The 1,089,006-nt window shown below is 58.0% G+C and overlaps 12 protein-coding genes and 1 pseudogene across 17 annotated transcripts; 6 read left to right on the forward strand and 7 right to left on the reverse strand.

Annotated features, from left to right (window-relative positions):
* The first annotated feature begins 875 nt into the window (after nucleotides 1–875).
* On the forward strand, nucleotides 876–11,848 carry ARF5 (ARF GTPase 5). The gene is made up of 7 exons (XM_074984240.1): nucleotides 876–1,035; nucleotides 4,426–4,506; nucleotides 6,462–6,571; nucleotides 7,438–7,509; nucleotides 10,237–10,362; nucleotides 11,254–11,340; nucleotides 11,473–11,848. Exons 1-6 carry the CDS (start codon nucleotides 969–971, stop codon nucleotides 11,338–11,340), a joined length of 543 nt encoding a protein of 180 aa, XP_074840341.1. The 5' UTR covers nucleotides 876–968; the 3' UTR covers nucleotides 11,473–11,848.
* Nucleotides 11,849–14,358: 2,510 nt separating this feature from the next.
* FSCN3 (fascin actin-bundling protein 3) lies at nucleotides 14,359–29,771 on the forward strand. Its single transcript, XM_074984241.1, has 6 exons — nucleotides 14,359–14,457; nucleotides 19,936–20,632; nucleotides 27,144–27,262; nucleotides 27,688–27,847; nucleotides 28,570–28,740; nucleotides 29,566–29,771. The coding sequence occupies exons 1-6, from the start codon at nucleotides 14,359–14,361 to the stop codon at nucleotides 29,769–29,771; spliced, it is 1,452 nt and encodes a 483-aa protein (XP_074840342.1).
* Nucleotides 29,772–45,941: 16,170 nt separating this feature from the next.
* On the reverse strand, nucleotides 45,942–57,678 carry PAX4 (paired box 4). Its single transcript, XM_075008371.1, has 8 exons — nucleotides 57,624–57,678; nucleotides 57,237–57,367; nucleotides 56,198–56,416; nucleotides 54,908–54,992; nucleotides 52,554–52,715; nucleotides 52,093–52,175; nucleotides 46,804–46,873; nucleotides 45,942–45,952 (listed from the first exon to the last, which is right to left on the reverse strand). The coding sequence occupies exons 1-8, from the start codon at nucleotides 57,676–57,678 to the stop codon at nucleotides 45,942–45,944; spliced, it is 816 nt and encodes a 271-aa protein (XP_074864472.1).
* Nucleotides 57,679–124,930: 67,252 nt separating this feature from the next.
* SND1 (staphylococcal nuclease and tudor domain containing 1) lies at nucleotides 124,931–591,698 on the forward strand. The gene is made up of 24 exons (XM_074976653.1): nucleotides 124,931–125,118; nucleotides 158,931–159,080; nucleotides 172,039–172,159; nucleotides 179,669–179,747; nucleotides 182,310–182,470; nucleotides 183,476–183,567; nucleotides 192,876–193,034; nucleotides 194,060–194,166; nucleotides 195,305–195,395; nucleotides 211,474–211,587; nucleotides 335,324–335,413; nucleotides 373,897–373,997; nucleotides 401,401–401,511; nucleotides 414,712–414,784; nucleotides 452,958–453,099; nucleotides 497,482–497,591; nucleotides 563,721–563,909; nucleotides 569,897–570,038; nucleotides 571,741–571,864; nucleotides 583,850–583,919; nucleotides 585,078–585,191; nucleotides 590,272–590,475; nucleotides 591,177–591,221; nucleotides 591,361–591,698. The coding sequence occupies exons 1-24, from the start codon at nucleotides 125,047–125,049 to the stop codon at nucleotides 591,424–591,426; spliced, it is 2,727 nt and encodes a 908-aa protein (XP_074832754.1). The 5' UTR covers nucleotides 124,931–125,046; the 3' UTR covers nucleotides 591,427–591,698.
* On the reverse strand, nucleotides 543,227–547,706 carry LRRC4 (leucine rich repeat containing 4). Its single transcript, XM_074976666.1, has one exon. It carries the CDS (start codon nucleotides 546,706–546,708, stop codon nucleotides 544,771–544,773), a length of 1,938 nt encoding a protein of 645 aa, XP_074832767.1. The 5' UTR covers nucleotides 546,709–547,706; the 3' UTR covers nucleotides 543,227–544,770.
* A 248,311-nt stretch (nucleotides 591,699–840,009) lies between the features above and the next one.
* Nucleotides 840,010–842,421, forward strand: LEP (leptin). The gene is made up of 2 exons (XM_074984242.1): nucleotides 840,010–840,379; nucleotides 841,399–842,421. The coding sequence occupies exons 1-2, from the start codon at nucleotides 840,236–840,238 to the stop codon at nucleotides 841,759–841,761; spliced, it is 507 nt and encodes a 168-aa protein (XP_074840343.1). The 5' UTR covers nucleotides 840,010–840,235; the 3' UTR covers nucleotides 841,762–842,421.
* A 30,334-nt stretch (nucleotides 842,422–872,755) lies between these two features.
* RBM28 (RNA binding motif protein 28) lies at nucleotides 872,756–900,930 on the reverse strand. 2 transcript variants are annotated; one of them, XM_074976670.1, is made up of 19 exons: nucleotides 900,731–900,930; nucleotides 896,142–896,297; nucleotides 894,689–894,783; nucleotides 894,123–894,198; nucleotides 886,051–886,143; nucleotides 885,737–885,808; nucleotides 885,027–885,165; nucleotides 883,040–883,164; nucleotides 881,696–881,774; nucleotides 880,538–880,647; nucleotides 880,272–880,345; nucleotides 877,510–877,645; nucleotides 876,824–876,888; nucleotides 876,133–876,294; nucleotides 875,279–875,428; nucleotides 874,841–874,915; nucleotides 873,890–874,308; nucleotides 873,703–873,799; nucleotides 872,756–873,317 (listed from the first exon to the last, which is right to left on the reverse strand). In XM_074976670.1, exons 1-19 carry the CDS (start codon nucleotides 900,897–900,899, stop codon nucleotides 873,177–873,179), a joined length of 2,433 nt encoding a protein of 810 aa, XP_074832771.1. In that variant the 5' UTR covers nucleotides 900,900–900,930; the 3' UTR covers nucleotides 872,756–873,176. The 2 variants fall into 2 exon arrangements, with proteins under 2 accessions (XP_074832771.1, XP_074832778.1); XM_074976677.1 differs by lacking the exon at nucleotides 900,731–900,930 and adding an exon at nucleotides 899,777–899,911.
* Nucleotides 900,931–904,995: 4,065 nt separating this feature from the next.
* On the reverse strand, nucleotides 904,996–918,491 carry PRRT4 (proline rich transmembrane protein 4). The gene is made up of 3 exons (XM_074984243.1): nucleotides 917,684–918,491; nucleotides 915,124–915,237; nucleotides 904,996–906,977 (listed from the first exon to the last, which is right to left on the reverse strand). The coding sequence occupies exons 1-3, from the start codon at nucleotides 918,489–918,491 to the stop codon at nucleotides 905,065–905,067; spliced, it is 2,835 nt and encodes a 944-aa protein (XP_074840344.1). The 3' UTR covers nucleotides 904,996–905,064.
* Nucleotides 911,858–913,380, reverse strand: LOC142007558 (adenylate kinase 8 pseudogene; annotated as a pseudogene).
* A 17,108-nt stretch (nucleotides 918,492–935,599) lies between the features above and the next one.
* On the forward strand, nucleotides 935,600–938,396 carry LOC142001469 (transmembrane protein 53-B-like). The gene is made up of 3 exons (XM_074976729.1): nucleotides 935,600–935,658; nucleotides 936,207–936,798; nucleotides 937,482–938,396. Exons 2-3 carry the CDS (start codon nucleotides 936,270–936,272, stop codon nucleotides 937,844–937,846), a joined length of 894 nt encoding a protein of 297 aa, XP_074832830.1. The 5' UTR covers nucleotides 935,600–935,658; nucleotides 936,207–936,269; the 3' UTR covers nucleotides 937,847–938,396.
* Nucleotides 938,345–988,921, reverse strand: IMPDH1 (inosine monophosphate dehydrogenase 1). 4 transcript variants are annotated; one of them, XM_074976717.1, is made up of 15 exons: nucleotides 988,826–988,921; nucleotides 987,702–987,800; nucleotides 976,601–976,649; nucleotides 973,934–974,035; nucleotides 972,198–972,272; nucleotides 970,261–970,467; nucleotides 968,779–968,866; nucleotides 966,475–966,674; nucleotides 965,769–965,859; nucleotides 952,521–952,616; nucleotides 951,605–951,748; nucleotides 950,781–950,925; nucleotides 950,065–950,208; nucleotides 949,684–949,767; nucleotides 938,345–939,201 (listed from the first exon to the last, which is right to left on the reverse strand). In XM_074976717.1, exons 1-15 carry the CDS (start codon nucleotides 988,846–988,848, stop codon nucleotides 939,180–939,182), a joined length of 1,569 nt encoding a protein of 522 aa, XP_074832818.1. In that variant the 5' UTR covers nucleotides 988,849–988,921; the 3' UTR covers nucleotides 938,345–939,179. The 4 variants fall into 4 exon arrangements, with proteins under 4 accessions (XP_074832818.1, XP_074832794.1, XP_074832808.1 ...); XM_074976693.1 differs by having other exon boundaries at nucleotides 952,521–952,661; XM_074976707.1 differs by having other exon boundaries at nucleotides 952,521–952,624; nucleotides 965,768–965,859.
* A 46,463-nt stretch (nucleotides 988,922–1,035,384) lies between these two features.
* On the forward strand, nucleotides 1,035,385–1,059,605 carry GARIN1A (golgi associated RAB2 interactor 1A). Its single transcript, XM_075008507.1, has 5 exons — nucleotides 1,035,385–1,035,507; nucleotides 1,039,978–1,040,153; nucleotides 1,040,966–1,041,301; nucleotides 1,042,153–1,042,235; nucleotides 1,059,421–1,059,605. The coding sequence occupies exons 1-5, from the start codon at nucleotides 1,035,385–1,035,387 to the stop codon at nucleotides 1,059,603–1,059,605; spliced, it is 903 nt and encodes a 300-aa protein (XP_074864608.1).
* Nucleotides 1,059,606–1,070,335: 10,730 nt separating this feature from the next.
* On the reverse strand, nucleotides 1,070,336–1,083,805 carry LOC142007560 (dromaiocalcin-1-like). Of its 2 annotated transcripts, none has more exons than XM_074984246.1 (6): nucleotides 1,083,746–1,083,805; nucleotides 1,077,079–1,077,212; nucleotides 1,075,468–1,075,562; nucleotides 1,074,352–1,074,492; nucleotides 1,073,818–1,073,929; nucleotides 1,070,336–1,070,637 (listed from the first exon to the last, which is right to left on the reverse strand). In XM_074984246.1, exons 1-6 carry the CDS (start codon nucleotides 1,083,751–1,083,753, stop codon nucleotides 1,070,519–1,070,521), a joined length of 609 nt encoding a protein of 202 aa, XP_074840347.1. In that variant the 5' UTR covers nucleotides 1,083,754–1,083,805; the 3' UTR covers nucleotides 1,070,336–1,070,518. The 2 variants fall into 2 exon arrangements, with proteins under 2 accessions (XP_074840347.1, XP_074840345.1); XM_074984244.1 differs by lacking the exon at nucleotides 1,083,746–1,083,805 and adding an exon at nucleotides 1,080,077–1,080,151.
* Nucleotides 1,083,806–1,089,006: the final 5,201 nt, after the last annotated feature.

The raw sequence follows: 1,089,006 nt of genomic DNA on the forward strand, positions 1-1,089,006 counted from the left end.
TAACAGCAACGAAGGGTGCTGTGGGACCTTATAGACTAACAGAAAAGTTTTGAGCATGAGCCTTCGTGAGCACAGACTCACTTCATCAGATGGTGCCAGCATCTGATGAAGTGAGTCTGTGCTCACGAAAGCTCATGCTCAAAACTTTTCTGTTAGTCTATAAGGTGCCACAGGACCCTTCGTTGCTGTTACAGTCAACCTGTGGAACTCCTTGCCAGAGGAGGCTGTGAAGGCTAGGACGATAAAAAAGAGCGAGATACATTGATGGAAGTTAGGTCCATCAATGGCCAGAAGCCAGGATGGGTGAGGAATGGTGTCCCTAGCCGCCTCTAGTGTTTGTCAGAAGCTGGAGATGGTTGGCAGAAGAGATTGTTACCTGTTTGGTCCATTCCTTGTGGGGCACACAGCACTGGTTACTGTTGACAGACAGGACACAGCTGGTTGGACCTTTGTTCTGGCCCAGTGTGGCCGTTCTTATGCTCTTAAGCTGTGGACTGGGGAGTGCGGCCCTGAGGAAGCCAGCTGGGGGGAAGCAGGGCCCTGGGGGAGTGGACTGCGAGAGAGCCGGACCAGGGGAAGCAGGGCCCTGGGGGGAGCAGGCTGGGGAGCTGCCCTCTTGGGGGAGCCACGCCGGGGCAAGAGGGGCTAGCTGCTGGGGCGTGGTTAGCACTGGTGGGGGCGTGGCCCGGGCTCGTGGTAGGCGGGGCCTTGCCTGGAGGCGCGTCCCGCGCAGACCACAGCTCGTGCTGTAGGGGCGGGGCTCTAGCTGCAGGGGGCGGAGCTCGTTCGCTGGGGATCGGCCGTTGCGGCGCATGGAGCACGGCCGGGGGCGGAGCTAACGCGTCCGGGGGCGGGGCTCAGTGAGGGGGCGGGGCTAAGCCCGGGCTGAGGCTGGTTCCGGCCGGGCCTGCTAGCCGCGGCGGTGTCGGCAGCCTCGGGGCTCGCAGCGCCCCGCACCCCTCGCCGCCATGGGCCTCACGGTCTCCGCCCTCTTCTCGCGCATCTTCGGCAAGAAGCAGATGCGGATCCTCATGGGTGAGGCCCGAGTCCCCCGCCCCCTAGCCCCGCCCTGCCCCCTGCACGTCCCGGGGATGGTGGGAGCCCCTGGGGGAGGGGGCAGCCAGTGGGGCGCGTAGGGCCCCCCTTGGGGGGGGGCAGCCAGTGGGGGGTGGGTAGGGCTCTCCTTGCAGATGGGGTAGCTTGTGGGGTGCTGTGGTGCGGGGGTGGGTAGAGCCCCTGTAGGGGGAGGGGGCAGCCTGTGGGGTTCTGCGGTGCAGCGGTGGGTAGGGCGTCTGTGGGGTTCTGGGATGTGGGAGTGGGTAGGGCCCCCCTTTGGGGAGGGGGCAGCCTGTGGGGTGTGTGTTTGGGGGTGGGTAGGGCTCCCCCCTTGGGGAGGGGGCGGCCTGTGGGGTGTGGGTTTGGGGGTGGGTAGGGCTCCCCCCTTGGGGAGGGGGCAGCCTGTGAGTTTCTGGGGTGCAGTGGGGGGTAGAGCTCCTGTGGGGTTTGGGGGTGGCTAGGACCCCCCTTGGGGAGAGGGCAGCCTGTGGGGTGTGGGTTTGGGGGTGGCTAGGACCCCCCTTGGGGAGAAGGCATCCTGTGGGGTGTGGGTTTGGGGGTGGCTAGGACCCACCTTGGGGAGAGGGCAGCCTGTGAGTTTCTGGGGTGCAGCGGTGGGTAGAGCTCCTGTGGGGTGTGGGGGTGGGTAGGACCCCCCTTGGGGAGGGGGCAGCCAGTGGGGTTTTGCTCTGTGGGGGAAGGGCTAGCCAGTGGGGTTTTGCTGTGCGGGCCTAGGTAGGGTCCCCCTTGGGGAGAGGGCAGCCTGTGGGGTGTGGGTTTGGGGGTGGCTAGGACCCCCCTTGGGGAGAGGGCAGCCTGTGGGGTGTGGGTTTGGGGGTGGCTAGGACCCACCTTGGGGAGAGGGCAGCCTGTGAGTTTCTGGGGTGCAGCGGTGGGTAGAGCTCCTGTGGGGTGTGGGGGTGGGTAGGACCCCCCTTTGGGAGAGGGCAGCCTGTGGGGTGTGGGGGTGGGTAGGACCCCCCTTGGGGAGGGGGCAGCCAGTGGGGTTTTGCTCTGTGGGGGAAGGGCTAGCCAGTGGGGTTTTGCTGTGCGGGGGTAGGTAGGGTCCCCCTTGGGGAGGGGGCAGCCAGTGGGGTTTTGCTCTGTGGGGGAAGGGCTAGCCAGTGGGGTTTTGCTGTGCGGGGGTAGGTAGGGTCCCCCTTGGGGAGGGAGCAGCTTGCAGGGCTCTGCAGAGTGGGGGAAAGTTGATGCCCCTGAGGCAGTGGGGTTGGGTTGCCGAGTTGGTGAGGAGGGCAGTTGTGGCCAGTTCTTTTGGGGGGATTTGGGCCCTTTGACCAGCCCCTCTCCCTGTGGGCACTGGGGTTGGCAGCCTAGCTGCCGCTCCTGGAGCAGAGTAGGCGCAGTCCTGCCCTTGCTTGATGCCAGGTTCCTAGCCCTGCACTGCCAGCACTAGCCCTTACCCCTGCTGGAGACATGCCCTGCCGTGGCCCATGGAGCTGAGCAGCTCAGCCGCGCATGGGCACCTGCTTGCTCTGTATTGTAGCGGTGAGCGTTGTTGCTGACTCCTGCCCTCTGCCAGGAGGAGCACAGACTGTCTCTCCCCCAGGGTTGAGGCTGAGAGGAGAGAGGGTTCCTGTGCCTCTCCCCCACCCCCTGTAGGACATGGATCTCTGCAGGGTTTAAAGGGCTTTCCCGCTGAGCAGGGCACATTGCAAGGAAAGGGCTGTGGCAAAGACTTCAGTGACTCCTGGGCTGGGTGTCGGGGACCCGTGGACATAGGATCCATGTACGGTCCCCAAACGCAGGGGCTCTGTGCAGGTGGCAACAGGGTTTAAGTGGTAGTTTCTGGTTCTCCTGGGCATGAAGAGCTCTTGGTGGCCAGAAGTGTGTCCTGGAGCGTAGCTGGATGGACTGAGCCAGTGTCCCTGAGGAGCAGGGCCTGGACCCTGTAACTGTCAGCTCTTCTGGCTCTCAGTTTGCTGAGGCAGTCCCCGTTCACTCTGCAGTGCACAGAGGGCTGTTAAGCTGGCCAGCAGAAGGCAGGGGGTTTGAACAGGCTGCCCGAGCAGGGGCCTGATCCGAGCTGGGATCTCTCAGCCCAGCTGCAGTAACAATAGCAAATAAGTAACAGTAATGGAAGATTTGGGGAGGCTCTGCAAGAGAGAGTACTGTCATGCTCTGGCTCCCCAGCAGGGCCCTGACTCCTCCTAATGAGCAGAAGCTCCTGGCTGTTTGACAGGTGTACAGTTGTGTGGCAGGTGCAGCCCTGGCAGCCTCTGTGCAAGTTCTTTCCTGCCTCCTTGTGCCCTCTTTCTGACTTGCAGGGGTGCTCGGCCTCCATGAGCCAGTGAGGGGCTGGCCACGTGGGGTCTCTTGTGCTTGTAGCTCCGTGAGGTGCCAAACTAGGTTGAGTTCCAGAAGAGCCGTTGGGTGGTATTGGCTCTTGGCCAGCACTGACATGGCCTGGATCAGAACAGCATCTTGACAGTGAGAGTCTCTTTAGCCCCTTGCTGGTACCCTGAGCTGTCCTGCTCCCCGGGTAGTGCCTTCATGAGCGTCCCTTCTTATAAAGTCTGGGACTAAACTGTGGGCCAGATCAAGCAGAAGGGAAAATGGAGGCAGAGTTCCCTGGTGTGGAGATTCCCCATGGATCGTTATTGCCTCTGTAGAGTGCAGCTGCTCTGTAAAAAGCACTTTGTCTTCCCTGGTGGGGAAACTCTAAGCTGAAGGGTGCTGCCACGTTCTGCTCTCCTCCAAACTCTCTCTCCCTGGAAATGACACTTGCAGAGAAGCCTTTTCTGTAATGGGGCTGGACAGAGCAGGCCTACCCCAGCAGTTCCTGCCCTGGGCATCCTGTCTAGGACTGCCTGAAGTGACTTCTCGATAACTGATGCCAGCTGCTCGGGACCCCTCAGAGTGGCGCTGGAGGGAGAACACCACTTGGGACTCTTGCCTGATTCTCCTCTCCTGGTGCTCAGAACAGATCTTCGCAGAGAGCTGTGGGGAGCGTGTGGTTGGGTCACTGCCCCACAGCTGGGGATGTGCTGAGTCTTGTCTTGGGTAACTCAGGCATGGATGGATCCAAAAGGGGTGGGGTGGGGAGCAGGGGCAGACCTCTTGCTCCCTTCTCCTGAATGGATAAGTTGTGGTTGTTCTTTGGGTTATGCTGTAGGCGTGGGGACGGGTTTGAGTGTGGTAAATTTGGTAGCGCTGGGTAAAGCTGGCTTGTTAGAATGGCTCTGCCTGAGCCCAGGGGAGCATGCATCTGGCTCTTGGAGCTTGTAGAATTGCTCTGCAGCAGCTCCTGTAAAGAGGGGGTGCCATGTACTGGGGCAGTCATGCTCCTGAGGGGCTTGTCTGCACACCCTCCTGGGAAGTGACACTGGCCCCCCTCTCTCGCCATTTCAGTGGGCTTGGACGCTGCGGGTAAAACCACCATCCTGTACAAGCTAAAGCTGGGCGAGATCGTCACCACCATCCCCACCATCGGTAAGTGTCGAAAGGCCGCGCCCTGTCTCTGGTTCGCCTTCGCCAGCAGGAGGGGTGACGGGCTGAGGTTTGTGACCCCCATTTCTCAGGCTGAGCTGGCAGTGGGGCTCTGGTTTCCGGGGGGCTCTGGTTGTTCAGTGGGGTGGCATCTGTGAGCTGCGGCTGGATCATGGATTGGGCTTTTCGGGATGGGAGCCAGACAGGATGGCTCCTGTCACGTTGCTGAGCCGTGCTTCTGGAGGGGCTGTTACACCGCCCTGCAAGTTGCTGGGTTCCGACCTGACTGGAGAGGTAGCCACGTCTCCGAGTCTCCTCCACAGGCAGGACTAGGCTTCTGAATAGGGAAAGGGCCAAGACCCCAGCCATGATCCTTGCACAGTCCCAACAGTCCAGTCACCTGATGAAAGGGAGCCGTTCTGGGCTCTATAATGCTGCCCTGCACGCTGGCTCTTCTCGGGCAGATGTACCAGTTCGGCTTGCCCACAAGTGCTCTCGTTATCCATATCTTCCCAGCCCCCGGTTTCAGTGTCTCAGCCCTGCTCGTGCTGGACACCGCACCCAAGGCGCTGGCCCGATGGGTACCATGGCTGCAGCAGCAGAGAGGCTTCCTGTCGGTTCATCTCTGTGGTGTTTATCTTAAATGTGTGACGTGACGCTAGTGTTGAAAGCGATGGGCTCGCCTGAGCAAGGCGCAGCAGAGACAGATGCTGTGCAAACGCCCCCACATGGCTCTGTCAGTAGACCTCATCTCTCTGCTTCATTGTCCTGGGCTCCTTGCCAAGCTCTGCAGATTCTGTACTTCCTGCAGGCCCCTCCTGTCCCAGCCGTGGGTGCCCCATACACAGCTCTTCGGACCTCTCTCAGTTGCAGGGTGCTGCCCCTCTGCTCTTCCACTCTGTCATCACACCCCCCATCTCTGGGACGAATCGTGTCTGTCTGAGAGCTGACGCATCAACAGAGGAGCTGGTGGGGATGGGACATGCACAGGTTCATGTTGGAGGAGTGGATGATTGGGTTCCTTGGGGTGGACCACTGGGTCATGTGGGAAAGGCTTGGTCTTGCTCTGTTAACATCATCTGACCTTGATTTAGCCTTCACAGCGAGTCCAGCGGAGCTTGTGTTTCTCAGCGGTGCGTAGCGCTGCTGCCTGGGGTAAATGTCTCTCGAGGTGAATTTTTAGAATGGGGGAGCTTGTGGGTTTCTTAATAAAAGGTAAATAAGTAGTCAGATGATGGGAAGAGTGGTCAGTAGGCAAAGCTCTAGCTTACAGCTGGACAGCAGTTCTCTTAATGTAATTCTAGCCTGAGCTGCATCTGTGCAAAAATCTCCACCTCATGGTTCTCCTTGTCTGCTCATCGTGCGTGTTCAGCCTTGTCTACTGCTTGAGAGACAAAGTAGGGAGTTGCAACTTAGCTGCACCACTGGACAGAACCTACCTGGCAAATTTTAGGCTTGCTAAGCCAGAGTTTATCAGACAGAACCCCCCTGGCGAGCAAGAAGGCGCTAGCTGGAAGGAACACCAGCTTGGTCCTGCCAGCCTTGTGAGTTTCCTGGCAGTGGCTGGGAAGCAGCGTGCTGAGGGTGCAGACTGCAAAGGTGAGTTGTGCTGTGCCTTTAGTCCCATTGCACAGCTGTCCACAGTGCAATTCTGCTTTGCAGTCTGCATGGGGATAAGCCATTTCCCCTCCCCCCCGAAGTGCTGGAGAAGATGCTGCACTTTGATGTCGCTTGACACACGCACCCCTCCTGTGGTGCTTGAGAGGTAACCCTCCCCCAAACAAAAATCCCCTGAAATCTAGTGCGTCTATGGCGGTAGCGGCTGTCATTTCCTGTAATGCTCGTCTGTGGTTTGCCAATTTTCAGGCTACCATGGTGATTAACCATCTTCAGCAGAAACTTACTTGTGTTTTTTACTTCAACCCCGTCTCCTTTCACTCCCGCTGTCGCCCTTGCAGGATTCAATGTCGAGACAGTGGAATACAAGAACATCTGCTTCACCGTGTGGGATGTAGGTGGCCAGGACAAAATCCGGCCTCTGTGGAGACACTACTTCCAGAACACACAGGTGGGAGGAGCTGCAGAGCTACTGAGAGATTATGGCACAGGGATCCACTGAGCTTCCCTTCACCCTGCCTACCTCCGGGTAGGAGCAGGACATAGCAACTGCTTCCATGGCAACGAACCTGCAATGAGACGTGGACCTAGTGTCATGGATGCTATGTCTGACCTCCCCTGGTCTTAGGAGCTAGGTCACATTGGCCTTCCCAGCATTTCTTGGTTATACGCTGACCCCTATCCCTGCTTCTTGCGGGAGAGGCTCAGTAGCTTTCTCACATTGGTGAAGAGGTGGATAAAGGGGACAAGGCATGATTGTGCATTGGTGGTGGCAGGTTGCCCCTCTTCCTGAGATACTTCCAGCCAAGCTCCTTGATTAAATTCACTTCTGGCTTCTCCCCCCCAGCTCTGTGCAGTGGGGTTACAGAGTTGCATGCCCCTTCTCTGCATTCTCTGGCCAAACTGGTGCAGTGGCACAGACTCTGATTCAGGCTGTTCCAGAACGAGGCAGGGAAGGCAGATTTGCTCGGAGCCACCAGTAATTTCTTCTGTTCAGCACAGTGCGGTGCTGAGAGTGGGGCTTCTGAAAAGCACCCAGGGCATTTCCCACTTCCTGGCCTCTGTGTCAGAGGAAGCACCAAGGGTTTTCTCAGAACAAAGCAGCATGCACGCCCTTCTTGATGTCCTGCAGATCAGCTCTGGAGATGAGATGTGACTGGGGAAGCCTGTGAGGTGGTTGCTACGCTGACAACTGAGATCACTGCCAATCTATGGTGTTGGAAAGAGAATTGTTCCTCTGGGTTTCTGTAGTGTGCCCCTCATGGTGGCATCTGTGTCTGCACTGCGTGAACTGTCTGGTGTCTGTTCCTTCCGTAGGGCCTCATATTTGTTGTGGACAGCAATGACCGGGAGAGAGTGCAGGAGTCTGCAGACGAGCTACAGAAGATGGTGAGTGGTGGGTGTGATTTGGAGAGAGACTGTGTGGTGTCTGTAGGTTTTCAGCTTTGCGGGGGACTGGTGGGAAGGTGGCAAATACTAGTTAGATGGGATCTTCCTGATGTAAAGGCCTAGTAGCCAAGGAGGCTAATAGGACATGCATCAAGAGTGGCTGAGGCTCTGCTAGAGGCCACTGTAGGATTCCTATCTCAAGATACAATGGCCACCCGCACCCTAATTTAACACGTATCAGAGGGGTAGCTGTGTCTGTATCCACAAAAACAAGAAGTCCTGTGGCACCTTATCCGTTAGTCTAACGGTGCCCCAGGATTTCTCTTTTTGGTGTCCACTGTGGAGCAGGAGCTCAAAATGAGCTTCCAAATGTGCCTATCCCTAAGATTAGGAGTGTAAATGCTATTGCAACAGGCAGATGTGCATTCAGAGGTCACTTGTACAAGCTTAGAATTCCCTTGTGTTCGCAGTAAATCTCATGATACTGCTTTTGCCTTCGCCATGTCCGCTGTCTACAGACTCATCTGTGGGAGTGAATAAATTCTGACTCTTTGGGTGCTGAGAAATGAAGTCAATAGTGCTTAGCAGCTTTAACAAAGGCTCTGCTTATCTCACTGTGTTAAGCTCTAGTCTACCGAGGGAAGTGCACTAACTCCTGGTTCCAGGGATCACATTGCGTGCGCTGCCATTAGCAGAAACATTCCATAAGCCCATGGGGGGTGGGATGCATTAAGTGCATGTACGAGAATAGAGCAAGGTTAAGGAGAGCCAAGTATAGAAGATGTGATGGTCTGGATGCAGAGAAGGCCTTTGACTCAGTTGAGTGGACATGATTAGCTGAAACCCTGGAACGTATGGGTGCGGAGTGGCTTCTAGAAAACCTGCCTCTTGCCAGTGGCAGTCAAAACCAGCTTGCAAGTCGTCAGAGTCTTGGGACCGTTCCCTCCACAGGTGATCTTCCTCAGTGTTTGTTGAACACCAGTGTTACTGAGGAGTTGCTTGATGTCGCTCCAATGTGGCCACTTGGCTAATGTGCTAAAAAAGCCAGCCCCTCAGTTGTATGGCCATTGCCGTTTCCTGCTGTCCAGAGCAGTGTCCTGTCCCAGCTATACAATGCCCATCCTCTTCTGCATTTGCAGGGAGATCCACTTTCTGCAGTCGCTGTTCTGGAGTGATCTGCACCCACTGTGACCTCTCTCAAATACAGAAGGCAGCTGGATGACCTGCTTCTTTTTAAAGCACCACTCCCTACAGCAGTATCCCATTGTTCTTTGTTGCCTCTCTCCCTCCCCCTCCTCTCAACATGAATGAGTGTGGTGGGGTTCAAGGGGTCCCCATGCACTGCATCCCGTCCACAGGCAGGAGTGACTCTCACTGAGCAGGTAAAACAGGAAGTTTATTAGGCGACAGATGCCCAGTTTCTTACAGAAGAGTCAGTGCAGCAGTCAGAGACAGTCCTTCCAACCCGTCCTGGGGAGAGGAGCCCGAGGGGTGCCCCTCTGGGGTGTAGCTTTCCCCCTCGCCAGGCTGGCTGCCTTCCAGCTCCCTCTCCACCCTCAGCTTCCCACTGCCACCTCCGAATCAAACCTAGCTCAGCTCCTCCCTCCTCTTTGTTCAGGGCAGAGGTGTTACCTGCCAGCCTAGGTTATAACCCCAGGGTCATCCTTAGCCGCTGGGAGCTGCTCTGCTTGTCTCCCACACATCCAGCCTGAGTCTCACACGTGCACTCCCCCCCACTCCATCACAATGAGTCCCCTGAGACAGATCCATTTGCTGGAGTGCCATGTGCACCCATGCTGAGATACATGTGCTGCCCTCCCTTTGGACAATCTGGTCACAAGTCTCACAAGCCCATGACTGCTGCTGCGCACTAAAACGTGGAGCTTTCCTGGAAATCTAGCCCATTGTTGAGAACACACAACTGGCTTGAGTGCAGCATTACAGCTGAGAATCCAGCACGTGGGGGGGGGTGTACGCCCAGTGGTGCTAGGAGCCACTGGTGGAGTTCAGGCTGTCGGAACAAGGGGTGAGACTCTGAGTGTGAGCTGAGGGGGCAGAAGGACCAAGCTGGAGAGAGACGGGTTCATGTGTGGCCCTGGCTGCTCTGGGGAGTGGTGGGGTGTGACAGGAGGATGCGTTGGATAAGCCGGGAGGGGTGAGCGATAACGGCTGGAACGCTGGGAGGTGAGCGTGAGGAAATGAAGAAGGGGGCTGTGATTAGCCCCTGCGGGATGGAGGGGCACAAGCAGAGTTCAGGAGGAGGTGGCTGAAAGAGCTGAGAGCTTCAGCAGGCACACCCGCCCCCTCATGCTAGAGCTGTGACGCGCTGATTATATCTGGCCTGTGACCACAATGTGATCTGAATTGCCTAGTGCCTAGAGACCCGCTGAGATCAGTGCTGCAGGGACGGACCCTGCCCCCCAGACCTCCCTGGTTCAATAGGCAACAATGGCTGAATGGTGGGAGGGAGGCGGGGTTAGGATTCCCCCTTTTTAGCAGCTGGGAAACTGAGGCACCAAGTGACATGATCAAGGTCTTCCTCAGAGTCTGTGGCAGAGGTGGGTGTCAAAGTAGACTACCTGAGTCCCAGTTCTGCGCCCTGTCACTGAGCTGTCCTCCCCTCCCTCTTGAGCAGTCCCTAGGAGACTGCGGGAGATAGTGGGAAGAGTTTCACGGGCTGCCTTTCCACCCAGCCTTGCCTAAGCTGGCTTGGCCTCCTCTGCTCAGCTGCAGGAGGACGAGCTGCGGGATGCGGTCCTGCTGGTGTTTGCTAACAAGCAAGACATGCCCAACGCCATGGCGGTGAGCGAGCTGACGGACAAGCTGGGCCTGCAGACGCTCCGCAGCAGAACAGTAAGTGTGCCCAGGGCCCTGCACGGTCTGGGAGAGGCTCTCCGGAGGTTGCGGGAGGGGCTAGTCTGACTGCTCTGGGGGCTCTGTGGCTCAGCCTGGTGGGCTGTGATGCTGCTGCAGGAGTGCGAGTAGGGTGCATGGAGTGTGGCTCACAAGGGCTCCGTGGGAGCTTGCATGCTGCCTGGCTCGAGCTGGCACCATCTCTCTCGGACCAGCACCAAACCAGTGGGTCCAGCAGTTGTCTCGTAGGGCTGAAGAGAACTGGAGCCCTTGTCGTCTGAGGGTGATACACATGGTCCTGCGTGGATACAAACGTCTGCCCAGAGACAGGCAGCAGCAGCTGCTAATCCACAGGGCTCTGCTCTCAGGAGATGCTGCGGCCAATGGAGAGGAGCGTGGGCCCATCATTCCTGGGAGGCAGTAACTGGCAGTGGCAACTCCTCACAGCTGTACGGCCCACTGCTGCATCATCTCCTGTCGGGTCGGGCAGCCCCCGGGTGGCAGGGCTGGGGTGATACAGCTGCACAGCCGGAGGGGCTGTTGGCACAGGACACTGCCTGCTGGGAGTGAGGGAGCCGCAGCATCTCCCAGGAGCAGAGCCCTGCAGCTCGGCAGATGCTAATGTCTATCAGCAGGTAGACATTGGTATCCGTGCAGGGCTGTGGATATACAGGGTACAGACTAGCCCCACAGTCCTCCTTTCCCATGTGCACCATGGTGGGGTGGCGAGCCCCACGTAACAGCGGGGGAGCATGCGGCGCTCGGTGCCGCACTGTGAGCTGAAGTGGGATTACAGGTTAGTGCTTTCTGCGTCCCAGCCCCCTGAATGCTTCCTCCAGGTACGAGCTGCTTGGCTTGGCTGCTGCCTGATTTCCTTCCCTTGTTTTTCAGTGGTATGTGCAGGCGACATGTGCAACGCAGGGCACTGGTCTCTACGATGGACTGGACTGGCTGTCGCATGAGCTCTCCAAGCGCTAGGTGGGCAGCCATCCGGCCCACAGACTAGACGAGCAGTGGGCCCACCTGGCACCTCCCTTCCGGGTTTAGTTAGGTTTTTGTTTTCTCCCCACTGTGACCTCATCTTCAGTGGTCTGTGTGTTTATCTGGTAGGACTTGAAACTCGAGGACTCTTCAGGCAGCTCCGCTAGCTGTGCGCCTGCCTTCTGCTGCCCGGACGGCACTTTTATGCTAACCACCTACCCCACTGCATGTGTTCTTGTTACATGGAGCCCGGGCTGCATCCCAGAGCGCCTGGTAGAGGGAAGGAAGGGAAGTGGCATTTGCTTTCAGTGGGCGAGGTAGGGGCAGGGTATGTCTAAGCACTGAGCTGTGTTCCAGTTACTTCCACTGGTGGCTTGCAAGAAAAGCTGGCGGTACCTGCCTCAGCCGTCCGGACGCTGCGAACAGAACCATTTCTCCTTTTTATCCTTCCAGGAACTTTATAATCGTCTCTCTTTGCGGTGTGAGGGGCGGGTGGGCAGGCTGGGATGGGACTTTGACTGTGTAATGTGCTATTGTATATTGAGTAATAAATCTCCACCGGTTCGTATCCTATGCCTGGTCTGCTTCTCGCCAGCAGGGGGTCCTGGCCTCGGAGTGTGAGAGTTGGGGTGACGGGGAGCTGGAGGGGCACCCTGTGGGGTGGGAAGCCAGAGGACCAGATGTATGGAGATTTTGGTCTCAAAGCCCCTTTCAGTCCTGGGCCCTGGAGTGGAAGCTGGCGCTCCCAGCAGGCCGTGCACCTGGCACCGAGGTGAGAAGGTTGGGCTGTGTGCACAGCGCTGTTCTCCAGCCATTCTGAGTGCAGGCGCAAGACGGACTCTGGCCTGGGAGCGCTCGGCACAGCCAGTCTGTTTGCTGACTGAGGCCCTTGGTGGCCCTGACAGCCTGCAGGGTGAGACTGGACAGAAGCAGCCAGCTGCTCCAGGTGTGGGTTACATGTTGGAGCAGGAGCTGAGCTCAGTGACCCGTGGCCTTGGCAGCTCAGCTCTGCTAGATCTCCGCAGAGTGCCTGACATACGCCCCGGTCCAGTGCAGGGGGAGAACGGGGCACCTTTCCTCCCAGCCTCTTCCCATCTACCTAGTACTCGCAGAAAACGGAGCAACTTGTATTGGGTAGCTTTAAAGGGGGGTGGGAGCGGGGGCAGTGCAGTGCTAACTCCAGGCACCTGGGCTTGAAAATTCTGGCACATCCCCATCACTGGTGGGAAACTGGTGATAAATTTTAGTTTGCTTCATCCCAACACCTGCCCAGAGGTGTTGGGAATTAAGCTGGCAAAGCCCCTAGCTCGGGCCAGTGATGTTACCTGTTCCCTTGGCTACCTGCTGGTCACCTTTGTCCTGGTGAGGGCCTGGCATGGGGTGGGAGGCAAGAGGCATGCAGACATGTCTGCTGTCTCTCCAGGCCTTCTGCGAGCTCTGCTGGGGCCCACTGGGGGTACATGGACTGGTGCTGTGTTGGGCCAGTGTAAGGTAGCGAAGCAGGGAGAGCAGTTACACCCTCACCCAGACACCCGCTGTGCAATTCAGTGTTTGGGGTTCACCTCCACGTTCCCTTCCAATTTTCCTTTCCCCCTTCATTTCCTGTTTGCCCCACCCCTTGTATAGTAATAGTCTCAGCACTGCCTTACTGACCATTCCTAATGTACCGTAATGCTCTGAGCAGCTCTATTCCTCCCACCTCAATTTAACTTACACCCAGCAGCATGAATTACACAGCCCCCAGAACCTATTAAAGAACTGGATGCAGCCCACCCGGATTAACAAGGGAAAGTGTGTTGAGAAGTGGGAGAGACAATAAAGAAATGAGGGTGTCAGAGCCACAGCTAAGGATAGGGAGCCCTCACCAGAGCGAGAGCCTGGAGCTAATCAGGGAAGGAGAGATGGGGAGCGAATGGGGTGAATCCTGCGGGAGTGGAGCTGTTGGAGCCAGGGTTGCTGTTTGCACTACGGGGAGGTGAGAACTGCATGAATGGAGCTGGAATTAGTGAGGGTCAGAGACAAAGTACAAGCTGCTGTAGCTGAGACAGCCTGGGCATCAGCTTGCCCCACCAGCAGGTTAGTCCCTGGTAGGCCTCTAGGTCAGGGCATTTCTTGGTCCTCCTGGTGCTGGCTGTGCTAAGGGTCAGGGTGAGGACAGCCAACGCGCTGGCCCATGCCCTGGTAGTGGTGCCTTTGTGCAGCCCCAGGGCTCTGATTGCTGTGGGGTGAGCCATGTAGGGCAAGAGGTTAGGAAGTGGTGACAGCGCCCAGCACCGGGCCTCTGGGTGTTACATAATGCATGTCCAAAAGAGAATAAAGGTCAAATGAGCGCTTGCTGCTCCCCTCTCCCCAGCCTTCCAGAGCAGGCCTGTTATTGCCTGCAGCAACTTCTGCCGTGCTCTCTCTGGGCCCCAAAGGGGAGGTAGCCAGACTCTGGGCGCTCCTGGCCCCACTTAAACGGAAGAGGCAAAACAGGCTGTTGTCTGCCACCATTTCAGCCTGAGGACTGAGCGGGTGGATGCTGGGGGAGGGGGCATGGTGGGAATCTGGAGGGCCTGGGGCTGGCTTGCAGGGGAGGTTGGGGGACTCAGTGAGGTTGTACAGCTTGTTGTTCTCCAGAGGAATGAAGGAGTGGGCCTGTCCCTTGTGAAAGGTGCAGGCTGTACTGTCCCAGTGTTCAAGTCAATGGACAGTCTCCCCTGGGCTTCAAGACCTAGGGGTCTGGCCCATTATTAGGCAGGACTCACAGCTTGACCAGTGGCCGCGACGTAAGCAGCATGTCACAAAGGGCAGGCCGGCAGAGAGGGAGTGTGTGCTGGGGTCCCTGCCCACCTGGCCCACTGGAGGTGTAATGGCTCTCCCTGCTTCCTAGCTGCCTTTGGGAGGGCTCTGATGGCCTGTGAACAGGACCCAAGCACTGAACCAGGCCTGACGCAGTCACCCAGCCTGGGGCAGGGGTGGGACTGATGTCCCACAGGACCAGCAAGCTGCCGGCTGCTGCCCAGCTGTGGAGCCATGAAAGTTGGGTTGATTAACTGGGCCGGGAGTTACCTCACCAGCGAGTGCTATGGGGATGGTGTCACTGTCCTGGGGAGCTCGCTGGGCAGGAAGCAGGTAAGTGATTCTAAAAATGCCGGAGACTCACAGCCCAGCCTCTGGAGCAGGCCCAGCTGTGTTCCCCGCAGGTTCTGAGTTCCCCCATCAGGGCGCAGGCTGGGAGCACAATGTGAGCTGAGGTTCAGATCCCCTCCACCTACTCTTCAATCTTGATTCCAGAAGGAATGGTTTCTTTTTTTTTCTTTTTTTTTGCGGGGGGCTCTCCCCTCCCCACCAAGCACTCTGGGAATCTCTGCTTGCTGCCTGTGCCTGTTGGTGCTGAGCACAGGGCTCAAGGATCTCATGCAACAGCAGCCTGACTTCAGCTGGCCAGATCGCCATTTCTTCAGTAACTAAAATTATGTAACCTGAAATGGACTTTCAAGAATCAGCAAATAACGTTGCTGGCTTGCATCAATAGCCGTAATCAAGGTATCGAATTTCTCTCTCACCCTGTTCTTCTTGTTTATCAATAAACCTTTAGATTTACATCTGAAGGATTAGTAAGAGTGCTGTTTTGGGTAAGATCCAAGCATATATTGACTGGGGACTGCGGCTGGACCCTCTGGGGCCCAGAAGAATCTGTGTGGAGTTGGTGAAATAAGTTTTCAGAACTGCTCACCTGAGTTTGGGGGTTGCCGGTAAGGCTTTGGCTGGCCAGTGGGGCTGGCAGAGGTGCTGTGGTGGCTGGTTGGATGTGCCTTAGTGAGAAGGAAATCCCAGCCTGGGGCTGTGAGTGGCCTGGTTTTAAGCAAAGATAACCTGAGTTGATTCCCTTAGCTGTGCCCAGAAACCCCATCATTCTACACTCCTCATCTCTCATTAGTGACTATTGCAGAGGTCTGGAAGGCAGCACCAGCTGTAACCGAATGTGAAGTGTCTGGAAGGCTGTGCCAGAGAATTAGACCAGTACACCTGACAGCTGTTCCTAGCAAATGGGCTGAACTGATCAAAAACAAGCTAACTAGCCATCCAGAAGACCGTGATCTGACAGGGCCCAGCTAGCAGGGATTCAGCAGAGGGAAATTGTGTCTCACTAAACACGAAGCTTCTTTACTGTGTCAGTATGCCCATGGATAAGGGAGAATCATGAGACAGGTGTACTGCAATTTGTTTAGGCTTTCAACAGAGCTTGGACAAGGTCCTGCCCAAGAGGGTCCTTAAGGAGCTTGGTAGACGTGTGGGCGGGGGGAAGTATTATGTTGGATAAAAAACTGGCTAGAAGACAAAATGCAAAGTAGAATTTCACGATGACACCAGGTTACCAGCAGCACCTCAGGGTTCCACAGTAGATCTTTTGTGTATATCAGGGCCAGATGAACTGCATCCTATAATACCCAAGGAGCTGATAGAAGAGGTATCAGAACCTTTAACTATCATCTTTGAAAACTCCTGGAAGTCAGAAAAGATTCCAGCAGACTGGAAAAGGGCAAACATGGTGCCCATCAATGAAAAGGGGAAAAAAGAACGTCCCAGGAAACTACAGACCAGTGAGTGTAACTGCTTGTGCTGGGAAAGATAATGGAACAAACAATTAAGGAGTTCATCTGCAAACATCTGGAAGAAAATAAGGTAATAGATAACAGCCAGCATGGATTTGTAAAGAACAAATCACGCCAGACCAATCTGATAGCTTTTTCTGACAGGATAAGTCTTGTGGATAAGAGAGAAGCGGTGGATGTGATATACCTAGACTTTAGTAAGGCATTTGACAAGGTCTCACATTACCTTCTTATCAATAAACTAGGCAAATACAACTTAGATGGGGCCCCTATCAGGTGGGTGCAAAACTGTCTGGATGAACATTCTTAAAGAGTAGTTATTAATGGTTCGCAGTCATGCTGGAAGGGCATAACAAGTGGGGTTCCACAGGGGTCTGTTTTGGGGCCAGTTCTAGTCAATATTTTCAATGATTGAGATATTGGCATAGAGAGTACGCTTATCAGTTTTGCAGATGATACCAAGCTGGGAGGGGTTACAATGGCTTTGAAGATAGGCTCATAATTCAAAATGATCTGGACAAACTGGAGAAATGGTCTGAGGTAAACAGGATGAAGTTTAATAAGGACAAATGCAAAGTGCTCCACATACAGAATGGGAAGTGACTGTCCAGGAAGGAGTCCTGTGGAAAGGGATTTAGGGGTCATAGTGGACCACAAGCTAAATATGAGTCAACAGCGTGATGCTGTTGCAAAAAAAGCAAATGTGATTCTAGGATGTATTAACAGGAGTGTTGAGAGCAAGATATGGGAGATCTTTCTTCTGCTCTACTCTATGCTCATTAGGCCTCAACTAGCGTATACTACTGAGGTCTGGGCACCACATTTCAAGAAAAATGTGGAGAAATTGGAGGAGGTCCAGAGAAGAGCAACAAGAATGATTAAAGGTCTAGAGCACAGGAGCTATGAGGGAAGACTGAAAGAACTGGGCTTGTTTAGTTTAGAAAAGAAAAGACTTAGAGGGGACATGACAGCGGTTTTTCAAGTACCTAAAAGAGGGTTACAAGGAGAAGGGAGAAAACTTGTTCTCCTTGGACTCTAAGGATATGACAAGGAGCAATGGGCTTAAGCTGCAGCAAGGGAGGTTTAGGTTGGATGTTAGGAAAAACTTCCTAACTGTCAAGGTGGACAAACACTGGAATAAATTGCCTAGGCAGGTTGTAAAATCTCCATTTCCAGAGATATTTAAGAGCAGGTTAGACAGACACCTGTCAGGGACAGTCTAGATGGTGGTTGGTCCTGCCGTGAGGCAGGGGACTAGACTTGATGAGCTTTCAAGGTCCCTTCCAGTTCTAGTGTTCTATAATTTATTGACCTGGAAAGAGGGCATGTAAGTGAACAATGGAAGGGCAAAATTTGCAGCTGACACAAAGTTATTTAGGTTAGTCAGCACCAGAGAAGCCTCTGAGGATCTCCAGGGACACCTAACCAAGTTGGGGAATTGGCCCCATGATGGCGAATTACAAGGAACTTCTGCAAATGTGAAGTCATGCACCTTGGAGGGACCTGGTAAGTTACTTCAGAAGGCGATTTGGTTGTCACTGGTTAGAGCTCAGCGGAGGCCCCTGTTCAAAGTGCAGCTGCAGCCAGAGAAGAGAACTGGATGGCTACCTGGGTGAGGAAGGGAACGGCAAATAATACCGGGTTCTGTGTGCAGTAGGGTCACTGTCTCTGGAAGGGTATTGCAGAACTGGAGGATGTTCAGAGACATGTGCACCAGAATGGCCAGGGGCCTGGAAGCCGTCTCCCAGGACGAGAGACTGAAGAGGCTGTGCTTGCTGCTTAGAAAACATGGCAAACCACCAACTGTCCTGAGCAGCAGTTCTCCAACGTGTTTGGTTGTGTCCCCTTCTTTGTAGCTGATGACCCCCCCCATACCATCTGCTCCCCGTCCCAGAGGTGGGAGCCCTGCATATGAGAAACGCTGTTCTAGAGGAGAGGGGGTAGTTTCTGGTCTCTCACACATAGGGGGTCGTTGAGCTGTGGAACTCACTGCCACAGGAATTCCTTGAGGCCAATAACTTCAGAAGATTCCCAAGTGGACTGGATGTTTAGCTGGATAATAAGATTATCTAGATTTATCATAAATAATGGGAAGTCCTGTGGCACCTTAAGGTCCCAGATGAGACCTATGGGGGGGAGCGCAGATTATCTTACATTGTTACTGTGGAGTTCCTGCACCTCCTGCTGAGGCTGGCTCGGCTGGTGTCAGAGATGGGACTGTGGGCTAGTAACACCAGGGCTCTGATCCAGTCAGGAAAACCCCGTGCTCCTACTAACCAAGCTGGGGTGCAGGGGGAGGGGAGGTCGCAGACGTGGCTCATGCAGCCCAGCAGTGGGGGCACTTACACAGACCTGAGTGGAGAAGGATTTTTTTTTTGCAGGCATGGCTACTCGTGCATCCCTCCAGGAGCAGGGCAGAGTCTAGGGACACACTGAGGCTGCAGAGATCTCAGGGACCTGGCAGCAGGTGCCCTCAGTGGTTTTTATAGTGCTGGTAAATTCTTCATCAGGCTGCCATCTCCTCCCCACCCTCTTCACTTCAGTCTGCCCAGGCTGCACTAAATCCAGCTGCTGATCTCAGCTGTGCCTTGTGAGAGCTGGGGATGGGGCAGGCCAGGGTGGGTTTGCTTTGTCCAGTCCAGCCGTGCATGCCCCAGGCCTTCCCTTCTCTGGCTTCTGCTCCCTTTGGTCGCTTTGCTCTAAACGCCCTCAGAGTGGTCACTGCCATTCTGATGCTGAGGTGCTGGGTGGCCCAAGCACAGCCGTTCCCCACCTGTGCAGTCCGTGTGCCAGGCCTCCCCTCAGGCAGCCCCAAACTTGTGCTGGCCTTGCTGTAGCAGCAGATGGGAAACACCCCAAGTTTGCTGCTTCTGTGACCCAGGTCTCTCTCAGCTTAGGCTGGTTCCCTGGTTCCCCTCTACACTGCATGGCTGGTGTTTGGATTAGCTCCATCTTCCCAGCTTATGGGACTCCTGCCCAAGCTCTCACCTCATTAAGGCATTTTGTATTTTAACTCTGTCCTTGTGTTTTGCCGGATCCCTGAATTTATTGACCCTGGCTAACATCTTTCATGGTCTGTGGCTTTCTCCGGGTTATTAAAGAGCCTGTTAAATAAGAGGGGACTAAAACTGACCTGAGGGACATCCACTACTCACTCTCCCTAGCAATCTGCATGGCCATTTTCTGTCACCCTTCGCCACTTTCCATTTCCTGTCAATTAACCCCACAGTCTCTGAGGAAAGCCCTGCTACTAGGAGGACAATGGTGTTCAGTCTGACCAGGGGCAGCACGCCATGCTCTGGAGAGAAGATCATGCAGGGTGGGAGACAGAGAAGGTTGAGAAGCAACTGTCTAACAGCTCAGCTGAGCATGAGCCTGGGAGTATAGCAAAGCAGACAGTGCCAGAGTCAGCCATGGGCCAGCATTTCACCGGGGGGAGGCAGGGAACGGACAGAACATTGGGTGGGAGTAGACCCATGGAAGCAGCTGGCTGCTTTGGCAGGGCTGTGAGAGTTACAGGGCATAGTGAGAGCTGGGAGATATTGAGACCCGAGCTGAGAAGCGCTCTCGAGATACAGGGTGTTTTCTGTCTTATAACGAGGGGAAGCCATTGGCAGCCTTGCAGAGTTAGAGTGCATGGTGCTGAATCTGCCCATACTGGCTTCACAATACCTTGCAAATCCCAGAGACTGGAGGAGAGGCAGAGGAAGGTGTGTTTGGGTTCTGGGAAGGACAGGGCCTGCAGGGACACAGCCACTATCTCCAAGTGAGGGATCCCTCACCATCTCTGGCAACAGTGGGGCTAGGAGGGAGCAGCCTGGGGGAGCCAGCGTTTGTGGTGGGTCCTAGGAAGAGCACGTAGCAACCAGGGCCTGGGGGTGACTCTGGCACGTCACTGCTGCTGCAGAGGGGAAGGCAAGGCAGATGACAGCGCGTGGCCGCAAGGGTTTTGACAGAGCTAACCAGCTGACTCTGGCTCATTGTTCCCCCACAGACCTGGGAGCTGCAGGTCACCATGAAGCAGGGGAAGGAGACTGTGGTGGAGCTGCTGGGACATCAGGGCCTCCACCTCCTTGTGGATCCTGATGGGTCAGTCCGGTGTGGGCAGCCAGCATCCACCCAGCAAAGCCAGTTCCTCCTGGAGCTGCATCCCAGCGGCAAGTGGACTCTGCAGCTGCTGGACAGCAAGAAGTACCTGGAGTCTGACGGCGAGGATGTTTTCTGCGTTTCCCGGTGTCCATCCTCCTACCAGAAGTGGCTGCCCCAGCTGGCCATGCACGTCCATGTTGTGCTGTACAACCCCGCCAAGCAGTGCTATGCCCGAGCGGATGCAGACCTGAACAGGGTGTGGGTAGACACCCGTGTGCCTTACCTGGAGCAGTGCGGCTTTGTGCTACGGTTCCGGAACGGGCTGTACCACCTGGAGACCTTCCACCACAAGTTCATCTCCAGAAGAGAGAAGCTAGCCAAGAAACCCTCTGCACACACGGCCTTCAACTTACACCTCAAGCCCCAGTGCCTGGCCTTCCTAAGCGACCAGGACGGCTGTATCCTGTATCCTCAGGGCAACCGGGGGCTCTTATGCCTTGGGGACAACCCCCAGGAGGAGGAAGAGTGGTTTGTTATCAAGCGGTGTCCACAGTGGGTCAGCCTGAAAACGAAGGCCAAGAGATACGTGTCCATCATATGTGGCAAGTAAATTCAATTTCCCAGTCTGAGCATGTTGAGAGGATGCTGGGGCATGCCACCTTGACCTAAGTCACCGCCCCAGCTGACACCTTTTTGGACAGGCCTCGTGTCACAGAATGTGGGGGCCTCCAGGCCCTGCACCCCACCCGCAAGCAGATGTGACTCTCACTCCACAGGGAGAACAGGAGGGTTGTCAGGCAACAGGGACACAGTGTAGAACAGTCTTGTCAGTCCAGAACCCACCAGTACAATCCATCTTGGGGAGGGGTCCCAGAGGGGTCCCTGAGCTGGGCCTTGGCTCCACTTCTTCCTTTTCAAGTCGGCTGAGACGGTCCCACTCAACTTCCCAGTTCCAGTTCAAACCAGCCAGGCCTCCCCTCCCACCTTTGTCCTGTTTCCCAGGGAACAAAGGTGTCACCTGGTGGTAGGTCAGGAACTTCCATTGTCCAGGTGTGAGAAGTCACCACACTGAGACCCCATCACCATTACGTGCTGATGCTGTGCCAAGGGAAAGCTCAGGGAACTACAGGGCAGTGGGAAACATGTGCAACCCAACCAGGGGAGTGAAATCTTCACACACCCCTGAGTCTCATCTTGTCCTGGGAAGCCCACCCCTGGCTGCCAGGAGGCTGCACAGAGGGCAGCGGTTCGGTGGTTCACTTTTAACAGAATGATAGGGCGGTGGAGGCCAGCTGGGTTCTGGAGCCACAGAGCTAGAGGCCAGGCTCCCGTTCACATCTAGCAGAGCTGTTACAAGTGGTGGTGTATGACATGAGGCGAGGTGGGGCGGGGAGGCATGTCTCTGCAAGGGAAGGGCACTTCCATCAGAAACCCCGCCAGCTTCAGCAGCACCTTCCTGGATGTTGGCAGCAGGGGGCGGAGGGATGACTAGGTCAGGGAAATGGATCTGCCCGCCCATGGCTGCGGTGAGCTCTGCAGGACGAGGCTGCTATCAATTGGCAGAGTAGCGTGGGTTGGGAGACCCATAGAATCATAGAATACTTGGACTGGAAGGAACCTTGAGAGGCCATCGAGTCCAGCCCCCTGCCCCAATGGCAGGACCAAGCTCTGTCTAAATCATCCCTGATAAGACATTTCTCTAACCTGTTCTTAAATATCTCCAGTGATGGAGGTTCCACAACCTCCCGTGGCAGTTTATTCCAGTGTTTGACCACCCTGACAGTTAGGAACTTCTTCCTAATGTCCAACCTAAACCTCCCTTGCTGCAGTTTAAGCCCATTGCCTCTTGTTCTATCCTCAGAGGCCAAGAAGAACAAGTTTTCTCCATCCTCCTTATGGACACCCTTTTAGATACCTGAAAACCACTGTCATGTCTCCCCTCAGTCTTCTCTTTTCCAAACTAAGCAAGCCCAGTTCTTTCAGCCTTTCTTCATAGGTCACATTCTCTAGAGCTTTAATCATTCTTCTCGCTCTTTTCTGGACCCTCTCTAATTTCTCCACATCTTTCACAGAATCACAGAATCTTTCTTGAACTGTGATGCCCAGAACTGGACACAATACTCCAGCTGAGGCCTAACCAGCGCAGAGTAGAGCGAAAGAATGACTTCTTGGGTCTTGTTCATAACACACCTGTTAATGCATCCCAGAATCATGTTTGCTTTTTTTGCAACAGCATCACACTGTTGACTCATATTTAGCTTGTGGTCCACTATAACCCCTAGATCCCTTTCTGCTGTAACTCATTCCTAGGCAGTCCTTTCCCATTCTGTATGTGTGAAACTGATTGTTCCTTCCTAAGTGGAGCACTTTGCATTTGTTCTTACTGAACTTCATCCTGTTTACCTCAGACCATTTCTCCAGTTTATCCAGATCATTTTGAGTTATGATCCTATCCTCCAAAGCAGTTGCAACCCCTCCCAGCTTGGTAACATCTGCAAACATAATAAGCGTACTTTCTATGCCAATATCTAAATCGTTGATGAAGATGTTGAACAGAACTGGTCCTAACACAGACCCCTGCGGAACCCCACTTGTTATACTTTTCCAGCAGGATTGAGAACCATTAAGAACTACTCTCGGGGTACGGTTATCCAGCCAGTTATACACCCACCTTATAGTAGCCTCATCTAAATTGTATTTGCCTAGTTTTTTTTTTAAGAATATCATGCAAGATCGTATCAAATGCTTTACTAAAGTCTAGGTATACCACATCTACCGCTTCTCCCCTATCCACAAGGCTCGTTATCCTATCAAAGAAAGCTATCAGATTAGTTTGACATGATTTGTTCTTTACAAATCCATGCTGGCTGTTCCCTATCACCTTATGTGATGGAGTTGGGGGGATTGCATGTGTGAGACTCAGGCTGGATGTGTGTGAGACAAGCAGAGCAGCTCCCAGTGGCTAAGGATGACCCTGGGGCTATAACCTAGGCAGGCAGGTAACACCTCTGCCCTGAACAAAGAAGAGGAAGTATCTGAGCTGGTTTTGAATCGAAGGCGGCAGTTAGAAGCTGGAGGGCAGAGGGAGCTGGAAGGCAGCCAGCGTGAGAAGGGGGAAAGCTACACCCCAGAGGGGCACCCTGTGATGGGGTTCTGGGGTCCCCCAAGCTCTGCACCCTGTCCGCAGGCAGGAGAGTCTCTCACTCAGCAGGAAAACAGCAGGTTTATTAGCCAACAGGACACAGCATCATACAGAGGAGTCAGTGCAGCAGGCAGAGACAGCCAGTCCAATCCATATTGGGGAGAGGAGGCCCCGAGGGGCCCCCAGAGCTGGGGCCTTGCCCCCTCCTTTGTCTCTCTCTCCCTCAGCCCAGACTAACTGCTTCCAACTCCCAGTTCCAGTTCAAACCCCTCAGGCTCCACCTCCTCCTTTGTCTGCAGTACAAAGGTGTTACCTGGTCGTCAGGGTTACCCTCAGCAGGAGCCTCACACCCTCTGTGAGCCCCCCCCCACACACACACACAGAGGTATCCCCCACTCCATCACACACCCCTCGGGCTCCTCTCCCCAGGATGGGTTGGAATGACTGTCTCTAACTGCTGCACTGACTCTTCTGTAAGAAACTGGGCCTCTGTCACCTAATAAACTTCCTATTCTACCTGCTGAGTGAGAGTCACTCCTGCCTGCGGCTGGGGTGCAGTGCATGGGGATCCCTGAACCCCAACACACCTTACCCCCTTCCAAGTGCTTGCAGATGATTTTTTTAATTACCTGCTCCATCATCTTTCCTGGCACAGAAGTTAAGCTGACTGGCCTGTAGTTTCCTGGGTTATTCTTATTCCCCTTTTTATAGATGGGCACTAGATTTGCCCTTTTCCAGTCTTCTGGAATCTCTCCTGTCTCCCATGATTTTCCGAAGATGATAGATAAAGGCTCAGATACCTCCTCTATCAGCTCCTTGAATATTCTAGGGTGCATTTCATCAGGCCCTGGTGACTTGCAGACATCCAATTTTCCTAAGTGATTTTTAACTTGTTCTTTTTTTATTTCAACTTCTAACCCTGCCCCTTTCCCACGAGCATTCACTATGTTGGGCATTCCTTCATCAGACTTCTCAGTGGCACCTGCCAGGAGATCCACACAGGGCTTGCTCAGCCGTGCTAGCAATGGGGCAGCCAGCGCTACACCTGTCCAAAGAAAGTTGTAGGCTGGGCAAGTAGTGGGGCTGTGACACTTGTAGTTTAAGATGCTGAACACTTTCTACTACAGGTGGGACCTCCTTAGTGCGGCCCCCTCGGGACCTGACTAGTCCCAAAAGAGGTAACTTGATGGACCAGGGGAGGGCCCCTGCCTCTGGCCCCCATCCTGCTGCCTCTCCCTGCTACTGGATCTGGTTCTGCCCCAGCCAGCCCCCTGGCCTCCAGCTCCCCCACTGCTGGCCCAGCTAGGCTGCCGTCAGCCCTGGATGCTGGGCCCAACCCCAGCAGGCTGATGGACCCCAGCCCCCCCAGATACCTGCCCCACTGGGCTCCCAGCATATCAGGGCCTCTGGCCCCAGCCCAGCAGGGCTCCTAGCCACTGGCCCTGCTGCCCTTATGATTCCAGCCCCAAGAATCTCTGGGCCATGAACATCCTTGGTGACCATGGATGCTGTTGGACCAGAGAGTCCTGGTTTGGGAAGTGCAAGGTACACAAATGACTACAAGCAGGGTATTAGACCCTCGCCAGAACGAGAACACCTGGGCTGCGCTTCCCCATGCCAGAAGTCTGCCTCTGGAGAAACAATTTTTTTTTAAACGTTGCAGTTAAACTGGCTCTGACGTTTCTGCGACCAAGTCTAGGGTGAAATAGGCTGTTTGGACCATATTACAAAAATCCTTAAATCAGCTGCACTGAGAATGTTGTCACATTGCCACAATGTTGTCAACTCCTGCAACTTAGCTGTGAGATTTGTGATATTTTACTGCATGGCTTATAGCCCCAGCTGCTGGAGGCATGGGATTGGGGAAAGTCACAGCTCTCTTTTTTTTTTTTGAGGAAGTTTTTATTCCACCTGGTGCAAATGTGAACTTGAAAGCTTATGACATTGGTAGGCAAGTAAAAAGAACCCACATCCTGTTATTAACAGTCTCATGATTTAAAAGCCAATGTTATGTTTGTTTGAAGGCCAGTGCTTTCTGACCACTTACAGTTAGCAGCACTGCACCAACAGGTCCATACTTTGCAACAGGGACCGGGAGTTCGATAGGAGAGGTTACTTGTTTGGCATGAGGAAAATGTGCCCATATTTTGTCAAGGTGCAGCCGCTCTCAGTTCTGGCTCATCCCAGAGAGACTTGTTAGAGTTTGGCAGATAAATTGTCTGCTCCAACCCCTCCCAGCACATGGGTGTGACCCGGCTGTGCACAAGTGACTGCCTGTGCCCTTACCCTGTTGGTTAGTCTAGTCATGAATTTAGCTTATGCGCTATGGCTCGGATGGGACTTTTCCTGTTCTACAGTGCCGGGGGCTGCTGTGCCGCTTGGCACTGGTACTACAAGCAGGGAGCCTGTCTCCCCTTTGCTCTCAAAGCATTGCTCCCTGCTCAGGGGGCCCAGGCAGCAGGGAGGAGGAGGAAGCTGCCTGACTCCCATGCAGTGTGTGGGGGCAAAGAGTTGCAGTGTTGGGAGGCACAGGGCGCAGGAGCTCAGCTGGACAGGGGAGTAGCCATGCGGGGAAGGAGGGGTCAGAAAAGAGGTGGAGGATGGATAGGAGTAAGGGGAAGAAAAGCAGGAGCTGGGTACAGGGGGCCTGGGGCAGCAGGGAACACAAGCCCGGTGGTGGGGATGGGGCAGGACGGTCTGTGGCCACGAGCACTTACTCCTCTGTGGAACCTGGAGATTAATCCATTACTGCTGAGCATCAGCTTGCCTCTGCCTTTGGCACACGGCTGTGAAACCCAGGGGCAAACTGTGTTTCCACCCCTCCTCTTCCCCACATGGGTCCAGATGGAAGATAACAGCTTACTACTGCTGCTGCTACCTCAGTAGTCACCTGGCTGGCTCAAGCAGAGCTCTAAGCTGTGGCTCTGAAGATTCCCAAGCCTGGGAATCAACTTGGCACACGACGGAATGTTTGTTTTGAAAGTTTTCATGGTGTTTTTAAAATGTGGAAAGTTACGTCTAACAAAAACTACGTTCAAAGACATTAAGGTTGAGCAAACTCGAGCACTCAAAAATTAGGACAGGCCAGAAATGAGGTTGCTTGTGCAACCATAATTCAACCCTCCATATGGATTGTAATTATGTGTTGGCTACTTGTTCTGGGCATTGGCCATCGTCAGCAGACAGGACACTGGGATGGATGGACCTTCAGGCTGACCTGTCGGCTGTTCTTATAATAGTCTTTAATTACTTGGTCTCATACTTATCCCCACCACAGGGCCCCAGCCTCACTCAGTGATCCAGGGTGACTCAGGACTGTGCAAAGATGTAGGCAGTTGTCTGTCAGTCCTTTGCCTTGTTTGCCGCAGAGCTTGGAAACCCCAGGAGCGTAGGTCTGTCAGAGCAGGGACTGGAAATTGGAGAAGGATGCGCCTAAGGTTAAGGCAGCTGAATGCTGCTCTGCAGAGTTGGTTTCCAGTCCTGCCTTGATGCAGAATTCCAGTGTGATGTGGGCCAGACACTTAAACCAACATTTTTTAGGCAGCCAGTTGGTGCGTGTATGCCATTTTCTGTGTTTCCAACTTGAGAAGCCAGGCTGTGATTTGAGGCGGTGGTGAGCACTCGCTTAAGCCATAAACGGATAAGTACCCCCAAAGACTCAGCCCCCTCTGGCCTCTCCGTGTGAGTACCCACCATTAGCTGACTCTTTGGCTGTTAATGGCTGCCTCGGTTTCAGCCATGTGACAAGGGGATCCTGCCACTCCACCTCTTGCCAGGGTGTTGAGAGGATAAGTTTATTCATGCAGCTGTAACAAGGAGAGCCTACATCACTGGGGCCCTGATCCTGGACTGGGAGCTCCAGGTGCTGCCTTATTTTGGGAACCCAAGCTCACTCTTACCCAGAGCCAACCTCCAGCACTGCCCAAGCGCATTTGGCATGACCTGGGCTGATTGTCTCCCCGTCTGTGCAGACACAGAAGTGTACGCTGGCTCGGACAAAGTGACCCCGAAGTCCGTGTTCCACTATGAATTCGATCCTGACACCAACGCAGTGCAGCTAAAAACAGTCAATAACTGCTACCTGGCCCAGGTAAGAAACCGCACTCCCAGCTACCAACCCAGAGACCCTGCACCTGCCACTGAATCACTGGGCACCGTGCTCCCCATTTGCTTGCTTGGCTCTGGACTCACTTGTATTTCTAGGTGACCAGAGCAGGACATACTGTTCCAGAGAGGACTCCCATCGAATAACACAATATTGTACTAGTGGTTTAATGAACCACACGGGACAGTTCCATGCCATAGAACCAGGGGCGGACAAGGCAGAACTCGGGGCACATGCTGTTTCTATAAGTTGGGAACTACTCCCCTCCCCGGCTCCCCAGGAGCCTCCTCAGGACTGCTCTTGTTGGGGGGTGGGCCCCGGATCGCCATCTTCGCTGAGCAGGACACAGTCTGGCCAACACCCTGCACCAGGCTGGCGGGAGCTGATCGCCTTCCTTTCCCTCCCGGCAGAGGAAGTTCAAGAGTATCATGGCAAATGGGAGACGCCTGGAGCCAGAGACCAACTTCCGGGCCCTGTGGCATCATGGGAAAATCTTCCTGCAAGCTGCCAATGGCCGATACCTAGATACCCTGCCCACTGGGCTGGTGGTGGCCAGTGCTGTGCACCCAGGTGAGGAGAACGGGGTGGGGCTAGGGAGTTAGCCAACAGCCGAGCAATGCAGGCCCCTGGTGTTTCTCCACTGTGCAGGACACGCTGCTTCTGCGTGGGGAGAAATGCTCTGAGGCCTCCCTGCCAGGTACCTGGGAACCCATCCAGCTGCTCTCACACCAGCATTTCCCCAGTTCCCCGCCCAGCGCAGAGCGTGGGTGGCATTTCTCTGAGAGGCCCGTTGCCCCATGCCCCCCAGGAGCGGTTGTAGACGAAGGTCTCACTCCCCTCCCAGGAGGTTGAACCTGCTGCCTCTGCCAGGCCCCTGGCTCCTCAGGCAGTGCGAGGACTTTTCAAGCTCTGTGAGCAGAATTTGGTCCCAGAGGCCATCACTGGGAGGAGAAGCCCCGTATGTCGGCCTGCAGCCCTGAGTCTGGTCCCTGGTCCTTGTTTGAGACCCTGCCCCCTCACCCCGCCTCCACCTTGGACAGCCAATGCCAGCACCCTCCTGTGGCTCGCGCTGCAGGAGGCACTCATGTAGCAAGGGGCTGTGACTTTCTCCTCTCCCTCCCCGAGTCCCTGCTGCATGAAACATTTGGGCTGCAGCAGTGCAAGTGGCCGGGACTTTCCCACCCTCACCTTCCAGCTCATGGCACCAGCCCCAGGCCACTTCCACTCCACGGGGAGACGAGGGAGAGCTCATGTCCCAGCGCCACTGACCTGCCTCTGCCGCCTCCCCTCAGGGCCCAGCAAGGCGCTCGGGGTGCGCCTGGCCAACCGCTCTTTCCTGGTGCTGCGCGGCAGGTATGGCTACGTGGGCAGCTCGGCCTGGCATGAGGTCTTGCAGTGCAACCTGGTGGACCCTGACTGCATAGAGCTGCTGCCGTGCAAGCAGGGCATTTACCACTTCCAAGGTAAGGGAGCCTTGGGGATCCCCGTCACCCTCTGGTGCTGAGCCCGGCTGTGCCTCAGGGCAAGCAGGGCCAGAACCAGCCACGTGAACCTGACTCCAGCCCCCCACCTCTCATGCTCAAGTGCTGGAACAGCCAGGTCCGTGCTGCATAGGAGGAGGTGCAGCAGCTGGCTGGGGAGGGAAACAAGCTACTGCAGTGGCTGCTCCAGGGCTGGTGGGGTGTCTTGTCCCCTTCTTCTCTGGCCAGCTTTGCAACCCCAGAGGCAGCAGCCGCTGCGAAAGCCAGTGCGGGGGTGGAGGGGGTCACACCTCCCTGTACCTCCTGGGCGGAGGTTAACTGCAGCCTGGGCACCAGACCTATGGAAACTGAATGGAGGCAGGGGGTCTGGGGTGCCTCAGCCTGGCAGGGAAGGCAGAGCCAGCACGTTCGGCTCATGGTGAGGTAGGGAATGGGGAGTGGACCCCACCCAAGTTGTGGCAGAGGCATTGGGCACTGTACGGAGCTATTGATGATGAAGAAGAGGAGCCTGTGCTGCCTGGGGCTCCGAGAGCAGGCCTGGAGGGAGGGAGGGAGGGAAGGAAGTGGCCGGCTTGGCAGAGAATACAGGGAGGTTTGTTGGTGCAGATAAGCGTTGCGCTTCCAGATTGGCTGGGGTGTGCATAGGAGTTTGGTACCTCACTCGAACCCACAAACCCAGCCGTGTAACCAGGTGGGCCCCCCGCCAGCAAATCCTCACCCCAGGCCTGCCTGCCTGCCTGGTGGTGTAACGGTGGCAAGGACCTGCCCACTGCCCAGCGCTGACGCCATCTCTTTGTCCCTCCCCAGCCCCCGGTGGGAGCTTTTGGTCTCTGAGCTCAGATGGCACCTTCAGGACCTGGGGCAAGTTTGCCTTGAACTTCTGCCTGGAGATCCAGGGGAGTAACGTCCTGGCTGTGCTGGCCCCCAACGGGTACTACATGCGGGGTGATCGCGGCGGGACCCTCCTGGCAGACAGTGAGGAAGTCACCAGCGAGTGCCTCTGGGAATTCTAGATGGCAGAAGGTACCGAGGAGTCTCTCCATTCCGTTCCCGTTCATTGTTGGACTGGCCACTGTCTGGGAGTGGAAAGCCTCGGCCTCTCACCCTGACCCATATGGTCTTATGCTTCCCTTGTGCTCCCCCAGCCATCTCTTCCCTTACATTGTAGTAAGTGCGTGGGGCAGGGGCAGCCTCTGTAGGGTGTCTAGTGCAACGGGTCCCAGCTCCATCACTAGGGCCCCCAGGAGCTAGCAGACACATATATTAGATAATACTCGGCCAGGTCTGGTCGGTCTCAGAAGGCAGTACAACCTCCCTCCTCTGTCACATGTGCTCCTGCTGAGACTTAGCAGGGAGGCCCAATGGAATGTGGGGGGCTCAGGGAATGGGGAATGTACTAGAGCAGTCTGTGGACTGTATGGCCGTGTGTACGCTAGCCCAAACTTCGAAGTCCCCTTATTCCTATGAGCAGATGGGAATAAGGGGACTTCGAAGTAGGCGGGATCCTTTCGAAAAGGAGCCCTGTCGGGACGAGCTGCGCGGCGGTGAGGTGCGTCAATTTCGAAGTGCTGCGGCCACGCGCATGCTAATGAAGCGCTGAATATGTATTTCAGTGCTTCATTAGTAAACTTCGAAATGGCCATTTGGGGCTAGTGTAGACACGGCCTATGTGACCCACTGTGGCTCCACTTGTGACCTGTGGCCTCCACAGTTGTCTCCTTCTTGTGCACTCAGGCACCAGAGCCCCACACATCATGGGGTCACAGAACACAAGAACTGAAAGGGACCTCAAGAGGTCATTGAGTCCAGTCCCCTGCCCTCCTGGCAGGACCAAACACCACCTAGATTATCCCCGACAGGTGTCTGTCTAACCTGCTCTTAAATATCTCCAGCAAAGGAGATTCCACAACCTCCCCAAGCAATTTATTCCAGTGTTTAACCATCCTGATAGTTAGGAACTTTTTCCTAATGTCCAACCTAAACCTCTCTTGCTGCAGTTTAAGCCCATTGCTTCGTGTCCTATCCTCAGAGGCCCAGGAGAACAATTTTTCTCCCTCTTCCTTGTAACCCTCTTTGATGTACAGTAGAGTCTCAGGATAAATTCAGTTATTCACGAGTGGCCACTGCCCTGGGCACCCCCTGTATTCCTGAAAAATCAACATTCATGAAGGTTCTAAACCTGGAACTCTCACAAATGTTGAGGCCCTACTGTACTTGAAAACCACTATCACATCCCCTCTAAGTCTTCTCTTTTCTAAACTAAACCAGCCCAGTTCTTTCAGTCATCCCTCATAGCTCCTGTTCTGTAGCCCTTTAATCATTCTTGTTGCTCTTGTCTGGACCTTCTCCAATTTCTTCACATCTTTCTTTAAATGTGGTGCACAGACCTGGACACAATACGCCATCTGAGGCCTAATGAGCACTGGGTAGAGCAGAAGAAGGACTTCTCATGTCTTGCTCTCATCACTCCTGTTAATACATCCCAGAATCATGTTTGCTTTTCTTGCAACAGCATCACACTGTTGACTCATATTTAGCTTGTGGCCCACTATGACCCCTACATCCCTTTCTACAGTACTCCTTCCTGGGCAGTCACTTCCCATTATATACGTATGAAGATGAGTGGAGCACTTTGCATTTGTTCTTATTAAACTTCATCCTGTTTACCTCAGACCATTTCTCCAGTTTGTCCAGACCATTTTGAATTCTGACCCTATCCTCCAAAGAAGTTGCAACCCCTCCCAGCTTGGTATCATCCGCAAACTTAATAAGCGTACTCTCTATGCCAATATCTAAATTGTTGATGAAGACATCGACTAGAACTGGTCGCAGAACAGATCCCTGTGGAACCTCACTTGTTATACCCTTCCAGCATTAATAACTACTCTTTAAGAATGTTCATCCAGCCAGTTTTGCACCCACCTGATAGTGGCCCCATCTAAGTTGTATTTGCCTAGTTTATTGACAAGAAGGTCATGCGAGACCTTGTCAAATGCCTTACTAAAGTCTGGGTATACCACATCCACCACCTCTCCTTTATCCACAAGACTTGTTATCCTGTCAAAAAAAGCTATCAGATTGGTCTGGCGTGGTTTGTTCTTTACAAATCCAGGCTGGCTGTTACCTATCACCTTATTTTCTTCCAGATGTTTGCAGACAAATTCGTTAATTGTTTGCTCCATTATCTTTCCCAGCACAGAAGTTAAACTGACTGGTCTGTACTTTCCAGGGTTCTATTTTTCCCCTTTTCCTAGATGGACACTCTGCCCTTTTCCAGTCTTCTGGAATCTCTCCTGACTTCCAGGACTTTTCAAAGATGATCCTAAAGGCTCAGACACCTCCCCTATCAGCTCCTTAGGTGGTCTAGGATGCATTTCATCAGGCCCTGCTGACTTGTGGAGATCTAATTTTTCTAAGTAATTTTATCATGTTCTTTTTGTATTTTGTCCTCTAAACCTGCCCACTTCCCACTAGAGTACGTTATGTTAGGAGCTGGAGGAAAGTCTTCACACTGTGTATGAAGCAGGCAGGAGGGTTTATTACACACAGTGCTGGTGGAGTGTCACTTTGCCCATCAGGACTCAGTGGAGCACTGCCAGACAATAGGTTACAATTGATTATACAGGATACTGATGGGTGCGGGTGGGGGTGGGGGGACCACAGCATGGGTGTTATCCAGGCCTGCACAGGTTCTAGCAGCAAGACAAAATGAGCACAATAAGCCAATAATCTAAAAAGGTTATATGGTGTCCCTGCCCATAGCTCACAGAGCACCTTATCTCTCGTACAAGTGGTTTTCCTTAGCAAAACAAAGCAGCAGAAACGTAGGACTTTAAAGACTAACTAAATGGTTTATTCGGTGATGAGCTCTTGTGGGACAGACCCACTTCTTCAGCAGACATTAATGACACGTGTGTCTAACTGGATTAATGATGCGTCTACAGAAGTAATGATGACGCCTTCAGATGAGCATATCTAGGGGTGTGTTATCTAGAAGATTAAAGCTAAAGGCAGTAACAGCATAGAGCATTAACACGTTTGTCTTGAGTACCAGCCTGGGATAGCAAATGGGATGGTGTTATATCCTGGTTCTCACATACATGACCTCTTCTTGGAATGTGGTTGCCGGGAAAACTATCCCTCCCTCCAGACTCCAAGGCCCTGTCCAAGATGAGATGACCTTCACTGGGTCTTGTGAGTGAGATGGGCCAGAGACCAACTGGGGGTAGCCTTCCACTCGTGCTAACTTGGTTTATGAACTATACAATTATAGGCCTACTCCAGACTTGAGGATTTGAATAGGGGGTATTTAGCAGAATGCCATAACCTGCCTCAGAAATTTCCATCCCACATTAAGAATCATAGAACACTAGGACTGGAAGGGACCTCGAGAGGCCATCGAGTCCAGCCCCTGCCCCAATGGCAGGACCAAGTACTGTCTAAACCATCCCTGATAGACATTTACCTAACCTGTTCTTAAATATCTCCAGAGATGGAGATTTCACAACCTCCTTTGGCAATTTATTCCAGTGCTTGACCCCCCTGACAGTTAGGAACTTTTTCCTCATGTCCAACCTAAAGCTCCCTTGCTGCAGTTTAAGTCCATTGCTTCTTGTTCAATCCTCAGAAGCCAAAAAGAACAAGTTTTTTCCCTCCTCCTTATGACACCCTTTTAGATACCTGAAAGCTGCTATCATATCCCCCCTCAATCTTCTCTTTTCTCTGATATACATCTTTTGTAATTTCTCCTACTTTCCACTTTTTATATGACTCCTTTTTGATTTTGAGATCATGCAAGATCTCTTGGCTAAGCTAAGACGGTCTTTTGCCGTACTTTCTAGCTTTCCTGTGCAGTGGTATAGCTTCCTATTGGGCCCTTAATAAGGGCTCTTTGAAAAACTGCCAACTCTCTTCAGTTGTTTTGTCTCTTATTCTTGCTTCCCAGGGGAGCTCACCTACCAGCTCTCTGAGTTTACCAAAATCTGCCTTCCTGAAATCCATTGTCTCTATTTTGCTGTTCTCCCTTTCACTCTTGGAATCATGAACTCTATGATGTCATGGTCACTTTCTCCCAAGCTACCTTCCACTTTCAGATTCTCAGTGAGTTCCTTCCTATTTGTTAAAATCAAATCTAGAACTGCTTCCCCCCAGTAGCTTTTTCCATCTTTTGAAATAAAAAATTGTCATCCATGCAGTCCAAGAACTTCCTGGATAGTCTGTGCCTCGCTGTGCTAGTTTCCCAACGTATGTTGGGATAGCTGAAGTCCCCCATCACCACCAAAACCTGTGTTTTGTTAGTTGTTTAGAAAAAGCCTCATCCACCTCTTCTACCCGGCTAGGTGGTCTGTAGTAGACCCCTATCATGACCTCACCCTTGTTTTCTACTCCTTTTAACCTCATCCAGAGAGTCGCAACCTGTCTGTCTCCATCTCCACCTCAGTCCAGGTGTGCACATTTTTGATATATAAGGCAACACCTCCTCCCTGTTTACCATGCCTGTCCTTCCTGAGTAAGCTGTCCTCTTCCATACCAATATTCCAATCATGCGTTATTATCCCACCACGTTTCTGAGATAACAATTATATCATAGTTGTGTTTGTTTATTAGGATTCCAAGTTCTTCCTGCTTATTACCCATACTTCTTGCATTTGTATATAGGCATCTAAGGTACTGATTTGCTTCTGCCCCCCAAATTCTGCCTGGTTCCTCTCTTTTCTCTGCTATTATAGCCCATGATCCCTCCCATTTCCAACCCAGCTCCCAGGTCTCCAGGTTTTGTACTTACATGGGCTTTGGTCACCTGTCCCCACTGAACCTAGTTTAAAGCTCTCCTCAGTAGGTTATCCTAAGCTTCCCTTCTCCCTCCCAGTGCTGGAAATTGCCTGATTTGTGTTCTCGTGGCTCTCAGCGCTGGACTGCAGCGACTCAGGTGGCTAAGGGCCTCCATCTCTGGTGTGTTTTCATCTCCTCTTAGAATCATAGAATCACAGAATACTAGGACTGGAAGGAATCTTGAGAGGTCATTGGCCGTGTCTATACGTGCCCCAAGCTTCGAAATGGCCACACAAATGGCCGTTTCGAAGTTTACTAATGAAGCGCTGAAATGCATATTCAGTGCTTCATTAGCATGCGGGCTGCTGCGGCGCTTCGAAATTGACGCGCCTCCTTTTTGAAAGGACGCCGCCTACTTTGAAGTCCCCTTATTCCCATAAGGGGACTTCGAAGTAGGCGGGATCCTTTCGAAAAGGAGCCCCGTCTGGACGCGCCGCACAGCGGCGAGGCGCGTCAATTTCGAAGCGCCGCGGCAGCCCGCATGCTAATGAAGCGCTGAATATGCATTTCAGCGCTTCATTAGTAAACTTCGAAACGGCCATTTGTGTGGCCATTTCGAAGTTTGGGGCACGTGTAGACGTAGCCATTGAGTCCAGCCCCCTGCCCTCATGGCAGGACCAAGTACTGTCTGGACCATCCCTGACATACACTTATCTAACCTGTTCTTGAATATCTCCAGTGATGGAGATTCCACAACCTCCCTTGGCAATTTATTCCAGTGTTTGACCCCCTGACAGTTAGGAACTTTTTCCTAATGTCCAACCTAAACCTCCCTTGCTGCAGTTTAAGCCCATTGCTTCTTGTTCTATCCTCAGAGGCCAAGAAGAACAAGTTTTCTCCCTCCTCCTTATGACACCCTTTTAGATACCTGAAAACCACTATCATGTCCCCCCTCAATTTTCTTCTTTCCAGACTAAACAAGCCCAAGTCTTTCAGCCTTCCTTCATAGGTCATGCTCTCTAGACCTTTGATCATTCTTGTTGCTCTTTTCTGGACCTTTTCCAATTTCTCCACATCTTTCTTGAAATGCGGCGCCCAGAACTGGACATAATACTCCAACTGGGACCTAACCAGTGTATAGTAGAGCAGAAGAATGACTTCTTGTGTCTTGCTCACAACACACCTGTTAATGGACTCTTCTTGGTACAGCTTGAATCTCTCTAGTCCGGCACTCTGGGGACCTGACCAGGGCCAAACAAAAGACTTTGCCAGACCACAGCAGGTCAATATTGTCTAGCACATTACAACACTTACACTGCTTCCTGGGCACTTACAGAACATTTGGGGTAAATTACAGCCCAATAACACCACAGAACACTACGAGCCAGGGCTGGTGGCTGGAAACGAACTATACGAGCCTGTGGGAAACTTGGCCACACCCATAAGTGGTCGCCCAGTGTCCTGCAATCCTGCCGGATTATGGCTGTTGCCGGATGAGGGAGGTTCAACCTGTACTAGGGTTTGGTCGGGGGTGCTGATGGGTTCCTTTTGCCTCCTGCTAGGTGGGGATGAGGAGGCTGCCTGGGCACTGTGAAGAGTACACGTGTGACATCGGAGAGGCTGAGCGCTGCGTGGGATGAAAAACGCCGGCCAGCGTGTCACCTGTCCTTGGATTCTGCAATAACATTCAGCAGCTTGTTCAGCCTGGATGTGGCGGCACCTGGGTTAGCAGCGCAGCTCAGAAACCAGAGTGACAGGGGAGGGGCAGCTCCTTAGGCCAAGCTGCCCAGACAGCCTGTCAGAGGCCCACAGGCTGTGCTGAGCAGCATGAGACAGAGCAGATGGCAGCTGCCCTCCTTTTTAATGGTACCTGGAGCTGTGGCCCCCAGAGGCTGCAGGTTCCAGCAGGTAAAACGCCTCCAAGGACCTGCACTCTCCATGAGCATCATCTTCATTGGGATGCCTGCTGGGCTAGAGTGGGGAGAAGAGCCAGAGGGATCTGTTAACTGCCAGGCCAGGGCACCCAGGGGAGCTCTGGAAAGGAGGAACAAAAGGTCTAATGGCTCAAAGCTCCTTGCAGAGAACCCAACCCCTGTGCTGGAAGCTAGGTGACAAAGAGCCGGGCCCCGCACCTGACTGGGAAGGGCCTGGATGTTCACTGAGTCTGTCCCATCCTTGGCAGTGCTGGAGGGGTTGCTGAAAAGGTCGCGTGATACCCTTTCCTTCCAGGCTCTGCTGGCCCAGACCTCCCAGGCCTGAATGTCCAAGCCCTCAGCTTCTTTTGGTTTTGGCTGCTGCCAGAGTGCGTGCGCCCTGCCAATCTGACCACGCTAGCTCAGGAACCCAGCCCAGGGTTCCCCCCATAGCATTACAGAGCCCCAGCTCAGTACAGTGGGCAGGTCTTTCTGCACACCCAGAGCTTGCTGACCCCCCCAAGAGCCAAACCTGGAGCTCCTGCATGGTAGACTCCCCTCCCCCAACAATATGTGTCATTGCAGCATCCCTGAGTCCTTGCCAGATGGTGCTATAAGGTGGGAGACCTCTCAGTTCCCCACCTGTAACTGAGCAGGCTAAGGCACAAGGATCAGAAAGGGGCGAGTGGAGTCTAGGCAGCGGGAGGAGGGCCCCACGGTTTCTGAGATACAAGGGGATGATAGTGGAGTCTGGGCGGTGGGCAGGTCCCAGGGCTGAGGTCCCAGGAGAGGAGTCTGGGCGGTGGGCAGGTCCCAGGGCTGAGGTCCCAGGAGAGGAGAGTGGAGTCTGGGCGGTGGGCAGTTCCCAGGGCTGAGGTCCCAGGGGAGGAGTCTGGGCGGTGGGCAGGTCCCAGGGCTGAGGTCCCAGGAGAGGAGAGTGGAGTCTGGGCGGTGGGCAGTTCCCAGGGCTGAGGTCCCAGGGGAGGAGTCTGGGCGGTGGGCAGGTCCCAGGGCTGAGGTCCCAGGAGAGGAGAGTGGGGTCTGGGTGGTGGGCAGGTCCCAGGGCTGAGGTCCCAGGAGAGGAGAGTGGAGTCTGGGCGGTGGGCAGGTCCCAGGGCTGAGGTCCCAGGGGAGGGGTCTGGGCGGTGGGCAGTTCCCAGGGCTGAGGTCCCAGGGGAGGGGTCTGGGCGGTGGGCAGGTCCCAGGGCTGAGGTCCCAGGGGAGGGGTCTGGGCGGTGGGCAGGTCCCAGGGCTGAGGTCCCAGGAGAGGAGTCTGGGCGGTGGGCAGGTCCCAGGGCTGAGGTCCCAGGGGAGGGGTCTGGGCGGTGGGCAGGTCCCAGGGCTGAGGTCCCAGGGGAGGGGTCTGGGCGGTGGGCAGGTCCCAGGGCTGAGGTCCCAGGGGAGGGGTCTGGGCGGTGGGCAGGTCCCAGGGCTGAGGTCCCAGGGGAGGGGTCTGGGCGGTGGGCAGGTCCCAGGGCTGAGGTCCCAGGAGAGGTGACCGGGGAACTGGTTACATGCAGTTGGTGCTCCCCAGCCGTTGGCCCTTTACTTGCTTCTCCCCTTGCTGCCTCTCTCTTCTGTGCCCCTTCACCCCTTCCCTCCAGATCTGCTGCTCCTCCATGTCCGCCCCGAAAGGCAAGTCCTGCTCCCAGTGCTGTGTGGAGAACCAGCTCCCGGTCAGAGGAGCACGGAGCCCCCCTGCCGCTGGCTGGGCCGGTGCCCCAGGACAGCCCAGGACCCTCTGGCCTGTGGCACTGCCCAGGAGGAGCAGGCCCTGCATGTGACAGAGCACTGACAGGGGGACGCTGCTCCGCCCTGCAGCTCTGCTCTGCAGTTGCGGGTTGAGGGGCGCGATTACCAGCCTGTTCGTGCTCCCAGCCTGCAGGCTCCACAGCAGCCCTCAGGCAGGCGCTTCGCTCTCTCCTCACCCCCCACCCCGCGGCCCTGGCTGTGCTGCTGAGGGCTAGGTCCGGCTCTGCTGAAGCCCCTGCAGTCAGCTTCCCTGGGCTCTGGTGCACAAAACATCCTTTGGGCTTAACCCAGTGAGACAACCTAGCGTAGTGACTGGGCCACAGGAGCTGCCCCCCTTCACCTCAGTGGGCTGGAAGCAGGCCTGCCAAGGGGGGCGGCTGCCCCAGACCCGCCCTTTTGAAGGAGCCCGGAGCCCCAGCCCCCTTTGAAATGCTGCAGCGTGCTGTGTGGCCCCTCTGTGCATGGCTCGGAGGGAGGGGGCAGGGCTGACTCCCCTCAGCCTCACCCCTTCAACCCCAGCTCCTTCTGGGGGGCGGGGAGCTGGGCCCCCTTCCCACCTCTCCCCAGGCCTGTAGCGGCGGTTGGTGCCACTAGCCACAAGGCAGTTGTAACCAAGACAGCTCCCCGGCGGGCAGTTTTGCGCACTGCGCCGCCATACCGAGGGGCTGCAGCGTGTGCGGGTCCCTGGTGCGCCTGCGTGTCACCCTCGTAATGCCAGGAGGGAAAGACCGGCATGGGTGGAGACGCGCAGCGCCGGCCGGGCTGCGCCCCGCACGGGCGACAGGAAACCAAGCGCCTCGGCTAAACTCCCTTTGGCTCCGGTTTCATTTCGCGGCCTTCCCAGCTCCGGGCAGTGGGTCTGTCCCTCAAGAGCACATCACCCAATGAATGATTTCGTTCGGCTTTGACGTGCTAGAGGGCTGCCGGTTTGTCCTGTGACGAGCCAGACTAACCCGGCGACCTCAGCTCTGTGCAGGCCACCCACAGACCCCACTGGGCACCATGCACCCTTGGGCAGCAGGTTGTCTGTCACCTCTTCCTGTAGCCGTGTGGGCGGAGGCAGCGGGGTCGTGCCTGTGGCCTGTGGCAACCCGCAAGCGTCAGCTGCCTTTGCACACCACGCAGGCAGGACCGGACAAGCCGCTTCTAGTGGGGGCACCCGGTGGGGAGAGACATGCTCAGCAAAGGCACAGGCCATCTCCCTTTCTCCCCAGCCTGCCGCCCCGTGGCTGGAAGCGGTGGCCGTCCCTTCCCTCCCATGCAGAGCAGAAAGGCTGCTGCTGGCCACATTCAGGTGTGCACCCCGGCAGAAACTTGGGGAGGGGGTGCTGACCCTGTGCACACCTTGAGGAGATGTGGCACAAGGTACCAAGAGAGGCCAGTCCATCCTGGAGACCCAGCTGGGCCTAGAAGGCAGAGAGGCTTGGATCAGTCAGTCACCCTCCCTGGGCAAGAGAGGTGTAGGGAGTGTGAGTGAGTGAGTGTGTCACTGCTCCCCATGTGACCCCTAGAGCCTTAAACACAACCAAGTAAAGAAAGAAGCCAAGTAGGCCGTGGTTCTTTTCAACAGCGGCTCCGCCAGCTTGATGGTACTTGGAACATTTGTACTGTATAGCGCTGAACTCACTTGACAACACGTAATTTGAGCCAGGTGTCCTGGATCAGCACATGGGCCCCAGTCAGCGCCGTGGGTCACAAACGGTACACTTACTTCTCAAGTCATTGTTTCCACCCCGTTGCGGAGGCAGGCGCAGGGTGGAAAGTGGCAGGGCTCTGAACAAACAGGTCAGCCATTCATATGGCCAAGAAGACAAGAGAATACAGTGTTTCTAAAGGACATAAAGCCCTGTGCATCAGTGTGACAGGACTGGATTGTTTTGTCAATTCTGAAAACCATGTTACTTTTGTAATTGGCATCGACCCTTGTGCCTGGTGGCCCATGTGAGGTGTCTAATGAAAGCTGGTGATGCTCTAAATCTACACTACTTGCGTGTTGGGGCCATGCTGTATGTGAAGTTATAGATATTGGCTCTGTAGCTGTATTGGGAATGTTTTAGAGCCAAGAACCAGGAGGGTCGCCGTGTTAGCCTCTATCTGCAAAAACAACAAGAAGTCCTGTGGCACCTTATAGACTAACAGAGATTTTGGAGCATCAGCTTTCGTGGGCTTTGCCAAAATCTCTGTTAGTTTATAAGGTGCCACAGGACTTCTCACTCTTCGAGTCAAGAGTACGTGGTGGAAGGAATGGTCGCCTCCCCAGCTAGTGTGGGAACTAAACAAAGGGACAGCTTCCCACACATCCAATACACTTGTCAGGAATGTGGGGCTTTCCTTCTGGGCTGCAACAAATGGCAGCAGGCCACAGTAACCCACCTAGGCCTGGGGGGGTGGGGAACAAAGACCCCTGAGAGAAGAAAAGAATTTTCCCTTGCATAGAAAAAAGCTATAACATGGCCCTGGCAGGGACCATCTTTGTCCTTTCAGTCCCCAGGAACTAAGCCTGTCTGGACTGAGGGGGGCCCATCCTGTAAAGGGATGTTCTCAAAGACTTTCAAGAAATCAGCATAAACATCGCTGGCCTGCATCAATAGCTGTGATTGATGTATGTAGTGTATCACTGCAACAATTCTTCTCTCTTACCCTATTTTTAATTCTTTGTTAATAAATCTTCAGATTTTCGATTTTAAAGGATTGGCCCAGTGTGGTGATTTGGGTAAGAGCCAAGTATATAGTGACCTGGGACTGTGTCTGGCTCCTTTGGGGCCCAGAAGAACTTGTGTGGAGTTGGTGAAATAGGGTTAAGAACCGCTCACCTGAATTTGGAAGTTGTTGGTCTGGGCTGGTAGAGCAGCTGGGAAGTCTGTGGGTTTGCTTGTGTGGCTTCTGGCTGGCCAGTGGGGCTGGCAGAGGTACTTTTGTGGCTGGTTGGATTTGCCTTAGTAAGAAGAAAATCCCAGCCTGGGGCTATAGAGAGGCCTGGCTTTAACCAATTTTACCCTGGATTGATTTCTTAGCTGTGCCCAGAAACTCTGTCATAGTACAATCAGGGTGGCCAATAATGCCGGAGGGCTGGGAAGAGCACCCCTGGTGTGCTGGATAACACAGCAAGGGGCTTCCAGAGGTGCTCAGTGTTCACCAAGTACTCAGGGTGCAGTCCAGAGTAGCAGCAATTAGACCAGCACTGAGAACATTGGGAAACACCAACAAGAGAATGGTAGGCCGGGGCTAGGACCACTGTGTAGGACAATTCCCTGCTCCATTGCAGATATCCTCTATGACTGTGGGCAAGTCACTTAGTGCTTCTGTGCCTCAGTTTCCCAGCTGCACCATGGAGCTAATAGCACAGCCCTGCCTCAAGGAAATGGGGCCAGGCTACATAGGCTGGCATTCCCAACCTACTGGGACCTTTGCCCTGTGCAGCAGTTGGTGCTGGGCTCTGACAGAGGGTTTGAGCTGGCTGGACCCTGGCTGGCCCTCTGAGAGGGGTTGTACATTCCTGCGTTTGAAAGAGCACCAGCTTGGAGCTGATGACGAAGCACACGAAGATCTGCTGAGGGTCAAAGGCCCACCTCATTAGCTGGAGTGTCCGCGAGACGTTCGTTTGCGCGCCCCACCCCCCCGCCCCCGCATGGTAAGGCGTAAGTGCTGGGAAGCCAGGAAGGAGGGCCCCATGTTTTGTGCCAGAGCTGGGCCTCCAGCAGCATGTGGCTGTGGCACTAGTGCCCTTAGAGAAAGGGCTGGGGTGGGGCTGGGTGTCTGGCTGATAGACTCCCCAGGGGAATAGCTCCAGGGCCTGACGGGGAGGGTGCATCCCTGACCTTAGAAGGGAGGGTTCCGCACCCCATTAAGGAACTGCTGGTCCTTCTCCTCCTGGGCCTGTAGTGGGAGATGCGGCAGAGATAAGTGGAGAGGAGGAGAAGAGAGTGACGGGACAAGCCACCTGCTCCCCATGCACAGGCAGAAAATGCAGAGCAGGCCCTGACCCTGCTGGTCTCCTGCACCCCAGGTCCCATTGCCTGTGGCAGCACTCCAGGGCCCCTATTCCTCTCTCTGTGTTCCTCTCCAAGCGGTGGAGAACAGGACCTCTCTGCTTACAACTAGCAGGGCTGGCAGAGGCCTGGGGGCCCTGCCCTGGGGGCTGCTCCTGAGGGGTGTGTTTCCCTGCCTGGGCCCCATCTGGGAGCCAGGCCAAGAGCTCTGGGAGCTGCAGCCCACCCTCTTATGCCTGGGGGGGGGGGTGCTGGCGGGCAGGGGGCCCACATCGTGGAGGTGCTGGGCAGCTCTGTTCACCCACCCAGCAATGGGGAGGGAGGCAGAGCTCTCTGCTAACCAGCATCACCTGTGCCGTGTCCTTGCGGAGAGGCCTGGGGCCCAGGGTTCAGCATCACTGAGGCTCCCTTCTGGCAAAGGGGTGTTTGGACTCCAGACCAGCTGGGAGGGAGCCAGGGGCAGGGGCAGGGGCAGGGGCAGGGCAGGGCATCCTCCAGTCTTCCCAGCACAACAGGGATGGGTCAGCACTGGTGCTGGGAAGGGATGTGGCCAGTGGCGGCTGGTGACTGGGATGCAGGAGCCCAGTCCTTAGAGAGGACCTGGGCTCTGGGCAGCAGAGGGTGAGTGGAAAGGTGCAAGGGGGGCACAGAGATGCAGCCCTGCGGGGAGAGCCAAGAGGGAGGCATCCCAGGGAGGGAGAGCCAGAGCTGGCCACTGAGATGCTGGAGACAGGGTGCCACCGGGAACTGGCCCTGCGGAGAAAGAACAAGAGGTCAGCCAGGGCCATGGTTTGTGCTCCTGCTAAGAGGGGCCGAGTGAATCCCCTGCTGGCCTGGAACTTGGGGCATCCTGGGAGAAGGGGCTTTTGGAGCTGTTCCACAGCAGATGGAGAGTGGGAGGGGCTGTCCTGCGATCTCTCCTGTGACCTGCCCTCCTCCTGCCCCCGCTGTGCCTTGGGGGTCTACTCTCTGCCTGAGCGGGGCCCACAGGGGAGAAAAAGAGGGGAGTCCACGCTTCCTCCCCCATCACTGGAGCCTTGCGGGGTACCCTCCCTCGGGGTCCTCTGCTGTGTCTGCACCAGATCCCCACCTCTGCCACGGAGCAGTGGAGGTTGGGCCTCGCAGGCTGAGCCTCGGGACGCTGTGGAAAGCAGGCAGTTGGGGGGCAGGCTGGGGGTGGTCCAGCCCCACTTACCACAGCAAGGCTCTTTGCAGGCGCAGGCTGGGGAGGAGCCCTGAGACTGCAGCTGGGAGGTCCCCAAATACACAGTGGGGCTGGTGGCATCTGGGTATGACCAAGGTGCCGGGGAGGTGGCTAGGTACTGTGAGGACCAGAAAGTAGAGGGATGTCACCTGCTGGCCAGGTCACCAGCTCCTCCCGAGGAGCAAGGCCACGTTTCAGGGGCTGCTCCCGACTCAGGTTCCCAGCCCGCTCCTCTCCCACAGGAATCCAGCTGCCTGCCTCCTCCAGGACACGTCTGCATGGCATGCCCTGGAGAGGGGAGGGGCACTGAGCCCCAGCTGGGACACGCCCCTTCAGAAGTCCAGGGGCCTAGTTTAACCCACCACCCATTGCTAGAGAAGGGCCCAGGCCCCATAGCTGGCTGACGGGGAGGCTCTGTCCACTGCAGGGAGAGCCTGGGCTTTACATAGGAAATGGGGAAAGCACTGGGCAGAGGGTAGCGCTCCCTGTCTGAGCCGGCCCATGGGAAGCTCTGGGCACGCTGCCTACCTGGGTGGAGATGGGGCTGGCCCCTGAGGACAGCAGGGTGGCAGCAAAGGCTGGGGGAGCTGGTGCAAAGGTGGGCAGAATCCAGTCACACCACCACCCTGGCGAGGCAAGGAAGAGACATCACATCAGCACCTCTCTGATGGAGGCCACTGCACGCTCAGCCGGCTCCCAGCTGCCAGCCTGGCGGAGACGGGCGTCGCCTCCGTGTTACAGCTTGAAAGACGTGACAGTGAAGTGACCTGCCCAAGATCACGCAGCACATCTCCAACAGGGCTGGGAATGGAACCCAGGTGTCCTGGCCCCAGTCACTCGCTCACACGCCATTGCTGGGAATGGATCCCAGGTGTCCTGTCCCCAGTCACTCGCTCACACCCCATTGCTGGGAATGGATCCCAGGTGTCCTGTCCCCAGTCACTCACTCACACCCCACTGCTGGGAACGGAACCCAGGTGTCCTGGCCCCAGTCACTCGCTCACTCCCCACTGCTGGGAACAGATCCCAGGTGTCCTGGCCCCAGTCACTCGCTCACACCCCACTGCTGGGAACTGATCCCAGGTGTCCTGGCCCCAGTCACTCGCTCACACCCCACTGCTGGGAACAGATCCCAGGTGTCCTGTCCTCACTCACTCGCTCACTCCCCACTGCTGGGAACGGAACCCAGGTGTCCTGGCCCCAGTCACTCGCTCACACCCCACTGCTGGGAACAGATCCCAGGTGTCCTGTCCCCAGTCACTCGCTCACTCCCCACTGCTGGGAACAGATCCCAGGTGTCCTGTCCTCACTCACTCGCTCACTCCCCACTGCTGGGAATGGATCCCAGGTGTCCTGTCCCCAGTCACTTGCTCACACCCCACTGCTGGGAACAGATCCCAGGTGTCCTGGCCCCAGTCACTCGCTCACACCCCACTGCTGGGAACGGATCCCAGGTGTCCTGGCCCCAGTCACTCGCTCACACCCCACTGCTGGGAACGGAACCCAGGTGTCCTGGCCCCAGTCACTCGCTCACACCCCACTGCTGGGAATGGATCCCAGGTGTCCTGTCCTCACTCACTCGCTCACACCCCACTGCTGGGAACGGAACCCAGGTGTCCTGGCCCCAGTCACTCGCTCACACCCCACTGTTGGGAACGGAACCCAGGTGTCCTGGCCCCAGTCACTCGCTCACACCCCACTGCTGGGAACAGATCCCAGGTGTCCTGGCCCCAGTCACTCGCTCACACCCCACTGCTGGGAAAGGATCCCAGGTGTCCTGTCCTCACTCACTCGCTCACTCCCCACTGCTGGGAACGGAACCCAGGTGTACTGGCCCCAGTCACTCGCTCACACCCCACTGCTGGGAACGGAACCCAGGTGTCCTGGCCCCAGTCACTCGCTCACACCCCACTGCTGGGAAAGGATCCCAGGTGTCCTGGCCCCAGTCACTCGCTCACACCCCACTGCTGGGAACGGATCCCAGGTGTCCTGGCCCCAGTCACTCGCTCACACCCCACTGCTGGGAAAGGATCCCAGGTGTCCTGTCCTCACTCACTCGCTCACACCCCACTGCTGGGAACGGATCCCAGGTGTACTGGCCCCAGTCACTCGCTCACACCCCACTGCTGGGAACGGAACCCAGGTGTCCTGGCCCCAGTCACTCGCTCACACCCCACTGTTGGGAACGGAACCCAGGTGTCCTGGCCCCAGTCACTCGCTCACTCACACCCCACTGCTGGGAAAGGATCCCAGGTGTCCTGGCCCCAGTCACTCGCTCACACCCCACTGCTGGGAACTGATCCCAGGTGTCCTGGCCCCAGTCACTCGCTCACACCCCACTGCTGGGAATGGAACCCAGGTGTCCTGGCCCCAGTCACTCGCTCACACCCCACTGCTGGGAATGGATCCCAGGTGTCCTGGCCCCAGTCACTCGCTCACACCCCACTGCTGGGAATGGATCCCAGGTGTCCTGGCCCCAGTCACTCGCTCACACCCCACTGCTGGGAATGGATCCCAGGTGTCCTGGCCCCAGTCACTAGATTTGTAGGTGACCTATGCTCCACCTGAGGGTTTAAGCCAAGTCAGGGTCAGCAAGCTTTCTGAGATGGAGCACCGAAATGTGACCTTTTGACCTCTGAGTATGATCTGACAGACAGTGATACCTTGTAAAGTCACTAATAGCTCTACTTCCAACAGCTTCCTTAATAAATAAATGAGGATGTGGGGTGGTTGGGAGCATTAGCTGGTCTTTTGTTAATCCACAGCGGCCTGGCTTTCAGCAAGCTCCCGGCAGCAGGGGGGGAGGAGTGGTGGGGCTGAGCTCCTGCCTTGTGTGCTGATGAAAATTGGCTCATGTCCCGCTCTTGGCACCCCTGCCAGGTGTTGCTGACCCTGGCCTAGCCCATGCCTGACAGGTGCTTGACTAATCTGATCTTAGAAACCAGGACTGCCCAGCCTCCCTTGGTGGGCTATGCCTCTGCTTGACTAGCCCTAGCGTATTTCGAACGTTTTCACTACTGCACTGTCTAATACAGAGCTCGCGTGTCCGTGCTGAGCCTGTATTGGCTCTCTGAGAAGGTGGCTGCTGTCCTGAACCTAGCCCATGTGGCTGCCCAAGACTCGGAGGGGGGAGAAGGTGTCCCTAGATACTGAAAATGAAAGGCCAATGTGCTAGCTGAACCATCGCTAGACGCCAGCTGCACTGGAGGGCTCAGTTGTACGGGCACAGCAAGGTGGGACGGACAGACTGCAACCGACTGGGTGGCTAGGAAGCTTCCCACAGTCTGCTATATCCCCTGCTGATGAGGAAAGATCATCTGCAAACCACCGGCCAAGGGACCAGCACGTCTGGCTGCAGAGAGAGGAGCTGTACGAGAGGGAGCGTCGCAGCACAGCAATGTACACAGACTGTCACCTGCATGGCCACCGTCCAGCTTCAGCCTCGCCTCTCGCCTCCACTTAGCTCTTCGGTTTGCAAACCAGACCTAGCCAAGAGAAAGGAGCCAATCAGAGATGTGCCCCAGTCACCAAGTGCTTCCCGGCGCCCTGCCAAGCAGGGCGCTCCCAACACGCCGGAAGAGCCCCAGTGTTCCAAACCCATCGGCAACAAGAAAGGAAACGCACCGACTCAGAGCCTGCCGGGTCAGAAAGGCCCATGATGCTCACCTCATCCGACCTCCTGCACCTCGCAGGCCACGGCGCCTCCCCACCCACCCATGCCAGTGACAGGCTGGGCTGCTGTCCTCACCTCATGGTTAAAGGCTTCCCAGGAGAGAACGCCCCATTTAAGCTGGTTTACACCAGCCAGGGACCCGTGCAACATGCTGCAGCGGAAGGAGAGACCCTCCCCCCAGGGTCTCTGCCAATCTGACCTAGGGGAAGATTGCTCCTGGACTCCAAATCCAGCAATCAGTGAGACCGAGAGCGTGTGGGTAAGACCCAGCAGCAGATGCTGGGGAAAGAGCTCTCTGGTGCATGGTTTCCCAGACCAGGGGACATGAAGAAATTCTGGGGGTGGGGTGTGAAGTGACCCACCCCCCTGTCCAAAGAAAGAGCCAGCCCTTGCTTCTGGCTCTCAGCCCCTGCCATTTCATGTGGGGTACCCGGAGCAGCTGCCACAAAACGCAGGCAGCTGGCGAAGACCCTCATGGAGCTAGCTGCCTCCTGCAAAGGGAAGTGAGTGTGGGTTGCCGGGTGGGGGGGGACAAGGATGGGGTTAGATGGGGGCTGAGGGTGCCTGGCTTTGAGGGAGGGGAAAGGCTTGGGCAGGGGGTATTGTGGGGCTCGGGTGGCTGGCTGGCCCCGGCATTGCAGGGCTCGGGTGGCTCAGGCTGGCGGGTAGGTGACTGGCCCCAGCAGTGCAGGGCTCAGGCAGCTTAGACAGGTGGCTCTGGCAGCACAGGGTTCAGGCAGGCAGGCAACTGGTGTGGGCAGCTCTGTCTCTGGCATGGGGCTCAAGAAAGGGGTCAAGAAAAAGTATTTGTGCTTATTTTTAATTTCAAATAACATTTCTAGATCAAGCTTTTGTGTTTATTTTAAACTACAGATTGCATTTTTTCTTGGGGCGGGGTTTGGCCGATGGTAAAGAAGAGGTGGGGGGGTGCAGAGGTTTCTCAAAAATCAAAAGGGGACGTGATGCCGAAAGGTTTGGGACCCACTGCTCTAGCGTAACCCAGAGCCACCCCCAGCTGGTTATTTCTCTCGAGCTCCTGCTGGCTTTGGGGGTCACAGGTGCTTTTTGGAACATTTGGGGCTGGAGAAAGGGTGTCCCCATGACAACAGTCCTAACCATTCCCAGCCTGCCCCAAGGCTTGGGTCTGCTGTACTCCCACCATGGACCCGCGTGCTGAGGCTGGCTGCTCACCTGCCCCAGTGGGGTGTAAGTGGGACGCACCACGCTGCGCGTGACAGAGAGCTGAGCGTGGGCTGACAGCTCTGCCCTGCTGCCAGCGCGGTGTGGCCTTTTACAGCCGTGCGAAGCGTGTGCGAAGCAAACCAACTCGGACACATTTGCCCCCACTTTGCACAGCGGTAAAGCACTACTGCAGGCAGGAGCCTCTGCCCCAGCGTGAGCGTGGCCAGCCGCGCGGGTGTGTGTGTGCGCGTGTGTGTGTGTATCTCAGGGGTTGCAGATGGTGTGTTGCACCACAGCCCGAGCAGCATGTAAGGGCCAGGGTGTCTTAGGAGGCTGGTGTGACACAACAATGGCATCACTTGTGTGCTATATGCCAAACAAAGTTGACGTCCGTAGCTCGGAGAGGGAGCTGTAGTAGGCCCCAGCGCCAGGTGCTAAGAGACGACACCGTTGCCAGTCACACTGATTTATAGCTGGCGGTAAGGAGTGTGTCTGGCAGACACACAGCCAGGCAGGAGATTCATTTTTCCAGGGTGTGGGCTCCCTGGGGTGTGGGTGTGTGCAGAGGAGTTTGTGGGGCTTTAGGACCCCCACTATACCCCTTCCACCTGTGGTCCTGTCCCTGCCTGCCAGCTGCTCCTGCAGGAGTGTGGGATAGCAGGTGGGGTTCAGTCAGGGGCCCCCCTTTTTTCCAGGGGGGTCCCTATATGACCAAGGCATGGGCCCATTGGCCTAGCAGCTTATCTGCCATAGTGTGTGTGTGTGCATCATGATCCTTCACCCCCCCCACAGCATGGCCAGCACATGCTTGCAGAGCCGTGATCCTCAGGCCAGCAGAGTACAGCTAACTCTAGGGGAGGGATAGCTCAATGGTTTGAGCATTGGCCTGCTAAACCCAGGGATGTGAGCTCAGCCCTTGAGGGGGCATTTAGGGGTCTGGGGCAAATAAATGTAAAGGTGCGTGGTCCTGCCAAGAGAGCAGGGGACTGAACTCAATAACCTCCCGAGGTACCTTCCAGTTCTATGGTATGCGTGTGTATCTCTAGCCTTGGGCCCCTCCAGCAGCAAAACAGGGGACAGAAACAGCCAAAGCTGCAAGCTCAGAAGTTAGCTGCTGTCACCTGAGTCTCCTCTAGGTGGTGGCCTTGAACCGGTTTCGGCACACCAGCAGGGAACCCTTGCAGGAAGGTGGCCATGAAATCGGAGCTCCCTGGAGCTCTGCCTCCCATGCAACAAGCATCTTGTAGCTGGCCAAGGTGCTGGGGGGATGGGCAGAAGGCCAGAGCCTCCCTCAGGCTAAGGGGATGCCTGTGCAGCTCTCCCTGTCCCGCACACTCACTAATTTACCCACAGCCACTAACGCAGACCTCACGGGGACTCCCATGCACAAGCAGAGACACATGCACTCACAGGCCCTTACCAACACACTCATTTGCTCATTGACCTGTGTGAACCACAGCTGCTTTGGTTCGCTGGCCCAGGCGATTTCGAAGAGTCGGAAAAAAAATCATTGGGATCGGACTGAGAACAAAACATTCCAAATGTTCAGCAAATTGAAAAGTTGACAAAGTCCTTGTGGGCTGGCCAGTATGCATGGCTTCCATGTCAGCCATTTGTGGTGCCTTTGAAATTAGCAAACAATTCAAGTATCAGAGAGGTTGCCATGTTAGTCTGTAGCTTTGCGAACAACAAGAAGTCTTGTGGTACCTTATAGCCTAACAGATATTTTGGAGCATAAGCTTTCGTGAGCAAAATATCTGTTAGGCTATAAGGTGCCACAAGACTGCTCGTTGAATTCAATTCAAGGACATTGTCGATGACTTGTCTCTTAAAACCAAACAATCCAAATGTTTTGTTTCAAAAATTAAACACTCTCATTGAGGGGGAATTTTCCCTGGTTTTGAAGTGAGCTCCCTGCAGAACCTGAGATGAATATGCAGAAGGTTCTGCTGTCCCCAAGTCTGCATCTTTATGCTGGGAAAAGTCTCAGCCAAAAGGTGCTGCTCAGCTTTGCTCACTATCAGACCCTGCTCTGCACACACACCTGCTCTCGCACTTGCACAAGCGGAGCCATCCTGTCCATAGGACGGTTCAGGGACAGCACCCCAGGTTCTGTGCACCCATGGGGCCCAATGCTGGTGGTGGGGGAAGTGGCACAACCTGGCTCCAGCCCAATGTGCCCTCCCAGCCACGTTTCTAGTGAGTGTGGGGTGGTTCTACTCCTACCCCGCTCCCAAGGCCCCCAAGTGACTTGCTGGGAACTAGCAGAGTGGAGTGTGCAGGGCGGGGGGGTGGCGTGGATCATACTGCTTCCTGCTGCTGCTGGTAAGTGGCAGGGGCCGACCCCTGCTTCTGGTGACAGACACCCCCGCTACTCTAGCCCCCCCCAGGATGCAGCTGTCACATGACTGGACTTCTATATTGGATATGCAAACCGTTTTATCTGTCTGTTGTATCTATTGGCCCCAAACAGTGTGCCAGGGAGGCTGTGTGAAGCGGCTATGGAAAGCTGAGGATGCCCTGGGTCTGTGTGTGCTGCTTGTGTGTCTGTACCATGGATTGTAGGTAATGTTACAGAATTTAATTCTGTAGATGTATTAGGAAATGTTTAGTGCTAAGATTCGCAATAGGAGATGGGAACTCAGCCTCAGCCAGGGCACTCGGCTAAACATGGAAAACTGGGGCGGAAACAAAGGCTCAGACATTGAAGCCACACCCCAGAAAGAAAGGACTTGTCACTGGAATGCAGCCCACTTGTCAGCTGACCTGGGCTGAGCAAAGGGTTTGAAATCAGAGGCCCAGACGTCCATCCCACCTGCCATGTAGATGACTGGGGTGTGCAGCAAAACCAGCCCCCAGTGGCAATTTGCCACAGTGGTTCACCTGGGTCAGGTGAGATTGACCCTCGACTGCCTGAGGGGAGGAAGAAAGGGCTTTGGTCCCTCGCCAAAAAAATCTATGGAGTGGACCTAGGAGTGTCCCTTTTGGAGGAAAGTCTTTTGTCTTTTGTTCCTGTTCCTGTTTCCAAGGACCCATATTCCAGCATGTTGATCCCAGCTGGCCAGATCTACGATTCTCCAGTAACTAAAGCTATGTACCCTGGAATCATAACCCTCCTGGGGTGGCCTTTCAGAGATGTTCGAGAATCAGCAAACAGTGTCTCTGGCCGGCATCAATAGTTGCAATTGATGTATGTAAAGTATGGCTTTAACCAGTTCTCTCTCTAACCCTGTTCTATATTTTTGTTAGTAAACCTTTAGATGTTTAGATCTAAAGAATTGGTTAGCATGTTGTTTTAGGTAAGATCCCAGTCTATATTGACCAGGGACTGTGGCCGGACCCTTTGGGGCCCAGAAGAATCTGTGTGGAGTTGGATGAAACAGGTTTAATAACTGGTCACCTGAATTTGGGGGTTGTTGGTCTGGGCTGGTAGAGCAGCTGGAGAATCTGTGGGTTTGCTCGTGTGGCTTCTGGCTGGCCAGTGGGGCTGGCAGAGGTGCTGTGGTGGCTGATTGGATTTGCCTTAGTGAGAAGGAAATCCCAGCCTGGGGATGTAAGTAGTCCAGTGTTAAGCAAAGACACCCTGGGTTGATTTCTCTAGCTGTACCCACAAACCTTGTCATATTACAGCATCACTTGGGGGATGGGTTGGAATGGCAGCAGGGAGGGGACAGCAGGAGTGGGAAAAGGTGGAGGCTTGGCCTGGCACAGATCAGGGGTGTTGTCCGAGACCCCATGCCCCTCTTGGGACAGCCCTGCACCCTAGCATTCAAACACAGCTGCCATCGTTCTGGGTTTGCATGCCCCGAGCCAGCAAGGGGTCGGGGTTTGGCAGCTTTTTCCACTTACCCGGATGGTGGTGTCGGGGAGCTGGGTGGCTGAGGCCAGCCTCTCCCTGGCAGCGGAGTCGGGGTACGGCCCTCTCTGGAACTCTGGAAGGGAGTTTGGAGCAAAATCACCTTGCCAGGGCTGAACAGCTAGGTCAGCTCCACCCCCACGACACTGGGCCGCCCCTGCCATCAGTGCCTGCACCCACTGAGCAGCTGGGACGCTGTGCAGGAACGTGTGATCGGCCCGGCCAATGCAGAGCTGGGTCCCCCACCGGGGCAGCTGCTTCAGGGGAGACTGAAATGGCCCCTTGAGGCTAATTAGGGCATAACCTGCCTGGGGAGAAGCGCCTCCCTGAGCCCACATCTCAGCGCTCCAGTGATGCTCTGAAGCTGCAGAGTTCGTGGTGTGACTGTCCCTAAGGCCAAGCCGGAGTGCACTGCTGTCTGCAGCTTCAGCCTCCCTGCCCTCGGGCCAGTCACCTGTCTCCAGGGCCGCAGACTGCTGGCTCGAGAAGATGGTCCTGTCCCGGTGCTGGCCGCCCAGCAGGGGACCTTGGGCCGGCGCTGAGTTTCTCCGAGGGCATCGGGACATGGGTGCCTCTGCTGAGATGCCTTGGCTGGCCTCTGTGGGCCAGGGGAAACCTGCAGCGTGTGGAGATGAGACGGGGAGAGAGGGGAATGAGGGACATGGGGTGCTGGGCAGGAGTGGGGATTATAGGCTCTTTCCTTTGGGGTGGCCACTCACATGGTCTGCAGGGATTCTGGGAGAGGCAGTCTCCTGGGTGGTGCCCGGCAGGGAGGGTGAAGCCAGCAAAGGGGCAGGTATCCAAAAGCAGAACCTCTCGGTATCCACCAATATAACAGCATGTAGCTTGACACTGTTAGTCATAGAGCACTAGGACTGGAAGGGACCTCGAGAGGTCAGTGAGTCCAGCCCCCTGCCCTCATAGTGGGACCAAGTACTGTCTAGATCATCCCTGATAGGTGTCTGTCTAACCCGCTCTCAAATGTCTCCAGAGATGGAGATTCCACAACCTTCCCAGGCAATTTATTCCACTGTTTGACCACCCCGACAGTCAGGATCTTTTCCCTAATGTCCAACCTAAACCTCCCTTGCGGCAGTTCAAGCGCATTGCTCTTTGACCGACCCTCAGAGGTTAAGGAGAACAATTTTTCTCTCTCCTCCTTGTAACAACCTTTGAGGTACTTGAAACCTGCTGTCATGTTCCCTCTCAGTCTCCTTTCCGAACTAAACAAGCCCTGTTCTTTCAGTCGTCCCTCGTAGCCCCTGTTCTCTAGAACTTTCATCATTCTTGTTGCTCTTCTCTGGACCCTCTTCAATTTCTCCACATCTTTCCTGCAATGTGACACCCAGAACTGGACACAGTCCTCCACCTGAGGCCTAATCAGCAGAGCAGAGCGGAAGAAGGACCTCTCAGGTCTTGCTCCCAATGCTCCTGTTAATGCAGCCCAGAATCCTGTTTCCTCTTTTTGCAACAGCGTCACACTGCTGATCATAATAATCCCTGTCTGTGTATGAACATTTGGAGTGGGGGGAATGGGCCCATTGGAGTTGCCTCCTTCTTTCCCCTGCTTTGATCCCTGCCCTCTGGGAGCACCTCTGCCCACCCACAAAGGCGCTGACACTTAGAATCATAGAATCATAGAATCCTAGGGCTGGAAGGGACCTCAGGAAGTCATCAAATCCAGCCCCCTGCCCCAAGCAGCATCAACCCTAAGTCATCCCAGCCAGGACCTCGCCAAGCTGGGACTTAAAAACCTCCAGGGATGGAGATTCCACCACCTCTCTTGGTAACACATTCCAGTGCTTCACCACCCTTCTGGTGAAGTAGTTTTTCCTAATATCCAACCTACTCCTCTCCTGTAACTTCAGACCATTGCTCCTTGTTCTGCCATCTGTCACCACTGAGAACAGTTTCTCTCCATCCTCTTTAGAGCTCCCCTTCAGGAAGCTGAAGGCTGCTATTAAATCACCCCCCAGTCTTCTCTTCTGTAAACTAAATGGGCCCAATCCCTCAGCCTCTCCTCATAGGTCATATGCTCCAGCCCCTTAATCATTATTGTTGCCCTCTGCTGAACCTGTTCCAGCAAATCCACATCCTTTTTATACTGGGGGGCCCCAAAACTGGACACAATATTCCAGATGTGGCCTCACCAGTGCCAAATAGAGGGGAACAACCACTTCTCTAGATCTGTTCGCAGTGTTCCTCCTAATGCACCCCAATATGCTGTTAGCCTTCTTGGCTACAAGGGCACACTGTTTACTCATATCCAGCCTTTCACCCACCATAACCCCTAAGTCCCTTTCCACTGTACCGCTGCTGAGCCAATCAGTCCCCATGTCACTGACCCCACCAGCCAGCCAAAGGGGCAGTGGCCATGGCCGAAGGGTTCCTGGCCCCTTGGAGACTGTGTGTGCTTTGCTTGCCGGACCCAGAGCACGATGGGCTCTGACCCCCCAGAAGCTGATACTGTCCCAGGCCACCTGCTCTCCATGAGTGAAGGGATTTGTGGGGTTAGGGTTAAAATCTGGGCCTGCAAAGGAGCAGTGGGTTGTTCTGATGAATTCCCTGTAGGGGTGGGAGCTGCTACCCAGCAGCTCTGTGTTATGGAGCCTGTGGAGGGGGCTCTGGTTGCACAGGTTTATGAGGAGACATGTCAGCATCACAGCTGCCCCAAGGCCACGGGAGGAGCTGTGTGTGGGGGTAGTGATGTGTGTGGTTGGGGAGGGTACATGTGTCTCTCTCCCCATAAGCATGTTACAAGCGTGTTCCTTGGCTGCTGTTGTGCCAAAGGCCCGTGGCATGTCTCACCTGGCGGTGAAGGCTCCCTCAGGAAGTCAGCAGTGAGCCGCTTGTCCTCTTGCAGGTTCCTCAGCACACGGTTGATGGAGGACACCTGGGCAGAGAAGATGCGGGGAATTGCTTAGGGCCAGTATGTGACCCAGTGAGAGTCACCTGGAGCACTGGAGCCACACTGGCGGGGCGGAGTGTTAGGAGTGAAGTCAGTGGGAGTTGACCGACTTCGTTCCGTGCTGGGTCGAGCGGAGTGGGCAGGATTTTGGAGCTGGGGAAGTGGGCTGGAGAGCAGGCAGGCCCGGTCTTTGGAAGGTCTTGAAGCTCAGTCCTGGAGCTGAACCTCCAGAATAATGATGCGCCTCCGCCTCCTCTGAATGTGTCCAGCTAGGGACTTGCCACTCCAAGGGATGGATGGCGCCCACCTCTTCCTGATGCTTGGGGAGCTAGAAAGCCCTTTCATTTCAACAGAAGAACAGTACCAGCAGTGAGAGACCCTCAGACTGGAGAAGGAAGCTGGAGGGCTGTAGCAGAGACTCTGGGGTTGGAAAATCCGACCCGAGGCTGTGACACTGGCAGTGAGATTTTATTCTCCATCGGGGCCCTTCCCATAGGCTCATCCCTGCTCTCTACCCTGGGAACAGCACCAAAGCTGCATTCTCCTGTGCTCCCACAGGAAAGCTGGTGAGCCAGGGCAGGTCTTGCCTCTCCCTCTGGGAACACTCAGGGAGGGGGCTCTGCTTTCCCCAGCTGATTGGATGGGGCCCTTCCCAGAGAACAGCCTGGCTCTCATTGTGGGCTCCCACCCAGCACACTGGTGGCAGGGGGTCCTACATGGACACATGGCCTCAGGAACTGCTAGGCTCTGTCTTCGACGTGCCGACTGGTGGTTCCACCTGCTCACCAATAGATCCAGCCCCACGGTCTGCTGATATAGTAATTGCACCCCTGGCATGGATGCTAACCCCTGCTGCTCTCAGGGGGGCGACCCAGCATCCCCCCAGCTGTCCACTTCTCCTCCCGCCACACCCTCCGCATGGGAGGCCCTCGTGGAACAATCTGGCCAGCCACAGCCCATGTCCGCCGCCTGCTTCACCTGTAGTGCCCATAAGAAAGTGCGCATGGCTGGTGAGTCTGGAGCCCTGATGACCCCTCCCCACACCCTTGGCTTGGCCCGGGCAGGGACAACAGCCGAGTGGCTCCCAGCAGCCCGCCTGGGCTGCGCACGGCCAGGGACGGAATCTGAGGGCCAAGCCATCAGTGCCACAGATTGAGTGGCTCCCTATGAGTGCTTCGAGCGGTGCTTACGCTGGGGGTTCTGTCGCGGGCACAGACGCCTTCGGAGTGCAGCGTCCGCCTGATCTCCCAGGCAAAGAGGGATGGGCGCTCCCGCTTCAGCTGCGTGATGCGGGCCACCACCTCTGGGGTGGCCATGCGCGGCTTGCTGCCGCCGCCCCTGGGCTTGGACTCCACGCTGCCTGTCTGGGAGTAGTGGCCCAGGATCTTGCTCACGCAGCCGTTGGACACCTGCAATAGAGAGATGCTGAGGCAGGGCTGGAGATGGGAGAAATAGGGGGTCAAGCCCCCTCCCGACCAGCCTCCCTTGGCACTCTGCTGGCCAGCCCCCCCCGCCCCCCCCCGCCGGTCCTTCCCTGCTCAGCTTTGCCCCTCACCCTCTGTGTATTGGCTGCCACACAGGTAGTGCTGAAGTCCCCAAGCCAGAAAGTTAGCCCCTGCCCCGCCCCTTCTACCTGGGGCTCCACCCCCACCCCGCCCCTTCTGCCTGGGGACCCTCCCCTACCCCATCCCTTCTGCCTGGGGCTCCACCCCCCTCCCCACCCCTTCTGCCTGGGGCTCCACCCCCACCCCGCCCCTTCTGCCTGGGGACCCTCCCCTACCCCATCCCTTCTGCCTGGGGCTCCACCCCCTCCCCACCCCTTCGGCCTGGGGCTCCACCCCCACCCCGCCCCTTCTGCCTGGGGACCCTCCCCTACCCCATCCCTTCTGCCTGGGGCTCCACCCCCTCCCCACCCCTTCGGCCTGGGGCTCCACCCCCACCCCGCCCCTCCTGCCTGGGGACCCTCCCCTACCCCATTCTTTTTGTCTGGGGCTCCACCCCCCCCACCCCTTCTGCCTGGGGCTCCACCCCCACCCCGCCCCTCCTGCCTGGGGACCCTCCCCTACCCCATTCTTTTTGTCTGGGGCCCCATCCCTCCCCTGCCAGTTCTTCCCTCCCTCTCCAGAGCCAGAGACGCCCGAGTCCCTATCCGCGGTGTGAGGAACCCTGACCAGCCCACCCCGAGCCCCAGCCTGCTGCCCCCAGCCAACCCCCGCGTCCAGTTCCCACCTTCAGGCTCCGTGAGATGTCACAGGGGCGCACCCCGTTCGCTGCCAGCTCGATGATCCTCCGCCTCGTGCAAGGGGGCAGCGGGCAGCCGTTCACGTACAGGCCTCCCAGCTGGTTCACACTACTGGCCCCTGGGGAAGATCCCGGCAGATGGGTGGTGCCACAGCAAGCAGAGAGGGGACCCCGCCCCCCGCAGGGGGCCTAGCCGGAGACCAGGGCGCTCTCGCGCTGGGCGGGGCAGGGGCAGGGGAGCAGGAGGTGCACGGGGGAGATGGGGCTGCATGGTGCCTCTGGCCCACTGCGCGGGCGCTTCTGCTGCGGGGTGATGGGCCCGCTAAATCCTGCCAGCCACTAGGGTGTGAAGCACAAATGGGCAGGGACATTAACCCCGGAACACGGGGGCTTCTCCGCCGCCCGGAGACCTCAGCTCCAGCTCCGGCATCGCCTCCTACACCCAGCCGTGCGCCGAGCTCAGCCACAAGACACGGGCTTGGCGCAGGGCCGCGGGTGGGCCTGGGCCGGTTGTGCTGTGCTGGCGCTTGGACGCTGAATCGAGGCGCGGCTCTCCCTGCACCCCGATTCACGCCCTGCACACCCGGACATCTGCAGCGGGTGAGGGCGAGTTCTGCTCCCACTGGGCCCTTCCCAGTGGCTCTGAAAAGCACCCGCGCGTGGCCGAGAGCCCGTCCTGCCCCCGCCGAGCGCAGCGTTACTGTCCGCCCCGTGCGCAGGGCAGGACCGCAGCGCCGTGCGGCCCCCCTAGAGACATGGGCACAGCCTGAAGAGGGGCCCGGAGAAGGGGAGGGGAGGGCGTAAGTGCAGCTTTGGCAGCGTTCCCGCTCACGTCTTCCAGCCACGGGCAGAATGAATTTTGTTCTGTGCACTGCAGCACGTGCGGACGTGCAGCGCCCGCAGACACGCACACACGCGCGCGCGCACACACACGCACACACACACGCGCACACATGTACGCACACGCGCGCACACGCTCACACACATGCACACGCGCGCGCGCTGCCGGCTGTGGGCGCTCTGCTAATCAGCTGGGCGCACCGGCCTCCCTCCCGTGCGGTCAGCCCAGCGCTCGGCTTGCAGGGAGCGCTGGTGGGGAGCAGATCTGAGCGGGCTAGAGCCAGGGTGCGCACACGGTGCGGCGGAGGGGCTGCCCGGCCGCGGGCGGGGTTATGCCCCGTTGGTGTCGGTCCACAGGGGACAGGAGCTGTTCCAGCCCTGCCGGGAGCCAGAGGGCAGCCAGGGTGCTGGCTGGGCAGGCTGGGACCGGGGCGTGCAGCAAGGGGTGCGGCCCAGAGGCGGGAGCAGGAGAGGGAAGAGGGGGTGAGGCCGGCGCTGTTGGCTCCCCAGGGGGCCCTGGCGTGCCGGCAGGGAGGAGCTGTTGAGACTCGGGGCGATGGGCAGGGAGGCTGCGTGGCGGGTGCCCAAGGCAGGCAGAGCAGGCCAGGCAGAGGAGCGGCATTGGTGCTAGGGGTGCTCGGCCGCCCCTGGCAATGGAGCGGGAGGGGCCTGGGGCCTGGGTAAGTGGGTGACCTGCCAGGATGCAACGGCAGCCGGGACGTGAGCTGGAGGTTGGCGGGAGCTGGCGTGGGGGTGACCGCAGCCATGCAGGACAGGGCCCGTCTTTGCCTGGCAGAGCCGAGGGGACGCCACAGGAAGGCAGTGGGGGCGCGGGGCGTGAGCGACAGGCTGAGCAGCTCACACCAGCTGGAGAGGCCCCCCGGCTGGCAGGTAACACCCCTGTCCCCAGCACACAGCAGGGAGGAGCCCAGTAGCGTGAATTGCAGCCGGGCACTTACTGTCTGGGGCGTCGGAAGTGCTGCTAGCCTGGACTGGAGGAGGAGCAAGGCGGGGAGCCAAGGCCTGGCTTGGGGGGTCCCCCGGGGCTCCTCTCCCCGGGACGGGCTGGACTGACTGTCTCTGCCGGCTGCACTGACACCTCTGCGCTGCGCCGGGCCTCTGCCGGCAAAGAAACGCCCCGTTCTGCCTGCTGAGTGAGTCACTCCTGGCTGCGGACCCCTGAGCCCCGTCACATCCACCTCCCCCGCTGCTCCAGCCTGCGCCAAGGGCCCTTTCGGAGCCTGCTCTATTCGCCCTCTCCCTTGCCCCCAGCTGGGGCCGCTGCCCGGAGAACCAGCCCCTGAGCGGGGCGCAGACGCCGGAGCTCCTGGGCCTTACGGCCTCACCCACACTCACCAGCCAAACCCACCGGGGTCCTCCTCGCCTCTGTCACCTCTGTCCCAAACCACCCCGGCCTCACCACCGCCCCAGCTCGCCGCAGCACACCCCGGGGGCGGGGCGGGGCTGGCTGGCCACGGCCTGGGAGGGGACATGTGTGATGGAGTGTGGGGGGGTGCAGGTGTGAGTCAGGCTGGATGTCTGAGGCAAGCAGCAGCTCCCAGTGGCTAAGGATGACCCTGGGGCTACAACTGGCAGGTAACATCTCTGCCTGAACAAAGCGCAGGGAGGAGCTGAGCTGGGTTTTGAATGGGGGGCGGCAGTTAGAGGCTAGGAAAAGGGAGAGCTGGAAGGCAGCCAGCCTGAGGAGGGGGAAGCTACACCCCAGAGGGGCACCCCTCGGGGTCTTCTCCCCAGGACGGGTTGGAAGGACTGTCTCTGGCGGCTGTACTGTTGCTTCTGTGAGAAACTGGACATCTGTTGCCTAATAAGCCTGCTGTTGTACCTGCTGAGTGAGAGTCTCTCCTACCAGCGGACGGGGTGCAGTGCAGGGGGACCCCTGAACCCCATCACACTGGTGTCAGAAGTGGGATGCACTGTACCCACGGATGAGCTCCCAGCAGTGGCTGATTGAGCACCAGAGAAGGAAGGAGTCTCACAAGAGTCAGAGGGGGAACAGAGCCATTCCTGCAGCTGCTGCTGGTGAGTGGATACCCCGGGAGATAGCGGGGAGATGGATTATACCCGACTCCTGAAAGCAGAGCTAGCGGGGCTGTGCAGAGAGAGGGGCCTGACCGTGGGGAAGGCGACCAAGGCCCAGCTGATTGCACAGCTGGAAGAGAATGACCGATCCGGAGGGGCAGAGCCTGTCCCGGCAGAAAGTGGCCGGTCAGCCTCGGGAAGCATTTCGGATTCTCCGACAGGAGCAGGGGCTCGACGCCGTCAGACAGACGCGGTGCCCACCAGGTCGCGCTCAGCTAGCAGTGGTCCATCGCGGGCAGAGTCCCCCGCCGCAGAGCTGAGACGGCTGGAGCTCGAGGTGAGATTAAAGGAACTGGAGCGCCAGGAACAGGAAAGAGAGCGTGAGCACGAGCGCCAGCTACAAGAGACACAGCGGGAGGAGAAAGAACGAGAACGGAAGGAGGGAGAGCGAGAGCGGGAGCATGAGCGAACCATGGCAGAGGCGAGACGCCAAGAGGCCCCAGCTGCGGTAAGCGGGGAGAGGGCCAGACGGCTCGGGGTGGCCAGTCACTTGGAGACGCGTGTGCTGGCCCAGTGTCAGGACACAGGGGACATGGACGAGTTCCTTACCGCCTTCGAGCGAGCCTGTGAGTTGCATCAGGTTCCCCCAGATGAGTGGCTCCGGCACCTCACCCCCTTGCTGGGCCAGAAGGGCGCAGCGGTGCTCAGCCAGCTGGTGGGGCTGCAGCCTGTGGACTATGAACGGTTCAAACAGGCCCTGCTGCATAAGTTCGGGCTGACTCCGGAGATGTACAAGAAGAAGTTCCAGGAGGCGCAGAAGAGGCCAGAGGAAACCCACATAGATACAACCGCCCGCCTGAAGCAATACTACCAGAAGTGGGCATTCGGAATGGGAGTCCAGTCCGTAGAGGACCTGATCGAGCTGGCGGTCGTGGAGCGATTCTACGAGATGTGCGCACCTGACCTGAGGGTGTGGCTCGTGGACCGGAAGCCGGGGGACTCACACGATGCAGGGAAACTGGCAGATGACTTCACAAACAGCCGGGCCAGGTTTGAAAGTGAGCCCCACAAAGAGAGGGAGTCTCAGAGAGAGAGGGAGTCCCGGAGGGAGAGGGAGTCCTGGAGAAACCGAGAATCTCAGAGAGACCGGTCCCTAACTGTACGACAGAGGGGACCACCTCTTGGGCAAGCCCAGGAAAGAGGGGCCGGCCACCCACCCCCCAGAGAGCCAAACAGAGCCCGGGCAGAGCAGCCGGCCCGAGGGACACAACAAGACCCACGCTGTTACCGCTGTGGGCGAAAGGGGCATAGAGCAGCCCAGTGCCCCAGGCTCCCAGACAGGTTGAGCAGGCCGGGGGGTCATGGAGTCAACTGGGTGGGGTCCCAGAAGTCAGAGGGGCTGGCGGCCAAGGCGGGTGGTGCTGACAATGGGCACTCGGATTGGGCCGAATCCGCCCCACAGACCAGCTCCTCAGGGGGACCAAATGCTCAGAGGCCAGTTTACAGAGTGGGGGCAGCGCTATCTCTGTGGAGCAAGTGTCTCAAACACCTCGAGGTAGACGGGAAAAAGGTCACGGGGTTCTGGGACACAGGCGCTGATGTGACGCTGGCCCGACCCGGGGTGGTGGCACCGGGCTGCATGATACCCGATTCCCACCTGACGATAACAGGAATTGATGGGACCCCTTTCAAGGTGCCCATGGCGAGGGTGCACCTGAAATGGGGGAAGAAGGAAGGCCCCAAGGAAGTGGGCGTGCACAGCCATTTGCCGGCAGATGTACTGATGGGGGCTGACCTGGAGAACTGGCAAGGTGAACGCCCTCGTGCCCTGGTCCTGACCCGTAGCCAAAGAAAACGAGGGGTGCGCTCCCCAGATTCAGGGGTACAGGCCCAGCCAAAGCCACAGGGGCCAACCCTGAGAGAAAGGGGGCCCCCAAAAACCAGATCTCACAGGCCAGGGATGCTGGAGCCAGGCCAGGATGGGGAAGTAGCATCCGCTCCTGCCCGAGCGGAAGAATTCCAGGCAGAGCAGCAGAGAGACCCCTCCTTGCAGAAGCTGAGGCAACTGGCCAGTCTCAGCCCAGCTCCACAGCTGGGGGAGGGCTGCAGGGAGAGATTCCTGTGGAAAAAGGGATTCCTGTACCGGGAATGGGCTCCCAGACGCAAAGCGGAGCCATGGAAGGTCCAGAGGCAACTGGTGGTTCCCCAAAAGTACCGGCGCAGGCTGCTGTACCTAGCCCATGATGTCCCGCTCGCAGGACACCAGGGGATCCACCGCACCAGGAGAAGGTTGTTACAGAACTTTTTCTGGCCAGGGATCTTTGCAGCTGTCCGTCTGTATTGCCTGTCCTGCGATCCCTGCCAGAGGGTGGGGAAGAGCCAGGACAAGGGGAAAGCTGCCTTGAGGCCACTGCCCATCATAGAGGAGCCTTTCCAGAAAGTGGCTATAGACATAGTGGGCCCCTTCAGCAAGGCAACGCGTTCGGGGAAGAAATATATTTTGGTAGTGGTAGATTTTGCCACGCGATACCCAGAAGCAGTGGCCTTGACCTCTATCGACGCTGACACCGTGGCAGATGCACTGCTGTCCATTTTCAGCAGAGTGGGGTTCCCCAAGGAGGTCCTCACAGATCAGGGGTCCAACTTCATGTCGGCCCTACTGCAAAGCTTGTGGGACAAGTGTGGGGTCCGGCACACCTGGGCCACAGCCTACCACCCGCAGACCAATGGGCTGGTGGAGAGGTTCAATGGGACTCTGAAGCAGATGCTGAGAACCTTCATGAATCAATACCCCCATGACTGGGACAAGTACTTACCCCACCTGCTGTTTGCATACAGGGAGGTGCCCCAGGAATCCACGGGGTTCTCCCCGTTTGAGCTGCTGTATGGAAGGAGGGTACGGGGACCCTTGGACTTGCTCAGAGAAGAGTGGGAGGGGACGGCCTCTCCTGAAGGGGAGTCAGTGGTACAGTATGTACTGACCTTCCGGGAAAAACTCACCGAGCTCATGGGCCTGGCCAGGGAGAACCTCTCCATGGCCCAAAGGAAGCAAAAGGTCTGGTATGACCGTAACGCCAGGGCCCGAGCCTATGCCACCGGGGATCAAGTGATGGTCCTTATACCTGCGCGGCGGAACAAGCTGCAAGCGGCCTGGGATGGGCCCTTCAAGGTCGTCAAACAGCTAAATGACGTGAATTATGTGGTGGAACTGTCGAACCGGGCCCACAGCCACCGGGTCTATCATGTGAACATGATGAAACCTTACTGGGACAGGCAGAACTTGGTGCTGGCCGTGTGCAGACACTGGGAGTGGCAGGGGGATGATCCCTTGGTGGATTTACTCACAAGGACTGGAGCCGGCTCCTTGCTGGAGTCTATTCCCCTCTCAGACCAGCTGACCCCTGCCCAGCAGACGGAGATCAAGGAGGTGCTGCATTTGCATCAACAGCTGTTCTCGGACAGACCCGGACGCACTGACCTGGCTGTCCACCGAATAGAGACAGGCACCCACGCCCCTATCAAGTGTGTGCCATTCAGAGCCACAGGGAGGACGGCTCAGGACATAGAGCGGGAGGTTGAAGACATGCTGGCTCTGGGGGTGATCCAACCCTCGTCCAGCCCCTGGGCCTCTCCCGTGGTGTTAGTCCCTAAAAAAGATGGGTCTGTTCGGTTTTGTGTGGACTATCGCAAGCTTAACGCCATCACTGTCTCGGAAGGGAAGTGCAAGGTGGGAATGGCTGAGGTGACCTACCTGGGCCACAAGGTGGGCAGCGGCTGCTTAAAGCCAGAGCCAGCTAAAGTGGAGGCTGTCAGAGATTGGCCAACACCCCAGACTAAGAAACAGGTCCAGGCCTTCATTGGGATGGCGGGGTTCTACCGGAGGTTTGTGCCCCACTTTAGCTCCATCGCAGCCCCCCTCACGGAGCTGTGTAAAAAGGGAAAGCCTGACAAGGTGGTTTGGACCGAGCAGTGCCAAGAGGCCCTCTGCGCGCTGAAGGAGGCTCTGGTCAGGGCCCCAGTGCTGGCAAATCCAGACTTCAACAAGCCCTTCCTGGTGTTCACCGATGCCTCGGACGTGGGGCTGGGGGCGGTGCTAATGCAGGTGACTGACAAAGGGGAGAAACACCCCATCATGTACCTGAGTAAGAAGCTGCTGCCCCGGGAGCAGAGCTACGCGGCCATAGAGAAGGAATGTCTGGCCATGGTGTGGGCGCTGGGGAAGCTGCAGCCGTACCTGTTTGGACGGCGTTTCACCGTGTACACCGATCACTCACCCCTGACCTGGCTGCATCACATGAAAGGGGCCAACGCCAAGCTCCTGCGGTGGAGTCTGCTCCTGCAGGACTACGACATGGAGGTGGTCCACGTCAAGGGGAACAACAACACCATAGCCGATGCCCTGTCACGCAGGGAGGGCCCCGAACTTCCCCAGGTCACTGGCTAAGTGACCCCGCTCAGTGCGGTCTGGAAGGGGGGAGAGATGTGATGGAGTGGGGGGGTGCATGTGTGAGTCAGGCTGGATGTCCGAGGCAAGCAGCAGCTCCCAGTGGCTAAGGATGACCCTAGGGCTACAACTGGCAGATAACACCTCTGCCTGAACAAAGAGCAGGGAGGAGCTGAGCTGGGTTTTTGAATCGGGGGCGGCAGTTAGAGAGGAGGAAAAGGGAGAGCTGGAAGGCAGCCAGCCTGAGGAGGGGGAAAGCTACACCCCAGAGGGGCACCCCTCGGGGTCCTCTCCCCAGGACAGGTTGGAAGGACTGTCTCTGGCTGCTATGCTGTTGCTTCTGTGAGAAACTGGACATTTGTTGCCTAATAAACCTGCTGTTGTACCTGCTGAGTGAGAGTCTCTCCTGCCAGCGGGCGGGGTGCAGTGCAGGGGGACCCCTGAACCCCATCACAACATGTCGCTTACCTCGCTGCTGCATGGCTCGGAGGTCCGGCGGCTGCTGCGCAGCACGAGGCCTGGTCAGACCCGGCTGGGCTGCATGAGTGGCCGGGAGCTCATTCCAGACGCTGCAGGAGGGACCTGAGACAAGAGGATTAAAGGGAGACAACGCTGGGGTCACAGTTTCCAAAGCGCCCAAGTGACTTAGGAGCCTCAGTCCCACGGGACGCGAGGGGGGGCTCTCGAGAGTCCAAGTCCCTTGTGGAAATAGACCTTTGGTTCCTAAGTCGCCTGGAAGCTCCTGAAGACGTCGCCCCTCCCCCCACTGCACATGGTGGCCCCAGCCCTGGCACCCCCAGCAGCACCCACGATGCCCGCGGGGCACCCTCCCCTCCCATGCGCAGTCCCTGGGGCCGCGCCAGGCGCTGCCCTCCCACTCTCTCCTCAGCTCCCTCCAGGCTGCGAGAGGAGCCCCCCCGGGGAGACAGTGCCGCCCTTCCGCCTTCATCAGCCCAGAGCCCTCCAGCTCTGCCGGGGGCTAGAGGGCGGCCCTCCCCCAGCGCCTGCACCCGCGGGTGCCGTGGGGGCTGGAGGCCAGGGGAGGCAGCGGTAGAAGCAAGGGATGATCTCGGGGACACCAGACCAGACGCTGCGGGCAGAGCTGAAGCTCTGGTGGGAACCGATCCCCCTGGCGCGGGGCATCCCCTGGGTTCTCCCCTTCCCCCGCGCAGCAGGGAGGGGCCATCGCCCCGGGAGCGCACTGGACAAGGGAGTGAATCTCCCCCAGCGATCCCCTGGCCGGCAGCTACTCCCCAGCCCAGGCGGCTCCCAGAGCTTTCAGCTCCTTCCCCCAGCTTCTGACCCGCCCTTCCCGGCTGTGGGCCGCGGCCAGGCCTGCACGGGGAGGCGAAGTCGGTTACAGCCGTGCGAATCCAGCGCGGAGAGTTGCGTGGGGGGCGTGGACTGAGCTAGAACCGATCCCTGCCCCCGGCCCCACCGTGGGAGCTGGGCAGGAGACACCCTGTGACCCCCGCGGGGCAGGAGGAGCAGGGCGGACGCAGCCCTCGGGAAGTTCCGCTTAGCACGGCCCTGCCGGCAGCGCTGAACCCAGCTCCGGGGAGCGACCGCGGCAGGGTCCGTCTCCCCGCGGTGAAGCTGCACCCCGAGCCGGGATTCGGACCTGCAGGCTCGGAAGTGACTCCCGCGCTAGGAAGGGCTCAGGGGGGCTCGGCTCTGGGACACCAGCTTCCGCGGGCCGGTGGGTGTCCCTGGGCGCCTCTACCCGAGCGGCTCGGCGGGGTGGGCGCGCAGCCGCCTGGGAGCGGAGCGTCCCGCAGGCCGGCAGTTACCGGAGCAGGGTGTGTGCTCGGGCTCCTGCAGCGCCCCATGTCCCACCTGGCCCCGCCCTGCGGCACAGCCCTTCTCCGCGGTGCGGAGCTGCCTCCGCGCCGGTGCGCCCTGCGCTTTCCATCCGGGCAGAACGCTCGCTCTGTGCGCCCGGGCGCGTCTCCTGGGCGGTGTCTGAGTCTCTCCTGTCCGCCCGGCTCCCCCCGCCCCACGTGGGACGCGCCCGGCCCGGGGGCTGACTGCGCTGCAAGGCCCTTCTCCAGCCCGGCTCCCGAGTTCTTAGCCCGCCGCCGAGCTCCCTCCAGCCCCCTCCAGTCTTTTGGCCCACGGGTCAGCCCTGAGCCTGCTGCCACCGGGGAGCACCCGGCACCCCGCTGACTGCGGGCTCTCGCGGCTGCCCGCGGACGCTGAGCGCGCCCCGGAGAGCCCCGCTGGGCCTGGCTGGTCCCTCGGCGCACTGGTGAAGCCGGAGCTGGGGCGGGCAGCGCGGGGCCTCACCTGCAGCCGCTTTCCAAGCCGAGTCACTTGCCCTTTCTCAGCCCCAGGTGAGAACGTGCCCAGGAGCCAGGGGCTCCGCGCTACCTTCTCCCCGCAGCCGGCGCCTCGCCAGCGCCTCGTCCTCCAGGGGCTCCCTTCGACCCGGGGTCTAACTCCTTCCGCTCCCTGGCTCTGTCTCCCCCGGGCCTATGCCACGCGCCCAGCACCTGCCCTCGGCAGCTGCAGCTGCCAGCCACCTGGTGTGACATGCCAGGGCCGCGTCGCTGGAGCCGACTCTGCCCACGGCAAACCTCCCACGTCCCTGCACCAGAGGCGGCCGCGCCCATCTCGCTCCAGAGGCGGAACTGTCACTAATTATACCACAGAGAGCAAAACCTGACGAGTTCCCAATCAACCCCCAGCGCTCCCGCTCGTGTGCTGCAGCCGGGCCCGACCCCCGCGGGACTAGCAATGTCCCTCTGCGGAGAGCCCGGCTGGTCTGAATGGGACGGGGCACACCCTAGGCACGTCCCTGGGAGGCTGGGGTGTGTTTTAGCCTGGCGGGATCCCCACTACCAGGGACCCAGCGTCGCCCTGCCAGGCTCCGTGTGACTCTCCCTCGGGCTGAATGCGAGAGCCCCCCCCAGCCTTCCAGCAGCTCCTGCGGAAAGAGAGAGACCTAAAGCTGCTCGAATTGTGCCACCTCTCACGTGCACGTCTAGGGCCCACCGGCGTGTACCTGGGACCCAGAAGAAAGAAGAGACCGGAAGAAGCTTCGCAAATGCAGGCACCTTGTCCTGCTAAAATGCAGCCATGGCTGGGTGGGAGCACCACCACCAGGCACCACCCGGCGTACAGAACAGGCTGGTTGGCCCCTGCTCTGAGGGAAAACGGCAAGTGGGCTTAAGCCTCTGGGTGGACATTCCTTGTTCAGATCTCATATGAACATATCTATCAAACTGCCCTACCCCCACCCACCCGCCCCCTCTGTGCATCTACCCCCACCCGCCCACCCTCCCCCTCTATCTAACTATCTACCCCCACGCACCCACCCCCTCTATCTACCTACCTCCACCCACCCGCCCCCTCTATCTAACTATCTACCCCCACCCACCCGCCCCCTCTATCTACCTACCTACCTCCACCCACCCACCCCCTCTCTATCTACCTACCCCCACCCACCCGCCCCCTCTGTGCATCTACCCCCACCCGCCCACCCTCCCCCTCTATCTAACTATCTACCCCCACGCACCCACCCCCTCTCTATCTACCTACCTACCTCCACCCACCCACCCCCTCTCTATCTACCTACCCCCACCCACCCACCCCTCTATCTACCTACCTACCCCCACCCACCCGCCCCCTCTATCTACCTACCTACCCCCACCCGCCCACCCACCCCCTCTATCTACCTACCTACCTCCACCCACCCACCCCTCTATCTACCTACCTACCCCCACCCACCCGCCCCCTCTATCTACCTACCTACCTCCACCCACCCACCCCCTCTCTATCTACCTACCCCCACCCACCCACCCCTCTATCTACCTACCTACCCCCACCCACCCACCCCCTCTCTATCTACCTACCCCCACCCACCCACCCCTCTCTCTACCTACCTACCCCCACCCACCCACCCCCTCTCTCTACCTACCTACCTCCACCCACCCACCCCTCTATCTACCTACCTACCCCCACCCACCCGCCCCCTCTGTGCATCTACCCCCACCCACCCACCTTCCCCCTCTATCTACCTACCTACCCCCACCCACCCGCCCCCTCTATCTACCTACCTACCTCCACCCACCCACCCCTCTATCTACCTACCTACCTCCACCCACCCGCCCCCTCTATCTACCTACCTACCCCCACCCACCCGCCCCCTCTGTGCATCTACCCCCACCCGTCCACCCGCCCCCTCTATCTACCTACCTACCCCCACCCACCCGCCCCCTCTATCTACCTACCTACCCCCACCCACCCGCCCCCTCTGTGCATCTACCCCCACCCGTCCACCCGCCCCCTCTATCTACCTACCTACCCCCACCCACCCGCCCCCTCTATCTATCTACCTACCTACCTCCATCCACCCGCCCCCTCTCTATCTACCTACCCCCACCCACCCACCCCTCTATCTACCTACCTACCCCCACCCACCCGCCCCCTCTGTGCATCTACCCCCACCCGTCCACCCGCCCCCTCTATCTACCTACCTACCCCCACCCACCCGCCCCCTCTATCTATCTACCTACCTACCTCCACCCACCCGCCCCCTCTCTATCTACCTACCCCCACCCACCCGCCCCCTCTATCTACCTACCCCCACCCACCCACCCCTCTATCTACCTACCTACCCCCACCCACCCACCCCCTCTATCTACCTACCTACCTCCACCCACCCACCCCCTCTCTAACTACCTACCCCCACCCACCCACCCCTCTATCTACCTACCTACCCCCACCCACCCACCCCCTCTCTATCTACCTACCCCCACCCACCCACCCCTCTATCTACCTACCTACCCCCACCCACCCGCCCCCTCTATCTACCTACCTACCTCCACCCACCCACCCCCTCTCTATCTACCTACCCCCACCCACCCACCCCTCTATCTACCTACCTACCCCCACCCACCCACCCCCTCTATCTACCTACCTACCTCCACCCACCCGCCCCCTCTCTATCTACCTACCTACCCCCACCCACCCACCCCTCTATCTACCTACCTACCCCCACCCACCCGCCCCCTCTGTGCATCTACCCCCACCCGCCCACCCTCCCCCTCTATCTAACTATCTACCCCCACCCACCCGCCCCCTCTATCTACCTACCCCCACCCACCCACCCCTCTATCTGCCTACCTACCCCCACCCGCCCACCCTCCCCCTCTATCTACCTACCTACCCCCACCCACCCGCCCCCTCTATCTACCTACCTACCTCCACCCACCCGCCCCCTCTATCTATCTACCTACCTCCACCCACCCGCCCCCTCTATCTACCTACCTACCCCCACCCACCCGCCCCCTCTGTGCATCTACCCCCACCCGCCCACCCGCCCCCTCTATCTACCTACCTACCTCCACCCACCCACCCCCTCTATCTACCTACCTACCTCCACCCACCCGCCCCCTCTATCTACCTACCTACCCCCACCCACCCGCCCCCTCTGTGCATCTACCCCCACCCACCCACCCGCCCCCTCTATCTACCTACCTACCTCCACCCACCCACCCCCTCTATCTATCTACCTACCTCCACCCACCCGCCCCCTCTATCTACCTACCTACCCCCACCCACCCGCCCCCTCTGTGCATCTACCCCCACCCACCCACCCCCTCTCTAACTACCTACCCCCACCCACCCGCCCCCTCTCTCTATCTACCCCCACCCACCCGCCCCCTCTATCTATCTACCTACCTACCCCCACCCACCCACCCCTCTATCTACCTACCTACCTCCACCCACCCGCCCCCTCTCTATCTACCTACCCCCACCCACCCACCCCTCTATCTACCTACCTACCCCCACCCACCCGCCCCCTCTGTGCATCTACCCCCACCCGTCCACCCGCCCCCTCTATCTACCTACCTACCTCCACCCACCCACCCCCTCTATCTACCTACCCCCACCCACCCACCCCTCTATCTACCTACCTACCCCCACCCACCCGCCCCCTCTATCTATCTACCTACCCCCACCCACCCGCCCCCTCTATCTATCTACCTACCTCCACCCACCCGCCCCCTCTCTATCTACCTACCTACCCCCACCCACCCACCCCCTCTATCTAACTATCTACCCCCACCCACCCGCCCCCTCTATCTACCTACCTACCCCCACCCACCCGCCCCCTCTGTGCATCTACCCCCACCCGTCCACCCGCCCCCTCTATCTACCTACCTACCTCCACCCACCCACCCCCTCTATCTACCTACCCCCACCCACCCACCCCTCTATCTACCTACCTACCCCCACCCACCCGCCCCCTCTATCTATCTACCTACCCCCACCCACCCACCCCTCTATCTACCTACCTACCTCCACCCACCCGCCCCCTCTCTATCTACCTACCTACCCCCACCCACCCACCCCCTCTATCTAACTATCTACCCCCACCCACCCGCCCCCTCTATCTACCTACCTACCCCCACCCACCCGCCCCCTCTGTGCATCTACCCCCACCCGTCCACCCGCCCCCTCTATCTACCTACCTACCCCCACCCACCCGCCCCCTCTATCTACCTACCCCCACCCACCCACCCCTCTATCTACCTACCTACCCCCACCCACCCGCCCCCTCTGTGCATCTACCCCCACCCGTCCACCCGCCCCCTCTATCTACCTACCTACCCCCACCCACCCGCCCCCTCTATCTACCTACCCCCACCCACCCACCCCTCTATCTACCTACCTACCCCCACCCACCCGCCCCCTCTATCTACCTACCTACCTCCACCCACCCACCCCCTCTATCTATCTACCTACCCCCACCCACCCGCCCCCTCTATCTATCTACCTACCCCCACCCACCCACCCCTCTATCTACCTACCTACCTCCACCCACCCGCCCCCTCTATCTACCTACCTACCCCCACCCACCCGCCCCCTCTGTGCATCTACCCCCACCCGCCCACCCGCCCCCTCTGTCTAACTATCTACCCCCACCCACCCACCCCCTCTATCTACCTACCTACCTCCACCCACCCGCCCCCTCTCTATCTACCTACCCCCACCCACCCACCCCCTCTATCGAACTATCTACCCCCACCCACCCGCCCCCTCTATCTATCTACCTACCTACCTCCACCCACCCACCCCCTCTCTATCTACCTACCCCCACCCGCCCACCCACCCCCTCTATCTAACTATCTACCCCCACCCACCCGCCCCCTCTATCTACCTACCTACCTCCACCCACCCACCCCCTCTCTATCTACCTACCTACCCCCACCCACCCGCCCCCTCTATCTAACTACCTACCTCCACCCACCCACCCCCTCTCTATCTACCTACCTCCACCCACCCGCCCCCTCTATGTATCTACCCCCACCCGCCCACCCACCCCCTCTATCTATCTACCTACCCCCACCCACCCACCCCCTCTCTCTGTGTACCCCCACCCCCCCACCCACCCCCTCTATCTAACTACCTACCCCCACCCACCCGCCCCCTCTATGTATCTACCCCCACCCACCCACGCACTCCCTCTATCTAACTACCTACCCCCACCCACCCGCCCCCTCTCTCTATCTACCCCCACCCACCCACCCCCTCTCTAACTACCTACCCCCACCCACCCGCCCCCTCTCTCTATCTACCCCCACCCACCCACGCCCTCTCTAACTACCTACCCTCACCCACCTGCCCCCTCTATCTAACTACCTACCCCCACCCATCCGCCCCCTCTATCTAACTACCTACCCCGACCCACCCACCCCCTCTGTCTATCTATCCCCACCCCCCCTCTATCTAACTACCCACCCCCTCTATCTACCCCCACCCACCCACCTCTCTAACTATCTACCCCCACCCTCCCACCCTCTCTCTAACTACCTACCCCCACGCACCCACCCCTTCTATCTATCTACCCCCACCCCCACCCTCTCTATCTACCCCCACCTACCCACCCCTCTATCTATCTGCCCCCACCCACCCAACCCCTCTCTAACTACCTACCCCCACCCACCCCCCATCTAACTACCTACCCCCACCCACCCACCCCCTCTCTATCTAACTACCTACCCCCACCCACCCACCCCCTCTATCTATCTGCCCCCACCCACCCACCCTCTCTAACTACCCACCCCCACCCACCCACCCCTTCTATCTATCTACCCCCGCCCACCCACCCCTCTATCTATCTGCCCCCACCCACCCACCCTCTCTAACTACCTACCCCCACGCACCCACCCCCTCTCTATCTAACTACCTACCCCCACCCACCCCCCCATCTAACTACCTACCCCCATCCTCCCACCCCCTCTCTCTATCTACCCCCACCCACCCACCCCGTCTATTTATTCCCACCCATCCCTCTCTCTCTCTCTCTCTCTCTCTCTCTCTCTCTCTCTTTCTCTCCATTCTGCCTCGCTTCCCTCTCAGGCTCAGAGCCTGGCACGGGGCCTCCCACCGCTGCAACTGGAGACTGGCGACCCGCAGCAGCCAGCACCGCACCGTGTGTGTTGCCCGGTTCCCTGCGCTCTGCTGCAGGCGGAGGGGCCGTGGGAGCCGAGCCGAGCCGAGCCGGACCGAGCCGGGGAGGCGCTTTGCAGGGGCCCGCTTCCAAGAAGGCCGCGAGTGGCCCCCGCTCGCGCGCCCTGGGGCCGCGTCCCGCAGCGGCCTGGCCCCGGGAACAGCTCCCGCAGAGAACCGCCTCTCCCCGGCGTGCGCCCCAGCCCCTCGGTCCCAGCCTCGCGGGCGCGGCTGCCAGAGCCCGGCTCCAGGGCAGCCCAGCGGCTGGAGCGGAGGGGCGGCCTCGGACGGGAGGGTCTCCAGCCTGCCGCCACTTCCTGCGCCGCTGCGCCGCAGGCAGAGCCGGAGCTGGGTCCCGGGGCAGCTGCCCGGCTAGCGAGGCCCTGAGAGCCGCCCCGGGGGCAAGGGGCGCGCGGGGGGCAGGGCGGGGAGACTGGGGGGGGGGCAGGGGCGGGGGCTCAGGGCGCGGTGCAGGACGGGGGCCCTGGGGCGGGGGCTGCAAGGACCCGCGGGCAGCAGAGCGAAAGCAGAACCGGCTACCCGTGCGCAGCGGAGCGGGCCCGGGCCCGGGCCCGGGGTGAGTTCTCCGCCTGGGGAGGTGCGGCTCGGCCGAGCTGGGCGCGGCGCGGCGCAGCGGAGCGGAGCGGCTGGAGCCCTTCCGAGGCAGCGCGGGTCACTGACTCCGCCGCAGCGCGCAGGGCAGCAGGTGCTGGTGCCTCGGGGCCCGCGGGGGCGGGAGTCACCTACGGGGGGGCGGGGGAGGGCTGTAAAACGCGCCGGCCCGGCCCCAGGCGCGCGCACACACCGATTCACCTGCACACACTCACACACTTGCACACCGACTCACCCGCGCACACCCACCCACACACTAACACACCTGCACACCGACTCACCCGCACGCACTAACACACCTGCACACACTCACATACCTGCACACCGACTCACCCGCACACACTAAAACACCTGCACACCGACTCACCCGCACACTCACACACCCACACCTGCACACACTAACACACCTGCACTCACACACCTGCACACTGACTCACCCACACACACCTGCACACACTCACACACTTGCACACACTCACAGACCTGAACACTACTCACCCACACGCACTAACACACCTGCACACACTGACACACCCGCACACTGACACACCTGCACACCGACTCACCTGCACACCGACTCACCCGCACACACTAACACACCTGCACACACTCACGCACCTGCACAGCGACTCACCCGCACACACTAACACACCCGCACACACTAACACACCTGCACACCGACTCACCTGCACACACCCGCACACACTAAGACACCTGCACACACTGACATACCCGCACACACTGACACACCCGCACACAATAACACACCTCCACACACTGACACACCCGTACAGACACACACCTCACGCTGACACACCTGCATACAACACACTCACACAATAGCACACCCTCACACACCGACACACCCGCACACAATAACACATATGCACACAATAACACACCTGCACGTCCGCACACAATAACATACCCGCACACACTAACACACCTGCGCACACCGACACACCCGCGCACACTAACACACCTGCACACAACAACACACCCACGCACACTGACACACCCGCACATGCCGATACACCTGCACACACTGACACACCCGCACACAATAACACACCCGCGCACACGGACACACCCGCTCACGCTCGTGTGCAGGCTGCATTCCTCGTCCGAGCGGCCTCTCCCCAGCCCAGCAGGACACCCCGCCAAGCTTGTGTCGCCTGTGCCCGGGGCAGCTTCGGCCCGCTGGGGTGGGGAGGACTCAGCCGCCCGCCCCACGAGCCCCCAGGCGCCCGGGCCAGCCAAGCGGGCGGGGGCTGCGGGCGGCGGGGCCGCGTGGGAAGCGCCAGGCTCTGGCCGGGCTGGCTGTGGCCGGGGCGCTGCGGGGCCGGGCAGCTCCCTGACCCGCTGAGCAGCGTTGCAGGGACCCTGGCCCCGGCCCTGGCGGGAGGGTGCGGTTCCCGCGCCGCAGGCCGCCCCCGCTTGGGCTGCCCCGGGCTCCGGGCCCTGCTGGTGCAGCTGTGGGGTCCGAGCCGGGCCCGGAGCCGCCGCCGCCGGCCCGGGAGCAGCACCCTGCAGGCAGCGCCGCGGGAGCCGCGTTTCAGCACTAGCTAGGGGTGGACAGCACATCCCCGAGCCGCGGCTGCCTCCCGCCCGCATCCCGGCCCACCCGCCCGCAGCATCCCGGGCCGCAGCATCCCCGGCGCGGCAGGCGGCGGCCGGGGGTCTCGCCCGGCCTCCTGCGGGGTCCCCCTGCCTCCCGGGGCGCGGCACCCCTCACTGCCCGCAGCATCCCGGGCCAGGCCTGGCGGGAGGGCGGCCGGGAGGCCGGGCGGCTCCCCGGGGCAGCTGCCGGGGCCTTTGGGGCCTCCAGGCCGGTGGGGGGCCGGGCCGGGGGCGGCCGCAGCTGGCAGATGGCAGAGTGCTCAGGCTGCCCTCGGAGCCCAGCCCGGAGCCTGAGTGGCGGCGGGGCGCCCACCCCCTCCGGCCGGGGAGCGAACAGGCCCGGGCGCCCCCGGGGGGCGGTGTCTCCCCCCGCCCCGGCCGGCCAGATGGCCCCTGCGCCGTGAGCTGCGCACACGCGTCGTAAAGCACCAAAGGAAATATTTGGAGAGCAAATATTAGCCAAGGAGCCGCGCGGAGCCGCCGCCGCCCGCCTGGCAAGTGATGGACCCACTCGCAGCCCGGCCGGCCCCCGGCGCCCGGAGGGCAGCCGCCTTGTCACCGCCATATGCTCCCAATTATACATTAACCACAGCCCTGCGCTCCGGCCCCAGCGCCAGCCCCCCCGCGCTCCCCCCGCCGACGGGCCGGGGCCTCCCCCGGGCACCCTGGGGAGCGGGAGAGCGGGGAGCCCCCGGGCCAGGCCGGGATCCCGCAGCCCTGCAGGCCAAGGCCGCCCCCCCCCGCAGCCCCTGCAGCGGGGAGCCGGAACCCCCCGGCAAGGGAGCCCCGTGCGTAACGCCGGGCGGGGGCTTCGGGCTGGCCGGGGCAGGGGGAGGCCCGGGCTGCTCCCTGCCGCCCTCCCCTGGCGCGGCCGGTGGGGCGGGGACGGGCCACCTCTCCCAGCCCAGACCCGCTGCTTGGGGTGCAAAGGGGGCGCCAGAGGCCGGAGCCGGGGGGCGCTCACCCTCCCTGCTCTCCAGCGCGCCCGGGCGCTGCGTCTCCAGAGCGGCCCAGGTGCGCTGCCCTCCCCGGGGCGGAGCGGGCGCGGCCCCTTCCCCGGCTCCCCGGGCCCAGCAGCCGTGCGGGGGGCTGGGGAGCGGGGCCCAGGGGGGCGGCCCAAGCCTTAGCCTCCGGCCCAGGGGGCCGGGCCCCGCTCCTCGGCGGGCAGCGGGAGGGAGCTGCCGGCTGCTCTAGCGCCCGGGGCTGGTCCCCCAGCTCCGGGCCGGCTTTATGGACAAGTCCTGGGGGGGGGGTGCGGGATGAGGCGCCGGTCCCCAGCACGGGACGAAGGCGAAGGGTGTCTTGGTCCTAGTTTGTGCTGGTGTCTCCGTGCTGGTATCTGGGCTCCGGCACCCACGGGCTCGTTGGCACCGGGGGTATCCTGGCGGCGGTGGAAGGAGGCTCACAGCCAGATGCAGCTGCATCTCTTCTCCGGCTGGAGGATGAGCTGGGCCGGGCCGGGCTCTCCCCGGAGCAGCGGGCGGGGAGGGCAGAGTTTGTTGATGGCGCCGGCTGCCTCCGGGTGCAGAGGGGGGAGAAGCCCAGGCAGGGTGAGACGCTGAGGCTGGAAGTCAGCGCGTCTCTCACCGAACGACAATAACGACTCAGTGAGGAGCCGGGCAGGTGCCGTTGTGTGCGGCCAGGCGGGGAGACGCAGCTAGCGACCAACACCGCACAACTGCAACCCCCAGGCCAAGCCCTGCGGAGCAGCGCAGGAAGGGGCACGAGGGCTGGGCGGGGGGCGCAGAGCTCCCGTCGGGCGGGCGGCGAGGACGGCGAAGGGCCAAGTTGCCAAAGACACAACATGGAACTGCGATGTCTGTCTCAGCGCGTGGGGAGCTGGGAGCCTGGAGGGCCGCCGGCCGAGCAGGGACCTACGGGAGGACCCTGGGCGGACGAGGCGGCTGCAGAGCGCTAAAAGCACCCGGCGCTTTGGGTTTCACCGCAGACGCTGCGCGAGGGAGCCGCGCCCGGGAGAGGTTCTTCTCAGGCCGCGCGGCCGAGGGTCTGGCCCTGGCTGAGGTCCTGGGGCTTCTGGCCGCAGCCTGCAGTAACTGGTCCCCCCCGGCCCAGGCGGGTCCCGCAGGAACTATAAACAGAACCGCAGAACTACTGAGCCCGGTGCGGAACCCACCACTGACGCCACCGCACAAGAGCTCGGGGTCAGCGGGTGAAATTAGCGGCTAGCGGGATAACGCGAACAAAGGGGCGTTTCTTTACTCACGCGACACGTCGTGGGCCTGCGGAGCCCCTGGCCACAGGAGGCTGCGAAGAGCAGGACTTCGGCAGCGCCCCGAAAAGCCCTGGCTGAGCTCACGGAGGTTCAGTGCGTAATCGCAGAGCCGCGTCTCCTAGCGCCGGCGGGTCGTCACGTCCAGTCCCCCGCCCTCCCGGCAGGACCAAGCGCCACCCCTGACATCCATGTGTCCCAGTCCCCGGACGGCCCCCTCGAGCAGTGAGCTCACAGCCCCGGGCAGGGCAGGCCAGGCCAATGCTCGAGCCAACACCCCGCCCCCAGAGGCCCGTCAGTGACTGGTAGCCAGGGCGGGCAGGAAAGGCGGCCATGGCCTCTGGGCGCCAGGCTGAAAGTGGATCTCAGGAGAGGGCTCACTCCGTGATTACCCCCTCTGCTCAGCCGCTCTCGGGCACCTGGCACTGGGCACTGTTGGAGGATGGGACGCTGGACGAGACGGATCTCTGGTCCAACCCAGTAACTCTTACGGTCTTACATCAGCCGCTGCACCAGCTCTCAGGAGGGGGCTCACATGATGCCCACAGGCGGTGCGGGAAGCTCCTCCCCCGGGGGTTTTCCAAAGGAGGCTCGAGAGCAGCTCGTTGGGGCGGATCAACATAATTCTTGCATCTTGGCCCAGGTTCCGGGACCCCTGAGATTCCTCCTAACCCAAAGGGTCTGCGAGTCTGAGTCCAGAGCCGACTGCGACGTTACAAAGGGGGCTGGTGAAGCTGGACGAGCGGGCAACAAAATGAGGGAGGAAATTTCATGTTGATCTGTGTCCCGTAGCGCACAGTCGAAATCACCCCCGCCCCCCAGCTCTGTGCAAATCACACTGGAAATCACCCCCCCCAAGCTCTGTGCAAATCACACTGGAAATCACCCCCCCCCCAGCTCTGTGCTAATCACACTGGAAATCACCCCTAACCCTCCAGCTCTGTGCAAATCACACTGGAAATCACCCCTCCCCCCCCAAGCTCTGTGCTAATCACACTGGAAATCACCCCCCCCAAGCTCTGTGCAAATCACACTGGAAATCACCCCTCCCCCCCAGCTCTGTGCAAATCACACTGGAAATCACCCCCCCCCAAGCTCTGTGCTAATCACACTGGAAATCACCCCCCCCCAGCTCTGTGCTAATCACACTGGAAATCACCCCCCCAAGCTCTGTGCTAATCACACTGGAAATCACCCCCCCAGCTCTGTGCAAATCACACTGGAAATCACCCCCCCCCCAGCTCTGTGCAAATCACACTGGAAATCACCCCCCCAAGCTCTGTGCTAATCACACTGGAAATCACCCCCCCCCCAGCTCTGTGCTAATCACACTGGAAATCACCCCTCCCCCCCCAGCTCTGTGCAAATCACACTGGAAATCACCCCTCCCCCCCAAGCTCTGTGCTAATCACACTGGAAATCACCCCCCCAAGCTCTGTGCAAATCACACTGGAAATCACCCCTCCCCCCCAGCTCTGTGCAAATCACACTGGAAATCACCCCCCCCAAGCTCTGTGCAAATCACACTGGAAATCACCCCTCCCCCCCAGCTCTGTGCAAATCACACTGGAAATCACCCCCCCCAAGCTCTGTGCTAATCACACTGGAAATCACCCCCCCCCAGCTCTGTGCTAATCACACTGGAAATCACCCCCCCAAGCTCTGTGCTAATCACACTGGAAATCACCCCCCCAGCTCTGTGCAAATCACACTGGAAATCACCCCCCCCCAGCTCTGTGCTAATCACACTGGAAATCACCCCCCCCCAGTTCTGTGCAAATCACACTGGAAATCACCCCCCCAAGCTCTGTGCTAATCACACTGGAAATCACCCCCCCCCAGCTCTGTGCTAATCACACTGGAAATCACCCCCCCAGCTCTGTGCAAATCACACTGGAAATCACCCCCTCCCCCAGCTCTGTGCAAATCACACTGGAAATAACCCCCCCCAAGCTCTATGCAAATCACACTGGAAATCACCCTCCCCAAGCTCTGTGCTAATCACGCTGGAAATCACCCCCCCCCCCAGCTCTGTGCTAATCACACTGGAAATCACGCCCCCCAGCTCTGTGCAAATCACACTGGAAATCACCCCCCCCCCAGCTCTGTGCAAATCACACTGGAAATAACCCCCCCAGCTCCGTGCAAAGCCAGAAGAGCTACCAGAATGTCAGGGGCTATTAGGGGCGGGTTAGCGCAGAGCACAGACCAGACCAGACCGCCACGGGATAAATCCCGGCTGTCCCGAAGTGAGGACCGGGGGATTTTACCCTCGCCGCTCCGTTCCACGCGTTCGCTGCTGTGATTCCGTGCGGCTCTCCCCAGGCACAGCGGCCATACGCGGTGGGTGACGGGGATTTTGGTGGGATCACTTCTGACGTGCGCAGGGGTCCCCCGCGGCCCTTGTAACCTGGGCAGCCCGGTGACACCTTATTTCCCCGGGCCAAGGGGCCTGGCTGGCTTGAATGGGACCTGGGCACTCGGAGGTGGGGCAGCCTGGGCTGGCTGGGGAGGGAGGAAGGGGGCCCGGGGCCCGGCTCGGGGACCCCTCCTGGGCCTCTTTCCCCGCGCTGGAGGGCGCCGACGGCTTCTGGTTTCCCTGCTGCCAAGTCTGTTCCGCGCTCGGTCCCTGCTGCCCAGTAACCCTGCGGAGCGAGCGCCCCCTCTGCCGGTGGGCCGGGCCGGGCCGGGGCCTGGGGGCCCTGCACGCCGGGCCACCCGCACTGCGAACGCAGCCGGCGGTTCGGGTCACCCCCTCCCGCAAGACGGGTGAGAATTGGACGAGGCCCGGAGACGGGCGGCGGCCACGGAACGGCCCCCCGGGGAGCAGGGAGGGAAGCGGCTGACGCGCCGGGCTGGGGGAGCCGCGAGCCCGGGCCGGGGTGGAGCAAGGGGGCCGGGAAGTGCTCGGACTCCCGCCTCCTGGCCAGGGCCGCCCCGCAAGGTCACCAGGCAGCCGCCCGAAGGGCTCCTGCGCCCCGCACTCAGCGCGCCGCGGGAGCCGCGCAGGCCGAAGGCCCCCGAGCTGGGCTTGGAGAAGGACCGGCCCCTCCACGGCTCTCGGCCGGGACGCTGCCCTGAGCGCGGCTGTCCTGAAGGCCCCGCTCACCAGACGCTGGGGCGGGGCAACAGGGGCCGCACACCCTGAAAGAGCGCCCGGACGGGTTCCCTCCCTCTGCGGCCGGGGCGCAGGGACGCGGCGAGATGGGCCTCTGCCGGGTCTGTCCGCTGGCGTGGACACAGCCCATTCCCCTGGGTCCGCTGCTCCCTGGGCCCGTTCGCAGGGCCTGCACCCCCCGCAGAGAGCGAGTGGGGGTGATGCCCTGAACCCCCGCAGAGAGCGAGTGGGGGGTGTGATGAAGTGGGGGGAGTGCAGGTGTGAGTCAGGCTGGATGTCTGAGGCAAGCAGCAGCTCCCAGTGGCTAAGGATGACCCTGGGGCTACAACTGGCAGGTTACACCTCTGCCTGAACAAAGAGGAGGGAGGAGCTGAGCTGGGTTTTTGAATCGGGGGCGGCAGTTAGAGGCTAGGAAGAGGGAGAGCTGGAAGGCAGCCAGCCTGAGGAGGGGGAAGCTACACCCCAGAGGGGCACCCCTCGGGGTCTTCTCCCCAGGACAGGTTGGAAGGGCTGTCTGGTGGCTGTCTGCTGTACTGTCGCTTCTGTGAGAACCTGGGCTTCTGTTGCCTAATAAACCTTGTGTTGTACCTGCTGAGTGAGAGTCACTCCTGCCAGCGGATGGGGTGCAGTGCAGGGGGACCCCTGAACCCCATCACACTGGTGTCAGGAGTGGGATGCACTGCACCCATGGATGAGCTCCCAGCAGTGGCTGACTAAGCACAAGAGAAGGAAGGAGTCTCACAAGAGCCAGAGGGGGAACAGAGCCATTCCTGCAGCTGCTGCTGGTGAGTGGATACCCCGGGAGATAGCGGGGAGATGGATTATATCTGACTCCTGAAGGCAGAGCTAGCGGGGCTGTATGGAAGGAGGGTACGGGGACCCTTGGACTTGCTCCGAGAAGAGTGGGAGGGGACGGCCTCTCCTGAAGGGGAGTCAGTGGTACAGTATGTACTGACCTTCTGGGAAAAACTCACCGAGCTCATGGGCCTGGCCAGGGAGAACCTCTCCATGGCCCAAAGGAAGCAAAAGGTCTGGTATGACCGTAACGCCCGGGCCCGAGCCTATGCCACCGGGGATCAAGTGATGGTCCTTGTACCTGTGCGGCGGAACAAGCTGCAAGCGGCCTGGGATGGGCCCTTCAAGGTTGTCAAACAGCTAAATGACGTGAATTATGTGGTGGAACTGTCGAACCGGGCCCACAGCCACCGGGTCTATCATGTGAACATGATGAAACCTTACTGGGACAGACAGAACTTGGTGCTGGCCGTGTGCAGACACTGGGAGGGGCAGGGGGATGATCCCTTGGTGGATTTGCTCACAAGGACTGGAGCCGGCTCCTTGCTGGAGTCTATTCCCCTCTCAGACCAGCTGACCCCTGCCCAGCAGACGGAGATCAAGGAGGTGCTGCATTCGCACCAACAGCTGTTCTCGGACAGACCCAGACGCACTGACCTGGCTGTCCACCGAATAGAGACAGGCACCCACGCCCCTATCAAGTGTGTGCCATTCAGAGCCACAGGGAGGACGGCTCAGGACATAGAGGGGGAGGTTGAAGACATGCTGGCTCTGGGGGTGATCCAACCCTCGTCCAGCCCCTGGGCCTCTCCCGTGGTGTTAGTCCCTAAAAAAGATGGGTCTGTTCGGTTTTGTGTGGACTATGGCAAGCTTAACACCATCACTGTATCGGACGCCTACCCCACGCCCAGGCCTGATGACCTTTTAGACAAGCTGGGGGGAGCCCGTTACCTCACCACCATAGACCTCACCAAGGGGTACTGGCAAGTGCCATTAGACGAAGATGCCCGGCTGAAGTCGGCTTTCATCACCCCTGTGGGGCTCTACGAGTTCCTGGTCCTGCCCTTTGGCCTCAAGGGGGCACCCGCTACCTTCCAGCGTCTGGTGGACCAGCTACTGAAAGGGATGGAGAGCTTTGCCCTGGCTTACATGGACGACATTTGCATCTTCATCCAGACGTGGGAGGACCATGTGTCCCAACTCAAGCAGGTGCTGGACCGACTCCAGAAGGCTGGTCTGACTATCAAGGCAGGGAAGTGCAAGGTGGGAATGGCTGAGGTGACCTACCTGGGCCACAAGGTGGGCAGCGGCTGCTTAAAGCCAGAGCCAGCTAAAGTGGAGGCTGTCAGAGATTGGCCAACACCCCAGACTAAGAAACAGGTCCAGGCCTTCATTGGGATGGCGGGGTACTACCGGAGGTTTGTGCCCCACTTTAGCTCCATCGCAGCCCCCCTCACGGAGCTGTGTAAAAAGGGAAAGCCTGACAAGGTGGTCTGGACCGAGCAGTGCCAAGAGGCCCTCTGCGCACTGAAGGAGGCTCTGGTCAGGGCCCCAGTGCTGGCAAATCCAGACTTCAACAAGCCCTTCCTGGTGTTCACCGATGCCTCAGACGTGGGGCTGGGGGCGGTGCTAATGCAAGTGAATGACAAAGGGGAGAAACACCCCATCGTGTACCTGAGTAAGAAGCTGCTGCCCCGGGAGCAGAACTACGCGGCCATAGAGAAGGAATGTCTGGCCATGGTGTGGGTGCTGGGGAAGCTGCAGCCGTACCTGTTTGGACGGCGTTTCACCGTGTACACCGATCACTCACCCCTGACCTGGCTGCATCACATGAAAGGGGCCAACGCCAAGCTCCTGCGGTGGAGTCTGCTCCTGCAGGACTACGACATGGAGGTGGTCCATGTGAAGGGGAACAACAACACCATAGCCGATGCCCTGTCACGCAGGGAGGGCCCCGAACTTCCCCAGGTCACTGGCCAAGTGACCCCGCTCAGTTCGGTCTGGAAGCGGGGAGAGTTGTAATGGAGTGGGGGGAGTGCATGTGTGAGTCAGGCTGGATGTCTGAGGCAAGCAGCAGCTCCCAGTGGCTAAGGATGACCCTGGGGCTACAACTGGCAGGTTACACCTCTGCCTGAACAAAGAGGAGGGAGGAGCTGAGCTGGGTTTTGAATCGGGGGCGGCAGTTAGAGGCTAGGAAAAGGGAGAGCTGGAAGGCAGCCAGCCTGAGGAGGGGGAAGCTACACCCCAGAGGGGCACCCCTCGGGGTCTTCTCCCCAGGACAGGTTGGAAGGACTGTCTCAGGCTGCTGTGCTGTCGCTTCTGTGAGAACCTGGGCTTCTGTTGCCTAATAAACCTTGTGTTGTACCTGCTGAGTGAGAGTCACTCCTGCCAGCGGACGGGGTGCAGTGCAGGGGGACCCCTGAACCCCATCACAGGGTGATGTCCTGACCCCCCGCAGAGAGCAAGTGGGGGTGATGCCCTGATACCCCCGCAGAGAGTGATTGGGTGTGATGCCCTGACACCCCCGCAGAGAGTGATTGGGGGTGATGTCCTGCCCCCCCCGAAGGGAGTGAATGGGGGTGATGTCCTGCCTCCCCTCCACAGAGAGTGATTGGGGGTGATGCCCTGTCCCCCCCCAAAGGGAGTGAGTATGGACTTGGGTTAGTTCGCAATATGCTGTGCTTGGGGGGTGTTGAGTGCCCCTCAGAGCCGGGGGGGCTCAGAACTAGGGGCTGGGTGTGTAGGGGTGGGTGGGTTGTGCAGGGGGGGCCAGGTCTCCACTGGTGCTGGAGCAGGGGAGGGGAGCATCTACTACGGAGATAAAGGCCCTGGCACCCAGAACACCCGGGTTCTATTTCTGGGAGAGAAGGGGGTGCTCGTGGCCAGAGCACGGGACCCTTCTGGAGGGAGCAAGGCCTGATGGTCAGAGCAGGAGGCCCTGCCAATCAGGGACCACAAGTTTCATGCTTGTCTCTGGGACGTAGGTGTCCAGGGAAGAGGATATGGCAGGCGGGCTCCTTATCTGCCTCTGACACTGACTCACTGTGGGATTCTAGGGAAGTGATTTTCCCTCCCTGCACCTCAGTCCCCCCCGTAAGCACGCCCATGGATCCCCCTGACCCTAGTGTCGCACCGCGTGAGATCCTGGCCCAGAAGCTGTAAAGTACCTGCACAGCATTATATCGTTACACTTTCCTATGCAGCCCTGCGGCTCTCAGCTGGTAGGGCACCCGCAGGCAGAGTCCAGGCCAGTCCACATTGGTTTTCATGCCGCCCGCATCACTGCAACTCCTACGCGCCTTCTGGCGGCCTGGCCACCAATGGGCCCGCTCACCCCTCACACGCCGCAGAGCGTCTCGTTCCGGTGGGGTGTGCGCGTCCCTGGTGCGGTGCGCTTGTGTCACCAGCGGCACGGCAAAGACGCGTGCTGCGTGCTCTGTGCAGCGGTGGATGGGCTCTGGGGGGTCCCTGGCTTCCTGGGCCCCGAGGAGCGAGGCCGACTCCTGTCCAGGGTTCCCCCTAATTTTTTGCATCCCAGGGCAGACTCAATGTTCAGTTCACCAAGGCGCACGCAGATCTGCACTGCCAGTAGAAGCACAGGCGGCCAGCTGTGGGTGTGCTGTCCCTCCTGGGCAGCCGCCCGAGCACTCAGCTGGCCGGGAACCCTGCTCCTGTCTTGATCCCAGCGCTCTCGATGGTCCTGCAGTCTCCCAGGGCTCCAGCCAGGGAGGACCGAACGCTTGGACTGACCACAGCAGCACCGAGAGCAGAGTGCCCGGTGAAACCCACGCTGCGGCCTGTGTGCTGGAGTGGGGGGAGTGCACGGGTGAGACTCAGGCTGGATGTGGGAGACAAGCAGAGCAGCTCCCAGTGGCTAAGGATGACCCTGGGGCTATAACCTAGGCTGGCAGGTAACACCTCTGCCCTGAACAAAGAGGAGGGAGGAGCCGAGCTGGTTTTGAATCAGGGACGGCAGTTAGAGGCTGGGGGGAGAGGGAGCTGGAAGGCAGCCAGCCTGAGGAGGGGGAAAGCTACACCCCAGAGGGGCACCCCTCGGGCTCCTTTCCCCAGGACGGGTTGGAAGGACTGTCTCTGACTGCTGTACTGACGCTTCTGTGAGAAACTGGGCCTCTGTCACCTAATAAACTTCCTGTTCTACCCGCTGAGTGAGAGTCACTCCTGGCTGCGGCCCGGCTGCAGTGCAGGGGGACCCCTGAACCCCATCACAGCCTGTGTGGCCAAAGAGAGCTGCCGCCGTGTTCTGACTGCGAGAGTGGGAGTTTTCATGGCCAGGTGCAATGCGTTGCTATGGGCCTGCCAAGGGGGGCAAGGTGTGAGTAACTGCAGCCTGGCCTTCATCCGCCTGGGGAGAGGGGAACCCCTCACCTACCACAGGCAAAAGTATCCTCGGGGGGATGGGCGGTGGGAAGTCAGCGTCTTTGAGGAGTCCCAGAGACTTCCTGGGCTGCAGACTGAGATGACTGACCAGGGGTGTTTCTTCTACCAAGGAGGCTGCGCCATGGCTGGGAGCTCTTTGAATCGCCCTCTGCTGCTCACCAGCATCGCCTCTGCTTCCCTCGAGTTCAGCTTCCTCCAGCTGTTCTCCACCCCAGAGCTGTGTCCAGCCCTGCTCCGGGCCACATCGGTGCTGCTGGGGTGTCACATCCAGCGCCAGACTGTATGGCCCAGTGGTGCAATTCCCTAGAGCAGGACTAGGTAGAGCAATAGTCTGATTTGGTACAGCAGGAGGCAGAGACACGGATCTGTGTAGTCTGATCCTGTATAGCAAAAGGCTACTGGGCAGTACGGACCAGGGGTCTGACCCCGGACAGCAGGGGGTGGGGAAGCCGTGCTATTGGGACCAATGGTCTGATATAGTCATTTCTGTGGTGCTCTGTCTGATTCCCACCTGCATGACGCTGGGGAGGGGGCTCGCTGCACTGGGATATTGATGATACCCTGGGGGCTGGGTGAGCAGAGGACAAACCCTGGTCACAAGGCCCTGAAGCAGCAGCTCTCAACATGATCTGGCTGCCCTGCCTCAGGGTCCCACTGACTGCTTGGTGAGGACCCTGCCGTGGGGCTGAAGCCCTGGCACAGAGGGGCAGAGCCTCAGCTCTTAGGTGCTCTGAGGGTCCTTCCCTTGGCCACTGCGGGCTCTGACTCTGCCTTCTCTAGGGCCTGCCAGAGCCCCTGGCCCAGTGTTAATTTCCCTGGGAGCCAATAATTTGGGTTGTAGCAGGGGTGAAAGTAATTCAGATTTCTTACAGGTACTGTCATATCACACCCCTAGGAGGGGCGAGGAGGGCTCAGGGCAGAGGGGTGTGATATGACAATGCCTGTGTAATGGGGTTCGGGGTCCCCAGGCTCTGCACCCCAAGTGCAGCTGGGAGTGACTCTCACTCAGCAGGTAGAACAGGGAGTTTATGAGGTGACAGACACAGCTCAGTGCAGAGGTGTCAGTACAGCCGGCAGAGACAGTCATTCCAACCCATCCTGGGGAGAGGAGCCCGAGGGGTGCCCCCAGCTGGGGTGTAGCCTCCCCAGCACAGGCTGGCTGCCTTTCCACTCTCCCCAACTTCCAGCCGCTGCCTCTGATTCAAACACAGCTGGGCTCCTCCCTGCTCTGTCTTCAGGGACAGAGGTGTTACCTGCCAGCTTAGGTTACAGACAGCAGGGGGGCACCCCCAGCCAGTGTGAGCAGCTTGGCCTGTCAGACACATCCCCCGCTCCATCACAACCTGTGAGACGTTTAAGTGAGGGGGCGCTCAGGGCAGAGGGCGGGAGTCGGTGGGGTGCAGGAGTCAGAGGTGGGGCTTGAGGAGAGGAGGGGTTCAGGGCGGTGGTGTTGAGGAGCAGGGGTCCCAACAGGGGGCTGAGGGAGGGGGAATCAGAGGAGGGAGATGTGGGGTTTAGAAGTCAGGGCTGGGGACGTGGGGGTTCAGAGCCAGGGCAGGGGACATAGAATCATAGAATCACAGAGCTGGAAGGGACCTCAGGGGGTGATCAAGTCCAGCCCCTGCCCCAAGCAGGATCGACCCCCACTAAGCCACCCCAGCTGGGACTTAAAACCTCCTGGGACAGAGATTCCACCACCTCTCTAGGCAGCACATTCCAGTGCTTTGCCGCTCTCCTGGGCCGTGTCTACACTGGCACAAAACTTCGAAATGGCCATGCAAATGGCCGTTTTGAAGATCACGAATGAGGCACTGAAATGCATATTCAGCACCTCATTAGCACGCCATGGCTCTTCGAAATTGCCGCGTTTCGCTCCTGCGTGGCTCGTCCAGACAGGGATCCTTTTCAAAAGGAACCGACAACTTCGAAATCCCCTTATTCCTATCAGCTGGTATTTTGAGGAGTGAAAGCACTTCGAAGTACCCACAGGTGAGCCGCAGCTACACGCAAGCTGGCACTTCCAAGTTTAACGCTTCGAAGTTTCCGCGGGGGAGAATTAGCTTAATGAAGTGCTGCATATGCACCTCAGCACTTCATTAACAATCTCCCGCCACCCTTCGTATCATGCGCAGTTCAAAGTTGGGAGCTAGTGTAGACACAGCCCTTCTGTAATGTCAAACCATTGCTCCTTGTTCTGCCATCTGTCGCCACTGAGAACAGTTTCTCCCCATCCCTTTTAGAACTCCCCTTCAGGGAGTTGAAGGCTGCTATTAAACCACACCTCAGCCTTCTCTTCTGCAAACTAGATAGAAGTCAGGGCTGGGGACGTGGGGAGTTTAGAGCCATGAGCTGGGGACGTGGGGTTTAGACATCAGGGCTGGGGACATGGGGGTGGGATTCAGAGCCAGGGGCTGGGGACGTGGGGTTTAGACATCAGGGATGGGGACATGGGGGTTGCAGAGCCAGGGGCTGGGGACGTGGGGTTTAGACATCAGGGATGGGGATGTGGCGGGGTTCAGAGCCAGGGGCTGGGGACGTGGGGTTTAGCCATCAGGGATGGGGACGTGGGGGTTTCAGAGCCAGGAGCTGGGGACATGGGGTTTAGACATCAGGGTGTGATGGGGTTCCGGGGTCCCTCTGCACTGCACCCCGTCCGCTGGCAGGATTGACTCTCACTCAGCAGGTACAACAGAAGGTTTATTAGGCAACAGATGCCCAGTTTCTCACAGAAGCAACAGTACAGCAGTCAGAGACAGTACTTCCAACCCGTCCTGGGGAGAGGAGCCCGAGGGGTGCCCCTCTGGGGTGTAGCTTTCCCCTTCCTCAGGCTGGCTGCCTTCCAGCTGCTCTTTCCCTAGCCTCTAACTGCCGCCCCCCGATTCAAAATCCCAGCTTGGCTCCTCCCTCCTCTTTGTTCAGGGCAGAGGTGTTACCTGCCAGTTGTAGACCCAGGGTCATCCTTGCCTCTCACATCCAGCCTGACTCACACATGCGCTCCCCCCAGCTCCATCACACAGGGATAGGGGGTTCAGAGCCAGGGGCTGGGGACGTGGGGTTTAGACATCAGGGATGGGGACGTGGGGGTTTCAGAGCCGGGGCTGGGGACGTGGGATTTAGACATCGGGGTGGGGACATGGGGGTTTCAGAGCCGGGGCTGGGGACGTGGGGTTTAGACGTCAGGGATGGGGACATGGGGGTTTCAGAGCCAGGGGCTGGGGATGTGGGTGGTTTAGAAGTCAAGGCTGGGGTTGTGGGGGGTCAGAGCCAGGGGCTGGGTGGGTTGTGCAGGGGGGCCAGGGCACCATTTTGGGAGGACAGGCTGCAGCAGCTGGACATATTGGGACACTGCTGCTCTTCTTCCCCTAACCCTAATGATCAGGGAGTGAGGGGAAAGTGCACTGCTTGTGTGAATCCCTCCTCTGTCGCTCCCCTTGGCAGCCAGGAGTGAGAGGAAGACACACGAGCTGTGTACTTTCCCCTCACTCCCTGATCACTAGGGGAAGGGGAAGAGCAGTAGAATTCTGAGTACACATGGCTGCAGGACCTGCTCCCTACAGAGGGCAGGGCCTAAGTACTGGGCAGCCCCAAACAGGTGGGGGGCACACCCCAACCAGCCCCTTTCACCTGCCTGCCACTTCTTAGCAAGACACCCTGCAGGAGAGCCCCAGGAGCCTGGCTGGGAGCAGCTGCAGCTGAGCCCCCCAACGAGCTGGCTTCTTCTTGCCAGAGCACCACACTGGAGCACACCAGCTTCATTTCACCTTTGGCTCTGCCTAGGGACTGTTCCGAGGTTCATCCCCAGGTATGGAAACCAGCCAGCCCCAGTGGGCCGCTGCTTGCTGAACTAGGTGGGCTCTGCCTCAGCTCTCAGCCAGGGCAGGAGGTCTGGGGTCTGCGGGTGCAGTTAATGTTAATCTCACCTGCTGCTATGGCCTCCAGGGAGCAAGGGAAAGTCCTGGTCCAATGACCAAAGGGGAAGGATGTCTTTCCAAAGGCTGCTGCTCAGAGGTTCTGGTGGGGTGAGCTAAGTGTGTGAGAGTGACACACATGGAACATCTGTGGGTGTGTCTCCCACACACAGCACACACAAACGGCCCCTGACTGGACCGAATGTGCCAGATCGGCTCCCTTGGCCATCGGAGGGTCTCCTCCCTGAGCTCCCTCTGCCCTGTGCCCTGCTGCGTGGAAGACTTGTGCAGTGGATGCTACTGGTCCAAGGTGACAGATCTTTGCAGGCATGGGAAAGGCAGCAGGTGGCTGCACTTGAACTTCCAACCAGAGCTCTGTCCATGCCCCCACCTCCCACTGTAGGGTCAGAGCCAGGGAGCAGCGCAGCCTTGGGGGTCCTTTGGCTGGGCATTTGCCTCAGACATGGGAGATACATATCCGAGCCCTGGCCTGCTGCAGACTCCTGTGTGACCAAGCCATGCAGGCCAGGACCCTCCACCTTTGTAGTTCAGGTCTGGAGCCTCGGTGGCACTGCAACACCGCTCTGAGTACTGGGCCCAGCAGCCCAGCCTTGCCTTGGGGTGAGTGTTACAGCAATGGTGGCTGCCACATTGGTTACCATCTTCTCACAGTTACTGCTCTACTCAGGAGCGTGCAAAAGGAAAGCAGAGATCCTGGAACAGAATTCTGTGGCTGGGAGAGAATTCCATGGCACACGTTGGGATCTTCCTGCAGTTTGTACTGTGTATTTGAAATACCTTAAAGCAGCCTTGTTACTGAAAGAGAATGTTTCTGCATGCTGCCTAAGTGATCTGGGAAATACATCTCTTCTACTCTCTTTTCCCTACTTTTAAACCCAGCAGCGGTGCTCCTGAGTGAGCAACAAGGAGCAGATGGTTTTCTTCCAGACTCCAGCTATGAAAATGGAGCTGACTGGTCTGACCGGCTCTTTCTCCCTTGCCTTTCTGTACATCCACCTGCATGCATAACACACTGGGTGGTACCAGGGTCTGAAATCATATGCTTTTCTGAGGCCTCTCAAGAGAACAGGTGAGCAGCCCAGATGGGAATAAACCTGATTGAAAGTCTGATGTCTCTCTCCTTGTGCCCATCTTTTTAACCTGCACCTGCACCTGCCCAGCCCTGTCCAAATCATGTGCTTCACTCTTCCAGGAGTTCTGTGGTCCCAAACCTGCTTCCGGGGGGCTGAATTTGCCATAAATCTCATGGGACGTGGTTCTTGAACTAGACAGGAGACCTGAGCCCTTTCCTTGCCCCCATGTGCATAAGTCACAGGCTTAATGCCCTTCTGGGGGGAGGGACCCTGGGTGGCTCAAGAACAGAATAAGTGGGAGTGGGGCAAAGAAGAGGTCTGGCTGGAGAGTGAAGAGCTATCAGCAGACACCTGCGAACAAGGGCTTGTTCACCCTCATTTAAGAGCGTCTGTTTCAATAAACACATTTCTCCTAGTGCGGGGGGTGTGTGTGTGTGTGTGAGAGAGAGAGAGAGAGAGAGAGAGAGAGATCATGCAAGGAACAGCTGCCCCCCATTTAGAAATCCCTGAACATTAACAAAGAGCTACAGAGAGCTCTGCTGGGCAGGACTACGCTAGGGTTGGAAAGGGAACATTCATGATACACCAGGGATGGGTGTATTGTGCAGGCCCTCTGGTGGAAGGTTTGTTTCAGGAGAACTGCTTTACTACTGCTGCCAGCTAAATTAGGACCCAGTCCTCAAAGGTCTTTAGGCTCCTTCCTTCCATGGATTGCAGAGGAGGTGAGGATCCTAAATACCTGTGAGGCTGTGGGCCTGTCACCCTCACCTCCAACAGAGGAGTACTGTGCTGGGGACTGGTTCACAGTCAGTTGCTGACACAGGAGGAGGACTCATTGCCATTAACGAGGGGGAAAAGCTGGCTCAGGACTCAAAGCTTAACAGCCAGAGGGAACTAGGGAAGAGGGGAGTTTGAGAGGGAGACAGTGGCGAGCGCTGGGGTGGGACACAGGGGATGCACTGGCTGTAAGACCGCCCCCCTGCACTAACTCCTGCCCGTTCCAGCCCTAGCGCAGGGGAGGGTGGTTCCTAGCAGGGTGCAGGGCCCAGGACGTAAACCCTCCCCCAGGCCCAACCTTTTCCCAGGCCTGCCTTGCCTTCTCCATGCCTCTTCCCACCCTTCCCCCACTCCACCTCTTCCTCAAGCCGTCTCCCCCGAACAAGGCAGCCTGGGGGTCTACAGCTGGCAGCAGGGGTCAGCCCTGCCCTCACCCACCTCTTCCCCCAGCCTTGTCGCTCCATGTTCCACCACTGGGGCATGCAGGGGACGGCGCCCCCCTCCCCTCAAGACCCTCCCCAGGCGAAGTCAGGAAAGCAGAGTGGCCTGGGGCTGGATTGTGCTGATTTCTGCTGCCAACCAGGGAGTGCAGGGACAAGCCCAGTCCATCTTGCCAGCACCAGACACTCCCCCCCAGTCACCCCATGGCTTTCAGGGGCATGTGACCCTGCGTGCTTCCCCTGTCCCCGGTGAATGAACAAGGTGTGAGTGCTGTCCTCAGAGTGAGAGAGGTTGCTCAACTGTTAGTTTGTATTTTTCTTTCTTTTTCAGGTGATTTCAGTGACTGTGCGGGGTGGGATTGCATGTCCAAGGCCTGTTTGAGCCCTTGTTCAGCCTCGTGATAACCCTCCCCCTGCATGGTTGACAAGGGGGTAGGGCTGAGTCCTTAACACCAGAAGATAAGCCACCAGGGGCCTTATGTAACCCCCTGCCCTGGGGCTCACAGCTGCCAGACATCAGGCCTGGGGTTGCTCAGCTGGCTCCCATTACCTCCTTAGGATGGGGCTGTATGACAGAGCCCTGGCTCAGGCTGTCTGGGCAGTAGTCTGTCACACTAGAGATAGAAAGGGTAACAAGAAAACATTCTATAAATACATTAGAAGCAAGAGGAAGACCAAGGGCAGGGTCTCTTCCTCTGCAAAGAAGGAAAATCAATGACAAATAATGTGGAAATGGCAGAGATGCTTAATGACTGTTTTGGTTTTCACCAAGAAGGTTGGTGGTGATTGGACACCTAGCATGGTGAATGGCAGTGAAAATGGGGTAAGTTCAGAAGCTAAAATAGAGAAAGAACAACTTAAAAACTATTCAGACAAGTTTAAATGTCTTCAAGTCAGTAGGGCCTGATGAAATGCCTCCTAGAATACGCCAGGAGCTGACTGAGGAGGTATCTGAGGCATTAGCTATTATCCTAGAAAAACCATGGAAAACAGGAGAGACTCCAGACGACTGGAAAAGTGCCCATCTATGAAAAGAGAAACAAAGGTAATCCAGGTGTAATATTTTGGGGGGTTCTGCACACAGCTGAGAGAACCAATCCTGCCAAATTGCTTAAAGCAAGGCCACTTACAGCCCACACCGTCTCATTGAAGCAAACCAAACCAGCCGCAAAAGTACCTCTGCCAACCCCACTGGCCAGCCAGAAGCCACACAAGAACAGGGTGAGAGAAGCATTGTTAAAGTGATACATAATGCACATCAGTTACAGCTATTGATGCGGGCCAGCCATTTTATGTGCTCATTTCTTGAAAGGATCTGAAAGCACACTCCATGAGGATGTGATCCCCTTTCACATAGCTTAGTTCCTGGAGACTGGAGAGCTGAAGAATGGAACCAAGATGGACCACGTCAGGGCCACCTTATAGTTTTTCATGTAGAGGGAAAAAGTTTCTTTCTTCTTCCCATAGGCACTGGAGGGTCAGGGTCACCTTCCTAAGGTGGGCTGTTGTGGCAAACTGCTACCGGTAGCTGGTTTCACCAGCACATCCCAGTCCATTTACATGGCAGGTCGAATGGACATCTGGGCACCTGATTTCAATCCCGCTGCTCAGCCCGGGTCACCTGACCAGTTGGGCTGGCGTGGATAACAAGTCCCACATTCCTGAGATGTGTGTAGTCCACGCTCCTGGATGAGGTGGTGATCACGCCTCCCCTTGTGTACCCTTGGCTCAAAAGCATTTCTAATGCAGCTACAGAGCCAATCTCTATAACCTCACATACAAACATGGCACAGACATGGTGGGCATTCCTAGCTTTCATAAGACACCGCACTTGGCCCTTCTGGCAAGATTTGGTGCCACTGTGTACAGTGGTGACAGAAATGGCTATCGTATTCAATCAAACATCCAGTAACATCACAGGAGGGAGAAAAATTCTGTCTTCTTCCATAGGCACTGGAGGGTCACATGGCCTGCTGTGGCACTCTGCCATTGGCTGCAGCCCAGATGACACATCCCAAATGCCTAAGATATGCATTCGATGTCTGAGTCTTCGTCCACCATCCTGGCTGGGAGGAGACTACAGCTCCCATCGTGACCCCTCTGCTCTAAAACATTTTTAATACAGATACAGAGCAAATATCTGTAACTTTACAAACAAAGAGGGCGCAGATACACAAGCAGCATAACCAGATTTCAGGGAGTTACCAGCTTTCATTACACACCTCACTTGGCACACCTGGCACAAGATTTGGTGCAAACCCAGTACAACGATCACAGAAGTGGTTTCATAATTATTCTAAAAAATCTGGTAACGTCACACGCCCCCCACATGCAAAGCTGATGCAGGAAGGGATGCCAGTAACATCAATGAATGCATCTCAGGGTCTTCCTGTGCTTGGCTCTGGGTTACTACACACACTAATCCAATATTAGAAGTACCAGTGTTTGAATGGAATGGCTTATGAAAATTGTGCTTGTCTAACACAGGATTCACCATGGCATTAACAATATCAGTGCATCCTTTTACAAAGCCTAAGCAATGCTTAGTCAGAACAATAGTGGATTGGATCTGCTTTTCCAGCCTGGTTTCCACATACCTTAGGTACTTATGCCAAGAGTGCCACAAAATAGTGAATTTACTTAAGCTGCGTCTACACGTGCACGCTACTTCGAAGTAGCGGCACCAACTTCGACGTTAGGCGGCGAGACGTCGAAGTCGCTAACCTCATGAGGAGATAGGAATAGCGCCCTACTTCGACGTTCAACGTCGAAGTAGGGACCGTGCAGACGATCCGCGTCCCGCAACGTCGAAATTGCTGGGTCCTCCATGGCGGCCATCAGCTGGGGGGTTGAGAGCTGCTCTCTCTCCAGCCCCTGCGGGGCTCTATGGTCACCGTGGGCAGCAGCCCTTAGCCCAGGGCTTCTGGCTGCTTCTGTGGCAGCTGGGGATCTATGCTGCAGGCACAGGGTCTGCAACCAGTTGTCAGCTCTGTGTATCTTGTGTTGTTTAGTGCAACTGTGTCTGGGAGGGGCCCTTTAAGGGAGCGGCTGGCTGTTGAGTCCGCCCTGTGACCCTGTCTGCAGCTGTGCCTGGCATCACTATTTCGACGTGTGCTACTTTGACGTGTAGACGTTCCCTCGCTGCGCCTATTTCGATGTTGGGCTGAGCAACGTCGAAGTTGAACATCGACGTTGCTGGCCCTGGAGGACGTGTAGACGTTATTCATTGAAATAGACTATTTCGATGTTGGCTGCACGTGTAGACGTAGCCTTGTACAGGCTTTGACAAATGTTTGACTTACTTGACTTAAACCCTTGTAGTCCGAGTGGAGCATTGGCCAAGTCTCCACTGTGTCTCAAGACAAAACTTCTAGCTGACTCCAGGAGTACCCCAGTTGTTGTCCTTCAGTCTCAGTAGATTTCCACGTTGTCCAAGGTCATTGTCATTTGCATTTTCCTTGCAGGTTCCGTGTGAGAACTTCATGGACTGTGCTGGATGATGGTTTTCTGAGTGTGGCCCAGCCATCCCCACTTTCTTCTCTTGATTTGAACATCAAGTGGTTCTTGTCCTGCTCTGTTTCAAAGCTTCTCATCTGTGACAAAGTCTCTTGATGTGAAGGATGTATCTCAGGCATCTGTAGCTTGTGATTTGAAGACTTTTTAGTATGTCAGGTATCGCATCCATGCAAGAACACACTCTTCACATTTGTGTTGAAGATCTGCAGTTTTGTCTTTGTAGCTGTTATTTGTGATCTACATATGGGACAAACAGTCTTGAGCGCAGCTGTTGCTTTCCCTATCCTGGCATCGATAGCCTTATCTGGTCCTCCATCTATGCCCATAATACTCCCCAAGCAGATGAACTGCTCCATGTCTTCCAGGTCATCCCCTCCTAGGGTGATGGTGTTGTTGCTGAACTGGTTGATCCTCATTGTCTTGGTCTTTCCCTTGTTGATGCTCAATCCAGTCACCGAGGCAGTTTTGTGTAGTGTTGCAACATTTTCTTCCATGCCTTCATGTTTGTGTGAAAGGGCAACAACATTAACAGCAAAACAAATATTCTCTATCTGCTTGTAAGGTGTCCACTGTATGCCCTGATGATGGCCATCTGTTGTCCTGGTCATGATCCAATCCATTGTGATCAAGAAGAGGAAGGGTGACAATAGGCACCCTTGTAGCACTCCCAACAGTCTGCTGAAGGATTCTGTCAAGACACCATTGTGAACATCTTGGCATGTCGAGGGTTCGTACGTTGAACAGGTCAGGTTAATAATTTTGCGTGGATGCCATGGTGTTGCAGCCATTTCCACAAAGCGTCTCTATCAGTGCTGTCAAAGGCGTTTTCAAAGTCTATGAAGGTTACGTGGGGAGGGGGGGATTCCACTCGAGTGACTGTTCTATGACCACTTTGAGAGCTGCTATTTGGTCAATACAAGATCTCTTGCTTCGGAAGCCGACCTGTACTTCCTGTTCTTCCCTGAGCTGTCTGTCAATTTCTGTCTTCATTCTCTCCAAGAGAATCCCATTGAACACTTTCCTGGAACAGACAGTAACATGATGCCCCTCCAGTCCTTGCATTCCTTCTGGTTGCCTTTCTTCGGAAGCTTGATAAAGCAGCCATGTTTCCAGTCTTGTGGGATCTCCTCAGTGTCCCAAAATTTCCCAAATAGATTATACATCATGTTAACAGGTGTCTCACTGCCTGACTTGATTGTTCTATGGGGATGTAGTCTGGACCAGGTGCTCTTCCGCTTTTCACATGGGCAATGGCTTTTTTGATTTCTCCTTTTGTAGGTCTGCTGCTGTTAATTTGCAGAGGTACATTTGCAGGTGGTAACTCCGAAGGTTCCATGTGGGCAGGGCGGTTCAGTAGCTCTTCAAAGTGCTCCTTCCATCCACTGAGCTGCTCACTTGGATCCATTCATTGTCGTGGTGAGGTGGCTTGTGTGTCTCAATGACCCAGAGAGCTATGCAAGAGGGAGCGACAGCTGCTGGAGGGGTCGCCCAAACTGGACAGGTCAAAGGATAGAGATCAGACAACTTTGAATCACCTGTCCCTGAGGTAAAAGGGGTTGGTTTAGGGTTAACAACCCTATCCTTAAAAAAAACAATAGGAACAGAGAGGAAGCCGTGCTAGTCTATATACTATCAAAACAAAAAAGCAGTCGAGTAGCACTTTAAAGACTAACAAAATAATTTATTAGGTGATGAGCTTTCGTGGGACAGACCCACTTCTTCAGACCATAGCCAGACAATAGCCAGACTCAGAACAGACTCAATATTGAGTCTGTTCTGGTCTGGCTATGGTCTGAAGAAGTGGGTCTGTCCCACGAAAGCTCATCACCTAATAAATTATTTTGTTAGTCTTTAAAGTGCTATTTGACTGCTTTTTTATTTTAAAAAAACAAAAGTTACAGAAACATCAACAAAGAAACCTACAATAAAGGCAAGTGTTTGGAATTCAGTAATGATCCAGTAAATGTATATAGAAATGTCTCCCATAGTGTAGTCATACAAGCAAAATGATTGTGTGCCTCCGTTTCCCCTTCCATATCACACAACAGATTTAGAATGTTCTTTCTTGTGTAAGAAGCTAGAAGACACATTACAGGGATGTTCAGAACATCAAGAACACTGCACAATTTTGCACCTTTTGGTAACAGCAATACATTAATTATAACACCTACAATCATTAGCAAGAACAAATCCATTGGAAGAGCACAATTACACTGCTTTTGTTGTACCACAACTTTGGCTTGACTTCCGTGGAGTTCTGACACGTTAGGTTGAAATAGCTGTGGCTTCTTTCTGCACAACCAAGTCCTACCCTCTCCACGTGCCTTGTGGGGTGAGATGTCCCTCCTAACAATGGCTATGGTATCCCTGATCGCTGGCAAGGCTATCCTCTCCCAGTCACTCTGGAAATTTGCATTCAAGCAGACATTAACCTGTTGCTGTCTTAAAGAGATAGAAGCCATTTCTTCTGGCCAAGTAGGCTCACAGTTCCTTTGTCTTCCCACCTCCAACTTCTGTTTCCACATGGAATCAGGTGTGGAGTCCAATAAAAAGATACAAGTGTTCACAGTGTCTGGAGATGGGAGATTGCCCACATCCCCTGCATTCTAGAAAGATTAACTGTGCAGCTGTGCTGCTCTAAGTATTCAGCCACACAATTTTCCCTCTGAATCTGAGACATTCTGTCCACTTACACCATCAACCTGGAGATATTTTGGCCTCAATAGCACTGAATTCCCAGTAAGCTGGTTACACACAGCCACTTGGTTATGACAGGGCTGCTCCTATTCCCTTACAGCATCCACTTTACCTGAAACAACTTCCAGCCCCTCTCAGCTGGCCGCTCTAGACCTTTCCAAAATAAAGGCAGTGGTTTCACACTCAAGAGAAATACCTTGACTGTGAGGATGTGTTGGAGTGGGCAGTGGGTGTGTGAGACTCAGGCTGGATGTGTGTGTGTGACAGGCAGAGCCCCTCACAGTGGCTAAGGATGACCCCCTGGGGCTGTACCCTAAGCTGGCAGGCAACGCCTCTGACCTGAACACAGAGCAGGGAGGAGCCGAGCTGGGTTTGAATCGGAGGTGGCAGTCAGAAGCTGGGGGAGAGGGAGCTGGAAGGCAGCCAGCCTGGCTGGGGGGAAGCTACATCCCAGAGCAACACCCCTCGGGCTCCTCTCCCTAGGATGGGTTGGAATGACTGTCTCTGACTGTGCACTGACACCTCTGTGCTGAGCTGTGCCCCTGTCACCTAAAAAACTCCCTGTTCTACCTGCTGAGTGAGAGTCACTCCTGCCTGCGGACGGGGTGCAGAGCTTGGGGACCCCTGAACCCCATCACACAGGCTATGCTTAGATTAGAGCAAGCTGTAGACAGAAGTTTTTGTCAGAAGATATCCTCAAAGAAAACTCCTATCGACGGATCGCGGCCAGACAGCTAAGCAGATCGTTCTTTCGATCCGGTCTGTTGACAAAGAGCAGCCAGACTGCCCAGCCACTCTCTGAATACAAGAGCCGCCTGGAACACCGTCAGACACGGTCGAATGGCTGGCAATCCCTTCTGGGATCCCCGGCAATATGCACCCTTCACGTGCTCCCCTCAGATGCCCGCTCCCTGCCCATGCCAAGGCGTGCCTACCTCCACAAGGGACAGCACAGCTGCTAGGGCAGGGAGCCAGGGTGCCAGAGCAGCCCCCAGACTTGCACCAGCACCACGCAGAAATGCTTCAGCACCTGCTGCACCTCCTCACAGCTGTCCTCCTCTTCCTCTGGGAGATTGAGCCAGACACCAGCTTAGAGGGACTCGCCTTTGCTGCCACACAGTCTCACCTGTCAGAACTGGTGGTGGTGTCAGAATTCGGTGGTGATGGGGGACTTCAACTATCCAGATATATGTTGGGAAGATAACACATCAGGACACAGACTATCCAATACATTCCTGGACTATGTTGGAGACAGCTTTTTATTTCAGAAGGTTGAAAAAGCTACTGGGGAGAAGCTGTCCTAGATTTGATTTTAATAAACAGGGAGGAACTGATTGAGAATCTGAAAGTGGAAGGCAGCTTGGGTGAAAGTGATCATGAAATTATAGATTTCACAATTCTAAAGAAGGGTGGAAAGGAGAACAGCAAAATAGAGACAATGGATTTCAGGAAGGCAGATTCTGGTAAACTCAGAGAGCTGGTAGGTAGGGTCCCATAGGAAGCAAGATGGAGTAGAAAAACAATGGGGGAGTGTTGTCAGTTTTTCAAAGGGACATTATTAAGGGCCCAAAAGCAAGTTATTCCGCTGCATAGGGAAGATAGAAAATATGGCAAAAGACCGCCTTGGCTTAACCAAGAGATCTAGCACGATCTCAAAATAAAAAAGGAAGAATATAAAAAATGGAAACAAGGACAAATTACAAAGGATGAATATAAGCAAACAGCACAGGAATGCAGGGGCAAGATTAGAAAGGCAAAGGCACAGAATGAGCTCAAGCTAGCTACAGGCATAAAGAGAAACAAGAAGACTTTTTATAAATACATCAGAAACAAGAGGAAGACCAGGGACAGGGTAGGCCCATTGCTCAGTGAGGAGGGAGAAACATGAACAGGAAACTTGGAAATGGCAGGGATGCTTAATGACTTCTTTGTTTCAGTCTTCACCAAGAAGTCTGAAGAAGGAAGGCCCAACACAGTGAATGTTAGTGGGAAAGGGGCAGGGTTTAGAAGATAAAATAAAAAAACTACAAGTTAAAAATCACTTAGAAAAGTTAGATGTCTGCAAGTCACTAGGGCCTGATGAAATGCATCCGAGAACACTCAAGGGGCTGATAAAGGAGGTTTCTGAGCCTTTAGCTGTCATCTTTGGAAAATCATGGGAGACAAGAGAGATTCCAGAAGACTAGAAAAGGGCAAATATAGTGCCTGTCTATAAAGAGGGGAATAAGAACAACTCAGGAAACTACAGACCAGTCAGTTTAACTTCTGTGCCAGGAAAGATAATTGAGCAAGTAACAAAGAAAATAATCTGTAATACACTTGGAAGGTGGTAAGGTGATAGGGAACAGCCAGCATGGATTTGTAAAGAACAAATCATGTCAAAACAACCTGACAGCTTTCTTTGATAGGATAACAAGCCTTGTGGATAAGGGAAAAGTGGTGGAAAGTGGGGTTCCGGACGGGTCTGCTTTGAGACCGGTTCTGTTCAATATCTTCATCAACAATTTAGATATTGGCATAGAAAGTACGCTTATTAAGTTTGCAGATGATACCACGCTGGGCAGGGTTGCAACTGCTTTGGAGGATAGGGTCATAATTAAAATGATCTGGTCAAATTGGAGAAATGGTCTGAGGTAAGCAGGATGAAGTTTAATAAAGACAATGAAAAGTGCTCCACTTAGGAAGGAACAATCAGTTTCACACATACAGAATGGGAAGCGACTGTCTGGGAAGGAGTATAGCAGAAAGGGATCTAGGGGTTATAGTGGACCAAGAGCTAAACATGAGTCAACTGTGTGATGCTGTTGCAAAAAAAGCAAACATGATTCTGGGATGTATTAACAGGTGTGTTGTGAGCAAGACACGCGAAGTCATTCTTCCGCTCTACTCTGCACTGGTTAGGCCTCAGTTGGAGTGTTGTGTCCAGTTCTGGGCACTGCATTTCAAGGAAGATGTGGAGAAATTGGAGAGGGTCCAGAAAAGAGCAACAAGAATGATCAAAGGTCTAGAGAACATGACCTACGAAGGAAGGCTGAAAGAACTGGTCTTGTTTAGATTGGAAAAGAGAAGATTGAGCGGGGACATGATAGCAGGTTTCAGGTATCTAAAAGGATGTCATAAGGAGGAGGGAGAAAACTTGTTCTTCTCGGCCTCTGAAGATAGAACAAGAAGCAATGGGCTTAAACTACAGCAAGGGAGGTTTAGGCTGGACATGAGGAGAAAGTTCCTAACTGTCAGGGTGGGTTGGGGAGGAGTTCATGCCAAAGGGGGACCCTCAGGACGTGGTGTCAGGAGAGTGAAGGCTGGGTTTGGGGGTGAAGCCCCATCCCTGGAGGACTGTGTCATCCTACCCTCACACAGACCTGCTGCCAATGGGGGCTGCCTCATGGGGGGAATCCTGGAGAGCTCGGGGGAGAGGGGACAGGAGGGGGCAGAGGCCTGCTCAGGGGCTTCCTCCCTGAGTCCCTGACATATGTGTTTGGTCCCCTCCCTTTGCAGGTCATGATGGCCATCAATACCATCTTGCTGCAGAGAGTAATGCGTTTGGCAGACATGGATGCAGTAATGGCTGGATTTGCCACCCTGAGGTTCCCAAACTGCTTCGGGACCATCAACGTGACTCACATCCCAATCCATGCCCCAGACCACATGACCAGGTATATCAGCAGAAAGGGGTACTTCTCCATGGTGCTGCAGGCCCTGGTTGACCACTGTGGGCAGTTTATGGACATTTACGTTGGGTACACAATGCACAGGTGTCCCACAACTCTAGCCTATGCCAGAGGATGGAGGTAGGCACCGTCATCCCCAGCCAGGAGCTGGCCATTGGGGATGTGCACATGCCACTGTGCATTGTGGGGGACATGGCCTGACCCCTCATATCCTGGCTGATGAAGCCTTACACCAGCCAGCCGGACTCCAGCTGGGAACTGTTCAATGCCTGCCTCAACCAGGCCTGGATGCAGGTCGAGTGTGCCTTTGGCTGCCTCAAGGAATGCTTTAGGTGCATGCTTATCTGCCTGGATGTGGGGGAGCACAGCATCCTTCAAGCTGTGGCCACGTGTAGTGTCCTGCACAACGTTGTGAAGGAGAAGGGAGAGGCCTTTCTCCTGGGGTGGGGGAGCAGATGCCGGCCTCGGGTATGAGCAGCCGAGTTCAGCTTTGATCCACGAGGCCCATCAGGATGGGCTGCAGATCAAGGAGGCCCTGAGGAAGAGTTTCTCTGTTGATTTACTGGTGACAGAAAGATTTGGGAATCTAGAGGCTCCCTGCTGTTTGTTGACATAGCCTATATGGCTGGGACTGTCATTGGACTATATCTCTCATGGTGCATCATGCTCTCCCCTGTCAGAGAAGACAGGTGATGCATTGTGGGTATCCCTGGCCACGTTGATGTCATCCAGCAGGTGAGTTTTCTCCCCAGGGAAGAATGGGCAATGAGGTGACCAAACTACAACTCTCAGAAGGCACTGTGGCAGCAAATCTAAACTGAAATATTTTGATTCTCAGATATTCCATTTTTTTTAAAAAAAATGAAATTTTCTGCAAAAGAAAAATTTTTTTAGCAAAAAGTCCCCATTTAACTAAAAATCCAATCTCCCATCAAAAAACAATTTGGAAGAGAACATTTTTATGTGCTTTGGGAGGGATGGTGATGTAAGGAATGTGTCCGCAGGAGCTCAACCCCGCTGAAGGAATTTGAGGATTGTGTCCTTGGAGGTTATTTGCATGAAAATGCAAAGATGTGCATGTGTAATGCTTTGTTTGCAAGACCTGATGGGTAGCAGATAAAGCAATGGCAGTTTCTGCTACTCTAAACAACATGCTGTAAAGTCACAATTTATATTATCACCCAGTGTGAGAATTGTGGAGTCTCATCAATGCTTGTTGTGGGGGTACTCAGTGGTCACCATTGCTGTGTAAGATATGGATCACACAGAGCTCCCCTCATCTGAGGACTGTGAGATAGCAGTAGGGAGGGATTACTGGTTGGCTGGGACCCTTAGACCCAACTGAGTCTAGGTCATCTATCGATAAGACTTGTTTAATTAGTCCTTCCACCAGTGTTCAAAGATAGAGCTAAAAGCCAAGTTTGATGCTGGAGTCTGTATTCTTATGTATGAGAATCCACCCTAATGGATATTGAGATTGAGAGCTGAAATCACAGAGTGGCAGCTGAAGCCCCTGAGAGCTGAACTCACAGACCGCGTCTACGCTACAACTGGTTTTGGGAAGAAGGGGCTTTTGAAATCCAGCGGGTCCTTTCGAAAGGCCCCCGTCTACACCGACAGCACACGTTTTGAAAGCGGCACTTTCGAAACATGTGCAGCTGCAATTATGCTAACAAGGAGCTGCATATGCATGGCAGTGCCTCATGAGCATCTGCCAAGGTGGCTCATCAGCATCCCCCTTTCGAAAGGAGGGTGCTAGTGTAGCCATGGCTGCAGAGTTTTGCTTCAAGCCAAACCCATGAAGCAACAGACTGCTGGCAGGAGTGACTGGTGGGTAGCCAGTAGGAGAAGCGGTGGGCGGGTGGCTGGTAGAAGCACCCAGCAGGTGGCCAGTAGGAAAAGCAGCAAGCGGTCAGAAGGGCGGCTGGGAAGAGCGACTGGCTGGTGGCCAGTGGGCAGGCTGGCAGGAGCAAGTAGACCACAGGACCAATACAAAGATGGCATTGCCTCAGGCTCAATGAGGGAAGTCATCAGGGTGATGTGGGGGGGATCTGCACTGACTGGACAGAGCTATAAGTGGGGTAAAAGTATGAGTATGTGAATGGGACCCTTATATTGTGGGACTGGTGAGCCTGGGAGGCAAAGGACACTGCTCAATCCATTGGAGCTGGGATGGTTACTCGGACATTGGTTATGAACTCTGGGTGTGGTATTTTCCCAAGCTAATGCCATGCAGCTTCTCTGCCTCTTCTTTACTACACTCAGGCTCTGTGCTTGCGAGTGGGGTAGCATCACCTCTCCAAGGCACCCAGGGGTGTGTGAATTTCCCGTGTTACTGGGTGGGGGTTCAAACCGGTTCTGTGTGAGGTGGATGAAAAGGAACCCCGAGCTATTGAACCCCACCCTGGCTGCTGTTGACTGCTACTGGCAGAAGGGTTACACTGGTAATGATCCCATTCCCAACAGGCATGTGAAGCTAAATTAGTAATTTGTAAAAAGCCCTCTCACATGCTTGGGTCAAAGATGCTGGAGAGACATCAAGTAGCATTTAACTATTGTTATATTTCTGAAGAACATACAGCTTTGCAAATGGGTATTTCTCAGAGATCTTATATGAGGAGTGTCAAAGTTTGACTCAGACTCACAGTTTATCAGACCACTCTGTTTTATTAGCAAAGCCGCTCTGCTAATACATTTAGAAGTGAGCCCCCCGAGTGGGGCTTGTGTCTCTTAATTTATACAGTTTTTTGGAGAACAAGTTACAGACAAGTTACAGACAAAAGAAGAAAAAGATTTTAGTCACCACCCTTTGAGATCCCTGAGACCAGTCACGTATCTTCAATTACCTGCCACCCTTAACAATCTCCTTTAACAGCTTCCAGTTAACTTAATTAATTGCCCTTCACACCTTCCATTCTGATGCCTGCTTCTTAGACGTGCTGGCTCCATCTTAATTGCTTCTCCATTCAAAAGCTAACTGTCCCTACGTGTGCTCCCTCAGATACTTTGTAACATGTTTTGGCATGCCCTCTCATATACAATGTATCCAGCATGTCTCCTTATACAACCTTATACTTATACCTACGTCTACACGTGAAGCCTACATCGAAGTAGCCTATTTCGATGTGGCGACATCGAAATAAACTATTTCGATGAATAACGTCTACACATCCTCCAGGGCTGGCAACGTCGATGTTCAACATCGACGTTGCGCAGCACCACATCGAAATAGGCGCAGCGAGGGAACGTCTACACGCCACAGTAGCACACATCGAAATAAGGGTGCCAGGCACAGCTGCAGACAGGGTCACAGGGCGGACTCAACAGCCAGCCGCTCCGTTAAAGGGCCCCTCCCAGACACACTTGCACTAAACAGCACAAGATACACAGAGCCGACAACGAGTTGCAGACCCTGTGCATGCAGCATGAATCCCCCGCTGCAGCAGCAGCAGCCAGAAGCCCTGGGCTAAGGGCTGCTGCACACGGTGACCATAGAGCCCCGCACGGGCTGGAGAGACAGCGTCTCTCAACCCCCCAGCTGATGGCTGCCATGAAGGACCCCACAATTTCGACGTTGCGGGACACGGATCGTCTACACGGTCCCTACTTCGACGTTGAATGTCGAAGTAGGGCGCTATTCCGATCCCCTCATGAGGTTAGCGACTTCGACGTCTCGCTGCCTAACGTCGAAGTTAACTTCGAAATAGCGCCCGATGCGTGTAGCCGCGACGGGCGCTATTTCGAAGTTAGTGCCGCTACTTCGAAGTAGCGTGCACGTGTAGACACAGCTACAACGTTATACTTCCACAGGAGAGATTAACAAGACTGTGACTTTTCAGCCTGGAAAAGAGGAGACTATAAAATCATGACTGGTGTGGAGAAAGTGACAAAGTAAGTGTAATTTACTCCTCCCAATACAAGAATCAAGGGTTCACCAAATGAAATTAATAGGCAGGAAATTTAAAATATACAAAGGGAGTATTTCTACACTGAATGAACTGTTAACCTGGGGAAGTCCTCACCAGAGGATTTTGAGAAGGCCAAGACTATAGCAGTGTTCAAAAAAGAACTGAATAATTTCATGGAGAATCAGTCCATCAACTTCTGTTAGGCAGGCTGGACAGGAATGGTATCCTTAGCCTCTGTTTGTCAGGACTGGGAATGGTCAACAGAGGATGGAGTACTTGATAGTTACTTGTTCTGTTCATTTCCCTGGGACACCCGGCATTGGCCACTGTTGGCAGACAGGATGCTAGGCTGCATGGACGTTTGGTCTAACTGAGTCTGGTCATTCTTATATTCTTAGCTGGGATCCTGAGTACATGTCCTATGGAAAGCAAATGGTGACAGGGTAAATAGTTCCACTGCCCTGTTCTACGTTACCTTTGTCTCCAGTGAAATTGGCCTCTAGAGAAACTGCCCAGCACAGCTGTAGATTGTGATGGCAAAACAGCTTTGCTGAGATCTCCTGCAGTGGAAATGATTCTCCATCCTGGTCGCGTGATCCTTCAGGTAGGCATGTATGAATAATACCATGAATTAAAAAAATAGACAACAAACAAAAATTACATCAATTACCCAGGGTTCCAACAGATAAGCAGCAATCCAGGTGTGAGGCTATCTCACTACCACAGTGGGACAGCACTTGGGTGGCAGGCCTGAAAGGGGCACCTGCAGGGAGAGGGCTGGAGTTTCCGCACACGGTGTTCTTCCCACAGAATGACTCAGGGTCTGGTGCAGCACTGGGGAAAGCTGTGCGATAGGAAGGGGTGTGGGTGACTCAATAGGGGGCACTTTCCCCTCCCATTCAGTGCTCACCCCAGTGCAGTGCTGGTGGGTGCTGTGTGGTGTGAGTTGCTCACAGAGGGATGCTCTGCTGTCTCGGACAGCACTGCTCCTGGTTCTGCAGCCTGGTGCTAGCGGGCGCTGTGCAGCCCCGTGATGCTGTCTGTTTGATGAGACACAAAATTAAGGGACCCTGCCCTCGTCTGATCACTGGGGAGCCTGGCACTAGGAGATACCTCAGGTTAAGGCTGAGTCCCGACTTCATTTCCCATGCTGGGAGTCCAACTTGGGTCGAATTTTTCTGGAAACTCCCAGTTAAAATGGTTCTGTGTTTCCAAGAATGAGGCAAGGAAAAATGGCTGTGTTTTGCCCTGCTGAAGAACCGCTGGTGCCCTTTTCTTTCCAAAGGCCTAGCAGCTCCATGTTTCAAGGCAAGGTCTGGGAACCTGACAGGGAGCCGGCCCAGTTGTCCAGCCTGTGCTTGTACCATCCCTGTGAAAATCGGAGCAAAGAGGGACAAGTTATTACAGACCTTAGAAACATCTCAGGTTGCAGAGGCTCAGGGGAGGTGTGCGAGAGTTTCACAGCTACATTCTCTGAAGAACAAAAAAGCAGTCCAGTAGCACTTCAAAGACAAAATAATTTATTGGGTGATGAGCTTTCATGGGACAGACGCACTTCTTCAGACCATAGCCATACCACAACAGACTCAATATTTAAGGCACAGAGAACAAAAAGTAGTAATCAAGGTTGACAAATCAGAAAAATATTATCAAGGTGAGCAAATCAGCGAGGAGAGGGGCAGAAGGGGGGTGGGGAGAGTCAAGAATTAGATTAAGCCAAGTATGCAATAGAGTCCCTATAATGACCTAAAAAATTCCCATCCCGGTTCAAGCCACGTGTTAATGTGTCGAATTTGAATATAAAAGAGAGTTCAACAGCCTCTCTTTGCAAAGTGTTGTGAAAATTCCTCTTCAGTAAGACGCAACCTTTCAGGTCGTTAACAGAATGGCCCACTCCATTAAAGTGGTGACTGACCGGTTTGTGAATCAGGAGTGTTTTTATGTCTGTTTTATGGCCATTAATTCCCTGTATAAGGGAATTTGAAGTCTGTCCAATATACAAAGCATCTGGGCATTGCTGGCACATGATGGCATATATGATGTTAGTTGAAGAAAATGAGAATGTGCCCGTGATTCTGTGACTAATCTGGTTAGGTCCAGTGATGGTATCTCCAGAATAGGTATGTGGACAAAGCTGGGTTGTATGACAGCAGTGCCTAGGAGCCCTGAGCCTGGCCAGGCCCCTCTGTGCCAGGCACTGTACAAACACAGAAAGAAATGATGTAAGTGACAACAGGAGTGGGGGTACATGTACACAGGGAGACCATACTAATGAACACAGTCTGCCCTGGCCTCTCCTCGCAAGAAGGAATGGGGGGCTCTTGAACCCAGGGCTATGAGACCCTAGACAGCAGCTGCACCCTGTGTGCACCCCAGGGGCTGCTGAGAGCAGAGGACTGGGAGCCACTAGGTCTATAGCCCCACCCCAGACCTCTGCCCATGAGAGCTGTAATTGGATGATCACCTGGCTCCCCACTTGGCACATCCCTGCTATTTAAGCAGGAGGAGGACCAGGAAGTTTGTCTGGCCCACGGGACGGTTTTCTGCGTGGCTGTGCTGGTACTCAGTTGTGCCTGTCTCCTGCTCCCAGCCCTCTTCCTGCTCAGCTTCTTGCCTCTGTTCCTCTTCGTGCTGTGTTCCTGCACCGTGCTTGATCCTTGTCTCTCCTCCTGCCATTACACCTCATCACCAGCCCCAGCTTTGACCTTGACTCCAGTTTGACCGTTGGCTCTGCCCTCCACTTCAATGCCCAGTTCTAGCTCTGGCTTGACCCCTGGGCCCAGGACCTAGCAATTCGTTCTGGAACTGACCTGTGGCTTTGTTCCCCAGCTTGCATGCCTGCTCCATCCACTAGTTTGGACTCCTGCTCTGACTACTAGGCCAGACTGTCTACATTCCCATTCATTACACAACCCCAAGAGCTAGGGAGACCATATCTCCCTGTCCCAAATACGGGACAGGGAGATATGGGAGGAAGGGTGGCTCCATCAAACCCCAGAGAGCTGGGAAGGAGGCAGCAGCTGCCAGTGCTGCCCAGGGGCCCAGGGAAGCAGCAGCCTCTAGCATTCCCCGGGAGCTGTGCCGCCCCTCCTCCCCCATTTGGCCATGCTCTTGCTGTGTCCGCTCATAAGTTCCACTCTCCTTTCCCTGGATCAGCCTCGTAGCTCTTCCCTGACCCTGTTCCCATTTGAATTTATCTTTCTGGACCTGAGTGACCAGAGCTGCTTGGGGGACTCCAGATGGGCTCGCGGTGAATGGGGAGCTGGAGGTGCTCTGTGTGAGCAGCTGAGGACAGCTGGGAGGGTTTGGATCAAAGGGAAAGCAGGTTGCACCATGCACTCTGGCAGCCAGTCCAGCACCCTGAGTTCCACTCTGGCCTCCACCAGCACATGGGGGCAGTTTAGAGGGAACGAGGAATGGAGGGTGGGAACATAGGTCAGTTCCAGTGTTCCCTGTAAGTGGAGCGCTTGGCTGGCTGCCCTGGTGAGATTCAGATGCCACCCAGCTAATAAGCAGAGTGCCCAAAGCTGGCAGCGTGTGTTTCTATGTGTGGTGCACATCCACACATGCTTGGTGCACATAACAAAATTCATTCTGATCATGGATGAGAACGATTGGAGGGAACGCTAATCAGTTCCCGCAATATTTCCCTTCTGGGGCCACTAGCCTGCACTGGTCCCATGCAGAAATGCCTCACCTTGCACTTAGTACCATAAACTTCATCAGATTTCTGTTACTCCAGAGCTCAAGGTCAGCCAGCCCACCCTATGTAATATTCCGATTGTCCTCTGCATCGACAACACCTCCCGAAGCTGGGTTGTGAGGAAACTGCATTTGGTACAGTAGATAGGAGTGTGCTATGTCATTAATGAAAATGTTCAGATGGTCCCATGTCTGATCGTTGAAGACCTCCACTGGCAATGTCTCGCAGACCAGTAATTCACTGCTGAGCACCACTCACTGCCTTCTTCCTTTTTAACCAGTTGTTTAGCTACCTCGAAGTATTTTTGCTATTCCCCATACTCTGTAAATTATCGTCTCAAATGCCTTGCTGAAGTCGTTTCCCATGTGGTATCATCTCAAATGCCTTGCTGAAGTCTAAGCACATTAAATCTTCTGCCTTTCCCTTAGCTAAAGAAATCAGTTGGTTTCTCAAAGGATATCTGTTTAGTTTCGCAGAGTCTTTACTGCGGTTACATCCCCTTTTCTCTTTACCGCCAGGAACTTAGTTCTTTCCCTCAGTGTTCATTCTGTACTAAGGAGGTCAGGCTAACTGGTCTGTACTTGCCCACATCATGTTTTTCCCTTTCTTATATATACATACCATGTTAGCAATTCTCCAGTCATTTGGTATCACTCCTGGATAGATACACGTATTAAAAACCCTTGTTCTTGGTGGCAGTGCTTTCAGTGACATATTTCGGCCCCATGATTTAAGAGCATTACCTCCAAGTTTCTCTTTCACTTCAGCTGAGGTGATTTCTATTTCTGCATACTCACCCATGTTGTGTCTTGCCATCTTATTGAAAACTAAGGCTAAATGTTCACTTCATGTTAGGCCATGCCTGGATTACGTGTGAACTCCTCCCCATCCACACGCATAGTGAGCCAACCCACATCCTCCCTAACTCTCTTTTCATTAATGTAATTAAAATGTCTCTGTTTATTTATTGTAATCCCTATGGCAAAAGCTAATTCAAAATGACTGTTAGCAAGTCACACTTTTTTCTGGCATTTTCTGACCACTGAGATGTAGCTTTCTGTGCTATTCTGTGCTTTTCCCATTCCTGAGAGCCTGCCTGCTTATTCTGAGTAATCTTTCTGAAGAGCTTTTCAGCCATTTGGGTCACAAGGCTTTCTCAACATGTTCTCCCTGTACTAGGGGTGCAAGTGTGACATTATTAGATTTTAAAATGAACATGAGACCCATTATTGTAACCATTGTCCTAGGTTTGCACCGAATCTTGTGCCAGGTGGGCCAAGCAAGGTGTCTACTGAAAGCTGATGACTCACTGAATCTGGTTATGCTGCTTATATGTTTGTATAATTTTTATATGTAGAGTTGCAAGTATTGGCGCTGTGCTCATTTTAGAAATGTTCATTTGTGGGTGATCGCAATAGGAGACATGGCAATATACTACAACAGGATTCCTAGCCAAGTAGAGCATCACTAGACTCCAATCCATAGCTCAGGAATTTAGCTGTGGATGTGTAGCCTGTGAGACTGCCAAGTGCAGAATGCTGTCCTCTGCCAAAAAAACATGGATAGGTGACCTGCTCATGTGATTCTCCATTTCCAACATGCTCCCATACAGGGTGGAACAGTGGATTTCCCTCCATATGGTCAAGGGGATACAGGGGACCCTGCGGCACTTCCATTTTGTCTCCAATTTTCCATCTTCAGTCTGCATTCTTCAGCTATCAATTCAGCAACATCTCTGCTATGAACTAAGCCTGGAAGGATCGCTGACCCATCCTAACAAAGGATGTACCCCCAAAGACTTTTAAGATAGCAGCCTATTCCATCTGCTGCAGCCTGCACCAAGAACTTTGTGATTGATGTATGTAAATGTTGCTTTAATAATGTCACTCTCATCCTATTCATTCTTGTTAGTAAAAAACCTTTAGACTTTAGATTCTAAAGGATTGTCACAGTGTGCTGCTTTGGGTCAGATCTAAGTATATATTGACCTGGGAATGTGGCTTGTTCTTTGGGGCTGGAAGAACCTGTGTGGATCTGGTGTGACTGGTTTCCATAACCTCTCATATGTGTAAGGAGGGGATTGGCTGTGGGACAAAGGAAGATGGAGTGCCTGATGGATTTTCTTTGTGACTTCTTGCTGACCATAGAGGCAGCACAGTTGCTCTTTGTGACTGCTTTGGTGTCTTGGGCTGTAAGTAGCCTTCTTTTAAGCAATTTGCCCAGGTTTGGTTCTCTCAGGTGTGCCCAGAGAAGCCTCCTATATTACATCAAGTTCCAGGTGTTTTTGCACAGTGGAGCTGAAGAAATCCCAAGCTTCCTGCTTGTTTACGTTCCTGAGTTTGTCAGTCCAATTGACTTAATTAATTCTCTTCATTTTCCTTTTGCAATAAAAAGCCATTGCTGGTGATCTGGTTTTGATTATCCTTCCATTTAATTTAAACCAAATGAATTCACGACCACAGGACCAGCTTTCCCACAATGTCCTCACTACTCCCAGAACTGAGTCTACAACCGTCCTGTGTTGCACCAGGAATAATGAGCCCCTACTGCTAGTGTTACTTCAATCACAGAACATGGCTGGTGTCTTCCCGGGTGTTTGTGCAGCATCCCATAAAATGGGGTTCTGATCCTGACTGGCGACCTGGCTGTTACTGTCCTGAATGTAATAATGGCTGCAATAATCAGTCACTTTAACACCTCTGGTCCTTAGCGTAGGTACCATTCTGTTCTAGTTACCCAAGGAAAGAAAATGTCATTGGCAATATGCTCAGCTACAAAACTGCCTAAGTTTTCTGTATGAGCTCTTACAAGAGAGGGGATAATAATGTTCTACTGCCCACCAATGACACGATTCTGTATTTGTCCGAGAGCTCCTAAAACTTGATCTCTTTTAAAAATGGAATGGGGCCAGGGTGCAGAGCCCTTGATTTCAATTTCTGAATGAATCTCACTCCTCTGTGGCACAATACCCTGAGCACTGCAGCAGCAGGACCAGGGCTGCTTTACCAGTCAAGCTTTAAACTTAGAGCTCCACAGAACATCTCTGTCCAACTCACAACTGTGGCATAGCGCTGGTCTGCAGCAAGGAGTACCGCTTGCATCTCCACGAAGATAATCAATGCTTGGTATTCCTGGAGTACTTTCTGAGTTCCTACCTAAGGGCCTGTGGGCTTGTCCTTCAAGGGTGGAATGGACTTGGGGCCATTTGCTGGAGACTAGAGCCATTAGCTCAGGCTTAAAATGGCTCTGAGCATTGCATGCTACCAAGGAGGAAGGAAGAGCTGATTTTTAATTGATATTATTGTGATAGCCCCAGTGGCAATTGCAGCCGTATTGTGTGACGGGCTGAACAGACCCAGTCCCTGCCCCCAAAGAGTGAACATTATGAATAGACAAGCTGGAAATCAAAGCAAACTGAAGTGTAGCTAATGGCAAAACAGGGCTTAGAACCCAGCCATCCCCAACCTCAAGCCTGTGTCCTTTGCACCACACTGCATTACCCCTCTCTGTTCAGAAGGTGTTATAGCATCTTGAAACAGGCTCACACCTACTGATGAAACTAGCCCTGTAACTCTACCTCGAGTGCATGCCATGTGATGGCCAAACATTTCCAAGAGCTGTGTTAAGCTGCGACCTTCCTTGGACAGTCCATTGCAGGTACATGATAAAGGGCAGCTTCTGGGTATGAAGGCCGGTGAGGAAAAATAAACTCTCTCTTTTTAATGCCTGTGGATCCCTCGCTTCATGTTTTAGACATGAAGTGCACGTGGGAACCTTGTCTTTTAGGAGGCAGAAGTCACTCAGGTTATAAAGGAGCAAACCTGGGGAACTCCTCCTCCTTTATTGCTTGAACTGAGCCCAGAAGAAAAAACAGCAGTCATGTAGCACTTTAAAGACTAAGAAAATAATTTATTAGGTGATGACCCACTTCTCCAGGTCTATAGCCCTACCAGAACAGAACAGAACAGAACAGGCTGTAGATCTGAAGACACTGGTCTCTCCCACGAAAGCTCATCACCTAATAAATTATTTTCTTACTCTTTAAAGTGCTACATGACTGCTGGTTTGTTTTGATAGGATACAGACTAACACAGTTACCCCTCTGCTACTTTTGAGCCCAGAAGTATATACCAGCCATCCCAGGGCAAAAACAGCCCCTGCTCTAAGACATTTACCATCTGGGATTTAGACAACACTCAAGTGGGTGTGAGAAGAGAGGGACAGGATTCTGCATTCGCTGGGTTGGTCCGTCGATGCTGTTTAATTATTGATTATTTTCGATCCTGTTCACTATTTATAGATTTTTGACACTACAGTAGCAGCTGGAGGCTGAGTGAGACTGTGGATTTATTGTGCCAAACACTGTACATACAGACCGGAAGAGACACTCCCTGCCCCACACAAGTTTGCAATCTAAACAGACATGGCAGACAGAGGAAGGATTTCTCCCTATTTCACAGATATGGAATTAAGACACAGATAATGTGTAAATGACTTGGCCAGGGTCACACAGGCGCATGTTGCAAGGCAGCACATTGTTCCCCAAAGCTCCTGAGCTCCAGTCCAGCATCTCAACCATAAAACGATTCTTTGTCTTATAAACCATGTGGCAGAAACAAGCTTACAGGCATGAGCAGAATGATGTCAAGGTGGTAACTGGATTGATGGGTTCTGGGGGGAAAGTCCAGGCATAGAAGTCAGCATGGAGGAAGACCAGAGTTCTTAGTGTGAAAACGAGGATTCCTTCTGCAAGATGAACTAAGAGGAAGCAGAAGAAATTGGCTGCCATCCCCTCACCTGAAACCAGTTTCTGAAAGTAGCTGTTCTCAGATGAGTTTAGTTGTAACCACTTCTGCAACTCTGATTCCCTCTTGGTCCACCTTTTAGGGTTAAAACATCACACAAGTATCTATTTTTACATGGCAATTTGCATAGGCACCATAGCAGCCACTCTAGCAAAGGAGGCTGAATATTGCAATGTTCCAAACTTAGAGATGTCTGTGTCAGTCTGTACAGTGATGGGGCGACTACCCCAGGTAATAGGATGAGGGGTAGGACCCCGAAGGAGGAAAGAGTCTTCCCAAGAGTCAGCTCTGTATGTCAGAATATGCATCCAAAAACTAGGAATGCAGCATCAGTCTGTCCCTTTTGGAAAATGTCCAGGAGCGAACATACAACATGGAAAATGAGTCTGAATTCAAAAGAAAGTTCAAACACAGATTTCCTCTGTAGTGTGTGTCTAAGCCAAGGGTGCCAAAAGCATTGCTTGCATAATTCAGTACTTTGGCACTAAACATTACTTGTCTTCAGACTACAAATCCCAGCATGCAACTACTTCCTCTGGACCTTAACTTAACTAATACGACTCAAGATATAGCACTGCATGCTGAGAACTGTGGTCTCCATCAATGTTTCCTGTAAGCTGAGTGCTTGGACAGCCACTCAGGAGAGTTCAGGTGTCACTCAGCTGCTTAGCAGAGCACCCACAGCTGGCAGCCTGTGTTTCTACTGGTGGTGCATATCCGAACATGTCATGAGGCACATAAAATATATTCCAACCATGAACAGAAAAAATTTGAGGGAACATGGGTCTCTGTGCTGCAACCCTATTCAAGACAAGAAGGCAGAGGTGGAAAAAATACGCAAAAAGTAGCTTGAGTAAAAGTGCAGCTGCTTTCACATCTGGATACTTCAGTACAATCAACATGTGACGTGCATGTGTGCAAATGGGGCAAGTCACTTCCCCTCCACGTCCCCTCTCACCTGTCCTTTGTCTTGTCGATTTAGACGGTAATTGCTTTGGGACAAGGACTCTCTTCCGGTGTGTTTGTACTGTGCCCAGATCTGAGGGGCCCTTTTCTTAGGGGGGGCTTCTAAATGCCACTGTAGTGCATGTAACAATGCATGGGTGAAGATGTACAAACTTGGCAACAGGAAGTGCAGCCTCTTCCCACACCAGAGGGTGCTAGGGGATAAAGGTGATAGGAGTGGATGGAAGCAGGCAGGGTGTTACTTCACCTATCTAAAACAAGTAGCTTTAAGACAGCTGTCCGGCACCCTGGGCTAGCTCAGCAGCGTAAGGCTTCTGTTTCATCAGCCGGTGGCCACAGCTCCTGATTTCACTCCTGCCACCTGTGTTCAACTCCACAACCCTGTTTTGTGATAAGTGAGGAGCAGCAGCTGTTGTTTCAGACTGAATGGGAAGTAGGCAAGCTCTCATCACCAAAGCCTGGAAGGATGCTCAGGGTACCAGCCACATAAACCTGAATTACGTTACCTGAGCCATGGACCAGTAATTGGGAACATAGAAATTCTCAAATTTCCCTTCTCTTCTCCCTGAACCTGTCTCTGAGAATTTGGGGAGTAAGCCAAATGTTAGAACTTTGGTGTGAACAACTGGGACAGAACAATGGTCTATCTAGCCCACTTTCCTGTCTTCTGACAGTGACCAATGCCAAATGCTTCACAGGGAATGAAAAGAACACACCCTCGTCTTTAATAAAATCATAGAATCATAGAACACTAGAACTGGAAGGGACCTCAACAGGTCATCAAGTCCAGTTCCGTGCCCTCTCAGCAGGACCAACCACCATCTAGACCATCCACGATAGGTGTCTATCTAACCTGCTCTTAATAATCTCCAGTGATGGAGATTCCACAACCTCCACAGGTAATTTATTCCAGTATTTAACTACCTTGACATTTAAGATGTTTTTCCTACGGTCCAATATAAATCTCCCCTGCTGCAGTTTAATTCCTTTGCTTCTTGTCCTGTCCTCAGAGGAAAAGGAGAACAATTTTTCTCCCTCCTCCCTGTAACCCTCTTTAAGGTACTTGAAAACTGCTACTATGTCCCCGCTAAATTTTCTCTTTTTTAAACTAAACAAGCCCAGTTCTTTCATTCTTCCCTCATAGCTCATGTTCTTTAGACCTGTAATCATTCTTGTTGCGCTTCTCTGGACCTTCTCCAATTTCTCCACATCTTTCTTGAAATGTGATGCCTAGAACAGGACACAAAACTCCAACTAAGGCCTAGTCAGCGCAGTGTAAAGCAGGAGAATGACCTCTCGTGTCTTGCTTACAACACACTTGTTAATGCAGCCCAGAATCTTGTTTGCTTTTTGTGCAACAGCATCATACTGTTGACTCATATTTAGCTTGTGGTCCACTATGACCCCTTTCTGCAGTGCTCCTTCCTAGACAGTCGCTTCCCATTATATATGTATGAAGCTGATTGTTCCTAAGTGGAGTACTTTGCATTTGCCCTTATTAAACTTCATCCTGTTTATCTCAGACCATTTCTCCAGTTTGTCCAGGTCATTTTGAATTATGAGCCCATCCTCCAAAGCAGTTGCAACCCCTCCCAGCTTGGTATCATCTGCAAACTTAATAAGTGTACTCTCTATGCCAATATCTAAATCATTGAAGAAAATATTCAATAAAAGCAGTCCAAAACAGATCCCTGTGGAACCCTACTTGTTATACCTTTCCAGTGTGACTGCGAACCATTAATAACTACCCACTGAGAACGGTTATCCAGCCAGTTATGCACCCACCTTATAGTGGCCCCATCTAAGTTGAATTTGCTTAGTTTATTGATAAGATGATCATGCAAGACCATATCAAATTCCTTACTAAAGTCTAAGTATACCACGTCCACCACTTCTCCTTTATCCACAAGATTTGTTATCTTTTAAAAAAAAGCTATCTGATTGGTATGGCATGATATGTTCTTTACAAATCCATGATGGCTATTACCTATCACCTTATTTTCTTCCAGATGTTTGCAGATGAATTCCTTAATTATTTGCTCCATTATCTTTCCTGGCACAGCAGTTCAACTGACTGGTCTGTAGTTTCCTGGTTTGTTCTTTTTTCCGGGGTTGTTCTTTGAATAGATCGGCGTTATGTTTGCCCTTTACCGGTCTTCTGGAATCTCTCCTGACTTCTAGGACTTTTGTAAGATGATAGCTAAAGGCTCAGAAACCTCCTTTATCAGCTCTTTAAGTACTCTAGGATGCATTTCATCAGCCCTGGTGACTTGCAGACATCTAATTTTACTAAGTAATTTTTAACTTGTTCTTTTTTCATTTCATCCTCTAAACTTGCTCCCTTCCCATTAGCATGCATTATGTTCTGCATTTCTGCTTCAGTCTTCTTGGTGAAGACCAAAACAAAGAAGTCACTAAGCACCTTGGTAATTTCCAAGTTTCCTGATGCGGTTTCTCCCTTCTCACTGAGTAGTGGGCCTACCATGTCCTCGGTCTTCTCTTGCTTCAAAAATATTTATAGAATGACTTGCTGTTACTTTTTACATCTCTAGCTAGTTTAAGCTCATTTTGTGCTTTGGCCTTTCTAATCTTGCCCCTGCACACATGTATTGTTTGCTTATATTCACCTTTTGTAATTTCTCGTAATCTCCACTTTTTTGATTTTGAGATCCTGCAAGATCTCCTGGCTAAGCCAAGACAGCCTTTTACCATACTTTCTAGCTTTCCTATGCAGCAGTATAGCTTGCTTTTGGGCCCTTAATAAAGTCCCTTTGAAAAACTGTCAACTGTCTTCAGTTGCTTTTTTCTCTTAGTCTTGCTTCCTGTGCAACCTTATCTACCAGCTCTCTGAGTTGCTTTCCTGAAATCCATTGTCTTTATTTTGCTATTCTCTCTTTCATTATTGCTTAGAATCATGAACTCTATGATTTCATGGTCACTTATTCCAAGCTACTTTTTATTTTCATAGTCTCAATGAGTTCCTCCCTATTTATTAAAATAAAATCTAGAACTGCTTCCCCCCAGTAGCTTTTTCTACCTCCTGAAATAAAAATATTGTCGTCCATGCAGTCCAATAACTTTCTGGATAGTCCTTGCCCCTTTGTATTAGTTTTCCAACATATGTTGGGATAGATGAAGTCCCCCATCACCACCAAATCCTGTGTTTTGGATTATTTTGTTAGTTGTTTAGAAAAACCCTCATCCGCCTCTTCTACCTGGTCTGTAGTAGACCCTATCATAACATCACCCTTGTTTTCTACTTCTTTTAACCTAATCCAGAGAGTCTCAACCTGTTTGTCTCTTGCATCCATCTCCACATCAGTCCAAGTGTGAACATTTTTAATATATAAGGCAACACCTCCTCCCTGTGTACTCTGCCTATCCTTCCTGAGTAACCTGTACTCTTCTATACCAATATTCCAGTCATGTCTGTTATCCCACTCTCTGTAGTACCAATTATGTCATAGAGTTGCAGCTTATAGAGACTACAGTTCCCAGCATGCAGTGTTCTATCCAGAGCCAAATTTAGATCACATAGCTTCAGTTACCCAGTGATACATTCCATGGCCCTGTCCTAGCATCTGGCATTGATCAATTTAGGGATGCACAGAGCATAGGGCTGTCTCCCTCACTATCTGGCTAATCGCCACTGGTGTACCTATCCTCCATGAATTTGTCTGGTTCTTTTTTGACCAGTGTTATAGTTTTGGCCTTCGCAGCAGTTGACCGTGTGGTGTGAAGAACTTCCTTTAGTTTATTTGCCTATTAAGTTAATTGTCTGACCACTGGGTCATGTGTTAGCTGAAGTGGTAAATAATACTTCCCTATTCACTGTTGTGACACCAGTCATGATTTTAATGATCCCTGTCCTACCCCCACTTTGTCAACTCTTTTCTAAGTGTAATGATGCCTTTGTTTTAAATCCCTCTGCATACGGAAGCCGTTCCATAGGCCAGCTATTACTTTGCACTGATAAACGGTGAATTTCATCTGCCATTTTGTTGTGTTGCCCAATCTCCCAGTTTTGTGGGATCCCTTTGTAACTCTTTGCATTCAACTCTGGAATTAATGATCTCGGGTAATTGTGTGTCATCTGCAAATGTTGCCACCTTACTCTTCACTGCCTTTTCCATATCAACATCACTGGGCCTAACCACGTCAGTTTCACGATCAGAGGCTCATATTTCTACACTTCCACTGATGTGATATATGCTGTCATGTGCCCCTCTGCTATGTATACTGGAGAAACTGGACAAGCACTTCGCCAAAGAATGAAAGGACACAAATCAGACATTAGGAATCTGAATACACATAAACCAGTGAGTGAGAATTTCAGTTTAGCAGGTCTTAGTGTCCAAAACTTAACCATGTGCATTCTGAAACAAGGAGACTCTAACACCAGATTACAAAAGGAGATGTCTGAATTAGAATTTATTCTCAAGTTTGATACTTATTACCTCAGACTCAACACAGATATCGATTACCTTACGCATTACAAGGACAATTCCCCCCCTTTGATACTCGCAGTGACCCCAGGCTGACCACTTAATAGATACTTGTAGAAACATTTTTTCTTCCCCCTTCCCCACCAGCTTCCTTCTGTCCTATCTCGCTGATTCGCCAATTTTTATTTCATTTTTTTCTACCTTTCTTTTAAATTCTTTTCATCTCACTTATCAGTTATTAGGATCCTCCAGATCTGAAGAAGAGGGTCTGTCCCATGAAAGCTCATCGCCTAACAAATGATATTGTTAGTCTTTAAGGTGCTACAGGACTGCTTCCTTGATTTTCAGATCATTTATGAATACGTCGAAGTGCCCTGTTCTGTTCATTCCCTTAGAACTGGGTGCAAAATGGAAACTGAAACCCCTTGGAGCTGGGGCTTTGGGTGGAGGTTGCTGCTGTTCAAGCTCATCTTCTTTTGCATTCCTCAACTAGGATGAGCAACAGTGCTTCATACGGGCGATCTTAGACAGGGTTCAGGGAGATAGCTGGCCAGAGGCATGTGTTGAGAAAGTTCTAGTGTATCCCATCTCTATTATCACACCCGGAAGCCGCTTTCAGCAACCAGGTCCATAGGGGCAGACCTTCTTGTGAAGCCCCTGCTACTCAGTCCATGTCTCCAAGTGCAGGTGGTGGAGTCTTCAGTGCCACAGAGGCTGGTCCTGGTCCTGGCTCTCCACCCACTGTACTCCCCAGCACATACTTTGGCAGGTGAGGAATGCTTTAATGCCTGCTGCTCAAGTTTACCTCAACAATGTCTTGTGAGAGGGTGTACAATGACCTCTCACCCTGCCCCCCCACAGATCTCTCCATAGGCTCCAGGCCCCATATGCCTTCCCAGCAGCCTCCCTCCTCATCATCCGAGCTGTCTGCATGCACTGCAGCCAGTCCCCTTTCCAACGGTGCCAAGATGGCTCTGCACACACTTGTGTGTTACGCACTCCACTTTCTCACCTTCTTGTCCTGCCCAGACACCCAGTGGTGGGAGTTCTTATAAGCCGAAGAGGGTGGGAAGCCCGGTGGGCTAGTCTGTATTCCACCGTGGTCCTCTGGCTCACCAGGAACATTGTCTGGAAGATCCTCCATGGTGCAGTTCACCCCATCCCTGACACTTGTTCCTTTTGTGGCATGAGGGAGACCCAGTGCACCTCTATCTTGAATGTGCCAGGCTACAGCCCCTCTTCTGGCTCCTCACGTTGAGATTCTGGTTGCATCTCCCCACACCTGCTGTTCCTTGCACACCCCATCCGTGGCCCCACAAAGTTGTGGGACTTCCTCGTCATCCTCCTCCTGGCTATGGCCAAGGTGGCCATTTACAAGAGCAGGGAGAGGAGCGTGCCTAGTGAAAGAGCCTGTGACTGTGCAGCCTACTTTCACTCCTCCACTATCTGTTCATGCATCGGGGCAGAGTTCCACTGGGCGGTGCCCGCTGGCTCCCCCAATGCCTTTGGGGAGCAGTGGGTGCTGTCAGGGGCTCTCTGCTCAGAGTACCCTTTCAGCATCTTCATTTTAACTCTATGATCTCTGTACCTGTTCCTGTTTTCTTTTCACTTGTCCCCAGAAATTACTCGTGTTCCTGAGCCCAGTGGATCCCCCTGTCGCAGGGAATCTTTTAACTGCAGACGATCTTGGAGCTGCCCACTACTCGGATCCCAACAGGATATCTGTTATCACTGCTGGATTTCAGGTAGGGTCCTTTGCTCTCCCGGTGAGTGGGATCCAGAAGGTGGGAAAGGGAAGTCTATCTGGGATCCCCACCTCTGCTGAGCTGTGAAGAGGGTGACTCTTTAAAGGGAACTGGGAATGTCTGAGGGACTGATTGGGGTTTGAGCTGGGGCAGGTCAGAGGTGGTGAATGCTAGTCATTTTCTCCTCTTGGGGAACTGACAAGGCTTGACGAGATCCTGGCTGCGATGACTTAGGGTTGATCCTGCTTGAAGGAGGGGGCTGGACTAGATGACTTCCTGAGGTCCCTTCCAGCCCTGTGATTCTATAATTCTATGAACTGAACTCATGTGCTAAGTTGTGGTGTAGGGGGAATGTGAGGGCATGGGGGCAGGCCCTTTCCCCTCCTTTGGGGAAAAATAGGGTGAAGAAGGGGAGGACAGGGGTTACTTTGGGGTCCCACTTCTCATGAGGTATCAGGAGGAGGTGGGGGTGTTAGATAATTAAGTGCTCTCCCTTTCTGAGGGATGGGGTTTTATAGGTATGGTGCTACTACACTGGGGTCTCCCCTCGTTCCCAAGTACTGAATGGTGGGGTGGACTGGAGGTTATTGAATTTGAACAGGTCATTGCCTCTTCTGGGGGAAACTGTTGGAGTTGTTACTTTGGAGTCCCTGATTTTTCCCCCAGTGTTGAGTCATGGGCTGAGTTGAGGGAGGTTTGCACAGATAGGTCCTTTCACTTACAGTGGGGTTAGGTGCTGTGAAGGTGCTGGAAGAGGTAGATACATTGGAGGGTAGAGATAGGGTCCAGAGTGACTTAGATAAACTGGAGGATTGGGCCAAAAGACATCTGATGACGTTCAACAAGGACAAGTGCAGAGTCCTGCACTTGGAACAGAAGAATCCCAAGCACTGTTATAGGCTGGGGACTGACTGGCTAAGTAGCAGTGCAGCAGAAAAGGATCTGGGGATTGTGGTGGATGAAAGGCTGGATATCAGTAAACAGTGTGCCCTTGTAGCCAAGAAGGCTAATGGCATATTGGGGTGCATTAGGAGAAGCATTTCCAGCAGATCTAGAGAAGTTATCATTCCCCTCTATTTGACACTGGTGAGGCCACATCTGGAGTATTGCACCCAGTTCTGGGCCTCCCAGTATAGAAAAGATGTGGATGAATTGAAGAGGGTTCAGCAGAGGGCAACGAAAATGATTAAGGGGCTGTAGCACATGACCTGTGAGGAGAGGCTGAGGGATTGGGTTTATTTACTTTGCAGAAGAGAAGAGTGAGGGAGGATTTGATAGCAGCCTTCAACTTCCTGAAGGGGAGCTCTAAAGAGGATGGAGAGATATTGTTCTCAGGAATGATGGATGATAGAAAAAGAAGAAATTGTCTGAAGTTACAGAGTGGGAGGAGTAGGTTGGATATTAGGAAAAACTATTTCTCCAGGAGGGTGGTGAAGCACTGGAATGTGTTACCTAGAGAAGTGGTGGAATATCCATCCCTAGAGGTTGAAAAAAACCCTGGCTGGGATGATTTAATTAGGGTTGATCCTGCTTCAGGCAGGGGGTTGGACAACATGACCTCCTAAGGTCCCTTCCAGCCCCAGGATTCTATGATTCTAAGAGGGTGGTCACTCCAGGGATCACCTGTCATAGGTGCTAAGCTGTGAGGTGGGCTGTTGGGCATATGGTGGAGTCACCTGGGGTCCACTCATCCTGAGGGCTGAACCATGGAGTTGGTGGGGGACAGTGGTCATGGGGGCTTACTCTGAGGTCCCCCTATCCTGGGGGCTGAGAAGGGCAGGTGCTGGGAGGGTTGGTTTGGGGGCTGGGAGATGGGAAGGTGCTCTCCCTTGCAAGGGAGCTAGGTACTGGGAGTCGCGGGTGTTACTCTGGAGGTCCCCTGTCCTGGGGACTGAGCTCTGGGGTCAGCAGTGGTGAGTTGATACTGGCGTTCCCCTGACCCTGGAACAGAGTCATGGGATGGGATGGGAGGTAGGTGGTTGGGCGTCACTCTGGAGTCCCCCCATGCCCTGGGACTCTGGAATCCCCCAATACCAGGGGCTAAGTGATGGTCACTCCGGGGTCTCCTTATTCCTGGGGCTGAGTGATGAGCTGGGAGTCACGTGGGGTCCCCTATCCAAGGGGCTGAGGTGGGGTGTTGGGCAGGAAAGCCCATGGCAGTGGGGTGTCACTCCAGAATTTACCTAACAGGGTGGGCTGCAGGGGTCACTCTGGGATACCCCTATATGAGGGCCTGAACAATGAGCTGGGTTGTCATGTCAAGGTCCTCCATCCAAGCGGCTGAGTTTGAAACATGAAGATATACATATCTCATAGAGCTGGAAGGGACCTTGAGAGGCCAAAGAGTCCCATTCCCCGCACCCACAGCAGGACCTATCACCATCCCTCACCGATTTTTTTAAAAAGCTAACCTGCCTCCAGAATCTTGCAAGGCCCCCTCCAGAAGTGCTATCAGAAGAGTGATGCTGTGGAGGGAGGGAGAGTCCAGGTGTTTGAGTAGGAACCTGCTAAATCCAGAATTGTGAGTTCAATCCTTGATGCAGCCATCTGGGACAAATAAATGCTTCAATTCTTAAACTGTGAAGGATGGTTCTGCCAAAAGAGCAGAGAACTAGACTCAGTGACCTCCAGAAGTCCCCTCCCAGCTCTATGAGCTGTGTCTCCATATATTATATTGCTATTTACAAGGCTAATGCTCTAATCACTGACTTATTCCACCCCTCCACCATTATGTTTTGGGAAGTGGAGAGGCGGCTGGTAACCTAGGGGCAGTAAGTCACTCCAGGATTTCCCCCGGCCGGGAGGGTCACTTCAGGGTTCCCTAGCCAAACGACTGACGGGAGGGGTAGGCTGGGATGTCCCCCGTCGCGGTGTGTGTGTGTGTGTGTGTGTATCACACCGGGGTCCCCCATGCCGGACTGAGCTGAGAAGTTGGGGGCAGGTGCTGACGGGGGTCACTCCGGGGCACCCTGTCCAACGGGCTGAGCGGAGGGGTACACCAGTTGCACTGGGGTGGTGGGTCACTGCGGGAATTCCCCCATTGGGGAGGGCTAGGGGGAATCACTCCGGGGACCACTCGTCCTGGGGTCTGAGCCGAGGAGTAGGAGGCAGGTGCTGTGGAGCAGCATGTCCGGGCTGAGCAGCGGGGGGAGGGGAATCAGAGAAGCCAACCCCCCTCCCGCAGCACTCCGGACAGACTGGGGCACACGTGGGGCCAGTGTAGCCTTTGCCGACGTGTCCCTGCCCCGTGTGCCCCGGAAGCCCCGCCCTCGCACCCGTGACGTCATCGTGAATACGGTCTATCAGACTCATGGTGAGGTCCCCAGCGCTGATTGGCCTGGCGGGAAGGGGCGGGGCTAGACGGAGGCTTTGTTGATTGGCCTGCAGAGGGAGTCCCGGGCTCAGCGCGCCTGCGCGGCGCGGAGCGACGCATAAATAGGAGAGGCACGGGTTACCCCTCCCCCCACCGTTAGTGCCGCCAGAGTCGGCTGCGTCCGCTCCGCGTTCCCTTCGCCTCAGCACGTCCGCACGACCCGACTCGACCCGGCCCGTCCCGCCCGGCCAGCATGGCCTCCGCCGCCCCCGGCCAGAGCGGCCCCGCCGCGCCCCTCGCGGTGCAGCGCGGCATCGTCAAGATGGTGAGAGCCGGGACCGGCCCCGGGGCCCGAACCCCGTCACCTGAGCCGCGTCACCTCCCGCCCCGTCTCCCCCCCCCCCCCGCCGCTGAGCCCCGTCACCTGAGCCCTCCTCTCCCCCCCCGAGCCCCGTCACCTCAGCCGCGTCACCTCCCGCCCCGTCTCCCCCCCCCCCCGCTGAGCCCCGTCACCTGAGCCCTCCTCTCCCCCCCCCCCCCCGAGCCCCGTCACCTTAGCCCCGAGCCCCGTCACCTGAGCCGCGTCACCTCCCGCCCCGTCTCCCCCCACCCCCCGCTGAGCCGCGTCACCTCCCGCCCCGTCACCTCAGCCCCGAGCCCCGTCACCTCAGCCCCGAGCCCCGTCACCTGAGCCGCGTCACCTCCCGCCCCGTCTCCCCCCACCCCCCGCTGAGCCCCGTCACCTCAGCCCCGTCACCTCCCCCCCGAGCCCCGTCACCTCCCGCCCCGTCTCCCCCCCACCCGCTGAGCCCCGTCACCTGAGCCCTCCTCTCCCCCCCGAGCCCCGTCACCTCAGCCCCGAGCCCCGTCACCTGAGCCGCGTCACCTCCCCCCCCGAGCGTCCCCCCCCCCCAGTGGCTGTCCTACGACTCGAGCCCCCTCACCTCAGCCCTTCTCCCCCGTTCCTCGGTACAGGGTCTGACTCCCTGCCCCCCACCCCCTCGTACCTGAGCCCAGCACGTCCTGCTTCTCCCGGGGCCAGCCAAGCCCTGACTTCCTGGTATCCCTCCCGCTGCCCCTCAAGCCCTCCTTCCTGAGCCCTGCCCATGTCGTCCCCACACTGGGTCTTGCGCCGCCCCTTAGGCGACGGGGGCCCTCCCTGGGTTGGTGGTGCTGGTACTGCAGGCCCCCTCTCTTGGCTGTAGGCATCCTGAGTTCCTGCCCCAGTGTCGTAACCCCTCCCTGTGCCCCCACCCTGGCTGTACTGCCTTCTCCCATCTGTGTCCAGCACCATCCTGTCACTTGTTCCCTCTTTGCCTGTGTGCCTCACTCCCTGCCATGGCTTTGCTGTGCCACCCTTGAGATCTAAACTCCTGTTGCCCCATTTTCCCAGGCTGCAGCCGAGACCCTACAACTTGTCATGGTTAGGGAGCATGCAAGGAAGGGGACAGATTAGGTGGTCCATGGAAGTGTGGCTGCCACTGCTACTTAGTTCATTTAGGAGACTGCCGTTTTTGTGACCCCCTGCTGACTTGTCTGTGTTTGGCACTGGGGAAGGCACTATTCTGTGAACCATGTGTTCTTCAATGCATGGCTCCTATCATCTCTGGCATGCTACACCCACAGCTGGTCCCCAGCAGCTTATCACAGGCAGGAGTTGCAAAGGAAAGGGGAGCTAAGTAAACCACTGGCAACATCCTGCCCTGTGTCTAGCAGGGCCTGAAATTTGCCTGCTTTCCTGCAGGCAAGGAGGCCTTTGGATGTGGAAAGGAATAGTTGCATCTCTCAGTATTGCAGGACTGGGGGCTGGGACTTGTGCTCGTCCTCCCCGCAAGGGCTGAATGCCTGGAAAGTACTCAGTGATTTGGTCCTGTCATCTGAATGTGGGTATATCCAGGGTGTGGGGAGGGCATGCCCTCTACTTGCAGCAAAAGGCCTGAATCAGAGGACTGGTGGGTATGTACTTTACCTTGCTGGCTTGGCAGGCTGACCATTGGCTGTACACAAGTGGTTCCAAGGCAGTGAAGTTTTCAGTATTTGTATTCAGCTTTTACTTTTATGTGAGTCAAACCTGGGTGCATCTGAAGGCTGACTGCCTGTGGGGAGCACCAAATGGTGCAGAATGGTGAAGTGGGATATGGACAGGTGCAGCTTTGGGATGGAGACAGCTGTGTTGTTTGTTGGCTGAGAAACTTGAGGAGGGAGTCCAGTGTACATCCAGTTTCAAATTGATCAGTTGTGGGGATGGGAGACACCTATCTTTAGGGTTGCACTCTACCTCCAGCTGTATTATTTGCAGCCAGCCCTGGTCTTGAAGCTGCCACATGTGATCTTTTGCTGTTGTCTGGGAAACTGTAGGGAGGCTAGTTTTTTTTTTAAATGGCAACTTGGTTAGAGTAGGGAGCACAAAATATAAATCTGTTTTTTGGGTTGGGGCTGTGGGAGAGGATCAGGAGCTTGATGGAAAACAGACTTGTTCAGGTGCAGGCTGGGGTGTGTGTGGGAGCTGGGGCCAGTCAAGGTGCTAGCTTCTGTCTTAGTCAGATTACTTGCAGGTTTGGGCACGGCCTCTTCACCTATGGAGGTACGGAGTTTTTTCAGTGGTCGTCATCTCATTCTCCAAAACATGTTTAGAACAAAGAAGCCTGCTTAGGCTGGCCTGAGGAGCGCAGTGCTGGATTAGTGCAGATGAAGCAAGTATTACTAGTGCAACTTCAATTATAGTGCAAATCGGAGCCTTAGTGGAACCTGAGCAATGGCCCTGACCTGGTGCAGATGCCTTGCTGTGCCCTCCTGGGAACTGCAGCACAGTAGATGTGTTCTGGGGGAGACTTGCATTTCTGCTTCCTGAATGGTTCATAAGTTGTTGCCACCTCAGCCTTGTTCTAAGAAGGGACCTTCATCTTGCTCACCACAGCTCATATGGGCTTTTTACCATGAGGGGACTTAACCCAGTGACTTCTCAAAGCTTTCACCCCTTTGGGCGAAAACAGAAAAAAGTTTGCTTCTTGTTTCTCTTTCAGGAGCTCCCTACAGGGTCTGTACGTAGGTTAAAAATATAGGGTTTTAACCAGCTTTGAGTTGCTGGGATCTCTAGCAGCAACCTAAGGAATGTGAGCACCAGATTTCCTGCTTCATCTGCCAGAGTGAGTGGATCTCAGTGGTAGGGCTGGCCCTTAGTCTCAAGTTAAACCCTTCTGAACACTCTCTGGGTTGAGATTTTTTTCAGGCTTGTGTCTGTAGAGCTTAGAACAGTGTCACAAAACAGCTGAACGGTTTGAGTGTGGAATCAAGCATGTCTCTAATTAAAAAAGTTTGCACAGTACCCAGTTCACTTATGCCTCAAGTCCTACTGTAATAGACAGTATCTGAAATATTGTTGGCAACCTGTTACGTGGTTGATGGTAAGAGGCCATTAAAGATGGAGTGCTCTGCAGATGGAGAAGGTGCCCCAGTCCTAAACCAGATGTGGATTAGAAGAGCCTACCTGGTATGTATTAAGAGCAGTTTTTCAGTTGTATGGAATCTGTCCGACAGATTAGGTACTGAGGTTTGAACACAGCACGGGGGGAGGGTTACTGCTACTGCTACTACCCTTGGTGGTAATAGCAGGCAGAGGAAACTCATGTACTCTCCACCCCAAACCAAAGCATGTGCTTTTATTTCGTTCTATCATTTCTTCGTTGTTGGATGTTTTGACCCTTTCTTCTTCCCTTCCTCTGAGGTAAGGTGCCTGAGCAGGCTAGGGGAGCCGCTGCAGCAGTTTTCCTTTCAGGGCACGTGAGACTAAAACTCTAAATCAGCAGTGGTCATCCTAGGCTAGTGAGTGAGCCACATGAATGGCTCCCCATCTCAATGGGCCACAGGATTGTCCTAAACAGGATGGTCTTTAGGGAGGGGTAGTTTTGCTAACTTCAAATGGGTACCTAGAATTTGTGGGATGTGCTGATTGCACCAGTCAGTGCTGTGGTTCAGTCAGCAAGTACCTCACTTCATGTGTTTCTCTTTAGTAATGTTGGTAGGGAAAACAACTGCATGAATGGAAGCCAGTAGAATCTGGCAGCCCTGTGCTTGGGCAGTGGTAAACAAAATATCTCATGGGCTACACATAGAACCTCTGTGGGTTGCAAGTTGACTACTACTGCTCTAAATTTCATACTGCAGCCCGTGGCTTCTGCCAGCAGTGCTGTTTTGAGGAGGTCACTGCATAGAAGCTGAAGGGCAGTGAATTTAGACCCAATAGAAATATATGCTACTTTATGCAGTGTGATCATCCTTGTGGCATCCATCACCTCAGAGGTTATCAAGATGAAAACAATGACTGGATAATTTTATGATCTAACAATTGTAGCTTTGCAAGCTATGATTTAAAGGGGGAAAGTGTGGGTCCTGCTTCAGCAGACGAACTAATTCTCTGGAGTGGTCAGGAAGGAACTCTTCCATGTGCAGAATGGTACAGTTGAGGGCAGTGAGGCTTTTATCATATTTATCCTTAAAATGCATCAAGTGGAATAGCAGACTGCTCAAGGCTGGTTCATATCTAAAGTTGAGCTCATAAATCTATGACTTGGCCTTCTCTTGGGTTAAGATGTTGGCTCCTCCGCCTCCAGGAACTGCATCTTACTGCCCTTCAGCACATCTGGATCTCATTAATCCCCACTTTTCTCCTGTGCCCCAGTCACTCGCTGCTGGGTGTTCCATCCATGGGATGCAGTACATCCAACTGCTGACACCTCATGTCACGGGATGGGGGGGGGGGGTCATCAGGCCCTGCTTCCCATCTGCAGTCTGACTCATTTAGCAGGTAGAACAGGTGGTTTATTAGGAGACAGGGACACAGTATAGAGCAGACTTGTAGCACAAACCAGAAGCAGTCAGTACAATCTGCCTTGAGGAAAGGGCAACAGGGGGCTTCTTACCTCTCATGTCAGCAGAGACTGCTCCACTCAACTGCCCAGTTCCAATTCAAAGCAGCAGGTCTCTCCTTCCTTTGTCTTGTTTCCTAGAGAAGAAAGGTGTCACCTGGTTGCCTTGGTTTCAAATGGCCTGGATGCCCATTGTGTATGAGAGAAGTCATCACATCAAATCTCCCATCTCCACTGATGGTGTGCCTAGGGAAACTGAGGCACCACCTGGTGTGTCTGCAGCACACAAGGGAACACATGCAACCTAACCAGGGGAATAAAATCCTCAAACACCCCATTTTGTTGCTCTAGGGTGTGCTAAATGTTTGGGATAAACTTGGTGCATTTTTGAAGTTTAAATTTCAAATCTGTTTTGTGAACAAGTGATGTAGTTTTCTGAGGTAGAATAAGGTTTGTATGACTTCTTTTGGAGAGCAAGTTAGACTGGCATATGTGTTTTTACAAGAAACTGTTGCAGAATATCAGGGTATGAGACATGAGTTACATGTGAAGTTCTATGGGAGTTGAATTTTAGTTGATTTACTTTGTAAACTTCTGTTCTCTTAACCAAGATGGAAGTTTTCTTATTGTGATTACGCAAAGCATTTGCTAATGCTCACTAAAGGGCCTTGTGCGAGTAAAACCTGTGTGTGTGTGTATTTAGATGTAGTCCAATGGTTAGAGCACTAGTGTGGGCTGTGGGAGACTTGGGCTTGATAACAGCTTTGCTGTAGACTTCCTATGTGCTCTTGGGCAAGTCACTTACTCTCTCATGTAGGTGTCCTATGTGGCTACTAGTATAGTAAAATCGCAATTTAGTGGGCCCCAATTTAACAGACTTCAGAAATAATGGATGCTGTCTGCTTACTGTGCACCCCCCTCCCCCCCAAAAATAAATGCTGGTGACTCATCAGAGCCATCAGCACTGGAGGAGCTGCTGGAGTGTGTGAAGAGGGCTGGAGTGGGGTGTGGGAGCTCACCTCCCCCAGCCCCATGTGCGTGGAGCATGTTGGCATCTGGCCACTGCTGCTTGCAGTGGTGCTGAGCAGCAGCCATGGCATTGGAGGCTGCTGCCCACTGGCAGGCTGGTGTTGGCAGCAGTGCTCTGCCTTCTTGTTGGCAACTCGGGGCTGGAGTAGCCACAGCGCTGAGTGTGCCAAGTTGTGGGAGGTGGAAGGAGCCAGGCCAGCATGCAGCTCCTCTCCCTGTAATTGGGAGAGCAAGATGGAGGTGTGAGGAGAAGAATGGTGTAGGAGGAGTAAAGGGAAGACTGGGTGCAGAGGACAGGACTGAGTGATGGGCTGGGAAGGTCAGTGCATAGTCATACAGTGTAACCAGTTACATTTAATGGATTTTTGGCATTACACACCTCTTGCCCTCATTAGCCCATTAAATCGAGGGTTTACGGTAATGCTCTACTTCGTGGAAGATGGCGGATAACTGCATCGAAGATTGTAGTGCTCAGACACTACTGTGATAGGGGTCAGATAAGTAGCCAAGATAGATTTCATCAACATCTCTTGCAACCTTGGGCTTTTCTTTAAGGCTGACTCCTACTGTTCAGAGCCTTTGCTTTAGGGAATTGATGTTGAGCGGGCATGTGAGCTGGGAACTTCATTTTGAGGAATAGAGAAACATAGGGAGTACTTATAGTAACTTATGTTTCGACTTTATCAACGTTTTTTCTTCTCTTCACTAAGTAACCCATGTTCACTAGTGTGAAGGTGTAACTCTGATCCAGAAATTGAGGGCTGAGACCCAGGGCTTCAAGTCATCAGAATGACTTTCACAGCAGCTGTGCACCCTGGGGTGTATCACTAGCTTGTGAAATGGTATAACAGGCCTCTCTTGCCCTCCTGGCAGCCAATTGGGAATAGTCTGTGAAATCACTCTAGGCTGTGCAATGGCTGCATGAGAGTGGCACCAGTTTGAAGCAAAGCCAGTTAAGCTTTGTTCCCATTCTCATTTTAAAAATCAGTGAATTGCTCCCAGTTCAAGCTGAAGTGTTGATTTGCTGCACTGTCAAACCTCCTAGCATTGAAGGAATTTGTAGCTGACAAATAGCGACCCCTTTGATGTCAAAGTGGGAGTCCAGCAAGGCTGTGTCATTGCTCCATCACTGTTCTGCATCTTCATAGCCATGACCCTTCACCTCATTGGTGACAAGCTTCCAGATGGCATTAAAATTGTCTATAGAATGAACAGGAAGCTTTTCAGTTTTAGGAGACTGATTGCTAAAAGCAAGACCTCCACAACCTTGATCATGGAGCTCCAGTAAGTAGATGACAATATGGTTGTTGCTCTTTCTCCCACAGTCCTTCAGACCATCTTAAGTGCCTTTGCTGAAGCATGCAAGAATCTCAGCCTCACACTAAACATTAAAAAGACCAAAGTGCTTCACCAGCCTTCACCAATGGGACAATCTCTTGCATCTTCTATTGAAGTCAACTGGGAGCTTCTGGAAAATGTGGAGCACTTTCCATACTTTGAAAGTCATCTTTCTGCTAAAGTTGATGTTGATGCAGAAATCCTGCATCATCCGAACCGTGCAAGCTCTGCTTTCACCCGCTTGAGATAAAGGGTCTTTGAGAACCAGGACATCTGTCCCAAGACCAAGCTCCTTGTATGCCATGCAGTGGTTGTTCCATTGCTACAATATGCATGTGAAACCTGGACCATATACAAGTGTCATTTGAAGGTACTTGAAGAATATCAATGCTGCCTCAGGAGAATCCTAAATATCTCTTGGGAGGATAGGTGCACAAACACTAGTGTCCTGGAAGAGTTAAACATGACCAGCAATGAAGTCATTATTTATCAGCAACTTCGTTGGACTGGCCACATGGATCCAATATCTGATCAGCACCTCCCAGAACAGATTGTTTTCCAAATTGGAGGAAGGTCAGGAGTGTTGGGAGGCAGGGAAGCAATATAAGGACATGCTGAAGGCTCATGTGAAAAACTGTCAACACTGAGGCTGCACTTGGAAGAACCTTGCCTGAGACTGTCCCCAGTGGAGAACGGCAATCCAGGAGGGGGTGTCGCAATTTGAGAGGTCCCACTGCAGTGCAGACAAGGACTGGTGGAGAAGAGCGTCAAAAACTGCCCCATGCCCCCCAACAGCTACTAACACCTGCCTCTTGTGATAAGATCTGTGGCTCCAGAATTGTTGATCTGTCAAGAGACTCACAACTAGGAGGGTGACATAAAGACGTCCTACTCATTGAGTGACTGCCAAGAAGGTGTAAGAGTGACCAGTGGCAATGATAAAGGCTAGAAACTTCCCTTTGATGTTGAGCCTATAGTTCATACACCAAGAGTATGTTGCACGAGAGACACTCAAGGAATTTTTGACAGCATCAGGACTAGGGCCCTACCAAATTCATGGGTGTGAAATATGGAATCTTCCTCAGACCTTGTTCTCTGGCAAGAGCGCTGGTCAGAGAAGGTAAGCCTCCATGCCCCAATCCTGCTCTTTGGCAGGAGTGCTGGGCTGGGGCATGTAATACCCATTCTTCTAGGGTCTGGGCAAGAGCCTTATTGACTGGCTTATCTACCACTGACTACAGTAAACCCTCAAGTTACATGTGGGTTGTGTTTGTGCAACCCCTGCATAACTCAAGTTTTTGTGTAAGTCAAGGGGAGATGAGAAACCAGACTATAGTCTGGTTTCTGACTCCCCTGGGCTTTCAGGAGCCAGGAAACTGACCGGCCCAGTACGGCTGTTCAGTTTCCTAGCTCCCAGAGTGGTAGGGAGCTGGGAACCAGGGGGCAATCTTCCCCTCTTTTTGCTGCTTGTAGGACCTGGGAAAGTGACCAGCTGGTCAGTCTGCCTGCAGCTTGCAGGACCTGAGAAATGGGAGCCAGGTTGCCCCCTCCTCCCCTCCTCTTGGAGAGTGTGAAGTGAGCAGGGCAGCAGCCCTGGTCAGTTTCCTGGCTCCAGCCAATGGAGGGGAGTCAGGAACCAGGGGCAGCCTGGCTCCCAGCTCTCCTCCACTCCTTGGAGCCAGGAAACTAACCAGGGCTGCTGCTGCCTTGCTCAGTTTCCCAGCTCTGTAAGCAAAGGGGAGAATCATAGAATAGAGCTGGAAGAGACCTAAAAAAGCCAGAGTCCAGCCCCCTGCTCTAAGCAGGACCAAACTCATCAGATGAGCCCCTCCAGGGCTTTGTCGAAGGGAGACTTAAACACCTCCAGGGATGGAGACTCCAATACTTCCCTGGGTAGACCATTCCAATGCTTCACCACCCTCCAAGTGAAAAAGTTTTTCCTAATGTTCAACCTGGACCTTTCCAAACACAACTTGAGACCATTGTTCTGTGACCGCTGTGAACAGCCTCTCTCCAGCCTCTTTGCAGCCTCCCTTCAGTAAGTTGAAGGCTGTTATCAAGTCCTCCCTCAGTTGTCTTCTGTAAACTAAACAGTCCCAGTTCCCTGAATCTTTCTTCATAAGTCATATGCTCCAGCCCCCTAATTATTTTGGACACCCTCTGTTGGGAGCCAGGCTGCTGCGACTCCAGGGAAACAGCTTCTGTCGGGGCAGCCTGATTGTCGGGGCTGCAGTGAGATTAGCTTGAGACATGCACAACTTGATCACGTGTATCCGGAGGGTTTACTGTACAGATTTTACAGGGGATACCAAAGTTCCTCAACGGTGTTGCAGTTCTGAGTGCCGCAGTGCATAAAGGCAGCCATACTTCAACCTCCTCATGATAATCTTGACCCCATCCACTCTCTTTTGGGTCAGGACCTCTACAGTTTCACCACCACGAGTTAAATATGGGAAGCTGTAAAATTGATTTTTAAAATCTTATGACTTAAATTTACTAAAATGGACCATCAATTTGTTTGGTGCTATGGACTTGCTTAAGGATAGGCAGAAAGTGGATAGGCTCCAGGAATCCTGAATCCAGCAGCTCTGAATGCTGCTTCCTGTTTTGGGGAAGACCCTTCTATGGGGTGACCATCTGGGAAGGGTGAGAGCCAGGTCCCTTGTGGGACACAAGTGGGGGTGGGCAGTTGTGTTCAACCTGTTGATTTTTTTTTTGATGGAGAGATATGTATTTTGTTCGCTCATTTGTTGCCCTGCACCTTGCCTGTCAAGGAGGTAGCAGGGTTTGTAGGGCACCATTTCTTGGGTAACCTCTCCTTGAGAACATAAGAATGGACATACTGGGTCAGACCAGTGGTCCATTGTCAGTGGTCTTCTGACAGCAGCCAATGCCAGGTGGTACAGAGCAAATGAACAGAATGGGGACATGCATAGCTTCTGGCAGTAAGAGGCTTAGTGAAAGGAACCCAGAGCATTGGGTTGTGTCCCTGAGCAGCTTGGTTAATGGATCTCTTGTTTATGAATGTACCTAGTCTTTTTTTAAATTTAGTTATTTGTTTTTCACAACATCCCCTAGCAACAAGTTCCACAAGTTGACTATTCATGGTATGAAAAAGTACTTCCTTTTGTTTGTTTAAACCCTGCTGACTCTTAATTGCATCAGGTGATCCCTGGTTTGTGTTATGGGAAGGGGGCAAATAACACTCCCCTTCACTTTCTGTATCTTTTGATTTTTACAGATCTGTCTCTCTTTTTAAAGCTGAATGGATCTTTGCTCATATCTAATCTGCTTCAGACTCCAATAACTTCTCTACCTTTTCTGTTTCTGAAGTATATATTTTGAGGGGGGGGTGTGATGACTGCATGCTGTGTTCAAGGTGTGGGCATACCATGGATTTATATAGTGACGCTATGTTATCTTACCTGTTTCATAATGGTTCCTAACTTTTTTGAGTCCCACTGTGCATGGACTGTTTTCAGGGAACTCTCCATGATGACTCCAAGATCTTGAGTGGTAAATTAGACCCCATTTTGTGTATATGGCTGGAATTGTTTTCTAATGTGCATTACTTCACATTTATCACACTGCATTTCATCTGCTCACTCAGTATTGAGAAATCCCTTTAACTTAGGTTCACTTTGTACTTAATTATCTTGAATAGTTTTATATCAACTGCAAATTTTGCCACCTCACCTTTTACCTCTTTTCCCAGATTGATTACCAGTATGTGGAACAGTACTGGTCCCAGTACAGACCTCTAGGTGACATCACTGTGCCCTTCTCTCCTTTCTGAAAAATAACCATTTAACTACACTTTGTTTTGTTTTCTTTTTAACCAGTACCAATCCAGGAGAGGACTCTTCCTCTTATCTCATGACAGCTTACTCTGCATAAGAGCCTTTGGTCGGGACCTTGTCAAAGGCTTTCTGAAAATTTAAGTGTTATAGCCACATTTTTGTTTGACTCCCTTAAAGTGTAATAAATTGGTGAGGCAAAATGTCCCTTTACAAAAGATGGGTTGACCCTTTTCCCAGTAAATTGTGTTCCTGTATGTCTGATTCTTTACTATAGTTTCAACCAGTTAGCTGGTACTGAAGTCAGGCTTGCTGGCCTGTAATGGTCAAGATTGCCATTAGAGCATCTTAAATTGGCTTTCCATTAGCTGTCTGCCAGTCATCTGGTACAGAAGGTAATATAAGAGTTAGGTTCCATACCTCAGTTAGTAGTCTGATAATTTCGTGTTTGTTTTCAGAAGTCTTAGGTGAATCCCAGCTGGTCCTAGTGATATATTACTGTTTAGTTTATTACGTTGTCCCAAAATCACCATCTTGATGCCTTGACCTGGAATGTTTCCTCTGAGTTATCCCCTCCTTGAGATGGCGGAATGGAAATACCTTCAGTAGCTGTTTGAGCCTTCCTGTGTTGTTGGAACAGTAGTTGTGCTCTTTTCTCCAAGTAGCTGTCAGCTACAGGACCTGATCTGGTCACCTTCCTCTGATGTGACCCCCACCTTCCTCTCTGAAACATCTCACCCTCTTCTATGGTAACTCCCTTCTGATGGTCCGTTTGACCTCCAGGTTCCTCATTCAGCCTTCAGTGCTGGATCAGCTTGCAAGTTCCTTGCCTCTTCCCCTTCAGCACTATTTCTCCCCCAGCCTTTGATCACTGCAGTCTCTTCTCTGGCTGCCATGATTCCCTTTGGTTTATACACACCTGCCTAACCATATTTCTTCATTCACTCCCCAGCAAAGAATCCCTTCCCTGCTCCCCTCCACACTGTACCAAGCTCAGGCTTCTTGCATTTGCCTTCAAGGTCCATCATGTTTCTGACTACTTGTCTGGACGTATTTATTGTCCTTCTGTCTCTACAGCAGTGCTAGCTTTCATTCTTCTGTTCATCTCTTCCATAGCAGCACCTGTTTTCTTGTAAGCCATCCCGTGTGTATGGGACACCTTCCCTACGCTGGCAGGTCTGCTAGCTGCACTCCCATTAGACATTAGGAATGGTCTAATAGATGGTGCTTCATCCTGCAGTGAGGGCAGGGGAATGGACTAGATGACCTCTCAAGGGTCCCTTCCAGTTCAAGTGCTCATGATTCTATCATTGAGATCTCTCCTCTAGACACATTATTGTTGTCATTTTGGACTGGGCAATAGAGGATGGAACACTTGATAAATTATACCATTCTGTTCATTCCCTGTGGAGTTCTGGCACCATCTGCTGTTGGAAGGCAGGACGCTGGTGTGATGGGCTTCAGGGGTCCCCATGCACTGCACCCTGTCCACTGGCAGGAGTGACTCTCACTCAGCAGGTACAACAGGAGGTTTAGTAGGCAACAGATGCCCAGTTTCTCACAGAAGCGTCAGTACAACAGTCAGACAGTCATTTCAACCCGTCCTGGGGAGAGGAGCCTGAGGGGTGCCCCTCTGGGGTGTAGCTTCCCCCTCCTCAGGCTGGCTGCCTTCCCGCTCCCTCTGCTGCCTCCGATGCGCAAAAAAAAAAAAAAAAAAAAGCTTGGCTCCACCCTCCTCTTTGCTCAGGGCTGAGGTGTTACCTGCCAGCCTAGGTTATAGCCTCAGGGTCATCCTTACCCACTGGGAGCTGCTCTGCTTGTCTCTCACATGCATTCCCCCCACTCCATCACAGCTGGGCTTGAGGGACCATTGGTCTGACCCAGCATGGCTGTTTGACTTATGGAGCCTACAGGAAGGTGACTGTGATGGGGTTCAGGGGTCCCCCTGCACTGCACCCCGTCCGCTGGCAGGAGTGATTCTCACTCAGCAGGTACAACAAGTTTTATTAGGCAACAGAAGCCCAGTTTCTCACAGAAGCGACAGCACAGCAGCCAGAGACAGTCCTTCCAACCTGTCCTGGGGAGAAGACCCCGAGGGGTGCCCCTCTGGGGTGTAGCTTCCCCCTCCTCAGGCTGGCTGCCTTCCAGCTCTCCATTTTCCTAGCCTCTAACTGCCGCCCCCGATTCAAAACCCAGCTCAGCTGCTCCCTCCTCTTTGTTCAGGCAGAGGTGTTACCTGCCAGTTGTAGCCCCAGGGTCATCCTTAACCACTGGGAGCTGCTGCTTGCCTCAGACATCCAGCCTGACTCTCACATGCACTCCCCCCACTCCATTACAGTGACTTAGGACATTTCACTATAAGTCACATTTCCACCTTGCTGACTTGTAGTTTTCTCTTTGTAGATGTCTTGGCACCCCTCTGAATTTTGTTTTGCACCTTTTGGGTGTATCTTCCTTATTGCACTCTGGGAAGCTGAGAAATGGGCCTCTGAGCCTATGTGCAAAAGAGAAGAGAAGCTTAAATGTTGCAAAGAAGGTCTCTGTGCCCAGGGTGCACTGCAATGGTGGTTCCTTTCTGTGACTTAAGTTACCTGGCTGTTGCAGGATAGTAGCTGGATAGTTACATACGTGTTGTATACAATCCATGCTACAGTCAGACCCAAATGGCAGCTTATTTTAATATGTGGGAATTGATGGTTGGTTCAGGCTTAGAGTATTATGCTGTTTGTGGGCTACAGTTACTGGCTACACTAAGGTTTTCAATTCCCATTGCTGCCTATCACCACCAGGAATCCCCAACTTCACTTGATGACAGCGGAGCAGGCTTAATTGAAAGAATTCTAGGGTGTAGATGGCTGGAGTACTGCTCACAAGTCAACTTGCATGTCCTGTCATGCACTGCTTTCATTTCCTTCTGCACAAATCCAAATGGATCATCACCTTCTCCCATTCCTGCAGTCTCTGTGAGCATGTCTGGGGTCACTGAGGTGGCCTGCAGTTTGTTCCATCATAGGCACTGAGTAGAATGGGCATTGGCTTTTGCTATCTCTGTACTGCTAGTCCCTTGGGATTTTTCACCCTGTCAGATCAGCTCATAAGCAGTAGCTGCTTAGTTTAATTTCCTTCTGGAAAACTTTCCAGTTGAGACTTTTGGTTTTAGCATGGGAATTTGCACCCTGCTGTGCTACAGTGGGGTGGGGGTGGACACCCTCCATTCTGCCACAGTTCATGGGAAGAAGGCTGGTTCTGTAGATGCTTGCTCAAAGAGGGGCACTGGTATTACCTGGGTGACTACAGATACACTTGGTACCTTGGGGATGGGTGGGGCATGGAATGGCTGAAGTTGGCAGGACAGGAGGGAGAAGCAGGTGAAATAAGTAGATGAAAAGTGAATGTGACTTATCAAACAAACCTCCCTTTTCCCTTCCCTCCTCCTTCCAAAACCTCCTGGGTCTGTATATGGAAAAAGCAGACCTGAGATCACATAGTATGTAACAACCCTCCTCTGCACGCCACAAGCTGAGATTATGGTGGTAAGGGCCATGTGAGTGTTTGGCTAGAGCATATTGGAATGGCTGGGATAGGGATGGGTCCTGCCACAATCATTCAGCCTGCTAGGTAGGCCATTAGACCAGGGTATACTGACCACTATTTGGCCATCTGGGAAGTGGGCATGTCTAGGCCTGCCCTCTGCTAAGGCCCCTCCTCTAGCCTAGTGGAAAGGGCTACTGGACCAAAGGCACAACTGATCACTTGCGGCAACAGATGAAAAAGAGAGTGAAGGTGCAAGTCATGGGTTCAAAATGAGGGAACCAGAGAGGTTCTCTGCTCTGTGTCCCCATGACAGCACCCACTGCTCCTCAAAGCTGTCTGGGGAGTCAGTGGATGCTGCCCTGAGGAACTCTACCTGGATGTGTGAGACAAAGGAGGAGCAGAAATCAGCCACACAGTCTCCAAACACCTGCTGTCCAACATTCCCCTCCTGGTGTTGTAGATGGCCACTTTAAGGAGGGCTGGGAGGAGGTTAACGAGGAGGTCATGTGACTGTGGGGCAGGTGTGGCCATTTGCTGACCAAGAGGGGGAAGAACCCCTCCCTGAGCCCTGCTGGGCAGAGTGTAGCTGTGCACCTTTACCTGACTAATGTCGGGGTGGGACTACCTGAATAAAAGCCCAGGCCAGTAGCCCAGTCAGCCACAAGCCATGGAAAGAAGCAGAGGCCTGTCTCATGCTCCCAAGCAGGGGAGGTTGCTAATGATCTGGCAGATTGGAAAACTGGTCAAGACTGCTGGGCATCTTACCAGACAAGTATGAAGGTCTACAGGCCTCACCTGGGGGTTCAGACCCTGGGGATTTGCCACCAGGCCAGGTATGCCCAAGGGAGAGTCTGGAAGTGGCCCCGAGACAGCCAATGAGTCAGGGTGAGCCAAGTGCCTTGAGTCAGTGTGGTGCAGGCTGGATCCCTGCTGACCTCAGTGGCAGTCAGCCCTGCCTCTGGCAGGGCCCAGTGGTGTGGGTGGGCAAGGCCTGTCGCCCCCACTTCCCCCAGTTTCATGGTTGCACTCTTTCCCCAGGTAATTGAACTGTTCGTCAGTTGGCCCTCCCCTGCCGGCTTGGACCTGAGAACTGTAAACTGCTTGCTCTGAACCAAGGTCCTATCCTTGGAACAGTCTCCTTTTGAGTATGCTCTTGTCTCCAAATTCCTAGTTAAATCCCTGCTGCTTGACCTGCCTGTTTATCCCTCCTCCTTGAGCTGTTGTGCAGCTTGCCCCCCTTGAGCTGTCTGATCAGGGCCTTTTAAAGGGTGAGCAACTGGCTTAGTTTATGAAACACTATGGAAATCAGTGTTTTGTCCTGACAAAGCAGGGAGATTAGTTCTCAGGAAGCACCTCAAACTTGTTCCTGAAGGAGGAGGCAGCTGGGAGAGCAGTGTGCGCTGAAGCTATACTGGGGGTATGGGATATGCTCAGGGGTGGGGGTCACCAAGGATGCATAAGGTGCTGTGGTTGAGTGAGGATGCTCAGAAGCTAGTAGAGGGACTAAGTCAGTGTGATGGTTTGTGACACTGCAGGTAGTTTGATTGCAGTGGGTGAGTGCAGAGTTTAAGAGAACACCCTAGGAGACAGCATGGGCTGCCAGAGGTGGCAACAGGAACTGGGCTGAGTTTGGAAGATAAAGCAGAAGTCTTTGTGTGGATTTGAGACCTGTGAATGGCACATGCCAAGAATGCAGAGACTTGAAGGAGAATGGGGCTGGCTCCAAGATTGTCCTCCCCAGAAGAGGGGTGAGAAGCTCAACAATAAGGTTCCTTTGTTGCTTAGGTGCACAAGGTGAGAAGCCTGTTGCCCCTGTGTTCAGAGAAGCTTGGAGAGCACAGATCTGCTAGTGCCTTGGTGAACACAGTGAAAGTACAGGACTGAAACACAAGGGAAAGCTTTAATGTTGCCCCCCTTACACTTAGGGATGGCTGAGTCACGTAGTCCAACTGAGTAACATCAATCTGTGCTCGCATCTGGCTCAGGTTTGCTCTTCTGAGGCCTGGAAGAGCAGTGGGGGGTATTGGCATTTCTTGTCAAGGCCCTTAAGAGTAAAGCTTTGGCTCTAATCTTGGCTTACCAATAAGGAAAGCTTGTCTACCTTGATGGGGAGTGGTCATGTAGCACTTTAAAGACTAACAAAATTTATTAGGTGGTGAGCTTTTGTGGGACAGACCCACTTATTCAGCTCATAGCCATACCAGAACAGACTCAATATTTAAGGCACAGAGACCCAAAAATAGTAATCAAGGTTGACAAATCAGAAAAATTATCAAGGTGAGCAAAGGAGGGCAGGGAAGGGTCAAGAATTAGCTAAAGCATCCTGGTTCAAACCACATGGTGGTGTGTTGAATTTGAATATAAGAGTTCAACAGCCTCTTTCTAAATGGCAGTGAAAGTTCCTTTTCAGTAAAACACAGACTTTCAGGTCATTAACAGAATGGCCCACTCCATTAAAGTGCTGGCTGACAGGTTTGTGAATCAGGAGCATTTGTCTGTTTTGTGCCCATTAATTCTTTGTCTAAGAGTTTGAAGTCTGTCCAATACACAAAGCATGTGGTCATTGTTGGCACATGATGGTGTGTATGATAGTTGAGGAACATGAGAATTTGCCTGTGATTCTGTGAAGAACCTGGTTAGGTCCAGAGATGGTATCTCCAGAATAGACATGGACAAAGTTGGCAATGGGCCTTGTTGCAAGGAAAAGTTCCAGGACTGGTATTCTTGTGGTATAGTCTGTGGTTGGTGAGAATCCTCATAAGGTTGGGAGGTTATCTGTAGGAGAGAACAGGCCTGTCACCTAGGGCCTTCTGGAGTGTGGCACCCTGACTAAGGATAGGTTGTAGGTCTTTAAAGTGTTGCAGTGGTTTGAGTTGGGGGCTGTAGGTAATGACCAGTGGTGCTCTGTTCTTGGCTTTTTTCAGCCTATCCTGGAGTAGCTGGTCTCAGGTTATTCATCTGGCCCTGTTGATTTGTTTTATTTCTCCTGGTGGGTAATTCAGGTTTATGAATATTTGGTAGAGATCTTGTAGTTTTCGGTCTCTGTCAGTAGGATCAGAGCAAATGCGATTGTACCTAAGAGCTTGACTGAAAACAATGCATCTAGTTATGTGTGCAGGATGGAAGCTAGAAGCATGTAGGTAAGTATAGCGGCCAGTGGGTTTCTGGTAGTGTGGTACTGATCAGGCCATCATTGATTTGTACTGTAGTGTCCAGGAAGTGTCTCGTGTGGAGTAGTTGAGGAATAAATTGATGGTTCATGCAGCAGATTTAGTCTCTGTGGAATTCTTCTAGAGTTTCTATACCATGGGTCCAAATCATAAAGATGTCATCAATGTATCGTAAGTAAAAGAGGGGTAAGAGGGGACGAGAGCTGACGAATCATTGTTCCAGGTCAGCCATAAATATATTAGCATATTGTGGGGCCGTGCGGGTGCCCATAGCAGTTCCGCTAATCTGGAGGTATAAGTTGTCCCCAAATCGGAAGTAATTGTGGGTGAGAACAAAGTTAGAGGTCAGACAGCAGACTGGCTGTGGTGACATCAGGGATGGTATTCCTGATCGCTTGTAATCCATCTTTGTGTGGAATATTAGTGTAAAATTGAGACGTAAGTGCAAAATGTCAGGAGTGGTGAGCATGGTATGCTTAGGGTGTGTATTCTGTTTTGATAACCGTTAAGTAGAGGTTAAGAATATTACTGTGTAAGACTTTCCCTGGTGAAAGGCCCTGCAAACCCACAGGAGATTGCATCTACCTTTACCTAGTTCCTTGGGCTCTATGTGTATTTTGCTTGGAACAGTTAAGAACAGAGTTGCAGAAGGATTGTGGTGGAGTGCGCGAGAGCAGAGGTCTGCAACATGTGGCTCTAGAGCGACCTGCAGCTCTTTAAGGACTTCTCTGTGGCTCCTGATGCTATAATTGCAAAATAAATAAACTTTCAGTGAATTTCAATCTTTTGGTGAATGTCTAAAAGCTTGAACAGTAAAATAGCAAGCTATGTGATCTTCAAATGCTGGATAACTCCGTTATGTGCAGTGCATTGTGGGATGTGTGCTGTTCTTAAATTAGTTGCAAAAAGTACAGTTTGACATTTATTAAGGACTGTTTCTTATTCACATGCATTGTGCCTCTTGAATTACTGAGTTTTTTACTGAATTTGAAAAAAATGGCTGCTTTTCCTCTCTTGGTTGCTGGTCCCTGTGCTAGAGTAACAATGCTTTCTTTGAGAAATAACTTTCTCTGAGCAACTCCTTTGCTTGAGTGTTCTGTTAAGGTGGATGGAGACAGGCCTGGTCTTGGAAGCAGTTTTCTTTTAATGAATAAAAGCCTAGCTAGCACTTCTGGCCACAGTGAAACTTTATGAATGTGACTGAAGTGTAACTGATGTTGCCAACAGCCTGAAGCAGTAGCTGGGCTGAACTGCCCATTCACCTTGATTGCTAAGTCAGAAGACTTTGCTAATCAGATTGTAGGAAGATGGGCTGAGGGGGGGGTGTGTGTGATTAGGCTAACTTGTTGCATTGCTGTGATCAAAATGTGTTGTTGTCTTGTACTTCTGAAGTGCAGGCACATGTTCTGACTTCTACTGCTTTACCTTATCTTGCTACTTAAGAAATCCTATTCCCTGAGCCTCTGGAAGGTGCTTTAGTGAATTCAGTTGTTCCATTGTAGTCTGAGTTGGCATGTTGCCTTTGGGCTTTCTCCCCTTTGCCATAATCCCTCGAGTCTTAATGGATCTCTTCCTGCAATCGTTCCCTGTGTCTTTCTCTGAGCAACAGCCTGTGGTGATTAGGGCTGGTGTCCAGCACAGGTCTTTGATCTGAGGGCTTGAGAGGCTGGGCTGACCATTAGGGAATCGCCTTAGCTCATGTTGATGAGCTGCCATCTCTAACACTTCTCACCTGGAGCATCTCTATGTTCTCAGGAGTCACCTTCCCTGTAAGTGGCTGTTGGAGGGAAGCTGTTGTAGGTCAGTTCAGGTAGACGCAGATTCTTGGGGTGTGGGAGTGGTGTGAGACATGGTTGGATTGTCACTATTCCCAGATGTTGGTGTAGAGCTGGAAGGAACTTGAGTTTAGTCCAGTTTCCAGTGGTGCAGCTGTATCCTGACCTGAGTGATTACCATTGTGGAGATGCTGCTGGATGTGCCAAAGCACTGTCTGAAACTGGAGCCTCCCATGTGCTCCAGCACCCATGTTGCTTGAGGCTTGTGTTTGATAGTGCAAATCTGACTATTCATTGCTGATAGGGTTGGTGGTTGGCTTTTTTGTGTAAATGATAGGTGATGCAGCTGGAAGCAGCCTGCAGGTTCATCCTTGCCTCATAAAATCATTTGCATGTAATTTCAAGGTTACAAACATGCTGAAGCCAAGCGAGTTGTTCCATTTTGGAATGCGTGGTTTATCTGAGGATTCATGGGTACTGGCACATATTCTACTTAAGGAAGGGAAAGCGTGTCTGCAGTTTTTTCCACCAGGTCTTTGATCACTCCTCTTCTGCTCATAATTCCAGTACTGAGTGCTGAACGTTGCCATCCACTGGATAATGGCTGAATTTTTGCAGTGCCTTCAGTCCAGTGCTGAAAAGAGAGCCAAATGGCCAGGGTCATGCATGGTTTTCCTTTTTGCCAAGCAGTCACTTCTAACAGGTCAGAGCAATGTCTGGTAGGTTTCACTTTTGGCAATATGTTCAGATGTGAACAGTCAGGGTAAACTGGTAGCTACTAATTTCTAGCAATGAGTTAAGGGGCACTTCCCTTGGGAGAGGCCACCTGGGAGCTTGAAAACAATTAAATGCAAATTCTGGCTAGCCTTCTGATGCTAAACTCACTACATAGAATCGGTAACTTGGTGCAGGAATAACGAGCAATCCTGTAGCACCCGAAAGACTAATATTATCAGGTAATGAGCTTTTGTGGGTAAGTCACTTCAGATCATTGGGGCATAAACTTAATTTGTGTCATGCGCTGTGCATAGAAATCTATAGAAAAGCTATAGGAGTGATAGTAGTTAATTTGTACCTCAGAGGGGCTATCATTGAGTGAGATTGTACGTAGCTACAGCTACCTGGCATGCCTGGTGAATGTACACACCTTTACCTTTCTATGGTGTCAGTTTGTCTGTAAATGCACCATTTGATTTGTTTTACGTTGATTTCCTCTGCCTCTTTGCTAGTGTCCCCTCCCTTTTCCATATTACCTTTTGCACCCATATCTGGGTTTCATGGTGTTTTTTTCCCATCATGCTCTTGGTATTTGGGGCCTGCTGAGCAATTTAGCTCTTTGTTCAACTGGTAATTGGACCTCATGCCTGAGTTATAAAGCCAGAGGCGTGAGTGCTGAATCTGAGTGTCTGCTGGATGTGGGTCAGTTGTATGGGTTTTATTGCATGCTGTTTGGAAGGACAAACCTTGCTATCAACAGTGCTAGTGAAGAGCTGAACTGCTGCTCTAGCAGAGGCTGTAGTCTAAGCCATTAGGTCCTACTTGCACCAGTACTATAAAATCTGTGGGTGAGATCCCTGGTTGTAATCAAAGAATGCACATGGTGAAATCAGACTCACTTTATGCTGTCCTGGTCATAGTCCAGGCCTCAGTATAAGTTAGAGGATCCTAAAAGCTGCTTTAAGTTGACAATAGCTGCTGCTGATCCTAAGTGGACCAGTATCTCAGCAGGGATGTCTGGAGGCACAGCACTGGAACCTGGAGGTGCTTCTCTCTCCCTGTGCCCTTGAATTTTCCTCAAGTGATCCTCCTGTGACCAGATACTTCTGAGGTGCTATACTATTTGGATCTCTTATTGAAATCTCTAGAACCACCTGGTTCCAATTTTCACCTCTTAACAGCAACTGCCTCTGCCTTGTCAGAACCCTAAACTTCCTAGAACAAGTAGGTGTTATTGGTACTGTAATTGGATGAAATAGTTTATCTGATTTGTTTTCCTGTGCCCTGTAAATTAAAGATTAAGGGTAATTACCTCTGTGAAACCTCCAAGTCCTTAATTGTTGAGCACTGAGGCCCTTGTAGAAGGATTGCTCTGTACATACAATTACTTCTAAGATTCAAGTGTAACTCATTTTCCCCATAACTTTTTTTATTGTGACTTTCATTTCTGTTCTGTTCTATGGCAAATAACATGGCAGGTGACTATGCAGGTGGCTATGTGCAATTCAAGTGGCCTCCAGGCAGGAACATTTGAGGTGAGTGGTATGGTGTGTTTAGCTTTCTGCTGCTCAGATGCCCACAATGATCCACTTCTGAATGCATGTTCTACAGTGCAGTGAAGGAACATGCTGTCCTGGTACCTTTTTGGTACAATCTAAAAGCTGAACTAAATTTTCAGTTGGAGTGGAATGGGATTTCAGTTCCAGGCATCTCTCCAATGCCACATTTTACAAGCCACTGTCCTCTGATTCCACTGGGGAGTACGCAAAGAAACTACACCATCTGCTCAAGACAGTCCCTACAAAAGCACACGGACCCACCCCAATGCTCCAACCAGGTTTATTCTGTCTACTACCCAAGATCCATAAACCTTGAAATCCTGGACGCGCCATCATCTCAGGCATCAGCAGTCTCATTACAGGATCGTCTGGGTATGTGGACTGTCTGCTCAGATCCTATGCCACCAGCACTCCCAACTATCTTTGAGATACCACTCACTTCCTGTGAAAGTTACAGTACATTGGTGACCTTCCTGAAAACACTGACTTGCCACCATGGATGTAGAGGCCCTTTACACCAGTTTTCCACAAAGGCGGGCTTCAGGCTGTTAGGAACATATCCCTGATGAGGCCAAGGCACAACTGGTGGTGGAGCTTTGTGACTTTGTCCTCACCCACAACTATTTCAGATTTGAGGACAATTTATACCTTCAGATCAGTAACACTTCTATGGGCACCCCCATGGCTTCACAGCATGCCGGCATTTTTATGGCTGACCTGGAACAATGCTGCTTCAGCTCTTGTCCCCTAACACCCCTCCTCTGCTTGCATTACATTGACATCTTTGTCATCTGGACCCATGGGAAGTAGGGTCATGAAGAGTTCCTCTGTTACTTCAACAGTTTCCACCACACCATCAACCTCAGGCTGGATCAGTCCACACAAGAGATTCACTTCCTAGATGCTATATGATGCAAATAAGTGATGGTCACATGACCACAACCCAATGATGATGATGAAAACCCACAAACTGCTATGCTTGCTTACTTGCCTCCAGTCTAATGTACTCATCCCTTGTTAAACAAGCACTTGTGTACTCACTTAAACGAGGGACAAATATTTATCTTTGTTCACTAGATGAGTGAACTACCCACGCTAATACAAGCTGAACCCTCCACCATGGCCCCAACCCGCTGCAGCCTGACCCCCCTGCTGGCCTGCAGGCTTCCCACCCCCACAATCTGGCCCGCTTCCAACCCCCACCCTCCCAGGTAAGCTAAGGACTGACTGCTGGTGCAGTCTGGAGGAGCCACTACCTTCAGCTGCACGTGTCCAAGTGGCTCCCACCATGTGGTGGGGTGCCTGTGTACCCACAGCTGTGCTCTGCAGCTCCCTCCACGCCCTCTGTGAGCCCTGCACCAATGAGTTGTTCTGAGCCTAGACCCAAGCTATGGCTTTGAATGGCTACTTGTCCGTGTGCCTATGTCCCTAGCTCTCAAATGCACATTTTCCTCTGGAGAATATGTCTGCTCCCAGTCTTGGTTCAAGCTACTCTTCTTGATGCCAGACTGCCCTCTTCCTCTGAGTGCTTGCTCATGGTGTGTGCTCACTGTTGCTGAAAGTTTTTTCCCTCAGCAGTATGTGTCAGAGTGGCTCTGATGCTTCTGAAGTGGCACCCACATGGTGCAGTGTAGGGCCACCACCTGCTCCCCCATCCTTGCTTCCTTTTTGTTATCAGTGATGGTGTTGGAATGTTTGTTGCTCTTACTTGCATTGCTTAGGCTTTGTTTATATGAATAATAAATCCTTTAAAAATCAGTTGTATGTAACCTAGTAACTGAGCTAGTTACTCTTTGCAGTAGTTTAGAGTTTTGTTAGTCCTGAGACTCAGCCGGGAGTTGGGGCAGGCCCCAGACTTTAAACCCTGAAGTTATTGCAAATGGCTTGTGCCTGTTAGCAGTCTCCATAATAGCTGTGCAGATGTGATGCTTGTCATTTATGTGCCTTTTGCCCAGGCAAGTTCTTCAGACCTAGGACTAAGACATGCGCGATCAGGCTCAAAGCACTCCTGATGGAGTCGGTGCTCACTCTGGCTCTGGAGCAGAGATCAGGCATGGCACCCCATGTTGTGATATGGATTTGCAGTGGCCCTGCTCGTGCTGTTGATGAGCTTGCACAGATTCCTGTTTATAGCCCTGGCCAAGAAGCTGAAGAGTAGTAGAGGATGGTCTGTCTGCAAGGTGGAGGACAGGGACTGTGTTCAGTAAGGAGCTCTGTTTATGTCAAGTAATGCAGCTCCCCGCAACCCTTGTGACCTATTTACTTAGTGTCATGCTGCTATTCAGACAGGTCAGCAGCCTTGGCAGCCCCCCTCTTCAGTGCTTGACAGGTGGCAAGACCACTGCAAGTCCAGGTGGACCAAGAGGAAGAGCCTGCTGGGCCACCTCTCCGGTCTTTCTGCTCCTCGTCCCTCCTCAGGGACCCTTCTCCTGAATCTTCTCATACAGGAGGTGACTGCTACAGCTGGGTGCAATAGAACTTTTGCACCAGTACAGGAAGAGGGGCTTCTATTCATGGTATTTTTAATCCCAAGTACCAGAGGCGGTCTGTATCCTGTTTGAGACCTGCAGGACCTCAACTGATACCTTAAGTTTTCACAGGCTCTCCCTGGATTCAGGAGAGCAGTATGCTGCCCTTGATATGAAGGATGCATATTTTCATGTAAGTCTTCCTGTGTCACAAGTGCTTCCTGACTTAGTGTTTTTTTTTTCATTACCAGTTTGCAGTCCTGTTTGTCCTGGCAACAGCACCAACCATGTTCACATTGTGCATGGCAGTAGTGGTGCTTTACCTCAAGTGCTTGGGTATCTGTATCTAAGTGTACTTCAACTGGCTGGTCAAGAGCAGTGCTAAGTCTCAGGTCCAAAGAGACATGACAGTTCTGCAAGCCATGCATTGCTCCATGGGCCTGGCTACATGTGAATGCAGTGGAATGGTAATGGGTGTTTTGTCAAAGGATAGAATTAATCAGTGTTGTTCAGCTTGTCCAGTGAGAGTATTCCTGTGGCTAGACAGGCTTAAGGCCCTGATGGACGTCACTGCGGGAGTATTGGCATATCCCTGATGGGCCATGTGGCAGTATGCTCATATGTGGTCCATCCCACCAGGCTCTGGATGCAGCCCCTGCAGCAGTGGCTGGTGTTGATCTGTTCTTAGGCCTGGGATCATGTGGAGAAGATGGTAACTGCTCCCTTGGCGATGGTCACCTTGCTGCAGTGCTGGACTGATTCGAGAAGGTCCTGGAAGGAGTTCCATTTGACAGCTGCTCTCCCTCCATTGAGCTGGTATTGGATGCTGGGACCTCAGGTGGGGAGTGCACCTCAGGTCTTCAGATCTGGGAATGCAGTCCCTGGAGGAGATGTTGTTGCATATAAGTAAATGTTAGGAAACTTGAGCTAGTCTGGCCTGGCTGGCCCTAGGAATTGTTCTGTGGCACCTTTCAGGGAAAGGGGTGTAAGGGTCCTGACAATACAGCCTTGATGATCTACATCAGCAGACAAGGGGAGGAGTGAGCTTGTTGGCATGCTGCCAAGAGGCACTCCATCTCAGGGACTTCTGTATCACCCAGGACATCCATCTGGAATCTGGTCACCTCCCTGGCTTCAGGAATGCCCTGTATAGACCTGAATTAATGGGCTAGGGGTGTTGTGGCTTGCCACTGGCTGCATCTGACCAGAAGATAGTTGTTTGCATCCCAATTCAGGTTATGAGGAGAGAACCCAGGGAGCTCTATCCTGGAATGGAAGTTTCAGGACATGCAGCAAGGACACTTAAATAGAGGAAAAAGCCAATTCATTAAAATATTTATTAAAATGCATGAAAGAGAAGAACATTAGAAATCAGTTATCACAACATAATGCAATTCTAAGACTACTCATGGCAGCTTTATTAAGATAAAGAGTTACTTAGCCTAACATTGTCCCACCCCTACCTGAAGATCTGATAATAAGAGCTGTAAGACTAGCTTTGCACTTGGCATGCCTGATAAAGTTGAAGATTCAGCAACTAGAGAGTGGCTAAGCTAGTAATTGCTAGAAAAGAAGCGTGAAGCATGCAGACATTGCAGCACAGCTAACAATAACAAATATTGAACTAGCCTAAAAGCTTGGATATTTTATAGGGCCTTGACATTGTTTGAGTCTAACCCAGACCACCATACCAGTATTTTACTTCCTCACCCCGAGAAATTCTGGGCACACTAAGCTATAGACTGGTATTGATGAAGATTATCTCGTCCCGAAACCATTACCTTTGGCCCTTCTAGTAGCTTCTCTGCCTGGATGTCTATTGTGCAGTTACCAGCTGGTTCTGGCACTGGGTGAACCAGCATTGCTTTAGATTCAGTTCCCCAAAATTGAGGTGCAATAAGCATTTTACTTAAGACAGAGGTCAAGTTACTTGTCTAATATACTTTGGCTTCTCATACAGGATACAGGTCTGCAGGTGTTTTGCATTACAGTAAAGCCTCAAAACGTGATTTTGATTGTGCTTAACTCGCATTAATGCAAGTTAAGTGCAAATCGAAACCTCCCCACTCCAGCCCCTGGGTCCCCCAGCTGGGGGAGACCAGTGGGCACACAGCTGCTTGTGGCTGCCTGGTCCACCAGCCAAGGGGATTCCGGGGATCTCTCCAATCCCCCTAATTTGTGCAAAATTCAACTTATGTGACAGTTGCGCAGGATGCAGCCTCTCCGTAAATCGAGGGATTACTGTGTAGCTTAAGACTATGGATAATCATGAATACCATGTAATGAATACATACTGTGATTTATATATTGGCTTTAACAATGAATTAGTAGGAATCACCCAAGAAAACCATGTGTCAGGCAAACAGTTTAACTTTATGGGCTATTCCTTTTGGATCACGAGTGGTCTCTCGTGGTCTCTCCACCCAGAAGTGGCCAGAGGTTGGGGTAATGCTTCAAATGCACCTGACCGCTACCAGTGCCATTGGTTTTGCTCACAGTAGGGTTTGGACAAGGACTCCTTCTCCAATGCCTTCCTCCTGTCATAGTTGCAGGGGGTCTGATGTCTGTGTTCCCTCTGATCCATCCCATTAGTCAGCTCCTAGTAAAGATCAAAAGGGAAAAAGCACAAGTGGTCCTGATAGTTGTCATGACTGGTTTAGCATAATCATGAGCATGGTGGCAGGACAGCCCCTCCCTGGTTCCTTCCCAACTGACTGTACTGCTGTCTGAGGATCACGGTTGGCTCCTGCACCCAAACTTTGAGTGTCTGCATGCCATAACATGATCGCTCTGTGGTTGTACCTAGAAGAGTGGATCTTCTTGAAGGTCTTATGCAAAGCAGGAAGCCATCCATAAGAACTTCTCTGGTCAGTAGTTTGAGTAGCAGCTGTGGTGGTCTGTAGCTTCACAATAACAAGCAGTACCCACGGAAGCTCATGGTATAATAAATTTGTTAGTTTATGAGGTGCTTGTTACCTGATGGATGTGGAGAATGTTTGCCTGCTGAGTGCTGGGGTGCAGCATATATCCCTTGTATTCTGTACTGTTTAATTTTAGTCTACCTACTGCATCTCAGGAACAAGGGTTCAGCCCCTCTACCATTAGAGTGCATCTGGTTGTCATCTCCACCTTTTGCCCGTTGATTCAGGGAGGGAAATTGTTCTCTCATAATACGTGGATCAGGTTTGAGAGTCCTTGAGAGGCTTTAACTGCAGGGATGGGCCCCATCTCGCAGATGGAGCTTTAATCTGGTCCTCTCCAGGATCCCTAGACTGCCCTTGGAGCTACTGGGCTCCTGTCCTGGAAGGTTGCTTTCCTAGAGATATTGTTGAGAAGTCTTGGAAACTATAAAGCCCTGATCTCAGAACAGTCTTACACGGCCTTTTATTAGGATATTGTCCAGCGGTGACCCCACATGGCCTTCCTGCTGAGGAAAATATCTTCCTTCCATATGAACCAGGACACATGCTTCCTGGTGTTCTGTTTCAAGCTGCACAAGATGTTGGAGAAGAATTTGCCCACGAAGGACTTCTGGAGGCTTTGGCCTGTTGCTTAGAATACACCACGCCTTTCTGTAAACTGACCCAGCTCTTCATCTCTACAGTGGATAGAAAGGAGAGCCTTCTGGCTGTCTTCAGGATTTTCGCTGGATCATTACACAAATAAAGACCTGTTATGACCTGGCAAGGATTCTACTGCTGCCAATAGCCAGAGCCCTCTCGACCAGAGCTCAGGTGTCCCCTGTGGTCGTCTTGGCTCACATCCTGCTGTAGACGTCTGCAGAGCAGCGACAAGGTCCTGTGTCCACATGTTTGTCTCATTATAGTGCTATCAGTTAGCAGCTAAGGGAGAACATGGGGTTTGGCAGAGCTGTTATGATCTCCACATCCATGAACCACTACCTACCTTCACAGGTGCTGCTTGGTTTCACCTAATTGGGAATGACGTAACATAAGAACGGCCATATTGGGTCAGACCAAAGGTCCATCTAGCCCAGTATCCTGTCTGCTGACAGTAGCCAATGCTTGGTGCCCCAGAGGAGGTGAACTGAAGACAATGATCAAGGGATTTGTCTGCTGCCATCCATCTTCCGCCTTCGACAAAAGGCTAGGCACCATACCTTACCCCTTGCTAATAGCCATCTATGGACCTAACCTCCAAATATTTATCGAGCTCTTTTTTTAAACTCTGTTTAAAAATAGTCCATGAGCAAGCACTCAGAAATGACCCTAACTGGTTGCTCATGTCCATTCTATGACTCGCCTTCCTTCTCCACTATGTGAGCATCCAGCAAGATGAAGCTGAGGATTCAGGGAACTGGTGGTGCATCGAACACCATGCTGTTAGGGAGCTATGCCAGGTGTTGCCAGTACTACTACTTTATGGATACTGCTGGGTGGGTGGGAAGGGAACTTTTGGCATTGGTGCATGTGGCAAGCATCCACATCTAATGTGGAATGGACTTGAACAATCCATCTTGAACACCGGGTACTAAAAGTAAATCTTTTCTCACAGACTCATAACAATGCCACGTGGATCAGCATTGGGCTCTGTAGGCTGGTGTCTATCCTCTTGTCTGGAGGGAGGGGAGAGCTGACCTGTCAGGTTAGATCTCTGCTTCCCTAGCAGCTTGCCTAGTGACTGTAGTCTTCTGTTAGCCAGGAGACGGGGCTGGAGTTTGCTTCTTGCATTTGTATTCCAGGCACTTTAGAGAAAGGCAAAGAGCAGTTTGAAAACAAGGTTAAAAGCATCTAATTCTTAGATTTGTTCAGGGCACTGGATGTTCTGTGAATGGAATATCGGGCTGTAATTCATCTGAACATGGCAGCTGTCATCCTTGGTCCTGCAATGTGCTATGAAAACAGGACAGTCTCCTGTGGCGCTCAGTGGATCTGGTTAATCAGTGCTTACCAGGCAAAGGCATTTTTCTCTGGACTATAAGCTTAAATTCTCTCTACAAGCCAGAGAGATGACTTATCAGGCAAGGCTGCTCCCATCACCTGACATGGCTGGGTAGCTGAATTTCTGCTTGCTTTTCCTATGACCTGTCGTCCTTTCGGCTCTTGGGAGGTGGTGTCACTTGTTTTCTCCCTCAACAGGAGTGCTGGTAGCTTTGCCTGCCTAATGTTCACTACATCGGGAGTGCAGACTGCTTGTACGTACATGAGCGGATCAGAGTGCTCCCATGGATCAGTGAGACCAGGCTGTTTCCTTTGATCCTTCCATGCACCACTCATAATTGGTCCCAGTAACTGACTAGTAGTTTAGACGACAAATACCCCCTCAGAAGTGTCTCTGCTTGAAATTCCCTGGATTTTATTCCAGCACAGCACAGTCACATGACAGCTGAGAAATTATACCCAAACCAAGCAGCTTGCTGTCTATAGCAACTGTACCACCAACTTCTTGCCCCTCTAAGCATTTACCAGAAAGTGACCTTGTTCTTCTGCATGTTGGTCTCTTCTCTTGAGCTAATGTATTTAGTAAAAAGTTCTACAGGTGTCCAGAAAGTGGTCATGAATGACCAGAGTCTTGGCTAAACAATGACAGACACTAGAGAAGACAACATTGCATCAGATTAAGCATAGGGGTTCCAATGTATCTTTTAGAGTGAAAGTTAGTTCTTACAGAAATTGGGCTGGGCATCCAACATCATAGGAGAGCTGTTGAATTTTCTAAGTCAGGGTCTCTGGTTCCCAAAGGATCCCCTGAGGTCTCAGGTGCAGGTGGCAGTCCTTGTGATTGTAGATGGATGGAGGGCTGAGCTTGTTGGGGGCCCAGGAGCCAGCTGAGCAGAGTACAGCCTAGGCAGGCGCACAGTTATTCGAAGAGATAATCGATGCCAGCAATCTGAGGTCTGAAGGTCACATTAGTGTTGGCACTGGAGGGTCCCACATGCATAGCCATCTGAGAGGAGCTATCTAAAGGCAGACAAATTATATTAACATTCTCTCTAAAGTCCTGGATCCAGTTAGCAGAGGGATACAATCTGGTGCCACTGAAATGTCATGCTGGTACTAAAGGTTTTCTGAACTTCATTTGCGGCTCTCTCCACAAGCCCCTTATTTGCTTTGCTAGTGCTTTTCTACCCAGCTGTGGCTTGCAGAGCCACCTGTGCTGAGGGGGTGCCTTTGAGAGGCTCCAGGGTACTGTGCTATTGCCATGCCCTCAAGTCTGGAGGGTGACTGGAGGGCTCAAGACCACTCTAAGTAGCACAGGCTGTGGATGCTTTATTGCTTGGGTGAAGTGGCACTTCCCATCTACTGTTGGTCTGTACTCACAGGTTGAAGTTGGTTGGGTAGCAGGAGTGGTCAGCAACCTGTGCCCCATTGGAGTTCTGTGTGTGACCCATGAGACATCTTTTTTATTGTTGCCTATGTGCAGGGTTTCCAGATTTGGCTGGCTTCAGTCTGCATTTTTTTTTTCCACCTAGTGGTATTGCTAATGTGACGCACATAAAGCAAGGGCATGTGAATTGAGGAATGTGCTTAATTGCACATGACACTGATTGTTCAGTTGGCACACCCTACAAATTCTAGGGATGCATGCACTGTAAGCAAAACTACTCTTTACTGTGAGACCATCTTGCAACCCACTGAGAGGAAGAAGGGCCACTCATACAGCCTACTTACTAGCTCAGGTTGCCCAGTTCTGGGCAGTGCTCTTGTCTAGATGCTGCAGGATGCTAGTAAAGCATGCCCAGCATTGGGCAATATCTCAGCTTCTGCTTTCTCTGGCTTTCCTTGTGTGTGTGTTCTGTATTGAGAATTAAACTGTAGATTAAGCAGCAGATTGCATGTATCAGTCAGAATTTGTGGGCCATTCCTTGGTGATCCTTCCCCCGGGTCAAAGCAGGGCTAGGTGCAGTTTCCTTTGAACTCCAGAAATGCCCTTGCTGCCTGGCTGTTGCCCAGATGTGCAGTGCCCCAGGTACCCTGCATCATGCATCTTGTGAAAGATGAGCAAGCAGGACAGGCTAGACAACTGGATGACTTTTTCCTACCATATATTCAGGGACCTTTGGTGTATACCATAAGCTTTGTTTCTTGGTCATCCTTTAAGACAGTGTGGCCGAGCCTGTGGTCTTTGGATGTACTTACCTCTCTTGCTGATTGAAGGCTACTGTTAAAGGGATTTTCCCTCCCCTTGGGGCTGATCATGCTGCCTCTCCCAATGTGGGGAGAATCTAGGCGCTGAGTCTAATGCACTCAGCAGTTCTTCCCACCAGGTCCTACTCAGTGAGCAAACCTGCTGTGGCTGCTCATGCCCTCCCCTGCATTACCCTTCCCATGTGCTTGGCAAGCTGAAGTGCTTGCTTTTGGCCTGTGGTTAAGGTGCATGTTAAACAGTTATTTTGGTTAATCTTCCCCCTTATGTGGTACAGCCATCCTGTTTGTTTGGCCTCCTACATGGTGATGGCACTGCTCTAAAAGTGGCCTGCGGCGATGTCTGTAGTGTAGTGCGGTGACATGTGAGCAATGTTGCTCAGTGTACAACTGGATGGTGCTCAGATTCTGTGATGTGTGGTACAAAACTGATCTAGTATAAGAGCCCCAGCAGAGAAAGGGAGCTGTTGTATCCAGCTCTGTGCAAATATGTAGTAATGACAGGTTTCTATGAGCTAGGACTATCAACACAGAATAGCAAAAGGAGGTGGGGAGCAAAGGCAGGGAGTGAGGGAAGGAACTTAGCAGTGCAGTGGAAGAGCTGGAAACAGAGCCCAGTCCCATTAGACTTACTGATTTTCCTGTAACTGCAGAAGGAGAGCCGTGTCTCAGCCAAGCTTCCAGGGAAGAGCTGGAACATCACTCACTGCAGTGTCTTGTGTCTAGTGAAGATGACTTGTCTGGCTGCACTGAAGGAGAGATCTAGAGTGTGTTCCGGGAGCTAGGGGATGTGGACTTGGGGAAAACTTGCAGACTGAGACTTTGAGCATGGATTGGCTAGTGAGATGGCCACAGGGGCTCAGTCCTGATGCTTCAGGGCCTCCCCTGCAAAGACTCTCACACTGGTGCCCCTCCCCCACACCTTGCTAATATGCTCAAGGGATAGCTCTTGTGTTTTGGCCTTAGTGCATGGGAATAAGCATCTTCCCTTCCCTGTAGAGCTGACAGTTTCAGATGAAATAGGTGAGGAGCAAGACCATATTTTGGGTGAGGCAGGGCTGCTAGCGAGTGTGCATGAAGGGCTGGAAGCTCAGTGCATTGCTCTGGTGACTTTCACACACAAAGGGACAGCAGCATGGAGCAGAGCCAAATGTTGCTCAGTCATTGCAGACCCTGCCTTGCCCTTTGTTTGCACCCAAGGGTCAGCAATGGTGCCACTGCATGGACTGCTGACGTCCTGTCCCTGGCTGGAGGCAAGGCTTGCCAGCGCCAGGTTGTGGGTAAATTGTTTGCAGGAGGCCTAGGGACTAGGCCGTGCTGAACTCCAGTTGGGCTAATTTCCCTGACCTGCACAAAGCTCCAGTGCAAACAAACCTTTGTCTCTGAGCTGGGGTGCTCATTACTGCTGGGTGTGGTGAGGAGGTTTTATGCAGGACATTTCTGGGGAATGGGCAGGAAGTCCTGTTCATGTCACACCTGGCAGTCTGTAATTTCCAGTCTTGGTGCTCTGGATGTCCACTCACTGCTGTAGATGCTTGGAGGGGAGCTTTCTACCACCACTTCAATCTGGCACTGATATGCCGATCTCTGAATCTTATCCCTCTGCAGCTGGCTGTCTTGATGGCTCTGTGAAGCTGGTCACACAACTTGCCTGGTTAAACTCCACTGCATCTCTGGCTGGGAGCATGGGTAGGCACTAGGCCTATCCCTCTCTGCCCCAGTGGGGCCAGCTGCAGCACATTTTACTTCTCCAGAAAGGCCTCCCAGCTCCTGCCTGCTAACTTTCAACTGTCTGCTGACATCTCTGCATCGGGGGCTGATACCGTAGTGTGCAGCAGTGACAGCTGCTGTTCCCCCCTGCCCAGTGGCTGGAAGTGGGCTTTGCTGGCTGTACTGCAGAGGCCTAATGCTAGAATACACATAGACCCCTTTAGTCCAAGGTCTTCAGATGCTGTTTGACAGTGTTCCCCTTTGGGGCTCGGGAACAGTGTCCATTTTGGTACAGTTGAAAATCCCAGCAAATGAGCAGAGTTCTGTCAAAAATCCCCATGCGGATAAACTAGGTCAGGCATGGCCCACATGTAGCTCTTAAAGCCGTGAAGTGTGGCTCCTCAGATGTGCTGGGAGTGCTGTTCACCGCTCTGCACAGCACCCTAGTGCTTGGTGGGAGAAGTGCATGGTGGTAGTGGTGGATCTAGTGAGTCACTGGCATAGTGGGAGGGGCTGTGTTGCCTGGTTCTTGGGGAGTGGGAGGGCATTGAGCCATGTATTCTATATTTTAATCTCTGTATTGAGAGAGAGAAATGAATATATAATACATGGCTCTTAGTCCCTAGCTGGTTGGCCACCCCGAGCTAGTATGTCACTCCATTAGTGAAGGTGGGTCTGTGAAACTTGGTATTGAGAACTGTCTGCCACAATTGGTGAGCTTGTGGGTGTGCAGGCTGGACAAGGTGTGGGAGTGATGGAAGCTGGTGCCTAGCGGTGGCTCTTCTGAAAATACCTCTGCATGTAGTGAAATTTAGTCATGGCAGGAAGTGGAGAGTGATTGGAAAAAATGATGGGTGTGGGGATTACAGCCTAGACACGGGAACTGGGAGAGGGTGAATTGGATTGTTACAGCGGAGGGGACATCCTTTGGCAGTCAGAGTGCAGGTTCCTGTCTGTGCAATGCCCATGTTAGGGAGGTAGGGCTGGTATGGAACCAGTGTCACCTGATGCTTCTCCAGTGGTTTAGATTTGCTGTTGGAGCGCTAACGTTCTGTCCTCCTCCCTGCAGGTCCTCTCAGGCTGTGCCATCATTGTCCGAGGGCAGCCACGGGGGGGACCACCTCCTGAGCGGCAGATCAACCTCAGCAATATCCGTGCTGGAAACCTTGCCCGCCGGGCTGCTGCAGGACAGCCAGATGCCAAGGATACCCCTGATGAGGTATGTTTCTCCTAGCCAAGGGGTGGTGCATAAAGCTGGGTTACATTTAACTCTTCATGCTCAGAGCACCTAGTGTGGTGGCTAGGAGCTTTTAATTCATTGCAATAAATCAGGGAGAGAACCTGATGTGGTGCCACCCAAACACAGCCTGGCCTGTCGATTGCCCTCAAGTCAGCAGTGGCTTGTGCACTGATCCACAATGTAGTATAGCAAGTCCTCAGCTGTGGACCAATGCAACTTGATCCATGTTGGGGGTTGGGTCAGTTCAGAACCCAATTCAAGTGTGGTGCTGGGGGTGTTGTGCTGCAGGGAGTGAAGTCGTCTCACACCTCCCCTCCCCCACAAAAGCCCCAGTGCTGCTGCAGTGCAACAGGGCCAGATGGATACCCAGAAACCAGCCACTCCAAGCAAGGCCCAAAAGAGCCAATAACAGAACACCACTGGTCATTACCTATGGTCCCCAACTCAAACCACTGCAACACTTGAAAGATCTACAACCTATCATTAAGCAGGATGCCACACTCCAGAAGGCCCTAGGTGACAGGCCTGTTCTCTCCTACAGACAACCTCCCAACCTTATGGGGATTCTCACCAACAGCCAGACTATGCCACAGGAATACCAATCCTGAAACTTTTCCTTGCAACAAGGCCCATTGCCAACTTTGTCCACATCTTTTCTGGAGATACATCTCTGGACCTAACCAGGTTTTTCACAGAATCACAGGAACCTTCTCATGTTCCTCAACTAACATCATATATACCATCATGTGCCAACAATGACCACATGCTTTGTGTATTGGACAGACTTCAAACTCTTAGACAAAGAATTAATGGGCACAAAACAGACAAATGCTCCTGATTCACAAACCAGTCAGCCAGCACTTTAATGGAGTGGGCCATTCTGTTAATGACCTGAAAGTCTGTGTTTTACTGAAAAGGAACTTTCACAGCTGTTTGGAGAGAGACTGCTGAACTGTTTCATATTCAAATTCGACACATTAACATGTGGCTTGAATCGGGGTGGCAATTTTCTAGCTCATGATAGGGGCTCTTTTACATAATTTGCTTTATCTAATTCTTGACTTCTTCCCCCCCTTCCTCTGTTCTCTGATTTGCTCACTTTAATTCTTATGTCTGCCTTGATTACTATTTTTTGTTCTGTGCCTTAAATATTGAGTCTCTTGTGATATGGCTATGGTCTGAAGTGGGTCCGTCCCATGAAAGCTTATCACCTACCAAATTATTTTGTTAGTCTTTAAAGTGCTACTGGACTGCTTTTTTGTTTAGGTAGGGGTATTCTCCTGTGACCTGATGCCCCAGTATAGTGGTATCTGATGTTTTGCTGCTGGAAGAGTCAGGACCCTCCCAGCCACTCCTTCAACTACACTGAACACACTTCAGTCTGGAGTTTTGGGTTTGATTAGATGCTGATCTGCTGTCACTCTGAACAAATTGTGTTGCCTCCTAGTGCTGTGGATGGGGATCAGCTACAGAATCCTGGCCAAATTCTTGCTGTAGTCTTGTTTTACCTTTAAATTTGTTCAGCTGAAAAGAGCAGAGGTAACTATTGTCTCTTGGAGTTCTGTAAGCCAGCTGGGTGAGCGCTGGCTCAAAGTGGTGGAGAGCGCCACCTGCCGAAACCACAGGACCCATTTTCTACAGCCTTTATCCAGGTAGTGGCCAGGGCCAGCCTTGCTTAGCTTGAGTAGAGTGGGTCACAGCTGGCAATGGGGGAATGCAAATTATAATTAAATGGGTATGTGAAAAGATGAGTTCATGGTTGCCTGGTCCAGGAGGCTTTACTCCTTTCACAGAACCTTCTCTACCTTGGCAGGCAGGTGTTCTCCATCTAAATTTTTTGATTTTAAAATTAACTGTCTTGCTAACTGTGTAGTGTATCAGTGAGCTTCCCTTCTGGTGCTCTAGGTATACTTTGCATGCTATCCACCTCCAGAGAGGTGGAGACTGGAGAAGGGAAATGCATCCTAGCTGGTGTTAGTAGAGAAGCCTAATTCTTTTTAGATGAAGGAATATTAATCAAGAAATGGTTAAAAGCTCTTCTGGAAGTGTATCATGTTGGCCTTGCTGATATTGGTGCTGGACTATGGTGAGAAATAGGGATTTCGCATCGCACCTAGACACTCTGCTGATGAAGCTGAAGGGTGGGTATAACTTCCTGGATTCCCAGTTTCCTTGCAAGCAGCCATACTGACTACAGCTGTAGTTTGAGGGTGATCTGCTGGTGTGTACATGCATGAGCTCTAATTCTGGTGGTCTTCCATACCCACACTGTTGCCAAAGACAGCTTTCTGTAATGCCCAGAGTTGTGTGAGCTGGCTGATTGTGCGTGGAGCTGTTTACCTGTAGGTTAATACTTCAAATACTGTCACCTGATGGCTGGCTGGTACCCTGAGTGGCGAGGTTTCAGGCCATCCTGCAGTGAGATGGTGCCATTCCAGTTGCTGCTTACTGGCAGTCTCAGTGGAGACTGCACTCCTCCCATCAAACTTGTTATATCAAGGCGAGTGGGGCAGAGGGTGGATATGGGGAGTAAGTGCTGGCTCTGCAGCACCTTATGTGGGGACAAATGGGACTTCAGTCTCCTCCTCTTGCCTACCAGGCTCGCCAGCCCTAAATGTGCATAGAACTGAGCACAGAGTTGTGCTGAGAGAAACCAACCAATCAGCTGCAATACAAAAACTCTGTTATAGTCCCCTACTTCAATCTTAAGCACAGAACAAATGATGGGCTGCGGGATGCTACTTCAACCTAGCAGACCAAGCTGCCTTGGGAATTCTAGTCAAGGGCTAAATAGAAGGGATTTAAATATTGCTTAAAACCTGTTTCAGTGGGCTGCACTAGCACCTGCCGCTCCACTGTTCTGACTGTAGACATTCAACTGGCCAAGTCTGAGTCCAGGGCACTTTTTTTCAGTGTTGTGTGAAGGAACATAGAAATGGAGCCAGGTCAGGGGTGTGTTGTCCAGGGCTGTGTTGCATTACATTCTGTCCTGAGATTGTGTCCTGTACCTCAAGGTTGCATGTCATCTTCTGGCTACAGGTACTGAGCTCTGGATTCCCTCCAGTGTCTGAACTGTAACTGTTAGGCCACAGTAGCCTGGCTTACATCTTGACCCAGTATTTAAGGAATTCATAAAATGGATATCTGCAGGAGGATCCCACTGTGGTTGAATTAGCTGGGGACTGTACATGAAGAGTTTAGCCAATTTTTCAGATCTGCATATTAATTGCAGAGTGTATAGGTGTCATGCCTGAACTTGGCACAGCTTTAATCTTCCCCTGCTGGAAAGATGGGGATCCTCTTAGCCACTGTCCTTAACTTCATCGCCTTGCTCTAGACTGAAGTGTAGTTTTTCTGGGTTCTATTCCCAGTTCAGATACAGATCAGCTGTCGTCCTGTGCAAGTTTTGCCTCCTAGTGCTGGTTTGTCTGAAGGATCAAGAGAACAGTTGGGGACTTTGAGTAAACAAGAATAGTTGGAAGATGCCAGTTCATTCAAACCAAAACCCTTTGTGGGAAAGAATCAATCTCAATGTCTAGGAAAGAGCTCGAAAAACTTTCTGAAGTTCCAAAACTGTTTTAATCAAAATGAATCATTACAGTTGACTGGATCAGAATTGGTTTGGCTTGCAGAAAGTCTAGATTTTGATGTCTTGATTTGGGATGGGATTTTTTTTAAATTTGATTCATGGGACAGGAAAAACAGTTTCTTGCCCCCCTCTAAAAAGCAAGGACTTTCCCCTGTGATAAAGTGCCATCTTCAGGAATGATATGTTGGAGAGTGGTGCTGTGGCTAATACTGAAAGTTAACCCAGAACATAGAATGCTAAAGTGGAAGAGACCTCAAGAGGTCAAGTACATACCCCTTCCCTCATGGCAGAGCCAAGCACCATATAGATCATCCTGTTAGATATTATCTAACTTGTTCTTAAATATCTCTGATGGAAATTCTACAACCACCCTAGGCAATTTATTCCAGTACTTAACCACCCTGACAGTTATGAAATCTTACTGCTTAAGACACCTTGAGGGCAATGTTCATTTAAGCATGCTGTGTTTTCATAGGCATTGCGAGCCAAAGTGTATAATGAATGAAAGGACTATCCTAAATCAGTTTGAAGAGAACTCTCCTTTCTGGTCCTGAAATGAGACCTGCTCTCGGAAGGGAGAGTTGTGGTCATATCCTGTTGCAATAGCCATCTGAGAGAAAGTGGCCAAATGTATTGTTCCCCAATAGGGGAGCCATGGGAGGAATCCCTGGAACAGTTCTGTAGCCTGTACTGTGCAGAAGGTCAAACTGGAGGGTTGTGATTTTCCTTCTGATCAGAAACAAAGTATTTGTGGCGGTTTGATACCCACAGGGGTAACTTTCTAATCTATGCACTTTGTATTGCATTGATTTGTAGGTAACAGAACAGGCTCAGATTTGTTCTTGGGTGCCTTGTGGCAGTTTCTCGGATGAGTAGCTGATTACTTCCCTTAATCGTGGTGGCATGGCTGATTGCTCACTGAGTGTTAATGAACTTGCCCTGAATCCTCTTTTGGCTAAAGTAGGAGGAGTTAGAGCTTAGCTAAACCTGGGCTACCCAACCTCACTGCATTAGGTGCAGTATAGAGCTCCCCCAGGGTGCTGGTCTCCTTGGAATGAGAAATTTGCTGTGGAGATTACATCTAAGCAGGACTTTCAAGTTGTTTCTCCTGCTTTATGAAATCTCACCTGGCGGTTCTACTAATTGTTGGTGGGTATCTGTTTTCTGCTCCCCATTCTGCAGTGATGTGCATTTGTGCCCTCAGCCCTTCTGGGACTGGAGCATGTGCCTGAGCTGGGAGGGCTCAGATCCCTCCAGATAAGAGACAGAATGGACCTACAAACTACCACAGTCCATTAAATAGCTACTAGCTCAGCTTGGCCTCGATATGGAGGTCCAGAAGAGATTGCTCCTTAGTCTTTCTCAGTGCTGTTTAGTCTACCTTGAATTGCCTAGTGGTGGGCTTCCACCTGTGCCTTGGGGATTAGATTCCACAACTGTATACATGCTGTGAGGCTCTTCAGCACAGGCTTTCTTCTGCTTAGATTTATTCAAGTCACTGGAGGGAGGAGCTGTCTTCAACCAGAGGCCCGATGGCATTGGTCTGTTTTCCCTGCTGAGAATATTTGGACCGTGTTTACTTCCCATGGCATAATCGTGATGCTGACTACTTTGGGACAGCTAGAGGACAGCAGTTATTTTTAAATGTGGTATTCTAACTTGTGCTTGTACAGACCTACTTTTCAGTGGAGGAATCATAGAATATTAGAACTGGAAGGAAGCTTGAGAAGTAGAGACCAGTCTCCTGCACTTAGAGCAGGACCAACCACTATATAGATCATTCCTGATGTCTGTATAACTTGCTCTTAAGTATTTCCACTGATGGAGGTGCCATAATCTCCCTAGGCAATTTGTTCTTCTTCGAGTGGTCCCCGTGGGTGCTCCACAATAGGTGTCGAGCTCGCCTGGCGCCGCAGATCGGAATTCTTCTAGCAGTTTCTATTGGATCACGCATGCGCTGACGCGCGCCGCTCCCTTGCATGCCCCCGGCCATGTGCGCGATTTGGTCCCCGCCAGTTCCTTCTCAACTGCCATCAGCTGCAGACGGAATCCGCTCTGGCTAAAGCCAGAGACAGATAAGAGAGTTGTTTCTATGTGTAGTTTGTTTTTGTCACTATAATAATAAAAAAAAAAAAAGAGAACATTAGACAGCAGAAAGAAGAGGAACAAAGGAGAGAAGGGCAGACAAGAAGGCTAGTTAAGCTGTTGGCTGCCCCGCAGGCCGGTGAATGTTATGTTGGGTTAGAAAGCACTGATTAGTGGCTAAGTACCCTATTAACAGTAAAGACTCACCGCGATGGCTTCCTCGGGGTTTAAGTGAGTCATGCTGTGAGGCTATACCGGCCTGTGATGGGCATAGTGAAAGCATTCACTGCCTGGGAGAGTGTCACATTACCCAGAAGTGTTCCCACTGCACTAAGCTTACAGCCAGGGCCAGGAAAGACAGATGAGGCTCAAAATGATCTTGTTTGATAAGGCTCTCTAGCCGGAACCGCCAGAGAAGCCTCATGCAGAAGGGCCCTCTGGGTTGCATAAAAGGAAGGCAGCCTTTTTGACCCCCTCAGTGCAGAAGAGGAGGAAACTCTCCCCGGCTTGATCCTTGCCGGCGGGCCCAGCGGGCAGGATGAGTGGAATGCAAAGCCCCCAGCCGCGAGCTCATGAAAGTGGCAGTGCAGCAGCGCATGTGGCAGAGGCTGAGCCTCCAATTACACAACAGGTGGCATGGAAGGCGCTGCAAGCACCAGAATCGGCGGCACCGGCCCCCGCAGCACTGATGGCGCAGGGGCACCCGGCACGGAGCCTATGGGCTCTGGAGGAAGCTACCCGCGTGGCACCGCCGCTGAGTGCTGAGCGCAGCGCTGACAACGGGGCCAAGATCCCCAGCACGGGGAGGGGCAAGGCAAAAACAAAATCTCGGCACCTCAGTCCATCTCCAGGCAGGGCCGTGCTGCCCTTATCTCCTAGCACCACCCCCCAAGATACACACGCCGCACTGATGGGCTGTAACTCCACCAGCTTATTTAGGGCCCCCCTCTCCGTTCCTCCAATTTCGCTGTGGCTTGGGCCACCTTCATCATTTCTGGGCATGGAGTACCTTGAGTACTATCACAAACCAGCTTCACCGCTATCTGTCGTCGCGGAGGTCCTGCTGTCCCAGACATCATGGGTACACTCCCCGATTGTGGTCCAGGTCTCCATCACCGGGCCCTTGCCCATGCTGCTATGGTTGTCCTCATCATGCTGAACACAGACACCACAGGTCTAGATCCAAGGGCAGGTCCTTCCCTGCTACTCGTCAGTACTCCCATGTACACTCTCGCTCTGGGATGGGAACACAGTTGTCTCGGGGAATTAGGTCCAGAATCCCGAGACTTCCCTTCACAGTCCTCCAGGGAGCAAGTATATCACTGAACTTGGGAGCCAGAGGATTTGAGGGAGGTGTACCCCAGTGGTTCCTCCTCATCCTCCCCAGTTGAGGCCATGGCCCCCGGGGATGTTTTCCCCCTCGGATGACCTTAAACAATTCCAGGAGCTGTTCAAAAGAGTAGCTTTCACGCAGGACATTCAAATAGCAGAGGTGCAGGAGAAGCATCATAAACTCCTGAAAAATTTGAGACCCCCGGCTTCATCTAAAATCGCTATCCTGCTGGATAAAGCCATTATGGAGTCAGCCACTAACATATGGCAGACCCCGGCCTCTATTCCTCCTACAAACGAGAGCAGATAAGAAGTACTTCGTCCCAGCCAAGGGCATGGAGTTCCTCTTTAGTCACCCGCAGCCCAATTCTTTGGTGGTTGAATCGTCCCAGCAGAGGTCGAAGACATCTCAGTATGAGTCGGGGGCGGGGCGGGGGGTGTCAAATAAAGATGCTAAGAAGCTAGAGCTGTTTGGCAGGAAGGTATATTCCTCCTCTACGCTATTATTGAGAGTGGCAAATTACACAGCACATCTATCAAACCACAACTTTGACCATTACTCATGGATTCACTCCCAGAGGACAAGAAGCCGGAGTTAAAGGCAATTGTCCAAGAGGGCTATGCGGCGTCGCGGATGGGAGTCCAAATTGCCCTGGATGTGGCGGACACAGCAGCACGTTCAACAGCTGCAGCAGTGGTAATGCGTAGGGAATCCTGGCTCCAGACGTCTGGTATTCCCAGGGACCTGCAGGCGAAGATCGTGGATCTTCCCTTTGATAAGCAAAAGCTGTTTGCGGACTCAACTGACTCGGTCCTCCACTCCAGCAAAGACTCGAGGGCCACACTTAGGACCTTGGGTATTTATACTCCCCCATACAAGAAGAAATTTTATCCTCAGCAAAGACGCTATGCTTACCAACCACAGCGTGCTAAATGTCAGTGAGGCTACGACCAAGGGTGCCATCAACAGCAGCAGCAATACAGGACTCCCAGGCGATGTTCTCAGCAAAGCCATACACCCTCGGGGCAGGCCCAGAGACAGCAAGTTGACAGGTATGTCGGGGGCTGCACTATCAACACCATCGCTCAATGCCACTCATTTCGTGTTCCATCATTGCCTCAAACCATTCCACTCCCAATGGCAAAAGATCACCACGGGGAAATGGGTGCTAGAAATTATAGCCACGGGTTACACGATCCCTTTCCAGTCACTTCCACTGACGAAGCCTCCCGCCAGGCCTCATCTCAGGGACGCTGCCCGCGAGGCGAGGCTCAAGCAGGAGGTAGATCACCTCATGTTCATAGGGGCGGTGGAAAGAGTGCTGGAACAATTCCAAGGGAAAGGTGTTTATTCACGCTACTTCCTAACAGAGAAGAGAACAGGAGGCTGGAGGCCGATCTTGGATCTACGGGGCCTCAACCGTTACTTGTGCAAGCAACGCTTTCGGATGATCACAGTTGCCTCCATCCTTACGGCACTGGACGATGGAGACTGGTTTGCAGCCCTTGACTTACAAGATGCTTACTTTCATATAACAATCCACCCGGCACACAGATGCTTCCTCCGCTTCACAGTCGGCAGGGAACATTTCCAGTACAGGGTTCTTCCGTTCGTCTTATCCTCGGCACCCAGAGTCTTTACCAAAACCCTGGCAGTGGTATCAGCCTACCTGCACAGACAGGGGTGTTTATTTTCCCATATCTGGACGACTGTCTGCTGAAAGGGGTCTCAAAGGCAGAGGTCTTATGCATGATACGTGTCACCGCGAACATGTTTACTTCGCTAGGCCTAGTTATCAATCTTGCAAAGTCAAAGACCGAACCCACACAAGATATAGAGTTCATAGGGGCACGCATAAACTCTATCACAGCAAGAGTATACCTGCCCGACGCCCGCTCCTGCACCATCAACTCCCTGGTGCAAGTCATGACGTACAGCCCCACGGTGCCGGTCCTAATGTGCCTGCAGCTGTTGGGGCACATGCCGGCAGTGACGTTTGTGGTACAGAATGCCAGGTTACACATGCGAAGCCTGCAGCATTGGCTGGCGAGTGTTTACAAGCTGGCATCCCACACTGTCCACGGGGTAGTGTTGCCCACGATGGAGGTGCGCAGATCCTAGTGTGGTGGGAAAATCCCAAGAATCTGCTAGTGGGGGTGCCTTTTTACCAACCGCAAATTTCTATTTTTCTTACTACCGACGCTTCCCACGTAGGATGGGGAGCGCACGTTGGCAGCAAGGTGACGCAAGGGCTATGGTCCCCTGCGGAACAGACACTGCACATAAACATACTGGAGCTCAGAGCAGTGTTCAACGCATACAGATGTTTTCGAGATTACCTGCATGGCAAAGTAGTCGGGATCAATACCGACAATACCTCCACTATGTTCTACATCAATCGACAAGGAGAGGCACGATCCCGTGCATTATGTGCGGAAGCAGTCTGATTGTGGAACTGGTGCATTGCCACCAACAACGCTGAAAGCCTCGTACTTGCCGGGCGCTCACAATGTGAAGGCGGATCAGCTAAGCAGGCGCCTCGCACTCACGCACGAATGGCAGATCCGCTCCGACCTGCTACGGCGCATATTTCGTACATGGGGGTTTCCCCAAGTCGATTTGTTTGCCACCCAGTACAAGAAGTGTCCTCAGTAGTGCTCCAGAGCAGGAATAGGGCGGGGGTCCCTGGGGGACGCATTCATGATTTCATGGAAGGGCCCTCTACTCTATGCGCTTCCCCCCGCAACGCTTATCCACAAGGTTCTGCAGAAAGCCAGAAGGGAGAGAGCTTGCATGATACTCATAGTCCCAACTTGGGACCGGCAACAATGGTTTCCCTTGCTTCTGCGCATGTCGGATTGTCCACCACTTCCCCTACTGGTGGCGCTAGACTTACTCACGCAGGCTCAGGGGTCCATAGTGTACCTGCACCCTCAGGGTCTGCGCCTACAAGCATGGCTAATCCATGGCTCAGCGCCTTAGAGCACGTGTACGGAGGGAGTACAACAAGTCTTGGAGTGTAGCCGAAGGACCTCCACCAGGAGGACTTATTAACAGAAATGGACTCTATTTACAGCCTGGTGTTCCGCCAAGCAGTTAGCTCCCCTTGACGTTCCTATAACCATAATACTAGAATACCTATTGGACCTCAAACGAGACGGGCTTTCTCTATCCTCGCTAAAGATCCACCTTGTTGCTATATCAGCTTTTCGGCATACAGAGGAAGGGCCTACTGTATTCGCCCACCCTGTCGTCACAAGGTTCTTGAAAGGGCTGGTAAACCTTTACCCCCCCTTGAAAGCTGCTTCTGCTGTCGTGGAATTTGGACTTGGTGCTCAGCACGCTATCGGGACCACCCTTCGAACCGTTAGCCACGGTACCCCTCCGACTCCTTACGATGAAAACAACCTTCCTCCTTGCGATTACGTCAGCCCGCAGGGTGAGCGAGCTCGCAGCAGTGATGGCAACGCCGCCCTGCACGGTATCCTCAAAGGAGGCAGTAACCTTACGGTTATACCCAGCCTTTGTTCCAAAAGTTTCCTCGGAGTTCCATCTTAACGAGGGTAAAACTATTGGTTTGTTTTACCCGAAGCCTCACAGCTCCAGCAAGGAGGTGTGCCTACATCTCCTAGACGTGAGAAGGGCATTGGCCTTTTACATAGACAGAACTAAGTCCTTCTGGAAAACGGACAGGCTCCTAGTGTCTCCTCGCTCCCAGGTCAAAAGAGGAAGGCCTCTCTTCAGAGAATTTTCAAAGCACATTGTGTCCTGTATAAAAATGTGCTATGAGCTTCAAAAGACCCCTTTGCTGGCCCTACCTTGAGCTCACTCCACCAGGGCGGTGGCGGTGTCAACAGCCTTCAAGGGCATCGCGTTAAAAGACATCTGTAGAGCGGCGACCTGGTCACCTTCGCCAAGCATTATGCCCTACATCAGGTATTCGAGGAGGATACCCGTCTGTCGACAGCAGTCCTCTCGGGGGCAAGCTGCACATGAATCGATTACCCACCTCCTTACTTGGGTCACTGCTGGGTAGTCACCTATTGTGGAGAACCCTCGGGGACCACTCGAAGAAGAAAGAAGTTACTCACCTGTAGTAACGATGGTTCTTCGAGATGTGTTCCCCGTGGGTGCTCCACCACCTGCCCATCCTCCCCGCTTCGGATCTGTCTGTTTTTCAGGAGCATCCAAGGTGGTTGGTCAAGGAACTGGCGGGGACTGGATCGCGCACATGGCCCCGGGTGCGCAAGGGAGCGGCGTGCGTCGGCACATGCGTGATCCAATAGAAACTGCTAGAAGAATTCCGATCTGCGGCGCCATGCAAGTCCGACACCTATTGTGGAGCACCCACGGGGACACATCTTGAAGAACCATCGTTACTACAGGTGAGTAACTTCTTTTTCCAGGGCTTAATCACCTGACAGTTAGGAAGTTTTTCCCTAGTGTCCAGCCTAAACCTCCCTTGCTGCAATTTAAGCTCATTGCTGCTTGTTCTATTGGAGGTTAAGGAGAATAATTTTTCTCTTCCTTGTAAATGACCTTTTAGGTATTTGAAAAGCTGTTATGTTCCCCCTCTTTCTCTTTTCCAGACTAAACAAACCCAGTTCTCTCAATCTTCCCTCATAGGCCATATTTTCTAGACCTTTAATCATTTTTGTTGCTTTTTTTTGGACCTTCTCCAATTTCTCCATCTTTCCTGAAAGGTAGTGCCCAGAACTGGACACAGTACTCTAGATGAGAGGCCTAACTGGTGCAGAAGTAGAGTAGAAGAATTATTGCTTGTATCTTGCTTATGGTATTTCTGTTGATGCATCCCAGAAAGATGGTTGCATTTTTTTGGGAACAGTATTGCGCTGACTCTCATTTAGCTTGTGGACCACTATGACCCCTAGGTCCCTTTCTGCAATACTCCTTCCTAGATGGTCACTGCTTATTTTGTATTTATGAAACTGATTGTTCCTCCCTAACTGGAGTACTTTGCATTTATCCTCATTGAACTTTGTCCTTCAGACCACTTCAGTTTGTCCAGATCATTTTGAATAACCATAGTCTCCAAAGAATTTGCAGCTCTTCCCAGCTTGGTATCATCTGCAAACTTGATAAATGCACTCCTGCCATTATCTAAATTGTTGATGAAGATCCTGAACAAAACAGTCCCAAACTGATCCCTGCAGAACTCCACTTGTTGTACCCTTCCAGCATGACTATGAACCATGGTGCCTCCCAATTCTGTCCTTGCAGATAACTTGTTCTTCCAAACCCCTGAACTGCAGATGGCCTCTCTGAGGTCTCCTGCGGGAACAGTGAAATGTGCTCTGGCCAAGGGAACCCATAACTCTTACACAGCTGCTCTTATGAGTAGCTGCAGTGCAAGGCAGTCTGTCAGAGCTCATTTTACAAATGGGGTAACCGAGTAACTTTGCCTGGGTGGTCATCCACCAGGCCAGCTTTGGAAGTGAGACTAGTACCCATCTCCTGAGTCCCAATCCAGTGCTCTGTTTACTAGTAGGGATGTTAATGTTTAGCTGGTAAACCTCACGCTAGACAGATGAGGCTTACCAGTTATGGTTAACCAATGGGGCAGGAGCAGCCACCTGCCTGCCACAGGCAGGAGGGGGTATCTCCAGTCCGGCAGGGCACTCCAGCCTGGCTGAAGCACCCCTTGCCCCATGGCATGAACAGGCTGGGTCATTGTGGATGGTCCAGAGCAGCCCCTGTGTACTGCGAGTGGGGTGCTCCAACTCCCAGCATGTAATCAGTTAAACATAGTATTTAACCAGTTTACTAACTTGGATTTTACATCCCTTTTTACATGGCAGCACTGCCTCCCTATGAGATCTCTGGGGCCTATGCCCAGCAGTGGATGGGAAGCCCTTGTGGTCTGATGGTGCTTGTTTTGACTTGCAATGACTGTCTTCTGTTTTACCCAGCCTTGGGGATTTCCAGCTCGTGAATTCCTGCGGAAGAAGCTTATTGGGAAGGAGGTGTGCTTCACGGTGGAGTACAAGACCCCACAAGGCCGGGAGTATGGCATGGTGTACCTCGGGAAGGGTGAGTAGTGTGCTGGAGAGCTGCTAGATGCCCACAGGGCAAAGCGCCCTATGCATCATGTGAAGTGATATGCTGTACTCCAGTCTGGAGCTGCTGCTAAGGCTGGGTGAACCTGTCACCCCACTGTACATCCGTGTTCTCCTCCCTCCTGTGGAGTTTTCCATAATGCAGGCCTCAGGCTGCCGCCACTTAGTGTGCCCATGAATTCCAGGGCAAGTTGGTTGTCGGTGCTTAGTGGACCTTTGGGAGCTCTCTGGAGTTGGAAGCTGAGTTCTGATAGTGCTGTTAGCTATGCAGGAACTGTGGTCTATCATTGCTGAATGTGTTAGAGCTCCAGGCTGTGTCAGGTCATGGTGCTAATTGAATTCCCTTAGATTTCCTATTGCAATCCTTACTGCTATAATAAATCTTGTGGCTTTAGTTAACAGGAGACAGGCAACAGAAGGGAGTTCTCATGGCTCCCTTGTAGTTGGTAGCCAAGAGGGTGTGCAATGAATTGTCTTGTATGGGTCAGCATAGTGAGTGTTCATTGCCCATAGAGCTGCTTGAGAACAGCGACTCAGATGGGGGCTGACTCTCTGGCATGTCTAGCCCTGGAGTTGTGCTCTGAAAGCACCATTGCCCCCTTTTAGGTCACTGTTCTAGAAGTTAGTCTTCTGTCCTGCAAAGCTTTGCTGAGCAGCTTGCAGTGGCCTACACTAGCTATCTTGCTTACATGGAATCTGTTAGGGTAATCGCAGCAGGTAGAAAAAGTCATTGCTGCCTATGGGGCAAGGAAAGCTGTAAAAGTGGCACCACTGTCATAAATATCCTGGGTGCTAGCTTCAGTGAGGAGGGGTTGGGGCTGAGGGAGGAATGTGAGTTGTGTGGCTTGTTAAATGCTCCTGGAATAAAATGTCTTCTAGTGAAGCTCATGAGCCCAGTCTTGCTTCTGTTCTGCTGATCTCCCGGAATTTAATCTCTACATCCTTGCCCTTGCTGTGGAATGGGTCAGAAACCCACATCTGTGGTGTTCCCATCTCAGAAACCCACATCTGTGTTCTTCCCATCTCCAGGAGTTTTTGAAAGAGTTGGGGCAGAGGTGATCGGACAGCATCTTATATTTTTACAGGCCCTAGTGTAAAGAGGCACTGATCATGATTTCTGTGGGCCTTTGGGTACCTTCCAAGATTCTCAGGCCGGAAGGGATCACTATTTTTCTAGTCTGACCTAATGTAGTTGGAGAGAAGAAAACATGGAAAGAGGATATAAGGTATTGGATGGAGAGCAAATAGACACAAACCAATGGAGAGAGTGAACTATGACCAAAAAGTGGAGAGAAGCCAAGTGTGAGTCGAATGAAAGGCATACGTGCACAGGAAGTGACAGTTTACTTTTCATTCATGCAGGTCACTGTTCAAAGCAGTGTACAGGTGGGACTCAGCTGATTTATACCTCTAAAATGATGGGGGATTCTTGGGGGCTTGAGTACTTTATGCAATGACTCATAGGCTGTGAGGTTTTCAGCCTTGTTCTTGTGTGAGCACACCTGTGGAATGCATATACATGCAGTATGGAAATAGGCATGAGTTTGACATTGAGGGTAATTAACCACTGGAACAATTTCCTGAGGGTTGTGGCAGGTTCTCCATCACTAGCCATTCTTAAATCCAGACTGGGAGTGTTGCTTTAGGAATTACTGTGGGGCAGGTCTCTGGCCTGTGATACAGAGAAGGTCAGACCAGAAGCTAGCAACAGTCCTTTCTGGCCTTGGAATCTGAGCAAGGCTCATTCCAAAACGGTGTGCTGGGGTTAGACTTGGCAGACTAATAGTGCCTGGCCAGTTCAGCGTTTGCAAGGTAGACCTTCAGAGAACATGTAGTGGCATGGTCTGGAATTAAATACAATGGCATGCCCATGGCCTGTTCTCTCCTTCCCTGAGCTCCAGGAGGGCACTGGGCACTGAAGGGCACTGACAAGAAAACAGCTGTGAACGTGCCATCTTCATGCTACACTTCCCCATCCTTTTTTTCTCTTCCCATTCTTTGTTCTGTGTTGCTAATTCCTCTTGACTTTATGGCTTATGGGTTTCTGTGTGTGGAGGGGCTGACTTGTTTAGCTTTCTCCAGGGGTGTTGTATCCCAAGGGCCCATCCCTGCTCAACCGTTGTTCCGCCTCTTCCTGCTCCTTCTCCACCCCCTTCCCTGAGGCCATGTCCATACCCTCCCTCTTCTTGTGCTAGCTCAGTACTTCCATTGCTCTCCTCACTCCTGAATCACAGGATTAGCTGTCATGGGTTGCAGATTGGCAGCAACACCACTTAACTGTTGTTGTGTTGGGGGGGGCGGGAGATGAGCATCCACTCCATGACCCTTCCTTTGAGTCCATGCCTATGTCTTTGACGACAGCGGTTCTAGCTCATGCAGGGAGGTGGCTGCAGCAGCAGAATAGGACTAATCTCTCCTTGCCTAAATTACTCAGTGCATTTTGTTTCCCCTGCATCCCCTTGCTAAACTAGTTGGTTCTTGCACAAGGATATGAAGTGTCTAAGCCAATGCATAGTAAATTGGTGGTCACCGAAGAACCGGCCAGTCATACAGCACTGTCCTAACCCAGCAGTAGACTCAGGGTGTGTCTAAACTATGCTGGGGATTGACCTGGCAGGGATCAATCCACGGGGTGTCGATTTGTCGTGTTATTCAAAATGTATATTAAATGATCTTCACTCACTCCTGTGGATGCTTGTACTCCAGCACAGTGAGAAGAGTGGCTGGCATTGATGGGAGAACAGCCTCCATTGGCCTCGTGGTGTAGAAGACACTGGTAGATATGTAGAATTCAGCTATGCAACTTGCATAGCTGAGGTAGACCAATGATAATGGTAAGAGTTGGCAAAGCGTAATGGGAGCATAACCTTCCTCAGCCTTCAGAGTCTGGCCTGTCTGAGTCCCTTGTGGTCTTTGCTCTCATCCATCTCTATTCACACAAGGGATTGTTACTTGCTAATCCTGTCCGTTATACGCTTCGGAACATGAGCCAAACTCTTAATGAGCACTAGCAGGGCATTTTCCCTGGAGCTGGGTTGTCTCATCATTGCTACAGCCTCTGCCTCTGGAGTAGCTTGAGGCTGAGGATACAGGGTATTGAACTAGATGCACCAGTTTCTGATCTACTCTGGTTGCTGCTGCCTTTGGGATGGAAGTATGGTATCGGTGCTTATGGCACTAACCAGCAACTTGGCAGACCTTGGTACAGTTCTGCAACTCCCTAACTTCTGTAGCAAATCCACACCTCTGCCAGGGGCTCCATAAGGCACTGGGTGAGACAGTGTCTGGGCCTCATTTTCCCATCTATTCTGTCTCATGGCCATGCAAGGATAAATGTGTTAAGTACAGAGATCCGGGTAGTAAATGAGAGCTTTAGGTTCAAGCCTTGTGGTTTTGCCCTCCTTTCCTAAAGGGGCGAGTCCACAGCTTCTTGCATCTTGCAGATGGGAATACTCTGCTCAGGTAGTCCTAGTGTCGTCATATGGCCCTTATTTATCCTTCCCCTTGACTATGTGAAGCCTTCTGTACATGCCTATTCAATGTTTTCAACCCTTTCCTTCACAGCGGATTAGTCAAGTGGTTTCTCAGATGCTCATGTCAGATCTCCACTCCCTTGCTCTTTCCTGAACTGCAGTCTGTCAGCCTTGTCTCTAATTCACTGCCTTCATGTGACCCAACTTGAGTTACTGCTCAGGAGAGGCGTGAGCCTGGAGTCCAAGGGGAGGCAGGTACAGTGGGGGAGCTGTGCATGGAGAGCGCTTGCCTTGCCAGCAAACTCGACTCCTCTTGCTCTTACAAACCAAAGGACCATCCTCTCCCAGGTATTTCAGTAAGGGGCTACAGCTGCTTGGAACCTGCCATCAGCCTGTCTGGAGTAATTGCTGTTGGCTGCTGATGAACCAGTAGCAGAGGCCAAGCTGAAGACCTACCACTGCCTAAGCCATCCAGCCTGTCATAGGAATTACCACACTAGATCAGGCCCATGATCCATTGAGCCTGGTCTCACAAGAGCAGACAGCAGCATGGTGCTTTGAGTGGGGTGAGGGAATGGAGGGTAAAACCCTTAAGTGGCCAGCTGTGGGAAAAATCTACCCCAAATCCTTTTGAAAATCTGATGCTGTGATTGACTCCTTGGGGGAGACCCATTGTTTCTAGCTCCCCAGCTTCTGTAGAAAATCCATACTTCTGTTGAGGGTCCTAGAGAGTTTGTTTTTATCATCAGAAGGCAGAAGTAGTAGAGTGCGTAGTCTGCTGGAAATAAATCTTGAAAGGGTTTTGTTCTGATGTGACACTACTATCAGTTTAAGTGCTTTGTTTCGGTGTTCTTCATCCTTGTTCTGACACACAAAAGGTTTTTATGCCAGGCTTCCTGTGTAGGTGTCTGCTGTATTGTTAAACTGTGTGACAGGACTGGATTTAGATGAATAGACAAAGCATAAAACATTTCCTGATGAAGTTTGTCAAAATGTCAATACAATTAACAGCCACTGGAGCCTCAGCAGGAGGGAAGGGACAGATGCCTTCCTCCTGCTAAATTTTTATTCTGTTAAGGTAAGAAGCTTATGACCTTTATACTTGATCTTGTTCTTAGTTTTGGGCTGATTGAAATAGAAGCACCCACCTTGTGGATAGGAAACATCCCAGTTGAGGCCTTCTAGTAGAGCTGGATTTGTCCTCCCAAGCATCACTTATGTGGTCTTCGAGTGGCTAACAGAGTTCTCCCTCAGTGTGACTGGCAGAAGGATCGCTACAACTCTAGATATGTTGCAGGAAATCTGAGATGCTTTCACTCTGTGAATGAACCTAGAGCAGAGGCTGCTGCAGCCTCACCTGGGGTATACCATAAACTGTGGGGAGAGCAAAGCAAAAACTGCTCTCCTCTTCAGTTCACCTGAGTTGTCAGCTTCTCTGGGCATGCTACTAATCTGGCCCTGCCCTTGCCAACAGAATAGTTCCAGCCTCGCAGGCAGGAGTCTGTTCTGTGGAGGCAGTGAGGTGTACCCTCGGATCGCTGTGGTTAGGTCTGATCCAAGGCTGCCACAAAGTCCACTATTGACTCTGCTTGGAAACAGCATTTGTGTGGCTGTGTGCTATTGTAGGAGTTGAAAATATCCCTTTCCTGGGACAAAAACATTTGTCTAGAATTCTGTGCATAATTAACTGCCTGTCCCATACAATGGCTTCTGCTGCAGGAGAGGGTCCAGTCACGTGTAAATATTTATCAGACTGATGTGGAAATCTTATGTCCAGATTCTCTCCCTTATTCCTGTGGTCATTGCTCCTCCTAACTGAGTGTCCTAAATGGCATGCCTCACACATTCTTCTCCTTGCACTCAGCTGACACCATACTTATGCTTGGCGACCAGTGCCTGTTGCCACTAGACTGCACTGCATTGATCTAGGTCAGTGCTGCCCAATTTAATTGGCCATGGAACCCTTTTAAGCTTGAAAGAATTTTGTGGAACCTCTAAGTCTTATATATGGAGCTGAAAACTCCATAAAAATGAGTAAGGATGATAAATGTTAAACCCCAAACCCACCTCAGCCCCAACCAGCCCGCAGGACTAACCTATCCATACAGAGGCCCCCAGCCTAACTCTGCCTGGACAAACTCTGCCTGAGCTAGCTCCTCCTGTTACCTCACCCATCATGGCTCATGAGCCTACCTTAGCCACTGCTGCTCCTCTGACTCTAGTCCCAAGGGCCTGATTTTATTGGCCACCCTATGGCAACATGAGGGACCAGTCACAGTCAACGAAAGGCAAGGATGACCCAGGAACCACAGGACCTATCTGGCTCCCCTTGCCCTGCCCCCATTGTGTGTGTGCCAAATACTTTGCGAGTGAGGGGCTCTTTGTGGCTCCCTGCCCTGCTGCCACTGGAAATAATTGAACTAAACTGGGTTGGTTTAATGGCTGGTTTCCTCCCACTGCCCTGCCAGCTCTTAAGCCAATCAAATTTAGTTCTGTTGTTTCAGCTGGGGCAGGGCAGGGAGTCGCAAGAGGAGTCAGCAGTGGCAGCTTCTGGAGCCTCAAATGACTCCTTAAAGAGCTGTATGTGGCTCTGGAGCCACGGGTTGCCAACCCCTGATCATAGTCAATTTGTATTTGTCATGATTTGTTTTTTTAAGTACGAGAAATCACTTGATTATACTATATTGCTATTCAGTTATGCACGTGAGCCAAATTCCCTGAGAGTATGGGGATTTACGGTGGTATAACAGGTGACCGCACCACTCACTGCGTGCAGCACTGCGTAGTGACATCTCCAGTCTCTGGCTAAGTTGACAGTACACAGGGACACTTATCATGGCAAACAAATGCAAATTGTTTTAAATGAAATTTTTAAATGCTTAAATATTTTTTAAATCATAAAATGTTATTGTAATGGAATTTTCTGTTGCAACCCTTATTTTCATGTCAGCGGCACATCATCTGGAAAACACTGATCTGGGTGTTCCCTGGGGCAAAGTCATGCGCAGTGGTTTTGGTGATCATGAAACTTGTGCTCCTGAATCACTGCAGCACTTCTAGGAAATCCTGGTCACATGGCAGCTGCTAGAATCCTGATTTGTGGCTATTCCGTCCTTTCCTGAGTGCACAGAGGGATCATCCAGGTAGTGATTTGGAGGAGAAGGGGATCAAACTCCATAATCTGACTGGGTAAAAGTGGCTAGCTGGGGAATTAAGTCAACTGGGAGTGGAGTACACTTCTGCTGATGTGCTTCTCTTGCTCTTTTGAGGCGCAGTGACCCATATTTCATGTGAGGATGGTGATTTGTGATGTGGAGAGTTAACTGTAGCTCTGGTGACAGAAGCCATTTTGCCCCTCTAGATCCTACCCTACTCTCCTTTCTTGATCCCCGGCCTTGCCAATAGCTTTCCATTGACTATCCCAGTCAGTCCTGGCCTTTGCTAAATTTGCCAGATGCAGCTGCAGTGGTTTAGGTGTAGCAGATTTGTTTGCTGTTCTGAGGTAAAATACCCTGAGTCAGGAAATCTGGTTGATATGGAGGTTGGAGCTGCTTGATGAGAGAGATTAGAGCTAGACAGAGCCAGTGGTGCCAAGTAGAGGGGTTCCTGCTACCAAGGCAACTGGCAGTTCCCCAGGGGAGCCCCCTGTGGTGTCAGTGCCAGCAGCACAGAGAGAGCTGAAGCTGCATTTAGCACTTTAGCGTGCTTCTCTGGTTCAGGTGCGTCAGCGGGCAGGGGAGTGCTAACTGCTGATGGTGCCAGCATGGTGTGTATAGAAGCTGGTACCCATCGTTTCTCAGCTGGCTTTCTCCATAACAAACCTAACTCTCCAGCTCAGCAGCTTAAACTTTGCCCTTTCTTTGTCTCTGTTTGTTTGCCTCCAGTGGTTGTCCTGATATTTTGGATACAAGTCTTTTTGTCTGTATAACTCGGCCTCTCTCCCAAGAGAGGTGATGCAATGACAACACGTGGGACCCATTGAATCTGATTTAATTTCTTCCTCTTTCCAGACACCAGTGGGGAGAACATTGCAGAGTCTCTTGTGGCAGAAGGCCTGGCGTCTCGCAGGGAAGGAATCCGAGCCAATAAGTATGTGTATTTCCTGCTGTCCTCTAAACTTGTCCTGGGGTTCACATGTCTTGTGGCACTGGACTTTCCCAAACAACTTGGCTTTGACTTTGTAGTGGTTACTTCCTCACTCTGTTCAGGGAACAGGAATTGAGTTCTAGGCTTTAGGCAGTATGATGTGTTGGACTGTGCTAGCAACTTCCCAGTGGCAGCTCCCCCTTCCCTTAGGATCATGGTGAAGTTGGGGGTAAACAAAATTTTCTGCCCCTTATCATGCTTTTCCAACATTCTGGAACTACTTTAAGGCTTTGAAAATGTGTGAGATGCTGCTAGCTGAAGAGCAACCTCCTGCAGGGCTGTCCTGGGCCTGCTCTGTCATAGTATGCTGATGCACTGGAAGAGAGCACTGCAATTAATACACACTTTCTCAGTTCTGTATTTGCAGCACTCAGCCCACATGCATTTGGCCCTTATGCCTTCCAGACGCACAAGACTTGTGTTAGCATCTTTGAGCTTACCTGTTAACTTGCTGGCCTGGCCTCTCTCTGGAAACAGTATCTCCAACAGCTTTCATGAGTAGCTCTTCCAGTGGCCTTTGGGAGACCCAGTGTTTTAACTACAAGATGTCCAAGGATCTCTCCAGTGCATCCTTAGGCTTGGGTTGCTGTATTAGGGGCTATGTCTACACTAGCACCCCCCTTTCAAAATGGGGGTTGCTAATGAGGCACTGCAATGAATATGCCATACCTCATTAGCATAATGACAGCTTCAGCAATTTCAAAGTGCTGCTTTCAATAGCTCATGGCTTGTCTACGTGGGGTCCTTTTTGAAAGGACCCCGTGCACTTGGAAATCACCGTATTCCTATTTGGTTATAGGAATAAGGGGATTTCGAAGTGTGTGGGGTCCTTTCAGAAAGGACTCTATGTAGATGAGCCCCATGTGATCTGATGTGCAATAGGAAGAGACTCAAGGCAGCATGTGATGTCTGTTGGCTTGAGTTGAATGCTCAGCCTTCCTGCTAATGAAGATGCAAACAGAGCACTTGTCTGTTGCAAGCAGTTACCTAAGACACAGAGGTTAAAAGATGCTGTCCACCAGCTATGTCATTGCAATATGTGCCTAGGTCCTGTTGCTGATTCCTGACAATAAAATAAGATGGTTTCCTTATGCAGGGAAGGGATCCTTTAGCCCTCTTGGAGGTAGGAAACAGTCCACAGCTTTACTGCCAAGCTATGGAAAACAGGCCTCCTACGCCTAAGGCTGGCTTTTAGCTTGCACCTTGGCAGCAGTCGTGTCCTGCTGGCATCCTGTGCCTAACCAGAAGAGAGAGCCATGTGGTGCTGCCCTGGCATAGAAGTTTCTTTGGCTCCCTTTCTGGGAGTGCAGCGAGCATGTTAGCGGAGTGGCAGTACTGTGGGCTGACAGCTGCTCTTCTTATGAGATGATTGGGTAATGAATTCAGAACAGCCATTGCTAGCTGGCCAGATATCCCTGTACTCAAATCTGGTAAGGCTCACTTTGCCATGTTAAATGGAGCTCAAGTGGTGCATGAATTCAGAGGCTTCCATTGTTGGGCTTTCTCATTGTTTCCATTTTGCATGAGAAGTGAACCACAGAAGGACAAAGGTGCAGGTTGTAGTGCTGACAGTAAGTAATGAGCAATAGAATTTCTCAAGGGGCTTGGTGACACATCTGGCATTGCTCTTCCTGGCTTGTGCCATATGGGAGCACCTCTAGCATGCACTTCAGAGGCCTGTGTCCACTGCTGCAAGGTTTTGTGCCATGCTGTATCTACATCTGCAGTAACTTGATACTGTTTGGTTAGCTTTGGGATCCAGTCATGGCTGTTGGCTCTTTTGACCTAGTTGGAAATGGACTGTAGCATTCATCTGCTAAGCTTCCAAAGATAAACCAGCAGTTCCTGGAGCCAGGCTGGTGAAACCTACTCCCGCAGCAGTCTGTTACCCAACTTGTGGTGGCCTAGTCATTAATACAGGGAGTCTGGGCTCTTGGGTTGGTTGCTGGCTCAGCCACTTGCTTGGTGATAGACCTTGGGCCAGTTACAATCTTTGTGGCTGTCCCCCATGGAAGGGAGAAACTTGCTTAGGACTCAGACCTTGTCTTGCATAGATTGCACGGGCAGCTTGAACTATCTTTCCTGAGTTCAGCTCCACTGGGGGGAAGCTGTAGCAAAGTGTGTGGTTTTTTTTTTCCCCCAGTCTACTGGAGGTTAGGAAAACTGTTTGCTGCTGATCGCCTTGCCATGCTAGTATGTTCATCCAGCGAATAGTCTTAGAGGGCTTCATTGCTGCCCCTGTAAAGCATGAACTTCCTCTGCTGGGAGAGATTACTCTAAGATCTAGTTGCTGTGCATGCTATGATCAGCAAGGTGAGGTATGACTTCCCCTTGTATCTTGGAACTGAGTGGGGTTTGGATTGTGAAAGCCCCCAGAAGTGAAATGTCAAGTCAAATATGTTTGCACTAAAGCATGTAAGAGAGCCCCAGCTGCCTGCTGTGCTCCACCTCCACACACCACCTCTGTCTCCTATGCTCTTACAGTACAGCTGTGTTTCCTTCTAGTCCTGAGCAGAACAGACTGGCTGAGCTGGAAGATCAGGCAAAGATTGCAAAAAAAGGAATGTGGAGTGAAGGAACAGGCTCTCACACAGTTCGGGATCTCAAATATACTATTGAAAACCCACGACACTTTGTGGACTCCATGCACCAGAAGCCAGTTAATGGTAAGCATGTGTTGTAGCATATTGGGTTACCACCATGCATGTATAGGGTGACCATATCTACCCTGGCTGAATATGGGACATGGGGAATGACCCCCCCCCATCCCAACCAAAAGGGGATGGATGGTCACCCTATTTGGGGTGTTGGGAACAGAGCTGCTGCCCTGCCAGTGAAAATTCTGGCTTCCCTGCACTGTTGCACAGCCCAGCTCCCAGCTGAGGGAAGCCAGACAGCTCTGTCTCCAACCTCACTGTGGCTGCTGTTCAGCCCCCTGCTCAAACCCCTGTGGCTGCAGCTCCAACAGCCCCACTCCAACTCTTGTCCCCCTGCCCCCAAAGCCCGGGATCCTGTTCCAACCTCCATAGAGCAGCTCAACCCCCTGTGGGTCTGGCTCCAGCCACTGCAGTCAACCTCCTGTGGCTCCGACTCCTGCTCAATCCCCTGCTGCTCAGGCCCTGGGTTCGGTCCCACTGAAGCCCCAGTTCACCCCCTGTGGCTCTTGCTCCAACTCCTGCAGCCCCAGCTCAGCTCCAGCGCCTGCTGGGGGAAGCCTGGTGGCATCTGAGCCACTGTGCAGTCTGGCTCCTGACTCTCCCAGGTGGGGGAAGCCATTGAAACCTGTGAAATATGGGGCAGTTAGCCCCTTTAGCAAAATAAATTGGGATGCCAGAATGGCACCCGGAATATGGGGCTGTCCTGCTGAAAACAGGATGGGTATTCACCCTATGCATGTAGTTCCAGGACGTTCCCATCCTGCTAGTGCTTAATTTGGACTGTTCTGCTTTCTGACCATCCTGGGAACAAAAGCAGGTTTGAAGACTGCTCCAGTGGAGGTGGCTGTGCGCATATCCAAAGAATTGGCCTTTTGTGGCTAGGGTGGCAGGTAGGGGTGGGGCTGGGCTGCTTACATGTGGGCTTTTCTTGTGACCTGGGTTGGAATGAAATGCTGTGGTGGGAGATGCATGGCTGAACTCCTTCCTAAGAGATGAGACTCGTTTGTTCTGCAGCCATCATAGAACATGTCCGGGATGGCAGCGTGGTCAGAGCCCTGCTTCTTCCAGATTACTACCTGGTCACTGTCATGCTCTCAGGGATCAAGGTGAGCCTTAGCTCTTGTTTACATTTTCCAAAACAGTGTCTCCAAGATTACACTCGTGCTATTGCTCGGCCTCCAGTCTCCTCACAGGCCTGTTGGTCTCCCCTTACTGCTCTATGCGGAGCCTCTGCTGAGCTGCTGTGCCAACTCTACTGTGCATTGCTGCGATCAGTGCGGAGGGACCCTGTTTCACAGACTTTAGGGCTTTTACCAGTAGCCTCCTTGCCCCTCCTGAATTAGAGCAGCACAGCTGTTCAGTTGATCTTTTCCCTGGGATGCTCTAAGTTCCCTCTATCAGGACTGCCTCTTTGGTAATGGTCACCTGTGTCCCTGCCCCGCCTCTAGACTTTACCCAGGGGGGCTTGCCTTCTCATCCTTCTCCTTCTCTGTCTGAAGAATGGTGGGGGAGGAATTAAAGGAGATCTTAGCTTCTTAAGTCACTTAAAGCCCATGTCTTTTAGTAGCTTGGGGGACAAGTGCATGGAGAAATCCAGTTGAAGTGACCCCCTTTTTGAGAGCATTCTGCTGCCAATGCAGCCTTAGGAGTAGTCTTGTCACAGGCTCAGCAGACTGTGCCTCATCAGGGTTGGATCAAACTCCCATGGTGGTGCTAGTTGAGTGGGCGAGCAGTCTCTTCAGGTCTGCAACTGATCTCCGTGCTCCATTGTCGAGCTTAGAATTTGCAGATGGGTGGTAGCCCTTCTCAGGTCACACACATCCCAAACTCCTGGCCCGTGAAAATCCTGGGATAAGGGTAGCTGTACCAGTTCTCTATTTAGGAACTATTCTGTGGTTCCCAAAAACCAAAGCACTCCAGATAGTCACCTCTTCTGGACTGCCAGTAGATCAGCAAAGTTGAGGAGGTGCCTGTACTTCGGTCACTACCCTGGATTAGAATTCCCTCATGCACAGCCTGGCCATGGTTAGAGCTTTGCAAGTGCCTTCCCAGAGAACCCCTCCCATTCTCATGTGTTCATACTGCTGCCAGAGCCTGCTTTGTTGAACAAAGCCTTAGACAGGCAGAAATCACCATTACTGGTAGCCATGATGTCCATCGAATGCTTAGTCTTGAGGCTCAGTGTTCTCTCCCTGTGTGCCATTAGCCCATCTGAATGCCAAGGTGGTGTGTTTACAGAAAGCAGATGTGTGGGTAGGTGTTCAAGTGCCTGTGGTGTGATTGAAGCCCCACCTTTCCTAGTGGGAGCTGTGCGCAGTAGTGTTCCCGGCTGTGTGCACATTTTGTGGCAGTGGAAAAGTGGCCATGTTGGCTGTGCTATTGCCCACTCAGCTTTGGCCACAGCTGCCCTCTGTCCTGAAGGCAAGGAGGCAGAGCCAAAGTTGCATCAGTTGCATTGTGACCTTGTATACGTGGCATTGTGGCACCACTCAGGTTTGACCCCACTAGCCTCATGTCATGATGGAGAACTGAGAGGGCCAAACCTGCATGGGCCGTGGAGCAGTCAGTGCTGCTGCTGCTTGCTGCTGCACTAAGGTTTGCCCCTGACTCCTGCCTGGCTTCACTCTGCTTCCTCACCGCTCAGGTATAGAGCTGTGATGCTGCACCTGGGCAGGCCAGGCTGGAAGATGGGTTGAGTGTGGCATGGACTCAATGCATGAGGGATGGGACCAGTGGCTATAACAGAATGGCTCAGCAGCACCCAATGACTGGTGCATAGCATGGGAAAAGTTTCTGGCAATGTCCTTAGATGCTGGTGCTTGTCCTGACTGTGAATCAGATAACTGAAGCACCAAACTTTGGCCAACAGAGTTTGAAAACAGTAAATCTGGACTTCTGCTGCATTCAGAATGTCTGAATGGCTTGTGGCACCAAGTCAGAGGTGCTGAGTGCAAACTGCTGCTAGTCATACCAAGGAGCATGGCAGGACCTCTGCCCTCCTGCAAGTCGGTGTTTGGCCTTTCACAATGCATTGGGAGGATCTGAGTACAGTGCTGTAGCAGATTAGTGGAAGCTGCTTCAGAGCTTGTGGTTTGTGTTGCTTGCAAATGCCTGGGCTGTGAGTGGATTGGCGATGGTGTCTTGCCATGCTTGGCAGAATTAATGTGCTTTGTAAATATTATGCTGAGGGCAGTTTCAGCCAAGCCATATTGTGAGTAGGCTTTCTCAAAAGCTGTATCTTTGCTCTGTTTGTGACAGTCCTGGTGTTTGCCTGGTTTGCCTGGCATCTTTCACTGTGCTCTTGGCTCTGAGTGACCTCCCCGCCACAGAACAGTTTCTCTGTCCTTATTCACTCTTATTTGGACGGTTCCTACTTTGGAGGAGGAGGGTATTCTAGGATGCAGACACATTCTCCCCTCCCACCTGTAAGGCTCATTCTGTGACCATCATTTACTGTTGGTTTGGTGGTAATCTGAGATCCAGCCCCTTTGGGGTCCGAAGATCCTCAGGAGTCTGGGTACCAGGCAGTGGTGTCCCTAGGCAGAATCCCTAGAAGATTAGATCTCCAGCCAGACATGATTCACCATGGGACGGGTAGTTAACACATACTGTGGGGTCCTCCCTTGCCAGTTGATCCCTCCTGTTAGCACTACTGGTGGCCAGCATCCCTAACTAGATACCTGGGTTTGGTACATGCATCCTATTTGCCATTGCCTGGTCAGCATCAACTGGCTGCGTTGAAGGAAGAAGATAATTGGTTTGAGTGGGATTTCATCTTCAGAGGATGTTGTGATCGTTCTCAGTTGCCCCGATGAGTGTAGACTTGCGGCAATATCAGGAGCTCATGTTCAAGCTAGATCTTCAACCTGAAGAAGTTAAAGCGTCTGGACACAGATGGCTGGACATTTCACAGCTTTCTTGCCCCAGATAAGGCAGTGCGGCATGCTTTGTGCTCATGTCTCTGATTGCTGAATATTGTTACTTTGTTCTATTCAAAGGAGTTGGAGTTTTTATTCACACACCTGCCATCTGATTCCTTGGCAGTACAAGCAACTACCTAGATCTAGGCAACAGCACCCAAAAGCTACTCCCTCTGAAAAGAAGTGGTTCAGCCTCCTGAGAAGTCATCTTACACCTTCTTTTAGGCTCAGGATCACCAACTATTAGGCCCTTCTGGATGATTACTACTTTACCAATTATGCCAAGTTTTTAAATCCTAAGGATCAGCCCCTGGAAGAGAATAGAGCCTGATTGCAGGCCTTGGCTGAGCCAGGCAAAGGGATGGCCAAAGCTTTCCTCCACACAGCTGTTCATGCTGTGGGCTCCTCATCCAGAGACATGGCTGTGTCCATTATTAGGAGAGGCTCCTTTGCCCTTTTATTGCTAATGTCCTCAGGGACCACCAGGTAAAAGACAGAGGGTTTGTAGGCGCAAGAACTCAGCCCTGAAACACCCACTAGGACCTCTCCCTCTAAGCCTCAGTCTCCTTTGATTAGATTAAGACATGCAGCCCCTTCTTGATGACACACTTCCTCTCATTTTTGGAACCTACCTTACCCAATTTGTGTGTGGTTAGAGGGCTTTGACAAATGAGTACTGGAAATTATTCATGATGGCTATCTGGCTGAAGTTCTGGCATCTCCTATCTGCAAGTCCCCTTTTCCGGCTCCTTTTCAGGGACCACTCGCATGGTGATTTTCTGACAGGAAGTGGACTACCTTCTTCCCAAGACAGCCACTGAAAAGGGTTCATCTCAACTTCAAGGAAGGATTTCTATTTTCTGGTCGTCTTGATCCCCAGAAAGAACAGTGGATGGAGGCAGTCTCATCTTATGAGAACTGAATATATTCTTTTCAAAGCAAAATTCTCCAAGATCTTTGGTGTCATCACCCTGCACAGAGGAGGACGTGTGGTTCGTGGCTCTGACACATTTTCACATAGTAGTTTACCCATCCCACAAGAGCTCTCCAGTCGTCTTTGGTCAAAACCATTACCAATTCAGAGTACTCCCCTTTGGATTGCCTGTGGCACCTGAGTTTTACAGAAGTGTGTTTGGTGGTCTCAGCTTGGATGAGAAGAGGATTCAGTCAGCCCATACTGTGACTGGAGTTTGAACGGATCCTATGAAGTCCAGTGGGCAGCCAGATTCCTGCTCTTCCTACTGCCTTTCCTAGGTGTTTGTCAACAGGTGAGAAATCTGATGTTACCCTGCACCCCCAAGACCCATAAACTTGAATGGAGAGATCTCGGACTCATCCGCATCAAAAGCTTCTCTACCATTTGAGCTTGTAGGCCCTGGGACCTCTGTCTCTAACAGACTGCCCTGGTCTTCAGTCAGGACTTGCCTTTTCCCCTCTCCACCTGGTCTTATGTACATGTTACCTCATTGCTAGGCTCCATCTCCATTTGTCTGCAGACCTGGCTTCTGTCCCATTTACCCCTGCAGAGGGGCAACAGTGACAGGGTTACAATTCAGTCAAAGGCTTTGGAGACTTGCCTGCCAGACAAATCCAGAGAGCTTGAATGTGGATCCCTTCACACAGGCTCCTGCGACTTCTATAGTCAGATGTCTGCCTCTTTGGCTGAGTAGCTCATATGGGAGGTGCTGGGGCACAAGGCATGTGGGCCTCTCAGGAGTCCAGAATGCATCACTTTACTAGTCCTCAGGTCTGTTGGTAGAGCATGCAATGTCTTCCTTTCACTTAGCCTAGTGTTTCCCAAACTAATTTAACCAGTCCTGGGACTTTTCCTTGCAACAAAGCCCGCTGTCAGCTTTGTCCACATATCTATTCTGGTAATACCATCACTGGACCTAACCAGGTTTATTCACAGAATCGGGCACATTCTCATGCTCAACAAACATCGTATATGCCATCATGTGCCAAAAATGCCCAGATGCTTTGTATATTGGACAGACTTTAAACTCTTTGACAACTAATGGGCACAAAACAGACATGAAAACATTCCTGATCCACAAACATTTACATTTATATCTACATTTTAATGGAGTGGGCCAGTCTGTTAATGACTTGAGTTTGTGTCTTATTGAAGAATTTTCAGTCTGCTTTAGAAAGAGAAGCTGCTGCACTCTTTCATGCTCAAATTCAACACATTAACATGTGGATTGAACCGGGATGCAAATTTTCTGGGCCATTATAGGGGCTCTTTGGCATACTTGGCTTAATCTAATTCTTGACTTCCCCCGCCCCTCTGCTCTCTGATTTGCTCTCCTTGATAATTTTTTTCTCATTTGTCAACTTTGGGTACTGTTTTTGGTTCTCTGTGCCTTAAATATTGAGTCTGTTCTCGTATGGCTATGGTCTAAAGTGCGTCTGTCCCACGGAAGCTAACCTAATTATTTTGTTAGTCTTTAAAGTGCTACTTGACTTTTTTTTGTTTTTGTTTTTAATTTAGCCATGGGACACTTTTGGGTTTGGGATATATGGATGGAACATGTACATTCTCATCCAGGTGGGGTCGGGTTTTATACCAAAAAAAAGCCACGCGTGATGCTCAAAAGTTGATATAAGAATTAGGATTTATAGATATCTTATTTTAAAGAACAAGAGAAAATCTGAACTAATGTCCTGATAGGAGGATAATTAGCAACCCTATAATTAAGTACAAACCCAAAACATCAATATAGAAGCCAAAAAAAATGGTTGGTGTCATTCTTTTATACAAATATAGAAAGGACAATATTGTTTGAAAAAGGACTTTCCTTTAACATTTTTATGAAAAAAACACAACAAATTAGGTATGGAAAAATATTTTTAAATTGTGTTTTTATAAATTTGGTTATTTTTACCGAATACTACTGGAAAATAAAAGTAAGGAACGCTTGAGTTTTTTATGGGAACAGTTTCTGCATATTGGCACAAGTCGCACAATAACTATGCTATTAATGTATTGTAAATATACCTATAATCTAAATACTATTAAAATACCTTAGTATTTTTCATACACAATTGCATAAATAATTTAGAAGGAAAAATATCACTAGCCCGGAAACTTGTTCATGGAACACCTATTCACATTGCATGGAACACCAATGTTTGTCAGAAGAGTTTGGGAAACACTGACTTGCCTATCCCCAAGTCCAGATCATGCTGAGCAAGCTAACAAGTCTCAGAGGGGTAGCTGTGTTAGTCTGTAGCTTCACAAACAAATCATGTGGCAGCAAGTCATGTCTACACAGCACAGTTATTTCAAAATAGCTGTTGTTTTGAAATAATTAACCTAGTGTCTACATGATGCAACCACTATTTCGAAATAGTGGTTGACTTATTTAGAAATTGGTAAACCTCATTTCACGAGGGATGGCGCCTATTTCAAAATATGTGCTGTTAGTCAGTGCCTATTTCAAAACAAGCCACAGTGTGTCCTGTGGGTCTGTTTCAAAACAGGCTCTGTTTAGATTCTGTATTTCAAAATAGCTAACTGGTATTTCAAAATGCATTTGTGTGTAGCAGTGTTACTTCAAAACAAGCTATTTTGGAATAGCTCTTCTAGAGTAGCTTATTTTGGAATAAGGCTGCTGTGTAGACGTCCTTGGAAATGAACAACCTAATAAATTTTAGGTTGTAAGGCGCTATATGATGGCTTGTGTGTTATCTGTTAACAGTCCTGTGTATAAATGAGCTCCTATTGCAGAGTGGTGCAAAGGCTCTAAGAGCTGTTTAGCAAAATTTCTCCTCTTGGGCTTAGGAGTGCCAGTTATCTCCAGGGTCTTGTTGGATCAACTATCCTGGAATAGTAAGAGAGAGAGCTGTGCAAGTCTATGTACTATCAAAACAAAACAGTAAAATAGCACTTTAAGGACTAGCAGTAATTTATTAGGTGAGCTTTTGTGAGACAGACCCGCTTCTTCAGACCATCAATTTTGTTAGTCTTTAAAGTGCTACTTTACTGCTTTTTTGTTTTGATTTTATCCTGGAATAGCCACTAAAGCAGCTATCAGTGCTCTGCATGCTCCAGTGGATAATGGACAGTCTTTCACCCAGTCACAACTTGATTTTCTAGCTCCTTTTCACCTCCAGTGAAATCTCTGTGGGACATCAGCTTCTGTTTTCTTTCCAGACCTCTTTGAACCTGAAGCCACACGTTCTGTGGCTGTCTTGGTGTAAGTGGCCTTTCCCATCATTATTACATCAATCAGAAGAGCCAGTAAGCAGGGGGCATGGAGAGCAGTCCACCTGTATTCCTTCCGTAAGGAAAGTCTCTAGCTATGCCCCACTCAGGATTCATCACTAACATAGTGTTCCACATGAGTCAAACTGTCCCTTTACAGAACAAGTCTTGTGACTGCCTCTCTGATACTTATCCCTTTACAGATACTTTTTTCTAAACCACTTGCGTCTGATGGAGAGAGGGCTTTGTTTGCTGGATGCTCAAAGAGCCTTGGTCGTATCTACAAAGACACTGACAGTTTCCATGGCAAAGATCTCAAGGTGTCAAGCTAAATCTGTGCAGATGCATACAACTAGTGATCCTTTATCACCTAGCCCACATCCCTCCAGTGGAGGGGGGTGAGTGCTTATTCCACAGAGTGTGAGCAACGACTGCTGTCTGAGAGGTGTTTGCTAGAGATGTGTATGGCAGTGACTTGGAGCTCCTTAATTGCTTTCCCAGACACCTTGCTTTGATCCAGTCTTCTGTGTGGACAGTAGTAAGTCAGTGATCTCACTTCCATGTCCTTGCACCCACAGTATGAGCAGTGTTTGTTTGTCTGCTGCAAACCCCACCACCCCACACCTCTGTAGAATATAGAAGGGTGCAGCACTTGAAGTGGAGGTTAATCACCTGTATTGAAGCTCTTTGGGAAGTGTGGTCCCTGTCTGTTCTGCTACCTGCCTGCCCTCCTACACTTCTGTTGCAACTTATCTGTCTGTAGTGAGTGGGCTTTAGATGGATTAGCCCATGCTATCCTTTATACACTGAGTTGGGATTGTGAGGTCTGTGGTATGTGTCAACCAATGACATTGCTTGGGAAAATTTTCCCAAGACTCAGGCATGCAGTTCACAGGCATATCCCATATGTGGAATAACTGGGAACCCAGTTACAGGTGGAGGACCTGCCTTTGCCTCTGTTAGGAGTGCTCTGCTACAGTAATGGAACCTAACTGAGCTGGACCTCTGAGCTGGCATTCTGCTCTTACAGGTGGTATTTTCCTGGCCTTGGAATGTGGGAAATCCACATGGTCCTCTGGGCTCCTCCCCCAAAACTGACACCAGCCACAGCCAAGGGTGCATGTGACAATGGTATTTCTGTCCTGCTCCCTTTACGTGCTGTGGGGTCAATGGCCTGTCCTTCCCATCCCCAGGAGGCAGCAGTCTTCTTGCTTGACTGACTGACTTGACTTAACACTGGTGTTCCGGGTGGAGCATAGGTCACCTACAAGTCTTCTCCGCTTCACTTTGTCTCAGGACAAAACCTGTAGCTGACCCCAGGAGGACCTCAGTTGTTGTCCTTCAATGTCAGTAGATCTTCTTCATGTTGTCTGAGGTCTTCCTCTTGCGTTTTCCTTGCGGGTTCTAAGGGAGAGCTTGACTGACTGGATGATGATTTTCTTGTTTGCATTCTGCCTGTTTTTCCCTCTGACTTGCTCATTACTATGAGCTGTTGGACTCTCCAGCCTTCTGTCCCTTAGCTGCCCCACCACACTTCCATCTGCCCATGGAACTTGCCCTTTTCTCTCTGTCCCCTGCCATGCTCCAGCCATCGCTGCTTCTCCCCCACTCCATTCCCAAGTGCCTCCCCCAGGGCCTCAAGTTTTTGGTTATATAAACACTAAAAAGATAAAGTAAAGCAAGAAATGGGGCTGCAGCATGCCCATTCCCTGCACCTACCATCCATGTGTCTGCCCTTGAAGGGCAGATGTGCTTCCAGACAGGCTGGGCCCTGATGTTCAAGTGCTTAGACTCTGGCCCTGAGGCACCCAAAAGTGCTAGGGTGAGCGTTGGCCTGTATCTCTGCAAGATCTAGGGCCCTCAGAACAGCAGGCATAAAAGTGCAATTAACCTTTCACCAGGTATAAAAAGCGCTTGCTGCCAGGATGCCCAAATATTGCAGTTTCTCAGGACAGTTCCAATATTAACTGCATCTTGCCCTATGACCCTATCCCAATTTCTCACTGCAATATCTGGTCACCCTATACAAGTGAATGAGGCTGTTACTGTGGTGTGGAGTTCAGGATTCCAGTGCTTGGGGCACTAATGGTTCTGTTTCTTGGTCCACGTGCCAGGATGCCTTCTGTGATGCTAAATACCATGGACACGTGCTCTGTTCTGTGCAGTGGGAGTAGGTCTGGCATGATCCGTCCCTGCTCTTGAATTACTACTGCCGAGCTGTCTGCTCCACGTAGAAGTCTTACCAGTGTGCCACCCCTAACCTGCCCATGTCTTCTCACTGCAGTGCCCCACATTCAAGCGAGAGACGGATGGCACAGAGACTCCGGAGCCATTTGCAGCAGAAGCCAAATTCTTCACCGAGTCACGCCTGCTGCAGAGAGATGTGCAGATTGTCCTGGAGAGCTGCCACAATCAAAACATCCTGGGCACCATCCTCCATCCGGCAAGTGGGGCAGGGAGTGCCAAGGGGTCTCTGATCCAAGTGTGACTAGTCACCACTATCGGGGAAGGCAGCATAAGAGGTTGCTCACATGTGCAGCCAACAGTTGCAGTAGTACCATGGGGTTTGTAGTCATTCCTCTCTGGAGCTTGGGGTTCAGAGTTGCATGGGGTGGCTGCTGAGCCAGAGGGGATGTAGCACATTCCATGCTCAGTGGGGCTCCAGCAGGGGCAGCCTGTTGCTTATGAAACTGCAGAGACTGCTGTTTTCTGCACTGGTGCAGTGCTACAGGCAGGAGGCTTCATTGCTGGGTGTGAGTGCTGGGGGATATGATGGCAGGCTGGGCTGGAGTCTTCTGGGCTGTCATGTGGTGCTCCATGTGTGGGATGTTTAGCTGTTGAGGCATCCATGCTCACGGGGCTCAGGAGGACTCCAGGGCTGCAGACTGCCTAACACCCTTGACAGGTGCGGGCCTGTTTCAAGTGCTTTCCTCTTGGCTAGATCCCCACTCCATGTTTGGGGATGGTGGTGGGGCGCACAGTCACTGGTGTGGCTCCTGCTAGCTTGGGGTGCAGAATGGGTCCCTGCCTTCCCAGGGCTAGCTGTAGCTCTCCAGTGAGCATAGCATGGCCTTCTGATGACTAATTACTACACAGCCCCAAGAGGAGGGACTAGAGTCTAAGTGCAAACCTGAGATCTTCTGCTCCAGGTGGATGGGGGGCGGGGCAAAGCATGAGGGGTTCAGCCCCAGCCTGGGGGTCTGTATCTGAGCTTCAATGCCCTTGTGACCCATGTTGGGGTCCTGATCATTTGAGAGCGGTTGCCATAGAGCCAGGGCTGCCAGGTCTCGGCCAGGACTGCGCCTAGCATGATGCTGCTCCCATTGGCAACAGTCCTCTGATTTCTCCCATATTCTGGTGAGCCTGGAGATGGGTGTCTGTCCCAGTCCTGGGGAGTGAGTGACTGGCTGAACCTCCTAGCTCCAAGAGTGCGGACATTGATCTTGTCCCCTCTCCTGCTGCTTCCAGAATGGCAACATCACGGAGCTGCTGCTGAAGGAAGGTTTTGCTCGCTGTGTGGACTGGTCCATCGCTGTGTACACCCGTGGGGCTGAGAAGCTGCGAGCGGCTGAAAGGTAACTGGTGCTGCCTGCTGCTGGCCGGACACTGTTCCGGGGCACAGAGCTCCCCTTGCCCTAACTAAGGGCTTGCCCAGAGTTCACTTGAAGGGTGGGGTGGGGTGGGGGGTGTGTGTGTGTGTGTGTGTTCATGAGCTAAAGAAAGTTGGCTGTCAGGATCATCTGCTGTTGCTGAAGCAGGCAGCATCAGGGAGTTGGGCCAAGCTGCTCGGCTGTGGGACAGACAATTTGCTTCCTGCTCTGTTCCCAGTGGTTAGGCTATGTGCAAGGGAGTGGGGTTAGCTAAACTCAGCGGAGCTTGGGAGACTGCTACCTGCAGCTGGCTGAGAGGAGGGTTATCTCCCAGCTTGCTAATGGGTGTCTCTGTTACTCCTGGATGTGGGGTGGGGACTCCCAGAGCTGGTCTTTGAAGAGGGAGCCAGGACAGCCTGTGCATCTCCTCCTCACTGTTAGTGTTCAGGCAGATCAGATGAGACTGCCTGCTGCCTCCTTTGGGTGGCTGATAAGCTGTGGTCCTCCCCCTCGCTGTAACTTGGTTGACTCCTTAGGCCATAGCCCTTTAGCACCTATTGTTCTCATAGTCTGTCTCTTCCAAAGCTGCCTGCGAGTGGCTGGTCCCTCCGTATGTGGATTCCGGTCAGGCCAGATGTGGCCTGCTCTGCCCAGTTGGACATTGCTGGCAAAGAGATCACTCATCTTGGTGGGCTGGCAGCTGTGGGTGGTCAAGGATACTAATGATTTGGGCAGTGGCTTTCACAATGAGGGCCTGGTGCTTCTAAAGCCATGTTTAGGCCTCTGAGTGGTCTGATTCACAGGAGCACTAAGGACTCCCTGTGCTGCTTTACTTTCCTTGTTATCCTGATCCACTTTCTCACTGTTTGGTTCCAAAGGCGTGGCTGGCTGGGAAACGTCATGCTAGGAATCAGGACTGACTAGCACTCAGAGCAGTTGCCAGCTGGGCCTGCAAGTTGGGCACTGATGCCTTGTTGGCCTTGTGTGGGTTGGGGTGACCATCTGCAAGAGGCTTGGCCATGCCTCATGACGGCAGGCAGGAGGTCCATGGCCAGCTCTTGGAGGGAATGCCACACTCCCCTAACCTAGCTTTGCATGGTCGTGAGCATATTTCTGTTGCTAGGTACGCCAAGGAACACAAACTGAGAATCTGGAGAGACTATGTGGCCCCCACAGCCAATTTGGACCAGAAGGACAAGCAGTTTGTTGCCAAGGTGAGTGACATGCAGGTGGGGAAGAAGTGTGTTCAGACTCCCAGGACTTGAGCAGAGCATGGGAGGACAGGTAGCCACAGTGTATTGCTGCTGGTTTCAAAGTGCATAGACCCTTTTGTAGCTATGGAAAACATCCTGATGGAATAGCCCCTCTCTGCAGTGTGCAGGATTGCACATCTAGCCAGCTGACACAGGGATTGCTTTTTCCTTTGTAGTGTGGCACTCGGGTCATGGCTGGAAGCAGGAGCTGGGGCTTGAGACCCACAGCATCCATCTTCTGTGGTGGCGGGTGGGGTGCTCTTTTAACTTGTAGCCATGGCTGCTAGCGCAACTGATTGAGCTTCAGCCTCAGAAGATAACAGGGAGTTAGGCTCCCTTTCAACCTGGTTCTGAGCTGCAGCAATGCATGGTGCCTAGTGTAGGCATTCTGCTCCTCAGATGCAAAGAGCTGGGTCTGCAGCCAATGAGCTGTGCTTGTTCAACCCTTGGCATGTGGGAGCTCTCCCCTAGTTACCTGCCCTCCAGCTGTGTCCACTGCCCTGGAGTGGGAAGGTACTGAGGACAGAGGAAAAGCTCAAGGCACATGAGGATGTGAGCTGGTGTGAGAGTGCATGTGACAGCAGAAAAGTTAAATTTGCCAGACTTGAAATAGAGGGCTTTGCTCTCCCTTGTGGCCATTGGTGAGTAATGCATGGGCCTTTCAGTGCTGTGACCAGTAGAGGGCTGCCTTGGCTTGTGGGAAGGCTTATTCTGGCTGAGTTCATTTTCATCAGTCGCTTTGTAGTGTGCGCTTTCCTGCAGCCACTCTTTCCAGGGTGGCCTTGATGTGTGGATAATGAACTCCTGGAGTTATGACAGTCAGCCCTAGACGGAGGGTCTTGAGTTCTCCTGCATCAGGGCACAAACCACTCAGTGACTGGGTCAGGCAGAAGCTTCTGCATTGGGGCTGATTATCCCTAGCCTGCCTCTGCTGCAGGATTTCTTGCGCCTTCTGAATCAGCTTGCTCTGAGCTGAGCCCCGGGGTCTGATCTGGTAGAGCATTGCCTCTATTCCTTGTTCGTACAATGTGCATTGCAGTCACTAACGGGTCCAGCTGAGAGATCAAAAGAGATCAAAGAGCTGGCAGACATAGTGGGAAGGGAGGAAACTTGCCCAAGGTCACAGTGCAGGTCAGCATCAGAGTTTAAAACATCGCCCATGTGCGTCTTCCTTGATGCTGTTACTGCTCTGCCTGGGGAGTTCTTAAAGCATTGCTTGGGAGTTCCTGTGTGTGCTGCAGGGCTGTAGCCTACTGAGTGTGGTCTGTAAATGTTTCGTACCGTAACTATATTTGCCAGCTGCTTGGATGGTGGGAAGCCGCTAGATGGCGATGTTGGTGTACTGTTAAGTGCTGGAAGGAAGACTCTACTGTGTAAGCATGCACTGCTGGGGAGGTTTAATTTAAATGGAAATGCCTGAGAAATGGGCAGTCCAATTTCTTGGAAAGTAAATGTAACCCACTGCTCTATTCCTCCCCACCTCTTTGGGAATGCTCCCAGCAGTGGCACTCCTTCTGGGGGGGGAACTTCCATTCCTCTCCCCCTTGCAGCCAGCCTTTAGGTTCCCAGCCCCTGTCAACTGTCTTGGGAATGAAATTACAGCCTCATTATCAGCCTCAAATGTCAGTCAGTTGCCAGATGCTCTCCTGCTTGGTATTCTCCTGTGCATCTGTAGAACAGTGCACTGGGCAGGGGAGGTATCTGCTGTATGCAGGAGCGAGCGGGCTGTCAGTGAGTGGAGAGTATGCTGCTGGTCTCAGCCAGCCATCCTGCACCTGGGCACCTACAGAAAAATAAACTGGTCCTGGCCCTTCCTATTCAGCTGCACATGCACCATACGTGGGGATTACAGTTACCCTGTGGATCTGTTAGACTCCTGCATGTTGGGCAACTCTGCTGCCCAGAGAATCCTAGGGCAGCAGCTTACTGCAAAAGGCTGGAGGAGGGTTCTGGGAGGTGGGCTAATGCTTGTATTTGCTGGCTTCTTAAAACTGATGATGGTTCTCATGTTTTGCTACCTCTAAGGCACAATGCAGGACTTGTCTGCTCAGGTCTTCCCTAATTAGTGCAAGAGATGTTCTCGTGTCTGTCTCCTCTACCATCCTCTTGAGCATGGAGTCACTCAGGTAGCAGCTGTGGAATTGCAACCACTTTGAGACCTGCTGCCCCAAGAGGCTGTGGACGACCCTTGGGTTTCCTCCGCTGTCTCCCGGGGACCCTGAGTAAACAGTCTCCCCCACCGCAGTGCAGGACTGGCATCACACCTTCCCCTCTGAACTGTGCAGATGGTCTTTAGGCCTGCAACACTGAAAGACCAGCGACAACCCTTAGCCTTTCCCTGCTGTGTCCTGGGGACCCTGAATAAATCAGTCTGTAAGGTGCCACAGGACTTCTTGTCACCCTCACCTAACAGATATTTTGGAGCATAAGCTTTCATGGGCAAAGACCCACTTCTTCAGATGCATGAGTTGAGCACAAAGTCCTTCCAGGGTAGGACTCTAAATCCTCGTATCCAGCACCTAGGCATGGCAATGAGATGCTAAAAACCACAAACATGAGGTTAGAAGGGACCTTGAGTGATCCTTTAATCCATCCCCCTTCACAAGGAACCCTAGCCCACCCCTCATCTTAAACGCCCAGCGATAGGGTTCCACAGCCTCCCTTGCAAGCCTGTTCTGGAGCTTCGCTACCTTTCCAGTATTAACACTTTTACTGATACTGAATCTAAATCCCTGGCTGCCCATTGCTACTTCTCCATATCCACTGGAGGCAGGACAGCAGTTGATCTCAACTTCGTAACAGCTCTTAATGCCTACAGACCCTGGTATCAGATCTCCCTCGGTCTTTTTTCAACACTAAATATGCCCAACTTTGACTTTTCCTTCTGGATCAGGTTTTCTAAACCTTGGACTAGTTTTGCTGCTCTCCTCTGGACTCTCTCCAGTTAATTCAGATTTCCCAAAGTGCTGCCCAGAGTTGGACTCAGGACTCCACCTGAGTGCTGAGCAGAGTGCAACAGCTATCACCTGTATGCTGCATTGCTCCTGAAACATCCCAGAATGTTAGCCTCTCACCTGTATGAGACTGACTCATTCAGTTTGTGATCCACTGACCCCCCAGCTTCCTTTCAGCTGTTCTGCCACCCTAGCCAGCTCTTGCCCAATTTATAATTGTGCGTTTGATTTTGTTTCCCTTCCTATGTGTAGTACTTTGTACGGTCTTTGAATTCTAGCTTATTGATTTCAGACCCATTCTCTAATTGGTGAATGTTCTTTTCAATTGTAATCTTTTTCTCCATAGTGCTTGCAACCCCTCCAATCTTGATGTCATCTGCATATTTTGTAAGCATATTCTCCACTCCATTATTCAAGTCATTAATGAAAATAGTTAGTACCAGAGCTAGGACTGACTTCTGCGACCTTGCTAGATGTGTCTTCTCAGCTTGGCAGAGACATTGATAACTAGAAGCAGCTAGTTCTTGGTGCTCTTGCTTTAGCTGCTGATCAAAGGGGGCATTAGCTTGTGCTGCCGTCTGGGATGAGGCCCACCCACTTGCAGGGACCTGGCCTGACCTTTTCCTCAGCTTATTGCACATAACCCTTTGAGGAGAGCCTGCCTCATTTGGTTGAGCTGTGCTTGCTGTCTGCCCCAATACTGTGCTGTGTGCTCCCATCCTCTTGCCTTTTTGGCTTTCAACTGCCCTGCGTGGGAGCCTGGAGGAATGCTAGTTTGTAGGGTCCCCTTCCAACAGAGCTTATGAAGCATGCCAGGCCATGGCACAAGGGCGGCAGCAGGTGTCTTCAAATAATGGTGTGTTGGAATGAAGTGACACACATGCCCATAGTGTGGCTCCTGTTCTTGGGTGTGTTGGCAGCAGGCTGTCCTAAGTGTGCCAGTGTGATAGTCTAGTGTGACAGTTCCCTCTGAGGTGAGTGTGACGATATTCACTAGGGCTTTAACTCCTGACAGGCTGGTAAACAGGACACCTTGCCTTCAATTTTAACCGCCCTTGGTCTTTGAACTACCTGGTCCACTGGCACACAGCTGTAGGTCCCAGTGCCAGAAGATGACCCAAGAGGCAAAGTTTAGGAGCAAGGGTTGCTCTTTGCCCTGGGCAATGCTGACTTCGGGAGCGATGTCAGTGTGGTGCGAATGCTTTAACTGCTGGGTTGCTTGGCTGGTAGGTGACTGGGCTCTTTAGCCTTCTGGATAAATGTCATTCTGGTGCAGGCACCCTCTTCCCAGGTGGTGGTGTCTGCTCCTGGTATTTGGAAGATGCCTGTCATTGCCTTGTCTGGGAGCTCTGGAAGCGGGAAACGAATGAAGTGAACCTAGAACAGCTTCCTGGTTGGGGGTAGCAGTAGCTAGGGCTGGACGCACACTGCACTGAGCTGGGAACAGGTCTGTGCACGGAGATGTCAGCCTTGGGTTCAGTGTGAAAGTTGTTCAGGGCATGCCACCTGAGTTTGCCATAGGGACAGGTGCCTTCCTACAGTCCCAGGAAAGAAACAAATCAGTAGTCACGTTGCACTTTAAAGATTAACAGAGTAATTTATTAGGTGATGGCTTTGGTGGGGCAGACCTACTTCTTTGGATCTGAAGTGGGTCTGTCCCATGAAAGCCATCACCTATTAAATTATTTTGTTAATCTTTCAAGTGCTACTTGACTGCTAGTTTGTTTTGTTGGAATACAGACTAACAGTTTCTTCTGTTACAATTCCAGGAAAGAGAAGGCTTCAGGTGTATTTGGCCCGAGCATCACTAAGGATTTTGAAAATGTCCATAGCCATATGCTAGGCCAGGACTTAACTGTACACTGACTGCTTAGTCCAGGCTTCTCTCTCTGCTTGTTGCACTCCCATCTGTCCTGAGCGGCCATGTGCTGTTCTAGCCTGTGCCTAGTTATATGCATGCAATAGTGTATGGAGACCTTGGAGCAGCCAAATTGTGCAAACTCATCAAGTAAGTCTCTGCTGATTTAAAAAAAAACCAAAAAAAAAAACCCCACAAGGCACTGAGTCTTGGAGCCCACTGTTGGATGTAGCTGCAGGGCTAATAGTGTAGACAAAGGAGATTATACTGGAGAAGCCTTCTCATTGTGGGGCCCCAGAATCGGCTCCAACTAGAACCCAAATGTCTGCACTGTAACTTTACAGCCTTGCAGTCTGAGCCTGGTGACTGGGCAGCTGTGAGTGCTGCAGGTATTAAATCACAATGTAGGTGAGCCCTCATGGTGGTGGGGGGGAGGGACGGACGTTTTTCACAGCTGGCCTCTTGGCTGATCTGCTTTCCTCTCCCTTTCAGGGATGCTGTGGCAGCTGAGTCAGATGCTAGGGTAGGCAGCTTTTGAGGGTGTCCTCTCCCAGAACTAGAAAGTAGTCTGTGCTGTTTTGAACCCCAGCCTTACGTTGGTGGGCAGAGTCCATGGCCTGTGTCAGCATGTCACTTTTAGGATGCTGTCTGGTTCATTTCCTTGTAGGTGTCCTCGTAGTGGCTTGTGCTGACTCAGCTTCACTAGAAGGCAGGACTGAGGTGACTTGGTGAGGGGTCTGGAAAGAACCCTCTTCTCCTCACCCTCCTGGGGAGTGGTGGGGGAAACCTGCTTAGAATTTCCTGGTTTCTGCAGCAATGAATCTCTGGAGGTGGAGGGAGGTGGGTGACTGGTCTTGGGAGTATGGGTAACAAGCATCAAACCATGTGATTCTGCTGAGTTGTTCTGTCGGAGCTGGTGTGCTGCAGGCAGAACTACAGCTGAGTGAGCATGGCAAGGGTCTCCCCTGCACTCCTCGGCTTTGAGGGGCTCTTGCATGCTGGTGCTGGTTTGCCCTGGAGAGCTCCCCTTGGCAGGGGCTGGCCCCAGTCCTTGCTTAGTGGTCAGTCTTGGGGAGTGAGGTGGCAGAGCTCGCCCCCTCTTCAGGTTGAGGGAAGCAGAACTCTCATCTGAAACTTCACTTCTCATTGCAGTGTGCTGGCTCTGCTGCCTTTCCTGTCTTTTCTGCTGATAGCTGCTGTTTCCTACCATATGGTCCCCTGTGTGTGTGGCTGACTGCCCCTCCCTGGCTCTGCTGAATCCAAGAACTCACCTGATGTTTTTACAGAAGGTTTAGCTTGTGCATGGAAGCAGCCCAGCTCTGCTGCTGTGAGAACTGTCCAGAGGGCAGGGAGGTGCTTAGTTTGTCCCTCATCCAGAAGCATGACACCTGAAGGCTGTGCTTCACTGGCATAGCAAGAGGCACCTGTAGTCAGGGCTAGGAGTGGTCTTAAATCACTAGGCTGGAACTCAGGAGGCCAGGCTTTTTCTAGCTCTGCTGCTGACCTGCAAGATGACCACGGCAGGTAATGCTCCCTGGGCCTCTGCCCCTCTGTAGCATGGACATATTTCCTCCCCCACATCTTGTCTGTGTCAAATTGTAGCTGCTTGCTAGGGTACTGCACTTCCTGCTCTGCTGGTGACAGCCAAATCACTTCCTATTTGCGCTCCCCCCTTCCCCCCACATTCTCTATGGAAACTGAGCTCCTTGGGCCAGGAGCTCTCTTGCTGTGCCTCTGAGGGCCCTGTCATGGAGCCTTGCTCCCATCCAGGGTCATCTGGCATGGCTGTAACAAAGAGTGAGTCTTCCTGGGACCCTGTTCTTGTTAAAGGTGCTGTGTGCAGGGCAAACTCCCTGGGCAGCGTATGGCTAGCTGGTCCTGGCTTAGTCTCAAGTGTGGGCCGCTGAACTGATAGACCCTCTTTCCATGTCCTTGACTAGTAATACCGGACTTTCATCTTCTGCTAACGTGCCACTGCAGCACAAATGTGCCAGTCAGCGTTTCGAAAGCAAACCCTGGGAAGCCCCTGAGCGGCACCAATTTTGCAGTGTCAATTTTTAGTCCCTCTTTTCTCGCTGAGAATTGTAAGTGACAAGGAAAATCAGGACAAATGTCTGAGTGCTTTAAAGTGCAGGGGCTTAAATGGCTGTTGGTCATGTGCGCTGTGCCTTGTGAGCCTCCTACGGAAGGTGCTCTATAAACACTCATCAATCCTCCCAATGCCCTGGAGAGGTAGGTAAGTACTTTGTGTCTAGGATGGGGGAACTGAGCCAGTGAGAGCTGGGGATAGAACCCAGGTGGCTTCCTTGTACTGTACCTGCCAGACTGTGCCAGTTCCTCTGGCTGGCATGGAACTCTGGCACACTAAATGTGTATCACAGTGGCTGTGTAGCACACTAATGAAACCTGACATGACCAATGCTGCAAAAGTTGATTGCTTTATTGCTGATGCTATCTCGGTTCTTGGCAGCCAGTTGAGCCACTTGTTCCATTGACAGTAATGCCGCAGAGTTTGGAGGGAGAGAACTTAGCTTAGCTGACCTGTAGCATTGTTACGGGCAGTTCCTCAGACCATGGCAAATTGGGTTTGGATATTTCAGATCCTGCTGCCAGCGTGTTCAGATGGTGGGCCTGGAGTGAAAGCACTGTTTTTTGGTTTGTTGGAGAAGCATCAAGGTTTCTGGTGCTGAATAACAGGTTTTAATTTATTAAACAGTGTGTGTGGTGGTGGGTGGGAAGGAAAGTAACGGAAGTAATCTCTATGGGATTAAAGAGGCTATTTCTTTCCCTGAGGGCCACTGCATGTACATTCAACTCACGACCTGAATGTGATGGAATCTGTCCGGCACAGAGCTGGTTGTGTTCTCAGCTCTTAGTTCTGGTGTGGACTATATTTGTTACCAAGGTTAGACTCTAGTGCCTGGGCTGAGATGAGTTGAGGTGGCTCAGGTAAAGCTCACCACTGCCCCTTGTGCATATCCTGTGTGAAGGTTATCACAGGAGCAGGCTGCTTTTTACGCTGGGATGTGCAGTGCAGCTGCTTTGAGTCATTCAGGGGACAGCCAGCTTCCAGACTTGCTCCTCAGCTTGCTGAGGGGCTAAATCTGCCAGACGTGGTTTCCTACTTGCTGTTACAGTGCTGAGATTTTTGCAGTGCCCTGGGTTGCCTTAAAGGGCTCGATTTTTTTCCTGAAGTGCTGAACGTCCACACTGTGCCCCCTGAACGTACCTCAAGTTGGACACTCAGTCACTAGTAACTTCAGATAAATCAGGGCCATCATGCTTACATCCACTTTATCCTTTGGCTCCTCATTTGCTGTGGTGTGTTCAGCATAGTGCATGGGAGCGGCAGTGCGTGCTGTCTTTTTGTAGTTCCTGGTTGTAAGGTGTCTGTTAATGGAGTTATGTGGAATTTCCTAGGGTTTCAAAGGGAAGTGGTGGAAGACAATAGGCTGGAGGCCAGCAGGTCACTCGGTGCATGGAGCTCTGCCTTTTTCCAGTAGTCTTTATGGGTGCCCTGTATCAACTACTTGTGCCATGGTAGCAGTCATGTGCTGAACAGTTGACATGAAGCACCTGTAGGGAGTTGTATCGTGAATACCAGCTACTCTGCATGGGAGATTGCTTTGCCTTATTGCACATCTGTTAAAGCCAATCTTAATCTGTTCTAGCATTGATCTATTGTAGGTGCAAATAAAACTAATACAGCCATTAATCTCCTAAAGCACATGTTCAATAAGGCAGTAAATACAGGTTCATTAAATTGCCTGGCCTCACTCAAAGCATGACAGTTCTTACTTGGTAAAGGGACAGGGCTCTCCACTGGTTGTGCACCTATGGAGCCCTGCCTCATTCAGCATGCAAGGGCCCTACTGATTTTGCTAACAGTTCATGTGAAGATACACACATTTCCTTTGCAGAATGAAGAGAATGGTTTTAAAAAACCAAAACTGCCCATGTGCAGAGGGGACCCTCTAGACTCTGGACAAATTGGACCCAGCTGTTTGTCACCATGCCAGGTTTCATGTGCCTGTGGTCTGTTTCCTTGCCATAGCTCACTCTGTTTGCTGTCACAGCAGCTCTTTGATTGTGTTCCACCCCCTTTTGCTTTCAAAATGGCTGAGCTGTCCCACCAAACTGAAAATTGAATGTCAGGCTTGAAAATGTCAGCTTGGCAGGCGGAGCTTCCAGGAGAGGCTGAGTAACAGCCAGGTGGTTGAAATGGAACTGTGCAACCGATCAGCATGCTCTTTTCAGGTTTGTGGAAGGTACTTTGAGCCCCGCAGCAGAATGTGAGACTGAGCACCTTGTTTAGCGAAGGTCGTTAGTGCCTATTACAGGGGACTGTTCTGGTTAGTGGCCCATTAACATTTCTGCTCTCATGGGACAAACTGAGGGATTTATTGGGTTACAGACTATTGTAATAAGCCGTAAATCCAATGTGTCTCTAGCTCATGAACTTTACTGTCTGGTAGAGTAATGAATTCACATGCCCAGCCTTGTCTTGGGAGTGCTGTGCAGATTTCCTTTGAGGGTCAGGAATGATACCCTGATTACTCTGACCTATCTTTCCCAGACCCGAGGCAGTGTTCAAAAGCTCATTTCACCAACAAGCTGGTCCAGTAAAAGCTATTACTTACCCACTTTTTCTTTAATTTCCTTGGACCAAAACAGCTATGTCGGCACTTATGCCTTCAGTTGTCTGGTCCTTCCCTTAGCTCTCTGAGAGTTTACCTGATGGCCATTACCATGTATCTAAACCCCCCAGCAATGATGTCCTTGAAAGCAGTCATCTGCAAGTCTTCTGTGGCACCTTAATGCTGTCTTAGCAGGTCTCTTTGGGATCTCTGGCAATGTTTCTCCTTTGGGTCAGAACTCTGCCTTCCATGTGGCAATATGTGCAAGAAGAGTGGCTTCACTGCAGGCTTTAATGGCAGAGCCCTCTTATATGCAGCTTTCCAAAAACTAGGCAGCCCTATGGCCGTACTCAGCATTGACTGGATGAGCTAAAGTGGCTTCCCAGTTTCACTTGGACAAAGCTATTTAGCAGTACTGGTCTAAGTCAGGTTCTACCCCAGAGGAACAGAGTCCTCACATTCTGCAGGTAAGGCAAAGTTTTGCTTCCTGTCTGGATAGGACCAGACTTTGCTGCCCCTAGTGTTGTATGTTTGTCCTGTATGCAGATCCCCAAGGATGGGCAGGAAGACTGTCTAGGTGAATAGTGTCTGGTATTGTGCCAGCATATGAAGGAGTCTAATGCTCAGGAGCCCAGATAATGTGGATGGCATTGCTAAATGCACCTAAATGTACACTTGCAGGGCAGCGACTGGGCCCTCTGTGCTGTTCCCGCAGAGTCCAGTGCAGATGCATGTTTTGGGAGGGCAGTCCCTCCAAGCCCCACCTCCTGAGTACTGCTCAGGAGTAGGTTGAGTAAAACACATGGCTGTGCCTACTTAAAGCAAAAAGCTCCTTATCCAGCCTGGGGTGTGATGCACCCACTGTCTGTCACCTCTGCATTGGAGGCTGCTTATGGTGGCTGGTGACAGGGAACTGAGGCAGTCAAAACAACACTGCCTTGTATGATTTGGGGAGGGGCTAGAGCTGTGGAGCAGGGGCACTGCCTCTTGGGACTGCTAGACAGAGTTCTTTGTGTACCCCCCAAGTAGACTACACGATTCTATCGAATCTTGACAGCAGCACCAACATGCTAAGATCCTTGGCTGCAGAGGGGTGGGGTGAGACTACTGCAGTGGTAGCTGGAGCTCTGGGCCCCTTTTACACCAGATGGGGCCCGTGGGCAACTGCCCGTATTCTTGTTCCCCCGCCTGCCCACAGGCCAGCCTGCATCTCGAACACCACTGACAGCCCTGCAATGGCTTTGTCCTACCAGTCTCCGCTCCACCACTCTTTGTTCAGGGGAAAAAAAGGTAGCTGGCATGCAGAATGCATGGTGTCTCTTGTGATCAGTGTCTTGGAGCTGGGGCATGTTTGTGGCTGCCTGCACTCCCAGGTTCCTTGTGCCTGCCCCAGGACTCCATCCAGTGGGCTGCTACCTGTGCATTTCCTTAGTCTGTTCTGGCCATGGAGTAGGAGACCAAGCATAGGCCTCTAACTAACTGATCCCCCACCTGGCATGGCTGACCAAGGGTTCTTTCTTCCAGCCTTGGGGGTTATTGCTTAACTGTTAACAATGTGAGTTCTCTAATACTCTGTTAGCCACTGCAAGAGCCATTGGTAGAGACTGTAGCCCAGTTGGCATGAAAATCTGCTTGTTCACGCTGTTGTGGTGGTCTGTTAAACTAGCACCAGATGCGCCACGGGTCTGGCTGTGCTGTGTGCTGCACACACTTGATGAGGCATGGCCACGACTAGCCCACATCATCTGGCTAGGGCTGGAACTAAGCCTGGGCCCTGGGATCCCTTGGGAGGAGCGTCCCAGTGCTGAGTGTGTGCCAGGCAATTTCATGGCCTCATGAGCCTGAGCCAGCTCAGTGATGGGTGCTGAATTTCTGTGTAGTGGTACCTCAGGGGCTTGATGGAGTTCTTGGCGTGCCTGTTATACAGGGCATTGTGCTGTAGACTGACAGGCTGCTCAGAGGAGCTAGCAGGCCAAAGTAGAAATGCCCCCTACCCTGATGGTGGTGGACATAACCAGGGTGGCACACCCAGAATGGGAGGGGAGTGGGAGTAAAACCAGAGCAGTAAGTTCACAGGCTGCTCTGGTTAGCTCAGTGCCTGGAGAGGGCCCTCAATAAATGGAGGGTAAGGCTGGTGTGTCCTTCTGGGATGAGTGCATGGCAGAGCAAACCTGGGAGATCCAGGTGTAGGCAGCAGCTCAGCAGGCCTGGCAGGCAAAGGCAGTAAGTCTGGGGGCTGGTGTAATAGGAGGTTGCTTCAGTGTTTGGACCAGGCTGTAAGCTGAGGGGTCAGAAGTGAGTGGCTGCTCCAGCTGTGATTTGGGGAGGAGGCTTGGTCAGGGGATTGGAGGTGGGTAGGGAATGAGGCCATCAGGACTGAACCATCATTAGGAGCCTCTCTGCCACCCCCTCAAACATTGTGTCCAGTGATTGGGGGTATAGGGCATTGAGCTGCTATAATTTGCCTCTGAAATCACTCCACTGAGCTTCCGTGGATCCCGAGAGTTGGGGTGAGGCTGCTCTTGCTTCAGGAAGCTGGAGTGTCCTCCCCTGCCTTGATATCCTAGCAGTCTGCTACCCACCCTCCATCACTATGCCAGGCTCTCGGAACGCTCCATGGAATTCTTCTACTCTGCTGCTCTGCATCCCCCTTCCTCTACTCTTCCCCCTGTCCTGGCCTCTGAGCCCAGCTCTGCACGCATGGGGAATCATCCCTTGCTCGAGCTGCCCCCTTGCTCATTTCCCTTACCCCATCAGTCCCTCTGAGGCCCAATATCCTTTTTCTTTTCATGTTCCGCTTCTAAACACTCCTTTGTTCTCTAGTGTCTGACTCCCTGCAGAGGCCTTCATGCTGCTGGGAGAAAGCTGCATGTTATAGAATCATAGAACAATAGAGCTGGAAGAGATCTAAAAAAGCCATCAAGTCCAGCCCCCTGCTCTAAGCAGGACCAAACCCATCAGATCAGCCCAGCCAGGGCTTTGTCGAGGCGAGACTTTAACACCTCCAGGGATGGAGACTCCTCCTTCCCTGGGTAGATCATTCCAATGCTTCACCACCCTCCTAGCGAAAATTTTTCCTAAAGTTCAACCTGGACTTTTCCAACCACAACTTGAGACCATTGTTCTGTGTTCGGCCATCTGTGACCACTATGAACAGCCTCTCTCCAGACTCTTTGCAACCTCCCTTCAGTAAGTTGAAGGCTGTTATAAAGTCCCCCCCTCAGTCTTCTCTTTGCAGACTAAACAGTCCCAATTCCCTCAACCTTTCTTCCTAAGTCATATGCTCCAGCCCCCTAATTATTTTGGTCACCCTCCGCTTGACCCTCTCCAGTGTATCCACATCCTTCCTATAATTGGGGGCCCAGAACTGGACACAGTACTCCAGATGCGGCCTCACCGAAGCCATATAAAGAGGAACAATCGCTTCTCTGGATCTACTTGTAACGCTCCTCTTGATGCAACCTAATAGGCCATTAGCTTTCTTTGCTACAACAGCACACTGACTCATGTCCAGCTTCTCATCCACAACAACTCCCAGATCCTTTTCTGCAAAACTACTACAGAGCCAGTCGGACCCCAGCCTGTAAGAATGCTTGGGATTCTTCTGGCCCACGTGCAGGACTCTGCACTTGTCCTTATTGAACCTCATCAGATTTCTTGGAGTCCAGTCTTCCAAGTTGTCTGTGTCACTCTGGACCCTGTCCCTACTGTCCAGCATATCTACCTCTCCCCCTAGTTTAGTGTCATCTGCAAACTTGCGGAGGATGCACTCCAACCCCTCATCCAGTTATTGGTAAATATGTTGAACAGAACAGGACCCAGAACCAAACCTTGGGGCACTCCACTAGAAACCCACCGCCATCCCAACATCGAGCTGTTGATCACTACCCTCTGGGCCCGACCTTCTAGCCAGCTTTCTGTCCATCTTACCGTCCATTTATCCAATCCACAGTCCTTTAATTTGCCGACAAGAATATTGTGGGAAACCATATCAAAAGCTTTAAAGTCCAGATAAATCACACCCATTGATTTTCCCCGATCCACAGAGCCAGTTCTCATTGTAGAAACTAATCAGATTGGTCAGGCATGACTTGCCCTTCATGAATCCATGCTGCCTATTCCTGATCACTCTCCCCTCCTCCAAGTGCCTCAAAATGACTTCCTTGAGGAGGCCCTCCATGATTTTTCCAGGGACTGATGTAAGACTGACTGGCCTATAGTTCCCTGGATCATCCTTCTTCCCTTTTCTAAAGATGTGCGCTACATTTGCTTTTTTCCAATCATCCGGGATCTCTCCTGATCTCCACGACTTTTCAAAGATAATGGCCAAGGGCTCGTCAACGACATATGCCAACTCCCTCAGAACCCTAGGATGAATTAGGTCTGGGCCCATGGATTTATGTACATTTAGCTTTTTTAGATAGCTCCTAACCTGTTCTATGTCATATTTGTTATATATTAGAGTACTCTAGCTTTCTGCAGCTGTCCTGGAAAGGAGCTTGTGGAGTTAAGGGGAGCCCATGTGTCTGGTGTGTGTTCTCCTACATAGTAACTTACATCAAAAGCTTAATGCTCAGGCTGGAGGAATTTGACCTGACAGCTTCAGCATGCTGATTTCCAAGTCAGCCATGCCTGTTAAATTATATGTACTTTTAATTATCAAGGTCTTTATACGTGAGCTAACTGCATGATCACATTGCTGCAATCCCCATCATGTCCCTTCCTTACTCTCTACTCCAGCCACCGTGTCCCCTCTCAGCCAGCTCTCCTGGCTCTCTCCTTGCATGCTTTTGGGCTCTGTAGGAGTAAAGTGAGGTGACAATATGGTGCAGTTCAGGATTTGTCCTGCTGTGTCAGAGCCATGGCCTGCACAGCCTCGGGTCCTGCCTTCAGTGCTGGCCTCTTGATGCTTTGGAGGAAGATGAAGACATGTGCCTGGTTTGTTGTGCAATGTTGTACAGAGGATGGAAACCCTTCCTGACCCCTATAGCTATGTCTGTGCCCTGAAGCATGAGACTCAGCTTACTCTCATTTTAGCATGCAGCCTGCTTCAGGGAGGGTTCTGTCAGCAAAACCAAAACTCCAGGACCCAGAAGGGGTTGACGCCATTTGTAATAAAGCTCCTGGGAGGGCTGCTTCTCTGCTGAAGGGAGCCCAGGCAATCCTTAGTGTCTGTTTGTTTTAATTTCGATTCCCATAATGCTGTTATCTTTTTGACTAAGCATGTTTTGAGAGATTGATGTGCTTGCTGGAGCAAAGGGACTGCAAGTTATGAAAGTCTGGCCCTTTGTATTTCTCCCCATTCCCTGCGTGTATGTGGTGGAAGTGGTGAGGCTTTGGAAAGCTCCTGCTTCTGGGCAAGGGGCTGCCAGGTGTGCAAATGTTTGCTCTCACACATGTCCATGGCACAAGGGGTTCTTTAATTGGTAAATATAAGGCTCATGTTTATCATGTTGTGAGGGTGGATGGGCAGATTTTTACACTGGAACTTGATAAATATTTGTGCCAGTTCTGAATCCTATCTAGATATGCCTTAGCGTTGATGCTGCAGGTCAGGTGAGTGCTGAGCTGCAGGGTTGCCATATAACTGCTAAAAATTAAAATAAGCCCTGCCACATGAGTGTCCCACTTTGCACTAGTCTTCCTTACGTTTGAGTTTCTTTGGCCATTCCTGGAAGAACCAGTCCAGATGTATCCCATGGGTTCACTGCTGTACAAACACATGAGACAGTCCATGCTTCACTTGGTTTTGCTACATCCATGCCACTGCCTCTCTGCAAGTAAGCTCATCTCTGATATTGGTGTCTTCATGTGAACTCCCTACCCATCATGATATCATAGTAGCTACGGGCTTCATTCCAGGCATAAGAGCCTCTTGTGCTGGGCACTGTACATGCAAAGAGGAGTAACAGGGTCTTATGGTGTCTGAGTTGCTGTCTTCAATTTGCTGTGTCTTGTTGGCTGCTGCAGTAGATTCAAATGTTGACAGTGTCTGATGCTCATCTAGCAGTTCGGCTTAAAACACTTTCTCCAGATTGCCCTGCTGCAGGTGAGAAGTCTGCAGGGTGGCCCAGCAGGGAGAAGTCAGTGTCCAGCAATGAGAGGAGATGGGACAGATCCCCAAGTGATGGTGGTTTATGCAGGGTCTTAGCCAACTCTAAGTGAAAAAGCCACCTGCATATCCTAGACACGCAGGCTGACTGAATCCTGGTCCTGTAGAACCAACAGTTCAGCCAAAACCTCAAGGCCCTTGGGTAAGAACACCAAGCAGCACGGCCATCCATTCCTTCCCTTTGAACTCACTATAGTGTTCCTATGGCAGCCAGAGTTTACTGGAGCATCTCAAAGCCTTGGAGGGGGGATTGTATTATACCCAGTGCTATTTGCACCAGACTTAATGACTGGACTGTGCTGCTGAGCATCTGCAGGCTGAAGTGCCTGGCCTGAGGCAGATCTGTACTGGCTTGGTAATGCTGGTGAGGTGGGTACGGTTGGCCGTGTCCCTGGGGTTTGGATGCAGATGAGGTGGATGTTGGATTGTTTGCTTGTGCATGACCATTGTTCACCTCTGCATATTCATTCCTTTTCAGGTGATGCAGGTGCTAAACGCAGATGCCATTGTGGTTAAGTTGAACTCTGGAGACTACAAAACCATCCATCTGTCCAGCATCCGACCACCTCGACTGGAGGGAGAAGGCACACAGGTAGGGGTCCATTGGTCCTGTGTCCTGTTGGCAGACAGTGAGGTTTTAAGAGTAAATAGGACTGGCCTGGGGAGGAGATAAATCTCTGAACCGCATGGCTTCTCAGAGTTCCCTGTGACACAGACCACAATCTCTGTCTACTCCTGGCATCTCCCTCCTGAGAAGGTGTTGCCATTTCTGCCTGCTAGAGGTGGGGGATGGGGGAGGGGGGTGTGGTGCGGTGGTAAGATGCCATGCAGAAGATGGGGCTCTTACCCAAAGCAGGTAGCCTCTGCAGCACTCGATCAGAACCCCCAACCTTTGCTCCCCAGTGAAGGGTTTCAGCAGGCCATACTCATTCTAGGCGGAGGTTTCCACTGCATTCAGCGTAAGCCTCCCTTGATTCAGTCTGTTCCTTCTCATTGAGAAGGGGCTCTGCCTAGAGCTAGGGTGGCCAACCTTTTTTCATGGGAGGCCACATGACAATTTTTTACATGTTCTGGGGGCTAAACGCAAAATAGCCCCAAACTGCAACCTCCACCCTCACTTAACCCCCCTCAGCCACAAACCACCCTAACCCTTCAGGCTCAACCGCTAGCAGCCCCAAACCCAGGATTAATTTACCCCCAGGAGTTCCACATGCTGCTGCCCTCCTGCTGCACCTTTGCTGGGCTGCTGTCTCCTCAGTGCAGCTGTACAGCTCCCTCCTACTCCCTTCCCCACTATGTACAGTGTGCGGGTCTCTGCCCTACTGCACTGAAATAATGGGACTCAATTTAATTGGTTTAATGGCTGGATCCCTCCTCGGCATGGTTGGGTGAGGAGGCAGCAGCAGCAGCATCCGGAGCCACAAATGGCTCCTTACAGAGCTGCATGTGGCTCGGAGCCACCTACCTGGCTTTCAAAATTGTGCCACTGCCAGCTGCATGGCCTCTATGAAAAGGCTTTGTGATCCAGATTTTGGCCTGCGGGCCATGTGTTGGCAACCCCTGGTCTAGAGAGTAAAGCAGGCAGGATTGGGAGTCCGGCGGGGACTCCAGTCCCACTCCTTGAGGGCCTAAGGGGAACTGACTCACCATTTTCCTCCTGTATAGAGGGAGCTGCCTACTTCGTGGGGCTCGGTTTGATTTGTAAAGAGGTTTTTGAGACTCTGGGATGGTCAGTGCTACAGACTGTTACTTGCGTGGTGTCAGAGGACCGGGCACTCACCCAGGGTGTGCTGGTATCCTGGCACCGATCTAAGCAGGTGTGAGCACAGAGCCAATGGACTCTAGAGCCCCTCAAGACATGTCATTCAAGGAGCTAGTCTGGCAGTGAGTGGTGGTCCCTGTCACCTACTGGCTGGTTACTCAGGAGTGATTCATGTGCTGTCCAGCTGTCAGCAGAGCACTCGCAGCAACTCTCAGTGGGCAGCATGTGTGTCTATTGTGGTACACATCTGCATATGCCTTGGTGTGTAATAAAATTTATTCCATCCACACATGGAAAAAATTAGAACACTGGCCGTGAGTGCATCCAGAGAATCCTGGTCAGTCTTTATTCCACTGCTGTTCCCAGTGCCCCCCCAATCAAAATCTGAGTAATTCAAGGCACAATGCAGAGAGGGAAATGCGTGAGAATGTTAAACCCTCCTTGTTTTTCCTCCTTCCTTGATCAGCAGAGTACCTGTCCCCAGGGCTATAGCAGCAGAATTTCTTTTCTTTCAAACCTGGCAGTGAGGCAGGGATGAGATGATTGCCTAACTGGGGAAATGATTTTATCTCAAGAACAGCCAGTTGAAGCTGAACACAAGTAAAACTGAGGTGATATTGACAGGTGAAGGGAAGTATCTGAGAAATGACAGCCACAGTGCCGCTTCCTTTGATGGAAGGGAAGAGTCGCACTCCCACTTGGCCAATTCAGCCTGTAGTCTAGGAGTTCTTCTGGGTTCCTTGCGGACACTGAGTTCAAATGCCGAGTGATGCTGTCCACCCTCTCTGGTTGGGTGGGAGTCTGTCCCATCCTGGCTGCTGAAGACCTGGCTCGTTTCTGCCTGTTGCCTTTCAGCTGGGCTACAGCTTCTGCACTTGAGAAATGCCAGCAAAGTGTGCTGCCACAAATGGATCCCCGGTCCTTGCTCTCCACACTGGCCACTCACATACCTTCAAATCAAGGTCCAGGCTTTGGTCCTAAAAGGAAGTTGGCTGTTAACAGCTTTGCTTCTCCGGCTCATGGGAATGTTCTGTGATATGAGTGAAGCTTGCCTGTGTGGGAAACAACCTCCCTGGGGTAGTGTGAGGGAGAAGGGAACTTCCTGGGAGAGAAGGGCTGTTAGACAGCACTGTCTTTTGGTCCAAAGGCCAGACCCGTTTATGACTTTATCGCCTCGAACAGAAGTGCAGCAACAGGGGGGTGCTTGTTTAAAAATCAAAATCAAAACCAAAACACTCTCCATTGCCCATGCTGCTGCCCTTGGGAGAGGGTTAGAGAACAAACCTTTCCTGACAGATGTGCAGTGCTGTGGTTTAATGCACCCTGGGAAGGCGCTCAGACACTACAGTGCTGAGAGCAGCATAAACAAGATCTCAGCAAGACCATGACAAGAGTCCCCCCACGGAGACAATCCCACCTCAGTGCAATTCTTGTTATGCGTTCCTGTACTGCCGCCTCTTGGCATTAGTCTGAGCTCTGGGAGGTGCTTTCCAGTGGAAGGGGTACAGCACCCACAGCCCTACTTAGACTTGCCTTGAGCACTGCAGAAGGCTGTGTGTGAAATGCTGCAGGGATGGAGCTCTTTGGAAGCATTATGCTGAAGAGCAGTGCTGTAGCTATGGCTGCAAAGGGCTTGTTATCAGAGTCTGAAAACAAATCTTTGAACTCCCCAGATGCCTCTTGGGGTGGAGAGTCTTATTGTTCCTGGCCCAATGACTTTGAGAATTCCAAGAGGCGCTGGTTTAGTGACAAGCTTTTTGAGACCCCGGGGCAGATTTCAAACCTGTTCTCTGGCTCAAAGGACTTAAAATGTCAGACTCATGTGAGCTCCCAATCAGAGCAAGGTGTCAACCTGATTTAAAAATCCCAAAGAATGAGGTCTTGGGAAATGTTACTGTGCACACTCAACCCAGTTCCCACTCATTTGAACCTATCTCCACTTGAGGCCTTGTGTAAGTAAGCAAGAAGTGTATCTAGAACACAGTGCACTGAACCGTAGCACTTAATATTAATGTGAAGTCATTGAAATTCACACACAAACAGCTGTGCACTCTTTGGAGCTAGCTGCTTAACCCATGCTGTTCTGAGGCACTGCAGTAAGTTCTAACCCTCTCTGGCAGTCTCTGCATGACGCTTTAATCTGACTCCATTGCCTGCTTGTAAAATAGTGGGGGGATACTTACAGGTTGTGGTGATGGGGGGGCCAGAGAACCCTTGGTTACATCTTATCTGCAGCTGATATTAAGTTCCTGGGAGTCCCATAATGAAGCCTAAATTTCAAATTCACTTAGTGCTTATAGCTGAGTTTGGTCACCCATCAGTGTGGCTGTTTGGACTTGACAATGATCCCCTAAGGATTTTTCAGTAGGAGTTTGTTCTCTAGTATAATGTTGCATTGGGCTAACTTCACAGGCTTGAAAGTTAAGAATTTGTTTATCTCCACAAGCCTCTGCTCTGCATACACTGTCACCGATCAGAGTGAGATGAACAGTGTTGTGCGATGCAGTGGGAGGAGTCCTACGTGGCCTCATTGCATGTACACACATTTATTTAAAGGTAAAGCAGGAAACAGCTAAAATTGTAGGTCGGTTTAGCAGGCGGGGCGGGGTTGCTGTGGGAACCAGCACTAAATTCCTGACTCCTGCGCACATGAATTAATGCAACATTGCAGAATTGTGAATAACTTCTATAATTAGACGGTCCCTCCTGCTGTTTCCTTTGTGAACTGAGCATCCCATTTGCGCTGCAAGAGGGAACTCTGGCTATGGTAGATGGCATGCGGAGCCAGAAACTCACTTGTTATAGATGACACAGCCAGAAGGGACCCTTTGGATCAGTGTCTGACCTGCCACATGAAATGGGCTATAGATCTTCCTCAGGATAATTCCTAGAACAGATCTTTCAGAAGCATCCAACCTTAGTTTAAAAATTCACTGGTGGAGAATTTAACATGAACCTTGATGCTGGCCTTGTTGACCTGTTCCAGGGTAGCTCTGGTGATGGATGGCAGCATGAGTCCTGTGACCTCTTGTGAGGTGGCTTTGCAGCTGCTCTTGGATCACTGTGGTGCCCTGGGGTGTTGACCCCCCAGCTTTGCTTTGCTGATTACAGCACTGCTATGTTGAGCAGAATGCACAGTGTCCCTGTTAAGCAGCCTGCTTTCTCATTGCACTCCTGGAAGAGCAGCAGACCAGTTATGTTCCTGGCAAAGTTGGCAGCTCTAGGCTGTGCTTTTGTATGAATGAGAATGGTTTGCTCACTTAACGCGCGCAGACTCCTCCAGAGCACGGAGTTAATGTCTTTCTGCTCTTCCAGGGCACATTGTCCTCACCACCTGCATCTCTCTTGGATCAGCAGATGACTGAAGTTCACTGCTGAAATCACCTAGACGTGCCTGTTGCAGCCCAGAAGTCAAGGTCCATGATCAGAAGCTGTATTCTCTTCCCCGCTAGGGCCCAGGTTGCATGGTCCTAACTCGGGCAGCATCAAGCTGCCATTCTCTTTCAAAGTGTTAGGGCATGTGTTTAACCTGAGGGGCTGGATTGCAGCTGGCTGTTTGAGAAATGCAATGCCATACACAGTGGCACAAGGGCTGACCTCTCAAGCACTGGGGCCATCCCTGGGCAGGGGTCCAGGGCAAGTTACCTAGGATATTTTTATACAGAGGAAGTTGGGTTACAATGAACTTCAAGGGCACACATTGGTGGCAAGTTAAATATTGATAATGTCCAGCTGTGGGAGTATGTTGTAGCTCTTCTTATGGTTAAGTTCATAGAATTAAAAAAACCTCACTGATAATGATCACTGTCATACCACTAACATTCTGAAATCTGCCTTTCTGGAGTTGCTTGCTGCAAACTCTCCCTGAGCATGGTAATCTAGGTTTGATGCTACTTCCTTCTCAGTGGCTGGAATAGCAACTCCATGCAGCTTCTTGAGACAGGGTTGGCTGTAGACAGTGTTTCCTGTGAGCTTGTGTGATTGCTTTAGGAGCAATTCAGATGCTGATCAGCAGAGCACCCACTGCTAGGTTTTGTTTCTACTAGTGGTGCACAGCTGCATGTGCCTTAATGCATAGAAAATTTATTCCACATGAATGGGCAAAATCCACATGTGGCTGGCAAAAAAATGAGGGGGGATGTTGGCTGTAGGTAGCTAATTTTTAATTTGAAAAAGTTAGCTTCTGAAACCAGTCAGATGGGGATTGGCAGCAAAGCCCTGTCTGTCGCTGTAGTTGGGAAGGTGCTGTCAGGGAACTTGAGAAACAGAAGGGCTTGAAGGGCAGGACTTGTTGTCTCAGGGCTGCATTCTCCTAGCACCAGAAGCTGTTCTCTCCACGTGTCTGTGCCTGCTAGTGTTGTATGCTCACTGCAGGGGAGGTGTGTTGCAGTGCAGAGGGAGGGTGCACTGGATCCTGGAGGAGTAGTGGAGTATAGGGCCTGGGGGTGCACTGGAAGACAGCTGGATGTTGCTATGTCTTCCCTTGCTTCACACCACTCTCTCTCTGAATTCTCCACTCCTCTGACTCTTAATACTGGTTCCTGCCTAGGAGTCATTCACATGCCTCATTCCTCCCTTCCCCAAGACAGATTGTTCTCATCAAAATCAGAGTGCTAGCACCCATGATTTAGAAATTGTAGCATCCGGCAGGTATCTGTTGCAAACTCCTTGTTTAATGGGGTTGTGATTGACTTACCCATAGTGCTTTTTCTAGGGGGGGGACAAAAGGTGGCAGAACTCAAGCCCCAAACCGCCCCCCTCTGGTGGCTTAACCTCCCTACACAGGGGCTGAGCTGCTCCTGGGCAGCTCAGCTGTCCCCGAGCAGGGCCCAAGCTGCACCCCCTGGCAGCTTAGATGCCCCCCTTTGGGGTCTTCCCTGTTCCCCAGAGCTGGGTACTTCCAGCCCTGCCCACCAAATGAATGTCCTCCTGGTTTCCCAGAGCCAGGTACCCCCCACCCCCCCAAGTGAATGTCGACGACTTACTTTCCTGCTGCTGCAGGGGCTGCATCAACTACAGCTGCGCTGAGGCCGTGCTGCCAGGGCTGCTTCAGGACCAAGCTGGGCCACAGGTGCTGGGGCAGCAGGAGCCTAGCTGGAGCTGTGTGTTAACGGCTTATTCTAAAATGGTGGCCCCAGAGAGAGAGGTGCCAAAATCCATTCTGTGATGTTCTGTCAGGAAAAAAGCTTGCCCTTAGTTATGTTAACTGATGATGGGGTGAGTTCACAGGCATCTATCTCAATGAAATCTGTCAGTGATTCATCCACACTCAGTAGCTCACTCTGTTTAACAGAACAGAAGGAACCAGCTTTGGGGAGCAGCCTGTCGTTCAGGGGTTCCTAGCTCAAGACCCCAAATCTGGATCACTAGCATTACTCTGCATCCCCCAAGGGAGACTTCTAAGCTGTTCCACCTCATCCCATTGACTTGTCGGCCCTAGGTATCCATCCTCGTGGCCTCGGAAAGCTCTCCAGAGAGCTTCTCCAGGGCTTTAAGTGCCTTGAGCACTGGGGCTCCAGTACTTTACCCTGGAGACCCTTCACAGCCTGCTGCATCTCTCTATAACGGGAACTTCCTGGGTACTGCATCCTGGAATTCCTGCTGGGGCTGATTTGGGGGTGTCTTTGGTGTTCTGCTCCTGCTATGTGGTGGGAGGTTACTGCATTCCTCCCTATGCTTTCACTCTGTTTAGCTGAGCTACCAGTTTCTTTTAACTCAGTCCCTCCAGCTTGGGTTAGGAGAAAGTGGAGGGGTTTATCTTCACTGCATCTCTGAACTGCTCTCTGCCTATCTCTTGCTGGTGTGTCAAATGGACGGCTGGCTTAGGAGCAGTGTGGCCATGTTGTGGGTATGTCTACACTTGTGGGAAGATTGACGTGCTGGGGGTTGATCTTCCAGGGTTCAATGTAGTGTACCTTGCAGGCACCACACTAAATCGAACTGTCATGGTGCCACCGGTGACCCCAGTACTCCTGGCAGACAGGAGGAGTAAAGGGCAGTCAGGGGAAGAGTTTCTCCTTTTGACCTCCTGTTGTGGGAAGAGTGGTAAAAAATAATTTTAGACATTGACTCCAGCTTTGCAATTCTCATAGCTGGATTTGTGCATATAAAATTAATTGTATCCTCTGACCTGTCTGTGCTGTAAGACATTTTGCACCTACTGGCTGGAATTGCATTGTCTTCTGGGCCTTCTCTCTGCCAAGGTAACCTCTCACTTGCAGCCATGTGACAGTGTATGGCAAGTGTCTCATGGCTGTGCTAGTTCTGCACCACTGTATCAACTTGCAGTCTCATTTATTTCCTGCCCATGTGTTAAGTTTCTGACTTCTCTAGCCTCAATGGTGCTTGCATGGCTACCTAATTACCTGTGAATGTAATTAATGGGTTGTTTACCCCCTCCTTCCAGGTCATTAACCTTAAATAAGGTGGAACCTCTGCCAGGTCCTCCTGGTGCCTTTCTGTCCATCTACACTAATTGGCTGTTGGCCTTTACCATTGCATTTTCAGTCCTTCAGTCAGTAGGCAGCCTGTGACCAACCCTTGTAAATGCCAGCAGTTGCTCTGCTAGAATCCAGACCTTAAATCCTCCCTGGCAATGAGCACATAGGAGAACCTGAATTGATGCTGTTTGTAGAGAATAACTTGAATGAAGTTTAGGTTTTTTTTAGCATTCAGAGGGTGCTCTGCACTGGACAGTACACTCAGTCCCTGCCTCAGGAGTCTGCAACATAGGTGACATGGATGCTAACACCTGTCTATTCCAGTGTTCCCAGTTTTATTTGGCCATGGAACCCTTTTTAACTCCAAGCATTTTGCAGACACCGCCTCACCCCCCAATAAGTCATATTTAAGGCTTTGCTCCTTTCAGCCCCAAACCAGCCCTCGTGACTAACCCATCCACCCAAAGAGGCCCCCCACCTAAACCCACTTGAACAAGCTCTGGCTGAGTTAGGTTCATCCAGCATGTTGGATGAGATAATGGGAGGCTCTATCTTACCATCGGGACCAGAGTCAGACGCTCCAATTTCATTGGCTGCCCAATGGCAACATGAGAGGCCAGTTGCAGCCAATGAAAGGTGGTGATGCAGGAACCACAAGATCCATCTGGCTCCCCTTCCAGATAGCTATTGGCTTCCTTTGTGCCACCCGGTAGCGTGCGCGCCAGCTACTTTGCGAGAGAGGGCTCTCTGCGGCGCCCTACCACCACTGAAATAATGGAACTAAATTGAGTTGGTTTTATGGGTGGATTCCACCCACCACCCTGCCAGCCATTAAGCCAGTTAAATTTTGTTCTGCTCTTTCGGCAGTGGCGGGGTAGGGAGCTGCAGAGGAGTCAGCGGTGGCAGCTCCCGGAGCTGAAACCAACTCCTTTTTGAGAGCATGTGGTTCTGAAGCCACAGGTTGCTGAGCCCTGATCACTTTCTCATGCAACCCTTCTTGTCCCTTTGCAGAACGCCATTTGGGAAACACGGGTCTATTGTGTGGTGCAGCAGTGTCTTGTTGATGGGGCTAATGGGTTTTCTGGAAGGATGTGTGCACACCTGCCCTGCTGTGAATTTGCCAGGGGAAGACTCTGGCTTCATTTCCACTTTGAAAAGTAGGTGGGGTGCTCTTCCTTTCTAGGCTCTCAGAGGGGTAGATGGGGAAGCTTTCAAACCTAGCCACTGTAACTGCTCCCCAGCCCACCAGTACCAGGTGAGCTGTTGCATGCTGGACACTGTCTCCTCATCACCACTCAGTTGACACCTGATAGTCTTGGTGGCTGGCCCTTGCAGGGCTGCAGCTTGCTGACCAGAATGACCAGTCCCCTCCAAGCAGTTTTGGTACCTCCTTCCTTATCTCCCATGGCAACAAATGCAAGACAATTGCTTTTTGCTGGGATGGCCTCCCTGCAGAGCAGCCATAGAGGCTACGATCTTGCATTGTCTCTGGAGTAGGTTGGAACTACAGGCTGGCTAGCACTCCTGGACAGTGTTTCTATTATGGAAGTTCCCATCATCTGCAGATCCGATTGTACAAAGATTTGGCTCTGCAGGGCTTGGCTTGTTGCTTCTCTTGCAGGACTGATTTCCCTGATTTACAAACTGGCATATGCAGTCCCTGAACCAAGGACTTAATCTTGAAGACTGCAGTCATAAGCAGGGTAGAGGAAGGTACTAGCTACAAGCAGTGTGCTCAGGACAGAGATCAGAAGGGTCTGGCTAAGGCTATTTTATTCCAGAGGGCTCATACTATCTGGGCCACATCAACCCTTGTACCGTCTGTGCTTACTCTTGGTAGTTCCCTTGAGAGAGGTTGAGTCTTGGCAATCAGTGATCTGCCCCATACATTCATCCTGTAGCCTGTGCCTTCTGCAGAACTCGGTGTCTGCCGTTATGTCCATGCATACAAGTTCAGAGGCTCCCTGAAGTTGCTGTGTATGTGTTTAGAGTTAGTGCTATCTGACTGGATGTTGGACTGATGCCTTTGTGTGAAAAGCAAAACCCAGACACCCTCACTTGAGGAACCTGTCAGCAGCATCAATTCTAATAGCTTTTCTGTCGTGTTGGTGTGTGTTAGAGACCCATGAAATGGAGTAGGTTGGGAGCATTTACTAGAGCCATACTGGGAAGAGAGATGTCCATCCTGCAGAATGCAGATTGGTCCCTAGGCACCTGATATAGTAGATGGGAACTGACAAACTGAAAATTCAGTGTAATAAAATCCTACAGCTTTTCATCTTCTGCCTTCTTCACCCAGCACAAAATGAATTCTGAGTGCAGGAGCTGATAGCATTTAATATCTTTATCGCTTGTCTGTTGAAGAACGTAACATTCGGATGAAACTTACTTCCCCCTGCCTGTATGCTGGGTCCGCAGGTGCAGCTCTGATGCCACAGCGCACAGTGACAGTGACTAGTGTGGTAGGGCAGCTGTGTCTCTTGAGATGAGCTCTCCTTGAGGCAAGTGGTGTACATAATTCACTGCCCCACTTCTTGTTTTCACAGACCCTCAGATCACGTGCTTGGAAAGAGACATTCATTTGATCCAGTAGCTGCAGGTTATTTAGCAGAATCACAGTATATGATTGTGGCCTCTAGATATTCAACTCTTGTGCCCAGTGGCGGCTGCTGGTTTATTTTTCCTCTTGGCAACAGGGAAGGAATCTGACACTGTGGGGCTGACAGCACTTTGCTAGCTGCAATGTAACTACAGGTTGAAACTTTCATCTAGCAGGAGCTGGGCCAGAGACTACTTGCACCAGAGAGCTCCAGCTGTGTGGGGACAGTGAAACCGTGTTGGTGGCCTGCTCTAGGGGGTCAGGTCCAGGAGACCCACTACTGGCACCTGGCTGGGTTTGGGGAGCCCTGCCAGAGTCAGGAGCCCTGGTGGCAGGACCTAGGCTGTGGCACAGAGCCATACAGGGCTGGGGGGCCCTGGTTGGGACATGGAGCCCCCCAGCCACAGGGACTATGTCTGGGGTATGGATCCCTGCAGTCATGGGGACTCCAGCTGGGGTTGGGGGAGAGTCTACCAGCAGCTCTGCAGCTATTGGGGCTGGCAGCCTGGGTATCTGGCCTCCCCTCATCTAGCAAATCTCCTCATTTGGGACCTGTATTAGGACTTATTTTTGTAGGTCGTTCTCTGTATTTTGCTCTTAGAAATATCTAGAGGTGAAAATACCAGGAATTCTAAGTGTTTGCTATGTGTGTGCCTGCTGTACTGGTAAACCCCAAATGGGCCCATCATATGACCAATAGCTTTTCTAAAAGCTGTAGGTTAGTGGCACATCTGGGTGTTTCACAAAGAAAAGCTGTGGTGGACCAAGTTTGGGGAGAGCTCTCTGACAGCATGGATCACAGCTGCAAGGGTATCACACATGGGTAGCCAAGTCCCAAAACATTTAGGGGTTTATAGGTTAAAACTGACACAGGTCAAACTGCCTGGAAATACCCAGGCAATCAGGGCATCTGCAAGCAACCTGTTTTGATTCTTGTCTTTGGGAACAGTGGACCATTCATGTATTGAAAAATGGAATCGGCTGACTTGTACATCATTTGGCATGTGTAGTGACTTGCCATATCTTCCAACAGGCTTACACTCATATCTAGGTCTGTGGGACCATCCTATGGCCATGGTTTTAGTCTGTGCAGCTTGGGGCCTGTCATTCTCCATGGGTAGTGCTGGTGGTGGAAGCAGTGGGTATTTATCTTGTCATCCCATGTGATGGGGAGACAAATACTCAAGTTTATATTTATACTACACCCTGCATTTTCTGTCCTTCCCTTTCTCCCACCACTGAGCAAAGCCCTAACTTTACCATGCATGAGGCGGAACCTTAGTGTGTGGACACTGACTTCCCATGCTGCCATAGGCTGTGGCTCAGGTTGTTTTCAGCTGACTCACATGAGCATTTAACAGTGTATAATGAGAGAGTTGGATCTAGTTAAGAGTTCTTCTGGGATGTCCACCGACGTGTCTAAGTGACTATTCTGCGTGGACATGTATTGTCCCACTGGCTTAATTTTCTTCCCCTTGGCCTCAGTATATCGTTGGGGATCGGGGGAGGAGGGGGTGGGGAGAGTGGGTTTCTGATCCCTCAAAATTGTGTGGTATGACTGTATTCTTGCCTACACGCGTGCTTCCAGCCTAGTGAGCTGGGGCTCCTTTTTTAGGTTTCTTTTAACCAAACCCTGCTTATCTCCTTGCAATGTACCATGTTCAGTGGTAACTTGATTTTAATTCAACTTTATCAGATCCTTGTTCTATTGGACAGCTAAATTATAGCATCTCGTTAGCAGTTTTATGTTCTAGAAAGCGACATTTGCACAATTGATGCATCAGCAATACAAATCCTGCTCTCATCCCACAATTTATCTAAATTGTTATCTTAATTGTTAATGCTTTGGGGAGGAGAGGCCAAACATATGGGTCCTGATATAAAGAGGAAAAACTGAGGCAACGGGATGGTGGGGAGGAGGAGAATCCAGTGCTTTTGATCTGAAAATGGGCTGTTTTCTTCTCCCCAGTGCAGAGAACCAGATCAGGGCAGAACACCAGTGGTAAATATAACATGGGGGTTGCAGATTATTGGCTGGCATGGTGGCTATCTTTTATATATGACATGGACTGGCCAGCTCACCTGTCAGGTTACCCTCTAAAGGGCAGGCTGTTTGTGATGTTATGGAATAGTGGATTAGGGAATCAAGATGTGGGGCAGGGGTGGGTTCCTGCCTCTGCCACTGACTTGCTATGTGACCGTGGACAACTCTCCTTAATTATCAGCTTCTCCATCTGCAAAATGAGGATAATGCCTTTTTCTAAGGTTTTGGGGGTTAACTATTGAGTCTTGCTGAGTGATTAGTGCTAAGGCAATGCCATTTATAGGCTGCTGCATCAGAAAATACATCTTGCCACCTTCTAGATGAGCAAGATAGTCTGCTCCAACAATGAATCAGGGAGATCCTGAGGTTGGTTGAGGGTGGTTGCACAAAGATAATGCGCAGTGAAACTTTGCTTGCTTCCCCATCTCATGTGATGCATGGTGGCAGACATGTGGCCCCACAGGTGCTGATATTTAGTCCTGACAGGGATTTTGTCTAACTCCTCATCTGTTCCCATCATTCAGTGTAGTGACCTTTGTGTCCTGCTTTTGGCTTTTCTCAGCTCTCTGCTTAGCTGCTGAAAGGCAGAGTAAAAGATAACAGCATTTGGGGAAAGTTGAACTTCTCCAGAGCAGCACAGGGATGGGTGGGCACTGTACTATTTCTCATTCTGTTTGCATGTGGGTTTAATCTACTTTATTCTGCTTCCCTGTGGCTCTGCAGAAGAATTAGTTTCTCTGCCATTTTATAGTTGCAGCCCACAGACTCTGCCACACTTGAGCAAATTTTAGAAAGAGTAATATTTTACTCAAACCCTATTAAACTGTGGTGCTTCCTCTCTGTTCCCTTTGCTGTCGCTTGCTGATTAGTAAGATATTTATGTGCAACTAGAAGCTCTTTATGTATAATCATCTGCTTCTTTCCTGCTGGCTTCCTCCAGCAGTGCCACAATGCAGCGTGGACTCCACCCCAATGGCAGTACCTGGCAGAAGATCTGTACCAGCAAGTTAGCATTATCTCTGTTTTCCAGACAGAACAGAAACACAGGGTGGGCAAGTGACTCACCCAGGACCGTGCACCATCCATGGAAGAGCTGGGGATGGAACCCAGAGTCCTGTGCCACTCACCCTGTGCTGACTAGTTCTTAGGGTATGCTGCAGCACACAGTGTCTGCCTGGACAGCGTTAGTCTGCTTCATCTGTCTGTGGTGCATCCACGTGGAAGTCGCTTAGCCACCAGGGCAGATGTAGCAATTCTTTGAGTGCTTGCTCATGCTGATTCCAAGCAGATGTGCGCATGCTCCATGCCCAGTGGTTGGAAGGGTTTTCCATAGGTGGGTACCTGCTGGGTCAGCTGGTGAGGCCCCTGGAATTTTGCCTCAAGGCAGTGTGTATGGGTCCCTACCAAGCTACCACCACCTCAGTGTCTTCTGACTGCCTGTGGCAGTCACTGGAGCTGCTGCCTCTGCCTGGCAAGCGCTCCCTTAGTGGACTTTTCCTATTTTTGTCTGTGAATAGTTTAGTGTTTCTGTACTGTATAGTCAGTTTCTGTTGTCTTCCCCTCTCAAGGACCAGATCATGTGTCTATCTTGGGCTGTGCAAGATACAGTCCAGGGACTGGGTCCAGCCTGATGAGACTTTTAATTAATTTCACAGCCTGCCTCTGCAGCGCAGAGCAGCACCACGCAAGGTGGGCTGGCTGCTTCCTGCGGCTCCCTGTGCTGCATCAGGGGGTGGGTAGGTGGATTTGTGTGCTCCCCATGCCACCAGCAAAATCTAAGCCCCCAGTGGCCATAAACTGGCCAATGAGAGCTGAGATACTTGCGTGGGCTGGGGCAGTGTAGCACAATTTCTCAGCTCCCATTAGCTAGTTTCCCATTGGTGTGAAGCCTCCTCACCCAGTGCAGAGAGCCACATGGGAGGCTGCCTGAGAGTGCTGCTGGCTAGGAGCAGCTTAGATATGCACCTCCCAGCCACAGCCTGCTTCTGGCACCCCACCCCCTGCCATGCTCCAACTCCCTCCCAGACTCTGCACCTCTATACCACCCCCAGGCAAGTGTCCTCTCCTGCACCCCAGTCGCCTACCCTGAGCTCCCTTCTATGCCCAACCTCCATCCCAGACCCTGCACCCACTCCACAGAAAAGCGTAGCCCTTGGCCACTTACCAAATCGTGGAGTGGCCCTCCATCAAAAATTATTGCCCCTTCTTGCTCTGTCTCCAGGCTTCAAACCATGAGCTTCCTACGCAAAGCCTATGCCCAGAAGAGGTCCTCATGGCTCATGCTTAAAGTGCTTGAGAGATGTCTACCAACTAACAAGTACGCAAACTGTATAAGATTCTGCCCAAGAATGAAGGAGGAAAGACTTTGTTCTTGCAATAGCAGAATGATGGGAAGCAGTTAAAACTTGTCATGGAGTCAACTCCCTACCCCCAGCCAGTACAGACTGTATTGTGCTTGAAGCCCAGTGCTTCGGTGGGGAGTGCACTGGCCTCAGTGAATGTGGCTGCCATGCTGTCAAAGGACTCAGGATCTAGAGGCTTGTAGTGCTGAAGATGAGCAGTGTAGCATTCTGGCACTGCTTACTTTTGCTGGTGCTGGACAAGAAGCAGAAGAAGTTGTAGGTTCCTATGCAGGTAGAGCAGTGGAGCACCAGTGCACTCGCAGAGGGTATCCTGTACTGAGACATTCAGACCCCGCTTCAGTGATACCTGCACCATCGACTCCGTCCTCTGAGGTCTGTCTAGTCCCATTGGACGTCTCTATGTGGGTGAGCCAAATAGAGGAGATGGATCTTCATTCTTCCTGGATCTATTTGACGAGGTCATGGATCTCATAGCGGTGATGGCTCTGCAGTCCCCAGCAACACCAGCACAGCACAGATGGGCTGTGCTTTCTAAAGGCAAACTAGCCACAATGTGGCACTGGTCTCCCTCCCTGTGGTGGCGCGCTCCAGCATTGTCCCCTTTGGCATCTCCATGGTCACAGGTCTAACTCTTCAGTATTGGGAGTGGATTTGCACATCTTGAGGCAGTGCCAGCACAATTCTCATCCCTGTTTGAGACAAAGGGAGGGGCAGCAAATCTCCTTGACGTCCATGTCACTGCAGTGGCCCTTCTGGACCTGTAGGCATATCACCTAGCCAAGGAGCTGAGCTTCAGGTCTCGATGGCCTTGGCTAGATGGGGTCCCCTCCATCTTCCTCTGTGATTCTGGGACCCGATGAGGATCAAAGCAGACTTGTTCTGTCTCTGCCATCCTGCAAGATGATGATGTAAAGGAGCATCCCTGAAAGTTGGATGGTCAAGAGGATTTGGTGTTGCTCAGGACATCACCACCTTCAGCCAGACCCACTGGTTATGGCGGTGGTAGATGCAAAGCAGAGATAAGGGTAGCAGGAACTGACACCAAGTCTAAAACTTTTTAGCCAAAAGATCTACTCTACTGAAGGGCTCCAGCTTTGGATCACCAGCCAGCAAGGGCCCTCAGCTGATCGTTTTCAATTCTTGGAATATTTAAGTGTAAAGAATAGCTCCCAATGGATTCTTGGTCTGACTTTGGAGCCATCCTTAGAGGGCAGAGTTATGGCAAGAACTTACTTGCAAGCTGCACTGGACTCAGTGACCTGCATGGTGTCCACTGGTATTGCCACCTCCTGGCTGCAGGTTTCGGGCCTCGTACAGGAAGTGCAACAAACAATTCACGATGTACACTTTGGCAGCTTGGGTCTGTTGGATCTCAGAACAAATGCACTCTGGACTCTGCAGTCTCAAGGACTCCACAGGCCAGCCTGACAAGGAAACTTTTTTCAGGCTTCAGCTTTTGTTATGCTTCTGTCCTGCTCAGCCCAGAGGAGATTACGGCAGGAAGTGGGGCAGGAATAATAGGCAAAAATCTACGTCACTCTCTTCAAACCAGGGCCAGAGTGTGGCAAGACTATCTTCAGCTCCCAAGCAAAATTCCAAGATGTGTGTTGGGAAGTGACTCTGGGCGGATTCCTAGATCCTTACCGTCTGAATTTCATGATCCTATTTCTACCATGCCAGGGCCTGGATCACTTCTGATTGGCAGGTCTATTGCATGGTAAAAATGGGGTGTTCTGTTCCTTTGCCTTTCCTCATCAGGGATCCTTCTCATGAGCAACTTCTCATACAGGAAGTACAAGCACCTCCTACAAGTGATAGAGGATGTCCTTCAGTCCTGGGCAAAAGGCTTTATTCCCAGTGTTTCCAAAAGTGAGCTTAGGCCCATTTTAGACCTGCTGGAACTCAGCAGATTGAATAAACTGAAATTCTGCATGGTCTCTCTGGCTTCCACTATTTTTCCTGGATGCAGGAGACGGTGGACTGCCCTTGGATGGCTGAGGGTTGCTCTGCTTCATGGTCACTAGTGCCCATTATCAGTTCATGGTTCTCCCCTTTGGGCTGTGGACAGCCCCTAAGGTGTTTGCCAAAAGTATGTTGGTTATAGTTGCCTTCCTTGGGAGGCAACAGGAACAAGTTTTCCTGCACCTAGACCACTGGCTTGTCCAAAGCTCTTGTGGAAAAGCACAAGTCTCATGATAGTCATTCAAAGAGTTTCAGCTAATCTGAATGTGCCAAAATCATGTGTAATCCCTCCTCAGAGGATAGAGTTCATTGGCGTTCTCCTAGACTCATCTCAAGCCAAAGCATTCCTTCCAGACTCCCATTTTCTGACTATGGGCACTGTCATAGAGGATCCTAAGGTGATACCACACAACTTGGAGTTGCAAAAACATGCTTGTATACATGTAGTGCAGCATCAGAGACTTCAGTTGTGGCCTGGGTGGCCTTATTTGTACATCTGAGATCGCCTAGACAAGTTACTTGTTGATTGGAGGAGGGAGTCCCTGCTCGCACCATTTGCAGGCGTGCTATTCTTCAGGTCCTAACCCTTGCTGTCTCTAGTCTTGGTGTGTTGAAGATGGCATGGGGAATGTGCCTATAAAGTCTTGGGACTCAGTCTCTGATGGCAGGCAGAACTTTCACTGCACATCAGCTTCAGGGAGCTCAGAGCAGTCTGCCTTGCTTGCTTGCCAGATGTTCCTGGCTTGTCTGGAAGCAGATGTGCATTGTTATTGACGAACCCTACAACTGTGGTGTTCTGTGTAAACGACTGATACTTGCTCCTCTCCCCTACTCCAGGAAGCCCACAAGATGTGGGACTTCACCCATTCGGTACTTCTAGAGGCATCATAGCCTCCAACTTCCCAGTGTGAACTGGCTGATCAGCTCACCGGGTCATTTCACAATCCAGAGTCATCCCTGTATGCTGATGATGTGATTAGCATCTTCCAGTGGTGGGACTTTTCCTTAACAGATTTGTAGCAACAAAACAGAAGTGTCACCAGTTTTGCTCCTTTTTGAATCACAGCTTCTCTCTCTTCCCTTGGAAGGACCATCTGCTGTATGCATTCCTGCCCTTCTTGCTTGTGCACAGGCCTTCTGAAGGCCAGAAGGGAGAACAGTATTAATTATCTAATAGTGCCAGCATGGCCACACCATAACTGGTTCACACTTCCAGAGCTGTTGGTGGACATGCTCATAATCCTGTGCTTGCTCCCGGACTTGATCCTGGCTTCCTTCAGCATTCCTGTCTGCAGTCATTCCATTTCACATCATGTAAACTGTCAACTCCTTGGAGCTCATATGTGCAGTTGTCCTTGGCAGCAGGAAGCCATCCACTAAGGTTGCTTATCTGGCTAAATGGAAGCAATTCTCTTATGTGGTCATCACAAAAGGACATTCCACCCTTAGTCATCAAACTCTCTTTATCCTGGACTGTTCACTGCATCTGGAACGGCAAGGTTGATGTCAGTAAAAATGCACAAGTCCACTATTCCAGCTTTCCACCCCTATTTGGCTGGATTTTTTGTTCTTGAGACTCCTGTGGTGGCCACTTGCTTAAAGGTTTGGAAGCTGCTTTATCAAGTAAGATGGCCATTTTCGCCTTTGGGATCTCAACTTAGTGCTCTCTAGACTGATGGTGGTACTTTTGAGCCCTTAGCAGGATGTTGCCTCTGCTGCCATTCCCAGATAGTAGCATTCTTGGTGGTTAGAACTTCAGGTGGTGGGAGGGTGTTGAGCTTAAGGGCTTTACTTCAGCATTCGCATGCGTGGCCTTTTATAAGGACAAAGGCCAGGTAGGTGAACCTTCTTCCAAAGGTAATTTGGCAATTCCATATGACACAGGACAGTTTTTTTTCCTATTTTCTTAAGCTGCATGCTACCAACCTTGAAGGAATGCTCCACTCCCTGGATGTCAAATAAGCCAGTCTTTTATATTGAAAGGACAAAGCCTGCTTGAAAATCAAAGCCACTCTTCATTGTGTTGCAGCTGGAGGGGCTTCCAATCTTGTTCCAATGGCTCTATTTTTGGATCACCTTCTGTATCTGGGTGTGCTATAATATGGTGTACAATCTTGACCCTGCACTGAAGGCTCACTCCACAAGGGCATTCCTGGCACAAGTTCCTGTGGCAGCAACATGGTTGTCAGTGCATACCTTTACATTGCTCTATGCCATTAGATTGCATGTCCAAGACAGAGTAGCATTCGACAGAATGATTCCATGAACTCCAGCCCTGCCTGTTGGGTAAGGATTGACAGTACACTAGATGGAATTAATATGAGCAAACACTGCGGGGGGGGGGGGGAGTTAACTACTTGTAACTGTTTTGATATGATTGTGTCCATTCCAAGACCCATCTCCCTCTCCCCTGTAGGAATATCCAGCAAGAAGGAACTGAAAAGGTGGCCAGTCAGCAGGGACGTATATTCTGCCCCAAAGGCCCACCTTCAGGCGGCTCCATAACTGACTTGATGGGTACCACTGTCAGGGTCTGGGGAAGATCTTCCAACTGTGTACACAATGTGCACACCTGCATGGAATAGACATGGGACTCATCTCAGTCACAAAAGATAGCTAAGTCTTTCCCCATTTCACAAGACATGAAACTTCATAGGGTAACACATCTTAGAGCTAATGAGGCTGCTTACTAGAGGAGTTGAAAAACGTTATCACTAGTCAAGTGGTTGAGAGAGCTAACATGACCTCTTCCACCCTTCCTGAAATGTTCAGAGCTTGCAGATTTATCCTTTTTTGAGTTGTCCCTCTGGGTGCGCCACATCAGGTGCTGGGCTCATCGTGGCACTACAGAATGGAGAATTTTGTAGAGCAGTCAGCTGGGCAGCGCATGTGCGGATGCCATCCCTTGCCATTCATGCTGTTTCTGTGACACCTGCAGTCCAGCTCCCGCCAGTTTCTCTTCAACTGCCTCAGACGGAACACTCTTCTGCTCCTCTCCCCGTGGAATCCATTAGTAAGATTGTCTCAAACCCTTCCTTTCGTTCATAGCTTATAATCGCGGTTAGTAGTTCTTATTCCTCCTGGTTTTTTAAAAATCATTAATAGTTAAGGTTACCAGTTAAACTTAAGAACTCTGTTAAATTATCATTACATTTACAAGCTTCTTGTTCATTTGAGAGAGAGAGAGAGTGGGTTACTGTTCATTTAGTTTCCACTTTAACATCAAGCTGCCTGGCTCTCCAGGGTTCAGAAAATGTGAAATGTGCTGTGAGGCAATGCTGGCGTCAGACAGGTATGCTTCGTGTACTAGATGTCTCAACGAAGTGTATGTGCCCTGCTCGAAGTTAATGGCAAGAGCCTGCCATGACTGAGAAATGCAGTTCCAGATGCTGCTTTTTGACAAAGCCCTCCAGCCTTCCTCATCTCAGGCTGTGGCTTCTCCCAAGGTGCAATCACACAAAAGGTGAGCATCTTCGACCTTGGAGGCTTTGCCAAAGAGAGCCTGGGAGTTTCCGGTGCTCCTGCAAAGCGGGTCTAAAGGCAGGGACAAGTCCCACACAGAGGGATCTGAGTCAGCCTCATCCAAACTGGTCTCATCCACAAAAGCAGCACTGATATCTACCGCAGTGCAGTACCTGGAACCGTTGGCACTGAAGTCTGTCAGCACTGGTGGCCTCAACACAGGACATCAGCCCAGGTGCCTGCAATGAGACCCTCCTTAAAGCCACCAACCACGGCATCAGCCCACAACCTCGCCCCACCATTGATGCCCAAGGACAGGGCACTGAAACAAAGGCTACGTAAACATCTGGCACTGAATGACCTGGCATCAAGAGAGCCAGTGTCAAAAGACACCACTCCTGGGGATCCAGCATCAAATTCTTTGGTGCTGAGAACAGCACTAAAGGAATCAACATCTAGACTGGCACCCAGGGAGTCAGTACTGAGAACGGTGCCCAGACTATCCACACCAGGAACCGATGCCCAGAGTGGCTGCACCTCCTTCCCCACACTAACCATCCTTAACCTTCTTTCCAGCGCCCTCATCACCACAAAAGGAATCATGCACACGCCCTCAGGACATGTCACATCATTTTTCATATCAGTTGTCCTTCACCCTTTAAGTCCGGCAGGATGTCACACTTACCATTAACACCAGCAAGTCTCAGCTTCTCCTTTGCCTGCATATTCTATGGCTGCTCAGAATCCATACATTCCCCATACCTGTCTTCAAGAGACCTGTTATACATCGTCACAGTACTGACAGTATCTGTCCACTCCCAGGCTGTACCATTATCACTGTTTGCATATGCTGTATTCTTTTTATTGGTGATTCATCCTTCAAAGGAGACTCACATTTCACCTCTATCTATTCACAGCATTCACCTATTCCTCCACTGTCATCTTTGGCCCACCGGCATACTCCCCCTCAGTAGTTGTCCCTCCTCAGGCTCAGAGAAGTGTCAGGCAGTGACCACCACCAAGTGGCTGTTATTCCAACGGACCAATTGTCGTCTTCCTCAGGTATGGCCATCATTCCAGGAGATGTCCCTCCTGTGACACCAAACAATTCCACAGATTATTCAAGCATGTCACCTTCAGTCAAGAAGTTAACAGAGGGTGCAGCAAAAGAGGCATCTCAAAAAATCTAAGACCCATTCAGAGCTCCAAGGTTGGAGGCTGACGAGGACATCTGGCAAACGCTGGCTTCTTTACCACCTTCCAAAAAGCATAAGCAGTACTTTATTCCTCCTAAAGGGATGGAGTTTTTATTTAACCATCCACAGGCTAATTCACCTGTGGTTTACACTGCTCACCACAGATCGAAGGTACCACACTTTAAAACACCCATGCTGGACAAGGACTCAGAGGCTGGACCTCTTTGGCAGAAAAGTTTTCTCCTCTGCCACTGTTTTATTATGTATTGCAAACTGCTTGGCACACTTCTCCAATCATGGTTTTGACAACTGTTCTAAATTGGCACCTTTAATGAACTATTTGCCAGAATCAAAGCATCCTGTTTTAAAATCTGTTGTACAGGAGGGTTATGCATCACTAGAGCTGCTGTCCAAATTGTCTTGGTTATAGCCAATACAGCCTCATGTGCCACAGATGTACTTATGCGACGTGTCTATTTACATTCAGCTGGAGTACCAGAGGGGCTCCGAACCAAGGTGGAGGGCCTTTCCCTTTGATAGGTTCAAATTGTTTGCGGAAAGAACTGATTCAGTCCTGCACTCAGGTAAGGACTCATGTAGGATACCATGCACTTTAGACATGTTCACACCTCCCTATTGATGATGCAGGTTCACCCCCATTTTACAGATGCTTTGATTACCCATATCAGAGACACACACACTTTCTGCCAACAGCATATGTCCCACCAACCACATTCATGCCAACATTCCCCTAAGTGCCAAAATAAGAATCGGGCTTGACTCACCAGTCTGCAAGGCAGCAGGTTTGACAGTTTTGTCAGGGACATCAAACGAGCACATCCTGCCATCTTGGACTGTCCTGTCACCCAAATTTTTCACCAGTGTTTGAGGCCCTTTCTCGACTCATGCTCCTCCATCACCAGCGAAATGTGGGTTCTAAAAATTAGCAGCTTATGCTACACCATTCCCTTTCCCATCTACCCTGTTCCTCTTCAGGGACCCCTCTGACAAGATGCTGCTCCGTGAAGAAGTCAACCACCTCTTTCTCTTTGGAGTCATGGCGAGGGTACCAGAAGAATTCATGGTAAAGGGGTTTTACTCCCACTACTTTCTCATGCAGAAATGAACGGGTGTATGGAGACACACATTAGACCTTTGAGGCCTGAACAGATGCTTAGAAAAATAAGGGTTCAAGATGGTGATTCTTGTCTCCATCATACCAGAACTGGAGCGCGATGACTGGTTTGCTGCCCTTGACCTTCAGGACACATACTGTCATGTGATACATCCAGCACACAGATGGTTCCTCTGCTTCACGGTGAGCACAGGACACTTCCAATATTGAGTACTACCCTTTGGTTTATCCACTGCACTCAGTATTTTCCAAAACCTTGGTGGTGGCCATTGCTCATCTTCCTTGACAATGGGTCGTCATTTTTTTCCGTATACGTCGATGACTGACTGCCTTATCAAGGACAAATTGCAAACAGAGACTTTAAACTTGATTGCCATCGTGTTCAGTTATCTTGGGCTATTGGTCAACAGCCAAAAATTTACTTTCACTCCTACATGGAACCTAGAATTCATAGGGGCAAGGCTCCATGCTGTCTCCCTCAAAGATTTTAGGCAATTCAGAACTTAATGGAGGCCATCACCACGAGCCCAACAGTCCAAGTGGCAATTTTCTTGAAGCTAATGGGCCACATGGCAGCTACCACATACATAGCCCAGCACTCCAGACTTCACTTTTGAACACTGGATAAGCTCTGTGTACAACCACACCAAAAGCACTTTACACAGGTCGCTTTCCTTCCCTTTGAAAATCCATCTGTCCCTCACATGGTGGCTGAAATCGCACAACCTGCTGGCAGTGGTACCCTTTCAACCTCAACAACCTACAGTGCATATAACTACAGACACTTCCTTTCTGAGCTGGGGCGCCCTCAGGTCTGGAGAATATGACTTATGAAGAAAGGCTGAAAGAATTGGGCTTGTTTAGCTTGGAAAAGAGAAGATTGAGGGGGGACATGATAGCGGTTTTCAGATATCTTAAAGGGTGTCAAAAGGAGGAGGGAGAGAACTTGGCCTCTGAGGAGAGAACAAGAGGCAATGGACTTAAGCTGCAGCAAGGGAAGTTTAGGTTGGACATTAGGAAAAAGTTCCTAACTGTCAGGGTGGTCAAGTACTGGAGTAAGTTGCCAAGGGAGGTTGTGGAATCTCCCTCGCTGGAGATATTTAAGAACAGATTAGATAGATGTCTATCAGGGAGGGTGTAGATAGTGGTCAGTCCTGCTGTTGGGGCAGGGGACTGGACTCGATGGCCTCTCGAGGCCCCTTCTGGTCCTAGTGTTCTATGATTCTATGAAAATACTTACTGACGAAGTTGTCACAACGTATTATATCAATCGGTAGGGCGGCGCATGTTCATAATCCCTATGTGCCAAGGCCATCAGACCGTACAACTGGTGTATTCACAACACCACACTTGTCGCATCTTACTAACCTGGTCTGTCCAACATCACGGTAGATTCCCTCAGCAGGTACTTTGCTCCGGACCATGAGTGGGAACTTCATGATGGAGTCCTCCATCGGCTCTTCCATCAATAGGGCAGTCCCCTTATAGCAGGCAGTGAAAAAAATCTACAACAAGAAGTGTCATCGTTATTGCTTGAGGGCAGAGTGGGAACCAACTCAATGGATGATGCCTTTTTCATCAAATGGGAAGGGATCCCTGTTTTTATGCCTTCCCTCCCAAGGTGCCATGCAAGATACAAGCAGATGGGTCCACATTCATATTGGTAGCACCCGCCTGGTCTCACCAGCACTGGTTTCCATTAATACAACACATTGCCTTACCCTTCCTACCCGCTCCCAGGACTTCGTGATCTCCTGTCTCAGAACCAAGGATCACTGCTTCATCCTTGAATACAGACCCTTCATCTCACAGCATGGCTCCTAGTTGGTTCAATGTGTCCAAACATGTTTGCTCCAGTCAGGTTAAAGAGGTGCTAATATAAAGCTGTCAGGATTAGACCCAAGCCAGCTACGTCTCCAAGTGGTGTAGGTTTGCTTCATGATCTTCTGCACAAGACCTGGAGCCACAATCTGCTCTTTTACACTTAATTCTGGACTTCATTTTGCACTTAAAGGACTCAGGGTGCACCTTGCGGCCATTACTGCCTTCAGTCAACCCATAGGAGTCTGTTTTTGCACATCCTACCACTAAGATACCTTTAAAGTCCTTGCTAATTTGCACCCTCCTCGTCATCTGGTGGCTCCTCAGTGAGATTTAGATCTAGTTCTTAATGCTTAAATGGTGGAGGTGCCATGAGGACTGTTAGCAATGGTACCTTTTACAGATCATGGTCACGAAGCTGGTTTTTCTCCTTGCTATTGCTTCAGCCCACGGAGTCGGTGAACTTTTTGCTCTCATGGCTGTGCCCCCTCATACTAGCTTTAATAAAGAGGGGGCTAGTCTCAGACTTTATCTGGCCTTTATTCCTAAAGTGTGCTTGGATTTCCATCTAAATGAACCCATTATTTTATCATATTACCTTAAGCCACACACCTCTCCTTGAGAAGCATCACTGTACACCCTGGATGTCTGGAGGACATTGGCCTTATCTTAGCAGAACCAAATTTTTCTGAAAAAATTAGACTTCTGGTGTCTCTTGCTGATTGGTCCCAGGGCGACCCTTGGTCAGCCCAGTGAGTAGCAAAATTAATAACCTCATGCATAATGCAGTGCTACCTCCACCAAGGGAATACCTCGCCAAATACCAGTGAGAGCACACTCCACAAGCACCGTAGCAGCATCGGTGGCTTTTCTTGGTGGTGTCCTGCTACACAACATTTGCAGAACAGCTACCTGGCCATCCCACAACATATTCGTAAAACATTATGCTATACAACACTGATGGACCAGGAGAGCCTCTCTTGCATCAGGTGACAAATCTTGACTCCTGCCCTCTTTCCGTGATTAGAGGGTACATCTGTACAGTTACCTGATGCGGAGCACCCATGGGGACCACTCAAAGAAGGTAAAGTTCTTCTTCGAGTGTCCCTGTGGGTGCTCCACATTAGGTGTCGGGCTCGCCCGGCGCCGCAGATCGGATCTTCCAAGCAGTTTCTGCCGGACCGCGCATGCGCCGGTGCGCGCCACTCCCCCGCGCGCTCCCGGCCACGTGCGCGATCCGGTCCCCGCCAGTTCCTCTTAACCGCCGTCGGCTGCAGACGGAATCCGAACTAGGCTAAGGCTAAGTAGCGTATTCAATGGCTTTAACTGCTTTGCTTTAAAGTTTTTCAAGTACTTAGGCTACTGCAAGTTAGCTGGTTGTTATTTTTGCAAAAAAAAAACAAAAGCAACAAACAAACTACAAGCGGGACAGCTTCAATCCAGTCCCAGTAACAAGCGCCGGAGGCCAGGAGCATCGGGCCATCAGCCCTCCTGCTGGGGCAGGCCGTCGGACAGGGAAAACAGCACAGGGAAGGTGCTAAGTACCCGCTTAACAACTGAAAGACTCACCAACAATGTCCTGTTCAGGCTTTGAAAAATGTGAGTCCTGCCCAGAGGCGATTAAGGAGAGACAGGGAGATGTGGCTTAAAATGCTGCTTTGGATAAGGCCCTCCAGCCAGACATGCCGGAGCGGCCGCAGCAGGAGGGACCCTCCGGGGCCCATAAAAGGAAAGCTGCCTCCCTCACTCCATTAGTGCAGAAACGGAGGAAAGTCTCCCCAACCCGATCCCTGCCGGCAGCAACAGCGAGCGGGACGGGAGGAGCGCACAGCCCCCAGCCGCAGCAACAGCTGATCGGCGGCGGCAGGGAGAGCCACGTGGAAGCGGCTCAGCCTCCGATGATCAGCCAGCCGCCCCGCACCGCAGGCAGGGCAGCGGCTTCAAACTGCTTTTTCATAAGGCCCTCCAGCCAGACGTGCCGGAGCGGCCGCAGCAGGAGGGACCCTGCGGGGCCCATAAAAGGAAAGCTGCCAAAAACGGAGGAAAGTCTCCCCAGCCCGATCCCTGCCGGCAGCAATAGCGAGCGGGACGGGAGGAGCGAGCAGCCCCCAGCTGCAGCAACAGCTGATCGGCGGCGGCACGGAAAGCCACGTGGAAGCGGCTCAGCCTCCGATAATCAGCCAGCCGACCCGCACCGCAGGCAGGGCGGCGGCTAAACAAGCGCCGGTACTGGCAGCACCGCAGGCAGCGGCACCGACCCCTGGGGAACCGGCGGTGCAGAGCGCGCAGGCACGTAGCCTGCAGGCACCGGAGCACACCGCACCTGCGGCACCGCCCTCAAGGGTGCCGAGCTCGGTGCGCACGGGGCCGGGATCCCCTGTAAGTCAGGGGGCGGAGTTACCTCCTCAAGGGAGGGGGAAGGCTGCACACAAGAGGAGGCGTTGCAGCCCCTCTTCGGACAGGGCTGTGGAGCTGCTTTCTCACAGCCCTCCACTTATGTTACAGACTCCAACCAGAAGGCAGGGGTCCCCCCTAGCCTACCCGGAGCCCCCTTCTCCATTTTTTGCAACCAGCCTCACCCTGGCTGGGAACACCTTCACCCTTCCTGGGGTTTGAACCGCTGGACTATTATGCGAAATCGCTCTCTCCAGCCCTCCCCCAGACGCAGAGGGTATGCACCAAGGGAGTGGTCTAGGTCACCTTCCCAAGAACAGTACCTATACTGCCATGGTCGCCCCTACCACGCGGGGCATAGACACCATCGGCTATCTACCAGGGAAAGATCCCCACAAACGATCTCGTACCCCTGAGGGCAATTGCGACCGGGGACAGAGACTCAAGCATCTCAGGGGGGACTGGTTATGGAACCCCGAGATTTTCCCTCGCAAACCTCTAGTGACAGGGTGTACCGTCACAAGCAGGAACCGGAAGGGTCCACAGAGACGTATCCCAGTGGTTCCTCGCTCTCCTCCCCGGATGAGGCTACAGCCCCGGGGCACGTCCATCCTCCGGACGATCTCAAACAGTTCCAAGAGCTGTTTTACGAGGGTGGCCTTCACGCAAGGCATCCAGACAGCTAAGGTGCAAGAGAAACACCATAAGCTCCTCAAAAATCTGAGACCTCCGGACTCTTCCAAAATAGCAATACCGCTTAATGACGCAATTTTTTAGTCTGCCACTACGATATGGCAGACTCCTGCGACTATTCCGCCTGTCCACAAGAGAGCAAAAAAAAAAAAAAAAAAAACTTTGTGCCGACAGGGCACGGAGTTCCTGTTCAGCCACCCACAACCAAATTCCTTGGTGGTGGAGTAGTCGCAATGTGGGGGAACAGACAAACATGCCAAAAAGCTAGAGCTGTTGGGCAGAAAGGTCTACTCCTCCTCCACTCTACTGTTGCGAATGGCAAATTACGCAGCGCATCTAGCGAACCATAATTTCGATAACCACATTAGGTTAGCCTCCCTCATGGACTCGCTTCCAGAGGGCAAGAAACCAGTGCTCAAGGCCATCATGCGAGATGGCTATGCGGCCTCGAGGACGGGAGTTCAGATCGCCCTGGATGTTGCGGACTCAGCAACAGCGTCCCCAGTACCACAGGGGTTACGAGCAAGGGCGACATCAACAGCACCAGCAGTACAGAACTCCCAGGCGTCGTTCCCAACACAGCCGTGCGTCCTCGGGGCAGGGCCAAAGGCCACAAGTTTGACACACAGATCCAGGGCTGCGCCATCACTACCGTCGCAAGGTCATCCGAAGCGGTTATTCCACCATCGCCTCCGACCATTCTATAACCAGTGGCGAAGGATCACCACAGACAAATGGGTGCTGGAGGTCATAGCCACGGGGTACGCCATCCCCTTCCAGTCGCTCCCACCGCCATGACCTCCACCCAGGCCCCACCTCCAGGAGGCCTCCCACGTGGCGAGGCTCAAGCAGGAGGTAGACCATCTCATGCTCATAGGGGCAGTGAAAAGAATGCCGGAGCAACTGCAAGGGAGAGGGTTCTACTCCAGGTACTTCCTCACGGGGAAAAGACAGGAGGCGGGAGGTCCATCTTAGATTTTCGAGGCCTCAACCGGTACCTGCGCAAGCAACGCTTTCGGATGATCACAATCGCCTCCATCCTTACGGCACTAGACGATGGAGATTGGTTCGCAGCCCTCAACTTATAAGACGCGTATTTTCACATAACTATTCATCCGGCTCACCTACGATTCCTCTGGTTTCTCATGGTAGGCAAAGAACATTTTCAATACAAGGTCCTACCGTTTGGACTCTCCTCGGCCCCCAGAGTCTTCACCAAGCCCTTGGCAGTGGTGTCAGCCTACCTGCACAGACAGGGGGTATTTATATTCCAGTATCCGGATGACTGCCTACTCAAAGGGGCCTCGAAGGAGGTACTACGCATAATATGCGTCACAACAGGCACGTTCTCTCGCTCAGCCTGGTTATCAATCTGACAAAATCAAAGATAGACCCCACGCAGGACATAGAGTTCGTAGGGGCACACATAAATTCTATTACAGCGAGGGCGTATCTACCAGAGACTCCCTTTTGGGCCGTCGGCTCCCTCGTGCAAGTCTTCACCTTCAGCCCTACGGTGCTGGTTCTAACGTGCTTACAGCTGCTGGGCCACATGGCAGCAGCGGCGTTCGTACAACAGAACGCCAGGTTACACATGCTCAGCATGCAGCACTGGCTGGCGAGCGTATACAACCCAGCAGCACACACTGTTCACAGGGTGGCGTCGCCCACAACAGAGGTGCGCAAATCCCTGCAATGGTGGGTAAACCCCGAAAACCTGCTAACAGGGGTACCCTTCCACCAACCACACATACTGGTTTTTTCTTACTACAGACTCCTCCCTCATAGGGTGGGGAGCACACATGGGCGAAGAGGTGACGCAAGGGCTGTGGTCCTCCACGGAGCAGTCACTGCACACAAATATACTGGAGCTCAGAGCAGTGTTCAACGCCTGCAGACACTTTCGAGACCATATAAAAGGCAATGTAGTCGGGATCAGTATAGACAATACCTCCACCATGTTTTATATAAATCGGCAAGGAGGAGCTCAGTCCCGTGCCTTATGTGCAGAAGCAGTCCGGTCGTGAAACTGCTGCATCGCCAACAATATAACCTTGAAAGCCTCGTACTTCCCAGGCGCTCACAATGTGAAGGCAGACCAGCTGAGCACGCGTTTCGCACTCACGCACGAGTGGCAGATCCGTCCCGATCTGCTGCAACCGATTTTTTCATGCATGGGGTTTTTTCCCCAGATAGACCTGTTTGCTACTGAGCACAACAAGAAGTGCCCACTATTCTGCTCCAGGGCAGGACTGGGATGGGGGTCCCTGAGGGACGCCTTCGCGATCTCAGGGAGGGGCCCCCTGCTTTACGCTTTCCCTCCCACAGTGCTCATCCACACAGTGTTGCAGAAAGCCAGGAGGGAAGGAGCCTGAATGATCCTGATAGTCCCAACATGGGATCGACAGCAATGGTTCCCCCTACTCCTGCGCATGTCGGACCGGCCACCGATGCCCCTTCCGGTGGCGCCGGATCTGCTTACGCAAGCCCAGGGGTCCATAGTGCATCCGCACCCCCAAGGCCTGCGACTACAAACGTGGTTGATCCATGGCTCAGCTCCCTAGAGAGCACATGTACGGAGGAAGTGCAGCACGCCCTAGAAAGTAGCAGGAGGACTTCCACCAGGAAGACCTACAAGCAGAAGTGGACTCGCTTTACGGCGTGGTGTTCTACCAAACAGCTAGCCCCCCTTTTCAGTGCCTATGGCTGTGATATTAGAGTATTTACTGGACCTCAAGAGAGGAGGACTCTCGCTATCCTCGTTACGGTCCACCTTGCCGCCTTTTTGGCATTCAGACACGGAGAGACAGGGCACATGGTGTTCGCCCATCCCATGGTTGCCAGGTTCCTTAAAGGGCTGGTAAACCTATACCCCCCTCGGAAACCGCTTCCACTTTCGTGGAACTTGGACCTGGTGCTTAGTGCGAAAAGGGGACCACCGTTCGAGCCTTTGACCACGGTTTCCCTCTGCCTCCTTATGATAAAGACGATCTTTCTTCTCGCAATCACGTCAGCTCGCAGGGTGAGCGAGCTTGCGGCAGTTATGGCAATGCCACCCTGCGCTGTTTTTTCCAAGGAGGTGGTAACCATACGGCTGCATCCAGCCTTTGTTCCTAAAGTTTCTTTCTGAGTTTCATACTAACGAACCTATTGTTTACCCTCGTTTTATCCAAAGCCTCATAACTCTAACAAAGAGGCGCGCCTACACCTCCTGGACGTGAGGAGGCGCTAGCTTTCTATATAGACAGGACCAAGTCCTTCCAGAGAACGGATAGACTCCTAGTCTCTATCGCTCCCAAATCAAAAGGAGAATGTCTCTCTTCGCAGAGAATCTCGAAGCACATCGTATCTTGCATAAAAATGTGCTACAAACTCAAAAAGACTCCTTTCCTGGCCATGCCCAGGGCTCATTCCACTAGGGCGGTGGCATCATCAACAGCCCTTTTTCAAGGGCGTTGCGCTAAAAGACATTTGCAGAGTGGCGACCTGGTCATCCTGTGACACCTTCGCCAAACATTACGCCCTTCACAGGGTATTCCAAGAGGATACCTGTCTTCGACAGCAGTCCTCTCGGGGACAAGCTGCACATGATCCGATTACCCACCTCCTATCTTGGGTTACTGCTGGGTAGTCACCTAATGTGGAGCACCCACGGGGACACTCGAAGAAGAAAGAAAGGTTACTCACCGTAGTAACGGTGGTTCTTCGAGATGTGTCCCCGTGGGTGCTCCACTACCCGCCCATCCTCCCCGCTTCGGATCTCTGTTTAGTGTTTTGCAGGAGCATCCGAGGCGGTTGGTCAAGGAACTGGCGGGGACCGGATCGCCCACGTGGCCGGGAGCGCGTGGGGGAGTGGCGTGCACTGGCGCATGCGCGGTCCGGCAGAAACTGCTTGGAAGATCCGATCTGCGGCGCCGGGCGAGCCCGACACCTAATGTGGAGCACCCACGGGGACACATCTCGAAGAACCACCGTTACTACGGTGAGTAACCTTTCTTTCTTCTTCGAGTGTCCCCGTGGGTGCTCCACATTAGGTGTTGGGCTCGCCCGGCGCCGCAGATCGGATCTTCCAAGCAGTTTCTGCTGGACCGCGCATGCGCTGGTGTGCGCCGCGCTCCTGGCCACGTGCGGGATCCGGTCCCTGCCAGTTCCTCTTAACCGCCGTCGGATGCAGATGGACTCCGACTAGGCTACAGCCAAGTTAGTGTATTCAATGGTTTTTAGCTGTTTTCTTTAAAGTTTTCACGTTCTTAGTCTATTGTTAAGTTAGCCAGTTGTTGTCGTTTTTTTTTTTTTTTTTTTGAAAAACAAGCAGCGGGATGGAATTCAGTCCAGTCCTAGTAACAAGTGGAGCACCGGAGGCCAGGAGCCTAGGGCCATTAGCCCTCCTGCCACAGCAGGCTAAGTACCCCATTAACAACTAAAAGACTCACCAACAATGTCCTCTTCAGGATTCAAGAAATGTGAGTCTTGCTGAGAGGCAATGCCAGCGTCTGATGGGCACAGTCGCTGTATAAGGTGCCTTGGGGAGTCCCATGTCACGCAGAAATGCTCCTTCTGGGCAAAATTAACAGCCAGAGCAAGGAAGGACAGGGAGATGGGGCTTAAAATGCTGCTATTCGACAAGGCCCTCCAGCCAGACGTGCCGAAGCGGCCGCAGCAGGAGGGACCCTCCGGGGCCCATAAAAGGAGAGCTGCATCCCTCACCCCATCAGCGCAAAAACGGAGGAAAGTCTCCCCAACCCAATCCCTGCCGGCAGCAACAGCGAGCAGGACGGGAGGAGCACACAGCCCCCAGCTGCAGCAACAGCTGATCGGCAGCGGCACGGAGAGCCACATGGAGGCAACTCAGCCTCCGATGATCAAACGGCCGCCAGGCAGCGGCACCGACCTCCGGGGAACCGGCGGTGCAGAGCGCGCAGGCACGCAGCCTGCAGGCACTGGAGGACACCACCCGTGCGGCACCGCCCAAGAGCGTGCCGAGCGCAGCGCGGATGGGGCCGAGATCCCCTGCACCTCAGGGGGCGGAGCCACCCCCTCAAGGGAGGGGGAAGGCTGCACAGAAAACAAGGCACCGCAGTCCCTCTCCAGACACGGCTGCAGAGTTGCTTTCTCTCAGCCCTCCACTCATGCTGCAGACTCCAACTAGAAGGCAGGGGTCCCCCCTAGCCTACCCGGAGCCCCCGTCTCCATTTTTACAACCAGCCTTGCCCTGGCTGGGACCACCCTCACCCTTCTTGGGGTTTGAGCCGCTGGAGTACTATCACAAATCGCGCTCTCCAGTGTCCCAGGTCTCTCGCCGATCTCGCTCCCCCAGACGCAGGGGGTATGCACCAAGGGAGTGGTCCAGGTCACCTTCCCAAGAACAGTGCCCATGCTGCCATGGTCGCCCTTATCACGCGGGGCATAGACACCACCAGCATTCTACCAGGGAAAGATCCCCACAGACAGTCCCGTATCCCTGAGGGCAATCGCGAGCGGGGACAGAGACTCAAGTATCTCAGGGGGAACTGGTTATGGAACCCCGAGATTTTCCCTCGCAAGCTTCCAGCGAGCGGATGTACCATCGCCAACAGGAACCGGAAGGGTCCAGAGAGGCGTATCCTAGTGGTTCCTCGCTCTCCTCCCCAGCTGAGGCTACGGCCCCGGGGGACGTCCATCCTCCGGACGATCTCAAACAGTTTCAAGAGCTGTTTAAAAGGGTGGCCTTCACGCAAGGCATCTAGACAGCAGAGGTGCAAGAGAAACACCATAAGCTCCTCAAAAATCTGAGACCACCGGCCTCCTCCAAAATAGCAATACCGCTCGATGAAGCAATTTTGGAGTCTGCTGCTACGATATGGCAGACCCCTGCGACTATTCCGCCTGTCCACAAGAGAGCGGACAAGAAATACTTCGTGCCGCTGAAGGGCATGGAGTTCCTGTTCAGCCACCCACAACCAAATTCCTTGGTGGTAGTCGTTGCAACAAAGATCAGACATCTCAATTCAAGACAGGGGGAACAGACAAAGATGCCAAGAAGCTAGAGCTGTTCGGTAGAAAGGTCTCCTCCTCCTCCACACTACTGTTGCGAATGGCAAATTACGCAGCGCATCTAGCGAACCACAATTTCGACAACTACACTAGGTTAACCTCCCTCATAGACTCGCTTCCAGAGGACAAGAAACCGGTGCTCCAAGGCCATCGTGCAAGAAGGCTACGCGGCCTCGAGGATGGGAGTTCAGATCGCCCTGGATGTTGCGGACACAGCAGCACGCTCCACAGCTACGGCAGTGGTGATGCGAAGGGAGTCCTGGCTGCAGACTTCGGGTATACCGAGGGATCTGCAGGCAAAGATCGTCGATTTTCCCTTCGACACGCAGAAGCTGTTTGCTGAATCAACTGACCCGGTCCTTCATTCCAGCAAAGATTCAAGAGCCACACTTAGGACCCTGGGGATTTACACCCCTCCATACAGAAAGAAAAAGTACTACCCTCAACAAAGACGGTACCAGTACCAGCTACAGCATCCCCAGTACCACAGGGGTTACAAGCAAGGGCGACATCAACAGCACCAGCAGTACAGAACTCCCAGGCGACGTTCCCAACAGAGCCGTGCGTCCTCGGGGCAGGGCCAAAGGCCACAAGTTTGACACACAGATCCAGGGCTGCGCCATCACTACCATCGCACAAGGTCATCCGAAGCTGTTGTTCCACCATCGCCTCCGACCATTCTACAACCAGTGGCAAAGGATCACCACAGACAAATGGGTGCTGGAGATCATAGCCACGGGGTACACCATCCCCTTCCAGTCGGTCCCACCGCCACGACCTCCACCCAGGCCCCACCTCCAGGAGGCCTCCCACGTAGCAAGGCTCAAGCAGGAGGTAGACCATCTCATGCTCATAGGGGCAGTGGAAAGAGTGCCGGAGCAACTGCAAGGGAAAGGGTTCTACTCAAGGTATTTCCTCACGGAGAAAAAGACAGGAGGCTGGAGGCCCATCTTAGATCTTCGAGGCCTCAACCGGTACCTGCGCAAGCAACGCTTTCGGATGATCACAATCGCCTCCATCCTTACGGCACTGGACGATGCAGATTGGTTCGCAGCCCTCGACTTACAAGACGCGTATTTTCACATAACTATCCTTCCGGCTCACCAGCGATTCCTCCGGTTCATGGTAGGCAAAGAACATTTTCAATACAAGGTCCTACCGTTTGGCCTCTCCTCGGCCCCCAGAGTCTTCACCGAGACCTTGGCAGTGGTGTCAGCCTACCTGCACAGACGGGGGGTATTTATATTCCCGTATCTGGACTGCCTACTCAAAGGGGCCTCGAAGGAAGAGGTACTACGCATGATACGCGTCACAGCAGGCACGTTCTCTTCGCTCGGCCTGGTTATCAATCTGGCAAAATCAAAGAGACCCCACACAGGACATACAGTTCATAGGGGCTCGCATAAATTCTATTACAGCGAGAGTGTATCTACCAGAGACTCCCTTTCGGGCCATCGGCTCCCTCGTGCAAGTCATCACCTTCAGCCCTACGGTGCCGGTTCTGATGTGCTTACAGCTGCTGGGCCACATGGCAGCAGCGACGTTCGTAGTACAGAATGCCAGGTTACGCATGCGCAGCATGCAGCACTGGCTGGCGAGCGTATACAAACCGGCAGCACACACTGTTCACAGGGTGGTGTCGCCCACGACAGAGGGGCGCATATCCCTGCAATGGTGGGTAAACCCCAAGAACATGCTAACAGGGGTACCCTTCCACCAACCACAAATATTGGTTTTTCTTACTACAGATGCCTCCCACATAGGGTGGGGAGCACACATGGGCGAAGAGGTGACGCAAGGACTGTGGTCCTCCACGGAACAGTCACTGCACATAAATATACTGGAGCTCAGAGCAGTGTTCAACGCCTACAGACACTTTCGAGACCATATACAAGGCAAAGTAGTCGGGATCAGTACAGACAATACCTCCACCATGTTTTATATAAATCGGCAAGGAGGAGCTCGGTCCCGTGCCTTATGTGCGGAAGCAGTCCGGTTGTGGAACTGGTGCATCGCCAACAATATAACCTTGAAAGCCTCGTACTTACCAGGCGCTCACAATGTGAAGGCAGACCAGCTGAGCAGGCGTTTCGCACTCACGCACGAGTGGCAGATCCGTCCTGATCTGCTACGACCGATTTTCCACGCATGGGGCTTTCCCCAGATAGACCTGTTTGCCACTCAACACAACAAGAAGTGCCCACGATTCTGCTCCAGGGCAGTACTGGGACGGGGGTCCCTGGGGGACGCATTCGCGGTCTCCTGGAGGGGCCCCCTGCTTTACGCTTTTCCTCCCACAGTGCTGATCCACAAAGTCTTGCAGAAAGCCAGGAGGGAAGGAGCCCGAATGATCCTGATAGTCCCAATGTGGGATCGACAGCAATGGTTCCCCCTACTCCTGCGCATGTCGGACCGTCCACCGATGCCCCTTCCGTTGGCGCCAGATCTGCTCACGCAAGCCCCGGGGTCCATAGTGCATCCGCACCCCCAAGGCCTGCGACTACAAGCGTGGTTAATCCATGGCTCAGCTCCCTAGAGAGCACGTGTACGGAGGAAGTGCAACAAGTCTAGAAAGTAGCAGGACGACTTCCACCAGGAAGACCTACAAGCAGAAGTGGACTCGCTTCACGGCATGGTGTTCTACCAAACAGCTAGCTCCCCTTTCGGTGCCTATACTTGTAATATTAGAGTATTTACTGGACCTTGAGAGGACTCCTCTCACTATCCTCGTTAAAGGTCCACCTTGCTACCATTTCGGCGTTCAGACACGAAGAGGAAGGGTGAACGGTGTTCGCCCATCCCATGGTTACCAGATTCCTCAAAGGGTTGGTAAACCTATACCCCCCCCCCCCCCCATGGAAACCGCTTCCACCTTCGTGGAAGTTGGACCTGGTGCTTAATGCACTAACGGGACCACTGTTCGAGCCTTTAGCCATGGTTTCCCTCTGCCTCCTTACGATAAAGACGACCTTTCTTCTCACAATCACATCAGCTCGCAGGGTGAGCAAGCTTGCGGCAGTTATGGCAACGCCACCCTGCACGGTATTTTCCAAGGAGGCGGTAACCATACGGCTGCATCCAGCCTTTGTTCCTAAAGTTTTCTCTGAGTTTCATATTAACGAACCTATTGTTTTACCCTCGTTTTATCCAAAGCCTCATAACTCTAACAAAGAGGCGCGCCTACACCTTCTGGACGTGAGGCGGGCGCTAGTCTTCTATATAGACAGGACCAAGTCCTTCCGGAAAACGGATAGACTCCTAGTCTCTCTCGCTCCCAAATCGAAAGGAGAAGGTCTCTCTTCGCAGAGAATCTCGAAGCACATCGTATCCTGCATAAAAATGTGCTACGAACTCAAAAAGACTCCTTTACTGGCCACACCCAGGGCTCATTCCACTAGGGCAGTGGCGGCATCAACAGCCTTTTTCAAGGGCGTTGCGCTAAAAGACATTTGCAGAGCGGCGACCTGGTCATCCTATGACGCCTTCGCCAAGCACTGCGCCCTTCACAGGGTATTCCAAGAGGATACCCAGCTCTCGACAGCGGCCCTCTCGGGGACAAGCTGTACATGATCCAATTACCCACCTCCTATCTTGGGTTACTGCTGGGTAGTCACCTAATGTGGAGCACCCACGGGGACACTCGAAGAAGAAAGAAAGGTTACTCACCGTAGTAACGGTGGTTCTTCGAGATGTGTCCCCGTGGGTGCTCCACTACCCGCCCATACTCCCTGCTTCGGATCTCTGTTTAGTGTTTTGCAGGAGCATCCGAGGCGGTTGGTCAAGGAACTGGTGGGGACCGGATCGCGCAAATGGCCAGGAGTGCGCAGGGGAGCGACGCGCACTGGCGCATGCGCGGTCCGGCAGAAACTGCTTGGAAGATCCGATCTGCGGCGCCGGGCGAGCCTGACACCTAATGTGGAGCACCCATGGGGACACATCTGGAAGAACCACTGTTACTACGGTGAGAAACCTTTCTTTACTCACCTTAGTGCAGTAACTGTTCTTCGAGATGTGCCCCCGTGGGTGCTCCACAACCTGCCCTCCCCTCTGTTCTGGAGTCTGTCATATCTTTCAGAGTCTGGGGTGGTTTTGGGAAACTGTCAGGAGCTGGACCACGTGTGTTCTGAGAAGAGCATGAACAGCAAGGGACTGCAGCTGAGCATGTGTGGTCCAGCTAAATGTTGCTCTAGAAAAGTCTTAGTTCTGCGGTGCTGGGACGAGCTCAGCACCTGACGTGGAGCCACCCATGGAGACCCATTTTAAAGAATGACAGTTACTGCATCAAGGTGACTAGCTTCATCTTCTCTTAGGTTTAAACAATAGCTATTCAGATAGGATCAAATCACACTCAGCTTTAACTATTACAAGGCATTTATCTCAGGAAACAAGCTTTGCTTTTGGAGAGATGAGTTGACAATAGTTACTACAAATAAGATCTTAACAGCAGCTCAGGATCAGTTCTTAAAACATGTTATCCTTAAGCAGCATAGCTACTAGTTGGCAGTGCCCTTATTTCATCTAACATGTGGGGAACCTTCAACCTGTTGGTATCTTAAGCATCTTAAGGGTCATAAGAATCAGTTGATTCTTGATTCTAAACTCCCCTTTAAAAATCCCCTTCTTGCTAGATTTTATTCAACTATCTCAGACTGCTTAAAAAAATAATCACACTTAATGCTGAAGTCTCTTCCAAATTAACATGAGAATTCCCTTATTGCTACATAATACAATTTGTAGTGCCTCCCTTAAATCTTCCCTCATGCTAACTGGAGTGTCAAGTAGCCTGAAATCTTAGTGCAAAGCAAGGTTTTGTTCATGTAGCTATGAAGTAAATTCCTGTATTGGGTCCAACTCTGGCTATCTCGGGCAGCACTGTGAGCGTGCTGTTTGAAAGGACGATGGTGGCTATGTAACTAAAAGAAGCACTTGTATCAACAGACTGAGGCTCATTAGTCTGCTCCCAGGAAGTTCAGCCTTTTGAGTAGACAATGGTCCTCCAGGCTGAGTGTTTAATACTTGTTTACGAAGTACAGTGCAAAAGGAGGGCATTACCAGGAGCAGTAATTAAATTAGAAGCTTGTGTTGAACTCTGTGCTCACTTTTCCCTTCTGTGATAGCTTCCAGAGTTCAGTTTCCAGAGTTGTGTGCTGGTGAATCCTAGCAGACTGTTGCTCCATTCTCCATGTTGCATGCATTTATGTACCTTGCAAAGAACCGTACAAATGAGATGCAGGCTTGCGTCTTTCCCTCATCCTTTCCTATCCAGGATAATGCCCTAACATACCTCTCTGCAGCTCCGTTTTAAATGCCTCAAGTGAGGGGGTTTCCCATGGGACATTATGCCATTAGTAAACAAATTCATCAGGAAGATTGTGAGCTTACATTTTTCTGGAGTTTAACTTCTACCTTTTGCCTTCTATGTAATATCTTTGGGGTCAGTTTTCGTGTTCAGTGTTCTTGTGCCTAGGTCATTGCAGGTGGGATTCTGACGCCTAGCTTGGATTTTTGGCTTCCTTCTGTGACCTTGCTATTCTCCTCCCAGTTTGCAACCTTGAAGGGATGCTGATACTCCACTGGAGCGTGAGGTGCTCCAAACTGTACCCAGAGAGAAGCCAGTTGTCTTGTCTTCAACTTCTTAATGCCTTTGCCAAGTTTTACTCGTGGCTGTTGGGTTCAGACAACATCTTTGATGTTTAGTCCGATTTCTTAATTTGAACCCATGATAAGGTTCTGTGTGACAGATGCTTGGTTGTGGGTGTGTGTGTGTGTGTGTGTCTTGCTGTTTGTGACAGAGGGATAGTCTGCAAGGCTGAGGCCTGCTTGTCTAAGTGTCTTGTTTCCCTATTTGTTTAGCAGGAGCTGTAGTACAAAAAGGACACAGCTCAGAGCAATAAAAGATTAATGAGAAACAATGCCATGAACTCATCAGCGTCTCATCTCCGCTAAATTACCGTTACAAGGATCACGGTAACTCAGCCATGTATCATGTAACAGAACTGATTGTTGCTGGCTTGGATGTGAGGCTCTGCGAGCACAGCTCAGTCGGCAGAGCATCACAGTGTAAAATGTTAAGTGCTCCTGCATATGCTCTTAATGCAGTCTCAATATCGGCTGCGGTGAGGTGTGTTTAAGGAGAGCCAGAAGGGAGGATGGCACTAAACTGTAGCCTAATCAATATTTAATAGAAGCTGGAATAGCTTTCAGGAAGTCAGCCTGTGGAGTCAGTATGTTCTTACAACCTGTTTCCCAGACCTTGGGCTAGAATACTTTTGTGTGTAAAACTTATTATATTGCATAATTCTCAACCATTTCCTTCTCTGTTGCCCTCCCTGGCTTTCTGTGTTCAGAAAGCAGCCACCAGGCACTTGATTATGGTTCAACTGTTACAGTGCTACTCTAGGTCACTCAGAGGGTGACATCTAAGGCTAATCACTGTGTAACGTTGGAGCTGATCATTAGTTCCACTGTTCACTTTCTGCAGCATTTAAAGTCAGAAGTTCCCTGAAAGATAGGGCTGTGGGTGAATGTCTGACATCTCAGTGCTGTTACACCCCATTCTCCTGCTGACTCGCTGTTTGAAAGTGAGCAAGCCATTGTAACCTTTCTGCACTAAGTAGAATGAACAGCCAAGCAGTGTTTGAAATCTTCATTTGAAAGCCACTACTAGTTTTGCTTTTTGGCCAGCTAAGTGCATGATGGTGGTTGTGCTGAACAATGTGTGTAATTCAGAAATAATATAGCTACTGCTTCAGAACTGTTTGGGCACCCAGGCAATAGACATTGGGTTTTCCGTCTGGAGTCCCATGAAAAAGTCCAGCCCTCTGATAGTGTAGGGTGGCTTCTATTACAGAAGCATCTAGAGATGGAAGCGCCATTGTAGTTGGTGCTGTACAAATGCAGTGAGAATCTCTGCCCTGAAGAGCTTCCGTCTGCTTAGACTGTAATGAGGGAAGGGGAAGCGGTGATGGGGAAGGGACGCTCTCAAAGTGCTACCCAGCAGGTTTGTGGCAGAATTGGGAATGGACCTCAGATCTGCCTGAGCCCTCCCCACTGAACCACTTTGGCTCTCTTACATTCATTGTCCCTGCAGCTGTGTACCCCTGAGGTTTCCAGGGTTGCAGTTCAATTTGTTGCGCCATAGGACTTCTCTGCAGCACTCTTGGGAGGTGGTGCTTGACAACTTAATAGGTAACCCTGGGTCAAATACTGTTAAAACCTTCTATTACTTATAAGTTGTTTAGGAGCAAAAGTACGTAGAAATGTCTGTACATGTGTAGTTCAGAGCATTGAACTGATGGCAGATGAGCAGAAAACAAGAAGTCAGTGGCATGGACCCCATGCTGGCATTCTTGTATTTTTTGCTGTAGCCTTTTTTTATTGGAAGATCTGAGCAAGGCCAGACACTGATCTCTTCAGGTGTATGTCCCAGCTGGCTGGATAAGTCATTCCTTTCGCTCCCTGCAGTGTGTTGCCAGGTGTTTGAATTTTCAGGAACCATCTGAGTGCAGCTGTCTTGACTCATGCTGATCGGGAAGTTCAAAGTGGGTACTAGATGTCAGGACTCATGGCTTCTCTCCTTGCTTGTGCAGTAACTTTGTGACCTTTGATCAGCTGCTTAATCACTGTGCCTCTTAGTACCTGAGTTGGCTTGGTGGAGAACAGAAATTAATACCTGACCAGCTGGGATACTGGGAGGCTTACTTTTTTGTGAAGTTCTTTGCCTTTCTTTGATAAGTGTTGTAATAAAAGCGGAAGCAGTGATATTTAATTGGGAGCAATTTGTAAAGCCCAAGCAGGTCTCATAGTTCACTGAGGTTTACTGGAGAGTGGAGGAATTGCCAGGCTAAATCAGACAAATGGTCTGGCAAGCCAGGTATCCTGTCTGATCCTGGTTAGCCGCGATTCCTCAGAGGAAGCTTCAGGGACCTCCGTAGGGGGCGGTGAAGGAATAATCTGGTCTGAGGAAGTGGTTTTAAACCTTGAATGGTGTTTAGCTTATGCCTTTGAAGTACAGGGGGCTCTGTCCCTGGAAGAAGAAAATTGTACCCCTTGAGCATGTCGTGTTGTCAGAGGTCTGTTGGTTTGAGTGCTTGCTCATGCCCATTCCCTATCAGGGGCACGTGCTTGCCAGAGGCTTCCTAGAGTGGTAGCCATTGGGGCCCAGTTCTGAAACTGAGCGCACATACCATGTTAAAAGAGGTGCCGCTGGCTCCCCCCACCCTCAGTTTTCTTGCCACCAGTAATGGTGCTGGAACATCTGCGCTTCAGCCTGCCAGCTTGCTCTGTTGCTTGTTTTTCAAATGACTCCTTGTAAAATAGCTGCTCTTAGCTAAGAGTTAATTGTTTCCTTAGTGTCAGTTTTGTTGGTCCTGCAACAAGACCCGACACAGGGACAGCGCATGCCCTGGACTTTAAGCCCTGTGACTGTTGCAAGTAGTCTCTGCCCATCAGTGACCTGCACAATAATCAAGAGGACGACACAAGCAACATGTGTTGAAACTATAAATCCTTCAAACCCTGCATGAAAAAGGAGAGATGCCTGTCTCAGGGGGCTCCTAATGGAGTCAGCAATAACCTTGGTACTTTAGATGTTCGACTCTGCCCTGCTAGCAGTGCTCACTTCCAAGGCTCTAAGAAGCCAAAGAGGGCCTTGAGGGGGGGAAAATCCCTTAAGGGAAAGGGCTGGAGGAGAGCCAAGACCTGTGCTGGATGGCTCAACTCTTCCACCATGGGTCAGGCTGCAGCTCAAGTCGAGTGGTCTAGCCTGTCCTGAACTATGCCTGCCACTCCGGACAGTGGTAAAGGCCTATGTCAGTTGGGCATCCCATCAATCCTAGGCACTGCAGCCAATGAAGACGACCCTGGTGCAACTGATGTGGACTACACCGGCTGTGGTGGTCCCTTGGCCCAGGGGTAACCCTGCTCTAGGACCTTTTCAGGGATCCCTGTCTCAGTGGCACCTCTCCCTATCTGGGGACATCCTGCCAGTGCCAACTCACATGAAGCCTTCATGTCTCAGACAATGATATAGACTCAGCAAAGTCCCTCTTTCAGTTTCTGGACTCTAGGCACAGGTGGTAGGATTTGAGGCACAGCTTGCTTGTACCCTGTTGCAGACCTGTGGATGCCCCTTGGCAGTACCACCAACACTCCAGCATCACTCAGTTGTTTCTGTGAGCGAAGTCATTGGTCACAGACCTGCTGCGCCAGTTGCCATGATGTGGATCCCTGTGGTTGAGGGGATCCTCCTGATGACCAGCCCATTCCAGCACCCATTCTAGGTCACAGGATAGATTGAGCACTTAGAACATAAGAACGGCCATGATGGGTCAGACCAAAGGTCCATCCAGCCCAGTAGCATGTCTGCCGACAGTGGCCAGTGCCAGGTGCCCCAGAGGGGGTGGACTGAAGACAATCAAGCAATTTGTCTCCTGCCATCCATCTCCAGCCTCTGACAAACAGAGGCCAGGGACACCATTCCTATTGTTGACTAATAGCCTTTTATGGACCTAACCTCCATGAATTTAGCTCTTTCTTAAATTCTGTTATAGTCCTAGCCTTCAAAGTCTCCTCTGGCAAGGAGTTCCACAGGTTAACTATGTGCTGAGTGAAGAACTTTCTTTTTAGTTTTATACCTGCTACCCATTTATTTCATTTGGTGTGCTCTAGTTCTTGTATTAATGGGCACATGTAAATAATTTCTCCTTATTCACCCTCTCCATACCTGTCATAATTTTATATACCTCTATTGTGTTCCTCCTCAGTTTCCTCTTTTCTAAACTGAAAAGTCCCAATCCATTTAGCCTCTTATGTTCCAAGCCCCTAATCATTTTAGTTGCCCTTTTCTGAACCTTTTTCAGTGCCAGGATATCTTTTTTACATGAGGAGATAACATCTGTACATGGTATTCAAGATGTGGGTGTACCATAGATTGATATAGGAGCAGTAAAATACTCGTCTTATTTTCTATCCCTTTTTTAATAATGCCTAACATCCTATTTGCCTTTTTGACTGCCTCTGCACACTGCATGGATGTTTTCAAGGAACTATCCATGATAACGCCAAGATCTTTCCTGATTAGTTATAGCTAAATTAGCCCCCATCATACTGTAAGTATAGTTGAGGTTATTTTTTCCAATGTGCATTACCTTACACTTATTCACGTTAAATTTCATTTGCCATTTTGTTGCCCAATCACTCAGTTTGAGATCTTTCTGAAGTTCTGCAGTCTGCCTTTGTCTTGTCTGTCTTGAACAGTTTAGTGTCATCTGCAAACTTTGCCACCTCACTGCTCACCGCCTTTATGAATAAATTGACCAGGATTTTTAAAATGACACCGGGGTAGCTGTCGGGAATGGGGAGCCTCAGGCAGACTTGGAGCAGTTCTTTCTGTGCCATGAGATGCTCTGAGAGAACTTATTACAAGCTTGTAGGAATCCATGGTAAACCTGTGGAACTGCTGTGGGCCAAAGTAGTTTCCAGGCTGATTGCCCTGGCATGACCACACCTGCTTTGGCTTGTGGTGGGGAACCTGGTGGTGACCACTCCCTGGCCGCTTTTGGACCAGCTGGGCCTGTACTCTCAGGATATACCCAGGATCCTGCACCCTAGTCTGTCCTCCCTCCACCTCTCAGCATGGATGTGTGGTTCAACTTCCAGAAGCGAGCCTGCCTCAGCTTTGTCCAACAGATCCTCCTGGAAAGCAGGAAGTCTTACACTAGAGGAACTTGGCAGGTAAAAAGGAATGGAATTCTTCGACTAGGTGTTTCACACTTCTCCATATTATGATTTGAGGGCTGTCCCTCTTTCACATTGGGATGCACCGTGCAGCCATCTCTGCCTTCCATCCAAGACCAGATGGTGTTCTTGCATGTCAGTCCAATTCCTGAATCTTGCTGACAGCCTGAGCTCCTGTCCCACAGTGGGACTCCTGCTTGGTTCTTTCTAGGCTCATGAGCCCACTCTTAGCACCAATGGATTCTTGCTCACTTTCCTATTTGCCATATGAAGGTCTCATTCCATGTGATACAAACTTTGAGATGTGTGTTGGGAACTAAAAGCCCTGACATGGGAGCCCCGCTGTCTAGCCTTCTGTAAGGACAAAGTCCAACCGTGACCCTGTCTGGCCCTTTTGCTGAAGGTAGTATCCTCCATGTGAATCAAGACATCTTCCAGCGCTTTACCCTAAGCTGCACCCCACTGGTCAGGAAAGGCTTCATGCCTTTGGTGACAGATGTGCCCTGGCATTTTATCTGGAAAGTACCCCACGCTTCTGCAAGCTGACACAGCCATACATCATGACAGCAGACAGGACATCTGTCCTCTTGGAAGATTTCCAAATGAATCATGACCTCATTGAGACCTGTTGCAAGTTGGCTCAGATCACACTATTGCCAATGTTGAAGGCCCATTTGACCAGCGCTCAGATATCCTCAGTAGCTTCCCTGGTGCAGATTCCCATCCAGGACATCTGCAGAACCGAAGTGTGGTTCCTGATGCTTGCTCCATCACTTAGTAGGCTGGAGATGATGATGGGTTCAGCAGAGCTGTTATGGTCATCAGGTCCATGGACTCCCACCCACCTCCACTGGTACTGTTTGGAAGTTACCCAACGTAAAATAAACGCTATAATCACTCAAAAGCGTTTACCTTTTTCCGTAACCATTGTTCTTTGAGTTGCAGTGTGCATGTCCATTCCTGGATCATTTCTCCTTTCCCATGGTCAGTTTTGGGCAAGAAGGAACTGATGGTAGGAGGAAGTGGCACCCCCTATGCTATGGCATGTGTCACTCCAGAAGTCTCCAGACCCAGTCCCCTAGGGATATCAATGAAAAGCTTCTGTCACTGATGCATGAGGATATTATGGACAGCTAGTATGGAAGGGACCTGAGGAATGCCAGTTACAAGAAAGAGAACTGTCTTTTTTTTTTTTTAACCCCCAGAAATTAAGTTCTTGGTTTGAGCAATGCCTTGTGGCAATAAGGTGGTTTAAACTAGTTTTCTATAAAATAACTTTCTATTTGAAAAATGTCGCTCTGTTGCTGCTCTGACACTGCCTTAGTAGTGGCTGGTCCTTGGTTACCTTCCATTTAGAGGACTTTCCAGGCATATGTTGCCAACTAATATGTCTGGTGATAGAACACGTACCTGACTTGCACTCCTTTAATGTGTAAGAGCTGTCATTGCTTTACTTGTGAGATGTTGTGTAATGAATATTTAGAGCTACACCACCTAGCCTTTTCCAGGAATTATAATGGAGTCGAGGCAGCAACCATGAAGCTTTCCCTGGGTGGTGATGGTCTCTGTGTTCAAGGTGGATGGATCGGACATGCTGTATTTTGAAGCATTACTAATGTTAGTTGATGAGAGCACACATGCTGATCTAGAAATACATTTTGACCCTTGGACTCTGTGAGGCTAAATGAGTTATCTTTTTTTGGTGGTTAAATTGCACAAAATTAAAGGGCGTTTTTGAGGGTTCTGTGAGGTCACTGAACTGCAGAGTTGCTGGTGTACCATTACAGTGAAGGTTCTGCAAACCTTATTATGCAGCTCATGGATTCATAGGCTTGAAATATGATAGTCTTCAAAAGCAGTGTCCTTAGTGAAGCTTTTCCTTGTGGCCTTCATCCTGCAGGGGTACATCATTGTGGGAGCTGCAGGAATGCGACCCTCCCCACCCCCCCTCATACAACTTTTTCTTCCATCCAGGATTTTCAAAAAATAACACCTCAGTATCTGTAGGGAATGAGGAAGCCTCAGGCAGACCTGGAGCAGTTCTTTCTGGACCATGAGATGCTCTGAGAGGATTTGTTAAAGCTTGTAGGAATCCATGGTAAACCTATGGAACTGCTGTGGGATGAAGCAATTTCTAGGCTTGTGATCTCAGTTGTGTGCAGCAAGATGCCCTCTGTTGAAGATCCAAAGGCATGCTTCAGAAGGAGTGCGAAGAAGATCTCAAACAATGTTGGAGCAAGCACGCATCCTTGTTTGACACCGCTCCTGATTCTGAAAGCATCTGATAATGCGCCGTCATATTGGATGGTTCCGCTCATGTTTTTGTGGAACGACTGGATCATCTTGAGTAACCGTGGAGGACAGCCTGTCTTGTGGAGCAGTTTGAACAGACCATCCCTGCTGACCAAGTCAAAGGCCTTGGTCAAGTCGATGAAGGCTATGTAGAGTGGCTTTCTCTGCTCCCTGCACTTCTCCTGCAACTGCCTTAGAGAGAAGACCATGTCAACGGTAGACCTCTCTGCGCGGAATCCGCACTGTGATTTGGGGTACACCCTCTCAGCAATCTTCTGGAGTCTGCCAAGGATGACGCGAACGAACAGTTTACCAGTGATGCTTAGGAGGGAGATTCCACAGTAGTTGTTGCAGTTGCTTCTGTCTCCTTTGTTCTTATACAACGTTATGCCCCCAGTTGCGCTACAAAGATGTCTGCAAGAGAGACCTCAGAGAGGTAGACATCGAGCTGGACAACTGGGAAGAACTAGCAGACGACCGCAGCAGATGGAGGCAGGGGTTACACAAGGGCCTTCAGAAGGGCGAGATGAGGATCAGACAGCTAGCAGAGGAGAAGCGAGCGCACAGAAAGCACAATAAGGACTTGCCAGACACCCACGACATCTGCAAGAGATACAGCAAGGACTGTCACTCTTGTGTGGGCCTTTATAGTCACAATAGACGCTGTAAACGAAGTCCTCAATTGAAACTTTAAAGGGCGCGATCCATAGTCTATGCAGACTGAAGGATGCCTACTACTACTGATCCCAGTTGAAAGGCACCACTGTGTATCAGGCCTGGGTTTGAAAGTGTACGGGGTAGCCCATTGGAGGTGCTCAGGATAGTGTTTCAGCTGTCAGTTACCTGCCTGTTGAAACCAGGGGTCTTTCTGTTCTTGCCTGGAGACATCCTGCACGGAGAATGAACTCTCAGTTCACGCTCTGTATTGGCTTCACCCTGTGATTTTATTTTTTCCCGTTTGTACAGGTGCACCTTTTGGTTGCTAGTAATCCCAGGTAGCCCGCCCTGCTGAGGAGTGGCAGGTAGTGTCATCAAGAACACTTTGTTTGCTCTCTACATGAGGGGGAGAGTATTCTATGGCTGACTTTTTAAAAAAAATTTGGTAGTGAGCCTGGAACTCTCTGCCACTAGGGTTAGGAGATTCCAGTGTCAGGTTCATTTGGGGACCTGGAAGACACATGGGTATGGTCCTCCACCTACAAGCACATCACCATTGCTTCCTTTGCAATCTAGTGTGCACCTTGGCAGCAACTACCTATTTAACACTGCAAGTTAGGGACCTCTGAACACAACTGCGCATCCCTCCAGGTCTATGCAGACACCAGTCCGGGCTTGAATATATTGGCTACCAGCAGCTAGATTACACAAGTCCACCAACAAAAGGTCAAGGCCCTGCAAAAGCTGCACCTTGAATGACCTCGATACATCATCTGAATGGCAAGAGAGCCAGCTGACTGCCAATTTATAGTCATATGGGGGCTCCTGCTTAGCGGTGTCAGCAAGAATGTAAGGTTGGCTTTACGGAGACTTCTCCTGAAGGGTCAGATGCATCTCTGGGTGTGCAGCTAGCGTGTCTGCTGTTGTCATGCAGCCTTAGTGTGTCTGATGGCTCTCCCTACAAGAGGAGTGCAGTGTTCTGAGAATTGACACTGCACTTGTATTGTTGCCTGACCTCCTCTTCTTTCCTCCATGTACTGCAATTGTTTTAGAGGTTGTTAGCTGAGCACTCTAGCTTTGTCTGCAGCTTGAGGTTAAGGATTGGCTTTTGTATCTCCAGCCACACAGGATTGCAAAGCATCAGATCCTCAAAGGAAATAATTGCCATAGTGATGCCAATATATCACCCCCCCCCATCCTCCCACCTGTAGCTCTTGTTTTAAATCCCAGGTTGGCTAAATGCCCCTAACAAAGCAATATATGAGCCTGCCTTTCAGAGCAGAGGCACCAAGCCAGCGTGTCTCAACCTGCAGTTTGTGGGACGTATGCGGCCCAGTTAGCACACAGCTGCAATTCAGCTCAGCTGTGTTAAGACTGGGCTTGTGGGCCAGGGTCTGCTGGTTCTGGTGAGGTCTGGGTAGGAACTGCCAGTCCTTCTGGCATGGTGGGTGTCTGGGCTCCAGGGTCAAAGCAACCAGTCCGTGGGTTTGGGGCCCCCAACTATCCCTTCAGGGCCAGGGTCCCACAGAAATCATGTGGTGAGGAGCCAAGGGCCAGGGCTGCTAGGTGCCCCGGGAGGAACTGGTGTGAGGAGTAGACAGCTGGTCTGCCTTGTGCACTGGGTCAGGGGGGCAAAATGACCCGTGGAGTCAGATCCAGCCCACCAAGTATTTCTCTCCAGCCTGCCCAGCAGAGCATGGGTACTTACAGCCAGCAGCATGTGTTCACCTGCCGCGTCCCCAGCCTTGTTTTGTCTGCAGCCAAGGTGCTCCTAGGATTCTCCTGCTAGCTGTCGGGGGTGGGTAGTGCTGAAGTCAGGGTGTTCCCCTGCACCCCATCTCTGCAGAGCAGGGGTAAGGGAGAGGGGGAGATGGCAGAGGTGTTCCAGTCTGAAGCATGTATGGTAAGTGACTCAGGAGTGCAGAGCAGGGGAGGGAGCAGAAAATAGAGCAGGACAGATTTCCCTTAGAGAGGGTGGTTTTTCCTCAAACTTACCCAGCAGCAGTCAACACCATGTCTATCACACGTACCCAGTCTGTGCCACCACACTCACGTACACTGTAGCAGACACAATCCGTGTCTTTCATACTCCTGCTCTTCTGCTCTGTAGCCCCCTACCCTTCTGCCAAAGGTCCTTCCCCTTCCAGGGGAGCACAGAGCCAGCTCATGACCAGTAACAAAACTTGTGGAGTGGTCCCTCTGTGAAAATAATGGCCCACCCCTGGCTTGGTTGCAGCTGCCCTGCCACCTAGCTTCTATGGCCAAGGTAACGTGTTGGGTGCAGGCCCCATTAATGGCCCAGAATGTGTGTTGAGAACCACTGTGCTAAGCTAATAAAAGCTACCTACTTACAGAATAATCCTGAATGCTTCCTTTGCTCTTAGCACTGGCTTATGAAGATTTATGGAGGTGTGGAAAAGGTTGCTGTCTCTATGTGTCCCCCACTGTCCCCTTTATTTTGTGCTGCTCATGGAGGAGGCTGACTTACAACCTTGTGTACCGAGCTTACTGGGGAAAGTTGCTTATCTTCATGAAATTCCATCTTACCTTGGGGTGGGTGGCACTGTCTCTGCCCCCACAGTGTGCCGCTGTTGGCACCCTGAGTTTCGTAAGTAGGTCTTCAGGGTCCTCTGCTTTGGATCAAGTTCCAGCAGTCCCAGATAGCTTGGGTGGGTCCTGCTGGCAGTCTTTGTGTGAGCTGCTGGGGAGAATTGAGGTTGGAGGGGAGATTTTTCTCCTTGCTGTTTCCTTTTTTTCCCTAGTGATCATTTGGGGTCCCTAGAGGGGTGGGTGGACACCTCTAATACAAAGCAGGGGCTCTTGTCCTTGCTCTTTTCTCAGTCAGCTGTGCTTGTTGTGTAAATGGCTGGCTAGAGGCAGTGTGGGCTCTGCGTTGGCTTGCCCTTGCTCCAGCCTTAACCTGGAACTCACTAAACAAATGTTAGGGTAGAACCACACTGAGCCACGCCTCCACTGCTGTTTCCTTTTCCCTTCTTAGCAGAGACTGAGTAGACAATGCAGCGCTACAGTCAGGCCTCGTAAATCCTCACCATGGAATGTTTGCTGGTGTGCTGTGACATAGTACTAAAGCCAACCAATTGTCAGGCTAAATGAAGTACACCATGATGCATTAGTGGTGCCTCCGTTCACTGATGCAGGATCTCTTAAACACTGTTCGTTGCATCCTGAAAGTGCAGCACAAAATGCCTTTAAGTATTCTGAGCCTTGCTAGGGAAATGGCCTCTGCCAGGGATGGCTCCTTTAGGGCAGGGAATTACCCCAGGTCTACACTTCATTCTGGCTGAGCAATGAAACCAGGGACTCCCAGGACCTGCCTCATCGCATAGTGTGATATGGGCAATGCACTACTCTAATGAAGGGGGTGCTGTTTGCCTGGGTGAAAAGCACTGGAAGCGGGAGGGAGCCCCTGTGCAGTATATACTGGAAAGTCTGTGGTAGAGGGGAGAGATCCTGAGATGCACAGTGCTTGATCCAAATTGCCACAGCTCCCCTTCAGAGATTGCTGTTCTAGGAGAGGTGTCGTTAACAGGGTTGAGACAGGAAGGGTAATGGTATGTGCTTGTTAAGTTGTATGTGATTTGTTAGCTTGATATTTTCCTGTTTCTAGTGAGCACTGAGACTGGAATATTCAAAGGGCCTAAGGGACTAGGGCACTCAAGTTCTGCATTTCAAAAGGATTAGGGCACCTTTCTTCCTTGTCAGGTCCCAACATGCATAGCTTACTCATCCCGGGTTCTTGTGGACTCAGTAAATAAACCTCCCTCCTGATGTCTGCACTGGAATGTTTGCAGCCAGGAGGAATCCTGGCTTTCCTGGGGCTCCTCTCCTTGGATTGTAAGATGCTCTGTTAGATCAGGCTGTCCAAAAATTACTGGAGTTTCATGTTTTTTAAAAAAAACCCTTGAGTGTCTTGTGCAGCAAGTCTGATGCTATCTCTCCCTGAATGCTTAATAGGCTGCTGTGAAGGAGAGAGGAGGCCTAGATATGACCTATTTTAAAACCTGGTATAATCAAGAGGGGAATGTGCTCTGCATTCTAAATGTCCCCCTTAACAAAGGCAAATCGACTGTATATGACTCTGAAAGGGACACTTTGCGAATCAGACACCCTCTGCTGTTGCTTTGACCAAAGCTCATTTCTCAGACTGGTGCGTAGCTGATCCTATGAACAGCCGTGCTGATGGGTAATGATGATTTTAAAAAAGGTTAGGGCATTTAAAACTCTGTACAAATGCTTCATTTACACCTGTGGGGTGAGTGTCAGAGCTAGTTAGAATTTGGTAGCTCCTGGCTCTCAGTTCCATGCTTAGTCTACTAGACAACCAGTGTTTATATAGTAGAAAGCTTGCTTTGTTTTGTAGAATTATAAACCAAGAAGGAAACCCGTTTGCCAAACAGAAAAGGATCCTATTGCAAGGAGAAATGCCCATTTGTAGCTGCTGCTGTAAGGGTTTTTCATGCACCTAAATTCAGTCAAACCCTTTAAGTGACAGCGCTTACTTCCATCACAATGAGTTGTAACATTAGAGAATTATCTTACTGTTGGGGAGGAAATGGCCTAAGGAGATGAAATCTTGATGGGAAATGGTCAGATTTAGGGTTTTACTGTTTGAAAACTAATCTTTCTTTGATCACTGGATCGTAAGAAATGCTGTCATTTGATTTATCCCATTGCTGGAGTTTTTCTTTTCTCCTTTTTGTGGACTAGCCAGTTTCACTTTTTGGTTAATCAGTGACTTTTGGGGGGGTAACTAGAGCACAGAAATGAGTTCAGGAAGATAAAAGTAATAGCTGAAGTTCTGTAAAACTTTGATTCTAATCAAAGCTGCTCCTTTTTTTAAAGGGGGGATGGAGGTGGTCCTGCGTTAGCACAAACTTGCGTTGACTGCAAAACCTAGCTCCTTTGTGTAGAGGCTGTCTGGCCCCCGTGATCCATTTTTTTGTACTGTGAAATGATCTTTTGCCAAATGTTACCCTAGTTTTAGTCACCTTAGCAGGATTCCCCAAGAGTCCAGTAGTCAGTCTGTATTCCTGGCTAGCATGCTCCAGTCCTGAATGTGGGGAGCCAACCTGGGGCAAAAGGGGAGTTTAGCTTCTCTGGCTCGCTTGTCCTTCTGTGTCTCAGTGGAAGCAGTCAGCAAAGGAGCTTGTTAGCACTGAATATGATATGGGTGCCTGCCCACTGGGAATAGAACTGAGATGTGTGGCTTCTGTCTCAGGCAAAAAAGCAGTCCATTAGCACTTTAAAGACTAACAAAATAACATATTAGGTGGTGAGCTTTCATGTGACAGACCCACTTCAGACCATAGCCATACCAGAACAATCTCAATATTTAAGGCACTGAAAACCAAAAATAGTTGTCAAGGTTGACAAATCAGAAAAATTGTAATCAAGGTGGGCAAATCAGAAGAGCAGAGGGGACACTAGGAGTGGGAGGGAATCAGCTGGGCCTGATGTTTAGGTGATACTGGCTGTGTATTTGAGCCAGTGACTTAGAGGTATGAATTTCCATATCCCATCACCAGCAGTCTTTCCTCAGGTTGCTATTAGAAATACTTCCCAACTTTGCAGCGTCGCTTCATAGTGAAAACCATTTTCACAGTGTGAAATAGTTCTTATTGTTAGAACTTTCCTAGGCGAAACTAGAGCTGAAGTAGTTGTCCTGTTGATTCATGACCATCCAGAAGTGTTCAAGGCTTCAGGCTAGTGAGGGGTGGGTGGGGATGTGTGTACAGCAAATGTGAGCAACAACGCAATCTTGTTACTTGTCCTTTCCTTGTCCTTGCACCATTGGTGGCTTTTGCTGTGAAGCACTCAATTTCTTTGGAAGGTACTGGCACTGAACCATTCCTGTGTAATAGGGCTTATGAAATTTTTCCCTTAGCTGGTAATCTTTGTGGTAGGGACAATCTGTGCTTTGTTGGTTAGGCACACCAGCCATGCTTCTCTCACTGCATGATAGGACAAACCAGGCCAGGCCTTCTTCTTACTCGTGTGTGCTGTACCATACAACCGTGAAATGCTGGGCCAGGGCTCTGCTCCAGGGCTGGCAAGGGCAGCCTGATGTGGAGGGTGGGCCTATAGCAGCAATAATAGGGGGAGTGCACCATTTCTTTTTTGGAGAAATGTTCAACAGTGTCTGCCCTTCACTCTTCCTTGCATCCCCATGAGGATTATAGGGCTAGAATTATTTCTCTGATAGCAGCTCAGCCGTGCGAATCACCAGCAATTGTTCCACTTGGGCCAATTAACATATTGAATCATTTGCTTGCAAGGCGTTGGACTGTAAATTACCTTTCAGTAGTGAATAATATAGAAAGCACATTATGCGCTGTTGAATGCGTTTATGGGGCAGGTCTCACATTGGGAGCTGGCTTGCTGGTTACACATGGCTGTCTGTTATCTTGCCATGACTCGGTGACCAGAATTGGCTAGACTGGATTCAAGTATCTAAGGTGGGTTAGTGCCAAGCGCTGGCATTTTAAAGCATTTAGTGGATGAAGTGCTTATGGGAGATGTCCATTGGCATCCTGTGCCTGCTCCAGGAATACACGTGATGGGCAGCAGGTCTGCATATGTCACCTTTGATCTGGCTAGACGTCTAGTGTGAGAAGGGGCATCTGTGGCTCTTGATTTGTGACCACTCTGAGATGAACCCAGTGAACACTTGCTTCCAATGAGCACTGCAGCTTTATTAAATCCAGGGCTAGGTTCAGGTTTCTGGCTTGGTGGGGGTAGCCTACATGTCTTGTGGTGGAGCGCTTGAGGCACTGCAGCCTATGCTCTGGTGCACAGACATCCCTGTGAGCTGCAAAAATGAACCTGTCTTCAAAAGATGAGATTGCTACTGACTGACCACCTCTAGCATGTAAGAGGGGAGATGGTACAAGCAAAGAGAGAGGGGGTGGCGGGGTACCCTTCACAACATCACACCATCTCCGCTCTGCCCATATGGGCAAGTGCCTGTTTGCTGAGGGTAGAAATCTCCACTTTCTCAGTGGCTCAGAGAGGGATGCCCCACCATGAACTCCAGTTCAGTCCAGACTCTTGGTGCCTGGAGTAGCATGGGAGCAGGGGCTTGAAAGAGTGTGCTTTGCTGTTGGAGGCAGGTTTCCTGCCCCCAGGGACAAGGGACATAGATCCAGTTCTCCAGTAGAACGGGAAACTACATTTTGGGCTGCTCTTTGCAGGGCCGTTATTCAAGTACTGCCATCGCAACCATATTTCTTAGCCACAATAAGGCAGCCCTGGTTTCCTCTCTGTCCAGTCTGGGCACATTGGTAGTGGGTCTCTTCCTGGCTGCCTCTCGTACCAGCAACTGTGTGGAGAGTTTACCCTGTCCAAGTCACCCCTAGCAGCCACCTCTTCCCGGTGGAGTCCACTCCCGCTTGCAGCTGCATAAAGCAGCGTGCTCCCTGTGGGTGAAGCTGAGGCCAGCTTCCCGAGGCCTGGCTTGGTCCTGGAACACCAAGCCTGATGTGTTCTGCTTCCTTTTGAGGCTTTGTATTGGCCACACAAAGCTGCATAACTTGTGCCTTTAGTCTGACTTTGTCTTGCCTCCCTTGTTCAGGCTTGTCATGTGTAGATTAGGCCAACCAAATGGCACTAGGCAGACACAGAATCAGCTTGTGTTATCTGTTAGATCCAGAGAATCTGCCAGCTCAACTGGCAGAGCAAGAGGCCTTGTGATTGTGTAGTGCTCTTTCAGTTGTGGATACAGCAGTCCAGGGCTGAGCCAAAAGCACCCCTTTCCCTCCCTCCACAGAAACTATCCTCTTGTTTTGGGAGATTCTGTTCTATCTCCTCCAAATCCCTCCTTCCAGATTTTGATTGGTCTGTTCCCTTCATTATGAATCTAATAGTCTAGATCGTGTGTGTGTGTGTGTGCGCGTGCAAATTGTGGGGTGGGCCCCCACAGGTGCTGTGAAATTCATAAGGGAGGATGCAGCACGATTGGCTGCTGGGTCTCAGGCTCAGCTATCCTTAAATCCATTGAAATGTTGCTGTATGTCTGTGTATTCACATTTCTATACCAATTAATAAAGTTTTTACATTCTAAACATTTTCTTACATGTACAAAAATGGTTTTTTGTATGGGCATAACCAACATTTCCATTGATTTGGATTACATTAGACAGGTTGTGGGGGCCCTGCTAATTGCAGGGATGAAAAATGGGGCCCAGCATAAAAAGTTTGTTCATCTATGGTCTAGTTGGACCACACTACCCCAGGGAGCTTGGAGTTCATGGAGCACCTTGTAAGATTATGCCCTAGTCTGCCTTTGTTTGTCACCAGCATCCTTTTCCCCAGTCTTCAAATGTTTTCTCAGGCTCGTTGCTGCTGCATTGCCTGCAAGGGATTGGCTATGTCTCTGCTCCATTGTGGCGCTCATTAGTAAAGCTAAAAAGTCTGGGAGGGGTAGTCTTGTTTGTAACTTCAAAAACAAGAAGTCTTTTGGCACCTTTAGAGAGTGGCAAATTTATTGGGTCATGAGCTTTGTGGGTAAACCCACTTCATCAGATGGGTGGAAAGAACAGGGTCCAGGGTGTATATAGCCAGGAAGGAAAAGGAAGCCACCTGTGATCAGTAGGACCAGTTAATGAAGCAAGTTAAGCTGAATGTCTCATTCACAGCATGTGATGTAGAAATGTGAATATGAAAGGTAGGGGAATTGCCCTTGTAATGCAATAGCTAGTTAGGATCTTTTCAAGCCTAGGTTATATGTGTCAGATTTGTAATAAATTTCAATTCAGATGTCTCCCTCTGTATTCAGGTGATAAAAATTTTTTTGTAGAATGGCTACTTTTCAATCCATTATTGAGCATCCAGGAAGGTTAAAATCCCCCTGCTTCCCGGCATCTGCTTGTATCCAAAAGGCACTATCTGGTATGTTTGTGCAGCCCCAAAACACAGTGGTGCCTGATCCTAACCGGGCCTCCTGCTGTTGAACTATAAACATGGAGGATGATTGGGGTGGCCGATGAATCTGCATTGTTGGAGAGGCAGCTTTTATGTAGTTCCCTGCTGTCAGAGGCAGATTGAGCCTCAGTGCATGTTGCTGATCATCCTCCCTGTGGGGAGCTCTTCATTTTTCAGTTCGGGTCTTGGGGACTGAAGTACCATTACTCCCACCTTGCAAGTGGCAGAGGTCTGGGCAGCTTGCTGGGGCTCTGGATCTCATTTTGTCTGTTTGGTTCATCTGTGCCCCGGGTGGTGGTCATCCTCCAGGCCGTCATGTGTCTCACCACTTTCATGTCTGCGCAGTCAGTGTGTTATGTCATTTTGCATAGCTGAGCTCAGCAGACCTTGCTTACTAAGGTGGTTTATCTTCTGCTCCTCTCCATAAATAAAGCTGTCCTGCTCCTTGCCCAGAGGAAGGTTTGTGTGCAGCGTATTCGCTCTTGGGGTTGAGGGCAAATACTTGGCCTCCTCAGTCCCCTTGCTGCAGCACAAAATCCACCACCAGTTGCAGGAGCGCGTAGGGGTAGGAAGGGCTTCTCAAGGTGCTGAGCAGCAAGCAATTTAAAAACATGCATATGTAGCCTAAAGAAAAACAACTGGAAGATAAAATCCTTGGTTTTTACAGGGATTCAACTCCTCCATTGTAGTCAGAGCAGGGATTGCAGCAATGAGACCAGCAAAATAATTCCAACTGGTCTTGTGGGTTGGGAAGGTGAAACATAACACATGAACAATGGTTACTTTTGTTCCACCCCCTTCTGCATGTCTTTGTGGGAATCTTTGACCAGAGATTGTGCAGTTTGAGGGTCTGCAGCTGCTGGGAGTGGGGGGCCTAGAGGTGTGGCTTTTGTCTTGGTAAATGACAAAGTAATTCTTCTCAAATGGGTCTGAGGTGTGTTAAGCAGAGGGGAGGGATAGCTCAGTGGCAAGAGAATTGGCATGTTAAATCCAGGGTTGTGGGTTCAGTCCTGGAGTGGTTTATATAGGGATCTGGGGCAAATAGATTAAAAAAAATAAGAAAAGCTGTCAGGCTAGACCCTGCTGTGAGTGCAGGGGACTGGACTTGATGACCTCTCAAGGTCTCTTCTGGCTCTCTGAGATAGGTGTATCTCCATATTATTAAGGTAAATACAACAGTTTGTGGCTGGGCAGAACTCCCCACCCTTACATGTGTTAGGCTTCTCTTGGGTAACCTAAACATTGCTAAATAGGTAAAGTTAACGGATCTCAGGTGTCTTAGGAAACCAAGAAAATATTTAAACCAGTTACTTAAAAAGTCGTGAAAGGATTTTTCCTTGAAAGCAGCATATTGGTTTATGTTAAGACTCTTCACTCTGAATTAAACACCATGACTTTTCTGTTTGAGAATAGTTAGCTAATGTCTCCTCTCTAGGAATAGGTGCTCAAAGGTCAAACTTGCTAGCAGAGGTTATGCAAATTCATCTTGCCCCCAGTGCTTCAGTCAGGGTAATATATTGCAGGACCAGTACTGGACTGGAAGGTTGCTGTCTTGTTGCTGTTATAAAGGGGTCACCTGGAACAGGTGGAGCTAGAATGAACCTGCTGTATTGATCATGGCTGCTGAAATTGAGAGAATTGAGCAAACTGTTTTGCTTTCAGAGAGATTTATGCTCCTCCCGCTCTTCCTGGGCTTGGCTGGATTCAAGAATGAGCCACTGTCATCTTCTCATTGACTCTTGAGCTTTGTAGATTGGTCTAGGCCAGGGGTCAGAAATCTGTGCCTCTGGAGCCGCAAGCTGCTCTTTAAGGAGCCGCTTGTGGCTCCGAGTGCTGCTGATGCTGACTGCTCTTGCGGCTCTGGAGCCTGCTGCCACTTAAATGATGCCTGCAGTTAAAATGGGCTGTAGTTTTTTTTTTTTTTTGTTTAAGTGGCAGCGGCTTCGAGTTGCTGCGCAGTAAGCTGCAGTGGTGGGGTGGAAGCCGGCAGGGCAGGGAGCCCCCGAAGAGGAAGCCGGCAGGGCAGGGAGCCACCTTACACACTGCATCTGGGAGAAGTTGGCCTGCAGGAGAGCTGGGTGGAGGGGCAGCTGAGCCTGCCCCTGCCGTTGCTGCACTGAGGAGGTGCTGGCTGGGGCAGTGGGGGTGGGGGGGGGAGTTAAGGGGAGGCAGTGGCCATGGAGGAGCAGCAGTAGTGTGCGGAGCTTGTCTGAGGCAGGTAAAGCCTGGGGATGGAGGGTGGTTTGGAGCTGAGAGGGGTTAAACTTGGGGAATGGGTGGTGGTGGTTTGGGGCTGAAGGGGTTAAACCTAGGAATGGGGGTGCAGATTTGGGGTTGAGGTGGGTAAAACCTGGAGAGGGGGGTAACAGCTTTCTAACTGATACAAAGCATTGTGTGCGCGCTCTTCTTGAAACGGGTGACAAAGTACAGTTCAATTGTTTGTGGAGGACTGTCTAGTATTCACATACATTGTGGCTCTTGAAGGATTAATTTTGTAACTGAATTTGAAAAAATGGCTCTACTCACTTTTGGTTGCAGACCCCTGGTCTAGGCAGTAGCTGAAGTTCATGAATATGCAATTTGTTAATACAGGGCAGCAGAGTTTTAGTTGTTTTTGTTCTTAAGATGGAAAATTCTCAGTGTCTCTCTCAGGTCAGACTTCTGTGTTTTGTATTCGAGCCATGTTCTGAAATTCATTTAGTTTATCAGCCTTTCAGAAGTCAACCCGAACACCTTTGTCATGCAGAAGTTTAGTGGTCGAACTAGCCTTTTTAAATTTATATCTTGGTCTTTACATTTGATTGGCTGTTAAAAGAAGGACTCTTCCTCTCTCATCTTCAGTGATATGGTTCTTGCCTCCCCTTTGGATAAAGTTGCTGAAGCATTGGCAGAAAGTTAATTAATTCATTCCCTGATTAATATCAATAATTCAGTATCCAAATGGCTTCTTACATTGCTAACCACTTGTAGCAAGATAGTTTGTTTGATTCCACACTGGTAAGCAAAACCTTGTACCATTTACACTGGTAGATTATTACCTTAGTTGCTGCCATTTTAGTTATAGAACAGTGGCAAATAACATCTCAAAAGCATCTTTAAAAGAAACATTTAATTTAGAAGTGAGAGGTCATGTACAAATAGTTCTTCAACCATCAATATTCTTCCCGTTTAAAGAATAGACACTTCACAGAGCTTATAAAAGAAATTACTTTCAATAGGATTTCATTAGGGATTTAAACAGAAGGGTTTTTACCAGGGTTGGAGTAAAGAAAAGTTCTTCTGTCATTTATGGCTCTTGATAATGCTCCTAAACATCCCTGCAAAGTCTGTGTAAACACTGTGGGGGTATTAAACATGTTATCTTCCTGTGACAGGCTCCTGAAGTGTCAATAGTTGAAAGAGCAGATTTCCTTGAAATTTCTTTAATTAGCCTGATAACATAAGCAATCAAATGTAAGCTTGTTTTATTCTGTGAGCATTGTGTATAATTATAGGTATCTGTTGAAGTTCAATAAAGGCTCAGGCAAGTTTATAATGACCTAACATTAAGAATAAATTTAATTGCTTTTGCAGTCAAATTCACACCTACCCTGCCCAAGAGTGACACACATTTAGGAGCCAGTTTTCAGAAAAAGAACACTACCCCTCCAGTCCACGTTCGAGGGCTGAGCGCTGCTTTCATGGCCTGCACTACCTATCCTCCCCTTTCTGTACCTGGAGAAAGGTAGATGGGCTGGGAAAGGAGCTTGATTTTAATAGATGCACATGCATGGGTGTGAGCATGTCCCTATTCGTCTGGTGCCGTTGGGGAAGTGTGATGAGAGTGAAGGGGCAATGGGATGCCTTTTGTTTGCTCAGATGAACAGACTGAGCTGTGCCTGAGAGTGTTGGAGGCTCTCAAACAGTGGTGCTCTCACAGGTGTGCAAGCAGGAACTCTGGTAGCAGCAGAGCTGAATAGCTTTCAGCGCCTCTTGTTCAAGCTGTTGCCCAGAGAATTGTTAGCTCAAGAGTCCCTGGATAGTCTTGAAGTACATGCACTGAGGTGTCTGACTACTCTTGCCTTCTCTTTAGTTGCTTCTCTTGAATATCTGACTGGGTCTGTAGAAATCCAGCTTTGCCTGCCGTATTGTTCAGGGTGGTGGCTTTTCCTTCAAACATTCGTGAGAGCCTGGGGAAGACACTGCCAGTGAAGCAGAAGAACTTGGGCTTGCAGAAGCAACAGCAGCCATGCCAGTTGTCTTCATTGGGACCACAGTCGGAACTTCCTGCTCACTGCTGGCATGCTGCACCCTGGCTTGAATACAAACTGCAGTGCATTGTCTTGGGCTGGTGCTCTTAGGGTGTGCCTGCCCATAGGAAGCATGGGCAACAGGCCTGCAATCAGCAGCCTGGAGTCCTCTTAGTTAGCTCGCTGTCCTGGGCTGTTGGGTCCCAGCTAATACCCTGAGTTAAAGGAATATTGCTCAGCCTGAATGACCCTACCTTGATGTGGCAAAGGCTTCAGTGTCACTGGGCCTAGGTGCTTATCTGGACAAGCACTCCTGGCAGAATTAAGCCATGCACCAGTAGCTAATTCCTTGCCACGGTGTGCCAAAAAAGGCCTATCTCTGAGCTCGAGGAGACCTTGACAGTTTGAGTCCAGTCCCCTGCACTCACTGAAGGACCAAGCATCATCCCAGACAGATTATTTTAAATGCATTTGCCCCAGATCCCTAAATGACCCCCTCAAAGATTGAATGCACAGTCTTTTTGGTTTAGCAGACCAATTCTTGAACCACTGAGCTATCCCTGCCCCACCAAGGCTATTGCTCCCATTGGAGAACCTGTACATTCAACCTGCTGCCTTTCACATGTAAAACGAGTGCTCTACCACTTGAGCTTAATTTCTTGTGCAGCCACCACCTGGGTGGAACACTGCTGTAGCCTAGCAGCAGCAGCACATAACATGTGGCATGCAAACAGGAGTGCAGTGTCCCGTTGGAATGGGGGTGGAGGGTCTTCTGAATTTAGCCAGGACCCCCTGGGCTCTATCTCCTCACACAATGCCTCTGCTGGGTGTGGGAGGTGAAGAGCTGTATCTTCCCATCTAGTCTGTTCCCAGGCAGTACAGTGCCTCCTAACCTCTCTGGGCCTTGTCCCCTCCTGCGTTGTCAATGCGCATTGCCTGTAGTACACTTGGGGTTGCATTGTGGGCTCCCTGTTTGGTGTTTCCGTCCTGGCATTGCCAGAGCTCCGTTGGGATCATGCGCAAGCTGGAGGGGCCTTGAGGATAAGCTCAGTGTCTTCTCAAATGGGCGTTTTTCCAGCTCCTCCCTCTTCTTCCCATTCACGCAGGGCAGTCTGTTACAGCGGCACCATGTTGGAAGGAGCACCCTGTCCCCCAGCAGATAACGTCAGCATTTGGACTGGCTGGGTAGTACCACGCTTAGCACTCATCTTGGAGGGGGATGGTTGTGCTGTGATTTGGAAATCTTAGAATGCCGACAGGTTCCTGCCTCACCCACCACCCCACAGTGTCCAGGTGACAGGGTCTGCTAGACCCCTAGCAGGGTTCCCTGGCTGCTGGCAGCTTTGTCGTCTTATCTGTGCTCCAGCTCTGGGTCTGCTGAGCTGATGTTCTGTGCTGAACCAGTATTGGCTGCTCGTTTTTGCTGTGTAGAGAAAAATATAGCATCAATTCTGCTTCTGTTCAATTTATTCTGGGTGTTGTGTTGCTAGGGATCTTCGTTACTCCTCTGGGCTGGGAGCTGGACGCTGGGCTTGGCAACCTCTCTGTGTGTGGCGTGTTCTGTCCTGGCTGTTTGCCTGGGAAGTTGTTCTGCATCTTCCTAGTGCATCAGGCAGCATTCCTGCACCAGCTCCGTCTCTGGCTGGGCTCCCAGCTCTCAGATACATTGACTCCTTTCGGTGCTGCTGGTAAATGGGGACAGTCTCAATCATTTCACAACACACTGTCACAGAGCAGAGTTTTTTGTGGCAGCTGAATTGAGCGAGGGGTGAAAAATCAATTTCCAAGCTGGCAGTACATTATACATGGATGTCACTCACCCTGGGGGATTGGAGGGAAAGAGTTCTGGCTTGCAGCTTGTAGCTGTGATAAAGCAAATAATACTAAGGAGCGTGGCACCCTGGAGGTGCTGGCTTTACGTAGCATAGGAATAGCCACACTGAGGCAGACCCGAGGTCCATCTAGCCAGTAACGTGCCTTTGGACAGTGTGCAATGCCCAGTGTCTGAGAGGGAGGCAACAGAAAACAGTGAATCACCAAGTAGTCCATCCACTGTTGCGCATTCCCTGCTTATGGCAAACAGGCTAGGGACACCATCCCTGCACATCTAGGCTGATAGCCATTGCCAGGTCTGTTCTCCTCTTGTCTACTTCTTTCTGCACCACCTTAGGCTGTGCGTACACAAGCCCCTTCCTTTTGGAAGGGGCATGTTAATGAGTGGGTTTGAAAGATGCTAATGAGCTGCTGTCATGAATATGCAGCACCTCATTAGTGTAATGGCAGCCACAGTGATTCAAAAGTGCTGCTTTCAAATTGTGCGCTGCCTGTGGGATGGGACCTTCTGAAAGGACCCCCCAGTTCTTGAAAGCCGCTTCTTCCTATCTGGTATTAGGAAGAAGGGGCTTTCAACAACTGGGGGGTCCTTTCGGAAGGTCCCAGTCTCCATGGGTGGTGCACAATTTCAAAGTGGCACTTTCAAATTGCTGTGGCTGCCGTTGTGCTAATGACACTGCATATTCATGTAGCATATTTCAAACCCACTCATTAACATACCCCTTCTGAAAGGAAGGGGCATGTGTAGACCCAGGGTTATAGTCTTGGCCCTCACAATGTTTTCTTTCAGGGAGTTCCACAGACTGTACATTATGTGAAGACTTGTTTTGTTGTGTGTGGTTTTAAACTTGTTGTCAATGAATTTCATTTGGTGACTGCTAGTTTGTGTGTTATGAGAAGGAAGTAACACTTCCTTGTTTAGTTCTCCATGTGTCATGATTTTATAGGTCTCTAACATGTCTTCTCTTCCTCCCCCCCCCCCACACACACTTGGTAGTCCCTTTGTCCAAGCTGAGAGGAGGTGCTGGTACGCAGCTGACTTCCCCCCCACCACACACTCCCTTCCCTCACAGGGTTCCCATGGCTGAGGCTACTGGCCAGGCTCTGTACTCCAGCCAGCTCCCTTCTGTGAGGATGTCGGGGTCCCCCCATGCCAGCGAAGCTCCATGCCCTGGCCCGCTCTGTGCCCCAGGGTTCCAGTGACTGGGTCCCTGGGGCTGGTGCTGCTAGTGGCTGGCAGGGTCCCCCTGCTACCCACCTGGGGATCCTGGCTGGGAGGTGCCAGTACACCCTGCCATACCTTCACAAAAAGCAGTGCCTATTACTGTCTCTTCATATGGAAGCCCTTCCATACCCCCGCAATTTCTGTTACTTTTTTCTGACTCTTTCCCAATGCCAGCATATCATTGAGATGGGGCAACCACATCCACACACGGTATTTCTAGATGAGCAAGCCATGGATTTAGAGAAATGCAACATTTTTGTCTCATCACTTCCTAGTGATTGCTAGCAGGGCCCCAACTGAATGGCAAAGATATGTCAAGTTATGATGGGAAGCTGAGGCAGAACTGAGTGATGTTTTGGTATGGGTTTGGGAAGTTGGGAGATGTTTGTTGCTGGCTGTCAAGTCACTGTACAATAGGATGTTTGCCTTTCACCTTGATTCCATTTCAGCATCTTATGAGCTGCTGATCACCTGGTATGGAGGTGGCAGAGTGCTTTGTGACCCTTCATGGGTAAATGCTGTAAACAGACAGTTTGCTGGGTTTTTGTTTTCTGCATTTCCATGGTACCTTGTGCAATGCTTAGAGATCACCATCAGCCTAGAATCCTGCTGCTGTGGCGCTATGGGCAAGAACCTTACCCACAATGAAAGGCTTCTCAGCCTTTACCTGGCCAGGGTGTCGCTGCAAGTGACTGGCAGATCCAGGTGTAACCTTGGTTTTCACTGCCTTGCTCTGAGCAGCGAGGTGGCTGGTTTCATTGTTAGTGTGCATGCCTAGAGCCATTTGTAGCAATCAAATGGCTGCAGTTTGAGCCAGTCAAGAGTCTTGCTTGCCCCCTTCGTAGCCAGTTTCAAAGCTGCTGCCTCCCTGGTGCTGGCCTGAAAGGATGCTCTGCAGCTGCCTGGCCTTGAAAGGGTTAGCTTTTCTGGCTGAGCAAACTGAAAAGCAAAGGGAAGCCTTAATCTGAACTCTCCTGCATCAGGCATTCTGATGTGAGCCAGTGTGTGGATGAGCTCAAGGCACCTCTAGTCTGAGTGCTCCTTGCTCTCCCCAGCACAATAGAAAGCTGGAACACACTGTGATGCTTTGAATTGCCAGTCCACTGCTGCAGAGATCCCACTGACACCAAGACGCGGCTGGAGGCACTTTCCTGCTGTCCCTGGAACAATGGGGCTGCGACTGTCCTTCAGTGTGTGCAGGCGAACTGCGTCCGGCCATCCAATGTGCTATGGTCTCGATTGGAAGGTGGCAGCTGCTGGTTTCCAGCCTGGCTCCCTGTGGGATAATGAATTGTCATGCCTCTGCTGATTAGCTCACACGTTTGTACAACGTGTAATGCAAGCCGACAAGACAAACAACTTTATTAATTTAAGCTTGCCGCTCCTGCGATTGCAGAGCGGTGCGAACAGGAATTCTGTAGGAGTGCGGAGGATCTGGCCCAAGCAGCCCTCGCCCTTATGCTCTGGAACAATGACTATGTTCTGTGGGGCCCTGATCTAAAGCGGGGTTTGTGTGTGCTGTTCCTGTTTAAATGTTCTTAGCAAATGCGCAGCAAAGCACCTATTTAGAAGTCTGCAGCTCATAATTCTCCCAACAGAATGTGCCTTGGTATTGGCTTTAGCGGAATTAGAGCTGATGCACACAGTGGTGACGGGAGATAAGCACGCCCTTCTTGCAAACCAATTAGAAACGTAACTGCTTTTGTCTTAAGTATGCCTGGAGTTGCTCTTGAGTCAGAAGGGAAGGCAGAAATGGTTGGCTTTCCAATGCGGGGGCTACAGATGCTCAGTCATTCACCATCCACCCATAACAGTAGGAGAGCCGCTGTCGCTGAGCCAGAGCAGCGGCAGCATGGTTTGCCTCTGGGAGGCGTTGCTGACGTAATGTGGAGTTAAAAGCCTTCCAAGGCACTTACTCCCTTCTGGCCTGGGTCCTGGGAGGGCCCGTCTGCTCTGCATAGCTGCTGTTCTCTCCTCAGTTGAAGAGGTCCCCTCACCCACCTGTGAGTGGTTAGCCCACTGCTTGCTGCTGGTTGGTCTGGTGCATGCGTGAGGCTGTGCGTCCTGCAGCTGGCTCTCAGCTCTCCCTGCCAGGAGCTCGGACACTGGAAACTGAGCGTTGCACACTTGAGCTCTGTGTAGGGCCCACGGAAGGTGGCTTGAGCCATGGGTGGAGTGTCACTGTTAGGCGCTGTCCCCCTTTGCCCTTGTTTGTTCCGGTGTGGCCTGTCCCAGTTCTCTGGATACTTGGCCTCAAAAGAGGAACTCCAGTTTCTGCCTGGTTCAGTGCTGAGGTGGCCATCTTGTCACAGTGCATGAAGAAGGAAGGGACCATTTGGCACTGTGCTTCTGACCCCTAGGGGCTGGTCTCAGGAGGGGAGGGCAGTAGCAGGCACCATCCTGTCCAAGTCATGAGCTGGAGCAGATTTAGGGTACGGCTGCAGAGGGAGGTCAAGCTGTTGTGCCTTTCCTCCTCTCCCCCTCTTGGCAAGAACCTGTCCCGGGGAACCCTGCAGCATTGCCTCTGTGGGCCAAAGCAGCCTGATCTTGCAAGTGGCTGATGCAACCATTTCACTGAGCCTGGGCTGGCTTTTCCTTGTGTCCCTCAGTGTTTGAGGGCTCTGGGTTTGCATCTGAGATGAGGGTTATGCACATAAGGAAGACACCTCATGGTGCCTCACTGAGCTCACACGGCTCTGCAAAAGTGGGGTTTGTGTGGGAGCAAATGGAACGGCATGGGAAGTCCCTTCCCTCCCTGATCTGCTGGTGTGTTAAATCACATGAAGAGAACCCCATTCCAGATGCGTCCTGAGAGAGCCTCAGCTGCCTGGGTGGGCCTGTATGTGCTTAGAGCTGTGCACTGTGAGGTCATTCAGCAGCCAAGGTAAGTGAGCAGAGCAGAGGTCACTTCCACTGCCTGGCCTGGGATATGGTAGAGCAGCACTCCTGGGTATGCTGTGTACAGCAAGATTCTACCCTTGCGATGTCAACTGGCAGCTCTGCCTTGCCGTGTGGCTGGGACTGGGCATGCTGCTCCTAGAGCAGCTCTTGCATTTCACCCTTGGGTTTTTTTGGGTCAGAATCTGGCCTGGTGCACATTTCCACTCTTCACCCCACCTCCCTTCGAACTAGCAAAGGCTGTGATTGTGCCAGTGGAAGGGTGTCGTGCCAACAGGGCCACCCGTACAAGCAGGGAGGGGCATATACACATGAGCATGTTCTGGGTTTGCGTTCCCAACACCATGAATGAACAAATCCAGCAACCTGGTAACCAACACTCCAGTGTCCATTCAGGAAGCAGTTAGTGTATTACACTGACAGGAACATCAGCTTCACACTGACAATGTAGTTGCCTCACTGGTGTGCACCCCACTGGGAACTGGGCTTAAAAGCCAAGGGAGACCATCCTCTGCAGAGTTCTGGGGAGCTTTGAAAGAAAGGGTTTTGGAAAAGCTTGCTCCAGTCCTTGTGTAATGAAGTGGGGAATACCTGTGTGTGTGGCTCACAAAGGGTGTGGGGCTCCTGCTGAGGGTAACCCTAACAACCAGGTAACACCTTTGTACTGCAAACAAAGGAGAAGATAAAACCTAAGGGGTTTAAATTGGAACTGGGAGTTGGAAGCAGTTAGTCTGGGCTGGAAGAGAGAGAGACAAAGGAGGGGGCAAGGCCCCAGCTCTGGGGGCCCCTCGGGGCCTCCTCTCCCCAACATGGATGGAACTGGCTGTCTCTGCCTGCTGTACTGACTCCTCTGTACGATGCTGTCCCGTTGGCTAATAAACCTGCTGTTTTCCTGCTGAGTGAGAGACTCTCCTGCCTGTGGACAGGGTGCAAAGCTTGGGGGACCCCAAACTCCATCACACCTTGTTCCTCTGCCAAGGAGCCCTGATGGTAGGATGAGAGGGCTGCCAAGGATTAATGGTGTCAGTCAAGGTGCAGCTCTCGATGGGAGCATGAAGCGGTGACAGTCCCTATAGTCTGTCCTCTAAGGCTCTTCCTAGCCCAAGCTGCAGTGTTGACCCTAGAAAAGCTTCCTCCCCTCTTCTCCAAGGAATACGTCCTGCTCTGTGCTGTCACGTGGACTCAATAGCATTGGCCCGTGCTCTGGGACTTGTATTTCCTGGGCTTGACATGGCAGCATTACACAGACTTTGCTGGAGTGTCTGGGCATGACTTGGCTCTGCCTCTGGGCCATTGTCACTTTTTTGGTATATTCTCTCCCCACTGCACTCCCACTTATTTTTTTTCATTAATTGTCATGTTGCTGCTGGCCAAAAGGCCTGCAGGTTTAGGGGAGACTTGATCATCCTCAAGTACCTACATGGGCACAAATATTTCAAATGGCCTCTTCAGTCTGGCAGAGAGAGGTCTGACATGCTCCCATGGCTAGAAGTTGAAGGTAGATCAGTTCTGATGGGAAATAAGGTGTTAATTTTTAACAGTGAGTGAGCCGTAACATGGACACAGTTTACCAAGGCTTGTGATGGATTCGTTCTTGCTGGCAATTTTGAACTTGGATGACTTCAAGAATCTGGGGTCTAGGAGTTACAGGAGATCATGGGGGAGCTCTGGCCTGTGCTACACAGTGGGTTAGAGGAGATGGTCACAGTGACCCCCTTCTGGCCTCTGAGCCTATGAACCTGTGGTGCCAAGCGTGTTCTGCCGCAGCTCCCTAGACGGGTCGTGTAGCTGCTCAGATTGACCCAGTCAAAGGTGTAGCTGGCCCTGAGTCGTGCTCCTGGTGAGCCCTGATTTTTGAAATAAGAATAAAGCCCTGGCAGGAGCTGATGTGGCAGAGCCCTGCTCTGAGCTGTAGTGGGCTTTTTAGTTTTCAGAAAGTGTTAAATTGGGTGATTCAAGGCAATGGCCAGGGTGCAGGGTCAAGTGAGCGTGAGCTTAGGGCCGGCTCTGTACCTAATAGGCCCTTTCAGATTTGGTAGGGATTAAGAGCTCAATGGGGAAGGCAGCCGCAGGTTGGAGTGAACATCAAAGTTCTCCCAAGCCAGTGGCTCATATAGTTGAGGCAGCTAAGGCATGGCTATTTCACAGTTGGTAGCGCACAAGGGAGTGTTGTAGCCAACATCTTGTCTGACTTCCTCAGCCTGATGTGTCAGCTGTCTGGCAGCTGGGTGAACTGTAGGTGGCCTTTTAGAGTAAGAGGGAGCAACTCAAACCCACAACCTTCAGGACTGTAATTGAGCACCTGAACCACCCAGTCACTGCACCTCAGCCTAGAGGTCTTGTTGGGGACCTTATAAACAGGAACCCAGAGCCCTGGGGTGAAGACTGGCCACAGAGAGCATGGCTGAGCCCTTGGGCAGAGATGTGAAGGGCCTAGGAGCAGGTTTATGCTGAAGCAGAAAAGGGTTGACGGCCCGGCCAGCATGTTGCTCCCTCTGAAGTCACCTTTGCTCTGTCCTTTACTGCAGGACTCAGTGTCCCCTTCTGTAGTTCTCCCATCTTGGGTGCTTTTCCAGCAGAGGTATCGGAATGGGGGAGTACAGCGTACCTTATACCCTCTGGATCTCATCACATTGTGCTGCATGAGGGGCTTGATCAATAATCGGCCAGGTGTACAGACTGGGTTCAGCTGACGTCACCTGGTATTTAGCAACACCTGTTCTGTTGTGCCTTTCTATTGAGAGGAGTAGTGGGCAGATGGCTTGTCTTGAAGTGGTCACTGACGTTTGCTGAGGGTTGAGCTTTTAGTTTTAATGAAAATGAAACTCTCCAAAAGAGCTATCTGAAGGGTTCTGTAGCCTCAGGGGAGGGGGATGTTTTGGGGAGATGGAACAAACCTTGTACCTTGTGGGAACGCAGGGACAGCTGATTGCACGGTAAATGGGAAAACCACACTTCCGCTGTCTCTTGCACTGGACAGTCTGGCTGGAGAAGGGCTGGAGGAGTGCCTGCTTAGAGCTGATTTAACAGAGGTGACTGGTGAAAACATGCTGTGTGTTTGTACTACAGCAACACTCTAACCATGATCAGAGCCCTGTTGAACTTGGGGTGGGGGGGTGGAACTCCCCTCAGGCTTCAGCTCCATGGGTGGTGGCTGCAGGTAACTTCCCAGCAGTGCGGAGCCATGTCCCACAAAAATCTTAGTCCCAGCCCTGGGGGTAAGCCCTGAGCCTCAACACCTCCCTTTCCCACCAACACATGGGATTGAAGCTTGAGGGGAGTGAGGTGTCACCTCCTTGTCCCACCTTCTGGTTTTCAGTTGGGGGCCACATCTGTGAGGGTGGTTTGTTCCACCAGTGTGGGGCTCCCGACTGGTTTCTCTGTAGGTCAGCGACCCCTGCCTTGATTCCACACCCCTGCTCTAAGTAGACAGACCCGGAGCGGGGAAGCTGATGCCCAGTCTGGGGGTAGATCTTACCTGAGGACACCCTGCTGGTCAGTGGAAAAGCTGAGACCAGAGCCCAGGTCTCTTGAATACTAATCCAATGCTCAACCTAGTGGGCCAGGCTTGGTCCTGCAGAGATTCAATGTGGAGCTGCCATTGCAGCTGCATGTGTGGGCTCTGGCTGGTTCAAGGGTGTTTGGGTCTCCGTCATTTGGCAGGGTGTATTTCTTCCTATGTTAGCCATCATGTTGCTTGAACTGACAGCTTCTGAAACTGTCTTTTGGGCGGGGAGGAGGGATGGAAAGTTTTATATATTCCATGCCCCTCCTAACTCCCTCTCTGCTCTACAGGGAACAGCCATGAAGGTCAGGGAGGGGCGAGTCTGTTTTATAGTTCACAGCAGGCTGGAAATTGCCATACAAATGCGCCCATGCTGGGGGCACAGCTTCTGACACTGCCCCTCCCCTCTTGTTTTGCTGCCTGTGCTTGTTTGTGGGGCTGGGGGCGCCAGGAGTGAGAGTGCTGCTCTTAGCCCTGTCAGTACACTTGGGTAAAATGCAAATCTTGTTAAAATGGGAGACTTCCAATTACAAGGCTCCAGCAGGGAGTCTGTTTGGATAATGAAAGTGATTAAGATGTGGCTTCTTTTTTTGGTAGAAGCATTCAGCTCGAAAGTAGCTTGGTTTTCCATTTTTAATTGGACTCTGCTAATGAGGCTCTAACTCCTGGGTTCTGACACGGCTCCATTAAGTCGATGAGTTCTCTGCTGTTTCTGTGATCAGTGCCGGACGGATGCTGGCATGGCCTGGGAGAAGAGCATGCCCCTGGCTTCTTAGTAGGTTGTCTGGAAGAACAGTTCCCGCCCCATCCTTTGCCAGTCTCCTCTTTGCAGGGAATGAGGTGTTAGGATGATTAGGCAGCTCTCAGTGAATGTATCATTGTCGATTACCCCAGCAGGGGATGTTTCCCCACTCTCCCTGTCCTCACAACCTTCAAAAGGATTAGACAGAAGGATAATGAGGACATCGGCAGCTATATTAGTGGGATATGAAATATGAGGTCTGCAAACCCTCATGCTTCAGGGCCTCAGCTAACTAAGGCTGAGGAAGACTGAAAGGTGGTTATGCTAGGAGGTACCAGCAACTGAGTCTAGGCACAAATCTGGCCTAGGGAAGTAGATGGGACTATGGGTCTGGCCCCTTGCTGTTACCTCACCCTCATGCTAAGCTCTGTACTTGATGGGCCAGGGTGTTCCTCTGATGTGGGGCAATAGAGATGAAGAGCATGAAACTTGCTTAAAATGGCCCAGAATCTGCTGTGGGGTGGAGCGGGGGGGGAGCTTTAAGCCTAGGTTCATTGGGCTCCAGGTGAGGGGAGATGTGGGAGGAGTGCATGGCTTGGAAAAATGGCTGTCGTCTTGTGTACCTACAAGTCTGGGTGTCTCGTTTCTTCAGTCCATTTGGGAAGGAAAATGGGGGGCATCTGCAGCTGCTCACAGCATCTAGATCTGCTTTGTATGCTGCCTTGCTCTGGGAGCGAACGTGGGTTCTTGGCCTCCAACTTTGACTTTTCAAGCACCAAACCGGTGGACCAAGGTTGTTCCTGGGGCTTGTCCGCTGACATCTACAGTAGTTGTACCTGTTTGGATCTAGCCAGTTTCTTCACTTTCTGAGCTTTGACCACTTTCTCTCTTCAGGCACGAGTGGAAATCTGCCCACGATGAGGGATGGAGTGAAGTGTATGTGAGAGCTCTTAGGAAACTTGCAACAATGCCTGTTGACTACAGCAGATGTTCCCTCTGCCCTGAGGACACAGGTGTGTTTGCAGTGATTAGATACCATAGGGCTGGGGACACATGGTGTATTTTCCCAGGGTTATAGGTGTGCATGGTGCTTTACTGGTGAAAATAAGGGCAGATCTCTGTCCTGAGGAACTAACAAACTTAGGCATGTACACAAGTGGAGACCAACACAGCAGAAACAGGAAATGTTGGGGTGATTGTGGGGAGACTGGAATGTAAGGCAGTTCTTGAGCTTTTGGTTTGATGTGACGTTTTCCCTGGCTCTGGCCCCAGGGGGATAGAAACAGAAGCTGGTTGAGGAAACAGCTTCTTTTGGCCCAACTTCTGGACTTGAAAAAGACAAGCTTTGACACTCCGTAGAGTTGTTCCTCTGACCTGGGAAGCTACTCGGTGTCACAGCCAGATACAAAGTGGAGCAGATTATTAAGCATAAGTAGTTAGCAGGTATTGCAAGACACCATTCAGATTGAGGTTTCCTGTTAACAGCTTTGCCGTCGTAGGACAAAAAGGGGACTTTGGGTTACTGTGGGTAAAATGCCATAAATCCAGCATCTCTGTTGGATGCTAGCCATTGTGGACTGCGTAAAGATATGAATTTAAGCTCCAGGCTCTCTTGAAGGCATTGGCCAAAAGCTGGGAATGGGTGACAGGTGATGGAGCCCCCCATTGCCTGGTCTCTTCGTTCCCACTGCAGCACCTGACACTGGCCATTGTCAGCAGACAGGACGCTGGACTAGATGGACCTTGGGTCTGACCCAGTGTGGCCGTTCTTGTGTTTTCTGGGAGCCCAAGGACTGAGATCAGGTACAGAGCAATCATTTTGTGAAAGGGATTTGCCCACTGGGAGGGATGGGTGGTTCTTGTCTTGCCAGTTTTGGCATTCCTTTGAGAGCTCAGTGGTTGTCTGGCTTCACTCAGGTGGTTGCAGTTGACACTTAGTGCACTGGATGATATATCCCATATGTTGAGGCATGTGTGGGATACAGGGTTCTTGGGAGGTGTTGATCATGGTAGCCGTGACGATACAGCTGCAGGTTTTCCATTGGTTCTGGTGGTGGTGTGCTGCTCTGCGGAGAGCTTCTGACTAGGCAGCTTGAAATGTATTTGAAGGCCGGAAGAGGGTGATTGGGCTCTGCACAAGTACGTTTTCCAGCTTGTGGAGCCCTCTTTGAAGACAGTCACCCTTCCTGTCTCTCACCCAATTTATTTTTATTGCCTTCCCCTTCCGTACAGGTGTGTTAATGCCTCTGTCAAAGTGCTTCCTGGCCACCTCCATTTTCACAGGGCTATTGCTTTTCAGTTCAGTGCTCCTTTTATTTCTGTCCTGTGCGCCTAGGTTTTCTTAATCCTCTGTGTGTGAAGAGATACCCAGGACCTCTGATCTGCTGCTGCTGAGACTGAGTCAAGCCCCACAGGCAGCTCCCTAGCTGAAGCTGCTCTGTCGCTTTCCATTCCTGCGGTGTGCTTTACCAAATCCCTGCCAAAGCTGCTGCTGTAGTGGACGGTGGGGGATTTCTGAATTCTCAGAGGAGGCTTCCTATGCTAAATTGGCAGAATTGCAGGGAAGCACGCTAGCCATCCCCTTTGATTTCAATCATGCCTGGTAGTGTAACAAATTTTAGCCAACCAGGAGGCAGAGGAGCCCCACCCTGCCCTAGAGCAGGCTGTGAAATGTACCGGATGCTAATTGATACACTGTGGTTGTCATTGACTTGACATTAGGTATTGTCTGGAGTATTTGGGAAATAGGAAGGGTGAGTGCTGCTGCTTTCATGAATTTGGAGTCTGTGCAGACTGAAGGATGCCTACTAGTCTGTAGTAACTATGCACTGTTCCATTCTGGCAGGGCTCAGAAAATTCTTAGCCTAATCTTCCTTAAAGGTGATTAGTGAACCCAGCAAAATGTACTCTGTGTAAATAAGCTGCTGAAATGCATAGCCAGTCAAACTAGCAATTTTTAAAGGAGTATGTGGTTTCTGATTGGCTGAAGTGCTAATCTAACTGGAATTCTCATGAGCGCTCAGGATCTAGGTGGTGTCTGAGAGGCAAGTACCAGATACTTCAGAGAAAGATACAGAAAACTGTAGTAGCAGCTCTGGGGTAACCAGCTCCCAGAGAAACTTTCTCCTGACCCTCATTAATTTGAGGTCACCTCATGCCCCGAAGTATGAGAATTTATATTCTTCCAGACTCTGTGGGTGTTTTAATCCTCGTCCTTTTGTAGCTTTGGATGTTCTTGTTACCTGCATGAGTATCCACTGAGATGCTTTAATCTTTCTTTAACTTCTTCCTTAAATAGGCTGCAAATAGGCTGGTTTCAAGCTGCTCAAGGGGAGGAATGAGCAATACTGGAAATGTTTAATCAAATCCATTAGTAATGTGTTGTCCTCAGCCAGGATTAGGATTCCTGACTGCCCCCACCTGAGACTTGCAGCTCCCTGGTGCGGTATTAAGCGTTGATTGATCGATTGCTATAGATTTTGTGTCTGATTTATCCTGCTGAATGGTCTGTGGGGAAGTTGATACATTAATCGTGCCTCGTAACTATATCAATGTAAAACGTGATTGATAATTTGTGTAATGCTGCCTGAGGCCCGTACCCAGAGGATGCATTGATTGAGTCTGAGACTGGGGAGTGGAGGAGAGTAGGCTGTCTGAGCCTCTGCCTACTTGTCAGGCTTGCAGCTCAAGCCTTAAGTATTTGTTTATAGTCTTTCCTCAGACCCAGAACCCAAGGCAGGTTGGCTGTCGTGGTCGTGCATCTTGCTCATGTCTATCACCAAGCATATCCACAAAGGGTGCTCAGGACTGAAACTTTCATTGGCGTTTAAAAGCCCTTCGAATCCAGACCTGGTGCAGTCCCCGCCCCCCCCCGCATGCATCAGTGCTCTTGTGCATTGAGGCGCCTGATGTCTTGTTGTCATGTGCCCATAGCATGCTAGGGCCTTTATACAATTAACTCGGGAATGCAGTGCTGGAAGAGCTTGCAGAAAAACACAGGAGACTGAAAGTAACAAGCAGTGGCCTTAGATCTTCAGTGCTTGATGTCACTGGCTCAAGGGTGGTCATGGTTAGCCCGCTCTGAAGATGGGAAGCTAAGTCACGAATGTACACTTGTACATTTCAGACACAGACCCAGGTCTCATGATGCCCTGTCCCTTCTCTGAATCTGCTGCTTAGCTCTGGGACTGACTGTTTAGGTTTTGCTAGTATTTGTCTTTTCCCTATGGCTATGCCACAGAGGTACACAGCTGCTCTGCTGCAGCACATCTAGTGCAGATGCTCTAAGGGGTGTGTGTGTGGGAGGGGGGAGCTCTCCCATCAACTTAATTGCTGTAGCCCCTATAAGCAGCGCTGCATGTCAGGGTGGCGCTCTGCAGCTGACATAATGCTGTCTGCATTGGTGTTAAGATCGGGGCAGCTTGCGTCATTTTGCGTGGTTTCTGTACATACCTGAGTGGTGTAATTTACATCAGCGTAAACTGGAGTGTGTACAGAGCCTCTCCTATGCTGTGTGTAGAAGGCTGGCTCCTGGGGCTCCCAGTGAAGGCATGCAGAGGGCAGGCTTGGCTTCTGGAGCTGGTCAGCCTTGTCTAACAGCTCCGTCTCCTGTCCGTAATAGAAAGGTGTCCTGGGAAATCTGGACTCCATTCCTGGCTCTCCCATAGATGTCCCAGCTGGCCTTAGACCAGTCATTTGGCTTCCTTCCTGTGCCTCAGTTCCCCAGTTGTACTGTAAGGGCAGTAGCCCTGCCCTGCAGCACAACGGGGTTGCAAGGACATGTACCTGAGACATGGGTGGGGGCCGTTGCAATACCTCACCTAGCTGCAGCAGCGATGTGCGTGCTTGCAGAGGCATTTTTACTCAGGTGTGTATGAGTGCTACAGCAAAATGCATGCTTTGGTGTTTGTGTGAGGCAAAGTTGCACGTGCCAAATGGAGACCACAGCATGAAAACATATCCCTGTGTGCTTAGAGGGCGTGTGTTTTGCAGGCCCACCTCATCTTCCCTCATCATCACCAGCTTCTGTGTGGGAAGTGCTCATTATGCCAAAAGGGAGCTCACTGTCATGTCTGCCGTGGCTGATCGATTTGTCTTGCAGAATGGATTTCCTGCTAAGCCCTCTAGCAGAGCACGTGGAGTTTGCCGTCAGGTCTATGGTAGAGTCAGGGCGAGCCTGCCAACAGCATATGTGAGGTGTTGTTAATGAACTGTCTTGGTGCCATTTCTCTTCATTCTTCAAGATTCCTCTGCACTAAGGCGCAGCCTGAGATGGCGGGGGTTTTCATGGCATTAGTCACCATGTTGATGCCCTTAGGGTTTGTCTGCTAGCTGTCCACTGGGGGCCTCTGTCCTCCTCTCTCTGCATCTCCCAAGGTCTTGTCCCCTACATGAGAAGGTAGCTCTGGCTTCCCCAAACAGCTTTTGGGTGCACATTCTGTTGAAAGCTTTCCTGCAGGGTGCCGTAGCTGCCCCTCCCACTCCAAGTTTTGTGTTCTGGGGCATACCCAGCTTACTCTGTGCAGGCTCTGTGGTCTGTGGTGTAGTGGATGGAGCAGTGGTGGGTTGTCAGGGTGCCTGGTTTCCAGAATGAGGCTCCTAATGCCTCTCAAACAGGTGCTGAGCTGGGAGGCATCAGACCCTTTGAGATCCTCAGAGCAAAGGATAAACTGATGCACCACGTTTCATGTGTCACTCTGCTAGTACTTGGCACGTGTTGCTGGTGCAGGGGCTAATGGCTGATGGTGTACTTGGCGCGGGATGAGAGCCTCTCTGCCCTTGGAACTTGCCTTAAAAAGGCTGGCAAGTTGGAGAATGGAAATAAAGTAAACTTTATTTGGGGACTGACCGGCTAAGGAGCAGGACAGCAGAAAGGGACCTAGGGGTTATAGTGGATGAAAGGCTGGATATGAGTAAACAGTGTGCCCTTATTGGCCTTTTTGGCTATGGCATATGCATTAGGAGGAGCATTTTGAGCGGCTCTGGAGAGGTTGTTCCTCTCTATTCAGCACTGGTGAGGTCACAGGTGGCATACTGTGTCCAGTTCTGGGCCCCCCAGTATAGAAAGGATGTGGATGTGCTGGAGCACGTTCAGCAGATGGCAACCAAAATGATTAGGGGGGCTGGAGCACATGACTTTTGAGGAGAGGCTGAGGGATTTGGGCTTGTTTAGTTTGCAGAAGAGAAGTCTGAGGGGTGATTTAATAGCAGCTTTCAGCTTCCTGACCAGGAGCTCTAAAAACGATGGGGAGAAGCTGTTCTCAGTGGTGACAGACAGCAGAACAAGGAGTAATGGTCTGAAGTTACAGAAGGAGAGGTGTAGGTTAGATATTGTGGGGGGGAAAAACTACTTCACCAGGAAGGTGTTGAAGCACTGGAATGCGTTGCCTAGAGAGGTGGTGGAATCTTCATCCCTAGAGGTTTTGAAGTCCTGGCTTGACAAGGTCTTGGCTTGGACAACTTAGTTGAAGTTGATCCTGCTTGGGGCGGTGGCTGGACTTGATGACCTCTTGAGGTCCCTTCCAGCTCTGTGGTTCTATGAAACTTTCATGTCTGGTAGCCCTGGGACCAGGAGGTTGCCAGATATTCAAATATTCTGGATAATAGAGAGAGATACCTAGCAATGTGTAATACTAAAGAAAAACAAGATTAGATATTAATAAACAATGTATGATGACTACTTTATTTACCAACAGTAGTATTGTACACTGTAAACTTATACTGCATTTGCTCTGTTTATTTGTATTTACTTTCACTATGCTGTACTTAGGGAAAACGTAACTAAAATTTACTTAAGGTTAAAAGGCTGGTTATTTGAACGTTCCGGATATGAAAGTTTACTGTACATTGCTATACCTGGAGGTTGAAGGTGGATACTCAAAGGAGGAGGTGGGGATGCTGAGGTGATTTAGCATTTGCAGGCATGTTGGAAGAAACACTTCTGGGATGGATCAAGGTGGAGAAATGGGGAAAGCATAGGAAAGGATGTGCTAGGAGAGGAGCTGGACTAGCAAAGTTTGACTAAAAGGGTAGCAAGTGTGGATTCAGGCAGTGAAGGAGGCCATGCATAACTAACGAGGCAGAATTCTCAGAGGCTGTTTGCTGCCAGCAGAGATCAGGGGCTGGCAGGGGAAGCAGTATGTTTAGATTTTCAGGCGAGTGCTTGACGAGGGTCCCATTAGAGGTTAATGGCTGAGAGCAAGCGGCTGGGAATAGGAGTGAAATGGGCTGTGCGGAAAACTGATTTGAAAGGAGCCAGGAACAGGCTGCCTCTTCAGCACTGGGAAAGGGAGTATTAAACAACATGCGTTAAGTGCTGGGAATCAGTGATTGAGGCAGCACTATTCAGAGGGGGTGGAAGGAGCTGGTGGGGAAGAGGCTGGCAGCAGGCACTGTGAGTGAGCTGGGGACACAGGAAGGTAGGGAGGACCTGAAAGAGCAGAGGAGTGGGGGCTGAGCCCAAGCAGAAAGCTGTATGTTGGGGTGTGCAGTCTTTCCCGCTCCTGCAATGTCTTGTTCTGTGAGTGCAGACAGTCCATGAGGGTACAGGCGACTGTCAGTGCCAGTAGAACCTAGTGGATGACCAGTGGCCCAGTGGAGGAGGCTGGAGGGCTTGGAATCCAGGAGATTGCTGTAGGCAGCTCCCCGTGTTTCTAGAAGGGCTGACACACCTATGACGCTAAGGTACCGTGGGGAGGGATATATTTACGTGTGTTGCCATATCTTCTGGAACTCTCCCTTGGCTGGAGGCAGTCTGTTCCAGAGTCTCCTCTGGGTGTATCTCGCCAACCTGACATCCTGTCGCTGCAATAGCTGTGGTGCCCCTTGGTCCCTTCTGCATTCTGCCGGTGGTGCAGTCTAGCTTCCTGAAGGCTGCAATAGAGCAGGATGTTCGATTGCATACAAGACATGCTCAGGTATTGCCTGTGACATGCAGGTGCTCAGATCCAAGCCAGAAAGGACTCCTGGCCATGTAAATGTTGACTTGCCAGGTGCCCTAGCGGTGGTTGTGCAGTGGAAAAGTCAATTGCTGCAAAGAGTAACTTGAGTGGTAAGGTAACGCAGCGGTAGCCGTGTTCGTCTGTACTCCAACAAAACAAAGCAACAGAAATGCAGCACTTCAGAGACAGACAAAATGATTCATTTGGTGATGAGCTTGATCTGAAGAAGTGGGTCTGTCCCACCAGAGCTCATCACCGAATAAATCATTTTGTTAGTCTTTGGAGTGCTACATTTCTGCTGCTTTGTTTTGTTTGAGTAAAAAAAGGAATTCAGGTAATTTACAAACCATCTCTGTAGCACCGCACTCGGAGTGTATCCATCACTGGTGCACCCCTTTCTGCTCCTCCGTGGCTTCCTGTGCACACAACTGGAGTGCATCTGACTCTGGATTTTAGGTTTTGAAGGGGTGCAGGGAAACCTCAGCCAGAAAACTGCTGACACCCTCCTGCTTCACTCCCTGTTTGCTAGGCCTCGCTCTGAGCCTCCCGACGTGCTGCCTATTGCCCTGAGTGGGTAGCTGACTTGACAGTTACTTCTGTAATCTGGCTACTTAGGTTTGACTTTCCTTTTGAATGGTCTGTTCTCGTGTGTCACTTTGAGTTGATGTGTTGTGTTGTGCTAATTACTTAACAAATAATGAACTTCCTAATTAGTTCATACGTGGTGAAGATGGCTACCCACCTGCAACTCAGCCTGCCAAGTGTGAGCTGCGACCAGGAGCCATGTCTCAGGCTCACGCAGCAGGGACCAGGAGTCTGCAAAAGCCTGCTGTGTCACAGATAGGAGGGCTGGTCAGAGGGCCTCATGCAGCAAAAGCCATTGATGCCCCAGCACCTTGTCTAATCGACAGCATTAGAAGCATGAAGTGGGGCAGTGATCCTGGAGGGGCTGTGAACTAGTTCTTGCCATGTCACTTGTGGGATTCTACTCTGATTTGTTTTTTCCTTTTTTCCTGCCCTGAGTGGGTATGCTGTGTGGTTAAAACCAAAGTGTGCACAAGGATGATTCCCCTCCACCCACTAGGGCTCCTACGTGAAGGTGGGATAAGAGGATCAGTAGCTGGTTAAAAGACAGGAAACAAAAGTTAGGAATAAATGGTTAGTTTTCAGTGTAGTGGTAAATACAGTAAACCCTTGATTTTTATGGATCCCTGCTTAGCGGACTTTGGGGACAGCGGTGTCCCTCTCCCCATTGTTCCCAAATTCCTCTGGGGTCCATAAAAATCATCCCCTCCCACCCCCAAATTAAAAGTTGAAAAAAGTTTACTACTGCTGTGACCTGGAGGAGCGACCACCTCCTCCCCTGGAGCCTCCACATGCTCCTGCCACCAGTGATGGGGCACATACAGGGGCAGACTGGCACTATGTACGTGTCCCACCTCTGGTGGGAGGAGCACATGGTGGCTCAGCAGCAGCTCCAGGCCATGCAGCGAGGTCCAGGGCTGCTCTGGTGGTGGCAGTTGCTGTTTGTTTTGGGTGGGGGAATTGGGGCAGGAGGAGCCTAATGAGGATGTGGGTGGGCAGTAAACCCTTGTGTTTTAATGGGCTTTCAGGGATAGAAGACACCCCTCCACCCATTAGTCCATTAAATCGAAGGTTTACTGTAGCAGGTGTCAGTACTTGGACCTGTGCTGCTCATACTTGCAAGTAATCTGGCAAAGGGGATGAATCATGAGATGGCAAAATCTGCAGATGATACAAATTAACTCAAGAAATTCAGTCCAAAGCAGCCTCCAAAGTGCTCCAGAGGGATCTCACAAAACTGGGCAACTAAGCAACAAAATGGGAGACGAAATTCCGTGTGGGTACGTCAAAAACCATGCACCTTGGAAGCATAATCTCAGCTATGCACACAAAATGGAATCTAAATTAGCTGTTGCTGTTGCCTCTCAAGAAAGAAATTTTGGAATTATGGTGGATGGTTCTCTGAAGAGACACTTAATGTACCGTGACAGTTCAAAAAGCTAACAAGGCTAGAATCCATTAGGAAGGGGATAAATAATAAGACAGAAAATACATAATGCCACTTTATAAATCCATGTTACACCCACATCTTGAAAACAGTGTTCAGTTCTGGTTGTCCCATCAATAAAGATACATTAGAACTGAATAAAGTACAGAGGACAACACAGTTTTAGGGTATGAACTGCCATATGAGGGGAGAGGACAGATTTTGACTGTTCAGGTTATAAGAGATGACAAGTGTGGGGGAATATGATAGAGGTCTCTAAAATAGCAAATGTGTACAGAGAAAGTGAATAACAAAGGGTTATTTATCCCTACATATAACAAACCAGGAGTCGGTCAATGAAATCAATAGGCAGAATGGGAGGCAATACTTTTTCACACAACTCAGTCAACTTGTGCAGCTTGTTGCCAAGTGATGTTGTAAAGTCCGTAAGTACAACTGGGTTCAGAAAAGAACTGGAGGGGTTTCTGGAGGTCAGGGTATCGCTGTTAGCTGAGATGGCTGGGGATGCCCCCATGCACTGGGTGTTTCTAAACATCCCCTGTGGTTTGGTACCTCTTGTGCATCAAGCATATTGCAGCTTTTATCACCAGAACACCACCATTGGTCTCCAGTCTTTGCTGCTCTCAGTGGACCTGCAGAGGAGAAATAATCCTGGTTGGGGAGAACCTTATCAAGGCACTCAGTGAGCATGGTCACCAATCTATCTTCTTGTGGTTCCTGAGAGCAACCACCCTCCCTCAAGCTCTGATACCAGGCAGGAGGTGTTGCTGACAGGCCAAGTCCCAGCACTGGTGGTACCTTCTACATGTGTGTGTGGTCCTGCCAACTACCCTGTGGGCTCAGGGACAGTGGCTGGTTTGCTGATACCCATGGAACTCTTAGGTTTCTCCCTAGGATGTGCTTAGGCCAATGTTGGGAGCATCAGACCAGCCACTGGCCTCTGCATCTTGCCCTCCTCCAGAGGCAAATCTCCATGAAGGGAGAACCTCTTAGGCTCACAGGAACCCAGGGGGAATGGCTGGCTGGTCCACCAATGGACATGGCAGACCCTGTGGCATTGGCTTCTTCCTCATCTTCACCTGATTGTGTCAATAGTGCACCCTTCTCACCCAGTCCCCTGTGACTATAACACCCATCAGAAACTATTGAGAAGCGTTACCTCTAACTTGAGTCCATGCAGAGGAACTTGAGGAACCATCGGATTATGTAGACAGTGTCCTCTGCTCTATAGCACTGCAAAGGGGTGGCACTGTCTGAACACCTGGGGGCATAAAAGATTAAGAATGCCTAGTGTCACACCCCTTATCCATGCCCCATCTTTCCAAAGGAGCAGAAAGAAGATAGTTTGTGCCGAAAATGGTTATCTCTAACCCCCCCACCCCTGCCCTCAACCACAAGCTCTCTGGTAGTAACAGCTGTTACTGTAAGTTACAAGCTACCCTTGCTGCTTTTTGCTTAAGAATGACTCCAACCGGATTTGTTTGGACAGTTCATTCATCTGCCAGCTGATGGGCCACCATCTAACCCTTTTTGGCTGGTATGGCTTGAGCATGTGTCAAGCCATGGCCACGTTTGATTTGTTTCCCATGGACACCCAGAAGCAGTGCTTGGTGCTTCTCGAGGACGGCAGGGCTGTGGCCACAGTAGCCCAAGTAGCCTGGGACATAGCAGACTCCATGGCTTGCATGATGCTTCTGCTATCTCAATGCAGAAAATGTCCTTGATTTTTCTGTGTCTGGCTTGTCAACTGAAGTCCAGTCGTCCATTCAGGACCTCCATTTTGATGACCAGGAGCCATTTGCTGCACATAAATTCAAAATTACGTGGGTTGTTAGACTCTGTACCACACTGAAAACTTCAGGGCTCTGTGTCCCAGGTCTGGCTTGTAAGTGGTTTCAGCTGCAACCCAGGCATGGAAATGGCTCACAATAAGAGCAGAGACTAGAAATGTTGCAGTGCCACCAATCTCAGCCCTCTGCCTAGTCTTGCTCCACCTGCAACACACCAGGATGGCGTGTGGGCAGTTTGAAGTTGTGCCTGAGGGCAAGCCACCAGACTGTACCCAGGATCTATGTTCCCTGTGTTTCTCCTACTGCCTTCCCCTCTGCATGGATTGCTGTAATTTCAGGCTGTTGGGTCCTCAGCACAGTGGCCCAGGGTTATACGCTCCAGTTCCTTTCTACTCTCCTTCCTGCTTCCTATCACTCTTGCACAGGTGAAGGGGCTGCTGTAGCTGGGAGCAGTGGAAGACGTTCCTTGAATGCAGGAGCAAGGGGTTCTATGCCTGGTACTTTCTAATCCTAAGGGCCAACAGTGGTCTAAGACCCATCTGGGATCTACAAGACCTAAACTGATACCTAAGGAAGCTATCCACATAGTCTCCCTGGCCTCCATCATCCCCTCTGGATCTGTAAGACTGGTATGCTGCCCTCAACTTAAGTGATGTGTATTTTCACATAATGAGCTTCCAAGAACATACGTTTTACACTTCATGGTGGGGTTTGACCACTGCCAGTTGCAGTCCTCCCATTTGGTCTAGCAACTGCATCCAGGCTGTTTATCAAGTGTATGTTGGTGGGGTATTCAGAACTAGTCAGGTCTCAATGACTGACTGATCAAGGGTCACCCCAGGTCCCGAATTCAAAGGGATGTCGTGGTACTACTGGTCACCTGACTGTCATTGGGGCTGTTGGTGAACAAGAAGCTAATGTAAGTTCCAGTGCAGAGGATAGTTCATTGGCATGGTGCCTGACTCCACCTGTGCAAGAGCTTTCCTGCCACAGGGGAGGTTCCAGAGGATTCTGGGCCTGATTACAGGAGTCTGGGTTTTCTCTAACCACAACCTGCTGTTTTGCTGGGCCACATGTACGTATGTTGTCCTCTGGGTGCAACTCTTGCAGCACTGGCTGTTTATAGTTCCCAGTCCAGAGATCACCGGGACAAAATTACCATCCCACCAGAGGTACTACTTCCTTGCAATGGTGCACTTGACCCAGAGGCAGTCCTGGAAGGGTTCCCACTTGACAGTCACCTGCGACTCGTCAAACTGATCCCGGACACTTTGGACATTGGCTGAGGAGTGCATGTAGGCGAGCTATATGCGCAAGAGGATGCGCTCCCCTGAGGAGCTGACATTGCATATAAATATCCAAGAGCTCAGAGTTTGGCCTGACAGGCCTTCCTACTGCATCTCAGGCAAGATTGTGAGCGTGATAACAGATAATATGGCCTCTATGTTCTACATCAATAGGCAAGGAGGTGCTTGCTTCTGTGCTCTGTCAAGAGGCTCTCTGTCTGGGATTTGTACAGTGAGCCCGTTATCTACTTGGAGGCCTGTCCCCTTGCTGGGGTCAGAAGTATCCAGGAAGATTTTTTCAGCAGGTCCTTCTCTCACGAGTGGCTGCTCCTTCCAGAGGTAGCTCAGGCACTTTTCCAGGCGTGGGAACATTCCCCAAGCAGAATGTTTGCCAAATGGCAAACCAGGAAGTAGCTTTGCTTCTCTTGCCTATAGAGTCTGGCAAGGGGTCCCTCTCCTGATGCTTTCCTCCTCCTGTGGTGGGGAGGGGTCTGAAATATGTTTCCCCACCAGACTGGCTTGCCAAGAGTTCTGTCAAAGATAAAGAAACAAGGCCCAAGTTGTCATGATCACACTGGTGTGCCTGTGCCAACAGTGATTCAGTTCACACTGATGGATCTGTCAGTGACCATTCCCTGACACCTTCTTGTCTGTCTGAATCTGCTCTCATAGGGTCAGGGACATCTCCGACACCCCAACCTTGCCCCCTCCACTTCATGGTGTGAATGCTGCACAGCTGAACCTGGAGGAGCAGACATGCTTTAGTGAGGCCCATCAAATCTTGCTGGTAAGCAGAAAGCTATCCACTAGGGTGTTCTACCCAGCCAAGTGGTTGATATTTTCCCACTGGGTGTCTGAGCATATCATCACTGTTGCATTCCTCATTACATTCTATCTTGGACTAACTGTTCCAGCTTGAGAACCACAGGCTAGCACCCCTTCCATCAGGGATTTAGGGTGCACCTTGCAGCTACCTCTGCTTTCTACCTGCTGATCCAAAGTCAGTGTTCTTTTAAGACATGTTGCTCTGATTCCTTAGTCATTGCGAGAGTCTTCATGCTGGTCTGGACCCCTGTCCTGCAGTGGGACCTTAACTGAGGTATTTCTAGGCTCACAGGCTTGCCCTTTGAGCCTGTGGGATCCTGCTCCATTTTCCACAGAAGGTGGATTTCGTCGGAGAGATGTGTTGGATCTTAAAACCCTGATATTAGAACCACTGTATGTGATGATCTACGGGTACTCAGGTCAACTGTGACACCATCTGGTCTTTCTGGCAGCAGTGCCTTTCTATTTTAAGAAGTCCTCTTCATTTCAGTGTCTGTCCCAAGCCAAACACCCCTAGTTAGAAAATAAGCGTGCATGGCTTGGCTGTCAATGTGCCTTGGGCTAAGCCTATACTATGAGATATATTTGAATGTATTGATACCAATTTTGTAATGCTGGGTTTTATAAACTCAAATTTGACTATCCTCACTTCCCCATGTGCCCCTCACAAAGTAGACTTATTGCTGCCATACTCAATTGGCAAACATTGACTGTTGCAGCAGTGCATTGTGGGAACCTATCCCACAGTTCCCTCGCTCCGTAGCATTCTGGGTATTTTCGCTGGTATATGACATCTTCCCACATTGCATTGCCCTCATTCTCCTCCTGTGGTAAACAAATGTCCATTTTTCCAGGTGGAAGGAAGGAAAACTAATATATCAACAAAGATCGCCAAATGCACAGAAATCTTTCCTCTAACTCCATTGCTTTTTAAAATAGTCACTGTAATTGAATTATGAAAGATTTTATAAAAATAGTGTCTTAACTGTCCCCCTCCCTTGATTGCATCTGATCTCTGAAAATAAAGGGACAATGAGACTCTTGAAGAAAGAGTTGGTAATACTTTTTTTGGAAAAAAGAGCTGCTGAGACGAGAGGGTATGTGGATCCCCAGTCCATTATACAGCTTCTGTGCACAGTCTGTATTCTCAGCTGGCCATCCACCCACTTTTCCCTGTCTGAAGGGATCCAAAGTTAGAAGAAAGAGGATAAGTATCAGAGGGGTAGCTGAGTTAATCTGTACCTTCAAAAACAAGAAGTCCTGTGGCACCTTTATAGACTAATGTATTTTGGAGCGTAAGTTTTTTTGTGGGAGAAGACGTGCTTAGTCAGATGCATCTGATGAAGTGGGTCTTTGTGAATGGAAGCTTATACTCCAAAATATGTTAGTCTTTCAGGTGCCACAGGATTTCTTGTTGTTTAAGGAGGGGATAGAAAGCCTAGGAGAAGATTTGTCTTCCCTTTTCACTACATAGGCATTACCAACACGAGGGATGGGGTGATGGGGCTCTCCAGATGTCATTGCCATTTTGGGGCAGTTTGCTATTTGGGATGTTGACTGGCCAGTTGGCATGGTCCCCAAAAATCAGTTTTGACTATGGGGTGCAGGGTCCATTGTGCAAAAGCCACTTGAACTGTTTAACATCCTCCCCCCCCCCCCACTCCCCAGTCAGCAGAAAGGCTCCACAAGTCTTAGCTGCTGGGGGAGACCTCCTCCCTGGCAGCAGCAATGCCCTGGAAACCTTAGCTGCTGGGGGAGACTTCCCCCAGCAGCAGAAAGGCCCAGAAATATTTTTGGTGGAGGGCCAGTTGAAGCAGTTCCCTTGGATGGCTACAAGCCCTCAAAAGTGTTAGTGGCCCGGGGGAGACTTCCACCCAAAGGGCTGCACACCCCTGAAATTCTTTCCTGCCATTGGAGCCCTAACTGCACGCAAGTCAGGACATGGTGCTGCCTGGCAGCATGGTCTGCACTGAACAGCAGGCACGTCCTTTTATTGGGTCGGGGACTACCCATGTGATGTGGCTGAGCATGGGAATGACTCCGATCGTGTGACTCCTGGCGGGGAGAGGAGCGCACAAATGTGAACAGCAGAGAAGAAGTTTCTTGGCCTGCTTATATAAGCACACCACCCACAACAGCCCTGCTGCCATGTGATGTAGTGGCTGGTGCCAGGCAGTGCAGAAAAGTTATCAGGTGTAGAGAAGTATCGGAGAGGTAGCCGTTAGTCTGTATCTTTGAGAACAACAAGAAGTCCTGTGGCACCTTATGCTCCAAAATATCTGTTAGTCTGTAAGCTTTCGTGGGCAAAGACCTGCTTCATCAGATGCATGGGTGGGGGGGTGGTTTCAAAGGGGTATTTAAAGGGAGGGGGGGGTCCCAGTGAAAGGGAGGGCCAGAGCTGACAAGGTCTATTCAGTCAGGGTGGAAAAAGCCCATTATCAGTAGTATGTATGAAGAGAGGAAAAAACAGGTCAGATAAGAAGGGCGCATATGGCCCATTGTCAGACTAATGTGGAGATGCTAATGCCTAGGGCAGAGACGCTCCTTTTGTAAGGAGAGCCACTCCCAGTCTCTGCTTAATCCTTGGTTAATGGAGTCAAATTTGCAAATAACTTGCAGCTCAGATTTCTCTCCATTTGATTTTTGATACTTTGTTTCAAGACTGCCACCCTTAAATCTGCTATTGAGTGTCTAGGGAGATTGAAGTGCTCTCCCACAGGCTTCTGTACATTACCATTCCTAATGTCTGGTTTACGTCCATTTATTCTTTACGTAGAGAGGTGTAGAGATAGAACCACGAACTCCATGCTGGGGCTATTTGTAATGAGTAGATGTGCTCACAGTGCTAATAGCAAAGAGAGTGTTCTCATCAGCCTCTCATACAAACATGAGCTCACAGCCAGAGGGTTCCTGATCTTGATTTAAAATTTACGGTCTTCCTGTTACCTAATTCCTGAGCACCTTGCGAGCAGCAGCCAGAGTAGAGCACTGAGGGTCATTGTGGGTTACATATAGTACACATCTGGAGGCTAGCAAATTTGATTTTTAAGATGTGGCACTTCCATCCCGGCCTTTATTCGAACTTGACACTACATCCATCAGGTTCTGATATCTATATTAGTGCCACATAAATCAAGCTAATGGTATTTACAGTAAAGTCATGTGGTAATATCAAGCTAACTGCCTTAAATTCAGATTTATCTCATAGTGTAGACATAGCCTTGGTGTTTTACCTGGCGTGTACTGAGCCCTACCTCAGGTTACTACAGCTCTTCATCGTAACAGTGGACAGGATGAAGGGCATTCCAGTGTATCCAAGTGGATCATCTCCTGGATCTGATATGAGCTGGCACAGGTCTTGCTGCTGCTGGTTCTAAGGGCCCTTTTGACCGAGGCACAGCTGTCCTCAGTGGCCTTCCATGTGCACATGCCCATCTAGGGCATCTGTAGAGTGACAAGGGGGTCCTCAATTCACATATTCACAGTGCATTATGACATGGCTCAGCAGGCCAGAAATGCTAGGGTCCGCAGACCTGTTTTGTAACTTCTGCATCCGTGAACCCTGCCCACCTCCATTAGGACTGCTTGGGGGGGGTGGGTGTCACCTAGTACGGGATAGACATGAGCATGCACTCAAATGGCTATCTTTTTCCATAACCTGTGCTCTTCAGGATGTGGTGCTCTTGTCCATTCTATGACCCGCCCTTCCTTCCCCACTGTCAGTTTTTAGCAAGAAGGAGCAAAGTGTAGGGGAAGGTACCTGCTCCCCTTACATCAGAGCATCTGTGCACCACTGCAGAGGGCTCAAGAGGGTTCCCTGTGGTTATTACTGAGGGAAGAGCTTCTGGGACTGGTGCGTGTGGCGAGCACCCACCCCTAACGTGGAATAGACACGAGCAATACATCTTGAACACCAGTTATGGGAAAAGGTGGCTTCTGCTTGGCAAGTCAGTAAGTTCCAACTGAGAGCTTTCTCACCTGGCCTTCTCTACTCAATCATCTGAACACACGATCTCTGTGGAGGTAGCACATGAGTAGTTTTCTGAGGTGTGCAGGACCAAACTATACAGGGCTTTACTGACTAGTGCCAGGTCCTGATGTTGCATCCAGAAATGAAGGGGAATTCAGTGCAGCCGCTGGAGCCGAAGTGTCTTTTGGGCACTGGGCAGCTGTCCTCCATGCTAGTTGATGTTGAATGGCCTCCACTGTGCATATCAAGTTTTATTAGGAACCTGTTCCTGTGTCTGGGCTAGGCTTACTCTTGGGCTCCAGGTCAGGTCGGGCAGGTCATAGCTCCTGAAGTGCCATACATAGGCTTTTATCCGTAGGTATGGCAGTTAGTCAGATCATGCTTTTGTGAGGCCTGCTGGGGCAGGTCTGGTGCTGGCTCATGGGAGGCAGTGGACAGGAGAGACTCTTCTAAGCAGCTGTTACCAGAACATCTTGGACACAGCCTGTGGGTAAGGGAAATGGGTTGGTTTGTGCAGTTGTCTTGGAACCTGTGCTGGGGGCAGACTGAACACGGTGAATGAAATGAGCATGCTGCTATTCTGAGACACTGCTTTTGCTGAAGATGGGTTCTGTGTTCCCTGAGAACCTTCCTGCCATTGTGGGGCGTGGGTGTATTTTGAACCCCAAGCTGTCACTGGGTAGGTGTGCTTGTTCATGTCCTTTCAATTTTGGTGGTGGAGAGGGCTTGTTCACACCCTGTGCTTGTTACCACTGGAGCGAGTAAGGAGTAGAGGAAACACTTGTGAGCACTTGGATGTGATGGGGACAGGAATGTGAGACTGGTCCCTGTTTTTGTGGAATGTGGTTTTGAATATGAATAGGTATAACTTGAGCATGTTATGCAAAACAAGGCAAGTAACCTATCATTAAAGAGTTTGTAGCCCCTGAATGTGTGCATTCTCTTTGTGTGTAGATATCCTTGTATGTGAAGTTGGAAATATAAAGTGTAAACCTGTTTGTTAATTTTGATCTTTTCGTGAAAGCCATTATTGGCCTGGTGCTCAAGACCATGATCTGTAAATAGTCTTGTTTTTCCTCTAACCCTAACCTGTGGTGGGCCCTACAAAGACACATGACCATGCCACCAGTTATTGGAATCCATCTTGACTTGGATATTTTTTCAAAGAGGTGAGAGCCAGGTATGGAAAAAGATGTCCTACCCCAGGGAAATTCTATTTAAGCAATGGGTAACAAAGAGTGATTGAAGTCAGCTGACTGCATAGGTGGCTCTCCACCTGAAGAGGACACACGAAAATGGCCTGACTGACCATGTAGGTGAACTAGATGATCGCCTACAGTGCTAGGCTAATTTAGGGCAAATCAGATGGAAGTGAATTTTTTCTCTATTTAACAATATATTAAGATGTTATTGCTTATAAACAAGGGTATCAAATATTATTCTTGTAAAACTGCATTTTTCATGGTTCATTTTGACTGCCAAGTAAAAAGTTTAAATTTCAGTCTAGACTTCCAGTTTTTCCCTGTATTGAATGATGGGTGTAGAGTGCCTACAGGTAGTTTGTCTAGGACACCAAAAACCATTGGGGGTGCTCTGCACATGAAAGGACCTGGGAATAAAAACTGAGTGGGGAAGCTGTTAAACCTAGGTTAGAGAAAAGATCAGCTCTGGCCCGAAGAACTGTACCTGGAGTAAGGACTAGAGTTAGAAATTCTGGTTTGTAACAATTTGTCTTGGTATACTAGGCTTAGCTGGTGTATTTTGTTTTATTTAAGCTTAGTAATGTCACTTGCAACCGCTTGAATCCTACTTGTTATATGTAATAACATCACTTGTTTGTTAAACCCGCTGCACCTAACTGTGGACTTTATGAGCAAACTTTGAGCCTTCTCTGTGTAAAATTTATACCGAATGAGATGGCTTTATTTGGGGTTTTGGTCTTCTTGGGGCTGTGCTTTACGTGCTGTGAGGTCACTAACTGAGCTCTCTAAGAGCTGAGCTGTTATCAGTGTCTGTGGGGTTGGCTGGGGGGCTGTTATCCCAACTCGGTTCCTTTACTGAGGGAGACAAGAGCTTCTGGGTCAGTGGGTCAGGGTATTGGAGCTCAGTGATATGATCAGCCCCTCAGGTGATGGCCTCACCGGGATCTCTGACCCAACCCGTTACGAAGAACTCTTCCTAAATATTCACCTGCTGCTTGTGCTGGCTAGCCAAGCACTTTCTGCCAGTGAAACGAGTCCCATGGATATGTGGGTCCCCTTGAGACTGCAGGTTCCTTCTGACTGAGCTCACTCTACTCCTTTGCTCATCATAGTGCAGTGTTCCCATCGGGGGCTGTGCCTCCCTCCCTTTACTAAGTTGCCTTCTGGGTCACCTTGCACTGTTGGATCTTCACCAGTGTGGTAAACGTGGGAATCACTGGGCATCTGGAAATTGAGCCTGCAGAACTCCTGTAGCAGCAGCTGTGAAGTCTCATGGAATGGACTGTAAAATCGTGCCTGAGAGCCTTGCCCTAATTCACTTGTTAATCTTAGATTGTCCTTTCTGACCTTTGGAAAGATTCCTTAATCTGGAGGTTGTACAAAAGCCATGTCTGCACTACTAGCAATGTCTGTAAAACTTGAGTCTCTCACGTGGGTGTTCTATCCCCTTACCCCTCCCAGTTACCAGTTGACGGTTCTCCCCTTTAGGCTCTTAGTGGCCTTTTAGTGTTCACCAAGCGTATGTTGGTTGTACCTACCTTCCTGAGGAGGTGACAGTACAGGTATTCGCATACCTAGACAAGTGGCTAATCAAGAGCCGCACCAGAGCATCGGTGAAGGAGCATGTGAACCGGTAAGGTTGCCATTCAGCAGGCTTTGGCAACTACCGCACATGACAGTGAGCTCTGACTCAAAGGATATAGTTCCTTGGAGATCTAAACTCTGGTCAAGCCAAAGAATTTCTTCTGGAATTGCATTTTCTGACCCTGGTTGCCAACACAGAGGGCTTAAATGATACCACACTACTACTGTACAAATTGCTTGCAGCTGCTCAGTCATATCATTGCCTGTACATGTGTTTCAGCATGCAAGACTGTGACTCTCACTTCAGGCCTGGCTGGCCTTAGTATACAGTCTCAACTGAGACCACCTTGAGAAGATAATTATTGTTCTTTCTCCAGTTAGAGCTCTTGCTTTGGTGGCTCAACCCGCAAGCGGAGTGTGCAGGAGTAACCTTGTCCAGACTCGTGTCTTTGCTGCTGCTAGTCAAGGGTGTCTTGGAGGTGGGATAGGGGATGCACCTAGGAAGATTCAGTACGTTGTGACCTCAGGTAGAACTTTCACTCTGCACTGTCAGGGAGCCGCGAGTGGTATATCTTGCTTTCCAAAACGTTCCAGGCCCATCTAGAGTGCACATGCCAATTAATACTGATACACAACACAATGTTGATGTTTAAATAAGCAGATTGGTGTTCTCTGCCAGGAAACCCTCAAGCCATGGGACTTCTGCATTGCACACTAGATATAGCTATATTACAGGTGGTATACTTCCGGGGCTCCCAGAATGAGCTAGCCAGCCATTTCAGCTGGTCATGTCACAATCACAAGTGGTCCCTCCATCCACAGGGATGAATTTTCCCTGGTGGAGTTGTTTGTGACATGGTGCAACAGGAAATCTCAGTAGTTCCTTCCTGAATCACGGCTCAAGCTCACTCACTAGCATGCACCCTTTCTGCTTGTACGCAAGTTCCTTCTGAGAGTCAGAAGAGAGGGCACATCAAAAATCTTACATAGCATCAGTGTGGCCACACCAGCACCAGTCCATCACACTCTTAGACCTATCAGTGGAGATGCTTAATCATGGCCTTGGTCTCAGACTTCATTATGCTGGATCATGGTTGCCTCCAGCAGCTAAGTCTAGTTTGTCTCCTCATGGCATGGAAGCTCCTGGCCTGAACCCCTTGGCACTCCCATGGTCATACATCGTTAGGGAGGTTTTCCTTGTCAGCAGAAAGCCATCTGTTTGGGCCACTGATTTGGCTAAGTGGAAGAGATTGTTTGTAGGGGTGGAGCATCCTTTGCCATGACCAGTCATTAATTCCCTCTCTCCTGGACTCCTTACTACACCTGAAACAGCAGGGTCTGTCAGTAAAGGTGCACCTGGCTATCCTGGCTTTTCATCCCAGTTCAGCTGTCTGGGCTGCTTCCTCAAAGGTCTAGATAGATTGTACCCTCCGGCAATACCAACACTCTTGCCCAGGGGATCTCAACCTGGTGTTCAGTGCTGATGAGTCCTCCTTTGAGCCCCTAGCAATATGTTCCATTCTCTATCTTTCCTGGAAAGTAGCCTTCTTTTGGTGGCTGTAATTTCAGCCAGGAGGCTGTCTCAGTTTAAAGACTTCAGTGTCTTCAGTAAGGACAAGATGCAGTTGTGGCCACACCCAGCTTTTCTCCATAAGATGGTTTTGCAGTGCCATGCAAAGTAGGACATATTTCTCCTAATGTTCTTTCCTGAGCTACATGCTAGCAACCAAGAGTGAGTGCGCCCCTCTCTGCATGTCAGGCATGTGAGAACCTTTTCTGTAGAAAGGATGAGGCCGTTTGGAAATCTACACAACTCTTTGCTATTCCAGAGGGACTTTGTGTTGTCCCAAAGAACCTTTGTGGATCGCAATCTGCAGCAGGCTGCGCTACGACCTCGCAAAGATTCCTACCCTTACATTTTTGGCACACTCCATGAGGGCACAGGCATTCTTGGCAGTGTACCTGGCGCAAGGCACCCAATCGGGACATCTACAGGGCAGTGACATGGTTGTCAATCCCCATCTCTAGCCCGCTGTATGATGGCACAATGAGACGATGCTGCGTTTGGCGGAGCTTGGAAGTCACCTTCTGTGGAATACACATGAGCAAGCACTCAGTTAGCTTCTTGTAACCGTTGTTCCAGATACATTTTTTTGTGTTCATTCCAAGACCCGCTTGCCTACTGGAGCACTCAGGAAAGGAGGAATCCAAGAGGCAGCTGGTCTGTGTATACACTTCTGTCAAGGTGTGACTTCAGGCGGTTCCACAGCTAAGCTGAAGTACCAGGTCTAACCCACAAAAGCTCATCACCTAATTTTTTTTTTAAATCCATTGGGCCCCTATTGGAGCATAGGGCTTCCACAGCCATTCTCCATCTTTTTGTGACCTTTAGTGGTGGTCTTGATTTGATCCAGTGTTAAGCCAGCTGTGTTTACTTCATCCAGGAAGCTTTGTCACCATGTTTGTTTTGGACATCCTCTTTTCCTCTTTCCCTTTGGATTCCATTCTAATGCTTGTCTCATGATCCATCCGCAGTCTTTATGCAGGCTGTGGCCTACCCATTGCCATTTTCCCTTCTTGATCTGGACGTCCATTGGCTCCTGGTTTGTTTTGGTCTGCAAGATTTCGTTTGGCATTCTGTCACACTACTTTAACTGCAGAATGTGTCTAAGGCCTTACTGACAAATGTCTGAATTTTCTTAGTGTTGATCTGGACAATATGCCAAGTCTCTGAGCCATACAGCAGCACTGATTTCACAGTGGAAATGAAAGTAGGTAGTTTGGTTCTTGTTGAAATGGCTCTTGTGCACAAGACTGGCTGTAACATGGCAAAGGCTTGCTGTGCCTTTTGTAGTCTCGCACTGATGTCCTCTTCAGCAACCCCCTTCTTGCTGATAACACTCCCCACGTATTAAAACTGGTCATCTTCCATTGCTTTTCCTTTTTGCAAATTTGCTTTCCTGTCTGTTAATACGCATTGATTTGGTTTTCTCTTGACTGATCTTGAGGCCCACTCACTCAGCTGTTTCCTGTAGGGCATCAGTCTCCTCTTGCATATACTCTAGCTTGTCTGCAAGCAGGGTTAAGTTGTCTGCAAACTCTACATCGTCAAGTTTCCTTTTTGGTGCCATTGGAGTCCCCTTCCTGAGTTGGCATGTGCTGTTTTCGTGACCCAGTCTATGACTATCAGGAGGAGTAATGAAGAAAGAAGGTCAACAGGGGTTTGCCAAGGTTGCCTGGAATTTTTCTGACAATTTTCCATCGTGGATGAGTTGGCGGGCGTATTCTTCACACAGTTTCTTGATGATGGTAATCGCTTGCCTGGGACTCCCTAATGTTGTATGTTGGTCCAGGTGGACTGCCTTTCCTCATGGTCAAAGTCTTTCATGGACTTGATGTAGAGTGGTGCTTACCACTAGGTGTGGTGGTCTATGGTGATCTGAAGTGTTACTATCTGGTCTGTGTAGGACCGTACTCTCCTAAAACCTGCCTGTTCTCGTAACTTGTGGTCTGTGGCATCTTGTGTGAGTTCCAGGATGACTCCTTTTAGTCCTTTGCTTGGAATGGACAGGAGGGTGATCCCCCTCTACTTTTTGCACAGTGACAGATCTCTGGATTGCGGGAGTTTCACTAGCAACCCTTTTCTCCAATCCTTTGGGATCTGTTCTGCTGTCCCTATCAGATTTAGCAAACTGTCCACTATAGCAGCTGCTCCTTCCTTTAGTACTTCAGGTGGAATATTATCAAGTCTTGCTGCATTGCTGTTCTTTAGATTCCTTATTACCTTGCGGACTTCCTCTTTGTATTTGCTCCAGTGTTGGTATCTAGGAGTTCTCCTGCTGTGGTGGGCTTGGTGGTGGTGGTGGTCTGTTTAACGCTTCTTCAGAATGTTCCTTTCATTTGGCTAGCTGCTCATCCACTGAGGTATGTAGATGACCATGTTTGTTTTTGAATGGTCTGTTTGGGTTTCTTTTCCTTTTGCTTGAGACTAAGTTGTATTATACAGGGTTTTCAAGTCCCCCTGGTTTAGGTGCTACTTTTACTTTTTCTGCAGTATTGTTTATGAAATTTCCCTATCCCTGCAAAGGCTTTTTCTTTACTTCCACAGTAATTTCTTGATAGCTGGATGATGCCGCTTGTTTTTGGCCTCTTGCATTTGCTTGATTGTCTTGTTTTTTGAGTCTTCCGTTCTTGGATCATTCTCCATGTTTGATTTCTGATCCGTTCCTTCCAGTTAGTGGGAGGTCTCCCTTACACCACATTGCATGTTTCCACTATAGCTTCCTTCATTGAGATCCAGACTCCCTCCGCAGTTTGTTCTGCTCCCTCCTTGCTTTGGAGTGCCTCAGAGTGGTTGCTCAAAGTAATCTGGAATGCTTCTTTCATTTCTTGTATCATTAGTTCCCCCACATTGAATCTGTCTTGTGCTGGGCTGCTGTTTTCTTGCTGCAAGTTTCATTTTGAATTTAGCAACTACTAAGCAATGGTCTGATCCGATGTCTGCTCCATGCCTAGCATGCACATCTTCCAGGGATTTTCGCCATGTCCTTTGAACTGTGAAGTGGTCAATTAGGCAGGCTACACCCAGGTTGCTTTATGGCAATTTTTGTGTAGAAAGGGGTGCCTCCAATTACAAGTTCATTAAAGGCACATATGTCTGTAAATAGTTTGCCATTTTCATTCATCTGGCCATTTTTTTCCTGCCCGTGTGGTAGTGGAAACGGCGTATCTCCAGATCTGAAATGGGTCTGCCCCGTGAAAGCTCATCACCCAATACATTCTGTTAGTCTTTAAAGTCTATACATGACTGCTTTTTTGTTTTTGTTAGGATACAGACTAACATGTCTACTTCTCTTATTGCCTACCCTGGCACTCGTATCTCCCATCAGGGTCAGCGTGTTGCATTTGGGTGTCTTGTCGAGCACTGTTTGCAGTTGTGTATAAAACTGTTCTTCTTCTGCTGTATTAGTTGCATTTTGACGGTGACCTTCAGGAACTGGGATTCAAATCTAGCTCTGATCAGACTTCTGGCGCCTTCTTTAAACAACAGAAGAGCTACACCTGCTTCATAGATGTCACCTTCCTTCTCTTTTCCTGAATATAATAAGGTACCTCCTGACTGCAGCCTGGCCTCCCCAAAGGTGTTCCATCTGGCCTCACAAATGCCTAGGATGGAGAGTTTGTACGCTTGCATTTCTTTTGCTGCTTGTGCACTTCTCCCTTGTTCTCAGCATTCTGCCAATCATCATGCATTTCTTACGTGAAAGCAGCTTGCTCTGTAGGGGTGTCTGGGGTCGACTAAGGGTTATTGGTGTGGCAGCATCCTTTTGGATATGTCTGTTGTATGACACAAATCTCCACTGAGGAGCTCTTGGTCTTCCCTGTGCTGAGATGACTTTGATTTTGAACAATGTAGAGGTTTTCGTAACATGTTAGTTTTTTACAGGGATGAGTTGTTAGCCCATCAACCAACCTCCAACCTGGAGGACCAAGGAATCGCTTTTTGTCCTCTACCAGTGCAGCCTGGGGGACCTTACCAGGAGCACTAGGCTCTTGCCGCTGTAGCTTTGACGGTCAATGACATACGCAAGTCTCCCACCATGTCAAGATAGTGATCCAATTGGGCACCATAAGGGTGGTCAAAAGATGACCCATCACCTAATAAACTATTTTTAGTCTTCAGAGTGTTACAGGACTGCTTTTTTGTTTTGCGAGGATACAGATTAGTATGGCTACCTCTCTGTGACTGGGGGTTCTGCTAAGCAAAATACCTTCCAGTGACTGCATGTGGTACAAGCACCTAGGAATGCATGTGAGCAACACATCTCAAAGAACAACAGTTACAAGAGAGTAGGTAACTGGTTTTTTCCCTGCTGCATCCTATGGCCACCTTCCTGTGCACAAACCACGTACAGCTAGAACCAGCTCACCCCTTTCCAGCCCCCCTCTAAACATAAGGGATGTGGCCACACTTGGCCAAAACTTTGAAATGGCCATGCTAATGACCAAAATGCAGAATGCTAATGAGGTGCTGCACTGAATATTCAGTGTCTCATTAGCATTTGCATGCTGCCGGCTGCTCTGCTTTCAAACGCGCGTGGCTCTACGGAGGTCCTTTTGGAAAGGACCCTGCACATTTTGAAATGCCCTTGCTCCTGTCAGCTGAGAGGAATAAGGGCATTTTGAAATGTGCAGGGTCCTTTCGAAAAGGACCTCCATGTAGCCACTCTGAGCCGTGTGCGTTCGATGTGGTGTTTTGAAGCGCCACGGCTGGAAATGTGCTAATGAGGTGCTGAATATTCAATTCAGCATCTCATTAGTATTCTTCGATTTGGCCATTAGCATGGCCATTTCAAAGTTTTGGCCAAGTGTGGCCACAGCCAAGAACAGCCATGCTGGGTCAGACAAGGTCCATCTAGCCCAGTATCCTGTTTTCTGCCAGTGCCAGGTGCCTCAGAGGGAACGAACAGACCAGGAAATCAAGTAATCTATCCCCTGTTGCCCATCCCTGCTTCTGACAGGCTGTGGAGACCAGCCCTCCCCACTGATAGACCTATTCTGAGTATCTAGCTCTCTCTTATGAATCCTGTGTTAGTCTTGTATATCATAACATCCCCTGGCCAGGAGTTCCGCAGGCTGGCTGTGCGTTGGGTGTTAGGGAAACAAGTAATTTTTCCCTTGTTTATTTTGTGTACACCAGTTACGAGGTCTATCATATCCCCCCGCCTTTTCTCTTTCCTGGGATGAAAAGTCCCAGTCTTATTAATTGTACCTTATCTAGCAGATGCTCCGTGCTCTTAATTATTTTTGTTGCTCTTTTCTGAACTTTTTGCACTGCCAAGATGCCTTTTTGAGATAAGGCGACCACATCTGCATTCAGTATTCAAGCTGAGGGTGTACCATGTGGTGGCAAAAAGATTAGAATAAGAAGACTCTTTTTTTTTAAATGATTCCTAACATTCCGTTTGCTGTTTTGACTGCTGCTGCTGCACATGCAGTGCTCTTTTGGGAGAACTATCCCCAGTGATTGCAAGATCTCTTGAGTGGGAACAGCTCACTTTGATAGTATCCGCTGCATCCTGGGGCACGCAGCTCCTTTCTGCTAGCTTAAGATTCGGCTGCTCACCTGAACAGTTGTTTGCTCCACTAAGACCCACCCTACAAGGGTGTGAGCTGTGTGTGTTGCTGTAATGCAGTCAGGAGCAGCCCCATTGTGCTGGGATCTCTGTGTAAGACATTGCGCTGCAGGTTAGGTTAGGCAGACAAAAGGTGGGTGTGGTGGGGAGATCTTGCTGCTGCAAGCACCTGTAGCTGCCACCTGTAATTTTTTGATGCTGTCTATTGTCCCATCCACAGGGCTGTTTCCCTCATCTGATTCCCCTGTCGAGGGGATGTCCAAGAAGCAGTATGTGCCCTCACTCTGCCTGACCCTCTGATAGCCCCATTTGCTTGTTTTTCTTTGCGCAGTGATAGGTTGGGCTTGGTGGTTTGACTCTTCCCATACGCATGTGATAACCCAGCTTACTTGGCTGATGGTGATTGTGGCTGAAGTTTGTTATTTTCTAGAGGGGAAAGTTAATTAAAAAGGGTTTGTAACCTGGAGAGCACAGGCTTCTGTTAGATGCAATTGAAGTGTAAAGACACGTTATCTGAAAGGTGCTTGTAGAGTGAGTAGCCGAGGGCTGCAGTATTTACCTGCATTGCACACAGGCCAGAAATCAAGCTGGGTCACTGTACTGCCTGCTCCGAAGACAGTCATCCCTGGAGACAGCAGCCCCTCCCCAGCTCATGCCAGCAGGAGGGCGGGCGGGGGGTCTTTAGGCAGCCTGAGCAGTGAAAGCATTTTCTATTTAAAACTCTCTCTGTCATAGGTTACAATCCTTCACGGCAGATAGGGGTTGTTAGTTTGCTGAAAATAGACTTTAATTGGCTACTGTACAGTGTAATGATTTTAATTTGACAAGAGAGCCATAATTCAATCAGCCAGTTAGGTATTTAAAGTTGTACGTGTGCTCTTAGAGGAGGAAGGAGGGGGTGGGAGAGTCCCGGCACTTAATAGCTCTCTGCAGAGACTGGCAAGAGATGCTTTGTGGCTGGGGTTCCACGACTGCTTTCGTAGAGCTTTCAGCAGCTGTGTCCTCGACCCACTTCAAGATGTTCTGTATTCATTTTGAATGCAAAGCCCACTGGTTTTGCCACTTCCCGAGTATGGATCCTTCTGCGGGCCTGCTAGGAAACAATACATTGCTATTGATTTCTCCTTTACAGTTAGTTCTGTCTCTGCTTCCCAGGAGGGAGGCCTTAGAATTCCCATCCCCAGCTATCTGTATAAAATAAACCCTGTGATTCTTCCAGCTAATAAAAAGTTACCCCTTCCACTGTGCACTGTAAATTAAATGTAGCTTTTGCTTCTGTTGTAGTGGTTAATAGCTTTTCTCCTTGCAAGCCAGGGGAAAGCCCCTATGTGAGTGTGTGTGAAGCAAATCATGTGCGGATTACGTAATTGCCTGCATCTGAGTTTGCAAGAGAACTGGGCTGCTTTGATGGCACCCCTTTACATTCGATCTCTGGAGCTACGGGTAGAATTCCCGCGAGGCAGCAAGCCAGATGTGTCCCCTTCTACAGAAATGAAGTCTGACAGCTGTTGCCTAACCTCTCCTGCTTCCCCTGCTCTCCTTCAGCCTTTTCAGCGTGCTGATGCTTTATTAGAGATGAACAATTGTTACCCAAAGGGGACAGGGACTTTCTGTGAGTGACATGGCTGCAGCCCAATCAGATCGCACGGAGTGCCAACAGATGTGAGCGGCATTCAGCAGTTGAGCTCCTGCTAATGGAAGCAGTGTGAACAGGCTAAGGCAAGGATCGGCAATGCAAATAGGAAGAAGAGCAGTTTTTCCTGTTTGGCACAGAAGCTCAATCGCAGTGCATGTAAATGAGCCGGTCCTTGATACATGAAGTCAAACAGAACTTTTTGTGAACCCCGGTTTAAGAGCAGCGCGCACACAATGATTTGCAGTGCGACACATGTTTGCTCCAGGATGTTCAGTAACTTTTTTATGTATTCTATTTCCTCACACTTCACGTGTGTGTGTGTGTGTGTGTGTGTGTGACTGTCTTCCTGACTTTCACTCCCCAACCTTTTCTCTTTCTGGAGGAGGTGAGGAGGAGTTACCCAGTGATTTGAGATCTCATATAGTTTGCTCTTTAGATATGAGTTGTTGTTTTTGGGCTTTAGATGTTCAGAGTTTATGGAAAATAATCGGGAGGGTTTTTTTACTTTGCAATTTTTGTATTGGGAGCCACAAAGAGGTCCTTAACGAGCTTTAGGTTGCAGCCCCTGGGCTGGAGCATGGTGATGGTGGTGGGTATACTCAGAGAGTTGCACTCTGTTTTGGAGCTTCCTCAGCTCCTACCCAAAAGACACATAAGAACATAAGAATGGCCATACTGGGTCAGACCAAAGGTCCATCAAGCCCAGCATCCCATCTGCCGACGGTGGCCAATGCCAGGTGCCCCAGAGAAGGAGAACAGAAGACAAGTGATTTATCTCCTGCCATCCATCTCCTGCCCTTGTTATGAAGGCTAGGGCACCATACTTTATCCCTGGCTAATAGCCATTTATGGACCTCGCCTTTTCTCTTTCCTGGGATGAAAAGTCCCAGTCTTATTAATTGTACCTTATCTAGCAGATGCTCCGTGCTCTTAATTATTTTTGTTGCTCTTTTCTGAACTTTTTGCACTGCCAAGATGCCTTTTTGAGATAAGGTGACCACATCTGCATTCAGTATTCAAGCTGAGGGTGTACCATGTGGTGGCAAAAAGATTAGAATAAGAAGACTCTCTTTTTAAATGATTCCTAACATTCCGTTTGCTGTTTTGACTGCTGCTGCTGCACATGCAGTGCTCTTTTGGGAGAACTATCCCCAGTGATTGCAAGATCTCTTGAGTGGGAACAGCTCACTTTGATAGTATCTGCTGCATCCTGGGGCACGCAGCTCCTTTCTGCTAGCTTAAGATTCGGCTGCTCACCTGAACAGTTGTTTGCTCCACTAAGACTCTTGGTACTACCTTCCCTTCCCCCCCAGAGACAGGGGTCCTAGGACAAGGGAAGGGGGCGCATTTTGTGGGTTTTCTGCAGTGGAGGTAAGTTATGTTGTTGCAGTCCATGAAGCTCCTAATTTTGTTTGGTCTGTGACCAACAGTAAATCTGTGCTGTCCCCCAGCAGCAAGCAGAACCAGTGCCTCACGGCTCCTTATGTGAGTGTAAGAAAATGGCCTGGCCTGTTAGCTGTCTCTCGCTGCTTTGTTTTAAACAGCTCGGGGCCTTAGTAACTGATTGGGAAGGTCACCTAGTTCAGGATGCATGCGAAGTTGGGTAAATATCTGTTAGTGTCTTGGCTCGTCTGATGTCTTACAGAAATGGCACCATATTAGTGTCCCAAAACACTATCCAAAAGCCAAGACAAGTTGCTGGCCTTGAAGCTGTCCTGTCGCCAAGGCTCAGTATATTAGAGAAATAGGAGGGGAGATGGGGAAGGCTGAGACATAACCATCAGTGAGCTGGAATGTCCCAGCAGCTTTCATGGAAGCTATTGCTATTCAAGTTGATGGGCTAAAATGTAATTTTAAAAGGCAATATCTTTACATGTGACTATAGTGGCAAAATGTTTGACAGTCATAGAATGTAGTTAGAATCCTTGCTGTTACATTGATTTTTAATGTTTATTTGCAGAATCGCAAATGTGTGTCCAAATTCTTGAACGGCTTCCCAGACTGATCCACTGTGCATTTCCCTCTGATGTGAACCATTATTTTTACAGGCTAGCAAAACGGTACTTAATGGTGGCTGACAGAAAGGTGTTTAAGGGCAATATTTACTGGGCACTTAAATGTTTCTATTATCTGACTCTTGGCACAGATCATTGAGGTTTTTAGTTGTTCAGGGCGTTACAGAAGTTTCTCTTTTAATAAACATCCTATGTAGGCTTGGCTGTTGGGTCCCGGGGTTCCTTTCATTTGCTCTGCCTTCTGCTGCTCCCATGCTTGCTAATTGGACTTTTCTGCCTCTCAATGTGAAGCTCTTCTGAGATCAGCACTGGACTAGAGTCTGGAAGGAGGCTCTCTGGCCACTGTGCTAGATAGCGATTGGTTCTGGTGAATACACGAGGATGCTTTTCCCTCATACAGTGTTGCGTGGTGCTGCTTGGATGGATGTAGGTGTGTGCACTTGTGTAGACAGGTAGTAAGGCAGACCTGACACCTTGTCCAGGCTTGACGGTGCCTTGCTGCTGAAGTCTGATCCAAGCATAAATTAAATGGAGGCTTGCATGGCTTTGGAGGTAACTTCTTCTTTTAAAAGCAAAGATTTTTAATTTCTTTTTTTTCCCATAGAGTCTGCAGCAGCTTTTGAGAAGAAGCTTTTAATCATTTTCCTTCAGTTCCAGACAGGTTTTTCACTTCTCAAGGCAATTAAAATCTTCTAAAGAACCATAACTCAATCACTGATCACTGGAAAATGTGCTTCTCGCTTGGACAGAGGCTGGATTGCAAAAGTCCCAGCAACCACAGTCTGGGACCAGGGCGGTGGTGTGCCATGGTAGAGACGAGCAGAAAAGCAGCTGCAAGGTGGGGTTTGTTGCTTGGAACAGTGACTCCCTGAAAGCTCATCTGGCCCTGCCACCTGTCGCATCCCACCACAGTCTCCTGCAAAGTGGATTAAGGCTGTTGTGATCTCCCTGTTGTCACATTTTGTAACATAGTTATCAGACAAATAGGCCCTGCTAATGGAGAGCCTTTATCTGTTCACCTTAATTGGTCCTGGCATCTTGGAGCCCCAAGCGGTGCTGACACGGGCCTGAGTGAGAGGCTGAGGGCTTACATTTCCGCTCCACATCCACACAAGATCACAGTGCTTTTTCTTCCTCCTCCTCCTCAAGCCTTGTGCTCAGTGGGATGTGGAGTATAATAGCCTGTGCCAGACAGACACTTAAATAAGCAACACATTTGCAGTTGGTTCATGAGGATTAATTAATGTTTGTAGTGTGCAAGACAAGGGTCTAAGTGATATTTACCTTGACACTTAAAGCTGTGACTTGTTTGCGTTTCATAAAGACCCTTGGACAATAAGTTCTTTTCAGACTTAATGACAAGCTTGTTTGCAAGGAAAGCAGCTGAAAATCAGTTTCTCTTAAGTAGCCAAGGCCTCTGTTTGGATTCTGTATTCCCACACACAGTTAGCACCTACAGAAATGCAACTGTGGGAAGTGAAGGAAAATCCCTGGCTTCATGCAGTGGTGAGGGCGGGGTTGCAAGTGAGACTCAGGTACACAAAGGCAGGTAGGTGGTGCCTGATAGGAAGGGTGTCCCAGTGAATAGGGTACTGCCCAGGGATTCAGGAGAGGGTTGAATTCTTGGCTTAGCCACATTTCCTATGTGGTGAGGGGCAGGTTGTTGACTCTGCCCTGCGCCCTTCAGCTCCTACATCGCAGGCTAGATCCCATTGATGATTGGATGTGCAGAGATGCTTTGAGGGCCATGTCAGTATCTGGCAAGGAACCTAGAGAGATGTGGCAGATAAGTGGAAAGGAAACTGATTACCTGTGGAAGCAGAGAGTATCTGAAACAGTGCCTGGTCACATCTTCACAGAAATACTCACCAATGTGGCATGTTACAGACCATTATGGGGGTGATGTGGATAGCTGCAGCATCGGGAGGGTTTGGCAACATGCTCAGTGCTGCGTCTACCTGCGCTGTCTTGCAAGGGAGTAGCCAGCAAGGAACTGTACTGAGCTCTGTGGCTTGGCGCTTCTTTGGAGTGGGGCTGCTCTCTGATACAGCCTTGTGCTCTTCCAGAGCACCATGTCCGGTGGGCTTTGTGCAATAAATAGAGGTGTGGTGGAAAGTGTCAGCTGTGATTCGGTACTGCATGTTCTGAGAAGCTACGGGATCTTGGCAATATGGGCTTCTATAAAATCAGCAGTCGTTTCCAGCAGTGTTCCCCCAACTTTTTGTGTTCACCTGTGGCCAAGTTTCATTATGTGCTCCAATTTGGAGGTGATATATAACAAGTCATTCCTAACACTGACAGTGTAAGAAGGGGGTGGGGCAGAGTTTTGAGTGTGGGGGGGCTTCAGGGCAAGGGGAGAGTGTTGGGGTGCAAGATCTGAGGTGGAGCCAGGGATGAGGAGTTCCAGGAGCACGCTGCCCTGTGGGGGAGGACTCTCCCCAGCCCTATCTTGCTGCTGCAGCTCCAGTGGACACAGCCAGGATTGGGTGCCTGTCCCCACTGGGGAAGGTTCAGGCTAGGCTGGATGGGGGTCAGTGAAGGGATGCCTGGTCAGCTGCAGCAGCTGTGGGGCAGCTTGCAGGGTGGATGGTATAGCTGGGGGAAGAGCCATGTTCTTCTGACTCTAGCACAGAGTTGCTGCAGATGGAGGTGGGGGAAAGCACCCCTGGCCACTCTGTGCTGGAGCTGGTGGGCGGAGGTGCCGTGCTTATGAAAGTCCTGAGCTCATGCGTGGGGCTTCTTAAGCATCTGTGCAGACATGCAGCTCAGAGGGATCTTAAGTCTTCACACACTTAAAGAGCTGATATGAAGCTCTGGAGCTGAGCGAGCCAGTGAAATACTGGCCTGGCCTCTCCGCTCTGAAAGGGGTTGCCTTGCTGTGTAACATGGTCTGGGGGCTTTGATCTGGTGTCTCTGCCGGTCTAGGCCTGATGGGCTAGAAGAGATTTGCAGACTTACCTGGATGCTTACAACATGTGCACTGCTGGTGTGAAGATCTTGCCTCAAGGAGTTTGCAGTCTCTGCACTGGCAGCCAGGCTCCTGACTCCATCCATGGGCACTTGCTGCCTTAGTGTTGCTGAAGTCCGCTTTGGGCAAAACATTATTTGCTTTGTTGGCCTGCCTCAAAAATGGAGTGGGGACATTTCACCCTCAGGAAAGTGCAATAGCAAGGTGGGAACCTGTTGGGATTAAGTGCAAAGCAGTGGCAGCCTGGCTATGAAATGTTCAGTGCAGGGTCTGCTGTGTACCTAAAAATAAATATTAGTCATCCTGAAGCTATCAGCACATGGGCGTTTCATTGCATTTCGTCTTCGAGTCTGGCCAGAGCTGGGGTGATGTTCAAGCCAGCTGGATTCTGTGACAACAACCAGTGCATGTGTTCCCATCAGTGGAATTCTGGGACAGTCTACTGTACTAGGCATGAAAGACAGTCTCCTGACCGGTCAGCAGCCTTGCTGTGCTGCTATGCACATTGAGCATTGGGGGGATAGCTCCTCAAATTAGTCTCTGCTTCTCAGTAGTGACCCATGCCATCTAGTTAGCAGGCCCATCAATGTTAAATCCTGGCAGTTCTTCCATTTCAGCTGTGCAGATGGAAAGGGAAAGAGGGGCAAAGTGGCTCTGAGAATGCAGTGTGGGCAGTGTACTCTATCGAAGGCCAGCTGGGCTATTTGTTGTTCTGTTGACTTCATTTGCTGGCTTAGCCCGGATTTTCCGTGGGGTGATGGATGTTGCTGGATGCTGCTGACTTTTGGCGCTGGACTGTCGTAAAAGTTTGTCCTCTTTGCTCGGCAGAGTTGTAATGAGTGCCCCTGGAATGCCACCGTGGGAAGAGGTGAGTTGAGTATGTTTTTAGGTACAAATCCAAGAGACTCTCAGGCTGGAGGATAAAATACGTGCTACCGTTTGCCTGATTTAGACCTCGGAGCACCGAGGCTGGCCAGGCGAGGAAGCAGCATCTGGGAGAAGACTTCATGCCTTGTAACAGCATAATTCAGATTCATGCTAAAGCACTGCAGGATTTATTGCGTAGCTTGACTGGAGATCTGGCACAGGGCTGCACATTTGCTTGGCACCTGCTTAATAATGGAAATGCTTCCATCCTCATGGCCCCTCTTCCACCTCTGAGGAAGGAGGCTGGAAAGCATGCCTCATGCAAAAGGGTTTGCCCTGTGGATCGGGCAATTGGAATCTCCAACTTTCATATTGCAAAAGTTGTGCCTCCAGAGCTGTGAGGGGGTGGCCATGTGCTGCCCTGGAAGGCTTTCATCTGGCTAGTAGCCTGTATTTTGAATAATGGAAATGTCGGCTCTGAATATATTGACTGTTAGCTTGGGGTTGGGGGGTAGCCATTGCAAGAGAACTTTTTAGGTGGTTGGTTATGAAATCACAGGTTTGGGTGCAGTTGACTGGAATCTGCCTCGGGAAGGGAATACTAGTATGTGCCATCTCTTGGAGAGTCACTCCCATTCTCCATTCAGAGAGCCTGCCTTCAAAGCCCCATTAGTTCTGGTTTCATATTTGTAAATTGTCTTTTGAAAGCAGTTTTTCCTTTGTGCAAAAGATTCGTGTTTATGCCTGAGCTTGAAAGGGGCTAGATGGATAAAGCGAGGTTTCTGTATGGCAACACTAATTATTCTCCTTCTTGCGTTCATTTGTGCTGCACATTAAGTGTCTTTCATTCAGCAAATTGCATGTCAGTTCAATATCTGTATAGATTAGCCATTCCAGAAGAAAGGACTCTGCAGCCCTGCCGCCTTCCCTTAAGGCCCTTTTCGCCCTGCCTGTTTTCTCTCTGGTTTCATGCGTTGTCAGAAAGCCGCTGTTGCTTTCTTACTTTAAAAACATCTTTTAAAAATAGAGCCATTTCTTTTGCTAGGTAACAGGAAGTGTCAATAGTTTGACTGTAACTCACTCGGTCTGGAGTTGGCAGGTGGCATCAGATACACCGTTTGAACAAGAAGTGAGAGCTTGTTTCCTGGCATAGATGTTTGCAGTAGATTTAGTTGGTTTAGCAAAAAGACACTAAATGGCGGCAGTCATTAGTTTTCACCACAGTGCACTGATCTGGATGGGATTGGCCTCCTCTGTCTCTTTCTGTTTAACAGGAATGGAGAGTGGTAGTGGGGCAGTGCAAGAAAGGATTGACAAGCCAACCAACAGGAGCCATGGGACTAATTCTCCCTCCCCCGGCCCCACCCACCATTTTCTTGACTGCCCAGTTGCTTAGCACATCAATGGATGGGGTGTGCAGAGGTAGCAGAGCCCTCTTGTTTCTGGCTTGCTAGGGATAGCTGTAGCCTTTGCAGCTGTGGCCCCTGTCTCATTTTGCCCAAAGTAGCCCCAGGCTGTGGGAGTGGGCAGAAGTTTGAATGGGATGTGAGCTGGAGTGTGGAGGGGCGGGGGGGGAAGGTGCTGAGGGCCTAGGACACAATAAACCATATCAAAGGCTCATTCATTATGGAAAAACGTGGAGTGAAATTGCAGTTGTGTCCTTTGTTCACGTTCTCTCCCATCTGATTCATTTCCTGCTCCTCTTGCCATATCTCATTCTTTTCAATTTATCCTTTCCTTAGATTCCCTCGCTTCGGCAGCAGAGATGCACTTACGCTCTGGCCCCCGCCCCTTTCAGACACTGGACAAATTCATTCTTTTCCTGATTTCTGTGTTGGAAGTCATTGTTAGATGAGTGCACTGCAGCAGGTCTTTGAGCTGCCAGGATTGGGCCTCACCATGCTGTGCACAGAGTGTGCCTGTTGAGCTCTGGGTGGCGTTGCTGGGGTTTGTGGCATCAGCAAACAAAATGAGTTCCATCCTTCATGTTTTACCTGATTTGCCACGCTCCGCAGCCGGTGGTGCCTGTTAGCTGTGGGCATGGGTTTGTTGCCTCCCTTAGCTGAGTTCACCTTGTGGCAGAAAGCAAGAAAAGCAAACCTCTTGGCTTGTGACCCTGTGTTCAGATGACTGCAGCTCCCAGCCTGGGAGATGTGTGCCCCGCTTGCTGCAAGGCGTTCACCGGGGGGTGTGAGACACAGTGGTGGTCTCTTCCCCTTCCAAAGCAGTGGCATTGCCTCAGGTCCTCAGATAAATCCTTGTTCCAGTTGTGCTGGAAAGGCTTCATATTCCATGGTCGTCCACTTCAGATGGGCTTGGGAAGCTACTTACAGCAGCCCCATTGGCCAAACACCTGCCCCACAGGGAAGAGGAAGGTGGCTGGCAGTATTAGCTATGCGCCCTGGCATGTCTCTGAAGGGGAGCTGGGTTTTGCCCTCAGGCTGGCAGCACTTTGCTCTGTGCCTGTCCCTGGGACCTGTGCTGCTTTGCGCCACTCACAGATGGCAGTCGTGCCCAGTGCATTCCCCCAGGAGCTGCAGCATGTTCAAGTGGCCTTTCCCATGTTGCAGTGCCTCAAGGAGGAGACCTGTGTCCTTGCCCCGCAGGCGTGGTGGCCAGCTGCCTTCCCCTGACTGAGACACTGGTGCAGCAGGAGGAGTGTGTGGTTGAAGACCTGGCTGTGGCTCAGCCTGGGCAAGCTGGCAGTGATGCCGGTGGGCAGAGGGGCATGGTTGGAGGAGCCAGACAGTGTGTCAGCTGCTCCCAGCAGCTGCCCTCCAATGATCAGACTCCTGCAGGCATTGGACTGTCGCCAGACAGACGAGACCAGTCAAACCCTAGCTGGTTACATGTTCCAGAGTGCACCTCGTGAGCAGGGCTCGCTGCTGCGAATCCACCGCAACAGAGCTCTGCACAGTCAATGGCAGACCCGTCCATACTGGGGCCACCCCCACTTCCTTCTAGTCCCCTGGGATTGTTGGGTTCAGAGGAGTCTTCCATTGCCAGGGTGTGAAAGTTTGGGGAGCTGGAGGCTTGGGCCAGTCTTGACCTAGTTCTTGCCCGTGGAACAGTCTGTCAAATGGAAGAGCTCGCTGCAGGTAGAAGCTGGAAAGACGGAAGGGAGCAGAGGGAAATGGAGAACCCCTGAGCATTGTGAAATATGGAACCTCAAGAGAATGGGAGCTGAATCTACCCTTGTTATGCTCAGGGCAGCTGAGAGCCTGTATGCACTCCTGAGCAAGGTGTGTGTGGGGGGGCGACCCCATGCTCCCAGAAGGGCCAGGACCTTGGGTGGAAGGGTGAGGCTGGCGGCAGCCAGCCTGAATTGCAAGATTCAGCCTGCCCCCTAAGGGCTGTACAGTGTGTGTAGTGTGGGCTCTGGTGGCACCTTAAAGGGCCTGAGGCTGTAGTCACTGCCCCAATAGTGGTAGCAGCCAAGAGCCCTGGGGCAACTGCCTCCTTTGCTGTCCCCTTCTCCCCACCCCCACTATTGGTGGGCCTGGTTATTCTGCTCTTATGGCACGTGGGTGCTGCAGCTGAGCTGAGTTGATAATCCCAAAATGCCAAGCCAAGTTCTCTTTGTTTGCAGTAAGTCGTCCTTTCCCTTTCAGCACTGCCACCTTGCATCCCTATTACTTTGTCTCCTGTGGGTTCTCAGCACCGGGGTGAGGTGCGGATGGGGATCTCTAGCTCGGCTCTTCGTTCTGGGCACTCTGATCAGCCTTCTCTGAGAGAACAAAAGTGCTGCCTCCAGCTGTCTCTGCAAGAATTCCAGCAAGGGTAGGTTCAGATTTGGCTTGCACACTGGGGGTCAAAATTCTCAGATGTTTGGGGCTGAGCAGTGACTGGGAGGAGTCTCATTTCCTGGAGCTGTATTGCTGTAACTGAGCATTCTTTGCTCCTTGCAGAGGAGCTTGGTTTTATCCCAAACACTGTGACTGTTTTCCTGTGGTGTTTAGGTCTGTAAAGGACAATGCTGCTGCTTTTTGCCATAGCCACAACATGGTAGGGGAGAGAGAGCAGCACGTGGCTTGCCATTCATAATGGCTTTTGAGTCTTGAGTCTTCAAACACTTTAGTTGCTGAAATCCATACTGTTAAGCTAATGTTTGGTTTCTTTTTTGCTAACAGTATCCTTGCAAGCAATGGCAAATGCTCTTTGAAATGGTCTGTCTGTGATTGAAGGTGTAATTGAGCAGAAGAGCAGTCTGTAAAAGGTTCTCTTTACATGATGATCATGAAAATGGTGGTTTAATTTTTGTGTGAGCTTTTGCAGAATGGACTAGAAGGCTGTGTGCTTGTGATAAGGGGTAGAGTCCCTGCAAGGATGTGAAGCTTCCTACATTTGGTTTGGTTCTTATTTCTTCCTTTTTTGCTTCAGTGGAATGCTCAAATATTGGCAAGTCACCAGCAAATATTTGTAACCCTGATTGTGCGGTGAGACAATAAGTTTGTTAAAAATCACTTTAGTGGGCACCATGAGTGAATGAGGTGCCCCAGGGAAGAGGGAATCTGCTCGCACAGCCACTACCTCCTGGGAAAGGGAGCTGGACTTGATTCGCGGTGGGACCTCTGGTCCTGTTGACATTTCAGCTACTGCAATGGCCCTGGGGACTATGGCCTGTTTTGGAGTCTTGCTCAGCCATCAGTGGCTTGGGATCTCAGACGAGTGTGCAGCCCCCACTTCTGACCCTTGTGCAGAGCCCTTGGTGATGGGGTCTCCTATGGCCCCTTAAGGAGAGTCTGCACCAGTGCCTACAGGGCTGGGTGGAACACCAGAAGCAGGACCATTGCCTCATCTGGGGATGAAGAGAAAAACCAGGGTACCCCTGTCCTGTAGCAGGACACCAAGGCCCACCAAGAACAGCTGAGGAGAGCGACCTCTGACGTCAACTTGACGACAGGAGGCTAGACCTCTTTGGTTGAAAAAATTATCCACGAGTTTTCAGCTGAGTAGCAAACTAACAGGCACTCTTGGAGTTATGACTTCAATATGCGATGACATACGTCCAAGTTTGAGACTTCCCTCCCAGAGTTGGATAGAAAACTTTAAGGGGTTTCTGAGGATGGTACAGTGGCAGCCAGAGACGCTCTCCAAGAGGCCTCTGACACTGCGAACACAGTTACATGGATCATGGCCTCTGATCTCCATGTACAGAGTGTTGTGGCTTCTGTGAGAGCTGTTATCCAAGGGCCAGAAATCCAGTTCTCGATCTTCCCTTCCACGGCAAGGCCCTGTGTGCAGAGCAGACAGATGTTACTCTCAGTGGCTTGCAGGACTCCTAAGCAACACTGAAGCTACTTGGCCTTTATGTCTGGACCCACACCCACCTCAAGTTTAAGCCCCAGTGGACCCCGACCGGGGAGAGTCAACCCCACCAGGAGCCTTCACAAGTCATTCAAACCATAAAAGACGTGTGCCTCCCGGCGTCCTCAGTGAGCCCTGTAGCTGGGCTTATCCTAGAGCAAGTAGGCTGCCGCCAAGCGCCTGTTTTGATGGGAGACTTGGGTACAATCTACCAGTCTGCTCAATAGATCCAGGCTCCCTCCCCATCTCCAACAACCTCTCCCACTTTTTCCTGGCATAAGTGTCCATTGCCTCAGACCACTAGATCTTCAGTGTCCTCTCTAAGGGCTACAGCCCACCCTCCTGTCGCTCTTCAGGGACCTATCTCATGAGCATTTTCTCAAACAAGAAGGGCACCAGCTCCTTTGCTCAGGGGCTGTGGAGATGGTCCCAGGGGAATTTGGGGACAAGGAGTTACATTCCCAGTACTTTCTGACTCCCAAGATCAAAGTGTTTGTGTGTGTTCGTGGGGCAAGCCCACCTGGACCTGCAAGACCTCAATGGTACCTAACGCAGCTGAAATTCTGCATGATTTTCTTGCCCTCCATCTTCCCCTCCCTTGGTCCCAGACACTGGTACTCTGTCCTTGGTCTCAAGATGCATACTGTCACATCTCCATTCTCAAGCACTGCAGATACTTCCTCTGCTTTGTGGTAGATGTGGATGGGGTGTGACCAGGTGGAGGTGCTCCTGTTTGGCCTCTTAATCGCATCAAGGATTTTCACCAAGTATGCATAGGTGGTAACTGCTTACCTCAGGCTTTGAGGTGTTCAGATTTTTCCATACCTCAGCAACTGGCCTCTCTGGATCCTAAATAGTGTAGTGTTGCCCTCTTCTCCTTGTGCAGTGCCCTAGGCCTGCTGGTGAATGCAAAGATGTCCACATTAATGTCATTACAGAAAATAGTTTGTAGGAACAGTATTGGATATCGAGACTGCCAGGTTGTCCCTCCTTTGGGACAGGGTCCAGCTTGATTCTGATGGCCAGAACTTGTCTACCACATGGTGGCACATACCTGTGTCATCCAGCATACCAGACTCCACATGTGCCCCTTGCAGATGTGGCTGGTGTTGGCCTTCTCACAGACCAGGGACTGTCTGGACAAGGCTCTCACTGTCCCAGAGCCACTACTTACTTTCCTCCAGCGGCAGAGAATTCTGGGGAGTGTACTCCATGGACTTACATTACAGAGCAGCTGTCCTGCCATTGAGCTTGTATGGGATGCATCAGACCTTGGCTGGGGAGCCCATCTAGAGTACACCAGGACCCAAGGCAAGTGGTCCCCAGATGAGATGGGCCTACATATCAATGTCAAAGAGCTCAGAGCAGTATGGTGTGCCTACAGGGCCTATCGCCCCCATCTAACAGGCAAGATGGTTAGAGTTCTTACGAAAAACATGTCCTGAATGCTTGTTGGAGGGGAGCCCATTCTGCAGAGCTCTGCTGGGAGTCCCTTATGCTTTGGGATGTCTCCTTCAGGCATGATATTGATCTGGAGGCTTATTAGCTTCCAGGAGCCCTGACCCCTCTCATGGACTGCTTGAACTGAGACTTTTCTTCTCCCCACACATGGCCAATGCATGTGGAGGCGACCCACGTAGTCTTCCGAAGGTGGGGCACTCACTGTATGGACCTGTTTGTTGCCAGGCAGAATTGCCACTGACCCCCTAGCACTCCAGACAGCCCTGGGATGTGGGCTACCTGTTCTGTAATTGAGGTTCTTTGGGATGGGTTGCTCCTGCCATTCCACACCCTAGCCTCCTTCCCCTCTGTCAGAATTTTCAGCAAGAAGGCACTGAGGGTGAGGGAGTGCAGGGTGCACCTTATATTGCGCCAGTGAGGTGCTGCTCTAGGTATTGCTAGAGGGTAAACTTCCAGCAACAGTGCACATGGCGAACACACCCCATTGTGTAGTAACAGAGGTAGCTGTGTTTCATCTGTAGAGAGGTGGTGGATTCTCCATCCCTTAAGGTTTTTAGGTCCCGGCTTGACAGGGTCCAGGCTGAGATGACTTAATGGGGGTTGATCCTGCATGAAGCAGGGGGCAGGACTCAATGACCTCCTGAGGTCCCTTCCAGCCCTAGGATTCTAACAAAACAAGCTGGCAGTCATGTAGCACTTTAAAGACTAACAAAATAATGGAATAGACATGAGCAGCGCATCTCAAATACCCCCCCATTACAGCAACAGGTAACTTGTCTTGGGCAACTTCCAAAGGGCTCCAGCAGGAAGTGAGGTTGGAGTTTCAGTAACTGGCACTTTCCCTCTGAATCAGTACAGAATAGACTCTCCAAATCGTGCTGGGAGGGGGGGAGGGGTGCTCCTCTGCTGGGGAGAACAGGCATGAGACCTGAGCCAGAGTTCTTGACTTCCAGTGCTTATCCTGTAATTTCTTCCTCCAGAGTTGGTGAACTGGGCATGGGATCAGATCCAGTTTTGGTAAAAGTGCTGCTCTACATCCTTCTTGCAAATGTAAAGTGGGCACCATGTCCAAAAGTGCATGGCAGTGCTACATGATCCCTAGGGGCAAAAAGTGGGCAGCTGCTACGTTCCATCTCCGACATGGCTGCATTTCTGCAGTATGCAGAATGATCCCAGTTCGGGGATTGTTCTGTAAAGTGCTTTGATAAAGCTCTGTAAATGCAAATGTGACCTTTTGTCTTGCATCATCCAGCCAGATGATGTGGTGAGCAGTTGTGAATGGCTGTTGCCATGGGTTCCAGTGTTTTTCAGAGGTCTCTGCAAGAGATCAGGCTTTGCCAGTTGTGGGGAGCTGTCTGTCAGCTAGGTGCTCATTGCATCCAGTTCAGACCCTCTTCCTCAGTTCTGCAGCCTGGCTGCGAGCCCAGTGCTCTGTCTCAAGAGCTGCCTTGCTCCTGCCTTCCTCCTGTGGCCATGGGACTGGAAGGAGACAATACCAGGTACAGTCCTCCTAATTCTCCCAGCCCCTGTTGTCAAATGGGGAGGCGGTCGTGACTGCCCACCCACGGTTTCTGGTGCCGTCTTCATTTCCTACCGAACTGTACAATCCACGGGCACTACACAACTAGCCCTCAAACCCCGGCAGGGGCCGCTCCCTTTCTGTAAGAGCTGAAGATACAGACCAGTGGCCTGTCTAGCCCAGTACCATGTCTTTGGTCAGTGGCTACTGCCAGGTGCTCCAGCGGCTATGAACAGAGCAGGGCAATTTATCAAGTGATCCGTCCCCTGACAGTGTCTGAGCCTCAGTTGGAAGGTTGGGGACACCCAGAGAAAGGAGCTGTGTCCCTGACCCTTCTGGCTAATTAATAGTAGTCACTGGAAGTGCCCTCTGCGAACTTATGCTGCTGGAACCCACTTACACCTTTGCCCTTCACAGCCTCTCCTGGCAGCAGTTCCACAGGCTGGCTGTTCATGGTATGACAAAGTACTTCCTGTTGTTTGGTTTTAAACCTGCTGTGTATTAATTTCGTTGGGTGATCCTTGGTTTGTGTTGTGAATAATAAATAATACTTCCTCAGTTGTGTTCTCCAACTTCACTGTCCTATTGCAGTCTCAACTGCCTCCCTCATATGGAAGTTCTGATTGCTAAACAGCTTTATTGCCATTCTGCGTACTGTCATCATCATCAATAACCATGGGCTCAGCACCTGTTGGGTCTGATGCCTCCCACTATTTCCTTCCATATTTCCCTCTCCAGTGCAGAGTGGCTTAGTTTCTGTAGACTAGCTCCACACCAATCTACTATATCCACCCATTCTCTGTGGGGTCTGCCTCTCCTATTCGAACCATCCATTATGCCAAGACCCTGGTATTTGATTTTTCATTCATTGTTCATTCTACAAATATGCCCAAATCTCTGTACTCTCTCCAGTTCTAACGTCTCTCTTTTCTTTGGAGCTGGGAAGATCAAAGCATCATGGAGCATTTGAAATGTGGGTGTGCCATAGATTAACTGGTGGTATTGCTTTTCTCTCAGCTCTCTTAATGGTTCCCAGCATATTGTTAAAGGTTGTGGCTCCTCAGTCCGGTGCCTGTGGGATGTGAGTGGTTCAGGACCAGGGAAGGTCAGTCAGCGCCGGCCCCTTTGCTGCCCCTGGCTGCCAGCTTTGCTTGGGGGCAGCTGGGGAGGTGCATTGGCCAGGTGAGGGACTGGGGTGAGAGTGCTTTGGGGAAGAGGCAGGGTGGCTGCAGGCTAGGAGAGCAGTCCTGAGAGAGAACCTCAATCCCTGTGGCAGCTGGGCTGTGCTCTTAGTTCCTGATGGCAGGGATTTTCAGCCTCCCTGTCTGTTCCTCTCAGCTCATTCACCCCAGCCCTTCGTGGAAGCAGTAGGGTGGATGCAGAGCTCCAGGAGCAGAGACCTGTGGGAGCACATTGGACTGTATTCCTGACATTGGCTGCAGGGCTCTGCAGCCACCCTGCCTCTTCCCCCAAGTGTACTTATCTCTGCTTCTACCCTCTCATCTCCCTGTCCCAAATATGGGACAGGGAGATATGGAGGGGATGGGGGTGGTGACTCCTGGCCCCTCCAAGCCCTGGAGAGCCAGGAAGAAGGTGGCAGCTGCCCTCCCTCCATGGGCTATGGCAGCTCCCAGGAGCCCTGAGGAAGTAGCAGCGACAGGGCAGCCGTGGCACTCTCCCCCCGTTCTCCGAGCCTCAGCAGCAGGGATGTGACAGCCATGGTGCTTCCCCCCACTTCCCTGAGCCTCAGCGGCAGGAATGGTGCAACTGTGGCGCTCTGCTCCCTTCCCCCTCTTGTCCCCCCCCCCCCCCCCGCCCCAAGGAAGCAGCAGAGACAGGGCAGCCGCCCATGCTCCCCCAGCTTTCCCGAGTCCCAGGGAAGGGAAGGAGAAAGCAGACTAACCTGCGGGCTCCCTGCTCTCTGTGCCTGTGCAGCTGCTGGCAGAAAATACAGGACAGTTAGTCCCTTTTCTAAAATAAGTAGGGACGCCTTTTTGGCATCCCAAATACAGGACCATCCCACCAAAACCAGGGATGGGTGGTCACCTTACACCTCCCTGAGCTTGCGTGGCATTGGAAACTCTGTGAGGGTGGGGGAGGAGTTCCTAAGCTGGGGGCCAGCGGGGAGGGGCCAGCTTTACCTGTGAGTGCTCCAGCTGGTGCTGAACCAGAGAATTCCACACCATAAAGTTGAGCCTGTAGTTTGTGAGCGCTGCCATGCAGCGAGCAGACATCTTCAGAGAATGAACCACACCACCACCACAAGCTTTCTGGAGTGGTAACCGGTAACTTACACAAAGTGGTGGGGTCTGCGTCGCTGGGGTGGTTTTCCAATGTGCTTTACTGGGCACTATGAGCAGGACAACAGATGGTCCTCAGAGGCATTCAGTGGACGCTTTTCAAATAGCTAGAGGACATTGATCTTGCTCATGATGTTGCCCTCCTTTCACACCAACATGAAAGCATAAAAGAAAAGGTCACAACACTAGACAAAACTGCATTAATGATTGGACTGAGCATCCACAAGGGGAAGACCAAGACAATGAGGATCAACCAGTCCATCACCACCACCATCACACTAGGAGATGACCTGGAAGATGTCGAGCAGTTTATCTACTTGGGGAGTGGTATGGGCATAGATGGGGGAACAGATAAGGATATCGATGCCAGGATAGGGAAAGCGACAGCTGCATCCAAGACTCTGTCCTACATGGAGTTCGCAAATAACACCTGCAAAGATGAAAGGGAGGATCTTCAACACATGTGAAGTGAGCTCTTGTATGGATGCGAGACCTGGCATACTAAAAAGTCTTCAAATCACAAGCTACAGGCATTCAGAAACAGGTGCCTGAGGTACATCCTTCACATCAAATGGCAGGACTTGCTCACAAATGAGGAGCTTTGGAACACAGCAGGCTGAGAAGCAGCTGACATTTAAATCAAGAGAAGAAAGTGGGGATGGCTAGGCCCCACTCTCAGAAACCATCATCTAGTATAGTCTGTCAGGCTCTCACATGGAACCCGCAAGGAAAATGCAAAAGAAGATGACCTTGGACAATGTGGAGGAGGTCTGCTGGGATTGAAGGACGACAACTGGGGTGCTCCTGGAGCCAGATACAAGTTTTGTCCTGAGACAGAGTGAAATGGAGGAGACTTGTAGATGACCTATGTTCTGCCTGGAGGGTTAAGTAGTAGTTTTTGGGCATTTATCAACATAGAATTTCATCTCAGTTAGTTATCCAGTCGCTCTTTGTCGTGAGAGCCCTTTGGAACTTTGCTGTCAACTGTGGGCTGAACTATCTTGAATATTTTTGTCATTTGCAATTTTGTGTGCCCCTTTTCCAGATCACTGATGAATGTGAAACAGCACAGGGATGAGTACAGGTCCTTGGGGGACTGCGCTATTTACCTCTCTCCAGTATGATAAGACTGTTTATTCCTATCGTTTGTTTCCTATCTTAGCAAGTGGAGAGGACCTTCCTTCTTAGCCCTGGCAGCTTACTGTGCTTACAAGCCTTTGGAGAGGGACCTTGGCAAAAGCTTTCTTAATGTCCAAGCACACAGTGTTCCATAGAGCACCCATATCCATGTGCTGGAGCCCCTTGAGGAGAGGCTATTTGAATTGAATAGGTTGGTGAGAAATGCTTTTCCTTTACAAAAGCCATGGTGATGCTTTCCACATCAGATCGTGTTTGGGTGTCTCTTATAATTGCATTCTTTACCCTCATTTCTGCCTGTTTGCCTGCTGCTGCAGTTAGGAGTGGCTGCTGACCTTAAAGTGGAGTTAAAAGCCCATCCCAGCCCTCGGCAGCCATGCTCCCTAGTTCTCTTGGCCAGGTGTGGGGGCCTGTGTCCAGAATAGCTGGGTGGGAGGGCTGGCAGGAGCTGTGCGTTGTGGGGTGGTGAAGCCTGCTGAGCCGTGCGTGTTCTGTCAGATGCATACCTAGGCATTGCCATTCAGCATGGTGGAGCAGCTTGCTGCTGGGCTGAATGTGGAAGATGTTCCAAGTCATTAAGGGACTGGAAGCCAGCCAGCCGGAGGGAGCCTTGTTCCTGCAATATGTTGCCTTTAGTTCCAGGGAAGTGCTTGGCAATAGATTGCCATGAGAGGGCTGCAGCTTGTATTTGCTCAGAGCTGGTGACATTGGGAGGTTCAGATGCCAGTGTTCAGCTCCCTTTGGGCTCCCATGTGATCGCTTAAGTGGGCTGGGGGTGCAAGCGTGGCCCTGCATCTCCCTGGGAACTTGCTTGCCCAGACAGGGAGGTGGCCAGGGATTAGAGTTTGGGTTCCGGGAGCAAGCGGGTGAGGAAAGTCAGTCTTCTCACAGAGGGCGCTTACACTTCAGGGAAGAAGAATACGACGAGTCTGGCTCACAGTGGTTCAGTCCTCAGTTCCTAGAGGTTATGAATGTCCCTGTTTGTAAACCTGACTGTGGCTTTTACGATGAAACCATCAAGTAAAATCAAGGCCTGGTCTGTCTCTGCAAGTAGCTTCTGTCCCAGATTGTGGGGGTCCCCAGGCCCTGTGCCCCATCTGCAGTCAGATGACTCTCATTCAGCAGCAGAGAGAACAGCAGGTTTATTAGTGGACAGGGACACAGAGCAGAACAGACTTTTCAGCAGAGAAACCAGAAGTAGGCAGTACAATTCACTTTGGGGAAGGGGGTCCTCGGGCCAGGACCCTGGCCTCCCTTTCTCCCTGTCCAGCCGGATGAGACTGCTCCACTTGCCCAACTGCCCAGTTCCAATTCAAACCAGCCAGGCTCCTCTCTCCCACCTTTGTCCTGTTTCCTTAGGGGCAAATGAGGAGGTGTTACATGGTTGCCTGGATTACGATGACCATGAAAGGCCCTTGTGTACATGTACATCACCAACTATGCATTGATGCAATGCCTAGGGCAACTGAAGCACCCACATGGCGTTACTACAGGACGTAGGGGAAACATGCAACGTAAGGGGAATAAAATCCTCATAATCCCCACTTCATCACAACTTCATAAACAAAAATTCTTTACCTTGATATCCCTTGTCAGGGCATCTGTCCCTCAGCCAGTGCCCCACTGGCCTCTTCCAGCAGAGGGCAGGGGCTTTGCTGGGAAGAATAGCATGAGCCTGTGTGTGGTTTGCACCAGTTGTGTGCTCACACTTAGGGTTAATGTGCCACATCTTGAGATTCCTTTCCCCGCTCTTCCCCCGCCCCCCCCCCCCCCCCCCCCCCCCCCCGCTGGTGGGTCTGGGTCCTATGATGGTGTCACTAAAGTAAATGTGTAGACAGAGTTGGCAAGTGTGCGTGTTCCTGGCTTAGTGTTTCTCTTGGGGGGGAGTGTGGTTGGCGGTGAGTGAGGGCTGTCTGCAAGTGAGGATTGCCCCGTGCCCCAAGGTGTGGGAGTTAGGGATCATCATCTCGGATAGCTCTTAGATCCTTGACGATCTCTTGGAGAGGTTTTAGCTGTGGTCCATAGGTGATGGCCACTTGCATTCTGTTAATTTTTTTGGTTGGGTCTGTCCTGCAGTAGATGACATCTGGGCACCCCTCTGGCTGTGTCAGTTTTTCTTCACTTTCCCAGGTGGGCACTGTAGGTAATCAAGCATTCAAAGTGATCCTGCAGGTGCCTGTCTCTGAGGGGTTGGAGCAAGTGTTTGTATCTCAGGGCTTGGCTGTAGACAATGGATCCTGTGGCATGTTCTGGGTGAAAGCTGGAGGCATAGTGGTCAGTAGGTTTCCTGTACAGAGTGGTTTTTACAGTGTAAAGTGATGGTCACACAGTGTCCGGGAAGTAGATCTCTTGTGTGGGCTGGTCCAGGCTGAGATTGGTGGCAGGATGGAAATTGTGGAAATCCTGGTGGAATTCAAGGACCTTTTCCTGTAGGTCTAGAAGTGATGTAATCAACGTGCAGTGCAAGCAGTCTCTGCCCTTCTGTCCTAGAAAGCATGTATTACGCACTTCTATGGCACATGCTACCATTATCGCAGGGAGCAATGCCATGAAGCTCCATGAATCCCAGAGCCTGGGCCACTGCCTTACCTACCATGCATGGAAAGGGGTGTTAATAGTTTACTGGTTAACCATTAAGCCTCAGCCTGGTTAACCTGGAGCAGCTGTCTGCCTGCTGTAGGCAGGGGGGTGCTTCAGCTCAGCTGGAGCAGCTCTTGTCCATGGTGGGTCTGGCCCAGATGTGCTGTGAGCAGAAGCACTTAAGCCCAGTCAGAGCAGCCCTCCTTCTCAGTGCTGCCCCCCACCCCCATTTAACTGTTTAACCAGTTAAACTTAATGTTTATGGGATTTTACTCCCTACCCTGGACCCCAGAGACGCACGCGTGTCAGACACTGCAGTGGGAGGAATGGGGTGATCACATGCTTTCACGCCTGAGCTGCGTGCACGACTGGATTGACCAAGTAACTCTTAATTTCTTTGACATTTGTTTCAACCTCTTTTTTTGTCCATGCAGCTGACTTTCCTCAGTTGGTGCTGAGCAATTTGAGAGAGCCATTGAGAGGCTCCATTTCTAAATCGGTTGCTCCAGGGGTTGCATCTTTTTTGTTGGGTGAGATGTTGTCTGTTGTTTAATGTGGATTCCTCAGGCTGCAACAGAATACCCTTGCTAATGAGCTGGCATGCACGCTGGGTTGTAACGTTAGGGAGGTCAGAGGCCTCTGTCTGGGTTGTGTGTTCGAGAATGAAATAGATGGCTCGGCAGGCCTTTTCAGTTGAGCTGGATGCTTGCTGTAACTCCGTAACTCCATGCTGTGGGCTGGCTCCGTCCTGAGCAGACTGAACCTAAGGAGCTGCAATGGCTGTACTAGGGAGCTGCATTGCTTGACCCATCAATGTTTCTAGATGATTCTGGTGCCTGGGGTAGTATTTGACCTTCGTACGCATGGGTATGGTCCTTCTTCCCGTCAGAATGCCTGGGTGCGGATCTCTAGCGGGTGCTAGGTAGATCAGGAAAGCTTGATTCATATTCCTATAGCCCCTCAGTGCCCCAGGCATGCACAGGACCTGCTGTGCTAGGTGCTTTACACAGAGTTTACAGTACCTGTCCCCCTAAGCCCAGCCTACCTGAAACAAGATGGGATGGTGACAGACAGGAGTACCAGGCACTGACAGTGGTCAGCCTGGCAGACAGTGGACTCTGCAGTCTGTCAGGCCCATCGCTGTCGTGTCTGAGCACTTGACATGCTTTGCTTGCTTGATCCCTCAGCAGTCCTGTGAGGTCCGGCCATGCTCTTACCATGTTCCACACAGGTACTACAGCTCTGGGTGCACCATGACTTGTCTGAGGCGAAGCAGAGTCTGGACTTGTCTCTGACTTAGAAGATCATAATAGTAACTTCTAGCCTTAAAGCTGCGGCTGGTTCCAGTGAAGTTCCCCCACCAGCAGGCTTCAAGCTGTGGGTTGAGGAGGGAGACCCCTCTAGAGCCAAGGTGTGTGCATTCTTCCTAACACCCCCCGCCCCGGTCCCACTTCTGGGCCCATCCACAGCTCCATGTTGGTGGGGTTCTGTCAGTGAAGCTTTGCACTCTGAGAGCTGAGATGAGTTGTCGGCTTCAGCTTGCAGGAGTAGCTCTCGCAGCGCAAAATGAGGAAAGTTCATGAGCTCTATCACTCTCTCCTTTCAGGCCCAGTTCCAAGGGGGCATTTATAGCGCTCCCCACCTCTTCGGTGCTGCCTCGCCTTGCTGATGCTTTGCCTTCTAGCTTTCACCTTATTAAAACTTCCTGCTGCCCACAGGGTCTTTATCACCACAAGGCGCCTTAAGCAGCTGGTGGGCAGTGAGCAGAAACTGGTATGCAGTGAGAAGTCCTGTGATTCCTTTTCATTGGTGTTGCATCCTATCAGTGCTGTTAATCACGGGCCGATAATGAGCTTGCCTAATGACCAACTTTTCCGCCAGAGCCTGTTTGGAGCAGAGGCCGTGCACTGTGCTTGCCTGGTGGTTGTTGTTAAGGAGCCTTGTTGAATGTTTTGGCGGGTGCTGGAAACGGCGTGGGTGGCAGCAAAGGTGTTGTGTGCAAAGGCTTTTTAATGAGCAGCCTTCCAATGCCTTCCCCTCCTCCTGCAAGAAATGCCCTGGGTGCTGTGTGCTCTGCATCGGAGATGAGTTGGGCTGTGAAGCCTGCAGATGGTGGGAGCCAGATCGTCCAAAGGAACAGGACACCGTGTGCTGTTCACAGGGTCCCTGGAATAAACCCAGCCCCATCCGTTCATCCCTGACCTGCTGGCGCATTCTCCAGAGAAATGCATGGAACCTGCTGCCCTGAAAAACCAGTAGCTCCGTGGCTGCTAGTGCCAGAGCCCCAGTCTGAGGCAGGCAAAGGCCTCAGGGTGACCCCTGGTAGCTACCAGGGTAGCTCAGGACTGCTGGAGTTTGGCAGGTAGGGGAGCTTCAGTGATGCCCATGGCACATTACCATGCGTGGCCTGTTCCAGCCTCCTGCACGGTGCTTTGGCCAGAGCTGGCTTCAAGGACGGGCCGCCTTGGCTGCCCTCACCTGTGGATGTGAAATAAGAGGCTGTCTCTCTGCCCCAGATGGCCTGTTACTGAGGACGCTACCAGCCTGGCTAAGCCGTGACCAAAGGGTGCGCCTGGTCATGTGATCTGTGGTGCTAAGCCCCTGGGGGAGAGGTCTGGAATTAGGGGGAACGGGACAAAATCTGGCAAAGGCAAACGGAGGCTAACTGTCAGGGGCTCCCTCTGGATGATAAGACGGCCTAGGCTGTGGAGCAGTTTCTGGGTGTTTGTCTCCATTGCTTGCTGTGCTTTAAGACTAAACTGGTCCAGGTGCTGCTGAGGGACAGTCCTACAGTGGCTGGAGGGGTGAGGAGAGCCTGAGAGTAAACTTTGATCCCTCAAATCTGATTCTTGGAGCTTGGCTGTGTGATAAAATTGCCCAGAATAGCTCCTGTATAGACAGTATGTGCTCTGGAATACCACCCATTTGTTCCATAATCATTCCAGTTTGGAAGGGCACTAATTGTTCCGGATTGAAGTGACTTTATTCCAGAATCGCGTTCACATGGGGAGTTCAGTCCCAAGTAGCACTTGCTGAGTAGCTTTTCTGGTCAAAAATTCTCTGTGTAGTTCACCCTTTATGATTACAGCCAGGGAGGTTTAGGTTGGACGCTAGGAAAAACTTCCTTCCTCTCAGGGTGGTTAAACACTGGAATAAATTGCCTAGGAGGTGGTGGCATCTCCATCACTGGAGATATTTAAGAGCAGGTTGGACAAACACCTCTCAGGGATGGTCTAAATCAGTGTTTCTTAAGCTGTGTTCCTCAGACCTCTCGTGGTCAGTGAACTCCTCGCAGGTGTGCTGCGAGTGTCTGACACTTCTTTGATATCGTACACTGGTGGTCTGTATTGTCTGTTGTTCAAGCCAGACAGTGTTACTACTACATTGGTATGGTACCTGATTACACTACTTCACTTTGGTTTTGCTGTACATGCTGCTGACTGGCTGTTTTGGTTGACAAAATTATTTTTGAAGAAGATTTCCATGGGTACTCCTTGTTAAAAGTGACTGCTTGGTGTTCTGTGGCCTCAAAGTTTGAGACTGCCCTAGATGGTGCTTGGCCCTACCATGACTGCAGGGGACTGGACTTGACCTCTTGAAGATCCTTCCAGTTCTGATTCTGTGATCCAGAGAAGATCTGAAGGATCAAATACACTAGGGCCCAAAGGGAACAGCCTCTCCTCCTGTTTCCTGTCCCCTGTTTGGCTGTGGTCCCTTCGGGTGCATAGGGCCTCCTGTTCTGTGCACTGGCTGGCTGCACCATCACTTTTGGCTGCTATCAAGCTGATGTGGGTTTTCTCCTTTGTTGCAGGACAAGAACCGGAAGCTGCGCCCTCTCTATGACATTCCATACATGTTTGAGGCCCGGGAGTTTCTGCGGAAGAAGCTCATTGGGAAGAAGGTAAGAGACTGGGCTGGGATTTAGAAGTTGCTTGTTGGAGCCACCTGCAGACCATCTGGTTAGAGCTGTCCTCTCGTTGGACTTCATGGGCTGAGCTGACTCAGACCTTGCTACTGGAAGAAATGCTGAAAATATGCTCGGTAGCGCTCTCCCCTGCATTGTACAGAGTTGATGCCTTTGTTTAGTGCTGTGCTTCTGTCCCCGGGAACGAGAGGGGAACCACCCTTTGGCTGTGATTCGATTTCACTGCAGCTTTATCCTCCCCTTGTTCAGAGTGAACCTAGCGGCTGTGTATGGAGCAGTATAGAATTCCTGTTCCTCCAGCTGGCTGCTCCTAGTGCTTGGCTGTTTTCGCACTCCAGACACGGTTGCATGCTCTAGGGAGAGAGTGAAAGGTCCTGGCCTTGGAAGTTGGCGATAGTACAAGGTGCTGGTGAGAGACACGGGAGTGATGGTCCTGGTTTTAGGGGAAAGATGAGGGCATCTTGCCAAGGATAATGACACCAGAGCGAAAGGGAAGCAAGAGAGCTCAATTTGGGCTCTAAGGTTCTTTCAGACGTACTGGCGAGGAACTGCCACTTGTGCCTGTGGTTGGCTGCATGCTGTACTGTCTGTTCCTGTGCCCTTTGGGAAGGGGTTTGCTTTCAACCATCTGCTGCAAGTGACTGTTGAGAGCTCTGAGCTCTGGTCCCAGGGCATGGCCTTTACCTGTCACTGGAGCATACAAGGCTTTCTCCAGTGGGCTATATCCCAACAGTCAAATGTAGCTGGGAAGGTGGAAGCAGTCTGGCTGTGGCATGACTAGGTGCATGCGGTGTTAGTGTAGCGTGATTCAGCATTCAGCCCAGGGAAACAGGCTTCTATTTTCAGACCTGCCACTGACCTGGTATTTGACCTTCAGCAAGTCAGTTCTCAGCCCGTCTGCTTTTACTCCTTTCTCTGCAGTGCTTGTTTAGGTGGTAGAAACAGTTTTTTATAGTGTGTACAGCATCTAGCACAGTGGGGGGGCCTGATCTCACTGGGGCTCTCTAGGTGTCACCACAGTGGAATCAAGGAATACTACCACCTTACACATGTCCCTGTGTGGTCGTATGATGCAGCCCTTTTTTACAGCAGTGGGTACTGTTTCTACAATAATACCATGTAACCGTTATTTTTTCCCCTTCTCATTCCTTGTTTCCCTGGCATATTTTTCTGAGCTGGTTTAGAGCCATTCTGGGGAATGAAGAGTATAATATGCATTTTACTACCAAGACACATGCTCAGGATGCAATTTTCCAATGCTCCTAAAATGGTCGAATAAATCAATTTCTTCCATAGCAAGGCAGCTCATTGCTGCTCAATGAGGACTATTTCCATGTCTAATTGCATCTTTCTATTTCACAGACTTGTTTATGTATGGAGAAGCTTTGCAGGGCATTTTTAAGTGGAGAAAGGAGTTAGATGTCTCCTTCAGCAAATGGCTGCAGGGAATAGATCTAAGACATCAGACCTCTGGGAAAGAGACCCAGCACAGTCAATATCAGCCTCAGAAGTCTCATCCAGGAGCTAGTGTTTGGAAGGGGTGGTAGTAGGGTGTTGAAGGGAATTGTCTAACCACATTATCTGTCTGTCACCTAATTCCCAGTGCTGTAAGGGTGCTGACTGCTTGGTGCTGTACTGAGCAGAGGCAGTGTCCCTGTCCCATTGGACTTACCAGGCAGGTGCTCGGAGCTGTTGCGTACAGGCTGTCTCCCCTGGATGCTGCACAAAGGGGTGCTGTGGCTCATGTCGGGAAAGCTAGACTACTCCTGCACAAGGTGGTTTTTGGGGAGAAGGTGGTGGTGCTGCACAAAATTGTCCTTTGCTAGGCAGATCTCCACTGAGGTGCTAAGGGGTGGTGGTAGTAGTAGTAGCAGCAAAGGTGAAAGCTAGCAAAACCCTTTGGACCCATTTTTTGGAGAGCCTGCAGCTGCTGTTTCAGGGCAGGTGGAATGACGAATACAGTAGTCCCTCAATTTACGTGTTACGTGAGGGTTATGCTCCCATGCACCCTGGCGCAACACACATTTTTGCGTAAGTCGGGTGCGGCTTTCTTCCAGCGGAACGCATGTTCTGCAGTCAGGGAAGCAGCAGGAGCACCTGGAGCTGCTTTTTGAATGGTAGGTCCTAGGGTTGGGGGTGGGCAGTGGGGAGGATTAAGCCTGGTAGTGGGCTGGGGCTGTGGAAGGGGGGCAGGGGAGTTAAGCCTGGATTGTGTTGGAGGGAAGATTGAACCCGAGCCATGAGCAGAGGGTTTGAACTGGGACTGGGAGCGCCTGCGGCTGCTTCTTTCCCAGGACTCTACATGGGGAGTGCCTGTGGCCACTGCTTTCCCGGGGCTCTGAGTCCAGGAACACTTGGAGCCGCTGCTCTCCCAGGGCTGGGTTGCAGCTGGGAGGAGCTGCGCCCCTGGTGGAGGGTGAGCTGGCTCTGTGTGTGGGTTGTGAGCAGGGCGGGGAAGCTGAGCCATGGGTGGAGGGGAGAGCGGGATTTTGAGTTGCACTTGACTCACGTTAATGCAAGTTACGTGCAACTCGAAATTGCCTATTTGGAGGGTTTACTGTACCAAGCAGCTAACTGGGCTCCAAATCTTTTTAATAGTATGTCAGTTACACTCCACTGTGGGCTTTGGGTTCTGCCTTTTTAATGGCTGTTTTAAAGACCAGTCTGCAGCCAGGTCTCTGACGATGGAGGCCTCTCCCTTAGAGCAGCCCTCTTCCTGTTCCAGCGTCACCTCGTTACACCCATGAGGATGTGTGCTGGAGACCCTGGATAGGCTGCTGTCTCCACCAAGCTCATTTAGCAACAAATGTGCTTATTTTTAATATAGGCAAATGGTAGGTTCTTCCGAGAAGTGTTTGCATGAAAATGTGGCACTCAGGTGTCTTGTGATATATTAGAAGCACCTCAGTCCCTCACTGAGTGGAGCCTGGGGTTTGCTTTGGAAGCAGGTCTGCCCATGTTTTGTTCCTTGTGTATGAGGCTAATGTTTACTGCTCTGAAACACAAGGCTGGAACTCTGTTGCTCTGTCTGGAGCTATGGTTGCAGGATGCATTCTTCAAAAGGCTCTACTGTGTCTGACTTAGATGATGCCCCCTAGAACACACCCTCCTCATGCTTCCAACATAACATTGGATAGATGCACTCTTACACCATGTGTGTGTGGATCATGTAATGCAGTGGGGTTGTGAGGGGAGGTTGGGGTTGGTTGTCCCCTGGGAGCAGTCCTGGCTCAGGATGCTGTTAAATTCATCATGCTTATGTTAGACTTACTGCCAATAAGGGCTTGACTGTCTTTTCCAGCTAGCAGTCCAGTAGCACTTTAAAGACTAACAGAATAATTTATTAGGTGATGAGCTTTCATGGGATGGACCCCGTTCTTCAGATCATAACCAGAAGTGGGTCTGCCCCACAAAAGCTCATCACCTAACAAATTATTCTGTTAGTCTTGAAAGTGCTACTGGACTGCTTTTTTGTTCTGGTAGTGTATGGACTAGCACACCTCCCTCTCTGTTACTTTTCCAGCTAGAGCAACAAAGCGTCCTGTGGCACCTTATAGACTCACAGAAAAGTTTTGAGCATGAGCTTTCGTGAGCACAGACTCACTTCATCGGATGCTCTATGCTCACGAAAGCTCATGCTCAAAACTTTTCTGTGAGCTTTCGTGAGCATAGAGCATCCGATGAAGTGAGTCTGTGCTCACGAAAGCTCATGCTCAAAACTTTTCCGTGAGTCTATAAGGTGCCACAGGACCCTTCGTTGCTGTTACAGATCCAGACTAACACGGCTACCCCTCCGATACTTTTCCAGCTAGGTGAGCCATAGACTTTATAACCTCCGAGTTTGGACCACGCCTATATGGAAGTATTCTTCCACAGCCTCTGACGCCTGAGGGTAAGCTAGGAAGGCTTGTCTTTCAGATCCCCCTGCACCACGTAGCTTCTGAGCAGAGCGCCCGGTGCCGAGGTCTAGCATACTAGTGTGAAAGTGTTTTGTAGTGGGTATCTCTGGGAGCAGCCAACAATGCGAGGGGGGTGTGTGAATGTTCCATGCTCATCTTGGCGTGAGTAGATTCTGTAAATCTCTGTAGAGAAGATGAATAAAGGTCCTTTACTATTACTGTCAGCATATTTTCTGCTAGAGCTTATGCCTGATTTGGCAGTTCCTGGCAGAATGCCTTGTTCCCTGCCTTTACCTGGCGACCTCTCAGGGAAGCTCAAATCCTTCTATGTCCTGTGTTGCAACTAATAGCGCTCACCTGATGGGTGGTTTTTCTGCAGACTCTCACTGTCTTTCTGGGGCTGGTTAGTGGTATTGAGCAGAGCTTAGTCTGGGGCTCGCTTGGCAATGGAGAGATGACTTTTGTGTGAACGTTTTTGTGCAGCATCTGGGTTTCCTGAGACACCTGGCACTTCAGCTGGTGGCAGGAGGTCTCCAGGAGGGCTGTAGAATTCAGCAATGCTTTGAAACGCCTCAGCAGCCAATGGTAACAGCTCTTTGTATGGTGAGCTAGATTGCAGTTGATGTTGGGGAACCCAAGGCTATTTGTAACAGGTGCTTTCTTGTAATTAGAAATCAAAATACTTAATCTGAGAGCTTCTGTTTCAAGTACCCACAGCTTCCCACGAAAACGGCCTCCCTCCAAGTGGCTCTTGTGTGCCCTCGGAAGTGCCAGGAGCAGTGCTCTGTGCCCCTGCAGCAGTGCTGAGTGAGTGGGTACACTGGCTGTGGGAAGCATGGCCATTCCCTGGTGCTGGAGGTTCTACCCACCCTACAGCACTCTTCCCCATCTGTGGATCAGTGCAGAGGCGTGTCCCCTGTGGGGTTTGCTATTTGGCAGAGAGGTCTCATGGCAGGTCCAAAGCCAGAGGTCCTGGTAATGTTTGCTGGTCTTTCTGCCTTTGTCTGTCCTCTCCTGGTTCAGAGACCTTCCTGTCCTTGCCCGTGGTGTTCTTCCACATCTCCTCTGCCTGCGGGATGTACCCATTCACCTGTCCCTTTGGAAATGCTTCTGAGACCCTCTTCCTTCTGCCACTCGGTTCCTGCCCGTGCACCTTGCTTCCAGCATCACCACTTTTCTAGCTGCTTGTGTTAGATCTATAAGCAACTTCACAGATCGCTCATGCTCAGCTACCAAAACACACAACGTAAACCTGTCAATTGGCATGTCCCTTCTTTGCCATGTTCTCCAGTGGCCTAGTCCAGTGACTCTTGCTAGAGGGGAGAACCTCACTGCACTTCTCTGGGCATGTGGCTTTAGGGAACTTTCATAAGCGGAGAACCAATTGTCTCCTCACTGACTAGTGCTGCAAGTCTCGGAGTTCTTTCCATTGCTCACGCCCAGTCCATATTAGGTGTTTGTACTCAGCATGTGCAGTGGTGCTGAAAGTTTTTCCCTGGGTGCTATCAATAGGGGTCTAGCTGTGGCACACACACGAGTGGCACACCAGTGTTGCTTCGTTAGGGGCACCACTGGCTCCTCACATCCCAGGTTCCTTCTTGCTGCCACTGGTGGAACACTTGCTGCTTTGGCTAGCTGCCTTGCTTCATTCCATTCTGCCAGCTTTCACTGTGAAATGGCGCAGCTGTCCCTTCGTGTGTTAGCCTGAGCCTAAGGAAAGCTCTCTAGGGTCAGGGTACTCCCTGGTCCCCAGGCTTTAAGTCCTGTGATAAGTTGTAAGCAGCCTGAGCCCATCAGTGACGTGCAACAGTTGTTTTAGACTCTGGGTGAAGGGGACAAGCAATAAGTATGACATTTGTAAACAACTTACATCCTGAACAAACGAGAGTTTCTCAGGGCACTCCTTGTGGTGTTGGTGCTGGCACTGGTACCAGAGCAGAGACCAGCACTGCAGCATTGGTGTGGAGCCCCATCCTAGCCACAGTCACCATCCTGCAGCCAGCACCAATTCCCTTCCCAGGCTCTGTCCAAGATCCCTAAGAGGTCGGTGTGTGTGGAAGATGCCTCACTTCCTGTAAGGAAAGGGGGTCTGGAGGAGAGCTAAGATCCATGCAGGGCAGCTCAACTCCTCTATCAGGGAGTCAGGCCCCAGCTCAGGTTGAGCAGTTTAGTCCGTCCTGAACCATGCCTGCCACATCAGACAGCAGTGAGACTGTCAGAAGTCATAGAATCATAGGGCTGGAAGAGACTTCAAGAGGCCATCGAATCAACCTGTAGCTGAAAACAGGAATAATGCCAACTAAATCATCCTAGCCAGGGCTTTGTCAAGTTAGGACTTTCAAATCTTTAGGGATGGAGATTCCACCACCTTCTCCAGTAACCCATTCCAGTGCGTAAATACCCTCCTAGTGAAAGCCTTTTCCTAATATCCAACCTGGACCTTCCCCACTGCAACTGGAGACCATTGCTACTTGTTCCATTGCTACTTGTTCTGTTATCTTCCATGGCTGAGAATAGCTTGGCTCAACCCTGTTTGGAACCTTTGCCCCTTCAGGAAGTTGAAGGCTGCTATCAAATTCCCCCTTTCTCTTCTCTTCTGCAGACTAAATAAGCACAAATCCCTCAGCCGCCGCTCCTAAATCATGTACTCCAGCCTCCTAATAACTTTTGTTGTCCTCCCTGGACTCTCTCCAGTGCATCCACATCCTGTCTGTAATGGGGGACACAGAATTGCATGCAATACTCCGGATTTGGCCTTACCAGTGCCAAGTAGAGGGGAGTAATCACTTCCAGCAGTAATCTGCTGGCAATGTTCCCACTTATGCGCTCTGATATGCCATTAGCCGCCTTGGCTACATGGGCACAGTGTTGGCTCATGTCCAGTTTCTCATCCACTGTAATCCCCAGGTCCTTTTCTGCTTCACTGCTACTTAGCCAGTCAGTTCCCAAACTGTAAACATACTTAGGATTCTTCTGTCCCAAGTGCAGGATTCTGCACTTGTCCTTGTTGGCCCTCATCAGCTTTCTTTCAGCCCAATCCTCCAATTTGTCTCGCCTTTCTAAATTGTTCTTAACCTGCTCTTTCTCCGCTGCGGGCTGCCCACCTTCTTCCTGTGCTGTGCTGCACAGTGGAGCCGTCTTGGAGCTGACCTTGTCTGTGAAGTCAGAAGTTTACCAAAAAAAAAGTCTTCAAGTGAGCATGGCCAACCATCCAGTCCTTCTTGGCGGTTGTTGTAAAATGTGGCAAGCCATGACTGTGTTGTGAGGTGTCACTTTCCACAGGGTCCAGGAAGAAATTCCGGGCGATCCTCCCCATAGCTTCCGATGCAGTGGGTGCTGTGGCTTACCATGACCTTTGTCATCTCCACGTGGTGGGCGTCCTGTCTGCTCCTCTGGAAGTTTGACATGTTTAACCTGGGGCGTACAGGATCTCAATTATCTTATGCATTACAAGGACAGTTTCCCTGCCTTTGATATTCGGAGGAATGGCACCTCTTCCACTTAAACTTAATTTACTTCCACGGGTCCTATTAATGATGGGTGACTCCCCCCACCTCCTTTTTCCCCCTTCTCCTTTCTATTCTTATTTTTGCTCCAAATCTGAAGTGGGTCTTACCCACAAAAGCTCATTATCTCGACTTAAACCCTTGTACTCAGTGATGATAAATGGCCAGAAACTATAACTTAACCCTTGTACTCTGCGTGGAGCATAGATCATCTACAAGTCTCCTCCACTTCACTTGGTCTCAGAACAAAACTTCTAGCTCACTCCAGGAGTACCACAGTTGTCCTTCAATCTCAGTAGATCTACTCCATGTTGTCCGAGGTCTTTCTCTTCTGTGTTTTCCTTGCAGGTTCCATTTGCAAGCTTGATGGACTGTGCTGCATGATGGCTCACTGAGAGTGTGGCTTAGCCATCCCCACTTTCTTCTCTTGATTTGAATGTCAAGTGGTTCTTGTTCTGCTGTGTTCCAAAGCTCCTCGTTTCTGACAGTTTTGCCATTTGATGCAAAGGATGCACCTCAGGCATCCATACAAGAGCACACTCCTCACGTGTGTTGAAGATCCGCAGTTTTGTCTTCAGATATTTGTGAACTCCATATGGAATGAAGATTCTTGAAAGCTCATTACCTAATAAATAAAATTTAGTCTTTATGATCATACAGTGTTCTCACATAATACATCAGTCCAGTTCCTGTGGGGCCCTGAGAGGTTCTTCCAACGCACCCAAGCTCCTGTCCCACAGTGGGACTTTCATGCCCCCCCGCAAAGTCTCGCTACCCTGCCCTTTGTGCCGATGGGCTCCGGCTCCCTTTTCCATCTGCCATGTGTAGCTTCAGCTTTTAGCTATTGGTTGGCTGTAGTCAAGCCTCTGCTTAAGCTAAACAGATTGAGGTCCGTGACCGTGTCATTTTTGGGCATTTTCCATTCCTTTGTCGTTCCAAAACTACTACTCTGTCCTCTCTCCAGTTTACCAGCCTCTAAGGGGCAGCCGTTTTAGTCTGTGGCTTCACTCTTGTGTTGTGAGCATCAGAACTGGACCCAGGAATGGTCACCCCATTGGTAAATACAGAGGTCAAATAATCTCTGTTATTATTTGAGATTCCCCAGTTTATGCATCCAAGGGTCATCCTAATATTTGCTCTTTTAGCCCCTGTGTGACAGCTGGGATCATCTCTCCGTTTCCCAGGCAGGTCAATGATGTGTTAACTTTTTCCCATTAACACCATCTTGCCTAGATCTGGAGCTTGGAGATACCTCCAGATTTTCTTTGTCCTCAGCCCTTCTGTCTTGCTTGGCGGTATGTGAAGTCTTTTGTAAAGAGCAGCACTTTTGTGCTTAAATATCTTTTAAGTAGTAGTAATGCCAAACCTTCTCTGTCTGAGCTTTAATACTGGGAAACACCTGGCAGGTGTTGGAGGAGGATTTTTTGCTTTTCCTGCATTTAGAGATTTTAACGCACCCCCTTGCACTCCTCCCCACTTTCTCTCTGGCAGGTATGAAACAGCCTGGAGCTCAGCCAGCCCTTAGTTGTGGCTCTCTGCCTGTGTGTTGCCAGTTGTCTGCAGACACTCCTCTGGAAGAAAGCAGTTTGCAGGACCTGTAAAATTTGAGTAGCAGAGCGCTTTCCTAAGGAGTTGCTGTGAGGCCTTTTGTCTTATTCATAGGGAAAGGCTGACACATTTTTCCCTCTGCAGCTTAAGGTTCCAATTCCTGGAGGGGGTTACCTTCCTCTCTGTGTGGCCCATGGACGTTTGCTGGTGTTTGAACTGGAAGACATGTAACTTAACATCTTTAAATCAAGACTGGAAGATGTGGGCGACTTAGCCAGAGATTAGGGGCCTGATACGGGAGTAGTTAGGTGAGGTTCTGTGTCCTGCAATTCACAGGAGGTCAGAATAGATGATCAGGATGGTCTCTTCTGGCCTTGAAACCAGTGTCTAAATCCTTTGTCTTAAGCACACTGCACAGTAACCTGCTCTCTCTCAGCACAGGACCAGAATGTTGCCTCGTAGTTCCACTTTTCTTCTGCTAAGTGGCGTGCCCAGGCTGGTCTCTGGCCGTGCCGCTGCAGTCCACCGTTCTAGGAAAAGTTAAGCAGCCCAGTGGCTTGTTGTTCTTCCTCCTCCTCAAGGCGATCAGCCTCTGCCTTGGTCCTTACTCCACAGCTGCAGCAGGCACTGCCACCATCCAGGCTAAGTCTTGCTCCCACCTATCTGTCCGTATAGTCTCTGGTTCTCCCCTCTATGCCCCCATCAAATCCCTCCTCTGCAGTGTTGCACAAGGTTCATTTCTGGCCTTGGGTTGAACTAAAGCTCTGGTGCTGGATCATGTATCTAGTGTCTGAGCCAAGTGTGTCCTGAGGAGGGTGGATTCAGTCTGGGCTGGTATGCAGTGAGGGTGTGTGCAGCAGCGCTGCCAGCCAGGGAGAGCCCAGCTCCACTCAGAGGAATTGGTTTGCTTCAAATCCCCCAGCAGCAAAGATGGATAAAATACGCCAGATGAGCCAGTGCTGCTTGCTCCCAAAATGGCTGGTAGGAAGCCATTGGTCCCCATAAATTGAGGAAAGTAGATACTTGGTTACAAGTTAAAATGGCCTTGGTTTTTAAAGCCCCTCCCCGATAACCTTGTTGTAACATGCTGCCTGGGCCGGGCATTTCATTGCGGCACTCTCCAGCGTGGTCTCCGCTCTGCTGTTCGGTAGCCTTGGGAGTCTTGTTTCTGATTGTCTTTGATGCTGCGTACTTTGCTTTCTAAATATTGCCTTTGTCAGCTCCACGTTTTTCACTTCAGATTAATTTGATTGAGTTAAGCGATGAAAAAGTCCTGTACGTTTAATGATCAAAACAGTCCCTGGAGGTTGGAAATGGGTTTTGATTTAAAGTGACAGGCTTAGATGAGGCAGCTCGTCCTTGCCTTCACACAGCTCGCTGTCGGGCTCAGTCTTTGCTGCAAATTCCTTTTCTTTTCTTTTCTCGTATTAACCCCCCCCAAGCTCCAGCAGTGAATTGATCAGCTGGCGAAGGCTGTTCCTTTCCAAGTGACCTGGAAGGAGGTGGGTCAGCATTCAGACAGCGGGCTCCTCTTTGCCTGTGGTTGCATCGTCGTATTGGGTTAATGTGCGATGTTTTCAAGCAAGCTGCCTCTTAGCTGATTATTTCTGTTGTTGGTATTTGTTCCCCCTCATTGTCTGTCTGAGAGCCCGTCTTCGGTGTATTTATCCTCTCTCCTCCTGTGCAGTGGGGCAGGGCTGTTCTGCCCCTGTAGCAGAAGGAGCTCAGACGTAGGCTAAGTGAATTCTCCAAAGTGGCACCAGGAGATTTGTGATACAGCCAGGAACTGACTCCAGGCATCCCGAGTCCCAGAGCGCTGCTCTGCCCAATGGGCTGTTGCTCTTCCCATGAGAGCAGGGGACAAGCCGGCTGCCTCACATTGGCTTGCAACTTGTTTTCTTTAGGAGGCACCCTCTCCTCCCCCCGGTGGTGTAGCCTGTTTGGGGGGGGGGTTGTAACCCCCTGAAGGCTTCCCGAGTCCCAGGTGGAGCTGACAGATCAGTCATCCCCACAAGAGAGGGCAGGAGGCACCGCTGGCTTTCCTTGCCAAGCTGCGTCCGTGGGGCTACTGTGTGAGCACTGGGAGGCTCCTGGTGTGGCTCAGCAGGGCGCTCAGTGTGCGTACCCAGGACACAGTCCTCGGCCTGTCTCAGACAAGCCGGCAGCTGGATGTGGCAGACAGACACGCAGTGGTACTGAGATGATTACAATCAGCATGGTAAGCAGGAGGCACAAAACACCCGGTGCTGAGCCTTGTTACTGCAGCGCTGGGGATGCGTGACTGGCCACCGCTGCAGAGACAGCGACTGGAGCCTTTTGGTGCCCGCTCCTGTCTGCGTGTTCGGGAGGTGGTGCTGCATGTATCAACTGCTGACGTCCCACCTGGGTGCTGGGAGAGCCACAAAACGTGCTGCTGTTGAAGTTCCCAGGCTGACCAAACACCAGTTTTAGCAGCTGCGCTGCACCTAGCAGAGCACCCTAGGCCATTGGCTAGCCTTGTCCATCCTGCCCTGTCAGCAGAGTGCGGCTGTGCAAAAGAGCCCTCTGAGGGCGCACGGAAGGAGGGTACTGTGCGCCTCCCAACGGAGCAGGATGGCCAGGCGGGGGTCTGGACCCCTGCACTGGAAGGGGCGAGTCTCAGGAGCCGTGTGTGTTCTGTTCCTCACATGCGTCTCCTGGGCTTGGACCCAGGGACAAGGATTGTCGTTGAGCTGGTGCCCCCTTGGGGCTGCGCTGACCAAAAGGGCTGTTGGGGAGCATCCCCAAGATCCTGGCTGGCTGGCTGGCTGGCTGCCATTGGTTCCTGTTCAGAGTCTGGATGCTGCCTCCCATCTGGGGGCTGTGCTAGGGCAGGGCTGAGCCCTGTGCCTGGCACCTGTCAGCTGCGTGCAGTATGGACGCTCTGCGTGCTCTCTGCCTATCCAGACAGACTTTGCAGTAGCCTCTTTCCCCGACCAGGCTGAGAGGCCCATGGCACCTTGAGGAGGGGGCAGGTGGCCCTGTTACCATCCCACCTCAGCAAAAGCTGGCCTGGGGTTTGAGCCCCAGTGTAGGGAGGCAAATGCTGTGGCAGGTGACCTTTGTCCAAGAGATGCTGCGCCCCTCTCTCCTCGTGGATGAGCGCCTGCTCTGAGCCACACCGGGTGGCTGATGCTTTCAGTCCTGGGAGGGAGTTGGCAGGGCTGCCCGGCTCGATAAATCCCATTGGTGCGGGTGGGGGAAGGGCGGCAGCGCCACATGAATGTGCTGATCCCGGCCAGGACTGATGAACAGAATATTAGGAGTAATTAGGCCAGGCTCCACTTTCCATGGGCTCGTTGATATTTCATTGGCAGATTTTGTACTTGAGCGTGAGCGAGCCTGTTTCGTGCTGCTGCTCAGGCCAAGAGTTCCCTTCCCTCTCATTGCTCTCACCCCAGAGGAGGTGTTGCACCAGACCTCGCACACAGGGCGAGCTTGCAGGAGGGGATGGACGGTTCTGCTGCCTCCACACAGGGCAGTGAGTTAATCCTGGGTGGGAGACGGCCAGGAAAACGGCAGCCAGTGACTCCTCTGAACCAGTACCCAAGCCTGGCACAAGGGGGCGCTGTGCTGCCGGAATTGCAGGCTGCAAACAGCTCAGCCCGGGGCAGTGACTGACGCTGGGTGTGGGAGTCGGTGTTGAATTCCCACGGCCTGGCTGAGTTCCCAGTGGGGTAATTGCGCTGAGGGTCTCCTTACAGCGGCTTCTGGCAATGCGATGCTCTTCCTTCTGCCGGGGCCAGCCTGAAGAGGGTGCGGGGCACCTTCCTGCCTCAGGCCTTGCTCTGCCCCTCCCCCAGCAGTATGGCTTGAGGGTCCGGCAGGGTTCACCCTCCCACCGCCTGCCCCCACCATGCGGATGGCGGAAGCTCGAGTGGCCTGGCAGCCTGCTCTGCCCTCCTGTGCTGCCCTTCCAGCACTCTGCACCCCGCTTCTCTGCAGCGGGGGGAAGTGGAGTACACGGGAGTCAAACAAGGCAGGGTGGAGCAGGCGCTGGGTCACTCCAGGTCCTGCCACTGTGATGAGTACAGGGGTGGGGGACCCCCTGCTGCTGCACTAGGTCTCCATGGTCCCCTTGGGTCCCTCCTTTGTATAAGATGCTTGGGGCAGCTTCCATGGGGCCTGGGGTGGCTGGCCTGAACTGTCCGATGAAGGGGACAACTCAGCTGTCTGCCCTGCATCTGCGTGGTGGTTTTGTTTGCTGTTACAGAGCTGTGGCTGTGTTTCTGTATGAGCCTGGGGAGCTTACATCAGTAGGCAATAGCTTGTCACGCTCTTTACAACCCTCCAGGTGAAGAGTGGTGGCAATACAGGGGTTGTGTATTTTTCTCCAGCGTCCCTTAGCTGGCAGTAAAGCTCTTTAACGTGATGTAGAATCCTGCCAAGTGAACGTATGGTGCCCAGTGGCATTGCCTGCCTGAATCTGCCCCCCTCTGCCAGTCTCTCACTGAGGCTGTTTCGTCATGCTGGGTGTGGCCCCAGCTTCTCCCGTTGAACTTCTGACAACCCCTCTCCACCAGCCCCTTCCTTCACGGTGCCACCTACCTGCCTTGTTCACGCAACCTTGATTATCTTCGGTTCCTCTTCCTCTCTCAGGTGCTATTGCTTAGCCCATCGTGTTCCCGACTGGCAGATTACTAGTTCTGCTTCTCATTCCTGGTCATTGCTGGGCGGGTGCTAATCTGACCCCCTGACTGCACATGCCAGAGTCTCCTTCCTCGCTTGCTCGTCCAGCTTGTTCTCAGTCCCTTTTCTCCTTATGGTGTGGCTCTGCCAGCTGAACACTGGGCATGTCTACAGCTGTAATGCTGACACAGCACAATGAGGAGACCCTATCTAGGCCCACGGGGGAGAGTTTTGCTCTCTCGTGGGTTTTCCACATGCTTGGGCAGCATTAGTTACACTAACATAAGTTCCTAGTGTGGACCAGACTTGTCTCTTGGCTTCAAGGCTTTACGTGGTGCTACTGCAGCTCATGACTCTGTCCAGGTCTCACTTTCTATCCTTCTGGCTCTCTTCTCCAAGAGGCGCCATGGCTACTTCTCCTTTCCTGACGGTTCTCTGCACCTTCCTGGGTCAGGCTCGGGTTGTACAAACTGATGATAGAGGGTCTCTGCTGCAGGAGCGTACAGCCTTTCTCTCTAGTGCCTGGGTCACAGAAGAGAGCCTACTACTGCTGGTCAGACAGTGGTAGAGGTCTGGGGAGTGGAAATTGTAGGTTCAAATCCTGCTGATGTCCTGTGCAAAGGACTGTTTTATAGAAAAGGAATCGGCGTGACCTGTGGTGCTGTTCCTCTGTTGGCTTTATCTGTGTTCCTTTGCACCACTGTTGTGTCTTCTCTGCGGGTTGCAAGCTGCTGGGGGACAGGGAATGCTGCATTGTCTTTGGAAAGCACAGAGCATGTTCTAAGCACTGCTGCAAATCACTCTAACCGTAGCAGGAACTGTGACAGCCCTCCAACCCTGACAGACTTCCCGGGTCTTGGGAAAACAGCTAAGCAAACGATCAGACAGTCGGTCAGCATCTTGATGAGTCTCCATGCTGACAGTGACATCTGGGTGTGCCTGAGCTGGAGGGGGTGGCTGACAGGCACTGGTGGCTTTCCTTCACTGATGGGGGGAGGGTGCAGGCTGTCTTTACCCCGAGCATTGGAAGTAGTTATTGCTGTTCGGAGGATAATGCTGGTTACCGTTGTGCTGATCTAAGCACAGCTGTCGCCTCACCTCCCCCTACTCCAATTTATTTTAACAGCTTCAAAATCAAACCTGAAAACCTTCCTCCTGGTGGAGCCTCCCTCTGAAGTGGGGTGCCTGAGATACTGCAGAGCCCAGTAGGGCCGTCACCGTTTGTTTTGCAGCTAAGGTGCCCAAACGCTGTGGTGGTGGGCCACAGAGTAGAACCCTGGAACGAATGGGATTGGGTAGGAAAATTACCATGCTGCCTTTTAAGGTGGTGTGCAGCGTTTCCCGTGCAGATGTGTGAGCAACTGCCATGGCTTGTCTCAGAGGGGGCTGCATTTCCTTGGCAAGGGAAATGAACTCTCTGTGTGCTGTGTAATTATGGAGGAGGTGTCTGTCTACGTATCAGGCCTTCCTTCCCCATGGCGTCATGCAGCCTGTAACATCCATCCCCTCGGCAGCCCTGTGTGGCAGGACAGAGCTGTTATCCCTATGGACAGGGAGGACGCAAGGCTTAAGAAGCTATGCTTGTGCAGCTGCAGCTGGCCCTTTCAGCTAATTTGGGCTTACAGGGCTCAGACTGTGAAGCTATTTCATTGCTGAGTGGAGCAGGGGGAGAGACTTTTGGGATGGAATTGGGCCTCTGGGAACCTCCCACCTCATAGGTACTAGAATCTGGGCTCCAGTCTGAGCATAGTTGTTTCCACAGCAGTGAAACAACCCTGTCAGCCGGCTCAAGCCACAGCAGGTGCCTAGCTGCTCTGTAGACATACTTAGAGCGGCTAGAAGTGACTCATTCAGGGTTGCACAAGGAGCTGGTGGTGGAGCAGGATCTGAATCGATGTCCTAACCGCTGGGCTGTCCCTTTTCTCCTGGCCAGTGTATTTGTGTGTCGTCATTTGTGAAATGTCAGATCACTTGGCCTGATCAGCGGAGTAGAAACTTGACGAATGAGCAGACCGGACTGCTTTGACATGCAGCCTGGTTCGTCACCTGGGAGGCAGCCCCCACCAAGCGTTCATTTGCTAGTCTTCTCTGTGTGTTTTCTGCTAACCCTATGTAATGAGTCCCTAGCCCGGTCCCTACGCTGCCCTCTAAGTCCCTTCCTATCCGACCCCCTTCCTATGCAGCACTAGCGTGTCACTGATTGTGAAGCTGTCAGTCTAACCTGCTTGCTCATCGCTCTGCATGGGGAATGAGCTGACCTAAATTCGCCTGTCTCCTGTGCCCCTCCTTCCTGAGAACACCAGGCAGCCCCACGAAGGGTGCTGCTTAAATGCTGGTTTAGCCTGGGCTTTATCAGGCTGGCAGGGAGTAAATTAACATTTCTCTGTTTGAAACCTCTGCAATGATTTCTTTAAACACTAAATGAAGCAGGATGGTGGCTGTGCTCTGGTTTTCTCCCCTCTTTGGTTTGGAGATAGATCACTACCCCCACCAGCGCCAATAGCTGAAATGAATTGAATTAAATACATCAGTGTCTTGCTACTATTTACTGCTCTTTCAATATATTGAACTCCTTGTTAAACTGCAGTTTGCTGCTCACACAGCTCCTCTTGGGTGCCTCTTCCTTCCCTGGTATTGATGCATGGTGGGGCTTGGGAGAGAAACTTCTGGTGGACGAGGAGAAAGTGCTTGGCTCTGGGTGTGGTCTCCTTCTAGGCTAGGAAAAGAGGCAGCCTTGTGACATGAGTGTGTGTGGTCTCAGCCCATCATTTAAAACAACGTTCAGTAGGACCAGAGATTGAGGGCTTCCTTATGCAAAGCACTGGCGTGTCCCAAAACTTTCCAAACCCAAGCAGAAGAGAGGAGAGGTTCCAGAGGTGGAGACTGAGGCCTGGAGCGTAACTTCCCAAGGCCCCGAGGGAGTATGCTAGGGTGGGTTGAACCAGATCTTTGGGGTCCCAGCCTAGTGCTTGAACCGCAAGCCCATGTTCTTTCTCCGCGGGGGAAAGTGTCCCCAGTGGGGTGTGCAGTGAAACCCCCCGACCTGGAGTCGGGCTTGAAGCTATTACACAGCCAGCTGGCCGGATGACTTTCCTGGGAAAACCGCCAGAAAGTTGTGGAGCAGGGCCTGTCTCTTTGCATTGGCTTGTGCAGGGCCTGAGACGTGGGGTCCTTTTCCTGATTGGGCCTGCTGGGTATTCCTGCAAGGCAAATATGACTAAAAATAGAGAAACTGGCTCCTGTTGATTGGGGTGGCAGCCTCTTTGTGGTGACTGGCATGGCCCAATAGCTGGTCTGCTGCATGGCAGTGGTGCAGTTTGAGATCCAGGTGTCTCCCATGAGCTTATCTGGTCTCCATCTTGGTAGTACCTGAGCCCCTCATCTTAAAAGCGTGTTATGCTCACAATCTCTCCAGTGAGGCTGTGACATACTAGAATTGCCATGGTACGGTTGGGGAAACTGAGGCACAGGGACTAAGTGACTTGACCTAGGACATGAAATCAGTGGCAGTACAGGAACTTGATCTGAGTCTCAAGTCCTTGCCTAGTACCCTGCCCTCTGGACCATCTTCTCTCTTCTGGACCAGGGCTGCAGTGGCTCAAAGCATGTTGCTGCTCATGGGGATTGCCAGCCAGTGCTGCATGGAGGACAGCATGGTTTGTCCCCTGCAAGGCACTGTTTCCCAATTTTACTTGGCCATGGAACCCTTTTAAACTTGAAAGAATTTTGTGGAACCCTGTTCCCAGGCTCCACCCCCCTCAGCTCTTAAACCTGACCCCCATCTCCAGGCTTTCCCCACATCAGGCAGCAACCCGGAGGTCTGCCTCCCTATTCCCAAGCTTTACCCCGCATCCTGCAAACGCATGCCCCCATCTCAGGCTTAACCCTCTCAGCCCCAAACTGGCCCCCAGGACTAACCCACCCATGGCGCTGGCTGGGGAGCTGATGCTGGGTGGCCACGCCCAGCGTAAGGAGGGCTGGCGTCGGGGTGTTCCGCTGGTGGGGTGGGGTGAGTCACACCCACCAAAATGGTGTGGCTGCCCAGGGAGCAGGGTGAGTGAGGGGATCTCTGCGGCTTCCTGCCCTGCCACCACTGAAACAATGGAACTGTTCAGTTGGTTTAAAGGCCGGACTCCTCCTGTCAGCCATTAAACCATTTAAATTTGGTTCTGCTCTTTTAGTGGGGGCAGGGAATGGCAGAGGAGTCAGCTGTTGTAATAGAATTTTCTTGGGGAACCCTTATTTTCACTCTGGGGAGCCCCAGCGTTCTGCAGAACACCATTTGGGAAACACTGCTCAAAGGTGACCCCCCAAGGCCGAGCTAGCAGCAATGCCAATGAACAGAGTAGCTTCGCTTCCTTGCCTCTCCCCAAAGAGAGGCAGCATCTGTAGAAGGGGCATGCATCAAGTCCCTCTGGGCATGCTTCCAGTTGCTGCTGTTGCTGCTGCTCTGCAAGAGAAGCTCAGAGTGACAGCGGTAAAAGCAGAGAACTGCCTCTGAATCCTGAGTTCTCATTGGGCCCCCAAGGCCTCCTCATAGCTGTGGCCTTAAAGCCTGAGAACCTGATCAGTCTTACTGCAGATGGCAGGGTTCTGGCAATACCAGCCCCCCACCTCTTGTGCTGTGCCCATCACCCGGATCTCTGGGTGTCTCCTGGTCTCTGAAGTGCTGCCCCTAGTGCAAGGTGTGCATCCACATGCTCCATACAGGAACCAGTCACTGAGCAGAGCTCTTCCTCTGGAAAGTGTGCCATGGGCTCCTCGGTGCTGTCCTCAGGGCCTGCCCTGCTGCGCTGTGTGGTGCAGAACAGCACCGGTGCAGGCACGGGGGAGGCTGTCCCATGGGACTCTGTGTGGTCCCTGGTTCCCAGGTCTCTGCTGACCATCTCTGTGACACCTCTCCCACAAGGCATTTGGGTCGAAGCATAGCCTGCCCACCTGGGGCGACCCCTGTAGGCTCTGCACAGGGTACGGTGCTTGTAGGGCACCCGATGGGATCTGACTACGTGAGTGTTGCGTCTTGTTCCTCCTTCCTGGGATTGCTGGCTAGCCAAGGTCCCTCCTCCAGCTCAGGATCTGACCGTAATCCTTGCCAGATGCCTGGGCAGGGATGTGGGGTGCAGGGTAAGGCATCAGCCTGGAACTCCAGTATGGGGTTTGCCTGCTGCCTGTGTGGACTCAGGTTTTAAGGTCAGAAGAGTGATCTAGTTCCACCTCCAACATTGCACAGGCCTTGGGGATGTCACCCAAGGGTTCTTGCGTTGAGCTAGAGCAGGTCTTTAGAACAAGTTGTTCAGCTTTGGTTGAAAGGTGCAATCCCAGCCCTGGCCAGCTGTTTCCATGGTCAGTTACCAGCTGTGGGCTGTATTTCTAATCTGCCATTGGGCCAGTCACTGAATCTCTCTGGGGCTCAGTTCCCCCTCTGTAAAAAAGAGGAGGTAAACTCCTCAGGCCAGAGACGCTGTGCAGGTGCTCGGCAGAATGATGCCTGGATCTCACTTGTAGGCCTCTAGGTGCTACAGTAACGCTAATTAGCTGCCAGCTACCTCCCTATCCCTGCACAAACGCTGTCTTCAGACAGAACGCCTAACTGCTGGGGCAGCAAAGGAGAAGATTAAAAATATGGTCCTGGAAGTGGGTTTGTTTCCTGTGCTCTTGGTGCCTGTGCTGGCCTGTTTGCTTTTGTGTTTTGCAGAATACTTATCATGTTAGGAATAGATCTGGGCTGCTGTTAACCACATACACATCCCCAGGGCCTTCGAGAGAGATCGTGTATGATATATTTTCTGTCTTGCCCTTTCATCAAAGCGGCATGAAGTTTTATGAAGCTCTGATTTTTATGGAGCATTGGCTCTCCGTTAAACAGGCTTCATTGTTTTTCTTGACTGTCTTGGCAGCTTCTGCCATGCCTGACTGGACTGTCAGTCCATAAAGTCTGGATTCTGGTGCGGGCAGCGGCCACCTGCCCTAGAGTTGAAGGAAGATGCCTTCCCTGGCCAGTTGAGCAATGGAGACCACTACAGTAGGCACTGGCTACTCTGAGGTAGGAGCCTGGGATGCCCTGTTGAATTAGTAACTGGAGTCACTGATCCAAAGGGGAGGAGGGTCCATTGTTACAGTCTGGTGTGACCTTTGCATAGAACAAGCCAGAAAACTGACCTACAGTCATTCCTTGGCCCTACCAAATCTTCAGTCTGTTTTGGTCAATTTCCTGGCCATCAGTACTTTTAAAATCATAAACTTCCTGACTTAGTGTAGTAGCTGTCGGGTCTGGGGGCGGGGGGGGTTGTCACAAGGTTATTGTAGGAGGGGTTGTGGTAGGTGCTACCCTTGTTTCGGTGTTGCTGCTGGCAGTTGTGTTGCCTTCAAAGGTGAGCAGCTGGAGAGTGGTGGCTGCTAGCTAGGAGCCCAGGTCTGACAGCATAGCCACCACCAGCAGCAGCGCAGAACTAAGGGTGGCCTGGTATATGTGCAGAACCAACAACAGCTGCTGCTTTCCAGCCCCACAACTCTGACGGCACCTAGAAGTAAGGATGGTAATAGGGTGTCCTGCTCCTCCCCCACCCAAATAATCTCATGACACACCCCCCCCCCCCCCCCCCCCCGCTACTCCCTTTTCGGTCGGGACGCCCAGCGTGAGGAGCGCTGGCTTCCCCTGTGAAGTAAGTGGAGCGCACCGTAAGAGCGCGCACAGGAGTTCACAGTAGGTGATGCGCTTTTCATGGCTGTATATTTGGGAGGCCCTAAGCACGACTGCAGCTCTGGGTTACACGGACAGTTCTGAGCCTAGGATGCCGAGTGCTGTCTGGGGTGGGGGGGAGGTATTGGGGTAGCAGACACCCTGCCCTTTCTGCATGGGGAAGTGGAGCTGGGTTCAGCCAGACCTCTGGGGGAGGGGGACAGAGGCAGAGTTTGGGCAGGCTGCTGGGGGCGGAGACAATCCCAGGCTGCGGAGCGGAAGCCACTTCTCTGTAATGTTGTGCATGTGTACGCTCCGCCTCGGCAGTGCTCTGGCATTTCGTTGTCAGGGTTGGGGCAGTAGAGGAGCCATCACCCTATTGACAAGTAGTTCCCCAAATGACGCAGCTGTGTGGAATTTCCTGCCTTCTCCCCCGGACTGCCCAGCCCTTGTGGCACCCTGCAGCTCTGATCTGGTGTGGGTTGGTGGGAGGCAGACTCCTGCAACGGCATAAATCTGTGGTGCGTCAGCAACATGGCTAATTCTTGCTGCACAGATCCTGTCGATTGATTTTTAGCGTTGGGTACGCATGGCCGTCAAGCAGCTTTTTTAATTACGCTGTTGAGCAGGCAGTTGAATGAGATCTAAATGGGTACTGTTGGCCCTTTCTTCTAATTAACTTGTGGGGATTAATCATATGCCTGGAGAGAGAGAGCCCTGCTTTTCGGTCCCTGCCTGCGGGGATGTGCTGGGGCCAGAGCTGGGGATGGGAGGGCATGCTGTGCCATGGGTTGGCAGGGCTGGGGCTGGAAGGACATTCTATGCCGGGGGTCAGCTGCTTCCCAGTGCAGAGCCTGGTGTCCGTGTGCTGCAGCCATTTAGACACACTGTGCTGGGCTCTGAGTGCAATGTCGGGGCGTACGGTCGCCTCCCCCCTCTGTTGCAGCCTCTGTCGCTCTGCGGAAAGCCCTGCACTGCGTACTTGCAGCCATCTCTCTGTAGTGTGCGTGCAGAGTAGTTCCTCCCCACGTCATGGGGCAGTGCTTGTATTCTGCCTGACAGAGGCCAGAGCATGGTGGTCCCATGTCTTGCAGGCCCAGCCAGGTACCTGTGTGTCAGGATTCTGCTGGAGCACATGATATGATGGGGGCTGCAGCCGCCTTTCCTTGGGAAGGCTGTTGCCCATCTCATCTGTTTCCTGCAACGCCCTCTCAAAGGCAGCTGAAGGGTATTCTGGGGGGGGAGGTGTACAGATTTGTTCAGCATCTGGCAATGGGCTGGGAGTGTCCTGTCAGATGTCAGCTGGTGCAGTCTGGTGAAGGGGCGTAACCTGGCAAACCTTCCCCTTGCTTGGGGGCCAGCAGTGGGGTGGAGGCAGTGCCTGGTGCAGTAGGCGCACCTAGAAAGAGGCATTTCTGGAGCCCTCCTAGCTGGCCTGCTGTAGGCTCCATAGGCGTCAGCTCAGGGCTGACAGTGGGTGTGAGCAGAGCAGTCACCCTTGGCACTGAATGCAGCATGTTCTCCTTGCAGGGGTCGAGAGGGGGCAGTTGCTCAGTCTTGTTTGTTCAGGTCTTGCTTCTCCTTTGAGCTGCGAGCTCTGAAGATGGTGCAGAAGGAGCAGGCACCTCCCGTCTCGTCCTTGCAAGTCACACCCATTAGTCTTCTGCCAGCTCAGACACACATTTCATCCTCCTTCGGGGAGGGGGTGGGGGGGCTGGATTCTGTGCGTCTTGCTGCTTGTCCAGCCTTCTGTGAGTCAGGGAGCCGCTCTGTTGCTATTGTGTCTGTAGATGGAATCAGTCCTGGCTGCACAGTTTGGGGGTTTGAGCTCTTGTAGCTCTTTGTTCTCATCAGCCTGCACATGGAGCACCTGCGTGCGTCTGGAATTGCTCTTATCCTTCCTGTAGTGGGCTGGCTGAAGGGGGGTGTGCAGGGGAGAGGAAGGAGGCAGGCTTGAGATGGCTCCTTGGAAACTGCAATGCTAAGTACCCCCGGGGTCAGTCTGTAGCTCAAGTGACTGCAGGACGTATCCTCGAAATCTGAGTGTGCACATCCGGTCTGTACCCCTGGGTTGGGGCACGGTTGTTCCCTACAGCAGCATGTTTCCACTGCGCCGCAGGTGTGCGGCGTGCTTTGGTCACCAGCATACACTGTCCTGTTAGCCAGAGGGCACGGTGTGTGTCTGAGAGTTAACAGGTGCAGGGAGGTGGGCGTGCTCCTTTCCAGCTGTGTGGGTCAGCGACCCGCTTTCTGCCCGGGGCCATGCTGCACACTCACAGAGCGGTGGTTCACCCCCTGGGCAGGGGAGGTGGGCTGGAGATGGCTGCATGGTGCTCTTGGCTTTGCACAGATCTGTCTAGAGGTGGGGCTGGGTTTGCACTCAAAAAGAACTTGCCCAGCGTTCCTGACAGCCATGCCACACGACTGGCACATGCCCTGCAATCAGAGCAGGTGCTGCATTGCTGGGGAAGTCCCAGGGCTGGCTGCCGGGAACGTGCCAGGAGCTGGGTGACCCACCTCAAGGCTGCCTTTGGAATGGAAGCTCTGCAAGGCAGAGGCCGTCTTGCACGGTAACCCTTAATGCAGTGGGGCGCTGTGGGTTGTGTCACGGGGCTGGGACTCTGTCAGTACTGAGCCAATCAATCCGCAGCTCTGCCACGCTCTCAATGACCTTGGCAAGTCCCTTGGGCTGGGTGGGGGCTGAGCACTTGCTGGTTGGGCACTAGCCGCTCTTCTTGTTCTGGCCTTTGTTCCCTGCCTGGGAAATGCGGATGGATACCCTTCCTTTCTCCTGCCCGCTGCCTGGTCAGGCTGCGAGCTCCCCAAGGCATGGCATGTCTGCACAGTGCCTGGTGCAGTGGGCCCTGACCTGGCTACTGCATTACTCCTCTGGGCGGCAAAAACGAGGTGTGTGCATTTTTACTGAGGAGTTGCTCTTTGTGGAGAGGGGCGTCCCGGCACACAGTGGGACAGTACTCAGAGCAAGCACAGGCACGCTTTGGTGGTCTCCACTTGTGCTTTTGGGGGTGGTGGGGCTGTCCTGCTTCCTGCCATGCCGTGGCACCGTTGCTAAGGTAGTGAGGGATGCTGGACCCCATGGGACAGCGGTGGGCTACCCTTCAGACAGGTGGCTAGAACCTCCACCTCCCACCAGCCAGCGCACCTGGAGCAGTGTTGAAAAGGACTGGGGAGCAGAGCTTTGACGTCAGAGCAGTTGGATTTGTCCGTCTTTGGCATCTGGTCGTACACACACCTCAGATGTGTGTTCCCAGTGGGGGGTGGGTGGGTGTGGGTGTGTGTGTGCAGAATTCCTGGGATGGGAGTGCTAGGCCTGAGAGCAAGCTTAGCATAAGTGCACAGCTGGAAAACGCAGGCCAGTGCTTGAGTAAGGAAGCCTGCTCCCTCCTAGAAAATCTGCTGTTTCCACTGACGTACGGCTTTTTGTAGATATGTTACTGACAGGCAATTTTCCCTGTGTTTGTTACTGACAGTCTGTAAACTCAGTGACAGCTGGCAACGTGGGGTGCAGGCGTCGCTTGTAACTTAATGGTGGTGTGCTTTCCCTCTGGTGTGTGTGTGTGTAAAAACTAGTGTCGCCCCCTCCCGTGCTTGTCGCAATGCATTGTAGATTTCAGGGTAGCCTGGGATCTGGCTGTCTTTAGAGTTGTCTGCATGTTTGTTCTGTTGAGACCCAGAGGCTGCACTGTAATCTGAGCCCTGTTGTGCTAGGTGCTGTACAAGCCTATGAAGAGCTGGTTCCTGACCCAAGGAGTTTAAAATTTACATAGACAAGACAAGCCAGCTGGGGAATGGAGATGGATTGGCTTAGCCAAGGTCCTGCAGGAAGCCTGTGGAAGTAGCCCGGAATTGGCAACAGAACCCGCCCTTCCTCCCTCACTCTCGAGAGCCGAGACACCCAGAAGTGCCTGGCTAGAGGGATTGCAGATTGTAAGGATGTGTTTCCAGTGCCAGAGGTGGTGTTATCAGTTCCATGGACACAGCCCCAGGGCACCGCACTCCTACCGTGCCTCCTGGCCATATTGGCTCTCCCCACTCCTCTTCTGGAGCTGGCGTCTGTGTAGCCCTTGTCAACCGGGCTGCCTTACCAGAGAGCTCTAGGCAAGGTGTCTCATTCTTCCTGGTCCTTGCCCAAGGAGCCAGGAGGTTACACTGCAACACTGATGCCTCAACAGTCAGATGCCAAACAGATCTTGGGGGAGGGGAGCGAAGGGGACAAAAGAGGTTTGACTAAGAATAGAAAAGGTTGGACCAAGCCAAAAGAGAGAAGCAGCCTGCTGGAGATTGCCCAAAAGCCCAGGTGTTTACTGTGGCCTGGGAGGACTCGGGTGGGAGTGTGTAAAGATGGGGGATGATTGACTTCTGCTTTTCTCGCATGGCTCCATTCAGGCCCTGTATTTGCTGTGCTGTGTAAACAGTAGGGCTGGGCTGTATTTTTGCACCCGTGTAACTTGCCAAATCTGCTAACTTGACAGGCTGCATCGCAGGAAAGCTGCTTGTGCTGCTGCAGTTTCCTAGAACGGGGGCACCAGTGCAAGTTGCTGGTGAGTGATGTAGTGTGTGTTTGCCAGGGTCTGCAGGTGCAGAAGGCCCTCGCGTGTGCATGTGTACCTCAGAGGTGGTGAGAGAGCGTGCAACTGGGGCAGCGCGGGTGTGGCAAAGCAGCTGCTGGGGTTACTGCAGTAATACAGATCCGCATACTTCATGAAAACATCCAGACTTGACAGGGAGATGAGCTCTTTCTCAAACCCTTCAGAGAGCCAGGCAGACTTGGGAGTCATCTCATCTGTGCTGTCCGAAGCAGACTTGTTTTAGGCACAGCCAGTGCAGGAGGGAGATGTGACTGGGAAGGGAGAAGGTGGCATGCCAAGCAGGAGGGTCTCTGAGCCCACCTAGATCCAGACAGCTTGTAGAGGGTGAAATGGCCTGAGGTACAAGGTGAGAAGGGATCTGGGGTGTTTCCCCTCTCGCCAGTCGTTGATCAGAAACAAGGAACAGTAGCCACCCCTTCTGGCCCCCAATCTGCTTTCTTCCTGCAGACGTTCTCTCAGATGGAAGGGCCAAGCACTCCCCACTGTACCTTGCAGAGCTGATTTGTCTGAGCTCTGACCACGACTTTGGTGCAGCAAGGTCAGTTACGTCCTGGGGCTGCACCAGGGCTTTGCTCATACGTAAGGCTGTGCTTTCAGGCTTCACCCCAGGGAGCTTGGGAGGCCTTGGAAACAGAAGAACTGATACTATGTGCAAAGCTCCTAAGGTCCCAGCCAGTCGGACCTCTGGTGTTGCAGAGGTTTGGGCTGATACTTGAGGGGTTCATAAGTCGGCATGCAGTTCTTGGGTGGATCCTGTTGGCTTCCGCACCTCTCGCTTTAGGAAGGGGATCAAAGGCACAAAGAGTACTTGGTTCAGAGCTTGCACTGTGTGTGGCTTATTACTACAGCCACCAAAAGCTGCTAGAGGTGAATGGGTTTAACAGCCAGAGGAAGGCAATTGAAAGCAGGCTGGTCCAGACGTAACTATGAAGATGCCGGAACACAAGTGTGGGGCATTTGGGACAAGAGCAGCAGCCCTTGGGATGGGGGTGGCTGAGAGATGCGAGGGGGGGCTGTGCAGGCCCCAGCTACAGCCCTTTGGGAGCTGTGAAAGGGATGCAGGAAACCCGGACACTGAGGCTTGTGCGCCTGTTCCCTGCTGTCCCCTAGCACTGGTGCTGACAGGTGGCTCTTGAAACTTGATCTCATTTCAAGCCTGTGTCTTAACCTCGTTCAGCAGCGCTGCTTGGCAGTCAGGTAGCACGGCCTGGCCTCTCACCACCTAGGCTGCAGGAGCTGCTTGGCTCTGACCTGGCCCCTGCCCCAAATATGCGCTCCTGAGAAGCCCTGCGTGCTGTCCCTAGGAAGCCAGGGGCTGGTGACCAAATGCCCGGCCCCGGTCAGTCCGAGGCAGTGCAAGGAGGGGATGGCACAGGGGCCGTACTCAGTGGGACAGGAGCTCGAAGCGGGCTTTCTCCTCGGGCAGACAACGCTGCTCCTTGGCTGGCGTGGGTGGGTGCAACTCTCTAGCTTTGAGTAGAGGGCAGAGGAAGGCACGCAGGGTGGTGTGGCCACTGCTGGTGGCTGGTGAGGGCAGGCTGGGAAGCTGTAGGGAGTTCCCCGGGCCTGGCCTGCCTGCATGACCTGGGGAATCAGGGAGCTGGGGCGGCGGCTGTATGGACAGGCCGGTGTCGGTTGCGGCAGCCTGCTCCTGTGTCCCTTGCCTCCCCACCCCTGCAACCTCTGCAGCAGCTGTCCTGGGGCAGGGGAGGCAGATGTTTGCTGCTGGAGACCGAAGAGCTGGGTGGTTTCTGGGCAGTTGCCAGGTGAATGGGGGGTGTGTGCTGTGATAGGGGCTTGGAGTTCTTATCTGGTTCAGTTAAATTAAGAGCAGGCGCTGGGGGAAGAGGCAGGGGTGCTCTGGGGAGGGGACGAAACTGCTGCTGGCGTCTGCAGCAGGACACCTTTGTTTAGTGCCATGGTGCCTGCCCTGCAAGTCGGGGGCGGGGCAGGGGAAGGGAGAGCAGAGCCTCTGTGATGGGGTTCAGGGGTCCCCCTGCACTGCACCCCGTCCACGGGCAGGAGTGACTCTCACTCAGCAGGTACAACAGGAGGTTTATTAGGCAACAGATGCCCAGTTTCTCACAGGAGCGTCAATACAGCAGTCAGACAGTCATTCCAACCCGTCCTGGGGAGAAGAGCCCGAGGGGTGCCCCTCTGGGGTGTAGCTTTCCCCCTTCCTCAGGCTGGCTGCCTTCCAGCTCCTCTTCCCCTCGCCTCTAACTACCGCCCCCGATTCGAAAACCCAGCTCGGCTCCTCCTTCCTCTTTGTTCAGGCAGAGGTGTTACCTGCCAGTTGTAGCCCCAGGGTCATCCTTAGCCATTGGGAGCTGCTCTCCTTGCCTCTCACATCCAGCCTGACTCACACATGCACCCCCCCCACTCCAGCACAGCCTCCCATGTCACTGGCTGCAGGGACAGTCCCAGGCCGCAGCTAGTACTGCGTGCAAGTGGGCACCAAGGCAGGAGCTGTCTGGGGAGGGACAGGTAGCTTGGATGCCTTCCACACCTGGTCACAGCATGTCAGGCAGGGGGAGGCAGGCCAGAGGGCCAGCTTGCTGTGCAGGTTGAGGGCCTGGAAAGACTAGAACGACCGTGCTGGGTCAGACCAAAGGGCCTGCCAGCCTTGCAGGGGGCTGGTTGAATGAGGTGGCCCCCAAAGCTAGGGAAAGCAGGAACAAGGCATTGCCAGGCTGGGCTCCTCTAGCCCAGACTCCAGCAGCAGCCAGGACCAGCTGCTTAATAGGAAATTGCAAGAACCCTGTGCTGGGCAGCTCTGGGGTGATGGGCACCGTCTGGTGCGCTGCTCGCTAGCCCCGAGCAGAGCCACACCTGGCAGCTAGCGGAGGGCTCCCAGCGCTGTGCTGGAGCAGGCACTGCTGAAAGGGCGGAGTCTGGAAGTGCTCTTGTGCCCCTCTTGCCCCTCCCTGTGGCCAGGCTGCATATGGTGCAGAGCTGGGCCCAGGCCTGAGCTTTTAATGCACGCTCACATTTGCAGCTGTGCAGGAAAGCTGGACCCGGGGCGGGGACTGCACTTCTGGGGAGCAGGCAGGACTGAGGCAGCCCAGCCTTCCCCCACAGTGCTGCTCAGTCACTCCTGGGAGCTCAGCTGCCGCTTGCTAGCGAGGGAGGGGGCGAGACTGGGCCCAGCCCTGTGCCAGACGCTGGCGACCTAGGGAGGCAGAAGCCGTGGAAATAACTGTGTCTGAGCTGAGCACTGCTGAGGGGCAAGCCCCTGAAACGACTCATCAGAGGAGTCCTCCCAGCAGTTCTGCTTCAGGGCCTCTCACAGCACGTGTGTGTCCCTGGGGTGCTACGGGTTCTCCATACAGCCCGCAGCAGAGTCCCCACGCTCTGGTCAGAAGAGCCAGGCTGGCGCTGCCTGGCTGAACGTGGCTGCGTGCACGGCGTGGGCTCTGAAGTGCACCCTGCCCTGCGCCGTAGCTCCAGCCTGACACACAGCCCAGCATTGTAAGCCTGTGTCTGGCAGGCTGGGCTAGCGGTGCACATAGACTGCAGGTGGGCCAGAAGCTAGGTGGGGTCCTTCCTCCTGGGCCGGAAGGCTGGAGCAGCTGTAAGGTTTGGCAGAGCCAAGCTGAAGGGAGCTCAGCGTGTCCATGTTCCACTGCAGGAAGAGGGGCTTGGAGAGAGGGGTGGGGTGTGGCTGTGGGAGGGGTACATCTGCATGCACACCCTGGTGTGGCTGCAGGGCAGGAGCTGTGTGATGCGGGCGGGGTGTAACAGGCAGAGCAGCTCACAATGGCTAGGATGACCCCTGGGGCTGTAACCTAAGCTGGCAGGTAACGCCACTGTCCCTGAACACGGAGGAGGAAGGAGCAGAACTAGGTTTTGAATCAGGGGCGGCACTTGGAAGCTGGGGGGAGAGTGGGAAGGCAGCCAGCCTGGGCTGAGGGGAGGCTAGACCCCAGATGTGGGCACCCCTAGGGCTCCTTTCCCCAGGATGGGTTGGGATGACCGTCTCTGCCGGCTGTACTGACACCTCTGCACTGCACCGTGCCTCTGTCCGCTAATAAACTCCCTATTCTACCTGCTGAGTGAGTCACTCCTGCCTGTGGACGGGGTGCAGAGCTTGGGGATCCCTCAGCCCCATGACAGGCTGTAACCCTAGAGAGCAATGGGGCACTGCACCTCTCTCTCGGACGTGCCAGAGGTGGCAGGTTAAGGGGGTTGTCAGACCCTGCATGGAGGGAGCATGAGGGAAACCATCTCTGAATCCTCCTCCTCCAAGGTGTCTTGGCTCATCCCCTCCTCACTCTTTGCCTCCTGGAACCCTCTTGGTGCAGTAGCTGTGTGCCTCCAGGAATGCTGTAAGCTGTGCATGCTGTTCTGGGAAGGCTGGCCCTGGTGCTGGGGTGCCAGGCTATGACCCAGGCCACATGGGTTCTGTGCCCACTTGTGCCATTGGCTGGGGACTGTGTTCCCCTTGGCATGCCTGAAACAGGGAGTGCTCGTCTGCAGTGATCTGGGAATGCAAGTCCTCGTACACAGTGATACTGAGAACAGGCCTGACCTGCCCCCTCGGCTTTTGGGAAGAGCCCTGGTTGCGGAATGCAGCTACCACAGAGGGGGACCAGGTAACTGCCATGTGTGTCGCATGGCCCTGTGGGGTGAGACCAGGCAAGCAACAGAGGGAAACTCCTATGCCGTCTGGTGCCGAGATATGCAACCTGCAGTGTCAACCTGGCTCAGCCATTGCTGCTCCCTGGACGGCTCAGAAGCGGCTAGTTCTTTACCTGTCCGTAGGGAGACCAGGAGCTCTGGGTGTGAGGAGCAAGCCTCAGCTGAGCTGTGTTGTGAGGGGCAGAAGGCTGTTTGAACAGTGCCTTTGCAGTGAGGTGGCCTGTGGACAGCACTGCTCACCTTGGGGAGGGCTAGCTGGGCTCTGAAGAGTGACTCTCCTTTCCCTGCCCACCTCTGCTCCCTGGTGCTCAACTCTCTGCTGCCTGCTTGCCTGGCAGGAATGTTCCTCCCGCTGCATGGTCCTGGTCTTGCCGTGGAGCTGGCTTGACTGCTGGGAGCAGGCTGGAGTCTGTCCTGCCTCCTGCACTGTCCTGCGTCTGTGTGCACCAGCTGCCGGGCTCCTGGCAGCCCAGTAATAATCCTTAGCTGTGCGCCGCTTCTGCTCAAGCATTCACAAAGTGCTTTACAGGGAGGCCAGTGATGTTCCTGTCCTGGGGCCTCACTGAAGTGCGTGCCCTTTACTGCCTGTACAGCTCCTGGCACAGTGCAGTCGTGGTCCAAGCCCAGGGCTGAATGAAAGGTCCAAGAAATGCTAGGGAGGTTTGTCCCACAGCTGGCTTCTTGCTGGGCCTGCCATGCAAAGAGAAGAGCCCGGTGTAACACAGCTGGATGTTTCAGGCTGCTAGTGAGCAGCGCTCACTCTGGAGCGGGAGGGGACATGCTCTCACAGGCTTGCCCCATTTTTGGGCATGTGCTGCCCTGTGGGGCCCTGCATGGCTGCCTATGAGTGTCAACAGGGACCTGAAACCAGGTAGTTTGTGGCTGCAGTAATGGGCAAAGTGGCACAGCCATTGGTGCCCTCCCGTCCTCCTTGGCACACCCCAGGGGCTCTTGGGGCTGGGTTAACTCAGCCTGCTTGGCTGTGCTCTGCTGCGGGTGTCGGCAAGCGCAGAACACTGAACTCAGGACTTGCAGGTGTAATGGGGTTTGTTAGCCGACAGGACACGGCGTTGTACAGAGGATGGTACAGCAGGCAGAGACAGTCAGTCCAGTTCATGTTGGGGAGAGGAGGCCCTGAGGGGACCCTGGAGCTGGGGTCTTGCCCCCTCCTTTGTGTCTGTCTCCCAGACCAACTGCTTTCCAGCTCCCAGTTCCAACTCCAAACCCTCAGGCTCCTCCTCCCCCTTTGTCTGCAGTCCAGAGGTGTCACCTGGTTACCCTCAGCAGGAGCCCCACATCCTCTGAGAGTCCCACACACATCCCCCACTACATCACAGTGGCTGAGTGCTCCGCTTTGTCCTCAGGCTCTGGAAAGAGACGTGCCCCTTGGTGTGCCCTCCCCAGCAAACCCAGAGCAGGGCTTGCGTTCTCCCCAGTGCATGGTAGGGGACAGTTAGGTGCACAGGAGCTGGGGCAGTGGGATGTGTTGGATTTGACAGTGGAGTCCTTGTGAGTTGGTTCCAGGGCACTCAGTAGCCCAGAACAATGGGTCCAGCCAAGCTGCTCTCCCTCCCCCGCACCCCCTGCCCCGGCCGCTTCTGCTCGCGCTCTGCCCCGCTGCTGGCCCCAGCTCCTGGGAGCAGAGGGAGCTGTCTGCTAGCGCAGCTTGGCGCCAGGGCTCAATGTTTCTCCAGCCTCTGCGCCCGAGATCAGGAACTTGCTGAGACCGGGGTGCGTGGGCCTGTGGGCGGGGATGCAGGCTGGCTGGGTAGGAGGCGGTGCAGATGGCAGGGGGTGGGCAAGCTGCTGCCACACCAAACTGGCTCCTCTGTAATTACTGACTGGTGCCTGCAGAGAGTGAACCCTCCTCTTTCCCGCCACCATCCCATGGCCATCGAGTGTCTGCTTCCCAACGTGTGTCCCCTGGGAGCTGGGCTGTCCCAGCTCTGCCTGTGCCGGAGGGGAGGCCCAGCCTGCCCTCCTTCCCGCGAAGTGCTGCCATGGCCATAGTGGAGCCTGGGGCGGAAGAGGGGATGCTGTGGGCTTGGCAAGCCGCCTTGCTGCCCTTCTTTTCAGCCTTCAGCCGGGAGCTCGGTAACCCCAGCAGCTGGCTGCATGCTCATTCGCTTGGCTTGTTTTTATGGGGGCTGGGTGAGAGGCAGCCCTTTAGCAGTGCACCTGCCCTCCCTGTGGTAAGTGTGTTAGCAAGACACCCCCTCCCCCCCCCCCGCCTTTAATTGAATTCAAGGGCTCTGGCCCCCTGCTGCAAATTGGCTTAAACTTCTGGTGCATTGTTCCCCCCACCCCATCCTCTTGTGAACAGCAGCTGGAATGGAGACCGCTAAGGAGGCTGGAGGACACAGTCCCCCTCCTCCAGGCCATGCTGACCTTCCCTCCTCCAGCCTTCTCCTGCCAAGCTCCTTAATCAGGGCCACAAATTCCCTGGGTGGCGGGGGCGGGGGTCTGTTTGTAATAATCCCGGCAGAGCACTTGGCCGGGAGGCTGACCTGTGTGCGTGGGCTGTACGGAGGCAGAGCGATCCTGGAGTGCCATTCTTCCTGGGGCTGCGTCTCCTCCAGGGAGCAGAGCCCGAGTGATTTAATTCATGCTGACTGCAGCTGACCTTGGGAACGCTCCGCTTGACGATGGCGATTGACACTGGCTGTAGGGTGGAGCCAGTTCAGGGCTAGGGGCTGCCTGGGGATCGGCGGGGGTGGGCTGGATGTGGGGCAGGGCAGGAAAGGGGAGTGGTAAATGGATGCCTTGGTGTGACCCCAGCCCTGCTAGCAGGGAGCCTTGGACCACAGGTGTTTCAGAAGGGCCTGGGTGTGGTGGGGAGGGCGGTGTGTGACTAGGTCACCTGCCAGGCTGGGAAGCTGAGGGGCGACCTGGCCACGGCATGGTGGTGAATGCACATTCAGGTCTGTGGAGTTGAGCTGGGAGCCCCTGTGTGCACAGACCTTGCCTGGCTTTGAAGGGCAGCGATTGTGCCTGGTGCCTTTGATCCGTGTGCGGAGGAGCTGGCTGCGCTCCAGTGCTTGGACTGACGAGCACGCGCTCCCTGGGCTCCAGGAAGGGTTTCTGCCCGTGAGGTATTCACCGAAGCGTGGGTCAGGCGGGCAATGGTGCTGGCCACCTCTGGGAATGCTCGGGGGCGGAGGGAGCCAGCGGACAGCTTCCTGTGTCTGTGCTGAAAGAGGCCGCCCTCCTGTCGGCCCTTGCTGTACAGTCTCCCTGTTGGGAGAGCAGGGGGCCTGGGGCCTCAGCTTTGGTTTTGCCCCTGCTGCGGACTCCGTGGGTGCCCCTCCTCCCCATCCGTACCAGGGGAGATGCAGCAGGAAGTGAAGTTAAACTCCTGGCACTGGTATGCTCGCTCAGAGGCCATGGGTAGTGGTGGAGACTCACTGAGCACCAGGGGTGTCGGGCCCCAGCTTTGGCCTGCAGATGAGGGTCTCTAAACGCTGTGCACAGAGGGTTGTATTCCCTCTTGCGTGGCTTGTTTAGGCCTGTAAGTGCTGCAGGGCAGAGGCCATGTCCTGGCTGTGATATTTCACTCCAGGTCCTACTACTGGTCTGGGGGGTGGTAGCAGCTTGATTACAACTGTAGGGGCAGGGACCCTCCCTCCCTCCCTGCACAGGCTCCTCTCTCCAGCTGACCGCGCCTGGCTGACCCATCCCAGGGGAGGAGTGCAGCCAGCCTACGTGAAGGAGGCTCGATGGATGTTGTATGCATGGCTCAGTCCCTGGGATCCCTGAGCCTGGGGGTCTCAAACCTCTTTTCACTGTGACCTCCTTTTGATGACAAATTACAACCCCAGGGGGCCTGAGCCACCTCAAGCTCTGCTGCCTTGGGGGGGGGTTAGGGTAGGGGCGTGTGTTGAAGCCCAAGCCACAGTGATGGGGGTGGGGGCAAAGCTCAAGGGCTTCAGCCCCAGGCAGAGTGCCTGTAACTTGAGCCCTGGGGCTTAGGCGTGGGCCCCAGCTGGCAGGGCTTAGTCCCAGCAAGTCTAAGCCAGCCTTGGTGATGCCATTAAAATGGAGTCATGACCCTCTGTGGGGTGCCAAGCCCCTTGACTGCCTGAGAGCGTGCAGCAAAGCAGCACCCCCGCAAGGGGCTCAGAAGCAGGGCACATCTGATCACCAGCACAGCTGCGCAGCTGATCGAACAGGGCTGTCCTCTGGTGCGGGTCAGTGCCTGGCCATTCCCTTTGCAGGCTGCGAGACAGGCAGTACGCACCCAGCCCCCCACAGGCCCTCAGTCTCTTGCAACCCAACACTGTTAGCCGGCTGCATTAGAAAAGCCTTGGGTAGCCAGCAATGGAACTGCGTGGGGAACGCCGGGCTGCGGGGCAGACAGGGCTGGAATGGTGGGTTGAGGGGGGCTTGGCAGGGCTAGGAGAGCCAGGTGTTCTGGGGTCAGGATCAGATGGGCTGGAGTGGTAACCTGCATAGATCCCTCTAGGACCGGGTGAGAATGAGAGCGGGGCAGGGCTGAGCTCTGAGCCAAAGGCTTGTTCCCACCAGGCAATTTCACTTGACTGGCACCCCTGTCTCGATTCCAAGCGGTGAGAGGTTGGAGGCAGCTCTATAGCCTGGTTGTGGGGAGCTCCCAGGAGCAGGACCAAAATGCTAATTACACTTGAGTTTTAATTTCTGGTTTGTAGCAGCCACTTGCTGCTGTAACGTGGCTGGCTGCTGTTCCTGGAACCCCTTGGGGGCTCCTTGATACCATAATAACCTTGCTGTTTGGAAGGGATGTGTGCTCAATAATAGCCTAATAGGCATTGTCACAGCACCTTTCCTCTCTGGGCTCACTGCTTTGCAAGCCCTAACCTTGAGTGCCCCAGGGCATAGGGAAATACCACGGTCTGGTGTGGGTATGTCGCTGGTCGTCACCCACTGCTCCCGTTCAGGCGGGGCCATCGAAAGTGGGGCAGAGGGTTAGTTGCCAAAGGCTGTGCTGCAAGTCAGAGACTGCCAAGAATCTGATGGCTAAACCCAGGCTCTGTCTGCTAGAGTATTTGTTCTCAACTGGGTACGCAGAGCTCGTCCAGGGCCCCCCATTGTGTAGCTGATGAGTAAAGTGGGGGGTTAGTGTCACAGCCCTGCCTCTGAAGGTGGCACTAGAGGATGCATTGCTCGTGGGTGCTCACTGTTTGGAGACAGGTCACACTGAATGTGTAGGACATCTGCTCCCTGGGGAAGGACACCCCCCCCCCCCCCCGACAAACTTTACTCAGAAAAGTGAAGGATTTACCCACACTGGCATAGCACAGAGGTGGCCTTTTGGCTTTGTCAGGGCATCTGAATCTGCTTTCCTGGGCAGGTTCAAGCCATCTTGTGGAACTGTGTGTCTAGTGAACCACCATCCACAGCTTGAGCCAGAGTACTCATTTTCCTGCAGCTTGGGATTGGAGCCTGTGTCCTGTGATACGAAACTGAGTGACCCTTTGTGCAGGGATGTCTCTTATCCTGGTAGACACACTGCACCCACCCAGGGCTGTGTGCTGGAGCATTAGTGGGAGAAACCATGGAGGGGCTGCTCAAGGGAGCATGCTCTCAGCTGAGCGTTTGACTCAGCTGCCTATCCCCACTCTGCAGCCCAGCCCAGCTGCTCTGACTGCTGAGCTGCTGGAGAAGCTGAGGATGGTCTGAGTTTCCTGACCTGCCTTCCCAGTAAGACTCTTCCCTTAGCCCCCAGTAGAGCCATTAGGACAAGAGCTTCACCAGAAGGAATTATCTTCACTTCTCCCCTTAACTGGCTCTTTCCTGACCAAGCTCCCTCTTTTTGTTTCCCAAACATGATCAGCTCCATCGTACAAGTGAGTGAGTCGCCACTGTGAGGGTAGAGTTAGCTGGATGTTTTTGCATTTTTATGCTCCTTTAAAAAGCAAGGCTTGTAAAGAGCCAGCAGATTAAAGGGCTTAAGGCACTCGTGTAACACTGATGGACTTGATGCCGTTCCCTGCTTCCCTTTGACTCGATCCATTGAGCTGAAAGTGGAACAAAGGTGCTAACTCAAGGTGCAAGAGGGGGAAAACCTACCTGAAAAAGTGTGGTACATAAAATCTCCCTCCTGCTGGCTGGCTGCAGAGCACAGCTGAGCCCTAGAGGAAGAACTGGGGAATCTCCTCAGTGGCAGTGGGCACTGGCTGGCTGGGGTGACTGGCATGGTGCTCTGCCCGCCAAAGAGGGAGAAGAGCTGTATGTGTACTCCACGACATCCACTGGAGAAGCTGTGGGTGTTCCCTGTAAGCTGAGCACTTAGGCGGCTGCCCAGGAGTGATTCAGGTGCCGGCCCACTGATTAACGGCGCACCCACAGCTGGCCATGTGTTCTGACTGGTGGTACACGTGCCTTCGTCTGCACAGCAAAATTTGTGCCCTCGTGCAGTGGAAGAAACAGAGGTAACGCTGGACTCTGCTGTTGGTGCTCTTTGTTGTGTGAGATGCACAGCTGCTGCAGTGAGGACGCCCCGGGGCAGAGATGGGTTAGTTGTGTGGGTGGATGATGCCTGCCGAGCTCCGGGGTGACCTACCAAAGGAGACCAAGTGCTGGGCTGTGTCAATGCCTTTCTCCCCCTGTTGCTCTGATTCATCTCCGCACAGAAGTCTTCACCATCCCTGCCTCTCGCTGACCCTTTCTTCCTCCTCAGACCCAGCTGCTTCCCCCTTCCCTCCCCAGGCACAAGCCCCGGGAAGGTAGGTCTTGGAGCATGACCTGCCAGCCACTGAGGAGATGGGCCAGGCACCCTCCTTGGCTGAGGGCTGCTCTCAAACCTGGTGCCTCCTGGCAGTCTTTCTGCATCCCCCCTTGAGGAGCAGCAGTGGTGCAGGCTTGGTATGGAAAACACCTGCACTATTCCCACACCACAGCTGCTACCTGTGCTGTTGGACAGGGGGTTGAGCTTCGCTTCGCCCATGGGAGACAGCCCCCCAGATGCCGGGAAAGCTGAGCCTTTCCAAATCTGGCAAGGCGAGTGGCTGGTGCTGGCGCCTTCTCCCAGCTCCAGCCCCCAATTACTAGAATAACCTTGGCTTTAAGTGGATTAAGTGGCTTGTTAAAAGGTTGGGAGGTAAATTTTTGGAGGAAGCAAAGCAGCTGGATTAAGTTGGATTTACATAGAAATGTAGCTGTTGGAATGAATTAGGTACCAGGCTTTGTTCAAACACTTCAGCCCATCAGTCGATATTCCCCTCGTCCCTCTGGCACTGCCCTTTCTGCTGTGGTAGGGAAGTGCTGCACAGGCTCACTGGGACTGGACTGGATTGTATCTTGTGGAGCTAGTTAGGGGGTTGGAATTCTTTTGCATTGGTTTGAGAATTGATGGCCAAGGTACCAGAAATGGGGGCCTTTATTTTTAATCTGGGCTTGACACCATCGAGCTGTTGTTCCCCCAGCTCATCAGTGCCAGTGGTCGCGCAGTACAACAGGGGAGAGGGGGCTCAGTTCAAAACACAAAAGAAAATCCAGCAGTCAGTGCTGTTTGGAGGGGGAACTCCCTGCTACCGGAAGTTCACCAAGGCAAGGTGCTAGTGGGGTTCAAAGGAGGTTGGGAGGGTGATCTGGATCACGTACAGAATTGCGATAGTGAAATCTGTGCAGAAGGCCCAGGGGACAAGTCTGGATGACTTCTCCAGGTCCCTTGCAGAATGCCCTGCGCAAAACACGTTGGGTTTGGAGGACTTCACTCCACTCCGCTGCATCGTTTGTGACCTTCTTCAAAGAAAACTGGACTCTGAGCCCTGTGCCGTGCACAGCAGCACCTCTGGGAATGTGTGTGCTGGGGTGGCAACAGAGCTCCCGGCCCTGGCCACGGGAGTCTCTTGGAAGGGAAGAGAGGCCCCTGTGTGCAGTGCTGGCTCCAGTGCAGCGTGCTGCTTCAGCCCAGAGGCCTGTCGTGTGCTCACTAGGGCAGGATGGCCACAGCTTTGCCTCTGGGAAGCCAAGGCTTGCCATTGTGGCCTGTCTGTACTGGAGGCTAAGGGCGGAGGTGCAGCCCCCTCGATGTCAGTGGGAGCATTGTCGCTGATGCTGCAGTGCCCAGGTTTGGGCAGAGGTAACAGCCAACACGTGTCGAAGCTGTAGTGCAGACCTGGGGGCTGGGCCAGGTGGACTCCGGGGGGGGGAGCCTACGCTATGAACTGCCCAGCCATGCGTTAAAAATAGCACCTGCTCTTGGCCTCACCAGGACTGTTGCCCACCAGGCTCCTGTTGCGGGGCGGAACACGAGTCGCCTGGCTCCAGAGGCATGGCTCAGGCGTGTTTGGGCGGGGAGGCCAGGGGCAGTGCAGTACTGGTCAGGGGACGCTGCTGTGTGTTATGGGGATCCAAAGGCGTGTTGGTGGTTTTCCAAGCAGTGACTGGAGCTGGTTCTCAGCACCCCAGTGATCATTAGGTGCCACCAGCCCTGTCAGCAGCCTGCTGGCTGCAGGACTAGAGCGCTCTGTGTGTAAAACTAAGCATGGCTGTGTATTGGGTGAGCTCGGTCACCAGTGGGCACAAACCCTGGCTGGCCATTGCGTCTCTGCGTTGGGCCCTGCTGCGTCTTGTGGGCTTTGGTAGTGAGTCTCTTCTCTCCTCGCCCTCGTGCTGGAGCTGCACTTCCCGCCCTGAGCTAAGGGCTGGGGCCATGAGACCCTGTGGCTCCTGTTAAACCTGCTGGATCGTGCTCTCTGCTGTTGTCTCTGCTGGCCTGGCAATGTTGCACTTGGAGCTCCCTGCCGTGGCTGGCAGTAGGCTTCCGTCAGGCAGGGTGTTTTGGGGCCTGCTGCTGCGTATGGGCGGCAGCAGCAGGGCTTGCTAGTGAAAGGGGGTGCTGTGGAGAGTCACGCTTGTCCCTGAACAGTATGAGTGCAGAAGGCTTGTGCCCTGGGCTCGCTCTTCCCCTGCGCTCTGGTGTCTCAGACCTGGCTGCCTTCTCTTGCAGGTGAACGTCACTGTGGACTACATCAGACCTGCCAGCTCTGCCACGGAGACCGTGCCTGCCTTCTCAGAGCGCACGTGTGCAACCGTTACCATCGGGGGCATGTGAGTATCGCCCTGCGCAGGCTGGGAGTCGGGCTGGCTGGCTGTCGGAGCAGGCTCAGCTCTAACAGCTTTTCCAGCCGCAGCTGGGGGTGATGCTCGTTGGTTCCATCATGGCTCTGACATCTCTCATCAATCTGTAGGGCATCACAATGGGGTTTTACAGCAGGTCTCAGCCGTGGGGGCCAAGACTAGATGGACCCATTGGGATGGCTTAGTCCAGCAGGTCCCTAAAATCATTGCACTGTGAGCCCAACTCCAGTGCTATGGGGCTGCTCTAGAGCCAGGGCAGGCTTTAGGGGTGGCAAGCAGGCCAATTGCCCAGCCCCCAACCCTTTAAGCTCCTGGTTTTGTCTGTGTGCTGCTGATAGAACTGTAATATTTCATGGGGCTCTGGGCACAGCTGAGAGAACCAGTCCTGGGCAAATTGCTTAAAACAAGGTCACTTACAGCCCAGGCTGGATTTTCCTTCTTGAGAAGGTGAACCAAACCAGCCGCAGAAGGACCTCTGCCAGCCCCACTGGCCAAGCAGAAGCTACGCAACCAAACCCAACCGCTCCAAATGCCAACCCTTCTGTCCCACCGGTGTCTGTGCCCCTGGGCTCTGGGTGTGTTGTCATTGGAACTACTGGGGGGCTCTGGGGCGGCTGAACCGCCCCTGTAGGGATCACTGTGCTGGAGAAGGTCAGTGTCTAACAGGGCTTGCTTGGCTCCAGGTGACTTGATTATTGTGGTGTCTGATCACTTAGCTGGGCGGGATTTGGCGCATTTGTAATGGAACCTCCGAGACCATGCAAATAGGCTGGAGTCCTCCTCAGAATGCTGTCAGATGCAAGGCCGTCGAATTGCACGTAGAGGCAGATTGCAGGATACTTGGGATGGGAATGGTTTTGCCCACAGGGGTGTGATGGGTAAGGAGGGGGCTGGGAGGCCGTGACCTGGGCGGAATGAAGAGCTGTCTAGCTTAGTCTGCATGTGTGCCTGAGCCGTGGCTGTTCCCCTGGGCACAAAGCAGAGACTGCGTGAGGAGAAGCTCTGGTTTCAGCCAGCGACTGGGATACAGAATGCTGGAAGGGCCTCGGGTCCTGCTGAGCTGGTCTGCCAATGGTGGGTGCTCAAGGTTAGGGGGTGTCTGGGTGGCGTCAGAGCAGGATGAGGCTCCTTAATGGGTTACTCAGATTGCCTGTGAGCGGCAAAGTGCCTGGTGAGTGTGGGGGTGCGCTTGGGTGTTGATGGCATGTGGGCTGGCTTGGGGGGCCCCATGAAGAGCAAAGCCAACCCCAAGAGCAGCTTAACCTGAACTCCTCTTGCCAGAGCTCGGCCTCCTCTGCACCGAGACGCTCTGGGCAGCATTTCTGGTGCGTCAAACAGCATCGCATGAGATTCCTCTTCAGAGCCGCTGTCCTCTGCTGCTGCGGAGGCACAAAGATGGGGGGCTGAAGGACTCGCCCTCCTGGGTCAGTAAATATTTGTTACCCCAGTCCTGCCTTTCCCTCCAGTCCCTTGGTGCTCTGGGGAGTGTGGGGGCAGGGGGCTGTTGTAAATCAACGTAGCATCGGTGAGGCTGTGCTGACTTGCGTGGGGCATAGCTCCCTGCTCGGGGATGTAGAGGGCCGAAGAAGCAGCAGCTGCTCTCAGGAGAGGCCTGCCCACAGGTGCAGGAGCTTTGATCCATTCCCATTGTGTCAGTATGTCCGGGGCTGAGTAAGCTGCACAGACACCTGTCACTTGGGGTGCTCCTGGCTGGGCTGCGTGCTCTGCGCCGTTGGTTTGCTTGCAGCACTGCAGCCTGCTGCTGCCTGGCATGGGAGCACATGCACCTGTCTGCATGCTGTCTCCTGCACTTAGTGTCTGCAGCTGCAAATTGCTTTCAAATAACTTCTGAGCTTGATCCCCCCCCCTATTCTGGAGCGAACCTGACATAGCGCAGTGGAGCTGCTGGACTGGCAGATCTGTGGCACTGCACGAGAGGAGGAACGGTAGGGCAGGTTGGGCTCAAGGTAGGAGTTGGTTGGAAGGTGAACAAATGCTTGGTAGCAATGGCACCGGAGTGCGGCTCGGCTCCGCTCTGGGGTGTGCTCACTTAGCACTGCCAGCGAGTGTCTTTGGTGAGCACCGGTGCAGCTGCCCCTCATTAACCTTTTGCTGAGCCGGTGCAGATGTCGGAGCTTGAGCAGGGTTCGCTCCTGTGGCCCGTAGCCTCGGTGCAGCTATTGGTCTTCTGGCCTGGCCTGGCTGTAGCCAGCCAGTGTTCCTGGCAGGCACGGAAGGGTGAGTCTGAGGGCATGAGGGCTGTGGGGTTTTGCCTGCAGGCAGGGTGTGAGCGGAAAAGGGAACCCCGCTTGGCTCCAGCAGCGTGGAGAGCTTGGGTCAATGGCACTTTGTAGATCCCTAGGCCAGAAGGGAGCATTGTGATCATCTAGTCAGACCTCTGCAGAGCAGAGGCCAGAGAACTTCCCCCGAACAGCCCCTAGAGCAGGCATTGAGGAAACCGGCCAATCTCGAGTTAAATTGGCTCTGATGGAGATTCCCCCATGACCCTTGGGCAATTTGTTGCAGTGATTAAATACTGTTGCTATTAAAAATGAGTGTCTTATTTCCAGCATGAATGTGTAGCTTCAGCATCCAGCCATGGGGTGGGGTTAGACCTCTCCTTGCCAGGCTGAAGCGCCCACTGTGGAGAATTGGGTCACCATGTGGGCAGTTAGGCTGAGCAAATTGCCCTTGAATCTTCTGGTTAGACACGTGGAGCCCAAAGTGTTCGGCTTATTATTGTAAGGCAGGTTTTCTGATTGTTTCATCCTTCTTGTGGCTCTGTGGTGACCCCACTTCAATTCATCAACCCCCTGCCACCAAAGCTCTAGGGCGGGTGGGGGAGACACCTGCAGCAGGGCTGAGAAATTTAGAGGGGGGAGGGGGCACTAAGCAGATTTGACCTGGACACACTGAGACAGCAGCTTGTGTTGCAGCAGCAAGGGAATTGCCGTGGACCTCTAGGGAAGGTGGCTGTGGCGAGTGCTACCCCAGATTTTACCTGCTTTCAGCACCTCCCTCAATCCTGTTCCCACCCTTGAAATCTAAGACAACGCCAGCTTTCCTACCAGTACTGGGGGGTGGCCGTGTTAGTCTGTAACTGCAAAACCAGTGAAGTCCTGTGGCGTCTGTGATGGAGTGGGGGAGTGCATGTGAGAGTCAGGCTGGATGTCTGAGGCAAGCAGCAGCTCCCAGTGGCTAAGGATGACCCTGGGGCTACAACTGGCAGGTAACACCTCTGCCTGAACAAAGAGCAGAGAGGAGCTGAGCTGGGTTTTGAATGGGGGGGGGGGTGGCGTGGCAGTTAGAGGCTAGGAAAAGGGAGAGCGGGAAGGCAGCCAGCCTGAGGAGGGGGAAAGCTACACCCCAGAGGGGCACCCCTCGGGGTCTTCTCCCCAGGACAGGTTGGAAGGACTGTCTCAGGCTGCTGTACTGTCGCTTATGTGACAACCTGGGCTTCTGTTGCCTAATAAACCTTCTGTTGTACCTGCTGAGTGAGAGTCACTCCTGCCAGCGGACGGTGTGCAGTGCAGGGGGACCCCTGAACCCCGTCACACTGGTGTCAGAAGTGGGATGCACTGTACCCACGGATGAGCTCCCAGCAGTGGCTGGCTGAGCGCAAGAGAAGGAAGGAGTCTCACAAGAGCCAGAGGGGGAACAGAGCCATTCCTGCAGCTGCTGCTGGTGAGTGGATACCCCAGGAGATAGCGGGGAGATGGATTATACCCGACTCCTGAAGGCAGAGCTAGCGGGGCTGTGCAGAGAGAGGGGCCTGACTGTGGGGAAGGCGACCAAGGCTCAGCTGATTGCCCAGCTGGAAGAGAATGACCGATCTGGGGGGGCAGAGCCTGTCCCGGCAGAAAGTGGCTGGTCAGCCTTGGGAAGCGTTTCGGATTCTCCAAGAGGAGCAGGGGCGCGGTGCCCGCCAGGTCGCGCTCAGCTAGCGGTGGTCCATCGCGGGCAGAGTCCCCCGCCGCAGAGCTGCGACAGCTGGAGCTCGAGGTGAAATTAAAGGAACTGGAAGCCCAGGAACGGCAGAGGGAACATGAGCGCCAGGAACGAGAAAGAGAGCGTGAGCACGAGCGCCAGCTACAAGAGAGACAGCGGGCGGAGAGAGAGCGAGAGCGGGAGCATGAGCGGGCCATGGCAGAGGTGAGACACCAAGAGGCCCCAGCTGCGGTAAGCGGGGAGAGGGCCAGACGGATCGGGGTGGCCAGTCACTTGGAGACGCATGTGCTGACCCAGTGTCAGGACCCAGGGGACATGGACGAGTTCCTTACCGCCTTTGAGCGAGCCTGAGAGTTGCATGAGGTTCCCCCAGCCGAGTGGCTCTGGCACCTCACCCCCTTGCTGGGCCAGAAGGCCGCAGCGGTGCTCAGCCAGCTGGAGGGGCTGCAGCCTGGGGACTATGAACGGTTCAAACAGGCCCTGCTGCATAAGTTCGGGCTGACTCCGGAGATGTACGAGAAGAAGTTCCAGGAGGCGCAGAAGAGGCCAGAGGAAACCCATGTAGATACAACCGCCCGCCTGAAGCAATACTACCAGAAGTGGGCGTTCGGAATGGGAGTCCAGTCCGTAGAGGACCTGATCGAGCTGGCGGTCGTGGAGCGATTCTACGAGATGTGCGCAACTGACCTGAGGGTGTGGCTCATGGACCGGAAGCCGGGGGACTCACACGATGCAGGGAAACTGGCAGATGACTTCACAAACAGCCTGGCCAGGTTTGAAAGTGAGCCCCACAAAGAGAGGGAGTCCCGGAGGGAGAGGGAGTCCCAGAGAGACCGAGAATCTCAGAGAGACCGGTCCCTAACTGTACGACAGAGGGGACCACCTCTTGGGCAGGCCCAGGAAAGAGGGGCCAGCCACCCACCCCCCAGACAGCCAAGCAGAGCCCGGACAGAGCAGCCGGCCTGAGGGACACAACAAGACCCAGGCTGTTATCGCTGTGGGCGAAAGGGGCATAGAGCAGCCCAGTGCCCCAGGCTCCCAGACAGGTTGAGCAGGCCGGGGGGTCATGGAGTCAACTGGGTGGGGTCCCAGAAGCCAGAGGGGCTGGTGGCCAAGGCGGGTGGTGCTGACAATGGGCACTCGGATTGGGCCGAGTCCGCCCCACAGACCAGCTCCACAGGGGGACCAAATGCTCAGAGGTCAGTTTACAGAGTGGGGGCGACACTACCTCTGTGGAGCAAGTGTCTCAAACACCTCGAGGTAGACGGGAAAAAGGTCACGGGGTTCTGGGACACAGGCACTGACGTGACGCTGGCCCGACCCGGGGTGGTGGCACCGGGCTGCATGATACCCGATTCCCACCTGACGATAACAGGAATTGATGGGACCCCTTTCAAGGTGCCCATGGCGAGGGTGCACCTGAAATGGGGGAAGAAGGAAGGCCCCAAGGAGGTGGGCGTGCACAGCCATTTGCTGGCAGACGTACTGATGGGGGCTGACCTGGAGAATTGGCAAGGTGAACGCCCTCGTGCCCTGGTCCTGACCCGTAGCCAAAGAAAACGAGGGGTGCGCTCCCCAGATTCAGGGGTACAGGCCCAGCCAAAGTCACAGGAGCCACAGGGGCCAACCCTGAAAGAAAGGGGGCCCCCAAAAACCAGATCTCACAGGCCAGGGGTGCTGGAGCCAGGCAGGGATGGGGAAGTAGCATCCGCTCCTGCCCGAGCGGAAGAATTCCAGGCAGAGCAGCAGAGAGACCCCTCCTTGCAGAAGCTGAGGGAACTGGCCAGTCTCAGCCCAGCTCCACAGCTGGGGGAGGGCTGCAGGGAGAGATTCCTGTGGGAAAAGGGATTCCTGTACCGGGAGTGGGCTCCCAGACGCAAAGCGGAGCCATGGAAGGTCCAGAGGCAACTGGTGGTCCCCCAAAAGTACCGGCGCAGGTTGCTGTACCTAGCCCATGATGTCCCACTCGCAGGACACCAGGGGATCCACCGCACCAGGAGAAGGTTGTTACAGAACCTTTTTTTGGCCTGGGATCTTTGCAGCTGTCCGTCTATATTGCCTGTCCTGCGGTCCCTTCCAGAGGGTGGGGAAGACCTGGGACAAGGGGAAAGCTGCCCTGAGGCCACTGCCCATCATAGAGGAGCCTTCCCAGAAACTGGCTATAGTCATAGTGGGCGCGTTCGGGGAGGAAATATATTTTGGTGGTGGTAGATTTTGCCACGCGATACCCAGAAGCAGTGGCCTTGACCTCTATCGACGCTGACACCATGGCAGATGCACTGCTGTCCATTTTCAGCAGAGTGGGGTTCCCCAAGGAGGTCCTCACAGATCAGGGGTCCAACTTCATGTCGGCCCTGCTGCAAAGCTTGTGGGACAAGTGTGGGGTCCGGCACACCTGGGCCACAGCCTACCACCCGCAGACCAATGGGCTGGTGGAGAGGTTCAATGGGACTCTAAAGCAGATGCTGAGAACCTTCATGAATCAATACCCCCATGAGTGGGACAAGTACTTACCCCACCTGCTGTTTGCATACAGGGAGGTGCCCCAGGAATCCACGGGGTTCTCCCCGTTTGAGCTGCTGTACGGAAGGAGGGTACGGGGACCCTTGGACTTGCTCAGAGAAGAGTGGGAGGGGACGGCCTCTCCTGAAGGGGAGTCAGTGGTACAGTATGTACTGACCTGGGAAAAACTCACCGAGCTCATGGGCCTGGTGTGGGAGAACCTCTCCATGGCCCAAAGGAAGCAAAAGGTCTGGTATGACCATAACGCCAGGGCCCGAGCCTGTGCCACCGGGGACCAAGTGATGGTCCTTGTACCTGTGCGGCGGAACAAGCTGCAAGCGGCCTGGAATGGGCCCTTCAAGGTTGTCAAACAGCTAAATGACGTGAATTATGTGGTGGAACTGTCGAACCGGGCTCACAGCCACGGGGTCTATCATGTGAACATGATGAAACCTTACTGGGACAGACAGAACTTGGTGCTGGCCGTGTGCAGACACTGGGAGGGGCAGGGGGATGATCCCTTGGTGGATTTGCTCAGAGGGACTGGAGCCGGCTCCTTGCTGGAGTCTGTTCCCCTCTCAGACCAGCTGACCCCTGCCCAGCAGACAGAGATCAAGGAGGTGCTGCATTCGCACCAACAGCTGTTCTCTGACAGACCTGGACGCACTGACCTGGCTGTCTACCGAATAGAGACAGGCACCCACGCCCCATTAAGTGTGTGCCATTCAGAGCCACAGGGAGGACGGCTCAGGACAGAGGGGGAGGTTGAAGACATGCTGGCTCTGGGGGTGATCCAACCCTCGTCCAGCCCCTGGGCCTCTCCCATGGCGTTAGTCCCTAAAAAAGATGGGTCTGTTTGGTTTTGTGTCGACTATCGCAAGCTTAACACCATCACCGTATCGGACGCCTACCCCATGCCCAGGCCTGATGACCTTTTAGACAAGCTGGGGGGAGCCCGTTACCTCACCACCATAGACCTCACCAAGGGGTACTGGCAAGTGCCATTAGACCAAGATGCCTGGCTCAAGTCAGCTTTCATCACCCCTGTGGGGCTCTACGAGTTCCTGGTCCTGCCCTTTGGCCTCAAGGGGCACCCGCTACCTTCCAGCGTCTGGTGGACCAGCTACTGAAAGGGATGGAGAGCTTTGCCCTGGCTTACCTGGACGACATTTGCATCTTCAGCCAGACGTGGGAGGACCATGTGTCCCAAGTCAAGCAGGTGCTGGACTGACTCCAGAAGGCTGGTCTGACTATCAAGGCAGGGAAGTGCAAGGTGGGAATGGCTGAGGTGACCTACCTGGGCCACAAGGTGGGCAGCGGCTGCTTAAAGCCGGAGCCAGCTAAAGTGGAGGCTGTCAGAGACTGGCCCACACCCCAGACTAAGAAACAGGTCCAGGCCTTCGTTGGGATGGCGGGGTACTACTGGAGGTTTGTGCCCCACTTTAGCTCCATCGCAGCCCCCCTCACGGAGCTATGTAAAAAGGGAAAGCCTGACAAGGTGGTCTGGACCGAGGAGTGCCAAGAGGCCCTCTGCGCGCTGAAGGAGGCTCTGGTCAGGGCCCCAGTGCTGGCAAATCCAGACTTCAACAAGCCCTTCCTGGTGTTCACCGATGCCTCAGATGTGGGGCTGGGGGCTGTGCTAATGCAAGTGAATGACAAAGGGGAGAAACACCCCATCGTGTACCTGAGTAAGAAGCTGCTGCCCCGGGAGCAGAACTACGCAGCCATAGAGAAGGAATGTCTGGCCATGGTGTGGGCACTGGGGAAGCTGCAGCCGTACCTGTTTGGACGGCGTTTCACCGTGTACACCGATCACTCACCCCTGACCTGGCTGCATCACATGAAAGGGGCCAACGCCAAGCTCCTGCGGTGGAGTCTGCTCCTGCAGGACTACGACATGGAGGTGGTCCATGTGAAGGGGAAGAACAACACAGTAGCCGATGCCCTGTCACGCAGGGAGGGCCCCGAACTTCCCCAGGTCACTGGCTAAGTGACTCCGCTCAGTGCGGTCTGGAAGTGGGGAGAGATGTGATGGAGTGGGGGGAGTGCATGTGTGAGTCAGGCTGGATGTCTGAGGCAAGCAGCAGCTCCCAGTGGCTAAGGATGACCCTGGAGCTACAACTGGCAGGTAACACCTCTGCCTGAACAAAGAGCGGGGAGGAGCTGAGCTGGGTTTTGAATCGGGGGTGGCAGTTAGAGGCTAGGAAAAGGGAGAGGGAAGGCAGCCAGCCTGAGGAGGGGGAATGCTACACCCCAGAGGGGCACCCCTCGGGGTCTTCCCCCCAGGACAGGTTGGAAGGACTGTGTCAGGCTGCTGTACTGTCGCTTCTGTGAGAACCTGGGCTTCTGTTGTACCTGCTGATTGAGAGTCACTCCTGCCAGCGGACGGGGTGTAGTGCAGGGGGACCCCTGAACCCCATCACAGCGTCTTACAGACTAACAGATATTTTTTATCATGAGCTTTCGTGGGCAAAGACCCGCTGTGTCAGGTGCATGTAGTCTTTCCTAACAGAGACCCTACAATAGTGCTCCCTGGAGCCTGTCTCTTTCCGGGTACATGCCCTCATCTGGAGTAGGACCCTGAGGAGAGGGGTGTTCTCGGCCTGTGTCTCCAGGCAGTGCAGAGGCCTCTCAGAGCTCTGGCTAGTCTCCTGTGACTTTTAGTCCCTGGTCAGTGGGTGGAGGAATGGAGCAATGCCCGTCCTCTGTTCCACGTGCAGGGTGAGGGAGTGGTGAGTTACAGGCTTCCTACCCCTGCATCCTTTTGAGCGATGGCATCTGGCTGCAAGTGCAGGGCAGGCAGGCAGGAGAGCAGGGCAGCCCATGCTTGCCTGTCCCTTGGGGTTGGATAAATGGCAGGCCCTGGTGGGAGACTAGCGTGGCATCGTTCACAGCCTCGAAGCAGATGCTCTGCTCTGCTTTCCCCGGTGCGCAGAGTTTAGGGACTTTTCTCCTGGTGCCTCCCATGTTTCTTCCAGAGCCTTTCGCTGTCCCAAGGCCTTTGTGGAACTAGTGACCTCGTGCCTTGCCCCCAGCCACGCACTGCTCATTAACCAGCCTGACCTCCGGAGCAGGGATGCAGACTTCTGCTGGCAGCAGGCCGTTGCCCTGGATGGGCAGTGTAGCGCTCTGAAACAGCTCCTCTCCTGTGGGTGCAGGAGGGGCGTGCAGTCTTGGCCAGGCAGCAGTTACCCGTGTGGACTGTGGGGAGCCTTGTCATGCGCACTGACTGGGCTGGAGCATGGCCGGGGTTGCGGGTCAGTACTCTAAGCCAATCAGCTGTTGGCTAAGTGTTCAGCCTTCTGGGCACAGTGACAAGGTAGGTGGGCGGCTGTGCCAGGAGAGGGTACTGGGCCTTAGTGGAGCCGTTCCCTTTCCACGTCCCACTCTGGGCAGCAGGGTTTGTGTGAGGCACAGTGGGGCCAGGGATCGAATGCCATGTCAGATGGCATCGTCTGCCAGGCTCTCTCTTAAACCGAGACAGAAATCCCTGGGGGCAAGGGCCATCATCTGGTGGCTTGTCCTGGAGAGCTCCCTGACGTGGATGAGGAAGGTGACTGGCCAGTCCTGGGTGTCCCAAAGGTTGAGGAAACCCTCATCTAGAGCCCTTCACCTGGCGCTCAGGGCAGCGCTGCAGAGCTGAACTGCCCAGTGCCTTGTGCTGGCCCTGAGCTGGGGCAAGCAGCTGTGCACCTCCCCCGTGTGCATGCTGGAGTCTCCCTTGCTGCCTCTGGTGGCAGCAGCACCAGGGATGGGCACTGAGCATGCCCAGGACCAGCCTGTGCTCTGCTACTCCTGTTCCTCATGGGCAGCACCCTCGCTGCACTGCCGTCAGCTCCCAGCTGGCGTGGGTGAGTAGCTGGGGCAGGGCATGCCCCCCACCTGGTGGCTGGGGCATCCCATGGGGAAGGAGGCTCCTGTTCCCCAGGCCTCCTGGCGAGGCGGGGAGCCAGACCAAGAGCAGTGCTTCATTTTCCTCTTCGGTTCACCAGACCAGCGAGTGTGGGACAAGGTGGGCTCGGATCACCAGCCTGGGAGGCGAGTGTGCAGGGCTTAAGTACCAGCCCTGTGCCTGGGGAGGGGGGCAAAGGAGCTGTTGGGGGATTGTGCATGGGTTTGGCAGATGAGCCCTGCATGGGTCGTGTGTGTGGAGGACCAGCAGGGTGGCTTGAGCAGGGGTAGGGGTAGGTGGAATATGACGGGGTTTCTGGGCACAGCTAATGGAATCAACCCAGGGTATGTTTGCTTAAATCTGGGCCACTCACAGCCCCAGGCTGGGATTTTCTTCTGACTAAGGCAAATCTAATCAGCCACCACAGCACCTCTGCCAGCCCCACTGGCCAGCCAGAGCCACACCAGCAAACCCACAGACTTCCCAGCTGATATACCTGCCCAGACTAAGAACCCCCAAACGTGGGTGAGAGGTTCTTAAAACCTATTTCACCAGCTCCACACGGATTCTTCCATGCCCCAAAGGGTCCAGCCACAGTCGCAGGTCAATATACACTTGGATTTTACCCAAATCACCACGCTGGGCCAGTCCTTTGGAATTTAAAATGTAAAGGTTTATTACCAATGAAAAAAAGAACAGGGTAAGAGAAAAATAGTTAAAATGGTGCATCAGTTACAGCTGTTGATGCAAGCCAGCATCTTTGCAAGTCTTTGTAAGCATCCTTGTGAGGGATGGGCCCCTCAGTCCAGACAGGCCTAGTTCATGGGGGCCGGAAAGGACAAAATGGACCCTACCAGGGCCCCTCTTACCATTGTCCAAGGGGAGGGAAAAAGTCCTTTCTTCTTCCCATAGGCCCTTGATGGTCAAGGTCATGTGACCCAGGTAGGCTGCTGTGGTTTCTGCCATTGGATGCATTCCAGGTGATAGTCCCAAATTCCTGAGATGTGTATTGAATGTCTGGGAATCTGTTCTGCCTAACCCATCTCTTGGGCTGCCCCTGGGTACCAGTGGGGAGGGCTTCCTCAGGCTGACCCCATGTGTGGTGGGAGGCTAGGAGGGCTCAGGTTGGGGGCAGTGAGGGTGGCCTCAGGCAGTCTGGGTAATCTCAGGGAGAACTCAAGCTGGCCTGAGGGTGTCTGGATTGGGGAAATATGGTCACCTTCCCCACTGCTCCCCTGCCTGCATGCGGCATTTGGGCCTGCGCTGGCCAGGGCACACCCTGGCGGTAGTTCCAGGATGCACATGATTCTGGCCTGATCTGACTGAACCCTCTGTTCGAGGTTGAGGGAGTAGCAGGCGGGAAAGGTTCTGGGGCTGGGAAGCCCTTGGAAATCCTCCAGCCAGGTTTTCTGGGGAGAACTGGGAGCTTGGTTTCCTGTTATGAGAGAGAAGAGGGAGGAAAGGGATCTCGTGCGGCTCTGCTCACACTGGTGTCGTCAAGCGGCACAAATTGTCTTTCATGGCCTGATAGGATTTTTTCAACAGCCACTGGCTTTTCCTCTGTGTTCTCCTATTCCTGGTCTTGGATCAGAGTTTCACTGTGGTGCAGCCCCTCTTCACGTGGCACCAGCCCATGTTGCTCTTCGGTTTCTGTGTGCTGCTGCCTTAAAGGCCTTGCTGTCAGCTGGTGGTAAAGCCTGGCTGGAGCAGAGGAGGAGGTCGAGCTCTTGCTATGGTGCTCGGTTTGCTGGACTCCAAGGCCCGAAGGTAGCACTGTGCTCTGCTGCTTTGACCTCTGCCTCGCCCAGGCCAGCAAACTTTTATCCAGAGGAACACCAGCTTCTCTTGGGTTCAAACGTGGCCAGCGGTGGAGTGTCGCAGGGCAGGGAGGCCTTGTCCCCTTTGGGGTGGGGTTGGCACGGCCCTGTGGCTGAGTCTGCGCCGTCACCCCTCATCCCAGCAGAGAATGGCCAGTCAGTACGGCTGCCCTCTCCCTCAGGGCTGGGTGTCCAAACGGCTGGTCAGGGAAGTGGCCACCACCTAGGGGTGGGCAGAGGCGGATGTGCCCTCTTAGGTCTCGTGTGTGTGGTGGGGGTGTGGCGTGTGGCGTGTGTCCCTGTGAGCTGAGCACGTGGGCAGCCACCCAGGTGAGGTTCAGGTGCTGCCCAGCTGATCAGCAGTGCCCAGAGCCAGCAGCCTGGGTCTGTATGGGTGGTGCACAGCCGCACAGGCTGGTGCACAGAACAACATTTATCCAGCCCACGGTTCAAAAAGAAGAAAACCCAAACGAACACTGGGTGGGGCGCAGGGGTTTGGGGCGTAGAGGGCTCTGGCTCAGTGGGGCTCTGGGTGGAACAGGGGTTGAGAGGTTTGGTGTGCAGGTTGGCCTGCGGCTGTGGCAGGAGAAATCTCTCCCCAGCCCTCTGTCCCCACAGCAGCATCGGGGCTGGGTACAGGTCGGGACTGGGGCCAGGGGCGAAGTGCTTCCCCCAGGATAGATGGTACTGACGGCTTCTGGTTTCCGTGCTGACAAGTCTGTTCTAATGGGCATCCCTGTTGACCAATCAACCTTCTGTTTTACCTGCTGGCTAAAAGTCACCTCTGCCTGTGGCTGGGGGTGCGGGTAACTCCCCGCACTCTGATGCTAGGCTGAAGAGCCCATTATTAAATATTTGCTTCACGTGCAGGACTGTAATCAAGACACCCCAATGACCTTCTCATCATCCTCCTGGCTGTTCTGACCCCTCTCCGATTTAGCCCCACCCTTCTTGCCTTGTGGGCCCCAGACCTGGAAGCAGGCTGTCAGGGGCTGTCATACCAGCGCTGAATATGGTCTCTGCAGCAGCTCTTCATTCTGCTGATTATGCGCTCAAGGCTTGAAATAGCCTCTTTGGCTGTGGCCTTTTTCCGGGTCCTCACGTTCATTTGATTATTGCACACGACCCCCCCCCACCCAGAGCTTTCTCAGAGCCCTTGCTTCCCAGGGCAAAGGCCCCAGCCTGTGGGGTGGCCCTACCTTCTTTGTTCCTAGCTATGTAGATATACGGACAAGCTGGATGCTTTCAAGTCAGCAGGGCCTGATGAAATCCATCCTGGGGTACTTAAGGAAGCTGAAGCAATCTTGGAAGTGCTAGTAATTATCTTTGAGAGTCCCCAGAGGACGGGGGAGGCCCCAGAGGACTGGAGAAGAGCAAACACAGTGCCTGTCTTTAAAGAGAGAACACGGAGGAGGCGGAAAAATTATAGACCAGTCAGCATCTCTTCGATAGCTGGGAAGGTACTGGGGCAAAGGATTGCGCAATCGGTTTGTAACCAGCAGGGGAAGAATCCAGTTCCATGTAATAGCAGATCACGCCAAACCAATGCAAAGCCCCTACTTTCTGAGAGGGCCTCTGGCCTGGCAGGGTGGAGGGGGGCAGCAGAGATGGCGTGGCTTGATTCCTGGGGAAGCATTGGACACAAGTCCCGCCTGACACGCTCCTTGGCGCACCGGGGAGGTTAGACCTGGATGAAGTTGCTGTAAGGTGGCTGCACAGCTGGGTGAAAGACCCTGTTGGGAGAAGTTATGTCCTCCCAGCTGGACAGCGAACAGCATCTAGTGGGGTCCTGGAGAGGTCAGCCCTGTGCTAGTCAGCAGGCCTGCCAGCCGGGGGAGGGGGCAGCTGCCCTTGGGTGCAGGGCCCCCAGCTGCTGCTTCTGTGGTGGCTGCCAGAGCCCCAGGTGACTGAGTGCTGGCTGGGGGTGGTCTGGGCAGTGCTGAGGGTTGGCTTCCTCAGCCCTGTCCCTTCCAGGAGCACAGAGACTGCCCTTCCCTCACGCCTTGCCAAGGGGGCCAGCAGCAATGTCAGCTCCCTCCCCCCAGCTAGTCAGCATTTTCCTTATGCCGTGGATAATGGAGCAGGGGGTGTCAGGCAGGGTCTGGTTTTACTTGGTGCTGCCACGGGGTGGGGGCTGGGCTTGGTGATTTCTCTGGCGTCTTCTCAGCCTCTCATTTTTACGGCCTGTGCTGCTCTGCTTTCCCATTCAGCAGGAGAATGGAGTACGCTGTTGGCTGGCCCCTCGCTCCCCAGGTGCTCCAGCACCTCTCCGACCTGTCCTTTTGCTCCGCTCTCCCCCAACCCGCGCCAGCTGCAAATTCCATCAGTAATGAGCTGGGTTTCTTTCAGGTCAGTGATGAAAATGTTAAATAGTGTAGGGCCAAGAGTGAATCTGGGCAGGAGCTTGCTGGAAACACACGCGCTTGATAATGATTTCCCCTCGTAACTACGTCGAGATTGATCAGTCTGTGGTCCATGTAATGTGTGCTAAGCTGTTTGTATGACAGTAGTGCTTAGAGACGCTACCAATGTGGAACAAAGGCAGTGCTTGTTCCAAGTCACCTACGTATTGGCTTGGTGACCTCTGATCCAAGTGTCCTACAGAACAAGTCAAATGCCCCAAGGGCTAGAGGTGGACTGAAAATCAAAGCCAAAGTTGTATAGAAGCTGTGGGCCGCTCCCTGGTCCCTCTCGTAAGCTAAGTGGCTCACATCAGTGTGTGAAGGGCACTGCCTGTGCTTGCCACCTGGCTGGTGGTGGCCTGTTCCTGGTGCAGCGTAAGGCAGCTTCCTGTCCAGAAGAGGCAGAGGTGTGTTGATAGTGACTGTGGTGACAGGCCGTGTTAGTACCTCCAAAAAGGACATGGCTGCCCTCCTGCAAGTCAGAGCATACGTAGACACGCCTGGAAGGATTACTTGTGCCTTAAGAGCCTTCACCTGGTGCTCCTCAGAGATTCTCTCTGCCACGTGCTTGCAGCTCAACTCTCCCTGTACACAGAGTGCTAGGGCAGCCGCCTAGGGTAGTCGTGTGCCCCCCAGCTGATCAGCAGAGCACCCACAGTCAGCAGCATGTTTCCGATGGCGGTGCGCATCTGCACGTGCTTTGGTGTACATAACAAAATTTATTCTGCCCATGTATGGAAAAGAGAGGGAATGCTGCTGCTGCTGCTGCCCTGCCCAATGGTTCTGCAGCCCTGGGGACAATGCCCTGAGCCCACCATGGTGCTGAGCCCCGGCTGCCTTCAGCAACGTGGGCTGCAGCCTGGCTCGGTGGTTCTGTGAGCGCTGGGCAGGAGCCCAGCAGCCTGCTTCTGCTGGTGTAGCTCTCTGCTCCCCAGGCAGTCTTGGCACCCACTGTGAAGTGAGCAGGTTTGATTGAAAATCTGTAGCCTTACATAAGACTGTGTGTTTAAAAAGCTTGTCCTGACTTAATTTAATTCAAAGCCTCCAAGTAACGTCCCATCAGCATTCTCCCAGGATGGCCACTGGGCAGTGCTATACTACTCTGCGAGCGGAGCCCCTTGCCTGCCCGGGAATGGGGTGACCCCGAGGGAAGGGCTGCCGACTTGCTGCCTATGGGCACCGTAAGGTTGGGCTGCAGACAGGTCTGCCCTCTGTATGTTGCTGCTGGGGGCTGCTTTGTAAAGCAAGGGAGGGAAGGCCTGGGGTATCACACAAGTCCTGGGGCCTCCTGCTCCAGGAGGCCCCAGGACTTGTGATGCCCGAGACCCCTCTGGCTGGTCTCCCCCTGCCAACTGAGCAAGTGCAAGATGAGCTGGGCCTCTGACGGGAGGCTGAGTGGGGTGTTCTTTGCCTGGCAGACAGGAGCAGGCCTGGCCAGCAGGGCAGGAATTTGGCAGGGCCTCTCTTTGTGCATAAGCAGGGGGACTGTCCACAGCTTTCCCAAAAGCTCTGGTGGGGAATTAGGCTCCCAGGGCTGTCTGGGCAGGAGGGCACTGGTGTGTGCTGAATTTTGACTTTGCAGCACTTGGCTGCGTCACTGTGGCACGTGCCGCAGTCTGGGGCTGTACCTCCAACGGATCTCCTCTGAAACACCTGCTCTGCTCCAGCTCCCCGCCTGCTTCCAGAGCGCAGATAACTTCTGCCTAAATGAGAACTTGTTTCCTTCTAATCAGCCCCACAGCGCATTAGAGAGCTCACTCCCAGCGCCGGCTGCCGAGGTGATTTAACATCAGATTTTTAATGATTCCGCCATTAATCTGGTGGTCTGGGATTTAATGCTTGCTGCCCTTTGACCCATGGAAATGATGAGAACTTTGATTTCATGCATATTGGATCTGGCCAGATGCCAGCGCCAGGCCTAGCTGGTTCTCCTCTCTAACTGGATGTTACTGAAGTGAGGGAGGAGATGAGGTGTGTCTCCCAGAGGTGTCCTCTTGCATGTAGCCAGGGCATGCCCTGGCCGGGTGAGTTTTGGGTTACTGTGTCTGGGTGACTGTCTGCCCACAGGGTGCCTATTCACCCCTCTGCTGCAGTCCTGGGCCCTTCCCTCCACCTTGTGGGCTCCCATCCAGTGTGGGTCAGTGGTCACAATCTGCTTGTGGTGCCACGGCCTTGGAGAAATGAGCCCTGCATCCGGAGCTTGTTGGGGTCCTTGGTGGCAGGTTCGGGAGATGGCCCTGGTGGGGAGAGGGCTGGGGTGAGGAGTGCCCTGGGTCTGCTCCATGTCTAGGGAACAGCCTGCTCTTCCTTGGGGGTGGGAGTCTCGCTAGCCAGACGGGCACTGGTGGGTGAAGGAACGGGACTGCTGCTCCAGAGGGGAGAGCCTCTGCTGTACAGGAATCGTGACCCACCTGGGCTCTGCTCCCAGCTCTGCCACCACCCTACTGGGTGACCTCAGGCAGGGCCAGTTTTCCTGTGCCTCGGTTTCCCTGCCTGCCCTCTTGCCTGCTTCGGCTGCCAGTGTTTGGGGGAGGAGCTCTCGCTTGTATTTTTGGGCTGGGTTTGGTCTGCCCAAACGTCGTCTCCTCCATGGAGGAGTCCAGGAGCTGGGCCTAGTTGGCAGGGGGACACCAGCCAGAGGTGCTGCTCAGCCTGCTCTACAGTTTGAGTGCAGGGGAGTGCTGCACCCACAGCCTCGCTGGCTTTTCTGGCCGTGTGCAGTAGCCTGCTCTTGGGACTGCCAGCAGCTGGTCCTGTTCTGGATCTGAGAGAGCTCAGTTTCAGCGACAAGGGAGGGATTAAATAATCGATCGTTATGTTAATTCTCTGCACCAGATGGCAGCTGGTGCTGCCGCTGACCAGTTGCAGATTAACCTGCCGCCAGCGTTGCAACCGCTTGTGTACCTTGACGGGCGGAGCTGCTCTCATGTCCCTGTGAAGGTGCTGGCTTCGCTCGCTGCTCTCTCCGTACCTCACCAGGAGGCACGCTGAGGGCCGGCTCCTGCCCAGTGCCTGCAGAGTTCATGCCATGCTGCACGCCCCTGGGAGAAATGGGTCTGTGTAGAGGAAGCAGTGCCCAGGTTCAGGGATACTCGGTGCAGTGGGCTGGGTCTGCCCATGCTGGCTGAGGAGAGAGGTGCCTGGTAGGGGTAAATTGTCACTTGCAGGATCCAGAAGAAGGAGCGGGAAGCCCTGCAGATCCCATGCCTGGTGGAAAGGCGCAGGAGGCTCCTCGCTTTCACAAGCGCCTGGAGTTACAGCTGCACCCTGGGTATTGTGGCTGATGCAGGAGCCCATGTAGCCGTGCAGTGTGTCTCGCTTTGAGGAGCGTGTTGAAATGCCCATGCAGGCTCACGGGCCCCGGATTGGTGCCAGGCCTGTGGAGCTGCAGAGCAAGGTGTGGGCCCTTCTCTGACCTCATGTGCCAAGCCAGCTGTCCCAGCCGGAGCAGGGCCTGGTACTGCTGAGGAGTCTCGTGCTGTGAAGTGCCTATGTGTGGACTCCTGGATTGCTCGTGGCCTGTCTCCCTTGCATGCTTTGAACATGCCATAGCTGAAGCTTGTTGCAGGCCTGTTGGGCAGGGGTCAAGTGTTTCAGGACTCCTAACAAGGGCCCCTGGTGCTCTGCAGGCCAGTGCAGAGGTAGGAGTAATGGCCGATCCTAAAGCATGTGGCAAACTAAGATGGGGTGCGATGCTGTGGGTAAGATGCAGCCACTTCTGCAGTGGAGCACAGCAGCTGCTCAGTAGCTCCTAATGACTCCATCCTCTACAGCTTGGGGCTGGAGATTGGTCTGTCCAGTCAGACCTCCTGGGGGAATGTACCAGCAGCACAGGATGGTGCTCTCCCTGTGCCAAGTGAACGCTGCCCTCAGTTACTGTAGTCCTCTGGGGACGTCTCAGCTGCAGCCCTGGGGCCTGGGAGAGGAGACAAGACTGAGCAGAGCTGGCAGGCTGTGGGTCTCTGCCCACGTGTTCTCTTCTCCAAGGCCTTCCGTGTGGAGAGGCCGGGTGCTGGGCCTGTTCCGCCCCAGAGGGAGCGCACCGGTGGGCAGGAAGGGGCTTTGGGAGGATCACTCTGGGAGAAGCTCTCAGGTGCTCGTTGCTTCGGGGATGCTGGGGCATTGGTTTGTGACCTGGCGCTGGGGAGCAGACCAGCAAAGCCAAGGGAAAGCCTAGCCCTGATCCAGGGAAGGGCTAGGGCAGCTGCTGGGCTTGGGCACCTGGATTGTGCAGCGGAGCGGCTGTGCCATTGGGAAAGTGCTTTCACTGCCTCATCTTCCGTTATTGGCTTGAAAAATGGGGGTGCCAAGCCTGGTCCTTGCCGGGCAGCGTGTTCACAAGGCAGGCGCTGCTCCTGGCTGAGAGGTGCTGTCAGTGCAGAGCAAATTACAGCGATGAAATTGGAATCTAGCTCCTCGGCTGTGATGAGGTCACAATATTTCACGGGCTCCAGCCTGCTCCTTTCCAAAAGCCCAGCCTGGGTGCTCTCGCTCTAAATACGCTATTCATCCCAGCAGATCTCCGTCTGAAGCACGCAGCGGTGCACAGCGAGCAGCTGTGTCTTCATTGGACAGGGCAGGGAGTTACTTAAAGGCACAGTGGCAACCAGGTCTGTCTCCGAATGTGACCTTGCCTTGACTTTGTGGCGGTTTGCCAGGGCCTCTGTGGGCTCAGCAGGGTGGCTTCATTCCTCTGTCCTGGGCTGGTTAGGGCAGGCTGCAGCAAGGGCAGCCCCACGCCCTTATTCTTCAGCATCTGGCTTTCCTCTGGCTGCGCTGAATTCACAGCGGCAGAAGGGCAGGCTGGTAGTCCATAGAGCAGGTGGCCTCCTTCGGCCGCGCCCCAGGGAATGAGCTGCAGAGGCGGGTTTGTGGAGTGTCAGCAGAGCTGTGTGCACCGGGACAGCAGGGGGTCCAGGGCTGAGGTGCACCAGCAGAGCCGTGTGGACCACTGGGAGGCACCGCTGGTTGGCTGTGCTGCTGGAATGGCAGTGCTGCCTGTGCGTGGATCAGATTACACCCTGCCTGGTCTCGACCCAGAGCTGAGGGCCCCAGATTGACCCACGCGTTGAAGGGGAAACGTGCACGCTGTGCTGCTTCCGTCGTTTAACAGGTTCTCCTCCAGCTCAGCTTGCTCTCAGCTCCGGGAACTGATGTTTCCCACACTCCAATTTAAACTGGCCAGAGCTCCAGAAGCTGGGTGGGGGCTGGAGATTGGGCACAGGGAGCGTGATTCACCCCCGCCGTGGAGAGTCGGGGGCTTGGTCCAGTCCTTGCTGTGCTCTGTGCTGTACTCTCGGCATGAGTGGCAGCACTGGGGCTGTTGCACGTAGACTTTGTCCCAGAGAAGGTGAGCACTGGCCAGCCCCAGGCCCTCCCTTTTTTACCATCTACTGCAAGCGGGTGCTGTGGGTTGGGCCTGGGAGCCAGGCTTCCGCAAGATTTTCCACACAGCCCGATTCTCCTGGGAAAGCTGAAGAAACGGGCTTGGCAGGACTACTCTGGAGCGGATGCAGAACTGGCTAAACCACCACCATGAATCGTTGTTAATGGGTGGAGGAAAGCGACTCCTCTGGGTCGGGTGGTGTTTAACATCTTTGTTAATGACCTCGGTGCAGGAATGCAGAGCAGACTGGTCAGACTTGCAGAGGACACAAAGCTAGAGGGGGCTGCTAACGCCTGGGAGGGGAGAGCTAAAATTCAGCAGAATCTTGGTAAAGTGGAGATCTGGGCTATAAACAATGCAGGGACATTCACCCGAGAGCTATAAAGTGCTGCCCTTTGGGAAATGCCCACAGACAGACTGGGGGGTGAGCTGGCCTGGCAGCAGTGTGGCTGGGAAGGCTCTGGGAGTTGTGGTGTATCACACCCCAACAGGAGTCAGCAGTGTGGTGCTGTTGCAAAACAAGCCAAAGCAGAGGCAGAGCATGCCAGTCGCAGGAGGCAATAGCACCACTCTCCTCTGCGTGGGTCTGGCGTCCGCTGGAGCAGTCTGTGCAGTTTTGGTTGCCAGTGCACCAAAAGAACGTAGGGAGATTAGAAAGGGTTCAGAGGCGAGCGGCAAAGAGGAGCGTGGGGCTGGAGTGCAGACTTGGGTGAAATTTCTGGACAAACTCTCTAATGGTCAGTCTGGTGGGGCAATGGACTAGATGCCTCAGGAGGGCAGAGATGCTCCTTCATGGGAGGTCTGCCAAGGGAGGCTGGAGCCCTTGTGGTCCCATCTAACCTGTGGCTCGGAGGCACAGTGAGGTTCAGAGATGGTTGCTGGTGCAAGCCTGGGCCAGGCTGGTAGTGGCAGAAAGTTGTCCCTGTCTGATTGGCATTTGCAGCCCCAAATCAGTGCCCTAGCAGAGAGGTGCCAGCAGCCCAAATGCATCGTGCAGGGGCTCAGGTTGGTGCTCTTGTGCGCTCCTGGCAGGGAGCTGGGAGGCTGTGAGTGCCAGGAGCTGAGCTCCTAGGGCTGGGGGAGCACGTGTCAGCTGGCACAGGCAGCGCTGTCTGTTCTGTGCCGATGGGGCCGTTGCTTGGACCATCTGGTGCCAGAGGGGCCTGGTCAGTGCTGAGGAGCGTAGCCAGGACTGGCTGAGAGGCAGAATGACGTCTGGGGTGGTAGTTGAGGTGAGCTGGGAGCAAAGTGCCAGCCTGGCAGCGAGGCTGATTGGAATGGTTCCCTGGGGCAGTGGTGGGCTCTCACTTGGAGTCTGTAACAAGAGGCTGGATCCGTTTTATAAGCTCTGCTTTGATCCTGCCCTGGGCTCAATGGTTGTGGTGGTCCATCTGGCCTGGGAGTCTGTGCATCCCGCCCCCACCCCGCCCCACCTTCCCAGCAGGGGATTTCTGTGCGTGCTCAGATCCATCGCAGCTCTGCTGTAAGACAAGGACGGGAGTCACATGTCAGGGCTTGGCCGGGGGATTCACCTTCCTCTGCAGTGTGGCTGCCTGTTGGCATCACCGAATGGCCTCCTACCATTGCTGGCACTGGGGGCTTGCCTCTGTCTCTTGAGCAGTCTGAAGTGCTCTGGGGTCTGTACAGGGGAAGGTGGGTAAAATGTAATGGCCTACTTAAACAAGGCTAGGAGAGCTGCCCTAACGGTCCTTTACCTTAAACTCGGTGAAACTTGCTTGAAACGTAAGCCGGGCTGGAGGTGAGCTGCCCTGCCCTGTGCTGGCTGGGGTTGTCCCATCAGTGTCGCAGTGCTGCGGCACCCCGGGCAGTGGTGCCTATCCCTTTGGGATCCAGCGCTGCTCTCGGAGGGAGCCAGCCCCGTGGGAGAAAACACAGCCCTTTGACTTGTCCTAGAACAGCCCAGGCCGCGATGCACTGACCAAGGAGCCATCGGCTAGAGGTGGTAACAAGAGTGCAGAGCTTCAGATGTACCGGGGCAGGAGGATGTGGCCTCCCTGGGCAGTGGGGAGTGAGCTGACTACTCTCCTTTCATCCCTACCTCATAGCCCTTGGCTCCTGTGGCCGGAGCACCCCTCTGCAGTGCCACTGGGTTAGCGAGGGCTAAGCCGACGCGGGTGAGGAGCAGGCAGTTGGATAGATTATTTCCCCTTCCCTGCAGCTGGGGGCCCTTCCCATCCCTGCTAACCCCAGGCAGGGGCACATCCAGCCCACTATCCTGCTTCCATCATCCCCATGATGGTTCTGGGGATGGAGAGATGCCACAACCACTTCTTGCTGTCTGAGGTACTGTCCATGGCTGGCCGCCTCCGTCTCCTCTCTTGCTGGCTCCTCTGGCTGGTTGGGTGGGGTTCAGCCCCGTTGTGGAAGGCAAGCTGAGGCCCAGAGCAGCCGTGTGGCTGGTCTTGGGTTGCACAGGCAGCCAGTGGCATGGCCCTGGCCCCTGGACGTTCCCTCCTCTCTGCAGTAGTAGGGATGAGAGAACTTCCCCTGGGACTTTCTCCTGACCTCTTGGCCAGTGGCTTGGCCCTGAAGCCTGACTGGTGGGTGGGCCCTTTCAGAGCTCATCCAGCGTGTTCCTCTGGTGCATACGTTCAGCCTGCCCCTGCTGCAAAGTCACGGCCAGCGGTGTTTTGCACCGCTCTCCGCTCGGGGTACCCAGTGACCATGCCCTGAGCTGGAGTGTGTGGGGCACCCAGCTTCTATCTAGCACCATGGCCCAGGGGAATGCAGGCCAGGGACAGGAATGCTTGTGACAGGAAGGCCCCTTGTTGAGCAAGTGAACAGTGCTGTCAGTACGTCCTTGCTGAGCCTTCGGTGCCAGCTTTCGCCACAGCTGCTCCCAGAGCTGAGCTGCTGGCCCCTGTGCCCTAACAGGCTGAGCTGTCCGGCTGCATCGGCCCTTTGTTGCGGGCTGGCTGCTGGCTGGGGGTTTCTGGATTCCTGTGGACCAGGATGGTCCCCCTGCCCCTGCCCACGTTGCTGGAAGCCATGGCCCTGGGTACAGCTGTCTGCGGGAGCAGGCCTGTTCCAGGGGATGAGGTGCTGCTGGGCAATCAGAAGCTTTGCTGGGTGAGGCTCTTGGCCATTGCTCTGAGGCCCAGTTGGCAAAGGTGGAAGCGGAGGCAAGGAGGCTTCCCTGAGGGCCTCGGGCAGGGCACTGAGCGACAGGGCTGGGAATAGAGTGGGACTTCTGGGTTCCATCTGCCGACTCCTCCCTCCTGGTGTTCGTGGCAGGGGCTATAGTGGGAGGGACTGGGGATGCTGAGCACAGGGTTTGGCAGGTGTGTGCGCTAGCTCCAGGCATGGTCTCGGGCTGGCTCCAGTGCCCCTGGCGTGGGGTCTCTGTGGCGTGGTATCATCTTGGTTACGTACTCCAGCTTCAGAGGGGGCGGGCTGGGAGATTTCTATGCTCTGCCTGAACATGCAACGGGTGGCCAGTGGCAGGGAGCTGGGCAGTCAGCAATGCCTTCCCTTTGCTAGCCTGCCTGGTGCTGCAGGGCTGCTGCAGTGCCGTGGACCTGGGTCCCAGCAGGCAATGTTCCCCCGCCATGCCTGGCTGCAGTTCCGCTCACCTGGAGCACTGCTGCCCACCCCAGAGGTGGCTGCATTTCAGCACTTGTGCCTCTGCTTAGCACTGGTAGTTGCAGCTCTTGTGGGAGTGCAGGGGGATGGGAAGCTCTGGAGCAGTGTGAAATCAGAGAGCAGAGGGTAGCAAAAGCCCTTGCAGGTTGCTGAGGCCTGGGCGTCTGCTTCCCAGACTTGTGTGAGAGTCTCAAAACTCTGTGCCAGCTGCTTCACAGCCCACTGGCTCTGAGTGTGCCAGGGCTGGAGCAGGGCTTTGGGCTGCCCTGCTCGGGATGGAGGGGGACCAGGTGGTGTCGCACCCATGGCTGCTGTGTCAGTCTTGCTGGTTGTCGGGGAGCATGTGGGGCCTTGCTGGCGATATGAGACATGCACAGAAGGTCCCTCTGGGGCAGCGTCTCGCCTCTCCCCTGTGGGAGGAAAGCTGCTGTGAAGCCAGCCAGCACCGAGCGGTGTGTGAGCCTGGGTGGCTGCAGTGCTGGGGAATGGGATCAAGGTTACAAGCCCCAGGGACTGAAACTTTCCAGCCCCAGAGCAGACGCCGCCTGAGCAGCTGAGGGGTGGGCTCCTGGTCCCCTCAGCCCTGACCACCCTCAGGGTGCAGGGCCCCCCGGAGGGTGCTGACACGGGGCAACAGGACTGGAGTTCGTGGCCACCTGCTGAATGACAGTGACTTGGTCCACCTGGGTCAGAGATCTCCCCTGGGAGAGCCAGGCTTGTGTTCCAGTGCTGGTCCTCTCAAGGCAGCCTGACCTGCTGTCCCCTATCTTGAGCTACTCGCTCTTGCTCTTGTCCCACAGAGCTGGATTCCTGCAGACTCCGTCCGAGCAGGTCTTGTGTTGGGAACCTCTTGCAGCTTGCCTGGCCCTGCTGCTGGCTCTGCAGTACAATGGTCCTGGCTTTTCAGTGCCCTTGGAAACCTGCCGGTTCAGGGGTCTTGCTTCCCATGCCCCTGTTCTCAGGGAGGGGTGCAGAGCCCTAGTGCCAGGACACGTGGTGCTTTCATTCCCCATTCAAAGCAGGCTGGGGGGGTGAGTACCAGCTCCGCTCCTGAGCCAAGTCCATTCAGTGCCTCCCCCGCCCCATGGGGCACGGAGGGCTGGGTGCCTGGCTCCTCAGAGCCGCATCGGGGGCTAGCTTTGCTGCTGAAGCTGTTGCCTAATTTTTCAACTGCAGCCGAGGAGGTGGGATGCTGCTCTGTCGTCCCAGAGGGCAGGTGCCAGTCACTGCCTGGGCGGCCCTCCCAGCCGGGTTGCTTGTGTCGACTCAGGAGTCGAAGTGAGCATGTGCAGCCCTTCCCCATACTGCACTTGGTGCCAGCTGCTCTGGTTCCACCCCCTGCTTTTCACATCGGCGGAGGGCAGGAGGCAAGCCGCAGACTGCTGTACAATGTGGAATGGGTCAGACTTCAGCAAGCAGCATTGGAACAGCTTGTGCTGGCTGAGCGTGCAGAATGGAGACTCAGCATTCTCCCTGCTCTGTGTAACGAGCTGCACATCCCTTCTCGAGAGAGCTGCGGGGATGGGAGCAAAAGGATTACCTGGGGATTGAGCCCCAGCCTTCTTGGCTGCTTTCCAGGCACTCAGCCTGCAGAGCTGGTGCACTAACAGGCCTGGAGTCAGCCACAGGGAAACGGGCTGCTGACTGCTCATCCTAGCAAAACACAGCTGCTGGAAAGCAAGCCCAGCTCTGCTCCCAGACACCCGCCCCCTGAGCAGCGTGGGGCAGCGCCCAGCTCCAGGAGGCTGCGCACCTACCATCAGCCTTAGGCCCTCCACTGACATAAGGGTGCATTTCCTGGGAGCTCCCTGGGCTGGGCCACCTACTCCAGAGCTGGCCTTGCGACTCAGCCAGGTGGAGCTGGAAATGAGCCGGGGGCGGTTCCACCCAGAGGCAAGGAGCAGATTGTCCTGGTGCTCTGAGGGCAGATGTCTGCAGTGACGGGCAGGGTGGTTTTCTCCTTGCTCTCCTTCAGCTGCTGTTCCACGTGGGCTATTGGAAGGCCAGGGTCTGGCAGCCCAGGGGTCTGTCAGGAAGAGGGGAGAAAGGGAACAGCAGAGCTGGGAGACACTTAGGGGTTGCCTGCCTGCTGAGCTGTCCCCTTGCGGCTCTGTACAGACGCTGAGGGATGGGGCCCCAGGGACAGGCTCTAAAGACAGAGTGGTTGACGCCCATTACAGCTGGTGTACGTGAGGCAACCGCAGCCCTCTCAGCCCTGGCCTGCCCCTGCCATGCTGAGAGCCCAGCAGATAGGGCAGCGTGCAAGGCCAGGGCCTTGTTGTGGAAATGCGGCTGCTCGACTCTCGCCAGGCGCATGCACCCTGCAGGGCCGCTGATGCACTCTGTTCTGGGCTGCAGCCTCGGCCGCTGTTGAGACATGGGTGGTGCTGGGAGAGGCAAGTAGCGCTGCAGGACGGCTCGTGGTTGTCACCGGAGGAGGTGTTGCGGGTGTCAGTCGGCAGGGTACTGCGTTCTCTGAACACGCCGTGACGTGCCAGGCAGTCGTCCGCTTCCCTGGAGAGTGAAGGCCTTGTGCCCTGCAGCTGGGGGAGCCGAGTTTTAGTGAGTGCTGGGACCTGGCATGGCAGCTGCGGAGACAGCAGGGAGGAAAGCGTGGCTAGAGGGGGGCTTGTTCAAATGCCCTGTGCCCCAGCCTGGTGCTGGCGCTTCTGCCCTGGCACAGTGGGTTGTGTGCGTGGGCTGGGAAGCCCTCAGCCCATCATAACCACCTCCAGGTCAGATGTCCGGGGCAGAGCCTCTGTGGAGGCGCAGCGCCTTGTGGTGCAGGGTGCGTGTGCCAGGCAGATAAATCACCCACATGCTTCTGCCACCGTCTCCTTCAGGGCTCTGGTCACCCGGTGTCCTTCGGGGCTGTGGCTGGGGGGCACCTGTGCTTGCTCAGAGCTCTTTGTCGTGCGCCTGTGGGAGGGCTGTGAGCGGGGAGGTGGCTCTCTGCAGCACCTGGCTTGGCTAGGAAAGCCAGGGTGTGTGGGCTGCTGGTATGAAACGGCCTTCTGCTCCTCTTCCCGTGCGTGCCTGGGAGGGAGCGGAGGTGCTTATTCCTGGTTGCCTGGCATTTCGAGTGCTGCCTCTGCAGCTCCTTTCCTCCCTTGCCCAGCCGCTGAGTCTCCCCTCCCCGGGCTGCCAGCGGAAGCCCCCGGAGGGCTGAGTCCGGGCGCTGTAGGCTGCGAATGAGCCGTGCCTGCCTGCCCCTCTCGTTGGAGGTGAATTACCGCTGCACTCGGCCAAGAACAATTCATGAATTTGTTTAAAGTAGCGTAATGTCATGGCAGCCAATTTACAGTCTGGGCTGGGCCCCGCCTGGCACGTGGGCATCAAACCACATCCGCTTCGCAGCTAGAGACAGGCACGCCGCCCCCGTGTGCGAGCGGCAGAGGGCTTGGCTGCTGTCCCTTCCCCTGCATGGGCCCTGAGCAGGGCTTGGGGTTGTCTCAGCCCCAGTGTGCTGTCCGCAGAAGCCCGCTGCCCCAGCGCCCAGTTCTAGGCAGTGAGGCCTCGTCCCGGGAGGCCGCCTGCACCAGAGCTGTGCAGCTGCTCTCTGGTGGGATGGGCAGGAAACAGCTGTTCCGTCCTTCCCTGCCTGGGCTCCTGCTGGGCTCGTGGGCCCCAGGGACACTGCCAAGCCTCACGGCTGAGCTGCAGCTGCTCTTGTGCGTGGTGTGCTACACGTTACATGCGTGACAGGGTGTAGCAGTGTCCGGCGTGTGTACAGGAGTGGGCGCTGCCAGCACTGACACCCGCTCCCTGTCTCTGGTCTCGCCATCTTCTCCCGGGCTGACTCCCCTGTGGCTTTGTGTTGCAGAAACATCGCAGAGGCCCTAGTGAGCAAGGGCCTTGCCACAGTCATACGCTACCGGCAGGACGACGACCAGCGATCCTCACACTATGACGAGCTGCTGGCTGCAGAGGCACGGTGAGTGGTGGAGGGGGTCTGTGCTGGGCCGGGCGGGGGCCTGCGGGAGAGTGCGCCAGGCGGTGGAACAGGCAGCAGGACTGGGGTGTGAGCTCTGAGGACTGGGGACGGAGGGAGCACTAGGCTGGGGCAGGGCTGGACTGAGCTGAGGTGCTGGCACTGGGCAGGGACCACATTAGGGTGTTGTGGTGACTGCTTCCCTGGCTAGCACCAGCTCCTAGGGCAGGTGAAAGCAGAGCCCCCCTTGGGCTGAGGGGAGCTGTGTGGGCTCACAGAGCCAGGCTCAGCCCAGCCACTCCTACTGGTAACTCCCTGCTGCAGCCAGGCTGCTCCCCTGCCCCAGGAAGGGGGATTGGTCCTCTCCTCCTAGGTCTGCTTCCTAGCTGAGCTCCCCTGCCCTGCAGTGCTGGCTGGGCTGGGCTGTGCAATGCGGCACTGGTGGCCCTCTGCTGACCTGCTGGCTCCACGCTGGCTTCTCTGGGGCCCTTGTTTTCCCAAGCTGTGCCCCTCCTCCTGGCTGTGTGACTTGCCTGAGCTGGGGGTGCTGCTTGGGCCCCATTTGGCTGGACTCCCTTGGCCTCGCTTGGCCATTGTCCAGCTGCCTCACAGGGTGCGAGTGCGGCACAAGCCCCGGTGCCTTGCGCTGCAAAATGATGGCCGGTGCGGCAGAGGGCTCGAGTGCTGGCAGCCAGCCAGCCCTGCTGGGAGTCCGCGTGTACGGCGTGGTGCATTGGGATTCTCCCTGGTAATTCGGGAGCTCCCAGCAGGCCGATTGAAAATGCCTGGGAGAGGGTCGGGCTCTTTGGCCCCTTGCATGTCTCAAGTGTGGTCGGGCTGCGGGGAGTTTGGGTGTTTGGGTTTCCTTCCCTGGGGCCCTGTGCGCAGGAGAAAGCGTCTCAGGCTTCTTGCCCAAGTCCTCTGCAGAACTGCACCGAGTGGATTCCAAGACCTTCAGACACATTCTCTGCTCGTGTCCTTGGGGTGGGTTAGCTGGTGGAAGAAGTGCAGGTGAGCAGTCCCTTTGCCCGCTGCGTTGGGGGTGTGGAACCCAGCGCCTGCCCATCTCTACCTAACAGCAAGCCGGCTCGGGCAGCTCGCTGGGCTGGGGGCAGCTTTATGCCGGGGGTGTTACAAGCCTTCCCACGGGCCTGGGAGTAGGTAATGGGGATAACGCCTATCTGAGGTCCAAACTGAGGCATGGAGGTTAAGTTACTGGGCTGTCAGCTGGACAAAAGCAGGCAGCCTGGAGTGTCTTCTCTGGGGGCCCTCAGCTACTGTGCTGCACTGCTGGGTGCCCATTGACAGCTGCTGCAGCCCATGCCGGGCCTGTGTGTTTCAGTGGCTGGGCACTGGTGCCCAAATGTACCCAGCAGAGCCAAGCTGCCTGTGGAGACGTTGCCAGAGTCAGGGTCTTGGCTGTCCCTCGAGGGCCTGGATCCAATGGGCTGGGGCAGCATTCGAGTGGCTGACCAGGTCAGCATATGAAGAGCAGAGGGGAAGGGAGAAGCTGTGAGTGGCACGTGGCGATGGGAAGGTGCCAGTGACTGGCCGTGGGAGCGCTTGCAGGAGCTCTGCCAAGCTGGAAGTGGCCCATGTGCCCTCCTCCCTGCGGCCCATGTAATGTAGGCCCCCGCCACACTGCCAAGGCCCTTGATGCAGTGAGGGTGGGTCAGGGAGGGCTGGAGAATGGAAGGGAGTGGGCTTGCTCTGGCCAGGTGGGCCCTGCTGGGCTCAGCAGTGTCATGGGGTTCTGGCTCCCACGCCTGGCACATGTTCCAAGCCGGTTATGAGCCTTGGGCGGGGTGGGGCTGGGCACCCCGGGGAAAGCCTAGGCTGGAATGTGGTGGAGATTGACCTTCGCCCTGGGTTTCCCAACGTTCTGCCTGAGCCAATCCTCAGCCTTCTGCCGCACTGCCTGGCATTGACGCTGGCCTGGAGAGAGCCCAGCAGCTCAGGCTCTTGGCTCCCTCCTCAGCACGGGCCAGGTCTGATGTCTGCACCGGGGGCCAGCTCCTAATTAACCCTGGGGAGGGAGACCCAAACCACACTGGGGCTCATGGCAAGGCCTGTGCGCTCTGGCCAGGGTAGAGTGAAGGGCTGTAGGGTAGACAGCACCGTGGTGCTGAGTCTCCTGAATGGATACAGCCTGCCCAGAGAGCCGCTCTGGATGCCTGCCTAGGCAAGTGGCATGCGAAGTGATTGTTCCTTGGTCATTAAGAGTTCGCTGGCCATCAATTACTCAAGTGTTATTAGAAACAGAAAGAGATGGTGAACCTGTCTCTCCAGGCCACAAAATGATAGCCCTGATGTGTCTGGGAAGCACAGAGGTGAAGCAATGTCTGTTACTATCAGGGACGTGCGCGTACAAAACCAATTATCAACCCCGTGCTCCCAGGCGTGCACAGGCTCCTCGTAGCTCCCAGGGTGCAAAGGGCCAACAGGAGTGTGGATCATACAGTGGCTTTGCCAGAGTCCTTCCAGTCCAAAGTCAGTCTGCAGCCTTCAGCCGGCCCTGGGAGCAGGAGCTAGAACCTGAGCTAATATAGTGGGCACAGTAGGACATGCTTGAAGGGGGCAAAGGATGGCATGGGGGAAGCTGGCCTTGCTCTGGGGCAGAGTTAAGGAGGATGGACTCTGGGAGCAGAGTTTAGAATGAGGATGGGGGGCTGGTATCTCTCCTTGATGGAGTGAGGGCGGGGAGGCTGGTACTGCTCTTGGGGCAGGGTTTGGCTCGTCTGTTCGCCTGTCTCGACTTCCAGATGTTTAGGGTTCTTCTTGGTATAATCTAACCCCAGAGTTTTGGTCTGAGTGGCTGTTCCCCCCTGCTCCTGCCATCTGTTTGGTCTGTTTCCTCAGCCTGAGCTCCAAGGAAGCATTTCTGATTCTGAAGTTGTTTTCCCTCAGGAGGGTGACTTTCCCACTCTTCCTCTGGAAGCCCCCGTTCTTTTCCCAGATCCAGGACACAGACAGCCCTGCAGTGTGAGGGCTGGAGTACTGGGGGCCCTGCATGTATCTTGGTGTGTGGCTGAGCACCCCAGGCCATGCCCAAGTGGCCACGGGAGGTGAGGTTCAGCTTGCATAGGGCATGTGACCCCTCTGAGACATCTGGCTCTGCTGCTGACTCCTCATGGGTCTCTGGGGCTCCCCCGCAGAAGTGGGAGCTAAGAGATGGGAGTGGGGTCTCTTCCCTTGGTGCCTCTCAGCCCTACTTGCATGGCATCCCAAGTCCATTCTTGGTAAGCTGTGCGCTCTTGGGGCTTGTGCTTCTCTCAGGGGGATGGGCATTGTCTCGTTTCTGTGGGAAACAAAAGCCGCTGTTTTCCAGCCCCCCTGGTCCCAGGCCAGATTTCTCTGCAGCCTCCCTGAGAGAAGCCACGTCCCACCATGCGGAAGTTCTGAGGCAGGGATTTCACAGCTTCCATGCTGTCTCAGCTTCGGTCATGCCTGACGCTTCCAGATGCTGCCCGTGGCTCTCCAGGGGCCCTTGGGGGTTTTGGAGTCAGGCACCAAACTTGCTGGCCCTGCCACTCCCTACCTGCTAGGCTGGTTATCTCTGAAGCCTATTGCCCGTCACGGGCCACTGTCAGGACTTGTCCTGGCTGCTCGGTGATGCTCTTGTTGATCCTCATAGTGCTGGGGAGGATCCCTTGGGTCCCATACAGCCTTTCTCCCAAGGCTGCTGCAGGCTCTATGGCTGGTGGGTTAATCTCAGCACAGCCTGAGATGTTAGCGCTACTGGAGCCTCCAGAATTGTGCTAGTGCACTGTCCCCTCTAGCTCTGCGTGGGAGGAGATGAAACACGACTCGCCTTGGTTTGATAGTCCCGTTCCCTCCCCTTCCCTCCCAGTCAGATCCCCTTTCTCTGCACTAACCAATTCCTCTGCTAGCCTTTAAAGAGCGGTGTGCTGCCGTGCTCTCCTGCGCCCGTGCGCCCGTAGTCCTGGCTTCCTTGTGCTGTGCAGAGCTCTGTTAGCCCTATCCCCACGAGTTCCCCTACCCAGCCACCCCGCCCTCCCCTGCCCCGAGCACTGGACCTCAGGTGTGCTGTGGGTGCGTCCCTCTGCAGCAGTGCTGACCATTATGGCCCACCCACCTGGACGGCATTAAGCAGTGCTGGCGGTGTGTGGATCTGGTTCCTGTTTCTTGCAAAGCTGTGATGGCATCCCCAACCCCACGTGCCTCTCAGCTGGCACATCCCCACCCCCTGCACAGCCTCTTGGCTAGAGCAGTCTCGCTTTCCCTGCCGTGCCTCTGCCCCTCAGTTAGCATGGGGTCACCAGGGCCTCTGGGATACGGCTCGTGGCAGTGGTCTGTCTGTAGGCCCCCAGCTGGCTGGCTGCCTGATGAAAGGCGGTCACACCTTTGCTTGGCTCCTTCCTGGGGCTTGCCTTGTAACGTTCACCCTCTGTACCCAGAAATCTGTGCTGGTTCCTTTCATTTGCTCTGGAAGGGACTTAGCACCTGAACTAAGTGTGACTGTCTGCTGTGGTCCTGCTTGAACCTAAGCAAACAGCAGCTGTGTTTGCAATGGCTCTGACTGCAGGGAGGTGGGGAAAGCAGATTCTTTCCTCCTTGGTGTGCTGATGTTGGAGGCTTTTCAAATACAACCAGCTGAGGGGCTGTGGGAGCGGGAGGAGAAGCCCCATGCAGCAAGGAGTGATGATAGCATCTGCCACGAGAGAGGGCCCTGTTTGCTTGGGATCATGCTCTAAGGCTGGCCTCAGGGAGGCTGTTTATAATGCTTTGCACTTGTGGAGTGTTTCCCAGTTGCAGATATCAAAGGGCTCCCAAGGCAGCTGAGTCTCTAAGATCTTTATTGACCTCAATCTTCCTGATGCCTCTGAGCAGAGTTTATCATCTCCATGTCATCGACTGGCAAGCTGGGCCACACAGAGGCAAAAACGCTTGCCCCGGGACACAAGGAAAGAAGTCAGATCCCAGGTCCAAGTCCCAGTGTCGCACAGGACACCCACCCTCTGCTTTCTGTCAGATAGAAGACAAGCCAGGGCTGTGAATGAAGGGTTCCCACTGCAAGGGTAGAGACAAGACTTGATGAACTGGAGTTAGGGCTTGGATCGGTGCCTTAGGGCAAACCTCCTTGCGGGGGCGGGGGGAGGGTGCTGCTGCAGGAATTATCCCCAAAGCAACATTTATAAACCCAAGACAGAGTGCAGGTTCGACTTAAAAGAAACCCAGAGCTGCAGAGACATGGCAGTGTGCTGCTAAGTCACCCAAGCACCCTTAGCTCTGCCCTAGGGGGGACGCCGTCCAGTCTCCATATCAGTGTAACTGGTATGCACTGGTGTTTACGATCTTAGGTTCAAGTGATTTTTTTTTTTTTGACGTCCCCCCCTTTCCTTCCAGTTCTTTACTCCGTGGTGCCCCCACAGGTAGAGTTGAGGTTCGGGTGCCGTAAGTAAGCTTTCGGCAGTAGCGCTCCTGGGACTTTGGAAATGAGGGCCAGGTTCTGTTACTCTGGATTCACATGTGTAAGTCCACAGAGGTGAGTTACTCTGGGTTTACGCTAGTGTAACTGAGATCAGGTTCTATTCCCAGAGCCTATTTTAATGAGAGGAAATGTTCGCTGAGACCTACTGCCCCAAGGACCTGGAAGTGCCTGAACTTCCAGCTGGACATGGGGCAAAGGCAGAAAGCATTGTGGCTTAACAGCTCCCTCAAAGACCTGCGTACCTCAGATCCTGGCAGCTTGTCTCTTCAGCCCCACGCTGGGAGCCAGCTATGCCCCCTTAGGGGATCCAGGCTACCAGATAAGCCTCCTTGTTCCTCATGTGACACATTGACCTCTGTTTTGGAAGAATGTTCTTCTGGAGCAAGCTGGTGTGTGTGGGGGGGGACCTCATTCTCTGTATGCACACATCACCCTAGGCGTGACTGGACTCTCATGAGTTCCCTGGTGGGAGGCCATGAGGAGTATGGCTCCTCTGAACAATCCTCTCCCCCACGCCCCAAGCGTCAGGGAGTGTGTTTGGGTGGCACGTGGCAAGCAGCTTGCTATAATCACTCACTGCTAGCAGTCTAACAACTTCCCTTTCAGAGACCGAGCAGGTAGCTGCTTTCCTGCAAACAGCCATTCACTGCTAAGCCACTTATCCTTGGAAGCACAGAGTGCTCGCATTTCTAAACATCTGTGCCTACCACTTACCAGGTTGGCCTGTTCTCCCCGGCTCCCAGAATGATACCCCTGAGCAGCCTGATTGCTCTGCAAAGCCTCGGTGGGGGGGGCTCTGAACCGTCCCCTTGTATTTTGTTAACGATCATGGGCCAGCCTGAATAGACGTACGCCTCCTGTCTAGAAGCAGCCATTAGCAGGCCCAGTAGGGGCCGTTTGAAAAGTCAGGCGCTTTTATTTCGAGGCTGAGCTGCAGAAATGAAGGCAGAATGCAGAGGGGAGGAGGGAGTTTTTGTACCAGGATCTGTCCCTGCTTCCCAGTGACAGGTGCCTTGCTTGGGATACCGCCCCATGTGAGGAAATACCACTGAGCCCACCTCTTGGCAGCCTGGGCACTTGTTCTTCCTGTCCTGCTGGGCCTCCTCTGGCACCCCACAGCAGACACTGCGATCTGGTCTGGCGATCCAGCCTTGCCCCAGTACTCAGGTGCCCAAAGGTGTGTTGCGGAATCTGCTCTATATAACAGAGCCCTGTTATAACTTGTGTGTTGATTAACTGCAAACTCTGATGGATTGGGGATGTGTGTGTGTGAGAATCACCCCAAACACAGAGCAGGGAGGAGCCCAGCTGGGTTTTGAATCACAGGCAGCAGTTGAAAAGGCCAGGGTGGGCAGGGAGAGTTGGAAGGCAGCTAACCTGTGCCAGAGGGGCACCCCTCGGGCTCCTCTCCCCAGGATGGGTTGGAATGACTCTCTCTGCCATCTGCACTGACACCTCTGTACTGCGCTGTGCCTCTGTCAGCTAATAAACTCCCTGTTCTCCTCCAGAGTGAGAGTCACTCCTGCCTGCGGACGGGGTGCAGAGCTTGGGGACCCCTAAACCCCATTACACAAATGGTGGATTTTAAGTGGCCAGAGGGGTAGCACAGACCAAAGCAGATGACCAAGCAAATAACACACCATGTAACAGTGTAAGTGGGAGTCTCTAAAGAAGTTGGTCTCAAGTTGCAATTTCTTCACCTGTTTTGTTTTGCGGGCAGGTGACAGTCTCTCAAGTCAGCCCCCACCCCACGAGTCCATGCCTGTCTCCAGCCGATGGAAAGGGCGGATGGGACTTGGCAACAGGCTGTGAAGGGCAAGCCACCTTCTGGGGCTGAGAGCGGGGCACGGGGAGTAACAGGGGCTGTGGTCGGGGACTTGGCTTTATGTGCAGTGGTCCTCGGCAGCGCTTGGGGCTTAACTCGATTCAGCGCTCCAGGGGGATGGAAAGCAAATGTGCACACTTCTGTGAAACGGCGGTGTTTTACGAAGCTCGTTTGTATGATTTCTAAAAGGGTTTTGTTCAGTTTTTGTGTAATCTGTTTTTAAATTGGAATTCCATCATGTGCGTGTTCCTCTTCATCCCTGTGCACTCTTATCATTTGCTCTGCTTGAACAGAAAAGGGCTGTAGTCTGTCTGGTTTTCAGTAATATTTTCATCTAATTTTCAACCTTTAAGCATTGATTTAGCTGTGCCAAAACAGAGCACTGTGCCCAGGTTTGCCCTTTTATCCCTTTTCTGTAAGGCTTATTGAGAAGCAATCCCATTCCAGGGTCATCCTGTTTTTCTGGCTCACCTTGGTTCACGCTCTTTCAACGTTTGCTTGGTTATGTCACTTTGAGGCTGCTACTTGATTTGGTGATTCTCTTCTCTGTTTGGTTTGATAATACAGTCCCATTCCAGGCACATCCCCTTTTCCTGACACAAACTGTTACATTGCTTTAAGGTGTGATGAGAGGAAGTTGTAGACCGAATTTAATGGTCCTTGCTCTTACCGTTTAGGAGGAGCTCTTGATCACAGACAAATTCTCTAAAATAGGTAGGTCCCGGTCAAGCCGGATCCACTTGGACAACCAGCATGGTTGCAGGCCTGGCATGCTCCCCATGCCTAGTCCCTGTGAGCAGGGAAGGTTGCCACATTCTGACCCCTCTGCGGCATCCACATATTCCTTGGGAATAGCCATCCCCTGTGGAAGTCTCCAAGGATCTGCCAGGCCTAGGTGCAAGAGGAATTATGCTGGGTAGAGAGCTTTACCCACCATGCTGCCTGGGTCTCTGGAAGCCCCCCAGCCTGTGCTGGGAGCCTGTGACTAAGTCAGCAGAGTCTCCTGGCCAGAACCCCACTGCCGCCTCTCTGAGGAGGTGTACTGGTGGACACAAGCGCCATCTCTGGCTGGGACCTGCGTGGGCCAGGATGGTGGAGAGGGGTTCCTGAAAGAGCTGCATGCTCCTGAGTACTGTTCTCCAGTCACTGTGCTCCTGGCCCACTCTCCGATTGGTGTGGTCCAAGGGGTGGTCACCTCGTCCCGTTGAGCTGTGTCGCTGAGGCAGAGGTGATGTGGCCGAGCACATAGGGCTAGGAGTGTCTGGTTCCCCATCTGTAACAGAGTGCTGATGTCCTTTCTCTGGGCCCGTGGACGAAAGGCGCCTCTTGGCAGTCTCATGCCCACAGCTGTACAGCAATACCCATCTCTTTGGGAAGTGAAACCCCACTTGGCCTTATTAGAAAGTGTGCTGAGCTCCCCCTGCTGGGCTCTGCCGTGTAATTAACAGAATATGTAGACATCACTGACCTGGCCAGTGCCGCGAGTGGGTGACCTGCTGCAGAACCTTCATAAGCGCTTGCTCCGTTAGAAACACCTGGAAAATAGACTTGGCATTTGCAAATGGAAAAGGACAAAGCTGTCAGGGCAAAGAGCTGTTCTGGGCTTTAGTAAATGTGCGTTACCCTTTAACCTGCTGTCTGTTCTCAGAGACCTTTCGGTTCTGGTGAGCGTATATGGGGGTGTTGTCTGCATCTCTCGCCCACTTTCCTCTCCACCAAGTGATACAAGCCTCACGTTGCCCAAAACTTTGTAAATGTTCCATCTAGCGTCACTTGCTGATGCATTTGCAAACAATGCACAGAGGTGCTGGACTGGGAGGCAGTGTGCCTTTGGTATTGAGTGCAGTGCTCCAAACGGCCGCAGCCCTTCAGCTCCCATTGTGTTTGAGCTTGCCATTCTTTCAACCACTTTTTACAAGTCCTTGTAGTGCTGTACAGCCAGGGGGTGATTCAGAGAAGTCCCGTGTCCTGTGTTATGCAGGAGGTCAGAGTAAGTGATCACAGTGGTTGCTTCTGGCCTTGGAATTTATAAAATTGGCTAAAGCTGTGACATTAAAAAAATGTTGTGTGGTGCTTAGAACCATGGAAATGTTAGGCTGGAAGGCATTTGAGAGGCCATCTAAGTCTGACCCTGCTCCAAGGCAGGATGTGGTATACTTGCGACGTTTCTCCAACCTGTTTAAAATTTCCTGCAGGGATTCCACAACCTCTCTGGCTAACTTGTCAGAAAATTGTCCTAATATCTCTTGCTGCAGGGTAAGCTCAGTGCTTCTAATCCTACCCTTGGTGTGGCTGTGGAGAACAATTGATCAATATTCTAATTAGCTTTTACATATTAGACACTTATCAAGTCCCCACTCAGCCTTCTCAAGACTAAATGTTCCTAGTTATTTAACCATTCTTTCCTCATAGATCAGGTCTTCTAAAGCTTTCCTGGTTTTGTTGCTCTCCCCTGGACACTCTCCAGTTTGTCCACATCTTTCCTAAAGTGTGGAGTCCAGAACTGGATGCAGGGCTCTCGCGCTAAGCGGATGGGGACCGTTTCCTACTGTGTCTTACATGAGACACAAGAATATCCGGGTTTCTCGCTGGCGTTGCATTGTTGACTCATTCACCTTGTGATTCGCTAGAATCCCCAGTTCTTCAAGATGTGTGTGGCTGTGGCTGCTCCACATTAAGTGCACTAGTGTTCCTGCACCTGGGACCTTCAGTAGCAGTGCCAGGGGGCTGCACATGTGGTATCATGCCAGGAGTGGTGTCCATAGAGCACTGTGCAGTCCAGCCCCCTTACCCCCTTCTAAGCTCTCCTTCCCTTCTCCCCTGCCCCGGCCTGGGCGGTGTCCTAGCAGAGTCCTTCACAAATGTCGGTAGTGTCTTTAGAGGTAATGAGTTTCCATTCAAAGTAGATAGTTGCTTCTCCTTTATTGTCCCCTCCCCAAAAGCCACCCAGACTTTTCTCCCTCACCCCCCAGTTGCCTCTAGCTGTGTGTAGGTTCTTACGTTCTTCCTTACAGCAATGCTCTCTGTGCATGGGGTTGCAGCTGGCTTGCCCATGTTTGAGGTGCCTCTCCTGCCCCAAGGCCATCTCCATGAGGTGACCGACAGTCCTAGAGCATCTGTTTTCTGGCAGAAGGGCACCTACCACAGAAGTGCATCCCCTCCCCCCACCCCCCAACCTCAAGGTGAAACTGCAGGCTCAAAGGGTCATGACCTGGAGTTCACATTTAATTAGGAAGAACAGCTCTGTTGTGCCCAGCCTCACACCCTGACCCCAATACCTCTCTAGTGCAGCCGTTTCCATTAGCGCTGGCGTCTGCTGCATGAGAGAGACACCACACCAGTGTCGTGACTGTCAATATCCGTGTGCGCCAGCTTGCCACGTGGTGATGTTTGATACTGTGGCGGCACACTGGCAGTGCCAGGATGGCATGCCACGACACTGTGCCCCAGGCGGTGTTACTGCGTGGTAAACTGGTGCACTGTGATGTGCCCCCTGGCTTGCCACAGTAATGCAAGAGGCAGATGAGCCCTAAGTGAAGTACTGTGTACTTGTCCCTATTGACTTAGACTGATAGCTCTATCCCGCTGTTTCTCAAGGGCATTTTGAATACTAATCCTGGCCTCTTAAGTGATTGCAGCCCCTCCCACATTTGTGTCATCTGTACATAGTCTGAGCATAATCTCTGCTCCATTAGCCAGATAACTAATGAAAATATTGCCTAGGACCAGGTCCTGGACTGATCCTGTGAAACCCCAGTAGGTGTAGCCTGTGTTAGACAGTGAGCCATTGTCAACCTCTCTCTGAACATGTGCGTTGAACCAGTTGTAACCCACCTTCTGGGTAACTTCATCTGGGCTGCTTTGCCCTGGGTTGCTTGTGAGAAGGTCCCATGGGAGAGTGTCAAAAATTGGACTCGTGTCAAGCTTCTCCTCAGCTGTTTCTTCCCCCATACCTATAAGGGCAGCAATGCTGCCAGAGAGGGCAGTCAGAGGGGTTTGGCCCCATTTATTCTTGACAAGTTGACACTGAGCACCTGATTCTCTTCCAGACTTGTACATTTCACTTGCCTTCTGGTGTTCAACTTTTCGGGGCTCATGTCTGCAGGCTTCTCTCTGGATGCCCGAGAGCTCACAGGACTCAGGAGCTTAGTCTTTACATGAAACCCCAAAGAGTGCAAGACAACACCGGGGGTAGGGGTGGGGGAACAGCCTGTCTCTGGGTTGGAGCATTTGGACTCTGAAGCACTCCCATGCAGTGTTCTTAGAACAGACTGCTGCCCTTGCCCTGAAGTCTGACTGTGATGCATCATGCAGCTGTGGGTGAGTGGAGGGACTCGCAGCAGATCTGGCTCTTAAGGAGAGGGTTGCCCCGGATGACTCTGCCCATAAAGTGCACTCAGGCAGACCCCAAGGATGGCTGTCTTCTGCTTCCAGATAAAAGCTGATGTACAGATGACTCCCTGTTCTGTCTCAGTAACTGGCCCTTTTGCAGTGTCATTCACTGGCTGTTGACCCTGTAAAGTACAGGTTTTACCTCCCTAGTGCGGTTTGGTCGGGACCTGACAAGGTCCCAAACAAGAGTTTGCCAGACCAGGGGAGATCCAGAGCTTCTACTTCAGGTGGCTCCAGCCTTCCCCTCCCTCTGGCCCAGCTGGGCTCCCTGGGCTGCCATGGGACTCCGTCCCCTGTTCCCACCCTCCTGGCGCTGCCACAGGGCTCCAGCGCTGCTCTCTGTCAGGGACAGTGGGGCTCCAGCTTCAACCTCCGTGGGATCAGTAGGGGCGCTGGCCTCCAGCCACTACCTCCCTCCACTGTGCCGCAGGGCTGCCAGGAGCTGTGGCTCCAGCTTCGGCCATGGCCAGCCATGCAGCCAGCTGCTGCTCCAGTCCCTGTACCAGTCCAGCCCCAGCCCCAGCCCCAGCCCAGGATATGCTGATTCTGCAACATCCATGGTCCTTCTGGACCATGGATGTTGCTGTACGAGAGTGTAGTGGATTTAAGAGGTTCAACTTGTATTCCAAATTCAGTGACTTTATTGACTACATCCCAGAGGAAGACAAGCAGGCAGGAAACTGGACTGGGATCCTTTTGTTCTTGTTTTGCACGAGTGGCTAGGCACCCCAGTCTGGACATTGGGCTCTTAGTTAGGCTCGAAAGCCTGCCGTTCTGGTAGGGGCAGGCAAGGCGGGTTCCTTACATTTGAGGTGGGCAATATACCCTGTTAGAGTTGTGGGCAATGTGCCCTCCCCATGGACAAAATCTGGGAGCTAGGGCTGTGCCTGAAGGAGCAGGCCACTATCAGGTGGCATCCCATTGGCAGCCCGGGGAGGAAGGGTTCTGTCCTGGCTGGATTGAGAAGATCTGTCATGGAAATTCTTCTCATCTTGTTAATATGCTCTAATAGTTATGGCTTCAGATGGAATTGGAAATGGGCTTCCTGTCAGTGCTATACTCTGTGCTAAGTTTTGCAGCTGTGCAGTGACTTCCCTGTACAGTACTGCTTCATTCAGGCTACTTATCTTATCTTACTTTTCTGTTTTACCTGGAGGAACTGATTTCCATTAGGATTGGAGGGCTGACTGCATATTTTGCATTTAAAATATTTCATGTGATTAAGCGCTGAAAGAAACGTTTATTACTTTTGATTCTCCCCGGCGTGCTTTTTCTGTTGATTCTCCCCTTTGTGCGGGGAACAAAGCCATTTAATTTGGTAACATGTACAAATGTTCTCTCTGATCAGGTACCTGCTTGGCTCAGGTGAGCAGCTGAATACCAGTAATTGGGAGTCACAGACTAGCAAGCATCTGGGCTCCCCTCCTGCATGGCACTGAGCTGTCGGTGCCATCCGGCGTGCACAGTGCAGATGGCAGAGCTCGCTTGGCTTTCCCACGCTGATTCTAGTTTGTGTTTGTTTTCCCTCCAACAGGGCTATCAAGAATGGCAAAGGATTGCACAGCAAGAAGGAGGTGCCAATACACCGGGTGGCAGATATCTCTGGGGTAAGGATCTGCTTGGCTCTGCCGGTGCAGCAGAGCCCAGGGAAGCATTGTTGTGTTAGGATTGAGCTGGGGGCTCCCCAGAAGGGATCTGGAGCTCACGCACTGGCTCTGATCCAAGGTGACAGACGGCTATACCAGACAGCGGTGGGGACGCCTAGCGGCAGCATATCAAGCAGTGGTGTGGCTCTCGCTTGGCTCTCTGCCGGGCCTTGAACCCACATGCTGGGCGCAATAAACCCACCCGGTTTATTGTTGGAGGGCTTGCTCTGTCTTCCAAGGGTGTTTGTAGGTTCTGGGCCTTTGTGCTACGTTGGCAGGTGAGGGGGTAGCTACTGAAATGTACGGTCCCTGGCAGCAGCAGTGGGACAGCCTGGCAGGGCTCAGGGCAAGAACAGGGCCTGATTTCTGACGACTGTAAAGAGCCCTCCGATTGAAACCAGGGTTTGCCCTTTAAAATTCTCACGTGCTGCAAGCGCCGTTGTCTGATGTGCTGGCATGCTGGGTGGGGTGGGCGCGGAATGCAAGGTTTGAAGCCCAGAGAAAGGAAGCGAGCTTTCCTTGCAGCTCGCTTCTCCATGGCACATCAGGGAAGCCGACCTCTTCCATCCTTGCCTCTGGTGTGCTGTGCCCTGGCAAGAGGAGGCGGGTGGGTTCAGCGCACATAACCCGCCGCTACTGTAGCTGATGTGGAAATGGGCCCAGCGTTGTCTCGGGCCTGATAGCCATGCCTGGGGAGCCCATTGGTGCCATTCCTCCCTTGGCCAGGAGGGCGCTGTCGCGTGGCCAGAGCAGGTTCCTTGCTCCCAGGAACTGCGGCGTAGTTACGTGGGCGGCATTGCGGGAGCAGCGGAGCCTCCATCAGGCTCATCCGTGGGAGAGGGGCCTGGAGGCAGCCTGCACTGTGGCCTCCTGGAGCGGCTCTGTGGCTGACCAGAGCAGTCCCATCCTGCAGCGGTCCCCTCTGCTGCTGGGGCCTGAGGCGGCTTGCTGCACGCCCTGTGCCTGGCCTGTCTGACTCAGGGGGTTGCCGTGGTTGAGTTGAAACTTGCATTTCCCTGGGTTTAATGCCAAGGCCTGGTCTGGGGGTGGGGGCCCTGTAATATCATGGCAGTGGGCCCCCAGGCATGTTAATTCCGTTAGTCTGATCTTTCAGGGCTGCAGCCTCGGCCAGTTACCCCTCTTCCTGCCCTGCCCTCCCTCCCTCCCCAGGCAGAGGGGAAAGGGCACAGTGTCCATGTGCTGTCAGTATAAGCCTGCCCACGGGGAGAGGCGTGGGGGACCTGAGTACGAGCATATGCAGGGCCTGGTCCAAAACCCACAGGGCCTGTCTCTTTGGTGGGGGACACCTTGAGGCCAGTGTGACCTTGTATGACGTGCTGTCTCATTCATTATTGAGCAGAGGCAGCCCCCAGCTGCCTGTGCTGGTGCTAGAAGGCTGCTGCATTGTTACATTTTAAAAAATACATGTTGGTTAAATTGTCCATGGGAGCAACATCAATTTAAAATCAAAGGTACAGCCTGAAACGTACGGCGATGCCCAGCCTTCGGTCGAAAGAGCTGTCAAGTTTGACCTTGCTGCCAGGATCACAAATGGCTCTCGTGAAAAGGCTGAACTCTTGTTTGTTTTGGAGGGAACTGGGAGAGTTAGTGGCTTTCCTTCCCTCTGTGTGCGCCTGTGCAGGCACGCTCCCCCTCACTGGGTGTCCTTGTGCAGGCAGTGCATGGCTGAAAGCCCCCTCCCCACACCACTCCCCTGTGCTCTCGACGGACTTCTAAGGGGTGCCCGTAACGTAACGGGCAAAACACACAGCCACTTTGCAAGGGGTGAAAGATGGGGCTCCACGGTAAAAGAGGGTCGTACATCACCGCGGTGCGACGCTTTGTTAATCTTTTTAAATCTTTAATAGTTTTTCTTAAATTGATCCCGCTCTTAGTTAGCTGAATGTCAGCAGTTGCAGGGTGTGATGAATGTTAGTGTGTGCTGAGCTGACAGCGTGTGCTCTACTGCTGCCAAAATAATTTAATGTGAATTAGCATCTGCGCTTTCCTCTGGCTGCGCGGTCATGCGCTCTGGATAGCCGCCTGCACCCAACATGGCATGGCAGTCTGAGCGGGTCCGCCTGGGGTGTTGCAGGTAATGCACCTTCTCTGTGGCTAGTGCAGGAGTGTTCCTGCCTTGTGCCCAGTGCAGAAGGTAGCCCAGCACACTGGAGATGTTTTCCGTTGACAGTGTGGAGAATTGCAGGAACCTGCTGGCCCCTGGCCATGCAGGACTCTTCCAAATGGGCGAAGAGGTGGGCTGATGCTGGGGGAGGCGTTGGGGAGCGGGGCAGGGGCACCCTGCACTGATTTGTTCTTGTAGCATTGTGGCACGAGCAGAGTTCCTTTTCCATACTCTGCCCCTCTCCTCAGCCTCCGGCGGGGGATAATTTTTTTTGAGAAATGGCACTTGGCCCTGGAAACACAACTGCCTTCCCAGGCAGGCTACCTCAGGAAGCTGGCCTCCGAACAGAGCTGTGTTGGGAATGCTCGGCTAGCACGCCACGCCATCAGCTGCAGCATTACGTGACTGGATGCGTCTTCACATCCTGGCTGTGGGGCACCAACAGGCAGGCAGGAGGGTCAGTGAAAGTGCACTGCTAGCCTCCCTCTGTCTCTTCTGCTGATCCCCACATGTGAATGGGCTCCCCTCACCCGCCTCAATTTGCTTGCAAGAAATTGCCAGCTCCACGCTCCGGCTGAGGTCATGTAAACCCTCCCTCTTGTGCTTGTCGTCTGCATGGGGCTCCTCTGTGCTGCTGGAGGGGAGTTTGAAGGTGTGTGCTCTGCGTGGCTATCCCTGCAGCAGGGCTGTGACTACCCCACCAGGGTTTGTAAGCTGCCCTGGCTGGCACCTGCTTTGTGGCGTGTTCACTGGTAGGCTGCCGTCGGAGCTATCTCAATGCATGGGCTGCGAGCAGCTGCAGAGCCTGCTGGCACCAAGCAAAGCTCTGTCCGACCTCTTCCCTCTCTGCCCCTGTCTTCAGCCCCCTGCCGGAAGGTGCTGCTGAAGATGGTGTAGGGCATCTGATAGATGCAACGAGTACTTAGCCCATCTGCCCTGGAGCTCTGCCTTTTAAGGTGGTGGTGCTGTCCTGGCAGGGCTGTGGTTGCTGCTGGCATGTCTGCTTTGGATGGGGGCTTTCCCCTGCCAATGCAGTGCCTTCCTTCCCCAGAACATGGGGGCGGGGAGGGGCTGGGCTGGGTTGGCCGAGCCGAGGTGGTGCCTCAGGGGAGCAGAGCGTCGCTCTGTGTGGTGCCTGTGCCCAGCGCTCATTCCCTGCTAGCTTGGTGGTTGCTCTGCAGCGCTGCTCTGTCTCCCTTGCAGTGCTGGCCCTGTAGATGCGCAGCACAGAGCTGGCAGTGCAGGGTCCGTGCTGCTGGAGCTCTGCCTTGCTCTGGGAGCACAGACGAGTGAGGCTGTGGACAAAGGAGAGCCCCGCTCATTAGCACAGTGCCACACCTCTAGATCCAGTCCCTTTTCTCCCTGGCTTTGTTTGCAAGGGGTGTCATTGTCCCATTGGCTGGGAGCCCCTGTGCTGTTCTGTCCCAGCCTGCCAGGCACAGTGTGTCTGCAGAAGGGGACATTGGAGCAGTGACATTGTCTCTTGAGGGCCCGGCTCAGTGTGTCTCAAAACCCTCCCAGCCTAGTGCTAACAAGGGAGCAGTGTAATTAGCGCCGGTGTGGTGGTAGAGAGGCTGGGCAATGCTTCCCCTCGGGTCCATCGCCTTTGGAGTCTCCTGCCACCCTTGAGTTTTCCTCTGCACCTGACATTGCTGTGTTCTGTGAGCCACCTGCTGTCACCTCCACGTCACCAGCATCAGCTGCTGCTGAGTCACTTGCTCCTTCCTGGGTACGTGTTGTCCGCATCACCCTCATACCGGCACCCATGTTTTCCACAAAGCCGCACTGCCTGGGCATGCATCTCCTGGCGCCCTGTGCTGCAGTTCCCACCCATACCCTTTGTTCTGCAGATGGCAGTTTGCACTTACTGCTGCAAATGCTTGCACAGAGTGGGGGTTGTCTGGTCTTTAGCGTCCATCTACTTCTGTTCTCCACTTCCGTGATCATTGTAATGTACAGCCCTCCCAGGGGCCAGGGTGTACAACCCCGCCCAACTTCAAGGCCATGCCCAGCCCTGCCACACCCTCTTGTAGCAAGCGCTTCACTCTCTCAACCCACACCGCAGCCCTTGAGATCTTCCGTCTCTCCTGTGACAGGGTTGGGAAAGGAGGCTACAGAAGAGCGATAGAGGGGAAATCTATCAAAACAAAAAAGCAGTCAAGTAGCACTTTAAAGACTAAAAAATAATAGTTTATTAGGTGAGCTTTCATGGGACAGACCCACTTCTTCAGACCATAGCCAGACCAGAACAGACTCAATATTTAAGACACAGAGAACCAAAAACAGTAATCAAAGTGGACAAATCAGAAAAAAAATTATCAAGGTGCGCAAATCAGAGAGTAGGGGGCAGAAGGGTTGTGAGGAGTCAAGAATTAGATTAAGCCAAGTACGCAAACGAGCCCCTATAGTGACTCAGAAAATTCCCATCCTGGTTCAAACCATGTGTTAATGTGCCGAATTTGAATATAAAAGACAGCTCAGCTGTTTCCCTTTTGAATAGTGGTGCGAAAATTTTTCTTCAGTAACACTCAAACTCTTAAGTCATTAACAGAATGGCCCACTCCATTAAAATGTTGACTAACTGTTTTGTGGATCTGGAGTGTTTTGTGCCTGTTAACCCTTTGTCTAAGGGAGTTAGAAGTCCATCCAATCTACAAAGCGTCTGTGCATTGTTGGCACATGATGGCATGTATGAGAGGGGAAATCTGTTAGCCCTAGATTAAATAGATCCCTGTTCCCTGAGTAAACTCATGAGAACAAATCCACAATCAGCAGGAACCTGCTATAATCTGTCAGGGCAATCAGGCCACTTAAAACATCTGGAGCCAATTAAGAGGCTTGCAAGCTCAAGGGAGCCAAGCTAATCAGGACACGGGCAGCCAATGAAGAACCAGCTGAGACTAGTTCTAAAAAGGCTCCTCTTCTGTTGGCTCCATGTGGTGTGAGGAGTGGAAGAGAAGAAGCTGTGGGGATTCTGAGAGGAGCAAGTGCAAGCAGGTACCAGAGGGAAGAGCCTGCGGTAGGGAGGGTGCTGAGGACCGCTGTTGGGAAGTGGCCCAGTGAGTCGTAGCTGGGACAGCTGTTGGGAGGTGGCCCAGTGAATTGTAGCTGTCAAACAGCTGAGACTTGATACGTTGCAGGCAGCTGCTATCACAGGTTCCTGGGCTGGAGCCCAGAGTACAGGGGGCGACCTGGGCTTCCCCCATTCTCCCATCCCCTGTCCAGCACTGGAGAAGGCCTGATTTCCCATGGAGGGGTTTGTCTGCTCAAATCGCTTGGTGGGGCAGCAGAGGCTATGTAGTTTCTCCTCTTTTCACTCTGCTGCCAGTGATCAGAGAGTTGGTGTCTAATCTGAGGGCTGCTGTGAGCCTCTGAGGCATATAATCCACCAAAAAGCGTGGGACCCACCACGCAAGAGAAGGAGCTTTGCCAAATGCCCCTATTCTCTTTTTCCTCGCAGCCTTGTTCGCAGGGCACCAGCAACTGGTTCAGGCTTCAGTCTGTGTAACACCTTTGCCAGTGACCTGGGACAAAAGAGCAGCTTACCTCTGATAAAGTCGGTGGTAGATCCAATCATCGGGGGGGGCAGGGGGGTGGTAACAGATGGCAAGGCCAGGCCACTGATACATAGCAACCTGGTGGCTTGGTAAGCTGGGTGCAAACTCTGTGCTAAGCGTACGGGGTACTCTGAGCACAAAGCGCACGGGCTGCGTGCAGGCTGGGGGGGCTCGACTGGGGTGCAGCAACTCTGCATGTGATCTGGGGGATAATCAGCTGAACGTGAGCATCTGGCATGACGTCCCAAAGGGTGATGTAGAGGGGAATCTGGAATAAGGGCAGAGAGGCCAGGCCAGGCCCCCTCTGGACTGGGAGCTGGTGGGAACTGCTGCTGGGCCCTGTGTCCCGAATTTCAGAAGGGTGCTGATCTGCTGGGGCAGGTTCAGAGCAGTGCCAGGAGAACAGGCTGCAAAACCTGCCTGAGTGTGACAGACTTCAGGAGCCTGATCCGAGGAGGTTCTGGGGTGACCTGGCACTGAGGGACAAGTTCAGTGGCAGAGAGGGCCCTGTTTTGGCAGAGCACAGATCACTGGCTGGAGGCTGAGGCCAGGCATTTTTTAACTGGAAACATGACACAGATGTCAGTGACAGCAAATCCTTGGAACGGCTGGTGCCGGGTCATGCTTGGTTCTCCATGACTGGAGGTTGGTGGGTTTTTTTTAAGCTCTGCTGTGGACGTTGCTGTCTGGCAAGTCTTTGGGCTGTGCTGTACAGGAGGTCAGAGGAGCAGATTGCTGGGGTCCCTTCTGGCCTTGGGGTCTGTGAAACCAGCTCTCCTGTGTGCCAGGCGGTGGCTGTTCAGAAGGCCAGCCTTCACGTCTCCCAGCAGCTCTCACCCTCTGACGGGGACACAGGCATTGTCCTTGCTGCTGAGGGTTTGGCTTTGTGCCCTCCTTTAGGAGCTGGCTTTCCAGAATCCTTGCCTCCAGCACCCCCTTGAGCTGGAGAGGCCTCTTACATGCCTGGGCAGTTCCCTGTTCTTTTAACACAGAAGGTGTTTGTTGCAAAAAGCCTCTCCTTTAACAATGAGACAGTGATGCCTCCCATCTCAGCCCTAGCTTAGTGAGTGCAGAGACTGTTAGTACTAGCTCATCCACCCTGTTGTCTGTCACGGGACATCCTGCATGGGACGGTTTCTGGCTGTTAGTTGTGTGCCCGGCTGGACCGGCATAACTGGATGTGCTGTGGGAATGTGACCAAGCACTTAAACAGAAGAGCAGCAGAGAGGTTGCAGCCCCCAAGTCCGTTAAGCAAGAACTCATTAATGAAGTGTTAATGTTTACGTGCTGCGATAATTAAGCTTTTAGAGCCGCTGGCATGAAGTCAGTATGTTCTGAAGTACGATCAGGAGGAGCCGGAGAGGGAGGGAGGAGCAGGTTATTTTGCTCTACGGACGAAGAGCCCGAAGTGGCAGGGAGCGGAAGTTACCCTCTTGTCCCAGAGGACCGTTAAAGATGTGGTACAAGAGGTGACCCCTCTGGTGCTGGTTAAGGAGATTAATGAGGCTCTTGGATCAGGAATTACTGCACGTTACTTTCTTCAAACATTGCTGCAGGACAGTACGTGCCTGGGAAGCCCCTGACCTGAGGGACGCTAGCCCACACAGATGTCACATCTTCATGGCCTGCCTGTGGGTTCACTCCAGGGAATGATCTCCCACTTGAAGAGTGTGGTCGGAAGCTAGGCCATTCAGTTAAAACCACCCAAGCTGTGTGGTGGCAAGAGGCGCCCGCTTCTGGGGTGGAGCGGGGAATGCGATTTTCAGAGGTCTGCGCCCTGTTCCACTCCTCCATTTCTTGGGGTGATGAATGGGAGCATTTTATAACTTGTACCAGCTTCCATGATATCACTGAAGTACCTTTTGGTGGGTCCCACTTTGCTGTGCTTTTACAGGTAGGGCGAACTGGAAATGTGGGGCGAGAGCCTGGTGGACTATGCCTTAGGAGATCAGCTGATTGCCTCCGGTTTGTACTCTGAGTGTTCGACTATTAATGCTGGTTCAAAGGATTACTGTTCCTGTGGCCTTGAGATGTGTTACTAGGTGGTGGCCTTACAAAGGAAGGCACAGAAACACGGGGATGCAGCACAAATGAAAAGTCTGCTACTATAGAAGGAAAAACAGAAGCCGTAGAATGTAGCCCTGGCTTGGCATGAGCAGTCACGTGGCGGGGGGTGGCTCATTTCCTTGGGGGAAAGGACTGGGGCTCAGTGGACATGGAACGTCTGTTGAAGCTAACCTCACGGGGGACATGCAGGGCACTGCCACCAATGGGCACAAGACCGAGGGGCATGCTAAGCCGGGATCGTAGGATGAGGTGAAGAGGAAGAGATGTGTGGCCAGAGCCTGTTGTACCCCACTTGGTTCCCACAAAGTGACCCCCCCATTGTCCAGCACGTGATGCCCTGGTGGGCCGTGCTGCAAGCTGTGTGAACGTGCTCAAGGGACGAGGTTTGCTGAGAGATGCTGGCTTTACAGTGTGCCCAGGTCTCCCCCGGGCGTTGAGTCGGATCCACTCAGCCTCACTTTGCTCTCTGGCAGACAAGGGCACTTGGAGTCAGTGGGAGTGCCTGGGGATCGGAATGGAGAAGGCTTCTGGGGAGCCCCAGTACTAGCTAGCCTAATAAATGTCCTCCAGAACAGCTGCCCCATGCCCTGCACAAACACACCCCTGTAAGCGCATGAAAATGCATTTCCTGACTCGACTCTTCCCACCAGGCTGGCGGGCTCAGTGCATTTCATGACGACGGTGGGCACAATTGTTCTGTAGCCCGGAAGCTGTGTGGCCATTGGCACCGTTCTATCCTTGCGGGAAGGGCAAGGAGAAGAGGCTATTTGCTCCTGCTGTGCTGTCTCTAGTGTCAGCTGAGCCCAGACGCATCTCGGCTGCTAGAGAGGCACAGGTAGTGTGTTTGCCTGCGTCCTAGGAATGAAAACGACCATGCTGTGGCAGACAATAGTCCAGCTCACCCAGATTCTGCCTTGCAAGAGGGGCCTGCACCAGGTGCACCAGCAGGAGGGGACAGAGCAGAGCGATTAACTGATTGGTCCGTTCTGGGGCTTCTTTGCCTCAACCTTACACGTGACCCTTTCAGGCTCATGAAACTGAAGACGTACACACAGTAATACACACAGCGATGGCAGGGCACTAAACGGCAGGGCACTAAACTGAAGACGTACACACAGTAGTACACACAGCGATGGCAGGGCACTAAATGGCAGGGCACTAAACTGAAGACGTACACACAGCGATGGCAGGGCACTAAACTGAAAACGTACACACAGTAGTACACACAGCGATGGCAGGGCACTAAACGGAAACCCAGAGAGAGAAATGCAAATGCCAACTTTTACTCACGCAGCTGAGCAGGTACAGGAACAAAACAACAAAACGCTGCGTCTGGCTGTCTCAGCTATACTGACGATAAATTTCTTCGTGGTACCAATAGGTATTCACGCGCTACTCTGTTTAACTCGCGAGCAGGCGGGAGGAGCAGTGAAGGGTGATCAGTCCTTGTCGCAGACAGCGTCCAGTCTCTCCAGGATTTGGGAGCACCTCTCCCTCCTTATGTTGTTGCCCCCACCTTTATGGTCCTGCCATTTGCTGGCTCCGCCCGAGGCCTGACGCATCACATCATGGTTGCTTCTGCTTCTCTTTGCCTGCAGCCCCTCTCAGCCCCCCTCCCCATTTTACACAACCATACATCTCATGCTTATCTTTTCCTTTTAAGGTATGCAGCTGGCCCTCTGGGCTGCTACGTCAGAGGCCATGGATCTTTCCTGTATATATGTTTTTCCTGTTTTGTCACTTTTAGACGTGGGGGAAGGCTGCAGATACTGCAGTCTGCGAGCAATTCAGTAAATTCCATTGCTGACGGGCTTAGACTGGCCCAATTCACTTGGATCCTCAGTTCTTGGTGTGGTGTTAGTGGTTTAGCCTGTTTGTGCTGAGGCATATTTCACTATAAAAATTTAAAAGGGTCTCTGGACCCTGTCTCCACCCCACGTACCTCACCATGGCGTTCAAGTGCCCATACAATTCACCCTAATGTGCCCGAGCATGGCCGCTCGCTTAAGGGTCACCAGGTAATTTTGCACACCCCTTGTTCACTCCAGGTTCTGGCTGGCAGGCTAGGGACACCCAGAGCACAGGGTTGCGTTCCTGCTAGTAGCTATTGAGAGGCCCAACCTGCAGGTGCTTGGTTCATCCCAGGCTTTTAATGGCCTGCACTCAGACTTCCAGCCCAGCTCCTGAGAGGCCTGGAGGCTTTCTGAGCACCATTTCCAGTGAGACTCCTGCGATCTGACCTGTTTCTGGACACCTTGGCCACTCATCCTGGGGTGCAGCTGCCGGAGGCCACGCTGGTGTTCAGAGCAGTGCTCTGTCTTCTACCTTTCAGTCCCTCCACAAGCTCGTTTTTCCTCCTGAGCCGGGGACGATGGTTGCGCTGAGACTTGCCCTTGGTGCTTTCTGAACACCCAGCCCTGGGAGCTGAGCAAAGCACCACTCAGAGCAGCCTGAACGTGGCAACAGCCAGCCTGTTCGGACGCTCTCCCCCCTTGATATTAGCCACCAAAGAGGAATCAATAAACAACCCAGCAGCGGAACAGACTGGAAATAGAAGGGTCTCAGTTTCCCAGGAGGCGGCAGCTGCTCTTCAAACAATTGCTGCAAAAAAGTTAACCCTTTGTCCCTGGAGTGTGTTTCGGGGGCTGAACTCCTGTATGGGAGCCCAGCGCTGCTCCAGCTTGGGGCAGCTGATTAAACCCTTGGCTCGTGCCAGCTGGTGTGGGTTTAGACTGAGCGCACCGTCACCTGATGCTGCTCATATGAGCACATTACGGGACTGCAAACCTGAGCATTCATCATTACCCCCCTGACAACACCACTTAGCAGCTCCAAATTAGACTTCCGTTGGTTAAACGCGGTCATTGGTAATGTGACAGATTTCCCAGCCGATGTCACCGTATGGCTACCTTTCAGGGCTGCCGCACGTGAAGCGTCCCTCATCCGTCTAGCCTTCACGCTCAGTCGGCAGGGCCAGCCAGCTCTCTTGTGTGAAAGGGGTCTGCTGCTTGCTTCTGGGTGGCTGGCCGTCAGGATCCAGCCCCCTCACTCGGGAGAGGGGTGGAAGCGCCACTGCACAGCTCTGCGGTGATTTGTTAAATGATGGAAATGGTGTAAGACAAAGAGGTGTTAGCTCACATCTCCTGTCCGTTCCAGGGCAGTCTCCTGAAATCTCTGCCACTGAACCTCCTGTCCTTGGGAAAAGTCCTTGCATAATTTTGCATAATTGGCAGCATTCACAGAAAAGGGGAGTTGTGATTTTATTTTTCTTCACTGTATTTATGCGTAATTTCCCTTCGGCTCAGAGCTCATTAACCACTGGGAATGTTAACATGACAGTAACGGGAGATGGCATGGGGCTGGCCTGGCAGCGAGCAGGCAGGGTGCCGGCCAGCTGGGAGGCAGTGGCTGCCTCTTTCTCCACGGATGCTGTAGCCGCAGCTGGAACTCTGGGTAGTGGAATGTCTTGTCTTGTCTCCATGACTGTTGGCTCCCAGCCCTGTGTTTGGTGGGGGATGGAGATAGTGCTTGTTCCTGCACTGCAATTTCCCTCAGAGTTGTAGGGAAGGCTGCTTGTGGGCCAGCTGGAGTGTTGTAGTAACTGGCCTGATTCCTATCACGGTGCCCCCCCCCCCCCACCCTCTAAGCAGCTGTGCAGTGTGGAGTGTTGCAGAGTTACTTTTCCCTCTGTCCTGAAGACTCACCCATCTCTTCTTAGCTCGCAGCCCCTGCCTTCAGCTGGTCTCTTCAGTGGGCATCACCTGGGGCGCTCTGGTGGCTCTGTATGTTCCAGGAGTGTGTAAAGCAGGACGCCCTGCTGTGTGGCCAGAAGAAAAGAATGGCCTAGTGATTAGGGGATTAGCCTGCCCCGGGAAGGACCCAGACTTCCTGAGACTTTGTACAAGTCGCATAGTTCCCAGCTGTACTGTGACAATACACTGCCCTGCCTCAGGCAGAGAGAAGCAGTGTGCCATGCATAGGGGCTGACAGGCCGGTAGGGTGAGCTGTGCGACAGCCAGACATCAGGAAGGCGTTTGGGTGTGGGGACTTACTGACACCTCCGACCCCCCACCGTCATGGTGCTACAGTCCACTGACTCCTGCTGAATTGGATGGAAGAGGTCCCCAGCAAGGGATCATGGAAGATGGGCTTCATGGCCTAAAGGTGTGGCTGTTCATGGTGGTTGGTATCATTCTGGGCCTTCACATGACCATCACTCAGACAAGAACCAGCATTTTTTACAAAGAGATGCATAAGCTCGGCAGGTTTTTGAGAATCCCTGTGTCCCCAGGTCCAGTGGGCCAATGGCTAATTACCCTCGAGGTTGAGAATTTCTCTCATCTGTAGGATGTTGGCTAGGGCAGCTTCCAGCCATCTTGGTCTGCTAGATACAAGAGCTGTGAGCCACCATCTCTTCCCCAGCTAGGTCCTCTCTTAACTGTTTCATCAGCTCAGTAGGTCTGGAGCTGAAGGAGCCAGTGGTGTACAGTGTGTGGAATTACTCCCTGTCCCATCTTCTGTGCTAGTGCTCCAGCATTAAAACTGAACTCTGGCATTTCCTGGGCAACCTATCCCCCTCTGAAGGAGAGGAACAGCCCCATGTCTTGCCTGGGTCCTGCCTGCATCAGCACTGATTGCAAGAGTTCGGAGTGTTAACACTGGAACTCTGCAAGAGAAATCTCCCGTCTTTCAGCCCACTGGAAACCCTCATCCTGTAATGGAGATGTTCTAGCCACAGGCTGAGCAGGACCAGGACTTGTTCAGCAGTAGTGCAAGATCCCGTTACTAAATCAGATTGAAGGTTGCTGTCAAAGCTGGTCTCGGAGCACGGACATCGGCTGTTGTCAGCCCACAAGACCAGACTGACTCTCCTGTCCGCAGGCAGGCAGCAGAGGAGCATTGCATGACTGCAAGCCACTGGCTGGGACACAGCTTGTGATGACGGCCTAAGCACCCTGAGACCAGCCTTGATAGCAACCTTCACTCTGATTTAGTAATGGGATCTTGCACTATCTCAAACAAGCACCTCAGCTGAAGGCATCTGCCAAGTGCCATTGGGGGTGGGGTGAACTATGAAGAACCCATGAGCAGGTCCCAGTCCCAGCAGTGCGCTTGCTTCAGTTACATTTTCACAGAATGGGAATCGCGGAGGCTGCAACAGGCCCGGAGAGGTCACCTAGTCCGGGCAGCACCTAACAAACCGACCCACATCTCAAGGGGTTCTGAAAGACCTCTGGTGAGGGGGATTCCAACCCCTCCCTTGGGAGCCATCCCAGATCTTCACTGCCTGCACTATCCCCCTTGATAGTGCTCCTAAATCTCCCCGGCTGCAGATCACACCTACCACTGCTCATCCTGCTTTCGGCCCTGTTTAGAAAAACTTGCAGCTCTTGGAAAGACTGTTGCCCTCAGCCTCCCTCTGTCTTTGCAGGACTAAACATGCCGAGTTCTTTAACCTTTCCTGTCTGAGCAGGTTTTCTACAACTTTGATTGTTCTGTTGCCCTGCTCTGGACTCTCTCTCTCTAATTAGCCACATCCTTCCTAGAACGCAGTGCCCAGAACTGGGCTCTGTTGCAGACAAGGTCTGACTGGTGCTGAGCAGAGCGGGACAGTTGCTGCCGTTGTCTGACATACAACACTCCGTTGCACACCCCAGGGTGCTTGCAGCCGTTTTTGTAATGGCATCACCTTGTTGACTGTTGTTCAATTTGTGATCCCCTAACACCATCAACTACTTGTCAGGAATGCTGCCAGCCAGTGCCCAGTTTTTTTTGTTTTTATAAACTACAAACCCAGAAGCACAAAGTATAAAGCTTTGCATCAGTCTCTTGAATTGTATCTTATTTATTTCAGACAAATTCTCTGGTCTCTCAAGGTTATTTTGAATTCTAATTCTGTCCTTCACAGTTCTCGCAATCCCTCCCCGCAGATTCTACACACGTGTTCCCAACCATTATCCAAGTCATTACTGAAAATAGCGACTAATAGTGGAACCAGGGCCAACTCTTGGGACCCACTAGATATGTCCTCTGTTTGACAGTGAGCCACTCATCACTACTCTTGGAGTAGTGCCTTTCGACCACCTTATAACTGCATTGAGACCATACTTCCCTAGTTGGCTTCTGGGTGTGTCACACAGGATGGTGTCAAAAGCCAATAAAACTTGAGCTGCACCTCCACCACGGCTGCCCTTTCTCCCCCAGACCAGTAGGGCCACGATCCTGGGAAAGAAGAAACTCAGGTTGGCTGGCAAGACTCGTTCTTGACAAATCCAAGCTGTCTGTTTCCTTCTCATCCTGTGGTCCTCCGGGTGCTGACACACTGATTGCCCAATGGGTTTGTTCAGCATCTTTTCGGATGTCAGCACTGGGCTGATTGGTCCATGATCGTAGGGTTTTCTAGGCGCTCTGTGTGGAAGAGAGCTCGGAGCACCCATTGACATGAACTGAGCTTCCCCCTGATGTTTCTAGGTCCCCACAGTCCAGGGTGGCTTGGTGGATGGGTTGTACCCACAGCTGCACGTTCCATGTACCTGGCTTTCCTCCTCTTGGGCTGTGCCAGTAGCGGTTTGAATGGGAAGGTTTGTCACACCAATATCTTTGCTCCTGGCCTCTCAGGGCTGGGGATATGCTGGCAGTCCAAGCCCACAAGCTGTGTGCATGGGGCAGGCAGGAGCCCTGCAGCAAGTGGAGTAACCCAGCTCATGAGATAGAGGAGCAGCACTGGCTGTTCTCGGTTGGATTTGCTCTGCTGTGGGGCATTCTTAGCAATAAGCAGCTGGTGAGGCAGGAGGTTGTGCCGAGACGAGACCTGTGCTTGGTGCTTTAGGATTGCCATGATACGTTTTTTTTTGCATGCAGCATAAAATCCAGGTGCTGGCCTCTTGCACTTACTATAGGGATATTGGGGGCCTGGGTTGAATAGCCCTGTTTTGGTCTTGTCCCCACTTGTATGATCATAGAATCCTAGGGATGGAAGGGACCTCAGGAGGCCATCAGGTCCAGCCCCCTGCCCGAGGCAGGATCAACCCCAACTAAATCATCCCAGCCAGGACTATTTGAAGCCAGGACTTAAAAACCTCTAGGGATGGAGATTCCACCACCTCTCTAGGTAACACATTCCAGTGTTTCACCACCCTCCTGGGGAAATAGGTTTTTCCTAATATCCAGCCTGCTCCTCTCCCTCTGTAACTTCAGACATTGCTCCTTGTTCTGCTGTCTGTCACCACTGAGAACAGCCTCTCTCCCTCCTCTTTAGAGGAAGTTGAAGGTTGCTGTCAAATTGCCCCTCACTGTACTCTCTGCAAGCTAAATAAGCCCAGATCTCTCAGTCTGTCCTCGTAGGTCATGTGGTCCAGCCCCCTTAATTTTGTTGCACTCCACTGAACCCGCTCCAATGAATCCACATCTTTTTTTTATACTGGGGGGGCCCAGAACTGGACACACTACTCGAGATGTGGCTTCACCAGTGCTGAATAGAGAGGAATAAGAACTTCTCTAGATCTGCTGGAAATGCTCCTCCTAATGCACCCAAAATGCGTAGCCTTCGTGACTACAAGGAGACACAGGTGGCTCATATCCAGTGGTGGGGGGTTCTGGCCCCTGACACATCTCCTGACATTTCACCTGGGTTCGAGAGTATTCCTAAAGTCCTTGCCTTAACCTGTACTTTCAGTAGCTGCTGCCTCCCACCCTAGCAGTGCCTGCCACGCCGGGGGCTAGATGTCGGGAAAGTGCTTTGGGACCCTCGGGGGTGGAAGGCGCCATGTCAACGCAAGAGGGTTAGTTAAGTGGGGCGCTGCTGCAGCTCAGCCCCTGCGCAGCGCACCAGGTTTCCTGGCATGTTTTGGCTGCCCTCCTGCCAGGCCCAGTGATGGGGGGGTGGTGGCAGAGTGAGGGGCTGCATGCGCGCGCCTGGATTTTAATTGCATTTGGCATTCGTTAGTGCTGTCTGCTCTGGAAAATCTGTGTGTCCTTGATTCTTGCTCTGTGCAGCAATGTCTTCTCTGGTGTGAATAGGCTTGTGTTGTGAGCCACCTTTGTCCAGGGAAACACAGCAGCTGAATGTGTCTGCGGCTGTGTGGGGAGCACAGGCAGGTAGTGAATGAAGTCCTCCTTGGAGATGGATGTGTTTTGTCTCCAAATCCTGAGTTAAGCTCTGGGGAGCAATGGAAAACAGTGCTCTGCCTAATCATTTCTCTGTCTGACGGATCAGTTACTTACCTCAAGGCATGGTCTGCTAATTGCATACAATCAGCAGCAGCCCTTGGTTGAAACTCTTCTGCAGCCACCTCTGCACATCAAGGTCTGGTCTGGAATGGACTCTTGCTGTTTGCTCAAGTCATAATAGTGCTAAAGTCCTCATCCAGGATGAGGAGTCCACCTGCAATGTCCCGTGCAAATACCCACAGAGCTTACAGTGTAACTAGACAGGACAGGTGTGATGGAGTGGGGGGAGTGCAAATGCGAGACTCAGGCTGGATGTGAGAGGAAAGCAGAACAGCTCCCAGTGGCTAAGGATGACCCTGGGGCTACAACTGGCAGGTAACACCTCTGCCCTGAAAAAAGAGGAGGGAGGAGCCGAGCTGTTTTTTTGAATCGGGGGATGGCAGTGAGAGGCTAGGGAAGAGAGAGGGAAGGCAGCCAGCCTGAGGAGGGGGGAAAGCTACACCCCAGAGGGGCACCCCTCGGGGTCTTCTCCCCAGGGCGGGTTGGAAGGACTGTCTCTGACTGCTGTACTGACGCTTCTGTGAGAAACTGGGCATCTGTTGCCTAATAAACCTCCTGTTGTACCTGCTGAGTGAGAGTCACTCCTGCCAGCAGACGGGGTGCAGTGCAGAGGGACCCCTGAACCCCATCACACTGGTGTCAGAAGTGGGATGCACTGCACCCACGGATGAGCTCCCAGCAGTGGCTGACTGAGCACAAGAGAAGGAAGGAGCCTCACAAGAGCCAGAGGTGGAACAGAGCAATTCTGGCAGCTGCTGCTGGTGAGTGGATACCCCGGGAGACAGTGGGGAGATGGATTATACCCAACTCCTGAAGGCAGAGCTAGCGGGACTGTGCAGAGAGAGGGGCCTGACCGTGGGGAAGGCGACCAAGGCCCAGCTGATTGCCCGGCTGGAAGAGAATGACCGATCCGGGGGGCCAGAGCCTGTCCTGGCAGGAAGTGGCCGGTCACCCTCGGGAAGCGTTTTGGACTCTCCGACAGGAGCGGGGGCTCGACGCCGTCAGACAGACATGGTGCCTGCCAGGTAGCGCTCAGCTAGCGGTAGTCCATCGCGGGCAGAGTCCTCCGTCGCAGAGCTGTGATGGCTGGAGCTCGAGGTGAGATTAAAGGAACTGGAGCACCAGGAACGGGAAAGAGAGCGTGAGCACGAGCGCCAGCTACAAGAGAGACAGCGAGAGGAGCAGGAGCATGAGTGGGCCATGGTGGAGGTGAAATGCCAAGAGGCCCCAGCTGCGGTAAGCGGGGAGAGGGCCAGACGGATCGGGGTGGCCAGTCACTTGGAGACGCGCATGCTGGCCCAGTGTCAGGACCCAGGGGACATGGACGAGTTCCTTACCGCCTTTGAGCAAGCCTATGAGTTGCATGAGGTTCCCCCAGCCGAGTGGCTCCGGCACCTCACCCCCTTGCTGGGCCAGAAGGCCGCAGCGGTGCTCAGCCAGCTGGAGGGGCTGCAGCCTGGGGACTATGAACGGGTCAAACAGGCCCTGCTGCATAAGTTCGGGCTGACTCCGGAGATGTACAAGAAGTTGTTCCAGCAGGCGCAGAAGAGGCCAGAGGAAACCCATGTAGATACAACCGCCCGCCTGAGGCAATACTACCAGAAGTGGGTGTTCGGGATGGGAGCCCAGTCCGTAGAGGACCTGATCGAGCTGGCGGTCGTGCGGCAATTCTACGAGATGTGCTCACCTGACCTGAGGGTGTGGCTCGTGGACCGGAGGCCTGGGGATTCGCACAATGCAGGGAAACTGGCAGATGACTTCACAAACAGCCGGGCCAGGTTTGAAAGTGAGCCCCACAAAGAGAGGGAGTCCCGGAGACCCCGAGAATCTCAGAGAGACTGGTCCCTGACTGTACGACAGAGGGGACCACCTCTTGGGCAAGTCCAGGAAAGAGACCAGCCACCCACCCCCCCAGAGAGCCAAGCAGAGCCTGGACGGAGCAGCTGGACCGAGGGACACAACAAGACCCAGGCTTTTATCGCTGTGGGCGAAAGGGGCATAGATCAGCCCAGTGCCCCAAGCTCCCAGACAGGTTGAGCAGGCCGGGGGGTCATGGAGTCAACTGGGTGGAGTCCCAGAAGTCAGAGGGGCTGGCGGTCAAGGCGGGTGGTGCTGACAGTGGGCACTCGGATTGGGCCGAGTCTGCCCCACAGACCAGCTCCTCAGGGGGACCAAATGCTCAGAGGTCAGTTTACAGAGTGCGGGCAGCGCTGCCTCTGTGGAGCAAGTGTCTCGCACACCTCGAGGGGGACGGGAAAAAAGTCACAGGGTTCTGGGACACAGGCGCTGACGTGACACTGGCCCGACCCGGGGTGGTGGCGCCGGGCCACATGATACCCAATTCCCATCTGATGGTAACAGGAATTGACAGGACCCCTTTAAGGTGCCCATGGTGAGGGTGCACCTGAAATGGGGGGACAAGGAAGGCTCCAAAGTGGTGGGCGTACACAGCCATTTGCCGGCGGATGTACTGCTTGGGGGGGACCTTGAGAACTGGCCAGGGGAACGCCCTCGTGCCCTGGTCCTGACCCGTAGCCAAAAAAAACGAGCGGTGCGTTATCCAGATTCAGGGGTACAGGCCCAGCCAATGCCACAGGGGCCAACCCTGAGAGAATGGGGTCCCCAAAAACCAGATCTCACAGGCCAGGGGTGCTGGAGCCAGGCAGGGATGGGGAAGTAGCTTCTGCCCCTGCCCTGGCCGAAGAGTTCCAGGCAGAGTAGCAGAGAGACCCCTCCTTGCAGAAGCTGAGGGAACTGGCCAGTCTCAGCCCAGCTCCACAGCTGGGGGAGGGCTGCAGGGAGAGATTGCTGTGGGGAAAAGGGATTCCTGTACCGAGAATGGGTTCCCAGATGCAAAGCGGAGCCATGGAAGGTCCAGAGGCAACTGGTGGTTCCCCAAAAGTACCGGCGCAGGTTGCTGTACCTAGCCCATGATGTCCCGCTCACAGGATGCCAGGGGCACCATGGAAAGGTTGTTACAGAACTTTTTTTGGCCTGGGATCTTTGCAGCTCTCTGTCAATATTGCTTGTCCTGTGATCCCTGCCAGAGGGTGGGGAAGACCCGAGACAAGGGGAAAGCTGCCTTGAGGCCACTGCCCATCGTAGAGGAGCCTTTCCAGAAAGTGGCTATAGACATAGTGGGACCCTTCAGCAAGGCAACGCGTTCGGGGAAGAAATATATTTTGGTGGTGATAGATTTTGCCACGCGATACCCAGAAGCAGTGGCCTAGACCTCTGTCGACGCTGACATTGTGGCGAATGCACTGCTGTCCATTTTCAGCAGAGTGGGGTTCCCCAAGGAGGTCCTCACAGATCAGGGGTCCAACTTCATGTTGGCCCTGCTGCAAAGCTTGTGGGACAAGTGTGGGGTCCGGCACACCTGGGCCACAGCCTACCACCCGCAGACCAATGGGCTGGTGGAGAGGTTCAATGGGACTCTAAAGCAGATGCTGAGGACCTTCATGAATCAATACCTCCATGACTGGGACAAGTCCTTACCCCACCTGCTGTTTGCATACAGGGAGGTGCCCCAGGAATCCACGGGGTTCTCCCCGTTTGAGCTGCTGTACGGAAGGAGAGTACGGGGACCCTTGGACTTGCTCCGAGAAGAGTGGGAGGGGACGGCCTCTCCTGAAGGGGAGTCAGTGGTACAGTATGTACTGACCTTCCGGGAAAAACTCACCGAGCTCATGGGCCTGGCCAGGGAGAACCTCTCCATGGCCCAAAGGAAGCAAAAGGTCTAGTATGACCGTAACGCCAGGGCCCGAACCTATGCCACCGGGGATCAAGTGATGGTCCTTGTACCTGTGCGGTGGAACAAGCTGTAAGTGGCCTGGGATGGCCCCTTCAGGGTTGTCAAACAGCTGAATGAGGTGAATTATGTGGTGGAACTGTCGAACTGGGCCCACAGCCACTGGGTCTATCATGTGAACATGATGAAACCTTACTGGGACAGAACTTTGTGTGCACACGGCCAGCACCACTGGGAGGGGCAGGGGGATGATCCCTGGGTGGATTTGCTCACAGGGACTGGAGCCGGCTCCTTGCTGGAGTCTATTCCCCTCTCAGACCAGCTGACCCCTGCCCAGCAGACGGAGATTGAGGTGCTGCATTCACACCAACAGCTGTTTTCTGACAGACCTGGATGCACTGACCTGGCTCTCCACCGAATAGAGACAGGCACCGATGCCCCTATCAAGTGTGTGCCATTCAGAGCCACAGGGAGGATGGCTCAGGACATAGAGCGGGAGGTTGAAGACATGCTGGCTCTGGGGGTGATCCAACCCTCGTCCAGCCCCTGGGCCTCTCCCGTGGTGTTAGTCCCTAAAAAAGATGGGTCTGTTTGGTTTTGTGTGGACTATCGCAAGCTTAACACCGTCACCGTATCGGATGCTTACCCCATGCCCAGGCCTGATGACCTTTTAGACAAGCTGGGGGGAGCCGTTACCTCACCACCATAGACCTCACCAAAGGGTACTGGCAAGTGCCATTAGACCAAGATGCTCGGCTCAAGTCAGCTTTCATCACCCCTGTGGGGCTCTACGAGTTCCTGGTCCTGCCCTTTGGCCTCAAGGGGCACCCGCTACCTTCCAGCGTCTGGTGGACCAGCTACTGAAAGGGATGGAGAGCTTTGCCCTGGCTTAAATGGATGACATTTGCATCTTCAGCCAGAAGTGGGGGACCATGTGTCCCAGGTCAAGCAGGTGCTGGACTGACTCCAGAAGGCTGGTCTGACTATCAAGGCAGGGAAGTTCAAGGTGGGAATGGCTGAGGTGACCTACCTGGGCCACAAGGTGGGCAGCAGCTGCTTAAAGCCAGAGCCAGCTAAAGTGGAGGCTGTCAGAGATTGGCCCACACCCCAGACTAAGAAACAGGTCCAGGCCTTCATTGGGATGGCGGGGTACTACCGGAGGTTTGTGCCCCACTTTAGCTCCATTGCAGTCCCCCTCACGGAGCTGTGTAAAAAGGGAAAGCCTGACAAGGTGGTCTGGACCGAGCAGTGCCAAGAGGCCCTCTGCGCGCTGAAGGAGGCTCTGGTCAGGACCCCAGTGCTGGCAAATCCAGACTTCAACAAGCCCTTCCTGGTGTTCACCGATGCCTCAGACGTGGGGCTGGGAGCGGTGCTAATGCAGGTGAATGACAAAGGGGAGAAACACCCCATCGTGTACCTGAGTAAGAAGCTGCTGCCCCGGGAGCAGAACTACGCAGCCATAGAGAAGGAATGTCTGGCCATGGTGTGGGCACTGGGGAAGCTGCAGCCGTACCTGTTTGGACGGCGTTTCACCGTGTACACCGATCACTCACCCCTGACCTGGCCGCATCACATGAAAGGGGCCAACGCCAAGCTCCTGCGGTGGAGTCTGCTCCTGCAGGACTACGACATGGAGGTGGTCCATGTGAAGGGGAACAACAACACCATAGCCGATGCCCTGTCACACAGGGAGGGCCCCGAACTTCCCCAGGTCACTGGCTAAGTGACCCTGCTCAGTTCGGTGTGGAAGTGGGGAGAGGTGTGATGGAGTGGGGGGAGTGCGAATGCGAGACTCAGGCTGGATGTGAGAGGCAAGCAGAACAGCTCAGCTCCCAGTGGCTAAGGATGACCCTGGGGCTACAACTGGCAGGTGACACCTCTGCCCTGAACAAAGAGGAGGGAGGAGCCGAGCTGTTTTTTCAAATGGGGGGACGGCAGTGAGAGGCTGGGGGAAGAGGAGCTGGAAGGCAGCCACCCGGAGGAGGGGGAAAGCTACACCCCAGAGGGGCACCCCTCGGGCTCTTCTCCCCAGGACGGGTTGGAAGGACTGTCTCTGGCTGCTGTACTGTCGCTTCTGTGAGAAACTGGGCTTCTGTTGCCTAATAAACCTCCTGTTGTACCTGCTGAGTGAGAGTCACTCCTGCCAGCCGATGGGGTGCAGTGCATGGGGGACCCCTGAACTCCATCACAACAGGCAAAGTGGTACGGATGGTGAAGCCAAAGGCTACGTGGGACCTGACTGCTCTAGGGTCACCCTGGAAGCTGTAAGGGAGCCAGTCCTCAGTCCAGTGCCTCAATCCCAAATCCATGTCCAGCAGCAGAGAAGAGACTGGGGGGACTGAGTTCCAGGGTCCCCCAAACCTGCTGTCTCCAGGATCCTTCAGCATCTGCTGAGTTTCTGGGGCTTCTATCTCTGGTGAGCAAGGGATTCTCCACCTGCTTGTTCATGTGCGTTCCAGTCAAGTGTGTGCACACGTACGCAGGACGGGTGGAGGATTTTCCTCTAGCAGTTAGCTGTCAGGTCTGCGTAAGTGCCCCCTGCAGCGGTACTGTCATGGCACCCAATACAGGGCCCTACCAACCTGCTCCCTCAGTTTCTTCTCGTCCCCAGTGACAGTAGCGGGAACTTCCCCGTGCTTGTCTCTTGCCTTGCAAGCAGCTAAGCGTACTTCTTCCAGCTCTCATAATAGACATGTTAGTTCTTCATAATCTGTTAGTAATCATTAGTTCTTTGGAGGAGTTCCCTGTCCCATAGCCCCATTCAGAGCATTCCCTGGGCTCCAAAGCCTGCCAGTCATGCCACAAATTGAGCCTCGCTCCTGCCTGAAGTGCCTGGCTGAGGGTCATCAAAAAGACCACTTCAAAACCTGCCAGGAATTCTGACCATGGACAATTAGAGGGAGCAGTGGTTTAGAAGCCTGCTGATGGAGGCAGCACTGTGGCCCCAGTCCAACCCAGGCACCTGGTGCCTCTTCGTCAGTGAGGAGAACTCCCATAGAAGGTCTGCTCAAGGGCTCCCTGTGTGACACACAGCTGTCAGTATTTCTGGTTATGGACATCTCAGACTTGAGAAGGGGCCCATTTGGGGACCTCAAAACTCAGTCTCTGGTCCCCAACCAACCCGACTCTCCCCTTGTGAACGCTGCTTATTCCACAGTAACAATCAGCGCTTGCCTGTCTCCTCGCCTCTTAGAGAAGAGCCTGCTTTGTACTTGGTTAGAGAGTTACGGGCAGCTCATTTAATTTCAGAGCTGACAGGATATTGCGTATCATTGCTGACTGCCCAGTATATCCTCAGTGTTCCTCATCAGCAAAACGGGGGTACGTGCTCCTCCCCCTGTGCCGAGAGTCTCTCCTGCTGTGGGATTTCTATGTAGAACAGTAAGTTCTTCTGCAAGCTTCCCACCGCTGGGGGGTGCAGCACAAGCTGTCGGCCCTCTTCGCGTGTCATTTCAGGGCCATGAGTGGTCTCTGCACCCAGACGTTGTGAAATCCGTCTTCCAGCAGTGGGGCTTTCTCCCTGTGCGCCTCTTCTCTGAAGGCACGACAGGAAGTGCTTGCGGTTTCATGCCTTTCACAACCACAGCTTGGGGAGGTCGTCTCCCTGTGTGCCTTCCCCCACACAACCCCTGCGCACGCAGTCCCCCTTAAGGTTTGGAGGGAACAGGCTCAGGTCATACTGGTCACTCTGTCACTTTCCCTGCACCCCCTGACACAGGACCAAGGGCACCTGCAACATCTCGACCCAGAGCTGCTGCACCTTGGTGGCTCAATGTCTGGATGGCGGCTGGCTGCAAGCGGAGCGCCCCAAGGCTCGGCTCTGGGGCTGGCGGTGGTCAGTGTCTCTATCAATGACCTGCATGAGGGACTGGACTGCACCCTCGGCAAGTCTGCAGATGGCGCTAAGCTAGGGGGAGAGGCAGATGTGTTGGAGGTTAGAGATGGGATCCAGAATGACCTGGAGGACGGGGCCGAAAGAAATCCTGATCTGGTTCAACAAGAAGTGCAGAGTCCTGCGCTTGGTACAGAAGAATCCCAAACATTGTTCAGGCTGGGGACCGACTGGTTAGGCAGCTGTACAGCTGAAAGGGACCTAGGGGTTATGGTGAATGAAAGACTGGGTATGAGTAAACAGTGGGCCCTTGTAGCCAAGAAGGCTAACAGCATATTGGGGTGCATTAGGAGGAGCATTACGAACAGATCTAGAGAAGTGGTTGTTCCCCTCTATTTGGCACTGGTGAGGCCACATCTGAATATTGTGTCCAGTTTTGGGCCCCCCAGTATAAAAAAGATGTGCATGTGCTGGAGCAGGTTCAGCGAAGGGCAGCAAAAATGATTGAAGGGCTGGAGGACATGACTAAGAGGAGAGGCTGAGGGATTTGGGCTTATTTAGTTTGCAGAAGAGAAGACTGAGGGGTGATTTAATAGCATCCTTCAACTTCCTTGAAGGGATGCTCTAAACAGGATGAAAAGAAATTGTTCTCAGTGGTGACAGATGGCAGAAAAAGGAGCAATGACCTGAAGTTAGAGAAGGAGAGGAGTAGGTTGGATATTAGGAAAAACTACCTCCCACCGGGACGGTGGTAGCAAAATGAAAAGCCTGTCTGTGTCCTCAGTGCCTCTCATCATGGACAGCATCTGTCTGGGAAAGCTGTGGCCTTGCGTGGTGTGTGCCACCAGCCCTGCGCAGTGCATGTTCTGCCAGAGCCCAGGCCTCCTCTGCCGCATTTCTCCTTCAGATCCCCACCCAGAAGATCTGGAGAGCGATGACCTGGTCCTGCACTTCCCTGCTGTGCTGCATACAATTGCACATCAGGCTAGAGACAACACAGTGCTCCAGCCAGTGTGCAGCTCTGACACCACCTCCTGAACACCGACTCATGAGTCACCCCTCGGAATGCACGAGCAGCTCTTGAGTTAAAAGCGGTTGCTCGCCTTTCTTAGCTGTTCTCCGAGATGCAGTGTTCATGCCCATTCCAATACCAGAGCCCCTTCCCTTCTGTCCAAGTCTGAGGGGGTGGGGTTGGCAGCGCCCTATCCTGGGTGCCATGTAGACGCCCCTCCAGGGAGTGCAAAGACTGACCGTACGACTGACTGCTAGGGGAAGTCCTCCACTGCTATGCAGCGCCCACCTCAGTTGGAATGGACGCGTGTCCCTGGCCTTAAGCCCTTTTCTTTCTCCTCCCCGGCTTTCCCCGGCTGCTTCACTTTCTGAGTAGGGCATCAGCCAGAGGTGGTAGATGTTACTGGGAGTCAGAGAGATGCTGTGAGGCAGAGTGAATGTGCTGGCAGGGGAGGCAGAAGGGTGCGTAAGGAAAGGGATGGAGAACAGACTTATTATGCCAATCTGTAACTCGGCCACAGTGCTCCACTTCTTGACTGTGGGGGGCATGGTCCCTCAGCCCAGACTGGGGACCATACATGGGCACAGGAGCAGCTTAGTTCTGCCAGCAGCTGAGCAGTGCTTGGAACAGGGCTGGCTGTGCTTGCTGCACGGTGGCTGTTCCTCTGCCACGTTTACAGCGAGGGTGTGGGAGAGGGGTGCACGGTGCATTGAACAGTCGGAGTGCAGCAAGGAATGCAGTGGCCAGCTGGGTGGGCTCAGGAGTTGCTGGGTGGAGCGTGGCTGCTCAGTGCTCTGCATTTCAGCCCCTGGGAATTCCCCACTTGCTCTGGCTCTCTGCATCCCTCCCTGCATGGAATGCCCAGTCTCCCGTGCCCAGGACCCACACCAGGCCAGCCTGCAGGGTGCAAGTGCTGTGTGTGCAGCCAGGTCTGTCAGCAGGGGCCAGCTGGCTGGAGCAGCGAGAACACTCCCCTCTGGCCAGGCCTTGGTGGGAGTGGGTACAGCTGGTCAGACTGTCTTCGCCAAAAGGTCTCAGTCTCTCTTTAGTTCAGGCCAAATCAGGAGCAGTCGAGACCCTTGCAGGGCAGGTGCTGGGTGGTGTTTGCATAGGGATACCCTCCGCATCACTAGGCCCTTCTGCGGACATGGTCACAGATGCTTCCAATATATAGAAGCATAGGAAGTGCCAGGTGGCATTGGGTCAGGACTCCAGATCAGCCACCTGGCTTCCATAGTGATCGGTGCCAGCTGCTTCAGAGAGCAATGCAGGAGTCATCCCCCCAGGCACCCCCAGTGGACAAAGAGAAACCTGCTTGGGAAAGCTTCCTCCTGGTTCCTAATAGTTAGTCTGTCTCCTTCTCTGAAACAGGGCAGTTTATAATGCTTCCCAAACTCTCGGAGAGGGTGTTGTTACTCTTGGTATCTTTGTGCATGTCCAGCCCCTTTGTGAACCCTTCCAAGGTCTTGGCTTCAGTGACATCTCATGGCAGAGAATTCCAACCGTTGTATGTCTGAAAAGTATTTTGCTTTGTCAGTCTACTGGGATTTTGCCATCTTTCTGCTTTATTGAGGGTCTGCTGGCTCTTGTGTAATGAGGTAGAGGAATGGAAGTCCTGATCTCTCATCTTAGTCCCAGTCACTAGTTTATAGATCGTTATCAGATCACTCCATGATTTAGCTCTTCTCTGAAAGAAATGTTGCTGGTTTCTTCAGTCTCCCCTCCAAGGAGAGATTCCTTGGGTTCTCTGATCTCCCTCCTCATAGGTCTGAGTCCCCTAGCTCTGCACTGGTGCTTTGGAGATGGGGTCATTGGTACCACACCAGGGGCCTAGGAATAGTCTTCATCCTGTTCTTGATCCAGCTGAACCGCTTGTTAGATTTGTGTGCTTGTGGCTGCACTTGGAGCAGAGGTTTTTGCTGATCTGCCTTCAGCGATGGTCAGGCTTACTCCCTGAATGTCTGCAATTAGTTTACATCCCATTCAGCGGTTCACTTGTCTCACAGGTGGGCCTGGTGTCCTGCCGTCAGCTGTTCTTTCCACACAGCCCCAGCAGCGTGACAGCGTTCAGCACGGTGAAAAGCTGGGACCAGGACATTGCAGAGGTTTGATATTAAAATAACCCCAGGGACACAGCGCTGATGGGTTTGCTCGACTCCTCGCGTGTGCGCAGATAACCACAGTTGAATTCCCTGGCAGGCGCGGAACGTGCCCAGTGCTGCAAGTCCTACGGAGAGGTTTGCTGTGGAATGGGAGGCCAGCTGGGCTTAGGCTGTGTGGCACTTTGATTGCACTTCTCCAGCAGTACCGTCTGCTAAGGAAGTCGAGCCCGCCTGAATCCACATTAACGCTCCGCCTGCTCAAATTGCCATTTCTCCGTGTGCCCTCTGGCATCCCTGGCTCCCTTACCAGAGTGCGGTTTGTGAATGTGCCGCTCCCTCCACATTAGTGCCTGCACCGTGAAGCCAAAAATAAATAAGCCTTTGAAAGCTGTCCTAACGGAAGCTTTGGGGAGTGAGTTGTAATCTGTCACTCTGGTGGCAGCCTGCTGCTGCTGGCTCCATGGCTTATCATGCTATAATTGCCACTCTCCTCCTCTTATCCCCCATCACTGATGGGTGCTTGCCTGCCTTTCCCTCCCAGAGAAGAGCCTGCTTTCTACTGTGCAAAGATGTGTGCAGTTTTTAAGGTCATTCGTGGGAATATTTGAAGACTGCTGCTTGTGTTAGTTGTTGATGGCAGCTGGCTTGTGCCTGCCAGTCAGCTGAGTCCTGCGTTCCAGGCTCTGCTTGCCTCAGCTGCTGTAGCCGCTGTCCTAGGTGAAGTTGGGGCTTGTTGGTGTTTTAGTAAACATCACCCCCATTTGGGGGAGTAGCAAGGAAGGTCAGTCTACTGTGGGACTTTCTTCTGTTTGGCAGCTCATTTTTTTCCCTGTAAGTTTGTCAAATCATGACTGTAATGATTACCACTAATTAGTAGCCTTTATTAGCAGCTTCTGTTTTAGATTTGCATATGTTAAACGTAAGTGGTTAATAGTTGGGTAATGATTTTTGTTTCTTTGCTTGCAGACTATGGTTACCTGTGTTGTATTAACTTCATGACTGCACAGTTGTTAAATAAATTTTCAGTCATTTTTTTTTTTTTTAAGGCTGGTGTCGGTGGAAGCAGAGGCTCTGTGTTGTCCAGAGCAATAAGGAGGTGCCTTGGTTGAGGGTTATCTCATCATTTCAGTGTCTGGTTTGTGCCAGGGTCCTATAGGTGACTCCTAGCACATGGTCCTTCAAAACAAGTTTCAGAGCATTTTGGCTGTTACACCAGTGTGAAGCTTTGTCCTTTCAGAGGCGACATAACAGGCAGTCTGAGAGCTGAGCAAATGTTGTCTGCTTGCTTGCCAAACTGGAAAAGTCAGAATAAAATTCAGTTTGTCTTCACCCAAAATTATCTTTTTCTCAAGTTCTTTTCTTTCTGAAAATACCCCCGGACCCTGTGTTGGAATGGAAGGGAGCAGTTGGCCTCACAATTGAAAAGACATTTCAAATGCAGTGTTGCTTTGAATTGACACTTCTGAATCTTTTTCAGTGTTTTTCAGTCAAAGCTATTTGCTAAACTTGACCCAAATTTGTGACTAATTTTGACACCCCTCAGAGTGCATTTTGGACATGCTTACTGAGTAGCTTGTTCCCAGCAGCAGGTCAGATACTGCTGTGAGGGGCAGCAGTGTACAGCTCTGAGACTTTAGAAAGCAGATGCAGATTGTCACTTGTGGATGTTGGCGTTGATTTCCCAAATCTCCGAGGGTTTAGGAGTGAGCTCCACTGGAAGTCTGGTGTGTGTGTTCTACCCCTCATGTGAGCTTTGGAAGAGCTCTTCCTTGGCCACGGTGCAGTTTCGATTAGAAACGCCCTTCCCAGGTTTGGAATTCACAGAGTGGGTACACCAGGGCTCTGGGTGTTGACTCCAAGTCCTGGGTCAACTCACCATGCGTCATTCATTTGCTCTTCCTCCCCTGGCCTATCTGCCTGACCAACGCTATGGGCCTGGATAGTACTAACAAAATGAGTAAGTGACCCTTGGCGACCTGGTCACCCTCCTTTCTAAGCAGATGTGATATGTCGCTGTGGGAGAAGGTTCGTCTGGATGCCGGGCACAGGTTGTATGTTTACCAGGGTGGAACACGGGTGTGCCAGTTCTCAACACAGAATCAGAATGCATTACAACTCTCTGGACTTGCTACTGAAACCTCAGTGTCCTGAGAAAAGCCCCTGCAAAGTGCATGGCCCAGGTTCCAAAGTATGGCGAATGGGTCTTTGATTCTAAACCCATGCAGAGCTTAGCTGCACCTGTCCCTGTCCTGCTCCGTTTAGCAGTGGCCCTTCTCTCTGTCCTGTTCAGTCTCCCTGTATGGGGTAAGGGGCTTCTCTGCAGTTTCTGCCATCTGGAGCAGTACCTGAGTATCTCTCTGGCTCATCAGTTCTTCCCACTTGTTTCTCTCCTCAGCATGGTAACAGGTATCAGGGTTAGCCCTGTTAGTCAGTATCCGCAAAAACAACGAGAAGTCCTCTGGCACTTTATAGACTAATAGAATTTTAGGAGCATAAGCTTTCATGGGCACAGACTTGCTTCACCAGGTGCATGTAGTGGAGATGCTACAGGCAGCTGTAAATATACAGGTTCATGAGAAGGAGGGAGTCCCAATCAAGAGGAGGGCCAGAGCTGGCCAAGTCAATTCAGTCAGGGAGGGTGTGGCCCACTTCCAGCAGGTGATGTGGAGGTGTGAGCACCAAGAGGAGAAACTGCTTTTGTAGTTGGCCAGCCATTTCCAGTCTTCAGGATTGAACAAACTGATGGTGTCAAATTTGCAAATGAATTGCAGCTCTGCAGTTTCTCTTTGGAGTCTGTTTCTGAAGTGTGTTTGTTTTCGGACGGCTTTTAAATCGGCTACTGAATGTCCAGGGAGATTGAAGTGTTCTCCTACAGGCTTTTGTGTGTTACCATTCCTGGTCTCTGATTTGTGTCCATTTATTCTTTTATGTAGAGAATGTCCGGTTTGGCCAATGTCTATGGCAGAGGGGCATTGCTGGCACATGATGGCACATATGATGATAGTACATGTGCAGGTATATGAGCCCCTAATGGTGTGGTTGATGTGGTTAGGTCCTGTGATGGTGGTGTTAATGTAGATACATTGGCAGGGTTGGCACCGAGGTTTGTTGCAGGGATCGGTTCCTGAGATAGTTACGTGGTGTGGTCTATAGTTGCTGGTGAGAATTTGTTTCAGGTCGGCAGGCTGTCTGTGAGCGATTGACTGGCTGCCTCTCAAGGCCTGTGAGAAAGGGATCATTGTCCAAGATGGGTTGTGGATCACTGATGTTCTGGAGAGGTCTTAGCTGGGGGACTCTGACTGTCAGCTCTGGCCTTCCTCTTGATTGGTACTCCCGTCTTTTCCTGAGCCTGTATAATTAGACTTGCCTGTGGAATCTCCATTCCAATGCATCGGACGAAGCGGGTCTTTGCCCACAAAAACTTATGCTCCAAAAATTCTGTTAGTCTGTAAGAGGCCTCAGGACTTCTCATTGTTTCTCTTCAGCATGTCTGTCCCTCTCTTGTGAGCTTCTCCGTGTCTCTAATACCAGTCTCTGGACTGTCGCAGGATGGGAACAGCTACGCAGTGCGAAGTGATGTAGTCTGAGCCTCCGTTCTAGCATCAAGAAATGACTAAAACCTGCACTACCCTTGGAGAGTGGGAGGGCTTTAACCGGACGGCCAGTGCTCCTGCTCTGGCCTAGGGTTCATACCAGCATTGTATGTCATATGGACAGCAAACAAACTGGAGTCCTGTTGATATCTCCTCAAGGTGCTGCTCGGCCTCCCAAGCTGCATAAGAGAACTGCTGTAATGGCCATCTGGAGTGGGCAACTGTCCTTTGAATGTGCCTGACCTGCAGCATGGCAGCTCTGGCTCTCAACCACCTCTGAGAACAGCAACAGCTTGATACCTGGACCAGGTCCAGGTTCCACAGCTGGATTCTTGCAGCACTGGGAGCACCTTGGCTACGAAGGCAGGATTGGCACTGACTGAGGAGGCAGCTCCATCTGTGCGTATGTGGGCATTGTGCTGCTGCGAGGAAATGACTGCAAAGTGCCCTGACGGTCAGTTTCTTGAGAGCTGCTGCAGGCTGGTTCAGCCTCCTGGGAAAGCACAGAGCCTCTTGGCCGATAATCCATGGAGGTGCACGACTAGACGAGACTCTCAAGGCAAAACCACGTAATGGCTAAGCCATTCCTGACAGGCATTTGTCTGTCCTACTCTTAACAATCTCCAGTGACAGACTTCTCAGCCTCCCTAGGCAGTTTATTCCAGCACTTCACCTCCCTGACAGGAAGTTTTTCCTAATGTCCAACTATATAACCCTGGGTGCCATTTAAGCCCATTGCTTCTTGTCCTGTCTTCAAATGTTAATGAGAACAATTTTTCTCTTTCCTCCTTGTAGCAACCTTTTTATGTACTTGGAAACTGTTATGTCTCCCCTCAGTCGTCTCTTCTCCAGACCAAACAAGTCCAATTTTTTACAGCCTGCCCTCACAGGTCATGTTTTCTAGACCTTTAATCATTTTATGGTGTTCCCTCCAATTCCTCCACATCTTTCCTGAAATGTAATGCCCAGAACTGGACACAGTACTCCAGCTGAGGCCTTATTAGCACAGAGTAGATTGGTAGAATTATTTCTCATGTCTTGCTCAAAACGCTCCTGTTAGTACATCCCAGAATGTTTGCTTGTGGGTTTTTTTTTTTTTGGCAACAGTGTTACTCTTGATGCATAATTGCCTTGTGATTCCCCATGACCCTCTGATCCCTTTCTGCTGTGCTCCTTGCAGGGCCACCAGTCCCCATTTTGTGTGTGGGCCACCCTAAGTGGAATACTTCACATTTTTCCTTCTTGAATTTCATCCTGTTTACCTCAGGCTCCTTCTCCAGTGCAGATCATTTTGGAGTTTTTTAAACCTTCCTCCGAAGTACTTGGTACAACCTACAAACTGCATAACAAGGGTCAACACCCTTTCCGAGGCAGAGAGCTGAAATCTGACCTTTCGACCTCTGCGTACGTCCAAGTGCCAGTGATGCTTTTTGCAGTCACTAATAGTCCTACTTACACCAGCTGTGATGATAAATGAAGAGGCAGCGCTTTCCCCGTCAGGGGGTGGTAGGTAGCATTAGCTGGTCTTTTGTTAATCCAGAAGTGGCCTGGCTTTGAGCAAGCTCCCGGTTGTAGGGGGGAGGTGGGGCGGGGCTGAGCTCCTTCCTCATGTGCCAATGAAAATCAGCTCACATCCCACTCTGGAGGTTGCTGACCCCTGCTTAAAGAGTTTACTTTCCGTGCCATTTTCTAAATCACTGAAGAAGCTGAACCTCACTTGATATAGCCTTTCAGCTTGACAGTGAGCCACTGATGATTACTATCTGGGAACAGTTTTTTCCAACCGGTTATACACCCACCTTATAGTAGCTCCATCTAGGCTGTATTTCCCTAGTATGAGGTGGTCATGTGAGCCTGTGTTGAAAGCTATACCACATCTACTGCACCCCTACCCATGAAGCTTTTTTATCCAGTTAAAGAAAGCTATTGGGTTGCTTTGACTTAATTTGTTCTTGGCAAATCCATGCTGTAATTATCCCGTTGTCCTCTTCTAGAGGTTTGCAAATAGATTACTTGATTAGCTGCTGCATTATCTGTCTGGGCACCAAAGTTAAGCTGACTGGCCTGTAACTTCCCAGGTTATTCCCTTTTAATAGCTGGGTGCTAGATTTGCCCTTTTCCAGTCTTGTGGAATCTCTCCCATCTGCCATGATTTTTCAGAGATAGTGTCCCAGATATGTCCTCACTCAGTCAGACCCTTGAATATTTTAGGGTGTATTTCATCATGCCCTGGAGACTTAAAGGCATCTAACTTGTCTAAATAATCTTTAACCTGTTCTTCCCCTGTTGTATCTGTCTGGCGTTCACTGAATCTGGTGTCTGATTGCTGCTGTCCTTTTGGTGAAAACTTCGGCTGCTTCCATGTTGTCTGTCAGTGTCTTACCCCTCAGTGAGCAACAGGCCCACCCTGTCTCGCTGATTTGTGCCTGGGCCGTTCGCACTTTGTCCCTACGTGCTAGTTTATAGTCATCCTTTGTAATTTGTCTTCATTCCCACATTTGGTAAAATTCTCCTTGAATATCCCCTGCTTAAACCAGGCTGCTCTTCCATACTTGCTGCCTTTTCTATGCCATGGCATCATTTGCTTTTGTGTCCTTAATGAGGTCTCTTGGAAAACCTGCTAGTTCTCTGGAGCTGTTATTCCTCTGAGACTTGCTTCCCGGGGGACTTCACCTCCCCCTCCTAGGCCATGTCTACCCTTACTAGCTGCTGTGATCGGTGCAGTGGGGTTGATTTAGGGGGCTAGTGAGGACCCATCAACTTAAGAGGTCTCCAGTCCCATTGGGTTTGCCATCAGAACAAAAGGAGTAAGGTGAGGGAGAGATCTCCTGTCAGTGCAGCACAGGGGAGGTGCTACAGTAAGTCGATCTAAGCTCCATTGGCTTCAGTTGTTGTTTGTGTGGCTGGAGTAGTGTAACTTGGATCGAGTCACCCCAGTAGTATAGACAAGGCCCTAGATGCTGCTGTCTTGAAGCGATAATGGCCCAGCCTAGTACTGCTGTGCCTCCCAGGCGAGCCTGAGCTGATAACACTTTGTGAGCCTGGCACCCTCCTACGGATGCATCTGGTGAATCCAGCATCTCGCGTGGGTACTTCCCATCACCCGCCTGACATGCCTAGTGTGAGGCGCACAGGCCACAGGTGAGGGCCACCAGGGCTATGGAGGGAAGCTGATGCAACATGGGCTTTGTTTTCTTGTCACACAGAGCCATGGCATTAACCTCAGGTCAGCGTTTACAAGGATGGGGCGATCGGCTGGGAGGCCAAGGCAGGAGGAGGTAGTTTAGCAAGGGCTGGGGAGGAATTGGAGGTGGGGGGGGTCTGGTTGGTGTCTCCCTTTTCCCCATTCCTGGCATTACCGTGGATTGCAAGGGAAGCCTATGGACAGTGTCCATCAGCCCACAGCTGGGAGGGGAGATTGACCCAGTTGGGGGGTCTGTGCAGGGAGGGTAAAGGGGAGAGTTAGCACTGCGGGGCGGAGCAAGTCCATTGTTCCTGTCACACACTTACCCAGCTGGGCGTGGGCCATGTACCACCTGGTGCGAGGCTGTTCCAGAGCCTCCCTACTCTAGTGGTCAAAAACCAGCCTTGATTTGTGCCCGGCCGGCGTATCCCATGTGTGCTTGTGCTGGGACAGTCATCCAGTGTACTCGCAGAGAGCTGTCGGCCCCCCTCAGCCTGCATTTGCTGGCCAAACAAGCCAAGCTGTCCTGGGCTCCTCTCGTAAGACCGCCCTCAAGTCCCCGCATCCTTCTGGCAGCTCTTGGCTAGAGCGATACCTGGTATTCCAAGGGACTGCTCCAAGTGGCTTTCACCCTTCCCGTGTCTGAGGCTCCCTGGGGTTGCCCTTGTTTTCCAGCTGTTGCACTGTTGGCTCATTTTCGGTTACTGACCCATGTGCCCAGCCTTGTCTTCTCCGTGTCTGTGAGCTGATGAGCCCTGCGCTCATAGCAGACGTGGTTAGCCCCAGCACCCTGCGTCCTCCCCTGTCATCCCGTTGCTGGTGCGCCAGCCTTCGAGCCATCCTGTGCCACGGTCCAGTCTGCCTCTGTATTGATGGTGGCCCCCAACTGGGGGTGGCCAGCATATTCCCTTAGTACACGCCTGTTCCTTGTGCCAAGGCCGTCTCTGAACTCCTCTGGATAGGAACCGCCCTGAGCCAGCTCCTTGAAGAACTCCTCCAACCTGATTCCAGGGAACCTAAAACAACTTCTTCCACGTCACCCTGCAGACCTCCAGGGAGGTGGCTGGTGTCCAGAAGCAATGATGGGCTGTTGGGGCACCTGGCCTCTGTCGCCAGCTCGCTGTGTCATCTCTGGCCTGGTTCGCAGAGCAGTCGGAATGCCCAAGCTTCAAAGTCTGTAGAGCACTCTAAGGCCCTCTGGTCCGTTGTGCAGCCCTGATCTCCTTCACTTGAGTGTCCCACAAGCTTCCGTGTGTTAACGCTAGGCGCTACTGTACCTGGGAGGTGAAGTGACTCACCCCAGGTTCCCAGGGAGTCAGTGGTGGCGCAGGGACTTGAAGGCAGATTTCTGACATCCCTGACTAGTGCTCTAACTATTGGGCCATCCTTCCTCTCTGAGCTGTTGTGCAGTTGGAGCACAAAGCATCGTTATTGCCAGCTCAGTGTCAGCTGCCTGCTTGTAATGCCAGGATGCTGTCAGGGCGTCTCTGATGCCCTGGGGACTGGCAGCTTCACGTGGGCCCGGGTGTTCTTCTTTCTCCCCATCTTCATGTCTAATTCACCATGCTGCTGGCCCAGCATTGAGTCTCCCTGCCCCTCCTTAGTTCCTTTTTGGTTCCGTCTGAATTGCTGCAGGTGGCGTTGCGTTAGTCGCCGAGGTGCGGGTGTGAGTTGTCCCTTGGATTTGGCTGTTGTCAAAGGATGCATTGCCCCCATTCTCCCCTTGCCACGTAATTTTCCCAGAGAGAGAGTGACCAGCGTGCAACCACAGCCTGGCTCGTGCTTTTGTCTAAGGAACCGATGCAGATAGCCATTTCCTGGCGCTCGCTGACTGCCTGGGAAGTGAGGCATTTCGGAGCTGGGGTGCTGGCTCCTATTTGCGTTCCTGTCCCAGAGTGGGAGCAGTGAGCTCTGTGCTCCAACCTTTGCCATACAATACAACGTTTTGTATGGCCCTGCTCCTTCCCAGCAAGCCCTTTTCTGCAGAGCAAGCTGTTCAGCGGTGGGGCTGGATCTTGGGAACAGCCTATCGATTGTGTTACTGTGATGCAGCGAGTTTCCATCCCTGTCTCTGTGTTAGCAGTCCGGTCAGGCAGCCCTTCGGTGAACTCCAGCCAAGCTTCTGCTGAAGGGAAGAAAGTTTTGGCTGCAACTAGTTTCTCTTCCCTTCCCTTGCCGTTCATTTTTCTAAATTAAGGACGCAGTGAAATAAAAAGCCACCTGGCTGTGGGTTATTTTGGGAGCTGTTTTTTTCCTGGTGAAATAAATCAGAAGCCGGTGACGTTTAGAGGCTTACGTCTGAAATGCACAGATTGCTCCGTTTTCGGCTAAGGCCTCCAGTTCAGAATAAGTCAACAACCTAGCGGTTTGCGATAGTTAATTAAGTAATGCAGCCCCCCACCTCTGAGAACTGGTCTTATATGGAAGCCTGTTTAGCAAACGGCATGTGTCGGCTGGGGCTTTTTGCCTGTTGGACGTTTGTCCTGTCTGGCTTGGATTGGCTCAGCTCGGTTCTGGAGTGGGAGGGAAGTTGGGGGTGTGGGAATTTTCCATGAACTTCAGCTGCAGGTCTGCTCTGGCTTCGGTACAGAAAAGCAGCAGTGAGCAGGGAGAAGGTCCTCCTGCTGTGATGGGTCCATCTGTGTGAAGACTGAATCCCATCACTGTAGCTACTGTTCTGGGCCCTCCCTCAGTGTCGGGGCCTGTCTAATCAAACTGTGCCAGGCATTAGTGTGGTCCTGCCAGGCATGTCCCCAAGGGCCCTGCGTTTCTGCACCATTGCCGACCCTCCTGGGGGGCTTGTTGGCTTTCCATTAACAAATCTGCCTGGGTTAGTGATGTGCCATGGCGTGCTGCTAGGAACAGAGCAGGCAGCAAAGTACAGTACTGCATGGAAGCCAGACTGCCTGTGTGAGGGGCTGTGTCAGCACCAGGCTCTGTTTAAGGCCGGGGTGGGGGTGACAGGTTGCTGGAAGTGGATGCTCAGGCCAGCTGGTGTCTCTCCTGCCGACCCCACTGCTACTTGAAGGGGCAGGTTGTAACGGAGCTGCCCATGGCTAGGGGAGAGACCAAGGTCTGATGTGCAGGAAGCTGGCCCACTGGGGGAGGCAGCCGCCGTCAGGGCTTGGGCACCTGCACGCTTGCTGTGGTGCCTGAAACAAGCGACATGGGGGCTCTGGGGTGCTGGCTGGGGAGGGCTCGTGAGTGGGGCTGAGCCCAGGGGAAGGCGTGCTCTCACAGCAGCAATGTCCTTCGCAGGGGAGCATGTTCTGGTTGGGGTCTCTCACGGCACTGGGGCCAGGCAGCGATACAGGCACTGGTGGTGCAGCTTTTATTACTGTAGTGCCGGGAGTGAGTGGCAACCCAGGCCCCTTTTGCACTAGGTGAAGATTAAACACAGTTCCAAACGCAAGCCCCTGCCCCCAGAGCTCCCAGCTGGAGTGTGAGCCGAGGTGGCAGCTGGGGATGGACAGACAGACAGGAGACCACACTAGTCTAAGGGTGGCATAGCTGCACTGCCTGCCCACTGAGTAAGCTCCGTGCATGCAGTGGGCTCAAGGATTGATGAGCAGCAGCTCTCCCTAGGGGCCCTGATTCACAGGGACAAATGCAGCAGGGGCACTAGGACCATCAGCCACTTTTGCCCGGATGCTCCAGAAAAGCGTTTGCCACACGTGCCCCAACCACTGTCCGCTCCTCAGGTAAATGTCCGTGTCCCCGGCGAGCCCGCCATTGCCCCAGCTCCCAGCCGCTCCCCGGCTGAACGTCCGTGTCCCCGGCGTCGCCCCGGCCGCTCCCCAGCTGAACGTCCGTGTCCCTAGTGAGCCCAGTGTTGCCCCAGCCCTGTCTGGGCAGAGCCGCTTGACCTCTATGCAGCTGGTTGGAGGAGGGGCGGGAGGGCAGCTGCCAGGTACCTGGTGGGAGTGTCCTCGCCAGTTGGGCTCCTGCTGGCAGTCCTGCCGGGCAGACAGGGGAATGGGGGGATGCTGCCCACGAGCCCTGGGGCTGTTCATGGAAGAGACAGAGCTCGTAGGGTTTGGGGCTGCGGTCCTGCTGCCTGTTTGAGCTCAGGCAGTGACATCACCTGCACCCTGGTCTGTTCACTCCCTTGGGGCACCTGGCATTGGCCACGTGGGCGGACAGGATGCTGGGCTGCATGGGCCTTGGCTCTGACCCAGTGTGGCTGTTCTGTTCCACCTGCAGCAGGGTGCGTGAGTAGCACAGTCCCGGCCAGGCTGAGTACCCTGCCTGTGACTTGCTGCCCCAGCACGAAAGTCCACTCTCCCTGTTCCTGACCGAGTGGGACCCTCGCTGGCCGGTGGCAGGGAGCTGGGGCAGGACTGGCTCCCAGCCGCACTGTGCTGCACGTTGGTATGCTTTGCAGGGGTCCTCTCCCATCCAGCCAAGCCCCATGGTCGTGGCGAGGAGCTGAGTGCCCTTGTCCCTTCTGGCTGGTAGCTCGTGCCCCAGTTTTGGCCAGTGCCAATGCTGCAGTCAGCAGGCTTCGTCCTCGGGCGCGAGCAGCAGGAGCCTGCTCTTGGAGGTCGAAGCGCCAGATTTGAGGCCTCATGTGTCCATGTGACTGGCTGGCTGCTGGGAGCAGCTGCGCCTTGTCCCACAAGAGTGTGGGTCCCCCTCACCCCGCTGACCAGTCTGACATCCCCTCTCCTTCCCCCTCCCAGGACACCCAGAAGGCGAAGCAGTTCCTGCCCTTCCTGCAGCGGGCTGGCCGCTCCGAGGCGGTGGTGGAGTACGTCTTCAGTGGCTCTCGGCTCAAGCTGTATATGCCAAAGGAGACCTGTCTGATCACCTTCCTGCTAGCAGGTAAGCGGCCTCGGCTCTCGCTGGGTGGTTCCCTGAGGTCGGGGCGCAGCCGTGGCCCAGCCTCTGCTTGGCTCTGTGGCCCCTGGTGGGGGCCTGGCTCGCCGCCTCCCTTCGCTGCGGGGGAGCTCCCCAGCCTGCTGTGCTGCAGTGTGAGGTGTGTTTGGAGCAGGGGAAGGTTGCTGTCTGTCTGTCCATCCTAGTGCCCCAGCTTCCTGATCGCATCTGCTTCTCCTAAGGCCGGGGAGGACAGTGTGCTTCCCCTCTGTGCATGGGGCAGGCTGTGATCACCTTGCATCCACATGGGCTCTCTGCATGCAGGGCAGCAGGTGTCGCTGCCTCAGGTCTGTAAACAGAGGCAGAGCCGGTCCCCACCCGGGACCAGCCCTCCGCTGAGTGCTCGCTCTGTTACAGGGGCTGTGCTTCTGGGGCTGCCCCTGGCTGCGAGCACGGAGCCATTTTCCTCCACGTCTCCTGGCTGCTGGTATCCGAGCTGCTGTTCCAGCCGCATGTTGGCTCCTTCGCCTGCCCCATGCCGCAGCCCAGGGCATCACGTCTTCCTGCCAACGAGGGGCCGGATGCACGTTTATTGGCACTCACCCCTTCCTGGAGGGGCAGTGTTGCTAATGGCGAGGCGGCGCCTTCCCCGTCATGCTTGATGCTGTGCCCGGGAAGCCTGCCCCGCCGCCTCATTCTCTCAGCTCACTGGGCGCGAGCTCACCTTGCCGCATGGGGCTTGCCATCTGCCCCAGGTTTCCGCCTCTGCCCCACTCCCCTCTGGGCAGGTAGATGGCGTCATGGGAGCCGGTGCCTCTTGCTGAATGAAGTGGGGCCCACAGTCACAGCTGCTCCCTCGCTGTCAGTTCTTTAGCGTCTCTCTCATTGCCTGTGAAGTTAATGATCGTGCTGCAACTTGGTCTGCCTTCTGGAGGGATTAATGGAGCTGGGTGCTGTAATCAGACGTGGCTGCGGGCTGTGCCGGGGCGAGAGTGCTGAGCTGTCAGAATCTGGGGTGGTGGGGGGGGCACTGCGGCTGTGTGCACCCAAGCGCCTGTTTGCATAGCTCAGCTCTCCCCGGAAATCCCCCTTCCTGCAGCCAGGGCACAGAAAGGGATCTCGGTCACTGGCAGGCAATCATGGAGTCCTGGCTGTGTGCCTGCGAGCAGACCTCTGCGTCCATCCTGCCACGCATCTCCAGGGAGAGCCCACGTGGCGTGGGCAGCTGAGCCTTGAGTCAGGCTCCAGGAGGACAGCAAACCAGCTGACTCCAGTTGGGCTTTCTCTTGGTTTTATTACCACTTCTGTCTCTCCCTGCATGCGGCTCCACCTGTTTCCTGGAGCTGTGCATTTCCCAGCCACGCTTCTGGCCAGGCGAGAGGGCAATGCCACAGGTGAGGGAGGAGCTTACAGTGCCCAGCCAGACCCTGTAGGTGTGCTCCAGCCTGGCTCCCGGCACACCTCTGTTCTGCTCCACTGGGTCTCCCGGCGGCCCAGGCGGAGTGTGAGATAGTGGTCTTCTCTGTGGCTGCCTGGCAGACTGCTGTTGTGTCTGCTGCCGGTCTCGCTGAGCAGAGCGCTGCACGGATGTGACGTGTACTAGCTGATAGCTGCAGCGGCGGGTTGGGAGCACTTCGGTGGCCCTTGTATCCAAACAGCCCTCTGGAGGTCAGGCAGTGGTTCTGCCGCTCGCCAAGGCCTGCTCCTGGTGCCACTGCCACGGGTGGGCCAAGCCCTTGACCTGTGGTTCTTTGGCTGTGGGCATGGTTGGCAAGACAAACCCCTGTGACAAGGTGGGTTTTCTTTCTGCCGCAGAACTATGAGCGGCGTGCCCAGGAGTGTTTCTCTGGGCTGGGGCTGGGGCTGCATGGTAGGATGGTGATGAGGCTGCGCTGCCCAGCAATCTTTGGGGTGAGAGGTGCACTAGCTTTGGCCAGGGGACAGCCAGCAGCCACAAGGGGGGAGGCTGGCTGCAGTGGGGGCTGGTGGGCCCTGGTGGACATGGGAGGGGTGGGGCCAGGGGTGCTAGCCTCTGGAAGTCAGCTGCTGATGTGTTACCGATGCTGATGCTGTGGGCCCTGGGGTGAGCTGGGGGGTGCGGGGGCATGGTTCTGTGCCCCAGAAGGGGTCAGGCCAAGGTCAAGGCTTGGACTGTGGCATTACCCCCCCCCTACATTCTCCTGGGGTAATTGTCCTCTGCCCCACCCCGTTTGCCTGTGCTGACCATCTGTGAACCTTGATAGTGGGGGCGTGCAGTACTCAGGGCAGGAAGGGGGGCCCGGGCAGAGGGACCAGACCTCTGTGTGGAGAGGGGGCATTCGTGCACATCAGACTTCCTGTGGGGAGCTTTGTGGCCTGCAATTTTAGAACCCTAGAATGGGAGAGACCTCAAGAGGTCGTCCAGTCCGGTCCCCGGCCCTCACATCAGCACCAAGCACCGTCAAGATGTTTGTCTGGCCTGTTTTTAAAATCTCCCAGGACAGTTTATTCCAGGGCTTAAGTACCCCGACAGCTAGGCAGTTTTCCCTAATGTCCAGCTTAAAGCTCCCTTGCTGCAATTTCAGCCCATTGCTCCTTGTCCTACCCTTAGAGAATAATTTTTCTCACTCTTGTTAACACTTTTATCACTTGAAAGCTGTTGTCATGGCCCCTCTGTTTTCTGTTTTTTCTTTCAGTTGTCCGTCACAGGTCACGTTTTCTAGACCTCTAATCGTTTTTGGGGCTCTCTTCCTCGGCTTCTCCAGTTTGTCCCTGTCTTTCCTGAAACACCTCACCCAGAACTGGCTGAGGACTCATCAGCGCAGAGTAGAGCAGAGCAGAAGAACGATGTCCTGTGTCATGTTGTACATTCCTGTTAATGCAGCCCAGAATGACGTGTGCTGTTTTTGCAGCAGTGTCACGCAGCTGATACGTATCTAACTTGTGGTCCACTAAGACCCCTGGATCCCTGTCTGCAGTGCTCCTCCCTAGACAGTCGCTTCCCGCTCTGTAGGCCTGAAACTGGTTGTTCCTCCCTGTGTGGAGTATTTTGCATTTGCCCTAACTGGATTTTGTCCTATTTATCTCAGACCATTTCTCCAGTTTGTGCAGGCCATTTTGAGTTGTTATCCTACCCTCCAAAGCACGTAGAACCCCCAGCCCGTGGTGGTGTCTGCAGACTTGACAGGCGTGTACAGTACACCATTATCTAAATCATTGAGGAAAATATTGAACAGAACAGCACTCCCCAAATTGACCACTGCAGAACCCAACCTGCTATGCCCTTCCAGCATGACTGACCCATTGGTAACTGCTCTCTGGAAGGGTTATCCAGCCAGTTATGCACCTACCTTATAGCAGTCCTGTCTACCTCATATTTCCCTAGGTTATGAGTAGTCATGTCAGACTGTATCAAATGCTTTACCAAAGTCTAGAAACCCCATGTTTACTGCTTCCCCCTCAGCCACAAGGCTTGTTATCCCAGCAGAGAAAGCTACCAGGTTGGCTTGAAGTGTTTTGTTCTCTACAGAGCCAGGATGGCTGTTTGCCTGTCACCTTATATTCCACATGTTTGCAGATGGATTCCATAAATATTTGCTGCATTATTTGTCTTGGCACAGGACTTCGGCTGACTGATCTGATGGGGTTCCTGGGCTGTCCTTATGTCCCTTTTTAAGTGGGTGCTAGATTTGCCCTTTTCCTGTCTTCTGGAATCTCTCCCAACTTCTAGGACTTTTCAAAGGTAATAGCTAATCGCTCAGATATCTCCTCTGCAGCTCCTTGGCTATTCTAGGGTGTATTTCATCAGACCCTGGTGACTTGAAGGCATCTAACTTTTGAAGTAATTTTTAACTTGCTCTTTTCCTATTTTAACTTCTGAAACTGCCTCCTTTTCTCCAGAATTCGCTACACTCGGCATCCAGTCACCACCAGCCTTCCTAGTGAAGCAAAGGAAGCAGCTAGGATGTTACATTTCTGCCTGGGAAGTTCCAAATCTTCTGTGTTTAAAGGCCCTTTTGGCTTTGGTTCGGGTTACTTGTCCTCATCCCTCTGCTCCACTTCTGACTGGAGGCAGGTCTGCCCCATGGCTGTGACACCCTGCCCCCAAGCCTGGCCCCACAGATGTTACTCAGAGGCAGGAAGCGACAATGGAGCCAAGCACTGTGCCTTTGCCTGTCTCTTGTGTGCTGTAGGCTTGGGCTGGGCACAGGACTCCGCATCTGCAACTGATGAGCTCCTCCTTTGGGACATGCTGTTCCCATCCCCACACCCTTTCCCTTGCTGGTCTCCCCAGCACAGCTGTGCTCTGGGGGCATGTAGCAGGTGTCCGTGCTGCGCGCACACAAGTGGTTCACGTGGCAGTGAAAGCAGATCCTGTCTGCAGTGCGTTACAGTGAAAGGTTCCTCAGTGTCGACCTTTCCCAGTGCCTGCCTCATGCCAGAGCCTTTCCCTGCTGCTGGAGTCTTTGCTGTGGTGGCGATAGGCTCCGGCGGTGGGATGCTCTGCTGCTCACGAGCAGTGTGGACGTGGTCGAGCACAAAGCCTGGAAGGTGCAACCTTCCTTACGGCAGCAGGAAACCCAGCCAAAGCTTGTGCCTCAGGACGACAGAGTAAGGCTTTTCGTGTAGCAGCTCCCCACACCCTCTTCTTTTGTTTGGAGGAAGCTGGGATCACCGTCCTTTGGAGAGAGAGGGAGTTAGCTGAGATGGCCAGGTCCAATCATCTGCCCTCCCAGGTGCTGGCTGGGGTGCCGATGTCCCGTGCTGAGCTGTACATCTCGTTTATATCACCTGCCGATTAAGTGCAGTTTCCTAGCCCGTTGTGGGTGTCTAATTTGTGAACCGCGCTGCCCTTGTTTCCTGGGGTGAGCAGAAGACGGACCTTGAGCTGTGTCTGGAGTCAGTCTGTTTGGAGGAGTTCAGGTGTTTGGTCTCCTTTCATACCTTTTCTCCTCCCCACGTTGCCGGGTGGTGTGACCTGGTGTGACCATTCCTGTGCTCTTCATGGCTGAGCCCCCGGTGCAGGTAAATGTGGAGACCAGTTATCACATCGGGTATGAGGCCGTCATCGGCCCCAGTTATTCAGCGTGTTGTGGGGGGTGCTGGCAGAAGGAAGCTGCTCCCTACCCCCAGCCCAGGGCTTGAACGGCCGTGGCATTCCCTCTGTGCTGAGCTCAGATTGGCTGGGGAGCTGTGCCACATGAATTACGGACGTGTCGCCAGTGCTTTGTGTGCATCCTTCTTCCAGCAGCGAGGGAAGCGGTCAGCTCCTGCCCCTGTTACGTGTGGTTCATTTCCTACTGCATGCATAGGGAGAGTTGGCTCCTGCAGGTCCTACAAACACAGCGAACGGCGCTTTTTAAGAGCACCTGTTACCGGTCAGTTTGTGAACAAACTCTCTGCTTGTCGGTAGCCCTTCCAGAATGCCTTGGCAGAGCCTTTCTTCCCAGCTGCCAGGTTGTTTGCTGGCTAGTGGGGTGCGTGGCGCCAGCCAGCGCAGATACCCCGTGGACACTGCCGCCCGCCCTTTGTCCCTGTGCATGGGACCAGCTCTTTGCCGCCGCCACTGCTGACTTCAGGCTACTTGAGTCTTGTGCGAGTTCCTGTGCGCAGAGCTTCCCGCCTCCCTGCTGTGTTCTCAGGGATCCATCAATGGGAGACAATGTGGGGCTGTGTTTCTCTCTGGTGCCCGTTTCTATGGTGATAACCATGTACAAAGGATAACCCTGAACACTGATCGTTCTTAACTCGGTTATGAAAAATTCAGGAAGCGCATAAATAAACAGACAGGCGTCACGTCGACAGGAGGCTTCTGCAAACTCAGGCTCTTGCTTCCACCAAAGGAGGAAATTTTCAGGCTAGATTTAACCGTATGGCCTTAATCTGCTTCTAGCCCTTTGTTCCAGGAGACAGAGAGCAATCTGTGGCCTGGAAAAGCAGGCGCTTGGCAGGGGAGCAGGGCCTTTCTTCCCAGCTCCCCCACTGCTCTCCCCTCCTCACTCCTTTCCTGGGCCTCTGAACTCAGCAGGAGGCTGGAGACCCGACCCTGAGATGCTCTCAAGTGTTCCTGGAATGTGGCCACCTTTCCTCCTCTGTCTTGTGGTGCTGTAGAGCAGGGCCATGCAGGTCTCTGCTGGGACTTTACTGAGAGAGGGAGACCCACAACCAGCCTGAAGGGCCCCTCCTGCCGCTTCTGTGCTGGGACTGGCTGCGCCCTAGGGTTCTGCACTGCTGCGCCGGACTCACTTGAGGGAATCGGGGTCGCACCTGTGTTCCAGCAGCTGTGGACCCTCTCTGCACTCAGCAGGGCAGGTGGGGGGAAAGAGGGGCCTTTGTTTGCTGTTAATTTCATTCAGCAGCTGGAGAGTGGCTGCAATGCCCAGGTGCTGCTGAGGGATTTGGCCCAGATGTTGTGCAGTCGGAGAAGCTGGTAGAGAACCCAGCAGAAAGGGGCTGTCCTGCAACGCACGAACGAACCACTGTGGGCTTGCTGTTAGGGGCTGGGCAAGTTGTTGCCCCTCTGTGCCTCAGTTTCCCCAGCTGTGGAAATGGGTGGTGCCACGCACCTGCCCCGGACAAGCCCTGAGAGCCCCAAAGGAAAGTGCTGTCCGAGAGCCTAGTTGTGGGGCTCTGCATGGTACGGGGCGGATGCTGCGGAGATGGCCAGCGCCGTATCACAGCAGTGACTCCTGCTGCCCATGCTGGTGGGCGAATGGGCAGCGTTCTAGCCCTGTGTCTCGGTGCCATGTGCCCAGCTCCTTTGTTCACTGTGCGGCTGCCTCCTGCCATCCAGTTCACAGTGGGCCAATTGCTGTGAGTCCAGGCTCCTCCTCGGTTCGCAGGACACCACTGGCTGGAGCAGCGGGTTCAACGGCACTGCCCCTGAGCTCAGGAGACAGCACATGCCAGCTGGGGTGGGTATTCTGTCCTGCCCCTTCCGTATCCTCCAGTGCCCTGAGCCCCCACCTGCACACGCTGCCCGGAACGTCAGGACTTCCCACCGCGCCAGTGCCTCTCGCTGTGCGGCACAGCCGGGCGGAGGGAAGTTTGCAGCCTGTGCAGTGGCATGCAAAGGCCATGCTGGGCTTCCAGAACCAGCACTAGCTCTGTGCCGGGGGGAGGAGAGCGAAGCCAGCTCCTCCGTGTGCGCGCGCAAGTCCCCACCAAGTCGGATTCATAATTAACCAGGCTGAAAGTCAGCCGCAGATGACACAGACTCCTCCTGCCAGGGCCTCTGACATCTTACAATTTTAATAAGCGATAAAACTCCCGCTGCCCTGGGGGAGCCACTGAATAATGCCGCTGTGGCTGGCAGGGTGGGAAGCGGATGGCCCTGGGGGCTCTCCCGGCTCGCTCCGAGCCTGGCTGTTTGCTGGGGGGTTGAGCCGCACCCCCCTGGGCCCGGACGCCTGCTTCCTCTCCTGGGGCTGGGCTTAGGGCCGCCCTTGCACCCAGCTGGCAGACTGAGCTCCCCCAGCAGCTGGCAGCATAGTGTTGTGCAGGGGAGAGGTGTGGGGAGTGGGCGTGCCAGGCGATTCCTCTCCAGCGCTCCCCCATGAATTAGAGCAGTGGGACTCTCCTGCGGCAAGGACCTGCCTGGAGTCCTGTGCTGCTGTCGCAGGGGCGTTAACGGTTCAGCTGGCTGGTGTAATTGTGTTCCCTGCGATTCTGCCCTTAATGAGACAATTAGCGGGGCTGCTGAGGCTTTGGAACTCTCTTTGCTTTTGGTAATTGAATTACTGTTTTATGGAAATGGGGAAGGGATGGGTAGGGACAGCCCTGCCCCCAGCCCCCAACTCGCTTGCAGCAGCTGTGTAGAGGCCCTGTCAATGCCTACTAGGCTCCCTCGGGAGCAAGGGTGGAGGTCCTCAGTGGTAAGATGCTGGGCTAGGTTCCCCTAGAGATGCTCTGGGGGTGTCTCCACACCAATTCCAGGGAACGATGGGAAAGCTGCTGTTGCCAAGTGGGGCGGCTTTGTGTGGACGGCCTGCAAAGCTGCCCAGAATCCAAGAACCAACCCGGCTCTTGCTGGGCACACCCAACGTCGTCTTCTCACACCCGGCACAGGGCCAGCCAGACTCGATGGAGACTGGCCACGTTCCTTTCATGCATCGGGGCGATGGGTGCCAGAGGGGAGCCTGGACAGACCTCTGAATGATAATTCCGAGCTCTCCCTATCTCTATTGCATGAGTAGGGAAACTGAGGCACCGAGCACGGCTAGCTGGCAAGCAGCCAAGCCTGGAATGGAGCCCAGATCTCCTGAGTCCCAGCAAAGTGCTCTGACTTTAGGCCACTCAAGGTACCTGGCTTGGGGCAAGTCACAGTGGCACATGATGGGTATGTGGCTCGTTGGAGCAGCAGCCGTCACAGGGGGATGGTGCCACCATCTTTGTTAGCGGGGCTGTGAGAGGAGCTCCAGGTGCCTTTGCATGTAGCTCTCTTTATGCAGCCAGCCTCCTGGCAAAGCGCCACAGGTGCCAGCCCAAGGCAGTGTCCCCCAGCCCAGGGTGGGGGAGTCGGAAGGCTTGTGCACTGGGGAGTCCTGGGTCTGCCTTGCTGACGAGGTGGCAGCAGGTTGGCAGCTGGGTAGCAGGGACTCTGCTGCGGATGATGGTCGGCTCCGGGATGCACTCTGGGTTCCTTGTGCCCAGCGTGGTGTTGCTCGCTGCTGGGCAACCGGGGTTCCTGCTCTGCAGAGTCCACGTGAGTCCAGCCTGTCTGTCCTGTGCAGATACTGTGCAGGGCGTGCGGCTTCCAGAACAGGCTGTGGGCCCCACGTCTGGGGAACTCTCGCTGCAGGGGGCTCAGGAGGGTGCTGTACGTTCAGGTGGCCATCCCCCTTCCTCTCGCCTGTGTCCTGCTGTGTCACCCGGCCTTACGGGCAGTAATTAGCACCACCCTGCCTAAGAGTGGGGCCTGCTGCTGCTCGGGCCGGGCGAAAGAGTTTGCAGCATGCAATTATCTCCCCCAAGCATTGTCCAGCCCAGTGCCTGGCTGGTGATTGGCATGAGCACGCTGTGCTTTCCCAAAGGCAGGCTTAATTGAAATGGCTTTCCCGCTGGCAGAGCCGTTAGCCTGCAGCCCCGCCCCTATCGGCCAGGTCCACAGGCCCAGCTGCCCTTCCCTGGGAAGAGCAGTGAATACCCACCTCCTTTCCCCGTGGTGGCCCTGCCCTGGGTGCCGCAGCGAGAGCAGGGGCCAGGCGCTGGCACAAAGGGCGACCCTTGGGTGGGTAACGGCACAAGGAGTTGCTCGGCGTCCTGGTAACGGATGGTTCCGGGGTGTGTTCCGCTCGCTGGAAGTTATATTTAATCCTCGTTGCCATGGGAACTGATGGTTGCCCGATCAGAGACTTGATTTCATTGGGAAAGTTCTCAAAGTTGAAGTACAGCCTGGAGCCGGGCTGCTGTAAACCCTGCCCGTGGCCTGTGCCTGTCCCAGTGGGCTGCGCTGGCACCAGGCTCTTCGCCTCGCGGCTTGGTTGTGGCTCAGAAGTAGTGAGGGGGCTAGTGCAGTGCCTCGGGAGCCAGGAGGCGCCAGCCAGCCCCCCGGAGCCTCATTAAATGTGGGCCGAGGCACGTGGGGGTTCCCATCTCCTTGTCCGTGGGGCAGTGCAGAGGAGTGCAGGGCGGTTGCTCCCCCGCCCACCCCAAGGGCAGTCGCTTCCGGCCTTGCTGCTGCAGCCCAAGCTTAGCCGGCTCCTCCTCTGTGTGCCGGCTGGCAGCATGGGCCGGACGGTAGCCTGGCTTACTGCGCTGTCCCCACAGTCTCCCCAGGGAGTTGTTTCCTGAGCCCTGCCATGGCCTGGAGGGCCTTCAGTGAAGCATCCCCAGGATCGCCTCCGCCCCAGGCCTCCCAGGAGCCAGAGCTGCAGCAGATCCTGATTTTTAAATCCAAATGTTGGAAATTCCACTTTCCAGGAGCTGCAGGCACCGAGTCCTGCCAGCTGCTGTTCCCAGCAGCATTCAAAATGCTATGCCAACGGGTGCCGCCTACAGATGGGCTCCCTGCCACCCCAGCGTAGGGGGCACAGATCCTCAGACGGACCCAGAGTCTGGGGCCTGGCTGGTCGTGGACCTGATGGGTGCAGGGGAAGCAAATAGCTAAGTCCAGTTACCTCGCTGAGCGCACCTTGCCAGCTGCCCTGGCCTTGAGAATAAGGAGGGTCTGGTGGGAACAGCCTCTAACCCAGCAGTGGGCAGCCACGATTAGTGAGTGGGCCACATGGGCAGCCTGCAGCGTGGCCCCCTGGGTTCTGCCTGCAACCCACGCTCCTCCTGTCCCTCTCCTCCACATGCATCTGGGGCTCTGCGCTTCCTACCCTCCCCCCAGCACTTCCAGAGCGCCACGGCTGGACAGCCCAGTCCCGGTGTTTGAGCTCTGGGCGGGAGCAGTGGGGACAGGGTGTGAGTCAGCAGATTCGTGGCCCCTGAAAGTACCGGGAGGGAGGCGGGGGAAGGAAGTGTGGGGCCCCTGGGTGTGAGAGTTACATGTGGGGTCTGTGGGCCGCAGGTTGCCCAGCATGGCTCTGACCAGAGTGTAACATGCGCTGAGCTGAGCAGCCAGACATGGACTCCTGAGTGTGGGGTTGGGGGGGAGGGAGGCCGACTCATTCCCCATGCTCCCCTGTGCCCCCGGGGGAGGGGGTAAGTAGCAGGCAGCAACCCACCTGTGTCGCTCTGGGAATTACCTGCTGTTTCCATCCCCCCACTCTCTACTCAAGATGTGTGCGGGAATGCTGGCCTGCCAGGCAGGGAACGCTGCCAATTAACGTGCAAAATGAGGTGCTGCTTCCGCCTCCCCTTGGTCTGGAGCCCCTGCGTCTGGTGGTGCTGCTGGTGGTGGTACTCGCGGGGGTTTCTCGCTCGTTCCTCACTTGGAAGAGGCTGTTTGTGGGCTCTCTGCATTCTGCGCTGCTCCTGTTAGTGCTGCAAGCGCTGCTTAACTCTGCTGGTACCTAGTGGTCTGTCAGTGTTTGCATCGTAAATGACACGGCCACATTCCCGCTCGGTGTGCGCTGTCCCCTGGCTGTGTGTGGTGCCGCCCGGGCTGTGAACACCCAAGTGGCTCCACTGGGATCTGCTCAGTCCCTTTCCTTGCAGAAAACCTGTGTGCCCAGCTCCTTCCCCTGTCGCTGGCCTGGGGCTGTGGGTTGCCAGCTGCTGGGAGGGATTCTCCAGGGCTTTCCTGGGGTGGCGGGGGAAGGGTTTCTCAGGGCGTTTGGGAGGCTGGTTCCAGCACTCTGCACTCGGACAATCTAATGGCCATTGGTGCAGTCTGGGTGTCCCGTAATCCATCTCTCTGAGTGGGGTGAGAAGCAGCCAGGTGCCGTGGCCAGGAGCAACATCCATCTGTAGTGACAGTCCCGAGCCAAGGGGTGAGCCTGGGGCGGGTGTGGTCTCTCTGCTCCCTGGCGACCGTCAGGCCCCACCAGTGTGCCTTGGGAGCTCCTTGGAACAGGCTGGAAAGCTTCATCACTGCAACAAGTGGTGGCCCTCTGGGGCTCTGCTCAGTTCTAGGCTGCTGCGGTTGCAGGCAGAGCCGTGTATGGAAACCAGGGCGGCTGGCCACCTGAAAGCGCTGTGCCCAGTGAGCCGTATGCTGTGCTAGGGGGAGTCCAGCGTGAGGAGCTCTGCAGCTCAGGGATCGGCCCCAGCAGGAGTCAAGGGCGTGGCCTCGTGCCCAGACGGGATGCCAGGCCATCCCTGTGGGCTGGATGGTGATGGGGGTGCTGTGCTCTGGGGAGGGCAGTGACAGGAGGAGCTGGGAAACAGGGCAGTTCTAGTGGTGCTGGAACACTTCCTAGTGGGGGTGCTGCACTGTGCTCTGCCTGCTGCTGGGAGCAGGGCTGGCAACCGGGGCGCTGGCGCAGGGCCTGGAGCGGAGGGTCCTGGGGGCGGGGTGGCCGTAGCACTTTGCCATGAGCTTGAGGGGGAAGGGCCGCTGGTGGGAGCAGGTCAGAGGATGTCAGCCATGACCCCATCAGGCTGGGGGTTGCGCTCTGGCGGCAGCGGCAGTGGGGCCTGACCCTCGGCATGAGCCCCCAGAGACAGCCAGGCTGGGGCGGTTGCCCATGGATCGGGGGCAGGGCAGGGCATCTGCCAGGTGCCGAGGGAGCCCTGGAAAGGGCGTGCTGCAGGTGTGCCGCCTGTCTGCCTGGTGCAGAGTGCCCTGCGTGCCGCACGTGGGCGCCTCTGGGCCGGGTGACTCCTGGCTGTGCATTGGCTGTTGGTGGCGCTGTGGTCTCTGGGCCGGCGGGCTAGGGCTCAGGTGGAGCCTGGGTCAGTGAGTTTCCTGCGCCTGGCTGTGCTTCCCCCGGAGTGAGCTGTGCTTCCCTCTCCCTCCCCGGTGTGTCTTGGAGTGCCACTCATGCTTGTAATGTGAATCTCATCTCCGCCGGCAGGTCCCTAGTGCTGCTGCTGCTGCGTTCTCAGCGCACCCTGTGTGGGGGCCTTGACTACATCCACAGGCACCGCTGAACACATGTTCTCCCAGCTGTCTGCTGCGGTGCGTGCAGGAGCGGCATCCCCAGCAGGAAGCGAGGTGGAGGAGAGCTGTGGGGCAGCATTTGAGACTGGCCTCTCCCTCCCTGCCTTTGGCTGGTTTGGAGGCTGCTGGAGTGAATGGGAGAGAGCAGGCCTGGGACCCCAGCTGTGTGTCTGCAGGAAGGTGCCTGGGGCCCTTTCTGCACCTTGCTGCTTGTAACACCTGGGCAACCGATTAAGGGACTCCAGACACACACCCGGCGGGTGGCAGACCCTGCCCTCAGAGGTGGGCCTGGCAGGGTGGTGTCCGACTGAGCTTCCCTTTCTCCTGGCTGCAGATGAGGGCCGGAGGCACCTGCTGTAGCAGGGAGAAGCAGTGCAGCCTCTCTTGGGTCTTGCTGTTGTACCAAGCTGGCCAGCCGGCATCTGTGCAGTGGGCTGCTCCTGGAGGTGGTGCCGAGAGCACTTGGAGAAGATCCCTGGGCTGGGGGGTTCAAAGGAGGTCAGCATCTCTCCTCCCTCCCCCGCTGAAATTCCCCAGGCTCCCTGGCCCTGTTTTGAACTACTGCCCAGTGGGCGGGCAGCGCACAGCCCATCCTGCAGCACTTGCGCATCGGCTGCTCTGTCCAGGGGCGGTTGGCAGCTGGCAGAAGCATGAAAGGAGTAGTCGTCGCGTGCCGGGGCTGTGTGGCTAGCCTCCTGCTCCACCCTCCAGCGTGCATAGCAGCCTTGGTACGCGGCTCCTCCGCCAGTATGCTGCTTAACCATACAGTAATAGCTCTGGAGAGGCGCCAGCCCCACGCGTTGGAACCCGACGTAAGCAGCACAGCCGCCCACCCGAGTAACGAGCCGCTGGCGGAGGACCTGAGCTGCCCGCTCTGGAGCGCTGGCACTCACCCATTGACGAATGGCCGGGGCTGGCTGGAGGGATTGTGCGCTTTCCTCCCCATTGTCACGGACTCAATGGCTCCATTGCTGAGGCGGCTGAATAGAGCGAGGAGAAGTTCCTTGGCAGTCGTTTCCGCCGCAGGCAGGTTGAACCAAAGGCAGTGCCCCAGCCAAGGGGTGCAGCCCAGAACGGCAAGCAGAGGCTGGCCCAGAGGAGCCGTAGTGCGTCTGTGTGCTCCCAGCTCTCCTGTCAGCGTCCCCGCCCCCCGACCTGGGGCTGTGAACCCCATCCAAGCGGAGCCTGGCTGCTGCTGGTCCTGACACTTTTCACCTGGGTCTGGGGGAATCCAAGGAGCCTCGGCCTGCTGACTGTCCTCCCCGAGCAGGCCAGCACCTGCAGTGCTTCTCCCCAGCATGGCAAACCTGGGCAGTGCTTACTGAAAGCACCTTCCTTCACGCTGGTGCACTTGGGATCACTGAAGTGGGGGACCCAGTCTGTGCTGGTGGCATCCTGCTGCTAGTGGCAGTGAGCGGCTGTGCCAGCTGGTGGCCACAGGAACTGAGCCTGTCCCCCCCCAGGCTCTGCCCTCTAGCCTGTGACTGGATGGGTCCCATGCTGGGGGGTGTGTAACACTACTGGATTTTTAAACTGAACGTGGAAGCCATTTCTGTCACCACTGTACACAGGGGCACCAAATCAAGTGCCGGGGCCGGGGGGAAGCACGTGAGGTGTCTAATGAACACTGGTAATGCCCTGAGCCTGTCTGTCACTTGTGTGTCGGGGCCATGTTGGAAGGTGAAGTTACAGATACTGGTTCTGTAGCTGTATTAGAAACATTTTAGTGCTGAGAGCCACAACAGGAGGTGAGATCACCTCCCAGCCAGGAGAATGGACTGAGCAAAGGCCCAGACACCAAGTCTACACCTCAGGAATCTGGGCCTTGTCACCCACAGCAGCCCAACTGGACAGTGGACCTGGGCTGAGCAAAGGGATTGAGATCAGAGGCTCAGACGTCCATTCCGCCTGCCATGTAGATGACGGGTGTGCAGCAAAACCAGCCCCCAGTGGCAGTTTGCCACCACGGCTCACCTGGGTCAGGTGATCCTGGCCCTCCAGGGTCTATGGGAAGAAGAAAGGACATTTTTCTTCCACTTGAAAAAGTATAAGATGGCCCTGGCAGTGATCATTGTGTCTGAGCGCTCCCATGTTCCAGTCTCCATGAACTAAGCCAATGTAACGTGGGGTCCCAGCCCCACATGGGGTGTGTTTTCGGAGACTTTCAAGAGACCAGCATAGAACACTGCTGGCTGCATCAATAGCTGTAACGGATGTGTGTCAATTATCTCTTTAACGGTTTTGCTCTGTGACCCTGTTCGTTCGTTCTTTGGTAATAAACCTTTAGAGTTCAGATCCTAAAGGACTGGCCCAGCGCACTGTTTTGGGTAAGATCTAATTATCTATTGACCTGGGACTGTGATTGTTCCCTTTGGGGCCCTGAAGAATCTGTGTGAAGTGGGTGAAATTGGTTTTAAGAGCCTCTCACCTGAGAACAGGGTTGTTGGTCTGGGCACTTTGAAATAGCTGGGAAGTCTGTGGGGTTGCTTGTGTGGCTTCTGACTGGCCATTGGGGCTGGCAGAGGTGCTGTGGTGGCTGATTGGATTTGCCTTAGTGAGAAGGAAATCCCAGCTGAGGCTGTAAATGACCTGGGCTTAAGCAAAGATACCCTGGGTTGAGCCCCTTAGCTGCGCCCAGAAACCCCACAGTATTGCAGTGAGTCACACAGAAAGGAGGCTGGAAGGCAGCTTTCTAGTTCAGGGAGGGGAGCTGAGCAGAGCCTGGTGCCTGGCTGGCCCTTCACCCACAGGCAGAGCGTGCATGTGGCTGAGCCAGCCCTGGCTGTCCCAGCCATTCCATGCCTCCCCATCCGGCAGCCTGGGCACCCGGGTGAGGTGAATTGGCCCTTTTTGTCACTGCCCCAGGACTCCAAGAACATTCCCAGCTCACCTCTGGGTGGCTGCACCAAGCAGGGCAGCCAGGCTCCCTGTCTTGAGCCAGGCAGAGACCCAGGGGCTTAGGGACCTGCTGGTGGGAGGTGAGAGTTGAATGAGCACAGGGTGGGGAGGAGAGAGGCCAGGAGCCCAGTGACAGGGCTGAGTTGGGGCGGGGGTGAGAGGAGGATCTCGGGGGGCCAAGCCATTGTTCACTCCGGGCGCTGTGTTTAGTGGAAAATTACACTTTTGCCCTGAGTAAGCGGAGCCCTAACTTGGTCACTGAAGCATCTTTCCCTCTAATGAGCCCTGGGCAGCCCGTATGAATTATTCAGCGAGATCGCTAATAACACGGCAGCTGAGTTCACGGGCCTGCTCGGGCAGCTCCTTGGGCGCATGGCCTGAGGAAGAGGCGCTGCTGAGAGGTCAAAGGCAGACCCTGCCGGCTGGCTGCCTGGGCACACAGGCTGGGGGGTAAACACTGGGTAGGGGTAAGCTGCCGGCTTGCCCCCCTCTGGCTCTGGGCTGTGGGAGCCATGTGGCGGTGGGTCTGCAGGCTAGGCGCTCATTGTGTTGGGCATAGGGCTAGTGCCAGGCCGCTGGCTGTGGGGAGCTGGGGCAAGGAGAGGGAAAAGCCCCGCACTGGCGAGTCGATAGGACCGGGGGGGCCGCTCCCCTTGGAGTTGGTGCTGACCCCGACGTGGGTCGAGGTGCGCCACAGCACACAGCCTGGAGGCGCGTTCGGCTGTATGTAGCCGCGCAAATGGATGTCGTTGAAACCCCGCTCAGCCCGTTCTGGGCCGAGTGTAGGGTGCCTTGGGACCACAGGGCCAGCACAGGGACCAGTGCTGCACAGCGGGAGTCTGGCTCCCCGTGGAGTCAGGCTGGCTCACCTGGTGCTGCGGCGTACCAGTAGGGGGCGCTGTGCTGTGTGTGTGGCCGGAGGGGGGTGGCTCCCCATGGAGTTGGGCTGGCTCCCAGTGCTGCAGTGTACCAGTAGGGGGTGCTGTGGGGAGGGGGGTGGTTACCCGGTGCTGCAGCGTACCACTAGGGGGCGCTGCGCTGTGTGTGGGGGGGGCAGGCTGGCTCCCCTGTGTTGCGGCATACCAGTAGGGGGCGCTGCGCTGTGTGTGTGGGGGCGGGCTGGCTCCCCACTGCTGCGGCGTACCATAGGGGGCGCTGTGCTGTGTGTGTGTGGAGGCGGGCTGGCTCCCCACTGCTGCAGCGTACCATAGGGGGCGCTGCGCTGTGTGGGGGGGGCGGGCTGGCTCCCCACTGCTGCGACGTACCATAGGGGGCGCTGCGCTGTGTGTGGGGGGGCGGGCTGGCTCCCCACTGCTGCAGCGTGCCAGTAGGGGGCGCTGCGCTGTGTGGGGGGGGCGGGCTGGCTCCCCACTGCTGCAGCGTGCCAGTAGGGGGCACTGTGGGGCGGGGGCCCTCTCCAGACAGGGCGGTTATCACAAGGGCGGCTCCTTCCCTGCAGAACGTGGCTGTGCGGGTGGTTCTCGCCCGGCTCCCCTGGGCGGTCAGGGTGTGGGCTGGGGGCTGTCACCTCCCCATGCTGGCCTGGCCCTGGGCGGGATGTGCTACTCCCGGGGTTGTCCTCCAGCAGGCGGGTGCATCCTTGACCTGGCTGAGGCGTGGGGTACGTGTTCTGTAACGGGTGAGGGACAGAGGGAGGTGTTGGCTAATGCTCCCAGCTGGGCAGTTAGTGGCTGGGAGAGGGATGTTCATTGTGGGTCTCAGCTCTGAGCGCTGGCAGGAGGCAGCAGGCTGGGGTCCGATCTGGGCATCACAGGAGCCTTGTGTCGATCCAGTGCTCTGCCTGGGCTGCCGGCTTCTTCTACCCACCGTGCGAGCAGCTCTCTGGTCCGGGCCTGCTCCCCTCCTCCATCCAGACAGCTCTCTGGCCCCGTGTGCTCTGGCCCCTCAGCACCCGCCTTTCCGGCTGGCTCCCTCTGCCGTGGCCAGGCCAGGCTAGGCTGGATTTGCAGTGCCACCTGTGAGACCGTGGAGCTGACCCGGCCCATCCTATCCTCCGAAGGGCCCATCCTGCTCTGTTTGTGCTGTGCTGAGATCCTGCCAGCTCACTGGCTCTGCCCTGGGCTGAGTTCTTCAAGCGCCAGCTGCCCTCTGCCTCCTGGCCAGAGCCCCGTGGCCCCACCCCTCTCCCCGGAGGTGAGCTGCCTGGACTGGGGCAGAACCTGGCCCATCTCTGGCATTTGGGGCCAGAACAGTAGAGAGGGGGGCTTGGTTGAACCCCTCCAGGCAAAGTTCAGCCAAGGCAGGCCTGGCCTGAGTGATCACAACCTCCTAGGATGGCCTTGGGGACAAACCTGGCTGCACTGGCGATTAACTTCCCAGGGGACCGGTGCATGCAGCTGGCAGGAATGGGGAGGGGGTTGCTGGGGGTTCTGGGCCGGGAGGTAGAGGCGAGCCCTGCAGGGGAGGATGGGGGTTCTGTGCAGGGTGTTGGGCGGCAGGAGTGGGGAGGGGGTTGCTGGGGGGACAGAGGAGAGCCCTGTGGGTGAGGTTGGGGGTTTTGTGCGGGGTGGTTGGGCAGTGGGGACAGGGTTGCTGCGCTGGGGGCGGGGCAGAGGCGAGCCCTGTGGGGGAGGATGGGGGTTCTATGTGGGGTGGTGGGCAGCAGGAGTGGGGAGGGGGTCGGTGGGTGTGGGGGGCAGAGGCGAGCCCTGTGGGGGAGGATGGGGGTTCTATGTGGGGTGGTGGGCAGCAGGAGTGGGGAGGGGATCGCTGGGCGAGGGGGGCAGAGGCGGATGGGGGTTCTATGTGGGGTGGTGGGCAGCAGGAGCGGGGAGGGGGTCGCTGGGCTGTGGGGGGCAGAGGTGAGCTCTGCAGAGGAGGATGGGGGTTCTGTGCGGGGTGGTGGGCAGCAGGAGCGGGGGGGGGGTCGCTGGGCTGTGGGGAGCAGAGGTGAGCCCTGCAGGGGAGGATGGGGGTTCTGTGCAGGGTGCTGGGCATTGGGTGGCAGGTGTGGTGGTGTGCTGGGCATTTGTGGTAGGGCCGGGGGAGGCTCTGGGCATAGGACATTTTTGGGGGGTGGTCTTGGGCAGGGGTGGGTTTGGTAGGGCATATGGAATTGCACGCCTGGCCCCTGCCCATTTGTCAATTGTGCCCTCGCCCTGCACCCCCGCCATGTCCCTGGTCAGCCCCAGGGTCCCACAACCCACCCTCCTGGCCGATGCCCCACAGATGTGTTCTGCATTAAGCCTGCCCTGCTGCCAGGTGCCCCGTCCTTGCCCGAGAGCCATTCCCTACTTCTCCCACCCCGCAACAGGGTCCCAGCAGCCAGCTGTGCCCACCCCGGACCTGTCTGCCTGACTCCCACTGGGCTGGGGAAGCACTTTGGGGCAGCACCTATTTGGGCATCGCCAGCTACTGCCAGCCTGGCTGTAGCTGGGTGGGGTTTCTGGGCACACCTGAGGGAACCACTCCAGGGTGTCTTTGCTTAAAACAGGGCCGCTTACAGCCCCAGGCAGGAATTTCCTTCTCACTAGGGTAAATCCAACCAGCCACAGAAGTACCTCTGCCAGCCGCACAAGCCAACCCACAGATTCTTCAACTGCTACACCAGCCCTGACCAGCAGCCCCCTATTCTCAGGTGAGCGGTTCTTAAACCCATTTCTCCAACTCCACACAGTTTCTTCAGGGCCCCAAAGGGACCAACCACATCCCTGGGTCAATATATAGTTGCATCTTACCCAAAACACTGCGCTGGGCCAGTCCTTTAGATTCTAAACTCAAAGGTTTATTACCAGAGAGAGAGAACGTGGGTAGAGAGGAAGCCTGCCAAAGCACCCCTTTACATACATCCATTACAGCTCTTGATGCAGCCAGTGTTGTTCTGTGCTGATCTCTTAAACCCTCTGAAACCAAGCCCCCGGGGGAGTGCTCCTGTGTTACATTGGCTTCGTTTGTGGAGACTGGCACACTGGGTCCCTCCAACCAGCACTGGAACCCACATGGTTGCTGCCAGAGACATCTGAGTTTTTTCTTGTGGAGGGAAAAAATCCTTTCTGCTTTCCATAGGGCCTTGAGGGTCGGGACTACGTGGCAAACTGCCACTGGGGGCTGGTTTTGCTACATGCCCCAGTCATTTACATGGCAGGTGGGATGGACGTCTGGGCCTCTGATCTCAGCCCCTTTGCTCAGCCCAGGTCCCCTGCCCACTTGGGCTGCTGTGGGTGACAAGGCCCAGATTCCTGAGCTGTAGATTTGTCTGGGCCTTTTGCTCAGTCCATGCTCCTGGCTGGGAGGTGATCTCACCTCCTGTTGTGAATCTGAGCACTAAAATGTTTCTAATACAGCTACAGAGTCAGTATGTGTAACTTCACCTACCAGCATGGCACCATCGCACAAGTAACAGACAGGCTCAGGGCGTCACCAGCGTTCATTAGACACCTCACCTGGCCCCCTGGCACAAGGTTTGGTGGCCCTGTGTACAGTGGTGACAGAAATGGCCTCCATGTTCGTATAAAAATCCAGTAGCGTCACAGTGGCCTTGCCTCTGCCCCAGGCCCGGGGCTGGGGCCGGCGCAGGGGCAGGCCGGGTTGGCAATGCTGATGCAGGCGCTGCTGGAGAAGGCGGTTTTCAGCGCAAGTTAAGCCCTGTGAGGGGAGGGAAAGGTCCTTCCCTCAGCCTTCATCAGCGCTAATTGCCAGCTGCAGCAGGCATCTCACTTAGCAACTTGTGCCTCTGCTGGCCCCTGCCCGTGTGTGTGTGTCCTGCTGCTGGTGGCTCCTTTCTTCTGCTGGGCTTGGAAGCAAAATTGAATGGGAGGTCAATAACCTCTCTCATTGGTGAGCAGAGAGAGCCGTTCAGAACGGGGCCAGGCAGGCCTGGTGGGAGGAGCTTGGGGAGCAAGGGCCAGGGGGAAGAGTGGGGGGTGTTGTTTGTGGGGGGGGTGCATGGGAAGTGCAGGCTGGGGGTGGGTGGGGCATGTGGGCCAGGGACCAGCCGGTGGGGAGCATGGGCCGAGCGCCCTGGAACAAGGGCTCTAGGAGTGTCGGCTGCTGGTCCCCCCCAGTTGTGGTGTTGGGGAGGGCATGTTGGCCCAGGTTTCCCCTGGCAGCACCTTGGAGCTCAGGGCAGCTTTGTGGGTGGCTCAGTTTGCTCACCCTGCAGGCAGCCCTGGTGAGCGTTAGCTGGGGGAGAAATCACCCAGCACTGGAATTGTTGCCCACTGGTTGGCCCAGGGGAACTCCCCACCCCCTGCCCCCCAGAACTGCTTGGCCTGTGCCTCTGGCTCCAGGCTAGAACTCGGCAGAACAGGAGCCCGAGGGGTGCTGGGCTGGTGGGGGGCAGAGGCACACCCTGTATGGGGGATGGGTATGGAGGTGGGTGGGGTGAGCCTGATGTTCTGGGGGTGGGGGCGAAGAGCCCCAGCAGCAGCCTGGGCATTGGGGCAGGTTCTGTTGGCGCTGGGTGGCGAGGGAACAAAGGGGACCTGTGCCAAGCGGCCGCTTCCCATGGCGAGTGGGGGAGAGGGACTTCGAGGGCATGGGGCTCTCTGTGCTCTCCGAGGCTGGAGTCCTAAGCTGTGGCTTCCTCCCCTCTTACTGGGCCAGATATAACAAACACAAGCACGCACGCCTGGGGCAGGGGGCGTTACTGGGCACTTGTTCCAGGTAGGGAAACTGAGGCACAGAGCGGCAGTGGCAGTGCTCAGTCTAGAAGCCAGGGCTGTTTCTGGCCGGGAGGCCTCATTTCTGAAGCTTTGCTGGCTCTGTGGGCTCCGCACCGATGGCCCGTGATGCTAGCCCATGTGCTTGTGTGTGCCTGCAGGAGGGGGCGGTGTCTGGAGAACAATTGTTGATAATTGGCTGATTGATTAATTGCCAGAGTCATTACTTCCTGGAGAATAATGGGCCTGGCTGGCATTAAATCACAGCATGCTGCGGTGCTGGAGGCAAGCCAGAGCCCTCCAACCGAGACGAGCCTGGAGAGGTCACCAAGGCCAGCCCCTGGGCTGAGGTAGGACAGAGTAACCCTGGTCATTGATCCAGCACTGCTCTTGGCCTACACCAGGGCAGCCAGGCACTCCCGTGTGGGGGTGTGCCCTCGCCTTTCCTGCCTCAGAGCTGAAGAGGGGACAGGCCTGGTCAGGGAACCTGGCAGGAAGCTTTTCAAATCGTGCCCCTACCGCCCTACTCAGCAGCCCAACCCCAGAAACCAGGAGGTGCCAGGCCTCAGCCCCCACCCCCCGCCCCCCCCAGCGAGGTGCTTCCCTGTGGTCTGCGCAGGGAGCTGCCTGGGTACCAGCTGGGCTTGACTAGCCGGGGGCCAAACCCCGCTGAGCACTTGGGGAGCCAGCTAGAGACAGCCTTGTGGCTGGTGTGCCCAGGAGGCCATGAGCCCTCTGCCCCTTCCTGCCTTCTCCTGCGGCTTGGGCCCCCCAACAAACACCTTTCCACCATGGGGCATGGGGGTCCCCACTGAGAGCAGGCAGCTGCTGGGCCGTTGGGAGGACAGGAAACGAGGGAAGCACGAGCCCTCTGCAGAGGTGCCAGCAGGGGCTGTGACGTGCAGTGTGAATGGAGTACGGGCAAGCAGAGAGGCCTGTGTCCCTGGCTACGTTTTGCTAATGTGCCGTGATGTGGGGTTGTGCCCAGTGCCAACGTGCCACCCTGCCCAGCGCTGCCCTTTGCATCTCCCATCTCCCTCTGCATGGAGCTCGTTATTTGTTGTACTCGTCGATGCAGTGGGGCCTGAGAGAGTCAGGCCTGGCCTGGCCCATCAGAAGGCCGTCAGTGGGGTGGATCCACATGTTAACAGTTGTGGATAGACTCAGAACTGTGTCCCCCTAGCTGCTGCATGTGCCAGAGTAGCTGGCTAGGAAGGAGCTCAGCCAAGAGGCTGGGCCTGCAAGGGCCCTAGCTAAACAGGCAGCAGCGCCCCTCCCTTGCCACAGCAGCCTCAGGCACCGGGGAGGTGCGGGCAGGCTGGGAGGTTGGGGTGGGGTGAGCTAGGAGGGGGGACCCAGGAGCCCTGAGGCCCAGGCACAGGGTATCAAACACTTGCCCTCTTTCCTTCCTTGGTCACATGGCTGTGTGGTGGGGCAGACATCCAGCACCTCTGACAGCGTTCCATCGGCTCCCCATGGTCTTCTGGGCAGCACAGAGGGGTTTCAGTGCAGGCAAGAAGCCCCCTTGCTCTGAGCCAGGCGCTGCCTCATGCCAGCCGCAGAGTACCCAGCTGCTGTGCGAGCTGCTGTTTCTGTTCAGTGGCCTCGTGTTTGTACTGGTGGGGCAGGAACCAGAGAGCACCCGGGTGTCACGCTCTGGCTGGAGCCGTTCCCCAGTGTCGCTTTCACAAGCTGGTGTCTCACTGTAGAGCAGCGCCGACAGCAGTCGGTCGGTCAGCGCCTGGCCCTGGGCCCTGCTGCGTCGTTCGGAACACTTGCCCTCCTGCGGGAGCCTTCCAAACCTCGGCGGAGCTCGCTGCTTGCCACAGCGGGTCAGCTGGGGAGGAGCGGGTAGGGAAGCAGCCCTGCGTGAGCATGGTCAGTGGCGTCAGGGAGATCTCGTTCCTGCTTGTTTCCCAGCTGGCGCGTGGGCGAGGAGCCAGAGGGACAGGCCCCCGTGAGACCTGCCGCTTGCCAGTGTGGCTGTGCAGGCGGATGTTGGGTCCCTCAGCTAATCTTGCTGGGCCTGGGAGATGCTGCTCAGCCCCTTGTTTGCCTGTGGCAAATTCTGAGCCTAGAGTCGGCTCTTTGCGATTTCTTAGCCCTTGAGTCTACTCCGGCTGTGAAACACCCAAGCCCTGCCCTGCTGCTGCTGTCCAGCTCACCACATCTTAAGCGCACAGTCAACGCTTGCCAGCACTGGGAAGGGTCACCCGCTTTTGTCGGTCAGCGCAAGAATGGGAGCTGCATGGCTTGTTCCTCCGCCCGACGGGTGAGCGTCTCTGCTCTTCTGTCCCTGGGCCAGCCCTCTGTGCCCACTGTGCCTTCAGCTGGCGCTGTGCATGGATGGGGAATGGTGAGCCCGTACCCTGCCTCCACATACTTCCTTCACAGCCGGCATGTGGGGGGTTCGCCCTATTCTGCTCCCCAGGGCAGGAATGACCCTTCAGCCCACCAGTCCCAGAGGACTAGGAACATCTGAACACATGGATGCAGCTGCAGACCCTGCCTGCACTGGCCCCAGCACTGTGTAAGAGTACCCAGATGGGCTCAGACTGAAGGCCCATCCAGTCCAGTCTCCTCTCTGCCAACAGCGGCCAATGCCAGGTGCCCCAGGGGGATGAACAGACCAGGGAATCATCGAGTGACCCCTCCCCTGCCATTCCCAGCACTGACAAGCAGAGGCTCGGGACACCAACCCTGCCCGGCCTGGCTAATAAGTACTGACAGACCTAACAGTGAACTTAACTAGCCCAGTTAGTGTCTGGGCCTTCCTGATGTCCTCTGTCCAGGAGGGCCTGTGCACGGGGCGAAGAAACACTTCATTCCATCTCTGTGAAACCTGTGGCCTGTGAGTTTCCCAGGGTGACTCCTCTCTGGCAGTGCCGCTCAGCTAGCTCGTTCTTGTGGTATTTCCTCACTCGCTGTGTTGCAAGATGCGCTCGCTGCAGAGGTGTGAGTGCGGCGGCTCCGGGGTTGGGATTCTCAACCGAACGGGCATTGGGCTGATTGGTGAACTCCCACTTCAGATACATCTCTGCTGACTGCCCCTGCTAAGCACCTGTCACCGCAGGACTGAGGAGCAGAGCCAAGGCCCCCTGAAGCAGGGAGCCTGCACCCCACATCCTTCCTTCATTGGCCAAACTTTGTCCCCGTGGGAGCCTTCCATCTACTGGGACTTTTGCTGTGCCTGGCCTTGTGCGGCGGAGGTGGCTGTGCTGATCCCTGGGCTGAAGCTGGAGAGGTTTGTGTGCCCCTGTGGCTGAGGCTTCAGACTAGGATCAGGAGAGCTGAGTTCTCTTTTCAGCCTTGCTGCAGACTGGCTGAACTGCCGTGTCCGGTCACAGCCCCTTTGTGCTTTGGTTTCCCCCATCCCGCCCCTGCCTTGGACTACCTCTGTGTCTGTGCAGCTTCCAGCACAAGGAGGCCCTGCTCCCCTTTGGCATCTGAGGTGCTGCGCAGTAGCTGTCGTTTGATAGTTTCTCTCTCAAGGGCACTTTACCTGGGCTTGTATTGTCCGTGTGGTGTCCTTTAGATCTCTTTGTTTCACAAGATCTATCGTAAGCTGGTGTGGGGCTGTGGGCAGGAGCCCTTGTGGTTGCTTGGGAAGCCGGCTGCTGCTGGCCAGCCTTGCTTCCCCCTGCCGCCGTCTGTTCCCGGCGCCTGTGTTTGTGTAGGGACTATGTTAAAAATACGCACTGCTCCCACCCTTGCTCTGTGACGGCAGCCAAACTCCCATCACGACTCGGCCTGCTGGACGAGCTTGTGCCAATGCCAGGGAGGCTGCTGCCTGCCCTGGGGATTGACTGCGCAGCCGCAGGCTGCCTCTGCAGTGCCGGAGGTGAGGGGCTGTGGGGAGCAGACCAGGGTGGGAGAGGGGAGCTGGCCAAGTCCTGAACTGTGCCCAGCTGATGTCTTCCTGTGCTGGGCTGGAAACCTGCCCTGGTGCGGAGAGGAGTGCTGCCCTGACCCACACGCCCTCTTCTCCTCACCCCAGATGCTGTGGAGTTTTCCCTCTCTCTCCTGGTACGCCCCCTCCGCCGGGGGCTTGGGCTTTCGGTGAAAGCTGCCTGGCCTCTTGCAGGCACAAGTGTGGGGCTGGGACTCAGGACACGCATTCGGCCAGCAGCCTGGCATGTGACCTGGGCTGGTCGCTTCCCCATTCTGTGCCCCTGCCCCATAGTCTGGTTCAGCTGTGAACAACGTGGGGCAGAGACTGACACATGCAAGGGGCTCTGAGCTTGGCTGAAGCCTGCTGGTGCTACTCCGAAACCTGTGTGCCTCCTGCCTGGTGCCTGAGGCTGCTGTCCCAGGCAGGGCACTGCCTTTGCTGGAGCTTGGGGCAGCTGTAGCACCCCACCTGATGAACTGTGGGTATCTGTGGTGGTAACGTCCCGTCGCCCCCAGGCGATTCTCCCTCGTGCCTCGGGCGCAGTGTCCAGCCCCGCGAGCAGGTAGCTGCAGAGCTGGGGTGACTCCTTGCACCCCCCCAATCTCTTGGTGCTGTCTGGCATGGGGAAGCGCAGCAGGATTTAAAGGTCTCACCTCGACGCTGTGGCTGTAACAACCAGCTGGCTCCATTCAGCTGCCAGGCAGCTCCTGTCTGACCCTGCGTTTGGCTTTTATATTTCTTACGTGGCCTGTCAATTCCCCTGCAGATCAGTCTTCCCCGTTCCTCATGTGTAGCAGCCCCTTTGGGGAGGGAGACGGCGCAGCCCAAGCCACCGAGCGCTGCTGGTGCGCTCTCTGCTCCCCGCCTGGGAATGCTCGCGCTCCTCCAGCCCCGACCCTGCTCCCCGCCTGGGAGTGCTCGCTCCCCTCCAGCCCCGACCCTGCTCCCCGCCTGGGAATGCTCGCTCCCCTCCAGCCCCGACCCTGCTCCCCGCCTGGGAATGCTCGCTCCCCTCCAGCCCCGACTCTGCTCCCCGCCTGGGAATGCTCGCTCCCCTCCAGCCCCGACCCTGCTCCCCGCCTGGGAGTGCTCGCTCCCCTCCAGCCCCGACCCTGCTCCCCGCCTGGGAATGCTCGCGCTCCTCCAGCCCCGACCCTGCTCCCCGCCTGGGAATGCTCGCGCTCCTCCAGCCCCGACCCTGCTCCCCGCCTGGGAATGCTCGCGCTCCTCCAGCCCCGACCCTGCTCCCCGCCTGGGAATGCTCGCGCTCCTCCAGCCCCGACCCTGCTCCCCGCCTGGGAATGCTCGCGCTCCTCCAGCCCCGACCCTGCTCCCCGCCTGGGAATGCTCGCGCTCCTCCAGCCCCGACCCTGCTCCCCGCCTGGGAATGCTCGCGCTCCTCCAGCCCCGACCCTGCTCCCCGCCTGGGAATGCTCGCGCTCCTCCAGCCCCGACCCTGCTCCCCGCCTGGGAATGCTCGCGCTCCTCCAGCCCCGACCCTGCTCCCCGCCTGGGAATGCTCGCGCTCCTCCAGCCCCGACCCTGCTCCCCGCCTGGGAATGCTCGCTCCCCTCCAGCCCCGACCCTGCTCCCCGCCTGGGAATGCTCGCGCTCCTCCAGCCCCGACCCTGCTCCCCGCCTGGGAGTGCTCGCTCCCCTCCAGCCCCGACCCTGCTCCCCGCCTGGGAATGCTCGCTCCCCTCCAGCCCTGACCCTGCTCCCCGCCTGGGAGTGCTCGCTCTCCTCCAGCCCCGACCCTGCTCCCCGCCTGGGAATGCTCGCTCCCCTCCAGCCCCGACCCTGCTCCCCGCCTGGGAGTGCTCGCGCTCCTCCAGCCCCGACCCTGCTCCCCGCCTGGGAGTGCTCGCGCTCCTCCAGCCCCGACCCTGCTCCCCGCCTGGGAGTGCTCGCTCCCCTCCAGCCCCGACCCTGCTCCCCGCCTGGGAGTGCTCGCGCTCCTCCAGCCCCGACCCTGCTCCCCGCCTGGGAGTGCTCGCTCCCCTCCAGCCCCGACCCTGCTCCCCGCCTGGGAGTGCTCGCTCCCCTCCAGCCCCGACCCTGCTCCCCGCCTGGGAGTGCTCGCTCTCCTCCAGCCCCGACCCTGCTCCCCGCCTGGGAGTGCTCGCTCCCCTCCAGCCCCGACCCTGCTCCCCGCCTGGGAATGCTCGCGCTCCTCCAGCCCCGACCCTGCTCCCCGCCTGGGAGTGCTCGCTCCCCTCCAGCCCCGACCCTGCTCCCCGCCTGGGAGTGCTCGCTCTCCTCCAGCCCCGACCCTGCTCCCCGCCTGGGAATGCTCGCTCCCCTCCAGCCCCGACCCTGCTCCCCGCCTGGGAGTGCTCGCGCTCCTCCAGCCCCGACCCTGCTCCCCGCCTGGGAGTGCTCGCGCTCCTCCAGCCCCGACCCTGCTCCCCGCCTGGGAGTGCTCGCTCCCCTCCAGCCCCGACCCTGCTCCCCGCCTGGGAGTGCTCGCGCTCCTCCAGCCCCGACCCTGCTCCCCGCCTGGGAGTGCTCGCTCCCCTCCAGCCCCGACCCTGCTCCCCGCCTGGGAGTGCTCGCTCCCCTCCAGCCCCGACCCTGCTCCCCGCCTGGGAGTGCTCGCTCCCCTCCAGCCCCGACCCTGCTCCCCGCCTGGGAGTGCTCGCTCCCCTCCAGCCCCGACCCTGCTCCCCGCCTGGGAGTGCTCGCTCCCCTCCAGCCCCGACCCTGCTCCCCGCCTGGGAATGCTCGCTCCCCTCCAGCCCCGACCCTGCTCCCCGCCTGGGAGTGCTCGCTCTCCTCCAGCCCCGACCCTGCTCCCCGCCTGGGAATGCTCGCGCTCCTCCAGCCCCGACCCTGCTCCCCGCCTGGGAGTGCTCGCTCCCCTCCAGCCCCGACCCTGCTCCCCGCCTGGGAATGCTCGCGCTCCTCCAGCCCCGACCCTGCTCCCTGCCTGGGAATGCTCGCGCTCCTCCAGCCCTGACCCTGCTCCCCGCCTGGGAGTGCTCGCTCCCCTCCAGCCCCGACCCTGCTCCCCGCCTGGGAGTGCTCGCTCCCCTCCAGCCCCGACCCTGCTCCCCGCCTGGGAGTGCTCGCTCCCCTCCAGCCCCGACTCTGCTCCCCGCCTGGGAATGCTCGCTCTCCTCCAGCCCCGACCCTGCTCCCCGCCTGGGAGTGCTCGCTCCCCTCCAGCCCCGACCCTGCTCCCCGCCTGGGAGTGCTCGCTCTCCTCCAGCCCCGACTCTGCTCCCCGCCTGGGAATGCTCGCTCCCCTCCAGCCCCGACCCTGCTCCCCGCCTGGGAATGCTCGCTCCCCTCCAGCCCCGACCCTGGCTGCGCTCAGCCCTGGGCATGGGGTTTGTGTCTGATGAGGAGCCCCTGCACTCTGGGCGCTCGGGGTAAATGAGGGAGCAGTTTCTCTGGAGACGTTTGAACTGTGGGGGAGCTGCCGCTTGGTAACCCCTCTGCCTCCGGGAGAGGGGGCAGGGGCGTGGCGTGCATGGTCGCTGGCCCGCGTGGGGTGAACGGTGCCCCCATGGGGCACTGGCTGTAATAGAGTGGCCAGACTGGCTGGAATAGTCTGCTGGTGAAGTTGCTAAGCCAGCCAGCTCCAAAGTTTATTAAATGCTTTGCTGGAAAATTCCCATCCATCTCGCGGCGGGCACAGCGTGTGGCGTGAAGCTGGGCGGGTGATTCCTCCCCCTTCGGCTTGCACGCCGTGCTTCGTGATCCCAGCGCAGGCCTCCCAGGGGCGCCACAGAGCCCCAGCTCGCCCGGCCTGGCTGAGAGAGGCTGAGGAGCGCTCTGCACTGCTGGCAGCCTGCGGTGGAAGAGGGGAACTTCCTCTCAGCGTGGCTTGCTGGGTCCCAGCCCGAGGTCCCCCCCGTGCAGCGCTCGTGGGCTCAGGGCTCAGGTCCTGGTGCTTGAGGACGCAGGGGCGCGGCAGCCAGCGGTTTGGAAGCCCTGGTGCACCCGGCGGGTTCTCCCCATGGCCCCACTCATGCCCCATTGAAGTCTTGGTGCTGGAGAGGTTTGCCAGGGACCTCAGAGGCGTGGGGGCAGAGTTACACTTCCATGTGCCTTGCAGCACAGAGGCAGTCGTCGCAGCCAGATCTCTCCGGCCTGCTTGGCTGGAGATGGCAGGCCTTGTGCTGCTCCATGGGTACCCCTCTGTCCCATTGGGGGTGGGGCATTGCTTCGCCCCACATGAGCCGTGCGTCTGTCCTGCAGGACCTGCTTGTCGTCACATCCTTCTCCTCCTTCCCTCTGGGACAGCCGGCTCTCGTGCTTCAGAGAAATGCAACAGGCCACCGAGCCTGGCCCACAGCCTGGCAGGTCCTCGGCAGGGCGTCCTGCCCCGAGGTGACGAGGACGGGGTTAGTCTCCGAGGGGTGCGGCCATCCTAGACGTTACTAGCAGGCCCAGGCCCCCAGCGTCCTATTTCAGCCGGGCCGGGGGCTTGCTGCTTTGGAGGCAGTTGCCAGAGACCTAGTGGACAGTTACGGAACCTGGCCCCCAGGGAGGTTCCTTCCTGCCCCTTGCAGTGAGCACGTGGCTCGTGCCCTGGAGTGTGCGGTTCATAGCCTGTTAGCAAACGCTGCTGCGAGTTGTCTCGTGGCCCATCGGCGCACTGGCTTTTATCAGACCGCCACGCTGACCTTACTCATGGGTGCACCAGGCAGGCCATCCAGCCCACCTCCAGAGTCCAGCGGTGCTGCCCAGTGGGCCTGGCTGGCCTCCCTCTCCCCATCTCACACCTCCGCTGGCTAGCTGGGTCAGCTTCTCAGTGGGAGTGTGCTGGGTGAGTGGCGCGGGGGCAGGGCAAGGGGTGAAGTGCCCCAGGGAAGCGAGAAGGATCTGGTGGTAAAAGGTTTCTGCTCAGAGCTCTGATCTGGAGCACGTACGCAGGTGGAGCTGCCCAGTGAACAGGTGACACAAGAATGCACTGCCAAGGCGCACAGCCCCCTTGCTGCCCAGCACTCCTCCCTTCCCTCCTGGCCGACAGCCGTGTCTTGAGTCAGGTCAGGCCAAGCGGAAGGGAGCGACCGGGCGGCCTGACCTCCCCGGGGCTCCTGGCACGGCAGCTCCCCGTTTGCTGCGCGCTCACGCTGGGGGCGGCCTGGCAAGCGCTCCTGCGTCACCCTGCCCCCTCGCACTGGGCTCGCTGCCTTACATAAGCTTAGTCTTCCTGGCAGAGCCGCTGCCTGAGCAAGTGTTTAGTAAAACTGATTTGTGGCGGAGTTATTCTGAGGCCCCGGGGAGAGATGTGGCAGCCCAGCTCTGCAGCACTCTCAACTGCAGCGCTCTTCAGCTGGGAGTAACACCACCTGGCTTCCCAGGGGCAGTGCCGGAGTCGAGCTGCCACAGCCCTGCTGGCATCCCAGGGCAGCTGAACTTCAGTGGCTGGCGACTTGCTGGGTGCTCCCCGGCCCTCCTGCTGGTGCAGGGCCCCTGGTTTGCTGTGCAGGCTGTTGTGGGGGTGAGGTGCTGCAGAGGCATCCCCAGCTGGCGTTCCCAGCACGCCTTTCTCCAGCCGGCATACGAGGCTTGGGGCATTAGCTGCACTGTAAAAATGCTGCGCTTTTCAGCTGCTGATTTAAGAGCTTGGATGTTCTCTCAGCTGCTTCTAAAATTTCATTTTAACTCACCATCATTCGAGCCAATTAGCGGCCAAACGTTTCCCCTTTTCTACTGCTGCTGCAGAGGGAGCACAAGAGTTTGCAAGTCCCACAAAATATTGGCTTCGCTTTGTAATTTCTCTGCCTTCTGGGGCAGGGAACAAGATGGCTCCAAATTCCTCCCCTGCAGGTGAGACCAACTTACAAATCCCTCACAATCTGGGGCCATGTTATTTCCCAGCCTCCCTCTCATGGATTGTGCCATAGGGTGAAGCAGGGCAGCCTGTCTTGAGAGCGGGGCCCGGAGCGGCTGCGGCCCGGCCTTGCAGAGCGGGGCCCGGAGCGGCTGCGGCCCGGCCTTGCAGAGCGGGGCCCGGAGCGGCTGCGGCCCGGCCTTGCAGAGCGGGGCCCGGAGCGGCTGCGGCCCGGCCTTGCAGAGCGGGGCCCGGAGCGGCTGCGGCCCGGCCTTGCAGAGCGGGGCCCGGAGCAGCTGATCGTGTTGGACAGCCTGGCTGATGCGTCTGCTCTGGTCCAACTGGACGCAAATGTGCAGCAAAACGCAAATTTCAGCTCGCTTTGATTTCGGCGAGAAGCAGATTCCTCCCGGCTGCCAGACGTGCCCATCTGTTCGCTGTGCGTGTAGCGCTGCCTGCAGAGCCTGTGTGTCTCCGAGCTGCTGGGCCGGGGGCGTTGGGCAGGACAGCGTTACTGGCAAGCCCTTCCCCTGGAGCACAGCTTCCCAGCTACACCTGCCAGCCTGCTCGCTGGTGGCGCAGGGAGATGAGGCATGGTAGGCAGCCTGGAATGGAGCAGGTGTAGAACGTGACCTCCTGGACAGACCTCCTTGACCAAGAACCAGCCGAAAGCCAGCCAGGTTCTACAGGGCACCGGGGCTGTGGGGCCGAGCTCTGTACCACAGGCAGCTTCAGCTGTTGGACCGTGTGCCGTGGTTCTGGCCAGGGGCAGCAAGGCCTCTCTTGCCTGGCTCTGGTGTTTGCTGCCAGACCCTCCAGTCTCCCCGAATGTGCCAGTGGCTACCAGTGGGATCAGTGTAAAGCCAGGTAAAAATCTGCCCCCAACGGGAGGAGAAGCTGGTAAAACATTCCACTGTGAGACCTACGGCTGTGGGTGCTGGGGCCAGGAGTCCTGCCCTGGAGCTAGCACAGCCTGCGCCTGGGCTGCTGGCTCGTGGCCGGAGTTCGGAGCCTGGCCCCTGCAAGGCGTCTGTCACGAGTAGCTCTGAGTTCACAGAACCAACGCGCCAGGAGCCTCGCAATGTACTGAGGAGGGGGCCAGGCAGGGCTCAGGTGCTTAGAGCCCTGGGCAGCTCTGGGTTGGCTCTCCAGCCCCGCCCCAGTCACCCTGTGCCCTTGCTCAGGTCACTCGCTTTTGCTGCTGCCCAGCTGTAGTGGGGAGGTGCTGTTCCCTCCTTCGCCCTGTGTGGGCAGGGGGAGAGTTCGCTGGCACGGTGCCCGGGGCAGCAGGGCCAGGCCCTTGGCTGCTGGCTCTAGGCACTTTGAGGAACCCCAGGAGTGGGCTCTGCCTGCAGCGAGCAATGGTCCCCTCCCCTGGCCACAGTGCCCTCGTCCCCGAGCACCAGGCAGGCTCTGCTGCGGGTCCGGTGCCCACAGGCTGCCTGGTGACTCTCCAGCCACGCGTCCGAGTCTCCGTTTGCCGCTCGACTTGGTGCGAGTCATCGAGGCGTGAAGGCAGTGGAGGGAAATCCTCCTCCTAATTCAGGTCAGCGGGAGGGTGCCTGGCTGCCGCTTTGCCCTCCCTCCAAGGCAGGACCCCGTGCTCGTTCGGAGGCCTGGGGAGCGCGCCTGGCAGGAGGTGCCCGGGCAGAGCTGCCCAAAAGGCTGTGCTCCTAGCAGGCCTGTGGCTCTAGCTCTCCCTTCCCCGGCTAAGCCCCGAGCCCTGGTGTGCAGCTCTCCAGCTGTGGGTGGGACTGGCCGGGAGTGAGGAAGGAAGAGAGCTGTGCTGGGAATGAGGCGCGGCCGGGGGGGCACGCACACTGGCTGTCCCTCCCGCAGAGCGTGCCTGGCTCTGCGTGTGGGACGGGGGGCCGTGCGCTCTGGAGGGAGAGGAGCAGCAAGTAGCCCTGGCCCTGGCGTGGGGGGTGGGAGCACAGCCGGAGGCCCAGGGCGGTGCTGCGGAGGGGAGGCTCATCCGGAGCAGGGAGACATGGCGGAGGACAGAGGCCTCCTTGCACGCTGCAGCCAGGGAGCTCGCGTCGAAACGCCCCCTCGGTGCCAGAGACACAGGCCGTCCCCCAGCCAGGCCTGCTCTGACCTGGGCACAGGCCGCTCATCACCCTCCCTCTGCGCTGGCGCCAGAGTGCTGGGGAGGGGCCAGGCTGGGGGAGGCGACTGCCCATCCCGTGCTGGGCAGGGCGGCCCCACATCGGGCGCCAAACGGCATCCCCGCTTATTTTTCAAAAGGGACGAATTGTCCCTTGTTTAGGCTCTTGGGGCGAGCGGGGGGAGCTCCTGCGGGTCACCCCCTCCCAGGGCTTGGGGGGGGCGCAGTGAGCGCTGGCTGCCCAGGGTTTGGTGGAGCCAGGAGGAGCTGCCCCTCCCCCCGTATCTCCCTGTCCTGTATTTGGGCCCGGGAGCTGCGCTTGCCCTCGGCTGGGAGCAAGCAGTGGTCGGGGGGGTTGCAGCCGCGCTTCAAGAGTTCAGCCCCAGGGCAGCGCTGGCCCCGCTCTGCGACCTGGGATGGCTGCACCCACAGTCCCAGCCTTTGCTTCCTTCTGTGCTGCTGCCTGGGGGCTCATAGGGAGATGACTTAAAGGGGCCTGATCCACAGGCCTGGCCCAGGCTCCTTGCATGCCTTCACTAGGGCCCCAGGCTGGGCAGAGCCCCACCCAAACCCCCGCTGCCCTCCAGGGTGAGCGTGCAGCCTCCCGGCCTGCGCACTGCAGCCGTGTTGGCGTGCCCTGGGGATCCGGGCTGGGGGCAGTGCTCAGGTCGAAGCAACCTGCGTGCAGACAGGGCGTTTCCTGGACAGACTCTGGCTTGGCCGGCCATGGCAGCCCGCTGGGGGAGCAGGCGCAGGCTGCGTCCCCGGCTGTCTGCTGGGGAGAAGGGAGCAATGGGTGAGGTGCTGCTGGCTGCAGTGGGGGGAGGCTGAGGGCAGCAGCACGGGAGGCTGAGCAGCACAAGGAGCCCCGGCTAACAGCCCGGCGGGGCAAAGCGGCGAGGAGTCCCCCCCCTTCCCCTGCACTCCCCGGCTGGCCCTGGCTGGGGGCTTGAGCAGATGACGAGTCCCCTTCCCCCTGCACTCCCCGGCTGGCCCTGTCTGGGGGCTTGAGCAGGTGACAAGTCCCCTTTCCCCCTGCACTCCCCGGCTGGCCTTGGCTGGGGGCTTGAGCAGGTGACGAGTCCCCTTCCCCCTGCACTCCCCGGCTGGCCCTGGCTGGGGGCTTGAGCAGGTGACGAGTCCCCTTTCCCCCTGCACTCCCCGGCTGGCCCTGGCTGGGGGCTTGAGCAGGCGACGAGTCCCCTTTCCCCCTGCACTCCCCGGCTGGCCCTGGCTGGGGGCTTGAGCAGGTGACGAGTCCCCTTTCCCCCTGCACTCCCCGGCTGGCCCTGGCTGGGGGCTTGAGCAGGTGACAGCGGTTCAGTCCCTCCCATTCGTTCCCAGGGTGTGAGCACCACTGCCTCTGCCTCCCAGCCAAGTGGGCCCGTCCGGCGCCTCGGCACGTGCCTGGGGCAGCTGGCAGGATGGGCATGCTGGCCCCTGGCCTGTCGCTGGGAGCCGCTGCCACCTCTGTTCTCCAGGAGCCGGCCAGGGCATGGCCTGCCTTCGCACCTTGAACTGTGGCTCCAGCTGAGACTCCTTCCTGCCAGCCTGGCCGGGAGGCAAGCGTGTTGGGGCTGGGCTCATGCTTGGTTCCCGGGTGCAGCCCCCATCCTGCCCCACTTGCTCACCTTGCAGTCATGTGCTAGGCTGGAAACATCCGCCACGGAAGCCAACCTGCGCCACTCTCCCCAGGGCCCCTAATACGTGGGGAGCCAGGGGAGCTATTGCGCAGAAAGCACTTTTCCCTCTGGTTCATTCGCCTTCTTCATCCGGACGCGTTTTGTGCTGCGAGCCCGGGGCCAGGCCTGCTGGGCAGGGCCAGCCGAGGGGCTGCCATGCGTCCTGGGAAGGGGTGCTTGGCGTGGGTGAGGCCTGGAGAGGCTCGGGGTGACTGTTCAGAACGAGGCTGGTGGCTGATCTGAGTGGGCAAAACCTCACCCCCTGGCAGAAGCACTGCAGGCTGTGCTCATCTACCTGGGGCAGGGGCAGGGGTCATGTGCAGCCCTTGTGTTGGTGGAGAGCTGCATGTTAGCTCCGCCGGCGGGTGACCCCTTAGGGGCTGGGTTCCTATCCCACCTTTGCCGGGAACACAGCGCGGACAGGCACTCGGGCGTTCTGGGGTTCTGGTCTTGCCTCTGCTACTTGCCTCACGGCCTTGGGCTTTGCCCGTTTAGCTCACCCGCCTGTCAAACATCCCGCCTGCCCCAGCGCTGTGAAATCCCAGCTGTGACGTGCTCCGGGAACCGCCTGTCTCAGGTCAGGCGGGCTGGGGTTCCCCCACTCCAACAGCCTCCAGAGACCAGAGCGGATTCTTCTGCCCCCTTGCTGTATCTTGACCTCATCTCATCTGCGGTGCTTCACCAGCCCCGTGCCCGCTAGGGACGCATCCCCGGCAGAAGAGCAGTTGGTGGGGTTGTTTGGGGCTCCTTGCTGCACCCCCTCGGTTTCACTGCAGGTCTCTGGGCCTGTCCTTTTCCCCTGGTGCTGGAGAAACGACGCTTTCTGTTCCTGGAGTGCCCTCAGGTTCACGTCACCTGGCCTGTGGTCTGCGTGTGGGTGGGAATCCCCAGGGGTCAAGCCTGGCTCTTCATTCTGAACCGCCCTCCTCTCTCTAAAGGCCCCTTCCAAGGGGGTTTTTGCAGCTCAGCGTCATGGAGAGCTGGCTACAAGTGGGCCTTAGATGGGCTCCCTAGTTCTTGCAGGGGGCTGGGCTGGGCTGGGCGGGCAGGTGCATGTTGCACACTTCAGGCGTTCCCCTTGTTACTGCCGCTGACTGTTCCCTCACCCACCATCGGGAGCTGCACAGATTCAGCACTTGGGGGTGCTGGCTTTAGTGCTGACCCCAGGGCTACAGGCAGTTGAACTTCGCCCCCTTCCCTGTAACTTTTCCAAGTACCACCACAGAGTGAGGCGCATCATTCAGCCGGTCGGCGCCAGTCTGGGAGTGATGGGTCACAGGGATCTGCATTTACGGGGCTGGCAGCGGCTGGGGGTTGAATTGCTGCTCTGAGCAGAGTCAGTGCTCATCTTGGGCTTGCACTAGGATTTTGATTGGTGCATTTTGGTCGCTGAGTCTCGCTGCCTCTGAGACCAGCTTTCTCTCCATCTGCACCTTGCGCCCAGGTGCTGGTGCAGCCCTAACCCAGGAGGGATTCACGCACGCTGAAGGGAGATGGGCTGCCTGTGGGGAAGGTCAGAATTACAGCTGACGTGGGACTTGGTGCTGCAGGTCCCTGTGGAAGATGGCCCCTGGGTTTGTAGCTGGGGGTGATGCGGTGCTGCGTCCCGAGAGGTACCAAGCTACATGAATGTCCTTGACTCAGTGGGAGTGGACGGTGCTGGCCCTTGGCCTGGCCTTTGTGACAGACAGTAGAGGTAGCTGCGTGGATTGGGCCCCACCCTCTCCCCACACCCTGGCTCCAGGCACACAACTCTTTCCACTGCCTCGCTAAAACCTCACACCTTTATTTCAGCAGCGCCCTTAGCCCTCCCTTGTGCTGCTGGAGCCACTGGCCTCAGCCTGGCCTGTACTGTCCTGTCCCAAGTGCCACGGGGAGGGCCAGAGGCGCAGTTCCATTGTAATTACTGCCCTTAAAGCCAGAGCCAGGCGGAAGCGTGGGGGAAAGCAGAAGGAAGATACCTGAGTCAGGAGCAATGTGATGGGCTAGTTGGAGGGAGGTTGGTTCTTAGGTTCGTGGTGCGGGCGCAGCATGCACGTGTAGGGTGGAGAAGGGCAGAATTTGCAGCTGTTGCTGCTGGGGCTTGTGGCACTTGTCTGGCCCTTGCAGTTGGAACTGGGCCTCCACTGAAGCACAGAAACCGTGACACTGCCAAGGTCACCTGATGAACCCAGCGGCAGAGCAGGGAATTGGCCCAAGATGCCCACGTTACTGGACCTCCTCCCCCAGACAACTAAGGGAGAGGTGATTAAGGTCTCTAACGGGAGGGCATGAATAGGGAAGTGGTGGTTTCTCTTTCAGGTAACACACACAAACTAGGGGTCGCCAGGGAAGCTAAGAGGTAACAGCTGTAAAACAAACCAAAGGAAGGGTCTGTTTGCCAGACCCTGGGGATGGGTGATGGGATGAATAATGACAGAGAGCCGTGTTAGTCTGTAGTCTATCAAAACAAAAAAGCAGTCATGGAGCACTTTAAAGACTAACAAAATAATTTATTAGGTGATGAGCTTTTGTGGGACAGAGCCACTTCTTCAGACCACAGCCAGACCAGAACAGACTCAATATATGGAGCACAGAGGTCCAAAAATTGTTCTCAAGCTTGGCAAATCAGAAAAATTATCAAGTTTGGCAAATCAGAAGAGCAGAGGGACCACAATGATACCTATCCTGGAACTTTTCCTTTCAACAAGCCCCATTGCCAATTTTAGCCCCATGCCTATTCTGGAGATACCATCACTGGACCTAACCACAGTAATTACAGAATCACGGGCACATTCTCCTGTTCCTCAACTAACATGTGTATCATGTGCCAACGATGCCCACACACCATGTACGTAGGACAGACTGCAAACACTCTTCGACAAAGAAGGAATGGACATAGAACAGACATCAAAAAACTCCAGATGCACAAACCTGTCAGCCAGCACTCTAACGGAGTGGGCCATTCTGCTAAAGACCTGAAAGTCTGTGTTCTACTGAAAAGGGACTTTAACAACCGTCTGCAGAGGGAATGCTCAGAACTAACATTCGTATTCAAATTCGACACACTAACCCGTACTTTGAACAGGGACAGCAATTACCTGACCCATGATAAGGGGACTCTTGCATATTTTGGTGTTTTATTTAACTCTCAACTTCCACACCCCGCTCCCGCCATCCCTCTGCTCTTCTGATTTCCCAACCTTGATAACAATTTTTGGACCTCTGTGCTTTATATATTGAGTCTGTATGATCTGAAGAAGTGGGTCTGTCCCACAAAAGCTCATAACCTACTAAACTATTTTGTTGGTCTTTAAAGCACTACATGACTGCTTTTTTGTTTTGAGGGGATGAATAAGTTGACTTGTCACATGGCTGGATTTTTATAATGGGTCTGGAAGGCACTTTAATGCCCAGTGTGGCTATTGGTCCCAAAAACTCTGCTGTGGGGCTGTGTGCGGTGTCAAATGAAAGCCAATGATGCCCTGAATATGTGTGTGCTACTGGTGTGTTGGCACAATATATGTCGGTAAAGTTATAGATTTTTAGCTCTGTAGCTGTGTTAGAAAATGTTTGTGTGCTAAGCTTCACAATGGGAGGTGTGAACTCCACCCCAGCCAGGATGAATGGACTATAAACCGGTGCTCAGATGCCAAATCCACACCCCAAATGCTTGGGACTTGTCACTGGGATGCAGCCAAAGGGCCAAGTGACCTGGGCTGAAACAAAGGAACGGGTCCAGTTCAGAAATGTGAGACTGTCTCCTGGGACTCGCCCCAGGGCAGTTTGCCACAACAGCCTCCCTGAGTCGGGGGGCGGGGTGAATCCTCAAGGGAGTATGGGAAGAAGACGGGGCTTTGTCCTTGAACACAAGCAAGAAGAGAGAACAATGGTGTGGACTTAGCAGTGTTCATCTTGGATCTTTTGTCTTGTGGTCTCCACGGGTCCATGTCCAGCACGTGGACCCCAGCGGGCCGGATCCACAGCGCTCCAGTGACTGAATCTGTGTGACCTGAAATGAACTTTCAGAGACTGTCAGGAATCAGCAAATAACATCGCTGGCTGCACCAGTAGCTGTGACTGATGCATGTAAAGTATTGCTCTACCCGTCCTTCTCGCCAGCCCTGCTCTTTCTTTGGTATTATTAAATCTTCAGATATTAGATCTAAAGAATTGGTGAGCGTGTTGTGGGTGAGATCCAAGCGTATATTGACCAGGGTCTGGGGCTGGGCCCTGTGGGGTCTGGAGGAATCTGTGGGGTGTTGGTGAAACAGGCTTAAGAGCCTCTCACCTGAGTTTGGGGATTGTTGGTCTGGGCTGGTAGAGCAGCTGGGAAGTCTGTGGGTTTGCTTGCGTGGCTTCTGGCTGGCCGGTGGGGCTGGCAGAAGTGCCGTTGTGGCTGGCTGAATTTGTCTTAGTGAGAAGAAGATTTCAGCCTGGGCTGTAAGTAGCCAGGATTTAAACAAAGGTGCCTCGATTGATTTCTTGAGCTGTGCCCAGAAACCCTGGCCGGTCAGCCCTGGCTACTGGACGTCCTCCCTCAGACGACTAAGGGAGAGCTCGTGAAGAGCTCTAACAGGAGGACTTGAATAGGAAAGTGGTATGTTGTCCTTCACGTAACACACAAACTAGGGGTCACCAGTGAAAGCTCATGAAAACATTTGCACAGATACAGATAATCATCTTCCTCTCCAAATGCCAGCAGACAGACATGATACCAAAACCACATCCTCCGTGACTGAACTGACCTTGTCAAAGCTCCTTTTCATAAGCCCATATGTTTAAACCCACCTCTGGAATCCCCCGCTCATGTGTCTGACGAAGCAGGTCTTTGTCCACGGAAGCTTGTGCTCCAAAATATCGGTTAGTCTGTAAGGTGCCACGGGACTTCTTGCTGTCAATGAAGCGAAGAGGTAACAGCTGTAAAACAAACCAAAGGAAGGGTTTCCCCCTGGTCTGTTCATTCCCTCTGGGGAGCTTGGCACTGCCACTGTTGACAGACAGGACAGTGTGCTGGATGGGCCATTCGTCTGACCAGCGTGGCTGTTCTTAGGGATGGTGGATGTGGAGCTAACGCTTGCTCGTGGCCAGGACTAGGCAGCTCTGTGCTTGGCATCTCCGCACTGTCTCTATCCGAGACCTGAGAAATGAATGGAGCCTGCTGCAGGTCTCTGGTGCCACTGGGCATGGGATCCGTGGCAGGGCTGGCACTCGGTGGCTCCCATCACTCCCTCTGGGCCTGTCTCTCACCCTCAGTGGGCTCTGCCTCCCTCATGCTGGATGCTGACAGCAACATTATTGCAACCAGTGCTTACACTGCAGCTGAAGACAAACAGCTGTACCGAGTGCAAGACACCCTGTCACGCCAGACAGCCCAGCCACGGTGGATGGTTTACAGCCGCACTCCTGGCACTCAACATGCAGGAAGGACGGAATTCATCAACTGGTGCCTTTCGGCTTTAAATCACAAGGGAGAGCGAGCGGTTCTGAGCAGCGCTGCCTGCTGGAGGGAGCCTGTCCTGCTCGCGCAGGTGCAGCCAGGCAGAGCTGAGCTGACGGCAAAGCCCACCCCGGAGGCGTGGGAAGGCAAACCTGGGCCCACTGCCCTTCTTCCGAGCTGGAGGAACGCGCCCGATCTTCCCTGGCGTTAAGAAGGCGCTGCATTCAGAGGGGCTAGGCTGGCCCAGGGGCCGCGCCACTCACTGGGCAGGAATGGGGCCAGCTGGGATGTGGAAAAGAGGCTCCAACCCATCCTGTGCTGGCTCCCTGTGGAACTCCTGAGGCCTCAGTCTGTGTACGTGCACATGGGCAGCTCCGGAGGGTGCAGCCCCAGCGTGAGGCTGAGCCTGGGAAGGGCAGGATCAAACCAGGGCTTTGCCCTGTCTGTGGGTGGCAGAGCTGTGGAGGCCCCAGATTACATCCTGGCTGGCCTTGGAGGGAGCCCTGGACATCGCTGTTCACGTTGGCACTCACGGGCATGGCACCAGTTACTGGGTGGTAATGAGGGGGCTGCTGGGCTGGAACCTCTGAGTGACTCTGGTCCACTGCAGCCGGCCATTAGGCTTTGCTCACAGCTTGTGGACTGAAATGTTTCCCCATGCCCAGCTGGGAGTTCCCCTTGCAGCGCTGGATGCCTGAGCTGGTTTTCCCTTCCTGCCCCATCTCTGGGTTAGTCACCGTGGACAGTCACTCAGCTGCGCCCCAGAAGTGGCCGCGTTGCAGTGTTGGGTGCAGTGCTGCGCGTATTACTGCTCTTGGTCTCCATTGGCCAGTGGTGCTGTATGTTTTGTGGGGGTGGTTGTTAGCATGTTCTTGCACTGGCGTCTCTCTAATCCCCCTTCACGGTGAGTTCCATCCTTTGCCGGCCCACATGTGGCAGAATCCAGCGGTGGGTCTGAGCCTGTGAATGGAATGTGGCTGGCCTGGTGCCAGGGTGACAGTCAGAAGGAAGAGCCCGAAAACTGGGAGTCTGCAGCAGCTTTGTCCCTTCTGCGGTCTCAGCTGACCCCGAAAGTACAGGGCTGCTGCCTCTTGCTGTCAGGCGCCTCCTTTGGAGGTCCTCCTTGCGGCCTGGGACTGGCACGTGACTCGTACGGTTTTTTCCCCTGGTTTATTTTTAGTTACCACTTGCAAGGGTGGGGACTGGTGGGTAGCACAAACACTTGACCTGCTTCTGTGCCTGTAATAACATGGCAGAATTAATACTGGCTTATCAGGCAGTGCCCAGTCAGTTACCAGCAAAGGCGGCTATTAAAGGTAATAAGCACAACCCCAAATCATCCACGCTTATTAAACAGGCTTGGGATCGCCTCTGTCCCTCCAGCGATATCTCCTGTCAGATGTTCAGCAGGCTCTGGGCCCTGGTTTATGCTTTCTCTGCCTCCCAGTCGTGTGATAGGATGGGGTTTCTGGGCACAGCTATGGGAATCAACCCAGGGTGTCTTTTCTTAAATCCAGGCCACTTACATCCCTGGGTGAGGTTGCCTTCTCACTAAGGCAAATCATACCAGCCACCACAGCACCTCTGCCAGCCCCATTGGCCAGCCAGAAGCTACACAGCAAACCCACAGATTCTCCAGCTACTAAAAGAGCCCAAACCAGCAACCCCCTATCTCAGGTGAGAGGTTATTAAACCTAATCACCATCTCCACACTGACTCTTCCAGGCACCAAAGAGTCCAGCCACAGTCCCAGGTCAATAGACACTTATCGGTTACCCAAAACAGTGCGCTGGGCCAGTCCTTTACAGTCTAAACTCTAAAGGTTTATTACCAAAGAGAAAAAGAACAGGGTGAGAGAGAAAAATCACACGCCTGCACGTTGGGGCAAGCGGAGCCCCTGCTCTGGGGACCACAGCCGGCTGCAAAGGTACCTTTGCTGTACAAGATGCCACCTGCTCAGGCCAGCCAGGAGGGGGATGGGCTTCACACAGCCTAGCCCAGCTCAGCTGCCTGCCAGGGGCTGGGCCCCATCTTCCCCCAGTACCCTCCCCCCGCCTCCACTGACCACGGCTGCCTCCTTGGCCCCCAGTGCTGGGAGCTTCCTGCCAAGCCCACATGCCAGCGGGAAGCCATCCCTGTGGCAGGCCTAGGCCCTGCATTCACATCAGCATCTCTGGAGCAATCCCTCATGCAGCCAGCTCAGGCCACTCCACTCCTGGCTGCTGAAGAGATGTTCCAGAAAACATGGCCTCAAGGCCCCTGCAACGTAGGGAGCTGCAGCGACTCCGTACCCCCAGAACACCTTCCGCAAAGCCTCCACATGCATCCAACAGCTACACGTGAGCAAACCCCACCAGGCTTTCTAGAGGGGCAACTGAGGCACGGAGAAACAGCCATCCTTCCAACCTGGCTGCCTGCAGTCTGCCACCTCAACAAGTGGCCCAGCTCTTCCAGGCACGGCCCCACTGAACCCAAGCAGCACTTATTGAGCGGCTGAGCCCGCAGTGGTCCAAACGCAACCCCGCAGGAGCGGGATTCGCTGGCAGCTGGTGGCAGTGCGTGAGCTGCCCCCGGGAGAGGAGAGCCCCTGCTGGAGCACTGAGGGTCTCGCCTCTGCCTGCGCGCTGCTCTCCGCCTGGGCTCACGCTTGGCGAAGCTTCTCCAAGCCCCAGCAGCAGCCGTGCAGCTCACTGTGGGGGCTGCCAGTTCACAGGCTCCTGGCCGGGCGATTGACCCCTGGGGAGCCCTGTGTGGAGAGACAGATGCCCAGTCAGAGCTGCAGTGCAGGGCTTGCTGGGTGAGTGTCTACCTCTGCAGCTACCTGGCCTCTTGCCACTCGCCTTCACGGCCCATAGCCGCCTGGGTGTATGCTGCCCGCGTGGGGACAGACGGGGCTTCTGGCTGCCTCTCCCACTCACGAGGGCTGGACATGCGCCCTCTGGGCTCACGTGTGGCCATCCAGGCTGTTGGGAGCGAGGGTGGCAGCCGCTGGGGTCAGAGGAGCTGAGCGGATTTCCCCCTACCCACACTGGTAGCAAAGCTGCTCTGATGTTTTGCAGGGCATGTGCTCAGTGACTGGTGCAGCAGTGGTTGTACTCGGGTATCTTCATGCACCGTGGCCCGTTGTTCTCCAGTGCACGGCACCGTCCTGTTACTGAACCGGTCGTTTGGGTTCTGGCCTGGCACTTGCTTCTCCAGCTTTCTTACTGCTTACCTTGGTGGTACAGAAATGGGCCAGGGGTGAGCGGAAGCCCCCAGCCTCCACCCCAGATTTCAGTCGATCTTCCCGGCTGATCAGTGTGCTGTGTGGAGGTGGGAGAAGCCAGCCAGCGCTTGCTGAGCAGGGTTCTCTTTCTGGGGGGGAGAGAGGGAGTTAGTAAAAGGGTGCCTGGTGTTGGGGGCGGGGGGAACACAGGCCGTGGCTTCGCTGCTGACTTTCATGTGACTAGGAGCCAATTGGCCCTGCGAGAACTGTGCTCTCTGAGTTAGGATGTCCCCGCTCCACTTGTGCGCTTATTCTGATCCTCAGAGCATTGTCTTCAGCGCTCCTGCTCTGCTTCTCTCTGCTGGGGCCTGGGTGCTGTGTTCTGACAGGCTTGGAAGAGCCAAGCCAACAGGGCTTGGCTGTCTGCTCCTCTCAGGGCGCTAGTGCCCGTCCCCGTCGTGTCTGGGCACCTTCCCTGTCCATAAACATTTCCCGTGAAACCTCGGGGGGTCCCAGCATTTCGATGCAGATCCCAAGTTCCTGAAGTCGATGGAAAGATTCCTGCTGGCTCCGGGCTCCTATTGGCTCGCCCGTCCCCCCATAGTTTAATGCCAGTCGTGGGCCCTGCCTAGCTTGCAAGCAGAGGGTCTCACGCTCGCAGGGCAGGCAAGGACTGTGGCATGCTATGTGCAATGCCCCCTCCTGAGCCACCCGGCCTGTGTTTCAGATGGTGGTGATGCCCAGGGCTGTAGTCACCAAGCCAGGCGTGGAGACAGGAATGTCTTCAGGCAGTTTTGTGCCAGCCCCCGAGTTTCAGCCCAAGGATCCCTGCAGCAGCTGCTGGTCTGGAAATCCCTTGTCGCTGGGTAGCTTTGGAGCCAGTGGAGTAGAGGGGCCTGGCTCAGCACAGCGAGAGCTCGGCCTGCCTTACTGGAGCAGGGGGGGTGGGCTGGTGGAGGTGGCTGTGGACCCAGGCTCTGGGCTCTGTCCAGGAGGACACTCATAGCCATGGGCAGTTGGACTAACAGGGAGGGGGAAATTGAGGCACAGGGTGCCTAGGTCACCCATTAGGCAGGGGAGTCGGAATAGAACCTGGGTCCCTGACTGCACTGCCCCTCAGGGGGAGTGTGCGGGGACGGTTCTTTCTGCGCCAGGTACCATCCTCGGGGACAGCTAGCAGCGCACTTCTGGCTGTGATCCCCTGGGCAGCTGCGCACCCCTCCTGCCAGCCCATTCCTTGTGTCTGTGAGACCGCACCACCCGCAGGGCCTGTCCCCTAACCACGGAGTTTGTGTCACCCTGCACAGGTATCGAGTGTCCCCGTGGAGCGCGAAACCTTCCCGGTCTGGTGCAGGAGGGAGAGCCCTTCAGCGAAGAGGCCACCGTCTTCACCAAGGAGCTGGTGCTGCAGCGTGAGGTAGGGCCTCTGTCCCCCGGTCCCCTTCCCAGACATGCGGGGGCAGCCCAGGCTGCTTCGCGCTCCACCTTGCCTCCCAGCTGGTAGGCAGTGCTCGTGCTCCCCCGTTGGGCGGCCGTGCTGCAGTGCCTTGGCTGAGCCCAGGTGAGACAGGGCTCCGGGTGCACCTCTGGGCTCTGCTGGGGCCTGCCAAGTGGGTCGAGTGACGCTGCGCCACAGGAGAGCGCCTGCGTTCAGAGCTGGTGCCGCCGCATGCCCAGGCCTGGTGCCTTGGAGGGTGGGGTGGGGTGGGTTGCTGAGCCGCATGCCCAGGGCTGGTGCCTTGGAGGGTGGGGTGGGGTGGGGTGGGTTGCTGAGCCGCGTGCCCAGGGCTGGTGCCTTGGAGGGTTGCTGAGCCGCGTGCCCGAGTCCGGCGCTTCCTTGGGCCGTTATTCGCTGCTCTTGGCAGTTAACCATTCAGACTGGAACAGTCTCCTCTCCAGAGCTTGGCTTTCCAGCAGCGGGAGCAGCCTCTGGGTCCCACCGGTAAATCCTAGGGGCTGCGCCACTTCCTCTAAGAATTGCCTCACTGTGCCCCTTGCGCCTCCTGGAGACAAACAGCAATTCTTGGTTGGTTGAGTTCCCCCGCCTGGCACCCCAGGCCTGCCAGCGGGCCAGGCTGGAAGGAGAGACGCTGTGGCAATGGCCCCTGGCAGGCAGCCATCTCCCTTGGACTTTGCTCGAGAGCTGTCTCTCATGGCTCCAGCCTTGTTTTGCTTTGCTGGGGTCTGAACCGGCCCCAGGAGGTCCAGTCTGCAGCGTGGGCGGGTGCCACTCTGGTGGCACTGCGTGGGGGAGCCTTGCTAAGAGGGGATCCCGAGAGTTAAAGGCCAGCCATGCTGTGTAGACTGCCTCTGGTCTGAGCCTGCTCCCCACAGAGAGCCCTGCCTCACCCTCTTGCCTGGGAGCCAGGAGGGCTGGGCTGGGCTGGGCTGGGCTTGGGGGCTGGCTCCTCTTTTGGCTGGACAGAAGCCTTGAGGAGACAGCACATCACCAGCCACCAGCATCTGGGCTTCCTCGGCTGCTCACAGAGCTGCCACTCTGATGCCCGGTTGTGCCGAGGTAGCAGGACAAAAATATTTGCCAGTGAGCTGAAAAGTTCCTAACAGCCCAGGCCAAATGGGGCCCTTGCTGGGTTGTAGAGAGCAGCTGGGTCAGAGGAGCCTGGCCTTGCCTAAGCTGAGCAGCGCTGGCTCCCAGCTACAGGTCCTGCTGTGCGCCCTGCATGGCAGCCCGAACTACGGTTCCCTGGTAGGAATCAGAGGCTACGTGTGATCTTGGCTCTGGGCAGCAGCAGCTTGTTGTGCCTTTGCAGCTTCAAGCCTGGGACTGGCTGCCCCGGGCTCCTGGCGGGTACAGCCAGGGCTGGAGATTACCCCACGCTTGCCTGGGGCAGTGCTGGGGGAGCTGGTCCTGGGAAGGTAGTGTGCTCTTTGGAGCCGAGCCCTGGGTGGGCAGGGTCCTGTCCAGCTGTGTGCTGCGACGCAAGCCAGGCCAGCCAGGCGTCTGCTCGGGGCAGGGAGGCACTGCTGGGAAAAGTGCACAGTGAGTGGATGTGATGGAGTGGGGGATACCTGTGTGTATGTGAGTGGCTCACAGAGGGTGGGGGCTCCTGCTGAGGGTAACCTTGATGACCAGGTAACACCTTTGTACTGGAGACAAAGGAGGAGGTGGAGCCTGAGGGGTTTGAATTGGAACTGGGAGTTGGAAGCAGTTAGTCTGGGCTGGGAGAGAGAGACAAAGGAGGGGGCCAGGCCCCGGCTCCGGGGGCCCCTGGGGGCCTCGTCTCCCCAGCATGGATGGGACTGGCTGTCTCTGCCGGCTGCACTGACTCCTCTGTACGACGCTGCGTCCTGTCGGCGAATATACCCGCTGTTCTCCTGCTGAGTGAGTCACTCCTGCCTGCGGCTGGGGTGCAGAGCTTGGGGGACCCTGAACCTCATCACAGTGGTGCATACGCAGGACATGAAGAGTTGGCGCCACTTGAGAAATGGTGCTGGCACATGTCTCCGTCCCCGGCTCCCGGGGCGCAGTGCGGCTGGGGGCGTGGAAGCTGTACCCCAGGAGGGTGGAGGGGTTGGTCTGTTCCAGGAGGGGTGGGCGAGGTTCTGTGGCTGGCCGTGTGCCGGAAGTCAGATGAGATGGGCTTGGTGGCCCCATGTGATGCACAGCTGTGATACTGGGTTTCCTGGGCGCCGCTGAGAGGGCCAAACCAGAACAAATTGCATAAAACGGCTCCTCACACCCCAAGTCTGGGGTCCGGCGCGGTAAGGCAGCAAATGCGTCTCACGCAGCACGGCTCTGCGCAGGGGTGGGGTGGTGATAACCGATCTCACCACATCCATACAGGTTCTTCCAGCCCCCCGTTTCCAGGTCAGCGTCTACCGCAGATCTCGCCCACAGGAGCACGTTGGGCCCATCCTTCAGCGTCTGACATCTAAAGGTTTATTAATGAAAGAACAGGGTGCAAATAACGTTGTTAAAGCAACCAAATGACAGTGGCCTGGGGGAGGCTGCAGCAGAGGTGGAGCCACCGGCTGTCTTACAAGTCTGTGGAGCAGATCCTCTCTTAGGACGGGTCAGCGACGCTCCTGGGCTCCGTGCGCAGCGGAGGTGCTTCTGAAGTGATCTAAAAGGAAGACCAAGCTGGAGGTACTGTCAGGGCCCCCTCTGTGCCCTGGCCCAGCTGGAGGGAATTCCATTGCTCTCCCCATGCGGGCGCGTGCTTGAGATGGAGCCCGTCGCATGAGCGGGTCACCTGTCCACGTCCTGTTTCGGCGGCCTGCCATGGCCGCTCTGCTGGGTTATGCGTCCACAGACAAGTTCCTCAGATGCAGATTGGAACCTGCTAACGTTCTGTGTCTGTCGGGTACTGATTCACCTGAGCAGGGACCCTTTCACAGCAGGGTGTTGTGCCTGCTGGGGAGGTCTCCCAGAAACAAAGCGCTCTGTGTGAGGGAGCAGTATGATTGTTTAGAGCTCCAGTATGAGGAAGAAGAAAACCCAGTTGTGTCTTTGGGTTGAACTTAGAGGCGGAAGTAACAGAGCTGATGTAGTTGGTGTCTGCTATAGGCCGCCAGATCAGGGAGATGGGATAGATGAGGCTTTTTTCAGGCAGTTGAGAGAAGCTTCCAAATCACAGAATCACAGGGCTGGAAGGGACCTCATCTAGTCCAGCCCCCTGCTTCAAGCAGGATCAACCCCCAGTAGGTCATCCCAGCCAGAACCTTGTCCAGCCGGGACTTAACCTTGAGGGATGGAGAATCACAGGCCCTGGTTCTCACGTGAGACTTTAATCATCCAGACATTTGTTGGGAGACCAATACATCAGCACACAGACAATCCAGGAAGTCTTGGAGAATGTCGGGGATAACTTCTTGGTAGAAGTGCTGAAGGAACCGAACAGGGGCTGTGCACAACTTGACCAGCTGCTCACAAACAGTGAAGAACTAGTAGAAGAAATAGAAGTAGGTGGAAACCCGGGCTGCAGCGACCATGAGATCATAGATTTCAGGATCCGGACAAAAGGAAGAAAGGTGAGCAGTAACATACAGACCCTTGATTTCAGGAGAGCAGACTTTGACTCCCTGAGAGACTGGATGAGCAGGATCCCTTGGGAAACGAAGATGAAGGAGAAAAGAGTTCAAGAGAACCGGCTGTATTTTAAAGAAGTCTTACTGACGGCACAGGGACAAACCATCCTGCTGCATAGTAAGAAATGCAAACATGGTAGGGAACCAGCTTGGCTTAACAGGGAAATCCTTAGTTAGCTTAAACTCAAAAAGGATGGATACAAGAAATGGAAACGTGGAGAGTTGACTGAGGAGGAGTATAAACATACGGCTGGAGAATGCCGGGCAGTAATCAGGAAAACAAAAGCACAATTGGAACTGCAGCTGACAAGGGATGTGAATAGTAACAAGAAGGGTTTCTACAGTCATGTTAACAATAAGTGGGCTATCAGAGAAGGTGTGGGGCCATTATTGGAAGAGGGAGGTAACCTAGTGACGGATGATGTAGGAAAAACTGAAGTACTCAGTGCTCTTTTTGCCTCAGTCTTCATGGACAAAGTCAACTTCCCTGTGATGGTCCTAGACAATGCCAATGCAGTATGGGAAGGCGGAGGGCAATCATCTGTGGGGAAAGAACAAGTTTTGAGCTATCTAGAAAAACTAGATGTGCACAGGTCCATGGGTCTGGGTACTGAGGGAATTGGCAGAGGTCATTGCTGAACCTTTGGCCATTATCTTTGAAGACTCTTGGAGATCGGGGGAGATACCAGGTAACTGGAAAAAGGCAAACGTAGTGCCCATCTTTAAAAAAAGAGGAAGAGGACAATCCAGGGAACTACAGACCCGTCAGCCTTACCTCAATCCCTGGGAAAATAATGGAGGGAATCCTCAAGGAATCCATTTTGGAGCACTTGGAAGAGGGGAGGGTGATCAAAAGTAGCCAACATGGATTCACCGGGGCAAGTCCTACCTGACCAATTAGATTATCTTATATGACGAGGTAACAAGTTCTGTGGACATGGGGAAGTCAGTGGATGTGATATACCTGGACTTCAGCAAGGCTTTTGATACGGTCTCCCACAACATTCTTGTCCATAAGTTAAGGAAAAGTGGATTGGATCCTTGGACTATAAGTTGGATAGAAAGCTGGCTTGATGGTCAGGCCCAACGGGTAGTGGACAATGGCTCAATATCTGGATGGCGGTCGATTTTCAAGCAGAGTGCCACAAGGCTTGGTTCTGGGGCCAGTGTTCAACGTCTTTATTAATGACCTGGATGAGCGACTGGATTGCACCCTCAGCAAATTTGCGGATGAGACAAAACCAGGGGGAAGGGTAGATGTGTTGGAGGGTAGAGAGAGAATCCAGAGGGACCTGGATAAATTGGAGGACTGGGCCAAAAGAAATCTGATCTGGCTCAACAAGGAGAAGTGTAGAGTCCTGCACCTGGGGCGGAAGAATCACAAACATTGGTACAGGCTGGGGACTGACTGGCTCAGCAGCAGTATGATGGAAAGGGACCTAGGGGTTATGGTGGATGAAAGGCTGGGTATGAGTAAACAGTGTGCCCTTGTAGCCAAGAAGGCTAACGGCATACTAGAGTGCATTAGGAGGAGCATTTCGAGCAGATCTAGAGAAGCAGTTATTCCTCTTTAGTCGGCACTGGTGAGGCCACGTCTAGAATATTGTGTCCAGTTTTGGGCCCCCCAGTATAAAATGGATGTGGATGTGCTGGAGCAGGTTCAGTGGAGGGCAACAAAAATGATTAAGGTTCTGGAGCACAAGACCTATGAGGAGAGGCTGAGGGATTTGGACTTATTTAGTTTACAGAAGAGAAGACTTAGAGGTGATTTAACAGCAGCCTTCAATTTCCTGAAGGGGAGCTCTAAAGAGCAGGGTGAGGAACTGTTCTCAGTGGTGTCAGACGGCAGAACAAGGAGTAATGGTCTGAAGTTGAAGAGGGAGAGGTGTAGGTTGGATATTAGGAAAAACTACTTCTGCAGGAGGGTGGTGAAGCGCTGGAATGCGTTGCCTAGAGAGGTGGTGGATTCTCCATCCCTGGAAGTTTTTAAGTCCCAAGGTCCTCGTTGGGATGACTTAGTGGGGGTTGATCCTGCTTGGGGCAGGGGGCTGGACTGGATGACCTCCTGAGGTCCCTTCCAGCCCCAGGATTCTGTGAGAGCATGGAGCCAATACTCGTAACTTCAAATACAACCGTGATCCCTGCATATGAGCAGTCTACACAGTGTTAGTGAGGTGCTTGCTGGGCCCCCTCTGCACAAGATTTGGCGCACACCTAGGACAGTGGGTGCAACGGTGTGGTGCATGTTCTCAAAATACAAGGATGTCACAATAGGCTACAAAAGCTTACAGCCACGAGAGCCCCCAAGTGCAAGTCAGCACAGGAGCACCCAGTCCTGGAGAGAGGAGCTCAGGGGTACAAGGGCCAAACTGGAAGTGTGTGAGAATGAGGGGGGCGTGGGATAGAGGCTGGCAGCAGCCCCCTGGGAGTGGCATGGCAGCTGGGTGTGACGGGGGTCAGGGCAGGACATGTACTGGCTGCAGCCCCTGGGAGTGACGTGGCAGCAGATGCAGTGAGAGTCGGAGCAGGGCGTGTGGAGGATGCAGCACAAGTCGGGGCAGGGTGCGGCCCCTTCGGGTTTTGTGGTGCCGGGCAGGACAAGTGACTTGTAGTTGACTCTGGGATTGAGGAAGGGGCTCCGCGCTCCCCTGACATAGGGGGGTAGGGCTGGGGTTGGGCTGGTGCTTCCTCCATTTCCACAGCTGTGGTCAGACTGGGGCTGGGAAGGGCCATGCGCAGAGATCAGGCCAACTGCAGCGCTCTGCCCTGGGCTGGCAGATGGCCCCAGGGCGGGGGAGCAGGGGGCTCTTCTCCAGATGAGCTGATCTGATCACTAGTCCTCCTTGGCAGCAAGTGCTCTTGCGTGGCTGGCGGCTGGGTGCAGAATGCAGGGGTGTGTTGCAGGCCAGACGTTGCCGTCGTGCTGGGAGTGAGTCCTGGGGTGCGGCTGGCACACTGCTGCACTCTCGCCCTCCGACATGCGCGCTCGGCTTTGTCCGTTCGGCACATTCCTCGGACGAGGGATATTTACGCATCCATTGTGCAGCCTTGCCCTGTATTCCAGCTGCCCCGTTTGCTCTCCGTAGGCTCGCAAACAGGTTATCTCCAGAGCTGTCAGCCCCATTCCTCTGAACTTGGTTTTATGCATCTGCTAGGTAAAGCCAGCCCGCTTGGGAAGCTGTCCTTCACCAGGGAGCTGTTCTGCGGCCCTGGCTGCCTCTCCCCGGCTCGGCCGCACCTCTGTTTGCTGAGGGGCTGAAGTCTCCCCAGCCCAGCACAGCCCCACTGTGTTTGCATGCTGCTAAACTGCTGCTTCGCAGCTCATTCCTGTGCACGGTAATGGCTTGGCTGCTTGCAGTGAGCAGTTTGCTGGGCTCCGTGGTGTACTGCAGGCCAGCGCTGGAGCCTTCGCTGGGTTCGGGCAGAAGCTGCTGTACTAGGCAAGTTGTGTCTCTGTCCTTCTCTGTGCAGGAAAACAGCAATTCAAAGCCAAGTCAGCGGTTAGTCTCTTCACTAGCTACATAAAGCTCTGCTCTCCCCACACATGTGATTACACCGAGCCTCCAGTGCCAGTTTTGAGCTGCTGCAGACGGTCGCCTGCCAGGAGTGAGAGAGCGCTGCCCACGGTTCAGAGGGACTGGACGAGCTCCCTTTGTCCAGGCAGACAGCGCAGGGATAGCAGTGAACAGGAGACAGACCCTGTGGAATAGCTACCCCCAGAAAATGCCAGACCCAAGGCCCATGGAGCCCCTTCCCCCTCAGTGGTAGCCCCAGCAGGAGCGTGTGTCGGGGAATTTCCCATTAGATCAAGCCATGGAGTAACAAGCCTCCTTGGGCCAGCATGGCCAGAGCCGCTGCCTTTCACCAAGAGCAAAGGGGGCAGGAAGCAGCCACGGCAGGGCAGTTACTGTCCCGACTCAACTGGCTGGGGCACGTCAGGCTCTCGGACACCCAAGTTTGTAAAACAGCCTGGGCTGAGTCCCCTCCCCCACCCACCGCCAGGCCCTGTGGCTCCGAGTCAAAACGTCACCACCACACCGCGTACAGTGAGAACGCTGTTTGCAGGAGCATCGGGGTGGTCGTGTTAGTCTGTATCCGCAAAGGCATCGAGAAGTCCTGTGGCACCCACTAGAGTGACAGGTGCATTGGCGCTAAGCTTTCGTGGGCAAAGACCCGCTGCGGCAGATGTGTGCGAGATGTATTTGCAGGAGAGCCCTTGGGCCCCACAAGACAGAGCTGTGGTTTGGTGCCAGGCCGGGTCTTGCTATGGACAGCTTCAGGTCATGCCTGCAGATACAGGAGCTGCTAGTGGCTCGGGTCGGCACGCACACCCCCTTCTGGCGCACGCCTGCCGAAAGAGTCAGCTCGTCCCATCTCAGAAAGCCCTCCCCACCCCACCCCACGCAGAGCTTTCCTCAAAGGGAACATCCCAGAGAACCAAGGGGGTCCGTCCGGTAGGCTCTCTCTTGCTGCCTACCAGTACCCTGGTACCACTTACAAAACCCTACAACGGCTAACCTGAACCGTGTGCCCCCACTGTTGTGCTGACCCTGGGGTGAGCTGTGCTGGTGCCATGCACTGGGTTCACCTCCTTCAGGCGGGGGCTGTCCTCATTGTCTGGTTTGCAAACGGGAGCTGCAGAAGAAATGCCCTCTCTGTTTGGCTGTGCCAAGCAGCCATCCGGTGCCACCCAGAGAACTTTCTGCCGCTGCTCCTGATGTGCGACCGAAGCGCGTTTATTCATCTGCTGGGCACGTCGGGGCTGTTTCCGAGCTAAACGCACTTCTGCTCTGCGGCTGCAATTTCAAGAGCAACTAGCGTCAGAGGAGCGGGAACCTGCTACTCACTTTTGCTGGCAGGCTCAGGTCAGCTGGTTTTCAGTGCTGCAGCTGGTGGTGGGGGCCACGAGGCCACAGCTCGTAGGAGTGGGGACCTGCCAGGGAGGGGAGCGGAGCGGAGGCAGCCGCAGGGCGTCTGGGGGCTGGGGTGAAATTGAAGGAGGAATGCCTGTAGTGGCACGGCAAGGCGCAGCATGGGCTGCCTCTGGAAGCAGAGTCTTTGGGTCCAAGCAGCCAGATGAGCTCCCTGCCGCTGGCCCTGTCGGGCTGCAGAGGTGTGAGGTGAAGAGGGCAGGTGCTAGAACACCTGGCCGGGGGCCCTGCTCAGAGCTGGGGCGTTGCAGTCAGGGGTGTGTCTCCAGAGCAGCGTTCCCTGTATGATGAGTGCTTGAGCGGGCTGTCCGGAGTGAGTCGGGTGCCACAGAGCGCCCACGGGCGGCTGCATGGGTTTCTACTGGCGGTGCACGCCTTGGTGTGCAGGACAAAATTTATTCTGCCCACGGATGGAAGAAATTAGAGGGACCCTGCCCCCAAATCACTGCACGGGCTCGTCGATGGGCCGGGTTTGCCTGGCTGGAGGTCTTTGGCCCAGCCATGTGGGGGGCAGTTTATGGTAGAACAGGGTTATTGGAAGAGACCGTTTGGGCCTTGGAAGCAGTGGTGGGGAGGCAAGTGGCTTGTGGCTGGGCAACTGAAATGTGGGTGGGAGTCAGTCTTCGGGAACATAGCTGGATTGTGTCCCGTTCCTGCCAAGGCTAGGCCCAGCCAGCAGCAGAGCGCAGAGCTGGGCCCATCCTGGCAAGGACGCAGTCCGTCCGTTCGCTCGCAGTTCCAACACAGCACTGGTAGCTGGGACGTTGTGGGCTGCAAACACCTGGAGCTACACCTGTCAGCTGCCGTGCGCTCACTGGTGTGTCGGCCTGGTGTGCACAAGAGGATTTGCCGGTTGGCTCACTCAGAACATCCACTTCCTCCCGGCCATTAGTGCTAACGAGCAAGGTTCTACTGCGGTTGTAACTAATCAGTAAATGCCCATTTTGGCCATTGGCTATCTGGCCCTGCTGTGCTCTGGAGGGAGCGGGGTGGTGGCAGGATCAGTCCAGCGTCCGGCTGCTCGCTTCTGGGGCTAGAACAGATGGGGGGCAGGGGGGTCCTGCCAAGGGCTGCAGCCGTCCCATGCTTGCTGCTGCAGACGCCTGACAGGCAGCGTCTGGATGAGCTGCGAAGTGGACCGTGGGCTCTGCTCTGAGACAGGAGTGAGGGCGCGGTCCTTTCTGTCTGTGTTGCAAGGGAGGTTTCTCAGGGCACCGCTGAGAGGGCCAAACCAGGGCTCCTGACAGCCCGAGACGTGGGGTCCTCCCCTCTGAGGCACCAGACCGGTCACGCAGGCACAGAAGGACTCCCCTGCTGGGCTGGCAGCAGCAGCACCATGGCATGTTACTGGGAGGAGGCTCATGGGTCAAGAAGAAAGAGGCTCCAGTGCCCCCCCAGAGAGAGGTGGGTGAGGAGCCAGAGGACGGGGCTGGGCCGTAGCCGTGCCAGCTTGTGTCCGATCCAGAGGCATGCCCCGGCTCCTGCCACTTACCTGTGTGCAGCTCTGGTCTGCAGCATGCGCTGTGGCTTTCCCCTCGCTTCATTGCCTTCATGGCTGGTGGAGCAGAGAATTACGTCCGCTGCTGTGAAACCCCCACCGGGCCCAGCACTTGAGCCGCTCACCCAAGCCTCTGCCTGGCCCACTTGGGGGGCTGAGGAGCCAGCAGCTGACCACACGCAGGGTAGGGCAGAGAGGCTCTTACTGTGGCAGCAAGCAGAACTAGAAGCTGCCACCCCCAGCGAAGAGGCAGGCTCCCTCCTTTGGAGCTGCCGCTGGCTGTGGTGCTGGCCAGAGGACAGGGCCTGGGAGGACCCTGACGTGGGCGAGCTGTGAAGCACCCCAAGAGAGTGGGGGCGGGGTTACTGGGCGCAGCCAGGGCCGCAGTGCCTCTGGGCTGTCAGAGTGCGGTGCACCACTGCCGATGCCAGGGGAGCTGCCCGCCGGCCGAGGCGCTGCCGCTGCTGGCTTGTGCCGCTGAGAAGGGGCCTGGCTAAGGAGCTGCTGATAGCCAGCACTCCAGAGCTGCCAGCTGTCGGGCTAGGCTTCAGGGCGCTGGAATAGGTCACAGACTCCAGAACTACTCCAGCCCCTTGAGCCCTGTGGATTCCCAGGCCCAGCTCCCCTGGGGGTGGCAGGGAGGGGAGCGGGAGAGGCACAGCTCCCAGGGACTGTCTGTCTGTGCAGACCTCGCCGTGGCCGGCCCTGCGGGGCGATGGAGGCTTGACTCTGCAGTCATTCCACCACAGCCAGGCCAAGGGCAGGTTGGGCAGCCCTGCAGTGGGCTGGCAGAGGCCCTGGGTACCGCCTCAGCCCCACAGAACAATGGCTAACTGCTAGAGCCTTCCTCCTCCAGCCCAGGGAGGCAGGCGGGCAGCTGAACCACCCTGCCCTGTGCGTAGCAGCCTGAGAGCTACTTGCACCGCGTGCCTCTCGCGCACTTCCTGGCAAACAGCCGCCTGCCTCTGAGCCTCGGCTCACCCTGCGCACGACAGACTGACTGTCGCTGGAAGTCTGCCAGCCGAGTGGGCCGGGCCAGGCTGGCGACAGGTCAGGGCGCGTGGAATTCCTTTGCCCTTCAGCCAGCGGCAAGCAGGCGCATGAACCGATAAATGCTGGGTAGTAGCAAGTTACGGCCGCCCCCCAGGGGGTCACCGGTCTGCGAGTGCTGGGTCCTAGGCCTGTTTGAGCATTGTGAACTGGCCCAGAGGCAGGGTCCTCGTGCCGTGCCTGTAACGGGGCCTGTGGCTGAGCTGGGGCACTCCCGGCCATCGGTGGGGACCAGTCTTGGCCTCTGCGTGGCAAAGGAAGCAGTTGGGGGCCTCTGAGCAGGGCTCACCAGCAGGCCGGCTGTGCCCGCTGGGTGGGGCAACCAGCTCGCGGCCCTGCCACCCTCTGGCTGGAGCGGGCAGTACCACTGGGAGAGTTAGTTCTCCAGGTGGAGCAACACTCCCATCTGTAGCAAACAGCCTGGGGGCCTTCTCCCTCTGGGGTGGGCCAGGCTAGGCCACAGGACTGTCGGCAGCTTCCCCAGGACCGTTGGCCGGGTCAGCAGGTGGGATCGACCGCCAAGAGCACAGCAGGACCTAGCAGGGTACAGCCTTCCCCTCTGCCACTCAGCTTCGGGGGCAGTTGGCAGGCAGCGCAGCTCCCCCGCAAGAGCAGAGACAGCCCCGGCCTGTGGCTGGTAGTGGGGCTGTTGGTTTGTAGGGTAGGAGGCCTGATGGTGTGTGGAGTAGGGTCATGAATAAGCGGGGAGGACTCCTGCCAGGGATCTGCTTGTGGAAGGAGGGATGGGGCAGGGTGGGGTGAGCTGTCCCACACAAACGAGCGTAGGTTGCAGCCAAGCCTCTGCTTCCCTGCAGGAACACAGCTGCTGCCTCTGGGCCAGACAGGGCCCCTGGGCTGTAGCCAGCTGGGGCAGCAAACCCCCAGGCCTGAGTTCTCCCAGTCTCCCCACCAAGCTGGGCTTCTCTTTCCCATGCGCCCGCTTGCCACTGGCTGAAGGGCAAAGGAATTCCACACACCCTGACCTGTCGCCAGCCTGGCCCGGCCCACTCGGCTGGCAGACTCCGAGCGACAGTCAGTCTGCCTGGCTTTGGGCCCACGCTCAGCTCTTCCCCCTCCATTCCTGATGCCTGCTGGGCTGCAGCTGGGCTGGGAGCAGCAGGATGCCCTGGCGAGGGAGGAGAGAGCAATAGGCCAGGAGCATGGCAGAGCACAGGACTCCTCATCCCTCTTCCCCTCTGGAAGGAGGCTGCATTCGTTCCCACTGCAGTGAGGCTGTCGGGCCTGGGCCCTCCCCACTCTAGATCGCCAGGGTAGACAGCATGGCACAGCTATAGGTGTGGGGTGTCATCGACACCCTCCGTTCCACAGGGCCCAGCACCGGGGGACTCAATGCCAGCATCAGCACCGGCCAGTCACTGGGACGCGTCGGCACTGTCTCACTGGCACCATTCATCACCTCAGCTGCCAGCTTTACTATGCCGATCCCACCATTCGGTATCGTCGTTTGCTTCGCAAGCTAGACCACCGACACTGGGTGCCAGATCTGACAGTGCCAGTGTCTTCTCATCACAACATTCTAGACCTGTTCATCCATGGCAGGATGTGACACTGGTACCGGCCACTGGCCTGGCCCATCCCATCCTCTTCCTCCACACTTCACCCATCATCACTCCCAGCTGGAACACCAGTGGGTCTTGTGGTCCGAACCCACGTGGCACTGACATACTCGGTTGGCGCTCTCTTTGGTGTCGGAGTCAGACCTGCCGTTGCTGCAACCATCAACAGCAGAGTTCCCTCCATCGGAGCAGCCTGGCACTGAAGTATCTTATTCTGAAGGGAAGGGGGCCTCCCCCTTGCACGCATCCTCTTTGTCACAAGATGATGCGGTGCTCGCCATGTCGCCCCTTCCACCAGTGACACCACATTGTTTCAGGACCCCTTTTGCTGGGTGGCACAGTCCTTGGGAAAAGGACACCCGTGAGGTCCCAGCAAAACAATGTAAACGGCTCTGTACGGTACAGCCCTGTTGTCCTCGAAGGTGGTGCTACTTATGGATGAGGCTGTCGTGGACCCTACTGTGACCCTGTGGCAAACACCAGCATCTGTCACACCTACCAGTAAACAGGCGGATAAGAAGTATCTCATTCACCCAAGGATGCCGAGTTCTTATTCACCCATCCATTCCCAACGTTCTGGTGGTAGATGTAATCCAAAACAAAGCAAAGTCATTTTGGTCCATGCCCCAGGATAAGAACAGTAATAAAAAAAAGAAAAGGTACATCATGGGCCATAATATGTACTCATCTGGTACACTGCTACTCTGTGCCACTAACTATACAGCCGTGCTGGCTAGCTATAACTTTCAGAACTATTCCAGGTTGCAGGAATTTGTCCTGGTGGTCCTGGAACCAGCACCAGACACTCTCCGGTATTATCAAGAAGGACCACACCATTGCCAGCACAGCTGTGCAGTCAGCCATGGATATTGTCAACACAGCAGTTTGCAGCGCTACATCGGCGGTAATTATGTGCTGTACCTACTGGCCTATTCCATTGGGAACTTCATCACGAGGTTAAGAGCCTTCTGTTTGATTGCCAACACTTATTTTCCAACAAAACAGATGAGGTCCTTGTAATACGATGGGTTTTCTGGGCACACCTAGAGAAATCAATCCAGGGTATCTTTTCTTAAAACCCATCTACTTACAGCCCCAGGCTGTGATTTCCTTCTCACTAAGGCAAATGAAACCAGCCACAAAAGTATTTCTGCCAGCCCCACTGGCCAGCCAGAAGCCACACAAGCAAACCCACAGACTTCCCAGATGCTCTACCAGCCCAGACTAACAATCCCCAAACTCAGGTGAGAGGCTCTTAAGCCTGTTTCACCAATTCCACATGGATTCTTCCAGCCCCAGTCCCCAGTCAATATATACTTGGACCTTACCTAAATCATCACAATCTTTAATCCTTCAGATCTAAACATCTAAAGGCTTATTTGCAAAGCCAGAAAGAACAGGGTTAGAGAGAGAAATTGTTAAAGCAATACTTTACGTACATCAATTATAGCTATTGATGTAGGCCAGCAATGTTGTTTGCCGATACTTGGAGGTCTCTGAAAGTCCACCCCATGAGGGATATAATTCCAGGTCCCATAGCTTTAATTACTGGAAAATTGCCGATCCTGCCAGCTGGGGTCAACATGCTGGAACATAGACCCTTGGAGACAAGCACAGGAATAAAAGACAAAAGTCCAAGATGGATGATTTCCTTTTTTTTTTTTTTTTATAACAGTGGAGCGATCCCACTATCAGTATCGGGTTCTCCCATTCAGCCTTTCCACAGCACCGCGGGTGTTTTCCAAAACCCTGGCAATAGTGGCTGCTCACCTCATTGTCAAGAGGTCGTCATTTTCCCTTATGTGGATGACTGTCTTATAAAAGGACCTTTGCTTCCTGAAGCGCCGCGTATGGTGCATCTCACCACTAACCTTCTTCTCAGTCTTGGTTTCCCTATCAACTGTGCAAAGTCCACGATTCATCGCACTCAAGCTCTGGAATTCATAGGAGCTCACATAGGCACCGGCACAGTTATGTCATAGAATCATAGAAGAGTAGGACTGGAAGGGACCTTGAGAGGCCATCGAGTCCAGCCCCCTGCCCTCATGGCAGGACCAAGCACTTTCTAGACCATCCCTGAAAGCCATCTATCTAACCTCTTCTTAAATATCTCCAGTGATGGAGATTCTACCACCTCCCTTGGCAATTCATTCCAGTGTTTGATCACCCTGACAGTTAGGAACTTTTTCCTAATGTCCAACCTGAACCTCTGCTGCTGCAATTTCAGTCCATTGCCTCTTGTTCTATCCTCAGAGGCAAGGAAGAACAAGTTCCTTCCCTCTGCCTTATGACACCCTTTTAAATACCTGAAAACCGCTATCATGTCCCCCCTCAATCTTCTCTTTTCCAAACTAAACAAGCCCAATTCTTTCAGCCTTTCTTCATAGGTCATGTTCTCTAGACCTTTGATCATTCTCATTGCTCTCCTCTGGACCCTCTCCAATTTCTCCACATCCTTCCTGAACCGCGGTGCCCAGAACTGGACATGATACTCCAGCTGAGGCCTAACCAGCGCAGAGTAGAGCGGGAGAATGACTTCTCGTGTCTTGTTCAAAACACACCTGTTAATGCATCCCAGAATCATGTTTGCCTTTTTCACAACAGCATCACACTGTTGACTCATATTTAGCTTGTGGTCCACTATAACCCCCAGATCCCTTTCTGCTGTACTCATTCCTAGGCAGTCCTTTCCCATTCTGTATGTCTGACACTGATTGTTTCTTTCTAAGTGGAGCACTTTGCATGTGTCCTTATTAAACTTCATCCTGTTTACCTCAGCCCATTTCTCCAGTTTGTCCAGATCCTTTTGAATTATGACCCTGTCCTCCAAAGACGTTGCAACCCCTCCCAGCTTGGTATCATCTGCAAACTTTATAAGTGTACTTTCTATGTCAATATCTAAATTGTTAATGAAGATATTGAACAGAACTGGTCCCAAAACAGACCCCTGTGGAACCCCACTAGTTATACTTTTCCAGCCGGATTGAAAACCATTAATAACTACTCTCTGGGTACGGTTATCCAGCCAGTTGTTCACCCACCTTATAGTAGCCCCATCTAAGTTGTATTTGCATAGTTTGATAAGTATATTATGTGAGACCGTGTCAAATGCTTTACTGAAGTCTAGGTATACCACATCCACCACTTCTCCCTTATCCACAAGACTCGTTATTCTATCAAAGAATAGACTCGTTATTCTATCAAAGAATAGTCCCTACCATTCAAAGATTTCATACTCTGTGCAACTTTGTTCAGGCGGCGAACCTGTATCCTACCACTATAGTATGAGCCTGCTTAGTGCTACTGGGCCACGTGGTCGCCATCTCTCTCATGGTCAAGCTAGCCTGGCTTTACGTGCAGTGCCTTCAAACGTGGTTGGCCTCTTGCTGTACCCTGGCCAGGGACCCGCTTGTCCAGGTGGTGGCAGTCCCTCTGCCGTTTGTCGGTTCTCTCCAATGGTGGACATGTCCGGGCAATGTTTTTGGTGGCACGCCATTTCACCAGCTGTCACGGTCAGTCACTCCCACCATAGATGCCTTTCTCCTTTGTTGGGGAGTGCACCTCAGTCTCTGCACGGTGCAGGGCAGGTGGTTGTTCATCGAACACATCAATCTGTTGGAACTTGGAGTGGTCTGCTACGCCTGCAAACACTTCTGGCACATTCTAGACAGCAAAGTGGTCAATATTCTTACTGACAACACCACGTGCATGTATTACATCAGCTAATGCAGGGGAATCCACTCACCTTCCCTCAATGCAGAAGCAATAAAACTTTGGATGTGCTGCATCTGATACCAGATCAGTCCTGTGGCTGCATATCTCCCGGGAGTTCTCAACATCACGGCAATGCCCTCAGCCACACATTTACGGACTATCACAAATGGGAGAGCGATACAGCGGCCCTCAGTTGGGTGAGTCAACTGTGGGGTTATCTTCGCATAGACCTGTTCACCACCAGACGCAACAGGAAGTGTCACTGATACGATTTGAGAGTGGGTCTCGGCAGACGTTCCCTCAGGGATGCCTTTGCCATTCCATGCAGCACTTTCCTCCTGCTCCACTTCTCCACAAGGTGCTACTCAAGATCAGACAGGACCAAGAGCTCATTATTCTAGTAGCTCTGTCCTGGCCCAGACAGATCTGGGTACCCTTATTTCTTTTGGATGTCAGTAGCAGCTCCTGATCCATTTTCTCCTCATCGCGATCTTCTGTCTTGGGACTTCAGCTGCACTCAGCATCCTGATCCCCTCTAGCTTCACCTTCATGCATGACTCCTTCATAGCTCCACAGTGCTGAAGCCGCTTGTTCTGTGGAAGTAAGGGAAATTCTCCTCGACAGTGGGTGGGAATCGACATACACATCTTACCTTTATAAGTGGTGGCATTTTTCCTATTGAATGGATTCCCACCACTTTGTGCCCCCTCATACTGCACCCTTGCCAGTCCTTCTCAACTACCTCCTGCACCTGAGTAAGGCAGGCCTTAGCCTCAGCATGCTCTGGGTGCATGCCGCAGCCATAGTGGCTTTCACCAGCCCAAAGAGGGGCCTTTGTTCCTGGCCCATCCTATTACCAAGGATTTCCTAACGGGCCTTCAGAACACCTTCCCATCCGTCCATCCCCCAGTACCATATGGGACCTTACTCATGTGCTTCACTGCCTTAGGAAACCGCCCTTTGGGCCCCAGCAGCGTGTTCCTGCCTTCACCTATCTATGAAGGTTTCCTTCTTTGTCGCAATCATGTCAGCCAGGGGAGTCAGGGAGTTGGCTGCCCTGATGGCAGAGCCTCCTTATGCTGGTTTTACCAGAGAGTCACCTTGCAACCTCACCCTACCTTCTTACCCAGGGTTCCCTTACCATTCCACATCAACGAGCCGATCTACTGACCTGCGTTTTTCCCAAAGCTGCATTCTGACCCCACACATGCGATGTGGCATACTTTGGATGTCCATCAGGCGTTAGCCTTTTATATTGACCGCCCAGAGCTGTGGCATAAGTCCCCCCCAGCTCTCCCTACCCTTTGCAGAATGGTCCAAAGACTCTTGGAGTGGGTTTCTTCCTGTGTCCACGCTTGTTACTCTTCATCGTAGAGCTTTACCGGGTGCTCTGACAGCTCACTCAACCTGGGCCTTGTCTTCCACTACTGCCGTTCTTAAGAATGTACCTCTCATAGGCACTTGTAAGGCAGCCACATGGTCTTCCAGGAACACGTGTGCTTGGCACTACCCTCTGAGGATTGAACAAGAGGCAATGGGCTTAAACTGCAGCAAGGGAGGTTTAGGTTGGACATTAGGAAAAAGTCCCTGTCAGGGTGGTCAAACAGGGGAATAAATTGCCAAGGGAGGTTGTGGAATCTCCATCGCTGGAGATATTTAAGAACAGGTTAGACAGACATCTATCAGGGATGGTTTAGACAGTACTTGGTCCTGCCATTGGGGCAGGGGGCTGGACTCAATGGCCTCTCAAGGTCCCTTCCAGTCCTAGTGTTTAATGATTCTGTGATTCTACCCTCTCTTGTGTACCATTGCATCTTCTCTCCAAGTGGGTGTCACATGACTGGATTTTTACATTGGGTCTGGAAGCCATTTTAATGCCCCTTGTGGCTACTGGCCCCAAATATTGTGCCAGGGGAGCCATGTGAGTTATCTAATGAAAGCTGATGATGCCCTGAATCAGTGTGTGCTATTTGTGCGCCTGTATCATGAATGTAGGTAAAGTTACAGATTTTAGCTATGTAGCCGTAGTGGAAAAGGTTTTAGTGCTAAGCTTCACCATAGATGTGAACTGAGCCCCAGCCAGGACATTGGGCTGAACAATGGGGTGGAAACCAGGTGCTCAGATGCCGAATCCACCTCCCAGATGCTTGGGACCTGTCAATGGGATGCAGCACAGTGGTCAGGTGACCTGGGCTGAATCAAAGGAACAGGTCCAGTTCAGAAATGAGACTGTCTCCTGTGGTTCATCCAATGGCAGTTTTGCCACAACAGCCCACCTGAGTCAGGGACTATGGGGAGGAAGAAAGGGCTTTGTCCCTATACACAAGAACAAAGAATGGTGTGGACTTAGCAGGGTCCATCTTGGATCCTTTGTCTTTTGGTCTCCAAGGGTCCATGTCCAGCACGTGGACCCCAGCGGGCCAGATCTACAATGCTCCAAATGAACTTTTCAGAGACTTTTAAGAAGCAGCAAATAACATCTCTGGCTGCACCAGTAGCTGTGACTGATGCATGCAAAGTATTGCTCTACCCGTCCTTCTCGCCAGCCCTGCTCTTTCTTTGGTATGAATAAACCTTTAGATGCTTAGATCTAAAGGATGGGTGAGTGTGTTGCTTGGATAAGATCCAAGTATATATTGTCCAGGAACCGGGGCTGGACCCTTTGGGGCCCAGAAGAATGTGTGGTGTTTGGTGGAACACATTTAATAACTGGTCACCTGACTTTGGGGGTTGCTGGTCTGAGCTGGTAGAGCAGCTGGGAAGTCTGTGAGTTTGCTTGTGTGGCTCTGGCTGGCCAGTGGAGCTGGCAAAGGTGCTGTGAGGGCTGGTTGGATTGGCCTTAGTGAGAAGGAAATCCCAGCCTGGGGCTGTTAGTTACCTGGATTTTAAGCAAAGGTACCTGGATTGATTTCTCTAGCAGTGCCCAGAAGCCCTGTCTGTATTGTCTACTGAGGTAGTAACAGCCCACCTCCATCCTGCGACTGCTGCTTGCTAGTCGCCCAGCGCGGAGCACCCACAGGGACACCACTTGAAGAAGAGGAAGTTACTTACCTTGCACAGTAGCAATGGCTCTTTGAGATGTGTCTCCCATGGGTGCTCCACTGCCCTCCCTCCTTCCCCCGCTTTGGAGCGACCAACTCTGTTCGTCAGGTAGAGGAGGAACGGGGCACCCACACCGTGCGAGCGCCAGGGAGCACGAGGAGGCGCGTCTGCGCATGTGCGACGTGGGCAACCCTGGCTATGGAAGAGTCTGAGCGCCAGCGCGAGGGCACACCGACACCCAGCGTGGCGCATCCCTGGGGGGACGCCTCTGGAAGAACCATTACCGCACAAAGCGAGTCACTGCCTCTGCCCGTGTGGGGCTGGATTCGCACAGGGATCCTGCGTGTCCGAGCGGTGGCAGTTTCTCTCTAGGAACCAGTGTGAGCGGCCCCCTCTGCGACTGGCCGCCCGCCCGCCGAGAGTGGGTGCGGGAGCAGCAGCAGGTGCTGCTGCTGACCCTGTTCGGGGAGGGAAGGAAGGAGGGTGCAATGCAAAGCTCCCCTGCTCTGATTCTGTGCCGTGCGCCCGTGTGTTGGGGGGACCAGGTTTTGGCGTAGCCTGGCTGGGCCCAGGGATGGGCGTGCGCGACGCTGCTGGCGCGTGGGCCAAGCGAGCTCCCAAGGGGCTGGAGTCTGTGCGAGCACTGAGAGCCCTGGCCTGGCGGGGAGTGGAGCTGCTGGGGGTCTGAGACAGGGGCCTTGCCCCAGGGGTGAGGCAGCAGCATGGGGTCTGCAACACGGTGCCAGGTGGGCAGCCAGGCTGGGGCTGGTCTGGGACCCCCGTCACGCTGTCTGACTGCAGCCCACGTTGTCGCCCCGCCTCGAGCAAGCTGCTGCTCTCTGGGCCCATGCTGTTACTTAAAACCTGGAGGGCGTCTCTAACGAAGCCTGGTTTTGCGGCTATCGATACCCGGCTGCCCCTCTGATAATTAAGCCTGGCGTGCCATTGGCTCGGGGGCTTCTGCGAGGGGTTTAAGTAACTCAGGGAGGCGGGGATGCTGGCTGCTGTGTCCGTCACTGGGAGGCCCAGCCTGTGCACGTGTGCGGGCCCCGGGGAGTGGCACCCGGCTGCATCTGCAGCGAGGCTAGGCCAGGCCAGGGCATCCGGCTCCCTGTCTGGGGGAGGCTGGGGATGCAGGGGGCAGTGCTCCGTCTGACAGCCTTGATCTGTGTTGGGTGCTCCGTCCGGCCAGGCCTGGAGGCGGCTGGGTTTCTACCCCACCTGTGTGTGAAGAGTGGCTCGTGGGTGGCAGTGAGGCCGGGAGCGGGCGCAGCCAGTGCAGCCAGAAGGTGCCAGTGCAGCCTGCGTTCCCGGTCAGCTGTGCCCTTGGACACCGCCCAGGAGAGATTCGCATGCTGCCCAGCTGATCGGCAGCACCCCTAGTCGGCAGCCTGTGTTTCTATTGGCGGTGTGCATGCGCACATGTGGGCACCCAGGACAAAATGTGTTCCTCACAAGGGTGGGAAAACTAGAAGTCATGCAAGTTGTAGCCAGCCACTCGGCCCTCCCCAGGGCTCCTCACCCAGCCCGTATCCCACGACTGGGCTCTGCTTGCTCCACGGCACGGGCAAGGGGGTCTCGCCGACCGCTGGGCAGGGCTGGCCAGCGTGCAGCAGCGCTCCGAGAGCAGCTCCTCCCCGCAGGCAGCACTGCAGCGTAACCTCCCGCCAAACGCTGCCGTCGCTTGGTCGCCCCAGGCCTGCGTCTCCGCTGGCGTTCCCCCGTGGGTCCCTCGCTGCTCCTGCAGGACTGCCTGTGCAGAGGGGCTGCCGACCCTGCTGCTGTCTCCCCTCCCGGTGCGCTAGTGAGTTATCAATTAAGGTCTGAAGCTGCTGTTTGTCCGTGCAGGGCCAGGCCCCTGCCTCTGAAGTGCTGCAGCAGTGTCGGAGCTGGAATGCGCCAGCCGGTCCCCGCTGCTGCTGGCTATGGATTTGTGGGCCGCTTGTCTGCCAGCTGCTGGTGTCAGCCGGTAATTTTAGAACGGGGTCAGGGCTGTATTTTTAGCTTGGCCAGAGGACAGGTCTAGCGCGTATTTAACACGTCGGAGGCTCTTGCCTGCACAGCACAGGCGCTGCGTGCCAGGTGGGGCAGGACTCCATTCTCGGGCAGCTCTGCAGCTTTGCCTCTAGGCCCTCCCCTGGCCCCCCAGTCCCTAGGGCGCAGTTTAAGGGTGTGTCTCAATCACCTCAGCACTTCAGCCTGTGCCAGGTCAGCAGCTTGGCATTCCTTTGCTAACTGCTGGAGCCCCTGGGGCCTGCCCAGGAGCAGCCCTCTGCCCTGGGGTTATATGTTGGAGCAGCTGAATTTAGCAGCAGGTTCCCAGCCCTGGAGGGCAGTGGGAGCGAAAGCTTTCTCTGTCCCCCTGTCAGCCCTGCCCCAAGTGGGAGCAGCCCATCATCAGCCTGCAGTCCCTCTGCCACAGCTGCAGGCTGTATCAGGCCGACTGGGATAGAGGGGTGAGCTGAGAACGGGCAGCTCATTGCACAGTCCAGCCTGTTGTCATGGAATGTGGGTGTGTTGCTTGGGGTTTTGGTTTGTTTGTTTTTTTCAGGCTCCAATGGGGAGGCCCAGGCAGTGGCTCTCAGGACTGAGCGGAGAGGGAGCGGGCGACCTGCAGGCAGCCTGCCAGGAGCCCAAGGTCAGGGTCACGAAGAGTCAAGCCATGCAAGGGCTAAATGTTACCGCCACCTTCTGCCCCTTCTCCTGGTCTGTCCAGTACGGTTACAGGCCCGGGCCAGGGGCAGGCTGCTCTGCAGCTGTGCCGTGGGCAGTTCCTCGCTTCGCAGCGCGCTCGTTGTGCGGCGTCCGTGTTCCGCTGGGCTGTGCTCGCCGGTCGGAAGGGAGAGCGTAAAGCTCGTGACGCAGCTCTGCCGCACACGCAGAGCTTACAGGCTCTGCCATGGGGTCTGCAGAACACAGCTGCCGCCCTTGGAAGCTGAGCGCCTTGCACGTGGCTGCTCCTCCCTCCCCCCGAGTCTTGAGTCCCGCCCCCCCCCGTGCAGGTGCAGAGCCACCCCGGGTCTGTTCAAACGCAGTGCCCACGTCTCAGGGCCCAGCTGTGTGCCGCGGGAGCCTGGTGAGCTCTGGATACGGCTTTCAGTGCACAAGAGTGCGGGCTCTGAGTGTGATGGAGAAAGCAGGTGTGTGATGTGTGTACATGGGCCAACAGGGCGTGTCTGGGTTTCACACCGTGCTTGCACACAGGCCGGGCTCTCGGGGCTGACCGCCTGGGAAGGGACCGGCCCACTGCCAGTGCCCTTGGCAAGGAGGAATCTCCCATGCAGCAGAGGGCAGAGCTGGCGGCTGGCTGGGCCCTCGGCAGAAGCACCCGTCTGGGAGCTGTGCACTATTAGGGTGGCCCGGACAGATCCCAGCTGAGACCAGAGCCCAGGGACGTGGTGGGGCAGGGGAGGAGGTGCCCGGCGCGCTGGGGCCTGCCTTCCCGTCATTGCTGCAGCGTTGCTCAAGAGTCGGGAAGCTCGCCTGCTCCCTTTAGTGATGGAAGTGACTGGGGGCCACTTCTCACAGAACCTCCTTCTTCCCAAGGCACCAGCCGGAGAGGGCTGGTTTGCTCCATCCTCGGCCTCATCGTGGTTGGGGGCGGGGTCTGTGTGGGACTCCCCTGGCATGGGTCGGGTGGTCTCGGTGGAAAGCGGTTCAGTCAGGACCCCTGTGCTCCTCACTTCAACCTGCCGGGCTCTCCGCTGCACACAGGGTAGGGGAGGAGGGGCAAACACAAACCGGGTGCCAGTCAGGTGGCTGAATCCCAGCTGGAAGGTGGTCCAGAGCGAGCCCGTGCTTCATGCAAGCGGATGTCCAGCCCTCAGGGGCTCTGCTGTCCCCGGCCTCTGATCTGCTGTGGTTGAAGCTCTGGAGAGTGCAAGCAAGGGTGTGACCCTGGCTGGCAGCTGGTGTCGGGGTTTTGGAGAAGTGTGCCAGCTTCTACCAGTTATCAAAGCAGCCCGAGAGCTTTCTGTGATAGGGCAAGGGAGAAGCGGTGGAGGTGGGGTACTAAGGTGTTTGCAGCCTCACGTGATCTTCTCATCAATAAACTGGGCAAATACCATGTAGATGGGGCTACTGGAAGGCGTTTGCATAACTGGCTGGCTAAGTGTTCCCAGGGGGCAGTTCTTAACACTTCACCGTCACGCTGGAAATGAGTAACAAGTGGAGTCCTGCAGGGGTCAGTTCTGGGACCGGTTCTGTTCAATATCTTCATCAGCGATTTAGACACTGACACAGCGAGTGCGCTGATTGTGTTTGTGGATGGTACCGAGCTGGGAGGGGTGGCCAGCGCTTGGGAGGAGAGGGTCAGAGTACAAAATGATCCAGGCAAACTGGAGAAATGGTCTGGGGTAAACAGGATGAAGTTTAAAAAGGACAAATGCAAAGTGCTCCACTTAGGGAGAAACAATCAGCTCCATAGGTACAGAACGGGAAGTGACTGTCTAGGAAGGAGCACTGTGGAAAGGGATCTAGGGGTTATGGTGGACCACAAGCTAAATGAGTCAACAGTGTGGTGCCGTTGCCAAAAAAGCAAACGTGATTTTGGGATGTATTAACAGGTGTGCTGTGAGCAAGACATGGGAAGTCCTTCTTCCACTCTACGCGGTGCTCATTAGGCCTCACTTGGGGTATTGTGTCCAGTTCTGGGCACCACATTTCAAGAAAGCTGTGAAGGAATTGGAGGTCCAGAGGAGAGGAACAAGAATGATGAAAGGGCTAGAGAACAGGAGCCATGAGGGACAACTGAAAGAACTGGGCTGGTTTAGTTTAGAAAAGAACTTGGAGGGGACATGAGCGGTTTTCAAGTACCCCAAAGAGGGTGGCAAGGAGGAGGGAGACAACTTGTTTTCCTGGGCCTCTGAGAATAGAACAAGGAGCAATGGGCTTAAACTGCAGCAAGGGAGGTTTAGGTTGGACATTAGGAAAAACTTCGTAACTGTCCAGGTGGTCAAACACTGGAATACACTACCCAGGGGCTTGTGGAATCTCCATCTCTGTCTAACCTGTGCAGGTTAGATAGACACGTGTCGGGGCGGGGCTAGAGGGGGCTTGGTCCTGCCATGATGGTAGAGGCCTGGACTCAATGAGCTCTCCAGGTCCCTTCCAGTTCTGTGACTTGGCTGGGCCGGACACAGCTCGTGTGCGACAGTTCAGTGCAAGGGTCTGTGCCCAGAGCAGACCAGAGGGCCTGTGACAGGCCATGGTGGGAGCAGGACAAGGCTGGCCTATGTCCTGTGAGAGAAGGAAAGGGCTCAGCTTCCCCCACACCCCTGGTACCATGGCAGGCGCCAGCAAGGATGGGTTTGGGGAGTTGCCAGAGGCACGCAGCAGCGAAGGGAGCAGAATGTGGGGGTCCAACTCTCCCTCTCCAGGGGTTGCTGCACCCAGTCCAGCAGCAGAGACAGGACCAGGGTGACCCCAGAATATCCTGGCATAGGACACCCCACACAGCACTTCTGTGTATGGGGGTGTGGAAACCAGGGGGCTGCCTGCCAGTCCCACAGGTGGCCAGCTGAGGGCCGTGCCACGGGCCCGGTAGGAAGCCAGCATGCTGTGTTGCTGGTGAGTGCCAGACCCCAAGCCTCGGAGTGGTAGGGGTCTGCTTGCCACCTGCTGTAGTGGGCAGCCCTGCTGGCCCCAGCCAGGGCCCACACCCCGCTGGCAGAGGCAGGCCCGGCACACGGAACGCCACCGGCAGTGTGGGGCAAGAAGCACCCCAGGCCCTGGTGTGCTGCTGCCGTAGGGCCAAGCGGGGGCAGCCTGCGTCTCTTCCATATGGACTAGCTGCTGGCTTTGGGCAGCAGCCCCGGGAGCAGCTGTTCCCCAAGGAGGGGTGACTGCACGGCCTGTCCTGGGTCTCAGCAGGGTGCTCGGCAGTCTTGCCAGGGGGTGACTTGCAAGGTGCCAGCCCCAAATGCAGCCGGCACAAAAGCAGTGCTGGAGCGTGTCTTGGCCTGCCTGCCTCGCTCCCGCATTGTGCAAATGAGCAGCCTTATTTTGACAAGGTGCCTGGTTTAATTGCGTTAGAGAATCTGCCGGATTCTCCCAAGGTGCATAATATTTTTTGCATTTATACAGAGTCATCCATCCTTAGGATCCCAGCACGCTTCACAAGTGACTGAGGGCTCGCTCAGCCAGCGCTGACATGCAGCTAGCTCTGGGGAGGAGGGGCCCCAGCCGGCACATGGCGCACTGCAAGGAGGCAAAGGGAGGCTAACCCAGCTCTTGCAAGGAGGCAGGTTGCAAACCCCGGACGTGGGGTCTCGTTGGAAAGTCACAGGCCTTGGACAGCGCCTGGACTCTGCTCCTCGCAGGCTGGAGCTTGGCTCAGCCTCTGGGGCAGGCCGGGCAGCTGTGGCTGGAGATACCCATGCACTGTTGGTTTGCGCCGAGGCCCAGGGAGCTCTGGGTGCAGCAAGGCCCAGCACGCTGGCACTGACGAGGGCTCTGCCACTGGGCTGCAGGTTGACCTGGCCCCAGTCCCAGCGCTGGGCATGCCTGGGGGGCACCACTGGCCCGGCGGGGGCAGGGTGCAGGAGTGCTGACCTCAGCAATGAGATGATTGGCGTTCATGTGGGCAGCTTGGAGTGGGGGGCGGGGCTGTCGTATCTCTGCTAATGGCCCTGCCCTCCCCTCCCCTCCCCTGCTCAGCTGCCTTGGGCCCACTTTCGGCTCTGGTTCCCTGGCTCCCTAGAGGAACCCTGCGTTCCAGTCAGGGGGCTGCCCCTCAGTTCCGAGCACCCCTCCCGGGGCTACAAACCATCTGCAGCGCTCTCCCTGCGGACCTCCAGAAGGCGTCTGGCCCTTGCGTGTGCAGGGGCGCTGGGCTGTCGCCCCTGCGGGTGCACAGGCCAGGTGTTACATGGGCACTCGGCGTGGGGGCCTTGCCCGCTGTGAGGCTGGGACTGACTGGCTGGAGGCACCGCCCTGAGCCCTGCCACGCTCACCTTGTCACGCCACGGAAGAGCTGCATGATGGGAAATGTAGTCCTGGCCCTCCACAGACACATCTGCCAAGATGACCTGGGCTGTTCCAGCCGCCCAGGCCCCTGCAGTTGCTGTCCCCAGGGCCAGGCTAAGGGTCTGCTGGGTACCCTGGGGCTGAGCCCTGCTGGGAGAAGCTGCTGGGAAGGATAGTGGCCATGCATGCAGCTGGTGCTCCCCTTCAGACCTGTCCTGCAAGGCATCCCAGCTGAGCCAGGGGCTCGCTCGTGGGAACCTGCCGCAGAGCAGGCGTTGGGGAAGCCGAGAGCTGGCAGGGCCGGCCTGCAGCTGACAGCTTCCCCTGTGGCCCTTAGTGACCCTGCTGTGCCCTGGGGCCCTGGCTCCTCAACCCGCCTCCCACACTACACTCAGGCAGCTGTTGCATGGGTGGTGCTCTGCCTGCCTGGGTGCCCTTCCTCCTCTCAGCGCTTCTAAGGCAGCGGTGCGCTCCCCGAGCCGCGCCTGGAGCTGAGCACAACGCGGCCTAGCAGCGAGCAGGTGCAGGAATTGCTGAGACGCTAGCTGGGTTCAGCTGCATCAGGAAAGGGGCGTGATGCAGCCTAGTCCTACCAGAGGCAATGTGCCTCCAGCCCTGTGGCCCACACCAGCTCCTGAGGGCGCCTGGGGCTGGCCTGCTTGCCCCAGCCACTCCTGGCAGGGCGCCGAGCCAGCTGACCTTGTAGCTGGCGTGCTGGAGGCGCAGACAAGCAGTGCAGAAATGAGCCGTCATCAATTTGCTCAGGCTGCTCAGGCGTGGAATTGGGATGTTCCGCCCTGACATGCCCCAGGCGGCGATCGGAGCTGTCGGGTTCCAGGGTTCACCCAATCTACCAGGTGAAAGTTCTGCAGGCCCAGCAGGTGTGGAGGAGCAGAGTGTCCCTGTCACGCAGCCCAGGCCCTGCCGGAAACCCCGGGTAGAAGCAGCTCCTTTGCAGCATGGTCTCTGGTGCCGTACCAGCCAGTCTGCCTGGAGTGGGGAGCAGCAGCCGTTAAATACCTCCTGCCCCCCAAAAGGGACTGGAAATACCGTCGGCAAAATGCGCAGCAAACTCCTCCCAGCAGCGAGCACCGCGCTGCCGGCCTGTCCCAGCATTGTGCTGGCCAGCCAGAGGGAGGCCCTTGCAGAGCTTTGCCCTGCTGATGCCAGGGCCCTGCTCCCCAGGGAGCCAGGCGGGGGCACTGCCCTTAACTCCCTGCTGGTCTGGCACCATCTTCCCAGGCAGCCACCGAGCTTCGCGGGAGAGCTGGGTCAGCGCAGCAAAGCCTTCAGCTGCCTTGGCTAGCCAGGAGCTCGCCAGCCCCAGCCTTAGCCTGGGCAGTCAGGACTAGCCCCAGGGTCTGACGCAGTGTAGGCACAGCATGGGGGTGGCCTGGGGCGGTGTGGGGTGTGGCATAGGGCACAATATGGGGCTGTTGTGGGCGTGGTGTGTGGCTGGCATGGGGTGTGGCATGGGTCTGGTGTGGGGCTCAATATGAGGCTGGCATGGGGCTGGTTTGGGGAGCAATGTGGGTCTGGCATGGGGCTTGACGTGGGCCTGGCGTAGGGCACAGCGTGGGGCTGGAGTGGAGTGAAATAGGGGCCGGGCGCAGGGGGCAGCGTGGGGCACTGTGTGGGGGCTCCGCTGTAACACTCAGGGAAACAAGGGGTTTCCAGCACTGCTCACGTCCCTGCAGATCCCTTTGCACAGGTCAGGCCTCTCTTGCTCCCAGCACCAGTCCTGCTCTTGCTGCCCGCCTCGAGTTCTGCTGGTGCCCCCGTGTCGCGCCGCGCCATGTTGTGCCGTGCCACGCCGCGCTGCGCCCCTGCTGCTGCTGCTGCTGCTGCTGCTGCTCCGGCGATGGGTGTCTGGGGGAGTTGTGCTGGCGGCAGGGGCAGGGAGGAGACGTCTGTTCAAGTGGAGCAAGGAGTGAGGTCTGCAGGGCACTGCTGCGCTCAGCCGCTCGCTCGCTGACAGGGTGTGGGAGGCCCAGGGGGCCGGCATTGGCTCTTGTCGCCAGGCAGCTCCTCGCAGCGTGCTCCTGGGTGCCTTCAATCTTGGCAAGGGCATCTGGAATCCTGTGCTCCCGGCCGCTGTCTGCCCCTCCTGCCCGGCACAGCCTGGCGCTGTCTGGCACAGCCTGGCGCTCTAGGCACTCCTTCTGCCCGGCACAGCCTGGCGCTGTCTGGCACAGCCTGGCGCTGTCTGGCGCAGCCCGGCACTCCAGGCACCCCTCCTGCCCGGCACAGCCTAGTGCTCCTGCTCAGCACTGCCCGGCACTCCGGGCACCCTTCCTGCCTGGCACAGCCTGGTGCTCCTGCCCAGTACTCTGGGCACCCCTCCTGCCTGGCACAGCCTGGTGCTCCTGCCCAGCACTCTGGGCACCCCTCCTGTCTGGGGCACTGGGAGCTTTGTCCCGCTTTGCTGTTCCAGCTCTTGGCAAGTCTCGTCCTTGGCAGTGCAGCAGTGCCCTGGCACAGTGTGGACTGCAGGGCTGTGCCAGCCACGCACTGGCAGTCTGGGGTGTGCTTTGTGCTTTGACTGGACTCCAGGCGCTGGCAACAGTGAGCTGAGCCCGCCAGCCACCAGGGATTCTTTGTGCCACTTCCTCAGGCCCAACCTCCCTCCTCCAGCGCTCATGCCCCTGTGTGTGTCCCTGGCCACGCCACTCCCTACCTGTTACGTAATCAGAGCTGAGCTCCTGGCTGTGCTGGATGGCCCAGCCTGGCTAGGGTGGCTCCACTGGCCCGGCCCGGTGCTGGCAGGGGGCAGCGAAAGCTGGCTTGGCCACTCCTGGGAACGCGGCTCAGAGCTGTTGCGGCCTGGGGCATAAGAGCTCGTAGCCCCGGCTCCGCACCTCAGGTCACCTGCAGCAGAGAGAGGGAAGGAGGCAAGCTGTCTGCACCCGCGGCCGGAGAGCACAGCCGAGCCGAGCCGAGCCGAGCCGTGGCAGCCTGTCTGCACCCGTGGCTGGAGAGCACAGCCGAGCCGAGCCGAGCTGAGCCACGCTGTGGCAGCCTGTCTGCACTCGTGGCTGGAGAGCACAGCCGAGCCGAGCCGTGGCAGCCTGTCTGCACCCGCGGCTGGAGAGCACAGCCGAGCCGAGCCGTGGCAGCCTGTCTGGACCCGCGGCTGGAGAGCACAGCCGAGCCGAGCCGTGGCAGCCTGTCTGCACCCGCGGCTGGAGAGCACAGCCGAGCCGAGCTGTGGCAGCCTGTCTGGACCCGCGGCTGGAGAGCACAGCCGAGCCGAGCCGTGGCAGCCTGTCTGCACCTGCGGCTGGAGAGCACAGCCGAGCCGAGCCGTGGCAGCCTGTCTGGACCCGCGGCTGGAGAGCACAGCCGAGCCGAGCCGTGGCAGCCTGTCTGCACCCGCGGCTGGAGAGCACAGCCGAGCCGAGCTGTGGCAGCCTGTCTGGACCCGCGGCTGGAGAGCACAGCCGAGCCGAGCCGTGGCAGCCTGTCTGCACCTGCGGCTGGAGAGCACAGCCGAGCCGAGCCGTGGCAGCCTGTCTGCACCCGCGGCTGGAGAGCACAGCCGAGCCGAGCCGTGGCAGCCTGTCTGCACCCGCGGCTGGAGAGCACAGCCGAGCTGAGCCACGCTGTGGCAGCCTGTCTGGACCCGCGGCTGGAGAGCACAGCCGAGCCGAGCCGTGGCAGCCTGTCTGCACCCGCGGCTGGAGAGCACAGCCGAGCCGAGCCATGGCAGCCTGTCTGCACTCGTGGCTGGAGAGCACAGCCGAGCCGAGCCGTGGCAGCCTGTCTGGACCCGCGGCCGGAGAGCACAGCCGAGCCGAGCCATGGCAGCCTGTCTGCACTCGTGGCTGGAGAGCACAGCCGAGCCGAGCCGTGGCAGCCTGTCTGCACCCGCGGCTGGAGAGCACAGCCGAGCCGAGCCGTGGCAGCCTGTCTGCACTCGTGGCTGGAGAGCACAGCCGAGCCGAGCCGTGGCAGCCTGTCTGCACCCGCGGCTGGAGAGCACAGCCGAGCTGAGCCACGCTGTGGCAGCCTGTCTGCACTCGTGGCTGGAGAGCACAGCCGAGCCGAGCCGTGGCAGCCTGTCTGCACCCGCGGCTGGAGAGCACAGCCGAGCTGAGCCGTGGCAGCCTGTCTGCACCCGCGGCTGGAGAGCACAGCCGAGCCGAGCCGAGCTGTGGCAGCCTGTCTGGACCACGCTGGCTTTGATCCTCACCAGCCAGATCTTCAGCTGGTAGAGTTCTGTCCTGTGGGGAGGGCCGAGGCGTTGGGTGTTGCCAAGGCTGGGCGCCGACTCTGTCACTCTGTGGGGCTGGCCTCCAGCCAGAACATCCGGACAGGCCCCTGCCCGGGTTCAGGCCGTGTGGGGCTGGGGTAGGCTGAGCTCGGGCGGGCGCTCGGTGACCGCTGGCATGGCCAGGGTTTGCACCAGCTGGGCTCAGCTAGTTCTTCAGGGAGTAGGCGGGGCACACACCTGCCCTCTCTGCCAGCGGCTGGGCTGGGCTGGGCTGGGCTGGGCTGAGCTGAGGGGAAGTGACTCTTCACAGGCCCGTTCAAAGGGTTTGGCATGTCGGTGCCTCATTGTGCAGGGGCCTGCTGGGGCAGGACTTGGGTGCCCTTTGGGGGCTCCAGACCCTGACGCCCCACAGGAAAGGGCAGGCTCCGGTGTGTGCTGAGGCAGCAGCATGGCTGAGGCTGAGGATTGCCAGGAAAGGAGTTTGAACGCCCTGTACTTGCACCCTCAGCAAGTTTGCGGATGACACAAAACCAGGGGGAGAGGTAGATGTGTTGGAGGGGAGAGAGAGAATCCAGAGGGACCTGGATAAATTTGGAGGACTGGGCCAAAAGAAATCTGATGCAGTTCAACAAGAAGTATAGAGTCCTGCACCTGGGGCGGAAGAATCCCAAGCATTGTTACAGGCTGGGGACCGACTGGCTCAGCAGCAGTACAATGGAAAGGGACCGAGGGGTTATGGTGGATGAAAGGCTGGATGTGAGTAAACAGTGGGCCCTTGTAGCCAAGAAGGCTAACGGCGTACTGGGGTGCATTAGGAGGAGCATTTCGAGCAGATCTAGAGAAGTAGTTATCCCTCTTTATTTGGCATTGGTGAGGCCACATCTGGAATATTGTGTCCAGTTTTGGGCCCCCAGTATAAAATGGATGTGGATTTGCTGGAGCAGGTTCAGCGAAGGGCAAGAAAAATGATTAAGGTTCTGGAGCACAAGACCTATGAGGAGAGGCTGAGGGATTTGGGTTTGTTTAGTTTACAGAAGAGAAGACTGAGTGGTCATTTGATAGCAGCCTCCAACTTCCGGAAGGGGAGCTCTAAAGAGGAGGGTGAGAAACTGTTCTCAGTGGTGTCAGATGGCAGAACAAGGAGTAATGGTCAGGAGTTGAAGAGGGAAAGGTGTAGGTTGGATATTAGGAAAAAACTACTTACCCAGGCAGGTGGTGAAGCACTGGAATGTGTTGCCTAGAGAGGTGGTGGATTCTCCATCCCTTGAGGTTTTTAAGTCCCGGCTGGACAAGGTCCTGGCTGGGATGACTTAGTGTGGTTGATTCTGCTTGAAGCAGGGGGCTGGAGTAGATGACCTCCTGAGGTCCCTTCCAGCCCTGGGATTCTGTACTTCTGAGTCAAAATACCCATTGGCTACTGGCAGCCTGTAGCAGGTGTGGGCGAGCCAGGCCTGGGACAGCTGGGGCCGCAGGTCGGGAGTGGGGGGGGCACCGGCAGGGCCGGGGCGAGCCCAGGGCCGGGGCTGCAGGTCGGGAGCGGGGGGCACCGGCAGGGCCGGGGCTGCAGGTCGGGAGCCGGGGGCACCGGCAGGGCTGGGGCGAGCCCAGGGCCGGGGCTGCAGGTCGGGAGCCAGGGGCACCGGCAGGGCTGGGGCGAGCCCAGGGCCGGGGCTGCAGGTCGGGAGCCCGGGGGGCACCGGCAGGGCTGGGGCGAGCCCAGGGCCGGGGCTGCAGGTCGGGAGCCGGGGGCACCGGCAGGGCTGGGGCGAGCCCAGGGCTGGGGCTGCAGGTCGGGAGCCGGGGGCACCGGCAGGGCTGGGGCGAGCCCAGGGCTGGGGCTGCAGGTCGGGAGCGGGGGGCACCGGCAGGGCTGGGGCTGCAGGTCGGGAGCGGGGGGCACCGGCAGGGCTGGGGCTGCAGGTCGGGAGCCGGGGGGCACCGGCAGGGCCGGGGCTGCAGGTCGGGAGCCGGGGGCACCGGCAGGGCTGGGGCGAGCCCAGGGCCGGGGCTGCAGGTCGGGAGCCGGGGGCACCGGCAGGGCTGGGGCGAGCCCAGGGCCGGGGCTGCAGGTCGGGAGCCGGGGGCACCGGCAGGGCTGGGGCTGCAGGTCGGGAGCCGGGGGCACCGGCAGGGCTGGGGCAATCCGGGGTTACTTAGCAAAAAGTGCTTTTGTATATGGTTTCCAGGGGCTCTGGCTGTGCTGCCATAGGCCTTAGCCCAGCTGTCTCTGCCCTCTGCCTGGGACAGCTCAGGGTGGGCTGTCGCCGCTGCTGTGTGCAGCTCAGCTGTGGGTGGGTTTCGCTGTGAACCGTGCGAAGTGTGTGGTCAGTCCTGCCAGCAGCAGACACACAGCCCGGAGTCCTGGGCCCTTCTGGCCCAACACATTCATTTGGCAGAAGCAGTGGGAGCTGCCGCCCACTGAGTCAACTGCCCGTTGGGGTTTGCCCGGCGCTGGGGTGTGGCCCAAGCCGGCTCCAGAGGGGGAGGAGGGACTGAGGAGTTCAGAGCAGCCAAAAGTGTGCCTGGGGTCTGCTCCGCTGCCGGCCAGGAGGGAGGCCGGGGGCTGACGTCTTGCCGCCTGTGCTGTGCGGTCCATCCTGCGCCAGGACTTGGGCCTCTGCCATCCCTGCTGGCAGTGGCTGCTGGCCAGGCGTGCAAGGCAGGTAGGAGCTGTGCCTGCTCCATGACGAATCGCAGTGGGAAAGTCACTGCACCGGCTGTGGCTTCCTGCGCTCGGGCTTTGTTCCTTCGTACCGGCTGCAGCAGACGTGCCAGCTCGGCGCTGGGGCACTCGGCACGCCCAGTGGGGCTCCCCTCCCCGGCTGGCACGAGCACAAGGGTTTGCCCTTGTGCAGACTGAGCTGCCGGTTCGTGGGAGCCCGTTTGAGGCTGCTGGATGCTGTACCTCGCTTAGGGGTCATGTGAGAACTCCAGAGCAGGAGGGGAGCGAGGTGTTGGCACGGGGGCACTCTTGCTGTGCCAGCTGCCCAGCAGGGAGCGCTGGAGCCGGACAGCTCCGGCACCCGCCTTGGTATCACCAGTACCGCGCTGGCTGGCTGAGTGGCGTGTAGGAGCGCCGGCGTGTAGCTGACGCCAGCTGGCAGCTCTGTGGCGCGGGTCAGCCCCTCTTCTGGCAGCGGGCCCGCTGCTGGCCTGGCCCTGACCACGCAGCAGCAGCCGGGGCCCTAGCAGGCAACAGGCACAGTGGGGAGCCACTTTGCTCTTGGGCCTCTCGTGCCTGCCATGAAATGGCGGCACATGGAGTACACTGAACCTGGAGGCACGCAGGGGTTAGCTGCTGCTCAGCGCAAGCCCAGCCTCCCTCAGGAGGGGCTGAGCCCTGTGGAGTCAGGCTCCACTGCCCCCCTGCTGTGTGCTTTTCACTAAGGCGCTGCCGGCTTTGCCTTCCGGTTCCCCTTTTGCAGCCACTTGGATAATCTCCACCCCCCTCACTGGGGTGAAGGTTTTAATACCGGCCCAGCGGAAAGGCTGCTCAGCAATCGGGATGATGAGTCGTGAGCTGCCAGGTGGGAGGTAGCGCTCGAAACAGCCATGGCAGAGCCCACGCCTGGCATGTGCCCATGTGCCCACAGCCGGTCCCCAGCGCACGACCACGCGCCCAGGCCCGTCCCCAGCCCACGACCACGACCACGCGCCCAGGCCCTGCCCCAGCGCACGACCATAGGCCCACACCCATGGCACACCCAGCTTTGAAGTTCAGCCACGGCAGCTGCCCTGTCCGCTCCCACGTGGGGAGTGGCTGCTCCGGGAGCTTGGCTGGGAGGGAGCCCTCTGCTGCACACTCATCCAAGCAGACTCTTCTTTGGGGGGGCTCTGCTTGAAACAATGAGGGTGGGGAGAGTCTAATTAAACGTAGGTGAGAATGTTACAGCTAAGGTGGCCGTATCGCTCCATCCTAAATATGGGCCAGGGAGATGTGGGGGAGGCAGCTCCTTCCGGCTGCACCAAGCCCTGGGGAGCCAGGAAGGGGCAGCCGCCAGCCCTCCCCCAGAGCCCCAGGAAGGGGCAGCCACTCGCCCTCCCCCAGAGCCCCAGGAAGGGGCAGCCGCCGGTGCTCCCTGACTTCTCTGAGGCTCGGGGAAGTGACTCTCGCCAGCAGGTGGTCCAGTGCAGCTGCTGGCGGAAAAGCTCAGCCGGGGGGGGCCCAAATACAGGCCAGTGAGTCCCTTTTATAAAATGTCGGGACGCCTTTTTGGTGTCCCAGACGGGACCGTCCCGCCCAGCATGGGACAGATGGTCACCTTAAGTACAGCGGAGGCCGTCCCAGGTCCCTCGGGCTGGCTTGCCATCGTGCTATGGGACTGAGAAGTAACCGAGCCGAGCCCTTGCCCCCTGCTCTAGTGCCTGTGGCTCTCGGGCCAGATGGCAGGGCTGGGGGTGGGGGTGGACCGCACCATGCTGCCCTCGCAGGGAGAGGTTCACAGTCCTTGGAAGCTGAGTGCGTCATAGCTCCTGAGGGGCAGCGCTACCGCCTGCGCCTGGCCGCCCAGAGAGTCTCTGGCACGCTTGGCTTCAGGAGAGCCCTGGAGATCTACGGGAGTCCCCGGGCCAGCGGGTCCCGTCTCCAGATGGGCCCACGACTGATATCTTTGCAGTCGTGGGAGACAGGAAGCCCAGTCGTCCTGGGGCGTTCCAGAGCAGGCAGCTTCGCTTCCACACCAGGAAAGACCACCCAGCAAATCGCTAAGGAGCTGGTTTGCAGAGGTGTAGGAAATGCTAAGGGGTAAATAGCACCAGTGTTCCCTGTAAGCTGAGCGCCAGGGTGGCCCCCGCGAGAGAGGCCACTGATGCCCAGCGGGTCAGGGGCTCGCAGCAGCACAGCCAGCAGCGGGTGTTCCTGCTGGCGGTGCGCATGTGCCCATGTCTCAGGGTGCAGAACAACGTCTATTCTGCACGTGGCTGGACGAAAGCAGAGGGAGCACTGCTAGCAGCACGGCCTTGTCACGAACAAATGGCGTCGGACCAACCGCCATAGCCTCCTTGGCTGGGCTCACGCGCCCTGCGGCTAATGCGGGAGCCTGAGATGGGCATATCTCGGCTTCAGTGAGGCTTCTGGCACTGTTCTCTCATTGACAACCCCGGGAGACGCTGCCCGGTGCATAACTGGTCGGGTGCAGGTTCTCGGGGTCATTACCAGTGGTGCGGGAAGGGCCTAACAAGTGGGCTCCCGTGGGGTCGGCTTCGGTGTGGAGCACGCGCTTGCAGAGCTTGTGGGCGATAGCGAGCTGGGAGGGGCTGCAGGGGCCTAGGAGGGGAGGGTTGCGGGTCAGAGTGATCCAGAGCAATGGTGTGAGGTGACAGGAGAGCCCTGCACGGCGACATCCCGACCCACAGACGTGATCCCCACGGCTCTAGCGTCGGTCGCTGCAAACAGGCAGGGTGCTAGCGACAAAGTAGGTGTCTGCAGACAGAGCTGCCCCCTTGCTCAGTGCCGCCTCAGTGTGCGTGTACCGGTGTTCGCCCAGCGTGCCTGTGCTCTGCCCCGGTGAGGCCGGTGTCGCAGCCAGCCGTAGGACGCTGGCCATTCCCTCGGCATCTCACCGTATCCCTGTGAGAGCGGGGTCAGCCGGGCTGGGTGCTACACAGAGCTCCCAAGGTGCACAGCCAGGACAGACTGAGCAGTGAGGTACTGCTAAGAGATTTGTCTAGGGTCACCTGGCAGGTCAGTGGCAGAGCCAGGAACTGACCCCTGGTGTCCTTGGCTAGCTGGGTTCGCTGCTGCCCTCTGGGTCCCCGAGACCCAAAGCTGCAGTTAACCCCAAGCCGGCCTGCAGCACGGGTCAGAGAGAAATTGACCAGCAAGGCCGAATAGCCCCTGAAAGCAGTGTTATCCGAAAGCAAGGCACCCACTTGCCACGTGCTCCTTCCCCCTCCCCTTGCCTGCCCAGCCAGGCACCCTACCCCTTGCACCACCCAACGCAGCCAGGCACCCTACCGTCCCCCCACACCCGTGTCGCCAGGCATCCAACTGCCCCCCCCAGCCAGGCACCCTACCCCCCCGCCTGCCCAGTCAGGCACCCAACCCCTTGCACCCTCCCCACGCAGCCAGGCACCCAACCCCCCCCCACCCCCCCTGCATGCAACCAGGCACCCAACGCCTGGCACCCCCCGCCACAGCCAGGCACCCTAACTCCCCTGTCCCCCCCCACCCCCCCCCGCATGCAACCAGGCACCCAACACCTGGCACCCCCCGCCACAGCCAGGCACCCTAACTCCCCCGTCCCCCCTACCCCCCGGCATGCAACCAGGCACCCAACACCTGGCACCCCTCACCACAGCCAGGCACCCTAACTCCCCTGTCCCCCCCCACCTAGCCAGGCGTCCAACCCCCCCGCCCCCCCTGCATGCAACCAGGCACCCAACACCTGGCACCCCCCGCTACAGCCAGGCACCCTAACCCCCCTCACCCATGTAGCCAGGTACCCAACCGTCCCTGCTACAGCCAGGCACCCTCCCCCGTCCCCCCGCGAGCAGCCAGGCACCCTACACCCCACCCCTGGAGACTCACTGAAACTGCTGCTGGAACTGCACTGCCAGAGCTGCCCAGCCCCGAGCCGCGTTCACCAAGTGTGGCACCGGGGACGTACTGCACACGGGGACTTTAAAGAAACTGTCGGTGAGATGTGACTGGCTTAATCTGCCCCCCAGGTGCAGGCGTGGCCAGGGGGTGAGGGTAGGACTTGCTGGCTGCACCCCTGAGGGTCAGAGTTACACAAGGGACGCAGGCTGGGTGGGCTAAGTCGTCTCTGCAGCATGGCCCCTTTCTCCTGGGGAGTGACAGCCTGCTCCTGCTTCCACTCCTGCAGTGTTTCGCCCCTCGCAGGAGCCCCCGCCAGCTAATGGGCCCTGCTGCCGAGCTGCCGTAGGCTCCGGGCTCGTCCCCAGAGGATCTGCATGTGGGGATGAAGAGCAGGGTGGGGCCGGTGTGAAAGGCGAGGCGCCGTGTAGTGCTCCCTGCCTTCCAGCAGCGGGCCTGGCCCTTGAGTGCTGACTGGGGCTGGCTTCTCTCTCTCTCTCTCTCTCACACACGTGGAGCCAGCGCAGATGCCGCCGTAGAAGCAGGACAGAAACCAGAGAATGCAGATTGATCTAATGAATCCTTTGCTTTCGTTAGTCGGGTTCCCACCCCAGGGCTTCCGACAGGCCACCAGCCGGTAGCTCAGGCTGGGATAAGAGCGCCCGTCCTGAGTGAGCTCAGAAGCTGGCCTGGGGTGGTCACCCTGGGCATGCACCACTGTCCCGCTGACATCTGGCATTGGGAGGTTCAGGTGCACACCTATGTGTAAATGTATTTGCACACTCGTAGAGCCAAGCACCACTCTGACTGCGACATTGCCTGTGAGTATCGTCCATCCTCTGGCTCTTGCTCCAAACTACCAGCACCCCCGACCCGGCAACCTCGACTGCCTTCTCCTGCTTGGCAGAGGCCAGGTGAAGGAGGAAGGGTGCCACCAGCTCATAGAATCATAGACTCCTAGGGCAGGAAGGGAACTCAGGAGGTCATCAAGTCCAACTCCTTGCCTGAAGCAGGACCAACCTCAACTAAATCAACCCAGCCAGGACTTTGTTGAGTCGGGACTTGAAAACCTCTAGGGATGGAGATTCCACCACCGCTCTAGGCAACGCATTCCAGTGCTTCACCTTCCACCTGGGAAAAGAGTTTTGCCCAATATCCAACCTGCACCTCCCCCTATGTAACATTGCTCCTTGCTCTGTCATCCATCACCACTGAGAACGGTTTCTCTCCATCCTCTTTAGAGCTCCCCTCCAGGAACTTAAAGGCTGCTATCAAATCACCCCTCGGTTTTCTCTTCTGTAAACTAAATAAGCCTAAATCCTTCAGCCTCTCCTCAGAGGTCATGTTCTCCAGGCCCTTAATCATTTTCGTTGCCCTCTGCTGAACCTGCTCCAACACATCTACATTGTTTCTATACTGGGGGGCTTGGAACTGGACACAATATTCCAGATGAGGCCTCACCAGTGCCAAATAGAGGGGAAGAATAATCTCTCTAAATCTGCTGGAAATGCTTCTCCTAATGCACCCAAATATGCCATTAGTCTTCTTGGCTCAAGGGCACAGTGTTGACTCATATCCATCCTCATTCACTGTAATCCTAAGGTCCTTTTTTGCTGCACTGCTACTTAGCCAGTCGGTCCCCAGCCTGTAACAATGCTTGGGATTCTTCCGTCTCAAGTGCAGGACCCTGCCCATGTCCTTGTTGAACCTCGTCAGATGCCTTTTGGCCCAATCCTCCAATTTGTCTAGGTCACTCTGGACCCCATCCCTACTCTCCAATATGTCTACCTCTCCCCCTAACTTAGTGTCATCCACAGATTTGCTGAGGGTGCAATCCGTCCTCTCATCCAGGTCATTAATAAAGATGTTGAACAACACCAGCCCTAGAACTGATCCTTGTGGCACTCCAGTTGAAACCAACAGCCAACCAGACATTGAGCCAGTGACCACTACCAATTGGGCCCAACCATCTAGCCAGCTTTCTCTCCATCTTACAATCCATGGATCCAATCCATACTTCCTTAACTTATGGGCAAGAATGTTGTGGGAGACTGTATCAGAAGCTTTGCTAAAGTCAAGTTCTATCACATCCGCTCACTTCCCCATGTCTACAGACCCTGTTACCTCATCATAGCAGCTAATCAGATTGGTCAAGGATGACTTGTCCTTGGTGAATCCACATTGACTACTCTTAATTATTTTCCTCTCTTCCAAGTGCTCCAAAACTGACTCCTTGAGGATGTCCTCCATGATTTTTCCGGGGACTGAGGTAAGGCTGACCGGTCTATAGTTCCCCGGATTGTCGTCCTTTTGATTTTTTAAGACGGGTACTACATTTGCCTTTTTTCAGTCATCCTGGTCATCTCCCCATCTCCACAAGTTTTCAGATGTAATAGCCAAAAGCCAATTCCCTCAGTACCCTTGGGTGCGTAAAATCCAGACCCATGGATTTGTATATTTCTGGCTTTTCTAAATAGCTCTTGGCCTGTTCTTTCCCCACTGAGGGCTGCCCACCTGCTTCCCACGCTGCGTTACCCAATGCCGGAGTCTGGGAGCTGACCTTGTCCATGAAGACTGAGGCAAGAAAAGCACTGAGTACTTCAGCTCCTGAGTCTGCTGGCGCTAATAGGGTAGCGTATGGGTATCCTGCTCTGGTGGTCCCCTCTGAGCAGTTACCTTGTAGTGGGCATTTCCTTGACCTCGCCGTTGGCTGCCCCCAGCAGCCGCGTGCTCCGCGCCTGGGAACACTATCGCCGAGAGCTCTCTTGCCGTTGCTCAGTTCTGCCCCAGTGAGTGGCAGAGCTGTCAGGTCATCAGCCCTCCAGGAGCGCTGCGGTGGGGTGGGTCTGGGCTGCCCCCGAGGGGAGCTGGCCGGGGGAGAAGAGCAGGGTTTTGGTGGGAGAGGTGGAAACCAAATACCTTCTAATCTTCCTCGTCTGGCAGGAGGAGGAGGGTGTATTTTTGAAATGTTGTCTCTGGCTGGCTGCTGACTCACCAGGCAGGCGCAGCAAGCGAGCCTGTGACTAACCCCATGCCGGCTAATTTGGGGGAAGGCTCACGTTCTGGTTGACAGCAGCCCTGTAGCAGTTCATTGTGCGGGAAGGGGATAAGTGGCTTGTGGTTTTCTAGTCAGATTGCGCTCCCGGAGTACGGTATCTGCTAACGCGTGTGTGCGTCACACCTTGCCGCTGCAGCTCTCGCATAACCCCATGCGAGGTCGCCAGGCACTGCCGCTGCTGCGCCGGAGCCGGGCGGATATGGAGCTGTGCACGTCTGCAGCGTGCGCCAGGCACTCGGTCACACACTCATGTGCGTAAATGCGCACTGTCCATCTCGCATACAAACCGTGCACGTGCAGAAGGGGACCGCCTAGCGCTCTACGTGGCGAAACCGTGGCCTGTGCTAACCCCGCGCACGTTACGTGCGTGTGCGTATGGGCCACACAGAGGCTACGCCTACTCACTGAGGTGTGAAATGCGGGACTTCCGTCCTTCCAGCCTCACTGTGGCGAAAGCGGCAATAGGATAAGTCAGTGTCTCAGCTTGCAGTGCCCCTTGTCGTAGCCCCGGCGGGTGCGCCGTCCCCCGGCCGCCTGGCTCCGCAGGGGCAAGGGCAGCAAAAGGGAGTGATGCCAACATTGCCTTTCAGGGAGCTGCCAGGAGTCCGAATCCAGCCGGAAGCTGCTGTGCTGAGCTGGTGGTTCTTTGTTGGAGCTGGGTAGCCCTGGGACACTAGCTTCTCAGCCAAAGGGCTCCGCGGTAGGCCTGGCACCCCCCGGGGAACCCACAGACGGGTGCAGTGGGAGGATGGGGTCTGGCAGTCTCACAGCCCTGCAGTCTCTCTTGCTGCCCTGGGCAGCACCTGCAGCAGCCTCCCATCTTGCTGGGAGTGAAGCGTCCCCTGCCCCATCCTGCTGGCCGCAGCAGCAGCAAGGCTCGGGGGCCTGCCGATGCAGGGCTGCTGCCGCGATAGTGGGAGCTTCGAAAAGAAGCAAATGTCCCAGCAACTTGGCCTGTAAGTATTTGCCTTTTGCGGGCGTGGCAATAATGGCTGCAGGCTCCTTGGTCCCGGCTGGCCGGGGGGCAGGGAGGGGCGACGAGGCCCAGCCAGTTACCTCCCTGAGAGGCCGGAGCTGGCAGAGGCCACTGGCCTGCCGCAGGAGCCTTTCCCTGTGCCTTGGGGCCTGTCTGCGCAGCTGCTCAGCCCGCGGGCTGGGGCTGCTGGCCGAGCACGTCCCAGCCGAGCATGTAGGAAAGGTGCTGTGGAAGTGCCCCCAAACTCCAGGAACCTGACCCTTTGGGTGACCTCGGCCTGTGCCAGCGGCTTCGGCATTGTGCCCTGGCTTCAGACTGAGCCCTGCAGCATGGCGGGCATCAGGCTAGCTCACTGGTTCTCAGCCAGAGCTCTGGGACCCCGGGGGGCTGCAAAGCAGGCCCAGCTGTAGACCGAGTGACTCTGGGGGAACCCCTGTGTAGGGTTTCGCATTGGACCTTTCCAAACAAAGGGCCCCCTGGGGGGAGCGTGGCTGTGTCAGTATCTGCCCTCGCGTTGCAGGGATTGTTCTCGTCTGGCTAGGACTTTAACACGAGGGGAGGGGGTGATGCCAATCCAGGTATGCTCCCTCTTTGGAAAGCCCCAATACGGTGATCCAACACCCTGGGGTGTGCGCCAGGGGTGGGCTCCCGGCCTGCTGCTCCCTGCCGCTGGCTCTGGCTTTGCATGCAGAACCACAGGGATGGCTCGGGGCCCATGGAGGTTTTACAGCACCCTGGGGGCCTGTGACAGAACGAGGTCGCTGTGGCCAGTTCCAGCCGCTGGGCCTGCATGGGCACCAGCTATGCCTGGGCTGGAGTGGGCGTGTCGGGGGCTGGGGCTGCAGGGGAGCGTTAGCAGCAGCTCTGACGAGGGGTCCCAGGCACTCGGCAGCCCCTCGGCGTGACTGCCAAGCAGGGCCCAGGCTCTCTCCAGGGCCATGTGCAGCAGGAGCTGCTCCAGTCCAGTCGCAGTGTGGGAGCAGCCAGCACGGCCCTGGGCAGCAGTTGGTCCTGCCTCCCTCCCTGCACCAGGCTGCGTGGCAGGGTGCCCTAGGCGGTGCCCTGGCTGTCCTGTATCTGAGCCCTGCACTGCAGTCTGGGGCCCGTTTGGCACATGGAGAGCCCAGAGAGCTCTGCCTGTTCCTTGTTCTCCCTCCCCGCCGTGCCTGGCCTGGCTGGGGAATGGGTCCTGGCTGGTACCGAAGCTGTTTCCATCCCGCTGGGGCTACTGGCCATGTTCCTGCGTCTCCCCCGGCACCTGCCCGGCTTTGCCAGGAAGTGCTGGCTCTGGGATTCCTTCTACAGTAGCTGCCGAGTCTCAGCTCCTGCCCCCTCCCGCCGGCGCCCCAAACAGGCAGGGGGAGCCCAGCCCTGGAGCCTCAGCAAGCGACTTCTCGGAAGCCTGTTCCCTGCCTGCTAGTCCAGCGCCTGCTTGTCTGCCAGAAATCAACGGCCCAGGCTTGGGCCCAGCATCCCCTGCAAAGCTCGCCCCCGCGCCGGCCCTGTCTGTCCAGCCGGCTTCTGGAGCTTGCTGCTGCTGCTGGCTGAGCCGCCCTGTCTCTGCAGCCCCGGCAAAGCTGCCTCCTGTAGCCTTAATTGTTATTGAGCGCGATTCAGGGAGCGAAGTTTGGCAGCGCTCTGCGAGTAAGGGAAGCGGAGGGGCTCTCTGCTCTCTGGGGCCTCTAGCTGTTGTAGCACTCTACCACAGGGGCTGTGCTCTCCGGCTGCAGCTCACCCCCGGCCAAGAGCCCTCCCCTCGCCCGGAGCGCTCCGGCTGCGCCTTCTACCGCAGATCCAGGTTCTCCAGAGGGGGAGCTGCTTTCTCCCCCGCAAGTCACTGGCTCTGCACTAAGCAGGAGCACCATTTGTCTGGGGCTTTCATTCAAACTGAGCGCTTAACTAAAACCACGCCGGGGTTGCCCCCTTGCTGCTGCTGCTGCTGCTGCTGCTGGATCCCGGCTGGAAGGCGCGGTCGCCCCACCTGTGGCCCTGCCGGACTTGGGGCTCCAAGCAGGAAGAGCCCCAAGCACAGCCCTGGTCTGTGGCTGAGCTGGTGCAGCGTTTGCATTAGCTGATCAGCTGGGCTGAGAGAAGGCGCCGGGGAGATAAAATCAGACACATGTTTGGACAGACGCGCTCTCAGTTCCCCGAAATTGGCGGAGTAAATGACATGGGCAGCCTCCCAGCGGGACCCTCCGCCCCTGCCCTGCCCAGTCCTCATTGCTGGCGGGTGGAGCGCTCCCAACGGGCGGCGGGGTGCCCACGGGCTGCTGGCAGTCCCACCCCTCGCCGCCTGCCTGGCTTGCTACAAGCACTGTCCTGAGGCTTGGAGCCCTGGTGCTGGTGTGGCCTGGGCCCGCCATCACACCACCGGCAGGCCGGGCTCCTGTGCAGCGTGACCCTGGCAACACTGCAGTGGGTGGAACCAGTTCAAGCTCTCAGCGGCAGACCTGGCGCGAGGGAGCAGTGTGCGCCGAGCCTGGTGTGCTCCCATGGAAGGGGCCTGATTTGCCCACCCCCACCCCGTGGGTGCAGCTTTTCCTGCAGACAGAGCCAGCCCCAGCAGGCACCCGGAGACAGGTCTCGGCCAGGTATTCGGCCACGGCCCTGCCCGCAGCAGGAGAGCCCGGAGCCCTTCCCGTCACGGGCCATGTGTGCTTCCTCCAAGCAGTGCAGTATGGGCCTCTTGGCCCATCCCCTCCCTGGAGCACCGTGGCCCCGTTAATTCCCCCCCAACCCCCGTCTTGGGGAGCTTCTCTATTGATGATGGCTGCAGCATCGTGATCTGAGAGTGCCCGGCGAGCCCCCTCCTGAGCAGGCGCCTGGCTCCCTGGACAGCCAGGCTCAGATCAGGGCAGGCACTGCCCTAGTGGGGAGGGCTGCCTCTAGCCGGCCTATTCGGTCTCGCTCCCGTGCCAGCCCGGCTACGCAGGGGAAGCTGTGCCGGCCCCAGCACATGGCAGCCTGTGGCACGCGCCCTCCCCTGGAGCTCGCTAGCAGGAGAATCGCTCGTATATTTAGCTCCTCTCTCATTTAATGGCAAATTAATATTTTACAGCAGGGAACCTATAAATCACATTGTTAACTGCCTTGTCTGTGCCTGGCTGGGGACCTGGCCTTGGCCCCGGCCTGCCCCCACGCCCAGAGCACCTGGCTGTGCAGCCCCAGGGACGCAGGCCTGGCTGGCAGGAGTCCCAGCAGCGCCGTCCAGCCTGGGCCCAGTGAGGAGCTGGTATGGGCTGGCACACAGCAGATGGGGTGAGGGGGGCTAGTCCCTCCTCCCTTGGGGGGCATTGGCCCCTCGTGGCTAGGCTGTTGCAGGGGAGGGGCTCGCGAGGCCCCACTGTGGTAACCGATTCCCCCGGCACGGCAGGGGCAGCAGGGGAGATTCTGCTAGCACCCAGGTCCTGGTGTGCAGATGACCTGGGACCCCGAGCGCCTGGAAGGGCTCGCGCCCCCAGCCGGACTCTCGTGTGGGGGGAGGGGCTCACAGCATTGTCCAGAGTCCAGCTGGGCTGCCGTGCACCCAGGCTTTTGCCTCCGCGCTGCTCCTTCCAGGCTCCCCGCTGCCCCTCGCCGGCAGAGCCCAGCCCGGCCTCCGCCCCCAGCTGCGTTTCTAATGGCCCTGCTCCTGGGCAGTTCCCTTTGAGAGCAATTTCCCCGCTGGCCAGGCCTGCCGAGGCGCAGCACTCGTGCTGACTAATGGCCCTCACGCGGGCCGCCTGCTCTGGCTCACGGAGGGGTCGCCCTGTGATCGCCTGCCCTGCCGCTCCCAGTGTAACTTCTCTTCAGCCCAGCGCTGCCCTGCAAGAGCGGGACTGAGTGAGGGACCACAGCCCAGCCCTGCACCTCATTCTACTGAGATCCTGCCAGCCCTTGTGAAATGCGCAAACTAGCCTGGGCCAGGGGCTTTCAGCGGCCGCAGCATCACCCAGCTGGGCTGGCAGCAAGCACTGGCTGTCTTGTCTGTCCAGCACCCGTCTCCTCCTCACCACCCTGCTGCCTCCTGCTCACTCCGGACTTCCCTCTCTGACCCCGCCTTGCGAAGTCACCAGGCTGGGCTCAGGAAGCCAGCCCTCCTACGAGGCAGTGTAAATAGCGCTCAGACAGGCAGGTAATCTAATCCCCGGCGATGGAGAGAACTGCTGGGAACCCTGAACAAGCGTTAATTGCACAGCACTCCCCCAGCCAGCCAGCGCGGGAAGGGGGACTGGCTTATTGCTTGCTGGGGGCGGGCTGATGAGGTTGCATTTATTTCTCCCCATTCTCTGGCAGCTCAATAGGGCTGCTCGCTGGCCCCTGCGCCCCTGCACCAGCCGGGAAGAGACAGGACTCAGCTGCGTTTGCTGACGCTCACAATAGCTTCATTGAAGGAAAGGCTGTCACAGCTTAAAAACATCCAATGCTTCTTTTTAATGAACCTCTGTGGGTTTTCTCCGGTATTCGCACCCTCCCCCTCAATTTAGGGCTGGGGGAAGGGGAGGCTTTTCCTTTTCTGACCAGGACCAGGTCAAAACCCTTTGGATTTTATTGTTTGTTCTGACTCCTTGGGTCAACTGGTCAATGTAATCCGTTAGGGACGGTGCATTAAAAAGGTGAACAATGTTTATTAAAATACAAAAATACACGTGTTTGTTGGAGTACAGGCAGGGTGGCTTTTTCTCCTCTGCCCCTTTCACTTTGTTTTTAAAGCTAAGATAAGAACGGAAAGTCGTTACCAAGGTGTTTAAAAGGACCAGAAGGAAATGCGCACGGCCCTCCCCACTCCCATGTCCCCAGGCGCCTTTCACAAGCTCCTTGGCGGGGTGACTGGCAGGGAGGAGAGCCTGGTCCCCCTTCAGGGGCTCACCAGATGCTCATGGGAACAAGAGAGACTTTCTAGCAACATGAAAATTCCCCCATGCATAATCCAGTTGCATTTCTATAAACAAGCGAGTGTATTTCTGCCTTGCAGCAGTTCCCCCCCCGCGCGCACACACCAGTTGACAGTTATCGAAAAAGCCCTCAAATGATTTTGGGGCACCCCAGCAATTGGGACAGGGAAAAAGCTGCATCTCTTGCCATCCTCAAACGGGGGGAAAATCCTCAAATTAGAGCAGCCTACAATTGCCTGCCAGCTCTCCCACCCATGGCTCGATGCGCGCACATGCAGCGCCCAAGGCTGCTGGGATGTCCTCTAGCCAGCCTGACCTAGCCTTGCCTCTCTCCCTTCCCTCCTGGGAAAGTCGCAGGCGCACACACGCTCCATGCGCACAGCGGGTTAAACTGAACTGCAGGAAACTGGTGCAGTGTGGAAGCGTTTGCCTGAGAGCAATGCCAATTTCTCCCTCTCTCGCTCCCTGCTTTCTTTGGAAGCTCTGTTGGGAGATGTACATGCATGTCCGCAGATACCCATGGAGCCGGGACACGCAGGCACAAGCGCCTCCCCGCAGATCCCTGGCAAACGCTGGCATTTTCCTTTTAATACATACAAATGCAGCCCCTCGGTCTGTCCCTCTCTCCCCCACCCCGCATACAAAAACCCCATTATTGCATCGGTAACATTTGGGCACAGTACAAATTCTCGAGCGCTTTCTTTGTGAACTAGGATAAATCTGCAAATGTCTATGTTGGGCTTTAAGAAAAGGTCTTTATAGAAATGGGTTTGTTCTACCGCATTCTGGGGAGCATCTTCTAACCAGAGCCCCCTTCTTCTCTCAGCTCCCCTCCTGCCCTTTCTCTATTGGGGTGCTCTCAGCCAGCCTCCTTGCAAAAAGTCATGCTGGCTTTTCCGGTTTAGATTTTGATTTTTTCCTACTTTTTTCATAGAACTTGCAAGTTAGAAAATAAGGGTTTTTAATTTTAATATAATCTGCTTCTCTTATCAGCCCATAGATTTAATATATAAGCATATACAAGAAAAAAGTCTCTCCCCCACTCTGTACAAAAGTTGCTGTCTTGTTTTGTTTTGTGCATTCTATTGCATTTATAATTTCTGAAAAAAGTCATATTTGAGTTTCCTGTACTTTGTCCTTGGTGTGGGTCGCAATTCTGTAAGGTTCAGAGACAGTGGTTACCGTGGGGTGTAGTGAATTCCCCAGGCTGTTTTCTGTCCAGTGGGCCCCGTGTGCCGGTTTGTAGGTGTTGTAGTTAATATGGTCATGAATTGTAGGCAGCACAACTGCCCCCTCACCTGAGCTGCTGGTCGGAGCTGCCGGTGCCGCCGGGATCTCCTCGTCCACCTGAATGATCTCCACGGTCCGGGCAGCCGTCGCTGTGCTGCGCTGCTGGTGCCGCTTGCGAAGTTTGTAAAAGGCAATCAGCATGGCCGCTGCCAGCAACGTCACGGCCACAAAGCAGCCGATGATGATCTTGGTGGTCTTCATCACCTCATCCAGGCTGGTCTGCATCTTGTCGTTGGTGTCCGACGTGGGCACCGCCACCTGCTTGGGGGTTCTGGTGGTCTGGATAAGCACCGTGGTGGTGGTGGTGTATGCCGGCTGGTACCCTGTCGAAGTGGTTGGCACAGGCTTAATGAATTTTGGGGAGATGTCTTCAGGGGAGATCTCTGTGGTTTCCACCGTGACGGTGGTAAAGAAGCTGTAGTTGGAAGTGTTGAGCTCGGCCGTGCTCACGTTGAGGTAGGCCGAGGCATTGGAGTTCCCTGCCACATTGGTGACCATGCACGTGTAAACCCCAGTGTCCGTTAGCAAAACGTGGGAGAAGTTCAAGGTCCCGTCATTGAGGACAGATATCCGTGGGTGGTTGGATGCATGGCTCAGAACAGTCCCATTGGGCAGCAACCACCTCACGGAGGACATGGAAGGAGTTCGGCACTTGAGCTCCGCCACTCGTCCCTCAGAGATGTTGAGATCCATCGGCGCGTCCATGATGAAGGGTGCGGAGCACTGGAAGGAGGTCTGGTCCACCTCGACCAGGAACTTGCCCCTCATGTGCATGGGGGCATGGCAGCGCCCGCAGCAGGTGGAGTTCGTGGGGATGTACTCACGCAGCCACCAGGAGAGCCACAGGATGTCACAGTCGCAATTCCAGGGGTTGTGGTGCAAGTGGAGCTCCACCAGGTACCGCAGGGGCGCAAAGAGGTCGTGCGGCAGCGAGCTCAGGTTGTTGTGGGCCAGGTTGAGCTCCACCAGCGAGGTGAGGTCGTCGAAAGCGTTCCGCTCGATCAGGCTGATCTGAGAGTTCATAATCCACAACTTCTTGAGTGACTTTAACCCATGAAAAGACCCTGGCTTGATTTGGGGGAAGTGATTCCCCGACATCTCCAGTTCCTCCAGCCCCACCAGAGGCGTGAGGTTGGGCATGTCCTTAATGTTACACATCCCCAGATTAAGGTACTTGAGGTTGTACAATCCCTCGAAAGCCCCCTCGGAAATGTACTCCAGCTTCTTGAGCTCGCCGAGGTCCAAGCGCATCAGGGAGGGGACCCGGTTGAAGGCGTAGGAGGGGATGCTCTCAATGGGGTTGTTCCTGAGCCACAGCTCCCGCAGCTTGGACAGGTACTCGAAGGCCCCGCTGGGGATGACGGTCAGCCAGTTGTCGAACAGCTCCAAGGTGTTGAGGCTGGCCAGCCCGTTGAAAGCCCCCACCTCGATCTGGCGGATGGCGTTCCTGCCCAGCTGCAGCACCTCCAAGTGGTGCAGGTGCCGGAAGGTGTCTGCCTGGATGAGCTGGATGTTGTTCTCCATGAGGTTGAGATAGCGGGTGTTGGAGGGGATGCCCTGAGGGACCTCGGCCAGGCCGCGGCGCGTGCACACCACCTTGCTGAACTGGCTACTGCAGGAGCAGACGGCGGGGCAGTTGGGGGCGCCGGCCCAGGCAGCTGCAGCAGACAGAATCCACACTTGCGCCGTGAGGTAGACGACCGAGAGGAGGGCAGCGTTCCAGGGGTGGTGCACAGTTACCTGCCCCACGAGCTTCATGATGTGGCACGTTCATAATTCACCATCGTCTGGGATTTGGCACAGAAAGGAGAACGGGCCCTATTCCCCCGGCTTCTGCCAGCGGCTCATCCCTCTCGCCGGCTAGCAGGGGCGGGGGCACGGCGAAAAGAGCAAAGCCCAAGCCCCCCGCCGAGCCCTGCTCTGGAACTGGCCCCTGCCCTGCTGGGGAGGAGGGGGGTCTGCGCTCGGCTTTCTGCTCTCCCCGCAGGACACTGCTCCAGCCCGGCCAGCCCCTCTCGCTCCAGTTTGGCATTCACAAAGGGGAAGGAGGGGAGGGGGAAGGGGGAAGGGGGGAAAAGACAAAATGGCTCCTAGTAAATCCACAGCAGGAGCCGGGCAAGCGGCGAGGCAGGAGCCCGGCTGGGGGGAGGCCCGCTCGCTCGGCTAGGCAGGTGCAGAGCTGCCGTCGGCACCAGGGAGCAAGGCTGCCAGCGCGCCGCACCTTTGTCCTTGGCTCCTCGCGCCGGCGGCCGCTGCTGAAAGCAGCTGCTGCTCCATTGCCCGAGCATGCACCCTGCCCCCACCCCCCGCGGGAAGAGCAGATGAGGAACCAGAGCAAACCGCTGCCCCTCTGCCGGCCGCACTCCGCGCGCGCTGCCCTCCCCACGGGGCTCTGCCGGAGGCGAGCGGCTGCCCGTCAGTCCTGGGCCTCTGGGGGCGGCCCCCCTTCTGCCGGGCGCGGGGCTGCGGTGCCTGGCTGCAGCCTCCTCCCGCTGCGTGGCGACCCAGCGGCTGCTCCGGGGAGGGGGCTTGCGGCCCGGCGGCGGGGGGGGCTGCTGTCCTGTGAGGGGAGCGTGCCGGCAGCGAGCCAGCCGTTAGCAGCGGGCCCCGGCCGGCTCCCCCGCGGCGCTGAGGTAGTGACTTGTGGCACCAGCCTTCCGGTGCCGTTAATGTCTCTGCTGCCCGGCGGCGGCGCGAGGAGGCGGAGGCGGCACAGCAGCGGCGCGAGTGGCGGCGGCGGCACGAGACGCTCCGGACTCCGGTAACATCCTCCCCCCGTGCTAGCCGTACCGGCGGCAGCCCTCTCGCCTGGCGCTGGTGCAGGCGGCAGCCACGCAGGCTGCTCTCTCATCCTTTTGTCCTTCAGTGGGAACGTGAATGTACTGCTGACGCATGGTGTGCTGGGCCGAGTGGAGCGTGATGCAGGGCTCGGAGCCTCCCCCTCCTCTGTCTCCCTCCAGGGGTTAACGGCCAGGCTGGCTCGGTGCTTAGCTCGGCGCCCCTTGCCAGCAGGGCTGGGACCCGGCGCCGGCCGCGCTGCTCCGAGAGGGGCAGGGTGGCTGCCGATGGGGAGCCGCAGCCCCCTTCCCTGCTCCCCCGTCTCAGGGAAAGGGCTCAGCAGTGCCTCTGGGGGCGGCTGCTCAGCTGGCTGCTGGCCAGGGGCCGCCGGGCCTGGGTGAGGGGGCAGCCGAGGGACGCTGGAGTGCTGAGCAGCCACCCTGGGCTCAGCCCGCTCCTCTGCTTCCCCCACGTGCTCTGTCCCCGTCCCCGCCCCCGGCTTTCCCAGGCGTCGTCCTTCTGCAGGGGGGTGGGGTGCAGAGCGGGGGCTCAGCCTGGGGAGGATGGCCATGTCCCATGGTCACTGCGGGGGGAGGGTGAAATCAGGAGCCGCTGGTTTTGGAGGGGACAAGAGAGTGGAGCTGCTCCATCCCCTGATCTGATGGGTCACCCCATCGTGGGTCCAGGGAGAGCATGTTGGGGGCGTCAGGACCCCATCTGGGCACCAAGGAGAGCAAGTGGGGTGTTGGGACCTCGTCTGAGGAGTGAGGGGGCGTCGGAACCCCATCTTGGGAGCAAGGGGGCATCAGGACCCCCCAGCGACCAGGGAGAGTGAGGGGGTGTTGGGACCTCGTCTGAGGAGTGAGGGGGCGTCGGGAACCTGTCTGAGGACTAGGGGAGTTAAGGGTTGTTGGGACCCCGTCTGGGAACCCGGAGAGCGAGGGGGTGGCTCTTGAGACCTTATTCTGTGACAAAGGGAAAGCGGGATTCCTGTAGTTGCCCCATCCTGTGAGCCCATATTGGGTTGGGGGACATCTGGACTAGGGGATCTGTGAGCTGAGCACTTGGGCGGCCACCCCAGAGAGAGCCAGGTGCCGCCCAGCTGATTGGCAGAGTGACCCCAGCCAGCCGCGCCTGCCTCCTCTGGCTGCTTGTGCCTGGCCACGCCTGCGTTGGTGCGCGCCAGAAAGCGTATTAGGCACATGGGTGGAAAGAGCTGACCTGGGCTCTGCCTTATGCCCAGGAGAGTGGGGGGCCCTGGAGTCTCCCCATCCCATGGCAGTGGGGGTGGGGGATGGAGTCACCCATCTTGTGACCAGGAGTTGCGGGGCATCGAGACCCTGTCTTGGGACATGGGAGAGGATGCTGCAGGGGGGAGCATCGAGACCCTGTCTTGTAACAAGGGGAGAGTGGGGGGTGCCTGGAGTCACCCCATCATGTGACTGCGGGATTGGAGGGGTGTCGGAAGTCACGCCGTCCCGCGAGCACAAGATTGAGGCCTGGAGTCGCCCATCCCTTGACCCAAGGGATGCCCCCCTGCAGTTACATTCTACCATGTGTCCTGGTGGGGAGCGGGGGCACAGCTTGTTTGCAGCCTCCTGAGCCTGCAGGCCATGGGCAGAGGAGCAGCACACAGGCTTCAAGGCTCCCGAGACCCAGGGCATCTGCCCCACTGTACCCGCCATTGGCAAGTCGAAGTGCTGGTAGCAGGGCTGTACCATGGTGCACTCGCTGCCCTTCAGCTTGTTGGCGCTGCCGGCGTCTGTCGGGTGGAGTTGCTCCCCTGTGCCCGTGCGTAACGCTGGCGTCTGCCGGGCCCGGCCGGGGCTCTGCCGGCTTCTGTCGGGTGGAGCTGCTCCCCTGTGCCCGTGCGTGATGCTGGCGTCTGCCGGGCCCGGCCGGGGCTCTGCCGGCATCTGTCGGGTGGAGCTGGTCCCCCGTGCATGACGCTGGCGTCTGCTGGGCCCGGCCGGGGCTCTGCCGGCGTCTGTCGGGTGGAGCTGTTCCCCTGTGCCCGTGCGTGACGCTGGCGTCTGCCGGGCCCAGCCGGGGCTCTGCCGGCGTCTGTCGGGTGGAGCTGTTCCCCTGTGCCCGTGCGTGATGCTGGCGTCTGCCGGGCCTGGCCGGGGCTCTGCCGGTGGCTGTTTCGGGGCAAGGTTCCGCTAAACCAGTGCTGCTGTTGGAGAGAACGGGACTGGGGAAGCGGCGCTCACAGCTGTCTCTGTGAGATGCTCTGGTGCAGGCACGCAGAGGGGAATAGTCCGCTACTGCTGCCAGCTCCTCCATTCGCTCCAGGGTGGAGCTCTGGCCCAGGGACGGAGGACCCCAGCTGGGGTCTGTGTGGCTCCGCTTGAGCGATGGGGGCATATTTGGGGAATTGCATCCAAAAACCCAGGTTGAGACTGTTAAGGATGCCCACAGGTGCCCTCCTCTGAGGAAGGGCCACCGTTAAGGTTGTTTGTGTAACCTGCACTCTGACCCCTTGAGCATGGCGGTACCTGCTTGATTGATGCGCTCACACACTGCTTTTCCCAGGCTGCCCCCACCTCCCCCACAGCCTAGGTGGTGACTGAGTGCCGGGCGCCAGGGAGGCTGGTGTCCGCAGACGCCCTGCGTGGTTTGCTGCAGGCCTGGGTACGTGGTGATGGGGCAGGGTCCTGGGGTGGAGGCAGCTGAGTGCCGCCCTGGAGAGCTGGGCTCCTGGGCAGTGTGAGAGAGGCTGGGGCCAGGCCGGGCCAGCAGTAGCTGCGCTTCGCACAGCCAGGATGTAGAACGTAAGCATGCTGCAGCGCCAGCCCTGGGAGTCCCATGGTGTGCCACAAGCGAGCAGGCGGTTGGGGACCACTTCGACGTTAGTCCAGCTGGGCTCAGTGCCCCAGCCGCAGAGCCGGGCTGATGGCGCCTCCTCATCGTACCAGGGAGGCACCCGTTACTGGGGCCGCTGAGCCGTCCCAGAGGAGAGGTGGGCTGGGTGCAGGGGCTGTGTGATGCATTGGCTCAGGGGCAGGAGACCCGGGGGAGGAGTTGCCGGGCTGGCCCATGGCCCATCTCGCCCCGCAGAGACAGGTGCAGCTGGACTGCTGGGGGACCGTGGCCTTCCCTGATGTTGGAGTGCCCCTGCTGCCTCCCTGTGCCAGCCATGGGTAGAGGACAGCCTGCCTGCAGTGGCGTGGGAGCTGGAGCCACAGGCGGGGTGGCCTGGCAGAGCTGGCAGACTCCCAGGAGAGGCCGAGGGGACCCTGCGGCACAGCACCAGGGGAGCAGGGCCAGGTGCCCCAGCATTGCTGGAGAGGAGTGAGCAGGGGTGCTGTGTCTGCTGGACGAGCCCAGAGAAATGTCTCGCTGCCGGGGTCATGGGTGCAGCGCCGCAAGCTGTCGTCGGGGCCAGTGAGCTGTCCAGCCGGCAGGGCCTGGCCTGCGCTCCGCTGCGAGTGCAGCTGCGCCGTCGGCTTGTGCCTTGCTGCGTAGTTGTGCATGCAGTGGGTCACGCCAGCCGCAGGCGCACACAGCGTGGTCGGTGGGGAGAGCCGGTCGCTTTGCCGCCTGTGCTAGCCAGGCCCCATGGTGCACAGCTGTGGTCCCTTGGGTGGGAGTGTCTCAGGCGGTGACCCCCAGGCCTGTCCGAGCAGCAGGCCCCAAGCAGCGGGAATCCTGGGCTGAGCCGGCAAAGGCAGACTGGTGAGTGCCGCAGCTCTCGTGGCTCTGGCCTGTGGCAGGCAGAGCGGGGTGCCCAGGGCTTGGGGGGCCAGGGAGATCTGGGGGTGTGTGCGGCTGATGCCCAGAGCACGTGCACCCGTCTGCTGTCAGCACTCACCACCTCGGGCGTCCCGGGGCTTCTCGGCGCCATGTCCCATCTGGCTCTGGGCTGGGTGAGCTCATCTGTCTCCCACCAGCCTGGGCCTCGCTCCTGGATGCTGGGACGTAGGCTTCTGCGAGGCCCAACTGCCCCCTACGTTCACCAGGGAACTGGCATGGAACTGGGCAGCTGTGAACCCGGGAGGCGACTGCACTGCACAGCACCTGGGGCTGGCCCGTGGGTGGGACGGTGGTTGGAGGTTGAGCTCCCTGGGGTCGGGGAAGGAGGTGCCTGCTGGGCATTCACCCAGCGGTGCCCCCTCATTCCTGCCGGGCCCTGTCTGCCATGGCCCCAGCTTGAGCGGGAGCCGGGCTCCTGGGGAGGGCTGGGGCTGGGGAGCAGCTGGCTCTCTTTGGTGAGGAGCAGCGACTGGGTCTCTGTGTGGGCTGTCAGCCTCATGCCCCCAGGTTCCCACCGCAGGCTGGCTGGGCTCCCCACCCAGCTCCACTGTAGTGGGCCCTCCAGAGCAGAGCCCGGCAGCAGTGCCCACTGGCACGGGCGGGGAGGCTGCCAGCGCCACTAGCGGATGGGGAGGGGTTGCAGAGCTCAGCCACTGGCAGGCCGTGGGGCGGTGATTAGGGCTGCTATTTTTAAACCCGTGGTGGCGCTGGGAGCCCTGCCGGCACCTAGATGGATAGGTCTTGTTTTGCCTGAGCCGGCTCCGTGGGATCTGTGTGCGTCTGGCCTAATGGGGGTGGCTCTCCCCTCACTGCCCCCCAGCTTCACCCTGGGCAAGATGCTGCTCTGCCTGATGTGGTACCCGCCAGGCTGCTGTGAGCCCGTGATGTGCGCAGTGCCTGGCCGGTGCCTGGGAGGGGTGCAGTGAGGCTGGCTGGGCAGGAATTGATCTGGGGCTGAGCCGGCTTTGCTAGCAGCTGGTTCGCTCCCTGCCCAGCCCCTCGGGTAGCGCACAGCTCTGCCTTCTCCTGCCTGCCTGCTTGGCCATGCAGTGCAGGGCCCAGGGCACCAGCCCCCTCGGGCTGGGCTCTGCAGCGGGGGAGCTCAGGTGCCATCTGCATCCCTGCCCTGGGCCAGGAGGTTGTGTCCCTTCCGGCTGCCGGGTGGCGCTGGATTCTGGTGCTGTCTGGGAAGGAGGCTAAGATCTTATCCCAGCTCAGTCACTTTGCCTTCCGCCTTTGGAGCAGGCGATGCTGGTGCATTAGGATGCACAGGAGCAGGGCAGGGGAGCCTGGCAGCCATGGGGGCCCACTGCCCCCTTGCACGGTGGGAGCTGAGGCGCGGCTGAGGAGCGTGTCCCTGCTGGAGCGGAGAGCGGCATGGACGGAGGTGGGACATCTGGGGTGAGCTGCTCCTGCTCCCTGTGTTCATGGCCGGGCCGGGCCAGCCATCATGCCACTCAATGCCATGAGGGCACGGTTGTAAGTGGCCGTAGCTGAGTGAGGAGATGCACTGTGGGAAGCCATGGGTATGGGCTGGGGGCACCAGGAGGGATTACTGACACCAGGGCTACACCAGGATGACTGAATTGCAGCTGCCTGGAACAGGCTCAGACTGGCCCTCCCACCTTGCTTCTCTTGCACCTCTCTGAAACCCCCTGCTCGGCTCCCACGCCGGCTCCCCGACCTGGCCCAGGAGCCGCCCCCGCTCGGCTCCCACCCTGGCTCCATGACCTGGCCCAGGAGCCGCCCCCGCTCGGCTCCCACCCTGGCTCCCCGACCTGGGCTAGGAGCCGCCCCCGCTCGGCTCCCACGCCGGCTCCCCGACCTGGGCCAGGAGCCGCCCCCCCTTGGCTCCCACCCCGGCTGTCCGACCTGGGCCAGGAACCGCCCCTGCTCAGCTCCCACCCCGGCTCCCAGACCTGGCCCAGGAACTGCCCCCTCTCGGCTCCCACCCCGGCTCCCAGACCTGGCCCGGGAACCGCTCCCACCCCGGCTCCCAGACCTGGCTGGCCTGCCTGGTGACTTTTTGTCAACATCTATGTGCCTCACCTCCTGCCTGACCCTTGGTTATCGCTCCCAGCACCTGGCAGGTCGGGGCCTGGGTGTGCTGTGTGGAGGGGTGCTGCTCCCATCGAGCCCGTGCAGGGGCTGCTGCCCTGGAAGCCTTGGTGCAGAACTACTCATGAGCTGCTGGCCTGCCCACCTCCGCTGCCCGGCCTGTCCTGACCCCACTGGCCTCCAGAGCAGCATGCTGGCGCAGCACTGTGACTCACCCAGGCGGGGGGGCCACTAGCTAGTGCACTGCCTGGCATCAGGGTGATACAGCCTGTTCCCACCTCTGCCGGGGCCCCCTGGTTAGTGCACTGCCTGGCGTTGGATGCAGGGCCTGCTCCCGCCTCTGCCGGGGGCCCCCTAGCTAGTGCACTGCCTGGTGTTGGATGCAGGGCCTGCTCCCGCCTCTGCCGGGGGCCCCCTGGTTAGTGCACTGCCTGGCGTTGGATGCAGGGCCTGCTCCTGCCTCTGCCGGGGGCCCCCTAGCTAGTGCACTGCCTGGTGTCGGGGATGCAGGGCCTGCTCCCGCCTCTGCCACAGACGTCAGGTGTCCCTGGTTTGTCTTCAGGGCCCCGTCCCCGCTGGTCTTTCCCCCCCCGGCTGGGTTGCAGTGAGGATACGTTCAGGGCTAGGAGTCCTCCAGGGCCTTCCCACAACCCCTCGCCTGAGGCCCAGAAGCTCCAAGTTCTGCCTGGTCCCGGAGTGGCTCAGCTCAGTGGAGGAGCTCCCGGCTGCCAGTGACGCTGGAGGGTGAGCTGTGCCCTGGGGACTCATGGCTGCCTGCCCCCAAGGACCCCTGGGAGCTCAGGCCGGCAGCTGTCCCCACCCGCAGCCTGGGCTGCGGAGGGCTCCTGAGGAGGGTTGGGCATTCGCTGGCCGTCAGGGCCTGCGGTGGCTGGGAGGCACAGTGAGCCAGGCTCCTGCCCCCAGCCTGGAAGAGGAAGGTGTCTTCGAAGCAAGCTGCACCTGCGTCTGCATGCACCGGCCTGCGAGCTGGCGGCGGGGGCCTGGCCAGGCCTTGCTGTGCGTGTCTGTGACGGGAGCCAGGTGTGCGATCGCTCCCGTGTCCCAATCCATGGGCTGCTGCTGTTCCCTCAGCATCGGGAGGGCAGACCTCGGAGTACACCCGGCAGGGAGGGGTGCCGGTGCCAGCCCTGGGCAGCAGGGCCGTCAGTACCATGTCCACGCCACAGCCTCGGCCTGGGCTTTTGTGCTGACAGACCCATGTTCGCTCATGTGCTGGGGCATAACCCACCGCAGGGTCAGTGCAATACCGAGTCGGTTGAGACACCTGCTGCTGTGCTGGAGCTCACTGGTGATCACGGCGGATGCGGGTGCCCGGGGCATGCGCCAGGTCACTGGTGATCACTGTGGCAGCGGGTGCCCGGGGCATGCGCCAGGTCACTGGTGATCACCGTGGCAGCGGGTGCCCGGGGCATGTACCAGGTCACTGGTGATCGCCATGGCAGCGGATACCTGGGGCGTGTACCAGGTCACTGGTGATCATCGTAGCAGCGGGTGCCCGGGGCGTGTGCCAGGTCACTGGTGATCGCCGTAGCAGCGGGTGCCTGGGGCGTGTACCAGGTCACTGGTGATCACCATGGCAGCGGGTGCCCGGGGCGTGTACCAGGTCACTGGTGATCGCCATGGCAGCGGGTGCCTGGGGCATGGACCAGGTCACTGGTGATCGCCGTAGCAGCGGGTGCCTGGGGCGTGTACCAGGTCACTGGTGGTCGCCATGGCAGCGGGTGCCCGGGGCGTGTGCCAGGTCACTGGTGATCGCCGTAGCAGCGGGTGCCCGGGGCGTGTACCAGGTCACTGGTGATCGCCATGGCAGCGGGTGCCCAGGGCATGTGCCAGGTCACCTGTGATCGCAGTGGCAGCGGGTGCCCGGGGCGTGTACCAGGTCACTGGTGATCGCCGTGGCAGCGGGTGCCCGGGGCGTGTGCCAGGTCACCTGTGATTGCCATGGCAGCGGGTGCCCAGGGTGTGTGCCAGGTCACCTGTGGTTGTCGTGGCAGCGGGTGCCCGGGGCGTGTGCCAGGTCACTGGCGATGGCCGTGGCAGCGGGTGCCCCTGGCACACCCATGTGAGCGGAAGCCTTTGGAGCCTGGTTCATAGCAGCCGGATGTCACTAGCTGCGAGCGCGCCGCCCTGCGCTGGCAGTTCCCTCTCCCTGTTCAAAGGAGGTGGCGGCCGGCACTGCACTGGGGTATTCGGCTTGGCCTGGGGGACATGGGGGGCAGGTGACTGACCTTGGAGCTTGCCCAGGGTGCAGCTGGTTATGGGAGAGACCTGTTCTGACCCTGGCTCTGGCCTGTGCTGGGCCAGTTTGGCCAAGAGGGGGCAGCCCCCTGAGCACTGGTTTGCCATGTCGTCTGTGTTCCCCATCACGCTCTTTTCTTCCAGTCCTGAGCCGCCTAATATTGGCTGCTTTGCAAGGAGCCTTATTCTGCTAGTCCCCTTGGGGGCGAGGCTCCTGCTCCCACACATTGGCTGGGATGAGTGGGGCAGCTCCCCTCCTCCCATGGAGCAGGTGCCCCGAGGGAATTCGTGGGCGCCTGCTCCCCACGCTGCTGGTCGGAGAACGGTGGGGCAGCATGGGGCCTGCACAGGTGTTCAGTCCTGGCCTCTCAGCTCCTGCTCCGCCGCCCCGGCTAGGCAGAGCCCCGCGAAGGCGACTCACCTTTGCCTAGTGACCTTTCCGCGCCCATCATGGACCTCCCCGGACAGGTGGCGATCCCGCGTGTGGATGCAGCCTCGGGGCGTTGGCTGCCGGGTGGGAAGGACACAGGACCCAGCAGCGTGGTCTTGGCAAGCAGACGATCTCCGACCCCAGCCGCTGGGATAGCCGAGAGTCGTCCCCATGGCGGCCGCCTCCCCTGATGGAGCGGGCGTTGGCCTCCATCCCAAATCATCCGCCAGAGAGCAGCGAGCCCCCATGCTGAGCTCCAAGGCTGCCGCAAGCCATCCTCTCTGGTACCTGCCACGCTGAGGCCACTGCTGGCAGGGCCACGGACCCACTGGGCCTCGGCACCGAGGGGCAGGGAGAAGTGGTCCCCCAAACAGACGGTCGCAGAACAGGAGCCTATGGTGGCCCAGCCAGTGGGGGCTGCCCGGCACCAGCACCTCCGGCAGGATTATCAGCACAGGTGCTCCCTCCCCTGGGTGCCCACAGGGCGCACCCCCGCTACCCCAGGCTGTGGACGCGCCCTGGGCACCCGCATCCGGGGCGGGAGGGGGGCAGGGCTCTAGCCTGGGAAGCAGCGACACTGAGAGGGAGGGGTCCGGAGGTTGTGATGAGCTGGGCCGAGCTGTGTGGAAGGGGCATCTCGGGTACAGGCAGTGAGGTGTTAGTCCTTGTGCTCGGCATTGGCCAGCTGCTGCTGGGAGGGGTGGAGGAGGAAGCCCTGGGGGGGGCGCTGAGGAAGCAGGGCCGGGGGGGGCAGCAAAGAGCCAGGACGAGGGGTAAAGGCTGGAAAGGTCTCATGGTGACAGGCCCCAGGAACACAGGCTGCAGCAGAACGAGGAGCCAGCTGGGGGTGCCTGGGGGAGGGCCGAGCGTTTGCTGGTGGGCCCCTCGCTCTTGCAGCTCTAAGCCTGGCCCATGGTTGGAGGTGGGGATGAGACCAGTTCCGACTGGCAGGAGGGGGTGACGGTGGCAGGAATTGGCCAGAGTCAGGATGTGGGCACGAGGAGGGCTCTGCTCTGGGATGCGCTCACTGATACCCCAGGCCCGTTCCCGCAGCCTGGCAAGGCCGTCCCGGGCTATGCCCTGGCAAGAGGCCTTTGCCTCAGGAGCCAGTGCCACAGCCAACAGATCCCTCTGCCCCGCGGGTTCCAGCCAGCGGGCCGAGGACTCCGCGCCACGTGGGGGGAGCTGTCTCTCTGGGGAGGCTGCTGAGACCAGGCGTGGTGCTGCAGGGGTCTGACGTGCTCTGGAGATAAGCCCTGTGCTGACAGAAGCTCCCTGGGAGAGGTGCAATGTGACAGGCAAGCGCCCAGTGCTTACCTGACAAGGCTTGTCAAAGGATCAGCTGCAAAGCTGCCTGGCCCAGCTGCATGCAACAGCCAGGCACACTCCCAGCAGAGGGGCTGCTCCCTGGGGCAGGGGGCAATGGTGCTGGTCGGGCACTGCCTGCCCCCCACCCCCCTCGGTGGGCTGGCGGCACAAGGAGGGTGTACGGACAGCAGTAGGCCAGTGCCATGACGCCCTAAAACCAGCCTTGGAGCCAGCCTGCAGGGGCTCCCACCTGTCTGCGAACTGGGGGCACTCGACCCTCCTCGGTGCCAGTGGGCAGGTGCACAGGGGCCTGCAAGGGCAGTCTGTTCTGGTGCCCCGTCAGGCTCGGGGGAGTGCGCGTGCAGAGAGCACACTTCAGAATCCTGCCCTGTGCCCAGCCGTGAGCGGGGGCCCTGGGGGCTGAGCCCCCGCTGGGACAGCGGAGGTCCTCGGAGGGAGGCACCATGTGCTGCACGTTGAGCAGAGAGCAGCAGTGGGGGGCGCTGGGGATGGCAGCCCAGCACTCATCTGGGCAGGGCTGGGCTCTGTCCCCAAAGGGACCGTCTCTCTGAGGGGGGCATCTGCCGCTTCTCGGCTGCATCCCGGCAAGCCTCTGTGCTGCTGACGGGAGATCCAGGCCCACTACACCCACACTGGTCCCTTCGGCCCAGTGAGAGTCACCAGGCCCCGAGTGCTGGGCCCTGCGCACGCTGGCGGGCGGCTGAGCGGCAGAAGTGAAACCGATGGGAATTAGTGGTGCACGACCACGGCCCTGGCACAAGCGCTGGCCGTGGCGCTGACCCGTGGCCCCCGCTGGCCCTGGCACAAGCGCTGGCCGTGGCACTGACCCGTGGCCCCCGCAGGCCCTGGCACAAGTGCTGGCCGTGGCGCTGGCCTTGGCCCCCGCAGGCCCTGGCACAAGCGCTGGCCGTGGTACTGATCCTGTGCCAGTCCTGTTGGCTACTGGGCTGTGCTGAGCTGGAGACCAGCCCCGTGACCAGGTGATGGTGGGTAGCAGCATGTGGCTGTGTCCCGTGCCCTAGGTGGGGGATGTTCTGTCAGGGGAGACGCAGTGGGTCGCAGAGGGCCAGTGTGCTCAGCCCTCATTCTGAAGGGTGCAGGGTTGACGCTGATGCTGCTGTGGGGCAGGACAGACCTAGCGAGTCACAAGCCAGCTCCAGAGCAGAGCAGAGCAGTGCAGCTCCAATGGGCTGTGAGCAGACTGAGCTGCCTGCTGGGGGCAGCCTGAGGCCCCCTCTGCCGGTGGGAGCAGGGGCTGCCCCTCCTGTCCCATTCCGGGCCTGGTGCGGGGGCCCCAGCCGAGGGACGGGCAGGCAGGGGCCCAGCTTCTCCACTGATGGCTGGAACAGCAGCCGGTCCCAGCCCTGTGCCCCCAGCCGCTGGTCCAGGCCCCGCCCTGGGCACCTGCTGTGCAGCGGAGTGATCTCCAGGCCCTGCCGGGCGAGAGGTGGGCTCACCGGAGGGCGCAGGCCAGGTTGCCAGCGGTGCTGGGGTGGGATCAGGGGCCTTCCCTGTCACTTTGTGCATGGGCTCGCGGGCCCAGCGCTGGTGGGGACGGGGGGGAGGGGCGCGTGCACTCTGCTGTGGCCGATGAAGTCTGTTGCGGGGCTGCGGGAGCGCGGACGCAGGCTGCTGCAGCACACGCCTCGCTCAGCTGCCGGCGGCGCCGATTTATTTGGGTATAAATATCTCGGCTGTCCGAAGGGTGACACTAATAGCAGCGCCGGTCCCTGGAGCTTTCTCCTTTATCAGCCAGGCCGCCTGGGCCTCTGACCCACCAGCTCTTAAATCGCTCAGCCCCTTCCCGGGCGCGATGCAGCCTGGCTGCTGAGCTGCAGCCGTTCTCGCAAGCCAGGCACTAAATCCTGCCTCCCCGGCTGCCAGCGTGATTTCGCAGGGCCTGCACGGCAGTCTGATGCGCAGCAGACAGGACGGAGATGGTAGGTGGGCTGGTGAGGGGAGAAGCCTCTAAGCTGTCTGCGAGGGGAGGGGCCCCCTGGGCAGTTGAATACAAGGCCCCTGGGATGAGTACAGCCCTCCTGAGGGGAGCTCGCTCCCCGAGCTGCTGGCCAGTGGGTGGGTCAGGGTTACGCTGCCGCCGCAGGCCGCCAGAAATCACAGGGGGAGTTTGGAAGTGGGCCCTGCCTGGTGGGCAGAGGTGGTGCAGGGTGCCTGGGCCTTGCTGCGTGAAGAACCAGGTATCCCAGCCCTGACCCGCGCCCGTCGGCGTTCCGTCCCCACTGCTAGGGAGCAGGGAGTGCTTGGGCCATGGCTCCCCTCAGCACAGCGTCGCGGGGCACCAGGCCAGGCTGCAGGTCGCTTTCAGAGGTAGCAAGCGTGAGCCCCCCGGCACTGCAAGCTGAGAGCAGCCCTCGACGGGTTGTGGCTCTCGCTGGGCCTGGCCCAGCTCCAGCTGCACTAACCCAGCTATGGGGAAGGGAGAGCCCAGGGGCCAGGCGGGGACCTGAGCCACCCTGAGCGCTGACTGCAAAGGGCTGACTCGGGAAGCCCCTGCCTGTGGCTCTGAGTGCAGCCGGGGAGAACAGTCACAGGCTGGGTGCTGGAGGTAGGAGCTGGCCTGGTGCACCACCGGATGTGGGGCCCCACTGCAGGGGTAGGACTCCCAAGCCCAGTGCTGAGCAGTGGCCTGCCGAGTGTCCAGCCACAGGTGGCACATGCACGGCCTCTGCTCTGTGTGAAGTCCCCAGGATCCACGTTGCTGCTCTGTGGCCTGGCCCCCGGGCTGGAGGAGAAGTGGGGAGCCGCCTCCCTTGGTGCAGCGGGCAGGTGCCAGCTCCGACCCACACCTCAGAGTAGTCTGGCTTTCCCTGCTGCGCCCCAGCCGGCCCCCAGCTGCGGCTGCACGGCCCCCGCCTGCGGCAGCAGACGGAAGGGTCTTGGGGCCGCCCGCATCCTGTGGAAATGGGCCTGGGTGCAGCTAGCCTCGGGGCTGCGGGAGCGTTATGAACGCACCAAGACCAAGCTGCCCCCCGGTTCCCTGCCCCACGCCAGCTGCAGAGGACGGGTGGCTCCTGGGTTGCATTGCTCAGGGCTTCCAAGAGCGCAGCGTGAGCTCTGCCTGGCGTGTCGACGGGGCCTTGGCTGCGGGAGGGGGAGTTCCGCTGGACAGGCAGGGCATGGTCCTGGCTCGTACCCTGCCCAAAGGCTAGCGAGCCAAGGGAAGCCCAGCGCCCAGGCCGTGTCTAAGCCCTTTGCTGAAGCTCTGCCTGGCTCTGGTAACAACCCCTCCAGAGCCCCTCAGGGCAGGTAATGCCTCTGACCTTGGCAGAATGGGGGCCAGCTTGTGCCCTGGCGCCTGTCTCTCCATTGGTGCCTGCCAGCGCCAGAGCCTGGGGTTGGGACAACGCGTTAGTGCTGAGGATTTATGGCGTGTGAGTGGCTGCCGGCGGGAATCTCCTGATAACATCTGTCCCGCAGATTGCACGGCGCGCAGGAGTGTGGTGTGTTGCGAGGCTGCGGGGGTGGTGGGCTGTCTGCCCGGACTCTGGGCACCCGCGTGTGGGACATTAATGAGAACAAGAGGCCTTGGTGGTGGGGGGCAGGGGGGGCGAGTCCTGCAGGTGAATCCTGCCAGCTGCGTGCAGCTCAGAGCGACGGTGGGGAGGGACTAACTCCCTACGCCCAGGGACTGGCTCGCGCTGCTGCTTGGCTGCTGGCCAGCAGGCATGTCCTGGCACATGCAGGGGATCGCCTGGGCCTGGCCTGGCCTAGCTTGAAAGGCCACTTGCAGCCTGCTGAGGCAGATGTGCCTCCGGCCTTCCCGAGCGCCAGCTGTAACTCCGTTGCGTGGCGGTGGCTTTCCACCATCGGTACATCGGCAGGCGGGTCACTGCCAGACTGGCCGCTAGCGTCGGCGTTGTGGGGAGAGCTAAGATGCCGCGGCTATGGGGCCTTTGGGCCTGGCAGTGACTTGCTGGGCGGGAGGCCGCCTGGCCCAGCTACGGTTAAGGGACATGCGTGAGGTGACCGGTGAGTTGTAAGTCTAGAACACCACAGCCAGCCTGGGACGGGCCCTAGCTTGGGCACGCTGCTGTACCCACTGCAGGCAGCTTGCCAGCTCCGTGGCCTGGCACTAGCAGCTGGCACCTGCACGGTCACCAGGTGAGCAGTTTGCTGCCTTGGCATTACCTCCTCCTCCCGGCGAGTGTCCCCAGTGCCTGCCAGCTGGAGCACTCGGGCCGCAGTGGCAGGAGCACCATGTGCTCCAGACGGTGTCGGCTGCGGCAGACCCCTCGAGTGCTGCAAAGTTCTTTGCTTTCGACCTCAGACCGGGCCTGCGAGATCAGGGTGCAGCTCCGGCTGTCGAGACCTGGCCGGCACGTCCCTCCAGCACCAGCCTTGGAGATGGGGACGTCGGCTGCGTAGGAGTGTCCGCTCGCACGGGGCCCCCTCCCGTTGCACTGGGGCTCGCGCCCCGTCGCTGGGGGGAAGATTTCCCTGCCTGGCCCATCCCACGGCTCAGAAGCTCCCTGGAGCCTGTTGAGCGTTCCGTACACCCGTACGCCGGCTGCAGCAGGTGGAGCAGCTGCTGTTGTACAAGTCTCTGGAGCACGTCCTTTGTTAGGCTGGGCCAGCGACCCTGCAGGCTCCGTTCCCAGCAGAGACGCTCCAAAGGGATGAGCTGGACTGCAGACAGAGGTGAAGGGAGGAACTTCAGGCAACCGGCCATTGCCTCTCGGCCAAATTCCTTGGGGGGCTGGACTTCATGATGCTCTGTGTCAGTCCCGTTGGGCTCCCCCGGCTGGGAGCCGTTCATCAGGGCCATGCCTGTGGTTCAGGTCTCCCAGAATTAGCATTTCAGGCCTGGGCCCGGAGCCCACCCGCAGGACTCCAAGTACAGCAACGGTCCCCGCGTCGGCGGCGCGAGCCGGTGTGATGCGGTTCTGGGGTCCCCCAAGCTCTGCATCCTGTCTACAGGCAGGAGAGTCTCTCACTCAGCAGGAAAACATCAGGTTTATTAGCCGACAGGACACAGCATCGTACAGAGGAATCAGTACAGCAGGCAGAGACAGCCAGACCAGTCCATGTTGGGGAGAGGAGGCCCCGAGGGGGCCCCAGAGCTGGGGCCTGGCCCCTTCCTTTGTCTCTCTCTCCCAGCCCAGACTAACTGCTTCCAACTCCCAGTTCCAATTCAAACCCCTCAGGCTCCACCTCCTCCTTTGTCTGCAGTACAAAGGTGTTACCTGGTCGTCAGGGTTACCCTCAGCAGGAGCCCCCCACCCTCTGTGAGCCACTCACACACACACACACACACACACACACAGGTATCCCCCACTCCATCACAGCCGGCTCTGCGAGCTAAGCCTTCCGCAGTCACCTGGCTCGGCCCGCTCTGCCCACAACTCGCTGCAGACCGGGGCCAGTGGTAGCAATGGTGTTGTGTGTTCATCCCAACCCCCAGGAACACCGCAGAGCCCCTGGGCCGGGTGAGCCTCGCTGGGCCAGAGCCCCGAGGTGTTGGCCGCGTGTGGGCAGAGGCCGGAGCTCCATGCTCCAGCTGAGGCCGTGTTCAGTGTGGCCAGGCGGGGTGCAGAGTGTGACAGGGTCTTGGATGGGTAGGTGAGCGGCGAAGGCTGGGCCTGGCCAGTGCCAGGAGCAGGAGGCCTGGGCTCTGTTTGTGGCTTGTCCACGGGCCTCCTGGGCCAGGGCAGCCCTGCCCCACCCTGCCTCAACTTACCCTTCTGGGGGTGGGAGGACACCCCTCACTCACCTCCCGGGGAAGCATCCCAGCTGGCAGAGTCGTACAAGTACTATTGCTGAGATAGGCAGGTGACCCTGCAGCTCTCGGAGCCAGATGGCAGCATGACCCTGCGCTGTCCGCCAGCTCCCTGCATGCACCTGGCGTACCCCGGCCCCATTCTTCCTGCCCTCCCCCACCCTGGGCTGTGTCTCCACCCTGTCCCCCATGTGCCCCTGCTCTGGTCCGTGTACCCCGGCCCCGTCCTTCCTGCCCTCCTCCCCCCAGCCTGGGCTGTGTGCCCGCATTGTCCCCCGTGTGCCCCTCCTCCGGTCTGTGTACCCCGGCACTGTCCTTCCTACCCTCCTCCCCCTACCCTGGGCTGTGTGCTCCTCCCCTGGCCGCACCCCTCCCCATGCCCCCCAGTGGCGTGCTCACCGGCCGGCCCCTCTGTGCCCGCAGGTGGAGGTGGAAGTGGAGGGCATGGACAAGGCGGGGAACTTCATTGGCTGGCTGCACATCGACGGGCTGAACCTGTCCGTGGCGCTGGTGGAGCACGCGCTCTCCAAGGTGCACTTCACGGCCGAGCGCAGCTCCTACTACAAGGCCCTGCTGGCTGCAGAGGAGGCCGCCAAGCAGAGGAAGGAGAAGGTAGGAGACGGGCTCTTCTGGGGGAGCGAGCACCCTGCTGCGGGGGGCCAAGCCCCTCCCTGCCCAGGGCCATCCCGCTGCGATCCCCAGGGCGCAGAGGGGCCTCTGCCAGGCCAGCCCAGCCCAGCCTGTCCCTCCACACTCCTCTCTCAGTCCCTGGACACAGGCTGCTAGTGGTGCCCACCTGCGAGTTGCTGAGCGCACGAGGGCACTGGGAACATGCCAGCCGGAGCCCCAGCCCGGTGATACCCACTGCCTCGGCCTGCATATCGCCGGGGGGTTACGGCATCGTACAGCCGGAGCAGGGCGCCTGGTGGGGGGGGGTTGGGTGTCATATGGCAGGGGGCACCCAGGGCGGTGCCCGGGCATCGTTTATACAGCGGGGTGCCCAGGGGGGTATCATACAGCTGGGGGGGTACTGGGAGGGGGTGAGGGCATTGTACAGATAGGGAGGTGCCTGGAGGGTGTGGGGGGCTGCCAGAGAGGGTAAGGGGCAGGGCTGGGCCATGGGGGGCTGCTGGGGTGGGACCAGGCCATGGGGGCTGCTGGGGTGGCTGAGCTCAGTACTCTCATGGGAGCACTTTGCCCCCCACATCTCTCCAAGTGTGTGCTGTGCCCCCCTTGCCCTGTGCCAGGGACGGCCCTCCTGCCCTCCCCCGCGGGGCGGTCGTGGCTCAGCAGTGGTGGGGTGGTATGAGATGGTGGGCGTGTTCGAGCCGGAAGGGGAGGGTCTCTGCCGGGGTCTGTGGGGAATTCATGTGCCAGAGGCTGGGGCTCTGCTGAGCAGACGCTGAGGGCCCCATGTGCCCTCGTCGGGCCCTGCCGCTTGATGCCTGAACCTGCCTGGCCGGTTGGAATCACCAGGCCACGCGGCCCCAGGTGGAGAGGTGTAGCTGGGTTCCCATCCGGGGGGCTGAGCCATGGAGTCTGGTACTGAGGACCGCATGGGGTGATGGTAACCAGAGCACTGCGCAGGCCCTGGGGACACCCGTGGGGAGGGTTTCCTGCCAGGACCAGTAGCCATCGACTGGGTCTCCTGCCCCAGAGGGACCCCTCCGGGCTGGGCCGCTCGACCTTTCCCAACACACGTGCGGGAGGCAGGCTCCAGGGAGCATGGGGAGAACCAGCCCCTCAGCATGCAAGGGAGCGCCCAGCTCCATCTCTGGCGGGACAGCAGGTCGGGCCAGTGGGGCTCTGAGTATTCCCAGCTCCCACAGCGTGATGCCTGGCCCGGCCCGGCCCAGCCCCCGTGGCAGTACCAGGCAACACATTTTGGGGGTGGGCGCCAGCCCCATTGCACGGCCAGGCACCAGGGTGATTTCCATGACCAGCATCTGATGAAGTGAGTCTGTGCTCACGGAAGCTCATGCTCAGAACTTTTCTGTTAGTCTATAAGGCGCCACAGGACCCTTCGTTGCTGTTACAACCGCCACTAAATCATCCCAGCCAGGACCTTGTCCAGCTGGGGCTTAAAAACCTCGAGGGATGGAGAAACCACCACCTCTCTAGGCAACACATTCCAGTGCTTCACCACCCGCCTGGGGAAGTCGTTTTTCCTAATATCCAACCTACACCTCTCCCTCTTCAACTTCTGACCATTGCTCCTTGTTCTGCCATCTGACACCACTGAGAACAGTTCCTCACCCTCCTCTTTAGAGCTCCCCTTCCGGAAGTTGAAGGCTGATATTAAATCACCTCTAAGTCTTCTTTTCTGTAAACTAAACAAGCCCAAATCCCTCAGCCTCTCCTCATAGGTCTTGTGCTCCAGCCCCTCAATCATTTTTGTTGCCCTTCACTGAACCTGCTCCAGCAAATCCACATCCATTTTATACTGGGGGGGCCAAAACTGGACACAATATTCCAGATGTGGCCTCACCAAAGAGAGGGGAACAACCACTTCTCTCGACCTGCTGGAAATGCTCCTTTTAGTGCACCCCAATATGCCATTAGCCTTCTTGGCTCAAGGGCACAGTGTTGACTCGTATCCAGCCTCTCATCCTCTGGAATCCCCAGGTCGTTTTCTGCTGCACGGCTACTTAGCTGGTCTTACCCCAGCCTGTAACCAGACTCGGGATTCTTCCGTCCCAAGCGCAGGACTCTGCACTTGTCCTTGTTGAACCTCATCAGATTTCTTTGGCCCAGTCCTCCAGTTTGTCTAGGTCACTCTCGACCCTGCTCCTACCCTCCAACTTATCTACCTGTCCCCCTAGCTTAGTGTCATCCTCATGCTTGCTGAGGGTGCAGTCCATCGTCTTGTCCAGGACCAGCCCTTTCTGTGCTCCGCTTGGTACGGCCCCCCACCCTGCCATCGAGCTCTGCCCAGCGAGCCCAGCCTTCTAAGCAGCTTTCGGTCCGCCTCTCGGGCCGTTTATCCCAGCGCGCGTCCTTAACCTGCCAGCAAGCGTACTGTGAAAGACCGAGTCAAAGGCTTTGCTGGCGCTGAAGTAGCTCCCGTCCAATGTCCTGCCCATGTCTGCAGAGCTAGTGACCTTGTCCCAGGAGGCAGTCGGGTTGCCCCCAGCCCTGCCCCACGGCCGGAAACGGGGAAGTGTTTTGTTAGGATGGAGCTTCGCCAGGCCCACATCTCCACTCGTGAGGCTCCAGTGCCGGGGCTCTGAGTGAGCAGCTCCCTGGGCTTGGGTCGCAGGCCCCTGCCAGGACCTCCCCGCAGGCTGCCATCCCACCCCCCCATGGACCGTCCCCTTCCCAGGCAGCTGCTCTCAGGCGCCAGTGATGGGCAGCAGTCTGGGAGCCTAGCGACGAGCTGGGAGCAGCTCAGCTCAGTTAAACCCACAGCTACAGGGGTCAGGCTACCCACCAGCATCTGGCTGTGCCGGTGCCCCTCACTCCGACCCGCAGCCCCTGCCAGCCCGGCCCTGGGCTCCCCACACCCAGCCCTGCCAGTGCCCCCCCCACCCCAACCCACAGCCCCTGCCAGCCCGGCCCTGGGCTCCCCAGCCCTGCCGGTGCCCCTCACTCCCGACCCGCAGCCCCTGCCAGCCCGGCCCTGGGCTCCCCAGCCCTGCCGGTGCCCCTCACTCCCGACCCGCAGCCCCTGCCAGCCCGGCCCTGGACTCCCCACCTCCAGCCCTGCCGGTGCCCGCCCCCCCCGCCCCCCAACCCACAGCCCCTGCCAGTCCAGCCCTGGGCTCCCCACACCCAGCCCTGCCAGTGCCCCCCCCAACCCACAGCCCCTGCCAGCCCGGCCCTGGGCTCCCCACACCCAGCCCTGCCAGTGCCCCCCCCACCCCAACCCACAGCCCCTGCCAGCCTGGCCCTGGGCTCCCCACACCCAGCCCTGCCAGTGCCCCCCCCACCCCAACCCACAGCCCCTGCCAGCCCGGCCCTGGGCTCCCCACACCCAGCCCTGCCAGTGCCCCCCCCCACCCCAACCCACAGCCCCTGCCAGCCCGGCCCTGGGCTCCCCAGCCCTGGTCTCCCCAGCCCTGCCGGTGCCCCTCACTCCCAACCCACAGCCCCTGCCAGCCCGGCCCTGGGCTCCCCACACCCAGCCCTGCCAGTGCCCCCCCCCCGACCCACAGCCCCTGCCAGCCCGGCCCTGGGCTCCCCACCTCCAGCCCTGCCGGTGCCCCCCCACACCTGACCCGCAGCCCCTGCCAGTCCGGCCCTGGGCTCCCCACCTCCAGCCCTGCCGGTGCCCCCCCCCCGACCCACAGCCCCTCCCAGCCCAGCCCTGGGCTCCCCACCTCCAGCCCTGCCGGTGCCCCCCACTCCCAACCCACAGCCCCTGCCAGCCCGGCCCTGGGCTCCCCACACCCAGCCCTGCCAGTGCCCCCCCCACCCCAACCCACAGCCCCTGCCAGCCCGGCCCTGGGCTCCAGCCCTGCCGGTGCCCCTCACTCCCGACCCGCAGCCCCTGCCAGCCCGGCCCTGGACTCCCCACCTCCAGCCCTGCCGGTGCCCGCCCCCCCCGCCCCCCAACCCACAGCCCCTGCCAGTCCACCCCTGGGCTCCCCACACCCAGCCCTGCCAGTGCCCACCCCAACCCACAGCCCCTGCCAGCCCGGCCCTGGGCTCCCCACACCCAGCCCTGCCAGTGCCCCCCCCACCCCAACCCACAGCCCCTGCCAGCCCGGCCCTGGGCTCCCCACACCCAGCCCTGCCAGTGCCCCCCCCACCCCAACCCACAGCCCCTGCCAGCCCGGCCCTGGGCTCCCCAGCCCTGGTCTCCCCAGCCCTGCCGGTGCCCCTCACTCCCAACCCACAGCCCCTGCCAGCCCGGCCCTGGGCTCCCCACACCCAGCCCTGCCGGTGCCCCCCCACACCCGACCCGCAGCCCCTGCCAGTCCGGCCCTGGGCTCCCCACCTCCAGCCCTGCCGGTGCCCCCCCCCCGACCCACAGCCCCTCCCAGCCCAGCCCTGGGCTCCCCACCTCCAGCCCTGCCGGTGCCCCCCACTCCCAACCCACAGCCCCTGTCAGCCCGGCCCTGGGCTCCCCACACCCAGCCCTGCCAGTGCCCCCCAGTCCCGACCCACAGCCCCTGCCAGCCTGGCCCTGGGCTCCCCACACCCAGCCCTGCCAGTGCCCCCCAATCCCGACCCACAGCCCCTGCCAGTCCGGCCCTGGGCTCCCCACCTCCAGCCCTGCCAGTGCCCCCCACACCCGACCCGCAGCCCCTGCCAGTCCGGCCCTGGGCTCCCCACCTCCAGCCCTGCCGGTGCCCCCCACACCCAACCTGCAGCCCCTGCCAGCCCGGCCCTGGTCTCCCCACCTCCAGCCCTGCCGGTGCCCCCCACCCACAGCCCCTGCCAGCCCAGCCCTGGTCTCCCCATCTCCAGCCCTGCCGGTGCCCCCCACTCCCAACCCGCAGCCCCTGCCAGTCCGGCCCTGGGCTCCCCACACCCATCCCTGCCAGTGCCCCTCCCCCCCCCGACCCACAGCCCCTGCCAGTCCGGCCCTGGGCTCCCCACCTCCAGCCCTGCCGGTGCCCCCCCCCCCCGACCCACAGCCGCTGTCAGCCCGGCCCTGGGCTCCCCACACCCATCCCTGCCAGTGCCCCCCCCCCCCGACCCACAGCCCCTGCCAGTCCAGCCCTGGGCTCCCCACCTCCAGCCCTGCTGGTGCCCCCCACTCCAACCCACAGCCCCTGTCAGTCCGGCCCTGGGCTCCCCACCTCCAGCCCTGCCAGTGTCCCCCCACTCCCAACCCACAGCCCCTGCCAGTCCGGCCCTGGGCTCCCCACCTCCAGCCCTGCCGGTGCCCGCCCCCCAACCCACAGCCCCTGCCAGTCCGGCCCTGGGCTCCCCACCTCCAGCCCTGCCGGTGCCCCCGACTCCCGACCCACAACCGCTGTCAGCCCGGCCCTGGGCTCCCCACACCCAGCCCTGCCAGTGCCCCTCACTCCCGACCCGCAGCCCCTGTCAGCCCAGCCCTGGGCTCCCCAGCCCTACCAGTGCCCCCCACTCCCGACCCACAGCCCCTGCCAGCCCGGCCCTGGGCTCCCCACCCCGAGCCCTGCCAGTGCCCCTCACTCCCGACCCGCAGCCCCTGTCAGCCCAGCCCTGGGCTCCCCAGCCCTACCAGTGCCCCTCACTCCTGACCCATAGCCCCTGTTACCCCAGCCCTGGGCTCCCCAGCCCTGCCAGTGCCCCCCACTCCCGACCCACAGCCCGTCAGCCCGGGCCTGGGCTCCCCATCCCTAGCCCTGCTGGTGGCCCCCACTCCCAACCCACAGCCCCTGCCAGCCCGGCCCTGGGCTCCCCAGCCCTGCCAGTGCCCCTCACTCCCGACGCGTAGCCCCTGTCAGCCCGGCCCTGGGCTCCCCACCCCCAGCCCTGCCAGTGCCCCCCACTCCTGACCCGCAGCCCCCCTATGCAGACTGGGGCTCCGGGGATGGAGGCTTCCTGTACAGCGGGTCAGTGCTGGGCTGGGGCGTCCTGCCATGTCACTGGTGCTCTGATTCTGTTTAAACACCCCGACCCCGCCAGGCTGCACCCCCCTCAGCCCAGTCTCCTCTGCCCGGCAGGTCTGGTCGCAGTACGAGGAGGTGCCGGTGGAGGAGGTGGTGCCAGTGTTGGAGGAGAAGGAGCGAACCACCAGCTACAAGCCTGTCTTCGTGACCGAGATCACCGACGATCTGCACTTCTACGTGCAGGACGTGGAGACAGGTGGGTGGGGAGTCCAGGGCTGCTCAGCTCTGTCCCTGCTTGCCCAGGGCCTGACCCCGCATCTCTGCTCCCCCCGCGGGTGGGGCTGGGCTGCTGCTGCTGGAGCTCTCAGCTGGGGTCCCAGCGAGGCCGGTGGCAGCCAGGGCTCAGACACACCCAGGGCAGCGCCAGCCGGGCGAGGGGCCCTCACCTCCCCTGGTGCCACGGCAGCCCCAGCTGAGGGTCAGCCATGGAGGCTTCCAGTGGCCGGCTCTGTAGGGGACTGGACATGGTGCAGCCAGGACGTGGGCAGCTGGTCAGCACCTCGCCTGGATGTCTTCAGCTCTCTGGGCCGCAGGTCGAGAGGGGTCAGCAGAGCTGTGGGGGGAGGGAGGCCAGGGCTAGAATGGCCCAGAGGGCTGCTGGGCAGGATCAAGGTGTATTGGCAGATCTGTGAGGGATGGAGAGCCCACAGCTGGGAGTGAGGGGTGTCGGCACAGCCTAGGGCCAGGCTGGCAGGGGCTACAGGTCGGGAGTGGGGGGCACCGGCAGGGCTGGGGGTGGGGAGGCCAGGGCCGGGCTGACAGGGGCTGTGGGTCGGGAGTAGGGGGCACCGGCAGGGCTGGGGGTGGGGAGCCCAGGGCCGGGCTGACGGGCTGTGGGTCGGGAGTGAGGGGCACCGGCAGGGCTGGGGGTGGGGAGCCCAGGGCTGGGCTGACAGGGGCTACGGGTTGGGAGTGAGGGGCACCGGCAGGGCTGAGGGTGGGGAGCCCAGGGCCGGGCTGGCAGGGCCTACAGGTCGGGAGTGGGGGGCACCGGCAGGGCTGGGGGTGGGGAGCCCAGGGCCGGGCTGACAGGGGCTGTGGGTCGGGAGTGGGGGCACCGGCAGGGCTGGGGGCTCAACACACCCTACTTTTGAATGGAGCCCTCCCCCCGCAAGGACTGGGGTGCAGGGGGATCCCACTTCCCCAGAGCTCCTGGGGCAGTTGCCCCAGGCCGTGGGGGGAGACGCTGCACAAGGTGGCGTGGGGCCGGAGTTACTGGCACAAGGAAATACAGGTGTGTAACGCCAGCCCTCTCACCCTGTGATCAGCGGCCCGGCCTGGCTACGGCTGGGCAGTGCCATGGCGGGCAGGTACCAGCGTGCATGGGGGCCCAGTGCCAGGGTCGGGAGCCAGCAGTGGGCCCAGTGAGCGGAGGGGTCTCTGTGAGGGAGCCAGCCTGTCCCAGAGCAGGGCTGCCTCGGATCTCCTGTCTTGACTGGCCCGTCATCGGTGGGGCACCAGGGACGTGCCACAGCCTGGGGGCAGCTCAGGGTGTGGACGGTGAGTGACCCCCCCTTGGCACGGTCAGGGGCAGGAGTCAGTGGGGCTCGGGACCCCTGGGGCAGCGGGGAGCCCTTAGCTGAGCAGATTTTTCAATGTGTGTCCTGAGCCAGAACGCTGTCCGCCCATCCCGGCGGTGCCAGCCTGTGGTGCGGGTTCTAGCAGTGGCCTGGCGCAGCCAGAATGGGGGGCACGGGCCTGTCACCGTCCCTGCACAGTGGGGGAGGAGCCCTAGGAAGATGGACCATGGCAGGGGACTGTGTCAAGGCAGGTGGGGAAGCCAGGTGGGGGGCAGACAGCCCTCGCTCTGCTGGGGGTCTCCTGGGCCCCAGCGAGGGGCTGAATAGCCCTGGGCTGGCTCTGGCTGGCCCCCTGCCTGAGTGCGTCTCCCCCCGCAGGGTCCCAGCTGGAGAAGCTGATGGAGAACATGAGGAGCGAGATCGCCAGCCACCCGCCCGTGGAAGGGTCCTACATGCCACGCCGTGGCGACTGCTGCATCGCCAAGTTTGTGGATGGGGAATGGTGAGTCCAGCACCCTCCAGCAGCTGTCCCGGGCCAGGCACTGAGCCATGCGGCCGGCCAGGGCCGCCTCTCCCCGGGGCGGGGCTCTGGCTGCAGTGCTGCGGGGTACATGCCTGGTACACCAGCTCCTGCTGAAGGCCTTGTCGCCAGGGACCGTCCGTGGCCTAGACCCTGGGAAGGGCTCACTCGGGGGCACTGGCTCTACTGAGGCAGGCAGGGAGCTGGGCCACCAGGGAATGCAAGGCAGCATGGGGGGCTCGGGGGAGGGAGCAGGGCAGTGAGGGGGACAAACGTCAGCTGGTGCCAGAAATGCTGGACCATATGGCTGTTTCTTGGGCACTGCTGAGAACCAACACCCCCACCCCCTGCCCCGGGATCACATGGGTGTACCTTTATATGGGGTCTGGAAACCATTTTAATGCCCAGGGTGGCTGTTGGCCCCAAATACTGGGCTGCTGGAGCCTTGTGAGGTGTCGAATGAAAGCTGATGATGCCCTGAATCTGTGTGTGCTGCTGGCGTGTCTGTATCACGCATGTAGGTAAAGTTACAGATGTTTAGCTCTGCAGGGGTGTGAGGAGTGTCTGTGCTGAGGGGCACAGAGGGAGCTGGGGCTCCACCCCAGCCAGGACAATAGACTGAGCAAAGGCCCAGACGGCCGACACCCATTTCGTGATGGTGGGTTTTGCCACTGGGACTGCGACGAATGGGAGCTCAGCACAGAGAGTCACCGGGGCAGGTGGTGGGCCAAGGCCTATGGAGAAGAAGGGAATTTTCCCTCCGCATATGGACAGCTGTAAGATGGGCCCTGGCAGGGACTTTCTTGGTTCTTCAGTCCTCAGGAGTTAAGCCTGTCTGGACTGGGGGCCCATCCCTTGAAGGGATGATGTGGATTTAGCAATGTCCGTCTTAAGAGCTTTTGTCTTGTGGTCTCCACGGGTCTATGTCTAGCACGTGGGCCCCAGCAGATATTTTTCAAGAATCAGCAAATAACATCGCTGGCTGCACCGGTAGCTGTGACTGATGCATGTAAAGTATCGCTCTACCCGTCCTTCTCGCCAGCCCGGCTCTTTCTTTGGTATTAATAAACCTTTAGATATTAGATCGAAAGAATTGGTGAGTGTGTTATTTGAGTGAGATCCAAGTCTATATTGAGCAGGGGCTGGGCCTGGGGGAATCTGTGGGGTGTTGGTGAAACAGGCTTAAGAGCCTCTCACCTGAGTTTGGGGGTTGCTGGTCTGGGCTGGTAGAGCAGCTGGGCAGTCTGGGGGTTTGCTGGTGTGGCTCTGGCTGGCCACTAAGGCTGGCAGAGGTGCTGTGGGGGCTGGCTGGATTTGCCTTAGTGAGAAGGAAATCCCAGCCTGGGGCTGTGACTAGCCCAGAATTGAAGCAGAGGTACCTGGATTGATTTCCCTAACTGCCCAGAAACCTCATCCTATTACAATGGTGTAGTCTTGTTTGGATCCACAGAACCTGGTCAATTGAGCTTGGGATCAGGACCCCACACAACAGCTGCTCTAAATGTGAGTTTCAGGTTTTGAGAGAGCTTTGGTGAAAGTGCAGGTGCAATGGATTTGCAACAGGATGGGGGCTAATGAATCGCAATGGTATGAAAGAAAAGCCCTGGAGGAGAGGTGCTGGGAAAGAAATATCTCCTTTTGCAAAGAAGCTGCAGATGGGGAGCTTGATTCTTTCTAGTGGGTGTGGTACCAGGCAGAAGCAGTGAAGAAAGAGGCTGCTGAGAGCAGGGCCAAGTGGAAAAGGGGCGAGTCCAGGAGGGTGCAGCCCTTCCCTGGTGCTTTGAACCCTTCAGAGTTGGCTGCAGTAGAAGGAGAGCAGTGTTTGGATTATCTACTGATGTTATCAGACCTTCGTTTAAGGGAAGTGCAGGAGAGCTTTGGTCGGAGGATGCAAGAGGCTGAAAGAAAAGCCCGACTGGCGGGAGAGCGCGAGAACATGCCTGAATTATGAACAGAATGAAAGCTGAGGCAGCGCTGGGAGGGCGAGAGGCCGAAGCGGACATGGCCAGGCATGAAGGAGATGGAGGCCAAACTTAGATCCCTGGAACTGTGGTCAAAACCACAGCAGGGGAGCAAGAGCAGCAGTCCCCGGAACTCCAATGTGTAACTCTTCTGGTGCGGATTCCGAGTGTAACACACTGGGTATGTCTGAGAATGAGTCTCTGTTGACACAAACCTGCAGTCATGGAGCACTTTAAAGACTAACAAACTAATTTATTAGGTGAGCGATGAGCTTTCGTGGGACAGACGCACTTCCTCAGATCTTCTTCAGATACCGTCTCCCACAACATTCTTGCCCAGAAGTTGAAGAAATATGGATTGGATCCTTGCACTACGAGATGGATGGAAAGCTGGCTTCACGGTCGGGCCCAGCGGGTAGTGGACAATGGCTCGATATCTGGATGGCAGTTGGTTTCAAGCGGAGTGCCCAAGGCTCAGTTCTGGGGCTGGTGTTCAACGTCTTTATTAATGAACCGGCTGAGGGACTGGGTTGCACCCTCAGCAAATCTGTGGATGACACAAAACTAGGGGGAGAGGTAGATGTGTTGGAGGGTAGAGAGAGAATCCAGAGGGACCTGGATAAATTGGAGAACTGGGCCAAAAGAAATCTGATGCAGTTCAACAAGGAGAAGTGCAGAGTCCTGCACCTGGGGTGAAGAATCCCAAGCATTGTTACAGGCTGGGGACCGTCTGGCTCAGCAGCAGTACAGCAGAAAGGGACCTAGGGGTTATGGTGGATGAATGGCTGGATATGAGTAAACAGTGGGCCCTTGTAGCCAAGAAGGCTAACGGCGTACTGGGGTGCATTAGGAGGAGCATTTCGAGCAGATCTAGAGATGTGGTTGTTCCCCTCTGTTCGGCACTGGTGAGGCCACATCTGGAATATTGTGTCCAGTTTTGGGCCCCCCGGTATAGAAAGGATGTGGATTTGCTGGAGCAGGTTCAACAGAGGGCATTAAAAATGATTGAGGGTCTGGAGCACATGACCTATGAGGAGAGGCTGAGGGATTTGGGCTTGTTTAGTTTACAGAAGAGAAGACTGAGGGTGATTTAACAGCAGCCTTCAACTTCCGGAAGGGAAGCTCTAAAGAGGAGGGTGAGAAACTGTTCTCAGTGGTGTCAGATGGCAGAACAAGGAGTGATGGTCAGAAGTTGAAGAGGGGGAGGTGTAGGTTAGACATTAGGAAGAACTACTTCACCAGGCGGGTGGTGAAGCATTGGAATGTGTTGCCTAGAGAGGTGGTGGATTCTCCATCCCTGGAGGTTTTTAAGTCCCGGCTGGACAAGGTCCTGGCTGGGATGACTTAGTGGGGATTGATCCTGCTCGAAGCAGGGGGCTGGACTAGATGACCTCCTGGGGTCCCTTCCAGCCCTAGGATTCTATGATCCTGTTATCTGATTTGATCAGATTCGGATTTGATCTGAAGAAGTGGGTCTGTCCCACGAAAGCTCATTACCTAATGCATTATTTTGTTAGTGCTGCATGACTGCTTTTTTGTTTTGAGAGAACGCAGACTAACACGGCGGCGACCTCTCCATCTCTATTCAGTGAGTATCTCTTGACTCTTCCCTGTCTGTACTGCCTGTATGTAAAGGCGGTGGGGTGGTAAAAGGGATATGGGAGCTCTGAGAAATGCTCTGCAACTAGCCTGCATTGCAATAGCCAAGGGGAAAGTTTCTCTGGCTGTGGGTCTGAACAAGTTAGCAGAAAAGCAGCGTGTCTGGGTACGCAACCCCCGCATGTGACTCTCGATCCTTAGAAAGGGGTCTGGAGTTAGACAAGAGACAGCAGAGGGGCAGGGAGCAGGAGGAGGTTTCTGTGAAGCAGGCTGAAGTTAAGGATCAAGTTAAAACCCTACCTAAGAAGAAGGGTGAGGGTTGTGGTAGGAAGGAAGTTCAGGCTAATGAGTTGAATCCAGCAGAGAGCAGGGCTAAGTGTGGCCCAGTGTGTGCTGGGAGCAAGTGATTGCCAGTGAGTAGCTTCTCAAGCTGTGTGCCAGAGAAAAGTGATTTGTTTAGAGTAGCACAGAGCGATCAGCAATCGTCTGTGCAAGAGGCGGTTTGTGTGCGGAGGGCAAGGACAGGCCTGGAGAAAGCTCTGCCAGGCCTGGCAGAGAAAAGGGTGCCGGTGTCTGTGCAGGGAAGCAGCTCGTCTCCTGGGAGTGGCAAGTTGTCTGAGAAAGAAGCTGCCATACCTGGTAGGTGTGTGTCTGAAATCAGCTGGGACAAAGGAGAGAGTATCTCTGACTGTCTGTCTGTGGTGAGCAGCAGCAGCAGCCTGGGGAGATGGAGCCTTTGTGTGAGCCGGCATTCGAAAAAGCTGCCTGTGAGCCATCCAGCCCTGGGTCTGAGCAGGATCCCCACAGCTGGGGGTGGCTGGAGATGGGACCGTGAAGGAGCATTCCAGGTGTGACTCTGAACCCAGCTGTGGGGGCTGGAACAGAGGGAATGGTTCGGTTGTCTATCTGCGTTGGGCAGGGGCGTCCCTGAAAAGGGAGCTAGTTCTGTGTGTGGAAAGGTGCTTCTGGGGAAGTGAATCCTTTGTCTGAGCCTGTGGGGGCTCAAGCAGGGGCCAAGATCCCAGAGTTGGATCTGAGGGCAGCTGAAGCCCAGATGGGAAGTGGGCCTGCCTCTGTGTCTCCCAGGGAGGATGATGCTTTAACTCGGTCCAATCCAGTTAGTATCATCAGGGAATCCCAGAGACCAGGCGCTTCTGGTGCTTGTTCCTTGCCTGATGCTGAGGTGTTCCTGGGAGGGGTGAGAGGACTCTGTCCTACCAGAGTCATCCTCTAGCCAGGATACAGGAAGAGCAGACGGGCAATGGAGTTACGCTGCCTGATGGAAATAAAGAAGTGGGTAGCAGAAGGGAGGGAAATGATCCTAACCTTTTGTCTAGTAGTACTAGCTGTCTGCCTGGAAGGGGCTTGTGTGGAAATCTGCCCAATGGGCCAGAAGTGATCCTGGGCGTAGGTGAAACCCAGGAGCTGGTTGTGGCTCAAGGGAGCAGTGCCCCTGTGGAGCCAGACAGGGGTGAGTTGTTGTTTGGGGGAGCTCTTGAGGAAGAGAATTTCCCTGAAACTTTTCCCGAGCAGTCTGTGGGGACTGAAGAAAATGGAAGTGAGGTGAAGGAGAGTGAACAGGAAAGGTGCTTGTCTGTAAGAGCCAGAGCAGCCCTTTGCCTGGGGAGAAGTTTGATTCAGTTCCTGGTGGCCAGGACCTGCCTGAGTGTGAAACCACTGGCTGTGCTCTGCAAGGGTCGGAGCTGTCAGTGTGAAGGTTTCTCAGGAGTCAGGAGGCGGTCCAGGGAAAGAAGAAACTCTGAGGGAATTTGAGCAGCCCTGTCAGGACCGAGTGTCTGTGTGTGACCAGCTCCCTGGGAATGCAGCGCTGTGCCAGGATGCTGTTGCGAATGGGTCTCAGGTTCAGAGAGAGGATTACCTGACCGAGACTGTGGAGGAGGACAGCTGTGCAGTCGAAGTCTGCAAAAGTCGGGAGTGGGCAAGTGATGTCCCGTCTCCAGATGCTTGTACTCTTGTAATGGACTCCTCTTCTGGCTCCAATCAGGAACAGAAGTCAGAGGTGGCCAAACAAAGGAGCTCTGGGCCAGAAAGGGCTGGGAAGACATGGCTTCAGGTGGAGGCTTTGTCTCAGACTCACAGAGCAGCTTCAGGGAGGCAGTTTGAGGTCTGTGGAAATGCAGATTTCCAGACTGACTGGGAGAGAAGAATCTCCCTCGCTAGGACCATTGCTACAGGGGAGGGCACCCCCAGCCAGCAAGGAAATTCAGAGCTCTACCCCAAAGGGCAAGTGGGGAGGTTTGAACTTGATGGTGTCCAGAAAGGCATCAGCCAGTTAACCCCCAAATGCCAGAGTTCCAAGGATGTTGCCCCAGGGTTGTGGTGTAACACAAGGCAATGTAACTACAATTGCTGTGGGTTTGTTCTTGCTGCTGCTGTTAGCTGTTGTAACCGATGTGCTGCTGTCACCAAGAGCTGTGAAATTGTACAATGTGCTTGCTGTCTGGAAGGAGCCACGTAACATGTCAGCACTGATGTATAAGCGTGAGAGTCTGCAGAAGGAGTCTGTAATTCTGGAGTGCCGCAGTTGTTGCCTGTAACAAGACTTGTAAATTCTCACATGAGAAGCAGCATTCCAAACCTGCTGTGTGGTATGGAAGGGAAACTGAGGCACCCAATTGTTTTGCTTCAGATCATAGGCATACCAGAACAGAACAGACTGCTCTGTTATGGCTATGAGCTGAAGAAGAGGGTCCGTCCCATGAAAGCTCATCACTTAATAAATTATTTTGTTAGTCTTTAAAGCGCTACTGGACTGCTTTTTTGTTTTGATAGTATATAGACTAGCACAGCTGTCTCTGTGTTACTATTTTGCTTGTATGGCTCAATACCAAGGATCAGAGACAGTCGGAGGCATTTGTAGAGCCTGCAGGGGGAAATGTACTCTCTTGTGCAGTTCTGGGCACCAGCACATGGGACGTGGGGAGCCAGGCTGTAAAAGCAGACCCCATCCACTGTTGTTCTAGCTGAGCCTTGTTTTGACTTGGTAGCAGGATATATGGAGCCTATAATCACATTGATGAAGCTTGTGTTGGACAACCAAGGTTTTCACAAGCCATTCAAAATGAACATCGGTACTTCTAAAATTGGGTTAGAAGCTCTAGTGACCCAGAGCCAAGCATTCGAGGCCCCCCTCATGCATTCAGCGATGTTACTGGCATCCCTTCCTGCATAGATCTTGCATGGGGGCGTTATGACGTGACTGGACTTTCATATAGGTTCTGAAAACCATGTTAATGCCCAGGGTGCCTGTTGGCCCCAAATACAGTGCTGGGGGAGCCCTGTGAGGTGTCTAATGAAAGCTGATGATGCCCTGAATCTGTGTGTGCTGCTGGCGTGTCTGTATCATGCATGTAGGTAAAGTTACAGATGTTTAGCTCTGTAACTGTGTGAGAAATGTCTCAATGCTGAGGTTCACAGAGGGAGGTGGGGCTCCACCCCAGCCAGGACAATAGACTGAGCAAAGGCCCAGACGGCCGACGCCCAGGTTGTGATGGTAGGTTTTCCCACTGGGACTGCAACGAATGGGAACTCAGCACAGGGACCCACGGGGGCAGGTGGTGGGCCAAGGCCTGTGAAGAAGAAGGGAATTTCCCCTCCGTATTGGGAAGGTGGAGGGCAGCCATCTGTGGGGAAGGAACAAGTTCTGAGCTATCTAGAAAAACTAGGTGTGCACAAGTCCATGGGCCTGGATTTAATGCACCCAAGGGTACTGAGGGAATTGGCAGAGGTCATTGCTGAACCTTTGGCCATTATCCTTGAAGACTCTTGGAGATCAGGGGAGATACTGGATGACTGGAAGAAGGCAAACGTAGTGCCCATCTTTAAAAAAGGAAAGAAGGACAATCCAGGGAACTATAGACCCATCAGCCTTACCTCAATCCCTGGGAAAATAATGGAGGAAATCCTCAAGGAATCCATTTTGGAGCACTTGGAAGAGGGGAAAGTGATCAACAGTAGCCAACATGGATTCACAAGGGGCAAGTCCTGCCTGACCAATCTGATTAGCTTCTATGACGAGGTAACAAGCTCTGTTGACATGGGGAAGTCAGTGGATGTGATATACCTTGACTTCAGCAAGGCTTTTGATACGGTCTCCCACAACATTCTTGTCCATAAGTTAAGGAAATATGGATTGGATCCTTGGACTATAAGATGTCTAGAAAGCTGGCTTGATGGTCGGGCCCAACGGGTAGTGGTCAATGGCTCAATATCTGGATGGCGGTCTGTTTTGAGCGGAGTGCCGCAAGGCTCGGTTCTGGGGCCGGTGTTATTCAATGTCTTTATTAATGACCTGGATGAGGGACTGGGTTGCACCCTCAGCAAGCTTGCGGATGACACAAAACTAGGGGGAGAGGTTGTGATGGGGTTCAGGGGTCCCCCTACACTGCACCCCATCCACTGGCAGGAGTGACTCTCACTCAGCAGGTACAACAGAAGGTTTATTAGGCAACAGAAGCCCAGTTTCTCACAGAAGCGACAGTACAGCAGCCAGAGACAGTCCTTCCAACCTGTCCTGGGGAGAAGACCCCGAGGGGTGTCCCTCTGGGGTGTAGCTTTCCCCCTCCTCAGGCTGGCTGCCTTCCCTCTCCCTTTTCCTAGCCTCTAACTGCCGCCCCCGATTCAAAACCCAGCTCAGCTCCTCCCTGCTCTTTGTTCAGGGCAGAGGTGTTACCTGCCAGTTGTAGCCTGCTTCAGAGTCCCATTGAACCTCTCCACCAGCCCATTGGTCTGCGGGTGGTAGGCTGTGGCCCAGGTGTGCCGGACCCCACACTTGTCCCACAAGTTTTGCAGCAGGGCCGACATGAAGTTGGACCCCTGATCTGTGAGGACCTCCTTGGGGAACCCCACTCTGCTGAAAATGGACAGCAGTGCATCCGCCGCGGTGTCAGCGTCGATAGAGGTCAAGGCCACAGCTTCTGGGTATCGCATGGCAAAATCTACCACCACCAAAATATATTTCTTCCCCAAACGCGTTGCCTTGCTGAAGGGGCCCACTATGTCTATAGCCACTTTCTGGAAAGGCTCCGCTAAGATGGGCAGTGGCCTCAGGGCAGCTTTCCCCTTGTCCCGGGTCTTCCCCACCCTCTGGCAGGGATCGCAGGACAGGCAATATAGACGGACAGCTGCGAAGATCCCTGGCCAAAAAAAGTTCTGTAACAACCTTCTCCTGGTGCGGTGGATCCCCTGGTGTCCTGCGAGCGGGACATCATGGGCTAGGTACAGCAACCTGCGCCAGTACTTTTGGGGGACCACCAGTTGCCTCTGGACCTTCCCTGGCTCTGCTTTGCGTCTGGGAGCCCATTCCCGGTACAGGAATCCCTTTTCCCACAGGAATCTCTCCCTGCAGCCCTCCCCCAGCTGTGGAGTTGGGCTGAGACTGGCCAGTTCCCTCAGCTTCTGCAAGGAGGGGTCTCTCTGCTGCTCTGCCTGGAACCCTTCGGCTCGGGCAGGGGCGAATGCTACTTCCCCATCCCTGCCTGGCTCCAGCACCCCTGGCCTGTGAGATCTGGTTTTTGGGGACCCCCTTTCTCTGAGGGTTGGCCCCTGTGGCTCCTGTGACTTTGGCTGGGCCTGTACCCCTGAATCTGGGGAGCGTACCCCTCGTTTTCTTTGGCTACGGGTCAGGACCAGGGCACGAGGGCGTTCACCTGGCCAGTTCTCCAGGTCAGCCCCCATCAGTACATCCGCTGGCAAATGGCTTGTTTAGTTTCCAGAAGAGAAGACTGAGGGTGATTTAATAGCAGCTTTCAAGTTCCTGAAGGGGAGCTCTAAAGAGGAGGGTGAGAAACTGTTCTCAGTGGTGTCAGATGGCAGAACAAGGAGTAATGGTCAGAAGTTGAAGAGGGGGAGGTGTAGGTTGGATATTAGGAAAAGCTACTTCTCCAGGCGGGTGGTGAAGCACTGGAATGTGTTGCCTAGAAAGGTGGTGGATTCTCCATCCCTTGAGGTTTTTAAGTCCTGGCTGGGATGACTTAGTAGGGGTTGATCCTGCTTGAAGCAGGGGTCTGGAGTAGATGACCTCCTGAGGTCCCTTCCAGCCCTGTGATTCTGTGAAAACCTGTAAGATGGGCCCTGGCAGGGACTTCCTTTGTTCTTCAGCCCTCAGGAGTTCAGCCTGTCTGGACTTGGGGCCCGTGCCTCAGAAGGGTGATATGGACTTAGCAGTGTCCATCTTGGATCCCTCGTCTTGTAGTCTCCCAGGTCCACGTCCAGCATGTGGACCCCAGCAGGCCGGCTCCACAGCGCTCCAGTGACTGAATCTGTGTGACCTGAAATGAACTTTCAGAGACTGTCAGGAATCAGCAAATAACAGCGCTGGCTGCACCAGTAGCTGTGACTGATGCATGTAAAGTGTTGCTCTAACTGTCCTCCTCACCAGCCCGGCTCTTTCTTTGGTATGAATAAACCTTTAGGTATTAGATATAAGGATCTGGCTTTTGCGTGGTTGTTTGGATAAGATCCAAGTCTATATAGACCGGGGTCTGGGACTGGGCCCTTTTGGGATCTGGAGGAATCTGGGGTGTTGGTGAAACAGGCTTAAGAGCCTCTCACCTGAGTTTGGGGATTGTTGGTCTGAGCTGGTAGAGCAGCTGGGAAGTCTGTGGGTTTGCTTGTGTGGCTCTGGCTGGCCAGTGGGGCTGGCAGAGGTGCTGTGGGGGCTGGTTGGATTTGCCTTAGTGAGAAGAAAACCTCAGCCTGGGGATGTAGGTAGCCCAGTTTCCAAGCAAGTTGCCCTTGGTTGATTTCTCTAGCTGTGCCCGGAAGCCTCACCCTATCACGTGGGCAAATTGCTTAAAACTGGGCCACGTACAGCTGAGACTGGGGTCTCTTTCTCAGTAAGGTTCACCAAGGCATCCACCACAGCACCTCTGCAGCCCCTCTGGCCAGCCAGACGCTACACAAGCAAACCCACAGACTTCCCAGCATTACAAACGTCCAAACGAGCAACACCCCTTGCTCAGGTGAGTGGTTATAAAAAGCAACTTCACCAACTTGCTGATTCTTCCAGCTCCCGAAGGGACTAGCCACATCCCAGGTCAATAGATACTTGGATCTCACCCCACACAGCGCGCTGGGCCCGTCCTTTAGCATCTAGCAATGAAAGAGAGAAAAGGTGAGAGTCCTAATGGCTGGAGCGATCCCATTACGCATGTGGATGGTAGATTCCTTGGTGCCAGCCGCAGCCGATGGAATCACTGTGCCTTGCTAGTCTCTGGAGTCCGCCCTTTGCTGGGGTGGCCCACGGTGCAGGCTGGCTAAGTTGGTAGCAGATGTTCCCGCAAACTGCAGACAAGCTGGAGACGGCAGACGCGGTGGTGGCCGGCAGGCTCCATTTTCTAGCCTTGCCCCCATGGAGGGAAACCCCTGCTGGGAGCACATTCGCAATGGAGAACCACAGGATCAGGTCCCTTTCTTGGGCCTCCCATGCCACGAGGAGGGGCGTCTGATGAGGCCTCTCGGTGCGGTGCACGTCTCCTGGCCGAGCGGTGCCTTGCCTGCTCCTGTGAATCCCAGCGCTTGACCACGTTGGCCACCAGCACAGTCGCTCGCCTCCCGCACAGCAGAGGCGCAGCCGTATGAGCAGAGCCGGCGACGCGCCGGCTGTCGTCAGACACCTGCCGGGGCACGAGGTTTGGGGCAGCCCGAGCACAGTGCTTCCGAGAATGGTTCTCCCGCTCGCGTGGAAATCCAGCACCGCCCCAGGGGACGCCTGGGGAGCAAGGTGCCACGGCAGCTGTGGGCGCATCTCGCCTCTGCGGCTCCCAGCCAGCCGTGCATGTGGGTCTCCTCCAGCCTGCTTCCTCTGCTGCTCCTGGCACAGCGGGCCGGTCGCTCTACAGCCCCGTTCTGTCTGCTCCCACCGCACGGGGCAGGGAATGCCAGTGGGGTGACCCTGTGCGTGCCAGGCTGCCTGGTGAGGAGGGTGTTGAGCCGGGGGCCAGCACCAGCCCTCGCTGGGTGTGGATCGCTCCTGGGCAGCTCTCCACGGCTGCCACGCTCAGTTCTGTGGCCTGCTGCTGGGGGGGGCAGCACCCCTGGGTCCCTGTCCCGTCACTGGTGTCTGTGCCAGGCGATGCCCCGGCCGGATCTCCCAGCGAATTAGTGCCGCTGCCAGCATGTCGGTTCAAAGCACGCACATCAACCCGCTCGTTAGCCGAGCCGCTCTGCTTCGGCCCTAGGGGCCCATTCCTCTGCCCTTCCCCCTCGGCGGCTGCGCCGGCAGCTCGCTGGGCCTGGAGCCGGGGCAGGACCAGTGACAATGTGGGGGTGGGGAGGGCAGTGCTGGGGGGTCTGAGCAGGGCGGGGGTTCAGGCTGGGCCCCCCCATCGGGCTCTGTTGGGGGCCACATGTGGGGCCGGTTCTCACCTGTGTTCCCGGCCTGCAGGTACCGAGCCCGTGTGGAGAAGGTGGAGTCACCGGCCAAGGTGCACGTCTTCTACATCGACTACGGCAACGTGAGTACCTGGGATGGGGTGTGGGTGCCGGGGGCAGGGATGGGGATGCGGGTGCCGTGGACAGGCAGGAACAAGGGGCCCAGGTGCTGTGGGCAGGAACAGCCAGTCAGCCACCAGCCCAGCTCCGGCAGAGCCAGCTGCAGGCCCCCCAGCCTCCAGCACTCCCTGTGAGGGGTGCTGGGAGGCAGAGCTGCTCCCTCGGGCCCAGGAGCAGGACGCAGCCAGTCTGCCCTGGGGTGTGCCCGGAGGTGGCTGCGAACGGGGCTCTGTCCAGAAGCAGAGAGTGATACTGGAGGCTCCTGGCACGGCTGAGCGGAAGAACCAGGGCAGATCCCTGAACACAGAGCTACTGACTGCCCAGCCTGGGCGTCCTCCACTGCAAAGCGCCAGCCAGTCGCACAGAGCACGGCTGTGGCCACGCTGGCCAGCGGGAGCTCACACTGGCAGTGCCCTCGCACACTCCAGCTGCCCTTGTGCCACAGCCCGTGCCAGGGAAAGGTTCCTCTGGCCCTGTGCAAGCAGCACGCGGGACCTTTCTTGGGGCAGAGGCACCAGCTCTCAGCAGACGCTGGCTCGGCCCGCTCTGTGCAAGACATGCTGCAAACCCAGGCCGGCGTTTTTCACGGGCCATGTGGTGTCCGCTCACGCCGCACCCAGCTCCGGTGTGTGGGAGGGAATGCTCCAGTGGGGCTGGCTCTGTCTGCAGCCCTCCTGTTTGGGCACCCAGAGCGCCTCTGGCTGGCCAGCGATAGGCTGGGCCCCGAAATCGATGCTCTCCCCACGGGCAGCAAGGCCAGGCTGTGTGAGGGGAGCTGGTTTGTTCTGCCCGCCCTGCTCCAGGGAGGTGGAAGCAGGCGTGGGTGCGGGGTCGTCCGGTACAGGGGGGCTCTTGTGCCCTAAGGAGGGCTCTGGCAGGCAGTGGCGGAGCTGGGACTTGCCTCTGGCCAGGGCTGCCATCAACGCACGGTTGTAACTGCAGTGCTGGTCTCAGGGCGCACCTCCTGGCTGACAGGGCAGCATGTGTGCAGGGGCAGCTGCGCTGCACGTTGCACGTCCGTGGTGCACGCTGCGGGGGAGAGCACGTCTGGGCCTGCCGCACCGGAGAGCCCGTCTGCCAGGCCGAGGCCCTGACCCCACATCCCTTTGCTCTCTCTGCAGAAGGAGACCCTGCCCTCCACGCGCCTGGGCGCCCTGCCACCCGCCTTCAGCACCCGCGTCCTGCCTGCCCAGGCCACCGAGTACAAGTTTGCCTTCATCCAGGTGCCACAGGATGTAAGTGGGGGGCAGGGCACAGCCCGCCCAATGCCCTGCTGCCACGGCGGGCGAACCACTTCTCTTCCCAACTCCAGCGAGGGGCCCGTCACATCAGCCGCTGTCTCTGCATCCAACTGTCTGCCCTGGCCTTGGGCCTCCTCCCCCCGCCCGGCTCTGCCCCCCAAGAGACGCTCCACGCCCGGCCCTGCCTGATGGGCTCAGCCCCTCCTGCCCGGCTCTGCCCCCCAAGAGACGCTCCACGCCCGGCCCTGCCTGACGAGCTCTCTCCCCCCAGCCCGGCTTTGCCCCCCAAGAGACGCTCCACGCCCGGCTCTGCCCCTGTGATGGGGTTCTGGGGTCCCCCAAGCTCTGCACCCTGTCCACAGGCAGGAGAGTTTCTCACTCAGCAGGAAAACAGCAGGTTTATTAGCCGACAGGACACAGCATCGTACAGAGGAGTCAGTGCAGCAGGCAGAGACAGCCAGTCCAATCCATGTTGGGGAGAGGAGGCCCCGAGGGGCCCCCAGAGCTGGGGCCTGGCCCCCTCCTTGGTCTCTCTCTCCCTCAGCCCAGACTAACTGCTTCCAACTCCCAGTTCCAATTCAGACCCATCAGGCTCCACCTCCTCTGTCTGCAGCCCAGAGGTGTCACCTGGTCGTCAGGGTTACCCTCAGCAGGAGCCCCCCACCCTCTGTGAGCCACACACACACACACAGGTATCCCCCACTCCATCACATCTCTCCCCTCTTCCAGACCGAACTGAGCGGGATCACTTAGCCAGTGACCTGGGGAAGTTCGGGGCCCTCCCCTTGTGATCGGGCATCGGCTGTACCCTCAGTGCTCCCCTTGATGTGCACCACCTCCATGTCATAATTCTGCTGGGGGAGGCTCCAACTCAGGAGCTTGGTATTGGCCCTTTTCATGTGATGCAGCCGGGCAAGTCCCTTTAGTTCCCTCAGGTTGGTCGGTCTCCCTGCTTCTGTCTCTGGTCCATCAGCCACGTTCTCAAGTCGGGCAGGCAGAGCCCATACAGATGCTGCAGCACCAACAGATCAAATAGTTCTTTTCTGGTCTGGGCCCTGCCCTGTCTGACCACCAGCCCATACAGCTGCTCCGGCACATGTTTGGAATTCAGTTACAGTCCAGTAACGGAAGGTACAAATGCTTCCACCCTTGGCATTTAGCCAGACCACCAAAATGGTTGTGTGCCTCAGTTTCCCCTTCCATGCCACACAAGAGGTTTGGAATGTTCCTCCTCATGTGAGAGGTTGCAAGACTAGTTACAGGGAACAATGGTGACATTTCAGAGTTACAGACTCCTTCAACATACAACTCATTGTTCTACATCAATGTCATCATGTCAAATGGCTCTTTCCAAACATTCAGTACATGGTACAATTCTACAGCTTTTGGTAGCAGCACCCCTTGGTTACAGCAGTCAGCGTGAGTAACAGAACAACCCCATTGCAACTGTACATTTACGTTGCTCTTTGGTAGACCACAACTTTTGTGTAACCTCCTTGAGAATCTGGTATTTTGGGGATAAATGGCTGAGGCCTTTCTTAGCACCATCAAGTTCTAATCTTCTCCCTTGCCCCCTGGGGTGGAAATTTGATCACTCTGGCTGTGCCCTCCCTTCTAACAAGAGCTGGGCCATTGATGATCTCAGGGAGACGGCCCCCTCCCAGCCAGCCTGGAAATTTGCAAACCAAACTGCTTTCTGAGAGTTGTTTTGTGAGTCCCAGACGCAGAATCCACATGAAGGAATCCCTGTTTATCCCTTACTGGCCCACCAGGCCCAAAGCTCCTTTGTCCTTCCACCTCCAACTACTGCCTCCCCATGGAATCAGAAGTCGAATCCAGTATGAGAATATAAGTGTTTCCACCATCTGGAGATGGGGAATTCCTGGCGCTGTCCTGCATCCTACAGAGACTGACTGTGCGGCTGTTTTACGTGGTTCTCACAGGGCTGCTCACACTGCCTGATAGTTTTCACTTTACTTGCATCAACTTCCAATTCCTGAGAAACCTTTACCCTGCCTGCTTTGGACCCTTGCAGAGCACAGCCAGTGGTTTCACACTCAGGCAGGTCCTGGCCATCAGGAGCTGAAACAAACTTCTCCCCAGGCAAAGGGCTGCTCCGGCTCTCACGGACAAGCACCTTTCCTGTTCACTCTCCTTCACCTCACTCCCATTTTCTGCAGTCCCCACAGACGGGTCAGGAAAAGTTTCAGGGAAATTCTCTTCCTCAAGAGCTCCCGCAAACAATAACTCACCCCTGTCTGCCTCCACGGGGGCACTGCTCCCTTGAGCCACAACCAGCTCCTGGGGTTCACCTACACCCAGGATCACTTCTGGCCCATCAGGCAGATTCCCATGTAATCCCCCTCCAGGCAGACAGCCAGTACCACCGGACAGAAGGTTAGGATCCCTTTCCTCCCTTCTGCTACCAGCTCCTTTATCTTCATCAGTCAGCATAACTCCATTGCCCGTCTGTTCTTGTGTCCTGGCGAGAGGATGACTCTGGTAGGACAGAGTCCTCTCACCCCCTCCCAGTAACACCTCAGCATCAGGCAAAGAACAAGTACCAGAATCGTCTGGTCTCTGGGATTCCCTGATGATACTAACTGGAGTAGACCAAGTTAAAGCATCATCCCCCCTGAGAGACACAGAGGCAGGCCCACTTCCCATCTGGGCTTCAGCTGCCCTCAGATCCAGCTCTGGGATCTTGGCTCCATCTCGAGCCCCCACAGGCTCAGGCAAAGGATTCACTTCCCCAGAAGCAGAAGCACTTTTCTTGCACCAAGGACCAGTGTCCTTAGCAGGGACACCACTGCCCATCCCAGAGCCATTCCCTCTGCTCCAGCCCCCATGGCTGGATTCAGAGTCACACCTGGGATGCTCTTTCCTGGTGGTTCCTTCTCCAGCCACCCTAGGCTGGGGAATCTTCCTCAGACAATGGGCTAGTTTCCTCATTGGCACCTTTTCCAAATGCAGGCTCTGCTCTCTCCCCAGGCTGCTGCTGCTGTTTAACACAGACAGACAATGGGAGACTCTCTCTCCTTTGTCCCAGCCCCCCGGCTGGTCTCCACACACACACAGAAGGTGGAGCAGCTTCTCTCACAGACAACTTGCCATTCCCAGTGGATCAGCTGCTTTCCTGCACAGACACACAGGGACCTTCCTCGGCCCAGGCCTGCAAAACTCTTCGCAGGTCTGTCTTGGCCACTAGTAGATGATGGGTTGGAATCGCTCCTTCCCTCCTTGAGCTGTGGCAGGCCACTCGGTTCAGAGCTCCAGGCAGTCCAGGGTTCCCCGCCCCGATCCGGGCTCACCTCTGCAGGATTTTCCTTAATCCTCGCCTCTGCCACTGCACATCCACGCTGCCTTGTCCAGCTTCTTTAATCTCGATTCGGTTTCCAGGTGCTGCCACTTCACAGCGGAGTTGCTCAGCGTGGTTGCAGGCTCTCAGGCTGATGCCCTCTGCACCCCACGATTCCTGGAAGAATCCCTTCAGTGTGCCAGGCTCCTTGCGGCTCACAAGCTCCCTGGGGTTAGGCCGTAGGCCCCTCTGCCCTCTGGGACCGACTCCAACAGACTCCCAGCGGAACCCCTTCTTCAGTGTGACACCCGCTCTCAGGGACCACGACCACACTGTCTTGGGAAGAACTCATTCAGCGTCAGCCTCCTTGTGGGTCACTTGTTTTCTGGGGGTTGGGCCCTCAGCCCCTCCACCTTCTGGGACCGACTCCAACAGATTCCCAGGAGTAACCCCTGCTCGGGTGTGACACCCCCTCTCGAGAACCACAACCGCAGTTGCTTGGGCCCCTCCGCCTTGGGGATCTGCACCTCACTGCCCTTCAGCACACCTGGGTCTCGCAGGCCCCACTCCTTCCGGGGCCCCGGTCACTTACTGCTGGATGCTCCATCCTCAGGGTGCAGAACATCCCACTTCTGACACCAGTGTGATGGGGTTCTGGGGTCCCCCAAGCTCTGCACCCTGTCCGCAGGCAGGAGAGTCTCTCACTCAGCAGGAGAACAGCGGGTTTATTAGCTGACAGGACACAGCATCGTACAGAGGAGTCAGTGCAGCTGGCAGAGACAGCCAGTCCCATCCATGTTGGGGAGAGGAGGCCCCGAGGGGCCCCCAGAGCTGGGGCGTTGCCCCTCCTTTGTCTCTCTCTCCCTCAGCCCAGACTCACTGCTTCAAACTCCCAGTTCCAATTCAAACCCCTCAGGCTCCACCTCCTCCTTTGTCTGCAGCCCAGAGGTGTTACCTGGTCGTCAGGGTTACCCTCAGCAGGAGCCCCCCACCCTCTGTGAGCCACTCACACACACACACACAGGTATCCCCCACTCCATCACAGCCCCCCAAGAGACGCTCCACGCCCGGCCCTGCCTGACGGTCTCTCCCCCGGCCCGGCTCTGCCCCCCAAGAGACGCTCCACGCCCGGCCCTGCCTGACGGTCTCTCCCCCCGCCCGGCTCTGCCCCCCAAGAGACGCTCCACTCCCAGCCCTGCCTGACGAGCTCTCCCCCCGCCCGGCTCTGCCCCCCAAGAGACGCTCCACGCCCGGCCCTGCCTGACGGTCTCTCCCCCCGCCTGGCTCTGCCCCCCAAGAGACGCTGCACTCCCGGCCCTACCTGACGGTCTCTCCCCCCGCCTGGCTCTGCCCCCCAAGAGACGCTGCACTCCCAGCCCTACCTGACGGTCTCTCCCCCCGCCTGGCTCTGCCCCCCAAGAGATGCTCCACGCCCGGCCCTGCCTGGTGGTCTCTTCTTCCCCCGCCCGGCTCTGCCCCCCACACACGCTCCACACCCGGCCCTGCCTGACGAGCTCTCCCCCCGCCCGGCTCTGCCCCCCAAGAGACGCTCCACGCCCGGCCGTGCCTGACGGTCTCTCCCCCCGCCTGGCTCTGCCCCCCAAGAGATGCTCCACGCCCGGCCCTGCCTGACGGTCTCTCCCCCCCGCCCGGCTCTGCCCCCCAAGAGACACTCCACTCCCAGCCCTGCCTGACGAGCTCTCCCCCCGCCCGGCCCTACCCCACGGACACGCTCCCCACCCCCCCAACTGACGCTGCGTGTTGCTGCCCCGGCAGGACGATGCGCGTGCCGACGCGGTGGACAGTGTGGTGCGGGACATCCAGAACAGCCAGTGCCTGCTGAATGTGGAGCACCTGGGGCCCAGCTGCCCCCACGTCACCCTGCAGTTCGCTGACTCCAAGGGTGATGTGGGGCTGGGGCTGGTCAAGGAGGGGCTGGTCATGGTGGAGGTGCGCACGGAGAAGCAGTTCCAGAAGGTGGTACGTGAGCCCGGCGGCAGGGCCTGGGGACGTGCTCACACGGTGGGTGTGTGGCAGCGGTGCCAAGGGGAGGCTGCTGGTGCCCACGGACAGATGCTCCCATGGCCCGTTGGAGTCCCGGCCTGCTTGGCTGGCAGCGCCATCTCTGGGCACCCCACCCTGCTGTGCCCGTCCCGTCCTGGCAACGTGGGGCTGGCCGGGCTCCCACGAGGTCACCTCATCCAGGCCCAAGAATTCTGCCCCAGACTCCCGGGGCCAGGGGCTCCGGAGCCTCTCTCCTGGGAGTGCTTGTGAGTCTCCCCTGACGTGTGCCCCCCCCGCCTGCCTGTGGCATAACCTGGTGCGTCCTGGCAAAGCTCTGCAATACACGAGGGAGCCGGGACCCTCCATGGCTCTTGGTGGGCGGTGGGGACTCGTGAGCGGAGTGGTGGCACTGGGGTTGGGCACTCCTGGGCTCTGGCCCTGCCCACGGGGGCTCTGGACCGTGTTGTGCCTCAGTTTCCACGTCTGCAGAGGGACAGCCTGGGCCAGCGCTGGAGCCCCAGGGACAAGGTGCCCTCAAGGACCCAGTGGCTTCCCAAAGCAGGGCCCCAGATCCCTGCTTCCGCACCAGGGCTTGGAGCACGGGGAGGTCACTGGCAGGGCTGGGTGGGCCCAGCGGGAGGCGCGAACCCGCCCCCCACAGCCTCTGTCTCCCACAGATGACCGAGTACCTGAACGCGCAGGAGCTGGCCAAGTCCAACCGGGTGAGTCCGGGGTCGCTCCCTCCTCTGGGGGCTGAGGGAGGGGCTGGAGGGAACCGCCTGGCGGGGCCCAGTGGGCGCGGGGTGGGGGAGCAGGAGGCTGGCCCACCGTGGCTCTCACCCCGGCCCTTGTCCTCCACAGCTCAATCTCTGGCGCTACGGTGACTTCCGGGCTGACGACGCGGACGAATTTGGCTACAGCCGCTAGGGGCAGCCCCAGGCTCTGGCCGCAGGGCAGCCTCCGCTTCTCCGGCTCCTGCCTGGGCTCTGGGGCCGGCTCGCATCACGTAGCCCTGGGCCTGCGTCCGCAGCTGGGGCAGCGCACCCTGGGTGGGGCAGGCGGCTCCCCAGGGGCGGGGGGTCTGCCCTGGCCTCTGCCCAGAGCTGAGCCAGCGCCCTGGCCGTGCCCCCTGCCCGCGGCCAGCGCTCTGGTGCCAGCGTGAAGCTTGGAGGCCCAATAAAATAGTGCCGTGCTGCTGCCGGGCTGGGCTCTCCTTGTGGCCAGGCTGCCGGGGTGGGAAGGGGCCGGGGGCTCGGGTACAAAGTCTCTTTTCTGGGTCCCTGCCCCAGTGCGCAGTGGGGCTGGGCTGGCGCCCAGGGCATTCCCTACAGTGGGGCTCAGCTGGGGCCGAGAAACCTGTGAGGGCGTGTGACCCCCAAGCTGGCCCAGCCCGGCCGGCCGCAGGGTGGGACCCCAGAGTCCGGGCAGAAAGGCCCTTGGGCTAGGAAGCGCCAGGCTGACATCGCCCTGGGGCAGGGGCTGAGGGTCCAGTAATGGCGCTCACTCCCCCTGCACTGTCCCCGTTCGGGGGCGCGCACCCCTCCTGCCCTTCGCCCGGTAACTCCCGAGCAGGGAGCCAGGGAGGGGCGCAGGGGCGCCTGAACTTCAGCAGAGCCTTCGCTGTCCCCCGTCCCTCACCCAGCTGCCCCGGGGATGAGCCACGTGGCAGCGTGGGTGTCTGGGCACGGCCTGGCAACAGGAGTCAGCCCTGCGCCGTGCCGGGGCTCCCCCCTTCCCCCAGCGCTGGTGTCAAGCCTGCTGCCTGGTCATTCCCGTTCTGCTCAGGCGGGCAGAGAGCGCTTCCTTGGAGGCTTTCGGCACCTGCCGTGTCCCCCTCGCTGCCAGCCGCCGGTGGAGCCCTGCACAGGCTGAGGGTGGCGCTCGCTGGCCGCAGATCCCTGTCTGGGGCAGCACCGGCCCAGAACTCCTTGGCCTCGCAGCCAAGACCCTGAGGAGCCCCTGCCTGGAGGCGGTTGAGTCCCCACTGCAGCGCCCTGCCAAGGCCGGGGGGTCCCGGCGCAGGCCCTGTCCAGCCCAGAGGGGCCCCCACCCGCCAGGTGGTGCTTGGCGAGGCCCAAGAGCAGCTGCTCAGTGCTCCGCCCCAGTAGCGGGGCTGGGACAAGCCCTGTCTCTGCTGTGCTCAGGACAGGGCCGCTTCATGCAGATGGGTCCCCGGCGCGTGAGCTGCACTGGAGGCCCTGAGCCCTTACGCAGAGCAGACCCAGCCCAGCTCCCTGCTTGTCTGTAGCTAGAGCATGACGGCCCTTGTACCTCTGGCTGGGAGCCTGGCGAGCCCCACAGCGGGGCCTGGGCCCTCTGCGAGTCCCCCAGCCAAGCTGCTCCTGGCACCTGGCGGCCGCTCCCTCCAGGGCTGGTGGGCAGGGAGGTTCTGCAGCCGCCCCGGGCACTGCAGGCCTGTACTCCCTGGGCGCTGCCACAGCTGGCTGCCTCTCCCTTTCCTGCGGCGCGCTCCCCATGTGCAGCCCCTTGGCCCTGCCGCAGCTCAGGCTGCTGTTCGGCCCAGCTGCTCCGTGCCTTTGGCATCCTCGGGGGCCTAGTCTCTGCCCCCTGCGCCCTCGCTTGGCTCCGAGCTCGCAAGCCAGGCAGGGAGCTCCTTACTGGGCCCTGTGCTCGGCTCAGCCCCCGGCTGGCCTGTGGGTGCAGCAGGGAGTTGGGGGGTGTCACATCTGGCAGCTGCCCATGGGGTGGCTCTGGAGCAGCAGGCGGCGGGTCTCCATGTGCTGCTGTCTGCACCCGCCAGCGTGGCAGCAGAGCTCCTGGGCAGCCCCCATGCCGGCGACTGAGGCGCAGACGTTACCGTCCGACGGCCAGGCCCTGGCAGCCGCAGCCCCGGGCTCTGGCACGGCCGCGGGGGATTCATGGGGCACTAACTCGCCTCCCCCGGGCTCACCAGGGCCGGCCATTAGGTTATTTAGTGCTGGGGCCACTGTCCCGGCTGGGATTTATGGCCCGGTGCAGGCGTGGCCCTCAGCACAGGGAGCTGCTGGCTCTGACGCTCCCACAGCAGCGGCACTAAAGCTGCCCAGCCACCTTTGCCTGGTGAGTCACAGCCACCAGCCCCGGCCCCAGCGCACCGCTGGGGGCGAGTCCGGCTGCACAAGCCAGGCGTGAGTTACAGGAGCCTGAGCTCCCAGCGTGTGGCTGCACAGACCTCGGCTGTGTCACCCTGCTGGCGTGGGTGCTGCACCAGCCAACACTGGCACGGGACAGGCTCGCCCGGGGCAGGCTGGGCAATGGGCTCGCACGGGGCAGGCTGGGAGCTCAGCTCGCACAGGATGGGCTCGCACGGGACAGGCTGGGAGCTGTCAAAGTTAGACTCAAGACTCACAATTTGTCAGACCACTCTGTTAGCAAAGCTGCTCTGCTAATACATTTAGAAAAGTGAGTCCCCTCCCAGGGCTCAGGTCTCTTAATTTATACAGATCAAGAAGGCAAGTTAATAGACAAAGGAAAAAAACAGACACACACACACCCCATATAGTCCCTGAGACCAGTCACGTACCTTTATTTCCATATCACCCTCAGCAATCCCCTGCCAATGACTCCCTGGTTACCTTAATTAATTACTGTCTGGCACCTACTGCTCTGGTTTCTGCTTTCCCAGGCACACCTGGCTCCATCCAAACCCACCCTACATTCCTACACACAGTATCAACGTAACTTCCCCTTCTTGAGCTCAGAAGTAACATTGTATCATAGTGTGATTTAATTTCTTTTTACAATGTAACTCTTTTATGTACAATGTCACATCTTACACTTCCACAGAGCTCAGCTCGTACAGGACAGGCTGGGAGCTCAGCTTGCCCAGGACGGGCTTGCACGGGACAGGCTGGGAGCTCAGCTCGCACAGAATGGGCTCGCACGGGACAGGCTGGGAGCTCAGCTCGCACAGGACGGGCTTGCACGGGACAGGCTGGGAGCTCAGCTTGCCCAGGACGGGCTCGCACGGGACAGGCTGGGAGCTTAGCTCGCCCAGGACGGGCTCGCACGGGACAGGCTGGGAGCTCAGCTTGCACAGGACGGGCTCGCACGGGACAGGCTGGGAGCTCAGCTTGCCCAGGACGGGCTCGCACGGGACAGGCTGGGAGCTTAGCTCGCCCAGGACGGGCTCGCACGGGACAGGCTGGGAGCTCAGCTTGCCCAGGACGGGCTCGCACGGGACAGGCTGGGAGCTCAGCTCGCACAGGACGGGCTCGCACGGGACAGGCTGGCAGCTCAGCTTGCCCAGGACGGGCTCGCACGGGACAGGCTGGCAGCTCAGCTCGCACAGGATGGCTTTGCACGGGCTGGGCTGGGTGTGGGGATACCCAGCACCCTCCAGCTCCACACGGGGGGCAGGGCTGTGGTGTGGGTAACAGGCTGGGACCCGAGCCGCACAGAGAGGCTGGGGGCTGGACAGGGCCCGCTGGGGCGAATGGGCTGTGGGCACCATGACACACGGGCGGGGGGAGCTCTGTGGGCGAAGGCCGGCAGCACCATCAGCTCAGCCCCTGGTGGGGGGGTTGCGTGAAGAGTCAGATGTTCTCAGCTGCCCCCCCCACCCCCAAGACCCCTTCTCCCAGCAGGTGCAGATTAACTCTCTGGGGGCCGGGTGCTCTCCCATCCCCCCACCCTGCCGACAGTGCCAGTGGGGGCCCTGCGCGCCTCTCGGGCTGCCCTGCATCCCCCCAGCCGGCCCCACCGGTGTCGCTCAGTCCCAGCCCAGGCCGGGCTCCCAGCCACACTCCCTGTGCCCGCCCGGCTGCTCTGTCCCTCCTGCCATCCTGTCTTCCAGCCAGCGCTCGCTGGCTGCCACTGCCCCGAAAGCTGCACCAGGGCCTGCAGGCAGAGACTCAGCGTGGTGCCGGGCCGGGGCCTGGCCCTGGCCCACAGGGATTGCTCCCTTCTGGGGGCAGAGGCTAGTGCCCTGAGCAGGACACCCCCACCCCACCTCACCCTGGGGCAGGACAGGCACCAGGCAGCCCGGGGCTTCTGCCACCACCTGCCCTGGCACACCTGCAGCTGTGACAGCCGTGGGGTAACCAGCCTGTCCGGGGACCCACGTGTGAGCTGCAAGTTAATGGGCACAAGGAGGGCTTTGCTGGCTCCAGCCCTGGCACCTAGTCCTGTGCCCTGCAATGCTGCACACCTGTGCCTGGCCCCTGCCTCTCACCACGCCCCACTGGAGCCCAGGCCAGGGTGGTCCTTGTCCCCGAGGCCAGTGGGAGGCCAGGGCTGGTCCTTGTCCCCGAGGCCAGTGGGAGGCCAGGGCCGGTCCTTGTCCCTGGGGCTGTGGGTACACAGTTGTCCGCTGCAATCTGCTCCGGCCACTGACGCTGAGAGCTCCACCGGGGGCAGGGTGGTGCCAGGACTGAGGCTGGGGCTGGCTGCAGGGAGATGCCGTCCCCAGGGCGCGGCTGGTACCTGGCTCCCCTCCTGGGCTCTCGCAGGCTGGCAGAGGCACTCTGCCAACTCCGCCAAGGAAAATGGTGCGTAACGTCGCCGCTTGTCAACCCCATGGGAACGCGCCGCTCTGCCAGGCCCACGCAGCCCCTGCTGAACCCTGCTGGCCTGGGGCAGGGGCACGGGACTGCTGCACCTGGCCCCCAGACCCGATCTGGCACCTACTGCCACTGCCGCCGGCGGAGATCTGCCCTGGCCCCAGCCCCGGAGCTAGGCCCTGCTCTGCTGCGGGCGGGGAGAGCCCTGCGGTTGTGGGGCTCCGGTTTGCCAGAGGGGGACCTGAGGCTGGAGGAGTCCAGCTGGGTGCTGGGGGGCCAGCCTAGGGCTGGGGTGGGAAGTGGAGCTCCCAGTCGCTCCGGTGACACCTCCACCAGTTCTGCTTTGGGTCTCGCTGGCCGTCGGGCTGCTGCTGGCCACGTGCCCAGGAAGGCAGCACTCGACGCGCCCATCGCACCCCCCGAGTGGCGGGGAGCAGGAGCCCTAGCAGGGCCCGGCCACTGCTCTGGAGCGCCCTGGCCACCACGCCCGCAAACGCTACCCGGTGGCTGTATGGACGGGAGCTCCAGACTCTGCGAGCCGGCAGCGAGCTGGGGGCTGCAGGGAGCGGCTGGGGCCAGCAGTGCTGAGGGTGGGTCTGACCTCAGCCTGCAACCCCCCGGCCGGCCCAGCGCAGAGCCCCAGGCCTGGTTGCTGGGACTGCCCCTGCCCCAGGCCACAGACACTGCCTGGGCCCTAGAGCAGCCTGCTCCCGCGGTGTGGGGTGGGGGAGGAGAGGGTCACAGTGATGCCAAATTGCTTCCTGCTCTGCCCTGCACTGGGCCCAGAGCCCTGGGTCACCCACTCCTGGCAGAGCAGCCTCCGGCCCCCTGCCGCAGCCTGGGAGCCTGAGGGCCTATGGCTCAACTCCGTCGCTGTCAGGGAGCTGGCCGACCCCAGGCACCAACCTCTGTCTGTCTGTCTGTATGGGAGGGAGTCTCTGGGCACAGCTAGAGAAATCAACCCAGGGTAATAAAATCCCAGCCACTCACAGCCCCAGGCTGGGATTTCCTTCTCACCAAGGCCAATCCAACCAGCCCCCACAGCACCTCTGCCAGCCCCACTGGCCAGCCAGAAGCCACCCCAGCAAACCCACAGACTTCCCAGCTGCTCTACCAGCCCAGACCAACAGCCTCCAAACAAAGGTGAGCGGCTCTTAAACCTGTTTCACCAACACCCCACAGATTCTCCTGGGCCCCAGAGGGGCCAGCCCCAGTGCCTGGTCAATATACGCTTCGGTCTTACCCAAAACCAACATGCAAATACCCAGATCCTTCAGATCTAAACATCTAAAGGTTTATTAACAAAAAAGAAAGAGGCGGGCGAGAGAGAAGAATGGTTAAAGCGATACTTTACATATGTCAGTTGCAGCTGTGGACGCAGCCAGCAGTGTTCTGTGTTGATTCTTAAAGCCTGTGAAAGGCCACCCCGTACGGGGTGTGATTCCAGGTCACAGAGCTTTAGTTACTGGAAAATCGTAGAACCGACCGGCTGGGGTCAGCGTGCTGGGACATGGACCCTTGGAAACAGGAACAAAAGACAAACGTCCAAGCTGGATGCTGCTGCTTCCACCTTGTGGTTCTCCCTTGTGTCCAGGGACAAAGCCATTTCTCCTCCTCATCAGAGTCACCCGACCCAGGTGAGCCGTGGTGGCAAACTGCCATTGGGGGCTGGTTTTGCTGCACACCCCAGTCATTTACATGGCAGGCGGGATGGACGTCTGGGCCTCTGATTTCAGTTCCTTTGCTCAGCCCAGGTCCCCTGCCCAGTGGGCTGCATTCCAGTGACAAGTCCCACCTTTCTACCTCTGGGCATCCACCCCATTGTTCAGCCCATGTCTTGCCTGGGGCTGAGTTCACACCTCCCGCTGGGAATCTCAGCACTAACACATTTCTAATACAACTACAGAGCTAAAGCCCATGACTCTACTACCAACATGATACAGACACATACGTAGCACATATCAGTTCAGGACACCCTCAGCTTTCCTTAGACACCTCACACGGCCCCCCCAGCACAACACGTGGGGCCAATAGATAGACTGGGGGCAGAGCCTGTATAATCACCTCACATGACACTGTCCTTCCCCGTCTCTCTGAGTGCCCACCCCAGGCACCCACTTGACTCTCCATGCATCCCCACGCACCCTCCTGTCTGCCCTCAGATACTGTGTTCAGCCCCAGAACCCCCTCTGCCTGTCCCCACTCACCCTTCCAGCGAGCTCTCCCCACACCCCCACTGGCGTCTATTGCGGGATCTGTAATTTAGTACGGTAAATCCTCGAGCTAAGTGCCACCAGGTTGTGCATGTCTCCAGTTAACCCGGTTGCCGCCCTGGCAGAAGGAGGTTCCCGCTCCCTGGAGCAACATCCCTGTGCTCTCAGGCTCTCCCCAGCCACCCTGGCCCAGTCCCTCCCCTGCTCGGTGGCGCTGGTGGCCGATGGCTGATCCAGTGGGTCAATCACCTTACGCTGTTCTGGGGGGACGAGTGAAATCTTGGGGCTGTGCTGTGCTGGCTGCTGCTGCTCAGAGGCAGTGTGGGGCCCTCCCTCGCTGATGTGTTAATTAGAGGGCCCTGCTCATTGGAGTCTAACATAATTACACTCTTGTGCCCTGGCTGGCATGTGCCGATAACGAGTGCCAGCCAAGCACTGCAATTGGCCCAACATTTATGCAGTTAAAACAAAAAAAGCAGTCAAGTAGCACCTTAAAGATGAACAGAATAAGTCTGCCTTTTAATGAAGAGGAATTTTCACAGCAGTCTCCAAAGAGAGGCTGCTGAACTCTCTTGTATATTCAAATTCGGCACATTAACATGCGGTTTGAACCGGGATGGGAATTTTCTGAGTCACTATAGGGGCTCGTTTGCATACTTGGCTGAATCTAATTCTTGACCTTCCCCCCCGCCCCCTTCTACCCCTCTACTCTGATTTGCTCACCTTGATCATTTCTTTCTGATTTGTCCTCCTTGATTACTGGTTTTGGTTCTCTGTGCATTAAATATGGAGTCTGGTCTGGTCTGGCTATGGGCTGAAGAAGTGGGTCTGTCTCACAAAAGCTCATCACCTATTAAATTATTTTGCTAGTCTTTAAAGTGCTCCTGGACTGCTTTTTGGTTTGATAGACCAGCCCGGCTTTCCCTCTGTTACTATTTACACAGTTGTGGGGCTGCTGCCTGCAGAGCTGGGAAGGTGACCAGGTGCAGCAGGGCCCCCAGCGGGCTGGCACAGGACACCCTGCTGCCGATATCGGCTGGGTGCCACTCAGGCAGGCCCCACAGTGCCACAAGGCCCCCGCTGCTCGTGCACGCGGCTGGCCACACAGCCCCTGCTGGTGCACATGGGGCAGTCCCTGCTCCGGGCGTGGGCTGCGGGTGGCGGCCCTGGGGGCGGGGGGACCCTGCGGCTCGTGGACGGTTGGCCCAGACCTACGAGGCTTGAGCAGCGAGTAGCGAGAGGCTCTGGCTGCCATTGTGCCGTAGGGTTAGTGGGAGCCCTGGCAGTGGTGCCCCAGGGCCAATCCCCCGTGCGAGCAGCCCCTCCCCCCACTGCCCAGCTGGGGAAAGCTAGCCGGAGGTGCCGCCATGCGGGGCAGGGGCCTGCCACGGCCTTTGGGCTTATCACGGCTGGACCGTGTGCCCCACGCAGCACTGGTGCATCGCACACCCCCACCCCACCCCCTTCTGTGCCCCGTGGGAGCGCTGCACACTTTACACACACAGAGATGCCCCCATTCACGTCCCCCCCGGGCCTTTGCCACATTGGTGCGTGTTACACACTCTCCTCTGGGATATGAGGGCAGGTGAGTCACGGTGAGCTGCAGCCCTTCCCTCCCCACCAGCTCCTTCGCCGTGCCCAGGGCCTGTGCCATGAGTGCAGGGGGCTCACGTGGGCGGAGGGGCAGCAGGGGCTGGCCATGCTCTGACCTCACACCCAGGTGCAGCCCGGCACTAACCCCTGAGGAGCTGTCAGGCCCTGGGGTGTGTCTGGGGGGGATCTGTGAGTGACACACGGTGGTGCCTGGGCCAGCCCTGACCTGGGGCTCACTGGGCGTGTCGCTGCTGCGTGGCAGCCCTGCCCAGATCCCTGACACGCTGGTGGGTCGTGCGCCAGGCTCACGTGCGGCTGGTAATGCTGAGCCTGCTGCCTGCACCCGGCACCTCGCAAACCAATTGGCCTTGTTCCCTGCACAACTCTGTGTGTGTGTGTGTGTGTGTGTGTGTGTGTGTGTGCGCGTGCACACGCGCAGCCACATGCACAGGGCAGCACTGTGTGTGTGTGCGCGTGTGCGCACGCATGCACCCTGGAGGCACCGGGGTTTTCCCAGGGGCTGAGGTAAGGCTCGCAGGTCGGTAGTTCCCCAGATATGCAGCCTTCTCTGTTTTAAAGCTGGGCATCACATTTGCCTGGGACCTCCCCCGCACCAGCTCACCACGCGCCAGTTCCGTCCCCAGCCCAGAGCTCCCCAGGCCTTTGTGCCAGAGCTGGGCGCTCTGCTCAGCTCCCCGGCTGAGCAGGGGGCAGGTCCAGGCGCCCTGAAAGGTTGCAGTGGCTCCCTGCCAGCCTGTATCACGCAGTGCCTGGATGAGTCTTTGCAGCCCCAGAGAGGCAGGAGACACCCGGCCATGTCGCTTAGCCTGCTGTTCCTGCAGGGCAGCCATGCAACCAGGAGGGGAAACAGAGGCACACCTGGCACTCAGCACTAGGACAGAAACGTCCCCCTTTGCTGCAGGGGCACATGCAGGGCGCGGCTAATGTGCAGCCAGCTCAGGGCCGCAGGCTAGCGGGTGAAGGGGGCATAACCCGGCAGCTGCTGCATCAGGCCTGCTGGACCTGCCCTCTGTAACCAGGCTCTGGTGAGCCCCTGCTGGCTGCTTTATGGAAAGGGACCTATTGTCTGTAATACACCTGATCCTGCACGGCTCTTCCTTCCTGGCCACAGCCGGGGCCCTGGAGCATGTGGGTGGAGGGTACTGTAAGTACATCCTGTCTGCCCTCAGGGCAGCTGCTCCGCTCAGCTACTTGCCCACATCTCTTAACCCTTCCCTGCACAGCTGGCAGCTCTGGGCCCATGGGCTGCATGTTACACACACACACGGGTTATATGTTACACACACATACACATATGGGCTATATGTGATGCACACGCACACGAGTTATATGTTACACACTCATACACGTATGGGCTATATGTGATGCACATGCACATGAGTTATATGTTACACACACATACACGTATGGGCTGTATGTGATGCGCACACACACACACACACACACACACACACACACACACAGGTTATATGTTATACACACACAGGCTATATGAGACACACACGGGCCGTATGTTGCACTCATACACGCGTGTGCTCGTAGCTGGTACCGAAAGCTGCTCCCCGCCTCACGTCACTGATCGGGTGAGCAGGATGGGGGAGGGGTGGGGCTGGGTGCTGCCGATCTGGATGGGTGCTCCGGTGGGGCTAAGACGAGACCCTGGGGCCCCTGCAAGGTCCCCCAGATTTATAGCAGCTCCCTCTCCTGCAAAGTCATCACATGCATATTCAAAGGCGGTGTGAGTCACACATGCATATGCATGTAGTCAGCTGTGGCACCTTCTTCCCGGCCTTGTCTTAATGCTGCCACATTCCTCTTTGGGGGGGGCGGTGCGAAAGCCGGGGCTTGCTGCTGGCTCCCAGGGCGTCCATCTGTCCAGCTCCTGGCAATGAGCCACATCACAGGTTGCATTGGCCTTGAATCTGGTGCCCCTCCTCTCCCCAACAATGTCTGGAGGTCCTGGCCTGGCCCGCTTCAGCCATTCACACGTCAGGCACGCAATAGGTCCAGCAATTAAGTAACAGGGGTGAGAGCTGGTACCAAAGTCTTAACACAGAGCTTCTGCAACAATGACAATAGAGCACCCTGTGCAGCGCCAGAAAACCACTGACACAAAGTACACACATGGTACACAGTCGTTCTCTATAAAAGGACTTAATACAAAGTCACGTGGCGGTGAGGGTGATTGTTGCAAAGCCAATCCAGCGATGATATGGGGCTGGCCCACACTTACAAGACATTGATTACTACAGAGAAGTTTTACACCGGCATGCAGGAGCCATTGCCGATAACCGGCACCAAAGCCCTGGCTCTGGTACCCAGGCAGGTTGTGCCACAGCCCAATGGCACAGCGCTGCCAGGCTGTGATGGAGGTGCATGCCAGGGGACCCCGAGGTGCTGGACGGGGCCGTGTGCACCTGGCCCTCACCTCCCACCTGCAGCCAGTTTGCTCATGGGCCTGGCCAGGGAGAACCTCTCCATGGCCCAAAGGAAGCAAAAGGTCTGGTATGACCGTAACGCCAGGGCCCGAGCCTATGCCACCAGGGACCAAGTGATGGTCCTTGTACCTGTGCGGCAGAACAAGCTGCAAGTGGCCTGGGATGGCCCCTTCAAGGTCGTCAAACAGCTGAATGAGTTGAATTATGTGGTGGAACTGTCGAACTGGGCCCACAGCCACCGGGTCTATCATGTGAACATGATGAAACCTTACTGGGACAGACAGAACTTGGTGCTGGCCGTGTGCAGACACTGGGAGGGGCAGGGGGATGATCCCTTGGTGGATTTGCTCACAAGGACTGGAGCCGGCTCCTTGCTGGAGTCTATTCCCCTCTCAGACCAGCTGACCCCTGCCCAGCAGACGGAGATCAAGGAGGTGCTGCATTCGCATCAACAGCTGTTCTCTGACAGACCCGGACGCACTGACCTGGCTGTCAACCGAATAGAGACAGGCACCGATGCCCCTATCAAGTGTGTGCCATTCAGAGCCACAGGGAGGACAGCTCAGGACATAGAGCGGGAGGTTGAAAACATGTTGGCTCTGGGGGTGATCCAACCCTCGTCCAGCCCCTGGGCCTCTCCCGTGGTGTTAGTCCCTAAAAAAGATGGGTCTGTTCGGTTTTGTGTGGACTATCGCAAGCTTAACGCCATCACTGTATCGGACGCCTACCCCATGCCCAGGCCTGATGACCTTTTAGACAAGCTGGGGGGAGCCCGTTACCTCACCACCATAGACCTCACCAAGGGGAACTGGCAGGCGCCATTAGACCAAGATGCCCGGCTGAAGTCGGCTTTCATCACCCCTGTGGGGCTCCACGAGTTCCTGGTCCTGCCCTTTGGCCTCAAGGGGGCACCCGCTACCTTCCAGCGTCTGGTGGACCAGCTACTGAAAGGGATGGAGAGCTTTGCCCTGGCTTACATGGACGACATTTGCATCTTCAGCCAGACGTGGGAGGACCATGTGTCCCAAGTCAAGCAGGTGCTGGACCGACTCCAGAAGGCCGGTCTGACTATCAAGGCAGGGAAGTGCAAGGTGGGAATGGCTGAGGTGACCTACCTGGGCCACAAGTTGGGCAGCGGCTGCTTAAAGCCAGAGCCAGCTAAAGTGGAGGCTGTCAGAGATTGGCCCACACCCCAGACTAAGAAACAGGTCCAGGCCTTCATTGGGATGGCGGGGTACTACCGGAGGTTTGTGCCCCACTTTAGCTCCATCACAGCCCCCCTCACGGAGCTGTGTAAAAAGGGAAAGCCTGACAAGGTGGTCTGGATCAAGCAGTGCCAAGAGGCCCTCGGCGCACTGAAGGAGGCTCTGGTCAAGGCCCCAGTGCTGACAAATCCAGACTTCAACCAACCCTTCCTGGTGTTCACCGATGCCTCAGATGTGGGGCTGGGGGCGGTGCTAATGCAAGTGAATGACAAAGGGGAGAAACACCCCATCGTGTACCTGAGTAAGAAACTGCTGCCCCTGGAGCAGAACTACGCAGCTATAGAGAAGGAATGTCTGGAGAGATGTGCTGGAGTGGGGGGAGTGCATGTGTGAGTCAGGCTGGATGTGAGAGGCAAGCAGAGCAGCTCCCAGTGGCTAAGGATGACCCTGGGGCTACAACTGGCAGGTAACACCTCTGCCTGAACAAAGAGGAGGGAGGAGCCGAGCTGGTTTTCGAATTGGGGGCGGCAGTTAGAGGCTGGGGGAGAGGAGCTGGAAGGCAGCCAGCCTGAGGAGTGGGGAAAGCTACACCCCAGAGGGGCACCCTCGGGGTCTTCTCCCCAGGACAGGTTGGAAGGACTGTCTCTGGCTGCTGTACTGTTGCTTCTGTGAGAAACTGGGCATCTGTTGCCTAATAAACCTTCTGTTGTACCTGCTGAGTGAGAGTCTCTCCTGCCAGCGGCCGGGGTGCAGTGCATGGGGACCCCTGAACCCCATCACAGCAGGTTTGACAGACACCTGTTGGGGAGGGTCTAGGTGGTGCTTGGTGCTGCCATGGGGGCAGGGCCTGGACTCGATGAGCTCTCGAGGTCCCTTCCAGGCCTCGTGTTCTACAATTCTGTGACCTTGTTGTCTGTTTTGTTGTCTGTGGGACTTCACCAAGTCCTGGGCTCAGCGGCTCGGTCCCTGGGGCTGCAGGGGAGGAGTCTTTAGCTGCTTGCCCATGTCCTGGACCGTCCCTACAGGACCCCACTCACTGCAGGGCCACACTGGGCTCCGGGTGGTTCATGGCCCAGCCCAGCGCACGGCACAGCAACTGGTGCAGCTGTAATGCCTGCGGCTGGGCCGCTGCTACCCCAGCGCCCTCGGTGGGCGAGCCTGGCACAGCAGTGCGGCCTGCAGAACTCGGGCACGGCGGCGCCCTCCTCCCCGGTGCACTGGGACGTGCCAAGGCTTGGAGGGGGTGGTTGGCATTTCCTGCCCGGTGCCCTGGCATGTCTCAGGCTGCCCAGGTGAAATGAACAGGAGGCAGCTGGTGAAGGGCACGAAGCACCAGGACTCCTGGGTCCCCACAGCTCCAGCATGATGGGCTGTTTGACCCAGGCCAAGCTTGCCCCAGTCCCTGGCCCGTGCAATGGTGGGAAGGCAGCTGTGGGGGGGAGGATGGGGCAGGTCTCCTGCCTGCAGGCGAGTCCTGCAGCTGAGTTGGGGAGGGCTGCGATTTACTGCCAGCACCATGGCCACGGCGCTGCAGCTCATTGGACGTGCCCAGTGACCGCCTGGCGCTCTCCTCCGCATCTGACTCAGCTGCTTTGCGGCCTCCCCTCTGTCAGCCAGGGGCCTGGGGCCAGCTGGGGAGGGGATGTGACAGGATGGGGTTTCTGGGCATTGCTAGAGAAATCACTCCAGGTACCTTTGCTTAAAATCCCGGCCACTTCCAGCCCTAGGCTGGGACTTCGTTCTCCCTAAGGCCAATTTAACCAGCCCCCACAACGCCTCTGCCAGCCCCACATCAGCAAACCCACAGACTGCCCAGCTGCTCTACCAGCCCAGACCAGCAACCCCCAAACTCAGGTGAGAGGCTCTTAAGCCTGTTTCACCAACACCCCACAGATTCCTCCAGACCCCAAAGGGCCCAGCCCCAGACCCTGGTCGACATAGACTTGGATCTCACCCAAATAACACACTCACCACTTCTTTAGATCTAACAGCTAAAGGTTTATTGATACCAAAGAAAGAGCAGGGCTGGTGAGAAGGACGGTCAGAGATGGCGTTCACCTTTCAAGGAGGGGAAAGACCGTATTCGGACACAGACTGGCTAACCTAGTGAGGAGGGCTTTAAACTAGGTTGATGGGGGCAGGGGAGCAAAGCCCACAGGTAAGTGGAGAACGTGGAAACCTGGGAGATGGTCAGAAATGGGAGGCAGCAGGGGCGACAATGTCAGAGTAAAAAGAGGGTCAGGGCAAAACAGGGAGGCAAGATCAAATCAATATCTTAGATGCCTGTGTACAAATGCAAGAAGTCTGGGTAATAAGCAGGAAGAACTGGAAGTGCTAATAAATAAATATAACTATGACATCGTTGGCATCACGGAAACTTGGTGGGATAATACACGTGATTGGAATGTTGGCATTGAAGGGTGCAGCCTGCGTAGGAAGGATAGACAGGGAAGAAAGGGGGGAGGTGTTGCCTTATATATTAAAAATGTACACGCTTGGACTGAGGTGGAGATGGACGTGTTGAGAGTCTCTGGGTTAGACTAAGAGAGGTAAAAAACAAGGGTGCTGTCCTGCTAGGAGTCTACTACATGCCGCCTACTGAGGTGGATGAGGCTTTTTTTAAACAACTAACAAAGTCAAGCAGGGCCCCAGATTTGGTGGTGATGGGGGACTTCAACTATCCAGATAGATGTTGGGAAACTAATACAGCAGGGCACAGACTATCCAGTAAATTCTTGGATTGCATTGGAGACGATTTTTTTATTCCAGAAGTTTGAAAAAGCTACCGGGGGGAAGCTGTTCTAGATTTGATTTTAACAAATAGGGAGGAATTGGTAGAGAACTTGAAGGTGGAAGGCAGCTTGGGTGAAAGTGATCATGAAGTCAGAGTTCACAATCCTAAGGAAGGGTAGAACAGAAAACAGCAAAATAGAGATAATGGATTTCAGGAGGGCAGATTTTGGTAAACTCAGAGAGCTGGTCGGTAAGGTCCCATGGGAAGCAAAACTGAGGGGAAAAACAGCTGAGAAGAGTTGGCAGTTTTTCAAAGGGACATTATTAAGGGCCCAAAAGCAAGCTATCCCGCTGCATAGGAAAGATAGAAAATACGGAAAAAGACCGCCTTGGCTTAACCAGGAGATCTTGCATAATCTCAAAATAAAAAAGGAATTGTATAAAAAATGGAAACAAGGAAAAATTACAAACGATGAATATAGGCAAACAACACAAGAATGCAGGAGAAAGATTAGAAAGGTGAAGGCACAAAATGAGCTCAAACTCACTAGAGACATAAAGGGAAACAAGAAGGCTTATAATAAATATATTAGAAACAAGAGGAAGACCAGGGATAGGGTAGGGCCATTGCTCAGTGAGGAGGGAGAAACCATAACAGGGAACTTGGGAATGGCAGAAATGCTTAATGGCTTCTTTGTTTCGGTCTGATGAAGGAATGCCCAACATAGTGAATGCTCGTGGGAAAGGGGCAGGGTTAGAAGTTGGAATAAAAAAAGAACAAGTTAAAAATCACTTAGGAAAATTGGATGTCTGCAAGTCACCGGGGCCTGATGAAATGCACCCTAGAATATTCAAGGAGCTGATAGAGGAGGTATCTGAGCCTTTATCTATTATCTTTGGAAAATCATGGGAGACAGGAGAGATTCCAGAAGTCTGGAAAAGGGCAAATCTATTGCCCATCTATAAAAAGGGGAATAAGAATAAACCAGGAAACTACAGGCCAGTCAGCTTAACTTCTGTGCCAGGAAACATAATGGAGCAGGTAATTAAAGAAATCATCTGCAAGCACTTGGAAGGTGGTAAGGTGATAGGGAACAGCCAGCATGGATTTGTAAAGAATAAATCTTGTCAAACTAATCTGATAGCTTTCTTTGATAGAATAACGAGCCTTGTGGATAGGGGAGAAGCGGTAGATGTGGTATACCCAGACTTTAGTAAAGCATTTGATACGGTCTCACACGATATTCTTATAAAAAAACAAGGCAAATACAATGTAGTAGTTCTTAATGGTTCTCAATCCTGCTGGAAAAGTATAACAAGTGGGGTTCCGCAGGGGTCTGTGTTAGGACCGGTTCTGTTCAATGTCTTCATCAATGATTTAGATATTGGCGTAGAAAGTACGCTTGTTAAGTTTGCAGATGATACCAAGCTGGGAGGGGTTGCAACTGCTTTGGAGGGTAGGGTCATAACTCAAAATGCTCTGGATAAATTGGAGAAATGGTCTGAGGTAAACAGGATGAGGTTTAATAAGGACAAATGCAAAGTGCTCCACTTGGGAAGGAACAATCAGTGTCACACACACAGAATGGGGAGAGACTGTCTGGGAACGACTACAGCAGAAAGGGATCTAGGGGCTCTAGTGGACCACAAGCTAAATATGAGTCACCAGTGTGATGCTGTTGCAAAAAAAGCAAACATGACCCTGGGATGCATTAACAGGTGTGTTGTGAACAAGACACGAGAAGTCATTCGCCCGCTCTACTCTGTGCTGGTTAGGCCTCAGCTGGAGTATTGTGTCCAGTTCTGGGCACCGCAGTTCAGGAAGGATGTGGAGAAATTAGAGAGGGTCCAGAAAAGAGCGACAAGAATGATCAAAGGTCTAGAGAATGTGACCTATGAAGAAAGGCTGAAAGAACTGGGCTTGTTTAGTTTGGAAAAGAGAAGATTGAGGGGGGACATGATAGCGGTTTTCAGGTATCTAAAAGGGTGCCATAAGGAGGAGGGAGAAAACTTGTTCTTCTTGGCCTCTGAGGATAGAACAAGAGGCAATGGGCTTAAACTGCAGCAAGGGAGGTTCAGGTTGGACATTAGGAAAAAGTTCCTAACTGTCAGGGGGTCAAGCACTGGAATAAATTGCCTAGGGAGGTTGTGGAATCTCCATCTCTGGAGATATTTAAGAACAGGTTAGATAGACGTCTATCAGGGATGGTTTAGATAGTACTTGGTCCTGCCATTGGGGCAGGGGGCTGGACTCAATGGCCTCTCGAGGTCCCTTCCAGTCCTGGTATTCTATGATTCTATGAACACTTTACATGCATCAGTCACAGCTACTGGTGCAGCCAGCGATGTTATTTGCTGATTCTTGGCAGTCTCTGACAGCTCATTTCAGGCCACACAGATTCAGTCACTGGAGCGCTGTGGATCCGGCCCGCTGGGGTCCACGTGCTGGACATGGACCTGGGAGACCACAAAACAAAGGAGCCAAGATGGACCCTGCTAAGTCCACAGCCTGGCTCTCCTCTTGCTGCTGTGTCTCCTGTTGTTCAGGGCAGAAGCCCCTTCCTCTTCCCGCAGTCCCCTGAGGGTCCACCCCCCCACCTGACTCAGGGGGGCTGTTGTGGCCAACTGCCCTGGGGTGAGTCCCAGGAGACAGTCTCACAGTTCCGAACTGGGCCCGTTCCTTTGTTTCAGCCCAGGTCACTTGGCCCTTTGGCTGCATCCCCCTGACAGGTCCCAAGCACCCGGAATGTGCAGTTGGTGTGTGAGCAATTGTTTATAGTGGAGTAGCAGAGAGGTCGCCCTGTTAGTCTGTATCTTTGAGAACAACAAGCAGTCCTGGGGCACCTTAGAGACTAACAGCTATTTTGGATCAGAAGCTTTTGTGGGCACAGACCTGTTCATGCATCTGACGCAGCGGGTCTGTGCCCACGACAGCTGATGCTCCAAAGTATCTGTTAGTCTGTAAGGTGCCCCAGGACTTCTTGTTGTTCCTGGTCCATTCATCCTGGCGGGGGCTGAGTTCACAGCTCCCAGCGTGGAGCCCAGCACAGAAACCTTTTCTCACACAGCTACAGAGCTGAAATCTGTAACTTTACCGCCGTGCGTGATACAGACACCCCAGTGGCACACACCGAGTCAGGGCACCAGCGGCTTTCATTAGACACCTCACACACTACCCCCCCCACCCACAACCCACATCCCAGAACAACAGGTGGGAGCCAATAGCCACACTGGGCATTAAATCCAGTCATATGATGGGGGGGGCAGGTGCCAACCTGGGGGGGCAGGCGACAGCTGGGGAGGGGGATCTGGGTGCCAGCTGGCACTTGGGGGGGCGGGCAGGGAGGGGCAGCCAGCCAGGCCCAGGGCAGGAATTGGGCCCAGAGTTGCCTGGGAGCTATCACAACTCACTCCAGCCAGTGCCAATCAGCATGGCTGAGAATGGCCCCCACAGGGGATCGCCCCGGCCTGAGCTCGGTGGGAGCCGCACACTGGCGTGGGTGGGATGGAAATTGGCCCCAGTCATGGGCAGGGTAACGAGGGGCTTGGCTATTGCCTCCACCACGCCCCTGGGGCTCTGCATTGCCATCAGCCCCCCATCCCTGCGCTGGTGTCTGGGCCCCCCCACCGCTGAGAGGTGTCAGACTGGCACAGCACCTCTGCGGGGCCCAGTGGGACTGGCTCCCCTGTTGCTGCCCAGCCAACCTGCTTTTCCTACGGGTGCCCTGCCCCAGCTGGCCCACCAGGCGCCGGCTGTGCTGGCCAAGCCCGTTTTCACCATGGCTGTGAGCCTGGGGCAGGAGAGAGGCACTAATTGCAGGGCCAGGCTGGCGAGAAGCCCATGGGCCGGGCTGGGAAGAGTGAGCCTCAGAGGCAGACACCACACGTTGGGTCTTCGCTACCCACCCCCCGGCAGGTGTGGGGGTCTCCCAGGAGCTGCTAGTGACTCACAACCCCAGCCAAGCTCCAGCCACCACCTGCCCTACAACTCAGGCAGCCCTGGCACCAGCTTACAGGCCTTGGCCGTGCATCCCCCTCTGCCAGCTTGGTAATGAAGTTTAGGTGGATGTCCACAGGAGCCTTTGCCCTGGTCTCTGGGCACCAAACCAGACCCCGGCAGCCACCGCACTAGCGCAGGGTGACGGGAGCAGCCTTCACCCCTCGGGCCCTGCCCCAGGGCCCGGCGGAAACGCAGCGAAGGTGTTTCTCTGGGTGCAGTGTGCTGGCGAGCGCGAGCCAGTGTGTGCCTGGACGGCCGTGCCCGCAGCCAGCAATGGCACCGCGGGGGGCCAGCCAAGGCAGCGCTGACCACCCCGTGGAAGCCCTGGTATGGTGACCCCGAGGAAGAGCTGGGAGCTTTGGGCATAGGGCAGGCTTGCAATGAGCCGGAGCAGAGCCGCTACACCCAGCTTGCTCAGTCCAGCCGGTCAGGGAACGCAGTGCGGCCTTGCTGTGTGCTCAGTAGCCAAGCGTGACCCGTCTGAATGGCCGGGGAGCGCCAGAGGGGCCGGGTTCAGGGGAGTCCATCAACAACCAACCAAACCGGCACGAGCCCCACCCCGTAACCTGGGCCAATCCCGCCCTACTGCTGGGTGCAGGGGAAGGCAGGTCTTCCCCTCTCGCACGCGCAGGGTCGCAGAGCGACACAGCTCGTTCAGTAACGGCCGCCCAGCTGACATTTACACAGCGGCACCTGCGGCCTCCCGACACAAAGGCCGGAAGACCCCGTTAAGCAGGAAACCGTCCCCAGAGCCCGCTGAGCCCAGTCCTGTGCTCAGAGCTCTTGAGCCGCACACCCCCACTTGCAGCAGGTACCTCTGCCTCAGGCCTCCACTCACAGCGCGGGCCAGGCTGGACGGACCCCGAGTTCACAGGGTCAGCAGCATGGAGGCTCTTGCCTCACAGGGACAGGAGCACCGGCTGCTGCTGCAACTGCTGTCCGCCCCTTGGCAGCTGCTTGTCCACTGCTCTTCACTGGCCGCCCCTGCCAGCCACGTCCTCTGCTCCATGGGCTTGGCTCTAGGCAAAAGCCTGGAATTTCAGCTCTCTGTGGCTTCAGCGCTGGGCCAAGCCCCAGGAATCTCAGTAGCCACCCAGGTGGCTTCTCACAGCATAATTACAGACCCCGGCATTGGTCCGGGCTTTGGTTCTGTCTTTGAGTGGGTGGGGAGGGGGCAGGACAAGGGGCGACTACTAGTCCATCCAGAATTATGGCTGTAGGGGCCGACTGCTCCAACTAGAAGCACCTTCTGCTCCACAGTGCGCTGCTGAGGGGAGCCCTGTGTGGCCCACCTCTTGCACAGCGAGGCTGACTGCCCTGTCGCCCCCCCTACAATTTCCAGCATTGGTGATATTCCACAATTCCTACACTGGGCAATAACATCAATTGCGCCTTTACAACAACAAGTCGTTACAGAATCCCCTGCTTCTGCTGCGACCCATCAGGTCTTGCAAACAAAGCGACACACTAGCCACACCCTGCAGCACTTCCCCTTCCATGTAACGAACACACCCTCACATTCCTGCTTGCGCAGTCCTTACACAAGCAAACCCAGTGCGGGTTGGAGCCAGAGAGCCAGCAGGAGCGGCTCCTCCTAGCAGAGGCAAAGCTGCAAATGTGTGTCTCCCCAAGCAGCTGCCTGAAGGCCCACATGCAGACCCAGAGAGCTGGCTGCATGCATGCACTTGGACTCTCTGCTTCATTCCTTCCCTGAGCAGGGGCTTTCACGACGAGTAACTTTGATAGCCTGCTTTGGCTAAAATAATTTAAACAAACCCCTCTTCTAAGCCGAGTGCGGCTGAAATGGATGACTCATGGCACAGGGCGCTGGGAAACAGAAGTCTAATCAGAATGAGATGGGATTTCCATAATTTGTTAGCAGTCACGGCAGAAAGCGAAAAATACAAAAGCCACAGCTCCGGGGTCAGCGACTCCTTCAAAATGCAAATTAAAGCCTGAACTTCAGCAAGCCTCTGACTTGCCCTGCTGTCTGAAGAATGGATCCCTGAGGGGAGCCACTCCAGTGCCCCCGCTGGGGCTGGCAGGTGGCAGGGAGCTGCCTCGTGCTCCAGGGAATTGCTCGCTGGCTGCAGCAGTGCTGGGCAGGGAGGCAGTTAGAGACCTGATAAGCCGGGACCTGGCAACCTATTGCATGACGGCACCATACAGAGATGTGTCTATCACAGCCTACAGCAGACGTATGAAGGCAGCATCTTCTGCTTCTCGGCCCCCACCGTCAGCCCTAGTACAGGAGCAATACTTCTGCAGCCCCTGGGCCTACAACCCCACCAGCCCAGCAAACGCTGGCACGTGGGAAAGGACACAGAGCTCCCAGCCTTCACCGCAGCAATGAGAAGACAAACAGGTCAGCAGCCGCACCATGCCCACAATGTGCTGCTGGCCAGCTGGCAGGATGGGGGAGGGAGCGAGGCCGGCGGCACAGCCAGTGTGGGGGCCATGGTTTGTACCAGTCTGGGGGGGGGGGGGCTAGAAACCCTCCCCATGTTGCCACCTCTTACCCTTTGCAGGGCTTTCCGGAGCATTTCTGCTAGTGGCATCACGGCACCGCAGGAGATGCTCAGCTCTCCTTCCAGAGGCGCTGTGCCTGCCCAGCCGTGGGGCTGCAGGTGCAATCAGGCCAGCAGGTGGAGGTGCCCCATAGAGGCTGAAGCCCCCAAAGGCAATGGACAAACCCAACGTTAATCAGGTCGACGTCACAGCAAGAGTTGTGGGGCCCTAAGTCACCGGTCTTCAGTCTTGCATCCTGAGTCCAGCTCCCCACTTCAGGAGCACCTCTGCTCTGCTCTGAGCCCGGCAGGATCTCTGACTCAGGATGCACCCCGGAGACGTTCCAGGTAGCAGCCCATTACATCTGCTGCAAGCCTGCACCAAGGACTTTGTGACCAGTGAATGTATTTGACCACTTCCACAGTTATTACTCTCACGCTGCGCTTTATTTCTGTGTAATAAACCTGTCGATTTTGGATGCTAAAGGATTGGCCCAGTGGGGTAATTTAGGTAACAGCCAAATAACCTGGGGACGTGGCTGGTCCTTTGGAGCTGTCAAGCTGCGCTGCCTGAGAGGGGCTGAGGGAACAGCCCAGGGCTCCTGGCCTTGCAGCTGGGCCCATAGCAGCCAGGACATCCGGTCCCTGTGCCCAGACCCACAGCTTTGCCTGTCACTCATGGTGTTCCCGGGTGCAAGGTGGTGGACACCCACTTTTCTTGCTAGGAACCTGTCTTGCTACATAAACTACAGTGGCTATGGGGGAACCCAGCTCAGGACAGGACCTGGTGTGTCACCCGTAGACCCATCCCCATCCTGAGGGAGTCCCGGGTTGCACAGACAGCATAGGAAAGTTGTTATCCCCAGCTGACAGACTATGCCCCCAAAGCCAGCAAATACACCGGCACTGCCATGCAATGCATGGAGCTGGGCTGTGCCCTGCTGCCGACTCAGGCACCAGGGCTGGTTAAGGGGGGGCGTAGCTGTTTGGCTGTAAGGCCTTGTGATGTAGGAGGGTCCCTAGACTTGCTGCTGAACCGATGTGCCACAGCAGACGCCCCTTGGCTGAGCTGCTCTGGACCAGCCCAGGCTTTTCACTGGCGCACAGACTGACGACTGGCCTTACATGCTGGGAGTCTGTGCCAGAGCCGGACTCGACCCAGCCCTGGCACACAAGCCTGCCTGGCTATTAGCTGTACATGGCCTTGTGCATGGCCCAGCCCGGTCCTGACCGTTAGCTACAGGTGAGGTGTTACTATGGCGCAGCCCCCCCCACCGCTGGGCTCTGCAGCAGAGGAGGGCCCAGGGCAGGGCTGCCCTGCAGAGCGATCGATCTGAAGACGCCCGGCCTGGGGGGGCTGGGAGAGGCTGGCAGCCGGTGGAGCAGGGGGCGTTTGGCAGGATAGTTCCTCCAGGAGTGACTCAGCACCGTGACTCACGCGTGCAGGGAAGCAGTTGCTGGAGCTCTCTGTGGGGAGGGGGGGTCTGGCCTGTGCCGTGTGGGTCTCTGCTCCCTGCAGCTATTTGCAGTTCATCCCCCACACCCGCAGGCGTGCCCCAGCCCTGACCCAAAGGGCAGGTTGGCCCCACGTGCCCCTGAGAGAGGCACCTGGACGCACTCAGCAGCTGCGCAGCTGGAGCATTTGAGACCACAAAAACTATTAGCCATTCCCACTGGCGTAGCACTACGGAGGCCATAGCAGGGCCCGGTGGTGCAAGGAGCTGTACACACACAGCTGGCCCAGTCGCCGGAGCTGCCGCTTTCGGTCTGAGGTGGGACAGCAGCCAGGGCGCTGACGGAGGACCAGGGTGACGCTGCTCACCAGGACAAAGGGCTCCTGCCTCCCCAGCCACTGGAGTTTCACCGGGGGCTGCCCGCGGCGAGGCTGCGCTCACCATCACTGAGCAGGGCTGGCGACCCTCTGCCTGCCTGGGCTCATGCCCCTCTGGGTCAGACGATGCAGTCAACTGCCCGGCATGAGGGCTGGGTCCTTCCACCCCTACCAGCCTCTGGGGGGGCGGGGCTGACACCCCACCAGGCTGTGGGTGCTCAGTGCTGGCCCTGCCTGGTGAGCCAGCAGTGGCACTTGCTCCAGCTGCTGCGTCCCAGCTAACAGCTCCTCGCGCCAGGCCGGGGGGGTGGGGGGGCTCTCATTCGTTGGGCTAATAAGAAGTGAGCGGATCACTGGGCAGGAGCCCCTGCACAGCGCCCGGCAGCGCAGCGGGGCCCAGGCGGCTCAGCCAGCACAAGCCACACACCCCGCGCTGTGCAAAGAGGAGGACACACACACACACACACACACACACACACACACACACCCCCTGCACAGCGCCCGGCAGCGCAGCGGGGCCCAGACGGCACAAGCCACACACCCTGCGCTGTGCAAAGAGGAGGGCACGGACGGACGGACGGACGGACACACACACACACACACACACACACCAGCGCAGTGCCCGGCAGTGCAGCGGGGCCCAAACAGCTCAGCCGGCACAAGCCACATACACACACCGCACTGTGCAAAGAGGAGGGGGGACACACACACACACACACACACCCACCCCCCCCCAGTGCAGTGGGGCGCTGACGGCTCAGCTGGCACAAGCCGCACACACTGCGCTGTACAAAGAGGCTGGCCCAACCCATGGAGTCAGCGATACCAACAAGCTACTGGGTCCAGCTCAGCTTCCTTTGTGCTTAGCTGCAAGGTCACTTCTTTGTCTTAGGCCACCGTTTCCCAGCAACGTCGGCAGTAAGGCCTGGTGCGCATCGCACACTGAGGTTTGCGCTTGCAAACTAGGGCGTGGCACGGCCTTTTCCTCCTCCAGTGCCCAGGTAACTGGGCTCATGTCCCCGCCGGGGCGGCTCTGTGAAACGCTCGGGTGCGCGTGGGGGTGTGCGCGTGCTGGGAGAGAGCTGTGAAAGCCATCACGGATGTCCAGATGGTCAAGGAGACGTGAGAAACGCGTAGATCACCAGCAGCAGTCATTGTGCCTGGTGCTAAAAATGAATTAGCAGAACTGAGAGCTTGGAGACACCCCCGAGGCTGCGACGACAAGCCAGGCAGAAGCACACCAGGCCTGACAATTGCCACCGAAGGGTCACGCTGGAGGACGGGAGATCTGCTGAGAAAGCCAGGCTCAGTCCTGCAGCGCCTTGGAGTGTCAGGTCATAATCGACAGAGCCCAACTCCTCAGTCATGTTCGCTCTGACTGGCCACCAGACTGACGAGCCACGACTGACCGGTACCGCCAAGGCCACCTGCAGGACCTGTGTGAGCGTGAAGGCCTACGCAGCTATTCGCGCAATAAACACAGCATATTGCCCATTCCCCGGAGAAGGATCCGTGTGCTGCTTCTAAGCCTCACACCCCCAGGCCAACACACGTTTACATGCAACCAAATGAACAGTCCTTCACGGAGGAGCGTGGCTAGTGGGTAGCACAAGACTGGGCCTGTTGCCTGGGAAGCAGCAAAAAGGGTTTGGGGTCATGGCAGAGCCAACTCAGCGTGCGCTGGTGTGCAGTGCCGGAGGTGGAGGGCAGACCATCACCCTGGGCACAGGGTGGGAGCTGGCAGTACCCGTGTATACAGTATTGGCAGGGCCCTACCACGTGCACAGCTGTGAAACCCAGTCTCTGTTTGTGAAATCTGTTCTGGTGAGTGTTCCGCCCCTTTGCGAGCGATTTCATGGGGGAAAGCCAAGTTTCTCAAACTGTGGGTCCTGCCACGGTGGAGGTGGGGTCATAGGCTATTTTATGGAGGATTGTGGTGTTGACACCCTTATTTCTGCACTGCCTTCAGAGCTGGGCAGCCAGCAAACAGCGGCTGTTGACCAGGTGTACGCCTCTGAAGGCAGCACCCCACCAGCACCAGCACAGAACAAAAGGTGGTGCTACCGTACCAGGCCACCCCTAGTTCTGCATTGCTGCTGGCAGTGGCTATGCCATCAGAGCTGGGCTCCTGGCCAGCAGCTGCTGCTCTCCAGCTGCTCAGCTCTGAAGGCAGCATTGCTGCATGTGGTAGTGCAGAAATAAGAGTGGCAGTGCTGCAGCTCCCTCCTACAACAATCCTGGGACCTCCCTGTCTGCTTCTTTTGGGGTCAGGCCCCTGCCACGAGAACACTGAAGTGTCAGATTTAAACAGCTGAACTCATGACATTCCTCATTTTTAAATCCTTTGACTGTGCTGTTGACCAAAAATGGGCTGTGAATTCGGTAGCGCCCAAAGCATTAGGGAAACATTTCTGGATGTGGGGTGTGACATGGTGCCCCAATCTGTGTATGGAAAAGTGATTTTGAATATGAATAGGCATAACTCAAATATGCTTTATGCAAAATGGGGCAAGTAATCAATCTAGCGTTCAAGACCTTGTAATCCCCAGAATGTTTATATTCTATTTATGTACATGTATGATTTTTATATGTGTATTAGAAATATGAAGTGCAAACATGTTTATTAATCTAGGTCTTCTAGTGAGGGCCATTAGTGATACTTAAGGAATTTAAGGGTCTGGTGCTCAAGATAATGCTCTGTGAATGCTCTTATTTTTCCTGGAAGCCTGGAGTGTGCTTGGTCATACAATCACAGCACACTAGAAATGGAAGGGATCTCGGGAGGTCACCAAGTCCAGCCCCCAACCTCACGGCAGCACCAAGCACTGTCTAGAGACCATCCCCGATAGGTGTCTGCCTAACCTGCTCTTAAATATCTCCAGTGATGGAGCTTCCACAACCTCCCCAGGCAATTTATTCCAGTGTTTGGCCACCCTGACAGTTAGGAACTTTTTCCTAATGTCCAACCTAAACCTCCCTTGCTGCAGTTTAAGTCCATTGCCTCCTTGTTCTATCCTCAGAGTCAATTTTTCTCTCTCGTCCTCGTAACCCTCTTTGAGGTACTTGAAAACCGCTCTCATGTCCCCGCTCACTCTTCTCTTTTCTAACCTAAACCAGCCCAGTTCTTTCAGTCATCTCCCATGGCTCCTGTTCTCTAGCCCTTTCATCATGCTTGTCGCTCTTCTCTGGACCGTCTCCCATTTCTCTTCATCTTACTTGAAATGTGGTGCCCAGAACTGGACACAACACTCCAACTGAGGCCTAACCAGCTGTGATGGAGTCGGGGGGGGGGGGGGTGCATGTGTGAGTCAGGCTGGATGTGAGAGACAAGCAGAGCAGCTCCCAGTGGCTAAGGATGACCCTGGGGCTATAACCCAGGCCGGCAGGTAACACCGCAGCCCTGAAAAAAGAGGAGGGAGGAGCCGAGCTGTTTTTGAACTGGGGGCGGCAGTTAGAGGCTAGGGGGAGAGGAAGCGGGAAGAAGCTAGCTGGTGAGGAAGGAAGCTACACCCAGAGGGGCACCCCTCGGGCTCCTCTCCCCAGGACGGGTTGGAAGGACTGTCTCTGACTGCTGTACTGACGCTTCTGTGAGAAACTGGGCCTCTGTTGCCTAATAAACCTCCTGTTGTACGTGCTGACTGAGAGTCACTCCTGCCAGCGGATGGAGTGCAGTGCAGGGGGACCCCTGAACCCCATCACCCTGGTGTCAGAAGTGGGATGCACTGCACCCACGGATGAGCTCCCAGCAGTGGCTGACTGAGCACAAGAGAAGGAAGGAGTCTCACAAGAGCCAGAGGTGGAACAGAGCAATTCCTGCAGCTGCTGCTGGTGAGTGGATACCCCAGGAGATAGCGGGGAGATGGATTATACCCGACGCCTGAAGGCAGAACTAGCGGGACTGTGCAGAGAGAGGGGCCTGACCGTGGGGAAGGCGACCAAGGCCCAGCTGATTGCCCAGCTGGAAGAGAATGACCGATCCGGGTGGGCAGAGCCTGTCCCGGCAGGAAGTGGCCGGTCACCCTCGGGAAGCATTTCAGATTCTCCAACAGGAGCGGGGGCTCGACGCCGTCAGGCAGACACAGTGCCCGCCAAGTCGCGCTTAGCTAGCGGTGGTCCATCGTGGGCAGAGTCCCCTGCCGCAAAGCTGCGATGGCTGGAGCTCGAGGTGAAATTAAAGGAACTGGAAGCTCAGGAATGGCAGGGGGAACATGAGCGCCAGGAATGGGAAAGAGAGCATGAGCACGAGCGCCAGCTACAAGAGAGACAGCGGGAGGAGAGAGAGCGAGAGCGGGAGCATGAGCGGGCCATGGCGGAGGCGAGATGTCAAGAAGCCCCAGCTGCGGTAAGTGGGGAGAGGGCCAGACGGATCGGGGTGGCCAGTCACTTGGAGACGCGTGTGCTGGCCCAGTGTCAGGACCCAGGGGACATGGACGAGTTCCTTACCGCCTTTGAGCGAGCCTGAGAGTTGCACGAGGGTCCCCCAGCCGAGTGGCTCCGGCACCTCACCCCCTTGCTGGGCCAGAAGGGCGCAGCGGTACTCAGCCAGCTGGAGGGGCTGCAGCCTGGGGACGATGAACGGGTCAAACAGGCCCTGCTGCATAAGTTCGGGCTGACTCCAGAGATGGACAAAAAGAGGTTCCAGGAGACGCAGAAGGGGCCAGAGGAAACCCATGTAGATGCGGCCTCCCGCCTGAGGCAATACTACCAGGAGTGGGTATTCGGAATGGGAGCCCAGTCCGTAGAGGACCTGGTCTAGCTGGCGGTCGTGGAGCGATTCTACGAGATGTGCGCACCTGACCTGAGGGTGTGGCTTGTGGACCGGAGGCCTGGGGATTCACACAATGCAGGGAAACTGGCAGATGACTTCACAAACATCCAGGCCAGGTTTGAAAGTGAGCCCCACAAAGAGAGGGAGTCCCGGAGGGAGAGGGAGTCCCGGAGAGACCGAGAATCTCAGAGAGACCGGTTCCTGACCGTACGACAGAGGGGACCACCTCTTGGGCGAGCCCAGGAAAGAGGGGCCAGCCACCCTCCCCCCCAGAGAGCCAAGCAGAGCCCGGACAGAGCAGCCGGCCCGAGGGACACAACAAGACCCGGGTTGTTATCGCTGTGGGCGAAAGGGACATAGATCAGCCCAGTGCCCCAGGCTCCCAGACCGGTTGAGCAGGCTGGGGGCTCATGGAGTCAACTGGGTGGAGTCCCAGAAGCCAGAGGAGCTGGCGGCCAAGGCGGGTGGTGCTGACAGTGGGTACTCGGATTGGGCCGAGTGCGCCCCACAGACCAGCTCCTCAGGGGGACCAAATGCTCAGAGGTCAGTTTACAGAGTGGGGGCGGCACTGCCTCTGTGGAGCAAGTGTCTCAAACACCTCGAGGTAGACGGGAAAAAGGTCACGGGGTTCTGGGACACAGGCGCCGACGTGACCCTGGCCCGACCCGGGGTGGTGGCACCGGGCTGCATGATACCCGATTCCCACCTGACGATAACAGGAATTGATGGGAGCCCTTTCAAGGTGCCCATGGCGAGGGTGCACCTGAAATGAGGGAAGAAGGAAGGCCCCAAGGAAGTGGGCGTGCACAGCCATTTGCCGGCGGATGTACTGATGGGGGCTGACCTGGAGAACTGGCAAGGTGAACGCCCTCACGCCCTGGTCTTGACCTGTAGCCAAAGAAAACGAGGGGTGCGCTCCCCAGATTTGGGGGTACAGGCCCAGCCAAAGCCACAGAAGCCACAGGGGCCAACCCTGAGAGAAAGGGGGTCCCCAAAAACCAGATCTCACAGGCCAGTGGTGCTGGAGCCAGGCAGGGATGGGGAAGTAGCTTCTGCCCCTGCCCTGGCCGAAGAGTTCCAGGCAGAGCAGCAGAGAGACCCCTCCTTGCAGAAGCTGAGGGAGCTGGCCAGTCTCAGCCCAGCTCCACAGCTGGGGGAGGGCTGCAGGGAGAGATTCCTGTGGGAAAAGGGATTCCTGTACCGGGAGTGGGCTCCCAGATGCAAAGGGGAGCCATGGAAGGTCCAGAGGCAACTGGTGGTCCCCCAAAAGTACCAGCGCAGGTTGCTGTACCTAGCCCATGATGTCCCGCTTGAGGGACACCAGGGGATCCACCGCACCAGGAGAAGGTTGTTACAGAACTTTTTTGGCCTGGGATCTTTGCAGCTGTCCATCTATATTGCCTGTCCTGTGATCCCTGCCAGAGGGTGGGGAAGACCCGGGCCAAGGGGAAAGCTGCCCTGAGGCCACTGCCCATCATGGAGGAGCCTTTCCAGAAACTGGCTATGGACATAGTGGGACCCTTCAGCAAGGCAACACGTTCGGGGAAGAAATATATTTTGGTGGTGGTAGATTTTGCCACGCGATACCCAGAAGCTGTGGCCTTGACCTCTATCAACGCTGACACCGTGGCGGATGCACTGCTGTCCATTTTCAGCAGAGTGGGGTTCCCCAAGGAGGTCCTCACAGATCAGGGGTCCAACTTCATGTCGGCCCTACTGCAAAACTTGTGGGACAAGTGTGGGGTCCGGCACACCTGGGCCACAGCCTACCACCCGCAGACCAATGGGCTGGTGGAGAGGTTCAATGGGACTCTGAAGCAGATGCTGAGAACCTTCATGAATCAATACCCCCATGACTGGGACAAGTACTTACCCCACCTGCTGTTTGCATACAGGGAGGTGCCCCAGGAATCCATGGAGTTCTCCCCGTTTGAGCTGCTGTACAGAAGGAGGGTACGGGGACCCTTGGACTTGCTCAGAGAAGAGTGGGAGGGGACGGCCTCTCCTGAAGGGGAGTCAGTGGTACAGTATGTACTGACCTGGGAAAAACTCACCGAGCTCATGGGCCTGGCCAGGGAGAACCTCTCCATGGCCCATAGGAAGCAAAAGGTCTGGTATGACCGTAACGCCAGGGCCCGAGCCTATGCCACCGGGGACCAAGTGATGGTCCTTGTACCTGTGCAGCAGAACAAGCTGCAAGCGGCCTGGAATGGGCCCTTCAAACAGCTGAATGAGGTGAACTATGTGGTGGAACTGTCGAACCGGCCCACAGCCACCGGGTCTATCATGTGAACATGATGAAACCTTACTGGGACAGAGAGAACTTGGTGCTGGCCGTGTGCAGACACTGGGAGGGGCAGGGGGATAATCCCTTGGTGGATTTGCTCAAAGGGACTGGAGCCGGCTCCTTGCTGGAGTCTATTCCCCTCTCAGACCAGCTGACCCCTGCCCAGCAGACGGAGATCAAGGAGGTGCTGCATTCACACCAACAACTGTTTTCTGACAGACCCGGACGCACTGACCTAGCTGTCCACCGAATAGAGACAGGCACCCACGCCCCTACCAAGTGTGTGCCATTCAGAGCCACAGGGAAGACGGCTCAGGACATAGAGCAGGAGGTTGAAGACATGCTGGCTCTGGGGGTCATCCAACCCTCCTCCAGCGCCTGGGTCTCTCCCGTGGTGTTAGTCTCTAAAAAAGATGGGTCTGTTCGGTTTTGTGTGGACTATCGCAAGCTTAACGCCATCACTGTATCGGACGCCTACCCCATGCCCAGGCCTGATGACCTTTTAGTCATGCTGGGGGTGCCCGGTACCTCACCACCACAGACCTCACCAAGGGGTACTGGCAAGTACACCGATCACTCACCCCTGACCTGGCTGCATCACATGAAAGGGGCCAACGCCAAGCTCCTGCGGTGGAGTCTGCTCCTGGAGGACTACGACATGGAGGTGGTCCACGTCAAGGGGAACAACAACACCATAGCCGATGCCCTGTCACGCAGGGAGGGCCCCGAACTTCCCCAGGTCACTGGCTAAGTGACCCTGCTCAGTTCGGTCTGGAAAGGGAGAGATGTGATGGAGTGGGAGGGGGGTGCATGTGTGAGTCAAGCTGGATGTGAGAGACAAGCAGAGCAGCTCCCAGTGGCTAAGGATGACCCTGGGGCTATAACCCAGGCTGGCAGATAACACCTCAGCCCTGAACAAAGAGGAGGGAGGAGCCGAGCTGTTTTTGAATTGGGGGCAGCGGTTAGAGGCTAGGGGGAGAGGAAGCAGGAAGGAGCTAGCTGGCGAGGGGGGAAGCTACACCCCAGAGGGGCACCCCTCAGGCTCCTCTCCCCAGGACAGGTTGGAATTAGTGTCTCTGGCTGCTGTACTGACGCTTCTGTGAGAAACTGGGCCTCTTTTGCCTAATAAACCTCCTGTTGTACGTGCTGAGTGAGAGTCACTCCTGCCAGCGGACGGGGTGCAGTGCAGGGGGACCCCTGAACCCCATCATACCAGTGCAGAGTAGTACAGAAGAATGACTTTTTGTGTCTTGCTCAAACTCACCTGTTAATACATCCTAGAATCATGTTTCCTTTTTTGCAACCACGTCACACTGCTGACTCATATTTAGCTTGTGGTCCACCATTACCCCTAGATCCCTTTCCACAGTGCTCCTTCCTACACAGTCGCTTCCCGTTCTGTACGCATGGAGCTGATTTTTTCTTCCTAAGTGGAGCACTTTGCATTTGTCCTTATTAAACTTCATCCTGTTTACCCCAGACCATTTCTCCAGATCATTTTGAGTTCTATCCTTCAAAGCAGTTGCAACTCCTCCCAGCTTGGTATCATCTGCAAATAAGCGTCCTCTCTATCTAAATCATTGATGAAGATATTGAACAGAATCAGTCCCATAACTGACCCTTGCAGAACCCCACTTGTTATTCCCTTTCAGCGTGACTGCAAACTATTGATAACTAATCTCTGGCTGTGGCTACACTAATGCCCTGTCTCTTTTGAAAAGGGGGATGCTAATGAGCCACTTCAGCTGATGCTAATGAGGTGCTGTCATGCATATGCAGCACTCATTAGCTCAATGGCAGCTCAGCACCTTTTGAAAGTCCCCATTTTGAAACACACACCCCTGGTGTAGACGGGGGCCTTTTGAATGGACTCCCGGACTTCAAAAGCCCTTTCTTCCTTTTGGTTTTGGGAAGAAGGGGCTTTTGAAATGCAGCAGGTTCTTTCAAAAGGCTCCACTCTACACTAGCGTTATGTGTTTCAAAATTAGCACTTTTGAAAGGTGCTTGGCTGCTATTATGCTAATGAGGTGTTGCATGTGCATAGCAGCACCTCATTAGCATCTGCTGAAGTGGTTCGTTAGCATTCCCCTTTCAAAAAGGGAGCATTAGTGTAGCCACAGCCTCTGTGAAGGGTTATCCAGCCTGTTACTCACCCACCTGATAGTAGCCCCATCAAGGTGGCATTTCCTAGTTTATTGATCAGATGGTCATGTAAGACTGTATCAAATGGTTTAGTAATGACTAGATATACCACGTCCACCACTTCCCTCTTATCCACAAGGCTTGTTAGCCCAGCAAAGAAAGCTGTCAGATTGGTTTGACATGATTTGTTCTTGACAAATCCATGCTGACTGCTACTTGTTACCTTATTAGCATCCAGATATTTGCATATGAGTGCCTTTATTATTCGCTTCATCATTTTTCCAGGCTCTGAAGTTAAGATGGCTGGTCTGTAATTTCCTGGGTTGTTTTTATTCCCCTTTTTATAGCTGGGCACTAGCTTTGCCCTTTTCCAGTTTTCTGGAGTCTCTTTCTGCTGACTGCCCTCACCTTTCTAAGCTTGCCCAACACGCTTGTGTCATTTGCTTAGATTCATCTTTTGTACACTGACCTAGTTTCCACTTTTTCTACAACTCCTTTTTGATTTGCAGATCATTGACGCTCTCCTGGTTCAGCCAAGCTGGTCTCTTGCCGCACTTCATAGCTTTCCTACGCAGTAGAATAATTTGCTCCTACACAGACAGGTGACCATGCCACCTGGTGCTAGAATCCATCCTGAATTGTGCACTCTTCCCCGGAGGCAGCTGGGAGAAATGAGCAAAGGCTCCCTGCCCTGAGGAAACTCTATTTATGCGACAAGAAGCTGTGAGGAAGTGGGGTGTGTTGGGATTTGGTTCCTCTGGTTATGTTGCATGTGTTTCCTACCTCCCTGTAGTAACCAGAGGTGGTGCCTTAGTTTCCCCAGGCACAGCATCAGGGCAGAGTGATGAGGGCAGTTTCTGTGTGATGACTTCTCACACCTACTCAATGGCCATCCAGGTGTAAGGAATGTGCCAGCAGGAACTCAATGCTGCTGAAGGCTGGGAGGAACATATTTCCCAGAGATCATTTGCATGAGAATGCAAAGGCGTGCATGTGTGATACCTTGCAAACAAAGCCTGATGGGTAGCAAGGAAGCAAAAAGTATTGGCAATTGTAAACACACTGCTGTAAACATCACGATTTATGCTAACACTCAGTATAAGAATTGTGAAATCCCACCAATGCTCCAAGTTGTTGTGGGGGCCAGGGAAGGTCATCATAACTGTAGAAGACACGGATTGCACAGGGCTCCCCTGGTTTAAAGCATTATAAAGCAGAAAGGGAAAGATATCTATTAGCTTTGTGTCCTTTTTACTGGGGGAGCTGGCTGCTACATGACCTATTTGTTGCTGTAGGCTTGGCTTGAGGCAAAACTTTGTGGTTTCAGTTCTTAGTGGCCTTAGCTACTAGCCTGTGATGTCAGCTTATGGTCTCTACCAAAGTAGCATCTTGTGCACTAGTATCCAGCTCTGTTCTTTAAAAGGTGGGGAGGCTAGTCAAGCCAGGCTTATAGCTATATGGCTGCATCTACACTAGCCCCAAACTTCAAAATGGCCATGCAAATGGCCATTTGGAAGTTTACTAATTAAGTGCTGAAATGTATATTCAGCACTTCATTAGCACGTGGGCGGCCGCGGCACTTTGAAATTGACGTGGCTTGCCCCGATGGGGCTCCTTTTCGAAAGGACCCTGCCTACTTCAAAGTTCCCTTATTCCCATCAGCTCATGGGAATAAGGGGACTTCGAAGTAGGCGGGGTCCTTTCGAAAAGGAGCCCCGTCGGGACAAGCCGCATGGAGGCGAGCCACGTCAATTTCGACGTGCTGCGGCTGCCTGCATGCTAATGAAGAGCTGAATATGCATTTCAGCGCTTCATTAGTAAACTTCGAAATGGCCATTTGCGTGGCCATTTCAAAGTTTGGGGCTAGTGTAGACACGGCCATGGCCAACTATTCTGGCCCTGTGGATTTCCGTGACCAGCATCTGATGAAGTGAGTCTTTGCTCACGAAAGCTCATGCTCAAAACTTTTCTGTTAGTCTACAAGGTACCATAGGACCCTTCGTTGCTGTTACAGATCCAGACTAACACGGCTACCCCTCTGATATATGGCCAAGGCACTTAGCTAGCTGGTTCAACTCATCTCCCACCCCTTCTGCTTTACAGTGCTTTAGACCACGGAAGCCCTGTGTAATCCATGTCTTATGCAGTTATGATGACCTGCCCTGTCCCCCACAATGACCTGGAGCATTGGTGAGATTTCACAATTGTTATACTGAGTGTTAGCATAAATTGTGATTTTACAACAGTGTTTACAATGGACCAAATATCATTGCTTCCTTGCTACCCATCAGGCTTTGTTTGCAAGGTCTCACGTATGCGTAGGTAGTCCGTCGTGTCCGAGGATGATGTCTTGAGCTTGCACAGGCTCATTGGTTGTGGCCTCGCATGTGGCTGGGGAGTCCAAGCTTTGAGTGGCATGGGCGTTCACAGTGGGGACAAGGGAATTGTCCTGGCTCTGTTGGTGCAGCTGCTGCTGTTGCTTGCTTCCTCTCACGAGCATCACTGAGACATACACCTCGCTGCTCTTCAAAGTTGTCATATGTGTGTCGTACGAGAGCACGCCAGCCTGTTTGGCTGTTTGTGTGCTGCTCTAGCTGATCTGGTTTTAAACCAGCATGAGCAACGTTGGCCTTCACGCAGTCTTTATAGCTCTTGCGAGGCCTACCTTGATTCCTTTTGCCTTGGGAGAGTTCACCATAGAGGAGTTGCCTTGGGATTTTTGAACAACAAGTCCTGTGGCACCTTATAGACTCAGATATTTTGGAGCATCAGCATTCATGGGCAAAGACCTGCTTCATCAGATGCATGGGGGTGTGTGTGTGTGGTTTCAGAGGGTATTTAAAGAGTGGGGTCCCAGTAAAAGGGAGGGCCAGAGCTGACAAGGTCTATTCAGCAAGGTGGAAATGGCCCATTTGCAATAGTAGGTATCAAAAGAGGAAAAAACAGGTCAGATCAGACAGGAGGATGTGAGCCATTGTCAGAGACTAATGGGGAGATCTTAACACCCAGGGCAGTGAAGCTGCCTTTGTAAACTGCAAGCCACTCCCATTCTCTGTTTAATCCTTGGTTAATGGAGTCAAATTTGCATATAAATTGCAGCTCAAAGATTTCTCTCTCCATATGATTTTTGAAATTTCTTTGTTTCAGGACTGGCACCCTTAAATCTGCCACTGAAGCCGTGTCTACACGTGCACGCTACTTCGAAGTAGCGGCACTAACTTCGAAATAGCGCCCGTCATGGCTACACGCGTCGGGCGCTATTTTGAAGTTAACTTCGACGTCAGGTGGAGAGACATCGAAGCCGCTAACCCCATGAGGGGATCGGAATAGCGCCCTACTTCGAAGTTCAACGTCGAAGTAGGGACTGTGTAGTCGTTGCGCGTCCCGCAACTTCGAAATAGTGGGGTCCGCCATGGCGGCCAACAGCTGAGGGGTTGAAAGACGCTCTCTCTCGAGCCCCTGCGGGTCTCTATGGTCACCGTGGGCAGCAGCCCTTAGCCCAGGGCTTCTGGCTGCTGCTGCGGCAGCTGGGGATCCACGCTGCAGGCACAGGGTCTGCAACCAGTTGTTGGCTCTGTGGATCTTGTGTTGTTTAGTGCAACTGTGTCTGGGAGGGGCCCTTTAAGGGAGCGGCTTCCTGTTGAGTCCGCCCTGTGACCCTGTCTGCAGCTGTGCCTGGCACCCTTATTTCGATGTGTGCTACTTTGGTGTGTAGACGTTCCCTCGCTGCGCCTATTTCGATGTTGTGCTGCGCAACGTCGAAGTTGAACATCGACGTTGCCAGCCCTAGAGGACGTGTAGACGTTATTCATCGAAATAGCCTATTTCGATGTTGCTACATCGAAATAAGCTATTTTGATGTAGGCTTCACGTGTAGACGTAGTGTGAGTGTCCAGGGAGATTGAAATTGTGATGGGGGGGGGAGTGCATGTGTGAGTCAGGCTGGATGTGAGAGACAAGCAGAGCAGCTCCCAGTGGCTAAGGATGACCCTGGGGCTATAACCCAGGCTGGCAGGTAACACCTCAGCCCTGAAAAAAGAGGAGGGAGGAGCCGAGCTGTTTTTGAATTGGGGGCAGCGGTTAGAGGCTAGGGGGAGAGGAAGCGGGAAGGAGCTAGCTGGCGAGGGGGGAAGCTACACCCCAGAGGGGCACCACTCAGGCTCCTCTCCCCAGGACAGGTTGGAAGGACTGTCTCTGACTGCTGTACTGACGCTTCTGTGAGAAACTGGGCATCTGTTGCCTAATAAACCTCCTGTTGTACCTGTTGAGTGAGAGTCACTCCTGCCAGCGGATGGGATGCAGTGCAGGGGAACCCCTGAACCCCATCACCCTGGTGTCAGAAGTGGGATGCACTGCACCCACGGATGAGCTCTCAGCAGTGGCTGACTGAGCGCAACAGAAGGAAGGAGCCTCACAAGAGCCAGAGGAGGAACAGAGCAATTCCTGCAGCTGCTGCTGGTGAGTGGATGACCCGGGAGGCAGCGGGGAGATGGATTATACCCAACTCCTGAAGGCAGAGCTAGCGGGACTGTGCAGAGAGAGGGGCCTGACCGTGGGGAAGGCAACCAAGGCCCAGCTGATTGCACAGCTGGAAGAGAATGACCGATCCGGGTGGACAGAGCCTGTCCCGGCAGAAAGTGGCCAGTCACCCTCGGGAAGCGTTTCGGATTCTCCGACAGGAGCGGGGGCTCGATACCATCAGACAGACACGGTGCCCGCCAGGTCACGCTCAGCTAGCGGTGGTCCATCGCGGGCAGAGTCCCCTGCCGCAGAGCTGCGACGGCTGGAGCTCGAGGTGAGATTAAAGGAACTGGAAGCCCAGGAACAGGACAGAGAGTGTGAGCACGAGCACCAGCTACAAGAGAGACAGCGGGAGGAGAGAGAGCGAGAGCAGGAGCATGAGCGGGCCATGGCAGAGGCGAGACACCAAGAGGCCCCAGCTGCGGTAAGCGGGGAGAGGGCCAGACAGCTCGGGGTGGCCAGTCACTTGGAGACGCGTGTGCTGGCCCAGTGTCAGGACCCAGGGGACATGGACGAGTTCCTTACCGCCTTTGAGCGAGCCTGAGAGTTGCACGAGGTTCCCCCAGCCGAGTGGCTCCGGCACCTCACCCCCTTGCTGGGCCAGAAGGCCGCAGCGGTGCTCAGCCAGCTGGAGGGGCTGCAGCCTGGGGACTATGAACGGTTCAAACAGGCCCTGCTGCATAAGTTCGGGCTGACTCCGGAGATGTACAAAAAGAGGTTCCAGGAGGCGCAGAAGGGACCAGAGGAAAACTATGTAGATACGACCTCTCGCCTGAGGCAATACTACCAGAATGGGTGTTCGGAATGGGAGTCCAGTCCGTAGAGGACCTGATCGAGCTGGCGGTCGTGGAGCGATTCTACGAGATGTGCGCACCTGACTTGAGGGTGTGGCTCGTGGACCGGAGGCCTGGGGATTCGCACAATGCAGGGAAACTGGCAGATGACTTCACAAACATCCTGGCCAGGTTTGACAGTGACCCCCACAAAGAGAGGGAGTCCCGGAGAGAGAGGGAATCCCGGAGAGACCGAGAATCTCAGAGAGACCGATCCCTAACTGTACGACAGAGGGGACCACCTCTTGGGCAGGCCCAGGAAAGAGGGGCCAGCCACCCACCCCCCAGAGAGCCAAGCAGAGCCTGGACAGAGCAGCCAGCCCGAGGGACACAACAAGACCCAGGCTGTTATCGCTGTGGGCGAAAGGGGCATAGAGCAGCCCAGTGCCCCAGGCTCCCAGACAGGTTGAGCAGGCCGGGGGGTCATGGAGTCATCTGGGTGGAGTCCCAGAAGCCAGAGGGGCTGGCGGCCAAGGCGGGTGGTGCTGACAATGGGCACTCGGATTGGGCTGGGTCTGCCCCACAGACCAGCTCCTCAGGGGGACCAAATGCTCAGATATCAGTTTTCAGAGTGGGGGCGGCAATGCCTCTGTGGAGCAAGTGTCTCACACCCCCTGAGGTAGACAGGAGAAAGGTTATGGGGTTCTAGGACACAGGCGCTGACGTGACGCTGGCCCGACCCGGGGTGGTGGCACCGGGCTGCACGATACCCAATTCCCACCTTACGGTAACAGGAATTGATGGGAGCCCTTTCAAGGTGCCCATGGTGAGGGTGCACCTGAAATGGGGGAAGAAGGAAGGCCCCAAGGAGGTGGGCGTGCACAGCCATTTGCTGGCAGATGTACTGATGGGGGGTGACCTGGAGAACTGGCCAGGTGAACGCCCTCGTGCCCTGGTCTTGACCTGTAGCCAAAGAAAACGAGGGGTGCGCTCCCCAGATTCGGGGGTACAGGCCCAGCCAAAGCCACAGAAGCCACAGGGGCCAACCCTGAGAGAAAGGGGGTCCCCAAAAACCAGATCTCACAGGCCAGTGGTGCTGGAGCCAGGCAGGGAAGGGGAAGTGGCTTCTGCCCCTGCCCCAGCCGAAGAGTTCCAGGCAGAGCAGCAGAGAGACCCCTCCTTGCAGAAGCTGAGGGAACTGGCCAGTCTCAGCCCAGCTCCACAGCTGGGGGAGGGCTGCAGGGAGAGATTCCTGTGGGAAAAGGGATTCCTGTACCGGGAATGGGTTCCCAGATGCAAAGCGGAGCCATGGAAGGTCCAGAGGCAACTGGTGGTTCCCCAAAAGTACCGGCGCAGGTTGCTGTACCTAGCCCATGATGTCCCGCTCGCAGGACACCAGGGGATCCACCGCACCAGGAGAAGGTTGTTACAGAACTTTTTCTGGCCAGGGATCTTTGTAGCTGTCTGTCTATATTGCCTGTCCTGAGATCCCTGCCAGAGGGTGGGGAAGACCCGGGACAAGGGGAAAGCTGCCCTGAGGCCACTGCCCATCATAGAGGACCCTTTCTGAAAAGTGGCTATGTACATAGTGGGACCCTTCAGCAAGGCAACGCGTTTGGGGAAGAAATATATTTTGGTGGTGGTAGATTTTGCCACGCGATACCCAGAAGCAGTGGCCTTGACCTCTATCAACGCTGACACTGTGGCGGATGCACTGCTGTCCATTTTCAGCAGAGTGGGGTTCCCCAAGGAGGTCCTCACAGATCAGGGGTCCAACTTCATTTCAGCCCTGCTGCAAAACTTGTGGGACAAGTGTGGGGTCCGGCACACCTGGGCCACAGCCTACCACCCACAGACCAATGGGCTGGTGGAGAGGTTCAATGGGACTCTAAAGCAGATGCTGAGAACCTTCATGAATCAATACCCCCATGACTGGGACAAGTACTTACCCCACCTGCTGTTTGCATACAGGGAGGTGCCCCAGGAATCCACGGGGTTCTCCCCGTTTGAGCTGCTGTATGGAAGGAGGGTACGGGGACCCTTGGACTTGCTCAGAGAAGAGTGGGAGGGGACGGCCTCTCCTGAAGGGGAGTCAGTGGTACAGTACGTACTGACCTTCCGGGAAAAACTCACCAAGCTCATGGGCCCGGCCAGCGAGAACCTCTCCATGGCCCAAAGGAAGCAAAAGGTCTGGTATGACTGTAACACCTGGGCCTGAGCTTATGTCTCCAGGGGCCAAGCAATGGTCCTTGTACCTGTGCGGCGGAACAAGCTGCAAGCGGCCTGGGATGGGCCCGTCAAGGTCATCAAACAGCTGAATGACGTGAATTATGTGGTGGAACTGTCGAACCGGGCCCACAGCCACCGGGTCTATCATGTGAACATGGTGAAACCTTACTGGGACAGAGAGAACTTGGTGCTGGCCGTGTGCCGGCACTGGGAGGGGCAGGGGGATGGTCCCTTGGTGGATTTACTCACAAGGGCTGGAGCCGGCTCCTTGCTGGAGTCTATTCCCCTCTCAGACCAGCTGACCCCCTGCCCAGCAGACGGAGATCAAGGAGGTGCTGCATTCACACCAACAGCTGTTCTCTGAGAGACCCGGATGCATTGACCTGGCTGTCCACCGAATAGAGACAGGCACCCACGCCCCTATCAAGTGTGTGCCATTCAGAGCCACAGGGAAGACGGCTCAGGACATAGAGTGGGAGGTTGAAGACATGCTGGCTCTGGGGGTGATCCAACCCTCCTCCAGCCCCTGGGCCTCTCCCGTGGTGTTAGTTTCTAAAAAAGATGGATCTGTTCGGTTTTGTGTAGACTATCGCAAGCTTAACACCATCATTGTATCGGACGCCTACCCCATGCCCAGGCCTGATGACCTTTTAGACAAGCTGGGGGGAGCCCGTTACCTCACCACCATAGACCTCACCAAGGGGTACTGGCAAGTGCCATTAGACCAAGATGCCCGGCTCAAGTTGGCTTTCATCACCCCTGTGGGGCTCTACGAGTTCCTGGTCCTGCCCTTGGGCCTCAAGGGGGCACCCGCTACCTTCCAGCGTCTGGTGGACCAGCTACTGAAAGGGATGGAGAGCTTTGCCCTGGCTTACATGGACGACGTTTGCATCTTCAGCCAGACGTGGGAGGACCATGTGTCCCAGGTCAAGCAGGTGCTGGACCGACTCCAGAAGGCTGGTCTGACTATCAAGGCAGGGAAGTGCAAGGTGGGGATGGCTGAGGTGACCTACCTGGGCCACAAGGTGGGCAGCGGCTGCTTAAAGCCAGAGCCAGCTATAGTGGAGGCTGTCAGAGATTGGCCAACACCCCAGACTAAGAAGCAGTTCCAGGCCTTCATTGGGATGGCAGGGTACTACCGGAGGTTTGTGCCCCACTTTAGCTCTATTGCAGCCCCCCCTCACGGAGCTGTGTAAAAAGGGAAAGCCTGACAAGGTGGTCTGGGCCGAGCAGTGCCAAGAGGCCCTCTGCGCGCTGAAGGAGGCTCTGGTCAGGGCCCCAGTGCTGGCAAATCCAGACTTCAACAAGCCCTTCCTGGTGTTCACCGATGCCTCAGATGTGGGGCTGGGGGCGGTGCTAATGCAGGTGAATGACAAAGGGGAGAAACACCCCATCGTGTACCTGAGTAAGAAGCTGCTGCCCCGGGAGCAGAACTACGCGGCCATAGAGAAGGAATGTCTGGCCATGGTGTGGGCACTGGGGAAGCTGCAGCCGTACCTGTTTGGACGGCGTTTCACCGTGTACACCGATCACTCACCCCTGACCCGGCTGCATCACATGAAAGGGGCCAACGCCAAGCTCCTGCGGTGGAGTCTGCTCCTGCAGGACTACGACATGGAGGTGGTCCATGTGAAGGGGAACAACAACACCATAGCCGATGCCCTGTCACGCAGGGAGGGCCCTGAACTTCCCCAGGTCACTGGCTCAGTGACCCTGCTCAGTTCGGTCTGGAAGTGGGGAGAGACGTGATGGAGTGGGGGGAGTGCATGTGTGAGACTCAGGCTGGATGTGGGAGACAAGTAGAGCAGCTCCCAGTGGCTAAGGATGACCCTGGGGCTGCAACCTAGGCTGGCAGGTAACACCTCTGCCTTGAACAAAGAGGAGGGAGGAGCCAAGCTGGTTTTGAATCGGGGGGGGGGGCGCAGTGAGAGGCTGGGGGAGAGGGAGCTGGAAGGCAGCCAGCCGGAGGAGGGGGAAAGCTACACCCCAGAGGGGCACCCCTCGGGCTCCTCTCCCCAGGACGGGTTGGAAGGACTGTCTCCGACTGCTGTATTGACGCTTCTGTGAGAAACTGGGCCTCTGTTGCCTAATAAACCTCCCGTTGTACCTGCTGAGTGAGAGTCACTGCTGCCAGTGGACGGGGTGCAGTGCATGGGGACCCCTGAACCCCCATCACAGGGACTCGCCCAGGGTCTGCCAGGTCCTCCACTGGCCGGCATCTGGGAGCAGAGCTCTCGCCCAGGCTGACCGGTGCAGACCAGGTCCCATGGCTGGAGGTGAAGCTACATTCAGATGAAAGAGCAAATGTTTATCTCTGAGGGAACCGGGCCACGAGACCAGCTGGCCTAGGGCCACTGTGGTTGGCCATCACTTGGCCTCTTTACATCAAGAGGAGACAGCTGGTTCTCGCAGGCGCTCTGGGCTCCCTGCGTGGGACACTGGGACCCAGGTTTTACAGGGGCACTGACTTCATAATCACGGCTTCTGGCCTTGGCATCTCTAACAATACTGACACACCAGCAGCATTCTTTGCAATGCCCACAGGTCTCCCATTCCAAGGCTGATGTAGGCTGACGCAGCTTCAGAATCAGCAGCCACAAGACCAGAAAACAAGCCCCCCCTACCTCCTGGGCCTTTTCGATAGCACCTTGGGGGCCAGCTCATGTTCCATGCAAACGCCAGGAAGCGGAGCGGCCAGGCTTGTTTCACCGGCCCAGCTGAGTGACCTGCGCCAAGCAAACACCCTCAGGTGCATGGAACCTTCCTGCTCGCGCGGGCAGCTAGAGAAGAATTAACTGTCCCTGGCTACTGGGGACAGCAGCGTGTGGCGTTATGGTCTGTGCGGAGGAGCTCAGGAGACACTGGTAAATGGTCAGGGCAGAGGAGGACGCCGCAGGGAAAGCTGGCTCAGGCCAGCTACTGCTTGGTCCTTGCAGAGCTGAATTCCCTCTGCGGTTGTTCCAAATGCTCTCTGTAGCAGCAGAGCAAGCTGCGGCTCAGTCCTGCAGCTGGGTGATTAGCGCTCAGTAATTACCGGCGATCAGTGCAGAAATTGATTTGACTCAGCCTGCCTGAAGCTGGAGCGCGCACGAGGAAAACAGCGGCTAGCCAGATGGATTCAGGGGAGCAGCTAATCCCTCTCAAATGAAATGCACGCCTTGCCAGGAGCTGCCACGCAGCAAGGTGGAAAGGCCTTACGCCCCATCCAGCGAGAGCAGAGCATCCGATTCTTCCAGCTCCTCGAGCTCGGCTTTGCCACAGGAACCAGCCGGGCCAAACGAGGAGAACTTCAAGGATCAACATGATACCTGGGCCAGATGATGAGCCCTGGAGGAGTGGTGACTGGGTGACGGCCACAGGTGACCAGAGAAGGGGGACGCCGTGTCCAAGTGACGGCAGACACCCCCGGGAACGGAGCCGCTTCCTCAGTGAGATGACAGGATGAGGCAGCATCTCAGGTGCGAGGCCCCTGCGCTCGGAGCCGGGGCGCGAGGCCCCTGGGTGTTTGCTACACGCGGAGCAGGAAGCAGCCCGGTCCTGGGGCACAGGGAGAGAAGCCAAGAGCCCGGCACAGGGAAGCCCCAGCCTGGAGGGGTCTGAGAACAAGCTGGCCGGTCTCCAGTTCCTGAGCCGGGGGCCGTTCTCGCAGGTCTTTGCTTTGCTTTGTCCGTGGCCTTTTTGGAAGTGGGGACCCCAGCGCTGATCCCCCATGTAATGGGCTGGGTCCCAGAGTGTGCTGTAGTGGGGGATAGGTGTGTCTGTGTGTGTGTGGGTGGGTGGGTCTCACACAGGGTGTGGGGCTCCTGCTGAGGGTAACCTGGCAAGCAGGTAACACCTTTGTACTGGAGACAAAGGAGGAGGTGGAGCCTGAGGGGTTTGAATTGGAACTGGGAGTTTGAAGCAGTGAGTCTGGGCTGGGAGAGGGAGAGACAAAGGAGGGGGCCAGGCCCTGGCTCCGGGGGCTCCTCAGGGCCTCCTCTCCCCAGCATGGATGGGACTGGCTGTCTCTGCCGGCTGCACTGACTCCTCTGTACGACGCTGCGTCCTGTCGGCTAATAAACCCGCTGTTCTCCTGCTGAGTGAGTCACCCCTGCCTGAGGCTGGGGGCAGAGCTTGGGGACCCCTGACGCACATTACACAGAGATCCCCTCAAGCCTGACACCCGATGGGCTCATCATGCCTCTGAGCCCCCTACCTGCCCTCTGGGTGCCCATAACCCTGTCCTGCTGGGCTGCATGCCCACTCAGGGTCCCACCAGCCCCAGGCCACTTCCACAGTGGCTTGGCTGACAGAGACGGCTGCTGCTCCCACTTCCTGGGGGCTCTCGGCAGAGCCCTCTGGGCCAGTGAGCATCTCCACAGGTCCAGCTGGCCCTCTCCGCTGAGCAGGAGGAGGCTGCGGATCACAGCCCACGCCCAGCGCAGGGAGCGGCACTAACCGCACAGGAGCCGCGGGGGGACTCGCGCCGCGCCGGCTGCTGGGGAATTTGGCTTCTTCTTGTTCCCAGCACAGAACAGGCGACGCTGTGGGAGCGTTTGGCCACTGACCCAACTGCCGGCCCCTCCGTGCCACGGGCCGGGCTGTGCCGCAGCCGACGGCCTTTCCCCTCGCCCAGACGCCGCAGCCCAGAGGGCGGAGGTGGGGTCAGAGCCCGCCGGAAGGGAACCGAGCTCCTGGCCTGCCAGGCAGCCGGCTGTGGGATTTGACCCTCTGGGGTCCCTGCCCAGCTGCCTTGGTGCCTGTCGTGGGCAGCACCAAGCCGGGCCGGGTCTGCTCAGAACGCTGCAGCCGGCGAGGTGCTGGCCAAAGCAGAGCCCTGGGCACAGGCGGGCGAAGCCGCCATGGCGGGCGCCCAGCTCGGCTGACCTGCGGCCTTTGCTCACAGACCAAACCCTCGCGGGGAGGGCCGCATCGGGAGTGCTGGCCTGGACCGGAAGCCAGGAGTTCTGGGCTCAGCTCCCAGTTCTGCCAGACTCCCTGCATGGCGGTGGGCACATCCCCTCAGTGACCTGTGCCTCGGTTTCCCCATCTGTAGCTCAGGATCATACTCCGTCCTTAGCTGTGGTTAGGGCCAGTCTCTCTCTCCCCCTCTGTGCAGTGCCCGGCACACCCAGGCCTGGGCCGTCCCGGGGTGGTTAGGCGTCTCTGAAATAGCAGCACTGGGGATGTGCTGTAGGCAGAGAGAGAGGGCCGAATGCTGCCACCCCCCGGCCCCGCTGTCCCCACTCGGCCCGCGCTGCACAGGGCTCAGGTGGGGCGAAAGGCACAGGGAGCCTGGGGACATTCACACTCGCAGGCGCAGTCACATTCCAGCTGCCTGAAAAATCACCTCCACAAAGCTAATCACTCGGAGACGTCTCATTACGCGAGTCAGCTGCTGGCAGCACTCGGCATGGCACGGGGAGCGCGACCGAGCTGCAGCAGCGCTTCTCCGGCGCGCGGCCAGACGTCCGCCCGCCGTCCCCCTTCCCCGGGGGGAGCGAGAGCCAGCAGCCTGCGTGGGGTCCGGCTCTGCACCCGGTGACGGGGGAGCTGCCTCTGGAGCGTCATGCACAGATTGGAGCCTCGCCCCCGGCCAGCGCCCTCCTGCTGTGGGGGACCTCCCCAGCGTCCCGCTCCGTCGGGCCCAGCCGTGGGAGGGGGGCGTTACCCAGCTGCCTTCCAAAGCCAGGAGCAGGGGCGCTGCTCAGAGGCACTGCAAGCAGAGGGTGCGATCGGCTGCGCTGCAGCTGGGGGCCTGGCCGGCTGCCTTGGGCTGGGCTCGGGAAGGCGGTGGGGGCAGGCCCCGGGCTAGGCCAGGAAAGCAGCCGTGGGTGGGGGAAACACGTTGCCAGGGCCTCCTCGCATGGCCGGGGAGGTCATGGCGGGGCAGGAGCAGCCGGTCCCGTCTCTGGGCCCTCTTGGAGCAAAGCCCGTCTGCCCCAGGCAGTGCCCAGAGCAGGGCTCCCAGGCAGGCCCCAGCAGTACAGGCCTTGGCCGACTCGCCTGGGCCCCAACCCTGAGCACCTCCCGCACCAGCAGGGGCTCAGCTGGGCCAGGCCTGCAGCCACTGGGGCTGCTGCCCTGTGCCGGCACCTTCATGGTGCCCTCAGCCCACAGGCCCCAAGCAGGGCTGGGCCCCCCTCGCTCAGTGCTGACCCCATGCCCTGGGCAAGGTTGCAGGGCACTCTGCTGCGGGGGGGGGGGCTCTAAGGGCGCTGTGCTGGAGGAGGTGGGTGGGGAGGCTGTGGGGGGCGGCGCTGTGTCGCAGGAGGTGGGTGGGGAGGCTGTGGAGGGGGGCGCTGTGGGGGGGGCTGTGCCACAGGAGGCGGGTGGGAGGCTCTGGGGGAGGGCACTGTGCCGCAGGAGGCGGGTAGGGGGCTCTGGGGGGGGGGCTGTGCCGCAGGAGGCGGGTGGGGAGCTGTGGGGGGGCGCTGTGCCGCAGGAGGCGGGTAGGGGGCTCTGGGGGGGGGGGGCTGTGCCGCAGGAGGCGGGTAGGGGGCTCTGGGGGGCGCTGTGTCGCAGGAGGTGGGTGGGGGGGCTGTGGGGGGGCGCTGTGCCACAGGAGGCGGGTGGGGGCTCTGGGGGGCGCTGTGCCACAGGAGGCGGGTGGGGGCTCTGGGGGGCGCTGTGCCGTAGGAGGCGGGTGGGGGCTCTGGGGGGCGCTGTGCCGCAGGAGGCGGGTGGGAGGCTGTGGTGAGGGGGGGCTGTGCCGCAGGAGGCGGGTGGGAGGCTCTGGGGGGGCGCCTGTGCCGCAGGAGGCGGGTGGGAGGCTCTGGGGGGGCGCCTGTGCCGCAGGAGGCGGGTGGGAGGCTCTGGGGGGGGCTGTGCTGCAGGAGGCAGGTAGGGGGCTCGGGGGGGGGCGCGCTGTGCCGCAGGAGGCGGGTGGGAGGCTCTGGGGGGCGCCTGTGCCGCAGGAGGCGGGTGGGAGGCTCTGGGGGGGCGCTGTGCCGCAGGAGGCGGGTGGGGAGGCTCTGGGGGGGGGCGCTGTGCCGCAGGAGGCGGGTGGGGAGGCTCTGGGGGGGGCACTGTGCCGCAGGAGGCGGGTGGGAGGCTCTGGGGGGCGCCTGTGCCGCAGGAGGCGGGTAGGGGGCTCTGGGGGGGGGCTGTGCCGCAGGAGGCGGGTGGGGAGGCTCTGGGGGGGGGCGCTGTGCCGCAGGAGGCGGGTGGGGAGGCTCTGGGGGGGGCTGTGCCGCAGGAGGCGGGTGGGGAGGCTGTGGGGGGGGCGCTGTGCCGCAGGAGGCGGGTGGGAGGCTCTGGGGGGCGCCTGTGCCGCAGGAGGCGGGTAGGGGGCTCTGGGGGGGGGCTGTGCCGCAGGAGGCGGGTGGGAGGCTCTGGGGGGGGCGCTGTGCCGCAGGAGGCGGGTGGGGAGGCTGTGGTGGGGGGGCGCTGTGCCGCAGGAGGCGGGTGGGAGGCTCTGGGGGAAGGTGCTGTGCCGCAGAGGCGGGTAGGGGGCTCTGGGGGGGGGGCTGTGCCGCAGGAGGCGGGTGGGAGGCTCTGGGGGGGCGCTGTGCCGCAGGAGGCGGGTGGGAGGCTCTGGGGGGGCGCTGTGCCGCAGGAGGCGGGTGGGAGGCTCTGGAGGAGGGCGCTGTGCCGCAGGAGGCGGGTGGGGAGGCTCTGGGGGGGGTGCTGTGCCGCAGGAGGCGGGTGGGGAGGCTCTGGGGGGGCGCTGTGCCGCAGGAGGCGGATGGGGAGGCTGTGGTGGGGGGCGCTGTGCCGCAGGAGGTGGGTGGGAGGCTCTGGGGGGGGGCTGTGCCGCAGGAGGCGGGTGGGGAGGCTCTGGGGGGGCGCTGTGCCGCAGGAGGCGGATGGGGAGGCTGTGGTGGGGGGCGCTGTGCCGCAGGAGGTGGGTGGGAGGCTCTGGGGGAAGGTGCTGTGCCGCAGGAGGCGGGTAGGGGGCTCTGGGGGGGGGCTGTGCCGCAGGAGGCGGGTAGGGGGCTCTGGGGGGGGGCTGTGCCGCAGGAGGCGGGTGGGAGGCTCTGGGGGGGCGCTGTGCCGCAGGAGGCGGGTGGGAGGCTCTGGGGGAGGGCGCTGTGCCGCAGGAGGCGGGTGGGAGGCTCTGGGGGAGGGCGCTGTGCCGCAGGAGGCGGGTGGGGCTGGGGGCGGGGCGCTGTGCCGCAGGAGGCGGGTGGGGAGGCTCTGGGGGGGGCGCTGTGCCGCAGGAGGCGGGTGGGAGGCTCTGGGGGGCGCCTGTGCCGCAGGAGGCGGGTGGGAGGCTCTGGGGGGCGCCTGTGCCGCAGGAGGCGGGTAGGGGACTCTGGGGGGGGGCTGTGCCGCAGGAGGCGGGTGGGAGGCTCTGGGGGGGGCGCTGTGCCGCAGGAGGCGGGTGGGGAGGCTGTGGTGGGGGGGCGCTGTGCCGCAGGAGGCGGGTGGGGAGGCTGTGGTGGGGGGGCGCTGTGCCGCAGGAGGCGGGTGGGAGGCTCTGGGGAAGGTGCTGTGCCGCAGAGGCGGGTAGGGGGCTCTGGGGGGGGGCTGTGCCGCAGGAGGCGGGTGGGAGGCTCTGGGGGGGCGCTGTGCCGCAGGAGGCGGGTGGGAGGCTCTGGGGGGGCGCTGTGCCGCAGGAGGCGGGTGGGAGGCTCTGGAGGAGGGCGCTGTGCCGCAGGAGGCGGGTGGGGAGGCTCTGGGGGGGCGCTGTGCCGCAGGAGGCGGATGGGGAGGCTGTGGTGGGGGGCGCTGTGCCGCAGGAGGTGGGTGGGAGGCTCTGGGGGGGCGCTGTGCCGCAGGAGGCGGGTGGGAGGCTCTGGGGGGGCGCTGTGCCGCAGGAGGCGGGTGGGAGGCTCTGGGGGGGCGCTGTGCCGCAGGAGGCGGGTGGGAGGCTCTGGGGGGGCGCTGTGCCGCAGGAGGTGGGTGGGAGGCTCTGGGGGAAGGTGCTGTGCCGCAGGAGGCGGGTAGGGGGCTCTGGGGGGGGGGCTGTGCCGCAGGAGGCGGGTAGGGGGCTCTGGGGGGGGGCTGTGCCGCAGGAGGCGGGTGGGAGGCTCTGGGGGGGCGCTGTGCCGCAGGAGGCGGGTGGGAGGCTCTGGGGGAGGGCGCTGTGCCGCAGGAGGCGGGTGGGGGCCTCTGGGGGGGGGCGCTGTGCCGCAGGAGGTGGGGGGCTGGGGGGGGCGCTGTGCCTCAGGAGGCGGGTGGGGGGGGCTGGGGGGGGCGCTGTGCCTCAGGAGGCGGGTGGGAGGCTCTGGGGGGGGCGCTGTGCCACAGGAGGTGGGTGGGGGCCTCTGGGGGGGGGCGCTGTGCCGCAGGAGGCGGGGGGGGCTGGGGGGGGGGCGCTGTGCCTCAGGAGGCGGGTGGGGGGGGCTGGGGGGGCGCTGTGCCGCAGGAGGCGGGTGGGAGGCTCTGGGGGAAGGTGCTGTGCCGCAGGAGGCGGGTAGGGGGCTCTGGGGGGGGGCTGTGCCGCAGGAGGCGGGTGGGGAGGCTCTGGGGGGGCGCTGTGCCGCAGGAGGCGGATGAGGAGGCTGTGGTGGGGGGTGCTGTGCCGCAGGAGGCGGGTGGGGAGGCTCTGGGGGGGCGCTGTGCCGCAGGAGGCGGATGGGGAGGCTCTGGGGGGGCGCTGTGCCGCAGGAGGCGGATGGGGAGGCTGTGGTGGGGGGCGCTGTGCCGCAGGAGGTGGGTGGGAGGCTCTGGGGGAAGGTGCTGTGCCGCAGGAGGCGGGTAGGGGGCTCTGGGGGGGGGCTGTGCCGCAGGAGGCGGGTGGGGAGGCTCTGGGGGGGCGCTGTGCCGCAGGAGGCGGATGAGGAGGCTGTGGTGGGGGGTGCTGTGCCGCAGGAGGCGGGTGGGGAGGCTCTGGGGGGGCGCTGTGCCGCAGGAGGCGGGTGGGAGGCTCTGGGGGAAGGTGCTGTGCCGCAGGAGGCGGGTAGGGGGCTCTGGGGGGGGGCTGTGCCGCAGGAGGCGGGTGGGAGGCTCTGGGGGGGCGCTGTGCCGCAGGAGGCGGGTGGGAGGCTCTGGGGGGGCGCTGTGCCGCAGGAGGCGGGTGGGAGGCTCTGGGGGGGCGCTGTGCCGCAGGAGGCGGGTGGGGCTGGGGGCGGGGCGCTGTGCCGCAGGAGGCGGGGGGGGCTGGGGGGGGCGCTGTGCCGCAGGAGGTGGGGGGCTGGGGGGGGCGCTGTGCCTCAGGAGGCGGGTGGGGGGGCTGGGGGGGCACTGTGCCGCAGGAGGTGGGGGGCTGGGGGGGGCGCTGTGCCTCAGGAGGCGGGTGGGGGGGACTGGGGGGGGCGCTGTGCCTCAGGAGGCGGGTGGGGGGGGCTGGGGGGGCACTGTGCCGCAGGAGGTGGGGGGCTGGGGGGGGCGCTGTGCCTCAGGAGGCGGGTGGGAGGCTCTGGGGGGGGGGCGCTGTGCCGCAGGAGGCGGGGGGGGCTGGGGGGGGGCGCTGTGCCGCAGGAGGCGGGGGGGCTGGGGGGGGGCGCTGTGCCGCAGGAGGCGGGTGGGGGGGGCTGGGGGGGCACTGTGCCGCAGGAGGTGGGTGAAGGCTCTGGGGGCCCCTGGCTGGCTGGAGGATGGTCGCCAAAGCGCTTTCTCTCTCCCTAGGCTGCTCATGCGGTTGGGTTCATCGCGCTGCGCGAAGCGGCTGGTGCGGGGTCTGTGCTGAGCACGTCTGCGCCCGCCCCGGAGCGCTGGAGTCGGGTCCCGTTCCAGGAGTGTGAACACACCCGCACCCCAAGGTGTTGGCCAACACAGCTGGCGGCTGGGGGCACCTAGGTCACAGTGCGCAGCTGGCCTGGCCCTCTCCCGGCAGGCCTTGCTCCCAGCTAACGCTTCCCTGCTCTCTGCCCCTGCCGGGCCCACTGCACCCCCAACACACATGGGGGGCTGGCGTCCCCCGCCCAGCCCTGCTGCCCCCCAGGGATATATGGGAGCTGCTGGGCACGAGCTCATTCAACACCTGCACAAATCAACACAACTGTGCCAGTGCACTGCCCAGAAAAACGGCCACCCACATGCACAGCAGCACAAGCTCATTTGACACCCGCACAAATCAACACAACTGCGCCAGTGCACTGCCCAGAAAAACGGCCACCCACACGCACAGCAGCACAAGCTCATTTGACACCCGCACAAATCAACACAACTGTGCCAGTGCACTGCCCAGAAAAACGGCCACCCACACGCACAGCAGCACACACAATAACCCAAACACACAGCTCCCAGCTGCAGCACACCCCCTCATTCAACCCCACCCAGACCAACACAACTCTTCTAGCACCACACAGCCGCCTGCACACAACCCAGCCACCCCATGCATGGGTCTGAAAGCCGATTGCTCACGAGCCGGGGAAGCACTCCTCTTTCTCTGGGGGTCAGGAGAGACGTCCCCCTGGGGAGAGCCCAGAGCAGGCAGGCAGTCCAAGGGCCTGAGTGAGCGTGCATGGCTCCTCTGTAGCGGGGGCTGGCAGGTCGGGTTACTTGTCTGCCGCCCTCAGTTTGGGTGGGAACAGCTGGACGAGGACTTCCCACAGCTGGTAGGAGCTGAATCAGGAGAGCAGAGCACCAAAAATGACTAAAAGTCCAGAGAACGTGAGCTGTGAGGGAGAGTTGAAAAAACTGGGCTTGTGTAGTTTGGAAAAGAGAAGGCAGAGAGGGGACAGGATAACAGCTCTCCACTACCTGAAAGGCTGTTACACGGAGGAGGCAGGAAACTTGTTCTCCTGGGCTTCTGAGAGGACAAGAGGCAATGGGCTTAAACTGCAGCAAGGGAGGTTCAGGTTGGACATTAGGAAAACATCCCTAGCTGCCAGGGTGGTCAAACAGTGGAATAAATTGCCTGGGGAGGTTGTGGAGTCTCCACCGCAGGAGATATAAAAGACCAGGTTACACAGACACCTCTCCGGGATGGTCTAGATGGTGTTTGGTCCTGTGGTGAGGGCAGGGACTGGACGTGATCACCTCTCGAGGTCTCTTGCAGTTGCAGCGTTCTATGAGTCTACGACCTTGGAACCAGCTCCAACGGGTGGAAAGACAGAAGTGAGATGTATCACAGCGGGAGCCGTGTTAGTCTCTATCCTTGAGAACAACAAGCAGTCCTGTGGCACCTCATATCGCTTTGTCTACAAGGTGCCTCAGGACTTCTTGCTCTGGAAGAGAGATGAACGCTCCAGACACTGCACTGTGGGGTTACACCAGGACAGGCAGCATTGTGACACACCACGACACCTAACCCCACACTGCCGTGCCCAGAGTGCTGGGTCTCCCTTGTCACGCCCCAGCCAGCACTCCACGGGGGCAAGTCTGTGCTGCCACATGGCTGGATTTTTATGTCGGGTCTGGAAGCCATTTGAATGCCCAGGGCGACTATAGGCCTCAAATACTGGGCTGGGGAGGCCCTGTGAGGTGTCTAATGAAAGCCGCTGGTGCCCTGACTCGGTGTGTGCCACTGGGGTGTCTGTATCACGCACGGAGGTAAAGTTACAGATTTCAGCTCTGTAGCTGTGTGAGAAAAGGTTTCCGCGCTGAGCTCCACGCTGGGAGCTGTGAACTCAGCCCTCGCCAGGGCAATGGGCTGAACAGTAGGGTGGAAACCAGGTGCTCAAACACCAACTGCACATTCCGGATGCTTGGGACAGTCAGGAGGATGCAGCCAAAGGGCCAAGTGACCTGGGCTGAAACAAAGGAACGGGCCCAGTTTGGAAACGTGAGACTGTCTCCTGGGACTCACCCCAGGGCAGTTGGCCACAACTGCCCCCCCTGAGTGAGGTGGGGGCGGCCCCTGAAGGGACTGAGGGAAGAGGAAGAGGCTTTGGCCCTGAACAACAGGAGAGACAACAGCAAGAGGACAGCCAGGCTGTGGACTTAGCAGGGTCCATCTTGGCTCCTTTGTTTTGTGGTCTCCACAGGTCCATGTCCAGCACGTGGACCCCAGCGGGCCGGATCCACAGCGCTCCAGTGACTGAATCTGTGTGACCTGAAATGAACTTTCAGAGACTGTGTGTATGTGAGTGGCTCACAGAGGGTGGGGGGCTCCTGCTGAGGGTAACCTTGATGACCAGGTAACACCTTTGTACTGCAGACAAAGGAGGAGGTGGAGCCTGAGGGGTTTGAATTGGAACTGGGAGTTGGAAGCAGTTAGTCTGGGCTGGGAGAGAGAGAGAGACAAAGGAGGGGGCCAGGCCCCAGCTCTGGGGGCCCCTCGGGGCCTCCTCTCCCTAACATGAATTGGACTGGCTGTCTGTGCCTGCTGTACTGACTCCTCTGTACGATGCTGTGTCCTGTCAGCTAATAAACCCGCTGTTCTCCTGCTGAGTGAGAGACTCTCCTGCCTGCGGACAGGGTGCAGAGCTTTGGGGACCCCAGAACCCCATCACACTGGTGTCAGGAGTGGGATGTTCTGCACCCCGAGGATGGAGCATCCAGCAGTAAGTGACCGGGGCCCTGGAAGAAGTGGGGCCTGCGAGACCCAGGTGTGCTGAAGGGCAGTGAGGTGCAGCTCCCCAAGGCGGAGGGGCCTGCGGCCGAACCCAAGCAACTGCGCTCGTGGTTCTCGAGAGGGGGTGCCACACCCGAGCAGGGGTTACTCCTGGGAATCTGTTGGAGTCGGTCCCAGAAGGTGGAGGGGCTGAGGGCCCAACCCCCAGGAACAAGTGACCCACAAGGAGGCTGACGCTGAATGAGTCCTTCCCAAGACAGGGTGCTCGTGGTCCCTGAGAGCGGGTGTCACACTGAAGAAGGGGTTCCTCTGAGAGTCTGTTGGAGTCGGTCCCAGAGGGCAGAGGGGCCTACGGCCTAACCCCGGGGAGCTTGTGACCCACAAGGAGCCTGGCACACTGAAGGGATTCTTCCAGGAATCGTGGGGTGCAGAGGGCATCAGCCTGAGAGCCTGCAACCACGCTGAGCAACTCCGCTGTGGAGTGGCAGCACCTGGAAACCGAATCGAGATTAAAGAAGCTGGACAAGGCAGCGTGGATGTGCAGTGGCAGAGCTGAGGGTTAAGGAGAATCCTGCAGAGGTGAGCCCGGATCGGGGCAGGGAACCCTGGACTGCATGGAGCTCTGAACCGAGTGGCCTGCCGCAGCTCAAGGAGGGAAGGAGCGATTCCAACCCGTCATCTACTAGTGGCCAAGACAGACCTGCGAAGAGTTTTCCAGGCCTGGGCCGAGGAAGGTGCCTGTGTGTCTGTGCAGGAAAGCAGCTGGTCCACTGGGAATGGCAAGTTGTCTGTGAGAGAAGCTGCTCCACCTTCTGTGTGTGTGTGGAAACTAGCCGGGGGGCTGGGACAAAGGAGAGAGTGTCTCCCATTGTCTGTCTGTGTTGAACAGCAGCAGCAGCCTGGGGAGAGAGCAGAGCCTGCATTTGGAAAACGTGCCAATGAGGAAACTAGCCCATTGTCTGAGGAAGATTCACCAGCCTAGGGTGGCTGGAGAAGGATCCACCAGAAAAGAGCATTCCAGGTGTGTCTCTGAATCCAGCCATGGGGGCTGGAGCAGCGGGAATGGCTCTGGGATGGGCAGTGGTATCCCTGCTAAGGACACTGGTCCTTGGTGCAAGAAAAGTGCTTCTGCTTCTGGGGAAGTGAATCCTTTGCCTGAGCCTGTGGGGGCTCGAGATGGAGCCAAGGTCCCAGAGCTGGATCTGAGGGCAGCTGAAGCCCAGATGGGAAGTGGGCCTACCTCTGTGTCTCTCGGGGGGGGATGATGCTTTAACTTGGTCTAATCCAGTTAGTATCATCAGGGAATCCCAGAGACCAGACGATTCTGGTACTTGTTCTTTGCCTGATGCTGAGGTGTTACTGGGAGGGGGTGAGAGGACTCTGTCCTACCAGAGTCATCCTCTCGCCAGGACACAAGAACAGACGGGCAATGGAGTTACGCTGACTGATGAAGATAAAGGAGCTGGTAGCAGAAGGGAGGAAAGGGACCCTGACCTTCTGTCCGGTGGTACTGGCTGTCTGCCTGGAGGGGGATTACGTGGGAATCTGCCTAATGGGCCAGAAGTGATCCTGGGTGTAGGTGAACCCCAGGAGCTGGTTGTGGCTCAAGGGAGCAGTGCCCCTGTGGAGCCAGACAGGGGTGAGTTATTGTTTGGGGAAGCTCTTAAGGAGGAGAATTTCCCTGAAACTTTTCCTGACCCGTCTGTGGGGACTGCAGAAAATGGGAGTGAGGTGAAGGAGAGTGAACAGGAAAGGTGCATGTCTGTAAGAGACAGAGCAGCCCTTTGCCTGGGGAGAAGTTTGTTTCAGCCCCTGATGGCCAGGACCTGCCTGAGTGTGAAACCACTGGCTGTGCTCTGCAAGGGTCCAAAGCAGGCAGGGTAAAAGTTTCTCAGGAATTGGAAGCTGGTGCAAGTAAAGTAAAAACTATCAGGGAATGTGAGCAGCCCTGTGAGAACGAAGTAAAACAGCTGCACAGTCAGTCTCTGTAGGATGCAGGAGAGGGCCAGCAATTCCCCATCTCCAGATGCTAGAAACACTTATATTCTCACACTGGACTCCAATTCTGATTCCACGGGGAGGCAGTAGTTGGAGGGGGAAGGATAAAGGAGCTGTGGTCCTGGGATAAACAGGGATTCCTTCATGTGGATTCTGCATCTGGGACTCACAAAACAACTCTCAGAAAGCAGTTTGGTTTGCAAATTTCCAGACTGGCTGGGAGGGGGCCGTCTCCTTGACAGCATCAATGGCCCAGCTCTTGTTAGAAGGGAGGGCACAGCCAGAGAGATCAGATTTCCACCCCAGGGGGCAAGGGAGAAGATTAGAACTTGATGGTGCTAAGAAAGGCCTCAGCCATTTAGCCCCAAAATACCAGATTCTCAAGGAGGTTACACAAAAGTTGTGGTCTACCAAAGAGCAACGTAAATGTACAGTTGCAATGGGTTTGTTCTGTAACTCACGCTGACTGCTGTAACCAAGGGGTGCTGCTACCAAAAGCTGTAGAATTGTACCATGCACTGAATGTTTGGAAAGAGCCATATGACATTGATGTAGAAGCATAAATTGTATGTTGAAGGAGTCTGTAACTCTGAAATGTCACCATTGTTCCCTGTAACTAGTCTTGCAACCTCTGACATGAGAAGGAACATTCCAAACCTATTGTGTGGCATGAAAGGGGAAACTGAGGCACACAGCCATTGTGGTGGTCTGGCTAAATGCCAAGGATGGAAGCATTTGTACCTTCCGTTACTGGACTGTAACTGAATTCCAGACATTGGCTGCAGCATCTGTATGGGCTCTGCCTGCCCGACTTGAGAACGTGGCTGACGGACCGGGGCCGAAGCAGCGAGACCAACCAACCCAAGGGAACTAAAGGAACTTGCCCGGCTGCATCACATGAAAAGGGCCAAAACCAAGCTCCTGACTTGGAGCCTCCCCCAGCAGGACTATGATGTGGAGGTGGTGCACATCGAGGGGAGAACAGAGGGTACAGCCGATGCCCTGTCACAAGGGGAGGGCCCCGAACTTCCCCAGGTCACTGGCTAAGTGACCCTGCTCAGTTTGGTCTGGAAGGGGGGAGAGATGTGATGGAGTGGGGGATACCTGTGTGTATGTGAGTGGCTCACAGAGGGTGGGGGGCTCCTGCTGAGGGTAACCTTGATGACCAGGTAACACTTTTGTACTGCAGACAAAGGAGGAGGTGGAGCCTGAGGGGTTTGAATTGGAACTGGGAGTTGGAAGCAGTGAGTCTGGGCTGGGAGAGAGAGAGACAAAGGAGGGGGCAAGGCCCCAGCTCTGGGGGCCCCTCGGGGCTTCCTCTCCCCAACGTGGATTGGACTGGCTGTCTGTGCCTGCTGTACTGACTCCTCTGTACGATGCTGTGTCCTGTCAGCTAATAAACCCGCTGTTCTCCTGCTGAGTGAGAGACTCTCCTGCCTGCGGACAGGGTGCAGAGCTTTGGGGACCCCAGAACCCCATCACAGGGGGTTTGCTCATGCGACTTCTGGCTGGCCAGTGGAGCTGGCAGAGGTGCTGTGGTGGCTGGTTGGATTGTCTTTAGTAAGAAGGAAATCCCAGCCTGGGGCTGTAAGTGGCCGGGATTTTAAGTGGAGGTGCCTGGAGTGATTTCTCTAGCTGTGCCCAAAAAGCCCATCCTATTACACGCCCCCCCAGTCTTTGAAAGAGCCCTTCTTCCTATTTTGTTTCAGGAAGAAGCGCTCTTTCGAAGACACGGGTTATTTTTGAAAGAGCCGTGTCTACACTGCTTTGTTTTCCTTGCAAGACAATCTCTTGTGAAAAGATATTATGCAAATGAAACATGTGATATGTAAATCATCTCTTCATTTGCATTTTGACTTCCCTCATTTGCATTCCTCTTTTGAAAGAGGAAAGCAAGTGTAGATGTAGCCCACATGTCAGTATGATCAGACACTTGTAGAGCTGGTTCCAGCCCAAAGAAACACTGACAGGGAGCCTGACTCCCTCCACTCAACTGCAGCTAGCTCTGGGGTGGAACTTAGCAGCGGTTTTGAACAGCTGCACAGTGGGGCAGGTGGAAGGCCCCCACCTCAGGCCGCACCTGCGGGGTGAATTTAGGGCAGGGGAAGGTGTGATGTTACTGGATTTTTACAGAACAACAAGAAGGCCTGTTCTTGTTCTCGGTCCTGTTCTTCAGAGGACAAGACACTCCTACGCTGGGAGAGCTGGAGGGATGAAAGACTTGGTGAGGTGGCCAGGGGGCAGGGGATGCACTGAGGCTTGGCCAGATGCCACCTTAGGGCCAGCTCCAGGAGTGAGGTGGGAGCCTGGCTGGTGTGTGGAAGAGCCAATTGATTCGCTGCTGTGCTGAGGATCGACCGAATGCAGCTCAGCATCTGCTGGGGATTTGGGGATTAAATAGGTTTAAAAACCCTCCAGCCGACTTTCTCATATTGACTCAGAGAAAATCCTGCCTGCCTGTGGTGCTGCTTGGGCTTATTCCCCAAGATCTTACGCCGATTACAGTGATCTTGGCAGCAGGCCCCTGGGACCCAGCCGGGCCAGAGGGATTCCCGGTGGCAGCCCTCCGGAGTGCAGGCTGGAGACGAGTCCCCCACTGCTGTGCACTGCCCGGACAGAACACCCCCCACAGCCTCCAGCGGGTGACCCCGCTCTGTCCCTTAGGGCGCTGCTCCAGTGAAGAACCAGCATCCTCTGTTCCCTGCCGCGAGCCGGAGGTGCACTCATGCTGGGGTGTAGCAGATGAGAGAGAAGGGCTCTGCACCCCCTTTTTGGCCAGGCTCCTGCCTGCACCCCCTGGCCTGGCCTGGCCTGGTCTGGCCCTACCGCCCCTCTCCGGCTGAGCCCAAGGGTGAGCTGCAGCAGTGCTATGGCCCATCGATTGGGCTCGCTTCGCTGGCCGGATCGATGTGGCTCATTCAGCTCAGACTTGGCTGGCTGGGTTCTGCTCCCAGCCCCAGATGCTTCGCACAGCCAATTACCGCAGCCCCCAAACACAGAGCAGTGCTTTAACCCCCTCCGACCTGGGAAGTGTTCCCTGCAAACTGGGCACATAGGCGGCTACTTGGAGAGATCCAATGCCACCGGCGGACTAGCCTGGCACCCACGGCCAGGCTTGGCTTGTCTCTCTGGTGGTGCACATTGACATGCGCCTCGTGCGCAGAAGAAAATTATTCCACACAGGACAGGGAAGTCGGCACGTGGAGGGAGACGATTACAGGGAACGTTGGGGCCATGTAGTAGGACGGGGCCACGGCTGCCGAGGGTGGGGGCAGCTACTCCGCTCCTTGATCTGCCCCTCGGTGGCAGGACGGGGGGGGGCAGGGCTGGAAACCTCCTGCCCCGGGGCCCCTGGGCTGGGCTCTGCTCCTCTTCCCAGATGGCAGCGCCACAAACACAGGCAGCCCAGCAGCCCCAGCAGCCTGCATGTTACAGGCCCACAGCTGTTGTGTGGGGCGTGAGCGTCAGGCTGCTTAGCTGAACTGGGGGCTGCAGCAGAAGTGGATGGAGGGGTGGAGAGTGAAGGGACCTGGCAGAGCTGGGGGAGGGGCTGGGCTGGTGGGGCTGGGGGTCAGGTCAGAAGAGCTCCAGCAGGGCTGTGGGGAGGACTGGAGCTCAGGCTCGAGCTGTGGGGGGAAGCTGGGGGTCAGGCCTAGAGGGCTCTGCAGAGCTGCGGGGAGGCAGGCAGGGCTCCAGGGAGCTGGGGATGGGATCTGGGGGGAAGGGAGGGGTCTGGCTGGGAGCATGGCAGAGCTGCGGGGCGGGAACGGACTCAGGGGGAAGCTGTGGGAGGGAGCTGGAGGGTGCAGCTGGGGTTAGGTCAGAAGGGCTGTGGCTGAGCTGGGGGTGGGGGTCAGTCTGGGAGCTGTGGGGGACAGTTGGAGGGGGAAGCTGTCAGTCAGGCCGAGAAAGCACTGGAAGAGCCGGTGGGAGGGCAGGCTCGGGGTGGGGGGGGTCAGGCCAGGGGGGTGGCAGGACGCAGCCCACCCATCATGCAAGTGTACCCAGCGGGCAGGACTGGATGACCTCGTGGGTCTCATCCAGCCCGAGGAGATGCTGGTTCTGACCCCAGAGGCTCTGCACCCACAGACAAGGCCAAATGGACTCTGCTCTGCAGCCTCAGCTGCGGCCTGCGGCCTGTTAGCTCAGGTGGCAAAGCAGGTGTCTCCAGTCCTTCAAGGCACAGGGTCATAGACTCATAGACCCCTAAGGGCTGAAAGGGACCTCAGGAGGTCCTCAAGTCCAGCCCCCTGCCCCAAGCAGGATCAACCCCCACGAAGTCATCTCAGCCAGGACTGTGTCCAGCCAGGACTTAAAAACCTCCAGGGATAGAGAATCCACCACCTCTCTAGGCAACACATTCCAATGCTTCACCACCCGCCAGGGGAAGTAGTTTTTCCTAATATCCAACTTAACACCTCTCCTCCTGTAACTTCAGACATTGCCCCTTGTTCTGCCATCTGACACCACCAAGAACAGCCTCCCTCCGTCCTCTTTAGAGCTCCTCTTCAGGGAGTTGAAGGCTGCTGTCAAATCACCCCTCAGTCTTCTCTTCTGCAGACTAAACAAGCCTGAATCCCTCAGCTTCTCCTCATAGGCCATGTGCTCCAGCCACGTGATCATTTCCATTGCCCTGTGCTGAACACTCTCCACATCCACACCCTTTCTATACTGGGGGTGAGGGGGCGAGAAATGGACGCAATACTCCAGATGCGGCCTCTCTAGTGTTGAGTAGGGGGGAATAGTAACTTCTCTAGATCTGCTGGAAATGCTTCTCGTAATGCAGCCCAATACGCCGTTAGCCTTCTTGGCTACAAGGGCGCGCTGGTGACTCATATCCAGCCTCTCATCTCATCTATGCTGCTATATTGCTACTTAGCCAGTCGGTCCCCAGTCTGTAACAGTGCTTGGGATTCTTCTGTCCCTTCTGCGCTTGTCCTTGTTGAACCTCATCAAATTTCTTTTGGCCCAATCCTCCAATTAGTCTAGGTCACTCTGGACCCTACCCCTACCCCTACCCTCCAGCATGGCTTCCTGACCCCTAACTTAGTGCCAACAACAAATTTGCTGCGGGTGCAATCCACCCCTTCTTCCAGGTCATTAATATAGATGTTGAACGGTAAAGATGCTGTTCATCCCCTCTCGCTGACCAGCCACAGGCCTTAAAGGAGCACAGGGTGAGGGGCCCAGTGTAGAAACATCTCTGCGTTAATCAACAACGAAGGGTCCTGTGGCACCTTATAGACTAACAGAAAAGTTTTGAGCGTGAGCTTTCGTGAGCACAGACTCACTTTGTGTTGCTCAGTTTCACATGAGTGGGTATTATCTCCGTATAATCTTTGCATTGTCTTTCCAGCTGGCGTTTTCATTTCCACATAACTTTGTAGTGAGTCCTTTATATCAAAGCGTTGTGTATGTACTTTGTGTATGTGGTGTGTATGTACATGTGGTGTGTACGTACTTTGTGCTGTTTTTCTGGACCTGCGCAGGACTCTGTATTAAGTCTTTTTGTAGGGACTCTGTGCTAAGCTTTCAGTAACAGGTCTCTCCTCTTTTACTTAATTGCTGGCTCTGTTGAGTGGCTGGGGTGTGAATGGATAAAGCAGGACAGGCCAGTACCTCCAGACATTTGCAATGCTTGGGGAGGGGGTGGGAGCCAGATCCAAGCACAATGCAATCTGTGACATGGCTTATTGACAGAAGATGGTGGATTAGGACTGGGTATCCCTGGCAGGCCTGAGCTGGGGGAGGGGGAGGGAGGCTCACATGGGCTGTGTGATAGTTTCTGGGCGCAGCTAAAGAAAACAACCCAGGGTAACTTTGCTTAAATCTGGGCCACTCACAGCCCCAGGCCGGAATTTCCTTCTCACCAAGGCCAATCCAACCAGCCACCACAGCACCTTTGCCAGCCCCACTGGCCAGCCAGAGCCACACCAGCAAACCCACAGACTTCCCAGCTGCTCTACCAGCCCAGAGCAGCAACCCCCAAACTCAGGTGAGAGGTTATTAAACCTATTTCACCAACTCCACACAGATTCTTCCGGCCCCCAAAGCCACAGTCCCTGATCAATATAAACTTGGATCTTACCCAAAGCAACATGCAAAAGCCCAAATCCTTCAGATCTAAACATCTAAGGGTTTATTAACAAAACCGAAAGAACAGGGCTAGAGGGAAGAATGGTTGAAATGACACTTTACATGCATCAGCTGCAGGTATTGGAGTAGCCAGCGGTGTTCTGTGCTGAGCCGTGAAAATCTCTGAAACCCCATTTCAAATTACAGTTTTAGTTACTGGAGAATTGGAGATGTGGCCAGCTGGAGTCAGCCTGCCGAGGTCCTTGGAATGGGGACAACAGGCTGCTCTCCCCAAGCTGGATGCTCCCACCTCATGATTTTCCGTTGTCTTCAGGAGCAAAGCCCTTTCTCCTCCCCATAGGACCCTGAGGGTCAAAGTCACCTGTCCCAGGTGAGCTGCTGTGGTAAACTGTATCTGACGCAGCAGGTCTGTGCCCACGAAAGCTCATGCTCCAAAATATCTGTTAGTTTGTAAGGTGCCACAGGACTTCTCGTTGGTTTTGCCATTGGGGGCTGGTTTTGCTGCACACCCCAGTCATTTACATGGCCGGTGAGATGGACGTCTGGGCCTCTGATTTCAATCCCTTTGCTCAGCGCAGGTCACCTGCCCAGCGGGCTGCATTCCAGTGACAAGTCCCACCTTTCTACCTCTATCAAAACAAAAAGCAGTCATGTAGCACTTTAAAGACTAGCAAAATAGTTTATTAGGTGAGCTTTCGTGGGACAGACCCACTTCTTCAGACCATAGCCAGACCAGAACAGACTCAATATTTAAGGCACAGAGAACCAAAAACAGTAGGCAAGGAGGACAAATCAGAAAAAGATAATCAAGGTGAGCAAATCAGAGAGTGGAGGGGTGGGGGGAGGTCAAGAATTAGATTAAGCCAAGTATGCAGATGAGCCCATATAGGCTACGTCTACACGTGCACGCTACATCGAAGTAGCTAATTTCGAAGTAGAGACATCGAAATAACCTATTTCGATGAATAGCGTCTACACGTCCTCCAGGGCCGGCAACGTCGATGTTCAACTGCGACGTTGCGCAGCCCAACATCGAAATAGGCGCAGCGAGGGAACGTCTACACGCCCAAGTAGCACACATCGAAATAGGGATGCCAGGCACAGGTGCAGACAGGGTCACAGGGCGGACTAGCGCTTCCGGGGCAACAGCTAGCCGCTCCCTTAAAGGGCCCCTCCCAGACACACTCAGCCTGCACAGCACGCGGTCTGAGGAGCCATAGGCACACAGACCCCGGGCGCCGCAGTCATGGACCCCCAGCAGCAGCAGCCGCCAGAGGTCCACCCAGCCCTCCCGGCAGGAGCAGGGCAAGCCCTGCTCCATGCCATGCGGGAGGCAGCTGAGCACCTCCTTGCCCCAGAGGAGGAGATGCCCCCAGGGCAGCAGGGCTCATTCCCCAACCCTGCAGCACCCCGCCCCCACCCCCGCCTCACACGCCGGCGGCTGTGGAGCTACCCCACCAGCACCGACTGGTGGGAGCGGCTGGTGCTTGGGGAGTGGGACGACGACCGCTGGCTCAGGAACTTCAGGATGAGCCGGCAGACATTTCTGGAGCTGTGCCAGTGGCTCACCCCTGCACTCAGGCACCAGGACACCGCCATGCGGGGTGCCCTCCCAGTGCAGAAACGGGTCGGCATCGCTGTCTGGAAGCTGGCCACTCCCGACAGCTACCGATCCGTGGGCCAGCAGTTTGGTGTCAGCAAGGCCACCGTCGGGGCTGTCCTCATGGAGGTAAGAGAACCCACGGGGGGAGGGCAGGGCAGGGGAGGGGGGCCCGGGCACAGGAGGGCAGGGCAGGGCAGGGGGGCCAGGGCAGGGGAGGGCAGGGCAGGGGAGGGGGGCCAGGGAAGGGGAGGGCAGGGCAGGGCAGGAGGGCCAGGGCAGGGGAGGGCAGGGCAGGGCAGGGGGGCCAGGGAAGGGGAGGGCAGGGCAGGGCAGGAGGGCCAGGGCAGGGGAGGGCAGGGCAGGGCAGGAGGGCCAGGGCAGGGGAGGGCAGGCCAGGGCAGGGGGGCCAGGGCAGGGGAGGGGGGCCAGGGCAGGGGAGGGCAGGGCAGGGCAGGAGGGCCAGGGCAGGGGAGGGCAGGCCAGGGCAGGGGGGCCAGGGCAGGGGAGGGGGGCCAGGGAAGGGGAGGGCAGGGCAGGGCAGGAGGGCCAGGGCAGGGGAGGGCAGGCCAGGGCAGGGGAGGGCAGGCCAGGGCAGGGCAGGGCAGGGCAGGGCAGGGCCACGCACACCCTGCTCACCGCTCATTGGGGCTGTCCCATGTGCTTTCCCTGCAGGTCGTGCGCGCCATCAATGCCATGCTCCTGCACAGGCTCGTGAGGCTGGGGGACCCAGATGCCACCATCGCCGCCTTTGCCACCCTGGGCTTCCCCAACTGCTTCGGGGCTCTGGATGGGACTCACATCCCCATCCGCGCCCCGCATCACAGTGGCGGACGATACCTCAATCGCAAGGGCTACCATTCTGTCGTCCTCCAGGCCTTGGTGGACAGCCGGGGACGTTTCCAGGACATTTATGTGGGCTGGCCTGGCAGCACCCACGACGCCCGGGTTTTCTGGAACTCAGGCCTGTGCCGCCGGCTGGAGGCGGGGACCTACATCCCCCAGCGGGAGATCCCTCTGGGGGACACCACCATGCCCTTCTGCGTCATCGCAGATGCGGCCTACCCCCTCCGGCCCTGGCTCATGCACCCCTACACGGGCCATCTCTCCGCTAGCCAGGAGCGCTTCAACCAGCACCTGAACCGTGCACGCCAGGTGGTGGAGCGCTCATTTGGCCGCCTGAGGGGACGCTGGAGATGTCTCCTGACCCGCCTGGATGCAGGCCCCAACAACATCCCCCAGATTGTGGGTGCCTGCTGCGCCCTGCACAATTTGGTGGAGAGCAAGGGGGAGACCTTTTTCCAGGGCTGGGCTGCGGAGGCCGGCAGGGCAGACGTCCAGCCACCTGCTGCCCCCAGTCGGCAGGTGGACCCCGAGGGGACCTGGGTCCGGGAGGCCCTGCGGGCCCACTTTGATGAAGAGGCCGCGGGGTGAACTCTGCCCAGGCCCCCTACTGCCCGCCCCTTCCTCCACCACACTCCTGCCCCAACACCTGCACCATGGAGCACCCCACCGCACCCCCCTCCCACTTGTCCTGGACAAATGACAGCACGCACTTGTGGCTGAACTTAAACTTTTTTTTTTTCTTTCCGAACCTTTTTTTTTTAACTGTATAAATATGAGAACCAAAAACAAAGTATGTACAAACATGTTGAAAAAAACTAATATGTACAAAAATAAAACAATACAAAAAAACAAGTGTCCTCAATAATAAAAAGAAAACCAGGGAGGATAAAGGGGAGAACTATTTACATGGGGGGGACGGGGCAAACCGGGGGCAGAAAATAACAGGGTCCAACTATATACAAGAGGGGGGGCCACGTCCCGGGCCCCTCGCCCCTATAGCCCGGCACTGGGCGTGGGCGGCCGGGAGCCCCGCCGCGGTCGCAGCCCTGTCCGGGGCTGGGTGGGGGCAGGCCGGACCGGAAGGTACGATGGCCGGCGAGTGTCAGGTGGCTCCAGGGGTCCCTCGGCGCTCCGGCCCTCGGCGGTGGGTGGCGGGGTGACGGCGGACAGGACAGCGACGGGCGGAGCAGCTGGTGGTGGGGCTGCAGGGGCGGGCGATGCGGCGGCCGGCGCGGCATGGGGGGCCAGGTAGTCCACCAAGCGGTTAAATGTCTCCATGTAGGCCCCCCATGCCTCCTGGCGCCAGGCCAGCGCCCGCTCCTGCAGCTGCAGGTGCTGCTCCGCGACCTCCAGCTGCCGACGGTGGATGGCCAGCAGCTGGGGGTCCGTCGCCGTCGGCTGTTGGTGGCGCGGGGTCTGCCGTCTAGCCCGCCGTGGGGCCGGTCAGTCCTCGGCCGAGGGGCTGCCCTGGAGCGATGGTCCCGGAGGGCTCTCCGGGACGACTGACGCCTCTCTGGCGCTCTCTTCCGGTCCTTCTGATGGTGCAGGTGCAGGACACAGGAGAGGAGGGCGGAAGAAGAATGGAGACAGGCGTTAATGTGGGCCCCGAGCCGTGGCCTTTGTCCCCCCAGCCCTGTGCTGCAGGTTCCCCATCCCCGTCCCCGGGAGATGCTGCTGTGATGGATGGGGTTCAGGGGTCCCCCTGCCCTGCACCCCGTCCCCTGGTGGGAGCGACTCTCACTTCACGCCCCAGGGTCTGACAGCAGGAGAGGTTTCTTAGGCCACAGATGCCCAGTTTCTCCCAGGAGTGACAGCACCAGCTGTCGGAAGAGACAGTCCTTCCAACCCTTCCTGGGGAGAAGACCCCAAGGGGTGCCCCTCGGGGATGCAGCTTTCCCCCTCCTCAGGCTGGCTGCCTTCCAGCTCTCCCTTCCTCTAGCCTCTACCTGTGGGCCCCGCCCTCGCCCCCCAAGTCCAAGCCAGCTCGGCTCCTCCCTCCTCTTTGTTCAGGGCAGAGGTGTCACCTGCCAGCTGTAGCCCCAGGATCCCCCTTTGCCCCTGGGAGCTATTCGGCTCTTGTTGCTCATATGTAGCCTGAGTCTCCCTTTGGCACTCCCCCCACTCCATCACATGCTGCTGCTGCGGGGTGTCCCACCCCCTCCTCCCGGGGGCCCCTCGAGGTTCCGGGCCCCCCTGGCCTGGGGATGGGGCATGGCACTGTCATGCGGGGTGGGGGGGGCATGGGCTGATGGATGCACTGCTGTGAGGGCCATGGCCCTGGTGTCCTTAGGGCCATGGCCATGTGAGCATGTGGGGGGCCCTGGACACATATCTCTTACCCCCGCCCCTCAAGCCCAGGGGTGTCCACCAGTGGGGGGTACCTACCTGTCGGTCCGCTCCCACGGTCCGGAGATCCCCAGGGGCCGGAGGCCCTGCTGCTGCTCCGGGATGGCAGGAGGAGGATCTACAGCCCGGATTCTGCAGAGGAGGAGCCCCCCCCCCGCCTCCTCCTCCTCCTCCTCCTGCCACGATGTCCCGGGGGTGGGCTCCAGGGGGGGCCCCTGGGGTGCGGGGCTTGCCTCCGGGGCGGACGCCGGCTGCAGGGCCTGCTGGGGCTCGTCGGCCGAGGTGTCAAGGGTGGCCGGAGGGGAGGAGGTGTGCCGGGGGCCCAGGATGTCCCTGAGCTCCCTGTAAAAGGGGCAAGTGACGGGGGCGGCCCCAGATCGGCTGGCCGCATCCCGGGCATGGGCGTAAACCTGCCGCAGCTCCTTCACCTTACTCCTGACATGGTCAGGAGTGCGGGCAGGGTGACCCCGGGCAGCCAGGCCGTCGGCCAGCTGAGCGAACGCATCCGTGTTCCGCCTCTTGCTCCCCATTACCTGGAGCACCTTCTCCTCGCTCCAGAGCCCCAGCAGGTCCCGGAGCTCGGCCTCCGTCCAGGAGGGGCCCCGCTGCCGCTTCCCAGCCTGGCTGCCCTCTGGCTGGGCTGGCTGCCCTGGCTCCCCTTGGGGGGGGTCCCCTGGGGGCGCTGGGGGGGCTGCCGGGCAGCCATCGCAGCTGGCTGGGTCGCTGAGGTAGGTGCAGGCCGGCCGCGTGTGCAGGCTGCAGCCTGCACGTTCCCTCAGTTTCCTGCACAGGAAGGGAGGGGGAGGGGACCTTTAAGGGGCCGCTCCACGCGGCCACCAGTGAGCTGAGGGGCTGGAGAGAGCGTCTCTCAACCCCCCAGCTGATGGCCGCCATGGAGGACCCGCCAATTTCGACGTTGCGGGACGCGCAACGACTACACAGTCCCTACTTTGACGTTCAACGTCGAAGTAGGGCGCTATTCCGATCCCCTCATGAGGTTAGTGACTTCGACGTCTCGCCACCTAACGTCGAAGTTAACTTCGAAATAGCGCCTGACGCGTGTAGCCGCGACGGGCGCTATTTCGAAGTTAGTGCCGCTACTTCGAAGTAGCGGGCACGTGTAGACGCGGCTATAGTGACAGAAAGTTCCCATCCTGGTTTAAACACATTAACACATGGTTTAAACCGGGACAGGAACTTTCTGAGTCACTATATGGGCTCGTCTACATACTTGGCTTAATCTAATTCTTGACCTTCCCCCCCGACCCCTCCACCCTCTGAGTTGCTCACCTTGATTATCTTTTTCTGATTTGTCCTCGTTGCTTACTGTTTTTGGTTCTCTGTGCCTTAAATGTTGTCTGTTCTGGTCTGGCTATGGGCTGAAGAAGTGGGTCTGTCCCACGAAAGCTCACCTAATAAACTATTTTGCTAGTCTTTAAAGTGCTACTTGACTGCTTTCTGTTTTGATAGTGTATAGACTAGCACGGCTTCCTCTCTGTTACTTTCTACCTCTGGGCATCCACCCCATTGTTCAGCCCATGTCCTGCCTGGGGCTGAGTTCACACCTCCCGCTGGGAATCTCAGCACTAACACATTTCTAATACAACTACAGAGCTAAAGCCCATAACTCTACTACCAACATGATACAGACACATACGTAGCACATATCAGTTCAGGACACCCTCAGACACCTCACAGGCCCCTCCCCCCCCCAGCACAATATTTGGGGCCTATAGATAGACTTGGGGCAGAAAATGGCTTCCAGACCCAATATAAAACTCCAGTCACATGACAGATGGACAGACGGACGCCCTGGGAGCCAGCAGCAAGCCCCGGCTTTCGCACCCCCCCGCCCCAAAGAGGAATGTGGCAGCGTTAAGACAAGGCCGGGAAGAAGGTGCCACAGCTGACTACATGCATATGCATGTGTGACTCACGCCGCCTTTGAATATGCATGTGATGACTTTGCAGGAGAGGGAGCTGCTATAAATCTGGGGGACCTTGCAGGGGGCCCCAGGGTCTCGTCTCAGCCCCCACCGGAGCACCCATCCAGATTGGCAGCACCCAGCCCCACCCCTCCCCCATCCTGCTCACCCAATCAGTGATGTGGGGGCGGGGGGAGCAGCGCTTGGTACCAGCTACCAGCACTAGCGTGTGTGTGTGTGTGTCACATATAGCCCATGTATTTGGCTGTGTGACATATAGCCCATGTGTGTGTGTGAGACATATAGCCCATGTGTGTGCACGCACGCGTCTGTAAGCGTACCATGTAGCCCGTGTGTGAGTGTAACACATAGCCTGTGTGTGTGACATATAGCCCATGTGCGTGTGAGTGTAACATGTAGCCCATGTGCATGTGTGTGAGTGTAACATATAGCCTGTGTGTGTGTGTGCATGTGCGTGTGCATGTGTGTGTAACATATAGCCCGTGTGTGTGTGTGTGTGAGTGTAACATATAGCCTCTGTGTGTGTGTGAGTGTAACATATAGCCCGTGTGCATGTGCATGCGTGTGCGAGTGTAACTTACAGCCCGTGTGTGTGAGTGTAACATATAGCATGTGTGTGTGTGTGTGTGTGTAACATATAGCCCGTGTGCATGCTTGTGCGAGTGTAACTTACAGCCCACGTGCGTGTGCCAAGTGTTCGCACTGGCCCCTCAGGAAAGGCGGCCTGGGGCCCTTTCCCTGGGTGCTGCTTTGAGGTGTAACCCCAGGGCCAGCCCTGTGTCCGGAGAGGCGTCCACTTGCCGCAGCTGGCCCCAGAGAACCAAACCTCCATGTGCTGCTGCCAGCCGTGCCCCTGGGGCTGGTGCCAACCCCGCTTCATGCAGCCCCTCCGGGGCAGCCCGGGAACCCCCAACGCCTCTTCCCAGGTGCTGACTGGCCCCCAGGTCCCCTTTGCCCACAGGCAGGTCTGCACCAGGCCCCTGCCTGCCCCTTCTGCGACCACTGTCCCCAGCAAGGCTGGATGGGGCTGGTGGTGCCACCTCAGTGGGCAGGCAGCCTGGCTTTCCCCTCCAGTGCCCTGCGCCGGCCGGGGGATAATGCGGCTGCCGGAGAGGAGCTGCTGCAGGGAGTGTGGCAGAGGGGAGCCTGGCAGCTCCTCCCTGGGTGGCCGCAGCAGCCCCCAGGCCCAGGGGTACATCCTGGGGCTTGTGCCTGAGCTGGTCAGGGGGTGGCCATAGGCAGCTCCCCAATCCCGGCGGGCAGGGGGCACAGAGCACCGCGGGCACCAGGGCTTGGGGAACAGCGGAGGCAGCTGTGCAGCTCCTGGACCAGCCTGTGCTGGGCTTGGGGGAGCAGTGAAGGGGGATCCCCAACAGGCACCTACCTGCTCCAGCCCAGAGGTTGCTCAGGGCAGGGCCCCTGTCCCCATGGTCTTCCAGCTGAGCCCTGGGGGCCCTGCGTCCCTCGCCCCCGGGACCCGCAGCAGCGCTGTTCTCAGGGCTGGGAGCGCAGCTGGGGGGCAGCGAGGGCCCGTCCCCCACCTCACCTGGAACATGGTGCCTTGTACTGGGGCACAAAGAGGAGATCTGAACACTCCCCCACCCCCCGCCAGGCCTGAGCCCAGCCGGGGCACATGGCTGGGCAGAAGATGCAGCTCCCCGGGGCACGTGGCTGGGCAGAAGATGCAGCCCCCCCGGGGCACGTGGCTGGGCAGAGGGTGTGGCCCCCCGGCACATGGCTGGGCAGAAGATGCAGCCCCCCCGGGGCACGTGGCTGGGCAGAGGGTGTGGCCCCCCGGCACATGGCTGGGCAGACGGCCTGCAGTGACTGCTGGGGCAAGTGCCTCGCAGAGCCCCCACTCCTTGCACCTCTGCGCCCCCCACTGCCAAGCTGGGCCAGTGGGGCGCTGACCACGAGGGGCTCTGGCCTGGCTTGGGTGGCGCCGATCCCCGGCCCTGAGGGGGGCACGGCAGAGCGGTCGTGCTCCTGCCCCGGCCAGGCCTTGCAGCCCATGCCTGGGGGCACCTGCTGTGCGCGGCTGCCCTGGGGACGGGGCCACCTGAGGCCTCTGCTCCCCAGCAGGTGCTCTGGGGACAGACGGCGTTCCTCCGTCGCCGTGGTAACCCCGGGTCCCCGGGCGGCGCGGGTGGCAGTGCCGGGAGAAGCGAGCTGCTGGCAGCCTCGCTGCAGCGGTGTGGCACGGCAGGGCGGAGGCTGCCGGGTGCATTGGCTCAGCGCTGGCAGGGAGAATCCTTCCCACGGCCTGGGAGTGGGCAGGGGCAGGGGCATGAATTGCCAGGGGGGCAGGAGGGGCGGTGCCCCCAGGGCACCAGAACTGCCCATGTGCCTGGCGGGAGAGGACATTGCGTTTGGGGGGAGGCGCCGGAGTGGGCCCCAGGAGACCTGACTCCTAGCCCTGCCTTGCCCCAGGCGCCCTGGGCAGGCCCCTGGGTGGTCTGCACTGCTGCCCAGGCCTGGGCGGGAGATTCAGGCTCGGGCAGTGCGTGCTGGTGAGCTGTGACATCACTGCCGCTGGGGCTCAGCCGGGGGGCGGGGGGGCAGCCCCCTCCCACTGGGCACAGGGCGACGGTGCTCCAGCCCTGGCACAGCCTGGAAGTGGTGCCAGGCCAGCGGCTCGCTGCTCCGGCTGTGCAGATGGACGGACCTCGGGTCGTGGGTCCGGGTCCCAGCTGATGGATGGGGACACCAGGCCTGCTCCTGCCGTGACTGTGCCAATGCCCCGCAGCCCTTGGCATGGGGAGCTCACGCTTTGGCCTGGCTGCAGAGGGCGTGAGGCCAGCGTGTGCCGGGGCTGAGCCGGGATGCGGGGGTGTTCCGTTGGCCTGGCTGCAGAGGGCGTGAGGCCAGCGTGTGCCCGGGCTGAGCCGGGATGCGGGGGTGTTCCGTTGGCCTGGCTGCAGAGGGCGTGAGGCCAGCGTGTGCCCGGGCTGAGCCGGGATGCGGGGGTGTTCCGCTGGCCTGGCTGCAGAGGGCGTGAGGCCAGCGTGTGCCGGGGCTGAGCCGGGATGCGGGGGTGTTCCGTTGGCCTGGCTGCAGAGGGCGTGAGGCCAGCGTGTGCCGCGGCTGAGCCGGGATGCGGGGGTGTTCCGTTGGCCTGGCTGCAGAGGGCGTGAGGCCAGCGTGTGCCGGGGCTGAGCCGGGATGCGGGGGTGTTCCGTTGGCTTGGCTGCAGAGGGCGTGAGGCCAGCGTGTGCCGGGGCTGAGCCGGGATGCGGGGGTGTTCCGTTGGCCTGGCTGCAGAGGGCGTGAGGCCAGCGTGTGCCGGGGCTGAGCCGGGATGCGGGGGTGTTCCGTTGGCCTGGCTGCAGAGGGCGTGAGGCCAGCGTGTGCCGCGGCTGAGCCGGGATGCGGGGGTGTTCCGTTGGCCTGGCTGCAGAGGGCGTGAGGCCAGCGTGTGCCCGGGCTGAGCCGGGATGCGGGGGTGTTCCGTTGGCCTGGCTGCAGAGGGCGTGAGGCCAGCGTGTGCCCGGGGCTGAGCCGGGATGCGGGGGTGTTCCGTTGGCCTGGCTGCAGAGGGCGTGAGGCCAGCGTGTGCCCGGGCTGAGCCGGGATGCGGGGGTGTTCCGTTGGCCTGGCTGCAGAGGGCGTGAGGCCAGCGTGTGCCGGGGCTGAGCCGGGATGCGGGGGTGTTCCGTTGGCCTGGCTGCAGAGGGCGTGAGGCCAGCGTGTGCCCGGGCTGAGCCGGGATGGGGGGGTGTTCCGTTGGCCTGGCTGCAGAGGGCGTGAGGCCAGCGTGTGCCCGGGCTGAGCCGGGATGCGGGGGTGTTCCGTTGGCCTGGCTGGCACTTGCTTTCCTTTCATTGCTGTCGCTCCCTTCCATGTGCAAAATGCCAGCGGGCGACACTCAGTGCCACGGAGCCTGGGCCGGCCCCCGGGGACGCTCTCCCAAGCTTTCTGCTGAGTTGTGTTCACAGGCCGCGGGGGGGTGGCCGGGCACCCCAGGGACAGCGAGCTCTGAATCGCTCTGGGGCAGGCGGTGGCTGGCCGACAGACAGCTCTCCCGCACAGCGAGGGATGGGCCTTTGGCTACTCTGCTGAGACCTCGGCCCTTCTCTGGGACAGGCCGGGGTTCGTCCCAGCACTGCCCGCTTCTGCCCGCCACAAGCTGCTGGGCGTCTGGTGGGCGTCACCCATCTGTGTGGCGGGTGGGCAGCCTCCAGGGCTGGGCTCAGGTGTCCGAGGTTCCTTTTCAGTGGTGTAACCGCCAGCGAGAAACCTGGGAAAACTGCACCCCAGCCCGGCACCGCCTGGCCCTGAGTTCTGCAACCCAAACCTCTCTTCTGTGCCCCTCACCCAAAGCCCCCCCAGCCGCTGCTCCTCCCCGCCTGGCCCCCTCACCACTCCCTTATGGGCAGGGCGGAGGCAGAGGCCCTAAGGAAACCTCTTTACCTTTCTTCAGCTGGGGGAGGACCCAGTTAAAATGCAGGGAGCCCTAGGGAGAGCCCAGCCCTCCTGGCCAGGTCTCTCCTCACCTCACCCCAGCTGGGACGGTGGAGCTCCTGGCTCACTGAGCCCTTTCCCCTGTGGGTGACCCCCTCCTTTGGACCAGGCTGAGCACAGCCCTGCTCCCCGTGTTCAGCCAAGACTGCCCATGCTGAGCAGCGCATCTGTCCCCCAGGCTCCAGGGCCGTGTAACAGCCTCCCAGGGCGATGCGCCCACTGCTGCAGAGGGGCCCTGCCAAGAGGTGCACAAGTGTGTCCGGAACAAGCGTGCACCAGCCTTCACGAGAGGCGCCGTGCCCCGGGCTCCCTGGGAAGGGAGGGAGCCAATCGTGGGGCTGGGTGCATGTGGAGCGCACGTACGAAAGGCTGCGAGGCCGATCGCTGCGAATGCTCCCGGACGTCAGGGCGCCGGCCAGGTGGCTTAGAACGACCAAACGCGTTTGGCTGGGAGAAAGCAGCGCCCTCAACCGGGGGCTGACTCCCACGGGGTTCTGCCCGGCTGCTGCAGCTCTGTACAAATAGCTGAGGTGCCAGCAGGGACTGCTCGAGGATGTGCTGGCTCAGCAGAGTGGGGGTGTTCACAGCAACACAGCTTGCTCCAAAGACTCGCCCTCGCCCTCGCCCTGCCAGCTGGCAGGGGAATTCATGCCAAGCCTGCTCACACCTGTGCCAGCTTCACAGCGGGATTGGGCCCAGGGTCCCCAGAGGTGGGGGCATTAAGGGGTCAGGGTGCTGGGCAGGGTCCCTCTCATTTTCCCAAATAGGGTGGAATAAATTTGGTTCTGTGCACCAAGGCCTGTGTGTGCACATGCACCGCCAGCACAAACGCACCATCCGGCTGCGGCGCTGTGCTTGTCGGTGGGCAGCAGCCCCCCAAGCGCTCGGCTGGCAGGGAACACAGGCCTGGGGAGTGCAGGCCCACACATGCTGCCCAGAGCGCTCCCAGAAGGCGGCTTTCCTGGGCTGTCCCACCATGCAGCAGGGCCAGGCCAGTGCTGGGCTTCGGAGCCGCTGCAGCCCTCGGGCCGGAGAGCACCGGCTCAGCTCCAGGGCCCTGGCTCAGGAGGGAGAGGCTGCTGCCCAGCTCTCCGCCTGATCTAAGGGTGCTCGAGGGATCCCAGTGTCAGCCAGAGTGCAGGGGGTCACACGGCTGGACCTTTATATGGGGTCTGGAAGCCATTTTAATGCCCATGGTGGCTGTTGGCCCCACTATTGGGCTGGAGGAGCCTTGTGAGGTGTCTAATGAAAGCTGATGGGGCCCTGAATCTGTGTGTGCTGCTGGCGTGTAGGTAAAGTTACAGATGTTTAGCTCTGCAGGGGTGTGAGGAGTGTCTGTGCTGAGGGGCACAGAGAGAGGTGCGGCTTCACCCCAGCCAGGACAGTAGACTGAGCAAAGGCCCAGACGGCCGACACCCATTTCGTGATGGTGGGTTTTCCCCCGGGACTGCGACGAATGGGAGCTCAGCACAGAGAGTCACCGGCGCAGGTGGTGGTCCAAGGCCTATGGAGAAGAAGGGAATTTTCCTTCCGCATATGGACAGCTGTAAGATGGGCTGTTATGGCTCCTTCTCCACTCTAGCAAGATAAATGCAGAAGTGGGGGCCAGCAAATGTACCTCCAAACCCTTATCTACCAGGTTTTGTTATAAACTTCCCCCCCAAAATTTTAAAAACCTTGGATTTTGGGGGTGAAATTCGCTGCCACCACCCAAGCAATAATAAGGAAACCAGGGAGAGACGACTTGGGAAATCTCAGCCCCAAAAGTAAAAACCAGGACACACACATTAACCAAAACCAGGTTAATAAAAAGAAAAAGAGAGAACTTTTATTACGAGAACAGTATTCCTGTTGCAAACCTCACGGCCAGATGGAAGAGTCACGCAGTAAAACACATCGGGAGTCTCCACCCTGGGCCGAGAACTTAGAGTAAAAGAACATTTCTAAAAAGTGCACAGACATCAGATCCCACTTCCCAAACCATAAAGCAATAAAGCCTAATGGATCTAACTAACCCTCACCCCAGTCACGGAAGATGGGAGGGGCTGCTCTCGGAGGGAGATATTCTGTGTCTCTCTCCCTCATGGCTGGAAAGAAGAAGCAAAAAGACAGAGAACAGAAGAGGTAGGAGCCAAAATTCAATTCTTACCTGCATTCCTATAGGCCAACCCCATCTGGCTGAGGAGGTTAACCCTTTTACTCCCAGGCTGCTGGCTAACCCTCATGGTCATGACATGGGCCCTGGCAGGTGCCTTCTTGGTTCTTCAGTCCTCAGGAGTTAAGCCTGTCTGGACTGGGGGCCATCCCACAAAGGGGGAGAACAATGGTGTGGACTTAGCAGGGTCCATCTTGGATATTTTGTCTTTGGTGCCTGTCTCCACGGGTCCATGTCCAGCACATGGACCCCAGCGGGCCAGATCCACAGCGCTCCAGTGACTGAATCTGTGTGACCTGAAATGAACTTTCAGAGACTGTCAGGAATCAGCAAATAACATCGCTGGCTGCACCAGTAGCTGTGACTGATGCATGTAAAGTATTGCTCTACCCGTCCTCCTCGCCAGCCCTGCTCTTTCTTTCTTTCTTATATCCATAAATCTTTAGAAATTTAGATCTAAAGAATCAGTGAGTGTGTTATTTTGTGTAAGATCCAAATCTATATTGACCGGGGTCTGGGGCTGGGCCCAGTGGGGTCTGGAGGAATCTGTGGGCTGTTGATGAAACAGGCTTAAAAGCCTCTCACCTGAGTTTGGGGGTTGCTGGTCTGGGCTGGTAGAGCAGCTGGGCAGTCTGGGGGTTTGCTGGTGTGGCTCTGGATGGCCACTAGGGCTGGCAGAGGTGCTGTGGGGGCTGGTTGGATTGGCCTTAGGGAGAAGGAAATCCCAGCCTGGGGCTGTGACTAGCCCAGAATTGAAGCAAAGGTACCTGGATTGATTTCTCTAGCAGTGCCCAGGAACCTGCCCTAGCACACGGGGAGCACCAGGTTTTTATAGCAGCTTTATCACTTTGTCATCCTGCCTCAGTTCCCTCAAGTATAACAGGGATAGGAGCTGGTACAACACACAGGGGTGACCCTGAAGGCTGGTGGGCATGTGTCCAAGGCAGAGCCCAGCTCCAGCCGGCTCCCAAAATACAGGTAAGAACCAGTTCCCAGGGCTCTCCACTTCTGCTGGGGGACCAAGGGGCCCTGTCACGACTGCCCAAGCCCAGGCCAGCACCCTCGGAGCTTTGCCTCTTTCAGGGGCGGCTCCTGCCCGGCGGGAGGATCCAGAGGGGCTGGAGTTTGGCCAGACAGAGAATGGGGGACCAGGGACCATCAAGGCCCAGCACATTGTACTGATGGAAGTCACATTATGCCTGCTGGTGGGCTGGGGCTGGGGCCTTTCCAAAGGCGAAGAAAGTCTAGTTCTGTTCCCATTACAGGTCTTTTGATTTTCCCGCAGAGCTCCTGTTCTCTGGACTTTTAATCATTTTTGTTGCTCTTCTCTGGACCCTCTTCAATTTCTCCACATATTTCCTGAAATGTGGCACCCAGACCTGGACGCGATAGTGCAGGGGAGGCCCGATCAGCGCAGAGCAGAGCGGAAGAATGGCTTCTCGTGTCTTGCTCACAACACTCCTGTTAATGCAGCCCAGAATCGTGTGTGCTTTTTTGCAACAGCGTCACACTGTTGACTCATATTTAGCTTGTGGCCCACTATAACCCCTAGATCCCTTTCCACGGTGCTCCTTCCTAGACAGTCGCTCCCCATGCTGTAGGTGAGAAGCTGATTGTTCCTCCCTACAGGAAGCACTTTGCATTTGTCCCCAAACTTCATCCTATTTGCCTCAGCCCAGGTCTCCAGTCTGGCCAGATCGTTTTGAACTCTGACCCTCTCCTCCCAAGCACCGGCCGCCCCTCCCAGCTGGGTCTCATCTACAGACGTGATCAGCGCACTCGCTGGGCCAGTATCTAAATCGCTGATGAAGATATTGAACAGAACCGGTCCCCTAACTGACCCCACTTGTTCTGGCCCTTCCAGCACGACTGTGAACCATTGGTAACGCTCTGGGCACAGGCACCCAGTCAGTGATGCACCATCTAACAGTAACACCAGCTGGGTTGGATTTCCCTTGTTTATTTATAAGAAGTGATGGGAGACCAGGGCCGTCCTGGGGGAGGGGGACACAGGGCAACCCCCAGTGCCTCGGGCGGGGGCTGCCCCCGAGTATCCCCCCGTCCTTCCCCATCCCCACTCTACCCCCACCACCTGGCTCCCTCGCTGGCCAGCCCCGCTGGCAATTTCCTGGCAAAGGGGGTGGGCAGTGGACGGGGGCCACCTCACCCTCCACACTCCCCATGGGGGGCTCTTTCCCGCTGGTGGCTGGGAGCTCAGCAAGCTGCTCTTTGTTCTGCAGGTGAGCATGGGGCTGGGGGTGGGGGAGGCTGAGGGGAGGTGATCCCCTGTGGCTGCTGCTGCCTCTGGTTACCCCCAGAGCCCGTACATTGCCTCAGGGAATTGGGCCCTGAAAACTACGGGGGCTGGGGCGGCCATCCTGCCTCATTCTACAGATGGGACAGCTCTGCGTGAGACTTACTAAAGTTTAGATACACCACGTCTGCTGCTGCCCGTAACCCCAAGGCTTGTCCTAGCAAAGGACACTATCAGGCTGGTGTGACATGATTTGTTCTTGACAAATCCAACCTGCCATCCATGGCCTTATCTGCTAGATGTTTGCAAATGGTTTCCTTAAAGATTTGTTCCTTTACCTTTCTGGCACAGAAGTTAAGCTGGTTGGCCTATAATTCTCTTTTCATACATGGGCACTTTTCCAGTCATCTGGAGTCTCTCCTGTTTTCCGTGAGTTTTCACAGATGATAGTTAATGGCTCAGATACCTCCTCAGTCAGCTCCTGGCGTATTCTAGGAGGCATTTCATCAGGCCCTACTGACTTGAAAGCATTTAAACTTGTCTAAATAATTTTAACATGTTCTTTTTCTATTTTAGCTTCTGAACTCACCCCATTTCACTGCCATTCGCCATGCCAGGTGTCCAATCGCCACCAACCTTCTTGGTGAAAACCAAAACAGTCATTAAGCATCTCTGCCATTTCCACATTATTTGTCATTGATTTTCCCTCTTCAAGGAAGAAGAGACCCTGCCCCTGGTCTTCCTCTTGCTTCTAACCTGATTGTAGACTATGTTCTTGTCACCCTTTCTGCCTCTAGTCATTTTGTGCCTTGGTCTTCCCAGTTTCTCCTGCATACTTGTGTTGTTCGTGCATATTCATCCTTTGTAAGCTGACCTAGTTTCACTTTCTGCAGCACTCTTTGATTTTTAGATCATTCAAGATCTTCTGCTCAAGCCAGGGTGGCCTCTTTCTGCAGTGTTCCTCATCTTCTCTATGCACTGGACCAGGTTGCTCTGGGGCCCTTCGTAATGTCTCTTTGAGAGACTACCAACTGTCTTCAATTGTTTTCCCTCCAAGTCATGCTCCTGCTGGGCTCTTACCTGCCACCTCCCTGAGTGTGCTGACATCCCCTCGCCCGCTGGGACCTTACCTGCCACCTCCCTGAGTGTGCTGACATCCCCTCGCCCGCTGGGACCTTACCTGCCACCTCTCTGAGTGTGCTGACATCCCCTCGCCCGCTGGACCCTTACCTGTCACCTCCCTGAGTGTGCTGACATCCCCTCGCCCGCTGGACCCTTACCTGTCACCTCCCTGAGTGTGCAAACATCCCCTCGCCCGCTGGGCCCTTACCTGCCACCTCCCTGAGTGTGCTAACATCCCCTCGCCCGCTGGGCCCTTACCTGCCACCTCCCTGAGTGTGCTGACATCCCCTCGCCCACTGGGCCCTTACCTGTCACCTCCTTGAGTGTGCTAACATCCGCTCGCCCGCTGGGCCCTTACCTGCCACCTCCCTGAGTGTGCTAACATCCCCTCGCCCGCTGGGACCTTACCTGCCACCTCCCTGAGTGTGCAAACATCCCCTCGCCCGCTGGGACCTTATCTGCCACCTCCCTGAGTGTGCTAACATCCCCTCGCCCGCTGGGACCTTACCTGCCACCTCCCTGAGTGTGCAAACATCCCCTCGCCCACTGGGACCTTATCTGCCACCTCCCTGAGTGTGCTAACATCCCCTCACCCGCTGGGATCTTACCTGCCACCTCCCTGAGTGTGCAAACATCCCCTCGCCCACTGGGCCCTTACCTGCCACCTCCCTGAGTGTGCTGACATCCCCTTGCCCACTGGGACCTTACCTGCCACCTCCCTGAGTGTGCTGACATCCCCTCGCCCGCTGGGCCCTTACCTGCCACCTCCCTGAGTGTGCTGACATCCCCTCGCCCACTGGGACCTTACCTGTCACCTCCCTGAGTGTGCTAACATCCCCTCGCCCACTGGGACCTTACCTGCCACCTCCCTGAGTGTGCTAACATCCCCTCGCCCACTGGGACCTTACCTGCCACCTCCCTGAGTGTGCTAACATCCCCTCGCCCGCTGGGCCCTTACCTGCCACCTCCCTGAGTGTGCTGACATCCCCTCGCCCGCTGGGCCCTTACCTGCCACCTCCCTGAGTGTGCAAACATCCCCTCGCCCGCTGGGCCCTTACCTGCCACCTCCCTGAGTGTGCTGACATCCCCTCGCCCACTGGGCCCTTACCTGCCACCTCCCTGAGTGTGCTGACATCCCCTCGCCCGCTGGGCCCTTACCTGCCACCTCCCTGAGTGTGCTGACATCCCCTCGCCCACTGGGCCCTTACCTGCCACCTCCCTGAGTGTGCTGACATCCCCTCGCCCGCTGGGCCCTTACCTGCCACCTCCCTGAGTGTGCTAACATCCCCTCGCCCACTGGGACCTTACCTGCCACCTCCCTGAGTGTGCTGACATCCCCTCGCCCGCTGGGCCCTTACCTGCCACCTCCCTGAGTGTGCTGACATTTGCCTTCCTGAAATCCACCATCTTCATTTTGCTGTTCTCCCTCCTGCCCTTCCTCAGGCTCACGTGCTCACCTGCTCTGCTTCACGCCAGGGACTGGGCGAGGTTGTCCCTCTGCCCCTGCAGGTGATGTGGCAGGAGCCAGGACAGTGGAGCCACATTGCTCTGCTCCTCCCTCCCCCTGCCTCCCCTGCCGCCGGTGAGTGTGTGCGGGGGGGCTGCTGGCCCCTCCCCCCTCCTTCCCACTGTGTTTTGGGGGATCTCCCTCCCACCCATTGCCCCAGTTGCAAACTGAACAGATGTTTCCTGGGAACTGGGTGCAGTAACTCCAGGATCTTGCGTGGTAACAGCTGCGTAAGACGCCGTAGCGTTGTGTGCATGGTTGGGAAGGTGCTTCCCAAGCTGCATTACTTTGCATTTACCAACATGAAATTTTATCTGCCAGCTGTTGCCTAGTCACCCACTTTTGAGAGATCCTTTCGTAGCTCTTTGCTGGCTGCTTGGGACTTAACTGTCCTGAGCAGTTTGGTATCAGTACAAACAAAGGGCACGAAAAAGTGGTCAGTTTTCACAATGGAGAGCGGTAATGTGTGGTGTCCCCTGGGATCACCTCAGTGTGGCTCATTGGTCTAGGGGTGACCCTTGCTCTGGGTGTGTGCAGTCCAGGGTTCAAATCCCAGACAAGCCCTCTGCAGTGGGAGGGATAGCTCAGTGGGCTGAACATTGGCCTGCTAAATCCAGGGTGGTGAGCTCAATCCTTGAGGAGGCTGATTGGGGCAAATAGATGTCAGGGATGGTGCTCGGCCCTGCCAAGAGGGCCAGGGACTGGACTAGGTGACCTCCTGAGGTCCTTCCAGGTCCTAGGAGATGCATATCTCTAATTATTCATATATCTGGACCAGGTATGGTGTTGCACTACACCACCAGAACTATCCTGCAGAAGTGCTGGCCAAGTCTGCCGACAGTAAAAGCTCTCCTACCAGGCAAGTCCAAAGCGGGTGACTGGGCACCCAAAGAGGTGCTGAAACTCAGCGTTGATAAGTGCATGGTAAGAGGAAAAACCAGCAGCAGGCACAAAAAAAAGACAGCCTAAATTAGCCCTTCTCACCCAGGGAAGAGCTCTGGAGCGAGCGCTGAAAGCGTCAGCTCAGCTGCAGCTGTCAGAAGAGCAAACCGGCTGTTTCAAATGATCAGGAAAGGGCTGGAGAAGGCGTCCGAAAACACCATAATGCTGCTATGTAAATCCCCAGTCTGCCAGCTGTGTGGATACCACTGCTGGCCTGGCTGCCCAGTCTAAAACCAGTTAGAAACCATGGAGCTGGAAAGGTTCAGAGAATGGCAACGCTGCGACGGAGAGGCCTGGAACAGCTCCTGGCTGAGGGGGCTTAGGAAGACTCGGCCTCTTCCTCTCAGGAGAGAGACGCCGGCAGAAGGTCACGACAGAGGTCTGTGAACTCGTCCATAAGGACGTGTTATTTACTCCTGCCCGAAACACAAGCTCACCCGATGTAACTAATGAGCAGCAGGTTCAAGACAAACGGACGGAAATGTTTCTCCACACAGCGGAGAGCCAAGCTGGGGAACTCCTCTCTGGGGACGCTGCGAAGGCCAGAGGTAAAGCCGGGCTCAGAAAAGAAAGGGGCAAGGCCCTGGAGAAGAGGTCCCCCAAGGGCCATCAGCCAGGGTGGGCAGTGGTGGACCCCCATGCTCTGGGCAGCCCTAACCCTCCCACTCCAGCTGCTGGGATTGGCCACCGGACAACGGGGCTGGGTCACTCCACAGCAGCCTGGTCTGGTGGCATCAGGCACTGGTCAGTGTCGGACCCTGGGCCAGACGGCGCACTGGGTTGACCAGTTTGGCCAGTCTGTGTTAAGTGAGGCCTCCCCAGCCTCGCACTGGCCAAGTGCTGTGAGCGCAGGCGTACCTGGTGGTTCAGACAGAGCCTCAGCTCGTGAAGTCAGGCGAGTGCAGGAGAATCTCACCTTCCCCATGTTTAAAAAGTGACTGAAATGCAGCATAAAACGTGCCCCTGCTCCCCCCAGCTGCACCACCCCCCCGGCACAAAGGCAGGGAGGCAAAGAGAAACCCCAAAGGGTCCCCCTCAGGTCCCTTCCCGAGAGCTCTCTTTTCCGTAAGTCGCGCCTCCTTGGGGCAGAAGGAGGACATGCTGCTGGGCTTTGCAAACCCGCCTTCCTGGACGGAGGGTCTGTTTCCAGGGACCGTGAAGGCCGACTGACCCAGCTTGCGTAGCATCTACCTGCAAGAAGATGGTCGCGGCTGCCCTAGGACTGTGGTCCTGAGCACTGGCTGAGCTAGGTCAGCGTGGCTGGGCTGTGGGGGGAGGCAGGGGGCTGGGCTCCAGCGTGAGTCAGAGCCGAAGCTTCAGGTGCAATGTAGACACACCAGCAATGAGACAGCACGCGATTAAGTACTTTGCTGAGCAGGGATGGGCGGTGGAAGCAGGGTCATATTTCACACCAGTGGGGACCAGTGGCATCTGATCTCCTACAGGCCAGAGACCCAGCAGCCAGACTGACATGGGTCAAACCAGGACCGGCCAGACCAGAATGGGTCACATGGCAACCAGCCAGACCAGGACGGTTCACACGGGGACTGGCCAGACTGGGAAGGGTCAAAGCGGGACCGGCCAGACCAGAATGGGTCACATGGTGACCGGCCAGACCAGGACAGGTCACATGGGGACTGAGTCTGGCTAACACTCAGCTTCCAGAAAGTCTCCCAGCCTGGATCTGGGCACGTCAGGAGATGCATTTCCGCTGCGGGCCAGGGGAGCTCGCTCAACAGTGCACATGATGAAATGTTGGGAGATTAGTACCAGAGGGGAGCCGAGTTAGTCTGTATCTTCAAAACCAACAAGAAGTCCTGGGGCACCTGATAGCCCAACAGATATTTTGGAGCATCAGCTTTCGTGGGCAGAGACCTGCTTCATCAGATGCATGAGTGGGGGTTCCAGAGGAGGGTCTAAATTTATAGGCTCATGAAAAGGAGGGAGTCCCAGTCAAGAGGAGAGCCAGAGCTGATGAGGTCAGTTCAGTCCCAGAGGACATGGCCCATCAGCAGCAGTTAATGCGGAAGTGTGAACAGCAGGAGAGGAAAAACTGCCTTTGTAATTGGTCAGCCACCCCCAGTCTCTGTTCAGTCCTTGGCTGATGGTGTCAAATTTGCCAATGAATTGCAGCTCTGCAGTTTCTCTTTGGAGTCTGTTTCTGAAGTGTTTTTGTTTTCGGACGGCTTTTAAATCGGCTACTGAGTGTCCAGGGAGATTGAAGTGTTCTCCTACAGGCTTTTGTGTGTTACCATTCCTGGCCTCTGATTTGTGTCCATTTATTCTTTTGCGTAGAGAATGTCCAGTTTGGCCAATGTCTATGGCAGAGGGGCATTGCTGGCACACGATGGCACATATGACATTAGTAGCTGTGCAGGTGTATGAGCCCCTGGTGATGTGGTTCGGTCCTGTGATGGTGTCGTTGGTGTAGCTACGCGGGCAGGGTTGGCACCGAGGTTTGTTGCAGGGATTGGTTCCTGGTTTAGAGTGACTCTGGTGTGAGAGAGTTGCACCTTCTTTCTCATCTGTCTGGCTTCAGCTTCTAGAAATTGCTTCTGGCTCTGCCTTCCCTTGGAACAATTGTATCACAGCCAACCCCTCCCCAAACCCCGACAGCCTGGACTCCAGCAGCCAAGGCTGCCCAGACATCTCACCGCCTGGTGCCACCGGCGCCCGCCCCGCCAGCCCCAGCTCAACCCCGCTCCCACGGCTGCCTTTGGAAATAACACTGCATCCACCGGCAAGAAAATCTGTTGTTTCATCAGAACGAAAAGGTTTCCAGACTAATTTAGTCTGTGGGCGCCCCAGCGCCATATGCTTGCTGCACGCGTGATATGTGGCTGGAGCGGCGAGATGCTGTTTTTAGGACGCAGAGGGAAGATGTGATCTGGGGCGGAGGGACCAGATTGCTGACGCGCCAGCTTCGCGGGGATGTGAGTGCCACGTGGGTTCACCTAGAAAGCCACAGCTGGGCAGGGGTGAGTGAAGCAGCCCTCGTTCCTGCAGGGGGACCTCACATGCTCCTGGCGATAGCCCCTCTTAAAGTCCCCCTCTACTGGCCCGGGCTGGGGCCACCACCTCGGTCTTCACTGGGGCAGCAGCTCTCTGCAGAAGGGCGAGCCCCACCCCACTCTGCCAGCTTCCTGCACAAGGCTCCAGAGCCGCCAGCAGGCAGGCAGGCGACGCGGCTGGTGAACGACCTGGGGGCCGGCTTCTTCCGGGGACGAGCAGTGGAACTGCTGTAGCTGGGATAACAGTGCCGGGATAGCCAGAGCACCAGCGGGGAGACCCCCACCCCTGCAGCAGAGCAGGGTGGGCCATTGGTCTGGCTCGGCCTGGCTCAGACTCCCGGCACGACCAGGGTTCTCCACCTGGGCTCCCTGTAAGGGGTGAGACCCCCGGCCGCGGGGCCTCCTGCTGGTCAGCTGGGAATTAGCTCGTCAGCCTGCGGAGCACCCTCTTCCCGCCAGCATCTGGCCTGCTGCTACCTGTCCGGTGCTTCTCTGCCACCCCCCCTCCCTCAGGCTACTGCCCGGGCAGAGCACCCCACAGCCTGGGGTCCTCTCCCAGGGAACCCCCCACCCCGGTACCCACCTTGCCTCGGTGACCCACAGCTAGTTATCACCTACCCCTCGCCTGGGGCAAACCGCCGTCTGACATGGGCAGGGAGAGAACCTGCTCCCTCCCTGCAGCCTTGCACCCTCAGGCCTTGGCTCAGGCCCTGCAGCTGCCCCCCAGCCCTCTGGTGGTAGGCAGCCTCTGTACCTTCCCTGCCAGCCAGGTCCCCTCTGCTCCACAGCTGAAGCTAGAGTCTTCTCTGCCCGCCCCCCACCCCCAGGAGTCCTCCACTTACACAGCCCCAGCCCAGCCCTAATCAGCTGCGGCCCTAACTGGCAGCTCACTGCCCCAGGGGCAGGCTCACCCGGCTGAGTTTCACCCTTTTCCTGCCAGAGTGGGCCAACCACCCCACAACACTCCCTGGAGAGCAGTCACTGGGCGGGCGGGCGGGACACCTCTGGTAAAGGCTCGTAAGGTGCTCACACACTGCCAGCAAAGGGTGATCTGATCCTCTGGAGACGCCCCGTTCTCCCCTAGTACCCCTTCCCCTGCACCAATCTCCTGCTCCTCACAGAAGCCCCCCAGAAACCCACGGCGCACCTCACACAGCTTCAGAGTCATGCACGAGAGAACGTCAGACTGGACAGGTTCTCAGGGGGACCAGTAAGTCCAGAACGGTTCACACAGGGAGGGGTCAAACTGGGACAGCTCACATAGGGACTGATCGTGTCAGGACAGTTCATACAGGGACCAGTAAGTCCAGGATGGTTCACTGGGGCTGGGTCAGACAGGAGTGGTTCACACAGAGACTGATCAGACCAGAACGGTTCACATGGGGACCAGTCAGGCTGGGAAGGTTCACACAGGGAGTGGACAGACTGGGATGGGTCACATGGGGACAGGACAGACTGGAATGGTTTACACATGGGCAGGGCAGGGCGGAACAGTTCACATGGGGACTGACAAAGCAGGATGGGTCACACAAAGACTGGTCACACTGGGATGGTTCACATGGGGACTGATCAGACTGGAAGGGTATTCAATCTAGTTCTGGGCCCCCCAGTATAGAAAGGATGTGCATGTGTTGGAGTGCGTTCAGTGGGGCAATGAAAACAATTGAGGGGCTGGAGCACATGACCTGTGTGGAGAGGCTGAGGGATCTGGGTTTATTTAGTTTACAGAAGAGAAGACTGAGGGGTGATTTAGTAGCAGCCTTCAACTTCCTGCAGGGGAGCTCTAACAAGGATGGAGAGAAACTGTTCTCAGTGATGTCAGATGGCAGAACAAGGGGCAGTGGTCTGAAGGTGAAGAGGGAGAGGTGTAGGTTGGATATTAGGAAAAACTCCTTCCCCAGGTGGATGGTGAAGCACTGGAATGAGTTGCCTAGAGAGGTGGTGGATTCTCCATCCCTCGAGGTTTTTAAGTCCTGGTTTGACAAGGTCCTGGCTGAAATGACTTAGTGGGGGTTGATCCTGCTTTGGGACCTGCTTCAATGACCTCCTGAGGTCTCCTCCAGCCCTAGGAGTCCATGAGTCTATGATTCTATGGTTCACATGGGGACAAGTCAGACTGGACCAGTTCACATGAGGACCGGTCAGGCTGAGAGAGTTTGCACAGGGGCAGTCAGACTGAACCGGTTCACCTGGGCACAGGTCAGGCCAGGACGGGTCACACAAGGACTGGTCAGACTGGACCGGTTCACTTGGGCACAGGTCAGGCCAGGACGGGTCACACAAGGACTGGTCAGACTGGACCGGTTCACTTGGGCACAGGTCAGGCCAGGCCAGGTCACACGGTGACCAGTTAGACTGGGACGGCGTAGTGGGGGATGTGTGTGACAGGCAGAGTAGCTCACATTGGCAGGGGATGACCCCCTGGGGCTGTACCCTAAGCTGGCAGGTAACACCTCTGACCTGAACACAGAGCAGGGAGGAGTCGAGCTGAGTTTGAATTGGAGACAGCAGTTAGAAGCAGGGGGAGAGTGGAAGGCAGCCAGCCTGGCGAGGGGAGGCTACACCCCAGAGGGGCACCCCTCAGGCTCCTCTCCCCAGGGTGGGTTGGAATGACTGTCTCTGCCGGCTGTACTGACACCTCTGTGCTGAGCTGTGTCTGTCAACTAATAAACTTCCCATTCTACCTGCTGGGTGAGCGTCACTCCTGCCTGCGGACGGGGTGCAGAGCTTGGGGACCTCTGAACCGCATCACAGCTGGTGGGAGCGGTGGGATGCAATGCACCCATGGGTGGGTTTCCAGCAGCAGCTGGTGGGGTGCAGCAGAAGGAAGGAGACTCACAAAAGCCGGGGGCGGGGGGTGGAGGCAGAACATAGATTTTTGGGAACCGGGCAGCGCTGCAAGGTCAGCCGGTGAGTTGGCACCCGGGGAACGGCAGGGAGATGGATTACACCCAACTCCTGAGGGCAGACCATGTGGGGCTGCACAGAGAAGGGTCAGACTGCAGGGAGGGCGACCAAGGCCCAGCTGACTGCCCGGCTGGATGGGAATGACCAGACCAGGGGACCAGATCCCATCCCAGCAGGAAGTAGCCTGGGAGGGTTTTGGACTCTCAGGCAGGAGGGAGGGCTGGACTCCGCCAGACAGACGCGGTGCCCACCCAGTCACGCTCCACTAGCAGTGGTCCGTCCCCGGCGGGGTCCCCTGCGGCAGAGCTGCAACGGCCGGAGATCGAGGTGCAATTAAAGGAACTGGAAGCCCAGGACAGACAGCGCCAGAACCAGAGGGAGCATGAGCTCCAGGAAGGAGAGAGAGAGCGGGAGCATGAGCGGACCATGGAGGAGATGAGACACCAAGAGGCCCTGGATGCGGTGAGCAGAGAGAGGGCCAGGAGGCCTGGGACTGGCAGTTACTTTGAGAGGTTCCCAGTGTAAGGACCTGGGGGACCTGGCTGGGTTCCTGACCTCCTCAGAGCGAGCCTGCAACTTGCACCAGGTCCCCCCAGCCGAATGGCTCCGACTGCTCACAAGGACGCAGAGGTGCTCAGCCAGCTGGAGGGGCTGCAGGCCAGGGACTACGAACGGGTCAAACAGGCCCTGCTGCACAAGTTCGGGCTGACCCCCTGAGACGCACAGGAGGAAGTTCCAGGAGGTGCAGAAGAGGCTGGAGGAGACATGCAGCCCTGGCCTCCTGCTGGACGCAATACTGCCGCAAGTGGGCGTTCGGGACGGGGGCCCAGACCAGAGAGGACCCGGTGAAGCTGATGGGCCTGGAACGGTTCTACGGCGTGTGCCCACCTGACCTGAGGATGTGGCTCTAGGACCAGAAGCCAGAGGACCCACATGGCGCCGGGCAGGTGGCTGATGAGTTCACAAATAGCCCAGGAAAGAGGGGTCGGCCACCCACCCCCCAGAGGGCCAGCCAGGGCCTGGACGGAGCAGCCGGCCCGAGGGACACAACAAGACCTGGGCGGTTATCGCTGTGGGCGAAAGGGGCGTAGATCAGCCCAGTGCCCCAAGTTCCCAGACAGGATGAGCAGGCCAGAGGCTCATGGGGAAAACTGGGTGGAGTCCCAGCAGCCAGAGGGGCTGGCGGCCAAGGCAAGTGGGGCTGATGGTGTGTCTTCAGCTTGGGATGAGCTGGCCACACAGACCATCTTCTTGCGGGGCCCAGAGGCACAGGGCTCGGTTTACAGAGTGGAGGCAGCGCTGCCTCTGCGGAGCGAGTGTCTCACACCCCTCGAGGTGGACGGGAGAAAGGCCACAGGGTTTTGGGACACAGGCGCCGACGTGACGCTGGCCTGGCCCGGGGTGGTGGCACCGGGCCGGATGATGCCCAGTTCCCACCGGACTGTAACGGGAATTGACGGGACCCCTTTCAAGGTGCCCATGGTGAGGGTGCACCTGAAATGGGGGGATAAGGGAGGCCCCAGGGAGGTGGGTGTGCACAGCCATTTGCCTGCTGATGTGCTAACGGGGGGGGGGGTGACCTGGAGCACTGGCCAGGTGAACGCCCTCGTGCCCTGGTCCTGACCCACAGCCAAAGGAGGCGAGCGGGGCTCTGCCCTAACCCAGGGGGTGATACCCAGCCAGAGCCACAGGGGCCGACGTTGGAGACAAGGGGGCCCCAAGAGCAGAATATCCCAGGCCGGTGGCCCTGGAGCCCTGCAGGGCAGCGGAAGTGGTTCCCATCCCTTCCCCAGCCACGGAGTTCCAGGCAGAGCAGCAGAGAGATCCCTCCTTGCAGAAGCTGAGGAAACTGGCCAGCCTCAGCCTGGCCCAGAGCTGCAGGGAGAGATTCCTGCGGCAGAAGGGATTCCTGTGCCGGGAATGGGTTCCCATGCACAAAGCGAAGCCATGGGAGGTCCAGAAGTAGCTGGTGGCTCCCCAAAAGTACCGGCGCAGGTTGCTGTACCTGTGTGAAGGGGTTTGGGGTCCCCCAAGCTCTGCACCCCGGCCGCAGGCAGGAGAGCCTCTCACTCAGCAGGAGAACAGCGGGTTTATTAGCCGACAGGACACAGCATCGTACAGAGGAGTCAGTACTGCAGGCAGAGACAGCCAGTTCCATCCATGCTGGGGAGAGGAGGCCCCGAGGGGCCCCCAGAGCTGGGGCCTTGCCCCCTCCTTTGTCTCTCTCTCTCCCAGCCCAGACTCACTGCTTCCAACTCCCAGTTCAGTTCAAACCCCTCAGGCTCCACCTCCTCCTTTGTCTCCAGTACAAAGGTGTTACCTGGTCATCAGGGTTACCCTCAGCAGGAGCCCCACACCCTCTGTGAGCCCCACACACACACACAGGTATCCCCCACTCCATCACAAGCTGGCCCAGGATGTCCCGCTCGCAGGACACCAGGGGATCCACCGCACCAGGAGAAGGTTGTTACAGAACTATTTTTTGGCCTGGGATCTTTGCAGCTGTCCGTCTGTATTGCCTGTCCTGCGATCCCTGCCAGAGGGTGGGGAAGACCCGGGACAAGGGGGAAGCTGCCCTGAGGCCACTGCCCATCATAGAGGACCCTTTCTGAAAAGTGGCTATGGACATAGTGGGACCCTTCAGCAAGGCAACGCATTCGGGGAAGAAATATATTTTGGTGGTGGTAGATTTTGCCACGCGATACCCAGAAGCTGTGGCCTTGACCTCTGTCGATGCTGACACCGTGGCGGATGCACTGCTGTCCATTTTCAGCAGAGTGGGGTTCCCCAAGGAGGTCCTCACAGATCAGGGGTCCAACTTCATGTCGGCCCTACTGCAAAGCTTGTGGGACAAGTGTGGGGTCCGGCACACCTGGGCCACAGCCTACCACCCGCAGACCAATGGGCTGGTGGAGAGGTTCAATGGGACTCTGAAGCAGATGCTGAGAACCTTCATGAATCAGCACCCCCATGACTGGGACAAGTACTTACCCCACCTGCTGTTTGCATACAGGGAGGTGTCCCAGGAATCCACGGGGTTCTCCCCGTTTCAGCTGCTGTATAGAAGGAAGGTACGGGGACCCTTGGACTTGCTCAGAGAGTAGTGGGAGGGGACGGCCTCTCCCAAAGGGGAGTTGGTGGTGGAGTACGTATCGGCCTTCCGATAAATTCTCACCAAACTCCTGGGCCTGGCCAGGGAGAACCTGTCCAGGGCACAAGGGAAGAAAAGGTCTGGTATGACCGTAACTCCCAGGCCCGAGCCTATGCCACCGGGGATAAACTGATGGTCCTTGTACCTGTGCGCCAGAACAAGCTGCAAGCTGCCTGGGATGGGCCCTTCAAGGTCGTCAAACAGCTAAAGAAGGTGAACTATGCAGTGGAACTGCCAAACCGGCTCACAACCACCGGGTCTATCATGTGAACGTGATGAAACCTTACTGGGACAGACAGAACTTGGTGCTGGCCGTGTGCAGACACTGGGAGGGGCAGGGGGATGATCCCTTGGTGGATTTGCTCAAAGGGACTGGAGCCGGCTCCTTGCTGGAGTCTATTCCCCTCTCAGAGTGGCTGACCCCTGCCCAGCAGACGGAGATCAAGGAGGTGCTGCATTCGCACCAACAGCTGTTCTACAACCCGCCAGGACTTGCTAACTTGACTGTCCACCGAATAGGGACCGGCACCCAGGCTCCTATCAAGTGTGTGCCATTCAGAGCCATGGGGAACACAGCCCAGGACATAGAATGGGAGGTCCAAGATATGCTGGCCCTGGGGGTGACCCAGCCATCCTCCAGCCCCTGGGCCTCTCCCATGGAGCTGGTCCCCAGAAAGGATGCGTCTATCAAATTTTGTGTGGACTATCGCAAGCTCAATGCCATCACCGTGTCAGATGCCTACCCCATGCCCAGGCCTGACGATCTTCTGGAAAAGCTGGGCGGAGCCCGTTACCTCACCACTATAGACCTCATCAAGGGGTACTGGCAAGTGCCATTGGATGAAGATGCCCGGCTGAAGTCAGCTTTCATCACCCCTGTGGGGCTCTACGAGTTCCTGGTCCTGCCCTTTGGCCTCAAGGGGGCACCCGCTACCTTCCAGCGTCTGGTGGACCAGCTACTGAAAGGGATGGAGAGCTTTGCCCTGGCTTACATGGACGACATTTGCATCTTCAGCCAGACGTGGGAGGACCATGTGTCCCAGGTCACGCAGGTGCTGGACCGACTCCAGAAGGCCGGGCTGACTATCAAGGCAGGGAAGTGCAAGGTGGGGATGGCTGAGGTGACCTACCTGGGCCACAAGGTGGGCAGCGGCTGCTTAAAGCCAGAGCCAGCTAAAGTGGAGGCTGTCAGAGATTGGCCAACACCCCAGACTAAGAAGCAGGTCCAGGCCTTCATTGGGATGGCGGGGTACTACCGGAGGTTTGTGCCCCACTTTAGCTCCATCACAGCCCCCCTCACAGAGCTGTGTAAAAAGGGAAAGCCTGACAAGGTGGTCTGGACCGAGCAGTGCCAAGAGGCCCTCTGCGCGCTGAAGGAGGCTCTGGTCAGGGCCCCAGTGCTGGCAAATCCAGACTTCAACCACCCCTTCCTGGTGTTCACCGATGCCTCAGACGTGGGGTTGGGGGTGGTGCTAATGCAGGTGAATGACAAAGGGGAGAAACACCCCGTTGTGTACCTGAGTAAGAAGCTGCTGCCCCGGGAGCAGAACTACGCAGCTATAGAGAAGGAATGTCTGGCCATGGGGTGGGCGCTGGGGAAGCTGCAGCCGTACCTGTTTGGACGGCGTTTCACCGTGTACACCGATCACTCACCCCTGACCCGGCTGCATCACATGAAAGGGGCCAACGCCAAGCTCCTGCGGTGGAGTCTGCTCCTGCAGGACTACGACATGGAGGTGGTCCACGTCAAGGGGAACAACAACACCATAGCCGATGCCCTGTCACGCAGGGAGGGCCCCGAACTTCCCCAGGTCACTGGCTAAGTGACCCCGCTCAGTTCGGTCTGGAAGGGGGGAGAGATGTGATGGAGTGGGGGGTGCATGTGAGACTCAGGCTGGATGTGTGTGACAGGCAGAGGAGCTCCCAGGGCTAAGGATGACCCTGGGGCTGTACCCTAAGCTGGCAGGTAACACCTCTGCCCTGAACACAGAGCAGGGAGGAGCCGAGCGGGGTTTGAATTGGCGGTGGCAGTTAGAAGCTGGGGGAGAGGGAGCTGGAAGGCAGCCAGCCTGGCGAGGGGGGAAACTACACCCCAGAGGGGCCCCCCTCGGGCTCCTCTCCCCAGGACGGGCTGGAATGACTGTCTCTGCTGGCTGTACTGACCCCTCTGTGCTGAGCTGGGGCCTCTGTCGCCTGATAAACTTCCTATTCTACCTGCTGAGTGACAGTCACTCCTGCCTGCCGACAGGCATCGGGGGCAATGTTTGGGGACCCCTGAACCCCATTATAGATGGTTCCCACGGGGACCAGTCAGACCAGGACAGTTCACATGGGAATCAGTCAGAGAAGGACATTTCACTTGGCGACCGGTCAGGCTGGTATGGTACACAGAGACTGGTCAGAAAAATACAGTTCACATGAGGACCAGTCAGATAAGGATGTTCACTTGGGGATGGTTCGGATGGGCACCAGTCACACTGGGATGGTTCACACAAGGACCAGTTGGGCCGGGACAATTCACACAGGGACTGGTCAGGCTGGGACAGTTCACACTTGGACTGGTCAGACTGGGAAGGTTCATGTGGGGACCAGTTGGGCCGGGTTGATTTACATGGGATGGGTCAGGCCAGGACGGTTCACATGGGGACCAGTTGGGTGGGACAGATCACAGAGGGACCAGTTGGGCCAGAATGATCCACACAAGGACTGGTCAGACTGGGAAGGCTTATGTGGGAACCAGTCAGGCAAGAATGACTCACACGGGGACGAGTCGGGCCAGGATGGTTCACACAAGAACTGGCCAGGCCAGGACGGTTCACACAGGGACCAGTCGGGCTGGGACAATTCAGACGGGGACCAATCGGGCAGGACGGTTCACACGGGGACTGGTCAGACTGGGACGGTTCACACGGGGACTGGTCAGACTGGGACGGTTCACACGGGGACCTGTCGGGTGGGATGATTCACAGGGGCACCAGCCAGGCTGGGATGATTCACACGGGGACCAGTCGGACAGGACCAGCCAGGCCAGGTAGATTTGCACAGGGGCCGGTCCAGCCTGGATGGGTTATAACGGGAACGGCCGGAGCAGGCGAGCGCTCCCTGGCCAGGCTCCGTTCCCAGGTGGGAAGTGCAGCGCCATTGGCAGAACACTCGGAGGGGGCAGGAGCACTGCCAATCCCCCCTCCCTTCCCACCCTCGCCCCTGAGATGCAATGGCTGGTGGGGGGCAGGGCAGGGCAGAAGCCCCCCCCTCCCTGCACACCCCCACCCCCTGAGATGTAATGGTTGGTGGGGGGCAGGGCAGGGCAGAAGCCCCCTCTCCTCCCCCTCCAGCCACCAGCCTGTGTGAGACCAGTGCCTCCTGCAGCCCGCACCGGTCCAGTCCAGCACGTGTCCCCAGCCCAGGCCCTGCCCGGCTGCTCATCCCCTTGCCCTGGTGAGAGCCGTATTTCCACTCGCAGCCGGCCGCCCGGCTGCCCTCCTGCCCAGCCTCTGCCCTGCGGATGGAGACCGGAGCCCTTGGCAGGTGCCGTCTGGGTGAGCTGTGAGCTGTGCTAATGAGGACTCAACAGCAGCCTCCTCGGCAAAGGCGGAAGTCCTGCCTCTGGCGAGTGAGTCCAGCCCCCCGGCCCAGTCCCCGCTCTGCCCAGCTGCAGCCCTCCTGCTGCTCTGTGCCCCGACGCAGCCAGGAGCTACTGCCCTGGAGGGACCAGCTGGGTCCATGGGGCTGCTGTGGTTCCCAATGAGTCTGGGGTCCCCGCGGGTGCCCAGGCCCCGCTGTCCGCCCGGAGGTGAGGCCGAGGCCTGGCCAGGTCCCTGCCTGGAGCGCTGCAAGGAGCTGGCAGGCTGGAGAATGATCTGCGCTCTCTGCAGCCGGAGGGGCTGAGCAAAGAGCCCAGTCTCCGGGGAGGGGCGATCAGTGGGGACGAGCGGAGACCATGGCCCCCCCACAGTCCTCGCCCTCACCAGCAGGGCAGGGCCCGCGAGCTGGCAGCTGCTCCGTGCCAAGCTCCCGTGCCTGCCTGGGGGGTGGGAGGCAGAGCTGTGCAGAGGGGCCCGGAGGCAGGGAGAGCCAGCAGGCAGCCAGGTTGGATAGCGCTGGGCAGAGCGGCACAGGCTGAGAAGGAAGCTGCCGCCGGAGCCAATCCATAGGGAAGCGAGAGGAGAAGTGAAGGAGCCGGGCAGCCAGGAGGGGCCAGGGTCGGAGCGGCTCAGCGTGCTCCCTCCAGCCCTGCCAGCGCCTGAGGCTGATGGACTTCGCTGCCTGGTGCTAAGGCTGAGACCGGAGAGGAGCCGAACTGAGCCCAGGAGGTCCCAGCCGGCCCCCGTCTGCGGCCGCTGTATTCTCTCTCCTCTCCCATCAGCTGCGGCCTGCGGCTTCCTTCTGACTGACTTCCTCCTGGCGCTGGGGCCGCCTAAAAGACACCCGCACCCTCCCCCCGCCCCTGCAGCGGAACCCCAGAACATGCTCAGGCAAGGAACAGCCGCCATTCAGCAGGAGCTGGGTCTTCCTCATGGCACTGTAGGGCCCCGATCCTGAGTGAGAGCCCTGGCACCACTGCAGTAATGCTAATACACAGTCATACGGATCCCTAAAATGCAGCCATCTCTGGGGCTGAGCACAGCAGCTGCTGAACAGCTGCACAGGACAGACAGGCAGGAGAACGCTTGAGTCTAACTGCATGTGAAAGGGGAAAGTGCAGGAACACTGAATTCCCCGTGTCCTTACGAGACACGTGGGTGGGAGTCGTGGCTCCCCAGATGGGTCACATGCCCCCCTAGATTCCAGTTGCTGAAGCTGGGTACCTCACTCAGGTCCCCTGCCCTGCAGGCACCAGGCGCTCGGCAGTGCCCCACTTTAGCCGGGACACGGGGTTAACTCGGGTTTCCGAATCTCAGGAAAGGAGTCATGTGGCCAGGACTAGAAAGACAGCAGCCTTCACCCCACCTCAACACACACACACACCCCACCTGCCACATGTGCATATTCCAGGGGCAGGACACACACACACGGGTACACACACACTGGACACACATGCATATTGTAGGGAGAGGACACACACATACACAGGCCACATGTGCATATTGCAGGGGCAGGACATACACATACACACACACACACTGGCCACACATACATATTCAAGGGACAGGATGCACACACCCCCACCCCCACACGTGCATATTGCAGGGACCACACACACACACACACACACACACACACACGCGTGCGTATTGCAAGGACAGGGCACACACCCACACCAGCTGCACGTGCATATTGCAGGGACCACACACACACACACACACGTGCGTACTGCAGGGGCAGAGCACCACCTGCTGGAGCAGAGCTACCACTTCTGCAGCCGGCCCTGCCTGTGAGAGCTGGGAGCTGCGCAGCCGGTTCCCACCCTGGCTCCAAAGGGGCCGGTGACCCCAGCAGAGCTGCTCCCCAGCTCTTGTCCTCCTCGGCCGGGACACAGGAAGCTCTGCCGGAGCAGCCACGTCTCGGCCTGCGCGCGGAGCCGGAGGAGCCGATGTCGATAGATTGCAGTTCAATTAAAATTAAATGGAAATAAATTAAATTAAACTGGCGACTTTCTGCAGCTCATCTCGGACCAAATCATTGCGCCGCACTCAAATTACATGCAGAGGAATTGGTGTCTGGTAATTAACATGTTTCATTAACAGCCTATCACTTACGCCAGCCTCCTCACTGGGCTCGCCACATGTGATTAAACACACACTTAACGAACCCGCTCCCAAAGCAGCGCAAATCCCGGGTGCCATCAAGTCCAATTCGCAACAGCCACGGGCATCCAGAGACTGCGGCTCGGCCGTCGCCTGCGTCCAGCTCACACCCAGCAGCTGCGTTTAGGCTGCGCCCGCTGGGCTTGCTGTGCCCCCGGCACGTTATGGGGTTGTGAGTTTGCACCGAATCTTGTGCCAGGTGGGCAGGTGAGGTGTCTGTCGAGAGCAGCACCTCTCTGGGTCGCTCTGCGCTGCTCATATGCCGGGGTCGTTTACGCGGGCGCAGTGATGAGTCTCGGCTCTGTGCCCACATTGGACAATTTGGTTTGTAGGAGACCTCCCCAGGCGGCAGGGTGACCACGTGCGAAAGGGTTCCCGGGCAGGGGAGCCAGTGCCTGGCTGCCTAAGGGCCTTTTCTGGTGCCAATTGGTATCTGAGGAATTCGGCTGTGACCGTGCCATCCGGCAGAGCGGCCATGGCAGGCTGCCGAGAAAGAAGGTGGACAGGAGACCCGCTCACGTGACGGGCTCCATCTCGGGCGTGTGCCCACACGGGGAGAGCAATGGAATTCCCTCCAGCTGGGAGCGCCTCTCCACCACGGCTGACACCTCAGGGGCATCTCTGCTTTGAACCGGGGCCCGGAAGGGTCATTGGCCGACCTAACGAAGAACCTTCTCCAGAGACTTTTTATGGTAGCAGCCAGCTCCACCTTTGCTGCGGCCTGCCCCGGGAACCTGGCCATTGGTGCATGGGGCTGAATGGCTTTAACAATTTTACTACCACCCGCTTCTTTCTGCTTTTATTAATAACCCTTTAGCCGTCAGGTGCTCAAGGAGGGCCCAGCGCGCTCTTGGGGTAAGCTCGGAGGTACACGCTGGTCGGGGGATGGGGCTGGCCCTTTGGGACCAGAAGAACCCGGGTGGATTTGGCGCAAGGGGACGGGCAGCTGGAGCGTGCTGTGCGAGGGACCTGCTGGTGTGCCTCCGGCTGGCCAGTGTGGCTACGGCCGTGCTGTGCGTGACTGGTTGGCGCCTTGTGGTGGAGGACCCCCAGGCTGGGCGGGCAGTAGCTCTGTTTTAAGGGATTTGCCCTGTTTCACCCTCTCTGCGGTGCCCAGAAAACCTCCCACGTTCCACCCCGACACTCCCTCCTCGCAGTGCCGGTGGTTTCCTTGGCTGGGCTGCACAGCGTGCAGGGGACGGTAGGTGCGGGGTGGAACTGAGGGCCGGGCAGGGAATCTGGCTGGGCTGCAGACAGACGGACGCCACTTTGCTGCATGCGGCCCCAGGAGCTGCTCCCAAGCCAGAAGCTCCCAAAGCCCTGGATCCTCCAGCTGCGCCGAAAGCAGCGTGGGCGGGGAGCAGGCCTGGCACCCGCCCCTGTGCAGCTCGCTGGCCATGGAAGGCCAGTGGCAGCCCGCATGGCCTCAGCCCTGCCCCGGAGAGCAGGATGGGCAGGCTGGGGAGTGGGCCTGTTCCTGGGGCTACCAGCCACGTTGGACCAGCGTCTGTTCTCCAGGCCTGTCCAGGGCCCGTTTGTGCTTTGCTCTGCTCCCCAGGAATGCCGTCTGCACCTCGCCACTGAGCAGCTCCTGCTGAAAGCTGGGCTGGGCCCTGGCTGGGCTGGGGCCGGGGTCTGGCTGGTACCATCTGTGATGGGGTTCAGGGGTCCCCAAGCACTGCACCCCATCCGCTGGCAGGAGTGACTCTCACTCAGCAGGTAGAACAGGAAGTTTATTAGGCGACAGATGCCCAGTTTCTCACAGAAGAGTCAGTGCAGCAGTCAGAGACAGTCCTTCCAACCCGTCCTGGGGAGAGGAGCCCGAGGGGTGCACCTCTGGGGTGTAGCTTTCCCCCTCCTCAGGCTGGCTCCTTCCAGCTCCCTCTCCCCCCCAGCTTCTAACTACCCCCTCCGATTCAAACCCCACTCGGCTCCTCCCTCCTCTTTGTTCAGGGCAGAGGTGTTACCTGCCAACCTAGGTTATAGCCCCAGGGTCATCCTTAGCCACTGGGAGCTGCTCTGCTTGTCTCTCACATCCAGCCTGAGTCTCACCCGTGCACGCCCCCAACTCCAGCACACCATCCAGGAGGACAGACAGGCCCTGAGTGGCTGGAAGGGCCTGGCCTCTCCCTGTCTGTCCTTGGGGAACATCCTGATCATGGGATGTGACTCCTGCCCCCTCCGCAGGCTCAGCTCCACGGGGCCAGGGCTTCCCTGGCCTGCCCCAATGCACAGCAGAGCCCTCGTGCTGGTCCTCAGGCTCAGCCAGGCCACATGCCCAGCCAGAGTTGCTGCAGGCTCGGCGGGAGGACGTTGAGACGCCCGAGAACAGGTGGGGGGCTGGGTGTCCATGGGTCCCACCGGGGGAAGGCTTGAGGGGTTCCTCTCAGAGGCGGGCTCCTGAGTGGGGACCCTGGTCTCAGAGGACTAACACAATAGGCCACAGGGGCTGACTGCAGGCCGCTGGCTCTGGGGGACGCTGGCTGGGCACACCAGTACCCAATGCCTGCTCAGCTCTGGGAGCAGCGCAGCTGGCCACTTCCCCAGGTGCCAAGGAGGCTGGCTTCAGGCACCGGAGAGCGTGAACTTCTGTGTTCATCACATGTGTTACGGCAGCGGCAGGAGACCCCATGGGGCTGGGCACGGCGCAGAGAGGGAGGGAGAGACGGCCCCTGCCCCAGAGAGCTCCCAGTCAGGGCACAGAAGAATAAACCAGCCTTGGTGCAGCTGGGGAAACTGAGGCACAAAGTGCTAAGTGACTCGCCCAAGGTCCACAAGCAGGTCCGTGACAGAGGCAAGACTTGAACACCGAGCTCCCAAGTGCCAGGCCCGTCCTCACGTGGCCGCCTTCCTGCTGTGCCCCTTGGGCAGCACTGCCCTCAGCCGTTCTTATGAGTGCTCCACACCAGAAACCTCAAGAGCTGCGCATGCTGCCCTGGGCCCATGGCAGGGCCTGGCCCACTCCCCTGCGGAGAGGCTGGGCGCTCTCACCACGGCCCGAGAAGGCCTGCATGTGCCAGGGAGCAGCCTGCAGGCAGGCACGAGACGCCTGGAGCTGTGGCTAGCAGCACGTCCCGGCTGAGGCTCTGCCTCTCGGATGAACCCAGGCAGCAGCCACGGGGCTCTCCCCTTAGGGTGCGTAAGTTCCCGTACCCCCCCCCCCCAACAAGGGGACCAATTACTGCTCCGTGTACACCCAGCAACGCTCTGCCATGGTGCCGGGGGGGCGGGGGGCGCAGGGGATTAGTGGTCACAGGGCAGGTATGGCACGAGCTCCGGCGCTTCACAGCCGTGCCATTGCCTATGCGAGGCAAGCGAGGTGGCAGGGTGCCAGGCCTCAGAGGCTGGGGTCCTGGGCAGGGTCAGAGCAGGGGCAACGCCCTCTCTAATGTTTGTCACCCACGGGCGAAATACGTGCGGCTCAGTGCACCCGGGCACATGCGGGCGCGCGCCGCCAGCCGAGAGCCGGGCTGCCAGCTGTGGGCGCTCTGCCAACCAGCGGGGCGGCATCGGAATCCCTCTGGGGCTGCCAAAGCGCTCAGCTTGCAGGGAGCCTGAGTTGGGGCGCCCAGCCCTGGCCGTGCAGCGTGTCCTGCTCAGACTCCCCTCTCTGGGCCCGAGCCGGGTGGCGAAGAGAAGGAGATCGGTTCCCACGCTAGGCCGCTTCTCAGGGTCCTCCTCTGGCACTGCTCAGCCCGTCCCCGGGTCCTCACCGGCCCAGCCAGCCTCCCAAGAGAGGTCAAGGGCCCACGGTCCCAGGGAGTCAGCAAAGCCTGAGTCCCCTCCCCTGGGCCAGACCCCCCTGGAGCCTGAGTCACAGAGGCTGCAGTGTCTGCTATAGCAGGCGGGGTGGGGCTGCAGCTCCTGGGGTGAGGCTGGGGCTGAAGGCCCCCCAGCAGGGTCAGCTGCCTCAGCAAAGTGCAGCTAAGTGGAGCCAGCCCCTGGGAGCGCTTGGCCCTGGCGGAGGAGCGAACCCTGTGGCCTGCCCGGCAGAAAGGCCACACAGATGCTCTGCAGATGCAGCAATTAATTGACTGGGCAATTAAGCTAAATGCAGCCAGTGTGTAACAACAAAAACCCAGGGCTGAGCGGGGAACAATGACCAATGGCTGCAATTAGCAGTCACCCGATGACCAGCTGCACAATCAGACTTGCGCCGAGGCGGCACGAAGCAGAGCGGACCCAGGGGCCGCGGCGGCTGCTTCTGCTTTGATCTGCCTCAGATGCGGCGCAGCCGGGGCCCTGCACCCAGACCCCCTCAGACAGGCTGGCCCAGTGCCTCTGCCGCAGCCGTCTGTGTGCGGGCCTGTGGGTCAGGGCAGGGCAGGCTCTGTGTGGCCCCAGAGCACTGCTGCAACCCCGGCCTGCTCCATGTCCCGCCAAGTCTCTGAAAGTTCCTTTCAGGCCACACAGATTCAGTCACTGGAGCGCTGGGGATCCGGCCCGCTGGGGTCCACGTGCTGGACATGGACCTGGGAGACCACGAGACGAAGGATCCAAGATGGACCCTGCTAAGTCCACAGCCTGGCTCTCCTCTGCTTCTTGCAGTCCCCTGGGGGCCGCCCCCGCGTGACTGAGGTGTCTATTGTGGCAAACTGCCCTTGGAGGAACCCCAGGAGACAGGCTCACATTTCTGAACTATCACAACAAAACAGCTGCCCAGGAGCTCTTTAAAGACGAACAAAATAACTTCTTAGGTGGTGAGCGTCCGTGGGACAGAGCCGCTTCTCAGCCCTGGTCACTTGGCCACTGGGCTGCATCCCACTGATGTGTCCCAAGCATCCCTGACGTGGAGTCGGTGTCTGAACACGTTATTTCCACCCAATTGTTCAGCCCATTGTCCTGGCCAGGGCTGCGTTCACACCTCCCAGTCCGTTTCCAACATTGGGGCTTAAATCTTGAGTCTCTTCTGGTGTGGCTGTGAGCTGAAGAAGTGGGTCTGTCCCACGAAAGCTCATCACCTAACACGTTATTTTGTTGGTCTGTACAGTGCTGCTGGACGGCTTTTTTGTTTTGATTTTCTAACACAGCTACAGAGCTAAAATCGGTAATTTTACATACACACATACACATACACACATACACACATACACATACACACACATACACACATGCACACACACATACACACATACACACACACACACACACATACACACGCCCCCCTTTTACTGGGACCCCCCTCTTTAAATACTCCCCTGAACTCCCCCACCCCACTCATGCATCCGACGCAGCAGGTCTTTGCCCATGAAAGCTTCTGCTCTGTGATGGAGTGAGGGGTGCATGTGAGACTCAGGCTGGATGTGTGTGAGACAAGCAGAGCAGCTCCCAGGGCTAAGGATGACCCCTGGGGCTGTACCCTAAGCTGGCAGGTAACACCTCTGCCCTGAACACAGAGCAGGGAGGAGCCGAGCAGGAGTTTGAATTGGAGGGGGCAGTTAGAAGCTGGGGGAGAGGGAGCTGGAAGGCAGCCAGCCTGGTGAAGGGGAAGCTACACCCCAGAGGGGCCCCCCTCAGGCTCCTCTCCCCAGGACGGGCTGGGATGACTGTCTCTGCCGGCTGCACTGACCCCTCTGTGCTGAGCTGGGGCCTCTGTCCGCTAATAAACTCCCTGTTCTACCTGCTGAGTGAGAGTCACTCCTGCCTGTGGACGGGGTGCAGTGCAGGGGGACCCCGAACCCCAGCACACATCCAAAATATCTGTTAGTCTCTAAGGTGCCACAGGCTTCTTGTTGCTCTCGAGGATAGAGACTAACACGGCTGCCTCTCTGATACATGGGAAGAAGACGGGGCTTTGTCCCTGAACTCAAGAGACAGCAAGAGGAGAGCCAGGCTGTGGACTTAGGGTCCATCTTGGATCCCTCGTCTCATGGTTCCCCAGGTCCATGTCCAGCACGTGGACCCCAGCGGGCCGGATCCCCAGCGCTCCAGTGACTGAATCTGTGTGGCCTGAAATGAACTTTCAGAGACTGTCAGGAATCAGCACATAACAGCGCTGGCTGCACCGGTAGCTGTGACTGATGCATGTAAAGTGTTGCTCTACCCGTCCTCTCGCCAGCCCTGCTCTTTCCTTGGTATCAATAAACCCTTAGAGGATTGGTGAGTGGTTGTCTGGGTGAGATCCAAGTCCTATATCAACTGGGGTCTGGGCCCGGGCCCTGTGGGGTCTGGAGGAATCTGTGGGGTGTTGGTGAAACAGACTTAAAAGCCTCTCAGCTGAGTTTGGGGGTTGCTGCTCTGGGCGGGTAGAGCAGCTGGGCAGTCTGGGGGTTTGCTGGTGTGACTCTGGCTGGCCAGTGGGGCTGAAAGAGGTGCTGTGGGGGCTGGTTGGATTGGCCTTAGGGAGAAGGGGATCCCAGCCTGGGCTGTGAGTGGCCAGGATTTAAGCAAAGCTCCCCTGGGTTGATTTCTGTAGCAGTGCCTGGAAACCCCGTCCTATTACACCCTCCTAAGCAGCTGAGTGCCCCCCTTCGACCTCCTGCTTCCTAGGGACTGTCTGAGCCCAGCCACTGCCAGAGCCCCCCAGCCACCCCAGCTGGAAATGCAATCACCCCCACAGCTCCTCTGGGAGCCGGGCGCCAGCCACCGCCAGAGCCCCCCGCTGCCCCGGCTGGAAACGCAATCACCCCCGCAGCTCCCCTGGGAGCCGGGCGCCAGCCAGCGCCAGAGCCCCCCGCTGCCCCGGCTGGAAACGCAATCACCCCCACAGCTCCCCTGGGAGCCAGGCGCCAGCCAGCGCCAGAGCCCCCCGCTGCCCTGGCTGGAAATGCAATCACCCCCGCAGCTCCTCTGGGAGCCGGGCGCCAGCCACCGCCAGAGCCCCCCACTGCCCTGGCTGGAAATGCAATCACCCCCACAGCTCCCCTGGGAGCCGGGCGCCAGCCAGCGCCAGAGCCCCCCGCTGCCCTGGCTGGAAACGCAATCACCCCCGCAGCTCCCCTGGGAGCCGGGCTCGGGCTTCCTGCCTCCTGGGACCAGGCAGATCTTGTGCGCTGCTCCCGGCCCGGTGCCTCAGCAGGATGTGGGCTGAACTCTGCCAGCCGCAGACCTGGTCGCCTCTGCCACCCCAGCCCAGCCCAGTGCGCTTCTCACGGGTCAGCAGATGGGCTGGCACAAGGGACACTGGGGCTCTCAATTGCTGGGCCACACCCTGCTGCCCCCTCGGGGTGGGGCTAATTGCCGGGGACTTGGCCCCACGGCTGGGCTGGGCTGGCGGCAGGGCAGGGCTGGGCCCCGTGCTCTGCAGTGCTGGGGCATGCGTGGGACCCTGTCTCCCTCTAGTGTCCAGACCCAGCACCTCCACCAGCTCAGCGGTGCCCAGCGCCAGGTGCGGGTGGCCCTGGGGGGACCCCTGAACGAGATGCCGTGGGGCACTAGCCTGGCACAGCCGAGCAGCCTGGCTCTCACCGCTGCACCCGGCTGCAATGGGCTGTTACAATCCAGGGAGCAGGTCAGGGACTGACACGGTGCTGGGTGCAGCGCTCAGCAACGGCAGCTCCCCCATCGCCCTGCAGGGCACCCAAGCCCCAGGCAGCCCCAAACAAGAGGGGCAGCGGCAGAACTTGAAGTAAAGAGCCGAGGGCTGGGCTAGCAGGGGCTGTGTGTGGGGCTGGGGAGCCCACGGCTGGGCTAGCAGGGGCTGTGCGTGGGGCTGGGGGGCCCACGGCTGGGCTAGCAGGGGCTGTGTGTGGGGCTGGGGAGCCCACGGCTGGGCTAGCAGGGGCTGTGCGTGGGGCTGGGGGGCCCACGGCTGGGCTAGCAGGGGCTGTGCTTGGGGCTGGGGGGCCCACGGCTGGGGTAGCAGGGGCTGTGCGTGGGGCTGGGGCGACCCACGGCTGGGCTAGCAGGGGCTGTGCTTGGGGCTGGGGGACCCACGGCTGGGGTAGCAGGGGCTGTGCGTGGGGCTGGGGGGACCCACGGCTGGGCTAGCAGGGGCTGTGCGTGGGGCTGGGGGGACCCACGGCTGGGCTAGCAGGGGCTGTGCATGGGGCCGGGGGGCCCACGGCTGGGCTAGCAGGGGCTGTGCGTGGGGCTGGGGGGCCCACGGCTGGGCTAGCAGGGGCTGTGCGTGGGGCCGTGGGGCCCACGGCTGGGCTAGCAGGGGCTGTGTGTGGGGCCGGGGGGCCCACGGCTGGGCTAGCAGGGGCTGTGCGTGGGGCTTGGGGGCCCACGGCTGGGCTAGCAGGGGCTGTGCGTGGGGCTGGAGGGGCCCACGGCTGGGCTAGCAGGGGCTGTGCGTGGGGCTGGGGGGCCCACGGCTGGGCTAGGAGGGGCTGTGCGTGGGACTGGGGGTACCCACGGCTGGGCTAGCAGGGGCTGTGCGTGGGGCTGGGGGGCCCACGGCTGGGCTAGCAGGGGCTGTGCGTGGGGCTGGGGGGCCCACGGCTGGGCTAGCAGGGGCTGTGCGTGGGGCTGGGGGGCCCATGGCTGGGCTAGCAGGGGCTGTGCGTGGGGCTGGAGGGGCCCACGGCTGGGCTAGCAGGGGCTGTGCGTGGGGCTGGAGGGGCCCACGGCTGGGCTAGCAGGGGCTGTGCGTGGGGCTGGGGGGCCTATGGCTGGGCTAGCAGGGGCTGTGCATGGGGCCGTGGGGCCCACGGCTGGGCTAGCAGGGGCTGTGTGTGGGGCTGGGGGGCCCACGGCTGGGCTAGCAGGGGCTGTGCGTGGGGCTGGGGGGGCCCATGGCTGGGCTAGGAGGGGCTGTGCGTGGGGCTGGGGGGCCCACGGCTGGGCTAGCAGGGGCTGTGCGTGGGGCTGGGGGGCCCACGGCTGGGCTAGCAGGGGCTGTGTGTGGGGCTGGAGGGGCCCACGGCTGGGCTAGCAGGGGCTGTGCGTGGGGCTGGAGGGGCCCACGGCTGGGCTAGCAGGGGCTGTGCATGGGGCTGGGGGGGCCCATGGCTGGGCTAGGAGGGGCTGTGCGTGGGGCTGGGGGGCCCACGGCTGGGCTAGCAGGGGCTGTGCGTGGGGCTGGGGTACCCACGGCTGGGCTAGCAGGGGCTGTGTGTGGGGTTGGAGGGGCCCACGGCTAGGCAAGCAGGGGCTGTGCGTGGGTCTGGGGTGCCCACGGCTGGGCTAGCAGAGGCTGTGCATGGGGCTGGGGGGACCCACGGCTGGGCTAGCAGGGGCTGTGCGTGGGGCTGGGGGGCCCATGGCTGGGCTAGCAGGGGCTGTGCATGGGACTGTGGAGCCCACGGCTAGGCAAGCAGGGGCTGTGTGTGGGTCTGGGGTGCCCATGGCTGGGCTAGCAGAGGCTGTGCATGGGGCTGGGGGGGCCCACGGCTGGGCTAGCAGGGGCTGTGCGTGGGGCTGGGGGGCCCACGGCTGGGCTAGCAGGGGCTGTGCGTGGGGCTGGGGGGCCCATGGCTGGGCTAGCAGGGGCTGTGCGTGGGGCTGGGGGGCCCACGGCTGGGCTAGCAGGGGCTGTGCGTGGGGCTGGGGGGCCCATGGCTGGGCTAGCAGGGGCTGTGCGTGGGGCTGGGGGGCCCACGGCTGGGCTAGCAGGGGCTGTGCGTGGGGCTGGGGGGCCCATGGCTGGGCTAGCAGGGGCTGTGCGTGGGGCCGTGGGGCCCACGGCTGGGCTAGCAGGGGCTGTGCGTGAGGCTGGGGGGCCCACGGCTGGGCTAGCAGGGGCTGTGCGTGGGGCTGGGGGGCCCACGGCTGGGCTAGCAGGGGCTGTGCGTGGGGCTGGGGGGGCCCACGGCTGGGCTAGCAGGGGCTGTGCGTGGGGCTGGGGGGCCCACGGCTGGGCTAGCAGGGGCTGTGCGTGGGGCTGGGGGGCCCACGGCTGGGCTAGCAGGGGCTGTGCGTGGGGCTGGGGGGCCCACGGCTGGGCTAGCAGGGGCTGTGCGTGGGGCTGGGGGGGCCCACGGCTGGGCTAGCAGGGGCTGTGCGTGGGGCTGGGGGGACCCACGGCTGGGCTAGCAGGGGCTGTGCGTGGGGCTGGGGGGCCCACGGCTGGGCTAGCAGGGGCTGTGGATTAGAGGGGAAGGGCACGAGCAGACCGGGGGGCAGTCAGAGCTTGCAGGGGCTGGAGCTCAGCAGAGGAGTGGGGGACTTGCCCTGTGCCTGCGTGACGTGGTGCGACTCCTCCTGGGAGGTGACGCCCCATCGGCCGGTCCATGACCACCCTCTCTTGGGTTGAGCCCTTGGTCCCTCTGCCCCCGGGGCCTGCAGCTTTCTGCCCTTCAGGCTGCCTGGATCTGACTGGCCTCCTCCTTCCTCCTGCGCCGCGGCCCCTGCCTGCCCGAGGGTGGAGTGCATCCCACGACGGCCACCAGCGTGGGGGGTCCCCAGGCCCTGCCCCCACCCACCGTCAGATGTTCATGGGGCGACAGGGACCCAGCATGGAACAGACTGGTCAGCACAAGGACCAGCAGCCGTCAGCGCCTTCCATCTCGGGGAGTGAGGCCCAGAGGGGTCCCTGAGCCAGGCCCTGGCCCCCTTCCTCCCTCCCCAGCCAGCCCAGACTGCCCCACCCAACAACCCAGTTCCCAGTCAAACCAGCCCGGCCCCTCCGCCTGCCTCTGTCCTGGTTATTTTGGGGGGCCGGGGGGAAGAAAGGGGTCCCCTGGTTGCCTTGGTTTCGAAGGGCGCAGCCTTTGCCTGCTGGTGAGACCTCCCCACTGTGCAGTGCTGCCGCGCCCAGGGAAAGTGACGGAAGAACCCAGCCGCACGGCAGCACTTTGAGACCCGCCAAGCCATCTACCAGGTGATGAGCTCTCGGTCTCCAGAGCTGCAGGCACGGGGCTGTCGGCGATCGGAGGCACCCGCTGGGGTTACTGCAGGGCAGTAGGAAACACAGCCGGGCCAGGGGAACCAACCGCTCACAGCCTGTCCTCACCCTCACCCTCACCCCCACTCGCCCTAAATGCAGCTGGCACGGTACCAACAGCCGTGTGGGGCCCCTCCCTGACCCACCAGGCTCTCCGCCCCTGCCCACCCTGTCTTCATGAGCCCCCCAGGCCGCGGGGCACTGGGTGGGGGGTCCTGGCTGCTGGCAGGGCCGCAGAGACCCAGCCCCGAGGCAGTGAACCCTTTGTCCCGGCCCCCCTCTGCCTGTGGGTAAGGCTGCTGGGGCTGGAGCGACCCGATTCCCCAACCCAGGGGTGGCACTGCTGGGGGTGGAGGCTGCTGTGGCATCGCTCCCAGGCCCCTAGTCACACACTCTGGGGGCTGTGCAGGCAGGGCCCTTGCTGATGCCACCTCCCCAGGGAGAGGGCTGACTGCAGACAGCCTCCAGAGGACAGGAAAAGGGGGTCTCTGAGCCCCCTCTCTAGGGGGGACAGATGATCGGCGAGCCCTCGGCAGTGTCAGTTTGTAACACTGCACTGCTGGGTGCAGTCAGAATTGTAGGTCATAGGCCCCATACTGCTAACTGCCAGTGGAGACTCCCAGTCAGCAGAGACCAGGCCCATTGCAGGACGAGGGTCTGGTTCCACCATAAAGTGATCTCTCTCAGCTGCTTCTTGGGGGGACCCATCCATGGAGCTTCTGGGCAGCTGAAATGTGCCAGGCGCTGCGTGTCCATGGTCGCTCCCGCCCGGGCGTCTTCCTGCATGTGTGGATGGGAGGGTGTCTTGGCTGTTGCCTGGTGGTCGCAGGTGCAGAGACGCCCCAGGAGCCCAGATGTCAGGCTGCTCAGTGGGCCGGAGCAGAGGCTGTACCTGCAACCCCGCCCCTGAAGCAGAAACACCCCCCAAAGCTCCAGAGGGGAGATTTACAGCACCTGGTCTCCAGGGTGGGTAGAGCAGGGGCGTCCAAAAGTAACTTAATGGATTGCCCCAGCCAGGCCACCCCACTCCCATTAAACTCACTGGAGCCGTGTCTCCCCAACCACCCAAGGCCCAGTGTCAGTCACACACTTGCAATCACTGGCTAGCAGCGCTTGCACACTAGGCTGGCCCTGGTGCCCATTGGTGTGTCCCAGAGGCAAACACTTGGATACAAGTGCAGAACCTATATTTGTAACTTCAGATGCAAAAATTACTTGTATAGGAATAGTACAAGCAGTGCCAGAGAATCATCGCCTTTTATAGGCATCTCCCTTGGCCCATTTTGGACCAGATCTGTTGTGAAGATATAACCGTGATTTTAACTATGATCTGCATGGTCATATTAAAATCCAATAACGTTATGTTGGTTGGAGAATCTCTCATCGTGGTGATGATGCTCTTTCCATTCCATTATCTCTGGAAGATGTAAAACAGAAGCTACTAAAATCAGATATTTTAAAATCAGCATTTCCAGAGAACTGGTATCCAAGAGTTTTAAAAGAGCTGACTCAGGAGGAATAGTGTTGCTTTTCTATGTTCACTGGACAATGGGGAACTTGTAAAGGAAAGTTCACATTGCGCCAATTTTTAACACAGGCAAACAGGATATCTCTTATGAATATAAGCCTTTGAACCTGACTCTGATTCCTGGCAAGATAATGGAGCAGACATGGGACTTGATTATTGAAAAATTAAAGAAGATAATGTGATTAACACAACTCAACATGGTTTTAAGTAAAATAGAGCTATAAAACTAAGTTGATGTTTGATGAGATTACAAATTCGATTGATAAAGGTAATAGTGTTGCCATAATAGACTTAGATTTCTGTAGGGCATTTGACGTGGCACCTTATATTTTAATTAAAAATCTAAAAGGACATAAAATTGATAGGCAGTTTTTAAGCCATTTCATGTTTATTAATGAATGGGCTGTAATAAAGTGGGTTTCTGGAGGAACTGCTGAGAGCCTAATCAGGGTGAAATGGTTAAACACAGGGCTGCTTCCAGCCCAGGACTGGGGTCCTCCACCATAAGGCACCAAACCTGTCACCTGGAGCTCTTCTCTTCGCCCCACTGGCCAGCAGGAGGTCACACCAGCCATTCCCTCGCACACTCCAGCTCCTTCTGTACCACAACCAGCTCCAGGGGGCAGAGCCAGCGCCAGCTCCCCCTCGGCGAGCCATCGACGGCGGGACTTAGAACCACCCGTCCTGCTGAGTGACCGGGCCCTGCGCTATCCTCAGCACTGATTTTAAATCTTCCCAGAACTGTGCCCCTGCCCAGCGCCAGAGAAGCCCAGACTTTCCTCCTGGAAAGCAGGTCAGCCAGGGTGAACCTGGGACTCTGTCTCTGGGTAAGTAAGGAACGAGCAGGGCAGCCTTACACCCAGGCAGCTGCCCTCCTGGGCACATGCTTGTCACACTGAACCGCTCGGGTGCGTCCCTTGGTCCTGGGTGAGATGGGGCAGATTGCAGGAGTCACCCCACACTTCCTCCATCTCTGACCCAGCTGCTGGGACACCAGGTGGCGGTCCCAGACCCCGCCCCGTGGGATACGGACAGCAGGGCGCCTGGCCCTCTCCTGAGCGCCACACGCGGCAGAGCGAAGGCTCCTGGCTGCGGGCAAACCCCACTGAAACAGAGAGAAATCTTTCCCCTAAGTGCCCTGTGGTACCCGCGGCAACCCCGCGGCACTGGCCCCATCCCTAGAGCCTTGCAGAGAGCAGGGATCGGGAGCCGCTGGCGGCTTAGCCTCTGGTGAACGCTTCCCTTCGCTGCTCATGTACTCCGCCTGCTCCAGGGCCTAGGCACCCGGCTGGCGCAGCAGCGCTGAGTGAGGCAGAGGGGCTACCAGAGCTGTCTGGAGGGTTGCAGCCACGTCCCTGCACAGTCTGCCCCCCCGGTCTCTGCGTGGAGGCGCTGCTCAGGGCACCTCCCACCTGCCCCCCAGGGGGCGGCTGCACTTTCTTCGGCAGCAAAATATGCTGAATACTGGCGCTCCGCTGCGAAGGGTGGAGAGCCCGCCGGGCCTGTCAGGAATGGAAAGGGTTAACCCCAGCGAGAGGGGGCTCCCTGCTGGCAAGCAGCCAGGTGCGCCAATGGGGACACAGAGGGATTGTTCGGACGGAAGCAGGTACCCGCCGGGGGGTTTCTCTGGTGTGGCCGGAGGAGAGAGACACGGGGATGTTTAATGCTGCGCAGGGCTTAAGGAATCCAGTGAACATCCAGGCCACTCGAGGACCTGGCCGCACAGGTTGGGGAGCAGAAAGCGGCTGTTTAGTCAGATGGGCTCAGGTTATTGTTTGTTTGCGTTTGGTGCAGGACTTCTCAGGCTGGCTGAGGTCGTCTCCCTCCCCCCCACGCTGTAACTTCTACACTGAACCCCAGGGAAGAGCTTCTCGGGGTTGCAGCGACCCTTTTGCCAGTGGCTCTGTAACTCCTCACAGCCGAGTACCAGCAGCACTTCCCTGGTGTACTTCAGCTTTTGTTTTGTTAAACGATCCCCTTTCCAGGCAAAGAGTTAATGCCTGTGCGCTAGAGCAGGGTCTGTGCCTGCGCATGGCTACGCCTCACAGGGCAGCCGGCATTTCTTCTCTTTGTTTGCAAGCTCTCTCCCAGGGAGGGTTAGCAGCTCGGGGTTACCCCGCAGGGGGACACCCCAAGTGGGTTCCAAAGAGGGGTTTTCTCACTCGGGTGCTGGCAGCTCCTCCCAGGGGCAGGGAATCGGTGACCTTTGGAAGTTGCTACACAGAAGCCCATAGAGACAAGGGATTTTAAAGGTCTCTTGCAGGCCCCACCTCCTGCCCTCTGAGTGTCAGAGCACAGATCCGAACTGGCAGTGCCCTCTGTAGGGTGCCTGGCTGGGCCCCGGTGCCACACAAGCAGCCCTAGGCAGTGACTGACGATCACTCCCCATCAGTGCACCCACAGGTCTGTTCCGCAGCAACAAGCAGCCCTGTAGCTCCCTGCAGACTGACACGTTCATCACGCTGGGAGCTTTCGGGGGTGACCCCACCTCTCCAGCGCCTTTCTGCCCAGTCCAGCTGTGCACAAACCGACGCTCTGGCGATTTGATCGCCCGGTGGCAAGGGGCTTTACCCTCTCCCTGGGGATCCTTCCTGCAGGCAGGCTCCGGACCCATGTCCCCACCACGACATGTCCAGCAATTGGCCTTGGGATCTGTCAGAACCTCCAGAAAGAAGCAGGGCCTGGGCCTGGGCCGGGGGCTGGACAGTAGCTGTTGTAGGAGCAGCAGGGATCTGTGTGTCTAAAAAGCTTGTCGCACCTCCCCCAGCCGCCAGTGCCACGCCTGCACTGGGAGAACCCTGACCTCTCCAGTGCCACTTGTCGGCCGGGGAGTTCTGGGCTGGTGCCTGGTGGCCTTGCACACACAGAGCTCATCGGTCGGGGAGTTCTGGGCTGGTGCCTGGGGGCCTTGCACACACAGAGCTCGTCGGTCAGTGAGTTCTGGGCTGGTGCCTGGGGGCCTTGCACACACAGAGCTTGTCGGTCGGTGAGTTCTGGGCTGATGCTTGGGGGCCTTGCACACACAGAGCTCGTCGGTTGGTGAGTTCTGGGCTGGTGCCTGGTGGCCTTGCACACACGGAGCTCGTTGGTCGATGTAATGGAGTGGGGGGAGTGCATGTGTGAGTCAGGCTGGATGTCTGAGGCAAGCAGCAGCTCCCAGTGGCTAAGGATGACCCTGGGGCTACAACTGGCAGGTAACACCTCTGCCTGAACAAAGCGCAGGGAGGAGCTGAGCTGGGTTTTGAATCGGGGGCAGCAGTTGGAGGCTAGGAAAAGGGAGAGCGGGAAGGCAGCCAGCCTGAGGAGGGGGAAGCTACACCCCAGAGGAGCACCCCTCGGGGTCTTCTCCCCAGGACGGGTTGGAAGGACTGTCTCTGGCTGCTGTACTGTCACTTCTGTGAGAAACTGGGCTTCTGTTGCCTAATAAGCCTTGTGTTGTACCTGCTGAGTGAGAGTCACTCCTGCCAGCGGACGGGGTGCAGTGCAGGGGGACCCCTGAACCCCATCACACTGGTGTCAGAAGTGGGATGCACTGCACCCACGGATGAGCTCCCAGCAGTGGCTGACTGAGCGCAAGAGAAGGAAGGAGTCTCACAAGAGCCAGAGGGGGAACAGAGCCATTCCTGCAGCTGCTGCTGGTGAGTGGATACCCCGGGAGATAGCGGGGAGATGGATTATACCCGACTCCTGAAGGCAGAGCTAGCGGGGCTGTGCAGAGAGAGGGGCCTGACCGTGGGGAAGGCGACCAAGGCTCAGCTGATTGCCCAGCTGGAAGAGAATGACCGATCTGGGGGGGCTAGAGCCTGTCCCAGCAGAAAGTGGCCGGTCAGCCTTGGGAAGCATTTCGGATTCTCCAACAGGAGCAGGGGCTCGACACCGTCAGACAGACGCGGTGCCCGCCAGGTCGCGCTCAGCTAGCGGTGGTCCATCGCGGACAGAGTCCCCCGCCGCAGAGCTGTGACGGCTGGAACTCGAAGTGAAATTAAAGGAACTGGAAGCCCAGGAACGGCAGAGGGAGCACGAGCGCCAGCTACAAGAGAGACAGCGGGAGGAAAGAGAGCGAGAGCGGGAGGAGAAAGAACGAGAACGGAAGGAGAGAGAGAGCGAGAGCGGGAGGAGAAAGAACGAGAGCGTGAGGAGAGAGAGCGAGAGCGGGAGCATGAGCGAGCCATGGCAGAGGCGAGACGCCAAGAGGCCCCAGCTGCGGTAAGCGGGGAGAGGGCCAGACGGCTCGGGGTGGCCAATCACTTGGAGACGCGTGTGCTGGCCCAGTGTCAGGACCCAGAGGACATGGACGAGTTCCTTACCGCCTTTGAGCGAGCCTGAGAGTTGCATGAGGTTCCCCCAGATGAGTGGCTCCGGCACCTCACCCCCTTGCTGGGCCAGAAGGCCGCAGCGGTGCTCAGCCAGCTGGTGGGGCTGCAGCCTGGGGACTATGAACGGTTCAAACAGGCCCTGCTGCATAAGTTCGGGCTGACTCCGGAGATGTACAAAAAGAAGTTCCAGGAGGCGCAGAAGAGGCCAGAGGAAACCCACGTAGATACAACCGCCCGCCTGAAGCAATACTACCAGAAGTGGGCGTTCGGAATGGGAGTCCAGTCCATAGAGGACCTGATCGAGCTGGCGGTCGTGGAGCGATTCTACGAGATGTGCGCACCTGAGCTGAGGGTGTGGCTCATGGACCGGAAGCCAGGGGACTCACACGATGCAGGGAAACTGGCAGATGACTTCACAAACAGCCGGGCCAGGTTTGAAAGTGAGCCCCACAAAGAGAGGGAGTCTCGGAGAGAGAGGGAGTCCCGGAGGGAGAGGGAGTCCTGGAGAGAGAGGGAGTCCCGGAGGGAGAGGGAGTCCTGGAGAAACCGAGAATCTCAGAGAGACCGGTCCCTGACTGTACGACAGAGGGGACCACCTCTTGGGCGAGCCCAGGAAAGAGGGGCCAGCCACCCACCCCCCAGAGAGCCAAACAGAACCCGGGCAGAGCAGCCGGCCCGAGGGACACAACAAGACCCAGGCTGTTATCGCTGTGGGCGAAAGGGGAATAGAGCAGCCCAGTGCCCCAGGCTCCCAGACAGGTTGAGCAGGCCGGGGGGTCATGGAGTCAACTGGGTGGGGTCCCAGAAGCCAGAGGGGCGGCGGCCAAGGCGGGTGGTGCTGACAATGGGCACTCGGATTGGGCCGAGTCCGCCCCACAGACCAGCTCCTCAGGGGGACCAAATGCTCAGAGGTCAGTTTACAGAGTGGGGGCGGCACTGCCTCTGTGGAGCAAGTGTCTCAAACACCTCGAAGTAGACGGGAAAAAGGTCACGGGGTTCTGGGACACAGGCGCTGACGTGACGCTGGCCCAACCCGGGGTGGTGGCACCGAGCCGCATGATACCCAATTCCCACCTGATGATAACAGGAATTGATGGGACCCCTTTCAAGGTGCCCATGGTGAGGGTGCACCTGAAATGGGGGAAGAAGGAAGGCCCCAAGGAAGTGGGCGTGCACAGCCATTTGCCGGCGGATGTACTCATGGGGGGGACCTGGAGAACTGGCAAGGTGAACGCCCTCGTGCCCTGGTCCTGACCCGTAGCCAAAGAAAACGAGGGGTGCGCTCCCCAGATTCAGGGGTACAGGCCCAGCCAAAGTCACAGGAGCCACAGGGGCCAACCCTGAGAGAAAGGGGGTCCCCAAAAACCAGATCTCACAGGCCAGAGGTGCTGGAGCCAGGCAGGGATGGGGAAGTAGCATCCGCTCCTGCCCGAGCGGAAGAATTCCAGGCAGAGCAGCAGAGAGACCCCTCCTTGCAGAAGCTGAGGGAACTGGCCAGTCTCAGCCCAGCTCCACAGCTGGGGGAGGGCTGCAGGGAGAGACTCCTGTGGGAAAAAGGATTCCTGTACTGGGAGTGGGCTCCCAGATGCAAAGCGGAGCCATGGAAGGTCCAGAGGCAACTGGTGGTCCCCCAAAAGTACCGGCGCAGGTTGCTGTACCTAGCCCATTATGTCCCGCTCGCGGGACAACAGGGGATCCACCGCACCAGGAGAAGGTTGTTACAGAACTTTTTTTGGCCAGGGATCTTTGCAGCTGTCCGTCTGTATTGCCTGTCCTGTGATCCCTGCCAGAGGGTGGGAAAGACCCGGGACAAGGGGAAAGCTGCCCTGAGGCCACTGCCCACCATAGAGGAGCCTTTCCAGAAAGTGGCTATGGACATAGTGGGCCCCTTCAGCAAGGCAGCGCGTTCGGGGAAGAAATATATTTTGGTAGTGGTAGATTTTGCCAGGCGATACCCAGAAGCTGTGGCCTTGACCTCTATCGACGCTGACACCGTGGCGGATGCACTGCTGTCCATTTTCAGCAGAGTGGGGTTCCCCAAGGAGGTCCTCACAGATCAGGGGTCCAACTTCATGTCGGCCCTACTGCAAAGCTTGCGGGACAAGTGTGGGGTCCAGCACACCTGGGCCACAGCCTATCACCCGCAGACCAATGGGCTGGTGGAGAGGTTCAATGGGACTCTGAAGCAGATGCTGAGAACCTTCATGAATCAATACCTCCATGACGGGGACAAGTACTTACCCCACCTGCTGTTTGCATACAGGGAGGTGCCCCAGGAATCCACGGGGTTCTCCCCGTTTGAGCTGCTGTACGGAAGGAGGGTATGGGGACCCTTGGACTTGCTCAGAAAGGAGTGGGAGGAGACGGCCTCTCCTGAAGGGGAGTCAGTGGTACAGTATGTACTGACCTTCCGGGAAAAACTCACCGAGCTCATGGGCCTGGCCAGGGAAAACCTCTCCATGGCCCAAAGAAAGCAAAAGGTCTGGTATGACCGTAACGCCAAGGCCCGAGCCTATGCCACCGGGGACCAAGTGATGGTCCTTGTACCTGTGCGGCGGAACAAGCTGCAAGCGGCCTGGGATCGGCCCTTCAAGGTTGTCAAACAGCTAAATGACGTGAATTATGTGGTGGAACTGTCGAACCGGGCCCACAGCCACCGGGTCTATCATGTGAACATGATGAAACCTTACTGGGACAGACAGAACTTGGTGCTGGCCGTGTGCAGACACTGGGAGGGGCAGGGGGATGATCCCTTGGTGGATTTGCTCACAAGGATTGGAGCCGGCTCCTTGCTGGAGTCTATTCCCCTCTCAGACCAGCTGACCCCTGCCCAGCAGACGGAGATCAAGGAGGTGCTGCATTCGCATCAACAGCTGTTCTCGGACAGACCCAGATGCACTGACCTGGCTGTCCACCGAATAGAGACAGGCACCCACGCCCCTATCAAGTGTGTGCCATTCAGAGCCACAGGGAAGACGGCTCAGGACATAGAGGGGGAGGTTGAAGACATGCTGGCTCTGGGGGTGATATAACCCTCGTCCAGCCCCTGGGCCTGTCCCGTGGTGTTAGTCCTGAAAAAAGATGGGTCTGTTCGGTTTTGTGTGGACTATCGCAAGCTTAACGCCATCACTGTCTCGGACACCTACCCCATGCCCAGGCCTGATGACCTTTTAGACAAGCTGGGGGGAGCCCGTTACCTCACCACCATAGACCTCACCAAGGGGTACTGGCAAGTGTCATTAGACCAAGATGCCCGGCTCAAGTCGGCTTTCATCACCCCTGTGGGGCTCTACGAGTTCCTGGTCCTGCCCTTTGGCCTCAAGGGGCACCCGCTACCTTCCAGCGTCTGGTGGACCAGCTACTGAAAGGGATGGAGAGCTTTGCCCTGGCTTACCTGGACGACATTTGCATCTTCAGCCAGACGTGGGAGGACCATGTGTCCCAAGTCAAGCAGGTGCTGGACCGACTCCAGAAGGCCGGTCTGACTATCAAGGCAGTGAAGTGCAAGGTGGGAAAGGCTGAGGTGACCTACCTGGGCCACAAGGTGGGCAGCGGCTGCTTAAAGCCAGAGCCAGCTACAGTGGAGGCTGTCAGAGATTGGCCAACACCCCAGACTAAGAAACAGGTCCAGGCCTTCACTGGGATGGCGGGGTACTACCGGAGGTTTGTGCCCCACTTTAGCTCCATCGCAGCCCCCCTCACGGAGCTGTGTAAAAAGGGAAAGCCTGACAAGGTGGTCTGGACCGAGCAGTGCCAAGAGGCCCTCTGCGCGCTGAAGGAGGCTCTGGTCAGGGCCCCAGTGCTGGCAAATCCAGACTTCAACAAGCCCTTCCTGGTGTTCACCGATGCCTCAGACGTGGGGCTGGGGGCGGTGCTAATGCAAGTGAATGACAAAGGGGAGAAACACCCCATCATGTACCTGAGTAAGAAGCTGCTGCCCCGGGAGCAGAACTACGCAGCCATAGAGAAGGAATGTCTGGCCATGGTGTGGGCACTGGGGAAGCTGCAGCCGTACCTGTTTGGACGGCGTTTCACCGTGTACACCAATCACTCACCCCTGACCTGGCCGCATCACATGAAAGGGGCCAACGCCAAGCTCCTGCGGTGGAGTCTGCTCCTGCAGGACTACGACATGGAGGTGGTCCATGTGAAGGGGAACAACAACACCATAGCCGATGCCCTGTCACGCAGGGAGGGCCCCGAACTTCCCCAGGTCACTGGCTAAGTGACCCCGCTCAGTTCGGTCTGGAAGGGGGGAGAGATGTGATGGAGTGGGGGGGGTGCATGTGTGAGTCAGGCTGGATGTCTGAGGCTAGCAGCAGCTCCCAGTGGCTAAGGATGACCCTGGGGCTACAACTGGCAGGTAACACCTCTGCCTGAACAAAGAGGAGGGAGGAGCTGAGCTGGTTTTTGAATCGGGGGGCGGCAGTTAGAGGCTAGGAAAAGGGAGAGCTGGAAGGCAGCCAGCCTGAGGAGGGGGAAGCTACACCCCAGAGGGGCACCCCTCGGGGTCTTCTCCCCAGGACAGGTTGGAAGGACTGTCTCTGGCTGCTGTGCTGTCGCTTCTGTGAGAAACTGGGCTTCTGTTGCCTAATAAAACTTGTGTTGTACCTGCTGAGTGAGAGTATCTCCTGCCAGCGGACGGGGTGCAGTGCAGGGGGACCCCTGAACCCCATCACAGTCGGTGAGTTCTTGGCTGGTGTCTGGGGGCCTTGCACATGGAGCTCGTCGGTCGGTGAGTTCTGGGCTGGTGCCTGGGGGCCTTGCACATGGAGCTCGTCGGTCGGTGAGTTCTGGGCTGGTGCCTGGGGGCCTTGCACACAGAGAGCTTGTTGGTCGGTGAGTTCTGGGCTGGTGCCTGGGGGCCTTGCACACACAGAGCTCGTCGGTCAGTGAGTTCTGGGCTGGTGCCTGGGGGCCTTGCACACACAGAGGTTGTCGGTCGGTGAGTTCTGGGCTGATGCTTGGGGGCCTTGCACACGGAGCTCGTCGGTCGGTGAGTTCTGGGCTGGTGCCTGGGGGCCTTGCACACACAGAGCTTGTCGGTCAGTGAGTTCTGGGCTGGTGCCTGGGGGCCTTGCACACACAGAGCTCGTCGGTTGGGGAGTTCTGGGCTGGTGTCTGGGGCCTTGCACACACACAGCTTGTCGGTCAGTGAGTTCTGGGCTGGTGCCTGGGGGCCTTGCACACACACAGCTCGTCGGTCAGGGAGTTCTGGGCTGGTGTCTGGGGCCTTGCACACACAGAGCTTGTCGGTCAGTGAGTTCTGGGCTGGTGCCTGGGGGCCTTGCACACACAGAGCTTGTCGGTCGGGGAGTTCTGGGCTGTTGCCTGGGGGCCTGGTGCTTTCTCCCACTCACTCTGCTCCTTCCCCCTCCTCCAGCTCCTGAAATAACCACATCCTCCCACGATTTCTGCCTGGGTCTTCAGAGGTCACAAGCACATCAGACTGGCCAGACAGGGTCAAAGCAAAGGCCCGTCCAGCCCAGTGTCCTGTCTGCCACCAGGGGCCAGTGCCGGCTGCCCTGGCGAGAGCGAACTGAACCGGGAATCATCGAGCGACCCCTCCCCGCTCGCCCACCAGTGCTCTGCATGGGAGGTGGGAATTCTCTGGGTGACCTGCAACACCGCCTCCTGAGAACGAAGAGACTTCAGAGCCGGCCTGGCCCCCAGGCACTAAACCCTCACAGGGCTTGTCTGGATGCTTCGGGAAGCCCACATGGTGCTGCTCCAATCTGGTCAGCTCCTCCTCTGTGCTCTGCCGCCCTGGCAGCATGGGCCCAGCTCCTCAGCGCTGGATGCCCCGGGCGGCTTGGCTGGCTGGCGGTGGTTTGGGGCCCTCGCCTCTGGCAGGCGCCCATTCAGTGGCTCTGGCTGGGCTCCTGCTCTCAGTTACTCTCTGGAGCTGAAGGCGAGGGTCTGTCCCATGAACTCATCACCTAATAAATCTCATTGTTAGGCTTCAAGGTGCCCCAGGACAGCTCTTCTCTTCCCTGGAAAGGCTTCGCCTCTGTCCACCACTCTCCAGTGGGCCACTCACCGAGTTCAGTTCCCCCTGTGGAGTGGAGCCAAGTCCAGGCCACTCTCCCAGTGGCTAGCAGGGGACCCAAGCCCACCCTCTATCCTGGGTCCCAGCCCAGGGCCCCGCTGAGAGCCGTCCTGTCACGCCTCTGTAAGTGACCTGCACTGCTGCTGCTGTCATTCCCCAGGCCACTTCCCTGTGGCTGCAGCACGTTCTTCACCCTCAGCTCCGGGCTTGTGCCAGGGCGTCCCTGCAGCGCCCCCCCGGCGCACCGTGCGCTCTGCTCCTCTGGCTCCAGCAAGCAGCGGAACTCCCGCTGCTCCTGCAGCTCTTCTTATAGTACCTCGCTGGACCCTGATTGGCTGCATCCCACATGTCTGCTCTAGGAAGCTTGGAGGACCTCTCTCTTTGGCCTTTTTCTGGGGCTAGGTGTGGTGGAGCCACGAGGCCCCCAGCAGGGGTGCTCAGGGCCTGATCCTCGCCCGTCCCACGGGTGCTTCTAGTTTGTAACCCCAGGCTGTGTGCGTGCTTGTTCTCATCACACGTTTTGCTCCCAGCACCAACCATCTCCGGTAGGCGACCTCCTCGGCTGCCTTCTGCTCCCCCAGGTCTTCCCTCCACCACCTTCTCGTGGGCTTTCTCTGTCTGCCCCTCCCACACTCTTCTTCCCATCTAATCTGGCCCATTCCCTCCCGGGTGTCTTCAGGTGGGGACCTGGTGCGGGGGGCGGCTTGGCTGGCTGCTCTGCCGAGGCCCCATTGCTGGGAGACGTGTACCCAGGTTGTTTCCCCCCATTCTAATTTCCTCCCTAGGGGTCTGGCTGGTCATCACCCACCTCCTTTTGTTCCCTGAGCCTCATTTCCTGTTCCTTTTGCCCCGGAGTACCCAGGTGAGGTTCTGGGCCCAGCCACTCAGACAGCCACTCGCTCGGCTTTGGTTGAGATGCTTCTTGCTCGCTTGTCTTGTTCAATGTCCCTCCCCCAACAGGAAGCAACAAAGCAGAACCATTTCCTCTGCGGCTGCAGACTCAGTTACCTGCAGCTGCCTGGGCACGTGCCTGCCTAGACTTGGTTAGCGCCAAGGGCAGCTCCTGCCAACGACACTCTCTGGGACACTTGTCTGGGGGAACGGTGCATCCCCATCTCCAGCCTGCCTATTAGGCTAGTCATGCAGCCGCACCCCTCCTGCCCAAGGCCCTGCCCCGCCACCTTCCCCCATCTGCCAGAGCCCTGAGCGCCCCGCCTACCCCACAGAGGAGCCCTGGCTGAACCTCCCCACCATGCCAGCATGGGGCTGCCAGCCAACCCCCTGCCAGGTCCCCACCCGCTTGTCCCAGACGCCTGCTGGCCTCTGTCCAGAGCAGAGATCCTGCCAGTCTGGGGACCAAGCAGAGTGTGGGCAGAACCAGGGCCTGGGTTAGGGGTGTCTCCTCTGTCCTGCTATTGTACTGAAAAGTCCTGCCCAGGATCTTTTCAGGGAAAGCAGGAAAACCCCACATTTATTGGTAACACACGTATAGCAATCAACACTTCTCATAGGCATACAATATATTACACTCACACACACACAGAGTCACTCACTCACACTCACAGACACACACTCACACAGACACACTCACTCACACACACACACAAGCACACCCCTGTCTTGTTGCTGTTACCAGTGGTTGCTCCCCTTAACTGCACTGGCCAGGTGAGTTAGATGGGGGAGTGGTGGAGCCAGGCTTCTGCCAATCCAGGTCGATGCTCCAGTGATGACAAGACAAAACCTGGGGTCCCTGTGCGAGATGCCTTCATTTATACAGGCTTCTCTCTCAGGCAGGCTGCCACCAGCTAGCATCTCATGCAGATGCATCATCTGGGAGAGCAGCCTTAAGAATATGCATTTAGCACCTTCCTCTGCGTGGTGCTTCCAAAGGCGGCACTTGCTGGTGACTCCCCAGGCGTCCATGTGTCCAGTCTTCTTTCAATGGGTCCACTGCACAGGCTTCATTGTTCTTCTTACTGGGCTTGGATCTACCTTCTCCAACCCTTGCAGGTACCTGGAGGGGCTGTTCTCCCACCTTCCCATTCACACAACAGGGCAATCAATGAAGCAATCCAAAACTAAAGGGCACAGAGAGGTTAGTCTTTACCTTACCTACTTCTAGGAACTGTTCTGCAAAATAGAGCTATGTTTCTATAGCACAGGGCTGAATACAATGATACATAAAATGACTTGACATAATATTTAAAAACTCCAGTGAGAAAATAGCTAAAACAAAGCTGTATCTACGCTATACCCACTGCCCAAGCCTCACGTCAGCCCCTCCTCAGGACGAGGCCTTCCAGGTGTGGGTAAGAAACCAACCTGGAGTTCAGTTAGCAAAGGGCAAGTTAAAGAATCAGATCAAAGGCTTTGGAGCCGGCAGGTTCCAGGCGACGGAGACACACACAGCCAAGGCTAGAGCCTGGCTGCATTCCCAGGTCCCTTTCTGGGCTATTTCTCAGCCCGGCATCAATGTGTCCAGTGCGTGTCCAGCCCAGAGCTGGGCCCCCTTCTCCTGAGTCACCCCAGAGGCGCAGGGCCACCTCTGCAAACACGCCTGTGGTGCCCTGGCTGCTTTCTTACGCGGTCCCTGCACTCCGCCTTTGTCAGGGCTCCTGCCTGCCGCGGCCCCTCTCCCCGGTAACTGCAGGGCTGGGCTGGATGCAGGGGTGTCAGCTGGGAACGTGTGTCTGCTCCACCACCTGGAACCAAGAGTCTGCACCTTGCACAGCCCTAGAACAGTTTGCATTGCACGCTAACCAGGGTCAACAGCCACCTCCCAGCCAGAGGCAGAGGCTCCACATGACTCCTGGGGTGCAATATTGGGAAGGTGGGGCTGTACACTGTCTGCTGAGGCTTGTCTGGGTCACAGCTGGCTTCAGAACTGGGTCTTCAATGTGGGGGCCCAAGGATGCAGGGTGCGGGGGGTCTGAGGACGCAGGTTGTAGGAGTCTGAGGATGCAGCGTGCGGGGTCCCAAAGATGCCGGGTGTGGGGTCTGAGGATGCAGGGTGTGGGGGTCTGAGGACTCAGGGTGTGGGGGTCTGAGGATGCAGGGTGTGGGGGGCTGAGGACTCAGGGTGTGGGGGGCTGAGGACCCAGGGTGTGGGGGGGCTGAGGACTCAGGGTGTGAGGGCCTGAGGACGCAGCGTGTGGGGGGCTGAGGATGCAGCATGTGGGGGGTTGGGGATGCAGCGTGTGGGGTCCCAAAGATGCTGGGTGTGGGGTCTGAGGATGCAGGGTGTGGGGGTCTGAGGACTCAGGGTGTGGGGGTCTGAGGATGCAGGTTGTGGGGGGATGAGGATGCAGCGTGTGGGGGTCTGAGGATGCAGGTTGTGGGGGTTGAGGATGCAGCATGTGGGGTCCCAAAGATGCCGGGTGTGGGGTCTGAGGACGCAGGGTGTGGGGGTCTGAGGACGCAGGGTGTGCGGCCTGAGGATGCAGGTTGTGGGGGGCTGAGGATGCAGCGTGTGGGGTCCCAAAGATGCCGGGTGTGGGGTCTGAGGACGCAGGGTGTGGGGGGTCTGAGGACACAGGGTGTGGGGAGCTGAGGATGCAGGGTGTGGGGGATCTGAGGACTCAGGGTGTGGGGTAGGGTGTGGGATCTGAGGACGCAGGTTGTGGGTGTCTGAGGACGCAGGGTTTGGTGGGGCTGAGGATGCAGGGTGTGGGTGTCTGAGGACGCAGGTTGTGGGGGGCTGAGGATGCAGCATGTGGGGTCCCAAAGATGCCGGGTGTGGGGTCTGAGGATGCAGCGTGTGGGGATCTGAGGACTCAGGGTGTGGCGGTCTGAGGATGCAGGGTGTGGGGGGGCTGAGGACACAGGTTGTGGGGAGCTGAGGATGCAGGTTGTGGGGGGCTGAGGATGCAGCGTGTGGGGTCCCAAAGATGCCGGGTGTGGGGTCTGAGGATGCAGCGTGTGGGGATCTGAGGACTCAGGGTGTGGGGGGCTGAGGATGCAGGGTATGGGTGTCTGAGGACGCAGGTTGTGGGGGGCTGAGGACGCAGCGTGTGGGGTCCCAAAGATGCTGGGTGTGGGGTCTGAGGATGCAAGGTGTGGGGGGCTGAGGATGCAAGGTGTGGGGGGCTGAGGACTCAGGGTGTGGGGGGTGAGGACCCAGGGTTTGGGGGTCTGAGGATGCAGGTTGTGGGGGGTTGAGGATGCAGCATGTGGGGTCCCAAAGATGCCGGGTGTGGGGTCTGAGGATGCAGGGTGTGGGGGTCTGAGGACGCAGGGTGTGCGGCCTGAGGATGCAGGTTGTGGGGGGTTGAGGATGCAGCATGTGGGGGTCTGAGGATGCAGGTTGTGGGGGGTTGAGGATGCAGCATGTGGGGTCCCAAAGATGCCGGGTGTGGGGTCTGAGGACGCAGGGTGTGGGGAGCTGAGGATGCAGGGTGTGGGGGATCTGAGGACTCAGGGTGTGGGGTCTGAGGACGCGGGGTGTGGGATCTGAGGATGCAGGTTGTGGGTGTCTGAGGACGCAGGGTTTGGTGGGGCTGAGGATGCAGGGTGTGGGTGTCTGAGGACGCAGGTTGTGGGGGGCTGAGGATGCAGCGTGTGGGGTCCCAAAGATGCCGGGTGTGGGGTCTGAGGATGCAGCGTGTGGGGATCTGAGGACTCAGGGTGTGGGGGGCTGAGGATTCAGGGTATAGGTGTCTGAGGACGCAGGTTGTGGGGGGCTGAGGATGCAGCGTGTGGGGTCCCAAAGATGCCGGGTGTGGGGTCTGAGGACTCAGGGTGTGGGGGGCTGAGGATTCAGGGTGTGGGGGGGCTGAGGACACAGGTTGTGGGGAGCTGAGGACGCGGGGGTCTGAGGACTCAGCGTGTGGGGGTCTGAGGATGCAGGTTGTGGGGATCTGAGGACGCGGGCGTCTGAGGACTCAGCGTGTGGGGGTCTGAGGATGCAGGTTGTGGGGATCTGAGGACGCGGGGGTCTGAGGACGCAGTGTGTGGGGGTCTGAGGATGCAGCGTATGGGGTCCCAAAGATGCCAGGTGTAGGGGTCTGAGGATGCAGCGTGGGGGGAGAGCTGAGGACGCAGGGTCCTGAGGACACAGGTGTGGGCAGAGAGACCTCAAGAGAGGAGCTTGGACACGCCCAGCTCAAAGCAAAGGCTCAGGCTGGACTTCCTCTCGCTTGGTCATTTGGCTGATGGAGGGAAGGGGAACCTGTGAGCCCTGCGGGGGCCTGTGTGGGGGAGGTGGGAGAGGTCACCAGGGGAGGGGCACTAGCAGCATCTTACTAAGGGACCAAGGAGCAGCTCTTGGATCTTGGACACATGAGCTCTGCCCTGACAGTGCTGCCATCGGCCCCTCAGACAGGACAGCAGCTGCAGCTGGCTGTAGTGGTCAGTGGCTAAGGGGGGCTCATGGCTCCAGGGGGTCCCTGGCTCCTTAGCTTGGCTCCCAGAGTGGGACGTGGAGCCCTGTGCACCGGGGGAGAAAGGCTCTTCTGGGCTGATGGGGCCGAGGCCACGGCCAGGCAGGAGGCCGTAGCTGGCCTGCAGCATTACGCAGGCTCAGCCCCATGGCTCTCAGCTGGGCAGTGGGTCTCCAGGTCGGCCACCCCTCTGAGCACTGACCCCGTCCCCGGGGGCCAGCACAGGCACTGAGCTGGCTGCAGAGAGGAGGCCCTGGAGGCCCTGGCACCTGGGCGTCGGAGGCCGGTGTTCTCCCATGTGTGTGGCTGCCTGTCGCCCTGGGGGGCAGCTCCTGCTCCAGCTTGGCTCAGCTGCCCCAGCTGGTCTCCCTGGCTTGCAGGGCTGCGGTGAGAGGGGCAGTTGTGTCCCAGCTGGGCCCCCCAGGAGCCTGGGTGCAGCCAAATCCAGCTCCAGCCCCTTGGGGAGCTGCACCTGTGCCATAGCCAGGAGGCTGCTGCAGCGAGGGTCTCCTCACCCCCAGCGTGGGGCCTTGGGAGAGTGAGCGCAGGTGCCCGGGCAGCCTGGACTGGCCCCCTGCACACCTGCGGGTGCACGTGTGTGTGTGCGTGGGGGGCAGGACTGCTCCATAGGCTGTACCCGAGCGCCGGGGAGCACAGGCTGGAGATGGAGCGCGCAGCCAGGGGCCGGGCAGCTGCAGGGCAGCTGGGAAAGGGGCTGGACGGGGGCTGAGGCCATGGGGAATGGAGCCCAGGAATGGCCGAGCTCAGTCAGTCGGGGGCCCTGCCCTAGTGGCTGCAGAGAGCCATGGGACCCCACGGCAGCTGTGTGGGCAGTGTGCCCCCCCCAGCCCCGAAACTCATCCCAAGCTGCTCTGCTCTAACCCTGCCCACTCTCGCCGCCCCTGCAGGCGTCCTGCCCAGCTCCCAGCCCTGCTGAGCGCTCTCCGGAGGCAGAGTTCACTGTGGCGCCACGTGACGTGGAAAACCCTCTCCTCTCTCCGTGCTGAATTGCTGCCGGCGAGTTGCTGGGTAGTGGGCCAGGCCAGAGAGGACAGACAGACCCAGCCTGCGGGGATCTGCTCAGCCATTAGTTCACAGACCTCCACCACAGAACACGAGAACGGCCATTACTGGGTCCGACCAAAGGTCCATCCAGCCCAGCATCCCGTCTGCCCACAGTGGCCAGTGCCAGGTGCCCCAGAGGGGGTGGACTGAAGACGATGATAAAGCGATTTGTCTCCTGCCATCCATCTTCAGCCTCCGACGATCAGAGGCCAGGGCCACCATTCCTACCCTTGGCTAACAGCCTTTTATGGACCTAACCTCCAGGAATTTGTCCAGCTCTTCGTCCAACGCTGTCATCGCCCTAGCCTGCACAGCCTCCTCCGGCCAGGAGCACGCACCTCCTCTGCCAGCCCCTGCAGCCACAGGCCTGCTCCTCCAACTGCCCTTCCCAGCAGATCAATTCCAGGCCCCGTCTCACTCCATTGTCCGCGCCCCCTGGGCGCTGGGTCTAATCCGGCCATGTCCACCTGCAGAAGGTCCCTGAGGTCAGGGGGCAAAGGAGGGTCTTACGTGAACGGGGTGGGGGGCAGGTGGCAGGGGTGGGAGGTGATTGCTCCTCCCTTGTGGCTGCACGAGGATTTCTGGCTGGAAGTGTGATGCTGAGCCCTGTTGAATCACTGTGTTGGTCACGGTGACACTTCAGCTGGGATGAGTGCACAGGGGCTCAGGCAAGGCTGCCTCTGCAGGCAGAAGGGGCCTGCGGGTGGTGAAGGCATGCAGCCCCTCCACAGCCAGGCGTACCGCCTGGGGGTTGCTCCCCAGGAGCGCGTTGTGTTTCCCCGATTCCCAGGCAGTCAGGCTGGGCTGGGAAGCCAGTGGCCTGAGTCCCCCCTGCTTGGCCCCTTGCAGCAGTATTTCCTTCTGGGTGAGGCTGGCAGCCTCTTCCCTCCCCTTTGCACAGGCAGGGCAGCTGCTCTTCCCTGCGGGACCTGAGCATGGCCCAGGGAAAGCCCGTCCCTGGCAGGGAATGCAAAGCCCAGGCAGCAGGGAGCCAGCCAGGAGCTGGTGGGGGAACCTTGGCCATGCCTGGTCTCGCCCATGCCAGCTAGAGGAACCTGGTGAATGGCTGGGCTGGGCTGGGCTGGGCCAGGCTGCAGTTTGGGCCCAGAACAAAGCCTGGAAACCTGGTGGCTGGGGTGGCCTGGGCCCAGACTCACAGGCACGCAGGGCTGCTCAGGACCTGGCAGGCCCCAGAGCACGCTGAAGGGGCATGCAGGGAATTGAGCCAGGGCATGGCGGGGGTGTGGGAGAAGCCCTGGGTAGCTGTGCCTGGGAGAGAAGCAGGAGGCTGCTGCAGCACGGACAGGGAGGCTGGCTGGCTAGCTGCCCTCCCTTCACTTCTAGAAGGGGGAAGAGAGGGGACACCTCCCAGACCAGGAGCTGCAGTCTGCTTCCCAGGCCCAGGCAGGAGGTGGGCTGAGTCCTGGCCAGCCTTGTCAGAGGCCTGCCCCCTCCCACGCACCCTGCCAGGAATCCCACCACTGCAGCGCGCAGCCGCCTGCCACTGCAGGGTTCTCCTAGCTGGCAGCTGACGGCTGAGTGCTTTCTATTTTTAGCTTGCGGACTGCTGGCACCTCCTCCAGCCGCACACCACTGAGGCAGGGACCTTCAGCCGCACCAGAGAGCTACGTGTGCGTGCGTGTGTGTGCAGATAGTCTGTATCTCTGAGTGCTGGGGGGCCTGTCGTGTGTGTGTGTGTGTGTGTGCGCGTGCAGATAGTCTGTATCTCTGAGTGCTGGGGGGCCTGTTGCGCGTGCATGTGTATGTGTGTGTGCACATGTGTTTGTGCAGACAGTCTGTATCTCTGAGTGCTGGGGGGCCTGTTGCGCGTGCATGTGTATGTGTGTGTGCACGTGTGTTTGTGCAGACAGTCTGTATCTCTGAGTGCTGGGGGGCTTGTCGTGCGCGTGCGCGCGCGTGTGTGTGTGTGCAGATAGTCTGTATCTCTGAGTGCTGGGGGGCTTGTCGTGCGCGTGCGCGCGCGTGTGTGTGTGTGCAGATAGTCTGTATCTCTGAGTGCTGGGGGGCCTGTTGAGTGTGTGTGTGTGTGTGCACGCGCGCTCGCAGATAGTCTGTATCTCTGAGTGCTGGGGCACCTGTTGAGAGTGTGTGTGTGTGTGTGTGTGTGTGTGTGTGTGTGCAGATAGTCTGTATCTCTGAGTGCTGGGAGGCCTGTCGAGTGTGTGTGTGTGTACGTGTGTGTGCAGATAGTCTGTATCTCTGAGTGCTGGGGGGCCTGTCTAGTGTGTGTGTGTGTGTGTGTGTGTGCAGATAGTCTGTGTCTCTGAGTGCTGGGGGGCCTGGTGTGTGTGTGTGCGTGTGTGACACAGAGGGTGAGTCTGTGAATAATCTACACCTGTGTGTCTGCGAGTGACATCCCTGTGTCTGGAGGGGGAATAATCTGTAGCTGTGTGTGGGTGTGTGACACGTGTGCCCCAGCGTGTGATTAGTCCCCACCTGTGTATGTGCATGTGTGGCACAGCTGTGAATTGTGAATAACTGACAGCTCTGAGTGTGTGTGTCACGTTTGTGTGTGTAAATAATCACTAGGGCACACGAATAAACAACCTCTGTGTGTGTCAGAGAGGTGTCGTGTAGTTTGCATGCGTGTAACGTGGGGGGCAGCAGTGGGGGTGATGTGAAGCAATTCTGTGCCCCAGGCCCTTGGCCTGCCTGTCTCTGGCCCTGGAAAGGGGCTGAGGGGGCTGGGGGACTTGCCTGCCCGAGAGTGTGAAAAACTACATCTCTGTGAGTGACTGGCCCACACCGATATGTGCATGTGTGTAGCACACAAGGGGAGGTCCGTCCGTGTGTGAACCAGCTGCATGTGTGTGGCACAGTGTGTGCATGCTGAGTGAGTGTGCAAATAATCTACACCTGTGTGGGTGGGAAGCAGAGTGAATAAACTGCACCTCTGGGTGTGACAGACACCCACCCATGTGCGCAAACGTGAAAGCCAAATACTTGTGTGTGTGTGAGAGAAAGACAGACAGAGAGAGGGGAGTGTCAGAGAATAAACTGCAGTGTGTGTCTGTGTGTGTGCGTGTGCAAGACACTAATCTGAAGCTGTGGGTGGAACACACCAGTGGAGACTGCTTGTGGGAGTATGGGGGCTCTGTGCATCACTGTATAGTGTGGGGGAAGGGCTGTGTAACTTTACAATGTGGGGGAGGGGGTCTGAGTAGCTCTATGTAGAGTGGGGGAGGGTGTGCGTGTAGCGCTATATAGTGTGGGGGAGGGGCTGTGTGTAACTTTATAATGTGGGGGAGGGGTCCGAGTAGCTCTATATAGAGTGGGGGAGAGGCTGTGTGTAAGTATATTGTGGGGGAGAGGATCTGAGTAGCTCTATATAGTGTGGGGGAGGGTCTGTGTGTAGCTATACATAGTGTGGGGGAGGGGCTGTGTGTAATTATATCGTGGGGGAGAGGGTCTGAGTAGCTCTATATAGTGTGGAGGAGGGGCTGTGTGTAACTTTATAATGTGGGGGAGGGGTCTGAGTAGCTCTATATAGTGTGGGGGAGGGGCTGCGTGTAGCTATACATTGTGTGGGGGAGGGGCTGTGTGTAAGTATATCGTGGGGGAGAGGGTCTGAGTAGCTCTATATAGTGTGGGGGAGGGGCTGTGTGTAAGTATATCGTGGGGGAGAGGGTCTGAGTAGCTCTATATAGTGTGGGGGAGGGGCTGTGTGTAACTTTATAATGTGGGGGAGGGGTCTGAGTAGCTCTATATAGTGTGGGGGAGGGGCTGCGTGTAGCTATACATAGTGTGGGGGAGGGGCTGTGTGCAAGTATATCGTGGGGGAGAGGGTCTGAGTAGCTCTATGTAGTGTGGGGGAGGGGCTGCGTGTAGCTATACATTGTGTGGGGGAGGGGCTGCGTGTAGCTATACATTGTGTGGGGGAGGGGCTGCGTGTAGCTATACATAGGGTGGGGGAGGGGCTGTGCGTACTTCCCTATCCACCTTGCTACCTCGTATGTGCCTGCCCCGGCTTTTTTGCCCGGCCCGGCCCGGCTGCGGCCAGCGGCGGGGCGGGGCTGGGCTGGGCTGGGGGAGGGGCGGGCGCGCCGCAGGGTTCCCGCGGCTCCGGCTGCCCGGCCTGAATTAATGTGTTACTATTTCGGGCGCTCCAGTGTTTCCAGGGGAAACCTAATGACGCACTGACGTCAATGCAGGTCAGCGGCGGAGCCGCGCCGCGCCGAGCCGAGCCGAGCCGAGCCGGGAGCTGCGCCCCGTGCGCCGGGCGGCCGGCCGGGGGTCGCTGCGGGGGCCGAGCGGAGCGGCTCGGGGTGCCCCAGGTAGGTGCCCCTCTGCCCCACACGGGGCGCGGCGCGGGCGGACCCGGGGGACCCCCGCCCCGGTGGGGGCCGGAAAACCCCCGCCCACGCCCCGCCTGGCCAGGGAGCTCCGGGCTGGAGGGGGACTCCGCCGGCCGGCCGGCCGTGTGCGTGTGCGTGTGCGTGAGTGTGTCTGTGTGTGCGTGTCCCTGTATGCGTGCGTGTGTTCGTGTGTCCCTCTCGGTGTATGAGTGTGTCTGTGTGTGCGTCCCTCTGTGTGTCCGTGTGAGTTTGTGTGTCACCGTGCGTGCATGTGGGTCTATCTGTGTGCGTTTGTGTGTGTCCCCTTCTGTGTCTGTGTGTGCCCACGCGGGTCCGTGCGCGCGTGTTTGAGCGCGTGTGGCTCTCTGCGTGCGTAGGAGTCTGTGTGTGTGTGTGTGTTTGTGTGGCTGTGCGCGCGTGTCCTACCGAGAGACGTGCTTAGCGCCCCTCCCCCAGCCCTCTGCCCGCGGACACGCGGCCCCGCGGGGCGTGGGGAGCCGCGGGACCCTTCTCCCAGCGCCCGGCCGCCTCCCTCGGGTGGGGCGCGCCGCGGGGAGCCGAGCCAGCCCCTGCTCAGCACCGCGGACAGCTCCGGAGCAGCGCTCCTCTGGCTGGGGATTCTGCGTGCGTGCGTGCGTGCGTGTGTGTGTGTTGCATGCGAGTGTGTGTTGCGTGCATGTATGTGTGTTGCATGCAAGTGCATGTATATGCGTGTGTGTGTTGCATGCTCCGGATCTGACTGGGTAACAGGGAGGGGTCGCGGTGTCTCGGTGCTGGGTGCTGTAGATCTGACCGGGTGACAGGGAGGGGTGTGGGTGTCTCAGTGGTGGGTGCTGTGGATCTGACCGGGTGACAGGGAAGGGTCTGGGTGTCTCAGTGCTGGGTGCTGTAGATCTGACCAGGTGACACAGTGGGTTGTGGGTGTCTCTGCGCTGGGTGCTGTAGATCTGACCGGGTGACAGGGAGGAGTCTGGGTGTCTCGGTGCTGGGTGCTGTGGATCTAACTGGGTGACGGGGAGGGGTCTGGGTGTCTCTGCGCTGGGTGCTGTGGATCTGACTGGGTGACAGGGAGGGGTGTGGGTGTCTCAGTGGTGGGTGCTGTGGATCTGACCGGGTGACAGGGAGGGGTGTGGGTGTCTCGGTGCTGGGTGCTGTGGATCTGACCGGGTGACAGGGAGGGGTATGGGTGTCTCGGTGCTGGGTGCTGTAGATCTGACCGGGTGACAGGGAGGGGTCTGGGTGTCTCGGTGCTCAGTGCTGTAGATCTGACTGGGTGACGGGGAGGGGTGTGGGTGTCTTGGTGATGGGTGCTGTGGATCTGACTGGGTGACAGGGAGGGGTGTGGGTGTCTCGGTGCTGGGTGCTGTGGATCTGACTGGGTGACGGGGAGGGGTGTGGGTGTCTCGGTGCTGGGTGCTGTAGATCTGACCGGGTGACAGGGAGGGGTCTGGGTGTCTCGGTGCTCGGTGCTGTGGATCTGACTGGGTGACGGGGAGGGGTGTGGGTGTCTCGGTGATGGGTGCTGTGGATCTGACTGGGTGACACAGAGGGGTGTGGGTGTCTCGGTGCTGGGTGCTGTAGATCTGACTGGGTGACAGGGAGGGGTGTGGGTGTCTCGGTGATGGGTGCTGTAGATCTGACCGGGTGACAGGGAGGGGTCTGGGTGTCTCTGCGCTGGGTGCTGTGGATCTGACCGGGTGACAGGGAGGGGTCTGGGTGTCTCTGCGCTGGGTGCTGTGGATCTGACCGGGTGACGGGGAGGGGTGTGGGTGTCTCGGTGCTGGGTGCTGTGGATCTGACCGGGTGACGGGGAGGGGTGTGGGTGTCTCGGTGCTGGGTGCTGTAGATCTGACCGGGTGACGGGGAGGGGTCTGGGTGTGTCGGTGCTCGGTGCTGTGGATCTGACCGGGTGACGGGGAGGGGTGTGGGTGTCTCGGTGCTGGGTGCTGTAGATCTGACTGGGTGACGGGGAGGGGTGTGGGTGTCTCGGTGCTGGGTGCTGTAGATCTGACCGGGTGACAGGGAGGGGTCTGGGTGTCTCGGTGCTCGGTGCTGTGGATCTGACTGGGTGACACGGAGGGGTCTGGGTGTCTCGGTGATGGGTGCTGTGGATCTGACTGGGTGACACGGAGGGGTGTGGGTGTCTCGGTGCTGGGTGCTGTGGATCTGACCGGGTGATGGGGAGGGGTGTGGGTGTCTCGGTGCTGGGTGCTGTAGATCTGACTGGGTGACGGGGAGGGGTGTGGGTGTCTCGGTGCTGGGTGCTGTGGATCTGACTGGGTGACACGGAGGGGTGTGGGTGTCTCGGTGCTGGGTGCTGTAGATCTGACTGGGTGACGGGGAGGGGTGTGGGTGTCTCGGTGCTGGGTGCTGTGGATCTGACTGGGTGACGGGGAGGGGTGTGGGTGTCTCGGTGCTGGGTGCTGTGGATCTGACTGGGTGACGGGGAGGGGTGTGGGTGTCTCGGTTCTGGGTGCTGTAGATCTGACTGGGTGACGGGGAGGGGTGTGGGTGTCTCGGTGATGGGTGCTGTAGATCTGACTGGGTGACAGGGAGGGGTGTGGGTGTCTCGGTGATGGGTGCTGTAGATCTGACTGGGTGACAGGGAGGGGTGTGGGTGTCTCGGTGATGGGTGCTGTGGATCTGACTGGGTGACAGGGAGGGGTGTGGGTGTCTCGGTGATGGGTGCTGTGGATCTGACTGGGTGACGGGGAGGGGTGTGGGTGTCTCGGTGCTCAGTGCTGTAGATCTGACTGGGTGACGGGGAGGGGTGTGGGTGTCTCGGTGCTGGGTGCTGTAGATCTGACCGGGTGACGGGGAGGGGTGTGGGTGTCTCGGTGCTGGGTGCTGTAGATCTGACCGGGTGACAGGGGAGGGGTGTGGGTGTCTCGGTGATGGGTGCTGTGGATCTGACCGGGTGATGGGGAGGGGTCTGGGTGTCTCGGTGATGGGTGCTGTGGATCTGACTGGGTGACGGGGAGCGGTGTGGGTGTCTCGGTGATGGGTGCTGTAGATCTGACTGGGTGACACGGAGGGGTGTGGGTGTCTCGGTGCTGGGTGCTGTGGATCTGACTGGGTGACAGGGAGGGGTGTGGGTGTCTCGGTGCTGGGTGCTGTAGATCTGACTGGGTGACGGGGAGGGGTGTGGGTGTCTCGGTGATGGGTGCTGTGGATCTGACTGGGTGACAGGGAGGGGTGTGGGTGTCTCGGTGCTGGGTGCTGTAGATCTGACTGGGTGACGGGGAGGGGTGTGGGTGTCTCGGTGATGGGTGCTGTGGATCTGACTGGGTGACAGGGAGGGGTGTGGGTGTCTCGGTGCTGGGTGCTGTAGATCTGACTGGGTGACGGGGAGGGGTGTGGGTGTCTCGGTGATGGGTGCTGTGGATCTGACTGGGTGACAGGGAGGGGTGTGGGTGTCTCGGTGCTGGGTGCTATAGATCTGACTGGGTGACGGGGAGGGGTGTGGGTGTCTCGGTGATGGGTGCTGTGGATCTGACTGGGTGACACGGAGGGGTGTGGGTGTCTCGGTGATGGGTGCTGTAGATCTGACTGGGTGACGGGGAGGGGTGTGGGTGTCTCGGTGATGGGTGCTGTAGATCTGACCGGGTGATGGGGAGGGGTGTGGGTGTCTCGGTGATGGGTGCTGTGGATCTGACTGGGTGATGGGGAGGGGTGTGGGTGTCTCGGTGCTGGGTGCTGTGGATCTGACCGGGTGATGGGGAGGGGTCTGGGTGTCTCGACGATGGTTATTCTGTTGCCCAACTGCTGGTTTTCCATTCTCAGCAGGGATGTGTGTGCACTAGACCCAAACCCTGTGACGCTGCCTGCCCCTCAGTCCCATCACTGGGGGCCGCCTCATCTCTTGGTGCAGCCGGAGCCAGGAGAGGCCCCCTCCACTCCCTGCTGCTTCCGGCCCTTCCCTGTCCCAGGGGCTGGTCCGGAGGCTCCCTGGGAGCCCCTTTGCCCTGGCCCCATGCTGCTCCGAGCAGCTCAAGGAGGTTTCAGACAAGCCAAGTTCCCTGCTCAGCAGAGGTGCTGCAGCAGCAGGGCCTGGGGCAGCTGCCACACGCCACGCACAGAACTAGGGTGGCTGGTGAGTCCTCGGCTGAAGCCAGCTCAGGCCCACTTGGGGCACAGACAGCGTGCGTGGGTCACACGCCCCTCTCTGGCAGTGGAGGACTGTGGCCAGCCCAGCCCCAGGGCTCAGACCCTGGCCCAGAGCAGCTCCAGTGCCCTGCCACTGCACAGCTCTGACCCCACTGCACTGCACCACCCTGCCAGGGCCAGGGCCAGGGCCAGGGACAGAGACAGGCTGGGCTTTTCAGCAGGCATGGGGCGGGGTGAGTCTCCCCACATCCCCTGGCTGGAGCACTGGGCAAGCTCCAGGGCACTGGCAAAGGTCTGCTGCCCTGATCCAGCGACGCATGCCACTGACCCAGGGGATGGCAGTCAGCTGCCCCTCTGCTCTGCAGCAGTGCCAGGCACCCCCGGCAGCAAGCTGCAGGCAGCACTGGCTGCATGGGTCCTGTCTCCTGAACCCATCTGGAGCCCTTATTTTATACAGGAAAACCAGTCCAATCACATATTAACCAGTGTTGCCCAGCACCTAGAGCACTGCCTGGGCAGCTCCCCAGCTAAACCATTGGGCCTGCACTGGGGACGAAAATAGCCACCTTCCTCTCCATGGCTACGTCTACACGTGAAGCCTACATCGAAGTAGCCTATTTCGATGAATAACGTCTACACGTCCTCCAGGGCTGCCAACGTCGATGTTCAACATCGACGTTGCGCAGCACCACATCGAAATAGGCGCAGCGAGGGAACGTCTACACGCCACAGTAGCACACATTGAAATAAGGGTGCCAGGCACAGCTGCAGACAGGGTCACAGGGCGGACTCAACAGCCAGCCGCTCCCTTAAAGGGCCCCTCCCAGACACAGTTGCACTAAACAGCACAAGATACACAGAGCCGACAACGAGTTGCAGACCCTGTGCATGCAGCATGAATCCCCCACTGCAGCAGCAGCAGCCAGAAGCCCTGGGCTAAGGGCTGCTGCACACGGTGACCATAGAGCCCCGCACAGGCTGGAGAGGCAGCGTCTCTCAACCCCCAGCTGATGGCTGCCATGGAGGACCCCACAATTTCGACGTTGCAGGACGCGGATCATCTACACGGTCCCTACTTCGATGTCGAACGTCGAAGTAGGGCGCTATTCCGATCCCCTCATGAGGTTAGCGACTTCGACGTCTCGCTGCCTAACGTCAAAGTTAACTTCGAAATAGCGCCCGACGCGTGTAGACGCGACGGGCGCTATTTCGAAGTTAGTGCCGCTACTTCGAAGTAGCGTGCACGTGTAGACGCAGCTCATCTGTCCAGCCAGCCTGGAGTGTAACGAGGCTCTGCCCAGGCTCCCCAGCCCCTCTGGCTCTCCCGTGGCATTTCGGACTGGTTCTGGACACCCGTCATCAGATTCTCAGGGGCATAGACTTCACTCCAGAAAGGCATGCACATGCACACATGTGTACACACACAGCGCAGGTGTACATGTACACACATGTACACACGCACACTGCACACGTGTACACACATACATACACACTGCACACATGTACACACTGCACAGGTGCGCACACTGCACACATGCACATACACATGTACACGCACTGCACACATGTGCACGCACTGCACACATGTGTGAGCACACATGCACACACGTACACACACTGCAAGCCAAAACCTACAGCACCTGCTCCTGCGCCTTGGGAGAGCTGAGCTCCGGGCTGGGCTCTAATCCCTAGGGAGGGGCTGGTTCCAGAGCAGGACGGGGCACTTACCCCGGGGCTCCTGTGGCGCCTGTCTCCAGAGGGAACTGTCTGGGCTGAGGATGCACTGCACTCATGGCGGCTCTGTGAGCGACCAGACCTGTGGCAGCCCCACTGCCTGACTCCACTGGGGTGGCAGAGACTCACTGCAAGTCTGGGTGGCAGAGTGCAGCCCTGGGGGAGGCCGAAGTGTCTCGTAGGCAGCAGAGCCGTCTCGCGAAAACCTCGCCGGGCGTGCCCAGCGCTGGGGAGAAGGATACAAACGTGCAGAAAGCACAACTGGGCTGGCAGTGCAACCAGCAGTGGGGGGTCGCTCTGGATTGGGCCAACAGGGGCCAGCCCCCGGGCTGCTTCCCCCACCTCCCCGACTGCCATGTGCAGCTGCCAGCATCCGCTGAGCCCTGGCTCTCCGCAGTCTGGGCCACTGCTGGGCTCTCAAACCTGCAGACTCATTCAGTGGCAGCTCAGCCGAGCCTGCTGAAGGCCGGGGCTGGCTTGCTGAAGGGCGCCTGGTGGCAGGCTCCTGCAGAGCCTGGCTTTCTCCTCCCTTCAGCAGCTGCAAGGTAAGCTGCCGGCAGCGTGGACGTGGAGGGCTCAGGCAACTGCAAACGGTACGTGCCCGTGGGCTTCGACACCCTGGGGACGGGGCAGTGCTGGAGCCCCGGTGGCCAACAGCCATGACTAAGGAGCAGGCGGCGGACAGGGACTTCTGCGTGGGACCTCTCACGGTGGGGTGCGGCTGGCTGGTGCCAGGCGCAGGCACCCGGCGACGGTGTTTCCGGGCTAGCAGTCAGCTGGCGAAGACTGTCTCCCTAACTGTGTGCTAGGGAGGGGCCCGAGCCCAGCGGGGCCTGTGCTGCAGCTCGTGCCTGCACCTGCTCAGCATGGTAAGCAAGGGCAGCCCTGCAGCAGAGCTGGACAGGGAGAGCTGCTTGCCCCAGCTCTGTCAGTGCTGGCGACTCCTGGCTGCCTCCCAGAGCAGCTTTCCGTGCCTCCCTCCAGGCGCTACTGGCCCGCTCGGCCTTGCCTCTGGCTGGGTCAGACAGGCACGCGGGGCAGAGGAGCAGGGCCAAGGGGTTGGTTTGTCAGGCCACACGTGACACTTGAAGAGCCCTGACTGTCCCCTCGGCGCATGCCCAGGGGCTTGGGAGGCTCAGGGTCCACAGTGTGGTCTTTTCTCTGCCACCCCCAGCAGAGGGGGAGTGTGCGAGGCAGGCATGGCTCTGGGCTCAGTTCCTAGCTCTGCTAGGGATGGTGTGTGCCCTGGGGCAAGTTCCCTGCCCAGGACAGGGGAGTGTCCCTGGGAGGAGATGAAGATAAGTTCATTAGCGTGTGGGAGGGTCAGACGCTCCCTGGCAGGGTGGGGTAGCTGAGAATCTCATGACTTGGAGGTAGCTCTGTTTGTTTGTTCTGACTGTGTGCTTGGAGCTGTACAGTGCAAAGAGAGGGAGGCCCAGGTCCTGCCCAAGAGTGATGGTCCCTGGGAAAAGCCAGGGTTGATCTAGGGGATGTCCTCAGCACCCTCCTTATGCATCATTCTTGGTCAAGGGGGGAGGGCACAGGCTACAGACAGAAGGGAAGGGGGAGAACGTGATAGCATGGCTGGCATTCTCCCCCACGCCACACCTCCCTGCTGTGGCTTTCCTTGAGACCCCAGGCTGGGTCTGCACGTGGAACAGGGCCAGAGAACGCCTGCAAGCCCCAGCCAGCAGCACCTCCACTGCTCTGGGCCTTGGCAGCTTTCGCACAATGGAAATCAGTGACAGAGGTAGCTGGGTTAGTCTGTATTCTGTCAAAACAACCCAGCAGTCATGTAGCCCTGTGAAGACTAACAGGGTAATTTATTAGGTGATGAGCTTTCGTGGTCTGAAGAAGTGGGTCTGTCCCACGAAAGCTCATCACCTAATAAATTACAGCAGAAGTCAGGCGCTGTCTCCTTCGGCCACATCGCACAAGCAAGTTACTTGATGCTGAATTAGCCCCTTGTGATGTAGTGGGGGATACATGTGTAGGGGGGGCTCACAGAGGGTGGGGGGGGCTCCTGCTGAGGGTAACCATGGTGACCAGGTGACACTCTGGGCTGCAGACAAAGGGGGAGGTGGAGCCTGAGGGGTTTGAATTGGAACTGGGAGTTTGAAGCAGTGAGTCTGGGCTGGGAGAGAGAGAGACAAAGGAGGGGGCCAGGCCCCGGCTCTGGGGGCCCCTCAAGGCCTCCTCTCCTCAACATGGATGGGACTGGCTGTCTCTGCCGGCTGCACTGACTCCTCTGTACAACGCTGCGTCCTGTCAGCTAATAAACCCGCTGTTCTCCTGCTGAGTGAGTCACTCCTGCTTGTGGACGGGTGCAGAGCTTGGGGACCACTGAACCCCATTACACTGACGGCAGTGTTGGGATGTACTGCACCTTGGGAATGGAGCATCTGGCAGTAAGTGACTGGGGTGTAGGAGGAAGAAGGGGGGTCAACGAGACCCAGGTGTGCTGATGGGCAGTGAGGTGCAGTTCCCCCCAAGGTGGAGGGGTGTGGGGCTAAACCCAAGAGACTGCGGTCATGGTCCTCAAGAGGGGGTGTCACACGCAAGGAGGGGTTATTCCTGGGAGTCTGTTGGAGTTGGTCCCAGAGGGCGGAGGGGCCGAGGGCCCAACCCCCAGGAACAAGTGACCTGCAAAGAGTCTGGCACACTGAAGGGATTCTTCCGGGAATCGTGGGGTGCAGCGGGCATCAGCCTGTGAGTTTGCAACTCCACTGTGAAACAGCAGCGCCTGGAAGATGGGAACAACTGAGAGAAAAAGAGCGGCAGTGTGGATGTGCAGTGGCAGAGCTGAGGGTTAAGGAAACTCCTGCAGGGGTGAGCCCAGATCGGGGCAGGGAACCCTGGACTGCCTGGAGCTCTGAACCGAGTGGCCTGCCACAGCTCAAGGAGGGAAGGAGCGATTCCAACCCACTGTCTACTAGTGGCCAAGACAGACCTGCGAAGAGTTTTCCAGGCCTGGGCCGAGGAAGGTGCCTGTGTGTCTGTGCAGGAAAGCAGCTTGTCCACTGGGAATGGCAAGTTGTCTTTGAGAGAAGCTGCTTCACCTTGTGTATGTGTGTGGAGACCAGCCGGGGGGCTGGGACAAAGGAGACAGTGTCTCCCATTGTCTGTCTGTGTTGAACAGCAGCAGCAGCCTGGGGAGAGAGCAGAACCTGCATTTGGAAAAGGTGCCAATGAGGACGCTCGTCCATTGTCTGAGGAAGATTCCCCAGCCTTTGGGGGGGCTGGAGAGGGAACCAGGAAAGAGCATCCCAGGTGTGACTGAATCCAGCCATAGGGGCTGGAATGGGGGAATGGCTCTGGGATGGGCGGTGGGATCCCTGATAAGGGCTACGTCTACACGTGCAGCCAACATCGAAATAGTCTATTTCGATGAATAACGTCTACGCGTCCTCCAGGGCCGGCAACGTCGATGTTCAACTTCAACGTTGCTCAGCCCAGCATCGAAATAGGCACTGCGAGGGAACGTCTACACGTCAAAGTAGCACACATCGAAATAGGGATGCCATGCACAGCTGCAGACAGGGTCACAGGGCGGACTCAACAGCAAGCCGCTCCCTTAAAGGGCCCCTCCCAGACACAGTTGCACTAAACAACACAAGATACACAGAGCTGACAACTGGTTGCAGACCCTGTGCCTGCAGCATAGATCCCCAGCTGCCACAGAAGCAGCCAGAAGCCCTGGGCTAAGGGCTGCTGCCCACGGTGACCATAGAGCCCTGCAGGGGCTGGAGAGAGAGCATCTCTCAACCCCCCAGCTGATGGCCGCCATGGAGGACCCGTCAATTTCGACGTTGCGGGACGCGGATCGTCTACACTGTCCCTACTTCGACGTTGAACGTCGAAGTAGGGCGCTATTCCTATCTCCTCATGAGGTTAGCGACTTCGACGTCTCGCCGCCTGACATCGAAGTTAACTTCGAAATAGCGCCCGACGCGTGTAGACGCGACGGGCGCTATTTCAAAGTTGGTGCCACTACTTCGAAGTAGCGTGCACGTGTAGACGCAGCTAAGGAGGCTGGTCCTTGGTGCGAGGAAGGTGCTTCTGCTTCTGGGGAAGCTACTTCTTCGCCCGAGCCTAGAGTGGCTCAAAATGGTGGTAAGATCCCAGAGTTGGATCTGAGTGCAGCTGAAGCCCAGAAGGAGTTGGTTAAAAACAAGAAGTCCTGTGGCACCTTGTAGACTAACAGATATTTTGGAGCTTTGCCCACAAAAGCTTATGCTCCAAAAGATCTGTTAGTCCACAAGGTACCCCTGACCTTCTTGGTTTTTTCCAAGATACAGACTAACACGGCTACCTCTCTGATACTTGTCACCATGCAAGGAATTGGTTGTGGCTCCAGGGAGCAGGGCCCCTGTAAAGCCAGGTGGAGGTCAATTGTTGCTTGAGGGAACACCTGAGGAAGGGGCTCCCCCTGGAAGTTTCTCAGAGCAGGGTGTGGTAACTGCACAGGATGGGAGCAAGGTGAAGGAGAGGGATCAGGAAAGTTGTTTGTCTGGAGAAGGCAGCAGTTTGTTTGGGGAGAAGTTTGTCTCAGTTCCTGATGACCAGGACCTGCCTGAGTGTGAAACCACTGGCTGTGCTCCGCAAGGGCCCAGAGCAGACACTGTAATGGTTTCTCAGGAATCGGAAGTTGGTCCAGGTAAAGTGAAGGCTCTAAGGGAAAGTGAGCAGCCCTGTGATAACCAAGTGACTGGGTGGGCTCAGCGTACTGGGAGTGTGGTCCTGAGCCAGGTTGCTTGCAGGAGAGGGCCAGGAATTCCCCATCTCCAGATGCTGGGAACACTTGTATTCTTGCGATGGACTCTACTTCTGATTCCCGGGGGAGGCAGAAGTTGGTGGTGGAAGGACAAAGGAGCTGTGGGCCCGGTGGGCCAGTCAGGGGTAACAGGGATTCCTTCATGTGGATGCTGTGTCTGGGACTCACAAAGCAACTTTCAGAAAGCAGCAGGAGGAAGTCGTCCTGAGGATCAGCAATGGCCTAGGTATGGTTAGAAGGGAGGGCACACCCAGGGAGATCAAATTTCCACCCCACAGGGCAAGGGGAAGATTAGAAGTTGGTTGTGCACAGGAAAGCCTCACCCATTTAGCCCTAAAATGACAGAATCTCCAGGACGTTCAACCATGGTTGGGGGTCTACCAAAGAGCAACGTAAATGTACAATTCCAATGGGCTTGTTCTGTTACTCACGCTGACTGCTGTAACCACTGGGTGCTGCTACCAAAAGCTGTAGAATTGTACCATGTACTGAAAGTTTGGAAAGAGCCATGTGACATGTTGATATTGAGGCAGAAGCATAAATTGTGTGTTGAAGGAGTTTGTAATTCTGAAATGTCACCGTTGTTCCCTGTAACTAGTCTTGCAACCTCTCACATGAGGAGGAACATTCCAAACCTATTGTGTGGCATGGAAGGGGAAACTGAGGCACACAACCATTTTGGTGGTCTGGCTAAATGCCAAGGGTGGAAGCATTTGTACCTTCCTTTACTGGACTGTAACTGAATTCCAAACACATGCTGGAGCAGCTGTATGGGCTGGTGGGCAGACGGGACAGGGCCCAGACCAGAGAACTGTTTGATCTGTTAGTGCTGCAGCATCTGTATGGGCTCTGCCTGCCCGACTTGAGAACGTGGCTGATGGACTGGAGGCCAAAGCAGGGAGACCAGCCAACCCGAGGGAACTAAAGGGACTTGTCCAGTTGCATCACATGAAATGGGCCAATACCAAGCTCCTGACTTGGAGCCTCTCTTGGCAGGATTATGACATGGAGGTGGTGCACATCAAGGGGAGCACTGAGGGTACAGCCGATGCTGTCACGAGGGGAGGTCCCTGAACTTCCCCAGGTCACTGGCTGAGTGACCCTGCTTAGTTCGGTCTGGAAGGGGGGAGAGATGTGATGGAGTGGGGGATACGTGAGGGGCTCACAGAGGGTGGGGGGCTCCTGCTGAGGGTAACCCTGACGACCAGGTAACACCTTTGTACTGCAGACAAAGGAGGAGGTGGAGCCTGAGGGGTTTGAATTGGAACTGGGAGTTGGAAGCAGTTAGTCTGGGCTGGGAGAGAGAGAGACAAAGGAGGGGGCGAGGCCCCAGCTCTGGGGGCCCTCAGGGCCTCCTCTCCCCAGCATGGATGGGACTGGCTGTCTCTGCCGGCTGCACTGACCCCTCTGTATGACGTTGTGTCCTGTCGGCTAATAAACCCGCCGTTCTCCTGCTGAGTGAGAGTCACTCCTGCCTGCGGCCGGGTGCAGAGCTTGGGGGCCCCTGAACCCCCTGGCACCCCTCACAGCCCAGAAAGGCTCCCTGCGGCACAGAGGGATTGGCACAGTGCCCCACATCGCCCAGGGCGGCCGGGTGCAGAGCTTGGGGACCCCTGAACCCCCTGGCACCCCTCACAGCCCAGAAAGGCTCCCTGCGGCACAGAGGGATTGGCACAGTGCCCCACATCGCCCAGGGCGGCCGGGTGCAGAGCTTGGGGGCCCCTGAACCCCCTGGCACCCCTCACAGCCCAGAAAGGCTCCCTGCGGCACAGAGGGATTGGCACAGTGCCCCACATCGCCCAGGGCGGCCGGGTGCAGAGCTTGGGGGCCCCTGAACCCCCTGGCACCCCTCACAGCCCAGAAAGGCTCCCTGCTGCACAGAGGGATTGGCACAGTGCCCCACATCGCCCAGGGCGGCCGGGTGCAGAGCTTGGGGGCCCCTGAACCCCCTGGCATCCCTCACAGCCCAGAAAGGCTTCCTGCGGCACAGAGGGATTGGCACAGTGCCCCACATCGCCCAGGGCGGCCGGGTGCAGAGAAGAGCAGCACACAGGCCTGCAGAGCCCCCACCCCACATCTGCCTCTCTTCAGCCCCTGCTGGCCAGGCCTCACAAACTCAGGCAAGGGGCCAGGGCTGGGGCGCAGCCCAGCTCCAGGGCCCAGCTTGGCCCCTCAGGCAGACGCCAGGCACGGCCTCCTCCTCTGCCAGCAGCCCCGGCTCGCTGGGTGGAGGTGAACAAAACGCAGGGAGAGTCAGGTTGGGGAGCCATCACCCAGCACGCTAATGGTGCTGACAGGCTCTGAGCCCGGAGGGGTGCTGCAGAAGGGGATTATGAGGCGGCGTGACCCTGATAGATGGGAGAAACACTGCGATAGCAACACCAGGAGCAGCAGCCTGCAGCCTGCACAGCCTGGGCCGGGCAGATGCACAGGGGGGCTGGTGTCACGGGTGGTCCCCAGGCCCTGCCCCCCCGCAGGCGGAGGTGACTCGCTCGGCAGGGAGCACAGCCGGGTTACGGGGTGACAGGGACCCAGCGCGGAGCAGACTGGTCAGCACAGGGACCAGAAGCCGTCAGCGCCATCCATCTCGGGGAGAGGGGCCCAGAGGGGTCCCTGAGCCGGGCCCTGGCCCCCTTCCTCCCTCCCCAGCCAGACCAGACTGCCCCACCCAACAGCCCAGTTCCCAGTCAAACCAGCCCGGCCCTTCCGCCCGCCTCTGTCCTGCTTCCCAGGGGAGTGGGGAGGGGAGGGGAGAAAGGTGTCACCTGGTTGCCTAGGTTACAAAGGGCACAGCCATTATCTACGTGTGAGAGGTCATCACGCAGAAACTCCCATCACCACTATGCACTGAGGCTGGGCCTAGGGAAACTGAGGCACCACCTGGCGTTACTACAGGGCAGTAGGAAACACATGCAGCCTGCCCAGGGAAATAAACCTCCCACCCCACCCCTCTTTGTCACAGCTGGAGGTCACCCCAGGAAGCTGTGGGGATGAGATGGGATTCAGGGGGGTGCTGCGCTGCACACCCAGCAGCAGCGGGTGCTGCCACAGACAGCCCCATACCAGTGAGGCGCTGGCTGTCACGACACGCAGCCCAGGAAAGGCGCACGCGAATTACCCTTTGCCCCAGTCTGGCCTCGGAGGAGCAGGGGGTGTATATCACGGGGGGGATTCAGGGGCACGGGGTGACATGAATGAAATGGGAGCTGGAGAAGCAGGGAACCAGCTCGTCCCAAAACTGCCCCCGCCAGTGGGGGGGGAGTGGGACACAACGTGCTCGGAGCAGGAGGAGCTGCTCCAGCCCGGGGGCGTCCCTCGCCCCCCAGCGCGGGGTGCTGGGCTCTGGCGACGGGCAGATGGGAGGGACTCCATGGTGCAGGCCAGCCTGTTCTCTCTGCAGACGGGAGCTGCAGTGCTGAGGGAAGCCAGCCGAGTCAGTAATTATTATTACTGGGGGAGAATTGCCCCATTAGCAAAGTGTAGTGTGCGCGGAAAGCCTGCGCCAGACGGTGCTGCCGGGTTGGTGTGGAGGACTTATAGCTGGGTGCAGTCCCTCTGTCCCTGCACAGGTCACTCTACCTCTGCCTCAGTTTCCCCCACCAAAAGGAGGGTGAAGAACCCTTCCATAGCTGCCTGGGTGATCCGGTGTGTTCCAGGGACACCCCTGCCCCCAGAGCCTACAGCTCAGGGAACTGTCTGCCAAGCCCTGGGGGGGGGTCCCCAGAGCACCTCAGACCGAACCTCCTTCCCACGGTGAGTGCAGGGGCAGCCCCAGCCCCGGTCCAGGGGCTTCAGCAGTGCCCTGGGCCGGGGCAGCAGGGAGAACCCAAGTGTCTGGTTCTGCCCGAAGGACCCCAAGCCGCCCTTGTCCCAGCTCCCGGTGCTAGTTCTGTCCTCCTCACAAGTCACTTCCTGCCTCCCTGCCGCGGGCTCCCACGCCCCGGGCCTGCCCTGGAGCACGCTGGCCTGTGTGGATCACGGTGGCCAGGCTTGCCCAGACTCGCACCCCAGTGCCGCGTGTGGCACAGGCAGCCGAGCGGCGTGCCAGAGACGCTGCGCCGTGTTCCTGCTGTGGGGGGCAATGGCCCAGCCTGGGCGGCTCGTGCAAGGTGCAGCTGGGAGCCCAGGGCTTGCCCGGAGGGTACAGACACGGTTTGGACAGCGCCTGTCCCTGTTGTCCCGAGGAAGTTGCGCTTCCATGGACAAGGAGCTAGGCTCCCTCCATCCCCTGTGCTCCAGACAGGCTGCAGGGCCTGGCAGAGCCCTGAGCGATGGGGCCGGGCTGAGACTGGCCGGGGAGGCAAGTTGTCGCCAAGTTGATTACTGGCTGTGCTGTCTGGTGCTGCCGACTGCCCAGGGTCGTAGGCGCCAGGAGCTGCTGGGAGAGCTGGGAGTTCACCAGCCGGCCTCACACGTGAGGAGGGAGAACCTGCCAGGGGAGTCTGCTCCAGGCCTGAACCCTGCACTGCCCAGCTAGCAGGGCAGGAGCCCCTCTGCAGCACGCAGGGTCTCGGGACAAGCAGGGCAATGAGGAGCTGCCCCGGAGTCCCACGGCAATGCGCCAGGCTCAGCTCCCACCCAGGGACCATGGCATGGGGCCTGCCAACCCTGAGCTCCTCCCTCAGGAGGTCGCTGAGTCCAACCCCTGCTCATGGGCGGCGGTGCCAGAGACTGACTGCAGTTCCTGCCCACAAGGCTGGGAACACAGTGCAGCAGCCCGGCTCCCAGGCCAGCCGGGAGGGAAGGTTGTGGAAGGAGCCGAGCCTCATGGTGGGGCGTCCAGCTGGGAGGCACAGGGCTAGGGCTCACCTTCCCCAGCTGCACCTTCCCCGCCACCCAGCCCTCTGCCCCAAGCAGGACCAACCCCGGCTAAACCATCCCAGCCAGGGCTGTGTCAAGCTGGGACTTAAAAACCTCTAGGGAGGGAGATTCCGCCAGGTGCTTTTCTGCTGCACTGATGCTGAGCCGGTCGGTCCCCAGCCTGTAACAATGCTTCCGATTCTTCCACCCCAGGTGCAGGACTCTGCACTTCTCCTTATTGAACCTCATCAGATTTCTTTTGGCCCAGTCCTCCAATTTATCCAGGTCTCCCTGGACCCTGTCCCTACCCTCCCGTGTCACCCTGGCTTAGTGTCATCTGCGAACTAGCTGCGGGTGCAATCCGTCCCCTCGTCCAGGTCATTGATGAGGATGCTGAACAAAACCGGCCCCAGGAAGGACCCCGGGGGCACTCTGCTGGTGCCCTATCTGGGAGTTACTCATGCCAGTCTGTGCAGGCTGCCAGTGTCTGGGCATGTCTGACCCCCAGCAGCCTCTCGCTGGAGTTGGGTAAGCGTGTAGGATGCACTCAGGGCTGGCCCCTTTGTGGGCTAGGTGCTGCATGAGCAGTCAGAGAGAGCCCTGTGCTCTCGCAGTCCCAGCAGGCAAAGGCAGCTGGGTCCCAAGTCGCCCCAGCTGAAAAGGTCCAGCTGAGAAAGTAACATAGGTGCCCAGGCAGAGCCAGGAACACTCAGGTCCTCAGCCCAGTGGCCATTTCTGTCCTCAGTAACATTGATGGCGAATGCCTCCAAGAGGCTCCCCTGCCAGCAACCAGCCACGTTGGCCCTGGACAGTCACTGGGACATCCCAGAGCTCATCCCCAGTGCGCTGCAGGCCAGGACAGAGGGAGTCCTTTGCGTCCTTCCCGAACGGAGCCACAGCGACACTCCTCACCCATCACTACACACCAGCCAGGCCAGGCCAGGCCAGGAACGGGCGGCACAGCTGGTCTGTGCTCAGTATTTTGCTAATGGGAGCTACGCAGCCCAGTCCTGCCAGCAGGGGCTGGTCCCCGCAGGGGCTAGGAGAGGGCGGTGGTTGAACCGGGACAGCTGTATGCCTGTGGAGCTCCGGGACAGGCCTGTTCTTGGGCAGGGGGTGGTGTAACTGGGCTGTGGTGGGTGTGGGAGAGGGTCAGGCCCAGGACGCCAGTGGTAATCCCCCTCTGCCCCAGTGGGCTGACCCATGGCTGGGGCGACGTGAGACCCTGGCCCGCCCAGTGGCCCTGCTGGAGGCAGGGAGGTGATGCCGGGTTTGAGAAGAGCGCTGTTATCAGTCAGAAGGTCCACAGAATCCAGGCCCAAGGCCAGCAGCTGGCGCCAGCTGCTGCTGCATCCTCCCCCCACCCCCCGCATCCTCAGAGCAGGAGGGGAAGGGAGAACGCAACGCACTTAGCACTGGTGCCATGGCCAGGGCGCAGCTCAGGGACGTGCTCCACGCTGCCCTGCAGAGTGATGACAAAGGCGATTTCCTTCCTGCTCCGTTCCGTTCTGCCCCTGCCCCTGCCCCGGGAGTGCCAGGGATGAGCCACGGAGGGGCCCACGCTCCAGTACCTAGCAGGAGATTCTGCAGAGCCAAGTGGCACGGGGCCATTCAGAGAAAGGAGAATCTGACGCCAGCCCCTCCGCCTGGGCCCTGCAGCCAGTCACCTCACCCCGCTTCTCCCACACGTCTTTGGCCATGGAAGACTTGGGAGCTGGGAATACACTGACGGAACACAAGCCTCAGCCGGAGAGCCGCAAGGGGGGTGGTTAGTTGGCCTCTCGTACGACGTTGCTCAAAACCGGACTGCCCTTCCTTAAAGCATCAAAGCGTTTTTACGAAAAAGAAACGCAGAAGGAATGCGCTGTGGGAAATGGTTTTCTGTTCCTTGTTTTTCTAAATTGGTTATTTCTGCGGAAAACGGCTGGACGCTGAAAGGACGGAACAGCTGACAGCTTTGTGAATAGGAAGGGTGGCTTTGCGTCTTCCCATCACACACCTGCTTCATATCAGGAATGATGCTGGCCAGCTGGAGCCTCATATCGGGTGCAGCATCATGTGGTTTCTTGTATCTGACTTGTGCCAGAAGCAGCCGAACTGACAGGTGGTTTTGGCCTGAGTCGCGTGACAGCAGCTGTGCTATTGGGGTTGTGTTATACCTGCAACCTACACACCAGGCAAACGCCGCCGTGCTTTTGGTACACACGGCATTTTTTCACGTTTCACCTGCGTGTTCTGTGGACTCGGCTTGGGAAACGCTGGTCTAAGCCACCCTCTGCATTCGCTCCACGCCGTCTAGGTGCTCTGCTTGCACCCAGCCATCAGCGACCCCCAGGCTGCGGCCAGTCAGATAAGAACCTCCTGCTGCTACCTGCCGAGGCAATTCCTCCGTCGGCTCGACTGGTGGCGTCCTGGGCCTTGCTGCTGTGGGGCCGGGATCTCACCCCGGTAGTGCCCTGGGAGTACTTACCGCAATGCTAAAAGCACCAGCGCACTCCCAGGCCAGCCTCATGGGCCCCACGAGGCTGTGAAGGCCACTGCCAGCCCCACTGAATGTGCGCAGAGACAACATCATTGGTACAGGCTCTGGGAAGTAGGAACAGGGCTCAGACCTGCTGGCGCCTCGCCCAGAGCCTGAATCCCCATGGTCTGCCTTCTCCAGAGGGACCCTGCGGGGGTCGTGGTCACTTCACAAATGAGCTGCAATACATGGGGCTCAGGTGGGGCTGATCCTGCACTGCAGCCATCTCTGGGGTGGAACACCACCGCTGCTGGCCCACTGGGGACCGAAAGAGAGGAAGAACACCGTGCCTTGCTAAGAGAGCCGCTGGGGGTTTCGTGGGAGGGAAAGGTGTTGGGTGACTCTTGGCTGGAGCAGGCTGGGCAGGGTGGCTGGCTTTTTTTGGGCTGTATGGCTCTGAAGGAGTTTCAAAGGTGCTCAGAGCTGCAGATGGGGGTGAGGGGGGCTTCTAAAATGCCATTCAGAAAGGAAAGCCTCAGTGACCAAAAGGCTTGTGATTTAAAGCCCATCTGAGAGCTGTGCTAGGCAGGGTCTGACCAAGGGGGTTTTACGGGGATTTTATTTCCCTGGGTCAGTTGCATGTGTTTCCTACTGTCCTGCAGTAACCCCAGGTGAGTGCCTCAGTCTCCCTAGGCACAGTGGCAGAGCGTAGGTGGTGAGGGGAGTTTCAGATCTGATGATGTCTTGCACATACTCAATGGCTGTGCCATTCATAACCTAGTATCAGAGGGGTAGCCGTGTTAGTCTGTATCTGTAGAGCAACGAAGGGTCCTGTGGCACCTTATAGACTAACAGAAAAGTTTAGAGCATGAGCTTTCGTGAGTTAACTCACTTCTTCAGATGCTGGAGAATCTCTGCAGATGCTGCAGCATCTGAAGAAGTGAGTTAACTCACGAAAGCTCATGCTCTAAACTTTTCTGTTATTCATAACCTAGGCAACCAGGTGACACCTTTTGCTCAGGAAGCAGGACAGACGCAGGAGGTGGGGCCTGGTGCTTGGGATTTGAGTGGGGCAGTTTGGTCTGGCTGGGGAAGGAGGAAGGAAGCCTGGGCCCTGGCTCAGAGACCCCTCTGGACCCCTCTGCCTGAGATGGAGGTACTGATGGCTTCTGGTTTCTGTGCTGATAAGTCTGTTTTACGCTGTGTCCCTGTAGCCTCATAACCTCCTGTTTTCCCTGCGGAGTGAGAGACGTCTGCCTGCAGGTGTGGGGCCAGGCCTGGCGCCCCACTCTCTGTGACTCAGGGTAAATGGGACGCCATGCTCCATTCGGGGTTACTCTAGTAAGCTATGTCTGCACTGCAGTTTGCTTTTGGAAGTGGAATGCAAATTAGTGAGACAGAAAATGCAAATGAGGCATGGATTTACATAGCTCACATTTCATTTGCATATTCTCGTGTGCTCTCACTTCTGGAGGAGGCTTTTCTGGAAGTAAGAACAGCTGTGTAGATGGGGTTCCTTCGAAAACAAACCCCGTTGTAGAAAGAACCCTTCTTCCGGAAACAAAATTGGAAGGGTTCTTTCAAAATCAGGGCTTGTTTTGGAAGGAACCCCATCTACATGTCTCTCTTCCGGAAGCAAGATAATGCGAGAATATGCAAATGAGGTGTGATATATGTAAATCCACACCTCCTTTGCATTTTCTATCTCGCTCATTTGCATTCCACTTCTAAAAGTGAACTGCAGTGTAGACGCAGCCTTAGAGGTGGCAACTGACAGGGCAGAGGCTGTTGCAGCGGTGGTGTCTAGAAATGTAGAATGCAAAACTGTGCCAAGGCCATGCTCAGCAGAACACAAAACAGTGCGAAAAGCTGTAGCTCTGGCAGACCAAGGTTTCACAATCAGGGCAGTGTGAAGGACTAGGGACTCGTTTGTTCTTCCACTTCATTCCTCTTGAAGGAAATGGGCCTTTGCTAAGGGGAAGAAATTGGCTTAATGAAGAGGAGTTGGCCTGGAATACCAGGTACCAGGGGTCTTGTCCACTCCTGGAATTAACAGGACAGTACACATCTCAGTCCCCTGGCAATCTGGGCTTAGCAAGAGGCGCAGCTGCCAAAGAACGTGCTGTTAAAACGCCAGGCCTGTACCCCTTGAGATTCACTGTGTGCCTACAGAGAGCCAGGGACCCACTCACCTGCAGAATGCAGCTATCGGGCTGCTCCCATCTGAGAGAATTCCTCAGGCAGCTGCAGTTCCAAGCGCCAGTGGGATGGTCGAGTGCCCATAGCATCCCGGCTAACGAGTCACATCCAGTGGCCGTCCAGAGCGACAGTATCAGTTACAGAACTGGCACAATACAGCCCATCCCCAGGGGCTGGATGGAGCCAGCATCTGGGCCACAGCTGGCTGAAAACAGCCACCTGAGCCAGGCTGGGTGAGAGATGGGGCTGTAGCCATGTTGGCCCCAGGAGCTCAGAGCGACAAGGAAGGTGAGGCCATATCTTTTACTGGGCCCACCCTGCTGGGGGAGAGAGACAAGCTGTGATGGGGTTCTGGGGTCCCCCAAGCTCTGCACCCCGGCCGTAGGCAGGAGAGTCTCTCACTTAGCAGAAGAACAGCGGGTTTATTAGCCGACAGGACACAGCATCGTACAGAGGAGTCAGTGCAGCAGGCAGAGATAGCCAGTCCAATTCATGTTGGGGAGAGGAGGCCCCGAGGGGCCCCCAGAGCCGGGGCCTTGCCCCCTCCTTTGTCTCTCTCTCCCTCAGCCCAGACTAACTGCTTCCAACTCCCAGTTCCAATTCAAACCCCTGAGGCTCCACCTCCTCCTTTGTCTGCAGTACAAAGGTGTTACCTGGTCGTCAGGGTTACCCTCAGCAGGAGCCCCACACACTCTGTGAGCCACTCACACACACACACACACGCAGGTATCCCCCACTCCATCACATCTCTCCCCTCTTCCAGACCGAACTGAGCGGGGTCACTCAGCCAGTGACCTGGGGAAGTTTGGGGCCCTCCCCTCGTGACTGGGCATCGGCTGCACCCTCAGTGCTCCCCTTGATGTGCACCACCTCCATGTCATAATCCTGCTGGGGGAGGCTCCAACTCAGGAGCTTGGTCTTGGCCCTTTTCATGTGATGCAGCCGGGCAAGTCCCTTTAGTTCCCTCAGGTTGGTCGGTCTCCCTGCCTCTGTCTCCGGTCCATCAGCCACGTTCTCAAGTCGGGCAGGCAGAGCCCATACAGCTGCTGCAGCACCAACAGATCAAATAGTTCTTTTCTGGTCTGGGCCCTGCCCTGTCTGCCCACCAGCCCATACAGCTGCTCCAGCCAATGTTTGGAATTCAGTTACAGTCCAGTAACGGAAGGTACAAATGCTTCCACCCTTGGCATTTAGCCAGACCACCACAATGGTTGTGTGCCTCAGTTTCCCCTGCCATGCCACACAATAGGTTTGGAATGTTCCTCCTCATGTGAGAGGTTACAAGACTAGTTACAGGGAACAATGGTGACATTTCAGAGTTACAGACTCCTTCAACATACAACTCATTGTTATACATCAATGTCATCATGTCACATGGCTCTTTCCAAACATTCAGTACATGGTACAATTCTACAGCTTTTGGTAGCAGCACCCCTTGGTTACAGCAGTCAGCGTGAGTAACAGAACAAACCCATTGCAACTGCACACTTACGTTGCTCTTTGGTAGACCACAACCTTTGTGCAACATCCTTGAGAATCTGGTATTTTGGGGATAAATGGCTGAGGCCTTTCTTAGCACCAAAAAGTTCTAATCTTCTCTCTTGCCCCCTGGGGTGGAAATTTGATCTCTCTGGCTGTGCCCTCCCTTCTAACAAGAGCTGGGCCATTGATGATCTCAGGGAGACGGCCCCCTCCCAGCCAGTCTGGAAATTTGCAAACCAAACTGCTTTCTGAGAGTTGTTTTGTGAGTCCCAGACGCAGAATCCACATGAAGGAATCCCTGTTTATCCCTTACTGGCCCACCAGGCCCACAGCTCCTTTGTCCTTTTACCTCCAACTACTGCCTCCCCATGGAATCAGAAGTGGAGTCCAGTATAAGAATATAAGTGTTTCCACCATCTGGAGATGGGGAATTGCTGGCGCTCTCCTGCATCCTACAGAGACTGACTGTGCAGCTGTTTTACTTGGTTCTCACAGGGCTGCTCACATTCCCTGATAGTTTTTGCTTTACTTGCACCAGCTTCCAATTCCTGAGAAACTTTTACACTGCCTGCTTTGGACCCTTCCAGAGCACAGCCAGTGGTTTCACACTCAGGCAGGTCCTGGCCATCAGGAGCTGAAACAAACTTCTCCCCAGGCAAAGGGCTGCTCTGGCTCTTACAGACAAGCACCTTTCCTGTTCACTCTCCTTCACCTCACTCCCATTTTCTGCCGTCCCCACAGACGGGTCAGGAAAAGTTTCAGGGAAATTCTCTTCCTCAAGAGCTCCCCCAAACAATAACTCACCCCTATCTGGATCCACAGGGGCACTGCTCCCTTGAGCCACAACCAGCTCCTGGGTTTCACCTACACCCAGGATCACTTCTGGCCCATCAGGCAGATTCCCACGTAATCCCCCTCCAGGCAGACAGCCAGTACCACCGGACAGAAGGTCAGGGTCCCTTTCCTCCCTTCTGCTACCAGCTCCTTTATCTTCATCAGTCAGCATAACTCCATTGCCCGTCTGTTCTTGTGTCCTGGCGAGAGGATGACTCTGGTAGGACAGAGTCCTCTCACCCCCTCCCAGTAACACCTCAGCATCAGGCAAAGAACAAGTACCACAATCGTCTGGTCTCTGGGATTCCCTGATGATACTAACTGGATCAGACCGAGTTAAAGCATCATCCCCCCTGAGAGACACAGAGGTAGGCCCACTTCCCATCTGGGCTTCAGCTGCCCTCAGATCCAGCTCTGGGATCTTGGCTCCATCTCGAGCCCCCACAGGCTCAGGCAAAGGATTCACTTCCCCAGAAGCAGAAGCACTTTTCTTGCACCAAGGACCAGTGTCCTTAGCAGGGACACCACTGCCCATCCCAGAGCCATTCCCTCTGCTCCAGCCCCCATGGCTGGATTCAGAGTCACACCTGGGATGCCCTTTTCTGGTGGATCCTTCTCCAGCCACCCTAGGCTGGGGAATCTTCCTCAGACAATGGGCTAGTTTCCTCATTGGCACCTTTTCCAAACGCAGGCTCTGCTTTCTCCCCAGGCTGCTGCTGCTGTTCAACACAGACAGACAATGGGAGACACTCTCTCCTTTGTCCCAGCCCCCCGGCTGGTCTCTCCACACACGCAGAAGGTGGAGCAGCTTCTCTCAGACACAACTTGCCATTCCCAGTGCATCAGCTGCTTTCCTGCACAGACACACAGGCACCTTCCTTGGCCCAGGCCTGGAAAACTCTTCGCAGGTCTGTCTTGGCCACTAGTAGATGATGGGTTGGAATCGCTCCTTCCCTCCTTGAGCTGTGGCAGGCCACTCGGTTCAGAGCTCCAGGCAGTCCAGGGTTCCCTGCCCCAATCCGGGCTCACCTCTGCAGGATTCTCCACAGCACTCAGCTCCGCCACTGCACATCCACGCTGCCTTGTCCAGCTTCTTTAATCTCGATTCGGTTTCCAGGTGCTGCCACTTCACAGCGGAGTTGCTCAGCGTGGTTGCAGGCTCTCAGGCTGATGCCCTCTGCACCCCACGATTCCTGGAAGAATCCCTTCAGTGTGCCAGGCTCCTTGCGAGTCAAAAGCTGCCCAGGGTTAGGCCGTAGGCCCCTCCGCTCTCTGGGACCGACTCCAACAGACTCCCAGCGGAACCCCTTCTTCAGTGTGACACCCGCTCTCAGGGACCATGAGCACCCTGTCTTGGGAAGGACTCATTCAGCGTCAGCCTCCTCAGGGGTCACTTGTTCCTGGGGGATGGGCCCTCGGCCCCCCCACCTTCTGGGACCGATTCCAACAGATTCCCAGGAGTAACCCCTCCTCGGGTGTGACATCTCCTCTTGAGGACCACGACCGCAGTTGCTTGGGTTTGGCCGCAGGCCCCTCCGCCTTGGGGAACTGCACCTCACTGCCCTTCAGCACACCTGGGTCTCGCAGGCCCCACTCCTTCTGGGGCCCCGGTCACTTACTGCTGGATGCTCCATCCTCGGGGTGCAGAACATCCCACTTCTGACACCAGTGTGATGGGGTTCTGGGGTCCCCCAAGCTCTGCACCCCGGCCGTAGGCAGGAGAGTCTCTCACTTAGCAGGAGAACAGCGGGTTTATTAGCCGACAGGACACAGCATCGTACAGAGGAGTCAGTACAGCAGGCAGAGACAGCCAGTCCAATTCATGTTGGGGAGAGGAGGCCCCGAGGGGCCCCCAGAGCCGGGGCCTTGCCCCCTCCTTTGTCTCTCTCTCCCTCAGCCCAGACTAACTGCTTCCAACTCCCAGTTCCAATTCAAACCCCTGAGGCTCCACCTCCTCCTTTGTCTGCAGTACAAAGGTGTTACCTGGTCGTCAGGGTTACCCTCAGCAGGAGCCCCACACACTCTGTGAGCCACACACACGCAGGTATCCCCCACTCCATCACACAAGCTGTCTGCAAACTCTCCCCTCGGGAGCCCAGGGGAACTGAGCTGACCCATTGCCAATGGCCACAGCACTCTGACCCACAACCTACTGGGATTCGTCCCCTGCACATGCACACCCCGAGAGCCAGCTTCTTTCAAGACGTGGCCAGTAACAGAGGGGGAGCCGTGCTAGTCTGTATCCACAACAACAGCGAGCAGTCCTGTGGCACCTTCTGGACAAACAGACACTTCGGCACATCAGCTTTCATGGGCAAAGACCCGCTGCGTCAGATGCGTGACATGACCGACTTCTTCCCCGATATTAACAGCCTCCCTCCGAACACCATCCTTCCCACCTGGCACACCAACACCTGCCGAATGGCAGCTCGGTGCCAGGCTCAAACCACGTTCCCTGGACGCCGAGCGCTTGGGGGCCACCCAGCAGAGATTTGGGTACCGCCCCGCTGATCAGCAGAGCCCACCACTGGCACGTGTGTTTCCACTGGTGGTGCACATCCATGGTGCACAGAACAAATGTACTCTGCCCAGGGGTGGAAAATATTAGCAGGAACCCTGGTCTCAACTCTTTATAAGGCAATGGACAGGCTCTGCGCTCCACCCCACACATGGCCAAACTCATGGGCTTCCTCTTCACCCGTCACAATTTCACGTTCAAACCAAATGCTTTGCGAAAACCTTGGGAACAGCCATGCAGGGGAGGGTGGCTACACAACAGGCCAGCCTCTTCTTGCACCAGCTTGCAGAAGAATTTCTGGACAAATGCACCATGAAACCAATGAAATATCTGAAATACGTCAGTGCTACTTTCATCCTCTGGACAGATGGATCAAACTTGCTCAAAGATTTCCATCGCAACCTCAGCAACCAGCCATCCCTCAAACTCTCTCTGAGACATGTCAGACCAGCAGTGACTTCCTGGACTCCATGATCTGCTCCAACAATGGAATCCTGCAGACCACAGTACACAAGACACCCAAACACAGTGAATGCCTGTGACAAGGAGGAAGGATCCGAGGCTAAAATAGGAGAGGAACAAGATAAAAGTAACTTAGACATGTCAGGTGTCTTCAGGTCACCAGGGCCTGATGAAATGTGTCCTGGAACACTCAGGGACCTGATAGAAGAAAAAGCTGAGCTACCTGCTGTGATGGGGTTCAGGGGTCCCCCTGCACTGCACCCCATCCACTCGCAGGAGTGACTCTCACTCAGCAGGTACAACAGGAGGTTTATTAGGCAACAGATGCCCAGTTTCTCACAGAAGCGACAGTACAGCAGCCAGAGACAGTCCTTCCAACCTGTCCTGGGGAGAAGACCCCGAGGGGTGCCCCCCTGGGGTGTAGCTTTCCCCCTCCTCAGGCTGGCTGCCTTCCAGCTCCTCTTCCCCTCGCCTCTAACTACCGCCCCCGATTCAAAAACCCAGCTCAGCTCCTCCCTCCTCTTTGTTCAGGGCAGAGGTGTTACCTGCCAGTTGTAGCCCCAGGGTCATCCTTAGCCACTGGGAGCTGCTCTGCTTGCCCCTCACATCCAGCCTGACTCACACATGCACTCCCCCCACTCCATCACACCTGTCTCACAGAGATGGAGGGGACCTTGAGAGGTCATGGAGTCCCGTCCCCTGCACTCACACCAGGACCTATCAGCATCCCTGACAGATTTTTTTTTTTTAAAAAAAAAGCTACTTCCCCCCAGCCCCTAAACAGCCCCCTGAAGGGGTGAGCTCACAAGCCTGCATTTAGCAAGCCAGTGCTCAAACCCCTGAGCTATGCCTCGTCTGGTACTGAGCACCTCTGAAAAGTCATAGAATATGGTCATCAAGTCCCGTCCTCTGCCCTCACACCAGGATTAGGCACCATCTAGAGCATCCCTGATAGATCAAAACAATAAAGCAGCCATGGAGCACTTTAAAGACTAGCAAAATAATTTATTAGTTGATGAGCTTTCATGGGACAGAGCCACTTCTTCAGATCACAGCCAGACCAGAACAGACTCAGTATATAAAGCACAGAGGTCCAAAAATTGTTATCAAGGTTGGCAAATCAGAAAATTTTTTATCAAGGTTGGGAAATCAGAAGAGCAGAGGGGGGTCAGGGCGGGTCAGGGTGGGGTATGGAGTGGGGAAGTTAAGAGTTGGATAAAACATCAAAGTATGTGAAAGAGTCCTTGTAATAGGTCAGGTAATTGCTGTCCCTGTTCAAAGTACGGGTTAGTGTGTCGAATTTGAATATGAATGTTAGTTCTGAGCATTCCCTCTGTAGACGGTTGTTAAAGTCCCTGTTCAGTAGAACACAAACTTTCAGGTCTTTAGCAGAATGGCCCACTCCGTTAGAGTGCTGGCTGACAGGTTTGTGCATCTGGAGTTTTTTGACATCTGTTCTATGTCCATTCCTTCTTTGTCGAAGAGTGTTTGCAGTCTGTCCTGAGTTGAGGAACGGGAGAATGTGCCCGTGATTCTGTAATTAACATGATTAAGTCGAGTGATGGTGTTTGCAAAATAGATACGTGGACAAAGTTGGCAACGGGGCTTGTTGCAAGGAAAAGATCCAGGATTAGCTATTACTGCGGTATAGCCTGTGGTTGCTAGTGGGAATCGTCACAAGGTTGGGAGGTTGTCTGTAGGAGAGAACAGGCCTGTCACCCAGGGCCTTCTGGAGTGTGGCATCCTGATTAAGGATAGGTTGTAGGTCTTTAAGGAGGCGTTGCAGTGGTTTGAGTTGGGGGCTGTAGGTGATGACCAGTGGTGCTCTGTTCTTGGCTTTTTTGGGCCTATCTTGGGGTAATTGGTTTCTGGGTATTCGTCTGGTCCTGTCGATTTGTTGTTTTACTTCTCCCTGTGGGTAATTCAGGTTTATGAATATTTGGTAGAGATCTTGTAGTTCTCAGTCTCTGTCAGTAGGATCAGAGCAGATGCGATTGTACCTAAGGTCTCGATTGTTTTCTTTTCCTTTCTATTGATGGGCACTGTGTTTGCCCTTTCCCGTCTTCTGGAATCTCTTCTGACTTCCAGGACTTTTCAAAGGTGATAGGTAAAGTCTCAGATACCTTCTCTATCAGCTCCTTGAGTCTTCAAGGATGCCCTTTGTCAGGCCCTGGTGATCTGAAGACATCTATCTTCTCCAAGAACTTGTTGGATAATCTGGGCACGGCTGTATTATTTTCCCAACAGATGTCTGGCTAGCCGAAGTCCCTCACCACCACCAAGTTCTGTGCTTTGGATGATTTTGTGAGTTGTTTAAAAAAAGCATCACGCACCTCTTCTTCCTGGTTCGTGGTTTGTCGTAGAGCCCTACCATGACACCACCCTGGTTAACTCCTTTTAACCTAACTCACAGACTCTCTACAAATCTGTCTCCTATGTCCATCTCAACCTCAGTCCAAGCGTGCACGTTTTTAATATATAAGGCAACACCTCCTCCCTTTTCTCCCTGCCTGTTCTTCCTGAGCAAGCAGGAATTCTATTTCAATATTCCACATGCCTCTGGGATACCAACTTGTCATACTTAGGGTTATTTACCAGCACTTCCAAGTTCTCCCTGATTATTCCCCACATTTGTAAATGGGCATCTGAGATATTGAGTTGATTTCCCCCCACCGCCGCCCTGAGTTGCGCCTAGTCCCTCCTTTATTTCTGCTATTACAGGCCACGCTCCCTTCCATGTCTTACCTGTCTGCCAGGTCCCTGTGTTTTTCACTCACCTGTGGGCTTTGGTCACCTGCGCCCATCAAACCTAGTTTAAAGCCCCCAACACTAGATTAGCCATTCTGCCTCCAAATACGAGTCTTTTGACCTTCCTCGATAGGTGGACCTGATCTTTGCTTAGCAGCCCTTCTTCCTGGAACCGCAGACCATAGCTATCCTGGTGAGACCATCTTTGCAGCCAGGCAGACCCTGCTGAGGCTCACACCTTGCAGCATCGTGGGTGAGGAGCTTGGGGTAGTAGTCAGAGGGCTGGATGATCCTCGACAGTCTCTCTGTAATGCCTCAGATACGGGGGGGTACATGACGTCAGGGTGACAGATGGGTGGCGTGTCCCCCTGAGAAGAGAGTCTCCAGCTGCCACTGCCCTGTGTTTCCTTCTCATGGTGGTGGTTGCAGACCTCTCAGCACTGGGGGTACATGGCGGCTCCTCCTCCTCCTCCTCAGGGGCTGATTCCTCAGCTCTCGTATCCAGGGCAGCAGAACAGATCTCCCAAGCCACGATGGGAGGCTGGGAGCAGGAGTAACCAGCTGCCACTGTCCCCTTTGAGACAGAGCCCACTCCTCCGCCCACAGTGGTGTGCCAGCAGTCCTCTGTAGCTGGATAGATCCCTCAGCCTTGGATGTCGCTGCAGGAGTTCTCTTGAGGACTTCCTCATGGACACGGATACTCCGCAGCCTAACCACCTCCTCCTGTAGTTCTCCCACATGCATCCTGAACTCCCCGCCCGCCAGCTCCCCCAGACTGCACACCCATAGCTGTCACCTCCCACCCCACGCAGGAACCCGATGGGCTATCAAACACCTACAGCGAAGAGTGGACACCCATAGCTGTCACTTCCCACCCCACGCAGGAACCCAACGGGCTATCAAACACCTACAGCCCAGACTCGCAACTCGCTTCTCAAAGAAATAGTTTCTGAACCCTCCCATCTGCCGTTCAAACAGCCCCCCATGGGCTTAGCGCCAGCCATAGCTCCCCACCGACTTGGACACACCATTCCAGGGGCAGCAGACCTTGCAGTGGCAAAACTAGTGGACATATCTCCACCACTGCAGTGATTAAGAGCCCCGCCCCACGTTTTTTAAGAGCCAGGTACCCGACACGCCCATCGCAGCACATGGGGTGCCACATGCCGGGCATTAACCACTCCAGTCAGAGCTCCGTCGGTGAAACCAGACAATGCTGTCAGAGGGACTCACGCAAGAAAACAATAAAAGGCAAAAGCCTCCTGTCACCTCCTGTGTGGGCGAGCGTATCTCATAACGCTGTCACTCTATCGGCCCCCAGGCTCAAACGATGGCTGGGAGCGTCAGTGCCTAACTGCTAGGCATGAACGTTCATGCGCTGACCAGAGATGATTTACGGATACATCTGTAACCCTCTATCCCCCCTTTTCTTCCTACAAGGCCAGCGGTGTTCATGGGCCGCTCTGCCTTGTGGGTCCCTTACAGCTGCCAACCGCTTCTTCTGAGCGATCTGCTCCACCTTGCTTTAGCTGTGATTCTGCGAGTACCAGCTCTGGGGGACCTGGAAAGCTCATCTCGCTCATCAACAGATGTTGAGCCGATACAAGCAGGTTCGCCCTCCCGTGCCTCGTCTGGGTGAGATACTGCCAGTCGGTATCCCAGTGCTCCTGACATATTCCAAAGGCGAATGGGTCAAGTCTACCAAGGCCTGAATTTGGCTGCTTGCTACCCCAGTGGAAGGAACTGTGCCTGGAGGTCCCCAGGCAGCCAACGGAGGTCACTCAGTCAGGGGGAACGGCACACCCCAAAGCCAGTAGCGTTCCAGGGCTTAGCCCAAAGCACGCTTGGGAATAGCTCTCTGATTCCCCAGAGGCCAAAGCAACCCAGGCTTTGGCCTCCACCCGGACTCCCAAGTCAACATGGCGAGGCTCACTCTCGACCAGGGCAGGCAAGATGCAAGCCCGTGGATGGAGCCAGTCTCTGGCCTATGACTGGCGGGGAGAGCTTTGCATGCTGCCCCTGCAAAATCTCTCCTTTCCTACTGGCTGTAAACCAATCAGTGGGAGCTGAGCTAGCTTGCAGGGGGGCAGGGCAATGCAGCTGCACAGTTTCTTAGCTCCCATTGGCTGTAAACTGGCCAATAGAAGGTGAGAGATTCTCCTGGGGGAGGCAGCGTGTGACGCCTGCCCCACAGCACAGAGAGCCCGGTGGTCTGGGGCTTCTGGCCGGCAGGGAAGCTGCGTGAGAGCATGGCTGGCCAGGTGCTGCTTAGGTCAATGCCTCCCAGCCCGAGCCTGCCTCTAGTACCCCACTCCCTCCTGCGCCCCACCTCCCTCCCCAATCCTGCACCCCTCCGGGCCAGGACCCTCTGCTGCACCCCAATCCCTGCCCCAGTCACAGCCCCTCCTTCACCCTAACTCCTCCCACACCCCCTTCTCTCTCCTGTACCCCAGTCCCCAACCCTGAGCTGCCGGCTGCACCCAGCCTCCATCCCAGACCAGCACCCCACCCCAGAAAAGGGCAGCTCTTGGCCACTGACCAAAACCTTAGTGCAGCCCCTCCATGAAAATCATTGCCCGCCCCTCTGGTAGACCACACTGATCCTAGACGAAAGTCCGACCCGTGCTGAAGGGTTGGACGTTACCTCCCCGACTACCCCGCACACCTGCCGGCAGCCTGCTCCCGTGAACGGGACTCAACTCCACTGAAAAACAGACGAGCGAGAGCGTCGTGGGTCAAAGAGCAGCGTACGTACACAAGAGCCCAGCCGCACACCGGCACTGAGCCCTGGGGTGTCCGGCATCTCATCTGTGGTGATCCAGCTTAGGCCTGGGGTCTCCGTCCCCACGGCTTAGCCCTCCCCTCACGAAACCGTAAGCAGCTCTGAGAGGACAGGGTCAGGAACCAGTGGTTCCGGCAGCCTTTCACCCAGGCAGCCCTGGGTAAACAGCAGGCTCTGCGGAAGCCTTCTCTTTTCTAAGCCTACGCCACAAAGCAGCGTGGAGCGAGAGTCCCTCCGCTGGGCAGCCGATCACAGACTGCACAGAGACAAGGCCATTATTTCAGCCAAGATTCACCTAAATGTCCCTGTGCCCTCTGATCTCCGAGTCAATCAGCCGGGAGCTGGCTCTTTGCAGGGCTGGCATTTCTCGCACGATCAGATGGGCAGGAACCTGGGAAAACACGGGCTTGCGTCGCCCAGGTCTGGCCTGACTCCGGTACCATGCCCACTCTTCTCTGCAGCACGCCTCTGGGGCCGTCAGCCTGCACGCGGCTTAACCCTTTGCTGGCCCGCGGTCTGTCTCACTTTGTGTAAGAGCCTCAGCAAGGCCACCGCAACGGCAGCAGCCAGGCTTCGTGTGGTCGTACGCGTCTAATGTCCCTCGAACAAGGAGGAAGGGAGGAGTTACCTGGCAGAAATCCCAGACTTTGCTCCCCCGGGCGCCCTCCCGGCCTAGGGCTCTGTCCTAGACGCTCAGGAGTCCAGCGGTCCCACCCTGCTCCACACCCGGCAGGGGGGCGTCAACTTGTGCTGCCGCTTTCTTCTTCCTCGGCTAGAGCAGGGTTCCCAGCCGCCCAGAGAGACTCAGGCACCGCCCAGCCGATTAGCAGAGCCCACAGGTGGCAGCCTGTTTCCACTGGTGGTGCGCAGCCGCACCAGCCCCTGTGCACAGAACAACGTTATTCTGCACACAGATGGAACAAACGAGAGGACAGGTTGGTTGGGCCCCAGTTCAGAAGAACTCCCGGGCCACTTCCAAAGTTCTGCTCTTCCCCGCCCCCACGCCCCTCCCAGTGCCCAAGCGTTCTGCGTGGGTGTCCCTGTGCATCCCCACGGGCTTGGTGGCTGGGGAGCCCCAGCATTACCACCCGGCCTGGCAACACACAAGGAGGCTGAGAGAGGGAGAGAGAGCGAGAGGGTGGTGGGGGCAAAGCAGGCTGGTGGCTTCTCGCCTCCCCTGACTCTCGGCCAGCTTGCACCCCTTCCTGCAGAGCTCCCTGGCCGGCCAGCAGCACCAAAGCGCCCCCCTAGGGCAAAGAGGTGCAGGGCTGGAGAACTGTCTCTGGCTGACCCCACACAGCCCTGCACACCCATACGGTCGGGCTGATCTCCCTGGGCTGTGTCTGTCGCCTGGCCTGGGGACTCCAACCCCGGCACCGGCCAGCCAGTATCTCAGTGACTCCCAGACACAAGGATGTTCACATCACAGCAATTCCACCACCTCAGCCCGAACCCGCAGGCTGCCCCCAGAGCCCCCAGCCTCACCCGTGCTCAGAAAGTGCCCTGCCGGCTTCCCTGTCGCAGTACTGCCCGCTGGCTCCCACGGAACAGCGCATCTGCAGCAGCCAAACGCCAGGAATCCCACTTCAACAGTCTCAGAACCGCGCTAGGCGGCAGCTCCTCAGGAAACGAGCAGTCCTGGAGCACCTTAAAGGCTGGAGCATTGATTTATTAGGAACCGGCTGAGCCACGGAAGCTCATTACCTAGTACATAAGGGCGTTCGTCTTTATGGTGCTGCAGGGCTGCTGGGGTTTATTTCAAGGGAGTTTATCGGCGGCATTGCTCAGCCACCGCTGGTGAAGAGCCCAGGCACGGCCCATTTGCCTGTCATGCCTTGTTCCCAGGCTGGGCCCGCTGTCTGCCATGGCGGGAACTCATTGCCAAACGGGAACATTTGTCACAAGAAAGGTCCCTTCCCCTCCCCTCCCCTCCCCCCCAGCCCCTGCCCCAGCTAGCAAACCAACCACCCTCTGAATGTGCAAACCTGTTGTTAGGAAAGCCAAGTGTTGTGGGAGGGGAGCTGGGCTGCCGGCGGTCAGCTGAGACACTGGTGGCAATGCCAACTCCAGCAGTTCAGGTTCAAAGCAGGCACTTTTACAAACAGTTACGAAGGGCAGCCTGGGATTCCCGGCCCTCAGCTGAGGAGCTCAGCCCATTCCAACCCCGCCGAACCCACCAGCTTCCTAGGCGCTCGAGCTGGCATGACTTCCTGCAGGGTACTGTCAGCCTGCCTCTGGGGGAGGTGGGGGGCACCGGGAAAGGGGCCGTCTCCCTCGGTGCTGGGATCAATCAGACAGGGAATCCTTTCCACTAGCCCCTCCCCTTCCAAAGCCTCCCAGAGGGTCTTGTGTCTCAAGCAAATTCATCAGGACGTCCATGACCTGGTAAAGCCCCGGCCTTGGTGCCCCAGCAGGCGTGCACGGCCCAGCCCGCGGACACCTGCGGGCTGCCTTGGCCTGGCGTACGCGAGCGGCCCATTGAACCCAGGGGCCCTGCTCACGTGGGCAGAGGAGCTCACCCTGCAGGAGCGGAGCCCTCACCCATTCCTGCAGCACCTGCACTTCATGAATAGCGTCTGCTCCGTCCGTCCCCTCTCCTCAGGGAAGGGACCTGGCTCCAGGTCTCATGTCTTGGGCGAAGGCAGCTCCCGCTTGGAGTCAGCAGGGTGGAGCAGGCAGGTTACCAAACCCAGCCAGACGAGGTCCCTGTGCTTCTCCTGTGGGGCCCCACTCCCTGGCCATTTCGGAGGCTCCCGTTACCTGTCTCAGAGCACCTGCCAAGCCCGGCGGCTTTCCCTCCTCGCCTGGGCGGCAGTGAGCTAGCGCCATCACCAGTCTGCACACGGGGAAGGGTGGTGCTCAGAGAGCGTCATCGTCCTGTCGGCCAACTGCCAGAGGGGCAGCCGTGTTAGTCCAGCGCATCCAGCGAGGAAGGGCTCTGCACAAAAGCGTCTGCTCCAAAAATCTGCTGTCTATAAGGGGCCACAGGACGTCTCGTTGTTTCTGTTGGCCAAGGACACACAGGGGTTAATTGGAGAACCAAGAATAGGAACTAGGAGTCCTCAGTTCAGCTAACCAGCCAAGGGGGCACAGCAGCATCTCCAGCCAGCGGGAAGGGAGCTGGAGCAGACACTGCAGCTATGGGCACTGCAGACACTGCAGCATCCCCAGCCAGCGGGAAGGGAGCTGGAGCAGACACTGCCGCAATGGGCACTGCAGACACTGCAGCATCCCCAGCCAGCGGGAAGGGAGCTGGAGCAGACACTGCTGCAATGGGCACTGCAGACACTGCAGCATCCCCAGTAGTGGGAAGGGAGCTGGAGCAGACACTGCCGCAATGGGCACTGCAGACACTGCAGCATCCCCGGCCAGCGGGAAGGGAGCTGGAGCAGACACTGCAGCAATGGGAACTGCAGCATCCCCAGCCAGCAGGAATTGAGCTGGGCCAAACACTGCAGCAACGGGCACTGCAGGCCCTGCAGCATCCCCAGCCAGCAGGAATTGAGCTGGGCCAAACACTGCAGCAACGGGCACTGCAGGCCCTGCAGCATCCCCGGCCAGCAGGAATTGAGCTGGAGCAGACACTGCAGCAACGGGCACTGCAGGCCCTGCAGCATCCCCGGCCAGCGGGAAGGGAGCTGGAGCAGACACTGCAGGCCCTGCAGCATCCCCAGCCAGCAGGGGTTGCAGAGCCTGCGACTTTCGCCAGCCATTGACAGCCCATGGTTCTCAGCAGGGGGCAGGAAGGAGCCAGACGCTGCATTTGGCCTCAGGGCTGCTGAGCCAGGCTTGCCCCTGCCAATGCCCAGCACACAGTGGGCAGATGGGGCACTTAGCTCAGAGCCAGGCCAGGGGTTGCACCATTCTGCAGTGAGCACGGAAACAAGCCCCAGGGACCCAGCACCCTTCCCTTCAGGGCAGAGTTCTGAGTCCCACGGGCCAGAGCCTCCACCAGGGTGGTCCAGCAAAGCTGTACTGATGTCCCGGCAGCTCTGCCTGCCTTGGGTGGCTGCTCACACGTATGCCCAGCACGAGACCTCTCACACCACGGGCGGTGACCATCTCCTGAGCCGTGCACAGAGCTCGGCTGGGCTCTCCACATGGAAGGGCCTTCCCCACCTCTCTCACCCCAGAGAATATCCCCTGGACAGGGTCCTTGTCACATTCCACCCCATCGAACCACAGAGCCCTGGGGCTGGACGGGACCTCCGGGGTCAGCTGTGCTAGGGAACATTGGAGGGTTCAGCAGCCGACAAGCCGTTCTGACCCGCACAGCAACGGGCTGCTGGGATCGGCAGCCAGAGAGTAACGGCCAGTGTAATGGCCAGCCACGTAGGCGGGGCACCACTGGGGGGCTCTTGCGGGGGCTACAGACACCCCCGATTGGCCCTAATCCCCCCACCCGCCTGCCCCTCCCGGCTCAAGGGTCACATGGGCTGGGGCTCTCACCCTTCTTCCGCAGCTGGTGCTCCGCAGGCCACATGCCCCTCCGCCTGCAGCTGCAGCAGCGCAGGAGGAGGAGTGGGCCTGGCATGCTAAGTCTGCTGTGAGCAGGGACCTGACACAGGGCCCTTGCGCCCGCCGCCGAGAACCCCAGCCAGGCGGGGAGGCAATAACTGCTCCGCTGTCGTCAGTGACGTGGTAAGACCGGGTGGTGGTTCGAGAGCGCTGAGCTGGGGCCAGCTGGGGGGAAGCCCTGGGGCTACAGCCGTGGCATTTCAACCTGCATTACGTGGGGAGTGGGGCGGCCGCGTGCGGGACGGGTCACACGCAGAGTCCCTCTGCCGGGAGGGCAGCCTGCAAACCACTGGTCTAACCCGCCCTCACCAGCTTTTTTGACCCCGGCCGCCCGCCCTGACCCACGGAAAGAGCTGCCCCAGGTGCCCTGGCCTGCTGCGCTGACGCTCTTCATGCTGGCCTGTAGTTTGAGCCACGGCCCCTTGGCCTGGCCTGGCCTGGCCTGCGTGAGAAGGAGACCACCTTTCCCATCTCTCTGGGGCAGCCGCTCCCATGCCTGAGGGCCGTATGGGGGCTGCAGCTGAGTTAGTTTTTCTTCTTCATTTTAACAATTTCTACTTGGGAAGAAAATTGATCCACTCGCGATGGGCAGCCCTCCCCCGGCAACCCCCCCCAGGCAGCCCCCTCCCCCCAGGGGCACTTCCCCCCCCAGCAGCCTTCTCCCCCAACAGGCACTTCACCCCCCCCAGCAGCGCCCCCGGCAACCCCCCGGCACTTCCTCCCCCCACGGGTACTCTCCCCTGCCCCGCAGCCCCTCCCGGCAACCCCCCAGCAGTCCTCCCCCCACGGGTACTTCCCCCCCGGCAGCCTCATCCCCCCACAGTCACTTCCCCCCCCCAGCAGCCCCCGCGACAACCCTCCTGGCAGCCCCCTCCCCCCACAGGCACTTCCCCCCAACAGTCCCCTCCCCCTCGTGGGCAGTGTCCCCCCAGGTACTTCCCTCTCCCCACAGGCAGTCCCCCCATTTCCAACCCTCACCCAATGAAAAGGGGGTTCCATGGGAGGTCCCCTCCCCCCATGGGCAGTCCCCCCAGTTGTCCCCCTCCCACGGGCAGTGCCCCCCAGATAGTCCCCTCCCCCTTAGGCAGTCCCCTCCCCCCCAGGCAGTGCCCCCATTTCCAACCCTCTCCCAGTGAAAAGGGGTTTCCACGGGCGGTCCCCTCCCCCATTGCGAAGCACACGGAAAGGGGTTCCAGAGAGGCACTAGGCTGGCTCCAGAGCCGGCAGCTCCCCAAGCCTCAGACCTCAACTTCCAGCCTCAGATCCCCTGGAGCGCGTCACCCCCTGGGGCACAGGGAGAGCTGTCCTTCCCTGAGCGGCTCCCTCGGCGCTCCCCGGCAGGGCACACGCTGGTCCTGGCCCGTCTGACGCCCTTTCTCCTGGCAGGCCAAACGGTGCCTCGGTTTCCCTGCTGATGGCATAGGGCGGAGGAGCGTTGCCGCACCACAGAGACATCCGCTGCCTGAGGCAGGGAAGAGCCACGCAGGCTCCCGGGCAAAGCAGCTGCCACCTTCACGTAGGCCTGCTATCGCGGTGACCCAGGGCTCTGGGCTGGAAGACTCCCGGGCCCCACCATAAGCACCCGGCCCTGGCCTCGCGGGCCCAGCTGCAGTAGCAGCAGGGTGGGGCGCGCCTGCTTTTAAAGGGCGAAATGTGCCCTCCTTGGTCGGCACCTGCCCGTCTCACTCTGCGCTGCAGCTGGCACACCAGGGCCCTGACCCAGCCTAGGGCCACGCTGTGGGCAGCCTGCCCAGGTTCTGGTCCCCAGCCCGGCCTGCAGGCCCTGCCTGAGAGAAAGGAATGAGGATAGGGGCTGCGGTTTCCCCTTGGGGAAGGGCAGCAGATAACCCCTGCATCACCTTTGCCTGTCTTCTCTTCCCAGCCGCTGCATCCCCTGCCCTGTGCCGCTGGGACGGACGCGCAGCCGCCAGCTCCGGCCTCCCTCCGTCTCGTTCTCTCTTGGATCTTTTTGCGGTCTGGGCTTGCTGTTCCTCTGCTCAGTAGCCAGGAAGCCCTTACCCCAAAAAGTATTTGCGAGGGATAAGGTCAGCGGGGCAGCCACAGCCACAGGTAAGTGGCAGCAGGGGCTTGGGAAGGCCCAGCCTTGTTTCCCAGAGCCGGTGGGAAGGGAGACGGCTGCAGGCTGGTGAGGTCTGCGAAGGGCACTAAACGGGGGGGAGCCACCAGGAGGCTGGGAGACCCCCCAGGAGAGAGCAGAGAGACTCGGCCCCGTTCTGCAGCGGACTCCACCTCGGAAGGCAAGGGTCAGCCAGCTGCAGGATCCAGGACCCCGCCTGGGAAAAGGCAGCGGGGGCAGCAGGATGGAGCCCAACAGGAATGGCCCAGAGAGGCCTGGCAGCAGGCGAGACAGGGAGAGGTTTGGCACAGAGAGGCTGGGGGTGGGATATGGCACCAAAAGAGATGGGTGGAAGAGCTGAGCTCTGAGCTCCTGCAGGCCTGGAAGGCTGCAGCCTGGAGAGAGCTAGATGGGCGTGGGGGAGAGGGAAGGAGGCAGGGAGGAGATGTGTTGCGCGGCGGGGGGCGGGGGGAGAGAGAGTCTATTGAAATCTTTGGGGCGCTTTCTCCTAACAGTGTGGCACACGCCCTGTACCGTGCTCCCTTGGCATTTATTTTCGATTACAAACGCGCACTGTACAAAGCAAAAGACAGGCTTTGCCAGTTCACCCCACACACGCCCTGCAGGGCCATCTCTATGCCCTGAAATCCAAACTCCCACCTGGGGAATTGGGTACATAAACGGCTGCCTTCAAAACCAGCGCAACGGACCATAAGCCCTTAGCACCCACAGGGCCACTCAGTCCTGCTTCTCGCTCAGCCTGGCGCTGAGACACAGCCCTGCGTACACATGTATGGGAAATGGTGCTGCCTGCTTATTTGCAATGCCACCCGAAAGCGAGACCAGGCGTCCGCAGGGCCCTGCTGCTGCCAGGGCTGCACGAGCCGTATGTGCTAGACCTGCAGAACATGCATGGGGCTCTTCACGCTTCGGCCGCCGTTCCAGAGGAAGTGTCTGTGCTGATGATGGGGTTTGCGCGATAGGGGTCCAAAGCAGAGTGGACTGCGGCATGTTCATTTGCATCACCCGAGTCAGATGCCATTGACAGAAAGCTGACTTTTTTTTTTTGGTTTTGGTTTCGGTAGCTTGCGTTCTGCAGCTCTGCATCGAGCGTTGCTCTTTTAAGGCTTCTGAAAGCGTGAGCCGCACCTCGTCCCTCTTACATTTTGGAAGGCCCTTCAGATTCCTAAACGCTGGGTCCGGCGCTGTGGCTATTTGTAGAAATTGCATGTCGGTACCTTCTCGGCATGTTGCCATTCTGCAGTGGAAGCGTTCTGAAAACAAGCGTGTGTTGGCAATCGTCCGCGCCCGCTGTCATGTGAAACACAGGGCAGCATGTGGGTAAAACAGGAGAGGAGACAGACCCTTCTTCCCCACAGAGCTCCCTCACAAATTTAATTAGCACATTTTATCGACCGTCACTGGCATGGAAACAGGTGATCTGGAGTGGTGACCAAAGCATGAAGGACATGTAAAAGTTTAACGCCTAAATCCCTTGCAACACCAGCTACAAAGGTGCCATGCGAACACCTGTACTCACTTCCAGAGGCCATTGTAAATAAGAGGCAGGCAGCATTATTTCCCATCAATATTGTTTGTCTTAGCGACTGCCTGAGCAAGAAGTAGGACTGGGTGGACTTGTAGGCTCTTCTGCTTTGTTTTCTTTGACAGCAGTTATGTAACAAAAAAAAATCTACATTTACAAGTTACCTTTTCACACTAGACAGGAGTTATAGTACTGTACATGTAGGAGGGGAACTGAAAAACAACTATTTCTTTTGCTCACAGTTTTACAGTGAAAACATATGAAATAAAAATATAGTGAACACTGTTATACCTTGTATTCGGTGGTGCACCAGAAATCAACATATTTGAAAATGATAAAAAATCCAAAAATTGTAATAAATGTCAACTGGTATTCTAGTATTTAGCAGTGTGATTAATCAAGGTTTTTTTTAGTTAATTATGTGAGCTAACTGTGATTAATCAACAGCTCTAATACATAGGTAGATAGAAGGGGTATCTGCAGATAGATAGATGTCAGGGCATCACGTTACAGTGTGGCGGGGTGCTGTGCCCCCTCCCAATACACCTCTGGGCCTGGCAGGTCAGAGCCCAGCACCTCTGGGCCTGGCACTGCACAGTTCCACGGCTGTATTTTGCACACCGGCTTGCCCAGCGCTCGTGCTGGCCTGGCTCCCGGAGGTGGATGCTGCATGTCCCTGCTGCAGTGCAGACGCCCCTTTGGCACCCAGGAGTCAGGCACAGCTCCTACCTGCCAGCCACCTCCTGGGCGGACCCCCAGCACCCTTGTGCTGACCTAGCCAGGCCGTGGCACAGGGCTGCCCCAGGGACTGCAGTTCGCCTGGTGTGATGGGGTTCAGGGGTCCCCCTGCACTGCACCCCGTCCGCTGGCAGGAGTGACTCTCACTCAGCAGGTACAACAGCAGGTTTATTAGGCAACAGATGTCCAGTTTCTCACAGAAGCAACAGTACAGCAGCCAGAGACAGTCCTTCCAACCCGTCCTGGGGAGAAGACCCCGAGGGGTGCCCCTCTGGGGTGTAGCTTTCCCCCTCCTCAGGCTGGCTGCCTTCCAGCTCTCCCTTTTCCTAGCCTCTAACTGCCGCCCCCGATTCAAAAACCCAACTCAGCTCCTCCCTGCTCTTTGTTTTATAGTGGATAGTTCTCTGAAGACATCCACGCAGTGTGCAGCGGCAGTTAGTAAGGCAAATAGGATGTTAGGAATTATTAAAAAAGGGATCGATAATAAGACAAAAGATATCATACTTCCCCTATATAAAACTATGGTACGCCCACATCTCGAGTACTGCGTGCAGATGTGGTCTCCTCACCTCAAAAAAGATATATTGGCATTAGAAAAGGTTCAGAAAAGGGCGACTAAGATGATTAGGGGCTTGGAAAGGGTCCCATATGGGGAGAGGCTAGAGAGACTGGGACTTTTCAGTTTGGAAAAGAGGCGATTGAGGGGCGATATGATAGAGGTATATAAAATCATGAATGGTGTGGAGAAAGTGAATATAGAAAAATTATTTACCTTTTCCCATAATACAAGAACTAGGGGACACCAAATGAAATTGATGGGTAGTAGGTTCAAAACTAATAAAAGGAAATTTTTCTTCACACAGCGCACAGTCAACCTGTGGAACTCCTTGCCCGAGGAGGCTGTGAAGGCCAGGACTCTATTAGGGTTTAAAAAAGAGCTTGATAAATTTTTGCAGGTCAGGTCCATAAATGGCTATTAGCCAGGGATAAAGTATGGTGCCCTAGCCTTCATAACAAGGGCAGGAGATGGATGGCAGGAGATAAATCACTTGTCTTCTGTTCTCCTTCTCTGGGGCACCTGGCATTGGCCACCGTCGGCAGATGGGATGCTGGGCTTGATGGACCTTTGGTCTGACCCAGTATGGCCATTCTTATGTTCTTATGTTCTTATGTTCAGGCAGAGGTGTTACCTGCCAGTTGTAGCCCCAGGGTCATCCTTAGCCACTGGGAGCTGCTGCTTGCCTCAGACATCCAGCCTGACTCACATGCACTCCCCCAACTCCATCACATCTCTCCCCGCTTCCAGACCGAACTGAGCGGGGTCACTTAGCCAGTGACCTGGGGAAGTTCGGGGCCCTCCCTGCGTGACAGGGCATCGGCTATGGTGTTGTTGTTCCCCTTCACATGGACCATCTCCATGTCATAGTCCTGCAGGAGCAGACTCCACCGCAGGAGCTTGGCGTTGGCCCCTTTCATGTGATGCGGCCAGGTAAGGGGTGAGTGATCGGTGTACACGGTGAAACGCCGTCCAAACAGGTACGGCTGCAGCTTCCCCCGTGCCCACACCATGGCCAGACATTCCTTCTCTATGGCCGCGTAGTTCTGCTCCCGGGGCAGCAGCTTCTTACTCAGGTACACGATGGGGTGTTTCTCCCCTTTGTCATTCACTTGCATTAGCACCGCCCCCAGCCTCACGTCTGAGGCATCGGTGAACACCAGGAAGGGCTTGTTGAAGTCTGGATTTGCCAGCACTGGGGCCCTGACCAGAGCCTCCTTCAGCGTGCAGAGGGCCTCTTGGCACTGCTCGGTCCAGACCACCTTGTCAGGCTTTCCCTTTTTACACAGCTCCGTGAGGGGGGCTGCGATGGAGCTAAAGTGGGGCACAAACCTCCGGTAGTACCCCGCCATCCCAATGAAGGCCTGGACCTGTTTCTTAGTCTGGGGTGTTGGCCAATCTCTGACAGCCTCCACTTTAGCTGGCTCTGGCTTTAAGCAGCCGCTGCCCACCTTGTGGCCCAGGTAGGTCACCTCAGCCATCCCCACCTTGCACTTCCCTGCCTTGATAGTCAGACCAGCCTTCTGGAGTCGGTCCAGCACCTGCTTGACTTGGGACACATGGTCCTCCCACGTCTGGATGAAGATGCAAATGTCGTCCATGTAAGCCAGGGCAAAGCTCTCCATCCCTTTCAGTAGCTGGTCCACCAGACGCTGGAAGGTAGCGGGTGCCCCCTTGAGGCCAAAGGGCAGGACCAAGAACTCGTAGAGCCCCACAGGAGTGATGAAAGCCGACTTGAGCCGGGCATCTTGGTCTAATGGCACTTGCCAGTACCCCTTGGTGAGGTCTATGGTGGTGAGGTAACGGGCTCCCCCCAGCTTGTCTAAAAGGTCATCAGGCCTGGGCATGGGGTAGGCGTCCGAGACAGTGATGGCGTTAAGCTTGCGATAGTCCACACAAAACCGAACAGACCCATCTTTTTTAGGGACTAACACCACGGGAGAGGCCCGGGGTGGGAGGAGGGTTGGATCACCCCCAGAGCCAGCATGTCTTCAACCTCCCACTCTATGTCCTGAGCCGTCCTCCCTGTGGCTCTGAATGGCCCACACTTGATAGGGGCGTGGGTGCCTGTCTCTATTCGGTGGACAGCCAGGTCAGTGCGTCCGGGTCTGTCCGAGAACAGCTGTTGATGCGAATGCAGCACCTCCTTGATCTCCGTCTGCTGGGCAGGGGTCAGCTGGTCTGAGAGGGGAATAGACTCCAGCAAGGAGCCGGCTCCAGTCCTTGTGAGTAAATCCACCAAGGGATCATCCCCCTGCCCCTCCCAGTGTCTGCACACGGCCAGCACCAAGTTCTGTCTGTCCCAGTAAGGTTTCATCATGTTCACATGACAGACCCAGTGGCTGTGGGCCCGGTTCGACAGTTCCACCACATAATTCACGTCATTTAGCTGTTTGACAACCTTGAAGGGCCCATCCCAGGCCGCTTGCAGCTTGTTCCGCCGCACAGGTATAAGGACCATCACTTGATCCCCGGTGGCATAGGCTCAGGCCCTGGCGTTACGGTCATACCAGACCTTTTGCTTCCTTTGGGCCATTGAGAGGTTCTCCCTGGCCAGGCCCATGAGCTCGGTGAGTTTTTCCCAGAAGGTCAGTACATACTGTACCACTGACTCCTCTTCAGGAGAGGCCGTCCCCTCCCACTCTTCTCTGAGCAAGTCCACGGGTCCCCGTACCCTCCTTCCATACAGCAGCTCAAACGGGGAGAACCCCGTGGATTCCTGGGGCACCTCCCTGTATGCAAACAGCAGGTGGGGTAAGTACTTGTCCCAGTCATGGGGGTATTGATTCATGAAGGTTCTCAGCATCTGCTTCAGAGTCCCATTGAACCTCTCCACCAGCCCATTGGTCTGCGGGTGGTAGGCTGTGTCCCAGGTGTGCCGGACCCCACACTTGTCCCACAAGCTTTGCAGTAGGGCCGACATGAAGTTGGACCCCTGATCTGTGAGGACCTCCTTGGGGAACCCCACTCTGCTGAAAATGGACAGCAGTGCATCCGCCACGGTGTCAGCGTCGATAGAGGTCAAGGCCACTGCTTCTGGGTATCGCATGGCAAAATCTACCACTACCAAAATATATTTCTTCCCCGAATGCGTTGCCTTGCTGAAGGGTCCCACTATGTCTATAGCCACTTTCTGGAAAGGCTCCTCTATGATGGGCAGTGGCCTCAAGGCAGCTTTCCCCTTGTCCCGGCTCTTCCCCACCCTCTGGCAGGGATCTCAGGACAGGCAATACAGACGGACAGCTGCAAAGATCCCTGGCCAAAAAACGTTCTGTAACAACCTTCTCCTGGTGCGGTGGATCCCCTGGTGTCCTGCGAGCGGGACATCATGGGCTAGGTACAGCAGCCTGCGCTGGTACTTTTGGGGGACCATCAGTTGCCTCTGGACCTTCCATGGCTCCGCTTTGCGTCTGGGAGCCCATTCCCGGTACAGGAATCCCTTTTCCCACAGGAATCTCTCCCTGCAGCCCTCCCCCAGCTGTGGAGCTGGGCTGAGACTGGCCAGTTCCCTCAGCTTCTGCAAGGAGGGGTCTCTCTGCTGCTCTGCCTGGAATTCTTCCGCTCGGGCAGGAGCGGATGCTACTTCCCCATCCCTGCCTGGCTCCAGCACCCCTGGCCTGTGAGACCTGGTCTTTGGGGACCCCCTTTCTCTCAGGGTTGGCCCCTGTGGCTCCTGTGACTTTGGCTGGGCCTGTACCCCTGAATCTGGGGAGCGCACCCCTCGTTTTCTTTGGCTACGGGTCAGGACCAGGGCACGAGGGCGTTCACCTTGCCAGTTCTCCAGGTCAGCCCCCATCAGTACATCCGCCGGCAAATGGCTGTGCACGCCCACTTCCTTGGGGCCTTCCTTCTTCCCCCATTTCAGGTGCACCCTCGCCATGGGCACCTTGAAAGGGCTCCCATCAATTCCTGTTATCGTCAGGTGGGAATCGGGTATCATGCAGCCCGGTGCCACCACCCCGGGTCGGGCCAGCGTCACGTCAGCGCCTGTGTCCCAGAACCCCGTGACCTTTTTCCCGTCTACCTCGAGGTGTTTGAGCCGTTTGCTCCACAGAGGCATTGCCGCCCCCACTCTGTAAACTGACCTCTGAGCATTTGGTCCCCCTGAGGAGCTGGTCTGTGGGGCGGACTCGGCCCAATCCGAGTGCCCATTGTCAGCACCACCCGCCTTGGCCGCCAGCCCCTCTGGCTTCTGGGATCCCACCCAGTTGACTCCATGACCCCCCGGCCTGCTCAACCTGTCTGGGAGCCTGGGACACTGGGCTGCTCTATGCCCCTTTCGCCCACAGCGATAACAGCCTGGGTCTTGTTGTGTCCCTCGGGCCGGCTGCTCTGCCCGGGCTCTGTTTGGCTCTCTGGGGGGTAGGTGGCTGGCCCCTCTTTCCTGGGCTCGCCCAAGAGGTGGTCCCCTCTGTCGTACAGTTAGGGACCGGTCTCTCTGAGATTCTCGGTTTCTCCAGGACTCCCTCTCCCTCCGGGACTCCCTCTCTCTCCGAGACTCCCTCTCTTTGTGGGGCTCACTTTCAAACCTGGCCCGGCTGTTTGTGAAGTCATCTGCCAGTTTCCCTGCATCGTGTGAGTCCCCCGGCTTCCGGTCCACGAGCCACACCCTCAGGTCAGGTGCGCACATCTCGTAGAATCGCTCCACGACCGCCAGCTCGATCAGGTCCTCTAGGGACTGGACTCCCATTCCGAACGCCCACTTCTGGTAGTATTGCTTCAGGCGGGCGGTTGTATCTACGTGGGTTTCCTCTGGCCTCTTCTGCGCCTCCTGGAACTTCTTCTCGTACATCTCCGGAGTCAGCCCGAACTTATGCAGCAGGGCCTGTTTGAACCGTTCATAGTCCCCAGGCTGCAGCCCCACCAGCTGGCTGAGCACCGCTGCGGCCTTCTGGCCCAGCAAGGGGGTGAGGTGCCGGAGCCACTCATCTGGGGGAACCTCATGCAACTCACAGGCTCGCTCAAAGGGAGTAAGGAACTCGTCCATGTCCCCTGGGTCCTGACACTGTGCCACCACACGCGTCTCCAAGTGACTGGCCACCCCGATCCGTCTGGCCCTCTCCCCGCTTACTGCAGCTGGGGCCTCTTGGCGTCTCGCCTCCGCCATGGCCCGCTCATGCTCCCGCTCTCTCTCTCTCTCCTCCCGCTGTCTCTCTTGTAGCTGGCGCTCGTGCTCATGCTCTCTTTCTCGTTCCTGGCGCTCGTGCTCATGCTCTCTTTCCCGTTCCTGGCGCTCACGCTCTCTTTCCCGTTCCTGGCGCTCGTGCTCACGCTCTCTTTCCCGTTCCTGGCGCTCACGCTCTCTTTCCCGTTCCTGGTGCTCCAGTTCCTTTAATTTCACCTCGAGTTCCAGCTGTCGCAGCTCTGCGGCGGGGGACTCTGCCCGCGATGGACCACCGCTAGGTGAGCGCGACCTGGCGGGCACCGCGTCTGTCTGACGGCGTCGAGCCCCTGCTCCTGTCAGAGAATCCGAAATGCTTCCCAAGGCTGACCGGCCACTTTCTGCCAGGACAGGCTCTGCCCCCCCGGATCGGTCATTCTCTTCCAGCTGGGCAATCAGCTGGGCCTTGGTCGCCTTCCCCACGGTCAGGCCCCTCTCTCTGCACAGCCCCGCTAGCTCTGCCTTCAGGAGTCGGGTATAATCCATCTCCCCGCTATCTCCTGGGGTATCCACTCACCAGCAGCAGCTGCAGGAATGGCTCTGTTCCCCCTCTGGCTCTTGTGAGACTCCTTCCTTCTCTGGTGCTCAGTCAGCCACTGCTGGGAGCTCATCCGTGGGTGCAGTGCATCCCACTTCTGACACCAGTGTGATGGGGTTCAGGGGTCCCCCTGCACTGCACCCTGTCCACTGGCAGGAGTGACTCTCACTCAGCAGGTACAACACAGGTTTATTAGGCAACAGATGTCCAGTTTCTCACAGAAGCAACAGTACAGCAGTCAGAGACAGTCCTTCCTACCTGTCCTGGGGGGAAGACCCCGAGGGGTGCCCCTCTGGGGTGTAGCTTCCCCCTCCTCAGGCTGGCTGCCTTCCAGCTCTCCCTTTTCCTAGCCTCTAACTGCCGCCCCCGATTCAAAAAACCCCTCTCAGCTCCTCCCTGCGCTTTGTTCAGGGCAGAGGTGTCACCTGCCAGTTGTAGCCCCAGGGTCATCCTTAGCCACTGGGAGCTGCTGCTTGCCTCAGACATCCAGCCTGACTCACACATGCACCCCCCCCACTCCAGCACACCTGGCTCCGCTGCCCACCTCCCCACAGCCCGCGCCCAGGGACTCCTCGGTGAGGCGGAGAGAGCGGACAGTGCAGAGGTGGGGATGGTGCCGAGACACGGGCTTGTTTCCCACCCTTTGCCAGGTCTCCTCGCAGTGCTGCTGTTTGTCACGTCTGGCCAGTGGTTTGGCCCAGAAATGTTGCAGCTGTGCCAGCTGTGGGTCCTGCCCTGGCCTTCCGCCTCGGAGGCCTTTCCCTGCAGAGGCTGGCTGGAGGATGCTGGCGCTCTTGGAGGACATGCACGGGGCGCGGCCCGGGGCGGTCTGGGGAAGGCTGTGACCCATTGCCCTGGGCCGCATGCAGCCCCTCAGGCCAGTGGATAGCGAGGGTAACACACGGTCAGAGCAGGGGCAGCATTCGGCCCCCACCGCCCACCAGGCAAATGGCAACACAAAGAGCACACAAGTAGCAGGCAAGCTGGCTGGGGCTCAGAGGGAGACCCAGCTGCCCCCCAGCAAGCGCAGGCAGGACAGGGACACCTCCAGGCTGCTCCCTGGGGCCGATGCCCGAGTGCTCGGCGAGTGGCTCCCTGCAGCAGAAGGAAGCGTGAGCCCCCCAGACCCTCCTCAGGCCCTTGTCCTGCCAGCACAGGCTCATTCTTCCTCCTCGCTGGCGTCGTGCCGCCCTCTGGCCGGAAGAGGCGCTTGCCTGGAACACCGGCTGGGGCAGACAGGGAAGGGAGCGAGGCCTCTGCAGGGCAGCACACCCAGGGGACAGACAGGTCCCTGGGGCAGCGAGAAACCTGCAAGGTGGGGCAGGCGTGTGCCCGACTGGTGTACAGGGGGCCCATGTGGTGAGGTGGGGGGAGATATCCCTCCCCAGGGAACCTGAGTGGCCTGTGGGGAAACGCTCCTCCCTGGCCAGCCTGCTGCCAGCCCCCAAGGGCAGCAGGGTGTGGGAACCCCAGGGAGTGGGTCTCAAGGACCAACCATTCCCAGCCTTTCAGGCCAGCTCTCCACAGCCCCTGGCTGTGCCCAGAGGGGAGCGCACTGCCCAGCCCAGCATCTCACTGACCCTTAAGCCACAGCCGTGCACCGGGAAGCCCTGATTAGCTACGCTGACCCCGAGACCTGCTCCAGTCACAGCTGTGAGTGTTGCCTCCCACCCCTGGGGAGCGACAGCCTGGGCCACACCCCAGCTCCACATGATCCCTCTCCCAGCCCCCCATACCGGCGACCCAGGGGAGAGACGAAAGCCCCAGCACTGCGACTCGCCTCACTGGACAAAGCCTGGCATGCAGAGTGCCAGGGACGTCCTGCGTCCGGGGGAGATCTGACCACCGCTAACTGGCAGGGAAGCACTGGGCAAAGGCAGAGAAGAGAGTTGGGTGTCGCCCAGCTGATAGCACAGGGCCTGCAGCCGGCAGCCTGTGTTTGTATTGGCAACGAACATCTGCAGAGCGCCCGCAGCCGGCAGCCTATGTTTCTATTGGTGATGCACATCTGCAGAGTGCCTGCAGCCGGCAGCCTGTGTTTGTATTGGCGATGAACATCTGCAGAGCGCCCGCAGCCGGCAGCCTGTGTTTCTATTGGCAATGCACATCTGCAGAGAGCCTGCAGCCGGCAGCCTGTGTTTCTATTGGCAATGCACATCTGCAGAGAGCCTGCAGCCGGCAGCCTGTGTTTCTATTGGCAATGCACATCTGCAGAGCACCTGCAGCCGGCAGCCTGTGTTTCTATTGGCAATGCACATCTGCAGAGAGCCTGCAGCCGGCAGCCTGTGTTTCTATTGGCAGTGCACATCTGCAGAGAGCCTGCAGCCGGCAGCCTGTGTTTGTATTGGCAGTGCACATCTGCAGAGCGCCTGCAGCCGGCAGCCTATGTTTCTATTGGCAGTGCACATCTGCAGAGCGCCTGCAGCCGGCAGCCTGTGTTTCTACTGGCAGTGCACATCTGCAGAGCGCCCACAGCCGGCAGCCTGTGTTTGTATTGGCAGTGCACATCTGCAGAGCGCCTGCAGCCGGCAGCCTGTGTTTGTATTGGCAGTGCACATCTGCAGAGCGCCTGCAGCCGGCAGCCTGTGTTTGTATTGGCAGTGCACATCTGCAGAGCGCCCGCAGCCGGCAGCCTGTGTTTCTATTGGCACTGCACATCTGCAGAGCGCCCGCAGCCGGCAGCCTGTGTTTGTATTGGCAGTACACATCTGCAGAGCGCCTGCAGCCGGCAGCCTGTGTTTGTATTGGCAGTGCACATCTGCACAGCGCCCGCAGCCGGCAGCCTGTGTTTCTATTGGCAGTGCACATCTGCAGAGCGCCTGCAGCCGGCAGCCTGTGTTTCTATTGGCAGTGCACATCTGCAGAGAGCCTGCAGCCGGCAGCCTGTGTTTGTATTGGCAGTGCACATCTGCAGAGAGCCTGCAGCCGGCAGCCTGTGTTTCTATTGGCAGTGCACATCTGCACAGCGCCTGCAGCCGGCAGCCTGTGTTTCTATTGGCAGTGCACATCTGCAGAGCGCCTGCAGCCGGCAGCCTGTGTTTCTATTGGCGATGCACATCTGCAGAGCGCCTGCAGCCGGCAGCCTGTGTTTGTATTGGCAGTGCACATCTGCAGAGTGCCTGCAGCCGGCAGCCTGTGTTTGTATTGGCAGTGCACATCTGCAGAGCGCCCGCAGCCAGCAGCCTGTGTGTCTATTGGCAGTGCACATCTGCAGAGCGCCCGCAGCCGGCAGCCTGTGTTTGTATTGGCAGTGCACATCTGCAGAGCGCCCGCAGCCGGCAGCCTGTGTTTGTATTGGCAGTGCACATCTGCACAGCACCTGCAGCCAGCAGCCTGTGTTTGTATTGGCAGTGCACATCTGCACAGCACCCGCAGCCAGCAGCCTGTGTTTCTATTGGCAGTGCACACCTGCATAGCGCCCGCAGCCGGCAGCCTGTGTGTCTATTGGCAGTGCACATCTGCATAGCGCCCGCAGCCGGCAGCCTGTGTTTGTATTGGCAGTGCACATCTGCAGAGCGCCCGCAGCCGGCAGCCTGTGTTTGTATTGGCAGTGCACATCTGCACAGCACCTGCAGCCGGCAGCCTGTGTTTCTATTGGCAGTGCACATCTGCAGAGCGCCTGCAGCCGGCAGCCTGTGTTTCTATTGGCAGTGCACATCTGCAGAGAGCCTGCAGCCGGCAGCCTGTGTTTCTATTGGCAGTGCACATCTGCAGAGAGCCTGCAGCCGGCAGCCTGTGTTTCTATTGGCAGTGCACAACTGCACAGCGCCTGCAGCCGGCAGCCTGTGTTTCTATTGGCAGTGCACATCTGCAGAGCGCCTGCAGCCGGCAGCCTGTGTTTCTATTGGCGATGCACATCTGCAGAGCGCCTGCAGCCGGCAGCCTGTGTTTGTATTGGCAGTGCACATCTGCAGAGCGCCTGCAGCCGGCAGCCTGTGTTTGTATTGGCAGTGCACATCTGCAGAGCGCCCGCAGCCAGCAGCCTGTGTTTCTATTGGCAGTGCACATCTGCACAGCGCCTGCAGCCGGCAGCCTGTGTTTCTATTGGCAGTGCACATCTGCAGAGCGCCTGCAGCCGGCAGCCTGTGTTTCTATTGGCGATGCACATCTGCAGAGCGCCTGCAGCCGGCAGCCTGTGTTTGTATTGGCAGTGCACATCTGCAGAGTGCCTGCAGCCGGCAGCCTGTGTTTGTATTGGCAGTGCACATCTGCAGAGCGCCCGCAGCCAGCAGCCTGTGTGTCTATTGGCAGTGCACATCTGCAGAGCGCCCGCAGCCGGCAGCCTGTGTTTGTATTGGCAGTGCACATCTGCAGAGCGCCCGCAGCCGGCAGCCTGTGTTTGTATTGGCAGTGCACATCTGCACAGCACCTGCAGCCAGCAGCCTGTGTTTGTATTGGCAGTGCACATCTGCACAGCACCCGCAGCCAGCAGCCTGTGTTTCTATTGGCAGTGCACACCTGCATAGCGCCCGCAGCCGGCAGCCTGTGTGTCTATTGGCAGTGCACATCTGCATAGCGCCCGCAGCCGGCAGCCTGTGTTTGTATTGGCAGTGCACATCTGCAGAGCGCCCGCAGCCGGCAGCCTGTGTTTGTATTGGCAGTGCACATCTGCACAGCACCTGCAGCCGGCAGCCTGTGTTTCTATTGGCAGTGCACATCTGCAGAGCGCCTGCAGCCGGCAGCCTGTGTTTCTATTGGCAGTGCACATCTGCAGAGAGCCTGCAGCCGGCAGCCTGTGTTTCTATTGGCAGTGCACATCTGCAGAGAGCCTGCAGCCGGCAGCCTGTGTTTCTATTGGCAGTGCACAACTGCACAGCGCCTGCAGCCGGCAGCCTGTGTTTCTATTGGCAGTGCACATCTGCAGAGCGCCTGCAGCCGGCAGCCTGTGTTTCTATTGGCGATGCACATCTGCAGAGCGCCTGCAGCCGGCAGCCTGTGTTTGTATTGGCAGTGCACATCTGCAGAGCGCCTGCAGCCGGCAGCCTGTGTTTGTATTGGCAGTGCACATCTGCAGAGCGCCCGCAGCCAGCAGCCTGTGTTTCTATTGGCAGTGCACACCTGCATAGCGCCCGCAGCCGGCAGCCTGTGTGTCTATTGGCAGTGCACATCTGCAGAGCGCCCGCAGCCGGCAGCCTGTGTTTTTATTGGCAGTGCACATCTGCAGAGCGCCCGCAGCCGGCAGCCTGTGTTTGTATTGGCAGTGCACATCTGCACAGCACCTGCAGCCAGCAGCCTGTGTTTGTATTGGCAGTGCACATCTGCAGAGCGCCCGCAGCCGGCAGCCTGTGATTCTATTGGCGATGCACATCTGCAGAGTGCCTGCAGCTGGCAGCCTGTGTTTCTATTGGCAGTGTACATCTGCACAGCGCCTGCAGCCGGCAGCCTGTGTTTCTATTGGCAGTGCACATCTGCAGAGAGCCCACAGCTGGCAGCCTGTGTTTCTATTGGCGATGCACATCTGCAGAGCGCCTGCAGCTGGCAGCCTGTGTTTCTATTGGCAGTGCACATCTGCAGAGCGCCTGCAGCCAGCAGCCTGTGTTTCTATTGGCAGTGCACATCTGCAGAGCGCCTGCAGCCAGCAGCCTGTGTTTGTATTGGCAGTGCACATCTGCAGAGAGCCCACAGCCGGCAGCCTGTGTTTCTATTGGTGATGCACATCTGCAGAGCACCTGCAGCCGGCAGCCTGTGTTTGTATTGACAGTGCACGTCTGCAGAGCGCCTGCAGCCGGCAGCCTGTGTTTCTATTGGCAGTGCACATCTGCAGAGCGCCCGCAGCCGGCAGCCTGTGTTTCTATTGGCGATGCACATCTGCAGAGCACCTGCAGCCGGCAGCCTGTGTTTGTATTGGCAGTGCACATCTGCAGAGCGCCTGCAGCCGGCAGCCTGTGTTTCTATTGGTGATGCACATCTGCACAGGCCTCGGTTTACAGAACAAAATGTATTCCACCTTTGGATGGAAAAAATTATCAGGAGCCCTGGGAAGGACCTGGCGCAGTCTCTGGCTCTCCACCCTCCAGAGCAGGACGTGACCCCTGACATCACCAGTCCCAGCTGTAACCACCGCACTCTGCCTCCAGCCCTGCAAGGCAGCTCCTGGTTAGCCAAAGGGTGGCTCTTCCAGAGCTGCTTGGGGGTATCCACTCCCCACACCCACACTGTCCCCTGCACCCCACAGGCTGGCAAGAGCCTGCCAAGCCTCAGGCGCTAGCTCACTCTTGGGTGCCAAGGAGATGAAATTCAGCTCCCCAAGCACATGCGTTTTCTCTCCTGGAAGCAGTGGGCTAGGGGGGATCTGGGCAGCACAGCCCAGGCCTGCCCTCCAGCCAGCACTTCCTGCCAGCATCTGGCGTCCCAGCCAGGCTAGTGACTGTGCCTTTGCCAGCAGATGGGGCTCCCTCGCCAGTGTCACATCCCTGCCCTTGGCTGTGTCCATCGGCTCCTCCCTGGCCTGTTACCCTGCGCTGTGCAGAGCTCCCCATGCTGGTGGCTGCCCTGGGGGGGCCGGCGTGCTCTGCGGAAAGCTTTGGGATGTCCTCTCACCAGGCTGTAGCGGGAGCAGCAGCGGAAACAGGGAGTGTTGGGTTACTCAGCCTGCCCCATTGGCAGAGGCCATGCAGGCAGCTTGCTCCAGCTCAGCGGAGCATGAAAATTGGCCCAGGGGCTGCCGCGTGGTCTGGGCCATGCAACGTGACTCCTGAGTCAGAGAGGGGGAGGCAGAACTGACGCACTCTCCGTCTGCGGCTGGAGAAGCCGTCCCCAGGGGGCAGGGCTCTCTGCTTGGAGCCTGGCAAGGGAGATGCCCCTGGAGCAGAGCCCAACACCCACACCAGCCAACTCAGGCAAGGGAGAAACCTTGGCATGAGCCAGGCTCCCGGGGTGCCCGGCACAGCCAGGGGGCAGTGACTTGGTCTCGGCTCAGCATTGGCATGCGCCGTTGCCCAGCCAGCCCGCCGGGCCTTTAGGCGCCTGGGCCCATTGTGGGTGGGTTACTGGAGACACTCGCGTGGAAGTCACTGGGAGAAATTCAGCAGATTCATGGCCTCGGCAGCTCAGATTCTGAGCGCTCGCCCACCAGCGTAAGCCAGGGACAAGGCCACCGAAGCCCAGGGAGAGCAGTGGGCCAGATGCCCAGCTGGTATGAGTGTGACTCGCCGGCAGGGGAACTACGCCCAGTTACCACACTGAACTCCATGGTGCTCCGCCAGTTTGCACCAAGAGGGAACCTCGAGTAACTCTGGATTTACCCCAGTGCAGCTGAGATCACCGTCTGAGCCAGCCGTGAATTGGAGGTCGGAGGCCCCGGTTCACAGCTGCAGCGCTCTGGTTTGCTCTGCTGTGGCCTCTGGTACCCATGGGGTGAGCCTGGAATCAAATACCGCAAGCCCCAGCCCTCAGGCTGCCAGGCAGGTGCGAGGCAGAGCCAGGGACCATGCGTGAGGCCAGGCAGCTGCTGAGCTCAGGGCCGGGTAGCTGCTGGAGAGGAATAACTAACAGGCCAACGGGAGCGAGAGACTGCAAGCAGCACCCCCACTTCACCCCCAAGCCGTGTACTGCCCACGCCCGCGGCCTTGCAGTGCGGCAGGAGACACACCGCAGGGACGTGGCTGCTTTGCATTCCGGGAGCGTGCAGAGCCGTCGGTTTGCAGGTGTGCGCGGCTAGTGCCCTGGGGCCCAATCCAGCCATGGCAGGTGCAGGTGCAGGTGCTTCTCTCTTTGACGCCAATGGCCAGGGCACCTGCTAAATTCATCCCTCGGCAGGTGCCCCAGGTGCATGCCCTGTGCGGGCCCCTCCGCCCCCAGGACCTGGCTCCAAGGCCTAGCCCCTTACCCCACTTTGGCAGTGGGGTTTGGCCCTGGGAGCCCCTAGTGTGTTGCGGTCACAGCCACGCCCACTGGCGGCTGGCCACTGTGGACACCAGCTGCCGCTTGCTGCTCTGAGCGCCGCCGGCTGCCGGCTGTGTGCGGCGGGTTTTTCCCAGGGGCTGCAGGGAGGGTGTTGCACCCCGGCCTGGGCCTGGCCTGAAGCGCTGTGGTGCAACTGGCAGTTGTCTCTGCCGACTGCTCCCTTGCGCCCCCCACGTCACCTCTTCCCAGGGGCTACGAAGGGACAACTGCCGGTTTTGCCCACACCTCAGCACTTAGCCGACAAGAGCCCAGTGTGGAATTCCTATTGGAAAAGGAAGACTATGAAATTAGTGCTCAACCTGCCCGGGTCTGACCCTCACACATTCTGACACCCTGTGGCACGTCGCAGACCGGAGACACGAGTGGTTTAGCCTGGAAACTGGCCGTACGTTCTCACTGCGTTGCTAACCCTGCAGGGAGAGAGACTCCCCGGACCCCAGGGCTCTAGCCCCGCTCTGGGGCCTAGTGGGTCGCAGCAGCCTCTATAGACGAACGGCAAAATGGCCCCTCTGGGGCAGAGCAAAGGCCCATTCAACCTGTGTGTCCTGTCTGCCAAGTGCAGCCAGTGCCAGGTGCCCCAGAGGCAGTGAACAGACCAGGGAACCACCAAGTGACCCCTCCCGGGTCACCCTGCCCAGCCTCTGACAGACAGAGGTCGGGGTCCCCAGCCCTGCCCAGCCTGGCCAGTAGCCATCGACGGGCCTATTTCCCTTCAACGTGCTTTATTCCTATTGAAACCCCCTTTTAATTCGGGCCTTTCCGCCACCCCCGGCAGAGGGCTCCACGCGCGGACCGCGAAGACAGAATTTCTTTGGTTGATTTTGAATCTGCTGCCTGCGCACGTCATGGGGCGAGCGCCTTGTGTTCCGCCGTGACGGAGGAAATCGCACCGCCGCCTTCGGATTCCCCCCCCCGTGGTGCTTTCCTGCTCCTCCGGCGCATCCCCCACCTGGCACTCATCTGTCTTCCCGGATGAAAAGCTCTGCTCTTGTTCACCTCACCTCACCTCACGTGGCAGCAGCTCCTCAGCCCTATCACGTCTGCTGCCTTTTCTGTGCTGTCTCCAGACCTAACGTATCTTTCTCTAGCTGCCGTGAGCAGAGCCGAGCTGCATGCAGCATTCAAGATGCAGGCGAACCACGACCTTAGATAGAGGCAATAAGATATTTTCTGATTTATTATCTCTTCCTTTCTGAACGCTGACCAGCAATCTCTTAGCTTCTTTGGTTGCCACTGCACATTGAGCAGAGGTTTTCAGGGCATTATCCACAGGGATGCCAAGATCTCTTTCTTGAGGGGCAATAGTTAATTTAACCCCCACCATTTTGTATGCATAGTTGGGATTATATTTTGCCACGTACATTATTCTGTGTTTATCAACACTGAATAAGAGTTACAGCCAGCATGGATTTGTCAGGAATTAATCATGTCAGACTGATCTGATTGAGAGAGTGCTTCCTTTGGTAGGGGAACCAGCCTTGTGGATGAAGGGGAAGCGGTGGAGGTGCTATACCTAGGCACTAGTAAAGCATTTGATACAGTATCACATGACCTTGTTATCAGTAAACTGGGAAATGCAGCCTAGATGGGGCTACTCTCAGATGGGTGTGTAACTGGCTGGATAACCCTTCAGAGAGTAGTTATCAATGGTTCGCAGTCATGCTGGAGGGAAATAACAAGTGGGGCTCCACAGGGGTCAGTTTTGGGGCCTGTTCTGTTCAATATCTTCATCAGTGATTTAGATAAGAGCATAGCAAGTGAGCTATTGAAGTTTGCAGATGACACCAAGCTGGGAGGGTTGCAACTGCTTAGGAGCATAGAGTCAGAATTCAAAATGATGTGGCCAAACTGGAGAAATGGTCTGAGGTAACAAGATGAAGTTTAATTAAGACAAATGCAAAGTCCTCCCCCTCAGGAGAAACAATCAGTTTCACACCTGCCAACTGCCTAGGAAGGAGCACTGCAGAAAGGGATCTTGGGGTCAGAGGACGCCACAAGCTGAGCACAAGTGAACTGTGTGGTACTGTTGCAAAAAAAGCAAACATGATTCTGGGATCCATTAACAGGAGTGTTGTGAGCAAGACACGAGAAGTCATTCTTCCGCTCTACTCTGCCCTCAGTAGGCCTCAGCTGGAGTATTGTGTCCAGTTCTGGGCATCACATTTTAGGAAAGGTGCAGAAATTGGAAACAGTCTGGAGAAGAGCAACAAAAATGATTAAAGGTTTAGAAAATACAGCTATGAGAGAAGGCTGGAAGAACTGGGCTTGTTTAGTTTGGAAAAGAGAAGGCCAAGAGGGGACATGATAACAGCCTTCAAGTATCTAAAAGAGGGTTACAAGGAGGAGGGAGAAAACTTGTTCTTCTTGGCCTCTGAGGACAGGACAAGGAGCAATGGACTTAAGCCGCAGCAAGGGAGGTTTAGGTTGGACATGAGAAACAACTCCCTACCTGTCAGGGTGGTCAAACACTGGAATAAATTGCCTGGGGGGGTTGTGGAATCTCCACCGCTGGAGATATCTCAGAGCAGGTTAGACAGACACCTGTCAGGGGTGGCCTACGTGGTGCTTGGTCCTGCCATGAGGGCCAGGACTGGACTCGATGACCTCTCGAGGTCCCTTCCATCTAGAGTGCTGTGATTCTGTGAGTTCCATCTGTCCTCGTGGTGCCCAGTGGCCCAGGCTTGTGAAATCCACGTATAGCTTTTTGCTGTCACCTTTGAACTTAACTATCTTGAGTAGTTTTGTGCCATCTGCAGGTTTGGCCACCCCGGCGCTTACCCTTTCTCCCCGAGCATTTATGAGCACGCTGAGTAGGACTGATCCCGTTTAGGCCACTCGGGGACACCACTAGTTACCTCTCTCCATTTACTCCTACCCTTTGCTTCCTGTGGGCAGCGTTTTCATGATCTAAGCATCCTTCCGTTGCTGGCCCCATCAGCCCTTGGTAGCCAAAAAGGTGCTACAGGACTTCTTGTTGTTTTTGAAGACACAGACGAACTCGGCTCCCTCTCGGACCCTCGTTAGCCTAATCGCCCTGCTGCCTTGCCCACTTTATAAACTAACTCTCTGCCCCATAGCAAAGCTGGTTGCAGGCCAGAGCTGCCCCCTAGCCAGGGCGTGTGCTTTAAGCAGACCTCAGGTATGAACTTCAGGGGTTCAAACCTCGGGGGGGTTACAGCTCCCCTCACCCTCCCTAAATGGTGCCTCTGCTTTGAGCGCCTCAATCCTTTGTCTGTCTGGCCCTGACAGGTTTCCAAGGTCTCGCGATCTGCTGAGCTGCCGGGGGTACGCGTTGCAGACACCCTGCCCGCCCGCCCACCCTCTCGGAAAGGCCCCCACCTGAGAAGTGCTTTGTAGCCCCTTGTTGAGCTGCAGGAGGTGGCCAATCAAATCGCACATTGGATAAACCTTCTCCAGGCATCACAGAGACGGTGTGCTCTGATTGGCCATCACATACCCACCCCGGCTTTCACCCCCACACCATGCGGCACTGCAGGTGCATCCGGGATGCAGCTCAGGGCAGGGGCCTTACTCGGCTCCCAGGCCCTGCGCTGTGCCCGGCCCTGGGCTGGGTGTGGTGCTCAAGGACCAGCCCGGGCTGGGGATCTCCTGGCCACACCTGACAAGCAGCCGTGCTTCCGGCAGCGCTCCATATGCCCGAGGCGCCGGCCTGCAGGCAGACGATGGCTGTGGCCCTTACCACAGCTGCACCTGCGAAGGGAATCCCACTTGTAACACTGCCCTGGCCTGCAGCGGGGACGGCCGTGTGCCGCTGCGCCCTGTCGAGGACCGGGATGGCGTCTGGCAGGCAGCCTGCCTGGGTCCGTCGGGTGCATGGGCCAGACTGATCTCAGCCAGGCCGGCTGACACCCCTGGGGTCGTTCCAAGACTTTGCCGGAAGCAGGCCCCTGCAGCCCGGCCTGGTGCTGAGCTGTGTGTGCAGGAGCAGGTGCTGAGCCCCAGGCAGAGGTGGTGCCCTAAGTGGACGAGTTTGCAGCAAAGCTCCCATGGGCACTGATTCAGGCAGGTGCCCGTCTCCCCAGGCCCCAGGGCCGTTCACTGCCGATGACCGACTGCCCACTCACTCCTGGGCACCTGGGCCCCAGGTGGAGCTGGCGTGGCTCTGGCTCCAGACGCCCCCGTAGCGGCTGTGACATGCCCCCTCCTGAGTGGCTCACACACAGCACCAAAGCCGGGTTACCCACCCGAAGCCGCCCGGCACACGGCTGCAGCGCTCAGGTCACTGGGGTGCCACGAGGCCCCTTCCACCCACCACCACAGCCCTGGGCCTCGGCGCAGATCGGGGCACTCCTGCCAGGCAGGGAGAGTCAGGGGCTGCCCCACAGTCGGTGGAGAGGGGCAGCGTAACACAGAAGATGGGCTGAATCACTCCGGCCTGAGGGTCCTCTCCCCTGGGCTGAGCCCCCTGGCAAGGCTGGGCTGGGGGCGGGTCTCCTGCCCAGCCCCAGGGCTGTGCTGAGTGGGTCCCAGCACACCACCGATTCCCAGCAGGCCCAGCTGGGGCTGTGCTGAGCTGAGCTGGGGGGGGCCGGCAGCCCCTGTGTGCAGCGCTCACACCTGGTGCTTGGGAAGTTGATGCCTTCCGGAGGCCGGTGCTGCTGCAGCAGTAGGAGCTACTCAAAAACAACAAGCGGTTCTGTGGCACCTTAGAGACTAACAGCTATTTTGGAGCCTGAGCTTCCGTGGACACAGACCCGCTGCGTCAGATGCATGAGTGGGGGCAGCTGCTCAGGCAGTTGGTGGGTGTGGCTGGGGCAGGGCCTGCCCAAAGGCAGGAGGGAGAGGGCAGTTTGTGATTCCCATGCAGCTTCCTGGTCGACTTGGCCTGGTGCTAGCTCAGCCTGGGCCCAGGCGAGAGGAGGGGACCGGCCGGACAGCCGGAGACATGGCAGCCAGAGCCAGTGTGAGGTGCGCCAGGACCAGGGCGAACCCAGATGCTCCATAGCCAGAGGAGCAGCTCAGGCGTCTCAGAGACAGGCCCCCATGGGCAAACCTCCAGCCAGCACTGGACAGTGACCCCCGGCCCTGTGCTCATCACTGCCCAGCCTGTGGCTTTCACACCAGGAGCCCTTTCGCTTCCCGAAGCCTGGTGCATTTCCCCCCACTGAGGCGAACCATGCAGCCCCTGTGCCACTCCCCACCTGGGAGCGCTGGGGCCTCGCACCCAGTGCACAGGCCCCTGCTGGGGTCGGAGCCAAAGCTGCACAGCCTGCGCTGGGTGGGCTGGGGGGCACAGCGGGCTGCTCCCCTCCTTCAGCTGACACCGAGTCAACGCTATGCCCCTTGTCAACGGCACCGCCCCTGGGAAGAAGAGGCATTTCTGGGAGCCCCTGGGCAAGCTGATGGAGCAGGCGTGCGAGCACCGTTCAGTGGCTGGCGAGCGTGAAATAGACGGTGTCACTGCTTGTCAGGGCTCCCTCCCCGTCACAGCAGCTCCTCCCCCTCACCGGCCTCGCTCAGCCCAGTAAAAACGCATCAGTCTCCTAAACAGCCGTGGGGCCTAGTGTCTGCCGCCCGCCAGGCCAGGAACTGTCAGCAGCACGGACACCAGCAGAACAGGGAAGATCCCCACGGTGGACACTGTCTGCTGGAACTGCATAGGGGTGACAGGACGGGGTTTCCGGGCACTGCTGGAGAAATCAATCCAGGGTAACTTTGCTTAGATCCGGGCAACTAACAGCCCCAGGCTGGGATTTCCTTCTCCCTAAGGCAAATCCAATCAGCCCCCACAGCACCTCTGCCAGCCCCACTGGCCAGCCAGAGCCACACCAGCAAACCCCCAGACTGCCCAGCTGATATACCCGCCCAGAGCAGCAACCCCCAAACTCAGGTGAGAGGCTCTTAAGCCTGTTTCACCAACTCCAAACAGATTCTTCCAGACCCCAAGGGGTCCAGCCCCAGACCCCAGTCAATATAGACTTGGATCTCACCCAAACAACACACTCACTGATTCTTTAGATTTAATATCTAAAGATTTGTTAATCATAGAATACCAGGACTGGAAGGGACCTCGAGAGGCCATCGAGTCCAGCCCCCTGCCCCAATGGCAGGACCAAGTACTGTCTAAACCATCCCTGATAGACATCTATCTAACCTGTTCTTAAATATCTCCAACGGTGGAGATTCCACAACCTCCCCTGGCAATTTATTCCACTGTTTGACCTCCCTGACAGTTAGGAACGTTTTTCCTAATGTCCAACCTAAACCTCCCTTGCTGCAGTTTAAGTCCATTGCCTCTTGTTCTATCCTCAGAGGCCAAGAACAAGTGTTCTCCCTCCTCCTTATGACACCCTTTTAGATACCTGCAAGCCTCTATGAATGATGCCCAGCTGTTTCTCTCTCTCTCTCTCTCTCTCTCTTTCTCTCTCTCTCTCTCTCACACACACACACACACACACATATAAGGAGGAGGGAGAAAACTTGTTCATCTTGGCCGCTGAGGATAGAACAAGAGGCAATGGGCTTAAACTGCAGCAAGGGAGGTTTAGGTTGGACATTAGGAAAAACGTTCCTAATTGTTGGGGTGGTCAAACAGTGGAATAAATTGCCAAGGGAGGTTGTGGAATCTCCATCTCTGGAGATATTTAAGAACAGGTTAGATAGACGTCTATCAGGGATGGTTTAGATAGTACTTGGTCCTGACATTGGGGCTGGGGGCTGGACTCGATGGCCTCTCGAGGTCCCTTCCAGTCCTGGTATTCTATGATTCTATGATTCTAGCTGTCCATCCATTCAGCTCTCTGTAGCTGCGTCTACACGTGCACGCTACTTCGAAGTAGCGGCACCAACTTCGAAATAGCGCCCGTTGCGTCTACACGCGTCGGGCGCTATTTCGAAGTTAACTTCGACGTTAGGCGGCGAGACGTCGAAGTCGCTAACCTCATGAGGAGATAGGAATAGCGCCCTACTTCGACGTTCAACGTCGAAGTTGGGACCGTGTAGACGAGCCGCGTCCCGCAACGTCGAAATTGCTGGGTCCTCCGTGGCGGCCATCAGCTGGGGGGTTGAGAGATGCTCTCTCTCCAGGCCCTGCGGGGCTCTATGGTCACCGTGGGCAGCAGCCCTTAGCCCAGGGCTTCTGGCTGCTTCTGCGGCAGCTGGGGATCTATGCTGCAGGCACAGGGTCTGCAACCAGTTGTCAGCTCTGTGTATCTTGTGTTGTTTAGTGCAACTGTGTCTGGGAGGGGCCCTTTAAGGGAGCGGCTGGCTGTTGAGTCCGCCCTGTGACCCTGTCTGCAGCTGTGCCTGGCATCCCTATTTCCATGTGTGCTACTTTGACGTGTAGACGTTCTCTCGCTGCGCCTATTTCGATGTTGGGCTGAGCAACGTCGAAGTTGAACATCGACGTTGCCGGCCCTGGAGGACGTGTAGACGTTATTCATCGAAATAGCCTATTTCGATGTCGCAACATCGAAATAAGCTATTTCGATGTTGGCTGCACGTGTAGACGTAGCCTGTGTGTGTATGTGTGTGTGTCTGTGTGTGAGAGAGAGAGAGAAACAGCTGGGTGTCAATCTGTGTTGGTGGGTGGGTGGGTAGGTGTGCATGTGAAACAGCCAGGCAGCCGTCCTTCCGTCTGTCTGTCCATCTGTGTGTGAAACACCTGGGCGTCCATCTGTTCATCCATCCGTGTGCACACGCGCATGTGTGTGTGTGAAACAGTCAGGTGTCTGTTCTACCTCGCTGGGTTGTCCCCTCCTCCTGGCTGGCCTCTGCAAGGGCTGAGTCGGGGTAGCTGCGCACAGGGCTAGGGGGCAGGACCCTGGTCTCTCCATGGAATCTCTGGTGGAGCTGAACCCATCTGCACTCGGGCTTCTTGGTACTTGTGTTTTGCTGGCACCCACCTGGGCAGCTGCTTCCCCGTGGTGTCTGGGCTGCTCCCCAACCCCGGCACGGCGGGAAAACGAGCTTGCAGGAGGTGGTCTGCACAGCAGCTCCCCCCTCCCACTGCCCACAGTGGGCACCAGCAGGGCCAGCCTTGCTCACCTGCAGGGGCTGAGCCGGTGTCTCTATAGCCCAGGGCCCCATCTCGCCAGCACCAGCTGCTGCAGGATGGCGTGAGCCCCCACAGAAAACACACCGCCCCCCCGCCACCAGGAGGCCTCCCCCTGAGCCCAGTTCAGGGAGTTGACCATCCTGGCCAAGCGCACTGGGCTGGGAGTTAGGGGAGCTGCGGCCCTCTCCCGGCCCCGCCGTGAGGAATCGCGGCTCTGCGGACGCTTTGGCTGCCCTGGCTGCAAAGCGGCGCTCACAGTGCCTGGCCGTGGGCCAGGGCTGCGGTGCGCGGGGCAGGGGGCGGCTGCTGGGGACGTGCAAACGAGGGACGATACGGTTAACCTGTTAGCCAGTTACCTTGTAGGCCTCATCCTACAGCCACAGTTAACTGTGGGGGCTGGAACGGGGAGCAGCTTCAGCCCCATGGTGCTGCCAGCCAGGTGGGTTTGCGCACAGCCAGAGCTGTCCCCATCTGCCCCACGGCGGCTTCAGGAGTGCTGTGGGTGGAGGGGCCCAGGCACCCGCCCTTCCATTGGTTAATCCGTCAAACTTAACCTAATTAAACAGGATTTTACACCCCCAGCGCACACTGCTGTCACTTGGGAGCGGTCTCCAACTTAGGGGTGGCGCTTGACAGTTCCCCTGGGCTCCGTGCAGGGGAGGGTCTCCCGTGATCAGCACCCCTATGGCAATGGGGGGACACTGTGCTGCAGAAAGCAGGAGGGACAGAGTCACTCTGGGTCAGTAGAGCTGCAGTGCCCAGCATGGCGCTAGGGGGGGCTCTGCCCTCTGGGTCAGTAACGCTGCAGTGCCCAGCATGGCGCTAGGGGGCGCTCTGCCCTCTGGGTCAGTAAACTGCAGTGCCCAGCATGGCGCTAGGGGGCGCCCTGCCCTCTGGGTCAGTAACGCTGCAGTGCCCAGCATGGCGCTAGGGGGCGCACTGCCCTCTGGGTCAGTAAACTGCAGTGCCCAGCATGGCGCTAGGGGGCGCTCTGCCCTCTGGGTCAGTAACGCTGCAGTGCCCAGCATGGCGCTAGGGGGGGCTCTGCCCTCTGGGTCAGTAACACTGCAGTGCCCAGCATGGCGCTAGGGGGCGCACTGCCCTCTGGGTCAGTAAACTGCAGTGCCCAGCATGGCGCTAGGGGGCGCTCTGCCCTCTGGGTCAGTAACGCTGCAGTGCCCAGCATGGCACTAGGGGGTGCTCTGCCCTCTGGGTCAGTAACGCTGCAGTGCCCAGCATGGTGCTAGGGGGCGCTCTGCCCCCCCAGGTCAATAACGCTGCAGTGCCCAGCATGGTGCTAGGGGGCGCTCTGCCCTCTGGGTCAGTAAACTGCAGTGCCCAGCATGGCGCTAGGGGTGCTCTGCCCTCTGGGTCAGTAACGCTGCAGTGCCCAGCATGGCGCTAGGGGTGCTCTGCCCTCTGGGTCAGTAATGCTGCAGTGCCCAGCATGGCGCTAGGGGGCGCCCTGCCCTCTGGGTCAGTAACGCTGCAGTGCCCAGCATGGCGGTAGGGGGGGCTCTGCCCTCTGGGTCAGTAACGCTGCAGTGCCCCGCATGGTGCTAGGGGGCGCACTGCCCTCTGGGTCAATAATGCTGCAGTGCCCAGCATGGCGCTAGGGGGCGCTCTGCCCTCTGGGTCAGTAACGCTGCAGTGCCCAGCATGGCGTTAGGGGGCGCCCTGCCCTCTGGGTCAGTAACTCTGCAGTGCCCAGCATGGCAATAGGGGCGCTCTGCCCTCTGGGTCAGTAATGCTGCAGTGCCCAGCATGGCGCTAGGGGGCGCTCTGCCCTCTGGGTCAGTAACTCTGCAGTGCCCAGCATGGCAATAGGGGCGCTCTGCCCTCTGGGTCAGTAACTCTGCAGTGCCCAGCATGGCAATAGGGGCGCTCTGCCCTCTGGGTCAGTAACTCTGCAGTGCCCAGCATGGCGCTAGGGGGCGCTCTGGAGTGGGGGATACCTGTGTGTGTGTGAGTGGCTCACAGAGGGTGTGAGGCTCCTGCTGAGGGTAACCCTGACGACCAGGTAACACCTTTGTACTGCAGACAAAGGAGGAGGTGGAGCCTGAGGGGTTTGAACTGGAACTGGGAGTTGGAAGCAGTTAGTCTGGGCTGAGGGAGAGAGAGACAAAGGAGGGGGCCAGGCCCCAGCTCTGGGGGCCCCTCGGGGCCTCGTCTCCTCAACATGGATTGGACTGGCTGTCTCTGCCTGCTACATTGACTCCTCTGTACGATGCTGTGTCCTGTCGGCTAATAAACCTGCTGTTTTCCTGCTGAGTGAGAGACTCTCCTGCCTGCGGACAGGGTGCAGAGCTTGGGGGACCCCAGAACCCCATCACACTGGTGTCAGCAGTGGGACGTTCTGCACCCCGAGGATGGAGCATCCAGTAGTAAGTGACGGGTGCCACAGAAGAAGAAGAGGGGCCTGTGAGACCCAGGTGTGCTGACGGGCAGTGAGGTGCAGTTCCCCAAGGCGGAGGGGCCTGCGGCCGAACCCAAGCAACTGTGGTCGTGGTCCTCGAGAGGGGGTGCCACACCCGAGCCGGGGTTACTCCTGGGAATCTGTTGGAGTCGGTCCCAGAAGGTGGAGGGGCCGAGGGCCCAACCCCCAGAAACAAGTGACCCCTGAGGAGGCTGACGCTGAATGAGTTCTTCCCAAGACAGGGTGCTCATGGTCCCTGACAGCGGGTGTCACACTGAAGAAGGGGTTCCTCTGAGAGTCTGTTGGATTCGGTCCCAGAGGGCAGAGGGGCCTACGGCCTAACCCCAGGGACCTTGTGACCCACAAGGAGCCTGGCACACTGAAGGGATTCTTCCAGGAATCGTGGCGTGCAGAGGGCATCAGCCTGAGAGCCTGCAACCACGCTGAGAAACTCCGCTGTGAAGTGGCAGCACCTGGAAACCGAATCGAGATTAAAGAAGCTGGACAAGGCAGCGTGGATGTGCAGTGGCAGAGCTGAGGGTTAAGGAAAATCCTGCAGAGGTGAGCCCGGATCGTGGCAGGGAACCCTGGACTGCCTGGAGTTCTGAACCGAGTGGCCTGCCGCAGCTCAAGGAGGGAAGGAGCGATTCCAACCCATCATCTACTAGTGGCCAAGACAGACCTGCGAAGAGTTTTCCAGGCCTGGGCCGAGGAAGGTGCCTGTGTGTCTGTGCAGGAAAGCAGCTTGTCCACTGGGAATGGCAAGTTGTCTGTGAGAGAAGCTGCTCCACCTTCTGTATGTGTGTGGAGACCAGCTGGGGGGCTGGGACAAAGGAGAGAGTGTCTCCCATTGTCTGCCTGTGTTGAACAGCAGCAGCAGCCTGGGGAGAGAGCAGAGCCTGCGTTTGGAAAAGGTGCCAATGAGGAAACTAGCCCATTGTCTGAGGAGGATTCCCCAGCCTGGGGTGGCTGGAGAAGGAACCATCAGGAAAGAGCATTCCAGGTGTGCCTAAACCCAGCCATGGGGGCTGGAACAGAGGGAATGGCTCTGGGATGGGCAGTGGTGTCCCTGCTAAGGACACTGGTCCTTGGTGCAAAAAAAGTGCTTCTGCTTCTGGGGAAGTGAATCCTTTGCCTGAGCCTGTGGGGGCTCCAGATGGAGCCAAGATCCCATAGCTGGATCTGAGGGCAGCTGAAGCCCAGATGGGAAGTGGGCCTACCTCTGTGTCTCTCAGGTGGGGTGATGCTTTAACTTCATCTAATCCAGTTAGTGTCATCAGGGAATCCCAGAGACCAGATGATTCTGGTACTTGTTCTGTGCCTGATGCTGAGGTGTTACTGGGAGGGGGTGAGAGGACTCTGTCCTACCAGAGTCATCCTCTCGCCAGGACACAAGAACAGATGGGCAATGGAGTTATGCTGACTGATGAAGATAAAGGAGCTGGTAGCAGAAGGGAGGAAAGGGACCCTAACCTTCTGTCCGGTGGTACTGGCTGTCTGCCTGGAGGGGGATTACGTGGCCTAATGGTCCAGAAGTGATCCTGGGCGTAGGTGAAACCCAGGAGCTGGTTGTGGCTCAAGGGAGCAGTGCCCCCGTGGAGGCAGACAGGGGTGAGTTGTTGTTTTGGGGAAGCTCTTAAGGAAGAGAATTTCCCTGAAACTTTTCCTGACCCATCTGTGGGGACTGCAGAAAATGGGAGTGAGGTGAAGGAAAGTGAACAGGAAAGGTGCTTGTCTGTAAGAGCCAGAGCAGCCCTTTGCCTGGGGAGAAGTTTGTTTCAGCTCCTGACGGCCAGGACCTGCCTGAGTGTGAAACCACTGGCTGTGCTCTGGAAGGGTCCAAAGCAGGCAGGGTAAAAGTTTCTCAGGAATTGGAAGTTGATGCAAGTAAAGTGAAAACTATCAGGTAGTGTGAGCAGCCCTGTGAGAACCAAGTAAAACGGCTGCACAGTCAGTCTCTGTAGGATGCAGGAGAGCACCAGCAATTCCCCATCTCCAGATGGTGGAAACACTTATATTCTCATACTGGATTCGACTTCTGATTCCATGGGGAGGCAGTAGTTGGAGGTGGAAGGACAAAGGAGCTTTGGGCCTGGTGGGCCAGTAAGGGATAAACAGGGATTCCTTCATGTGGATTCTGCGTCTGGGACTCACAAAACAACTCTCAGAAAGCAGTTTGGTTTGCAAATTTCCAGACTGGCAGGGAGGGGGAAGTCTCCCTGAGATCATCAATGGCCCAGCTCTTGTTAGAAGGGAGGGCACAGCCAGAGAGATCAAATTTCCACCCCAGGGGGCAAGGGAGAAGATTAGAATTTGATGGTGCTAAGAAAGGCCTCAGCCATTTATCCCCAAAATACCAGATTCTCAAGGATGTTGCACAAAGGTTGTGGTCTACCACAGAGCAACGTAAATGTACAGTTGCAATGGATTTGTTCTGTTACTCACGCTGACTGCTGTAACCAAGGGGTGCTGCTACCAAATGCTGTAGAATTGTACCATGCACTGAATGTTTGGAAAGAGCCATGTGACATGATGACATTGATGTATAACAATGAGTTTTATGTTGAAGGAGTCTGTAACTCTGAAATGTCACCATTGTTCCCTGTAACTAGTCTTGCAACCTGTCACATGAGGAGGAACATTCCAAACCTATTGTGTGGCATGGCAGGGGAAACTGAGGCACACAACCATTTTGGTGGTCTGGCTAAATGCCATGGGTGGAAGCATTTGTACCTTCTTTTGCTGGACTGTAACTGAATTCCAAACATGTGCCGGAGCATCTGTATGGGCTGGTGGTCAGACAGGGCAGAGCCCAGACTAGAAAAGAACTATTTGATCTGTTGGTGCTGCAGCATCTGTATGGGCTCTGCCTGCCCGACTTGAGAACGTGGCTGATGGACCAGAGGCAGAAGCAGGGAGACCGACCAACCTGAGGGAACTAAAGGGACTTGCCCGGCTGCATCACATGAAAAGGGCCAATACCAAGCTCCTGAGTTGGAGCCTCCCCCAGCAGGATTATGACATGGAGGTGGTGCACATCAAGGGGAGCACTGAGAGTACAGCCGATGCCCGATCACGAGGGGAGGGCCCCGAACTTCCCCAGGTCACTGGCTGAGTGACCCCGCTCAGTTCGGTCTGGAAGGGGGGAGAGATGTGATGGAGTGGGGGATACCTGTGTGTGTGTGTGTGAGTGGCTCACAGAGGGTGTGAGGCTCCTGCTGACGGTAACCCTGATGACCAGGTAACACCTTTGTACTGCAGACAAAGGAGGAGGTGGAGCCTGAGGGGTTTGAACTGGAACTGGGAGTTGGAAAGCAGTTAGTCTGGGCTGAGGGAGAGAGAGACAAAGGAGGGGGCGAGGCCCCAGCTCTGGGGGCCCCTTGGGGCCTCGTCTCAACATGGATTGGACTGGCTGTCTCTGCCTGCTGCACTGACTCCTCTGTACGATGCTGTGTCCTGTCGGCTAATAAACCCGCTGTTCTCTTGCTGAGTGAGAGACTCTCCTGCCTGCAGACAGGGTGCAGAGCTTGGGGGACCCCAGAACCCCATCACAGTAAGTCTGCAGTGCCCATCATGGCGCTAGGGGGCGCTCTGCCCTCTCGGTCAATAACGCTGCAGTGCCCAGCATGGCGCTAGGGGGTGCTCTGGGTCAGTAACCCTGTAGTGCCCAGCAAGGCACTAGGGTGCTCGCCCTCAGGTCAGCACAGGGGCCCATCTGCAGCATTTCAGAGCAGGCTGGGTGGGGGCATAGGGTGCAGTTTGCAGACTTGGCTGGTGGAAGGCACTGGGACTCAGGGTGCAGGCCGTAGCAGGGAGCACTTTCCCAGTCTATGACACTACCCTGCTCTGAGCCTGGCACCCAGTGAGAGGCTGAAGGTGGTGCCTCATCTGAGCAGACACAGACCTGCTCACAGTGACCCACCCCTACAAGCCCAGCCTGGAGTTTCCTGCTGACGCTGCCCAGGACTGACCTGCCTGCACTGGTGCTGAAGGCAGCAGAGCTGGGACACCCTCCTTCTGTCTCTCTGAGCAGCCTCCCAGACTTGGGGCAAACACAGAACCCCGCTTCAGCAATGAGCCTGAGTTCAGAGTTCAACCAAATGACTTCACAAGGGGTTGTAAACTGGGGTGCAGACCTCTGCCCTCAGGCTGCAGCCCCCGGTGTGGGGCCCACGAGTGGAGGGTCCTGGAGTCCAGCCTGACCCCAAAGGTCTGCCGCACCGCCAGCCCCAGGCAGCTGGGTGCTCAGCTGGCCAGGCTGTTCCAGCATGTTCTGTACACGCTGCAGCGACTCAGGCAGCGCAGGACCAGGATTCAGCACCGACTCTGCCCCACAGGCTGGATTGGCAGCGTCCCTGGCTGGGCCGGGCGTCAGCAAGGTGCACGAAGTGTTCAGTGTCACACAGTGAGAATGCTGCTCTCTGGCCCCCACCTGCCCTGTAGACACCCCCCCCACATGTGCATACACACACTCCCACACGCGCACACCCACACACACACTGCCACACATGCACACCCCCACACACGTGCACACCCACACTCCCACACGTGCACACCCACCCACACATACTCCCACACGTGCACACACACACCACCCACACTCCCACATGTGCACACAAACACACCACACACACACACACGTGCACGCACACACTCCCACACACAGACAGTCCCACATGTGCACACACACCACACACACTCCCACACACCACACACATACTGTCCCACATACGCACACACACCACACACACTCCCACACGTGCACACACCCAGCTCTCCAAGCTGCACCTCCCATTCTTTGCCCCGTAGGACAGGAACTCCCTTGTGCGCATTGTCCCTTGGCAAGCCGCCCTGCAGCAGCTCAGACTAACACACACCTCAGGCTGTGAGCTTTGCCATCTGTGAAGCTACTGACTAACACGGCTACCCTGGAGGCTGTCCCCCCAGCAGCACCACCTGTGCCCTGTCCCTGGGCAAGGAACCCGCAGTGCTTTGTTGTGGGTGATGGGAGCTCTCATGTGAACACAACTGGGGCCTGGGCTAACCAGTGTCACACAGGCAGGTTCACTGGGGGGCCAAGCAGATTGGGGTGCCTGGGGTGTCGGTGACTGGGGCCTGGGCTAACCAGTGTCACATGGGCAGGCACGGGGGTGTCAGTGCCTGGAGCCTGGGCTAACTGGTGTTGCACAAGCAGGCACCAGGATGCCAGTGCCTGGGGCCTGGGCTAACCGGTGTTGCACAAGCAGGCACCGGGATGTCAGTGACTGCGGCCTGGGCTAACCAGTGTTGCACAAGCAGGCATGGGGCTGTTGGTGACTGGGGCCTGGGCTAACCGGCGTTGCACAAGCAGGCACGGGTGTGTCAGTGCCTGGGGCCTGGGCTAACCAGTGTTGCACAAGCAGGCACGGGTGTCAGATGGCAGAACAAGGAGCAATGGTCAGAAGTTGAAGAGGGAGAGGTGTAGGTTGTATATTAGGAAGAACTACTTCCCCAGGCAGGTGGTGAAGCACTGGAATGCGTTGCCTAGATAGGTGGTGGATTCTCCATCCCTTGAGGTTTTTAAGTCCCAGCTGGACGAGGTCCTGGCTGGGATGACTTAGTGGGGGTTGATCCTGCTTGAAGCAGGGGGCTGGACTAGATCATCTCCTGAGGTCCCTTCCAGCCCTGGGCTTCTGTGTGATTCTGTGTCTGTGTGTCAGTGACTGGGGCCTGAGCTAACCGGTGTTGCAGAAGCAGGCACGGGGGTGTTGGTGACTGGGGCCTGGGCTAACCGGTGTTGCACGAGCAGATACCAGGGTGTCAGTGACTGGGGCCTGGGCTAACCGGTGTTGCACAAGCAGGCACGGGGGTGTTGGTGACTGGGGCCTGGGCTAACCGGTGTTGCACAAGCAGGCACGGGGGTGTTGGTGACTGGGGCCTGGGCTAACCGGTGTTGCACAAGCAGGCACGGGGGTGTTGGTGACTGGGGCCTGGGCTAACCGGTGTTGCACGAGCAGATACCAGGGTGTCAGTGACTGGGGCCTGGGCTAACCGGTGTCGCACGGGCAGATACCAGGGTGTCAGTGACTGGGGCCTGGGCTAACCGGTGTCGCACGGGCAGGCTCACTGGGGGGATGGGTGTGCCCGGGCTGTCGATAACGGGGGGCGAGGGCTGCACACCATCACCAGCCCCTGCAAGGCAGGTCCAGCCCTCCCAGCTTGGCTGGGGTGTGGGCCCTGGGCTGGCAGCCGGGTGCGGCTCCGCAGGCCCGCGTGAGGCCGGAGCTGTGCCCCGCAGGCCGGGAGGAGCGAGCCCTGCCCCGCGCCCCGCACCCCGCGCCCCGCACCCACCCCTGGGGCTGCTCCGGGCCCCCCGCCGAGGCAGCCGCTGGGAGGGAACACGGCGCCGCAGCGCCACCCAGCGGCCGCACGGCGAACTTCACCGAGCGGGGCGGATCGGGCCCTCTGCGGCTCGGCGGACGGACACTGGCCTGCGGGGAGGGGGTTCGGCTGGGGTGCGGGAGCTGCGGTGCGGCCAGAAGTGAGGGGGCTGCGCTGGGACCCGCGGGCTTGGAGCGGGAGAGGGTTGTCAGCTGGGGCAGGGATTGGGGGCGGGCTCTGGCGGGGGCTGGGCAGGAGGGGCGGGGGCTGGGCAGGGGTTGGAGGGAGATGGGGGTTTGGGGCGCAGGAGGGAGGGGGCTGGGCGGGGTTTGGAGGGAGACGGGGGTTTGGGGTGCAGGAGGGGGGAGGGGGGCTGGGTGGGGGTTGGAGGGAGATGGGGGTTTGGGGTGCAGGAGGGAGGGGGGTTGGGTGGGGTTGGAGGGAGAAGGGGGTTTGGGGTGCGGGGGGGCTGGGTGGGGAGTTGGAGGGAGACAGGAGTTTGGGGTGCAGGAGGGGTGGGGGCTGGGCAGGGGTTGGAGGGAGACGGGGGTTTGGGGTGCAGGAGGGAGGGGGGCTGGGTGGGGGTTGGAGGGAGATGGGGGTTTGGGGCGCAGGAGGGTTGGGGGCTGGGCGGGGGTTGGAGGGAGACGGGGGTTTGGGGTGCAGGAGGGGTGGGGGCTGGGCAGGGGTTGAAGGGAGATGGGGATTTGGGGCGCAGGAGGGAGGGGGCTGGGTGGGGGTTGGAGGGAGAAGGGTTTGGGGTGCAGGAGGGAGGGGGCTGGGCAGGGGTTGGAGGGAGATGGGGGTTTGGGGTGCAGGAGGGAGGGGGGCTGGGCGGGGGTTGGAGGGAGAAGAGGGTTTGGGGCACGGGGGGGCTGGGTGGGGAGTTGGAGGGAGACAGGGGTTTGGGGTGCAGGAGGGAGGGGAGCTGGGTGGGGGTTGGAGGGAGACGGGGGTTTGGGGTGCAGGAGGGAGGGGGGCTGGGTGGGGGTTGGAGGGAGATGGGGGTTTGGGGTGCAGGAGGTGTGGGGGCTGGGCGGGGGTTGGAGGGAGACGGGGGTTTGGGGTGCAGGAGGGGGGAGGGGGGCTGGGTGGGGGTTGGAGGGAGATGGGGGTTTGGGGTTCAGGAGGGAGGGGGGCTGGGTGGGGGTTGGAGGGAGATGGGGGTTTGGGGTGCAGGAGGGAGGGGGGTTGGGTGGGGTTGGAGGGAGAAGGGGGTTTGGGGTGCGGGGGGGCTGGGCAGGGGTTGGAGGGAGACAGGGGTTTGGGGTGCAGGAGGGAGGGGAGCTGGGTGGGGGTTGGAGGGAGACGGGAGTTTGGGGTGCAGGAGGGAGGGGGGCTGGGCAAGGGTTGGAGGGAGACGGGGGTTTGGGGTGCAGGAGGGAGGGGGGCTGGGTGGGGGTTGGAGGGAGATGGGGGTTTGGGGTGCAGGAGGGGTGGGGGCTGGGCAGGGGCTGGAGGGAGACGGGGGTTTGGGGTGCAGGAGGGGGGAGGGGGGCTGGGTGGGGGTTGGAGGGAGATGGGGGTTTGGGGTTCAGGAGGGAGGGGGGCTGGGTGGGGGTTGGAGGGAGATGGGGGTTTGGGGTGCAGGAGGGAGGGGGGTTGGGTGGGGTTGGAGGGAGAAGGGGGTTTGGGGTGCGGGGGGGCTGGGTGGGGAGTTGGAGGGAGACAGGAGTTTGGGGTGCAGGAGGGGTGGGGGCTGGGCAGGGGTTGGAGGGAGACGGGGGTTTGGGGTGCAGGAGGGAGGGGGCTGGGTGGGGGTTGGAGGGAGACAGGGGTTTGGGGTGCAGGAGGGAGGGGGGCTGGGCGGGGGTTGGAGGGAGATGGGGGTTTGGGGCGCAGGAGGGTTGGGGGCTGGGTGGGGGTTGGAGGGAGACGGGGGTTTGGGGTGCAGGAGGGGTGGGGGCTGGGCAGGGGTTGAAGGGAGATGGGGATTTGGGGCGCAGGAGGGAGGGGGCTGGGTGGGGGTTGGAGGGAGAAGGGTTTGGGGTGCAGGAGGGAGGGGGCTGGGCAGGGGTTGGAGGGAGATGGGGGTTTGGGGTGCAGGATGGAGGGGGGCTGGGCGGGGGTTGGAGGGAGAAGAGGGTTTGGGGCACGGGGGGGCTGGGTGGGGAGTTGGAGGGAGACAGGGGTTTGGGGTGCAGGAGGGGTGGGGGCTGCGCAGGGGTTGGAGGGAGACAGGGGTTTGGGGTGCAGGAGGGAGGGGAGCTGGGTGGGGGTTGGAGGGAGACGGGGGTTTGGGGCGCAGGAGGGGTGGGGGCTGGGCGGGGGTTGGAGGGAGACGGGGGTTTGGGGTGCAGGAGGGGTGGGGGCTGGGCAGGGGTTGAAGGGAGATGGGGATTTGGGGCGCAGGAGGGAGGGGGCTGGGTGGGGGTTGGAGGGAGAAGGGTTTGGGGTGCAGGAGGGAGGGGGCTGGGCAGGGGTTGGAGGGAGATGGGGGTTTGGGGTGCAGGAGGGAGGGGGGCTGGGCGGGGGTTGGAGGGAGAAGAGGGTTTGGGGCACGGGGGGGCTGGGTGGGGAGTTGGAGGGAGACAGGGGTTTGGGGTGCAGGAGGGGTGGGGGCTGCGCAGGGGTTGGAGGGAGACAGGGGTTTGGGGTGCAGGAGGGAGGGGGGCTGGGTGGGGGTTGGAGGGAGATGGGGGTTTGGGGTGCAGGAGGGGTGGGGGCTGGGCGGGGGTTGGAGGGAGATGGGGGTTTGGGGCGCAGGAGGGAGGGGGGCTGGGCAGGGGTTGGAGGGAGATGGGGGTTTGGGGCGCAGGAGGGGCAGGGGCTGGCAATGAAGGCATTAGAGGGTGGGAGGTGGAGCAGGTTAGTTGGGAGTCGATGGGGGGCCCCCCAAGGGTGCAGGATCTGAGCCGCAGTCACCCAAGTGGCTCCTGGGAGCTGCGGCCCGTCTCTCCCAGCTCCCACACAGAGGTGGTGCCACGTGGTTCTGGGCACGGCTGTGTCTGCTGGCACCGCCTCTGCAATGCCCATTGGCCAGCGTTCCCAGCCAATGGGAGCCGCAGAGCCGGCGCTTCTGGCCGGGCAGTGTGCAGAGCCCCTGGCCCGCCTCCCTGCTCTGATAGGCTGCCTGCGGCTGAGGCCGTAAAGTGGCCGCTGAGCCCCTGCCTCAGCAGGTCTGTGGCCAGCTGGGCCCCCCTGCAGACATGCTGAGTTCTGGGATGGCAGAGCTGCTGCTCGGGAGCTGATGCCCCGTTCAAGCCCCTCTGGTGCCCCAGACCAGTGGGGTTGCCATGGGCTCAGTCTTCCCCCAGCTCGCTGAGCCAGCCCATGGACGGGGCGTGGGGGCCCTGCGCTGCTGGAGGCGTGACCAGGGAGGTCTCTGTGTGCCCTGCCAGGTGGCTGAGCTGTGGGGCCCCAGAGCTCCGCAAACAACCAGGCCTCACCAGAGCCTGGCTCTGCCTTCCCCTGAAACGCCCAGGAGCCGGTCGGTTCCTGGGGTGCCCATGGGAGGGGACTGGGGCTGGGACCCGTGGAGCAAGGGCCCGGCTTCCCCCTGCGCTAAGTTGGTCCCTGCTGTGCCATGCGCAAAGCTGCTGGGCTGGCCCTTGGCCCCCACGCGGCACCGCATCCCGCAGGGAGTGGAGCAAGCGCGGGTGGCCGGAGCAGCGCAGCCTGGATCTCCGCCTGCTCCCCGCGGGCTGGCGCCCAGTGTGCGCCTCTCGGGCAGGTGGGAGCCGAGTGCTCCGAGCGGCACCTTTCATCAGAGCCCTATTAGCAAAGCCACTGTCGGCTGCCAGCCCCAGGCGGGCCAGGCTCACGTCCCCTCCCGCCTCCCCGGTACAGTCCGTGTGCAAGAGCCTCCTGCCCACCATCGGCGTCCGACAGAGCCGGGGCCGGGGCGGGTGGTGCAGAGCTCTCGCCCAGCCCTGTAGCCCCAGAGCCAGGCACCCCTCAGCAGGGAGCAGCGCTGCCCGTGGCCGCCCGCCGGCTGCTGTGCCGGAGCAGAGGTGCCGGCATGAGGCCGAAGCCTGCTGGAGGCACTCAGGGCACAGGCCCGGTGACTGCACAGCATTCCTCTGCCGGGCCCAGCGAGCCGGTTCGGCCTGAGGCTGAGTGTGCTGGGTACACGCACACCCACAAGCTAGGCTGATGGCAGCTCTGTGGCTTCTAGCTCCCTGACAGGGCAGGCAGGCTGGGACAGGTGCCCGGCACTGGCATCTGATGGCCCATAGGAGCCCCACCTGCAGGCCCCAGGGCAGAGCTACCAGGACCCCCAGGCCGTCCGCTCTGGGGTTGGAGCAGGCCAGTGTAAACGCTCTGTGCGCACCTCTGCAGCAGCACAGCTCATTTCAGTCGCTCTTCCCACAGAGGCTGACCGAGAACCACCAGGCTCCCTGCACTCCCCCTCCAGACGGCCGGTAACGGCATTTTAATGATGGGCTCACGGTGCCGCAGCCAGCGCCACGAGGGCCCCAGGATCCGTCTCCCAGCCTCTCCCGTACTAAGCCCAGAGCATCGACAGGGACCCCCGTGACGGCGCTGTGCGGGCCCCTGCTACAGCTGGGTCCTGTACCGTGGCTACTGGACATACGCTCAAGCAGCCGCGTGCCAGGGAACGCCAGGGGAAAGGGCAGAGTTAAGGTGAGCATTGGAACAACCAGCGCTCACATGCTGAGGAAAGGCACATGTCTGGGGAGCTACTGTGCCTCTGGCCGGCCTGCCCGCGGGCGGGAGTTATCACACGGTACCACGGCAAGCACAGCCTTACAGCTCAGTGACAGCCTCTGTCTGGGAATTCCCTTGGCTGTTTCTTGCTGAGTCCGAGGTGCGTCGCGGACAAGCCTGGGTCTCCTGCAGGGGGCTTAAAGCCTGCCTGGGCCCTGGCAAATCCCGGATTGCGGCACACAAAACAGGGGCAGGCGATAATTTCTGATGGGGGCCACTCCAAGATTTTGGTAGGTGGCCAAGGGCCTCACTTAGCTGTGGAGGGGTGCGGGGTATGGGATGGAGGCTGGGCACAGAAGGGAGATGAGGGTAGGGGACTCGGGTGCAGGAGAGGAGTGTCAGAGGGGGAGGGGCGCAGGGGCTGGGTGTGGGGAGGGACACAGCAGATGGGTGTGGGGGGGGAGGGGCACAGGGTGTGGGGGTGCAGGGGCTGGGTGTGGGGAGGGACACAGCAGAAGGGTGTGGGGGTGCAGGGGCTGGGTGTGGGGAGGGACACAGGAGAGGGCTGTGGGAGGGGGAGGGGTGTGGGAGGGACACAGGGGCCGGGTGTGGGGAGGGGCGCTGGGAGGGGGGGCGTGCCGGGGGCGAGGGTGCACATGGCTCTGGGGTGGAGTGGGTGGGGGAGTGCCTCGTGTGGGGGACACGGGTGTTTTATCTCACCTTACGGAGAGCCCCCCAGGAGGGAGGGGTTGGATGGCTCATCTGCCCCCTTCTATTCAGCCATGGCCTCTCAGGACATGGGCACCTCCGCAGCCCTTTGCCCCACAGGCTGTTTATAGTGGGACAGCAGGGCCACTGTCGGTCTTTTCCAAGTGGGGAAACTGAGGCATGGTGAGGGGTTGTGACTTGCCCAAGGCCGGCCAGCAAGTCAGCGCAGAGCTGGGGCTAGAAATCCCACTGCCCCCACTCGAAGCCCTGCGTCCTCCGTCCCAGATCCGGCCTGGGGGGGACCAGGAGGCAGCAGCGGCTGGCGGAGTCAGGGCTGGCGTGACCGGCTACAGAGGCCTCGGCACAGTCCTGAACGTCTGCCAGGCAGAGCTCTCGCTGGGAAAGGCCAGGAGGCGCCTGGGAGCCCTGGCTGGGGGGATATGGAGGCAGCTGGGTGTGCCAGCACCTCCCATCCCGCAGCCACAGACAAGCACCAGCACTCGCTGGATATGGATCCAGAGAACAGCAGCAGACTGGGACATCCAACCCCCTTGCGGCCTGGTCCCTACGCGCCACAGCACCAGGACAGGGCCCACCTGTCGGGGCAGCAGGAGGGGAGCGGGTGGGGTCCTGAGCCGACAGTCCCAAGCAGCCCAGGGATCCCCAGCCCTGTCCTGGGGTGCTGGGGACCAGAGCGCAGCAGCCCTCTGGTGGGGGGGCGGCTCCGTGCTCCTGGAAGGAGTGGGGCCTCTGGTGCAAGGCGTGGGATGGGGGCAGCCAGTACTCAGCACCACCCAGAGCGTGGCACCCCCTGCCCTCAGCACCACCCAGAGCGTGGCACCCCCTGCCCTCAGCACCACCCAGAGCGTGGCACCCCCTGCCCTCAGCACCACCCAGAGCGTGGCACCCCCTGCCCTCAGCACCACCCAGAGCGTGGCACCCCCTGCCCTCAGCACCACCCAGAGCGTGGCACCCCCTGCCCTCAGCACCACCCAGAGCGTGGCACCCCCTGCCCTCAGCACCACCCAGAGCGTGGCACCCCCTGCCCTCAGCACCACCCAGAGCGTGGCACCCCCTGCCCTCAGCACCACCCAGAGCGTGGCACCCCCCTGCCCTCAGTACCACCCAGAGCGTGGCACCCCCTGCCCTCAGCACCACCCAGAGCGTGGCACCCCCTGCCCTCAGCACCACCCAGAGCGTGGCACCCCCCTGCACTCAGCACCACCCAGAGCGTGGCACCCCCTGCCCTCAGCACCACCCAGAGCGTGGCACCCCCCTGCCCTCAGCACCACCCAGAGCGTGGCACCCCCTGCCCTCAGCACCACCCAGAGCGTGGCACCCCCCTGCCCTCAGCACCACCCAGAGCGTGGCACACCCCTGCCCTCAGCACCACCCAGAGCGTGGCACCCCCCTGCACTCGGCACCACTGCGGGTGTCGCACCCCAAGCCCTCGGCACCACCCAGAGCGTGGCATTCCCCTGCCCTCAGCACTACCCAGAGCGTGGCACCCCCCTGCCCTCAGCACCACCCAGAGCATGGCACCCCCTGCCCTCAGCACCACCCAGAGCGTGGCACCCCCCTGCACTCAGCACCACTGGGGGTGTGGCACCCCAAGCCCTCAGTACCACCCAGAGCGTGGCATTCCCCTGCCCTCAGCACCACCCAGAGCGTGGCACCCCCCTGCACTCAGCACCACTGGGGGCGTGGCACCCCCCTGCCCTCAGTACCACCCAGAGCGTGGCACACCCCTGAACTCAGCACCACCCAGAGCGTGGCATCCCCCCTGCCCTCAGTACCACCTGGAGTGTGGCACCCCCCTGCCCTCAGTACCACCCAGAGCGTGGCATCCCCCTGCCCTCAGTACCACCCGGAGTGTGGCATCCCCCTGCCCTCAGTACCACCCAGAGCGTGGCACCCCCCTGCCCTCAGCACCACCCATAGTGTGGCATCCCCCTGCCCTCAGCACCACCCACAGTGTGGCATCCCTGCCCTCAGTACCACCCAGAGCATGGCACCCCCTGTCCCCTGCCCTCAGCCCTGCCTGGAGAGCACTGCACAGCGCTCAGCCAGCAATTTCAAGGGCCCTGGGCCCCACCATGGCTGCAGGAGCAGTAGTGGGAGCTGGGAGCCCCAGGCCCTTTTCAGGCACCTGCCCTGGAGCAGTCGCCTCCTTTGCCTCCTGCTCAGCAGGCCTGTGCCCCTGGCTCTGCACACGCCTCTCCCACTTCCCCAGGCATGGCTTTGGGGTGCTCCAGGGGCCTTCCCCTCCAGTACCAGGAGTGTTGCTGGAGAGCGAATGGGGAACCCAGCCCGGGGGGGAGAGAACGAGAGCGCAGCAACCAGGGTAACCAGGAGAGTTACTAACTTCTAGGAAGAGGTGGGGAATCAGAGTCACAGACTCCCAGGGTGGGAAGGGACCTCAGCAGGTCATCTAGTCCAGCCCCCTGCTTCAAGGAGGGTCAACCCCCACAAAGTCATCCCAGCCAGGACCTTGTCCAGCCGGGACTTAAAAACCTCGCGGGATGGAGAATCCACCACCTCTCTAGGCAACGCATTCCAGTGCTTCACCACCCGCCTGGGGAAGTAGCTTTTTTCTCATATCTAACCTACACCTCCCCCTCTTCAACTTCAGCCCATTGCTCCTTGTTCTGCCATCTGACACCACTGAGAACAGTTTCTCACCCTCCTCTTTAGAGCTCCCCTCCAGGAAGTTGAAGGCTGCTATTAAATCACCTCTCAGTCTTCTCTTCTGTAAACTAAACAAGCCCAAATCCCTCAGCCTCTCCTCATAGGTCTTGTGCTCCAGACCCTCAATCATTTTTGTTGCCCTCCACTGAACCTGCTCCAGCAAATCCACATCCTTTTTCTACTGGGGGGCCCAAAACTGGACACAATATTCCAGATGTGGCCTCACCAGTGCCGAACAGAGGGGAACAACCACTTCTCTAGATCTGCTCGAAATGCTCCTCCTAATGCACCCTAGTATAACGTTAGCCTTCTTGGCTACAGGGGCCCACTGTTTACTCATATCCAGCCTTTCATCCACCATAACCCCTTGGTCCCTTTCCACTGTACTGCTGCTGAGCCAGTCGGTCCCCAGCCTGTAACAATGCTTGGGATTCTTCCGCCCCAGGTGCAGGACTCTACGCTTCTTGTTGAACCGCATCAGATTTCTTTTGGCCCAGTCCTCCAATGTATCCAGGTCCCTCTGGATTCTCTCTCTACCCTCCAACACGTCTACCTCTCCCCCTAGCTTGGTGTCATCCACAAATTTGCTAAGGGTGCAATCCAGTCCCTCAGCCAGGTCACTAATGAAGATGTTGAACAACACGGGCCCCAGAACTGAGCCTTGGGGCCCTCCATTTGAAATTGACCATCTAGATATTGAGCCATTGACCACTACCCATTGGCCTCGACCGTCAAGCCAGTTTTCTATCCATGTTACAGTCCCTGGATCCAAGCCACACTTCCTCAGCTTATGGGCACGAATGTTGTGGGAGACCGTATCAAAAGCTTTGCTGAAGTCAAGGTGTATCACATCCACTGACTTCCCCTTGTCCACAGAGCCTGTTACCTCGTCATAGAAGTTGATCAGATTGGTCAGGCAGGACTTGCCCTTGGTGAATCCATGCTGAGTTCTCTTGATCACTTTCCCCTCTTGCAAGTGCTCTAAAATGGATTCCTTGAGGATTCCCTCCATTATTTCCCCAGGGATTGAGGTAAGGCTGACCGGTCTATAGTTCCCTGGATTGTCCTTCTTTCCTTTTTTAAAGTTGGGTGCTACGTTTGCCTTCTTCCAGTCATCCGATACCTCCGCCAATCTCCAAGAGTCTTCAAGGATAATGGCCAAAGATTCAGCAATGACCTCTGCCAATTCCCTCAGTACCCTTGGGTGCATCAAGTCCAGACCCATGGATCTGTGTACATCTAGTTTTTTAGGTAGCTCTTACCTCTTTCCTTCCTCACCAAGGGCTGCCCTCCACCTTCCCATACTGCATTGTCTAACACCGTATTGTGGGAGCTGTTCTTGTCCGTGAAGACTGAGGCAAAAAGAGCACTGAGCACTTCAGCTTTTCCTACATCATCTGTCACTAGGTTACCTCCCTCATCCAGTAACAGCCCCACACCTTCTCTGATAACCTGTTTATTGTTACCATGCCTGTAGAAACCCTTCTTGTTACTCTTCACATCCCTTCCCAGCTGCAGTTCCAGTTGTGCTTTCGCTTTCCTGATTACTGCCCGGCGTTCTCCAGCCGTATGTTTATACTCCTCCTCAGTCAACTGTCCATGTTTCCATTTCTTGTATGCATCCTTTTTGAGTTTAAGCTGACCAAGAATTTCCCTGTTAAGCCAAGCTGGTTTCCTGACATATTTCCATTTCTTACTATGCAGCAGGTTGTTTTTATTCCTGTGCTGTCAGTAAGACTTTAAAATACTGCCAGTTCTCCTGAACTCCTTTTCCCTTCATCTTCATTTCCCAAGGGATCCTGCTCATCTGTTCTCTCAGGGAGTTGAAGTCGGCTCTTCTGAAATCCAGGGTCTGTATTTTACTGCTCACCCTTCTCCCTTTTTTCGGGATCCTGAAATCCACCATCTCATGGTTGCTACAGCCCAGGTTTCCTCCCACTTCTATTTCTCCTGCCAGTTCTTCCCTGTTTGTGAGCAGCAGGTCAAGTTGCACACAGCCCCTGGTCAGTTCCTTCAGCACTTGTATGAGGGAGTTATCCCCAACATTCTCCAAAAACTTCCTGGATTGTCTGTGTGCTGCTGTACTGGTCTCCCAACAAATGTCCGGATGATTAAAGTCTCCCATGAGAACCAAGGCCTGTGATTTGGAAGCGTCTCTTAGCTGCCTGAAGAAATCCTCATCTATCCCATCTCCCTGATCTGGCGGTCTGTAGCACACACCAACTACAACATCACCTCTGTTACTTCCGCCTCTAAGCTTAATCCAAAGACACTCAACTGGATTTTCTCCCTCCTTATACTGGAGCTGTGAGCCACTTTCTCCTCTTCACCCAGGAAACCCACTTGATTGTTCCCTCCTCTTTCCCCACATACCTCAGGGCTTGTGTCACCGTCCCACGATGATCCTAGTTTAAAGCCTCCTCACTAGGTTAGCAAGCCTGCCCGCAAATATGCTCTTTCCTCTCTTCGTGAGGTGGATCCCATCTCTTCCCGGCAATCCCTGTTCACAAAAGAGAATCCCATGGTCAAAGAAACCAAATCCTTCCCCGCTACACCACCTACGCAACCATGCATTTACCTCTGCAAAAGCAACGAGGGGTCCTGCAGCACCTTGTAGACTAACAGAAATGTATGAGCATAAGCTTTCCTGGGCAAAGACCCACTTAGTCAGATGCAGCTAGTGGAAATTTGCAGAGGCAGGTATAAATAGGCAGGCCAGAGCAAGGCTGGAGATAACGAGGTTAACTCAGTCAGGGAGGGTGAGGCCTACTACCAGCAGTTGATCTGGAGGTGTGAACACCAAGAGAGGAGAAACTGCTTTTTTATTTAGCCAGCCATTCGCAGTCTTTGTTTAATCCTGAGCTGAGGTTGTCAAATTTGCAGATGAAATGCAGCTCAGCAGTTTCTCTTTGGAGTCTGGTTTTAAAATTTCTTTGCTGTAGGATAGCTACTTTTAAGTCTGCTACTGTGTGTCCTGGGAGATTGAAATGCTCTCCTACGGGCTTCTGTACATTGCCATTTCTGATATCTGACTTGTGTGCATTTATTCTTTTCCGTAGGGACTGTCCAGTAAGACAGTGCAGAAACTCCTTTCTGAGGCACTCTTTGCCGACGACTTTGCCCTTATGGCTCACACTGAAAACGATCTTCAGCACGTTGTCAACAAGTTTGCTGAGGCCTCGCAACTTTTTGGACTATCAGCCTCAGAAAGACAGAAGTTCTCCAGCAACCTGCGCCTGGATCAAATGCTCCTGTCCTGAGTATCTCCATTGACGGCACTCAGCTTAAAGTAGTGGAGAACTTTAAATACCTGGGTAGTGTCATATCCAATGATGGATCACTGGATAATGAGATCAATGCGCCAATATCCAAAGCGAGCCAGGCACTTGGCTGTCTGTGTGTCAAAGTTCTAAACCACCATAACATCCGGACGTCAACAAAACTGCTTGTGTACAGAGCTGTTGTTCTCTCATCTCTTTTGTACGGGTGCGAAACATGGACACTACGTAGGCGTCACATCAAGCAGCTTGAAGAACTCCACATGCACTGCCTCTGTAACATCTTGAAGATCCGCTGGCAAGACAAAGTGCCCAATCTTGAGGTCCTCGAGAAAGCCCAGACGAAATGATGATTATGGAGTCACAACTACGTTGGACCAGTCATGTCAGCCGCATGGATGCCAACAGAATCCTTTGCCAGCTTCTGTAAGGTGAACCCTCCCAGGGCATCCGGCATATAGGTCATCCACGGAAACGCTACAAGGATACCATCAAAGCCAATCTGCAGTACAGCAGTATCAAACCTAGGGACCTTGAGGATGCCGCCAGTGACAGAACACAGTGGCGTGCAACAGTCAGAAATACCTGCATTGCCTTCGAGGAAGACCGCTGCCGGCGTCTACAAGAGGCATGCAAACGACGTCACAGAGCATCAGCAATGCACAGCCCACAGGTTGCAAACTTCCCATGCACCATCTGCGGCAAAATGTGCACCTCTAGGATTGGCTTATACAGTCACCAGAGGGCACACCAGGAGACCAATAATAGATGATCTGCACAGGTTTGTCATCATCGGATCGATGGACGACCATTATAGCAGAGGGGCACTGCTGGTACATTTACCTCCATTTACTGCACTTACCTCTGTGATTGGACGATCCCTATGCGGCTCCTTCCTTCCGCAGGAAGGATGGACGAGAACGCCACTTGTGCACTGTACTCCTTGATCTTCCTTCCCAGGGTTACGTAATCTGCCGGGATCTCGTCAAAGTCACTCTTGGCTGTCATTGGTTCCCACATGGAGCAGTAGGAAGGGGTAACAGTCTGCAGGTTTGATGAGTTTTTGGCAGAGACTCTGTAATATCCCGAATTCTAGCTCCAGGCAAGCAGCAAACTTGCCAGGATTCTAGGTCCAGACAGCAGATGGGTGACTCTGTCCCTCCTAGAAGTCATGGGAAAGTACCCCAAAAGTTACTTGAGTACAAGTGCAGCTGCTTTGGGGAGCATGGGGGGATGTACTTAAGTACAAGTTCCTGGTGTCCATCTGGAAAGCTACTTGAGTGAAAGTATGCACACCTGTGTGCACACTCACACACATCACATCACATCACATCACAACACACATACACACACACACATCACATACACATCACATTACACACACACACGCACACGCACACGCACACGCACACGCACACACATATCACATCACACACACACATCACATCAGCAGCTGCACGTTTACTCCAGTAACATTTGGGTGCCGTTTGTGATGGAGCGGGGTGGGGGGGGGTGGGCAGCATGTGAGACTCAGGCTGGATGTGTGAGAGGCAGAGCAGCTCCCAGCAGCTAAGGATGACCCTGGGGTTATAACCTAGGCTGGCAGGTAACACCTCAGCCCTGAATACAGAGCAGGGAGGAGCCGAGCTGGGTTTGAATCGGCGGCGGCAGTTGGAAGCTGGAGGGGAGAGGGAGCTGGAAGGCAGCCAGCCTGAGGAGGGGGAAGCTACACCCCAGAGGGGCCCCCCTCGGGCTCCTCTCCCCAGGACGGGTTGGAATGACTGTCTCTGCCGGCTGCACTGACACCTCTGTGCTGAGCTGGGCCTCTGTCCGCTAATAAACTCCCTGTTCTACCTGCTGAGTGAGAGTCACTCCTGCCTGCGGATGTGGGGGGCAGAGCTTGGGGACCCCTGAACCCACCACACTCCTGGCTGCAGACGGGGGGCAGCACCTGGAGACCCCTGAACGCCATCACACTGTTTATAAGCTGCACCCACAGCTGGGGAGCCACACAAACAAACCCACTGCAGCACAGAGCCGATTCTCAATGTCAGCGCCGGCAAAGCAGAACTGTCCCGTAAGGCGGTGTCAGGAGGCTGCACCGCACTGGAGATCACACCCTCCGCAGAGCTGGAGCCGGTCGGGGCTCCCAGGCGATGGTGGGATCTGGGGTCAGAGCAGTGGAGCCAGGAGGGGCCGAGCCTCCAGCCCCATGGGGCACGATTCAGGCATCAGCCCCTTGGCCTGAGCGTGGGTAGGGGGCTTGGCAGGGAAAGGACAATGGCTCACAGAGGAGCCTGTGGGCAAACGGATGATCGACGAGCCTGTTGCAAAGTCGCGTTATTCGGGCGGGACCCCAGGAACTGCTCACTCCTGGCGCCGGGCGATGGGCCTGCCAGGGTGCTCGCAGCGCAGCTACGCAGCTTTGTTACCGTCCATGCCAGGAGAGGGTTTGCCACCAGCGGCTGTGAGGAGTGTATCCCGCCGGCTCAGCGGCGTGTTTCCGGCTGCCTTGTAGTAACCCCAGGTGTGCGCCTCACTCTCCCCAGGCGCAGCTTCAATTCCTCGCTGGCGAGGAGCGTTCTGGAAGCCAGAACCTGAGCCGGGTGTGTGTGTGTGTGTGTGTGTGTGTGTGTGTGTGCACGTGCGTGTGCAGCCAGGTGACACCTTTTGCCCGGGAAGCAGCACAAAGCCGGGAGCAAGGGCCTGGCCATTTGAACTTGAAGGGTGCAGCCGGGAGTGCGGCTGGGTGGGTGGTCTGGGGAAGCTGGGGAGGGCCAGAGCCTGAGTTTCCCAGGAGTGTAGTTGCCCATCAGAGCCCGGCTGTGCTCCCACCGCCAGCAGTGATGGCTGCAGCTCAGTCCAATGGGCGGAGCCATGCAACGCCAACGCATGGCCGGTGACATCCCCCCTTCACAGGCTCCCCACCAGGCTAGCCAGGTCAGAGGTTCCTGGAAGATGCGCCGGGGAGGAGCGTTCCTACAAGCTGGGCAGCAGAGGCCAGCCAGGGTGCGGTGGGCCAATCAACGGCCTGGCTGGCTAATTCCTCCCAGGCGCTCGGCTGCAGCGCTTTCCTGGCAACGATCAACGAGCTGCAGAATTAAAGGCACTGCCTGGGGGGGAGCTAATGCCAGCTCTGCCCACGGACGGGGATTCCCCCGCTCTGCCCTCAAGGCCTTTTCCTCCTGGCTCGCCCTCAGCCCTGGCCCAAGGCCGGCGGGAGAGCGCGTCTTCCCCTTCACTGGAGCCCACATGCTCGGCAAACCCACACTCACCCCCCAGGCTTCCCGAGTGACATCCCATGACGCTCCAGCTGCAGCGCCCAGGCTCCGGTGCAGGTGGGCTGGTGAGTGTGCAGGGCACCCCCAAGGGGTGGGGTCTGAATCTGGTTCCACACAGGGCCCAACACACCACACACCGGCACACGACGCGCTGTGTCTCCTGCTGTGTCCAGAGCCAGTAATCTCGGTGCAGACCATGGAGCGAACCCGCAGCTGCAAAGTCACCTGCATGACTCCTCCTCTTCCATCCCTGCCGCCGCCAGCCGCACCGTCGTTACAAGGCCCCTTGTGGAGTCAAGGGCTGACCTCCTTTTCCTCACATTTTCCCCCATTGCTCGCGCCAGGCCAGACCCCCGCTCCTCGCTGTGATTGTTGAGCACGGCCATCACCCTGTGCCAACCACGCTCCTGCCTCTGTTTGCCTGGGGCTTGCAGGTTCATGGCCGGCAGCATGTTCGCAGGGCTGCCAGGGCGGTTACTAATTGTACAGCCACTTAAAGTGGAGAGTGTGGGGCCTGGAGGCAGGCGGTACTGCCGCTGGCATGGCACAGAGCTGGGTGTTCTGGGGGCTGGGGGCGGCGGGTTACTATGGTTGTCAATGAGCAAGGCAGAGGTTCTGGCAGGAGCTGTGAAGACCCAGGCTGAAGGAAGGAAGAGGCCCTTAGACCTGGGTACTGCCTTGAAAGCCTCCGCAACCCTAACTTCCCCTGCAGTTCAAAGACTTTCTCAAAGCTGCTGGGATTCAGGCTTTGCACTCAGCAGTCCAGGCCAGTCAGGTGGGAACCAGCACTGAGCGCAACACAGATCTCGTCCCCAGGGCTGGCCCAGACGGCTCCCGCCAGCACCGCCCCGTCCGCACCTTCCCCAGCATACAACCCTCCTCCAGCCCCTGGGCCTCTCCCGTGGTGTTAGTCCTGAAAAAAGATGGGTCTGTTCGGTTTTGTGTGGACTATCGCAAGCTTAACGCCATCACTGTCTCGGACGCCTACCCCATGCCCAGGCCTGATGACCTTTTAGACAAGCTGGGGGGAGCCCGTTACCTCACCACCATAGACCTCACCAAGGGGTACTGGCAAGTGCCATTAGACCAAGATGCCCGGCTGAAGTCGGCTTTCATCACCCCTGTGGGGCTCTACGAGTTCCTGGTCCTGCCCTTTGGCCTCAAGGGGGCACCCGCTACCTTCCAGCGTCTGGTGGACCAGCTACTGAAAGGGATGGAGAGCTTTGCCCTGGCTTACATGGACGACATTTGCATCTTCAGCCAGACGTGGGAGGACCATGTGTCCCAGGTCAAGCAGGTGCTGGACCGACTCCAGAAGGCTGGTCTGACTATCAAGGCAGGGAAGTGCAAGGTGGGGATGGCTGAGGTGACCTACCTGGGCCACAAGCTGGGCAGCAGCTGCTTAAAGCCAGAGCCAGCTAAAGTGGAGGCTGTCAGAGATTGGCCAACACCCCAGACTAAGAAACAGGTCCAGGCCTTCATTGGGATGGTGGGGTACTACTGGAGGTTTGTGCCCCACTTTAGCTCCATCGCAGCCCCCCTCACGGAGCTGTGTAAAAAGGGAAAGCCTGACAAGGTGGTCTGGACCGAGCAGTGCCAAGAGGCCCTCTGCGCGCTGAAGGAGGCTCTGGTCAGGGCCCCAGTGCTGGCAAATCCAGACTTCAACAAACCCTTCCTGGTGTTCACCGATGCCTCAGACGTGGGGCTGGGGGCGGTGCTAATGCAGGTGAACGACAAAGGGGAGAAACACCCCATCGTGTACCTGAGTAAGAAGCTGCTGCCCCGGAAGCAGAACTACGCAGCCATAGAGAAGGAATGTCTGGCCATGGTGTGGGCGCTGGGGAAGCTGCAGCCGTACTTGTTTGGACGGCGTTTCACCGTGTACACCGATCACTCACCCCTGACCTGGCTGCAGCACATGAAAGGGGCCAATGTCAAGCTCCTGCAGTGGGTCTGCTCCTGCAGGACTATGACATGGAGGTGGTCCATGTGAAGGGGAACAACAACACCATAGCCGATGCCCTGTCATGCAGGGAGGGCCCCGAACTTCCCCAGGTCACTGGCTAAGTGACCCCGCTCAGTTCGGTCTGGAAGTGGGGAGAGATGTGATGGAGTGGGGGGAGTGCATGTGTGAGTCAGGCTGGATGTGGGAGACGAGCAGAGCAGCTCCCAGTGGCTAAGGATGACCCTGGGGCTACAACCCAGGCTGGCAGGTAACACCTCTGCCTGAACAAAGAGGAGGGAGGAGCCGAGCTGGTTTTGAATCAGGCGCAGCAGTTAGAGGATAGAGGGAGAGGGAGCTGGAAGGCAGCCAGCCTGAGGAGGGGGAAGCTACACCCCAGAGGGGCACCCCTCGGGCTCCTCTCCCCAGGACGGGTTGGAAGGACTGTCTCTGGCTGCTGTACTGACGCTTCTGTGAGAAACTGGGCATCTGTTGCCTAATAAACCGCCTGTTGTACCTGGTGAGTGAGAGTCACTCCTGCCAGCGGACGGGGTGCAGTGCAGGGGGACCCCTGAACCCCATCACACAAGGTGAAGCAGCCTGTTAACCAGTCTGTCTCAAGGTGGGTGGCTGTCCCAAACCCTCCCATGGACCTGCCTGGGGACAGACTGAGAAGAGGTGGGCACGGCGGAGGGGGGGGCTCATTCTGGGTGGGCATAGATTGCTGTCATAAGTCATGGCTGGAAGCAGGCTGGGTCTTGTGCCAAACTTCGTCAGGTTCCTTTCCAGCCAGTTTCGCCTTTTGCCCATTCCGAGCCCCGGCCCACACACCCAGCGCATTGGGTGCCTGCAAGCGGGCGTCACGAGAGCGCCAACCCGTCAGCGAAGGGGGCGTGTGTCTGCAGCCCTAAACCACCCGGGCCTGGGAGAGCTGAATCTTTTGTTACTCTGACTGTTTCCAAACCCCGCCCCACAACTGCTGCCTTTACTCTCTCCATGCGCCATCAGAGCAGAGGCCCACCCAGCCCAGGGGCCAGTGCCCTGTGCCCCCGAGGGAGAGAACCGACCAGAGACCCATCAAGTGATCCCTCCATGACGCCCACTCCCAGCTTCTCGCACTCAGAACTTAGGGACACCATCACAGGGCAGTTGCCCCACGCTGCAATGGAAAGGGTTAAAACAGCCCTGGGGGAAGGCTGAGGCAGGGAGCCAATCAGGAGAGGGTTTGAGGCAGCCAATCAGAGCCTGGCAGAGTGCTATAAAAAGAGGCCTGGCCCTAGGGTGCTTACTCCTGCTGCAGCTTTGGTGGGTGGGGGTTCTAAGTGCCTGCCTGGGAAGCTATTGGGCCCAGTGCTGGAGGAAGCTCGGCTCTGAAAAAAGCCCAGGCTGAGGCCCAGGAGTGGGGGCATGGCATGAGGGGTGCAGGGGGTCATGTGTACCTGCCTGCCCCTGCTGTCAGTGGCAAGCTGCTTATGGTGAGGGTGGGGTGGTCCTGCCCCTTGGTCCAGGAGCAGCCTGAGTGTCCTGGTCTGAGCTGCTTCCGGGTGGTGCCACTCGGGGGCAGGGGAACGCAGCCCCCATGCTCACGGAAGTGGTGGCCAGGGTGGAGCAGGGGAGAGAAAGGAGTGTGGGGTGGGTGTGGCAGGGAGGGGATATGGAAAGGGCGTGTGGCTGCTGGCCCCCTGGAAGCCCCATCCCCAGGGCTTCTACCCAGCAGGTATGAGGGCTGCAGAGGGGCAGCCAGGGAGGGAACAGCTGCAGGTCCAGATCCTCTTGCCAGGGCTGAGTGGCCAGCTCAGCCTGCACTTAGCCCCCCAGGGAAGGGGCTGGCTGATGACCATTAGTGGTGGGTAATGAGGTTTCCTGGCAGGGAAGGACCTCAGTGCATGGCTGCTGCCGTGCGGCAGCACCTTGATGGAAAGGTCCTGGCTGGGATGACTTAGTGGGGGCTGGAGCAGGGGGCTGGACTAGATGGCCTCCTGAGGCGCCTGCCAGCCCTAGGAACCTATGATAAAGGCGCTGAGCTCTGGGGGGTACCTGCATCCTGACGAGTGGGGGAGCGCAGGCGAAAAGACAGCAGGCAAGGCCCTGCCAGGAGAGGCTCTGAAGCTGGGCTGAACTAATTCCCAGGTGACCAGCAGGAGGCGCTGCAGTGGAGCGTGGACGCCGGTAGGGACACCCGGCTCATGGCCACCCGTGGGCAGATCCTCCATGCACGTAACTGGCTCTTGTTGAACCTGGTTTATCATCTTGGCCTTTCCAGCCTCTGGCCAGGAGCTCCACAGGCGGCCTGTGTGTTGTGTGCAGAAATCCTCCCTTTGGCTGGTTTTAACCCTGCTGCCTGTTCCTCTCATTGCAAGATCCCCAGTTCCTGTGTTAGGAGACAGAGCCATGACTCTCTTATCTACTTTCTCTGCACCGGTCTTGGTCTTATAGACCTCATTCATGTTCTCCCTTTGCCACGCTGCAAAGTCCCAGTCTTACTTAATCTCTCCTCACCCAGAACCTTGTCCAAACCTCTAGTCACTTTTTCACCTTTTATGAACCCCTTCCAATTCCAGGGTGTCTGCTTCTGCGATGAAACAGCTGCATCTGCATGTGGTTCTCCAGAGGGGGGCGTACATGGATCTATAGAGGCAACACGACATTTTCTGTCTGGTTCTCTATCCCCTTCTTAATGATTCCCAGCGTTCTGTTTGCCTCCTCCTGCCCCCACACCCCTGTTTTGGACTCCTGCCACACGTTGAGCGGATGCTTCCAGAGAACTATTTCTTTATTTGAAATGTTCTTACCTCACCTCTCTATTTACAATATTTGAGGCAGCTGACAAAAATTGTAAATACAATGGAACATACAGAAAACATTAAAACTATGAAACCCCAAAAGGACATAAAACCTACTCAGACATCTCAAGAGACATCTCCACTCCCTGCAATGACTCCAAGATCTCTCTCTTGAGTGGGAGCAGTGAATTTAGATCCCAACATTTTGCACGGGTAGCTGGGATTACATTTTCCAGTGTGTGTTACTTTGCAGCTAATAGCATTTAGTTACAGGCATAAAGGGAAACAAGAAGGCTTTTTATAAATTAGAAACAAGAGGAAGACCAGAGACAGGGTAGGGCCATTGCTCAGTGAGGAGGGAGAAACAGTAACAGGGAACTTAGAAATGGCAGAGATGCTTAATACTTCTTTGTTTTGGATTTCACTGAGAAGTCTGATGAAGGAATGCCTGACATAGTGAATGCTAGTGGGAAAGGAGTGGAGTTAGAAGATGAAATGAAAAAAGAACAAGTTAAATATCACTTAGGAAAATTGGATGTCTGCAAGTCACCAGGGCCTGATGAAATGCATCCTAGAATACTCAAGGAGTTGATAGAGGAGACATCTGAGCCTTTAGCTATCATCTTTGGAAAATCTTGGGAGACAGGAGAGATTCCAGAAGACTGGAAAAGGGCAAATCTAGTGCCCATCTATAAAAAGGGGAATAAGAATAACCTGGGAAAACACAGGCCAGTCAGCTTAACTTCTGTGCCAGGAAAGATAATGGAGCAGGTAATTAAAGAAATCATCTGCAAGCACTTGGAAGGCGGTAAGGTGATAGGGAACAGCCAACATGGATTCATAAAGAACAAATCATGTCAAACCAATCTGATAGCTTTCTTTGATAGGATAACGAGCCTTGTGGATAGGGGAGAAGCGGTAGATGTGGTATATCTAGACTTTAGTAAAGCATTGGATACGGTCTCTCATGATATTCTTATAAAAAAAACTAGGCAAATACAATTTAGATGAGGCTACTATAAGGTGGGTGCATAACTGGCTGGATAACTGTACCCAGAGAGTAGTTCTTAATGGTTCTCAATCCTGCTGGAAAAGTATAACAAGTGGGGTTCCGCAGGGGTCTGTGTTAGGACCGGTTCTGTTCAATGTCTTCATTAATGATTTAGATATTGGCATAGAAAGTAAGCTTATTAAGTTTGCAGATGATACCAAGTTGGGAGGGGTTGCGACTACTTTGGAGGATAGGGTCATAGTTCAAAATGATCTGGATAAATTGGAGAAGTGGTCTGAGGTAAACAGGATGAAGTTTAATAAGGACAAATGCAAAGTGCTCCACTTGGGAAGGAACAATCAGTTTCACACATAGAGAATGGGGAGAGAGCGTCTAGGAACGACTACAGCAGAAAGGAATCCAGGGGTTATAGTGGACCACAAGCTAAATATGAGTCAAGAGTGTGATGCCATTGCAAAAAAAGCAAACATGACCCTGGGATGCATTAACAGGTGTGTTGTGAACAAGACACGAGAAGTCATTCTCCAGCTCTACGCTGCGCTGGTTAGGCCTCAGCTGGAGTATTGTGTCCAGCTCTGGGCACTGCAGTTTAAGAAAGATGTGGAGAAACTAGAGAGGTCCAGAAAAGAGCGACAAGAATGACTAAAGGTCTAGAGAATGTGACCTATGAAGAAAGGCTGAAAGAATTGGGCTTGTTTAGTTTGGAAAAGAGAAGACTGAGGGGGGGACATGATAGCAGTTTTCAGGTATCTAAAAGGGTGTCATAAGGAGGAAGGAGAAAACTTGGCCTCTGAGGATAGAACAAGAGGCAATGGGCTTAAACTGCAGCAAGGGAGGTTTAGGTTGGACCTTAGGAAAAAGTTCCTAACTGTCTGGGAGGTCAAACAGTGGAATAAATTGCCAAGGGAGGTTGTGGAATCTCCATCGCTGGAGATATTTAAGAACAGGTTAGATAGACGTCTATCAGGGATGTTTTAGACAGCACTTGGTCCTGCCATTGGGGCAGGGGGTTGGACTCGATGGCCTCTCGAGGTCCCTTCCAGTCCTAGTGTTCTATGATTCTATGATTTCACACCACAGTTACACAGCTTTTTCAGTAGCATGGCTTGTCATGGCTGTGTGTGACCCCTGGCCCCCCAAAGTGTCTTCACCATTCAGAATCAATAACCTGTTGAAAGAAGCAAGGATTTGGGCGGCCTGGGCAAGGCAGGATGGCTTCACTCCTGATCTCTAGTAACTTCCCTTGGTGCGGGATAGGTTTCCACTTTCTAAGCGCACAGGCATCTGCAAAAGAAACTGCAATCCTGACTCCTGTCTGGGGTCCACGTAGGGCTTAACTTAGCAGCATGGCTTGGTTACATTCCTTCCCTCTCTTGCTATGTACGCTGCATGTTATAGTTGCTGTAACAGCCGTATCAGTTTAATATTGACGACTCTTCCGTGGCTCCTGTACAGCAAAAGGGAGCCAGGGTCTCACCCCAGGGTGGCCGTCTGCCCCGCTAGTCCCTTGTTCACTTTCCACTTTCTAGTTAATGTTTATAACCTAATTTTGAAAACAGGGTCACGTGTTCCAAAGCCCAAAGTGCTCAGGAAGGGCTGCCAGGAGGCACTGGCTGCCGCCCAGCGAGCCTGCGGCAGCTTCGCAACTGTGAATGAAAGTTGGCGAGACTTGTAATGGAATCTCTGAAAGCTAATTTATTTCGCACAACCCCTTTACATTGCCTTGTTAAACAGGGTTTTCTGAAGTGCTCGGCTCCCTGCTGGGCTGCAGCCAGCTTATCGCAGGAGGCCACGCTGCCAGCAGAGCCTCTCGGCCCCGCATGGGTTTGGTGCTGCAGAAGGGTTCCCTCCATATGCTGTCTGTGCCATGCTGAGGACACACTGGAGATGCTCACTCTTCTACACTGCGCGCTCATCTGTATAGAGAAGCTTTGAATAGGCGTTTCCACAGGTGGGAGACACACTGGCCTGGGCGCTGTTAAGAACCACTGGCCCCTAGCAATGCCTGGTTTGCTGACGGTCTCCCCTCATTCTCCCTCCTCGCCTGAGCCAGCAGAGAGCTGACGTGCCCTGAACCCTTCCTTTTCCCAACTGGCCATTTCTCTTTTGCAATGGAATTGGCATTTCCCCTTTTTGTTACAATCTGGCTCAGCGGCACAAGGCCCCTGGTGTGTCTCTTAATTGTTTTTCTGCCCAGCTGTACCCAGGTTGTTGCGCTGGGACATTGGCAAGCAACCCCTCGCCCCAAAACCCCTTCTCTTCTCAGCGATTTCCTCCAAATCATCCACAGGCAACTGCTGCTGTCTCACTGCCTGCAGCAGCCACTGACAATGGGCGATACAGCCTCTTGCTTTGGGATCCCTTCAGAACGGCTGGCGGGGGACGCGGGTGGAGGGACGCCTGCCAAAGGGCTCGTCTGCGCTGCCACTTTGCTGTGCGGTAACGTTTTTGCCCAGGGCTGCAAACCCCGCCAGCGAGCAGGGTGAGTTCCAGCACTGCACAGCACCAGTGTGAGCAGGCTGAGCACTGGTCCCTCCTCTCCCACCAGCAGTGCTTTGCCTACTGCAAGGAGAGCGCCGGTGCTCTCACCACGCCGCTGTTTTGCTGTGCTCTAAACTTGGGGCGGGGTTCCCAGCTTGGACTGGGCTCCGGTGTGAAACCACCGAGCATCACCCCTTTGCCCCAGCCATATTTCGAGGGGTTTCTGGGCCAAGCTGAGAGAACCTACCCTGCGCGAACTGCTTAAATCCAGGCCACTGGCAGCCCAGGCTGGATTTTCCTTGTCAAGCAGGCAAATGTAGCCAGCCACGAAAGTGCCGCTGTCAGCCCCACTGGCCAGCCAGAAGCCACACATGCAACCCACAGCTTCTCCGGCTGCTCCAGATGCCCAAACCAGCCACCCTCCTTAGTCAGGTGAGACACTATGAAAAGCAATTTCACCAACTCCACACAGATTCTTCCAGGTCCCAAAGGGACCAGTCACATCCCGAGGTCACTATGGGCTTGGATCTTACCCAAAACACCACGCTGGGCCAGTTCTTCAGAATCTAAGCTCTAAGGCTGTTTCTACATCGGCATGCTAATAAATGCCCAAAATATGCTAATGAGGTATGGAAAATTCTGGGGAAGAAGGGGCCTCTGGAAGGGGACTTCCTTCTGGAAGACTCCCCTGGGGCCCCGCTTCTACACGCTGTTTTGGAGTCTGGAGGAGTGTCTTCCAGACTTCAAATCATGTGACCATATAAGGCACAGGGAATTTACATCTGCACCTCATTAGCATATTTCAGGCCGTTTATTAGCATGTCACTTTTGGAGAAAGTGGCATATGTAGAAAGGACCTAAGTCTGAGTCTACAGTAGCAGGTTTTGTCGAGAGAAGGGGACTCTGTCGACATAACTCAGGGGACACCTACACACTTTGGCTGTCTCTGCAGTAGCCCAAAACTTTGAAATGGCCATGCAAATGACCCTTTTGAAGTTTACTAATGAAGTGTTGAAGTACATATTCAGCTCCTCATTAGAATGCCGGTGGCTGTGGCACTTTGAAATTGACATGGCTCGCAGCCACACGGCTCGTCCAGGTGGGGCTCCTTTTCGAAAGGACCCCGGCAACTTCGAAATCCCCTTATAGGGGATATATATATAGGGGAAATCCGTGGATAGGCATAAGGGGATTTCGAAGTTCCCAGGTTCCTTTCGAAAAGGAGCCCCGTCTGGACGAGCTGCCTGGCGGAGAGCCGTGTCAATTTTGAAGTGCTGCAGCTGCTGGCATTCTAATGAGGCACTGAATATGTATTTCAGCGCTTCATTAGTAAACTTTGAATGCAAATGGCCATTTCAAAGTTTTGGGCTAGTGTAGACGCAGCCTTAAAGCATTCTGTTGAAAGTCTCAACAGAATTCTGCATTCTTCTTGACAGTATTATGCCTCAAAAATTTGAGGCACAACAATCTCCAGATAGAGTGTTGTCGATAGAAGTGCAGTGCAGACTCTTCTGTCGACAGAACAAGTTGTGTGTAGACGCGATCTGTTAACAGAGGTTCTGTCGAGATTTCCCTGTCGCCAGAGACTTCTGTCGACAGGAACTTTTCGTGTAGACATAGCCTAAAGGTTTAGAAGAAAGCAAGAAAGAACAGGTGAGAGAAAAAGTGGTAAACTACATGCATCAGGAAAAGCTATTGATGTGGGTTACAGCTATGGTATAAGCTGCTGTTCTTGAGAGTATCTGAAAATACACCCCTGAGGGCTTAGTTCATGAGGAGTGAAGAACAAGGTGGTCACAGCCAAGGACATCTTTATAGACTTCCCATGTGGAAGATCACCTGATCAGGTGGCCTGGTGTGGCACTCTGCCGTTGGCTGCTCCTCAGATAACAAGCGTCAATCAATGTCTGTAAGGTGGTGTGGGCGGCTGTTCCTTTGTTAGCCCACGTCACCTGCCTGGGGAGGTGATCACACCTTCCACTGGGATCCTTAGCACTAAGCATTTCTCCTACAGGTATAGAGCCACAATCTTAACTTCACATCCAAACATGGCAGAGATGTATAAGCAGCATAACCAGATTCAAGTATCACAGAGGTAGATGTGTTAGTCTGTATCTTCGAGAACAACAAGAGGTCCTGTGGCACCTTACAGACTAACAGATATTTTGGAGCATGAGCTTTTGTGGACAAAGACCCGCTTTGGGTGTGAGAAGTTAGGAGGCAGTGACATCTCAGGCTCACAAAGCCTTTCAGCATACAAGCTGGGCTTACGCACCGATGCTCCCACGTTGCAAGGATCTTCCCAAGCCAACAGGTACCCGGCCCAGGCTTACAGCCTTGGAGAACAGCACATTAGTCAAGCCAGCTAACATCCTACCAAGGACAAACGCATTCCAAGTGGGCTTGTTTGTAAGGTCCCGTCTCTCCCCCCAGCACGTCTGGAGTTCTGGCCCGGTGGGGTCCCTAGCTGCGGCTCCCTTTGCCTGGCCACCTTCCCTTCCCCTCCTTTGCCCTGTGGGGTGAAAGGCTGATTCCCCTGGCTGGCTGGGTGCACCTCCTCTTCGGACAAGGGCAGCTGTCCACCAGGGGACACAGCGAGTGGAGCTGGCCACGGCCTCACCCCGTCCCAGCAGCCCCACTGGCTCAGGCCGGAGCAGGCATTTGTCCTGGCGCAAGTGGGAGGAATGCCCGTTGGGGCTGAAGCGTGGGGGTGCCGCGGGGCAGTCAGGGAGCGGAATGGGCAGCAATGCCAGTCCCGCGCAGGCCAGGGGGTGGGAAGGGGCTTGACGGGGCCAGCAGCGGAGGGGTCTGAGCTGGCCCCAATGGGCAGCTGGGGAATTTGGGCCAGTTCCGCGTTCTACCCACAAGACAGGCCAGGAGCAGCTGGGCCAAGCCCTTCAGCGCGCCAGCAAGCCGGACTAGAGCCGAGCCAGCAGGCTGGCTGCGCTGGGGCTGGCGGTTGGCGAGCCGAGGTGCTGCAGACTCGGCAGGGCAGAGCTGTCCTGGGCCGGCCCGGGGGTGCTGAGGGCGCAACACGTGTGTTTGCAGCAGCTGCCATCTGCCTGCCAGGCCTGGCAAAGCCCTGGGGGTGCCACCGGTGGGCGGGGGTGGCTGCTGGTGGAAGGGGGCTGCCAGGGCACCAGGCTGCCATGGAGATTTCGGTGCCCTGCCCAGCGCCTCATCAGCACGGCGCCTCCCCGCAGCCTCACCCGCTCCCAGCGCCAGGCCGGCAGCGCTCCAGGCCAGTTCCAGGCCCCCAGGGTGCGGTGCGCCAGACCCCCTGGCATGTCGGCCTCACCAGCTTCCCCTGCGCCCGGCCGGCAGCTCCCGGGCAGCGCTCCAGGACAGCTCCAGGCCCCCAGGGCATGGTGCACCAGACCCCCTGGCATGCCGGCCTCTCCCGCTCCCAGCGCCAGCCCGTGTGGCCAGTCCCCAGAGAGGCGCCAGTGGTCCAGGCTGGCAGGAGGGCGGCTGATGCCCGGGTGCCTGACCGTGCTGTGTGCCTGCCCGGGGCCAATCCCTCCCCACCGCTGCCGGTGCCGGAGCTGCTGCTGGAGCCCAGCCTCACTCTGCCCCGTCTCCGGCCGGCCCAGGCTCCAGCCACCTGTCCACTTCTCCACGCCCCGTCTGCCTGCCCAGGGCTCCCTGCCCTCTCCGGGCGCGGCCCGTCTGTGGGCCCGGTCCTGCGCAGGGCACAACCTGGCTGGCCGGAGCTGGGGAAGGCCAGGAGGTCGGAGCAATGACCGGCGCGGTCCATCCCGTGGGGTGGCTCCCCGCTTTGGCCTGCCAGTTCTGCTGCAGCGCAGGGGCGCTTGCAGCCCTGTGCTGGAGTGGGGGGAGTGCAAGTGAGACTCAGGCTGGATGTGGGACACAAGCAGCAGCTCCCGGTGGCTAAGGATGACCCTGGGGCTACAACTGGCAGGTAACACCTCTGCCCTCAACAAAGAGGAGGGAGGAGTTGAGCTGAGTTTCGAATCGGGGGCGGCAGTTAGAGGCTGGAGGGAAGAGGGAGCTGGAAGGCAGCCAGCCTGAGGAGGGGGAAGCTACACCCCAGAGGGGCCCCCCTCGGGCTCCTCTCCCCAGGACGGGTTGGAATGACTGTCTGACTGCTGTACCGACGCTTCTGTGAGAAACTGGGCATCTGTTGCCTAATAAACCTCCTGTTGTACCTGCTGAGTGAGAGTCACTCCTGCCAGCGGCCGGGGTGCAGTGCAGGGGGACCCCTGAACCCCATCACAAGCCCTGCCCACGCTTGGCCCCCGGGGAGCCCCGCAGGGTGACAGAGCAGCAGGCCCGGCCGCAGCCCCAGGCACCGCGGGAACAGGAGTGCAGGAAAAGCGTCTCGGGCTGTTCTGGGCCCCGGGGCTGGGGAAAGGCGGGAGCCCGGGGGATGCCCCCAGAAGTGAGCGCCGCAGATGCGTTCCCGGGGCTGGCTGGCAGCCGCCGGCGCGCAGGAGGCCGGGGGCAGCTCTGCCCTGGTTTGGCTGCTGGCCCCAGGCAGGAAGCCGAAGCGAAGCCGCCTTACGGCACAGAGAGCCGCGGGCGCGTGCCAAGGAATCTCCCTCTGACGTCCAGCCGGCCTGGGAACAGCTGAGGGAGCCAGAGGCAGCTGCCACCGCAGCGTTGCTGAGCAGCTGAGCTCACCCGGGCAGCTGAGCTCCGGGGGCGCTCGCCGGCTGGCGGAAAAGTTGACTCTGGGCTCTGGCTCCCAGAGTTACGAAAGCGTCTGGACGTGAGCGGTGGGGTCGGGCCTTGGCAGCAGCAGCCTGGCTCGGGCTCAGCTTGGCCGCCGCCGAGAGGAGGGACCCCAGGCTGATAACGGCTGGGGACTGGGCAGTAGGGCCGGGGGGCTGGGCAGCCCGGCTGGGGGCTGGGGGGCTGGGCAGCGCGGCTGGGGACTGGGCAGTAGGGCCGGGGGGCTGGGCAGCCCGGCTGGGGGCTGGGCAGCAGGGCTGGGGGATGGGCAGCAGGGCCGGGGGGCTGGACAGCCCGGCTGGGGGCTGGGGGGCTGGGCAGCGCGGCTGGGGGATGGGCAGCGCGGCTGGGGGCTGGGCAGCCCGGCTGGGGGCTGGGCAGCCCGGCCGGGGGGCTGGGCCCCCACAGGCTCCGGGGTCACAGGCGCTAGCGGCAGAAAGGACCGTTGCGATCATTGTCCGAGCTCCCGGCTGAAGGAGGGCGCAGCCCGGCCAGCCCCGGGGCCGCGCCGCAGCGGGCGGTTTGCAGGACTCTGGGGGACTGGAAGCCGGAGCGGGGGCGGCTGCAGGCCCCCCTGGCGAGCTGGTTCCCGTTGCAGGGGGGACTCACAGCTCGGTTCGCGGCTCTGAGCGCCCCCCGCGTGGGCCTGGTTCCAGCCCCGGAGGGGCGGCGAGGCTCTGCCGCAGGACGCAGCAAACGCCCCAGCGAACTCTCGCCCGAAGTTCCCGGTCCCCAAAGGCTGTGAAGGGGCCACGTCGGGGGGGTTCAATCAGCTCCGTCCCTCTTCTCCCAGCAGGGCGCGGAGACTTCGCCTCTTGCCGGGGCTCCGCTGACCTGGGTGAGCGGTTACCGGCCACCTCCTGCGCGCAGCAAGGGACCGGGGCTCAGCGCCCCGCGTGACCCCTGGCGGGGGCGTTGCGAAGCCCGCGGGCCTCTCGCGAAGCAGAACTGGGGGCCCTGGAGGTGCCCAAAGCGGCGCCGGCGGGCGGGCTGCCCGGGGCCAGACCCTCCGCTCCCGCAGCGGCCGCTTCTTGGGCCGGAGCCCCGCGCGGGTTCCCCGCCCTGGGGCGCTCGCGGCGCTGGCCATTGGCGCGGTAACGCCTCTGGGCGGCGGGTTCGAGTCCGTCCTCGGCCCCCGGGGGCTCCAGCCCTGCGGCTGGGCAGGAGGGTCAGGCCCGCCGAGTAAGCCCCTGCCTCCGCGCCTGGGCCCCGCGGGCTGGCCCCGCTCCTGGGCACGGCCGTCCCGCGGGCTCTTCCCGATTTGCCGCAGAAGCCCCTGGCGAGTCCCCCTGCCCGGGGCGAGCCTGTTCCCGCCGCCCGTGTGAGCCGGAGCCCCGCTGCGCCAAGGCTCCCGGTGCCTCCGGCCGGCTGGAGCCGCTGCGCTCCGGGCCCGCGGGCTGGTGCTCCTGTGTGAACGGGCACAGAAGTGCCTGGGGGGTCCCGGTGTGGGCCCCGCTGGGGGAGTTACGGGCACCCCGGCGGTCAGAGCCTCTCGCCCTCCACCCGGCTTGTGCGCTGCCCTCCCCGGCCCTGCGGGGCTCCCGCCCTCGGAACTTCCTCCCTCGCTCGGCTCTCGACGTCCCTCGCGGGCCAAATGTTCTGCCCGGCTCCCCGGGCGCACAGGCTCCCTCGTGTCCCCAGGCGCTTCCGCTGCGCGCAGGTCTCCAGGTCGGCCCCGGGGGTGCGCCAGGCGCAGGGCGGTGCGTGGCGGGAGCGCGCAGCGGGCCCCGGGGCCGGGCAGCACGTGCAGTTTCGCATTCAGCCCGCAGCCGGGCAGGCCCGGGGACTGGCCCGTGTGTCCCCCGCCGAGCGCGCGGGCCCGGTCCTGCTACCCGCAGCAACCGCCCGGCTCTCCGCTGCCTCCGCCCCGCAGCACCGCGCCCTCCAGCCCGTGCTAGGGGTCCGGGCCGCGGCCGGGCCTGGGCAAGAGCGGGACCTCCGCCCGGCTCCCCTTCGGCAGCGTGCGCCGCCCGGGCCGGTGCTGGGCTCGTTACCGCCCGGGGAGCGCTGGGCCGGGCCGGGCTCTTGTGCGGTTCATTCCCGGCCCCTGTGCAGCGCGGGCGGCTGCGGGCGCCCGTCCCCGCTGAGCAGGGCCCGTCCCCGGTGTCTGCCCCGGGCTGGGGCCCCACTCACCCCGCCGCTGCCGCGGCGCCCCCCGGCCTCCCCGCTCGTGTTCCCCAGGCCGCGCGGGCGCTGCTCGCCCGGGCCCGATCCCTGCGAGCTCCCACTCGGGGGCCCCCCCACCCCGGGCGGCAGGGCTGCGGCTGTCCGGCGCCCCCGGCGCCAGCGTCAGTCTCGGCTTTGGCTTTCCTGCCATCGCCGAACGCGTCCGACCCCTCCGAGCGCAGCCGCGGGCACCCCTGCCCTGGAAAGGACCTTGTCCCCGGGGACGTGCACCTGGCTCTGCTACCCGTTCAGGCAGCAGGTTCAGCTAACCCCCCCGCTCAGCTAACCCCCACCCCGTTCAGCTAACCCCCCCCCGTCAGCTAACCCCCCTGCTCAGCTAATCCCCCCCCGCTCAGCTAACCCCCACCCCACTCAGCTAACGCCCACCCTGTTCAGCTAACCCCCCAGCTCAGCTAACCCCCCTGCTCAGATAATCCCCCCCCGCTCAGCTAACCCCCACCCTGTTCAGCTAACCCCCCAGCTCAGCTAATCCCCCCCGTTCAGCTAACCCCCCTGCTCAGATAATCCCCCCCCGCTCAGCTAACCCCCACCCCGCTCAGCTAACGCCCACCCTGTTCAGCTAACCCCCCCGCTCAGCTAACCCCCACCCTGTTCAGCTAACCCCCCTGCTCAGCTAATCCCCCCGCTCAGCTAACCCCCACCCTGTTCAGCTAACCCCCCCCGTCAGCTAACCCCCCTGCTCAGCTAATCCCCCCCGTTCAGCTAACCCCCCTGCTCAGATAATCCCCCCCCCGCTCAGCTAACGCCCACCCTGTTCAGCTAACCCCCCAGCTCAGCTAACCCCCACCCTGTTCAGCTAACCCCCCAGCTCAGCTAACCCCCCCGTCAGCTAATCCCCCCGCTCAGCTAACCCCCCTGCTCAGCTAATCCCCCCCGTTCAGCTAACCCCCCTGCTCAGATAATCCCCCCCCGCTCAGCTAACGCCCACCCTGTTCAGCTAACCCCCCAGCTCAGCTAACCCCCACCCTGTTCAGCTAACCCCCCCGTCAGCTAACCCCCCTGTTCAGCTAACCCCCCAGCTCAGCTAACCCCCCCAGCTCAGCTAATCCCCCCGCTCAGCTAACCCCCACCCCGCTCAGCTAACCCCCCCGCTCAGCTAACCCCCACCCTGTTCAGCTAACCCCCCCGCTCAGCTAACCCCCACCCCGTCAGCTAACCCCCACCCGCAGCTAATCCACACCCCGTCAGCTAACCCCCACCCTCAGCTAATCCCCCCCCCGCTCAGCTAACCCACACCCCGCTCAGCTAACCCCCACCCCTTCAGTTAACCCCCCAGCTCAGCTAACCCCCACCCCGCTCAGCTAACCCCACCCTGCTCAGCTAATCCCCCCACACTCAGCTAACTCCCACCCCGTTCAGCTAACCCCCCACTCAGCTAACCCCCCCACTCAGCTAACCAGCCCCGCTCAGCTAACCCCCACCCCGCTCAGCTAACCCCCACCCCGCTGGTCCCTTTGCTTGGTTTCCTTTCCCACCTGTTGCATCCAGGGGAATATTGTGCCAAGCAGCTGCTGACGCTTTCTGACAAAAAGCCTGTTGTACCAACTGAAGGTGTCCCTGTGCCAATGCAAACGCCCCCGGCCCTGCTCCAGGGTGTAACCTCCTGCGGGTTTGCAGGACCTTTGTCTGGTGAAAGAGCCTGATGTGGGGACCCGCCTCCAGTCTAGGCCCGGGCAATTGCCAAGCAGAGCACCCAGGCTAGGCACACACTGCCCTGCTCCCCGGCCTTGATCGGGCAAGAGATCTTCCCCGCCAGCCAGGCGAGCTCGGCTGGGGCTGGGTTCTGGCTGCCGCTGTGATGGAGTGGTGGGTGTGTGTGAGACTCGGGCTGGATGTGTGAGACAGGCAGAGCAGCTCCCAGGGCTCTCTTTCCTTCCTTAAGAAGGAGGCAACATGACAAAGGCTGTCTGGCTTGGCTCACTGGTTAGCTCTGTGCGGGGCTCTCAGCCCTGCCGCTGGCCATGAGGGAGGGACTGGGAGGAGAGGTGTGTGATGGGGTTCTGGGGTCCCCCAAGCTCTGCACCCTGTCCGCAGGCAGGAGAGTCTCTCACTCAGCAGGAGAACAGCAGGTTTATGAGCCGACAGGACACAGCATCATACAGAGGAGTCAGTACAGCAGGCAGAGACAGCCAGTCCAATCCATGTTGGGGAGAGGAGGCCCCGAGGGGCCCCCAGAGCCGGGGCCTGGCCCCCTCCTTTGTCTCTCTCTCCCTCAGCCCAGACTAACTGCTTCCAACTCCCAGTTCCAATTCAAACCCCTCAGGCTCCACCTCCTCCTTTGTCTCCAGTACAAAGGTGTTACCTGGTCGTCAAGGTTACCCTCAGCAGGAGCCCCCCACCCTCTGTGAGCCACTCACATACACACAGGTATCCCCCACTCCATCACATCTCTCCCCCCTTCCAGACCGAACTGAGCGGGGTCACTCAACTGGTGACCTGGGGAAGTTCGATGCTCTCCCCTTGTGACAGGGCATTGGCTGTACCCTCTGTTCTCCCCTCGATGTGCACCACCTCCACATCATAGTCCTGCTGGGGGAGGCTCCAAGTCAGGAGCTTGGTCTTGGCCCTTTTCACGTGATGCAGCCGGGCAAGTCCCTTTTGTTGCCTCCTTCTTAAGGTGGCACAGTGGCAGTTCGTGCCCGGTATGCAATGCTGGCCCAATAACACACCAAGAGTGGAAGAAGAATCTTTATTTGGCATGCCAAGTAAGGTGCAGGGGGATCTCTCCTCAAAGCCTGCACACCTTGCAACAAGCAGTGTGCAATACTTATACCTCTCTCCTCCTTTGTTCACGCCCTCCCAACAAACCAGGGGAGAGTTTCTCATAATTCCCTTATCCACTCCCCCAGCTCAAACTGAAGTCTTACTGGTCTTATGCCATTCCGCTCTGGTAATTCCCTATTGAGCAGGAGGTCAAGTACCAATAGATTATTAACAAAAAGTAAATTACAGGAAGGTAGAGTTATTCGGTCATATAGAACATGAACAGGATCTCATTAACAAAACAATACTGAAAATTAAGGAGGATTCACTAACAATGCTAAATTCAATATTGAACCTTATGAGAACATCAATAAGCATTCATTTACAAAACAATGTCTCTATGAGATCAGAATATAATAACGTTTCCCGTGCCAACATTTCCCCCCTTTGAGAACACTCAAGATGTCCCATATTGAGTCTTCTCATATTCCTTACTTAAAACCTGATTCATGGGTAGCATTTCCACTTTCATATAATTTCAGTCCTAAGTCCTCTTCAGCCTCTGGGGTGACACAGCTCACAGTCCACTCCTTTTCCTCAGCCGGTTCGACCTTCTTTAATCGAGTGAAATGGACCCACAGTTTGACTCCTTCTAGTTTAGCAGCAGTCTTAGTAGTCAATAAAACGAGGTGGGGTCCTTTCCACTTCTTTTGAAGGGGCTCCTCTTTCCACGTCCGAAGCAAGACGCTGTCTCCTGGCTGAATATCGTGAAGGGGTTGGTCCAACGGAATGGGCTGATTGTCACGAACAAACCTGTGGATTGAAGACATAACAGACGATAGCGACAGCAAATATTTCCTTAAAAACCCCTCCCCTATTCCCCATTCTATACCTGTACCAGGCACCCCATTCATTGGCCATGGTCGCCCAAACAAAATTTCGAATGGGCTTAATCCTAACCTCCCTTTGGGTAATATTCGGGTCCTTAAGAGGGCTAAGGGGAGGGCCTCTGGCCACTTAAGCTGAGCTTCCTGGCACAATTTTGACAAATGTCTTTTCAAAGTCTGATTCTCTCTTTCCACCACTCCGCTGGCCTGCGGTCTATATGGAGTGTGGTATTTCCATGGAATATTGAGTCCATCTACTTTCTCCACACATCGGGCCGCGAAATGGGTTCCTCGGTCTGATTCAATCCATTCTGGTACTCCGAACCGGGGGACTATCTCCTTTAAAATTTTAGTGATAACCGTGTTGGCCGTACAATTTTTACATGGAAATGCCTCTATCCATCCTGTAAAACGATCCACAAGTACCAGTAGGTACTGAAACCCACTGGCTCGAGGTAGTTCAGTAAAGTCAATTTGCCACACAAGTCCCGGTCCCGGGGCTGATGGTAGTGGGGAGGGTACCACGGGTCTTCCTGCTCGGGGACATACCATACAGTCTCTAACCACCCGTCTGGCTTCATTTCTTATTCCATCTCCTATAAAGTACTTCTCTAATAATTGGATCAGGGCCTCCTGACCTGCATGTGTCCCTTGATGAAAACTCATAACCGTCGGCCTTATCAAGGGTCCAGGAAGCAACACTTGTCCTTTTTCACTTACATACCATCCTTCTCGCAGGTTCAGCTGTAACTACTCAGCTAACTGCTGTTCTTGGGCAGAATATTCTGGCTTCTCATGGGGATCTGGGAGAGTGGGAATCAGAGGCAAAAGAGCAATATCTTCCGTATTTGCTACCCGTTTGGCCTCTCGGTCCACCCGGGCATTACCTCTAGCTACATCTCCATCCCCCCTTTGGTGAGCTCGACAATGGACAATAGCTACCTCCTTTGGTTCCTGTATAGCCTGGAGGAAAGCCTGGATTTGTTCTCCATATTTGACAGGCTCCCCTTGAGCTGTGAGCATTCCCCTTTCTCTCCAAATTCCAGCATGGGCGTGTGCTACCCCAAATACATACTTAGAGTCTGTCCAAATTGTAACTCGCAGATCCGTAGCCATTTCCAGGGCTCGAGTGAGGGCTATAAGTTCTGCTAGCTGAGCTGATGTACCCACTGGTAAAGGACGGGCCTCAATAGTTTTGTGCGGGCTGACTATCGCATATCCAGCTCTCCTTTTTCCGTTTATCACCTGGGAACTGCCATCTGTGAACCACTCTAAGTCCGCATTTAAAAGTGGTTGGTCCTTAAGGTCAGGGCGGCTCGAATATTGAGTTTCAATAGTCTCTAAACAGTCATGCTCAATTTCCTCTGTCCCCTTTTCAGGTAACGGGGTGGCTGGGTTCAAAGTTGGACTGGTTACCAACTTACCTTCTGCATTCTCTAGCAACGACGCTTGGTACTTTGTGAGTCGGGCTTGCGTGAGCCAAAGCCCTCCTTTTGCCTCCAGCAGGGCTTGGACAGCGTGTGGGGTGTTGACCTCAACTTCCCCTCCCAAAGTGAGTTTTCCTGCCTCCTCTAAGACGATGGCTGCAGCCGCCACCGCCCGCAGGCACGCTGGCCAGCCTCTAGCAACAGTATCTATTTGTTTAGAGAAGTAAGCCACAGATCGCTTCCAACTTCCCACCTTTTGAGTTAATATTCCCAGGGCCACTCCCTTCCATTCATGCACATACAGCTGAAATGGTTTAGTAATATCTGATAGACCTAGGGCTGGAGCTTCCATTACACGCACAATAATTTTAAAGCTTTAAATGCATGTTGAGCCTCTTTTGTAAAACGGAACAAGTCTCTGTCACTTTCTTTAACACACTCGTACAGAGGCTTAACCAGTACCCCAAAATCAGGTATCCATAATCTGCAAAATCCTGCTGTTCCCAAAAAGGCACGCAGTTGTTTCCTATTGCTGGGCTTAGGGATTTGACAAATTGCTTTTTTTTTTCGCTCCTGCCAAGTTCATGCCTTTTTCTTGCTTTCTCCCTGGCTTTTGTTACAACCTGGTTACGCTCCACTTCAGACAACAGGGTTCTCATTAGGACCTGACAGTCATTCCAATCAGGCTTGTGACTGGCTAAACACCCTTTGAAAATTGAAATAAAGCGGCTAGGATCCGTGGAAAACTCCCCGGCTTGGGCTTTAAAAGTTGCCAAATCGATCAGATTAAAGGGCACATGGGAATACACCTGCATAGTAGTAGCCTGTCGATCCGCAGCTCCCAGTCTGTCAACCACTGTTTCAGTCACTAATAGATGCAGTTTAACTGAGGGGGCTATTCCCAAATCATGGGAAACCCTTTCCCTGGATGGAGGGGGTGTGGGTGCAGAAGCCGAAGGGGGGTCCTGGTGACAGTTTACAATAGGCTTATTTACAGCTGGTTGTACTGCACATGATAATCCACACATTTCCTGCAGGTCTTGTCTATTTCTAAGATATTCAAAATATTGGCCATACATATGTTCTTCCCATTTACCGGTATGTTGTAAAAACAAAAGCAGCTGCAATATGGTGTTATAATTTAGGGATCCCTCTGGTGGCCACCGCTCCTGCCCTTCTAGGTTATACTGTGGCCACTCTGTTGTGCACAGTTTTCTTAATCTATATTTGGTCAGAAGGTCCCCCCCTATAATTTTCCAGTGTTTTAAAACACAAGCCAAAGGGGTGTTGTTCTTAGGGATATTCCGACCCTGACCATTCCTATGGGTACTCTGACCCTGACCCATAACCTTTGCCCCAGACCTTAATATCTGTCCGGCGTCCCGGAAGTCCCTTTCACAAAAAGGGACTGGGTCTTACCTGTCCAGAGGTCCAGCTCTTGCTGCTCCACCCTCTAGTTTCAGAGGTCCGGCTTTCGCCGCTCCACCCTCTGTTTCCTCTCTCTCTTCCACGTTGCTGCGTTGCACTGTTGTGTCGTCCCCGGCAGGGGCTGCGGAACCTGGACGCCGAGTTCCCCCGGTAAAGTTACCGGTGTGCGCACTGGAAGTCCGACGCCGTCTCCCGCCACCCCCGCCAAGAGGCGAGCCGGGCAAGGCTTTAATTTAGAGTGCCCACCCAGGGACGCCAAAACTGTTGCCTCCTTCTTAAGGTGGCACAGTGGCAGTTCGTGCCCGGTATGCAACGCTGGCCCAATAACACACCGAGAGTGGAAGAAGAATCTTTATTTGGCATGCCAAGTAAGGTGCAGGGGGATCTCTCCTCAAAGCCTGCACACCTTGCAACAAGCAGTGTGCAATACTTATACCTCTCTCCTCCTTTGTTCACCCCCTCCCAACAAACCAGGGGAGAGTTTCTCATAATTCCCTTATCCACTCCCCCAGCTCAAACTGAAGTCTTACTGGTTTTATGCCATTCCACTCTGGTAATTCCCTATTGAGCAGGAGGTCAAGTACCAATAGATTATTAACAAAAAGTAAATTACAGGAAGGTAGAGTTATTCGGTCGTATAGAACATGAACAGGATCTCATTAACAAAACAATACTGAAAATTAAGGAGGATTCACTAACAATGCTAAATTCAATATTGAACCTTATGAGAACATCAATAAGCATTCATTTACAAAACAATGTCTCTATGAGATCAGAATGTAATAACGTTTCCCGTGCCAACAGTCATCAGGAGGGATAGCTCAGTGGCTTGAGCGCTGACCTGCTAAACCTGGGGTGGTGAGATCAGTCCTTGAGGAGGCCATTTGGGGCAAATAGATACCAGGGGTGGTGCTTGGTCCTGCCAAGATGGCAGGAGAGTGGACTACATGACCTCCTGAGGTCCCTGCCAGCTCTAGGGATGTGTATCTCCAATTACACTTTATCCATTGTGGATACTGGGGGAGGCAGTTCTCCTGCCAAAACATACAGCAGAGGACCTGCTCCAGCCTGTGCTGCTGGGCTGGCCTCCTGGCAGCTGGGATTCCAGGCAGCGGCATGTCAGAGGGATGTGGGCTCTAAGCTCCATCCTGCCCAGCCCTGCCTTGCACACCGGCCCAACTGACGTCAATGGGATTACTCACGTGAGGAGGGGTTGCTCAACTGTGCAAACCAGTCAGGGCTGGGTCCTGATGACCCAGTGGAGAGCAGAGTGTAAAGGGACCCCAGGCTGTCAGCTGGCAGCTGCTGAATAACACCGTGAAAGCAGCCAGAAGCGATTTCCTGCCAGGAAGTGCAATCCGAGCTGGCGTTCCGGTCCCTTTCCGGCCAAAAGGCCGGTGGTGTGGCACTCACTACACCAGCAGGCCCAGACTGGTTCCATGCTGGTCCTGGCAGCACTGGGAACTGTGCTCTGGCCTGGCTCCCGCCCAGCGGGCCAGGGCTGGCACCTGTCCCTGCCATCTCCCTGCTGGCAGTCGGAAGGCAGCGAGACAGCCCCTGGCATTGCAAAGGCTGCAGAAGAGAATTGCGCTGAGTGGGGTGTGTGGGGATTTTATTCCCTTGGTTCAGTTGCAGGTGTTTCCTGATGCCCTGTAGAAACCCCTGGGTGTGCTTCAGTTTCCCCAGGCCCAGCATCAGCGTGTGGCGGCGGTAAGGGGAGCTTCAGGGTGATGACTTCTCACATGTAGGCAATGGCTCTCCAGGCTCTCTGTAACCTCGCCAGCCAGGTGACCCCTTTCTTCCCCCAGCAACAGGACAAAGCTGGGAGAAGGGGCTGTGATGGAGTGGGGGATACCTGTGTGTGTGTCAGTGGCTCACGGAGGGTGGGGGGCTCCTGCTGAGGGTAACCTTGATGACCAGGTAACACCTTTGTACTGGAGACAAAGGAGGAGGTGGAGCCTGAGGGGTTTGAATTGGAACTGGGAGTTGGAAGCAGTTAGTCTGGGCTGGGAGAGGGAGAGAGACAAAGGAGGGGGCAAGGCCCCAGCTCTGGGGGCCCCTCGGGGCCTCCTCTCCCCAACATGGATTGGACTGGCTGTCTCTGCCTGCTGTACTGACTCCTCTGTATGATGCTGTGTCCTGTCGGCTAATAAACCTGCTGTTTTCCTGCTGAGTGAGAGACTCTCCTGCCTGCGGACAGGGTGCAGAGCTTGGGGGACCCCAGAACCCCATCACACTGGTGTCAGAAGTGGGATGTTCTGCACCCCGAGGATGGAGCATCCAGCAGTAAGTGACCGGGGCCCTGGAAGAAGTGGGGCCTGCGAGACCCGGGTGTGCTGAAGGGCAGTGAGGTGCAGTTCCCCAAGGCGGAGGGGCCTGCGGCCGAACCCAAGCAACTGCGGTTGTGGTCCTCGAGAGGGGGTGTCACACCCGAGGAGGGGTTACTCCTGGGAATCTGTTGGAGTCGGTCCCAGAGGGCAGAGGGGCCTACGGCCTAACCCCGGGCAGCTTGTGACCCGCAAGAAGCCTGGCACGCTGAAGGGATTCTTCCAGGAATCGTGGGGTGCAGAGGACATCAGCCTGAGAGCCTGCAACCACGCTGAGCAACTCCGCTGTGAAGTGGCAGCACCTGGAAACCGAATCGAGATTAAAGAAGCTGGACAAGGCAGCGTGGATGTGCAGTGGCGGAGCTGAGGGCTGGGGAGAATCCTGCAGAGATGAGCCCGGATCGGGGCAGGGAACCCTGGACTGCCTGGAGCTCTGAACCGAGTGGCCTGCCACAGCTCAAGGAGGGAAGGAGCGATTCCAACCCATCATCTACTAGTGGCCAAGACAGACCTGCGGAGAGTTTTCCAGGCCTGGGCCGAGGAAGGTGCCTGTGTGTCTGTGCAGGAAAGCAGCTGATACACTGGGAATGGCAAGTTGTCTGTGAGAGAAGCTGCTTCACCTTGTGTGTGTGTGTGGAGACCAGCCTGGGGGCTGGGACAAAGGAGAGAGTGTCTCCCATTGTCTGTCTGTGTTGAACAGCAGCAGCAGCCTGGGCAGAGAGCAGAGCCTGCATTTGGAAAAGGTGCCAATGAGGAAACTAGCCCATTGTCTGAGGAGGATTCCTCAGCCTAGGGTGGCTGGAGAAGGATCCACCAGAAAAGAGCATTCCAGGTGTCTCTCTGAATCCAGCCATGGGGGCTGGAGCAGAGGGAATGGCTCTGGGATGGGCAGTGGGATCCCTGCTAAGGACACTGGTCCTTGGTGCAAGAAAAGTGCTTCTGCTTCTGGGGAAGTGAATCCTTTGCCTGAGCCTGTGGGGGCTCGAGATGGAGCCAAGATCCCAGAGCTGGATCTGAGGGCAGCTGAAGCCCAGATGGGAAGTGGGCCTAACTCTGTGTCTCTCAGGGGGAATGATGCTTTAACTTGGTCTAATCCAGTTAGTATCATCAGGGAATCCCAGAGACCAGACGATTCTGGTACTTGTTCTTTGCCTGATGCTGAGGTGTTATTGGGAGGGGGTGAGAGGACTCTGTCCTACCAGAGTCATCCTCTCGCCAGGACACAAGAACAGACGGGCAATGGAGTTATGCTGCCTGATGAAGATAAAGGAGCTGGTAGCAGAAGGGACGAAAGGGACCCTGACCTTCTGTCCGGTGGTACTGGCTGTCTGCCTGGAGGGGGATTACGTGGGAATCTGCCTAATGGGCCAGAAGTGATCCTGGGCGTAGGTGAAACCCAGGAGCTGGTTGTGGCTCAAGGGAGCAGTGCCCCTGTGGAGGCAGACAGGGGTGAGTTGTTGTTTTGGGGAAGCTCTTAAGGAAGAGAATTTCCCTGAAACTTTTCCTGACCCATCTGTGGGGACTGCAGAAAATGGGAGTGAGATGAAGGAAAGTGAACAGGAAAGGTGCTTGTCTGTAAGAGCCAGAGCAGCCCTTTGCCTGGGGAGAAGTTTGTTTCAGCTCCTGATGGCCAGGACCTGCCTGAGTATGAAACCACTGGCTGTGCTCTGGAAGGGTCCAAAGCAGGCAGTGTAAAAGTTTCTCAGGAATTGGAAGTTGGTGCAAGTAAAGTGAAAACTATCAGGGAATGTTAGCAGCCCTGTGAGAACCAAATAAAACAGCTGCACAGTCAGTCTCTGTAGGATGCAGGAGAGCGCCAGCAATTCCCCATCTCCAGATGGTGGAAACACTTATATTCTTATACTGGACTCCACTTCTGATTCCATGGGGAGGCAGTAGTTGGAGGTGGAAGGACAAAGGAGCTTTGGGCCTGGTGGGCCAGTAAGGGATAAACAGGGATTCCTTCATGTGGAGTCTGCGTCTGGGACTCACAAAACAACTCTCAGAAAGCAGTTTGGTTTGCAAATTTCCAGGCTGGTAGGGAGTGGGCCGTCTCCCTGAGATCATCAATGGCCCAGCTCTTGTTAGAAGGGAGGGCACAGCCGGAGAGATCAGATTTCCACCCCAGGGGGCAAGGGAGATGATTAGAACTTGATGGTGCTAAGAAAGGCCTCAGCCATTTAGCCCCAAAATACCAGATTCTCAAGGAGGTTACACAAAGGTTGTGGTCTACCAAAGAGCAACGTAAATGTACAGTTGCAATGGGTTTGTTCTGTTACTCACGCTGACTGCTGTAACCAAGGGGTGCTGCTCCCGAAAGCTGTAGAATTGTACCATGCACTGAATGTTTGGAAAGAGCCATGTGACATGATGACATTGATGTATAAGAATGAGTTGTATGTTGAAGGAGTCTGTAATTCTGAAATGTCACCATTGTTCCCTGTAACTAGTCTTGCAACCTCTGACATGAGAAGGAACATCCCAAACCTATTGTGTGGCATGGAAGGGGAAACTGAAGCACACAACCATTGTGGTGGTCTGGCTAAATGCCAAGGGTGGAAGCATTTGTACCTTCCCTTACTGGAGTGTAACTGAATTCCAAACATCGGCTGGAGCAGCTGTATGGACTGGTGCTCAGACGGGGCAGGACCCTGACCACAAAAGACCTGTTTGATCTGCTGGTGCTGCAGCAGCTGTATGGGCTCTGCCTGCCCGACTTCAGAACGTGGCTGACGGACCGGGGCCGAAGCAGGAAGATCAACCAGCCCAAGGGAACTAAAGGGACTTGCCCGGCTGCATCACATGAAAAGGGCCAAGACCAGGCTCCTGACTTGGAGCCTCCCCCAGCAGGATTACGACATGGAGGTGGTGCACATCAAGGGGAGCACGGAGGGTACAGCTGATGCCCTGTCACGAGGGGAGGCCCCCGAACTTCCCCAGGTCACTGGCTGAGTGACCCTGCTCAGTTCGGTCTGGAAGTGGGGAGCGATGTGATGGAGTGGGGGATACCTGTGTGTGTGTGAGTGGCTCACAGAGGGTGGGGGGCTCCTGCTGAGGGTAACCTTGACGACCAGGTAACACCTTTGTACTGGAGACAAAGGAGGAGGTGGAGCCTGAGGGGTTTGAATTGGAACTGGGAGTTGGAAGCAATTAGTCTGGGCTGGGAGAGAGAGAGAGACAAAGGAGGGGGCAAGGCCCCAGCTCTGGGGGCCCCTTGGGGCCTCCTCTCCCCAACATGGATTGGACTGGCTGTCTCGGCCTGCTGTACTGACTCCTCTGTACGATACTGTGTCCTGTCGGCTAATAAACCTGCTGTTCTCCTGCTGAGTGAGAGACTCTCCTGCCTGCGGACAGGGTGCAGAGCTTGGGGGACCCCAGAACCCCATCACAGGGGCCTGGCTGGTTTGAATTGGAACTGGACAGCTGAGTCAGGTTACTGGAGAGGGAGGGAGGAAGGGGGCTAGGGCCCGGCTCAGGGACCCCTCTGGGCCCCTCTCCCCGAGATGGATGGCGCTGACGGCCTCTGGTCCCTGGGCTGACAAGTCTGTTCCACGCGGGGTCCCTGTCGCCCCATAACCCGGCTGTGCTCCCTGCCAAGGAAGAGTTGCCTGTGCCTGCGGGGGGAGGGGGGGGGGCAGGGCCTGGGGACTCCCTGTGCCATGGCCACCCTCAGCACAGCACCCTGAGCTGGACGGGGGCCCTGGGCACCTGGAAGGAATAACACAGAAGGGCCACACTGAGCCAGACGCCTGGCCCAGGGCGCTGTGTTCTGAGCATGCCCGGTGCCCTGTGCTCGGGGCCAATGAACAGAGCAGGGCGGTTGTCCCTGGAGCCATCCCCCCGTGCCCTCATATGTCCTTAGCATTGCAGCCTCAGCAAGTCAGGCCTGCCAGGTCCCCCTGCAGCGCCAACATCAGGGATAACTAAATCCAACTGGATTTGGACATCCCACGCCATTGGGGCGGGGCAAACCCTGGGTTAAACCCTGCTGTCGGCGTGGGTGTGGGTCAGACTCTCACACTCCCCTCCCGGCTGGGAGTCTGTAGGGCCCAGGGTGCATGCTGGTGGGGGGGGCAGGGGGGGCTGTGACGCTGTCTGGGCCTTCGCGGCCACTGGGTTGTGCCTCTTGCTGCCAGGGGCACACAGCAAACCTTCTGAAAAGGGACTTGGGCTGGCAGCAAACCTGTGTCCCCTGCTAGCTGCCCACATTGCCCTGCTCCGCCCCACCCTGCCCCCGCACGCACAGGTGTTATTCCACAGAACCCCAGGGCGGGAAGGGACCTCAGGGGTTCATTGAGTCCAGGCCCCTGCCCCGAGCAGGATCAACCCCCACTACATCATCCCAGCCAGGAAGTTGTTGAGGACTTAAAAACCTCGCGGGATGGAGACTCCACCACCTCTCTAGGCAACACATTCCAGTGCTTCACCACCCGCCTGGGGAAGTAGTTTTTCCTAATATCCAACCTGCTCCTCTCCCTCTTCAACTTCTGACCATTACTCCTTGTTCTGCCATCTGACACCACTGAGAACAGTTTCTCACCCTCCTCTTTAGAGCTCCCCTGCAGGAAGTTGAAGGCTGCTATTAAATCACCCCTCAGTCTTCTCTGCTGTAAACTAAACAAGCCCAAATCCCTCAGCCTCTCCTCAGAGGACTTGTGCTCCAGCCCCTCAATCATTTTTGTTGCCCTTCACTGAACCTGCTCCAGCAAATCCACCTCCTTTTTATACTGGGGGGCCAAAACCGGACACAATATTCCAGACGTGGCCTCCCCAGTGGGAACAGAGGGGAACAACCACTTCGCTAGTTCTGCTCGAAATGCTCCTCCTAATGCACCCAAAAGGCCATTGGCCTTTTGACCCTCTCTCTGGTCCCCTCTGGACACTGTGGGGCCGGACAGCTGTGCGGGGTGTGAGGGGACGAGCTGCGGGCTGGGGCAGGGGAGGGGCCTGCGCTGCCGGCGGGGGGCAGGGCTGGGCGCTGATTTCCTTTGGGGTCAGCCCCCCACCCCAGCTATACAAGCTGTTTCCAGGCACACCCCTCCCGAGCGGGACTTCTGGGGTCTCTTCCTGCCGCGCGAGGTCCCAGTAGTCGGGGGTGCGCCAGGGAGGTGCGCGGGTCCGGCATCCTTACCCCCGGCCAGTCTCCGAGCGCTCAGCCGGCAGCAGCTTTGCGCAGCGCGACGCGGTATTTTCAATTCTGTTTTTAAAACCGCCGGGCCCTGCGCGTTTCCTGCAGCTCCGACAGCCCCTTGCGGGAGGCGCTGCAAAGGGGCGCAAAGGCCTCGCAGCTGCTGGCTCTCCCCCTGCAGCGCAGCCCCGCCCCCTGCGCAGCTTTTTCAAACAGCCCGCTCCCTGCGCAACATGCGGGGAGCCAACCCGAGCTCCCAGTCAGGGCAGCTGCAAGGCACGCGGGTCCCAGCGGGGCACCAGCTCCTCCCGCAGGCAAAACTTCCTGGCTGGCTGCCCCACTCCGGCGCGGGGAGGGGTTCCGAGCTGCTCAGCCCCGAGCCCGGCTGGGAAAAGTCACGGGACATGGAGCGACTCTCCCCGGCTCCCAGCTGGGCCGGGCCGGGCCAGCGCCGCACGCCTGGGGTGTTCCCGGCCCGCTGGGCTGCAGCCTCCTGCCCAGCGCGGTCTGCAGCGCCGAGCACAGCTGGGAGCCGGTCACCTTCCCGGGCAGCTCCAGCCTGGCTGAGCCGCTTCCACCGCTGGAGGGAAACGCCTCCCTGGCAGCGCTGGGGCTGGTGTCTATGGACCTGGGCCAGGCCGCGCTGCGCCAGGCCCTCCCTGCAGCCCTGCCCGGCTGAAGTGCCCCCGGCACAGCCCCGAGAGAGACCCTGGGGGGCATATGGGGGTGGGGGCGAAGAGGGGTGCGGGCATGGGGTGGGTGAGGGGGCTGGAGGGGATGGGGGCGGCTGGACGGGGCGTACGGAGCCCGAGGGGGCGGCCAGTGCCCGACACAGCGCTGGGCTGTGTGGAGGGGGAACGCGCTTCAAGAGTCCCAGGCCCCGAGGGCAGCGCCGGCCCGAGCGGCCGGAGGCGGGTTGGGCGCAGCCCGGCCGGGGAGACCGGGGGCGGGGGGTCGCTGCCCTGCGGGGGGGCAGGTTGGGCTCAGCCCGGAGGGGGGGCGGGTTGGGCTCAGCCAGGGGGCGGGAGGTCCCGGGGTGGGGTTGGGCTCAGCCAGGGGGCGGGGGGTCCCGGGGGGGCGGGTTGGGCTCAGCCAGGGGGCGGGGGGTCGCAGGCCGGGGGGCACGTTGGGCTCAGCCAGGGGGCGGGGGGTCGCAGTCCGGGGGAGGGGTTGGGCTCAGCCAGGGGGCGGGGGGCTCCGGGGGGCGGGTTGGGCTCAGCCAGGGGAGGGGGGCCCCGGGGGGCGGGTTGGGCTCAGCCAGGGGGCGGGAGGTCCCGGGGGGGCGGGTTGGGCTCAGCCAGGGGGCGGGAGGTCCCGGGGGGGTGGGTTGGGCTCAGCCAGGGGGTGGGGGGGGTCGCAGCCCGCGGGGCACGTTGGGCTCAGCCAGGGGGCGGGGAGCCCCGGGGGGCGGGTTGGGCTCAGCCAGGGGGCGGGGGGCCCCGGGGGGCGGGTTGGGCTCAGCCAGGGGGCGGGGGGTCCCGGGGGGGCAGGTTGGGCTCAGCCAAGGGGCGGGGGGCCCCGGGGGGCGGGTTGGGCTCAGCCAGGGGGCGGGGGGTCGCAGTCCGGGGGAGGGGTTGGGCTCAGCCAGGGGGCGGGGGGCCCCGGGGGGCGGGTTGGGCTCAGCCAGGGGGCGGGGGGCCCCGGGGAGCGGGTTGGGCTCAGCCAGGGGCGGGGGGTCCCGGGGGGGCAGGTTGGGCTCAGCCAGGGGGCGGGGGCCCCGGGGAGCGGGTTGGGCTCAGCAAGGGGCGGGGGGTCCCGGGGGGGCAGGTTGGGCTCAGCCAGGGGGCGGGGGGCCCCGGGGGGCGGGTTGGGCTCAGCCAGGGGGCGGGGGCCCTGGGGAGCGGGTTGGGCTCAGCAAGGGGTGGGGGGTCCCGGGGGGGCAGGTTGGGCTCAGCCAGGGGGCGGGGGGCCCCGAGGGGCGGGTTGGGCTCAGCCAGGGGGCGGGGGCCCCGGGGAGCGGGTTGGGCTCAGCAAGGGGTGGGGGGTCCCGGGGGGGCAGGTTGGGCTCAGCCAGGGGGCGGGGGGCCCCGGGGAGCGGGTTGGGCTCAGCCAGGGGCGGGGGGTCCCGGGGAGCGGGTTGGGCTCAGCCAGGGGGCGGGGGGTCGCAGTCCGGGGGAGGGGTTGGGCTTAGCCAGGGGGCGGGGGGCCCCGGGGGGCGGGTTGGGCTCAGCCAGGGGCGGGGGGTCCCGGGGAGCGGGTTGGGCTCAGCCAGGGGCGGGGGGCCCCGGGGGGCGGGTTGTGCTCAGCCAGGGGGCGGGGGGCCCCGGGGGGCGGGTTGTGCTCAGCCAGGGGGCGGGGGGCCCCGGGGAGCGGGTTGGGCTCAGCCAGGGGCGGGGGGCCCCGGGGGGCGGGTTGTGCTCAGCCAGGGGGCGGGGGGCCCCGGGGGCGGGTTGGGCTCAGCCAGGGGCGGGTTGTGCTCAGCCAGGGGGCGGGGGGCCCCGGGGGGCGGGTTGTGCTCAGCCAGGGGGCGGGGGGCCCCGGGGGGCGGGTTGGGCTCAGCCAGGGGGCGGGGGGCCCCGGGGGGCGGGTTGTGCTCAGCCAGGGGGCGGGGGGCCCGGGGGGCGGGTTGTGCTCAGCCAGGGGGCGGGGGGCCCGGGGGGTCCCGCCCGCAGCCGGGCTGCCGCTGGTGTGGCCCCGCGGGGCGGTGGGGTGAGGTGAGGGCGGGGATGAGTAACCCTTGAGCAATGCAGCCGCGGCGCTATATAAGGCGGCCCAGGCCGGCATGGGGCCAGCGCGGCGCGGAGGGAAGGAGCCGGGAGGTAAGGTGGGGACCGGCCCTGCCCGACTGGCTCCGCCGCGGAGCCCGGCCTCTGCCCCGCTGGGCCAGGCAGGGTGCCCCCCGGCGGAGCTCCGAAGCTGCCCGGCCGGGCGGACGGGAGTGCGAGTGGCCGGGGGGGCGGAGGGGGCTCTGAGGCGACCTGAGCGCCCTGCCTGGCTCGGCCAGCCACAGCCCTGCTCCGTGCCTCAGTTTCCCCGAGGCTGCTGCTCAGAGGCTGGGGGGCGCACCAGGGGGCGGTCTTGTGTTAGGGAGGGCGGGGCCGGGCCGGATTTGCCGTCCCCAGGGGTTGTAGGGAAGGGTCTGAGCCCCAGCTAGACAGGGGTCCCCAGCGGCTCCTGAGGGGAGAGGGGCCAGGGCAAGGAAGCAGCTGTGGGGGGAGGGGAAGAACAGAGCGGGGTGGGGAGGGTGACCGAGGAGGCTGGGGGGGCGGGGGCAGGGGAGCCGGGTTCCCTGACTGGCACTAGCTCCAGAGGGGCTTGTGGGTCTGTGCTGGGCGGAACTGCGGCTGCCCTGGTCCGGTTATGCCCCTTCGCGCCCTTCGAGCTGCATGGGCTGTGCCCGCCGGAGCCGGGCTCCCAGGCTGCCAATGGCTGTGCCAGGTGCAGGGCCTGTCCTTCGGGTGTGGCTGCGCTGCCCCCAGTGGGCACACAGGTGTGCGCCAGAGGGCAGCAGGCACCCAGAGCCCTCCTGAGGTCACAGGTGTGTTAGTGCCCTCTGCCCCTCCCCCTGCTGGCCAACTGGCCCCCACCAGGGCAGTGCCAGCTTGCCTCTGTGCCCCTCCCCCTGCTGGCCAACTGGCCCCCACCAGGGCAGTGCCAGCCTGCCTCTGTGCCCGCCCTGCCAGCTGCTCAATGGGGGGTCAGGCGAGAACTTCCCATGGGCCTCCCGGGCAGGTCCGGTGTCATTCTGCGGATGAAAGCTCAGAGCCACGGCACTCCTGTGTCCCAGCAGCTCTTCTCTGAGTCACCTTGCAGCCACGGCTGCGTTCCCAGGGCAAACAGCCTGGCCTCAGGCTCATCCCTCCTGGTTTTCATTGGGTGCTCCAGAGTCTTCAGGTCTTGCACCTTGCCAGAAGAACGTACCGGCTCCCCTCGCGTCGCTGTGCCTGCCAGCATCGGGTGCACACCGGGTTATGCCAGGCCCCCAGACGGCGCCTGGGCTAGAGAGCCCAGGGGCTGGGAGGCAGAGTCAGCGGAGGCCCAGCAGGCCTGGCAGAGGGAGTTTAAAACCCTCCAGGCATCCCCAGCTCTCCAGGGCAGGGGGGACTCAGGTAATAGGTGGGGGGGTGGTTGTTGAGGCTGAGCCCATTGGACAGCTGGTGGCAGGTAGCACGGCGGTATCCCCGGGAGGCAGGGCGGGGATCTCGGGTTCACTCCCGCAGGTAACCAGCCGTGCTGGTTTGGGGCCCCAGGCTGGCTGAGTGGCTCTCCTGGTACCCAGGGGCGCGGCGCCAGTGGCCAGGCAGACAGTTGCTCTGAGGCACCTGCTGTCACCTAACCCCTGTGGGAGCGTGAACCCTCTAGCAGACGGGCCCTCCCAGGGTGGGCACGAAGCAGGTTCCCCTTGGGGAGGTGGGAGCCACCCCGGGCAGCCTCTGGCCTCCTGCATGGCCGGGAGGTGGGCAGATGCAATGGGGATGGGCACGGTACAAGAACCAGGCTAGAGTCACCCAGGCCTCTGACCTCTGCCCCATCACACCTCCTGGCCTCTGGTCTCCTCTGTGGTCCACCCCCACCTCATCTCCCCATACCCCGCCCAAGGCAGCACCACCAGCGGGTGCGGTGGGCCCCGGATGGAGCCACTGGGGAGCCTCCTGGGGACTCCCCATCTGGGCTGCCTGCGGAGGACAGCAAGGGCCAGGCTGCAGGCGCCGCCCGTCTCTTCCCGCTGCTGCTGAGCAATGCCAGGGCGCTGCTTCCCAAGGGGGCAGAGCCAATTGGCCCATCTGGGCAGTCCCCCGCGGTGTCCCATTGGGCACTGGGCCAGGGCTGGCCTGGCTTGCCCAGGCTGGGGGAGGAGCCGCAGGAGCTTGGGGTTAATAGCGAGCCGGTGTCGGGACTAGCCTGGCCCAGCCAGAGGCAGCGGTGCTGGGAAGCCCAGCCCGGCCTCAGCCCCACAGGCCCTGCCAGGAAGTTCAAACCCACAGCTGGGTGCGGAGCGCATGGGGCGGGGAGCCCACCAGCTGCCAAGCGAGCGGGAGGGTAACACGAGGACATGGCGAGCAGCTTTGCTCTCTGGCCAGCACCGCTCAGGGCCAAGGCCGGGCTGGGGGGCTGGGCCTGTGGCTGCCAGAGCAGCTGGGAGTCAGGAGACCTTGGGTCAGTTCCCGGCTCTGACAGCCTGTGCGGGGGGAAGCTGCTCGCTCCATCCGGTCCCCAAGGGGGCTGTGAATGAATGAGTCCTCACTTACCCCACCTGTTAGCTGGCAGCTCAGTGGGGCAGAGCCAGTCTCTCTCTGCACCCAGCACCCCGCCTGGGGGCCCCAGCCTCAGGGGGTGCAGCCAAAATAACCCAGGTGTGCTCCAGCCACTGTCCCCAGAGAGCGGCACCTGTCAGGTGTGCTGCCCACCCTGTGCTGCTGAACGCAGCCAACAAGGGCCCGGCCTGTGCCAGGCTGCTTCACCCGGCGTGCACGTCTGGGCTCTGCAACACCTGGCTCGCTGGCAGCAGGGAGGCCTGGGTCCCCCGGTGTGCACCGCCGCAGCTCAGGGTGAGATCAGCGTTCCTTGTACAGTGAGCGCTCGGAGACAGTCACGTGCCAGCCAGCCGACTAGCAGAGCCCCCAGCCGGCAGCCTGTGCTTCTGTCGGTGGTGCCCAGCCGCACGTGCCTGGGTGCACAGAACAATATTATTCCGCCCCGGACAGAACTGATTCGAAAGAACCCAGGTTAAGACTCAGCCCAGAGCCAGAAGCAGACTGGTGGGCTGCTCAGGCAGCGGGCGGGGCAGAGCCTGCTCCCAGGCATCCCCGGAGGCCTGGCCACTGGGGGGCTGCAAACGGGGGTCTGACTTGTCTTGCTGTTGCCTGTTCAGGGACTGAGGGAAGGAGGCTGTAGGAAGATGCAGCACCTCGGCCTGCCACTCTGTGGGCTGCTCTGGCTCTGGCTGCCTCTCGTTCACTGCCGGCCGGTGAAAATCGACAAGGTCAAGGCCGACACTAAGAACCTCACGCGCACCATCATCGCCCGGGTTCAGCAGCACCAGGTAGGCGGGGACAGGGCTAATGGCTCCGCCCGCACACTGGGCCGCCCCCTGGCTCTGCTGTATCTCACCTTCGGGGGCAGCAGGCTCCTGGGCCAGCCCCTCCGCTGGGGGAAAGCACCCAGATCTGGAGCGGCCCAGGGCCTGCTGGCTGCGGATGTGGCCCAATGGCGCTCATCGCTGGTCGTGGGCCAACAGGTCTGTAACGGCCCCTCCCAAGGCGAATGTGCCTTCCCGGGCTCAACACAGATCCGCGTCCCCCATCCTCTCCTCCCGGGCCAGGCAGCTGGGGCACCCCAGCCCGGCAGCTCGCACCGTCTCTGAGCTGGGAACCCAGCTGAAGTTCTCATCCATAAGTCCATATGCTCCCCTGCCGCTCTGAGCCCGTCAGCACCTGGTCCTTGCTAGCAGGGCGGTGCCCAGCCCCGGCACAACGCTCTCCAGGGCCATTCTACCTGGGGTGCCGCTAGCTCCCTGCTCTGCCGGTCTCACACCCAGGGACCTCGATGTACCAGGCCCCAAAACACAGAACCTTGCAGCCCCCGGGTGCTCGCAAGCAGGCTGGGAGGTGCCCAAGGCAGGCTGGGTGCTGCCCCCGGCCTGAGCCCAAAAAAGCCAGCTCCCAGGCTCTGGGGTGTAACTGCCTGTCCTCCCTACAGCCCAAAAGTGAGTCACTTGCTGCCCCTTGGGTGACCACTCTGCTGCAGCCCTGGGTGAAGCCAGGCCGGGGGCAGCTAGAACCAGTCCCTGGTGGTGAGCTAGTCCCATGGCCCAGGTGTTCCCCCCACCGACCTCTCCTGGCTGCAGACAGCACTTTAGATGGTGGCCAAGCAGCCGGGCCCAGCCCTGGCCTTGTAAGGGCCGGCCTGCTGGAAGAGTCGTGAAGCAGCCCACGCAGGCCTTGCTGCAGCTGGCTGACCTCCCCGGGTGCTAGCCAGGCTGGAGCCGGGAGTCACACCACCCCAGAGGGGAGAGAAGACAGCCCGGCACTAGCATGGCTAACCAGCCTTCTCCCCATGCAGCTCTTACCGCTGAACCTGAAGGTAAACGGCCTTGACTTCATCCCTGGCGAGCGCCCCTTGGAGAGCTTAGACGCCATGGATGAGACCTTGCAGATATTCCAGCAGATCCTCCCCAGCCTGCCCGTGGACAATGTGCCCATCGCCCAAATCTTCAACGACATCGAGAACCTGCGGAGTCTGATCCAGGCCTTGGGGGCTCACCTCGGCTGCACCTTGCCCAAGCCCTCGGCCCTGGATGCCCTGGGGAACCTGACCGAGCTGCTGGCTACCTCTCCCTACACCACTGCCCTGGTGGCACTGGACCGGCTCCAGAAGTGCCTGCACAGCATCGTCAAACATCTGGATCACATTGGTAGCTGCTAGAGGAGGGCGGCCGCTCTGCCGGCAGACTGGCAGCTGAGAGCGGGGCGGCTTCATCCCAGGCTCCCCCCACACCAGCCTCACTGCACGGCCGCTGGCTTGATCTGCGGAACCTTCCTTTCCACCCAGAAACCACGCGCTGGCCAGCAGAGAGCGAGGCCTTCGGCTGGAGCCTGGCCGGTCCCTCCCGCCTGGCTTTCTGGCCAAATTCGCACGGACCCCGTGCGGCTTGGAGCTGAGCTGCTGACTACCCCAGCAAGGAGCTTACCGCGCCGCGGGGGGCACATGAGAGCCAGCTCTGATGGGCTGCTCCACGGGGCCTGGGCGTGAGGCGTCCACGCCTGGAGCAGGTTCCTAGGGTTTATTTATTCTCTCTGTTTGTAATTTAAGTTTGAAACAGGCTGCACTGGCCCGGTTGCCTCTCAACGGTGCTGTGCGCCAGGGGTGGGCCGGGGAGCCAAGTCTACTTGTCCCGGGCTGTGCACCGGGGGACCTGTTTGTGTCTCTCCTGCTGGATGACCCAGAAGTGGCGAGGTCCCACCCCTCAGCGACTGGAGCCCGTGGAAACGCCGTGCGGGAGGGAGCAGGGCAGTCTGGTTCCCTGCTGATGTGTGTATTTATTTCTGTTGTGACGTGTTTGGAAGTAAAGTTCACTCCTTTTGCAGCTGAGCTGTCCCGGCAGCCTTGGGACGGGTGTTGAGTGCCTTGCTGCTGCTACCGGGGAACTCCAGCAAACATCGCCTGGGAAAGCCAGCGGGTGACTTAGTGCCTCCCTTCCAGCGCACTGAGCCATACTTGGCCCTGGGCCTCACCTTGCTCCCTGCAGCCAGGGGAGCCTGGGTCCCATGCTGGGGGGAGGGGCTTTCAAAGGGGCAGCCCCCAAGGCAGTGAGTAAACGGGGCCCCTCGGAGCAGCCCACACACCTGTGCTGAGGAGGCAGTGACAGGCTGAAACCACGTGGGGCATCTGCACAGGTACCAGACACTTCTAGCCCCTCCTGGGAGCGGCCTCTTGGCTGCCTTTGCAAAGTGGGGGCTTCCTGATTATGTTAATGCTCACAAGTGCAAAGTGATGCTCCTTGGGAAACAAGCCCCCCCCCCCACGTATAAAATGTTGGAGAGAAGTTTAGCCCTGGCCCCTCGAGAGCGATCCTGGCGCCATTGTGACGGTTCTCTGACCACATGCACTCACTGTGCAGCAGCCAGCAAAAGGCACGCACAACCGTGCGGATCGGTAGCCAAGGGATAGAGCATTAGAGGGAGAATTCCTCATTGCCTCTGTATAACTCCCTGGCACCACCCCCGTCTCGAATACTGCGCACAGCTGTGGTTGCCTCCTCTCAAAAAGAGATCTTGCCCTTGGAAAAGGTTCAGAGAAGGTCAGCAAGAGGGATGAGGGGTCTGGGACGGCTGTCAGCTGAGGCGAGTCAGAAAGCCTGGGACTTTTGAGCTGAGAAGAGAGGAGACTCAGGGGGACATGAAAGAGGTCTAGAAAATTGCGATGGGTGTGGCAAAGCAAACAAGGAAACGTTCCCGCAGCACAAGAACTAGCGGTCACCAAATGGAATTAACTGCTCATCATCATCCTTTCCTTTTGCACCTACAGGCAGGTAGGGCAGAAGCAAAGGCCCTGCACGTCTGGCTGGTGCTGGCCAGCCTCTCAGCAGCACCCCAAGTGTCTGAGTCGTGTTCTTCATTTCTACTTCAACAGGCCGGCGCCAGGTTGTCGAGGTCATCCTCCTTCCCCTTCCCTGCAGGGTCCAGAATGGATAAAACTGACCAACGGGTGTTTCCTTCACCCAGTGCGCAGTCGGCCTGGCCTGGGGAACTCCTCGCCGGAGGGGTTGTGCACACCTGGAATTTATCAGGGTTCAAAGACGAGTGAGCTAAATTTGTGGAGGATCGATCTGTTGATGCCATTGGCCAGGCAGGGCAGGCGTCCCCGGCCTCGGTGTGTCAGCAGCTGGGAATGGGCGATGGGGAGGGGTCACTCGATGGTTCCCTGCTCTGGTCGCTCCCTCAGGGGCACAGGGCACTGATGGCTGTTGGCAGACGGGACACTGGGCCGAGCCCGTCTGACCGTTCTTGTGCAGCTCTCCTGCCCGGGGCTGGGCCCTCTGCCTGCACCTTACAGCCATTCCCTGGCAGCAGGGAGCGAGGGCCTGCTCCGCGCATGTCCCGTGCCACTCCCCGAGCCCCAGGCACAGCGCAGCAGCTAGTCCCTGCGGCTGCAGACTCCCCGCTGTGATTCCAGCTAGCAAGGGCAATGCTCACTGAGGTGTTTCCATCTGGCTGCGGGTACAGCCCTGACTGCAGCCCCAGGTCCAGACCCCTGCGCAGCCCCCACACCCTTGGAGCTGGCACAGCGTTGCCTGCGATGCCGCTGGCAGACGGTGGAGGGGGAGCATGCTGTGAGGTGGGGGGGCAGTCTGGATGGCCCTGGGCGTCTCGTACAGGTGGCAAGAGGGGAAAGGGCTGTGCCTTTGCCTGGAGCTTTCTTAGGCCCATCGCCGCCTCCATGAACACGTCCCAAGCCCAGCCTGCTGCGCGGCCTTGTCACCGCACCCTCGCTTTCTTGTGAAACGTTTCGTGGTGGCCGCCTGCTACGCGTGTCTGTCAGGGCTGTGCCCCCCTCATACGCCCAGGACACAAGGTGGGGCACACAACAGACCTTTAAAATACCTTTCCTGCAGGTTTCTGCTTGAAAGCTTCCTCAGGTGGCAGATTCCCCCTGCCCTGGGAGGAGCTGCCAGCACCCGAGTGAGAAAACCCCTCTTTGGAACCCACTTGGGGTGTCCCCCTGCGGGGTAACCCCGAGCTGCTAACCCTCCCTGGGAGAGAGCTTGCAAACAAAGAGAAGAAATGCCGGCTGCCCTGTCAGGCGTAGCCATGCGCAGGCACAGACCCTGCTCTAGCGCACAGGCATTAACTCTTTGCCTGGAAAGGGGATCGTTTAACAAAACAAAAGCTGAAGTACACCAGGGAAGTGCTGCTGGTACTCGGCTGTGAGGAGTTACAGAGCCACTTGCAAAAGGGTCGCTGCAACCCCGAGAAGCTCTTCCCTGGGGTTCAGTGTAGAAGTTACAGCGTGGGGGGGAGGGAGACGACCTCAGCCAGCCTGAGAAGTCCTGCACCAAACGCAAACAAACAATAACCTGAGCCCATCTGACTAAACAGCCGCTTTCTGCTCCCCAACCTGTGCGGCCAGGTCCTCGAGTGGCCTGGATGTTCACTGGAGTCCTTAAGCCCTGCGCAGCATTAAACATCCCCGTGTCTCTCTCCTCCGGCCACACCAGAGAAACCCCCCGGCGGGTACCTGCTTCCGTCCGAACAATCCCTCTGTGTCCCCATTGGCGCACCTGGCTGCTTGCCAGCAGGGAGCCCCCTCTCGCTGGGGTTAACCCTTTGCGGGCACTCACACATGGCAGTGTCTAAGCCCTGTCCTTGCCCCAACCCCGCCCCCGCGCCACGCTCTGGCCTCCCCAGGCAGAAGGACGTGGTTTCGACCCAAGAGCCAGCTCTTTGGCAGGATGCTCTGGCAGCCTGCAGCCATGGAGCGGGGCCGTTTCTGGAGGCCCATCCCTGCCCCGTGTGCGCTGCAGGGAGCTCGGCCTAGCTGCAGGGCTGGGGCTGGAGGGTTACCGGGGCGAGGGCGACCAGGCTGTGCAGCACAGCCCCGCCTCGGCAGAGCGGGAAGGGTTCTTCCTGCCTGGGGGGGTGGCTGTGGCATTTCTGTGCAGGCCCACGCTACAGCCACAGGAGGGGTCCCCCGTCGCCCCAGTAACACTGCTGCCCCGGAGGCGGTCGCTAGGGTGACAGGGATTCTGTGAGCACCCCAGTTGCTATGGCGACGTCAGTGGGTGGTGACTGGATTTGCCCCTCGTGTGAGATCTCACCAGGCCTGCCTGCAGTCCCTGTGCTAACCAGCCTAGGGCCAGCCCCTGCCACTCACCCTTGGCTCTGGCCCAGCTGCCCCGCCGGGGGCACATTCAGCCGGGGGAGGCAGGCAGGGCACAGCAAGGTGTCAGGCCTGGCGAGGGCCTGTGTGGGGACAGCTGGGTAACTCATGGGGCGTCCCGAGGGGCCCTTGCACTGAAGAGGGGCAGAGTTAAGGGGACAGGCTTAGATTGCCTGGCGAGGCTGCCCACACCCTCTCTTCTCCAGCCCCACAGAGGGGTTCCCAGGCCCTGTGCTGCTGGGGTCTGGCCTACCCAAGGGTGCAGTGTCTCGTCCAGCCCCCCTGCCCTTGGCCCTCCTCTGCCACGAGTCGCACCCTGGGCAAGGAGGGCACAAAACAACAGCCCCCCCCCCGCCATAGACGGGTGAGCCTGCCCTGTGCCCCAGGGACCTGAACACCTCGAGCGAGTGCCCTGGTGCTGCTGCTCTGTGCCCTAGAGCCAAGGGCGTGTGCCCTGCCTCCCTCCCCCCTCCCCCGGCTTGCTCCGGGTCAGCCAACGTGCTGCAGGGGCAGTTTGTTCCCACCCTTGCGGGTGAGGCAGCCCCCCGACATAGAGGGCCAAGGGGCAGCTCTCCCAGAAGAGTTGCTGAGAGGCTGGCTGGGTCCCGGTCCGTCTGTGTGACGGCACATTCTGCAGGTCTGGGCACACTGCGGCCGGGCACAGGGGCCCGACGAAGGGCCCATCCAGCTCAGAAACCCTGCAAAGCTTCCTCGAAAGCCACCCCGGCCAGAAAAATGTGCTGCACTCAGGGGAACTGGCCCAGCCTGCTGGGCTCAGCAGTCCCAGCGCAGGGGCCGGGCGGCCAGGGAGACAGGGCGTCTCTGCCGGACACTTCCCGGGGATTAAGAGAGATCCTTGGCTGCCAAGGAAACAGCCGGCAGGCCTGGGAAAGCAGCGAGGTCGTGCAGGGACAGCACCTCCTGTGACTCAGGGCTGTCCGGGTACCACCATGGGGGTCTGCTCAGGGCCTGGCGCACAGACACCCGCTGGCCCCCAGGGACCCAGCCCTCAGCGCCTGGCCTGGTGCCTGCCAGCGCTCCCCGCGAGCTGAGCCCCTGTGCGGCTGCTCAGGAGAGTCAGGTGCCAACCAGCTGATTAGCAGGGCGCCCTCAGCGGCCACCGCATTTCCATTGATGGTGCACATCTGCCCAGGCCTCGGTGTGCGTCATAAAATGTATTCTGCCCCTGGATGGGAAGAATTAGAGGGACCCTGGTGCCAGCTGCCCGCTCTTCCTATTGCCCAAGTGTGGGCATGGCTCAGCCCCACAGTCCAGCCAGCTCCAGCGCTCGGTGCTGCCGGGGCCAGGCCCACCTGTGCCCGAGGGAGGCTGTGTCAGACACACAGCCCTGGGGGAGGCGTGCCCTCAGCCCCATGTTTTGCCCATGCTGGGCTGGCGCTGGAGAGGGACTGGTGCCAGTGAGCCAGGAGCAGCCTCCCAGCCCCATGGCTCCATGCCCACCTCTGGGGCTGGGCCCCTCGCCGGGTGCCTCGTGCTGGGAGCCCTGCTGGCACAAGGCCGGGTGAGGGCGCCAGTTCCCTCCGGAGCAGCCCCTGTTCTGTTTCCCCAGGCCCACCAGCAGCAGCAAAGGGGCAACACTTCAGAGCCTGCAGCCCAGATGCTAAGCACAGGCTGTGCAGTGCCCCCCCTCCATTGCTGTGACTAATCCCCCAAGCCTCAGCCCTGTGGGGCACAGGAGGCGAGGGGCTGCCACTGCCAGGCAGTGGGGGGAGGACAGCTGCAGGCTGGCTGGGCCTGAACTTTGCACTGGTGGGTGTGAAGACAGATAACGTGCTCCTGGCTGCGGCCTGGCTCCCTGCACCCCGGGCCAGCCGCCCCCCTTGACCCCTCCCTCAGCTCTTTCCAAGAAAATAACTTCCAAAGCGGCAGCCATGACCCAGCCCAGCTACAAGAACCAGGGCGGGTCCCCATCTAGCCAAGGTCTTTGCCTGCAGGACCCCAGCTCAGAGTCCTGGCGATCCACCTGGGCTCCAGCTCCCAGCCGCCCACAGCTCTCACCCTCACCACACCTGCATGGGGCATCCGGGAGGGGGAAGGGCCCAGGGGCTCCCCATGGGCACACAGGCAACCTGCAGCAGAGCAAGGACCCGATCTGTGCTGCTCCCATCCCAGATCGACAGCCTGCTCCAGGCCATGCTCAGGCAGCTCACACCAGCCGCAACCCTGCGCTGGGCCGCCCTGGATTCATTCCACGTGGCATCCGGCCGCTGACCCTGGCTACTCCCTGGCGTTCCAGCTCCCCGGCCCCCCAAGGAGCTGTGTAGCGTGCCCCGGTTGTAGCTGAATCCCTCGCTCCTGCAAGCCACACAGCGTGGTGAGCCTTGGGTGAAACAGAGGAAGGGCTGTTCACCGAGAACAAGGCTGCACAGGACACAGGAGCAGGGCCAGAGACACGTGGTTACAACACAGAGCAAAGCACAAACCTGGGTGTGCGCTCAGCCACTGTCCCATGAGCCCATCAGAACAGCCAGATGGGGTCAGACTGAAGGTCCGTCCAGCCCAGCTCCCTGTCTGCCAACAGCCGCCAGTGCCAGGCGCCCCTGAGGGAGCAAACAGACCCAGGAATCACCGAGTGACCCCTCCCCCAGTCGCACTGCCCAGCTGCTGATGCACCAAGGCTGAGGATGCCTGGCCAATAGCCATCCATGGACCTAACTTCCATGACTTTGTCGACCTCCCTCTCAACTCTGACAAAGACCAGGTGTGCACAACCCCTCCGGCGAGGAGTTCCACAGGCCGACCGCACGCTGGGTGAAGGAAACGCCCTTTGGTCAGTTTTCAGGATGCTGCCCAATTCAGTTTATTGGGAGACCGCCTAGTTCTTAGGGGAACAAGTAACTCGCTTTCCCTTGTTTGCTTTTTCCACGCCTGCTGTGATTTTATGGACCTCCAGCCTCCCCCCCCCCCCCCCCGGCCCCCTCTCACACACCCACCCTCCCCAGCCCTCAGGAACCCAGACCCAGCTCTGGGGAAATCCCCGGCCCTCGGTGACTGGCTGGAGCACACAAGTCCCTTACCTGGAAAGACCCAGGCTGGGGACCCCCGGCCTTGCTGCAGGGGCCCTTCTACCGTGAAGTGGTTTTTGTTCCTTGTTGTGGCTACTGCTGGTTGTGCTGTAGTTGGGGATGGGGTGTGTGTGTGTGTGTCACACAGGGTGTGGGGCTCCTGCTGAGGGTAACCGAGAGGACCAGGTGACACCTCTGGGCTGCAGACAAAGGAGGAGGTGGCGCCTGAGGGGTTTGAATTGGAACTGGGAGTTGGAAGCAGTGAGTCTGGGCTGGGAGAGAGAGAGACAAAGGAGGGGACCAGGCCCCAGCTCCGGGGGCCCTCGGGGCCTCCCCCCCCCCCCAGCATGGATGGGACTGGCTGTCTCTGCCGGCTGCACTGACTCCTCTGTACGACGCTGCGTCCTGTTGGCGAATAAACCCGCTGTTCTCCTGCCGAGTGAGAGTCACTCCTGCCTGCGGCCGGGGGCAGCACCTGGGGACCCCTGAACCCCGTCACACTGGTGTGCCCGTTGATGGCTCCAGGAGGGCCGCGGCAGACACTGGAACAGTGCACCCCTTGATGGGGTAAAGGCCAAGTCTGCAGCAGGGGTCAAACAAGTCGGGGGCCAGGTCCAACAGTGACCACAAGCCAGGCTGGGCTCTGTGAGGGGGGGGCCCCAGGCCCTGCCCCCCCGCAGGCGGAGGTGACTCGCTCGGCAGGGAGCACAGCCGGGTTACGGGGCGACAGGGACCCAGCGTGGAGCAGACTGGTCAGCACAGGGACCAGCAGCCGTCAGCACCATCCATCTCAGGGAGAGGAGCCCAGAGGGGTCCCTGAGCCGGGCCCTGGCCCCCTTCCTCCCTCCCCACCCAGCCCAGACTGCCCCACCCAATGGCCCCATTCCCAATCAAACCAGCCCGGCCCCTCCGCCCGCCTCTGTCCTGCTTCCCAAGGGGGAAGGTGTCACCTGGTGGCCTAGGTCGGGGGGAGTGACCTTACTGAGTTGGGCCCCACCTTGCGTCCCTGCAATTAACAGTGCCCCCCACCCTCCCCGGCCCGAGGCCTGTCTAACGTAGCCCAAACTTCCGGGAACTGCCGGCTACTCACATGAAACCCCCCTGGGCCATGTCCAGAAATGCGCCTGTGGAATGGAAAATGTCCTGGCTGGTCCATACCTGAACAGACACAGAAACCGTCACGCTGCCCAGCGCTGGCCATGAGCTACAGACCCAGCAGCTGACTGTGCTGAGCCCCCTTAGGAAATTGCACCCCCCGGCTCACCCCTGGCCTGGGTTACAAACAGCCTGGAGGCCCATTCCCTACACCTGAAACTCCCCTCGGCGCCACACCAAGGGAAACTGAGGCACACACCTGGGGTTACTACAGGACAGTAGGAAACAGGTAAACCCTAACCAGGGGACTCAAACCCTCCCCCACCCAGCATCACAGGCCGGCCTGGTGCCCCTGGCCTCTGTCGTCCAGCAGCTGGGGCTGAACGCCAGCTCTGCCGGGGCCCCTCAGTCCCGACCCCACCCCCGACAGCCTTGCCCTGCCCCCACCAGCTCTGCCGGGGCCCCTCACTCCTGACCCACACCCCCGACAGCCTTGCCCTGCCCCCACCAGCTCCACCGGGGCCCCTCACTCCTGACCCACACCCCTGACAGCCTTGCCCTGCCCCCACCAGCTCTGCCGGGGCCCCTGAGTCCCGACCCCACCCCCGACAGCCTTGCCCTGCCCCCACCAGCTCCGCCGGGGCCCCTCAGTCCCAACCCACACCCCCAACAGCCTTGCCCTGCCCCCACCAGCTCTGCCAGGGCCCCTCACTCCTGACCCACACCCCCGACAGCCTTGCCCTGCCCCCACCAGCTCTGCCGGGGCCCCTAAGTCCCGACCCCACCCCCAACAGCCTTGCCCTGCCCCCACCAGCTCTGCCGGGGCCCCTCACTCCTGACCCACACCCCCGACAGCCTTGCCCTGCCCCCACCAGCTCTGCCAGGGCCCCTCACTCCCAACCCACACCCCCGACAGCCTTGCCTTGCCCCCACCAGCTCCGCCGGGGCCCCTCACTCCTGACCCACACCCCGACAGCCTTGCCCTGCCCCCACCAGCTCTGCCGGGGCCCCTCAGTCCCGACCCACACCCCCGACAGCCTTGCCCTGCCCCCACCAGCTCTGCCAGGGCCCCTCACTACTGACCCACACCCCTGACAGCCTTGCCCTGCCCCCACCAGCTCTGCCGGGGCCCCTCACTACTGACCCCACCCCCGACAGCCTTGCCCTGCCCCCACCAGCTCTGCCGGGGCCCCTCACTCCCGACCCACACCCCCGACAGCCTTGCCCTGCCCCCACCAGCTCTGCCGGGGCCCCTCACTCCTGACCCACACCCCTGACAGCCTTGCCCTGCCCCCACCAGCTCTGCCGGGGCCCCTGAGTCCCGACCCCACCCCCGACAGCCTTGCCCTGCCCCCACCAGCTCCGCCGGGGCCCCTCAGTCCCAACCCACACCCCCAACAGCCTTGCCCTGCCCCCACCAGCTCTGCCAGGGCCCCTCACTCCTGACCCACACCCCCGACAGCCTTGCCCTGCCCCCACCAGCTCTGCCGGGGCCCCTAAGTCCCGACCCCACCCCCAACAGCCTTGCCCTGCCCCCACCAGCTCTGCCGGGGCCCCTCACTCCTGACCCACACCCCCGACAGCCTTGCCCTGCCCCCACCAGCTCTGCCGGGGCCCCTCACTCCCGACCCCACCCCCGACAGCCTTGCCCTGCCCCCACCAGCTCCGCCGGGGCCCCTCAGTCCCAACCCACACCCCCAACAGCCTTGCCCTGCCCCCACCAGCTCTGCCAGGGCCCCTCACTCCCAACCCACACCCCCGACAGCCTTGCCTTGCCCCCACCAGCTCCGCCGGGGCCCCTCACTCCTGACCCACACCCCGACAGCCTTGCCCTGCCCCCACCAGCTCTGCCGGGGCCCCTCAGTCCCGACCCACACCCCCGACAGCCTTGCCCTGCCCCCACCAGCTCTGCCAGGGCCCCTCACTACTGACCCACACCCCTGACAGCCTTGCCCTGCCCCCACCAGCTCTGCCGGGGCCCCTCACTACTGACCCCACCCCCGACAGCCTTGCCCTGCCCCCACCAGCTCTGCCGGGGCCCCTCACTCCCGACCCACACCCCCGACAGCCTTGCCCTGCCCCCACCAGCTCTGCCGGGGCCCCTCACTCCTGACCCACACCCCCGACAGCCTTGCCCTGCCCCCACCAGCTCTGCCAGGGCCCCTCACTCCCGACCCACACCCCCGACAGCCTTGCCCTGCCCCCACCAGCTCCGCCAGGGCCCCTCACTCCTGACCCCACCCCCGACAGCCTTGCCCTGCCCCCACCAGCTCTGCCGGGGCCCCTCACTCCCGACCCACACCCCCGACAGCCTTGCCCTGCCCCCACCAGCTCTGCCAGGGCCCCTCACTCCCGACCCACACCCCCGACAGCCTTGCCCTGCCCCCACCAGCTCCGCCAGGGCCCCTCACTCCTGACCCCACCCCCGACAGCCTTGCCCTGCCCCCACCAGCTCTGCCGGGGCCCCTCAGTCCCGACCCACACCCCCGACAGCCTTGCCCTGCCCCCACCAGCTCCGCCGGGGCCCCTCACTCCCGACCCACACCCCCGACAGCCTTGCCCTGCCCCCACCAGCTCCGCCGGGGCCCCTCAGTCCCAACCCACACCCCCGACAGCCTTGCCCTGCCCCCACCAGCTCTGCCAGGGCCCCTCACTCCCAACCCACACCCCCGACAGCATTGCCTTGCCCCCACCAGCTCCGCCAGGGCCCCTCACTCCTGACCCCACCCCCGACAGCCTTGCCCTGCCCCCACCAGCTCCGCCGGGGCCCCTCACTCCCGATCCACACCCCCGACAGCCTTGCCCTGCCCCCACCAGCTCTGCCAGGGCCCCTCACTACTGACCCACATCCCTGACAGCCTTGCCCTGCCCCCACCAGCTCCGCCGGGGCCCCTCAGTCCCGACCCACACCCCCGACAGCCTTGCCCTGCCCCCACCAGCTCTGCCAGGGCCCCTCAGTCCCGACCCACACCCCCGACAGCCTTGCCCTGCCCCCACCAGCTCTGCCGGGGCCCCTCACTCCTGACCCCACCCCCAACAGCCTTGCCCTGCCCCCACCAGCTCTGCCAGGGCCCCTCACTCCCAACCCACACCCCCAACAGCCTTGCCCTGCCCCCACCAGCTCTGCTGGGGCCCCTCACTACTGACCCACACCCCCGACAGCCTTGCCCTGCCCCCACCAGCTCTGCGGGGCACCATCAGTCTCAGCCCTGGGCTCCCTCCTGGCTCTGCCTTTCACCCCCATGCCTGACCCGCAGATCCCTGCTTGCCTTGAGGCTCTCACCTGGCAGCCCTGCCTCCCTACCCCCCCGCCGCGCAGCAGCCTTGGCCTGGGTCCATTTGCCAGTGGCTGGGAACACACGCTTGGAGCCTGTCCCAGCTGCGCAGGGAGCTGTGCCTGGGGGGTTCTGCAGGCCCTCTGCACGGCCAAGGCCCGTGCCCCCCAGGAGCAAGGCTGGGGCCCCCCAGCCGGCCCGGCCCTCCCCTCGGGCGCTGGCGCGGCTCTCCCGGGACTGACGGGAAGCAGCACTTCCGCCGCAGCACCAGAGCTGAGGTGGTTGCACAAGACACACCCTGGCCCTGGGCCACCTGCCGCCCGGCTCCAACCACTTCCCCCAGCTTCCTGCCAGGAGCCCGGGAGCAGCTGGCTGCCTTGTGCGGCATGAGGGGCGGCACGTGGTGGCTGCGCCCTGGGTGCCGGGGAAGCAGCGCCACCTCCCCCCCCCGGGTCAGGCCAGGGGCTCTGCCCTGCGGTGGGGGCTGAGCCGGCAGTGGAGGGGACAGGCCGGCATAGGAGCCACAGACGGCCAGGGGCCGCCCCAAGCTGCTGCAGGCATCGGACAGCAACCAGCAGCTGCCCTGCCGGCGGAGGGTGCTCACCCCACAGCCCTGCCTGCAGCCTGGGAGCCCAACTTTTCTGTGCTTGCCTGAACCCCACGGGCACTGGGACCAGGCCCAGCCGCCAGCTCTGCAAGGGGTAGCGCTCCCGAGCACGGCTGCTCAGCCCCACGGCGAATCTCCCGGTGGGTGAGGCTCATTCAGGTGGGACGTGGCCTTGCCTGAGTCTCACCCTGCCAGGCTGGGAGTGCGATGCAGCCGGGCAAGTTGGAGGGCTGGCCCACCTCCCTCCCAGCGGTGCACGGGCTGTGTGCAAGGGCTGGAGGCCGCCCGCGTGCTCCCAGGCCTCCTGGCGGCGTGTAAGCTGGCCACGCACAGGGCCGTGGGGCGAGCGGTCTGACCCCACAGGCAGAGGGACACCCCACCCCCAGCCAGGGACCAGAGTGGGTGAGAGGAGGCCCCTTGGCAAAGGGCCAGGCACGCTGTGTTGATGCTGACTGAGGCCTGGTAAACTCGCTACACCCAACGCCGCAGGCCCTACAGCTGTCCCTGGAGGGGGCCGTGCGGGTCATTAACAGCCCTGTGGAGCAGAGCGATGCACCCTGGAGGCTGCACACACACTAGTTCCCATCTCCCCTCAGCCAAGAGCCGCCCGGCTGCCTTCCAGCACAGCACTCCTTGGGCCGGCCTGCAGACGGGCCGGGCCCTGGCTCACTGCGGGCCAGGCGGTGGACGCTGCGGGAAGGGGCCCTGGGTTCGGGGCAGCATGGCGAGGGGTTAGCCAGGCCCCAGCTGGGGGACAGGCCGGCGCCCTGGCATGTCCCCACGAAGTCAGGAGCCCACCCTGCCCTGGTTGGCGCCTCCCCAGGCAGCGCCGGGTGAGAAGCCGCTTTCGACAAGGGCTGCTGGCCCCGGAGTGAGGGGGGCTGCTCGTGGGCCCAGGAGCCTGACCCCTCCTGTCCAGGCCGGTGCCGCCAGCTCCCTGGCCCTGTGCTGTGGCGCTGGGGCCTTAGACAGGCCAGAGGTGATCTGCGCGGGCGCACACCTGCTGGCCTGCAGTGTGTGCCCCAGGTTCCCGACAGGCCGGGGGAGCAGGCAGAGCCCTGGCAGCGAGCTGGCCCCCCTGCAGCCCGGGAAAGCGCCCTTGCGCTGTGGCTGGGCCCCAGGCGGCCCAGGAGAAACCGTCGGAGCCGGGCAGTGGGGAAAGCACTGCGCCCCCAGCTTAGCTGCCCACTGGCTCACACCTCGGCTGGCACGTGGGTCCCCCAGCCTGCCCAGGCAGGGCTCTGCCAGCCACAGCACAGCCCCTGTGCCCTCGGGGCAGCCTCTGCGCTAACTGAGCCAGGGGAGGGTGCCTGAGCCGACCCCCCCAGCCCAGAGATCCCACTGCTCAGCACTGCCCTTAGCTCCGGGACCGGGGCAGGCCCAGCTCAGGCGCCAAGGGGAGGCCCTGACGGGGCTGTTCACACCACAGGAGGCTAACGGCAGGTCCCTGGCTTCAGGGCATGTGGGGCAGCTGGGCTGGGACATATCACATGCTGGCCCTGCCCCAGAGCCAGCTCTGCAGCTGTCCTGGCCCGGCCTGGCCCCACAAGGCGGTGCACACGCAGCTGGTGGGGCAGGGAGAGGGTCCTGCGGCTGCCAGGGAGCTCTGGCTCCTGCCGCCGTGATGTGGGGAAGGGGCAACCCCAGCTGCCTTCCTGCCCCAGTCGCCCTGGCCCCCACTAGCATGGGGCCCATCCCAGGCACGGACAGTCAAGGCAGCCACGGCGACCGGCCCCCAAAGCACAGGGCTGGGCCGGCTCAGCCTGAGCCATGGCCTGGGCAGACATGACGTGATGGCACCCTCGCTCCCTGGACACCCCATCAGCTGGGGGCTGGCGCCTCCCACAGCCCGGCATGAGCCCCTGCCCAGCGCCAACCACGCCCGGGGCTCCTGAATCACACACGGGGCCCTGCAGGCTCAGAGCCTCACACGCACACGTGACACACACCCAGGCCTGGCAGCACCGGCACTGGCGGCTCAGCGGCTTCCCACCGCGCCACGGCCCATGCTGGGCACCTAGTCAGCCAGCGCCAGACCCCGGCCATGGGCGGCACCTGCAAAGCCGGGGCTGGTCGTGGGGCACTTCCAGCTGCATGGCCCCTGCCCAATGCCCCCTGCCCCGCAGGAGGAGCCAGGCGTGGGACTCAGCACCGCTCTGTGCCCCACCGGGCCGGGCTCACGCTCCTATCACAGTGCTGGGGCGGTGCTGCTCGACCTGGGACATGGGGGCCAGCCCCCCAGCTGTGGGGCTGAGTCCTCGCCGGCAGGGAAGCTGGAAGCAGGCCCCTACAGGCAGGAGACTAACGACCCCATCGATTATTCAAAACCTTTTGTTCTGCCCATAGTGTCTGCAGGCCGGCCTGGCCCCTCCATTGCTGGCTTGAGGGCGCTGCCCTGTCCTGCCCCGGCCCCAGAGGCCAGCTTGCTTTGTCTGGAGGGAAGAGCCCATCTGCGCTGCGTGGGAATTTGTGCTAGGACTGACCCTGCCAGCTGGAACCTGGGCCCCTGAGTGAGCCCCAAAGGGGCCGTGTCTGTGCTCCCCAGCCAGCCCTTGATGCTGGAACAAACTGCCCAGGGAGGCGGTGGGGTCTCCAGCCCTGCAGGTATCTCAGAGCAGGTTAGGCAGACGCCTGTCGGGGAGGGCCTAGACGGTGCTCCGGCCGGCCGTGAGGGCCGGGGCTGGACTCCATGAGCTCTCGAGTCCCTTCCAGTCCTCGTGGTCCAGGGTTCCGTGATTCCCCTGCCCTTCCTCACGGCACGAGAGCTGCCCCCGCTGTCTGGGGAAAAGGGCCCCCCCCGCTGTGACTACGGCCGGTGCTGACTCGCTCTCCGGGGCCATGTGTGACTTGGGCTGCTGCCCAGGTGGGGGCTGGATCCCTATCCTTGGGAGCCAGCTTTGCCAGCCGCAGCAGCAGCCGCCCAGGGGCTTCCCGTCAGGAGAGCTACCACGCACCGGCTCTGGTTTCAGGACAACAGTGACGACAGGCAATAAAGATGCAGCTGTGTGACCGCAGCCCATGCCCAGCCAAGACAAACACGTAGCGGTTGCAGGCCCAGCACTGGGCTGGGGGACGTGCCAGGATCTTGCAGTTAGATAGAGGCTGGGTGCAGCCAGAACTACAGAAATGTGCCAGGCTGTAACTCTGGCACCTCCAGCCCTGGGATCCTGGGTACAGCCAAGCGTTGTGGGGCTGGGCTCAGAAGAGAGACTAGGCTGCAAGGCGCCCTGGCCACAACTCAGCCCTTCGTCCGTCACAGCACGCCCGCACGTGGGGCAGTGTGCAGGGTGGGGCTTCTGGCCAGGCCAGCTCTGATGACTTAGGGGATTTGCAGCTGGACACGGGCGCAGTCCTGGTCAGTCTGATGAAACTGCTGCGTCACTGAATGCCCGTTAGTGTGAGTCAATCACCGGCCAGCCCTGATGTACAGTAAACCCTGGAGATATGAGCAACCAAGCTGCACAGGTCTCAGGTTAACGCGATTGCCGCCCCGACAGGACGGGGAAACTCCAGTCGCAGGAGTGGAGGGGAGCTGGGAGCCAGGGTGCCCCTGGTTACGGCTCCCCTCCCCCGGCTGGAGCCTGGCTGCAGCCGGGTTCCCAACTCCCCTCTGCTTGTGGGCCTCAGGACATTGACCAGCACATGGGGAAGTCTGGAGACTGGAGGGCTGTGTCTACATGTGCCCCAAACTTCGATTTCGAAGTTTACTAATGAAGCGCTGAAATGCATATTCAGCATGAGCTCATGGGAATAAGGGGACTTCGAAGTAGGCGGGGCCCTTTCGAAAAGGAGCCCCGTCTGGACGCGCCGCGCGGTGGCAAGGCACGTCAATTTCGAAGCGCCGCTGCCGCCCGCATGCTAATGAAGCGCTGAATATGCATTTCAGCGCTTCATTAGTAAACTTCGAAATGGCCATGCAAATGGCCATTTCGAAGTTTGGGGCACGTGTAGACACAGCCGAGAAGAACAAAGGCAGGCCAGGCCCCAGCCTGGGGGTCCCTTGGGGAGCTCTCCCCACCCAACATGGCTTGGATGAACCACTTCTGGCTACTGTGCTGACAAGTCTGTGCCATGCCGAATCTCTGTTGCCTAATAAACCACCTGTCACTTCTGGCTGCGGATGGGGTGCAGAGCTTGGGGACCCCGAACCCCATTACAGCTGGTGGCACAAGTGGGATCTCCTGCACCCTGTGGCTGGAACACCCGGCAGTAAGCGACTAGGAAGAAGGGCAGCTGGCAAGGCCCAGAGGTGCTGACGGGCAGTGAGGAGCGGTCCCCAGAGGCGGAGGGGCCGACGGCCTGGCCCCTGGGAGGAATGACCCACAGGGAGGCTGGCACAGTGAAGGGGCCTCTGAGAACAGTGGCAATGGCACATCATCGGCTCCTTAAAAGAGCCATCGTCCGGCTGGGCAGGGAGAGAGTCTCCCTAGTGTCAACGCTACCAAAGCCCAGCTCATTGCGCGGCTGGAGGAGAGTGAGCACTCGCTGGAGCTGGGGCCAGACCCCCTGGAGACCCCCCAGACAGGCCCTGGGGAGACGCCAGACCCCCGGCCAGCCAGCTGAGGCTCAGAAAAGGCCTGGGAGCAGCTGGACGAACCGCAGGGCTGCTGGGATCCCCCCCCAGCCAGTCGCAGCTCCTCCCTGCCCAGCACCTCCTCCAGGGAGATGAAGTGTCTGGAGCTTGATCTGAGGCTCAGGGAGTTGCAGAACCAGGAACAGGAATGACAAGAACAGGAGAAAATCCGTCCAGAGCAAAAGAGAGAGCGAGAGAGCGGGAGAGAGAGTCGGCGGCGGTGAGTGGGGAGGGGTCCAGGGGGCCCGGGACTAGCAGTTACTTTGAGAGGTTCCCAGTGTAAGGACCTGGGGGACCTGGCTGGGTTCCTGACCTCCTCAGAGCGAGCCTGCGACTTGCACCAGGTCCCCCCAGCCGAATGGCTCCGGCTGCTCACCCCCTTGGTGGGTCAGAAGGCCGCAGAGGTGCTCAGCCAGCTGGAGGGGCTGCAGGCCAGGGACTACGAACGGGTCAAACAGGCCCTGCTGCACAAGTTCGGGCTGACCCCCTGAGACGCACAGGAGGAAGTTCCAGGAGGTGCAGAAGAGGCTGGAGGAGACATGCAGCCCTGGCCTCCTGCTGGACGCAATACTGCCGCAAGTGGGCGTTCGGGATGGGGGCCCAGACCAGAGAGGACCCGGTGAAGCTGATGGGCCTGGAACGATTCTACGGCGTGTGCCCACCTGACCTGAGGATGTGGCTCTAGGACCAGAAGCCAGAGGACCCGCATGGCGCTGGGAAGGTGGCTGATGAGTTCATGAGCAGCGGGACCCAGGTGTGACAGGGAATCCCGGAGAGACCAGTCCCCAGCTGTGCAATGGAGGGAATCGCCTATGGGGTGAGCCCAGGAAAGCGGGTCCAGCCACCCACCCCCCAGGGGGCCAGCCAGGGCCTGGACGGAGCAGCCGGCCCGAGGGACACAACGAGACCTGGGCTGTTATCGCCGTGGGCAGAAGGGGCGTAGATCAGCCCAGTGCCCCAAGTCCCCAGACAGGCCCAGCCGGCAGGGGCCTCGTGGGGTCAGCTGGGTGGGGTCCCAGCGGCCAGAGGAGCCGGCTGCCCAGGCGGGAGGGGCTGGCAATACGTCCTCACCTTGGGAGGGGCCAGATCCCCAGGCCAGATCCTCTGGGAGACCTGACGCCCCAGAGGCGGGTGTCTCTGTGTACCGGGTGGGGGGCGCGGCAGCCCTGCGCAGCGAAGGCCTCTTGCCCCGGTGGTGGAGGCAGGAAGGTGACGGGCTTCTGGGACACGGGGTGGAGGTGACGCCAAGCTCCGGGGCCCAGACTGCATGGTGCCCAACCCCCAGCTGTCCCTGAGGGGCACAGACAGGCCCCATTCAAGGTACCTGCAGCCCGGGTGCATCTGAAACCAGGGGTGAAGGAGGGCCCCAAGGAAGTGGGGGTGCTCCAGCACTTGCCTATGGAGGTGCTGATGGGGGGGACCTACAGGAGACGCCAGAAGGACCCCCCCCAAGTGCTCTGGTCGCTACCCATAGCCAGAGCCAGTGAGGAGTTTGCGGCCGTGACCCAGGGGAGGGCACCTGGCAGGGGGCGCAGGGTCCTGCCCTGACAGGCAGGGGCTCAGCAAGGGCCGGGACTCCAGACCCAGGCAGTGGTGGGGAACAGGTCCCTGTCCCATCCCAGCTGCTGGATTCCAGGCCGAGGTGCAGGCAGGCCCCTCCTTGCAGACGCTGAAGGACCAGGCTGGCCATGATGCAGCTCTGCCCCTGGGGGAGCCCATCAGGAGAGATTCCTGGGGGAGGGGGGATTCCTGTACTGGGAGGGGCTCCCCTGGGGAAAGGAGGCTCATGGGCCCCACAGGTACCGCCCCGGGATGCTGCGCCTGGCCCATGAGGACCTGCTCTCGGGGAACCCAGGGGTCTGGGGCACCTGGTTGAGGCTGCCACAGACCTTTTATTGGCTGGGGATATTCGCGGCCGTGCAGCGGGACTGCCAGGCCTGTGGCTCCTGCCGGAGGGTGGGGAGAGCCTGAGACCGGGGAAAGCTGCTGTGAGGCACCTGCCCGTCGTAGAGGAGCCTGCCCAGAAGGTAGCGATAGACATAGCAGGGCCCACCGGCAAGGTGATGGGGAGTGTCGCTACCCACGACCCTGAGGCCGTGGCTCTGTCCTCTACCGCGGCAGACATGGTGGCAGACGCTCTGCTGGCCATTCCAGCAGGGCGGGGGCCCCCCAGGAGGTCCGTGACCAGGGGGCCGAGTTCATGTCCGCCTTGCCCTGGTGCTGGCAGGAGAAGCCTGGGATCCGGCTCTCTGGGGCCTCGGGGTGTCGCTGTCAGCCCGACGGGCTGCTGGGAAGGTTCCGTGGGACACGGTAGCAGATGCTGGAGGCCTTTATGCACCAGCAGCAGCAGGACAGGGAGGAGCACTGGTCTCCCCTGCTGTTTGCACCCAGGAGGTGCCCCAAGGGCCCACCAGCTCCCCGCGACTGAGCCGCGGTGCAAAGGGGGAGGGGACCCCTGGGTGTGCTGAGAGAGTTGTGGGAGGGGGAGGCTCCCCTGGGTGGAGAGTCGGGGCTGGAGGATGTCCCAGCATTCCAGGAAAGGCTCATGGAGCTCAGGGGCCTGGCCAGGGAGCCCCTGGGCAGAGTCCAAGGGAAGGGGAAGGGCTGGTACAACCACAGGGGGTGGGACTGCGCTGGCCCCTCAAAGCCGTCCAGCAGCTGGACAAGGCGGACCGGCTCCAGCAGGACAGCCCGCGGCAGGGCTGGGAGAAGGGAAGCGCTGACATGTGGCTGGACTTTTCTATTGGGTCTGGACGCCATTGTGTGCCCGGTGTGGCTATTGGCCCCAGATACTGTGCCGGGGGGAGGAGGGGCGTGCGAGGAGTCTGATGGAAGCTGATGGTGCCCTGAATCGGTGTTGCCACTGGCACGTCTGCAGCACGTAGGTAGGGCGTTCCAGGGGTGTGCGCTGCAGCTGTTAGAACATGGTTCAGACAAACCCAAGCAGCCGTCCAGGAGCACTTCACGGACGAACACACCAATGTGCTGGGTGATGCGCTTTCCTGGGACAGAGCCACTTCTTCAGCTCACGTCTTCTTTGCATGGCGCGGTCCCACGAAAGCGCATCACCCAGCGCATTGTTGTGTTCGTCCGTGAAGTGCTCCTGGACGGCTCTTGGGTTTGGTAGAACACAGCCCAACACAGCCACCTCAGTCACTATGCAACGTTTCCGTGCTGGGCTCCACCCTGGGAGCTGTGAACTCAGCCCCCACCAGGACAATGGGCTGAACAGTAGGGTGGAAACCAGGTGCTCAAACACTGAACCCACAGATGCTTGGGACAGTCAGTGGGATGCAGCCAAAGGGCCAACTGACCTGGGCTGAAACAAAGGAACGGGCCCAGTTCGGAACCGTGAGACTGTCTCCTGGGACTCACCCCAGGGCAGTTGGCCACAACAGCCCCCCTGAGTCAGGTGGGGGCGGCCCCTGAGGGGACTGTGGGAAGAAAGCTGGGCACTGGGGCGGGGGGCACGCTGCAGACAGGCCACGGCCAGGCTGGGCACCGGGGCGGGGGGCACGCTGCAGACAGGCCACGGCCAGGCTGGGCACCGGGGCGGGGGGCACGCTGCAGACAGGCCATGGCCAGGCTGGGCACCGGGGCGGGGGGCACGCTGCAGACAGGCCACGGCCAGGCTGGGCACCGGGGCGGGGGGCACGCTGCAGACAGGCCACGGCCAGGCTGGGCACCGGGGCGGGGGGCACGCTGCAGACAGGCCACGGCCAGGCTGGGCACCGGGGCGGGGGGCACGCTGCAGACAGGCCACGGCCAGGCTGGGCACCGGGGCGGGGGGCACGCTGCAGACAGGCCACGGCCAGGCTGGGCACCGGGGCGGGGGGCACGCTGCAGACAGGCCACGGCCAGGCTGGGCACTGGGGCGGGGGGAACGCTGCAGACAGGCCACGGCCAGGCTGGGCGCACTGCAGACAGGCCAATGGCTGGCACAGTAGCGCAGCCCAGGAGCACCTGCCAGCCCAGGGCACCTGCTGCCAGAGGAGGGGGTCAGGCCTGGGTCTGGCACAGCACTGCCCCCTCCCCATCATGGGGGGGCTACACCTGGGGCTGAGGAAATCCCACAGAAAAAAGCACCAGCACCCTGGTGTGGGGCCCTCACCATGAGCCCCGCGGCCTCGCCAGGTGCCCAACTCCATGCAGGGAGCTGTGGAAACAGGAACCCCGCCCAGGGACCCAGGGTGTGTGCAGGGGTGAGGAAATGCCCCGGCGCTGCAAGGGCCATGCACACCTACTGCTCTGGCGCCTGATGGTGAGTATACCAGATTCAGTGGCTCGTCAGCGTGATGGGGTTCAGGGGTCCCCAAGCACTGCACCCCGTCCGCAGGCAGGAGTGACTCTCTCTGAGCAGGTAGAACAGGAAGTTTATTAGGTGACAGATGCCCAGTTTCTCACAGAAGCGTCAGTGCAGCAGCCAGAGACAGTCCTTCCAACCCGTCCTGGGGAGAGGAGCCCGAGGGGGGCCCCTCTGGGGTGTAGCTTTCCCCCTCCTCAGGCTGGCTGCCTTCCAGCTCCCTCTCCCCCAGCTTCCCACTGTCCCCTCCGATTCAAACCCAGCTCGGCTCCTCCCTGCTCTGTGTTCAGGGCAGAGGTGTTACCTGCCAGCCTAAGTTGCAGCCCCAGGGTCATCCTTAGCCACTGGGAGCTGCTCTCCTTGCCTCTCACATCCAGCCTGACTCACACATGCACTCCCCCCACTCCATCACATCTCTCCCCCCTTCCAGACCAAACTGAGCGGGGTCACTGAGCCAGTGACCTGGGGAAGTTCGGGGCCCTCCCTGCGTGACAGGGCATCGGCTATGGTGTTGTTGTTCCCCTTCACATGGACCACCTCCATGTCGTAGTCCTGCAGGAGCAGACTCCACCGCAGGAGCTTGGCGTTGGCCCCTTTCATGTGATGCAGCCAGGTCAGGGGTGAGTGATCTGTGTACACGGTGAAACGCCGTCCAAACAGGTACGGCTGCAGCTTCCCCAGCGCCCACACCATGGCCAGACATTCCTTCTCTATGGCTGCGTAGTTCTGCTCCCGGGGCAGCAGCTTCTTACTCAGGTACACGATGGGGTGTTTCTCCCCTTTGTCAGTCACCTGCATTAGCACCGCTCCCAGCCCCACGTCCGAGGCATCGGTGAACACCAGGAAGGGCTTGTTGAAGTCTGGATTTGCCAGCACTGGGGCCCTGACCAGAGCCTCCTTCAGCGCGCAGAGGGCCTCTTGGCTCTGCTCGGTCCAGACCACCTTGTCAGGCTTTCCCTTTTTACATAGCTCCGTGAGGGGGGCTGCGATAGAGCTAAAGTGGGGCACAAACCTCCGGTAGTACCCTGCCATCCCAATGAAGGCCTGGACCTGCTTCTTAGTCTGGGGTGTTGGCCAATCTCTGACAGCTTCCACTTTAGCTGGCTCCGGCTTTAAGCAGCCGCTGCCCACCTTGTGGCCCAGGTAGGTCACCTCAGCCATCCCCACCTTGCACTTCCCTGCCTTGATAGTCAGACCAGCCTTCTGGAGTCGGTCCAGCACCTGCTTGACCTGGGACACATGCTCCTCCCACGTCTGGCTGAAGATGCAAATGTCGTCCATGTAAGCCAGGGCAAAGCTCTCCATCCCTTTCAGTAGCTGGTCCACCAGGCGCTGGAAGGTCGCGGGTGCCCCCTTGAGGCCAAAGGGCAGGACCAAGAACTCGTAGAGCCCCACAGGGGTGATGAAAGCCGACTTCAGCCGGGCATCTTCGTCTAATGGCACTTGCCAGTACCCCTTGGTGAGGTCTATGGTGGTGAGGTAACGGGCTCCCCCCAGCTTGTCTAAAAGGTCGTCAGGCCTGCGCATGGGTAGGCGTTCGATGCAGTGATGGCGTTAAGCTTGCGATAGTCCACACAAAACCGAACAGACCCATCTTTTTTAGGGACTAACACCACGGGAGAGGCCCAGGGGCTGGACGAGGGTTGTATCACCCCCAGAGCCAGCATGTCTTCAACCTCCCGCTCTATGTCCTGAGCCGTCCTCCCTGTGGCTCTGAACGGCACACACTTGACAGGGGCGTGGGTGCCTGTCTCTATTCGGTGGACAGCCAGGTCAGTGCGTCCGGGTCTGTCCGAGAACAGCTGTTGATGCGAATGCAGCACCTCCTTGACCTCCGTCTGCTGGGCAGGGGTCAGCTGGTCTGAGAGGGGAATAGACTCCAGCAAGGAGCCGGCTCCAGTCCTTGTGAGTAAATCCACCAAGGGATCATCCCCCTGCCCCTCCCAGTGTCTGCACACGGCCAGCACCAAGTTCTGTCTGTCCCAGTAAGGTTTCATCATGTTCACATGATAGACCCGGTGGCTGTGGGCCCAGTTCGACAGTTCCACCACATAATTCACGTCATTTAGCTGTTTGACGACCTTGAAGGGCCCATCCCAGGCCGCTTGCAGCTTGTTCCGCCGCACAGGTACGAGAACCATCACTTGGTCCCCGGTGGCACAGGCTCGGGCCCTGGCGTTATGGTCATACCAGACCTTTTGCTTCCTTTGGGCCATGGAGAGGTTCTCCCTGGCCAGGCCCAGGAGCTCGGTGAGTTTTTCCCGGAAGGTCAGTACATACTGTACCACCGACTCCCCTTCAGGAGAGGCCGTCCCCTCCCACTCTTCTCTGAGCAAGTCCAAGGGTCCCTGTACCCTCCTTCCATACAGCAGCTCAAACGTGGAGAACCCCGTGGATTCCTGGGGCACCTCCCTGTATGCAAACAGCAGGTGGGGTAAGTACTTGTCCCAGTTATGGGGGTATTGATTCATGAAGGTTCTCAGCATCTGCTTCAGAGTCCCATTGAACCTCTCCACCAGCCCATTGGTCTGCGGGTGGTAGGCTGTGGCCCAGGTGTGCCGGACCCCACATTTGTCCCACAAGCTTTGCAGCAGGGCCGACATGAAGTTGGACCCCTGATCCGTGAGGACCTCCTTGGGGAACCCCACTCTGCTGAAAATGGACAGCAGTGCATCCGCCACAGTGTCAGTGTTGACAGAGGTCAAGGCCACTGCTTCGGGGTATCGCGTGGCAAAATCTACCACCACCAAACTATATTTCTTCCCCGAACGTGTTGCCTTGCTGAAGGGTCCCACTATGTCCATAGCCACTTTCTGGAAAGGCTCCTCTATGATGGGCAGTGGCCTCAGGGCAGCTTTCCCCTTGTCCCGGGTCTTCCCCACCCTCTGGCAGGGATCGCAGGACAGGCAATATAGACAGACAGCTGCAAAGATCCCTGGCCAGAAAAAGTTCTGTAACAACCTTCTCCTGGTGCGGTGGATCCCCTGGTGTCCTGCAAGTGGGACATCATGGGCTAGGTACAGCAACCTGCGCCGGTACTTTTGGGGAACCACCAGTTGCCTCTGGACCTTCCCTGGCTCCGCTTTGCATCTGGGAACCCATTCCCGGTACAGGAATCCCTTTCCCCACAGGAATCTCTTCCTGCAGCCCTCCCCCAGCTGTGGAGCTGGGCTGAGACTGGCCAGTTCCCTCAGCTTCTGCAAGGAGGGGTCTCTCTGCTGCTCTGCCTGAAACTCTTCAGCCGGGGCAGGGGCAGGGGCGGAAGCTACTTCCCCTTCTCTGTCTGGCTCCATCACCCCTGGCCTGTGTGATCTGGTTTTTGGGGGGCCCCTTTCTCTCAGGGTTGGCTTCTGTGGCTTTGACTGGGTATGTACCCCCCAAACCTGGGGAGCGCACCCCTCGTTTTCTTTGGCTATGGGTCAAGACCAGGGCAAGAGGGCGTTCACCTTGCCAGTTCTCCAGGTCAGCCCCCATCAGTACATCCGCCGGCAAATGGCTGTGCACGCCCACCTCCTTGGGGCCTTCCTTCTTCCCCCATTTCAGGTGCACCCTCGCCATGCGCACCTTGAAAGGGCTCCCGTCAATTCCTGTTACCGCCAGGTGGGAATTGGGCATCATGCGGCCTGGTGCCACCAACCCAGACCGGGCCAGCGTCACGTCAGCGCCTGTGTCCCAGAACCCCGTGACCTTTTTCCCGTCTACCTTGAGGTGTTTGAGACGTTTGCTCCACAGAGGTAGTGCCGCCCCCACTCTGTAAACTGACCTCCGAGCATTTGGCCCCCCTGAGGAGCTGGTCTGTGGGGTGGGCTCGGCCCAATCCGAGTGCCCATTGTCAGCACCACCCGCCTTGGCCACCAGCCCCTCTGGCTTCTGGGACTCCACCCAGTTGATTCCATGAGCCCCCGGCCTGCTCAACCTGTCTGGGAGCTGGGGCACTGGGCTGCTCTGTGCCCCTTTCGCCCACAGCGATAACAGCCTGGGTCTTGTTGTGTCCCTCGGGCCGGCTGCTCTGTCCAGGCCCTGGCTGGCCCTCTGCGAGGTGGGTGGCCGGCCCCTCCGGCTCTTGTGAGGCTCGTTCCTTCTCCTGCACTCAGTCAGCCACCGCTGGGAGCTCATCCGTGGGTGCAGTGCATCCCACTCCTGACACCAGTGTGATGGGGTTCAGGGGTCCCCCTGCACTGCACCCCGTCCGCTGGCAGGAGTGACTCTCACTCAGCAGGTACAACAGAAGGTTTATTAGGTAACAGATGCCCAGTTTCTCACAGAAGCAACAGCATAGCAGCCAGAGACAGTCCTTCCAACCCGTCCTGGGGAGAGGAGTGTGATGGAGTGGGGGATACCTCTCTCTCTCTCTCTCTCTCTCTGTGTGTGTGTGTGTGTGTGTGTGTGTGTGTGTGTGTGTGTGTGTGTGTGTGTGTGTGTGTGTGTGTGTGTGTGTGTGTGTGTGTGTGTGTGGCTCACAGAGGGTGTGGGGTCTCCTGCTGAGGGTAACCTTGACGACCAGGTAACACCTTTGTACTGCAGACAAAGGAGGAGGTGGAGCCTGAGTGGTTTGAATTGAAACTGGGAGTTGGAAGCAGTGAGTCTGGGCTGAGGGAGAGAGAGACAAAGGAGGGGGCCAGGCCCTGGCTCCGGGGGCCCCTCGGGGCCTCCCCTCCCCAGCATGGATTGGACTGGCTGTCTCTGCCTGCGGTACTGACTCCTCTGTACGACGCTGCATCCTGTCGGCTAATAAACCCGCTGTTCTCCTGCTGAGTGAGAGTCACCCCTGCCTATGGCCGGGGTGCAGAGCTTGGGGACCCCCGAACACTGTCACACTGGTGTCATGCGTGAGATGTACTGCACCCTGAGGATGGAGCATCCAGCAGTAAGTGACGGGGGGGTCAGGAGGAAGAAGGGGCCAGCGAGACCCAGGTGTGCTGACAGGGAGTGAGGTGCAGCTCCCCAAGGCAGAGGGGTCTGCAGCCAAACCCGAGCAACTGCGGTTGTGGTCCTCGACAGGGTGTGTCACAGTTACGCCTGGGAGTCAGCTGGAGTCATTCCCAGAAGGTGGAGGGGCCGAGGGCCCAGCCCCCAGGAACAAGTGACCCGTGAGGAGGCTGACATGCTGAATGAGTTCTTCCCAAGACAGTGTGGTCGTGGGCCTTGACAGCGGGTGTCACACTGAAGAAGGGGTTCTTCTGGGAGTCTGTTGGAGTCGGTCCCAGAGGGCAGAGGGGCCTATGGCCTAACCCCGGGGAGCTTGTGACCCGCAAGGAGCCTGGCACACTGAAGGGATTCTTCCAGGAATCGTGGGGTGCAGAGGGCATCAGCCTGAGAGCCTGCGACCACACTCAGCAGCTCTGCTGTGAAGCGGCAGCACCTGTAAATCGAACTGAGATTAAAGGAGCTGGACAAGGCAGCGTGGATGTGCAGTGGCAGAGCTGAGGGTTTAGGAAACTCCTGCAGCGGTGAGCCCAGATCGGGGCAGGGAACCCTGGACTGCCTGGAGCTCTGAACCGAGTGGCCTGCCACAGCTCAAGGAGGGAAGGAGCGATTCCAACCCATCATCTACTAGTGGCCAAGACAGACCTGCGAAGAGTTTTCCAGGCCTGGGCCGAGGAAGGTGCCTGTGTGTCTGTGCAGGAAAGCAGCTTGTCCACTGGGAATGGCAAGTTGTCTGTGAGAGAAACTGCCTCACCTTCTGGGAGTGTGTGAGACCAGCCAGTGGGGCTGGGACAAAGGAGAGAGTGTCTCCCATTGTCTGCCTGTGTTGAACAGCAGCAGCAGCCTGGGGAGAGAGCAGAGCCTGCGTTTGGAAAAGGTGCCTACAAGGAAACTTGTCCATTGTCTGAGGAAGATTCCCCAGCCTGGGGTGGCTGGAGAGGGAATCAGGAAAGAGCATCCCAGGTGTGACTCTGAATCCAGCCATGGGGGCTGGAGCAGAGGGAATGGCTCTGGGATGGGCAGTGGGATCCCTGATAAGGACGTTGGTCCTTGGTGCAAGAACGGTGCTTCTGCTTCTAGGGAAGTGAATCCTTTGTGTGAGCCTGTGGAGGCTTGAGATGGGGCCAAGATCCCAGAGCTGGATCTGAGGGCAGCTGAAGCCCAGATCGGAAGTGGGCCTTCCTCTGCGTCTCTCAGGGAGGATGATGCTTTAACTCGGTCTGATCCAGTTAGTATCATCAGTGAATCCAAGAGACCAGATGATTCTGGTACTTGTTCCTTGCCTGATGCTGAGGTGTTCCTGGGAGGGGTGAGAGGACTCTGTCTGACCAGAGCCATCCTCTAGCCAGGGCACAGGAAGAGCAAACTGGCAATGGAGTTACGCTGATCGATGAAGATAAAGCTGGCAGCAGAAGGGAGGAAAGGGATCCTGACCTTCTGTATGGTGGTACTGGCTGTCTGCCTGGAGGGGGACTATGTGGGAATCTGCCTGATGGGCCAGAAGTGATCCTAGGTGTAGGTGAAACCCAGGAGCTGGTTGTAACATGATGACATGGATGTAGAGGCATGAATTGTGTATTGAAGGAGTCTGTAATTCTGAAATGTCACCATTGTTCCCTGTAACTAGTCTTGCAACCTCTCACATGAGGAGGAACATTCCAAACCTCTTGTGTGGCACGGAAGGGGAAACTGAGGCACACAACCATTGTGGTGGTCTGGCTAAATGCCAAGGGTGGAAGCATTTGTACCTTCCGTTACTGGACTGTAACTGAATTCCAAACATGTGCCGGAGCAGCTGTATGGACTGGTGGGCAGACGGGGCAGGGCCCAGACCAGAAAAGAACTGTTTGATCTGCTGGTGCTGCAGCATCTGTATGGGCTCTGCCCGCCCGACTTGAGAACGTGGCTGATGGACCAGAGACTGAAGCAGGGAGACCGACCAACCTGAGGGAACTACAGGGACTTGCCCGGCTGCATCACATGAAAAGGGCCAAGACCAAGCTCCTGACCTGGAGGTGGTAACATCAAGGGGAGCACCGAGGGTACAGCCGATGCCCTATCTTGTGGGGAAGACCCCGAACTTCCCCAGGTCACTGGCTGAGTGACCCCGCTCAGTTCGGTCTGGAAGGGGGGAGAGATGTGATGGAGTGGGGGATACCTGTGTGTGTGTGTGTGAGTGGCTCACACAGGGTGTGGGGCTCCTGCTGAGGGTAACCCTGACGACCAGGTAACACCTCTGGGCTGCAGACAAAGCGGGAGGTGGAGCCTGAGGGGTTTGAATTGGAACTGGGAGTTTGAAGCAGTGAGTCTGGGCTGAGGGAGAGAAAGACAAAGGAGGGGGCCAGGCCCCGGCTCTGGGGGCCCCTCGGGGCCTCCTCTCCCCAACATGGATTGGACTGGCTGTCTCTGCCGGCTGCACTGACTCCTCTGTACGATGCTGTGTCCTGTCGGCTAATAAACCTGCTGTTCTCCTGCTGCGTGAGTCACTGCTGCCTGCAGACGGGATGCAGAGCTTGGGGGACCCTGAACCCCAACACAAGGAGCCCGAGGGGGGCCCCTCTGGGGTGTAGCTTCCCCCCATCGCCAGGCTGGCTGCCTTCCAGCTTCCTCTCCCCTCCAGCTTCCAACTGCCGCCTCCGATTCAAACCCAGCTCGGCTCCTCCCTCCTCTGTGTTCAGGGCAGAGGTGTTACCTGCCAGCCTAGGTTATAGCCCCAGGGTCATCCTTCGCTGCTGGGCGACGCTCTGCCTCTCACACACGCACTCCCCCCACTCCATCACAGTCAGCACCCTGGTTCCTTGCTGGGTGACTGCCGGGTAAGTCCCTGCCCTGCCCTGCCCTGCCTTGGGGTCCCCTTTGTAGCTGGCAGAAGCTGGCCCCCAGAGGGGAGCTGCTGGTAAGAGCTGCCCTTCACCCCCTTGCGCAGGCTGGGGGTCTGTGCCTCACTGGCAGAACCCAGGGCACAGCCTTGGGGGGCAGGGGGAGGCATCTGACTTCTGCCACCTGCAGCACCCCCCGCTGGTGGGCTGGCCCCCACAGGGGATGGTCCCTGCAGGGCGTCAGGCCTGAGGAGCTGGGCAGAGCAGACCCAAAAGCCCAGAACTGCAGCAGAAGCCCTGGCCAGGTGCCATATTAACCCCATAGGGGCTCTGCCAGCAGTGTTAACAGTTGGCAGGTGTGAGGGCCCAGGCCCCAAGGCCAACTGTGTCCCACTGCTTCCCAGCCCAGGAGGGGCCAGTCAGCCTCAGTCCCTCTCTGCTGGAGCTGGAAGCCCAGAGCCAGCCCCCACCCCATGCAGCACGGGGCAGCCCCTGCCACAGACAGGGACGTCATCTCCTCTCAAAGCTGCTGGAGCCGATCAGCCACGTAAACATCCAGCCCCAGTGAGAACCCCGGGGGCTCTGCTGTGGGAAATGAGGGACATCCACCCCCAGTGAGAACCCCGGGGGCTCTGCTGCGGGAAATCTGGGACACCCACCCCCAGTGAGAACCCCGGGGGCTCTGCTGTGGGAAATGAGGGACATCCACCCCCAGTGAGAACCCCGGGGGCTCTGCTGTGGGAAATGAGGGACATCCAGCCCCAGTGAGAACCCCGGGGGCTCTGCTGTGGGAAATGAGGGACATCCAGCCCCAGTGAGAACCCCGGGGGCTCTGCTGTGGGAAATGAGGGACATCCACCCCCAGTGAGAACCCCAGGGGCTCTGCTGTGGGAAATGAGGGACATCCACCCCCAGTGAGAACCCCGGGGGCTCTGCTGTGGGAAATGAGGGACATCTAGCCCCAGTGAGAACCCCGGGGGCTCTGCTGTGGGAAATCTGGGACACCCACCCCCAGTGAGAACCCCGGGGGCTCTGCTGTGGGAAATCTGGGACACCCACCCCCAGTGAGAACCCCGGGGGCTCTGCTGTGGGAAATGAGGGACATCCACCCCCAGTGAGAACCCCGGGGGCTCTGCTGCGGGAAATGAGGGACATCCAGCCCCAGTGAGAACCCCGGGGGCTCTGCTGTGGGAAATCTGGGACACCCACCCCCAGTGAGAACCCCGGGGGCTCTGCTGTGGGAAATGAGGGACATCCACCCCCAGTGAGAACCCCGGGGGCTCTGCTGCGGGAAATCTGGGACACCCACCCCCAGTGAGAACCCCGGGGGCTCTGATGCGGGAAACGTGGGGCCATGTGTTCCACGGGCCCCTCGGCCGCTCCCTGGCGCCAAGGCTAGCAGGACTGTTCTGAGTGCTGGCTCCGGCACACCCCCCTTGCGCCCTGGCCCCAGCCCACTCTGAGGCCCCAAGTGCAGGTGCTCCAGTGGGGGAGCAGCGAGTGAGCCCGTGGCGAGCAGAGCCCAACTCCCACAGCTCAAGCCGATCGTGGCCGCGTGGCCACAGCCCCACATGGCTGGCGGTGGTGGGGCTCAGGCAGCTCAGCCTTCAGCCCCACAGAGCCTCATTTCTAGTCCCACAACAGCCAGGCCCCCAGCCGCCCGTGGGCTGCAGCACCCGCCAGCTCTGGGACACAGCTGGCCACAGCAGACGGCCTCTTGCTTGCCTGCAGGGAGGGGCACACATGCCAGCTGACAGCCCTGCCCTCCAGGTACCCTGCCCCGCTCCTGGAGCTCTGCCAGCCCCCAACCCCCTACCCTCGTTCTGAGAGCCTGCGGGCCCTACAGAGACAGCACAGGCCCGGGCCAAGCCCCACACCGCTCGGCTCTGGGCCCAGCCGGGCTGTGCTGGACCAGGGCTGCCCACCTGGCCCCACAGGCAGGATGGAGGAAGGGGGGAACTGCCCTGGTGCCCCCCGTGCAGACAGCTACCGAGGGGGTAGAGACCATTCCTTCCCTCCCACCCCGGGGCTCTTGCTGTGCCCCTGGCGTGCGCAGCCTGCCAGCTGGAGGGGCACAAGCTGCCAGGCCCCAGCCTGGGGCAAGAGCAAGTCCTGCAGCCCTGGCTCCCCCTGGGCTGGAGCCACTGCCGGGCATGACCCCCCATGCGAGACCCGTCCAGGGGCAGGGCCAGCTGGAGAACCAGAGGGCTGAGCCCAGGTAGGGCTCCAAGGCAAAACGCTACACAGTGCCAACGGACAGCACACGGGGTAACAGCCTGTAAGCTGGAGCTCGCCAGGCCAGCTCCCGCCAGCGCTACAGGGGAGGGCAGGGGCAGCTCTCCCCCACACACCGTGCCATGGGGAAGCCGCCTCAGCTCACCCCCCACAGCCCAGCAGAGGAGACCAGACGTGCCAGTAAAAAGATTTACAGTACAAAAGGAAAAAAGTCTGAGAGCCGCGCTACCCCCCCCATTGGCCCCGTTCCCCCCGCCATGGGCGGCAGCATCGGGGCAGGGGGAGGGCGCGGGCACTGCCAGAAACACAGAGCCCCTTACTGGGCGCAGGCTGGCGCTGCTCTGGCGTGTGGCAGTGCTGTGCCGGGCGGGTAAGGACCAGTCCCTGCAGGCTGGCGCTGCTCTGGCGCGTGGCAGTGCCGTGCTGTGCCAGGCAGGTAAGGACCAGTCCCTGCAGGCTGGCGCTGCTCTGGCGCATGGCAGTGCCGTGCCGGGCGGGTTGGGACCAGTCCCCGCAGGCTGGCGCTGCTCTGGCGCGTGGCAGTGCTGTGCTGTGCCATGCCGGGCAGGTAAGGACCAGTCCCCGCCGGCAGCTCGGGGCACTCAGCTCTCGAACCACTTGCTCCTCTTGGCCCCAGGGACGCTGTCTGGGCTGCCCAGGATCTTCCGCTTGTACTGCTGCACAAGCTGCTGGAAGTGGGCCTCCGCCTGGCCCCCCGCCGGCCCCTGCCGCTCTCCTGGTGCCTGTGAGGGATGGAGAGTGCGGGGGTGGCGTGGTCAGGGGCACGGGGCTCCTGCCGCCAGCTGCACCCCCTGTACAGGGAGCAGAGCACCCAGCGCTGGGGGCTGCATCCACAGGAGCAGCATTGGGTGCCACCTTGGGGGCAGGGCCCCACCTGCTGAGCAGCCGCTGGAGGTCAGTTCCTGCGCCCAGCAGAGGAGCTGGGGCTGGGAGCATCCCAGGGCCTGGCCCAGAAGGGCTGCAGCGGGTAGCGGGCTGGAGAGGAGCAGCTGGGAGGCTCTGGGTGCCACCCCCAGTCCTGCAGGAGTCCGGCCCAACCCAGCCCCTCAGAGGGACTGCGCCCCAGCCAGACACCTGCCCAGCTCCCGCTGCCCCAGCCCTGCTCACCTGCCTGGGGGTGGCGCCCTGCTTCTCCCGCCGCCGGCGCCGGCTGGCCTGGGCCTTCGGCTTCCTCAGCACCGCCGGCTTGCCCCTGTCACCCGCCCTGGGACAGAGAGCCAGCGTCAGGCACGGGGCAGGGCCAGGCCTGAGCCCAGGACACGCCCACCAGGCCCTCCCCGCTCACAACGCCTACCTGACCTTGGGCCCCCGGTGAGACGGCAGAGGCAGAACCTTCCTGCGCCGCGTCCCGTCCGGCAGCTCCACCTGCTCCACCTCCGCCTTGGTCTGGAACCCGGCCCAGGGGGTGCCAGCCCCCAGCTCCTCAGGGCCCCGATTCTGCCTGGCGCCCGGGGGGGCCCCCTGCCGTCCCTTGGCGCCCGGGGGGGCCCCCTGCCCCTTGGGGCCCTTCTGCTGCCCCTTGGTGCCTGGGGCTGCCCCTTGCCCCTTGGGGCCCTTCTGCTGCCCCATGGCGCCTGGGGCAGCCCCCTGCCCCTTGGGGCCCCGCTTCCTGGCGTTCTTCTGCCCTGCGAGCAGCTCCCGGGGTGTCTCCACAGGCCCAGCTTCCTGGGGAGGTCCTTGTGCCTCTGCCGCTTGCTTCTGCCTCAGCTTTTGCTGCACAAAAGAGAAGGTCACTGCCCTGCCGGCAGCCCAGCTCCGCCAGGGAACCCGGCCGCAGCCCCGCAAGGACCAGCAACTCGGGGGTATCCCAGCTGGTCCTGCGTGGCTGACTGCTGGCGTCAGCCACCATGTGAGATGCCAACAGTGGCACACTGGTCACGCCAGGCCAGACGGGGCAGTGACCCCCGGGGCCCCCACAGGGGAAGAGATGTGTGTCTCTCGACAACCCCAGCGAACCCAGCTGAGACACCAACCACCCCCGACCCCTCCCAGCCACCACCCTGCGCCCCTCCCCTGCACCCCTCCTTCCCCTGCACCCCCAGCCACCGCCCTGCGCCCAACCCTGCACCTCCAGCCACTATCCTGTGCCCCGCAGCCACGGGCCTGACCCCTGCCCCCAGCCCCCAACCTGCACCCCCAGCCGCATCCGCCAGAACCCCCAGCTGCCAACCTCCGCCCCCTCCCACTGACCCAAGCCCTGCCCCCCGCCCGGCACCCCAGGCAGGGGAGGAGCTGCGCCACCCACCAGGCTGTGCTGGGCCCGCTGCTCCTTCAGCTTCAGCTTGCGGCCGTCCTCCAGCGAGAACTCCACGATGGGTCTCTGTGGGCAGGGTCCGGTCAGTGCCCGGCTCAGCCAGCGACAGCCCTCCGAGCCGGGGCTGGTACACAGTGGGGGGCCTGCCACACCCCCATCCCCCGCCCAACCCCATCAACGTGGGGCCCCCGCCCGACCCCCATCCCCCGCCTGTCCCCATCAACAGGGGGCCCCCGCCCGACCCCCATCCCCCGCCTGTCCCCATCAACGTAGGGCCCCTGCCTGACCCCTAACCCCTGCCTGACCTCCATCCCCTGCTTTCCCCTCCAGACAGGCCCCCTAACCTCCGCTCCCCACTTCCAGACACCCCCCCCCCCACCCTGCTAGCACCCGGCCCCAGGCCCCCCGCCCCAGCCTGCCCGTGCTCACCTTCTGCGGCCCGAAGAGCTGGGGGTTGTTGTTGGTGTGGCGCAGGGCGGCCAGCGCGTGCTCGTGCGCCTCGAACTCCACGAAAGCGTAGCCCAGGGACTGCCCCTGGCCCTTCCCCGCCGGCGCCGCCAGGTCCCGCATCACCCGGCACTGCGAGGCAGGAGAGCCGGGAGCTGCCCCCCGCCAGCCAGGCAGCAGCCCCTGACTGCCAGCCACCCTGCCCTGCCCCGCCCCGTCCACCCCACCCCACTTCACCCCGCCAGCCAGGCAGCAGCCCCTGACTGCCAGCCGCCCTGCCCCGCCCCGCCCCGTCCACCCCACCCCACTTCACCCCGCCAGCCAGGCAGCAGCCCCTGACTGCCAGCCGCCCTGCCCCGCCCCGCCTCGTCCACCCCATCCCACCCCACTTCACCCCGCCAGCCAGGCAGCAGCCCCTGACTGCCAGCCGCCCCGCCCCGTCCACCCCATCCCACCCCACTTCACCCCGCCAGCCAGGCAGCAGCCCCTGACTGCCAGCCGCCCCGCCCCGTCCACCCCATCCCACCCCACTTCACCCCGCCAGCCAGGCAGCAGCCCCTGACTGCCAGCCGCCCCACCCCGTCCACCCCACCTGCCTGCCCCATCCCGCCTCACTCCACCCCACCCCGCCCTCCTCGACCTGCCCCACCCTACCCCGCCCCGCCCACCCCATCCTGCCTCACTCCACCCCACCCCACTGCCCCTGCAGCCAGCGCTGCTCAGGATGCCCCCGGGGCCCACACAGACACCCCGCAGCTCCCTCACCATGAACTGGCCCAGCCCCGGTCAGGTCCCTGCCCCACAGCCCCACTCCCCTGCCCCTGCCCAGGGCTCACCTCCCTGATGCGGGGGGCTGGCCCCCCGGCGGTGGCAGCGCGCAGCATGAGTCGCCGGAGCTGCTGGTCGCCCAGCCCCTTGGGCAGGTTGTGGACGCAGAGCCGCGTGCGCGACACGAACACGTTCTGGTCCCTCAGCTTCTGCCGCTTCAGCTCCTCGAACTGCCAGGCCCACGCCGGGTCAGTGCCGGGCCAGTGCCGGGTCCACGCCGGGCCAGTGCCGGGTCAGTGCCGGGCCTGTTGTGTCCCCCCCACCCCCCGGCCAGCCCAGCTCCCCCAAAGCCAGCACATGCCCCCGCCCACCGGTCCAGCTTCCCCCTCCTCCATCCAGCCCAGCTCTCCCCTCCCCCAGCACATTCCCTCCCCCTGCTGGGCCAGCTCCTCCCCCACCCAAGCAGCCTGGCGCTCCCCCCCCCACTGCCCCGTCTCCCCACCTGCCAGCCCAGCGTGGTGCTTCGCCCCTGCTGGCCTGGCTTTCCCTCCCCCCTCTGCCCCCCACAGCCTGGAGCTCCCTCTCCCTGCCACTGGCCCAGCACACCCCCCAGCCCCAGAGAGCTCCTCCTGCCAGCCCTGCTCCCCAGGCAGCACCCCATGCACCCGCTCCCCACAGCCACACAGCACGGCCCTGCCCCACCAGGCTTCCTCACCGCAGTCCCCGCTGTGACCCTCCCCGCCCGCCCCCCTCACTCACCCGCGCTCTCTTGGCCAGGTCGGTGGCACTCATGCCCTCTGCAGCCTGTGTGCCGGCCCGGATCACTGTGGGGGGAGTGGGGGGGGCGTTAGGGCCCCCGCACAGAGCCACTGGGGCAGGGTGCTGTGCCCACCGCCATGAGTCACACGGGCCCAGCGGGGGCAGCAGTGGGGCTCCTGCCAGCCAGGAGCTGGGTGGAAAGACTCCGGGGGCTAAGACTGCCCCCCCCAAGCTGCTTGGCATGGGGAGCCCCAGAGAAGCAGGGAGCTGTGTGGTGTGAGGGCTCCCAGGGTCAGTGGAAACCAGAGATGGGACCTGGCCAGTGTGTGGTCCCCAGCCAGCCTCGCCACTAGCCCCAGCCTGTGCTGAGGGGTCTCGCAGGCCCAGCCTTGGTGCGAGACCCAAGTACTGGCACATACCCGGGCCCATCCGTCACCCCCGCCCCGTCTGGGCTGGCCCAGGGCTTTGGGGGCAGTGAACGCCAATCCCGGGGCTGCGCCAGTGTGGGGCGGCCAGGCCTGGCTCCTGTGTCTGCCGCACTTTGCCAAACCGGCCTGGCTGGCAGGGCTGCGGCACAGTGGCAGGCGTCCCTGGCACTAGGCACAGCAGGGAGGGGTTCCCAGGGAGGTGGGTGGCAGAGGGGTGGCTGGCCCCCTCCTGCGGGCCCCGGAGCCAGGGTAACTCACGTCCTTCTCGAGCCAGGTACAAGTTCCGGGTCCCTGTTGGCTTCTTCACCTTCTGGCCCCGCAGCTTCTGGGCCTCGTCACGGCTCACAGCCAGGTCCAGGCACAGCTGGCGCCCGCCCAGCCGCAGCCCCCCACCCTGTGAGGCAGCCAGACAACCACTGAGGGGGGGGGCAGCCCCAAGGCTGCCGGGAGCACCCCTGGAGGACACACCCAGAGCCTCGCGCACAACACCGGAGGGAGGGGGCCGCCAACACGGGATTGTGAGGGTTGTGTGCAAACACCGGAAGTACAGCGGGGGAACACGGCCCACGTCCTGGTCTGTAAGGTGTGTGGGTCTGTCCCAGGGGGCAGCCAGGGCCGTTGGCAGAGACCCTGCTGCCCTGCTAAGAGCACATGCCCAGGTGGCAGCAGAAAGAGACCCGGACCTCAAGTGTCCTCTCTTTTACCTTCCGCCCTGGTTTTACTGCAAGGTTTGCTCTACAGCGGGGTGTGCATGACAGAGAGAGGGAGGGAGACACACACACACCTCTGGGCTGCAGACAAAGGGGGAGGTGGAGCCTGGGGGGATTGAATTGGAACTGGGAGTTGGAAGCAGGGAGTCTGGGCTGGGAGAGAGAGAGACAAAGGAGAGGGGACTGGCTGTCTCTGCCAGCTGTACTGATCCCTCTGTACGACGCTGTGTCCTGTCGGCTGATGAACCCGCTGTTCTCCTGCCGAGCGAGAGTCACTCCTGCCTGCGGCCAGGGGCAGCGCCTGGCGTGGGTCTGCGCCACGAAAGCTCATGAATTATTTTCTTAATCTCTGAAGTGCCCCAGGACTGCTGGTTTGTTTTGGGAAGAGCCAGACTGACCGGCGCCCTCTCTGAGTCTAGCCACAGCTTACTAAGAGGCTGAGCGCTGCGCCTGTGTTTACGTCTGGCTGCTGAGTTACAGAGCAGCTCAGAGCAGCTTTACGCTCTACACGCGGATTTCCTCTCACGTGCCAAAAGGGGGATCTACAGGGGGAGAACTCGAATTCCCATCCGCTTGGATTCCATTAGGCAGGCTGGAGGGGCACACGCGCACGGCCCAACGTAAAACGCTTGCTCGTCCCTGCTACCAGCTCCTGCGTCTCGTCTGCACTGCAGCCTAAGCTGGGTAAGGGGTGACGAAGCTGGGGTGAGATGGAGGGTACAGGAGGCTGTAATCCAGGTGACCAGGCCTGATCATTGGTAACCTGGGTGACCAGGTAACCCCTCTGCTTCCTGGGCAGTGTGGGGTGTGACAGGGGGTACAGGAGGCTGTAACCTAGGTGACCAGGCCTGATCATTGGTAACCTGGGCGACCAGGTAATACCTCTGCTTCCCGGGCAGCTGGCACAGGGCTGGAGCCTGGCTGGGTTTTGTATGAGAAGCTGGGCAGTGAGGGGAGTTAGTCCAGAGGCTGGAGAGGAACAGGGCAGGCAGGGCCCCTGCTGGGGGTCCCTCTGGGGGTCTCCTCCCCCAGTACGGGTGGGACAGACCACTGCTGGTTGCTCCGCGGGCGGGTCCGTACCACGCCGTGTCCCTGTCGCCTAGCAAACCTTCTCCCCCACCCACGGAGCGAGCGTCGCCCAGCCATGGACAGGGGCAGGGCTGGGAAACCCCGAGCCCCGTCACATCAGGGCTTTGGCCATTGTTGTTGTGCCTACGTTCTCCTTTCTATGCTACAACCTGCCGGAGGCGCTCCATGGCGCGGCAGGGCGTGGGCAGGTAGCAAGGAAGTGTGAAAGCTAAGGCCAGTGCCCAGCTGGCCGAGGCAGGACAGCCTTGGGGACCCTCAGCCATACCCACTGTGCCTGATGCTGGAGGAGTCGGCAGAACTGCCGAAGCAGCCCTGGGGCCAGGCAGGTGCCCCCAACAGTGGGACGACAAACCAGAGAGAACAGCAGCCGCCATCCAGGGTCGCTGCGGGGAAACTCGGAGTAACACCCCTAAAGGCTTAACAGCTGCAGGCCTTGGGGACATAGAAACGGGCAGGCCTGGAGCAACGTAAAGACAACCCGTCTGATTCATTAGGTGACGAGCTCCCGGGGGGGGTCGCACTCCTGCAAGGGGCTCCAGGCCCACTTGGGTTTTGTCAGGCTACTGACTAGCAGGGCTCCCCCAAGGTATAGAAATGGGGTGCTCTGCAGTAGAGCTGGGTTGGCCCTGCAAAGAGCCTGGATGCCTCAGATCGCGCCAGACACTGCCAGATCCTCCCTCGCGTTCAGTCTAACTGCCCTCCAGACAGACTTGAGCCAGGACAGGCCGCTCAGAACACAACCACACACGCAGGTGGTGTGACGTGGGGGGATGTGTGGGTGAGCAACAGGTGGAGCAGCTCCCAGGGCTAAGAATGACCCCTGGGGCTATAACCTAGGCTGGCAGGTAACACCTCTACCCTGAACACAGAGGAGGGAGGAGCCGAGCTGGGTTTGAATCGGAGGCAGCAGTTAGAAGCTGGGGGAGAGGGAGCTGGAAGGCAGCCAGCCTGGCGAGGGGGGAAGCTACACCCCAGAGGGGCCCCCCTCGGGCTCCTCTCCCCAGGACGGGCTGGAATGACTGTCTCTGCCGGCTGTACGGTGGTTGGGGTGCAGTGCTTGGGGACCCCAAACCCCACCACACGCATGCACGCAGCTGGGCACCACTGAAGGCACATGCAGCTTTTCGGGTGTTTTCAATACAGGCGGTGCATCGCCTGTTCCCCTGAAAAGGACCCACGTGCTGCTCACGAACAACCGAGCCACCCGCCAGCCCCGCTCACCTCGCTGTCGCCCTGGGCAGCCTGCAGGCACTTCTGGGCAGCGTCCTGGGTAGTGAACTGGGCGAAGGCGCAGCCTGGCAAGAGAGGGGTGTCCTGACCCTGCAGCCTGGGCAGTAGCCCCGGTTACGCGCCTGTTGGGGCACAGGCAGCCCGAACACACCAGGCTAGGGGCAGCTCTTGGGGCTGACTCCAGGCTCCTGGGCTTGGCCGTGGCCACGGGCGGAAGGCCGGGCCCCAGGGCTCTGGCCAGCCCAAGGCAGCATTACCTCTGGAATGCTCCGTGTCCGGGTGCAGCACGATGCGGACGTACTTGAGGTCCCCAAACTGCTCCAGCATCTCGCCCACCTCCTCCTCCTCTGCACTGAAGGGCAGGTTCCTGTGGGTGCCCCACACCATGAGAGGCCCTGCACGGCCGGCTGCTCCTGCCGGGCCCACCATCCCACCGTTCCCACAGCCCCGGAGATGGCACCCGGCCAGGGACTCCCCTGGCATAGGCGCGCTAAGGCCAGGACACACCTACGACTGCTCCAGGAGTTGGGGTGTCAGCGTATCCGCTTACATCAGCTTATCGGTTAGTGCTACAGGCTAGGCACTGCCCCCTCCGTTTCCCCACATACACAACACTCAGCCTCCAGCCCTGCTTGCGCCCACAGGGACCAGGCAGCTCCCCAGCTGCCACACTGCACTAAAAAGGCTGAGGGGGCACACAGGGTGGCTCCGCTTCTGTCCCGTTGGGGGGCGGGGGTGTGGGGCTCGGTCTCTTTCCCCCACCCCCAGCTCAGGACGGGGGGAGTTGACCGAGTGACCGACAGAAAGGCTGGCGGTCGCTCGGTTACGACCTCACTCGCTAACACCCCTCCCCAGAGCAGAGTGCAGGGCCGGGGGAAGGAACTGCAGGCCACAAGTGGTGTGGGGGTCCCCGGCAGCGTGGGCAGAGGAGGGCCCCATGGGGGCTCTCATTCTGAACGGATACGCCCCAGCACCAGAGGGCAGCTCGAGGGCTCGCCCAGGAATGGGGGAGAATCCATTCCTGCCACTTGGGACCCCAGTGGAGCGCCTGAGGACAGCACCGCCCTGCGACCTCCCTCACCCCGCCGGCTGCAGAGCCCACAGGGCCAAGACTGTCACGGGAGGGGCTGAGAGACGGTGCCAGGGCACAACCACACAGTTCCCATGCTGCCTGGCAGGCTGCAGTCTGCCCCAGCCGGGAGCCAGAGCTGGGGCTGCAGGGCCCAGGGGCACTCACCTGGCCAGCCACGGAGGGGAAGCTGTGACAGTGTCACCCCTGACTCTGCGACCCCCCCGCAGCCCTGCCCAGGCACCCACTATCCCCCGGGAAAGAGGGGGACCCCGCAGTGGGGCAGGCAGCTCCCCGCAGGGCTCAGGCTGTGCCAGGTGCTCTCCGCGTCGGATCCCGAACCCACCTGATGAAGACGGTCCTCCCCTCGCTGACATCCGACGGCTGCTTGGGGCCCTTCCTCCTCTTCCTGGCTGCACTGGCGTCTAGGACAAAGCCAGGCAGAGTGCTGGGCACAGGCTGGGGCACCCAAGGCTGCTGTTCCCCCACCCGGTGAGCTGCCAGCCAGTCACTGTCCAGGACACGACTTCCCCGGTGAGCGTCGCAGCTCACCCCAGACCAGGGGCGGGGGGGCTGGGCTCACCGATCCCCCTGCCCATCACTGGGGTGTGACAGCGCAGACGGGTCCCAGCCAGTCCGTCCCATGGGCTGGGGCAGGAGGCACGGGGCATGGCTGACACGGCCCTTTCACCCCCGGGAGCAAGGGGAAAGCGCCCTGTGTGCTGGGGGCCAGGCCTGCAGGGAGCAGAACCAGGCTGGCCTGCCCCCAGCCAGTCGCCCTCCGCGATGCTAAAACCAGCCCTGCACCTGGCAGCTGCCCCACAGGCCTTCCCCAGCAACGGTAGCGTGTCGGCTGGGAGCTCCATGCCAAGCCATGGCCCAGGCGGTCTGTGCAGGGTACGGCCCAGCGGAACAGAGACCCCCTTGCCCCACCAAAGAAACAGGAGCGGGGGCTCCTCATCCCATTCACAGGCAGGCACGGACTCAGCCAGGGCCAGCCGCGGAGCAGGAGCAGCCCAGAGCTCCGAGGCCAGGCACAGGCATGCACTGTTATGGGGTCCCTGGGCAGATGCAGGCGCAGACAGGCCCCAGGGCTGTGGGGAGAGCCTGGTGCTCAGGTCACCAGCCAGGAGAGGCCCTGGGAACCCGGGTCGTGGCTCTGCGACTTGCTCTTCAGGCTGATGGGAAGGGTGGCTGGCAGCAAGGGCCCAGATGGCGCTCAGCGCCCGGCGGCTCTACCCCACCTGTGAGCTGGGCAGCCAGGAACCAGGCCCCAAGCGAGCCAGGGCTGTCTGGGCATGTCTGAGGTGGCAAAGGGGCCCGGGGAGAAGCTGGCTGCAGCTTGTGCTGCCCTGGGGCACAGCTGTGGGTGGGGTGGGGAGGTGTCTCCCAGCCCCAGGCACCCCAGGGACACCTCAGGGGCCCAGGCTGGAGACCGGCAGGCCCAGGGTCGCCCTAGTCAATGAGGACGAGCCACAGCGCAGCAGCTGCTCTGTGCCCACGTGGGCCCCCCGGGGGTCAGGCCAGAAGCCCTCGTCCCCATGGGCGCAGTCCCCGCGACTCAGCGCACAGGGACAGGGCTCCTCGCCAGGCGGGATGGGCCCGGTCGCGCAGCAGCCCCGGCTCCTCGGTGGTCACCAGCAGCCGGGCTGGGGCCGGCAAAGCGTCCTGGCCTGGGAGCAGAACAAACCTTCATCGTCCTCCCCGGAGTGCAGGGCGCTCTCAGCAGAGCCCTCAGTGTCCGTGTCCGTGTCCGTCTCCTCCTCCTCCTCCTCGCTGCTCTCTGCACGGGCGGCCGCTGCACCCTTCCCCTGCCTGCAGCAAGAGAGCAGGACGCTGGCTGGAGAGAGCTGAGGGGCAGCCTCGGCTGGGGCCCAGCTGCTCCAGGGTCCTGCCCAGGCACAGGGTGAGGCGGCAAAAGCCCACAAAGAGTGGGGCCAAGGGGCAAAAATGGGGGGAAGGGGGTACAGCAGCCCAACAGCCAGTCATCGCCGTGGGACGCACCCAACCCCACAGCCACAGCCAGGCCCGGCCAGCCATCGCCGTGGGACGCGCCCAGCCCCATAGCCACAGCCAGGCCCGGCAGCCATCGCCGTGGGACGCGCCCAGCCCCATAGCCACAGCCAGGCCCAGCCAGCCATTGCCGTGGGACGCGCCCAGCCCCACAGCCAGAGCCAGGGGACGTGCCCAGCCCCATAGCCACAGCCAGGCCCAGCCAGTCATTGCCATGGGACGCGCCCAGCCCCATAGCCACAGCCAGGCCCAGCCAGCCATTGCCGTGGGACACGCCCAGCCCCACAGCCAGAGCCAGGCCCAGCAGCCATCGACGGGGGACGCGCCCAGCCTCATAGCCACAGCCAGGCCCAGCCAGCCATTGCCGTGGGACACGCCCAGCCCCACAGCCAGAGCCAGGCCCAGCAGCCATCGACGGGGGACGCGCCCAGCCCCATAGCCACAGCCAGGCCCAGCCAGTCATTGCCATGGGACGCGCCCAGCCCCATAGCCACAGCCAGGCCCAGCCAGTCATTGCCATGGGACGCACCCAACCCCACAGCCACAGCCAGGCCCGGCCAGTCATTGCCATGGGACGCGCCCAGCCCCATAGCCACAGCCAGGCCCAGCCAGCCATTGCCGTGGGACACGCCCAGCCCCATAGCCACAGCCAGGCCCAGCCAGTCATTGCCATGGGACGCGCCCAGCCCCATAGCCACAGCCAGGCCCAGCCAGCCATTGCCGTGGGACACGCCCAGCCCCATAGCCACAGCCAGGCCCAGCCAGTCATTGCCATGGGACGCGCCCAGCCCCATAGCCACAGCCAGGCCCAGCCAGCCATTGCCGTGGGACACGCCCAGCCCCACAGCCAGAGCCAGGCCCAGCAGCCATCGACGGGGGACGCGCCCAGCCTCATAGCCACAGCCAGGCCCAGCCAGCCATCGCAGTGGGACGCGCCCAGCCCCACAGCCAGAGCCAGGCCCAGCAGCCATCGCAGTGGGACGCGCCCAGCCCCACAGCCAGCGCCAGGCCCAGCCAGCCATCGCCGTGGGACGCGCCCAGCCCCACAGCCAGCGCCAGGCCCAGCCAGCCATCGCCGTGGGACGCGCCCAGCCCCATAGCCACAGCCAGGCCCGGCAGCCATCGCCAGGGGACGTGCCCAGCCCCACAGCCAGAGCCAGGCCCAGCAGCCATCGCCAGGGGACGCGCCCAGCCCCACAGCCAGCGCCAGGCTTAGCCACCAGCCAGCCATTGCCGTGGGACACGTGCTGGGCACCCCGGACAGCGACAGGCCCAGCCAGCCCAGCCATTACTGTGGGGCACACACCCGGCCCAGCAGGGACTGTCAGGCCCTGCCATCCCGACCACGGCCATGGGACAGCGCCAGCACCGCGGAGCCCGAGAGCCGCCTCAGAGAGGTGGGGTGCGGTGTCAGGAGGCTGGGCACAGCCAGCCGGCGTGCCCCCAGGAGCTCTGCCAGCCGTCAGGGCTGGGGCAGAGGCCCGGAGCTGTGCCCTTAGCGCCACACAGCCACAGCGCCGTGCTGAGCCGTGACGTGCAGCCACGCCGGGGACCAGGCCCTTGTCACGGAGGCGCCAGCGGAGGTGGGTGTCCGCACTGACAGGCTCCCCCCGGAGGGACCCCTAGATGCAGCCAGCCCAGGGACAAGCCCCTGGCTCACTCACCGGCCCTGCACCAGCGAGCTGGGGGGCTCAGCCGATCCCAGCGGTTCCCCTTCCTCCTCTTCCTCCTCCTCCTCCTCCTCGCTGGCCCTGCAGTCAGGGTCCTGCCGCTGGGCTTGGCTGGGTCTCTCCTCCCCAGCCCCTGTGGGGAGAATTGCCGGGGATGAGCCAGCACAAGGTGGGAGGGGCAGCCAGACAACCCCAGAGCCACCACGGACCACAGCACAGGGAAGAGCCAGGAACGAGACGCTCCTCCCCGTGTCGGCCAGCCGGCCACCAGTGCAGCAGGAAAGGGAACCGCCCAGCACTACTGGGGAACTGAGGCAGGGTCACACGGCCCTGCGGCAGAGCTGGGAACAGATCCAGGTCCCCCGAGCCCCACCGGTAACGCAGCTCGGAGCAGCCCACAGCACGGTTCCGCTCACACGGGGAGTGGGACTGGTGCAGGGGGAGCCCCACGGCAGCAGGGTCAGACAGGCAGGGCAGCGCAGCCCCCAGCTGTGGGCTGGGAGCCTCAGGGGGTTTGGAGGCTGTCAGGTGCCCAGTCCCGCTGCACACTGCCCCATACCCCAAACAGCAGCAGCCGCCTGCCCTGCCTGACACAAGCTGGAAACCAACCAGCCAGCAGCCCCCAGCCACCCCCACATCAGGCAGCTGGGTGCTCCCCAGCCCGGAGAGCAGCTCGCCCCCCTGTCCCCCGCCAGGGCACTCACCAGAGGGAGGCGCTGCCTGCGTGGCCTGGTACTTATCCTTGGCCACGGCCCAGTCCACAGCCACCAGGCGCCCTGCAGGAGACAAAGAGAGCTGCCAGGAGAGCGTCGAGCCAGGGGCTAGCCCAGCTGCACAGCGGAGCCCAGGGGCTGCGAGCGGGAAGTGCCCAGGGCCGAGCTGCAGCTCCAGCACTGGGCGGTTTGGCAGTTCCACCAAGCGCTGCCTTGGCTCGATCTCAGCTGGGCGCCCACGAGCCGACACAAACCGCAGGCTCCTCCCCAGCACCAGGGCAGAGGGTCCCCACCTGGCCGCTCACCTTTGATCTCCGTCATGTTCATCCCTTTCAGGGCCTTGCCCGCCTGCAGGATGTTCTTGAACTGCACGAAGGCAAAGCCGCGCATCTTCCCATCTGCAAGACACCAAAACTCGGCTCAGAGCGCACCAGGCCCTGTGCTCAGCTACCGCGCTCAGGCCAAGCTCGGGGGGGCGGGGGGGGGCCTCAGGCTGTTTCACAGGGCCAGGAGCACGGCAAGGCCCTGCCTAGTAGCCCAGCACACGCCAGAACAGAACAGAAGTGCGGTGCAGCAGCCGGGAGGCTGCACTGGGAATCCCGAAGTTGGGGTCTCCGCCTGCTACCTCACGATGCCCCAGAGCAAGGCACTTCCTGCCCCTGGGGGCCCCTCCCTGCCCATAGCGCAGGGCTCTCCACCGAGAGGGACTGCAATGAGAGCCTGGCGAGTAAGGTAGCGAGGCCCCAGGCGATCCTGGGCAGGCGCAGCCGTGGGGCACCCCAGAGGCAGCCTGGCTCTGATGCGGAGACGCTTCTGGATTCTCACATGAATGTACAACCCATCGTTACAACCGCGGCCGTAGGCCGATGTGATGGAGTGGGGGATACCTGTGTGTGTGTGTGGCTCACAGAGGGTGGGGGGCTCCTGCTGAGGATAACCCTGACAACCAGGTAACACCTTTGTACTGCAGACAAAGGAGGAGGTGGAGCCTGAGGGGTTTGAATTGGAACTAGGAGTTGGAAGCAGTTAGTCTGGGCTGGGAGAGAGAGAGACAAAGGAGGGGGCCAGGCCCCAGCTCTGGGGGCCCCTCGGGGCCTCCTCTCCCCAACATGGATTGGACTGGCTGTCTCTGCCTGCTGCACTGACTCCTCTGTACGTTGCTGTGTCCTGTCGGCTAATAAACCTGCTGTTTTCCTGCTGAGTGAGAGACTCTCCTGCCTGCGGACAGGGTGCAGAGCTTGGGGGACCCCAGAACCCCATCACACTGGTGTGAGAAGTGGGATGTTCTGCACCCCGAGGATGGAGCATCCAGCAGTAAGTGACCGGGGCCCCGGAACAAGTGGGGCCTGCGAGACCCAGGTGTGCTGAAGGGCAGTGAGGTGCAGTTCCCCAAGGCAGAGGGGCCTGTGGCCGAACCCAAGCAACTGCGGTCGTGGTCCTCGAGAGGGGGTGTCACACCCGAGGAGGGGTTACCCCTGGGAATCTGTTGGAGTCGGTCCCAGAAGGTGGAGGGGCCGAGAGCCCAACCCCCAGGAACAAGTGACCCCTGAGGAGGCTGATGCTGAATGAGTTCTTCCCAAGACAGTGTGCTCATGGTCCCTGAGAGCGGGTGTCACACTGAAGAAGGGGTTCCGCTGGGAGTCTGTTGGAGTCGGTCCCAGAGGGCAGAGGGGCCTACGGCCTAACCCCGGGCAGCTTGTGACCCGCAAGAAGCCTGGCACACTGAAGGGATTCTTCCAGGAATCGTGGGGTGCAGAGGGCATCAGCCTGAGAGCCTGCAACCACGCTGAGCAACTCCGCTGTGAAGTGGCAGCACCTGGAAACCGAATTGAGATTAAAGAAGCTGGGCAAGGCAGCGTGGATGTGCAGTGGCAAAGCTGAGGGCTGGGGAGAATCCTGCAGAGGTGAGCCCGGATCGGGGCAGGGAACCCTGGACTGCCTGGAGCTCTGAACCGAGTGGCCTGACGCAGCTCAAGGAGGGAAGGAGCGATTCCAACCCATCATCTACTAGTGGCCAAGACAGACCTGCAAAAACTTTTCCAGGCCTGGGCCGAGGAAGGTGCCTGTGTGTCTGTGCAGGAAAGCAGCTGATCCACTGGGAATGGCAAGTTTGTCTGTGAGAGAAGCTGCTCCACCTTCTGTGTGTGTGTGTGTGTGTGGAGACCAGCTGGGGGGCTGGGACAAAGGAGAGAGTGTCTCCCATTGTCTGTCTGTGTTGAACAGCAGCAGCAGCCTGGGGAGAGAGCAGAGCCTGCATTTGGAAAAGGTGCCAATGAGGAAACTAGCCCATTGTCTGAGGAAGATTCCCCAGCCTGGGGTGGCTGGAGAAGAAACCACCAGGAAAAAGCATTCCAGGTGTGACTCTGAATCCAGCCATGGGGGCTGGAGCAGAGGGAATGGCTCCGGGATGGGCAGTGGTGTCCCTGCTAAGGACACTGGTCCTTGGTGCAAGAAAAGTGCTTCTGCTTCTGGGGAAGTGAATCCTTTGCCTGAGCCTGTGGGGGCTCAAGATGGAGCCAAGATCCCAGAGCTGGATCTGAGGGCAGCTGAAGCCCAGATGGGAAGTGGGCCTACCTCTGTGTCTCTCAGGGGGGATGATGCTTTAACTTGGTCTGATCCAGTTAGTATCATCAGGGAATCCCAGAGACCAGACGATTCTGGTACTTGTTCTTTGCCTGATGCTGAGGTGTTACTGGGAGGGGGTGAGAGGACTCTGTCCTACCAGAGTCATCCTCTCACCAGGACACAAGAACAGACGGGCAATGGAGTTACGCTGACTGATGAAGATAAAGGAGCTGGTAGCAGAAGGAAGGAAAGGGACCCTGACCTTCTGTCCGGTGGTACTGGCTGTCTGCCTGGAGAGGGATTACGTGGGAATGTGCCTGATGGGCCAGAAGTGACCCTGGGTGTAGGTGAAACCCAGGAGCTGGTTGTGGCTCAAGGGAGCAGTGCCCTGTGGAGCCAGACAGGGGTGAGTTGTTGTTTGGGGGAGCTCTTGAGGAAAAGAATTTCCCTGAAACTTTTCCTGACCCGTCTGTGGGGACTGCAGAAAATGGGAGTGAGGTAAAGGAGAGTGAACAGGAAAGGTGCTTGTCTGTAAGCACCAGAGCAGCCCTTTGCCTGGGGAGAAGTTTGTTTCAGCTCCTGATGGCCAGGACCTGCCTGAGTGTGAAACCACTGGCTGTGCTCTGGAAGGGTCCAAAGCAGGCAGGGTAAAAGTTTCTCAGGAATTGGAAGCTGGTGGAAGTAAAGTGAAAACTATCAGGGAATGTGAGCAGCCCTGTGAGAACCAAATAAAACAGTTGCACAGTCAGTCTCTGTAGGATGCAGGAGAGGGCCAGCAATTCCCCATCTCCAGATGCTAGAAACACTTATATTCTCACACTGGACTCCAATTCTGATTCCATGGGGAGGCAGTAGTTGGAGGTGGAAGGACAAAGGAGCTTTGGGCCTGGTGGGCCAGTAAGGGATAAACAGGGATTCCTTCATGTGGATTCTGCGTCTGGGACTCACAAAACAACTCTCAGAAAGCAGTTTGGTTTGCAAATTTCCAGACTGGCTGGGAGGGGGCCGTCTCCTTGAGATCATCAATGGCCCAGCTCTTGTTAGAAGGGAGGGCACAGCCAGAGAGATCAGATTTCCACACCAGGGGGCAAGGGAGAAGATTAGAACTTGATGGTGCTAAGAAAGGCCTTAGCCATTTATCCCCAAAATACCAGATTCTCAAGGAGGTTACACAAAAGTTGTGGTCTACCAAAGAGCAACGTAAATGTACAGTTGCAATGGGTTTGTTCTGTTACTCACACTGACTGCTGTAACCAAGGGGTGCTGCTCCCAAAAGCTGTAGAATTGTACCATGTACTGAATGTTTGAAAAGAGCCATGTGACATGATGACATTGATGTAGAAGCATGAATTGTATGTTGAAGGAGTCTGTAACTCTGAAATGTCACCATTGTTCCCTGTAACTAGTTTTGCAACCTCTCACATGAGGAGGAACATTCCAAACCTATTGTGTGGCATGAAAGGGGAAACTGAGGCACACAACCATTTTGGTGGTCTGGCTAAATGCCAAGGGTGGAAGCATTTGTACCTTCCTTTACTGGACTATAACTGAATTCCAAACATTGGCCGGAGCAGCTGTATGGACTGGTGGGCAGACGGGGCAGGGCCCAGACCAGAAAAGAACTATTTGATCTGTTGGTGCTGCAGCATCTGTATGGGCTCTGCCTGCCCGACTTGAGAACGTGGCTGATGGACCAGAGACAGAAGCAGGGAGACCGACCAACCTGAGGGAACTAAAGGGACTTGTCTGGCTGCATCACATGAAAAGGGCCAATACCAAGCTCCTGAGTTGGAGCCTCCCCCAGCAGGATTATGACATGGAGGTGGTGCACATCAAGGGGAGCACTGAGGGTGCAGCCGAGGCCCAATCACGAGGGGAGGGCCCCGAACTTCCCCAGGTCACCGGCTGAGTGACCCCGCTCAGTTCGGTCTGGAAGGGGGGAGAGATGTGATGGAGTGGGGGATATCTGTGTGTGTGTGTGTGAGTGGCTCACAGAGGGTGTGGGGGCTCCTGCTGAGGATAACCCTGACAACCAGGTAACACCTTTGTACTGCAGACAAAGGAGGAGGTGGAGCCTGAGGGGTTTGAATTGGAACTAGGAGTTGGAAGCAGTTAGTCTGGGCTGGGAGAGAGAGAGAGACAAAGGAGGGGGCAAGGCCCCAGCTCTGGGGGCCCCTCGGGGCCTCCTCTCCCCAACATGGATTGGACTGGCTGTCTCTGCCTGCTGCACTGACGCCTTTGTACGATGCTGTGTCCTGTCGGCTAATAAACCTGCTGGTTTCCTGCTGAGTGAGAGACTCTCCTGCCTGCGGACAGGGTGCAGAGCTTGGGGGACCCCAGAACCCCATCACAGCCTGTACGCGCGGGCCGCGTGAGAGGTCGAGGGAATGCCCGTGTGCCGCCGCTCACAACCCTTCCACGCAAGCCTCCCGTGTGCGTCCGAAGTGACGAGAGGTTGGGGAAACGCCTGTGTGCAGCCGCTCACAACCCTCCTGCGCACGCCTCCCGTGTGCATCCAAAGTGACGAGAGGTCGGGGAAACGCCCGTATGCTGCCGCTCACAACCCTTCCGTGCATGCCTCCCGCGTGCGTCCGAAGTGACGAGAGGTTGGGGAAACGCCCATGCGCAGCCGCTCACAACCCTTCTGTGCACGCCTCCCGTGTGCATCCAAAGTGACGAGAGGTCGGGGAAACGCCCGTGTGCAGCCACTCACAACCCTCCCGCGCATGCCTCCCATGTGCGTCCGAAGTGACGAGCGTTACAGATGCTCCCTTCGGGGAGACTCGCTGGGGGTGCGGCAGCCGAGCGTGAGCGGCAGGTCAGGGCAATGCACCTGACATGGTGCCCAGACACATCCAAGCGACTCTGCTCTGGCGGTGAGCGTTCTGACCAGCCCGGGGCCGCCACAAGGGCTGAGTCGTGCACGGGCAGGTGCAAACTCCAGCGGGGGGACGAGCGAGGCTCCTTTCACACAAGCAGCGTCACGTGGCTGGGCTTTTTCACAGAATCACAGGGCTGGAAGGGACCTCAGGAGGTCATCTAGTTCAGCCCCCTGCTTCAAGCAGGATCAACCCCCACTAAGTCATCCCAGCCAGGACCGTGTCCAGCCGGGACTTGAAAACCTCGAGGGATGGAGAATCCACCACCTCTCTAGGCAACGCATTCCAATGCTTCACCACCTGCCTGGTGAAGAAGTTTTTCATTGGCTCTGAAAGCCATTTTAATGCCCACTATCTAGTGGCCCCAACCAGTGTGCCGGGGGCTGTGCAAGGCGTCTAAGAAAAGCCAAGGGTGCCCTGAATCGGCGTGTGGTACTCGGACGTCTCTCATGTGTGCAGGCAGTTACAGGCTATTGGCAACGTTCGGTGCTGAGTCACGAGGGGAAACGCAGCCCCAGGCAGGATGATGGGCTGAACAAGCAGCCGATACACGTTTCAGGAACATGGGTCTTCTCCCCTGGGAGGCATCCAACGGGCCACGGTAGCCCAACCGGGTCGGGCGACTTTGGGCTGCTTCTTGCTGGTCTAAGCAATGGATGGAAAGCAGAAGCCCAGACAGCCATTCCACACACGTATACGGACTGGGGTGTGCTGGCAAAAACACTGCCAATGACAGTTTGCCTACCTGGATCAGGTGATCTGGATTCTCCAGTGCCTGATGGGAAGGAGACAGGACTTTTTTCCTCCACAGGGGAAAGCTATAAAAGGGGCCTAGCAGCGTCCAGCTCGGTGAACGTCTCTGTCTTTGGTTCCTGTCTTTGCTCATGTTCCCGTTCCAAGGGCCCACGTTCCAGCACACTGACGCCAGCTGGCCAGATCTTCAGTTCTCCTGTAACCAACACTATCTACCCTGGAAGCACACCCCTCGTGGGCTGGACTTTCACAGACTTTCAGGAATCAGCATAGAACATTGTTGGCTGCATCAACAGCGGTAACGGAGGTACGTAAATTATCGCTGTAACCAGCTTTCTCTGCAACTCTGCTCTCTCTAGCTTCGTAAATAAACCTCCAGATGTTTAGATCTGATGGAATTTGGCAAGTGTGTTCTTTTTGGGTAAGATCCAATGTGTGACCAGGGACTGTGGCTGGAACCTTTGGGGCCTGGAAGAATCTGTGTAGATTGGGTGGAACAGATGTAATAACCTCTCACCTGAGTTTGGGGGTGGCTGGGCAGTCTGTGGGTTTGCTCATGTGGCTTCTGGCTGGCCACTGGGGCTGGCGGAGGTGCTGTGGGGGCTGGCTGGATATGCCTTAGTAAGAAGGAAATACCAGCCTGGGGCTGTGAGTGGCCTGGAGTTAAGCAAAGATACTTTGGATTGATTTCTCTGGCTGTGCCCAGCAACCTGCATCATGAATGAGCAGGGAAGGGGTTAACCTCTTCCTGAAGCAACTTCAGCCCAGGTGAACCAGTGGGAGTGGAGTGACGTTTTTTTGAACAGTTGCAGTTTTTGAGGGTTTTTGTCTGCTGGGGCGGCACAGAGAAAGACAGAGGGAGGAGACGTCTCCCAGGCAATCGGAATGAAAATCAGAAATATCCTGATCGTGGCAAAACTGGCCAAAGACGTGCAAGTAAAAGGGAAATGTCTAGACAGGCATGATCAGGTTCTGGTTATTTTGAATTTGGTTGAACTGGCTGCTGCCATTTGCTTACCACCTTGTTTTGCTGGTTGCTGTTCCATTCTTTTGACTTGATTTTTTCCCCCTGTAACTTTTAAGCTGTATCCCAGAGAAATAGTTTTCTCTGCGTGCAACCCCCTGATTTAGTTTCTCCTGCTTTGTGAATAAATCACTGTTTTTAAGCAAGCTCTGATACCTGCGTCCTGGGAAGCGTCTCTCTGTGTACATGCCTTTGGGCCACATAATTGTCCACTTACAGTTTGCTGTTCTCGAGTCCTCTGTGGAGGGGACAATGGGGCTAGAGTTTTCCCCACAGGGGGCATTCCCCACTGTGCCTGTCTGGGTTAAAGGGATCTCCTAGGACTGCGGTGGTGGCAGCTCTCCCTTTCTGGGTCCAGGGGATCTGTGACCTTGGAACGTGTTCAAGCAAAGCCTGCATGTAGGTAAGGTGTTTAAGTTTTAGCAGGCCCCCACTTCTTGCCCTTGGAGTGCCAGTGGGGAAGGAGCCCTGACAGCCCGTCACATTACAAGGAGAACAACAGAATTCCTTCCACACGGGCAAGGGTAGGAAGAGGGCCCTGGGGTTCCTCCATCTTCCTTCCGGCTCATCGCTCCAGGAGCGCCTATGCGGGGAGCTGGGCCCGGAGGAGTCGCTGACCCGGCCTAGCAAAGGGCGCACTCGGAGGACTTGTAAGAGAGCAGCTGCTCCACCTCTGCGCAGCCGGTGCCGGGAACTGGGTGACGGGGGCGTGTAGTGTGATTGCTTGGACAGTTCTACTCTCACCCTATTCTCTCTCTTTCTAACTAAACCGTCCCATGTGAGATGTTCGAGAACGGCCCAGCGCTCTCTTTGGGGTAAGAGCTGAGGCACACGTGCACCTGGGGATGGGGCTGGAAGAACCTGGGTGGATTTGGTGCAATTGGTTTCCATAACCTCTCGCCTGTGCAACGAGGGGACAGGCTGCGGCACAAGGGAAGCTGGAGTGTCTTCTGGCTGGCCAGTGCGGCAGAGGTGCTTTCTGTGACTCGTCTGGACCCCTACAGTGGAGGACCCCCCGTCTGCGCTGCCGGTAGCCCTGTCTCTGAGCCAGATGCCCTGATTGGGCCTTCTCAGCAGTGTCCCCACTGTATGACGCCCCCGACCGTGAGCCGCATGGGGCTGGGCTCCCTGTCGCGGGCACCCGGCTAAGCCCTACCTGGTTTGCGGGGGATGTTCACCTCCAGGACAGCTCCAAAGGGCGTGAACAGCACCTTCAAGTCGTCTTCCGAGCACTGGGGAGAGGTCGGAGGCTCAGAGCAGGCGGCAGTGGGCGCCACGCAGGAGGCAGCCTCCCGCACGCGCCAGCAGCTGGGCTGAGCTAGGAGGGGTCTTGCCCAGTAAATAAGGCTTGGTGCTCGCCATGCAAATGGAGGGCAGCCTCGGGCCCTGGGCTACCAGCTTTAACCCTCCTGCTGTGGGGTGCTGGGCTGGCCGGACAGGGCAGCACAGTGGGCAGTGCCCAAGGAAGGGCCATGCATGGCTGGGCTGGGAAGCAGCTTTCACCCCAGGCCCATCGAAAGGCAGCGCCAGCGCCAGGTTATAAACCTCCACACTTTCCACAAGTGACTGTCATCACGCGCCACCCCCGGCTCCCTCCCCTGCTCCGCTGTAGCTACATGCCACACGCCGGCAGCACCAGGGCTCCCACACTGCCAGGGCCGGGCCCCGAAGCGCGACCCCACCTGGCCGCAGGGCCGGGCCGGGCCCCGCCCTCCAGCCTACCTTAAAGCTCAGGTTGCGGACGATCAGCCTGGCTTTCTTGGGGGCGCCTTTTGGCTTTTTCGGCTTCTGGTCTCCTGGAGTCGTCTCTGGGGCATCTGGAGAACCAGGAGCAGCGTGAGCGAGCACAGAGCATGGCACAGCGGGCCAGGCTGATAGGGACACCTCTGCCCCACGACCCTCGCCAGCCACCTGCACCTTCAGGTGCATATTAGAACCCAGGGCCGCCTCTGGAGGGCAGCGGGAGAGCCCCGTACCGTGACCAACTCCCACCCGCTCTCCCCAGGGCAGAGGGGGCAGCCACACGCAGCAGGTCGGCGGTAGTACGTCCTGTGCGACAACTTGCTCGTAGGTTCTGTACAGTTCTGTCCCACCCTGCTGGCCACCCTTGGCGCTAAGACAACGTGTGCTTCTTGCTAGCGTTACAGATGCAATTACCCCGCCGAGCAGCGACGTTGCGCTTCTTGCGGGCAGCGAAAAGTGGGCTGTGCTGTGTCTTTAGTGCCTGTGTAACCCTGCCTGAAACGCCTCGGGAGACGCTTCAACAACAGCCTCTCTGCGAACTGCGTGGGGAACGGGGCGACCGTGTGCGTGGCGAGGGAGAGGCGTGGAGCCATCGCCAATGCCCAGCCGGAGGAGAAGTGAGAACACAGGAGACAGCCAGGAGGCAGCTGCTGAGCTCAATGCTAGCACCGAATTAGCCGCACTGCGGCACCTTGGAGACAGGCGGCCACACCCGAGGCTGAGGCGACAAACCAGAGAACGAGGGAGCCCTGACAATGGCCACCGCAGGATACAGTGGAAGCCTCCGAGACCACCACCACTTACAGCTCCAGGACCTCAACATGACACCGCAGGCCCCACGGCCTCCAGCGGGAACCACAACGTGCCCCGGAGCATCGAACCGCGATCGCTGCAGCCCGGCTGTGCGCTTGTAACCAGCCACTCGGCGTCGTCGAGCACAGCAGCCGGGAGCTACGAGACCGTCGGCCGGCCGTGGGCACGCGCGGCTCAGCGAAGGCACGTGCCGTTTTCCACGCCGGCCTCGCAATACGTGCAGCGTTAAGACCCCGTGCAACCCTTCTAAGCGTAACCAGGGGCCCCGGCCCCTCCCAGCCCCACACCGCTCGGAGATCACTGCGAATGCTGCAGCAGCCCTGGGACGAGGCGTTTCTCATGCGTCGCCCAGGGGCGCACAGCACACAGGGGCGCACGTCGCAAAGTGCACCAGGGACCAGCTGGCCCGGCCAGAGGCTGAGCTCTGTCCCCTTGCTGGGGCGCCCCGGCCAGGCCAAGCTGAGGCATGGGGGAGGCAGGCGCGCCCAGCCACCACCCCAGCGCCCCAGAGAACACAGTCCCTCCCCACAAGGTGCCGAGCTCCCAGACAGCCGCTTGCTCTGAAGGCCGCAGGCAGCGGTGCCCTCGCAGCCACAGAGACAGGCCCTTCTCTGCTCACCCTGCGGCGGTGGAGGCTGCTTCTCCCGCAGCTTCTTCTTCGCGACCGTCACCTGGATCCTGTGGCCTTCGAAGGCAGTGACCTCCCGCAGGGCTCGCTGGGCATCCTCCAGCAGGGCGAAGGTGACGTAGCCAAAGCCACGGCAGGTCTCGCTGCCTGCAAGAGAAGAGCAGCGTGATGGCAGCAGCTTCCTCCAGGGATGAGCTCCAGGCGCCCCCTGCCCCGCACCAGGCCCTGCCATGGCCTGCGGGCAGCCGTGAGCTCGGGGTCCCCAAGGGCGCTGGGCTTCGCAGCAGGAGGCCCCTTTGCAGGGGATGACAGTGCTGCTGAAAACCCTTTCCTGTCTCTTCCTGGGCTTCTGCCCAGCAGACCAGGGAACAGGAGGGACAGAGGGGAAGTGCAAAGGACCGGGGTCTCCCCGGGCCAAGGACCTGCCCCCCTCCCTGCCCCACGCAACGCAGGCAGACTCCAGCTGATGAGATTCAGACTCCCCTCCCCCTCCCCGCCAAGGGCCGTGGCTCCATTTGGAAGGGTAGAGCTCTGTAGCCCCCTAAATGTTGCAGAGGGTTCTACTCCCCTTAGCGCCAGGCAAAGCTGTAACTGCAGCCCAGCCCGAGTGCGAGAGCAGCTGCAGTGGCACAGCCTTGTGCAGGGAGTTTGGCTGCAAGCAGAGGAGGGGGATGAAGGTAATGAAAGGCGCGTCCTTCAGGCGAACAGAGGTCAGTAGATGACCGGGGAAGCACTCGCAGATACCACTCGAAGGCAGGAAGGAAAGGGGAGCGCACAGGGCAGTTGCCAGGGAGCTTAAAGGCAGAGTTTGGCGTGGGGGCTGGATACACTTATCACACTTTAAACTAAACTCAAACCCACCAGATTTAACCAAAACCCAGGAAAGGCTTTAGCTGCAGGAGTGAAAAGAGAACACAGGCCAAAGCCCACCGTGGTGCAGGCTTCCAGCTTACTGCACCCAGCAGAGCACATACGATCACCTGCCCCATGGCCAGATGCTGTGTGAGCATTCACAGCAAGGAGCTCCCAGCTCTCAGAGACCGCGTGTAGGCTTTGGAGGCCAGGGTGGCTGAACGGGAGGAGCCCAGGGAGGCAGAGAGGTACATAAATGAGGCCTTCCGGGACACCACAGAACAGGTCCACCCCAGTCACACAGCCCAGTGCTGTTGAAGAGGGTGAATATCTCAGAGAAGGAGAATATCCAACTGGAGCAGAGGGAAACCATCCCTTAGCTGAGACCCTCCTCCCAGGGGATGTTGTGGTACCTCTCACGCTGAGGCACCTGGGTTTGTGATGTCGGGGAGAACCGTATGGTGACTCGCCAGCCTGGTGCAAAGGTTGAGAATCTCTCGAGATATCTATATAGACCTACGTGTAGTGCTGGGGAGGAGCCGGTGGTTGTGGTGCACGGAGGTACCAGTGACATAGGGAAGGGCAGGAGAGAGGTTCTAGGGGCCAAACATAGGTTGTTCGGAAAGAGCGAGAAATCCAGGACGGACCTCTATGGTGGCACACTCGGCAATGCTCCCAGTGCCATGGGCAGGGTCAGGTAGGCAGGCAGAATGGCAGAGTCTCAGTGCGTGGGTGAGACGATGGTGCAGGGAGGAGGGAGTTAGAACCATAAGGAACTGGGGAAAATTTTGGGAAAAGGGGAGCCTGGATAGCCCGGAAAGATGGACTCCACCCAGACGTCAATGGAACCAGACTGGTAGCACTCACCACTAAAATGGTCAGAGAGCAGTTTTTAAACTAAGGCCTGGGGGGAAGCTGCCGGGCGCAGAGGAGCTCAGGGACTGGACAGAGACATCTTGTAGGGAAGGGTCTGTCCGCAGAGATTCTCCAAGAGCTAGTAAAGCAGAGAGGACAAAAGAGGAGATCTGCTGAGAACCAGCTAAATGAAAAGAACAAGAAGTCCTGTGGCACCTTACAAACTAACGGCTATTTTGGAGCAATTGTGCCATTCAGTCCCATCAGGAAATGGCAGAGCGCTAAGGAGCGGGAAGTTTTAAGGTGCTTCCACACAAACGCTAGAGCTCTCAGTAATCAGAGAGCTGAACCAGAGCACTTGTATCAAAGGAGGGTGTGGATCTAGCCGACATCACAGAACCTGATGGAACAAGGGTAATCGATGAGACACCGTAATACCAGGCGACAAAGTGCACCAGAAGGAGAGAACCGGATGCACTGGGGGTGGTGGGGGGGAGTGCCACCATGGAGTGGACCCTTGAGTTACACCAGGGGTTGCGTTCCTGCAACCCCCATGTAACGCAAAGTTTTGCAGAAGTCGGTGGGGAGATGGGAACCAGGCTGGGGGACGGGAACTAGGCTGCTGCTTGGTTCCCAGGTCCACTCCCCTTGCAGACCTGGGAAACTGAATGGCCTACTTGCTGCTTCCCCCTGCCTTCCCGCAGCGGTGGGTAATTAAAATGATTAGGGGGCTGGAGAACATGGCCCATGGAGAGGCTGAAGTCAGGTCTATACTAGGCCTGCAAGTTGATTTCAGATATGCAGGTCTAGCCAGGGCAATGGCATAGCTAGAACTGACGTATCAGAAACTGATTTAGGTGACTGTCCTCACTAACGAAGGTCGATGACAGCATGTCTCCCGCTGAACTCCCTTACGGCTCGCGGAAGCGCCAGCACAGGGTTAGTCTGAAGGAGAGCTCTGAAGAGAGGCTGTTCTCAGTGGTGTCAGATGGCAGAACAAGGGGCAATGGGCTGAAGTTACAGAGGGGGAGGTGTAGGGTGGATATTAGGAAAAACTCTTTCCCCAGGCGGGTGGTGAAGCACTGGAATGCGCTGCCTAGAGAGGTGGTGGATTCTCCCTCCCTGGAGGTTTTAAGTCCCGGCTGGACAAAGCGCTGGCTGGGACGACTCAGTTGGGACTAGGCCGGGCTTTGAGCAGGGAGCTGGACTACATGACCACCTGAGGCCTCTTCCAGCCCTACAATTCTATGATTCTAAAGGAATTCTTTGCAACCATCTGCACAGCTGAGGAGATGAGGGGAAGTCCCAAACCAGAGCCATTTTTAGGTGAAGAATCTGAGGAACTGTCCCCCACTGAGGTGGCTTTGGAGACAACTGATGAACTAAGCAGAAATAAGACACTAGAACTGGATGGTATCACTCAAGAGGTCTGGAAGATGTCAAATTGCAGGACTAACTGGTTTGTACCGGATCCTTTAACAAACAAAGGAACTTCACACAATAGTAAACCTGGTAGCCAGCAGGGGTAGGAGCAGTACCCCTAGCCTCTTTGCCAGCAGCTGGGCAGAGGCAACAGGGGAGGGGTCGCTGGAGGACCCCCTGCTCTGTTCACGCCTTCTGGGGCACCTGGCACCGGCCGCTGTGAGAAGACAGGACACGGGGCTGGATGGACCTTGGGATCTGGCCGTTATGATGTTCTGACCCCAACCCCAGACGCATCCGACTCCAGGGTCAGGGAGCCGCACACCCCTCGCAGAGCTGAGACAGACCCAGGAGCTGGGGGGAGGCTCTCCCTTTGCTCCCCAGAACTAGAACGTATATCGCAACTTTAACTTAACAGCCTCCCTCGGGCGAGCTGGGCCAAGATATCGGAACAGGTGGCGGTTAGAGCCAGGGGATCTCACTGGCCGCGGACTCACGCTGGCGTTGAACGCGGGGCTCCCGGGGCCGGACGGCTACGTTCGCTGCCAGAAAGGCGCCCAAACCGCCCCTGGAATCACGGTTTCCAGCGTCCGTCCCACCCATCCTCCGCAAACGGGGCGCGACCTGAGGCCTTCGGGGGCCGGGCCCTCCCGGCCAGGCACCGCTTCTCCTGCTGGGAAACCGGCCCCTTCCCTGCCCCGCTCCCTGGGGTCCCAGCACCTCCGGCCTCAGCTCCAGCTGCTCCCCCACCCCGCAGCAGGGCCGCGGCTCCTGCCTTTTCTGGGCCCAGCCCCCCAGCCGCCCCACGTTCTCCTCCTCCGGACCCAGCCCCCCCAGCCCCTGGGCCGCCCCACGTCCTCCTCCTCCGGGCCCAGCCCCTGCGCCGCCCCACGTTTTCCTCCTCCGGGCCCAGCCCCCCCAGCTCCTGGGCCGCCCCACGTTCTCCTTCTCCGGGCCCAGCCCCCCCAGCCCCTGGGCCGCCCCACGTCCTCCTCCTCCGGGCCCAGCCCCTGCGCCGCCCCACGTTTTCCTCCTCCGGGCCCAGCCCCGCCAGCTCCTGGGCCGCCCCACGTCCTCCTCCTCCGGGCCCAGCCCCCCCAGCTCCTGGGCCGCCCCACGTCCTCCTCCTCCGGGCCCAGCCCCCCCAGCTCCTGGGCCGCCCCACGTCCTCCTTCTCCGGGCCCAGCCCCCCCATCTCCTGCGCCGCCCCACATCCTCCTCCTCCGGACCCAGACCCCCCAGCCCCTGCGCCGCCCCACGTCCTCCTCCTCCGGGCCCAGCCCCCCCATCTCCTGCGCCGCCCCACGTCCTCCTCCTCCGGGCCCAGACCCCCCAGCTCCTGCGCCGCCCCACGTCCTCCTCCTCCGGGCCCAGCCCCCCCAGCTCCTGCGCCGCCCCACGTCCTCCTCCTCCGGGCCCAGACCCCGCAGCGCGGCGCTGCCCGGCCCCACCTTTGTGCGTCACGGCGAAGCAGCGCCGGAGCGGGCCGAACCGGCCGAAGAGCTGCTCCATGGCGGGGCCGCGGGCCGAGGCGGGCAGGCCGCGCACCAGCAGCGTCCGGCCGGCCCCGGCTCCGGCTCCGGCTCCGGCCCGCACGTGCGGCCCCCTGGGCGCCGCCATCTTGGCCGAGTCCGGCTGCCGACGGGGTCGACCGGGAACGCGGGGCGGGCGCGGAGTTCCGGGCTGGGGGCGGGGCGCTGAGCTCGGCGGGGGGAGGGGCGGCCGCGGGGAGGGACGGGCCTGGGGGCGCTGTATCCCGGCGGGGGGAGGGGTGGGCCTGGGGGCGCTGAGCTCGGCGGCCGCGGGGAGGGGCGGCCGGGGGGCGCTGTGTCCCGGCGGAGGGAGGGGCGCGCCTGGGGGCGCTGTGCCCGGCGGGGGGGGGGGAGGGGAGGGGAGGGGAGGGGCGGGCCTGGGGCGCTGTGCCCGGCGGGGGGAGGGGCGGCCTGGGGGCGCTGTGCCCGGCGGGGGGAGGGGCGGCCGCGGGAAGGGACGGGCCTGGGGGCGCTGTGCCCGGCGGGGGAGGGGCGGCCGCGGGGAGGGGCGGCCTGGGGGCGCTGTGCCCGGCGGGGGGAGGGGCGGCCGCGGGGAGGGGCGGCCTGGGGCGCTGTGTCCCGGCGGGGGGAGGGGCGGCCTGGGGGCGCTGTGACCGGGGGGGGCGGCCTGGGGCTCCGTGCCCCCCCAGAGGAAGCCGTTCCCTGCCGTGCCCGGCAGTGGGTGGCTGCTGGCTCACTCTGTCCCCAGCCAGTGGTGCCTTTCACCCCGGGCCCGAAGGCCAGAGCCCTGCGAGCAGCCTGCCCTGTGCCCTGTGCCCTGTGCCCTGTGCCATGTGAGGAGCGGCAGGAGCGGAGGGACAGGGCGGTGGGGGAGGGCAGACTCCAGCTGGCACGTGCCTGGCAGTGCCAGCCTAGGGACAGGGCTGCGCAGGCCAGGAGGGGAGAGCTCGTGCGGCCTCAGGCTGGTGGAGAGGGGGGCTGAGCCCTGGCTGGCACAGGCCTGGCATCTCGAGCAATGGGCAGGGCACAGGGAGCTCCTGGCCAGCCGTGTGCCCAGGAAGGCAGTGCAGGGAGCCCCCGGGGTGGTGAAGCAGAAACGACTTCACAGGGCGCTTGGGGCCTTTCTCTAGTGAACCTGCCATGGTCCTCTCTGGCCATCCCCGTGCGCATCCACCATCTGTCCACCTGCCCCATGCACATGTCCCTTGCACACCCACCATCCCTCCCACCTCCCCTTACACACCCACCGCCTATTTCTCTGATCCTTGCACACCTACCTTCCCTCCATCCAGCCCTTGTCTCCACTATGCCCACTCCCTTGATTTCAAATTGCTGCCCTACGCCAGCCAGCAGCATGTGGCTCCCACAGTGGGAGCTGATTTCACGCCATATCCGCATGTGGGGGATCTGGTGTCGCCTCGGGTGCACCTCCCACTCTGCGGGGGCTGGCTCAGTGCTGTGCCAGGGGAGTCTGGTGGTGTATTGAGCAGCAGGGCAGTGGGTGGCTCCAGGTGTCGCTGCTGGCCTGCCTCCCAGCATCGGGAGCAAAGCAGGCCTTTGGACTGGGGGACTGCTCGTCATTCTGTGCCCGGGCTGGGCAGTGCCTAGGGACTGCGCTGCGGGGCTGGGGCAGTGGCAGAACCGGGCAGTGGGAGGGTCGGTCCATGCAACTTCAGGGCATGTGGGCAGGTGTGTGCTAGCCCGTTGCAGACCCCAGCAGAGCGAGTCCCACAGTCCCAGGCTAGAAGGGGAAATGGAGCAGAATTCACAGGCCAGGAAATTAATGCCCTGACAAGCAATTCGCTGTGACCAGCCGACAGCGCAGCCAGTTTGTGCCTTCCTTTTCTAGTTGCTGTCTGCCCTGGCTAGTGCCAGCAGCTGTGCTCAGCTGCAAGGCTCATGGGCATGACCTCGCCACGCAGCGACCATGGGCACGACCTCATGGTGCAACGACCATGGGCACGATCTTGCCACGCCACAACCATGGGCATGACCTCACTCTGCAGCAACCGTGGGCATGAACCTGCCATGCCACGAGTGTGGTTTTGACCTCGCCACGCAGTGACTGTGGGCACAACCTCACCGCACAGTGATTGGGCTCGGCGCTGCCCCACACTGCAGCAGTGCCAGCCCAGGGCCTGCCGGGGGCTCATCTCCCTCCCCTTGGAAGGGCTGTCTGTAGGCTGAGGAGCACCTGGGCAGCTGCCCAGAAGAGAGTCAGGTGCTTCCCCGCAGCTGCCCGCGGCATGTTTCTGCTGGTGGTGCACATCCAGCCCAATAGGAACACACAGCGCCAAGTGTGGGCATGCTACTGATCAGCTGGGCAGCACCTGAGCCTCGGTGCACAGAACATTTATTCCGCCCCGGCTGGGGCACCTGGCCCCAAGGCTGGGTTTGCCGCAGAACAGCTTCTGAGCAGGAGTAAGAGTGACGGAAGGTCCTGATGGCCCAACTAGGTGCTTAAGGGCATGGACAGAGCCGGGCATTAACAAGTGACCCGGACCCAGCTGTCCTGTGCCAGGCAACCCACTGGGCACCCTGCCCCAGCAGGAACGTCTCAGCTCTCTGCCCAGGGCTCAACCTTGGCCCCAGCCTGGCTGCAGAGATGACCTGTGAAGGGGAGGGGGTGATCTCTGGCAGCTGGGTGCTTTGGGGGCCTGCAAAGGCTCCCCTCCTGCTGGCAGCCCTAGGCAGCATGGGAGTGGTGGGGGGGGAGGCAGCAGTGTCTCCACCCTGTCCCTCCAATACACTGGCTCTGCTCAAGGTTGCCCAAAAAGCACCTGCCAGTGGGGCACCTGGGGCTGGCAGGGGCCTGCAGGGTGGGCCCAAGGGTACTAGGGGCCCATTCTCCACAGGTTTCAGCGAGTTTGACGTCTGCCAGAGGTGGGGCCTGCACCAGCCCCCAGCCCAAAGCATTCAGACACGGCCCTGGGCCAAGTCCAGCTCCATTCACGGCCCACTCAGCACCATGGGGGCCGTGGTAGGTGCACAGGCAGTGCCTGCTGATCACCTGCCAATGACCCCAGGGCCCAGCTCCCTGCTGGCACCCAGGTTTCATGCAGACACGCTGGAAGGTGCTGGGGCTCCAGTACCCCGAGGGGGACTCTGGCTTCCCAACACTCGCTGCAGATCACGTCTCCAAACAGGCATAGCCAGATCTGCCCAGGGCTGGCAGGATGGGACACCCACAGGGCTGGCTATGCCCAGGCCAGAGGCTCCAGGGTCTCCCCACCCCCAATGCCCAGCAAGGACCCAGCTGCTCTTGTTCATAGAATACTTTATTGATCAGGAAGCGGCAGGAGTTCCTGGTGCCCACAGCCCTGTGCCCAGGGCCTGTCACAGGCATTGGAGTGTCAAGCACAAACCATGAACCTGTCTCATTACTAATAAAGGTCTGGGCTGGGGGGGGGAGGGGAGGCACTCAAAGGCCCTGAGCCACCTCAAAGGAGCGGGGCTGAGAACTGGGTTCTTGGGTACAGACCGTGGGGCACCTAGTGCTGTCTCTCACCCAGCAGGGAGCACCCTCTCCCCACAGAGCTGCAGGCCCCTACATCCGGCGCACTGGCTGCCCCAGCCCCGTCTCCGGCCAGGGGGCAGGAGTGACACAAGGGCAGTGAAAAGGGCGTGCATGGGTCCTGCACTTGTTACCAGAGATGCTGCTGTGGTGTGAGCGCCCCCCGCTGGCGAGCATGGGCCTTGCACTAGGATACTGCTGTGGTGTGAGCGCCCCCTACTGGTGTGCATGGGCCTTGCACTAGGATTCTGCTGTGGTGCGAGCGCCCCCTGCTGGTGTACATGGGCCATGCACTAGGATTCTGCTGTGGTGTGAGCGCCCTCTACTGGTGTGCATGGGCCATGCACTAGGATTCTGCTGTGGTGTGAGTGCCCCCTGCTGGTGTGCATGGGCCACGCACTAGGATTCTGCTGTGGTGTGAGCACACCCTGCTGGCGTGCGTGGGCCACGCACTAGGATACTGCTGTGGTGGGAGCACCCCCCCCACTGGTGTGCGTGGGCCACGCACTAGGATACTGCTGTGGTGGGAGCACTCCCTACTGGTGTGCATGGGCCATGCACTAGGATACTGCTGTGGTGTGAGCACCCCCCTGCTGGGCTGCATGGGCCGTGCACTGGTTGTGAGCAGAGGGCCACCCACCCCCCCCCCGACCCTGAAGGCGGGACAGGCTCACCCCGCTTAGCACCATGGGGGGAAGAGGGGCTCAGTGCCGCCCGGGCTCCTGCCAGGCTGGGCCCACGGGGAAGGTGGAGGCAGCAGGGCTGGGACAATGCCTCTCTACAGGTCGATGGTGTCGCTGCTGACGCTGAGCGTGTCGATCTGCCGGCACACGTCCAGGAACTCCTCCTGCAGCTCGGCTGTGTCGCCTGCTGGCGGCTGTGGGACCAGGCAGTTCAAGGACTCCTGGGAGGACTGGACCAGGGGCAAGTAGGGCCCCCCGGGAGGTGGGGGGGACCGGCGGGGATTGCTCTCACCCCGGGGCAGCTTCTGCTCGTAGGCCAAGGAAGACGTGGGGGTGCTTGTCTCTGGGCTGGGGCACAGGGCCAGGGAGGAGCTGGCCTGGGGGAGTCTGTAAGGAGAGCAGCCCGGGGATGATAGGGTGGTGTCAGGCGCACTGGCCTCAGGGGACCCGTGCCCCTCCCCTCCCTCAGGCGGGACTGGCAGCAGCTCCCCGCAGGAGGAAGTCCGGTACAGGCCGCGGCTGGCTGGCACCTCCGGTAGCCCCTCGTGCAGGCTACATGCCAGGGCACTGGTCCCAGCCAAGGCGCCACCCGCCCCGAAGAGGCTGCCGGGGATGAGGGCCTCACTGCACAGAGCCTCGTCAATGCTACGGCGCAGGTTGATGGGTGACGGGGGCCGGAAGTCCATGGTGGGGTCACCGTCCTGGGCGATGCTGATGACAGAGGAGGCCCCAGAGCCGTAGCCACCCTTGAGGCACGTCTCTGAGGCCCAGGCGGCCCCAGGGCTCCTGGTACCACTGCAGCCCCCGTCCGTGCTCCCAGCAAGGGCGTAGAGCGGCAGGAACTCAGCATCGCTGCGGGCGATGGTGTCACACATCACCAGCTTCTCGTGTGGCACCACAGCCCACTGGAAGCTGCCGGGCAGGATGGTAGCCTTGCTGGGGCCCCGGGGCAGGTGGAGGAGGGCACCCCAGCAGGGCAGGCAGGGCTTCTCGTGGGAGCTGCACAGGGGGTACAGGCCCAGCAGGGCCAGGGGCAGGCCCGTACCCGCCTCACACAGCCGGCAGCCCAGCTGCAGCGCCCACCAGGGCCAGGGCCCGAAGCAGGCGGGCGGCAGGCCGTAGCCCAGGGCGTGCAGGATGGTGTAGGCCTGCAGCACAGCACTGAGCAGTGCGAAGCAGGCGGCCGGCAGCGTGGTGCGCGCGGCCCGGCTCCAGTCACAGGCCTCGGCCAGGGGGCAGCGGGCGAGGCGCTGGCCGGGCAGCGGGGAGCTCTTGGGGCCGTAGGGCTGCGCGGTGCTCCCCCAGCCCAGGCCGTAGAAGGCGAGGAAGGCAAGGGAGAGGAGGGCGGCCAGCAGCGCAAAGGCCCCGCGCGAGACCAGCAGCAGGAAGGGGAACTGGTGCAGCAGGTCTGCAGCGAGCACGGCGCCCACGGCCAGGCAGAAGTGCAGCAGCACCAGGGCAGCCAGGCAGGCGGGGGGCCGGCCCCGGGCGTGCGAGAGCCGGCGGTGGGAGCGCCTGGCCAGCAGCAGGAAGGCCAGGGCCAGCGCGGAGGAGAGGCAGGGGAAGGGCAGGTCGTCCAGCAGCAGCGTGGCGAGGGCCGGCAGCCGCTCCTGCTGCCCGTAGGCGTCATAGCAGAGCAGGAAGGCCCGGGCAGCACCCGCCGCCAGCAGCAGCAGCTCCAGGGCGGCCAGGAGCGTGCAGCCGGGCGGGCAGCGGCAGGGCAGGCCAGCCAGGCTCAGCAGGGAGAGCAGGGCCAGTAGGCCGAAGAGGCAGCCAGCCCCATAGACGTGGGCTTCCCAGGCCAGGCCCCAGCTGGCCAGGGCTGTGTTCCAGTCCGCGTGCAGTGCGACGAAGAGGGGCAGGGAAGGCAGCAGGCGTGGCACCGGGGGGGCGTCAGGCTCGGGGCTGGGGGAGCCGCACTCCTCTGGCTTCTCCAGGGTGCACATGGGCCAGGCGGCCAGCACCCCCTCGCTGCCAGGAGAGGGGCCAGGCCTGCCAGGGTCTGGGCCTGGGGACGAAGCAAAGGGAGGGGTTGTTAGCAGGGGGCGGGGAGAGACCCAGCGCCAGGGCCCAGCACCAGCAGGAAGCAGGTCTTCCGAGCCTGCCAGCAGCAGAGTCCGGCCCCGCGCAGTGCTGTGACCCGGGTGCCCGACGGCAGCCAGGGACGGCCATTCCTTAGACGGGATTTTACTGTTCTCAGCACCACACTGAGGAAACCAGCTCCCAAGCCCCACTGCGAGGCAGGACAGCTCAGGCGCTTCCTCTGAGCCGGGTGCTAGACCAGGCACCTCACATCCCCACCCAGCCCGCTCCCCGGCAGCCCCTCCTGTGCACTGAACCCCAGCCCCCGCAGAGCCTAATGGGGCCCCACCCAACCTACTAGCCCCAGTCAGCCTCGGGCCAGGCTCTGGGTGGAGCTTGGGGGTAGGCAGGTGAATGTCTGTTCTGCGTCTCAGTGGGGCCCCACATCTAGGGGGTTCCCTCACTTTGGGGGGACAGGGCACTGGGGGCTTTTTTGTTCTGCTTCTCACTTGCACATGGCCCCCAACTGATTTTCTGTGGGTGCGGGTCCCCCACCCCAGAAAGGTCCCGTCGACTAGCGAACACTGTACAGCAACGGGCAGGGTTAGCAAAGGCCGGTTTCGTGCCTTTGCAGCCACCGGAATGGCTCCTTCCCCGGTTCTGCTAACAGCTCGGGCGGCTTTTTCACGCCTACCTTAACTAGATCCCCCGGAGGAAGCACAGAAACAGAGCGGGGCTGGGAAAGGGGGAGCGGGTGGGCATTAAGACCCAGGGGTGCCCCACACCCTTGGGAGCCCTGTGGCTGCATATTCGTAAGGGTGGCGCTGCACCCCTGGGCTAGGAAACACACCTGTTGCACAACCCTGGTGAGCCACAGATCTGCACCAGGGCTTGGACACGGGGGGGGGGGGGGTGGAGGGTGTCACCAGGAGCAAGATGGGTGATGGACACGGCCTTTTCCATCTGACCAGCCCCTCCCCCACATAGCACACAGCCCCGGAGCGTGCACCAGCCCCAGAGCATGAGTACCTGGCTTAACACAGTGCAGACCAGCCCCAGGCCGTGCACCCCTGCACACAGAGCAGGTCCCAGGCGGCCCGCGCGCACGCACGCACACGCACACGCACACAAACAAGCCCTAGCCCCAGACCGTGCACCCCTGCACACAGAGCAGGTCCCAGGCGGCCCGCGCGCGCGCACGCACACGCACACGCACACAAACAAGCCCTAGCCCCAGACCGTGCACCCCTGCACACAGAGCAGGTCCCAGGCGGCCCGCGCGCGCGCACGCACACGCACACGCACACAAACAAGCCCTAGCCCCAGACCGTGCACCCCTGCACACAGAGCAGGTCCCAGGCGGCCCGCGCGCGCGCACGCACGCACACGCACACACACACACACACACAAACAAGCCCTAGCCCCAGACCGTGTGTCTGCACACGCAAACACAAGCAGAAGTGGTTCCAGCCCCAAAGCGCACACACGCCGCAGGCACAAGTCCCTGCACTGCCAGGCACCAGCCTCAGAACACACCAAGCACACGCAGCATACATACGGGCCCCCACGGGCGTGCATGCATGCACGCACACACACACACACAGCCTGCAGTGCACAAGGATACAGAGTGCATGCACAGGCCCCAACGTGCACATGCCCATGCACCCATGGGGCACATGCAGGCCCCAGAGAGCACACGTGCGCACACCCACACAGAGCACACAACAGCCTCAGAATGTGCACGTGCAAACACTGAGCAAGCCCCAGCCCCGGGACACACACACACACAGTGTACAGAGGCCCCAAACAGCCAGTGCGCATGCGCACACACACACACACACATGCACACAGGGTGGCCCAAGAGTACACACACACACACACACCAGGTAGGAGCTGGCCCCAGAGCGCACACACACGTGCAGAGCACACACATGCCCTGACTCCTGCACACCCAGCACTTGTGTCCCAGTGCGTGCGCACGCACACGCATGCCAACATACCAGCCCCTGGGAAACACTTCCACTTGAGCCCCTCACAGAAAACGTGTGAAGACACCCCCTCATGTGCCTTTTGCACAGACAGAGCATGCGCCTGTGCTCGGGGTGGTGGGGGCTTTGAAATACAGACTGCAAGGCCCCGGATCAGGGCAGGGCCGTGGCAGTAGCCAGGCGCCCAGGTCAGGCAGTGCAAACACCGTCACACACAAGCGCACCCCTCCCTGCCCCCAGCCGGCGCACACCCCCCCTGTGTTACCTGCCCCAGGGCTGGCCAGCAGACAGCCAGGGACTCTGCTCTGGAGATAAACCAGGAAAGCAAACAGCCCCTAATCCAGGGCCTTGGGGCCAGAGAGCTGCTGGCAGACCCGGCAGGCTTGGCTGAGCCCCCTCCCCCTGGGACCTTGGGGGAGGGGGTGCTGCCTCCTCCGGCTGATGCCCAGTGCAGAGACCCAGGCTGCCGGGCCAGCGGGCTGCAGCAGGGACACACACCTGCCCTGAACAGGCTGCAGGGAGTGCCAGGGCTCTCCAAGCAGGGGGGCAGCGCTGTGCACCCCCCAGCCAGACGCCCCCTTCTCTCCGCCGCGAGGCCCTGGCGCGCCCGGCACACGGCTGAGATGGGCAGGCAGCCCCAGCTGGGTCAGCCCACCCAGGCACACACAGGGCGCAGTGCCCCATGGCCCAGGGGCTGGCAAAGTCCCCTGCTTGGGAGCAGCTGCACTAGCTGGCTGGCACTGGGGGGAGGCTGGCAGGTGCCCAAGCACGGCTGGCAGCACAACAGGCTGGCCTGGGGCTGCCCCTGGCCACGCAGTCCATGTCAGCAGGGGCCCCGCCAACACCGCAGCTCACCCCACTGCTGGCCCCGAGGGGCATCAAGGCTCCTTCGCCTGGGCTGGGCACGGTGCCCAGACGCCGCTCAGCGTGCCAGTGGCTGCCCGGGGCAGGGGCTCAGCCCAGCCCCACTCCCCACCCCCCACAGCCTAATCCGGGGCTTTAGCTGGGCTCTGCTCAGCGCCAAGCGCCCGGCAGCCCCTCCGCGCCGGGATCAGCGCGGGCCTCCGGCCGGCTGCGCACGTTGCATCACCACCCAGGAATGTGCCTCAGAACGGCTGTCTGGCCCCGGCTGCCCTGCCTCCGGGGGCTCCTGCTGGCCCTGCCCGGCGAGCGCTGGCCCGGGGTTAGGGCAGAGCTCAGCCCCGGGCTCCAGAGGCTGCGCCGGGCAATGCCACCAGGGTGGTGGCACCTGCCGTTCTCCAGCCCTGGCCCGCCCAGCCGAGGGGCACAGGGAGGGCTCAGCCCTGCCGCATGGGCTCTCAGCCGTCCCGCGACAGGCTGTGCTGGAGGGAGCAGCCCCAGGGCCATGCGGGCCCTGGCACAGGGCAGCTCTTGCAGGGGGCCGCTCGGGAGCCGGGGGAGGGAGGGGCAGCGAACACCCAGGCTGAGCAGAGCCCAGCGCTAAGGAAGGGGCACTGCAGCCAATCTCTGGGGGCCTGGCCTAGGAGAGAGCCCCTGCCCCACTGCTGAGGGCCCTGAACACAGGTCATTGCAGCCCCCAGCCAGGCCCTGCTGCTCCCCGTGCCGCCTCTGCTGAGACCAGCTGGGGGCACTGTGCCACCCACTCAGCCCACTGGGGAAACTGAGGCAAGGACTGACTTGCAGCGGAAGGCCCCTGAGACCTGCCCCACTGGGCATTGGGTGTGTGCCAGGCTGGCTGTGGCCCAGGGCCGGGCCAGAGAACAGCTCCATGCCGGGGGGAGGCTGGACGCCGTCCGACCCAGCGGCATTCTCAGCAGGGTGCTCAGGCAATGGCCTCAGAGTCGTGGGCCAACAGGGGCCGCCCCCAGCCCCAGCAGCCCGGCCACGCTTGGCCCCAGGCACGGGAATGTGGGTGCGGCGGGAGGCTCCATCACGAGCTGGGGCTGAGCCCAGCGAGGCTGCGCCAGAGCATTGGGCTGGGGCTGCACAGCGACACGTGCCCCAGGGAGCCGGTGCCCCAGCAGTTTGCGCAGGTGTTTGGGGTCGAGCCGCACGGTCGCAGCAGAGACCTTCCCCTGCCCAAAAGCACCGGACTCAGCCGCGCCCCCGGCAGCCTGCTGGGCGGGGGGAGCCGTGGGACAGCCACGCCCCAGCGTGGGGCTGCTTGGGAAGAGCCTTGTCCACGGTGGGTCTCCCCGGGCAGACCCACGGCCGGCGACGAGCAGGGGGCCCCTCCTGCCCGAGGGGGCTGCATGGCCTGGCCTGGGAGGCTCTGGCCACACACTCTGGGATGGGGATAGGAGACATTGCGACAATTCTGCAAAGAGCCCCGGGGTCCAGCCCCCTCTCCAGAGACCCCCAGACAGCAGGGACCCCCCAAGGGAGAGGCGCAGCTCAGCAGAGCCAGCGGGGGCCCTGCTCGAGGCCGGGGCAGGGGAAGAAGGACCAGCACAGACAGACGGACTGAGTGGCAGAGGCTCACAAGCCAAGCGCTTGGAGACTGAGCTGGGCCCTGCTGACTTCTCATTGCCCCCCGCTGCTCGCTCCCACTGGGGCGCCAGGACCCCTGCACTGAGCTGGCAGGGAGCCAGGCCTCTGCCAGCCGGTGAGGGTTAGCTGCCCCCCGGAGCCCCCGGCCCCACTGAAGAGAACAGCCAGCCCCTCCGGGGAAGCACAGGGGGTAGCTGCCCCCCAGAGCCCCCAGCCCCACTGAAGAGAGCAGCCGGCCCCTCCGGGAAAGCACAGGGGGTAGCTGCCCCCCAGAGCCCCCGGCCCCACTGAAGAGAACAGCCAGCCCCTCCGGGAGAGCACAGGGGGTAGCTGGCCCCCCGGAGCCCCCGGCCCCACTGAAGAGAGCAGCCAGCCCCTCCGGGGAAGCACAGGCTGTATTTGGCTGCTAGAGGGCGCGGAGCGGCAGGGGCCGCACCAGGTGGCTCTCGATGGACTCGAAGACGGTGTAGGGGTCCTGGTCGGCATTGACGTAGACGGCCTCCTCGTAGAATTCCTCCAGCTCCCCGACGTGCCGGCTGTACAGGTCCAGGCGCAGCTCCAGCGGCTCGGCCGCGTCCCGGGGGTTCTGCCGCAGGCGCTGGCGCAGCTCGGGGCTGGGGGCCGGCTTGTAGAGGTGGTGGTAGCGCTGGCCCGTGACGGGGTCCGTGGCCCGCTGGGAGACCCGCTCCAGGGCAGCCTCCATGGGCAGGGTGAGGAAGAAGACCCGGTTGGGGAGGAAGCCAGCACTGTGCAGCAGCTCGGCCTGGTCCACGTCGCGTGGAAAGCCATGCAGCACCCAGCCCCCGGCGGCGCAGTCCGGCCGGCCCAGCCGCTCTCGCAGCACCTTCAGCACCAGGCTGTCGGCCACCGGGCCCCCGCTCTCCAGGTAGGGCCGGATGAGCTCCCCGAGCTTCGACTTCTCCGCCACAGCCTCCTTCAGCAGCTGCCCGCAGCCCACGTTGGCCAGGCCGTACCTCTGGGCCAGCAGGGCGGCCTGCAGGCTCCTCCCGCTGCCAGGGGGCCCACAGAGCAGCACCCGGGGGGTGAAGGGGGCGGCCGAGCGGGGCTGGCTCTGCACGAAGCGCAGCACCTGGGCGAAGATGTCGGCGCAGGGCTGGTCGGCGTTCACCGCCCACAGCTGGCCCCGGTAGCTCCGGGCGATGCCCGGGAGGTTGCGGTGATAGTGGAGCAGGCGCCGGGCTGTGTCCGGCTCCGTGCAGCCCTCGGGCTGCACCAGGCGCTGCTGCACAGCCGGGCTGGCCAGCCAGTCGAAGGTGGTGTGGTACACCTCCTCCGTGAGCGGGTCCAGCCGCTTGCCCAGGTTCCGCTCCAGCAGCACAGTGTCGGGCGCGTGCAGCACCACCACGTGCCGGGGCAGGAGCCCCGCGCCCTGCAGCAGCAAGGCCTGCTCGCGGGTCTGGGGGAAGCCGTCCAGCACCCAGCCCTCCCTGACGCAGTCCACGTCCGAGAGGCGGTCCTGCAGCAGGCCGACCCACAGCGTGTCGGGGATCTCCTCCTGCCGCTGCCGGTAGCCCTGCGCCTCCTGGGCCAGCACCAGCGTCTTGTTGGCCAGCAGCTTCTGCTGGCTGAGGTAGCAGGCGTGGAGGTGCTTGCAGAGCCACATGGCAATGGTGGTTTTGCCGGCAGCTGGGGGGCCCAGCACAAGCACCCGGGGCACCAGGTCGCTGTCCTGCTTCAGGTGGTCGATCAGGAAGGAGATGGGGTCAGGGGGCTGGTGGATGAGCAGCGCCTCCACCATGCTCTGCATCAGCTGGAAGACACCGTGCTTCTCGGCATAGAGGGCCATGGCCGGGGGCACGTGGGGCTTGGCCGCGGCCTCCATCTCTCCCAGCGGGATTCCACAGCCCTGCCCGGGTTCCGGCGCTGCCCAGCAGCCGCCTGTGACATCACAGATCCCAGCCGAGGTGGGGGCAACGCGGCTCCCTGCCCCCCCGAGCAGCAGGCCCGCCCCACCCTGCCCGCACACGGGTGGGCACAGCCCCTTCCTGTGGCTGCAGGAGGGACGCTGCTGGGGGAAGAGGCTGTGCAGCCAGAGCGTGGGCAGACATCAGAGGGCAGTGGGGCCGGGTGGGCTGTGGGAAGGAGCCGCCCCAGCAGCCTGGTGCCAGGCGTCTCTGCCCCCCCGGAGGCTGAGCCAGGGACGGGGGGGACGGCGGAGCTGGCAGGTCTGTTGCCAGGAGAGCTGCTGTCCTTACCCTGTCCAGATTCATCCATCACCTTGACACAGGCAGCTCTTACCCGTGCTGACGGGCTGCCAGGGCGCGTTTCTCTGCTCGCAGGCCCCGTGGCACTGCTTGCTCTCCTGCCTGCACCTGCACCACGCGGAAGCTAACGCACCCTGGCACCCATCAGCCCGGGCACGTGGGGGGTGGCAGCTCTCACGCCATGGCCCCCCGGGCTGGCGCGGAGCGAGGGACCGGCAGGGTGCACCCTCTCCGGGTCCAGCCGCGCTCGGCTCTCCCAGGCAGCCATCGCCGGCCGTGGTCCCGGCGCCACCAGCCTGCGGGGGAAGGGAGCGGGCGAGGCGGGAGGGGCCAGGAGGAGCAGGGGCGGTGGTGGGGTGAGTTGGGGCTGCGGGGGCAGGGCTGGAGGAGCAGCTGGTGTGTTCTGACTACGTCCTTGCACCCCCCTCCAGGCACAACGGCCCCAGCCTGGCCTGGACCACTGCTGCTGCCAGACCCCCAGGCCAGGCAGCGAGCGACAGGTGGGTGGGCAGCTTGAGCCCACTGCCCGCTCGGAGACCACTGACCCCTGGACCTGGGGCTGGCCAGGACGCCAGGGTTCCCGCCCAGGCCCTGCCAGGCCAGCCCCTCCGTCAGTGGTGTGGCAAAGAGGCAGGGCTCGAGGGACTGAGTCTCCTGGCTCAGCTGCAGGTGTTTCCTATGGCCCTACAGTGACCCCGCGGGTGCCTCGGTTTCCCCAGGCCCAGCAGCAGTGCACAGCTGGTGAGGGAAGTGCTGGGTCTGATGACTTCTCACCCACACACAATGGCTGTGCCCTTCGTAACCTGGGCAACCAGGTGACCCCTTTTTCTGGGGAAGCAGGACAGAGGCGGGCGGAGGGGCCGGGCTGGTTTGAACTGGGACGGGGCTGTTGGGTGGGGTAGTCTGGGCTGGGTGGGGAGGGAGGAAGGGGGCCAGGGCCCGGCTCAGGGACCCCTCTGGGCCCCTCTCCCTGAGATGGATGGCGCTGATGGCTTCTGGCCCCTGTGCTGACCAGTCTGCTCCACGCTGGCTCCCTGTCGCCCCGTAACCCGGCTGTGCTCCCTGCCGAGCGAGTCACCTCCGCCTGCGGGGGGGCAGGGCCTGGGGACCACCCCTCCCAGACACTGGCTGAAGCAGCCAGCGCCCCGAGAACCCTGCTTACAGTGCAGGCCCCTCCCTCGCCAGGCGGCTCTGCAGACCCAACGGCGTCTATCTTGGGTGGCTGCCCCCCAGCAGCGCCTGGGGCAGGCAGCGATAACCCACCGGCAGCCTGGGGGTGCGTGTCGGCGTGCGCGAGGGGCCTGTGCTGCGTTCCAGGCGGGGCTGGAGGGCTGACTGGGTGTGTGCCCCACGTGGGGGGCCGGCAGCAGGAGGGGTTCCCAGAGGGAGGAGCAGGTTGGGGGCTGCCCCAGCCCCCCAGGAGGGGCCAGTCAGCTCAGCATCTCACCTGGCTCCATGGCAGGGGGCAGGGGGGAGCCGGGCTCCTGGGGCTGCTCCCGGACGCCGCCGGTGCTGTTCCTCTCCTGCTGCTGGTCCGGGGGTGGTGAGGGGCCGAAGCGACCTGCTGGGAGAGCACCGGCCAGCCCTGGTCAGTGGGGCGGGGGGCAGGAGACACTCGGGGGCGGGTCTGACTGACGGGACTAGGAGACCCCCACCACCGCGGCACGCGCACGCTGGGGCCTTCCGAGGTGAGCGGCACCACTCGGGCACAGGGGGCTACGGGACCCCTGCCGCCAGGCCGGGCTCTAGTCCAGCCACCAGGGCAGGGACACAGACCTTGGACCCTGAGGGGCCGGGCCAGTGACCCCGGGGGGCAGTGGAGGGGGAGTCCGGCCCTGCCGCTGCCCGTCCCTCCCACGTGCCCAGGCCTCTACTCTGGGCCGGGTGTGCTGGTGGCCATGCAGCTGGGGGCACAGCCCAGGCTCTCTGGGGCCGCCAGGAGCCGGTGCTGGTGGCTGAGCCGGGACCCTGGGCCCAGGATCCAAACTCCAAGCCCTCGTCTGACCGGGACCACCCCCCCGCGTTTCCCCTGGGGTCCCTGGGCTGCCCAGCGGGACCCAGCCCGTTGCACTGCACCCCTGGGGCTGGCACTCCCTGTCATGGGCACCTCCCAGGGCTGGGCGGGGGGCAGAGGGCGCCTCCCTGCCCGCAGACATGCCCTGGGGTGAGAACTCCCCAGCATGGCTTGCACCTGTGTGCACACGTGTGTGCACTTCAGAAAGCCTCACACACACGCAGACCCTCGCACACCTCCCAGACCCTCCCCCATGCATACACCACACAAACTCACACCCAGACCCTCACGCACACCACTCAGTGCACACACCACACACTCACACCCAAACCCTCTCGCACACTTCAGTGCACACACCACACACTCACACCCAGACCCTCTTGCACACCTCTCAGTGCACACACTGCACAAACTCACACCCAGACCCTCACGCACACCACTCAGTACACACTGCACACTCACACCCAGACCCTCTCGCACACTTCTCAGTGCACACACCGCACACTCACACCCAGACCTCTCGCACACTTCTCAGTGCACACACCACACACTCACACCCAAACCCTCTCGCACACTTCTCAGTGCACACACCACCCAAACTCACACCCAGACCCTCACGCACACCACTCAGTGCACACTGCACAAACTCACTCAGACCCTCTCACACACCTCAGTGCACGCACCACACAAACACACCCTGACCCTCACACGCACCTCTCAGTGCACACACCAGTCTCACACCCAGACCCTCTCGCACACTTCTTAGTGCACACACCACACAAACTCACACCGACCCTCTTGCACACCTCTCAGTGCACACACCACACTCACACCAGACCCTCATGCACACCTCAGTGCACACACCACACAATCTCACACCCAGACCCTCTTGCACACACCTCAGTGCACACACCACACAATCTCACACCCAGACCCTCTTGCACACACCTCAGTGCACACACTGCACAAACTCGCACCCAGACCCTCATGCACACCTCTCAGTGCACACACCACACAAACTCACACCCAGACCCTCATGCACACCCCTCAGTGCACACACCACACAAATTCACACCCAGACTCTCACACACACGACTCAGTGCACACACCACACTCACACCCAGATCCTCATGCACACCTCTCAGTGCACACACCGCACAAACTCACGCACAGGCCCCTGGACACATACATGGTCTCATGGACATACACAAACACAATCTCACCCCTCCCCACTTCCCCTGGAAAGAGGACAGAGGCAGGCGGAGGGGCTGGGCTGGTTTGACGGGGAACTGGGCCGTTGGGTGAGGCAGTGTGATGGAGTGGGGGATACCTGTGTGTGTGTGAGTGGCTCACAGAGGGTGTGGGGCTCCTGCTGAGGGTAACCTTGATGACCAGCTAACACCTTTGTACTGCAGACAAAGGAGGAGGTGGAGCCTGAGGGGTTTGAATTGGAACTGGAAGTTGGAAGCAGTTAGTCTGGGCTGAGGGAGAGAGAGACCAAGGAGGGGGCCAGGCCCCGGCTCTGGGGGCCCCTCGGGGCCTCCTCTCCCCAACATGAATTGGACTGGCTGTCTGTGCCTGCTGTACTGACTCCTCTGTACGATGCTGTGTCCTGTCGGCTAATAAACCTGCTGTTTTCCTGCTGAGTGAGAGACTCTCCTGCCTGCGGACAGGGTGCAGAGCTTGGGGGACCCCAGAACCCCATCACAGGCAGTCTGGGCTGGGTGGGGAGGGAGGAAGGGGGCCAGGGCCCGGCTCAGGGACCCCTCTGGGCCCCTCTCCCAGATGGATGGTGCTGACGGCTGCTGGTCCCTGTGCTGACCAGTCTGCTCCACGCTGGGTCCCTGTCGCCCCGTAACCCGGCTGTGCTCCCTGCCGAGCGAGTCACCTCCGCCTGCAGGGGGTGGGACCCCGCACTCTGGGACAATACACCCCTCACACCCGGGGCCATGCGGGAGAGAGAACAGACAGACAGGCCCAGCCCCATACTTACCAGCGGTGCCCAGCTTGCTGGCGATCTCGGAGATCCCTGCCTTCAGGTACTTCCTTCTGGGGCCCGGGCCCTGCCCCCCCCGGGCGAGCAGGACGTGGGTTGGGGGGGCGCCCTCCTCCTGGTCCAGCCCAGCCGTCAGGTCAATGTTGATCTTGAACGCCAGCCCCTTACTGTGCCCGCGGGGTGCGCTGGCGGGAGTGGGCTGCCCGCTGGCGGGAGGTGCAGCGCCCAGCAGGGGCCAGAGCCAGGGGATCCGGGCCGTGGACACTGGCTGCAGCAAGTCCGGCTTGAAGGGCGGGGTGCCAGCTGGGCGGCCCCCGGGGCTGCTGTGGAAACGGGGAGCCGGGGAGCCGTCCCCCTCGGCGCCAGGCTCACCCCAGCCCCCGGGGCCATGCGCAGCGTCCAGCGAGGGCTCGTCCGCAGAGCCGCTCCCCAGCCACCCCGAGCCAGGCACGGAGGAGGAGCCGGCCAGGGCCTCGCCAGGCGGCAGCTGGCTCTGGATGCGGCTGGGCGGCGTCCGGAGGTGGGCGGCGAGGGCAGGGCGTGCCGTGTCGGCGGGGGGCAGGCCCGCGAGGGTCGGCTCGGGGCTGGGCCCCGCCGGGTGAAAACGGCCCTGGCCCAGCACCTGGATCTTGAAGTTGAGTCCCAGGTTGAGGGAGAGCAGGGGATCCTCGGCCCTGGCGGTCTGCGGCGGGGTCCCTGGGGTGCTGGTCCCAGCAGGCGGGGGGCTCTGGTGCGGCTCAGCCAGGGCCCTGGTGGCCGAGGAGCCCGGCAGGGCCAGCCACAGGAGCGCGAGCACAGCCCACATGGCCCCGGCCCCGGCGACAGGCAGGACGTCCACGAGGGGCAGGAGCGGGCGCCGGCCTGCGGAGAGGGGCAGGAGGCAACGGTGAGGGACGTGCCGGGCGGGCAGAAGGCCTGGAGCAAGGAGCCCCAGACGGGAACTGACCCACAATGGCCTGCGGAGCAGGGGCCCTGTGTATCCCCGGCCCCATGGCGCCCAGCCTGTCCCCACCCCACAGCGCCCAGCCTGTCCCTGACCCATGGCGCCCAGCCTGTCCCCACCCCACGGCACCCGGCCTGTCCCCACCCCACGGCACCCGGCCTGTCCCCGCCCCACAGCACCCGGCCTGTCCCCACCCCACAGCACCCGGCCTGTCACCGCCCCACAGCACCTGGCCTGACCCATGGCGCCCAGCCTGTCCCCACCCCACAGCACCCAGCCTGTCCCTGCCCCACAGCACCTGGCCTGTCCCTGACCCATGGAGCCCAGCCTGTCCCCGTCCTACAGCACCCGGCTTGTCTCCGCCCCACAGCACCTGGCCTGTCCCTGACCCATGGTGCCCAGCCTGTCCCCGAACCATGGCGCCTGGCCTGTCCCCGCCCCACAGCACCCAGCCAGAGCAGGGACCCTGTGTATCCCCATCCCACAGCCCCCAGCCTGTCCCCGCCCCACGCCCCGCAGCCTGTCCCCACCCCACAGCACACGGCCAGAGCAGGGTCCCTGCGTATCCCCACCCCACAGCACCCGGCCTGTCCCTGCCCCATGGCCCCCAGTCTGTCCCCTCCCCATGGCACCCGGACGGAGCAGGGGCCCTGTGTATCCCTACCCCATGGTGCCCAGCTAGACCCAGGCCCAGCATGTCCCCACCCCACGGCACCCAGCCACACCACAGACTCTGCATGTCTCCACCCCATGGTGTCTGGCCAGACCCTTGGCCCAGGCGTCCCTGCCCCACTGACAGATGGAAACGGTCTCCCACCCAACCCACGCCTAGTGTGCGGGACTCCCTGCAGTGGCTGCTTAGCCAGGCTCCCAGAGCCGGGGCTCGCTATGAAGGACGTGGCCCTAGAGAGCGCTGGAAACCTGGGGGGCCTCCAGAGGAACCCAGCGCTCAGGCATCAGGAGCTCCCACTCTGACTGGATCCCTGCCCTGTCCTGCTCCCTGCAAAGGGGCACCGAGGCGGGGGGCTCTGGCCAAGCCAATCCTGGTGGGTAGGAATCCCAGCAAGCCCAACTCGGAGGGGTGCCACAGACAGCCCCTGCTCTTGGTATGGCCCCACCCACCCCAACACACGGTCCCCCGAGTTCCAACGTTCCTGGCCCCACGTCCCCGCGGCTGGGCCTCCTCCACCCCCCAGTTCCCACTTTCCCAGCTCCACGTCCCCAGTGTCTCACGAACGCTGGAGACGCCCTGAGCCTGTCTGTCACTTGTGTGTCGGGGCCATGTTGGGAGGTGAAGTTACAGATACTGGCTCTGTAGCTGTATTAGAAACATTTTAGTGCTGAGAGGCACAACAGGAGGTGAGATCACCTCCCAGCCAGGAGAATGGACTGAGCAAAGGCCCAGACACCAAGTCTACATCTCAGGAATCTGGGCCTTGTCACCCACAGCAGCCCAACTGGACAGGGGACCTGGGCTGAGCAAAGGGATTGAGATCAGAGGCTCAGACGTCCATTCCGCCTGCCATGTAGATGACGGGTGTGCAGCAAAACCAGCCCCCAGTGGCAGTTTGCCACCACGGCTCACCTGGGTCAGGTGATCCTGGCCCTCCAGGGTCTATGGGAAGAAGAAAGGACATTTTTCTTCCACTTGAAAAAGTATAAGATGGCCCTGGCAGTGACCATTGTGTCTGAGCGCTCCCATGTTCCAGTCTCCATGAACTAAGCCAATGTAACGTGGGGTCCCAGCCCCACATGGGGTGTGTTTTCGGAGACTTTCAAGAGACCAGCATAGAACACTGCTGGCTGCATCAATAGCTGTAACGGATGTGTGTCAATTATCTCTTTAACGGTTTTGCTCTGTGACCCTGTTCGTTCGTTCTTTGGTAATAAACCTTTAGAGTTCAGATCCTAAAGGACTGGCCCAGCGCACTGTTTTGGGGTAAGATCTAATTATCTATTGACCTGGGGATGTGGCTGGTCCCTTTGGGGGCTGGAAGAATCTATGCGGAGTTGGTGAAATAGGTTTTCATAACCTCTCCCTTTTGTAGGAGCGTCACGGGTTTGGGCATTAGGAGAGGACAGAGATTTTGTGGGTTGAGGTGGCTGGTTGATGAGAAGGATAATCCCAGCCTGGGGCTGTAAGTGGCCTGGATTTAAGCAAAGATACCCTGGGTTGATTTCTCTGGCTGTGCCCAGAAACACCCCCTCTTACACGAGCCCATTGCCTGGCATGCTGGGGCAGCCGTGCCACCCACCAGATACTCTAGGGCACGCTGGGGGTTCAGTCTGGGGCTGGCAGCTCTGCAGGGGAAGGGAGCTCTGGGCTCTGACGGGGGGGTGAGGCCTTGGGCGTCGGGAGCTAGCCCCCCGAGCCCTGGGCTCAGTGCAGGGCTGGCAGGATGGAGCAGGATGCAGCCCAGACAGCCTGAGCCAACGCTCCCTCCTAGCTTAGTCACTAGGAACCAAGAACAGCGTGTCACAGCCCCATGGAGATTTCCCCATAGGTCACTAGCAGGGGCTGCCTCTTAGGAGTCCCCAGAGCCGCCCCACACACTCCCAGCAGCCCCGACCTGCTCCACCCAGGCTCAGCCGGTGCAGGCGGATGTCCCAGAGCTGCCCAGCGCTCACCTCCCCACTTGCGTCTCTAGCGCTTGGGAAGGGCAGGACTGCCCCACAGCACACAGCCCCGCTGACAGCACTCCCTGCCCCACAGCTTGCCTGGCCCTGCAGCAGGGCTCTGGCGCCCAGGGCGGATGGCTGGCGAGCACTGTGCCTGGGGCCCCCGGGGTGCGGACCACGACCATGGTGTCAGCTCCCCTGCCAAGTTCCCGCACTGAGGTCAGGGCAGAAGCCAGCCCCAGCTCTCTGTGCTGGAGCTCTGGGGAAGGCCAGGGCTCGCAGGCAGCCAGTGCCACCCCTCCACGTCCCTCCCACCTCTGTCACTCCTGCAGCCAAGAAAGCGTCCCCATGCCCCCCGCCCTGCCCGCAGCCTGGCCCTCCCCACACACCGAGCGCAGCCTCCCAGCCCCTGCCCAGCAGGCCTGCAACCTGCACACTCCTGGCAGCCCCCTGCTGCCCCCCAACCACATGTGCCCACAGCCACAGCAGGCCACAGAGCCTGGCACCAGGCAACCCCCACCTGGGCGCTGGGTGCAGGGCCAATCGAGCCAGAGAGCCAGAAGAAATGACACCTGGAACTGGCTCATGGGAAAGCAGCAGGGGGCAGCAAGTGTGTGTGTGTGTGTGTGCGCACGCGCGCATGTGCACACATGCACATGCAAGCACTCACTGAGGCTGGCATGCACATGCGTGCATTCACCGACGCCGGCACACTCATGCACACTCATTGAGGCTGGCACACCCATGCACATACACAGAGGCTGGCACATACATGTGCATTCCCCGACACTGGCACACTCAACACACACTCATTGAGGCCAGCACGCACACGCACAGGCATGCACGTGCACACACGGAGGCTGGTGTGTCAAAGGCTGGTGAGTGAGGATTTTATTCCCCTGGTGTGGTTGCAGGTGTTCCCTACTGTTCTGTAGTAACACCATGCAGTGCCTCAGTTTCCCTAGGCCCAGCATCAGTGCATGGTGGTAGTTGGGATTTCAGTGTGATGACTTCTCACACACAGATAATGGGACTCCTGTAACCTAGGCAACCAGGTGACACCTTTCTTCCCCGGGAAACAGGATAAAGGCAGGAGGAGGGACCAGGCTGGTTTGACTGGGAACTGGGCTGTTGGGTGGGGCAGTCTGCGCTGGCTGGGGAAGGAGGAAGGGGGCCAGGGCCCAGCTCAGGGACCCCTCTGGGCCCCTCTCCCCGAGATGGATGGTACTGACGGATTCTGGTCCCTGGGCTGACCAGTCTGTTCCATGCTGGGTCCCTGTCACCCCGTAACCCGGCTGTGCTCCCTGCTGAGCGAGTCACCTCCGCCTGCGGGGGGGCAGGGCCTGAGGGCCCCCAAACTTCATGACATCTGGCACGTGTGCATGCACTCACAAACGTGCACACACAAACGTGCACACACACACACACACACACACACACTCACACACACACACACACACTCACCAAAGCTGGCCCTCTCACATACCCCCAGCCCATTTCAGCCCTTTGCCCCAGCCGCTGCCCTGGAATTATTCCAGCAGCCCCGTGCCAGGCACTGCCCCCCGACGCAGGAGCTGCCCCCGCCCCCTCGGGCTGAGGAATCCCCTGGGCTGGTTGCACCGCACAGCTCTGAGCGCATGTGCAGCTGCCCCAATTTCTAGGGCTCCTGCCCAGGCCGGGGGGGGCAAGTCCTAAATTCCAGGATTGTTGTTTAAGGAAGCCCTGTGTCATCGGCGCCCCCAGACACCAGGGCCATGGCCACCGCTGCGCTGCCCCTCCCCAAGGTGCTCCCCTCCCCCACACCCAGACACCAGGGCCACGGCCGCCGCTGCGCTGCCCCTCCCCCAGGCGCTCCCCTCCCCCACACCCAGACACCAGGGCCACGGCCACCGCTGCGCTGCCCCTCCCCCAGGTGCTCCCCTCCCCCACACCCAGACACCAGGGCCATGGCCCCCGCTGTGCTGCCCCTCCCCCAGGTGCTCCCCTCCCCCATACCCAGACACTAGGGCCACGGCCACCGCTGCGCTGCCCCTCCCCCAGGCGCTCCCCTCCCCCACACCCAGACACCAGGGCCATGGCCCCCGCTGTGCTGCCCCTCCCCCAGGTGCTCCCCTCCCCCATACCCAGACACTAGGGCCACGGCCACTGCTGCGCTGCCCCTCCCCCAGGCGCTCCCCTCCCCCACACCCAGACACCAGGGCCACGGCCACCGCTGCCTCTGCCCCTCCCCCTCCCCCAGCCTCTCCCCTCCCCCATACCCAGATAAGAGGAGCCAGCACAGAGACACCCGCACACCCAGCCCTGGGCACGGCCACCCATGCCCCACGCTCTGCTCCGGGCTGGAGAGCAGGGCAGATGTGCGAGATGTCAGCGCTGTGCTCCAGGTCACAGCACGTCCGCATCGACCCCTCCACGCTCCCCACCCCCGGGAAGCAGGAAGTCCAAGCCCAGCGGCACTGTGAACGCAGCCCCAAAGCCCCCAGCCGCAGCACCAGCCTCCGCCCGGAGCCCTCCGCAGCCCAGCCCAGCCCAGCCCCGCCAGGCACCAGCAGGGACACCTGGGCATCAGCCCCCGTTCACTGCGGCACAGCCTGTCTGTGCTCGTGCCGGCGACGCCCTGGAGGGCGGGTGGGCAGAAAGACGCCGCACAAGGCCACAGGACTGGTGCACACTTGGTCTGGCCCCGCGCCACGCCTGCTCGGTTGCCCTGCCCCCACCTTCCTGGCTGCAGTCTGGCAAAGGGGTCCAGCAGCCATCCGCATATCCAGGGAAGGAGCCAGCCGGGGCTCAGCCTCTGCCCAAGCTGGGCACTTACACGCCCATCCCGCACCTGACACCACAGTGTGCTTTGCACGAGCACATGCTGGCGCACGAGCCCTCCAGGCACACCGCCCCAGAGCACGAGCACGCACCTGCAGCATAAACCGCACCCCCCATGACACTGCTCTCACAAAGTGCCAGACACACCCTGCAGTGTCACACACGGAGCCAGCCCCGCACATGCATAGCCTCACACAGGGGGCACCCCCCCACCTACAGCATCATAGTGTCACCGCTGCACACACATAGCATGAGCCCACACCTGCACAGTGTCACACGCACAGCACCTCACACCTGCCCGAGGTGTCCAGGGCAGCCCCGGTTCCTGCCCCTTCCTGTCACTATCGCCTTGGGCTCCCCCAGGCAGGAGCTCCCTGGCAGGGCTGCCCGGCAAGCTGGGCTGATCCTGAGCCCCCTGAAGGGGCCGGGGACAGCCTGCTGGACCCCAGGACCGCTGCCCAAGGCCTGGGCAAAGGGGTTGCCCTGGGATCACCTGGTCCTCCAGGGGCCCTGCCCCAGAAAAGGGGGCTGGCGTAGGAGCAGAGTTCTGACTTCACCCTGGGCTCCCGGCAGGGCTGTGGTGCCCACCACTGTCTTGCGTGTCTGTGTGTGTACGCGCATGTGCACGCGTGTGGCTGTGACTCTGTGTGTGTGCATGTGCACACGTGTGGCTGTGACTCTGTGTGCGCGCGCATGTGGCTGTGACTCTGTGTGCGCGCGTGTGTGGCTGTGACTGTGTGTGTGCATGCGCGTGTGGCTGTGACTCTGGGTGTGTGTGTGCGCTCCATGGTGACTTGTATGTGGGCGCATACACCAGTGTGTGTCTGCCTGTCAGTGTCCCTCAGCCTTCCTCTGCCCTCTCCGCCGCTGCATTTTACACACGCACACTCAGACGTGCGCTTGTGAATGAACCACTCACTCTCACACACACACACGTGTGTCTGCTCACTCATTTTCTTGTACACCCTCCCTCTCACACGCACACACCTGTGCGCACACGAGCACGTCCCCCTCCCGCCTCCCTGGCTGGTGAACGTGCAGGAAATGCGGTGAAAAGGCTCCGCTGGGATCCCCCGCGGAACCCGCCGCCCCTGTCCCGGGGGGAGGAACCCGGGGTCCTCCCGCGCCTGGCCCCGGCCCCGGCCCCGGCGCTCGCTCACCGTCTGCCGGGCCCCGCGGCGACCCGGGCTGCAGCGGGCGAGCAGCGGCCTCCGCCTCCCGCGCCACCGCCGCCGCCTGCGTCTGGCTGCCGAGCGCCCGGCCCCGCTGCGCTGCTCTGCTCCGGCCGCCGGGCGGGCGGGGAGCGGCGAGTCCCGCCCCGCCCCCCCCGCGTGTACCCCCCTGTGCACACCCCTCCGTGCACCTCCGCCCCGCCTCCCCGCGTGCACCCCCCTGTGCACACCCCTCCGTGCACCTCCGCCCCGCCTCCCCGCGTGCACCCCCGTGCACACCCTTCCGTGCACCTCCGCCCCGCCTCCCCGCGTGCACCCCCCTGTGCACACCCCTCCGTGCACCTCCGCCCCGCAACCCCCTGTGCACACCCCCTGTGCACACCCTTCCGTGCACCTCCGCCCCGCCTCCCCGCCTGCACCCCCCTGTGCACACCCCTCCGTGCACCTCCGCCCCGCAACCCCCTGTGCACACCCCCGTCCCGTACCCCCCTGTGCGCACCCACTGTGCACACCCCTCCATGCACCTCTGCCCCACACCCCCGTGCACCCCCCTCCTGTGCACACCCCTCCGTGTATCTCTGCCCCTCACCCCCTGTGCACACCCCCGTGCACCTCTGTCCCGTACCCCCCTGTGCGCACCCCCTGTGCACACCCCTCCATGCACCTTCGCCCTGTACCCCCTGTGTGCACCCACTGTGCACACCCCTCCATGCACCTCCGCCCCACACCCCCTGTGCACACAACTCCTGTGCACACCCCCTCGGTGCACATCTGCCCTGCAGTCCCCCCTACAGACCTCCATGCACCTCCCCATGCAGACCCCCATGTACACACCTCCTGTGCCCACCCCCTCCATGCACCTCCGCCCTAGACACCCCCGTGCACACATCCCCACATGCACACCCGAGTGCATACCTTTCCTTGCACACCCGTTCATGCACCTCTGCCCTGCACACCCCACGCACACACCTCCTGTGCACATAGCACCACCCAGCACCCCCATGCACACACCTCCTCCCGCATGCACACCCCCGTGTGCACACTGCCTGTGCACACCCCTCCATGCACCTCCGCCCCATGCCCTCCGTGCACACACCCACCTCCTATGCACACACCCCTGTGCACCTCTGCCCTGCACACCCCCATGCACACCCGCCAGGTACACCCCCTCCATGCACCTCCCCGTGTACACCCCACATGCACACCCCTGTGCACACACTTCCCGTGCACACCCCCACGCACCTCCACCTTGCACACCTCCCGCATGCACCCCCCCGAATGCACACTCTTCCTTGCACACATCTCCTATGCACACCCTCTCAGTGTATCTTCTCTCCGCACACCCCTGTGCATACCCCCATGCACACACCTCCTGTGCACACCCCCTCTGTGTATCTCTGTCCTGCACACCCCCCCGTGCACACCCCCACATGCACCCCCTCCTTGCACATCCCTCCATGCACCTCTGCCCTGCACCCCCTCTGCACACCCCCCCTGCACACACCCTCTGTGCACACCGCACCTGCATAGTTAGTCCTGTGCACACACCCTCAGTGCACCTCCCATGAACACACAGCCTTGTGCAAACACCTGTGGCCATCCTGCGAACACCCCCACCCCCACACACAGCACAGTGCTGTGCACACACAGAGCCCAGTGCACACTGCACACATGGACACCTCGCTCCGCACATGCTGCCCAGTCCTGTGCAGTCTGTGCACATACATCCCCGTCTAAGCACACGCTGACACTGCATACCCAGCCCTGTGCACGCCCCCATTGCACGCCCCTTTCCAAAGGTGACCCCCACTGCACCCACTGCAGGCCTTCTTCTGAACACCCACACGTAGGCGGCACACCCTGCCCCACAATGCGCACGCACGCACACACACACACACACACACACACACACCCTACCTTGTGCATCCCCCCCCGCACCCTCTTCACGCATGTACCACGTATGGCCCCCACTCTTACCACACACCACAGACACATACGAATGCTCCCCATGCACATCGCCCCCCAGTGCCCCTCACTCTTCCTGCCAGAGCAGGCACACTTACTCCTGCGATGGGGGGGAGAAGGGATCTGGGCTGCCAGGGGTTAATTCCACCACCTGGTTATCCAGCAGGGAACTGGCCTGTGTTTAGCCCAGCAGCTGCCATGGAGGGATTTTAGCTGTTCATTGCAAAGGAATCCAGGCCCTGGTGGGAGAGGGCCCAGGGCACGCCTGGATCACAGCTCACCACCACCACCAGTGGATGGCTCCAAGGGCCCTGGCATGGAAAGAGTTAACCCTGTGTGCCTGCCAGGCCACTCTGCCAGAGCCCTGGCCCAGGAAGGCAGCACAGGGCCAGGCCCATGCCCGCTCCGTGCAGCCCTGGCTGGCACAGGGCACCGCCGGGCTAGGGAACTGCCAGGGCCCATGGGGAGCCAGCCAGAGCCAGAGCTGGGGCAGGCTGCAGGGGGATGCACTGACCTGAGCTTGGCACCGGGGAGCTGAGCGGAAAGGTGGGTAAAGAGCAGAGTCCCGGAGCACAGCCCGGGAGAGGAGAGGAGAGGAGAGCCGAGCCGTGGTGCCAGCGCTGGCCAGCACGTTCGGACCCGATCCAGGAAATGGGCTGCGCAGGGAGGGGGCAGCGCCCATGGACGGCAGGAGATCGCTCTCCACCCTGGAGCCAGAGCTGGCTGCAGAGCGACAAGGGGCCCTGGCCACGGTGAACGTCTGTGCGGATAGGTGCAAAGGCGGCATGCTGGAAACGGCCCTCAGCGCCGCACACAAAGCCAAGGGGCCGGAGTTCCCTGGGGCTGCTCAAGAAGGGTCTTGGCATTACCGTGCGGTGCGCTCGGTGCTGCTCGGTGCCACGGGACGGGGAGCAGAACCCGGGGAACCGCCAGGAAAGGGCCAGGAAACGTCACAGCGCAGCTGTGAAAAGCCCCAGGACCCCGCCCGGAGCACAGGGGCAGGGCTCAGCCCAGGGCATTCACAGGCAGCAGCTCAAAACGAGTATGCGGTGCTGCAGTTATCGGTGGGACGCCTCCCCAAGGGATGCTGTGAAGGGCGAAGTGTAACTGGGTTCTTGGCGGACAGGCTGAGAGACCGTCAGGCTGCGGTGGGGGGCGGGGTGAGGGTTTGATCCCCTGGGTAGGCTGCAGGTGTTTCCTACTGTCCTGTAGTAACACCAGGGGGTGCCTCAGTTTCCCCAGGGCCAGGCACGGCAGCAGTGCACAGCTGGTGGTGTGAGTTTCAGTGTGATGACTTCTCACACCTAACCAATAACCCCCCCTGCCCTGTGTAACTGTGGCAACAGGTGGCACCTTTCTTCCCTGGGAAACAGGACAGAGGTGGGCGGAGGGGCCGGGCTGGTTTGACTGGAACGGGGCTGTTGGGTGGGGCAGTCTGGGCTGGCTGGGGTGGGAGGAAGGGGGCCAGGGCCTGGCTCAGGGACCCCTCTCGCCAGGATGGATGACACTGATGGCTTCCGGTTTCAGAGCTGACAAGTCTGTTCTGCGCTGGGTCCCTGTGGCCTGACACAACGGTTCTCAACCAGGGGTACGTGTACCCTTGGGGGGCACTGAGGTCTTCCAGGGGTACCTCAGCTTGTCTACATACGTGCCCAGTTTTACAACCGGCTGCACGAAAACCACAAGTAAAGTCAGTGCCATCTGGACCCAGGTGGCGCAGCCGGCCGGACGTGACCCCTTTGCGCACGCCAGAGACGTCTGGGGCGCTGGTAGTGCTTAAAGGGGCATTTATCACAACGCTTGAGAAACACTGATGTAGCCCACCCTGGTGAGCTGCTTATCCAACCTGCTCTGAGATCTCTCCAGGGACGGAGATTCCACCGCCGCCCCGGCAACTTATTCCAGGGTTTGACCCCCTGCCAGGCAAGGAGCTTTTCCAACCTCAACCGCCTGCGCTGCAGCTTAAGCCCATTGCTCCTTGTCCCGTCCCCTGAGGCCAAGGAGAACAAGTTGGTCTCCCCGCTTTAGGTACGTGAAAGCCGCTAGCCTGTCCCCGCTCCGTCTCCTCTTTCGCAGGCTAAGCAGCCCTGCTTCCTCCAACCTTCCCCCCCAGGTCTCGCTCTCGGGAGCCTCTCCTCACTGTGGCTGCTCTCTGCACCCTCTCCAGAGCCTCCACCTCTCCCTTGAGACGTGGCCCCAGCACAGGACGCCGCACTGCAGCAGAGGCCTGACCAGCGCAGCCCAGCGCAGCGCGGAGGAAGAATGACCCCTCGTGTCTTGCTCACAACACTCCCTTAGTGCAGCCCAGAATCCTGTTTGCTCTTTGCAGCAGCACGGCCCGGGTGACTTCTGTTCAGCTCTGGCCCACGCGGAGCCCAGATCCCTTGGGGCCGTGCTCCTCCCTGGGCAGTCGCGCCCCGTTCTGTGGGGGTGTCCCTGGCTGTTCCTTGCCACGTCCTGCAGCTCAGTGCATTTGCCCTTCCTGAGCTTCGCCTTGGTGCACTCAGCCTGCTGTGCTGACTTCTGACCCTGCCCTCCCATGCGCTCCCAGCTCCTCCTGCCTTAGCCCTTAGCCCGGGCGCCCTGGGGCTCCGGGAGGGAGCTCGGAGCTGGCTGCATGTCGGGCTGGCACTTCCGCTGGGGCCTCAGCGACTCACGAGGGGCCTGGCTGGGCCCGGGCGCCCTGGCACTGCATCGCAGCAGGCCAGCACGAGCAGCCCCTGGGGCCCTGCGCACTGAGTCGATGTGCATTGACTGGGTGCGGGCCGCCTCTGCAGGAACTAGGCCAGTGCTGTGCTGGCTAATGAGCCGTATCCAGGCCAGCGCTGGGCGCCCTGAATGCAGCACACACTGGGGATGTCCCCGGTGACACCCCTCGCCCTACCAGCCCTTAGCAGGGCACTGGCCAGGCCCAGCTCCGCAGCTCCAGACAGCGAGCAGCCGGCACCCCGCCCGCCCTGCAAGGAGTTTCCCTGCCAGAGTCCTGGAAGCCTGGGGAGCAGGAGCTGCTCCTAGCGGGGCAGCCTAGAGAAGCAGCTGCCCACGGCGTGGGGGGCGTAGGAGTCGGGGGGGGGGTGCTGCAGCAGGGCACCCCTGGGCTCCATTGCTCTGCTGGCCACGCCCACGGAAAAGCCCAGTTGTGTCATGGCCCTGCCATGGCTGAGACCTGCCAGCTCGTCTCACATTGATGAGCCAAGGCCTCTGGCTTCCAGCTGTGTCAGGCTAGGGTACAGCTCCCACAGCACCACCGCCTCCTGGCCCTGCCTGCCTCTTGCACAGTCCTGAGCACACGCTCTGGGGCACGGCTGCTGCCACCCTGCCACCCAGAGCTCGGCAGCCTGCGCACACAGAGCAGCCAGGCCCACGTGGAGGCTGGGGTAGCCCCCGAGCTGTTCCCCACCCCCTGCTGCTCCCCCAGCCCCAGGCAGCTCGGCCCCTCTTAGCCCTGCTGTCACGGAGCTGCCCGGCCCTGGGGGTGGCACCAGACTGCTCTCCAGGGGGTGCGGCTGGCAGGCCCCATGCCAACAGGAACGCCCTCCACACACGCCAGCCCAGCAGCCCACCTGCGCCCTGCTGCCAGCTTGGTGAGCTCAGCCTGCCAGAGGCTCCCTGCTGCCCTGCGCCGGGACCGCCAGCCGCTCGGGAGTGGCCCTGCCGCAGCCAGGCACTGGCTGAGCCCCTCCAGACAGCGTGGCAGGTGTGCGGCCTGCCCAGGCCTGGGGGAGGCTGCGGGTGCCTGGGGCTGTCTCCCCTCCCTGCCCTATGGTGCTCATGGCCCTGGGACCCAGTGCTGGCCCACGGCAGCAGGCGCCCAAGGGGGGCCAGGAAGGGGGCCCAGGGCCGTGGGGGGGGAAGGGAGCAGGGGGCTGACACCACAAAAAGACGGGGTGGGGGAGCTATGCCGTGGGGCCCTGGGGAGGTAACTCCTCCACAGTGCCCCTCATGGCTCTGCCCTGACTCCTCTCAGTGCCCCCGTGGCCCCCGGCTCCTCCACAGTGCCCCCCGTGGCCCCCCAACCCCTCTCAGTGCCCCCGTGGCCCCCGGCTCCTCCACAGTGCCCCCCGTGGCCCCCCAACCCCTCTCAGTGCCCCCGTGGCCCCCGGCTCCTCCACAGTGCCCCCCGTGGCCCCCCAACCCCTCTCAGTGCCCCCGTGGCCCCCGGCTCCTCCACAGTGCCCCCCGTGGCCCCCCAACCCCTCTCAGTGCCCCCGTGGCCCCCGGCTCCTCCACAGTGCCCCCCGTGGCCCCCCAACCCCTCTCAGTGCCCCCGTGGCCCCCGGCTCCTCCACAGTGCCCCCCGTGGCCCCCCAACCCCTCTCAGTGCCCCCGTGGCCCCCGGCTCCTCCACAGTGCCCCCCGTGGCCCCCCAACCCCTCTCAGTGCCCCCGTGGCCCCCGGCTCCTCCACAGTGCCCCCCGTGGCCCCCAAACCCCTCTCAGTGCCCCCATGGCCCCCGGCTCCTCCACAGTGCCCCCCGTGGCCCCCCAACCCCTCTCAGTGCCCCCATGGCCCCCGGCTCCTCCACAGTGCCCCCCGTGGCCCCCCAACCCCTCTCAGTGCCCCCGTGGCCCCCGGCTCCTCCACAGTGCCCCCCGTGGCCCCCCAACCCCTCTCAGTGCCCCCGTGGCCCCCGGCTCCTCCACAGTGCCCCCCGTGGCCCCCCAACCCCTCTCAGTGCCCCCGTGGCCCCCGGCTCCTCCACAGTGCCCCCCGTGGCCCCCCAACCCCTCTCAGTGCCCCCGTGGCCCCCGGCTCCTCCACAGTGCCCCCCGTGGCCCCCCAACCCCTCTCAGTGCCCCCGTGGCCCCCGGCTCCTCCACAGTGCCCCCCGTGGCCCCCCAACCCCTCTCAGTGCCCCCGTGGCCCCCGGCTCCTCCACAGTGCCCCCCGTGGCTCTGCAAACGTCCACACCCACATGCAATGCACATTCTCACACACGTACATTCACATTCACACAAAATGCACACCCACACCTTTGCACACTTACACCTGCACCAAATGCACACACAGGCAAAATACACACACCAAAAAGCCACAGCCACCCACACCCCCGGACGTGTACCCCCCATCCACGAGAGCACACGTGCACCTCTACACAAAATGGGCACACCTCCGTGCAAGCACAGGTGCAGCCTGCCTGGCAGCAGAGGCCTGGGTCCAAGGCTGGAAATGGGCACATTGCTGGTGCCCAGAGCCCCATGCCCCGGAGGTCACAGGCCAGAGCAGAGTCCCAGGATCAGGGCGGGGAGGTGGCCGTTGCACCCTTGACTGGGGCAGCCCGGAGCCTGGGCCCAGGGCCACAGTCATGTCCCAAAGGAGGCCTGAGCGCTGGTGCCTCCATGTGGCCAAGTTGTGCCACAGGCTCTTTGTCCCGCCGGAGCAAGGGGCCGGCCGGGCCATGAGTCCATCCCAGCCAGGCTGGGCCTCAGCCCAGGGGGCAAAGGGCATCTCGAGCGGGGGTGTGGGGCAGGTGCTACGGCATAAAATCCCAGCTGGGTGTCTCCGGGCGTTGCCAGAGGCAGCCGGCTCCAGGCTTGTGTGCCAGGCCCTGCGCAGACCCGCGGGCGCGACGGGCCAGTGAGCCCGAGGGGGTGGGCTGTGAACACGGTGGCCTGGCTCTCGGTGGCACGAGGACGCCTGCGGTGTCACGTTCCAGCTCGTGCTGTGCCCTGGTCCAGCTCTACCCCTCAGGGAGCAGGAGGGCGCAGGGCCCCTCACCGTATGGGACGCTGGTGCCAGGACTGGGGCGATTGCTAGCCAGGGACTCCCCTGCCCAGTGCGTAGCACCCTCACCAGCCGGGCACGCCCGCGTGGCCCTTCCCGAGTCGGGCGCAGCACAGAAGCCGTGTAACAATGGGGGAGCGGGACCCAGCGCTAAGCTGGGAAAACCTCACTGCCATGCTTGGGAAGCAGGAACCGGGGGCTAACTCCCACCCTGCAGCACGTCCTTCACCTCAGCGGCCCCCTTGCAGGGCAACCCCGGGCCCCGTAACAGATGCCATGGCCCCTGCATGGCTGCTGCCCCTGGCCTAAGGTGTGGTCACCTCCCCCCAGGGCAGTGGGCCTGGAGCTCACTGCTGCCCCCTGTGATGCAGGTTCAGGGGTCCCCAAGCGCTGCCCCCCATCTGCAGGCAGGAGTGACTCTCGCTCAGCAGGTAGGACAGGGAGTTTATGAGGCGACAGAGGCCCAGCTCAGCACAGAGGGGTCAGTGCAGCAGTCAGAGACAGTCATCCCAACCCGTCCTGGGGAGAGGAGCCCGAGGGGGGCCCCTCTGGGGTGTAGCTTCCCCCCTCGCCAGGCTGGCTGCTCCCAACTGTGATGGGGTGGGGGGTGCATGTGAGACTCAGGCTGGATGTGGATGTGTGTGTGACAGGCAGAGCAGCTCCCAGGGCTAAGGATGACCCCTGGGGCTGTACCCTAAGGCGGCAGAACAAAAAGCACTCAAGCAGCACTTCACAGACTAGCAGAATAATTTATGAGGCGGTGACCTTTCGTGGGACAGACCCACTGCTTCAGCCCATAGTCTGGCTACATAGAGCCATCTGGCCGTGGGCTGAAGCAGCGGGTCTGTCCCACGAAAGCTCACCGCCTCATAACCCATTCTGCTAGTCTGTGAAGTGCTGCTTGAGTGCTTTTTGTTCTGATCGTGTATAGACTAGCACGGCTCCCTCTCTGTTACTAGGCCGGCAGGTAACACCTCTGACCTGAACACAGAGCAGGGAGGAGCTGCGCTGGGTTTGAATCGGAGGCGGCAGTTAGAAGCTGGGGGAGAGGGAGTTGGAAAAACATTAAGAAAAACTCCCTACCGGTCCGGGTGGTCAAACCCTGGAACAAACTGCCTGGGGATATCTCAGAGCAGGTTAGACAGACACCTGTGGGGGGCGGCCTAGGTGGCGCTCGGTCCTCCGAGAGAGCAGGGACCGGACTCGATGACCTTTCCAGGTCCCTTCCAGTTCTGGTGTTGGCTGTTCAGCCCAAGGCCTAGCGCATTTCAGCCCCAGCCCCGGGAACTACAAACTGCAGCTTGCTGGGAGAACTCCCTGGTTCCTGCCAGGATGGGCGCTCTGCCCCCAGCAGGGTCTCAGCCGCGAGGGAGCTGAAGCAGGCTGCAGGCCGGGCAGCGGGGCTGCTGAGCTGGGACCGTTTTGTGTTGTTCTACGCCATGAAGCCTGTTCTGGGTGGTTTGGCTGAGTGGGTCGGGGCTGAGGCGCACACCCGTTAGTGTGCACCAAGGGCCTGGGCTCCCGAGTTATGTAAGAAATCGCAGGGCTTGCCCCATGCTGATCAGCCTCCCGCTGCGTGAGTGGACAGGAGGGGGTTACAGGTGGTTCTATGAGTCCCTCCCTGCCCAGCCACTGCTGCCCCCCATACCCTGCCTGCTGCTGCTGGAGGCTCTGGCTGGTGCCAGGGAGCCCCCAGGCCCTCGATCTGCAGGTGCTGAACTAGCTTCCCCAGGGCCGGGCCGGGCCGGGCCCCTCACCAGGCAGAGCCTGGGCTGCCTGTCAAGGACCACTGCAGCAGCTCTAGCTTGGCCTGGAGCCCCTGGGCGCTGGGGCTGGGGGTGGGTGGGGGTGGTGGCCTGGACACCCCCGGGGACTGTGGGTGGGGAGGGAGGCTGGGAGTCCCCGGGGCTGGGGCTGGGGGTGGGTGGGGTTGGTGGCCTGGACACCCCCGGGGACTGCGGGTGGGTGGTGGGGGAGGCTGGAAGTCCCCGGGGCTGGGGCTGGGGGTGGGTGGGGTTGGTGGCCTGGACACCCCCGGGGACTGCGGGTGGGTGGGGGAGGCTGGAAGTCCCCGGGGCTGAGGGTGGGGGTGGGTGGGGTTGGTGGCCTGGACACCCCCGGGGACTGCGGGTGGGTGGTGGGGGAGGCTGGGAGTCCCCGGGGCTGGGGCTGGGGGTGGGTGGGGGTGGTGGCCTGGACACCCCCGGGGACTGTGGGTGGGGAGGGAGGCTGGGAGTCCCCGGGGCTGAGGGTGGGGGTGGGTGGGGGTGGTGGCCTGGACACCCCCGGGGACTACGGGTGGGTGGTGGGGGAGGCTGGGAGTCCCCGGGGCTGGGGGTGGGTGTGGGTGGGGGTGGTGGCCTGGACACCCCCGGGGACTGCGGGTGGGTGGTGGGGGAGGCTGGGAGTCCCCGGGGCTGGGTGCAGGGGCCAGGGCGTCCCTGGGGCGGGGGGCGGGCGCCCTACGGGTGCGGGCAGGGCTGGGGAGCTGCCTGCGGGTGAGGTGCCCCAGGCCTCCCCCGGGCAGGTCCCCGGGCTCAGCTTGCTGCGGGGGCCGGGAGCCCTGCGCTGCTCCGGGAGCCCGGGAGCGGCCATGCCTTGGCCGGCAGCCAGCGCGGGGCGGACCCGGGCCAGGCCGGGGGCGGCCCCGCAGCACCACGTGGGCCGGGCGCGGCACCAGCCCGCCTTGTGTAGGCCGCCGGGGCGCGCTGCGCCGCAGGGCGCTGCAGGTGAGTACCCGCGCGGGGGTACGGCCGGGCAGTGCCGCTGTCGGACCCCGGCCAGGTAAACTGAGGCACGGAGAGCGACGCGCCGGCGGCTGTTGCGGGCGGGGGTCCCCGCGCGCCCCCGCGTTCCCGGGCAGGGCCGCGATCCAGGCGCCGCCCTGGCCCCGGGAGCGCACGGGGGCGAACCCCTCGGGCCCCTCTCAGGCTCCGAAGGGCCGGCCCGGGGCCCGTGGGCTGCTCGGGGCCGCAGAGCCCGGCTGGGCAGACAGGGGGGGCCCGGGGTGGGGCCAGGCCCCCGTGCGGTACCTGCAGCGCTGCTGCCCCAGCTGTGCCCAGTTCTGGCCCTGGGGCGGGGCGGGGACGCGGGACTCCGGGTGCCACCCCCTGGTGTGCCGCGGCTCACCGTGTGACCCAGGCTGGTACACGCCCCGCTCCGTGCCTCAGTTTACCTCCGCAGCGCGCCTGCCCCGGCGTTACCCAGGCTGGTTTCCCAGCCCCCTGAGCCTGCGTGTGTGTGTGTGTGTGTGTGTGTGTGCGTGTGTGCCTTGCAGCTCTCCCCTTGCCCGCATGCTGGAGGCCGTGCGGAGGCGGCAGCGGCAGCGGCAGCGGCCTGGATGCAGATGGAGCAGGCTGGGGGCCCAGAGCCACCCCCGTTGGGGGCGAGGCAGCCTGCGGGGCCCGCTCGCACCCCGGGCAGGGCAGGCACCACCACCGTTTTCTCCGAGACCATCCGCCTGCACAGCAGCCCCACCTCCCCCAGGGCCGGAGACGGGCCCCCCTCCAGGCCCCTGGTAGTGCTGCTGCCCTGGCTGGGTGCCCGGCCCTGCCCCATTGCCAGGTACGTGGAGCTTTACCTGCCCCGGGGCCTGGACGTGCTGGTGGTGGAGAGCAAACTGGGCCACTTCCTGTGGCCGAGGTGGGGGCTGTCCTACGCGGGCCAGGTGCTGGGCGTTCTCCAGGCGGACCGGCTCTGCCGCTGCCGCCCGCTGCTCGTCCACGCCATCTCCATTGGGGGCTACACCTTCGCCCAGATGCTGGTGCACCTGAGCCGGGAGCCCCAGCAGCACCGCCAGCTGGCAGAGAGGATCCGGGGCCTGGTCTACGACAGCCTGGTGGCCGGGAGCGTGGAGCACATGGTGCTGGGTGAGTGGGGCGTGGGCACATGCGCAGGGCAAATCCCCCTCCAGGCTCGGGCCCCCGGGGGGGGGGAGGAGGGAGGCAGAGGCCCCCCACCGCACAGGGCCACTCCTGGGGCTGTCCTCCAGCCCAGAGCACCCAGGGCAGGTGGGGGAGTGGAACAGCCACCGGGACCAGGCTGCAGGCGGGTGCCAGGGGCCAGTGAGGGTAGGAGCGGAGTGGGGCAGCAGTAAGCGAGCCACTCCCTGGTGCGCACTGCCAGCGTCCAGCCGGCGGAGGCTTGGGGACCCTGGAGCACAGGCTGGGCTCCGCCGTGCTGCCAGCCACCCCTGGAGCGTCCTGCAGGCCCCGATCTAGTGCCGGGCGACCGCCGTCCCCCTGCAGCCAGGTCCTTTCCTCTGTCCTGCCCGCTGCCACCCTGGGGCAGGGAGAGGAGCTGCTCCAACTGCTCTGGGCAGCTGGGTCTGGGCACACTGGCAGCCCCGGCTGAGCCCCGGGGGTGGGGCGAAGGGCCAGTGTTCCCAGCCTGGAGGCTGCCTGAGTGGGGTCCCAGTGCACCAGGCCAGCCAGGGCAGAGAGACAGGCGGGAGCTGCTGCAGGGCAAGGGGGGATCCCGCTCTTATCCCAGGCAGGGTCTGTACCTGGCCTGGCAGCTCCCCAGCCGGCTGACGCCCCCTTTGCCCCTGCAGGTGTGGCACAGCTGAGCGGCTCCAGGGCCTGGAGGCCCCTCATCGCCAGAGGCACGGCCCTCTACTTCCACCTCTGCCGCAGCTGCACGGTGCGCTATTACGAGGCGGCCCAGCGTGCGTTCTTCCGCCCGCTGCTCCGCTGCCCTGTCCTGGTCTTCTACTGCTGCAACGACCCCCTGAGCGACCCCGCCAGGCTGCACGAGCTGCTGGCCAGCTGGAGGGGGGCTGGGCTCCAGGTGCAGGCCCAGGGCTGGCAGGACTCCTGCCACGCCGCCCACCTGCGCCAGCACCCGCAGCAGTACCAGGCCACACTGCAGGGGTTCCTCAGGCAGCTGGACATGGCCCTGCTCCACGCCAGACTCTAGCAGCACGGGCGGCCGAGGGTGCAGGGGGCCCCGTGCTGCTGGCGCTGCCCCCACCTGCCTCAGCCAGGCAGCGCAGACCCTGGGCCAGCTGCACCACCTGGGGCACAGAGCTCAGCACTGCTGGGGCCTGCACTGAACCCCTGGGACGGGCACCTGCCTGTTCCGGCCCCATGGGCCTGGCCCAGCCAATAGGCACGTTTCCCCCAGGTGGGTGGATGGTTTCGCCTCTGTGCTTGGCTGGATGGGGCCAGGCTGCATTGCACAAAGCTGAGCCTGCACCTCACAGGCTCCAGATGGCTCCCCCGACCCCTCGTGGGGCTCCCCCTGCCTGGGAGCTCCCTGCAGCAGCCGCTGACCCAGCCCCTCTCCAGCAGACCTGCTGCCTGCGGTTCCCTAGCGAGGCTCGTGTCCTCCGGGGGCGGCAGGGTCACGCTCCCTTCTCCCCTGGGCTGCCCTGACGCGTGGGGCCCGAGTGCGGCTGCCACACAGGCACCAGGCCCCGAGGCTGCATTACTTTATTGTTCTTCAATACACAATACACACCGCTGGACCCCGGCTGTGCAAAGTTAAGCCTTCCAACAGGGGTGGTGCTGCACGGGGGGGAGGGGGCAGCCCACGCAGCAGAGCCGCCCGCCCTGGGGCACAGAGGGGATCCCAGACCCCGCTCCACCTGCCGAGCCCCCAGGGGGCAGCCCTGAGGCCCCTGGAAGCTGCCGGGTGACGGCCTAGGGGCTCTGCAGCTTCCATCCGGGACCGGTGAGCAGACAGCTGGCCCACGGGGGGGGAGGGTTAGGAGCTGGGGCAAACGCCCCTCAGAAGGTCCCTTTGCGCCCGGGGTAGAGCTCTGGGCCGGCTGCAAGGTGCCTCCTGGGCAGCCGGGTGCAGGGTGGGACCCTGAGCACTCAGCAGCAGTAGGGCAAGGGCCATGCTGCAGGCTGGGCCCGAGGGGAGAGTCAGGCTCCCGGCAGCCCTGGCTGGGCACAGTACAGCAGGGGGTGCGGGGCTGGGTCAGTGCCCCTGTTGGAGGCGATAGTGCGAGCAAGTGCTGAATGGCAGTGGGAGCTGGCCCCGGCCCCCCAGCTCTCTTCTGGCAGTGGGGGGGGGGCTGCTTCCCAGGCTGGGCCAGGCCCTGTCCCCGGCGGCTGCAGGCAGGCGACGCGCTCGGCTGTAGATTTCTCTCTCGGCGAGGCGAGGCCGCGGCTGGGCAGGGCAGGGCAGGGCAGGGCAGGGCGGAGCTGGGCAGGGCAGGGCGGAGCTGGGCTAGGCGCGGCGGGCGGCGACTGGGGCAGGGACAGTGGGAGCTGCACACTGGCTGCTGCTTCGGAGCCCCTCTTCAGTACAGCCGCTTCTCGTAACTGGCGGGAGAGGGCGGCAGGGTTAGTGCTGGACCGGCAGCTCCCTGGCCCGGGGCAGGGGCAGGGGCAGGCCGGTGCCGCCGTGACCCAGCGCTGGGCCTGCTGCAGCCAGCCCCTTGCCAGCGCCTGCCCCTGCCCCTGCCCCTCCTTGGCTGAGGCGGGGGTGGCACAGGCGGGTGGAGGCAAAAGCCTGCATTGTCCCAGCAGAGGTGCTCCCACCCCGGCTCTGCTTGGGGCTGGCACCTGCCGGGCAGCAGGGCGAGGCCCTCGGGCTGCTGCCGGGGGTCAGGAAGGAGCCGAAAGCACCAGCCAGGAGCCCTGGGCCCAGGGCTCTGCAGCTGGCTGAGAGCCCCCAGCATCCCTGCCCGGCGGCGCAGGAGGGGGCGAGCGCAGTGCCCTGAGGCTCACACTCCCCGGGGGGCAGGTACCTGGCTAACCACGGAGCACTGAGCCCGTTTGCCCCACGCACCCGAGCCCCACCTCTCCCACTGCTGCAGTGTGCGGTGCCAGAGATCCCTGGGGCAAACCCCAGCCCAGCAGCTCCCGCAACGGCCGGGCCGGGGGTGAAAGGGCTCCAGCACGCACCCCCCCGTGGTCTGGGGGGAAGAACCCAGGAGTCCTGGCTCACCACCCCCTCAGCCTGCTGAGCGCCTGGCTGCCCCTGGGGCTTTCCCCGTGAGCGAGCGCGTGAGGCTCATTTCTAACCCAGGCGCCGACCTCCCGCCCTGCGAGCTGAGGGGAAGCCGGGCGCTGCACCGGGGGTCCAGGGCACCCCCAGGAGGGGGCTGCATGAGCTCACACCTGCTGCAAACGGCTCTGCCTGCCAGCACCGCCCAATCCCCCACTCACGGACCCCAACAGGCACAGCCGCCCCCCAGGCCTGGCCCTGCTGTTGTCAGGCAGACCCCAGTGCACAGGGGCGAACGAGGCAGAACCCATCGGCCCTGGCTGGGCCCAGTGCATAACAGTGCACCCCCAGCCACTGCTGAGCCCCAGGCCTGACCCACTGCCTGCTGGCACCAGGGGCCTGACCCCTCAGGCACAAGCCCCACAGAGCAGGCACCCCTGGGGCAAGGCCAGGGGCCTGATTATGCACAGAGCCTGCTAGCACCACCTCAACCCACCCCGTCCCCAGGCCCCCAGCACAGCCCAGCTCCCTCCCCACAGGCCATCAACTCCAGTCCAGCCCCACCCCCCAGGCAGGTGTGGGGCCTCTCCAGCCTTCCCTTGGAGCACCAGGGAGCCCACGCTGGGGGTGTCTGGGGCAGGGGGGCCCCCGTGTTGCTGTGGCAGGCCCAGGGGCATCATGGTAGAGCCACTGCAGCTCATGGCCAGGAGCCCTGTGTCCATCCAGAGGGCGTCGAGCCCCTTCCTGCTCCTGCTTCGGGTGGCCAGGCACAAGGGGGGCGCTGGCGCTGGCCCTGGCCCAGCCCCTGCCTGGATGGAGAGCTTGCCCCAGGAGCCGGGCTGGGCTGGGCTGGGCTGTGGGGCGCCAGCCCCCATCACAGCTCTACAACTACTAGGAGAGGAAAGAAGCCAGTTACTTACACGGCAGAAAGGTAAAGCTACGGGTGGCGGCGTGGCAGGAGAGAGAGAGAAGGTTACACGGTCAATGTGCTCCCGAGACCGGCCCCTGGCCAGCAGGTAGCTGGGCATCCCCCCCCCGCCCCGCTGGGCACCTCAGCTGCCGAGAACCTGCCGCCACCAGTGTCCCCTCCACGGCGCAGTAGATGGGTGCCCTACCCCCAGAAACTGGCCGGGGCTGTGGGTGTGCCGCTATCAGCTGGGGGGCACCTGATCTCCCCTAGGCGGCCGCCCAGCTAACAGGACACAGGCTGCCACCACTGCCGAGAGCACGGCCCAACCGGCTGTGCTACCACCAGCGGTGTGGCACTACCAACCTGAACAGGCCCGTAGCACCAGCGGCGTGGGATCACCATGAACAGGCCGATGGCACCAGCGGTGTGGCACTACCAACCTGAACAGGCCCGTAGCACCAGCGGCGTGGGATCACCATGAACAGGCCGATGGCACCAGCGGTGTGGCACTACCAACCTGAACAGGCCCATAGCACCAGCGGCGTGGGATCACCATGAACAGGCCGATGGCACCAGCGGTGTGGCACTACCAACCTGAACAGGCCCGTAGCACCAGCGGCGTGGCATCACCATGAACAGGCCGATGGCACCAGCGGTGTGGTACTACCAACCTGAACAGGCCCGCAGCACCAGCGGCGTGGCATCACCATGAACAGGCCGATGGCACCAGCGGTGTGGTACTACCTACCTGAACAGGCCCGTAGCACCAGTGGCGTGGGATCACCATGAACAGGCCGATGGCACCAGCGGTGTGGCACTACCAACCTGAACAGGCCCGTAGCACCAGTGGCGTGGGATCACCATGAACAGGCCGATGGCACCAGCGGTGTGGTACTATCAACCTGAACAGGCCCGTGGCACCAGCGGTGTGGTACTATCAACCTGAACAGGCCCGCGGCACCAGCGGCGTGGCATCACCATGAACAGGCCGATGGCACCAGCGGTGTGGTACTACCTACCTGAACAGGCCCGTAGCACCAGCGGCGTGGGATCACCATGAACAGGCCGATGGCACCAGCGGTGTGGCACTACCAACCTGAACAGGCCCGTAGCACCAGCGGCGTGGGATCACCATGAACAGGCCGATGGCACCAGCGGCGTGGTACTACCAACCTGAACAGGCCCGTAGCACCAGCGGCGTGGGATCACCATGAACAGGCCGATGGCACCAGCGGCGTGGTACTACCAACCTGAACAGGCCCGTAGCACCAGCGGCGTGGCATCACCATGAACAGGCCGATGGCACCAGCGGTGTGGTACTACCAACCTGAACAGGCCCGCAGCACCAGTGGCGTGGGATCACCATGAACAGGCCGATGGCACTAGCGGTGTGGTACTATCAACCTGAACAGGCCCGTGGCACCAGCGGTGTGGTACTATCAACCTGAACAGGCCCGCGGCACCAGCGGCGTGGCATCACCATGAACAGGCCGATGGCACCAGCGGTGTGGTACTACCTACCTGAACAGGCCCGTAGCACCAGCGGCGTGGGATCACCATGAACAGGCCGATGGCACCAGCGGTGTGGCACTACCAACCTGAACAGGCCCGTAGCACCAGTGGCGTGGGATCACCATGAACAGGCCGATGGCACCAGCGGTGTGGCACTACCAACCTGAACAGGCCCGTAGCACCAGTGGCGTGGGATCACCATGAACAGGCCGATGGCACCAGCGGTGTGGTACTACCAACCTGAACAGGCCCGTGGCACCAGCGGCGTGGGATCACCATGAACAGGCCGATGGCACCAGCGGTGTGGTACTACCAACCTGAACAGGCCCGTAGCACCAGTGGCGTGGGATCACCATGAACAGGCCGATGGCACCAGCGGTGTGGTACTACCAACCTGAACAGGCCTGTAGCACCAGCGGCGTGGCATCACCATGAACAGGCCCATGGCACCCCCAAGCCAAACAGGCCCATGGCACTAACGCCGCGGCACTACCAAGCTGAAGAGGCCCCTGGCACTACCGCAAAGCACCCGCCACCGCGCCCCACAAGCTCTACCAGCCGCACGCCCCTCACGGGAGCCACTGGGGGGCGCAAGCCTCTGTGCACGTGGTTCCGGCTCCTGCACAAGCGCCCCTGGGGCGGCACGAGCATCTGCAACCCCCCAGCACGGCATGTAGCCCGCCCACCCACAGGCCCCCGCTAACCTGCCCTCCCAGCAGGGGCACCAGGTGGCAGGGGCTGGCAGGACCCACACGGACAAAATGTCCTGCAGAGCCACCCTCGCCGGTCCCCTCTAAGCCCTCCCCGTGCCCAGCTGCCAGGTCCCTGGGTGCCCCGGCCCCCCCCTGCACCTGGCAAGGTGTGACTGCGCACCAGCAGCTGCCCTGCACCCCGGGGAGGTCCCTGGCCATGGGCTGCAATGCCACCCGCCCGCGAGCAGTGCAGCGACTCGCTTGGCCACCTCTGGGCAGCGCTCAGCCTCCCCCGCAAGGCCCCAAAGAAACAGGCCCATTGCGCCAGCGGCTGGGGCCCATCACAGTGGGGCCGCATGGCTCTGCATGCACCTCGACGCGGCAGCTCAGCTTCTCCCACGCGGGACGTATGGGGAGCTCAACCCTTGGTGCCCTCCAGGACCCAGCTAACCATGGGTGCAAGCGCTGGCCCCCAGGAGGGCGCATCACAGGCCAGACTGGCGGAGACAGCACCTGGGCAAGGGCTCAGCGGGGCCCATGATGCGTGAGGAGGACAGGCCTGGGCCCGGCTGAACCGAGCCTGCTCTGGGCGGGCGGTGGGATGCTGTGTCTGCAGTGCAGCGATCTGTACTAAGCGCAGATGTGGGCACCCCCAGGAGCTGGAAGGGGCTTGGCCAAGGGCACCGCCAGCGAGGAGGGCTTGGAGCGGCTCCCCTCTGGGGAGAGGTTACTGCGACTGCGACTCGCCAGCGTGGAAAAGCGCTGGCGGGGATACGACGGTGCGTGTAACACCGCGCCTGGTGTGGAGAAACCAGGCGAGGAATCCTGCCTGCGCGCGACACCCACCAAGAGCCATCCTGGGAACTGGCTGGGCTGCAGGTTTAAGGGGAAGGGGTTCTCACCCAGCGCACAGGCAACCTGTGGAACTCCTCGCAGCAGGATACCGTGCAGGCCAGGACTACAGCAGCATAGAGAAGCACGAGAGAAATCGTGGAGGACGGAGGCACTGGTGGCTATCAGCCCGGCTCAGCAGGAACAGTGTCCCTGTCCGTTGTGTGTCACAGGCTGGGCGTGGGTGGCCCCTGAGGGCACACTCCATAATTCCCCGCTCAGTTCACTGCCTCTGGGGCACCTGGCACTGGCTGCTGGACAGCGTGGCCGTTCTCAAGGCTCCTTGCTTGGCTCTCAGAGCTGCATGCTGTTGCAATGCTCAGCCAGCTTCCAAGCTCTGGCCCTAAAACCGCTGGGTCTGGATGAAAGCTCCGGGTCTGCATGGACAGGTGGGTCCATTCGCCAGCATCAGCTGCCTGTCATGCAGGGGCTGCTCCTCCGTATCCGCACTGAAGGAACCTGTGCGGCCAGCGCAGCCGCCTGGAATGGCAGCGCGCTGACATGCTCTCGGCTGTCCAGCCATCCGCACGCCCCTCGGTCACGCCCGATGCCAAGGGCAGACTACCCGGGGGTTCAGCCAGCAGGCTCAGGGGCTGAGCACCCGCAACATGTTCGGGGTGGTGGGAAACAGACCTCAGTCTCCTGCAGAGTGGAGGTGACCACTGGCACGAGCTGTCACCTGGGGGCTGGGGCCATGGGACCCGACGCTGTCCAGCAGCCCATGCCGGTCTGGACCCCATCTAGAGGGAGGCCGAGCCCTGTGTGTCCTGCAGGCTGGGCAGGTCAGGACAGAGGGGCCGCCCGCAATTCCATGCTCCCGCAGGCCCCCTTGCTTGGGTCTCCGTTCTGGTAAAGAGCAGCCGCACCATGGACCGCCATACAGGGGTGCAGGTGACACTGGGCTCCGGGCCACGCCCCAGCAGTGCCCACAGATGGCTAGTGGATGGGGCTGCAGGCACTCTCTGGGGGCCAGCAATTGCATCCTTCACCCTGGCGTCCCCACTTACAGGGTGTGGGGGCAGCAGGGGTCTGGGAGGAGAGGCCCTTTGCAAGCCAGGGACCGTCTGTTCGGACTGAGCAGCCCGGCTCCCAGCACGAGTGCGTACGGTCTGCTCATTCCAGCTGGCTCCCTCCGCACGCGCCCTGAAGCTGTCACCTGGGGACAGAAGGGCAGCGTGGGGAAAAGAGAGCACAAGAGACCAGGCTAACAAGCTTTGCACTGCACACCCCAGAGCGCTTCCCCAGGGACGCTCAGGTTCTCATCGCAGCAGGCTCGCTTGGCAACTGCAGAGGTTCAGATTATTAAAAGGGGGCAAACGCCCCCCCTGCCCAAACCCTGCAGGGCCCCGATGGGTCACTCCAGCAGGTGAGGGTCCCTGGATGGCGGAGAAGGACCAGCAGCCTCGGTTGTGGCTCCCACGCGGAGGGAGAGAGCCCAGGATGCAGAGGAGAGTCAATCACATGATGGGAAGCCAGAGCCTGGCACGGCCCCTAAGCCGCAAGGTGCCGCTGGCACAAGCGGGGTCCAGGGAAGGATCTAAAACTTCAAGGAAGAAGTAAAGGCGCTGGCAGCAGAGCATCCCTCAGCCCAGCAGAACCCGGCCAGCCGACGGGGCGGGAGCAACTCACGGAGCCGGTCCAGGCCGACACGGCACCAGGTGCCGTGACGTTACTGGGCGTAAAGGAACAGAACCAGTATTTAAGCACTGCTGTAGGTTTGCACCAAATCTCGTGCCATGGGTCGCTGGCTGGCTGTGCCACGGCCACGCGCAGCTCCGGACACTGGCTCTGGCCCGGAGTTAGTGATCTCTGGGGAGGCACAAGCCAGGCACGGGCCCCTGTGAAAGGGTTCCTAGCCAGGGGAAGCTGCACGACTCCAATCCACGCTGCAGCCACCTGCCTGTGGAAAAGCTGTGTGGGACGCCGCCAGCTGCAGAGTACCCCAGACAAGGACCCGGTCAGGTGACCTGCTCATTGATTCTCCACGTGCTCCAACCAGGGGGGACCACGGATTCCCCTCCACGCGGGCGAGGCTACAACAGGGACCCGGAAAGTCCTCCATTTGTCTGCGATCCCCCGTTTGCAGTCTGGTCCAGCTGCACCTCTGCCGGGAACGCAGCAGCAGGGTCGCCGGCCTGGCCTAACGAAGGCCCATAGCAGCTGTTCCACCTGCTGCAGCCGGCGCCAGGACCCGGGCGAGGGGTTCAACAACCTGCCTCCGCCTGGTCCTCCTTCCTCGTGATTGATAACCCTCCAGCCATTAGCTGCTCAGGGAGGGCCTGGTGCCCTGTGGGGGTAAGCGCCGAGGCACACGCTGATCTGGGGCTGGAAGACCCTGGGGGGAGTTGGTGCGACTGGTTTTCACCATCTCTTCCCTGTGCGAGGAGGCCACGGGCTGCGGCACAACGGAAGCTGGAGTGTGGCTGGGCTGGTGCCCTAGAGAGGAGGGGACCCCAGTGGGGCTGTTCATGGCCTGGGTTTAAGCAGCTTGCCCAGGTATGGCTCGCAGCTGTGCAGGGGAACTGCCGTATATTCCACCCACCCCAGTGCCGTGGGAGACCTCTGCCTTGTCCCCGCTGCCGGCTCACGCCTGGGCAGCGGGCCGGGGTGCGAAGGGGGCAGCTCTGCCCTCGGGGTGGTGGGGGTGCGGGCACACCCTGTGGCGCCTGCCAGCCACAGGCCCCAATCTGTGCAGGAGGGGCCACCAAGGGGCGGCTCAGAGCCACGGCTCCCCAGCCGACAGTCGAGTCCAGCCTGGCCCGGCCTGGCCCACCGGAGCTGCACTGGGCAGGGCGGGGTGCGCCGTGCCGGGCCGAGGAGGGATGGTGCAGGACAGGAAGGGTGGAGAGGGCTGAGCCGGGGCCACCCCCCACCACTCCAGGCAGGGCAGAGCGCTGAATTGGAGTCTCAGCCAATGAGCCAGGAATGGGGAGACAGACAACTCAGGCAGCCAACCAGCATGGTTACCTCCACCAAAGTCCCGCCTCACCCCAGCCCCAGAGGACCCTCCACATCAAGGCTGGGCCCGATGCCGTGGTACCCCCCAGGAGGGAGGGAGGGGTCCCGGGCATGGCCCAGAGCCGGCCAGGCCCCCGGAGTCACAGGCCAGCCTCTGCGCAGGCAGGGCCACCCCCCCGCGCCAGACCCCCCGCTTGCAGCCGAGCTGGCAGAGGGGCCGAGGGCACGCCCGGCTCAGACAGCGGGGAGAGCCCAAGGGAGGTGCCCAGCTGGCTGAGCAGCTGCCCCCCTGGGGCCACTCGCCGGTGCGGTCGGACGCGCAGGCCTGGGAACGAACGGGCCTGTGCGGGTGGGTGGGTACCTGCCACCAAGCCCTGGGGTCCGGGCCTGGCTGCTGCTCCGCCAGACACCCCACCTGGCTGGAGGGAATCACCAGCTGCCGCCCCCAGCCCAGCCAAGAGGGGTTCGGGGGCCAGGCTGCACCGCTCGGGTGTGCTCTGCTCCCGGCGAGGGGCTGAGGTCACACAGCTGCCTTCCAGCTGCCCACTTGGGCGTAGGCTGAGCATCAGGGCAAACCCAGGGTCTCTCCAGGGCTCGGGGCTCCAGCCTTGGGTCCACAGGGGCAGCAGCTCACAGCACATTAAGCAGGGAGGGCTGGAGTGGGGCCACATGCAGCCTGGGCCCAGACCCAGCCTCCAGAACGGTGCAGCACAGCTCTGGCGCTGCTGTGGGGCCGGCGCGAGGCAGGTGCTGCGTGGGGGCCCCTGTGCTTGCCACAGGCCTGTTTGGGGCAGCCCTCCCCACCCACCCCCAGCTGGCCTCGTTACACAGGCAGCTCAGGGGTGCAGGGACTCCCTGGTGCCCCGTGACCGTACAGCACCTGGCGCGCAGCTGGAGGGGCTGTTCCTCGACTGGTCCGCAGGTACTAGAGGGATCAACATGAGCCATAACGGCGCAGCAGGCAGGCGATGCTGAGACGGCCACGCACCGCCCCTTGTCAGGGGGTTGCTGAGCCAAGGCCTGGGCTCCCCCAGCGCCCAGAGACCCCACGTCGCAGGGCAGGGCCACAGCATGGTGTGCTGCCAGGGCAGCCAGGAGGGAAGCAGTTCGGCGCTGCTCCCTGGGGGCCGGGGGTGTCAGAGACGCATCGCCTGGCTGCAGCCCCCACCTTCGCCCAGGCCTGGCCTGGCCTCTGGGGGACGTGTGGAGCAGCCGGCCGGCCCTCTGGCAACACCCCTTCTCTGCCGGCAGGACACCACTGCCGGGCCTCCACCCTCAGCTCCCAGTGGGAACTGAGTCCAGCAGCGACGGCCAGCTGCTGCCAGCAGAGCAGGGCCAGTGAGCATGGCCACCGGCTACAGCTCTCCGGAGATGCCAGGACTGGGGAGAAGCAGCCCCGTGGCCACACGGTGGCCGGCAGCCAGCCCTGAGCTGTGACAACCAGAGGCCTCGGGACGGAGGCCGGCCACACGGTGCCCCCACGTGCGACGGCCGCAGGCTGTACCCCCACCTCCTGGGCAAGGCGGTACTGGGCCCAGCACACACGGGGAACCAGCAGCCGAGCAGCCCTTCTCCACCCAGGCCAGCGGCATGCCCAGCCACGCCGCGGGGCAGCTCTCCAGGAGGGTCCCTGCCCAGGGAGTCCCCCAGTCCGCCCTGGCCCGCCCCACCCAGTGAGAAGCCGTGCACTGCCTCCCCGGGGCAAGGGACGCCATTTCCAGCAGGCTGCTGGGCGCCATGCAGCCCTGCGCTCACCGCCCAGCCGGATCCCTCTGCTCCCGCCTGCCTGCAGCGCCAGGGTCCTCGGTCTGCTGCACCGCACCTCGCGCCCTGGGGTGGGCTATGGCGCTGGGCAAGCTCAGCAGGAAGAGCCGGGCAGGAGGTGTGGGAAGGGAGGGGCCAGGAGACACGGCAGCGGAGGGTGCAGGAACGTTTCCAATGGCTGCTGTTCCCAGAGCTGCTGCTGCCTGGGCGTGGGGGAGAGCCCCAGCTGGGCTGCCAGGGCAGCTGGATCAGAGGAGGGCCCCCACCAGGGATGCCAGCACTGTCTGCTCGCCCCAGAGCTTGGTCTGGCACCCCCAGGTGCTGCGCTGCATCCGGTGTGAGACCCTGTCGCCAGGCACGGCAGAGCCCCCCAGGGTCACCCCAGTGCTGCACCCAGTAGGAGACCGTCACCAGGCACGGCAGAGACCCCCAGGGTCACCCCAGCACTGCACCCGGCAGGAGACCCTGTCGCCAGGAACGGCAGAGCCCCCCAGGGCCACCCCAGTGCTGCACCCGGCAGGAGACCCTGTCGCCAGGCACGGCAGAGCCCCCCAGGGCCACCCCAGCACTGCATCTGGTGTGAGACTCTGTCGCCAGGCACAGCAGAGCCCCCCAGGGTCATCCCAGCGCTGCACCCGGCAGGAGACCCTGTTGTCAGGCATGGCAGAGCCCCCCAGGGCCACCCCAGTGCTGCACCCGGCAGGAGACCCTGTCGCCAGGCACGGCAGAGCCCCCCAGGGCCACCCCAGCGCTGCATCTGGTGTGAGACTCTGTCGCCAGGCACAGCAGAGCCCCCCAGGGTCATCCCAGCGCTGCACCCGGCAGGAGACCCTGTCGCCAGGCATGGCAGAGCTCCCCAGGGCCGCTCCAGCGCTGCACCTGGCAGCAGAACCTGTCGCCAGGCACGGCAGAGCTCCCCAGGGCCGCTCCAGCGCTGCACCCGGCAGCAGAACCTGTCGCCAGGCACGGCAGAGCTCCCCAGGGCCGCTCCAGCGCTGCACCCGGCAGCAGAACCTGTCGCCAGGCACGGCAGAGCCCCCCAGGGTCACCCCAGTGCTGCACCCAGTAGGAGACCCTGTCACCAGGCACGGCAGAGCACCACGGGGTGGGAGCAACCAGGCACTTACGAGTGGAGGCCGTGAACGCCGCCTTCAATCTGGGCCGACATGGTCCTCTTCTCGAACTTCAGCTCGCCTGAGTACATCATGGAGCTGCAAAGAGAGCACCCTGCTGGGGGGCAGCTAGAACACCCCGAGACAGGCCCTGGGGTAAGGAGAGATGCCAGGGACACGCTGCTGGGGGACGGCAGCGACACCCCGAGACAGGCCCAGGGTAAGCAGAGAGCCCCAGGGTCACGCTGCTGGGGGACGGCAGGGACACCCCGAGACAGACCCTGGGGTAAGCAGAGAGCCCCAGGCACAGAGGCCCGGGTGCTGCCGCCCAGCCTGGACCCACGTCGTCAGTGCCAGGGCCCAGCATGCGCACCCCCACCCGGCCCGGCCCCTCACCGGAGGATGGAGAGGCTCCTGGCCCCGATGTCCTGGCAGCCGTGCTGGATCCCCGCGATCAGGTAGGGCACGAACTTATGGATGGAGCCCTTGTCCTGGATGGAGCCAGACACGCCCTGCGCCACCTTCACCTTGTCCCCTTCGCTGCGGGGAGCACAGGGCTGTGACGGGGACTGCACCCACGGGGTCCACCGCACCCCAGTGCCTCCATGAGCGCCTGCCTCCCCCCAGCCCCCTGCACCCCAGGCCCTGCTCCCCCATGGATTCCTGCCTCCCCCCACCCTCCTGTGCCCCCATAGATTCCTGCCTCCCCCCAGCCTCCTGTGCCCCCATATATTCCTGCCTCCCCCCAGCCCCCTGCACCCCAGGCCCTGCTCCCCCATAGGATCCTGCCTCCCCCCAGCCCCCTGCACCCCCACAGATTCCTGCCTCCCCCCAGCCCCCTGCGCCCCCATGGATTTCTGCCTCCCCCCAGCCTCCTGTGCCCCTATAGATTCCTGCCTCCCCCCAGCCCCCTGCACCCCAGGCCCTGCTCCCCCATAGGATCCTGCCTCCCCCCAGCCCCCTGCTCCCCCATAGATTCCTGCCTCCCCCCAGGCCCTGCTCCCCCATCAGACCCTGCCTCAGCCCACACCCCCTACTTCCCCAGGCCCAGACTGGCTGCGGGGAGGGCGCGGGCGAGACAAGCTGTTTCCTGGCCCCAGGGGGGCTCCCACCTGAAGTAGCGCTTCTGGCTGCTGCTGCTCTTGTCCATGGCATCGAGCGAGCCCATGCCCCGGTACTTCTTCAGCCGCACGCCATCCGAGAAGAAGTACTCGCCCGGGGCCTCTGTGGTGGCGGCCAGCAGGGAGCCCATCATCACTGCGGGGCGCCGGGAGCAGGATGGTCAGCGCCTCCACTGCAGCCAGAGCCCAGTGCACCACGGAGGCCCTGCCGTGCAGGTCCTGCCCCCCAGCAGCAGCACCCCACTGGGTTCCAGCCCCACGCCGCCATTGGCAGGCTGGGGCCGGACACGGCCTCCCTGGGGTGGGGGCTGCAGCCACGAACACCCCAGAATGGTGGGGCAGCGCCACCAGCAGGGAGGGGATTTACCTGGGGAACCCAAAGCCACAAGGCTCATGGTCCATCATGAGACCAGCTAGGAACCTGGAGAGCGCCCCCGGATGACCCCACCCTCCCTGCAGCACCAGGCTGCAGCGACCCTGTGGGGAGAGCGCCCCCTGCTGGCCCCGTCCCCTCCCTGCAGCACTGGGCTGCAGCGACCCCGTGGGGAGAGCGCCCCCTGCTGGCCCCGTCCCCTCCCTGCAGCACCGGGCTGCAGCGACCCCCTGGGGAGAGCGCCCCCTGCTGGCCCCGTCCCCTCCCTGCAGCACCGGGCTGCAGCGACCCCGTGGGGAGAGCGCCCCCTGCTGGCCCCGTCCCCTCCCTGCAGCACCGGGCTGCAGTGACCGTGTGGGGCGAGCGCCCTGGCAGAGCCCCACAGCGCACGGCGGATGCGCTGGGCACAGGCAGGCTGCCCCACAGCACACGGCTCACTCACCCGTCGAGGCTCCGAGGGACAGCGCTTTCACCACATGGCCCACGGTCTGGATGCCGCCATCCGCGATCACCGGCACGCCGAACCTGCGGGCGTACTCCGCCACCTTGTACACGGCGGTGCCCTGGGGCCTGCCGCACGCCATCACTGCAGCCACAGACGGGACCGTCAGTGCCAGGGCTGGCAGCGGGTCACCGACACAGCTCAGCTCTCCTGCTGGCCACAGGCGTCCCCCACGCTGGCAGAGGCCCAGAGCATGGCAGCACCCACTCCCTGCTGCGCTGGCCTGGCCTAAGCACCACCCGCAGGCCCTGCCTTGGGGAACAGGGGCTGGTGGGGCAGAGCAGCCCCCACGTAACCTTGGCCAGGCCTCTACCCCACGGGGCACCGGCCTGGTTCCTGCCCGCGATGCAACGGCGCTGAGCCCTGGAGCCCAGTTCCTGGGCCTGCGGGACCCCCGCCTGCGATGCGACGGAGCTGAGCCCTGGAGCCCAGTTCCTGGGCCTGCGGGACCCCCGCCTGCAATGCGACGGAGCTGAGCCCTGGAGCCCAGTTCCTGGGCCTGCGGGACCCCCGCCTGCGATGCGACGGCGCTGAGCCCTGGAGCCCAGTTCCTGGGCCTGCGGGACCCCCGCCTGCGATGTGACGGCGCTGAGCCCTGGAGCCCAGTTCCTGGGCCTGCGGGATCCCCGCCTGCGATGCGACGGAGCTGAGCCCTGGAGCCCAGTTCCTGGGCCTGCGGGACCCCCGCCTGCGATGCGACGGCGCTGAGCCCTGGAGCCCAGTTCCTGGGCCTGCGGGACCCCCGCCTGCGATGCGACGGAGCTGAGCCCTGGAGCCCAGTTCCTGGGCCTGCGGGACCCCCGCCTGCGATGCGACGGCGCTGAGCCCTGGAGCCCGGGCCCTGAGCACACCCTACCTTCCTGCGTGATGCAGATGGAGCCGCAGCCCATGCCCACGCGTAGCCCGTCCACGCCCGCGTCGATCAGGTTCTTGGCCTGTGCTGCTGTCACCACTGCAGATCCAACAGGAGAGGAAAACGAAGGGAGGTGTGAAACACCTGCCCACCGGGGCAGGCTCAGGTGTCTGTCTGACCATCCCTTGGACAGCCAGTCCCCCCGGCAGCCTGCCACCCGGTGCACGTCCGCAGGGCCACCGGCGCCCAGGCCAGGACACAGGCCGCCAGCCAAGGCCTCTCGTGCCGGGCAAGATGGCCCAGGCACATCGGGGCAGGGTGACACTGGTGCGCAATGCCCTTGGCTCACCCCTGCTGGCTCTGCCAGGGCTGCTCCAATGGGTCTGTACTACTCGGTCGCCAGGTCCCTGGGGGCAGCAAAACAACTCTAATCCCACATAGGCAGCGCGGTACCCGCCCCACATGACAGATGACGACAGCCCCTGCCCTATCTGCCCTCATCATAGAGTCAGCACAGAATCCTAGGGCTGGAAGGGACCTCAGGGGGTCATCGAGTCCAGCCCACTGCCCAAACCAGGATCAACCCCCACTAAGTCATCCCAGCCAGGACCTTGTCAAGCCGTGACTTAGAAACCTTGAGGGATGGAGAATCCACCACCTCTCTAGGCCACACATTCCAGTGCTTCACCACCCGCCTGGGGAAGTAGTTTTTCCTGATATCCAACCTACACCTCTCCCTCTTCAACTTCTGACCATTACTCCTTGTTCTGCCATCTGACACCACTGAGAACAGTTTCTCACCCTCCTCTTTAGAGCTCCCCTTCAGGAAGCTGAAGGCTGCTATTAAATCTCCCCTCACTCTTCTCTTCTGTAAACTCAACAAGCCCAAATCCCTCAGCCTCTCCTCATAGGTCTTGTGCTCCAGACCCTCAATCATTTTTTGTTGCCCTTCGCTGAACCTGCTCCAGCAAATCCACATCCTTTTTATACTGGGGGGCCCAAAACTGGATGCAATACTCCACATGTGGCTTAACCAGTGCCAATTAGAGGGGAATAAGAACTTCTCTAGATCTGCTGGAAATGCTTCTCCTAATGCAACTCAATATGCCATTAGCCTTCTTGGCTCAAGGGCACAGTGTTGACTCAAATCCAGCCTCTCATCCACTGTAATCCCCAGGTTGTTTTCTGCTGCGCTGCTACTTAGCTGGTTGGTCCCCAGCCTGTAACAGTGCTTGGGATTCTTCCATCCCAAGGGCAGGACTCTGCACTTGTCCTTATTGAACCTCATCAGATTTCTTTTGGCCCAGTCCTCCAGTTTGTTTAGATCACTCTGGACTCTATCCCTACCGTCCAGTGGATCTACCTCTCCCCCTAGCTTAGTGTCATCGGTAAATTTGCTGAGGGTGCCATCTAGTCCCTCATCCAGCTCATTAATAAAGATGTTGAACAATACCAGCCAGGCCCTAGAACTGACGCCTGGGGCACTCCACTTGAAATTGTCCACCAACCAGATATTGAGCCATAGCGAACAGGAGCAGCTAACAGGGAGTTTTCCTAGAGGAGCTCGGGTGAGTGTGGCATTTGGGGGGCAGCATTGTGAGCCGGTGGGTTGAATTTCTGCCTATGCATTGTTTCATTTTGCAGAGAGGGACAGTTTGCACAGCTGCCTGTGTGTCTGAGCATCTGTTTTGCGGAGAGGGGCAGCTGGAAAGCATGTTTGGCAGTTTGGCAAGTTTGCAAGGTGTGAACTGGGAGAGCTTCCTTCCAGGTGAGCCTTCAAGGGCTGATTAGATTGGAGGCAAAGGCTTTGAGCCAGGCCTACCCAGCTAGCAGCTCTATATGAAAGCACAATTGGAATGGCAGCTGGCAAGGGATGTGAAGGGTAACAAGAAGGGTTTCTACAGGCATGTTAACAATAAACAGGTTATCAGAGAAGGTGTGGGGCCCTTACTGGATGAGGGAGGTAACCTAGTGACAGATGATGTAGGAAAAGCTGAAGTACTCAATGCTTTTTTTGCCTCGGTCTTCACGGACAAAGTCAACTTCCACATGACAGTCCTGGACAATGCAGTACGGGAAGGTGGAGGGCAGCCATCTGTGGGGAAGGAACAAGTTCTGAGCTATTTAGAAAAACTAGATGTGCACAAGTCCATGGGTCTGGATTTAATGCACCCCAGGGTACTGAGGGAATTGGCAGAGGTCATTGCTGAACCTTTGGCCATTATCCTTGAAGACTCTTGGAGATTGGCGGAGGTATCGGATGACTGGAAGAAGGCAGACGTAGCGCCCATCTTTAAAAAAGGAAAGAAAGACAATCCAGCGAGCTACAGACTGGTCAGCCTTACCTCAATCCCTGGGAAAAAAATGGAGGGAATCCTCAAGGAATCCATTTTGGAGCACTTGGAAGAGGGGAAAGTGATCAAAAGTAGCCAACATGGATTCACAAGGGGCAAGTCCTGCCTGACCAATCTGATTAGCTTCTATGACGAGGTAACAAGCTCTGTGGACATGGGGAAGTCAGTGGATATGATATACTTTGACTTCAGCAAGGCTTTTGATACGGTCTCCCACAACATTCTTGTCCATAAGTTAAGGAAATATGGATTGGATCCTTGCACTATAAGATGGATAGAAAGCTGGCTTCATGGTTGGGCCCAACAGATAGTGGTCAATGGCTCAATATCTGGATGGTGGTCTGTTTCAAGGGGAGTGCTGCAAGGCTCGGTTCTGGGGCCGGTGTTGTTCAACATCTTTATTAATAACCTGGATGAGGGACTGGGTTGCACCCTCAGCAAGTTTGCAGATGACACAAAACTAGGGGGAGAGGTACATACTTTAGAGGGTAGAGAGAGAATCCAGAGGTACCTGGATAAATTGGAGGACTGGGCCAAAAGAAATCTGATGCAGTTCAACAAGGAGAAGTGCAGAGTCCTGCACCTGGGGTGGAAGAATCCCAAGCATTGTTATAGGCTGGGGACTGACTGGCTCAGCAGCAGTATGATGGAAAGGGACCTAGGGGTTATGGTGGATGAAAGGCTGGATATGAATAAACAGTGTGCCCTTGTAGCCAAGAAGGCTAACGGCGTACTAGGGTGCATTAGGAGGAGCACTTCGGGCAGATCTAGAGAAGCAGTTATTCCCCTCTGTTCGGCACTGGTGAGGCCACATGTGGAATGTCCTGTATCTGACAAAGTGGGTCTTTGCCCATGAAAGCTCATGCTCATACATTTCTGTTCGTCTATAAGGTGCCACAGGACCCCTCGTTGCTTTTTCAGATCCAGACTAACACAGCTACCCCTCTGATACTTGATACCTGGAATATTGTGTCCACTTTTGGGTCCCCCAGTATAAAAAGGATGTGGATTTGCTGGAGCAGCTTCAGCAGAGGGCAACAAAAATGATTAAGGGGCTGGAGGATAGGCTGAGAGATTTGGGCTTGTTTAGTTTACATAAGAGACAACTTAGGGGTGATTTAACAGCAGCCTTCAACTTCCTGAAGGGGAGCTCTAAAGAGGATGGAGAGAGGCTGTTCTCAGTGGTGACAGATGGCAGAACAAGGGGCAATGGTCTCAAGTGACAGAAGGAGAGGAGCAGGTTGGATATTAGGGAAAACCACTTCACCAGGCGGGTGGTGAAGCACTGGAATGTGTTGCCTAGAGGGGTGGTGGATTCTCCATCCCTTGAGGTTTTTAAGTCCCGGCTGGACAAGGTCCTGGCTGGGATGACTTAGGGGGGGTTGATCCTGCTTGGGGAAGGGGGCTGGACTAGACGACCTCCTGAGGTCCCTTCCCGCCCAAGGATTCTGTGACCACTACCCGTTGGGCCCAACTGTCAAGCCAGTTTTCTATCCATCTTACAGTCCATGGATCCAACCCACACTTCCTCAGCTTATGGGCACGAATGTTGTGGGAGACAGTTTTACAAGCTTTACTGAAGTCAAGGTATATCACATCCACTGACTTCCCCACGTCCATAGAGCCTGTTACCTCATCATAGAAGCTAAGAACATTGTTCAGGCAGGACTTGCCCTTGGTGAATCCACATTGACTACTCTTGATCACTTTCCCCTCTTCCACGTTCTTCAAAATGGATTCCTTGAGGATCCCCTCCATGAATTTTCTGGGGACTGAGGTAAGGCTGACCGGTCTATAGTTCCCTACATCGTCCTTTCCTTTTTAAAAATGGGCACAACATCTGCCTTTTTGCTGTCATCTGGTCCTCTCCCCATCTCCACGAGTTTTGAAAGATAAAGGCCAAAGGCTCGGTAATGACATCTGCTAATTTCCTCAGCACCCTTGTGTCATGTGACTGGATTTTTATATTGGCTCTGGAAGCCATTTTATTTCCCCAATGTATCTTTTGCCACCAAACAGTGTGGAGGGGGGCTGTATGAGGTGTCTAAGGAAAGCTGAGGGTGTCCTGAACTGATATGTGCTACGTATGTGTCTGTATCATGTTGGTAGTAGAGTTATGGGCTTTAGCTCTGTAGTTGTATTAGAAATGTGTTAGTGCTGAGATTCCCAGCGGGAGGTGTGAACTCAGCCCCAGGCAGGACATGGGCTGAACAATGGGGTGGATGCCCAGAGGTAGAAAGGTGGGACTTGTCACTGGAATGCAGCCCACTGGGCAGGGGACCTGGGCTGAGCAAAGGAACTGAAATCAGAGGCCCAGACGTCCATCCCGCCTGCCATGTAAATGACTGGGGTGTGCAGCAAAACCAGCCCCCAATGGCAGTTTGCCACCACGGCTCACCTGGGTCGGGTGACTCTGATGAGGAGGAGAAATGGCTTTGTCCCTGGACACAAGGGAGAACCACAAGGTGGAAGCAGCAGCATCCAGCTTGGACGTTTGTCTTTTGTTCCTGTTTCCAAGGGTCCATGTCCCAGCACGCTGACCCCAGCCGGTCGGTTCTACGGTTTTCCAGTAACTAAAGCTCTGTGACCTGGAAATCACACCCCGTACGGGGTGGCCTTTCACAGGCTTTAAGAATCAACACAGAACACTGCTGGCTGCGTCAGCAGCTGCAACGGATATATGTAAAGTATCGCTTTAACCATTCTTCTCTCTCGCCCGCCTCTTTCTTTTTTGTTAACAAACCTTTAGATGTTTAGGTCTGAAGGATCTGGGTATTTGCATGTTGCTTTTGGGTAAGACCGAAGCGTATATTGACCAGGCACTGGGGCTGGCCCCTCTGAGGCCCAGGAGAATCTGTGGGGTGTTGGTGAAACAGGTTTAAGAGCCGCTCACCTTTGTTTGGAGGCTGTTGGTCTGGGCTGGTAGAGTAGCTGGGAAGTCTGTGGGTTTGCTTGTGGTGGCTTCTGGCTGGCCAGTGGGGCTGGCAGAGGTGCTGTGGTGGCTGGTTGGATTTGCCCTAGTGAGAAGGAAATCCCAGCCTGGGGCTGTGAGTGGGCTGGATTTAAACAGATACCCTGGACTGATTTCTCTAGCAGTGCCCAGAAACCCTGTCCTATTACACTGGCGCAGTCAGCAGAATCCACAGAACCTGGTCAGCTGAGCGTGGGATCAGGACCCTGCGCTGTTCTGAACTTGAGCTGTGGGTTTTGAGAGAGTTTTGGTGAAAATGCAGTTGCAATGGATTTGCAATGGAATGAGGGGCTGGAAAGAAAAGCCCTGGAAGAGAGGCGCTATGAAAGAAAAAATTCCTTTAGCAAAGAAGCCACAAATGGGGCTGTAAGCGACCCGGATTTTAAGCAAAGGTACCCTAGATTGATTTCTCTAGCTGTGCCCAGAGACCCCGTCATATTACACCTCAGATGCACTAAATCTGGACCCATGGATTTGTGTGCGTCTAGCTTTTTAACATTGCTCTTGACCTGTTCTCTCCCCACAGAGAGCTGCCCACCTCCTTCCCACGCTGCATTGCCTAGTGCCTTAGTCAGGAAGCTGACCTTGTTCGTGAAGACTGAGGCAAAACAAGCATTGAGTACTTCAGCCTTTCCCACATCATCTGTCAGCAGGTTACCTCCCTCATCCAGTAATGGCCCCGCACCCTCCCTGATCACCCTCTTATTGTTAACATGCCTGTAGAAACCCTCCTTGTTACTCTTCACATCCCTTGCCAGCTGCAGTTCCAATTGTGCTTTCGCTTTCCTGATTACTGCCCGGCGTTCTCCAGCCGTATGTTTATACTCCTCCTCAGTCAACTCTCCACATTTCCACTTCCTATACATGTCCTTTCTGAGTTTAAGCTCTTCAAGGATTTCCCTGGTAAGCCAAGCTGGCTGCCTACCATATTTGCTTTTCTTACTGCGCATCAGGATGGTTTGTTCCTGTGCCGTCGGTAAGACTTCTCTAAAATACTGCCGGTTCTCCTGAACTCCCTTCCCCTTCACAATTGGTCTCCAGGGGATCCTGCCCGTCAGATCTCTCAGGGAGTCGAAGTCGGCTCTTCTGAAATCCAGGGTCTGTATTTTACTGCTCACCCTTCTTCCTTTGTCAGGATCCTGAAATCTACCATCTCATGATCACTACGGGCCAGGTTTCCTCCCACTTCTATTTCTCCTACTAGTTACTCGCTGTTTGCGAGCAGCAGGTCTAGCTGCACATGGCCCCTGGTTGGTTGCTTCAGCACTTGTATCAAGAAGTTATCCACAACGTTCTCCAAAAACTTCCTGGATTGTCTGTGTGCTGCTATATTGGTCTCCCGACAAATGTCTGGATGACTGAAGTCTCCAATAAGAACCAGGGCCTGTGATCTGGAAGCTTCTCTTAGGCTGCGTCTACACTGTAAGATAAATTGGAATTTAAGGCCGTTAGCTCCATTTTATCATGTGACTGTCTTCACTGTGAAGACCATCAGCTCGATTTAGGGAGTACTAATCACAAGATTACAAAATCGCAGTTACCTGACGGATACAGCGTCAAGCTCAAATTCAGAAGTTCAATTAAAGGTCAGTGTGGAAGCGCCACATTTTAAAACCACATTCATTAGCCTCAGAGGTGTCCCGTACGCAACCCACAATGCCCCTCTCACTGCTCTCCAGTACCAGGAAGACGGTGAATTTCCAGGCGGGAGCAGTGAGCCTTTAGCTGAGGGCTCATGTTAGTATGAGAGCCTGAGAAACGCCCCTCTTCGCTATTTGCACTGTGGGCGCATCTGCCCATCCACGTAGCCCTGCAGGGAGTTTGCGGCTCTGTCTCTACGCTTGGTATTCTTTTCAGCCCTGCCTGGTGCCAGCGCCTGCCCTGTGTACCACATGTCAACAAGGCTGTGCTGGGGGCATGCTTGCACAGCACGCCCAAAACCTTCCTCTCAGCGGTTTCCGTGTGTGTGCGAACCCCCTTCCCTCCCCCCGAGGCGCCAGTGCCTGGGTCTTTCCCGCACTCAGCCACATCTGGTGGGTAGCCCCCAGCCCAACCCAGTGAACGGATGTGCCTGCGTTCGGTGCTGACCATCATGTCAGGTGCGTGTTTAGGGCTCCCAGGGCGGGAAAGATATTCTGGGTTTTGCTGCTGCTGTGGGAAAGTCTCCCCTGGTGGTTAAGACACTGGGGGCTCTGCTGCCGTCGTGGGAAGGGACCCCGTCACCTGGCCCCCCGCTGAACCCTCGCCCTTCGCCTACACCAGGTCTTGCCGCTGCAGGGGACAAGTCTCCCCCGGCGGCTAAGAAACACGGGGACCTTTGCTGCCATCGTGGAAAAGCCCATAAGGGGGTTGCTGCCGCTGGGGGACATCTCATGAGCTGGGAGCTGATTCCCCATGAAGGGATTGTGCCAAATGGACCCTGAGCGCCTCCTCCTTTTTTCCTACCCTTTTCTAGCCTTTCTTCTCACTTTCCAATCCAGGCCGGGCCCCTGCGTCATCGCCAGGGAGCACGTGCACACACCGATGGCAGGCGGGACGCTCAGCGGCTGGCCAGTGCAGACAGCTGTTGCACCTGGGTTGGCAACTTCCCTGTGATGAGTCGGGAAACCAAAATTCTTTTTTCCTGCTCTTTTCTAGCCTCTTTCTTCTCCCTTTACAAAACACTGCGGGCCCTGCGTCATCACCAGGGAGCACGTGCACACACCGATGGGAGGCGGGACGCTCAGGGGTTGGCCAGCTGAGAACACAGTCATTGCACAGAAGCCCTGTAATGCTCTGGAAAGCCAAGACCCTTTTCAACACCAACATAAGGAACGGGGAAACAAAACATTTTTTCTTGCTGCACTTTTCTATCCTCTTTCTTCTCACTTCCCAATCCAGTCCGGGCCCCTGCGTTATCACGAGGGATCACCTGCACGCGCTGATGGGAAATGGGACAAGCGGATGGCCGGTTGAGAACACAGTCGCTGCACTCCGTGGGGGGAAACCAAAAATTCTTTCTTCGTGCACTTCTCTAGCCTCCTCCTCCTCACTTGGAGAGTCCCTGCGTTACTTCCAGGGATCAGGAGGGGAATGGGGAAAATGCAGAGGGGGAAGATGACGTCAAGACCAGGGAGCACAGCCGGAACGCTACGGGGATGAGGGAACTGTGGGATGGTTGCCCACAATGCACTGCTAAAACAGTCGATGGGTGTGTGGCAGCAACGAGTCGACTTTGTGAGGAGCACGTGGGAGGCGAGGATGGTCAAATTCAAAACTTGGAAATGTCACAATTAGAAAATTGATATAAATAAATTTGAATTTATCTCCCAGTGTAGACGTGCCATATAACTGTGGAAATCCACAACTACCTCATCTCTCTGATCTGGTGCTCTATAGCAGACACCCACCACAACATGCCCTCTGTTACTTCCGCCTCTAAGCTCAACCCAAGGACACTCATTCGGATTTCCTCCCTCCGTACACCAGAGCTCTGAGCAATCACACGGCTCCCTCCCATAGCGCGCAGCTCCTCCCCTTTTCTCCCACCTGTCCTTCCTGAACACTTTACACCCTTCCATGACCACGCTCGTTATGCGAATCGTCCCACCAAGTCTCCGTTATTCCAATCACCTCTGACTGTGCCAGGGCCTCTAATTCTTCCTGCTTGTTCCCAGGTTTCTGGCATTTGTGCGCGAGCACCTTAGATAGTTAGCTAACTGGACTGCTTTCTCCTTTCAAACAAGTGGTTCTCCTTTGCTGTTCCCTGCTCCTTCCCCACTTACTTCAGGGCTTGGGTCACAGTCCCCCAATGACCCTAGTTTACAGCCCTCCTCACGAGGTTTGCAAGCCTGCCCACACAGATGCTCTTTCCTCTCTTCATTAGATGGATCCCAACTCTTCCCAGCAATCCCTGTTCCAGAAACAGTGTCCCAGGTCAAAGAAACCAAATCCCTCTGTCCAACACCACCCGCGCAACCACCCATTTACCTCCACGATTCGACGACCTCTACCTGGACCCTTTCTTCTGCAGGGAGGATGGACAAGAACACCGCTTGTGCTGCGCACTCCTTGACCTTCCTTTCCTGGAGTTACATACTCTGCAGCGATCTGCTCAAGGTCGTTCTGTGCTGTGTCGCTGGCTACTACATGGAGAAGTAGGAAGGGGCAATAATCTGCAGGTTTGATGATTTTTGGAGGTGGCTCTGTCACATGATAGATTCTAGCTCCTGGAAAGCAGCAAACTTCCTGAGATTCTAGGTCTGGCTGGCAGATGGATGACTCCGTCCCTCTGAGGATGGAGCCCCCGACCACCACCACCCATCTGCTTCTCTTGGGGTGGTGGCTGTAGAACTCTCATCTCTAGGACTACTCATCCCAGGCCTTCCAGCCAGTGGGGACTTCTTCTGATCCCTTCCCTGAGAGCTCTCTGCCACAGCATCCTCCATCGTATCACCTGCGCAGGGAGCCAGAAAGTGGTTGTCTACCTCTACTGGAGTTGGACATACCTGAACTGGCTTTCTTCTCCTGCAGGTTACATGCTGCCACTCTGCTTCCCTGCTCTGCGCTGCCCTCACTGGCTGCTCAGCCGGCCGTGCCTGCAGGAATAAATGCTGCCCTCTGTCGAGTCGAGGAAGTCTTCACCTTCTCTGATGGACCAGAGGGTTGATATTTGAGCTTCAAGTCCCCTAACCTTTTCTTCCGAGATGGCGACCAGCTCACACTTGGTACAGACAAAATCCCTCCCAGGAGGAAGACAAGCACAGCACATGCTATGCAGGTCACAACAGCCGACTTGTCAGTGACTTGTCACTGTCCATTTGTTCGTTTCTTCAGAGAATTCCCTCAGATGATATTAGAGCCGCCGTGAAGGGCAGAAGAGAAACAAAACTTAAAAGACCAAATAATACGGGGCTCCCCTCAAGGCAAACTCCCTGGCAAACTCCCCTGTATGCAGCTCCCAGCTGGTCACTAGCCCCTGGCTTGTGAAACTTCTCTCCTTTGGTCCCTCCTACCCCCGCTGAGTCATAGGGGAAAGGGCTCGCTCGCTTGCTCTCTCTCTCTCTCACTCACACACACTCACTAACTGCCACAGTAATCAGTAATTGAATTTCAGATTCAACCTGACATTCACACAGACAATCAGCCTAGCAAACTGAAATTCAAATTCAAACAATCGGCCAAGCAACGAAACTCACCCAAACGCACTGGGAAGAGGGGAAGTGATCAAGAGTAGTCAGCATGGAGTCACCAAGAGCAAGTCCTGCCTGACCAATCTGATTAGCTTCAATAATGACGTAACAGGCTCTGTGGACATGGGGAAGTCAGTAGGTGTGATACACCTTGACTTCAGCAAAGCTTTTGATACGGTCTCCCACAACATTCTTGCCCATAAGTTAAGGAAATATGGATTAGATCCAGGGACTGTAAGATGGATAGAAAGCTGGCTTGACGGTCAGGCCCAACGGGTAGTGGTCAATGGCTCAATATCTGGATGGTGGTCAATTTCAAATGGAGCGCCCCAAGGATTAGTTCTAGGGCCGGTGTTGTTTAACATCTTTATTAACAACCTGGATGAGGGACGGGACTGCACCCTCAGCAAGTTTGCAGATGACACAAAACTAGGGGGAGAGGTAGATACTTTAGAGGGTAGAGAGAGAATCCAGAGGGACCTGGATACATTGGAGGACTGGGCCAAAAGAAATCGGTTGTGGTTCAACAAGGAGAAGTGCAGAGTCCTGTACATGGGGCAGAAGAATCCCAAGCGTTGTTATAGGCTGGGGACCGACTGGCTCAGCAGCAGTACAGCAAAAAGGGACCTAGGGGTTATGGTGGATGAAAGCTGGATATGAGTAAACAGTGGGCCCTTGTAGCCAAGAAGGCTAACAGCATACTAGAGTGCATTAGGAGGAGCATTTCGAGCAGATCTAGAGATGTGGTTGTTCCCCTCTATTCGGCACTGGTGAGGCCACATCTGGAATATTGTGTCCAGTTTTTGGCCCCCCAGTATAAAAAGGATGTGGATTTGCTGGAGCAGGTTCATCAGAGGGCAACGAAAATGATTGAGGGGCTGGAGCACAAGACCCATGAGGAGAGGCTGAGGGATTTGGGCTTGTTTAGCTTACAGAAGAGAAGACTGAGGGGTGATTTAATAGCAGCCTTCAACTTCCTGAAGGGGAGCTCTAAAGAGGAGGGTGAGAAACTGTTCTCACTGGTGTCAGATGGCAAAACAAGGAGTAATGGTCTGAAGTTGGAGAGGGAGAGGTGTAGGTTGGATATTAGGAAAAACTATTCCACCAGGCGGGTGGTGAAGCACTGGAATGCGTTGCCTAGAGAGGTGGTGGATTCTCCATCCCGCGAGGTTTTTAAGTGCCGGCTTGACAAGGTCCTGGCTCGGATGACTTAGTGGGGGTTGATCCTGCTTGGGGAAGGGGGCTGGACTAGGCGACCTCCTGAGGTCCCTTCCTGCCGTAGCAGTCTATGAACTGGGGGGGGCTTGTGCATGTGCAGCCCGCAGAGGGGGGCCCCACACAGTCTATTGCACCCAGACTCTCCCTGCTCCCAAGGAGGGAGGACATGTCCTTCCCCACCCCATGAGCAACATCAATTGCTGCGGCCATGTCAGGGAGCAAGGACAGCCCCAGGGCCACACATGCCGCGCCGTGGAGCGAGGAAAGCCCCGGCCGCGCCGTGTCAGGGAACAAAGACAGCCCTGGCCGTGCCGCGCCGTGTCAGGGAGCAAGGACAGCCCCGGCCGCGCCGTGTCAGGGAGCGAGGAGAGCCCCGGCCGTGCCGCGCCGTGTCAGGGAGCGAGGACAGCCCCGGCTGTGCTGTGCCGTGCCGTGCCGTGCATTGAGGACAGCCCCGGCTGTGCTGTGCCGTGCCGTGCCGTGCATTGAGGACAGCCCCGGCCGTGCCGCGCCGTGTCAGGGAGCGAGGACAGCCCCGGCCGTGCCGCGCCGTGTCAGGGAGCGAGGACAGCCCCGGCCGTGCCGCGCCGTGTCAGGGAGCGAGGACAGCCCCGGCCGTGCCGCGCCGTGTCAGGGAGCGAGGACAGCCCCGGCCGTGCCGCGCCGTGTCAGGGAGCGAGGACAGCCCCGGCCGTGCCGCGCCGTGCCAGGGAGCGAGGACAGCCCCGGCTGTGCCGTGCCGTGCCGTGCCGTGCCAGGGAGCGAGGACAGCCCCGGCCGTGCCGCGCCATGTCAGGGAGCGAGGACAGCCCCGGCTGTGCTGTGCCGTGCCGTGCCGTGCATTGAGGACAGCCCCGGCCGTGCTGTGCCGTGTCAGGGAGCGAGGACAGCCCTGGCCGTGCCGTGCCGTGCCGTGCCATGCCGTGCAGTGAGGACAGCCCCGGCCGTGCCGTGCTGTGCCAGGGAGCGAGGACAGCCCCGGCCGTGCCGTGCCGTGCCGTGCCGTGCCAGGGAGCGAGGACAGCCCCGGCCGTGCCGTGCCGTGCCGTGCCAGGGAGCGAGGACAGCCCCGGCCGTGCCGTGCCGTGCCAGGGAGCGAGGACAGCCCCGGCCGTGCCGTGCCGTGCCAGGGAGCGAGGACAGCCCCGGCCGTGCCGTGCCGTGCCAGGGAGCGAGGACAGCCCTGGCCGTGCCGTGCCGTGCCGTGCCATGCCGTGCAGTGAGGACAGCCCCGGCCGTGCCGTGCCGTGCCAGGGAGCGAGGACAGCCCCGGCCGTGCCGTGCCGTGCCAGGGAGCGAGGACAGCCCCGGCCGTGCCGTGCCGCACTGTGCCGTGCCGTGCTGAGCAGACTGCTGGGACCACAGGTGGTGCGTGAGGTGCTCTGGCAACACTCCCCAACACAGCTACAGACGGCCCTTGCGGGCACAAGCTCCCTGAGGTACCAGCCGTGTATTCCGTGCTACGCCCAAAAGAGCCGTTGCCCCCTTAGCACCCTGCCCACCTCCCAACAGCCAGGGCTGTGCCCCAGACACTCACCATTCCCCCCGATCACCTGCAGCTCGGGGTACTTCTGCTTGATGTAATGGATCATGCCGATCTGATAGACGGAATTACCCTGGGAGGAGTCCTGGGGAAGGCACACAGCTGTTAGCGCAGGCAGGACAGCCCTGCCCCACGGGGACCCAGCCGGGGACAGCTGGGGCTGCAGAAAGGCGGCACCCAGCCCTGGCTCAGCCTCCCCTGGCCTTGACCCCAGCGGAAGTAGGCTCAGGATTTCACAAGAGGGCTCACTGGGGAGCTGGCAGCCCGCGCGCGCGCGCTGGTAACCTGGGTGCCGTGCCAGCCGCGTGGGGGGAATCTCAGTGCACACAGCCCCGGAGAGGCAGGGCCCAGAGCCACCCACCCGCATGGGAGCCCTGCCCCCATGCTCATGCTGCCCCCGGCTGGAACCCGTCCGGACCGCGGGACTTTCCCACGGGGGGGAGTCCGTAAAAGGAGGGAGAATAAACGAGAACTGTCGTCAGCCGGCTCCGCACATGGCTGCCCGGCGGGAGCTGCCTCGGGCAGTGCACAGTGGGGCCGGGAGGGGCAGCACACTGTCTTGGGCGGGGTCCCACGGTCTGACCTGCCCAGGGAGGTGCTGAGGGCCTGGCCTGGAGGTAAGGGGCTTTCAGCCCCACTCTGTGGGGACTCGGGGGGCTGCTGGGCGGGGGAGCAGGGCCCCACCCTGCCTGGTACCCACCAGCACCACCACGTCGACGCCGGCTTGCGTGAGCAGGTCCAGCCGGTACTTGTCGTCCTCGCGGGTGCCCACCGCCGCCCCGCACAGCAGCTGCTTGCGCGAGTCCTTGGAGGCCAGCGGGTAGTCGCGGTTCTTCTTCAGGTCCGTTCGGGCAATGATGGCCACCAGCTCGTCGCTGTCGTTCACGATCGGCAGCTTCCCTGGGGTGGGTGGGTCGGGCCACGAGTCACGCCCGCCATGGGGCACCCGGCCCCGCCCCCGCGCCAGCCGCCTGCATGGCACTCCTGGCCCAGCCCCACGCCTGCACGGCGCACCCAACCCAGCCACCTGCATCGTGTGCCTGGATCAGACCTCCATGCCCCACCCCAGCCCCTTGCACCAGCCGCCAGCACAGAACTCCCGGCCCTGCCCCATCAGCCTGCCCGGCGCGCCCAGCCCCCTGCACAGCGCTCCTGGCCCAGCCCCTCAGCCCCAGCTGGCTGTACTGTGGGCTGTCCCTGGTCACTCCTTTAATGCTGACTGTGGCTGACAGTCCCCTGCCCCCAGCCCCGTTCCCCGGCTCTGCCTGCCCGACACAAGCAGTGCCCACAGTCCAGCCCAATGTCCCCAAGTGGCAGCTGCCCAGGGCCAGGCCCACCATGCAGCTCAGGGCATGTGGGGCTGCCCCCCGGGAGCACGGGCTGTCCCACACAGCCTGGGCCACCTCCAGCATCCAGGCTCTGGACAGTGGCAGCCAGGCCACGCTCCCCCCTGCAGCTCCCGAGCTCTGAGCCCTGGAGAACCACGCCGAGTGGCAGCGGGAGCACGGCTGGCGTGGCTGGGGGGCTGCGGGTATTGGGGCACCAGCAGAGCGGGGTGGGGGAGGGGCAGGGCTGGGCTGGGGCTGCGGGTCATGTGACTGGACTTTTATATTGGGTCTGGAAATCATTTTAATGCCCAGGGTGGCTGTTGGCCCCAATTATTGTGCTAGGAGGGCGGCGTGAGGTGTGTGATGAAAGCGGACGATGTCTTGAGTCTGTGTGTCATGTAGGCAGGGAAAGTTGCAGATTTCAGCTGTGCTCGGAGATGTTTGGAAAGCTCCGCACTGAATCGCAACTCAGCCCCGGCCAGGACATTGGGCTGAACAATGGGGTGGAAACCAGGTGCTCAGATGCCGAATCCACCTCCCAGATGCTTGGGACCTGTCAGTGGACGCAGCCCAGTGGCCAACTGACCTGGGCTGAAACAAAGCCACAGGTCCAGTTGAGAAAGGTGAGACATTTCCTGGAATTCATTGAGTGATGAGCGTTCGTGGGACACACCCACTTCATCAGATCCTGACAGGTCTGTGGGTCTGTCCCACGAAAGCTCATCACCAAATAAACAGCTCTGTCAGTCTTTAAAGTGCTAAGTGACGGCCGTTTTCTTTTGTTGGAGTCCAGACTAACGCGGCCACCTCTCTGCTACCATCCCGGAATCCACCCCAGGGCAGTTTGCCACAACAGCCCACCTGAGTCAGCTGGGGCAGCCCTGCAAGGGGCTGTGGGAAGAGGAAGGGGCTTTGGCCCTGTACTGAAGGGAACACGAGAGACAGCAGCAAGAGGACAGCCAGGCTGTAGACTTAGCAGGGTCCATCTTGGCTCCTTTGTTTTGTGGTCCCCCAGGTCCATGTCCAGCACGTGGACCCCAGCGGGCCAGATCCCCAGCGCTCCAGTGACTGAATCTGTGTGACCTGAAATGAACTCTCGGAGACTGTCAGGAATCAGCACATAACAGCGCTGGCTGCACCGGTAGCTGTGACTGATGCATGTAAAGTATTACTCTACCCGTCCTCCTCGCCAGCCCGGCTCTTTCTTTTTTGTTAATAAATAAATCTAAAGAGTTGGTGGGTGTGGTGTGTGGGTAAGAGCCAAGTCTATATTGACTGGGGTCTGGGCCCGGGCCCTGTGGGGTCTGGAGGAATCTGTGGGGTGTTGGTGAAACAGGCTTAAGAGCCTCTCACCTGAGTTTGGGGGTTGCTGCTCTGGGCGGGTAGAGCAGCTGGGCAGTCTGGGGGTTTGCTGGTGTGGCTCTGGCTGGCCAGTGGGGCTGGCAGAGGTGCTGTGGGGGCTGGTTGGATTGGCCTTAGGGAGAAGGAAATCCCAGCCTGGGGCTGTTAGTTACCCGGATCTAAGCAAAGCTCCCCTGGGTTGATTTCTCCAGCAGTGCCCAGAAACCCGCCCTGTCACACGGGGCGCCGGCAGAGCGGGGGCACGGCAGGGCTGGCGGGGGAGGGGCTCGCCATGGGCGAGGTGGCGCAGGGCGGGCGGCTTGAGGCCCCGGTACCTTTCTTGCTGCGCTGCAGGATCTCGTTGGCCTCCTTCAGGGTGACCCCGGCTGGCGCCACCACCAAGTCATTGCGCTTGGTCATCACCTGGGCAGGGCCAAACAGAACATGGCAGCATGGCCGGAGGTGCCCCAGTGCCCATCCCCCCACAGCCCCATGCCCCGCCCCTCCCCTCCCCCAACAGCTCTGCCCACACGCGCACCATGCCCTGCCCCACTGCCCCCGCCCACAGAGCTGGACGCCTGGCGGCACCAGAGCCACGGCTGGGGAAACCAACTAGAGCAAAGCGAATCTCAGAGGCTGGTCCGACAGCGGGGAGGCCGGGGAGCGCAGGCAAGAGAGACAGACCCCATGGGAGGGGCTGGGGGCAGACAGACCCCATGGGAGGCAGGGCGTAGGGGGAGGAGCTCTGGGGCAGACAGACCCACGGGGGGGAGGGCGTAGGGGGAGGGGCTGTGGGGCAGGCAGACAACTGTCCCCATCACATGACAGGAGGCCGTACCTCGCTGGGGGGGGTGTGAGGGTGGCTGCGGGGGAACTAGCCGTCCCCAGTGCGTGGCAGGAGGCCGTACCTCGCTGAGGGGGGTGTGAGGGTGGATGTGGGGGAACTAGCCGTCCCCAGTGCGTGGCAGGAGGCCGTACCTCGCTGAGGGGGGTGTGAGGGTGGCTGTGGGGGAACTAGCCGTCCCCATTGCGTGGCGGGAGGCCGTACCTCGCTGGGGGGGGTGTGAGGGTGGCTGTGGGGGAACTAGCCGTCCCCAGTGCGTGGCAGGAGGCCGTACCTCGCTGAGGGCGGTGTGAGGGTGGCTGTGGGGGAACTAGCCGTCCCCAGTGCGCGGCAGGAGGCCGTACCTCGCTGGGGGGGTGTGAGGGTGGCTGTGGGGGAACTAGCCGTCCCCAGTGCATGGCAGGAGGCCGTACCTCGCTGAGGGGGGTGTGAGGGTGGCTGTGGGGGAACTAGCCGTCCCCAGTGCGTGGCAGGAGGCCGTACCTCGCTGAGGGCGGTGTGAGGGTGGCTGTGGGGGAACTAGCCGTCCCCAGTGCGCGGCAGGAGGCCGTACCTCGCTGAGGGCGGTGTGAGGGTGGATGTGGGGGAACTAGCCGTCCCCAGTGCGTGGCAGGAGGCCGTACCTCGCTGAGGGGGGTGTGAGGGTGGCTGTGGGGGAACTAGCCGTCCCCAGTGCGTGGCAGGAGGCCGTACCTCGCTGAGGGGTGTGTGAGGGTGGATGTGGGGGAACTAGCTGTCCCCAGTGCGTGGCAGGAGGCCGTACCTCGCTGAGGGGGGTGTGAGGGTGGCTGTGGGGGAACTAGCCATCCCCAGTGCGTGGCAGGAGGCCGTACCTCGCTGAGGGCGGTATGAGGGTGGCTGCGGGGGAAGTAGCCGTCCCCAGTGCGCGGCAGGAGGCCGTACCTCGCTGAGGGCGGTGTGAGGGTGGCTGTGGGGGAAGGAGCCGTCCCCAGTGCGTGGCAGGAGGCCGTACCTCGCTGAGGGCGGTGGCATAGTCCTTCTCGGTCAGGAAGTCGATGTCGCGTGAGGTGACGATGCCCACCAGCTTGCTGCCCATCCTGCCAGTCTCAGTGATGGGGATGCCAGAGAAGCCGTGCCGCAGCTTGGCCTCGAAGACGTCGCCCACGCTGTGAGTGGGGCTCAGCACCACCGGGTCCGTGATGAAGCCCTGCTCAAATTTCTGCAGGGGAGAAAGGGGGGTCACCAGCCAGGCGCCTGCAGCACAGAGGGGGGTTAGCTCCACAGCACCCACCCTGCCTGGATGACAACTCTGCCCTCCCCTGCCCCACTCCAGAGGGGGCAATCTCCCTGGGGAACCCAACCCTTGCCCTGCCCCACTCCAGAGGGAGCAATCTCCCTGGGGAACCCAACCCTCGCCCCTGCCCCACTCCAGAAGGGACAATCTCCCTGGGGAACCCAACCCTCGCCCTGCCCCACTCCAGAGGGGGCGATCTCCCTGGGGAACCCAACCTTCGCCCTGCCCCACTCCAGAGGGGGCAATCTCCCTGGGGAACCCAACCTTCACCCTGCCCCACTCCAGAGGGAGCAATCTCCCTGGGGAACCCAACCCTTGCCCTGCCCCACTCCAGAAGGGACAATCTCCCTGGGGAACCCAACCCTCGCCCTGCCCCACTGCAGAGGGGACGATCTCCCTGGGGACCCCAACCCCTGCCCTGCCCCACTCCAGAAGGGGCAATCTCCCTGGGGACCCCAACCCCCGCCCTGCCCCACTCCAGAGGGGGCAATCTCCCTGGGGACCCCAACCCCCGCCCTGCCCCACTCTAGAGGGGGCAATCTCCCTGGGGACCCCAACCCCCGCCCTGCCCCACTCCAGAGGGGGCAATCTCCCTGGGGAACCAAACCCTCGCCCTGCCCCACTCCAGAGGGGGCGATCTCCCTGGGGAACCCAACCTTAGCCCTGCCCCACTCCAGAGGGGGCGATCTCCCTGGGGAACCCAACCTTAGCCCTGCCCCACTCCAGAAGGGGCAATCTCCCTGGGGACCCCAACCCCCGCCCTGCCCCACTCGAGGGGGCAATCTCCCTGGGGAACCCAACCCTCACCCTGCCCCACTCCAGAGGGGGCAATCTCCCTGGGGAACCCAACCCTCGCCCTGCCCCACTCCAGAGGGGGCGATCTCCCTGGGGAACCCAACCTTAGCCCTGCCCCACTCCAGAAGGGGCAATCTCCCTGGGGACCCCAACCCCCGCCCTGCCCCACTCGAGGGGGCAATCTCCCTGGGGAACCCAACCCTCGCCCTGCCCCACTCCAGAGGGGGCAATCTCCCTGGGGACCCCAACCCCCGCCCTGCCCCACTCGAGGGGGCAATCTCCCTGGGGAACCCAACCCTCGCCCTGCCCCACTCCAGAGGGGGCAATCTCCCTGAGGAACCCAACCCTCGCCCTGCCCCACTCCAGAGGGGGCAATCTCCCTGGGGACCCCAACCCTCGCCCTGCCCCACTCCAGAGGGGACTATCTTCCTGGGGACCCCGCCCCTCTGCTGCTCTCCAGGGAGTTCACTCCACTCTGCCCCTACCCAACTCCAGTGGAGCCCAATTTGTCTCCCTTGGGCCCACCATCCCTGCTCTCCAGGGAGCCAACCTCCCCAGATCCCTCCCTGCCCCCTCCGTCATGTGCTCTGGCCCTGCCTCCAGCCTGTGACCCCCTCTCCATCCTCTGGCCAGCGCTCCCCAAGGCACACACAGGCCGCCCCAGCCCAGCATACATGTCCCCACAGCCGCCCGCATGGCCCCTGGTGTGGGACCTGGCCGGCCAGCCAGCAGACAGGGTGGCACTGGGATCGCCACGTGTATCAGGTCCCCTGCGGGGCACCATGCTGGGGGAGGGGTCGGGGCAGAGGGCGAATCCCCCCTCCTGGTGCCAGGCTGGCCCGGGCATGGCTGGTACTTGCCTTGACCTTGCGCACCTCGTTGGCCTGGAACTCTGGAGTGCAGTTGTGGTGGATGATCCCGATGCCACCCATGAGCTGCGGGGACAGCGGGGGTGAGGCGCTGGGCCCCACGGGAGGGCGGGGGTCAGCACCTCTAGCACTAAGCAGTTCCACACTGGCCAGCAGGGAGGGGGCTGCGGCTGGCACGGCGCAGGGGGGAAGACGGCACGGTAGAATCTCGCCCGGACGGACAGACAGACGGCCACAGTTTGGTAAGTCACTTGCTGCGCTTCTCTTCAGGGAGACGTGCGGCCCAGTGAGCGGGAAGGGAGCTGGGGCACGGACGCCCGCACGGCAGGACCAAGCGCCTCCTGGTTCTCGCCTCTGCTGTGCTGCAGAGCCCTAACCGGCCCGGCTGCTTTCCCAACCCCATCTCCCTGGCTGCGATCGAGCGCAGCCTTGCGGAGAGCCACCACCGTGCACCCCTCCTGCTGGCAACGGGGCGCACCCGACCAGCCCCCGCACAGCTTCTGCACCGCCGGGGCTCCCGGGGCTTCCGCCTGCAGCTCCCAGGGCTGGGCTTCTGCAGCGACAGCCCTCCCCTGCCAGGGCCGGGGGCACCAGAGCATCTGGCACAGCAGGACGGGGGTCGGGAGCCCCAGAGAGCCAGGCAGGCATCACGGGCATGGTCAGCACAGCGGGGACCAGTACGAGCAGCCCTGTGACTGCACCGTCACCCCACGCTCCCCCACACTGCCTGCTCCACCACCCCCAGCCCTGCAAGCCCCCGTCACCCCCTGCACCCCCTCCTCCCCATCACACACCCCTGCGTGCCCCCGTCACCCCCTGCACCCCCTCCTACCCATCACACCCCCCTCCAGCATCCTGCGTGCCCCCGTCACCCCCTGCACCCCCTCCTCCCCATCACACCCCCCTGCACGCCCCCATCACCCCCTGCACCCCCTCCTCCCCATCACACACCCCTGCACGCCCCCATCACCCCCTGCACCCCCTCCTCCCCATCACACACCCCTGCACGCCCCCGTCACCCCCTGCACCCCCTCCTCCCCATCACACCCCCCTGCACGCCCCCGTCACCCCCTGCACCCCCTCCTCCCCATCACACCCCCCTGCACGCCCCCGTCACCCCCTGAACCCCCTCCTCCCCATCACACACCCCTGCACGCCCCCGTCACCCCCTGCACCCCCTCCTCCCCATCACACCCCCCTGCACGCCCCCGTCACCCCCTGCACCCCCTCCTCCCCATCACACCCCCCTGCACGCCCCCGTCACCCCCTGCACCCCCTCCTCCCCATCACACCCCCCTGCACGCCCCCGTCACCCCCTGCACCCCCTCCTCCCCATCACACCCCCCTGCACCCGGCGCGCCCCCGTCCTCCCCATCACACCCCCTCCTGCACCCGGCGCGCCCCCGTCACCCCGTCCTCTCCATCATACCCCTCCTGCACCCTGCGCACCCCCATCACCCTCTGCTCTCCCACCACACCCCTTCTTGCACCCTGTGTGCCCCCGTCACCCCCAGCACCCCCTCCTCCTCATCACACCCCCTCCTGCACCCTGCACTCCACCGTCACCCCTGGAACCACCTGCTCCTCCACGATCCCCGCCCTGCCCACTCCACCACCCCAGCCCTGCCCGCGCCCCTGTCACCCCCTGTACTCCACATTTCCCCATCACCCCCGTACCAACTCTGCCCCATGTCCCCCGCCCCCCGGTACCCCCCCGTCCCTCTCACCGCCATGGCGATGGCCATGTCTGACTCGGTGACCGTGTCCATGGGAGATGAGATGAGCGGCGTCTTCAGGGTGATCATGCGGGTCAGCGCTGAGGTCAGGTCCTGCGGGGACAGAGCCGTGAGCACCCCCCTGCCCCCCCCACGACCTTACCCGGGGACAGAGCCGTGAGCACCCCCTGCCCCCCCCACGACCTTACCCGGGGACACAGAGATATGAGCCTCCCCCCGGCCACGACCTTACCCGGGGACGCAGAGACATGAGCCCCGCCCCCTCCACGACCTTACCCGGGGACAGAGCCATGAGCACCCCCCACCATGACCTTACCCAGGGACGCAGAGACATGAGCCCTGCCACCCCCACCACCACGACCTTACCCGGGGTCACAGAGACATGAGCCCCGCCCCCCGCCCCCCCCCCCCACCACGACCTTACCCGGGGTCACAGAGACATGAGCCCTGCCCCCTCCCCGGCCACGACCTTATCCAGGGACACAGAGCCGTCAGCCCCCCCCACGACCTTACCCGGGGATACAGAGACATGAGCCCTGCCCTCCCCCCGGCCACGACCTTACCCAGGGACACAGAGACATGAGCCCTGCCCCCCCACCACCCCCGGCCACGACCTTACCCAGGGACACAGAGCCGTCAGCCCCCACCTCACAACCTTACCCGGGGACGCAGAGCCGTCAGCACCCCCTCCCCCCCAACGACCTTACCCGGGGACACAGAGCCGAGAGCCCCCCCTGCCCCCCCAACGACCTTACCCGGGGACACAGAGCCGTCAGCGCCCCCCGCCCCCACAACCTTACCCGGGGACACAGAGCCGTCAGCCCCCACCTCACAACCTTACCCGGGGACGCAGAGCCGTCAGCACCCCCTCCCCCCCAACGACCTTACCCGGGGACACAGAGCCGAGAGCCCCCCCTGCCCCCCCAACGACCTTACCCGGGGACACAGAGACATGAGCCCTGCTCCCCCCCGCCCCCGGCCACAACCTTACCCAGGGACACAGAGCCGTCAGCCCCCCCTCCCCCCCGCCATGACCTTACCCGGGGACGCAGAGCCGTGCGGCGCCCCCCGCCCCCATGACCTTACCCGGGGACGCAGAGACATGAGCCCTGCTCCCCCCAGCCCCGGCCACAACCTTACCCAGGGACACAGAGCCGTCAGCCCCCCCTCCCCCCCTGCCACGACCTTACCCGGGGACACAGAGCCGTCAGCCCCCCCACCACGACCTTACCCGGGGACACAGAGCCAAGAGCCCCCCCTGCCACGACCAAACTCGGGGACACAGAGCTGTGAGCCACCCACCCCCACAGCCACGACCATACCTGGGGACACAGAGCCATCAGCCGCCCCACCACGACCTTACCCGGGGACACAGAGCCATCAGCCGCCCCACCACGACCTTACCCGGGGATACAGAGACATGAGCCCTGCTCCCCCCCGCCCCCGGCCACAACCTTACCCAGGGACACAGAGCCGTCAGCCCCCCCTCCCACGACCTTACCCGGGGACACAGAGCCGTCAGCCCCCTCCTCCCCCCCTGCCATGACCTTACCCGGGGACACAGAGCTGTCAGCCCCCGCCCCACAACCTTACCCGGGGACGCAGAGCCGTGCGGCGCCCCCCACCCCCACGACCTTACCCAGGGACACAGAGACATGAGCCCTGCTCCCCCCCGCCCCTGGCCACAACCTTACCCAGGGACGCAGAGCCGTCAGCCCCCCCTCCCACGACCTTACCCGGGGACGCAGAGCCGTCAGCCCCCCCTCCCCCCCACCACGACCTTACCCGGGGACACAGAGCCATCAGCCCCCCCTCCCCCCCGCCACGACCTTACCCGGGGACACAGAGCCGTCAGCCCCCCCTCCCCCCCGCCACGACCTTACCTGGGGACACAGAGCTGTCAGCCCCCGCCCCACAACCTTACCCGGGGACGCAGAGCCGTGCGGCGCCCCCCACCCCCACGACCTTACCCAGGGACACAGAGACATGAGCCCTGCTCCCCCCCGCCCCTGGCCACAACCTTACCCAGGGACGCAGAGCCGTCAGCCCCCCCTCCCACGACCTTACCCAGGGACACAGAGCCATCAGCCCCCCCCCACGACCTTACCCGGGGACGCAGAGCCGTCAGCCCCCCCTCCCACGACCTTACCCAGGGACACAGAGCCGTCAGCCCCCACTCCCACGACCTTACCCGGGGACGCAGAGCCGTCAGCCCCCCTCCCACGACCTTACCCGGGGACACAGAGCCGTCAGCCCCCCCTCCCACGACCTTACCCGGGGACACAGAGCCGTCAGCCCCCCCTCCCACGACCTTACCCGGGGACACAGAGCCGTCAGCCCCCACCCACGACCTTACCCGGGGACACAGAGCCATCAGCCCCCCCCCCCACGACCTTACCCGGGGACACAGAGCCGTGAGCTGCACCCCCCGCCCCGCCACGACCTTACCAAGGGACACAGAGCCATGAGCCCCCCGCCTTACCCGGGGACACAGCACTGACAGGGAACCCCAACTGCCCTGCAGGCCCCGGGGAGGGACACCTCTCTCCTGGGAGCGTGGGCAGCTGTCCTGTCCCTTTCCCGGCTTGGCTGGGCTCCCCCAGCAGGGCGCAAGGGGCTGGCAGGCTCCCCCGTGGGCGCTCCAGGGTCTGGACTCACCACTTCGTCCGCCGTGAAGTCGATGAAGCCTGGGAGGATCAGGAAATCGCTGCAGAAAGAGGGCACAGCGTTACTGGCAGCCATCCCTGCCCCCGTGGGCCGCCGCCCGCCCCGCGCCCTGCCCTGCCCAGCCGCCCCAGGACCCTCCCGCGTGCACAGGGCAGGGCAGCGTCTCCCCCAGGCAGCCCCGGCAGCGACCGCAGATGGGCCACCAGGGAAGGGGACCGGGGCGCCTGCCTGACGGCACCCCCGGACACAAGACATGGGGCCGCATGAGGGGTGCACATGGGTGGCTGGGGCGGTGCTGGAACCAGGACCCTGCTGTCGCCCTTAGGGGACAGCTCTGCCCAGCACCAAGGCAGAGCCCCATGGCTGTGGGCCCCGGAAGCCAGCACCCCGCCACGAAGGCTACGGCAGGTGCAGCAGGAGGGCTGCGGACAGGCAGGGGTGGCCAGGCCCACACAGCTGCTTGCAGCAGGTCGGGGCGTGCGCGATCCCGGCTCAGTGAGCTCCCTGCAGAGTCCCAGCCACGCTGCCAGCGCCGGGCGCACCACCCCGCAGGGCTGCGTGCGTGAGGCTGTCTGCACCCCCCCACAGGCAGACTCCTCCCACTCGGCAGGGAGCACAGCCGGGTTACGGGGCGACAGGGACCCAGCCTGGAGCAGACTCGTCAGCACAGGGACCAGAAGCCGTCAGCGTCATCCATCTCGGGGAGGGGGGCCCAGAGAGGTCCCTGAGCCGGGCCCTGGCCCCCTTCCTCCCTCCCCAGCCAGCCCAGACTACCCCATCCAATGGCCCCGTCCCAGTCAAACCAGCCCGGCCCCTCCGCCCGCCTCTGTCCTGCTTCCCCAGAAAAAAGGGGTCACCTGGTTGCCCAGGTTACGAAGGGCAGGGAGGGTCACTGAGTAGGTGTGAGGTCATCACACTGAAATGCACCCCCCCCCAGAACAATTTCTTCATGCTCCCCCAAGGCGGCACGCCACCCCAGTCTGGGAAACCACGCGACAGACTAACATATTTCAGACATCAGCTTTCCTGGGCAGCCACCCGCCCCATCAGACACACGCAGTCAAAATCAAACTGTGAAGTTTGGAATGTGGAATATTCAGACTCTAATGGACGACCCAGGCAGTGAAGGACCCGAAAGACACAGGTCCATTATCACCTGTGAGCTGCAATGGTTCAACATCGATACAGCTGCCCTGGCAGAAACGCACAGACCAGGAGGAGGACAGCTAAGAGAGGGCGGCAGAGGAGACACGTTTTTCTGGAACCGAACTCCAAAGGAAGCAGAATGAATTCATGGAGTCGGATTTGCCACCAAAAACAAACTGACAAAGATCCTGTCCGAAGTCCCTGTCGGCATCAATGAGCATCTCATGACTCTCTGCTTGAGGCACGCCAAAACCAACAGGCAATCGTCATCCATGCGTATGCACCAGCTCAGATGCTGAAGATGGCGAGAAGGAGAAGTGCTACACCCAGCTGGACGCAGTCCTGAAACACATCCCCAAAGGAGACAAGATTATTCTCTTGGGGAGCTCAGTGCCAGGGTCGGAAGAGACGCGGATCTCTGGCACACTGCCACTGGGAAAGGAGGAGTCGGCAATAGCAACGCCAGTGGAGTGCTTCTCCTCACAGAACGGGCAAAACACGAGCTCGTCATCACAAGCGCCGTTTCACCAGAAAAACAACTTTAAGAGCTCACGGCAACATCCTCAATGGAAGCCCTGGCACCCCCTAGACTATGTCACTGTGCACGCGTGGGATTGGCATGATGTCCCTCTCACACATGCAGTGACTAGTGCTGATGACTGCTGGACTGATCACCACCTTATCTGGCCCACAACGGCAGTTAGGATTGTCACCAAAGGGAGGAGTCAAAGGAAACAGATCCAATCAAAGAGCAACGTACAAGGCTTGGAGGACCTCATCAGACGAAGTGACTTCCAGACAGCGCTTCAAAGGACGCTGCCGACAGCACACCCCGAAGACGTGGAAGAACAGTGGTGTCAGCTGAAAATGCCATCGTTGGAGCTTGTGGAGAAACCTTTGGCTAGCAGACCAGGAAGCATCAGGACTGGTTTGATGAGAACGATGTGGAACTGAACGCCTGATTGAGACAAAAGCGAAAGCCTTTAGGGCCTGGCAAAGTGACATCAACTGCACAGCGAAGAGAGAAGCACGTGCCAAGGCCAAGGCAGAAGCCGTAAAACAAGGGCTCTGAAAAACGAGAGGTGGACTGAGAAGGCGCGAGAACTCCAGCATCTCGCAGACACCAACGACACAAGAGGTTCCTTCAAAGCTACCGAAGCTGTTTATGGACCAAGACTCCATGGAATCAGTCCCCTGAGACGAAAGGAGGGTTCCCAGCTCTTCAAAGGCAACGAAGCCGTTGCTCCTCGCCGGAGGGAGCAGCACTGTACTGAGCTCCTGAACCGCCCCCCACCGTGGCCCTGGAATCCCTTCACCAAACCCCTCCACTACCACCTACAGATGATCCTGCACCATGTTCTCCCCTGAGCGCGGTCCAAGCTGCCATCAAAGCGATGATGCGCAACAGGGCAACTGGAGTAGATCAAATCCCCGTCGAAGTCTTCGAAGAAGTTGGGCCAGAGCTCCACAAACAGCCCCACCTCCTGATTCTCAAGACCTGGGACAGGGAGCAGATGCCACAAGCTTTCAGAGACACGCTGATCGTCAGTCTTTTCAAGAAGGGTGACAAATCAGACTGTGGAAACTATTGTGGCATCTCCCTCCTGGCAACAGCCAGGGAAATCTTAGCTCGAATCCTTGCAGACCAACTCCTGCCACCCTCACAAGAAATCCACCCAGAATCCCAGTGCGGCTTCCGACCACCCCAAGGAACAGCGGACAGGATCTTCACTGCCCAGCAGCTGCAAGAAAAATGTCATGACCACAACCAAGCCTTGTACGTGAGTTTCATCAACCTGACCAAAGCATTTGACTCAGTCAATCGTAGCGCCTGTGGAGCATCCTCTCATAGATCGGCTGCCCCCACAAATTCATTAGCATGTTAAGGCTGCTTCACGATGTGGAAGTATAAGATGTGACATTGTACATAAAAGAGTTACATTGTAAAAATAAATTAAATCACACTGATACAATGTTACTTCTGAGCTCAAGAAGGGGAAGTTATGTTGATACTGTGTGTAGGAATGTAGGGTGGGTTTGGATGGAGCCAGGTGTGCCTGGGAAAGCAGAAACCAGAGCAGTAGGTGCCAGACAGTAATTAATTAAGGTAACCAGGGAGTCATTGGCAGGGGATTGCTGAGGGTGATATGGAAATAAAGGTACGTGACTGGTCTCAGGGACTATATGGGGTGTGTGTGTGTCTGTTTTTTTCCTTTGTCTATTAACTTGCCTTCTTGATCTGTATAAATTAAGAGACCTGAGCCCTGGGAGGGGACTCACTTTTCTGAATGTATTAGCAGAGCAGCTTTGCTAACAGAGCGGTCTGACAAATTGTGAGTCTTGAGTCTAACTTTGACAGCAACAACAAGACTGCCGCTGTATTACGCAACAACAGATCCCAAAGTGACCCCTTTGAGGTCAAAACGGGAGTCCAGCAAGGCTGTGTCATTGCCCCATCACTGTTCTGCATCTTCATGGCCATGACCCTTCACCTCATGGGTGACAAGCTGCCAGATGGCGCGAAGATTGTCTATAGAATGAGCAGGGAGCTCTTCAGTCTCAGGAGACTGATTGCTAAAAGCAAGACCTCCACATCTCGATCATGGAGCTCCACTACGCGGATGATAATATGGTTGTTGCTCTTTCTCCCACAACCCATCAGACCATCTTAAGTGCCTTCGCTGAAGCATACGAGAATCTCGGCCTCACACTAAACATCAAAAAAAATCAAGGTGCTTCATCAACCTTCACCGATGGGACAGTCTCATGCACCTTCTATTGACGTCAATGGAGAACTGCTGGAAAATGTGGACCACTCCCCATACCTTGGAAGTCATCTTTGCGCTAAAGTTGACACCGAAGCAGAAATCCAACATTTTCTGAGCCGTGCCAGCTCTGCTTTCACCCGCCTGAGACAAATGGTCTTCAAGAACTGGGACATCTGTCCCAAGACAAAGCTCCTTGTATACCGTGCAGTGGTTGTTCCAACGCCACTGTACACATGCAACCAGGACCACATACAAGTGTCATTTGAAGGCCCTTGAACAACATCATCAATGCTGCCTCAGGAGAATCCTACATATCTCTTGGGAAGATGGACCACATGGTTCGGCTGTCTGATCAGCGCCTCCCAGAACAGATTCTGTTTTCTGAGTTGGAGGAAGGATGGAGGAGTGTTGGGGGCCAGTGGAAGTGATACAAGCACATGCTGAAGGCACACATGAAAAAGTGCAGCATTGGTGCTGACGCTTGGAAGAACCTTGCCCAGGACCGTCCCCAGTGGAGAGCGGTAATCCCTGAGGCGGTGGTGCAATTTGACAGGTCCCGCCACAGTGCAGACAACGAGAGGTGGAGGAGGAGAAAAGAGTCAAAAACTGCCCCACGCCCCTCCAACTGCTACTAACACCTGCCCCTGCTGGGATAAGACCTGCAGCTTCAGAATTGGGCTGCTCAGCCATCAACGGATTCACAAATGGGAGGGTGACATGAAGACGTCACACTCGTTATCGAGTGACCGCCAAGTACGTACGTATGCACTGCAGAACAGTAGGAAACACACGCAACCACGTCAGGGGCATAAAACCCTCCCACACCCCATTGTGCCACACAGTGAAAGCTGAGTAGTAACAGAGAGGAAGCCGTGCTAGTCTATACACTATCAAAACAAAAAGCAGTCAAGTAGCACTTTAAAGACTAACAAAATAATTTATTAGGTGATGAGCTTTCGTGGGACAGACCCACTTCTTCAGCCCATAGCCAGACCAGAACAGACTCAATATTTAAGGCACAGAGAACCAAAAACAGTAATCAAGTAATCAACAGCAATCAAGTAATATTTTTTTTCTGATTTGCTCACCTTGATCATTTTTTTCTGATTTGTCCTCCTTGATTACTGTTTTTGGGTCTCTGTGCCTTAAATATTGAGTCTGTTCTGGTCCGGCTGTGGGCTGAAGAAATGGGTCTGTCCCACAAAAGCTCATCACCTAATAAATTCTTTTGTTAGTCTTTAAAGTGCTACTGGACTGCTTTTTTGTTTTGATAGTGAAAGCTGAGGTATGAGCTGACCTGTGGCTGGGCCTGGTCCTTTGGGACTGGAAGAACCTGTGTGCATTTGGTGAGACTGGCTTCCAACACTTCTCGCCCGTGCAAGGAGTTGACACTGGTGGTGGCACTGGGGAACTGGAGCATTGGAGGGGTGTTCCAGTTCGCCAGCCTGGCGACAGGCACGCTGTGTGACTGGCTGGGTGCGTGCAGGGGAGGACGTGAGCCATGGGCAGCGAGCCGCCTTGTCTCTGAGCGACTCACCCTGACCCGTGCCCTTGGTATGCCCAGTTTTCTGAGCAGCTCCTGGCACAGCTGCCAACTGCTGCCCACACCAGCTAATGGCAGCTTTCTCAACACCTACTCTGCTGGAACAAGAAAGTGAATGAGCCACTCTCACCCCTTTGCCTAAGGCCCCTGGCCAAGCACTGGCAGGGCAGGGAGCTGGGCTCCCACCCCTCGGGTGCCCAAGCCAGGCGCTGGCAGGGTGGGGATCAGGGTCTGCCACCCCCGGGGCGCCCAGGCCAGGTGCTGGCAGGGCAGAGAGCTGGGTCTGCCACCCCCCAGGGTGCCCAGGCCAGGCGCTGGCAGGGTGGGGATCAGGGTCTGCCACCCCCGGGGTGCCCAGGCCAGGCGCTGGCAGGGCAGGGATCAGGGTCTGCCACCCCTGGGGTGCCTGGGCCAGGTGCTAGCAGGGCGGGGAGCTGGGTCTGCCACCCCCGGGGTGCCCGGGCCAGGCACTGGCAGACTGGAGAGCTAGGTGTGCCACCCCCGGGGTGCCCGGGCCAGGCGCTGGCAGACTGGAGAGCTAGGTGTGCCACCCCTGGGGTGCCCGGGCCAGGCGCTGGCAGGGCAGGGAGCTGGGTCTGCCATCCCCAGGGTGCCCGGGCCAGGCACTGGCAGGGCGGGGAGCTGGGTCTGCCACCCCCAGGGTGCCCGGGCCAGGCACTGGCAGGGCGGGGAGCTGGGTCTGCCACCCCCGGGGTGCCCAGTCCATGAAGTGCCACTATGCCTTCCCTCGCTCTCCCGCAAAGAGAGGGGCCTGGGCTTCCTTCACCTCCTGCCTCCCCTTCGCAGAGGGCAGGAAACTCCCGACCTGTTCCCTGCCGTTGGCGCCCGTCCCGGCTGCCAGCCAGCGACACGCTCCGCAGGCAGGCGTGCGCATCCCTCGCTCCGTGCCCAGCGCCCACCCAACGCCTGCAGGGCCACCCAGCCCTCGGCGCCCACACAAGTCCCATTTCCAGACTCCAGGGCAGGTCTCCCACTGCAGCAGCGTCCCCAACAGGGCGGCTCTGGGTGGGGAGCAGAGCGCCAGGCACCGAGTCGGGGCAGTGCCCCCATCAGTGCCCACAGGCTCGGGGCCTGGGGACCCAGCCACCTCCTGTCATGGAGGCGCCCCGGCCCGCCTGCAGCCCAGCCTTGGAGGGCGTCCCACGACTAGGGGCTGGCGAGGATACTGGAGAGAGCACGTCGAAAGCTTTGGTGGCATTACCAGCTCACAGATCTGCCAGCATGAAGCCCTGGTCTGCCTCGGCACCACAGCCCACTCCCCTCTCAGCTTCCCTGGCCCACCTCAGCCCCCCACACCTAGGCTCCCCCCAGGCCCCGGGGTCCCAGCACCTCCGTCCGGACCATGAGCTCTCCCCCGGTGCATTACAGGCTCCGCACCCAGGGCTGCGTGCAGAGGACTCGAGGCAGGAGACTCAAGGGCTCTGCCATCCCTGGGGGCACCACCCCCACTGTGCCCATCCGTTCTGGGGAGCGAGCGCCCAGGCAGGGCAGGTGGCCAGTCCCGTCGGATGGAGGGAGCAGTGGGGGGCCCCTGCCTGAACCTCTCCTCGCCATGCAACTAAGACACCCTGCACCAGTGGCCGCACAGCCGTGCCGGACCAGCCCACGGGGAGCCCCAGGCACCCACGCAGGCGGCTGGTCTGTGCTGCTGCAGGACCAGTGCCCGGCTGGCACCTGCCCTCCAGGGCCGCACCCCCATCCCACTGCCCTGCAGCCGGCCTTGGAGAGCCCAGCCTGCCCCCCTCCCACGCCGCCAGTCCTAACCTCACACCCTAACCACTGGGCTGCCCTTCCCTCTAGTCCAGACCTGCCCTGCTGCCCCCGGGCCTAATCTTTAGTTACGACGTGGGGAGAGCAGTCCCCTGCTGCGCTCAGCATGGCTCACAGACAGCCCTGCCCTGCAGCACTCACGCGGGCCAGGCCAGGGGACGCTTTTCTGCCCTGTGCCTCTGCTACCCGCAGGAGCGCCTCACAGGTAAAGCAACTCACCGCCCGGCCAGAGGTGGACGGTGGGAAGGTGCCACCCCTCGGCACCTCCATGCGCAGCCCCTGCAGGATCAGGCCCCCAGGCTGGGACAACACTAGTCGCTACATGCAAACGGCAGTCGGGCACCTGGACGGAAAGGCCTAAAGGGACGTTCTGATGCCAGCGTCTGGCCTCCCGCCCAGTGCAGGCAGCCTCGTCAGAGCAGCCACACAGGCTCAGACCAATGGTCCTGTCCAGGCCAGGGTCCTGTCTCCAACAGCGGCCAGTGCCAGGTGCCCCGAGGGAGTGAACGGACCAGGGACCCATCAGGCGACCCCTCTGCCATCACCCAGTCCAGCCTCTGACATGCAGAGATTAGACACCCTCCTGCCCAGCCAGGCTCCGAGCCATCGCTGGACCTGCCCATCAGCGTGCTGGCCTGGCTTTGCGAATGCCTCTGGTGAGGAGCTCCCAGGCTGACCCTGTGCCCTGCTCCGTTTTTAACCTGCTGCCTGGAAACGTCACGTGATGACCCCACGTTCCTGCGGTGGGAGGAGTGACGAGCACGCCCTTACTCACGTGCCTGACACCGGCCACGCTTTTAGAGAGCTCCATCGCCTCCCCAGGCGTCCCTTTGCCGGGTTGTGAAGTCCCAGCCCCACTGATCTCTCCTTGTGCAGAAGCCGCTCCAAACGCCTCGTCTTTCCGGTGTCCCTCTCCTGAACCTTCCCAGGTCCAGCACACCTTTCTGAGGCTGGGCCATCACCCCCTGCACCGAATGCAAGAGCTGGGCGCACTTTACAGCAGCAATAGGAGGTTTTCTGTCTTATCCTCCATCCCTTTCACAGCGAGTCCCAACTTCCCGCTAGTCCTTTGCGTCTGCTGCAGCACACTGAGTGCCTGTTCTCCGAGAACCACCCGCCGTGACTCCAAGATCTCCCCTGAGTGTTAGCAGTAATTTAGACCCCTCTCTTTCGACACACAGTGCTGGGATGTTTTCCAATGCGCATTACTTTGCATTTACTAGCAAAGCATTTCCTCTGCTGTTTTGCTACTCAGTCCCCAGCACAGTGAGATCCTTCTGAAGCACTTCACAATCTGGCTTGGACTTATCTGGAGCCGTTTTGTCACCTGCAAATTCTGTCACTTTGCTGATTACCTTTTTCTCCAGATGAGTGGGGAATATGCTGAAGAGGACTGGTCCCAGCATGGACTCCTGGGAGACAGCATTAGTTACCTCCCTCCACTCTTTATCTATCCCTGCCTTTTCTTTCCTGGCTTTTAACCTGTTATCAATCCAGAAAAGGACCATCCCTCTTACCCCACGACGACTTACTTTGGTGAAGAGCCTTTGGGGAGGGACTTGTCAAAGGCTTTCTGGAAATATGAGTGCCCACTGGATTCCCCTTCTCCATAGGCTTGTGACCCCCTTGAAGAATTGCAATAGATTGGTGAGGTGCAATTTCCCTTCCCAGAAACCATGTTGATTCTCCCCCAACAAACTATGTTCATATGGGGGATGACAGTAGGTTACAAACTACAGTTAGCAGCACCGAACTGTACATGTGAATCTCTTCAGAACTCTTGAGTGAACACCATCTGGTCCTGGCAACTTATCACCGTTTACTTTCTGCATCTGTTCCAAGCCTCCCTTAACGCTACCCCAACCTGGTAGAGCTCCAGAGATGTATCACCTCAAAAGAAGGGCTCAGCTTTGGGAATCCCCCTCATGTTCTCAGCCACGAAGACCAATGCAAAGAATTCAGAGTTTCTCCGCAATGGCTTTATTGCCACCGAACGCTCCTTCAGCATCTCGCTCATCCAGGGGCCTCGCTGGCTGCGGAGCAGGGGTCCTGCATCTGCTGGGTTATAAAAATGTTGCTGTTCCTTGCAGAGTCTTTGCCTAGCTGCTGTTCACATTCTTTTCTGGCCTTCTCCACTATGTTTTAACACACCCTTGGTCAGAAGCCCTGCTGCCACTTCCCCACCAGGACTGCACGCCCACTGTCCACAGCCAGCCTTTGCGCCTCTCACCGCTGCCCTTATTTTGTTGTTTCACCTCGCTGGTACTTTGGGGCTCTTTTACTGTGGTTTTGGGTTGTTCAGTTTAGGATACACCTTTACACTGAGGCTCTAGGACGGGACCTGCAAGCAGTTCCCAGGCAGCTGGCAGGGATTTCACGTGTGGCCTTGCCCTCTTTAATTTCTGTTTAACTAACACCCTTACTTTTGCCCGGCCCCCCTGTGGAATTAAGCGCTGCTGTGTTGGGCTAACGTGGTGTTTCCCATGCTGTAGGACTGTTTGACTCCATTCCATTACAGTCTCTATTTCCACGCAGTCCAGCTACTGCCAGCCCTTGGACCAGGTCCTGGGCTCCACTTAGGACTAACCCAGACCGGCCTCTCCTCCAGTGGGTTCCAGGGCCAGCTGCTCCAAGCAACAGTCACTTAAGGGGACAAGAAACTTTATGTCTGAATCTCCCCCCAGCGACCTCTCCCCAGTTGCGTCCAGCTCCACAGCCGGTGATGTGCCCAGAGACTGTGCATAGAAAGGCAGGCACTCTCGACGCAAAGCCCCCACGTACCGGAGAACGTGCCCCGCCCCGCTGGCGTCTGCTCCCACAGCTACGCCAATCTCCAGGGCTAACGCCTGCGAGTTACCCGCTGCTTCCCGCTCCAGCCCTGGGGTCTGTGCTTAAAAACCCAAACCGCTTTTCACCATTGCGACCCCCTGGGGTTTTCGCACGGAGAGAAATGAGCCCCGGCAGCTTCACGTCTGGTGGCCTGGGCGAGGCTGGACAGACAAGTAAATCCAGCACAGGAAGATGTGGTTAAACACCTTGAGGTGGGGGGTGATGTAAAAAGCATTTCCACGCACCTCAGGTTTTGGGTATTTCTACACAAATGCTGACAACTGTCAACACAAGTTGTGGAATATGCACACGCCAGATCACTTACACCGACATTTCGATACCTGCTTGACACACACACACAAAGCACAGGCTGTGCGTGGGTAACCCACACACCGGGGTCATCGTCCCACGTAGTGGCTCCGAGGCCACGTACAGAGAGAAAGGAGGAGTCTCCTCTGCAGATGCAGCCGGCAGCCAGCTGGCTCTTGGCTCACACCGTAGAGACGCCTGCACTACGCACTGGAGTTCGCAGGCTGGCGTCTGCCCGTGCTCCAGTAACCAGCCAAGCCTAACGGGCCAGTTCTGGCCCAGAACGCAGGTCTCCTTCAAACAGGGCAAAGGCGCTCGGACCACTGCCTGCCCCAGGAACTCTGCAATCCAGGCCAGGGTCTGCCCGCAGGGCTGACAACAAACCCACTTGTGCACGCAGCAGAAACGCGGCCGAAGGGATCAGATCCACCCGCCTGCAGGGCACCAGCTGGCCTGGGAATTCCTGTGCTGGTGGCAGAGCAGCCCAGGGGAAAGGAGCAGTGAGACCAGGCTGGTGAGGTGCACAGCAACTGGAATGAGCCTCTCCCACCAGCCAGGCCAGTGCTGCAAGAGGGAACCGGGGCTGCAGGAGCCCACAGCCTGCGTGTTGGTGTGGGGAGCCCTACAGACCTCCCTGGAGCCTGGCCGGGCAGCAGCAGCCCCACAAGGCTCTGGAGACTGCCCGACCGGCGGTGCAGCCACTTACTTGTAGGTGAGGCCATCAGCAATGGCGAACAGCTGCTGTGCTGTCAGGCCGTCCTCGGGCACGTAGCCCGTGCCCCCGCTGATCAGGTAGTCAGCCATGCTGCAGGGAGAGGGCAGAGTGTTAACGCCGGCCGACGAGGGTGAGGCTGGCCACCTGCCCCACCTGAGAACCTGGGAGTGGGGTCCGGGGGCTGCAGCTCCCCCTGACTTTCACCCGGTTCCATTAGCTACAGGATTTACAGTTTGGGTCAATGGCTCTCTGCTCCCCCACTTTAACACTGCTCCAGCCCCCCACTGCCCCAGCGCATCCCAGTGGTGCCAGCAGGGGGGACACACCAGCTCACACAGGGAGTATGGGCCCAGAGTCCAGCTCTGGGGGGCTTGGGGGGGAGGGGCTGCCCCACATCTGGTTCAGTGGGCTGCAGGGTGGGAGCCAGGTGCCTCCGCCCCCACCCCCAACTGCAGGGAGGGGCCATGTGCTTCAGCCCCCCCCCATCCCCCAGGCTGCAGGGCTGGAGCCAGGGATCCCCACCCCCCGGGCTGTAAGGAGGGGCCATGTGCCTCAGCCCCCCATCCCCCAGGCTACAGGGTGGGAGCCAGGGATCCCCACCCCCGGACTGCAGGGAGGGGCCATGTGCCTCAGCCCCCCATCCCCCAGGCTGCAGGGTGGGAGCCAGGGATCCCCACCCCCGGGCTGCAGGGAGGGGCCATGCGCCACAGTGCCCCGCTTCCCCCACCCCTCGGGCTGCAGGAAGAGGCCGCGCGCCCCAGGCCCCCGGCTCAGGGCGGCAGAGAGGGCGCAGCCCCGCGGTCCCCGGGGCTGCAGAGTGGGAGCCGGGTGCCCCCGCCCCTCGTCTGCAGGGAAGGGCCGCGCCCAGCCCCGGAGCCGAGCGGAGCAGGCCCGGCCCGGCGCGGCTCAGCGGGGCCGCCACCCACCTGGGCGAGGAGCGCGGCGCCTGCCGGCTCCGGGCCGGGCCAGGGCCGGGGGAGCGCTCGGCGGCCCGGCGGCTGCTCCCGGCGCACACGCAGGCCGGGCCGGGCCCGCCCCGCGGGGGAGGCGAGGCGCAGCGCAGCGCAGCGCAGCGCACGGACACGCCCCGCAGCCCCCGCGCCCCGCGCCGCTACCTCCCGGGCTCCCCCTCGCCCATGGCTCGGCCGCGCTGCTGTGGTGCCGCCCGCCGGCAGGCTGCTCGCCTGGGGCCGGGCCGGGCCGGGCCGGGAGGCGGCCGCAGGAGGGGCCGGGGGCGGAGAAGGCAGCGGCCCTGCCCACGCTGGCGGCGAGCCAGGAGCGGGGCTAGGCCGTCCTGATCCCCGCGACCCCCGGGCTCCGTGCGCTGCTGGGCCAGGGGCCCGTGGGGCCGGACCGAGATATGCATCAGCAGCCGGACCCTGGGCCCTCACCAGCCCTGTCCGCCCAGGCCGGGGGCTGGCAGTGCCCCGCTGCCCATCTGGGCTGTCTCCCAGCTCCCCCGGCCCTGGCGCCCCGTGCGGAGCTGTACGGTGCCAGGCCTGCAACCGCGCCCCAACACCCTGGGGCGTTGTGACCCCGGCCTCAGCCCTGGGGGCCCAGGTCAGATCTTGGGTCTGCTCCAGCCTCTGCTGGCTGTGCATGGCCCTGGCGCAGGGCCTGGTGCGGTGGGCAGGGCAGGGCACGGGGTCTCATACCCCCAGACTGCAGCCAGGCTTTACACACCGGTTCTGCTTGGGAGCTGCAGAAGGCAGGGCCTGGCAGACCCGCCGGGGAGTGGGCACAGAACTGGTTCAAGCGCTTCAAACAGTCACTGTGAACCGAGGGATGGCGGGCTGCGGGGGGGTCCCACACGGGGTTCCCCAGGCTCCGAGTGCGGGAATACAGGGCAGACAGCTCAAGCCAGCAGGGCGGTGGGGGGAGGCTTTAAAATTCAAAGGGGTCTTGTCACACTGGAGAGTTGGGCTTTGATGGCAGCATGAGCTGCCACAGGGCACATGTCAGATGCTGCTCGGAGGGAGAGGAACCAAAGGCAGAGATCCTGGCCGGGGTAACTGGCTGGGCAGCAGCGTGGCTGCGGAGAAGCTGGCAGTGGTGGCTCAGCCTCAGCATGAGTCAGCAAAGCCGCGCTGCTCCTGAGAGAGCACTTGTAGGTGGCATTAAAGGGCCCAGGAGGTGCAGGTACCGCTCTGCTCCCCGCTGGAACACGCTGTCTGATTACCACCACCAAAGTGCCCCCAGGGCAGGCGCCAGAGGAGGGCGGAAAGCCGCACGGGAGCAAAGGTGGCAAGCCTGGTCCCCTGGCCCAGCAGCCCTGTGTAGTTGGTGGTGGGAGTTTCTGGTGTGATCACTTCTCACCCGCGCACAATGGGCCTCCTTTGCCCTTTGTAACCGAGGCCACCAGGTGACCCTTTCTTCCCCGGGAAGCAGGACAGAGGCGGGTGGAGGGGCCGGGCTGGTTTGACTGGGAACGGGGCCGTTGGGTGGGGCAGTCTGGGCCGGCTGGGGAGGGAGGAAGGGGGCCAGGGCCCGGCTCGGGAACCCCTCTGGGCCCCTCTCCCCAAGATGGGTGGGACTGACGGCTGCTGGTCCCTGTGCTGACCAGTCTGTTCCGCGCTGGGTCCCTGTCGCCCCGTAACCCGGCTGTGCTCCCTGCCGGTGAGAGACACGTGGATGGGGGCAGGGCCTTGGGGACCCCCCACTCCGGCACAGGACCAGCCACGTCTAAAGGAGAACAGGAGCTGACTGGAACATGGCCGGTGTGCAGAAGCAGGAAGCCTGGGGATTCCAGCACTCTGTCCTGGGCGCCCAGGGCCCCGGAGCCCCAGCTGAGGGCATCTGCCCTGCAAAACCACACCCCCGCAGCGCGCCACAGACTGGGGCTCGCAGGGCTTGTGCTATGGCTCCAGAACCAGCCGTGCAGGCTTTCCTGCTCAGGCTGGAGTGGGTCTGCAGCCCACAGCGCCTGTCTGCACGGCCGTGTTAGAGCCTAGCAGGAGTGAGCCGGCCCCGGCTCTGGGCCTGGCTGCAGTGGGGCTTTGGGCCGTGCAGGTGTATCTGCACAGGCCTCGCACTGGGAATGGGGGATTTCTGTTCCCATGCAGCCTGCCAGTGCCCACCCAGGCCGGGGGGGACCCGTGTCTCCCTCCTCAGGGAACAGCTGATGGGCCTCAGCCCCATTTCCGGGAATACGTGTGAATGTCCCAGGCTGGGGAACTCCCGCCTGCATGAGTCCAAAGGGTTGATGCCTCCAGCCCAGCTGTAAAAGGAAGGGCTGGACAACCTGAGGGCCAGCCCCAACCTCCCCAGCTCTGTGTGCTGGGATACGGGCAAGCAAACCACCTCCTCCCCTGGGCGAGAGGAGAGCAGCTGGGGGCGGGGAAGAAAAGAGCCCCTCTCCCCAGCACGCAGCCCTGCAGGCTGGCCGGCAGCCTCACAAAGGGTTCCTGCCACCTCGGCCAGACAGCAGAGGCCAGCCTAGAGGGACCCTTCTCAGAAGCAGCTTGGCTGCAGCTGGGACTGGATGGATCTAGGGCAGGAGAGGGACCATGACCACCCAGAGGGGCCCTTGAGCCAGTCCTGCAGCAGCAGCGCAATGCCTTGTGGGATGGGGCTCGCCCTCCCTTTCCTCCTGGCCCCTTCGCTGGTGTTCAGGAGGCCCCTGAGACAGGCAGGTCCTGCCCTGGCCCACAGTGACTGCTGCAGCCCTCCAGCGGCTTGGTGCCAGGGCCAAGAGGTGTGCTCGGGCTGCATGTGACCCGTCCCAGTCATGTGTCAGTGGGGAACTGGACACAGCTAATTGGCCACGACTACCACAAGGGCTTGAGTCTCCTGCCTGGTTTCTAATGATCTGCCCTCTCCCTCTCCGCCTTGCCCTAGAAGTCCCTCACGTGAGCCTGGCCCAGAGGGGCAGGGCTCCAGGGGCTTGCTCGGGGAGCAGGGCAGGCAGAGAGAGCCTGGCTTGGGCCTTGGCACGCCCCTGGCGGGCTGTGCAAACGTGGGGCGCAGCTTTGTGTGTGCACGGGGGTTATTCGCACGACCAAAGGGGGCGCGGTTGCCAGTGGCTGTGCAGCTGCACCCGTGTCCTCCCTGGACCGGCTAGGGCAGCTCAAGCCAGCCTTCCCCGAGCCCGGGAAAAGCAGGCCCGAGGACGAGCCAGAGCTGGCTGCCCCCGGTGAGCACGAGGCGGCCAAAGACCTTTTACTGGGCTGTGGGTCCCCTCAGGCCAGGCCCCGCCTGCGGCAGCTTCCCCCTTGAGCCTCTCGTTCCGAACCCGAGGCCTATGGCAGGGGCAGGGCAGGGCAGGGGCAGGGGCAGGGTCCCAGTCCCAGCCTGAGGCCTAGGGCAGGGCAGGGGCAGGGTCCCGGTCCCAGCCTGAGGCCAGCTGGGACCTCTGTGATCATAGAGGGCGACCCCCTGCCCCTTTCCAAAGCGAGGGACCCTTCCCCTACTCCCTGCCCGCCCAGGGGCTCGCCCAGGCTCCTGGACGGACCCGCCGGGGCTGCCGTGTTGTGCTTTTGTCGGGGTGCCCGTCACACGCTCGCAGGAGACTCCTGGGTGCTGCCCTGGCCCCACCCCACCGAGGGTCCCCATTTGGAGCCACGGGCACCAGTGCCAGGGCTCGGCGCTGCAGAGGTGCCGCCTGGGGGCAGCCATTGCACCTGCCGTGGGGGCATTGCCTCGCCAAGCACAGCCGGTGCTCCGGTGGGGACGTGGACAGGGCCTGGCTCAGCCAGACCCCTCAGCAGAGGTTTCAGTGGGTTTGTTCTGCCCTTCCCGGGGCAGCCCCCAGCAGTGCTTTCCCGCCAAACAGCAGAGAAACCCTCTCCCGGGGCTGTCTTGTGGGGCCTGCCCCCAGCCTCCCAGCAGGGCTGCTTCCCCTCGCCGCAGCTTCTGTCCCATTTCTCTTCCCTTCCTGCCCCAGAACAGGGGGCTTAGAGGTGACCCCAGAGCTGCTCTTAACTGGACTCCAGTGCCCTGCCTGCCTGCCCTGAGCAACCTCTTCCCAGCTCAGGGGAAGCCTTCACTGGGGGCGTCCCCCTGAAGCGCACGCTGGGCGAGGTGCCCAGAGACCCTGGTGATGGGCACTGGAACAGAGGAAGACCACGCTGGGCACATGATCAGCCCTCCAGAAGCCTCTGGCACAGACCCCCAAACAGCCGGCTAGCAGGTGCCCGACTGCACCGGCTTTGCTGAAATGAGCCTTTTGCCCAGCCAGAAGTTTTCATCAAGCGTTTCAGATTTTCTTCTCCTTTTTCAAAACCTGGGCTGTCTGGATGATACCCTCACTCAGCACCCTCGCTCAGCTCCTCCACTCAGCACCCCCACTCAGCACCCTCACTGAGCTCCCCCACTCAGCACCTTCGCTTAGCACCCTCACTGAGCTCCCCCACTCAGCACCCTCGCTCAGCTCCTCCACTCAGCACCCCCACTCAGCACCCTCACTGAGCTCCCCCACTCAGCACCTTCGCTCAGCACCCCCACTCAGCACCCTCACTGAGCTCCCCCACTCAGCACCTTCGCTCAGCTCCCCCACTCAGCACCCTCACTCAGCTCCTCAACTCATCACACTCACTCAGTTCACTCGCTAAGCTCCCCAATCAGCTCCCCTACTCAGCACCCTCGCTCAGCTCCCTTATTCAGCATCCTCACTCAGCTCCCCCCTCAACTCTCCTACTCAGCACCCTCACTGAGCTCCCCCACTCAGCATCTTCACTGAGCTCCCCCGCTCAGCACCCTCACTGAGCTCCCCCGCTCAGCACCCTCACTTAGCATCCTCACTCAGCACCCTTGCTCAGCTCCCCCACTCATCACACTCACTCAGTTCCCTCACTCAGCTCCCATAATCAGCACCCTCACTGAGCTCCCCCACTCAGCACCCCCGCTCAGCACCCTCGCTCAGCTCTCCCACGCAGCACCCTCGCTCAGCTCCCCCACTCAGCACCCTCACTGAGCTCCCCCTCTCAGCTCCCCTACTGAGCCCCCCCACTCAGTTCCCCTACACAGCATCCTCACTCAGCACCCTCGCTCAGCTCCCCTACTCAGCATCCTCACTGAGCTTCCCCACTCAGCACCCTCACTCAGTTCCCTCACTCAGCTCCCCTGCTCAGCACTGCAAACTGTCCTGCCCACTGGCTGGCTCTGCTCCATTTCTGTTTTGCTTCTGGCCGATTTCTGCTGGGTTGGCTGAGTCGCGTTTTTCCAGCGGGGGCACCGTGAAATGGGAACGACGCCGGCGTCGTCACCAAACGCCCATTTTAAAAATGAATTCTCAGGGAATCGAACAACAAATGACAGCGACGTTATGACACAGAATGGGGCCAAGGTGCCCTCCCTTTGCCGCCCACCTGCGGGCACACGGGTGTTCCATTTTTCATCATCTCCGTTACCAAAACAAGACTCCAGCCAGCCAGGCCCACGTGCTGCTCAACAGATCTGGAAGCGATCTGGGGAAGGTGGTAAAGGGCGAGGGGCGAAGTCTGCAGACAATGCGTAATGGCTCAGGAGAGTCGCACCCCAGAGGGCTCGGAGAATCACAGTGGCAGTTTTGGGGTGGCAACCAAAGTGCCGCATGTGGGAACAGCGGCTGGGGGCAGAGCGACGGAAAAGCCCGGGACTGTTCAGCTTGGAAAAGGGCCGGCCAAGCAGGTGTGAGCACAGCCTGGGAGACCGTGGAAGTGGCTGCGGGAGTGTTGTTTACCCCTTCTCACTGCACCGGTGGTAGGGCCCCCCCAATGAAACCGAGGGGTGGCCGATGGACAGCCAAGGGCAGTGGTGCCCCTTCGCCCAGCGCCCCGTCACCATGGCACTCCCGGGCACAGGAAGTTGGGGGCCCAAAGTATAACCGGGGCTGGAAAAGTTCTGGAAACGTCCCCGCAGGACTTACCCCGCGCTTGGGGCGTCCCCACTGACAGATGGGACACGGGAGACGGGCAGCGTGATTTCGCACCTGCTCCAGGCAGCCACCAGTGGCCCAGCCACCTGGCTTTCTTGTGGGAGAGACAAAACTCCGGCGGGCATTGCTGTGCTGAGGAGCCTGGCCTCCACTCCCAGCCGAACGCCTCCGTGGCTGCCCCAGCTGCGGTCAGAAGCCTGCCGGCCGTTGGGGGGGGGGCTGCTGTCTGAGTTCAGCAGTGCCGGGTGGGGAGGAAGCCATCAATCAGGCAGGACGGGAAGCACGGCTGCCCGGGAGGCACATCTAATGAGTGAGCGTGCAACTAGCTGCTTGTGACCCAGCCCCATGCCTGGGACAAGGACCAGTAACTCCGCTGCAGGCACAGCCGGAGGGGGCTGCTGCCCGGCCAGCTCTGAACCCCTCGCCTCCCGCCACGTCCCCCTCGCCTTTCCAGGCCGGGGCCGAATAAACGTTCTGTGCTCTGAGGCATGTGCAGACGAGCAGCGCCCGGGCTGCGGGCTTGGACGCTCTCCTGCCATCTCCCGCCCCGCCTGGGAACCGTGATCCAGCTGCACGTGGGCCGGGAGGCCATGCAGCATGCTGCAGACCGGCCTTGCTGCAGGACTCCGGTGCCGCACTCATGGGCCAGCCGTGGGCTCTGGCTGTCCCCAGCAGCTGGCACTGATGCCAGGGCGGCCCAGGCCAGCACGCCTGGCGCGCATCTGAAGGGAACGTGGCAGCTCGGGCCGGGCCAAGCGAGCAGCCGGTGTAGTGGGTGTGCTTGGCAAAGCCGAGCGAGCAGCACCAGCCCAGGCCACGCACGTGGGGAGTACCCTCTCAGCCCTGGGACAGGGCAGGCCTCCGGCATGCTGAGGATGGACCCAGAGGCTATCGGCCTCTGGCAGGTGAGCAACCCCTGCGAGGAGCCGGGCTGGAGCCTGACCTTTAGACCCCGTGTGTGGTCCGAAGGCCGGTGATGCTTTTCGCAGTCACTGTTAGTCCCATTTACAGCAGCTCTGGTAATAGCCATGGCGAGGCAGCGCTTTGCCTGTCAGGGGGTGCTCGGGAGCATTAGCTGGTCTCTGGTAACCCACAGGCGGCCTGGCTTTGAGCAAGCCCCCGGCTGCAGGGGGCTGGAGAGGTGAGGCTGAGTTCCCTCCCCACGTGCCCATGAAAATCGGCTGGCGTGCCATCCTTGGCGCCCGTGCCGGGGGTGGCTGCCCCCGTCTAAAGTATCATAGAATCATAGAAGAGTAGGACTGGAAGGGACCTCGAGAGGCCATCGAGTCCAGCCCCCTGCCCTCACGGCAGGACCAAGCACTTTCTAGACCACCCCTGAAAGCCATCTATCTAACCTCTTCTTAAATATCTCCAGTGATGGAGATTCTACCACCTCCCTTGGCAATTCGTTCCAGTGTTTGATCACCCTGACAGTTCGGAACTTTTTCCTAATGTCCAACCTGAACCTCCCCTGCTGCAATTTCAGTCCATTGCCTCTTGTTCTATCCTCAGAGGCAAGGAAGAACAAGTTCCCTCCCTCTGCCTTATGACACCCTTTTAAATACCTGAAAACTGCTATCATGTCCCCCCTCAATCTTCTCTTTTGCAAACTAAACAAGCCCAATTCTTCCAGCCTTTCTTCATAGGTCATGTTCTCTAGACCTTCGATCATTCTCGTTGCTCTCCTCTGGACCCTCTCCAATTTCTCCACTTCCTTCCTGAACTGCGGTGCCCAGAACTGGACACGGTCTCAGAGGGGTCGCCGTGTTAGTCTGTATCTCGAAAAGCCACAAGAAGTCCTGGGGCACCTGAGAGACTCGCAGATATTATGGAGCGTGAGCTTTGGTGGGCAAGGCTGCACTTCGCCTGTTAGCCTGTAAGGTGCACAGGGGTTCCTGGGCTAAAGAGCTGCCAGCTCAGCACTTGCCCCAGTGCAGCCATTCGCACTAAACAGGCCCCCGGCGGCAACCCTGCAGGATGCACCAGGACCCGCAACGCCCACGTCTCTCCCGGGGCAGGGGTGGGCTCTTTGTTCTGGGTGTCCAGCACGCAGCCGTGGGGGTTGGACCCCTGGCGCTGCCCGCACTAGCCCCGTAGATGGGCTGGCGTGGCTGGGTGGCCCCACTGGCCAGAGGGGGGCAAGGCCCGCAGTGTGTCAATGCCCCCAAACACACAGCACCCCGGCTCTGCCCCTGGGTCCCAGGCAGGGCTGGGCACGCGGGAGTCCCGCAGGAGGAGGCTCTCCCGCTGAAGCGCACAGGCCGGTTCCTTCCTGACTCTGGCTGGCAGAGAGCCTGTGGGGACCCGCGCACGCCCCCAGCACAGGGACCCCGCCTGACACACACGCTCTTCCTGCAGGAAGACAGAGCCACGCCAGCCTCTCTCCAGCCCAGCGTCTCAGGCCATGGATGCCAGCACTGTGCCTGGAGACACCAAAAGGTGCAGGCCCCAGAGCCCCGGCCAGTGCAGCTAGCTGCCCCCAGCTCTGCCCCTGAAAAGCCAACATCCCAGGCCATTGGCAGAGCACCTGTGGGCCCCTGCCCCCACCCACCCGCGCCTCCCAGGGCCTGGCTGGAGAGGAGAGCTGGAGTCCCGCAGGGGGAGGGAAGGCCAGCTGCCCTCGGGAAGCACAGCGCCATGGGCCACGAGACACGGCCAGGCCCCACCCTGGCCCCCCGCCTGGACCGCAACAGCTGTTCTCGCAAGAGCACAATGTGTGCATTGTGGTGCTGAGTGGGGGTGCTCAGGGGGGTGCTGAGTGGGGGAAGCTGAGTGGGGGTGCTCAGTGGGGTGTATCATCCAGACAGCCCAGGCTGTGTGTCCAGGTCCTGTTTGATAAGCCCTGACATCTGACATTTGCATGGGGGAAGGTGGGGCCAGGAGGAAGAGGCAGAGACTTGGGGGCCAGGGCGGTGCCTTGGGGGAACCCCACGTGCTGGGAGCCTTTGAAGCAAAGTGCCAGCCCTGGGTCTGATGGAAACTGAGGCGCAGCGGGTCCCTGTCGGCAGGCGCTGTCGGGCTCCACATTCGGGGAGCAGAGGGGCTGGGACGGCAGGGGAAGGGGGCAGTGGGTGACTGGTCTCAGCTGAGTAGCGGTGTCGTTCCAAGGGCTTGTGTTGTCCCAGCACGGGGCCCCACTACCAAGCACCCGTGGGACATCGCTGGACAGTGCAGGCCCTGAGAGCTGCAAGGAGGGGTGTCATGGGGGGTGCGACCAGGCAGGAGAGCATCCCCCAGAACCCTGTCGCTGCAGGACAGCGGCTCCTGCCTCTCCTCCACCCAGGAGGTGAGGGATGTGGGGCACTTTACTGATGTGTCCCTGGCTCTGCTGTTTCTTTGTGGGATACCCCCAGGGTCTGCCCCAGCCACACTGATCGACCAGCTGGTGCACTCTGCTCCCCAGGCTGGACAGTCTGTGCGCTGTCACCTGGGGAAGCCTCGCGCCCAGAGCAGCAGAGCTGAACAGGGGCCATCGGCGGGGACCTTCCTCCGCCACCAAGAAGCAAACACCCTCACACCACAAGCGTTGCTCAGCTTCCACTTAGAACTCTCCAGTTCTGGGGCTGACAGTACCCCCGGGCAGGGCAGGGCAGGGCAGGGCGGAGCAGCGCAGGGCACAGCAGCTCAGGGCAGCACAGGGCAGGGCAGGGCAGGGCGGAGCAGCGCAGGGCAGAGCTGGGCTGGGCAGGGCAGGGCAGTGCAGAGCAGGGCAGAGCTGGGCTGGGCAGGGCAGGGCAGGGCAGGGCAGGGCAGGGCAGGGCAGCGCAGGGCAGCGCAGGGCAGGGCAGTGCGGAGCAGCCCAGGGCAGGGCAGGGCAGAGCAGGGCAGAGCAGAGCTGGGCTGGGCAGGGCAGAGCAGGGCAGCTCAAGGCAGCGCTGGGCAGGGCAGTGCAGGGCGGAGCAGGGCAGAGCTGGGCTGGGCAGGGCAGGGCTGGGTAATGCAGAGCAGAGCAGGTCAGGGCAGCTCAGGGCAGCGCAGAGCAGGGCAGGGCAGGGCGGAGCAGGACAGGGCAGTGCAGAGCAGGGCAGGGCAGCTCAAGGCAGCGCTGGGCAGGGCAGGGCTGGGCGGAGCAAGGCAGGGCGGAGCAGGGCAGAGCTGGGCTGGGCAGGGCAGTGCAGGGCGGAGCAGGGCAGGGCAGGGCTGGGTAATGCAGAGCAGAGCAGGTCAGGGCAGCTCAAGGCAGCTCAGGGCAGAGCAGGGCTGGGCTGTGGAGCTGTTCTTCCGTTTCCGTCTACTTCACACTTGCCTGGGGACTTCCCTTTGCACGTTACCGGGTGGGCTGGGCTGAGCACGCCACTGCCAGCCCCGCAGCAGGGTGGCCTGTGCACAGGCGAGCACTCAGGGCTTTGCCCCACAAGACCTTTGCTGCCGGGTACTGTGCAAACCCTCCCCTCCAAGCACGCTGGCGCCATCGCCGTGCTAGAGCCACGTGTCTCTGGCACTGGCGCCCCGCTGGCAAGTCATCGCAGCTCCTCTTCACGCCTCCAAGATTGTTCATCCACGAGCGGCGTGAGTGGTGGCGGACGTGGGCATGTTCGGTTGTGTGCCCCTGTGGCACCGCGCCCGTCGGTTACTGCCAGGGGTGTTTGCAAAGCAGGCCGGTGCGCACACACCCCACAGGGAAGGGGGTGACCACCACCCCAAGAGCGGGGGTCCGGAGGGGAAATTGCCCCCGCCCCAGCCCGCCAAGGGGGGGTGGAATCGCCTGGCCCCTTTGAGCTATGGGTGGCGCAATTCTCAGGGGTTGGAGTGGCATTGTGCCTCTCTGCCACATTGCCAGCTTGGGAGGGGGCTGACTGCCACCAGCCCCACCCCTCCTTTCCTCAGCCCCGCCCCTTTGACCCTCAGCCCCGCCCCTTCAGCCATCAGCTCTGCCCCTTTTCAGCCACCAGCTCCACCCCCTTTCAGCCATCAGCCCCTCCCCTCCTGGGGGCATGGAGCCAGGCCTCCTCCTGGCTTGCCCTGGGGCCCAGCTGCCACATGGCTGGATTTTTATATCGGGTCTGGAAGCCATTTGAATGCCCAGCGTGGCTGTTGGCCCCAAATACTGGGCTGGGGAGGCCCTGTGAGGTGTCTAATGAAAGCCGCTGGTGCCCTGACTCGGTGTGTGCCACTGGGGTGTCTGTATCACGCACGGAGGTAAAGTTACAGATTTCAGCTCTGTAGCTGTGTGAGAAAAGGTTTCCGCGCTGAGCTCCATGCTGGGAGCTGTGAACTCAGCCCCCGCCAGGGCAATGGGCTGAACAGTAGGGTGGAAACCAGGTGCTCAAACACTGAACCCACAGATGCTTGGGACAGTCAGTGGGATGCAGCCAAAGGGCCAACTGACCTGGGCTGAAACAAAGGAACGGGCCCAGTTCGGAACCGTGAGACTGTCTCCTGGGACTCACCCCAGGGCAGTTGGCCACAACAGCCCCCCTGAGTCAGGTGGGGGCGGCCCCTGAGGGGACTGCGGGAGGAAGAAGTCCTGTGGCACCTTAGAGACTAACAGATATTTTGGAGCATGAGCTTTCGTGGGCACAGACCTGCTTTGTCAGATGCATCATCTCATGCATCTAATGAAGTGGCTCTTTGCCCACGAAAGCTCATGCTCCAAAATATCTGTTAGTCTCTAAGGTGCCACAGGCTTCTTGTTGCTCTCGAGGATAGAGACTAACACGGCTCCTCTCTGATACATGGGAAGAAGACGGGGCTTTGTCCCTGAACTCAAGAGACAGCAAGAGGAGAGCCAGGCTGTGGACTTAGGGTCCATCTTGGATCCCTCGTCTCATGGTCCCCCAGGTCCATGTCCAGCACGTGGACCCCAGCGGGCCGGATCCCCAGCGCTCCAGTGACTGAATCTGTGTGGCCTGAAATGAACTTTCAGAGACTGTCAGGAATCAGCACATAACAGCGCTGGCTGCACCGGTAGCTGTGACTGATGCATGTAAAGTGTTGCTCTACCCGTCCTCCTCGCCAGCCCGGCTCTTTCCTTGGTATCAATAAACCCTTAGAGGATTGGTGAGTGGTTGCCTGGGTGAGATCCAAGTCTATATCGACTGGGGTCTGGGGCCGGGCCCTTTGGGGTCTGGAGGAATCTGTGGGGTGTTGGTGAAACAGGCTTAAGAGCCTCTCACCTGAGTTTGGGGGTTGCTGCTCTGGGCGGGTAGAGCAGCTGGGCAGTCTGGGGGTGTGATGGAGTGGGGGGGGTGCATGTGTGAGTCAGGCTGGATGTCTGAGGCAAGCAGCAGCTCCCAGTGGCTAAGGATGACCCTGGGGCTACAACTGGCAGATAACACCTCTGCCTGAACAAAGAGCAGGGAGGAGCTGAGCTGGGTTTTGAATCGGGGGCGGCAGTTAGAGGCGAGGAGAAGGGAGAGCTGGAAGGCAGCCAGCCTGAGGAGGGGGAAAGCTACACCCCAGAGGGGCACCCCTCGGGGTCTTCTCCCCAGGACAGGTTGGAAGGACTGTCTCTGGCTGCTATGCTGTTGCTTCTGTGAGAAACTGGGCATCTGTTGCCTAATAAACCTGCTGTTGTACCTGCTGAGTGAGAGTCACTCCTGCCAGCGGCCGGGGTGCAGTGCAGGGGGACCCCTGAACCCCATCACAGGGGGTTTGCTGGTGTGACTCTGGCTGGCCAGTGGGGCTGGCAGAGGTGCTGTGGGGGCTGGTTGGATTGGCCTTAGTGAGAAGGGAATCCCACCCTGGGGCTGTAAGTACCCTGGATTTTAAGCAAAGGTACCTGGAGTGATTTCTCTAGCAGGGCCGGAAACCGCATCCCCCGGGCCCCTAGCCACAGCCATCCACCCCTCTCTCCTTCCAGAAACCCCGTCCTATCACACCAGCGTGGCTGTCAGCCCCACCACCCCCCACCTACCAGACACTGAAGTGCCACCCTCTAGCTGCAGCGGGGCCCGGGGATGCCCAGAGCCTGGTAGGTCAGGCCCCCACCACGGTCTCTGATTCCCTGCAAGGTCCTGGCCCTGGCTCTGGGGGACCCACCACAGCCTGGCCAAGGGCTTAGAAAAACTGAGTGAGGTTGTTGGCCTCATGGCTTCTCAGTGCAGGGTAGGAGCTGAGCCAGGGGGGCAGCAGGACCAGCTGGGGCCCCTGGGCTGGGCCTGGCTGGGGGGCAAACTCCGGAGCTACCAGGTCGGAAGGCTCTCGGCTCGGCAGAGCTGCTGGCAGGGAGCTCCCAGCCCGGCACTGCCTGGCTCTGGCAAAGAGATCAGCCGGGCCAGGCGTGTGCTTCTGGCGGTGCCCGTGGCGGGCCCAGGGGCGAGGGCAGGCGGGAGCGTAGCGGAGTGAGGCTGATGGGCATGAACCTGGCAGCGGGTGAAGATCCAGGGGCAGGCCCTGAATTCCCAGGAATTATTGCCCAGCGTGGCCCCAGTGGGCTCCGGATGTCATCTGCAGGAAGTGCCCAGGCCCAGGGCCGGGAGGTAGTGGGACTCAGGGCTTCTTCCCTGGAGAGGCGGGGGGATGCTAGGACTCAGGGCTCCTGCCCCATGGGGGCGCTAGGACTCAGGGCTCCTGCCCCATGGGGGACGCTAGGACTCAGGGCTCCTGCTGTCACGTCACTGGACTTTTACATTGGGTCTGGAAACCATTTTAATGCCCAGTGTATTTATTGGCCACAACTATTGTGCCGGGGGTGGGGTGCGTGAGGAGTCTAATGAAAGCCGACGATGCCCTGAATGTGTGTGTGCCACTGGTGTGTCTGTATCCTTACGTATGGAAAGTGTTAGATTTCAGCTCTGCAGCTGGGGGAGAAATGGTTCAGTGGCATCTGGCTGGGCGGGGGGCTGTGAAAGCTGGTTGCATTTGCCTTAGTGAGAAGGAAATCCCAGCCAGGCCCCCACCCCAGGAGAGACACAGATCTCCCCCTGGTGCACACCAAGGGGTCCTATCTCTGCAGCCAGGCCCCCACCCCAGGAGAGACACGGATCACCCCCGCCCCCGGCGCACACCAAGGGGTGTGATCTCTGCAGCCAGGCCCCCACCCCAGGGGAGACACGGATCACCCCCGCCCCCGGCGCACACCAAGGGGTGTGATCTCTGCAGCCAGGCCCCCACCCCAGGGGAGACACGGATCACCCCTCTCCCCCGGTGCACACTGTGATGGAGTGGGGGGGGTGCATGTGTGAGTCAGGCTGGATGTCTGAGGCAAGCAGCAGCTCCCAGTGGCTAAGGATGACCCTGGGGCTACAACTGGCAGGTAACACCTCTGCCCTGAACAAAGAGAAGGGAGGAGCCGAGCTGGGTTTTGAATCGGGGGTGGCAGTTAGGAAGCTGGGGAAAGAGGAGCTGGAAGGCAGCCAGCCTGAGGAGGGGGAAAGCTACACCCCAGAGGGGCACCCCTCGGGGTCTTCTCCCCAGGACGGGTTGGAAGGACTGTCTCTGACTGCTGTGCTGTCGCTTCTGGGAGAAACTGGGCTTCTGTTGCCTAATAAACCTCCTGTTGTACCTGCTGAGTGAGAGTCTCTCCTGCCAGCAGACGGGGTGCAGTGCAGGGGGACCCCGAACCCCATCACACCCCTGCTCACGGCGGCTCTCACTGCCTGAGTCTGAGCCACCGGCGGCTGCAAGTGGCGGGAGCAGAGAAGGAGCAGCCGGGATTAGTGTGATCATGTCAGCGGCCCAGCTTCCCCCCTGCCATGAGCGCTAATCTCCTGCACCGTGCATGGGACCAGGGCACTGGCTGAGCTGCACGGCGAGGCCTCGCCCAGGAAAACCGGCCACCAGAGACGAGACATGGGCTGAGCGTGTGCTTGTGTCTCAGCGTGCGAGACCTCCCTTGTGTCCTCCCATCGCCCCTGCAGGGCACGCGCACTCCCGGCCATGCTGCAGCTCAGCACACGCGTGGCTCGACTGCCTTCAGCGACCCACTGCGGCAGGTGCCTGGGTCTCCCGGGGCCTCTGCCGGCGAGAGCCGGGGCCCAAGTGGAGCCGTTGGGCTCCCAGGTGCCCCAGGCTCCTCGTTGCTCTGGCGGATGCAGACGAACACAGCGGCGCCTCCCGTTCTCCAGCCAGGTCCAGTCTCCCTCTGTGCCTTTTCTGAGTTGCCCCCCAAGCCCGGCAGGGGCCGCGCCGGGGCTGCCGCCAGGGGTGGCTTGGAAGCGCCGCTTTGGCTGGAATTTTAACAGGAGCCGCTCCGGGCGGCGGGTTCACAGACACTCCTGCTCGGTGGCTGCCCCGTGCACCCTGCTGCACAGTCTGGGCTGGGGCGGGGGCAGCCTGGGCTCGGGCAGGGGGCGGGTAAGATGCGAGTTTTGGCTTTCGCTCCCGCTACGCCTTACCCCAGTGGAGCTGTTCTTCCGGCCAAGTGAAGCCCCCTCCCCCCGACGCTCCCAGGAAAAGCCTCTGGGAACGGCCCTGGATTCCAAGTCCCCCCGGCCGGGGCGGGTCGCGCTGGCTGTGAGCTGGCCCGCTCAAAGTCGCACCGGCCTCGCAGCGCCGTTACGTCAGAGTCCTGGGCGCTCCACACAGATGCAGCTCGCGAACCGGCAAGCAAATGCTCCTGCCCCGAGGTCGCAGCAGATGGACAACTGCAAATGCTGCTTAGAACATTAAATGAGCCGCCTGGCTGCACAACTGGGACCGTCAGGCGTTTCTAGCCGCAGGGGAACCCCAGCCCCCCCACCAAACGCAGCCAGAGGCCCATGGTGCGCAGGGGACCTGGCCAGCTCTGATGCTGCAGGCAGAACCTGATTGAAGCGAACGGTGCCCCCAACCCCAGCCGTGGCACAGAGCCGCTCGGCGGGAGGGGCCAGCCCGGGGCTGGCTGCAGGTGGGCCCTACAACCCCAGTGGCAGAGGAGGACTTCGGGAGAGAGGAGTCCCTGGGGCTCAGGTGAGGAGGAGCAGGCGGGATCAGACCCCAGCGTGGGCCGTGCGATTCGGAGCTATTTCTTACACCTCAGCCCTGCTCCACAGGGCCTCCAGCCAGCCTGGCTCTCTGCAGCCCCCAGCACTGCCAGGGCCTCCACCTGCGCCTGCAAACCCACCGCCTGTTCTGGTCCTGCCCCCACAGCTCTGCCAGGGCCTCCACCTGCACCTACAGCCCCACCGCCTGTGCTGGTCCTGTTCCCCCACCCCTGCCAGGGCCTCCACCTGCACCTACAGCCCCACCGCCTGTGCTGGTCCTGTTCCCCCACCTCTGCCAGGGCCTCCACCTGCACCTACAGCCCCACCGCCTGTGCTGGTCCTGTTCCCCCACCCCTGCCAGGGCCTCCACCTGCACCTACAGCCCCACCGCCTGTTCTGGTCCTGTTCCCCCACAGCTCTGCCAGGGCCTCCACCTGCACCTACAGCCCCACCGCCTGTTCCGGTCCTGTTCCCCCACCTCTGCCAGGGCCTCCACCTGCACCTACAGCCCCACCGCCTGTTCTGGTCCTGTTCCCCCACCTCTGCCAGGGCCTCCACCTGCACCTACAGCCCCACCGCCTGTTCTGGTCCTGTTTCCCCACCTCTGCCAGGGCCTCCACCTGCACCTACAGCCCCACCGCCTGTGCTGGTCCTGTTCCCCCACCCCTGCCAGGGCCTCCACCTGCACCTACAGCCCCACCGCCTGTTCTGGTCCTGTTCCCCCACAGCTCTGCCAGGGCCTCCACCTGCACCTACAGCCCCACCGCCTGTTCCGGTCCTGTTCCCCCACCTCTGCCAGGGCCTCCACCTGCACCTACAGCCCCACTGCCTGTTCTGGTCCTGTTCCCCCACCTCTGCCAGGGCCTCCACCTGCACCTACAGCCCCACCGCCTGTTCTGGTCCTGTTTCCCCACCTCTGCCAGGGCCTCCACCTGCACCTACAGCCCCACCGCCTGTGCTGGTCCTGTTCCCCCACAGCTCTGCCAGGGCCTCCACTGCACCTACAGCCCCACCGCCTGTTCCGGTCCTGCCCCCACAGCTCTGCCAGGGCCTCCACCTCCACCTACAGCCCCACCGCCTGTTCTGGTCCTGTTCCCCCACCTCTGCCAGGGCCTCCACCTGCACCTACAGCCCCACCGCCTGTTCTGGTCCTGTTCCCCCACCTCTGCCAGGGCCTCCACCTGCACCTACAGCCCCACCGCCTGTTCTGGTCCTGCCCCCACAGCTCTGCCAGGGCCTCCACCTGCACCTACAGCCCCACCGCCTGTTCCGGTCCTGTTCCCCCACTTCTGCCAGGGCCTCCACCTGCACCTACAGCCCCACCGCCTGTTCTGGTCCTGTTCCCCCACAGCTCTGCCAGGGCCTCCACCTGCACCTACAGCCCCACCGCCTGTTCTGGTCCTGTTTCCCCACCTCTGCCAGGGCCTCCACCTGCACCTACAGCCCCACCGCCTGTTCTGGTCCTGTTCCCCCACCTCTGCCAGGGCCTCCACCTGCACCTACAGCCCCACCGCCTGTGCTGGTCCTGTTCCCCCACCCCTGCCAGGGCCTCCACCTGCACCTACAGCCCCACCGCCTGTTCTGGTCCTGTTCCCCCACAGCTCTGCCAGGGCCTCCACCTGCACCTACAGCCCCACCGCCTGTTCCGGTCCTGTTCCCCCACCTCTGCCAGGGCCTCCACCTGCACCTACAGCCCCACTGCCTGTTCTGGTCCTGTTCCCCCACCTCTGCCAGGGCCTCCACCTGCACCTACAGCCCCACCGCCTGTTCTGGTCCTGTTTCCCCACCTCTGCCAGGGCCTCCACCTGCACCTACAGCCCCACCGCCTGTGCTGGTCCTGTTCCCCCACAGCTCTGCCAGGGCCTCCACTGCACCTACAGCCCCACCGCCTGTTCCGGTCCTGCCCCCACAGCTCTGCCAGGGCCTCCACCTGCACCTACAGCCCCACCGCCTGTTCTGGTCCTGTTCCCCCACCTCTGCCAGGGCCTCCACCTGCACCTACAGCCCCACCGCCTGTTCCGGTCCTGTTCCCCCACTTCTGCCAGGGCCTCCACCTGCACCTACAGCCCCACCGCCTGTTCTGGTCCTGTTCCCCCACCTCTGCCAGGGCCTCCACCTGCACCTACAGCCCCACCGCCTGTTCTGGTCCTGTTCCCCCACCTCTGCCAGGGCCTCCACCTGCACCTACAGCCCCACCGCCTGTTCTGGTCCTGTTCCCCCACCTCTGCCAGGGCCTCCACCTGCACCTACAGCCCCACCGCCTGTTCTGGTCCTGCCCCCACAGCTCTGCCAGGGCCTCCACCTGCACCTACAGCCCCACCGCCTGTTACGGTCCTGTTCCCCCACTTCTGCCAGGGCCTCCACCTGCACCTACAGCCCCACCGCCTGTGCTGGTCCTGTTCCCCCACAGCTCTGCCAGGGCCTCCACCTGCACCTACAGCCCCACCGCCTGTTCCGGTCCTGCCCCCACAGCTCTGCCAGGGCCTCCACCTGCACCTACAGCTCCACTGCCTGTTCCGGTCCTGCCCCCACAGCTCTGCCAGGGCCTCCACCTGCACCTACAGCCCCACCGCCTGTTCTGGTCCTGTTCCCCCACCTCTGCCAGGGCCTCCACCTCCACCTACAGCCCCACCGCCTGTTCTGGTCCTGTTCCCCCACCTCTGCCAGGGCCTCCACCTGCACCTACAGCCCCACCGCCTGTTCCGGTCCTGCCCCCACAGCTCTGCTAAGGCCCCTCAGGCCTTCTTGCCTCCCTGCTCTCCCAGCCCTGGGCTCCCCACCAGCTCTCCCAGTGCCCCTCCCTTTTGACCACCCTCCCAGCCTCCAACTTGGCAGAGTGGCGGCTGCCAGGCTGCCCAGTGCGGCGAAAGGGCCAGGAGGGTTGGTGAGGTGAAGGGGGCAGCCCCCACGCAGAGGGGCAGATGCTGCAGCCTGGTTCCCTGCGGGGCCCTGCTTGTGGAACTGCCTGGCTGAGACTGCAGCCTTCAGCTGGGGCCCTGCAGGGACCAGTGCCAGCCCCGGTTTCCCTGGCGCTGATGGTTGGCTGGGGAGCTGGTGCTGCAGCGGGGAGCCTGGGGAGCCGGTGCTGCAGGGACGCCGGTGAGTGCATGGAGATGCTCACTGACGTCAGCAGGTAGAGTTGGGGGCCGGGAAATGCCCCCTGCCAGCATCCAGGGGCTGCAGCTCGGCAGCACAAGCAGCCTGAGGTCTGAGGGTGCAGGAGGGGCCCCGGACATGCGCAGACCAGAGTGGGCCCAGCCCACCGCATTGCCACTGGAGCCTGAGCAGCGCTGGCCGGCGGGGTGGGGGAAGGGAATGTTATGTGGTCACAGCCGCAGCCCTAGCCCTGCCCCTTCTGCCACAGGCCCCGCCCCTTCCAGGAACAGGTGCTGGGCTCCCCCCTTGCCCAAGGGCCTGGTGACTGTCAGCCGGCCGCCCCCCTCCCTGCTGTGCAGCCCTTTGAACGCTCAGCCTGGGGCTGGACCGAACTCAGAACAGGGCACTCTCGGCGGGTCCTGGACACACACACGGGTCCAAGGGGGCAGAGCTGGACTAGCACATGCTTTGGTATGTCACAGGTGACTTCTGCTGCCCTCGAGTCCTGCCCTAGAGTCCTGCTGACGAGGTCCTGGCTGGGATGACTTAGTGGGGGCTGATCCTGCTTTGGGCAGGGGGCTGGACTAGATGACCTCCTGGGGTCCCTTCCAGCCCTGGGGTTCTGTGGTCTTTTGCTGGGGAAGGAGAACAAATGGCAGAAGGCGGAGGAAGGGCCCAGGCCCGGGCAGCCAGGCCGTGGGGCATGTCTGGGAGATTCTGGGGGCAGGGAGCAGGGCAGGGCCTTGGCACCGATGGCTTCTGGTCCCTGTGCTGACAGGTCAGTTCCATGCTGGGTCCCTGTGGCCCAGGGACCTCCTGCCCGCCCTGCGGGCTGGGAGCGGTGTGCGGCTGCGGACGGAGGGCGCGGCGCCCAGGGCCCTTCGGTGGCACGAGGAAAGCGGTGACAGCTGCTGAGGGGTCTGTGCGGCTGGGGATCTTGTATCTCTCCCCGGAAGACGTTGGCCCAGTGAGACCTCACCTCCCCCGTCTCCTCGGTCCAGAGCCAGGAGGAGCCGCTCGGATGTGAACTCCTGCACCGCACAGGCCAGAGCCACCCCGCGTCCTGCCTCCACCCCACAGGGGGCTCTTTGAACCAGCCGTCAGAGCCCCCCGGCCTGCTGGCCCCTGGCTGTCCCAGGAGTGCGCTTTATTTCTGGCTGGCAGTGTCCTCGCTTGCTCGCTGCTGGCCGATTACACTCGCTTCCTGCTGCCTGCCAGCAAGGCGCCTCTGAGCTTTGTGGAGTTAACCGGATTGAGAGTAAGTCTCACCCAGGGAGGCCGCCTGCAGACCTTGAGTTGCTCTTGGAGTGCTCTGACCCCTGGCCAGCTGCCAGCCTCCCTGCCAAGGAGCAGCCCCTGAACCGGGCCGGCCCCAGGCCGGTCACACCGAAGCCGGCCAGGCAGGTAGCGCCCGCGCCTCCCCTGGGGGGGTGCCACACCCGGCCGCATGCTCACGTGGCGTGGGCCCTTAGGCACTCTGGAGCCAAACCCCTTTGACTGTTGGTGGGATCTTGGCTCCTAGACCCAGTAGACTCTGCACCATGGGGCACAGCAAGGCACAGGCACCTTTACAAATTGGGGCCCAATCCCTGTGCTAACCATGCGCCGCAGGTCCGTGGGGATGGCCCTGCCCGGCACCAGAGGTGTTGTTCCAGGGCGCCAGGCAGCCTTTGCACTCGCCAGCCCTGTTTGCTGCTTCAGCAGCCTTTGTACTGCAAGTGTGACTGTCGCAGAGTGGGGGTCCCAGGCCCTGCCCCCCCAGGCAGACTCCTCTCGCTCGGCAGGGAGCACAGCCGGGTTATGGGGCGACAGGGACCCAGTATGGAACAGACTGGTCAGCACAGGGACCAGCAGCCGTCAGCGCCATCCATATCGGGGAGAGGGGCCCAGAGGGGTCCCTGAGCCGGGCCCTGGCCCCCTTCCTCCCTCCCCAGCCAGCCCAGACTGCCCCACCCAACAGCCCAGTTCCCAGTCAAACCAGCCCGGCCCCTCCGCCTGCCTCTGTCCTGGGGGATAAAGGGGTCCCCCGGTTGCCTAGGTTACCAAGGGCACAGCCATTGTCTACATGAGGTCATCACACTGATGCTGGACCTCGGGAAACTGAGGCACCACCTGGGGTTACTGCAGGGCAGCAGGAAACACCTGCATTGGCACTAGGGGAATAAACCCTCAAGCCCCTGTGCCCGCGTCACAGTTACTGAGGCGACAGCTTGGGCGGAGCAGGTCCCTGCAGGTCCCAGGACAACCACTCCTCCCCCCCAGAGCGCTCTCCCAGTTAGCCAGCCTGGCACCTGGCCAAGGCCGCTTGTCCCAGCAGCAGGCGTCTCCAGCCCTGTCCAGCGCGGAGGCGCCCGTGTGTTACCTTGGCTGGCCAACCCGCAGCCCCAGCCCAGCACAGCCTGAGCGGCCCAGGGGAGCTGGGCCTGGGGGCTGCCCTCCGCTCTGCCCCAGAGCTGCAAGCGGGCACTGGCCCACCCCTGGAGGCCCAGCTCAGGGCTGTGCCGGGGGAGACCCCGGTGTCACCCAGCAGGGCAGGTGGCTGGGGCGGCCTGGAGCCCTCCGTCCAGGAGCCGGCCATGGCAGTGAGCGGCGTGGCCAAGGGGGCACCAGAGGGCAGGTTGCTCCAGCAGATGCACCCCGCTCCCCACCAGGAGTCTCCAGCCGGCCCACCCACGCCTCCCCTGCCCCTCCCTCTCTCTCGGCACCAGCCGCCGCCCGGCCGAGCTCCCCGGTTCCAGGGGCCCCAGCAGGAGGAGGCCAGGGGAGCTCCTGGCACACCTGGGCAGCTCCTGGCACACCTGGGCAGCTCCCATGACTTCCACACCTGGGGAGACCCCCCACCTCCCTGGGCACCGACTCCTCTCACCTCTCTGGCTCGTAACCGGCCTGCAGCAGCCGGGCACTGTACCTCTGCGCCGCCGTCTCGTGTCCTGCATGCGGCGGAGCGCAGCCGTTCACGGCCCCCGGGCGCCGCAGCCGCTGTCCGGGCAGCGCAGGCTCCCGCAAGTCCCCCACGATCAGCCGGTAATCGTAGTGCGGGGGCTCCCAGCTGGGGAACGGGCTCCCGGGCTGCGGCTGCTGGCCCTCCATGGGCTCCGGGACTGGGCACCAGGAGACCCAGGGAGGGACGCACGGCCCTGGGGAGAGGGCGCACAAGGCTCGGGCAGCAGCTCACCATCTTGGGAAGGCGCGCAGGGATCAGGGTAGGGCGCAGGCAGGGCGCACGGGACCGGGCAGGAGCACACGGGCCTGGGAGTGGGCTCAGAGTGCATAACTCTGGAAAGGGTGTGCAGGGCAGGGCGCTGGAGAGGGGCCGCGGGGCACAGGGCAGGGCTTACGGCGCTGGAGAGGGGCCGGGGGGCATAGGACGCTGGGGAGGGGGCGCAGGACGCAGGGCAGGGCGCACGGCGCTGGGGAGGGGGCGCGGGGCACAGGGCAGGGCGCACGGTGCTGGGGAGGGGGCGCGGGGCACAGGGCAGGGCGCACGGCGCTGGGAGGGGCCAGGGGCGCAGGGCACAGGGCAGGGCGCACGGTGCTGGGGAGGGGCGCAGGGCACAGGGCAGGGAGCACGGCGCTGGGGAGGGGGCGCGGGGCACAGGGCAGGGCGCACGGCGCTGAGGAGGGGGCGCGGGGCACAGGGCAGGGCGCACGGTGCTGGGGAGGGGCCGGGGGCACGGGGCACAGGGCAGGGCGCACGGTGCTGGGGAGGGGCGCAGGGCACAGGGCAGGGCGCATGGCGCTGGGGAGGCGCCGGGGGCGCGGGGCACAGGGCAGGGCGCACGGCGCTGAGGAGGGGGCGCGGGGCACAGGGCAGGGCGCACGGTGCTGGGGAGGGGCCGGGGGCACGGGGCACAGGGCAGGGAGCACGGCGCTGGGGAGGGGGCGCGGGGCACAGGGCAGGGCGCACGGCGCTGAGGAGGGGGCGCGGGGCACAGGGCAGGGCGCACGGCGCTGGGGAGGGGCCGGGAGGCGCGGGACGCAGGGCAGAGCGCACGGCGCACGGCGCTGGGGAGGGGGCGCGGGGCACAGGACAGGGCGCACGGCGCTGGGGAGGGGGCGCGGGCCACAGGGCAGGGCGCACGGCGCTGGGGAGGGGCCGGGAGGCGCGGGACGCAGGGCAGAGCGCACGGCGCACGGCGCTGGGGAGGGGGCGCGGGGCACAGGACAGGGCGCACGGCGCTGGGGAGGGGGCGCGGGGCACAGGGCAGGGCGCACGGCGCTGGGGAGGGGGCGCGGGGCACAGGGCAGGGCGCGGGGCACAGGGCAGGGCGCACGGCGCTGGGGAGGGGGCGCGGGGCACAGGGCAGGGCGCACGGCGCTGGGGAGGGGCCGGGAGGCGCGGGACGCAGGGCAGAGCGCACGGCGCACGGCGCTGGGGAGGGGGCGCGGGGCACAGGGCAGGACGCACGGCGCTGGAGAGGGGCCGGGGGCGCGGGGCACAGGGCAGGACGCACGGCGCGGGGGAGGGGGCGCGGGGCACAGGACAGGGCGCACGGCGCTGGGGAGGGGGCGCGGGGCACAGGGCAGGGCGCACGGCGCTGGGGAGGGGCCGGGAGGCGCGGGACGCAGGGCAGAGCGCACGGCGCTGGAGAGGGGCCGGGGGCGCGGGGCACAGGGCAGGACGCACGGCGCGGGGGAGGGGGCGCAGGACGCAGGCGGGACTCACGGTGCTGGGAAGCAGCAGGCTGCGGGCTCGGCGCCGCGGGAGCTCCCACGCCGGGAGCTGCAGGAGGGGGGCTGGACCCAGGCCGGCCCCCAGACCGCAGGGTGGCGGTCACCGCCCCCCAGTACCGGCCCGGAGTGCGGGGAGCGCCCTGGGCCCAGCGGCTGGGCAGGTCGGAGGCAGCCGGGACTCTGGGCCTGGGGGATTTACACTCCGCCACCTCCGCCTCCTCCCTCCCTGTGTTGCACACCGGGGCCGGGCGGTCTCCGCCCACGCCGAGGCCGGGGAGCAGCCGGAGGCGGCCAGGGAGGGCCCGAGGGGGAGCGGCCGCGCTTGGCTGAGGACAGGGCGAGCGTGGGAGAGACCCCGGGGCCCCCGGAGAGCCGCGGCGGTCCCCCCCAGTAGAGACCCGGCCAGCCAAGCCACTGGTCCCCCAGAAGACAACAGCCGCCTACTGCCACCTGCTGCTGGAGCTGCCGCGGGGCCCCCCGCTGCCCCCACCGCAGGCTGCTCTGCGCACAGCCCGGACCTGAGGCTCCCCTGGGAGCGCTGGGTTGTCACCTGCACCACCAGGGGGGAAACTGAGTCACGGGCTGAGTGCGGGGGCGGGGGTAACGTCCCTCCTAGCAGGTTCCCGTCAGAGCTGAGCTGGGCTGCACTCTGCCCCCTGCTCACACTACTAACCCCACAGACCTCCCAGGGCTGGGGCTCCTGACTCCCGGCCATCTGCTCTAACCACTAGTTCTGCTGGCCCAGGCGCCCTGGCTCCCAGCCCCCCCAGTGCTGTAACCACTAGTCAACAGGCCCTCCCAGAGCTGGGAGCAGAGCCCAGGAGGCCTGGACGGCTCAGGCCTAGACAATGGGCTGGGCCTTTCTGGGACAGCTGGAGAGGGAGCTGGCTCCGGTGCTGCCAACTGCTGTGCTTGCGCTGGGCCGCAAGATCACCGAGCACCTCCCGGGAGAGGGATCCGGCCCTCCCTGTTCCGAGGCTGGGGGAGCCCAGAATGGGGCAAGGCTGGACCCACAGGGCGCAGGGCCGGGCCCCAGCGCGGGCCCAGAGGGGGCAGGGCCGAGCTCCAGCGCAGGCTGTGATGGGGTTCAGGGGTCCCCCTGCACTGCACCCCGTCCGCTGGCAGGATTGACTCTCACTCAGCAGGTACAACAGGAGGTTTATTAGGTGACAGAAGCCCAGTTTCTCACAGAAGCGACAGTGCAGCAGCCAGAGACAGTCCTTCCAACCCTTCCTGGGGAGAGGAGCCCGAGGGGGGCCCCTCTGGGGTGTAGCTTTCCCCCTCCTCAGGCTGGCTGCCTTCCAGCTCCCTCTCCCCCTAGCCTCTAACTGCCGCCCCCGATTCAAACCAGCTCGGCTCCTCCCTGCTCTTTGTTCAGGCAGAGGTGTCACCTGCCAGCCTAGGTTATAGCCCCAGGGTCATCCTTAGCCACTGGGAGCTGCTCTGCTTGTCTCACACATCCAGCCTGAGTCTCACACAGGCCCTCCCCCCACTCCATCACACAGGCCCAGAGTGGACAGGGCCGGGCCCCAGCGCAGCCCTCAAGGGGGCAGGGGTGGCCCCCAGCGCAGGCCCAGAGGGGGCAGGGCTGGGCCCTAAGGCTGCATGCCCAGTGTTCCCCTGCTCCTGTTCTCTGTGCCCCCCGAGTGTGCCTGGAGAAGGAAGCAGCAGCCGCCCCCTTGTGCCCCCAAACCCGCTCCACCCATTGCCCCTGCTCCGCAGGCCCCCCCAGAGCTGTATGCACCGATGCCCCAGCGGGCGTGAGCCCTGCCCTGCTCCCCCTGCCCACCCCAGGCCCTGGGCCCTGACTCACACCAGTGGGGGGCTGGGGTGCGGTGCCCCCAGAGGATGGACGGCGGTGAAGCTGGTCACTGTGGCAGATGCTGTGAGGGTGGAGCGCAGGGCAGCAAGTCTGTCAGCGAGGGCTGTGGGCAGGGGCAGGGTGGGGAGGCTGGTGGGGGCCAGGCAGAAGGGCAGCACAGCACAGTTCCAGAGCTGGGCTGGGAGGTGGAACAGGAGGTGCCCACTGGGGCGCGGGTGCTGGGAAGGCAGGGAAGGGGGCTGGGAATGGGGCCACCAGAGTTCGGGCTCGGCAGCGGTAGAGCTACTCTGGGAAGGGAAGTGACGAAGGTTCCTGAGATGCGGAGCAGGGGCCGGACTGAGGGTGCTGGAGCCGGTGCAGTGCAGAGCCGGCCAGGACACAGGGGCCGGACTGCGGGTGCTGGAGCCGGTGCAGTGCAGAGCCGGCCAGGACACAGGGGCCGGACTGAGGGTGCTGGAGCCGGTGCAGTGCAGAGCCGGCCAGGACACAGGGGCCGGACTGCGGGTGCTGGAGCCGGTGCAGTGCAGAGCCGGCCAGGACACAGGGGCCGGACTGCGGGTGCTGGAGCCGGTGCAGTGCAGAGCCGGCCAGGACACAGGGGCCGGACTGAGGGTGCTGGAGCCGGTGCAGTGCAGAGCCGGCCAGGACACAGGGGCCGGACTGAGGGTGCTGGAGCCGGTGCAGTGCAGAGCCGGCCAGGACACAGGGGCCGGACTGCGGGTGCTGGAGCCGGTGCAGTGCAGAGCCGGCCAGGACACGGGCTGGACTGAGGGTGCTGGAGCTGGTGCAGTGTGCGGCTGGCCAGGACATGGGCTGGACTGAGGGTGCTGGAGCTGGTGCAGTGTGGGGCTGGCCAGGACACAGGGGCTGGACTGCGGGTGCTGGAACTGGTGCAGTGTGCGGCTGGCCAGGACACAGGACTGGGGCTCGGTGCAAGCGGCCAGCCCCGGGGTTCAGGTCTGTGACACTGCAGCTGGCCCTGCTCAGAGTCTCTCCCGTCCCAGCCACTTGGCTGAGTCCAAGGCCACAGCCACATCGCCCCGAGATAGGCGCTTGTTTGGGATCCTTGAGCTCGTCCAGCTGCCGTGCTCACAACAACATCGCCTGCGCCAGGGGCACCAGCGCTGCACACCCATGGCAGTCACTGAAGCAGAGCTCCTGGGAACCAGACCCAGCCTCAGCCCTGGCCCGGCCCACAGACCCAGAGACCCAAAACAACTCCCGGCCCAGCCCAGAGACCCACAGACCTGGCTCGACCCCCAGCCCGGCCCACAGACCCAGAGACCCAAAACAACCCCCAGCCCGGCCCACAGACCCGGCCCGACCCCCAGCCCGGCCCACAGACCCAGAGACCCAAAACAACCCCCAGCCCGGCCCACAGACCCGGCCCGACCCCCAGCCCGGCCCACAGACCCACAGACCCAGAGACCTGGCTCGACCCCCAGCCTGGCCCACAGACCCAGAGACCCAAAACAACCCCCAGCCTGGCCCACAGACCCAGAGACCCAAAACAACTCCCGGCCCAGCCCAGAGACCCACAGACCCGGCTCAACCCCCAGCCCGGCCCACAGACCCAGAGACCCAAAACAACTCCCAGCCCGGCCCACAGACCCGGCCCGACCCCCAGCCCAGCCCACAGACCCACAGACCCAGAGACCTGGCTCGACCCCCAGCCCGGCCCACAGACCCAGAGACCCAAAACAACCCCCAGCCTGGCCCACAGACCCAGAGACCCAAAACAACTCCTGGCCCGGCCCAGAGACCCAGAGACCCGGCCCAACCCCCAGCCCGGCCCACAGACCCGGCCCAACCCCCAGCCTGGCCCACAGACCCAGAGACCTCGCCCGAGCCCCAGCACGGCCCAGAGACCTGGCCCAAACCCCAGCCTGGCCCAGAGACCCACAGACCCAGAGACCCAAAACAACTCCCAGCCCTACCCAGAGACCCGGCCCAACCCCCAGCCTGGCCCACAGACCCAGAGACCTGGCCCGAGCCCCAGCCCAGCCCAAACCCCTGGCTGGCCCAGAGACCCGGCCCAGAGCCCCAGCCAGACCCCTGGCCCAGTGTGCTGGAGTGTGGGGAGTGCATGCGAGACTCAGGCTGGATGTGAGAGACAAGCAGAGCAGCTCCCAGTGGCTAAGGATGACCCTGGGGCTATAACCTAGGCTGGCAGGTAACACCTCTGCCTGAACAAAGTGGAGGGAGGAGCCGAGCTGGTTTTTGAATCGGGGGCGGTAGTTAGAGGCTGGAGGGGAGAGGGAGCTGGAAGGCAGCTGGCCTGAGGAGGGGGAAGCTACACCCCAGAGGGGCCCCCCTTGGGCTCTTCTCCCCAGGACGGGTTGGAAGGACTGTCTCTGACTGCTGTACCGACGCTTCTGTGAGAAACTGGGCATCTGTTGCCTAATAAACCTCCTGTTGTACCTGCTGAGTGAGAGTCACTCCTGCCAGCGGACGGGGTGCAGTGCAGGGGGACCCCTGAACCCCATCACACCCAGAGACCTGGCCCAATCCCTGGCCCAGCCCAGAGACCCGTCCTGATCCCCAGCCCGACCCCTGGCCTGACCCAGAGACCCTGCCTGACTCCTGGCCCAACCCAGAGACCCAGCTCAACCCCTGACCCAGAGACCCAGCCCGACCCCCGGCTCTGGGACTGGGCACATGCATGCTGTAGACTGAGGCCACAGGGTCTAACTGGTGAGGTGCTAGTGGCAAAGAGGGGCTGGGACTGGGTCTGTGAACCGTCTGGCCTTCGCTGCTCCTTCACCCCAGCTGAGCAGCCAACTCTGTTCCCACTGCTCCAGCTGTGCACCAGCCGAGGGGAGCGGCTCCCCGCCTGCCCCCACCGGAGCAGGGAACCGGCTTCCCGACCAGCCCTGCGTGGCCTGGGCAGCTGGTGCCGCTTCGCCCGATGGGAAGGGCGGGCTGGGGGTGAGAAGGTGGTGGGCGCCGTGTCCCTGGGCCGTGTCCCCGGGTGGGAGTTTGGCGGGTGCTGTGTCCCCGGGTGAGAAGGTGGTGGGCGCCGTGTCCCTGGGCCGTGTCCCTGGGTGAGAAGGTGGTGGGTGCCATGTCCCTGGGCCGTGTCCCTGGGCCGTGTCCCTGGGTGGGAGTTTGGTGGGTGCTGTGTCCCTGGGTGAGAAGGTGGTGGGTGCCGTGTCCCTGGGCCGTGTCCCTGGGCCGTGTCCCTGGGTGGGAGTTTGGTGGGTGCTGTGTCCCTGGGTGAGAAGGTGGTGGGCGCCGTGTCCCTGGGCCGTGTCCCCGGGTGGGAGTTTGGTGGGTGCTGTGTCCCTGGGTGAGAAGGTGGTGGGCGCCGTGTCCCTGGGCCGTGTCCCCGGGTGGGAGTTTGGCGGGTGCTCTGTCCCTGGGTGAGAAGGTGGCGGGCGCCGTGTCCCTGGGCCGTGTCCCCGGGTGGGAGTTTGGCGGGTGCTGTGTCCCTGGGCCGTGTCCCTGGGCTGTGTCCCTGGGTGGGAGTTTGGCGGGTGCCGTGTCCCTGGGCCGTGTCCCCGGGTGAGAAGGTGGTGGGCGCCGTGTCCCTGGGCCGTGTCCCCGGGTGGGAGTTTGGCGGGTGCCGTGTCCCTGGGCCGTGTCCCTGGGTGGGAGTTTGGCGGGTGCTGTGTCCCTGGGTGAGAAGGTGGTGGGCGCCGTGTCCCTGGGCCGTGTCCCCGGGTGGGAGTTTGGTGGGTGCCGTGTCCCTGGGCCGTGTCCCCGGGTGGGAGTTTGGCGGGTGCTGTGTCCCTGGGCCGTGTCCCTGGGCTGTGTCCCTGGGTGGGAGTTTGGCGGGTGCCGTGTCCCTGGGCCGTGTCCCTGGGTGAGAAGGTGGTGGGTGCCATGTCCCTGGGCCGTGTCCCTGGGCCGTGTCCCTGGGTGGGAGTTTGGTGGGTGCTGTGTCCCTGGGTGAGAAGGTGGTGGGTGCCGTGTCCCTGGGCCATGTCCCTGGGCCGTGTCCCTGGGTGGGAGTTTGGCGGGTGCTGTGTCCCTGGGCCGTGTCCCTGGGTGGGAGTTTGGTGGGCGCCGTGTCCCTGGGCCGTGTCCCTGGGCCGTGTCCCTGGGTGAGAAGGTGGTGGGCGCCGTGTCCCTGGGCCGTGTCCCCGGGTGGGAGTTTGGTGGGTGCCGTGTCCCTGGGCCGTGTCCCCGGGTGGGAGTTTGGTGGGTGCCGTGTCCCTGGGCCGTGTCCCCGGGTGGGAGTTTGGCGGGTGCCGTGTCCCTAGGCCATGTCCCTGTGGCACCTCCTGCCTGGAAAGGGCTGAATGGGCGGCAGTACAAACCCAGAGCCCCCAGCCCCTCGCCTGCTGCAGCGGCTCCTGGCCCTGCCTCCTGCCCCCCCCACCCCCGGCTGAGCTGGCCCTGCCCAGTCTGCTGCTGGGGGAGCTGCCCAGCAGCTGTGCTGGGTTGGAGGAGCGGAAATGCCAGGGATGGGCAAACAAGCAGCACTATCTCTGGAGCTGCCCTCCCGGCCAGCCCCAGCCCCAGCCCCAGCCCCAGCCCCAGCCCCAGCCCCAGCGCCCCCGCAGCTTTGTCACCGCCCCAGCTCCCTGGCAGCCCAGCTGGGGGCAGAGGGGCCCTGTTTGCCCACAGGGTGCCAAGCTCGGTCGGCTCTGGGGCTGGGACGGACCCAGACAGGTGGCACCAGGATGCAGACTCAGCCACGCCGCCCACCCATGGCTGGGTCGAGCCCAGGGCTGTGTCACCCAGGGCCATGCACAGCTCCAGCAAATGCAGACAGCTGCTGATCTGCTGCTTGGGATGCTGCCAGGGCTCAGGAGGGTCTGCACCAACCCAGCCGGTGCATGGGCACGACCGGGGCCCCCCTGCCCATCCGCCCTGGGGGTGCCAGATGTGCCACCCTCACCTGCTCTAGAGCTGGGAACAGCTGGCCTGGCCCAGTCTGGGTCTACCCCATGGCAGGGATGGGGGTACTTCTCCGTGGCAGCTCTGAACCCCCTCACCCTGTGGCGCTGACGGCTGGGCCCTGTACTCAGCCCCAAGTCACAGCCTGGCTCTGCTGTGAGCGGCTTGGTGCACACCTGGGGCCTGTTGCTCCAGGAACCCCTGTCCCCAGCGTCCTGCAGCCTGGTAACAGCGGCGTGTGCCAGGCCGGCTGCCTCGGGAGCTTCCTGCCTGGGCGACGCTCCCGGGGGGCGGGGTGGGGGGATTAGACATAAACACCCGCGGGCTGCAGCCCAAGCCTCTTAGTGAGCAAGCCGGGCTCAGCAGCCACTCACAGGCCAGAGGCAGGAGGGATTACGTAACCACCCCCCCTCCCCACTCCTGGGGGCACAAGGGGGACAGCTGGCATGGAAGACCGCTCCCTGCCCGCCTGCCCACAGCACCTGCCCTCGCCCCAGCCTGCACAGAATCACAGACTCCCAGGGCTGGAAGGGACCTCAGGAGGTCTGTGATGGAGTGGGGGATCCCTGTGTGTGTGTGAGTGGCTCACAGAGGGTGGGGGGCTCCTGCTGAGGGTAACCCTGACGACCAGGTAACACCTTTGTACTGCAGACAAAGGAGGAGGTGGAGCCTCGGGGGTTTGAATTGGAACTGGGAGTTGGAAGCAGTTAGTCTGGGCTGGGAGAGAGAGACAAAGGAGGGGGCCAGGCCCCAGCTCTGGGGGCCCCTCGGGGCCTCCTCTCCCCAACATGGATTGGACAGGCTGTCTCTCCTCTGTACAACGCTGTGTCCTGTCAGCTAGTAAACCCGCTGTTCTCCTGCTGAGTGAGAGACTCTCCTGCCTGCGGACGGGGTGCAGAGCTTGGGGGACCCCAGAACCCCATCACAGTTCATCTAGTCCAGCCCCCTGCTTCAAGCAGGATCAACCCCCACTAAGTCATCCCAGCCAGGACCTCGTCCAGCTGGGACTTAAAAACCTCAAGGGATGGAGAATCCACCACCTCTCTAGGCAACGCATTCCAGTGCTTCACCACCTGCCTGGTGAAGTAGTTCTTCCTAATGTCTAACCGACACCTCTCCCTCTTCAACTTCTGACCATTACTCCTTGTTCTGCCACCTGACACCACTGAGAACAGTTTCTCTCCATCCTCTTTAGAGCTCCCCTTCAGGAAGTTGGAGGCTGCTATTAAATCACCCCTCAGTCTTCTCTTCTGTAAACTAAACAAGCCCAAATCCCTCAGCCTCTCCTCATAGGTCTTGTGCTCCAGACCCTCAATCATTTTTGTTGCCCTCCACTGAACCTGCTCCAGCACATCCACATCCTTTTTCTACTGGGGGCCCAAAACTGGACACAATATTCCAGATGTGGCCTCACCAGTGCCGAATAGAGGGGAACAACTACTTCTCTAGATCTGCTTGAAATGCTCCTCCTAATGCACCCTAGTATAACGTTTGCCTTCTTGGCTACAAGGGCCCACTGTTTACTCACATCCAGCCTTTCACCCACCATAACCCCTCGGTCCCTTTCCATCGTACTGCTGCTGAGCCAGTCGGTCCCCAGCCTGTACCAACGCTTGGGATTCTTCCGCCCCAGGTGCAGGACTCTGCACTTCTCCTTGTTGACTACACTTCTCCTGCACCTGGGCTCCCTGGGGCTAGGTCCCTGGGCTCTGCTCTGGGCACCCCAGGGGCAGCCCCTGCCCCTCACTGCTCTTTGCTCACTGCAGCCGCAGGCCCTCAGGCCCCTCCCTCACCCTGCCTCTCCCCCCCTTGCTGCCTCCCTATGCCCTCAGGCAGCCCCCCCAGCCCGCCCGAGAGGTGTCAGTTTAGGGGACGGAGGGCCTGAAAGCAGCACAGGGGCTGGACCCTTCACCTTGCTGCCCAGGAGCCCCCCAAGCAGACCCCCACAGCCTGGCCGAATGCAGCCGGGTCAGAGGGCAGGCGTAAGAACAGAGCCGTGTGTGCAGCCCCCGGCCATCTGCTGCCCCCACCCCATAGCCCCTGTTCCCGTGTCCCGCCTGGGGCTCCGCTGGCCCCTGGGGCCCGTGACCAGGTTTCTGTTTGCCTGGGCAGGGTGGTACGGGGGTGGCCATGGGAGTCTGTAAGCCACCGCCCCAAGGAGCACTCAGCTTGGACTTTACAGTGCTACCTGGTTGCTGCTTGGTTTCGCCGACAGGGTCGTGTGCAGCAAGGGGGCTGGGGAAGGACAACAGCCCACCCAACACACCAGATGCTTCTGTGCCCCCTGCCCTGCCCTGCCCTGCCCTGCCCGGCACCTGGGAGCACCAGGGGGCCACAGCACCGCCCAGGGCACACAACGCCAGCCAGCCCCAGACCTGATCCCAGGGGGATGTCAGCCTGGGCCTCGGCACGCAGCCCTGGCCCCCAGCCAGCTCCTGCCAGGCTGACCCAGGGAGCAGGAACCCCTGGGGTTGGGGACTTCCAGGCATACGAGGGTTTGGGGACGAGATCCTGAGAGGCCCCAAGAGGCAGGGGTCAGATGCTGGGAAGGGGCATGTGGGTTTTCCCCCCGGGCCAGGGCAGCCCTGTTGTGGTCTTGCCCTCCTCCTGCGCCCGTGAGACAGCACGTCCATGCGCCTGCTCCCACTGCGCCATTGTCACCATCTCCGTCCGAGGCGGGCCGTGGCAGGGCTGCCCTCGCTGGCTGGCTGACAGCCTGCGGCGCTCCACAGGCCCAGCCTGGCTCCCGCAGTCCTCGCAGGAAGGGGCACCACAGGCCCCCCCACAAGGGTGGGAAGCAGCAGGGAACATCCTGCCCCGCAGTCTCTTTGGTGCCTACTTGCCAAGGCAGGGACCGGCGCTGGGAAAGGACGCCCAGGGCCCCACCCAGCACCGCTTCCCTGTGGGTGCGTGGGGTGAGCCCGCTGGAAGGAGTCCTGGCGAGAACCCGCAGCCGTGGGCGCGTTTCCTGTAACCGTTTCCGGCCAGGCGCCTGCCGTCTCGCCGCAGCTGCGACCCGAGCGGTCTGGGCTCGCGAATCCGGCCTGCGCCCTTTGGGGGGTGCTCAGCGACCTCTCCGCACCCGCTACTGCCGGGAGCGGCCGGCCGCACTCAGCCCTGCCAGGCAGGGCGCGCGCTGCAGGATGTTGCTCTGCCAAGGGAACGGCAGGATCCAGACCGGGGCTCCGCCCACTCCCGCTGCCCCTGGCCCCGTGCCGCGGTCCCTCGTGCAGGGAACCAGCCGCCTTCCCCGGGCTGATGCTGTCTGCCCAGACTCCGAGAGGAGATGGCAGAGCTCTGCTCAGGCTCGGCGCTCCCGCTCGCCCTGAGGTCGGGGCGGAGGCAGCCCCAAGGGCCTCTGTGCCAGGCCCTCATTCCTCTCCAAGCCCGCCAGGGGAGCAGGCCAGTGGGCGCAGTGCTGGGGGCCTATGGGGGTGTGGGACGAGGGGGGCACTGGGGTCCCACAGGGCTGGAGTGTTTGGGGACCCCAGCTGGAATAAGGTGGGCTTGGGTCTTATGGGCACCGGCTGAAGCAGGGGACAGGGGCTCACAGTGGAGGGGCTCCTGGGTGGCGTGGGATTTCCGTGGCGGTCTCGTGGGTGGTGTGGGATCTCCCAGAGTGGGGCTCCTGCGCGGTGTGGGATTTCCGTGGTGGTCTCGTGGGTGGTGTGGGATCTCCCCGAGGGGGGCTCCTGGGTGGCGTGGGATTTCCGTGGCGGTCTCGTGGGTGGTGTGGGATCTCCCAGAGGGGGCTCCTGGGTGGCGTGGGATTTCCGTGGCGGTCTCGTGGGTGGTGTGGGATCTCCCCGAGGGGGGCTCCTGGGTGGCGTGGGATTTCCGTGGCGGTCTCGTGGGTGGTGTGGGATCTCCCAGAGGGGGCTCCTGGGTGGCGTGGGATTTCCGTGGCGGTCTCGTGGGTGGTGTGGGATCTCCCCGAGGGGGGCTCCTGGGTGGCGTGGGATTTCCGTGGCGGTCTCGTGGGTGGTGTGGGATCTCCCAGAGGGGGCTCCTGGGTGGCGTGGGATTTCCGTGGCGGTCTCATGGGTGGTGTGGGATCTCCCCGAGGGGGGCTCCTGGGTGGCGTGGGATTTCCGTGGCGGTCTCGTGGGTGGTGTGGGATCTCCCTGAGGGGGGCTCCTGGGTGGCGTGGGATTTCCATGGCGGTCTCATGGGTGGTGTGGGATCTCCCCAAGGGGGGGCTCCTGGGTGGTGTGGGATTTCCGTGGCGGTCTCGTGGGTGGCGTGGGATCTCTGGGGCTGGGGGGGCTCAAGGGGCACTGGCTGACAGGCAGGAAGCCGGGGTCTTGCAGGGGCTGAGGGCTGCTGGACACACTGGCAGAAAGGAGGGGGCTGGGAGTGGGTGAGGGGCCTGGACGGTCTGGCGAACAGGGGATGAAGGTGGGGTGCTGTGGTCTGAGGCGGCTGGGGGCTTGCGGGTGGTCTGGCTGCAGTGGGGTCTGGGGAGCTCCGGGGGTGGGGCTCATGGGAGCACAGGCTGAAGGGGGGTGAGGGAGTGGGAGCCTGGGCTGAAGCAGGGCTTGGTTGGGGGCAGGGCTGAAGTGGGGGATTAGAGGGGGGCCTGGGCGGAAGCGGGGGACTGGCAGGGGGCACAGGCAGAAGCAGGGGCTGGCGGGAGCTGGGCTGAAGTGGGGGCTGGTGGGGGGCAGAGGCTGAAGCGGGGGACAGTGGCTGAAGTGGGGGGCTGGTGGGGAGCACAGGCAGAAGCAGGGTCTGGTGGGGGAATGGGCTGAAGCGGGGGGCTGGCAGGGAGCACAGGCAGAAGTGGGGGGCTGGGCTGAATCAGGGGGTCTGGTGGGGGACAGGGCTGAATCGGGGGGCACAGGCTGAAGCAGGGGAGCAGTGGCTGAAGTGGGGGGCTGGACTGGCAGGGGGTGCAGGCTGAATCGGGGGGCTGGGCTGAAGCAGGGGGGCACAGGCTGAATTGGGGGGCAGGGCTGAAGCGAGGGGGTTGGTGGGGGGCACAGGCTGAAGTGGGGGGCAGGGCTGAAGCGGGGGGCACAGGCTGAATTGGGGGCAGGGCTGAAGTGGGGGGACTGGCGGGGGGCACAGGCTGAAGCGGGGGACACAGGCTGAATTGGGGGCAGGGCTGAAGTGGGGGGGCTGGCAGAGGGCACAGGCTGAAACGGGGGGCACAGGCTGTATTGGGGGGCAGGGCTGAAGTGGGGGGACTGGCAGGGGGCACAGGCTGAAGCGGGGGGCACAGGCTGTATTGGGAGGCAGGGCTGAAGTGGGGGGACTGGCAGGGGGCACAGGCTGAAGCGGGGGGCACAGGCTGTATTGGGGGCAGGGCTGAAGCGGGAGGACTGGCGGGGGGCACAGGCTGAAGCGGGGGGCACAGGCTGTATTGGGGGGCAGGGCTGAAGCAGGGGGACTGGTGGGGGGCACAGGCTGAAGCGGGGGGCAGGGCTGTATTGGGGGCAGGGCTGAAGTGAGGGGACTGGCGGAGGGTGCGGGGGGCACAGGCTGTATTGGGGGGCAGGGCTGAAGCGGGGGGACTGGTGGAGGGCACGGGCTGAAGCGGGGGGCACAGGCTGAATTGGAGGCAGGGCTGAAGCAGGGGGACTGGTGGGGGGCACAGGCTGAAGCGGGGGGCAGGGCTGTATTGGGGGCAGGGCTGAAGCAGGGGGACTGGCGGGGGGCACAGGCTGAAGCGGGGGGCAGGGCTGTATTGGGGGCAGGGCTGAAGTGAGGGGACTGGCGGAGGGTGCGGGGGGCACAGGCTGAATTGGGGGCAGGGCTGAAGCAGGGGGACTGGTGGGGGGCACAGGCTGTATTGGGGGGCAGGGCTGAAGCAGGGGGACTGGTGGGGGGCACAGGCTGTATTGGGGGGCAGGGCTGAAGCAGGGGGACTGGTGGGGGGCACAGGCTGAATTGGGGGCACAGGCTGTATTGGGAGGCAGGGCTGAAGCAGGGGGACTGGTGGGGGGCACAGGCTGAATTGGGGGCAGGGCTGAAGCAGGGGGACTGGTGGGGGGCACAGGCTGAATTGGAGGCAGGGCTGAAGCAGGGGGACTGGTGGGGGGCACAGGCTGAATTGGGGGCAGGGCTGAAGTGGGGGGACTGGTGGGGGGCACAGGCTGAAGCGGGGGACACAGGCTGTATTGGGGGGCAGGGCTGAAGTGGGGGGACTGGCGGGGGGCACAGGCTGAAGCGGGGGGCACAGGCTGTATTGGGGGGCAGGGCTGAAGCAGGGGGACTGGTGGGGGGCACAGGCTGAAGCGGGGGGCACAGGCTGTATTGGGGGGCAGGGCTGAAGTGGGGGGACTGGCGGGGGGCACAGGCTGAAGCGGGGGGCACAGGCTGTATTGGGGGGCAGGGCTGAAGCAGGGGGACTGGCGGGGGGCACAGGCTGTATTGGGGGGCAGGGCTGAAGTGGGGGGACTGGCGGGGGGCACAGGCTGAAGCGGGGGGCACAGGCTGAATTGGAGGCAGGGCTGAAGCAGGGGGACTGGTGGAGGGCACAGGCTGTATTGGGAGGCAGGGCTGAAGTGGGGGGACTGGCGGGGGGCACAGGCTGAAGCGGGGGGCACAGGCTGTATTGGGGGGCAGGGCTGAAGCAGGGGGACTGGTGGGGGGCACAGGCTGAAGCGGGGGGCACAGGCTGAATTGGGGGCAGGGCTGAAGTGGGGGGACTGGTGGAGGGCACAGGCTGAAGTGGGGGGCACAGGCTGAATTGGGGGCAGGGCTGAAGCAGGGGGACTGGCGGGGGGCACAGGCTGAAGCGGGGGGCACAGGCTGTATTGGGGGGCAGGGCTGAAGCAGGGGGACTGGTGGGGGGCACAGGCTGTATTGGGGGCAGGGCTGAAGCGGGGGGACTGGTGGGGGGCACAGGCTGTATTGGGAGGCAGGGCTGAAGTGGGGGGACTGGCGGGGGGCACAGGCTGTATTGGGAGGCAGGGCTGAAGTGGGGGGCACAGGCTGCGCTCCGGACCTCCCTTCCCCGGGCCCGAGTCCGTAGCCGAACCCCGGGCAGCCCAGGCGGTACTTGCGGGGTGGCGCCCTCTAGTGGCCCCAGGCTGTAGTGCGCACTGGTAACTGCAGGGGCCCGATCCCGGGAGTGTGTGGGGCTCCCACCCCTTGGCCCTGCCGGCTGCCGCCGGGGGCTGAGCGCTGCGGGCGCCGCTGTGCAGAGCAGCTGTGATGGGGTCTCCCAAGCTCTGCACCCCGTCCGCGGCAGGAGCGACTCTCACTCAGCAGGTGCAACAGGAGGTTTATTAGGCAACAGATGCCCAGTTTCTCACAGAAGCGTCAGTACAGCATTGGGGGCAGTGCGGTGCTGTGGGGGTTCTGAGGGCTCGCTGGGGTGCATTGGGGGCAGTGCGGTGCTGTGGGGATTCTGAGGGCTGGCTGGGGTGCATTGGGGCAGTGCGGTGCTGTGGGGGTTCTGAGGGCTGGCTGGGGTGCATTGGGGACATTGTGGTGCTATTGGGTTCTGGGGGTGCATTGGGGCAGTGTGGTGCTGTGGGGGTTCTGAGGGCTGGCTGGGGGTGCATTGGGGGCAGTGTGGTGCTGTGGGGGTTCTGAGGGCTGGCTGGGGTGCATTGGGGGCAGTGTGGTGCTGTGGGGTGCTGAGGACTGGCTGGGGTGCATTGGGGGCAGTGTGGTGCTGAGGGGTTCTGGGGGTGCATTGGGGCAGTGCGGTGCTGTGGGGATTCTGAGGGCTGGCTGGGGTGCATTGGGGGCAGTGTGGTGCTATTGGGTTCTGGGGGTGCATTGGGGCAGTGTGGTGCTGTGGGGGTTCTGAGGGCTGGCTGGGGTGCATTGGGGGCAGTGTGGTGCTGTGGGGTGCTGGGGGTGCATTGGGGCAGTGCGGTGCTGTGGGGGTTCTGAGGGCTGGCTGGGGTGCATTGGGGGCAGTGTGGTGCTGTGGGGGTTCTGAGGGCTGGCTGGGGTGCATTGGGGGCAGTGTGGTGCTGTGGGGTGCTGGGGGTGCATTGGGGCAGTGCGGTGCTGTGGGGGTTCTGAGGGCTGGCTGGGGTGCATTGGGGGCAGTGTGGTGCTGTGGGGTGCTGAGGGCTGGCTGGGGGTGCATTGGGTGCAGTGTGGTGCTGTGGGGTGCTGGGGGCTGGCTGGGGGTGCATTGGGGGCAGTGCGGTGCTGTGGGGTTCTGGGGGTGCATTGGGGGCAGTGCGGTGCTGTGGGGGTTCTGGGGCTGGCTGGGGGTGCATTGGGGGCAGTGTGGTGCTGTGGGGTTCTGGGGGTGCATTGGGGGCAGTGTGGTGCTGTGGGGTTCTGGGGGTGCATTGGGGGCAGTGCGGTGCTGTGGGGGTTCTGGGGCTGGCTGGGGGTGCATTGGGGGCAGTGTGGTGCTGTGGGGTTCTGGGGGTGCATTGGGGGCAGTGCAGTGCTGTGGGGGTTCTGGGGCTGGCTGGGGGTGCATTGGGGGCAGTGTGGTGCTGTGGGGTTCTGGGGGTGCATTGGGGGCAGTGCGGTGCTGTGGGAGTTCTGGGGCTGGCTGGGGTGCATTGGGGGCAGTGTGGTGCTGTGGGGTTCTGGGGGTGCATTGGGGCAGTGCGGTGCTGTGGGGGTTCTGGGGCTGGCTGGGGTGCATTGGGGGCAGTGTGGTGCTGTGGGGTTCTGGGGGTGCATTGGGGCAGTGCGGTGCTGTGGGGGTTCTGGGGCTGGCTGGGGTGCATTGGGGGCAGTGTGGTGCTGTGGGGTTCTGGGGGTGCATTGGGGCAGTGCGGTGCTGTGGGGGTTCTGAGGGCTGGCTGGGGTGCATTGGGGGGATGGAGCTCGGGGTGGCGGGGGGTAGGTGTCACATGTCCCAAGGGCTGGGTGAGCAGGGCTCCTGCAGGACGGGTAGCCAGCCTCTTCCCCAGCACCCTGCAGCTGTGAGGCCCCCGAGCTGGAGCCCTGCTTGGCACAGGGGAGCTCCTGTCCTACCGGTTGGGTGAGGCCCTGCCCATCCCGTGCTTGCCGGCGCTGGCCTGTCCGTGGTCTGGTGGAATTTCTGGCCAGTCGCCTGCGCTGCCCCGGCCATGAATGGCCATTTCCTGCCGGGACTAGGATGTGTGAAAGCGAAGAGCCGGGGTACCTGTTGTCGCCAGTGGGTGAAACAGTCTAACCGGTGTGGTCTCTCTCGCCACGGTGAGGGGTCCTGAGCTCGTCTGCAGCCGGAGCAAAGAGCAGCCGCCGCCAGTACCTGTGAAGCTGCAGGTCACACACTCTCGTTCTGTCTACGATTCAGCACAACAGCACCACCCCAGGGTGGTAGGGGGAGACCCCGTCCTAACGCCACCCGCTGTCACCGGCTAGAGAAACAGAGCTCCAGCCGGGTCGGGAACACTCAGCGAACAGCATTTCGTCTGGCGAGCAGCGACGGAGCGACAGCGAGGCTGTGGCATCCCCGTACTACGAGCGCTGTGCTCGCTTTCCTACTGCTGTGTGTGATCTCGGGCTGGTTGGAATTGCTCCTGGCTGCTGTATCGGGCATTTTGCGAGGTGTAAATCAGTGAAGGTGGTGGGCTGTGATTGGTTAGGTAATTCTGTTACGGTAAACTATGACTGGTGAGTAAAATTGTACTCAAATACCTGGTCAAGGTAGAGCTAAGCAGGACTCAAGTTTCACTACTTAAACTGGGGTCCAAGGAGGAAAAAGGGGAAAAGAAGAAGAAAGATTTTAAGGAAAGGTACCTGGATTGATTTCTCTAGCTGCGCCTGGACACCCCGTCCTATCACAGGCTGGCACAGGGCTGGTGTGGGGGCTGGCACAGGGCTGGCGTGGGGGCTGGTGTGGGGCTGGCATGGGGGTGGTGTGGGTCTACCTGCCTGTAGCCCCCCGCGCCCTGCCGCCTTGACCCTGGGGTAAGCCCCGCCCCCCAAGGTGCACGGTCCCTTTAAGGGGTGGGGCCCGGCAGGGGTATAAAGCAGCCGCGTTCAGGCGGGAGGCTGCGTATCGTGGCGGGGTCCGGCGCTGTGGGAGGGCCGGGCCGGGCCGGACCGGAGGGGAGGGTGAGCGAGCGAGCGAGCGGCTGCAGGCGGGGCCAGGCCAGGCCAGGCCCCACGTGGTGCTGCATGCTGCTGGCCCAGGGCTGTGGGTCCCCCTGCCCTCGCTGTGCCGCTTCGGGGGGGCCGAGCCGAACTGAACTGAACCGAACCGAACCGAGCGGGGCCGGGCTGGGGGCTCCTCCTCCTGCTGCGCAGGCGCTCGGCTCAGCTGCGCCCGGCGGCCCCGGTCCCGGCGTGGGTCTGGCGGAGAGTGCCCCCGAGCCGGCTGCGGGGCTCCTGGGGCAGCGGCTGGAGATGCCCCGGCAGGGCTATGCGCACTGGCCGGGGCGGGGAGCCCATGGCCTGGCTCTGTCTCCCGGGCTGGCCCCGGTGCTTGGCTCGCCTCTCCCCTCCCCTGCGGCGGGCACCCCCTCCACCGCTCCCATTGGCCAGCAATGGCAGCCAATGGGAGCGAGGCAGGGGTGGGCCTGTGAGTGCAGGATGGCAGAGATCAGCCCTGTGCCCTCCACCCCCGAGTTGTGACCGGGAAGTGCCCCTGCCCAGCCCCCCCCTGCCAGCAGCCCCCCGCACTGTGGGGCCCTCAGGTTTGGCCTTGTCCTTGCGCCTGGGTGGGCCCCAGAGGAGTTAATCTGGCCCTGGGCAAACCCCTCGCCTGTGTGTGCCGCTCCCCATGGGCCTGGCGTGCACAGGGAACCCTGGCACCCCAAGTTCATGGGCGAGCTGAGGTTCCTTCTCACTTGGGTGTGAGCCCCTGTCCCAGACAGGCTCCCCATCCCTGCTCGGCGTGTCTCCAGCCAGGTGTGATGGCAGCTGCGCTGACGGGAAGCCGGTTGCTGCTTGCCCTGTCGGGGGCTAAGGAAAATCTCTTCTCTCCCTCCTCGTAACCGCCTAAACCGCTATGGCCCTTCTCCAGGCCAAACCCGCCGCTCATTTCGCCTCCCCTCCTAGGCCGTGCTCCGCGCTGCTTTGCTGCTCCTCCTCTGTTGTCCCCTCTCTCCTGCAGCGCGGCGCCCAGGCACAGCCCGAGGCAGTCCTCCGGCTGAGGCCTCGTCAGCGCGGAGCAGAGCGGAAGAAGACCAGCAGGGACGCCTGCATGGCTGAGGTTTGGGCTAGTGTGCATTGCTGAGGAGCGAGGCTGCCTTCTCCAGGGGTTACCACGACTTTGGCTCCCAGCCTGCCAGGGTGAGACGTGCAGCTGGGCGGTCAGCAGGTGTGGGGCCGTTGCCTCCCTGAGGTGCAGTTCGCTGCTGCCAGCCAACGGGAGCTGTGGGGCGCGCCGAGGGGTGCGCTGCCTGCCGCTTCCCTGCGACTGGTGCCTAGCAGAGGCTGTGAGTGAACCGACGTCCCAGCGCAGCCGTGACTTGCCCTGGCGGATGGGGAAAGGCAGTTTGTGCGCCCTGAGAAGTGGGCTGGTTTGAGCTGTAGCATTTTCCCCTTCTTGCTTTGCCACCCGGGGGCCTCGGCCTATAAACGAACGCACCTGTACTGTGTGTCTCAGGTCTGCCTCGCAGCGCACCTGCCACATCCCCGCGTTACTCTGACTCTCCTATCTTGTGAGCTGCTGGGGTCCCTTTCTGCTGGGCTCCTTCTGTGGCAGCAGTCTCCCATTGTCTGGGGGCGTTCCTGCCCCTGAGGAGTACGTCGCACTTACTGAACTTCTTCCAGCTGACTACAGCCCATTGTATTCCTCCGGAAGGGGGGAAGGCAGGCGATGCAGGGATCCTGTACCAGGGCCACAGCCACAAGGTGCTGGTTGTAAGAAAACTGCAGGGCCATGTGGTCCTAGCGAAGCAGCCGAGCTCTCCTGCTGTAGCACTGTGGCCCTGGAGGGTGGCTTGGGGGTGATGGGGTGTGATGTCCATTAATACAGAACACCCCACCCCATTGATCAGCCGCAGCCTAGCAGGCCAAGGAAGTCCCAGGACAGCCCCTTTATACTGAAGAGGAGACCCCACTTGAGCAACACTCCCTCGGGCTTGTTCCCAAAATACTGGGGGGCAAATGGGAAGGTCTGTGTTGCTGACTGGCTTAGAGAACCTGGAACAACGAGAAGTCCTGTGGCACCTTATAGACTAACAGATAATTTGGAGCGTGAGCTTCCGTGGGCACAGACCTGCTTTGTCAGATGCATGGGGGGCGGGGGTTTCCGAGGGGTATTTAACGAGTGGGGTCCCAGGAAGAGGGAGGGCCAGAGCTGACCAGGTCTATTCAGCAAGGTGGAAATGGCCCAGTATGAAGAGTACTTATAGAACCTGTTTATCTACTTGGCAGCAGCTCTAAAGCCAGTCTGGGGCATGCTGGGGTCTGCGTGACCCTGCGTGTCTGGTGGGCCCACGCCCTCCTGCTCAGCCCTGTGCCCACATGGGGATGTTCCCAACGGCAGTTGTGGGGTACTGGGCTTGGTTTGGACCCTCCTGGGGCCCTGTCTGAAAGGGCTGTGCAAGGCCTCACAATGCGGCTGCTGTGGCCCCAGCGAGCTGTGATCCCCTGACTGCGGGTGGGTCCGTAGCAGGAAACGGGTAGGGCTTGTCACAGCCTTGCGCTGCTCTGTCCCTGCCAGGAGCCGCCGGCCGGAGTTCCAGGTTGGGGCGCAGAGTTGTCGCCAGCTCTCCCGTGGCCCTGCCCAGCCGTGCCGTGGGTCGGGATGCTCTGCTTGCTGGGTGCGCTGCTCTCCGTCTTCTGGGGGTTGATGGACTCCCTGTGCAGCCTGGAGCAGGGCCTCTCTGACCGCTGGACCGAGCCCGAGCCGAAGCCCAAGCCCGAGGGCGGCCTTGCCCAGGGCCAGCTGAAGATGCTCCAAGGGCCGGCGAAGCGGAGGACTAACAAACCCTCTGGCTCGTACCGATGAGCTGGGGGGTGACTGCTCCTCTCCCATGCCTGCCGGACACGGTGCTCGGACTGGGGCTGTGGGGCTGCCTGGCTGCCGCCTGGGCCTTGGAGAAGAGGCAGCGAGCCCTTGGGGCGTGAGCTGAGCTACTGGCCTGGTGGTGCTGCGCAGAGAAGGTCCCTGCTGAAATCGCCATGTGCTACGGGGGTGCTGTGCCCAGCTGCCCCTCCAGCTCTGCACACCAGGTGCAGGGTGGCAGAGGGGGGTTCTCTGGGGGCCCTCTGCAGTGAGTTCTGGGGAGGGAGAAGCAGTGGGGGGGCTTCTGGGACCTGACTCAGGCCAACAGCTGGGATGTGCAGTTGCAGTGAGTTGGGGAGGGGGTGATGTGGGGCTGGTGATACCTCCAGAGGACCTGGGGGGCCCTGCGAGGGGCTGGGATTGCCTTAAAATGCTGCTCAAAGGTGCGGGTGAGAGCCACTGTCCTAGTCCCTCAGCCCCAGCTGCAAGGCTGGCAGCTGCTCCTTGAGAGGGTGAGGGGGCTGCTCGCCTGGGGGGCTGGACTGGGCAGGGTGGATGACACAAGCTGCCCTTAATGTGCCTTCTGCAGGGCCTGGGGTGAGAGGCTGGGGAGTGCTCAGCTCACTGGGGGGCTTGCTGAGGGGAGGTGCCCCATGCCTCATGCAGCTGCCCTGGAGCCTGAGCGACAAGGTGCCCCAGGACAGCCTGGCCAACAGGAGAAGTCGGCCTGCCTGTGCTGGGGGGCATTGCACAAGCTCCTTCTTCCTCGCGTGTCTCTGCTGGGGGCCAGGCTGCCCTGCGCCAGCCTGGGGCTAGACGGGGTTGTGGGTCGTCTCCTACCCCTGTCTGAACTGCGGGGTGCCAGGGTTTGGCTTCAGCGTGTGCTCTGGAAGGACGCAGGGGCCCCCCAGCTCTGCCGGCGCTACCCTCCCCTGCCTCCATTAGCACAGGCAGCTTGTGTGGGGGTGGCGGGGTGCCAGGCCTGGCAAGGCCCCTTGTGGTACCCAACCCCCCTTCCTGTGGCAGGAGGCAGGGCTGGGCAGGGGCTCTGGCCCTGAGCTGCAGGGACCTGAATCTGAGCAGGGCTGGAGGTGCAGCCGCCTGGGCCCGGGTTTGTGCCCTAGGTGGGGGTGGGCAGCGCGTGGCCCCTTTTCGTCTCGCGACCGTGGTTAGCGGCGGCGGTGAGGATCTACGTGAGTCTGCGGCTTCTCTCAGGGCTCAGCGGTGCAGCGCGGGGTTCGGGCTGTCAGTTGCCATAACCACGTCAGTCTCTGCTGAACTCTGCTCTTCCGGCCCAGCCCAAGGTCGTTGGCGGGGCTTGACGTCACGTACGTCTCCGCTGTGATGTGGGTCTCTCCCCTGCACCCAGTGAGGAAGGCAGAGGCGGCAGGTCAGCACCTTACTGCCCGGGGGCTGGCCAGAGGAGCGCGATGCCCCCTCCTGCTGACCAAAGGGACCCGGGCCGGTGTCCTTGTCGCCAGTCGAGGAGGCTTAGAGCCCGTCATGGCCACTTCCCTCTTGTTCCCATGCTGTCAGCAAGGCGGGAGTCCTCTCCGCTGGGCTCCCTCCCACACGCCGCAGTGCCTGGGCTCGTGCTGGGAGCAGGCGTGCGCCCCAGCGCCCTGCCCCCCCCCGACACCCCAGTTGGAGCCGAAGGGAAGACAGGTCAGTACGTCTGGGACAGGTGACTGCAGGCAGCTGCCGGAAAGCAGGTTTGATGAATCCTCCCTGTGACCTGCCTCCCTGTGAACTACTCCGCTCCAGCCCTGCCCCCAGTACAGCCTGTGACCTGCCTTAAGGGCTCCACTCTGGATTTTCTGTCCAGGTTTCCTCCCGTAGCCTTTGGATCTCCCCAGCCTACCCACCAGGTCCATTTACCGACGAGTACGGAGCAGGCAGAACACGAGCTAAGCACTCGGGGTCAGGCTCCCCGCCCTGGCACAGGCCGGCCGACTTCCCCCGTTGGCCAGACACAGTCAGTCTAGTCTCTCTGGTGCTGGTTGCTGCGCCTCGGGTCTGGGAGCGCTGGTCTTGGGGTGAGTCCGCCCAGGTCTGCGTCGTCGTCGTCGTCCTCCTCCTCCTCCTCCTCCTCCTCCTCCCTGCCTTTCTTTCCCTTCCTTCCTCCTGCTGTTTTCCCTCCTGGACCCCCGTGTAAGTGGTGAACCTTGAGTCCTGCTTAGCTCTGCCTCGACCAGTTACTTAGTCGAGTTTTACCAACCAGTCGTAGGTGACTAACAGAATTACCTAACCCGTCACACCCCCCCCTCCAGTCAGTTCACACCCAGCACAGGGACTTCGCCAGCAGCCCGAGATCACACACAGCAGTAGGAAAGCGAGCACAGCGCTCGTAGCACGGGGCTGCCACAGCCTCGCTGTCGCTCCGTCGCTGCTCGCCAGACGAAATGCTGTTCACTGAGTGTTCCCGACCCGGCTGGAGCTCTGTTTCTCTAGCCGGTGACAGCGGGTGGCGTTAGGATGGGGTCTCCCCCTTACCAGCTGTGATGGGGTTCGGGGTTCCCCAAGCTCTGCACGCCGGCCATAGGCAGGGGTGACTCTCACTCAGCAGGAGAACAGCGGGTTTATTAGCTGACAGGACGCAGCGTTGTACAGAGGAGTCAGTGCAGCCGGCAGAGACAGCCAGTCCCATCCATGCTGGGGAGAGGAGGCCCCGAGGGGCCCCAGAGCTGGGGCCTGGCCCCCTCCTTGGTCTCTCTCTCTCCCAGCCCAGACTAACTGCTTCCACCTCCCAGTTCAAACCCCTCAGGCTACACCTCCTCCTTTGTCTGCAGTACAAAGGTGATACCTGGTTGTCAAGGTTACCCTCAGCAGGAGACCCCCACCCTCTGTGAGCCCCGCCCCCCCACAGGTATCCCCCACTCCATCCCATCAGCCTGGGGTGGTGCTATTGTAATGAACGTGAGCTGGAGTGTGAGTCCCTGACTGGTAGCTGCCCGGTTCCTGGCTGCAGAGGAAGGCCTTAGCTATGGCTGCAGAAAGCTGTGCTTGTTGTTCCGTTACATCTCTGGTCGTGTGGGGCGGGCGGGGAAGGCTGCTGAGCCTGGCTCATGGGGCTGGGGGAGCTGGGATGAGGGGCTTATGCCCCACCCTGGGCTTAGTGACTCCTGGGGTGTGACTTTGGGGTCCCTCCAGCCCGGGGCAGGGGAGGGCATAGTGTGCACCGGCCTGAGGCATAGCTGGGGATACAGGGCTCCCTGCTCCCCCATGCTGCCGCCATGCTCTGGGCTGTGCTTGTGCCCTGGAGTCTGGGGTGTTCTGCAGCCAGCATGCCCCCCCCACCCCCCAACCCTTGCTGGAGGGTGGGCCAGCTGCCTGCCAGCAGCCCCACAGCCCCTGTGACCTCTGGGGCTAGAGCCAGACCAGCCTGGCTGGAGCAGCAAGGCCAACTGAGCCATGTGTGTGCTGGGCCCCACCTGTGCCTGGCTTCTCCTCCAGGAGCTGCTTGTTCCTGAACCCCAGCAAAGGGCTCAGCTGCAGCGACTGCAGTGCCGCAAGGGGAAGCGGGGCCGGGGGACCACGTGACACCTGGGCCCTGCAAATGTTCTTGCCCTGGCCTCTGTGCCCCCCGCCAGTTACTGTGACATCACAAGCAGCTGGGCAGCAGCTCCCGGCGTGGAGGCTGCAGCTGGGCCCTGCCGGGCTCGGCGCAGAGCTGCACCAGGGAAGGCAGCGGCATGTGACCGCCTGCAGGGCTGGCTGCGGGGATGGCTGCAGGAGGCCCCGGCGTGCCCCCGGCGGTGGAAGGGGGCCTGCTCTGGCAGCTGCTCCGCTCGCCCGATTACAACCTTTTCCCCAAGTCGGCAGTGTTTGAAAGTAACTTCATCCAGGTACTTGTGATGGGGTTCAGGGGGCCCCAAGCTGCGCCCTGTCGGCAGGCGGGAGTGACTCACTCGGCAGGTAGAAGAGAAGGTTTATTAGCCACCAGGGACACCAGCACAGAGGTGTCAGGGCAGCAGGCAGAAGCTCAGTCCACTCCATGGTGCTGGGAGGAGGCCCCGAGGGGCCCCCAGAGCCGGGGCCTGGCCCCCTCCTTGGTCTCTCTCTCTCCCAGCCCAGACTCACTGCTCCCAACTCCCAGGTCCAATTCACACCCCTCAGGCTCCACCTCCCGCTTTGTCTGCAGCCCAGAGGTGTCACCTGGGTCACCCTCAGCAGGAGCCTCACACCCTGTGTGAGCCACACACCTGTCCCCCACTGCAGCACAGCACTGCCTGCCCCAGGGGCTGTGCAGGCCTGAAACTGCTGCAGGAGCCGGGAGGTACTGGGGACGTGGTGCTGCCCGTGGCAGGGCTGGCAGGCACCCCTGGGTTGGCTGCCAGCCTCCAGCTGCCACTGTGCACGCACAGCTAAGAACTGGGCGCAGGCCCGTGGTCCCGCCCTAGGCCCTTCAGCTGCCGTCGCCTGGCCTGGCAGAGCCTCAGCAGCTGCAGAGGCAGCTAGGACCTTCCCCGTCCCCCACCCCAGGGACCCAGCTGACTGGGACAGCTGCACCGGAGGGCAGTGCCTGCTCCTGGGGTGGGGCGGAGGCTCAGCCTGTGCTCCCCATGAGGGGAGGCCTCTGCCTGCAGGGCAGGCTGTGGGGGGAGCTGGGGCGCTGCCGGCAGAACAGCCGTGCTGAGGGATGAGGTTCAGAATGAGCCCCCCACTTCCTCTGCGCTGGGGCCTGAGCAAAGGTACTGCCAGGCAGAGCCCAAACCCAGGCCCATCCGTCACCTGCAGGAGCCCTGCCAGGACCAAACCAGCCCAGGGCCGGCCCGGCTGGCTCTCGGCTCCCTGCGGGCCTTGCCCAGAGCCCCCCGTCACACTTACATTAGCCGCTGCTTATGTTCAGCACCACCTGGCGAAGCCAGGGGCCCACCCCAGAGCCTGGGGACATGACTGTCCTGCCTGTGCAGACCGCCCTCCCCAGGGCCTGGCGGCCAAGCCAAGGGAGCTTTGCAGGTGCTGGCGAGGGCCAGACCCCCTCAGGAAGAAGTTCCAAAATAACGAACAGGGCGAAGTGGAGCCCTGGAACGGGCCCAGGCAGGGCTGAGGGGGGCTCTCCCTGGGACCACAGGGCGTTAGCTGGGCCGGGTCAACACCAACGTGACACGGGTGTGGGACTGATCGTTGGGAAGATCTGTCCAGCCCCCTCCAGCCCTAGGTGTCCATCACTGCAGCTCTGAGCCTATGAGGCTGCCTGGCCAGCCCCAGCCCTCAGCCTCTGGCTACAGCCGGCCGTGGCTGGTGATTACAACCAGCCTTCATCTGGGAATCCAACTGGCCCACAGGCTGGGACCCCAGCTGGTCCTCGTCCCACAGTCTGGGACCTCGTCCCTCAGTCTGGGACCCCAGCCGGTCCTCGTCCCACAGTCTGGGACCCCAGCCGGTCCTCGTCCCTCAGTCTGGGACCTCGTCCCTCAGTCTGGGACCCCAGCCGGTCCTCGTCCCTCAGTCTGGGACCTCGTCCCTCAGTCTGGGACCCCAGCCGGTCCTCGTCCCTCAGTCTGGGACCCCAGCCGGTCCTTGTCCCACAGGCTGGGACCTCGTCCCTCAGTCTGGGACCCCAGCCGGTCCTCGTCCCACAGTCTGGGACCCCAGCCGGTCCTCGTCCCTCAGTCTGGGACCTCGTCCCTCAGTCTGGGACCCCAGCCGGTCCTCGTCCCTCAGTCTGGGACCTCGTCCCTCAGTCTGGGACCCCAGCCGGTCCTCGTCCCTCAGTCTGGGACCCCAGCCGGTCCTTGTCCCACAGGCTGGGACCTCGTCCCTCAGTCTGGGACCCCAGCCGGTCCTCGTCCCACAGTCTGGGACCCCAGCCGGTCCTCGTCCCTCAGTCTGGGACCTCGTCCCTCAGTCTGGGACCCCAGCTGGTCCTCGTCCCACAGTCTGGGACCTCGTCCCTCAGTCTGGGACCCCAGCCGGTCCTCGTCCCTCAGTCTGGGACCTCGTCCCTCAGTCTGGGACCCCAGCCGGTCCTCGTCCCTCAGTCTGGGACCCCAGCCGGTCCTTGTCCCACAGGCTGGGACCTCGTCCCTCAGTCTGGGACCCCAGCCGGTCCTCGTCCCACAGTCTGGGACCCCAGCCGGTCCTCGTCCCTCAGTCTGGGACCTCGTCCCTCAGTCTGGGACCCCAGCCGGTCCTTGTCCCACAGGCTGGGACCTCGTCCCTCAGTCTGGGACCCCAGCCGGTCCTCGTCCCTCAGTCTGGGACCTCATCCCTCAGTCTGGGACCCCAGCCGGTCCTTGTCCCACAGGCTGGGACCTCGTCCCTCAGTCTGGGACCCCAGCCGGTCCTCGTCCCTCAGTCTGGGACCCCAGCCGGTCCTTGTCCCACAGGCTGGGACCTCGTCCCTCAGTCTGGGACCCCAGCCGGTCCTCGTCCCACAGTCTGGGACCCCAGCCGGTCCTTGTCCCACAGGCTGGGACCTCGTCCCTCAGTCTGGGACCCCAGCCGGTCCTCGTCCCTCAGTCTGGGACCTCGTCCCTCAGTCTGGGACCCCAGCCGGTCCTTGTCCCACAGGCTGGGACCTCGTCCCTCAGTCTGGGACCCCAGCCGGTCCTCGTCCCTCAGTCTGGGACCCCAGCCGGTCCTTGTCCCACAGGCTGGGACCTCGTCCCTCAGGCTGGGACCCCAGCCGGTCCTCGTCCCACAGTCTGGGACCCCAGCCGGTCCTTGTCCCACAGGCTGGGACCTCGTCCCTCAGTCTGGGACCCCAGCCGGTCCTCGTCCCTCAGTCTGGGACCTCGTCCCTCAGTCTGGGACCTCGTCCCTCAGTCTGGGACCCCAGCCGGTCCTTGTCCCACAGGCTGGGACCTCGTCCCTCAGTCTGGGACCCCAGCCGGTCCTCGTCCCTCAGTCTGGGACCTCGTCCCTCAGTCTGGGACCCCAGTCGGTCCTTGTCCCACAGGCTGGGACCTCGTCCCTCAGTCTGGGACCCCAGCCGGTCCTCGTCCCTCAGTCTGGGACCTCGTCCCTCAGTCTGGGACCCCAGCCGGTCCTTGTCCCACAGGCTGGGACCTCGTCCCTCAGTCTGGGACCCCAGCCGGTCCTCGTCCCTCAGTCTGGGACCCCAGCCGGTCCTTGTCCCACAGGCTGGGACCTCGTCCCTCAGTCTGGGACCCCAGCCGGTCCTCGTCCCACAGTCTGGGACCCCAGCCGGTCCTTGTCCCACAGGCTGGGACCTCGTCCCTCAGTCTGGGACCCCAGCCGGTCCTTGTCCCACAGGCTGGGACCTCGTCCCTCAGTCTGGGACCCCAGCCGGTCCTCGTCCCTCAGTCTGGGACCTCGTCCCTCAGTCTGGGACCCCAGCTGGTCCTCGTCCCACACTCTGGGACCCCAGCTGGTCCTCGTCCCTCAGTCTGGGACTATAGCTGGTCCCAGCCCTGGGCTTGTGACTCCAGCCAGCCCCCAGTCTGGGACCCCAGCCGGTCCTCGTCCCTTAGGCTGGGACTGTAGCCAGTCCCGGCCCTGGGCTTGTGACTCCAGCTGGCCTGAGCCCTCGGGCCCTGGCTATAGCCGGCCCCGGGTGCTCAGGGGCTCTCTGCCATAAGAGACCCAGGAGCTGAGGCTGCCCCGGGGCGTGGAAGGTGCCCTCACATCTTCCCCGTAGTGGATCTGAAGCCCATTAGTGACGTGCAGCCAGTGAAGACACACTTGGAGGATGAGGGTGTCAGAGCCCTCTGCTGCGGGAGGAGTGAGCCTCGGGGTGGGGTGCTGGGGGTGGCGAATTCACCCCTCCCCGGTGCCACGCTTGGTGCCTGGGACCCCATGGGCAGAGCTCTGGGGGGCTGGGAGGTGCATCAGGGCTGGGCAGTGCTCAGCCTGGGCGTTGGCGTCGTGTTCCTTCGAGCAGCTGAGCCGAGGGGCCTGGCCCCCATGTGTGTGGGGGTGGGGGACACAGCCCAGCGAGCCCTTCGCAGGGGCCTGCACTTGTGACCCGCTGTCAGTGTGTAGCAGCCCTTCCAGCGGCTGGCCTCTGCCGGATAACAGCCTGCTAGTGCTGCCGCCCTGAGCAGTGGAGTGGCTGCACGCACGGTAGAGGCCTGGCAAGTGCGGAGGGTGGTGGGGTCGAGCCCGGGGGTGGGACGAGGACAAGGAACCAACCGCAGCGTTCTGACGCCTGAGCCCAGCACGGCCCAGTCCTGCCGGCAGCGAGGGCCGGGTAGTGCCAGGGCTGGTTTTTCACTGGGCGGGGGCGGCCCTGGAGCTGGCGGTTGGCTCAGCCCTTGCAGGCCTGGTTGGTGCTGGCGGCTGGGCAGGGGTGTGGGGTTCCCACAGTGCCCTTGGGGGGCTGTTGACCCGGTGCCTTCTCGCTGCAGGTGACAAAGCAGGGGATGTGGGTGGACATCCACAACACCCCCACCCTGGTGACCTTGGGGGTGACGTCCTCGGAGCCCTGCCTGCCCCTCCCCAACGTGCTGCTCATTGCCAGGCTTGCCATGCTGGGGGATGGCCCCACAACGCAGCCCCACCAGCCCGCGGTGGCCCTGAGCAGGTGAGGCCTGGGGGCACTGGCGGGAGCCGAGCAGGGATTTGCGTGTCGCTGCTGGAAAAGCCCATTGAGTCCCACAAGTCTGGACCCTGGGCCCCGGGCAGCCTGAGCCCCTTGCATGTGGCCACCAGGGCTAAGGGACGTGGTCACTGGGCAGCCAGGGATTTCTGTCTGGATCCATCCTCTGCCAGGGAGAGATGGGCCCCCCCGGGGGCAGTTCCCAGCCAGTCCCCCCAGCAGGCGAGCCGGGCCAGCCCTTGCCAGGACGGTTCTAGCCTTGCTCTCCGCTCGTGACATGGCCTCAGGAGGGGCTGAGCTGCGCTGGCCCTCGGGCAGGTGGGGACGGGAGGAGCAGGTTGGTTAAGGGCTAATTCTGGCTGCCGGCCATGGCCCCCGCTCGCCTGTCTCCCGCGTGCCCATGTGGGGTCTGGAGCCTGGTGTGCCCACTGCCGCCCTGGCCTGGGAGCTCCCACTGTGTCTGCTGCCTGGCACTCTGCAGGACCGGCCCCACATGGCTGGCAGGCGGCTGCTGTGCTGCCAAATGGGGTCTCCGGCCCCCCTCGTGCCGCCCCTGCCGAGGGAGCCAATGTCTCCCAGCACAGCGTGGGGTCACTGCTGTACACACTGTGTCCCCCCTCGCCCGCACTCAGCCGGTCCCAGAGTGGGGCCCAGGGCTCGGCAGCCAGCCCCTTTGGGGTCCCCTCCCTCTGAGCTCTCGCAGCCCTCCCTCGGCTGCTGCCAGCCCCTGGCCCCCGGCAGGGACAGCGCCTGTCCCCGGGCTCTCGGTGAGCCGGGCTGTGCTCCCTTGGCTCTAGGCTCCTCCCGCTGCGGTACGTCCGGCTCTCGGTCCAGGACAGCGGCCTGCGCCTCCTGCGGGTGCAGGTGGCGACGGGGAAGGTCTATTACCTGCAGCTGCGCCAGGAGCACCCGGACGCCGTGTTTGCGCTATGGAGCCGGCTGGCGGAGATCCTGCAGCGGGGGCTTTCCTTCACCCCCAAGGACCCCTGCATCCACGTCCCACACAGCCTGGTGCCCAGCATGAGCAGCTCCTCCAGCAGCTCCCCCACCCAGGTGCATCGCAAGGCGAGAGCCGAGCTGAGCCCTCCAGGACAGCTTGCTGCAGCACCAGGCTCAGGCCACGGGCCCAGCAGGTGCCCTGCCCTGCCCTGACCTGCCCTGCCCTGCCCGGGCGCTGAGCCTGATGGCCTGGCCAGGGCCTGTGGCTGCCCCACTCCAGAGCTACATGATCCAGCCTGCCTGGGGATCTGGGGCCAGGGCAAGTCTAGGGGCCTCCCCAGCCCCATATATGGGGGTGCAGCATGCCCTGTAGGCCCTCCCCAGCCCCAGGTGTGAGTCCAGGGTGCCCTGTGGGCCCTCCCCAGCCCCAGGTGTGGGATCCAGGATGCCCTGTGGGCCCTCCCCAGCCCCAGGTGTGGAGTCCAGGATGCCCTGGGCACTCACCTTCAGACCCATTTCAGTTGGGGCCCGAGGGCTACGTGGTCATGATCTTGGCGGGATCTAGGGGATGATGTGCCCAGTGGCCTGAGGTCCTAGCAGGAGCTGGAGCCGTCCCAGTACCTACCTGCCGCCAGGCCCCCAAGGGTGGTGAGCTCTGAGCAGAGGGCTCAGCCCTGCGGCTGCTGTGGGCTGGTTGCTCCTGCTCCAAACACAGCAGCTGTCCCCTGGCAGCACAGTGACAGCTGCCTTATGAGCACATGTCCCCATCAGTGTTACCACCAGGTCTCTCCCTGCAGCCGGGCCCTGAGCCCCAGCCACCCGCGAGAGCAGCCCCAGGGAAGGCACAGAGAGATGGCTCCGACCAGAGACGGTAAAGGGAATGGTGGTGCCCACTGACGGCAGCCCAGACGGAGCTGGGTGGGAGGTGCTGAGGCTGGCACTCAGGCTCCCAGGAGCAGGGAGGGTCCAGGGCCCAGCGGGTGGCTGTGCAGCCTGGGGCAGACGGGTGTGCATGGACTAAGCTGCTGTTCTCTCCTTTCCCGAGGCTCTTCCCCTTCGGGAAGCTTTCAGCTTGGGGCAGATCTGCTGCCCAGGAAGAGGAGTCAGGTGCCCCCAGCTGGTCAGGAGGTAAGAGGCTCCCTCCCTTCAGCTCTTCCACCCAGGGGCAGGGCAGGGCAGGTGGCTGGGCGACCCCCAAATCGCCCATCCGGCGGCAGCTGGGCTGGCCAAACCGTGGAGCAGAGTGTGGCTTCCACAGCTGCCCTGAAACGGAGTGAGACCCTGGCAGCCGCACTGCAAGCCCTGGGGACCCAAGGGGAGGGGTGGGGAGAGAAGTGTGAGCCGATGGGAATTCGTTAAGAGCAGCTTGTGCCAGGCCAGCCTGCTTTCCTCCGCGGGCTGCAATATGGGGCTGGAGGGTGGGAGGGGAGCAGCCGGCACGGCCTGTCTTGGGAAAAGCTTTTGCGACATGAGAGCTGCTTGTAAGCCCAGTGGAGAGCCGTGGGCCAGAAGAGCTGACGTTAGGGGGTGGAGAAGAGGTGGACAGCGTACACATGGGGAGGCGTAATGGAGAGTTTGCTATCCAGTGGTGAGGGGTCTGCAGCCCATGGCTCAGTCCTGGGTCTGGCACTGTGCAACCTGTCCTCGGCAAACGGACCAGCAAGTCTCCCATTACAGTCTCTGGGTGACCCCCAGCCGAGGGGGGCACGAGAACTTTGGAATTACAATTAAACGGATCTTCGGAAAGTGGAGAATTGTTCTGATGTCAACAAGACGAAACCTGCTAAAGGTGAGTGTGCAAAGGAAGGAAGGAAGGAGAGATCGCACGTGGGGAGTAAAGAAGGAGAGATCGCGCGTGCGGAGGAAGGAAGGGAGGAGAGATCGCGCGTGCGGAGTAAAGAAGGAGAGATCGCACGTGCGGAGGAAGGAAGGAAGGAGAGATCGCGCGTGCGGAGGAAGGAAGGAAGGAGAGATCGCGTGTGCGGAGGAAGGAAGGAAGGAGAGATCGCGCGTGCGAAGGAAGGAAGGAAGGAGAGATCGCACGTGCAGAGGAAGGAAGGGAGGAGAGATCGCGCGTGTGGAGTAAAGAAGGAGAGATCGCGCGTGCGGAGGAAGGAAGGAAGGAGAGATCACGCGTGCAGAGGAAGGAAGGGAGGAGAGATCGCGCGTGCGGAGGAAGGAAGGAAGGAGAAATTGTGCATGCGGAGGAAGGAAGGAAGGAGAGATCGCGCATGCAGAGGAAGGAAGGGAGGAGAGATCGCGCGTGCGGAGTAAAGAAGGAGAGATTGCACGTGCAGAGGAAGGAAGGGAGGAGAGATCGCGCGTGCGGAGGAAGGAAGGGAGGAGAGATCGCACGTGCGGAGGAAGGAAGGAAGGAGAGATCGTGCGTGCGAAGGAAGGAAGGAAGGAGAGATAGCACGTGCGGAGGAAGGAAGGAGAGATCATGTGTGCAGAGGAAGGAAGGAGAGATCGAGGGCACTGAGGAAGGAAGGACAGATCGTGCGTGTGGACGAAGGAAGGAAGGACAGGTTGCGCGTGTGGAGGAAGGAAGGAAGGAAGGACAGATCGAGGGCACAGAAGAAGGAAGGACAGATTGTGCGTGCGGAGGAAGGAAGGAAGGAAGGACAGATCGAGGGCACAGAGGAAGGAAGGAAGCAAGGACAGATCGCGCGAGTGGAAGAAGTAAGGAAGGACAGATTGCGCATGAGGAGGAAGGAAGGAAGGAAGAACAGGTCGCACGCGCAGAGGAAGGAAGGACAGGTTACGCATGCAGAGGAAGAAAAGAAGGACAGGTCGCGCGAGCGGAGGAAGGAAGGAAGGAAGAACAGGTCGCACGTGCAGAGGAAGGAAGGACAGGTTACGCATGCAGAGGAAGAAAAGAAGGACAGGTCGCGCGAGCGGAGGAAGGAGGGAAGTACAGGTCGAGTGTGCAGAGGAAGGAAGGACAGATCACGTGAGCTGAGGAAGGAAGGAAAGATCACGCGAGCGGAGGAAGGAAGGACACATCGAGGGCATGGAGGAAGGAAGGACAGATTGAGGGCGCCGAGGAAGGAAGGATAGGTCACGTGAGCAGAGGAAGGATGGACAGATTGCATGAGCGGAGGAAGGAAGGAAGGAAGAACAGGTCGCACGTGCAGAGGAAGGAAGGACAGGTCGCGCATGCAGAGGAAGGAATGAAGGACAGGTCGCGCGAGTGGAGGAAGGAAGGAAGGACAGGTCGAGTGTGCGGAGGAAGGAAGGACAGATCATGCGAGCGGAGGAAGGAAGGACACATCAAGGGCGTGGAAGAAGGAAGGATAGATCGCGTTGGCAGAGGAAGAAGGACAGATTGCATGAGTGGAGGAAGGAAGGAAGGAAGGACAGATTGCTCACGCAGAGGAAGGAAGGAGAGATCGCGCGAGCGGAGGAAGGAAGGAAGAAGAGATCATGCATGTGGAGGAAGGAAGGACTGATTGCATGTGTGGAGCAAGGAAGGACTAATCGCGTGTGCGGAGGAAGGAAGGACAGATCGTGCATGAGGAGGAAGGAAGGACAGATCACACGTGCAGAGGAAGGAAGGACGGAAGGACAGATTGCACGTGCGGGCGAGGGAAGGAAGGAAGGAAGGACAGATTGTGTGTGCGGAGGAAGGAAGGAAGGAAGGACAGATTGCACGTGCGGAGGAAGGAAGGAAGGAAGGAAGGAAGGAAGGACAGATCGCGCGTGCGGAGGAAGGAAGGAAGGACAAATTGCGTGTGTGGGGGAGGGAAGGAAGGAAGGAAGGACAGATTGTGTGTGCAGAGGAAGGAAGGAAGGAGGGAAGGAAGGACAGATCATGCGTGCGGAGGAAGGAAGGAAGGAAGGACAGATTGCGTGTGCGGGGGAAGGAAGGAAGGAAGGAAGGAAGGACAGATCACGCGTGCGGAGGAAGGAAGGAAGGACAGATTGCATGTGCGGAAGAAGGAAGGAAGGACAGATTGCGCGTGTGGGGGAGGGAAGGAAGGAAGGAAGGAAGGAAGGAAGGAAGGACAGATCGCGCGTGCGGAGGAAGGAAGGAAGGACATATTGCATGTGTGGAGGAAGGAAGGAAGGACAAATTGCGCGTGTGGGGGAGGGAAGGAAGGAAGGAAGGAAGGAAGGACAGATTGTGTGTGCGGAGGAAGGAAGGAAGGAGGGAAGGAAGGACAGATCACGCGTGCGGAGGAAGGAAGGAAGGAAGGAAGGACAGATCACGTGTGCGGGGGAAGGAAGGAAGGACAGATTGCGTGTGTGGGGGAGGGAAGAAAGGAAGGAAGGAAGGAAGGACAGATTGCGCGTGCAGGGGAAGGAAGGAAGGAAGGACAGATTGCGCGTGCAGGGGAAGGAAGGAAGGAAGTAAGGACAGATTGCGCGTGCGGGGGAAGGAAGGAAGGAAGTAAGGACAGATCACGCATGCAGAGGAAAGAAGGAAGGACAGATTGTGTGTGTGGGGGAGGAAAGGAAGGAAGGAAGGACAGACTGTGTGTGCGGAGGAAGGAAGGAAGGAGGGAAGGAAGGACAGATCACGCGTGCGGAGGAAGGAAGGAAGGAAGGACAGATCACGTGTGCGGAGGAAGGAAGGAAGGAAGGAAGGACAGATTGCGTGTGCGGGGGAAGGAAGGAAGGACAGATCGCGCGTGCGGAGGAAAGAAAGAAGGACAGATTGCGTGTGTGGGGGAGGGAAGGAAGGAAGGAAGGAAGGAAGGACAGATTGCGCGTGTGGGGGAGGGAAGGAAGGAAGGAAGGACAGATTGTGTGTGCGGAGGAAGGAAGGAAGGAGGGAAGGAAGGACAGATTGTGCGTGCAGGTGAGGGAAGGAAGGAAGGAAGGAAGGACAGATTGCGCGTGCGGGGGAAGGAAGGAAGGAAGGACAGATTGCGCATGCAGAGGAAAGAAGGAAGGGCAGATTGTGTGTGTGGGGGAGGGAAGGAAGGAAGGAAGGACAGATTGCGCGTGCAGGGGAAGGAAGGAAGGAAGGACAGATTGCGCGTGCGGAGGAAGGAAGGAAGGAAGGAAGGAAGGAAGGACAGATCGCGTGTGCGGGGGAAGGAAGGAAGAAAGGACAGATCGCGTGTGCGGAGGAAGGAAGGAGGGAAGGAAGGACAGATTGTGCATGTGGGTGAGGGAAAGAAGGAAGGAAGGACAGATTGTGTGTGCGGAGGAAGGAAGGAAGGAGGGAAGGAAGGACAGATCACGCGTGCGGAGGAAGGAAGGAAGGAAGGAAGGAAGGACAGATTGCGCATGCGGGGGAAGGAAGGAAGGAAGTAAGGACAGATCGCGCGTGCGGAGGAAAGAAGGAAGGACAGATTGTGTGTGTGGGGGAGGGAAGGAAGGAAGGAAGGACAGATTGCGCGTGTGGAGGAAGGAAGGAGGGAAGGAAGGACAGATTGCGCGTGCGGGGGAGGGAAGGAAGGAAGGACAGATTGCGTGTGCGGAGGAAGGAAGGAAGGAGGGAAGGAAGGACAGATTGCGCGTGCGGGGGAAGGAAGGAAGGAAGGAAGGACAGATTGCGCGTGCGGAGGAAGGAAGGAAGGAGGGAAGGAAGGACAGATTGCGCGTGCGGGGGAAGGAAGGAAGGAAGGAAGGACAGATCGCGCGTGCGGGGGAAGGAAGGAAGGAGGGAAGGAAGGACAGATTGCGCGTGCGGGGGAGGGAAGGAAGGAAGGAAGGAAGGAAGGACAGATCGCGTGTGCGGAGGAAGGAAGGAAGGAAGGACAGATTGTGCATGCGGGGGAGGGAAGGAAGGAAGGAAGGAAGGACAGATTGCGCGTGTGGGGGAGGGAAGGAAGGAAGGAAGGAAGGACAGATCGCGTGTGCGGGGGAGGGAAGGAAGGAAGGAAGGACAGATCGCGTGTGCGGAGGAAGGAAGGAAGGAAGGACAGATTGTGCATGCGGGGGAGGGAAGGAAGGAAGGAAGGAAGGACAGATCGCGTGTGCGGAGGAAGGAAGGAAGGAAGTAAGGACAGATCGTGTGTGTGGAGGAAGGAAGGAAGGAGGGAAGGAAGGACAGATCGCGTGTGCGGAGGAAGGAGGGAAGGAAGGACAGATTGCGTGTGCGGAGGAAGGAGGGAAGGAAGGACAGATCGCGTGTGCGGGGGAAGGAAGGAAGGAAGGACAGATCGCGTGTGCGGAGGAAGGAAGGAAGGAAGGACAGATCACGTGTGCGGAGGAAGGAAGGAAGGAAGGAAGGAAGGACAGATCACGTGTGCGGAGGAAGGAAGGAAGGAGGGAAGGAAGGACAGATCTCGTGTGCGGGGGAAGGAAGGAAGGAAGGACAGATCGCGTGTGCGGAGGAAGGAAGGAAGGAAGGAAGGAAGGACAGATCGCGTGTGCGGAGGAAGGAAGGAAGGAGGGAAGGAAGGACAGATCGCGTGTGCGGAGGAAGGAAGGAAGCAGGGAAGGAAGGAAGGAAGGACAGATCGCGTGTGCGGGGTAGGGAAGGAAGGAAGGAAGGACAGATCGCGTGTGCGGAGGAAGGAAGGAAGGAGGGAAAGAAGGAAGGAAGGACAGATCGCGTGTGTGGGGTAGGGAAGGAAGGAAGGAAGGACAGATCGCGTGTGCGGAGGAAGGAAGGAAGGAGGGAAGGAAGGACAGATCGCGTGTGCGGGGGAGGGAAGGAAGGAAGGAAGGAAGGACAGATTGTGCGTGCGGGGGAGGGAAGGAAGGAAGGAAGGAAGGACAGATTGCGCGTGCGGGGGAGGGAAGGAAGGAAGGAAGGACAGATTGCGCGTGCGGGGGAGGGAAGGAAGGAAGGAAGGACAGACTGTGTGTGCGGAGGAAGGAAGGAAGGAGGGAAGGAAGGACAGATCACGCGTGCGGAGGAAGGAAGGAAGGAAGGACAGATCACGTGTGCGGAGGAAGGAAGGAAGGAAGGAAGGACAGATTGCGTGTGCGGGGGAAGGAAGGAAGGACAGATCGCGCGTGCGGAGGAAAGAAAGAAGGACAGATTGCGTGTGTGGGGGAGGGAAGGAAGGAAGGAAGGAAGGAAGGACAGATTGCGCGTGTGGGGGAGGGAAGGAAGGAAGGAAGGACAGATTGTGTGTGCGGAGGAAGGAAGGAAGGAGGGAAGGAAGGACAGATTGTGCGTGCAGGTGAGGGAAGGAAGGAAGGAAGGAAGGACAGATTGCGCGTGCGGGGGAAGGAAGGAAGGAAGGACAGATTGCGCATGCAGAGGAAAGAAGGAAGGGCAGATTGTGTGTGTGGGGGAGGGAAGGAAGGAAGGAAGGACAGATTGCGCGTGCAGGGGAAGGAAGGAAGGAAGGACAGATTGCGCGTGCGGAGGAAGGAAGGAAGGAAGGAAGGAAGGAAGGACAGATCGCGTGTGCGGGGGAAGGAAGGAAGAAAGGACAGATCGCGTGTGCGGAGGAAGGAAGGAGGGAAGGAAGGACAGATTGTGCATGTGGGTGAGGGAAAGAAGGAAGGAAGGACAGATTGTGTGTGCGGAGGAAGGAAGGAAGGAGGGAAGGAAGGACAGATCACGCGTGCGGAGGAAGGAAGGAAGGAAGGAAGGAAGGACAGATTGCGCATGCGGGGGAAGGAAGGAAGGAAGTAAGGACAGATCGCGCGTGCGGAGTAAAGAAGGAAGGACAGATTGTGTGTGTGGGGGAGGGAAGGAAGGAAGGAAGGACAGATTGCGCGTGTGGAGGAAGGAAGGAGGGAAGGAAGGACAGATTGCGCGTGCGGGGGAGGGAAGGAAGGAAGGACAGATTGCGTGTGCGGAGGAAGGAAGGAAGGAGGGAAGGAAGGACAGATTGCGCGTGCGGGGGAAGGAAGGAAGGAAGGAAGGACAGATTGCGCGTGCGGAGGAAGGAAGGAAGGAGGGAAGGAAGGACAGATTGCGCGTGCGGGGGAAGGAAGGAAGGAAGGAAGGACAGATCGCGCGTGCGGGGGAAGGAAGGAAGGAGGGAAGGAAGGACAGATTGCGCGTGCGGGGGAGGGAAGGAAGGAAGGAAGGAAGGAAGGACAGATCGCGTGTGCGGAGGAAGGAAGGAAGGAAGGACAGATTGTGCATGCGGGGGAGGGAAGGAAGGAAGGAAGGAAGGACAGATTGCGCGTGTGGGGGAGGGAAGGAAGGAAGGAAGGAAGGACAGATCGCGTGTGCGGGGGAGGGAAGGAAGGAAGGAAGGACAGATCGCGTGTGCGGAGGAAGGAAGGAAGGAAGGACAGATTGTGCATGCGGGGGAGGGAAGGAAGGAAGGAAGGAAGGACAGATCGCGTGTGCGGAGGAAGGAAGGAAGGAAGTAAGGACAGATCGTGTGTGTGGAGGAAGGAAGGAAGGAGGGAAGGAAGGACAGATCGCGTGTGCGGAGGAAGGAGGGAAGGAAGGACAGATTGCGTGTGCGGAGGAAGGAGGGAAGGAAGGACAGATCGCGTGTGCGGGGGAAGGAAGGAAGGAAGGACAGATCGCGTGTGCGGAGGAAGGAAGGAAGGAAGGACAGATCACGTGTGCGGAGGAAGGAAGGAAGGAAGGAAGGAAGGACAGATCACGTGTGCGGAGGAAGGAAGGAAGGAGGGAAGGAAGGACAGATCGCGTGTGCGGGGGAAGGAAGGAAGGAAGGACAGATCGCGTGTGCGGAGGAAGGAAGGAAGGAAGGAAGGAAGGACAGATCGCGTGTGCGGAGGAAGGAAGGAAGGAGGGAAGGAAGGACAGATCGCGTGTGCGGAGGAAGGAAGGAAGCAGGGAAGGAAGGAAGGAAGGACAGATCGCGTGTGCGGGGTAGGGAAGGAAGGAAGGAAGGACAGATCGCGTGTGCGGAGGAAGGAAGGAAGGAGGGAAAGAAGGAAGGAAGGACAGATCGCGTGTGTGGGGTAGGGAAGGAAGGAAGGAAGGACAGATCGCGTGTGCGGAGGAAGGAAGGAAGGAGGGAAGGAAGGACAGATCGCGTGTGCGGGGGAGGGAAGGAAGGAAGGAAGGAAGGACAGATTGTGCGTGCGGGGGAGGGAAGGAAGGAAGGAAGGAAGGACAGATTGCGCGTGCGGGGGAGGGAAGGAAGGAAGGAAGGACAGATCGCGTGTGCGGGGGAGGGAAGGAAGGAAGGAAGGAAGGACAGATTGCGCGTGCGGGGGAGGGAAGGAAGGAAGGAAGGAAGGACAGATTGCGCGTGCGGGGGAGGGAAGGAAGGAAGGAAGGACAGATCGCGTGTGCGGGGTAGGGAAGTAAGGAAGGAAGGACAGATCGCGTGTGCGGAGGAAGGAAGGAAGGAGGGAAGGAAGGACAGATCGCGTGTGCGGAGGAAGGAAGGAAGGAAGGAAGGAAGGACAGATTGTGCGTGCGGGGGAGGGAAGGAAGGAAGGAAGGAAGGACAGATTGCACGTGCGGGGGAGGGAAGGAAGGAAGGAAGGAAGGGCAGATTGCGTGTGCGGAGGAAGGAAGGAAGGAGGGAAGGAAGGACAGATTGCGTGTACGGGGTAGGGAAGGAAGGAAGGAAGGAAGGAAGGAAGGAAGGAGGGAAGGAAGGACAGATCGCGTGTGCGGAGGAAGGAAGGAAGGAGGGAAGGAAGGACAGATTGCGCGTGCGGGGGAGGGAAGGAAGGAAGGAAGGAAGGACAGATTGCGCGTGCGGGGGAGGGAAGGAAGGAAGGAAGGACAGATTGCGCGTGCGGGGGAGGGAAGGAAGGAAGGAAGGAAGGACAGATTGCGCGTGCGGGGGAGGGAAGGAAGGAAGGAAGGAAGGACAGATTGCGCGTGCGGGGGAGGGAAGGAAGGAAGGAAGGACAGATCGCGTGTGCGGAGGAAGGAAGGAAGGAGGGAAGGAAGGAGAGATCACGTGTGCGGAGGAAGGAAGGAAGGAGGGAAGGAAGGACAGATCGCGTGTGCGGAGGAAGGAAGGAAGGAGGGAAGGAAGGACAGATTGCGTGTGCGGAGGAAGGAAGGAAGGAGGGAAGGAAGGACAGATCGCGTGTGCGGAGGAAGGAAGGAAGGAGGGAAGGAAGGACAGATTGCGTGTGCGGAGGAAGGAAGGAAGGAGGGAAGGAAGGACAGATCGCGTGTGCGGAGGAAGGAAGGAAGGAGGGAAGGAAGGACAGATTGCGTGTACGGGGTAGGGAAGGAAGGAAGGAAGGAAGGAAGGAAGGAAGGAGGGAAGGAAGGACAGATCGCGTGTGCGGAGGAAGGAAGGAAGGAGGGAAGGAAGGACAGATTGCGCGTGCGGGGGAGGGAAGGAAGGAAGGAAGGAAGGACAGATTGCGCGTGCGGGGGAAGGAAGGAAGGAAGTAAGGACAGATCACGCATGCAGAGGAAAGAAGGAAGGACAGATTGTGTGTGTGGGGGAGGAAAGGAAGGAAGGAAGGACAGACTGTGTGTGCGGAGGAAGGAAGGAAGGAGGGAAGGAAGGACAGATCACGCGTGCGGAGGAAGGAAGGAAGGAAGGACAGATCACGTGTGCGGAGGAAGGAAGGAAGGAAGGAAGGACAGATTGCGTGTGCGGGGGAAGGAAGGAAGGACAGATCGCGCGTGCGGAGGAAAGAAAGAAGGACAGATTGCGTGTGTGGGGGAGGGAAGGAAGGAAGGAAGGAAGGAAGGACAGATTGCGCGTGTGGGGGAGGGAAGGAAGGAAGGAAGGACAGATTGTGTGTGCGGAGGAAGGAAGGAAGGAGGGAAGGAAGGACAGATTGTGCGTGCAGGTGAGGGAAGGAAGGAAGGAAGGAAGGACAGATTGCGCGTGCGGGGGAAGGAAGGAAGGAAGGACAGATTGCGCATGCAGAGGAAAGAAGGAAGGGCAGATTGTGTGTGTGGGGGAGGGAAGGAAGGAAGGAAGGACAGATTGCGCGTGCAGGGGAAGGAAGGAAGGAAGGACAGATTGCGCGTGCGGAGGAAGGAAGGAAGGAAGGAAGGAAGGAAGGACAGATCGCGTGTGCGGGGGAAGGAAGGAAGAAAGGACAGATCGCGTGTGCGGAGGAAGGAAGGAGGGAAGGAAGGACAGATTGTGCATGTGGGTGAGGGAAAGAAGGAAGGAAGGACAGATTGTGTGTGCGGAGGAAGGAAGGAAGGAGGGAAGGAAGGACAGATCACGCGTGCGGAGGAAGGAAGGAAGGAAGGAAGGAAGGACAGATTGCGCATGCGGGGGAAGGAAGGAAGGAAGTAAGGACAGATCGCGCGTGCGGAGGAAAGAAGGAAGGACAGATTGTGTGTGTGGGGGAGGGAAGGAAGGAAGGAAGGACAGATTGCGCGTGTGGAGGAAGGAAGGAGGGAAGGAAGGACAGATTGCGCGTGCGGGGGAGGGAAGGAAGGAAGGACAGATTGCGTGTGCGGAGGAAGGAAGGAAGGAGGGAAGGAAGGACAGATTGCGCGTGCGGGGGAAGGAAGGAAGGAAGGAAGGACAGATTGCGCGTGCGGAGGAAGGAAGGAAGGAGGGAAGGAAGGACAGATTGCGCGTGCGGGGGAAGGAAGGAAGGAAGGAAGGACAGATCGCGCGTGCGGGGGAAGGAAGGAAGGAGGGAAGGAAGGACAGATTGCGCGTGCGGGGGAGGGAAGGAAGGAAGGAAGGAAGGAAGGACAGATCGCGTGTGCGGAGGAAGGAAGGAAGGAAGGACAGATTGTGCATGCGGGGGAGGGAAGGAAGGAAGGAAGGAAGGACAGATTGCGCGTGTGGGGGAGGGAAGGAAGGAAGGAAGGAAGGACAGATCGCGTGTGCGGGGGAGGGAAGGAAGGAAGGAAGGACAGATCGCGTGTGCGGAGGAAGGAAGGAAGGAAGGACAGATTGTGCATGCGGGGGAGGGAAGGAAGGAAGGAAGGAAGGACAGATCGCGTGTGCGGAGGAAGGAAGGAAGGAAGTAAGGACAGATCGTGTGTGTGGAGGAAGGAAGGAAGGAGGGAAGGAAGGACAGATCGCGTGTGCGGAGGAAGGAGGGAAGGAAGGACAGATTGCGTGTGCGGAGGAAGGAGGGAAGGAAGGACAGATCGCGTGTGCGGGGGAAGGAAGGAAGGAAGGACAGATCGCGTGTGCGGAGGAAGGAAGGAAGGAAGGACAGATCACGTGTGCGGAGGAAGGAAGGAAGGAAGGAAGGAAGGACAGATCACGTGTGCGGAGGAAGGAAGGAAGGAGGGAAGGAAGGACAGATCGCGTGTGCGGGGGAAGGAAGGAAGGAAGGACAGATCGCGTGTGCGGAGGAAGGAAGGAAGGAAGGAAGGAAGGACAGATCGCGTGTGCGGAGGAAGGAAGGAAGGAGGGAAGGAAGGACAGATCGCGTGTGCGGAGGAAGGAAGGAAGCAGGGAAGGAAGGAAGGAAGGACAGATCGCGTGTGCGGGGTAGGGAAGGAAGGAAGGAAGGACAGATCGCGTGTGCGGAGGAAGGAAGGAAGGAGGGAAAGAAGGAAGGAAGGACAGATCGCGTGTGTGGGGTAGGGAAGGAAGGAAGGAAGGACAGATCGCGTGTGCGGAGGAAGGAAGGAAGGAGGGAAGGAAGGACAGATCGCGTGTGCGGGGGAGGGAAGGAAGGAAGGAAGGAAGGACAGATTGTGCGTGCGGGGGAGGGAAGGAAGGAAGGAAGGAAGGACAGATTGCGCGTGCGGGGGAGGGAAGGAAGGAAGGAAGGACAGATCGCGTGTGCGGGGGAGGGAAGGAAGGAAGGAAGGAAGGACAGATTGCGCGTGCGGGGGAGGGAAGGAAGGAAGGAAGGAAGGACAGATTGCGCGTGCGGGGGAGGGAAGGAAGGAAGGAAGGACAGATTGCGTGTGCGGAGGAAGGAAGGAAGGAGGGAAGGAAGGACAGATTGCGTGTACGGGGTAGGGAAGGAAGGAAGGAAGGAAGGAAGGAAGGAAGGAGGGAAGGAAGGACAGATCGCGTGTGCGGAGGAAGGAAGGAAGGAGGGAAGGAAGGACAGATTGCGCGTGCGGGGGAGGGAAGGAAGGAAGGAAGGAAGGACAGATTGCGCGTGCGGGGGAGGGAAGGAAGGAAGGAAGGAAGGACAGATTGCGCGTGCGGGGGAGGGAAGGAAGGAAGGAAGGAAGGACAGATTGCGCGTGCGGGGGAGGGAAGGAAGGAAGGAAGGAAGGAAGGACAGATCGCGCGTGCGGGGGAGGGAAGTAAGGAAGGAAGGACAGATCGCGTGTGCGGAGGAAGGAAGGAAGGAGGGAAGGAAGGACAGATCGCGTGTGCGGAGGAAGGAAGGAAGGAAGGAAGGAAGGACAGATTGCGCGTGCGGGGGAGGGAAGGAAGGAAGGAAGGAAGGAAGGACAGATCGCGCGTGCGGGGGAGGGAAGTAAGGAAGGAAGGACAGATCGCGTGTGCGGAGGAAGGAAGGAAGGAGGGAAGGAAGGACAGATCGCGTGTGCGGAGGAAGGAAGGAAGGAAGGAAGGAAGGACAGATTGTGCGTGCGGGGGAGGGAAGGAAGGAAGGAAGGAAGGACAGATTGCACGTGCGGGGGAGGGAAGGAAGGAAGGAAGGACAGATTGCGTGTGCGGAGGAAGGAAGGAAGGAGGGAAGGAAGGACAGATTGCGTGTACGGGGTAGGGAAGGAAGGAAGGAAGGAAGGAGGGAAGGAAGGACAGATCGCGTGTGCGGAGGAAGGAAGGAAGGAGGGAAGGAAGGACAGATTGCGCGTGCGGGGGAGGGAAGGAAGGAAGGAAGGAAGGACAGATTGCGCGTGCGGGGGAGGGAAGGAAGGAAGGAAGGACAGATTGCGCGTGCGGGGGAGGGAAGGAAGGAAGGAAGGAAGGACAGATTGCGCGTGCGGGGGAGGGAAGGAAGGAAGGAAGGAAGGACAGATTGCGCGTGCGGGGGAGGGAAGGAAGGAAGGAAGGACAGATCGCGTGTGCGGAGGAAGGAAGGAAGGAGGGAAGGAAGGAGAGATCACGTGTGCGGAGGAAGGAAGGAAGGAGGGAAGGAAGGACAGATCGCGTGTGCGGAGGAAGGAAGGAAGGAGGGAAGGAAGGACAGATTGCGTGTGCGGAGGAAGGAAGGAAGGAGGGAAGGAAGGACAGATCGCGTGTGCGGAGGAAGGAAGGAAGGAGGGAAGGAAGGACAGATTGCGTGTGCGGAGGAAGGAAGGAAGGAGGGAAGGAAGGACAGATCGCGTGTGCGGAGGAAGGAAGGAAGGAGGGAAGGAAGGACAGATTGCGTGTACGGGGTAGGGAAGGAAGGAAGGAAGGAAGGAAGGAAGGAAGGAGGGAAGGAAGGACAGATCGCGTGTGCGGAGGAAGGAAGGAAGGAGGGAAGGAACTACAGATTGCGCGTGCGGGGGAGGGAAGGAAGGAAGGAAGGAAGGACAGATTGCGCGTGCGGGGGAGGGAAGGAAGGAAGGAAGGAAGGACAGATTGCGCGTGCGGGGGAGGGAAGGAGGGAAGGAAGGACAGATTGCGCGTGCGGGGGAGGGAAGGAAGGAAGGAAGGACAGATTGCGCGTGCGGGGGAGGGAAGGAAGGAAGGAAGGACAGATTGCGCGTGCGGGGGAGGGAAGGAAGGAAGGAAGGAAGGACAGATTGCGCGTGCGGGGGAGGGAAGGAAGGAAGGAAGGAAGGACAGATTGCGCGTGCGGGGGAGGGAAGGAAGGAAGGAAGGAAGGAAGGAAGGAAGGACAGATTGCGCGTGCGGGGGAGGGAAGGAAGGAAGGAAGGACAGATTGCGCGTGCGGAGGAAGGAAGGAAGGAAGGAAGGAAGGACAGATTGCGCGTGCGTAGGAAGGAAGGAAGGAAGGAAGGAAGGACAGATTGTGCGTGCGGGGGAGGGAAGGAAGGAAGGAAGGAAGGAAGGAAGGAAGGACAGATTGCGCGTGCGGAGGAAGGAAGGAAGGAAGGAAGGAAGGACAGATTGCGCGTGCGGGGGAGGGAAGGAAGGAAGGAAGGACAGATTGCGCGTGCGGAGGAAGGAAGGAAGGAAGGACAGATTGCGCGTGCGGGGGAGGGAAGGAAGGAAGGAAGGAAGGACAGATTGCGCGTGCGGGGGAGGGAAGGAAGGAAGGAAGGAAGGAAGGAAGGAAGGACAGATCGCGTGTGCGGAGGAAGGAAGGAAGGAGGGAAGGAAGGACAGATTGCGCGTGCGGGGGAGGGAAGGAAGGAAGGAAGGAAGGAAGGACAGATTGCGCGTGCGTAGGAAGGAAGGAAGGAAGGAAGGAAGGACAGATTGCGCGTGCGGGGGAGGGAAGGAAGGAAGGAAGGAAGGGCAGATCGCGTGCGGGGGAGGGAAGGAAGGAAGGAAGGAAGGAAGGACAGATTGCGCGTGCGTAGGAAGGAAGGAAGGAAGGAAGGAAGGACAGATTGCGCGTGCGGGGGAGGGAAGGAAGGAAGGAAGGAAGGACAGATCGCGTGTGCGGGGGAGGGAAGGAAGGAAGGAAGGAAGGAAGGACAGATTGCGCGTGCGTAGGAAGGAAGGAAGGAAGGAAGGAAGGACAGATTGCGCGTGCGGGGGAGGGAAGGAAGGAAGGAAGGAAGGGCAGATCGCGTGTGCGGGGGAGGGAAGGAAGGAAGGAAGGAAGGAAGGACAGATTGCGCGTGCGGGGGAGGGAAGGAAGGAAGGAAGGAAGGAAGGACAGATTGCGCGTGCGGGGGAGGGAAGGAAGGAAGGAAGGACAGATTGCGCGTGCGGGGGAGGGAAGGAAGGAAGGAAGGAAGGAAGGACAGATTGCGCGTGCGGAGGAAGGAAGGAAGGAAGGAAGGAAGGACAGATTGCGTGTGCGGGGGAGGGAAGGAAGGAAGGAAGGAAGGAAGGACAGATTGCGCGTGCGGAGGAAGGAAGGAAGGAAGGAAGGAAGGACAGATTGCGCGTGCGGGGGAGGGAAGGAAGGAAGGAAGGACAGATTGCGCGTGCGGGGGAGGGAAGGAAGGAAGGAAGGAAGGAAGGACAGATTGCGCGTGCGGAGGAAGGAAGGAAGGAAGGAAGGAAGGACAGATTGCGCGTGCGGGGGAGGGAAGGAAGGAAGGAAGGAAGGACAGATTGCGCGTGCGGGGGAGGGAAGGAAGGAAGGAAGGACAGATTGCGCGTGCGGGGGAGGGAAGGAAGGAAGGAAGGAAGGAAGGACAGATTGCGCGTGCGGGGGAGGGAAGGAAGGAAGGAAGGAAGGAAGGACAGATTGCGCGTGCGGGGGAGGGAAGGAAGGAAGGGCAGATCGCGTGCGGGGGAGGGAAGGAAGGAAGGAAGGAAGGAAGGACAGATTGCGCGTGCGGGGGAGGGAAGGAAGGGCAGATCGCGTGTGCGGAGGAAGGAAGGACAGATCAAGGGCACAGATGCAAACCAGGGAACAGCTGCCTGAGGTCGGACGCCATGGAGATGAAGTGTTGTCGGAAGATTGAGCCCCTGAAATGACGTGACTGAGCAGTATCAGAGAAGGAGCCACGTTACTCTGTATCCGTGAGAACCACAAGAAGTCCTGTGGCACCTTACAGACGAGCAGATTTCGGAGCAGAGGCTTGTGTGGCAAAGACCTGCTTTGTCAGACGGGTGGGTCTCGTCTGCTCAGCTTGGGCTCCAAAACATCAGTCAATCAGGTGCCACACGACCTCTTGTTCTCTATGACTAAATAGATTGAGGTGCATTTTCTAATGCCACAGGCCCTGCTCCCCAAGGCTGCCGACGCAGGGGGGTGGTGGAGGGCAAAGGGGGCAGTTGCCTCTGGGTCTGGCTGTTAACAGGGCCCGGGGCTCCAGCCTCTGCCGAGGTCGCATCAGCCGCAGCCGGCGCTCCGGAGCCCCTTTGGAACACCGCGGAGCGCTGTGCCGAGCCGCTCTGAGGAAGGGCGTCGGGGGCCCCAGGGCTGACCGCCCTAAGCCCCGCCCCTTCTGGGGGCAGGGGGGTGGACCCCGCCATCTTGCCCTGGCCCTGCAGCGACTGTTGATGCTGCGACTGCTCAGTCAGACCATGCTGCCGAGGGCGGTACGGCTGTCTGCCTGCCAGCTCTCCTGTGAGGACCACCTTCAGCTTTGATCCAAAGGAAGAAGGCAGGAAACGGCCCCCTGGATGCCCTGGAACTGTGCCAGACACCTGTCCCTTACACACCTCCTGCCCCAGACTTGTCTCAGGACAGACCATCATGGATGCACGTGATGGGTGTACCAGACCCTATGAGACCCCAGCTGGAGGCCTTCAGGTCCCATCACACCTGTCCCAGACATGAGCAGTGGAAGTGAGTCCTCCAGGTGGTCTAGAGAGGGTGTGTGGGATGCAGCCAATCAGAGTCTGGGTCAGCAGGCCCATATAAAGGGGGCAGCAGGGCAGAGCAGAGAGTCCTTGCAGCCGGAGCCGAAGGCGGGAAGCTGGTGCTCTGGCTGCCTGCAGGACCGCGGCCAGAGCTGCTGCTGGCAGGGTCTGGGCGTCAGGAGACAGCTCCCAGTTGCTGCTGGACTCCACCAGGATGAGGGGGAGGCATGGCCTGCGGCTGTGGGGCCGTGGCCCGAGGAAGCAGAGCAGCGACACAGCTTTGCTGAAAGGAAGTGGTGGGCGGCTGCTTTCCAAAGGGCCCCTGGCTGGGACCGGCTGCCCACATTAGCCCCTGGGGAAGGGCCTGGGCTTTGATGCGCCCCAGAAGGGGAAGTGCTTAGTGGTCCAGCAGGAGAGCTGGGACTGGAAGGCTCCAGAGGGAGAAAAAGCAGCACCTCCAGGAGGGGGCCCTGGGGGCACAGCTCAATAGCAGGCCGAGACCCTCTGGAGACTGCTACACTGTCAGACCTGAGGCCAGGCGGGAGCATGGGGCCAGGCCCCTGTTGGACTCTGCAGCTTGGCAGGGGGCTGATCTGATATCATGTGCATGGGAGTGGGCCAGAGCGCTGAGTCGCTGCAGAGAGGGCTGGTGCAGGCATGTGCCCTGGGACAGGAGTGCTGCCCTTGTACAAGGCCTAGACGGCTCCCGGGGGCGGCATGAGAGTTAACCGTGTCAGCCCGGGGTGGTCAGTGGCTCCCAAATGAAACGTGGGCCGGCAAGGGGCTGCAGGGCGAGGGGTGTTACAGGAGAGTCATGTTTCAGACACGGGGCTGACGGCAGTTTTCAGATCTGTCCTGGGGCATCTTGGGATGATTGTTCTCCTGGTTCGCTGCGGGCCAGGCGAGAAGCAATCTGCAGCAAGAGGGATTTAGGGCCGACAGTAGAGAACCTGTCCAGCAGACAGGGTGGTGAAGGCCTGGAATAGCACTGTGATCTCTGTCATTGGAGGCTTTTCTGAATGGGTTGGAGAAACACCTGTCAGGGACAGGCCAGGTTTACTCGGTCCTGTCTCAGTGCAGGGCCTGGACTAAACTACCTCTCCAGGTCTCCTCCAAGCCTATGCTTCTGTGAGTCTGTGAACCAGGAAAGGGAAAGAGTTTTAAATGGTCAGGGCCAGGTGACTTGTACCCAAGAGTTTGAAAAGAATCGGCCGAGGTCACGAATTCTCTCCCACTCTGGTTCCCAGGGAACCTGGTGATGTGTGAGTGGTGCCGGGGGCACAGGCCGAGTTGCACAGCAGAGGAAGCCAGCCTGAAGCCAGCCCTGAAATGGTTCGACACTAAGCGCCATGGACTCTGGGAACGAGACACGCCTGCAGGGCTGCTGCCGCTCTCCCGGCTCAGCAGCCTGGTAGCTGCAGGCCAGCAGTAGTGGCGGAATCACCAGAGAAAGTGTCTCCTGTGTGGGGCTCGTGGCTGTCCTGCGGGCAGGAGTGAGCTCTGAGGATGGGGAAGATGCACCAGTTGCCAGGGCTGGGAGTGCCTGCCTGGGGAATCCACACAGGACAACTGCACCCTGGCAGTGGCACTGTGTTCACACTGGGAGCTCCTGTGTGTTCTTTGGTGCCCTGGCACGACAGGGAGCATGGGGCCAGCGGCAGCTGAAGGGATGAGCTTAGCTGAAGACTGAAGCCAAGATGGAGGAGCCTCTGGTTTCCCTTTACAGCCTTGCTGCCCACGTGCAGGGCAATGCATTGGTCCTGAAAGGGAGCCTCTCCACGGCCTTCTTCCGCTGCCGCTGCTCGCGAGTTGGCACCAGAGGCAAGAATACAAAACCGCCCCTCCTGTAGCCTGAGGAGCGACTTTGTAAAGGGGAAATACATAAATAACAAGAGCACGGCCCTGCTTCTGCTGGCTGGAGGGGCTGCGAGTGGCCCCGGAGCCCCCATCCCTCCTGCCTCAGCAGGCCTGAGCCCGGTGCTGGAGTGGCGGGGGGGTGGGTGTGCTGACAGGACTGGGTGGGAGGTGGTGTAATGTGTAGGGCCAAGGGTGTACAGAGGTGCTGGTAGTGCTCTGTGTGTGTGTGCGTGTGTGTGTGCGTGTGTGTTAGGCCAGGTGTGTGTGTGTGTGTTAGGACAGGTGTGTGCGGGTGTGAGAGCACTGGTAATGCCATACACAGGCTGTGTTGGTGGCAGTGGAGCTCTGTGTGTATGTGTGTTAGGATGGGTGTGTGTGGGTGTGTGAGCACTGGCAATGCTGTGCACAGGCTGTGTTGGTGGCAGTGGAGCTCTGTGTGTGTGTGTGTTAGGATGGGTGTGTGTGGGTGTGTGAGCACTGGCAATGCTGTGCACAGGCTGTGTTGGTGGCAGTGGAGCTCTGTGTGTGTGTGTGTTAGGATGGGTGTGTGTGGGTGTGTGAGCACTGGTAATGCTGTGCACAGGCTGCGTTGGTGGCAGTGGTGCTCTGTGTGTGTGTGTGTGTGGGTGTGTGTGTGGGTGTGGGTGTGAGAGCACTGGTGTGATGGGGTTCAGGGGTCCCCCTGCACTGCACCCCATCTGCTGGCAGGAGTGACTCTCACTCATCAGGTACAACAGGAGGTTTATTAGGCAACAGAAGCCCAGTTTCTCACAGAAGCAACAGCATAGCAGCCAGAGACAGTCCTTCCAACCCGTCCTGGGGAGAAGACCCCGAGGGGTGCCCCTCTGGGGTGTAGCTTTCCCCCTCCTCTCGCTGGCTGCCTTCCAGCTCCTCTTTCCCTCGCCTCTAACTGCCGCCCCCGATTCAAAACTCAGCTCAGCTCCTCCCTCCTCTTTGTTCAGGCAGAGGTGTTACCTGCCAGTTGTAGCCCCAGGGTCATCCTTAGCCACTGGGAGCTGCTGCTTGCCTCAGACATCCAGCCTGACTCACACATGCACCCCCCCCACTCCATCACATCTCTCCCCGCTTCCAGACCGCACTGAGCGGGGTCACTTAGCCAGTGACCTGGGGAAGTTCGGGGCCCTCCCTGCATGACAGGGCATCGGCTATGGTGTTGTTGTTCCCCTGACGTGGACCACCTCCATGTCGTAGTCCTGCAGGAGCAGACTCCACTGCAGGAGCTTGGCGTTGGCCCCTTTCATGTGCTGCAGCCAGGTCAGGGGTGAGTGATCGGTGTACACGGTGAAACGCCGTCCAAACAGGTACGGCTGCAGCTTCCCCAGCGCCCACACCATGGCCAGACATTCCTTCTCTATAGCTGCGTAGTTCTGCTCCCGGGGCAGCAGCTTCTTACTCAGGTACACGATGGGGTGTTTCTCCCCTTTGTCAGTCACCTGCATTAGCACCGCCCCCAGCCCCACGTCTGAGGCATCGGTGAACACCAGGAAGGGTTTGTTGAAATCTGGATTTGCCAGCACTGGGGCCCTGACCAGAGCCTCCTTCAGCGCGCAGAGGGCCTCTTGGCACTGCTCAGTTCAGACCACCTTGTCAGGCTTTCCCTTTTTACACAGCTCCGTGAGGGGGGCTGCGATGGAGCTAAAGTGGGGCACAAACCTCCGGTAGTACCCCGCCATCCCAATGAAGGCCTGGACCTGTTTCTTAGTCTGGGGTGTTGGCCAATCTTTGACAGCCTCCACTTTAGCTGGCTCTGGCTTTAAGCAGCCGCTGCCCACCTTGTGGCCCAGGTAGGTCACCTCAGCCATCCCCACCTTGCACTTCCCTGCCTTGATAGTCAGACCGGCCTTCTGGAGTCGGTCCAGCACCTGCTTGACTTGGGACACATGGTCCTCCCACGTCTGGCTGAAGATGCAAATGTCGTCCATGTAAGCCAGGGCAAAGCTCTCCATCCCTTTCAGTAGCTGGTCCACCAGGCGCTGGAAGGTAGCGGGTGCCCCCTTGAGGCCAAAGGGCAGGACCAGGAACTCGTAGAGCCCCACAGGGGTGATGAAAGCCGATTTGAGCCAGGCATCTTGGTCTAATGGCACTTGCCAGTACCCCTTGGTGAGGTCTATGGTGGTGAGGTAACGGCTCCCCCCAGCTTGTCTAAAAGGTCATCAGGCCTGGGCATGGGGTAGGCGTCCGATGCAGTGATGGTGTTAAGCTTGCGATAGTCCACACAAAACCGAACAGACCCATCTTTTTTAGGGACTAACACCACGGGCGAGGCCCAGGGGCTGGAGGAGGGTTGGATCACTCCCAGGGCCAGCATGTCTTCAACCTCCTGCTCTATGTCCTGACCCGTCTTCCCTGTGGCTCTGAATGGCACACACTTGATAGGGGCGTGGGTGCCTGTCTCTATTCGGTGGACAGCCAGGTCAGTGCGTCCGGGTCTGTCCGAGAACAGCTGTTGATGCGAATGCAGCACCTCCTTGATCTCCGTCTGCTGGGCAGGGGTCAGCTGGTCTGAGAGGGGAATAGACTCCAGCAAGGAGCCGGCTTCAGCCCTTGTGAGTAAATCCACCAAGGGATCATCTCCCTGCCCCTCCCAGTGCCTGCACACGGCCAGCACCAAGTTCTGTCTGTCCCAGAAAGGTTTCATCATGTTCACATGATAGACCCGGTGGCTGTGGGCCCAGTTTGACAGTTCCACCACATAATTTACGTCATTTAGCTGTTTGACGACCTTGAAGGGCCCATCCCAGGCCTCTTGCAGCTTGTTCCGCCGCACAGGTACAAGGACCATCACTTGGTCCCCGGTGGCACAGGCTCAGGCCCTGGCATTACGGTCATACCAGACCTTTTGCTTCCTTTGGGCCATGGAGAGGTTCTCCCTGGCCAGGCCCATGAGCTCGGTGAGTTTTTCCCGGAAGGTCAGTACATACTGTACCACCGACTCCCCTTCAGGAGAGGCCGTCCCCTCCCACTCTTCTCGGAGCAAGTCCAAGGGTCCCCGTACCCTCCTTCCGTACAGCAGCTCAAACGGGGAGAACCCCGTGGATTCCTGGGGCACCTCCCTGTATGCAAACAGCAGGTGGGGTAAGTACTTGTCCCAGTCATGGGGGTATTGATTCATGAAGGTTCTCAGCATCTGCTTCAGAGTCCCATTGAACCTCTCCACCAGCCCATTGGTCTGCGGGTGGTAGGCTGTGGCCCAGGTGTGCCGGACCCCACACTTGTCCCACAAGCTTTGCAGTAGGGCCGACATGAAGTTGGACCCCTGATCTGTGAGGACCTGCTTGGGGAACCCCACTCTGCTGAAAATGGACAGCAGTGCATCCGCCACGGTGTCAGCGTCGATAGAGGTCAGGGCCACTGCTTCTGGGTATCGCGTGGCAAAATTTACCACTACTAAAATATATTTCTTCCCCGAACGCGTTGCCTTGCTGAAGGGGCCCGCTATGTCTATAGCCACTTTCTGGAAAGGTTCCTCTATGATGGGCAGTGGCCTCAGGGCAGCTTTCCCCTTGTCCCGGGTCTTCCCCACCCTCTGGCAGGGATCGCAGGACAGGCAATACAGACGGACAGCTGCAAAGATCCCAGGCCAAAAAAAGTTCTGTAACAACCTTCTCCTGGTGCGGTGGATCCCCTGGTGTCTTGCGAGCGGGACATCATGGGCTAGGTACAGCAACCTGCGCCGGTACTTTTGGGGGACCACCAATTGCCTCTGGACCTTCCAGGGCTCCGCTTTGCGTCTGGGAGCCCATTCCCGGTACAGGAATCCCTTTTCCCACAGGAATCTCTCCCTGCAGCCCTCCCCCAGCTGTGGAGCTGGGCTGAGACTGGCCAGTTCCCTCAGCTTCTGCAAGGAGGGGTCTCTCTGCTGCTCTGCCTGGAACTCTTCCGCTCGGGTAGGGGCGGATGCTGCTTCCCCATCCCTGCCTGGCTCCAGCACTCCTGGCCTGTGAGATCTGGTTTTTGGGGGCCCCCTTTCTCTCAGGGTTGGCCCCTGTGGCTCCTGTGACTTTGGCTGGGCCTGTACCCCTGAATCTGGGGAGCGCACCCCTCGTTTTCTTTGGCTACGGGTCAGGACCAGGGCACGAGGGCGTTCACCTTGCCAGTTCTCCAGGTCAGCCCCCATCAGTACATCCGCCGGCAAATGGCTGTGCACGCCCACTTCCTTGGGGCCTTCCTTCTTCCCCCAGTTCAGGTGCACCCTCGCCATGGGCACCTTGAAAGGGCTCCCGTCAATTCCTGTTATCGTCAGGTGGGAATCGGGTATCATGCAGCCCGGTGCCACCACCCCGGGTCGGGCCAGCGTCACGTCAGCGCCTGTGTCCCAGAACCCCGTGACCTTTTTCCCGTCTACCTCGAGGTGTTTGAGCCGTTTGCTCCACAGAGGCATTGCCGCCCCCACTCTGTAAACTGACCTCTGAGCTTTTGGTCCCCCTGAGGAGCTGGTCTGTGGGGCGGACTCGGCCCAATCCGAGTGCCCATTGTCAGCACCACCCGCCTTGGCCGCCAGCCCCTCTGGCTTCTGGGACTCCACCCAGTTGACTCCATGACCCCCCGGCCTGCTCAACCTGTCTGGGAGCCTGGGGCACTGGGCTGCTCTATGCCCCTTTCGCCCACAGCGATAACAGCCTGGGTCTTGTTGTGTCCCTCAGGCCGGCTGCTCTGCCCGGGCTCTGTTTGGCTCTCTGGGGGGTGGGTGGCTGGCCCCTCTTTCCTGTGCTTGCCCAAGAGGTGGTCCCCTCTGTCGTACAGTTAGGGACCGGTCTCTCTGAGATTCTCGGTTTCTCCAGGACTCCCTCTCCCTCCGGGACTCCCTCTCTCTCCGAGACTCCCTCTCTTTGTGGGGCTCACTTTCAAACCTGGCCCGGCTGTTTGTGAAGTCATCTGCCAGTTTCCCTGCATCGTGTGAGTCCCCTGGCTTCCGGTCCACGAGCCACACCCTCAGGTCAGGTGAGCACATCTCGTAGAATCGCTCCACGACCGCCAGCTCGATCAGGTCCTCTACGGACTGGACTCCCATTCCGAACGCCCAGTTCTGGTAGTATTGCTTCAGGCGGGCGGTTGTATCTACATGGGTTTCCTCTGGCCTCTTCTGCGCCTCCTGGAACTTCTTCTTGTACATCTCTGGAGTCAGCCCGAACTTATGCAGCAGGGCCTGTTTGACCCGTTCATAGTCCCCAGGCTGCAGCCCCTCCAGCTGGCTGAGCACCGCTGCGGCCTTCCGGCCCAGCAAGGGGGTGAGGTGCCGGAGCCACTCGGCTGGGGAAACCTCATGCAACTCACAGGCTCGCTCGAAGGCGGTGAGGAACTCGTCCATGTCCCCTGGGTCCTGAAACAGGGCCAGCACACGCGTCTCCAAGTGACTGGCCACCCCGAGCCGTCTGGCCCTCTCCCCGCTTACCGCAGCTGGGGCCTCTTGGCGTCTCGCCTCTGCCATGGTTCGCTCATGCTCCCGCTCTCGCTCTCTCTCCTCACGCTCTCTCTCTCCTTCCGTTCTCGTTCTTTCTCCTCCCGCTGTCTCTCTTGTAGCTGGCGCTCATGCTCACGCTCTCTTTCCCGTTCCCGGCGCTCACGATCTCTTTCCCGTTCCTGGTGCTCCAGTTCCTTTAATTTCACCTCGAGCTCCAGCCGTCGCAGCTCTGCGGCGGGGGACTCTGCCCGCGATGGACCACCGCTAGCTGAGCGCGACCTGGCGGGCACCGCGTCTGTCTGACGGCGTCGAGCCCCTATTCTCTTCCAGCTGTGCAATCAGCTGAGCCTTGGTCGCCTTCCCCACGGTCAGGCCCCTCTCTCTGCACAGCCCCGCTAGCTCTGCCTTCAGGAGTCGGGTATAATCCATCTCCCCGCTGCCTCCCGGGGTATCCACTCACAAGCAGCAGGTGCAGGAATTGCTCTGCTCCCCCTCTGGCTCTTGTGCGACTCCTTCTTTCTCTTGTGCTCAGTCAGCCACTGCTGGGAGCTCATCCGTGGGTGCAGTGCATCCCACTCCTGACACCAGTGCGATGGGGTTTAGGGGTCCCCCTGCACTGCACCCCGTCTGCTGGCAGGATTGACTCTCCCTCAGCAGGTACAACAGAAGGTTTATTAGGCAACAGATGCCCAGTTTCTCCCAGAAGCGACAGCACAGCAGCCAGAGACTGTCCTTCCAACCCGTCCTGGGGAGAAGACCCCGAGGGGTGCCCCTCTGGGGTGTAGCTTTCCCCCTCCTCAGGCTGGCTGCCTTCCAGCTCCCTCTTCCCTCCAGCCTCTAACTGCCGCCCCCGATTCAAAACTCAGCTCAACTCCTCCCTCCTCTTTGTTGAGGGCAGAGGTGTTACCTGCCAGTTGTAGCCCCAGGGTCATCCTTAGCCACTGGGAGCTGCTGCTTGCCTCAGACATCCAGCCTGACTCACACATGCACCCCCCACACTCCATCACAACTGGTAATGCCGTACACAGGCTGTGTTGGCGGCAGTGGCGCTGTGTGTGTGTGTGTTAGGATGGGTGTGTGTGGGTGTGTGAGCACTGGTAATGCTGTGCACAGGCTGCGTTGGTGGCAGTGGTGCTCTGTGTGTGTGTGTGTGTGTGCGTGTGTTAGGACGGGTGTGTGTGAGCACTGGTAATGCCGTACACAGGCTGAGTTGGTGGCAGTGGCGCTCTCTGTGTGTGTGTGTGTGTGTTTGTGTGTGTGTGTGTGTGTGTGTGTGTGTGTGTGTGTGTTAGGACGGGTGTGTGTGGGTGTGAGAGCACTGGTAATGCCATACACAGGCTGTGTTGGTGGCAGTGGTGCTGTGTGTAGGGGCGGGGCAGGGAGTGTGGGCAGGTGGGTGTGCACGGCTGTGGGGCGGTGTGTGTTGGGGGGATCAGCGCGGCCACTGTGTGTGGCGACAGGACACCCTCATGGGGAGCAGGCACCAGCTGCGGCTGTGGGGCTCTCTGTGCCCTCTGCTCTGGCAGGTGGCTGCGGGCGGGGTTTGCCCCCTACCCAGAGACCCACATCCACCCGAGCCCCCGACCGGCCATTTGCCCCCTACCCAGAGACCCAAATCCGCCTGAGACCCTGACCGGCTGTTTGCCCCCTACCCAGAGACCCAAATCCACCCGAGCCCCCGACCGGCCGTTTGCCCCCTACCCAGAGACCCACTGTGATGGGGTTCAGGGGTCCCCAGGCGCTGCCCCCATCTACAGGCAGCAGTGACTCTCACGCCGCAGGAGAACAGCAGGTTTATTAGCTGACAGGACACAGCATCGTACAGAGGAGTCAGTGCAGCCGGCAGAGACAGCCAGTCCAACCCATGCTGGGGAGAGGAGGCCCTGAGGGGCCCCCAGAGCCGGGGCCTGGCCCCCTCCTTTGTCTCTTTCTCTCCCAGCCCAGACTCACTGCTTCAAACTCCCAGTTCCAATTCAAACCCCTCAGGCTCCACCTCCCCCTTTGTCTGCAGCCCAGAGGTGTCATCTGGTCACCAGGTTACCCCCAGAAGGAGCCCCCCCAACCTGTGTGAGCCCCACAAACGTACACACACATATCCCCCTCTGCATCACAACCACATCCACCCGAGCCCCCGACCGGCTGTTTGCCCCCTACCCAGAGACCCACATCCACCCGAGCCCCCGACCGGCTGTTTGCCCCCTACCCAGAGACCCACATCCACCTGAGCCCCCGACCGGCCGTTTGCCCCCTACCCAGAGACCCACATCCACCCGAGCCCCCGACTGGCTGTTTGCCCCCTACCCAGAAAACCACATCCACCTTTCACACTGGATGCTTCCCCAAGCCTGGATATCAGTGAGTGGGAACTGCAAGCCACAGTTCCTGCAAGACCACACCAGGATCTGGGTAGAGGCACCCCTGGGGAGGCAGCTCATCTGGCTACAGGCACAGGCAGGGGAGACAGAAGCATGAAAGGTCTGGCAGGCCTGGCCTATGAGAGCAGATTAAAAGAACTCGGCTTGTGTCATTTGGAACCCAGGGGGCAGAGGGGTCATGAGACCAGCTTTCCAGTACCTGGAAGGGTGGGTGCTCCAAGGAGGAGGGAGAAAGTTTATTCTTTTTGGCCCCTGAGGATAGGACAAGGAGCAAGGGGCTTAACCCGCAGCAGGGGTGTGTTAGGCTGGATATGAGGCAAAACTCCCAAACAGTCAGGGTGGTGAAGCACTCGAATAAATTGCCCAGGGAGGTTGCAGAACCTCCATCACTGACGAAGTTTAAGAGCAGTTGGGATAAATACAGGAGAACCCGCTGTGCTGGAGTGCGCGTGAGACTCAGGCTGGATGTGTGAGACAAGCAGAGCAGCTCACAGGGGCTAAGGATGACCCCTGGGGCTATACCCTAGGCTGGCAGGTAACACCTCTGCCCTGAACAAACAGCAGGGAGGAGCCGAGCTGGTTTTGAATCGGCGGCGGCAGTTAGAAGCTGGGGGAGAGGGAGCTGGAAGGCAGCCAGCCTGAGGAGGGGGAAGCTACACCCCAGAAGGGCCCCCCTGGGGCTCCTCTCCCCAGGACGGGTTGTAATGACTGTCTCTGACTGCCGCACTGACACCTCTGTGCTGAGCTGGGGCCTCTGTCGCCTCATAAACCTCCTGTTCTACCTGCTGAGTGAGAGACACTCCTGCCTGAGGACAGGGAGCAGAGCTTGGGGACCCCTGAACCCCATCACACACAGGTTATCTGTCCCCCAGGTTTCCAATGCTTCAGTTTATTTGATGCCACCTTCGGCAGTGTCGGCTGAAATGGAATGGTGGATAACTCAGGGTTGGACAATCTCCCCCAGCACCGTGCAGCCGGCAGCCCCACTGGGGGTTGGACAATCTCCCCCAGCACCGTGCAGCCGGCAGCCCCACTGGGGGTTGGACAATCTCCCCAGCACCGTGCAGCCGGCAGCCCCACTGGGGGTTGGACAATCTCCCCCAGCACCGTGCAGCCGGCAGCCCCACTGGGGGTTGGACAATCTCCCCAGCACCGTGCAGCCGGCAGCCCCACTGGGGGTTGGACAATCTCCCCAGCACCGTGCAGTCGGCAGCCCCACTGGGGGTTGGACAATCTCCCCAGCACCGTGCAGCCGGCAGCCCCACTGGGGGTTGGACAATCTCCCCAGCACCATGCAGTCGGCAGCCCCACTGGGGGTTGGACAATCTCCCCAGCACCGTGCAGCCGGCAGCCCCACTGGGGGTTGGACAATCTCCCCAGCACCGTGCAGCCAGCAGCCCCACTGGGGACAGCAGCGGGTGCCCGCCCAGGCCAGCTGGGGCTCCCCTGTGCAGTTGGATGGGGCTTTGTACCCTGGGCTGGTAGCAGGGATGGCTGCCTGGCCTGGGGGCAGCTGGCAGCCTACCAGGGATCCAGGCCTCAGGCCAGTGGTGGCCCCGTGCCCCAGGGCAGGCTGGGGTTCTGCACCCCATGGCGGGCAATGGCGCTGCACCCCAGGTGCCGAGGACGGTCAGGGGCCCACGCGAGTCTCCGAGCTCCAGGGCCAGAGGCAGCTTCGTGCCCCAGCTGCCAGTGCTCCTGCCCAGGGCGAGGGGGGGCTGCCCAGCAGGGGGTCTATGCCATGGCCACCGGGGCTCTCCCCCAGGGGACCGGCTGGGGCTCCAGCCCAGGAGCAGCCAGTGCCCCAGGATCGGCCTCGAAAGGGCCCTCCCTGCTCTCGGCTACGTCTGCACTTCTGAGCAACTTCCACAGGGCCATGCGCGTGGCCAAATGGAAGAACACCAGTGAGCTGCTGAAATGAATATTCAGTGCCTCATTAGCATGCATTAGTGTTCGTCGATGTGGCCATTCGCGTGGCCCTGTGGCAGTTTTCCGTAAGTGGAGACACGGCCCTTGTGGTCCGTGGTGCTGCGGCTGTGGTACCTCGCAGGCCGGCTGTGCGGCTCCTGTCGGCGCTGGGGGGGACCGGCCCAGGCCCTGCATTCACAGCTCCACCCAGCACCCTCCCAAAGAGAGTTTTAAATAAAGGTGTTTGTCCCACATCCCTCAACGGCCCCCTCAAGGGCTGAGCTCACAACCCTGGGGGGAGGGGGCCAATGTTTGACCAGGGAGCTTCCCCCCCCAGACCGCAAGGACAGCTGGGCTGACTGCGCTGGCTGGGGCAGAGGGGTGACTGGGCCCGGCCTCAGCAGTACCAGTGCCCCGGGGTTTTACCAATGGGTCTGGGCCCCCGTTTCTCCTCCGTGCCCTCCCCTGCCCCTGCCCCTGGCCCTGCCCCTGCCCGACTGGCTCTGGGCAGCTGAGGCCGGGGCCAGACGACACATGGAGCTGCCCCGCGGGAGCCAGGAGCCAGAGGGAGAGACACACACAGCTGAATGCTCAGGGGAAGTTTATTATCAGTCTCTGCGCTGAGACAGCTCAGACCAGCAGTGCCGGGGTGGGGGCGGCAGGGAGAGAAGGGGGCAGGGCGGTGCGGGAGTCACGCAGCATCACACAGCATTGCTCTGCAGAAGGGGCTTTGCAGCCAGGGTCGCAGGAGCTGGTCTCCCAGGGGAGCCGGAGGGGCCCCGTTCACTCACTGCCCAGGAGCTGGGAGCCCCCAGCCTCGGGGAGCCGTCTCCCCTGCGCACTGTGCTTGCAAAGGAAAGGGAATTTGTCTCCGCAGGAGTAATTGTGCCATTTCTTAAATTCTAGAAAGACAAATAGAAATAAGTCTGGGTGAGCCAGGCTGGTCCATTCCTGCCATAAAACAGCCCCTCTCCCATTGCACCCCTGGGAGAAGCTCCCAGCACCAGTGCAGGTTCCCACGGAAGAGGAGGGCAGGATGGGGCCCTGAACACCTCAGACTGGAGCAGCCCCACCCTGCAAAGAGACGCTGGGGCTCAGTGTGGAAGGGGAAACCCTGGTCCATGTGCTGCTGCTCCTGTTCCCACCCCAGCCAGAGGGCAGAGGACAGCGAGAGACCTGCCCCGGGGCTGCGGCACCTGCTCAGGACCTGGGCGGCTGCCTCCCTCCCTCCCTCCCTGTGCCCTGCCCACCTGGGCCTGGCTGTAGCCGTGGGAAGGTGCGCGCCAGGCAGGGCTCAGCCCCATTGCAGCGGGGATGTGTCCCTGCCCCAGGAGTCAGTGTTACCGGCCTGCTGTGTGCGGAGCAGCACAGTCCTCCCTCAGGCAGCGCTACCCCTGCCCTGGGGCTGCCCCTGCAGTACTATTCCTGCTGAGTGGGGCCAGAGCGCACCTGGGGAAGGGCAGCCCCGGGGCTGGAGGGCTCAGCTCTCAGCAGCACCCCACACCCGGCAGGGAGCTCCACTGGGCAAATAGGCCTTTCTCTGTGCCCCGTTCCCAGGCTGTGGGTTTGTGCTGCTGTTTGACTCTCTCCCTGTCCCGTGAGTGCAGCCCTGGCTGTGGCCCTCTGCCAGCACCAGGCCTGACGCCCAGGGAGCCTGTCACTGACGAGTGTATCGTAATGCACACGTACAAGGGCGGAGTTAAGGTGACTCAGGCAGGCTTGGTCTGGCCCTTCCGTGACTTTGGAACCACCATGTCCCTTTATGTGTTTTTGGGTCAACACACTCAGTGGGATAGATACCAAGCTGTCCTGTAGCACCTTAAAGACTAACACATTTACCTCCTAAGTAAAATAAAAAAGGATTCATGTAGCACTTTAAAGACTAAGACAATAATTTATTAGGTGATGAGCTTTTGTGGGGCAGACCCACTTCTCCAGATCTTGGAAATCGTGCTGAAAGTGAACTGGCATGAGGGATATAGAACAGAGAGATAAAAACAAAATAAAAACTGGAAAATCAGTTAGGATGGGGGAAGACGAAGGGAGGGCAGAAGGGGGAAGAAAATTACTTACTGCAAGTGTCTATTAAGTTAAATGACTTGTTTGAGATCACCATGAATAGCAAAGCCGAGGAAGCTGTCTTCGTAATGCGAACGGTAACTGCTATCTCTGTTAAGTATCGGAGGGGTATCTGTGTTAGTCTGGATCTGTAACAGCAACAAAGGGTCCTGTGGCACCTTATAGACTGACAGGAAAGTTTTGAGCATGAGCTTTCGTGAGCACAGACTCACTTCATCAGACCAGCATCTGATGAAGTGAGTCTGTGCTCACGAAAGCTCATGCTCAAAACTTTTCTGTTAGTTTACAAGGTGCCACAGGACCCTTCGTTGCTGCGATCTCTGTTGAGACCAAGTCCCAAAGTGTGGAATTTGAGAATAAATTCCAGTTTGGATGTCTCCTTTGTAAGCTCGTGTTAAAGGCTCTTTGCTGTAGGACGCAGATTCTCAGGTCGTTAAGAGCAGGGCCTGCTCCACTGAAATGCTCATTGACAAGTTTATGTGTATTCAGATTCCAAATGTCTGCTCTTTGCCCATTCATTCTTTGGCGAAGGGATTGTCCAGTCTGGCCAACGGCTGCAGCAGAAGGGCATTGCCGGCGCACGATGGCATATCTAATACTAGCAGAGGCACAGGAATATGAGCCCCTGATCCTGTAACTCCCGTGGTTAGGTCCAGTGATGGCGTCTCCAGAGTAAATATGTGAACTACGCTGGCAACGGGGATCGGTGCAGGGAAAAGCTCCAGGATGAGAATTGCAGTGGTGTGGCTGGTGGCTGCAAGTGAGAGTTTCCCTGAGGTGGGTGGCTGTCTTCAGGAGAGAACAGGCCCTGCGCCCAGAGCCCCTCAGCGTGTCTCCACATGTTCCATACCACTTGTCGGTTGTTGCAAATGTGCTGGAGGGGCTTGAGCTGGGGGCTCTAGGTCATGAGACGTGGTGTTCTGTGACTGACCTTCCTGGGCCTAAGTAATGAGCTGACCTGAGCCCCACCCACTAAAGCTCATCACCTAATAACTCCGTTGGCCAGTCTTTAAGGCGCTACAGGGCTGGTTCAGATTTCTGTACATAATTGATGACCAGCTGATAAAAGTAACAAATCAGTAATATTTAAATAAAAAGGTGACTCCATTGTCGCAGAGCCGGGGGGGCAACGGGCAGCTTGTTACTATTGTGTGTCACCACCTAAAACCCTGCGCTCAGCATGGCCCAGGCCTGTCCCAGTGATAACCACATCATGTCAGAAGGCTCCCGCCCTGCCCCTCGCTCCCCGCACTCGCCGGGGCTGGAGCGCCTGAGCAGTCACGGCACCCAGGGATGGGGCTGGGCAGGGGATTGGCTGTGAAATTCTCTGTGCCCCCGTTTAGAGCCTGTCTGTAAACCCACCCCTTGTCACTCCCCCACGCTGGTGAGCCGCTCTCCTTGGCTGGGCCGTTCAGAACGTATTCCCCTCCTGCCGGTACCCTGGGCACCTGCCAGGGGCCCCATCTGGCGGGTTCTGCCCTCTGGCTGTGGGTTACGCTAATAGCCACCTCCCAGTGCCAGCTCCCTGGGGAACAGTCATTAGTGCTAAACATTTGCACTCCCCCAGCCTGTGAAGCACGTTCACAAGCACTTGTGTAATTCCACGACAGGGTGAATGCAGCTCTGGTGCCAAAATCATTGTGGGGCTCAGTGTTTGCACAGCTCAGCCTGCTCAACACCCTGGTGCAGAGGAGTCGGGTCGGGGGCAGAGGTGTTCAGAGCCACCCCCTCAAGCAGCACAGCAGAGTCCCCCGTGGCACTCCCTGTGTCTGTCCACACGCGTGTGTCTCCTGCCTGTCACTGGAGCAGAGGGGAACTGACCCAGGGCAGCGGGGAAGCAGCAGGGCCACCAGGTCGGACCAGGGCTGTCCCTGCTCTCCTGGGAAGGGCGGGGAAGGCTCCAGAGCATGCGGGGGCCAGCTTGGGTCAGCCTCTCAGAACCCCGGCTCAGAGCGCTGCCTGCTTCCCCGGTAGGCACAGGTGGGGCTGAGCAGCCGGCTCACCTGGACGTTCTAACACCAGGCAGTGCTCCTTCTTCTCTGGGCTGTCCGGCTGCCCCTGGTCCCAGGCTGTGTAGTTGATTTGGGATTCATCAGTCCAGCTCCAGCACTGATTCTGCAGGCAGAGAGAGAAGAGCCGTGAGAGCCGAGGTGACCCAGCTGGAGCCGGGCTGGAGCCGGAGGGCCGCGGGCAGGGCAGCGGGAGAGGCTGCTCAGCCAGACTGGGGACACAGACTGGGCCAGGCTGACTCCCAGCCTGGGTGTGACAGTCTGAGCCCAACGGCCGGTTGCTGGGTCCCTGGGCACGAGTGTAACCATGTGAATGTTAATAACAGCGGTGAGTGCTCTGCGCAGGGTGTTGGGGACTGATCCTGTGGGGGAGAACGCAGGTGGGTGTAGCCCGTTGTCACCCCTTCCACGGAGCTCCTGCTCTCGGGGTCCCGGTGCACCTCCCAACCAGCCCCTCGCTGAGCCGTGACCAGGACCTGGGGATGTGGGGAAGGGCTCCTGGAAGCAGAGCAGGTGCCGGACACTCACCTTGTCACGGTCCAAGAATCCGATCCAGACAGGCCTTTTGTTTTCGTTCATCTGCTTGACATAATCCGCTATCATCCTCTCTTCTTCGGCGCTGTGAATGGAGGCCAGATGGGCATCGGACCAACATTGCTGGCACTCAATCTGGGCCAGAGAGAACCAAAGCTTCTTACCCCCATTTCTCCCACCACTGGGAGCAGCAGGAGCGAGTCCAGCACAGTCCTGGGCCCTGATTCGCCCCAGGCAGCAAAGGCCCAGGGGATGGGACCCCGTGTTACTGCCAATCCCTCCCCCCAACACCGACAGCGACCTCCTTCCTCCCTTCCCCTTCACCTGCACGGACCCCACCCCTCGCAGCACAGACACACAAGGGCACAAGTGTGAGCCTTGCGAGTGCAAGCACTGGAGTCGGGGTTGGGGCACGGCGGGGGTGTTACACGTACTAGTGACACTAACACAAATTCAGTGTACTTTTTGCAAAGGGAACTTGTACCTCACCAATCGACTACAACATTGTGTGGGGCCAACAAGCCTGTGGGGAAGGGCCTTGGGCGTTCAGAAAGACTTTGACAAGGTCCCTCCCCAAAGGCTCTGAAGCAATGGGAGCTGCCCTCGGTTCTCCCCTGGACCTGGAGCTGGTTAGAAGACAGGAACCAAAGGGGAGCAGAAAATGATGTCCTCCAGGGCCTGCACCGCACCAGCCCTAGTCGCCCAAGCCGTGAGTGCTCTGGGAAAGGCAATGAGCACCGAGGTGGTCAACTTTGCTACGCTGATGAGACGATGGCGCCAAACGGGCTGAACCTGTTTGAGGCCGTTCAGTGACGAGTTAGTGTTATTCGTAGTGCGATCAGGTGGTGCGGAAGCTCCGCAGCGAGACGAGACACTGGTAGCCCGGCAATTTCCCACGGCTGCCCCATTGTGCTGTGAGTGGGAGTGGGACTTTCAGCGTCTGGTGCTGGGCTGTGTGCGACTGGCCCGGGTGGTGGGGGTAGATAAGGGACAGGTGACGCGGCACCAGGTGCGTCTAATCCCCAGCAGAAAGGAGTGAGGGAGAGTCAGGAAGTCGGAAGAAATGCAGAGTAATGACCCTGCGCCCGGCAGCAGCCCCCAGCCTCTCACCTCAGCCTCCTCCCAGGTTTTCTCATGGGAGAAGTATCCGTAGCAGCCTTCGAAAAAGTGCCTCCAGCCCTCGCGACAGCGCTCAGCAACTGGCCCTGAGGAGAGGGGTGGGGCAGGGGAAGGGAGAGAAATCACAGTGAGAGGCTGTCTCAGGGACCTTCCAGGGAGGACAAGTGACACAGTGTGATGGGGTTCAGGGGTCGCCCTGCACTGCACCCCGTCCGCAGGCAGGAGTGACTCTCACTTAGCAGGTAGAACAGGAAGTTTATTAGGTGACAGATGCCCAGTTTCTCACACAAAAGTCAGTACAGCAGTCAGAGACAGTCCTTCCAATCCATCCTGGGGAGAGGAGCCCGAGGGGGGCCCCTCTGGGGTGTAGCTTCCCCCCTCGCCAGGCTGGCTGCCTTCCAGCTCCCTCTGCCCCCAGCTTCTAACTGCCACCCCCCAGAATCAAACCCAGCTCGGCTCCTCCCTCCTCTGTGCTCAGGACAGAGGTGTTACCTGCCAGCCTAGGTTGTAGCCCCAGGGTCATCCTTAGCCACTGGGAGCTGCTGCTTGCCTCTCACATCCAGCCTGAGTCCCACACATGCACTCCCCCCACTCCAGCACACACCGGGCATCTTCTTGGGGCTGAGGTGGCAGGAGGAACCACCAGGCCCCAGGAAGCAGCTGGCCCTGCCCACACCCCCCAGTATCACTGGAATCCATCCCAGAGCCTTGATCCCAGTGGGGCAGTGCCTCTGGGTTTGGGTGGGGACTGGGGGCCTTCCCCCTGGCAGCTGGGGGGAAGCAGCCAGTGCACCATGAGAGGGCTGAGATCTGCTCCTGCCCCAGAGGGCCAGCCAGCAGGCAAAGCTGCCAGCTGGGGAGACAGCCCTCTCCCTCCTGTGGCCCCCACCTGCTCTGCACCCAGGCCCTGCCTCCACTGTCCAGTGCTTGCCCCCTCCCCATCTTCTCTTCCCACCCCAAGGTCAGGTACACGGTGTGGGCAGGGCCCATCCAGGGCAGAGAGGGAGGTCAGAGCCATACCCCAGCAGGGGAGGCCCATGGAAAAGGGCCACACATGGGGCAGCCCAGCCCAGAGCAGGGGCTGGGTGTGGGAGAAGCTGCAGCTGGCACAGATGTAGCTGCTTACAGGGTGGTCTAGAGCCTGGGACCTCCAGAGCTCAGTGCCGGCACCTCTACAGCTTGAGCTGGAGGCCGGCTGGCTGTGGGCTTGGGCTGTAGAGGACACTCACTCTTTCTCTGGGAGGTGGTCTAGGTCCCACTCCATGGCCAGTGACACACACCGAGGTGTGCGGGTGACACGGAGCCATGACCAGCCCTTGGAGAGGGACCCACGGGGACACGGATGCCCAGCGGGAGGGGACCACGGGTGGGGGTGTGGGAGCCTGCAGCTGCCCCGGTGAGTGCACGTGGCCTAGGCTGGTCCCCTCCCATCCTCCGGGGCAGGGCTGACCCCAGTGGTGTTTCATCCACTGTCTCTCCCTTGCTGCCTGGGGAGGGGCTGTGGGGCTGGGCCTCCCTCCAGGGCAGTGACCCCCTGCAGCAGGAGATGGGCCGTGGCCCTGGGAGCACCCAAAGGAAATGAATCTACTTCCCAGTTCTCACCCTGGCTAGCAGCACTCGGGGCCGCCGGCTCCACAGGGCCAGGCAGGTTCTCAGCTGCCAGCGAGGGGCTGCAGACCAGGCAGCCGAGGAGGCAGAGGCTGAAGCAGGCGACTGGTCCCATCTTCTCACTTCCCCTGGGGAGAAACCGCACCAGAGAGATGAGCCAGGGGAGCCTGAGGCACCTCCCTCCCCCGGGGGCATTTCGTGGGGGGCTTCAGCCCTGGGACTGTTTGCCAAGGGCCTGGCTGGGCTGGCAGTGCCCCCAGGGATCCTGTCCCCTCGTCCCAGAGGACTCAGCTCAGAGCCCCTCTCCCTAGGTCCAAAGGGCCCTTCTGCCTCCAGCCCTCACGGAGCTGTGCCCCAGGGAGAGAACCGGCCGCCCAGCAGGGAGCCAGGCCCCAGCCCTGCAGAGATGGGCTCTGCCAGCAGCACCGCCAGGGACTCCCTGGCCCCGGGCAGCAGGTGGGAGGAGGGGAGGCCAGGCTCGCCCAGGGGCCTTTGGTTCCAGACACCAGGGTCCCATCTGCAGCGGAAAGTGGTTCTCAGAAGGGGCATTTGCCATCTCCCACTGTCCCGCTCCCCCCTATGCTGGAGCTCAGAGGGAGGGTGCTCAGAGGTGGCTGGAGGAAAGAGTCTGGCGGAGGCCCCGGTGTGCCCGGGCTGGAGGCCGGTCTGTGTGCACGTGGTTGGAATGTCAGCTGCAGCTGCAGCCCCTCTGCAGTAGTTCTCTCGCTAGAGAGCGGGTTTAGTGCCAGAGGGTTCAGCCGCTCCTCTTCGCACCCAGCCTGGTGCACGAGATACCCAGTGACCCCCAGGCGCCTGCTGCAAAGGAGTGTGGGTGGGGAGGAGGATGGGGTTAGATGGAGCTGGGGGAGCTGGGCTCAAGGGAGGGGAGGAAGATGGTGTGAGAGCAGGCGGCTGGTGGTGCCTGGCTTTGGGGGAGGGACTGGGCTTGTGGGGCTTGGCCAGCTGGCTCCAGCTTGGGGTGGTGGGTGGGCGGCTGGACACAGCAGCAAGGGGCCCAGGCGGCTGACGTGAGGTTTGGGTGGGCAGCTCAGGCAGCTGGTGGGCAGGTGTCTGGCCCCAGCAGCTGGTGCGAGGGCAGGTGGCTCTGGCAGTTCAGAGATCAGGTGGGTGGCTCGCTGGCGTGGGCAGCTCTAGTGGCCAGCACGGGGCTCAGGCAGCTGACCCACAGTTTGGGTGGGCAGCTCAGGCAGCTGCCCAGCTGGGTCTGCACCAGGCATCTGCAAGGTGGGGGCTGTACCGTTAGCCTGGCTGGTCTGTAGTTGGCCTCCACGCTGGGATGGGGCCAATGCAGTGTCCAGCACCCCGGCCAGGGCTGCAGCTGGTCTCTGCAGGGCCCGGGCCACACCTGCAACTCTGGGGCCATGCCAGCAGCCCATTCGGGGCGGAGCTGGTGTCCAAGGGGCCCAGGCCACGTCCAGCTTGGGGCTGGAACTGGCCGTAGCAGCCTGTGGCTGGGCTGGTATGAGCCTATCTGGGGTCAAGGTTCAGCAGGAGTTAAGGGGGCCCCAGGGCTGTCGGGGTGGGGAGACATTAAGGCTTCAGCATTTGGCGCCCAGCTCAGGGTGGGGCAGCTCAGCTCCACTGGCTCTGCTGTCCACTATTTTCCAAACAACTTTCTGACAACCACATTTGTAAATTAGTGAGCAATCCATTCGATGCTCATGTCGATACATCGCCAGGAGAATTGCAAGAACAGGCACCCGAAATAAAATATGATTCAAGTGCAAAAGAATTTTGGTACCTCAGGGCTGGAGGAATTTTGGATAAAATATTTCCCCGTGTACTTGAAAGCTGGGGAAGAAGAGCTATGTGTTATTCCTCCATGCTTGTACATACAGCCCCATGAAAAAGCTTCTCAAGTTCACTCACATTAAAAACAAAACAAAGAAATCGACTGGATGTCGAAAACGATTTGCTCTGCGCACTTTCATCTTTCAAAGCGAGGATTTCCCACCTTGAGAAGAAAATGCAGCGTCATCCTTCACACTAAATTTGTTTTGTTTCTGCTCTTTCTGATGTTAAATTACATTGTTATTTAATTTTTGAGCCAAGAAAAACTATTTGTGCTTATTGTTAATTTTAAATAACATTCTATATAAAGTTTTTGTTTCTTTTCAATTATGAACTGAATTTTTGGTTAAAAGGGGGACGGGATGCTGAAAAGTTTGAGAATCTCTGGTCTAGAGAACATGAGCTAGGAGAACAAAAAGCAGTCAAGTAGCACTTTAAAGACTAGCAAAATAGTTCATTAGGTGAGCTTTCATGGGACAGACCCACTTCTTCAGACCATAGCCAGACCAGAACAGACTCAATATTTAATATTAATATTTAATTTTCAATATTTAATATTAATTTAATATTTAATATTAATATTCAGTATTCTCTGTTACTATTCAACATGCAATGAGCTATGATGGGAGACTGAAAGAACTGGACTTGTTTAGTTTAGGAAAGAGAAGATTTAGAGGGGACATGACAGTGGTTTTCAAGTACCTCAAAGAGGGTTACAAGGAGGAGGGAGAAAAATTGCTCTTCTTGGCCTCTGAGGACAGGACAAGGAGCAATGGGCTTAAACTGCAGCAAGGGAGGTTTAGGTTGGCCATTAGGAGATACTCCCTGACTGTCAGGGGGGTTTAACTGTGGAATAAATTGGTAGGGAGGTTGTGGAATCTCCACCAGTGGGGATGTTTAAGAGCAGGTTAGACAGACACCTGTTAGGGGCTGGACTAGGTGACCTCCCGAGGTCCCTTCCAGCCCTGGAATTCTATGAGTCTGTGGGGGATGGCCGAGGTGGTGCTTGGCCCTGCGGTGAGGGCAGGGACTGGACTCGGTGACCTCTCGAGGTCCCTTCCGGTTCTCGTGTTCTGTGAGTCTGTGATTCCATCCCCCACAAAGGAAAACTCCCCACCCAGCTCCAACCCCCACCAGGTTCACTGCAGGCTCCTTGCCCCTCCCTTAGCTCCTCAGTTACCCTAACGCCCTCAAGCCTTTGCACTGCTTCTGCCAGGCGCAGGCTGCAGTTCGTCTTGTCATTTTCAGGAGTTCCTCCGCGTTCCTCACCCCCGGCTCTAGGAAGGAAACTATTCATTGCACTGGGGGCTCGGGTGACCCCAAATCACTTACACAGTCCCCATGTCCCAGGATACAGACCCCACCCACCAGGCTGGCCTGTGCTCTTCGTACCCAGCTGTCTGCACTGACACTCAGCCAAACTGAGACACACATTGTTTGCTGGTCCCCATTCACTGGGAGTCCCAGATGGCTCCCTGTCAGTGAGCGCCCTCATCCTTCCTCCGTACCAAACTTTGTGCCACCTGCAGACCTGCCAGGGACGGAGTCGTGTGTCCTTCCAGGTCGCTGGTGTCAGCCTTAATTAGTGCAGGGCCGGGAACTGCACCCTGCAGGGTCCCACTGGAAACACCCCCATCCCATGGCTGCAAGGCAGAGCTGTGAGCCTGTGTTACTGCACAGCCGCAGCAAGGGAGAGCTTGGCTGGAGAGTGGGCTGTGAGCTCCAGGCAGCACCACCCTGATCTGGAATGGCAGCTCCCACACCCGCCCTGCATCCCTGCGCTGCCATGGGGGATCCCACACCCGCCCTGCATCCCTGCGCTGCCATGGGAGATCCCACACCCGTCCTGCATCCCTGCGCTGCCATGGGGGATCCCACACCCGCCCTGCATCCCTGCGCTGCCATGGGGGATCCCACACCCGCCCTGCATCCCTGCGCTGCCATGGGAGATCCCACACCCGTCCTGCATCCCTGCACTGCCATGGGGGATCCCACACCCGTCCTGCATCCCTGCGCTGCCATGGGAGATCCCACACCCGCCCTGCATCCCTGCGCTGCCATGGGAGATCCCACACCCGTCCTGCATCCCTGCGCTGCCATGGGGGATCCCACACCCGCCCTGCATCCCTGCGCTGCCATGGGAGATCCCACACCCGTCCTGCATCCCTGCACTGCCATGGGGGATCCCACACCCGTCCTGCATCCCTGCGCTGCCATGGGGGATCCCACACCCGTCCTGCATCCCTGCGCTGCCATGGGAGATCCCACACCCGCCCTGCATCCCTGCGCTGCCATGGGAGATCCCACACCCGTCCTGCATCCCTGCACTGCCATGGGGGATCCCACACCCGTCCTGCATCCCTGCGCTGCCATGGGGGATCCCACACCCGCCCTGCATCCCTGCGCTGCCATGGGAGATCCCACACCCGTCCTGCATCCCTGCACTGCCATGGGGGATCCCACACCCGTCCTGCATCCCTGCGCTGCCATGGGGGATCCCACACCCGCCCTGCATCCCTGCACTGCCATGGGGGATCCCACACCCGTCCTGCATCCCTGCGCTGCCATGGGGGATCCCACACCCGCCCTGCATCCCTGCGCTGCCATGGGAGATCCCACACCCGTCCTGCATCCCTGCACTGCCATGGGGTATCCCACACTCGTCCTGCATCCCTGCGCTGCCATGGGAGATCCCACACCCGCCCTGCATCCCTGCGCTGCCATGGGAGATCCCACACCCGTCCTGCATCCCTGCACTGCCATGGGGGATCCCACACCCGTCCTGCATCCCTGCGCTGCCATGGGGGATCCCACACCCGTCCTGCATCCCTGCACTGCCATGGGGGATCCCACACCCGTCCTGCATCCCTGCGCTGCCATGGGGGATCCCACACCCGCCCTGCATCCCTGCGCTGCCATGGGAGATCCCACACCCGCCCTGCATCCCTGCACTGCCATGGGGGATCCCACACCCGTCCTGCATCCCTGCACTGCCATGGGGGATCCCACACCCGCCCTGCATCCCTGCGCTGCCATGGGGGATCCCACACCCGTCCTGCATCCCTGCACTGCCATGGGGGATCCCACACCCGTCCTGCATCCCTGCGCTGCCATGGGGGATCCCACACCCGCCCTGCATCCCTGCACTGTCGTGGGAGATCCCACACCCGTCCTGCATCCCTGCGCTGCCATGGGGGATCCCACACCCGCCCTGCATCCCTGCACTGTCGTGGGAGATCCCACACCCGTCCTGCATCCCTGCACTGTCGTGGGAGATCCCACACCCGTCCTGCATCCCTGCGCTGCCATGGGAGATCCCACACCCGCCCTGCATCCCTGCGCTGCCATGGGGGATCCCACACCCATCCTGCATCCCTGCGCTGCCATGGGGGATCCCACACCCATCCTGCATCCCTGCGCTGCCATGGGAGATCCCACACCCGTCCTGCATCCCTGCGCTGCCATGGGAGATCCCACACCTGTCCTGCATCCCTGTGCTGCCATGGGGTATCCCACACTCGTCCTGCAACCCTGCGCTGCCATGGGAGATCCCACACCCATGCTGCATCCCTGCGCTGCCATGGGGGATCCCACACCCGTCCTGCATCCCTGCGCTGCCATGGGAGATCCCACACCCGTCCTGCATCCCTGCGCTGCCATGGGGTATCCCACACTCGTCCTGCATCCCTGCGCTGCCATGGGAGATCCCACACCCGTCCTGCATCCCTGCACTGCTGTGGGGGATCCCACACCCGTCCTGCATCCCTGCACTGCCATGGGGGATCCCACACCCATCCTGCATCCCTGCACTGCCATGGGAGATCCCACACCCATCCTGAATCCCTGCACTGCCATGGGGGATCCCACACCCGTCCTGCATCCCTGCACTGCCATGGGAGATCCCACACCCATGCTGCATCCCTGCATTGCTTTGGGGGATCCCACCCCCATCCTGCATCCCTGCGCTGCCATGGGGGATCCCACACCCATCCTGCATCCCTGCACTGCTTTGGGGGATCCCACACCCGTCCTGCATCCCTGCACTGCCATGGGAGATCCCACACCCATGCTGCATCCCTGCATTGCTTTGGGGGATCCCACCCCCATCCTGCATCCCTGCGCTGCCATGGGGGATCCCACACCCATCCTGCATCCCTGCACTGCTTTGGGGGATCCCACACCCGTCCTGCATCCCTGCACTGCCATGGGAGATCCCACACCCATCCTGAATCCCTGCACTGCCATGGGGGATCCCACACCCGTCCTGCATCCCTGCACTGCCATGGGAGATCCCATACCCATGCTGCATCCCTGCATTGCTTTGGGGGATCCCACCCCCATCCTGCATCCCTGCGCTGCCATGGGGGCTCCCACACCCATCCTGCATCCCTGCACTGCCATGGGGGATCCCACACTCGTCCTGCATCCCTGCGCTGCTGTGGGGGACCCCACATCCATCCTGCATCCCTGCACTGCCATGGGTGTTCCCCCAGCACTTCTGCCCTCTCTGCTCCACCAGGGTAGGGGTTGGAAGGGTTTGTACAACATCCCTGGGGTGCGCAAGGTGAGGGAAATGCAGCTCATGTACCGCTCTGTGGGGGATCCTGTGTCAGGAGTTACATGGGGGGACCCTGGTTCAGTGCCAGCTGGGTGGGGGTGGGGAGCTTTGGCCACCATGCTCTTGGACAGGACCCTTCCCTTGGGTGGCAGGGCTGTGAGTGGGGAAGCCACGTAAACCCAGCCCCAGGGACAAGTCCAGGCCCCGCGTCCCACCTGAGGGCCTGGCTGTCCCCAAGTGCCGAGCACACAGCACAGAGGGGAGAGGGGACTGCAGCGGGCAGGGACTCACCTGTCCATCTGTCTGTCTGTTGATCTGGGTGCTTGGGACTGGAGCTGAGCCTGTGCTGGGTCCCAGGCATTTATAGCCTGGCTGGGGCTGGGAGGTGGGGGAGGAGGAGGTGAACCTGGAAGTGGGAACGGATGTGACAGCTCACACCCAGTGACTGTGCAGCTGAGAGATGCAATCTGCCCCTGCCTCAGCTCAGCTTCCTCCTGCCCCCACGGGGCGCTGGAGTTTTGTTAGTGTTGAAGCAAAAGGCTTCTCTGTGTGTAGGTGGCTCACACTCAGGTTTTGGAGTTCAGTCAGGCAACAGATGAGCCAAACTGGACACCAGTAGAACCCGGCCCTGCAAGGCTGCTTGCTGCAGCTCACGCTCGTATTTTATACCCTCCCACAAGCAAGTCCAGCGCCAGAGGCAATTACTTCGAGAATCATCAGTCGTGTTCGGAGCGAAAACTGTTACCAGGAAGGAGGAACAGGCACCAGGGAGCAGGAGCCCCAAATCCAAACTTCCTTAACACATTCCACTGAGCTCGTCCTCCTGCCAGTCCCGAACAGGGGAGGAAAAGTTCACACTCTTGTGTACATGCAGACGTGAGAGACGAGAAATGGCTGTTAGTGTATAAAATGGCTTCCACAACTCCCCTTTTAGCTTAAAAAGGCTAACTCAGATGCCATGTTATGGATTCATTTCCACTCAAGTATTCACATGCGCCTCTTGGTCTTTTCTCAGTTCATCATGTCTTACAAATCATTTGCTCCACTTCCCTGTTGGTAAGGGCATGTTCTGTATTTTTCAGAGCACAGGAAAGACAACATTTGATTAACAAGAAACAGAAATAAACACAAAAGAAGATAGCCAATACTAAGGCTATTCCTTGCCTGATGTAGTGGGGGATACATGTGTGTACGTGTGGGGCTCACACGGGATGGGGGGCGCCTGCTGGGGGTAACCCAGGTGACCAGGTGACACTCTGGGCTCCAGACAAAGGAGGAGGTGGAGCCTGAGGGGTTTGAACTGGAACTGGGAGTTGGAAGCAGTTAGTCTGGGCTGGGAGAGAGAGACACAAAGGAGGGGGCCAGGCCCCAGCTCTGGGGGCCCCTCAAGGCCTCCTCTCCCCAGCATGGATGGGACTGGCTGTCTCAGCCGGCTGTACTGACTCCTCTGTGCGATGCTGAGTCCTGTTGGCTAATAAGCCCTCTGTTCTCCTGCCAAGCGAGAGTCACTCCTGCCTGCGGCCGGGGGCAGCGCTTGGGGACCCCTGAACCCCATCACACTGGTGTCAGAAGTGGGATGTTCTGCACCCCAAGGATGGAGCATCCAGCAGTAAGTGACAAGGACCCAGGAGGAAGAAGGGGGCCAGCGAGACCCAGGTGTGCTGACGGGCAGTGAGGTGCAGTTCCCCAAGGCGGAGGGGCCTGCAGCTGAACCTGAACAACTGCAGTACTGGTCCTCGAGAGGGGGTGTCACACCTGAGGAGGGGTTATTCCTGCTGGAGTCGGCCCCAAAAGGCAGAGACACTGAGGGCCCAACCCCCAGGAACAAGTGACCCATGAGGATGCTGACATGCTGAATGAGTTCTTCCCAAGACAGGGTGGTCGTGGCCCGTGACAGCGGGTGTCACACTGAAGAAGGGGTTCCTCTGGGAGTCTGTTGGAGTCGGTACCAGAGGGCGGAGGGGCCTACGGCCTAAATCCAGGGAGCTTGTGACCCACAAGGAGCCTGGCACACTGAAGGGATTCTTCCAGGAATCGTGGGGTGCAGAGGGCATCAGCCTGAGAGCCTGCAACCACACTGAGCAACTCCGCTGTGAAGTGGCAGCACCTGGAAACTGAATCAAGATTAAAGGAGCTGGAGAAGGCAGCGTGGATGTGCAGTGGCAGAGCTGACGGTTAAGGAAACTCCTGCAGGGGTGAGCCCAGATCGGGGCAGGGAACCCTGGACTGCCTGGAGCTCTGAACCGAGTGGCCTGACGCAGCTCAAGGAGGGAAGGAGCGATTCCAACCCACTGTCTACTAGTGGCCAAGACAGATCTGCGAAGAGTTTTGCAGGCCTGCGCCGAGGAAGGTGCCTGTGTGTCTGTGCAGGAAAGCAGCTTGTCCACTGGGAATGGCAAGTTGTCTGTGAGAGAAGCTGCCTCACCTTCTGGGCATATGTGAGACCAGCCAGGGGGGCTGGGACAAAGGAGAGAGTGTCTCCCATTGTCTGCCTGTGTTGAACAGCAGCAGCAGCCCGGGGAGAGAGCAGAGCCTGCGTTTGGAAAAGGTGCCAACAAGGAAACTCGTCCATTGTCTGAGGAAGATTCCCCAGCCTGGGGTGGCTGGAGAGGGAACCAGGAAAGAGCATTCCAGGTGTGACTCTGAATCCAGCCATGGGGGCTGGAGCAGAGGGAATGGCTCTGGGATGGGCAGTGGGATCCCTGATAAGGACGCTGGTCCTTGGTGCAAGAAAAGTGCTTCTGCTTCTAGGGAAGTAAATCCTTTGTCTGAGCCTGTGGGGGCTTGAGATGGGGCCAAGATCCCAGAGCTGGATCTGACAGCAGCTGAAGCCCAGATGGGAAGTGGGCCTTCCTCTGTGTGTCTCAGGCAGGATGATGCTTTAACTTGGTCTAATCCAGTTAGTATCGTCAGGGAATCCCAGAGACCAGAGGATTCTAGTACTTGTTGTTTGCCTGATGCTGAGGTGTTACTGGGAGGGGTGAGAGGACTCTGTCTGACCAGAGTCATCCTCTAGCCAGGACACAGGAGCCGCGTCTACACTAGCCGGCTATTTCGAAATAGCCGTGCCAACTGCGAAATGGCGCCCGCCGTGTCTACATGTGCCGAGCGCTATTTTGAAGTTGAAATCGACATAAGGCGGCGAGACGTCAAAGTCGCTATCCTCATCAGGAGATGGGAATAGCGCCCTACTTCAATGTTGAACGTCAAAGTAGGGCATGTGTAGCCGACCCGCGTCCAGCAACATCGAAATTGCGGGGTCCTCCATGGCGGCCATCAGCTGAGGGGTTGAGAGACGCTCTCTCCAGCCCCTGAGCTCTATGGTCGCCGCGTGCAGCAGCCTCTTAAAGCTCCCTGCCCCCTGCCTTCCTGTGCAGGAAGCTGAGAGCGCGTGCAGGTAGCAGCACAGCCACGTGCACAGCCTGCACAGACCTCAGCAGCCCCAGCCCGCAACCTGTACCTCATGGCATCCAGCCAGCCCCCCAAGCGCCCACAGGGCACCCCCCCAAGGGGACCCAGGGCTCCCAGCCCAGCAGCCAGTGGGGAAAGAGGCAGCGGGGACCCTCCTGGACGGAGGCCGAGCTCCGGGACCTGCTGGGGCTCTGGAGCGAGGGGGAGGTGCTCCAGGTAATGGGGAGCAAGAGGCAGAACGCGGATGCGTTCACTCGGCTGGCCGAGGGCCTGGCTGCCCGGGGTCACCCTGCCTGCACTCCTGACCACGTCGGGAGTAAGGTGAAGGAGCTGCGGCAGGGTTACGCTCGGGACCGGGACACGGCCAGCCAATCTGGGGCCGCCCCTGCCACTTGCCCCTTTTACAGGGAGCTCAGGGAAATCCTGGGCCCCCGGCACACCTCCTCCCACCCTGGCCACCCTTAACACCTCGGCTGACGAGCTCCAGTAGGCCCCGGAGGCGGCGTCTGCCCCGTAGGCCAGCCCTGCACCCCAGGGCCCCCCCAGGAGCCAACCCCTGGGGCACTGGAGGAGGAGGAGGCCTCCAGCAACGGGGGGCTGCTGATAGACCTCCCCTCCCGCAGCTCCAGCAGGGCGTCCACCCGATGGGTGTCCCCCGACCGTGGGAGCGGAGCGTCAGGTATGTACCCCCCCGGTGCACACCCCCGGGGTTAAGGGGTGGGGACAAGGGACATGACCAGGGCCCTCCACACACCCAGATGACCATGGCCCCGAGGACAGCAGTGGCATGTCCCTCAGAAGAGTCCATCAGCCCTGCCCCCCAGCAGGACAGCGCCATGCCCCGTCCCTGGGGATGGGGGGAGTGGAACCTAGGGTCCCCCTGTGGGGGGCACACCCATCATCATCATCAGCATCTCCGGGGGATGGGGATGAGGAACCAGCAGCAGAGGGGTGGGGGGACAAGGGCCATGGGTCAGGGCCCAGACTAACGGCTGTCTCCACTCTTCTTCCCCCCTCTGTTCCACAGCTGCACCATCGGAGGGCCTGGAGAGCACCGGTGCGGTGTCTGTGGTCCCAGACAGCCCACCGGGGCCATCGCAGCAGGCCAGCCCCTCGGCGGAGCACGGACCAGCCCCAGGATGAGCCCGACAGCGGCAGGGCCATCCGCGGGCGTCCACGGACCCCCAGCTGCTCACCACCCTCCGGCGTCAGCTGGAGGTGTCCGAGAGGCGCCTGCAGGTGGAAGACTGGCGGCTCCATCTTCAGGAGCGAGCGCTGGCCTGGCTCCAGGAGGCTTGGGGGGCCTTCATGTGCACCTTCGAGGACATCGCACGGCACTTGGCCCCCCCTGCCGCTCCACCCGCCGCTCCGCCTGCCGTCCCTCCACCATCCACGCGCCTGCCACCGAGGGGGACCATGGGCCTCCGGACACCGCCCGGCCCTATCTGCTGGTTCTCCCGGCCCCCGCCCAGCCTTGACGGGGCCTGCGGCCCAGACGTGGGTCGCGCCCCCCCCCACCAGGCGCTGGACAGTAGGTGGTGCGGGGCCAAGGACGTTGCCCCCCCAAAACCCCCCTCCTTTGTACATATTCCCCCATCTTTGTAAATAGTTTTTGTTCTACCCCCATTTTTTTAGCTGCCCCCCCATGTACATAGTTCTCCCCTTCTTCTTTTAATGATAAGAGGTTGCACTGTTTTGTTTCAAACAAAATTTCCATTTATTTCAAAGAAAAATGGGGGTGTGTGTGCTCTCGGGTGCTCTGTGGTGGGGGCAGGAAGCGTTGTGGAGGATGGGGGGGTGCAGTGGGTGGCTCACCCGCAGCTGGCCCTGCCAGCGCTCACCCCGCAGCCTGGTCGAAATGGGCCTGCAGGACCTCCCGGACGCGGATCCCCTCAGGGTCAACCTGGCGACTGGGGGCAGTGGGTGGCTGGATGTCGGCCCTGCCAGCCTCCACAGCCCAGCCCTGGAAGAAGGCCTCTCCCTTGCTCTCGACGAGGCTGTGAGGGCGCTGCACGCGCCCGCAATCTGGGGGATGTTGGTGGGGTCCACATCCAGGCAGGTGAGGAGACACCTCCAGCGCCCTTTGAGGCGGCCGAAAGTGCACTTGACCACCTGGCGCGCATGGTTCAAGAGCGTGTTGA

This window comes from Carettochelys insculpta, chromosome 1 (genome assembly GCF_033958435.1).
Source record: "Carettochelys insculpta isolate YL-2023 chromosome 1, ASM3395843v1, whole genome shotgun sequence".
Classification (NCBI taxonomy): Eukaryota; Metazoa; Chordata; order Testudines; family Carettochelyidae; genus Carettochelys; species Carettochelys insculpta.

What these genes read in the sequence shown, in the direction of transcription:
- ARF5 (XM_074984240.1), top strand. Translation starts at nt 969, where the DNA reads ATGGGCCTCACGGTCTCCGCCCTCTTCTCGCGCATCTTCGGCAAGAAG. An exon ending in ACTACTTCCAGAACACACAG is followed by an intron (nt 6,572 to 7,437) that starts GTGGGAGGAGCT and finishes TTCCTTCCGTAG; the next exon opens with GGCCTCATATTTGTTGTGGA. An exon ending in AGACGCTCCGCAGCAGAACA is followed by an intron (nt 10,363 to 11,253) that starts GTAAGTGTGCCC and finishes CTTGTTTTTCAG; the next exon opens with TGGTATGTGCAGGCGACATG.
- FSCN3 (XM_074984241.1), top strand. Translation starts at nt 14,359, where the DNA reads ATGAAAGTTGGGTTGATTAACTGGGCCGGGAGTTACCTCACCAGCGAG. An exon ending in GCTCGCTGGGCAGGAAGCAG is followed by an intron (nt 14,458 to 19,935) that starts GTAAGTGATTCT and finishes GTTCCCCCACAG; the next exon opens with ACCTGGGAGCTGCAGGTCAC. An exon ending in ATACGTGTCCATCATATGTG is followed by an intron (nt 20,633 to 27,143) that starts GCAAGTAAATTC and finishes CCGTCTGTGCAG; the next exon opens with ACACAGAAGTGTACGCTGGC.
- PAX4 (XM_075008371.1), bottom strand. Translation starts at nt 57,678, where the DNA reads ATGCCGGAGCTGGAGCTGAGGTCTCCGGGCGGCGGAGAAGCCCCCGTG. An exon ending in AGAAGCCCCCGTGTTCCGGG is followed by an intron (nt 57,368 to 57,623) that starts GTTAATGTCCCT and finishes GATCTTCCCCAG; the next exon opens with GGGCCAGTAGTGTGAACCAG. An exon ending in CCCGCGACAGAACCCCCAGC is followed by an intron (nt 54,993 to 56,197) that starts GTAAGCACCGCT and finishes TTCTCTGCCCAG; the next exon opens with GTGTCCTCCATCAACCGTGT.
- SND1 (XM_074976653.1), top strand. Translation starts at nt 125,047, where the DNA reads ATGGCCTCCGCCGCCCCCGGCCAGAGCGGCCCCGCCGCGCCCCTCGCG. An exon ending in AGCGCGGCATCGTCAAGATG is followed by an intron (nt 125,119 to 158,930) that starts GTGAGAGCCGGG and finishes TCCTCCCTGCAG; the next exon opens with GTCCTCTCAGGCTGTGCCAT. An exon ending in GAAGGAATCCGAGCCAATAA is followed by an intron (nt 179,748 to 182,309) that starts GTATGTGTATTT and finishes GTTTCCTTCTAG; the next exon opens with TCCTGAGCAGAACAGACTGG.
- LRRC4 (XM_074976666.1), bottom strand. Translation starts at nt 546,708, where the DNA reads ATGAAGCTCGTGGGGCAGGTAACTGTGCACCACCCCTGGAACGCTGCC.
- LEP (XM_074984242.1), top strand. Translation starts at nt 840,236, where the DNA reads ATGCAGCACCTCGGCCTGCCACTCTGTGGGCTGCTCTGGCTCTGGCTG. An exon ending in CCCGGGTTCAGCAGCACCAG is followed by an intron (nt 840,380 to 841,398) that starts GTAGGCGGGGAC and finishes CTCCCCATGCAG; the next exon opens with CTCTTACCGCTGAACCTGAA.
- RBM28 (XM_074976670.1), bottom strand. Translation starts at nt 900,899, where the DNA reads ATGGCGGCGCCCAGGGGGCCGCACGTGCGGGCCGGAGCCGGAGCCGGA. An exon ending in CTTCGCCGTGACGCACAAAG is followed by an intron (nt 896,298 to 900,730) that starts GTGGGGCCGGGC and finishes CTTCTCTTGCAG; the next exon opens with GCAGCGAGACCTGCCGTGGC. An exon ending in GGACACGGAGCATTCCAGAG is followed by an intron (nt 880,346 to 880,537) that starts GTAATGCTGCCT and finishes CTCTCTTGCCAG; the next exon opens with GCTGCGCCTTCGCCCAGTTC.
- PRRT4 (XM_074984243.1), bottom strand. Translation starts at nt 918,491, where the DNA reads ATGTGGGCTGTGCTCGCGCTCCTGTGGCTGGCCCTGCCGGGCTCCTCG. An exon ending in CAGCAAGCTGGGCACCGCTG is followed by an intron (nt 915,238 to 917,683) that starts GTAAGTATGGGG and finishes CTCTCCCAGCAG; the next exon opens with GTCGCTTCGGCCCCTCACCA. An exon ending in GCCCCCTGCCATGGAGCCAG is followed by an intron (nt 906,978 to 915,123) that starts GTGAGATGCTGA and finishes CTTCGTCCCCAG; the next exon opens with GCCCAGACCCTGGCAGGCCT.
- LOC142001469 (XM_074976729.1), top strand. Translation starts at nt 936,270, where the DNA reads ATGCAGATGGAGCAGGCTGGGGGCCCAGAGCCACCCCCGTTGGGGGCG. An exon ending in CGTGGAGCACATGGTGCTGG is followed by an intron (nt 936,799 to 937,481) that starts GTGAGTGGGGCG and finishes TTGCCCCTGCAG; the next exon opens with GTGTGGCACAGCTGAGCGGC.
- IMPDH1 (XM_074976693.1), bottom strand. Translation starts at nt 988,848, where the DNA reads ATGGGCGAGGGGGAGCCCGGGAG. An exon ending in AGCCAGAAGCGCTACTTCAG is followed by an intron (nt 950,209 to 950,780) that starts GTGGGAGCCCCC and finishes TGCTCCCCGCAG; the next exon opens with CGAAGGGGACAAGGTGAAGG. An exon ending in AGGAGCCTCTCCATCCTCCG is followed by an intron (nt 949,768 to 950,064) that starts GTGAGGGGCCGG and finishes CTCTCTTTGCAG; the next exon opens with CTCCATGATGTACTCAGGCG.
- GARIN1A (XM_075008507.1), top strand. Translation starts at nt 1,035,385, where the DNA reads ATGGCTGCAGGAGGCCCCGGCGTGCCCCCGGCGGTGGAAGGGGGCCTG. An exon ending in TTGAAAGTAACTTCATCCAG is followed by an intron (nt 1,035,508 to 1,039,977) that starts GTACTTGTGATG and finishes TTCTCGCTGCAG; the next exon opens with GTGACAAAGCAGGGGATGTG. An exon ending in CCCGCGGTGGCCCTGAGCAG is followed by an intron (nt 1,040,154 to 1,040,965) that starts GTGAGGCCTGGG and finishes CCTTGGCTCTAG; the next exon opens with GCTCCTCCCGCTGCGGTACG.
- LOC142007560 (XM_074984244.1), bottom strand. Translation starts at nt 1,080,138, where the DNA reads ATGACAAGACGAACTGCAGCCTGCGCCTGGCAGAAGCAGTGCAAAGGC. An exon ending in AAACCTGGGAGGAGGCTGAG is followed by an intron (nt 1,074,493 to 1,075,467) that starts GTGAGAGGCTGG and finishes TCTCTGGCCCAG; the next exon opens with ATTGAGTGCCAGCAATGTTG. An exon ending in CCTGGTGTTAGAACGTCCAG is followed by an intron (nt 1,070,638 to 1,073,817) that starts GTGAGCCGGCTG and finishes TTGTCTTTCTAG; the next exon opens with AATTTAAGAAATGGCACAAT.